Source organism: Ambystoma mexicanum, chromosome 3q, assembly GCF_040938575.1.
Source record: "Ambystoma mexicanum isolate Mex_15411 chromosome 3q, UKY_AmexF1_1, whole genome shotgun sequence".
In the NCBI taxonomy this organism is placed as follows: domain Eukaryota; kingdom Metazoa; phylum Chordata; class Amphibia; order Caudata; family Ambystomatidae; genus Ambystoma; species Ambystoma mexicanum.
Window position 1 is genome coordinate 996,026,759 of NC_090926.1, and position 1,153,433 is coordinate 997,180,191.

Sequence of the window (1,153,433 nt, forward strand, 5' to 3'; positions counted from 1 at the left end):
TCACTAACAACAAAAAAGGCGGACACCTTTGGATTTTCCGCAGAGGAGGCGGTTACCATCCTGGGTCTAATTAATGATACTACATTCAACACAGGAAATACATCCAACCAATATCCAGGCAAGAGAATTAAACAATTGGGATACCTCATTAGAAAAGAAATCAATCACAAACTCCACGCTATCACCGTTGGTAGATACTATAAGAAACAGCCTATTTCAAGAGGTCTCAGAATTCAGCTGCACCCAACTCTTTGCAAAGAAAGCAAAGAGTTGGCAAGGAAGTGGGAGGCAATCCTCAATAAATGCTCACTCAACCTCATCCTTTAACTATACAGGAACTGGCGGCTAATTTGAAATCACTTAATATTGAGATACAAGAGATTGAAAAAGGAGCTAACAACAACACTGAGCAAAGAGGATGTAGATGCAATACTGGTTGACATCAACACCAAACTGGCAAGCTATAAGACCGAATTGGATGACAAAAAGGTTAGAAAATTCAAAAGAGATACCTATGTTTATCTCAATGAAGAGTTATATACATGGATGGAAAAGTATGGTCAACCTGTGAGAAAACATCGGCAGGATAACTCCAGTAACACCTCAAGTTCAGAATCCGAAACAACAGCAGATTCAGCAAATCCGCAAGGAGAGAGATTATCTAGAATAATCAGAAGTCCGAGAGAAATAAACATCAACAGTCCCAACATCAGGAGTAACTTTTTTAGAGAGTAAAGAACAACAAGAAGGGGGAAAAGGAAAACCACAAGACGGTCGTCTGACGTGGCAGCAGCAGAGAAAAACCTAGTTATTAACCGGTCATCTAGGAGTCTGACGGAAACGTTGAGAGAAACCTTACAGAAATGACTGAGTTTTGGTCCCACGTATAGTAGCACATTATTTGACGCAAAGGTAGAACTGTATCGATTTGTAAAGAAGATGAAACTCAAGGTGTTTTTTGACGAGATGGGTGACCAAACACAGATACAAGCAGATGATTCCAGATTTAAAGAATTCAGAAAGAAACATAGCTTTACACCGCCCACTAGTGTTCCATCAATTGAAATCTTGCATAAACAAGTCATCAAAGACCTGGAATCAGTTTGCTTTAGACATTCAGGATGAAAGAATTTGAAACCACACAAACTAGCGCTCATTCAAGATCTATACTGTGATGAAAATATAACAATCAGACCCGCTGATAAGGGTGGGGCATTAATGATCCTTAACACAACAGATTATGATGAGTTATGCAACAGACAATTAAGGGACACCAATATATATGCGGCAATGGACATGGATCTGACGGTTTCCATCAAACATAATCTGGAAGAGTTGCTTGGTAAAGCTGAAGAACTGGGATGGATTAACCACCACACGCACAGATTTTTGAGAAATGATCATCTGCAAATTCCTAATTTCTATACTTTGCCTGAAGTACATAAGACCCACAAGGAAGACCCAATGTAGCAGGCATCAACAGCTTACTACAACAATCGGGGAAATACACTGATTACTTTTTGCAGCCACTAATACAAAAAAACAGTACATACATAAGACGCATCCCATTTTTTACAACACCTCAATAAGGTACAATATAATCCTGATCATATTTTGTTTACTGTGGATGTCAGGAGCCTTTATACCTCGATACCACACAGCCTGGGCATCAAATAAGTTGAATTGTTATTACTAAAAGAAGGAGACATCCCTGCACAGAAAAAATTAATTGTGGTCCTGTTATAGTTCATAGCGGAAAACTCCTATTTCCGATATATAGATCAATCTTTCCTACACGTAGCGGGAACTTCCATGGGGGCCACAATGGCACCACTGTATGCAAACACATTTATGCATAAATTCAAAACAGACCATGTTTTAATCCATTCTGCATGGCAACAAAGTATAGGAACTTGGCCGCAACAGAGACCACATTGAAAGATTCTTTGTGTACCTTAATACAGCTGACCAAAGAATTCAGTTTACACATGAATTTTAAAAGAAGATGATCCACTACCAGGATGTCAACATCGAATCAACGGGAAATGGATATAAGACTAACATTTACCGTAAGAAGACAGATAGGAATAACCTCTTGCATAGGCTTAGTTTCCACCAGCCAAGCCTGATCAAGAATTTGCCCTTTAGCCAAATGTTGCGGGTGAAACGCATTGTTAGTGACACTGAGGATACACAGGAACTGACGGAGATGGGTACCAAGTTCATCTGCAGAGGATACAGAACTGATGAAGTAGATATGGCTACCACTAGAATAGGGAGCAAAAGAAGAGCGGAATTGCTGACAACTAAAGAAAAGGACAAGTATGAGCCTCCGCTGGTATATGTGTCTAAGTACTCCACTAAGAGCAGCAGAATTAAAAACATAATCAAGAAAAATTGGAAAACACATATATGTGACCAAAGAGTGGAACATCTGTTTAAAGAACTCCCAACATTTGCTTACCAAAGAAGCAAGAACTTTAGAGACTGGCTGGTACAGACAAGACCGACTAAACAAGGGATGGGCACAGCACATAAAAAGGAACCTTCCCATGTTTAAATTGTAGTAACTGTGGGTATATGCAGAAAGGAGAGACCATTAACATCCACATACTGGAGAAAAAAATCAAACTCCAAACTGAAGAGATGTGCATTTAAACTCTAACGTAATGTGTTCAATTGTAGAATATGATGGACATTGTGATCTATATATCCGTCAACGCGAGTCTTAACATTGATGTTATCGGACACTAAGCTGTTAATGTTGTAACAGTGTAACAACAGTCCACGTGTGGCACATTATCCAGCTAGTACTTGCCTTTAGGGTTTAGTAACAGGACCATCTGATCCTCGAAGGAATTTATAATGTCATACATACCAAGCTTATTGAGTTGCACGTAAGGTTTTTATATATCAGAATATCCCCTTTGACATGGTACATAGCCACATACTACTCTTGGAATTTGGTACAAGTAAGTATATAACAGGCATTGACAGCATTCGTACAAGGTAACTGCAGCCTATTGGTAACTATAGAAATGTAACAACAATGGTATAAAACCAATCCTCTCCTCCCGTTACCATGAGAGGGCGGGACGCGAGGCGCCGTCACGACAGCACGTATGCTAGACATGACGTCTCTGGGGGTCTCCATAGCAACCATATAAACGGTTTTCAGTGATGCGTGCGCAAGCAGATGGCATCGGCGTAGAGAGAATGCTGTAGCTGCTTTAGGTACGTTTGACACATCAGTATATGGTTATGATATGACCCTGGATGACGGAACATAAACAATGGTTCCAGTCGCCTGCGCGCACAGCCGTCTGACAGACCGCGAACGCCACACGCCGTCAAACATACCCCGCATGGGAGGCAGCTCGGAGGTAACACGCCAGGTAAAGCTAATCCACTAAAACGGTCAAGTGTGGCCTTTTCTGAACACATGTCCTACATTGGGCCACAACTGTATAGCAGATCGTTTTGACTGCTGATCGCTTTCACTTTATATTTAAATATATGGTTTACATCTGAAGTCAACAACACCCATGAACCTGCGGCACGCTTCGACGCAAATGTGCACCATTTTACAAACTACCTTGGTAACTAGGGGTAACTAGCTCTCGATTTGAGAATGCAAATCATTTCCCATACACTGCTCCAGCTCGCGTCTGCAGCATTATTACTATTATTTCAACTAAACTTCCATTTCTTTGACTAATTTGGTCCCTCCCTTCTCCCCTGTTGTCTCTCATTAGATTTCCCCAGGAGCTACACCAGGCTTCCACCACGGCCCTTTTGGGCAACAGACTTTGGAACAAGCCACCACACGATACACTTGTCTAACCAGCAGGTACTAATTTATTCATGACTCTTTTCTGCCTGTGTGTCTTGCCCCGCACTCAAACTAATATTATTGCAAACACCCTCGCCTGCCTCACAGGGGTTTTGGGGTAACGTGTAACGCTCACCTGATTCCCGCAGAGGCGCCGGTCTTGACTGGGTGAATGCTGTATCTTCAAAGGTGATGTGTAACACACGGTTGGCTCTTTGGGCTGGACCTCTGTGCACTGTATGTCTGACTCGAAGAGTAAGATGTCTGCAGATAGAAAATATGGGATTAATGAACTGGGGTTATTGGGTGCCTCTCTCCTCTTCCCTTTCTCTTCTCCTGTAGAACCCCAAAGGTTAACACCCTCACCTTAGGTAAGTGAACGCCGAGCTCTCCATCTGCCTCGGGGCAGGGTGCCATAACCAGTTTCTTCACTGGATAAGGGTGCAGGCCTCTTGACCTCAGAGGACTGCTGTCCGTCGTTAACTGCACGAACGGTAAGTTCTGGGCACTTCAAATGTCTTAAAAGTCTTTTGTAATGATATCTCTTGTTTTGCAGGGTTCCGGCGATGGCGGATGGCGGGCTGATGAGAGTTGAGGATCGAACCCGCGTGAGGAATAGAAGCGCCTGGAAGCACGTAAGTAAGCGCTTGTAGCCTGCTTCACGATGCGCACTAACTGTCCCTTTTATCTTGCAGGTACAAGTTCAGAGCTTTAGAGAAGCTGAAGGGTGCTGGAATACCCACTGGATTCGGCGTGGGAAGAAGTAATGGCACGTGAGTAATAAAGTTGCCCAATGTCTTTAAACGCACCTTCTTTTGTCTTTCAGATGCGCGATGTAGCGCCGAAGGCCTCCGGAGCGTGCAAAGAGCTGGTAAGCTTTTGTCTTTCAGATGCCGGAATGCAGTGCGAAGACCTCCGGAGCATGCGAAGAGTAGGTAAGCCTTTGTCTTTCAGATGCCGGAATGCAGCGCGAGGAGTTGGTGACAGCCGATGGACCAGGTAAGAGATGCGCTGCCACTGAAGACCGTAGTGCTAACCTGTTCTTTCTTTGTCTTTACAGGTGCTGCTGAAGACTGGATTCCAGGATGGTAAGCCTTTGTTCCCTTAGGCCCAGGATCAGAAGCAGAAGACACGATGAGCGTTCTGCTGCAGAGAATGCAGAATAACGCAAAGCAAGATTCATCCATCGGGTGTGGTTTAAATAGCCTCCTGTAGTGCTTAGGTGTCTCCTTCCACAGCCACGCCTAAGAAAAGAGTTCCTGCTTTCCAGAAGAGATCCAGTGTTCTGAACCTAGGGAGTGGCTCCTGCCCCACCCAACAGGAAAAGTAGTCCCAAACAGAAGAGGATCAGGGGTTCAACTGGCAGGTAAGTAAGCAGCATGGTCTGCTGCAGGTAAGTCCACCCAAGCATTATGAGCCCGGCGCTTCCAGCGCTGGGACTGGGCATCTTTATGAGCCTGGTGCCACTGGCGCCAGGACAGGGTCCAAAAGGTCCCAATTGGGACTGGCTGGCACTCGGAACCGGGGTTATGGGTCTGCTTCCAAGGGAGTCGGGCAAGTCCTGATCTTTTGGAAGCAGAGATCATGACAGCACCCACCCTCAAGGCCCCTCCCAAACCGGGCTTCTCCGGGGGTTTGGGCTTGTTAGGAAATGTTCGATGAAATCTTTTGATTAGACGAGGCGCGTGGACATATTCTGCAGGTTCCCAGGATCTTTCTTGGGGACCGTAGCCTTTCCAGTCAATCAGGTAAAATAGTTTAGATTTGGAGATCTTGGAATCCAGGATGCTTTTGACTTCAAACTCGAGTTCTCCATCAACTAGAATAGGTTTTGGAGATGTAGTTAGTCGGGTTTGAGGTTGCACGGGTTTTAATAGAGAGACGTGGAAGACCGGATGTATCTTCATGTGAGGGGGCAAGTCCAACTTGACCGCTACTGGATTTACTATGGTAGTGATGGAATAGGGACCAAGGTATCTTGGGTTGAATGTGCGTGGTCCTTTTAGAGGTAGATATTTGGTGGATAACCAGACTTGATCTCCTACTTGATATTGGGGGGCTTGGCTTCCTTCAGATGTTGGTCTGCTCCTTTCTTGTATTGTTCTTTAGCCCTTTGAAGGTGAGAAACGGCTTCCTTAAAGGCTTGGGTGATTGTAGAATGCAGGTGGTCTACTGCTGGTGTTCCAAGATCTTGGAGTGGATCCAACTCCGAGGTTCGAGGGTGACTACCGTATAAAAGAAAAAACGGGGTCTTCCCAGTTCCCGAGTGGACAGAGTTATTGTAGGCATATTCGGCTATCCAAAGGATATCTTTCCAAGTTTTTTCAGTTTGTTGTAGCATGCAGCGCAAATACTGTTCCAGAGTTTGATTGGTCCTCTCAGTTTGTCCGTCGGTTTGAGGATGGTGGCTGGTCGAAAGTCTCACATCAATTTGAGCCGACCGACAGCAACTTCGCCAAAAATGAGAAATAAATTGACTACCTCGATCCGAAATTAGAACTGAAGGAAAACCGTGCAGTCGGACAATGTTTTCGAGAAATTCTTGGGCCAGAGTTGCTGCTGTTGGTAAGCCTTTGAGTGGAATGAAATGCGCCATCTTGGAGAATAGGTCCACGATTACTAGGATCGTATTGTATCCGGAGCATGGAGGTAGATCGGTGATGAAGTCCATAGAAAGCGTATGCCAAGGACGAGGCGGGATGTCAATAGGGCGTAAGAGGCCGGCTCGTTTTTCCTTTTGACTCTTGTTTTGGGCGCATACTACACAGGACAAAATAAAGTTTCTGATATCTTTTTTCCAAGACGGCCACCAGAAGCAGCGCTTGATCTTTTCCGAGGTCTTGGTCATACCGGGATGTCCTTCCATTAAAGAATCGTGATAACAAGAGATTACCTTTTTCTGTAAATCTGTGCTGGGCAGGTATAACCGTTCTTGGAAATATAATAGGTTGTCCTTCATCGTAAAGTCCTTTCCCTGCAGATGCCAATTCTGTATGTCTGCTGGAGTTACCAGTAGCCTGGCTTTATCCTTAACTTCCTCTATGGATTGTGTGGCGATTACACCTAGAATTCTTTGTTCGGGAATGAAAGGTACAGGTTTAGGATTGATCAAATGTTCTTCCACTCCCATCCGAGAAAGGGCATCAGCTTTACCGTTTTTTGTACCAGGTCGATAGGTAATTATGAAGTCAAACTCGGCAAAGAATAGTGCTCAACGGAGTTGCCTAGAGGATTGAGCTTTTGCGGTTTTCAAATATTGCAGGTTTCGGTGATCTGTAATCACAGTAACGGTGTGTCGGGCCCCCAGAAGATAATGCCGCCAAGCCTTAAAGGCGGACTTGATAGCTAGAAGTTCCTTATCAGTAATAGTGTAATTGATTTCAGGAGGCGAGAATTTGCGGGACCAAAATGCCATGGGATGCAACTGATTGGTTACTGGGTCCTTTTGTGATAGAACTGCCCCCATGGCAAGGCTCGAAGCATCAGTTTCAACGATGTAGGGGAGTTCTGGGCGAGGATGTTTTAAGATCGGCGCAGAGATAAATCTAGTCTTCAAATTCTGGAAAGCTTGTTCCGCCTCGGTAGACCATTCAAAACGTTTGTTTTTCTTTAACAAGGCGGTGATGGGCTGGACTATTCGAGAGAATTCGGGGATAAACCTGCGGTAAAAGTTAGCGAAGCCTAACATGCTTTGAACACCTTTTACGGAGGATGGCGATGGCCATTTGAGAATTGCATCGACCTTCTTTGAATCCATACGCACTCCGCTAGGTGATAATATGAATCCCAAGAATTCAACTTCAGTCACGTTGAAAACACATTTTTCCAACTTAGCGAAAAGTTTGTGTTGACGCAATCTCTCGAGGACCATTTTCACGTGTTTCCGATGTTCAGTTTCCGATGAAGAATAAACGAGGATGTCGTCAATGTAAACAACAACACACACATCTATGAGCTCTCTGAGGACATCGTTCATAAAATATTGAAAGGCGGCCGGGGCATTGCAAAGTCCGAAGGGCATGACCTGATATTCAAATAGCCCATACTTGGTGCGGAAGGCCGTCTTCCATTCATCGCCCTCTTTTACTCGTACCAAGTGGTAGGCTCCTCTAAGATCCAGCTTTGTATATATGCATGCTTTTCTGACTTGGTCCAGGAGTTCAGGGATCAAAGGTAACGGATATCTATTCTTAACGGTGATCTGGTTCAGGGCGCGATAATCTATACAAGTTCTAAGGTCCCCTTCTTTTTTTGGAACGAAGAACAAAGCTGAGGAAGCAGGGGACTTGGAAGGTCGAATAAACCCATTCGCTAGGTATTGATCCAGGTATTGTCGGAGGTGAAGATTCTCAGGCTCGGTGAGGGCATAAATTCTACTACAAGGAGGAGTAGATCCAGGTATCAGGTCTATCTGGCAGTCATAAGACCTATGAGGAGGTAGAGAGTTAGCCTGATCCTTCCGGAAAACATCTTGGAATTCTAGGTATTCAGGAGGTAACTGAGGAGCCTCCGAGGAAATTGCTGCCAGTGCAACACCAGGTCGAGGGTGACAAGTGGAGACACATTCTGGAAACTGAACCGTTCTTGCTCGCCAATCGATCTGAGGATTGTGCTTCTCTAACCAAGGAATTCCTAGAATAATCTGGAACTGGGGGGCCTTGATCACATCGAACACGATCTTCTCATAGTGTCCATCTTGACTTACTAGCGTCACTTCTTGGGTGGTATGCGTTACTGGTCCGGAGGCTATCTCCGTACCATCCACCGTAGTAATGACGTCCTTTACAGCCTTTGGACAAAGAGTCAGATTCATCCTCAAAACCATTTCATGATCCACATAATTGCCGATGGCACCGCTGTCGATGTAAGCTTCAATCGCATGTAATCGATCCGGATGTTCAGGGCTAATGAGGACCATAGGTATCACGAAATGCGAGGTCACGGAACTGGTTTTAACGCTCGGCAAGAGGACCTCTATTCTTGTCGGGCGAGGTCGTTTCCCTGCTCAGAGTTTGCGACCCTGGTAACTGCAGCTCCTACTGCCTTCTTGGCTGGTTTCACCGGACAGTCTCGAAGAAAGTGCCCCGAGTTTCCGCAATAGAGGCATAATTGCAGCTGTTTTCTCCTTTCCCGCTCCTTTTGTGTTAGTGGTCCTTTCTGGCCCCCTATTTGCATGGGTTCCCCGGAGTCTACTCCTTTGGTAGGAGTTGGTGGTTTGGAAAATACTCGAGCATCAAACTTGGAACGATCGGCCTTCCTGTTCTGCAGTCTGTGGTCAATTTGAACGACTAAGTCAATATAGTCCGAACAGTCTTGTGGGGGATTCACTACTTGGGCTAACACATCTTTGAGCTCTCCACGTAGACCTCTATAAAACAGCGTAATCATTTTGTCCTCAGGCCATCGAGTTTCCACTATCAGTCTGTTGAAAGACGCAATATAAGCCAAAAGGTCTTGATTACCCTGTCGCAATGAAAGGAGCTCATTGTCCAAGGCCTGCCCCTGTGAATGTCTTGCAAACAGTTTTTCCATACTGAGCTGAAAAGCTCGAAAATCATGGAGAACCGGATCATCTTGATTAACTAGAGGGATCGACCAGTCTGCCGCATTGCCACTAAGGTACGAAAGCATGAAAGCTACCTTAGCTTGATCAGTTGGAAAGGCTTCTGGCCGGCATAAGAAGTGCAACCGGCACTGATTAATAAATACTGCAAACCTCTTTGGGTCACCAGAAAATCGTTCGGGCGGAGCCAGAGGTACATTCCCAGGTAGGTTGATCTGCACTGGGTTCGTAGAGGATGTTGAAGGAAGATTTGCCCCTGATGCGGGTAACGGAGTTTGTCCGGCTTGTGACTGTAGCAATTGTCTAGCGAGATCGTCTGTTCGCTCCTTGGAAATAATCAGTTCCCTTCTTAGAGCATTCGTTTCCTGACGGGGTGCATGCACTTCTGCTCTTAGTTCCCCAAGTAACTGGGCTAGCTGGTCGGTATCCGAGGTTTCCATAGCGCCTGGGTGGGAGTTTTGCGATAGGCTTTGCGTTCTGTAACGCTCACCTGATTCCCGCAGAGGCGCCGGTCTTGACTGGGTGAATGCTGTATCTTCAAAGGTGTTGTGTAACACACGGTTGGCTCTTTGGGCTGGACCTCTGTGCACTGTATGTCTGACTCGAAGAGTAAGATGTCTGCAGATAGAAAATATGGGATTAATGAACTGGGGTTATTGGGTGCCTCTCTCCTCTTCCCTTTCTCTTCTCCTGTAGAACCCCAAAGGTTAACACCCTCACCTTAGGTAAGTGAACGCCGAGCTCTCCATCTGCCTCGGGGCAGGGTGCCGTAACCAGTTTCTTCACTGGATAAGGGTGCAGGCCTCTTGACCTCAGAGGACTGCTGTCCGTCGTTAACTGCACGAACGGTAAGTTCTGGGCACTTCAAATGTCTTAAAAGTCTTTTGTAATGATATCTCTTGTTTTGCAGGGTTCCGGCGATGGCGGATGGCGGGCTGATGAGAGTTGAGGATCGAACCCGCGTGAGGAATAGAAGCGCCTGGAAGCACGTAAGTAAGCGCTTGTAGCCTGCTTCACGATGCGCACTAACTGTCCCTTTTATCTTGCAGGTACAAGTTCGGAGCTTTAGAGAAGCTGAAGGGTGCTGGAATACCCACTGGATTCGGCGTGGGAAGGAGTAATGGCACGTGAGTAATAAAGTTGCCCAATGTCTTTAAACGCACCTTCTTTTGTCTTTCAGATGCGGGATGCAGCGCCGAAGGCCTCCGGAGCGTGCGAAGAGCTGGTAAGCTTTTGTCTTTCAGATGCCGGAATGCAGTGCGAAGACCTCCGGAGCATGCGAAGAGTAGGTAAGCCTTTGTCTTTCAGATGCCGGAATGCAGCGCGAGGCGTTGGTGACAGCCGATGGACCAGGTAAGAGATGCGCTGCCACTGAAGACTGTAGTGCTAACCTGTTCTTTCTTTGTCTTTACAGGTGCTGCTGAAGACTGGATTCCAGGATGGTAAGCCTTTGTACCCTTAGGCCCAGGATCAGAAGCAGAAGACACGATGAGCGTTCTGCTGCAGAGAATGCAGAATAACGCAAAGCAAGATTCATCCATCGGGTGTGGTTTAAATAGCCTCCTGTAGTGCTTAGGTGTCTCCTTCCACAGCCACGCCTAAGAAAAGAGTTCCTGCTTTCCAGAAGAGTTCCAGTGTTCTGAACCTAGGGAGTGGCTCCTGCCCCACCCAACAGGAAAAGTAGTCCCAAACAGAAGAGGATCAGGGGTTCAACTGGCAGGTAAGTAAGCAGCATGGTCTGCTGCAGGTAAGTTCACCCAAGCATTATGAGCCCGGCGCTTCTAGCGCTGGGACTGGGCATCTTTATGAGCCTGGTGCCACTGGCGCCAGGACAGGGTCAAAAAGGTCCCAATTGGGACTGGCTGGCACTCGGAACCGGGGTTATGGGTCTGCTTCCAAGGGAGTCGGGCAAGTCCTGATCTTTTGGAAGCAGAGATCATGACAAACGGGTCTCCAACAGCCCCTCCCACTATTTGCCTTCTTCTGTTCCCCATTCAGAAATGTGTTTGTACCAAACAACTGTCCGGGTCCCCGCTACTCTATGGGACCCGAGTGATGATCCATGCTGCCCAGCACCAAGGCTCTGAGTGACCGACAACCGAGTACTTGTGATGCATAGCACCGGCAGGTAAGACACCAGCCTGGCACTGCGAGAACCGATTCATAAACACAGTGTCCTGTAGTTAACAATAACCTTACTCACCAGAGTTCTCTCTATTTCCCACAGGGTCTTCCACATGGAGCCCTGATGAAGGCGGACGCAGCTTTACTGCAACACCGCCGAAACGTGAAGTTAACTGGGAACACTTGATCAAGTCTGTTCCTGGTTCTACAGACCCTGTTCAGTCAGTCTCTGTCACGTTGGCAAAGATATCTTTCACTCTATTACCCTGGAATATTCACTGTTCAACTTAAGTCACTTCTTTATAGAACATTTACTGTTCAAATGGAAATCATAACCTAATGTAGGAGCCTATGAAACTCGGCTAACTCACCATTGTAGGTGGTAAATTGCACCATTAACCTGCACTTTAGTGATAAGTGTCAAGAAACTTTCTAGAGCGAGTTCACAGGCATTTGTTTCTCTTCTTTTTAACACAAAGCACTTATGCATTCACATAAGCATCTACACTACCTGTGTCAAGGAAATAATAATTGATACCTATCCGATTTCTTGTTGTATAGTATATCATGTTTTTGGTTTTGCATTTTCTTTATGTCACTGTGAACTATACATTTTTCTATATGTATGTTTCAACTCTTTAGCATGTCTCATTTATGTATCACATGTCTCACATGAATAGAAAATAAATAACTGTGTTCTAACATTTTAACACACCAATACAGTGAGTGGTTATTACCCTTAGATTTACTCCTTGGATCTCGTATTAAGGAGACCAACCTTTGAAAACTTTTTGGACAGGCCTAACTATTTGTATCTGTCCCCTACAGTAGCTTTGCTGTGCTCAAAGAATTCTGTACCAGTAAGGGTACATATTATAGTTTACATATGGTTATGATATGAACCACGTATGGGCAACAAGGTGCTAAATGTACATCTACATTATTATTACCTTCACAGTGAACGGAACGTTGCTGAAGACTGCGACTGGATTGCCTGAGGTAACACTATGACATGCGAGTGCAATTGACACGCACTTAAGAGACTAATAAGAGCTATATGTGTATATTCTTGATTAACAGCTACAAGGCTCATATAACAAAGTATGATTGACTAGATTCTTAGACTGTCTGAAATATATTTGCATAACGCGCGATTATGGCACACAAACTAATGCTGTATCCTGATACTATTTCAATATTTCTTTTTGTGCACAAATATGGCTGACTATGGTATGTATATAATACAATATGTAATATCACTTTTTCTATTTTACTGATGTGGTTCTAACAATATGTGTAGCCCTGAGGATGGAGTGAGACTCCGAAATGCATCGGCTTTGAGCCATATTGTGACTTAGGAAACTGTTCTGCCTCAAATAAACCAATTTTTCATATTGGTCTATGTTGGATTAAAATAATTCTTTTGGTTTACGCAATTGTCTATGATAAATGGCACCATCACACCTAGTACTTTCATTACCTTTCTTAGTGTTACCCATAAAGGAGTCTAGAAACATGGCATTAGGGTTACAAATCCTTTCACCCTTTCTGTGAAGAGGTAAGCAATGGCGTTTTCTTGAATCTGGAATGGCTTCCAGGAACAGATTTTTCTGGGACAGTACCAGACTTGATTTTGTTTTAGTTATGGTAAAACATAACCTGAAAGGTAGGTCCACCGTCCTCTGGGTGATGTATAGGCAATTATAGGCAATCTGCCTGTGACTCCCCTGTTATGAGCCAGTAATCAAACTAAGGGTAAACATGGAGGTTTTCCCTGCATAGCTGTGCCGCTACCACCGCAAGCCCTTTCGTAAATAGACGAGGTGTCAATGCTATTCCAAAAGGTAGTACCTTGAACTGGCAGTGACCTCTTCCTACCTTGAATCTTAGGTATTTTCTGTGTTTGGGAACCTTGAACAATGAAAGTACGCATCTTTCATGTCCAGTGTGGTCATGAATAATCCTCACGTTAAAAGTGGAATGATCTCCTTTAGAGTTGTCATTCTGCATTTTTGGGGTTTTACATACTTGTTTGCTGGCCTCAGATGTAATGCTGGCCTTTTTTGTTTTGTCCATTTCGTGTACCAATAAGTAAAGGGAATAAATGTCCCTGTTTATTTGGGCTGGAGGTACTTGCTCGATGGCACCCTTTTGTAGTAGTGCATCAACCTTCTTCAGTAAGAGCTCCTGATTGTCCTGAGGCAGTGTTTTATTGTGTGGTGGCAGGTTTGAAGAATTCCTAGCAGCTCTATAATATACCCTCTTGCAACTGTGTCTATCACCCATGGCTTGAAGTTATCCCGTCCCATACGTGGGCAAATGATGTATGACGGACAAATAAAAATCCCTCTCACTCCACCAACAGTACTGCGCTCTTGGGCTAGGTTCGTGCTATAAGCAATAAAATAGAATAAGTGTAATGTGACCGCCCCCCGCATCCACAGGGGTGACATGAGAGGGGACATGAATGCTGGAGCCATTGTTAGATGCGGGGGTATCTCCTCTGGAGGTTTGTCCTCTTCCCCTGGTCTTCCCCCTACACTGCTGCCTGGAGGGGGATAAATAGGTGTGTTATTGCTGATTGCCCATATACCAACTACAGCCCTGAGGCTGTTGGAACTGGGCAGCTTACTGTGAGTATCTAGTATCTAGTGAGTATCTAGCGATTAGCGCGTGCAATTGTAGGTTGAAAAGGTCTGCCTGACATCAGTCCCAGAATCTTTAGTGTCTCACAGTCTTTTTTGGCCCTTGTTAGGGTCTCCTCTACTGGCCTACCAAATAGAGATGCTTCCTCTCTAAGTTTGTTTAACAGGGATGCCTGAGTCTCTGCCTTGAACCCTGACATTCATGACACTTTAGGACAGTCGCCCCTGCGACTTGCTGTCCTGCCGCATCACGAGTATTCTTAATTATAACATTTGCAGTCTTTTTCCCCTCTAAGATGCTCTTGCAGAAAGATGCTTGAAATTCACAATTGTTGACACTGTATTTCGAAATGCTTGCATCAACCACTCCTTTTGGGCGTCGAGGTGTAGGTTCGGAGACACCTGAACTCTGTCTTGAGGTTGAAACTAAAATCTCAGCATCGTGGTCGTTGGTCATATTTTCTCCTTCCTCACACTCTTCATCAGAGTCTGAGATATCGACAAGTGTTTTCTTTTGCATTTCCGAACTGAGCATTTTCTCTTTCTGTGTCGAATTGACGGCCATTGGTGTGGGTGTGGAAGGTGATGCATGTTTTAAACCCCTCTTCCTGTATGTATATATGTTTGGTTGGGACGAAGACATTCTCTAGGCATCTGAGGACATGAACGTTTGAGGGATCATGGGTCCCTGTACACGTAGGGTAGGGATAGTGTGAAAGCAACGCCCCTGCTGATGACCTATATTTGTACTTAGAAAAAAAACGTATTCTGCAACCCGACCACTAGGATGGCGCACTATGCAAATCATGTGCATCTAAGCAGATTTACAAGGCACAGAAACATTTTTACTCACTAGTGTAGTTCGTTGAAAAAGACTGTTACCTCAACTATCTAACATGAAATTTGGAAATAAATTTCAGAGAGATCATTGGATGCTTCCCCAAAACATCCTCATCCTTGTGTGTTATGAGAACGGTTGATTCCACTGATAGAGACTGCAATTCATTTACCACTAGCAATGCCACTGTGAAAATAAGATGCTTTGGAGTGCATTAATGGGTTGGTTCAAAATGTTGGAAGTAGAAATCTATGAATTGCACACATATTTGCTCTTTTGTGCATTAAAAAGAGCCTTTTATACTTCCTACACTCACAATAACTTCTCTTTAACGTAGTGTATGAATACTACTGACAGCCGGCTGTCCCCAGACCAGATGGAGTTTTTAAGAGCACTCTAACTGACATATCTAGAATAACAGTAACTAGAGAAAAAAAACAAATACAAACAATTAGAATCTTAAATATGTATGGTCCTCTGACTCAAACTAGCTTGTTTTAACATTTGGCCAATGGGGTCGATTGGACGCTCTCCTCAGCGAGATCCCCATTTAAACAAAGGGTTTTACCTTCTATGGTGGGCCCTGGACATTGTTGAAGGGTACATCTCCGACTCCTCTGGAGAGCCATTCAGCCAATACATTTGAGGCCAAACGCACCCAATTAGTCATGGAAAACAGGTTTGAGACTCAAATTATGGGCAAGGTTATTTAAGTAAATCTTTAGTAGCAGCACTGCTTGGTGAACACAAGAACGGACAATCTCCAAGCAAGCCCAAACTGTGTTATCCTCCCCTCTTATCAGCAATTTTTGGAAATTCTCCAAAAATTGGGCATTATTAGGAGTTAGGCGGAAATTCAGAGGTTAATCCTCAAAAAAATAGCCCTGAGGAATTACTGTTACCGCCACTTGGTCAGGCGGAATTTCCGCCTGATGACAAGTAGTGGTGGCGGTGTAATCCCCTATTTATTTTGGGTCCATAGGACCCAATGGGTCTTTTTTTGCAGAATTAGCCTGGTGGAATTACTGCTGCGGTAATTCAACCAATTCTGACGATTATTTGGCGTTGAGTGGGAAGATTTACCTCCAGGGTTTTGCTGGAGGTAAATCCTCCACTCAAAACCAAAACACATAATTTGGCGTAGTGGTAAAATTGACGGTAACTCAGTTACTGCCAATTTTACCACTTACCGCCTAACTCGTAAAGAGGCCGATTGACTTCAATGCAATAAATGGAAGATTCCATGAACTCACTAAGAAGGACTTTAGGCTTCCCAAGGAATACATTACTTACCTGTAACTCCGGTTTTCCAACATTGGTATCTTTCCTAGATTCACATGCTGTGAATTGTCCCCGTCATCGGGCTGGGAATCCTCGGTAACATAGGGCAGTTTAGACTTACAGCCTCATCATGAATTTGGCGGTAATCCTTCTATGCAGTTTAACATTATTACCGCTGCATTTAAGGGTCCGCCAAATCACAGGCTTGGCGGATTTACCTCCAGCTCTGAGCTGCGAGCAAATCCGCTGGGCGTTTGCCGATTTTTGGGGCTATTAACGCCGGCGGTACTAGCGCCAAACATTCCCCATTGGGAGCAATGGGGAATGGAAAATTCCCGAATGGGCCCAATGGGGAATGGGGATTTACCGTTCTGCCAAACCCGTGATCTGGCGCTAATAGCGCTGGGGGGTTTGGCAGTAGGGCTAATAGATCTGGCGGTAGCGCCCAACTCGTGATGAGGCCATTAAATTGAAACTTTCAGTCACTTTTGTGCTCTATTAGTCATTTTGGGTCATACTGCCCACTGCCAATAGGAACATCTCCCTTAACTCCTCGCCTGACGGCCATCTTCAGATTTGGCAAGCACACATGAGTGGCAGTAAGAGCCAAAAGATGAGCCATGTGGGATAGGAGGGATCTATGAAAGATACCAATTCTGGAGAACCGGAGTTACAGGTAAGTAACCTATTCCTTCTCTAACATTGGATCTTTCATAGATTAAAATGCTGTGAAAAGATTACAAAGCAGTATTAATAAACAAAACATACGGACGGAGGCAAGCTCCCAGCACAACGTAACACTGGAGACGTACTAACCTCACTCAAAAATGTTCCTCAGAACCAACTGTACAACTCTAGATTCTTCTGTTGGATCTCTGTCGACACAGTAAAACTTAGTGAAAGTATGCATCGATCTCCAGGTAGCTCATGAAGTACATTTAAGCCCCTCAGCAGAAATCCCCTTCAAGCCAAAAACCGCATTGAAAAAATGCCACAAAAACGGCTGTGCTGCTCTTTTCCTGGCACATGTGTGGCGAGCATTGAACACTGCCACTCAAAGAATGGCTCTACATTTGTTTTACTTCAAATTGAATCATAAGAAAAGGACCTGCATTCAGAACGGCACCACATTTTCTGTTCTGTCCTCTGAATACTAAAGCTGCGCACAGCATTCAAGACAGCCCTGCATTGTTCTTTCATTTAAAATTCACAAAGTTGGGTGCTCCATTGAAACATACACCAACGTGCTTTATTTCATCTGATTGCCTAAAAGTTAGGCAATACCTCCTAAGAATGGCATTGTCTACTGAGAAATCACATGAGGGGCAGAGAGTTCTGCTTTTCACTCAACACAGTTTTTGTTTTCTTTTAATTTAAACCATTGCGCTCAAATTGCAGTAAATGAAAGAAATAACCTGGCGTTTCTTTTTTCATGTTAATATCAAGAAATCCTGTGCAGCATCCTTTTCTGTACATAAACCAACAGTAGATGCAAAACCCAACAGAAGATTAATTGAAAAACCATCCTGTGCAGAAACTGCATTTGTAAACTTGAAATGAAAGGAAATGAACACACTTGTGAATCTGCTCTTTGGAAAATAAGGAAAATGCTTTATAAAAGCTAATGTCAAATGACAGTTTTCCTCGCACAGAAATGTTACTGACTATGTGAATGTGGGTTTTATCTATATAATGTACATTATATTCGTCCCCACAAGACTTGGTTACATAGAAAGGACTCAGAAACCAGTAAAACTGGGTTTTTGGCCCAGACACTGAATTCAATGGCAGGCATATGTGAACAAGCCCACAATAACATATGAAAAGGCAGAGCGTGTGAGGATTCACTGCCCTGCTAAACTAGCAAGCAGCCCTGCCAGAAGGAACAATGAAAGCCAGTAGGGCTGGTGCAGGACCGAGAAGTGTGATTTTCTACAGCAACCCTCTGAAGGAGGAACTGTCAAACTTCAAAGGGCATTGTAAAAGTCCTTTGTTGTAAGCCGAGCCTGGCAGAGACAGTTTGCTGTGAGGGTCTGCAGCACCGCCCACACATGTGACAAATCCCGCCCATTGACATTAAAGGACTGCAGTATTTTAAGACATTTCTCCCAGCAACCCTGAATAAGTAATAATTTTGTATTATGCCAGTTTTCCATGTGATTTTTGGACAAACGTAAAGAGACCAAGTACATGTTTCTAGCCCTTGGTGAACTGAAATGGCTATGAAAGACGCCTTTCGGGGTGAATTATAAATGGCACAAAAATGAAACTAGGTGGGATGATGCGAATTGGTATTGGGAATATGTGTAGTAATTAGCAGAATTTTTAATATTATGCATTTTATAAAAACGTCGAAAATGTGCCAAAGGGCGATGCAACCTCACACTGAGTCAGCGATCGGATTGTTCAATTCCCTGTGACCTATTGAATCCGCAGATCTACCTCTCATGGCGGTGGCTAGTATAAGTTTGAAGTTTTGATCTATAACTCATTTTTGGTTAAACGTAGACTGGAGAGACAAAGAGAGACCATAAATGCAAACACATAAATGATGTCATTTCCTCTGAGCCAATCGGCCCAGGGGGAGGGGAGAGGACTGTTAGGCTGTCCTATCCTGGAGAGGAATAATTCCAGAGTACTTCCCCCCAGGTTGTAAATTCGATGATGTCATTTTGGCTACATAAGGGGGAGACAGAGAAACACAAGAGACTTACTCTCAAGACTCACTAACGAACTCATTCAATCACTCACTCAAGACTCATAATCCATTCAAGATCCAGGAAAGCAGAGATACACTCCATCCAGGCAGATCCATCCAGGCAGAGCCATCCGTCCAGACCCAGGCACACCCAAGAATCCAGTGAGAATGGAGAGAAGGCAGCTGATCCCATCCTAGAGAGTAGTGACCAGGCCTTGCCTAGCTGTCCAGCATCCCATCCAGGAGAGCCCAGTGACCAGATCTCGTGGCCCAGCTGTTCCAGTGACCAGATCCCTTGGCACAGCCGTCCACAGTGACCAGACCCCGTGGTCTAACTGTCCAGAGACCTTGCTGGCTTTTTTTAGAATCCCAAACTCAAGCTCATATTATAAGTAGCACATAACCCCAGTTCACAAAACTGCATATCCCGCTCTTTTTGACTCTTGCACCCAATTGAAAATCCCATTCAAATCCCAAATTGTCAGTATAATTGGTTCACCTTTCCATAGAAGAATCGGTATTAGCCTGTGTCTGTAGCTTTTTAATACCATTTTGAAGTAATTTAAGTAATTCCCCATAAGGAACTTCAAGGTGCGAGCTGGTTAAATTTTGATATTAATCCCCTTGCATTCAGTGTCTTCCTTTAAATAACTATAGTCATTATAATATAGCCTAAATAGAATTAGTCTCTGTGTAGAAAAAAAACGAATTTGCCCGTGTTTTGTGTGCCTTTCTCCAAATTCCGATTTGCATTTGTCCCATAGAAAAACCCAAACTCTAGTCCCATTAAGAGTAACCCATCTCTATCAGAATCCTATCTGTTATGTCCTCTTTTCCTTGCCCTGAAAACCGATTTTTGATTTTGACAGCCAAGCCCTTTCCGTGGCTGCCTGTCATCACAAGTCCTGTGTAGAAAAGAATTGCCATTCTGCCGCGTGTATTGTCTTTTGCATTTTTCTTTCCTAAAACCGATTTTCTTACCTTGTGTTCACGTTGCCTTTGTGCCCTGCATAGTAGTCAGTAAGCTTCCTTATCTCTCAAGTGTAGCAAAATGAGTTTCTGTCCTAGCTATCCCACCACAGTTGTAAGCTGCTGTGCGAGAAACAAATGAAATATGATTATGCTGATTGCTTCTAAATCCGGTTTTCATTTTCGTTTCTGGCCTCCCATCTTGGGGTGATGGGCTGAATTCAAAATCTGATTTTTCCCACTTCATTCTGACTCCTTGCCGCTGCCTTCCATCCACAAAGAATTTAGTTAGCAGGAGTTTGGGGTTGAGTGTGCAGGGGGAGTGCTTAACTTAAACGCTATCTGTTGCTTTTAAAGATGATTTATCTTTTGCTTGCTATTAAAGGTTTCTGTATATTATGTTAGGAGTTTGATTTAACTGTGTTGTTGGTATTTTTGCATTTGTATTGCCACAACATCAGTGGTTGCTGCCCAATAGTTTGATTTTGCTTGATTTTTCATTTCACCATAAAATTAATAAATATTATATTGTTAAACACCGGCCGGGTTCCTGGTCCATTGCGACACAGGGTTTTTGTTAAGGTGGGTGCGAGACGGGTTGGGGGCTACTCAAATAAGGAACCTGTGGTTGATTAAGGATAAAAAGCATTTTTATTGTGCGCCACATTCATTGTCAGTGGAAGAAGTGGAAGAAGTCCCTGGCTCGAGTGTGCCATGTTATAAAACCATTACAAGAGGCACTGCAGATGTCAGACAGCAGTATCCCAGAGAGGAAGGCAGTGGTAGCAGCCACCTCTCTGGTGGAGTGAGCCCGGGGCCTGCCAGACTGTTAATGGCAGAAGGAAGTGCAGACCACAATCAACCTAGATATGGAAGACATCAACAAAGCTGTCCCCTATCCATTCAGGCCAAATGACACAAATAATTGGTCCGTGAGATGGAGTGATTTAATACGTGCAACATAGTACTTTAGGGCACGCATCACATCCAAAGAATTAACGCCTGCTCAACTGGGGACGTAGGTGTGCCGAAAAACACTGGTAAAACCACTGGTTGATTCAGATGAAAGGAGGACAGTACTTTAGGCATACACGTTGGGTTAGTGCGTAATAGGACCTTCTCCTTGGGAAATACCAAATAAGCCGGTTTGCAGGAAAAAGCCTGGATTTCACCTAACCACCTAAACGATGTTATGGCCACCAAGAAAGTGGTCTTCCAGGAAATATGCTTGATAGACACCCTCTGGAGGAGTTCAATGGGCAGCTTCAAGAGCCTAGACAGAAGCAAATTTAATTCCCATGCGGGCGCTGGGTGTTGGATGGGCGGGAAAGACCTCAACAGCCCACGCAAGAACTCCTTCAACAGCCGGTGGGACCACAGGGATGGTACGCCTGCAGAATGGTTGTACCTGGAAATTGCAGCTAAGTGCACCTTGATTGAAGAGTGCACCAAACCCGCCTGAGCCACGGATAACAAATAGGGAAAAATGTCTTGAGGCCGCAACTGCTGACTTCTGCACCACACCTGGAAGCGTTTCCACTTGCTCTTGTAACATGCCAAAGTGGACAGTGCTCTAGCCCAGGCCAGAACCTCTTGGCAGTCTTGTGGAAGGGACAAGGATCCAATCTCTAAGAACACAGGAGCCAGGCTGTCGGATTGAGTGAGGCCGGGTTGTGGTGCAGCACTACCCCATGGCTCCTGAACAGGAGCGCCTGGTGTGGATTCAACTTGAGGGGAGCAGCTGACGAGAGGGCTAGGAGGTTGGAGTACCAAAACTGTCTTGGCCACATAGGGGCCACTAATATCAGTTTGTACTAATATAGTCTGAACGTATTGATGACATGTGGCACCAGCGGGATCGGAGGGAATGCATAAAGGAACTTCCCCTGCCATGGAAATGCAAAGGCACCCCCCCAAGCTCTCCAGGTGGGGGAATCGGCTGGCGAAATCTTTGCACTGACTGTTGTCGTAGGTGATGAAGAGGTTGATCTATGGCATGCCCTAAGTCTGGAGCAAAACGTAAAGTTGGTCTTCGTGCAGCTCTCACTCGTGGCAAGAGCACAATTCCCTGCTGAGGGAGTCTGAAAGGGTATTCTAAATCTCTGGTAGATGGAGGGGAATCAGGGCATGCAGTGTTGCAATGCCCAGTGCCAGAGGGCCTGGGCCTCCTTGGACAGCTGCGGGGACCCAGTCCCCCCTTGTCTGCGGACATAAAATGTTGATGTTGTATTGTCAGTGTAGATGCGCACCACCTTCCCCGTCAGTAGGGGGGGGTAAGAATTTAGAGCCCAGAAAATCACCCACAACTTAAGCAGGTTGATGGGCAGGCACTTCTTTTCTGTGGACTAGAGGCCTCTTGTGTGTTTGTCCTGACAGTGGGCTGCCCAGCCTTCGAGTGAGACATCCATCATGATGGGGCCCTGGTAACCTTAATGGGTCACCCTTCACTAGATGCGCCCTTACTGACCACCAGTGAAGTCTCTGTCAGAAGTCCTGTGTCAAAGTGATGCGATCGTCCCTGGACCCTGATACCTGAATCCATCGAGCGTCCGGGAATTCCTGCACTGGCCGCATGCACAGCCTGCAGTGAGCAATTGTAATTGTTTATTTGTATAAACCACTTATACACAGGTGAAGTGCTTCAAAGCGCTTCAAGGTGGGAAGGGAACAAGGGAATATAGATATCATTCTTAGGCCTTGAAGATTCCGAATGATCTAACAAAAATAACCAGCATGCTAGGCCAGAGGCATTTCTACTAGTGCAAGTGCATGACAGGAAGGAATGAACGAAGGGGCGGGGGGAGGAGGGAGAAGGAAAGGAGCATACAATCAATAAACTACCATACTATGCTTAACGACTTGTCAGATTGTGCAAGTTCATGACAAGGAGTGGTGAGAGAAGGGGTTGGGGGGGATCAGAGAGATCAGAGGAAAGCATGATGCCATCTTCCCCAGCAGCGACTTTTAATCGTGTACCGGGGGTTGTTTGGGCACTGCTGAGGTAATGCACTTTTGCAAGGCGCGCCGCCACACTCTCGTCAGAAGGCGTTGTGGTGCAGGACTGCGTGTTGAGCTTCACTCCCAGGTAGAGCGCCTGTCTTGATGGCACTAGGCGTGACTTTGGGAAATTGATGGAGAAACTGAGTTTTTGCACACACTGGATGGTGGACGCTGTGCTGTCTTCCGCCAGTGGGTGGGAGGGGGCTCAAAGCCCCTAACTTGTTGTGCAGTGCCTTTCTTACTAGGAAGTAGCGGGAGTAAACTCCTGTGGCCATTTCATCTTTTTGCACTGTTGGGGAGAATTCTCAGAAATGTGCTAATTCCCTCTAACTTAAAGTCCCCAACAAATTTGCTGGATTTTGAGGACTTGATTGTTTTTAACCTGGAGAGAGTGAGACCCTTTTACCCACTTTCTCATGTATTTTAATGTGATTTTGTGCACTGTGTTTCTTTTGGTTGTGGAGTCTGACAAACTCCATAGGCATCATCTTTTACATTGTGTCACACAGCACCTTCAATGCAGTGACACAGGGAAGTCTCTCAGATTTCCCAAAGATTTAAATACCTTCTCTGGGATAAACTACTGTTTCCCAGAGCAATAAAGTGAAATTGACTTTACTTACATTTGTAACTTTCTAGACTGAGCACACACTATCTTACAACAGGGTGCTGGAGGGGTTACCTGGTATCCACTTTGTCTAGATTCTCATGTAACATTTTTTATGTTACCCTTTCCTCACTGAATGGCTGGTGGCAGTGGTTTACTTTTACTACCATTATGGCATTTTACCGCGGGCTGCGCTCGCAGCTGCAGTAAAACACCCAAGGGTGGCATTTTTGTCAAAATGGCCCCGGTCTTCTTTTTTCGCCATTTCTTTGTGGAAAGGTCCTTCTTGAGATTTACTCTGCGCGCCAATCCATATTTGGTCCCTTTGTTCGTATTGCCTTAGGCGGGCTTCACGAGTGAAACCAGCCTCCGGCTCCAGAGTGTCTGGTGGGGGCAGGAAGTGAGGGAGGTGCCCAAAACTCAATATGCTTAGTCTCCTAGGAGACCCAAATGCACTCTGTGGTGATTGGCCGGCTGACTGTCCGGCAAAGACAACCACCCTGCTGGGTGACTGACAGCTAGGCTGGAATTAATGGGAGCAAGCTTGGAAGGCAGACTCGACCACTGGACGCAGGAATCCGGTGAAGCCCTACTGCTGTGCTGAAACTCCAAATTCGTATAGTCAGAGAAGCTCCTGCAAGGACGACTTCTCCCTCTGTATTTGTTTTATTTGTAACGCGCTCCATCAGGCCCAGAGCCATCAGGGCGCAACTTAGACATGGTTACATAACGAGCATACATATATTCGAACTATAGGTACAGTGCAAAGTATTCAGAAGATACAGCTATACATTATTTACAAAGTAGAGGTTAGGGCAGGCACTTTACTGGGGCAAGGGCTCCCAGGCACATAAAAAGTCTAGGTTTCAAGGCTGATTGAAGAGCCGGGCTTTCGTTTTGGCCTTGAAGGCACTAAACATTCTTCTGATCTAATGGTGAGGGGGAGAGCATTCAAGAGCTTGGAAGCTAGGACGGGGAAGCTTGATCCACCTGCTTTTTGCAATTTGACCCTGGGGATAGTTAGACAGTGGGTCTGGGCGGATCTTTGAGGGCGGGTAGGCACTTTTCGGGATAGTCGGCTGTAGAGATAAGGGGGGGCTTGGTTGGCTAGGCATTTGTGAGTAAGGCCTAAGGCTTTCAGTGAAATTCTCTGTTTGACAGGTAGCCAGTGTAGATTGGATCTAGATTTTGAGATGTGGTGGTTTCGCGGGATTTTTAGAGCCGCTCGAATGGCGTTGTTCTGAGAGGTTTGCAATTTTTTTCAGATTCTCTTGGCTAGTTCCTAGGTAGAGGGCACTACCATAGTCGATTTTGGCCATGATGAGATTTCTGGCCAGTGTGACCGTGTTAGGCGTGGTCAGAAATGGCCTGCAGGCCGCAATGAGCAGGTGTACGCTGAAGCAGATCTGACTGCACTTGTTTGTCGGGATAGGGATAAGGTGGTGTCAAGGGAGACGCCTAAAGTTTTCGTATCTTTCGAGACTTGGATGGTGTTGCCATCGGTGATGAACGATTGGTAAGACGGTTCAAGTTTACTAAGGCGTTGCGTAGTGCCCAAGATGAGGGACCAATCAACTCCAAAGTAAGCCACCTGGACATCCTCTCGGAGCTGGTTGAGTTGCTGCTGGAACCCGAATAGTCAGGGAGAGAACCACCAGTTTGTGTGCGTTGCTTTTAAGCTGGCCAAGAGCGCCAGGAAGATCCTCCGGAAACCCAGGAAGCAGGACTGACCGAGCCTGAGCCCCCGCAACAGAGTGCAGGACCCCAGAAGCAAGGAAATTCCATCTCGACAGCCAGTAACCGCAGTGTTGATATTTACGGTAAATGCGAGGAGCTGAAACACCGAACAGCGACTTGTTTGAAGATTGCCGGATGCGAACGGTGACCGTCCCATTGCAGTGCAGGTGTCCCCAGAAGTCTTTGCTGTTGTCCCCACGACTGAGGCCCAGGAACAGTGAGATCTGCAGAGCTGCACAGGAACAGAAGTCATCTGCTGCAGTTTTTCTTCAATCCAAAGGTACTGTTAAGTCTGAAAGAACTTACCTATTGTTGTGGAGTTGCTTGCATCTTCTACCCCTCACAAGTCTAACAGCTTGTGGCCCTACATTGATTCTTCTTTTTCTTCAAAGACTTCTATAACATTGTGCAAAGACTTTTCTTCCTTACCTGCAAATAAGTGCTTCAGCTCATATAGACTTTTGCCCATTGACTTTGGCTTAGCCTGTTCCACTGAATAACTCTTATTGGGGGATCTGAAAGTATTTACCTGCTTAAGAATATTTGTGATCTCTTGTGTGGTCTAATAACCTTTTCGTTTGACCTATTCCTAAGCTATTCTGAATGCAACAGTGATATATTAATGTCCCCAGCACCCTAGCTACTGAAGTCACCCGAGGGTGTAGGTTGTGTCTGTGGGCCATCCCAAAAGGGTACTTACTGATTTAGAAACTTAAGCGTGCATTTTATTTTGGAGTGTATTTGTGTGTTGCTTTATGTTCCTCCCTTCTGAAGAAGGCTTATTCTAACTGACTGATAAATAAATTAATAATTGTTTTATTAAGAAACCTTGTGTGTAATAGTTTATTTGAATACTTGTCACTGTGAATCTCTGTGTAACTCCCCTAAAGCTCGCATTGACCCCTCTTGAGATAAACCTGGCTGCTCAACACGCTACCAACCTATGTAGTACAGACTTATACCAAAGGTTGCGTTCCTATTGCCAGGAGGTCAGGGTTGTTGTAGTGCACCCAAAGAGTACTGCATACAATCTTGCCTAACATGCACCTTCTTAACCGCCCCCTTTGCTAGCAACACCCACACTTCTTGTAGCAGGAGGTGCTGTAGCATCTATGGGTGTGCAGGTGGAATATTCAGAGGTATGTTCATAACTCCACCGAGTGACCCTGCTGGACAAGAGATAGCACCTGTTGCTTGCTCATTATCGTGGTCGTCAAATGCTTTGGCAGTGAGGCACTCATGGCTGGGGTAGATGGTCTCGGCAAGGACCTGGAGGAAGACTTTGTCGTCGACGAAGACTTAGTCAGTGCTGACTTTGAAGATGACGGTCAAATCTACCTGAAGAGTGGGCACCAGAGAGGATTTGCTTGACGGGGTTGCTGCCGCTGGATGAGGAAAAACGGCTTGGTGCTCTTGCCCTTCGAAACCCCTTGGGCAATGACCTTAGGTGGAGATGACAGGCTCTCGTTAGACGATCTTGGCTCATCGTTGGACGCCTCTCTGTGTCTCTTCCTGCAACCCAGACCTTTTACTGGAGGTGGTTCGCTGGGCTGTTCTGCCCTGCTGTACAGTAATGGAGTCAGAGGCCCCACCGGCATCCTCGGGCCACGCAATGAGATGCTGGTGACGATCACGCAGGGTTTTGTTGGAAAAAGACTGGCAGATCTCGCAGTCCTGTATAATGTGATGTGGATGCAGACATTAGAGACAGTCGTCGTGGTGGTCTTCGATGTAGACATTCTTCAACCCACAGTGGGCACATGCCTTAAACAGGCTCTTCCTCATTGATTCAGCCATGCGGTAGGCCCAGGTGCGCAGACAACAAAAAGAGTCAAAGTTACTGGTGTCGGGAAACGGTCTACAGACTCCGCACCCTTGCCGCCTGCGACAGTTGTTGATGAGTCACAAAGGCGATTGTTTCATCGAAAGTGAATAAAAAGTATACATTTATTTGTTAGTAGATATATGTAGAGAAAAAAATGGAGGGGTTAAGGGAGATGTTCCCATTGGCTTTGGGCAGTATGACCCAGAATGACTGTCCTAGAGCACAAAAGTTACTGAAAGTTTCAGTTTAAATTTAAACTGCTCTATGTTGCAGCGGATTCCCAGCCTGACGACGGGGAAAGATCCAATTCTGGAGAAGAACAATGGTCCTCTATGAGGCACCAAGCAAACCTTAGACACTCAAGGTCACTTCTACAGTCTTCAAAAGAAAACAAAACAGATGTATACCCTTAATACATTAAGGTCCTGTTTGTGAAACATGACAATATTTTTGGTGGTATAAGCACATATCTAAATATCTTTGCTAAGCCAGCAGGATACAAACGTATGAGCAAACACAGCATTAGTTACCAAGTTTCATCTCTCCATTCTGAGTGCAAGCATATAACCCAAAAGGGAATGTCTCTAAACTACATGAGGCCAAGTTGTTTTCAAATTAGTACACTTCTTCACTTACATTTAAATTCACTTACAATAACATTTCCCATCAACTTTTATTTGCATATATCTCCATTTGTCCTCCACAAATGTGTCATATAGCAGAGTGGGTCACAAATGGATACTGGGCACAGAACCAGGTTTAAAACAGTCTTTCATTTGCTACTATAGTTCATAGTTCGAAATCAAAGGTTTCTTCCTTCCTATGGACCAATACTCACACCCATGTTATCTGTTTTGATGAGGCTGCCAAGTGTCCCTGTGTTTTTTCACCAGCTGTTGGTAGTGGCAGAACCTCTCTCAGCTAGGTTTTGTGTTGCACACTCGAAGGAGCCATTCCTTAAGTTTTTCAGAGGGTACAGCAGGGCCCTACGTCCCTTCGCACACCCACAGTCTAGACCTCACCCCTCGCCTTTGTCTCTCTAGCTCTGACTTATTTGTCCATTTAAATCACACCTTGCTCCTCCCATTCACACTTCCAGTGTCTTTAACCGTTTTACCTTCTTCACCCCTCTGGGCTCCTTCTATGCTCCTTTGAGAACCGCCCTACACCTTTACTTCACTCTCAAATATTTGAATAGCGTCTTCACCTTTTTCGCCTCTCTGAGCATCTTCTTTGCTCTTCTGCTCCCATTCCTCCTGCTAATTCACTTCCATCACCTCCACCTAATGCTTGCTTTCTTGTCACGTCCTCCGGATACATTACTTCCTGCTCCTCCAACTGATATTTTCTCGTCACACACTCCTGATGCGTTACTCCATCCTCTTACTTCCCTTCTTCTCCTACTTTAATCTCATACCTCTTCCTCTCGCTCGCCCCATCCTCCTCCAAAAACATGTTTCAAGATTGTCCAACTCTCTCTAATTGTCTGCCACAAGCTGTGTCAAGCATCCACACAGACTGGGTCTATTGGCTTTTATAGCTGTGTGCTTTGTCGCCCCAAGGCTGGGTGTCCTGTGAGTGTTTGCACCTGAAATGTGTAATTAGTTAGGCCTGGGATTTGATGGTTGTAATGGGCTTAGCTGGGAGTACTGAATGGTAGAAAGGCTTAGCTAAACCAGTGTAAGAACTTTCTGACATCTTGGATTTCACAAGCACCTCCTGTGAGTAGCTGTCCTCCTACCAGGTTGCATCGGCTGTGTGTGTGCATTGAACTAGGTCTTCCTCACTGCAGAGAGTTTCTATTACTGGAAAACGTGTAATGGGAACTTTGGAACTACCAGAGTGTCAATTACAGGGTTCGGCAGGTATCTTTGAGAGGGGAATGGGCATGCCATTCTCTGGACTGCCTCATTATGGGGACTTCTAATGTGGGGTGCCACCCAAGCTAGAGGATGATGGGCCCAGGGGTGTGTATGGGGTGTTTCCCCTAGTCATAGGGTGGGGACAGTCACAGGACTGTCCAAGGGAACAACGGTCCTTTAAACCCTCTCGAAGTGACACCCCAGCCCAGGAATGGTCAACAACCAAGCCCTTTTTCAACAGATTCCTGACTGTCTTTTTCATTGCATTCCACATTCCATTTGTGATGTGGTGTGGAGTTGGGAAGATGTAAACATTGTATGACACCTCCAGTGAACACTCATGTGGCGCTGTTTCTACATCTGAAGAATGTTGAAGCATGCAATCATACATGTGTATGGAGTTGACAAATTGATTCAGTAATGCTGAACGGGTGCCGGTCACTTCTATCATTTAGCCAAGTGGTTTTCTGAAAGGGGGCCACATTTTCCAAAACATGTTATATGTACTGGAGGTGCCTGTGCGCAATTGCATTTAAGTGCATTCAGTCATAGTCCCCGCCAGTGGAATTGAGAAGATTCTTGTGACACTACATGTTTTATGGTATGGGTCCTTTGGGGACAACACATATGGGTGTTATTATCAGTGCTTGTACGTAATATTGCCAGGGAGATACGGTCTCAGTGCACTCACACGTGCTTCAAATCTTTCTTTTCCCAGGCATTCATTCAGTGCACTCCTCTTCAGGGCCAGTCTCTACACCTCCACAAGCAGGTTGACACAAATGAAGGTCAGCGCCTGCACCTCCTATGCACGTAGCACCAGTGTTGAGCTCAGTCTGAGAACTTGGTGCTACGTGAGTTTGTCATGGTCCTAGTGTGTGGCTTCTTTTTGGGGCCATGAAGGAGGAACGCTGGTCAGCCAGGGACCATGGCACTCAATGTGGCCGAGGAGCAAGGAATTTGTTGATGAAATGGGAGCTTAAAGGGGTTGAGGATGAGGGGACTGAGGCAGGCCAGTGAGATCGGAGGCAACAGTTGCCACATTGTGATGCCAAAACATGGTGAGAAGGGGGGGGAGTAAAGTACCAAAAGGGGTATGAGCAAGATCAAAGGAGGGGTGGAACCCCATGTCAGAGAGGGGTGGAACCAGTAAAGAGGGGCTGCACAGAGGTCACAGCAGGGAAGAATTGTCAGGCGGACCTGTGCATCAATCTTGGAGGAGTGCACACATTTAATAGGGGCAAAGAGGGGGCAGAAGCAGTGAAGGTTCGGCAGCAACATTGAAGAACCAGCTATAGTTAAGGTTGGACTGCAATAGTGAGGGCTGGGAAGCAACAGTGAAAGGGTAGCAACAATGAATGGGCCAGTAACAGTGAAAGGGGCAGCAGCAGTGAAGAGGGCAACAGGTAAGGGGAGCAATATGAACTAAAAGGGGGCAGCAACGGTCAAGGAGGGCAGGAGGGACTAACGGGGAGAGCAACAAGGGACAGCAGTGGTGAACTGGAAGCAAATGACAAGAGGGGCAGCAGCAGTCCAATGCGGACAGCAACAGTCGGAGTAGCAGTGAAGGGGGCATGGTAGCAGTGTTCACAATTCCAATTAAAGCCTGCTCAACATACAAGCATGCCAGGAGGGATTAATTATAATTGTAAGCACTGCCTGCCCTATGAGAATGTCAGGCAGCCTTTACAATGGATCCCTATGGGATCCAGCTGCTTTATGCTGGTGCATGAAGTAGGCAGACCCCATATGTATCTCCAGCATTTGCGCTGGCAGTAAATATCCATGCCTGCGCAAATGCTGGAGCATTTCTAAGGCAGAGTGGAAGGCGGTGGCGGAAAAGCAAGTTGCATTATGCCCCTCCTCTCCACCACACAAATGAATGAAAATGTGGTGTGGCGTGAATGAATGGAGTTAATGCCTAAGTCAAGGTTTTTACGTTTTCCATAAACGTTATACCATTATGATAAATGAGGTCCTGTGTGCTTTGGCGCCCTTTTCTGAAATGTGAAAAATAGAATAGCAGCACTTGACTTGGCTGTTGGAGAAGATTGAGGGAGAAGCATAGCTCATGGTATCAGCAGGGGACAGCACACAATTCCCTATGTATGTATATTGTTATAAATCAGCCTATATTCTTTTTTATTGGAAATAAGTGGATTAACATATAGATTTTTAAAAGTTGTTGTGGTTTCCCAATAGACCTATCAGAACATTTCAGTGGTTCTAAAACAGATGAGGATTCGCACTATAAACTGTTACCGATTTTGCCCCATGATGTATCCAGAAAGGCTGTCCATGCTACAGATTTCAGTAATGAAAACGGAGACCAGATATGTTAAATAAATATATTTATTTACTTTTATATATATTTTACAAAATACAAGAACAGAACTGCAGCTTCTCTAAAGCGCACTGAAAGTTCGATAGCCTGGGAGAGTTGGGGAAGCTGAAGGGGAAAGATTTGTAGGAAGGGGAGGTGTGGTCACAGTCTTTTGCGCCACCCACACCAGTGGCGAACATGGGAGGGGGGGCGCCTGCGCACAACGGGACGAGGAATCACCATCTTGATCTCCACGACAAAGTCCATTTATTACCATTATATATATAAATGTTCTTCCTTTATTTCTTTAAAACAGAGGCTTACATAAATATGGCTGGCATTTGCCATGTGAGAAAGGAAACGCCTCGTCCCAGGCCATATAATATATCTTTGTATAATATTTACTTTCTTTTTCCATAAGAGCATTTTACATTTTCCCCTTACCCCCATTTTAAAATAACAAAACAATCTGATAGAAGACTGCCATCAACAAGAATGGCAATGATGTGTAAATTGCTCAGGGTAGCTTACATCTTTTATATTCCAAGAGCCCATTTCCACTGGTTATGCACAAACGCTGTTTCCCCTTGGTTAGGCCAATGAAACGGCAAGTGGGTGGGCTCAGGGCGTAAAAGGGGATAGGATAGGGAGAACACAGTGCAGTAAAAAATAAAATCACAAAGAAACAAACATTTTCTTTTCATAAAATTTCTCCAAAGAAATACGATATTTACATTGAGAATAAATACAAGTTAGACCTGATTTGTGTGTGAGTTTTTTGTTGCTGTTGAGCGTGGTTGAAAACGGAGGTACACACGGAAGAGTATGGCTTGCTTGCGGAGGCTGCACACCCGCCCCACACACCACCAGACGAAGAGGTGGTTCGGAGGGCTGAAACTGTAAATATGGTAAATAAAAATCCCAGCAAGGTGTTAAAAAGTTAGTAATGAGAGAAGGGGGCAGAGAAAATGCTTGTGAGTACTGCACCCCTGGTCTGCAGTGCAGCCCCCTCTTCCCAGGGTACTCCTTGATGAGATGTTCAGAGGCTGAGCAGGGTATGAGAAAGGAGAAGGTGTTCTTTTTTTGTGTGTTGCATATTTGGCTTCTTTGTGCCTCGCCTTCCATGAAGGGCAGCATGAGCAGAGGAAATGCCCAAACCACACACCTCTCAAACTTCGCTCTATCATCTTGGATGAGAGGGATTCGTCAGCAGAGTTCGAATCGTCCAGGGGAATATACTGAATTGCAAAAATAATACACATTTGTAATGGTGAAATAAGCCTTTTTCCTTTCTTATTTCTTTTGATTTGTTCTCTCTCTCACTTTTCTCCTTTCAGATGAGCAGCTGTCCCAGAATCCACAGGTAATCCATGGATGACCAAAATGATTTTCCATGACAATGCCACATTCTTTACCTTCTCGTTTTTTGTTGCAACCAAAATAAAAGTGTTTTTTCTGCAATAGTGAAATGTGCAGTCTCACACTTTGTAGTGTCGAACATCAGGAGGCTGCCCGGGCCCCTTAAGTAAAAGGATTTGTGGTGCAAGGGCAGCAGTAGGCTCTGAACGGATATTCCATATCTGTGTAAAAAAATGTCTTAGTAGAAATAAGCACCGGGTCCTGTGTTTTTTGAGGGCAGTTATCAGCAAAGGACGGGTACCCCATCGGCCGTCACCAGCCTCCCCGTCGTTGGGTCATATGTGCCCGCAAGATAGTACAGGTCTTGGCGGTCCTGGAACCTCTTACTCCTGGTCATCTGCTCGTACTGCTCCCGGCTCACCACCTGACACTTGTGCGAAACCGTTTGTACATCGTTCTCGTCTTCGTGACAGGACTGGTAGAGGGCATTCTGCAGAAAGAGAGGGCAAAGGTTAAACAGAGAAAGGAGGGAAAAGGTCATTATTTGCAGCCTCACATACCTATTTCATATCGCATGCCCCAGTACTGAATCCACTGCTCACTTCTGTTGGTGGTGGCTCACTGCAAGACCTCTAATCCCCAAAACATCGCCTCTTACACGCTTCCCTGCTCCCACCTTGAGGTGAAATCGCCTGTTTAAGGGTATGACACTTATGGCATGAAATAGTACGGCTCTGCCTAAGCCCTACAAGTGTTCTACAAGGTATGAAGGTAATTATTTGAAAGTAAAAAAGACTAAAATGCCTTTTGTGATAAAGAATTTGGCTGAAAAACATTTTGCTTAGAAAAAAGATATGAAAACCATGATTTCCCAAAACGTACTTAAAACAAGACAATAATTTAGACTATCGACCTCATTACATGCTTGCTGGCGCAGTATTAACGTGCCGTTAATACCATTTACTGCTATGTTAAGGCACCGGCAAATTAAAATTTTGCTGCTGGGGTGGCCGGATTTACCTGCAGCTCCGAGCTGCTGGTAATTCCGGAACCCCACCATCAAAAAATGTGGGTATTATCGGTGCTGGTAATACCAGCAAATCCCCCCATGGAGTCCGAATAGGGATTAACACCATTTACCGCCACTTGTCATCTGCTGTTAATTCCGGCAGTGCAAGTGGCGGTAACAGTAATTCGGTTTGGTGGTATCCTGGTGGATTTATTGCCAGGATACCACCAAACATGTAATGCGGCCCTATATAAAGATGCATAGTGGAGCATATATTATCAAGAGGACCTTGTTTGCATTCATATCAAGGATTTTATAATCTGCGACCGTTGGAAAGTTGATCACATTTTGATCTCCCATATCTCCCTGATGCTCACATAATAACTTTCCGATCTCACAATCTGCCATTCCTTTCCCAGCACATCACAATAACAGATTAATACTTCCCAAAAGGAAAACGCTCAACAGGCACAAAATAGGCACATATGTTTAGTAGAAGGATTTTCCTTAAGCTGGTCTCTCTGACTTTTCTACTGCTAGTGTTAAATTTCACCAGGATCTCCAAGTAGTAGTCGTGACATAGTAGCCTAGGTCTAACTCTCAGGCATTTAAGTGGGCGCTGCGTAACAGTTCCAGTACACACTTTTTATTTAAACTCAATGAGAGAATGTCCACACACTATATTTTGATGAAAATATAATCACTACAATTGCAGACAAGGAAACTTTGCCAGACAAAGAGGCCCGATGTATCAGTTAAGGAAACAGTTTCAAGAAGAGTTTTCAGAATTCGCAAATAGAGTCCTTCATAGAAAAGAAAATGTAGTAGCAAACACACTTTTGCTAACTAGGCTACAATGATTCAGGAGACCAAGGAAGACCGGTAGTACAGATTTGGGGAAGTCTTTGGCTGGAAAGAGTGACCTTTGTGTGAAAGTGTCCTAAGGAGAAATTCCTGGAGTTCTGATGAAGTGACTCCCACAGGAGACTGTAGGTGATGAGAAGACTTGCCAGCAGCAATGGAGAGTCAGGCGAGCAATGCAGTGTGACCCAAAAAAAACAGTTATGCAGCAGTCAGTTTGTAGTTTTTAGAGGTGGTCGCTGTGCATGTTGTTTAGCGACCATCCTAGGTTCCAGCAACGAAACACCAGTTCTCAAGGAACCCCAAGTATCTAGAGAAGTGTGATTATTCTCAATTTGGTGATTCCCAGGTCAAGGGTCGGAGCCAGAGGTGTGAAAATTTGGTTTGGCTGGAGTCCAGTGTAGTCTTCAAAGCAGGGTTCCCACATTGTTTCAGGCACATAATTCAGGTTCTGAGAATGGGGTCGGATTGGATAGACTCCAAGAAAGAACAAATATCAAAGAAACGTTCAAGAAGTCACACCAGAGAGGAGCCAACCACGGAAGAAGGACCAGGAGGTGAGTTTGGCAGTGTGGTTGCAGGATTGGAGGCAGCAGAGTCTCTCTAGCTTCTCAGGAGAGACAGAACAAGGGTGCTTGCTTGATGGCCTGGTATGACGATTCTCTGGTCAGTTTGGCACAAGAGTCTTAGGAGTACTGCGATGAAGAGGCACCCACTTCTGGATCCATAGATATGATATGGCATTTATAAAGCACCTGTACATGCAGGGATGGTCAGGAGATTTAGGAGATGAAAGAGCTCATTTTAATGAAAAGTGCAAGGTGGGGGGGGGAGCCGTTACGTTTGCAATGTAAACATTTTTTGTCCGTCATTTGCACCCCAGAGCAAAAGGCGGTGTACAAGCGTGTACACCACCTTTTGCCTCTCACATTTGCTCTCTCCAGTGCAAAGTGAGTAAACTCTGCCTGGCAATTACTTTTCATTGGGAGCGCCGCTTGCCATGCTCGCATGTCAAGCAGTGTTTCCAATTGAAATTAAACCCTCCCAGACATGAGGGTTTAAATGTAATTGTACATGCTCCCTGATAACAGGCAGACCCCATAGGGATCGTCAGCATTTGTGCCGGCATGCAAATCCATGCTATGAAAAACAAATTTCGTTCCAACCCTTCTCTCCGTAATACAAACGCTTGAAAGTGGGACGTGACGTGATTGAAAGGCATTAAAGCCTTACTCAAGGCTTTTACACCCATCATTCACGTTACGCCCCCAACGAACATGAGCTCTGAGGTCTTTGAGCAGGAGCTGTAAACCAATTGTTCCCAATGGATCAGGGGAAAGGAGCGCTGCAGAGGGTTCTTTCTGGTCATCTGGAGAGGCAGAACTGTGCTGTCGGATTCCTCGGAGGGTTGAAGGATGCTAGTGCAGATCTGTGGTCCTTGAGCAGCAGGCCTTCCAGTAATGCAATACAAGTTTCCAGCAGTAGGCGAGGTCAGTGGTTATCAGAGTCTACTTTAACCCCCTTTCGAGGAACTGAGTGACACACCACGAAACATTCAAACATCACGACAGTCACCAATGGCATACCATCCCTCCATAAACAACTAAGAGGCAAAAAAGATCTCCACTTTGGTGATGGAAGAGGGGGTAAACAATGTACACCGCTAGGTAAGGAACAAGTTACTTACCTGTAACTGTTGTTCTCCAGCATGGGTCTGGCATGGATTCACATGCTCATGAATATTCCCCGTCGTCAGGCCGGGAATCCTCGGTATAGAAAAAATCAGTATCAGTTTCGTTTCTGATCTGTCTTTCTCAGTAGTAACCAATCACTGGTCTCTGGGTCATACTGCCCCCAGCCAATGACTGCCCTCTCCCTAAGCCCCGCCCCCGGCAGCCATCCTCAGATTTGGTAGCACGTGAAGTGGCAGTATGACCAAGTGAAGAGCCGCAGAAGGGTAGGCGGGAGGGTTCGCATGTGAATCCATGCCAGACCCATGCTGGAGAACAACAGTTACAGGTAAGTAACTTGTTCCTTCTCCAGCATGGGGTCTGGCATGGATTCACATGCTCATGAATATAAGAATACACAGCAGTATACACATGCACAACCACGGGAGGTGGCAAAAGGCTCAATATCAAGCAATACAACAACTCAACATTAAGCAACTCTTACCTCCTCATCAGGCTCACCTTAGACGAACAGGTTGCGCAGCACTGCCTGGCCGACTCTGGACTCCTCCCTGGAATCCCGGTCGACGCAGTAGAATCTCGTGAAGGTGTGTGTTGACCTCCACGTAGCAGCCCTGCAGATGTCGAACAGGGGCACACCAGACAGGAACGCCGTAGTAGCAGCGATCGCTCTGGTCGAATGGGCTCTCGGACGGCCTGGCAACGGTCGGTTTGCCAACCGGTGACAGTGCATGATGCAGCCGGAGAGCCATCTGGAAATGGAAGTCTTCGAGAGAGCCTTCCCTTGATTCACAGGTTCAAAGTTCACAAACAGCTGTGATGTCTTCTGAAAACTCTTCGTGCGGTCCACGTAGAACTTCAGCACTCTAGCTACATCCAGCGAGTGCAGAGTCTTCTCAGCCGGCGACGAAGGCGACAGGAAGAAAACTGGCAACACCAAGGGCTCATTGAGGTGGAAGTCCGACGGCACCTTGGGCATGAAGGAGGGGTGCGTCCTTAGCACCACCCTCGTGTCGTGAAAAGTCAAGTATGGAGGCTTGCAAGACAGGGCCTGGATCTCTCCCACTCGTCGTGCAGAGGTGATGGCCACGAGGAATGCTGTCTTCCACGACAGAAACTTCAACGGCGCTGAATGCATAGGCTCGAATGGGGCCCCCATGAGCCTAGTCAGCACCACGTTGAGCTCCCACGCCAGGGCAGGGGCCTTCACCGGCGGGAATGATCGGAACAGTCCTTTCATAAATTCCTTCACCAGTCAATGAGACCACAAGGACGCCCGTCCTGTAGTTCTGGTGTAACGTGAGACGGCAGCCATATGTACCTTGATGGAAGCATGAGACAGGCCAGCCTTGGCCAAGGACAATAGGTACGGCAATACTTGAGGAGCCGTAATCCGCAGAGGGTTAATCTTCTGTGCACGGCACCAGACAGAGAACCTCTTCCATTTGTGTCCGTAGCACTTGAGAGTTGAGGATGCCCTGGCTTTCGCAAGAACCTCTCTGCAGTTGGCCGGGATGTCGTATCCCCCGAACTCTAGTGCTGCAGGAGCCAGGCCTGCAAGTTCAGCGACTCTGGTTCGTGATGAAGAATGGCACCTCCTTCGCTGGAGAGAAGATCCGTGTCCGTCGGCAGCTTGACTGGTGGGACGCTGACTAGTCCAGAAGGTCCGAAGGGAACCAGGTCTGCCTCGGCCACGGCGGTGCGACGAGGATCATCCTGCACCGGGACCTCTTGAGCTGGTTGATGAGCCGGAGTAGCAACGGCAACGGCGGGAATGCATAAAGGAACAGGCCGTCCCAAGGGAACGAGAAAGCATCGCCCATGCTCCTCGGTTGGGGAAACCTGCTGGCGAACCTCCGGCACTTGGAGTTCGCCGCCGTCGCGAAGAGATCGATCTGAGGTTCGCCCCATCGTCGGAAGAGATGGTCCACTTGATCCTGGCGCAGTTCCCACTCATGGCACGGGCGCAGCTCTCTGCTGAGTGAGTCGGCGATGGTGTTTTTTATCCCTGCCAGATGAAAGGGTACCAGAAACATCCCTTGGGCGACGGCCCAATGCCACAGATCCTGGGCTTCCTTGGATAGGGCAGGGGATCTGGTTCCGCCCTGCTTCCGAATGTAAAACATTGTGGTGGTGTTGTCGGTGAAGATCCTCACCACCTTGCCCTTGAGGGACTGAAGGAAGGACCTGAGGGCCCAGAAGACTGCACGGAGCTCCAAGATGTTGATGTGGAGAGTCTTCTCCTCCGGGAGCCAAAGGCCTCTTGCGTGGAGACCCCCGGTGTGCGCTCCCCAACCTTCCAGGGAGGCATCCGTCGTCACCGTCACTTGGTGGGCCGGGGCTAGGAAACCTGTTCCCACCATCAGATGAGAGCTGACACCCCACCATCGTATCGCCTGACGGAACGCTTCGTCGAGCGGGATCCTGTCCTCGAAGCTGCCCGTCGTCTGGATCCAGTGGGCGTCGAGGAATTCTTGCAAGGGCCGCATCCGAAGTCTGCAGTGGCGCACCAGATAAATGCAGGAGGACATCATTCCGAGGAGGGACTTGATAGACCTCACTCTGGCCACGTCCGTGGCCAGCAGACGTTGCACCTTTCCCAGGATGGTCCTTATCCTTTCCTCCGACGGTGAGGCCCGCCGCGCCACTGTGTCGAGCTGTGCTCCCAGAAACAGGGCGACTTGCGACGGGACCAGGTGGGATTTTGGAAAGTTGATGGAGAACCCCAGGTCCGTGAGCAGCTGGACGGTCTTCGTAATGTGTTCCACGGCGAGCTCCCTTGTCCTTGCCCGTATGAGCCAGTCGTCCAGGTAGGGGTAGACGTGGATCCCCTGCAGGCGCAGCCGCGCCGCCACCGGTGCTAGGCACTTGGTGAACACCCTGGGCGCCGATTTTAATCCGAACGGGAGGGCCTTGAACTGGTAGTGCCGCCCTTTGACCACGAACCTGAGGAACTTTCGGTGTCTCTTTAGAATAGGGATGTGGAAGTATGCATCCTCCAAGTCCAACGACGACAGGAAATCGCCCTCCTCCAGCTGTCCCAGCACGTGCTGGAGGGTGACCATCCGGAACTTCTGTGCCTTGATGTATTTGTTCAGTCGTCGCAGGTCCAGGATGGGACGCCATCCTCCTGTCTTCTTCTTTACGAGGAAGTATCTTGAGTAAACTCCGGAGCCCCGAAGCCTCTTTGGAACGAGCTCGATGGCACCTTTCCTGAGCATCGCCCTTACTTCCAACAGCAGTTGAGGGACGTGATTTTCCTTCCTGGACACGGGAGGAATGCGGGGGCACCTCTTGTGGAACTCGAGGGCGTGCCCCAGGGCCAGGGCGTCCAGCACCCAACGGTCGGTGGAGATGGCCTCCCACACGCCGACGAACTTCGTCAGTCGGCCTCCCACCGGGATGCTTCGGCGGGGGCCCGACCCGTCGGTCGGTTCAATCTTGCTTGGAGGCCGCTTTGCCTCCTTGACCACCTTGGTGACGACGTCGGGATCCACCTGACTTGCCGCGTCCCCTGTAGGCCTCCTGCGACGAAGATCTTGCCGCTTGACGGTACGTAGAGGAGCTGCTGCCGGCTCCCTTGGAGGCACCCTGTCTGCCTCCGGAGCTCCAAAAGGACGGCCGTCGCTGTTGGAGCACACCCAGTGCACAGGCCGTCTCCGTGCGTGTCCGTGTCCGTCTTGATCGCCTGAAGGGACTCATCAACCACCTTGCCAAAAAGGTTGTTCCCATCGAAGGGCATGTCCAAAACCTTGGTCTGTACGTCCTGGCGGAAATCCGTCGCCTTGAGCCATCCTCGTCGTCTCAGGCAAATGCCGTTGCCCAACTGACGGAAACCGGTGTTGGCGATGTCCGTAGCCACCGTAATGGCATGGTCTGAGGCAATCTCACCTTACTGTAAGATTTCCAGGGCCTCAGTCCTCTTGGCGTCCGGAAGGAAATCCAACAGAGGGGCGATCTTGAACCATAACTCCCTGTCATAGCGGGCTACGATGGCCAGGGTGTTGGCCGCCTTGATGGTCGTCGCTGCAGATGAGATGACCCGTCGTCCCATCGCATCCAGCTTCCTACCCTCGCCGTCCGGCGGGGAGGTTGAAGTCGAGGCCGATGCCCCCCTGCTTTCTTCTTGGCCGCCGCCGAAACGACCGAATCCGGGGTAGGTTGCACCCTAAGGCACAAGGGGGCAGCGTCGGGGACCCGGTACTTCTTCTCGTACCTGTCCCTCTTCGCAGACGCCGTGGCAGGGTTCTTGAGGAGGGCGAGCCCCTCATCCCAGATGTCATCAAGAAGCGGTACGGCGAGGACCGTCTTCCTTTTAGCCTCGCGCCGTTGGTAAAGGAACCCTTCCTTCTTCTTTTCTTCGGGGCAGAGCTGGAAGAGCTCAGATGCCCTGGAAATCATAGCATGGAAGGATCCAATCTCGTGGGGCGGGGACGCCCGGGCAGGGGGCGACGGGGGACACGTCCTGTCGTCGCCTCCGTCGTCATCCGTACCCGTTGTAGTCGTGTCCATGCCTGTATCATCCCCGTGGGTAGTGGACCGGGGGAAGGCAGAGAAGGCCGCAGAGGCGGGAGAGGAGGCCTAGGATGCGTCCTCCTCCCCTTAAGTGGTGGGCTCTCCGAAGGTCCTGGCTCCGGTTCCCCTGTCGGGTCTGGCTCAGGTACCTCCGTCGGGGGAAGGAGCAACCTAGTCCTTATCTCCGAGCATAAGGACTGGATGGCTGACAAAATGGCCGCCAAGGTGTCCTGCGGCGCCGGAAACAATGGGAGCGAGGGCTCTTGAGGAGCCTCGTCTGGGTCACCGTCGCCCTCGTCGGGATCCCTCCCGATGGGCTGGGCCTCCTCCACGACTTGGATGAGCTCCTCTTCAGAGGTCGTGTCCGTATCCACGACGGCCACCAACCCCTCCCCCACCCTTTCCAACGAGGACTTCGTGGGGGTCTTCTCGATGGGCCTGAAAGACGACTCCCTCCACGGTGGCAGGGAGACTCTGGTACCTGAGGGCGCCTCCACTGGTGTAGCCTCCACAGGCTGAGCCAGTGCCGCGGCGACATCCTCAATCGAGGTGAATTAAGGCCAACGTCACCTTCTGTACACCTGGGGCCTTCACCTTGGGGGGGGGGGTCCGAGCCTCGCTTCCCCTCTGCCGGAATCTTCGAGATCGACCGGGGCCTCTCCAGAAGCTTCGCCGGGTTCTCGGACTTCCTCTTACCCGAGCCAGAGCGTTGGCTCGTGGTCGATGGCGCCGTGGAGGATGCGCCCTGCAGCCAAGGAGCCCGACCGTTCGGCGCTTCCGGTGCCCGCGGACTCGCGGTGCTTAGCCTTTTGTTGGGCCTCCGTCGCCAGAGCCCCCTCACAGGACTTAGAAGACCGCTAGGACTTCTTCTTCTTCTCGCCTGGCGGGCTCTTACCTTCCAACCAGTTGGCGAGACGGAGCTGGCGATCCTTCATGGTCCGCTCCGACATGTTCCCACAAAACGCGCAGTCCTTTTCCTTGTGCATCTTGTCCTCATGGAGACAGTAGAGGCATAACGAATGCTCGTCCTCCTTGAAAACGTTCTGAAGCTGGCATCCAGGGCAGGTCCTGAACAGCTTCCCGGGCGTCGAGCTCCCTTTCTCCTGGGCCATGTCCGGGGTAGGCCTCGGAACTTCTGGAATCCTCCAAAAGCGTAACTCGACGAAATCTTCACCCTTGAGGGGCGTAGAAACGCCGAAACGGATCCCCGTTGATCGGAAGTAGAAACGGTGGAGCTTGAGGCTCTATTTAACCGAAAAAATGAGAAAATCTCCTGAAAAAAGCGTGAAAACGCAGCAAAAGTTCGAGAGCTACAGCACGAGGACTCCCAACACTTGCATGTGCGGTAAAAATCTGAGGATGGCTGCCGGGGGCGGGGCTTAGGGAGAGGGCAGTCATTGGCTGGGGGCAGTATGACCCAGAGACCAGTGATTGGTTACTACTGAGAAAGACAGATCAGAAACGAAACTGATACTGATTTTTTCTATACTGAGGATTCCCGGCCTGACGACGGGGAATATTCATGAGCATGTGAATCCATGCCAGACCCCATGCTGGAGAAAATAGACTATGCATTGTGAAGCCATTTTAAACAGGCACAAAAACAAACAGAAAAGGGGTACATTCTGTAGGACACTATTCAGCACTTTGAGGTTACTTTTAACCACACTCTCTGTTAGCCTTTGGATTAAGCCTGGCTTGTAGAAAAACAAAGCCGAAAAGCCAGCAACATGTACAGGGGGCTACCGCATGTGGTAAAAGGTGTGATTTCTACTTAGCAGAGTTCAGCACTACTTCAAATGCAATGGCTATTTAAGATGGGCAACGCTTAATAATATGCCAGAAATGTATATGTTTTCCCAAGGAGGCTATGCAGATCTGGTCCCATTTTTTTTATAGTGGAGGTGATGGTCTTTTGATGAATAGGGATTTGTGGGCCCTTTGTTCTGACTAAACTATCCTTAATGCTATACCCTAACACCGATCTCAAAACTCACTGGCTCTGGCTTTTTGCTGTCCATTGCAAACCAATATTCTGATCCGATAACCATGTCTCAGTGCAGGATCCCCCCTACACCGGTGGTAATTTGAAATTCATTGCACCTTATTTTCATTCTCCATCTAGTAGATAGAGAGACGCCATGCTTCCCTGGGTTTTACCTTGCCATCACTGTGTCGCTTCCCCAGTTTGGTTTCCTCAGGATGGTAAAACCATTTGACTTTCACCACCATGTTGCTGCCCCAGGACTCCCACATGCTCTCAATGCGTCCGATGTAGGGCAGGTTGGGACGCCCGGCTGAGAGGAAGACGGCACAGTCGCCAAGGTGCAAGGTCTCCTTTCCTCTCACTATCGCCTTGTAGAAGAGCTTTCGCGCTTTGCCTTTCATGCCCCTCCGCTGTGCAGAAGGAAGAAAAGAAAGATGATTCTGTAAGTAATATCCCCTTTATATTAGTAACAATATAGTATATATATATATATATAGAGAGAGAACTTAATGTCATAGGCAACTTAGACCCACTAAGAGGTCACTGAGTAAGCAAGTCTAACCATTTTTGGTCAATCGGAGGGTGTTTCCCCCTCTGCATTTGAGACATATTTGTGCTTTTTCCAATAAAATACACATCACTGCCTTTCACAAAGCAGTGATAGTGTCCTACAGAGTTAGCAAGAATGGGCATTAGTTATTAGGAGTAAGGGCTATCGGCAATAATAAAAGCAGGAATATGATTAGCAAGAATTATCATCAGACAGGATTGCAAAACTGATAGGTAGGTAGGGGGATATAATGATCAACTGGTAGAGGATTTGGAATATTTATTTAATGCAATATCATATTTTTGTAGACTACCAATCTGGATTAGACATAATGATCTCATGCAGGATTAACAATGATTACAAATTAGGCAGCCCACACACTCTATTGCATATGTGTCTAACCCTCAACTCCAAAACCTACATTTCTGCGAGACATAGGCCTAACACAATGGCCACATCCCCCTTGTTCAAAATTGTGGTGTGTTGTTTGAACAGTTATAATGCCTAAAATAATGGTTGTCACCCAGTGGCTCAACTGAACATTTGGGAAAACGATTTTATGGATTATAACCCCTGCTTCCCTACTAAACCAAACCTGTGTGGTCTTGAGCACATCACTTTGGCTAGTGGTCCAATTTCCATATCTCTCAAACGTGAGAGTGAAGAAATAAACTGAACACTAGTTGAATGTGCTTCATTACATGTAAAAGACTAAATAGTGGACAGATGCATCCAAGCAGCAGAGCTGCTGACTTTTCCTAACATTATTCACAGCTGACATTGAAGACATCATCCCTAACCATGAGCTAGCTAGCCCCCACCTCTACCCGCATCCTGCACATTCTCACCACTAATCTCTGCAACATTCACATCAGACAAACCTCAAAGGACTGGTGGAGGACTCAGAAGTATTAAACCCAACAAATCCATCCTTCCCTGAGGCATTTTCAAACATGGTCACCATAACGTCCCACACACATGCCAATAACACTTTTCTCTGGGACTTCAACTACCAGGCAACACTGCCACCATGAATGAGTTATGAGACAACACTGAACCTACCATACACATCAAACCACAAACAGCATACAACCGACTCAACTCATACCAATGGCAACACCGTGGGCTTCATCATCACTTCCTAACCAACTGTCAAATACAAAACATCCCTTAACTCTCAAATGGTCAGACCACCTCTCCATTCCCTTCACCACCCACCACATCAACCCAACCAATCACATCCAACGCAAGCCTATTAAGCACACAGCCCAATCCTTCAAAAACGTTCCAATAGAAGCAGTCACAGTACACCGTACAACCTTGTCACTACTCTGTCTTCCGGGTGTTGAGTGCTTCAAGTTTCCTTGTTGTGAGGACCTGACAAACAACATAATACAAGCCGTAGAAAAACAATAAATTATCAGATCCAAACCATCTGTTCCTTGGTGCATGCAAGAACTCAAACATTAGCAAAAGAGTTTTCCCGAAGCAAGAGAGGCGTGAGTGCAAGTCTAAAAATGATGTAATCGCACCAGTACTGTGACCTCATAAGGTCGCCTGGTACTAAAACTGCACCTTTGCGCATTACAAATATGCTGATCCCCATTACTGCGACTAAGGAAAGCAGAGGTTGCAGGGGTTTCCCCTGTTCCTCTTAGTCATGGCAATGGGGGTCAGGAGGTGTCCCCCGCTTCCATTAAATGGAGAGCGGGAGACACGAAAGTGTAAAAGAAAAAGACCCTGCAGCGCCATCGCTGACGCACCTAAGTGGGTGGGAACTGACGCTGCAGTGATCGAGGGAAGTCAGCACCACACTTCCGTGTGTGGCGCTGTTAAGGTAAGTGGCCAGGGATGGAGGGGGGAGTGGGTTGGGGAATTCAGGCTACAGTGGTCTATCTGATCACTGTGCCGCACCGCAATGGTCGTCGACATTTTCGTTGGCGGAATTACGGGCGGCGCAGTGATCAGATAGATTCAAAATTATAAGTTACTCACCATAGTGACTAACATACTCATAGTCCATAGTCCCCTTTCTTCCATACTGTATGGGCGTCGCTCACTAGGGCGGGAGATGGAACCTTTTTCACCAGAAAAAATATTCTTCCTCTTGAAATTTAGATACATGCAGGGGCGCAGCCCTGGGAGTATGCTCTCCCCTGACTACACCCATCGGCACCACTCCTCAGTCCACTTTGATGCTTCGACAATTAACATTGTCTAATGACACCAGCTCTATTAGGGGGGAGGACGGTGGGACCTATGGAGGAAAGGGGACTATGGACTAGGAGTACGTTAGTCACTACGGTGAGTAATTTATAATTACTCCTACGCCCCGTCACCTTTCGTCCATACTGAATGGGCAATTACAACTGAATGTAGCCCCAGGGTGGAGAGTTTACCCTCTTAAGAAAACAAGTTCCTTAACACTGTCTGACCAAATGCTGCATCCAATCTGGCACTGGCCTCCAAGTAGTAGTGTTTGCAGAAGGCTGAGAGAGTAGCCGACGTAGTCGCCTTGCTGATAACCTGCCACGGAACATGTCTTTGGAAAGCTACCGCCGTGGCCTTAGCTCTGATGGCGTGGGCATGCATGTTTGCTGGTAACGGCTGGTGCTGCCCTTTATACGCATCCTTGATGGCCATAACCATCCTCATTGCTATAGAAGACTTGGAGGCCTGACTGCCTGAGTTTGATCCCTCAACGACGAAGAAGGCGTCTGATTTGCGGAAGCTCTTGGTTCTGTCCAGGTAGTATTTTAGAGCACGTCTGACATCTAGACAGTGTAGTACCCTATGAGCGTCATCCTTAGGGTCCACAAAGAAAGTTGTTAACACTAGCTCCTCATTTAAGTGAAAGGAGGAGACGAACTTAGGTAAGAATGCGGGGTGTGTTCTGAGCACCACCTTGTCCTTATGAAATGTAGTATATGGCTCTGAAGCCACTAGCGCCTGGATCTCACTGATTCGGCGTGCCAAGGTAAGGCCCACTAGGAGGGCTGTCTTAATGGTTCCCAGCCTGATGTCCGCAGATGCCATCGACTCGATTGGTTTATGCGCCAGGGCACCCAAGACCACATTGGGGTCTCACACCGGGTGCAGTTTCTTGATAGGTCGGTATAGTCTAGTCAGGCCCGTTAAGTGCCTCTTAACCACCAGATTCAAGGATGAGAATACCTCCTGCTGAGATTTCTTGCAAGCTCCAATGGCCGCCAGATAAGTGCAGCATGCGTCTACTTGCATGCCGGAGTGTGTAGGTTTGCCGAAAAGAAGAGCACGTCGTCCAACGTGCAAGTCAAAGGATCAATTTCCTTTGATTCTGCCCAGTGACGGAACCTGGTCCACTTGCTTTTGTACTGGCACCTGGTGGCGTCACTCCTAGGCCCCTGTATAATGGCCAGGTTACCCTGTGACAGGTACAGATGCTTCAGGGAGACCTGCTCAGGAACCGTGTTGCGAAGGCTAACTTCTACAGGGAGGGGTGGATGACTGTGTCCCCCTGCTGAGAGAGTAGGTGTGCAGGGCCCGGTGGGAGGTGTACAGGGGCCTGGTCCAACAGGCTGGCAGCTCCGAGAACCAGGGATGCGCTGGGCACCATGGGTCTATCAGGATGATCCGAAGGCCCCTCGACTCCCTGATCCTGCAAATGACCCTGTGCACCAGGTGAGTGGGGGTTTACAGCATAAGCAGTCATGTTGTTCCATTGGGTCTGCATTGCGTCGCCCAGCGAACCCCTGCCTTGCCCTCGCCAGGATGCAAACTGGGTGCACCTCCTGTTTGCACTGGTGGCGATGAGGTCCACATGTGTTGAAGATCCCCTGAAGGAACTGCTTGTCCAACTGCCATTCGTAGTTGTCCGCGCCCAGCCTGCTGACCCTGTCCGCCTCTAGGTTGGACTCCCCTGGGAGGTGGACTGCTGACAAGTGTATGCTGTTCACCAGAGCCCATTCCCAAATGTCGATTGCCAGTCTGCATATGGGAGGTGACTAGGTGCCACCCTGCTTGTTGATGTAATACATTCAAGAGGAGCTGTCTGTTAGAATGAGAATCACCCTGCCGGTGATAATAGGTAGAAAGGCTTTGAGAGCAATCTCGAGCCAGTTGATGTGCGCCAGCTGCTCCTGCCGGGACCATACTCCATGGACGCTGTGGCTATCCAGGATATCTCCCCATCCCTCTTGGGATGAGTCTGTGGTTTTGGGGACCTGAGGTGATGGTTGCTGGAAGGTCCTGCCTATCCGCAGGTTGTTGTCCGTACCCCACCAGATCAGATCCTGGTGGAGCTGTTGTGGTATGCTGACCTGCTCCACCTGCAAACCTTTCTCCTGGTTCCAGGAGGCTGAGAAGAACAGGTTACTTACCAACTGGTAACGTTCTTTCGATTGGATGTTCCTCCAACGTATTCCTCATCTTAGATGTATTCCATCCAGTTTTGCTGCTCTTTGGAAATTTTTTCGGCAGAGGGCGCTGTGCGTCGATGTCGTCGAGTCGATGGTCCCTTGAAGGCCTCTGTCGAGGGTGACGTCATCGGGTGTATAAGTTGCACGCGCGGCGCCCGTTGGCCTCAGTTCTGTTTTTCCCCTCTTTTTTATCTGTGATCTTGTACTGTGTAGATTGTGCCGGCAGACAGGTATCAGCCTTGCGAGATTTGAGATGGCAATAACCCGGAAAAATCTACAGAGGGGTAGGCTGGGAGGGCGATGAGGAATACGTTGGAGGAACATCCAATCGAAAGAACGTTACCAGTTGGTAAGTAACTGGTTTTTTGAGTGGATTATGTCCTCCAACATATTCCTCATCTTAGATAGACTCCCAAAGCAGTATTTTGTTACTTTCTCTGGAGGAGGGGTCAGATTTTTTTTTTTTTATCAATGCCTTTAGATGGCGGAATAAAGTACTGCTCCCTAGACTGGGAAGCATCCGGGCTATAGAATTTTTTGAAGGTGTGAAGTGAAGACCAAGTTGCTGCTTCGCAAATGGACCTTATTGGGACACCTCTTTTAAGGGCCGTGGAAGAGGCGATGCCTCTGGTGGAATGAGCCCTCAACCCTTCTGGTGGGTCTTTTTGTGCTAGTCTGTAGCATTCTGAAATGCAAAGTACAATCCAGCGTGAAATTGTCTGTTTTGTTACCGATTGACCCAGTTTCCTTCCTGTGTAGCCTATAAACAACTGGTTGTCCACTCTAAGCCTAGAAAGTCTAGAGATGTAAAAGCTTAAAGCTCTTTTTGGATCCAGTCTGTGTAATCTTTCTTCCTCCTTAGAAGGATGAGGTGGAGGATAGAATGAGGGTAAAGCAATGTTCTGACTTAAATGAAAATCAGATATTACTTTTGGTAAAAATGATGGTTTAACCCTCAATACAACCCTGTCCTTATGGAACACAGTATAGGGTGGCCCAGAAGACAGTGCCTGCAATTTGCTCACTCTCCTTGCCTATGTTAGAGCAACTAAAAAGGCCGTTTTCCATGTTAGTAATCTTAATGGACACGTGTGCATACGCTCAAAAGGGGCACACATTAAGAATTTTAGGACTAAATTTAGATCCCAAATCGGTACTTGAAATGGGTGAGGAGGAAACACATTAGTGAGACCTTTTAATAATTGTGTTATCAAAGGAATTTTGAAGTAGGAGCATTCTTCCGATGAGCGCTTGAAAATGGAAAGCGCTGCAAGGTAACCTTTTATTGTTCCGATATTCAGACCTCTATGTGCTAGGGTCAGAAGGAAAGATAGTACTTCCGGAATAGAACATAGAAAAGGATCGACATTCTTTTCCCTGCACCAGTTGCAAAACTTTTTCCAACGGCAACGGTATAGAGACTTTGTTGCTGGCCTTCTTGCCAAAAGCAACACCTCCATAACATCATCTAGAAGGTTTCAATCCCTGTATCTCAGCCTTTCAGATACCAAGCATGAAGGTTGAGTGTTCTGACCTCTGGGTGGAGAACCTGACCTTCCATTTGAGAGAGAAGGTTCTCTCTCTGAGGAAGACGTACTGGAGGACAGATGGACATATCTAGAAGGTCTGGATACCGCGTTCTCCTGGCCCAATCCGGGGCAATTAGGATCATGCGGTTCCCGAAGCGTCTCAGCCTCCTAATGACCTGAGGAATGACGGGAATCGGAGGAAACGCATACAATAGTGAGAAATTCCAATCCACCACAAACGCGTTCAAAGGGCGAAGATCTCTTGAATGACTTCCTGAGCCAGTTCCCATTCGTGGGACACCATGCTCTGCCTGCTCAGGGCATCTGCCGCCATATTCTCTTCCCCGGCTAGATGAATTGCTGTAAAAGAGATTCCCCCCTGAATTGCCCAATACCAGAGCTGCATTGCCTCTCTGCACAGGGGTAGTGACCCCACACCTCCTCTTTTGTTTAGGTAGTGCATGGCCACTGTGTTGTCCGTCATTATCAGGACATTCTTTCCCCTGACAGATGGCAGGTAGGCCTTCAGCGCTAGTCTGATAGCCCTCAGCTCTAAAAGGTTGATATGTAGTTTGGACTCCGATGGAGACCAACGACCGTTGATTGTCAAATCGTTGGCATGAGCTCCTCACCCCAGGAGTGAGGCGTCCGTTCACTACTGTGATCTCCGGCCATGGTTGCAAAAAAGGTTCTCCTTTTAGGATGTTCTCTGTACAGGTCCACCATAGAAGGTCTTGTCTGACCTTGTTCGGAATCTGAAGAAGATCCGTCATTTGACCCGACAACTGGAACCACTGAGACTTTAGGGCCCATAGAAGGGCTCTCATCCTCAAGCGTGCCTCTGGCACCCGAAAGATGCAAGATGCCATGAGGCCGAGCAATCTTAAAAAGTCGTAAGCCTGGAGATTTTGGGCATTTTGGAATTTGGAAACCATCTGAAGAATGTCTTGAGCCCTCGTCTTGGGAGGCGAGCCCTTTCCCAAGGATGTGTGTAGTACAGCTCCTATGTACTGAAGCTGTTACGAAGGTGTCATTTGAGACTTCTTGAAATTGAGGGAGAAGCCCAGTTTGTGGAGGAAGTGGCAGGTGACTTTCAGATGATACAATGCTTGCTCGGCAGAGCGCGCTCTGATCAACCAATCGTCCAGGTAGGGGTAGACATGAATCCCCCCTCTCTTGAGGAGCGCTGCCACCACTACCATTAACTTGGTGAAGACCCTCGGGGCGGAGGTCAACCCGAATGGCAGGACTCGAAACTGATAGTGTGAGTTGCCAACTACGAACCTCAGGTATTTTCTGTGTTTGAGATGAATCGGCACATGAAAATAAGCATCCTGGAGGTCCAATGACACCAACCAGTCCTGGAGTTGAAGGGCCTGAAGGATCTGAGAAAGGGTAACCATCTTGAATTTGTCTTTCTTGAGGAACTTGTTCAAGTTTCTTAAGTCCAAGATGGGTCTCAGTCCTCTGTCCTTTTTGGGGATCAAGAAATACGGGGAGTACCATCCCTTGTTCCTCTCCGCTGCAGGTACTGATTCTATAGCACCTTTCTCCAGCAGGGTTAGAACTTCCTGCTGTAGGAGCGGGTTTCAGCGGGTGTCTCCCTGGTGGATTGCTTTGAGGTTGCTTTAGAAAAGGAAGGCAGTAGCCTTGGGCTATTATTTGTAGAGCCCAACCATCTGAAGTAATGGCTCGCCATTCTTGCAGATGCTGCGACAGCCTGCCTCCTACAGGTGTTTTGTGGTGCAAGTCCTCAAAGTGGTTTTGTGGCAGATGTTGCAGCCGCTGATGGCAAAGAGGCTGCAGCTGGAGCTGGCTTAGCACGTTTTCCTCGTCCACCACGAGTGGCCTTTCTTTGGCCCCTTTGACTAGCCATTCCTCTCGTCTTTCCATATGAGGTTTAATAACGATAGGATCGTCCCCTCCATGATTGCCCTTGCGCACGAAAAGGCTGAGGTTGCCTAATAGCAGCTCCTAAAGATTTGGCCACTGCTTTTGAGGTCTGCAACCTCTCAAGGCTCTCGCCAGCCTTGTTGCCAAAAAGGTGAGACCCGTCAAAAGGCATGTTCAGAAGACGGTTCTGTACGTCCGGTGCAAAACCCGACTTCTGTAACTACGCAAACCTGCGCATTACTGTGCTAGTGCCCATGGACCTGCTTACACAATCCGCAGTGTCCAATCCAGATTGAAGGGATTCCTGCATGGCCTCCTTTCCATCCCTAACGATGGCTAGGAAACCTTCCCTTTCTTCCCCTTCTCGGTATGTGCTCCGCTGCCATTGCAATGCACTCCCACAGAGTGTACGAAAATTTTGCCAAGGCACATGTGGAGTTGGTAGATTTTAATGCCATGCTCCCGGCTGAAAATACCTTCCGTGCCCAACCATCCACATGCTTATTGTCCCTGTCTGGAGGGATAGACGGGTACGCAAGTTTGTTGGAAGCTGTGGCTGCCTGTATGACCAGACTCTCGGGAGTTGGATGTTTTGACAGATAGCCGGGGTCGCTACTGGCTGGGCGGTATTTTGATGCGAGGAACTTTACCGGAGGAATAGAATCCGGAGTTTCCCAATTCTTGGCCACTCTGTTTTGTAAGGCTACATGAAAAGGTAGTACTGGGTCTTCAGTGTGACCATGGTCCAATATGTCTGTTAAATCGTCTTGGACGAATTGGGCTGGTGGTCTAGCCCATCCCAAGTAATCTAACACCTTGGTCATTAACTGACGGTAAGATGGACTGACATGCTCTCCTGGATCTGGTCTACCAAAGTCATTCTCAGGAGAAGTGTCAATGCCACTTGCATTATGTAAAGACTCCACCAAATCCCTCATTCTGCTTTCCTCCAGCATCAAGCATTTTGGGACATTTGGGGTGCCATATTCCAGTCCAAAAGGTACATTTTCCTCCTCGGATCTCTCCTGTTCCTCAAGAATTGAGGTCAAGGATTTGAAAAACTCCTTCCTAGGGAGATGCTTGAAAACCTTCTCTGGGAGAGGAGGAGGAAGAGGTGCAGTACCAGGTTCTGAAGAAAATACATGTTTTGTAACTTTCTCCTTCTCTTTTTCTGGCTGTCCTGGCTTGGTTGGAGCCTTTGGCGCCGAAGGTTTCGGCGTCGACGGCATAGTGCTCGTCGACAGGGTCTGCTTCGAGGGCGTCTTCGATGTTTTTCGCTTCGAGGTGTGACAGGTCTCGGACGGCGTCGGTGACCTCGAGCGGTCGACTCGACTCGAGCGTTTATCACTCGGCGTCCTGGAAGGTTCCCTATCCTTCCTTTTACGATAACCCGGGCTCGAGGGCACGCGAGTGTCAGAGCGATGACGCTCCCGCCCAGTTTCCGAAGAAGGCACAGACCGAGGCTTTGCCTTCTCAAACACCTCCATCATTTTGACCCTGAATGCTTCCCACTCTTCGGAAGATGAATGTTTCGTGGGGCATTACATTTTTTTCGGAGACTTGTCTGACGACGAGGTGGAGGGAGACCTATGGCGTTGTTTCTTTGACTTTTTTGACGAAGACGACGAGCGATGAGAATCGCTTCGGGATCTAGATCGATGCCTTTCGCATCAAGGAGATTTTTCCTCATGGGGTCTCGACTTGACGCTAAAGGCTTTTCGATCCTTCCGACCTACCTGTCACTTTCCTCTCCTTTCTCGCAAGACCTTCCCCGTCATCACCTGACACTTTGAACAGGCCTCCATGTCGTGGCCTTCTCCAAGGCACCACAAACACTTGCGGTGCGGGGCCGTGATCGATATTTTTGAGCCGCACGACTTGCATTTCTTAAAACCCGATCTCGGGGTCGTGGTCGGCGTCGATGACGAGGACATAATTCTTTTGTTTTATTTTATATTTCTTCACAGAACTCGAGGTGTGCTGAATGTCCGAAGCAATGTAACTGCGGAAAAACAGAACTGAAGCCAACGGGTGCCGCGCGTGCTACTTATACACCCGATGACGTCACCCTCGAAGGAGGCCTTAGAGGGACCATCGACTCGACGACATCGACTCACGGCACCCTCTGCCGAAAAAAATTCCAAAGAGCAGCAAAGCTGGATGGAATACATCTAAGATGAGGAATACGTTGGAGGACACAATCCACTCGAAATGTAGTTGCAGTTACCTCATTTTGAGCCTCGTATATGGCACAGCAAGAAGACATGCGGCCATAACCCTCAACAGGTGTTGGTACCACCACGCCGAGGTCACTGCTCTGCTGAGAAAATGCCAGGTGGCCGTTTTGATGGCCGTGATCTTGTCCTCCGAGGGGAAGATCCTCTCGGAGCTCGTATCCGAGATAAGTCCCAGGAAGGTCAGGCTCTGTGTTGGCACCAACTGTGACTTTTTGAGATTGATAGAAAATCCCAGGTCGTATAGTGTATCCATGAGGGCGGATGCTGTATGTTGCTCCGCCTCAGGAGATCTCGCCCTGAATAGCCAGTCGTCTAGATATGGGTAAATATGATGGCCTTGCACCCTGAGTAGTGCTGCCACTACGTTCATTAGCCTTGTAAAGACCCTAGGGCCGAATTGAGTCCAAAGGGTTGAGCCTTGGTTTGGAAGTGAAAAGCCATGATCCTCAACTTCATGAAGGACCGATGGGGTTCCCAAATCGGGACGTGTATGTAGGCATCCTTCAGACCCAGGGAGCGCATCCAGTCTCCTGCACATAATGTCTCCACTATGAAGGCTGGGGTAACCATCTTGAACTTTTGGAGGGGAGGCAAAGTTTCAAGGTGGAAAGGTCTAACACAACTCTCAGGCCAGTCTGCTTCTTATCGTGTATGGCGGAAATTTGTGAATAGAAACCCATGCCCCGCTGTGAGGCTGGGACTTCCTCCACGGCCTGGCTCGCTACTAGCAAGCGTATTCCCGCCAACAGAGGTGCTGATTGCAGCGGGAGTGGAGGGGAGGAAGGAGGAGAAGGAGGAATGGGGAGCCAGAAGCCCATGTATACTACTGAGAGGATCCATGGGTCTGTGGACCTTGTCCGCCAGCGGTGTGTGTGAAGGGCAAGCCTGCCCCCCAACGGAGACTCGTGGATCCGGATGGGCCTGTCACAATTTCTTCACCTCTGAGGCTGGGGCTGAGGAGGGGGACTGGAAAAACCCCTGGTTAGCCACCTTGTGCTGGCTAGGTGATCTGTTTGGTTGCCTGGACTGTCTCTCCTGAAAGCCTCTGAAGCTTCTGAAGAACCGACTCTTGTCCGAGCGCTTGTGCGTTTGGCTGTAGGTCTTCAGATTAGACTTGGTGAGGATCGATAAAGATTTCACTGTCTGCGAGCTATTCTTTTTCTTATCGAGTTCCTCGTCCGTTGTCGAATGGGACAGGTCCTTCCCCTCGAAAGGCAGGTCTTGTATGCTGTCCTGCACATCTGGTTTACATTTTGTGGTCCTTATCCAAGCCATCCTTCTCATGTCGGTGGGGATGCAAATGGCCCGACCTGGAGTGTCGATGTGGGCCACCGTGGACTGCATTGTGCCATGATTTTGGCCTCAGCCAGCCCAGCCTTGTAGCAAGCCTGGCTGTGAGTAGGGAGCTCAGGGAGGAAATCAGCAATCTCCCGCCATAGCTTCTGGTTCACAGCCGCCAACATGGCATCTGCGTTGGCCTGACGCAGGTGGAGAGTGGTGTTGGAGTAGATTTTCTTGCTGAACGTCTCAAGATCTTTTTCTCTTTGCCCAGGAGTGCGGATGCCGATATCGCCAAAGAAGATTGTTGCTTGGAGTAAGGTGATGCTACCGCTATCACCGAGGAATGAGGTTGGGGGTGCGCCGGCAATAAGAGCGGGTCCCCTTCCGTTTGCCTGTATTTAGCATTGAAACGTCTATTGGTAGCCTGGGTAGAGTCTGGATTAAGCCATCGTTTTTAGGCAAGCGATACTACGTCTTTTTGAAGTGGAATTCCCGTTCTAGCACTAGGGCGTAGTGTGAGCACCTCAGCCAGTACCCCCGCCTCCGGTTGTTCCACCTATGGCTGCGGGATTCCTAGGCACTCAGCCATGCCCGCCAGTCATTCGTGAAAAGCTTTGGCTGACGATGGAGTGTCCGGGTCCTCCTCCTTGTTTGTGTCCACTGTTGTGTCCTGCGGGTGTGGAGGAGCCAGAGGAGTGCTAGGCGCAGGCACCTGGGGCATGCTGATTATCAGTGCCAGAGGCTGCTGAGGTGGCAGAGCCAGGGCTGCCGTGACTGGTACAGGCATGGAAGCCGGGTGCTGAGCTGGACCCAGGGGTGGTGTGTCCATGGGTGTTTGAGGTTTAGTAGGGGGGAACATGTCCGTGATCACATCCCTGAGGATGGTACCCATCTGTGGCGTTCTCACAAGTGCAAGGAACTTCTCCAAGAACCTGTCTTCACAGGCCGGAGGAGTGCCTGATGGTATAGGCATAGGGTTCGGGCCCTGCGGCTGCTGTGTCCTGTGCTTGCCCCATCTCGCTGCGTAGGGCGAAGCATACCTGCCCTGAGAAGTGAATGGATAGGATGTGGACCAAGTGACAGGAGTTGACCAATCCCACCTGGAAGTTTGTTCCCCTGCCTGGTCTCTGAAGGGAGAAGGCGTCGGGTGAGCTGCAATTTTGTCTAGCCCGACTACCATTTTGTTTTGCTCCATGCCACGTCCTGGGACTTGCTGAGCTGGGACCGGCTTCTACCAGTACGTTGATCAGTGGTGGTTGAGGCCGACCCGGCACCGCAGTAGGGCCTTGTAGGTGGAGTGCCCTCGGCTATGCTTCCGGTAGTGCTGCGTGCAAGCACCCCCTCAGACATGGGTCCGGTGTTAAGACGTAGCCCCTCAGGTCGGGACCCGGTAATAGAGCCTTGTGGCCCCTCAGTGGTAGCACCGGTAGGATCTTGCGACGCCTCAGCGTGGTGGCCGGTAGTTGGAGCAGCCTCTGTGTTGTTGCTGGTCTTAGGAACTGATGGGTCCCTCTCGCTTGGGCACTTCTCTGGGAAGAAGTCACCCTTGCGGGGTGTGGAGGAGAACAGGGCACCTACCTTGGGCCTGGTCTTCTGCTTCACAATGCTTTGAGCTAGTCTGGAGACGATCTTCCGAAGAGCTCCCGCCACCTGGCTAATCGGTTTTTGAGCGTGCGTGGAGTCAAGGCGTTGCGCGCGGTGCTCCCGTCCCAGCCGGGGTCTGGTCCAAGGAACCGGAGGCAGAGGGCGCAGATGCTGGAAAGGGATCCTCGCAGTCTGGACACCTGCTGAAGCCTGTTGTCCTCGACATGCGCCGGAGAGGAGCGTGGCGCCAGAGGACAAAGCAGTATCTAATAATTGAAAAAAGACAAGAATATTTCTCCAGGGAAGAGCGTGTGGAATTACTAGGCAAGAAGCCTAACCCAGAAGTGCTGGTGAAAGCAGTTGGTTCCCGTTGATGCGGAAAAGAGGACTGAGGAGTGGCGCCGGTGGGCAGAATCAGGGGAGTGCATGCTCCCAGGGACGCGCCATCGGCGCATCTAAATTTAAATGGGAAAATGATTTATCTGGTGAAAAAGGATCTGTCTTCCGTACCTAGCGAGGGATGCCCATACAGTATGGAGGAAAGGGGACGGGACGTAGGAGTACCCTATGTGACCTACGCCTACTTAAAGAACCCCTGACGTCATGCAGGCAAATGATCACCAGAGAACAGCACAGCCAATGCCAACAATAAATGTAAAGCCTTCTTCAAGGCAGTCAAACAGTTCATCCATTCCCTTCCCAACCTTCTCATCCCATGTCCTATCTCGACTGGACACAGATGGGTCTCCTTCCCCCCTCCTTCTCTCTGTGCTCTCCCTCCATGGTGCTTTCAATCTCTGCTATCTTCTCTTACTGCTATTCTATCACCTATCGTATCTCTCTCTTTCGAAGACTGGAAGAAAAAAGTTCAAGAAGGATCTCCTGGTCTCCAAACCAAGCCTGCCTGTTGCTGACACCTATTTCAATGCTTTGTCCAGGCAGACTGTCTCCGACATCCTCTTTGTCATCCCCTCTGCAGACCTTTGGATTCCCTGCATGGTCTCAGTGCTTTCACCTTTCTCTTCCTCTACCATTAATGGCGGCACCCGTTGGGAAGCACTCTTGGCACACTTCCTTTCTTCTAGGGCCATCATCAATGTCTATGGAATGTCACTGACATGGTTCATGGCTCTCAGCTTAACCTACTCCTTCTTGACAGGCGTCTTCCGTCTCTCATCAACTTCCTCCTGTCTCCTGCCACTCCTCCTTCAGCCACCACCGACGGGTTTATCACATTCCTGTACCCCTCCACGGAAGACCTTCAAAAGTGGCACCCAGCTTCACTTAGCTACCCTCAACACTCTTTCTGCCGTCAAACACTCCTCTAACATCTGCCACCACCTGGATGACCTCGACGTCCTCGCTCTCACTGAGACATTGTTCCGGCCAGCTCAGCCACGAGTTTTGACACACTCTCGTCCCAGAGGGCAGATCCCCTCTATGCCCCGGCCTAACCGGTCTGGACGCGGAGTGACCCTGATCTTCCCTGAATGGGTCCCTGCTACTATCATACCCACTCAGTCCTACTCCTTTGAATGTCTTGACTGGGGGCTTGCTGTCTCTCCTATCCTCTCGCTGACTCTGGCCACTATCTACAGGCCCCCTGGCCTGGTCTCCCTCTTCCTCTCAGAGTGGGCTGAACTCTCCTCTCCTGGCCTCCACCTCCTAGGTTCTACTCCTCAGAAACTTCAATATTCACCTTGACTCCTCTATGATTCTCTTTCCCCCTCCATTCTTCCAACGCACTGAGCCAGACACACCTTGGATGTTCTCATCTCTGCAGACATCCCCATCTACTACCCTCTCACTACTTCTCTCCCCTGGTCTGATCATTCTCGCCTGTCCGCTCACCTGGACCTCCTGGGTCCTCCGGCTACGCCCCCAACAGCACGGCCAGTCTTCTTCTCAGTCACACAACCTACGAAGCCAATGTCAGATGCTGCTTTTGCTGCAGCTTTCATACCCCCTCCAAATCCTGCCACTGACACTCAATCCGATACTGCCCTTACCAACCTTCAACTCTCCATCTCCAACACGCTGGACATCCTTGCCCCTGTCATGAGGATCCTCATGAAGCCTGCCTCCAAGCGCAACTCTTGGTATGAGTCCGACTGTCCTCTCTGAAACGCAAGTGCAGAGCTGCTGAGCGGAAGTGGCAGGCTTCGAGCACATCCACTGACAAACTGGCCTGCCGCATGCTTGAAAGGCAATACAGACTTTCCATCTGCTTGAAGAAGAGGGCCTATATCCAAGCCTGCATTTCTGGGGCCACTAACAACACAGCTGAACTTTTCAAAATCTGCAAGGAACTCACCAATCCTATTGCAGTCTCCACTTTTCCTCTACCTTCCCGGGCCCCCTGCATGCACTGGCCTCTCACTTCATTACTAAAACTCAGTACATTCTGCCCTCACTCATCCTTGTGGTCCAGCCCGCTCTCCTCTACATCATTCCATTCGCCCTATCCCGCTCTCAGGCCTCCCTTGGTCTCCCTCCCCCTTTCCCACCTATTCTTCTTTAGACTAGTTCACTCTATCAATGTCTCATCCAAGCAGGTGCCACCCTGCTCCTCTAGAACTATCAAGGCCAACATTGCCTTCCTTGCTCCAGCCTTGGCAGACTTCTGCAATCACTCCTTCGCCACTGGATCCATCCCTTTACTCCTCAAGCACTTCCTTGGCACCGTCTCCTCAAAAAGCCTTCTGCCAACCCTTCCTGTCTGGCTAACTACCACCCTATCTCCATTTCCCCTTTCCTGGGCAAACTCTTGGAGAAGCTGGCCATCTCCCAGCTTACACACCACACTGAAATCTGTTGATTGTCTTCATGAGCACCAGTCTTGTTTCAGAGCTGCCAGAGGCACAGAAACCACTCTTCTGGACACCCGTTTTGACTTACTCACTAATCTTGACTACAATTCTCCTTCCGTTCTCATCCTTCTTGACCTTTCCTCTGCCTTTGATACAGTTAATCATGACACCCTTATAAAATCGTCTCCGTGATACCCTCCCCAGGTTCAACTGGGCCCTTTTCTCTCCTCCATCTCACTCTCCATCTGTGGTGTACCTCAGGGTTCTATCCTCTCGCTATGGCTTTTCAACATCTACCTTGCCCCTCTAGCCCACTTGATCTCCGCCTTCTAACTTCTAGTGTTATGCGGACGACACTCATCTCTCCTTCAAGCTTCCCTCCTCTGCCTCCTCTTCTTCTTCTCTCATTCCTGAATGTCTGTCTGCTATTCAGGCATGGTGCACCGCTAACGATCTCTGCCTTAATGCCAGTAAGACTGGGTTCCTGCTCATTGGGACCCCCAGCTCCCTCTGCCCCTCCTACATTCTGGCTGCCCTACATGGGCCCTCTCACCTCACCCTCCTGTGAGGCAAAAAACCTTGGCGTCATCTTCGACTCCTCTCTTGCCTCACATCACGGACCTTGCCAAGATGGCACACTTTCAGCTGCACCTCCTCAGGGGCATTCTCCCTTTCCTCACCTTCCCCCAGAAACTCAATGTCTCCAGAGGTCTGGTCGTTTCTAGGCTGGACTTTTGCAACAGCCTCTTCCTCAATCTTTCTTTAGCCTCCCTTCGCCCCTTCTACTAATCCACAATAGGACTGCAAAACATATCGTTGGCATCAAGCCCAGGGACCGCATCTCTCCAGCCCTAAAATATCTCCACTGGCTCCCGGATGCTGCGAGGATCAAGTTCAAGACCCTTTGCATCATTAACAAGGCTTTCTGGGACCCCGCTACATCCAACTCTCTCTACCTAAATACCGCCCGGCTAGTGCCCTTCATTCTTCTAGTTATGACTTTCTGCTGATCAGATGCTTCTCCAAGCAGAGAGTAGGGGGGTAGATCTCTCTCCTCCGCAGGTACCGCCCTGTGGAATAGCCTCCATGCCCCTTTCAGACTTGAGCCGGATCTCCTTATGTTCCGGAAGCATCTCACCCTCCTTTTTTTTATTCCTCCTTCCCTCTCCCCCTCCCCTGCTAATATCCCCTTCTGTCTCTTGACTGGCTGCTTGGTTCCTTCAGATTCTTACTGGGCATCAGGCCCTCCTCCACCAGTCTACCCTTGCATTTGGTCCACCCTGATCCCGCTCCTTCCTGCACTTGCTCTTCTGGGCCCCAACCCCCCATACTAGCCTGTCTGGGCCTCCACCCCTTGAGAAAAATTAGCAAAGCAAAAATGAGTGGGCACCACAATATTAATCTCTTTTAGACAAAAATTCAAAACAAATGGTAGATTAAATCAGAAAACTGTTTCAAAGTTAATTCTGGAGTGTTCAGGAGCTGACTGCGAGGAGTCTGGAGACACCCTGACTCAAAAAATTCTATGTAGCAAAAGGCTCAGTAACCATACCAAGCCACAAAATCACTCTCTGTTTGTTCCCAACTAGGGATATAGGAGTTCAAAGTGTGTAGGATGCAGGTAGAACTTTTCTCGTATTCAAGTATAAAAAGAATGAACCAAAATTCAAATAAATCAATCTGCGCCATAATTCCTCATCTTAAAAGTACTTATCCATGAAGTTTATCTTCAAATAGAAGTCACTAATTATATCTTAGTGAGGAAGCAGTCAGCATATCCATCAAGTTAGACTCAATTGCCAATGCATTTCGGAGTTTCCTCCTTTATCAGGGCGAATCTTACATAATACAATTAGATCATTGGTGTAACACAAGCATAAAGTAAAAAATCAAAATGTAGAATAAAGGTTACAAAACAAACATACCATGTTCATAATGTTGTCAAATGTCATCAAAGCACAATGGGCAAAAGGAAAACATAATAATAATAAAAAAGGTTAGTTAGGTGTCAGTAATTGCGGTTTAGGAGCAAAAATTGCTTCTCTAAGAGAATTACCTGTGTGATAGTTGAGCGTATGGAAAACAGGATGAAATCCTGATGTGTGCTGGGAAAGCGCATCAAATCAGCAAAGCTGCCTTGTAAAACTTGTGCAGGCGGCAGATTGCGCCACAACAATGTGTATTCTATGAAATTAGAGAATTGCGTGTTAGTGCTGCGTCGCAGTATAAAGTTGACAAAAATAATGCCCAAAATGCTAAGCGATCTGTATTGGAGCCACCTCACGGCGGGGACAGCTTCTGTCTGTATTCAGCTGCTTGCCGTATGCGTACGGTGAGTATGTGGCTTTCCTGTTTGTCCGTTGGCATGGCAACGGAACTACGTTGCTGCACGTAGCCGCGTCGTGTTGCAACAAATGTGGCACGGACTACTGTGATGATATATGTGAGTTGCAGGAAGTAAACTACCTTATAGACATGAGGAAAGTGTAAATGGATGAACGTAAAAAGTGCCGGCTGTCAAAGGAAACAAAAGAATATTAAAAAAGAATAAAACAATTCTGTGTGTGATGCGAAAATAAAAATGAAAGAAATACTAAAGCAAAATGTGAAAATGGAAATAAACTCAATGGCACTACATAAGGCATAATGATAATGATTTCTGTTTCGCTGACCATTATTATCATAGTGCTAATGATGCCAATGCATTAGAATTAGGCACCCAGAGACGCAGTCGGTGTCACAATGGGCGACACCTACAGTCCCAGACTTGAGAGTAATCCGGGAAAAGTCTCATAGGTGCATAACATAGTTTAAATTTAACAATTGTACAAAAAGAGATTCAACATAAAGGGTTCTCCTGAAGTGACCGAGGGTAATAAAGATGTTCTGTAGAAAATTAAAATCAATCAAACATCATGGTTAACATTGTGTTTACATAGTGTGTTTACATGAGAAATATTACTAGTAGTCATAGAGAGAGATACTAGCTGAACATCTTGTAACATCTCCACGATAGATTTAACAAATAAACAAATGGATTATTCAAATGAAACAGTGGAAATTGATCTCCTCATTGAGTCCGTTGGGAATTAAACTCCCTAGTTTATCAATTCAAAAAGTCTCTCTTCTATTGAGTCGTAAGCTTAAGTCTTCATGAGGATTATTTCTAGTTAAAACTTCTAGAATCTAGAACCTTATCTGTGTTAGGCTATGTCCTTTGTTAACCCAATTATGTTCTCATTGCGGATACATGAACGGTGCTCATTCCAGCGTGTCTTGGCTTATCTAGTAGACTGACCTACGTAATACTTACCGCAGGGACATTTGATTCGATAAATAATGTTAATGCTGTCACATGTGCCATATGTTTTTAGAAAGATTTTCTTGCCTGTACGTGGATGGTATACCACATTGCCCTTAATTACAAAATTACAGTTAATGCAGTGTAAGCAAGGATATGTTACAGTGCGCTGTGTTATTGCTTCTTTCATTGGTGGTCTTGTTCTTACTAACTCGTCACATTAGTTCCGGCTTCTTTGATAGGCAAAAACTGGTAGGTCATCAAACAGATGCTGTACTCTGTCATTCTTAAAAATACCCCAGTGTTTCTTAATGGTGTTTTTAATTCTGTTGCTTTGAATTGAAAACTTTGAGACATATACTGGTGATTTTAGTTCTCTCTTCAGTTTCTTAGTGCCTACTAGTAATGTGTCACGGTCCAAATCAATCACCCTTTGGGTGGTTGAATCTAATTCATCACTCTTGTATCCTCTTGCCAGGAACTTGTCTTTCATCTCAGTTTGTTGCAATATATAGTCTTCAGGATCACTCACAATTCTCTTCACTCGTTACAGCTAGTTATATGGCAGTTTTTTTAGAAAGCTAGGTTGATGGAAACTCAAGCGGTGAAACAGAATGTTACGATATGCAGATTTACGAAACAGAGTGGTGTTATAACCTTTCTCTTTCTTCTCTATTCTTACATCGAGGAAATTAATTGTGCTGCTAGATATTTCCTTGGTGAATTGAATCCTGCTATCAATGTTGTTGAGGTAGTGAAAAAAGATATTGGGCCTCATTACGAGTCCGGCGGCAACCAGCCGGTTTTTCCGGCTAGGTTACCACCGGACTCATATTACCATTCCGCCTCCGTGACTCCCGGAATTACCAGGGCATTACGACCCTGGTGTCCCGGGAATTCCGGAGGCGGAATTCGGTAAATCCCCATTCCCATTGAGTCCCATAGGACTCAAAGGGAATGGGGAAGTGGAAACACCGGCACCATCTCGTGATGGTGCTGGTGTTTCCACGTCCGCCTGCAGGCGGGCGGTGTTAAACCCACCAGGTCAGACCTGGCGGGAACGCCACCTCCCGCCTGCAGGACTCGAGATCGGGCGGTCCAGAATTAACAGTTGCGGCGGGTTTACCGCCACTGTTATTTCCGGACCGCCCGACCCGTAATGAGGCCCATTAAATTCAAACTCAGTGCTTGTCCAAATTCCAAAAATATCTCGATATATCGCACCCATAGGTGGATGTTCTTACTCCATTCACTTTTGTTAAGCACATGGTCCAGCTCATATTTATGCATAAAGCAGTTCGTGTATGTGGGTTCCACGGTGGCACCCATTATGTACCAGAGATTTGTAGGAAAAACTTATCTTTATATTGGAAATATAAGTTCTCTGCTATGAATTGTAGAAGAGTGAGTATGAATTCTTTCTTAGCTTGGATGTCGGATGCTTGCAATAATATTCATTCCACAGATTCCATTCCTAAATCATGAGGTATGGATGTGTACAGACTTTTAACGTCAATGGTAAACTGTAAGTGATCTTGTTTGAAAGGAGTAGTCTTCAATTTCTGTAAAAAGTGTGTGGTGTCACGGATGTATGTATTGGTACTTTGAATCAATGGTTGTAAAAAGAAATCGATATAAATACCCAATGGTTGATTGATACTATTCATACCTGCTACAATTGGCCCTTCCCGGCTGTTTAAGTAGATTCTTGTGAATTTTAGGTATGGTATAGAAATTAGGAATCCTCGGGTGTTGGTTATTTATGTATTTGCGAGTATGTTCATTGATCCATTCAAGTTCCATGGCCTTATCTAGTAACAACTCCAGATTGAATTTAATAGAAATAGTAGATTATTGATCCAAGGGGGCATAAATTGTGCGGTCATGTAGTTGCCTACCGCATTCTGTATTATAATCAATTGTGTTCATGATAACCAATGCACCCCCTTTATCGGCAGGGCCTTTTGTGTTGTCTTTAGTGCTGTATAGATCCTTAACAAGTTTCATCTCGTGTAGTTTGATATTTTTATGTGGTGGTGATTTATAACTTATTATTTCCATATCTTTAGCAACAAACTTTTGAAATATGTCTATAGATGGTACCGTAATAGGAGGTATAAAGCCACTCTTGGCTCGGAATTCTTTGTAATCAGGACCAGTTGTGGTAGATCTTTCATCTGAATGTGTGTCTAGTTCATCAAAGAAAACTTTCAGCTTGAGTTTCCTGACAAATTTGTATAACTAAATTTTGGTATCAAATAGAGTGGTTCCGTATGTGGGGACAAAACTTAAGCCCTTCTGCAACATTTCTTCTTCTTGTCTTGTTAGCAACCTCTGTGAAATATTGATCACTAGGTTTTCCTTAGTTGTAATCTTGTCTGGGGTTTGTTTCTTTGATTTCCTCCTCCCCCTACGGGTTCTTTTGGGCGTGGGCCTAAAAAAGCCGAAGTTGAGGGTATATGAGCTGTTGAATTATGAATCTGATTTACTGTATCCGTTGGTTTATCTGCAGTAGATTCAGAGTCTCTTGGTACTTCTGAGTCGGAACTAGATGTATTATCCGATGCGTATTTATATAGTTTCTTGGGTATGGTTGGTCCGTATTTGTCCATCCAGGTATACACTTCTTCGCTGATGTAGTCGTAGGTATCACGTTTGAACTTCTTAACTTTCTTCTGCTCTAATTCCGTTTTATAATCCTCTAGTTTGGTATTAATGTCTGCTAAGATTACATTGTATTCCTCTTTCCCCAATGATTCAACTAGTTCTTCTTCAATTTCTTTAATTTCAGTATTGAGAGATGTTAAATTCTTAGATAATTCTTGGATAGTTAGGAGGATCCGGTCCAAGGAGCATTTATTTAAAATGGCTTCCCATTTGCGAACAAATTCTTTGCTCTCTTTGTACAAGGTGGGGCGGAGTTGTATTCGTAAACCTCTGGGAATACTTTGATGTTTAAAATATCGGCCCAATGTTATTGCATGGAGTTTCCTATTTATCTCCTTTCTTATTAAGTATTCCAATTGTTTAATCCGTTTGGCTGGATCTTTAGCTGTGGTACCATGTGTACCTATCGATTTTTCACTGATCAGTTCTAGAATAGCTGAAGCTTCCTTCCTCTTTTAGAGAACCCTAGGGTCTCAGCACATTTGGTTGAAAGTCCTTCGATGTCTTCAAATGACATGCTGATGTGGTGTAAAAAACGGATGTATTTAAATGATCTGTGTGCTTCCACTACCATGTGTCTCACAAAGGGGGAGAAAAAGTAGCAAAGCGAAAATGAGTGGGTACCACAATATTAATCTATGGACATATTTCACAAGCTTGTTACTAAAGATCTAAAAGAATAAGTTATAAATCATCACCACATAAAAATCTCAAACCACACGAGATGAAACTTGTTAAGGATCTATACAGCACTAAAGACATCACAATACGCCCTGCCGATAAAGACCTGCATTGGTTATCATGAACACAATTTATTATGATGCAGAATGCGGTAGGCAACTACAGGACCGCACAATTTATGCGCTCTTGGATGAAGACCCTACTATGTCTATTAAATTGAATCTGGAGATGTTACTAGATAAGGCCATGGAACTTGAATGGATCAATGAACATACTCACAAATACTTAAATAACCAACACCCGAGGATTCCTAATTTCCATACCATACCTAAAATTTACAAGAATCTACTTAAACCACCGGGAAGGCCAATTGTGGCAGGCATGAATAGTATCAATCAACTATTGGGTATTTATATCGATTTCGTTTTACAACCATTGATTCAAAATACCAACACATACATGCATAAATATGAGATGGACCATGTGCTTAACAAAAGTGAATGGAGTAAGAACATCCACCTATGGGTGCGATATATCAATGATATTTTTGTTATTTGGACAAGCACTGAGTTTGAATTTAATATCTTTTTTGACTACCTCAACAACATTGATAGCAGGATTCAATTCACCAAGGAAATATCTAGCAGCACGATTAATTTCCTCGATGTAAGAATAGCAAAGAAAGAGAAAGGCTATAACACCACTCTGTTTTGTAAATCTACCGATCGTAACAATCTGTTACACCGCTTCAGTTTCCATCAACCTAGCTTGCTAAAAAACCTACCATATACCCATCTGTTACGAGTGAAGAGAATTGTGAGTGACCCTGAAGACTATCTATTGCAACAAACTGAGATGAAAGACAAGTTCCTGGCAAGAGGATACAAGAGGGATGAATTAGATTCAACCACCCAAAGGGTGAATGATGTGGACCGTGACACATTACTAGCCGGCACTATGAAACCGAAGAGAGAACTAAAATCACCAGTATATGTCTCAAAGATTTCAATTCAAAGCAACAGAATTAAAAACACCATTAAGAAACACTAGGGTATTTTTAAGAATGGCATAAGAGTACAGCATCTGTTTGATGAACTACCAGTTTTTGCCTATCAAAGAAGCCGGAACTTATGTGACGAGTTAGTAAGAACAAGACCACCAATGAAAGAACCAATAACACAGCGCACTGGAACATATCCTTGCTTACACTGCATTAACTGTAATTTTCTAATTAAGGGCAAAGTGGTATACCATCCACGTACAGGCAAGAAAATCTTTCTAAGAACATATGGCACATGTGACAGTATTAACATTATTTATGGAATCAAATGTCCCTGCGGTAATTATTACATAGGTCAGTCTACTAGATCAGTCAAGACACGCTGGAATGAGCACCGTTCATGTATCCGCAATGAGAACGTGAACTCTGCAGTAGTGTCATGATCTCTGCTTCCAAAAGGTCAGGGTTTTCCCAACTCCCTTGGAAGCAGATCCATAACCCAGGTTCCGAGTGCCAACCAGTCCCAATTGGGACCTTTTGGACCCAGTCCTGGCGCCACTGGCATCAGGCTCATAAATATGCCCAGTCCCAGCGCTGGAAGCGCCGGGCTCATAATGCTTGGGTGGACTTACCTGCAGCAGACCATGCTGCTTACTTGCCTGCCAGTTGAGCCTCTGATCCTCTTTTGTTTGGAACTACTTTTCCTGTTGGGTGGGGCAGGAGCCACTCCCTAGATTCAGAACACTGGAACTCTTCTGGAAAGCAGGAACTCTTTTCTTACCTAGGCGTGGCTGTGGAAGGAGACACCTAAGCACTACAGGAGGCTATTTAAACCACACCCGATGGATGAATCTTGCTTTGCGTTATTCTGCATCCTCTGCAGCAGAACGCTCATCGTGTCTTCTGCATCTGATCCTGGGCCTAAGGAAAAAGGCTTACCATCCTGAATCCAGTCTTCAGCAACACCTATAAAGACAAGAGAGAACAGGTTAGCATTACGGTCTTCAGTGACAGCTCTTCACTTACCTGGTCCATCGGCTGTCACCAACGCCTCGCGCTGCATTCCGGCATCTGAAAGACAAAGGCTTACCTACTCTTCGTGCGCTCCGGAGGTCTTCACACTGCATTCCGGCATCTGAAAGACAAAAGCTTACCAACTCTTCGCACGCTCCGGAGGCCTTCGGCGCTGCATCCCGCATCTGAAAGACAAAACAAGGTGCGTTTAAAGACATTGGGGAACTTTAATACTCACGTGCCATTACTCCTTTCCACATCTAACCCAGTGGGTATTCCGGCACCCTGCAGCCGCTCCGAACTTGTACCTGCAAAATAAAAAGACAGTTAGAGCGCATCGTGAAGCAGGCAACAAGCGCTTACTTACTTGCTTCCAGGCGCTTCTATTCATCACACGGGCTCCATCTTCAACTCACTTCAGCCCGTCATCCGCCATCGCCGGAACCCTGCAAAACAAGAAACATCATTACTAAAGACTTTAAAGACATTAGAATTACTCGAAACTTACCGTTCGTGCAGTAAACGACGGACAGCAGTCCTCTGAAGTCAAGAGGCCTGCTCCCCTTATCCAGTGAAGAAACTGGTTACAGCACCCTGCCCCGAGGCAGATGGAGAGCACGGCGTTCACTTACCTAAGGTGAGAGCTTTAACCTTTGGGGTTCTACAGGAGAAGAGAAAGGGAAGAAGAGAGAGACATTCAATAACCCAGTTCCTTAATCCCATATTTTCTATCTGCAGACATCTTACCCTTCGAGTCAGACATACAGTGCACAGAGGTCCAGCCCAAAGAGCCAGCCGTGTGAAGATACGGTATACGCCCAGTCAAGACCGGCGCCTCTACGGGAATCAGGTGAGCGTTACAGAACGCAAAGCCTACCACAAAACTCCCGTCCAGGCGCTATGGAAACCTCGGATACCGACCAGCTAGCCCAGTTACTTGGGGAACTAAGGGCAGAAGTGCATGCAGCCCGTCAGGAAACGAACGCTCTAAGAAGGGAACTGATTATTTCCAAGGAGCGAACAGATGATCTCGCTAGACAATTGCTACAGTCACAAGCCAGACAGACCCCGTTACCCGCATCTGGGGGAAATCTTCCTTCTACATCCTCTATGAATCCAGTGCAGATCAACCTACCTGGGAATGTACCTCTGGCTCCGCCCGAACGATTTTCTGGTGACCCAAAGAGGTTTGCAGTATTTATCAATCAGTGCCGGTTGCATTTCTTATGCCGGCCAGCAGCCTTTCCAACTGATCAAGCTAAAGTAGCTTTCGTGCTTTCGTACCTTAGTGGCAATGCGGCAGACTGGTCGATCCCTCTAGTAAATCAAGATGATCCGGTCCTCCATGATTTTCAAGCTTTTCAGCTCAGTATGGAAAAACTGTTCGCAAGACATTCACAGGGGCAGGCCTTGGACAATGAGCTTCTTTCGTTGCGACAAGGTAATCAAGACCTTTTGGCTTATATTGCGTCTTTCAACAGACTGATAGTGGAAACTCAATGGCCTGAGGACAAAAGGATTACGCTGTTTTATAGAGGTCTACGTGGAGAGCTCAAAGATGTGTTAGCCCAAGTAGTGAATCCCCCACAAGATTGTTCGGACTATATAGACTTAGTCGTTCAAATAGATCACAGACTGCAGAACAGGAAGGCCGATCGTTCCAAGTTTGATGCTCGAGTATTTTCCAAACCGCCAACTCCTTCCAAAGGAGTAGACTCCGGGGAACCCATGCAAATAGGGGATCTGAAAGGTCCTCTAACAGAAAAGGAGCGGGAAAGGAGAAAACAGTTGCAATTATGCCTCTATTGCGGAAACTCAGGGCACTTTCTTCGAGACTGTCCGGTGAAACCTGCCAAGAAGGCAGTAGAAGCTGCAGTTACCAAAGTTACAAACTCTGAGCAGGGAAACGACCTCGCCAGACAAGAATAGAGGTCCTCTTGCCGAGCGTGAAAACCAGTTCCGTGACCTCGCATTTCGTGATACCTATGGTCCTCATTAGCCCTGATAATCCGGATCGATTACATGCAATTGAAGCTTACGTCGACAGCGGTGCCATCGGCAATTATGTGGATCATGAAATGGTTTTGAGGATGAATCTAACTCTTTGTCCCAAGGCTGTAAAGGACGTCATTACTACGGTGGATGGTACGGAGATAGCCTCCGGGCCAGTAACGCATACCACTCAAGAGGTGACGCTAGTAAGTCAAGATGGACACCATGAGAAGATCGTGTTCGATGTGATCAAGGCCCCTCAGTTTCAGATTATTCTAGGAATACCTTGGTTAGAGAAACACAATCCTCTGATCGATTGGCGAGCAAGAACGGTCCAGTTTCTAGAATGTGTCTCTACTTGTCACCCTCCACCTGGTGTTGCACTGGTAGCAATTTCTTCAGAGACTCCCCAGTTACCTCCCGAATACCTAGAATACCAAGATGTTTTCCGGAAGGATCAGGCTAACTCTCTACCTCCTCATAGGTCTTATGACTGCCAGATAGACCTGATACCTGGATCTACTCCTCCTTGTAGTAGAATTTATGCCCTCACCGAGCCTGAGAACCTTCACCTTCGACAATACCTGGATCAATACCTGGCAAATGGGTTTATTCGTCCTTCCAAGTCCCCTGCTTCTTCAGCTTTGTTCTTCGTTCCAAAAAAGGAAGGAGACCTTAGAACTTGTATAGATTATCGCTCCCTGAACCAGATCACCGTTAAGAATAGATATCCGTTACCTTTGATCCCTGAACTCCTGGACCAAGTCAGAAAAGCATGCATATATACAAAGCTGGATCTTAGAGGAGCTTACCACTTGGTACGAGTAAAAGAGGGCGATGAATGGAAGACGGCCTTCCGCACCAAGTATGGGCTATTTGAATATCAGGTCATGCCCTTCGGACTTTGCAATGCCCCGGCCGCCTTTCAATATTTTATGAACGATGTCCTCAGAGAGCTCATAGATGTGTGTGTTGTTGTTTACATTGACGACATCCTCGTTTATTCTTCATCGGAATCTGAACATCGGAAACACGTGAAAATGGTCCTCGAAAGATTGCGTCAACACAAACTTTTCGCTAAGTTGGAAAAATGTGTTTTCAACGTGACTGAAGTTGAATTCTTGGGATTCATATTATCACCTGGCGGAGTACGTATGGATTCAAAGAAGGTCGATGCAGTTCTCAAATGGCCATCACCATCCTCCGTAAAAGGTGTGCAAAGCATGTTAGGCTTCGCTAACTTTTACCGCAGGTTTATCCCCGAATTCTCTCGAATAGTCCAGCCCATCACTGCCTTGTTAAAGAAAAACAAACGTTTTGAATGGTCTACAGAGGCGGAACAAGCTTTCCAGGATTTGAAGACTAAATTTATCTCTGCACCAATCTTAAAACACCCTCGCCCCGAACTCCCCTACATCGTGGAAACTGATGCTTCAAGCCTTGCCATGGGGGCAGTTCTATCACAAAAGGACCCGGTAACCAATCAGTTGCATCCCGTGGCATTTTGGTCCCGCAAATTCTCGCCTCCTGAAATCAATTACACGATTACTGACAAGGAACTTCTGGCTATCAAGTCTGCCTTTAAGGCTTGGCGGCATTATCTGCTGGGGGCCCGACACACTGTTACTGTGATTACGGATCACCGAAACCTGCAATATTTGAAAACCGCAAAAGCCCAATCCTCTAGACAACTCCGTTGGGCATTATTCTTTGCCGAGTTTGACTTCATAATTACCTATCGACCTGGTACAAAGAATGGTAAAGCTGATGCCCTTTCTCGGATGGGAGTGGAAGAACACTTGATCAACCCTAAACCTGTACCAATCATTCCCGAACAAAGAATTCTGGGTGTAATCGCCACAGAATCCATAGAGGAAGTTAAGGATAAAGCCAGGCAACTTGTAACTCCAGCAGACATACAGAATTGGCATCTGCAGGGAAAGGACTTTGCAGTAAAGGACAACTTATTGTATTTCCAAGAACGATTATACCTACCCAGCACAGATTTACAGAAAAAAGTAATCTCTTGTTATCACGATTCTTTAATGGAAGGACATCCCGGTATGGCCAAGACCTCAGAAAAGATCAAGCGCTACTTCTGGTGGCCGTCTTGGAAAAAAGATATCAGAGACTTTATAATGTCCTGTGGAGTATGCGCCCAAAACAAGAGTCAAAAGGAAAGACCAGCAGGCCTCTTACGCCCTATTGACATCCCACCTCGCCCTTGGCATACGCTTTCTATGGACTTCATCACCGATCTACCTCCATGCTCCGGATACTATACGATTCTAGTAATCGTGGACTTATTCTCCAAGATGGCGCATTTCATTCCGCTCAAAGGCTTGCCAACAGCAGCAACTCTGGCCCGAGAATTTCTCGAAAACATCGTCCGACTGCACGGTTTTCCTTCGGTTCTAATTTCGGATCGAGGTAGTCAATTTATTTCTCATTTTTGGCGAAGTTGCTGTCGGTCGGCTCAAATTGATGTGAGACTATCGACCAGTCACCACCCTCAGACCGACGGACAAACCGAGAGGACCAATCAAACTCTGGAACAGTATTTACGCTGCATGCTGCAACAAACTGAAAAAACTTGGAAAGACATCCTTTGGATAGCCGAATATGCCTACAATAACTCTGTCCATTCGGGAACTGGGAAAACCCCGTTTTTTCTTTTGTACGGCAGTCACCCTCGAACCTCGGAGTTGGATCCCCTCCAAGATCTTGAAACACCAGCAGTAGACTACCTGCATTCTACAATCACCCAAGCCTTTAAGGAAGCTGTTTCTCACCTTCAAAGGGCTAAAGAACAATGCAAGAAAGGAGCAGATCAACATCGGAAGGAAGCCCCTCAATATCAAGTAGGGGATCAAGTCTGGTTATCCACCAAATATCTACCTCTAAAAGGGCCACGCACATTCAACCCAAGATACCTTGGTCCCTATTCCATCACTACCATAGTAAACCCAGTAGCGGTCAAGTTGGACTTGCCCCCGCACATGAAGATACATCCGGTCTTCCACGTCTCTCTATTAAAACCCGTGCAACCTCAAACCCGACTAACTAAATCTCCAAAACCTATCCTAGTTGATGGAGAACTCGAGTTTGAAGTCAAAAGCATTCTGGACTCCAAGATCTCCAAATCTAAACTATTTTATCTAATTGACTGGAAAGGCTACGGCCCCCAAGAGAGATCCTGGGAACCTGCTGAATATGTCCACGCTCCTCGCCTAATCAAAAGATTTCACCGAACATTTCCTGACAAGCCAAAACCCCCGGAGAAGCCCGGTTTGGGAGGGGCCTTGAGGGGGGGTACTGTCATGATCTCTTCTTCCAAAAGGTCAGGGTTTTCCCAACTCCCTTGGAAGCAGATCCATAACCCAGGTTCCGAGTGCCAACCAGTCCCAATTGGGACCTTTTGGACCCAGTCCTGGCGCCAGTGGCACCAGGCTCATAAATATGCCCAGTCCCAGCGCTGGAAGCGCCGGGCTCATAATGCTTGGGTGGACTTACCTGCAGCAGACCATGCTGCTTACTTGCCTGCCAGTTGAGCCTCTGATCCTCTTCTGTTTGGAACTACTTTTCCTGTTGGGTGGGGCAGGAGCCACTCCCTTGATTCAGAACACTGGAACTCTTCTGGAAAGCAGGAACTCTTTTCTTACCTAGGCGTGGCTGTGGAAGGAGACACCTAAGCACTACAGGAGGCTATTTAAACCACACCCGATGGATGAATCTTGCTTTGCGTTATTCTGCATCCTCTGCAGCAGAACGCTCATCGTGTCTTCTGCATCTGATCCTGGGCCTAAGGAAAAAGGCTTACCATCCTGAATCCAGTCTTCAGCAACACCTATAAAGACAAGAAAGAACAGGTGAGCATTACGGTCTTCAGTGACAGCTCTTCACTTACCTGGTCCATCGGCTGTCACCAACGCCTCGCGCTGCATTCCGGCATCTGAAAGACAAAGGCTTACCTACTCTTCGTGCGCTCCGGAGGTCTTCACACTGCATTCCGGCATCTGAAAGACAAAAGCTTACCAACTCTTCGCACGCTCCGGAGGCCTTCGGCGCTGCATCCCGCATCTGAAAGACAAAACAAGGTGCGTTTAAAGACATTGGGGAACTTTAATACTCACGTGCCATTACTCCTTTCCACATCTAACCCAGTGGGTATTCCGGCACCCTGCAGCCGCTCCGAACTTGTACCTGCAAAATAAAAAGACAGTTAGAGCGCATCGTGAAGCAGGCAACAAGCGCTTACTTACTTGCTTCCAGGCGCTTCTATTCATCACACGGGCTCCATCTTCAACTCACTTCAGCCCGTCATCCGCCATCGCCGGAACCCTGCAAAACAAGAAACATCATTACTAAAGACTTTAAAGACATTAGAATTACTCGAAACTTACCGTTCGTGCAGTAAACGACGGACAGCAGTCCTCTGAAGTCAAGAGGCCTGCTCCCCTTATCCAGTGAAGAAACTGGTTACAGCACCCTGCCCCGAGGCAGATGGAGAGCACGGCGTTCACTTACCTAAGGTGAGAGCGTTAACCTTTGGGGTTCTACAGGAGAAGAGAAAGGGAAGAAGAGAGAGACATTCAATAACCCAGTTCCTTAATCCCATATTTTCTATCTGCAGACATCTTACCCTTCGAGTCAGACATACAGTGCACAGAGGTCCAGCCCAAAGAGCCAGCCGTGTGTTACACATCACCTTTGAAGATACGGTATACACCCAGTCAAGACCGGCGCCTCTACGGGAATCAGGTGAGCGTTACAAGTAGCTCGACATTGGGTTAACAAAGGACATAGCCTAACACAGATAAGGTTCCAGATTCTAGAAGTGTTAACTAGAAATAATCCTCACGAAGACTTAAGCTTACAACTCAATAGAAGAGAGACTTTTTGGATTGATAAACTAGGGTGTTTAACTCCCAAAGGGCTCAATGAGGAGATCAATTTCCACTGTTTCATTTGAATAAGCCATTTGTTTATTTGTTAAATCTATCGTGTAGATGTTACAAGATGTTCAGCTAGTTTGTCTCTCAATGACTACTAGTAATATTTCTCATGTAAACACAATGTTAAACCATGATGTTTGATTTATTTTTAATTTTCTACCCAACATAAACGTCCAGGACGTGTGGTTACGTTATTACCCTTGGTCACTTCAGGAGAACCCTTTAAGTTGAATCTCCTTTTTGTACAATTGTTAAATTTAAACTATATTATGCACCTATGAGACTTTCCCCGGACTACTCTCAAGTCTGGGACTGGAGGTGTTGCCCATTGTGACACCAACTGCGTCTCTAGGTGCCTAATTCTAATGCATTTGCTTCATTAGCACTATGATAATAAAGGTCAGCGAAACAGAAATCATTACCATTATGTCTTATGTAGTGCCATTGAGTTTATTTCCATTTTCGCATTTTGTTTTATTTTGCATTACATGCAAAAAATGTTATTCTTTTTTAATATTTTATTTCCTTTGACAGCCGGCACTTTTTCCGTTCATCCATTTACACTTTCCTCATGTCTATAAGGTAGTTTACTTCCTGCAACTCACATATATTTTCACAGTAGTCCGCGCCGCGTTTGTTGCAACACGACGCTGCTACGTGCAGCAAAGTAGTTATGTTGCCATGCCAACAGACAAACAGGAAAGCCACGTACTCACCTTACGCGCACTGCAAGTAGCTGGATAGAGACAGAAGCTGTCCCCGCCATGAGGTGGGTCCAATACAGATCGCCTAGCATTTTGGGCATTATATTTGTCAACTTTATACTCCACGGAGCGCTAACATGCAATTCTCTCATTTCATAGAATACACATTGTTTTGGCGCAATCTGCCGCCTGCACAAGTTTTACAAGGCAGCTTTGCTGATTTGATGCACTTTCCCAGCACACATCAGGATTTCATCCTGTTTTCCACACGGTCAACTATCACACAGGTAATTCTCTTAGAGAAGCAATTTTTGCTCCTAAACCGCAATTACTTACACCTAACTAACCTTTTTTATTATTATTATGTTTTCCTTTTGCCCATTGTGCTTTGATGACATTTGACAACATTATGAACATGGTATGTTTGTTTTGTAACCTTTATTCTACATTTTGATTGTTTACTTTATGCTTGTGTTACACCAATGATCTAATTGTATTATGTAAGATTCGCCCTGATAAAGGAGGAAACTCCGAAATGCACTGGCAATTGAGTCTAACTTGATGGATATGTTGACTGCTTCCTCACTAAGATATAATTAGTACCTGCACCCCTTGAGCCCTTCTGTTGAAATGGCTGTGTGACTTTCATGTTTCCCAAATGTTATTTCCACCTTGCACTGCCTATGACTTTACATTCACCTTTCATGTTTCCCAAATGCATTTTCAACCTTGCACTGCATATGACTATATATTTGCCCCTGACTGCAGTTTCTGCGCTGTTTATACTCAAGTGCTTGCCTGTTCCCCTGTGTGTATTTTGTTTCTGGCACACTGGACATCGCCCATCATTGACATTGTGTCTTTAGTGTGTGTGTGTGTGTGTGGGCGATCCTGGCTCGCTAGTTTCTGTCATTGGGTTTAGTGCACTCTGTCCTCTGCACCCATGGTATGTGGGGGGGTTTGTGAAACTCCTCCAGACCTGGGAAAGGACTCCAAAGAAAATCAGTTACGCCTGTTGTTAAACCTGTTGCCCGCCCAGCTACCAGAATTCCAGAGGCAACAATCTGGCCTGACATTTTTACCCACTTGTCCTCCCCTGTAAAATCCATCCCCACTTTTGTACTGTCCTCAGAGCCCTGCAAAACGAGTTCCACTTGTGTGGCCATCATGGGTGGGGAAGCAGGCTCTGGAAAGCCACTTATCCCACACCCGACAATTAACCTATCCTCTGAGCCCCAACTGCACTGCACTCTATAATTTTCACTTCCCTGGCCTAGGAATCACACAGAATCTGGTTTCCCCTATTGTGGGAATGGGGGTGAGGTGGACTCTAGAAGTACACTTATCCTCCTCCCTGTAAGTATTTGAAAATGTGTGCCCAACCCGGCATCCCATCTCCCTGGAAACCACACAAAAAACATGTCCCTGGCAACACATGTTGTGTTCCTTGGTGAGGGGCTGCCCCTGGGGTAGGCAAGAGCAACATCCTTATGTAAACCTGTGGAGAGAGGACTGGGCTCTTTTTTGTTGTTGTTGTTTGCGGTGTGCTGACTGTGTGGGTTGGGTGCAGAGGCTGCATAGGCCCTGCTAGCAGGTACCCACCCCCCTGGTTGCCTTCTTCCCGAACCTGCTCTATTTTTCCATCAGTGGGTCTCCTGGCCTCTCTGCCTCTGCTTCTCCCTGCTTCTTTCCCCTGGCCTCTATGCCTCTGCTTCTTTCTCATGGCCTCTCTGCCTCTGCTCCCTGTGTCTCTGTGCCTGTCTCCCTCTCCATGCGTCTCTTTACCTGTCTCCCTCTCTCTGCAGGTTGGTGTCTGTCTCCCTCTGCCTGTGACTCACTCTCTCGCTCCCTGTGTGTATCTCTCTGCTCTCTCCCTTTCTTCCTCTCCCTTTCTTTCTCCCTCTCTCACTCTCTCTCTTTTCCCCCTCACCATCTCTAGTAGATCCCATATCCAACCCTTCCCTTTCTCCCTTCCCCCCTTCATCCAGGGGTACTCCCCAAGCCCCGGGTTCCATGCCAGTGGGTGTGCCCAGCTAGTCCAGTGTGTCTAATTTATCCTACTCGCAATGGGTTTACTCCTCTTCCTGTAATAAATCTGTTCCTGGTTTCTACAACGACTTTGGAGCCTTCATTGTGTTGACACTTTTCAGTTCAGCCTGCTTGTTATTGCCAAGAGGGGGGGGGGAGCACAGTCTGATGACTCCCTGGTCCTAAACTGTGGCCCTGACTGGGGTCTTCCACGCATTCTCCCCCATTTTGGTGTGCCTCCCACTTCCAGCCCTGCGCCTCGCACTTAGCTTGTGGTCCCCCTTTCCCCTGCACTCTCTGCTTTTCCCTGGCTTTGTCCACCTGGCCTCCCTTGGCACGTACCCCCTGGGCGCTTCAACCCTGACCTGCACACCCCCCCCCCCCCCCCAACTTCTCGTTACTGCACTTCCACGATCTGAATGTCACAAGGCCTAGTAGGACCGTTTTTGTCTTGCCATCCCTGGTTCCTCCCTCCCCACCTTGAAAGACATTGAGTATAAGCGCATTACAAATAACCAATAAATAAATAAATGTCCAGCTCATGGGCCCACCAACCAACCACTCTAGTAACTCTGAGAAGTGACCCCCAAGCTGCTGCCCACCTCATCAATTGGATCCACAAAAACAAACAAATAATGCCAAAACCAGAGCCAGGTACATCAAAGAAAAAGCTGTCCCCCTGCAGACTACTCGCCAGCACATCACCAGATGTTAGGACCAGAACCCACTGGAGCAGCAGAAATTCAAAAAAGAAAGAACTAGGACACAAACACTATTGGCCTACACCCCACAACTGTGAAAGATCATACAATTCACCAGACTTGCCACCACCCTCCTGCAACTCAAAAAAAGAGATTGTCTACAAGGGTCACCTTCTTCACACACCATAGGTTACACCCAAACACACCCCGCTCTGGTTGTCACCTGACAAACGCCCTCTGAAACCCTCTCCTGTTATATACTCCTAAATAACTTTAAATGTTAACTATCCCTGCTATCCTAAAGTGATTGCTAGTGAAGAATGCTATGATTTAAGGACTGTTCCCATGGAACCAACTGTTGCATGTTTATAACCCCTATTGCGGGCTGATAAAGGTTTGCCAATTTTGCAAGTAGCACATGAGGTAGCCGAAAGTGGCAATAGGTGAACTGCAATGGCCAATGGGTAGGCCAAAACAATCAAGATAAGGTGACTGGGTCAGAGTTGGAAAACAATGGTGATGAAAATGATGTGCACATGGGTTAGGTGGATAGCAGCAAAGAAAGGATGGACCAATAAAACTGCCTAAAGAAGTTGAAAAAAGAGCTTGGAAGCAGCCAACGTGGTGAATGAAGGTTCCTGGTGAGACATGTATGGCTGCCTCTAGTGGATAGGAGCAAATTGCTCTGCAAATGGACATATCATGCAGCAATGGGACCATGTTTTTGGCATGAATGGTGGTCATGGTGTAAATGTTTGTTCTGTTGTTTTCAGAGTGCTCACATTCTACATTCTGGGTGCTTTCAAGATGTTTGAGACACAGTAGAGTGTCACAATACTGGAAAAAGTAAGGGCCAGACAATTGCATGAGTGAGGATCAGTACACAGTTTTAAGTGGCTGGTGAATTTAGGCCTGTCGAAAGGCCGATCAATCACATAAAGTTAGGAATGTTTTGTTGGCTGGCAAGGATACTATGGTACTACTGTCTGATGTAATTGTAGGTCCTTGTGTTCTTTACTGGTATGTCAACAATTATTGTATTGGCTTGCATCTCTACACTGGTGCTATTTCTGATATATGAGCCCTAGACCTAATGGTAGGTTTAGGCTGTGGTGACACTAGATAGTGTAGGCCATGGGGTTACTGATTAGCACGTTGGTCATTCCATGTGAGCTGCAACTATGACGCCCGCCAGCTCTAGGGGAATTCCAGCTCCCAATTCCACACGTCCCAATAACCCCCACAACACCCCTGTAGCAATGACCTCTGCTTTGAAATGCACACTAGTCAAAGCACGCTCCCTAACTGCCTACACCCTAGACATCCATGACCTGCTCACAACCCACAACCTAGATGCTCCTGCCATCTCAGAAACAAGGCTCCATGAGGCATCTACCCTATCCCCAGCAATCCCACCAGGTTACACCATATACTGAAAAGACCGACCAAATGTGAGAGGAGGTGGGGTTGATCTATTAGCAAAAGATTCCCTTTGTATAAGACCACTCAACACCTCCTTAGAGGAGAATGGAGACATCCTCTCACTCAATATGAGCACCTCACCCACCAGCACCATCACCACCCACATCATATACCGCCCATCAGGCCCAATCCTCACCTTTCAGGAAACCCTCCTCCACATCATAGGTGACAACATCAAAGCCTCATCCCAAGTCATTGTACTCGGCGACTTCAACTTGGGCCACAATGATCCAGCAGACCTCGAGGCCATCTCTGTTGCCAGCTCACTGAAGGCCCTAAACTTCAGGCAACATATCAGTATTCCCACGCATGACAAATGCTGCTTGCTCGACTGGATTACAGGCTTCAACTGCCAGATCAACATACAATCTAATACACCCTGTCCATGGTCCAACCACCACACCATTGCCTATACCATCCATCACCCTAATTTCTCAAAGGTGACCACCCCAACCCTGCCCACCTCCCTCACACGAATGTCACGCAAGCTCACCAAAGACCAGATCTTACCGCTGTTGGACATACCCAAGCTAGAACCCCACCACCTAAGAGACCTCAACCTTCTTGCAGAAACCTACACAGCTATCTTAACATCAGCAGTTGACACTGCTGCTCCCCTAATCCAACTAAATTCTAAACCCATCACACATTGGAACTTCAAGACCTTCGTAACAAAAATGACTAGCAGAATCCAGCAGGAAAAAGAACCCTTCTATCCCCACCAAAATTAAATCCACCAAAGCTTCTAAAATCTATAAACAAGCCATTATCTCTGCAAATTCCACCTCCTTCAACACAAGAATAGCCAACGCAAAATCAGACTCCAGAGAACTCGTCACGATTCTCAGAGAACTCAAAACCCCCACCACGCCAACCCCCTTCATCACCCAAGATGAAGCCTGGTGCTCCAACATCCAAGCTAAACATATAAACACACTTTGCAAGACAATCCAAGCCAAACTAGCCACCCTACAACCGCAGCCTCACCCCGCTACTGCCTCCACCATCCGCTGTTTCGCTTTAAAACTGTCACAGAACCTGAAGTCCTATCCATCCTAAAAAGCCTGAAACCATCCAAGTGCAAAGGTGATGTATGCCCAACACCCATCGTCAAGGACTGCTTCGAAGCCCTTGCACCAATCCTCACTACCTTCATCAATGCCTTCTTTGCCACAGGCACTGTGCCCTCTAGCCTTTAGGAAGCCTGGGCTCTCCTGCAACTAAAATAACCCTCCCTAGACATACCAGCTCCCAACAACTACAGACCATTCACCACTGAACCATTCCTACTAAAAAATCATTGATAGGACAGCATACCAGCAAATCCAGCTCTACCTACAAACAAATATCCTGGGAATGCGCCAGTCTGGATTCCGCCCAGGCCATGGTACCGAATCAGCGCAACTGGACTTAAACATGGGGAAGCATGCCCTTCTCCTCCTCCTCCTCCTTGAGCTTTCTGCTGTATTCCACCTGGTTGAACACAAAATCCTTTACCACCACCTCTCCACCGCAGCCAACTCTTTGAACTGTGCCTTGTACAAGTTTGTATGTTATTGCTGCTCATTGCCATGCTCTTTGAACTGTGCTTTGTACATGTTTGTATGTTATTGCTGCTAACTGCCCTGCTCTTTGAATTGAGCCTTGTACATGTTTGTATATTATTGTTGCTCACTTCCATGCTCTTTGAATTGAGCCTCGTATATACGTGTACTTCATTGTTCCTCATTGCCATGCTTTTCGAATTGAGCCTTGTACATGCTGGTATCTCATGGCTGCTCACTGCCTTGCTCTTTGAATTTCCATGTGTACTTGCTTATATTTCACACTGCCTTGCTCTTTGAATTTCCATGTGTACGGGCTTATATTTCACTCTATTGCTAGCAAATTGATTCAGCAAACTGCACTAGCCTATCTTAATGATAGTATCCCACTCGCTCAAAGACAAAGTTGCATTATACCTGCTTGCACTTCATTCTTTTTGGCAGTTAAACTGATTCAGCCTATTTTAAATAAACACCGCTCGACCCTAGCACACTATGTTTGTAACTGGCCGATACACAGTCTTATTGTGAGCCATACTAGCAATTGGATCAGTGTCTAGTATCATAGGCCCACATACAACTCCTGTACAGGACCTAACTATAATAAGCAATTTACCTGCCCTCATGGATACCTTAGACTTGCCACAAGCACCCAGCAAACCCAGTCTACCACAACTGTTAACCATTGCTGACCACAGCCAAAGTCTACCCATAACTAATAGATCATGCAACATTTCCTTTAGAAATGCCAGTCTCCGATCTAGGCTCACTAAACTATTCGAACTTCCTGCTAGGTCAATGACTAATGCAGGCACTAGGAAAAAATGTCCACTTACTAAACTAATTAACACTATTGATAATAATTATCATTTTACACTACACTCTTCTAAGAAGGACAGCCTTATCAACAACAAATATCAGCAGAACAAACCCCTTACAATATTAGATGATGCAACCAATAACCCAATTCAGCATAACCCTTTCATAGGCAACAGTGCTTCTGACCTTAAGGGGGCGTTAATCAATTCCGATCTTTAGTAGCTCATGCCACAGAGGTAGCCGATCTTATACAGGCTGAAAATTATGATTTCTTTTAGCTATCACTGAATCCTGGCTTCCCACAGCAGCAGGCCCCACCCTCATGCTCGCAGTTCCTGCTTACTACACCATTCTCAGAGCAGATAGACCTGAGGCTCGCAGAGGAGGCATAGCCCTCATAGCTAAGACTAACCTAGCCATGAGACTAGTGCCTTCACATGACATTAAATCCTTTGAATCTCTGACTGCTAAATTCAGGCTCACAAACGTTAACCATTAACCTAATATATAGACCTCCAACCCACAACAAAGATAGAACACATGATTGGGTGGCTGATTACCATTGCAATGCCTCTATCACAGATACAATGCCACAGGTATGGACTGACAATCACCTCCTAGCATTTACATTGACAGCTAAAACTCCCACAATTAAAAACAACCTATTCGCCCCTCTATACCAACAAGGAAAAAAAACAACATTACGAGTGATAAATTACTACCGCTAATATTACCACCACTTAACTCACTACCTGAGATTACTAATCCCACTACCCTGGTCAATGAATACAACAAAATCATGAGCAAGGCTCTCGACTCCATTGCCCCCCTAAAAATGAAAAAAGCAAACCTATAATCCATCTGAACACTTGGTTCACCCCTCACCTCAAATCGCTAAGATTGTAAAAAAGGAAATGCAAAATTACTTGGAGGCAACTACCCTCCAATAAGAATATATCCAACCTTATGAATATCTCATCCTTCTACAAGAAGGAAATACTTCTAGATAAACAGGAAACCTACAATAAGAGAATACAGCACGCTAACCCAAGTATAAAAGAACTTTTCATAATCCTTAAAGAACTTGAAACCCCGATTTGTGTGCCGGACAACTATGTGAAAGACAAAAATTGATGCACGAATATACAAAAAGCCTTATCCAATCAAGTAGCATTACTTCAGGACAAGATTGCTAATGAAAAAGCCAATCTCCCTAACATGATCCCTCCACCTAATACTCTCACCCCAGAACATAAAGACATAAACCGCTTCAGTTTCACTAAAGTATCTATTCTGGAGGTTGAAAAAGTCAACCTCTCCCTCAAAACTTCAAACTGTCAATGTGATAATTGTCCAGCCCAGATCACCAAAGACGCTGCCAGAGACCTATCACCATTCATATCTAAGTTAATTAACGCATCCTTCTCCTTGGGTACCATCCCTAGCAACCTAAAGGAGTCATGGGTTCTCCCACTACTTAAAAAACAGTCACTAGATCCCTCCATATCTACTAACTACAGGCCTATCACCACTGTAACATTTCTGCTTAAAATGTTTCGATGGGATAGCTTATCTCCAAATACAAGAGTATTTGGAAAGTAAACATCTATTAGGTACTCGCCAGTCAGGTTGCAAGCACCAACATGGGACTGAAACGGCGTTGATCACCCTCAAGGCACAAATCGACGCTCTTAGGGATAAAGGGAAGTCTGCCTTACTACTCCTACTTGTCCTCTTGTTTGCGTTTGACTTGGTGGACCACAAGGTCCTATGTAATCACCTGGACTCAGAAGCCCACTTCTCTCAGGAGGCCATAGGCTGGATCCAATCCTTCTTGAGTAATAGGACTATGCAAGTCTTCTCACCCTAAGCAACTACAGACCCTATCCTATTACTTGTGGAGAGCCACAAGGCTCATGTGTCTCACCCACCATGTATAACATATTTACCAAGCCCCTTTTCGATGATCTTGACCTTCTTGGTATCACCTACACCAACTATGCAGATGATACACAGATTCTCATACCACTTACTGGGGATTATGACAAGGGTTTGGCCTTGGTGAATAGGATATACCTCATCATCCAGGCATGGATGGCTGTCCATGGTCTATGCCTGTAAAATGACAAAACTGAGCTCATCATTTTGGGAACCACATCTAACCTAGATAAACTAGGCCATAAATACACTACCTTTAATATCGATAGCAATACTATCAAAGTTTCCAAAGAGGTAAAGACTTTAGGTTTTTACCTAGACACGACCCTCAGTTTCACCAAACAGATCAACTCCATGGCCTCCGCCACTGCATATACATGCAAGCTAATCAGAGCCGGCAAACCATTCCTTTCCAAGAACAGTTGTACCACTTTGGCCAGAGCCTTAATTTTATCGGAATTGGACTACTGTAACTCACTATACGTGGGTGCCAACAAGTACATCATCAACAAAATGCAGATCCTCCAAAATCTTGCTTAAAACTGCCTCTCTAACATATAAATGCTTGAATAAAGCTGCCCCTCGCTATCTCATAGAGAGATTCAATAGAAAATCGTCCATTCGGCCAACTAGAACGGCCAATTCAAATTGACTGATTGTACCAAGGTTTCGACTCACCTAAGACGGAGGGAGCAGCTTTCCAGTCAAAGTTGCACAGCTCTGGAACTCCCTTCCCCCCTCCTTAAGGGCGGACCAAGACTACCCGAACTTTAGATGCAACATTATAAAATTGGATTCAAGAAAACGACCACTAATACAACTGTTCCATCCTAGTTTATGCACTGCACTTGTTTATGCTATTATATTGTATGATGCATCGTTTTGACTACACTGCGTCTGTATATACTATTCTGACTTGTGTACCACTGTTCATATTGTACATACTTGTATCTATCACACATTTGTGTAACCCTAAGCTGAAAGTATTCTTGTTGTTCTGCGCCCTGATACATTCCAGTATGGTGCGCATTACAAATAATAAAACAAACAAACAAACAAACAAACAAACAAACAAACAAACTTCTCCTCCGAAGCCACAGCTTGGATTGCCTCCTTTCTAGAGGGAAGAGAGTATTTGCTGACAATGCCAACACCCCGCAACCCCAATTCCATGCAGAGTCCCCCAAAGCTCCTGAATATCCCCTACACTCTACAATATTTTCACCAGACCCCTAGTTGACATTCTCAACTCCATCGGCATAGCCTGCACCAACTATGCTGATGACACACAAATCCTTCTCCCTCTCTCTGGCAACTAAGGGGAGGACTCCAATACACTTGACGCTGCCTACACAACCATCCAGACCTGGATGGCAAATGATCAGCTCTGCCTCAACAGGGACAAAACAGAGATGTTGCTGATAGGCTTAATAAGCTTAAAATTGACGGCATCCAGATCCCCATTTCCACCTCAGGGAAGACACTAGAGGCCTGATTCACAGAAGTGTTTTATAATGGCCCAATCCCATAGGAAAATGCTCTATGAATCAGGCCCAAAGTCTCCACCTCGACTCTACTTTCTTACTGACATGCCAAGTTAAGGCCATCGACTCCTCTGCTGCCTACACAACTAAATTGATTAATTCCTCCAGACCCTTTCTATCCCGGGACAGCTGCAGAACCACTGCACGTGCAGTCATTGGCTACAGGCTCAACTACTGCAATGCCCCATTTGCTGGAACCTCATGCCAAAACATACAAAAGTTGAAAACCCTCCAGAATAATGTCCTCTGGGCAACACTCAACATACATAAATGGGATCAAATCTCTGCCGCAAGAAGAGTGGGTCACTGGCTGCACATACGTGAACGGATAATTTTCAAAACCCTGTCCGTCACCCTCAAGTGTGTATCTAACAGCACACAACCCTATCGATCTGAGAAAATCACAAAAGTGCACTCATCAAGGCCCACAAAGACCCCCTATGCACATCGACTCTATCCACCCAAAGTCAGATGCACCAAAGCCGGAGGCTCTAGTTTCCCCTCCATTGCCGCCAAACAGTGGAACTCACTTCCACCCTCCCTAAGAGCGGAACCCTCTTACTGGGTATTCTGGAGAGCCCTCAAAACGGTATTCCCTACAAAATATCCCCACCAAAAATATTGCCGTACATATGGACGTTTGTCTCGCCATAGGCAATATTTTTGGGGAGGATATTTTGTGAGAGTGGGGGTTGCGGGGTTGTCCCCCGCACATTTTAAAATAATGTGGGGGTGTCCCCCGCAGGGTACATGGGTCAATATCGCCGCAAAAATATGGCAATATTTTTGTATTGCAATATTATTGCGGGGAAATTAACACATGGAACCCTCAAAACATGGTTGTTTGTAAAGGCCCAACAGCTTTTTGTCTGCTATCTACTTCCATTACCATGTAACCATCTATGCTGCAAGTAACAGGTTGTAACAGTGCCTCGATGCCTATGGGTTGCTGCGCTCTTTATAAATGTAATAATAAATAAATAAAGTCGGCAGTGCCATTATTGATTGGCATGTCAGTCATATTATTTTTGGTCGGCTTGATTGATCCTGAATGGCATGCCAGCCATGCCATTTTAAGGTGACAGGAGTTATTGACTTATATTTTGGCCTTTGCATAACTGATCTGTATGTTGCTTAGATTGATATTATTAATTTCTGTTGACTGGCATATAATTCTTGGCTTTATTGGTTAGCATGTTTGCCACAACACTAATTGTTGGCATTGTGGACTTGCATTTATTGAGCATCATGATGGATGTTTTTTCTCTTGATATGTTGTGCAGTAGTAATCTCTTCAGGTTATCTTTCCTCTCCCTCTAAATACTAGATAGAGCTTGCCCAAAAGAGCTGGATAATGAACGACAGATAGACAGATAAATAGGCTTAGCATTCAGTGACAACTCCAAATAAATGTACCTGCGTTGGGTTCCCTGACCACTTCCATAGTTGCCTTGCTGGCAAAAAAGCTGAGATCTTTGGCCGGTTTTCTACTGATGGCAGCCGCTGTCTCCGTGGCAACTCCTTTGCTTTGGAAAAGCTCAGGACTTCTTTCCTTTTCACCTTTGCCGGGCCTCCCACTCCAGTTGCTTTGGCTACAAAGCAGCGCTGAGGTCCACTGTTTTTGGAGTGCAAAGCCTCGGTTGGGGTGAGCAGGTTTGTACCAGGGTGGCTAAGGCAGGTCTGAAGTAGCAGAGCTGAGTCTTCCACTTCTGAGCTATAGGATGAATCCTCATTGTCAGAGGAGCACAAGCTGGAGGTGGAGCCAGAGCTTGAGGAGGAGGAGGATCCAGAGGACGATGACGAGCCAGAGAGCCTTGTTAGGTACCTGGATGGCACACCTTCCCCCAGGCCATCCTGATCCTCCTCCATGTCTGAATATGAGCTGGGGCAGTCACTGTCGCAGTTCAAGGAATACTCTGATTGGCCAGAGTACTTACGGAGAGAGAGGCCCACCGGCAGGCCTTGCGTTTGAGTCCTGCTCTTCTTGTCTCTTCCGGCCAGCGGAGGGTGGGAGTAGCTCTGGCTCTGTAGTGACCTTTCAGCTTTCATACTGAATCCCTTGGCGCACATCAGCAGGGCCTTTCCATTTTTGGTCTTGGGTGAGGTCACCCCCTCATGGTCCAGCTTAACAAGATACTCTGCAGACTTCTTCTTCCCTCCACCCTTGATAGTCTCACCATTACTTTTTTCTGCCCGCTTAGCACGAGGGACCTTGGTGGCTGTGGCTAAGGCAGTACCCATGGCGAAGCGGCTGTAAGAGTTGGCAATGCTGCTGAATGAGTGCACTCCAAAGCCGTTGCCAAATACTGGAGCTGCCATGCTAGGCATGGGGAAGGCAGCCTCCTTGACCTTTAAACGCCGGGAATTGCTGTTTAACTGGAAGAGGTTCTGCAGGATTCCAGAGCTCTTGATGCATGCTTTTCGCTTTGTCTGGGGCATGGGTGTCCAGCTCAGCAGACTGTTGCGATCCGAGGGTAGGAGGGATCTGGAGCCAGATGTCAACAGATCAGCTTTACCTGCAAACATAGTTGGAGAAAGGATCAGAATGTCAATTACAAATTTCAAGGAAGCTGCAGAACTGCATATTTACCACAATGACCCTTTTGACCAATGGCCAGCATACAACACAACATATATTGATGGTATTACTCAACAGTGCTATGTTATTAACCTCAGAAAGATCAAAGGCTGAGTTAGCTTTGCTAGGATTAGTCACCCCCCTGACCTGCAAGTTTCTAACAGTTTCTACAGCAGGTACACTACACTGCTATCCTACTGCATTATACAAAAGATAAGAAAAGAAAGACCCTCAACATTCAAATATTATGTAGTTCTGTAGTTGCAACATTAGTATTTTCGAATCCCCAGAAATATATATTTTATTTTTTTCATGTGTGACATGCTATACTACATTTCATAACCCATCCAAAAATTGCTTGTTTAGTCCCACCTCCCTTCACACTATCACGGCAGGAGCTTGTATAGTTCCTATACAACTGTCACAACCAAAGCATGTAACAAGCAAAGGGGCCAACCCAGTGTGAATGGTGGGAAGCAAGGGGGTAAAGGAGAGCATTGCTAAAGGATCACTCCAAGCAACAGTGCCAAGAAACCACCCAGGTGGCAACAGTGTGCAGTATAAGTACCTTTCACATAACATAACATTAATATTCCAGAGCTGAGGACCCTGCACCCAGGGGGCTTTGCATATGCTTTTTATGTCTGAATCAGGGTTTCAATGTGGTATAAAGTGTACAATTTTCTATGGTATGATGTAAATCCTGACCACTTTATTCAGAACCCTTTGGTACCGCTTCACTTCCTTTTTGTGCCACCTGCAGAGTTGATATAGGGATAGCCTCACCAAGACAGAAAAGAGGCTTTAGTGCAATCTGTCCTGTGATTGCAGTTGCACCAAAGAAGCAGGAGAACTGTCAGACGTTTTCCCCAGACCCCAAGTGGCAACCAATATAAGCAGCATTGCTTTGAGGGTGGGCACCACTAGGTTACTATAATGTCGAAAAAACAGTACTCATAAAAAAAGTTCAAAGATTATTTAACTATTTACAACAGAGCTGCCCGGGAAAAAAAAATGCTATGGCACCAGGATTACAATTATATACTACAGAAACCGAGCATTGCCACTCAGTAAGCCGGGTTCTCTCGTGTATGCTCTGTGATACAGTTGCAATTACGATTGCTTTGTTCCAAAGGAAGATTGCTTGATCAGAGTTCATTCAATTATTCTTCAGATCAAGAGTCAGTGAGTCTTCATTTGATAAAAAAGCCCAAATATGTCTTTAATGTTTCATCAGAGATAGAATGAATCCAGCAATGGGTCCATTTGGCCAATGCATTTCGGAATGATTCCATCATCAGGGCTGGACACTGGATTATGTTGTCTACAGGCAGATCTGGGTGCTTTCAGTTGCCCGGGAAACGTGGATGAGTGGCTGCATGTAAGTTGCAGCGCATACCAATATAAGCAGGACAGGGGTCACTAGGCTTCCACTGTCTGACAATAGCTACAGTCAAGTAGTTCAACTCCAAGGAGAGGACTGATAATGACGTGAATTAAAGGCATCACTAACCCTTTAAATAGGGATGTCTACAGAAATGTTTGTTTCAAATACTAGGAAAATACAATTGTTATATAAAAGATAGAAAGTCTCAATTCTTACGGTGAAAGTGCTTCTTTGCTTCTGCTAGGATCAACAGGGGGTGACAATTTGTCATTGGTTCAACGGGGCTCAGTAAAGTCAAGGTTTCGTGGTGAGGGGCCCTGCAAGTTAACCTGACCACTCTTACTCAATCTAAGTAACAAACTCTCAGAGAAACCTAGGTGGGAGATGGATGGATTTCTGGTTTGTGAAGCAGAAGTTGGTCCTTATGGTGTGTAAATTATTGGAAGAATGGGACATTACAGTTAGAAGCATTCAGCCTGCTCAAGAAGAACTGTCAAGTGTTCAATTAGACGGAGATCAGAACATTTTTCCAGGATTATCCAGAAGAGCAGACAAACTCTGGAGTACCTCACAGTTTGGTTGTTTGAACTACACCTGAGCCGATCACCCAAACAAGCTATAGTTGAAGCGGCTGCATGAGTTATGTACCAAGGGTCTGGAAATTCGAGTGCTGTCAGACAGTGACTGTAGGTGGATTTTCCGGACGAAGGAGCAGCTGGGAACCTAATGAATTGGGGTACTAAAGCCACAGAACGTTGACAAATATTATGATGTTATGAGGCTGCAGAAATGGTGAAAGAAGACTCCAGCAACAGCAATGGCATTTCAGAAATGTCACTTTTGGTGGGTAGTTTGTTTGAGGTTGATTGACAGTTGGTTCTGGCAACATTACCCCCACTCAAATGGTCGCTTTGTGAGGGGAGCAGGACTGTCCCCCGCTTGCCTAGGGGGCGGGGAGTATAGGGGTTGCGAAGGTATCCCCTGAAGGTTCAGTGATAATGTTGCTGAAAACCACGGCCTTTTTGCAGCAACGTTTTTGCCACAGAGCCTTTTTGCGGGGGTCATTATCACATGGAACCTGTCAGTTTCAGGTCTTAGGGCTTGGTCAGCTGCTGGTGTGTGTTAGTGCGAGTGCTCTCAACTCTTCATGGTTAGGGTTAATAGTGCACCAGGTGCAAGCAAAGTTTCTAGAGAGCCAAGATGTTAAGGCTTTCGACAAGGCTGGTTCCAGCAAGTCCCAGAGAGGAAGCACACACCATCATAGTCATCCCCCCAGTAGCTGGCTGTCTGGTTCTTGAAGGAATAGTAAAGAGCTTTGCAGTCCGGAGGGTCTTGGAAAGTAGCAGGTTGCAGCAGGCCCTCCTTGCATCCAGTCTACAAAGTAACTTAAACACACAATCTATTTTTATAGAAAACTGGGCATAGGTAAATGTCCCATGCCCTTATCAGATTGTTCCATTATTTACAAAATGTTGGTCGGGGATAGAAGATGCCATATTCAAACATCACAGGCTTCTTCCTTTGGCAAGCTTCCCTGATGTGGTTCCATCTTTGAATCCAGACATCCGCTGAAACAATATTTTTCTGGACATGTAATTGTCAGTCTTTGTGCTCCTGGGTAGCAGTGCTAAGACCAAACACGGCTATATTGGTATTACATTCACTTTCTTGTAGGAACAATGCCTGGCTGCAGGTTCCTGCGCTCTATTTTACCCAGGGATGGCTGGTAGGCTAACTCCAGAATACAGCACAGCTGACCACCTTAGTAAATGTAACCTCAAATCTTTGGACCATTCAAGGCAAGGCATGCAACGTCGCTCACAAAGGACAAGCAGGGCTCAGTGCATAACACAACACTAAAAGAGGCAGGATCGCTCTTGGGCAACGCGTTTGTCTTGGAAGCAAGACAACACAGCGCAACACAGGTCTGAATCTCGATCCTGCGGTTTGAAACCAATCTCTGGTATTAAACGTGTTATAAAAGAACGATTATAATTATAATAAAAAGAGACTTAAAAGTGCATGAGGGGACGCATATACGTATGTCTTTGATGAGCTCAAATAAGTTCTCATCGTGGAAAATCCAGTAATCCTGTAAGATAACAATGAAAATGTTTAGGGGTGCTGCCTCGGAGCTGCAGCTTAGCTCTTTTGTTTTCACAATGCCATTTCAGAGAAGCAGGAGATGGAATTTGGTGCATCTCTTGATGGGATGTTTTCGTAGGAATCAAACCACACCACCAAGTTCCTTATTTTGTGGACTGTGGGTTTGCAGCTGTGATCTGGTTCCACTCCGACATGATAATTGCTTTATTGCTACTGTCCAAGACCAGGTATGTTTTTGTCCCATTTATGTGCAGGCAATTTGCCCTTACCCATGAGTCGATAAATCTGAGGCACACAATAACACTGACACCTTTTTCCATCCCTCCCAGCCTTTGAGGAGAAGTGTGCATAACTATGCTAAATCAATGAGCATCAGCAATGAGAATCATAACAGAAATCCGTGAGCATGTGACTTTTTTCAGGTGGGTAGCCTGAAACTCCACTGGCAGCTGTAGAAGTGATGAATGGACTCTACAAAGTTTAGACCTTGGTTTCAAAGCTAGCCTCAAGGCATTTGACTGAGGAATAGAAGGTTTGTTGTAAGTCGATAATTTTAAAGCAAATGTCAGATAGCAGTCATAGATTGACTTTTTAGTTTGGTTTTAGTAAGTAAAGCCTGGGGACTGCTCATTGGCAAGAATGGAGTAAGGTTACGAAGGACCAGTGTTTTAAATTGTCGAGTGTTTATAAAGAAGGTGAGCAAGTTGTTTGCAGTGTTGAAAATGGGGTGTTTTTGGGCAGCTTGGGGTGAGTAACCTTGCTATAAAGAGCTTGTCTGGTTGGTTGCCCCAGTGATTTAAGCTGTAAATTAGGTATTTGTATAACCTGTTCCCTTCCCTTCGACCTGGTGTATTTTGCTGCATGCCTTGGAGTTCTAGGTTTTCCTTAACTACTGCTTCATGCTCATAGCTGGATCTTTTCATGGTGACCATATCCGAGTTGAACTGTTTGTTCAGATGCTTTAGGTTCTAGTTTCGATACCCTCATCTGGTTGAGTGCCATGTCTTACATTCTGGAGACGGTGGAGTACATGTCTGCAAGGATGGCTGTGGAATCTGTTCAAGCAGAAGCTGCATTGACCTTTAGGTTTGTCTGACAATTATAGGCAGGATTCTTCTGCAAACCAAGGGGTTCCTGAACAGGTGGTATTGAGGCCTGATGACCAACAGAGGTGGAAACAAAAATGAGGTTGCACTTGACTAGGCAATCGTATAGGAAAAAGCATGGCCGTAGGGTAGACGAGATACATTGCCAATAGTCACCCATACTCAACACAGCTTTTTGTTTTTTGCTCAATGGGGCAGCTTCTGAAAGGTGGGTGCGGTTTGGTATAGACAAGCACATTACAGGCTCTGAGAGAATGGCTAGAGGGCAGGAACAAAGTCTGTCATGCGTCAAGTTAATAGAAGCTGCTTTTGAAAGGCCGTAAGGGTTAAGGAAATTAAATGTCCTTCTAAAAATATCCTGCATAGGCTGGCTACAGGAGCAGACAGACCAGTATCATGATTGTTCTCTGATTTCTCATTGCTAGCGTCAAACCCGAAGCCCCAACTGAACAAATTATGTACCAGTCTTTTCTTTGATCGCCACTTTCTTTGTAGTGTTCTTGGCTTGCTCTGGGATTTCTCTCCCTGCGGAGCTCTCGCTTTGGAGCCCTTCTATAGCCGATGGGAGGCTGCCTGAAGACCTCTTGGTGCGCCGAGTGCCAGCCGTCACTAAGAGAGCTGGCGAGGGCTCTGTGCCTGGAAGTAGAGTAACCGAGAGAAGAGTTACATTTACGGTACCTAGAGGCAATAATAATGTCTTCACTGTGCCCAGAGGCATAGACAGGGTAGGGCCAGAGCAGGCAAGTCCCAACCAAAATCAGTAAATGCCCACTCAGCAGCATTGACAGATGGTAATGCCACTGCGATGGGACTACCTATATTAGCTTCAGGCCCCACTTGTTCGACAATTATGGCTACTCCTCTGACTGTGCCTGCCGGAGCTCACACTCTTTCATACACTCACTAACTCGGCTCCTCAAACAGGCTTCAAGCATTGATGGCAGAATGTACAGGATCACCCTACTACGTCAAGCTATACAAATAATAGATGGTCCCCTACATTCCACACATGATTAAGACCATAAACTTTAACGTCCCATGATAAGCTTCATACATTTTAACAAAATCTCACTCATTCCCAGTCACTGGTATCATACACTTCAAGTGAATGAGGCAAACCCATCACTGGCCTGTGATTTAATGGGGTTAGAATCCTTCCCCACATCCTGCTCTTTCATAGAGCCTCACTCCTTCCCATATCACATGACTCTTGCACGCCAGCATTGGTTCTGTACACTTTAACTCACACTTTATAGTGTAGTCTGCTGGCAGAAGGCGGATGTTGGGTAATGAAATTCTTCCAGTGTCGCCATCGTCAAACTCCACAACCACAGAGTTGGCCTCCTCATCCTCGTCCTTAGAAGAGCCTGGTTCGAAAGAGAAACAAAAACACACAGCGCACAGTTTTTAGAAGATGAGAACTAGTAATAGTAGAGAATCCTACAGCAACCTGCAGGGGCAGAAGAGGGCCTTTTTGCAACTTGCTGTGAGGGAGCATACTACATAGGGATCAACAGAGAGTTCTATACCACCTGTAAGAGGGATGCAGAGTCCAGCAAAATCCTGCAGCCGACAACAGATTCTTGCAGCAACCTGTGGAGGACAGCAGAGGCCTGCCCCGACAATAGATAGCAGCTAAGGCCTGCGGTAATTTAAGGAGTAGCTCAGTCATTTGACAATCTGCATGGAGCAACAAAGATCCTTGCGGGGAAACCCTACGTAAAGTACCTTCATGTGAAAGCACTAACAGAGAAGTACATGCACAAATGTTAGCATGTTCAATGAATGTAATGGTAGAAATATAGTGATCACTGAATATCCTTAAGTTTGTACACATTTCAGCTGATTGATTTTCATCTCCGAATGATGAGGAGTGGAAGGGTATGATGGGTGGGAAAGGTGAGGGATTTAAGGGTATCTTCCTACTACCTGTTCCGAAGAGTGCTAAATGTGCGCTTGTAGGACATGAGGATTTTCACCCCTGCTTTTGTAGGCGAATTGCAAAAGCAGAACACACAGATCTTCCCTAAAGTGCACCTCAGCAAAATAAAAAATAAATAATCGCAGCACACGGATTCTCCAGTTAAACACAGGCTATTGCGTGGACAACTCCTTCACCCAAAGTACAGAGAGGCAGAGAGAGAGTTTTACAAGCGTTCAAGCACTGGTGTGTTGAATTCCTTCCATCCAATGAAATTCAAGGCTATTTTATCCCGTTGAAAAGAGTGGGCAAAGCAACTGGTGCCCGTACGTTGCAGGGTATCGGAAGAGAATCGTTTTTGACCGTGGCAAAGGAGCAAACTGTGGGAAGGACAAACCCTTGGCAGCATTTGGACACTTGCAGAAATATGGCATCAGGGAAAGGTAAGAAATAAGAGAAGGTGGTGTACCCATACTTCTCACGCCGAAAAGTGCAGCGCATAAGCAAGGCTTTTGAGTGGCGAATCCTCCAGGCTGTCTTCTCCATCTCGTGACCCAGTGCTTACTGCGCTGGGTCGGATTGAAACATCAGTGTCCCGCCTGGAGGGGAAGTCTGACAAACTTACAGAGAAAGTGGCCCAGCTAGAGTCAAGGACGCCCACCCTTGAACAAAAAACGTCGGAATTGGACCATCAATACAACCAATGTGCTCCAGTAGTACCAACCATTAACTGCAGAGGTGGAGGCTGTGAGAGGAAGCAGAGTCACGGAGAACAGACTGGAATATCTTGAGAATCTGTCCAGGGAGACGCAGCTGAGAACCTTGATGCTTCCTACAGGGGCGGAGGGAGAAGATCCTGTTGCTTTTATAACAGAACGGCTCCCGCAAGCTCTTGACCTGGATGTGGAGGAAAACCTGTCTGCGTGGACCAATGTTACCGTATTAAACACAGGGCTTCCAGCGGGTCGGAGGTAGAGGGAAAAGGCTCAACGCTCATTGTAAAGGTGACGGATGCCTTGGACAGAGAAAGAATCCTTACGGCAGCTAAAAAGAAAGAGGCCTAACCAACAACACAGGCTGTTGTTCTTCCTGGATCTGGCACCCATTACTGCAAAGAAGAGGGCCAAGCTGGATATCCTGAAGAAATCCTTCCTTGCTAAGGGGTTCAAAGCAGGTCTCATTTATCCAGCAAAGTTGAGGGTGTCGTGGAATGGCAAGGTGTATGTCTTTTGGGATACAGAAAAGGCAGAAGATTACTGAAATCGATTCCAAAGAAGGCCGACATGACCAACAGTAAGACCTGAAATAGGTTTGTATGACAGCAAGCTCAGTTGGTCCCTACATTTATTTATTTATTGGTTATTTGTTGTGCAATATAGATCAAAATTACGTTTCAAGGCGCATCAAGATAGGGAAGCGGTGAGGAGAGGGCGAAAACAATAACAAACGTTCTTAAAAGGTCTTGAAACATTCGGAATGTGAATGTGCTATAGCAGATAGCAGGGGAGAGGGGAAGAAGGGGAGTAGACAAGGGGAAGCATTCCTACTATACCGTGAGGTAATTCAGATTGTGCAAGTGCTAACATGATAAAGGGAGGAAAGGAAGTGCCGTAGGGGAGGGGGAAGACAGACTGTGGAAAAAACTGTCATTACTAGGCTTTGATGCGATTCAGGCCGTGCAAGTGCTATAAAAATGACGAGGGCTGGGAGGAGGAGGGAGGAGAAGTAAAAAAGGAACAAAACAGTTTCTACAGGTAGTCGTGAGAACACAGCAAGGCAACAGAGTACAGGTAAAAGATTACAGGAGGTAAAAAGATGCAGGAAGTAATAACAGTGAACTACCTCTGCATAGAAATGCAGGGGCTGCAACTATAGGGGCACAAACAAAAATATAACAATAAGGAATAATCAGGTCCAGACGGTATGCAAACGAGACAAGTGTGAATGAACAGTAAGAAACTGGTAAGTAAGTGATACAAATATATGTACAATGCAAGAGACAGAAGTGGAGCGAAGAGGAATAAGCATAATCAGAAAGCAGATGAATTCTACACCGAGCCCTTTGGAGGTGGCTCCTTCCCCTCCCTGCTGTCCTCCCCGATACACGTGGACGCACCCGTTCCTCTGCAACTTCTTTTTGCAACCCTTCACGAGGTATGATTTGCGGTAACCGAAAAGAAAATGAATCAATGAAAATTAGGGCTGGTCTGAATTATATTTAAATCAAGAAAATATAATTCGGGAACGAATCTGATTTAAATTTGAAAATGTCACTTAATTGTCACGCAGCCTGCCTCCCATGCAGGTCGCCCTTGCTCTCCATGGACGGCTAGTTTCTTTGGCTGCAGTGCATGTATTTACTTTGGGAGGCCTTTCCTTGCCGGACTCACAGCAATTTCAACATGGCCGCTGCATCTCCCAACCACTAAGTGGCTTGCCTGTGCACTCTCCATCTGCCTGCATTGGCTACTGGTACAACAAATTCGGCCTATGGTGGACGGCAGGCTTCAGTCGACCCACCCCCAAAGGCCCACTTTGTAAGGCCCTGTCTGTCCCTGTCCGTGCCCTACTTACTGGCCCTTCAATCTACCTGCCGTTACAGATCACTTTTTCGTTTCAGTACGTTTGCGTATTGATATTCTTGCGCTCTGCACCATCCGCTGACACGCGTGGCTTCCACGCCCCCAGACTTCCTCCCCTGAGGCTCATCAAGACGGCAACTCTGGAATGGCCATATGCTCAACGGTGACTCTGCTTTTGCCATCACCCACTATGACTTTCGCATCTTCCACCAAACTGCCCTGTTATAACCCTGCTGCATATTTAAATACTGTGCATCCCACTAATCCGCTTCTGCGTGTCTATCCGTTGCCCTGATAATTACTAACTCTAGTAAATCACTTGGCTATGCTACCTCCCTACCGTACCCATACTGTGAAAAGGCCAGTCTGCCGAACTGCTGCCCCTACCCCCGTGCTATCCTAAGTAGACCCTCCCACATACTTCATGCCTCCTACTTTTTCCACCGCTCCCATCTGGCCTCACTAAAGAGTCTTGCCAGCATCAGCTCCTCTTCCAGCCAATCAGTGGTACCTGACTCTCTCAACCATACCTCCATAGCATCTCATCACACCATCGCCTTAGTTGGTTGTTGCAATATTGCATTCCCCATTACTAGTTTTCCTTAGCATATGTCGTACCTATTTGCAACTGCATGCCTTGATGTAGCTCCCTGTACCATGAGGTGAGGCTTTCCAGTTTGTGCACCCAAACATATGACGCTTGTTACCTACCTGGACCTGCATGCCTTGATGTAGCTCTCCGTACCATGAGGTGAGGCTTTCCAATTTGTACACCCTAACCTATACCGCTGCTTACCTACTTGCAATTGTATGTATTGATGTAGGATCTACGTGATCCGACTGCGGCTGATTTTGCCGTGGCCAGAAAGTTTGCAAGAGAAAGGTGTGAACTACCAAAAGTTTGCACCTTTCTCATAATGATAATGAAGTGTTATTTATATAGCGCCTTAATCCAAAGCACTTTACAGAGCACATATTTACATACAATATCACCCAACCGAAATTGGTACTCATTTATCGACCTCGGAAGGATGAAAGGCTGAGTTGGGCTTGCCGGGATTCGAACCTGCGACCTGCAGATCACACTTAGATCGCAGCAGCAAGCGCTCAACCCGCTGAGCTATTTTACCGACCTACATGCCTCATGCGAACACATGGCCTCATGCGAACACACGTACATACCCACACCCCCACCCACAACACACCCCCCACCCACACCCTCAACACACCCCCACCCTCAACATAAACAAACCCCACTTACCTTTGTCTTCACGCTGAGCCCCTGCAGCGCCAGTTCCCTTTCACTTCCGTGATCGGGAACTGGCGCCGCAGGGTTGTTTTCTTTTTTTTTTAAGGAAGGCTGCAGGGGTTACCTCACTCACTATACTGTTAAGTATAGTGAGCGGGGGGTTGCGGGGGAGACCTCAGCAGCCCTCGATTTTTTTTACGGAAGGCTGCAGGGGTGTCCCCCGCATCCCCCACTCACTGTACTATAAAGTATAGTAAGCAGGGCGATGCGTGGGACACCCCTGCAGCCACTGTTTCTTTTTTTTCAATGCTACCACCAAAGGATCGATCCTTTGGTGTTCGAACCTTTGGTGGTAGCATTTTTAGATCTAATGGTTCATGCAAACCATTAGATTCGGTAAAAAAGTGCAAACCCTTGATGTAAGACCCCTACTACGTGGTGAAGCTCTCCTGTGCAGATGTCCTGTAAACTAATGTGAGTTATCTCTGCAAGCTATTACCTCTGCGAGCCAATCATGCGATTACTGTAACCTGTTACCTCTGCTAGTAACCAATGTAACCAACCTTCTTACGCTAAAAGCACCAAGATAGCTCCAGGCTTTGTGTACCATACAAAGGAAAAAATAAAATAAATAAATAGTTTACTGTGCTGCAGGGTGAATATGCAGGAGCTCAGCACTCGAGCGTGAGGATCTGTTGGGCTGCAGGCAGTGGTACGAAGGTGGTGACAAAGATGTAGAAGTAAAGTCAAAAACATCCGCTGTAAATGGCAAGGGTTCAACTGTTCCAGAGGAAGTTGTGAGTTAATGTGGCATGGAGTTAAATAGGGGAGTCAGGAGGAAGGCGGCAAGGATATGGCATCAGAATAGTAAAAAGAAAAACCAAACAAGGGGTGTGGAAAAGTGAAAGCCAAGCTGGTGAACAACGCAATCGAGCTGCTGCATCCAAGGCACTCCTCCCCCAAGAAGGAAAGAAGAGGGCTAGATCCAAGAAATGGAAAGGAACGGCGGAAAGAGGGGAGGGGTGGAAACGGAGAAGGGGGAGTTGGCACTGTACACCGGCAATAGCTGGACAGGCCAGACAGGAACAAAAGCCTAATGGGGAGCCGGCTTAGACTGCCGGCTCAAGTAGCTTAAGTGGTGGCCAATCAGTGCTCCTGCAGACCAGAGCAGAAAGGCTACCTCACTTCTGATTACTCCTAGTCATGTTTACTATAGTGATGGCCATAGTTTTATCAAGTTTCTTGTGCCTAGGGCGTCCCTCACGTGGCTGATATCCCCTAAAAACCACTAGGATGAGGTCCTCCAGAGGAGCCCTTTCACAAAGTTGTATATGTATCCTGTTATTTCACAACATGACGTAAGAGAGCGCCTTATGTTAATGTTTTTGTGCGAAGTAATGATTAAAAATCTTAATAAAGAAGCATTTAAAAAAATATATGCTTACTGAACATCAAACCTTTTTTATGGTTATGCATAAATTTAACACGTGATTTGAAGTTAGGAAAATGAAATAGTGTGCGATAGCACAAAACAACATTTTAAAAAATGGGGCAATTCTACAAACTTTGTTGGGCGCAAGTGATGCACTTGCACATCTTTGCATGCATCAACATTTGCTGAAACCAGGGGGCTTTCCTGTACATTTTAAAACACCTTCGATATGCTTTCAAATGTGCAGAAAAGAAAAATATTATTTTGCCTGCTGGGAGCAGACTTAGGAGGATATGCAATGAGAGGGCATTTATGACCCATTAATGCATTTTTTTGAGTGCAAAGATCAGCGGTATGAAACACTCATGTCATATTTGCATTTCTATCCCCCCAAAGGGGATAGAATTGTTTTTTAAATTGTATTTCACAATGATGTGCCTTTTAAGGGACAGCCACTGTGATCCCCATTCGGGCTAGAAGCCTGTCAAACATTAGCGTGGGAGTGTGCTCCTAATACTTAAGCAATATTCCCCTGCCGCGAGGGGCATATATCTATTAGTACCCCGGCCCGCAATATCTGCGTGCCCGGGGCACTAAAAGCATTTTTTTCTGTCCCGTTTCAGGAGAGAAAAAAAAAAGAAACAACCAAGAAAATGCCTGCCGGGAAAGGGAAAACAAACTCTGTTTTCCCTTTCCATGGCGCCCATCGGGAGCAGACTCGCTGGGAACAGTTCCCAGCTTGTCTGCTCCCGAAAAAAAGAAAGGAGCAGAAGGTAAGTGGGGTGGGGAGGGAGGGGAAGAAAGAAAAATAATAATAATACGTACCTGCGTCCCCGGCCGGGGACGATGGAAGCCTCCAGCCGTGTGGAGGCATGGAGCGGGGATGGCCCCATTCCGAGTCTTCACGCGGCTGGTGGCTGCCATCGTCCCCCGCCGGGGACAAAGGAGCAAGAAGGTAAGTGGGGTGGGGAGGTAAGGGAGGAGGGAGCAAAGGGGAAAACTTTTTTTTTTAAAGCCTTACCTGAGTCCCTGGTGGGGGGCGAAGGCAGCCTCTCAGCCGCGGGTGGGTCAGAGCGGGGATGGCCCCGCTTCGAGCCTCCTCATTGGCTGAGGGGCTGCCACACCCCTCACTGAGGACAAGGCGGCTGGAATCCCGGGCGAGAATCAAAAGATTCTCGGCCGGGTAACGACCCGGCGAGAGCCAATAAGAATGCATGTTGCATTCTGCTTGACTCTCGCCGGGTACTAATAATGTATACAAGAGGGCTGCCCAGGATATAATTCTCACAGTTGGCACAATACCTCAAATGTGCAGGTCACCTTTGGGAATAAGGTGACCTGTATATTCATCAAACTCACACAGATATTTAAAAAAAGCATCCACAGCTCACTTTGCAACTGCAGTAGTCTTTCAGAATTTGGTCTAATATATTTTACGTACAATGGAGCTCTTTAGATCGCTAATGGGAATCTACTGCATCAAAGCCTTGCATAGTCACAGCTCATTTCCAATTGGTTTATGGTGGAGATGCGGAACGTAACTTACTTACGGATTTTCATGCCACCGCAAATGCTGTGTATTTCTATGAAGCCCGTCGGCTTTTTTCACCAGCATGAAGCAGGCGGACTCAATAGGAATCCATTGTAAATGGCAGCCATTGATTACTTTTGCAGAGAAGAGTGCAAAAGGTTAATGTAGAAGCGTTTAAGCCACCTTTTTTGCAAATGAGGAAAATCTGGTGATGTAGAGCCGTATATATGAATGTGTACACATAATGGGTCCCCACCATCAATTTATAGGATAGTCGAAAATGAACCCCAATATATTTAATGCTGTTATGCGAAATTTACAGGGGATTGGGGAAATGGGGGTCTGGTGGAAGTCATTTGTACAATCCGATATCAAAGCCACTTGGCGAGGGATAGAAACCTAGCCCAGCAACACACACTGTACTGCCCGACCAGAAGCATCACCCGGGGCTGAACATAGCGCCCCACGTGGGATGCCATAGCCTGTGGCAAGCTGCCCAGGGCTGCCTCCGCCAGACGGAAGCCGTCACACTAATGGAGCCTGCGATCAAACAGGAGTATTTGCCCAGCGACCAGGGAGGCCAGATCTCATCAGTCGGTAATTAGACAATACGCTGCGTTCTGCTTACAGGGCCGAATGACTGCACGTTCCTCAAATGTGCTGCTAATCAAAAAATACAGTGCACTGAGCGGCCAAAGCAAACATTGGCGACAAGTCCCCGGCCATATTTAACGGTAATCGTTGGCAGTGAACGCCGCGACCTGGAAGCGCGCCAATGCACTGCTCCCTCGGCGCACCTCCTCCTCCATCGTGGGAACCCCCGCCTTTTAACACCTTTCTGGAAAATTAAAGGGGCACGTAAGAAGAGCATGCACCGCAGCCGTTTCACTACTGTAATTATCATCCGTTGCTTCTCCTCGCGTTTCATTTCTGGTGCTGAATGAACTATTGCCTCCCCCTTCGGGCCACAAAAGGGTCATATTTATACATTTAACTTGGCCAAGACTGCTCGATGATTTGAAGGTCCTGTTGTAAAAGGGTGTTCCCAAACAGCAACCCACTAGTTTGAAACTGAACGGGACTAGCACAGCCGTTTAAGCTTCCAAACTTCTTAAAGTGAGTAACATTGATTGGGGTAATGGCGAACATTGACGTTAAGAAATCAAACTGCGAAAGCAACCGATACATACAAAGCAAGGGATTGGGATCTTACATGTCAAAACACTATCCCGCCCCACTGCAATCTGGCGCTTTTCCTTGCTACGTATTTGCCCTTTTACAAAAAATTAGTAGCCAAGATTTAGTATGGGGAGGACCGCGTACGTGTGGATTTAAATTAACGTTACGTTTTAGCAGTAAACTCAGTGCAATATTGTTCGCATGCTTATGAGGTAACAATGCACGGGATTCCAGCTGTTTCTGGGTTCCCGTGTATTTACACCGCAACCTACCAACTATTGTAAATGGCGCCTGCCATGTCGGTGCATGGTGCAAAGCATTTCCATGGATTCCCATGATTGATTCCATAGGAATTCAAAGTCTCTCTGCCCGCATGCCAAGCAGACAGAGAGGCGGCCAATGAGACACGTGGGGCGGTGAATGAATAATCCCAACCCGTGCCACTGCTCAGTTAAGAATCACGGTCGCACCGATAAGGATGCTAAATAATCATGCAAAATACCAATGACTAACCAACACAGCAAGGACACAGAGCATGTCATTCTTGCACACACCAATAGGTTTTAATTCAATTTCTAGCTTTCAAATGCATCCCATTACTTTGCTCAGTGTCCTGGCATCACGCAAAACAAACAGTATTGCAAATTCTTATTGCTATCACGTTACATGTGGGGAAGAATGGATAGAAAGGACTCTTATACAGTCCATACTCCCCAAGTGCGACCACAGAAGCAAAACAGCATGAACGAAATGGGACAGAGAACGGGCTAAAAGCAAAACCAAGACAGAGGCACGTAGCTAAAAAAAACATGGTGGATGACTACTGGCTCCATACATGCCAGGTCCATGGGCAGCCCGAACCAGACAGAGACTGCTGCGGATTAAAGCGGTAACATGGCGTGTTCAGTTCTGACCTAATATGCCATATGAAATGCCAACGTACATTCAAGAGTGTCCGGAAAGAGAGTCCATGCCCTCTCAGATGTGCCACTGCGTTCGGGCATGAAGCGTCAGATATGTTGCATTGTGTCTCCCACTATTCTCTCAAGCTTTTGCAGTGCTGGATATGGGAAAGATGTACTCAGGGAACACACTTCCTGTGGGGGTGGCCGATTTGAGCGATTTCAGCAGGGGTGAGGAGTCGGGGACGGGGGCAGCGTTATGGCAGGCCAGTGAAAGGGTTGCAAAAAGGGCAAACACAGGACTGTTAGACCAATCGGTAAGCGGATCGCAAAGCCAATCGTGAACTAGATTCATCTGTTTTTTTTTACATCAAAATAAAGGAATATCTGGTGGAATAATGCCTCAATCCACAGTTTTCGCAACTGGAATAGTAGTAACTCCAAAGGCCAGATGATGTCAAAGCTGCTCTTGGCCTATCTGACTAGCCAGGTTCAATTACCACAGGACCCCTGGCACTCAGATTACGAGGCAGCCGTGAATAGTACCAAGTGTTCGCTCACTAGTGATCCCGGAGGATTTAGTACCCGCTGGCAAATCACTGCCGAATTTGAAAACAGTATGTCAGATTATAGAATATACAGGGATCAGGTTGCAACACTAAAATGCACCTCTACAACATCACCCCAACATTATAAAATCACTGGTTTCATTAATTTATAGTCCATGTTGGCCTGCGATGAATAAATAAAAGCCTGTACATAATGTTCCTATTACAGTATCAAATTATTTGTTTTCCTTTCTAATGGGGTTAATTTCTTACTATTGGGGTTTTGTGACAAATATGAAATGAAGATTTCTTATTGAGATTTTGTACTTTGAATACTGGATTTGAATATGGATATGTGTGTACAATCTTTTTTTTAAATCAGAGTAGTATAATGTATTGTGAATGGTATGATGTATGTATAAAATACAATACATCTATTTGTATTTAATGTTTGGTTTATTACAAACCTTTCACATATAAATATCTTAAAACACAATTCAGCCAATCCATAAGAACAAGGCTTTAAAAATCCCAGCAATTCTTCACAAGAATTCATAGGGTTCATTATTACATTTGAAAAACTTCATCTAAAGTTTTAGCCCCTGCAAAGACACAAGGCAAATTTTCACCTGTTAAAAACATGTTCCACCATTCTTCCACCGTTAAAGTTTTTACATTCTCTACACATTTTCCCAGATAGAATGTTCTCAAAGAAGCCAATGCGTGTCAGATAATTATTACATGCTTCACTGTCTCAGATATTCCCGCTTCTAAACAAAATCTACATCCAGTATCTTTCCACACACCTTATTTTTGCCTGAACATCACTTCCTTGGTCGGATGTGGGTTCAGGCATAGATGTAAACATTGGGTCCGATGATAAAAATGTTGGGATTTCACTAAATATTTAGGTAAATTAAGGGCTTGACTCTCTAAACCAAGAGCTAGAGTCAATTTATAGCTTTATCTCTTTGCTTGTGCATCGATCCAATCTTGTTGTTGAAGCTTGACTTTAACAGCATCAGGGTTTGTTATTAACGCCTCCATTGTAGTTTCTAAAGCCCTTAAACAATTTTTACATTTCAATTTCCAACTTTTAAGAGCCCAAACTGTTTCGTTGTTAGCTAGATTTCTTAAAATTTGAAATGGTGGGAGAAAATCTGTCATGGCACACTTCCCGGCAAAAGTCAAGGGCTTCCGCAATGTCACTGAATATAGAGACTGGAGGCCCAATTTGTATCTAACAGATGCAATCGGGAGGCACTTATACAGGCGAAGAATCATCCTCCAAAAAGCACCTTCCACAACATCCCAAATTTGCCATGACAAATTTAAACCCGCCTCCACTACATAAGTTAAGACCGGGACCACCTTCAGTTTATAGAAGGTCAAAATGGGCAGCATGGTAAATTTATCAAACCTCATGTGCAAAACAGACCCTTGGGCAGCCAGATTCTTCACCTTCAATTTTAGTTCCTTGGCCCATGGGTTTTCATTTAAACTTTTGTTTATGCAGATCCTTAGATAAAGCATTGTCTGGATATATTCCAGATGCTCCAGACCCACATGACATTTAAAGTCCTTTCGTGCAGTCTTAACCAACTGATGGCGTATTGGATGTTTTTAGAAAAGAGACCTTATTATTTGGATAACAAAAAATGAATTGGAGCTGCAATAGACAGGACTGGTTGCATTCAGACTGCTGGATGCATATATTAACTGAAGAAAAAGGTTTGTCCAGTCATAAATTCTAGCGCTCCGAATTTTAAATGATTTTGTCTGTGATTCAATCAATTTAACAAATTAGAGGGGCCTGATAATAATTTTGTCAATTGACAAAAACACGCGGGGCCAAAAGGAATTATTATCAGACTCCTCTAATTTGTTAAATAAAATATATCCGGAATTTGTGAATTTGAAACATATAGGAGAACCTCTACCAGCTTGTACATGCAATTGAAGGAATCGAGGCCCTCACAATCATAAATAAATCACTTTGAGATTCGAAATTAAATTGCATAAACCCTCCTGAAGAACCATATGCACTGTGGGGAAACACGTGTCGAGGGGAACTGTCCATAACATGAGATAAACATTAATCAGCAAATTAACTGCCATAATAAAATGTTTTTTTTCTCATGAAATTGGAATCGTGAAAACTTTTATTTCATAGTCAGAAATTGATTGAATCACGGACAAAATCATTTAAATTTTGGAGCGCTAGAATTAATGTCTTGACAAACCTTTTTCCACATGACATTTAAAACTCATATGCTGCTTTCCTATCAACATAGAGAAAGTCAGTATTTTGACTTCTTTACGTTTATCCTTAAATCATTAGATGACATGTAGTCTTGTAATACTGCCAGCCTGCGTTGTAGTTCTATGGGCGCCATATCGTCCGCATATAGCACCCAAGGCACTATCTTTCCATTGATTTTAGGAGGAAAGCATTTGCTTTATCTAGTGTGTTGTTCATATCTGATAAGGGCAACCTTGCTTCAGTCCCCTATCGGTATTCATTTTTTTCGATAGCAATTCCGAGTTTAATCTAACTTGCATTGCAGTATCTGAGTAGAGAGCTTTAATTGCATTCAGCAAGTCCCTAGGGCAATTCCATGCTGCCAATTTCCTCCATAACTTCTCTCTAACGCTATCAAAGGCTTGTTCCAGGCCTATGAAGGCCAAAAACAATTGTGTGCCGCCTTTGATAGCTCGTAGCTTTTATACATTTAATGGATATAAATTCAGGTTAGCCCTGACTCCCTTGACAAAACCTGCTTGTCGGGGACCAAAGCGGCCTGCCTCCCTTGCCCAGTTAGTTAGATGCCTTACTAAATAACTGAGGCAAAAAGTGTGCCCAAAATATCCAAGCGGGCTATTGGGCAATCATTTTTTGGATTCGCCCTGTCTCCTTTCTTAAAAATCGGAATTACTATTGCTGACCTTCAACAGGTCGGAATCTTCTTTGCCCTCACCACCTGCTGAAACAATAAAGTTTGCCCACAGGCCAGGTGCCTGTTTGAGCGTATTATTAGAAAGCCCATCAGGACCGGGTGCGTGTGATGAGCTTAGTTAATCTTTCAATCTCATCTATTTCAAACAAGAAAGACCATTCATCCATTGAACCTGTGTCCTCTCCCTCGTTATTGGAACAAATGGGTGCAAAAAGAGTTCTGAAATGGTTAACACAAGAATCTTCCGACAGCCCATTTACCAAAAGAGAGGATTGCAGGGATTCATTGTTATTAAATAGTTCCCAAGAAGATTGTGCAAAATGTACAAAGCATCCGCTCAGCCTCTTGCTGACACTTTATATTTCTGTTTCCTTTGTCTAATTTGGGAGCTATTTGATACCACTGATTGTCACCTTAAATTTCTAATATCAATGCGCAGCAATTTCCTCTGCTTAACCAGCTCTATATTATAGACATATTTAGAGTGAAAATCAGGGTTCCTCTTACTCGTGTTAACCTCTTTAAAAAGGGAAAGAATAGATTCATAGTCTAAACCAGATCTACCACTAAGGTCTCCTTGTGCCTAGTAAAGATTACAGGTACATCATGTGACTTGACACTTATTCTATTTCTCCTCTGTGTAGTACAGAGGATTCTTGAGTTGACCATTTCAGATGTTCTCTTCCAATTCTTCCATATAATCCTTAAAAGACTATGGTCACTAGTCTTCATTGGAAGAACTGAGAACAATTCTGTTCTATGAGCAAGTGCTCCAAGACAAAAATTAATCTAGGGAAGCCTTTGAATGACTCACACGCAGGTTACTCTTTTTCCGGGATGTCACCCTTTGTCTGGCCATTCAGCATATGCACTTCTCTATTGCTCAGTTCTCATATACATAAAGCGCCCTTTACTGGGAAAAAGTAGTGGTGGATTTAAGAAGCTGCCAGGGGTTGCCCATCCCATCCAAGCATCTTATGTTTAGGTCCCCAATAATAATAAAATGCGCATTACAGAATCAAGTGTAAGATTCATCCTTCAAATCTACTGCACACCCAATAAAAGTGTTTGAACTAATCATTGGCGGATTCCAACATAAGTTAAATAGAACCATTACCTTTGGGTCTTGAGTTTTACCTTCGTCAAGGTTCAATACCATCATGTGGATGAAACAGGTTCAGATTTTCTGTCTCTATCAGGGACCACGCCTGCCCATTTCTTATCAATGTTACCATGCCAGAATATGGCCTTCCACTTTTGCTATTCATTGCCGGATTTAAATATACAGAGAAACCATCTCGCACTGGGCTGTGGCGCAACCAGGTTTCCTGTAGACATAAAATATCATAACAGGCGATGTCCAATTGATTTTCTATTAAATGACGAAACCAGCAGGTGTTCCAAGACGGAACTACCACATCCCGAGCCCTCCTCAGACCTCATTCCATTTGTTGTTGGTGGCTACTAATGCCCGCGCTATCCAATGCAATAAAAAGAAATACAGGTTAGATGTGATATCACTACTGATCTGTTAAAACAAAATAACATCAATATGGCTCTTTAATCAGTTATCGTCAGTTGTGCAGTCACAATGCCTGCTGCTTGTGCCAGCATGTAGCAAAATTCGATCTGCCACTGCAGCACTTAAGTACAGTAGCGACAAACTTTTAAAATTCCTTGCTTATAAAATAGTTTTCTGTGACACTTTACAGCCATTAATTGGCAACAAACAGTTTACGGCAATGTGTATTTTGAGCACTGCTGGAGTGTAACCAAAGTGAGCAAAAATATGCATATTTTAAAGCACAAATGAACACTTTTTTGTATGCGTTTTATGAAATGCTTAAAACAATTTTTCTGCAACACATTAGAACCTGCAAATTAGCTTTTTTAAATCCTAACAGATTCTATATTGATTATAAGGATCAGCAAATGGAAGATCTCTTACATTAAATTAAGCAAGAAGCCTGGTATTAAAAGGGAGGATAGTATGTGGCCATATATTATAAGATATCCCTACCATACTTAAAAAGGATATTGCAAGTCACCTCGAAGTACAGTAGGGGGTACTTTATCGCCTATATAATCCATCAGGTAAATTGTGATGCCACATAGCCTACTGCTGGACTCAAGAGAAATCAGATTTCCTGCTGTCACTGCAGCACTTAATTACAACCATGACTAGCTTTTCAAATTCCTTTCTTGTGAAATAGCTTTCTATGACACTTTACAGCCATTAACTGATAAGGAACTGTTTATAGTAGTACGCTTAGCTTATTTTGTGCGCTGCTGGAGTTAATAGGTGAGAGCAAGCATCAATCTGCAAGTAATTACTTATTTTAAAGCACAACACGAACACGTTTTTAGGTGCATATTATTATACTGCCTTTTTTCTGCATGTTAGTTTTTTTTTATAATACAAACACATTCTGCATTGGACTCAATATATGTATCATCAACTGCAGGTGCTCTTACATTACATGAAGCAAGAGACAAGGTATTAAAGAGGAGGACAGTGTATGGCCATGTATTATACGGAATGAAATATCCCAGACCGTCCATAAAAAGGATAGTGCAAGTCACTTCATTGTTCAGTGGCTTTATAATGGAAAGAGTTATTTGGTCACAGAATTCCTCTATGACTTGTATGATGAATGGAAAGGGGTACTTTATCCCATATGAAATTTATATTCTTTAAAGTAATAAGTAGACAACAATGATGCAAAACAAAATCCCTTTAATTCTTGTTTTTGTTATTTTTCAACTAAAGAACATTGTCAAGATTTTGCAGCCACAAAAGCATTTATTGCTGCTGTGTAAAGGAAAAGTGACACATCGTAGTGACTAACGTACTTATTTTATTTTCGAGTTTCTTTATTGGGGTTTATGTTATAAAACAGTTGCGTCACTGATCCAAACAATCACAGTGGTAGTAATTTGGAATACATCAAAATAGATCTTTTGTGAAGAAACAATTAAACAGAAATAACAAAACAATAACAACATTAACGAGTCTCCATAATGTCAATGATGTAAGCAACAAAAAGGGGGGGGTCTGGCCGCAGGAGAGCACAGGTTGGATACTGTGCCAGTGTTCCGTTTCAGGTATTGTGAGTCAACAGGGGGCTGATTGTTCAGGGGGGTTTATCGTCATTGGGGGGATTAAGTAAGGCCCAGGTGAGTGTTTTCCAGGCAGCAAGTCCCAAGCTCGTGTCTTCGGGGGAAGTGGTAAGACCATTCTCCCAAGCTGAAGTTTCCGCCCCTATCCAGCGCTCAAGTTCGTTGTGCCATGCCTGGTATTGTGGGCCTCTGGGTCGCTTCCAAGCCATGGCAATGGTCCTTTTGACCAGAATGCATACCAGATCCATTAGTCTGACTGAGTGTTTGAACTTGGCCAGTCTGGGGTACGTTCCGAGGAGGCACTCTGACGGAGTCCATTCATATCTGGTCATGCCTGCCTCGCTGCAGAGGAGTTCAACTCTCGCCCAGAGTCTCCGGACCTGGACACATCCCCAGAACATGTGTAATAGATTGGCTTCATCTCTACCACACCATGGGCAGTTATGCTGGGGTAGGTTATATATTTTGGCTATTCTAAGCGGTGTCAAGTATGATCGATATAGCATGTTGAGTTGAATTAATTTAAATCTAGAGTTTCTGGATACCGCATTGGGGAACGCTAATGCTCTATTCCATTCAGCTTCGGACAGTTCGTGGCCCAAATCACTCTCCCACCTGGTTTTGAGGTCCTTGCTGCGGGGGTTAGGCCTGTCAATTAGGTGGCTATATATGCGGGACACAGGCCTCCACCCGTCTCCCAGGCTGTATAGGTGCGTTATGAAGGTGTCGGATTCGGGCTCCTCAGGCCACGTGTCCCATTTAGTTCTAGCCAAATTGCGGATCCTTGCGTACCAAAGGAATTGACCGGCTGGGACGCCATCATCGAGCTGCAAGGAGGAGAAGTCCCGGAAAGTGCCCTCACTGTATAGGTCCCCCCACGTGTATACTCCCAGCCTTTCCCAGTGTCGAATAGAGGCAAGGTCTACTGAGTTCTGGCATAGGTCAGCTAAGAGCGGTGTGTCTGGATTGTAACTGTGCTGTAGGCGGAGAAGACTTTTAACCCTTTGCCATACCTGACGACCCAGGGTAGCTAAGAAGGGTATCCCCCCCACAAGACGTTGAGGGGCCCAAATGAGTTCATTTAATCGGATTGGGGCCGTCGAGTGCTGTAAGAGCAGTGTTTCAGGGGTAACATCATCGGCTAGCCATTTAGCCACAAAGCTTAGTTGAGCAGCCAGATAGTAACGCTCCAGATCAGGGAGCCGGATGCCTCCCTGCTCGTAAGGGAGGGTCAGGGTGGATAATGCAAATTTGTGCCTACTAGTTCCCCACAGGAAGTCTGTAAGTATCTTCCCTAAGAGACGGAAGAAGGGAGCCCTAATGTAATACGAAATGTTTTGGAAGCCATAGAGAAATCTGGGGAGGACGATCATCTTAATGATGGAAGCCCTGCCCATCATGGATAGGGGGAGGCGAGCCCAAAACCCGATTGACTTGCGCAAGGGGGGAAGTGCCGCTACCGTGTTGTTGGCGTGCATGAGTTCAGGCGTGTGGTAAATATTAATGCCTAGATAGCGGAACGTAGTGGGGCACCATCCTATACCCAGTGAGGGGAGGTCATCAACATGTGTGTCCCTGAGGGCGCCCAGCGGAAACAGACAGGACTTGCGTTTGCTAAAGTGTATGCCTGACACCTTGGCAAAGTTGTCAAGGACCTCCAGCATAGTTGGGACATTCAGCTGCGGATCCCTCACGTAGAGGAGAACATCATCCGCGTACAGGGAAATTATATGGTCCACCCCATCAATCCTGATACCAGCATCAAAGAATTGTTTCCTGAAAAAAATGGCAATGGGTTCAAGCCCTATTATGTATAGCATGGGGGAGAGCGGACAGCCCTGCCGTGTGCCCCTTTGTATATCCCATGCCGTGGATATGAGTCGACCAGTCTTCACCCGTGCTCGCGGCTTGGTGTAGAGAATTATGATCCAGCGAATGAATCGTTCTCCGAAGCCAAACTCCCTGAGTACCGCAATCAGCCATTCCCAGAAAATTGAATCGAATGCCTTGATGGCGTCTAAAGAAAGTAATGTGTGGGCTTGCCCAGTGTGAGAGGGATGTGACAATATGTGTTGTAATCTGCGTAGGTTGGCAGTGGTGTTGCGGCCCGGCACAAAGCCACTCTGGTCGGGGTGCACCACTTCTCCGATCACCCTGGACAGCCGCTTGGCCAATATGGTTGTGAGAATTTTAACATCGTAATTGAGCATAGCGAGAGGGCGATAGGAGTCACAGTCATCCGCAGGCTTACCAGGCTTGAGGAGCGGAACCAATAAAGTCTCTCGCATGCTCTCGGGCAGGGTGCCCGACTCGTAGGCTTCTTGGAATACCTCGTGTAGCAGCGTGGACAGTTCCGGCTCATAGGCTTTGTAAAATTCAGCGGGCAGCCCGTCACTGCCCGGTGCCCTGCAGGTGGCCAGTGACTTAATGGCGTCTTTTATGTCCTCTATATCGATGTCAGCATCTAGAGCCTCCCTGTGTGGCAGGGGGAGAAGGGGCAAGCCAATTTCGTCCAGGGTGTTTGAGATGTCCTCGGGGGGTACCTCTTCAGCGTGGGAGTACAGCTGGGTGTAGAACAGCCTAAGGGTGTCGTTAATTCCCTGTTGGGACCTTTGTAGCGTGCCATCGGCATCTCTTAGGGCAGTGGTCGGGAACTTAGGGTGTTCTTTCTTACACAGCCAGGCGAGTAGTCTGCCAGGTTTGTCGGCATGGGCGTGCGTTCTGTTGGTTCTGGTGATATAATCAAATTTGGCCAATCTGTCCCAGGCTTCCTTGCAGGCGGCCCTAGAGCTGGCCAGCTTGACTTCCTGTGGTTGGAGGTCCAGGGTGTTGGATTCTAGCTGTTCTATTTCAGCTTCTAGTGATTCGAGTTCAGTTCTTAGGCGTTTCCTCATGCCTCCGGCCTTTGCTATGACCTCTCCCCTTACAACCACTTTGAGAGCATCCCAGACCGTGCTTAGGTGGGCTACACTGCCTTTATTCTCATTGATGTAGTTCTCTATGGTTTCTCTAAGGCTTTCCCTGAACTCGGGGTCTTTAAGTGCCTCAGTGGGCATCCTCCATGTGGGTATGGGGGATCTGGGTCCAGTGATGTTCCATTCAATTACAAGGGGAGAGTGGTCAGAGATGGTGCGGCCCAGGTAGTTGGAAGAGTCGATCTGGGGGAAGCTCTCTCTGCCAATGAAGAGGTAGTCGATTCTGGTGTAAAGATTATGCGGTGAGGAGTGGAAGGAATAGCCACGATCCTTGGGGTGCTGTTCCCGCCAGATGTCGACCAGGTCTAGGCGGTTCAGCATGGTGTTCAGGGCGGTGGTGGCAGTTGATGGGCCAGCCAAGGGGGGGGTCGACCTGTCGAGTGCAGGGTCACTGATGCAGTTAAAGTCGCCTCCCCAGATAAGGAATGCATCTCTATAGGGCGCAATCTTTGTGCTTAACTTGGTGAGGTGCGCAGGGATGTTGTTGTTGGGGAGGTATGAGTTGACTATGCAGATCTCTGTTTGTTCAATGTGGCCCAGAATTATGACATACCTTCCATCGGGATCCTGTTCGATTTTGGTGAGCTGGAAGGGGATGTGAGGGCTGATCCAGGTGAACACCCCTCTGGCGAATTTGGAGTATGTGGACCCAAACCCTTGTCCACCCCAGTATGATTGGAGTGCTGCCATGGCTTCCTTGGTTAGATGTGTTTCTTGTAATAGGACCAACCCTATCTTCTTTCTGTGTAGATAGGATTTTATTCTGTTCCGGCGTAAGTAGGTACCTAAGCCCCTCACATTCCAGGTGGCGATTTTAAGGCGTGTGGGCATGATGATGGCAATGTGGCCAGGGCGCTGGCTCCACCCTCCTTGAGCCAGCTCTGTGTGCCGAGTGGTCGCCCCCAGGGTCTATGCTCTGCTTTCTTCCTGTTGGCCTTGATTGTTGCGTTGACGTGTTAATCGGAGACTTATAAACGAATTTAACTTCCACTCGAACAGGTGGATTGAACAAAAAAGTTAACTGTGTGTTGCTCCCAGCAGCTGTTCTGGGAGGACAACGCTCGGGGGCATCCGCTACCCATCGGCCTGTCCAGGTCATGTGGTGCGGTTGTGGTGTTGGCCTTGGGCCAGCCATGCTTGGGGTGGGGTGGGTTGCGCCGATGTCTGTGGGGTGGTCCGCGGAACTCCCGTCCTTGAGAGAACTAATCAATCATTGTTGTATCGGATCTGTTTGGGTTTAGCCGTTGGGTGTCGAAACGTGGTCCTCTCCCTCGGCCAGGTTATTATGTTCCATCCACATAGTGGCTGCCGCCGGGGTCTCCATGTAGACGGCTTTACCTTTGTGTAGAATCTTGAGGCGCGAGGGGTACAGTAGCATGTATTTAAGGTCGAACTTCCGCAGTTGGGCTTTGATAGGTATGAACGAGTTCCTGGCTCGCTGGACTTGCGGGGTATAATCGGGATAGATTACAATCTTGGAGCCATCGCGTCTGATGTCACCTCCATCCCTCGAGAATTTGAGGATTGTTTCCCTGTCACGAAAGTTCAAGACCTTGGCAATCATTGGGCGAGGGTGTGATCCCGGAGGGGGCCGCTTTTGTAGGGCGCGGTGGGCTCTCTCGATGGAGAAGCCCTGTGTGAGTTTGCCAGCTCCGACTTCCTGCATTAGTAGGGACTCGATAAATTCTGTGGGGTCAGCGCCTTCCATCCCCTCCGGAACGCCCAGGACTCTGATGTTATTGCGGCGGGCTCTACCCTCTGCTTCTTCGGATCTCGCTTCAAGATGAGCCACTTGCCTCTCAAGTGTGATGACTTTCTGCTTTAAGTCCTTGGCAGTGTCCGTGGTGTCCCGGAGGTTTATTTCCACTTTGTTTATTCTTTCTGCCATGTTGCGGGCGTCTTGGCGGATTAGCTGCATGTCCACCTTGAGTTCGTCTATCCTGGTCTCCATGCACGTTTGGAGTGCTGCGATAGCTTGGAGCACTTGGGCGTTGCTGGGGTCGGTAGCAGTTGTTGGGGTTTCAGTCTGCGTGGGGATCTCATGTTGGTTGGGCTGTTTGGGTTTAGCCCCTGAGAATGAGTCCATGATTGTGGCACCCCTGTTCTTGTTGCGCGAAGTAGACATTTGTCCCACCTGGTAGTGTGGTAACAGGGATGAGCCCTCCGTCGGCCCCACAGGACGGCGTATTTCAGTGAAGAGCAGCGGTGTTCCTTGGCGACACGATGCAGGGTGTTCCCCCGGCAGTGCGACAGGGCACTCAGCGATTTCCCGACACTCCGGGCCGTGGCCTCGCTGGGCCCCGTCGTCTATGGTACAGGCGAGTTCCGGCTCCCAAGCGCTAGGATAGGGTCTGCAGGCTTACCGGTGCGTTGGTGGGTAAACTGTTCACTCCTCAGTCCTCGGGCCGTCCGTTCGGGGGGAGAGGAGGAGGGCCCCTGTTTAGGTCTCCGCCGCTCCTTCGCACAGAGCTCCTCGCGGTCAGCAGATCGCGTCAGTGGGCTATGCACATCTCGTGTCCCCTCCGCAGTGGTCCCGGGGCGATGGATGTGACTCCGTCCGCTCCCCTTGGCAGTGTGGTGGTCTCCTCATGTGCTCGGTGGCATCCAGCGGCAGGACGAGTCCCGAGGAGCAGGGAAAAGCGAGGGTGTCCGGTCTTTCGGACGATGACTTTGCTGGGGACTTTCCGCCACTTGCGTAGGGACAGGGGAGGCGAAGCCCGATGGAACCTCTTCCCTTCGCCTCGCAGCCCGCTCGGTCCGCCCCTCCGTCAGGCCTCGCTGTCGTCCGCCATCTTGTTTCGCTCGGGGGCGTCAGTTCCGAGGTTGCGTTTTCGGGGACGCTGGTTCCGATTCTTCTCGTTCCAGCGCCGAACGGGGTCAGAATCACTTCCCCCACTTGGGTATAAGTTTTGGCACACAATCGGGCCAGGAATAAGGGTCGAATAAAGGATCTAGGCCAGGATCGGGACGGGAGCTCCACACAGTCACGTCTTTACGCCATCAGCGTTGGCCACGCCCCCCCGACTAACGTACTTATAGTCCAGAGTCCTCTTGCCTCCACTCTAATGGGACACTTCATCCATCAGGACAGGACCAGAACACTTTTTGTTGAACGCAAAATATTTTTTTATTTTTACGGAAGGGCAGGCACATGCACAGTCTTAGCTCCACCTTTGTGTGCCTTCGCCTAGTGTCTCCCCCTTCAGTCCTTTTCAGATCACCAAGGTCAGTGATTTGGATGCACCCAATTTAATGTTACTTAAAGAGGTTGTTGAGAACTGCCTATCTGAACTGAGCATCAGCTCTGGACCTCTTGACAAGGCAGTAGTGCTTACAGAGGGCTGATGGGGTAGCCCAAGGGGACATATTTTTGGAAGGCTACTGAATGCACTTTTGCCCTCACAAAGCGTGCATAGAGACCTTTCAGTGGTTGGAGACCCTGAACAGAGTAAGCCTCCAAGATGCAGAATACAATCCACCTACAAATGGTGGCTTTGGATGCTTGTACACCTCACTTGGACCTGCTAAACGTCACAAAAAGGCACAAACAGGATCTGAAGGTCAATGTTGAAAGTTGAGCATCCTCCTAACAGTCAAGTTATAGAGGACCCTTTCTGCACCAGAAGACGGTTCTGGGAAGAAAACCGGTAGGGAGATCTCTTGGTTTGTATGATAATCGGACATTATTTTTACCAAAAATGATGGATGGATTCAAAGGACAACCGTATCCTGATGAACATGAGTGAAGGGCTCTTCAGAGATATACGTGAAATGCAGAGACCCCACACCTCCCCTCTCCCCCACCATAACTATTTACATTACCCCACCCCAATATTTAAAAAAAATGCCCCCTAAATTGGTAAAATGATTGCTAAAAAGATGCAGTCATTTCTCCATTCGATTTCTTGTCTTGCAAATATTTCTACAGATACACTCTTCTGCACTAAGGGCATGCAAATCACTTTCTCTTCTCGCTGATGTTATAACTACATGAAAAAGCAACCTTACAAGAAACCAATTTAATATCAGTAGAAGTAGAAGCCATAGGCTCAACGTTTTTTTTGTTACAGATTGTGTGAAGAACCATGTGAAGATCCCAGTTAGTGAGAGGGGATTTGGAAGGTTGATAAAGGTGAAAAAGGACATCAGAATGGCACTTTACTAACAGATTCGTCAAAGAGAAAGAGAAAGGACATGAAAATGACACATTACTTCTGGATTTAACAGGTATCTATCTGAATCCCTTTAGTTGCAAATTCTGATATAAAGGACAGAACCCAATACAAAAGTGGATTTATCGTCTTTTCCAGACACCAGTGGCAAAAACAAAGTCATTTGCTTTTGTATTGCGCTCGGGTGGAAGGATTACAAGCTGCTTGAATGATGCCGAAAGTTTCCAGCTGAAAGACCAAAATGACCTATTCATCTGATTTCAGGAACCACATCGCCAAGTTGAGCAATCGTGGGGAGGGATGCAATTTCAGCCCGTTGTTCTGGTGAAGGATACTCAGAAGATCCTGTAGCCGTATCATCATATTGTGCAACCAAAGGCCGAGCAGGGCCGCAAACCAGAATCTGGCTGCCCACAAGGGGACTATGAACACTAGGGCTCAGTTCTGTCTGCCCAGGCTTCAACAAGACTTGGTGGAATAGAGGGGAGAACACAAACGCGTAGACGTTGTTTCACAAGAGATCCAGATTGTCTCCTAGAAAATTGAAAGCAAAGCCTTCTGTGTAGGCATATATTCATGATTTGCCATTGCTCAGCGACTGAGAGAATCTGCAGATGAACTTTCCACTCCTGGAATGTGAACTGGCTTGATCAATATGTGTCTCTATCAGCCATTCTCAAATCTGTACCATCAGCAATACTAGGGGATAAGACTTGGTTCCTGATTGTTTGTTCACATAGAACATTGATAACGCATTTTCAGACCAAATTCAAACTATTCCGTTAATTATGCATGGCAGATAGTCTTTAAGGACCAAGAAAATTACCATTAACTCCAGAATATGTATGTTTTCCTGCCTATCTGGAGGAGACCAAGATCGGACAGATGGTCTAGAGACGCTCCCCAGCCTAGAGTGGAGTAGTCTGTTGTTAAGGAAACTTGGTGCGCAGGCTCTGAGAAAGGAGCTCCCATCACTAGGTTGGCTGGGTTCGACCACCAAGGTAGATTGTATTTTATTTCTGTTGGAATTGGCACTGACCTAGATTGAGGGTCTGATGCTTGAGACCAGGCCTGCCTCCGTGCCAACTGTGTTTTTCTCATCCTGAGTTTCACTAAGGGGACCGCTACGACACAAGGACGCCATTAGCCCTAACAGCCTCTGTAAACACAAGATGGTCATGTGAGCAGATTGCTGAAAAAGGGAGCACAATTGATCTATGCCAGTATTCTGTCCGTTGTCACGAACACCCTGGCATTTGTTGTGTTCCAACAAAATTCTATAAAGAATTTAGGTCCTGGGAGACTGTCAGAGGATTTCGCCCAGTTCATAGAAAGGCCTAGGTGATAAATCAAGTGAGGCAAGGTTTCTAGATGGAAAAGCACTATGCAAGGACTGTAAAACTTCTGTAATCAATCGTACAGGTATGTATACATATGGACTCCCTGTAGTCTGAAGTAGGCTGCCACCAGTGACATAATCTTAGTAGAAATGTGTGGAGCTGAGCTCAACCCGAAAGGGTGAACTTGGTACTGATAATGAGCTTCTCTGATGGAAAAAACAAAGAAATGTTTTCAATGCTGGGGTCAAATCAGGATGTACAGATATGTATCTTTCAGATCGACTGCACAGAGCCAATCTCCCTGATGAAGATTAGATGGGATCTAGGCTAGGGAAGATGAAGGTTGAAATATGACAGGTCTAATATTGTGCGCAGGCCAGCCTGCTTGGGTTAAAATCCTTCTCTGTCAGTGGGATTTTCTCTGTTGCATTCATAGAGAGAGGTTTCTCTACTTCCTTTAGTAGAGCTGGAGAGCCATTCTGGGAAAGGGGCGGATGGGAAGTAAGAACAGGTTGGCGAGTAAGACAGAAGCCTCTGAGGCAACTGAAAGGAGGTGATGGTCCTCCATGAATCCAGGTGGTAGGAAATTCATCATTCCACTGGCATTGCATGGGGCCAGCCCTGACCATCACTTTGTGGTTCTGTCAGTAGAGGTAGTGGATGTTCCCGCTTAGAAGAAGGAATGTGAAAAGAAGCCCCTACCAGCTGTTCTTTGTTGATTTCTCAGCTTTACTCTGGTGGAGCGATCTGGAAGCCTGGCTTTGTGATCTTAAAATCAGACCGCTGAGTAAAGGGTGGTTTATGAGCAGTAGGTTTTGTGAGTACTGACAAAGAGTTAGCAGTCAGAGTATTTGGTTTTCTCTTTGCAGAGTATCCTCTGTGGATATGAGAAAAAGGTCTTAGGAGAAGTCTCCTTTGTGTACTATATGTACTCTGAGGCCCTTAGTCTTTGAGTAGGCAGTAAATCGGTAGCACCTATAGTCTAAGAGGTGTTCTTGGAAAGCTCTTGTGATTTGCCTGTGTCTTTTGATGTTTTTGACGTATATTTCGACGCCTTTTTACAAGAGGGCGAACACAAAACATGTTACGTCAATGTTTTACGCATGGCAACTGGAACGCTCAGCGTTTGTTTTTCTTTGGCACCATGTGCTAAACGTGGAGTTGTATGCGCAGCAGGCTTTGGACGTGCCGAGCCAGAAGACCCAGAAGTGCCTTCTGTTGCCATGTGGCCTTTTTTCAATGGATCTGTTGAAGGACGCCTAGGGATTGTGTGTTTATGGTGTTGCTTGTGACCCCCATGGCAAATGTGCTTGTGAATGCCGTCGTCACTAGGTGTTGTCCACACAGCAGAACGTTGGGCCTGCCCTTTGGGGTTGGGGAATGGCACGCGGGTGTCTGCTGACTGCTCTTGAATGTCTTCAGGGTCCAAAAAGGCGATGTTGCTGCCTCGGTCATCCTCCTCTGACTCATATGCCCCGGTGGGTGGATTACAAGCAGCCTGCATGGCGTAGGCCACCAAGCGCTTAGTGCGTCTCTTCTTGAGTGTTTTTGGCTGAAAGAGTATTCACACGCTGAACAGCACTTTTCAGAATGGTCAAATGGAAGACACCGGTTGCACATGTCGTGTTTGTCTTTCCACAGAAATTTTCAATTGCATAAAGGACAGAATTTAAAGGGTGTTCTTTTTCATATTTATGTCTAAGGACAGCTAAACAATAGCAGGAAAAGGGAAACACGAGAAGAGACATTCTCTAAGAGAATTGAAAGAATGTTAAATCCTCCCATTCTCCCTAATTCAAGGCCGAAACCTGGTGTAGCTGAAGCCATTGGCGAGATGTCAAAGACACCGTAGAAAGTCTTCAAATGCTTGTTGTTTGTCGATTAATTCCACTCCTCGTTGAAACGGGCGTTGAAGATGCGTCCATCGAAAGATGTGTTGAATATAATTATTGAATTATAATTTACAATATGAAAAGTAGCGGAAAGCTACAGACTCTTCATAAGAGCGACCGACCACGATGGGGGAAATAAACAGTCAGAGGACCTCAACGTGTGAAAGGGTATGGGTACAGGACACGTCACACCAAGGATATTATTACAAACACGCCCTGTCGACGTCCCTTTTCGATCTTTGACAACAAGTCATGCAATACTCTGCACCTACCACTAGATATCGGCCTTGCAAAGCATGTGATTCTAAGCAGAGCCACAAGACTCAGAAATATATATGGGATACATTACTCACCATAATCGTATTTCTAATGCTTGTATCTGCTTAGATTCACATGCTGTGCATAGGCCGACATCTAGTGGAAGCTGCAGAGTATTACAGTTTGTTTTTCGAAACTCGAAAATGGGCGTCGACACAGGGCGTGCCAGTAACACTATCCCTAGTGTGACGTCCACTGTACCCATGATCCCTCACGCGTGTAGGACCCTCAGATTGTATTTTTTCTGACATGAGGTAGCATGAGGAGTAGCGTGAGTACAGATTATCCAAGCAGATAGAAGGAAGATAAGACTACAAGCATCCATGCGCCTTCTCTCAGAGGGGAGGAAGGGTGGGTCGCATGTGAATCTAAGCAGATACAAGCATCAGAAATACAATTACGGTGAGTAATGTATCCCTTCTCAGGCTTGTGGAATCTGCTTAGATCACATGTTGTGCATAGATTAGCGAGCAGTATTAGAAGAAGGAGGTGGGATGTGAGAAGGGTCCTGAGCAAACAGATGTCTTAGAACCGCTTGTCCCACTTGGATATCTGTCTTGGAATGAGTGTCAATGCAGTAGTGTTGTGTAAAAGTGTGAATAGAGCTCCAAGTAGCTGCTTTGCAAATGGTGTCAAGGGGTACATTTGCAATGAAAGCCAGAGTGGCCCCAATGCCGCTTGTAGAGTGGGCTCTTGGCGTGAACGGCAGAGTTTCTTCAGAAAGGGAGTATCACAGCTGGATACAATTTACAATCCACTTAAAGATGGCACCTTTAGAGACGCGATCTCCCTCTCTGCCTGTAGCTACGGAGACAAACAGTTGGTCTGTTTTTCTTAGCGGCCTGGTCTTGTCTACATAGTAGAGGACCGCTCTTCGCACATCTAGAGTGTGTAGTTTCACCTCAGCAGAGCTCTTGGGTTCTTGGAAGAAGGGCGGAAGCTCAATGGACTGGTTAACGTGGAATTTTGAAATAAACTTAGGTGAGAACCTAGGGTGTGTACATAGAACCAGTTTATCCTTATGAACAGTAAAGAAAGGATCCTGCACTGACAGAGCCTGAATTTCACTGACCCTTCTTATGGATGTAATGGCTACTAAGAAGGCAGTTTTATAGGTCAGGTGTTTGAGACTGGCTTTATGCATGGGTTCAAATGGTGGACCCATGAGTTTAGCAAGCACCACATTAAGGTCCCAACCAGGTGGTGGGTTTGAAATTGGAGGGTGGAGTCTCTTTACCCCTTCCATGAAGGCTTTAACCACTGGTACTTTCCACCACAAAACCTTGCTGTGGGAAGTGGTGTAGGCTGATAGCGCTGCCGGATGTATCTTCAGTGAGTTAAATACCAGGCCTGCATCCAGCAGGTGGAGCATGTAGGTGACAATATTGGAAGGAGCGCAATCAACTGGGTTGATTTGCTTATTCTGGCACCAGACAATGAATCATTTCCATTTATCAAAGTAACAGTGCCTCGTGTTCAGTTTCCTAGATTACTTTAGGATGTCCATACATCTCTGTGGTAAGTTGAGATGTCCAAACTCTATGACTTCAGGAGCCATGCTGCCAGGTTCATTGAGTTGGGTTGAGGGTGCACTGTTTGTCCTTGGTGCTGGGACAGTAGGTTTTGCCAGCACGGGAGGATTCCATGTAATAATGTCGCCACAAAAATATCGCCATGCAAAAATATCGCTGAAAAATGGTTGTTTTTTGTGGTGACATTATTGCATGGAACATGCGGGGGACACCCCACCAACCCCCACATTTTTTATTTTATTTTATTTAAAAAAAATATATATTTTGCCCCTGTCGCCATATATATGGTCACCCAAATAATATCGCCACAACATTTTCCCGGCTATATTATTTACGGCGACCATATATGTGGCGATATTAATACCTGATACCCACGGGAGCCTGATGGGTTCGCACACGGCTAGTCTACGTAGGTGTGGGAACCACGGTTGCCTCGCCCACATGGGAGCAACTAGGATGAGCATCATCGATTCCCTGTGCATCTTGTTGACCACCTTCCTCATGAGAGGGGTTAGTGGAAAAGCATAGGCAAACATCCCTGACCAGTCCATCCACAGGGCGTTCCCCTTGGAGTCTGGCTGTGGGAACCTGGATGTGAATCCTGGACATTGGCCCTCATTACAACCCCGGCGCTAAACCATGGCGCTATTAGCACCATGGTTGGTGCCGGTGTTGTAACAAGTCCGCCATGGTGGAATGGGGAAATACCGCCCCATTCCAAGGTTGGCGGGGCGGTAATTCCCCATTTCACCATGGCCCTTCCCCATTTTCGCCTCATAGAGCTCAATGGGACTGGGGAAGGCGCTAAGTACGGTACTACAAATTGCGGTACCGTAATTAGCACCGAGGTCCCTTTGCGGCACCCTACTTTAACGGCTGGTAAAACCAGCCATTAAGGTCAGGTCCCGCAAATGGACCTCGTAATCAGGCGTTAAGGGTTTAACGGCGCCGACACCTTTTACGGCGCTGTTAAACCCTTAACACCAGGGTCGTAATGACCCCCATTGTCTGTTTTCACTTGTGGGGAATAGGTCTGTAGTGGGGAAACCCCACTGTGAGAAGATGTCTTCTACGACTTCTCTGTGTAGACACCATTCGTGTTCTACTGGTAGGAGATCTATGCTCAAAGCGTCCTCTAGTGAATTGAGATTCCCTGGAACATGTTGCGATGACAGGTAAATGTTCCGTCTGAGTGCCCATATCCAAATTTTCTGGGCAAGCTTGGACAGATTTGGCGAACGAGTCCCTCCCTGTTTGTTTAGGTAAAACATCGCTGTCGTGCTGTCTGTTAGGATCTGCACTGATAGGTTCAACAGGTGGGGCTCAAACGTTCGAAGCGCTCTGAATACTGCCAGGAGCTCTAGCAGATTGATATGATTCTTGGGCACTGTGTGAGACCAGAGACACTGAGCTGTGTGGTGAAGGAGATGTGCTCACCACCCTGACAGGGATGCATCTGTAGTGACTACAGCCTGTACTTCTGGATCGTAAAAGGGTTTCCCCTTTGACAGGTTCTATCTTGTCCACCAGTGAAGACTTTGTACCAGTGTTGGTGAAACGACCACTAGATTGTCCCACTGACCACTTGCCTGAGACAACTGTTTCGCCAACCATTCTTGCATGGGACGCATGCGCAGATGCGCATGGAGGACCAGGTAAATACATGACGCCATCATGCCTAGCAAACGCATCGCTTTGCCCACCGTTATCTGGCGACCGGGCTGATATAGATGAAGTTGCAGTAGTAGATTCCGAATTCTTTACTCCGATGGAAAGGCCAACCCCTCTTGAGTGTCTAGGACAGCTCCTAGGAACTGTTTGTTGGTGCTTGGCACCAGGCTTGATTTCTTCTCGTTTATGGAGAAACCCAATTCGAAGAGGAGGTTGATCGTTCTTTGAATGTTTGAACTGCAAATTACTGGGGTTTCCCCCATGATGAGCCAGTCGTCCAGGTAAGGGTAAACTGGGATTGCTTCCCTGCGTAGGTGTGCCGCCGCCACCGCCAGAACCTTGGTGAATACCCTTGGAGCCGAGGCTATACCGAAGGGCAGCACCTTGAACTGGTAGTGCAGACTGTCCACCTTAAAGCGCAAGAATCTTCTGTGCGCTGGGAACATGGAAATATGAAAATAGGCATCTTTCATGTCCAATGTTGCCATGTAATCCCCCTTTTCTAGGAGGGGGATTACCTCTTGGAGAGTAGTCATGCAAAATTCTTGGGGCTTGACATACTTGTTTGCAGGGCGTAAGTCTAAAACTGGGCGCATTGTCAAATCTTTTTTTGCCACAAGGAAGTAAGTTGAATAAATACCCTTGTTTGCCCGGGACGTGTTTGATCGCATCCTTTTCTAGAAGATTGACGATCTCCTCGAGGAGGATCTTTTGGTGGTCTAAGGAATGTACTTTTTGTCGTGGGGGGTGGTTTCGGGGACGCTCAAGCAGTTCTATGCAGTATCCTGTGGACACTGTGGACAGCACCCATCTGTCCGATGTGATCCCTTCCCAAGCTTGGCGAAGTTGGTAATGTGTCCCCCTACTGGAGATGCGTGGGAAGGGACCCTGATTGCGGCGTCACTGTTTTGCGGGAGGCGTGCCACCTCTGCTGGGGATGCCTCTGCCCTTACCACGGCCCCTCTTGTTAACCCTGTTGTAACTTTGGGTAGACTGCTAGTTGTTACCTCATGATGTACTCTGCCCCTGAGAATAGTTGGAGCCTCTTTGTGAATTTTGGCCGCGTGGGTGACTAAAATTACCATTCCCTCTTTGATTAGGGGGTTTGTTGGTCAACTGTCCCAGGGATTTCCGAGTCTCATACTCGTCTTTGGCATTTTTTAATGCGTCCTCTACCGCCTTGCCAAACAGTAGATTAGGCTCCACCAGCATGTCGATTAAGGATGCTTGTGTCTCGGGTTTAAACCCTGACTGTCTTAACCAAGCATGCCTCTTAATGACAGTGCTCTCTGCTATAAGCCTGCCGGCGTTATCCACGGCATCAAAGGTTGCCTTAAGGATGCAACCGGACACGGCTCTCCTCTCTGACGCAACCTGTGCCAACTGGCTCTTTAAAGGTTCCGGTGCTGAGTCGATGAGTGCAGCAACTTGCTCCCCCTGGTGGCAGTTGTAACTGGCCAGCAGAGTGGTGGAGTTGGCAATCCTTGCCTGGTAGGCGGAAGTGGAGGCTAGCTTCCTTCCCAACCCGTAGATCTTCTTGCTTTCCTTATCGGGGGGAGCCTCAGACGATGATAGGGGTGTTCCCGCCCTCTTCCGGGTATTAGTCACTACCAGGGAGTCAGGTTTCAGTTGCCCCCTTATGTAAAGCGGGTCTGACTGGGCTGGCCTGAACAATTTTTCGATTCTGGGGTTTACTGCCCTGGTGAGGTTAGGATTGAGAAGGGAAGGATCAATTCTCCTTTGTATAGACTTGAGAATTGGGATGGTCTGGACAATGGGTTTCTTTTCTCCTACTAGCTCCTTGGCAAAGTCGCTCTCCTCCTGTGCTCCCTGAGTGTCTATGCGGAAGTGTTCTGCCGCTCTAGACAAAACCTCATTTAGGAGAGGTTGGTTGTCGACTGGAGAGTCGGTAACCTGAAGTTCTTTGCCTACCGGGGAGTCTATTCTGTAGACTTCTGGGTCATCTTCCTCCTCCTCTTGGTCCTCGTCATCCCCATAGAAGTCCACCCCAGTTTGGTCATCCAAAGTGCCAAGTCTGGATCCTCATCTTGAGGAGGGTCCTCACGATACTGGGTGTAAGGCTGGATGTAAAAAGGGTCTGAAGACCGAACTTGCGTTGGGGTCTCAACCCGAGGTTTCTTGCCAGGGGGCTGCGGGTCACTAGACCCTGAGGGAGTAGCACCGTCAGGGTTATAGGTGAGGAAGTGTTCTGGGTTCATGGAGTAGAAGTATGCTAGGGAGGACATTCTAGACATAACCCTGTCTATGTCTTCACTGGTCCATTCCCTGGAGCTGGGAATGACCTTTACTTGAGAGGGTTCCCTCTCTATGACTAGACTGGACCTATGGGCTTGTACAGGGGTCCTGGCCTGTTTATCAGAAGACTTAGAATTGTCTTTATGTACCTGTGGTGCAGAAGAAGACTGAGATGGTTTCTTATGCTGTTTTTCCCTCCCCTCCCTATGAGAAGAGTGCTTCACTGGTGTTTTTGGCGATCTTGACCGAGAATGCCCAGAGGTCACCGATTCGGTGGACCATTCTTTGTGTGCCTCTTTCCGAGAACTCGACACGCGCGTCGAGTCTCGGTCGGACTTTCGAGTGTTTAGTGGAAGTGGTGTGGGTAGCGCTCGCGTCGCCGGGTGTGCTCCCCATAGCTGCCCTGCCGGACAACCTTCTGAGGTCGGGGACTTGCGCTTGGCTGTCTTTCGGCCCCATATTGTCCTCGCCGCCCAAAAGTATGGCGTCGCTGCCATCACTGAAGGTGCCCTCCGCTTCCATTGCCTCGAGTTGCCTGGCGTGGTTGGCCCAACGTTTGGTCGAACGGTCCTTTAGAGTCTTAGCCTTGAACCGGCTACACGCTCTGCAGTTCGCCTCGGGGTGGTTCCTCGGCAAGCAGAGGTAACAGGTGGCGTGTCTGTCAACCGAAGGGTACTTGCGGTTGCACTTGGGGCAAAATTGGAAAGGGGTACCCTCCATACGCAACCTGTGGCAGCGGGCTAGTGTGTGTAGGAATATAATATATACATATATGAGTGAAGAGTATGTACCACCCCCACTCTCCCTACTTGTAGGGCCGAGGCCAGAGGCCTTCCAAGGCCTGGGCCAAGGACAGAGGCCTTCTGAGACCCAAAGTCTGTCGTGCAGCTCTCGACGGTTGTTTTCTTCTCTGGGCCGGCGTCGAGCTTCGAAATTCGATGACTCGACGTGGGAATGGAAGAAACAGGGAAATATAATATTAGCAAAATTATGGCTAGGAGCCAGGGAACTCCGCGGAATGCTTCTGTCAAATATGGCGAAAAAAACAATCTGAGGGTCCTACACGCGTGAGGGATCATGGGTACAGTGGACGTCACACTAGGGATAGTATGACTGGCACGCCCTGTGTCGACGCCCATTTTCGAGTTTCGAAAAACAAACTGTAATACTCTGCAGCTTCCACTAGATGTCGGCCTATGCACAGCATGTGATCTAAGCAGATTCCACAAGCCTCAGAAATATATATATACACACACACACTAGCAAAAATTAACCTTACTCCGCACAGGTTCTGTAGACAGACATGATAACGCTCATCAATTGTTGAAAATCAATGTTTGTAGGACGCTGTTCCGAATCGCTTATCGCTTGATGTGCATTTCATTCTGAAGTAAACTGCACAGCGAATGGGCGCATGTGGCTGGCTGACATACCCTGGAGCAGACGTGGAGGCGAGATGAGAGTTGGAGTGCTGCAGCATACTGGGACCTTCTGAGTGCTCTCCTCACCTGTCGCCTCACCCTGGCGTGGTGCACTGTGTTGTGGTGCAAATATCTCGGTCCGAGCCCGGTCGAGGGAGATCCAAGGGTGAGCTCACCCAAAGTCCATTTGGAAGGGAACTCTTTGTTGTTCAATACATCAGGCCCTCAAAGGTAAGAGAAGAGATACTTAACCATCGGAGAACCTGATAGCTAGAATGGAACTGTCGGCTCGTGCTGCGAAAGCTCAACCTTGTGCTGTGCTCCAAGGTCCCACCTTGTCCCGTGCTGAAAATGTGGGGAAGGGAGACCCCTGGCAATCACATCCTGAATTATTATTTGGAAAATGTCTTTCTTTATTGAAATCCTATCCCACATTCTTTCTGTAATTAGTTGTAATGAATTGGCAATAGTTTTTTTTTTAGTATAGGCCCTCTTTATTTTGACAGCACGCCCTAAGGACGGCCTTATTTTTCATTTGATGCTCGACACTTGCTCCCATCTTAGATTTAGGTTTAGATTAAGCGTTTTTCCACCCTGCATTTACAGTTTAATAAACACCCTTGAACTGTGATCACTTGTGCCTGTCTTTACTGTTTCCACCATGAGTTCCTTAAAGTCCCTTTTCAAGGATAAAGTAGTTTGCACATCTTTTCTTCCAAAAGTAGTGTCGGAGTTTCACCTTTCACAACGTATAGTCTTATCAACTTTTGATCCTCCTCACCTATCAAAAGAGGTGGATCCATTGTCTGGATCCTAGAAGTGTATTAAATTACTATATTTCACGGACAGCAAATGTTCGTCAGGATGACCAGCTTTTGGTTCGATACGCTGGACAAAGATTAGGTATAGCAGTCACAAAGCAAACATTTTCCAGATGGAGTGTCATGTGTATAATAGAATGCTACTCTCTGGCAGGATAAGATTCCCCCGAAGGTTTGAGGGTGCATTCCACTAGAGGGGTGGCTTCTTTCACAGCTCTAGAAAGATGAGTGCCATTGCAGGACATCTTCAGAGCGGCAACCTGGTTGTCCCTTCATACTTTCAGCAGATTTTACTGCATAGACTCTTTATCAGGTGAGGAGGCCAAACCCATAAAATTAATAAAAAGAAATTCTCAGCACCCTCTTCCTCACACAAACTGCTATGAGATTGCATCAAAGATGAGGAATACTTGGGAGGACACAATCCATTCGAAGAACAAGTTACTTTCCTGTGGTAAAGTTCTTTCGACTGGATGTTTGTCCCACACATTTCTCATCACCCTCCCATCCTTCCCCTCTTGCTTGCCTAGAATTTCTGTGTTTTACACCTTTCTTTCTCGCAACGTCAAGAAAGTCTCTTCCTATGGGAAAGCATGCAAATTAAAGGGGGAAAAGCAAACTGAGGTAATGGTCACCACGCGTGCTTCATATCCAGCGTCGACCTCACGGCAAGGGACGCAGGTATATGTCGAGGGCCATGGCTCGATGCCCCACAACGCTCGACCCTATTAAAAACAAAATTCCAAAGCAAGCTGCAAGCAGACTTGAATATATCAAAGATGTGGGAGGAACATACAGTCGAAAGAACGTTACCACAGGTAAGTAACTTGTTCATCTTAGGTTTGGTTGATATGATTTTCGAATTTGTTGCAGCATGCACTACTACAGATTAATGCTGAGTTGTGTAAGAGGATTCAATTCAACACTACAGCTAAGTCAATGCCTAGTCTGGGATACTGAACGGAAATCCTTATTAATATATCTTTATGTCCAGTTCATGCGTTCTGGATGACTACCCCTATATAACACCCCTCTCTTGGAATCCTCCTGACCCCACTGAGCCAAGAAGTAGTTCTGTTTTGCAAGTTTAAAAGGTTTATTTGAGAATTTAAACAATATAGATATATATCACACTTTATAATAAATTAATAATTGGATATCACACTTAATCTGATATGTAATCGATAATGGATAGTCTGGCACTAGCACACTTCTTTATAATCACTAAGGAGTTGATATGAAATGGATAAGGTAGCACACTGGTAAATAGGGACAGAAGAATAATGTGGTAGAGAATGCTTTATAGAGTTCAAATGGATGCAATGTTGAATGAAATGCAATACAGAAAATACTCAATATAATTTCAACAAATCAATGTAATCACTTTTCTCTGGCAATCCCCTCCCCCATTTATGCAATGCAAGGAAATGGAAGGAAAGCACACAGTTCTCAGAAATGCAATCAAATGTAATTCAGTTCACCCCAGCAAGCTTAGACTACAGATCGGAGTTTTAAACACAGGCCCAAAATGCTTTTATATGTGCTGGCAATGAAGTGAAAAATATACTAAAATGCTTTTAATTCCCTCTAGGAGGTTCAGGGTGAGTGAAATATACTTGGGATGAGTTCAGGCTCACTTTTGCAATGATTCAGGGATGATTAGCAGGTTAAACGAATTTCTGACAAATGGAAGGCAAGCAGCAGCAGATTTTTACACGTGAAGAAATTTGCAAATCGCGGTAAATTCGCGGGTGCGCCAGGCGCGATTACAGAGGAACTACAATGACTATCACTATCGTTTTGGGGTCCTAGGACAGCCTAGGATCTCAGCTTCCAGATGAAAGTTACTGCAAGTCTCTAGCACAAACGGTTACGGAGATATGAGCGATTAAATAAAGGTCGTTTTTCAGATTTGAAATTTTAAAGTTCAAAAAGACAAGTGCAGCTTGCAACTAGAAAATGACAGGTGACAGCTTTACAAATGACAGGTGACAGTTAGCAGGCAGTTCTACTTAGATTAAAATAGCTGGGATTATATTATTTTAACTAAGAGATTGGTTCTGCACAGTCTTGCTAGGTACTCACACTATATTCTTGAATTAACTGGGCCTCGCCACGGATCTGGTCAGGTTTTGGACTGGACTCTGGTCTCTGCACTTCACAGTGATCTGGGTCAGCTCTCTCTGGTTCTGCTAACAGTGATCTGGGTCAGCTCTGCTCTCTCTCTGGTTCTGGAAATTTGATAGATTTGAAGTCTCTATGTCTGCTCTCTGAAGGTTGATGGAGGTAAAGTATGGATTTTCCGGCAGAGCTTCCAGCTGCAAATGGATTTGAAGGTCCCTATCTGTCCTGTCTGTCTGCTTTTATCTGTTTTGAAAATGGGTGGAGAGGCTAGCTTCCTAGGCCCTACCCCTCTCCACTTGTCAGTGGCCAAGCTTTCATTTCTCCCCTGATTGGGGGAATGAAATGAAGTGTCATCATGATGAGGTCTGTTTATGATACAGAGAACCCACCCCTGTCAACTTTACACACAATCTATATTTGCTCAAAAACATATTTGCAGAGGTACATATTGTTTTAAAATCATATGCACCCTTCACATATCACAGGAGGTATCCCCTGTTCAAACTCTGCTCTTCCTGAGAGCTTGCATTCAGAAATGGCAATATTTTGCACTTTTTAACTGGTTTGCAATTTCGGACATTAACCCAAATTTACGCACACGTGCGCAAGGAGTATGGACATTAGTTGATGAAGTGTCAGATTTTTCACATGCACATATTTTGAGTAATATCCTCTTTTCCGCTAAAGCCCCCCTGAACATACCACCGGGTCCTAACACGTCTTAAAATGTGGGCAGAAAAATCACAAGAATTATGGTGTCATTTAAATAATTTTCACAAGTCCGTACTATGAGTTATTCATCTTTTTAGAGTTATGTTCTGGCCCCAAAGGGGTGTGGTTTCCCCCCAGCACAAGGTTGAATTTCTGGTTTTTCCAGTTCTGCCAAGCCAGCTTGCTCTCACAGGCAGTGCTCCTCCCCTTTGCTTCAGGAGGAAGCTACTTTTACAGCCCCCGTAATAAAACCTTTGCCTGAGTCAGGACAGGGCTTTGTTCAGAGCTCCTGTATTCTGTGGGGGCTCCCCTTAATTCAATTATCAGAGAGATGGCATATCCCTAGTGTGGCCAGCAAAAGGCAGATAGGCCTGGGAACACAGCTGTGACTCAAGTTTCATTCCTGATGGGGGGTAGCTGGTGGGCAGAATTCAGTTCCTTAAGCCAGGTTTCAGATAAAATGTCACTTTTTGTTCCCCAGTTTAAGTCAAGACATTTTTTTACATATGCAGCTAGGATGCTGATTCTAAGTTTAAAACTATGACATTTAAACAATTGCAACCTATGTGACACTCAAAAGTAGGTCACTCATTTCTTTTAAACATTTAGATTTTTTAGTGTCTTTCAGTCCAAATTTACTTAAACTGCTGAAATCCACAGCTCAGCCAGTCTTGTAATAAACCTTCAAGTCACTTCAGAATATAACTTTACATTGGATCCACCTCTCAGTAAGTCTTTCTTTGGCATGTTTTGGGTTCATTTATTCAGTTTTACACAAAAAGTTAAATCTGGTGTTGTTTTAAAACGCCGGCTTTTTGATAGTGGTGAGTACTGGTACTGCACCCCTTTTTGGGATTTAAGAAAATGAATTCCCAACAGTTATGGGTTTGCTTTTGGCAATCAGCATTGCCATTCCCAATGGTTTCAGACTACTGTGTGGGTAGTCCAATGGTGGTTTTAGGCAGTGTCCTTCTGTGCCCATAACATCGGCAAAAATGAGTGGCAGCCTATTCTTCATGCATTTCCCTGTGCATTTTCTGGGAAGCTCTGGCCATCATGATGTTTTCCATGTCAGTACTGCACAGTTTTGAGGTAGGGCTTGGATGCGTGGATAAAAACATCCCACAGTTGCATGCCCAAAAGTCTCGAAAATCTCTGAATAAAGTATAACCTTGAATTGTGCTGAAATCATAGCAAGGGATAGATCCCTCAGAAGTATTCAAACGGCTTCAAACGGCTAATGCCCGGAAAACAGTGTCTTTCGCTTGGTGACTGTATGGGATTATATATTGGATTATATTAGAGTTCAGATGATGGAAATTCTAATGTAACTAGCTATACTAATTCGTGAGTCACAGCGTTAAAGTTTGCGTGGTTCACAACAATATCTCAATCCTACCAGAAAACAAGAATTACTGACTAAATCTGTGGGCCTTGAAAACGACCAGGTGTTCGAAACTCGTGTCGGCTGTCCATATCTGAAGAATAAACCTTGAATTCTATATTATCTGATTCATTACAGTGATATAATTTTGACACTAGTGAACTTTTTTTAAATTGTTGATGTCTGAGCACGAGTTACTTTCCCGAACCCATAATTCACAATATAAATAAATAAACAAACAAACAAACAAACAAACAAACATAATTAGGTTAAAGGGCCAAGAAAACTAACAGGAAAAGTTTAGGGGCCACATAAAATCGGACAGCAGAATCCCCATTCATGGAATTCTGCCCTAACACGTGTGCACATAAAATAGGCAACACAGCATTGCATTATGCGTTTAATTGTGCTTTCCCACGCTTCCAGAATAATCCAACCAACCACCCAACATATAAATACATTTTAAAAACATTGATACACATTCGTAAACGGCCAAGCCTCAGAAAACACACTCTTAAAAAGCCACGTATGCCAAAACTCTTGCTGTTTCTTTTGCAAACCACAAATGGAAAAGATCACTGATTCTGCTAAAGCTGTGGAAAAATATCAGAAAATATGTGCTTCAAAACGATTAAGATGAATATACAAGCTGTTAGCTTGCTTTCAGTTCCTCAATCATAGCACAAACAAGACTATAACAACTGTACAATAGTACTAGCTTCATAAACATTCTTGTAATATACATAAGTGCAAGTAGCAAACACTGAATCTTTACTTGCTACATAAGGTGGTACGCAAGGCAAGCTGTGTTTACAAATGTGACAGCATCCATGAGTAAATACGTTCCCATAGTGCCAAAATAAAAAACAATACACATTTAAAGGCGATACTCATTGTAGCAGAATAAAAAGCACTACACGTGGAAGAATTGCTATAACTGGTATTAGCACCCAGGCAGGGGAGCCAACCAATCACGTTTCTTGGATCGTGAGCTGAATCACACGATCTCAGCCTCTGCTCTGAGCAGCCTAATGTCTGCTCCCCCACCCAGCTATCTTCTTTCACCATCTACTCCGGTTTTCTGATCCCTTCCCACCCCTCTGCCCCACTTACCTGATTCCTTCGGCGGTAACACCCAGCAGCCGCTCCATGTCGTCGCTGGCCGCCATGGAAATGGAAGAGGGGCTCCGTATGGAGGCCGGTCTTCCAGCTTCATGGCAGTCATCTTGAGTAAGTATTTTGTTTGAATAAACGAGACGTCTCTGTGGGCCGTTACCACCCGGTGAAGCCTCTAGAACGGGTGCTTATTGCTATGATAGTGGCTCACAACAATTGGGAATGGGGTACAAAGTATAAGAACATAAGGTTCAAAAAAAGCAACATCAAGAAATGGAATAGTCTCCTTACAGTAAGACCCATTTTATCTGGTGACATACTAATATGTAAAATGTATTTGTATTACTACAGAGTAATGTCATATAATGTCATGTCATCATAAACAACCAACAACAAATCAACTTACACTAGCCATTTCACAAGCAGGTGCATGTGACAAACTAAACACATCTTCCCCTTAAAAGACAAGGAATTAGTGGTAAAAATATTTTTGCACATAAAACTAACACTAAAACTAAACATGACATCAAATAAAACCAACATTAAAACCAACATTGCTGAAGCCTTAACTCACCTTATAAGTAACAAAGTAGAATCAGCACATAGGTAAACCTTTCAAACATACAACACGTTCTAAAAATGAACAACATCACGATTTAAATAAATAGTAACATTAAATACTACTGGGTATAACAATGTGTTTTCTTCCAACGTAAAAAGGGCATCAACAGGGGTGTTCCTTTCACACTAACCCTATCCTACGTGTACAAGTGCTCATGATGCTTTATATAGTTCTTTAAAAGAATTATCCCTATGTATATGCTCTCTAGTCTAAAACAGTAAGCTTTATGTGTCCCTGTTTTTAAATTGAACTATTAAAATATTGCTTTTTCTTAAACAAGAAGCTTCCTGTACATTCTCTCTACCGATAAAAGAACGTTTTTATTTGTTCTCTGTTCTTTAATAGAAATTCATGTATACACTCCCTTTCAGTAGACAGAATACTTCCTTATACATTCGCTAGTCAAACATGGCAAGGCTCCCATATTTTCCATAGTCTTACACAGATGTTCTCCAAAAGAAGATATTTCTTTCACACAAAATGCTTTCTATATATTTTCCACACCGATGCAGAAAGATTCCTGTATCTTCTCTATTCTGATACAGAATACACCGTACACGTTCCTAATTCATCAGTTACATACCTCAACATTTTTGTGCAGACATTATAAATAAGGTCTTCACCCAGTTTAGTTGTTTGTCTTTTGCAGTGGGTTGACTCGGCTCATGGTCAGGGCCTAGCACTAGTTGAGAGGGCAGTACTTACTTTTCACAACGTTCCCCGGGTAAAGGCAGCGTGACTTCTGGCTCCAGTAGGCACATACCCTGGTGCCTGGCGTGAGGGCTCGGACCGATTGAGGCTTGATATCCAGAACCTGGAAAAAGCAGAAACAGAGAGATTAATGCTGGCTCTGTGACATCGGTTGCGGCCGGGTGCAGTTACAAAACGCAGTGCTCCAGGATGACAACATATATGGATTTAAAATTGCAGTACATGGCATACCATAATACCTCTCGCTGCATACCCCAGACCTGCACAGTGACATTATATACGAGTGCAATAATGCAGCCGAGGGAGTGCCGTAGTAGCTTATCATAGACCCGCATACTTGCTTTGAAAATGTGTGAAACAGTACCGTGCAGGGCATGGTGTAGTAGTTTTCACTGCATGCCCAGTCCTGCACAGTACATGTATATACCAGTACGATAATGGAGCGATGGTCAGGCTGTAACGGCTTTCAATGGATGCTTTGGGAGTGGACAGTGACTTAATACATTGTGGGATGTCAGCGCATATGGCCAGTTGTTCTAACATTCATCTAACACAGTATTACCCGCTTGTAGAAAGCCACTACGCAGGTGTGAGGAGATGGGCAAGCTGTGATAGCAGTGGCTAAGTGCAAACCAGGCCATACTGCAAGAGCTTTGCTATAAACTGTTTGTTCCTAGTGTGGTAGCAAGGCAAACATAAGCTGCAGGCTTATGGGAAGAGGTCTATATAATTATGCATATAAGACATTTAAAATAGCACCAGCCTAAATAGGAAATAACAGAGCACTGTATAATGGAAGGTGATGAAACACCTCAGAGCTGGACAAGGGCGGTTGTGAAAGGGGTAGAGCTAGAAAATTCAACCAGGATCAGCAAGCTACTGTGAACAATGTGCACATCCCTATTAAAACACAAATACTACTATGCTATGCCCGTCTTGCTAACGGTCTGACAGTTGAGCATCTCCTTGCATGTACACTTTCAGAAGGGTTTTAAAGTGGGATCAGTAGGCATAGGATTTGGGTTACACATACCTGTAAAAAGTCAAGCATGTGTAGGCTACACAATTGATTGGGTTCTCAGGTACCGACAGGTGTGGTGAACAGGGTCGGACTGAGACAAGAAATAGTCCTGGTCACCCAAAAAAAAATTGGCCCACCCCTCGCCTCACGACCCTTGACCTCTGATGACATCACCGGAAGTGATGTCCCAGGAAGCGATGAAACACGAGCTTTCATCCCTTGACAAAACAGGAAGTGGCATCAAATAGCATTGGTCCTAAGTACACTAAATTACTGTGAATCCAAGCAGACGTACATGGCCAAATGATAATATGTTTTGTATACCACTTACGATTAAACTCTTTTTTATAGAACAAATATGCTTACACCTGTGTTGGTACTCATTTATCAACCTAAGAAAGATGAAAAGCTTTTTGAAAAGAAAAAAGAAATTGGAAAAAAAAATTTATTCAATTTCTTTTTTTCCAAACCAGCCCAGGCATGGCGGGAAACCGGCCCCCACTCCATGAAGGGCCAATCCAACCCTGGGGTGGAATGGTGGGAAGTGAAAGAGATGAAGAGGAAATTATGCTGCCGTCCCGCAAAGAAAGACGCAGAGAAAAGAGGTTGGCAATATTGAAAGTAAAACCCTTTCCAGCCAAAAAGCCCCCTCTGCAGCAAATCGGAAAACCATTGATCTATCTGACCACGCGATAAACATGGATTCTGTATCTGTAAGTATAACTACAGAAACAGGCTACTTCTAGTTTTCCAGTAGGCCGTGTCTTTGAGCTTGAATGACCAACAGGACTGGGCCTGCGGCTACAACTCTTCTTCACATGTGACTTATCTGCCAGGATTTCGAGATGCATTGGCCTATCAGAAAATACATATTTTTCCCACAGACCAATCAATCTCCTAACCTTTCAGTATGGCTTCGCGTCGAGGTGTGTTCTACGTGTAGTTCGCAGTCAGCAGATTGCTGTTTGGAAAGGCATTTATCTCACTTTTGTAAAACTATTTTTGGTCTTTGAATTCACGGATCAACAAGCTTCATCTGGACTCTATAGGCTTTCCCTGTTGGATGCAGTTGCCGGGCTCGGCTTGAAACATTGGTACCTGCTGCCGCTATACGTCTGAAGTGTATTCCAAGTGTAGTTCGCAGTCGGCAGTCAGCTGGAAAAATTGAAGCGGGACTGCGGTTACTGCCATTGAACTGACTGGCTGAGACATCACCGCGGACAGAGTGGAAGCACAAGCAAGTGGTTGATTCTGAAACAACCCTTCTAAGGGTTGCTTACAAGATTGTGTTAGCTGTGAATTTGTGATGGCCATCTGTGCCGACTTGCCGGCACGTAACAAACAGAAAATCAAATATAAACTATGATCAAAACCTAAAATGGCAAGGCTAAATAGCTCAGTAAATTGAATCTGATTGTATTGTGCAGAGTTGCCGACGAACGAAGGAGAGTGGAAGGAGGACGTCTTGTAACGCAACACAGGAAGCTGCCTGGAGGCAGCTGCTATTGGTCTGGTGTGGTGTGACACTCCCCCGCTAACCCCACCCGCTTGCTATAATTACCCAAGGTGCAGCGCACCTGCGCGCGCACCGCGAAGGTCAAGGACTGTTGACTGTGGGAAATGCTGCTGGAAACGCTGCTGGTGTGAACGCGACAGTGCGGGTCTGATTGTAGCGTGCAGCGTTGCCGACGAACGAAGGCGAGTGGAAGGAGGATGTCTTGTAACGCAACACAGGAAGCTGCCTGGAGGTGAATTGTGAAAAGACCGGCATAGACTGTATGCAGAGAGCGTGTCAGTTAATAGCCACGAGTGTGTCAGTTAATAGGCACTTAATGGACTGCCTGATTGCAAGCATACCAACGACTTGATAATTAGTTTTAAAAAAAAAATATTTTCTTTTCTTTAGGCAGCTGGTATTGGTCTGGTGTGGTGTGACACTCCCCGGCTAACCCCACCCGCTTGCCATAATTACCCAAAGTGCAGCGCACCTGCGCGCGCACCGCAAAGGACGACAAGGTCTGTTGACGGTTAACTGTTAGCTATAACACGATAGCTATTTCTACATTAGAACATATTCGAACACAATTCGGTCTAAGACTAGTGCAGGTAAGAAAAAGAGGTAATTTTTGACTACGGTTGCGAAAGGTTTGTATCGTTGTTAAAAATGAAAAATAAGAAATCTAAACTGCCAACTGTAGAATTATTACACTTGGCAGATACCCGCTGTCAAAGGCGAGAAAGGAAGACCTATGGGTGGCCTCCTCACTGCGTGTAAATTTACCATGGAACCCGCCAACATAAATGTATGGGCAGACCTAGAGGTTTTCCTAGCAGTTACTTGTAACATCAGAATAGGAGACACCCGTATGAATGTATGCATCATCAATATCTACTGGAACCCCTCTTAAAAACACCGAAAGTCAATTTTTAAAAGAAATAGACACTGTAACACATAAAAGTGATTTATGGAGGGAACCAAAGTCCAACAACTTTGTGTTAATGGCTGAGATTAATGGAGCTGCTATGGAATATAGATGGTGCAGATAATAAATCCAAATCTATGTCATCTAGCAATAAACGAAGAGGCGCAATTTGGATGAACTTTCTGGAAGTGATGGGGTTAACCAAAATTCATAATGACAAACAGACATGGCATGCTAGGGGTTTTTGCTCTATAGTAGACTATCTTTTTGTAACTGACGGTTTGGAACATTTTATGTCACAGCTAACAGTAGTAGAAATGCCTACTAGTGACCATAACTTACTTTTAATAGAAATCCCACATACAGAGAATTTGAAAAAACACTCAATCTATGATGAAGAAATACTTACTAACAGCAAAGGTACGAGGATACGATGGTCTTATACCAAAACTAAAAAATGTACTTCAGCACTGTATAAAGATTGGGGATTCATGTCGAATGAAGAGAAAATTACAAATCTGTCCGTAAATGGATTTACTGATTATATAAACACGATTACACAAAAAATATGCACAAACAAAGTAAGTAATACTAAAAGAAGGACTCATATTCATGTGTTTGATAACCAGACCTTAGTCAAAAAAAAGAGTTGAGACAAGAAATTTGCAAGTTGAATAACGGTACCGATTCCATATCGGAGAAAACGAACCAAATAAAAAAATTACAACAAGCATATAAAAACTGGCTAATTGCTCGAAAAGTGTATAGGGACCAAACTGATGGAGAAAAAATGCTTGCGGTAATTAATAGCAAAAACACTTCCAATTTTTGGTTACTGCTAAATGATACTTTGATTACGCAAAAAGAGATTCTTTTCACGCAAATTAGTGAAGACATATGGAAAAAACACTTTGTAGCTTTATATGAGATGCCCTGTGATGAAAAATTATCTGAAACTAATCTTATGAGAAAAAATGAAAAGGTTATATGGGATCTGGATATCTCTCCATTCTATATATCTAAGATGATTGGGAAAGCTAAAAAAATCAGGAGCCCCCGGGCCAAACAACTTATCTAGTTTGATAATGAAAACGGATATTTACCTGTGGGGGGGAAATTTGACATATACTGGTTACATATACGACATAATTGTTAACAAGGTAATCCCAGAATCATGGAAGCTTGCTATTGTGATTCCTCTTTACAAAAAGGGCCTAAGGTCTGCCCCTGAAAGTTACAGGCCTATTGCAATATCAGACCCTGACTATAAGATTTTTACGTCCATCATACTAAAAGATCTGGATGAATGGATTATCAGATGTAATGTTCTTGATATCAAACAAATAGGTTTCAGGAAAAAACTGGGCACAGACTGTGGTGGTTTGGTCTTGAAAAGTTTGCAATCAAAAACTCTCAGAAAACAAGGTGCCTCAATTTTTGTGGCGGCGATGGATCTCTCTAAAGCTTTTGACCTGGTGGATCGACACATACTATGGGAAACATTAAGAGATCTATCTATTCCTCCTCATCTTCTTGAAATGATTATAGAGTTATACTCTAACACAAAATTAAAATCAGACTTAACTCTGAAGGGAAGTTATCCTCTGAACAGCTAATTCCGAACTGATTGAGACAGGGCTGTAAACTGGCTGCCACTTTATTCAACCTTTACGTTTGTAGAGCTGGCAAAGAAATGAAAGGTAAGGGCTTGATAGCACCCAAATTAGGTGATACCTCCATAGAATGGTTAGCCTACGCTGATGATTTTTTACTTTTGGATTGCACCAAGGTTGGTCTGCAGAGACTCATAAATGCTTTTGTGCTGTTTATCTCCAGTATTCGGTTAAAGATCAATGCAGATAAAACAACTATTATGGCCTGGGTAAGACTTGTAAAAATCATTTGCAGTTATCTTGGTCTTGTCAAGGAAAATAAATCACCTGCCAAAAGTCTTTCAAATATCTAGGATATCATTTTGTAGGTAATAGCTCTACGGTGATGGTGAAAAGACAGTTAAGAACTAAAGCTGACAAGATTTTAAGACAGATGCGTAAATTTGATGCAAAATTTGGGAGATTTACAGCAATACCGTTAAAACAATTTTACATCATGTCATGTATCCCTAAATTGGTATATGGTCTAGAATTTTATGAGCTGGAAAATACTGATTTGATAAAAAAAACTGGAAAGTGTCATCTGGAAAGGGGTTTTATACTTCATTCCCAAGAATATTTCAATCGAAGTAATCAGATATGAATTTGGTTTACAGTCTCTGAGATCCATTATTGCGTGGAAAAAAATACTATTATGGAGAAAATGTTCACTCACAAATATCAATTTTCTATATACGTTAGCGGGGAAGGATGCAACAAATGTTTTTTGTACAAAATTGAAAGAAGACACTGAAGAAATACTGGGGAATGCAGGTATATCGTTTGAGCTGCTAGTAAATATTCTGCTGAAAGTAAAAAACATTTTGAAATGTAATGATTGGCAACTGACGCTTGACGCAGTAGCGCAATCGAAAACAGTGAATCAAGTCTATTCATGCTGGAAACTCAAACCCCAATTGGAATTTTATTTGGAAAAATATCCGTCAAGAAACTTTAGAAATATTTTTATGAGATTCCGTTTTGATGTTCTTAAAACTAACTATGTTTTAAAAAGATGGAATATGTTAAAAGATGAGTGGAGCTGGTGTAAATATTTCAAAAAAGAAGGGGTGGAAGAAACCCTGTTGCACCTGATTCTGTTATGCCCTGCACTACTGAAGGAACGAATACGATATTTTCAGCAATTCATAAGACACCTGCACTGTGTAGATGGTTTCAGATTCGACATAATAACATTGAATCATAGCTTTTTTAAAGAACTTCTGTGCACTTTCATGAAATGTTATACTAACTTTGATATCTAAAACTTGTATTTTATGAAACTAAGATTTTAGGAAAACTCAGATGATAATTTAACATTGGTGATTTTAAATTGTTTGTTTATGTAATATCTATTATGTGATTTTCTATTTTTCTATGTGATTTCTATTTTGTAAAGGTTTATATAAACCATATACAAATAAATAAATAAATACATAGTTCAGTAAAGGATCAGCCGGGGCAGCCAGGGCCCAAAATAGTTTGCTTAACGAGGGGAACAGCATGGGGGCTGAAGTGCGCCATGGGAAGATTGCTGAGTGTTATGGGTCCAGAATTGGTGAGCCAAGTCCCAACAACAATAAGATCAAGTAACTGCACCTGAGTAGACTAATGGTCGCCTCTCGACCTCGCGGGTTCTCTTTGCAGACACATCTGTTGCTGACTGTAGTGTGGCAGATTGCAGCTCAGTGCTCCACGAAAACATGTACATAGGCACACTACAATTTGCTGTGAAAATGTTGCTGAAGTTGTGTGGCAGGATATCCAATGAGGTGGGGGCGTAGAGAGCTGCGGATCAACTCGGATTAAGGTGCTGTCAAACAAAATTGAAGAACCCATGGGCCGGTCGGTTGGACAAAGCGCCTTGGTTACCCAGACAGGTGGTATAGAGGCAGTCGAGAATGAAAAGGAAGAGGAGGAGGTAGCTGATGAAGAGGCAATTATGCTGCCATCCCGCAAAGAAAGGCACAGACAAAAGAGGTTGACAATATTGAAAGCAAAATCCTTTTCCAGGTAAAAAGCCCCCATTGCAGCAAATCGGGAAACCATTGATCTATATGACCACGCGATAAACGAGGATTCTAAAACAAACAGATAGGGAAAAAAAGGAAAAAGGGAAAATCAAAAGAGCGGGAAAAAACGGGAACATTGACAAGTTGGCTCATTCTGGGGCCTTCGCCGATGGTTATTGTCCCTCTTCCTGAAACAAAAGACCATTCAATCATTAGTGATGACATTTCGACTATGTTATCTGGTGGAGAGAAGAGCTCAGTGGTTATGGCCCATTTGTCCTCAGTTGAATATGATAACTTGGGTGCTGTACGAGCAAATCACCATAAACTAAATAATGAGGCTGAAAAATCTCCAGAGAGGATTTTGAAAGTTTTCTCTATTACTCACCTATTCCCCCGATGGAGACGGAAAATGGATTAATAGAAGTGCTATGCTGCGGATGTTACATACTATACCACAACTTAGGGTGCTTCTTTCTATCTGGTGATTTTGATTGCGTGGAAATTCACGGTGAGGGCAAATGGGTATTCAGAGTGACCCACTGTTATACCAGTTCAACAGTGGATTTGATTTTATTGTACTAGCAAAGTCTCCTGCGAATGGGATATGATGTTGTAGTGGTAACATACTCGAGTACTACCAAAATCCCACATCAGATGAAGGGGTGCAAAGGTATAGCCAGCCAGTTCTCCGCCCCCAATAGAAGCTCCCAAGGTGAATGCATGTCATACCTAACCCAGAGGATGAAAAGTAAGATGTAGTCCTCTAAGGGGGTGCTGGACTGGGGTTGGCTTAACAAATATCTGCCTGCAAACGAGCAGTCCAGACCTTGATTGCTAAACGTCGTCACTTGGAACACTCCTGGCTTCATTCATTTTTCTAGTGAGCAGGGGGGCCATCATTTATAATTTGGTCATGATGTTTTTATTTTGCAAGTATGTTGACTAACCGATGCAATGATCATGGATGGATATAAAATTATCCAATTCATGGCCACTAAAGGTAAAAAAAGGGGAGACCGATGCCTGACAATTGGGGTAACCATTGAGTTTGTGGTAAAAACGATAATAAATTGTGCAAACCTACTGGCATTGAGATAAAAATCCCTTCCAATGATGGTTTGCATTTTTATTTAGTTGTCAATCTGCACAGCCCCCCGACCCCCTTGGGGAGTTAGTACTAGTACGCTACAAGAGTTATTGTCCTCTACTATTGCAAAATAGTACCGCATGCATGGGTGTTATTGTCCTCTACTATTGCAAAATAGTACCGAGTGCATGGGGGTTGTCGGATGATAATTGGCGGGGACTTCAATGCACATTGCGTTGATAAACAAAAAATAGCTCCTGCTCACTATGTTTTGTCCCTGAGCACTATTAGGCAGAGTGTCCAAAATAGAATAGGACAGAGTTGGTTGAAGTTCATTAAAATGTGTGGACTGTGCATGTTAAATGGTTGAGTTGTGGGAGAGGTGGCAGGTTACTGTTGGGAAAGCTACACTCGACTATTTATTTGTGACTCTTGTGGATGTCGAAAACATAATGGGCCTCATTACGAGTTTGCTGGTCCGGATACAACGGTACCGGTAAGCTCACCGGTACCGTTGTATCCGGACCGGCCAACTCCGAGTTGTGCTCGCGGGTGCCCTTCATTCCGCCAGGTCTGACCTGGCTGATTGAAAGGCACCCGCAAGCACAGCATGCCTGTAGCACCAGCCCGTTAATGAACCGTGCCGGTGCTTCAGGCATCCCCATTGAAACCCTACGGGGCTAGAATGGGAATGGGGATCACCAGATTCCGGCACCCGCGAAAGGCCAATTACCGGGTCTGGCGGGGCCGGAATACCCCAGTAATTGCCCATTGGCGGGTGCCGGAAAAAAATGAATACCGGCGGCAGCCGTACCTGAACTACATGCACGACTACTGTCAGCCTCGTAATGAGGCCCAATGAGTCTAAAGATGCAACATACTATGTATAGTGACCATGCCCTGGTAATGTTAAAAGTCAGCTTAAACAAAGTGGCTGGAACAGCTCTACGTATAGGGGATATGGAGGAAAATAGGGGGTGGAAATTGGGCCTCATGGTCTACGAAAAATACTATGGAGAATTGGGAGGCCATGGTGCGTAGAAAACACTGTCTCTGCTTCCGTAATCATCAAAGCCTTAGCAGGCCAAGGGCGCAGTGTTGTGCGATGCAGGTGTCTGGCGACAAAGGTGTTGGAACGAGTGCGGGCATGCAGCGGAGCCGTCGACCAGCAGCGACCTCAAGGTAAGGAAGGTGTGGGGACGGGTGGGAGGGGGGTACGCAGCCATTACTGCGTCCCACTAAACTGCCCTACCTTGCGCTCACTTCCATTTCAATGCATGTCTCATTCTGCACTGCCTCCACACACCCACAAGGCTTCCCCTCTCCTGTGCAGCCGTACTTTAATAACTTTGTTCTTTTGTGACTCTGCAACTGTTTCTCAGCATTTGTATTATACCCCTCTGCATTTCTTTACATCTAGGTGACAGTTGTGGCCTGTATCACTGTTTTGTGCATTTATCCTGCATTCTTTATGCATTTGTTCCGTCTAGGTGAGTGTTCCTGCGTGTGCTTGCACATGGCTACCGCTGGTGTCTCCTAGGCCTTCTTCTCTAGGCAGAGCTGTGCCTTGTTGGCTCCCAACACTGTTTTCACTCACTGCTTGTGCCGCCCTTGTTTTTGCTTGTCTCTGTCTACGCTCTGCTGTTGATTGTTCCCCCACTCTCTTCCCTAATCCGCCCCTGTGCACCTTGTGCGGCGTAGCTCTGTTCAGTGCTTCCTTCTTCTTTCTCACGGCCTCTCCATTTCCTCTATCTCACCCTCTATGGTGCTCTCAATCCACCCCCATCTTCCCCAACTGCTTCTCTATCTCCTGTCCTATTCCTCTCACTAAGAATGGAAGGTAGAAGCTCAAGAAGGATAACCTAGCCAATCCAGGCCACACCATCGCTGACACCCATGTCAGTGCCTGATCCAGCCAGACTCTTACCAACAACCTCTTTATCGTTCCTTCTCCGGACCTATGGACCCTTCATATGGTTGCACTTCTTCCTCCTTTTTTCTCTTCTATTAATAGTGGCACCAGGTGGGAGGTCCTCTTGGCCTCCTTCCTGTCCTCCAGAGTCATCATTAATGTATATCTAAAGGCACTGTCATGGTCCAGGCCCCTGAGCCCAATCTTCTACTAGTTTATAGGTGCTTCTCTTTCCTTATCAACTTCTATCCTTCTCCTGCTAGTCCTCCTACCACTTCTCTGGCTCCTTTGCCAGCTTCCTTTTCGACCTCTCTGGCTCCTTCGCCAGCTACTACCTCTCTGGCTTCCCCTGTTGTCTACTGTCTCTCTGGCTCCTTTGCCAGCCACCTCCCCTCTGGCTCGTTTGCACCTCCAACCTCCGCCCCTCTGGCTTTCTTGCCATCTACCACCTCTCTGGCTCCTCTTCCCGCTCCTCCTTCCACCTCTCTGGCTCCTCCTCATTCTTGTACTCCTCCGCGGAAGTCTTTAAAAAGTGGCAACCGGCTTCTCGTGGCTACTCTCAACTCACGCTTTGCTGTCCAACACTCCTCAGACATCCTTGAACTCCTGGAACTGGATGTTCTCGCTCTTACCGAGACATGGTTCAAGGCCAGCTCTGTCACGAGCTTTGACAGACTCCTCCCTGAGGGCTATAATATCTTCTCTGAGCCCAGGCCAAACAGGCCTGAAGGGAGTGGCCCTGATCTTTCCTGAGTGGATCCTTGCTTCCATAATCTCCACTCAGACCTATTCCTACTTTGAATGCATGGTTTGCAGGCTCTCTATCTCTCCCAGCCTCTCTCCGACCTTGGCCACCATCTACAGGCCACCTGGCCAGGTCACCCTCTTCCCATCTGAATGGGCTGACCTCACCTCCTCTCTCCTTTCCTCTACTTCTCAGCTTCTCCTCCTTGGGGATCTCAACATCCACCTGGACTCCCCAGACCCTTCCTCTGGGCTTTTCCGCAACCTATGTGACTCTCTTTCCCTCTCCATTCTACTCTCTGGCCCGACACACTCAGCCAGACACACCCTGGATGTTCTTATCTCCTCAGACATCACTCTAATCCTCTTACTACACCTCTCTCCTGGAATGACAACTTCCTTCTTTCTTCTCACTTGACGTTCCCTCCTCCCCTTGGCAAAGCCCCACCCAGCACTGCCACCTTCCTTTGTGGTCATTTGACCTATGAAGCAAGTGACAGTGGCTGCCTTTGCCTCCACTTTCTCTCCCCCACCTACTCCTGTGGCTGACTCCCACTATGACACAGCCCTTTCCAACCTACAACTTTTGATCTCTAACACTCTGGATATCTTTGTCCCTGTTAGGAGGATCTGCCTGAAGCCTGCCACCAAGTGCAACTCTTGGTACGACTCTGATCTGGCCACTCTGAAATGCAAGTGCAGAGTAGCTGAGCATAAGTGGAGGGTATCAGGTGCAGTGGCCTGCCACCTGCTCCAAAGGCTTTACAGACTCTCCTTCTTCTCTTAGAAGAGGGTCCATATTCAAGCCTTCATCTCTGTGGCCTCTAACACGGCCAAACCATTAAATATTTGCATTGAGCTGGCCACTCCTACTGCAGTATCTACTTCATCTACATGCACCGAGGCCCTCAGGACATTCTTTCCGCACTCTCCTCTTCTTCTCCTCTCTCACCCTCTACCTCTCTCAGGCAACCCTTAGCTTCCCACCACTCCTCGTTCTATCCTCTCTCTCTCTGGTAACTCCTGATGAGGTTTCTAGACAGGTCCGGTCTATGAAAATATCATCCACACAGGTGACCCTCTGCTTCACCAGAACCATTTAGGACAACATTGTCTCTCTCGCTCCAGCCATGCTGATTTCTGTAATCACTCCTCCTTCGCCACTGGTGCTTTCCCCTCTCTTCTGAAGCACTGCCTTATGCACTCTCTACTAAAAAAGCATTCTGCTGACCCCTCCATTCCAGCAAACTATCGCCCGATCTCCATCACCCCTTTCCTGGGCAAACTCCTGGAGAAGTTGGCTATCGCCCAGCTAACCCTCCACACTGAATCTGTTGGGTGCCTCCATGACCATCAATATGTCTCCAGAGCAGCCAGAGGCATGGAAACTGCTCTCCCGAACACCCGTGAAGACCTGCTCTCTAAAATTAACTCCAGCTCTCCCTCTGTCCTCATTCCCCTTGACCTTTCCTCTGCATTTGACACGGTCAACCGTGCCGTCCTGATTAATCTTCGTCACAAGACACTGGGCCTCATGGATCAGGCCCTAGCGTGGCTGACCTTCCTCTTGGACCGACCCTCCCAGGTTCAACTTGGGTCCTTTCTTTCCACCACCTCTCTCTCCACATGTGGTGTTCCCCAGGGCTCTATCCTTTCACCCTGGCTCTTCAATGTCTATCTGGCCCCTTTGGCCATCCTGATATCTACCTTTTCCTCTGACTATCAGTGTTATGTGGATGACACAGAGCTCTCCTTCAGGTTACCCTCGGCCTCCTCCTTGCTCATCCCTGAGGGTCTTTCCGCTATTCAGGCATGATGTGCCTCTAACGATCGCTGCCTTAATGCCAGTAAGATGGAGATCCTTCTCATTGGGACACTGCTCCCGTTTTTCCTCCCTCATTCTGGCCGCCCTCCTTGGGCCTTCTCCCCTCACCCTCTTGTGAGGCAAAAAACCTTGGGGTCATCTTCGACTCCACTCTCTCCTTCGCACCTTACATCGGAGACATTGCCAAGAAGGCCCATTTCGAGCTGCACCTCCTCATATTTATTCTCCCTTTTCTCTCCTTCCCCCAGAAGTTCACTGTCTCCAGAGCTCTGGTTCTCTCTAAGCTGGACTAGTGCAATAGCCTCTTTCTCAATCTGTCCAACTCTACTCTTCACCCTCTTCAACTCATCCAAAACAGGACCGTGAGACTTATCCTTGGCCTCAAGCCGAGGGACCTGAAATCCCTCCACTGGCTACTTGTGGCTGCAAGGATCAAGTTCAAGACCCTCTGCGTTGTCCACAAGGCTTTCTGGGGCCGTGGTCCTCACTATCTTCAACTATCTATTCCTAAATAACTTCCTCGTAGAGCCCTCCGCTCATCCACCTCTAAGTTTCTGCAGGTCAGTTGCTTCTACAAGCAGAGAATTGGAGGTAGATCTCTGGAATGGCCTCCCTGCCTCTCCCTGCCTTGAGCCGGATCTTCTTAAGTTCTGGAACCTCCTCAAGACCTTCCTTTACTCCTCTTTATCGCTCCTTCTCCCCTGCTAACCGACCCTTGCGCCTTCATCTGTATGATGACTGGCTGCTTGGTGTCCACTGAGTCTTACAAGGCACCAGCGCCCTTCCGCCCCCCTCAGACCAGTGTCCCGGAACCGGTCCCCCTGCACCTACCACCTGGCCCACCTTTCACTGCCGACTGGCTTACCTTGCACTTCCTGGCTGGGTTGCTCCCTGTAGCCCAAGCCTTCTTTGCACTTAACTCAGAACCCTGCTGCTCTGGTTGTACTTCCACCTGTTCCCCTGTCCTGCATTTCTTGTTGCGCACTTGCATGATCTAAATTATACTAGGCCTAGTAAGATCGTTTGTCTTGTTTTTCCCTTGTTCTTACTCCCTTGCCTGGTTGCGCCTTGAAACACTTGTGAATAGGCGCATAATAAATAACAAATCAATCAATCAATTAAATGGTATACTCAATGTGCCTCCAAGGTTTTGGCGGTGGGGAAGGCTTATAAACATCGAGTAAAAGCTGCACAGGTGGGGGTAAATGTGTCTACTATTCGTGATGAAAGAAATAAGTGAAGACACACCTTCTAAGAGCAATCACAAGATCCACGCATCAAGTCGCCCTGAGGATGGCATGGATACATAGGGTGAAAACACGTATCGCAACTGCTAAAAAACATTGGCGTCTCTCTTTAAAAAATGCCCAGTGGCAACACAAATTCAGAATAATAAAACAAGGCATATAGAAGTAACTGTAGAAAATATAGAACGAGATGAAAAGACAATTAACTACAATTGTCTTTAATGCGATCTCCGAGGAGACATGGATAAACCATATTAGAAGAATATATGGGGAAAGAACAGATCAGCCCACATATCCTCACCAAAGCCAAAACATGGGTTTTGTGATTAATTTCGTTAGGGACGACATATTGCTCTTGATCAAAAAGTCTCAAGCACCGGGGCCTGAGGGCTTAGCCAGCTGAGTTATGTCGGAATATCCAGACAGAGATATTTTTCACTCTGTTCACCCATGTAGGCATGGAGGGGGTTATCCCTGAATCTTGCAGAAAGACAATATTAGTCCCTATCTACAAAAAGAAGGATCACAATGACCTCGCAAATTACTGCCTGTTATCAATGCTCAATGTTTCGAGAATAATGTTTGCCTCTTTCATATTATGGGAGTCAAAATGGTGGGATGATTTGAAGCAGTTCTTGTCCCCATATCAGACCGCTTTTAGAGCGGGATGCTCACGTCTGACAATATCCTTATGCTGCGCGCTCCGATAAAGAAGGCAGCAACAAAAAAAAGAAATTCTCCCCTTTATTTGGTCTATGTGGACTTAGTCTGTATTTGATCTGGTCAATAGAGATCATTTATGGGCTAAATTAAAAACACGGAAGGCGCAATTGACAGTAATGGAAAAATACAATAGTTCCATGAGGGAATGGGAGTGCAGGTGAGATTGAGTAGAATGGGTGCTTGCTCAAAAACGATTGGCATCTGAACAGGATTAAAACTGGGGTGCGTGCTCGCGCCCATGCTATTCAATCTCTACCGTGTGGATCTATCCTGTGCGATGGAGGCTTAGTGTTGTTTTCCACCCAAGATTGGTGCTCTCCGGATTCATTAGTTATCGTATGCCAATAACGTGCTCCTTATGGACCACACCGACACTGGCACCAGAAAGGCTTTTCATGCACTTTGTAGCTATGCTTCTGAAAATAACTTGATCATAAATGGGGACAAGACCCAGGTGAGGATCGTCAGTGGTGCACAGAGGCTGTCTCGAATATCTGAACCGATCTTTGTTGGTATTGAGAGGGTCCCGGTATATAAATACCTTAGCTTATCATTCAGATCAGATAATAGATACTTAGACATTTTTGAAGCCAAGGAAAGAAATGTGGTGGTACGCTCAGCCAACCAAAGAGCATTTGCCGGGAACTATGCTGGGTACAGTCTTGAGGGTATTTTACAGATTTACAAAGTATAGCCCAGGGACTGGAGACCTCCCTCCTGGCAAATATGCAATGGTTAAACAAACTGGAAGGGAAAATCTGGAGGGGAATCTAAGGGCTACCGCAATGTGTACCAATTGAAGTGTGAAGAGTAGAGTTGGGCGTGACCTCTTTGGTGGTATGCTGCAAGTGCCTTCATCAAAAGCATGAAGACCCAAAGTCTCTGCTATTAAACATCATGAAGGGGGTTGTTAGACACTCTTGTCAGTAGTTTGCAAGGTTTAATGAATATGTGTTTAAAGACATGGGATGGTCTCCTAGCTGGTACGATGAACAGGCCACTATTAGAAGGGACTTCAAAGGAAATTGGAAGTACAGGACTGAGTGGCTAACTTTTCCCGTCTTGAAAATCTAAAGTCATATAGTGAATATGCCAAGTACAATGTGAATATTTACGCCCGCAGAGGGACATGCTTCATTCCCCGTCATCAGCTCTGATGAAATTAATTTTGTTGTTCCCGTTAAATCAGCTCCCTACCCGGTCAGTAATCGGCACGAGAACAGGTTTACCAAAAAAGGATAGATAGTGCTGATTATGTAAATGTAATTCTTTTATGGAGTCAAATAAACATGTTATGTCCCAGTGCAAAGCCTTGGTTTCTGTTAATGTGAGTTATTTGGGTGAAATTTGGCATGACCTTAATGCAATTAGATGTAATTCTTTTTGGTATATTTGTCTATCAACAAACATAAAATTGAAACTTGTGAGTATCACTGATTAAGCTCTGTGGAGATAAATGCGGAACATAGATGTTGTACAGCCATAGACATATAGTTTTACAGCAACACTTTTAATATAAGATTTTTAAGAATTGTTATGGACAAAAATGTACAGTGACATATGTAATTTGTATTGTAATAACCTTTTGATGTTTTGTACAAAGAAATATGTAAAAAGTTCTTTGAACTTTAGCACAAAAATAAATATTTTTTTAAAAAAGACGGTTTTCCTGGGGTCAGACGTTCCTGGTGGGAACAACACACTTAGTCACAGTAACTAACAATAGAAGAAAATAACTTACCGCTTCCTGCAAAAGCTGTTCCAGGGAGTAGATCCTCTGCCGGTTACCACGCTCCCCCTCAATCACAATACTGTAACTAGAGAGGGTCAAAAAACAAAACTTGTCAGCCTATTTCACATTTGTCAAGGCAGACAAACACTGTGCCTTTCTAGGGTTCTATAATTGTGTTACCTTACGCACACCGACAGTAAACTGGCGTAATCTGGCCTGATTCGCTTAATATTATGTGAAATGACTTGTCTCTTCTTCATGCACTTGTTCTTTCATAAGGGAGGGATATTAACTTTCGGCTCAAAATTTTAAAATTTTGTAAATCTGATTCCAACAATGTCTGAAGAGAATTAATACTTCTAATTGGTAAGCGTAGCACAGAATAACGCACTGGTTGGATGAATCATTTGCAAATGCACTTGTGGCTGATCTGTTGGGGGTGGCCGGGTGAGCCGGAGGGTGTCAGTGAATCCTGAAGGCCTGGGGCGGTGATGTCACAGCCCTCTTTTTGTCTGAAGAAAACTGCAGCCTGATACGACACAATGAAGGCCTTGTTACTCCAGCCTCACACCTCCTTCCCCTGCCTGCCCCAGGCTGGGGATGGGGTCAGAATGCTGGCCATGGCCCTGTCCTGATTCAGATGCAAGGAAAGGGAGAGGTGAAGAGCGACACCAGCCTCTTCCCCTAGAAGCTGCCAACGACTGCGACTGAGTTTGGGCAACAAGACCAGAGGGAGAGCGGAGGACACCATTACTGTGGCATTAATTGGTCACAGCCAGCTGCATGATGGCATATATTGGGTATAGGTAGCATTAACATATTTAAAGTGGCATACTGGTATATATTGTGCAGCGAATTTTTTTTTTTACAGTGGCATGCTGCCATATGTTAGTGCATTATAAGGTAATGTAATGTAAGAGGCATGACTTCTGTGCCTGGTACCACAGTGGTGGACTTAGGGCGCAGAGGTTTGTCTGAGTGGATATTGTAAGCCCTTCACTGGGATTGCAGACCGTAGTCTCTGGTAGGATCATGGCGAGTAGGTTGAGAGGGAGCAGGAACTTCGCAGTAAGGAAAGTCACTGAGGTGGAGGGTTATTTATTAAGGTTGGGCGTGTGTGTGTGTGTGTGTGTATTGAATTTCTCCATTTCAAGAGGGAGAAAAGTTAGAACAATGTGAGGCTGAGATGGAGCTAGGTTTAGAGGTATGTTCGAACTCGCAGGCCTGGTACTACCAGTAAGATATAGTAATTGGGAGTTATAGTATCCAGGTAGCACGGGCATGTTCTTACAGTGGCCATACTGGCATATGATGGGAACTGGCAGCATGTAAATGTGTTTTACTTTGCAACGCTGTCATAAATTGTTGAGAATTTCCTTTGGACACAGCCAGAACGAAAATGTGTTGCAAAATACTCTGATGTACAGAACCAACTTTATAATCTATGGCTATTTTATGCATTTCTTTCAGAAATCTGTGCTGTAAAGTTCTTCATTTCAAACAAATCTTTAAAATGTGTTCTTGGTAGGATGATCTAATTCAGGGAAAGTATTTATACCCTCCAATTGAAAAGTTCTCCACCTGCCACCCTGCATATTATAGGACACAGTCAGTAACTGTTGGAGTTATAGTTACGCATGTGCAGAAAGGAAAAACTAGGGAGACGCTACGCAAGCTAATGGGCTGTGACACATGCACATAGATTAGTGAGCAAGAAGCTCAGCAAGGTGTTATGGCTGAAGTAACACATATGCTGAAAGAAAGTGTGAGCTGTCAGCTCCATACATGATGCAAGTGTGAGATATATGATATGATATGGCATTTGTAACGCGCCTATACACAAGTGTTTCAAGGCGCGACGAGGCAGGGAGGGGGGACAAAGGGAAGACAGACAACGATCTTACTAGGCCAGGTGTCATTCAGATCACGCAAGTGCATGGGAAGAGGGGAAGGGAAAGTGCAAGGGGAAAGGGAGAGGGGAAAGTGCAGTACAGGGGTAGTAGAATAACAAGATAAATAATAAGGGCCAGCTGGTGGCAAGTGCAGACAAGTGTTGGGAAGGGGGCTGTAGGGATACAGAGACAGTCCCGCAGTGCAGGGGTTGCCAGGGAGGCAGTGCAGGGAGAGAGTGGGTGGGCCAGGGACCGAGATCGGTGAGAGTGGCCCAGTTGCAGATTCAGTGCAGTTTCAGTCAGGAATTTAGCAGGGGAGAGGGGGAGAGAAAGCAGAAGCAAAGAGGAAGGTTTTGAGGTGCTTTCGGAACCGGAGATCGGAAGTTGTACTCTAAACGGAGACTGGGACAGGCCTGCAGGGGGCGTCCTAATAAGATCTTAGCAAGTTATTACAACATATAACCCTCTTTACATACAAGAACAAAACCACTCAAGCTTTAGTTAAATAACAGCATCTAAAATATGTAGCCACCTGTAAAACAGTAAAAGTAAGTTCAAAATATAATGTACAACAGTATATAACGGTTAGACATTTCTTTCCCTAACAGACATGAAGTCTCAGCATAGTCTACAACTGAGTGGGAGACTAGTAATCCTTAAGGCAGTCCAGATTTTGAAGTAGTTTCTCCCACAAAGAGCTAGTCTTGGTATTGTATCAAGATAGGGTGAGCTTGCGGTTAAGAGGCTAAGGGTCTTTCCAGAGAAACAGCCAATGAAAAAGCTAGGCATTCACTTCCGCGGCACTAGTGTCTTTGCATTGTTAATGCAATACCTTGCTGTTGGATCTAAAGCGATGTACAGAAAAAAGATTGCCCAGCCTGTGTCTGAATGCTGTAAGAGAATCCTCAGGATAAAACAGCAGTCAAAGGCGTAACATCTAGTGGATTGAGTGAAAAGGAGTTTGTTGCTGCTACAGAGTCACAGCGAGGGCGTTACTGCACAAGAAGGCCTTGAAGGGAATTCTTGGACAGCTTCAGATGAGACGCAGAACCAATCTTCACTTGCTGGAGGATGTCAATTTCCCAGGGATTTCTACAGTCCAAAATTGAGAACCTTTAAAATGTTGCTTCCCTGCCGGGTAGACCTTTGCACAGATAAAATGTTTGAAGACTCACCATTCTTGAAGGATTTCTATCGTACAGCACTGCAAGGATGTGGCACAAGAAGACACTTATTTTCCAAACCAGATACACTGATGTCTCAGAAACAGAGGAACTTCTCATACTCAAGAGATTATCTGTCGGGAGGTGAACTGGGTCTGAACTCTATAGCAAGTGTACAAACACCAGTATCACAGTATGGATCGATGGCCTAGAGTAGAAGACCATTGTTGCCTCTAAAAGGAAGGAGTGGGCGATCCGAACTTTATGGAACGCAGATGTGGGGATCTCAAAGTTACTCTGGAAGCCATCAGTTTCCAGTCAAGAGTCAGCTTCATTTATAATGCAAAAGAGGGCACAGCGACAGATTTCAATTCAACCTGCAGCTTCTTTGACATGAAATATCACTTTCAAACAAGGGATTTAAAAATGGGTCAGTTTCTCAATACGCCAGGTGTTGTATGTCATTTAGGGTTCTTGGACTTTCCACTGGAAAGGCTGAATTCTCCCGCTGCACGGGGGTGATTCCAGCGAAACACTTCCAGTATCATTCAGTCTATTTGTAGAAAACAAGGAGTCTTTTAGGTGGTGTAAAATCAATTGTATATCTGGTGGTCTCATTTCTCTTTTGAAAGAGCAGGACGCTATAGTTCCCCTTTGGGCCCATAATCTGTGCAGTATAAGTAAACCTACGCATAGGTGGATGCTGGAACAATGTTGTTTGTGCCTCTTCTTGTACTTAAGTGAGGTCGATGTCTAATGTAGCCAGGAGGACACTATGCCATCATAATACCCATCCACACATGCAACAAGGGGATGCACCTTACTGGACCTTGCTGGGGCCTAGTGTACAACTCACTGGCAGCATACACTACCTCATAACACATGGTGTAATGGTGGAGGGTACCTCTATTCAAGGCATTCATAGAAGGCATAAAACGATTTTACCCACCAGTCATAACCCCCAAATCTAGTTTGGACATAAACTTTGTACTTCATGGATTAATGGGACCTCTTTTTGAGCCAATGCGTAAGGCCTCATTACATTCACCTCAACTGCAGGCTTTATCAGTCTCAGAACCCTTAGTCACAATACACGAACAAAGTGGTTTAAAGAACACGCCTGAGTTTCTCACCAACATTTATTTCAAAATATCATGTGAATCAGTCAGATGAATTACCAGCTTTCGTCCTTAAACCACAGCATGAGGGAGCAAAAGCGCTCCATATGCTTGACATTTGAAGGGCGGTCATGTTCCAGCTCAGCACAACAAAAGAGCTTAGAAAACCAGAACAGTTCCTTATTTCAATGGCATCGGAAAGGAAGGTGATCCAGTATTCAAAGCCACCATCGAAAGATGGATCATTAGGTTTTAGCAGCTCAGTTATACCTTAGCAAGCAAACCTTTTTCCTGATTATTGCGTGCAACAGAAGGATGTGTCTCCATTCCATAGGGGCACACGGGCTGATCCTGCAACATCATTAGGGATCTGAATGTCCTTATCGCCTTTGCAAAGATGGCCGCCGCTTTGTTCCCCTGCCTGCATAACGGAGATGCCTGGAGAGGCACGCCAGCCTGCTGATTGGCTGCTTCCAGCAACAAATCTGCACTTCCGACCGACCTGGGAGGCAAAGCCGGGCCCATTTGTAAGGGCCGTGTGGAAGGGACCTGTCTTTCCCTGTCCTTGCCTGGATTTGCTCTCCTGCCTGCGACGCCACCTCCTGCCTTCTGCTACCTGCATGTGCTCTGAGCATTTCAAATGTCTCCCCGGGTAAGAGGCGCACCCTTTCAGGCACCATCTCTATATCGCCTTTTCCCCCTATATCTAATCTTCCTGACGTCTACACCTTCCCGATGACCAGATGTCAATGTCACAATACTCATTCTTTATGCTCATTTCAAGCCTCTCTCGATTCTGCCCTGCTCTGAGCGAACTCTCTACAGCTGCTCACATCAAGTCGACTGCACTGCTACTGCCTGGACCTCCATTTCTGGATCCCCGGTAGTCTACACTTTCGATCACCTGTATTCCAACCACGGACCATCACACAGACTTGATTCGCACTTCCTTCATCTGTTCAATGCCCAGATACCAGGTTGGGTGTCAATGCACAGCATTCTCCCTACTCAATAACATTCCCATAACCGATCGATCCTGGCACTATGGACGTCGCTATCCATACTGATGACAATTAACAGTACACTTATCCATTACCTTTCGTATCTGCCGTTAAGATTTCCTCACATGAACAATGTGTATTTTCATCTTATAATGCAAGCCGTCGCTATCATTTCTATGCCCTACCTACCTGCTGCACTATTTCTGCCTTGCATCCCTTTCTATTGTAGCCTTCTTATCCTTGAGTGTGCATACCAACTACACACTTCACCATTCCATGTACTTCATGCATCTTATGTACTTCTCCTTATAACATAAGCAAGTCCACCAAAGTATACATTTCATGTACCGGCTATGTCCCTATATATATACAATGATGTAGTTCCCTGCACCATGAGGTGAGCTTTCCAAAGTATGTAATTAATGTACCTGCCATGTCCTTATATATACTAGGATGAAGTTCCCCGCACCATGAGGTGAGCTTTCCAAAGTATGCAATAAATGTACCTGCTATGTCCCCATTTGTATTATGAAGCAGTTCCCCGCACCATGAGGTGAGCTTTCCAAAGTATGCAATAAATGTACCTGCTATGTCCCTATATGTATTATGAAGCAGTTCCCCGCACCATGAGGTGAGCTTTCCAAAGTATGGAATTAATGTACCTGCTATGTCCCTATACATACTATGATGCAGTTCCCCGCACCATGATGTGAGCCTTCCAATGTATGCAATTAATGTACCTGCTATGTCCCTATATATACTAGGGTGAAGTTCCCCGCACCATGAGGTCAGCTTTCCATAGTATGCAGTTTATGTACCTGCTATGTCCCCATATACTATGATGTAGTTCCTTTTAACAAGTACCAAATAAATAAATACAATAAATAAACCTCTTCCTTTCACCCCTATCGCACACAGGCAAAAGCAGAATTCTAGGTGAAACATGCAGTTTTAAAACATGTTTTCAACCATCTCTTCGGCTCTCCCTTCACCAGGTGCTGCTTGCTAATCTATGCCATAAGGGGTCAGAAGCATGAGGAGGACACAAAGGTGGCATTTTGATCGCTACAAATGTTTATTGAAAGTAAAAAGGGGTTGGGGGAAATTCCTAGCTTGCTCTGAAGCTAAGAGGGGTTTCCCTACCCCAGCCAAAACTACTAGTGTCTTTGTCAGGATATCCAAAATCAAAATGTCTCTACCGCCATATGTCCAAACCTATTTCCGTCCCTTACATTCGTAACTCAGGATAATGTGAGAAAAAGGGATTTCTCATTAGAAAACAAAGTTCCAAAAACAGGGTGCCAAAAGAAGATCCAAAACTAAAGCTCAGGAATGCCTTCCTCCTCCTCAGAGTTCTCCACGTCTTAAAGATCCAGTTAAACCAGGCGGAACGGTTCCCTTCACCTGTTTTTTTGCTACACACATGTTCTCAAAGACAATCTTACTCCCAGACTGTCGTGCCCTCTGAATGTTCAATGAGGGGCTTTTAATTCTGACGAATAATCACCTGTCAAGAGGATACCTCCCTCTTCTTGGCTTATTTCCCAAAGGTTTCAACACCAGGGGGGAGTGACTCCCCTCCCCATGTCAATCTACTGCTACTGATATCACAGCCAACCTGGTGCACTACTCTGCCAGGTAGTGTGACTATGAAGATTCAGCGTGATGCACTCTTCATGTGAGTGCGAATCCCAAACTCGCCTTCTCTGTGTTTAACAAATGTGTTCTACTGCTTCTGCTTCTACTACTTCTGCTTCTACAGCAATACTTTGAGCCCTCCCTGACAACCAGCGTACCTGTTTGCTTGGTCTACAGTGGTTTTGGGTCTTCCTAGGTGCTTGCGGTCTGCTGTGGGGATCCACCAGTCTTTGTGGTTGTTCAGTGGGTTGTAGCAGCTCAGCACTGTTAGACACCTTCCTGTGATCGCAGCACTACCTTCCTGCATCCCTGCCCCTTTTTTAGGAACACCAGGAGCTTCTCCTTCTGCACTGGTAAGTGGTCCTTCCACTCTAGATCCCTCTGGTGCCTTCTCACTCCTGCCTCGGTGTCCGGGTCAGCCGGCTTCCTTCTGTTCACATGCCAGTTGCACTTGCAGTTCCTCCAGAGAGGGCTTGACAACACTTCCTGGTTTCCCTCCTCTATTTCTACTCCCTTTGGACCAATGAGTAGCCCGCAACAACTAGACCGCTCAAAATGGTTCTCATGAGCACTTTCTATGCCTCCACTCCTTCTCCTCTTCCCAGTACTAATCATTTGGTTGCCTTGGGGGTCAATGTTATGTTATGTTATAGGAATTTTTAGCACGCAGTGTTCACCCGAGGGCATGTTGGCGCTGACCAGAAAGGGTGGCCGAAAGGGAACAGACTAAGTAGCTGAAAGATTAGAAAAGATACGTTTTTAATGCACGACGAAAAGAAAAATGATCCTCCCTTTCGCGTAAAACATAGGGTAGGGTGTTCCAAGCTTTTGATGCAGCCACAGAGAAAGCGCGTCCGATGGTCAGAGAGGTTACAGAGCAGAGTTCTCTAGATGGAGTATAGGGGAGAAATGTAGCCTGAAGATATTCAGCCCCCTGTTTGTAGAAGGCTTTATGCACAATACAGAGAGACTTGAACAACACCCTCTTCTCAACCGGAAGCCAGTGCAGTTGACGAATATTAGGAGACATGTGCGCACCATAGGGAGGGTGGGTGATATGTTATGTTAATTACTTTTATAAAGCGCACGCTTGCCTAAGCATCTTGGCGCTAAAGTAAATCGGAGGGATTTAGAGACCAGCTAACAAAAAGAATAAACATATTAAAACAGATATGTTTTTAACAATCGCCAGGAAAGCAAGAAGATTTTTTGTGGCCCGTAGTGGGGCCGGCAGAGAGTTCCACAATTTGGCAGCCGCCACAGAAAAGGAGCGGCCTCACACACGCTCAAACTGATAGCGAGGGATCACAAGAAGACAGGAGCCCTTGGAGCGTAATTCCTGAGAGGGCACATAGGGGCACATTTGTCCTGGAGATATTCCACCCCCAGACCCTAGAAGGCCCGATGGACTATCACAAGTGATTAAAATTGGACCTGTTGAAGAACCGGGAGCCAATGCAGTGATCGGAGAACAGGAGAGATGTGGGCACCAGATAGGTGCAGCTTAATTTTGGCGAAGCTGCAGACGATGAAGGAGGTACAGAGGCTGGGCTAGAAAGAGGGAATTACAATAATCCAGCCAAATGCGGGCCAGAGAAGCTGTCACTAAGGGTCTCAGTCGGACAGGGAGAAACAGGAGAACCTTACGAAGAACACGCAGCTGGAAGAATCCCGCTTTACAGATGGCCCCAACTTGGCCATCCATTAATAAGGAGGCAGAGAGGAGGACTCTCAAATTCTTTACCTCGGAGACAGGAGAGGGGCATGGCCCAAGCTCCATATGCCAAAAAAGCTGCAGACCAGGTCATGGTGGACGAGGGACCAGTCGCCCGTGGGCCGTGTGGGGGGTAGACCACCAGGACCTCGGTCTTGTCGCCATTTAATTTCAGCCAGTTACTACCCATCCACACACTTACGGCCAACTGGCAACTCCTAAGCTGAGAAGCGATGCCGGCTGGGTAGAATCCAGCCGGACGATGATTTGCGGGTCGTCAGCATAGGAGTAATACCTGAAGCCGAAGGAGCGAATGAGCAGAATCAGAGGCCAGGTATAGATGTTAAAAAGGGCTGGGGACAAGGCCGAGCCCTGTGGCACCCCGCACAACAGAACCATGGCAGCAGAAATAAAGGAGGCCAGTGTCAGTGTCTGAGTGCAGTCGGCTAAGAAGGAGGCAAGCCAGGCCAGAACCTGGCCAGAAAGGCCAGCCTCCACTAGCCCTGCCAGTAGTACCTGATGGTCAACTGTTCCGAACGCGGCCGATAGGTCTTACAAAATGAGGGCACTTGTTCCACCTCCATCAACTAACAAACAAAGATCATCAAACACCGAAACTAGTACACTTTCCGTCCCTCAGCCCGGACGAAACCCGGACTGGAAGGGATACAGGAAAGAAGAATGTTCCAAAAAGGAAGTCAGCAGGGGAGAAATTAGAGATTCCTCAATTTCATAAAGAAGGGGAGCAGGGAGATAGGCTGAAAATTCGCCGGAGAGGAAGGATATAAAAAAGGCTTTTTCAGGAGCGGGATAACAACAGCTTGTTTAAGCTTAGGTGAAATAGCTCACCTTTGACAAGAGTCGTTAACCGCTTCTGTCACCAAGGATGAAATATGGGGAGAGATGTCCTTCAAGATTCTCAAAGGAATAGCGTCTGAAGGTGAGGCAGATTTGAGTTTGCAAATCGCAAGCTCGACCTCCTGCACTGTAAAAATAGCGAACACCGACCAAGTATGATCTGAAACATGAAGAGATGGCTGCTGCACCAAGACAGCAGAGGCAGAAGAACAGATCAATTCACAAATTAAATTACCTTTATTAACAAAAAAAATCATCACAAAAGGCTTATGAATGAACAACCTGGTGGGCAGTGTCCAGAGGAGAAGAAAGTGACATAACAACCGCAAATAGTTCCCGAGATTGGTTGAGAGCCTTTTCAATCTTACAGGTGTAAAAACAGAGTAAAGATTGACATAGCTCTGGCGGAGTAAGTTCTCTAACACTTCTGTTCCACCTGCCATTTATTAGCCTGCAGGATCTTAAGTTCATCTGTGAACCAAGGCTGAGATAGGCACCCTCTCAATTTGCGGAGGGTAAGTGGGGCTAAAATATCAGCCACATCAGTAACAATGTTCATTAGGGTAGAAACGTTTATTGCATCTGCACCACAGCATTGTGTCTGAATATTAGAAACAATGTCCACATTAGAAGTCAGTTTCGACAATGTTGATATTTGCCTTCCACCACAGGCTGCCCAGATTGAGACTAGATCAGGAATGGCACAACTAAATTGTCAGACCATAAAATAGGGAAAGGGGGAAAAACTGTAACTAAGTGAGTCCTGGTGAAGATTAAATCCAGCGTATTACCAGCAGAATTAGTTGGAGCAGACACCAGCTGGGTCAGACCCACATCATTCATAGATTCAAAAAATGTGCTTCTCTTCCTTAGTAGTGGGGCAGTTAAAGTGTAAATTAAAATCCCCTACAATGGCCAAGTGTATGCATCTAAGTTCCAAATCTGCCACAAATTCAAAAAATTGGTCTCAAAAAACACCATCCACTCCAGGTGGACGGTAAACCACTAAAATGTTCTAGCTAAGGTGAGTAGGAATAGCAATTTTAACTAACATGGCCTCCATCTTAATAGAATGAGTCAGGGGAATGTGGCTAACATCTAGACTACATTTAACTATCACTGCAATGCCACCACCTGCTTGCATTGTCTGGCGATCTACACAAAAGATCTTATATGAGTCAGGGAGAAGTTGCACCAACACAGGGCCAGAGGCCTCCTTCAAGCACGTCTCTGTGACACATAATACATCCAGGGCCAAATCCGATAGTAAATCAAAGCAGGCCGCGGTGTGTTTTACAAGAGAACGAGCATTGACAAGTAGCCCCACCAGTGCATTCTCAGGAAGAGCATCAGCAGATTTTACCTGCTCACCAAAAACAGCAGAACTGTAATAGGAGGAGCGAGTGCCAACAACTGCTCTCTAGTCCAGCTAATCCGAACACTGTCCACCATAGTGTCAGCCCAAGGCACAGAGTGCGCACGGAGGGGTACAGAAGGGCTTGACTTCGGCGCGCTGAGCCCTCATCCGCTGCGCTTGTCCTCTGTGCGTCCGGGCCACCATCTTTTATACCAATACACATAGCAAGTGTGCAAGGCTCCACCAACTCGGGGAGGACATAAAAAAGAGACCGCAGTGCGTGTCTTGAAATTCTATTGTCGGGAAGCCAGACAACTTCCTGCTGCTCCCATCGGCTTTACAAGGAAAGAAAAGATTTTCCAAAAAAGGTGCCCAGTCACTCACCCACACACTCTAAGTGTGTAAAAGGAAATAAAGATAACAACTGACAGCTTTAAAAGCAGGTCCTACCTCCCGGTATGCAGCGTGCTGAATGAGCACAGAATAGATATGCACTGACAATCAGGCTCCACCCACTAGGGGAGGACATAAAAAACAGACCACAGCGCGTGTCTTGATATTCTATTGTCGGGAAGCCAGGCAACTTCCTGCCGCTCCAAGCGGCGTTAAAAGGAAAGAAAATAATTTTCCAAAAAAGGTGCCCAGTTACTCACCCACACACCCCAAGTGTGTAAAAGGAAATAAAGATAAAGAAGAGGATGCCGGCCCCTGACGGGGTGGTTGCAGGAAAGGGGAGTTCGCTATCGCTGGGGGCACCCTTTCTCGCTCTCTTTCGTATACGATGGCGAGGAGTTCAGGCTAACTTCGGTCGAGGAGGCGGAAAGAGCTCTAAAACACCTGCAGGTCTCTGGGGGAGATGCGAATTCCGAGCCCAGAAGAGAACCAACAGGCCCATTGCGCGATTCAGCACCAAAACCACCACGACGAGGACGAGCGCAATCCAAATGGAAATTTAAGAAACTTAACACTCCTTGAGAAACACTTATGGAATACATAAGCACAGCAACTCTCGAGGCCCACGAGGGAAAGCCGGCTTCAACCTTACCCACCTCGGCACCACAAGCCAACAGCTGATTGGTCATTTGTTATGTTAGAGTTAAGGCCATGGACCTATATATGTTAATAGTTGCACTAAGCAGGCCGCATTACTTGTTCAAGTTTTAGGTTGAATAAATGCAATGTCGCTGGAAAGGGGCCCCTTTAGTGTGGCCCTTCTATGAAAAGGGCGTCTCATTCTCTCACAAATGAGAAGCTCCCGGGAGCATCTCGTAGGGGAGGGGAGGGAAGGGAGGGAAGGGGGAATAAGCAATCCTTCAAAACAGAAAAATTGACACGTTACAATACTTTACAAATGGGGGTACCTCCTCAACATGGCAATAATCGAAAACAGGTGTGGGAAACAGAGCTACCTCAAAAGCTACAGATAAATGGGGCACAATACAAGATTCAGACTGGTCAGTATGGCTAGAACTTATGGAATCGTCTTCGGTTCCCTTAATGTGAAGGGCCTTAACTCCCCTCAAAAAAGGTCAATGTTAGCCCGTCAATTTAAACAATCCGGAGTTGATATACTATTCATCCAAGAGACGAAATACACCCAGGGGGAAGAACGCAAAATTGTGGGCAGGGACATGGAAAACTCAATATGGGCATCAGGCCCGCACAAGAAAGGAGGGGTGGGAATACTATATAGGAAATCCCTGAGCCTCCAAATAGACCACATACATAGAGATTAAGAGGGCAGGTTCGTAGCTCTGAAAGGCAGGATGAGAACACGTAAGGTTACTCTCTGCTCTGTATATGCCCCTAATCAAGCCCAATCCACCTTTTTCGAACCATTGCTCGATTTCCTAGAGGACTGGCGGGAGGGCACCCTGATTTGTGGGAGAGACTTCAATGTGGTGGCAGAAAGAGAAAAGGATTGGCTCACAGTGGCACAGAATGTCCATCCCCCCAGCCATTTACAAGGCGATAGATTTCGAAGCTTGTTAAGAGAACACCACCTAATTGACTCCTGGCGCACAACACACCCAGAGGACAGGTCATACACCTTCTACTCTCCCCCGCATCAAACGTTCTCAAGAATAGACTATATATTATTGGGAGCAGAGGAGGAAAGTGCAATCTTGAAATCCACCATAGAAATTGTAGCCTGGTCAGACCATGACTTATGCACTGTAGAGCTAAACCTCGGCCCATTGCCCAAACCCGAGCGCAGATGGATTTGCAATGACTTCTTGTGCAGAGATCCAATATTCAAAGAAACCCTTGCAGAAGCCATCACTAATTATTTTGAAGTTAATAACGTTAATGACATGCCACTAAACACAGTTTGGGAGGCAGGAAAAGCCACAATTAGCGGGCTCCTCATAGCAGAGGGTGCAGCCAAAAAAAGGCTCAGGCAGCTCAGAGAGGGGGAATTGAGAACGGAGATAACATCTCTAGAGAAAACTCTGAAGCAGAATCCAACCCACGAGGTAGACTTGATAAATCAAATCAAGGGACTTAGGGGAGAACTGAGAGACATATGGCAGGGCAAGGCACTCACGCAGCTTAAGTACCTAAAGCAGAAGTTCTTCGAGAAGGGGGATAAGGCCCACACAATGCTAGCAAACCGACTTAGACAACAAAGAGCGGAAAGGGCAGTCCATAAGATTAACGACGAATCGGGCTCCCCCCTCACTGGCCCGCAAGACATAGTCAACCGATTTGCTAAGTTCTACTCAGAACTATACACAACAGAGGGAGACGAGCATACCTCGGCTATAAATCCATATTTATCCGCTCTCCCCCGACCAACAATAACGGAAGAACACCTTGGAGTATTAAATAATCCAATCACCACCTTTGAAGTTCAGGGAGCGATTTCTAATCTAAAAGCGGGCTCAGCACCGGGACAAGACGGCTACACACCGGCCTTTTACAAAACCAATAGTACCTCCTTGACCCCATTCCTCACTAAATTATTTAACTCGATTTTGGAGACAGGTCAGGCACCTACATCGTTTACTGAATCCATAATTATTGTCATTCCCAAGGAAAATAAAGACCCCCTGGAATGCTCATCATATCGCCCTATCTCTCTCATCAATGTAGACGCCAAAATCTACTCTAGCATCTTAGCAGCACGGTTAGCGGTAGTCCTGCCACAGCAAATCCACACCGACCAGGTCGGGTACATAAGGGGAAGGCAGGGAGCAGACAACATCAGGAAGACCCTGGATCTCATGGCGACACTTCGAGAGGTGGGAGAGGGCCCCCTGCTTCTATCGATCGACGCCGAAAAGGCATTTGACCGCGTGGAATGGCCCTTTTTACGGGCAGTACTAAGATGGGTCGGTCTAGGAAGCACATGGATCCAGGGGGCCAAAGCACTCTATCACTCTGCTCAAGCTAGAGTATCTATTAATTGTGTCGCCTTAACGTCATTCACCCTTACACGGGGCACGAGGCAGGGCTGTCCGCTGTCCCCCTTAGTATACGCATTAGTTATTGAACCATTTGCCCAGGCCATAAGATCAAGCCCCCTGATTCACGGAATTCCACGAGGAGGAGAGGAATATAAATTAGCTATGTTTGCGGATGACATTTTATTATACCTCACCCGACCCGCAGAATCCATACCCGCCCTCTTTCAAGAGTTACTCCGTTATGGGGCTCTCTCGGGCTTTAGAGCCAACTTGCAAAAAACCATTGCGGTTCCACTGAAACCCGACATCGAATCATTAGAGCAATTGAAAGCGGACTGGGGATTCTTGGTGCAGTCCCACTCTGTTAGATACCTGGGCGTAAACATAACAGTTCCCATGTCAGGCCTATTCGAAGCCAACTACGTCCCTCTATGGAAAACCATTCAAGCAGACATACACAGATGGACGAGGTTGCCGTTGACCTGGGCAGCCCGCTTCACTTCCATAAAAATGAACGTCCTACCTCGTTTATTGTTCTTGTTTCAATCCCTTCCCATAATAGTACCGGAGCCGTTCATCGCTGAGGTCAAACGAGCGCTCCTAAAATATCTCTGGGTCGACAAGAAACCAAGAATCCCATATTCCACATTGATTCAACCCAAAGAGTCAGGGGGCATGGGGTACCCAGATTTAGAAGAGTATTACAGAGCAGCTCAGCTCAGAGTTTTATCAGACCACCTCTGGGAAAACCCCGAAAAACAATGGGTAGCCATAGAAAATGACATTTTTGCACCAGTCACATTGGGAGAATGGATGTGGGTCCCTCTGCCAGCAATGACCCGCAGAATAAGAGAACACCCAATTCTGAAAGTCTTATGGTCTCTGTGGCGCCCTTCCCGAAAAATGAAGGGTGTTACGACATGGCCCTCTCCTCTCAGTTTCATCTGGACCTCTCCCATCCGTGATCTCATAGCAGAGGTACAGCACTTTCAGCCTTGGCTCGACGCAGGGTTAACGCGGGTGGGCCAAATGTGGAGAGAAGGCAAATTTATTTCTTACGAAGAAGCGCGAGAGCCAATGCGTGGTAACGAGGTGACCCCTATGCTATATCTGCAGCTACGAAGTGCCCTGAACGATGCCAGGTGGGGCACAAAGTTAAAACGCCCCCTCACTCCATTTGAGCAGATACTAAGCGTCCCCCAAACAATGAAGGGCCTGATCTCACGTATGTACAGAGCTTTGCTCATGAGGGGCTGCCTGAAACGCCCCCAATCTGAAGCCAAGTGGGAACTAGAGTTAGGCCTCACTGAACAACCAAAAATCTGGGACACCATTTACAGAGCAGTGTGGACATCATCTATCTCAGTCCAATATAAAATGCACAATGCACGCTTACTGGTCAGATGGCATTATACTCCCCAAAGACTGTCCAGGATGTTTCCCGGTACGTCTCCACTCTGTTGGAGAGGATGTGGTGAAACCAGTGATTACTGGCATCAATGGTGGAGCTGCCGAGTAGTGCAGACGTACTGGAAGGAGGTCTTGGGCTGGATACAAGCCATAGATGGTATACCCAGGAACTTAACTCCAATCCTAGTCCTGTTCGGAGTAGAATCAGACGGCGAGGATTCCAATGCAATACTCACACACATGCCCCGCAATTTAATGTTAGCAGCAAGGGTTTGTCTGACAATAAAATGGAAATCCCCATCCCTGCCCACAAAGAATGAATGGGTCACCAAAGCGCACGCCATCTATGAAATGGAAAGCCTCACAGCAGCAATCCAAGAATCTAAGAGGAACATAAACATGATATGGCTGCCCTTCTTAGAATTCTACTCAGCGCACCGGGATACCATGAGACGAAGCAATAGACATACACCAACATGATCAGCAAGAAACACACAGAAAGCTGCCCCCACTGGCTAGCTAACCCACACAAGATAGCCAACATAGTAAGAATTTGAGCACTGTACCCAACACGAAAGGTCTCACTTGAAAAAGTTGAAAAAAGCACCACATAATCTGTTTGACAGGACTCGACCATATCTGTATTAGAGTGACTCCAGGGGAAGGAAGGAGGAAGTGGGGGAAAGGAGGGAGGGTGGGGGGAGGAAAGGGGGGAGAATACAGGTGTCAATTGGGTACTTATGTGTAAGTCATCTTTTTTCGTTATCTGTTTTTTCCATTTTAAGCTTGTGAACACTAAGAGTGATCTAAGATACACGCATTAATGTAAATGACATGTACTATTTGATACTTGTTGAAATGCAAAAAAAAAATAACAAAACAATAATAAAAATATATTTAAAAAAAAAAAAAAGGAAATAAAGATAACAACTGACAGCTTTAAAAGCAGGTCCTACTTGCCGGTATTCAGCGTGCTGAATGAGCCCAGAATAAATATGCACTGACAATTAGGCTCCACCCACTAGGGGAGGACATAAAAAACAGACAGCAGCGCGTGTCTAAAATTCTATTTTCGTGAAGCCAGGCATCTTTCTGTCGCTCCGAGTGGTGTTACAGGGAAAGAAAAGAATTTTCCAAAAAAGGTGCCCAGTCACTCACCCACACGCTCTGAGTGTGTAAAAGGAAATACAGATAAAAACTGACAGTAGCTGCTTTGAAAGCAGGTCCTACCTGCCGGATAGCTCTAGTAGCCATGTTTTGTAGTAAATGAAGTCAGCATAATGGATAGGCAGGTTGTGCCAAATAGAGTGCATTGCAGTAGTCAATGCTGCTCATTACCAAAGAAGAGACTACAAGAGCATGAACATTTGCAGGGATATAAGGAAAAACCTTATGGAGGACCATCAGCTTAAAATTACTGATTTGCAGATTGATGATATCTGGTTGGACATATAAGGTGTAAGAAATGTTTACACCTAGATCCTTCACCGACATCACAAAGAAAATGGCCCAAACTAGATGGCCAAAACTCAGAGGTCCAGTACCCTGAGGGATCCGTTGTACTCACAACCAGTACCTCAGTTTTTATCAGCGTTTAACGTCAGCCAATTCCTGGACATCCATTCACCCAAATCCTCCAAGCAGCCCCTAAGCCGAGCAGCAGTATTGGAGCAGGAGAGATTAAGCTGTAGGAGAATCTATGTGTCGTCGGCGTAGGAGTAGCATATGAAGCTGTGAGACTGGATGGTACAAGAAGAGGCTGAATGTAGATGTTGAAAAGAATAGGGGATACTGCAGAGCCTTGAGGGACTCTGCACGACAGAGGGGTAGATCTGGATTTGCAAGGGGGCAATGAGACCGATTGGGATCATCCTGAGAGGAAGGAGGTGAACCACTTGATTACTGGCAGCTGAAAGATCTAAAATAATCAGTGCTTCAACCCCACCATGGTCCACCAGCTGTGTAAGATCATTCACCACTGCCAGAAGCCCTGACTCGGTTCCTCTACCAGGGCGGAACCCAGACTGAAAAGGATTGAAAAAGTAAGATGATTCCAGAAAATCACCAAGGAGTGGGGAAATAAGAGACTCAAGCACTTTCATAGTGAACGAAAGAAGGGAAATGGGATGGAAATTAGAGAGGACTGGGGGATACAGGAAGGGCTTCTGCAGTAGGGGAATCACCAGAGCGTGTTTTAGAAAAGAAAGTTCAATTGATATATTATTAGTTATCCCTTCTTCGCAGGGTAAAAACCTACATACCATCTAATTCCTTTAAGTTTCATTGTTCTAACCCTGGTTTTGTCAAATATAGATGGGGCAATGTCATCTTAACTATTTTTTTTAAAAACAAACTTATTTAAATCGGTTACACACAGGAGGAGAGACAAAATCAACAGTGTAACACACATAATTGTCTTTCTTAAATCTATACACAATTTGGATAAAAAGTCTCTGAAAGTAGCTTTCCATTCTGCAACCAAACAGGCTGTTGGAGCCAACACATCTGATTCCTTATCACTGATCCTAAACTCTCTACATTGGCTTCCTTTGAAATCAAGTATTCTTTTTAAATACATCTAGACCATCCCGCTCATCTTGCAGCCAAAATCCATCTGCAAGGAAGACAAGATAGGTAATGAAATCGAGAAAAAATAGTTTTGATTATCCTAAAAGTTAAGCAAATAAAGACTGAGAGACATCCCTTTTTTGAGCGCTGTTCCACCCTTTTGGAAGTTTACCTATTGCCTTAGGCAAAGCCTCTACCCAGTCTCATTGAGAACATTATTAAAAATCATATTTTACTTAAATTAATGATCTGATTTAATCTTTTGCAGGACCCTCTGCACACTGTTATTGTAAAGGCTATTTATTAGGCAGCAGTCACTAATATTGCGGAAGATTGTAAATATGTTTTGATCGTGCACATTTTGTAGTTATAAAGTGCCCTGCCTATCAAATTGGTGATAAAGAACACGCTCCATAAATGAAACAAAAATAAAAATAAAAAATGAAACATACCACAATAAAATGCAGTACAATGTTCCACAAATACGTTCTGTGACACCGTTGCAGTTACTAGGGGTGGATAAGAAACAAGTTACTTACCTGTAACTGTTGTTCTCAAGCATGGGTCTGGCATGGATTCACATGCTCATGAATATTCCCCGTCGTCAGGCTGGGAATCCTCGGTAAAGAAAAATCAGTATCAGTTTCGTTTCTGATCTGTCTTTCGTAGTAGTAACCAATCACTGATCTCTGCGTCATACTGACCACAGCCAATGACTGCCATCTCCCTAAGCCCCGCCTCTGGCAGCCATCTTCAGATTTGGTAGCACGTGAAGTGGCAGTATGACCAAGTGAAGAGCCGCAGAGGGGTAGGCGGGAGGGTTCGCATGTGAATCCATGCCAGACCCATGCTGGAGAACAACAGTTACAGGTAAGTAACTTGTTCCTTCTCCATCATGGGGTCTGGCATGGATTCACATGCTCATGAATATAAGAATACATAGCAGTACACACATGCACAACCACAGGAGGTGGCAAAAGGCTCAACATTAAGCAATACAAAAAACTCAACATTAAGCATCTCTTACCTCCTCACCAGGCTCACCTTAACGAACAGGATGCGCAGCACTGCTTGGCCGAATCCCTATCGACGCAGTAGAATCTCGTGAAGGTGTGCGTCGACCTCCACGTAGCAGCCCTGCAGATGTCCAGCAGGGGCACACCAGATAGGAACGCCGTAGTAGCAGCGATCGCTCTGGTCGAATGGGCTCTCGGATGGCCTGGCAGCGGTCGGTTAGCCAACCGGTGGCAGTGCATGATGCAGCCGGAGAGCCATCTGGAAATAGAAGACTTTGAGAGAGCCTTCCCTTGATTCACAGGTCCAAAGTTCACGAATGGCTGTGATGTCCTCCGAAAACTCTCTTTGTGCGGTCCACGTAGAACTTCAGCACTCTAGCCACATCCAGCGAGTTGAAAGTCCTCTCGGCCGGCGACGAAGGAGACGGGAAGAAAACAGGTAACACCAGGGGCTCGTTAAGATGGAAGTCCGACGGCACCTTGGGCATAAAGGAGGGGTGCGTCCTAAGCACCACCCTCGAGGCATGGAAAGTCAAGTACGGTGCTTTGCAGGATAGGGCCTGGATCTCTCCCACTCGTCGTGCGGAGGTAATGGCCACCAGGAATGCAGTCTTCCACGACACAAACTTCATCGGTGCGGAGTGCATCGGCTCGAATGGGGGCCCCATGAGCCTGGTCAGCACCACGTTAAGTTTCCACGCCGGGGCCTTCACCGGCGGGAACGACCGGAATAGCCCTTTCATAAACTCTTTTACCAGTCGATGGGACCACAGGGACGTCCGTCCTGTGGTTCTGGTATATCTGGAGATCGCCGCCAGATGAATCTTAATGGAGGCATGGGCTAGCCCAGCCTTTGCCAGCGATAGCAGGTACGGCAGCACTTGAAGGGGCCGTAATCCGTAGGGGGTTGATCTTCTGTGCTCGGCACCAGATAGAGAACCTCTTCCACTTGTGACTGTAGCATTTGAGAGTCGAGGACGCCCTGGCCTTTGCAAGAACCTCTCTGCAGTCGGCCGGTATATCGTACCCTCCAAACTCTAGCGCTGCAGGAGCCAAGCCTGCAGGTTCAGCGACGCCGGGTCGTGGTGGAAGATGGCGCCTCCTTCTCTGGAGAGAAGATCCGCGTCCGCCGACAGCTTGATGGGAGGGGACGTTGACAAGTCCAGAAGGTCCGGGAACCAGATCTGCCTCGGCCACACCAGTGCAACGAGGATCATCCTGCACCGGGACCTCTTGAGCTGGTTGATGAGTCGAAGCAGCAACGGCAACGGAGGGAACGCATACAGGTATAGGCCGTCCCAGGGGAACGAGAACGCATTGCCCATGCTTCTCGGCAGGGGAAACCTGCTGGCGAACCTCTGGCACTTCGAGTTCATCGCTGTTGCGAACAGGTCGATTTGGGGTTTGCCCCATCGTCGGAAGAGTTGATCCACCTGATCCTGGCGCAGTTCCCACTCGTGAAATGCGCGCAGCTCCCTGCTGAGCGAATCGGCAATGGTGTTTCTTTCTCCTGCCAGGTGGAAGGGAACCAGGAACATCCCCTGGGCGACCGCCCCGTGCCACAGATCCTGTGCCTCCTTGGATAGGGCTGGGGATCTCGTGCCTCCCTGCTTCCGTATGTAAAACATTGTCGTGGTGTTGTCCGTGAAGATCCGCTCCACCTTGCCCTTGAGCGACGGGAGGAACGATTTGAGAGCCCAGAACACGGGTCGGAGTTCCAGGATGTTGATGTGCAGGAGCTTCTCCCCCGGGACCCAGAGGCCTCTTGCGTGGAGATCTCCGGTGTGGGCGCCCCAACCTTCCAGGGAGGCATCCGTCGTCACCGTCTTCTGGTACGTCGGCGTCTGAAAGTCGTTGCCCGACGTGAGGTGCGCTCGAACGCCCCACCACTGAATCGCCCGCCGGAACACCTCGTTGAGGGGGACCCTGTCTTCGAAGGTGCCCGTCGCCTGCATCCAACGGGCGTCGAGAAATTCTTGAAGAGGGCGCATCCGTAGTCTGCAGAGGCGCACCAGGTAGATGCAAGAGGACATCATCCCCAGGAGGGACTTGATGGACCTCACCCTGGCCACGTCCGTGGCTAGCAGGCGCTGCACTTTGCCCAGAATGGTCTTCGTCTGTTCTTCCGACGGTGCCGCCAGGCGCCTCACTGTATCGAGCTTCGCTCCCAGAAACATGGCCACCTGCGACGGCACCAGGTGGGACTTTGGGTAATTTATGGCGAATCCCAGGTCTGCGAGTAGCTGGACGGTCCTTGCAGTGTGTTCGACGGCGAGTTCCCTCATCCTTGAGCGGATGAGCCAGTTGTCCAGGTAGGGGTAGACGTGAATCCCTTGCAGGCGCAGCCGCGCCGCCACAGGTGCTGGGCACTTGGTAAAGACCCTGGGGCCGACTTCAATCCGAACGGTAGTGCTCTGAATTGGTAGTGACGTCCCTGTACGACGAACCTGAGGAACTTTCGGTGACTATTGAGGATGGGAACGTGGAAGTATGCATCCTCCAGGTCCAACGACAATAGAAAGTCGCCTTCCTCCAGCTGTCCCAGCACGTGCTGGAGGGTGACCATCCTGAACTTTTGTGACCTGATGTATTTGTTCAAACGACGAAGGTCCAGGATGGGGCGCCAGCCGCCCGTCTTCTTCCTGACGAGGAAGTACCTTGAGTACACCCCGGAGCCCCGGAGCCTCTTCGGGACGAGCTCGATGGCGCCTTTCCTGAGCATCGCCCGTACTTCCAACAGCAGTTGCAGGACGTGATTTTCCTTCCTGGCCAGGTGGAACGTGAAGGCACTTCTTCAGGAATTCGATAGAGTGTCCTCTTGCCAGGGTATCCAGCACCCAACGGTCGGTGGAGATGGACTTCCACACGCCGACGAAATTCGTCAGCCGGCCTCCCACCGGGGTGCTTCGGTGGGGGCCCGAGGCCACGGCGGGTTCAGTCCTGCTTGGAGGTGGTGGCCTTGCCGCCCTGGCCACCTTGCCGACGAGGCACTCCCTGCTTGCCGCGACCCCTGTAGGCCTCCTGAGACAAGGAGCGTGCCGCCTGGCGGTAGGACGACGAGCCACCGCTGGATCCCTTGGAGGCCCCCTGTCTGCCTCCGGAGCTCCGAAAGGGCCGTCGTTGCTGAAAGGTTCCTAGGGTGCGGGCCGTCTCCGTGTCCGTCTTTATGGCTTGGAGGGATTCGTCCACCGCCTTCCCGAACAAGTTGCTGCCGTCGAACGGCATGTCCAACACCCTGGTCTGGACGTCCTGATGGAAGTCGGTCGCCCGGAGCCAACCCCGTCGTCGTAGGCAAACTCTGTTGCCCAGCTGGCGGAACCCGGTATCGGCAATATCGGTTGCCACCGTTATGGCGTGGTCCGACGCCACCTCGCCTTCTTGAAGTATTTCCAGGGCCTCGGACCTCTTGTCGTCTGGTAGGAAGTCCAATATGGGGGCCAGCTGAAACCAGAGCTCCCTGTCATAACGGGCCACGATCGCCAGGGCGTTGGCCGCTTTGATCGTCGTCGCCGCCGACGAAATGACCCGTCGCCCCATTGTTGGAATTGAAATGATATTATGCCTCCTATCGCAGTATTTGAATGTGTATTGGCCTACGCCAAGTTGTCTAAAATATCATGTAAATAGACTCCGCGGCAAGGTCTTGACCTTAACGAAAAGTTATGTAAGTCGCCATCTTGGATTTAGCCGCCATTTTAGGTTCTCTTGTAAAGTGGAAGTCACCCTGAACATCAAAATGGAGGCCGAATAACATTCTGAGTGAGATTCTGGCCGCTGTGACCTCCACACACACGAATAATTAATATGCCTGCAGGCCACTTGTCGGGGTCGCGAACTGAGACCTTGCCCTATCACTGACCTATGTGTAAATGAACAACTGTATCAGCAGAACTGATCAAAATGCATACATTATAGGATTGACCTGGCAAGGAACCCTAGGCCTGGTCCCAAGAATGGTTAACCCGCGAGGGGGTTGGCCAAGGGCTGGACAAAGAATATAAAAGCCAAAGTATTCCAATGTACGGTCTCTCTATTAATGCATCGAACCTTCGTTGAAGTTCGTTACGTTACTCTGAGAGCCGAATAGCTATCCTTTTGTCATTTGACTTTTGGTAACTGTTGTAGCTTTTAAATAAAGCACTTGTATGTCCTTTGTAACCTGTGTTGGTGTGTTTCTTTTGGGCTTCCCAGCCTCATATCAATTTTTATGTTTTCACAGTTGGCATCCGAACAGGGACCCTCAAGATTGATGCCGGATCATTGAAGGTTGACGCAGACTATTGAACCGGGATCGGACGGTGTGATTCTGCGGGCCCGACCGAACGAGACGCGATACCTCGGCAGTGCTGCACGATCCGATCCTTGGACGATAGTCGTGTGGTCTGACACGGCATCTTGACGAGGGTCCATTTTTGAGGCGGGCAGATTTGTCGAAACCACCAAACACAAGGTAAAATTCTGTTGCCCAGCTGGCGGAACCCGGTATCGGCAATATCGGTTGCCACCGTTATGGCGTGGTCCGACGCCACCTCGCCTTCTTGAAGTATTTCCAGGGCCTCGGACCTCTTGTCGTCCGGTAGGAAGTCCAATATGGGGGCCAGCTTAAAGCAGAGCTCCCTGTCATAACGGGCCACGATCGCCAAGGCGTTGGCCGCTTTGATCGTCGTCGCCGCCGACGAAATGACCCGTCGCCCCATTGTTGGAATTTAAATGATATTATGCCTCCTATCGCAGTATTTGAATGTGTATTGGCCTATGCCAAGTTGTCTAAAATATCATGTAAATAGACTCCGCGGCAAGGTCTTGACCTTAACGAAAAGTTATGTAAGTCGCCATCTTGGATTTAGCCGCCATTTTAGGTTCTCTTGTAAAGTGGAAGTCACCCTCAACATCAAAATGGAGGCCAAATAACATTCTGAGTGAGATTCTGGCCGTTGTGACCTCCACACACACGAATAATTAATATACCTGCAGGCCACCTGTCGGGGTCGCGAACTGAGACCTTGTCCTATCACTGACCTATGTGTAAATGAACAACTGTATCAGCGGAACTGATCAAAATGCATACATTATAGGATTGACCTGGCAAGGAACCCTAGGCCTGGTCCCAAGAATGGTTAACCCGCGAGGGGGTTGGCCAAGGGCTGGACAAAGAATATAAAAGCCCAAGTATTCCAATGTACGGTCTCTCTACTAATGCATCGAACCTTCGTTGAAGTTCGTTACGTTACTCTGAGAGCCTAATAGCTATCCGTTTGTCAATTGACTTTTGGTAACTGTTGTAGCTTTTAAATAAAGCACTTGTATGTCCTTTGTAACCTGTGTTGGTGTGTTTCTTTTGGGCTTCCTAGCCTCATATCAATTTTTATGTTTTCACAGTTGGCGCCCGAACAGGGACCCTCAAGATTGATGCCGGATCATTGAAGGTTGACGCAGACTATCGAACCGGGATCGGACGGTGTGATTCTGCGGGCCCGACCGAACGAGACGCGATACCTCGGCAGCGCTGCACGATCCGATCCTTGGACGATAGTCGTGTGGTCTGACACAGCATCTTGACGAGGGTCAATTTTTGAGGCGGGCAGATTTGTCGAAACCACCAAACACAAGGTAAAATTTGTTAGGTAAGTTCTTTGATAAACCGTACGGTTTGGTCAGGTGCAGTCGTGACCAGGCTCTTAATATAACCCTGACAATTTGAATTTGGCGTATTGTATCTGCAGACACAATTATTGACCAGGTAACACCAATTTTTTGTGAAATGCCTGGGAAATTGTCTAGCTGCTTTAGGGCTCTGTTCCGCAGCGATCGACAATCTTTGGAATTTAGCCGCCCGGCACCACAGGAGGGGTCGCCGGCATGTACTATGTACTGTAAGTATGGCATTGGTAGTATAGTATTTAATGATATTTGGCACAGACAGACCAGACATGCCTCCGAATTTCAGTGGCCAATCAATGGCAGTTTTGAGATATCCCATATTGAATACCTAGAATCGGTCTTGCTAAAAAAGAAGGCTAGACCTGCAGCCTTTGATGTTTTACAGAATTGGAAAAAAGAAGCGTTACAGCAGCTTAAAAGTAGGGATAAACATGCACGCCGTCATAAAACAAATGCCGAAAAAGCGTTGTTATATGATAAAGAAAAACATTCAGAATCAGTTAAACATATGGATGGGGCTTTTTCACTTGGAATCCAGAAAATGTACCCCGCTAAAGATTTTCATGTTTCCGAATAATTTATTGAAACATTGTTAAACGAACGCAGGCCTGGTGCTTCTGCGCCGCCTACGTATGATCCTTTCTTGGGCGCTCTGCCCATTCCTGCTCTTGTTCCTGTTGTTATTCCTGTTCCCCTTGTACAACCTAATGTTCCTATTCCTCTAGTTGTTGTTCCTCCACCTATCGCACCGCCCCTTCCTTCTGCGCCGATAGTTGCACCTTTATTAAATTTACCTGCACCTCCGCTCCCGAGTGGTCCCATATTGACTGAAGTTCATCAAGGTGCAGGATCAAAGATAGTCAAAGATAGTCACTCGTAATACTGTTTCTGCAGATAAGAAACAGGAATTGTTTGCATGGGCTAAGCACTGTATGGAGAAAGGTGATCAAGTTAATGTTTTTTCCACATTATCAAATTTGAACAGTTTTCCCGAGAAAAATGTTTTTATCGAAGGTTTGGGGACTCATTTATGTGTGATGTGGGGTAGATTACAGAATTTGGATCTTCCACAAGGGGTGAGAGATCTAAATGCTTTGGCACTTTCGAGGGACACAGAGCAGAAAGTACATGGTCATGTTGAAAGATTGTTTAAGTATAGGAGGAACTTTGAGAAAGCACGAGATGAGGATGATGAAGACGACAGTTTGTATGTACAGAAACGGTTCCTTCCGTGTCGTATATCGGCACCTGAGGAAGTACGAATTTGTACCAAAGATGCGATTCGATGGATCTCGGATTCATCGATTCCGCCAGATGAAGTATATGACACGTAGAGTCAGTATACAGTAGAAATGCAAAGAAAGGAAATTCAGGTAATGGTACAGTACCTGCAAGAAGAATGTGTAAGAAAGAAGGTTAGTATCCCCATAGAATTGTTGGGGATTTGTAAAAGGGCTTTTTCGCCCGACACTTCTTCGGCTGCCTTAGCGCTCGACCTGGCTCTGTTGCTTAGTAAGCGGCCGGAGGTACCTATATCTCAGTTGCCTATGAGAGAGGTTCCTCCGACCTTTGTCCCAAAGGTTGAGATTCCCGCCAACGCTGGGACTGGTGGATATCCCTGCACATTATGTATCGCAATTCGTTCACGTCCCGTTTTCACAACAGGAATTGAACACCATTAGACAATCAGTTCCCGATCTTAGGAAAAACCCGACAGGGTTTTACAAAGAGATAGAGTCCGTCTTACAGTCCTCTGTGTTCACCTTAAGTGATATTGACTTGCTATTCCCTGTACTCCTACCCGTTGATGTATGGAAGCAGGTCCGGACAATAAACGATGTGCCAGGGTTGGGAGATACGTGGGCTAATATGATTAGGATTGATGGGGAAAGACCAGCAGGTGAGGAACCACCACAGGTAATACTTACTTTGCCTGATAGAATTGTCGCAAAATTAAAAACTATAATTCCAGAGAAAATAATTATTTGGGACAAGCTTACGGCCTGTGTTCAAGGGAAAACTGAAGGCGCCACCAAATTCTTTAATAGATTCGAGCAGGTATTTTCTGACTTTAGTGGGCAGGATTTGGGTACAGAGTCTGGGAAAAGGTTGCTTGTGGACAAATTTGTGCGTGGATTGTTGCCCGACATCCAGTCACAGATTATGTCCTCTGAGAGCGCTTGGCAGGCAAAATCTCAATCTGAGGTTTTGCACATGGCTCAGTATTATGAGAACCGTGTTAATAATGAGAAGGAGAAAATAGAAAAGATGAAAGGCGACTTGAAAACCAAAGTATTATTACAACAAATTGTTAGAAACCCCAGAGAAGGCACGAACACAGACCAGAGGTCAGTATGTCCCAAAAGGAAATGCTCCTTTGGGTTCTGTGAATATTAATCAATGTGCTTATTGCTGCCAGGAAGGTCATTGGCGAGCACAGTTCCCCGTCCTTCGACAAAGGTCAAACAGTGCGTTTGGGAGTATGGGTAGACGACCCAGGGGCCGCCCTGGAGCAGGGGGCCCTGATAGAGATCAGTTTTTGCAAGATCCTCAGCAACCTTTTTCACGGGAAAATCAGACCTCGAGTGTGGACTCGAGGAACATATTTGATCACCCTTCTGCTGCCTACCTTTCTGAAGAGCTTCCGTCTGACGATACTCCATTTCATTAGAACTGCCCGAAGCAGGGTTTGGAACCTTCACCTATTCCCGTTAATCAGAAAGGCCCCTTCGTTGAATTATTAGTAGGGAATAGGAAACACCAGTTTTTGATAGACACTGGAGCACAGAAATGCTCCATTGATCATTCTCGGGTTCCAAACATTCCACTGTCAGGGCAAACAAATGTTTCCGTTGGGTTTTCTGGCATACCAATTGTTTGTCCGGTTTCTTCACCGGTGTCTGTTTCTTTGGGTCCCTTTACGGACCATTGCCCTTTTCTTCTGACTTCAAACTGGTGAATTTGCTGGGGTTGAATTTGTTAAAGAAATTGAATGCAGTAATTCATTGTTCCTCTGATGGAGTACGGCTGACGGTTTCACCACAGCAACTTCCTAATTCTCAGTTTCTGATTCGACCTTTACCTCCTGAGTTTAGCATTGTCCCGGAATGTTTATGGGCAGTTGACGACAATGATGTCGGGGTACTACGGATTGAGCCCGTTAAAATAGTTTTGAAACATGGAGTTAAACTACCACGCATTCCGCAGTATAAAATATCAGTTGAGGGCGAGCGTGCTTTAAAATGCATTGTCTCTGATTTTGTGCATCGTGGGGTGATCGAGGAGATTACAGGTAGTTTGTGTAACAGTCCGATCTTGCCTGTATATAAGAAAGGCGACAATGCAATCCCATACCGGTTCATAATTGATCTTCGTGCTATTAACAGAGTTGTCGCCCCACAATTTCCAATTGTGCCTGATGTGACGACGATATTGACAATGATCCCTGCTACGGCTACGCACTTCAGCGTTGTGGATTTAAAAAACGCTTTCTTTAGCATCCCTATACATAAGGAAAGTAGATATTTGTTTGCGTTCACCTTGGGGGGACGCTCATTTACATTTACTAAGGCACCTCAAGGGTATACTGAAAGTCCAAGCATTTATAGTAGAGCTTTAAAAGAGCAGCTCAACACCCTTGAATTGCCACCTACTTGTACACTGCTTCAATATGTCGATGATTTGCTTTTGGCTGCAGATTCTGAAAGTGCTTGTAAAGAAGGCACTATACTGTTGCTTGTTCATCTAGCCAAAAATGGTCATAAAGCTTCGCTCAAAAAATGTCAATATTGTTGTCAGGAGGTCGCCTATTTAGGTTACCTCCTGTCAAAGGAGGGGAGAAGATTGACACCTGAAAGAATAAAACACATTTCTGGCATGTCTGTTCCAAATACACAGAAGGAAGTCAGAGCCTTAATAGGTATGGCTTCTTACTGTAGGTTGTGGAACCCGAACTTTTCGCTAGTGATAAAACCGATGTTGGCTTTGACGAAGAAGGGCATTTCTCTGCCACTGCCATGGAAATCGGAACATCAACGATCATTTGAGCTTCTCAAAACCGCGTTATGCTCTGCACCGGTTCTGGGTACTCCATTATGACAAGGCCTTTGTGTTGTTTGTGCATGAATGTGATGGATGTGCTTTGGCTGTGTTAACACAGGAACACGGAGGGAAGAATAGGCTGTGCGGCTACTACTCCTCCGCCCTTGATCCTGTCGCATGCGCTTTGCCAAGATGTTTGCGAGCTGTCGCTGCTGCTGCCGCGTCTGTAAAACAGAGTGAGGGAATGGTCCTAGGCCATGATTTGATTTTGATGGTACCTCACTCTGTAGATATCCTATTGAACAAAAACCAAACGCAACACCTCACCTCTGCACGGTTAACAAGGTATGAACTCATTCTGTTTGCCCCGCACATTCAAATTAAGAGGTGTTGTGTTCTTAATCCGGCTGAACTCTTACCTTTCCCGCAAAACACTGTTTGCGGTGGCGAAGAATTACACGACTGCCTGTATACCACTGAGCAAGAAACGAAGGACAGGATAGATCTTATAGATACTCCTTTGGACAATGCAGAAGGGGAGCTGTTTTGTGATGGCTCCTGCTTCAAACTCTCAGCTGGTACATCTACAGCTGCTTACGCAGTTACTACATTGAGTAAAGTTGTTGAAACTAAGAGAATTTCGCATAACTCCGCGCAGGCCGCAGAGATTATAGCATTGACCCAAGCTTGTGAACTCTCCGAAGGGCGTATAGTAAATATATACACCGATAGCCAGTACGCCTTTGGGGTGGCTCACAACTTTGGGAGGCTCTGGTCGGAAAGAGGGTTTCTGACCTCACATGGGACCAAGATTCAGCATGGCCCCTTGATAGTGCAATTGCTCTCGGCACTCTCACTCCCTAGGCAGTTAGCGATCATGAAATGTGCAGCACATCGTAAGGTCATAGATGATGTGGGAAAAGGGAACGCTTTTGCGGACCTGATAGCCAGGCAAACGGCCACAGACCTTAGCACGGACATGTATGCTTTGAGGGAAATAAAAGATGCTTATATAATGGATGAAGGTATTGGGTCTGTGCGAGATATTCAAACTGATGCCACAACAGAAGAATCTAAAAGGTGGGCCGAAGGAATGGGGAAACTAGATGATGATGGGTGTTGGGTAGATACATCTGAAGGAAAATGATTGCTCCCTGATTCATATGTATTGGCAATGGTTACGATGGCACACGGTCCTACACATGTGTGTGCCCAGCAGATCACGAAAATGTTAGAACAAGTTTGGGTGAATAACAAGATTCTGGAGACTGCAAAAAGACATGTTCGAAATTGCATGATCTGCTTACAGCACAATGTGGGTAAGGGGACAGTAACTCCAAGGGGAAGCTTTGGGCCCCCTTCTGTTCCCTTTGAGTTCATTCACTTTGATTTTATTGAGATGGAACGATGTAACAATCTGAAATATGTTCTTGTAATTATTTGTGCCTTCAGTAAATGGGTCGAGGCTTTCCCCGTTAAAGATGCTACCGCCATGACCACTGCAAAGATTATGGTAAAAGAATTCTTTCCTCGATTTGGGCTCCCAAGGGTAATCTGGTCGGACAATGGTCCTCATTTTGTTGCAGCAGTAATTTTGCAGATATGCACAGCTTTACATAGTGAGAAACGATTTCACTCAGCTAGACATCCTCAAAGTGCTGGGTTGGTGGAAAGACACAATGGTATCTTAAAGAATAAGCTTGCAAAAACATGTGCCGATACCAAACTGAAATGGCCAGATGCATTACCTATTGTATTATTGGCTATGCGTACCACACCTCAAACTAAGACTGGGCTTTCTCCATTTGAGGTAGTGATGGGGAGACCTGCTAACATTTGGGGTCTCCCAAAACCTAAAGCTCTGAGGGAGGTGGAAAATGTATTGCTTGTAGACTACTGTAACCAGTTAACTAAAAACCTGTATTTCATTTATCACCAGGTGTATTCGGCTTTACCTGTACGGTTCACGGGCCCAGGACACGATATACAGCCTGGAAGTTGGGTCCTAGTGAAGGCCTACGAAAGGTCTTCCTGTCTCGCTCCTCGTTGGAAGGGACCCTACCAGGTGCTGTTGGTCCCCCGGACAGCAGTGCGGGTGGCGGGGAAGAAACACTGGATCCATGCGACACATGTCAAGAAACTTCCTCACCCGATGCCACACGTTACAGAAGAAGCAGAACCCCTTGCTGATGCTACGGTCTCTGATCTTGGAGAAGCAAACAGCGCTGTGAGTGCGTCGGAGAATCTCTCTGAGCCCGTGGAGCTTGGGGAACAGTCCATTTCGTTTCCGCACTCTCTTGAAAAATCACTTCCGGAAAACACTGTTTCAAGCTCTGCGACTTCCGTCGCCTCCGACACGTCGCTTCCCTCAGGAAGTGACGACACCTTATTTTCGGATCAAACAATCTTGGGTACCACCAGGTACAACCTTCGACGAAGAAAATAGAACTACGGCAGGGGTTTCTGTTGAACAAAAGGGATTCTGCTGGCTAGGGTTGGGAAGAACTAAGAAATCGCGCGACCGTAGCGTCGCCAGCAACGAACATTGGGGTCGTCGATTGAGGAACTACAATGCCTGCCACCTCCACTGCTGCTCCCCGCACTGGATTTGTGAGTAAAGGGGTGACCAACTTGGACAATGAACAATGTGCCTGGGCCCCGAAAATGTACTGCTGTGTTTTGATAATGATAATTGTTATTTTTGCAATTACTGCTGTAGGACTTTGGTACTTTGAAGAAATCTATCCCCTAAAACCTCTACTACCGACCGAGATTGTACCAACTGCTTTGACTCCCTCTGTACACCTTCACACTTTGTCCCCTAGAGACTCCCAACATAGACAAAAGTATCATAACAACACTCTAATGATAGTAATGAATGCAACGCATGCCATTTTTAATAAGAGTAATTGTTGGATTTGCACTCATTTACCGCAACATGGGAACAAGGGACTAGGATGGTATATTCACCCTTTACCTTTAACGACGGCTTGCTATGCCTCTCTTAGAGCACTATTCTTTGGCCGTTGGAATGATAGCATCTCAGGGAACTTTGATGGAACTAATTTGAATGACTTTGAGAAACGTGAATTAACTCCCCTGGGATGCTCGCTTTTTGCAAATAGAAATAAACCTAATGTCGCTTCTATTAGGCCGTCTGATAAACTGTCTCTTCCTTTTCAAACTTTAATTTCCTTTAAAATGGCTCCGATAGGCAATAAGGACGCCGTGCCTCCTTCCTACTCTATAAATCATAGCCCTGACTCGGTCCCCTTTTGTGTACAAAGAAATGGCACTCGGCCAATGGGAGATTTTGACGGTTGTATGAACATTGTAAATTTGACTGGAGAAAACAGGCCTCTGTATGTAGGGGGGCCTGTATATTTTGTTTGTGGTAGTTTAGCATTTCCCTGGTTGCCCAAGGACTGGCAGGGAACCTGTTATTTAGGAATCCTGTTACCCGGGGTATTTGTAGCTAGTACATTGGAGGTTTCTCCAGTTGTGCCCTTTTGGGGACAAATAACAAACTCTGAGAACATTAGGGGATTAGCAAGGATATTGGAGAGAACGATCAACCGGACCACGGACATACTCTACAATATGACATTAGAACAAAAAGCAATAAGATTGGTAACACTCCAAAATCGGATGGCATTAGACGTCATTTTGGAGGAACGAGGTGGAGTATGCAAATTGGTGGGGTCCGCTTGCTGTGTTTTTGTACCAGATTCCTCGCCGACAATTTTTAAAGCAATACAGAACTTGCATATTCTTAGTTCTGAAGTACATATCCCTGTAGGAGATTGGAATCTTAGCACCTGGTTCTGGGATTCTTTACGATCTTGGGGTTGGAAGGTTCTTTCTGTTATTCTAGTTATTTTGGGGATCCTGCTATTCCTTTGTTGCTGTTTTCAATGTCTTCCGAGTATATGTGGAATGCTAGGGGGATGTTGTGCCCAAGCAGTGAGCACAATAGGGCATAGAATATATGCCCCAGATACAACATCCAAAGAGTTTGTGTTACAAGAGGTTCTGATGAACGACCTAATGGCTATAGATATTACAGACAATGATTCGGGATGTATGGATGACAGCAGATGGAGTTATTTGCAAAAGTATTAGAAATGATATTAGCACTTGGCATAGGCCAAAAGGAGGGTCTGTTGGAATTGAAATGATATAATGCCTCCTATCGCAGTATTTGAATGTGTATTGGCCTACGCCAAGTTGTCTAAAATATCATGTAAATAGACTCCACGGCAAGGTCTTGACCTTAACGAAAAGTTATGTAAGTCGCCATCTTCGATTTAGCCGCCATTTTAGGTTCTCTTGTAAAGTGGAAGTCACCCTGAACATCAAAATGGAGGCCGAATAACATTCTGAGTGAGATTCTGGCCGTTGTGACCTCCACACACACGAATAATTAATATGCCTACAGGCCACTTGTCGGGGTCGCGAACTGAGACCTTGTCCTATCACTGACTTATGTGTAAATGAACAACTGTATCAGCGGAACTGATCAAAATGCATACATTATAGGATTGACCTGGCAAGGAACCCTAGGCCTGGTCCCAAGAATGGTTAACCCGCGAGGGGGTTGTCCAAGGGCTGGACAAAGAATATAAAAGCCCAAGTATTCCAATGTACGGTCTCTCTACTAATGCATCGTACCTTCGTTGAAGTTCGTTACGTTACTCTGAGAGCCGAATAGCTATCCGTTTGTCAATTGACTTTTGGTAACTGTTGTAGCTTTTAAATAAAGCACTTGTATGTCCTTTGTAACCTGTGTTGGTGTGTTTCTTTTGGGCTTCCCAGCCTCATATCAATTTTTATGTTTTCACACCATGGCGTCCAACTTCCTACACTCGCCGTCCGGAGGGGAAATCGACGTTGAGGCTCCTGACCCCGCCGCTTTCTTCTTCGCCGCCGCCGAGATAACCGAGTCTGGCGTTGGCTGGGCCCTGAGGCACAGGGGAGCGGTCTCAGGGACCCGGTATTTCTTCTCGTACCGGTGCCGTGGAGGGGTTCTTGAGTACCGACAGGCCCTCCTCCCAGATGTCATAGATTAGAGGCACTGCGATGACAGTCTTCCTCTTGGCCTCCCGGTGCTGATAGAGGAAACCTTCGTTTTTCTGCTCCTCCGGGCAGAGCTGGAACAATTCGGACGCCCTGGCGATCATGGCGTGGAATGAGCCAATCTCGTCGGGCGGAGAGGCCCGTGCGATGGGAGACCCGTTCCGTCGTCGTCGCCCTCAGAACCCGTCGTCGAGCCCACCGCACCGTCATCTCCCGAGGAGGGAACTGTAGGCCTTACGGGGGCGAGTGGAGGAGAGGGCTGGGTCCTCCGTCGTTTGTTCTGAGGACTTCCCGACGGGCCAGGTTGCGGGTCCTCCGGCCTGGGCCGTGGTAATCTCGTCCTTATCTCAGAGCATAAGGACTGGATCGCAGACAAAATGGCCGCCGAGCTATCCTGAGGCCTAGGTTCCGGCTGCGCCAGAAGGCAAGGCTGCTCTTCCTCGCCATCGTCGTCTTCCTCGGTTATCTACCGAGGATCTTCCTTACGGGATCGAACCTTCTCGAATTGGACTTCGAGATTCCTCACGGCCTCGGTCAGTTCCTCCTCCGAGGCTGACTCCGAGCTTGAGGAGGCTACCGTGCCCCCCCTCGCTTCTTCCATCATGGTGGCCATGACGATGGGCTGAAAAGAGGATTCCCTCCTTGGCGGCAGGGAAACTCTAGTCCCGGAGGCAGTCTCCGCTGGCGGGGTCTCTGCCGGCTTGGCCAGAGTCGCTGCGATCGCCTCGATAGAGGGCTTTGCCTGCTGGGTAGGGGCCTTCACCACCTTAGGTGCGTCCCGGGCCTTCTCCTTAGGGGGAGGGGCGACGCCTCGCTCCCCCTCTCCCGAGACCGGACGGGGCTTCTCCCGAAGCTTACCCGGGGTCTCGGACTTCCTCTTCCCCGAACCGGAGCGCTGGCTCGTGGTTGACGGTGCCGGGGAAGGTGCGCCCTGCCTGGCGACCGAAGAGCCCGACCTTTCGGCGCTCCCGGAGCCAGCGGACTCGCAGCGCTTGGCCTGGTGTTGGGCCCCCGTCGCCGGGGCGCCCGCACAGGACTTAGAAGCCCGCTCGGACCCTTTCTTCTTCTTCTCACCCGTTGAGCCCTTCTCCAACCAGCTGGCGAGACGGGATCGACGGTCCCTCATTGTCCGCTCCGACAAGTTCTTGCCGAACTGGCAGTCCTTCTCTACATGAGTCTTGTCCCCATGAAGACAGTAGAGGCATCGCGAATGCTCGTCCTCCTTAAACACATTCTGCAGCCCGCATCCAGGGCAGCTGCGAAACAGCTTGGGTCCGGGTGACGAACTCGCGTCCTGGGCCATCTCGAAGTAGGCCGCAAATCTTCTGGAATCCTCCAAAAGGTTGATTCGACGAAATCTTCACCCTTGAGGGGCGTAGGAAAATCCCGCAACGGGTACCCGTTAACGGGAGTAGAAACGGTGGAGCTTGAGGCTCGATTAACCGAAAAATGTGAAAATTCACCTGAAAAAGCGCGAAAACGCAGCAAAAGCTCGAGAGCTAAGCACGAGGACTCCCAACACTTGAACGTGCGGTAGAAATCTGAAGATGGCTGCCAGAGGCGGGGCTTAGGGAGATGGCAGTCATTGGCTGTGGTCAGTATGACGCAGAGATCAGTGATTGGTTACTACTACGAAAGACAGATCAGAAACGAAACTGATACTGATTTTTCTTTACCGAGGATTCCCAGCCTGACGACGGGGAATATTCATGAGCATGTGAATCCATGCCAGACCCCATGCTGGAGAATGTGTTTATCAAGGTGTTTGCTGTAACCTATGACCACTCTGCTCATTTCCTGTGTTAGGCTTGTGTTAGTCTGTCACCATAATCCTTTTAAAACCTGGTATCCTGAAAGAAAAGGAATTACACGAGGGGTATTGGTTGCTTAGTAACAATAGAAGGTTTTGCCCAAGCATTTAACTGGTAACACGAATAGAGGGGGAATTGGGCAGACAAACCTTAGCGCCAATGCGCATATATAATGTTCTTAGATGATCCTAGATGTCTAAGAGGATTGTGGGAAAATGGGTTCAACGACCACGTGTTGTGCTGTAGAGTGCTTTTACGAGCTTATTGTGTGTTCTACAGACAGCAACAAGATTTGTCTGGGCCTGACCTCAAGTAACAGTGACAAGCCCAGAAATATCTTGTTGGCAGAGTGTGATACAGCCGGAGAGCCACATGGAGATGGAAGCCTTGGACACGGCCTTCCCATGGTGCACAGGATCAAAGTTCACAAATAGTTCAGACATCTTCTAAAAACTCTTTGTGCGTGCCAACTTCAGAGCACGAGCAACGTCCAACGAGTGCAAGGCCCTTTCAGCCCGTGATAAAGGCTTCAGAAAAAACACAGGTAATACCAAAAGGTAGTTGAGGTGGAATTCCGACGGAACCTTTGGCATGAAGGAGGGGTGCGTCCGCAGCACCACCCTTGATTCGTGGAAAGTCAGATATGGCTGTTTGCAGGATAGGGCCTTGATTTCACCCACTCTCTTGGCAGAGGTGAAGGAAAGCTGTTTTCCACGAGAGGAACTTGAGCCTCGTCGGCACCATGTTGAGTTTCCACGCCGGGGCAGGAGCCTTCAACGACGGGAACGATCGAAACAGTCCTTTGAGGAACTCCTTGACGAGATGGTGGGTCCAAAGAGAAAATCGTCCTGAAGACCTGGTGTAGTGGGTGATAGCCGCCAGATGCACCTTGATAGAGGCATGCTCCAGCCCCGCCTTGGACAAAGACAACAAGTACAGATGAATCTGCAGGGGTGTGACCCTCAGAGGTTTGATCTTCTGCGACCAGCACCACGTAGCAAAACGCTTCCACCTGTGCCCGTGGCACTAAGGTGTTGATGACGCTCTGGCAAGGACCTCTCTGCATTCCGCCGGTAACTTGTACCCTCTGAACTCTAAGGCTGCAGGAGCCAAGCCTTCAGGTTCAGAGATCCTGGGTTGTGATGCAGGATTGCGCCTCCTTCTATGGTGAGCAGATCCGCGACCACTGGCAGCTTGACTGGAGGTGACGTTGACAGGATGAGAAAGTCCGGGTATCATATCTGCCTCGGCCACGCCAGGGTGACGCGGATCATCCTGCATCGGCACCGTCTTGGTTGATTGATGACTCGCAGCAGGAGAGGCAATGGAGGAAACGCGTACAGGAACAGGCCTTCCCGTGGGAAGGAAAACCGCGTCCCCCATGCGTCTCGGCTGGTGGAACCTGCTGGCGAATTTCTGACATTTGGAATTCATTGTGGTCTGCCCCATTTGGGGAAGAGGCTGTCCACTTGATCTTGTCGAAGCTCCCACTTGTGGCAAGAGCGTAGCTTCCTGCTGAGGGAGTCGGCAATGGTGTTCTTGACCCCCGCCAGGTGAAAAGGAATGAGGAACATTGCCTGGGCGACAGCCCAGTGCCACATGTCCTGTGCCTCTCTGGAGAGCGCTGAGGATCTGGGTCCCCCCTGCTTCCTGATATAGAACATCGTCGTGGTATTGTCTGTGAAGGCCCTCACCAGCTTGCCATTGAGGGACGGAAGGAACAACTTGAGGGCTCAGAACACTGCCAGTAGGTCCAGGACATCATTGTGGAGATCCCTCTCTTCCGGCAGCCACAGGCCTCTGGCGTGGAGACGTCCGGTGTGGGCTCCCTAGACCTCCAGGGAAGCGTCCGTGGTGACCGTCTCCTGGTACGGGGGCTCTGGAAATCCATGCCCCCGGAGATGTTGGACCACACGAGTCAGATCGTGTAAATGCACGACGACACCATGCCGAGCAGCGACTTGATGGTCCGCACCGTGGTAGTCATCAGTGTCAACAGCCGTTGCACCTCGCATAGCAGGGCTGCCATCCGCTCGTCCGAGGGAGCCGCCAGGCAGGAGAACGTGTTGTGTCTGTCCACTAAGAAGAGTGCGTCCTGTGATGGTAGCAAGCTGGACTTGGGCTAGCTGACGTAGAACCCCAGATCTGTCAGCAGCCGGATGGTTCTCTCTGTGTGCTCGAAGGCCAATTCCCTTGACCTGGCTCAGATGAGCCAGTCATCAAGGTACGGGTACATGTGTACCCCAGTAGACGCAGGTGGGCTGCCACCGGTGCCAGGCACTTTGCTGACTTCAGACGATAGGGGAGTGCCTTGAATAGAAAGTGCTTTCCCTGCACTACGAAGCGCAGGAATTTTCGTGAATGGGGACATGGAAGTAAGCGTCCTCCAGATCCAGCGACGTCAGAATGTCTCCTTTCTCCAATTGGCTGAGCCTGTGCTGCAATGTGACCATCCTGAACTTCTGGGACTTGAGGTATTTGTTGAGGCGCTGCAGGTCTAGAATGGGCTTCCAGCCCCCGGTCTTCTTCTCTACAAAGAAGTATCTGGAGTAGACTCCGGAGCCGCTTTGGAACCAGCTCTTTCGCCCCTTTTCTTATCATGGCCCGTACTTCCTGCAGGAGCTCAGGGATGTGCTTCTCCTGCCAGGTCACCGGTGGCATCTGTGGACACTTTCGTTGGAATTCCAGAGTGTGTCTGTGGGCAAGAGAGTCTAGCACCCATCCATCGGTGGAGATCTTTTCCCACTCGCTGACGAAGCCCGCCAGCTGGCCTCCCACTGGGGTGCAAGGGTGGGGGCCCGACGTCCTGGCCGGTTCAATCTTGCTTCAGGGCCTGCGTGCCGCCTTGGGAGCAACAACGACATTGGCCACCTCCTCCGAAAGCCTTGGTGCAGCCCCTGCAGCCCTCCTGAGTCGTGGATCGGGAAGGCTGGCGGTATGAAGAGGATCCCCAGCCGAAGCCCTTCGAAGATCTGCCAGACTTTCCTCCTGAGGCACGAAAGGAAGGACGATGTTGCTGAAGCGTGCCAGGGGCACGAGCCGTCTCTGTTTCGGTCTTAATGGCCAACAACGATTTTACGACGGCTGTCGTAAAGAGGTTGTCCCAGTCAAAAGGCATGTCCAGCACCCTTTCCTACCCATGCCATCTAATTTCTTCCTCTCGCTGTCTGAGGGACTGAGGCTGAAGACGAGGGGTTAGATGACTTCTTTCTTGCTGCCGCCGCGACCACTGAGTCCGGAGAAGGCTGCAAACATAGGCACTTGGGTGCAGACTCCAGCATCCCGTACATTTTCTCCAGCCTATCCCTCTTTGCCGGGGCCAAGGCCAGGTTTCTCATGAACGCCAGGCTCTCGTCCCAAACATCGTCCAGGAGAGGCATAGCTAGAATGGTCTTTCTCTTGGCTTCATGCCGTTGGTAAAGGAAACCTTCCTTCCTGGTCTCTTCTGGCGTCAGCTGGAAGAACTCTGATGCTCTGCCCATCATGGTAGTCACTGTGTCCGTCCCTGCATCCCTTAGGGGGAGAAGGGGGGGGCAAAGGGGGAAGGGCAAGTGCAGAGGTTGATGCAGCTGGGTAGGGTGTGTCTCATCTTTTTTGCCGGGGGCTGGCCCAGTGTCGTAGGGGCCGGAGGCGCTATCGGGATCCTCTTCTGGATTTCCAACACCAGGGTGTGGATGGTCGAGGGGATGTCCAGCGAAACGTCCCTTGGAGGTGTCGGGGGAGTAGGTTTTCTGGGCCCAGTGCCCTCGTCGTCGGCATTTCCTCTGTCGTTCACCTAAGCATTTCCACTGTCATCTTTCCCCATGTCCTCTGGGACTGTGTGAACGGACACCAGGTCCTCCTCATCCAAGGAAGAAATATCCGTGCCCTGTAGCACGGTTGAGGCTTCTCCCCACTTTTGCATCCTGAGGGGTCGGTCTTGGGTTAAGAGATTGCATCCTCTTCTCCGGCGTCTTCTCCAACAGCTTCGCCGAGGCCTCCTGCCTCAGGGGAAGGGATACCCTGGGAGCCACCGGGGCCCCCTGGACCGGGTAAGCCCCTTTTGCCTTCAAGAGGGCGGCCGCCACCAGCTCGATCGTCGAGGATGATTTTGCCTGGGCCTTCAGGGGTAGGTCGGACACCTTTCCCTGCGTTATTGGTATTCTCTGGCTTCTCCTGCAGCTTCCCTAGGTTAGCCGAATTACTCTTCATGGAGGAACTGGAGCAATGACTGGAGGTGGAGGCAGACGGTGACGATGAGCACACCCTGCCAGTCGCGGGACCCACTTTTGCGCGACCCCGACGGAAATTGACTTGCGGTGCTTGGCACATCTCGGGCCCCCACGGGTGCAGCACCCACAAAGGACTTACAATCCCGATACTTGGACCGGCCGGTCCTGGGTGAGGCATAGTGCTGCTTGCGCCACGGGGTAGATGCCTTGGCGTTGAGCCACGCCACTAACCTACTGAGACGATCGTTGACGGTACGCTTGGAAAAACAAAGACAGATTTCACAATCTGCTTCCTTGTGGTCCGGATGGAGACAGTAGAGAAAATGAAGGTGTTTGTCTTCCACAAACATGTTTCTCAATCTGCAGCTGGAGCAGAGCTTGAAGAGGGAGCCTCCCTCCTCCTTCTCCTTCGACATGGTCCGGCGTGCGGAGTAGGCACAAATGTTCTTCTGGAATCTTCAATGAAACTTCGACGATTCTTGCCATTGAGTGGCGTTGAAGACGCCGACAAACGGATCCCTGCTTGCTGGTCAAAGGAGCGACAGAGCACACAGACTCAACTGATCAAAAATAGAACTTTTTGTCGCAAAAAAGCGTGAAAATGTAGAAAAGCTCACGGAGCAAAACACACGGACTCCCAACACTTGAACGTGCATTAAAAATCTGAAGATGGCTGCCAGAGGAGGGGCTTAGGGAGAGGGCAGTCATTGGCTGGAGGCAGTATGACCCAGTGCTCAGTGATTGGTTTAAAGGAGGAAGACAGTTTGTAAGTGAAAGTGAAACACTTTTTTCTTTTTCCGAGGATTCTCGGCCTGACGACAGGGAATATGTGAATCCATGCTAGACCCCATGCTGGAGAACTCAGCATCTCCGGCTAAGAGCGTACCATCAGAAGCCAGGACATGTGCAGACTTGAAATCTGCCGCTGCAAAAAGGAAAGGACAAGAAAACAAGACGTTTCTGCCTATGCCACTAGACTATGGAATCTCCTGCCCGTCAGTGTCACGCTCGCCCCCATGCTCGTACAATTCAGAAAAGAACTCAAGACCCATCACATCGGCCCCTGTGCCACCTGACTGGCTAGATGCCGTCCACCCCTCTTGTTCCCCCCCGCAAGGGTTGTACCCCTCCTCTGTGCGCCTCTGTATCCTGCCCCTGCTGTAGATCTGTTCTGTTGTTACCTCTGAAAAGCGCTCTGTTATACATCTATACTGTTGTATACCTCTGTGAAGCACTCCTTGGCTTCTCGAAGCTAGGTCTGCACTTAGTAAATACTGTAATAATAATAATAAAAAGAGGAAAGGGAGAGAAAGGTGAGTAGCTGCGTACATGAATAAGGTGCAGATTTGAATGAATAGTGGCACAATCCATGTTATAGATGGAGCATTGTCTTTTCACCTGTTTCAAAGGACCACTTTCTAAGGTGCCTGTCTGTGCCTGTCCAGGCCATGGAGGGCCTGGAGTGCCATAGAAAACTCTGTTCTAACGATGTTCTGTCCACAGACTAATTCCTGGACTGGTCCTCTGTCTCTGGATCAAAGGCCTCCCACAATCTCTGCAGTAATGACTGTGAGTTTGGCTCTTCTACCATTACTAACTCTCCTGAGGCATTGCCAATGCTGTAGTCTCAATCCATTTTCTTAACTAACCTCATTCCTTTTTTACTACATCTACTTCTTAAATACATGTATATCAGTGCTTCTGTTTCCCTGTGCTCCATCGGCATTCAGTGTTTCTGCATTTTAAAACGTTTTTGGGGTGTGTTGCTGAATTCGAATTTGGGGTGTTTCTGTTTCCCTTGAACCATCTGCATTCAGTGTTGCTGCATTTAAAAACGTTTTTGGATGTGTTGCTTAATACGAATTTGGGTGCTTCTGTTACCCTTGCACCATGCTGCAATGAGTTTCATTCTGCTGTGCATGATCTCGAACTTGGCTGTGTGCACCTACTGCATTATGTTTCAGTCTGCTTTAGCTAAAACTGAACACGGCTGTGTACTTGCTGTTACCATTTTTTTATTGCTTTTTACTGGCTGCACAACTGTTACTTTTCTACCTTTACAAATAGCTTTTGCTGTGAGTACAACCTGCATTAATGTCCTACACGTCCTACCTTGTCCTTTGTGCCTCCCCCTACCCATTGTGCCCCACCCCATGTATTTTTCCCCACCCCCAAACCCTCCTTGCGCCTTAGTACATCAGCGTGGTAAATGTCCTCCTCGCCACTGCAGCTAGCTATGTCGCTATCTATCCATCCTATCTTCTCTAACTGCTTCTCTATTTCCTATCCCTCTCCTATTTAATCTTAAATCTGTCCGGAAAAAACTTAAGAAGGACATACTGGGCTTCAACCCAGGCCTTCCTATTGCAGACACCTGTTTCACGGCTTCCGCTAGAGACTCTCACAGACATCCTCTCAGTCGTTCCCTCACTCGACTTGTGGACTCTCCACATGGTCACCTTTCTCTCTAATATCGCCTCTTCTTCCATTAACGGTGGCATCCCTGGGAGGTCCTCCTTGACCTCTTTCCCATTTCCAGGGTCATCATTAATGTCTATCTGAATGGAACCATCATGGTTCAGGGTCCTCAACCCAACCCTCTCTTATTTGACAGGCTCCGACCTCGCCTCTCAAACCTTACCTCTCCCCCTGGACAGGCTCCCTTGCCTGCTGTGCCTTCCTCCCCTTCGCACAGGCCCCCTTGCCTACTGTCCTTCCTCCTCCTCCGCACAGGCTCCCTTGCTGTTGTGCCTTCCTCCTCCTCTGCACAGGCTCCCTTGCCTACTGTGCCCTCCTCCTCCTCACAGGCTCCCTCACCTTTCCTCACTCTTCTGGCTCCCTTGTTGGCCTTGGCTGCTCCGCCACCCTCCACTATCCTTCTGGCTCTTCTGCTGCACTGGGGGGCGGGAGGGAGTCCACCATCCCCTGCGCCCCACTGCGAAAGACCTTCAAAGATGGCAAGCTGCCTCATATTGTCAAGCTTAACTCTTGCTCTGCTGTCAATCACTTGTCTGACATATGCACCCTCTGTGAACGCATGGATCTTGATGTACTCGCCATCATGGAGACATGGTTTAAGGACAGCTCCATCACAAGCTGCGACCCACTCCTCCCTGAAGGATACAAGATCCTCTCTGTGCCCATGCCCAAGGGCACAGGAGGCGGATTGGCCCTGCTCTTCCCAGAATGGATACCTGTGTCCATCATCCCTACTCAGGCCTATTCTTCCTTCAAGTGCCTAGTCTTCAGGCTTTCACTCTCTTCTACATCTTATTGCCCTATGGCCACCTTCTATCAGCCACCAGGACAGTCAACTCTCTTGCTATCGGAATTGGCTGACCTGGCCTCCTCTTTACTTTGCTCCTCTTCTCAACTCCTCCTCTTTGGTGATGAACATCCCCCTGGACACTGACTTCTCAGGACCCTTCCACAACCTATGTGATTCTCTCTCCCTATCTATTTTACCCTCTGGCTCCACGCACACAGCGAGCCACACTTTGGATGCTTTCATCTCTACCAACATCTCTCTCTCTATCCCTCTCACTACCTCTCTCTATTGAACGGACCACTCTCTTCTCTCATCACACTTGAAGCTCTCCTCTCCCATCAACACCCCCGGTGCTGCCACTTGGTCTCAAAGTCACCAGACCCATGAAAAGAGTGGCCGTGGCTGCCTTTGCCTCCACCAACTCTCCGCCTCCTACTCCTCCAGCTGACTCCCACCATGACACAGCCCTAGCTAACTTCAATCTCTTTATCTCTAATACCCTTGATACTCTTGCCCCTGTCTTTAGGGTCCACTGAAGCCTTCCAAAAAGTGCAACTCTTGGTATGACTCCGATCGGGCTGCACTTACACGCAAGTGTAGGGCAGCTGAGCAGAAATGGAATTCGTCTGGCAGACCCTCTCACAAACTGGCATGCCACCTCCTTCAAAGGCAAAATCAACTCTGCATCCATCATGCATCTCCACAGCATCAGACAACACGGCCAACCTTTTGAAAATCTGTAAGGAACTGGTCAATCGTGCAGCAGCCTCCTCTTCTATCACACCAACCCAGGACCTTTGCTCGGCCCTGGCCGCACACTTCACCGCAAAAACCCGACCTCCTTTCCTCTCTCTCTTCCACACCACCTCAATCACCAACACCTCTGGAGCCCCCCTTGGCCCTTCCACCACTTCTCCTCTCTTCTCCCACTCCCGTCACACCTGATGAGGTTGCCAGACAAGTCCGGTCTGTGAAGGCTTCATGTTAATGTTAATGTTAAAGGATATTTGTACTGCACACTATCACCACTGGAGTGGTCCCCTCGCGCTCTGGCGGCTCGGAAAAAGGGAAAAAAGGGGACAGGGGGTGAGTTAGTGGGAATAAACTGGGAAAGTGCAAGAGAGCAGTGATGAGCTGTTGGCTGGACTTGGCGTGTTTTACGGTCAGTACTCGTTGTGTGCTGTTGTGCAAGTCTATGTGTGGTTTGCTTAGTTGTTGCAGTGTAGTGAAGTTTGTGCGGATTGTTGTGTTGTAGGCTTGTGGTTGTGTTTGGTTAGAGTTTGAGAGGTGTATGCATAGGGGTGAAATTGTTAGTGGATTGGTTAATTGGCATTGCTGTCTGGAAGCGAGGCGCTAAACCTCTGCATTCTCTCAGGTGTGGTGAGCGAGCATCTCTGCATCTCCGTCGAGATTTGGGACCGTCCGATAATTACAGACCCTTTCACACATGGCATCCTCTCACATTCATAACCTTGCCCAAGTTCGGCCCCGGCCAGCTATGTGATACTGTCTATTTGCTGGGCAGGCAGGCGTTTGCCCATCCCTTCAATCCGGCTCCAGGAGCATTTCTAATCCAGTCGGTGCGCTGCAACTGTTAGCCAAGCCTACTCCATTAATATGTGGTGGCTGGTCAGCATTCATCATCTTATTCCGTTGCTCACGCAGCCTAGTGCTCCCAGCCCCTTTGAAACATGATACATGCCAATGCTTGCAATTACGTCCCGGGGCCGGTACCTGCCTTTAATCACAACTCTATCCAGACAATGCCCATGCCAATGTCCATAACTTAGTTTGAGTGTGGCAAGCGCTAACATTCACACAACTTTATACAAGTATGATACCATCATCCAGACAGGTGGACCCCTGCCCCTCCACAACATTGACTCTCTCGCTCCAGCCTTGGCTGATCTCTGCAATCTCTCTTTTGCCACTGGAGTTTTCCCAACTCCTCTTAAGCAATCCCTTGTGCACCCTCTGCCGACCCCTCCATTCCGGCAACCTACCGCCCTATCTCTATCACCCGTTTCCTGGGCATACTCCTGGAGAAGCGTGCTATCTCTCAGCTCACCCTCCACACTGAAACTGCTGGTTGCTTCCATGACCATCGGTCTGGCTTTAGAGCATCCAGAGACACGGAAACTGCACTTCTGAACAGCCGTGAAGATCTGCTCTCAAATCTTGACAATTAACACTCCCTCTGTCCTCATTCTTCTTGACCTCTACTCTGCCTTTGACACGGTAAACCACAACATCCTGATTGCACGTCTGCATGGCACCCTGGGAATCACAGGTCAGGCTCTGGCGTGGTTAACTTCCTTCCTTTCCGACCGCACATCCCAGGTGAACTTGGGGCCTTTCTCTCGACTATCACTCTTTCAACCTGTGGCGTTCTCCAGGGTTCTAACCTATCCCACTGGTTCTTCAATGTCTACATGACTGCCCTTGCACGTGTGATTGCCACTGTCATCTCTAACTTCCAGTGTTATGCGGATGACATGCAAATCTCCCCAGGCTACCCTCAGCCACCTCCTCTACCTCACTCATATCTGACTGTATGTCCACAATTCAGCCATGGTGTGCTGTAAACAACCTCTGCCTTAACCCCAGTAAGACTGAGATTGTTCGCATTGGGACTCCTGCATTACCACTCTCACTCTGGCCGGCCTCCCTTGGCCCTGCGCCCGCACCCACCTGCGAGGCATAAAACCGTGGGGTCATCTTCAACCCCACTCCCTCCTTCTTTACTTACATTTCGGCCATATCTAAAAAGTCCAACTACCAGCTACACCTCCTCAGAGGTACTCTTCCTTTTCTCACCTTCCCTAAGCCGTTCACTGTCTCCAGAGGCCTGGTGTTCTCAAGGATGGACTAGTGCAACAGCATCTTTCTTAATCTCCCTGCCTCTGCTCTGCGCCTTCTGCAACTCATCCAGAACAGAACTGCAAGACTTATCCTAGCCTCAAGCCCAGGGACCGCATCTCTCCGGTGGTGAAATCCCTCAACTGGCATCCCTGTGGATGTAAGGATCAAGTTCAAGACCGTCTGCATTGTACACAGGGCTTTCTGGGGCCTCTGCAATGTTGCCTACCTAAATACTGTCCTTCCCGGGCCCTCCGCTCACCAACCTCCAACCTTCTACGAGTGAGCCGGTTCTTCAAGCAGAGATTTGGAGGGAGATCTTTATCCTCTGCAGGGGCCTCCATCTGGAATAGCCTCCTGGCCACACTCCATCTTGCGCCTGGTCTCCTTCAGTTCCGGAGACTCCTTAAGCCATTCCTCTTCCTTCTCTCTCCCTCTACCCTGCTAACCTTTCTCTCCGCTCTAACATTCCTTTCCTGTGCAGCCTGCTTACTGGCCGCCTGGTGAACCTCAGAGTCGCACAGGTCCCTGGAACCCTCGCCAGTCCTCTCACACTTGCCTCCGGGCCATGCGCTTGCCTCATCGTTACTGCATTTGGTCAATGACCCATGAGAGTGGCATCTCTCAGCACTTACCCCAGCTTCTGACTGTCTGGGTGCACTTGCCCCCCCCATTGGCTGCACTTGTCCCCTTTCCCCTCTCCTGCACCTATCTGCGCACTTGCACGATCTGAATGCCCCATGACTTGAAGATCGTCTATATGTGATTCCCTTGTCTCCCCTCCTTGCATGGTGGCGCCTTAATGCACTTGGAAAAACTGCAGAATCGTCGTCAGACCTATTTGCTGTTATCTACACCGTTAATTGTATTATATGCACTTGTTCCATGCACCCACTCTGCCCGTGCAGACTTGTAACGTTCAGAAATTCAAGGGCTCTTAATGACTGTTGTTTTTTCCCCTTGTCCCCTCCTTCCTTGAGCTCTTTGAAACACTTGCTTTGTGTATAGGTGCTTTACAAATAAACAATACCATACCATGTCGAGGACACAGCTACAAATGCTCATAGAAGAGCCATCTGTAAATATTACGCTGCCAGCTGCAAATGCAGAGTCGTAGCACAAGATTTGGGCCATGAGCATGTTGTGGTAGTAGTTGTGCGTATGGGGAGAGTAAAGCTGAGAAAGCTGATCAACACATCCTGGAAGGCTGGAGGGAAGCAGAGGGTGGAAATACCAACACACATGTGCGGAGGTGAAGAAGCAAGAGACTCCATAAATTTTGAAAATCTGGATACATATGAACCAAAGAAGGACAAGTGAGTGGTTCGGCATATACTGATAGTGCATTAACAAACATGCCCAGAGAAAGGGCGGGTATTCCTGTTCAGACAATTTGGTGAATCAGGGAGGTGCAGTCATGCATGTGCAGAAAGGAACTACAGGTACGTTTGGGCATATTCAAGGTCACTTTTATATATGTGTAGAGAAGAGGGTTTGTGAACATGGTCAGCGACAGCTCTACACATGTGAAGGTGAAGAACCAGCAGGCTGCTCTGGTCATGTTCGCAGTGTGAATATGCATGGAGAAAGAAGAGGTAAAAGCAAGTTGCTGTGAGGAAATCAGGAGCGCAGTTACAAATGTACATAAATGAAGTATGTGCCAGTGGATCCATATATGTACAGCCAAGCTGGATGAGAGAGAAAATAACTAGTAGGTCCGTCTTTATCAATGGCATGTATGCACGTATGCACAGAAATAAATGATGCATTAACTGCTGCTTACATGTCGGGAGGTTGCAATGTTTTGATGCTGCCGGCATACAGTAAACTATCTTCTTTGGGGATGAGCACGTGCAGCCCTTCTTTCAGGTCCTCTCGACTGATGGTGCAAATTGGTGCTGCAAAATAGAGACAAAGGTAAAGTTGTGACATTTTATTCAGGAGCACCAAGTCCAACACAGATAAAAAGATGCAAAAAAAGTACAAGATTTAGGAGAGATAGAAAGAGGGAAAGATGGCAAATGTAGGAAAATATGAAGAAATAGAGGAGGACGCTACAAGCAGGGGAAGAAAAGTGGAGAGAGATACACACAGCATTCAAGAAGGCGGAATGGAAAGACCCAGAGGAGAAAAAATGAGAGCCATGAAGAAAAAATAAATAGTTATTCATGGTAGTGCAGTGGTAGATGGTGAATTTTTAAAGTGGAAAGGTGTAAATGTTTGCCTCGAATATGCAGAAGCGACCAAACGGACTAGCTGTGTCACTGCGCAGGACGCCAGCACTTCCTGCCGGGAGGTGCATGATGGAGCGGAGGAACGCAAAAGTGGGCAGAGTGTACACACATCTCCTAGAAGGCTTGCGTCTGTGCACATAGCCAGATTCATAGCAAAATATAAATATACGATATGTAGAACAACCATAAAGGAAACATGCTTGCAACCATTCAACTGGTGTGAGAGTGCATTATTAGAGTCAGACTTGCACAATGGTGATGAGGATGGGATAACTGAGAAGAAAAGGAAGAAACAGCGCACACACAAAGAAAAAGAAGAATCCACGTGTAAGAGAGCAGCAGAAAAACAAAAGAACAAAAATCACATCGCCACCTAACTCGCTAGATGCCGTCCAACCCTCTACTCCCTGCCACCCTGTACAGCTGTACCCCTCCTCTGTGCCCCTCTGTATTATGTTGAATCTGATGATATTATCGCTCCTTTCCCTGAGATGGCGTCCCCGTATGTGGCCAAGGGATGGCAGACACTACCTGATAGTTACCCTGGGGGTGGCTATTTGATAGAGAACCACCTGGGGCAAGGTGACTCTCGGGGAGACCAGATGACATTGTTGGAGAAAATGACATGCTCCCCATTCTCTTCCAGGGATGTTTCCTCAATCCCCTATGCCTTAATGGTATATTATTAGACTCAACCCCCACCAACTAATAGATATAATTTGATTAATCCTCATGTTAGGGAGAATTCTCAAAAATGTGCTAATTCCCTCTAGCTTAGGGACCCCCAGCAACTTCTTTACCTGGAGAGAGTGTGAGCCTTTTCCCACTCTTTCATGTATTTTGATGAGAGTTTATACACTGTATTTCTTTTTGGTTATGGAGTCTAACCAACTCCATAGGTATCATCTTGTCCAATAGAGTCACAAAGCACCTTCAGTGCAGTGACACAGGGAAGTCTTTCAGATTTCTCAAGGTTTAAATACCTTCTCTGGGATCAACTACTGTTTCCCAGAACAGTGGAGAGAAATTGAATTCACTTAGCCCTGTAAAATTCTAGACCCAGCACACCCTATTTTACAATAGAGTGCTGGAGGGGTTACTTAGTATCCCTTGTGTCTAGTTACTCATGAAGCATTCACATGTTACCCTTTCCCTCAGAATGGCTGGTGGCAGTGGTTTTCCAAATAAGCTACCATGATTTACCCCGACCGCGAACTGTTAGCAGATCCGGTGATGTTAAATCGCAGGAGCCATGTTTTTCAAAATGGTGCTGAGCCATCGTTGTAAAAATGGTGCCCGTTTTTTTTTCTGCCATTTCTTTGTGGAAAGGTCCTTTTCGAGTCTTTCTCTGTGTGCCAAACCAGGTTTGGTCTCTTTGTACATTCACCTTTGGCAGGCTTCAGGAGTGAAACCCGCCTCTGGCTCCAGAGTGTCTGGGATAGGCAGGAAGTGAGGGAGGTGCCTGGAACTCCCTGTGCTTAGTCTCCTAGGAGACCCAAATGCACTTTGTGGTGATTGGCTGGCTGACTGGCCGGCGGGGACAGCCACTCTGCTGGGTGAGTGGCAGCTAGGCTGGAATAAATAGGAGATAACTGAATAAAAGGCGAGTCGCTTGGCTTGGAAAGCACAGTCGACCACTGGAAGAAGGAACCAAAGAAGAGCTTGAAGAGAACAGCTGCTGCAACTCTTGGACCATTGGTTTGCTTGGTGAATCCCTGCTGCAGGTCCGAATCGCCATGTTCGCATCAACAGAGAAGCCGTGTAAGGACGACTTCTCCCTTTGAGTTGGTGGGACCAATCAACTCCCAAGTAAGCCTACTGGACACCCATCTCGGAGCTGGTTGCATTTCCTCAGACTGCTGCAGGAAACCGTAGAGCCAAGTAGAGGGACACCAGATTGTGTGTGTTGCTTGTAAGCTGGCTGAAAGCTTTTGGAAGATCCTCTGGACACCCACGAAGCAGGATTGACCAATCCTGACCCCCCTCAGGTCAATGCGGGACCTCAGATGTGAGGAAAGTCCATATTGGCAGCCAGGAACCACGCTTATTGCTATTTGCTGGACCGCAAAGAGCTGAAACCCGAAACAGCCATTGAAAGTAAAGTTTGCCGGTTGCCAGCTTTGACGGTGCTAGTACAGTGCAGGAGTCCCCCGACTCCTTCCCTCTTGTCCCCACGACTGATGCCCAGGAACAGTGAGACCTGCAGAGCTGTACAGGAACAGAAGTCTTCAGCTGCATCTTTTTCTTCTTTACTAAGGTACTGTAAACCTAGCCTAAGAGAACTTACCTCTCACTGTGGAAGTGCTTGTAACTTCTACAACTCACAAGACCAAATACCTGGCATGAAGAACCTTAAGGAAGGCCATGCCCTTGAATTAATGAACTATTGTGAAAGTGTACAGAGTGAAAGAGAGTCCTTAGGAAGAAACATACCCTTGGGATTGGCAACATGTAAAAGGGGAAGAGAACGCTTGGGAAAGGGAGCTGATACCCCAAGAGAAGTAAATTGACTGAGGGGGGAGAGTAGTCCTCTCAGTGCCTGAATATTCTTTTGAGTTGGTGAAACATTATAGAAGGAATATGGGGAAGGAAGCTGATCCCTGAACCCGTGAATAGTCTTCATTGGAAACCTTTTGTTGTGTTGAACTTGAACATTTGAACACTTGGAGTGTGAGGGCCAGAATAGGATTACGGACACCGGGCAGACCGTCTGTTTCAACATCTGACTGGACAGATTCATTAGTTTTGGTTGAGGCAGGGCAATTCCTCCTAGATTAGGGACAGGGAAGTAGTTTCAAACCCACACTGTTGCTAGTAAAAATGTATAACCACAAGCACTCTGTGTCTGCCTTTCATAGCTGGCTCCTTACAGTATCCTCCCCCCTCTGGTATATCTGTTCTGTTGTTACCTCTGAAAAGCTCTCTGTTATGCCTCTGTGCTGTTGTATAGCCCTGTAAAGCACTCCGTTGTGTATCTGTATTGTTGTACACCTCTGTAAAGCGCTCTGTTGCGTCTCGAAAATAGGTCTGCGCTGAATAAATACCATAATAATAGTAACAAAAATGCAGAGGAAGAGACAACCAAAATGGCTCAACATGTAGCAACCCCACCAGTATATGATATGGCATTTATAACACGCCTGTACACAAGTGTCTCTAGGCGCTACAAGACAAGGAGGGGGAAACAAAGGGAGGACAAAATAACGATCTTACTAGGTCTTGTGTCATTCAGATTGCACAAGTGCGGGGAAGAGGGAAGGAGAGAAGTGCCGGGGCGGGGGGAGTGCAGTTAACTCACAAGTGCAGCCAGCCGGTGGCTCAAAAGTGCAGAGAGAAGGGCCTGTAAGGTTGCAGATACAGACCCCTAAGTGCTGGGGAGACTGGAGGCAGTGCAAGGGCAACTGGACATGCAGGAACCTGGGCCCGAGTTCAGAGGGTGACCAGGTGACCAGTGCGCGGAGCAGTTAGGTGCATCAGCAGGGGAGAGGAAGAGAGAAAGCAGAAGCGAAAAGGAAGGTCTTGAGTTGCTTCCGGAACCGAAGGTGGTTCTGCTCAAGTGTGAAAGTGGCAGGGAGGCTGTTCCAGAGGGAGGCCCCAGCCGAGGAGCTAGATCTGCCCCCAACTCTCTGCTTGGAGGAGCATCAGACCCTCAGAGCGTTGGAGGTGGATGATCGGAGAGCACGAGAAGGAAGATGCTTTGGAAGAGAAAGTTGGAGGTAGAGCGGTCCCTGGCCCCAGAAAACCTTGTGGGCTATGCAGAGGGTCTTGAACTTGATCCTTGCAGCCGCATGGAGCCAGTGAAGAGATTTCAGAGCTGGAGAGATATGATCCCTGAGCTTGAGGCCAAGGACAAGTCTTGCATTCCTGTTCTGTATTAGTTGTAAAGGGTGGAGAGTGGAGGAGGTAGATTTAGAAAGAGGCTGTTGCAATAGTCCAGCCTATAGAGAACCAGAGCTCTGGAGACAGTTAGCTTCTGAGGGAAGGAGAGGAAGTGAAGTAAGAAGTTTGACTTTTTAGAGACGTCAAAGATGTGTGGGGAGAAGGAAAGTGTGGAGTCAAAGATAACCCTGAGATTCTTAGCCTCACAGGTAGGGGTAGGAGAAGGGCTAAGGAAGGGAAACCGGCCAGAGAGAGAGGGGAAAGGATGGTGTAGGTGTACCGATGAGGAGGATCTCAGTCTTGTTGGCATTTAGACAAAGATCATTGGCCACGCACCAATTTTTAATGGTGATTAGGCAATCAGAGATGAGGGAAGGAGAGTAGGTGGCCGAAAGAATCAGTAGTGAAGCCTTTCTCGGGATAGTGCACTGCAGCACCAGGTCCATCCGCTCACAAACTCCAAAGCAAGTGACTCAAAGGGCCTACTGATTGATTACACTTCCAGCATTGGTCCTTATCTGAGAGACTTGTTTTGAACATTCTTCCCGGTGACAAAATGCCCTAAAAAGTAACTTAGTCTGTGAGGACATCACCGACTCAGTCCATGCTTGAGAAGCGGACATTATTGCAGCATCTCTGCCAACATTCAGGACTTATTTCCTCTCCCAGTTCACCAACCTAGACCATTGCAAGTTCAGAGACCCCCTTTTGTTTGGATGCAAGGACATTGTACACGGTGGCAGAAGGATGACTTGCTCGGGCACAGAGTTCCAACGATGACCAGGACGCACTTTGCCCATAATTCTGAGGTGTGAACTCAAGCTTAGCAGATATTAGACCTCTTAGTTGTCTATATTCGGCGTGGCTGCAGTCTATCAAACCAAACTCCTTCTGTAGACGTGTAAATGGGATCCAAGCTCCATTTTTATGAAGGTCTTTGATGTATCGAATTCCAGTCACGTACCAGGACGGCCAGAACAACACTTTTCCTTGTTTCGTTATTGATCGATTCAGTCAAATAGATGTTTCGGGAAAAAGAAATGGGTCGCAATCCAGGCATTAGGATCGTTAGGATAAGGAGTGCGAGCATTCACGCAAAAAGACAGTAAGAGGACTAAGTTGCCTGGATCCCTTTGACGTCGTAGATATCAAGGCCCGGGGTTCCAGTTGGAACAGGTTGGATTCAAATTCAGTCCACTTGTCTGGTTCAGTCTCCACCATGCGACACAAATTTCTCATTGTGAATGCTAGATGGTATTAAAAAAAAATCTGGCAAATTCATACCACCCTGCTTCAATGGTAGCTGCATCTTCCTCAATGCGAGTCCAGGATATTTTCCATCCCACAGAAACTTCTGCATTAATGAATCAAGCTCCTTAAATATCTGTTTGATGTTTTCATTGGAATCATGGACAGGACATGGTTGACTCTCAGTGCCATTTTCATCTTAATGCAATTTACCTTGCCCCATAGTGAAAGTTTCAGAAGTGACCATCAATACATATCTGCTCTGAGTTTCGATATTAAGCAATAAAAGTTGATCCTTAGTAATGATTTGACCTCAGGGCCAATCCAAACTCCTAAGTACTTCATCCGTTCTACACACCAAACAGGATGTGAGGAAGGGGCCTGAAACTACCCTGTCCTTTGTCTCTAGGAAAGACTGAATGCAGCCACCCTGCTGTGTGATTGACAGCATAGGCTGTGCATGAATGGGAGAAACCTGCTTAAAAGGTGAGGATTTTGGGACTAGAGGCAGAGTCGACCACTCGGAGAAACACCCGATGCAGAATCCATGTACGAAGCTTGCTGCAACCTCCTGGACCTTCGAATTGCCCGGTCAAGCCCTACTGCTGTGCTGAAACTCCTTTATCAGTTCGACTGAGAAGCTTCGGAAGGGACGACTTCTCCCCTTGGGTTAGTTGGGCCAAGTAACCCTGAGACGAACTCCACTGGACCATCTTCCCTGACTGTTTGTACTTCTTCACTGCTGCAAGAACCGAGTGCCTGGGGTTGAGTAATCCGTAGTTGAGTGAAACGTCTGAAATCCGGATAGAAGCTCCAGCATGCTCCTAAGGACCCCCCAGAAGCAGGACGACCAGAGCTTGAGTGCCCTCACCAGAGTGAAGGATCCAAGGATTGAAGGAAGCCCAACCGGTAACCGAGATCCGCGACAGTGCTGTTTGCTAAGCGCTTGAAACCGCAAAGTGCAGCTGAACCGAAAAGAGCCCATAGCTGCCGACGACCTCCCAAGTACCGCCGCAGGAGACCTCCAGACGTCCTCCCTCTTATCCACACGACTGAGGCTCAGGAACACTGGGACTGCACCACTGTAGCAGGACAGAATCCAGCTGGACCACTCTTCTTCAATCCAGAGGTACTGTTTAGACTTGGGGTACTTACCTCATTAGGCATCATTATGATCCTGCCTGTCTGGAACCAAGGGTGCCGGTAAGCTAACCGGCACCGTTGTTTACGGTCCAGCATATTACAGGTCTCCCTGCGGGAGCCGCTGTGCCCGACAGGTCTGACCCTGCCGGGCACAGCGACCACTGTAGGCAGACCGGTCACGGAAGCACCGGCACTGTTTGCCGGTGCTTCAGTGTCCCCACTCCCATAGGGTCCTATGGAACTCTACGGGAATGGGGAATTACATTTTACCGCTGACTGACTTTCCGGGCCGCTGGAGTTGTAATCTCCCGGCGGCACCGAGAAGTCAGGCGCTGGGAAATATTTACGGGTCCAGCGTCAACCCGCCGGTAGCACCAGCAGGGTTAACGCCGGCCCGTAATGAGGCCAATTGTCTTTTATCTGCACTTTTCTCAGTCGGGAATTGCAGTGGCTTATCTTTAGAATTGATTCCAATTCTGTTCTCTACGGCTTAACAGCTTGTGACCCTACAAGTGATTTTCTATCAAACTCTCTAACTTTATGCAAGGCTTTGGTTCAAAGAAGTGCCTCAGCATCATAGACTGTTTCAAATTGACTTTGGCTATCCTGGCTCCCTGCAGAATCTTCTAGCACATTGACTTTGATATTGTTTGTCCCTCATATGTAGTAACTTGTACTTGTTTTAGTCAGTTACTGCGGTGAAAGGCTTGTCTAGATTTCATTGGAAGATTTAAGTGTCCTCACATATACTGAGAACCTGTGTAACCTGTTTGTTCCTTAAATCATTCCTTTCTGCAACCTCAGAATCTGCAAAGTATATATAAATGCCCTTACTGTCCTTGTGATTGAAGTCACCTCAGGGTGTAGGAATTGTGTGTAGCATATCCAAAGATTATCCACTCACTTGTTCGGATTCTGAAAAGTAATATTAAAGTGTATTTACATTGTTACACGAATTACCTTTTTAAAGAAGGTGTATTTAAAAATTGATGTTAATTAAACAAATAACTATTTATAACAGAAACCTTAAGTACTTGGCTACTTGTATTTACGGATTTCATTTGTACAGCTCTACAGCTCACATTTACCCCTCTTGAGATATGCCTGGCTGCTCAGTGACACTACCAACATATGTAGTACAGACCTATACCAAAAGGTGGGTTACCCAATGCCAATCAGATAAGTGTTGTGTAGTCTCACACAGTGTGACTGCACCAATTCTTACCTAACAACTCCGCTGTTGCGCAACATCAACACCATTCACTAAAGCCTCTTTAGTATTCTTCATGATATGATATGTTAAGTCATTTATAACCCACCTGTACTTAAGTGTTTCTAGGTGTGATAAGACAAGGGAGGGATGTTTTTCAAGATGGCGTCGGAGCCCCCTCTGTAAAAACAGGTCCCGGTCTTCTTTTTTCACTGTTTCTTTGTGGAAAGGTCCTTCTAGAGTTTTGCTCTGCGCGCCAAACCAGGTTTGGTTCCTTTGTTCATTCATCTATGGCGGGCTTCAGGCGTGAAGACCGCCTCTAGCGCCCGAGTGTCTGGGGTGGGTAGGAAGTGAGGGAAGTGTCCGAAACTCCCTGTGCTTAGTCTCCTAGGAGACCCAAATGCACTCTGTGGTGAGTGGCTGGCTGACTGTCCGGCAATGATAGCCACCCTGCTGGGTGAGTGACAGCTAAGCTGGAATGAATGGGAGAGAAATGAATAAAAGGCTTGGCTTGGAAGGCAGAGTCGACCACTGGAATGAAAGAACCGAAGACGAGCTGGAAGAGGACGGCTACTGCAACTCCTGGACCATTGGTTTGCCCGGTGAAGCCCTGCTGCAGTTCCAAATCGCTAAGTTCATCTCGACAGAGAAGCCCTTCAAGGACGTCTTCTCCCTTTGAGTTGGTGGGACCAATCAACTCGCCACTAAGCCACCTGGATACCATTCTCGGAGCTGGTTGTATTTTCCTCAGAGTGCTGTAGGAAACCGAATAACCAGGGAGAGGGACACCAGCTTGTGTGCTTGACTACAGCTACCGGAATTGAAGATTTGCCAGTTGCCAGCTTTATGTCCAGTCCCAGTGCAGTGCAGGAGTCCCCCGACGTCCTCCCTCTTGTCCGCACGACTGAGGCCCAGGAAAAGCGAGATCTGCAGGAACTGCCAGGAACAGAGGGTGACCTCGGGTCACCAGCTACATCTTTTTCTTCATTTGTAGAGGTACTGTAAAACTAGACTGAGAGTACTTACCTCTCGCGGTGAAAGTGCTTGAAACTTTCCCAACTCACAGGCCTAATCAGCTTGTGACCCAACATATGATTCTTCTTGCTACAAACTGTTCCTAAGAACTTTTGCAGAGACTTTTCTGTTTATCTACCAGAACTGCTTTGTCCTATCCAAGACTTTATCCTATTGACTTTGGCCTAACCTATTGAATTGAATTGACTCTTCTGGTGAACTAAAAATATCTGCACTGCCTAAGAAATAACTTTATTCTATCTATCTTCTGATAACCTATGCCTTTTTGCCTCTCCTTCAAAGTATTCTAAATGCCTCAGAAACTTAGAGTGTACAGTACTGAAGTATATTTGTTTGTGATTATATTGCCTCCTTCTTATGAATGTTTTATAACTGACAGTTAAATAAATTAATAAGTATTTAACAAAGAAACCTTGAGTGAAAGAGTTTATTTTAACACCTGTGATTGTAGACCTCTGTGTAACATCACTACAGCTCACATTACCTCTTGAGATAAGCCTGGCTGCTCAGCTCTGCTACCAAAAACTGTGCAGTACAGACTTATACCAAAGGTTGGTTTTGCTTACACCTGTAGTCATAGTTGTGTGTAGGGGTCCCAAAGGGTACTGCATACAAACTTTTCCTAACACTCCCCCACACGCTATAATATATTTACCAAGCCTCTTTGATCGTCTTGACAATCTGGTTGTCACCTACACTAATTACGTGGATGACACCCAGATCCTCATCACGCTCACTGGTTGCTATATAAATGACACAAAAATGATCAACAACATCTATCTAGAAATACAAGCATGGATGGCCATGCACAGTCTTTGTTTAGACGATGACAAGACTGAACTCTTTATCATCGGCTCCCGAGCTTGCCTTAACCAACTAGATGAACGCTATTCTGCCTTCATCATTGACGGAAACACCATAAAAGTCTCTAGTCGAGTAAAAACACTTGGTGTTTACTTGGACTCCACTTTCTCCCTTAAAAAACAAGTGAACATCACAGCATCCACTACGGCCTACACCAACAAACTTATAAATGCCTGCAAACCTTACCTTTGAAACAAATGGCCTCTTAACATTAGCCAGAGCTCTGATCCTCTCGAAGTTGTACTATTGTAACACCTTATTCCTCGGTTCCTCTTCACGAAACCTAAACAAACTTCAAGTCCTGCAAAACAATGCCTTAAGTTCAGCTCTAAACATAACTCGCTCCAGCCACATCTCATCCTTCAGGAGGGATGAACTTTGGTTACACGTACGCGACAGAATAACATTACGATCCCTAGTCATCACGCACAAATGTCTCTCGAACACAGCACCGAAATACCTCATGAATAAATTCTCTAGAACCCAGTCTGACAGACCCACTGGATCCAGCTATCTGAACCAACTCATTATCCCTAACTAGAACCTAAAAACGGCTGGAGGATCCAGCTTCCCAGTGCTTGCTGCCAAGTGCTGGAACTCACTCCCGCCAGCCATTAGATCTGAAACCTCATTTTGAGCCTCCAGAGCCAAGACCAAATCTTGGCTCTTCTCCCAAACTACTATCTATCACACCAGGCTATTTCCCACACTGTACACTGTATATACTGTATATACTCTATATGCTGCACACACAAACAGAAACTTATTTTTATGATTATGTACTCCAGCTACTGCTGACCTACAAGTACCTGTGTTGACTGTAATCTCTCTCGCTAAAAGTCAGAACCTGCCTGACTTAATCCATCTTTAAATACATTTTCTACTGTCTTGTGACTCTGTAACTCTGCAACTGTAAATCTGTCTATCAATTGTATCCTATTATGTAACCTATTATGTATTCAAGTACAAGCGCCCAGTTACCCTTGGGTTAGGTGCAATATATAAGTAATAAACTAAACTAAACTAATGGCACACCATTAATCCAACCACACAAAGACATTCACGAAGGCTCTATCACACAAATGAAGCCAAACTTTCCTGGGAATAGCAAAACAAAAGAGGTGATGGCTAGAAAGTTTAGAATGAATGTTAACCTCTGGCATTGCTCTGGGCAACCCTCCAACCCATCATTCTTCACCTGCAAAGCCATTACATACAGGGAAAGACAATATGCAAATCATGCTTGGTCCCACCCCAAAGGGGAAGTCCAGCCCAAACTACATGGTAATATCCCTTCTGCACAAGACCACAAGCATCCCCAGATATGTTTCAGTCTCATTGGGCCTCATTAATTTGGAGTAGCTTGGGTCTCTAGGCCCAGCAGGCACGGCACCCAAATCTGGGCACACCCGTCCCACTCGGGGTGTGTTTAGCAAAACAAAAGCGGTGAAGGCTGGAAGGTTTAGAATTAATCTTTACCGCTGGCGTTGATTACAAATTTCTCATTTCCGATCCCTATTATAAAACTCACAACTCAAAACTTCCACTACTGCATCTCGCTTTCACCTCTTTCCAACAAACACAGCTGACTAGCTAAACATTCCTCCTCTAACACCTATCCACTTCGCCTCTATTCCTCTGAGGCTCAAGTTCTCTACTCCTCCTTACATCACCAACTGAACATTGCACTCTGGAATACTCAGTCTTTATGCAACAAAACGTCCTTTATCACTGACTACTTTCTCTCCAGCTCCTCCCCAAGGCGTTCTTGCTATCACTGAAACCTGGATTTCAACATGGTTGCATGATCAGGTAAAGGACTGTAAAGAGAATGACAGAGACGTTTCAAGGCCTATGGCTAGAAGATGCCCATATAGCAGCACACTCCATTCAGAGGTAGGCCAATTGCAAATCTGCGGAGTCTTCCTACTTCAGGGAGGCGAGGAAAGCTGTGCACAGTTGTCCCACCTATTTGAGGGAGGCAACTGGTTCATATCTCCCCAATCGAAACTTCACAAACTGGGGATGCAGCTTCACGCTCGAAACAGATAGACCCTTTAGCCACCCACATCAATTCCAGTACACAAACCTCCTTATACACATGCAAAGCATGGTGGCGGAGGACGGAATTGGAAATTGTCTACGGTAGAGGAACCCTTCCTTTTGCCTGCATATGTTGGAGAAGACATCCAAGACTGTGTTAGGGAAACTTTCACTTTTTGCAACTTTCCCTCCACTGACTTAATTGATGCCCCCAGCATATCTGGAACTATGGCTTATTTTGTGATGAGTGAGGCTATTTTAGACTGCTTTAGACATGCCGTTTGGGGTGCACTGGGTAGTCCATATGGCTCCCAGAGTAAGAAGAGCTTCTCCAATTTCTTTTTAAATGTTTTCGTTTTATTGTAGTGCAAGCCACCTGAAGTGGGACTTTTTCTTTTTTTTGTTTACTTTTACATACTGGTTGTTACTCTTTTTATATGCACAGTACAAGCTGGTGGCAGTGAAGCAATTTCAAATTATCTTTCATGGTGCATTAGCACCCTGGGCAGGGTGAGCAACCAATCATGTTGATCGGAATGCCGGGTTGAATCTGCCGATCGAAGACCGCATTTCCAGCCACCTGCTGGCTGCTTCCTCGGCCCCACCATCTTACCCCCACCCTCCCTTGTCTAAATATACTCTGGTCCCTCCGACTCCCATTCTCACTTACCTGCTTTCTTTTGTGGCGGCTGCCGTCATGTTGTTGCTGCTCCTGCTTGCCAACGAAATTTCTTGTTCATTGAATCAAAATACAATGCTCGCAGCACCCCGAGTAACCGGCCTGGCAACCCGGGATGCTAATAGTGTTCATACCCTCTCTAACATGGCGGATCGGGAGTTATCGGCCCGGGGGCCTATACCATCCGATACGGCCCGCCGGATCGGGTATGAACGCTTAACTACAAGTGCATAAGTATTTTTACCATGATAATGCACATCTCAGTATTTATTTATTTAATTTATTGTTCGCTTGTTAGGTGCTTATACAGAAAGTACATACTGTTTCAAAGTGCCCACAGGGCAATGGGAGTGAAACACAATAAAAAATAGAAAATATTCAGAACATGCAAGTGCAGCAAGGGAGAGGGCAGAAGGGGTAGGTGCTTGAGAGTCTGTGCTTGTGGGTGAGCAACAGATTAAGTCCATGGTATGGTGAGTGGTACACGGCCTGGAGCCACATTGGGTGTAAGTGCGAGCCTCCAGGGTCGAGGGTGTGCTGAGGCAAGTGCTGAGGGTAGACAGATTCTGCGGCAATTGGGTGTGGGAGGCCAGGGGCTCCGAGGATGCATAAGGGCCCAGGACACCAATCACAGCAATTGTAAGATTAGCAGAAGAGAGAAGATGGGAAGGAGTACTGTGGTTGCTCCCAGCTTAGGCTTAGGTCATAAAGAGAGGGTCTGGTGCTATTGAAGATGCTTCCCACTGGAACCAAGAATCCAAAAACGCTGAATGATTGCAGGTGAGGAACATGCATTGCCAAAGCTAGCCTCCAGGAAAACTCAGGACTTTCTACAGTTACACGTGAAGAGCTTCATCGGGTGCCTTCCTCTCCGAGACTGGTGGGCAGAAACAGTTTTGTGTCCTTTAGAGCCATTCTGACATCTGTGGACCACAAAGGCGCCACTGGAAAATCCCAGAGTCTGAACATCTACAAACTGGCTGCTTGGACACCATCTTTCCTGGAAGCCTGTCACTTTGCAGACAATTTTGCAGACAATTCCGACGTGGGACTGGAAATAGTTTGTCTGCGAATACTGCTCTCCACCAGGAAAAGGTACCTTCCTGGAGCAAAAGATCTCCAGCTAGTAAAATCAGAGCCTGCCTGATCCATAACAACTTGCCACGCTTGCAGCTTACTTACTGTCATCCATGGTTGTGTGAGCCACAATGTCAACTTACATCAGTGTCCTACCCACCAAGCTAGAGAATTCCTGGAAGGATGCCTTCTTCGGTAGATCAGAACTGACACAGACACTGAGGACAGAACTCTGAAACTGCGATCCCTAGTACTCCCGCAACTAGTCCAAAGGTATGAGTAGTTGGTCCCATTGACCCCTCCTTACCTGGCGGTTAGTTTTCTTGGAATCAGAGTTTAGGGCTGAGACTGCATACCACATTTAGGCACCCCATCTACACATAGGGACTCAACAGGCATACATTCCAAGCCATAAACTACACTTACCTGACCATTGTGTAGGAGTTCTGGTAAAGGAGTCTTCCCTGGGAACCCCTCAATAAGTACGAATTGGGAGTGGTTTGTTTTCCTTTAGTTAAAACTGATCTGCGAGCTATTCGTATTACAAACTTCCTAACTTTGACCTAAAACACCTTTGAGGCAGCTTCGAGCTGCTCTTCAAGCCATCATATCCTTAGGTTTGAACTGGCTAAGCCATAACGGTGGGTTGTCGAACCTGGTTCATTAGTGCTACCTTCTATTAGCAGTAGGGTCTGTGGATAGAGTAGGGATTGGACATCTAAAGACTACTATGAAGAGTTTGGTTAAGCCTTATATCACATAAGGCCTGTGATTAAATTGTTAAACCATTTTTCTCTACCCACTTTACTGTGAACAATGTAGTATTTGCTTTGATATACTTTGAACTATGTGCGTATGTGTGGTTGTGTGTGTTTGTGTGCATAGAGTGTGCTTTTCTAGAGTGTAGTATCTTAGAGATTTAATGCATGTGTGCTTTTAGTAATAAATAGGATATTTGTATACATCTTTGTGGCATTCTATTAGTTGTAAACTTTATTTGTGTCAGCTGTGCCTGCGGCCAAACCATTAATCGCTTATGTCCAAGCCTTTGTGTTCAACCTTTGGTTAGAACAAAGTGTGACACGCCCTTGCAGTTCCATTGGGTTACCTTTTCAGAAGCCCACACTAGTGTTAGTTCTGATAAATGTACCCATGGTGCGATTCCCACAGATAAGGCACAACGCATTACCAGATGAACATTTCCCAAGCATGTGGCACAGGGTCTGTGCAGGCCAGCAGCAAAGAAGGGACGTGTGCACTGGATACAAGGTTTAAAGCCAGTGACATGCAGGATGAGAACATATAGGAAAACGGTAAAGGACAAATGTGTAAATTAGGTCAGCAAATATACAACATTTTATTGAATCGATTTTTTTCTTTAAAATGCGAAAATACAATAAGGTGTGTGAGTTAAAGTCCCCCAAAAAAGAAAACATCAATTTCTGCATTTTAAAACAAAAGAACATGGATAAAAAAAAAGTGACTTAAAATCGACAGAAAGGAGACAGAATAGTTTTCGGACCGGATTTCTAGGAGGAAAAATATGAACTTGATGTTTGGGCTGATAAGGCTGGTTAGATACGGGAGAAGGGTATATAGGCGCGTGATGGGAAGCTCATGTACCAGCGATTCTGAAGATAGAAATTCTGTAACTGCATTGTGCAACATTCTTAGAGCGATTTCCTCGCATTGCCTGCTTAGATGCAGGTTTCCAAACAGGTTGGGAGGGAGAGAGAGTGTCTGGCATTAAAGAGGATGGGGCAACGGGTGACAGGAATATAGTATAAGGAAGGGAGCAACACCTCTATAAATAGGAGACAAATATAAATACACACACAAATACACAAATATATGTAGGCACAGCCACACAGTGAGAGAAATGCCCCTTTACCTTGGAGCACCTTCTCCTCCATTGCCAAACTCCTAAGGTGATTATCCTCCTCGTCGCCTTCGGAAAAACTGCTGTTGTCATCAAACTGAAAGTCGTCCTCTACAGCAAAGCTTGCCAACAGCTTGCTCACTGCCCGGCCCTACGACAAGACAGAAGGTCAGCAAATCCTGCTTTAGAAGGTTTGTGAGAGATCAGGCCTGTGAGACAGGTCATTAAGGGTTTTGGCCTGTGACATCTAAGGTCATCTATATAGGGTATTAATGTTGTGCGGCTATTACAGATCACTGCATTGTACATGAATTATAAAGCAAGTAGGGATGCTTGGTGTCAACTCCTTTGGACCTGAAAATTAAAAATATACAGGACAGTAGTGATCCCAGTAATTGATTTTCAGTGGGCACTTTCAAATATATTGCCATTGTTTGGAATTAGCCACTACTACATCATCATTATTCTTGAAGTATGCTATTTAGATCTCACTAATAAGGCTCAAATATGGTGAAGAACATCTGTTGTGATGGCTTGAGATAGGTGGACGATAATTGGCTCTTGCTAAATAGGAATTTGAAGATCAAAGATGTTCCTCACTGAGGATTGTATACCCACTGCTGCTGTAATTGCCTTGATTCTGTACAGTAGAGTGCAGGTGTGATGGGGATGTTCATGACTGCTCATGCTATCTCCCCTCATTGTACATGAGTCCCTGTGCTCCTTCCCATCATAGTCCACCAGTAGCTGTGTTCCCTGTCCACTGAAACAGCGTTTATACGTATAACACAAGAGTTAGAGCCCGGTTGAAACATGCTATGAGCCCCTTCCAACTTAATGGGGTGCATGAAAACAAAATGTGCACTTGTTGGTGAAAAATTCCTTCATGGACTGTTAGGAAAGATTTCTCTTTACTGCACATTTCCTTCCATTTTCATGGACCCCAAATGTTTTGCTTTAATTTTTTATCCTGACCTGTACTTCTTACAGTGCAGTGAAGCCTTAAACTTCACTACACTGTCTTTAGCTCATCGGTTATGGGGAATCAGACATGTCCTTCAGGCTGTCAGTACTGGGAAACATTGTTTCCCTTAGTCTAGTTACTTTGTCACTACTTTTAGTGACTTGTTATCACTTGTGGTAACTTTTATCATTGTACATACATCTTACAATGCAGTAAAATGGGGCACACTTTTGTTTTTGCCCTAGACTAACACTCAAAGGATTTTTGATTACTCTAGATGTGCTAAATGGACAAGCCGGTGGCAGCAGTAACTTATTACCATTTTTTGGTGCTTTTCGTTTCAGCCTTACTGCGTTTTCCACCTTTGTCTACTAACTGTGGCTAGTGTCCAAACATGGCCCTGCCACAAGGCTTTTCCCTTGTCCTTTGGCCATCTTGTTTATTAGCCTTCTTTTTGGCCTGTGAGGCTAGGAAAATCTGTATATGGACTTCCAGTGCTCAGGAGAGCAGAGGCTTTTGGCGGGCTACTGGAGGGCTATGTGTGTTTGCTGACAGGATGTGGGCTGGGACTGTTTAGTCCCAATCCAATCCACAAACTGGTTTCAGTGTGTATGAGTGTTATGCATGAGTGCTCCCACTAGTGGTCCTGATTGGACCACTCCTGCGTTGTGTGTGGGGTTTGTTCTGCTATTGGCTACTGGGAGTTTCAGCTCTTACCTTGCTTTTGGGATATTGAGAAGACCCCTGCACCCACTCTGGAGAGATCCTGGAGTAACCTGAAGGAGCCAAGACTCCTGTCCAGCTGTGAGACCCATGAAGAAACAGGAAACCCATCTGAAGGAGGCCTGGCAACCAACTTCTGCTGCTGTCCTGGAAGAGCCCGGTCTTGCTATTGATTTTCAACAGTACTGCGAGAGAGCTGCGACCCATAGAGTGGAGGGAACATCCATTCCTTACGTCTGCTTGGTACCCTGCGAAGAAGAGCCTTCGGAAGTGTCCTGGGACCGTCCAGTGGCTGTCCAGATCTGAGTTTGGGCTACACTGCTGCCGACGTTGCCATTCTGTGTTGAGGCCTGGAACTTGGGGGATCCTCAGCTTGTCCTACATGACTTACCTCAGTGAAATTTCGGAGTCCAAGCGTCAAGGGGGCCCGAAATAGGAGGAAAGGTCTGACCGCGACAAGTGAGTCCCTTTATGTCGCTGTGCTGCGGTGACCACCATCCGAAAACAAATTACATGAGTCAAGTCCAGTCCTGAGAGGGGTCAAGCATCCTGTTTTTCTACATTCTTTATCTGAGAGTCCTTGCATCGGCTAAAGACACCCTCCTGAGGTCTGAATCCCATTCCGTGGGGAACAGACAGGGAGGTATGAAAAGAATTCTGAGCGTAGCAAAACACCGCTGCTGTGCAATACAGCTTTGATTTGCATGACAGCATGTGGTTATTGAACGATGTGTCCATGACGGGCTGGTGGCAATGGATATTTTTCGGTGTTTCTTTTCATTCTTGTGTTCACTTCTGCATTTGGACACTAATACCTTTTAGAGTACTATGTACTCTAAATTGGCCGTTCCACGCGATTTTCACCTGTCCGTTGCCCATCTTGTATTTTCTTATTCTTTCTGCACTCTCAGTGTCGGACTTGCCATATATGGTGAGTCCTTTCCCAGGAAAAGTTCCTGCTTTGCCCAGGCGGTGTGTGCTTATGGCCAGATGTGGAGGCTGGGACTGTATGATTGCAGTCCACATCCATGCTCAAGTGTGTCTGGTGCTGTACAGATGTTGTGGTTGGATGCTGACTATTACTGGGCAGCGCCTGCTAGTTTGAATGGCACAAATCCTTACCATTAACGGGTTTGGGGCAACTCCAGCTCGAGCTGCGGCTAAATGGAAGCTTTTTCAGCCATTTATCAGATTGTCATTGGAGCCAAGACCGCCAACCAAAGACTTGCAACTCGTTGTTGCAGCCAACTAGGGTGGTCTTATTCTACTGTCCCGGGAAAAAAGCCCTGCTCTTTTGCTGATCAGAAGGTCTACATCGGTGCTTTGACCAATGGACCAGTGGGAACAACCAGTCTCGACTCTGCTTGAGGTACCTGCTCTTGTAAGACTTTGGAAGTGAACCAGAACTATTCTGTGGACTGACCAGCTTGCTAGCGGGCTACCTCATTCCATTGGTTGTCATCCTGAGTTCGGACCTGGAACTCCATAGACCTTTGACTTGTGAAAAAAGAGGTCTCTCCCTGTAGTTGCAGCTCTTCAGCATGAAGAGGTGCCTTTAAACACCAGCTTCTTTGTTTCGACCAACAGGGTTGACTTCCACTATTTCTTCAAACTGCCCATAACTGATCACTCACCTGCATCATATCCCAAGGGTCATCTAAGGTCGTCGACAATGTGGTGGTAATTTCTTCATCATGCCTGGGTCGTCCAGTTGTCCAGTCCCAGGAACCATCTCTCCAGATTCCGGAACTTCTGTCTAGCCAGACCTAAATCCTGACACTGAAAGTCACCTCTGCACCAGCGACCCCTAAATCTCGTTTAACTGAATCAAGACACAGGGCCCAGCAATTTCAATAGCTGCCAAAGTGGTCCTGGAGTGAATGAGAGTACAGGGGATGAGTAAACAAAGCTGTTCCTACCCCACCTCCATAAGATTTAATGGGCGTAACGTCCTTGCCCTACCTCTCCCTTGCCTGACTGTGATCTGTAGAGTTCTGGTCAAGGATCCTCCCCTGAATTCCCCCAAGGTTGTTGGATTCGGAGAGGGTCTCCCACAAACTTCACTTTAATTGTTCTTCTACCTTGAGACACCTACAACTTCCAGTTGGCTTTGCCAAAACTTGTTTTGGCCCATTTAAAGACCAATAGCGATCAGAAACAATTGTGTTGAAACTTGTGACTCAAGTGGAATACTACTTTATTCATATATTTTATTGTTTGCTCGTTAGACGCTTATACAATAAGAAAATACTGTTTCAAAGCACCCACAGGGCAAGGGAGGGAGCAGGAGTGGGAAATACATTAAAGTACATTAACACACAATATATAAGAGCAGTGGGGCAAGAAGAAGACAGGACAAACCTATTATGCCTTGTGAGTATTCAGAACGTGCAAGTGCAGCAAAGAAGAACGCAGGGGGTAAGTGCTGTGGAGTCTGAGTTCATGGCTGAGCCAAAGATTAAGTGCTAGGAATGTTGAGTGCTAAACAGCCTAATTCTCTGCATCCAGTGCACCCCAAATGTGAATGTGTATGTGTGTTTTTTTAAATGCTAAGAGTGTGTCCAATGCCTAAATAAATAATTGTATTTGTATTCATTCTGCCTAACGCGTATCATTAAGAGTACTCTGTGTGTGCTTAACAGAATCATTCACCCCTCTCACACTCTCTTTAGTCTAAGCCTTGCTGCTCTGTAACTCTACCCAGATAGAGTTTGGGTTGAAATTAGTCTCTTTCCCTGTTCACCAGACTAGGGTGGTCTCTCAGAATCTGTCCACAGGGCTGATTCTGAAAATCCATCTCAACAATGGAGATGGCATACCATTAACATAGAGGGAAAGGACAGGACTAAGAGTACTATTGGTTTTTTGATGCTTTGATTGAGAACATGTAATACATTGTAATATCAAAACAGATCTAGAATATAAGGTCCATCATCGTACCTGTTTAGGGGGCATCTGCTTATTCTTCAGCTTCTTTCCTTCTCGGATAATTCTGGGGTTGCGCGGAGAAAGAGCCAAACCCAATGTCCCATTCTTCCTCTGAGGAACAAGAAAAAAGAGGGCAAATGAAGATAACTGTATTTTTTGTAATAGTTATTTTTCAATGAATGGAAAGACACCAACCTAATATCGCGGGACACAGTTGATGAGTGTCTATTGGCCGCCTGCTCCACATAAGTGATGTGATGATTGTGGGAAACACGATATACCATGCAGTGTGGTATGTTTCATCCGTGTACTGCACTTTATGTCTAGTGTATAACACTACGCTGCCAGTGCAGGAAAGATAAGAACTAGAAGAAAGGCCTACTTTGTCTATGCCCCCAGATTCTAGAAACTCCTCCTCCTCAACACGAGACTTGATCCTATATTTTGTGAAGGAGCTCAAGACCCTCCTCTTTAAGGAATGACTCATCCCTAACACCTAAGCCCAATCTCCCTCCACTACTCACTTCATATGACAATGGGCGATCTGCTTCCCCCAGTTTCCTACGCAGTTGCTTGTAGATTCCTTGTTGCCACATTACCCGCCCAAACCCTCCCCATTTGTCAGCTCCCGCTCCCTTGTATCTTGTTAGGACTGATTTTCTATACTCTGGCCGGGTGGATAGATGTATAGAAGGCCAGCCTATATTGTTATAGGGACAACTCTGGAGAGCTGTGGCCAAGCCAGTTCAAGGTAGCAGTGACGAGTGGTCTAGGCTAAGTCTATAGAGGTGGCGAGCTTGTAAAGGGTCCACAATGAGTACACACAAAGGGGGTAAAAAATTACGCAAAGAAAATATGTATCAAAATACCATTATTTATGCAGGGCCAAAAAACACTAAAAAAAATACCTAATATCACGTAGATGTATCACACAACACTTAAAATAGAATACATATATACAGTCACTAGAGTAGGGCATAATAAAGATCACACCCCTGTAAAGGAAAGTACAGATTAGATTATGCACTACAGGTCCACAGAGAAGTAGACCTAGCATCAAAATTCCTTCCCTACGTTGTAAAGGGCCTTATGCCCAAAGGTTCAGGAAAAGTTCTCACACAGTTTGTAACGCTGGAAAAAAATGAAGGCAAGTCTTGTAGGACAAGCTGAGGATCCCCCAGGTTCTGGGCCTCAACCCGGAATGGCGGCGTCTGCAGCACGGTAACCCAAACTTGGAGCTGGTCAGCCACTGGGTGGTCCAGGGGCACTTCAAAGGGCTCTTCTTCGCAGTGTAACGAGCAGGTGTCAGGAATGGATGGTCCCTCTACTCCAAGAGTTGCAGCTCACTCGCAGGACAGCTGGAGATTGACAGCAAGACAGGGCTCTTCCAGGACAGCAGCAGAAGTCACAAGGCCTCCTTCAGACAGGTCACCGGTATCCTCACAGGTCTCACAGCTGGACTGAAGTCTTGGCTCCTTCAGGTTTCTCCAGGATCTCTCTAGAGTGGATGCAGGGGTCCTCTTCTTATCTCAAAAGCCAGGTGAGGGCAGAATCTCCCACTAGTAAATAGTAGAACTAGCACCCCACACACACCTCAGCAGTGGTCCAGGCGGGAACAAAATGCATACCAGTCAGACACACTGAAACCCGTTTGTGGATTGAGACCAAACAGTCCCAGCAAACACACATAGCCCTCCAGTAGTCCGTCAAACGCCTCTGCAGGCACAGTCCATATAAGGATTTTCCTGGCCTAATAGGCCAGGAAGAGGGCTAAAAGACAAGATGGCCAAAGGACAAGCGAAAAACCTTGTGGCATGGCCATGTACAGTTAGTAGTCAAACGCGGTAAACGTGTTAAGGCTAAAACGGAGAGGAGCTGGACTTGGAAATTACTCCTGATGATGTGAAAGTGGCCATCAGGTCGCTCGCTAATGGCAAGGCCCCCGGCAGTGATGGCCTCCCGCCCGAGTTTTACAAAACGTATGAATCCATTCTCACCCCCATCCTGCACGAAGTTTACCAGGAAGCCTACACAAATGGTAACCTGCCCAAAACCATGAAAGAGACCATAATCATCCCCATGCTTAAGCCGCACAAGTCACCCACCGATTGCGATTCCTACCGACCTTTGGCCATGCTAAATTATGACAGTAAGATTCTCACCTCTATACTGGCCAACAGACTCGCTAGAGTGGTAGGATCCATAATCCATGAAGACCAAAATGGATTTGTCCCAGGACGCAACACTACAGCCAACCTAAGGAGGCTACAACACATCATGGCCGAAACCCACGACCGTGAAGAAGACCTGGCGATACTGTCACTCGACGCCATCAAGGCCTTCGACTCCATCTATTGGGAGTGGCTAGTGGAGGTTTTAAGGAGCTTCGGTTTTGGTGGGGGCTTCATCAGATGGATCCAGGTACTCTACAACTCGCCAATGGCCAGGGTTAAAACAGGCAAAATTGTCTTGGAATCCTGGGCAATACAAAGAGGCACGAGACAGGAGTGCCCACTCTCGCCCATGCTGTATATACTTGGACTGGAACCGATAGCCATATATTTCCGTCAACAGTTCTTTGATGCTGGCATTAAGGTGGGCAATGTCTACAATATAATATCACTGTATGCGGACGATGTATTTCTATACTTTAGGAACCCCGAGGTCAACGCACCAACAGTACTGGGGGTGCTCGACAATTATGCGAAATACTCAGGAATACAATTCAGCAGACACAAATCCTCTGCATTCCCCCTAGCCAGACTACGGGGCATTACAGAAAACGACCTCCCGCCCATTGGGATAAAGTGGCAACTCGACAAGTTCCGCTACCTAGGAATCAATTTGGGCCACACTCCACAACTTACGCACGAGCACAACACAGAAGTTGCGGTAACCAGCCTTCGGCGATCAATAAGATTTTGGTCTAAACTACCACTGTCAATGGTGGGCAGAGCGGCGATTGCTAAGATGATAATTCTTCCCCGATTCCTGTACTTCTTTGTCAACATTTGCCACTACGTCCGCCCTTCTTCTTCAAGACACTAGAGGCCATTATTAAAGACTTTCTGTGGGGTCCCCGCAGGCGCAAACTGACACTGGTCACGCTGTCTCTCCCACATAAAGGAGGAATAAAACTCCCAGATCTCCAGCTCTACTATTTGGCTGCCCAGCTCAGTCACATCACGAAGTGGCTGTCAGACGAACCATCGACCGAATTGGGACTACTGAGGCAATCTCCCACAAACTTAATTCCCAGAGAAATTCTATGGTACCCTCCTCAGCTACTCTCCGAAACCCCGCTGGTTGTTAGGCTAGGTAGGCAAATATGGGCCAGGACCAGCCACATAAGGCAAGTGAAACATCCGTACTCTCCAGATAACCCCATAATGGTAGATGTGTGCAAAACGGAGGCGAAACTCCCCACTCCCAGGAGATGGGAGGAAGCAGGCATATACACATGGGGAGACTTGTTCACAGAAGGGGAATTTAGGGACTTCGAGTCGCTACAAGACATTGAAGGACTATCCAAAGGCCAGTTTCTCTGGTACCATAGGATTAAACAGATTGCCAAGAAGCAGTGGAACAGCTGGCCAGAAGAACCCACCCCATTGCCCGTTACTACAGGAAATGCATGACCTTTCGGATGGATGGAGACCGATTTCCAGACTTTACAACAAGCTTATCGACAAACCTAACCCCAAAGGACAGGCTCTGAAGGCGAGATGGGAAGCGGATCTTGAATCCCCACTTACCGATAAGAAATGGGAAAGAGCATTAATATACCCCAAGAAAGTGTCGCGGAATTCCAGATTCGGACAAATACAGCTGAATGTCCTCTACAGGACATATATGACTCCCCACAGGGTTGCTTCATTCAACAAGAAGGTATCCCCGGCATGCCCATGGTGTGGGAACGACAAGGCAGACATGATCCACATGTTCTGGACCTGCACTAAAGTGATGTCACTCTGGTCCAAAGCTAAACAATCCTGCCTAGAAGCTGGAATGGAAAGGTACGACTGGACACCCGGAGAATGCCTACTAGGAACATACCCTACACCAAGCAAACTCAAGCATGTGGTGAAACTGATGGACATCTCATGCATACTGGTCAAAAGAACCATAGCGATGGCCTGGTAGACTCCAGCAGGCCCCAGGCATGCACGGTAGTTGAACGAAATGGCGAGATGGACGACTGCTGAAACCAGGGCCTGGCAAGACGGAATCACAACCAGCGGAGAAGTCGCGAGCGGCACTCTGGACTCCTGGAAGGCCCTCCTGAGCGATATGCGCTTTAACGCAGACTACAAGCCTCCCTGAAGAACCACAGCGTCCTACAGAAACTGATTCCTAACACCAACACAGTGAAGACATTAATCGAAACTGTCCCCCCTCACTTCCTGAAACACTAGAACTTTATTTTAATTTGTCACCTCATTCCCCATATGCAATGCCACATGTAGACTGTCGTTGTTTTTGTTGTTCTTATGTTATCTTTCTGTTCTTTATTTTTTCTTATTACCACAGTTGAAAGTTTGTATTGTTTCGTTATTTTTCAAAAACTAATAAAATACTTTATAAAATAAAAAAAAATTTAAAAAAGGCTAAAACGGAAAAAGCACCAATAAAATGTATAAAGTCACTGCTGTCACCAATTTAGCACACCTAGAGTACCCAAAAATTCCCTGAGAGTTAGTCTAGGGCAAAAACAATAGTGTACACCATTGTAAGATGCATGGTACAATGATGAAAGTTACAAAAGTGATACAAAAGTTACCAAAGTAGTAACAACAGTATCAAGGCTAAGGGAAACAATGTTTCCCAGTGCTGACAACCTGAAGGACATGTCTGTCACCAGATAACAGATAAGCAAGAGCCAATGTAGTTCACTGCACTGTGAAAAGAGAAGGTCAGATGAAACAAAAAAAAGCAAAATGTTTGGGGGTCCACAGAAATGGAAGGAAAGGTGCAGTAAAGATGAATCTTACCTAACATATTTCCATGAGTACATCCCCCTATGACTTGTAAATTATAAGTTACTCACTTTAGTGACTAACATACTCCTAGTCCATAGTCCCCTTTCCTCCATACTGTATGGGCGTCCCTCGCTGGTGACGGGAGACGGAACTTTTTTTACCAGAAAAATCATCTTCCCCTTTAAATTTAGATGTGCGTGGGGGGCGGCCCTGGGAGCATACACTCCCCTAACTCTGCCCACCGGCGCCACACCTCAGTCCACTTTGACGCGTCGACAATATTATCATTGCCTAACGACACCAGTTTTTGTTAGGGGGGAGGATGGTGGGACGTATGGAGGAAAGGGGACTATGGACTAGGAGCAGGTTAGTCACTATAGTAAGTAACTTATAATTACTCTTACGTCCCGCCCCCTTTCCTCCATACTGTATGGGTGAGTACAACTGAATGTAGCCCCATGGTGGAGAGGTACTCTATTAAGAAAACAAGTTCCTTAACACTGCCTGACCAAATGCCGCATCCGACCTGGAGCCGGCATCAAGGCTAAGGGCGTAGCCCATGTAGCCGTCTTGCTGATAGCCTGCCACGGGACGTGTCTCTGGAAAGCAACCGCCGTGGCTTTAGCTCTGATTGGGTGGGCATGCATAATTGCTGGAAGAGAATTTTGCTGCCCTTGGTACGCCTCCTTGAAGGCCGTAACCATTCAACTTGCTATGGAAACCTTGGAGGCTTGAGAGCCAAGCTTTGACCCACAGAAGGTGACAAAGAGGGCTTCTGATTTGCAGAAGCCCTTGGTCCTGTCCAGGTAGTATCTCAGCGCACGCCTCACATCCGGACAGTGCAATACCTTCTGAGCATCATCCTTAGGGTCCGCGAAGAACGTTGGTAGCACTATCTCCTCATTTAGGGGAAAAGCAGAGACAACCTTAGATAAGAATGCGGGGTGAGTTCTAAGCACCATCTTGTCCTTATGAAAGTAGTATAAGGCTCTGAGGCCACCAGTGCCAGAATTTCACTGATCCGGCGTGCCGAGGTAAGGCCCACCAGGGGGGCTATCTTAATGGTGACTAGCCTGATGTCACAGATGCCATAGGTTCGAATGGTTTATGCGCCAGGGCCCCCAAGACCACAGTGAAGTCCCACACCGGGTGTCGTTCTTGATAGGCGGATAAAGCGTGGTCAGGCCCGCCAAGTGTCTTTTAAACACCGGATTAGAGGATGAAAATACCTCCTCCGAGTTTCTGTAGGCTCCAATGGCCGCTAGATAGGTGCGGCATTGTCTACCTGCCACCCCGAATGTGCAAGGTATGCAGAGAAGGATAGCACGTCGTCCAACGTACAAGTCAACGGATCAACCTCCTTTTATTCTGCCCAGTGACCAAACCTGGTCCACTTGCTTTCGTACTGGCTCCTGGTAGCATCTCTCCCAGCCCATTGTATAATGTCTAGGTTAGCCTGTGACAGATGCAGAGGCCTCAGTGTGACTTGTTCAGGAACCACGCTGCAAGGGCTAACTTCTGGGAGGTGGGGTGGATGACCGTGCCTCCCACCTGAGAGAGTAGGTGTGCTGGGCCCAGCAGAAGGTGCACCGGGAGCTGATCCGACAGGCTGAGTAGTTCTGAGAACCATGGCCCTGCTGGTCACCACAAAGAAATGATGATACGGAGGTGCCAGGCCTCTCTGATCTTGCAGATTACCCTGCGATCCAAGGAAGTGCGTGCGAAGGCATACACGTTCATGTTGTTCCACTGGATCTGCATCGCGTCGCCCAGAGAGCCCCTGCCCTGTCCCTGCCAGGACGCGAACTGGGGGCACCTCCTATTGGACCAGGTGGCGAAGAGATCCACCTGAGGATGACACCACTTGTTGAAGATGCCCTGAAGGACTTGTTCGTCCAACTGCCATTTGTAGTTGTCTGCACCCAGCCTGCTGAGCCTGTCCGCCTCTAGGTTGGACTATGCCGGGAGGTGATTGCTGCCAGGTGCATGTTGTTTACCAGAGCCCACTCCCAAATGTTGACTGCTAGAGTGCAGAGGGGAGGAGAAATGGTCCCACCCTGATGTAATACATGCTGGTGGAGCTGTCCATTTGAATGAGGAGCGCCTTGCCACTGATCATCGGGAGGAAGCTTTGAGAGCAAGCAAGATGGCCATCAAGTCGAGCCAGTTGATGTGGGCCGCCTGCTCCTGACGGAACCATACCCCATGGACACTGTGGCTGCTCAAGGTAGCTCCCCAGCCTTCTAGGGATGAGTCCGTGGTAATGGTGACCTGAGGTGCTGGTTGACAGAAGGGCCTGCGTATCCACAGGTTGTTGTCCATGCTCCACCAGACTAGATCCTGGTGGAGATGATGTGGGATGCTGGCCTGTTCCGCCTGACTCCAGGAGGCTGCGAAGTGCAACTGTAGTTGCCTCATTTTGAGCCTTGTATGTGGCACTGCCAGCAGACATGCCGCCATGATGCCCAAGAGGTGTTGGTACCACCATGCATGAGGGAGGCAGTGTGCTGGACCACCCCCTGAGACCGTGCCCTGACTAGCCAGTCGTCTAGATATGGGTAGATGTGATGACCCTGTGCCCTGTGCAGGGCTGCAATAGCATTCATCAGTCTTGTAAAGAGACTGGGGGCCGAATTGAGGCCAAAGGGTAGAACATTGTATTGGAAGTGAAAACCAATGATCCTGAAACTCAGAAAGGACCGATGGGGTTGCCAGATCGGGAGGTGTAGGTAGGCATCCTTCAGATCCAGGGAGCACATCCAGTCTCCCGCACACAATGTCTACGCTATTAGCACTGGGGTAACCATTGTGAACTTTTGGAGAGGAAGGGAAAGGTTCCAGGTGGAAAGGTCCAACACAACTCTCGGGCCAGTTGGTTCTTTTTGTGTATGGAGAGAATTTGTGAATAGAATCCCAGACCCCGCTTAGAGGCTGGGATTTCCTCCACTCCCGACTCTACGAGCGAGCGTATTTCTGCCAACAGAGTTGCTGTACCACTCTGTGGGAGCAGAGGGGAGGAGAGAGGAGAAGGAGGGATAGGGAGCCGGAAGCCTGTGGATACTACAGAGAGTATCCATAGGTCCTAGAACCTTGTCCGTCAGTGGTGAGCGCGAAGGGCAAGCCTGCCCCCCACCGGGGATTCATGGATACGGATGGGTGAGTCACGATTTCTTGCCCTCTGAGGCTTGGGCTGAGGAAGGGGACTGGAAAAAGCCCTTGTGAGCCGCCCTGTGCTGCTTGCGCCTATGAAGGCTCAGGAATCTTTCCGGTTGTCTGGACTGTCTCTCTTGGAAGCCCCTGAAGCCTCCGAAGGACCAACCCTTGACTGAGCGCTGGTGCGCTTGGCCATATGTCTTAGGGGTGGACTTGGTGAGGATCGATAAAAACGTGCAAGCTATTGTTTTTCTTGTTGAGTTCCTCATCTGCATTGGAATGGCACAGATGGAGAGTGGCACTGGAATAGATTTTCTTTCCAAACGCCTCCAGGATCTTCTCTTCGTTACCCAGGTGTGCTGAGACTGATGTAGCACAGGACGATTGAGGTTTAGAGTACAGTGATGCTGCCGCTATCACCGAGGAGTGTGGCTGGGGGTGCGCCGACAGTAAGAGGGGGTTCCCTTTCGTTTGCCTAAACTTAGCATTGAGACGCCGACTGGTAGGCTGGGTAGAATGTGGCTTGAGCCATCCTTTTTTTGGCAAACGCCACCATGTCCTTCTGCAGTGGGATTCCCGTTCTAGCCGTGAGTGAGAACTTCTGCCAATACCCCCACCTCTGGTTGTTCCATCTGTAGCTGTGGGATCCCCAAATACACAGCCAGGCCTGCCAGACATTCGGGAAAGGCTTTGGCTGATGATGGAGTGTCGGGGTCCTCCTCCTCATCTGTGTTCACCATTGTGTCTTGCTGGTCCGGTGCAGCCGGAGGAGTGCTGGGCGCAGGAAGCTGTGGAATACTGATTATCAGTGCCGGAGGTTACTGCGGCAGTGTGGAAAGGGCTGCCGTGACTGGTACAGGCATGGAAGCCGGTGTTGTAGGGACTGGTGCCGGCGCGTGGGACTGCACTGGACCCAGAGGAGCTGGACCCAAAGGCGGCATGGCCATGGGTGCTAGCGGCTGTACCGGAGGAAACAAGTCCCTGATCACATCCCTAAGGATGTTACCCATTGTGGGGACCTCATGAGAGTAAGGAACTTCTCAAACAACCTGGCTTCACAGGCCGGAGGATTCCTTGATGGAATAGGCATAGGTGCGGGACCCTGAGGTTGCTGAGACCAGGGCGCGCCCTGTCTCGCTGTATGCAGCGACGTGTATCTGCCCTGCAAAGGTAATTGGTATGCTGTGGACCAAGTGTCATGCGTTGACCAGTCCCACCTGGAAACCCGCTCCCCGACTGGGTCCCCAAAGGGCGATGGTGTCAGGTGAGCTGCCATTTTGTGTGGCCTGGCAGCCATTTTGTTTTACTGCATGCCACGTGCCTGTGTCGTGGTACTTGCTGTGCTGGGCCCGGCTTCCTCCAGTCCGCGGAGTGGTGGAGGCCTACCCTGAACCTCAGGTCGGGGGCTGGTAGGCGGAGTGCCCTCAGCTGTGGAGCCGGTAGTGCTGTGTACAGGCGTCCCCTCAGACATCAGTCCGGTGTTAGGGCGTAGCCCCTCGGGTTGAGACCCGGTAATAGAACCTTTGCGGTCTGTCAGCGGAAACACCAGTAGGATCCTGTGACCCCTCGGCCTGGTGTCCAGTAGCTGGAGCTGCCTCAGTGCTTTTGTTGGTCGTAGGACCTGTTAGGTCCCTCCTGCTAGTGTGCTTCCTAGGAAACGAGTCGCCTTTGCGGGATGCGCAGGAGAACAGTGCACCTACCTTGGGGCTGCTCTTCTGCTTCACGAACGCTTTCAGGTCCTCTGCTCCCTCCACCTGGCTAGTCTGTTCTTGAGGGCGCGCTGGGTCAGAGTACTGCACACGGTACAGCCATCTCAGCCGTGGTCAGGGCCAAGGCAGCGGAGAGAGAGGGTGTGGGGGTTGGACGTTAGGAAGGGACCCACGCAGGCTGGACACCTGCTGAAGCCCGCTGTTGTCGACATGCGCCAGTGAGGACAAAGCGGTACCTGACAAATGAAAGAGAAATTATAAATTACTCACCTTAGTGACTAACATACTCTTAGTCCATAGTCCCCTTTCCTCCATACTGTGTGGGCGTGCCTTCCAAGGGACGGGTGACAGAACCTTTTTCACCAGAAAAAACCTTCTTCCCCTTTAAATTTAGAGGCGTGCGGGGGCGCAGCCCAGGGAGAATCGCTGCCCTCACTCCTCCCTCCGGCGCCACAGCTTAGTCCCCATTGACACGTCGACAATAGATTTAACATTGCCTAATGACACCAGTATTATTAGGGGGGAGGTTGGCGGGACGTATGGAGGAAAGGGGACTATAGACTAAGAGTACGTTAGTCACTACGGTGAGTAACTTATAATTACTCTTACGTCCCGTCCCCTTTCCTCCATACTGTATGGGCGATTACAACTGATTGTAGCCCCAGGGTGGAGAGGAGACCCTCTTTAAGCAAATAGGTTCCTGAGAACCGCCGATCCGAATGCTGCATCAGATCTAGAGCTGGCATCCAAACAGTAATGCTTGCAGAAAGCAGAGGGAGAGGCCCAAAGGTGCCGCCCTACTTATGACTTGTCAAGGGACATGGCGTTGGAATGCGATGGCTATTGCCTTGGCCCTAACTGCGTGGGCATGCATGTTGGCCGGGAGCGGCTTGTGCTGACCCTCATATGCTTCTTTGATGGCAGAGACCATCCAGCGGGATATGGAAGCTTTCGAGGCCTGATAGCCTGGCCTCGAGCCGCCGAACGTGACAAACAGGGCATCCGACTTGCGGAAGCCCTTGGTCCTGTCCAAGTAGAATTTTAGGGCACGCTTGGCATCCAGGCAGTGCAGCACTCTCTGTGCTTCATCCTTGGGATAGGGAAAGAATGTAGGAAGGACTATTTCCTCGTTCAAGTGAAATGCAGATGGAACCTTAGGCAGAAATACCAGGTGCGTCCGCATGACTACCTGGTCCTTGTGAAAGGTGGTATATGGTTCAGAGGCGACCAGCGCCTGAATTGCACTGACACTGCGAGCCGAGGTAAGACTGACTAGTAAGGCCGTCTTGGTGGTGACCAGCCTAATATCCCCCCCTTCTCCAATGACCCTGGCCTACTGGAACAATCATATAACACCTCTATGAAACTAGCAGTAGAAGCCATTGCCCCTCTGACTTCTCGTAAAGCCAAACCGACAAAACACACCAATGCCTGGTTCTCCCCCGAACTACAAGAACTCTGCACCACAAAACGGATAGCACTTTCCATCTGGCAAGCAAATCACCTCGCCTCAGCCAAGCTTGAGTTTTGTAAACTTGCCAGGGAACATAAAATAGCAATCATCCAATTGAAAGCCACCTCCTTCAACACAAGGATTTCCAATGCTAAATCAGATTATCCATTTTCAGATAATTAGAAACACCTACTCCCCCGCTCCAGACGTACATCAAAGATGAAGCCTGGTGCAAAGGCATTCAATCAGCTATGCTAAGCAAACTGGACACCTTGCACAACAAAATGAAAGCCAACAAACAGTCACTGGTCCATCCCACGCCACTCCACCCACCTCAAACAACTAGTGCGGCTTCCCCTCTCTACTCCTTCAAAGAGGTCAATTAACTGATGTTATCAACATCCTAAATAACATCAAGCCCTCTAACTGTAAAGGGGACATCTGCCCGGCTCCTCTCATCAAAGAATGTGCTAGCACACTTGCACCCTTCCTTGTTGCATTCATAAACGCTTCCTTTGTGGCCAGGTCGGTTCCAGCCTGCCTCAAAGAAGCATGGGTTTGCCCCTCATAAAGAAACCCTCACTGGACCCTACATCGCCCGGCAATTTCAGGCCCATAACCTCTGTGCCATTCCAACAGTTCCTCGAAGCTAATAGCCTCCTATGCCTCTGCCAGTCTGGCGTCCGGCCCGGCCAAGGAACCGAAACAGATTACTCGACTTAAAAAAACAAATGGATGACATCCGGGAGTCTGGAAAACCTGCTCTACTCATCCTCTTGGACCTCTTAGCGGCTTCTAACCTTGTAGAGAATAAAATCCTCTGCCACCACCTCTCAACTACAGCACATTTCTCCGCCACAGCCTGGATCACATCATTCCTACAGGGCAGAGCCTTGAGAGTCTTCCCAGACCAAGCTTGTGCTAAACCTCATCCATTGTGGAGTCCCACAGGGCTCCTGCATATAGCCTACTCTATATCACATCTTCACCAGACCACTTTTCAACATTCTGGACTCACTAGGCATCTCATATACTAACTATTTGCCTGATATCCCCAGCTGCTTAGCTAACCTACATCATGCCATGTAAACCTGCTTATGTCAATACCTAACTGTGTAATGTTTTTCACATGTAGCAAGTTATGTATGGTCCATGTAACTAAGTCGTCTTCTTGTAACAGGGCCTCGATACCCTCGGGTCGTTTGTGCACTTTATGAATTTAAATAAATACATAAATAAAATACTAACTCCTTTTTTAAAACCTTATTGAAAAGGGTCAATAATATTCACCGCCCTTGCCCAGCTGTGCGGCTCTTTCAATAAAACCCACGAAAAACGTTAAATGAACTGTCTAAAAGTGAAATTGGCATATAATTATTCGAGCCTAACGTTTTCCTTTTATAAATGAGAACAGTGGCTTCTTTCCATGTTGTAGGGATAAAGTGCAAATGCATAACCTTTAAAACACAAATCATGTAAAGTTTTTGGCCATAGGTACAGTTCTGATTTGAGAGTGGCATTTGATAGTCTGTCCGGACCAGGGGTTCTAGACTATTTAGCAAGGCATATTGGGCGTCTGATTAACGTTTGGTCAATAGTAATGCCTCCCCAACTCGTCAGATCGTTAACTAAAGTGCAAACAACAAGAACCCTCGGTAAGGAACAAGTTACTTACCTGTAACTGTTGTTCTCCAGCATGGGTCTGGCATGGATTCACATGCTCATGAATATTCCCTGTCGTCAGGCTGGGAATCCTTGGTAAAGAAAAAATCAGTATCAGTTTTGTTTCTGATCTGTCTTTCTTAGTAGTAACCAATCACTGATCTCTGGGTCATACTGCCCCCAGCCAATGACTGCCCTCTCCCTAAACCCCGCCTATGGCAGCCATCCTCAGATTTGGTAGAATGCCAAGTGGCAGTATGACCAAGTGAAGAGCCGCAGAGGGGTAGTTGGGAGGGTTCGCATGTGAATCCATGCCAGACCCATGCTGGAGAACAACAGTTACAGGTAAGTAACTTGTTCCTTCTCCAGCATGGGGTCTGGCATGGATTCACATGCTCATAAATAAAAGAATACATAGCAGTATACACATGCACAACCACGGGAGGTGGCAAAGGCTCAACATTAAGCATTACATACAAACGCAACATTAAGCAATTCTTACCTCCTCACCAGGCTCACCTTAGTCAAACAGGTTGCGCAGTACTGCTTGGCCGACCCTGGACTCCTCCCTGGAGTCACGATCGACGCAGTAGAATCTCGTGAAGGTGTGCGTCGACCTCCACATAGCAGCCCTGCAGATGTCCAGCAGGGGCACACCAGACAGGAACGCCGTGGTAGCAGCGATCACTCTGGTCGAATGGGCTCTCGTACTGCCGGGCAGCGGTCGGTTTGCCAACCGGTGACAGTGCATGATGCAGCCGGAGAGCCACCTGGAAATGGAAGTCTTCGAGAGCGCCTACCCTTGATTCACAGACCCAAAGTTCACAAACAGTTGTGACGTCTTCCGAAAACTGTTCGTGCGGTCCACGTAGAACTTCAGCGCTCTAGCTACATCCAGCGAGTGCAAAGTCCTCTCGGCCGGCGTTGAAGGCGAGGGGAAGAAAACTGGTAACACCAAGGGCTTGTTGAGGTGGAAGTCCGACGGCACCTTGGGCATGAAGGTGGGGTGCGTCCTCAGCACCACCCTCGTGTCATGAAAAGTCAAGTATGGAGGCTTGCAAGATAGGGCCTGGATCTCTCCCACGCGTCGTGCGGAGGTGATGGCCACAAGGAACGCTGTTTTCCATGACAGGAACTTCAAAGGCGCCGAATGCATAGGCTCGAGTGGGGCCCCCATGAGCCTGGTCAGCACCCCATTAAGCTCCCACGCCGGGGCAGGAGCCTTCACCGGCGGGAACGATCGGAATAGTCCCTTCATAATTCCTTCACCAGGCGATGAGACCACAAGGAAGCCCGTCCCGTAGTCCTGGTATATCGGGAGATGGCAGCCAGATGTATTTTGATGGAGGCGTGAGCCAGTCCAGCTTTGGCCAGCGACAGTAGGTACAGCAGTACTTGAGGGGCCGTAATCCGCAGAGGGTTAATCTTCTGTGCACAGCACCAGACAGAGAACCTCTTCCATTTATGACCGTAACAATTGAGAGTTGAGGACGCCCTGGCCTTTGCAAGAACCTCTCTGCAATCAGCCGGTATATCGTACCCTCCAAACTCTAGTGCCGCAGGAGCCAGGCCTGCAAGTTCAGCGACTGTGGGTCGTGATGGAGAATGGCGCCTCCTTCTCTGGAGAGAAGATCCGCGTCCGCCGGCAGCTTGACTGGTGGGGACGTTGACAAGTCCAGAAGGTCCGGGAACCAGATCTGCCTCGGCCACGCCGGTGCGACAAGGATCATCCTGCACCTGGACTTCTTGAGCTGGTTGATGAGGCGGAGCAGCAACGGCAACGGAGGGAACGCGTATAGAAACAGGCCGTCCCAAGGGACCGAGAAAGCATTACCCATGCTCCTCGGCTGTGGGAACCTGCTGGCGAACCTCTGGCACTTGGAGTTCGTCGCCGTCGCAAACAAGTCGATCTGGGGTTTGCCCCATCGTTGGAAGAGCCGATCCACTTGATCCTGGCGCAGTTCCCACTCGTGGCACGAGCACAGCTCCCTGCTGAGTGAGTCGGCGATGGTATTGTTTATTCCTGCCAAGTGGTAGGGAACCAGAAACATCCCCTGGGTGATGGCCCAGTGCCACAGATCCTGGGCCTCTTTGGATAGGGCTGGGGATCTGGTGCCTCCCTGCTTCCTTATGTAGAACATCGTGGTGGTGTTGTCAGTGAAGATCCTCACCACTTTGTCCTTGAGGGACGGAAGGAACGACTTGAGTGCCCAGAACACTGCTCAGAGCTCCAGGATATTGATGTGGAGAGACCTCTCCTCCGGGAGCCAAAGGCCTCTTGCGTGGAGATCTCTGGTTGTGGGCCACCCAACCCTCCAGAGAGGTGTCCGTCGTCACCGTCTCCTGAAACGCTGGGGTTTGAAAGTCCGTGCCTGTAGTGAGGTGAGCCCGGGTGCCCCACCATAGGATCGCCCGACGGTACTCCGAGTCGAGAGGGATCCTGTCCTCGAAGCAGCCCGTCGCCTGAAACCAGCGGGCGTCGAGGAACTCCTGTAGCGGACGCATCCGAAGTCTGCAAAGGGGTAAAAGATAGATGCATGAGGATATCATCCCGAGAAGGGACTTGATGAACCTCACCCTGGCCACGTCTGTGGCTAACAGGCGCTGCACCTTGCCCAGGATGGTCTTGGTCCTCTCCTCTGAAGGGGAGGCCAATTGCCCCACTGTATCTAGCTTCGCTCCCAGAAACAGTGCTACTTGCGATGGAACCAGGTGGGATTTGGGGTAGTTGCTGGCGAACCCCAGCTCTGTGAGTAACCGGACAGTCCTCGCCGTATGTTCGACGGCGAGTTCCCTTGTCCTTGCCCGGATTAGCCAGTCGTCCAGGTAGGGGTAGACGTGGATCCCCTGCAGGCGCAGCCGCGCCGCCACTGGTGCCAGGCACTTGGTGAAAACCCTGTGTGCCAACTTTAATCCGAACGGTAGGGCTCTGAATTGGTAGTGGCATCCCTAAACCACGAACCTGAGGAACATCCTGTGCCTTTTTAGAATGGGGATGTGGAAGTAAGCATCCTCCAGGTCCAACGACGATAGGAAGTCGCCTTCCTCCAGCTGTCCCAGCACTTGCTGGAGGGAGACCATCCTGCGCCTTGATGTATTTGTTTAACCGACGCAGGTCCAGGATGGGGCCCCAACCGCCTGTCTTCTTTCTGACGAGGAAGTACCTTGAGTACACTCTGGAGCCCTGGAGCCTCCTGGGGACGAGCTCGATGGCACCTTTCTTGAGCATCGCCTTTACCTTCAACAGCAGTTGAGGGACGTGATTCTCCTTCCTGGCCACGGGAGGAATGCGAGGGCACTTCTTTTGGAATTCCAGCGAGTGCCCGTTCGCCAGGGTGTCCAACACCCAACGATCGGTGGAGATGGACTCCCACACTCTGACGAACTTCATCAGCAGGCCTCCCACCGGGGTGCTTGGGTTGGGGCCCGTCAACCCGGCCGGGTCAGTCTTGCTTGGAGGCGGCCTTGCCGCCATGGCCTCCTTGGCGACGACGGCGGGATCCCTTTGCTTGCCGCGACCTCTGTAGGCCTCCTGGGAAGGAGAGCGGGCCTCCTGGCGTTAAGTGGAGGAGCCACCGCTGGATCCTTTGGAGGCACCCTGTCTGCCTCCAGAGCTCCGAAAGGGCCGTCGCTGTTGAAGCACCCCAAGGGCCGGGGCTGTCTCTGAGTCGGTCTTGATGGCCTGTAGAGACTCGTCCACCGCTTTACCAAAAAGGTTGTTGCCGTCGAACGGCATGTCCAAAACTCTGGTCTGGACGTCCTGGCGAAAGTCTGTCGCCTTGAGCCATCCTCGTCGTCGGAGACAAACTCCGTTGCCCAGTTGGCGAAATCCGGTATTGGCAATGTCCGTTGCCACCGTTATGGCGTGATCCGACGCCACCTCGCCTTCGTGCCGAATTTCTAGGGCCTCCGCCCTTTTGTCATCAGACAGGAAGTCTAGCAGGGGAGCTATCTTGAACCAGAGCTCCCTGTCGTAGCGGGCTACGATCGCTAAGGCATTGGCCGCCTTAATCGTCGTCGTCGCCGACGAGATGTCTCGTCGTCCCATAAAGTCCAACTTCTTGCCCTCGCTCTTCGGCGGTGAAGTGGAAGTTGAAGCCGCCGCGCCCATTGCCTTCTTCTTAGCCGCTGCCGAGATGACCGAGTCCAGCGTGGGCTGGGCCCTGAGGCACAAGGGGGCGGCATCGGGGACTCTGTACTTCTTCTCGTACCTGTCCCTCTTGGCGGGTGTCGTGGAAGGGTTCTTGAGGACAGCAAGCCCCTCGTCCCAGATGTCGTCGAGTAAAGGCACCGTGAGGACCGTCTTCCTCTTGGCCTCTCGTCGTTGGTACAGAAACCCCTCCTTTTTCTGTTCTTCAGGGTAGAGCTGGAAGAGCTCGGATGCCCTGGTTATCATGGCGTGGAAAGAGCCAACCTCTTCGGCTGTAGCCGCTCGCGGGGGCGGGGGTATCGGGGGGGTGACGACGGGATGTCCGCCGCTGTCATCGTCCGTCCCTGTCGCTGTATCCGTCGCCGTATCCTCTCTAGGGTCCGGCGAGGGGGATGAGGGGTCCGCCGGTCTCGCAGGTACGAAGGGCAGAGCGGGGTGGACTCTCCTCCGCTTGTTTGGAAGGCTTCCCGACGGGCCTGGTTCTGGCTCCTCCATCGGGGTGCGTGGTAATCTGGTCCTTATCTCGGTACATGAGGATTGGATTGCCAACAAAATGGCCGCCGAGCTATCCTGGGGCTCGGGCAATGGCTGCGACGGACGGGATGGCCGCTTCACAGGGCCCTGTTCGTCGTCATCGTCGCTATCTTCAATCACGTCAGCAGGGACCGTCCCCTGGGATCGAACCTTCCCGAACCTCTCGTTGAGGCCCTTCTCGGTTTCCACCAGTTCTTCCTCAGAGGCTGATTCCGAGTCTGTAATGGCCATCGGCCCCCCCCGCTTCTTTTTCAGCCGGGGGCTTCACAGGGGTCTTAGCGATGGGCTGGAAAGAGGATTCCCTCCGCGGTGGCAGGGATACTCTGGGCCCACAGGCCGTTTCCACTGGCCTAGTCTCAGCCGGCTCCGCCAGGGTCGCAGCGACCACTTCGGTAGAGGCCTTAGCTGGGTGGATCAAAGCCCTCACCACCTTAGGTGCGTCCTGGGCCTTCGCCTTGGGGGAGGGTCAGCGCCTCGCTCCCCCTTCAAGATCGACCGGGTCCGCTCCAGCGGCCTACCCGGGTTCTCGGACTCCCTCTTCCCTGAACCAGAGCGCTGGCTCGTGGTCGCCCTGCTTGGCAACCGAAGACCCCGACCTTTCGGCGGTCCTGGTGCCCGCGGACTCGAGGTGCTTGGCCTTCTGTTGGGCCCCTGTCGCCGGGGCGCCCTCACAGGACTTAGAAGCCTGCTCAGACTTCTTCTTCGCCTTTTCACCTGCTCTGCCCTTCTCCAGCCAGGTGGCAAAGCGGGAACGACGATCTTATTTGGTCCGTTCCGAAAGGTTCTTGCAGAACGCACAGTCTTTCTCCACGTGCGTCTTGTCCTCATGAAGGCAGTAGAGACATTGCAAATGCTTGTCCTCCTTGAAAACGTTATATAATCTGCATCCGGGCCAGTTCCTGAACAGCTTGGATCCGGGCGTCGAGCTTCCCTTGTCCTGGGCCATGTCCGTTGAGGTAGGCCGCAGATCTTTGAGGGGCGTAGAAGAATTCCGAAACGGGTCTCCGTTATCGGAAGTAGAAACGGTGGAGCTTGAGGCTCGATTAAACCGAAAAAACGAGAAAATCTCCCGAAAAAGCGTGAAAACGCAGTAATAAACTCGAGAGCTAAACACGAGGACTCCCAACACTTGAGCTTGCGGTAAAAATCTGAGGAGGGCTGCCAGAGGCGGGGCTTAGGGAGAGGGCAGTCATTGGCTGGGGGCAGTATGACCCAGAGATCAGTGATTGGTTACTACTAAGAAAGACAGATCAGAAACTAAACTGATACTGATTTTTTCTTTACCAAGGATTCCCAGCCTGACGACGGGGAATATTCATGAGCATGTGAATCCATGCCAGACCACATGCTGGAGAATTGCGCTATACAAGGAGGCAAAGTGCTCTTCGCACACTCCTGTCGAAATTGGTTTAAGTGGGAGTGCAATCTGAGTAACCGGGTTCCTAATCAATGACCAAAAGTCTCTATCAGACCTAGTAAACATTGTCCCAACCATTCTCTCAGCGTCACAATTCAATTTCTCTGGGCTTTGCAAACATTTCTATATTGTTGCTTCAGTTTCTTAATAGCAAAGATGCCGAGGGGAACCTCCTTTTTTAAAAGCTTGATCTTAATTCGTAGCTCTTTTGTCATAATCTGAGTTTCTTTGTCAAATATATGGAGATGCAGTTTACTTAACGTACTACCTCGCTTAATGACAAAGGTTGAGAAGCGCTTTAGGATTTCTTGCCAATATATTGCATAATCATCAGGGTGTAAAGAGGCCAACCCACCTTGGTTATCCTCACTTTCAATAACGTTTTTAAATTGTACTGATAGTCTCGAGAGGAGTACATGATTACGCTCCACAACCTACACCTGCAAAGGTGGGCAAACTAAGCCACTCTCTCCTGGGTCCCAATCTAAGGTAAAAATAAATGGACTATGGTCATTACCTTTGAGGGACGTGTCAACCTTCATTGTGACACAACGTGTAAAAATGTCATGGGAAACAAATATATAGTGCAAAATCGAGGAAGTTGCACCATTAGACCAAGTTTTAACCTGATGTAGGTCCCAAGTATATTTCCAATCAACAACGTTAAGCCACAGTCAAACAAAGCCTCCCTTGTAGCTGTACCCCTAGCTCTTGACTCAGAAGCAAACTTGTTCCTGCTAATTGGGTTAGCTGACTTAGATTCACAACAAATGCTATTAAAATCACCCACAAGCAGAACATCTGTTCCATCAGTCACAACAATAGTGAGCAACCAACATAGGTAACCAATAAGGAGTCTATGTTATTTCTTAAAGGGTTCAAATAAACATTGACGATAGCTAAGTATCTCTGGCTTTGATTTGCGTGGTCTGTGAGAAACCTGTTGGTGTCTCCCCAGTTAGTGCCCTATATTCTGTCATCCAACTGAAACAGCCATAACTATAGGATCCAGTTCCTGGGGGTGGACCAGTGAGGGAGGATCACTTGGATGGGGGGTCTTTGGAGAGTGGAAGTGGGACACCGATGGCAGGGGTGGACTGGCCTATAGGGAACTCTGGAGATTTCCCGGTGGGCCGCTGCACCCTGAGCCTCTTTTGTGTGGCATTTCCAAATTTTCTCATAGGAAAAGCATTGGGCTTGCTGAAAATGTGTCATATGGGGCCACTTTGAACATTATTTCCAGGGCCTCTTTTGGTCCCCAGTAATTATTTCCAGGGTCTCTTTTAGTTCCCAGTCCACTCCTGACTGATGGGTGAGACGTCATACCCCCTTCTTTCGACACCTTTTCACCATCCTACCACGTAGAATATGCCAAAACACTGCCCCCCCTACTCTTTCCCGACACAAACACTTTCGCACAACACGAAAGACAACGGACTAACACCAGAGTCGTTTACCTGACATGTCCCAATAAAAGGGTCAGGCAAGGTCAGGCAATTGACCAGAATCACACACACCTGACAGCCCTTTCCCTACTACACAGGAATAAAAGGTGGAGCACGAGAGCACAGGACAGACAAGGCAGACCGCATGACGTGAGAGCTAACTCAGCACGGCAGTTCAAAAGGAGGCGAAAGACTGCGCATACCGAGGGGGTGACAAGGAGAGAAGTGATCTTGCCCTTTCTGACCAAGGCCCGTGAAACCTCTGCAGATGGAAACAAGACCGATAACAATAGCCAGCGTGTATTGCAGCAGATGTCAACGGTACACAAGACCCTCCTCTGCTGATTACCAAGCCGGGGAGAGATGCTTGTCTCGGAGGTACCAACCTTGACTCCAAAGAGAAGGAAATCAAGGCGGGTCATCACAGCCGGTGAGTCAAGGGGAGACTCGATAAGAAACCGAACTGTGTTGAATGAAAAGTAGCCAACAGCTAATTTGAACTTTGAAATGTTTAAAGATACTATTGATGAAAAAGGGGTAAAACCAGCAACAGTGGCGGTCGGCACCACGTGGGTACTCAAGCAGCAAACTCTCGGCGATTACCCAGTGGTAGAGACTACCGTAACCAGAAGGCCTTCAGAAGAGGCAAAGAGAGGTCAAAGTGGTCATACAGGGTTCTTGTAAAATCCTCTGTACGATCAAAAGTCTTTGACCGACAGAGGATTGTGAAGGAAAGGCATATAAGTCCCGTTTGGTGAAACTAGCGTATGAACATGTTTCGTAAAGGTTGGCAAGAGGGAACCCGGCAGAGGGATGCTAATAAGAAGGGGCAAAGCCTGAAGTCCCATAAGCAGTGTGTTGACAGGAGTGAACCCGACAGTGAACTGTGAGTAAAAGTTGTCAAGAATTAACCCGGCAGAGGGATGCTGACAAAAAGGGGTGAAGCTTGAAGAGCTGTTTAAAAAGACATTAAGATTTGTGAAAGCAGTAGTGAACCCGAAAGACGGAGGCTGACGTCTGGAAGGGTTCGGAGCCCAAACGAGAGGGACCCGGGAATGAAGCCATCACCCAAAGTATATGTGGAAATTAACTTTTTGTTTGGTTGTTCAATACATCAGGCCCTCGAAGGCAAGAGACTTTTATTGAAAAGAGACTGAACCATCGAAAAACCTGATCGTTGGAACGGAACTGTCGGCTTGTGCTGGGAAAGTGTGTGCTGTGCTCAGGAGATCCGCCTTGTCCCGTGCTCAAAACATTGGGAAGGGAAACCCCTGGCATTCACATCCTGACTTATTATTTGTGAACACGTCTTTCTCTATTGAAACACTATCCCACACTCTTTCTGTAATTAGTTGTAAGGAATTGGCAATCGTTTTCTTTTAGTATAGGCCCTTTTATTAGGCCACAAGGACTGCCTTATTTATTATTTGATGGTCAAGGCTTGTTCCAATCTTAGATTTAGGTTTAGATTAGGCATTTTCCCACCCTGCATTTACAGTTTAATAAACACCCTTTAACTGTGATCACTTGTGTCTGTCTTTGCTGCTCCTTACAGGTCCCACCAATTCAATTTCAACCACAAGATGTTAGGGTTGTTGTCCAACAATAAATCAAGGGTTACCGCTTTATGAATCTTAATAGCACATAATAGCCCCCCACTGGATGCACTTTCTCCCCTTGACCGCCGGGACATCGAACACTTCAATCCCATTCAAATATGGTTTATCACCCATGCAAGTTTCTTGCAGGCAAATGATATCAAATGAATACCACAGATCATTTTGACTTAATAAATGGTTGACAACTCAGGTATTCCACGAGAGAACCTTAACAAGTCTGCAAGAATCATTACAATGTTTAATCAGGCTGTTTTTGTTTTGAAGGTAGCGTACTACTGAGGTCCAGTCATAAGAGACTGGCCTATTGCTGTCACCGACATGGCTACTTTCAGGGCCCCCTGTTGATCGTGCACCTTTGAACCTTCTATTCGTATCAGCAGAGATTCCCTAAAGAAAGGAAGTGTTTTTGCGCCCCAACCCTGTGGGGCAACATCTCCCCGAGTATCCCCTGTGGCGTCAAACAGCTCATAACCAAGTGACTTAAATTGAAAGGACTAATTCAGGACAATATTGTGTACCAACATGGACGAAAACCCAATTTTCACCTTTTCGATACTTCCACTGTCCACAGACTCTATATATAAGATGTCAGTGGACGTTATCAACGAAAGATTAGGTAATTCTTTAACCAGGGCTAAAATATATTGGGGGTCATTCCGAGGTTGGAGGTAAGGAATTACCGGCACCAGTAAGGGTCCCAATGCCGGTAATCCCTTACCTCCGTATTCCAAGGTCCCTTTGCGGGTCCTTCCTTACCTCCTGCTTTTAGCAGGAGTAAAGTACGGGACCCGCAAAGGTACTTCGGAGGTAATTACGGTACCGTAATTTACTGTGCCGTAATTACCTCCTTCCCCATTCCCATTGAGCCCTATGGGGCAGAAATGGGAATGGGGAAGGACAAAAGGGGAATGGGAAATTACCGGTCCCTCCAACCCTGGAATGGACCGGTAATTACTCCAATCCGCCGGATTTGGGGCGGTTTCGGAGGCAACCATGGAGCTAATTACTCCATGGTTAGCTCCAAATCCGGAATGAGGCCCAATGTCTATTCAAAGAAAACCACCCTTACAATGTAAACTTGCGCTCCATCATCAAGCCATGGGCATCTAATCCCCAATCAGGCTTTGCGCTGGGTGCAGGTGTTAAACCGGCTGGCTTGCTTGCACTATCCAGCAGTTTTGGTAAGACAAAGGGTCCCTTCGGGCATCTCTGCTCTGATTTCAGATTTAAGTTTTGGCTCTCAGAGCTTTCTGAAGATGGCATTTTATTAAACGTCTTACACTTTTCCTCCATAGTTTGGAAAATCTGGAACACTTCACAAAGAGTTCATTTTAGCTTTTCTCCTTCTCTGTGCTCTTGATAGGTAATTTGATGAAGCAAACACCATGTCTGGATAGAGAGAGCTCTTGCACAAAGCTTCAGCGCTATTTAATAATCTCACTCCATAGATTTTTAAGCAGTGCTTTAAGTTGCTTTGTCAGATTCTAGCATAGCCAGGGTAGATAAACAAAAGGTGTTGTAGGGATTCATAAACATTTTCAGGAAAAAAGGACAGTAATCACACCCTGTTTTGTAACATTGGTTTGTTAAAGGTGCTAGCGGTAGGATGTTCAATCACATATTCCTAGTTTGAGAAAAGGGTGATTTAATATCCAGTCGATAGCTCTCGCATTTGGGAGGTGATTTTTCCATCAAATAAGGCCAACCAATGGCCTAGTGGCTTGAGCCCATTTACTGTAGCTCTTTTTGATGATCACTCTGTCGTTCACCTGCATTTTTCTGGGACTGAGGCAGAAGTCGAGTTGATGAAATTAAGTCCTAATGTAAGCGAGGCATGGGAGTCTGTCAGCCCTAAACAACTCAGTAGGCATAACAAAGCCTCCCTATAGCTCCTCAGCTTGGGACTGGACCAAGTCTTCGACCAATATAGCAGCGGCTACAGTTCAATTATTTATGCTAACACTCTCGGGAGCTGTAGCCAAACCAGTTCAAGGTAGCAGAGACGAGGGTCTAGGCTTAGTCTCAAGAGGTGGTGAGAATGGGAATCACATATTACACTTAGACAGTATGTATAAAAATACAGTTATTTATTTATGGACAAACAACACTGTTAAAAATGAGTACTAACAGGTAGAAATATCACATAACACTAATAACAGATTACATTTATACAGTCACTGGTTGAGGGCATAATACAAATCAAACCCCTGTAAAAGAAAGTCCAGGTTAGATTATGCACCAATGGTCCACAGAGAGTGATCCCTAACTTCAATTGTCCTACCCTAAAGTTGTCTGGGGCCTTATGCCAGGCATACCTACAGTCAAAGGACAGCAAAGTATCGGGCTCCTCCATCACTTCCTGTTCTTCCAGCCACACTGGAGCCTGGGCGGGCTTCAGGGCTAAAGCCTGGCAAAGGAAAAAGTCACAAAGGACTCAAATCTACTCTAAAGGATAGAAGAAAAGCCCAGAAGGAAGGAATTTACAAATGAAAAATTGTGAAAAAAGAAAACAGGGGCCATTTTAAGAAAATGGTCACCCATGGGTGTTGTACTGCAGCTGGGAAATCAGCCTGCCAGTAACCTGCACAAAGGGTAGTAAAAAGAAACCACTGCCACAAGCCATTTAAGTTAGTCAATTGTAACAACAAGTTACTTGAGGAGTGGGAGAAGGTAACCTCCCAGCACCCCACATAGGGTGGTGTGTGCTGGACCCCCAAAACGAAAACGTATGTAAGATAAAAGTTATCCTACTATTCTTGGAAACTGTAGTTCTCACAATAAAATGTATTTAAACATAAAGAGAAGTCCAGGGGACTCCTCGGTGACACTGCACAAAGGGTGCTGGGTGTCACCAAGCAAAAAGCAGATACCTGTATTCCCATATGGAGGTTACCAAGCTCCATAAACCAGTAGAGAAGAAAACGCCCAGTCAGAGAAAAAGAATTAGTGGTAAAAAGTTCCACTCACTCAGGAGTTTAAAATCAAAAAAGTCCAGAGTCCAGCAAAAGTGCTGGGGGTCTCACAGGTTAAAGGGAATTAGCACAGAAACTGAAAATTCTCCCTAACAACCTGTGCGGGGAGAAGCTGGCGCTTACAACCTGGAGGGACGTGATACCGGATGAGGTGCCGCTGTTAGGTAGAATTGTCATTTCTGCGCTAATTCCCTTCAACCTTAGAGACCCCCAGCTCTTTTGCTGGACTTAGGGCTTGTGATTCTTTCCTCCTGAGTGAGTGGGACCTTTATCTCACTCTCTCAAGTATTTTTCCTGACTAGGATTTTTTTGTTTTACTGCTTTATGGAGTCTGACAAACTCTATAGGCATCTGCTTTTTGCATAGTGACACACAGCACCTTAGGTGCAGTCCCACTCAGAAGTCCCTTGGAATTTTCTCAATGTTTAATTACATTTTCTTGGGTGAACTACAGTTCCCAAGAATAGTAAGCTGATCCCTGTCTTATTCATCTTTTCCTTTGTGGGACCAGCACATACCACCCTATGTGGAGTGCATTATAAGTTGCTCACCGTAGTGACTAACGTACTCTTAGTCCATAGTCCCCTTCATGATGCAGCTGTACAGGACACAGTCCCTGGAAACGTGGTCTGGTGACGAAAGAACAGACACTGGATGGGAAGATGCAGCAGCAGTCGACATAAAAGGCTCCTAACAAAGGAACCTTCGGTGCTTCTTGTGGCTCTGTGGATTTGGCACCCTTTTACAGGTACCAACAAGAACGGATGTCACTGGTCAGATTCTCTTCACTAATCTGGTCCTGCACTTTGGTGAGAAGCCTTCATGGATTCGAATCATGTCTCTGGAGTCAGGATCAGGGTCCCCTGGTATCAGGAGTTGGCAGCACTGGAAGGTCGCAGCACGTCATGGGATGGCTCGTTATGCAGGTCGTCTCAAGACTAGTGAGTCTCACCAGCCTCTGGGTAGGGGTCGTTGTCTTTGGGACCCCTAGGTCACTTAGAAGGAAGGGTCAGAACAGGCTCTGGTTACACAGCAGGCATCTCTGGTCGCTGGAATCCGTTACTGCTGTCTTTTAATCATCTTCCGCTTCGGATTCAGCTCCAGTTGTCGACTTGTCTTCAGCTTCCAGAATCGGACTTTCATCCAGGAAAATCTGCAAATTCTCCTTGCAGTTTACAGAAAGGAGCAGTGGCTGTCCAATCAGGACAGCCAGCTCCCCAGTAGGACTTGGTTCCTTTCAGGTACACCAGAAGGCAGAGGACTGTAGAGTTTTTGACTCCTCCCTCACTTCTTGCCTTCACAGACACTCTGGAGCCTTGGCGGTAAACACAAAGGGTTCTGTAAGGAACTCATGGTGACAACAATAAAGACAGACACAAGTGATCACAGTGCAAGGGCTTTACTTAAACTGTATATGCGTGTTGGAAAAATGTCTAATCTAAACCTAATTCTAAGATGGAAGCAAGCTACGTCCATCAAATAATAATAAGGTAGTCGTAGTGGTGTCTTGTCAAAATAAAAGGGCCTATACTAAGAAAACCCTTTTGCCAATCCTTACGCTAAATACAAACAGAGTGTGGGATAGAGTTCATAGGAAAGAAAGAAGCGTTCACAAATAAGGATGCGGTAGTCGGGGCACCCTTCCCCACATTTTGAGTACGGGACAAGACGGGACTCCTGAGAACAGCACAAGCTAACAGATCTGCTCGCAACTATAAGGGCCTTCGGTGGTTAAGTCTCTTTTATACAAAAAGTCTCTTGCCTCCGAGGATCTGATGTGTTCCAAAATAATAAACAAAAGTTCCTTTCTGCTTGCACGTTGGGTGATGTCTTTCCATCCCTGGATCCCCCTCTTCCGGGCTCAGACCCTTCTCGACGGTTAGCCTCCCTCTGTCTGGTTCACTAAGGCTTTTGACACAATCTACTCTGTGACATTCATGAACCTTAATGTCTTAGTTCACTGTGGACAACCCTCTGCCAGGTTAAGTCTTGTCAACACACTGTACAATGGGACTTCAGACTTTGCCCCCTGTTAATTGGCATCCCTCCATCGGGTTCACTCTTGACAATTTTTACAATTCACACAGTTCTTTGAACAGTTGTTACGATGCAGGATTCACTTCCCTTAGCTTTACCTTCATTTGTTGGTCAAAGACATTCAACTGTACGGAGGATTTTACTAGATCCCCGTTTGACCACTTTGACCCACTTCTCACGCCGTTCCCAAGACCTTCTGGTAACGGTAGTTTCAACCATAGGGTATTTCCCAGAGTTTCTCAAGTGAACACCCACATGGTGTCTGACTCCTCTGTAGCCAATTTTCCCCTCTTGTATTAAACAAACAGTTCTTTGTACTTTCTTCAATTAGCCGTTTTGCTACATTTGTTCAAACACAGTTTGGTTTCCCTTTGGCTGTCCACTCGACACGTGTCCCTGGCTGTGAGGAACCAGTGTGGCAAGAGTCTCCCCTTGGCTTGGTTATCAGCGGAGGAGGGCCTTGTGTACCGTTGACATCTGCTGCAACACACACTGGCTATTGTTCGCAGTCTTGTGATTCCTTCTGTGGAGGTTTTATGGGCCTGGCTCGGAAAGGGCAAGGTTGCTTCTCTCCTGGTCATGCTCTCTGTTTGCATCATTTTTCTCTTCCTCTTGAACTGCCGTGCTGAGTTAGCTCTCTCGTTGTGCGGTCTGCCTTGCTCGTATTGTGCTCTTGTACTCCACCTTTTATCCCTTTGGGGAAGGGAAAGGGCCATCAGGTCAACATGCTTCTGGTCAATTACCTGACTTTGCCTGACCCTGCCGTTGGGACATGTCAAGTAAATGCTGTTGGTGTTTGTCCATCGTCTTTCACGATGTATGAAAGTATTTGTGTCAGAAAAAGGGGCGGGAGGGGGTAGAATGGTCAAGTATCCTACGGGGTAGGATGGGGAAAATGTTCAAGAAGGGGGATACCTAGTCTCACCCGTCAGTGTCCCACTTCCACTCCTCGAGGACCCCCCATCCAGGTGATCCTCCCTCACTGGTCCACCCCCAGGAACTTGATCCAATAGTGATGGCTGTGTCCTGGCCACCCAGGGACTAGTCAAGGAGACACCTTCAGGTTTCTCACAGTTCCCGCCGAAGACAAAACTTCAACCAGGACTTCCCACACCTCGGACGGTAGAAGAAGACCCAATAATGGACAAGCAAATTCAAAATGGGGAAAAAATAAAGATGCCACGATTCTAGCAGAATGGTGACCCTTCTGTGCATTACCACATTACGGTTGGTTTGACAGCCTGTGTATAATATTAACTAAACAGTCATTAAAATATATCCACTGCCATCAGCCGTTACAGTTAGCTTGCCACAGTAACAAATATGTTACTAGGTCAGTGAGAAAGGGAATACCATGTATATCCCCAGCACTCCACATAAGGCAAGGTGGGCTGGTCTCACATATAACGGGATGGAAATCCCTCAATACCCTTGGGAACAGTAGTTCATCCACAGCACATTAAGAGAAAATAATAAAGGGAAGCCCAAAGGGCAACCCAGCAACACTGTACAAAACGGCTGTATGCTGCCATAGGAAAAAGCATTAAGCCCAAAGGTTATAGGGAACTATATATTCAAACATGTACTGTGGCAGAGTAAAAGAAATGGTGAGAAGGGAAAAAGATTCCCACTCACCCAGGAACATGGGAAAATAATCACCAAGTCCAGCAAAAAAGTTCTGGGGTTTCTAACAGGTGAGGAAGATTTAACATAGAAATGAAAATGTTCCCTAACACTGCCAGTCCCTCAGGGATGTCGGTCCCCTAGCTGCAGGAGGAGCCATGCAGGGCCAAGCTGGTGTGCTCTAGGGAGTAAGTAAGGAGCAGTGGCAGTATGCAGCCCGGCTGGCCGCAATGTACCAGAATAAGCGAAGGATGACTTGGTCCTCCCGGTTGCTGAAGAAAGATGAGACTGCAGAAGGCAGCAGCACTTCACCTTTGGCTGTTTAATTCAAGACAGATGTCACAGCATACCGTCTCATCTTCCTCTGGTGAGTCTTCTCTGGGTGCTTGTCGAGGCGCTGCCTGACATTTTGTGAAGCCTGGGCCTTTCTCCTGCTATCTAGGAATCTCAAGTCTAGGTGAATTCTATCATTGCCTGACATCATTGAATTCTACACCCTCAGGTTACCCAGGAACTCCCAGCAATCACCAAAAGCTGGTTACTATAACCAGATCACTGCCCAAGTTAACCAGGAACCCGTAGTTGACCTCCCAAACCCAACTGCACCACCACTTCCAATGCATAGTACCCCGCCTAGACAGTCCACCCGTAGATAGAGGAACACCTGTACCTAGCCCACTACGTGGACAGCCACTTTCCGACGGCATCCTCCTACCGCAACACAAGGGAATAAGACATGCATTACTTACCGTAATAGCATTTCTGATGATTGTATCTGCTTAGATTCACATGCTGTGCATATGGTCCGACATCCAGCGGTAACCGCAGAGTATTGCATCTTGTCTTTCTGGGACCAAAAGGGTGCGTCGGCATAGGCGTGTCTGTAACACTATCCCTATTGTGACGTGTAGTGTACCCAAAATCCCTCACGCGCCTAGGTCCCTCTGATTGTATTTTTTCTGCCATGAGGGAGCACACGGCTATTGTGAGTGAGTACATGAAGAAGAGAGAAGTAGTAAGACGTCTATGTTCCTTACACCCCGAGCAGGCAGGCAGAGAGGGCGCATGTGAATCTAAGCAGATACAATCATCAGAAATGCTATTACGATAAGTAATGCATGTCTTCTGATGCTTGTTAATCTGCTTAGAATCAAATGCTGTGCATAGACTAGCAAGCAGCATCTGGAGTTGGAGGTGGGTTGTGAGAAGGAACAGTAGAGAAAAGATCTCTTAGTACTGCTTGTCCCACCTGAGAATCAGGGTGCCACCAGTATCATGGGAACTGGTTCCTAGTGCATCTTGTCCACTATCTTGTTGAGAAGGGGAGTCGGGGGAAAAGTGTACACAAATTTCCCTCTCCATGTTATCCAGAGATCGTTCCCCTTGCAGTGGTTCTGGGGGTACCTGGAGGTTTAGTCTTGGCATTGGGCGTTCTCGAACAGATCGATCTCTGGGAAGCCCCATTCTGCGAAGACGTTGGACACAATGTCTTTGTGCAGACGCCTTTCGTATTCTATGGGCAGAGGGAAATCTCTTCTGAGCACGTCTGCCAGAAGATTCAGTTCCCCTGGAACATGTTGGGCCAACAGAAACCTCTTGTGTTTGGGAGCCCATATCCAAATGTTTTGGGACAGCTTGGATAGCCCTGGAGAGTGAGTGCCCCCTGTTTGTTCAGGTAATACATGACTGTAGTGCTGTCTGTTAGAATCAGTTTATATGGTTGGACGCTACTTGTGGGGACCACACTCCATGCGCTGTCTGCTGAAGCAGGTGAGCCCCCCCACCCCGTGAGAGATGTGTCTGTCATGAGAGTGGCTTCCACTGTAGGGGTGGTGAAGTTGTTCCCCTTCAGAAGGTTTTCCCTTGACCACCACTGCACAGAGAGAACGGGGGCTGGCGAGACAACTACCAGATCTTCCCATTGTTCGCTGGCCTGACACCACTGGCTGTTGAGCCACTCTTGCATGGGACGCATGCGCAGCCGCGCATGGGAAACCAAGTATATGCCTGACGCCATCATCCCTAGCAAACGCATGGCTTTGCGCACTGTCAACTCCCGACTGGCTACATATTGAGGGATCTGAAAAAGCATGTTCTGAACGCTCTCGTTGGAGGGGAAGACGAGGCCGTCTTTCTTTCGGATTAGAGCCCCCAGAAATTGTTTTACTTGACTGGGGACTAGACTGGATTTTTTCTCGTTGATGGAGAATCCCAGCCTGAACAGAAGGTCTACGGTCCTTTAGGTGTTCAAAAACATGTGTCGTACGAGCCCCCTGTTATGAGCCAGTCGTCGAGGTAAGGGTAAACCGGGACAGAATGTCTGTGCAGGTGTGCTGCTGCTACTGCCAGTACCTTGGTAAACACCCTTGGCGCCGAGGCGATGCCGAAGGGGAGTACTTTGAATTGGTAATGCCTGTCCTCTATCATGAACCTTAGATACTTCCTGTGTGCTGGCAACATTGAAATATGAAAGTATGCATCTTTCATGTCCAATGTTGCAATGCAGTCCCCCTGTTTCAACAGTAGGATCAGCTCCTGTAGTGTTACCATTCGAAACTTTTGAGATTTTATGAACCTGTTCGCTGGGCTCAGGTCTAGAACAGGGCGCATGGTCAGGTCCTTTTTGGGTACAAGGAAGTACACTGGATAAATACCCTTGTTTACCTGAAGAACAGAGACGGCCTCTATGACATCCTTTCCCAGCAGCGCTTCCACCTCTTGATTCAAATGTTAAATGTTAAAGGTATTTGTACCGCGCAATGTCACCAACGGAATTGGTCCCCAGGCGCTCTGGCGGATCTGTAAACGATAAGGTGGGATGGGTTAGTAAGGTGAAGAGGGAGTAGGATAGTGAGAGGAGTGGTGTTCTGTTGGCAGCTTCAGCTCGGTATACACCAGATACTGAGCTTTGGTGCAGGTATTGGATCGGTGTCAGTCCGCATGTACTGTTGCTCCGGCTTATGTGTTGTTGCAGTGTTGTGAGTGAGATAAGTATGAAGAGTTTGAGGTTATATTGGTTAGTGGGTTACCTGACCTTTAGCATGCTAACATTCACAGTTTTCTCTGAGTGTGGCATTAGTTTGCCTTCACAGTCTTATCTAGAAGCGGTGCAGGCCAATCTTCAGAGTTCTATCTAGGTGTGGGCATGCTAACAATCACAATCTTATCTAGGAGCGGTACGGGCTGGTCACTCAGGATCTCCAGCTGGTGCAGTGAGAGGCGCTGTGAGTGCGGTGTTCTGAATTGTGGAGGTTGGGCAAATTCAACGCAGTACCCGTGGGCGCCTGTCTTTATGACCCACTGGTCTGAAGTTATCCCCTCCCATGCCGTGAGGAAAGATGTTAAGCGCCCCCCGACCGGGGTGACATGGGAGGGGACCTGGATCTGATGGTCATTTTTGACAAGAGGCTGCGGATCCTCTAGGATTGGGGCCTCTTCTGGCTTTGCCCCGTCGCTGACCCCTTGGTGGGTAGTATGCAGGGCTTCCTGATGTTTGTCCAGCATTAAAGTTTGCTGTGCCATAGTTGTTCTGACTTGCACGGGACTGCCCTCGAAAGGACCGACAAGCATTACCTCCTCTCTGGGGGGGAAGGTCTTTGAGTAATTTGTTGCAGGGACCTAAGAGTCTTATGCTCTTTTTTGGCTGTTTCTAGGGCCTCATCGACAGCCTTTCCGAAGAGGGTAGTTTCTTCAATGGATTTATTGATGATAGCGGCCTGTGTCTCAGGCTTAAACCCTGAGGTACAAAGCCAAGCGTGCCTTTTAAGTAAGGTTCCCTGTGCCAGTGAGCTGCCTGCTGTTTCAGCCGTGTCCAGAGTGTTCTTTATCACATTCTGGTTCACTTGCCTGCCTTCGGCCACAATAGTGAGAAGCTTGGACCTGATGGGCTCTGGGACCTCCTGGAGAACTTCCTGTACTAGGTTCCATTGAGCGTCAGTATAACTCGCCAGCAGCGTAGTGTTATTCGCTATGCGCATGGTATATACTCCTGCCCGTTTCCAGGTGGTAGTCACTACCAGGGATCGGGGGTGGCATGCCCTTTAATGTATTGAGGGTCCGAAGGAACTGGCCGAAAGAACTTTTTTACTCTTGGGTTCACTGCCCGGGTTTGAGCTGGTGACACCAGGGAGGGGGCCAATCTTCTCTTAAAAGAATTAAGGAGGGGAATGGCCTGGCTAGAGGGGAGTTTCTCCTTAAGAATATCTCCTACAAAGTCCTGCTCAGGCACCGCCTCTCGAGTAGTGATTTGAAAGTGATCTGCTGCCTTCCTTAACATGGCATTGAAGGCCATTTGGTCGTCTACAGGTGAGGCCTGGCGAGCCGGGTTGGACAGAGGAGAATCCAGGCACAGAACATCAGTGTCCTGATCTTGTTGGGGGAGCGTCCATGGGTCTGTCCCCACTTGGTGTGTTTCGTCCCAATTGTCTGTGGCATCCGCCTGGTCCTTATTGTAGCCCTGCAGGAAGGAAGGTTCTTCATCTTCACTGTAAATGTCCTGATAAGTATCCATTTGAATGATGTCTCCATGATGGACGGGGATTGAGGGCTGATCCTCTTGTAACTGTGAGGCAGATTTAAGATTAGGCTCTCCACGAGATCTTTTCGGGGGAAGGATGTTCAGAAAAATAAATAATTTTCTTAAGATGATCCATGCACCCTTCAAATTTCTCCCTTGTCCACTTAGAGGAACTGGAAGGGCCTATGGGTGGAAAAACATTGTCTTCCACCCCTTGACGTCGAAATGTGTCACTCAGGGTGTTGTAAAGAGGATCTTGACTGTCCTCGTAGTTATCAGAGAATCATGGCACCATGGCATATCTATAGATTTGTCTGCGGCCTGCCCCATGTTTTTCGACGGAATAGGTATAAGCCCAAACGCCGAAGTAATTCTAGCGATACTGTGTTCGATTTCCGCCGACTCGGCGTGAGATAGTGATTCCGAAGGTCTATTGGTAGATTTACCGCCTAACGTGCCGTTAGAGGGCCTAGCGATAGGTTTTTCGCCTTGAGGCCTAGTCGTAGTTTTTGAGCCTACTGGGGCTTTCGGGACCGTTGGTGCGTCGAAATTCTGCACTTCGACGTGTAAACTTGATTTAGGGGTAGCGCCCTTGTTTGTTTTGGGGTGCCCAGTCGTCAAACGCTGATGCGGACAAGGCTTTGGATCTGAACGATCCGAGGAATCCGCCGATATTTTCGACGGTCCTGCTGGCGCTTTCACCTTTTTCAACGTACCCGTCGAAATAGGTAGAGGGGTTGTGTGTTTAGTGTAATGTCTTTGTACGCCCCTGTCACCGGGTTTTGTCCCTGAAGAGAGACCAGAGTCAGGCCTTGAAGGGTCGGTACGGGCACGGCAGACCTAGAAATGTCCGCCTCGAGGTCTATCACATCCGCAATGGATGTTTGGTCATCGGAGGTGCCCCGTTACTTTCGACGAGTGTGGCGGTGGGGGGTGGAGAGTTCCGCCCGCGACATTCCGTACGCGGCCCACCACTTTACACGGCGCTCCTTAAGGGTTTCAGGCCGAAGGAGTTTACAAGCCGCACACCGCTTCTCGTCGTAATCTAAGGGGAGACAGGAGTTGTGCTAGTCCTTCCACAGGTATCTGACTCTACACTTAGGGCAGAACCTAAAAGGCGTCCTTTTCATAGCAAAAGGGAAAGGTGACCAGACCTACAGGTTAAAGAGGGGGAAAGAGGAAAGACATAACGTAAATACCCCGACCCCACTCTCCCTACTGTAAAGGCCTGCCAGAGGGCCCGGCCACGTGGATGTTTCAGCCGCCGGATCTTAGGCACCGAAATCCACTGCCGTAGACAAGTCCCCCTTAGTCTTCGTCAAAGTTGTTCTTGCCATCGAAATGACTTAAGGGGAAATAACCGACAAGTCGGTTTAGGATAAACAATGTCTCTTATGTAGGAGCTCCGCTATAGGGCGTCCAGTTATCTGGGCAGAAAAAACAATCTGAGGGACCTCGGCACGTGAGGGATTTTTGGTACACTACACGTCACGATAGGGATAGTGTTACAGACACGCATATGCTGACGTCCCCTTTCGGACCATATGCACAGCATGTGATTCTAAGCAGATTAGCAAGCATCAGAAACCTCAATATTATCCAAAAGCAAGGCCCTACAGGTGGGCTACTGCCCCTGTAAGCTCAAATACCGAAACCATCCTACTACCAAGGACACAAAATGCCCCGACACAAAATTGGACGCCGCCAAAGAGAATCGGAACAAGCATCAACCCGAACGGATTCACACCCTCACCCTCCTCCAATAGAGGCTGTCATGAATACAGAACGCGCCTCAACAAACATTAAAACCAACAGAACAAACATCATAAGAGAAAAATCCATAAACCTTACACTGTAACAACCGCAGAACCTCGACAGTTAAACGCCACCGACATGTCCAGACAGGCTGAAACCAATTGGAACCATGCAAAAAAAGAAGAGAGGACCCTAGAAGAGAGAGGTACGATTCCAATGCCCTTACTCCATATACCACAAAAACACAAAGGCACCGCCAACAACCACCTCAAATCACAAAAGATGATGATGAAGCTGTATAATTCATCAACCCAACTATCAATCTAACAGATCGCCTCAACGACGAAGCAGCCTCCACGGAACCCCAACCAATCTGCGACAACAACACAAAAGCACTCCAACTGAACATCCGCAAGTCAAAACAAGGATCAATAAACAAACCTAACCATATCAAAAAGATCCACTGCAATCTAATCAATGCTAGGTCAATGTCCAAACATGCCACTGAGATCTATGACCTCCTCTGCGACGGAGGTATCGACATTCCCAACCAAAACATGGCTAGACGACAATTACAAAATCACACTCCATAACTGCCTCCCGAAAACTTCAGGTGCGCACAAGCAAACAGGAAAAAAGAAAGAGGAGGAGGACTGGCAATAGCATACAAGGAACACCTGAAAATGAAAACAGAAGACCCAATAAGCATCGAAAACTGTGAATCACTAATCGTTCACCTATCAACAAATCCCAACACAAACCTCAAACTCATCCTGGTGTACAAACCACTGACATACGATGCAACCTTCATGGACGCCTTCACGGAAGAAATCACCAACATAGCCATTGAACAGGAGCACCTGATAATCCTTGGTGACTTCAAAATCTGGTTTGATGAAGAAACCACAAACACACAAAAATAACTAGCCAAACACCTGAAAACAGTGAAATTACATTAACTAGTCAAAGGAGCAACTCACGCGGTGGTTCATACACTTGACGCAATCTTCCCCAACAAAAACCTCATTACCACAGCGCCACCAATGAAAAGAAACTGGAGGACCATCAAAAATAGCAACCTAATTGAACTACTGGAAACCAACAAACCACCGGCAACAAGAATGGATGAAGCTGACCTGGACAGAAAAACAGAACTACTTCACAAGTGGATCACCACAACAATTGACGAGATCTCCAAGGAAAAACCTTTTACCCCATCGCGCAAAAGAGCGACAGCAAAATGGTTTACCCTGCTTCTCAGCACCATGAAAAGGAAAAACGGGAAGCTTGAACTCGAATGTAGGAATAATAACGCCCGGGCCAAAACATTCCAATTCCAACAACAAATCCACTCATACAAAAAGGAAATCCAAAAGGCCAAAAGAAATACTTCGACAACAGAATCACCAAAGCTCCCAACACCCAAAAATAATTGTTTAAAATCATAAACAAAATAAGAAACCGCCCTGGCTGCAACAACTAACTGATCTCTTCGCTGAAACTATGCAATAACCTTGCATACCACTTCAAAAACAAAATTAGCACCATCCACCATATCATACAAAGCAGACCAAGCAATCTGAACATGCACCCCGCCCACCCAGCTGAGGATCGGCAGAATAAACTCTGAAGCTTACCCCCAAATATCAGCTGAGACATTTGTCAAGCTTGTAAACAACAGCAACAAAGCAGGCTCCCCCATGGATCCCTGCCCTAGACATACACAAATCAATCTTCACACAAAGAACACCCATGGAATACTACAAAAACGTGTTCAACCAATCAATGTCAATAGGGAAAGAACCACAATCTATCAAATCAGCATACATCAAGCCGCTCCTCAAGGACACGTCAGGAAATGTGGAGGACCTCTCCAACTACAGACCCATTTCCAACATCCTGTACCCAGCGAAAGTACTCGAAACATACATCTATAGAATAAGTCAAGAATTTATAGAAGAACACCTACTGCTCGATCAAGCACAAGTAGGCTTCAGACAGATGAGAGGAACGGTAACAGCACTGCTTTTGATCTGGGATGATCTAATGGCGAATGCAGACTCAGACAAAAGCACACCTCTAATACTTCTGGGTTTCTCTGCAGCATTTGACACAATCAACCACATCATCCTCATTGGAAGATTGGAAGAAATAGGAATCACCGACCTAGCCCAACTATGGATTAAATCCTTCCTAACAAGCAGAACAGAAACCATATGGATCAAAACTTTCAAATCTACCTCAAAGGAATCCACCTCTGGAGTACCGCAAGGATCATCTTTCTCCCCACTGCTTTTTAACATATACCTGGCTCCACTAATCAAACTCATTAAAAGACAGAGCCTCACATGCCACAACTACCCTGATGAAACACAAATAGTCTACAAAATACAAGACACAGGGAGGAAACTCAACGCTGGATGACTGCCTACAAGGACTCTACAGCTGGATGAACTCAAATGACCTCAAACTCAATCCGGGCAAAACAGAAATAATGATTGTATCCAAAAGCAGAGAAAAAAAATCACTACATCCCATAACACTGGAGCCACAAGTAAACGCTATAATCAAGAAATGTTTCTTTCTACTACACGAAGTAAAAAGGATCCTACCTTTTTTCTCTTTCTCCTACAAAACACTCACCATAATCGCACTCATCATGTCGAGGGTAGAATATGCCAAAAGCCTATACCTAGGAATGCCAGAATGACTGTTAAAAGAAATGCTTAGAACCAAAACCATACAACAAAAGAACATTTGGGGGATCATCTTTCTCTCACCTGGCACCAATAACCTGGAATGAGCTACCTAAAAAAAAAAAAGGAAACGCAAGGGATCATCTTCAATTCCGAAAACTGCTGAAAATGTGTCTCTTTGCTCCAGAACAAGAGGGAAACGAGTAGGAAGCATATATGCAGCGGGAAACAAGAATCACAGAGAGGGAATCTTCCCTAACCGGAGGGCAGGGGGAGGATGCCATTACCACATACCGCTAAACCAAATATGAAACATAGGTAGGCTAGGACCTCACATTGGAATGGGCAAGGAGGGACCAGGAGGGTATGAGGAGGACTCCATGTCCACATACCACTAGTCCACAGAGTGTCACACCACCACCGCTTACCTGGGTGAGGAGGCGGCGTCGCCAGTAACTGTGGGTCCCATCATGGAGGGTTTACCCTCATTGGCGCCTGTGGCGACCACATTTACTCGCGGCCTCCGTCTCCCTTGGAGCATCCATGTTTGCGGGTCTACACATGCGCGGGCGGCTGTGTCCTGCCTTCCGCGAATGCGATGTCTGCCTGGCTCTGGATCAACGCAGGCTTGCGCTGCAAGCCTCACTTGTGTCCCGGTTCCATATTAGGGCCCCGCCAACATAAACAAACTGCATTTTGTTTCCTGATTGTTGCACACTCTTCTCCTTGTTCTCTGTTCCTGTCCCTGCCTGTTCCTTGGTTCCCCTGCCTCAATCCTGGTCCATTGCACCTGGGGTTGGTGTTCCTTCTTGGCCCCTGTCCTGGGTTTCTTTGGAAGGGGTCCTTCCTCGGTCAGGCTTCTCTTCCCCCTTCCCTTGTTCCTTGTTTTCTCCTCCTTTTGGCTTCCCTTGGCATCCTATCCTGGTTCTCAGATCCTTTCTCCTCGCTCTGGATCTCAGTTCCTTGATTCGCTTTAGGTCCTATGTCATTGCCTAGTCTCAATTCTCTGTCTGGGTACCTTACCACCGAAGAACAACATCTGCTTACAGAGTACAACGCTAAGCCTCCTGAGACCAGCACCCTGCCTTTGGACTCATGTGCACTACATCTACTGGACATCAGTTGGCCTTCTCTGCCAGTGCTTGCACTGTACTGACATCACGCTAATCAGGGAAGCGCCATCCTGTGATGTTGGGAGCCGGTCCACTCCTGACCTATTCATTAGGTGAGTGTTGGGCTGGTTCCTCGCGTTACCTTTTCTTCACCTAAGCATTTAAAGACAGACTGGCTACCCCTCCGCGTCCAACACCACAAAGCTCAGGTACGCAGCGCCCATGTGAGGCTTTTCTTAACACAGAGGAAACAGTAAGGTAAGGATGACCCACACGGGAATGGGCAGTAATGGACCAGAATCCTCTAAACTAAACAACGCCAACACCAGGTTGGGGGAGTCCGCCTAATTCAGCCAGGTACAAAAACCATTAAAATAGCACAGGGGAAAACTGCTACCTGCACCATACCTGCCAACTAGGTGGACAAACTACAATGCCAAACTCACAAGAGAACCACAGATATGAAGCAAAGAAACGCAAAGACTAAGAGGTAAGGGAAAAAAAACAGTAACCCAACTCTAAAACCTCTACTTTCCCTGTACACTTCTCATACAGAAAACCACACACAACCACTACTCTGCACAGCAATCCGCACGTACTTCACCACACAGCAACAACAGACAAACAACACATAACACGGACCAACAGCACGTGGTTGTAAAGCAACCGGAGGGGGGTGTCTGTACTCCTGCTCTTTATACGGCAGAGGAGAGGCAGAGGACCCCGGCCAAGATTCTCTATTACGGTAGCAATGGACGGGTAATCAAGGCCTAGCCTCTCAGGAGGTGATGCAGGCTGGTTCTTAAGTACAGTGTAGTCCCCAAGCACCCACAAAGGAATGTCCACACACTGTATCACTGTATTAGTTAAAACAGTCTTTATATAAATAAGGTTCAAGGTTAAATACACAATCGCCATAATACACTTTGTGCTCCGACAATTCTAAAATGCTAAATATATACAGTTCTAGATGGTACCATGCTTAATCTAAATGCCATTAAAAATGCATCAACTGTACTCAGTTCAAATAGCATACAAATCAATACGGTAAAATTATATGAACCATAGATTTCAGAGGAAGACAAGTTGGTTAGACAATTGGCAGAATACTGAGTCCCTACCAACCAGACCCAGTTCTGTATGAGGATCCCCCCACCTGGGCAACCTGTAAATGAAGATGCACTACAAGCCCAGTCCATATACTGTCTATTAAAGTCTTATCTTCTTCTATAGTTCTGCAAACCCAAAGGTACCTTGTGTTGTAGAGTTCTTCATCGGGGAATCGACGGGCCCTTCTTGAGTACACTCCCTTTCAAGCTGGAGCCACAGGTCGTCGAACTTCCGAGATGAAGAACGGGTGAATGTTGTCATTGAGGTAGCAGCTTCAGTCCTTGCGGTACTCGTAGACGAGTGATCGAAAATGTCCTGCAACAGGGGAGGCGTGCGGTGCACCTCAACGATGATGGTTCGTTGCTGCAAAGAGTTAGTGAAAAACTTTGGCCCAGGAAGGGGGTCGAGTCGTTGGGGTCGGCGAGCGGGACATGACCACGGCTGGCTTCAGTAGCTTCGTCCGCATCTCTGAGGTCTTCGGGTGGCGGGAAACCTACCGGCGGATTCTCCTCGGTCATCGACGGCCTTGACTTTCTCCGGCACGACGAAAGCGGTCGACGATGATGTTCAAGGGAGTCCTTAGATCAAATGTTCTTAGGCAAAGAAGCACTGCGGCTCCGGTCGGCGATGGCTGTCGTCGACGGTGGACGGCTGTCCGGTGCTTCTCTTCGTGAATCCGCGGCAGTCCCCGTCTCCGGTCGACAGCCTTTCGTAGGTCTGTCTACCAGGGAGCTTTGGCAAAGATCATCTGGTGCACGATGGTCCCTCGTAGCTCAGAAGGAGGTCTCCTTACCAGGTCCTCTCTTGGATCAGTTCTTGAAGACACAGCAGCTTTCAGATTACACGGAAGGGAACAGCGGTTCACCTTCTTCTTCCAGCTCGGCTTCGAGAGTAAGCATCAAGTATCAACTTCAGCTTCTGAATGATTTCTAGCAGTGACAGGCACCCAGATATACTGTTGATCTCCCATTCACTCTGCCGGGTCACACTCAGGCAACCAATCACTCATTAGGGCATTCAGGCAGCCAGTCAGCCAATCAGGCTTACAGTGCATTCAGGCCATTCTCCTCCATCCGGACACTGACAACACAGAATATGGATTCGGACAAGTACCACGCCATTCAACACTACACACTGCATTCATACCAGTTTCGGGCAGGGCTGTCTCAGTCATTGTGTCAACCACCAGATACTAGACAGCCATAACACAGAATGCGTATTCCTTACACACTCCATTCACCCAGGTCCCACCCCATGGGCGTACCCACAACATACAGTCATTGGGAAGGCTCCAGCCAGTCTAGCCTGGACTTCCCAACAACACTATATATGAAACTTCCACCCAACAGCCAGTCAGGGGGAAGGGACAGAGTCAGGGCTTCTCGGGACTTCGGGAAAAGTAAGGTAACAGTCGATAGAAAGCAAGAGGCCACAGGGGCCACTTTGTTTCCTATCAGGAATCCACTGATTCCAATGACAGAGCCTGGGCATCCCAAAATGGAGGACGCTCAGGGCACCTGTCAATTCAGTACAGAGCTGCCACCAGCCCGTACCCTGCTCTGTGGGCCACACACAGGTGCCCAAAAACATACACCAGGAGTACAGGATCGTACTCTCAACCATGGGTGCTATAAGGGTATCCCAAGGGTCTGTTCACCAAACACAGGAAGAGCTGCACCGCCAGGAGTCCCACATGAACCCCTACGCGGAAAACAAGTCAGAACAAATGATAAAAAGCAACAAAGGACAAGGATTCAGAGGCCCTACCCTTTGGTGCATTTCCAGCATCACAATGGGAACTCGGGCAAGCCCGATAATGGCACTCAAGCTCAGTGGACGGTGCAAACCGAACTGGAACTGCCAACATGACATCATTGCTCTCACTCTCCTATTCCCACTACACCCTACTAACCCCTCATCTTCAGATCCGCCAGAGCACCTGGGAACAACTGGTGATGGTGCAGAGTACACATACCGTTAACATTAACATCCACAAACAAAGGTAAAGTGCTGATTTGCATATCTTACAGAACCACTGGGAAATTAATGCACTTTCAGCTTACAATCCGATACACTGCAACATTTTAACTTTGGTGGGCAACCGCCTGTGGTGCTTTCCACATTTAAACCTTCCCAGGCTTCTTCCCAGGCAAAAGCACATGATGTCAAAACAATTCTCGAGTTCCAGACATCCTATTCACATCCAGTTAGATCCCTCTGTGTGTGTGCTGAGCTTCCAATATGGAGTCTCAGGAAAGTAATGAACATATATGGCACACACTTGTTTCCAGGTCTCACTGGACTGCCAAACACGGTTACGATTTTTGGGTGACCTGCAAGGTACAAACAAGCCTGTGTACTCTGAAAGAGAAACAATAATGGTGGCAGCATCGTGGAACTATTTTCAAAATTACATAAAAGCTGCCACCAGCCAGTGAACAGCACAACGAGTCAAACAGGAGGACCTCCTCAGAGAAAAGATTAGAGGGTAAATTTGGAGCCTGGAGCCCCATGTTCTGGGAGCAAAACACACATTGCATCAACAAGGAGGACTCACTGAAGAAAACAAAGGGGTGAACCAGTCAGAGCAAGCAAAAAAGTCAGACGCTCAGAGAGGGCCACAGTTTAGTACTTTCCACCCAACAACTACCAAATACACATGTAGTACATACAGGTAAATAAAAACATGCATGAAAGTGAATGGCCGGACCTCATTAAGAAAGGGTGTGTGTGATGTTTGGAAGGTTTCATTAATGTGTGGCAGGTGTCTGGTGCTTATAATAGTTGTGCTATATGTGCCTGGTGCTTACCCGCAAGCATGACTGCAGAGTCTTGTTTTTCCGTGTGGCCTTTTTGATGCGTTCGCTGGCAATGCGCCCCAACTCAGCAGCAGTGGGCATGCCAGAGACAGATGATAGAGCCCTGGGTGTCGTCTGGATTCTGCGTCGGAGCGCCCCCTTATTCTTCTTCTTGTGGTCCACTTGGCAGGTCAGCACCTTCTTTCGAATTGCCAGCCCAGTAGCCTTTCCCCGGAGGGTAACTGCCCGCTTGCGCACCTTTACCTCCCCCTCTGGGCTGGAGGCTTGACATGAACCTGCGGAGATGGGAAACATCATATACTGATATTTGGCACATCAAGCGATTCATTGCCACACTTTGCATTACCCCAGTAGCTGATCTGAGCCCGCTCCACACAATAGGGATCAATATTGGAGCAGACAGACACCTAGACTTTTACTATTATATGGCTTTACTTGCAAGTGCAAGTGTGTCAAAGTATAAGTGCAAGTGTGTCAAAGTATCACCTTATCCCCCCCCCCAAACCACAGTTAGGCTGTGAATGGACATCAGGTTATATAATGTATTTCAGAATTTACTCTACGTTCTGCAGACCATTAGAGAATTGGACAAAGTGGTCCCCCTACCCAACATCAGCACTGACTGTGCCCTAGCTGTACTGTCTTGGATACCTGTCCCTTTAGAAGGAGGAAGTTGGGTCGTCTGTAATGAGCTGTTTGGCTGCTGTGAGCAAAGGGATCTAACCCAGTACCATTGTGGTTATGTTTACATGTGTTTTGGTAACTATTACTGCTTAGTCTCTCGAAAGTGCTGAATGGATAGAGACAGAGGTGTTCTCCTACATATCCTCCAAGAACTCTAAAACAGCTATTGAACTGCACATGTGCTAAAAACATCCACTTCATTCTGCGTGCATCAACAGCATCAATTAAATTCCAAAAAACTGAAAAAACCTCTTTTTGATTCACCCACAAAATAAACGTCTATCGAGTCAAGAAATGTGACAAGACGATCCAAAATGTGAAACCTTCCTTTCCATTCCACTTGCCAAAAATCGTAACTCCATTACACATGTGAAAAAATCTCCTCCCAATCCCATATGCAAATATAGTGTCTGCCATCGCACAAGTTACAAAACTCTCTCAAATCCCACAAGCAACAAATATATCTCCTGCATGCCAGGTGTGACCAAACAGATGTTGCGTTGCGTAGGTAAGAAACGCCTGTTGGATACCTCACAAGCAGCAAAGATCTACCTTATTTGCAACAAGCAATGAACCTACTACACATGTCACACAATGTCCTTGCAACAAAACCCCAGGAGTCACCCCCACATTAAATAAAATCCCCAATCTAGTCTATATTCCTAAAGAATCTATGCTGCATTTAACATGCAACCTTTGCTTAGCGCCACATGCAAACAACTCAACAAAATCTTTCACCAAATTTCAAATTGATCAAAAACGTCTGGTTCATCTCGCATAAGACAAACAAAACCATTACATCACATTGTGATGAAGAACTAAGCCATCCTCCACTTGCTACAAAAAAAGTCGTCAGCTACCCACATATGGCAAAAACACTGCTGCTTTCCACCAGCAACTGAACCTATTGTATTCTATATGGATAAAAAAGGTTTAGTGCTAAGAGACGTAACAGAAACCTCTGCTGAATAATGCGCGTGACAAAGTGAATGTACGTGACAAGATGGTTTCTGAAAACCACATACTGGAAATCCTTTCCTGTATTGCTCATGTGACAACGTATGTTCACATCCCACATGCAGTACAACCTCCCACAGCTCACATACAACAGAAACCTCTGCTCTATTCCACATGCCCCGGACCCTTCTGCAGCATTCAATGGGACAAAAAGCAATCTACAACCCAGCTGACCATACAAACCGATTGCATTTCCCACAAATTAAAGCAATATCCCATTTCTGAACAGAAATGAAGTATATTTCGCATGCAATACAACTCTTCCTGCGCACCTGATATGCCACAAAACCTTTGAATTTCACACATAACAAACAGAAACCTCTGAATTCAACGTGCATGGATGAAACACATGTGTCAACTGCGACCCAACTCCTCTTTGCTTGTGTTGTGCATGTGTATAAAAGCTCTGCCACATCTCACAATCGACAATATTCACAGCATCCTACATAGGTAAATCACCTTCTTCATCTTAAATTCAATACTATTCTAGATTGTATCATGAACAGCAACTCTGCCAGTTTCTTGAACGAGAAGATTGTAACTCCCAACAATCTCCCTTACCCAATAACCCCTGTCGCTCCTTCTTCTTTTTGGCCTTCTGGTTGGCTTCCATTTTCACCACAGATGAAGGAGAGGGACTAACAGTTGGTGCAATCGCAGATGTATGCAAAGCAATGCTTGGGTCCTTGGACAATCGGTCAGAGATGTCATCACCTCCATCTTCGCTTTCCGAATCTGCATCATCATCCTTGTCTGGGTGCGGTGGTTAAGGAGGGAAAGGGAGACGAATATATGTTTTGCATCACCATGGGAAGGGGATCCAAAGCCCCCAATCAGAATCACATAGGATGCCAGTAATAACTATAAACTAAAGCACTTGCTCTCCCTGAACCTCACAGCATTTATTTATATGTAATGCATTATACAACACTTTCTACCCCCAGACATCCCACACATATACAAATAGCGTACACATCAGTGTGTAGGAAAGGCAGATGAATACGTCATCCATAGCTTCTGTCCCTCCCCCAGCTCAATACTGCACGGGTGAGAAACATTACTTGCTAAGACAACCGTACCACCCTTATCCCAGGAAGGTGCAGCAGGAGATGGAGCCGAACTAAGCTGAAGATGGCATGAATAACCAAACCAACGTTGTGACAATACATGTGCATGCATTAGACACAAAGCAAATGTGCACTCAACATGAAGAACGCGTACATTACGTGATATATGCACTTACACATGAAGAATATTAACATAGCATCCATAAGACATGAAGAATATTAACATGAGCCATGTATACGCTGAATGCAACATGAACGACACGCATGTATAACTCACTAACATAGAAATGCAACAGTAATGGGCAGCCATATTTTCTAAAATGGAAGCCACAACATGCTTCTAATTGAACAAAGGGCCTCAAGGCTTCATGAGAACACAAAATGCTGAAACCACAGAAATACAGGTCCACGCAGAGCTCAGGCAGGAGCTGTCAGCCAAAAGCCAAGGTAAGGGAGGGTAAGAACATTGTAGTGAAAGCACGAGATAGCAATTCCCAGGTCGCAAGAAGGATACTCCTAGATCAATTCTTATAACAGTACAACCAGCCTTTGTACGCCAGGTGCGGGACAACAAAAGACTCCATGAAGAATAACTCAAGAGTGTCCCCAGTGGCAAGAGAAAACATAACACTTGCATCAATATTAGCTAAACTCCAAATAAATGAAGGGTGAAATAATTCTAAACATGGTCCCATCAAACGTGAACCATAATGAAAGAACACTGTCTATTCATTAGCAGCGAACACAGATAGGACACCTGCCTTAATCCTTACACGTAACACCACAAGATGCCACACAAGGCCAAATAAAAAGAGATCACCCTGGCTCATGGCCTAGAAATTAGGGATGGTATTGTCTTTAATTGAAAGGAATGGAGTCTGTGGGCCTCTCTTCCCCTACTCCTGTCAGGCTCATGTTTGGACGACATGTAAAATGTCCAAGGTTGGTTAGTAATAAGCCAAACAATGAAATCTCCAATGTTACGCTAGCCATGAAGTACGGTGCAAGACAATTACATAGTGCAGAAATTATATCTTTTTTACCTTTATGAATTTTGAGGAGGTTGCAGGAGGAGGCATCAGACATTGCTACCCAATTAGAAATCGAACCCCTATAGAATGTATATGTAATCTCCACTATTGGCCAATCCCCGTTCCCCATAGGTTTTGGTAACAAAGATTACAGTATGTGTGTTATGACAAATGTTGAATATATAGAGCATTGTTTTTTATGTAACCAGCGAGAGCTCCAATAATAACATGCTTGTATGCAATCCCTGCTCTATTTTGATGACAATAAAGCTGTGTTTTGCCTTGTACTATGTCTATTTTTGTTATTGAGTCTGGGTTGCACTGGCTCCAGAACCAAGAGAGCGCCAATCTTCAAAATATACAGCCCTTTGCAAAATGACACTGTTTCCATCTTCAGGCATTACAGTGGCATGTGAACAACTTCGACCCGCAGTACCCACAGCATTTTGCAGACGGTTCACACATTATACAGTACTTTCTTTCCTTAGGCCTCACATCAATTTATAGACTGGTTAAACATTGTACGGTTTCTATCCTTAGACCTCACATCAATTGTAACTTGGCTGGCAGACAAGGAGATATACATTTTACAAGACCAGTGGTCTTGTTTTTGCTCATTATCCAAAACCCTTCTCATATTATCTCTACTTCATCCTGCCCCCCAAATCAGGCCAGCATCCCATCCTGTGTGCCAGTGCCTTGTTTCCCACTATCACCTTTGTGTACTTCGTTTCCCGATGTTCTGTTGCTCTGGGCTACTCCGTGCTCTTTCCCATTCACTCTCCCCTATGGCCCCGCATAGTGCTTGTAAAGCCTGCATTGCATTAGAGCACAGCATCAGTAGCATCTGTCCCTACCTCTGTGTACTAATCTAGGCTAATGAGTAGGGGACATATTTGGTGGGGGAAGTTAGGACTCGGAGGAAAGGGTTTGTTTCCGACCAGCTTCATTTGGGTCATTTGGCTAGCCTTAATGCTAGCCATGAAAACATCAATATATCACTCTCTGACGGTAGGCTTTGGTTTTGAATGTTATTCACACCTCTAAAGTAAAACAAAAGCCCCCTCCTGCTTTGGCTCTGCTACTTCCCTTAATCAAGGGAATTAACCAAGGTAGAGTTGGAGGCTGCATGTTTCAAAGCTGGCAGTAAACGGCAGACTTGGCAGCCCTCAGACAATACATTGTTCATCCATGAGAATTGTGGAAGCCAAATAGGAAGTAATCGTTTTCGGTCTCTAGTTTAAGAACCTAGTGCTTATACGACACAAACAACAAACCGAAAGTGCCTAAATGGGTTGGTCTTGACTACCAACCCTGTTGCCTCCACTCCAGTGCATTCTGACTCTGTTACTTAACGCAGAAGACCTCCCACCACATCCCCAAGCTACTCTAAATATAGGCCATTAAAGGTAAATGGAAAAGTCCCCTATTCAATATAGCCTTTCAATGGAAACTTACCATTCTGCAAAGGACAACACACCCCACTTCCCTCAATATGGGACCTTTCACTAGTACCAAATCAATAGTAAATTCAATGAACAACACTTAATGGTGATTTCAATTGTAACAATATGGCATTTGAAACGTGCTGTAAGCATGATGCTGGGGAGAGATTAGTGCATGGTTTTAGGCCCTGTAACCTGTGTGTCAGGTGTGGTTGGAGTGGTACCTGCTTCGCCGGAGCTGGCGGGACCAGTCTTGCTCTTCAGGGCGGCGATTTGGTTGTTGGCATGATGCTGGCGGGGGCTTGCTATGGCACTCCTCACCCGGCATAGTTTCTTCTGAATATTGGTTCCAATGTTGACTTCTTTCCGGCAGAAGGGACTAACGATTGGTGGCATGGCCTTGCTTTTCACCTTCTGCTTCAGCTGCGAAACTTTGCGAGCAAGCGTGGATGCCAGGATGGTTTGTGAGCAACTGGAAGCTTTGGAATTCAATGTAACCTTGAAAAGAATAACATTGATATACCTAAGTGGGTGCTAAGGCTATATATGCTTTTTTATAGAAAAAACAATGAATACTGGTGCTTCTTTTGAATTCGATGCACCTTCAAAGCTGCAGTAACTGTAGGTACAGGGAGGTAAATTGATTTGCCCAGTATCACAATGTCAATGAGCAAGGAAATCAGGATCAGAACCCCTCCACAAATCTTGGAGTGATAAACATTTATGTAGACCAATCTCATGAAATGGCCAGACTATGTGACATCATGACATTTATGTTTAATTTTTCAAAAAGATTCTGATTATACAAAATGGCAACACATAAGCAAAGGCAATATTATTACTGTGTTTCAAAGGTCTTGCTGGCACCCATCCAACCAATCATCTTGTTCTTTCCCATCTGCCCATTCTCTCACACCACCATGTTTCTCTCCCAACCACATATCCACCCTAACCCCATTTCCCTAACATCCGCCCACTGCATACCTGAACATAGTGTCTGGTGGGTCATTTTGTGGGAGGAGGTTTTTGACAACAATGTTGGGAATTCCTGCGCCCGGGCACAGTTTGAATTTCAGGTCTTTTGTTGGGTAAGTGTGGGGCTCCTCATCTAGGTAGAGAGGAATGCTACTGTGTGGCCGGTGTGAAGGCATCATGAAGAAGGACACAGACAACAGATTCCAAATTCAAAACAATTTATTTTATTAACTTAAATATCAGGATGGAAAAAGGCCTAACTTGCCCTATGGCATCCTTCCATTCCTCTAAAGTCATCATTAGTGTCTACTCTAATGGGACCGTCCTGGTCCAAGGCCCCCAGGCCAACCTTCAACTCTTTGATAGACGCTTCCCGTGCCTCATCAACTTCCTTTCTTCTGCAGTCCCCTCTCCCCTTTCTGTGACTATCTCGCCTCCCCTTCTGCCTCCTCCTCGGCTACCTTGCCCTCTCCCGCCCTCTCTGCCCCCTCCCGGGCTCCTCCTACACCTCCGCAGGGCGTACCTCTGTTCTGTACCCCTCCCCGGAAGTCTTTCAAGGATGGCAACCTTCTCCATATTGCCACTCTAAGCTCTCGCTCCGCTGTTAAACACTCCTCTGATATCTGCCGCCTTCTGGAAGAACTTGACCTTGATGTCCTCTGTCTCACAGAGACATGGTTCACGGCCAGCTCTGTCACGAGCTTTGATACGCTCCTAGCTGACAAGATTCTCTCTGCTCCCAGGGCCAACCGCTCCGGGGGGGTGTAGCCCTGATCTTCCCCAAGTGGATACCTGCCTCTGTCACTCCTACGCAGGCCTACTCCTCCTTCGAATGCCTCGTCTGCAGGTTCTCTCTCTCCCCTAGCCATTCTCTTACTGTGGCTACTATCTATAGGCCACCTGGTCAGATCTCCTCCTTCATCTCTGAGTGGGCGGACCTCTCCTCTTCCCTCCTGGTCTCGACTACCCAACTCCTCCTTCTTGGTGACTTCAACATCCACCTGGATGCCGCCTGTCCTCCCTCTGGACTCTTTCGCAACCTCTGCGACTCTCTCTCACTCACTATTCTCCCCTCTGGCCCAACTCACTCTGCAGGGCACACTCTGGATGTTCTTATCTCCTCAGACCTTCCCCTCTCTGTCCCTATCACCACTCCTCTCTCCTGGAGTAATCACTTTCTCCTCTCCTCCCACCTCACCCTCTCTACCCCTCAGGCCAAGCCACTTCCATCACCGCCACCCACCTTCTCGGTCATGCGACCCATGAAGCGCGTGTTAGCTGAGGCTTTCGCTGACACCTTCTCATCCCGCCCTCCCCCTTCGGCTGACTCTCACCCTGACACAGCCCTCTCCACGCTCCACTTAGCTATAAGTGATATCCTTGCCCCTGTCATGAGAATCCGCCTGAAGCCCAAAGCCAAGTGCAACTCCTGGTACGATTCCGACCTTGTCACCCTAAAACGCAAGTGTAGGGTGGCCGAGAGGAAATGGTGTGCTTCATGTGCATGCTCTGACAAACTGGCCTGCCGCCTGCTGCAAAGGCAATACAGGCTCTCTGGTCTATCCAAGAAGAGAGTGCATATCCAATCCTGCGACTCTGCGGCATCTAACAACTCGGCCGAACTCTTTAAAATCTGCAAGGAAATGGCCAATCCTGCCGCAGTCTCTACCTCTCCTGCCCCCTCCCAGGCCCTCTGTACGGCACTGGCTTCACATTTCATCTCTAAAACTCAGGACATCCTGTCCTCTCTCTCCTCCTTTCCACCCCCCATTCCCTGCTTTTCCTCTGGCCACTCTCCAGCCACCTCTCCTCCCTCCGTCTTTGCCTTTCCCCTGTTCTCTGTGGAACGAGGTTGCTATACAAGTACGATTTATGAAAGTGTCATCGAAACAGGTTCACCCCTGTTCCTCCAAAACCATCAAGGACCACATCGACTCCCTGTCTCCTGCCCTGGCTGATTTCTGCAATCACTCCTTCGCCACTGGAGTCTTCCCATCCCCCCTGAAGTACTCCCTTGCGCAAACCCACTGCTGACCCCTCCTGCCCGGCCAACTATCGCCCAATCTCCATCACTCCCTTCCTGGGCAAGCTCCTGGAGAAACTGGCCATCTCCCAGCTCAATCCCCACACTGAATCTGTCGGCTGTCTTCATGACCACCAGTCTGGTTTCAGAGCTGCCAGAAGCACGGAAACTGCTCTCCTGAACATCCGTGAAGACCTACTCTCCAACCTTGACTCTAACACACCCTGCATTCTCATCCTGCTTGATCTCTCTTCTGCCTTTGACACAGTCAACCATGCTATCATGCTCAACCATCTCCGTGATAAGCTGGGTATCACCGGTCACCGGTCAAGCTCTGACGTGGCTGACTTCTTTCCTCTCCAACCGACCATCCCAGGTCCAACATGGGTCCTTCCTCTCTGCTATCTTTTTCTCTACCTGTGGTGTCCCCCAGGGGTCTAAACTCTCTCTCTGGCTGTTCAACCAATACCTGGCACTCCTGGCCCACTGCATCGCCGCTCTCTGCCCCAATTTTCAGTGTTATACGGATGACACCCAGCTCATCTTCAGGCTACCCTCTGCCTCCTCCCCCACTTCCCTCATCTCTGACTGTCTGTCTGCTATCCAGGTGTGCTGCCAATGACCTCTGCCTTAATGCCAGTAAGACTGAGATTCTCCTCATCGCACTTCTCCTCCTTCCCCTTCCCATGCGCTTGCGCGATCTGAATGACACCTGGCCTAGTAGGATCGTTGTCTGTCCTCCTTTGTACCTCCTTCCATGCCTCGTCACGCCTTGAAACACTTGTGTATAGGCGCGTTATAAATGCCATATCATATCATATCATATGCTAAGGTGGGATTTCCCTACCTAAATAAAACTAAGGAACGTCTGAGTCCAAGAGTTCAATTTAAGAATCTATCTGTGTCTAAAACCTAAACTAATCTATAAATTGTGTAGGAATGTCAGCAACCAAAAGAAATAGTGTCCAACATAAAGTTCTCAATGTCTTCCAGCTTGCAGCTTTCTTCCCACTTCCTTTCCCAAGTATAAACCAGTTACACAAAGAAAAGTCTCAAAATTCACTCTCTTGGAATGAGGATGCAAGAGACTTATTTATGTCTCAGGGTTTCCTTTCCCCAAGTTAGGACTCGGGGTTCCCTTCCCCAAGTTCCAAGTCACACAATTCAAACAACCTTGAAATGAAATGTTCCCTTTGCCAAGTTTCAAGATATACAGTTAAAATAGAAACACAAAATATCCTTATCTCTATAGTTCAGTTAGTGTTATTTTCAAATATTTGTTCAGATAATTTGCAGCTTTCTCTCATGTTGAAATTTCATGGTTAATCAGGCTTCAGTATCCTTTTATTTGCTTGTTCTTTAAAGTCACATTATATTTCATTATACTGTGGTTTATTTAGCATTTCAATATATAATGGTTTGCTTGTAATATTTAATTAGCGCTTCATCATATAATGGTTTGCTTGGATTTATAGTTTATTTCCCCTTTTTGGGTTCCAAAGGTGCTAATTCGGTTTGGTAGCAACGTTTTAATTCAGTTCAGTATTCAATAATTAGCATCTTGCCTATGGTTCATTTTCACTTCATCTCTAGTTTAATATTTGTTTGTTTCACTTTAATTGAATGGATCAATGTTCTGAGACCTTTGAAAATGTGTTTCTTGTTACACAAGACCGCTCCGCTACAAAGCATTCCTATCTGTTTGATAATTGACAATGAAAGGATCGGAGACTTTCACACGTGCGCACCGGGTTTTTCATTCACCAGAAACGCACTGGTCGCTTAAGTTTGTGCTGCAGAGCGGATCACACGGCCTTCTGCCTTTAGTGTCAGTGCTTCAGGTCCTGCCCCCCAGACATTCCTGTGGGGGTCATCCACCAAAGGGGAACGAGCACTTTCAGCAGAAACGAAAGAGCTAGCCTTCCTGCTGCTCCGCACAGCTCCATTCACCTTCTATAATCTGCTCCAGGGAGTCCCAACTCCCACGCCACACTGTAGGTTTCTTTGCTGCATGCACTGACCCCCTGCTACTTCTCCTGTTCCCCTTTGCCGTTGGGCAGGGCTTCCTGTGTGGATGATTACTAAGCCTTGCCTGACCACAATTAAAGACACATGCCTGACCTTCACTGTTCTTAGCAGGCATCTTCCTCGTCCCAGTAATAGAGTGGTAAAAGGGCACAGTCTTTATTGCTCTTAGTTGCCTCTTTTTCGTACCAGTACTGCCGAGTGTCAATTGTGGGGAAATGAGGGGAGCTGGCTTATAAAAGCCCATAAAGGTTGGTGAAGGGTTGGGTTGGTTGTCACTAGGAAAAAGGGTATACCATTTCACGCCCAAGAGCACACCACTCTCAGTCCCCTAGAACTCTCCACTCAATAGCTATGGCATTTCCCTGGCCACCTGCACATTCGGGAATTGAGGGATTCCTTATGTGGGTGCAGTTATTCATCAGCTATTTAACCTCATTTGGGTAAATCTTAATTACTGCAGCATAGGACTTCTCATCTAGGTACAGCTGAACCGCTTTTCTGTGGTCTGCCATCGTGGATACAGATGCATTTCTGCTCTGTGCTCAGGGAAGTTTGAGGCATCTCACCTGGATACAGTTTGAATAAGTAGTGATTCTCTTTAGGAGACTCTCAAAACCCAAATAAATGCCCAGTTTCTTTGACCAGACCAAGCTAATTAGGACATTCAGATTTGTACCACCTAAGATATTTGCTACTAGTGGGGTAATCACATTTGTAAATTGATTGCCTGTAATGGGGCAGGTGGAACACAAGGTCACTGATCCCTCAGAGTCCTTTTTTCATTTCTCATTGAAAAAAAACAGTCTGACTTTTGAGATACAGCATGGTTGGCCTCCTACAATCCCCATTGTCTTCTCCTTTTTGGGATCAGTAAAGGTGACGGACCAGATGAAAACCAGATCGCAGGATCTGGGGCCCCATCAAAATGATCCAGTCGGTGCCCTAATGAGCTGGTCTGGGAATTTATAGGGGGGCCTACCTATTTAGGATTATGCATGCCTTTAAGAGTCTAGTGATAGCTACCATGCCCCCAAAATCAAGACGCCACAGTCAAGCAATGCACAAAGCCTTTGCATTCTCCCCTATTACAGAAGATAGGTGCAGTACAAATGATACTCACTTGAGCACTCCACAGTTAACCAAAATGTAGAACCGTGTCAGTGTCTATATAGCTTCTGCCTGCTTGGCCACAGCTAGTCTCAACAGCACTTCACACACAAAACATACTCAGAATGTATTATCTATGCCTCCTTTCCTTCCCTCAAAGCTTAGTTGAATAGCGCTCACACACCAACACCAGATATTGAACCGCAGAGATGTTCTATGTTTGCCTATTTTCCCTGCACAGCTAGAAGCCCCAGTGCATCAGCATTACTGTTTCCTCTATTTGTCGGTTTTCTATCCACAGGTAGGCTCACTAGTATGCCACACATAAACAAAAATTGAACGGAATTGTTGCTGTTACTGCCTTCCCATTTCCTTCCACAGCTAAGCCCTCTAGCAGTCGACTGCCAAACTTGACATCAAACAGCTTTCAAATTTTCCTTGTTTGGTTTTCTCTCCAAAGCTGGGCCAGCTACTGCACCACTCACCTAAGCTTAATTTTGGTCTGTTATACTGTTTTCCTTCAGCCTGCTACTGTCTCCCAGCATTCTCTTCCCAGTAAGGTTTCAACAGCTTTCCGCTCACTAAAAGGAAACCAGACATAAACCTTTATTCCTGTTCACTGGCTTGAACCATACTGCACCTGAGCTATGGGTTAGGCCACTTTCATATTACACGTCAGGACAAGGTCAATATCATCAAGGACTCACAACAGCTGCCAGGATCCCCTTGAAGGAGGCCGTACCCTATCCAAAACCAGAGCAATGGCAGAAACATGCAGTGAAGGCCTTATAAAAACATAGATGAGCTCAAGAAGAGACAATCTGCACCTGAACACACAGTCTGTGACAGCCATTACAATGGCTGAATACCACATAAGCCATCAACTGCTCTACCTAGACCAAGAACCCTCCTCACCTTTCTCCGTACTTGACCAAATATATTTTATGAAATGCCTCTTCCACTGAAACTGCTCAGGCCTCAACACAGAGTTCTAGACTCCACATGCAGAATAAGAATTAACTAACAAGAGCAGTCCATGAAAGCCACCAAGTCCTAATCTGACTCATTAAACAAAGACACTCCTCAACAATCCTCTCGCCAGAAGAGATAGAAACGTGCCCACAGACAAAGAGAGTGGTAAAGAATTTTGAAATCCATTTATACAATCAACGGTAACACTGGACCTACACATGATTTGCCAGAAAAGGCCTTTTCCACCAAAGATCCATAAGCCGAAATCACACCTTTCTCACCTTCCCAGACAGACTGCTCCCAATCATTTCACTGGTTCTGTTGAGACTGGACTATGCCAACAGTGTCTGCATGGGCCCTCTAAAATACATTTTGAGAAGGCTAGATAGAATACAAAAAGTTTTAGGCTACTGCAACCAGGCTACTGCTGCGACGAGATGGAACATATCAAACCAGCATATCAAGCTGTACATTGATTGCTATTCAGGCGCAGGACAGGATTCAATTTAAGTCACTCTATCACTTTGTTTACCATATGTAGCAAGGGGCTGGAATTCATCCCAAGGAAAATCATGCCATATGGATAAAAAAAGATGCGAAGACTGAGCTATCTTGCTGTTAGTGCCTAATTACAAAATGAAATATTAAGGGGGCACCTCATTCGCGGACCTTGACTACCCGACAGTGGAAATCAATGCTTAAAAAAATCTGCATGATGGTTCCAGAAAATGGCCGGGCTCATAAGGTCATATGAAAACATGGGAGGCTGCCATCTAGAAATATGGGAAGGGTTCTACACTAGAAACCCATCTTAAGAGACCAAACCCAAACTAGGGGCATACGCATCTGTACACATATGTAGCCTCACAGTTTGAAAACACCCTAAAAATCATAGAAACCAGCACTCAACTTGATCACAGGAGGTACTACACAACATGACAGACTGATGACAAGACCGAACTTAGCAGCTAACATAAGCCATCCTAGTGGGCCAATTTAACAAAAGGAAAAAAACCTGGGCCCTAGAACATGAGCAGCCCTCACGATCCGTGACCCTCAGCCAGAAAGACCTAGCCGTTAGGGACACGTCTGAACAGTGGATGGATTTATGGACTTGCAACGCATCTCAAAGAGACCCCATCTTCGCTTTGAAGCTACAGCTACCCAAACACAAATGCTAACACCTCGCTTTCTGCCTCATACATTAACCACACCATGTTCTTCTTCTCTAGCACCCTGCAGAGTTCATTCATCTCTAGCAACAACCATCTGCATAACAATTTTTCAACCATCTAATTGCATCAGGCACTCACACCAAACATCATCACCCTCACTATCTCGTTGACCATCATACCACACACATCAACCGCCTGCTCACAATTATGCTAATGGAGGTTGGGGTAATGACGCCAGCATTAAGAAACTAGACACCTTTGAGTTCTTATGCTACAATACACACATCATCACGTTTTATTTTCAAGCGTAGATGCTTGCTCGGATACAGAGCACAGATTCTTTGATTTGGCATGCATGATCATTTTATCAACGCAGCTCTGCTCTTAGCCCACTACCCATTCCACACACTCTCCCACTCTCCCTCTCTTAAAGCTCCAAACACCAAGCAAATGGCAGAAACCACACTTTTGATGAGCCCAAATAGCATAATAAGTCAAGGCACAGCAAAATAAGTATATGTGGGACTGAACAGCTGAGAGTTTCAAAATAAGGAGTGAGGTGTTGGTTGAGACTAGGGCTCCACAAAAGTGAGTAGAAATTATTTCAAAGAACAAATCAGACTTTCTAAAAACTCATCGTTGACGGTTTTGAGGCTGAACCTTGACAAATTCTAACATGTGCAGAACAACCAAATGTTGGTTCTGTGCATTCACAGGAGTTCAGCGCTCTAGAATCCTGCAGAATACTTGCAACACCCAAAAGTGAATAGTGCCTACAAACCTGGTCTTTCTATGGATTCCATGGAAGCAATATAGTGGGACTCTCATTTCACATCTCAAATATAAGCAGGAAATTCCTCAAAGGCCTAATTCAGACATGGACATGGTAAATGCTAAAAGATTGTTGTTTTATTAATGTACCTAATAAAACACATTGTACATTAGATATAGTACAATGTCCTCTGGCCTTGGCAACAGTGGATTAGGCCATTGGGAAAAGAAGGAATTTTCTGAAAGACCTTAGCGATTGGATTGGGAAAGGGCCAGTCATATGTCAGGTAAAGCCTATTAGACTTTACAAGACAGCTCGCAGTAACAAAATGCTTTTCTGTGGGAAACAAATGATACTCTGGCTCTTTACATCCTTGCTTGGAGAGTTTGACGTGCTATATTGCCCATGGTGTTTTTGATAAGACAAATCTTACCTCAGATGTCAAAAGTTCACTGTAGTGGCTCTCTGAAATGTTCCCTTTTTTCCTCTTGGGTTCTTCGTCGCTCCTCAGGTCAGAGCAAAGAAGGTTTAAAGTGCTTTTCAGCGATCTGTCATGGAAGGAGGAAAAGCAAGGGATTTATATGTGAGCTCAATGTACCTCCTAGGTGATACAAAGGCATAAGTTGCAGGTAGCATTTCCCAGTCACCACAAAGACAGTCCAACGGTACTATGTAGACTAAGCACAGGTAAAATGAATGTTGGACAGAGATCACAGGTACAAATGAAACAGGCCACAGATGAGGTGTATCATAAAAACAGGTACAGAAACATAGACTAAAACCAAGAACAGGATGCTCAAATATAGACAGAAACCACAGAGGCAAGCATCTGATACCAGAAGAAGTAATAAAAGAAAAGGCCTCCAAGTATCACAACGCTAGGCCACAGGTACCACAAAGACTGATGACAAGTGGTTAAAAATCAAATGCACCACAAAGATTCCAGATCAGATGTACAGGTTACAAATCATAGGTAGCAAAAAGAACGACCACTGATCATAGGCTTGGCTTACATATCAAAAGTAATACAAAGACAGGGCACAGATCACATGTAGCACAACTGGAAGACTGACAAAAGCTAACACATAGATAAGGGATGTAGGCAGATACCAAATCAAAAGGTCACGAAACATAAACATATTAGCAACAGCCCCATGTCATGCAAGCCAGTCCTCAGGTAGAACAAAAGGAGGCCTCAGGTATACAACAAAAGGAGACCTCAGGAACTCCAAAGACAGACGACAAGATATCACAAAATCAAGCCACCGATCCCATGGAAAATATACACTATCTGCAGGTGCTACGGAGAACAGAAAGTGAGTCTACAGAACGCAAGTATCAAAGTAGCAGGCCAAAGATAACATGTACTATGAAGATTGGATAAACATGAGCTAAAAGTAATCTCTGAGAATCCAGCATTAACCAGTAACCACTGGGGAACAAGGAGCTAGTACATAGTGCTCTGCGGATCCAACTTCCACATAAGATGCAAACATATCATTTTGTCTATTTCTTATGAACCCTAATGCTTTAAATGTCTTATAAATGTGTACTAATGTTTATTTATATAATGTTCCAAACACAAAGAATTTAATTTGCATAGTTGTGTTTGTTCGGCATCAGTTGGCCTTGGGAGCAAAACATAGCTCCTGGATGCTGTTGATGTCAAGCTAACCATGATCTTCTAGGCTACAGGCAGGAGCTAAATATTTACCAGCTCCCCTCAATTTCGAACCCTGTATGTACCAAGGAATATGGCCATAATTGATAGGCGGAATACTCGAAATCGAGCAGGATTTGTCCACTTTTTTTTATTAGGGGCTTGTTAGGAGCGGACTTATAATCAAAGAGAAAGGGGGGTTGCCTGACAAGCTACCTATTGATGTCACATATGGGGAGGCACTTCAAGATCACAATGGGTGACTGCAAAAAAACATCTTAAGTGAAGCAAATACCACAAGATGCTAGGAGAGATTTGGTATTCAAAAATATACAATTTTATTTTATGGTATATAATAAAAGGGACATCAAGGTCCGTCTTCTAAAAAAGACACATGTGACAACATAAAACACAAGCAAAGTAAAGAACAGAGTTCTAAAACATAAAAATACCTATTGACATTTGTTTGTCTCAATAAAGCCCATTTATCGACTCAAGTGGTGTTAGTAGACAAAAAAGGTGACTTCCAATACTATCAAATACAATTTGTTCTCAAGGAAGCCCCCATGTTTGTTGTGCCGATAGACATAAGTCTGTTTCCAGCCTTAGATGTATAGACACCTGAGTATAAAGTGTCATCTGGTGGACCGGACACCTAGTAGTCCGGCTAAGGCTTTCACCAGGACACACAGAACATCAAGATGTTGAATGTCGTATTTCTGAGACAATGCTTTTTTCTTTCTTTACCAATATATCTAAAAAAAACAGTAAAATACATCCATTACCAACCTACTAAATACTTAACTAATCTAAATTTCATCAACACCATTGTCCTTGATATTGCCAACCTGTGAAGGATTTCTAATGTGCATCTTTGGTATATTCTTATTGAATAATAGATATACCACATCATTGTATTCAGGATAACTTATTTTACCAATCTGATACTATGACTACATCAGATAATAGATCTTATTTGTTTGTCATGTCATTTTACCAGTTTAAGCCATCCACATTTAGGGATTCCTTGCAAATAACTGACAAGGTACTTGGTTCATATAACAAGTGGTGGAATTAGATGTCAAAAACATCCCCTCCCTGGTTTCTTCCCTTTTGTCCATCCCCTTCCTTCCCTCTATCCTTCCTCGCCCCCCTCCTCTGCACGGGATTATTCACAAGTGTGGAGCACTTACATGTATGTAAAAAATTAAAATGACATGACAGAAAAATAAGATCTATTATCTGATGTAGTCATAGTATCAGATTGGTAAAATAAGATGTCCTGAATACAATAATGTGGTATATCTATTATTCGATAAGAATATACCAAAGATGTACATTAGAAATTCTTCACAGGTTGGCAATATCAAGGACAATGGTGTTGATGAAATTTAGATTAGTTCAGTATTTAGTAGGTTGGTAATGGATGTATTTTACAGTTTTTTTTAGAGATATTGGTAAAGAAAGAAAAAAGCATTGTCTCGGAAACAAATGTCAATAGGTATTTTTATGTTTTAGAACTCTGTTCTTTACTTTGCCTGTGATTTTTGTTAACACATGTGTCTTTTTTAGAAGACGGACCTTGATGTCCCTTTTATTATATACCATAAAATAAAACCAAGTATATTTTTGAATACCAAACCTCTCCTAGCATCTTGTGGTATTTGCTTCACATAAGATGTTTTTTTGCAGTGACCCATTGTGATCTTGAATTGCCTCCCTATTTGTGACATCAATAGGTAGCTTGTCAGGGAACCCCCTTTTCTCCTTAATTGATAGGCACCATTCATTATGTGTCCCGCTGTGCTATGCCAGCAAAGATTGTAGAGTAAATGTTTGAAAATATGATTACAGATTAATAAACTATACAAATAATCATTTGTTCACAACTAATTTAAAAAATAAAAGTAGCACATTGTAAGAAAACACATTGGGTTGAACGACCCCTAGATAGTAATGTGTGCAGTGCAGGGAATAGGTTTTACGGATGGGCGTCTCATCCTTCAGTGGTAGCAAATGTTTATTTTGTTATTTTTTCAACCTTCCTGCATTGACTTCAAGGAAGTCCCCCGAGCATATCTGCTAATGGCCTGGATCTTGACTGAATTTTGCAGTCACGCCCTTTGCCTCATTCGCCTGCTCAACGTCCTTTGTTTGTGGTGAACTCGTCACTATGCATCTCTCTCATATTCTTTCCACCTTTGTTTTAACATTGCAGCACAAACCACCTTAATGGAGTGATGTAGAGAACCATTGTGTCACCTTAACTTTTTAGTAACATTTGAGGTACTTTTGTTAATCACACTGAAAAGGCTGGTGGTGGTCAGCCGATTCTTTACTCTTATTCTTGGTGCATTAACATGCCCCTTTCTTTTTTAATGCGATAATGCCTTTTTGAATAGCATACATTCAAAAATGGCTTCCCGTTCTTTGTACCATCTCCTTTGCCGGTCATTTTTCTCTATCTTCTCTGGTCACAAACTGGACATATAACCATGCACTTTCGCAGGATTCCTGCATGTAAGCCTGATCAGTGCTTTGTGTGACTGAACTGGCTGGTACTGTGAATTGCGACTATCTAGTCCCAAAACACATTTCAGCTAGAGTATGTCCTATTGCTGGCCAGGTGTAAGGTAGCATGCTGTCAATGACTGGACAGCCTCTGTTGCAAGTCTCCTCTATTGGGGGTGGTCACTTCCCAGTCTGAAGTTAAAAAAGGAGAGCATCTGAAGCCATTCTTCATGTCATGCACTGCTCAGTATCCTGTAGAAGGACCATAGGAGGGATGACTGAGGAATGCTGCTGTGACAAACAGTGGCTCAGCCTACCGCCACAAATCAAAGATCTGCTTCCTTCTTGATTGGTAAAACTGTAACGGTTACCTCCCTTGCTTGGACTGGTGGGACCAATGAGCGGAAAACCCTGCTTGCCATCCGGGAGCTTGGAAGAGTCCTGATTCTGTCTCGTTGCATTGGCACAGTCTAACTTTGGGGCTGGAAATTTTGTGAGCACTTCTTCATGAGCCGCAGAGATTTCTTTGCCTTGCAGCTGCAGTTCTTCACCGGGGAGAAGGGCTTGCCTGGAACTGAAGTCTGACTGCGTGCTGCACGGGGCCTGCTGTTGCTTGAATCTTTATCTCATTGAGAAGTACCTGGTGGTGTCCAACCATCAGAGGAGGAATTAGCTGAGATTTCATCACCTTTATTGCTAGGCCCAAAGAGGAGACTAATTGCGATGTTATCTTAAGGGCAGGGTTCGAAATTGAGGGGAGCTGGTAGCTATTTAGCTCTTGCTTCCACACTAGGAGAGCCTAGTTTGAATGAACGCAACAGCTACAAGGAGCTACTTTTGGATACCCATGCAAATGGGGCCTTACAAGCATGAATACATGACATTAACTTTGAGTATTTGAGAATGCCAATAAAGAAGAATCCGGACACATCTAGTACACATTTAAACATAATGAATCATACATAATGGAAAAAGGTGTGCATCTCATATGGAAGTTAGATTCACGGCGAGCCGGGTACTCACTTCTGGTTCCCCAGCAGTAGCTCCTGCCTACTTAGTGATGTCTGAGACCCAGGAGCTAGGTTTAGATTCTGCTCATCGGATCTTAATTTTGAGCCCTGTAAGGAAGAACAGAACCGGCTCTAGAGAAGATGCCGAAATTAGCCAGTCATTCAGATAAGGGTATAATGAACCTCCCTGAGTCAGGCTGCAGTGCCATTATGGAAATTACAAAAGCTGTTTGGCTCACTCACCCTAAAAACCAACAAAAGTCCAAACACATGACAGATACGCTGGGGGCAAAAAGCATGTTTCACCAAAACGATTTAAAAAATGTTGCCAAGCATCTTGAGATGATTCAGTTCAGTGTGTGCTATAGATGAATACTCACCGCCACAAGCAAAGAAATTGTGAGATGGGACTGTATTTTTGCATGTGCTTGTCCCTGGTCCCTAACAGGAACTCAGAACCCATCGAACCACTGTACAAAGCATCATCTCAATCCTCAGAGGCATCATCATTTACCACTGTTTTACTGCCAAAGCCCCCCTTCACAACTCCACTCCCCTCCAATGGTTTTGCATTTGCTAATGTTTTGTGATATAAAACTAGGAGATTATCATTTTTTCCCTCTGCCTTAATTGAAGGAAGCATTTAGCGGAGATTTACCCATTATTGGGTCTGGGCGCGGGTGTTGCGTGCTTACGCACACTCGGAGCAGGTTTGGACGAGCTTGCAGGATTTATGCGAATGAGCCTGCCGGGAGAGGCAATTTGTAGCCGAGACGGACAATTATATGTGGCCCATGAGTGCAGGAACGACTGTGCCAGGCGGCTAATGGGTAATAAGACTGCGCTGGCAGCCATGAGCCTCACAGCAGTGTGGCGGTGGCTCCAGAGAGCACAGAAAAGGGGTGCTGCGCTGCTCTATCTGCAGCCAAAGGGAGTTGTTAGGCATCCAGCACAAACTAAGAGAGTGACGAGGAAGGGATATTGACACAGTGGCTGAGAGGAGAGAGATGGAGGTGAACAGGAAAGAGCAAGAGAGGGTAAATGTCAAGAGAGGGAGAGGACAAGGAAATAGAATAAGGAGAGCAGTGAGAAAGCGATGAAATGAATTATAGAGCCGAAGAGAGGAGAATATGAGAGCGGGAGGACAGCAGGAGTGGGGAAGAAGGGGAATAAGTTAGGGAGGAGAAAAAGAGGGTAAGGAAGAAAGGATAAGGGTCTCTCCCCTTATAAGATAGGGGAGGAAGACAGGGAAATGAAGAGGGAGACCAGAAAAAGAAATATGAGAAGGCAGAGGTAGATTAAGGGAGACATAGATTTGAAGCGAGAAAGCGAAGGCGTCAGGGCACCATTGGGTGAGAAAGGAAAAAGGAAAAGAGTGAGAAAGGGAGTGAGAGCGAGAAGAGACCGAGATCATGCAAGTAGGCAGTCCCCAAGTTAAAGACAAGCTAGAAACCTACAGAGATACACAGTGGTCGAAGTGCATGAAAAGAAGTAGTGGAACTATGTTCCCTGCTGGCCTGCCCCCTCCCCCACAAACCCCATTTCCACACCCCAAGCACCTCAAACAAATGCGCCTGCTGTTTAAGGTCAGTGCACTGAAGTGAAAGTTTCAACTGCTTCCTACACTTTTATTTTAAAATGAAACAATTCTGGGATGTTTTCTTTTTAAAATAAAAGTATAAGAACAGTAAAACTTAATTTAAAAAGAAGTGGAGGAGCACCGCTCCCGCCCATTCCGACCACTGGAGATTCATAACGCAATATAATGGGGGAGAGTTTGAGATACAGACTGGAAGTGGAAAGAGATAAGGGGAAGAGAGAACAAGAAAGGAAGAATATACTGAGATAGAAGTAGGAAGGGAGGGAGTGCAATAGAGAAATATCAGGAAATAGAAAAGGGTATAGAGACAAAGAGAAAAAGAAACAGATATAGAGGGAGAGAACCTGCAATACAGAAAATCCTGGAGAGTTGAAGGAGAAGGTCACATAAGTGTACCTACTGCCCATGGAGGTCGAGCTATTATTCTATCAGCGCCAGGAAGCGGGGCCTGCAAACTAATCTTTTATCCCAGTGCTAACATTGGCTAGGGTAAAATGGAAAAACATTCATACATGGCCACCAAAGGATGCGAGCAAGATGGTTACAATTGTAAGGGGGGAGCAGGAGGCAGATGGAGCTGCCACTACCATCTTTACAGCCATGAGGATATGTGGCCCTACTGGTGATTATTGCCGGACAGTCTGCATCCTGATTAGCTCAGGATGACAACCTTCAATTAAGCAATAATGCAGCATTCTGATGGCATTACCAGGGTGTTTAATGAAGACTAATGGATATTAACAAACAGTAACAGTTAGAGAAAGAGGATATTATTGCTGTTACAACATTTAATCAATAAGGATAGAATATTCTATTTAAAACAAGGAGAGGAAAAGGAAAAGTAATGGAATGCTGGGGAAAAGTACTTATAACATTATTTGCCTCTGCAAGTGCATTATCTGCAATGGAACTGCCAACAGTCCAATGTTCTAATTAAGCTTTATAGAATCGGTGTGGGAGCCGTATTTGGTATTATGGGCCACAAAGACATTGGGTGGGTCTCAGAGGAGTCAGGAGATGGCGTGAGTGCTAGAGACTCACTATGTGTTCAGTGTGCCCAAATTTGTCATAGGACTTTGCTGCATACTGTTGTCAGAGGTGTTGATGCAGAGTCTGGTATAAGTGGGTGGAGAATTATGTGACCAGCACGACCAAATTTGTCATAGTTCCTTCTGAATTATGATGTGTGCAGGTAGCCATGCCTGCGGCCAGTGTGTACCGGAATTGTACATTATACGTACCTAGCAGATTCGGTTGTGATTTGTTGTATATGCACCCGATCAGGTATTGGATTCTTCTGTCGAATTTTGCGGCTGCGATAAAACAATAAGCGACAGCAACAGTCTATGCTTCAACTAATTGCAACAAGGGGAGCACGGCTTCTAGGTGGCTAGCATGGCGAATTTACCCAGAAGTTGGCGCTTCCTGAACCTTCTCAATTGCTACCTTAACCATGGGCGACCCATTCTATAATTCATCCGTGCGCTATGCCCGCCCATACCTCAAGTCCTTCCAGTGATATTCTGGGGCTAATTCTTAATTGCCTTCCCGGAAAAATGCACAAGAAACCCGCACTTGGCCTTCTGGCATGAGACACAATTCCCTGGAGTGCATCTCAATCTGTCCAAGTGTGATGATGGCAATTCTATCACAACCAATTTGAGCGTGATTTGCTTGTTTTCCCTGTACATGCCAGGTGCAGTGACTAATCAATCCTGTGACATTTCATAGTGTGACAAACGATATGAAGGACTGTGTTTCAGCTGGTGGTGCTTGTGGAAAACCAGGGTCATGATTGGCGTTTGATAGTTTATGTGGTCCGGGTTGCCGCGATAACAGCCAGCACCGCTAGGTGCTGCGCTGTCGGGGCTGCAGCGAAAATGGCTGGTGTCGTCTGGTGCTGAGTGTTCCTGTGCTCGGATTGGGAATTGGAAGGTTATGGACAGGTTACAGGATAATGCAGCAAATAGCCAGGTTTTGAGGACTTTTTTTTAAGGAAAGGTAGTTCTCGGTGCAGTGGATGTCCAGATGAAGAGTGTTCTAGATGGTGGGAGCTAAGATAGAGAAGGCCAAGCCGCCAACTCTGGTGGAGTGGTAAGGCGGAATAGCTTGGAGGAGAGGTTTCTGGGGGGTTGATAGTGCATTATAATCTGTAGGAAATCTGGTCCTATATTATGGAGGGCTCAATGTGTGATGCACTTGGCTTTGAAGGTTGCTCTTAGGCTAATACGGAGCCAGTGCAGTACTCTGAGGGCTGGGGAGATATGTTTTCTGGGCGAGAGGTCAAAGAGCAGTTTGGCTGCGTTGGAGTTTCGTGAGCTGGCGTGCTGGGACACTGAGATAGAGGGAGTTGGCATTGTCTAGGTGGGAGATGATGATAGCCAGTATTGCTGAGACTCTGAAGACAGAGAAACAGGGAATGATTCTTTTAGGATGTGCAAATGGAAGTGGCAGGTTCTGTATACAGAGTTGATTTGTTTGGAGAGAAATAGGTCTGGTCCATCCAAGAATTTAAACAGAGGTAGAGGCGGCAGGTGGGGCTCCTGGGGCTTTTGGCCATGGTAAAGTTTGGGGAATCAGAGCAGGTTTGCTGCATATTAGGATTTCAGATTTGCCCGTGTCAAGGAGTAGGTTGTTGGACGTCATCCATAGGTCGATATCCGAGAGGCAAGAGGCCAGGTCGGGAAGTGGGGAGGCTGGAGTCGTGCGAATTTTGAAAATGATCTGCGTGTCATCTGCGTAAATGTAGCAGATAAGGTTGTGAGAGCAGATGAGGGCCGGCAGTGGGCTTAGGTAGATGTTGATGAGGAGGGGTGAAAGGGAGGCTCCTTGTGGCACCCCCTTTCATGACGGGGCGACAGGCGGAGGAGAAAGGTGGGAGGAGAATGATTTGCGAGTGATTAGAAATAAATGAGGTGATCCAATTAAGGGTGGAATCTTTGGTGCCTAGAGTGAGGAGCCTGTCCCTGAGTATTGTGTGGTCGATGGTATCAAAGGCTGCGGACAGATCCAGGATGATGAGACCAGCACATCCTTCAAAATTGGCATTTCTTTTTAGGTGGTCCCAGATAGAGACCAGTGAGGACTCTATTCCACAGAGGGGTCGGAACCCCGATTGGGCTGGCTCAAGGAGTCTATTAACTTCTGTAAAGAGGATAAGTTGCTTGTATGCCGCGTGGTCAATTAGTTTAGCAACGAAGTGGGTGTTGGAGATTGGGCGGTAGCTTGATGGGGAGAGTGGGTCGAGGCTGGGTTTTTTGAGTAGCCATTTGACATGAGAGGTTTTGAAAGCCTCTGGGAAGGTACCAGATGAGAGGGATTTATTGATGATGGAGCGGGCTTGTGTTTGGAAAGATTACTCTTTACTGCACCTTTCCTTCCATCTTTATGGAACCCCCAAACGTTTTGCTTTTATTTTTTAATCTGACCTGTACTTTTTACAGTGCAGTGAAGCCTTAACCTTCACTACACTGGCTTTTGCTCATATGTCATGGGGAAACTGACATGTCCTTCAGGCTGTCAGTACGGGGAAACATTGTTTCCCTTAGTCGTGTTACTACATTTGGTTACTTTTGTATCACTTGTGGTAACTTTTTATCATTGTACAAAGCAGCTTACACTGCAGTACAATGGGGTACATTTTTGTTTTGCCTTAGACTAACACTCACAGGATTTTTGGTTACTCTAGGTGTGCTAAAAGGATAAGCTGGTGACAGCAGTGACTTTTTCCCACTTTCTGGGAATTTTCGTTTTAGCCTTACTGTGTTTGGCTACTAACTGAGGCTACTGGTCAAACATGGCCGTGCGAAAAGTTTTTTCGTTTGTCCTTTTGCCATCTTGTTCTTTAGTCTTTTCCCTGGCCTGAGAGGCCAGGAAAATCCTTATAAAGACTTCCAGTGTCCGGGAAAGCAGAAGCTTTTGGCAGGCTACTGGAGGGCTCTGTGTGTTTGCTGGCAGGATGTGTGCTGGGACTGTCCGTTCCCAATCCACAAAATGGTTTCAGTATGTCTGAATGGTATGCATGATGTTCCTGATGCGACCACTGGAAGTGTGTGTGTGTGTGTGTGTGTAGGCTACATCTTTCATTGGCTAGTGAGGGCAGATGCTCTAACCTGGCTTTTAGGATTACAAGGGAACCCCTGCACCAACTCTTAAGAGATAATGGAGCAACCTGAAGGAGGCAAGATTCCTATCCAGCTGTAAGACCCGCGAAGAAACCTGAGACATGACTGAAGGAGACCTGGCTTGCTCGTGATCTTTAGCAGTCCTGCGAAGGAGCTGTGACTCTTGGAATGGAGGGACCATTCATTCCGGATGTCTGCTCGGTGCCTTGCCAAAGGAAGCCTTCGGAAGAGCCCTGGAACCGTCCTGTGGCTGACAAGCTTCGATTTTGGGCTACTGTGCTGCAGGTGACACTGTTCCAAGTTCCGATCTGGAACTTAGGGGACCCTCAGCTGGCACTATGCGACTGACCTTTACGTAAATTCAGTGTCCTAGCACCAAGGGGACCCGAGATAGGAGGGAAAGTCCGACCACGGCTGTTCAGTCCCTTTACGTCGCCTTGCAGTGGTGACCACTGTCCGAAATAGCTTACCTGACCCGAGTCCAGTCTTGAGAGGGGTCATGCATCGTGTTTTGCTGCAATCTTCTATTGAGAGTCCTTGCAACAGTGAAAAACACCAATCGGAGGTCAGCTAGAACCTGCAACCCATGTGAATCGACGACTACGACTTTCGGCAGGAAGAGCAACCTTGGACCCTCTTCCTTTGTCCTGCAAACTCTGGAGAAGAATCGGAGTACAGGGGTAAGGTACAGAGCTTCTAACTTACCCATATACTCCCATTATAAATCAATAGGCTTATAATAAACCTTTATTCTAACAATTTTGGATTTCCCATCGCTTGCTTGCGCAAGACCTTGGAAAGTTGGGGCTACTTTTGGTAATTAGTTGTACTTATACCCTAACACTAAGAACACTTCACGGGAACCGAGACATCCTACCTGCATTTTTTCCTGAATCAAAGATTCTGTGGAATCTTTACCTGAACTATTGGGCAGAAGGCCCCAGACAACTTAGGGCTGGGTAATTTTAGTTAGGCATCATCTCTGTGGACCTTGAGTGCATAATACTAATCTAACCTTTCCGTTGCAGGAGTTTCTCATATGTAACAAGTGAATGTATATTTCTATCTATGTTTGTTAGTCTTGTGTGATAACTCTACTTGCTAGTAGTCATTTTTCATAGTGTGCTTTGGCCAGTAAGTAATAACTGTAATTTGTGATTCCCATTGTGTGACCTCATTGTAGACACCTACCTCTGAAGATCTTAGCCTAGACCGCCTGTCACTGCTACCTAAACTGGTTTGGCTACAGCTCCCCAGAGTTGTCCCTGTCACAATATAGGTTGGCCTTCTATACATCTGTCCACAAGGACACAGTATAGAAAATCAGTCCTAACAGCTACGATGCCAGCACAGATGGAGGTAAGGATGTTTTTTTAGAAGGGGGGTTGGGCAAGGATCTTCAGGTGAGCCTGAGAGGTGGGTATGTGCTAACAGGTTGCAGAAATTGATCTGGGAAAGAGGTGTGAATGAAGAGAAAGTGGGTAGGGAGGGCAAGGAAAAGATTGGGTTTGAGAGAGTGCAAGATGTGGAGGGAAGATTAGAGCTGGTTTTGTGGTTATGGTACAAAGTCGTTCAAGTACAATGTTATGAAAGTGGTTGGAAAGTTCATTGCTGAGAGTCTGTGAGTTAGAGGAGTGGAGGGCTAGGCAACTAGGGGAGTTGAATTCTGCTAGGACTATGTGGAGTTCACCGCATGGATTGTTGGAGGTGGAGATTCCTTTTCCATAGTGTTTTTATTTGGCTTTCTTTATTTCGTACAGATATGCTCTGTTCAGTCTTGCAAAGGCCATTTTGTTTTGTGGGTAGGGTTGGGCTTCCAAGTTCGCTCTAGGCGACGTGTGAGGGTTTTAATGGAAGGGGTGTACCACTTTCAGTATGGGCTTGATCGTTGGGAGGGGCGACGGGTTGGTGTGAGGGGGGGGGTCACAGCTTTGGAGAGCCATTGGTCAAAGAGATCAATGGAGCGGTGTCCCTCCTTGCGAGAGAGAACAGGCAGTGTGTGAAGTAGGGAATTGGCCAGGTCTGGGTTGATGATGATGATGATGATTTTATTCCGGAGAGGGATGGTGGCTGGGGTGGTTGAGAAGATGTTTGCTGGAAGTGGTGGGATAGAGATGTGGTATTGAAGTGAGAAGGGAATAGCATGGTGATCAGTCCAGATGAGGTGGTGAGGCGGGAGTGGGGAGACGATGCCTGATGCGCACAATAGTGCATCAAGGGTGTGTCTTGCAATGTGAGTCGGTGGGAAATCAATTGTGTTAGGCCGAGAGCTTCCAGATTATCAGGTGAAGTAGTGAGAACTGGGGCTGTTAGAATATAATAATATGCATTTTCTTAGCCCTAAGCGTATCCCCTTTTTGTGATCAAAAACCCTGTTCAATATGTTTCAATATGGTTTAATTCTCTTAGTTATACACTATGCAAAGACTGACTGCACTTATCAGAGGTTAGAGAAATCCTGAGTCATAGTGTTCAGCCCTTCCATTTTGTTTTAAGCACAAAAGGTATCTTTTTAAGGTTGTGCAAATAGGGTGACTATTGTTGGAAGGAAGGGAAGGCAGGTTCTTTGTTTAAGAACCGCAAACAAAAGTCACTGTCCGTGAACTGGTGGAAAGAGCATGTAATTAAGCCATAAGCAAAGTGGAGACTCTTGACATAGCAATAACAGCTGTTGATTATGCAATTTGTCCTGCCCTCCTGGGATTAGGTGTAACAGTGTGTATGTAGTCTGAACATATTTGTGTTATTATCTTTTGCAAATGAATAACTAATGACCTATGTTGATTCAGGCTTCATTTTTGTATAAGAAGAGACACAGTGAACCATTTAGGCACTTCACTTCACTCTCCATGAAATACTGGTCGTAGATGAACCTGAAGTCCACTCGAGTGTATGATATGCGCAAATTAAATCTTACCTTTCAATTTTGAAACTCTGTCTCAGAATGCTCTATTTTGAGAGAAATTATAGCGCTTAGAAGTCTCAGGGTTGTCAGGAAATTGAAACCAAATGTTGAAAACTCCTAGCAAAGTGAGCGCGGGGTGTTGGATCGGCGTGGTTGAGAGGGAGTCACAGAGAGAGTCAGCAAAATTTCAGCCATAGCCTGGAGACCTATATAGCAGAAGGAAACGGTGGGTGACGATAGAGCTGAGCTGGAACTTAGCGAGAATAGAATGGCATTTAGTGCCGCAAAGTAGATTCTCGTGGATATTACTGAAATGTGTTGTTTGTGGAGGGTAGCTAGGCCTGTTATGTACAAGCAGGCAGTAGCCAGGTGGGAAGGCCTTGTGTGCGATGGGATTGAAGTCATCAGTAAACCAGTTTTCAGTGATGAATAGCATGTCTGGTGATAAGACACGAACTAACCAGCCAGAGAAGGTCTTAAGGTTAATAGCACCCCGGGTTTCCAATCCGGAAAACAGGGGCGTTAAGAACAATTTATTTTCATTCAACAAACGGGATTTGGGGGGAGAGATTGCAGTGCAGGGCGAGAGAAGCAGTCATTGGGTTCCATGGAATGCGGGCTAAGATTAGCAGTTTCAACCCGGGAGACAAGGAACCTGATTGGCTGTCCTACCACCCTGTGTACTAATATGTATTCCAGCCTAAGGTAGTGGTGCTCTTGATTATGTATCAAATTGTGTGTCTAAGTGGTCATTTGCTTACGACACCAGGGAGTGACAAAGAATTGCAAATCTTGCCACTAACCCTCCTCCAATGACATAGGTATGTCTTAAAGGCACTGCATGTTCCAACACTGTATACGCATTCACAAAACACCCATAACATGCTACCTCACAGTGGACAGTAGGCAATTTCACTGTGCTAAATATATGAGATCCCAAAAATTAAATCTCCCGACCTGCGGAAGTACTGTAGTCTTTCAGACATAGTGAAGCAGCCATACTGAAACATTTCTGCCACTCACCCACTCTGCACAAACAGACATCCAACCCCCAAACACCTCCCAAAAGTAAACAGTAATCAACATGCCAACACCTAGCAAGAGGAGGTCGACATTCAAGATTTCACAGACCTTCTATAAGCACCTAAATAACTCCCATAAAAAAAGGCGAGGGACTCTTCCAGACTACAACAGATCATAAACATTGCTAACCAAGGCATAATCAAAAATGCCCAAATACCACACACATAAAAACACACCCTAAATACAGAACACATGAGCCCACTGTCTGCACAGTGGATTGTTGGGGAAGTTGGAAAAGTCCAACACATAGGGATCCACAACATAAAAGGCCATAATTCCAGAACACTTGTACACTGTATACCTAAATCTTAAATGAAGGTATTGTGGAGGGTTGCAAGGCCCTAGCACTCCCAACTAAATGAAACCACAGGGTCTGCATAAACCACAGGGTCTGCACAGATGCTGCACGCTATAAATGTCAAGGGACAAAATAATATTGTGTCACATTATGCAGAGTGATGGGGCAGAGGGACTAAGGAAGGTTGCAAAAAGAAATAATGAGCAGATTTATTAGAGAGCCTCTGCAAACAAAATACACCCCAAACAAACAAGTGGTAAAACAAAGCAAACACACTTGCAGAATGAATAAAATAGATATGATACGCAGATACCTTCTGCCACTTACTAACATAAAACTGCTGTGCAGGCACACAATGCTGAGGGAAGTAACATTAACTTACTTGACTTTCTTGCCATCATACTTCGCCTGCGGGTTTACTTGTCGGATTGATGGCAAGGTGCAGCTGTGCTTCCGCTTCCGAGGCCTGCCCGGGCCACGGCGTGCAGGACTGCGAGAACTCTCTTCCCGCCTGGAAAATATGATAAAAAGAAGAACATTTAGTGGTAAGGTCTGCAGTTAGCAGAGTGTGAAAAGCAAGAAGGTTCACAGTCCTAAATGGATGATTTCACTCACACCATTGAGTGGAAACTGGAAGAACTTGAGATCTGGGATTGCTGGTTTACATTATGAGTTTTAAAATCATGCTTTAAGTACATCCACTACGAAAATTGATGAAACTCTACTTTTCAATCCTAGAGCAATAGCTGATGTCAACACCCAATCCAGGCCCTTCATAACTGGGGTAGTCACATGGCACCATGTAACTGGGATACCATGTTTCCACTGGTAGGCGTTATTATTACAAACCAATTGTCTTCATTATTTATTAAATGGAAGTGCAGGATTGCTGGCATGGAGTTATGTGGTCCTCCTTTTCTAACAAGAACTATTTAATATTTAACAAGTGTCCTTATAGTTATGATGTACAAGTGTGTATGCTAAACAGTAAGAATAGAATAATACATAATGCCTGTTTTGTAAACTGTACACTTTGCATCATAAGCGTATTCATGTATACATAATGTTACTTAAAATAATATACCTCAAGTAATCTCATGTATGCTTAATGTCATTTCGGTAGCTCTTCATACATGTGAGTCTTTACACCTTCAACAGGTCTATAGGCCAAAAAGTATGTATAACCTCATCAGCATATATAAATAATGTTACACTTGTACAATGTCTAATTTCCTTTGAACTCGTATTAAATTCTTAAAATATATAGTAACGCTCCAACTTATGTGCATGTTAAACAGTACATATAACATCAACATACAAATAACAAAACGTACCCACATTAAACATAATGTACCACTTGTAAAACTGTCCACTTAAACTAATAAGCATAGTAATTCAAACATATACATGTAATATGTCACATTTCACATATTACATATTTTACACTAATAAATAAATGAACTAATGTGACTCATTACATTGTAATTAGCATACACATAGAACAAAATGTCTTGTTTTCTATTGATGAAACATCAGTATTAAGAGATGACAATACAATACAACCAAATATTGAGAATATTTGAGAAGTAAATATTGAGAAGTAAAATTTGCAAAGTTAACAAAAGTAAAATCAAATTGTCTTGTGTCAATATATTTTAAATACAAACGCGTTTACATCAAATTTAATAAACCATGTGCAATTATAACAAAAGTAAAACAAAATTGAAGTTTCTCACTAAAAACAAAATTGTCTTTAAACATAAAAATCCATTAAAAAAACAAAACACACAGAGTCTCATTACAAGTTTGGTAGTTTCTCGGTGGTAAATCCACCAAGATTCCACCGAACGGATTTACTGTTACTGTCATATGATCCAGCGCTATTACCACTGGATTACAATTGGTGGTATGGCAGTGTCAGTCCCCATTTATGAAGTCCACCATTTAGGGAGTCGACTGGCAGTAATTCTGCCAAAATGTCCGTTTTCAGCAGTAAAATGGAAGAATTCCCTACAGCAATTTGCTGCAGTGTTTTCCTCCACCTTACCTACAAACCCATAGTTTTGTGGTGCAGTAATGCAGCCCTAATGCAGTGGTAACTCTTACCACTGCCTTACAACCATTTTTGGCCGCACCACTGAACTCATAATGACACCCATGGTCCTTTAATAAACAAATTGTCCTGTGCTATTTAATTTCAACTGGAAAACACAAGCATGAGCAGAGAGTGGTAAAAGAAAAAAAATTGAAAAACACCACAAACATTCCTGTAAAAAAAACACAAAAAAGGGAACATAAAAGTAAACCTATCACTAGCCAACAGGAAGTTGAAATAAACATTACCACTGATGACACTACAACTGTACTAACTATTAGTAATGTCATAGAAGAAAGAAGTAGTCAAAGATATATTTTTAAAAGAACAAGTGAGTAAGGAAACAACATTATTTACTGCACCGGTTGAAAGTTTTCCATCAGTATCCACAAGTCCTTTAAAACAAACAAGTGAAAATAGTAATAGCCTTTTTAATACTCCCAATGTTATGGCTGTTCCACAATTCATCATTTACATTCACCAATGCGAAACACCTAAAGTCAACAAATTAAAATAAATTAAAAGTACTCCGTCTAAATGTGAATGCATTTCTACGGTACAAACTTCTCCAATTCATTCTAGCACTGTTTCAAAAATTGAAAGTGCTGTTACACCAAATAAAACAAAAGATGCATCAATTTATACTAAAGATACTACTAGTCCAACAGTTTAAAGTCCACAAAGTCCCCAAAATAACACAAATACTTTCCCTATTATTACTACTATTTCAAAAGTACAAACTATCATTATAGAAGTGGCACAAAGAGATGTATTACATACTACAAACGGTACCAATTCAAGAGCGTAAAGTACTTTAACTTAGCAAAAAAACAACAAGATTGTAGCACTTCGACTACTTCCATTTCAAAAACAAAAACTTCACGTATACCTAAAAATAAAACAATTGATGTGCCAATGCAAACATCTATAACATCATCAAACAACTAAAAACGTCTCAATTTAAAGTATTAGTATTTTAACAAATAAATGTAGGGTGGCCGCCAAAAAAAAATAAACAATGTACCTACTACTGGTACTTCTTTAATTTATACAGCAGAAAGTTCAACAACTGAACAAATATCAGTATGACAGTAGCAAGACATTTCAAGTGCTGTTACTAGCAAAACTAAAAAAACAACATCACAAAAATATAACTACCTCTGGAACAATTCCATTTGGCACAATACGATCTTGAATTTGGAAATACTATGAAACTCCTGAACCAGATGATGTGTGAAATGTTACTCAAGTAATTTGCACCATCTGCAAAGCAAAATTAAAAAGGGGTACCCCTCAAAAATATAATTTAGGAAATTCAGTAATGTGAGCACATATGTGAAATAAACATGAGCAGATATATTTACTAAATGTTTATAAAAAAAAGAAAACAACCAGACAAACATCAATTTAAAAAAACAGTTACACTGTAGTTAGTACAATTAATAAACAAAATACTAAAAGAAATCATATATAAACTAACAGTAGAAAAAGGACATGAAACTGTGCCTTCCCAAAACATATCAAGTTGGTGATTGTGTGTCACTTCCAAATTTACCAAGCATTGATTTAGAGTGTTACTTATAACTTTTTAGGCTACTGAAAATGTGGAACAGAAATTGCAGTAGGAGAAACAAATACTGCTACTCTTCTGCACAAATTAAAATATCATCAATTAAGACATACTTTAAAAAAGTAAATATTTATTCAAGCCAGGTGTTTTTACAAATAGCATACATATGAAAATACTAATTTGCAATTTCCAATTTGTATTTTGTTGCTTATTTATAAATGTGGGCTGTTGCGTTTTGATAAGATATGTGTATATTAATAATAGATGTATGACAATCAAATTTCCAAAGTAAAATACATTTAATTTATTTTAAATAATTATAAATTGAGCCACAAACATCTTATTTTTCAAAACTCTCAAAAAATATATCTATGTATTTTACATAATACCTTATAATACATTGTTAAAATGATCTATTATAAAATGAAGTTACATATATTAACATATATTAAATATATAAATAATATAAAACTATAAAATACACTTAAGCATATTTTGTACACGCTCACAATTATAGTAAACAAACAATACAGCCAAAAAAATGATATATTTAAAAAATGTAAATCCAACATACAGGGTTAGAATTTGAGGATAGATGGTAGCTGCCTTCTTGTAGCCAATAACATTTAAAACATAAGGAATCACACAAAATGGACAAAACAATCTATCTCTATCTTATGTGGAAGTTTTTTTGTGGAAAGCTATGTACTAGCTCCTCGTTCCCCAGTGGTTGCTTCTGGTCACTAGTTAATCCTGGTTAATGATGGATACCCAGGAGTTGATTTTAGCCCCTGCTTATCCAACCTTAATTTTGAGCCCTGATCGAATATATGTACCACTTTAATATAATTATAATATATAATAGTTATATATATAATATAATTACTTATAATACGTAGGTAACATAATATTTATAAAACAAAGATGTAACACATAATCTATATATAAGTTTAAACATTAATAAAAAATACAACAAAGCAAATACACTTCATACCAATTTATAAAAATGTATCCATTAATATAAAAAATGCATAATATAATTTTAAATGTTGCTTTATATTGTACCAAACATACTACCACTAAAAATAGTTTTTAGTAATTAGAAAAAGGTAAAACTATCAACAGCAATAAAACAAAAAAAGTTCAAAATATATATTATTTTAATATTAATAAATGGTAATTAAGTCTACTTTTACATACTTCCTCAATTTCTGGCGATTCTCGTAAAGATACCAAAACACATTTAACAAGTACATAAAGGTATTCATATTATAACTTGGAGAACCTTTAATTGGTTTATTTTTAAATGCTATCATACATAAATAAATTCTAATTGGGATTTTAAAAATGTAAAATTTGTTTTTATTGGATTCTTTTTCAAAGGTTCTTATGAACATTGGAGGTAAGGGACGGCTTTAAGGAGTGATATGAAGGCCGTCACAAAAATCCCACTTACATTTTCACAAATATTCATATTTTACATTTTAAACCTTTACATAAAAAATACAACAAACATTCCTTTATTTCAATTAAATCCATTATAACAAATCATTTATAAATTAAATAATATTTTAAAACATTTCACAAACAATTACAAAACCTTCAAAAAACACAGGGAATAATTTGTTTTTTATAAGAGTTAAGGTCAAACCAACAAAAACCTAAAGTCTACAAACATTACAAATAATAATGTTAAGGAAACAACATAAAAATATGTTATCAATACATTTAAACAAATATGTTTAAAATCAAATATAATGGTAACGTTAACCCACCCATCAACCTAAAAACATCAAATATTATTATATAATAAATTAAATGATATGCTTACAAACCATTTTTATAAAGTGAAACTATTAAAAAGTTAATTAAATGTACACCGTTAATACATCAAACAATCCATAACATATTTTCATAATACGAAAATACTAAATTAAAAACAAATTATACATGAAATGTATATATACCTACATTAAAAAATAAAATAAAAAAGTAACTAACAAAATAGAAAAGTATACACAAACATTTAAATTTTATAATTTGCATTAGAAAACAATCAAATGACATTTTGCAATTACACATATATAATTCAGTAACAAGAAACTTAACATAAAATACAAAATACAGTACAAATAAACATAAAACTTATGTTCTGAAGTAAATATTGAAGTCTGGCTGTTTCTTGCAGAAATAATGTAGTCTATTAAAGAGCCACAAAAAGTACATCACAACACAACGTACTGAGAGGCTACCCTGTAGGTAACTTGTTTAATCAGTAAACAATGCAAAAGGTCAATTCCCAAATCATTGAAGACTATTCTGTGTACCATCGAACATAAGAACATATGTTTTGTGGTGAAATATTCTCCTTCTATCCTAGCTTTCCCCTATCCCTATAACTGACTATCCGCCTTTGACCACCCAGACTCTAATTTCGCTCTCTAGTCAATTAGAAATAGCCGGATGGATCCACCTAAAGAGGTGATTTGGGTTCATACACTTCCTGTAGTAATATGGGCCCTGACACACTGATAATAATGCTACATATGATGATCCATTCTTTTATGAAATGTATAACACTTTACAGTGATATCGTAACCATATGGTTCTTACAGTACTGAGGGACAATGGTATGTGATGCCACTTCCTGTGATGTCAAGTGGTGTACGGTTGTGTGCCATCACTTGCTGTGGTGTCATTTTGGGGTGGGGTCAAATGACATCACTTCCTGTGATCTACTTGTGGAGGCCAAGGGTCGTGTGATGTCACATCCGCTACCCCGGGCATTTTGGTGAAATGATGCCCTGAACATTCCCCACAAGATTATTTCCCTTTTAGATAATACTCACATCCAGATTTCTTTTGGCTGAATCACAGACAGATGGGCACTCCATCTTAATGGCTGCCTTAATTCTCCCCCTCCAGAAAAAGGAGGGGATCAGCCAGTAAGTTAGGATTAGCTTTTCTCCACAACCTTTCGGTTTCCTCTTCCAGTGAAGAAGATCACTCTCAGGGCTTTAGTAAGAACCCAAAACGGGTCCAAAAGGAGAGCAATCTATTCCTTCTGCTTCCTGTTGTCAGTCAGTGAGTGAGCGAGCGAGACTGTCAGCGTCCCTTTTTCAGTGAGTGTGTTGAATCTTACACAGAACAGAATCTCCACCTTTTTGAGGTGTGTCACTTTCCCCAATCTAAGTGGTCAATGTATATGATTGGAACATATTCTCAAAGTTACATCACAATACTCCTCCTTGGTAATCATTGGGCATATTAATGAAGGGTGCAGTCAATGGGAGTAACTTCTACACCCAGTTTCGTGACAATTTAATATGATGTAATGTCAGAGATTACTTGCATTAAAATGTATCAAATACTGAAACTTTAAATTCCATCTATCTGACCACTTTAATAATGTGCTCACCAGATTCCTCTTTCTGGCACAAATCAATTGATTAGGTTTTATCATTATAGCACGAATATAGATTTTTCCCTTTAACTCACTTCCACATTTATATTCAAATTATTTTTCTATCTCAATATAAAGGGGTTATCACTGTGAACACTAGGATATATGGGGCGCTGAGATGCACTGTTTTGTCGCAAGGAAATGTACATATGCCTAATTTATATATTAAAACTGCATTGAAAAAAATTGTTTTGGTCCATCTAATAGAATCTTTTGAGCTGAACGACACCAAAATGAGTTCTCTAAGATGTTCGGTTCCAGAGATACAGGCTATATAAACAATTCAATGGTCATTTAAAGGGCTTTTTCTTTAATACCACACTATTGCATTACAATTTCAGTTCTCCTGCCTAGATACAAAGACACATGGTATTTATTTTCTATTGAGTCAGGCCTAGAAACCTGCTCCTGTTGACTCAGACCTGGCTCATATGGTTTTGATGGCTGAGGGTCTGGCTGATGAAAATAGCCTTTGTGGTTTGAATATCTGTGGTGTTATAGTGTTAGTTTTGTCTCCTCTTGAAATGTTTCCAGACCTGTAGTCCTGTCAAGTGTTACATTCTTTCATTCAGGAAGGCTTTTTGTGTTAATGGATTGGAATGGAGCATTAAAACAGATACAATAAAATGTCAATTTTATTTTTAAATGCTCCACCCTAACATATACACAGGGAAAGTAAAAGAATTCAACACTTAAAATTAATAGCATGGTCTGGTTTTGCTTCGCCTATTTGAAGGAGGATCCTTATCTGCAGTGGGCAGGCTTCAACAAGTTTATTAGCTCCGGAAGGGAAAGTATCTGTCCTCCCATTCTATATGCTGGAGTGGGTGGGTCTTTGTGAGTTGAAAGGATTCCTAATATGTCAGAATTCAGTGATGGCTCCATTTAAAGTTGGTTTGAGTGAAAATTGCAGCTTTTAAAGTGCCTTTTCTTCTTCCGTTGATTTTACATTTTCTCAAAAACAGAGCAGCATAAAATATAGTTTTTCTTTCTTTATAATGTTGTTTCTTCTCTGATCAGGCAGTTCCCCATTTTAACCAAAGTGGAAGGTTATTTTTTGGTACGTGAAATGTTCATCTCAGGCCCTGTCAGTTAAAAGTTTGAGTGGCTGCAAAATATTGCACATTTTGTTTGCATGTGTGCTTCCCAACTGCTGTGTGCAGGCAGCAGCTTAAATACTGATTTTAAAATGATGCCTTGCTCTGCATCATTTCTCATGAATCAAACTTCCCTACAAATTTCCCCCTTTGCTCATTCCAACTCCATTCTTTTCCTTCAAGAGATTTCCTTGGAAGAACCTGTTCTAACATTCCACAGGTCCTGGAAATAATTGTTTATTTAATGAACTAGAGAAAGGGGTAGAAAAGCTGATTTAGTGACACTTAGAGAAACACATTTTTACTGAAGCAATACATCCTATCCTGAAATGTTTACGTGCTACATGTTACTTTTTCATTCAGTCTCTAGCACACTCATTTGTTTACTTACCTGTTAATCTTCCTGTTCATTCCTTTCCTTTTCTTGTTCATCAGGTTTCATTCTTCACCATTCTCTTCAGCTCTGACTTTAGATGGCTCCTCAATCGTTATCAACGCTGGCTGAGGGTGACAGCTTTTCAGTTGGTTAATATGGACTCATTTTTCCTCCACCATATGCCCTTTTGGTATTCGGATCTTATAGGCGACAGGAGAAATCTTTTCTGTGATCTCAAAATCACCTCACCAAGAAGGTAAAAACTTCTTCTCTTTGGCTTGCTTTCTTTGAAAGTTGTATAGATAAATCCTGTCACCTACCTCATACTCCCGTTTTCTCTAGCATTCACAATACTAACCATCACACTAAACAACAATAACAATTAAATAAACAGGAAAACAATATAAATGAACGGTTAGCAAACAACCAGTGTCTTGGATGACGTCTTCTTGTTCTGGGCAGATCTTGTTCCCCCAGAAAATTCCCAAAGTCGATTCCCCCAAGGAAAAGGAAAGTTCCAAATAAACGAAGGTTCATACAAACAAAAATCCACTGGTAGCAGTTTTTATTCACTGAATGAAAATATGGAGTTCCTGGATAGCCTTTTTCCAGGAAAAGATGGAATAAGTTCAAGACAAACAAACCACTTCTGCTTAACAACTCTTCTGTTTTGCAACTTCTGCACGTCTGCTATATACAGTTTTGTCAGGATGCTTCTGCTTAGAAATTGCTCCATCTTCAGCAACTCCCTTGATGAAACTGTGAGGGCAGGCTCCCTTGCCCCACAGTTAACTTTTGGCTTCTGCTTCATACAACTACGCCGGCACGTTTGGGCTGGTCTGCGCCATTTAAATACTGTTGCTACAGTTACCAAAGTTTACTTTTTATCACTGCGTCTGACTGAGCGTGTGTTTGATAGGAAAGACAGGGCAAACTTTGAATCCTTCTAGTTTTCAGCTTGTTAGAGTGTGCTGAATCTGATAGCATTTTTGACTAATACCACCTTTTCATTGTGCAGGGCTATCACGCCTTGAAAGAACGGCTAGGAACCAACTTTCTGCTATACTGAGAAATTGCTAATATCTTTACATCTAAATTGTGTATACCTTCATATTAGAACACCTAATTTGATATCTAGATTTGTAAGACCTTTATCGATATATATACAACTTCTGGTACCTCTGAAAGGCTGACATTACACTTCAGTGTTTTGTAGTTTACTGAAACTACAATTCCCTGCAAGCGCTGGGCTTTATTTTCTCATTTTCGTTGTGATAGCACCAGCGCGTTTGTGCTTTTCTGCGCAGATCCGCGTTGTACACAGTGGAGTGGTGCCAGAATCTCGTGTCATTCTAGGTAAGACTCTTCATAGCTCATTTCTTGATTCTTTCTTGCCCTGCCGATATAGGACGCTTTCATGAAATCACATCCATACCAGCAGTGTGTGCGAGTCACAAGGAACTATGTTGTCCGATGCCAAGCTTATCTCCATAGCAAATGGACATTCCATTACAGACACCCCCAAAACCAATCAAGGAGTTTCTCGCTCAGCATCACACAATAAAACCACAAAGCAAAGGCCTGACTCTTTAAAACTGTCCTTACTTAATACACAGTCCTTGTCTAAACATGCACTGGACATACACAACTACATCCTTGACAATGGGATTGATATTTTGTGTCTCACAGAGACATGGCTGCAAGAAAGCAGTGGCCCCTGTATTGATTTAGCCACCCCTCCCAGGTATAAAATGATTAACAAGAATCGCCTACAGGGAATAGTTGCAATTATAAGTAGGGAGGAAATCTGTATTTTTGAATCTCAGATCGAATGGACGGGATGTGAAGCCCTCTACGCTAAAATAACTCTGACTAGTAATACCTGCATGAACATTGTTCTAATTTATAGATCACCTACTGATATGCCATCATTTAATGAAGACCTGAGCCATTTACTTAACTCCTCCAATCGTCCAAACTCCTCTACCATACTCTTAGGAGATTTGAACCGGTGGCAAGGGGATGCCAAGAACAAAGAAGCCCTTGAGCTGGAACAACAACTTATAGATGCAGAACTAACAATACACAACGATAAACCCACTTACATAGGAGGCCATATCCTGGACTGGGTGGAAATTCGAAATATGGCCATACGCGACTTTAACACTAAACCAAGCATTTGGTTAGAACTTTGTAAGGTCAAATGCACAATCAACCAAAAAACTACTTCTTGAGTTACCCAAGAAAATCCTAAACCGGAATTATAACAAACTCAAATCAGGAAACCTAGAAACTTGTATGCAAGCTGTCATGAACTAATCATCAGACTTAGATCCTCCAGACAGACTTGCAGAAATGTACAAGCTTCAAATCACCAAACTACTACAACACAGCGCCGTTAAAGACAAAGACCATCAGGGACCAACCCTAATCAACAAGACTGGTTTACCCCTGACCTACAGATCTTAAAACAGGAAAAACAACAAGCCGGGTGCTTATGGGCAAAAAAATCTGAATATTGATAATAGATATAAATGGAAAATGTATAGAAAGAAAATACAAGACAAGGATTCTCGAGGCCAAAACAATCCACTGTGACGCACGGATTGAACAAGCTAGACATAACACAAAAAAACTCTTTGAGCTATACCGATCTTGGGAAAAACCCATCAACCTCATTAAAGACATTAACCCTAACAAGGAAGACTGTGAAAATGTGCAAAAAGTATTTCTTATTAGCCTGCGAATAAATTCACAAAATATTATAAATATTATAAAGACACCTCCAAAACAAGCGACGGAAACCAACATCGAGAACACTAATACCATGCCTAAATTTGGCTTTCAGGCCATGACTATTGCTGACACTACTCAAATGCTAACGAACATCAGGCCAACTCCTGTATACGGGACCTCCTTCCAACCAAGATCATTCTTATAAACATCAGCATCTTTGCCCCTTTCTTTACACAATTCTTAAATGCTTCCTTCCTACATAAGAAAGTTCCCACTTCTATCGAAGAAGTAGCAGTCACACCCATTGTTAAGAAGCCAGGACTCAGTGCCCAGCAAACTTGCGACAAATAACCAATAACCCTTTTTTACAAAAAATACTGGTCCAGGCAGCAACCATCCAACTACAGGCTCACTTTGAATCTGGCGCTATTTTTCATTACAAACAATCTGGTTTCCGTAGACATTATGGGACAGAAAGTGCATTGCTAAACCTGCACACGCAAATGCTAAGAAATATAGATGTGGGTAAAACGGGCCTACTTATTTTATTAGATCTCTCAGCGGAGTTTGATCTCCTAGACCACGCCAGACTACTGGAAACAATGGCTGGTATTGGTAAATGCTCAAGCCAAGCCATAGAATGGATATGCTCCTTTTTGAATGAAAGAACATCCAAGATATGCTGGGGTACTGAGTGCTCAGACCCCATCTCCATCAAATATGGAGTACCACAAGGGGCCTGCATTTAACATCTACATAAGGCTCTTATGTGATGAACCTGCAAATATGGACTTTTATTTCGACAACTATGCTGATGATTTCTAGCTCACCATGGATCTTGGTTGTGACCATGCAAAAGATACAACATCCCTCAATCACATATACTCGATCATCCAGGAGTGGATGATTGAAAACTGGATGTGTCCAAACAGCTCTAAAACAGAGCTCATGATCATTGGAACTAGCCAGGTCAGAAAACAGTTGGACCAAGCTTACACAATCTTTACACTAGATACCAGCGCCATCAAGGTGGTTGAAAAAGTGAAAACTATAGGCACAATATTGGAGGCATCCCTCAATGCAGATCCGCATGTCAATTACGTGACTAAAAACGCACATTACCACCTTAAAATCTTAAGACAAAATAAATCCTTTAGTGTCACGTAAAAACTGTGAAACTCTAGTTCGAACCATAATCATGCCCCGGCTGGACTATTGCAACACCTTATTATGTGGAGCAAGCAAAAAGAACATTCAAAGCTACAGAAGGTTAAAAACACGCCATCAGGATAATCTACAATGCTACTAGGAAAGAACATATTTCACACTACAGAAAGGAGCTTCATTGGTCGCCTGTAGAGAAACTAATTCAATTTAAGACACTGACTCTGGCCCATATATGCCTATATGGAGAGGCTTCACATTACCTAAAACAAACACTAAGAAAATATTCCCCAAGCAGGAATCTATGCTCAAGTACCACACACCTTCTTGTTATACCAAAAGCTAAAAGAGCCTGAGGATGAGCAAAAAGTAAATGGAATAAACTTTCTATATCTATGCGATCAGAGGAAAGCTACAGAACTTTCCGAAAAAATTTGAAAACAACTCTGTTCGAATAAACTAGCTCCCTATCAGCCCTTTTAGCTTTATGTTGTCTGTTTTGCACCATGATGCCTGCAGGCTATGGCGCGGCACAAATAAATAAACATTTAAAAAATACAGTTCTGACAATTTATATTTACAACCACAGTACTGCTGCTCTGCTGCAACTGCAATTTATAAGGTTAGGCAACTTCCACAAGACTTCTTCTACCTCTATGGGTTGGCAAGGCACTCTTCTCTCTCGTGTGGTAAGAGAGGGCAGCTTCTTTGCCTTTCCTTCCGCCTTGTAGCTAACAACCAAAAATATACTGCTACAATTTTAAAATCTTTAGCCAACTTCAACAATACTTCTTCGACCTCTACAGGTTGGCAAGGCACTCTAGTCTCTTGTGTCACAAGAAAGGACAGTCTCTTTGCCTTTCCTTTCGCCTTGTAGTTACAAAATACAGCTGTGTTGAACAAGTACCCAGCTCCCTTTCCCAACTTCAAGGACACTGTTTCTTCAGTGACTATCCCATGGCTATAGTGCCACTCTTTACAACCTTGGATAACCGTTGTCACCCCTAGTTTTGTATGTCTCTGAGGTAACACAGCTTAAACAACTCTTAAGCAATATGGTTCAGTTCTTTAAGAAGCTAGATATGCTGTAATAGAGTTTGGGCTATTGGCTTTGGCTGTACTTGTTCTCTGCTCAGATTCTACGGCTTGTATAACTACTGCTTCATTGTTTGTGATGTTACAAGAGATTAGTTTCACAAAAAAAATGAAATTAGGCACACACAATTTCATTTTACCTTTGAATTGCCACTTCAAAGTTACGCATTCCCACCTTTTGGTCAGCTTCTTAGCCTCCAAGGTATTCAGTACACAATGTTTCAAGTGCTACTTCTCAATATGTGGCTTGTAACGCTTTGGGAGAGACAATTAAGAATCTTGAGCTTTACCGGCAGCGTTCTTTCTATTAACAAGAGGCACGCGATCGCTTGGCATCAGGTTTTGCTTAACAATGGAAAAAGAAAAGGCATTTACAACACGAGGTGTTTCAGCTTTGATATTTAATTGTGTGCTACATTTCCTGTGTTAATAGGACTTCCCACGTCTACGAATACGTTTATCTAGTTCAATTATGCATGCAAGTGTTAAGAAAGCTGGCTACTGTTACCAGCAAGGTATGTAAATTGATTTGGAGTACGGAGCTTCACTTTCCCAACTCCACAATCACTGTAACTGTGGGCTGCCTCTGCTTCCTGACTTACTTTCGACTACTACTGCTTGCTGCAGGCACTTTTGGGACCTCGGCTTGCTTCTGCACACGGGCCTTTGGTGGATGCAGAACCTCTCTTCCAATGCTGCCACAGCGAAACAGGGTTTTTTAGCATAGGACCAACTCAGAGTCTGCAGGTAAAATCTGCCCTTCTACTCTGGCGTCCCTTCTGTGGTCACACTTTCTTGTGAACTGCCATCCTCGTGCTCTACTCCTTCTGCCACTGCCAACCTTCCAGCTCCCACTTCAGCTTCTTTCTACTGCTCCTAACGGCAGCAGCCCTTTATGCCTCTCAGGTGGGTTAATTGGTTTCAGGTATAGGCCCTTATAAATAATTGCCTGACCCTGCCAAAAGCAATTAGGCTTGCCTGCCTGACCTGAGCTCCTGCATGTCTCTTTAGCCCTCTTCTTCTTCACAGTACCTGAGGGATTCCGGGACATGCAGTACTCCTCCTCTATGTTGGAATAAACAAATGCTTCCCCCCTAAAAAGTACTGTGTCTCATCCTTTGAAATCCCCTGCCTTCCTGGGCTTGTCTCCAACCAGGTGATCCTCCGGCAGTACACCACCCATAGGATTGGGATCAGGAGGCGTCTGCCCTCTCCTGGCCCCCTTGGGAGGAGACTTTAGGCAGTGTTTTAGTGGGGGATCAGAAGGATTCTCCACAACACCCTTTTCCCTAGCATGTCATATTTTTTGTCATCCCTATAATGTGGGATGGATGGATAAGTATGTAAGTAGACGCTTGTACCACCAAGCTCTCAGGCGTAGGGTGCCTGGAGAGAAAATCAGGATTCATTTCTCATTGTTTATATTTCCTTACCAACTCCTTGTTGACAGCAGGATTGGGATCAGGCTTCTGACCATTTTTCAAGATAGTGTTTCCATGTGCAGAATGGAAAGGCAGTACAGTTTCCTTGTGGGACCTTTGTCCAGAATATCTGTAAGGTCGTCCTGTACTATATCATTTGCACAGTGTCCCCAACCCAAATACTCAGTGACTCTGTTCTTCACTGTTCCTCCACCGTGCTATAGAGGCCTTGGATCCCTTATACCCCGGCCTTGACCCCCCCCCCCTGAAGATGACAAACAGTGCATCCGACTTGCGGAAGCCCTTGGTCCTGTCCAGATTGAATTTCAAAGCTGGTCTGACATCCAGACAGTACAAGACCCTCTGAGTCTCGTCTTTAGGGTCAGCAAAAAATGTAGATGGAAAGCGTAGGGTACCTTAGGTAGGTGTGTCTGTAGCGCCATCTTATCCTTGTGAAAGGTCGTATAGGTTTCTGAGGCCAACAAAGCCTGGATCTGGCTGATTCTGCTGGCTGATTCTGCGAGCAGAGGTGAGGCCCACTAGCAGAGCTGTCTTAATGGTGATGAGCCTGATGTCCGCGGACGCCATTCACTCGAAGGGATTGTGCCCCAAGGCGCCCAGCACTACATTGAGGTCCCACACAGCATGTGGTTTTTTGATGGCTGGGTAGAGCCTGTAGAGGCCTGCCAAATGTCTCTTGACTATCGGGTTGGAAGAGGAGAAGACCTCCTCCTCTGAATTTCTGTAGGCCCCAATGGCTGCCAAATAGGTGCGGCATGTGTCCACCTGCACACCTGAGTGAGCAAGGTGTGCAGAGAAGGAGAGCACATCATCCAGTGTGCACGTAAGGGGGCCGCTCTCCTTAGAGTCCACCCAGTGACAGAACATAGTCCATTCACTCTTGTACTGGCTCCTGGTAGCCTTGCTGCTAGCTCCCTGAATGATTTCTAGGTTAGCCTGTGATAGGCTCAGGTGCTTCAGCGTGACCTGCTCAGGAACCATGCTGCGAGGGCTAATTTCTGTGGGGCGAGGTGGATGACCATGCCCCCCTGTTGTACCAGAAGATGAGCTGGGCTCATCGGAAGGTGAATGGGTGGCCTGTCTGAGAGGCTGAGAAGCTCCGAGAACCACGGTCCCGCCGGCCAACACGGAGCCATCAGAATGATGCTGAGGTGACAAGATTCCTTTATCTTGCAGATCACCCTGTGGACCAGGGGCGTGGGATGGAAGGCATACGCTGTCATGCTGGTCCACTGTATCTGGAATGCGTCACACAGGGAGCCGGGGCCCTGCCCCTGCCAGGACGCAAACTGCTGGCACTTCTTGTTGTCCCAGGAGGGAAAAAAGATCCACTTGAGGATGCCCCCATCTGCTAAAGATCTCCAGCAGCACCTGATCATTTAACTGCCACTCGAAATTGTCCGCTCCCAGTCTTCTGAGCCTGTCTGCCTCCAAGATGGACTCCCCCGGCAGGTGGATGGCCTTGAGGTAGATGTTGTTCTCCCAAGCACATTCCCACATGCTGACCGCTAGGCTGCACAGTGGAGGGGACCTGGTACGCCCCCGCTTGTTGACATAGTACGTGCTGGTGGAGCTGTCGGTCTGGATAAGGGAAACCTTGCCCCCAATGAACGGAAGGAAAGCCTTGAGAGCTAGCCAGATGGCTTTCAGCTCCAGCCAGTTGATAAGAGAGTCCTGCTCCTGCCAGGTCCAGACTCCATAGACACTGTGGCTGCCCAGAGTGGCCCCCCAGCCCTCTAGGGAGGAGTCCGTAGTGATGGTGACCTGCAGGGCCAGCTGCCGGAATGGCTAGCCCCTCCGCAGGTCGCAGTCCCTGGACCACCATGTGAGGTCTGAGTGGAGAGAAGAACAAGTTACTTACCAAACTGGTAACGTTCTTTCGATGAGATGTTCCTCCGATGTATTCCTTTTCTTTGCTATAATCCATTCCAGTTTGCTGGCCGCCTCAGACATTTCTTGTTGTCCCAGGAGGCAAAGAGATCCACCTGCGGATGCCCCCATCTGCTGAAGATCTCCCTCAGCACCTGGTCGTGCAATTGCCACTCGTAATTGTCTGCTTCCAGCCTGCGAGCCTGTCTGCCTCCAAGTTGGACTCCGCCGGAAGGTGAACAGCCGTGAGGTGGATGTTGTTCTCCAGGGGCCATTCCCACATGCTAACGGCTAGTCTGCACAGTGAAGGGGATCTGGTACCCCCCTGCTTGTTGACATAGTACATGCTGGTGGAGTTGTCTATCCAATGAATAGAAGGAAAGCCTTGAGTGCTAGTCAGATGGCCTTCAGTTCCAGCCAGTTGATATAAGACTCCTGCTTCTGCAGGGTCCATACTCCATGGATGCTGTGGCTGTCCAAGGTGGCCCCCGAGTCCTCGAGAGAGGATTCCATAGTGATGGTGACATGGGGGACCGGCTGCCAGAAAGGCTTGGCCCTCCGCAGGTTGCAGTCCCTGGACCACCATGTGAGGTCCAAGTGGAGAGAATGTCACATGCTGACCAGCTCCGCTTGGGAGCGCCGCTCCTGATTCCATGAGGCTGCGAAGTGCAGCTGTAGTCTCATAATCCTGAGTCTCGTGTGGGGGACGGTCAGCAGGACTGCTGCCGTAAGTCCCAATAAGTGTTGGTACCACCATGCCAATGTCACTTCTCGGGCGAGGAAGTGAGCCGTGGCCCTCTTGATGGCCACGATTTTGTCCCAGATCAGGCCCATGAAAGTAAGTCTCTGCGTGGGTTTCAGCTGGGACTTATTGAGGTTGAGCAAAAAACTCAGGTCGTGGAGAGTGCTCATAAGAGCGGAGGAGATGTGTTGCACCGCCTTCGGTGCTGTCGCCCTGACGAGCCAGTCGTCGAGGTACAGTTAGATGTGGTGACTCTGGGCCCCGAGGAGGGCCGCCACTGCTTTCATGAGTCAGGTAAACACAATGGGAGCCGAATTGAGGTAGAAGGGTAGCATCTTGTATTGGAAGTGGCAGCCCATTATCCTGAACGGGAGGAAGGAGCGATGAGGCTGCCAAATCGGGACGTGCAGATAGGCGTCCTTCAGATCCAGGGAGCACATCCAGTCTCCCTTTCACAATGTCTCCGCTATGAGTGGCACAACCATCTTGAATTTTGAAGAGGGAGGGAGAGGTTGAGGGTGGAAAGGTCCAACACAACTCTCAGGCCAGCCTGGGTCTTTTGTATGGTGAAAATCCTGGAATAGAATCCCAATCCTTGCTGGGAGGTTGGGACTTCTTCCACTGCCTGGCTCTTGACGAGCAACCGAATCTCTGCCAACCGAGTTGCTGTCCCAATCTGTGTGAGTGGAGCCGGTGGTGGGAGGAGATGAAGGGATCAGTAGGCGGTACCCTGTGGATAGTACAGAGAGGATCCAGGGGTCTGCAAAATACTGACGCAAGAACTGTGCGTGAAGGGCAAGCCTGCCTCTCACCAGAGACATGTGGATATGAAGGGGCGTGTCATGTCTTCCTTCCCTCGGAGGCTGTTGCTGAGGAGGGGGACTGGAAAAAGCACTTACCCTCCCCCCTTTTTTTGTTTGTGCCGGTGTTGACTCTGCGAACGGTCAGGCTGCCTGGACCTCTGTTCTTGGAAGCCGCAGAACCCTCCAAACGTCTGCCCCTTGTCGAAGCGCTGATGTGACTGGGTGTACGCCTTGGGGGTGGCCTTCGTTAGGATAGATAAATACTTTGCAATTTGCGAGCTGTTCTTCTTTTTATCAAATTCTTTATTGGTGGTAGAGTGAAAGAATCGAAGAGTGTCGAACGGAAGGTCCAATATGCATTCCTATACATCAGGGTTAAACTTATAGCCCGAAGCCAGGCCATCCTTCTCATGTCCAGGGTGATGCATATGGCCCGGCCAGAGGTATCGATGTGGGACACAGTGGACTCTATGATGTCCTGCTCTACCAGCTTCGCTTCTCCTAGACCCGCCTTGAAAGCGTGCTTGGCTCTGCACTGGAAGTTCTGGAAGGAAGTCTGCTATTTCCCACCAAAGCCTCTGGTTAACGGCTGCCAGCATGGCATCCGTGTTGGCTTGTCGAAGATGCAGCGAAGCGTTGGAATACAGCTTCTTCCCGTACGTGGAATACAGCTTCTTCCCGTACGCCTCCAAGATCTTCTCCTCCTTGCCTAGCAGTGCCGAGGATGAGGTGGCCAAGGACGACTGAGGCTTTGAGTAGAGTGATGCCTCAGCAATCACCGAAGACTGTAGTTGAGGGTGGGCCGACAGCAAGAGTGTATCCCCCTCCATTTGCCTGTACTTGGCGTCCAGGCGTCGATTGACCGGCTGGACCGAGCGGGGGTTGGGCCACCACTTCTTGGCCAAGGCGACCACATCCTTTTGCATCGGGATCCCCGTCCTAGCCAAGGGGCATAGAGTGAGGACCTCGGCGAGCACCCCTGCCTCTAGTTGCTCGACTTCGGGCTGAGGAAGGCCTAGGTACTCCACCAGACCTGCAAGTCGTTTGAAGAAGGCCTTGGCGGAAGATGGTGTGTCCCGGTCCTCTTTCTTGTCCGTGTCCACCTGAGCGCCCAGCTTTTCCGGCGCACGGGGAGGAGTGCTGGGCGTCGAGGGCTGGGGTGTGGAGACTGGAGCCAGAGGCTGCAGCAGATGCTAGTACGGAAGCACCTAAACTGTGGGGGGCAGGAAAGCCGGAATCAAAGGAGCCGGCGTGGGCAGCAGTGGCTGCACAGGGGCCTGTGGCGCTAGAGCCATAGGAGGAAATACTATGGGCGCAGGCGGCAGGTCTAGAGGGAGCATGTCCTTGATAGCATCCGAGGATGGTCCCCATCTAAGGAGATTGTATGAGGGTGAGGAACCTGTCCTCACAGGCCGGTGGGGTGGCAGGTGATATTGACAGGATCGCGGGGGACTGCGGGAGCTTGTGAGTATACTGTCTAGGTTGCAGAGGGAACCTGACCTGCGCTGCCGATGGATAAACTGTAGGCCACGTACCTGGTTGACCCCAGTCCCACCTTGTAACTCATTCACCCACCTGTGTCGTTCCTCGGGGAGGTATGAGAAGAGCACCCATCTTGTTTGGTGCATCAGCCATCTTGTCGAGCTGCATGCCACTTGCCGAAGTCGGGGTGCTGGGCTCACTGGGCTGCCTTGCACCTCAGGCCGAGACCTGGTAGGCGTATCGCCCTCGGCAACGTCACCAGTAGTGCTGTGTGTAGGCGTTCCCTCGGCCATAATGTTTGTAAAAGAGCATAGCCCCTCGAGTGTACACCCGGTAAACGGACCTTCTGGTCCCTCAGCACTATCTTCGAAGAGTCTACAGACCCCTCGGCTTGGCCGCCGGTAGCTGAATTAGCCTTGGTATTCGTGCTGGTATGAGAACCAGAAATGTTCCTCCCGCTCGGGCGCTTCCTTGGAAAGGAGTCTCCCTTGTGGGGTGCGCTGGAAAAGAGCAGCTCTACCTTGGGCCTTGATCGATGTTTGACGAAGTCCTTCAGGTCCTCTGGAGGCGAGCTCTCAAAGAGCTCCCTCCACCTAGCCAGTCTTTTCTTCAGAGTACGCGAGGAGAGAGTACACGCGGTACAACCTTCCTATCTGTGGTCGGGGCCAAGGCAGCGGAGGCAAAGGGCGTGGGGATCTGATGTAGGGAAGAGCCCCTCGCAGGCTGGACACCTGCTGAAGCCAGTTGAAGTCGATATGCGTCGGGGAGGAGCGTGGCACCAGAGGACCAAGTACCTGATTGATAAAAGAAGACAAAAAGACAGAAGAAAGTATCCAGGGAAGAGCACGTGGAATTAAATGGCCGAAACCAAACCCAGGAGCACTGGTGTAATAGGCCTGTTCCCGTCGACGCGGGAAAAGGGGAAAGAGGCGTGGCTCCGGAGGGCGGAGTCAGGGTACCACATGCCCCCAGGGCAGCTCCCGCGCGCACCTCTACATTTAAAGGGGAAGAAGGTTTTTTCTGGTGAAAAAGGTTCTGTCTCCTGTCCCTAGGAATGGACACCCATCTTGTATGGAGGAAAGGGGACAGGACATAAGAGTATAAAGGTTTCTTCTGAGAGCTGAAAATAAACAGTGTCTCTTCCCCTAGAAGGTCTAGAAGAATCCACACTGTCTTCCTGATGAGAAGAGACTTTTAAAATGCCCTTCCTTAATCCTGATATTACCGCCTCCTCTAAAGTTTCACCATCTCCACCTGATCTCACCACATCCTACCAATCTCTGCTAACCCCTCTTGTTATCAATTCCTTCTCAACCACCTGATCTTACCACCACCTTGCTCACCCAGGATGTTCTCACTACCTCCTCCAGCTGTTCTGTGCCACCACATCTCCAGTTTCCTCGACTCGTGTTCTTATCTACCACGCCTACCAGACTCTAACGTTTTTCAAAAAGGAGCCTCATGGTCTTACAACTCACACCCTCCCGCTAGAGCTGGCTGTACATAGGCTTAAGGGGTGAGACCAAGCCTATATCGGGCCTGTCTGCCATCTTGGATTTTATATGAGCTTCTTTGACTTTCCTGAGGCTTCCTGCACCGAGTTGGGGGCTGTGCTGTTTCCATCATGTGAATTCAGACCTGGAACCTTACTTGGTTAGATTTCTAACTTCCCGGTTTGCCATGAACTGCTGGTCAACTGGGAAAAGGGATAGTTTCTCCGGCGTGAGTTTCGCTTGCAGGGGGATAGTGGCAAGGTTACTTTGCGTTCAGCATCAGTTTCAGAGTGTACAGTGAGTTGCAGGCTTAAATGCTTATATCTGCAGGACCTTGCCATTCATTTCAGGCTCCGCGGATCTCTAAACCAGATTCCTTTACAATGTTAGGCGAGCTGGCAACAGTCTCTTATTCCACACTAACTTCGCCTGGGGCAGGGAGAGGGCTTCCCTTAAAGGGAAAGCTTTCATTTTGTGGGTTTTATATTTGGGTCTAGCAAGGAAAAGCTTTCATCTCATTTATCTGTAGAGGGGAGACCTTTTGCCTAACTTGCAGGTTATTCCCAGTGTTCTGGCTAGGGACCAACTTCTTTTGTTGGACCCACCCTTATGGGTTAGTCGGCTGGAGAGGGTCTAAGAGCCTGGGATTAACTTGTGGTGCAGCAATGTAACTACCACTTGCCAAATGCTAGGGACCCAAGCTAGTTGGCAAGGGGATCCTCACTTTAGTCATTGGCACTTTAGTCGTGGCCCGGCATCCACTAGCTCAGAATGCCACCTAGTCCCCCAAGCCACCTTCCAGTAGGTCCCCAGAATCACACACTGATAGAGAGAATGCATGTAAAAAACAACACTCATACGTTTTGCTAGTTTTAACTAAAATAAATCAGCTGTTTTCTAACTCACACTTAGTGAGTAGCCCTCAAAATGATTGCTGCGAATAGCTATACTTTTAGTAATAGGCACAGTGTGGGAAAATTCTATCTCTTTATTGTGTTAATTTTACTTTCCAGTAAAAATATAAATATGTCAATGATTGCCACAACAGAACATTCAAGTAAGAATATTATACATTGCTATTAGTAAGGAAAGTTGGACTGTCATGTTGTGTGTAGATGTGTGAAAAAGAGAAGACTGTAATCCATTTTGTTCACATTCAAACTCCTAAAATTTGAAATCCATATCATCTGGTTTGACAATACAAATTTCCATCGCTTAATAGAAAAACAAACGCTGACAAATCCAAAAAGACTAATAGGAATCCTGAAAGACATATTATAATTTTGAATGGCCAATTGTGGTGCAGATTGACCAATCCCAGGTCTAAATGGCATAAGAATAGCAGACTGACCAATCGGAATGTAAAATGCTGAATAGGTTAAATCATCAATAAGATGTTGATTGCCAATTGAAATCAGAGCTCTTAAATATAACCACAGCATTTAATGGAAATGTATCACCTAAAAAACATTTACGCTGACCTTCTTGCCATGCCTATTGGACTTTAAAATATTTTAAGACATCTGCATTTTGGGCTGGGAGGATAGCTCAGGGACAACGCGTTTGCCTTGGAAGCAAGACAATGCAGAGTAACACAGGTTTGAATCCCAATCCCATGCTCCAATACTGGCCTCCCGTATTAAGCACTTAATAAAAAATGAATTCATTAATTTTGAAATCTAGCTGAATTACGAATGCCTCACAATATCTCAATGCTCAAATGTAGACAGGTAGAATCAATTCAGTTGTAAACATGAATACCTACAGTAGCATGTGAAAAGCTTATTCCTCAAGGACCCTTCACAACACACAACCCCTCATCTTAGATCCTCACACTATATAGCATCACACTGTTGTGTTTTTTATAAGGACCATGTCCACTCACTCATGCCGCCGCTGCAGCTTCACCAGCTCGCGCTGCTTCTCCTTGTATTGCCTTTGCAGTTCTGCCAGCCTCATTCTCATCTCCACCTCTTCTGTGTCCAGTTCATCAATGGCGGCCTTCAGTGGGCAGACCTGCAAAAATGGGTGAGACGTCAGCTCTGGAAGGACTTCAAGTTGATCACTCTCTTCTTGTGGGTGTAAGGAACTTTAGTTCTTTACACTCAAACAGAGTAACCTCAAATGCATATATAATGTCAGTTATCCTTTAGTTTTGCAAACGTCACCCTGACTGAAATGGGTATGCTTAAGATATGGGCCCAGTGCTTCCTGAGCATAAAGATCCAACCTATACCTCACTGATGATGCCAAATAAGGCCCAACACATGTCTTGTGGCCTTGAGCAGAAGAAATGTAATCTTCCATTTTGGGCTTCATTGCCCCTTTTGGGGTGGGTCAATTCCCTTCAATAATAGTATGGTAGGCTGAAAATCGATGGGCTGGAGAGTTGCCTAGAGCATTGCCTGGGGTTAGGATCTCCTCTGTGTAATACTTAACTGATTAAGCTCTTTTTCATCTAATAAAATACTGCCTCTCGTACTGTCTCAATTCATTATTAGGAGGGTTCTGCAGAGGGTTCTTTACTCTGGTGAAGGGTTCTAAGAATCCAACTTAGCGTACACAAGGTCTAATTAAACTCTCAGTGGTAGTATGGCTGAGCAGCAAGGCTTACACGAAGAAGGAGGCAAGATTGGTGTGAAGCACATCTAATAACAATAAGAGATCTACGCAGGAAAGTACAAATGCTTTAGAATGATGAAACAATTGGCTGACTACCACCATTAAGGTAAGTGAAAATCAAAACCGATATATTCATTCACATGTGGGTAACGCAAATGGGTTCCTCACTATTATGGGTAATAATCACAGTTATTAAACATATAGATATAAGCAATCTCAGCTTCCATGTCCTGAAGAAATTAAAAAGGGCCCTAGTATACAAAGAACAGCTGGGAAAAACTAGGCTCACTGGTGGTTCATCTGCAGAGGGCTGTCGACTCGTGGGTACAAAAAGTCTTCAAATAGTTAGGTTAGGTGTGTTGTGGGAGGCCAGCAAAGACTGAATAAGGATTGACTTCAGATTCCACAGCACAGGGCGATCACACAGAAGCAGCTGACAGGAGCAGACATCGTGGGGATCCCGAAAAGGGGCAGCTAGCACTTAGGAGAACGTTAGAAGCTGCCCACGCAGAAGTGAGGTGCAGTCCTAGGGTTAATGTATGCTATGTTATGTTAAAGGTTCTTATACCGCACACTGTTGCCACCTGCATGGTTTCTTGGTGCTCTGGCGGATCTGTAAAGCAAAGGGGCAGAGGTAAGTTAGGACTGAGCTGGAGAAAAGAGCAAGAGAGCTATGATATGCTTTTGGCAGCTTCCGTTCGGTTGACATCGTTCACTGTGCGTAGGTGTGTTTTTCGGCTGGTAGCCGCTATGTACTGTTGGGCAAGGCTATGTATGATTTGTTTCATTGTTGTGGTGTAGTGAAGCGCTTGCACTTTGTTAGGACTGATTTTCTATACTCTGGTGGACAAATGTATAAAAGGCTAAACTAGTATAGTGACAGGGACAACTCTGTGAGCTGTAGGCAAAGCATTTCAAGGTAGGTGGATGAGTGGTCTAGGCGAAGTCTCAAGAGGTGGTGAGCTTGTAAGTGGTCCCCAATGAATATGCACACTGCAAAGTCAGGGATTACACTTAGACAATCAGTTATAAAAATACATATTTATTTATGGCCATATAACACTGAGAAGGGAATAGTTTCTTACCTGTAACTCCATTTCTCCAGCATTGGTATCTTTCATGGATTCACATGCTTAGAATATTTCCCCATCGTCAGACTGGGACCCCTCGGTACACATATATAGCCTTTTCCTATAGGAAAACTTTCGACACTTTTGTGTCCTATCTACGTCCTTTTAGGACCCGCCTACGCATGCTCCGTAGGCCGTCCCAGTATAAGAGGCCCGCCCCCGCGGTTCCCCTTCAGATTTCGGCCCCTCCAAAGTAGGAAGGGTTAAACTTATCAATCAAATACATTGCATTCCGGGGAGGTTTGGTGGGCGCATGTGAATCCATGAAAGATACCAATACTGGAGAAATGGAGTTACAGGTAAGAAACTATTCCCTTCTCCAGCATTGGATCTTTCATGGATTCACATGCTTAGAATAGATTGTATAGCAGTAACACTTGAGACGGCGGTGAGAATGTAATGTAGTATACCCTCACCATACTACACAATGCATATGTACAGTAGGAATAAGTTAACTTATATAACCTTACCCACATAAAGTATACTGTCATCAAAAAGGTAGAAAACAGATTCTCCACAGCGTGGAGCTTACTTTACAGAAACAGATGGCGCAGGACAGCTCTTCCCATCTGCACCTCGTCCGCATGCTGCCTGGCAAGGCAGTAGTGGCGGGTAAACGTGTGGGGCACTGACCATGCCGCAGCCTGGCATATGTCCGTCAGCGGAATTCCTGCCCATAAAGCTGCTGAGGAGGACATTGATCTTGTAGAATGGGCTCTAGGATGTCCTTGCAGTGGCCTTCCGGCCTTGGAGTGACAAAACGCAATCGTCGATGAGACCCATCGAGCCAATCCCTGTTTAGAGATTGCTTTTCCTCTCGTCGACGGACCATATGCGATGAACAGTTGTCGAGTAGACCTGAGTTCCTGTGTACGATGTAGGTAAAATTTCAGAGCCCTCTTAACGTCCAGGGTATGAAGAGCTTTTTCTGCTGTCAATGATGGTGTCGCGAAGAAAGTAGGGAGAACAATGGACGAGTGTTTGTGATACACTGTCGGAACTTTTGGGACGAACGTAGGATTAGTTGCCAGGACCACTTTGTCCTTAAAGAATCTTAGGTATGGCGGGTCTACGACCAGCGCTTGCAGTTCCGAGATTCTCCTAGCTGATGTGATAGCAATCAAGAATGCCAACTTCCACGATATGAATTTTATGTCGGACGTGGCCATAGGCTCAAAAGGCGGTTTCATTGAGCCTGCCAACACTGTGTTGAGACTCCAAGTTGGGGGGAAACGTTTTACCGGGGGAAAAATTCGAAATAAACCCCTCATGAAGTGTTTCACAAGTCTGTCGCTAAATAGAGGAGACGACTGCCTCTTCCTCGTGAACCTTGAGATGGCCGCCAGGTGCACCTTTATCGATGTGAAGGATAACCCCCTCTCCGCCAAGAGGAGCAGGTAAGGTAGAACTTGTTCCGGCGTCACCAACAACGGTTGTAGGCCTTGTTGTCCTCGACACCATTCACAGAACCTCCGCCACTTATAGGAGTAAGATTTATTTGTAGAAGGGGCTCGGGCCGCCTGCAGAATTTTTTGGCAATCCTCCGCAACGTTTAAAGCACCGAACTCCGAAAAGTCAGGAGCCAGGCTGTAATGTTGAGACTGTCCGGGTCGTGATGCCACACCATGCCTTTGTCCCGGGATAGTAGGTTCGGGACTCTCGGAAACGCTATGGGATGTTCCAGCGACAGGTGAAGCAGGTCGGAGAACCACGGTTGCTTCGGCCAGTGTGGTGCCACTAGAATTATCTGCGTATCCACTGAATTGTCCTCCGTATGAGGGGGAACGGGGGAAAAGCATAAAGGAACATGTCCGTCCATGGGAAGGAGAATGCCTCCCCCATGGAACCCTCTTGAGGCCATCTGCTTGCGAATTGCTTGCATTTCTTGTTGTCTTTGGTCGCGAAGGCGTCCAGAGGGGGGTGACCCCATTTCTGGAACACTTTCATCAGGTGAACTGTGTCCATTTCCCACTCGTGTATTTGGGCCATGCTTCTGCTGAGGGAGTCTGCTTGGGAGTTCCTCACTCCTGGAAGGTGATGAGCCACGATGGAAATTTCGTGCTTTAATGCCCAATGCCATGTTTTCTGGGCTTCTATGGAAAGAGTTCTTGATCGCGTCCCTCCTTGTTTCCTCAGATAAAACATGGCCGTTGTATTGTCGGTCAGTATTCGTACTCGCGAGCCCTTGATGTGTGGTAGGAATGCCTTCACGGCCCATCGTACTGCTCTGAGTTCTAACACGTTTATGTGTCGGAGTGACTCCATTGGAGACCAGCGACCCTGCGTTTGGAGAGCACCCATGTGAGCTCCCCATCCGGTTAGGGACGCATCCGTGACTATGGTTCGCTGAAACTCCGGCTCCTGTAGGGTTACGCCGTTGTTCAGATTGTGGAAACTCTGCCACCACTGAAGGGTCCGAAGCAGCTTGTCGTCGTCGATGGTTATCTTGTCTGACCACGATCCTTGAGCCTGCGTCCATCGGTCCGCGAGGAATTCCTGGACTGGCCTCATGAATAGGCGACAGTTTTCCACCAGATGGATGCAGGATGCCATGGCCCCTAGGACCAAAATGTATTTTCTCACTGAGATCTTGGTGTTTCGCGTAGTCGGCATGCTTGTTGATTGAATCTTGAGGTTCTGTCGAGAGAAGGTTTCACTAGCCCTAACTGGGTCTCGAACTGTGCCCCCAGGAATACCAGCGATCTCGATGGCTGCAGAGAGGATTTTTCGAAGTTTATGGCGAATCCCAGCTGTTGTAGAAGCTGCATGGTGGCTTGTAAACTTGTGTTGGTCGACGCTGGGGAGGATCCCCTTACCAGCCAGTCGTCGAGGTATGGGTATACGTGGTGGCCTTGCTTCCTTAGCCAGGCCGCTACTGGAGCCAGGCATTTCGTGAACGTTCTGGGGGAGGTCTTGAGCCCAAAAGGAAGAACCGTGAATTGGTAGTGAGTCCGCCCTATTACAAATCTTAGGAATTTCCTGTGTTTCCGACACATTGGAATATGGAAATACGCGTCCTGTAAATCCAGGGACGCTAGAAAATCCCCCTCTAGAACTGCGCGGATCACTTCCTGCAGAGTGAGCATCTTGAATTTTAGGCTCTTCAAAGATTTGTTGAGATCGCGTAAGTCTAAAATGGGACGCCATTTCCCGTTCGGCTTTTTTACGACGAAATATCTTGAGTAGACTCCTTGACCTCTCTGTGATGTTGGAACTAATTCTATCACGCCCTTTGCTAAGATGAGTGTTACCTCTTGTTGCAGTATCTTCAGATGGGAATGAGCGGTGCACGCAGGTGGAATTTGCGGGGGGCTGTGTTTGAATTGTAGAGAGTGTCCGTTTCTTATAGTATCCAGCACCCATTGATCCGTCGTTATTCGTTCCCATTCGTCGACATATGCTGAAACTCTTCCCCCCAGAACGGTGTGTTGTATGTCACTGCTGATCTTTATTTTGCTTGTCTCTCGACGACGACGGATATGATGGTCTTTTTCTGGAAGTCTGGAAGTTCCGGCGACGGTTTGCCGTTTGGGAGGCACGTCTGTATCCCTGGGAGGGGTAAGCTGATCTGCCAAAGGATCTGTCTCCAGATGCAGAGAATCTTGAATTACCTGAAGCCCCTCTAAAGGGACGAAAAGACTTGTAGTTTCTGCCACTCTGGAGGGCACCCAATGAACGTGCCATGTCCGAGTCCTCTTTCATTCCCTTTAGGGCTTCGTCCACCTTCTCACCGAAAAGAAGGTCTCCCTCAAAGGGCATATCTAAAACTTTGTATTGTACTTGTACTTCTGGCCCGAAGTAGGTACACTTAAGCCATGACTGTCGACGTAATACGACCCCATTATTGACTTGCTTGAAGCCTGACTCAGCGAGGTCCACCGCGATGTTTATTGCGTGATTTGAGGCTTCCTCACCTTCTCGGACGAGTAACATCGCTGCCTTCCTATGCTCTTCCAAGCAACGGAGCTAGCCTGTGCCACATCTCCCTATCATATCTGGCAACAATTGCCAGAGAGTTTGCGGCCTTTACTGTGGTCGCTCCCACGGATAGCACTTTTTTGCCAAAGGCATCTTGGCGTCTCGCTTCGTTCTCCGGAGGAGTCGTGCACTTGTGCTGGGCCTTCGCCTTCCTCGCTGCTGCCGCCGAGCCCACCGAGTCTGGCGTTGGTTGGGAGGATAAACACTTGGGGGTAGACTCTGGAGCCTTAAACTTTTTTTCCAGGCGTCCTTTCACTGCCGGCTCTGAAAACGGGTGGCGCATTGTCTGCAACCCCTCCTTCCATACATGGTCTAGTATTGGTATCGAGAACACAGACCTCCTTCTCTTACCCATGTGGTCGAACAAAAAACAGTCCTTTTTCTGTTCTTCCTGGGACAAACCAAATTCTTTGCATGCCTTCTCCATCACAGAATGGAATGACGCAATGTCGTCCGGAGGGGACGGGTGAGCTGGGCTTCTAGGGGTTTCCAACTCCACCTCTGACTCCCAGGTCGGATCCCTGGAGGGGGATGATGAGATATCCGACATGGCTCCCCTGTCAGACTCCGAATCTGGCAGCTCACCTTCCTCTTGTGCCAGTGCTGAGATTGGCGTGCGTAGGTGCGTCGGTTGACGGGACGGGCCCGGCTCGTTGACGGGTGACTGCGGCAGGTTTGCCTGAGGTAGTCTCTGGTCCAACGACTGTAACGATTGAAGCGTGGACAGAATTTCCAACGACAAAACAGATTGAGGATTGAGAAGAGGGGCAGATACCGGTATAACGGATCCCCTCGTCGACGACTTGTCAGCCACTCGTAGCCCTAGGTCTGCTGGGCCAGCTATTCTCTCATTCTCGTCCTCCGAGGACAGCAACACAGCCTGTTCTTGTAGTAAAGTATCCGGGGGGGTCGGATCAAAAACTTCAGGCCTCCAGGCCTCCTGTAGAACCCCCGTCAACGAGGCCATCGTCGACGTCGTCGTCGGTGGGACGGTGGATTCCACCTGCGTAAGTGGCAGGGTGGAGGCCGATGACTGGGCCGCCGTCGACGAGGGTGACTTAGCAGGTGGTTTTGGCGGTCCCGCCTTTTCCACACTTAGCTTGCTTTTACTCGACTCTCGACTCGTGGTCGATCTATGATGATCGCCCGAGGAGGATTTCCTTTCCTTTGATGAAGATGATTTCTTTGACGAGGAGTCTCTAGTTGAGTGGCTTCCAGACGACTCTTTTTCCGTCGGTCGAGATTTCTTCGCCGGTGGTTCCGACGAGGTAGCGCGGCGCGATGTTTTCGCCGATTGTGTGGAGCCTACCTCCGAAGGGGGGTATGCCCCCGCTCCCTCATTCAGCCATGCCACCAGTCGTCGACTGCGGTCCTTGAGGGTTTTTTGAGAAAACCCTTTGCATATGTCGCAGTTATCCGCCGAATGATGAGGGTGGAGGCAATATATACAATCCATATGTCCGTCCCCCTCGTAAACTTTTTTCAAGCCGCACGTCGCGCTTGGGAGGAACAGCGCTTTTCCTGACACAGAGGACATTTTCTGTACTCAAATTCCAGTAACGCAACCTTGTACAAAATAGTAAGACAACGCGAGGAGATCCCACTACTTTGGAGACGGTTGAAATCTGAAGGGGAACCGTGGGGGCGGGCCTCTTATACTGGGACGGCCTACGGAGCATGCGTAGGCGGGTCCTAAAAGGACGTAGATAGGACACAAAAGTGTCGAAAGTTTTCCTATAGGAAAAGGCTATATATAGGACACAAAAGTGTCGAAAGTTTTCCTATAGGAAAAGGCTATATATGTGTACCGTGGGGTCCCAGTCTGACGACGGGGAATATTCTAAGCATGTGAATCCATGAAAGATCCAATGCTGGAGAAAAATGACTACAAACAGGTAATAATATCACACAACACTAATAATAGATACATATATACAATCACTGGAGTAGGGCAAAATACATATAAAATACCCTCTTAGGAATGTAAGTATTAGTATAAGCACTACAGGTCCACAGAGATACACAATACTAGCTTCAGAAGTCTATCGCCAAGAGGTATGGGGCCTTATGCCCAAAAGTACACCAAAGTAAGATACAGTTTCGTGAGGCTGGGAAATATGATGGTAGGGTGTCTGGGGTCCAATTAACAGTTCCAAGTGTTAGAGGACACATTGTTCTAACTAACAAAAGTGTCCCCAACCTTGCACGAACAAGCACTGGCAAAGCCAAACTATTACAAAGGTTTTTAAAAGTTATCAAAACATTTAAGAGGGAGTTATGGGGTTCAGGTTACAACTCGTAATCTGATTCTTCCTAGGACTTGGCAGGTCTGCTGAAGAGGGTCCGATTTCGCTTTTGCCGCCGTCAGATTCAGCCCTTGATGCCCATGGATTGAAGGTTCGAGCACTTCTCCGGTCGGCGACTAATGCTGCTGCAATGTCTTCAGGTTGGAGAATGCCCTCTCAGCACTGGACTGGATGCAGGAAAACAGTTTAGGGCGACGGCCACCGATGCACGGCGACGCAAAAGGATTCACTTGCTGCAATAAGACTTTGCCTCCTTTCTCAGGTCCCATTGATGCTAGGACTAAGACATTTTGCAGAGGTAAGTTTTATAGCACACGCTGAGGACCGCAAACTCTGAGCTGGTCAGCCACTGGGCGGTCCAGAGGTACTTCTGAAGTCGAGAATGTATGTTCCCTCCACTCCAAAGGTCGCAGCTTCATCACAGGACTGCTGGAGATCACCTACAAGACAGGGCTCTTCCAGGACAGCAGCAGAAGTTGGTCGCCAGGCCTTCCTCTAATGGGTCCACGGTCTCCTCGCAAGTCTTGCAGCTGGACAGGATACTTAGCTTCTTCGATTTATTCCAGGATCTCTCTAGAGTGGGTGCAGGGGTCCTCATGTTATCCAAAAAGCCAGGTAAGAGCTGAAACCTCGATTAGCCGATGACAGACCTGGTCCACACACACACACACACACACACACACCCCAGCAGTGGTCCAATCAGCACCCCCGGTGGTACAACTCCTGAATACCACTCGGACACACCAAAGCAAGTGTGTGGATTGGTATCAGACGTCTCCACCCACTTACTGGCAGCAAATAACCATGGCCCTACAGCAGCCCGCCAAAAGCTTCGGCACTGGAAGTCCATATAAGGATTTTCCTGGCCCGACAGGCCAGGAATAAGGGTAACAGGATAGCCAAGGGACAAACGAATAACCATGTGGCACGGCCATGTTTGGACACTAGCCACAGTTGGTAGCTAAACGTGGTAAATGCAGTAAATCACACCAAAAAATAGAAAAAAGTAACTGATGTGACCAGCTCGTCCCTTAGGCACACCGAGTGTAACAAAAAATCCTATGAGTGTTAGTCTAGGACAAAACCAAAAGTGTACCAATTTGCACTGCATTGTACAATGATACAAATGACCAAAGTGATAACAAGTTACCAAATAAAAGCTAAAGGATTGGGGGTCCACAGAAATGAAGGAAAGGTGCTGTAAAGAGAAATATTTTCTATCAGTTGTGCTGTAGAGGTATGGTGGTGTTTAGTTCTGTGTTTGAGAGGTGTATGCAGAATGGTGAGTTTTTAGTAGGGTTGGGTAGTGGCAGTACCCTTTCCTACCCCCACTGTTTTGACTACCTGTGGCCCATACCCCTTCCCCTGTCCTACATCCTAGTGTGCAGCAATTGTCACCACAGGTTCCTCCAGGGGTGATGTGTTCCCTGTGCCCGACAATCCGTCCGTGTGAGATATTGCTCCCTACCACAGATAAGGCCAGTGGAAGATTGGCTCACCAACACAAATGGGCTAAATGTGAGATACTGCCCACCAACACAGCCGGGCCAAATGAAAGATATGCTTCACTAATATGAATGGGCTACACCCATGGTGAAACACCTAAGTTTCAGATACCTGGGCAGTGGGAGAAAAACACCTAAAATTGAGACACAGCAATAAATAGAAAATGCCTAAATTTGAGACACAGCAATAAATAGGAAACACCTAGCATTGGAATGGATCTACGTGATTACTGCGCAGCGTGAAATACAGACTCTGAAAATGTCGAATTCAAAAATTGCGCCACACAGTGATCACATAGAGTGCTTTCTCCTGCATCCTCCCACCCCGTCCCCCATTCTTAACTTTTTCAGCGGCACACTTCTGTGTGTGCCGCCGACTCTACTCTATCCCTGCAGCGTCAGTCCCATCCCACTAACATGGGTCGGAGCTGATGCTGCAGGGTTCTTTCTTTTTTTGTTTTGTTTACTGTATTGTCCCCCACTTTCAATCTCATGGAAGCGGGGGGACAGCCCTGTATCCCTGAAGCCCGTAATGAGGGGGAGGCAAGGAAGGCGAGCAGCGCAGATGCCAATTTAACAAAGGAAAACATGCTTTTGGGGGATGTGGGTGAAGTTGCTGAGCCTTACTTGGTGGTGCTGCATGCCCAACTTGATTCAGGAGTTAAATGTTTGAGTTTCGAAGCTGTGCATACCGAATACAGCGCTTCTTGAAACTACAGAAGCAGCCAGCCAATCAGATTGGGTGGAGGGAATTTAGCTGGGTAAGCAGGGGAGTGGGAGGCAAGGCAGGCGAGCTCCGCGGACCGCAGAGGACATTTTAACAAAGGAAAAAATGCTTCTGGGGCTAAGAGGGAGGTCGCTGGACCAAAGGCAGATCATCAGCTCTTCCTACTTCATGGAAGAAACGGATGCAGAGCAGGACTTCAGGCTGGTTGTTCCCACCAATCCACGGAGGAATGCACCCGGATAGAGCTCTAGTATTTGGAGGTTTGCTTAAACAATGCTTGTCACAACAGCAGTCCTCCTGTAGGTCTCCAGCAGTCCATCAGATTCAGATGCTTTGATCTTTTCATCATTGATCAAAAATAGTTCAAACTCCTCCTTTTATCTTAAATCCAGACTGGGAAACACTTAAACAGCAGAGGCTATCCAATCATGGACAGCCAGCTACTCCACTATCTGCCCAGCAACCAAACATACTATGGATGGGATATGGATTGGGACCAAACAATTCCAACTCCCAGTTCTGTTCCACCAAGCCTGCCGTGGTACCCATGGTTTCCTATTTTGGAGTTTGTATCAATGTTAGTGGCTAAGACTTTGCGGAGCGGATACCTGACGTTGTAGCCAGTGAATGGCCCACCCACCTTCACAAAGCTCAGTGGCCTCTGCAAGCGCTGCGGACCTCTGGCAGCGCCTGCGGGATGTGCTGTGCTCTTTGTACTGATGACAGCCAAGGGAAAATCCATTTCGAGGTGTAGCTTCATTTAGAGGCCCAGAAGCTTGAAAGGGGAATGGTGTGATAACCACTTCCATCTACGCTCTCTATTCCTCTACTTGTCTGTTCCTCTTTCCATCCTGGCCTACCGTTTTTCGAGTTCCTACCTCTTTTCTTCATTCTGCTGTTGCACTTGTCGTTAACCTTGCCTTGTCGAGTCACTCCCTCTACTTTGTGGCTTGTCCTGTCTCTACTGGCTCTGGTTTCTCTGCCTGTCTTCTATTGATAGTGCCAACTGTGTAGTACCCCTTCCAGTGCTCTGCACTGTCCACACATCATGGAAATACAGGGTACTGCCAAGTGGTGTGCGGAGGCTGTTCCAACCTGCCTAAGCATGCCACTGCTGTTGCGGTAAGTGGAGGCTACATCCACCAATAGCCTTTCTGTCTATTGCCACTATCACGTTTAGAGTTGTGGTGCCCTCTGGATTCTCATCCTCCAGGAGTTCAGGTATGCAGCACCAGTGAGATGGTCAGGCGCACAAAGCACTGATCGAGAGCCCTGTGCAGCAAGACCATACATGGTAATTTCTGAAGCAGTCGTTTTAAGTATATCATACTAATAAAGGAATTATTGCAGTAAATAATAAAGGTGTCAGAGAAAAAGAGTAAAGATTAGTTAATTGCCACCAGCCTTTTTTGTACACGTCACAGAAGTAAGCAGAAATCTACCTAAAGAAATGAAGACACAATTTGCCAGAAATCACCCTGAGTCCTAATCAATAACATTTGCCTTGGGGGAGGGGGAGTGGTGTCGAGGTCGGTTGGCACTGAAGTCAATGTGGGAATGATACAAAAGGGAAAACCTTCCTAACAGCAGAATTGCTTCTCTAACTAGTTGCTTGCCCAACTGCCAATATGTTGCTACTTTTCAAACTATCTTATACGGCATTGCTGCTTCTCCCATGTGTTACTTTTTGTAAAACTGTCTCATAATTCATTAATACCCCCTCACTGTCATTTGTACTGCTCCTCACTGTCACCCCCATTTCCAAATGTTTTACACATACTTCGCCCACTCACTGGCAATTCATGGCCACCTGCTATCTTGTCATGTATTATTGAGTATCCCACTGTCTCAACACATTACTGCATCTATTTATGCATCTCAGCATACATTACTTCTTCTAATACTGGATTACTCTTTCCCACTTTACTTTCTAGGCACTAATGATTATCCAACTGTATCATAATGCATTACTGTTTCCAAGTCTTGCAGTTAATTTATTATGCTTATTTATTTAAAGTCAGGTGTTTATTTTTAAACATTCAAGCCCATGCTCAGCTGACACTGTGTCTATCCTGCTAGATTCTACCTGCTTAAATCTATATATAATTCTGTTAGGATGTTAAATATTCGATAAAGGACCTCCTTCCATAAGTTATAAGGATATTACAAATCAGCAAGGAGTTCTGTGACCAAATAAAGGAATGAGGCTGAAGGCCAAGCTCTCTTAGAGGGTTACGGATCTCCAAGGTGACCTGAAATACCCTTTTTATGTACGGTTGAGGATATTTTATTACTTATAATACATGGCCACACACTGTCAACCACTTTAATACCTGGCCTCTTGCTTAATGTAATGTATGATATCTTCAATTAGCTGGTATGTACAATCAATGTAGCATATAAAATACAAGAAACTAATAAGCAGTTTCGAATATGTGACAGAAGCACAGTATAAAAAGATTAACACATTCATCTAAAAAGGTGTATGTTTTGTGCTTTAAAATAAGTAATAACATATAGTCTTGCTCTCATACTTTTAAATTCCCACAGTGCACAAAATAAACATATTGCCATAAACAGTTCCTTATCAGTTAATCGCTCTAAAGAGTCTCCGAAAGGTACCAGAACGGACTTTGAAAGTCTTGTGCAGTGGCTTATGTATGCACGAGCAATGCATTTCACAGAATTCTATTTCAAGACCGGAGACTCGAATTATGCTTCTCTTTCCATTTTACTACCTCTGCAGCAAATGTACAACCAATAAAACATGATCACAAAAACTCATAAAACTACAACAACCATTGCTCGTGTCTTTTGTAGTTCTGTTCTTATTGGTCCTCCAAACTGACCACATGATATTAACAACCAATCAGCATAGTCCTTATCCCTAAACCACACTGTGCCTCAACTTCACTTCCTCTTTCTTTGTTGCTCGGCAGCGAGTTAAGTGCCCTTTCAGTTATTCTTGTGAATGTTTGGTGAGAGTATGTATTATAGAGAGGTACACCCGCACGCTCATCTTAGAACTTTGGCTGAGCATATCCGCAGCTGTGTGTGAGTGTTCTTAAGTTGAGGTCACAACGAGGCTGGTGCTCCAGCGACCACAATCTCAGAGGGAAACAAGAGAGGGCACTACGGTCACGGTAATGGGAGCACGACGGGACCACGTAGTTCCGGCGCTCCCACCATTCCATGGACTGTTGATAGAGGGTGAATAGCATTGTTACGATCGCTCCGAGAAATTATCTCATAACATCTGATCACATGCTGTGCATATACTCCGACATCCAGTAGTAACCGCAGAGGATTGCATCTTGTCTTTCGAAAATCAAAAGGCGACATCCACATGGGAGTGCCTGTAAAACTATCCCTAACATGACGTGTAGTGTACCCAAAATCCCTCACGCGTCGAGGTCCCTCCGATTGTATTTCTTCTGCCATGAGGGAGCCCAATGACTATCGTAAGTGAGTACATAAAAGAGAGAAAGCAGTAAGATGTCTATGTTCCTTCCACCCAGGCGGGGAGGACGGGTGGGCGCATGTGAATCTAAGCAGATACAATCATCAGAAATGCTATTAAGGTGAGTAATGCATGTCTTCTGATGCTTGTTAATCTACTTAGAATCACATGCTGTGCATAAACTAGCGAGCAGTACCCGGAGTTGGAGGTGGCTTGTGAGAAGGAACAGTAGTGAAAATATGTCTTAATACTGCTTGTCCCACCTGAGAATCAGATCTAGAATGAGTGTCTAGGCAATAGTGTTTTGTAAAGGTGTGTACAGGAACTTCAGGTTGCTGCTTTGCAAATGGACACTAGAGGAATATTTGCAACGAGAGCGATGGAAGCCCCACTGCCTCGAGCAGAATGTGCTCTAGGCTTGCAGGGCAGTTCTCTCTTAGCAAGAGTGTAACAGATATGATGCATTTGAAAATCCACCTTGAGATGGCTGATTGTGAGACAGGATCCCCTTCTCTACCAGCTGCCACTGAAACAAAAAATTGGTTTGTTTTTCTCAGTGGTTTAGTTCTTTCCAGGTAAAACATGACTGCCCTGCACACATCTAATGTGTGTAGGCTTCTTTCGGCCACGTTAGTGGGATTCTGGAAGAAAGTAGGCAATTCTATTGATTGCTTCACATGGAACTTGGAAATAAATTTAGGCGCAAATTGACGGTGAGTGTGAAGAACCACCTTATCTTTGTGAACTGTAACGAAAGGGTCTAGAACTGAAAGGGCCTGTAGTTCACTAACTCTCCTTATAGAATTGATAGCCACTAGGAAGGCTGTTGTATAGGTAAGATCTTTGAGACACGCCTTATGCATAGGCTCAAAAGGAGACCCCGCAAGTCTAGTCAAAACCACATTTAGGTCCTATCCAGGAGCTGGGTTAGAAATGGAGGGATGAATCCTTTTAACCACTTCCATAAAGGCCTTAATAACTGGTATTTTCCACCACAACACCTTCTGTTGTGACGTAGTGTAGGCTGAGAGAGCAGCTACGTGAACCTTCAGGGAATTAAAAACCAGGCCTGAGTCTAGCAGGTGAGTCAGGTACAATACAATGTGAGTAGGAGAGCAGTCAATAGGATTGACACCCTTAGAATAGCACCAGATAAAAAAAAACGCTTCCATTTACTGGAGTAGCCGTATCTGGTGTTCAGTTTTCTCGCCTCCTTAAGTATGTCCATGCAGCGCTGAGTGAGCTGTAGGTGCCCTAACGCTATGACCTCAGGAGCCACGCTGCTAAGTTCAAGGTTTGCGGGCATGGGTGAAGTGTCTCCCCCTCGTCTTTAGATAACATGTTGTACAGGCAAGGCAGTTTCATTGGCGGAGATAGGGACATCTCCATCAGATGCGAGAACCAGGGTTGGCGGGCCCACATTGGGGCCACCAGTATCATGGTGACTGGTTCCTGGTGCATTTTGTGCACTATCTTGTTGAGTCAGGGAGTCGGGGGAAAAGCGTAAATAAATTTCCCTCACCATGTTATCCAGAGACCGTTTCCCTTGGATCGGTTCTGCGGGTACCTGAAGGCGTGATCATTGAGCATTCTCCAGAGTTGCAAACAGGTCGATCTCTGGGAAACCCCATTGTGCGAAGACATTGGAGACAATGTCTTCGTGTAGTCGCCATTCGTACTCTACGGGCAGTGGGAAGTCTCTACTGAGCACGTCCGCTAGAAGATTGAGTTCCCCTGGAACGTGTTGAGACAACAGGAACATCCTGTGTTTGAGAGCCCATATCCAAATGTTCTGGGACAGCTTGGATAGCCCTGGAGAGTGTGTGCGCCCCCTTGCTTGTTCAAGTAATACATGGTCGTGCTGCTGTCTGTGCGAACCAGGACTGTCTTCCCCTGTAACTTTGTCTGAAAGGCTTTCAGTGCCTTCAATATGGCTAACAGCTCAAACAGATTTATGTGGTTTGATGCTACTTCTGCGGACCACATGCTGTGCGCCGTCTGCTGAAGCAGGTGAGTCCCCCACTCCATGAGAGATTTGTCTGTCGTGAGAGTGGCTTCTACTGCGGGGGTGGTGAAGGTCTTCCCCTTCAAGATGTATTCCCTCGACCACAACTGCAGAGAGAGAAAGAGGGCTGGCGAGACAACCACCAGATCTTCCCATTGTCCGCTGGCCTGACAGCACTGGCTGTTGAGTTTTTCTTGCATAGGACGCATGCGCAGACGCGCGTGAGGAACTAAATAAAGGCAGGATGCCATCATTCCTAACAGTCGCATGGCTTTGCGTACCATCACCTCTCGACCGGCTACATATTGAGGGAGCTAAAACTGCATGTTACAAGGAAGTACACTGAATAAATACCTTTGATTACCTGTAGAAGAGGGATGACTTCTATGGCACCTTTTTCCTGAAGGATCTCAACCTCTTGCAGCTGGATGTGTAGGTGTCAGGCGTCTTGATTTTGGCGGTCTGAATTGAGGTGGTCAGCAAAATTCTACCAGTACCCATGGGCGACGGTCTTGAGCACCCACTGGTCTGTTGCTATCCCCTCACATGCATGAAGGAAAGCTGTTAAAAGCCCCCCGACCAGAGAGGCATGGGAGGGGACCTGGATCTGAGGGTCATTTCTGACCCGAGGCCGGGAGCCTCTAGGGGTGGAATTCTGGCCTTTACCCTTTCCACTGCGTTGTCCTCTAGGTGGATACATGGTGGTGGTGTTGGATCCTTGTCCTGAAGACCGGTTGTTTCCTGAACCATAATGGTTTTGAGGAGAGCGAGATTGCCCACGAAAGGAGCAACGAGAACCACCTCCTCCTTGTTGTGAAGGCCTTCGAGTAATCTGGTTTAAGGTTTTGAGAGTCTCATGCTCTTTCTTAGCTATATTAAGTGCCTCATCCACGGCCTTGCCAAACAAGTTGGTCTCTTCAACCGGCTTGTTTATTAAGACTGCTTGGGTTTCAGGCTTAAAACCAGAGTTCCTCAACCAGGCATGCCGTTTAAGTAGTGTACCCTGGGCCAAGATTCTTCCCGCTGTTTCAGCAGCATCCAGTGTGTACTTCAGAATTTTGTGGTTGATTTGCTTGCCTTCCGATACAATTGCGAGCAGTTTAGCCCGCATTGGTTCTGGGACCTCTTGAAGGCCCTCTTGCAACAAATTCCCCTGTACATCTGAGTAGCTAGCCAACAGAGTGGTGTCGTTGGCTATTCGGGTGGAGAATGCAGCAGCAGTCGTGACCCTTTTTCCCAGTCCATAAAACTTTTTGCCCTCCTTGTCAGGTGGGGCCTCCCCTGCAGACAGGGGGACAGGTGCCCTCTTCCTCGTAGTCATAACTACCAGGGAATCTGGAGTGGCGTGCCCTTTAATGTAAAGGGGGTTGGTAGGAGAAGGGCGAAACAACTTCTCTACCCTGAGATTAACTGCTGTGGTTTGGGCTGGAGTTAATAATGAAGGCGCTAGACGTCTCTTTATAGAGTGCAGTAAGGGAATAGCCTGACTGGCAGGAGGCTTTTCCTTCAGTATGTCCTCTACAAAGTCCGAATCCTGCACATCCTCCTGTGTGGCGATTTGAAAATGTTCAGCTGCCTTCTTTAAGATAGCGTTAAATGCCATTTGATCATCCACAGTTGAGGCCTGACGGGCTGGGATGGTAGGAGGTGAATCATTACACAGAGTGTCAGGGTCTGGGGTAGGAGTAGGGGAAGCCCAAGGTTGATTATCAACTGGATGGCTGTCCTCCCAATTGTCCTTGGGATCAGCAGGATCATCCATAGGGTCCCTAAAGGTCTCATCAAACTGTATACAGGTATTCATAGGCACCTTGTCATCTGTAAGGTTAAAAACATTATGTTCCTGAGGATCCTCAAAGGTCCTCTGAAACGTAGCCATAGGCGTAAAAGGTACAAACTTCTCCAGTCTGTCCATACACCCCTCAAACTTCTCCCTGGTCCATGAAGATGGATCTTTTTTGATGAATTTCCTCTGCAAAACGTCGGATTTACCTTCTAAAGTCTTGGATAAAGATACAGGGCTTTCAGAGTACTCTCTTCGAGGCTCCGGGCGTTGTGAGGTGTCTTCAGACGCGTCTCTAGGCCGTTCTTTCTGTTTCGACAGTTCCTTTTGTTTAACCACCAAAGTGATCTTCGCGATACTATCGCTGATGCTCGGAGGTTCAGGGGGGTGTGGCGGTAGAGCTGGTGGCTGCGTGGTGGATTTCAGTGCCACGGGGGCCTTACGCAGTGTCAGAGCCTTCTTCTGAAGCGTCTCGACGGCCATGTGTGATTTGGTGCTAGCGCGCATACTTTTGGATTGCCCCGGACGCATGCCGCTGGCGCGGTTGCGGTGAGGGCTGCAGATCATGAGGATGAGCGGGCAACGCTGAAATATAAGACGTGTCCGTTGGTGCTTTGGAGACGCTTCAACTTAACCGCCGAATCAGAACCGTGGGTTGTGTGTTTAGTGTGGGAAACGGGTGCATTCATGTCGCTGGGATGTATCGTCCCCATAGCAGGACTCCCGTTGTGCCTATGGGGGCTGGGGACGGGCGCTGCGGAATGAGAATTTTCATCGCTAATCCCTTCGTCACACTCGGCAGCTGTGGCGGCGGGGGACTTACGTTCGGCCTGCGACATACCGTAGACCGCCCACCGCTTCAAACGGCGTTCCTTAAGAGTTTTAGGCCGTAGGAGTTTACAGGCCGTACAGGCGGCCTCACTGTGGTCGAGGGGAAGATAATTGTTGCACCGACGGTGCTTGTCTTTCCACAGGTATTTCGCCTTACAATAAGAGCAAAATCTAAATGGGAGTCCTGTCCATAGCGTAGGATATAGCTAGCGACGACAAACCCAAGGGGACAAAGAGGGGGAAAGGAAAGGCATTCTTGAAAAGAATATGACAACCCCGACCCCACTCTCCCTACTGTAAAGGCAGGCCAGAAGACCCGGCCACATGGTCGGCAGCGCCGACCGGATTAACAGCCTCACAGGCCAGAAAAAAGGCTAAAAGATAAGATGGCCAAAGGACAAGCGAAAAACCTTGTGGCCACTAGCCAGAGTTAATAACCAGAAGCGGTAAACGTGGTAAGGCTGAAACGAAAATCACCAGAAAAATGGTCAAAAAAGTCACTGTTGCCCCCAGCTTGTCCATTTAGCACACCAAGAGTAACGGAAAATCCTTGCTTAAGGCTTCACTGCATTGTAAAACAGTAGGTCACATTCAAAAATGAAAAGCAAAAAGTTTGGGGTTCCATTAAAATGGAAGGAAAGGTGCAGTAAAGAGAAATCTTTCCTAACACATGTTGTTCCTTAGTACAAGCACTGCTTTTCTTATTTCTCCTTGTTCTTTGGTTTCTACCAATGCATTACTACCTCAACTCATTGTCTCACCTGACTATCTTTCCGTTGACTACCACCTTTTCCCAATACCATCTAGTAAATTACTGCATCTTTCAAGTGTTTCTCAATGCGCCTAAAAACACTTGTGTAAAGGCGCGTTATAAATGACTTATCATATCATATCAATGCCGAAAATGTGCTGGGATACTACCAGGCCTAAATGGGAAAGCACTGAAATATATGAGGCAGAAGAGCCAGTTATGCGCATACAGACAATGTAGTGAGGCAATAATCACTCGGTAGACAATGCGAAGAGGGTTACGTTAATTGCAGTCCATAACAGTTTCTACAAATGCACATCTGCCCCTCTACAGACCTCCAATGCCTGATCACCTGCCCCAGTGCATCACTGCTTCTCTACAATGTCTGCTAATGTGTTACAATCTGTTAATGTTTTACAACCTCTTTACATGGTCTACCTGGACATTACTGTCTCTCCCCACTGCTTCCCAATCCATTTGTCAATCTGACAATAATGGCGGCTAATTCAACATGGGTACAGTCCACAAGGCAGATAAGTGACTGGAAGTGACCACAAGGAGACATGTGGAACTACGTAAAAAACCTAAATATATAACCTCTCTTTTGTATCTTCCTGTCAATTCCCTACATTGTCCAGTGTCTAGCAATGCATTACAATGTATACCTATTGTCTCCAAGCATATTTCAGCTTCCCCCAATGTACTCCTGTCTTTCCCATGTTTCTCCCAACCCAAAACAATGCTGCCTTTACCCAGTATCCACCAACTCAAGATTGCTTCCCTCAGCAATGGTTGCCTGCTTTCTTCTGCATACTCACCGGTTTCACTTTTGGGACCCATGTGTACTGCCTCCGTGGGACACGCACTGGTGGGGCATAGGCAGAGTAGCATTGGTTCTTTTGCAAGTCGATCCCTGATACCCTGCTGTCCACACTGGAAGATTCTGCCAAGGACCAGGCAGCAGCTATCGTGGCTAAATTCTGAAGATTGAAGGACAATAGTTCTTCTTGGTCAGCTAAATTGGGGGAAAAGAAGTAAAGATCTGGTAAGTACATGTAGTTATTTTATGTGTGACAGTTAAGTTGAGAAGAGAGAACAACCATTCAATGTGCTTTAACATTGTTCTTCACTTTCACATTATGCGCATGCCACTATTGTTTTCAAATAATCACAAAGGGAACAACACAGATTTTCAAGAGGTAACGTGCCACTCATATGCAAAACTAGAAGCAGCTATGGGGAGCTCTAGGAGTGACAGCAAAATCGATGGCAAGGTAAGCAAGAGAAAGCCCTTGGATTTTGGCAAGCTGCTTTCGAGAGAGCTCAAGCTTGCCCTTGAGGAAAGCCTGCTCGGTCCTCAATTTTCCTCTGTATTCTCGCACAGGTGAAGTGGAAAAGATACTCACCTCGGAAATCGGACAATGTGAGATCTATGATTCCAGTCCAGCAGGCCTTAATTATATTAGCAACATGTTCTTGTTTTTTGCAGTTTCAAAAATGGGAAAGTTGAAATGCTGCCTGTTTGTACCATATGCTGAGTTAAGTGGCCATGAAGTATTTATCCCATGCAGCATTCGGGAATCGTATCATATTGTATTGTAATTGTCATTTGTATACCACCATTCAGCATTGGTATGGTCTCAACACGCTGTAGGTAGCACGCCCCCGGGGGACTAAAGTCCAGGTGTGGGAAATTCATCAGAGGAGTTATTAGAATGCATGTGTGTATTTTAGCCATTATGAAGGCAGGTAGGGGTCATGAAGGTAGGTAGGGGTCGCCAAGTCCCTGCTAGCAGCCCATGTCGAGCTGGCAGAAGCCAACAGCCCATACCTAGGAATGACAGAACGACTATTAAAGAAACTTCAGCCAAAATGCTGTGGCCAGACTCCTGCTCCTGCTCAAACTACCATGAAGAGAACACATTAATCCAGCGCTGAAATTGCTACACTGGCTACCATTAAAACAGCGAATAAAGTTCAAAACAATGCACATTACGCACAGAACAATTCACGGCCAGGGAGCAGAGTTCCTAAGGGAGAAAATAACCATCTACCATCCGCCAAGACCACTCAGATCAAGCAGCGACACTCGCTTAGAACCAAAACCATACAATAAAAGAAAATTTGGAGGATCATCATTCGTTCACCCAGCAGCAATAACATGGAATGAACTACCAAAAAACATATGCAACACAAGGGACAATTTGGAATTCAGGAAACTACTCAAAACCTGGCTCTTTGCTCCAGAAGAAACGACTAGGAAATATGAACCCAATGGAAACAAGAATCCTAAGGATTAGCCCATGATCCTAACTTAATCTCCTCTAACCAGAGGACGGGGGAGGACACCCCAACAACCCATGTCTAGATACAGCTAGCCTGCAAAGGAAACTCAGGTAGGTAAGAACCCCCCCAAGGGATGGCGAGGGAGTGACCAGAAACCCCTAACCCAAACATCACCAACCTAGGGCGGGGAACACGCCTGCATCAGCCAGGTAGACACACCACTAGAGTAACACAGAGGAAAACTGCCACCCCTAAACATGCCTGCCAACTAGGTGGACAATCTACAATGTCAAACACCCAGGACATTCATATATGCTGAACACAGAACACAGGAAAACCTGCTTACCAACTCTAAAACCTCAACCTTCCGCATACACTTTCCATTCAGAAACTCACACAAGCACAACTCTGCACAGCATTCCGTAACACACTTCACCACACTGCAACAACAGACTAACAACACATACCTTGGCACAACAGCACATGGGAAGTTGCACCGACCTGGAAACTGCACCTAAGCTCAGCGAACGGTGCAAACCGAACAGAATCCGCCAACAGGACACCACATCTCTCACTTTCCTATTCCCGCTACACCCTACTAACCCCTCCACAGTATTTGCCCACCACCACCGTAATTACAAATCTGTGATCCGAAAGGCCAAAAAAGCCTATTATAACAAAAGGATGCTGAACTGCCGTATTGGCAGCAAAGAGCTCCAACAGGATAATCACAGAATTCCTGAACCCATCCTGCACCGCAGTACCCACTGCCTCCCCTCAAACACTCTGCAACTTCCTCTCTGAAAATGACCACAAAACAGCCCTAGACAGGACGGCCACCGTCAACGCCAAACTCTCCAACCTGTCCGCCCACACAAGAGCCGCTCTACAAGAATCAACCCTCCTCCCTCCAGAGAACTTTTCGTTCTGCTCTTTCAACCCTATTGCGAGCAAGGTGTTCGTCAAACTAATACCCGTCAGCCGACCCTCCGGATCCTCCCTCGACCCTTGTCCTGCCTCTCTCCTCAAAGAAATCTTCACCTCCACTTGTGCAGGAGAACTGGCAACTTCCCAGAACCCTTCAATGTGCACATGTAAAACTTCTCGAACCTCTCTTACCAATCAACTACAGGCCCATTTCCAACACACAATTCTTGGCAAAGCACATTGACCGCACTGCATACTAGCTCAATGGTTTCGTGGAATCAAACAATCTCCTAGACCCGTGCATCCAACAAAGCGACTTGTTCGTCTACCTTTTTTCCTGGGCACCATCGTGGATGATGGGGGCAATCGTGAAGATACTGGTACCAGTGATCATGTTCGTGCTGGTGATCTTCAGCACCTGCCAACTGGGACTTCGATGCTTTACTAAAGCACTGCCTAGCAGTACGATGATGATGTTTTCAATTGGGGTATATGGGGCACGTCATGGGACAATCGACATTGCAGCACAAACAGATGACCCTGATAAGGCCTGCATGGTTAAACTAGAACAGCGCCTCCACCCCCCAGGTACCATCACAACTCCTCCACCTGACCCCGAAAACTATGTAGAACACTGGGTCGATTTAGCAGGGGATGGGGAGTGTATATATATGACATGCCCCTCAGAGCAGTACACACAAGCAGGAGAAAGCTTATGGTCTCTGTGAAAAGCTAAGAGGTTGGAGAGGGAAAAAATAGAGGAGGAGGAAAGGAAAAAGCTTGCATGGCAGTTCGTTAATATTGGATTAACGCAAAGGGGGTATGTTGGGAAGTAGGAGAGATCGTCCCAGGCCGCCAAGAGGATCCGAACGAGGCAGAGGCCTAACAGTGCAGTGTAGGGGCTTGGGAAGGTAGCAGGGGGCAGGAGGGTGTCAATACAAGCTGAGCTGTAGTAGATTATGTAACTGGGAGTAGATCGTACTAGAAAATAGAAGACCATTTTAGGAGATAAGCACCCATCTTGAAATTGAGGCCTGGCATTGCGTTGCAGCCAGGGCAGTAGGCCCAAGCGCGCAATATAGAAACGTGTGTGTGAACACAGGAGTGGGTTACAGTCTGGGCAGCAGTGAGGAAGAACCATAATCCATGGGGATTCATAAACCTCTCATCGTCTCATACTAACAGCACATGAAACTCTGAAGGTATGCGCCCTACAAGGCCATGAGGGGGCTTAGAGCTCCCTGCAAGTAGCTATCCCACGAGAAGGAGGGCACAAGCCTCTGAGCTACCCCAGCCCAGACTCTAAATTATAGTATCCAGATGCCCCTGTCCCAAGACTCCAACATTCCAGAGTCAGGTCAGTGCAGAACAATGACCATAAAGTTGTTAGATTGTTTATCTATCCAAAAGATCATAGCAGAAAGCCCTAGACCCTGTGATTTGTGTTGCATGGTACCAGGGAGGGAATGTAACAAATGCAAGTCCAGGGTGGGAAGAACTGGAACAGCGCTACCACATCTGGGATTAATCTGGGGTTTGTAAGATAGTGTGACCTCAAATGTAGCCTCCGTGCCCATGCCTGCAGTACCAGGTGCACATTAGGCCACAGATAGAGGTTGCAATGTTTTCTGTATTTCTAATTGGCAATTAAACAACTTGACGCCCTGTGACTTGTGAAGAAGCCGCCATCGCGAAGAAGATGAACGGGTGAAGCTGGGACCAATGTCCTGGCATCCCTTATGGAGCAGGGCGTATATGTATAGGGTCGCCTCAACCAACTACAAGCATTTGAAAACTATGTAAATGATGTCATTGATGATGCTGCATGCCTTTATAATCTGCTACTCATGCAGGTTTTGTCAGAGGGTTCCATGGCAGCAGAGTTCTTTGCTATCGCATACTTTTTTATGAGAATAAACCTTGCTCTCCTTGCAAGAGGTGTGCTGGGCCTTTTCCCCTAGTGGGGTGCATTTTTTCTGGTGTGAGCATTGAGGGGTTTCTCTACACAAGGGTAATTTCATTGGTAAAATGGACTAAACCATCCTACTTTGGCATCAGTCCACTCATTGACTTTGCTGGTTGCGTACTTTAATTGGTGGTGGAACTATTCCTGCTTTCAATGACACAAGGACATTGTAAAGCTAGTTTGGCACTATAGTGCTGGAGGTTGATGAAAATATGTATAGTCATCCACCAATTAGAAATCCCTATTCAATTAACCAAAAACGGAAAATTATGCCATACTTATACATTTTTTGTTTGTACAGAGCGCTACACGCCCATGGGCCTCAGAGCGCACACAAAGGAACAGACAAATGTAGAGTCAGGCAGGAGGAGAGAGCAAGTGATAGAAATAAATTGAATCCAGAGAGTTAAAGAAAAAGGTCTTGGGGTGCCCTCACTTCAAAGCTGGTGCCTCCAAACTTCTCTAGGCGATGGCAGGATTGAATTAAGGTTGGAATTATTGGAGCTCAAGATTCTTGAAGGCTGTGAACGAGAGATTAATTTTTCCTGGAATTGAGATGTGGTAGAATGTAAACATTTAAAGGCAAGAGACAGAATCTTATATCTCACTCCTTCCCTGACAGGCAACCAGTGAAGTTATTTTCTAAAATCGGAAACATGGTCACCCTTAGCGAGTCCAAAAACAGCCCTAACAGTGCCATTCCCTGTATTCTGCAGACGCTTAAGATTAGCTTTAGAGGTGCCTATAAGTAGGCTGTTACAGTAGCCCAGGCGAGAGTTAATTATAGTGGCAAGAAGAAAGCGATTTTTTATAATAAGATAAGGACTCATCTGGTGGAGAGGTTTGGTGACATTTCCACAATAGGAGCGAACATTGGAGACATATTTTTGCATGGATAACTCAGAATCCAGAGTGACCCCCAACGTTTTTACAGTTTTAGTAACAGCGATTTGATTATGCATGATGATGAAATGAGAAAATGTAGCATCAATTCTCTTAAAACAGGTTCCTGGGTCAAATATGATAAGCTCAGTTTTACTGTAATTCAGGGCCAATGAGTTATGGGCCATCCAGTTCTGCATCTCTTTATAAAGATTATTCACAGTTTTAGAGTCAATGTCGCAAATGGCGGTCAATTCAAAGAGGACCTCAGTGTCATCAGCATAATTAGCAAACTGGACCCCTAGGACATCAATAAGATCAAGAAGTAGTCTGATATAAATATTAAATAGAATAGGAGTCAGGCAGGAGCCCTGCGGCACACCACATGAAGAAAGAAAATGAAGGGCTTCAGCTTTCAAAGCTGTCACCCTAGAGGTTCTAGGACCTAGAAAGGAAGTGAACCAGTCGGCTGCCTTCTCTGAGCAATTGACAATGTTCTTTAATCTTTCACGTAACAAGTCGTGATCGATCAGGTCAAAAGCTGCAGAGAGGTCCAGCAACATGAGTAACGCGGGGTGACCTTTTTCAGTGATCCCTGAAATGTTAGACTTGAAGTTCAGTAAGAGGATCTCAGTCCCATGTTGAGCCCTGAAGCCAAACTGATGGATGCCCAAGAGTGTATTCTCCTCCAAAATATTTTGCAATTGTAAATATTCCACTTTGTCAATAATCTTTGTTAGGTAAGGATATTAGTAATGGGCCAATAGTGTTTAGCAATAGCAGGATCCAAGGACATATTTTTCAATAAGGGAGTAAGCCATGCGTTCTTCAGTGAGGCTGGCACCATACCTTCCGAGAAAGACGTGTTAGTCACCATGGTAATCCATAGGATAAAGGTGTCCAGGGAGTCTTTCTGGATGTTAGTAGGGCAGGGATCACCAGCACAGGTAGTGGGCTTAAGGCCCCTAATGATGTCACAGACCTCAGGTTCAGAGCAACCTGGAAATTCAATTACGGGAATGGGAGGCAGAACAGGGGATTTAGTACAGGTATTAGATAAAGATGTTTTTATGTCATTGGTTAAGTGAAGACGCTGGTTAGCAATGTTGGCCTGATGGCTAGATGTTTTAGCCAGGAATTCATCTTGAATACTCTTGACATCAGGTAGTGTCTTTGATAATCGGCAGAAAAAGTGAGGTATTGTTATCAAATTCCTTAAGGATTTTAAACAGTTAATTGGGAGAAGATTTAGCTTTGTCAATACGCAGATTGTAGTTTTCTTCCTTGACTTTAATAATGGCATTCTTATCTGCATGAAGGGCGGCTTTATATTTATTCAGGGTGGAAGTGTCCGAGTTTTTACGACACTCACGTTCCATGGCCCTTTTAGTTTTTCTGGCTTGCATGATGTTAATGTTAATGTATGTACTTGTTACGCGCCGAAAGCCTACAGGCATCAGGGCATGGTAAGACAACCACACGGACAGCAGCACAGAAATCTTCTAAAAAGAAAACCAACAAATAGGAGGGAAAGCTAGTTAAATGAACAGGAATGTCTTCAGCTTTTTCCAGAAGGTGAGGGCATTCTATTATAGCCACAATTCCAGCAGGAAATAGTTCCACAAATGTGCTAACACAGGGAAAGAGCGTCCATTTCCCCTAGCAAGTTTTATTTTCGGACATGCCAACAGTATTGCCTCTGTGGATTGGGTGATTCTGACCGATTGTCGAACTGAGATGCCTTCTTTTAGGTACAAAGCAGCTTGACCAAACAAACATCCGTGAGTAATGAGATTTATTTTTAACTGAATTTTTGCTTCCATCGGTAGCCAATGAAACTCCCTTCTATGTTCTGATATGGGGTCTATCCTAGGTATACTTATTACAATTCTTGTTGCATCATTTTGCAGTATCTGAAGTCTCTTCATACAGCCTTTTCCGGCGCCTCCCAATAAAGCATTACAGTAGTCCAGCCTCAGTAAGATTTACGAACCAGTGTCCCACAATTTCCAGGGGATACATAAGCCTTCATCAGGCATAGGAGCCTTAAAAGATATTGAGGGTTCTTAATTATATTAGTAACTTGGGCGTCAGCATTGAGTGCTGAGTCACGCCAAGAGTCTTCACCTGGTTCACCACTTTCATCATATGTTGAGCAATGTTGAAGCTTGAGAACTGTGCAACCAATTTGGCCCACGATTTTACAGAACCGAAAATCAACAATTCAGTCTTGGGTCTATTTAGGCAAAAACCATTCCTAGTCATCCAGGATTTGATGGAATCGTAGATGAAGGAAATGCGCTCAGCATCTTTCTCATAGTTACCACTCAGCTCCAGAAGGAGCTGAGTGTCGTCTGCGTAATTCGTGAAATTGAAATTCTCCTCTCAATAATTTCTTTCAATTGTCTTCCATTTGTCTCTATTTGTCTGAGTTTGTGTTTTGTCCCAGGTCCTCTCTGCTCTTCTCTTCTCTTGTTTACTTATTTATTGGTCACTTATTAGGCACTTATACAATTAGCAAAGCTGCTTCAAAGAGACCCCAGGGCTGAACAGGGTGGGGGCAGGGGAGATAGACAATGAATTACAGCAAGGATAAATGATTGCATTAATAGTACAAACAAATCTTTAGAGTAGAGGGAAGGGGAGACAAACCTACTATGTCTTGTGAGTGTTCAGAACGTGCAAGTGTAGAGGGGGAGAGGGGTGAGGAATAAGGTGCTCTGATGCTCATGGAAAATTGCTCAGGGCAAGTGCTGAGAGGAGAGAAATGTAAGTGCAATCATCAATGAATGGGTAAGCCAAGTAAGTGCAGTAGAAAGAAAGACAGTGGCTGAGATGAGAAATTGTGGGGAAAGGGGGAGATCAAGGCTGCGAGGACACATAAGGGCCCTTATTGTTTGAGGGCAGAGAGAGTCAGAGTGTACCATTTGTGACTATTATCTCTATCTCTGCCCACTCGAAGTTTAAAAGGAGCAACCTTATTCAACATCTTTGTTAATTTCACGCTGTAACTTTTTCACCAATGATCATAGCGAGTCAGAGTCGGAGGAGTCCCAGAGATCCCCAAGACAACGTCCTAGATCTATTTAACTTATGTTATAGAAGTTCATACTTTTGACTTTTTTTCACTGCATTTTCTTTAGGCTAATCCATAGTAGGAAGGGTAAGCCCAAATGTAATAATGTAGTGGTCTGACCATACACAAGGTTGAATATGGTGAATATGTGCTAATTAATGGACACCTTTTTGGTGGCCACACAATCTAGCGTATTGCCAAGTATTTCCCAGCCACCTGTTAAAGTCACCCAAGACTACAACCGGAGTATTAGGTTTATTATAAGATGATAGGATGGACAACAACTCTTCATAGAAAAGCGGCGTCTCTTTAGGGAGTCGGGACAAGAGAATAAAGTTTAAGCAATCGTTTGGAGAGGGAGTCATTTTTAAATGGATGATTTCAGACTCCTCACAGGCAATGGGCTTTTGAAACATACCCAGCGCCATTCTTGCAATGATGGCCACTTCACTACCCCTCCCGGTTTCTCCATTTGACCATAAAACTTGCACCCATCTGGTGTAGCTAAGTCAATGTTAGGCCCACTTGAGTCCTTCATCCAGGTCTCTGTGACACACATTACATCTATTTGCTGTTCTAGGATGTATTCCCGAACGTCTATGGCATGCCTCTCTAGAGACTGTGTGCCTCATTACGACCCTTGCGGTCCCGTAATGAAGGGTGCCGGTAGGGGACCTGTTTTTCTGGGGCCAAGATATCAAGAAGCCTAGATGGCACTAGTAAAGTGGTCGACCAGGTTTGAAGTATAGTCAAAAGGTTCTTTGGTATTAAGCTTATTTGACACCAGCACAGATAAGTCATCGGGCAATATGTTTTACAAATCCCGACAGATAGTCTTGCGCCTGGGATTACTATTCATTTTAAGAGGAGCGGGAGGCAATGTGAACTCAGAATTTACAAAGAAATGATCCAACCAAGGACAGGGATGAGATTGGATATAAGTGTTATAAATGATGCGGGTCAGGATCCAGTCTAGGGTCCATCCACCCAGATGTCTAGGGGTTTTGAACAGCTGAGAGAACCCAAGGACTTCCACAGCTGACAGCAAAGATCCCGCCTTAGTGTAAGTGGGGTGATAAGCCCATAGGTTAAAGTCACCCAATAAATTAACTGGGAATTGGGTTTCATAAGGTTATTAAGCATGACAAGCAATTGTTTTTCAATGAGAGGCAGAGTCTGAGGATGTCTATAAACTAAAAGCATGGTAATAGACACATAATTAGTAATTTTCTATTTAAGAGTAAGATTTTCGAAGTCATCCATATACGGTGCCTGAACCATTTCCTTTACAAAGTCCTTATCAAAAAGGGCCACTCCACCTCCTCTTTTTTCAGTACGTTTAGCCTGAAAAGGTTTATAGCCTACTGCGGTGGAATTATCAGCAGAAATATGGGCTGCTTTATGCAGCCATGTTTCAGTGACTGTATAAAGATCAAGATTATGCTTGTCAATATAGTCTGCTATTTCAGGACCATGTAAACAGGCAGAGCGAGTATTCAGAAGGGAGATAGATAACAACCCCTGGGAAGGGCTTGAACCGTGATTTAGTTTCGATGTAATAATAGCTTCAGTGGGTGGTGTCATAATAGATCCAGAAGAAGGAATTGTGCCGAAGGATGTAGATTGTGTGCCTCCCTCTTTGATAGAGACAGAGCATGGCATGATTTTGGTGACTGTTTGTATGGTTCCATTACTAGAGCTAGGTATTTTTAGGGCGAGATCTCTGGAGACATGCAGCTTAATAAGGAGGTGATCAAGTCCAAAAGTTAGATATTTATTAAGTATAGCAGCATGCTTCGCCTGATACCGAGTATTCATGACTGGGGGCATTGCGGGTTCAGTGGTAGACATAGTATCACTTTTATGTGATGCTTGGTCATTGTCAACTTGTCCAATCTATCTTAGCAGAATGTCATTAATAAATGTCTTATTCTCACCAAACACAGAGCCTGTATTAATACACTTCACCTACTGTTCTGAAAGACGCATTAGCTCTAGCTACTGCCAGAAAGATCAAGCTCTCTTTAGCTCGACTGAAAAAGACTGGTGGGCAGACAAGAACATGGGATCCAGAGCATTTATTCCAGAAAACCAGTGTGTCAAATTGCTCAACAGAAGCTTAAAGCAGAACTCTTCCACTGTGGGGCACGCCCCCCCTCCCCAGAGATGCGCGGTTGCATCTTGGGGGTGAGCGGGGGGGCCTTTGGTGAGAGTTCTGCATTAAATGTTTGTTTAAAAAAAAGAAACAAATCTTTTCTTTTTTTTTAGATTGGTGGAAATGGGCAGGGGGTCGGACTGGACCATAAAACTGTCTCAGGCACCAATGGAAAAGTAGCCCATTGTTGCAAACGGATATTATTCCTTTAGTCACAGACTGTTTGAATAGTAGCCAAGGGGGTGTTTTTTGTTACACTGTAAGCAGATTGTGAAACTTAAAGAATATTTATTCAGCAACAGTGGTCAAAACTACTAGCTGCATAGTGAAGTAACTCAAGAAACTGGCCCACATTGGCCAGAAAAGTGCGCTACACTATCATTTTGCATTTTGGGTATGGCACTGCCCTATTGCCCTATAGGCCAGTACGAGCCTGGCAACTCATCCATAATGGGCGAGTGGGCGTCCACCCAGTGGCCCCCTCACCCATTATGGAGAAGCCAAGGAGCCAGCCCAGTGAAACACTGAGCACTCCCTCAGCTGCTTTTTCTAGCTGAGGGAGTGCTCCTGGGCTGGCTGAATCAAGAACATTCTCCTTCAAGATGCAAAGGGGACATATGCCCAGCTACCTTTATCAAAGATTGTTCAGAAGCCCTAGTCCCGTTCATCACAAAATTCAGTAACGCCTCTTTCACCTCAACTCTGGTCCCGGCCAGTTTAAAAGAGTCCTGGGTCCCCCCATCACTGAAAAAATCCCTGCTCAACCCCTCAGCACCAAACAACTACCACTGTATCACAACAATACCATTCTTGCTAAAGATTTTGGATAGGGCAGCCTACAAACAAGTTCAACTATACCTTGAAACCAATCCCATCCTAGGGATGCATCGATCAGGTTTCCGGCCAATTCACGGCACGGAATCTGCATTACTGGATCTGAAAACCAACTCGACCCATTCAGCGATGAGGGAAACCAGCACTACTCCTCCTACTCGATCTATCGTCCGCCTTCGAACTATTAGACCATAAAACACTGTGCCAGCACCTCGCAGCCTCAGCCAACTTCTCCCATCAAGCGGCATCATGGATAGCCTCCTTTCTTGAAGGTAGATCCATGAGAGTCTTCTCAGACATTGCGAGTGTCCCACCTATCCCCATTCCTTGCGGCAGTCATCAAAGTTCCTGCGTCTCCCCGCCCTCTATAATATTTCCATCAAACCTTTATTCAACCTCCTGGATGTCATTGGTATATCCTACACTAATAATGCTGACGGCACACAAATCCTCCTCGCCTGTCAGGCTCCTATGATGAAGACTCCCTCACCATCAACAAAATGTACTCTACAATCCAGGCTTGGATGGCCACTAACTACCTGTGCCTGAATGACAAGATGGAGATCCTGTTGGTAGGTTCTCCAGCTAAGCTGAAGAAACCTAGCCCCCAATTCACCCCCTTCACGATAGATGTGACTCAGATCCACATCTCAGCCTCAGTAAAAACATTGGGTGTCCACCTGGATGCCTCCCTCTTTCTCACCAAACAAGTGAATGCGGTTGCTTCCTTGGCAGCACACATTGCCAAGTTCATCAACGCAGCCAGACAGTTCCTAACTCCAGATAGCTGTCTATCGCCCAAGCAATTATTAGCGCGACCTTGGATTACTGTAATGTCCTCTTTGCCAGGACTCCAAACGGAACATCAACAAACTACAGGTAATCCAAAACAATGCCCTCTGAGCAGAGCTGAACATCCCGAAAAGAGAGCACATCTCAACCACTAGGAAAAAGGCTCACCGGCTAGCAAATCGGGAAAAGATTTTTACACTTAAATGCATAATGAATACGGCCACACAATACCTGTCTCAGAAAACTGCCAGAACCAAGACTACCAGACGGGTAAGATCTATTCATACCCATCGCCTGGCACTACCAAAAGTGAAAAGAGCCAGTGGAAGTGGGGTTAGCGTCCCCACAGTGGCTGTGAACCACTGGAACACATGACTATTTGCCTAATAGGGCCCCTGGTGTCAATCTCTACACCTAGAACTGAGTAAATGTATTTGTTTTTGTAAATAACTTGCATAGATGCTTACTAGGTTTTGTATGTTTTTGGCGGGTAATGAACTGCCGGAGGTAGCTGATTTACTGTGCAACTGGTTCGTAACAGCACCATGGTGCTCTTGGGGTTAAGCGCTTTACAAATGAAATAAATAAATAAACATTTGCCGCACAGGTTTTTAAACACAACAGAATCTAACACCATATTTTGTTTTAGGGGTAGATCAGGGAATCCTTAGTCTTTGAGTAGATATTTCTTTGTCGTGCTTTTTTCACAATAGAGATTAAGTTATCTTCACTCTTTTTCTTTTATTCAGAGCCCTTACATCTCCATTTGTTTTCTAAGGAGTGGTTTTAAGATGTTCTAAGTTTAAGTTGCGTGTGACTCTGGCCAGGTGTTACTTTCCAGGAACATGCTGTATATTATAGGGGCGGACATTTCATTGCATCCTTAATCCAGAATTTGAGGTATTCCAACTGTTTTGAGTACTTAAAATAAACTGTTGGTTCCATGTCTTAAAAAATCGATGCAAGACTGCCTATATGTTTTTGCCTCGATGAAAGTAAAAAAAAATGATCGGCTGCCCTCTCTGACCGTCATGGGAAATATGCACGCATGTCATGGGGAAGAATCACTAGCCGGGCGCGCGAGGGGATCTTTGTGTGAGGAGCGTAGTGTGTGGAGGAGGGACATCTAGCCTCAGAAGCATTCTCGTCTGTCAAAAGAGCCAAGTGCAGTCAACGGTGGATCCTACATTTATTCTGTGACCGTGGCCATGTGGAGTCTCTGGATATATCCATATCCAGCCTGTAGGAAGAGCACCACTGAGTAGTCACGTTCTTTTTGTGACATGTGCATCACTTCGTCTTTGGTAGAAGTCACGTTTGCAGAAGGAGCCACACCCGGCAGGTGGTTCGATAAGTACTCCTAATAGGTTTATAGTGATAGCATCGAACGCAAAAGCCTCGAAAAAAATGCATCGAATAAATGCATTTTTTTTTCAATTTTGTTTATGGGGGGGGGGGGGGTCCCTCTCACCCAACCCCTGTTTTTTTACCCCTTAAAACCCATTATAATAAAAAAAAACTTTACCTACAAAAAAATGCATTTTTTCGAAGCTTTTGCATTCGATGCTTTGTATTGCATTTGATGGAATCACTGGATACCTTCCTATGCTGAAGGAGCAAGGGGAGACTGTACAAAGGGGGTGCGTGCCGTGTGGGGACCCACCGCCAGGCTGTGTGACAGGTGCAATGTCCCTCCCTTTGTGGGAGGTGTAAAGGAAACCACACTGGTGAGAGCTACACCCAGGTTATGGGAGGTATCACATTTACCCAGTCTGTGAGAAGACCCACTATACAGAGCAATCATCATATCAAAACACTTCCAAAAAAAGAACCAAAAGAGAAAATCAAAAACAAAAGTGGGACGTTTTGCATGTTCCCGTGAAAAACACTGTTGACAGAGAAAAGTATTTTTGATGTTTCACAATTTTTATCATGTAAACGAAACTACCTCATCATTTTTCATACTAAACACTACATGGCACTCCAAAGCCTAGACAGACAGGATAAAGCCCCGCGCGTCGCCTCAATCACATGTGCATGGCTGCCATATGAAATCGTGAAAAAAAACAATCGTATTGACAGCAGGGTCTTAAACAGCGTGGGAGATGCACGGAAGAAAGTGTGGTTGGTGGGGGAATCGAAAAGGAAAGCACCCCCTTTTCCCGCAGACGTTTCGCTCACCAGAGCTAGGCGGGCCCAGTCACATTCTTTGGGCAGGGAAACAACAAAATACAAGCCTTGATGGAAATTAATTTTACAAAAGCATTGTTTTTCTCTGCGTAAGCAGACAATGTTGGCAGACCAAGCAAAAAAATATTTTTTTCATCACTTGGAAAAACAGAAACCGAGAACCACTTTCTAAAAATAGGAACGAACTACAATAAACAGTTGTACTTAGTTTAACACTTGCCCCACATGCGAGTTAAATTTAGACTTTTTATGAAGCGCGATTTCCGTTCATTCTCCTCTCTCGCCCTGAGGCAAGAGCCTCTCGGGAATTCGGAACATTTGTAACTGACTGGTAGTGTTATGGAGGAGTTACAATCCAGGCATGTCATTGGCTGCCCCCGAAATGGCGGAAGGCCGTGGCAGAGCCCCCACCCAGGCCCAGGCCCTAAGGCCTTTCACACCTGGTGGTAGAACGTTCTTCCCTCTGACCAATGATGGAACTGGCGGGAGATGACAAGGAGATGTAGGGCAAATCCTTTTCAAAGCAGCAGAAGAGTCACTGATGAGTGACACAAAACCTCATCCCTTGCTACATCCATATTTAATATGTTACTTGGTAGGTTACGTGTGGCGGTAGAGATGACACCAGCAACACATGTCATCTCGAACTGTTTTGAATAGCAAAAGCAGCATTAGAGGTGTACCTCCCCTACTTTTGCAGCGTCAAGATTAGGAGTATACCTCTCCTAGCAGTGCAGCATCAGAGTCTTGAGCCCACCCCCAGCCTTGCAGTGTCCATATTAGAAGTGCACTGACCAATGGCGTAACATAACATTTAGGGGCCACACTGCGAGCCAACCTCATGACCCCCTCACCACCAAACTCCTCAACAAAGCACAGGACGTGCCACACGCCCGGCTTCCTGCACCACCACGCATGCACAATGCTCATGATGGTCATGCTGCTGGTACGGCCATGCGCACGCTGCACTAGGTGAAAAGTGTAAGCATGAATCCTTCACCTAGAGTCGAAACAAGAGGTGCTGCCCCTGGCACACACAAGTGGCCCCTAGCAGCCAAATGCACCAGCCTCCAGTGGCGGCTGGGAAATGTTTTAATTGGTGCGACATAAAAATTTGCCATAAGAATGCGAGTGACTAAGACCAGCGAGGGAGCCCAAACGAACGTAAGGGGTTGGGAGGGAGAGGTGTCCCCCTCCCCCTGGAAACATTGTTTTGACTAACAGGTTAAAATGGTGCATTATATAGCACACTTTCTGGGAAAAATTGTGTAAAAAGCCAGTCAGTTTGCAATGGGTTTTGAAGGGTAACTCATCCAAAAATCTAATAGCTGCAGGTCACAAAGAGTGCATAGGAGCATTTCCCAACACATTTTCACACATACTGTGCCCATACATTTCCATCTGGCTGAACCAATACATGTCAGTATTACCATATAACAGCATACTCATGTTTGCTTTGTGCATAATGCCAGTACTGATGCCAGTACTCTTACTATAAGAAAACATGTCCAAGCTGGTTCTGCCAATATACGCCAGGACCCCCACATACGAACATACTCCTGTTGGCTTTGCCAGTAAAAATGCCATGTCTCGAAAAGAAAAAATGTTCAAACTGGCTTCAATATAGGCCAGTCTAGACACATACACATATATCATGCCACAGCCTCTCTCCGCCTTGAGACAGAGCACCTTAAGTTCCGGAAACTCCTCAAGAACTTCCTCTTCTCTTCTTCTTTCTCTCTTCCTCTCCTCTGCTAACCTCCTCTTTCTTTCTCTCCTGCCTCACTACTTCTGTTCAGTTTTTGCTGACTGGTCGCATAGTTCATCTCCAGATCCTCACAGGTCCCAGACTCCCCCGCCAGTCTTTGCACATGCTTCCGGACCTCTGCACTAGGGGTAACCTCTCTGCACTTAACCCAGGGCCCTGCTGGACTGGACACACTTGTCCTCCGACCCCTCGCACTTCGGTCTGTACACTTGCATGCCCTGAATTTACTAGGCTAGTAAGTTCTGTCCCATCCACTCTTTGTCTCCCCTCCCTAGTTGGCTGCGCTTGAAACACTTCATGCACTTGGACTCAGAGAAATGCCGTTAGGCCTAATATGCTAGTTACTTTTTTGTTAGATCATTAGGAAACCTCAAGGCCTAACAATGACTACTGTATTCCCTTGCTCCCTTCCCGCCTTGAAGGACTTTGAAGCACTTCACTTGTGTATAAGCTTTGTACAAATAAACAATTACAATTACAGTAAAAACTGGCTAGACTGGCTGCACCAAAATGCCATTTTCTTTCCACATAACACTTCTCATGCTTGCGTTATCAAAGATACCCAGTAAAAAATGGCATGTCACAGTAAGCACAGGCTAGACTGGCTGCCCCATAATGACAGCCAAGGAATAACACTCATCAAGTTGGCATTGCCCAAATATGCCAGTAAAACATGTCATGTCATTTAAAGGCAACAACACTGCTAGCCGTTGCATCGGACGCCCATTATGCCCTCACAATCATACCCATTCAGCCACTAGACACTGGCTCATACACCTTCTCTGATGCGCTTCCACACCATTATCACTGCATTTCCCACACACTCAACCAGAACATTCACAGACACATTCATACCTCATTCACCCACCAGTCAGTCACCCATACACCTTCTCTCAGTCACATTCACTCACGCGCATCCAAAACATTCACACCCACAGACTGCATTACACATGCACTCGCACCTATACATACACACCATTCACATGTAAGCGCATGTAATCGCATATATATATATATATATATATATATATATATATATATATATATATATATATATATGATACATTACTCACTGTAATCGTATTTCTGATGCTTGTATCTGCTTAAGATTCACATGCTGTGCATAAGCCAACATCTAGTGGAAGTTGCAGAGTATTACAGTTTGTTTTTCAAAACTCAAAAAGGGGCGTCAAACTAGGGCGTGCCAGTAATACTATCCCTAGTGTGACGTCCACTGTACCCATGATCCCTCACGCGTGTAGGACCCTCAGATTGTATTTTTTCTGACATGAGGTAGCATGAGGAGTAGCGTGAGTACAGAGTATCCAAGCAGATAAGATAGATAAGACTACAAGCATCCATGCGCCTTCTCTCAGTGGGGAGGAAGGCGGGCGCATGTGAATCTAAGCAGATACAAGCATCAGAAATACGATTACGGTGAGTAATGTATCCCTTCTGAGGCTTGTGGAATCTGCTTAGATCACATGCTGTGCAAAGATTATCGAGCAATGTTAGAAGAAGGAGGTGGGATGTGAGAAGGGTCATGAGAGAACACATTTCTTAGAACCGCTTGTCCCACTTGAGTATCTGTCTTGGAATGAGTGTCAATGCAGTAGTGCTGAGTAAAAGTGTGAGTAGAGCTCCATGTAGCTGTTTTGCAAATGGTGTCAAGGGGTACATTTGCAATGAAAGCCAGAGTGGCCCCCGCACCTCTTGTAGAGTGGGCCTTTGGCGTAAAAGGCAGTGTTTTTTCTGAAAGGGAGTAACACAGCTGGATACATTTGACTATCCATTTAGAGATGGTACCTTTAGAGACGCAATCTCCTCTGCCTGTAGCTACGGAGACGAACAGTTGATCCCTTTCTTAGCGGTCTAGTCTTGTCTACGTAGTAGAGGACCGCTCTTCTCACATCTAGTGTGTGTAGTTTCACCTCAGCAGAGCTTTTGGGTTCTTGGAAAAAGGCTGGTAGCTCAATGGACTGGTTAACATGGAATTTAGAAATAAACTTAGGTGAAAACCTAGGGTGAGTTTGTAGAACCAGTGTATCCTTATGGACAGTAAAGAAAGGATCCTGCACTGACAGATATTGAATTTCACTGACCCTTCTTATGGATGTAATGGCTACTAAGAAGGCAGTTTTATAAGTCAGGTGTTTGAGACTAGCTTTATGCATGGGTTCAAAAGGGGGGCCCATGGGTTTAGCAAGCACCACATTAAGGTCCCACCCTGGTAGTGGGTTAGAAATTGGAGGGTGGAGTCTCTTCACCCCTTCCATAAAGGCTTTGAAAACTGGCACTTTCCACCATGGCATTTTGTTATGTGAGGTGGTGTGGGCTGACAGCGCCGCCAGGTGTACCTTTAATGAATTAAATACCAATCCTGCGTGCAGTGGAGCATGTAGGTGACAATATTGGAAGGGGTGCAATCAATTGGGTTGATTTGTTTATTCTGGCACCAAATAACAAATCTTTTCCATTTATCAAAATAACAGTGCCTTGTATTAGGTTTTCTTGATTCCTTTAAGATATCCATACATCTATGGGGTAAAGTGAGATGGCCGAACTCTATGACTTCAGGAGCCATGCTGCCAAGTTCAACGAGTTTGGTTGAGGATGCACTGTTTGTCCTTCATGCTCGGAGAGTAGGTTGTACCAGCACGGGAGTCTGATCGGGGCGCACATTGCCAATCTGCGTAGGTGTGGAAACCATGGTTGTCTCACCCACATAGGAGCAACTAGAATGAGCGTCATCGATTCCCTGTGTATCTTGTTGACCACCTTCCTCATCAGAGGGATTGGTGAAAAAGCGTAGGCGAACATCCCTGACCAATTCATCCAGAGTGTTCCCCTAGGAGCCTGGCTGGGGGAACCTGGATGCGAATTTTGGGCCTAGTCTGTTTTCGCTTGTGGCAAATATATAGTGGGGAAACCCCACTGAGAGAAGAGATCTCCTACGACTTCTTCATGTAGACGCCATTCGTGTTCTTCTGGGAGGAGATCTCTGCTCAAAGAGTTTGCTGGTGAATTGAGATCCCCTGGAAGATGTTGAGATGACAGGTAAATGTTCCGTTTGAGTGCCCATATCCAAATTTTCTGGGCAAGCCTGGACAGATTTGGCGAACGAGTGCCCCCTTGTTTGTTTATGTAAAACATTGCCGTTGTGATGTCTGTTAGGATCTGCACTGACAGGATGGATAGGTGGGGTTCGAACGCCCAAAGCGCTCTGAGGAGTGCCAGAAGTTATAGCAGGTTGATGTGATTCTGAGCCACTGTGTGAGACCAGAGATCCTGACATGTGTGGTGAAGGAGGTGTGCTCCCCACCCTGACAGGGACACGTCTGTCATGACTATGGCCTGTATGTCTGGATCGCAAAAAGGGTTTCCCCTTTGAAAGATGCTCTCTTGTCCACCAGCAAAGACTCTGTGCTAGTGTTGGCGAAACGACCACTAGATCGTCCCACTGACCACTTGCCTGGGACCACTGTTTCGCAAACCATTCCTGCATGGGTCGCATGCGCTGGTACCCCTTATCTGGCGACCGGACTGATATTGAGGAATTTGCAGTAACAGATTCTGAATTCTTTCCTCTGATGGAAAGGCCAACCCCTCTTTGGTGTCTAGGACAGCTCCTAGGAACTGTTTGGAGGTGCTTGGCACCAGGCTTGATTTTGTCTCGTTAATTGAGAAGCCCAATTGGAAGAGGAGGTTGATTGTTCTTTGAATGTTGGATCTGGAAATTACGGGGGTTTCCCCTGTGATGAGCCAGTCATCCAGGTAAGGGTACACTGGGATTGCCTCCCTGCGTTAGGTGCGCCACCACCACCGCCAGTACCTTGGTGAATACCCTTGGAGCTGAGACTATACCGAAGGGCAGCACCTTGAACTGGTAGTGCTGGCTCTCTACCTTGAAACACAAGAATCTTCTGTGCACTGGGAGCATGTAAATATGAAAACAAGCATCTTTCATATCCAATGTTGCCATGTAATCTCATCATTTTAGCAGGGGGATTACTTCCTGGAGTGTAGTCTTGCAAAATTTTTGTGGCTTGACATACTTGTTTGCAGGGCGTAAGTCTAATACTGGGTGCATTGTTAGATCTTTTTTGGCACAAGGAAGTAAGTTGAATAAATACCCTTGTTTTCCTGGTTGCCCGGGACAAGTTCTATTGCGTCCATTGCAAGAAGAGTGACGATCTCCTCGAGGAGGATTATTTGGTGCTCCAAGGAGTGTATTTTCTGTTTTGGAGGATGGTCGCGGGGGCGTTGAAGTAGTTCTATACAGTATCCCACGGACACTGTGGACAGCACCCATCTGTACGAAGTGATCCCTTCCCATGCGTGGGTGAAGATGGAATTGCGCCCCCCTACTGGGGATGCATGGGAAGGGACCCAGAGCGGAACGTCACTGTTGTTTGTTGAGAGGCGTAGCGCCTCTACCTGGCTGCCTCTACGGAATCAGAGCTCAAGGAATAAGCCCAGGAAGCAGCAAAGTTTTCCATACATTTTTCTGTTATGCAACTCACCAAGTATATCAGCAAATGTGGAATGTCGGGATGGATATGATGGGATTTATGTTCAAGCCCAAAAATCCCCAATATGATGTTACATTTTGGTTTACCTCAGATGTCCTAGAGCTGACCTAGGTTGATGTAGTCGAGCACCCAACACACACCTTTCAGGTGGGGTGTGGGGCAACAGAAACACAGTCTAGCAATATACTGTTATAGTAGAGGGCTGTCAATCACAAGGCATTTAGTTATAAGTACTTTTGTCAACTGCTTACCTCAGTAAGAATGCAACTAAATTAACTTTGTGCATAAGTAACTTCAAAACCGTCTCTATTGTTGGAGGAAAGGTGGTTCAGAGTGCATCCCTGGGCTTACCAGTGATAGGTTCCATCCTTTGACGCTTGAAAATGTTTGTTTGAGCTCATAATTAAGGATAAGACCAGTGCTTTTCTATTGTCCAATGCTGTTCTATTGGAAAATACCCAGTAGCTTCCATCCATTCTCAGGAGTTTATCACCAAGGCCAAACAGGCCCCAGACACCAATACTTTTCAATATCCTATGTTATTCAATGGCCCAAGAGAGTCCTGGAGTTTCAGTGTTTGTACATTTCAGAAAAGCTGTATCTGTTTCCACCATCTGATAATCTCTTGTTTCCAGAGTCCAACAGCTGGTGGTTCAATTCAAAATGTCTAATAACTTGTGTCTGTTTTCTAGTGTTTCCGATCGCAGCCAAATGACTGATTTTCAATGGCGCAATATTCTCCTATGAGCCAGAGGAGTTTTGTCTATTTTTGCCCTGTGATAGTCTCTAGTTCGGCCAAGGACTTTAACTTCTGGTCATGAAGTCTGTAGAATCCCAGAAGGAAGGCAACCATCAACTAATACATGAAGAATGAAAACAAAGTGTCTGCTGCTTGGCAGTATTTGTGGCTAACCCCGGACCAGAAGAACCACGGTTCTGGTGCTACGGTTAGTGCAATGAAGAACCCACGTCTCTGTACCTCTTGAGGAAACAACCTTTCTTTCTTAGCTCCTGCCTTTATGTTTAGTTTTACTATGAGAAATGCAAAGTCCAGTCTCTGCCCGGCTACCCTTTGCATCATGTCCTCAGTGTCCTTGCCTCGCTACCTCCATTTAGTGATAAAACACTGCAGGCTTGTCTGAGGTCTTGGAGGAGTGACGAATCAAGAGAATTCGTCTCTTCTCCCCAAGAGAGAGGGAGCTCCTTCCTATGAGGCTAGGAAAATAAATGCCAGAATATTACAGACAAGATGTCCCTATAATCTTAATATTCTATACATTGGGATGAGTAGGTTAAATAATGGACACCCGATATACAAAGACAAGAGAGGCAGAGTCAGCACCAGCCGACCAGCCTGTCAGTTTGAACGTTGCTTGAAGCAGGAACACGAGAGAACAAAAGAGAGATGAAACTAAGAAAGAGAGGCTGGAATACCAGACCCAGGGTGCCCGCCAACCCTGAGAAACCCAGAGAGGGGAAAACAAGGAGAGAGATGCTGGAATGCCAGACCCAAGGCACTAGCAGAGCACAGGAAACCCTGAGACGAGAAACGGAGAGAGACACGATGGGACGCCAACCAAGCGAGAGGAAGCAGCAGGGCAGGAATCCAACAGTTAAGTGGTGGCGAGACCACGGCAATCCCGTGGTGGACAGTCAGTTTCTGCAACGTCGCTAATACTGCCGAGCATCAACAGACGCGTGTTATCCGACGCCCTGTAAACTGACAAGGATATCGCCAAGCAGAGAGAAAACTGAATGAGAAGCCATATGCCGAAGTGCAGGCTACAATGACCAGAGAAGAGGTCACAAAGCATCAAGACTCCCCGAAGCGCTCCCCCAAAGGTAACAGGGGTAACAAATGTAACGAGTTGCCAAGAAATAAACTGTATGCTATGCAAATAACTTGTCTCAGTAGAAATCACAACATTAAAGTCCTCTTTAAGGAAATTACTTTTAACTATGGGGAAAAAGAGGCAATAATAATATAAGAGAAAAGAATAATATTCAGAGAAATCAATTGTGGACAACCATACCCTGGGAAACAGGGAGAAACCTAAACCCAGATATACAAGAAGAGAAAATAAATAGGAATCATTACGGTAAACCTGAATTTATAGAAATAAGACAAGTGAAGTTCAACATACTTAATTGGCTAAGGGAAACCGGCTAATCAGACAAAAGAAACACAAAGGAGAGCTCTGAAGATCAGGGAAAACTACAAGTCGCCCTTGAAGAGTTACAGAGACTGATGCAAGATATCCAATCGACTATGTGAGGCATTCTTACTACTGACAGAATTCTATAGACTGGTACCAGAAGTACCCTCAGGAGAAAGGAGTCATTCTCCACATACAAGTTAGTTTATATAGTGGTAGGGTCAGGTAGGTTAGATTTGGTCAGCTGACATTTTGCTTTTGGAATTTCACGACAGACTGACAAGCAAATTAGTTAGTAAATTAGGCAAGGACCACCCATATGTGTAGAGAAAGTTAGGCCTTTATCTTCTTTTGAATAAATAAATATATATTATGTTCTTTAAGAGTCTGTGTTTCGCCAGAGATGGCCAAAGCAACCTGGCACGTTTGGCCCCATTGATCAAGGGAACTAAGTACCACCACAGGGTCCTTGCCGGTTTGCAAGAGGGGAAGTCACAACTTCCCAGGAAAGCTTCATCTTTAGAATGGTCTGAGATGGGGCTGCACATCAGATAAACATGTCTTCCTCTTTTTCTTCAGTGATGCACCCCAGGATGTTGTAGGTAATAGGGGGTGAAATGGATCTCAAACTCCAATAGAGGTCGTGCATTCAGTTAACATTTGGTGGCCATCCCATAATCTGGAGTTTGCCACTTTCAAACTCAGTGGGTCCATTCCCAGGATTTGGGCAGGGTTATTATTCCAACCAGACTTCTAGATACCCATGCCCATACCGAGTGTTATCAGTCATTCCAGTTCTGTGATGCCTCTGCTCAGAACTACAGCTGGGCCCATACCATAAGGTTCTCATCAGTATCCACCATTTTCTTTGCAGGGCTGGCCTCTATGGTTACCTATCAGGCCAACAAGGCCAAAACACATGTCTGGGGTTGTTGATGGTACTCTTGTTCAGAGAGTTGCCTAGCTGGACTGCCCTTATGGGTGGGACCAGACTGATATACAAATGGATATATTTCTCTTATGTGAAGGCTGAAGTGAGCTACAACATGGTTGTAGACCCTTCTGAGTGGAAGAAATTCCAAAGAACAGCGTATTTGACCAATGTCATTCTCAGTAGAGGGGGTCCCACACTCTTGTTTAAATCATCTACAAACTTGCCTGGAAATCTACACTCTTTCCTATTGTCTGCCTTGTAAGGTTGCAGTTGCTAGAATCATTCAGCCTCAGGGTACCGTTTTAAAACCGAGTGACCCAAGGGCACATTGATTGTATTGTCCTTACATTAACCTCCCAAAGATTGACAGGTGTAAAACTGAGGTTCATTCCACACCATTGCCTGATGAGTTATATCGGGGGCCATCATGATGGTGTTGTGGAGGGAGGAGTGTTTTCTATGCTCCCCATACTTCCATCTTATCTGATCTCAGCAAATTTGGAGGAGGAAGAAGACCCAGAAGCTTAGGGGGCTGAGTGTTATTTTGCATGCCCAGCACGGAGGCATGACATAGTGGGTTGCACACCACTCACATTTCTATGCAACCTTATGAGATTCCAAAACAATATTTTTTTCTAAGAAGCAAAAACTTAAGTGGTGCCCACTCACCATACCAATTATAATATCTTCACTTCCGTGCAACTCTTATTTGAGTAGTGGCATACAAGGAGGCCGTATGAAGACATAGAACATCCTACTGACCATAGAGCTACCATACTCGTTTTTTCCTACCGAAGAAGCAGATGCTATTCTTAATTTGATAAAAGATACACACCAGTCAACACAACATTCAGACCCACAAAAGAAAATTAATCAGCTCTAATACGTTATAATGAAAGCCATCAATAGACACACAGTGACGTTAGGACGATACTTCAGAGCATAGAGGGTCCCTCGTGGACTTTGAATACCATTAAGAACTACCTTATGTAATGAAAACAAGGATTTCGTAAAGAAATTGGAGAACATTCTTAATAAGTGCTCCTTACACCTGATATTGCTTACCATCAAAGAATTAGCAGTCAACATTGACAATTTACAAAAGGAAATCAACAAACTGACCACTGAAATCACTGCCCTGACTGATGCCAAAACATTCACGGATATACTTGCTGACATAAATAACCGACTCAGAGGGCGCTCGAGGGCCAACCAAGATGGCCGCTTTGGTCTGAGCTCCCCTTTAGCCCTGCATCAATCCTGCACAATCCTGCTGTTCCCTGTACTAATAAGACCCAAATCCCCGACTCCTGTTCTCCTGACCTGTCCAACTGCCTGCCACCGAATTCCTGGTGAAAATCGGTCTCTCTTTGCCTGCACAGGACCGGTGTGGCCTCGAGACCGAGCTTTGCGCAGACGGCCCGGCGAGGCAACTGACACTACGCAGCAGACCCCCTCCGGGCTGTGGACCGAGCACCTGGTCCTCGAGGAGGCGCCGGGGACGGGCTTGCGGTGAGGAGGGAGTTGGAAACCCTGCAGGTGTCGGCCTGCATCGCGCCTGCGCGGGGGTCGCTCCCGCTCCTCCCCGGATCTCGACTGGCGGAGTGGCCGAGACCGGGGCGCCACCTGTCGGCGTTGTCAAGGGCCGCGGGGGCTCGGCTGGGGCGGGGGCCCGGCTCTTGCCCCCCCAGCGCTCCGCTATCCTCGGAGTCCGTCCCCCATCCTGCGAGGCTCCCCGGCACCTGGGACGGCCGCAACCACTCCGGAGTTCCCCGGTGCCTGAGATCTTCGGCGGCCGGCGGCGTGAGGCGGAGAGACCAGCCAGGACACCAGGTACGGAGGAGGGGGGAGGTTGCGCTCCGTGCTAGAGTTGGGCCTTCCCGAGCCAGCCCGTCCCCCCTCCCTCCCCTGCCGATCCAAGAACAAACCCTCTCCGCGGCTCCGTTGGTGACGCCGCGGAGACGGGCCCAGCCGGCCCGTGCGGAGCCCCGGATGCGTGGCGGGGTGTGTTTGGAGCCACCCGCTGCTTCCCAGCGCATCTTCCTCTGGAGGAATCAGCACTTCGACCCGGAGGCCCTGTGGACTGCCCCGGAATGAGCGGACCTAAGCGCTCCTCAGCATAAGAGAAACGCCAGCATTTTTTGTATATAGGGCGCACTCAGTGCTATAAGAGGGCCCCCCCACCTCTGACTTTTGCATCGCTTTAGGAGTGGCACCCGGCTTGCGCGTGGGGGTCCTTCCCGCATCCCTTAGTCTCCTGAACACGCATCTCGCTGCCAGGCCGGAGTCACTCCAACTCACTGGCGTTTTCCAACCAGGCACAGTGTCACCAAAGGCAGGCTTCATAAGACAGAAGTCATTGAGTAATATTACCCCCTCCCTGAGTCATCATCACCCTTGGAGGAGTCCGCTTATCGAGGCCTCAGCCGCCGCGGAGGAGCCCTAACCTCCCTCACAAGTCAACCAAGGACAGTCCCCACGGAGTGTTCATCAGAGCGCTCGAGGCACAGCTCATTTGAGGGGAGCCGGGTCTCCAAACAACTGAACCCCCCAACAAGTCTGCCCGTCCGGGTAAATCCTAGTTCCCTTGGGTGGGTCCGCGGGGCACTCTTGGCACAGCAAAACACAGCTGAGCACATACATCACCCGATCCGCACTAAAAATGGGGAAAAATGATACATCCCAGAGGAAATTAACGTTTGAGGGCGGCGCAACTCCTAAGGCCCCCGTACAGCGCGAGGACCAGATAACCTCCCCCAGCCACTCACGCCAGATGGACTCAGATGGTAACCCATCTGAAATCAAAGAACTCCTATTGGAATTGAAAGCTGGCATTGGAAACTTAAACAAAAAAATGGATGGTGTCGCCTCCAAGGTTGACCTCCTACAACATCGCATGGACACACACTCAGAACGTTTAAACGAGGTCAAGCAAAGAGTGTCTAATCTAGATGATGGCGCAGTGTCCCTCTCAACCAAAGTCTCGCAGCTAGAAGCTCAAATGAAAATGACAATAGCCAAATGCGAGGACTTGGAAGGTCGATCAAGAAGGAATAACATAAGAATCATCAGTGTGAGAGAACAGCAGCCACAAGGTAAAATGGAGGAATACGTGGAGTCACTCTGCATATCACTCTTCAGTAGAGAAGCATTGTCCCAATTATTCATAGTCAACAGAGCGCACAGGATTCCATCTGCCAGACCTGCCCCCGGCGCACTGCCCAGGCCAATCATCGCAAGGCTACTCAACTACAAGGACCGAGACACCATCCTCCGGCTAGCTAGAGAGAAAGGAGACCTTCTTCATGATGGAGACAAAGTACACTTTTATCCAACCTTCTCCCCCACAGTACAAACCCAGAGGAAATCCTTTACCACCATCAAACAAAGACTCAGAGCCAATCAAATGCCCTACTCGATGCTCTTTCCAGCACGGTTCAGAGTACAGTAAGGGGAGAGGGTCAATTTTTTCCAAACGCCCGACGATGCAAGCATGTTTCTTGACCAGATAGGCTGCCCCGACCCGAATCCCAACCATCCCAGGCCCCAAAGAGACAGAAATCTCAGGAATCCACCATAAACCGGACTAACCAGAGTCGGCTTACAAGCTTGCAATAAGATGCAAAAAGTACAGGTACAATTCACAAAGAGCGCAACGCGGGGCGGGGAAGCTTGGAAAGGCCCCAGGCGCCCCTAGCACAGCACCAGTTCATTCTCCAACGTTAACTCAGCTACCAGTTGGTTTACAAGCTGAGTTTTCTCGGGGTACAGTTCACACAGCGACATGGTATCCACATGTTTCGCTTTCTGTTTTATTTGGTTGTCGAGGGATCTCCCTGTGGGCCAGTTGGGGGTTGCCCACCTTAAAGAGAGAAACGCCACGGGCCAGTTGGGGTCTGCCCGTGGACGGTGCCCTCAGAGTTCACCAGGGAAGTTTTGCGCCATTAGTTCACAGCCGTCCCCCTGCTCTCCGTCTCCCAGACAGCTATCAATGTCGTCATGTCAATCAAAGATCCAATCTTCAAGCACCGAACCTAGCGAAATACACTTCGAAGCCACACCATGGCTAACATCTGACAAAGAAAAGTGGGTAAATAGAAAGTTTTATTCGCCCCATTGAACGTTCTGACCTGGAACATAAGAGGGGGCAATATTCCAGCTAAAACCAGGAAAATACTTCAATACCTCAGACGTCACGAAATAGACGTGGCCATGATTCAGGAGACACACCTTCTCCCAGGGAAGGACCACCAGTGGGCCAAGAGCTGGGGCTGCCACAGATACTTCTCCTCCTACTCAACCTACTCCAGAGGAGTCGCTATCCTCATACACAGGAGGATGAGCTTCCGCCTGATCTGCACGGCGAAAGACACTGAAGGGAGAGCGATCCTAGTAAGCGGCATCTTAGCAGGCCAGAAAGTGACCTTTGTCAACTCCTACGCTCCAAACACAGATGGCCCAGACAATTTTGGATGGGTGCTCACCCAGCTCTCCACGCAGGACCCGGCAACTATAATCTGGGGTGGGGATATGAACACGGTATTAGATCCTATAAGGGACAGATCAAAGGCTTCTCCACAACCTCCTACCAAAGCTGGACTCCAAATAAAAGAAATCTGCAATGCTTTCAACCTGCTAGACACCTGGAGAGTCTCGAATGGCGAGGCGCGAGTATTCACTTTTCACTCACCGGTACACAACACGAGCTCCCGAATCGACTACTTCTTTGCCTCTGCAAGTGGTCCATTGTCAAGCGACCGGTGCTGTATACATCCGAGAACGCTCTCCGATCACTCCCTTCTCTTCCTCAACCTCACGCCTTCCACTCCCACTCCGCCACTACAGCGGCGGCGCTTCAAGACGGGCTCGTTAAGAGACGAGGTGTTTGCCTCTGAACTGAGGGAGGAGATCAATGTGTTTCTCGAAGCCAACGTCAGATCGGTCCCCTCTGCAGGCATAATCTGGGAGTCCCTAAAATGCTTTATCAGAGGAGTCTGCCATGCCAAGGAAAACGGCATCCTCAAGCTCATCAGGCGCGAGCTTACAACCAGCGAGGAGAAGCTAAAACTCCTTGAGCTCCAGACCACAAACACGGCGGACCCAAAAATAACAGCAGCCTTGAAAGAAGAATTGCAAAAATTCTATCTCACAGCTGACCGTGAGGTTAAATTCCTGAATCGCAATAGTCAAGTCCGTCAATACGGAGAGGGCCAAAAACCCGGTGCCCTTCCAGCAAATTTAATCAGAGCCGATAACAAACATGCTCAAATAGATCAGATTCGGACCAATCTAGGCGGGTCGGTCCACACCGATGAAAAGATAGCAGAAGAGTTCAGGATCTTCTATCAAGATCTCTACAGTGCTAGACTTAGCAGGTCCTCGACTGCCCCGCTGGAGTACTTGGAAGACACAGAGCTATATTGGGTCGAACAGTCTCTCCGTGAACCCTTAAATGAGATGATCACGCAAAAAGAGATTATAGAGGCCATAAAGTCCCTCCCCAGCTCCAAAGCGCCGGGCCCGGACGGCTTATTGGGAGAATTCTACAAGTCATTTGCGGGCACCCTAGCTCCCCTCCTGGCGGCCGTATACGAAGAGGCGCAGGAAAAAGGATACCTACCTCCCACTGCCTGTGAAGCCAACGTTATCCTACTGCACAAACCTGGCAAACCTCCGGAAGACTGTTCATCCTATCGACCAATATCTCTCCTCAATCTTGACAATAAAATACTCGCCAAGGTGATGGCCAGGAGGTTACTGCCATTGATGTCCGCCCTTGTACTGGCAGACCAGGCCGGCTTCATACCAGGCCGCAACACGACTTTTGGAATCAGGAGAATGTTCCGTGTCATTGCCGCACTGGATCCCTCATCGCAGGCCGTAGCGGTTCTTCTCGACGCCGAAAAGGCATTCGACTTGGTGGAATGGCCGTTTCTGTTCATGGTACTCACCAGGATGGGCCTAGGAGCCCGCTTCATCAAACTTGTTTCTCTCCTATACACCAAACCACGTGCTAGAATTATTGTAGGCACAGCCAAATCAGCTCCAATAGATCTGCAAAGAGGCACGAGACAGGGCTGCCCACTATCGGCCCTAATTTTCGCCTTGGTGATGGAACCACTGGCTTCCAAACTTCGGGAGCAGCAGCTGCAAAGGGGACTCATCATAGGTCCTCATAAGCTCATCATCTCCCTCTACGCCGATGACGTTGCACTGTTCATTCGAGACCCTGAAGACAATCTGAATCCAGTCATGAGGGAAGTCATCAAATTTGGAGCAGCTTCAGGATTAAAAATCAACCTGTCAAAATCCATTGTATTCCCACCGACCCCAGCCACCAAACAGTTTTCAGACGACTTCCAACTCACATGGAAATCCTCCAAGGTCCGGTACCTTGGGATACAACTATCTCTGAATTGTCAGGAGGTGTGTCGAGATAATTACGAAGAGGTAGTCAAATCTCTCCAAGACAAGGTTTCTCGATGGAAGTCTCTTCCACTAACCCTCTGGGGAAGGGTCTCATTGGTGAAGATGGTGATCTTGCCCAAACTATTATACCTATTCAACAATATTCCTCTGCTGCTGCAAAAACCCTTCTCGAAAAAACTGAAAAGCCTGGTCCTCAAGCTACTTTGGGCGGGCAAGCCAGCCAGAGTGGCGCACACTACGCTGCCACTCCCGGTCACCAGTGGAGGGCTGGCCCTGCCAGACCTAGAGAGATACTTTTGGGCAGCTCAAGCACAGTTCCTCAGCCATTGGTATGCCTCTCAAGCAATCCGACCTCACGTGCAAGTGGAGCGAGCCCTGGCAACACCTAACTTTCTAACCGCGGTCGTCTTTAGTCAGATGCCTGTACCCAGTTCCACGATGAATGTGATGCTCACGACGTACAAAGTCTGGAAGACTCTAGCCCAGAAGCTCGGGGTTCATTCACGGTACTCCCCACTCCTACCTGTCAAGTTTATTCCCGGAGTCCCACTGACCTCAGAGAAAGTGTTCCACCAATGGGTCGACAAACTGAACATACAAACCCTAGGGGGTCTCTTCACAGAAGAGGGCTTTCTAACTCCAGAACAAGTAAAAATTAAAGGGGGCAACACTGCTCTGGATGTATTCCTTTACTTCAGGACTCGCTACACCATACAGGCCCTGCTGCCAGACTTGCCGCTTCAACCACCAACTTGGCAATTGCTGCATAATGTTATTCAGGCACAAGGTGAAGGTAGGCTGGTGTCGCAGATCTATAAATCCCTCATTCCCACCACGACCCCCGCCATCACTGGTGCAAAAGCTAGATGGGAAAAGTCATTGCACGTTAACATATCAGAGAGGACTGGACCTATATCCTGAAACAGACACAAAAAGTGGCGCTTAACTCACGCCTAAAACCTATCCACTTCAACTTTCTCCATCAAACATATTATACACCAGCGAAAGCCAACAAACACCACCCCGATGCAGAAGCGAAATGCAACAGATGCGGGACTATCTCAGCAAACTTTGTTCACCTAGCTTGGGAGTGCCCTGAGTTGACTCCTTTCTGGAAACAAGTCCTGGAGACGACAACTGCAATTGTGGGAGAACCTATGCAGCCGAGACAAACAGCAGCCCTGTTGGGCATGACCAGGCTGCTTTCAGCTCCAATAAGGAAACTGGCCGGGGTTCTGTTGGCTCTGGCTCGTAGGAGAGTTGCCATGGCATGGGGCCGAGGCCCCCCCCCATCAGTCGCCGCCTGGCATAGAGACATGCTTTACTACCAAGACATTGAAACAGATTTCATTAAACTCCTTCCTTTGCATGCCCGTCCACCAGACATCTGGGGACCTCTGACACTGTTCTTGATGGGCGAAGCGGAGGAACACGGATCTGACACCTCAGACTCGGTGGATACCCCCCGTTGAGGGCTAATCCATGGTATTACCACATCCTTGGAGCGAGAGTAAGGAGAGACACACATCCAGCTAAAGAGGACACTGTATCTGGGAGACAGGGATGAGGGAGGGGTGGGGGGGGACACAGGGTGGGTCCTGGGTTACAGCGCAAAGTTGAAAGTCCACCCTAATGTGGGTGTGAAGTTGTATTGTGGTTTAAATACCTAAAAATAAAGTTTAAAAAAAAATAACCGACTCAAGGCATATAAGACCGATTTGGAGTCAAGAAAAATTAGGAAATTCAAAAGAGACACCTATGATTACTTAAACGACAAGGTGTACGCCTGAGCCGATAAATATAAATTCCAACCACCACGACCATGTAATCCATCCACTGAAAACAGCAGTTCGGATTCAGATACTAAAAAAATTAGAGTGATAGAGTGGTTTGATGCCTCTTCCCCTTCACGCACCAGTAAGATGGCTGTCTTCCTGTGCTCTTCGGGCAGGTGTTCAAAAATTGGGGCCAAGCGATGCCAAATTTCATGGTCGTATCTTGCCATGATAGCTAATGAGTTAGCCTCCTTGACCCTCGTCGCTCCCACTGACAGGACTTTCTTAACAAAGGCATCCTGCCTTCTAGCTTCACTGTCCGGAGGTGTCGTGCATTTGTGTTGCGACCTAGCTTTTCTGCCCGCCGCCGCCGACACTACTGATTCAGGGGAGGGTTGCGCGGTCAAACATTTAGGTGTAGAGACCGGGGCTTTAAACTTCTTTTCCAACCTGCCCTTAATTGCAGGCTCCGAAAATGGATGACGCATGGTGCGCAAGCCTTCCTGCCAAACATGGTCCAGAATGGGAACCGAAAAGACTGACTTTCTCCTCTTCCCCATATGGTCCAACAAGACGCATTCCTTCTTTTCTTCCTCTGGGGTCAGACCAAATTCGATACAGGCTTTCGCCATCATGGCATGGAAGGAACCAATGTCATCTGGTGGTGACGGCTGTGCCGGGATTCTAGGAGCTTCCACTTTTCCATCCGATTCCCACGTGGGGTCCCTCGAAGGCGATGATGAAATGTCCGAGAAGGAGTCTCTAGGCCCTTGATCTGAGTCAGAATCTTGCAATTCACCTTCTTCCGGGTGTGACCGGGGGGGGGCACAGGGGTCTTCTCTAACCGGACGGGAGGCCGGCAACCCAGCCGGTGACGTTGATCGTGGAGCGGGACCTGTCGCGTCGTCGACAGGTATCACCGGCATCCCTAGAGGAGTACCTGTGGGAGGTAGCCTTGCATCTAACTGACTTAAGAGGGATTGCAGCATAGACAACACTTGTAAAGACAGCAGTGATTGCAGATTCAGCAGAGACGATGAAGAGGGGGCACTTTGCATCTCCGAGGCCGTCGACGGGCCTACGCCCTGTAAACCAAGATCCGTTGGACAAACAACCTGTTCCCTCTCCTCCTCCATCGACGATACTGAGCAAGGCGATTCCTGTTGTAATAGGGTATCCGGCAGAACTGTATCATACACTGCCGGTTGCCAAACCTCTGGAGGATCCACCGTCAACGATGGAAATTTAGGCGCCGCTTCAACAATCGTCACCGCCGGGTTCGACGAGGCCACTGCGGGTGTTGACTGCGCAGGCGGTAGCAAAGCCGTCCACAACGGGACTCCCGTTGATGGCAGTGGTAGGACGCTAACTATTTAGGGGATCCCGCCTTTTTTGATTCTCTAGGCCAGTGCTTCGTCGAATCTCTACCCGAGGAAGACCTATGATGGTCTCCTGAGGAGGATCTCCTTAAAGGGTATTTCTTGTCCTTTTTAGACGAAGAGGAAGATTTCCCTTGTTGACAGCCTTGGTCCACCAGACCATGTTTTGATGATGTAGAAGGGGCGTCTTTTGTCAGATGTTTCCCCAACGAAGAACAACCCTTTTCCTCAGGGCGTGGCTTCTTTGCCGGAGGCTCCGCTGACACAGAGCAGCGAGGAACTACAGGGGACTTAGGCCTGTTCGATGTCAGACTGTGCACCGACCCTACCTCAGACTGAAGGTAGCCTCCTTTGTTCAGCCACGTTATTAGACGCCGATTATGGTCTTTCAATGTCTTTTGTGAGAACCCCTTGCAAACCTCACAGTTGTCTGCAGAGTGATGGGGGTAAAGACAATAAAGGCAATCTATGTGCCCATCTCCGTCATACACTTTCTTCATCCTACACGTGGCACACGGGCGGAACAGCACTTTCCCCGACATAAGGAAAGAAATTACAACCTTACAAAGAGTAGAAACACAAGGTGATCCTGAGTACTTTGGAGACGGTTGAAATCTGAAGGGAGCCGCGGGGGCGGGGCTATTTATACCGTACGTCCTATTGGGAAATGCGTAAGCGGCCCAAGAGGACATCGATAGGACACAAAAGTGTCGGGTTTTCCGAGGGAAAACTTTTGTTCATAAATATACTGAGGTTCCCGGCCTGACGACAGGGAATATTCTAAGCATGTGAATCCATGAAAGATCCAATGCTGGAGAATGTTACATTCCACCTATCATTTGCAGGGTAACCACTTGATCCACGTTACATGCTTTCTGTAAGCATTACGATTCTGACTTGATTTAATTTCAATTGCAGACTCACAGTTCTGTTAAGCTGTCCTTAAAAACCCCTCTGACTATTTTGAAAGCATGGAACGTAGGATTTAGTGCATGTTACTTACTGTAGTGGCTACTGTGCTTAGTCTCCAGAACCATTTCCCCATACACACTTCTACTATCACACGTTTTAACCAGAACCAATACAATTCCAATAGAAAGAGAAAAAGACTGATGAGGGGAACCAAGAAGTATGACAAGGCGTGGGGCTACGGCACAGAGCACTGAGTTCACATAGCTCTGGAAAAACTCTGCAGAGCATCCTCTGGTTCCGTTCCCTGTGATGCTGAATATTCCATAGTATGGGGGAAAAGTGCAATACTCGCTGTGTGCTACTTTAAATACCTGCACTTATGAACTATCACAAGGAGTTGCATGACAATGCCCGAGGGTATGATAGGCATAAAATGGGTGGCAAGTTGAGAATGATTCCTACATTTGGACGGGATCCCCACTCCTCCCATAACCGACCTTGGGCACCCTGCTATTCTCTATGCTTGAAGATCTTCCATGTAAAGCAGTTCCTTCCTTGGACCCTTAACAATTTACATAGCCCTGCCTAAAACACTGACCAATTACTGGCTCATCGCTTTCACCCTATTTGTTTCTCAACACTGCTCCCTCAATTCACCACACGTGAGATCCAACCCATCCATGCAGAAACAGACATCTGCACCATTTTCCTCATCTTCTTAAATTCCCTCCTTCAAGGATATGTACTCCTGTAGTTGTTCTCCATTTCTCCTCTTCTTCATTTCAGTTGCCTCTTAGCCAACCAAGTCTGGTTACCCCAGGAGTGTGCGCAATCAGTGGTAGACTGGCCGATAGGGAACTCTGGAGATTCCCCATTGTGCCTCTGTGCCAAGGGTCCCTTTTGTGTGGGGACCCGAGTTGTCTACTCTTCTAACCATGTCTCCCATCCAAACTGACCCTTCCTTCCATCTCTGCTCTAACCCACATCCCTTTGAAGTAAAGAGTGTGTTATACTTGCCATCTTTTCTCACAGGGATAGTGTCTTAGGCCTGCCTGTATTTTGAATAAAGCTACTGTTTTGTGCCACTTGCATCTTTTTCCAAAGGAATAGTTCTGTAGGGCTGTATTTTGAATCTAGCTGTATTTAGAACCAAACCACTGTGTTGTGCCACTACCTTGCATCTCTTTTTCACAGTGATAGTGCAGTAGACATGTGGTCTGAATCTAGCTGTTTTGTGCCACTACCCTGCATCTTTTCCCCCAGGGACGGTGTTGCAGACTTGCAGTCTGAATCTTGCTGCTGTCTGGTGCCACTACCCTGCATCTTTGTCCACAGGCACATTGTTGTAGGCTTCTTGTTGTCTGAATCTCGCTTTTGTCTGGTGCCACTACCCTGCATCTTTTCCCACAGGGATAATGCAGTAGGCTTGTAGTTTGAATTGTGTGCTGTCTGCGGCCACTACCTTGCATCTTTTTACACAGGGATAGTGCTGTAGGCCTTTAGTCTAAAACTAGCTACTGTTTTATACCACTGCCCTCTATCTTTTCCTTCATGGACTGTGGTGCGGGCTTGCGTTTGGGTGTTGCTGCTGTCAGGTGCCACTGCCCTGCATCTGTTCCCACAGCTGTAGGCTTGCATTTTGAATAGAACATAGCTGTATCCCGCCCAGGGCACAGCCACATACCCGTGTACATCTGCAGCAATTCACTACTCGACTTCATAACGCACATCACCTCTGCCATTAGAATTCAGCTATGTCCCACGGCAAATATTCAGTACAGCGGGGCACATAATCAGTCTCCTTCTCCTAAAAGTGTATCATAGCATGCACCCACTAGCAAGATCTACATGGGTCACTAGCAGGGACTTATCCGCCCCTCTCTACCTTCGTGCTGGCTAAAATGCACACACGCTTTGTAAAAATCCTCCTTCCATTCTCATACCTCGGTCCACCAACGGCATTCACCCCACAGCACTTTGAGGTCATACCAATGGCATTGGGCGCTATACAAATGCCACATAACATAAAGCTTTCACTACGTTATTCCTCAAACCTACCAATGTTATAGGTTCATTTTGCATTATAATAGTTGCGTTTTTAAAATTCACTATTCTGCCCATTTTTTCCTATCTTTTGTAGAGGAAACCAAAACCCCTACTTTTAGAGTTTGGGCTTACTTGCATGGTACCTAAAAAAAAACATCCAGGGCAACTTTTGGTTCTCAGTCCACTTCTAGGCATAATACCTTTTCTGGACAAACCCTACAGTGGTAACTGGCGCAATACAAATGACTATTACATTAAAATGTTCATGCAACTAGCATCAGACAATGAAATACATTGGTCATCGAGGACAATTTATCAACATGTTTAATTTTTTTGAGGAAACATCCAGCCAGAAACAGTTATCAAAATAATGTTGTTACTATTAACAAAAACTATTGCATTAAAGCACACCACAAATTCAAATGCGTGTAGGTGTTTGAGTAATATGTGTTATTATTAGCAACATCAATGGTACTCAACTAATTGACCTCAGGATTATGGAAGTTATGATGATGGTGGTTACTCAGTCCACTGAGCCAGCCTAATGGTGGTGATCACTTAGCAAAAAATGTAGGGAGATTATAGCAGAATGTTGGGGTCTTACCGTTGCTCCTTTCAACAGACTCCTGATGGTTGAACTCCAGACCTGCCAGCTCGCTGAGTAGTGCTATCCCAAGCATCCCTGAGCCGTAGCAGAAACCGGAAGTGTCTGGGTATGGGGATGCTAGAGAAGGACAGGAACCTCTCTCACACAGGTCAGGCAAGTCACCCAAGTCGATGGTAGCTGCAATCAACACATCCAGTCCACAAATAGAACCATTTTCTGTTGACAAAGCAGTCACCAGATCCACTTCCTCCTTTATCACTTCCACTTCTTCTGGCCCTTCTGGAACCTCTGCCCTCTTCAAAATTAATTCTTCATCTTCCTTTTCTAAAACCTGTAAAACCTGTTCCTCCACATTTTTTATGTCCACCAAGTTCTCATCTGAAGTGTTAGGAGAAGGGATTGTCGATATGATTGTGACCTGCTCAACTGTCTCCTCTTCTGAGTCGCGCACATCTTCAGGCCTTTCCTGAGAAGATTCAGTGAGGCTCTCAAGCTGCGGGGACTCCTCACTCAAGACAGGTTCTCCAAGTTTTTCAAATTCTCCAGGGTTGGTAGTGAAGTTGGCTGAGGGCAGTTCTACTGAAGCCAGTTTCCTCTCACATGTGTCCTCAGGCTCGGCAGTGGCTGCATCGATAATGGAAACATCCTGATCAGTGGAGTCCTTCTCCACTGGGCGAGTAGGACACAGTATATCACAGTGAGGAGGTCCCGAAGGGGTGGCTGTCCTGGATTGTTCTGGCTCTGCTGCTGTGGGGGTTGTTTGCATAGCTTCAGTGTCAGCAGGGTCAGCAGATTGCACGTCATGCAAGGATGGAGATGAGTAGCCCATGCTGACAGCTGGATACGTGTATCCTTGAGGCAGATCTGAGGGGGGAAACAAATACATGGCTTAGCAAAGAACACAACATACATGCATGAACTCGGCTGGGCCAGTACACATACTTAAACCTGATAAGAATACCCCAGCATGTATGCAAGCCATTTCTCAAAAGTGTGCCACCAAAACCTGGATTGTTCCAATCTCTGCTCAGCAACAGTGAAGGAACTGCTACTATGCTCTCCTTCCTCTACTCCTACCAACATCCTACCCCAACCAACACCAACATATGACTTTCTGTCCATAAGTGCCAAGCAGCCATGACAATTGCAAAGGGTGTGCTATAAGAGTATCAATAACACAGTCTAATAACAGATAACAACCCGACAAAACATACATAACTTCAGCAAAGCACAGAAATGATAAGTCATTTTACACGTCATGCATTGATACATTTGATCAGTGTACTAGACACCCTATATAAAAAACTATAACAGTAAAAAAAAAAGAAAAACGTGCATCTCTACGATTTGCAATGATGATATGCATTTACCCTTCAATCAATTTTTGTAGGGAAGTGCTCCCTTTCAACAGAGTGAAATTCTAGGCTCCAACCACGCATAGGTACCCCCTAAATAACAGTACTGCTCAAAAGTAAGGCAAGATGATACAACAATGTCCGCTCCATCAAAATTCCCAGCAACATTACAGTAATTAAGAGATTTGGTGTGTCTGCTATAGCAAACCTGATGCACATTCTGGTATGAACATTCTGGTAAAGATGGAGCACGGTGCATTGTCAACGAAAAACAAATAAAAGGTAGAGCAGGATTTCAAAGTTACTTGGGCTCAGATGTGGAAAAGTCATACAATGTACCTTTTGCAAACACAGAGTTCGAAAGCACTATTAAAAATCTCATTGAGTCGGCTTTTATAAGGCAAACTTTGCATAAAACACAAAAATTGCTTTTGGTCAGCAACACCGTGTTTATTCCATCGAAAGTAAACTACACGGAGTGTATTTGGAGTTCTTGTGCTGTTGCTCCTTTAGTGGCTGAAGACTGGCACGCACTGCCGGATTCAGTATAACAGGTGCGTAAATAGGATCTGGCACCGGAAGACACACCATGCCCCTTTAGCAGTAATCAGGAACTCCTGGCGCAGAAAGCTTATTGTCGAGTAGGGGCAACCCTTATGTCCTGTACGTGGATTTCTGAAATACACACACAAACACATGCCCAATATGCGGGGCGACGTCACGAGTGTGTACATCTGCCAGTTCGCAATGGTGTCGGCACAGAAACAGTTCTCTGTGCAAAACAGACTAAATGACGGGGGCTTACGCTGGATAGGCGAATCCAACCCACCACCTGACCCAGGCAGGCACACCCCTGTATTTAAAGCACCTTCCTGTAATAGAATGAACCTCAATCAAAGCTTTATTCACTTAAAGCAAAACTGGTGCACCAGTGCCTCCTTCAGCACTTAAGCAGCTAATACAATACTCCTCCTGACCACTTTACTGCTGCACTAATATCTTCTCCACATTTAACATGAATCAATACCATATCCTGACTAACTGGTCATCAAGTATCACTGCTGCAGGGCCTCAGCGAAGGCCACAATGTGAAAGGCCAGTCAGGTCTCTGGGGCACTATTCTCTTATATGTACTGGCCCTTTCCCAATGAGAGATTTTGACTTGCCACAAGAGTGTCTGTTCCCACCTTCTAGGACGTGCGAGCTCCCTCACTCTGTAATCTCACTCATCAAACTTGCTCACTCCAGCATATCAGGAGATTTCCATTTAGATAGCACCAGAGGCATAGAGCAATTACCATTTTGCAACAGAGACTGGAGCCAAAGTCACCCTTTTACAAGAATGACTCCGATTGTGGCAGTCAATGATTTTTTAAAATAGTTTTCATTGTTTTAAACAATATGTTTTGGGGGCTCAGAGAATGTGGAGAGGGCTAGAGACTCACCAGGTTCCAGTGTTTTGGGGAAGTCCGCTGGGGGCTGGCCTTCCACTCTCTTCTCTTCTGCTTCCTTGCCTTTGGGGTTCTGGTTTATAACAGGGCTGATGGCCGGGGACCGAGGCGCCAGGGCAGGGCTGGCAGTTGGGCACACCGGTAAAGTGCAGGGAGCCAAGGGGCTTGGGGTGGGGCATTTGGATGATTGACGTGGGACTGGGGAGTGGCAGAAGGGGGAGAGTTTTGTGGGGCAGGATGCAGGTGGCAAAGATGTTGGAGACGGGAAGCTCTTAGAAGTGTTTAAGGCCACGGCTTTCTGCAACGACTTTGGAGTTTTTTCTTGAGCTGGCTCTGCAAACTCAGTCGGATGGTCCTCAGACTTGCGCTGTGTGGGGAGATAGACAAAATTGGTAACTTGGCACAAACAAGTAGATATACAACATTTCTCAATATGGAGCTATCCATTAGTCCATGGACGAGATAATGAAAAGTCAACAGAAAGGGAGTGGTTGCAGCAGGGGAGTAATACAGTTGTCAAAGGGCGACTTATCACAAACAAGGTCAGCCAGCCATATTAAAGCCAACAAGGCCAGTCCTTAAGACGATTAATACCTTCAAGATAACCAATTGTCAGAAAGGAGGGCAACTGTCAAGAGGGAGGAAAACAAGGATGTCTACATCCAACAAACATATTGAACAATACATATGCAAACTAAATGTGAGCCAGGACAAAAAACATGAACAAGCTGAACAACATTCAACATAAAGTCAAACTCTCATCTTGGAATCCAATCATCAGCAAAGAGGACAATCATCAGCACAGAGGGCAACCATACAAAACGAGGAACACCCTCAATAAAAAAAGCAATCTGAGGCTGTCGTCCCTTACTTCCGAGGGGCAGACCTTCCCTATGGGTCATGGGCAGTGCATCCTCAGAACAGTAGTGCCTCTGGGGGTGGTACACTGACAGAAAATCCCCTCGGGTTTTGGGTGGAAATACAACTCTAATTTGCAGTCAATCGTTGATACCTGTCATCATTTTATGATTATCCTGTTATCTTAAAAATGTAGAAGTTGGCCCAATATAGGTGTGTTTGTACAGTCTCAATACCAACCTCCCTTTGATGGAAAAATAGACCGAACCAGCTAGATGACTTCAGACACAGACTCACCTGGAAACCACCTAAAATGTAGTATCTTCTAATCAGGTGTCTGGCCAGCCATCGGATCAGACCAAAAATCGCCTCTATATGGAGTTAACAAATCTGCAACCAATAGAGCTCTCACGCTGTATGACAGCCCGCTGAGCAGCATTCCTTTAGTAAATAACTTTATCTGAAGAAACATGGGCATTGTCTTATTCACCCCCTTCAATTTTTATGTTGACCGTTTTCCGCTATTTGTCATGATTTCTCACTTTAAGGTGACCATTTCTATGCCAGCAATACCCAGATTACCATGCAATACCCATCTGTTCTTCTAACTGGATCTATATAAGTGCACATATATCTCGAGCTGTGCCTAATTTAGTAAAAAGAAAAGTATTTGGCACCCAGTAGCTACATCAAATCCAATAATCAGCATCAAAGCATTAACAAGGAGGCCAAGTATAAAGGACAAGCATCTACAAGGAGACCAACCATCAGGAGGCCAAGCATAGAAAAGATTAGCAATCATCAAGAAGGAGGAGAAACCTCAACAAATTAGTCATGCATCGAAGAGGAGGCCATGCATCAAAAAGGAGGCCATGAATCAAAAAGGGGATAAAGCATTAACAAGGTCGCCAAGCATCAACAAAAAGGTCACACATCAGCAAGAGGTCCAAGCATCAACCAGAGGGCCAACCATCAACAAGAGGGCCAAGCATCAACAAGAGGACCAAGCATCAACAAGAGGGCCAACCGTCAGAAGGAGGCAAAGAAAAAGAAATGTTCAACAAGGCAGTCAAGTGGCAATAGAGAGATCTACCAAAAATAGAGACCAGCCATCATCAAAGAGGCCAACCATCAATAAAGACCCTTACATAAACACAGAAGTCGGTAGTCAGAAGCCTGCCATCAACAAAGGGGCCCACTATCAAAAAAGAACCTGTCATCAAGGAGTATAGCTGACAAAAAGTGGTCAAACATCAAATGGGCAAGGGCCAACAAGGAGGCCAACAATTAAGAATGAGGCAGGCCATTAACATGAAGGCCAGGCCTACCAGCAACAGAAAAGTTAAACATCAGAAATGAGAAAGACCATGAGCAAGGAGATTGGCCACTGAAAGGAGATGGGGGAACCATCAACATTAAGATCAAACAACATCAACATGGAAGTCAACCGTGAATAAGAAAGTCAGCGAACAACAATGGAGTCACTGGGCAACAATGAGACAACCCGTAAGCAAGGTAGTCCATTGAGAAGGATAGTTACCATCTACAGGGAAGAGAGTTGTTAACAAGGAGGTAAACCAACACCAAAGAAGGTAGCCTCTGGTGATTGTACGGCTCAGGATTGAAGTACAACTACACAAAAGAGTTTTGTGACAGCTAAATCAGAGTGTATAGCCAAAGGTGAGAGAACAGGGAATTTAAAGATGAGAACCCGAAAGAAAGGCTTCAACACACATTTGAGTATTTGTACAGAACTGAAACAAGACACCATAAACTACTGCCAGTAAATAGAGGTACCTCAGTCATGAACAGTTAAACAGTATTACACAAAAACACGTTCATTAACAAAAAGGAAGTTTTACTAGTCTCCCACATAACTTTCCTCGAACATTGAAAGGAAGACTCATTAATTCCCTATATCGTCATAATACCTTAAACCAAACATATTTGGCTTTGCACAATTAATGGAGCATCACCCATTTACTACATTACACGATTCATGCACTGTCTTGTTTTTGGGTGGTTGCACCAGAAACCAAATGAAGTGCAGCTGAGGATGCTAACTCCTTGTGAAATGGATGTGCAATGCTGGGGCCCCTTCAGGAAAGAGGCTAGAGGTACTGTGACACAGGGATGAGCAGAACACATCAGTTTTGTTGGTATTATTAACATTATACACAACAGGATGGACGTGGATGATATGCCTACAGGGCCTAAGAGGGTCACCCTACAAAAGTAAACGTCATTTACTCTAGTGACTACTGTACTCCGAGTCCAAGGTCCCCCTTCATCCACACATGTGGGACTACCCGTACATAGGGTGAAGGTGGGGACGGGTAGCCCGAGAGAATGGAAGGGAGACAGAAGGTAGGAGTGTAAATGACTTTTAATACCTATCCTAGAAGTCACAGTAGGGGACAACGCAAGGTAGTTCCGGCGTCTAATAATTTTAATGTTAAAGTACATTTGTACTGCGCACTATCACCACCGGAGTGTTCCCCTGGCACTCTGGCGGCTCTGAAAGAGGGGAAAGGGAGGGTGAGTCAGTGGGAGGAAGCTGGAAACGTCCAAGAGAGCAGTGATGTGCTGGTGGCGGTCTCAGCCCGGTGTGTCCGTTGGCTGGGCCCGGGCTGTTTGCGGTCGCTAGTCGTTGTGTGCTGTTGTGTGAGTCTATGTGTGTTTTTCGTTTTGTTGTTGCAATGTAGTGAAGTTTGTGCGGTTTGTTGTGCTTTAGGTTTGTGGTTGTGTTTGGTTTGGAGTTTGAGAGGTGTATGCAGAGGGGGAAATTGTTAGTGGGTTGGTTAGTTGCCATTTCTGTCTCGAAGTGAGGCTCTGGGTTTGCGTAATCTCCCCGGATGGGTTGTGGGGGCATTTCTGCACCTTCTGTCCTGATCTGGCCTTGTCCGGTATACACAGTCCATTTCACATCTGGCCTCCACTTCCATCAACTTCCTTCATAACCTTATCTGCCTTCTAAGAAATGGGCAATGACAGAGACAGCAGTGTGGATAAAGGCGGCACAGAAAGGAGTGGGGGAAACGGGACAGAGAATGATGGCATGGAACTCTCTGATGCAGAACTTATTTGAAGAAAGAGAAGACAGTGAAGAAGAACATCCGGGAGGGGGGGAGGAGCAGTGAAGGACAGTCATTTGATAAGCCCCCAGAACAGAAAGGCGTGAAAAGTAAACACTAAAACGGCCATGAGAAATGAGGAGGTCCAAAAGACTTGATCCCCCACCCACTCTGAGGCGAAAACGTGAAAGGACATCTATGCCGAGTGCCATACGGCCAGTTATGTTGTTGGTTAAATGTTATATGTTTTGTTTGTTTTTTGTAATGTTATTAAAAATCAATAAAGAGTTTAAAAAAAAAAACCTTATCTGCCTTCCTTTTCCACTCATATGACGAGTGTACCTGCTAAAGTCCACAGCTCAGTTCGAGTGTGGTGATTGCTAACATTTAGACAACTCTACAGCATTTTCGTACATGGTAGCAATTATGGGACGAGTGACAATGTTGGCTGGGATTGGCTGGGGTTGTTGATTCTGTCTTAAAGGGTGTTGCTTGTGTTATATTTGACTTGGTGTTACCTGTCTAGTTGTGGTGGGAGTCTTAGTCGGTGCAGGGTGTTGTCAGTGTCCTCTTAAGTTTAGTCATCCTTTTTCCTTTCTGAGTTTTGGTTTTCAGTTTGAGTCTGTGGTGTTGAAGAGCCAGGTTTTTAGTAATTTCCTGAATTTTAGGTGATCGGTGGTGTTTCTTATTTCTTTTGGGATGTTGTTCCAGGTTTTGGCGGCTAGGTGGTAGAAGGAGGTGCCTCCAAGTCTTTTCTTGAGATATGGTTTTAGTTCCAGGCAGATTTCGTTGCTTCACCTGATGTCATGATGCCTACCCCCGGGCATCCGGATCGAATCCATCAGCCCCGGGAGCAGGCATCCAGATATTTATCAAAACCCCAACAGCCACGGCTGGGGGCTGTTTGGGTTCAGTCGTGGCGCCTTAGGCGCCAGGCTCATAATAGGAATCAGTCCTGGCACCATAGGTGCCAGGCTCATAGACATTACTTACCTGATGCAGACCATGCTGCAACTGAATCCAAGCCAACGTGAGGCTTAGATGGGACTATTTTGTTACAGGGACTATTTTTTACTCGGGTGTGGTTCTGGGGAACTTCTTACCTGGAACTACTTTGGAGGCTATTTAAACCACGCCCGATCAGCAGCACACGCTTTGCGTTATTCTGCATTCTGCAGCGTAACGCTCACCGTGCCTGCAAGCCTGCATCCAGTCTTCTGCCACGCCCGCCTCGAATCCGGAGCTCCTAGGAAAAGGGGAAAAGAAGGAGAAAAGGTTAGATAATGAACATCGTTTTTATTCCTTACCTGATTCCGGACCCAGCACGTCTCCGAGCCTGGAAAGAACATTATTCCAACACGTGTCGCATCGCCAGCTGCACCGCCGCGTTATACTCACCAGTCCACAGCATCTTTCAACTCGGCGCTCTCTCCATCTTTTTCGTTGTTGAACTCCAGCATCTGGGGAAAACCAAAGAAACAACAAGGTGAGCCCGGAAGCCGACAAATATCATCACTTACCATAGACTTACCTGATTTATCACCTGAGGCATTACCCTTTAACATGCCACATCTTCATGTGCCGCACCTATAAAGGGAGAGAAAACAACAAATTAAACCCAGGCAACTTTACCGGACAGTGTTGGGAAATACAGACTCTTACCCAAACGCCATCAGCTACCTCCAGGCAATATTCTTTTGGACCCAGTGCAATTCTAAAAAGGGAATGGAACAAGAGTGAACATCAGACATATTGAACTCTTTTGAACTTTATAAGCCCCCGAGTCAATAGCCGGAACTCCTCCAGTACCTTCAAGCCAGTGAAGTAACTGGTATCTACGCGCCCCTGCATGCCACGCAGGATGGAGAGCTCATCATTTAAATACATAAGATGAGCTTACTAAAAGGAAATATCGGAGGTGACTAGTGGGGAGATCGGGAGCAGCGGGGGGTCCTTGCTAAAATCCACGGGTTGCTAAATCCCTTTCTCCACTTGCAGGAGAATACTTCTTCGGGTCAAGCAGACGAAACGAGGCGGGCCAGTCCAAACAGTCATCTCTGCACTACGCATCACGTTGGTGGAGACCGCAGCTGACCGGGTACGACCGACGCCCCTGTGGGAACCAGGTGAGCGTAACACCTGAGGAGTCTCGTTGGCTTGCAGATTGTTATTTTCTTTTGTAGGATTTCTGATCCTTGTCCACTGATTGCCCTGTGCGTTATACACATTGTTTTGAAGGTGATTCAATGTTTTACTGGGAGCCAGTGTAGTGTTTTTAGGGCAGGAGTGATGTGGTCTCTTCTGGATAGTTTGAGGAGTAGTCTGGCTTTTGGTATTTTGAATCCATTGTAGTTTCTTCAGGAGGTATTCTGGTATTCCGAGGTAGAGGCTATTTGCTTAGTCGATTCTTGACATGATGAGGGCGACGACTGTAAGTGTTTTGTGCGTGAAGGAGAGGAAAAGTAGGATTCTTCTTGCCGTGTGGAGGAGGAAAAAGCATTTCTTGACTGTTGCATTTATTTGTGGTTCTAAGGTTAGGGTGTTGTCCATCAGGACTACCAGATATTTTACTACCTTAGATGGTGTTGGTGCGGTTCCCATATCCGTTGGCCATGGAATGTAGGTGTTGATCTCTTGGTATTTGGATATAATCATGATTTCTGTCTTTCCTGGGTGGATTTTCAGGTTGTTGGCATTCATCCAGTTAAAGGCTTCTTTTAGACATTCGATTAGGGTTGAGTGATCGGCTTGAGTGTCTTCGATTTTGTAGATGATTTGAGTGTCATCTGCGTAGTTGTAGCATGTAATGTTGTATTTTTTGAAGATTCTGATTACTGGAGTCTGGTAGATGTTGAAGTTCAGTGGTGATAGTGAGGACCCTGGTGGTACTCCACAGTCGTTAACTCGTGGGGTGGATTTGAAGGGTTTTATCCATACGGTTTCTGTTCTGTCTGCTAGGAATGATTTAATCCAGCGTATTGCCATGTCCGTTACGCCTATGTCTTCTAGTCTTTTGGTCAGGATGTCATGGTTAACTGTGTCGAAGGCTGCGGAGAGGTCGAGCAGAATCAGGGCTGAGGTTGTGTTGCAGTCTGCGTAGTTTTGAGGTCGTCCAAGATGGATAGTAGTGCTGTTAATGTTCCTTTTGCGGGTCTGAAACCGACTTGTGCTTGGCCTGACAGGTGGTGTTTTTCTACATGTTCTTGGGTTAGTTTGTACATGTAGGTTTCGAGGGGTTTTGCTGGTTAGGGTATGTTTGAAATCGGCCTGTAGTTGGAGAGGTCTTCTACGTCGCCACATATATGCTGATTTGAATGCTCTTGGTACAGTTCCTGTTGCTAGTGAGAGATTTATGAGATTTCTGTAATATTCTGATGGCGTTCCTTGTGCGAGGATTGATTTGTAGATGTCAGGGGGACAGGGATCCATGGGTGATCCTGCTTTCTTGCTGTGTTTTACCAGCAAGATGAATGCCTCTGCTAATATTTCAGGAAAGTTTTGGAGTTTGTGCTGTGACTCACTGTTAGGTCCGGTTGGTAGAATGTTGTGGTTGGTTGGTCTGTTTTGTATGATTTGTCGGATGTCGTTGATTTTGTTCTTGAAGTGGCCTGCCAGGTCATTGCAAAGTTTCTGAGGGGGTTGGGGTGTTGTCGCAGCCTGGTGGGTTTCTCAATTCTTTAATGATGTTGAACATTTATTATTGTGTGTTTGCTGGCATTGGTGATTCTGTCATCATAATGCCTTCTCTTTGCCTTTTGTATTTCTTCCTTGTATGCACAGATTTGTTTCTGGAACAGTATTTTTTTGTCTGGGTGGTATTCTTTCCTCCATTCCAGTTCCATCTTCTTGTTGTCCTTTTTCATGGTGCTTAGTAATGGGGTGAACCATTTTGCCATTGCTCTTTTTTTTGATGGGCTGAATGGTTTTTCCGGGGGGCGATCTTATCAATTGTATCAGCAATCCATTTGTGTAGTAGCTCCGCTTTCCCGTCTAGGTCAGTCAGCTCTAGTTCTATAGTTGAGGGTTTGTTCATCTCCACTTGTTCGAATAGGTTGCTTGCTTTGACGCCTTTGCAGTTTCTTTTTGTGGTGGTTGTGAGTTTGGGGGGTAGGATGCAGACTTGAGTTGGTAGTCTGATCACGAATGGGATTATGAGATGGTCGCTCCACAATATTTGTATTGGCGGTGCCGTGGTGATGAGTTTTTCCTTGACAAAGATTGCGTTGAGGGTGTGTCCTGCCGAGTGTGTTGCCCCTTTGACCAGCTGTCATAGTTTCATGGTTGTAAATTGTCCAATCAGTGAGTTTTGGGAGTTGGCGTGACTTTCTTAAAACCAGATGTTGAAGTCGCCCAGGATGATTAAATCTTCGTGCTTGATGGCTATGTTGGTGATGCTTCTATGAAGTTATCGACGAAGGTTGCAACGTATTTCGGTGGTCTGTACACCAGGATGAATGTGATGTTGGTTTTTGGGCTTGCTGTTAGGTGTATGACCATGGTTTCACAGTTGATGTTAAGAGGTTCGTCTGTTTTTATTTTCAGGTGTCTTTTGAATGCTATTGCGATGCCTCCTCCATTTTCATTTTTCCTGTTTATTTGAAGGCATTTGAAGTTGGCTGGGAGGCAGCTTTGGAGTGTGATTTTGTAGTTGCCGTCCAGCCATGTTTCTGTGATGAATAGGACATCAATGCCGTTGTCATCGAGTAGGTCAAAGATCTCTGTTGAATGTTTTAACATGGAACTTGTGTTTATTAGATTGCAGTGGAGTTTGAAGGTGTATTTTGGTTTGGGCTTCCTTGTTGGGGTCGTCTTCTGATCGGTATTGAGGTTTCCTTTCTGGTCGATCTCTAGTTGAGGTGTTGGTACAGGTGCGTCTGTGCCGTCGAAAAGTTCTTCTAGGTTCTGTCTTGTGTTTTTGTTTTCATCAGGTTATTCTTCCATGAGTTGTGGGTGTTGAGTGGAAGTTCCTCTTGTTTTGGTGATGTAAGGTGTTATTGCGTCGATATAGCGATCCTTCCCTACTTGTATGGCCTAAATGCGCTTTTTTCTTGGGTTGGAACGCCCTTGGTGACCGTAGTCGATGTGGATGGAAATTCTAGGGAGTTAGCTTAGGAGATGCATGTGTGCATGTTGCTGTTCTAAGACTTGGGTGGCTGACAAGGCTCGACTAAGCGGCCCAGGAGAGGTCAGACACATGGGTGGGTGCTGTTGAGGGTTTGAGATTGAATTGCTATTGTTGGGAGGGACCATGTGAGGCCACCTATGCCGGGTTCCTTTCCGATGGTAATCGTTGTATGCTAGTGGCAGAGGTTTTGAGGTACGTCAGGTGTTTCAGCCTGGACCGCTATGTGTGAAGCTAGACCGGATGTGCTTAGCCGTAGCCGTATTCTATCGTGCATGGATGCTTGGCCGTGCCTGCAGTCTGTGTCCACACTAGTGGTGTGAAATATACGTACCGTAGGTTGCTTATTGTCCAGGTCTAGGATTGAGAGTCCTATACCAATGGGCCTAGGTTTCATCCTGTAGCAGGTATGCGCATATAATAAACAAAGATGGAGCCTAAACCTGGATTTGAGGATCCTGTGTAGTGGGAGAAAGGCCTATGTTTCACAGTGCAGTAAGTTTAAGCATATGGTAAACAAAGACAGAGGCTACGCCATACAGACAAGGATATGAAAGACATAGACATATGAGTCTATAAAGGAGCCCTCCCTTTAACACATGGGGAGACTGTTCGGTGTTGGCCTAAATAATGAGTGATAATGGATCTGTGCTTATGCTATGTCCTACTCACCATCTATGCTTGCTATGAAAAGATGGGTAAGCTCATGAGAATGTTTGCCTGGTTTGAAAACGATGGTCGGTGCGTGTGTCCAGCTATATCATCTGAAGTTATAAGAGTAACTGGTACTTGCAACTTCTAAATAAAGAAGATTGCATTTGTAGACACAGCCTGTGACCTATTCTGTGAAGTACGAACTTTGGATAAAAGAGAGACCTATGTAGAGCTCTTGTCCTGTGAATCCTCCTTCTCATCCATAAGATCAGTGTCATTATCTCTCCAAAACACTCTAAACTCCTTCCCTTTTAAGGTTACTGCTGATGCCTTAGGTGCAGAAAAGTCATGTAGCCTTTGGCGTGTAGTGGAAAGAAGGGCATGCATGCTGCGCCTTGGAACACTGGGTACTATTGTCTTTAATCTCAGTGGGAGCCAATATACACTTGTTGTCACAAAGTGGCTGTAGACTTGTACTTGAAATATTCTCAGCAGTGAATAATCGTGAGCACATACTCGACCCTCGACAGGATGCACAGACTAATACTGTCTGAAAATGGCCTCTGCAGGAATTGCAATGCATCAATACAAGATAGATTAAGGATTGCCCAAAAGGTATAGTTTTGGGCAGATTTGATTGTGAGAATACATTTTAGTACCGGAATGTGATCTGCCCATGAACCCCGAGATGCATCTTTACCAACGGCTTGCCAATTTAGGCTCTGATAAGCCAGGTTGGTGAAATCTGGAAAAAAACAGAAATCCTACATTTCTGGAAGTGCAAGATGAAACCGAAGGATGACATGTGAATTGCGTTCTCGCCACACAAATCCAAACAGGAGATGATTATAGAGATGACTTTTATGGATATGATCGATCTGGGGCCCATTTGAAGAAATGTATAATAGAATACTCAGTCCTGGGTAACCACTGTCATCCACTACCCGACGTGATGGAACACGAGTGACTGAGCATTACCTCTGTTCTCCTTCCCTTCCTCCACCAGCTTCCCTTACCACATAGACTATTTTTTTCTTGACTATCTCCCTGGTGTGACTTTTGTGATCGTCCGAAATGTGCATGGTAAGAAGCAAAGGCTAATGTTCTAACTGTTAACTGTTAAACAATTGGTTCTGCAACTGTTAATAGCATACTCACAAATATACGACATTGTTTTCTTTTCAGAAGAAAACATTGTTTAACATTAAAAAAAAAGCAGCGTGAGCTTTTCTTTACTGAGAAAGCCCTATCTATTTGACTTTACCACAGCATGCATATTCTGAATCAGAGCATTCTTCACTGGTATCCCCCCATTATGCCAATCTGGCCCTGAGGAGCCCCTAACTCGAAATTGGAAGTCAGATACAACAAAAGGGTTGCCACTTACAGTTAACACTTATAGACTCTAATACCAATTATAACCAAGCAGAGTGACGTGGCACACGCCTATTGGCCAATTTCCGGGTATACAAGCCAGTTTGACTCTCTAAAACAATAAAAGGCCCGGAAATTGGCCAATGAGAGGACGAGACGGATGACTCCCCCAGTCATCGCCGCCGGATGGGCTGTCAGTGGGACACTCCTGTGATGAGAGGGAGCGGCATGCTCACTGCCCCTCCAACAGTAGGGCTCTCAACACAGAGCTACCTCTCATCACAGGAGAACCCCGTGCAGAGAGCCTCGCCTGCACCATTAAGTCTATCTGAGCGGCACTCGACAGACGAAGCCCGGCCATGTGAATCCCCTGCCCCCAACCCCTCCTCGTTACATTATGGTGGTGCCTAATATATGCTGGGCTGCACCTGGCAGACATGACCCGGCTTCACAATCCACACTGCACCACTACCATTCGCTCACTGGGCTGCACTTGGCAGACGTGGCCTTGGTGCAATATTAGCCCCGCAACTCTAACCTTATGCTGTAACTGGTTGCTTGAAACTAGCCAATTCCCAGCAACCACTCCAGGCAGATTACTTTTTGTTTTACTATCACATATTTCTCACACCAATGGACTTCATTAGAGTCACTCTCATTCTTTCCATTAAATCCCTTCTACTTGAATGGATTATCACTCCTTCTCCAAATTAACTAGCCACAGACTCTAGCCCAGTTTCATTCATACCCTAAATCAATGGCCTCCACTGTTTTAACTATCTCTATTATTTCCTACATCACTCGTCTTGCTTCAGTGTAGACTTGCTAAATATTGACCATGAAAGTCGTCATGCACTTCTTTAAAACCAGCGCTTATTTCCCACACCAATGACCGAATGCACTTCACTGGAGATTCTCTCATTCTGCACATTATAGCCCTTTCACTTCAATGGATTGTCACTTCTTTTCCTAATCATTGGTTTCAGCTCTAGTAGAGTCTCACATATTCTCCAAATCATCAATGACCTCAAACATTTTAATTGTGTCTAAAAGTGTACCCTAATAAATTGCTTTCCTACGATTTTATGGAGTATCAGTCTTAAAAAGCATAATATGGCCCATGTCAAGGGTGAATATTTTATCCAGTACTTTTCTTTTTCATTTGGATTATGGTAATTGCAGCTTTTTTTATTACATGAAAGAATGCTATAAGAAATCAAAGAAAAAACTAGAACTGGATGTATGGGCTGCATGCACCTCATACAAAGCAATTTATAGCATAGATCATATTTGGTTTCAGAAACACTTTTTACTTGGAAATGAGTTAGAAATCGTGTTTTTCAACAGTTGGTCTACATTCTCAGGTGCACTTGAAGAGCAATGTGAAAACCATGAGTTAGCTATGTGCTGACACATCTTCCAGCCATCCTTATTTCTTACCTGCATCTGAGGCTGCCGTTGTAATTCCAAAGCCTGTGCTGCTCGCTGTTGCTGTTGCTGCAGGGCATATAGCTCTTGCTGCCGTAGAAACTGTGACCGCGAGTACACAGGGAGTTGGCCCGGATGCTGGATGTGGGTGGCAGGTCCTCGTCCAGGGTACATAGGAGGCCATAGGGAAGCTTGATCCATGACATCAGCTGCAGAAAAAAAGCTGGATTGTAAATGATTGGTAGCAGGGCAGGTGGGTGATGATTCTGGCAGGACGGGCTCAGTTGGGTTAGATGCTTTGGTAAAAGAGCAGGCAAGGTTTGGTGCTGCTGGCTGGGACAAAGGCAGGCCTTGTTGGATGGGGATGATTGTCATAAGTAAAGGAGTGACTGGCTAGTGATGTCTGTTATGATGACTGAGCAGTAAAAAGAGCATAGTCTTAGTAATACTCTGAAAATGGGCAGGAAAAGCTGGGTGCCACTGCCTCATATAAATACAAGCTTGACTGAGTGCTGATTTATGATATAAGGGCAGGTGTGCATGGGTGTTTCATGGGTGTTTCTGCATGGTATATATGCAGTCCTGGATGGGTGTATATGATCGAGGGTCTATATCACTTTCAGTCCCTCCCCAGGATGTGTTGCAGATCTTTAAACAGGCCCCACTAACTAATGTCCTTACCAAGAGGGTGAGCAGCTGCATGGGGTGACGGCTCTGGGGGCAGGATGACGAGCTGAGCCGCAGGGTCCTGGGACAGCGGGAACACAGGCTGCATGGTCCCAGACATTGTGCTGGGGAACCCAGGTGGAAGGTTCTGATGCAGGGCTGGGTGCCCAATCCCTAGCAGAAGAAGAAATAATGGTAATCAATTACAGGAAACATAAGATGGCTATGTGAGCAAGGGACAAAGAGGTCAATATCTACCTGGTCACTACCTGTCAGACCTAGCACTTGCGTAATACCAGTTGACCAAAATCATATTCTCAGTCTGCAATTACTAAATCCAAAGCGTAAGCAGTCACCGATGTAACAATGTATTAATCAAAAGTCCCTGAATTCACAGTCACATTCATAGCCCACTTTCTAACGTAAAAAAAGTCTATGCTAGAATGCATACTCTACCTATGCATCCATGGTCTGCCTCTATGGCGATAATGAACTCACCATATGAATGGCCACCCATCCATATGGATGGACTGTGGGTCCGAGGAAGCCAATGTGGGTGGCCTGGGTGGGTGTGCGAAGTTGGGTCTCCACCCAGCTGGCCAGGCTGCAACGACGTGCTGCCTGCCATCATCAGGTGAGATGTCAGGTCTCCTGGGCAGCCACTGGAAGGGTGCATCCTTGAGAACTCCACCAGATCCTTGTTCTCCCTGGAAAATGAGGAGGACACCATGAGGCAATGAATAAAGTAGGATATACATTGGACTGAGGTCTGAGGGGCCTGCATGGATGTGGGGGCGGGGGGCTGGCATGGTGGTAGCTGGGGCTACAGTGGAATAATATACATGAGACAGGGAGGATGAGTCACCCATGCGTAGGGCCATGGGGAAGCATGAGTAAAGCAGATGTGGTGCCCATACCTGGGGCTAAGGATCTATGTATGAGGGGAGTAGGCAAGGTGCACATATATGGATTTGGAATCCATGCACTGAGCAAGGGCAGACGCCAATACATGGGACCTAGCACAGAATTTAAAGAGCAAAACACCCATACTGGACTTGCAAAGGGAGGACACCCACACATGGGAATAGGCGAAAGGAAGTAATACCTAGGATCGTGGAGGGCATGGCATGGTAAGATGCCCATATAATTGATTAGGATATCGGGATGAGGGGAGATAAGCGGAGCCGGCCTTGCATCAATACATAGGCTCAAGATGGAGCTGTGAATCACTCACATTTTAAATGTGGAGCAAGGCAGGTATCCATGTGATAGAGAGAGAGAGAGAGAGAGAGAGAGAGAACACGTGTGAAAGGGAAAGAGAGAGACAGGGACAAAGAGAGAAAGGGATAGAGACGGATAGGGAGAGTGGCAGCAAGGGAGTGGGACAGAGAGAGGGAGAAGGGCACGGTGAAAGAGGAGAGGAAAGGCACACATGCATATGAAGCGGGAGCAGGAATATGTAGAAAGAGGAAGGAACTCACTTTTAGAACTGGGATGGTTGAACGATGTACCTTTACATGGGAACAAGCTGGTGAGGCACTCATACATGAAACATGAATAGGTCTGAGTGTACAGACTCGATGCCAAAACATGAAACATGGTGAAGATTCACTAAGTCCAGCAAAAGATCCAGTGGTGTTAGGTAATGCATCCAGATAAGTGGCGGGAGCATGCATGAGGCAGGGGGTGTCACAACTATGCTCAGGACAGAGAAAGGGAAGAGGGAAGCACCTGTCAACACATTAGGGAAGCGTCTGAACAAGTGACATGGGCAAGTCTGAGTGAAGGAGGATAGCTGCCCGTACATAGAACTGGAGAAGACGGAACGCACCCATACAAGGGAATAGATGTAGAAAGGGACAAGATATTCATCCATGCAACAAGAAATGTGTGAACGGAGGATAGCACAGGGGCAACGCACTGGTCTTGGAAGCAAGAACACCCAGAACAAGAAGAGGTTAGAATCCTGGATCTGCGCTTAGAAACCGAACTTAGGTACGGTATTGAGCACGTTATAAAAAACAATGAAATAAATTAAAACAAGAAGTGTGACAAACCTACAGATGAGCCCAGGTTAGGAGTAAGAGTAGGGGTGAGATGGCGCCCCACACCGCACAAATCTAACATGAAAATCACCCATACACCGGAAGGTGCCGGTATAAGACTAGGGGTGAGGACTCAAAACATGGTATAGAGCATGAGAGGGAGCATCCGTCCAGGTATGCAAAGGAGCCCACCAAAGAGGGGTATCCAGAGACTAGTACCCATTTCACAAGTAGACATGGACCTCCCTATAGAGAAAGGGGAAGAGGCAACTTAGCTACCCTATCATCACAACAATAATTTATTGGGCTCAAATAGTAATTTGCAGGGAGTCATGATGTTACATTTGTCCTACTTTTATCTGTCATGGATGAGAGAGGATTGCCGTACAAAGCAGAAAATCAGTGTTCATTATTTGTCTTTAAGGACAGCCAAAGATAGGCAACTAATCCTCAATACTATCGACATTGCTAGATTCCAAAATATAATTCTGCATTTCCTATTTCTGCACAGTAAACATTTAAACATATATTTTTAGTTCTATATTCTTAAGGTGTTCCCTTATTGCAGGACTCTTCAACCTGTGCCTCTCTAGTTCTTTTAGACTATGACTCCCATCATCCCTCACCATTGACTGTGCTGGCTTGGGCTCATGGAAGATGTTGTCCAAATCATGTGGAGATCCAAAGGTTGCAGAACCCTGGTGCTGCCTTGGCTGCTCTGCTATGTTTAACAGTAGGAGAGTCAGCTGGGCTTCATGGTAACCTTTTGCCTATTTGTGGGTAGACTCCTCACACATCCTGAACACCAGAGCAGAGAGGAATCGCTTAACAGGCTCACACGTTCCGACCCGTTGGTTCTGAGTGTACAGAATATGAAGACACTTCGAAACAGCAAATGCATTTCTCCTTTGCCTAGTATTTGGTATGGCCTGAGAAGAAGAGGAGTTGATGGACAAGGAACAAGACCTCTGCATGCTTCCTTCAGTAGGGTGGGGAGATACTGATGGGATACTTGAAGTCTGGAATGGGGATCGTGAGGGTCACATTGGGTGTCCTCCAGGACAACTCAGGACTGAGATGTCCAGAAATACCCATGTGGTGTCCTGGTGGTTCCATGATGCATCCTCGACGATCATGCAACTGTCTAAAAATAACCAAGATATGCTAAGTGCCCTTCAGGTTGACACTCCGAGTCTTTCAAGTCAACGTTGTGGAATGGTGCGGGACCGATGTGGTGCCAGACAAAAGGTATCCTAGATCTATACTGGGAAGACCAGTAATGTCCCAAGGGACACCTTGCATGTTTGATGGGAAATAGGGTTTGGCCCGGTGAGACCGATAATGGGTCTAAGTGACTCTCGAGATTTCTCGCAGGACCCTAAAGGGTCATGAAGGATTGTTGTGGTATGTCAACTGACCCATAAGTGGTAATGAGTGGCCCTCAACATAATCTAAGGGAACCCTGAGGCATCATGAGGGATATAGATCTGTCCACTGAGAACCATGTAGTACCTGAGGGACATACATGTTCTATGAGGCACTTAAGGTATGCAAAAAGATATGACAAGTGAGTGCACGTGTACGCGTATAATACAATACGTTTCTGCCAGGCATCAATATGATCTTTTCTGCTGCTATTGCTCCTAATTCAGAAGACATGTGTCTCAGAGAATGAATCATGGGGATCCTATGGTTTGCTTGTGGTTTACAGAGGTAGGCAAGAGCAGGTCTGAGAAGCATTTGGGGTGTGTGAGAGGGTGGAGCAGTTGCCTGGCTACTAGACAGATTAAACTGTATGCCGTTCATAATAGCATGTCTTTCCTCATGTTAGTCCAAGTCAGCTGCTGAGCTGGCCTAGCCCTGGCACTAACGCTTTTGTCTGGATATATGATAAACTGGGAGCTCTGTGGCACAGTGAAACATGAAGCCCGACTGTACTTAAATGAAGAAATTGTCACAGATGTATACTGCTCTGAATAGTTATTATTTTGTTTCTTGTTCTATAAACTTTTCAATTTCTTTTCTGGGTTGGCACGTTTAAGCGCTCCTCTCGCACTTTCCTGTTCATATGTTTTTGTATCCTTTGTCAGTTACCCATTTTTATAGTCTTTTAACTGACAAAAAGCTCATCCAGGCTTACATAAAATACGTTTTATGACGCTCAGGATTTAAACCTATTGGATTATTTTCCTCCACATTATCAGTTACCTTTACCACCACAGGGTGGCCATATTCATTGTTTTACCAAGCCATTCTCATATATTTCTGGACTACTTAGCAGGATATACGCCTTGATAATTACCCTGGAGGTCGAAACACGTGTCGGCTGTTTGTACTTAACACATGATGTCAACATAAACATTTTGTTTACATCATCCCCAGAACTGTTGTACAGGACTCTACTTTTCTAAAGACATTTGGATTGATCTAATGAATATCTTTATAAGGATTTGCAGGTTAGACTTGACTTCACTGTACAATTTCTAGTCCCCAGACCCGACAGCCCCAAAATTAGCATAGCCCCGGATCTTTGCCAGACTTAGCAACATACTACTCCGACAATGGGTAACACCTTTCAAAAGGAAATAAAAGTGATACACATCTACACCGTAATCTTTCTTTTGACTCTATTATTCTGAATTTGCATGAGTGATCCACTAGAGTCTTAGATTTTAGAAACGTCATTGGTGGCTCACGCCCTTAATCCCATTAATTAAGATGGTATTTTCTTACTGTAGTAGCAGCTCTCGTCCAGCGAGGCCCAACCTTTCATCACACAGCCTACTCCTCTCGTCTTCTGCATCCAGGTCCACCACATGCATGGATCGGGAGGAATTCCCCACTATGAGCAATCCATTGGGAATTGCCAAATAGTGTAGAGGTAGAGAGGGTAGGAATGGACAAAGAAATGAGAATCGATTAAAATCTGGGATGGACACTATATTTTCATTTTAAAGTTAGGAGACGATCACTGAACAACTGTGGCAAAAGAACGTAAAGCTTCAACGAACATGAGAGCAATCAAGTAATGTGGCACTGATTAATAGGTGCTGAACCACTAGAATTGTCTGGTGCCAATAAACAAGTATAACAACCATGGACAAATGCATAACAACTGAGTGAAAATGGTGGGCACAACGAACGTGACCTGTGCTAGAGAAAGAACATGCTCTGAGAAAAATGCCATGGGTAGCATAATGGATACACAGCAGAGGTGTATTAATGCTTGTAAAACATATTACAAAAATGGGACAAGATTTTTAATAGTTATGTTATTTTAGAAAATACTGGTAAATAAAACATTCAACAATGGCACGGCCTCTTGGGTGGTCGAGATTATGATCTGCCCTGTGAGAGGTTTCCTAAACCCTTTGTGTGGTTTATTAGCTTGGGCGTTAGCTTGGGTGGAGGGTCAGAATTTGCAACCTGCCATGACAACAGCGTGTGATTTGTCCTTGTGGGTGATCTCCCTCAGGATAGTACATTTTTGCATGTTTGGTCCAAATGGGGTAATTTCACTCAGGATGGTTGAGTTCTGCAAAATTGCATAACACTGCGATGCATCTGTACAGGGCAGTATGCCTAGCTCATAGTTGACAACATTACCCTTTCCAATCTGTAGGCGCTTACCCAGTATTGTTTTCTTTCTTTGCATTCTGGGATTTGTAGTTCCACTTTTCCCTTGATAAAACTCAGACTACAAGTCCCAGAATGCAAAGAAAGAAAACAGGACTGGATAAGCATCTACTGATTTGAATGGGTCATGTTGGCAACTATGATAGCTTTGCAACATTCCCTGACACCAGTCATGGATTAGTCAATGCAGGGTTATTCCAAGACACCAGAGTATCATTTGAGAGTATATGCTGGTCTTCAAGGCTAAAACAAAAGGCATTTGTGTTTACTGGTGTGTCCTGAATTGTATGCTAGCATGTGATGGGAGTGGCTCTTGATGCTTCTGATAAGGTCGGCAGATACAAAAGGGTCTTGAGCCTTGTGTGAACTATTGATACTGAAGTCCTACTTTCGCTTGTTGCAGCGGTGGAGGTCCTAGATGGAAGAACGAATAAAAAGGGACACCATTAAATGAGCATGGCAAATGTGGCACCACTGAATGTACATGATTGCACCAAACAAACATGGCACAACTGAAAAGGTTTGAAACCCCTGAACAGTTGTTGGAAGCACCACTAGTCAGCAACAGCAATGAACTAATATACTGGCACAGACAAACATGTAGAAGTTAGTTGGTTTCAACCGTTGCTTTAGCCTGATTTAAATAAAATGACCAAACGATTAAATATAAAACATTCACATTGTACAGGCATTTTTTTTAAAATCACTACTGATTTTAAATATTCACATCTGTTCTTGTTCCATTGTCTATGCGTATTTTGCGTACTCTGTGCTTTTGCAAGTTCAATTATATTGAAATCAGCACTGACATTAAATACTTGGAAATAAAAATAAAGAAATGATTGGAAAAAATTCCCTAAACCAAATTTACGTTCGGAATTAATATCTAATCAAAGCAAATATTTAACCTGCAACTCAACCCTTCAGTTTGATGCACATCTTCAAGCATTCATTTCTTTAATTTAATTTGAGATTGATGATTATAGTTTAAGTGTACTCCTTGTATGAAATACTTGTTTAAATAATAATGTTTGACTTACCATTTGGTTATACCTATATTTTGCTTTCCAATTTATATTGATTAAATGCCATTGCAAATAAGCCAACGTGAATATATAGTGTGAATTTAATAAACATTTCATTAAAAGAATGTGTGGCCTTGTGGTGGTTTATCGCCATTTAATGACCTGTGCTAGCTGTGATGAGTTTTGATTTAAATACATACTTGTCAGCCTTTTGTACTCAAAACAGCCTGCCTTTTTCAGTCTGACATCTTCACTGTTCTCTCATTTCATATATGTTTATTGCTTATAAGTAATTTGTTTACTGTTTTAACTTCTGTAGTGTGTTTATCTATATACAATTTGGAAATAAACATGTGGGCAATCCTTGTAGACACATTACTTATAGAGTCTGCCTTAACTACAGATGCACAAATACACAAAAGTGTACATACAAGTAGAAAAATGTAGAAAAAAGAGACATGCCTGAGATGTAGTGTCCTGTGTCAGCATAGTTTATATTGCTGTTGAGCATTAACAATGTATTGAAGTGTATATATATATGTAGTTATGGTTAAGTTGGTGTTTCCATAGGAAGAGCATTTTTTGGGTGGCTTATGACTTCGCTCCCTCTGGACGAATCCTCACCAAACTTTGCAAAAAAAGTATATGGCCCACTCTGAATTGTTCTGCAAGGTTTGGAGATGTTTGGTCCAGGGGGGGAAAGTTATAGTCGGGGTCCCAAAACTTTTGTTTTTTCCATAGACATAATGGGGAAAAAACTTTGCGCACGCCTACAGCCCAAACCGCTGGATGGGTTTACACCAAATTTGTGGCAGGAGCGGGGGCTTGGTCCCGAAAGCGTGCTTTTGCAAATTTGGTGTAAATCCGTCCAGTAGTTTTTTTTAAAATGACCAAAATGTAAGGCAAAACAATTAGTGATATCTCCGTTTGCTCCGCGGACGGACTTCCCGGTTCGCTCCGCGGACAGTGCCCTGAGTGGCCGAGCGGCTTGCGCGATGTCCGCGGACATCCGATGTGTTCGCTGATTGGACAGCGTGGGGCGTGGAGCGCGTCAGATTTTTGGTGGCGCCCGACATCTTGTATTAGCGGACGACCGCGGACAGCGAGGTGAAACTTGGTTTAAAAATTGTATTTAGTGGAGTGTGTTGTTTGGGGAGGGTGGGGGAGTATGAGATAGGTGCAATGTTGTATTTTTTTTATGTGCTAGACGCTTTTGTTGTGTTCGATTTGTCTGCGGACAACACGGCTGTTCTGAAATGTTCGTAAATAAACAGAATGGATTCGGTGTCAAGTTGAAAGTGTTCTAAGAACACTCGCTGTGTCCTGAAATGTTCGTAGATAAAGAAAATGGGGGTGTCCTGAGGACGCTGTCCGTATCGTCCTCTGGCAAGTTGAATGTGTTCTAGGAACTTCCTTGTACCCGTGGACATTAAAATGGTTGCAATGCTTGAATCTATGGGTGTGATATGCTGCGGTGGTTGTGGGCAGGGTATAGAATGTTGGGTACATGGCCATTTGGCCATGCACCGAAGACTCTATGCCCTGGCCACAACCACCGCAGCATATCACACTCATATGCCATGCACCCAAGAGTCTATGCCCTGGCCACAAGCACCGCAGCATATCACACTCATAGTGGCTTATAACTTTGGGTCAAAAACAAATTGATAAGGAACAATGTTATAAGCCAGTATGGGTGTGATATGCTGTGATGGTTGTATTTATCATGTTATACTTACTATTTGGTTTAGTAACGGCAGTCCATGTTTTTCTTGTTCATTTCTGTGATAAAAGAAAATAGCATGTTAGTATTAGTATTTCATAAAGACTTATTACATTGTAAAATCAACATTTTCTTCTTTTTTGTTACCCTCATATTTAGTAGATGACAAACCAGAGTACTGTGCAATTTGCTCAGTTTCTATATTTGTTGCTGTGGGAGAAAAAAAATCCATGGTGGATTAAAAAAAAAACTTTTTCTGTTATGCTACAGTTTATTTGTTTGTTTGTTTTCACTGTTTACTTGTTGTTTCTGGCTAATGCTTTATACATTGGATTGTTCTAGTTTTTGGGAGCAGTAAGATATTAGGTATTTGTTTGGATATTGTAAAACTTTGGAGCAGTTAGATACCAGTAGGCGTATTCTAACTGTGTATTTTTTTTATATAATTTCGTGGTATTGATTTATCTGTTTGGATATTTCTAAATTTTGGGACAGTTAGATACCAATTGGCATATTCTAACTGTCTATTTTTTCTCTATTTGCGCGGTATTAATTTATCTGATTAGTTGCTGTAGCATCTTTGGGCAGTTAGATAGCTTTTGGAATATTGTGACAGTTTATATTTTTTTTACTACAAGTGTACTTAAGGTTTAAGTACAGTTTAGTTATCAAATTTCGGTTTTTAGAACATTAAATAAGCGTTTGTAAGATTTGCTGGTAATCTCTGCTTTAGAGAAATGGTACTATCATTACATTCAAACCATCCACATTTCTTTTTTATATATGCAGTGTAGTGCGCTGAATTGGTTGTGGCTCCTGCGTGGTAGATTATACCTATTGTTGTGAAGGTTTTCCTACCAAGTGATATTTGACCATGTGTGAATCCAGTCAGCTTGCAGTTGTCTTTGGTGCCATCTGCATTGTAACGTAGAAGCATTAGTATTACGTATTTACTATGTGTTTGTATTACTAACTGATTATCTGAATTGCAGGTCGAACATAATCTACCATGGTTTGCATTTTGTACAAGTTGCTGAAATGGAACGGATTCACAATTAGGTATTGATATATACACAAAGCGTTCATTAGGGATTTGTTCTTGTTTCACATTGTTACAGAGAGTGCATGTATGTTTCCACATGTATGAAATCTGGAAGATTTCATTTATAGGTATGTTTTTGTTTTCCAGTACTAATAGTAAGTACATTAGAAACTCTTGTGGATATTCCTGTGAGTTTATAGTGAATTTCACCATTCCAGCACAGTAGTCCAATTGTTGTCTTATTCCATAAACACTATAGGTGTTGTCAGGATTGTTTGCTGCATTTCTGTGAAGCACTAACATTTGAAAACACAATGGGTCTGTACTGTGTAAGTAAATGTTCTCAACAATTGTTGGTAATTGAAATAGAATATTCATTGCTACATTTGCGCAGCAACTTACACCAACTATATTTGAGAGTTTAAATTGACCAGGTAGTTCTGTATCTGACTGCTTTTTTTGGAGTTTGTCTTCCTTCTTTGAAGAAGTACCTGGTTTACTTTCCCTAATTGATTCTTTTTTGCTTGTGGCACTTGATGAAGTATTACTTTCTTTTACTCTCTTTGGAGGATTTGTAGTGACATCCTGTTGCTTTTCTGTTTGATTTATTTTTCTTTTATAATGTTTTACTTTTTGGGGAACAGAATATGTGTTTAGATGGGGAGTGTATAGTGAACAAAGTCTATTGTATTCTAAAATGCAAGGAATATCAGTGTTTATTTTACTTGCATCAAAGTTGATTAGAAATAGACCGTCAAGTGTATGTAAGCGTGATAGTGCTACGTAGCTCATGCCTTCTTTAAAGACTGTGTTACCAATGTCTATCATTGCTTTGTCTAGGGTAAGACTTTGTGATTTATGAATGGTGACTGCGTATGCAAGAGTTAGAGAAAATTGTTCTCTGCGTACATACATGTCTTTAAAGAGAAGGAATCGAGCTGTTGAGCGTCCTATTCTTTTTACTTCTGAAAGTTTGTCAAAGAGAATATTGACAAACTGAATTTTGTTGTCACGTGGGTATGTTTGAAAGCCAACAACTGTACCCAGTGCTCCATTAACTAGTCCTTGGTCCACATCAAGGTTACGTTTCAGCATTACTCTGCAATTTAAGGATAATTTTAATATCTTTTCCAAGCCTGCTGTGTTTGAGATTGATTTTTCTAAACTATTTAGTCTTGTTGTGGCTTGGTCACACATGGGTAGTGTCATTCCATGTACATCTAGTTTGTCTGTGGCGCTAATTTCCATTACTGGTTGCATTTCTTTACTTAACATTATTTCATTGAATTTGAAACAGCTTGCAAGAGTTGGCATTAAGGCAATACAATTGACATTTTTGTGGGCTAATTGTTCCATAACATCTGTAGCACATGCATTATCACCATAAAGTGCATGAATGTGCGGGGTTTTTAATATTGCTTCTGCTTCTTTGGAAAGTATACCAACTCTGATACTTTTTAAGATGCTGGCATAAGTGAGATCTGCAGATTGGCGCATGTTTTCTGTTAATTCTCTGTATTGGAAATGTTGCCAAAGGTTGACATTTCCAATGCTGCCAACAGTTTTACGGCAGAGTTTGTGTCCTAATGTTTTAAAAATAGGCTCTCCTTTTACTTGTGTCAATTGAAGAAGATCTCCGAAAACAATAATGTGTTTTCCTGCAAAGAGCTCTTCATAGTTTGTTTTGAGTACTTCTTGTAATCTGAGGTGAATCAAAGCCAACATTAGGTTGGACACCATGCTCACTTCATCTATTAGTAGCATTTTCATTTGTTTCAATACTCTGTGTAGTTCCATTGCAGCTTCTGCAGAAAGTTTGTAATAATCTAATTTGTTTTGGTGTTCTACTGGCAGGAGTAGTAATCAGTGTAAAGTGACACCACCGATGTTGTAGGCAGCTAAACCTGTGGGGGCAGTGACAACAGCTGACAGTTTGTTGTTTGTCAATTGTTGAAGGAACTTACTGATGATTTTGATTAGGATTGTTTTGCCAGAACCAGCTTCACCACTGACATACAATAGTATAGGTTTGTAATTTTGACAGGGGCATTCTTTGTTTTCATTTTGTACACCATGTGCAATTTCTTTTGTTACTTCTTGAAAAATGCATTGTTTAGCTTTGATTGTAGTATAGTTAAGTCTTCTTTTTCTTCATACTGACACATGGTGTTTTCTACTTCGATCATAGCTAATCCTGCCTCATTTGTTATTAGTGGGTCTCCCAGTGGTTCTTGGCTTCCTGTGACAGAAGGTTGACTACTGTCAGAAGTGTCCTTATCTAGTTGGGCCTGTGTTGCTTTTCATTGTGCAACATTGTTTTGTACTGTGCAAAGTTTACATCAGTTATACTGCTTTCATTTGCTTTGAAAGCGTCTTCATATGAGTCATAGTTATCTAGTATTTCTTCTTCTTTTCTCCATGGTTTAAAGAGTTGTAGCAGGGCCATGTAATATACTTCTTTATGTTGAGGAGTCTTTAATGACAATTTGATATGATGAATTAAATTTGGTTTGGTGAGTTTTACTAAGCTGCCTTCACAATTTGTCACTTTGTATTTACGGTTTTGTTCATCAGGTTTTATATTATTTTTGTATGTGTAGTTTTGGGCTATGTGGTATAGACACATGGTTTCCAAAGTGGTACTCCTGTTTGGATAGTATGTGTCCAATAAATTGTTTTTTAAAATGTCTTGGCTGTTGGGATCATGTTTGGCTATTGTTTTTATATCTTCGTATGATTTTAGAACTCTTTTTCTAGATTTAGCTGGACCAAGACTTAGCCATACTATATTTTCAGATTTACCATACAATGCAGTACCAGTTAATCGACCAGCTGCTTCATAGGATCCACATTCTCTATGGGACAGCATTTTTATGCCCAAGCTGTATAATTTCTGAGACACTGTTTAATCTGATGACAGGTCATTCCAGAGGTCTTGGAGCTCTGTCTTTTCTGATTTGGTTAAGTATGCTGTGACATATCGTGCAACTGCAGTAGAATTGTCTGCAATGTACTGCACATCTATGTTTGCATTCCATAAGTGGGCAAAGATTGCATTGTAATCATTGATATATTTTTCTTCTTCTTTTCTTTTTATGCAATATGTATTTTTAGGTGACTTACCTTTAACACTATGTCTAACTGAAGACATGAGGTTTTTCACTTGACCTGTATTTGTAACTGGTCTAGGGAAACCAAATCGGCATTTGGTGTAGTATTTCCCCTTGTTTTTGTATTTGCGACGACAGTATTTGCCACATTTGTGTCTTTGGAATTGTAAAACCTTTGCATGAAGATCACTATTTGTGGATTCTGATGGAATTTCACAAGTGACATATTTTTCAATAAACTGTAAAACAGTGGCATCACTGTCTTGACCAAATTTAGGAGCATCTTTAATCCATAAAAGCATGTGGACATGTGGTGCTCCTCTGGCCTGGCATTCTTTTCTCCAAAAGAAGTGTAGCACTTCTCCAAGGGGAGGAACAGTTTTATTACAAATAAAATGTAGCATAGCAATGAGGCGATGGTGAAAATATCTTGAAACATTAACAGGATCCTGAGAACAAAGTTCTCCAGGTGTTAGTATATCTATGTTTGTTTTGTTTTCGTTTGATATGCGTAGGAAAGCATGTAAATCTTCCCATGCATATTCTGCACAACTTAATGTCACAAACCAAGTGGGTGGGCCAAGCTTTCTGATCATACAACGTACATCTCCATGACGTCGAAACCAGTACTCTTTAGTACCACGCATATTTGCTAATAGATTTGTAAGATTTGCTTGTAAAACCTCATCTTTTTGTTGAACTTTTTGTAATAATTGTGTAGCTGTCATATTTTGAAAGTGTGATCCTGATTTTAATATGTGTGCAACTCCGTAACATAAAGTTGCTAGTTCACTTTCAAAGAGTAGGTGGAATATGTATTCCACATTTTGTCGAAATCTGGGATCTTCAGAATACATTCGTAATGAGCGATATTCTGATGCTGATATTTGAATAGGTCTATCATCGTATCTTCCTCCTTTGCCAGTAGGAAAAAGTAGAGGAAAAGCACGTGCTTCTATACTTTTTTCCCATATGCTGATTGGTAATCCTTTTGTTTGACGCATTTGGTACGTTTCCAGTGCATCTTCTATGATGTCATTAGAGTGCAATGGATGAATTGTATAATGGTCTAAAGTGTTTGATATTGTAGCAGGATCTAGGAGCTCAAATTGACCAGCTTCTTGTGTCTCTTGAATTATTTCAGTTGTATCTTTCAAGTTTTCTTCAATATTAATTTCTTTGTAATATTCATTATTCTCTTTAAGATATTCCAGGGCTTCTCTAACTTTATGTAAATCTACCAGTTGTTGCCAAATTTTTTTGTCTTTTGTAGGTACTCCATTTACCAATATAATTAAAGATTGTTGCATTGGACGTTGCACTTCTAGAGTGTGCACATTTTCTTTTAGATCTAATGGTAAATACACTACTTTTCCACGAATACCTTTCACTAATTCAGGGGGAGGTAATTTTGCAGTTTTTGGTTGAAGGCGTATTATTGCTTGAAATGGGTGCACTGTTTGAATTATGATGCTCTCATATAAATTAAGTTGTTGAAGGGGTTTTGGTAGTGGATTTAATTCCAAGTTATTTGTGATAGCACGTGAAGGAGTTTGGTTGTTGTCAAGTTTTGTAGTGCAGTAACTGCAAAGTATTATGGGGTCAGTTATTTCGTATTTGTTTTCTGCTATAAGGTAGAGAGCTAATTCAAACCATTTAGAATCTTCATTGTCTTCTATTTTGTATGATATGTCTACAGTTTTTGTGTTACTTTTGTAAAAAGGTCTGCGGCAACATACACACACGTGGTTTGGTACTTTAGCTGAAGTACTTTCAAATTTTAGTATTTCTTTTTTGTATGTGTGTAGTGAAAGGTTGCCATGTGCAGAATTGTTACGAAGTTGGTTTATAGCTAATTCATCTTGTAAGTGGGTTTCACTTCCAAAATATTCTGTCTGGATATAGTTGATTTCTTCTAGTAGGTCTTTTGATGTACCATGTAGAAGAATGTTATTTAAATTGGCTAGTGCTAAAGCAGGACTTTTAGCATAGTACAGTTTATAAACTAGATTTCTTATACTTGCATGATGTGTTGATATCCTTTTGATATCATGGAAGGTTGTTTTGCAAGTAGGTCCTATAATGCAGGCCAATGAATGTCCGTGTAGTCCTGTTTACTTGCATACTGGACAAGCATCAATATTTTGCAGTAGTTTAATTTTGATTTTGTCTTTGCTTTTCACATATTGAGGAAATGGCGTAAAGACTTGAACATTTTTTTGGTTTTGGGAATGTTACACATTGACGTGCATGGCCATTTGTACACTAGATGTTCTGATTCAGTTGAATGGAGGGGTAAATCTACTTTTTCAGGGCATATTTTTGTAAGGAGTACTTCTTGTTCCATTATGGTATTATTAACTTTTTCATAACCTCGACCACTGCTATGTATGGCAATTGTATTTGTTTGCTTTTGTTTGTACGCTTCTTCATTAAAGTATGGTTCTGTGCTTGTAGTGTGACTCCATTCACCTCCACAGATATTTAAGAAGTTATTTCTGTTGACATTTCGTTTATTGAGAAGTCTTTTTTGTAATTTAGTTATTAGTTTTGTTAGTGGTTTCATTCTGTTTAACACTAAAATAAATAACTTTTTTTTTAGAAGAATTGAACTATCAACGCTTCAAAGATTATTTTCCTACGATAGGTTTGAAGTGTTGAACCTGGTTTCTCTCCTGTTTTTATAAGATTTTGAAGGACTTTGTGACGGAACATTTTGGCTAAAATACTTTTCTTGGTATGCTTACTTTGTACTATATCAAGATTCATAGAAGAAGTTTTATTTGTAGTGATAGTTGATTTTCTGTTAATTGTTTTTTGGGTTGTTTTACTTTTTGATAGAGGAGGCAACGTTTATTTACTAGAAACTTCTTCTGTTTCACTACATGCCTGTATTAGCTGTAGTGTTTCAACTTTTTTTTACAAATTCTGCTATAGATGGATGTTTATGTTGGAGACTTTTCTTTTCATTTGCTCTACTTCTGCGTTCCTTTCTACGGAGTTGCTTTTTGGTAGGCATTCTTTAGGGTCTGTTGAAAAAAATACAGAAGGTATGGGTTGTGGTGTTCTGCAATGCATGTGTGTTGTGTGCATGAGTGTTTGAGTAAGATGATAAAGATGTGTGTAATGGTGTGTGATTGTGCATTGGGAAGTACAACTACTAGGGATGGGTATTCTTGAATTAATGTGTTACTAAACTGGGGTTCAGATGACAGAAAAAAGTAAGCCAGTGGTGTGGAGAAGTATAAATAGTTGTAACGCTCACCTGATTCCCGCAGAGGCGCCGGTCTTGACTGGGTGAATGCCGTATCTTCAAAGGTGATGTGTAACACACGGTTGGCTCTTTGGGCTGGACCTCTGTGCACTGTATGTCTGACTCGAAGAGTAAGATGTCTGCAGATAGAAAATATGGGATTAATGAACTGGGGTTATTGGGTGCCTCTCTCCTCTTCCCTTTCTCTTCTCCTGTAGAACCCCAAAGGTTAACGCCCTCACCTTAGGTAAGTGAACGCCGAGCTCTCCATCTGCCTCGGGGCAGGGTGCCGTAACCAGTTTCTTCACTGGATAAGGGTGCAGGCCTCTTGACCTCAGAGGACTGCTGTCCGTCGTTAACTGCACGAACGGTAAATTCTGGGCACTTCAAATGTCTTAAAAGTCTTTTGTAATGATATCTCTTGTTTTGCAGGGTTCCGGCGATGGCGGATGGCGGGCTGATGAGAGTTGAGGATCGAACCCGCGTGAGGAATAGAAGCGCCTGGAAGCACGTAAGTAAGCGCTTGTAGTCTGCTTCACGATGCGCACTAACTGTCCCTTTTATCTTGCAGGTACAAGTTCGGAGCTTTAGAGAAGCTGAAGGGTACTGGAATACCCACTGGATTCGGCGTGGGAAGGAGTAATGGCACGTGAGTAATAAAGTTGCCCAATGTCTTTAAACGCACCTTCTTTTGTCTTTCAGATGCGGGATGCAGCGCCGAAGGCCTCCGGAGTGTGCGAAGAGCTGGTAAGATTTTGTCTTTCAGATGCCGGAATGCAGTGCGAAGACCTCCGGAGCATGCGAAGAGTAGGTAAGCCTTTGTCTTTCAGATGCCGGAATGCAGCGCGAGGCGTTGGTGACAGCCGATGGACCAGGTAAGAGATGCGCTGCCACTGAAGACCGTAGTGCTAACCTGTTCTTTCTTTGTCTTTACAGGTGCTGCTGAAGACTGGATTCCAGGATGGTAAGCCTTTGTTCCCTTAGGCCCAGGATCAGAAGCAGAAGACACGATGAGCGTTCTGCTGCAGAGAATGCAGAATAACACAAAGCAAGATTCATCCATCGGGTGTGGTTTAAATAGCCTCCTGTAGTGCTTAGGTGTCTCCTTCCACAGCCACGCCTAGGTAAGAAAAGAGTTCCTGCTTTCCAGAAGAGTTCCAGTGTTCTGAACCTAGGGAGTGGCTCCTGCCCCACCCAACAGGAAAAGTAGTCCCAAACAGAAGAGGATCAGGGGTTCAACTGGCAGGTAAGTAAGCAGCATGGTCTGCTGCAGGTAAGTCCACCCAAGCATTATGAGCCCGGCGCTTCCAGCGCTGGGACTGGGCATCTTTATGAGCCTGGTGCCACTGGCGCCAGGACAGGGTCCAAAAGGTCCCAATTGGGACTGGCTGGCACTCGGAACCGGGGTTATGGGTCTGCTTCCAAGGGAGTCGGGCAGGTCCTGATCTTTTGGAAGCAGAGATCATGACAATAGTATATCTAAAGCTATACAATTAAAACAGTTGTTTGTTCTACAACATCTAAATACTAGCGGCTGAGTTGGGTAATTTGTGTGTCGAAAAATAGGAATTTGTGGGCCATTCTGCCAGTAAATCACTGTTTAAGACGGGGGGATTTTTGGTAAGAATGGTGAAGAATCTCTATTTTTAGGCACAGAAATAGCATGAATTAACCTTAAAGTGTGTTTGAGTAATAATTCAAATATTATGGTAACATTCTACTTACTTTTTTTCTAAAATGAGCAGTTTGCTTCTTAGTTGTTCTTTGTACTTCAAATTTCGGCTGCTTCTTTTCAGGAGAATGGTCTTCACTGCAATTGTAAAAGAAAGAAATTAGTAATTTGGTTTGTATATAGCACTGTTTTTAATTTAGACATAGATTTTTTAAATTGAAATGCTCAGCGCCTTCCTCAAAACCATTAAAACTATCTTATGACTAACTGTAGGAAAGAAAATATCTTTACTATGGGTTGTGAAATTCATAATGTACCACTGTATACCACTATTCCTGTAACCAAGCTTTTCCACGTAACAGTGAGTCAATGTTATAGCCTGCTTTTCCACGTAATAGTGAGTCAATGTCATAGCCTGCTTGTCCTATATAAATGTAAGTAATTACATAAATTAAAAAAATTAAAACCAATTATGTGTTTGTACAAATATTATTGTTTGAGATTTCATCATAGAGTGTGCATGTAATTTTGTTTCATTATATGTAGTTTATATATTTTATTTCAAAAATGTTAGTTTAACATTATTTGCGTGTGTGTGTGTGTATCAAGATATTAAACGGTATAAAGGTTTGTAAGTCACAGTTCATTTTAGGACAATGAAAAAATTATCGTAGATTCATTTTACAGATTATACAAGGTAAAAGTCGGTTAGAAAATGTGTTCATGTACTGTATAGAAAATATGCATACCTGTAGTTTGTGTTCATGCATATGGATATGGACAAAGCTGCAAGTAGAAATCTTGGAGACTTGTATAGTATTTCTCGTAGATCGTGCTTGCCAATGGTATGAGACTTGTAGTCCGAGAGATTCACCGTACATTTGCAGTGCTGATCTATGATGATGTAGTTACATGTAGAGGTCTTGGATTTGATTGGTGGATGGTCATGTGATTTCTTAGCTACATCCAATGAGGGAATGGCACAGAGAGTGAAGTGGAAATGGTAGAAGGGCTGTCCATGTTACGATATGTTCACAGACATGGCGGTAGTTCTAGGACACCGCTTATTACATCCAGGGAATTTGGGGTGGGGAGGCATGCAAATGAGATTGAATGTAGCAAGGGATTGGTCAGTAAAGTTTAGTGAGTGTGTTGTGCTAGGAGAGGTTTTCTCAGATATTCTTTTTGCTGAGAGAAGAACAGATAGCTATGGCTGAGTGTTTCAAAAAACAGATTGTTTGGATTTTGGGAGACTCGTGGATACATTGGTTGAAGGTGCATGCAGAAAGCTGTGGAGTATCTATAGACCTTGGATTTGCACACGTGGAAGTGCACTGGCATGGAGTGCGTGGAATGAAGTGGTTGGACTTGCTACCTCTCTGTGCAACTTTGAAGATAGAGGAACATCCAGACATAATTGTAATTCATTGTGGAGGGAACAGTTTAGGACATGTGTCTGGAATTTCTTTGCAATTTGCAATGAAAGAAGAACTTCAGAAGATCATGGACATGTTTCCAAACTCCAAAGTAAATTTTTCACGGATTGCGCGGAGACAAATGTGGCTTCGTTCTTTCTCATGTGGTCCACAAATGGAGAAAAAGCAAGGCGTAATGTTAATAAGGCTGTTTGTGCCTTCCTAAGAGATTTTGGCATGTCCTCTTTTCACAATGAAAATATTATGTTTCGTAGTACATACATTTTCCGCAGAGATGGAGTCCATCTTACTTATGCTGGCAATCAGATTTTTCTGAGAAATGTACAAAATGCATTGCGTCCTTTTTTAGAAATACAGCATCCATTTTGAAGTAGGTGTTAAGTATTTATAATTTTTGACATACAAACACCTCCCAAAGGATCTTTTCAGAGCCACCACTTCCTCCCAGAGAAGAATGCAATGGTTACAATAGGGTAGTACCCCAATTGTTTTTATGTTCGCGAACTGTCCTCGGACTTTCAAGAAATACAAAGGGCCCTGCTTTATTTATCTTCACTTCTATTTTTTAACTGTGAAAGGCGGCTCTGAAAAGAGCCTTATTTTTTTTGATTTTTGTTATTTTGTATTTTTTTTGTTTTTTTATACACGACACACTAGGAGAGGAGGGGAAAGGAGGGTAAAGGGGGGGACACCAACCACAGGAATAAGAAAGGGCGAGCTGAGAGAGGAAGATGTAGAGTGGGTTTTATTTAGGTAGTGAACAGGTCTTCTCGTGCTGTGAGACGATAGTCTCAAAAGCACTCTGAAGTCGCTCCCCCCTGCAGAGTACTGTGTCACCGTACATACATACAACTGTGACCCTCGAAAGGTAAGGGTCATCAGAATTCTGTATGGCCTGTGAGGCAGCTTGAGGAAGACGCTATCCCACAGAGGTGTTCCTTGTGGTGACAGGATCAGAAACGGAGGATGAAGTAGAGGCAATCAACCTACTACGCTCTTCGCAAGGTACAACCTGGCGAATGGCCCCAGTGTGGATTGAGTTGAGGTGTCGCTTTATGGTAGTGGTCCCAAAGCTGTACGAACCATGCCTCCCGCGACTGAGTGCCATGCACTCATTGCAGGTCACACGGTTCGCACGAGCCTTAGGACCATTCCCATGAACGGTAAACAACCGCCATACCCAAGAATCACGCCGAGGGCGGGTAGTAGGGATTTCCTCTACCTCATTCTCGTCATCCTCTTCTTCCTCCTCTGTATCCTCACTCCTGTTCCCCTCTTCAGGCCCTTGGGTAGATGGTGGGGGTGGGGGTGGTGCTGAGGCAGATGTAGCACCAGGTGGCAATAGTGCAGCCATCGGCTTGGAGATGGAAATCTCAAAATCTGCAAAGTATGCAGCAAAATGCAGTGTGCTCTGTGGAATAGCCAGAAACACAATGAGAATGAGCTCTAGGGCGTGGTCTTTTATAGGGGTGCTTGTACGCGGTTCGCAGACATGCGTGCCGTCCGCAAGACAGATCGAACACCAAAAAAGGTTCAAAAAGTCACAAAAACTATGTGGAAATTTAGGATTAGTATGTGGGATTTGTGGTATGGTGAGTTTTTAATGAGAAATATTGTGGATTACTTGGAAATGTACTTTTAAACTGTTCGGGGACACGAACAGTGTCCGCATTCAGAACACGCGATCAGCGTGGGCACGGTCACATGACTGCTTCGTGAGCATGTTCGCTAAGGAAGCGGCAGTCCGCAGGACACCCAATGTACGAACATTGCTTTTGCGCATGCGCATTGATGTTCTACGGACAGTGTTCGGGTCCTGAACTAATTAAAAGTGCGTCACACGTAAAACGAACAGTTACAGACAGCCGTTTGTTCTTAGCACAGTTTAACTTACTTGCGAACAATACGGACAGACATAGTGTCCCCAGCACACCCCCATTTTTCGTTTATTTACGAACAAATCAGGACTCCACGAGTGTTCTTAGAACAGTTTCAACTTGCTAGCGAACACTACGAACAGGCATAGTGTTCTTAAGGACACCTCCATTTTCGTTTATTTACGAACATTTCAAGACACTACGAGTGTTCTTAGAACAATTTCAACTTGCATGAGAACATTACGGACAGATATAGTGTCCTCAGGACACTTAGATTTTCGTCTATTTACGAACATTTCCGAACAACCGCGCTGTCCGTGGACACCTAAATTGGTTTTAACAAAAAGAACTGAAACTAATTACAACACAATATAAAAAAGTAACTTTATTTGACATATATTAACAATTTATGACTGAGGAGGGGCAGAAACGGAAACAAAAACAGAACAATTAGGGATTTCAACATAATTGGGATCAGGTGAAGAAGGGATGGAAATGTCATCAAAAAGTTTTGGTCCATGGAGAGGGTTTGGGGTTAAATGAGTGGGATATGGTGAGGGGGGACAAGTACAGGTGGGACAATGGTATCTTGTTGTTAGTTTTAAGTGATCTGGTAAAATTTGCCATAAATTGGTCCATTTTTTCGTTTATGTGTTCCAGAGTGTTATCCACTGCTTCTTTTTCTGTAGTAGTTTCAATTTTTGTATGGTCTGTACAAAAAAAAAGTATATGTTAAATGTATACAACATAATATTTATTAATTGGTTTATATACTAAAGTGTGTACCATTAGGTGCACTATCTTCTGACATTTCCTCTCATGGGAAATGCTCCTCTAGCCACTCCAGGGTACTACACATTTCTGTGAGAAAACAAAAAAGTAATATTTTTTTTTATCTAATACAGAAAGTTTATAAATATATGAGTACAATGAAGTGCATTTATTATTTCAGGTAAGATGTGACAAGTAGTCTGTACATCTGGTCTTGCTCTTAGTTGTGGAGTGTCTGTGAGGTAATTATATTGTAAGCCACTTTATCTTCTTTTGGTATATTCCATTTTAGAACATATTGTATTTAAATGAATGGTTTGTGTGTTACATATATGGGTTACATTTCTTAAGTATTACTACATATACTTTGTATGTGTGCTGCTTTGTGAATTTGTTAAATGTTCCTATGTTATGATATAACAATTACACATACCCCCCCAGAGTTTTTAGGTGGTGGTACTGTTGTGCGAACATGTCCGCGGACAGTCAAATTCAGTAGAAAGGGTTCAGTATGTTCCATATTACATGTACATAAAGTCAAAGTTATTATTGTTAAGTTGTGCTACTAAAAAACTATGAAATTAAGTAAAAAAACTTTGTTAGAGGGACGTTATGGTTCAGTTGCGCTACGAAAAACCTATGAAATTCAGTAAAAAATCTTTGTTAAAGGGACGTTATGGTTAAGTTGCGCTATTAAAAACCTATGAAATTCAGTAAAAAAACTTTGTTAAAGGGACGTTATGGTTAAGTTGCGATACTAAAAACCTATCAGATTCAGTAAAAAACGTTGTTAAAGGGACGTTATGGTTCCATGTAAAACCGAAAAACCCCTGAAATTCACCAGTTATGGTAAGCTAAGCAACCATAACTCGCGCCACCTCCGTGCACTGCTAAGACTAACACCCAGGACATCAAAGATGACATCACAAATGTCATTGATGACATCACAAATGTCATTGATGACATCATTGATGACATCACATGTGCATTTACCTTTCATGAAAAGTCTGTACAAGGGTTTCTTATTGTAATGTTAATAAAAAAAAGTGTCAAGGATCATTGGAATAAATATCAAGGGCTAATTAGTCCATCCAGTATACTAAGGTGCTCATGTAGAAACATAGGCATTGTGTGCAGCATACATGATGGAGGTTCAATATTCATAAGCTTGTCATGTTGAATAGTGAAATGATAACTGTTTTCTTATTAGACTTTTGCATACTGTGAAACATGTGATAAGTAGATAATAAAACCCACTTACTACATAATTGCATTATTATAGACAAAACACAAAGGGCCAACACCACATACAAATATGAGTATATACAAGGAAATTGAAGTAAGAAAAAAAACAGCAGTAGTAGCAAAATGTGTTCATAAACTAACTGATTACCTTTATGCAGAGAAATGATTGCTCTGTTTCAAAGCTCCTACTTATCCTATGTATATATATTGCATGATGTGACTGGACCCTAAGGAAAGTAGTGTGAATACAAGATATAAAAATAGGTGCATATACAGGGAAAGTACAGTAATAAAAAAACAACAGAACTATCAGAAAGTGCTGATAACTCTACTGATAATTTTAATGCACAGAAAGGATTGCTGTCTTTCATGCTTGTGTCTTCCCCTATGTATATGTTTCATATGATATGACTGGACCCTAAGGGAATTATTGTAAGAACATACTTGAAGGATAAGTCTACAAATATACTACCTTTTCCACTTTTAATTCCTGATTGTTACTGAAGAAAACCATGTGGCCTAGATATGTCAGTAAAGGAAAAAAGGGGGAGCCAGACATGTGATGTCATCAGTGATGTCATCAATGACATTTGTGATGTCATCTTTGATGTCCTGGGTGTTAGTCTTAGCAGTGCACGGTGGTGGCGCGAGTTATGGTTACTTAGCTTACCATAACTGGCGAATTTCAGGGTTTTTTTGGTTTTACTTGGAACCATAATGTCCCTTTAACAAAGTTTTTTTACTGAATCCGATAGGTTTTTAGTAGCGCAACTTAACCATAACGTCCCTTCAACAAAGTTTTTTTACTGAATTTCATAGGTTTTTAGTAGCGCAACTTAACCATAACGTCCCTTTAACAACATTTTTTTACTGATATATATATATATAGTTAGAATCTAATTAATACATCAGAAGCTGAACACTAAACAAGGCAGTTGCGATATATTGTTCATGTAGCCAGCAAATAATATTTAATTCTCTGGTAGTCAAACTAAAAATGAATGTCATACCATTTCAATTGAAGTGAATGCTGCCATCAAATATGTAACTCAAAAACCAAAATGATATATGGACAAAACTTATTATTGTGTGGTGGTCGTCCTAAAAGCATTATATAACTTATGTATATAATTGTATAACGTTGTTTACTGAATCACAAAGTTAACCAATTATATAAACTGGACCTAAGCCAATCATATAAATTAAGTGAAATAATACAACATAACAACAGAGTAGTCAGCTTAACAGCACAGGGTTCATAATTGAGATTCAATGAGCAGGAACTAAAACCAGCTCCTGGGTGCGGGGCATCACCCTGTAGGCAGGAGCTACCACAGGGCAACCAGGAGCTACCCGAGATTTTCTCTTAACGCGTAGTCCATTTTATATGAACCATAGTGTTTAAATGTGTATTAGATGTGTTCCAATTCTTCTTTATTAACATTCTCAAATACTCAGAGTTCATGTCACATTTTCATGTTTGGAAGGCACCAGTTGGCCCTAGAACCAAAAGTAGCTCCTGGTAGCTGTTGGTTCCAAGCTAACAGGCTTTACTTTGCTAGAAGTAGGAGCTAAATAGCTCACAGCTGCCCTCAATTTCTAACCCTGGAGCATCATGTGAGTTATGCAACTCACATTAGAAAACCACTTTTAAATTGGTGATATAATCTTCCCAGTGCCAAAAGCACCTGAAAACAACACAATTCAACAACAACTGTTTGTGACCTACTGTGTTTCTTTTTCATCTACAAATAAGACCTTAGGAATATGGAATATATGTGTATGGAATATAATTCTATATAGAACTAATTTCATTGTAACTGATTCATAATTTCTGAACTGTTTCCACAAATTATGTTTCTAGCTGAACACCCTAGAGAAGTAAAACAAAAAAGAAGTATATAAAAATATATGGGATACATTACTCACCGTAATCGTATTTCTGATGCTTGTATACCGTGCGCCCAGCACAACAAACACCATCACCACACCTGCAGTCCACGCTCAACCACCCAGACTCCACCTGACCACCCTGTGACCCCCTCTAACAAAGAAGTAAAGGGAGCCCTCATCAATGCTAGATCCCTCACAGCCCATGCTCTTGACATCGCAGACCTCATCACCGCCGAAAACCTTGACTTCATTGCCATCACGGAAACTTGGCTAAATGCCGCCTCAAGCCCGCTCCTGGCCCTCGCCATTCCAGATGGATATTCCATCCTTAGAAATGACCGCCAATCCAACCTCTCCAAAGGCGGCGGTGTCGCATTCATACATAGGGACAACATCAACATGAGACTCATTCCCTACACTCAATTTAGCTCTGCCGAATCTCTATCAGTTAAACTCTCCCTAACACCGACCAACACCGCATCACTACATCATGATGCAGGACCACTCACTTCCTTCGCAGAGGATATGACATCCATCCTCACTGATAACACCAAGCCCAATTCCCAAGTTCTGCTACTGGGTGATATCAACCTTGGCTTATCAGACCCTAAGGATCTCATAGCCACAGAGGTCGCCAGTATCAGCTCTAATTTAGGTTTTCAGCAACGCATTCTCAAACCTACCCGTAACAAGGGCAGAACGCTCGATTGGATTGCAGATTTAAACTGCAACGCATCAATAAGCTCCAATTCCGCCTGTGCCTGGTCCGACCACCACATCATCATCTTTCATATACCAGCCTACAACCCTTGTCCCAAACCTAACATAGCTCCCCCTATTCCTACAAGGAATAAAAAGGACATTACTAGGGACAAACTACTCCCCTCATCTTACCCATTCTTAACAATTGTGCCTCACAGCACAACAACCCCACAGTCCTAGTAGACACCTTCAATCAAACACTGCTCAAAGCCATTAATACCATAGAATCCCTCAAACTACGGAAAGCTAAATAACGAGCTCACTTGAATTCATGGTTTACGCCGCAACTTAGACCACTACGCAAAGAAAAACGTAAGGCTGAAGTGCTTTGGAAAAGTCTTCCATATGTGACTAACAAAGACAACCTTTTCATCGCATCCCTTAACTACAAGGAAGCGATCGTACAAGCAAAAAAAGAGACGTACAACCAGCGCATCTCGCAAGCAGAATCCAACACGAAGGAGTTATTCAAAATTCTCAAAGAACTAGAATCCCCTTCTCCCATCCTAGACACATGTAGCAAAGACAGTACATGGTGCAATAATATCCAAAATGCTCTCCTCACTAAAATAACCACCTTACAAGCCAAAATAAATGCCAAACAAAACTGCCTTCTTACCTCTTCCCAAACTAAACTCCCGGCACCTAAAACGGCCACCCCCTCCTTCACCCATACCCCATTCAGCTTTGCACCTCTCACCATCACAGAGGTCGTAAAAATCATTAGCAATCTAAAACCTTCCAACTGCCAAGGCGACTCCTGCCCTGCCCCCAACATCAAGGAATCTGCACACGACCTTGCCCCCTTCATCACCTCCTTCATCAACTCTTCATTTCACTCTGGAATTGTCCCCAATAATCTGAAGGACGCATGGGTCATCCCCTTGCTCAAAAAACCTACTCTGGACCCCTCGATACCGTCCAACTACAGAGCCATCACCACGGTCTGTTCCTTCTAAAAATACTAGACAGAGCAGCCTACTTACAGATCCAGAAGTACCTGGAAACTAACAATTTACTTGGCAAGAGACAATCTGGCTTTAGACCCAGGTAGGGACAGAAACAGCCCTATTAGACCTTAAAACTCAGATTGAGGATTTAAAACACAATGGCAAACTGGCCCTCCTTCTACTCCTCGACCTCTCAGCTGCTTTCGATTTGGTCAATCACCAAATCCTCTGCCATCATTTGAAATCCCACTTCTCTGAAAAAGCCACACAATGGATTAGTTCCTTCCGGGAGAATAAACATATGAGAGTATTTTCACCTACCTCTTCTGCAGATCCAACGCGGGTCCCCTGTGGAGTGCCACAAGGGTCTTGTGTATCCCCCACACTCAACAATGTATTTACCAAACCTTTGTTTGATGTGCTTGACTATCTGGGTGTTACCTACACCAACTACGCTGATGACACCCAGATACTCATTCCTATCACGGGTGACTACATAGCTGATTCCAAAGCTTTGAATGACATCTATCAAGTTGTCCAAGTTTGGATGGCCCAACACGAGCTCTGTCTCAACGATGACAAGACAGAGCTCCTCATTTTGGAATATCGATGGCAATTCCATCAAAGTATCCAAAGACACCAAAACTTTGAGACTCTATCTCAATGCTACTCTCTCCCTCAACAGACAAATTAAGGCGGTCGTTGCTGCCTCTGCTTACACATGTAAGCTTATCACAGCCTGCCGTCCATTCCTCTCTACACAGAATTGCATTATTTTAGCTAGGACAATGGTTATTTCCAAACTCGATTATTGCAATGCATTTTATCAAGGCACCAACCAACGTAACCTCAACAAACTCCAGATCACTCAAAATAATGCTATTATAGCGGCCCTCAACATTCCCACATGCACACATCTAGGAAACCAGGAAGAGTCTACACTGGCTTTCAGTTGCCCAAAGGATATCACTGAAATCCTTGACCCTCACACACAAATGTGTAAACAACCAGGCCCCTATTTACTTAGCCTCTCGGTTCTCTCAGTACATACTTTTGCGGTCACTCAGATCCACGCAAACACACTGCCTCACGATTCCCAGATACTAACTTCAGACAGCCGGAGGTGCAAGCTTCCAAGTCCTAGCTGCCAAACTCTGGAACACACTGCCACTCACCATTAGATCCTTGCCATCTCCTACCATATTCAAACACAAAGCCAAGCTCTGGCTATCCGCTACATTTGACCAACTGCATTCACATGCCATCTGATTCTCTCTGCTTTCCTTTATTTTGACAACTATATCCTGCCTATCTGCACTGCTATGTTCCTTACTGCTCCTATGACTGTAACTGAATGATTGTAACTGTAATCCTTTGCCATGTATGTACCTGTTGCTCTAAGATATGCGCCTGGTTGCCTTCGGGCCTGGTGCATTATACAAATAAATAAAATGCAAATACAAAGTTGTATCTGCTTAGATTCACATGCTGTGCATAGGCCAACATCTAGTGGAAGCTGCGGAGTATTACAGTTTGTTTTTTGAAACTCGAGAAGGGGCGTCAAACTAGGACGTGCCAGTAATACTATCCCTAGTGTGGCGTCCCATGTACCCATGATCCCTCACGCATGTAGGACCCTCAGATTGTATTTTTTCTGACATGAGGTAGCATGAGGAGTAGCGTGAGTACAGAGTATCCAAGCAGATAAGAAAGATAAGACGACAGGCATCCATGCGCCTTCTATCAGATGGGAGGAAGGGCGGGAGCATGTGAATCTAAGCTGATACAAGCATCAGTAATACGATTACGGTGAGTAATGTATCACTTCTGAGGCTTGTGGAATCTGTGTAGATGACATGCTGTGCATAGATTAGCGAGCAGTGTTAGAAGAAGGAGGTGGGATGTGAGAAGGGTCATGAGCAAATAAATGTCTTAGAACCGCTTGTCCCACTTGAGTATCTGTCTTGGACTGAGTGTCAATGCAGTCATGCTGAGTAAAGGTGTGAATAGAGCTCCATATAGCTGCTTTGCAAATGCTGTCAAGGGGTACATTTGCAATGAAAGCCAGAGTGGCTCAAGTACCTCTTCTAGAGTGGGCCCTTGGCGTAAAAGGCAGTGTTTTATCTGAGAGGGAATTACACAGTTGGATACATCTGACTATCCATCTAGAGATGGCATTCTTTGAGACAAGATCTCCTTCTCTGCCTAGAGCTATGGAGACGAACAGTTGATCTGTCTTTCTTAGTGGTCTGGTCTTGTCTACATAGTAGAGGATCGCTCTCCTCACATCTAGTGTGTGGAGTTTCACCTCGCAGAGCTCTTGGGTTCTTGGAAGAAGGCTGGTAGCTCAATGGACTGGTTAACATGGAATTTGGAAATGAGCTTAGGTGAAAACCTAGGGTGAGTGGGCAAAACCAGTTTATCCTTATGAACAGTAAAGAAACGATCCTGCACTGACAGAGCTTGAACTTCACTGACCCTTCTTATGGATGTGATGCAACTAAGAAGGCAGTTTCATAAGTCAAGTGTTTGAAACTAGGTTTGTGCATGGGCTCAAAGGGTCCCATGAGCTTAGCAAGTACCACGTTAAGGTCCCAACCTGGTTGTGGGTTAGAAATTGGAGGGTGGAGTCTCTTTACCCCTTCCATAAATGCTTTGACAACTGGCACTTTCCAACATCACACCTTCTCAAAGGAAGTGGTGTAGGCCGATAAAGCTGCCGGGTGCACTTTAAGTGTGTTAAACACTAACCCTGCATCCAATAGGTGGAGCATATAGGTGACGACATTAGAAGGAGTACAATCAACTGGGTTGATTTGCTTATTCTGGCACCAAATAACGAATCATTTCCATTTGTCATAGTAACAGTGTCTTGTGTTAGGTTTTCTTGATTCTTTCAAAATATCCATACATCTCTAGGGTGAATTGAGATGCCCGAACTCTATGACTTCAGGAGCCATGCTGCCAAGTTCATTGAGTTGGGCTGAGGATGCACTGTTAGGCCCTCGTGCTGGGAGAGTAGGTTGTACCGGCACGGTAGCTTGATGGGGTCGCACACCGCTAATTTGCGTAGGGGTGGGTACCACGGTTGTCTCGCCCACATAGGAGCAACTAGGATGAGCATCATCGATTCCCTGTGGATCTTGTTGACCACCTTCCTCATCATAGGGGTTGGTGGAACAGCATAGATAAACATTCCTGACCAATTCATCCATAGGGCGTTCCCCTTGGAGCCTGGCTGGGGGAACCTGGATGTGAAATCTGGGCATTGCTTGTTTTCGCTTGTGGAGAATAAGTCTACAGTGGGGAAACCCCACCGAGAGAAGAGGTCTCCTACGACTTCTTCGTGTAGTGTCCACTCATGTTCTTTGGAAGGGGAACCCTGCTCAGAGCATCTGCTAGGGAGTTTAGATTCCCTGGAACAGGTTGGGATGACAGGTAAATCTTCCATTTGAGTGTTCATTTCCAAATTTTCTGGGCAAGCTTAGACAGATTTGGCGAACGAGTGCCCTCTTGTTTGTTTAAGTAAAACATCGTCGTCGTGCTGATTGTTAGGATCTGCACTGACAGGTTGGATAGGAGGGGTTCGAATGCGCAAAACGCTCTGAAGACTGCCATAAGTTCTAGCAGATTGATGTGGTTCTGAGCCACTGCATGAGACCAGAGACCCTGAGCTGTGTGGTGAAGGTAGTGGGCTCCCCACCCTGCTAGGGAGGCGTCTGTTGTGACAACGGCCTGTGTTTCTGGTTCGTAGAAGGGTTTCCCCTTCGTAAGATTCTCTCTTGTCCACCAGCGAAGACTTTGTACTAGTGTTGGCGAAACTACCACTAGATCGTCCCACTGACCACTTGTTTGAGACCACTGTTTCGCCAACCATTCCTGCATGGGTCGCATGCGCAGGCGCGTGGGGAACCAGGTAAATGCAAGATGCCATCATGCCTAGCAAACGCATCGCTTTGTGCACCCTTATTTTGCGACCGGCCTGATATTGAGGAATTTGCAGCAACAGATTCCGAATTCTTTCCTCTGATGGAAAGGCCAACCCCTCTTGGGTGTTTAGGACAGCTCCTAGGAACTGTTTTGAGGTGCTTGGCACTAGGCTTGATTTTTTCTCATTGATTGAGAAGCCAAATGGAAGAGGAGGTTGATTGTTCTTTGAATGATTCGTCTGCAAATTACGGGGGTTTCCCCTGTGATGAGCCAGTCGTCCAGGTAAGGGTACACTGGGATTGCCTCCCTGCGTAGGTGCGTCGCCACCCCCGCCAGTACCTTGGTGAATACCATTTGAGCCAAGGCCATACCGAATGGCAGCACCTTGAACTGGTAGTGCTGGTTGTCTATTTTGAAACGCAAGAATCTTCTGTGCGCTGGGAACATTGAAATATGAAAATAGGCATCTTTCATATCCAATGTTGCCATGTAATCCCCCCTTTTTAGTAGGGGGATTACCTCTTGGAGTGTTGTCATACGGAATTTTTGTGGCTTGACATACTTGTTTCCAGGGCGCAAATCTAATACTGCGGGCATTGTTAGATCTTTTTTTGGCACAAGGAAGTAGGTTGAATAAATACCCCTTTTACCTGGTTGCCCGGGACGAGTTCTATGGCGTCCTTTGCAAGTAGTGTGGTGATCTGCTCAAGAAGGATTTTCTAGTGCTCCAACGAGTGTACCTTCTGTCTTGGAGGATGGTTGTGGGGGCGCGCTAATAGTTCTATACAGTATCCTGCTGACACTGTGGACAGCACCCATCTGTCCGAAGTGATACCTTCCCATGCGTGGGTGAAGGTGGAAATGCATCCCCCTACTGGGAATGCAGGGGAAGCGGACTCGAAGCGGAACGTCACTGTTTACTAGGTAGCCTACCACCTCTGGCGGGGCTGCCTTTACCCCTAGTGGCAGCCCCTGCACTGGCCTCTGGTGAATCCCTGTGATGTTTGGAAATTATTGTTGCCCCATGAGGTTCCTTGATACTGGTAGTAGTTGGAACCCCTCTGGGAGCTTTGGCCACGAAAGCAACGAAAACTATTATTTCCCCTTTGACCTGGGGGTTTATTTGTGAGTTGGCCGAGAGATTTTAGGGTCTCGTACTCATCTTTAGCTGTCTTTAGTGCCTCTTATACTGCCCTGCCGAATAGAACGTTTGGCTCTACCGGCATGTCTATAAGCGTGGCTTGGGTCTCGGGTTTGAATCCTGACTGCCTTAGCCAAGCGTGGCACTTTATGACTGTGCCTTCGGCTATCAATCTTCCAGCATTATCTGCTGCATCAAAATTTGTCTTAAGGATGCATCCAGATACGGACCTTCCATCTGCTGCAATTTGGGCCAACTAGCCTTTTACTGGTTCAGGTGCAGAGGCTACTAGAGCAGCTACTTGCTCCCACTGATGGCAGTAATAGCTTGCTAAAAGAGTGGTACTGTTAGCAATACGTGCCTGATAGGCTGACGTGGAGGCAACTTTTCTACCCAGAGCATATATTCTTTTGCTCTCCTTATCGGGAGGAGCTTCTGAAGAAGCTAGTGGTGTACCTGCCCTCTTTCTGGTGGTTGTTACTACCAGGGAGTTGGGTTTTAATTGACCCCTTATGTACATGGGATCTGAGGGTGCGGTCCGGAATAATTTTTCCACTTGTGGATTCACTGCAGGAGTAAGATTTGGGGTTACTAGCGAGCGATCAATTCTACGCTGTATTAATTTTAATATTGGGATAGCCTGGGTAATGGCTCTCTTGTCCCCTAGGATTTCTTCTGCGAAATCCCTATCTTCTTGGACACCCTGTGTGTCTATTTAAAAATGAGCTGCTGCTTTAGCCAGTACCTCATTGAGGAGTGGCTGATTATCAATCGGTGAGTCATTGACCGGGGGGTCCCTAGGAATTGTGGAGTCAAGATTGTAGGCTTCCGCCTCATCCTCCTGTTCCTCTTCCTGGTCCTCATCATCCCCATAAGAAACCCTTGTCTGGTCTTCCAGCATATGTGTTTCTGTCTCCTCTCCACATGACTCTGGATGGTAAGGTTCAATTAGCAAAGGGTCTGAAACCAATCTCTGCGCCGGAGCCTCAGAGCGGAGCCTTTTAGTAGGGGGTTGAGAGTCCTTGGACCCCGAAGGGGCAGAGGTAGCTGGAGGGTTGGCATAGCTACGGAAATAGTTAGGGTCTTTCTCATAGAAGTCTTCAAAAAAAAATACATCCTTCTCATCACCCTATCAATGTCAGCTGAGTTCAATTCCTTGGAACTGGGAATAAACCTCTCCTGTTCTGGTTCCTCATCCATGCCCATATCATGAGGAGTGGGAGGGACAATTTTACTCTTAGGAGTAGTGTCAGGGACCTTGGAAATTTCTATCACCTTAGGAGCCTTCTGTTTTTCTTTATGGTGTTCTGAAGGTTTCTTGTGTTGTTTATCCCCCTTCCTGTGACTAGAGGAATGTTTTCCGGGGGGTTTAGGGGTTTCCAAGGGTTTTGACGCTTCGCATCGAGGTTCAGAGGTGGTCTTTGATGCTTCGCATTGACATTCGGAGGTAGTAGAAGGAGGGCGCTGAATCTCGGGAGTAGACGCTGTGCGCTTTGACTTGGGAGCATAGAGGTTGGAATCGTCTTCTGACGATGGAGCCTCTGGAACTCTTGGGAGTGCGGCACCTTTTCCAACCACAGACGGTTGGTCTTTGTCATGTGGCGATCGCGAAGGGGAACACCCAGAGGACACATAATCGTTGGACCGCTCTCACGGTGCCTTCTGTTGCCGATCGCTCGACACGCGTGTCGAATCCCAGATGGGCATGATGTGTTTAGAGGGAGTGGTGTGGGTTGCGCTACTGCCGCTGGGTGTTGTCCCCATAACTGGGCCGCTGGCCAGTCCTCCGAGGTTGGGTGCTTGCGCGTGGGTGTTTGAAGTCACCCCTCTGCCCTCAACGTCCGATACGGCGGCGTTGCTGCCATTGCTGAACCCTTAAACGTCCATGGTCTCTAGCTGCCTGGCGTAGTGGGCCCAGCGCTTCATCGAACGGACCTTAAGTGTCTTTGCTTGAACAGCTTACAAGCTCGACACATAGACTCGGGATGGTCTCGTGAGTGAGACACAGATTGCATGTATTGTGCCTATCTACCCTGGGAAACTTCCAGTTACACTTAGGGCAGAATTTGAAAGGAGTACTCTCCATATGTGTATATATGGAAGCGGTCTGTGTATATGTAGGAAATAAATGTGGGAAAGTTATGAAAACCTGTCACTCTCCCTACTTGTACAGGGTCAAGGCCAGAGGCCTTCCAAGACCTGGGCCGAGGTCAAAGGCCTTCCAAGGCCCAAGGTCCGTCGTGTAGTTTTCGGCAGCTGGTTCCTTTGATCTTCGCTGACATCGATCTTCGGCGTAGGATGGAGGATAACGAGGAAAGTTTTTAACAATATTTAGGTATAATTGGCAAATGCCAAGGGAACTCTGCAACATGAGTCCGACTAGTATGGCGGAAAAAAACTATCTGAGGGTCCTACACGCGTGAGGGTTCATGGGTACATGGGACGTCACACTAGGGATAGTATTACTGGCACGCCCTAGTTCGACGCCCCTTTTCGAGTTTCGAAAAAACAAACTGTAATACTCTGCAGCTTCCACTAGATGTTGGCCTAGGCACAGCATGTGATCTAAGCAGATTCCACAAGCCTCAGAAGAACAAGTTACTTACCAACTGTAACGTTCTTTCGACTGGATGTTCCTCCCACGTATTCCTCATTTTATGATAATTTGTTATCTCCAGCTTCGCTGCTTCAGAAAAAACAATTCTCTCGGCAGAGGGCGTTGTGCTCGAGGTCGTGGCGTCGATTGTCCCTCGACAGACTCCGAACTCTGTCGACGTCACCAATGGCATAAATAGCTCGGGCCGCGCCCGTTGCTTCAGTTCTGTTTTTGTCGATGAAACATATAGGAGGAACACCCAGGCGTGCTTCATAACTGATGCACTCTTCGTGAGAGGAAAGTGTAAGAAAACGTAAACTGTACTGTGGGATAGGATGGGAGGGTCGATGAGGAATACGTGGGAGGAACATCCAGTCGAAAGAAAGTTACAGTTGGTAAGTAACTTGTTCTTCGAATGGATTGTGTCCTCCCACGTATTCCTCATCTTATGATAGACTCCCATAGCAATGGCAATTTTTGAGGTGGGAGTACTAATTACAGTTTTCATGGACAGAATGCAGAACTGCCTTGGCAAATAACCCCTCATTGGGGGAGGCCGTATCCAAGCAGTAATGCTTGATAAAAGTATGCATTGTTTTCCAAGTTGCAGCTGAACAAATATCTGCTGCCGGGACTCCCTCTTTAGAGCCGCAGAAGTAGCCATTCCCCTTGTAGAATGGGCTTGAAGCTCATCTGGTGGGTCTGGTGGGTCTTTTCCCGCCAATCTGTAGCATTCAATTATGGCCAAAATGATCCAGCGGGATATGGTCTGTTTTGTTACTGATAAGCCCAGTTTATGACCAGTATAACTCACAAACAGTTGGTCATCTCGTAATTTAGACATCCTTGAGATGTAAAAACTAAGAGCCCTCTTGGGATCTAGTCTGTGCAGTCTCTCCTCTTCCTTGCCCAAATGAGGAGGAGGATAAAATGTTGGTAGTATTATTTTTTGTGACAAATGGAAGTCCAAAACTACCTTTGGTAAAAACGAAGGTTTAACCTTAAGGACTACCTTATCCTTATAAAAAACAGTATATCCTGGTTTGCGTGAGAGAGCCTGAAGTTCACTAACCCTGCGGGCTGATGATAGGGCCACAAGAAGGACAGTTTTTTGTGTTAGAAGCCTCAATGGACAGGAGTGCAGAGGCTCAAAAGGTATGCAAGTCAAAAATGTTAGTACTAAATTTAAATCCCAAGTTGGGACATGAAAAGGTACTGGAGGGTATACGTTAGTAAGCCCTTTTAAGAATTGAATGATTAATGGTATTTTGAAATATGAAACCTCTTCTGAGTTGCGCTTGAAAATGGACAGCGCAGCAAGGTGTCCTTTGATTGTTCCTATCTGGAGCCCCATATTGGCTAGATGTAATAGAAAAGAGAGCACTACTGGAGTGCCACATTGAAAAGGGTCCACATCCTTATCTTTGCACCAGTTACTAAACCTGTTCCAGCGACATCGGTACAAAGATTTTGTTGCTGGCCTTCTGGCCGAAAGCAAGACTTCCATTACGTCACCCGGAAGATCCCAATCCTTGTATCTCAACCTCTTAGAAACCATGCGTGAAGGTCAAGTGTCTTGACCTCTGGATGGAGAACTCGACCTTCCTCTTGCGAGAGAAGATCCTCTCTTTGCGGAAGACGTATTGGAGGGCAGATGGACATGTCTAGAAGGTCCGGATACCACGTCCTCCTGGCCCAATCCGGGGCAATTAGGATCATGGTTTTCCCGAACTTTCTCAACCTCCTGAGGGACTGGGAGAAACGCGTACAGCATTGGAAACTTCCACTCCACTACGAATGCGTCTCCCAGAGCTCCTCTTTGAGGAAATTCCCTTGAGCACTACTGATCGCACTTCTGGTTGATCGCGGTGGGGAACAGATCCACTTGAGGGGTTCCCCAATGGGTGAAGATCTCCAGAAGGACTTCCTGAGCCAGCTCCCACTCGTGAGAGACCATGCTCTGCCTGCTCAGAGCGTCTGCCGCAGTGTTCTTCTCTCCGGCTAGGTGAATTGTCGATAAGAGATTCCTTCTGGTATTGCCCAGAACCATAGCTGCATTGCCTCTCTGCACAGTGGTAGTGACCCTACACCTCCTCTTTTGTTGAGGTAGTACATGGCCACCGTGTTGTCCATCATTATCAGGACATTCTTTCCCTGTACAGAGGGCAGAAAGACCTTCAGCGCTAGTCTGATTGCCCTCAGCTCCAAAAGGTTGATGTGTAGTTTGGACTCAGATGGAGACCAACGACCGCTGATTGTCAGATCGTTGGTGTGTGCTCCCCACCACATGAGTGAGGCGTCCGTCACTACTGTTATCTCCGGCCATGGTTGCCAAAAAGATTCTCCCTTGAGAATGTTGTTGTTGCAAGCCCACCATAGAAGTTCCTGAGCAACTGCGCTCGGGACTTGCAGAAGATCCGACATATTCCCTGAGAACTGGGACCACTGAGTTCTGAGTGCCCATTGAAGGGATCTCATTCTCAAACTGGCCTCTGGTACTAGGAAAATGCAGGATGCCATGAGGCCAAGCAACCTGAGAGAATCGAAGGCCGGTAGACGTTGGGCATTCTGGAACTTCGTTACCATCTGCTGGATGTGGAGAGCTCTCACTTCGGGAGGCGAGGCTTTTCACGAGGAAGTATCCAAGACTGCTCCGATAAACTGGAGCTTTTGGGATGGTATCATATGAGACTTCTTGAAATTGAGGGAGAAGCCCAATTTGTGGAGGAAGTGGCAAGTGATCGAAAGATGTTCCTGAGCTTGTATTGGAGAACTTGCTCTGATCAACCAGTCGTCCAGGTAGGGATATATGTGAATACCTCCTCTCCTGAGACTCGCTGCCACAACCGCCAACAGTTTGGTGAAAACCCTCGGGGCGGAGGTCAACCCGAATGGCAGAACTCAAAACTGATAATGAGAATTGCCAATCGCGAACCTCAGGTACTTTCTGCGCTTTGGACGGATTGGAACATGAAAGTAAGCATCCTGAAGATCCAATGATACCAACCAATCTTGGAGTTGAAGAGCCTGAAGGATCTGAGAAAGAGTCACCATCTTAAACTTGTCCTTCCTGAGGAACTTGGTCAAGTTTCTCAAGTCCAAGATGGGTCTCAGTCCTCCGTCCTTTTTTGGAATGAGAAAGTATGGGGAATACCAACCCCTGTCCCTTTCCGCTACAGGTACCTGTTCTATGGCACCTTTCTCTAGCAGGGTTAAAATTTCCTGCAACAGGTGCGGATCTGGAATTTTGGCGGAGTTGGCTCCCAGTGGATGATTCTTTTTAGGGAGGGGAGACAGTAACCTTGGGCTACTGTTTCCAGTGCCCAAGCATCTGAGGTAATGCCCCGCCATTCCTTCAGATGCTGAGAGATCCTGCCTTTCACTGGTGTTTTGTGCAATAAGGTCTCAGAGAGATTTGGAGGCGGCTGCAGGAGTGGCTGAGGGTACAGATGCCGCTCCTGAGGCTGATTTTGCACCTCTTCCCCGTGCTCCACGAGGGAAGTTTCTTTGCCCCTTTGAGAAGCCTGTCCTCTTCCTCTAACAAATGAGGAGTAGTAACGAAAAGAACGACCCCTCAAGGAAGATGAGCCGGAATAGGGTTTTAGAGGCTGGCGCTTGGAGGCGCTAAGCGATTTAGCTGCCGCTTTCGAGGTCTGAAGTTTTTCTAGGCTTTCATCAGCCTTGCTGCCAAACAGCCTCGAGCCATCAAAGGGCATGTTAAGGAGTCTGGCTTGCACGTCTGGTGCAAACCCCGACTTCCTCAAACACGCAAATCTGTGTAGCACAATGCTTGCAGCCATGGATCTGCTAATACTATCAGCAGTATCCAGTCCAGACTGGAGACATTCCCCCATTGCCTCTTTCCCGTCTTTGACTATATTCAGGAAGCCTTCCCTTTCCTCGCCTTCCGGAATATGATCAGCTGCCGTAGAAATACAGTCCCACAGGCTATGGGTAAACCTGGCCAGGGTACAGGTGACCTTTGTCGATTTAAGGGCCATACTGCCTGACGTGAAAACTTTACGTGCACAGGCATCAACTTTTTTATCCTCTCTATCTGGAGGGATAGTGGGATATGCAGTTTGCTTTGATGTGGATGCTGCCTGAATGACTAGACCTTCTGAGTCGGATGCTTGTTTAAGTATTCGGGATCCGTACCAGCTGGTCTGTATTCCTTGGGAAAATTACTATCTGCAGCAGCAATGCTCTCAGGCTTTTCCCAGTTTTTATCTACCGTCCTCTGAAGAGCCCTGTGAAAGGGGAGAACTGGATCTTTTTGAGGACCTCTGACAATTATATCCGTCATGCAATCTTGTTAAAAAACGGATGAAGTGTTACCCCAACCCATATACTCAATTACTCTGGTCATAAGACTCCTGTACCCAGCGTCTGCATGCTCTGCAGGATCAGGTCTGGCAAACTCTAATTCTGGGGAGGTGTCAATCCCACTGGTAGAATGTAGAGTGTCACTCAGGTCTCTCATTTTAGATTCTTGATCAATGAGTTCCTCAGGAACTTGCTTTGTGCCATATGAAACTCCAAAAGGAGTAACTTCGTCTTCCTCTGAGCCAGATTCCTCATAAATTGAGGACATGGACTTAAAAAAATCAGATCTGGGCAACTGAGTGAATCTTCTTTCTTCCTCTACCAGACCCGTCGAAGGAATAGAGAAATCCTTCGAAGTTGTCGAAGGAATCTTTGATGACTTCGAAGATGACTTCGACACGGGCGTCGAGGTTGTTTTTGGTTTCGATGCCGAAACGGTCGACGCTGACAGCGTCGATGAAATCGTCGGAAGCCTTCGCCGACTTATGTTTTTTATATGGCACCGGAGAGGTTCTCGACTCTCGAAGAGTCCTTAACGACTTGGCGTTGACTTGAGTTTTTTCGAGTATCCTCGACAATACCGTTTTTTACCATGGTAGTCTTGGACTTCCCTTTGTCGTCCAATGGAGCGACTTTAGGGGTATGGCTTTTCCGAGGTTCATTCGAGGGGGTCGGGGCCGCATTCTCGAATACCTCCATCATCTTTTTACGAAATTCTTCCCATTTTCTGGGAGAATCCGATTTTGTTGGACATCGAATTTCTTCGGTCGACTCTGAAGATGATAATGAGGGAGATCTAGGTCTCCTCTTAATTTTTTGGACGAGGAAGAAGAGTGTCTCTATCTACTCCTGGATCGAGATCTCTTGGAGTGCCTATGGCGATCCGATTCCTTCGAATCAGTTGCTTTCTGATGTTTTTTGGACGTAGCCTTCTTAGAGGCTTCCATCCCCACCGACAGTTTACCTCTCCTCTCACGAAGAGCTTTCTCGGTCATGGATTGGCAGGAACCACAGTCGTCGGTCCGGTGACTGGAACCGAGACAAACCCAGTGAGGATCCGCGATCGACATTTTTGATCCACAATCTACGCACTTCTTGAACCCAGTCTTGAGTGTCGAAGGAGTCGAAGATGATGACATTTTCTTCACAGAAAATCTCAAGCGCCCGTTCTCGATAGCGAAGCGATCGGAAAAACGGAACTGAAGCAACGGGCGCCGCTCAAGCTATTTATACCATTGGTGACGTCGACAGAGTACGGAGTCTGTTGAGGGACAATCGACGCCACGACCTCGAGCACAGCGCCCTCTGGCGAGAGAAATTTTTTTTCCGAAGCAGCGAAGCTGGAGATAACAAATTATCATAAAATGAGGAATACGTGGGAGGACACAATCCATTCGAAATATATTTATAAGCAATAAGCATACATAAAAAATAAGGATACACATTTCTAGATTGAAATAATAATATGGAATACAGTTTGTTTACAGCATATTTTCAATCATTCTTTTCTTTGGTAGTTTTATTTCAAATTTCTATTAAATTTCAGTGCTGATCGAAAAATAACTGGCCCAAAGAAAGTGCAATGCACAGAAAACTGGTATTACAATAGAATTTGAATTTATTTGAACATTTAGAATACATGATGAGTATATAAACTCTTAAAAATTAGAACGTTATAACACTAGGTCAAAATTCATCCCAACACGAATAAAGCAATAGCACGAGTGAGAAAACAAACCAAGTTTCTATTGTCAATTCCATAGAGCATCGCATATTGCCCTTTTCTCGACATTCTAGCAGCATATCAGGATAAATTACGTGATCCACGCAGTTCCCAGTGCTGTCTGACAATCTATTCTTTCTTCCACCTAAATAAACATGTACCCAACTAAACAACATGTGGCCACTGAACGAACATGGAACCACTGAATAAATGTAGTCGAGCTAAATGAATGTGGAATCCCTCAGCAAATGTTAACATTGTGACTTAACTAAACAAAGGCGAAAACACTGAAGGCAGTACCACTAAACAAACATGGCTTTGTGGAAAACATTTCGAGCCACTGAACTTAAGTGCCACCAAACCACATCCTGGCCACCAATGAAGAACATTTGGTATTGCACATTGAATGTGGTCCCACTAAAGAAACCTGACATTAGTGAACTTTCAGTATCATAGAACAACAACAACTTATTTGTATATAGGCGTTGCTATCATATTTTATTCTTCCTGGAATAAATAAGAGATATAAAAGATACTGAATGTGTTTAGCTTGAACGAATGAAAGGCCAAATCACCCTTGTCGTTATGTGCACTTGGACCTGCATATTGCAAACTGATCTCAGTAGCAAATACTCGAATCACTAAGCTAAGAAATCCACTGAACAAAGGAGGCAGAAATTAAACATATGGTTCCAATGAACAACTTGGTGCCCCTGTATGTGTATGTACGTTTGTTTGTAAGGAGTTTTATAAAGCACTAACATAGCTACCAGCACCAGGGATAAACTGAAGATGGAGGGGAGGCCTAAGAAAGGATTATGTTCAAGGGGTGTAGATGGCTCAGGGAGGAGGACTGGACAGGGTGGAGATAAGGTTTCTAAGAGGTGTTCTTTGAAGTATGAACGAATTAGGGACCACTGAATGCATATGGAGAGCATGGTGTCACTTAATGGCCATAGCACGATAGCCCTGGCCAACACAGGACCCCATATCACTTTCAACTGTGGGATTCTGACTGCCAAAAGGGGCTGACCTGGAACGTTAAGACTTTAGAGTATATCTATCCTGGAGCTTCAATGGAAGAGACCACTTCCTACCCTTTTTGCACAACTGATGCTAACCCACACTAGAACTCACTGTAGTACAGACATCTCCTTTCGGCATTCAGCACATACCTTTTGAAGCCGTCCTACCTAGGTTTTGTGCACATACTTTCAGGGCATCAGCTGTACCCTTACTTTCTCAGGCGTTTTTATCAACCCCAATCTGATTTTTTCCCGGATTTTTGTCACCAGCCCTTTGGTGAGGCTGCTCATGCATTTACTCCTTTGGATGAGAATAGTGCATGATTTTATTCCTGACAATTACCAACCGTTCAGACTTCTATGGAGATCTTCCCCTCCTAAATCTCCTGCAAAAGCACTGTGGTCACATTCCATTTTATCACGGCTTTCCAATGAAGATATTATCAAAGCTTCAAAGAGCCCAGAACCAAGCTGCACCCATCATATGTTGTAGTCGCAGTGTCATACAGAACTGGATGGCAGCTCACAACCTCTGTCTGAATGATGAAAAGATAAAGCTTCTCATTGTGGGCTCCCAGCACCGCCTAAACTCCCTGAGCCCCTCATATTACTCCATTCACATTGATGGAACGACTATTCAGGTCTCTAAATCTGTGGAAACGCTAGGCGTCTATCGTGATGCCGAAATGAACATGGCCCGCTGAATCAACGTGCTTGCTTTCTCCACAGTCTACACAGCCAAGCTCATCTCTCTGAGCAGAAAATTCCTCTCAACCCCTGTCTCACCCTAGTTCGGGCCATCATTGGAAGACAACTTGACGATTACAATGTCCTCTACTCCGGCACGACCTAAAATCTTCCTAATCTGCAGCTCCTACAAAACAAAAAACTAAAGGCAGCCCTGGGCCTGAATTGCACTGACCATATCACTGTGGCCAGAAGAGATGTGGATTGGCTCCCCATAAGAGCCAGAATTGATTTCAAAATACAGGTCCTGGCCCACAGCTGCTTGCACCTTAAAGTCGCCTCCTACCTCATCCCCTGCATTGCTGCTGAATCTCTGACTCGATGCCTTTGCTCATTAACCAGCCGGACACTACTCATACCCAGATACCAGCGCAAGAGAGCAGGGGGCGCCAGTTTCTGCATGATCGCACGCACCATTTGGAACACTCTCCCTGGTCACATCAAAAAAGAACAATCTCTCCTGACCTTCAAAAAATCTTTGAAAACGTGGCTTTTCATCAAACATGCATAACCTTCTGCTTTCACTCACTGTATTACTGTTCCTCATGCAACAACTATGTACAAGCACATGATACCTCCGGGTCTGGGTGCTATACAAATAAATAAATATGTGGCCTGAGTCACTATACCGCATGTAAAGACCCTTTGTTGGCTACCAATTACAGTACTCACTAAATTCAAAACCTTGGAACTAAGTCCATAAATTCTGTCTTCGAGAGAACATAGAGACATCTAGTAGGGATTCTGTTCAGCTAACATACGTAACAATTTAAGTAGCATCCGGGTCTTTCAAAATCTCGAACTAAACTGTTCGCATTGAGGGCCACACCACTCGCACTATTTATTCCAAAAACATACCATGCATTTTATTATTTCAACAAATGCGTCATCTTTAGTTACCTCATCTAATATGCGATAAAACTATCACCACAGCTTGTCCCAACTTGTGTGCCAAAGAGTGTAAAAATAAAAGGGGTAGATGATATGAGATGTGGCATTTATTGAGACAACTAAGATATGATATATGAGGAAGGGTTTATTGTTTTCTTTTTTAAGTGATGTATTTATGAATATGTGTCACAATACAGACATATCGTGGTAATGAAACATCATTAATATGCATACATTGTGTTTCAAGGAAGCAAATACTATACGTGTCTTTGCATAAATGTTATCTAATGTGTGCATTTGAGAATATAGTATAAAATAATTGAATGTTAAGTATTTGTAGGAACAATAAAATGCATTCTATGTTTTTGGCTAAGAAAGACGAATAGTGTGGTCCTCTGTCCTAAAAATTTAGCGCGGGTTTCCCAAAGAGCTGGATGCTTTACATATTGGGGCCAAGTCCACATTTACATACCTGGCATGCAGCCCTCGCGGAACCTCTATATGCAGGCAACGTCCCACAGGAACACCCATCTCTCTCTCCTTGCTGAGAGGAGGAGCCAATTTCCTTTCATGAAAGGCAAAGTAATGTTTGAAGAGCCTTGACGACTTTTCTGTCAAAAATCACCTATGATCAACCATCTCCAGTAACTTCTTTATTCTAAACTTTCCACTGCAACATTCCTTGCTCATTCCACTCGTCAGATGGCAAAGGCCAATTTACCTCTACCTGACTCCTGCGCCATGCGCTATGGATCTTTGACATTAAAGCTTATGTAACATCATCTTAACACATATGTGGGTTGTGCTCGAAGAGCTGTTCTCTTTCTGCCATTAACATTCCACACTACAAACTATCTGGCAAAACAGAGGCCTCTTGCACAACTTCCTTGTTCCCTTCCCTTATAGCTTTCTAGTTCGGCTGCCATGCTGTGTGTACAACTTTACAAAAACACTAGAAAATAAAAATAAAATATATAGTATGATTATCACATATAAGTTATAGTTCTAGGCTTACACCTTTGCTGACACATGCAAACTTTCTTTCACAATGCATTGTCCTTCTGGAGATGAGCATTCCAGACATGGATATAATACTCTCAATGCAGCCTCCAGACATGGGCCCAATGACTTCTAGAACGGACCATATAGTGACCCCCCCCTCCCTGAAAAGGACATGAACCTTCCGATGAGCCTTGCAGAGCAGAACAGAATACCCCGAATGTGGCAAATTCACCTGATGTGGCCTCCTGAAGTGGGTACAGTAACACAGATATAACCTCCAGAGCTGAACCATCCAAACGTGGCATTCAGAACTAGGTACAATACTCCAAATGTAGCCTCTAGACACGGGTAAATACTGCAGAAAATAACTCCAGAACTAAACACACGGCTCCAGGTGACAAAATCATACACAACAAAAAGATGAATGTGTTAGGTAGTCCCTTTAAAGTCTGCCGCTAGCAAAGCATCATTCACTGCACCAGCCCCAACAGATGAGCTACATTTCTAGAAAGGACCCTTGGGGGGAGCGCAAGTCTCAGACTTCTCGATGAACATACCCCGCAAAAGTGATCCTGAATTTCAACTGCACAACATGGCACGGGATGTGAAGCCAGCAGAAGAGAAGGTTAGAGACAGGGCAATCAGAGGCCCAGCAAATGAAACGCAGATGCAGTAATCAAGAACAGCGGGCAACTCACCACACAGCGCTCCAGTGAAACATGGCTTTCAGCCCATTCATGGGGCACCTCTACACTCAACTGACCCCTCCCTATGGTGTCAGAAACCAGTAGAGCAGCATCTCAGAGCTTTCTCGCGACTCCTAGCTTCCCTATACAGAAATAACTTACTGAATTTGGTCATTATTTTTAAAGGTAAAGTTATAGAGGCGTCTCAGTTTAGGAAAGTTGCTTACAGATAATGTATACAAAAGTAGAATGACCTATATGGAAAATGGGTGGTTTTCGGACAAACTGATGCCCATGAAATTTGGATAAGTCAGTGACTTTGCACAAGCCCTAGAGAACTTCCAGCAGCGGGGGGTCTGTGCAGACTTCATCACTGATCACTTTTCTTATCATGCACAGCCTGAGAGTACAATGTTACTCAATGCAGAATGGCACCAATTACTTTCCGACCCCCTCCTCACCGACCGTATATCTGACCATTTGGACAGAGCATATACTCACAAAATGTGGCCACCATCAATTTTTGACAATTCAGTGCCCTGCTCAAAAGAGTACTCTTACAGATAATGTCACTGACACAAAAGAGAAGGATAAAGAACAATGGGGTGGGCAAGGTAAGCAACTGATATTTCTTTACAGACAGGTTTAAACGGATTGCTTTGACCGGCAGTTGTTGAGCTAGAGCATTTTTCTTTATATAGCACATCGATAATCAAATAACCTCTAAGCGCTTGATATAATTCATAGTGTAGATTTGGTGCTGATGAAAGGTGCCATATAGAAGGCACTGGGCCCTTGAATTCAGGAGAGAAGTGTATGCTGTTGACACCACTCAGTGGACATTTAAACCCAACGTATGATGTGTTGAGAGGGGAGCACAAACTCCATGCCCATTCGGAGAAATGGGTGCTCAGGAAAGGAATAGTAAAAGCTTGACTAGTGATATGCTAATATAACCGATACAACCGTTTCGGCCACTTGCACCCCATTGTATGTCCAAAAAGGCTGCGTTTCTCATATGTGAACTGCACATGTGGGAAGCACCTCAAGTAGTGAAGGATTGAGGTCGGTGGTCATTTGGGATTTGATGCCGCAGGGTTTGGGGGAGCAAAAGGGGTGAGAGTCAGGTAGAAGGGGGCAGAAAAGGTGCAGGCCTGGTCGGTGGCCACGAGTTGCAGGGGTGTCCCCAGAAAGAGACGGGAGGGATGGTTTAGGCTGGGCAGAGAGGTGTGAAAGAGAGATTGGGGGCTGCATATTGTCCCCCACATTAGAGGGAATGGAGTCACAGTGTCATAACACAGCAGCAGCAAAGCCAGACCCCAGGAACACAGACTTCCACAAACCAGGGCTGTGACACGTCATCATGGAACCAATCTAGCACTCTATTCAGAGCAATGGCAGTGACACTATCAGCAATAGGTTTTGTATTGGGTTTACCCACAGTGACTTTGCATTTGTAGGTCAACAAATGGCTGGCTTCTTTCTAAACAATGCGTTCAATAAGACTGGTGGTAGATAGAAGGACCTTCATTGCCATGGGTGTTTTGACATATGAATGTGTGAACCAAATCAGTATTCTAGGCTAAACAGTAACTAACAACCTCTCAACAAGACAGGGGTTGAAATTGGATTAGCTGGAGCTAAATACAGCTCCTGGGTATCAAGCATTAACCTCTGACCAGGAGCTACTACACAGAATTCTGCAAATCTAACTCCCACATAAGATGCAAAGATATCATTTTGTCCATTATTTATGAACCCTTATGCATTAAATGTCATACAGATGTGTTTGTTTATTTGCATATTGGGCAATTCACATAGGTTTGTTTAGCCAAAAGTAGCTCCTGGTAGCTGTTCGTGTCAAGCTAACCAGGCTATGTTGGGCTCTATCCAGGAGCTAAATTGCTCTCAGCTCCCCTCAATTTCAAACCATCCACGAAGTAATATCACTAGGTTTAGACTATAACATGTGTCTTCTCATTACTGGACAATTACTCTTAGAGGGAACAATCAGAGGCTTCCTCTGTCGCAGATCTAGCTCTGCTATACCTTTCATGCCCTGGTTCGCCCTGCTTTGACGATGGGAGCTGGTGCCAAATGATGGTTCTTGCCGGCCCAAGTTGTCTTTTTGCCTAGCCACTGCCACTGCAATGCCAACAGGTGGCTGTCTCACCTCCCCGTCCCCATGGGGAGGCTCGTTCTCACGGCTCCGGGCACAGTCTGGCCGCTCCACTTCCTGCTGTCCCTTGCCTGCTTGAAACTTGCCGTCCTGGTGGGCGCAGCTGGCTTTCATATTGCCAAAACCCACGAAGGGGGCCTTCTGGCCCACAATAAGTGCTTGGTTACTGTACTTCAGCAGATTCTTCATGGCCGACACCTCGTCAGGCGGGGCCTGCATTTCCTGGCTCAGCACCGAGCCCTGAGTCATCAGGGCTGCCTGCTGCAAACTTGTGCTAAAGGGGTCAAGATATGTGTTTTTTCTTTCTTCACTGATTGAAATTGCAGGGCCTTGACCCTGCACAGCCCAGGGAGCTAAATGTGTCCCATTGTAGCCAAGAGAACTCAATTCTATTGACTTCCTCTTAGCATCTGAGCCACTTCCTGTTTGTTCCATCTCCGGAGGCCGGTGCTGCTGGTGTCGTATCCTAGCAACCTTTTGAGAGCCCTGGCCTTGGGACTCTTTCGGGGGTCGGTCTAAAGTGCAGCAGGATTGGCTAAGCTTGACGCAGAGTGCTTCCTGATGATTAGGGCGTGAGCAGTCCTGTGAGGGGGGCATCTCAAAATAACCCCCTTTATCCAGGCAGTTCTTGGCTGGATGGGGCACATTGGGGTAGGGGCTGTCGGAGGTGGCACTGTTCAAGTACTCTAAGTTCTTGAGTCTGGCTGCAGCATTGGGAGACCACTCGGCGCGTCGTTCCCCCTTCCCCTCGGCCTTCAGGTGGGGAAAGGAGTTGCCATAGACGTGGTGATGGTGAGGGTGGTGGTGGGGATGGTGGTGCCCAGCTGCTGCTGCCATCTCATGGCCACGCTCTTTTGAGTGCTCAGCACGGTCCACGTGGCATGCATCAGAGGCCACTTGAAATGACTGACTGGGGTCGCTCAGGTGTCCCACAGAAGGCACAAATGTGGCCCCACTCATTTTGAGCTCCCTGCCTGTCTTGTCCTGTAGTGAGCACATCACGTCTTGGTTGGAGCGTAGCTGTAAACAGGGGAATGATCCGGAAGTGCTGTTGAGGGGTGGGGGAATGTTAGGCAGGCTGGAGGGGACAGTGTAAGACACGGCGTGGTGCAGCATTTGCCGCCGCTCAAGGCATTCACCATACTGATGTTGCACCGATTCGAGCTGTTGCTGTTGCTGCTGGGCAAACTCTTGGTCTTGCCGCATCTTCTCTTTGGCACACCTGCTCTGGCTCATGCCGCCGCCTTGGTGCGGCATGCCACCAGTGCAGCTGGACAGCATGGCTTTGCCAGGGTCTCCATTCAACACCTTGGAGGTCATAAGGCAAGAATTAAGGTGCTTCTTGCGGTGGTTATCACATGAGTTCCTCTGGTGCATGTCCTCCTTGCAGTGCCCATCCACGTTCATAGGGGTCATGCCCTTTCCCCGCTCCTTCCCATCCTCCTCCACCTGCCGCTCTTTGGACTCGCCCTTGCCTAGCTTCTCCTTGCTTTGCTCTTTATTGATGACATAGCGATCAGAGTCCTTGTGTCCCTTCTGCATATGACTGTTCTCCCGGTCTCTGCTGCAGGAGCCAATGGGGTGTCCAGGGGCTGCCCGGGCAATGCTGGGGAAGTTGTGATTGGCTGATAGTAGGGTCGGCTGGGCTGGCAGGTTTCGTAGATAAAAGTTATCTGTAAGGAAAACGAAACAAATGTGAGAAAGCATGGTCTCCACTGTCACCGAAGAATACATCCGTGGGCACGATATACGAGAGGGCAAAATAAAGAAAAAGAACAGGTTATAAACAGAGGATTGTGGGAGTTACAGGTGGGAGAATAAGGTAAAGAGGTCGGAAAGAGACAGCAAAGAGTTATTATGGGGCCAGGTAGAAGAAAAAAGAGAAAGAAAGATGGAAGAATGAAGGGTCAAAGGGAAGAAAGTGGGGACAGGGAAGGATGGACAGCGATAGAAAAGGATAAAGGATAAGTACTAATGACCAACAGAAAAGAGAACATTTGGCAAGATTTTAGGAGCTGAAATGATGTTCCAAATCTAGTTATTTAACAAACAAGGGAAAGCGCTCCATTTGCCCGAGTTCAATGCCTTGCCTGCCAACGCTGCAAGATCTACCTAGCCTGTGTATTTGCTTTTCTAACCTTTACCTCACCATTACTTGATGGGTCACTCTGGTGCCACTTTGCAAATCCAGCGGAAATTGCCCAACAGGTTCTTCCTACACTGTTTGTGTCCTGTCAGTCGGAGTCTCCTGATTTACCGCATGAATTAGTAATTGGCACAGGAATCTGGCTGGACCCCAGGTTTTCGTGCTGATCGCCCATGAAAATGATGGCGGCCAACATTATCACTGATACGTACAGACTGCACCTGCGTTTTGTCAGCTGCATGTCAGCCGCATAAAAAGCCAGCACAGTCCATAGGAATCAGGTCCCATCTAAGGTATCTGAATGCTGATCCTGTGGAGAGGCTGGGGGCTTTCCTGCACAGTGCCGTAAGCCCTATGTGGAAACTTCAGTTCAATACACCATGCAGGACACCCACAGAGAAAGGGTTGGGTGCCAAAGAAAGCGCAAAATGCATTTGGATGTTGGCCTCCACATTTATTCTTGTACTATGCTACAAATGTACATCTCAAGATTGAAAAAAAGACCACATGGGAATAGGATTGAGAAAAAGGCAGTCTCCTGCCTTGACAAGTCTTAGAATGGACATCAAAAACGATAACAAGACAAGTGAATCACCATGAACGGTGGACAAACCCTGGCTAGCTGCCTAGAGGATGCTAGCAGCTCCAGGCAGCCTTTTCCACATGTTTCACACAGAACGTGTCATTTTCAAGATGAAGAACAAACAGCTGGGCCACTGCCACGTCCACTCCAGATGTTGTCATTCAGAGACTCCATGTCACCAAGGCCAGGAGACAATTCTCCATTCATGGGCTTACCTTTCACAAGCTATTACGATATAGTACTTAGGTCTAATTGGTTAAATTGATGTGAAACACAACGCCAACTCTCAGATTGTGTAAGGCTGTTACATCAAGCAAATCAAGCAATGGACTTGTGCATTGGATCCTTCGGACATGTGACTTGTCTGGTAACCCTACAATTGGGTGGAATATGGTTTTCTGGCATTAAAAGCTATCATGGACGAATGGCTTTGCATGACATGTTTGAGGTACAAAGTTAGTGCTGGTGGTGATTGTATCAGGCAACTACAGCTAATTCTCCTGCTTCAGATCAGAAATAGTGTGCAATGTAGAGCACTCGATACGGGCAGCAAGAGACCATGTACATGTAGAATTATAAGCAAGCCAAGCCGCTAGAGAGGTGTGCTGAGTGGCTTGGCATCTAAGAGAACAGCAAGGCATGCAAAGAGGTAAACCACTCAGAGCTGGCTAAGGGTAGTAGGTACTCCAGAAAGGCAATCATTCCCGCCCCTTAACTGCAGGAAGACAGAGTTAGAGAAGATGTTCTTTTTGCATTTTCCTCCAAAGGTTTCCATGGGACCCACAGAATTTGTCTCTGTCTTTGCTAGTCTTTTGAGGTAAGTAAAGCCTTTTTTTAGATTCACTTACCTGTTCAGCCCATTTATTAAGTAAGACTTCCAGTGCAGGGGCACTGTTTCCTTCAGTCATGTTTTTCTGTGTGTTTTACTGTAGCACACACCGCTTTAAAGTGCAGGGCTACTTCGTATGCCTTTTCCCCTTTTGTCTGGCAACATTTTCTATGGTGTGATGATGTGCCTAGGCAGGCTGGTGGCAGAAAACCATATTCTACATATTTTTCGGATGCACTACCATGCGCCATCATTTTCTTTTTAACTCAATAACATATATATAAAAGTGGCTTCAAGGTTTGGTATAAACTCTGTCCTTTGGGAATCTTGTGCTTTGCCCTCTTTCCGCACTCCAGTCAGAAAACACCATATAAGGTTATGCACTTTTGCAGGTTCTGGCCTAAAATCTCAAGCAAGTTTCTTTGTGTGACTGAACTGGTTAGGTCTGGTCCCAATACACATCCTTTCCTGGAAGTGTCTGTTGCTGGGCAGATGTGAGATTTGTTGGTGCCCATGATTGTACAACCCTTGAATGCTGTTTGAATGGAGTACTTACCTGCTTATGAAGGTCTGCTCAAGGGAGGATCCTGCCTTATAATTATAAGGCAGACAGTAATATATTGTTTTTATCCTCTTGTCTTTTCTTGTGTGACGATTCCAGGGAGATCATCACCATTCTCCAAGGGGGAGCCACCCCCTATGGGAAAAGAGAGGTGACCCAACTACACTTAAGGCCCCTAGGGGACAGAGCAGGCTGGATCTCCATGGGGTTGTCTATGTGTTAGGGTACAGGGGCCCCGAGAAGGGTATAGGGAACCATCTCTCCCCCACAGTCAATGACTCCTTTATGGGATATTTATGGATTTAGGGGTTTATTAACTATACACAACCTTTCAGAACAGCTGACTTGGCTTCAGACTTTACCTGTGCCCAATCTCCTGTCAAAACAGAGAAGAAGCAAAGCAACCAGCCCCCTGGAGATGTATACTGCTGCCACCCAATCACAAGTTAGCTCTGTCAAGCACTGCGCAATTTAACAGCCACCTGGAAAAAAAGACACACATCCAGTGAGAGAGAACGCTGGTGTTCGCGTTCCGTACAATGACACACATCGGAAAGGGACGAGACGCCACAGCAGGCAGGCCGCAGCAGTCATGAGAGGGTGCCGGAATGAGGCAGGAAGGCCTTGCATGGCCAAAGCAGAGCCCAGTTTAGTCGCTGTGTAAGCGACTCCGCCCAGCCTACGACTCAGCGAGAATGATGAGGGAGAGTCTCCCAGCCAGCACAGAGCTCGGCTTTCAGGTTGCAAAGGTAACGCTGTGCCAACAGAGAAGCCCCGTTCCTGAGGAGGACATACTTCGGGAAACCATGTGGAGCACTGCCAGAATAAAGCAGGTATGCAGTGGCTGTAAGGGAAAGGGGGCGACCAAAAGAAAGAGAAGGCACCCTAGAGTGGTGGATAAAACAGAGAAGAGCCCCAGAGTAGGGAGAAAGAGAAAATACCCAAGAGGGAGGAATTAATTCAAGAAAAGATCCAGAGTGGGGAGGAAAAAAAAGCTTTCCAGGGTGAGGAGAAACAGCCGTTTCCCCAGAGTGGGGAAGAACAGACAGCATCCCAGAGTTAGGTGGCGAGGCCAATAAAAGCCTCAGAGTGGGGAGAAGAAAAGTACATCCCAGAGTGAGAAATACAACATAGAAGAACCCCATAGAAGAGAGGAACAAAGAGCACCCCAGGGGGGCTAGTGAAACAGCAAAGAGAAAGCGAAAAAGCAAACACCTCTGCGGGAGGAGGGAAACCGGGAAAAGCCCCAGAGCGGGGCAAAAGAGAGAAACAGCAAACTTGCTTGAGTGGGGAGAAACAGAATGTTTCTCAGAGTAGGGAGAAAGACGAACCCTGAGTGGGAGGAAAGACTAAGAGAACTCCAGAAATGGAGAGGAATAAGAAAGACTAAGACACCCCAGAGTGGTAGGAGATGGAACCAGACTTGGTCTGCAATGCTTTGGAGAGTTTCTAGGAAGGAATTTGTATGAACTGGAACTGTGAGCTAAAGTCCAAAACGTAGAAGGGACAGTAGTCGGAGTCAGAAGCATGCAGATCTCACTAAGCCCTTCTATTATTTTTTTGTAAATTAGATGTTTTCTTTAAGGAATATGGACATAGATAGGTTAGAATAGGATTCTGGACGGAGAACCGCTATTGGTTTATGACGTTCTGATGAGCACCTTTTTCTATAACTTTTTTATAGAATGGGAAAAACTACTAGGGATGAGTTGTTTGACACTGACCATTAGTGTTTGCACCCTGTGTCCTTGTCAGAGTGCTGATTCCGGCCTACAACAATTATCACTTTACTTTTATAGTCTGTGCATTGCTTTATATAATTACATTTTACTATGTTGAAGGTTAAACGTGTCTTGCAGTTTCCTTTAGAGATTACTAACAGGAAAGAGAGAGAAAGAGAGAGAGAGTGAGAGAGAGAGAGAGAGAGAGACAGAGAGAGAGAGAGAGGGGGAGAGAGAGAAAGAGAGAGAGAGAGAGAAAGAGAGAGAGAAAATGAGAGAGAGAGAGAGAGAGAGAGAGAGAGAGAGAGAAGGAGAGAGAGTGTGTGTGTGTTAGAACGGAGTATTTTGTAGTGCATAATATACTTTAGTTTTAGCTGCATGTGAGATGAAGTTCTAATAGAACATGTATTTCTATACTTCTGTTGGCTGCTGCATTTCTTGGCTGTCTCCTTGTGTTGTTAACTGTACTTACACACTAGCTCCTGATCTCATGAAGTCCAACTTAGCCCTCTGCCTATGTTACTGTATGAGAGTTTGGCTAGATTAAGGAGCACATTTTTCTCCAGGGTGGTATTTGTCAGCAAGGAGCCATTAAGTGAAGAGATACAGGTAGGCTACTCCCCGCCATCAAATGTTGGCCGTTTGCATGGCGGAGTACAAATATGCATGGCAAAAGGTGGCGTACACACTTGTATGCCGCCTTTTGTCATGCACAATTGCCTCCGGTGTGGAAATAAGTTAATGCTGCCTACCATGTTCGCATGGCATGCAGCGTTTACAATTACAATGGCAGGCAGTATGTACAATGAATCCCTATGGAGTCTGCATGCTTTATGCTGGTGCATTAAGCCGGCAGGCCCCATAGGGATACACAGCATTTACGCTGGCATGAAAATGCATGCCGCTTGAAATGCTGGGGCATTTATATGGTGTAGAGGAAAGGAGGCAGCAGAAACGGAAGTTGTGTTCCGCCCCTCCTCTCCGACATACAAACGGTTGAAAATGAGCTGTGAAGTAAATCATACGCGTAAAAGTGTTACGTAAGACTTTTATGTGCGTCATATATTTTACAGTTCATTGAAACGGAGCTTCTAATTGTTTATTACCTACTTCATCAACTAGTTTGATCTCTCAGAGGAATTCGATGCAATGACCATAAACCCTGCCACAGGGCTGGCTCTGAGAATTCCTCATAACAAACAGCAATGCATCTGAGAAAAGCAACAACCAAATTCAGCTGTTGTCAGCAGATTAACAAAGCGAGAGGTTCAGCTCAGTACCAGGATTAGAGCAGAATTCAATTACTCTGGTCCTTTCGCCATATTTTAAGAGTCTGCTAAACCTTTCTTTGCTGACTTCACTGATTTCTTTCTTTCAGTCCAGGCTTAATCCCAAGCTTCTCTGTGAAATCGGCTTGGTACTTTTGTGCTCGCCCTCAAGAATCCTTAAGACAGCATTTATCCTTCCTGTTAGTCATGTGAATATGCCTGGTGGTAGATTTCCTTTGTACAAAATGGACTTCACCATGTGAAACCATTTTTTCGAGAAAGGGGACTTTTTGACCCACTCCTTCAGGTATCCAAAATAAAGGCTGTTGATTCACATAACTATACCTTTAGAGAAAGGGATGAGGGGACGATAGTAAGTGTGTGTGAGGGGGATGTCACCATACACGGTCACAGGATATTAGTTTCCCTGAGCAGGAGGATGTTGCAGCATTTGGCTTTGTGTGAAACCACTCTCTAAGTACTATTGGATGCTTGAGTTATGCCAAATGTTTGAATGTAGTTTGGTGAGTGAAAGGAGACTGGGGTAATTTCCAGTCTCATGTGGAAGATTGAAGATGTCCCCTTACGCAATCACCTAGCCTTGTAGCTGCAAAACAAACCAGCACACGTGTAAGGTCTGCTGCATGAAGAAGGGGACTGAAGCTCTGCATCAGCTTCTCCATCTCAAGTGCTCTGAGAAGTCCAACGGTAAAGCTCTGCCTCTCCAGCGAGCAAGAAAGAACAGACTGGGGTGCTCCTTCCTTCTGGGAACTGGACCAGGTGGTTCACCTCACCTGCCAAAGGCCCCACCCCCCTGAAACTCATGTCTGCCTTCATCACTTATCCCAGGAATGGAAGCCCCTTTGATGCAGATGACTCAGCGATGCACCGTGACAAATGGGGCAGATTTTACTTGTATTGGGACATCTGGCAAGCGCACTGTTTTCATATCCCCATCTACATAGCTCCAGGGGCCTGTGCTGGCATATTGACAAACCTTCAAAAAGGGGGTTCAGGAGTAGCAGACCTATTTGCGGTGTGGTCCAGAGGATGAATCGTGAATAATCCTTGCAGTTTGCTGCTACTGACAGCAATGCTGGATCTCAATTTCTGAGATTGAGGGCTGCGAAGAAGTCAAGGATCTCTGGTGAGCAACAACAGATTCCAGAAACCTGAAACCTACATCCCACACTGTATTGCAGGGAATCTTGAATAAGCTTCCATGCCTGGGGTCTGCTGGTCTCCTTAGCAATTGTGCACCATCCCTAATGTCTTTAGAGAACCAGGTCTTTGGGCCACCATTGGCACCGTACACCACATTTGCACTGGGATTCGCTTTCTGACTCTGGAATCAATCTTCCTTCCTTCCCGTATTTCTGATAAGCTTCTTCTTCATGTGGATCATCTGGGGCTCTTCCTATTCTGAGCCAAAGCTCTGCCATCCTTCTGATGGAACCATAAGACGTTGACTGCCACTGGTAGTCCTTTTCCCGTGGCTTCTCTCTTGAACAGAGGTTTTCCTCTCTTTCTAAAAAAGATAAGACAACCTTTACTTACCTCTTAAAAGTTCCTCTGAAAAAGACTTTGCATAACTGCCTAGAACATTTAGAGACGTTTCCTAATGTTGCTTGCTTTAATGTTTACCTTACAGTTTTTACTCACATGACTATAGTGATTTTTACTCTTTGCCTTATCTATATAATTATTTTAGTTTTCAAAGTGTATGCTCTACCTTTTAACAACCTAGCTCATCTCCAGAGAGTGTGGTCTGGACAGCTCTGACACACTACTCCTTAGAGAGCCTGGTGTATAACAAGAGACCTATAAACAACGCCTAAGGAAAACACCCCTAAGAATGAGACATGGAATCATTTTCGTAATGACATCGCGTCCAAGTGACTTCATTTTATCGGTAGCATCTTAACCAGGTCATGGCTTTTCAGGCAACACTATCCAACATTCTTGGACTTGTAGATAGCCCTGTAGACAAAGTAATATTGGATAAAAGAAATTGAATGGGTGATAATGTTGGTTGGATATGACATGGGATAACTGGGCAGCCATGGAACAGCATGTTCATTCTCGCTGGGTGAGAAAGTTTCTGGTGTGCTAAAACAATAGTCAGTTAACACACATGCACACTGGTAGAGCAGCATGAAGCTTTGCAGCCTTCTAACAATTGCTTCTTTACTCCCATCTTCCACATTCCCCTTGCTCGTTACCAAACTTGCCTTTTTGGGATTCATAGAATCGGTGCTGCCCGTACAGAACATTGCTGTTTCCATGGTGATCCAGGTGGCTCATGGGAAGGAAGGTGGATGCCAGTCCCCCGGAAAACCTGGGGTACCCAGGAGCTGAAAAAAAAAACACAAGAAAAAAGTTCATAATGGCAATAAATTATCTGGTACATATATTACAAAACGTGTGGGCAAAATGCTGTTTACAAAAAATGTCGGGGTTCCTTGACTGTGAAGGAAAGCCACATTAGTTCATCCATAAAACGATGGCACATTTCCAGTGCAGCCCTCTCTCCTGCTCCCAGAAAGTGCTCACCTGAAATAAAAACTGTGCCATGGGGGATTCAAGCTGCCTTTTCACATAGAACGCACGGACATTAGAAAGAGAAATAATACATTCTTTCTGCTGAATAATTACTGCTGAAAGTGGAGGTGATTATCGTGTACTAAGTGAAAATCACATGCAATAGGCTTGAAATGTAAGTGAGCGGAAACCAATTATTTCGCCATGACCACCATTTAGGTAATAACGTCAACATCACATAGTGTGTGGGGTTAAGAATACGAAGATAGGCATGCTTTCTGAGTACATTTGTTTCATGGTAAAACATAAGGGTAAGAGATGGATAGAGAGGAAGTAGAAAACTAGACATTTTAATGGATTAATCAAATGTTGTGGGCTGTATTCCACGTTCATAGAGATTTTCAGTGAATAGTTTAGGACTGACTCTGGAGAGGATGCGCTGCTGGACTTTCCTCAATGGATTTCAATGAGGAGAAACATTTATCAAAGGTTTCAAAAGGATTGATCAGAAGATATGGCAGAAAGCTCCTGTTAGGTTGCTTCTGAAGTGGGCAATTAACTGTAGTTAATGTCTGAGTTCAAAGCAACCTGAGCGGATGGAAACATTAAAAGCCCTCCCATAATGAGCCAATCAAGGTAACAATCAGAAAGGGCTTGTTTCTAATGCACGAACGGACAAACCAGTCCAGAGTGGCCTGTTTTTTCTCCTCTTTGTGCCCTACCGACTGGCTCAATATGTGGCTTGGAGTGACCTGGAATTCGGTGCTCTCACTATCTTCAACACCTAGGAATGAATTAATGATACAGTCCAGGTTTCAAAAAGCGTACTCGCCTCTAGCCATTGGCAAGTGATAATTGAATCTTGTTGAGTAGAAAATGTTGTGCTATGTGCATACAGAGAACTGAGGGGGCATGCAATTTCTTATGCCGGGCTAGTAGCTTGTAACTTCAAATGTGTATCCCGATCTAGATCTAGCTGTACCTACTGGTGCATAGCACTGTGCACAAGTGATATGGAACCAAGTACTTCGCAAACCTTTAATATCTCAGACATTAACATCTGTTTCTTTTGAACTGTAGCTGTGCCTACTCCTGGGAAGCCCCTTTTGGTCCATGATACTTTATCTACCACCTCTGCACTGGATGTGATTGAAGATATTACATTGAATGTGGCGTTAACACCCTGTTCCAAGGGCTGGAACGGGCGTAACAACCAGGCAGCCCAAGTTAACGGCCGGAGCAAAGGAATCAGAGGAGGCTCATGGGAGGCAGCTGTCAGTAAGAGAGGAGACATCTGAAACAAGTAATGACAAGGCCAATATGTCTTGCTTTGTTTTTATATGTGAAAGAGCTTGTTTATTAATGCATGCGCTTGTTTGTGGTTGCTTGTGTTAGTGGGTTTATGGATGGTGAATTTAAGTTTGAATTGGTTGGTTGGTTGGTTGGTGGATGTGTGAGTGCATGTTCAAATCTATGCATACCCTGCTGTCGTTTTTTTAAATTTTGTATTACCTGGTGTCGTATTTTTTCACTCATGCGCTAACAAAGCACCAATCAAACTCCCTGTTTAACCAACCACCAATAACATTTAACACACCAATGGGCCTGATTTACAAAATACTCTTCGTAAATCAGGCCCCATTATCGTGACTGACGGTTGAGTGAAAGCTCTCTTTAGCCAAACATTTAAAGGAGAGCTGTGTCTGCTATCAACCTTGCATTGGGGGCACCAGAGACAGATCTTGATGGGAATGTAGTTCGACTGTGGTTTGACTACTGTTTACCATGTACACAAGAAGACAATGCACTCACGAAAAGTGAAAAACGACCACAAGCTTTCAGCAAGTGGCTTAGACAGTACTTTCAGTTCTGAAAAAGGCTTTGATGCTTTCAATCAAGCAGGTCAACTACTTTTCGGGAGGGCTGCAGAAATTGGAAAGTAGCAAGACTTTTCAACAGGGCTATCATTTTTAATGGAGCAGAACAAGTCCCCTTAGTAGGCCCACCATACTTTAATTTACTGTGACAAAGTGCTAAAACATTTAAGCAGGGCTGTCATGTTTTGTGGGACAGTATCAGATTTTCGCTACAGGACTGCCACACATCTATTAGAAGAATCAAATTCCTTTGCATAAGGACTCAAAATACTTTATAGCAGGGGTGTGTAAAATCTGCCTCACCAGATAATTTGGGCTACAACTCCTATCAGCCTTAGTAACTATATTCACTAATGAGGGGTTATGGGACACGGGTTGCCGACCCCTGGTTTATAGGGACATTAACAGCATTTACAACAGTACACCTACGAAATATCTGCATTTCTCAAATGGGCTCCTGGACTGTTAATGTGACAATACAGCCACTTCAGGACTGCAATGTAGATTTCAATGGCTTTCAACTCAAACTAACCACCTAAACTGTATTGCCAGGAACGAGACTCTGGTGCTGCGGTGTGATATTTGTGTTCTAAGGGTGAGACTGTTGCCAAAGATGTGAGATTCAATGAGATCAGCGCTATTTGACCAGCTTGGAGTGATTCCGGAGATCTAATCAGGCATCCCTCCATCTGTTCAATCTTCTTACGATGCAAACCCTTTTTCCATTTCCAGATGCGCACATATACACTATCTCCTTATGTGTTCTACGTGCACACGATCCGCATTTCATGGGCAGCGTATTTCATTGTTGCAGTTGGGAAAGGTTATTGGGTCTGAAAACGACAGAAACTTGAAAACGACTCAACTTGCCTGAAATTCAGAATGTCCCAGGAAGAGACATAAACAAGCCTGCTTCTTCGAACATCTTTCTTGTTCTTGTATCAATGCTTTGGCGAAATCTGGTGGCTTACGCCACCAAAAATCCTAAAACCAAAAGGAGCATTCTTATAGATCTAGAGGATTAAACTAATGTAACCGCTACTAAGTGTGGGAGAGAGAACGGGAGGACGGACAACAAGAAGAAACAAAGGAAGGCCTCGCAAAGAATGCAGAACGTATTAACCAAAAATCTCAAAGAAATAGAGACGGAAACAAGAGGAATAAAGGGAAATAGATACCATTATAAACTAGACGACAAACATTCAAGTCAGGTATTTTCGAAAAAGCAAGTGCATGAAGCTTTTCCTTATCGCAAACAGAAGAGACGCCGGGCATCGCTGATGGGTAATCGCTGTCCTAATGGCAACAACAGTCCCTTCTAGCAAAGGGACTTTTTCCCATTTCTAGCCCCATCACTTCTGTACGGCCTGGGGCTCCTTTCACAGTAAACAGATATGGTATTGTGCACGCAGATGTGGAACTGCGCAAAAGTGCAATTGGGAAAATACCCGTTCCTGTTCACTTGCGTTTACAACGAACCAATAAAGGTGTGATTCTATGCACGTGTGTTCCTGGGCGCACCGAGTTAGTACGGCATACTGGAGTTCATGAGTTCTGGCCACTTTTCCCTTGGCCCTACGGTTTACTTGTGGACACCATAGTCCATCGGACAAAGACGGTTGTTCTGTTATTATATACCTACAGGCACTCTCTTGTGGACCTGTGCCCTGGCACTCATAAGACTCTGTGCACTTATGCTTATGGTGCCACAGACGTGTTTCTGTGCAGTATAGGCATAAGTAGGAGCCTAGTGCTCCTACTCGAACACAACGGTTGACTACCGCTCCAATCTGTACTTGGCGTTGGGTGTGTCAGGGGTACATTGTCACTCCTCTGTTGATGCTTCTTGTACATGTAACTGGTCAGCAACAGTGCCCGGGTGCCTCAGGGTTTAGGCGCTTTACAAATGTAAAAATAAATTAAGTGCACAGACGTTGCGTATGAGTGCCCTGAGGCTCAAGGCACACAATCGCGACCATTTTTCATGGTCCCTGCTTTTGGACACTGCCGTAAACATATATGGTTCTCTAGGTTCTCTATATAATACAGAGGTGTGGTAAAAACATGGAGCCCTGGAATAGTTGTATGAGAGATGAATAGACAACTCCGAAAAGCCAATGTCGCCTTCTTCACACATAAAGAAACTGTAATGAGATGTGCTTTGGCTATAATGGGCCTGCAAAGGGTTTTTACAGCGATCTACCTAGAAAGTTTATGCTGAAAATAACGCCACTTTAAGGCAAGACCTGCCCTATTAGGTACGATTTGATAAAAATAAGGGGGTTTGCCCTCCAAAAGTACTTTTGACGTATGTTCAATTCTCCCCAAAGTGGAAAAAGCCCAGTACTCTTGAAATCGCGGCTAATCATCATATGAGGTAACTATAGTTCCACATTCCGACGAATAGCTGCAGGGAAGATGATACAGAACGTTAAAGGAGAAGTAATTGGGGAGCTGAAACATCTTCTGTCAAACAACCAATCCAGATTCGGGGACCAAGAGAGCCATCTACACCGAAACAGTGCATTTTCATCTCTACTGCTTGCTCAGCCTGTGTTTGGGACGGCCCATTGTGCTGAAGGCAGGGGCATCATTCTAAACAACCATTGGCAATGCCAACATTTTTGGCTTTTGTGAAGGCATTGGACAGACATTTTGTAATGGTACTTACTGGCTATTAATAGCAGCAGCTGTAAGATGGTGTATGCGCATGGGCATATAATAGCAGTGTCTAGCAAATGCCTATCTAACATCTATAAACAAGCCAAAGCTGTTAACTTTGCCAATACTGGTTTATAATAGGGTTTCGATAAAGGCCATGCATGCTGCTCATGAACCAAGTGGCTGAAGGCACACTTGGCTAAGGCATTTTATTACACCCGTAGCACATTTACAGCTCCAATTAAGACATTGGGACTCATTATGATTCCGGTGGTAGCCATGCTGGTAAAAACAGCACGGCTGCTGCCAGAGTAATTTTTTTTCTGGCGCCCGGCAATGGGGACTTACCGGGGCATTATGGCCCGCCGGTCTCTACGGCCAGGCGCCGGAAAAAGAAAATCCCCATTCCCATTCGAGTCCCATTGGACTCAATGGGAATGGGGAGGACGGATGCACCGGCACTGTGTTCAACAGTGCCGGTGCATCCGTCAAGGTCTGCGAGCGGGTTCGTTTCCGCCCGCCAGGTCAGACATAGTGCTTTACCAAACGTCAATTCAAACAATCAACCCTAAAAAATGTATTTTACTTTACCATTAACTTGCATTGAGCAGAATTCAAGAAGCATGGGGCAGTGCCATGGTAGCAAGTCAAAATGATAAATTTATTAGGCAAATATGCAAGTTGTATTAACCTCTCAAGACTCTGTAAATGAAATGAAAAACACATTTAAATATCTAAAACTTAAAAAGAGCGAATAGCACAGAAATGCCAAAAATAATTAAATTCTGTGCCATCAATTTTCTCTGCTTCTTCTCGAAGGAATGATACCTTTGCACGTATTAACGTGCTGCAGCATGTGTCGAGTGACCCCTGAATTTGGTCCAAGTAAGGCACATGAACATAAAATGATTTGCCTAAGATCACACAGTTTTTCTTGATTGAGAATGTCTGCATTTGAAACTATGGACCTCGGACCCGAGTTTGGGCGTAGCCATGCTGGTAAAAACGGCATGGCTACCCCCAAACTCGGGCCCGGGACCCGAAAAATGGGAATTAGCGGGCCATTCCGACCTTTGCAGGCCCGGTAATTCCCATTCGTGGGACCTGGTACACCCCTATTCCCATTTGAGCCCCCATAGGGCAGAATGGGGAGGATGGTAACAATGGTCCCGTTAATAACGGGGCCGTTGCTACTATCCTGTTCTGCTAGCAGGTGCCGCTCTGCACGTCTGGTCTGACCAGGCGTACAGAGCAGCACCGCGAGCAGAACTCGTAATGTGGCGGCAGAGTAATAACGGCGCCGGCAGCACTACCGGTGCCATTATCACTCTACCGCCAGGGTCGTAATGAGGCCCTATATCTTTTAGTTCTTAAGATAGGCTGGATACACATGATGGATGGAATGGTAGGTCAATGGATGGAAATTACATGTATGAAGGATGGACGAGTGTAGATGGATTGATGAGTGAAAGGACCAACAGAAGAATAGAAGTAGAGATACAAAGGTTACATAGGTAGGATGCTATGTTAGTAGGATTTGTAACACATACTGTTGTCATTTGCATGGTCTTTAGGCCCTCACGCAGATCTGGAACAAAGTGGGCTGGTTTGGTTAATTGGTAGTAGAGGAAAAGGTGAGATGGAGTGCTTGTGTTCAGGTTGCAGATTTAAAGTACCTTGAGATCTGTGTGCTTGTAAGCTTTCTAGGTGTGAAGTGTACGAGGCACTGAAGGTCTGTGTCCAGAGAGATGCCTCTAGCATATAGTGTGGCCATGTGTCGGTCAGGGGCTCAGTATGTCAGTAGTAGCTAGAGGTGTAGGTTTGTGATGTTCAAAATGTGGGGAGAGGGTCTACTTTTAAAAGCTGTGTTCGAGTGGCTGGCTTGCATTTGTTTGTGACAAGTAAGAGAAATTGAGGATTTGTCAAAATGATATGATATGATGATATGATAGTTTATTTATATAGCGCCTATACACAAGGTGTTTCAAAGCGCTTCAAGGCAAGGAAAGGAACAAGGGAAAATGCAACAACATTCTTACAGGCCATGAACAGTAAGGATGTGAAATTAACTATCGTACTCGGCCTGACGACATTTCAGATAGTGCAACTGCTAAGACATAGATAAGGAAGGGAGGGGGAGAGTGGGAAGGAAATAGAAACAGACAGGCGCCTACCGTACTAGGCCTGACAACATTTCTGGTAGAGCTCGAGGAAAACAAAAGGTGAGGGAGAGGGGTGCAGAAAGGGAGGGGAGGAAAAAAACAAGTGACTATCGTACTAGGCCTGACAACGTTTCAGATAGTGCTGGAGGGAGGGGGGGCAACAGTAAGGGGATAGGGGAGTGACAGACGAGGTTGCTATCATAGTAGGTCCAGGGACAATTCTGATAAGTGCATAGAATAAAGTAAGGGGAGGAGGGGAGGAGATAGGAAAAGGGAGAGGGGAGGGGAGGAGAGAACAGAGAGTAAGCAGTAACAAAGAGTGGAGAAGCAAGAGAGGAGAGCGAATACAATTGCAGAAGTCAGTAGTAACACATAATGTTGCAAGCCAGGATGCAAGATGAAGATGGAAAAGCATGATTCACAAGATGCAAAGGAAGTCCAGCATAAGAGTTGAGAAAGGGTGACGCACTGTGAATCAACAAAGTCCATAAAAGTAAAATCCAGCATTGGCCACAAGACAGGGGGGGGGTTCTTGGGTTTTCTGTAGTGCATTCAAATTAATGTACTTGCTGACAGTTTCATTATGGTGAGAGGTCTTTGGCTTTAGTGGTTGATGCATGAAGATGTCCTGTGTTGAGATTTTGGTATTTGGGAAGACAGGGAAAGTTTCTTACACCCGTTATAGTTTCCTGTGCAGCGTTATGTTTTCTAGGCAGATGATCGGAAGCCGGTATGCTGTTCCCTTACGTTGTATCAGCACGTGAAATTCAAACCATTGAGAAGTGTTTTTTACCCTGCTTGATAAGTATAGATTATACTTTCGTTCTGTTAAGCATAGAAAGAGCCATTAAATGCAGAAGGATGGTTAGAAAGGATGGAGAGAGGGATGTAAAGGACGGAAATATAGAAAACAGAGACATAAAGGAAGGGTAGATTGGGAAAGTAGAAACGATATAGATAGGAAGAATGTGAAGAATGACCAAAATGATAGATGGATATATGAACATAAGGTTTGCAGGATCGATTGGAAAGATGTAAGTGAAGAGAAGCGCACATATCATTGGTTACTGACCTAAATGTTTTAATGTATGCATGTATCTTTTGAGTTGCATGAAACACATTTTCTTAAGTTAAAACACCTTAATACTCTCCTAAGAAATACCCATGTTATTAGAAATAACATTTTACACCCTAACAATCATTTTACTCCCATCTCCAAAAAATATTCCTATTTCAAAATCTGAGTGCAACACTTATCCTGTGGGCCATTACAGAAATATGTTCAGGTGTGGGTGCTGCTGAGAAAAATTAGAGGGAAAAAGAGAGGGAAAAAGACAGAGCAAAGAGAGAGAGAGGGCAGAGAGGGAGAAAGAGAGAGAGAGATAGATAGAGAGAGAGAGAGAGAGAGAGAGAGAGAGAGAGGGTGAGAAACAGAGAGAGTGTGTGTACGTACACTCACACACAAACACACTTGTTTGTTCCTAAGCAGGCCACAGAATTCATGCAACAGTGGTCAGGATGGGTAAACTCAAACTGTCTCAGGTGCCTTATTAAGGAAATACTTATCTTCCCAAGATCCCAAACTTTCATATACAGACTGAGGGATTTAGGACCCAGCCCATCTCGCTACTGGGGCGAGTGCCCTGATCTCATCCTGGCCTTCTCCTACCAGCAAGTAAGCCTTTCCCCTTGCTTAGGGTAATTGTCAGGTCTAGGTATTCCCACCCGCAAGCCATAAGTCACACTCTTGGGGCAGCAGCAATACCTTTAAACACACTTATGACATATTTCCTCCTTCAAGACCCATACTGCCCTCTTTATTACAAGTCTGCATATTATGTGTCATCTCTTTCATGGGTGTTTATAGTGTTTTTGATTAGTGTGTTTGTATGTTTAGTTTAATTAAAGTATCCTATTTTATAGACCCTTGGTTGAACTGTCTTTTATTTTGGTACCACAGTAATACTGTTATTTGGACTGCTTCCATGCTAGCTAACATTCCCATGGAAGAGTACAACCTGCCATAGGTACAGGCTACAATAAAGAGGCAAAGCCGTCATACCTGTCCGATTTACCTTTATGATTGAGCTTATTTCTAGTTTGGGAATAGTGTGGGTCTGAAAGGGAGTTTTATCCACTACTCATCCTCGTACTCCTGCAGACCAGTAGTCACTATACCACACCTGCTCTGGTCCCAGTTCAGGCCCTGAAAATTCTTTAAAATCCCACTAGAGCTGCATGGCGAGTTCCTTAGTTTACAAATAAGGCACAGCTAATTTTCTGAAAAGTGAAACTAACAACAAAAACAAATCGTTAGGCAAGAATGAGGTGCCATTCACAAAATGATGTGTCCTGCTGGATTTCACCTCTTGTGCTCTGCCATGATGAAAGGCATGTCGGTTAAAAGGCGAGGTGAATAAAACTGAGTGTGCACTTCAGAAAATGTTTCAACCAAGTTAAAGTGAATTCAATGAACTGCAAACATTGATAAGTCCTTTTTAATTCAAATTAGAGTTTGGCTGGTTGATGCTAAGGAAAATTTGGAGAACCAAACTGGAACGGTCTACATGTAAAATTACAAAAATGTCTCCTAACGATCTGAAAGACACAAACAGGTGCTAAATGTAGAGCATAAGAGTTTAATGTTGTCAAATGCTATGTTGTAATTGCTTATATGCCTTCGAACCAAAAATAAACATGGTTAAAAAAAAATTACAAAAATGTCTGATTTCATGCTTTAAAGAAACAACCTAAATTGCACATTTCTTCAACTACTGCCTCATCTTTGTGTAAATCTAGAAATATGCAAAGGGATTTTGGAACTATGCCCACGTAAAAAGACAAGATCCAGACCATTGGAGTATTTGCAACATCAAAAATAACTCAATAGGCTGCAGAACATTTATTGAAGAAAATAACATAAAAAAATAAGGCAGTGATGTTCTAGCTCCCAAGCACAAAGAAAAGAAACTGCATTTGTGTATTATCAGAACTTGACTTGTTGTCATTAACTGTATTTGCTATTTTGTTAACCAAAATATTGTAAAGTGTAATGTAGAACCAAATTCACATTCTTAGTACCATTGTTATTTGCCATATTTTCCCTCCACTATGAATAACGTGATTTATTTAGTTCGAAATTAGATTTGCTCGAGCATATAGCTGGAAGTAACAAACTGACTGAAAACTCACCTTCCTAAAGCACTACCCCAGTTTAGGAAATCACAATACAAAATATGAGGCCAAACAAGCTCTGATCTATTGTGATGAAACTGGTTTACACAGTAAGATCGTGGGCACCTCCAGAGACCTGGCTAATGTGTAGCTTCAAAGAGACCTGTTACATTTATCATTTTAAGTCTCTCATAAAATCCATTTAGCTAAGATCACGACTTGAAAACTGTGTTTACTTCAAGTAAGCATCATGTCCAGCAAGGCTTCAAAATGGTGTATGTGTTTTTCCAGGCAAAAGTCATAATATCATGTTTACTCCATGGGAAAAGCAAATTTGAGCTTCCTGTGTCAGTAAAATGTAAAAGAGCTCATTCTCCATGCACTGCCAGAGCCATCTGCAGGCCGAATCAGAATCTATTTACTTTCAAAACGGAATAAAAAGCTAATGTATGGCATTTCAAATAAAAAATCTAATCATTCAAAAACTCATCTCATGAGACTAATTGCAAACATACATAAAAAAATATAGCTTTCACTCCATTTAGATTTCACCTGGGACGTAATGGAAAGATTTGGAGATAAATAGGAAAAGGAATTATCTCTGAAAATAGTTAGTGCACAATGAAATTCAGTGTCTTCAATTGTGCATTCTGATAGACAGATTATAGTGATCTATATTTTATTAAAATCACACTTCACATCCAGAGTTATTTGACATAAATTAAATGCCTCTCAAGAAGAGTTAACATTCCCTCTCACCTTTGCAGTCATGGGGCTGGTGAAAGCCACACCTCAGTTACAAGCTAAGGGGAGGAGTCAAAGATATAAAACATCATGCATATAGTCTTGAGAGATTAACATTGGGAAATATTGAATAATATTTAGGATACCACTGGAACTGGAGATGGCTGGGGAGCAGAGCTGAAACTACGTGGATGGCTATCACAGGTAAGCTAGAGACAGAAACCCTTCCAGAGAGAGATTGATGGTTAGACAGCCAGCTAAGATTCCCCAAAATGAAACAACATTTAAATTGTAAGTATGGAACAAATCCCAGGAATCAAAGTGGCTGGGAATCAATGGGAGTGTTAATTTGACAAAGACCCAGGTGCAGTGTTAGATAAAATATCCTGTCTCCCATGTACATTGAATACAAAGCGAGATGTGACTTCCTTAACATATAATTCATTTTGTATTGAGAGGTGCAATTTAAAACAGTATTCTGGTTGAACTTAAATGCAGAGGTACTTTTTGTAACATTAAGCACCTTTAAACAGATTCCCTTGCTCAGGCCGATCACACATGCAATATTGTAGTCATGACACACTATTGTCTAATGTGATATCATGCAAAGATTGCAGGCATTGTGAGTCTACTCAAAGTATATTTTGCAAAAACAGAAATTGACATAGAGAATTCATTTTATTCATAGAAAATCGTGCGAAGTATTAACCCCTGCAGTCCCTTATTTTTAAATGCACGGACAAACTATGTAATGTAATGCAATTTAATTGTCATTTGTATGCAGCTTTTCTGATTGGTATAGTCTCGAAGCGCTGTAGGTTGAACGCCCTGAAGGGACCGAAGTTCAGGTATGGGGAATTCATTAGAGGAGTTTAGAATGCGTGGGTGCATTTTAGCCAATAGGAACGTAGGAAGGGGTGACCCTGCTAGCTACCAATGTCAAGCTGCCATGTGGATGGGTGCTGTGAGGTAGCCTACAGAGTATGCAAGAGCAGGAGAATCATTCTGTGTACAGCTAGGCTGAATTTGTATTGTGGGGGATAGCTGCATTCTTATGGCAGAGTTGTTGTGCAATGTGTCTTAGAGTAGAGTGTAAGAGGATTCAATTCAGCACTACAGCCAAGTCAACGCCTAGTCTAGAATACTGAATGAAAACCCTTATTGATATATCTTTATGTCCAGTTCATGCGTTCTGGATGACTACCCCTATATAACACCCCTCTCTTGGAATCCTCCTGACCCCACTGAGCCAAGAAGTAGTTCTGTTTTGCAAGTTAAAAGGTTTATTTGTCACTTTGGAGATATTGCAGAGGCTGGTGTGGAGTCTCCACTATGATGTGTTCCCCCTGGATAAACGGGCGGTAATTCTTCAATGCCCACACCGTTGCCAGGAGTGCCTTCTCACAATCGTTGAATGTTTCCTCCACAGAGGATAAAGTTTTGCTCACATAGGAGATTACTTTATTGACCTTGTCATGCTTTTGGTATAATACTGCCGTCAAGCACGTATTAGAGAACCCTGTCTCCAGGAAGAACTCCTTGTTTCTGACAGGGTAAGCTAGGCAAGGCGCTTGTGAGAGGCTTCTTTTGAGTTGTCTTACTGCCTCGGATTGTTCTGGACCCCATTCCCACTTGACCCCCCCCTTGAGGAGATGAATCAGGGGTCTGGTGATCTCTGCGTAGCCCTCAATGAACTTTCTGCTGTAATTAGTCAGTCCAAGGAGGCTCCTTAGTTCCCGCAGAGTTGTGGGGTCTTTCAGTTCTGAAGTGCTTCCACTTTCTTTTCCTGGGGACAGAGGCCCTGAGGAGTAATCTCATGCCCCAAGAAATTAACACGGGTTCTACACCACTGTGCTTTCTGAAAGGAAAGTTTTGCTCCGGCGGCCCTCAACTGCGTCAGAACATAACGGATCTCCGCTATGTGTTCCTCCACAGATGAACTTTTGATGAGGACATCATCTACATAAGCCAGGTTACCCCTCGCACCCAGGTCGGGCATAGCCTTATGTAGGAAAATGTTGAATTCATTGCCGGAGTTGAGGTATCCGAAGGGAGTCCGGGTCCATGTGTACTGCTGGCCCCCAAATGTAAAAGCCAGTTTGTATTGGTCCTCCCTGCTGACAGGCACGGTCCAGTATCCATTGGTCAGGTCTATTGCAGTGAATACCTGTGACCCCTGAATCTGGGCCAGCCCTTGGTCAATATAGGGCAGAGGCCATCGGGAAGTATGGACCCGTTTGTTGAGCTCCCTGAGGTCGGCGCAGAGTCTCCACTGGCCGTTTGGCTTCAATATTCCCAGCACCGGATTATTGAAGGTGCTGTGGACTGGACGGATTATTCCCCTGGACTCAAGGTTCTTAATTATTTCAGTAAGGGACTCCATTGATGCGAGAGGCAAGCGATATTGCTTCACAAACACAGGAGTCATGCCAGGGTCCGTGGGGATTGTGGTTGTGTGGATGTCGGTGCGACCACAGTCATATGAGTCTACCGCAAAGAGATCTTGGAAATCCAAGAAAACTTGTTTCAACTTTTGCTTTTGTTCCAGAGTCACACAGGCATCAGCTAGGTTGACTCTCTCTTCCACCATCTGCCTGAAGCCTGGAAAGACTTCTGGTTTGGCTATTTCAGCGGCCTCCTCCAGCTGGGTGGAGAAGTCCCTGGTCAGAGTGCTGATTTGGACTGGAGGCTTCAGGTGGGAAAGGCAGCCCTCATGGACCTGGAAAATCACCTCATCCCTCCTGAAGTCACAAGTCACATCTTCCTTACCATAAGGGCAAGAAGTGTACACCAGGAAGTTCCCCCCATGCCGGGTAAAAATCCTGTCTGGTGTTGCGTTGTCATTACTGTCACTGTCAAAACAGTCCTTGGGGATTGGCCCTAACAGTTCATTTACTAAGTCGATGGAAAAATGTCGGTCATCAACCGCCATTCCAATAATGGTGCCTGCGGCTAGAGTAATACTCTTTAAGTCGCTGTTATCCACCTCTATTGGAATGGTGTCATGTTCTATGTTGACTAATGGAGTTGGGTTTACCCCCAACCCTTGCTGTTGGATAGAAGCATTTAGATGTATGTAAGCATCAGGGTTTTTCAACTCTTGTCCCCTTTTAACTTTCAATTCCAGGGAAAATTGTCGGGTCCTTTCTGGGATGGTGACTTCCTCTTTAATCTGAATTTCAACTGCATAAGGTAGCAATTGAGCTGACCTAAATGCTTTTTCTGGATCATCAAAGCCCATGGGATTATCCGCTAATCGGGACCAAGCTTTGAAGTTTATTAGGTCCAAACTAATGGCAAAGCGATTGAGAATGTCACTGCCTAAGTAAAAGGCGGCAGTGACGTCTCGCACGACCCAACAATTATGGACTATGCTCTTGTTGCCAATGGAGATTTTGAGCATACACCTGCTTGGCAGGAGATGTTTGGAATTAGGTGCTTCCAGGTCCATTTCCCATTTGTCTATCAGTTTGAAGGTGGGAATGGCTGGATCTTTTGGGAGTTGGCGGAACATGGCTTCGCTGATGAAGCTCTTACCGTTGTTCACACACACTCGAGCGAGAACAGAGTCCTTCCCATCATTTAATTGGACAGGGATGAACAACTGCTCTCCAATTTGCTGAATATCAGCCAGGCTCTGAGCTGATTTCACATCTTTCTGGACTATAGGAGTGGGAGTTTCTGATTGTGGATTAGTAAAGAATTTCAGGGTGTTTCCTTCCAGTGTGGATACCACCTTAAACTGGAAGGAAGGTTGATTTTCAGAAATAGAGAGGACCCCCCATCACCAGTCTGTTGTCCTACTGCTATTACTGTCACGTCTGGAATCTGGTTGTTCTGGAAGTGAAATTCTACTTGGTCAGATTTTTGTTCAACCATGTGGCAGGTGCCGTTTAAACTAACATGGTTGACACTCTGTTTTAATTTTATGGGTCGGCTAGTCTGGGTCCAGAGGACCTTGTTTACGCAATCTATTAGGGGTGACAACCTTCTCAGGAGGTCATTCCCTAGTAAACAAGGGGTGCCCTCTGGAGTCACAACTATGACCGGGTGTTTCAACTTGTGTCGCCCAATTTTAATGTCCAAATCTGCCGTCCCCTCGACGGGAATTTCCTTCCCGTCAAAGTTCTGGAGTTGTCCAGGAAGTGAGGTGAAAGGAATTTGGTAATTCCCTCCCCTTCCTGCATTCAGTTCATCAAAGGCCCTTCTGGACAGAAGGATAGCTTGAGATCCCGTGTCCACCAGCGCTGAAATCGTACCCTGCCCCTGTACTTGTACCGGGGCATAATATCTTCCCTCCTTCTCCTCAAGGGGGCACAGATAATGCACATTTTTGGACAACTGGTGGGCTAACTTTCTGGTTTTGGACATTGCAAGAGAAGAAATTTGGGCAGAATTCTGTGGAGAGCCTTGGGAATCTGAAAAAGTTGGCAACTGGAGATCAGAGCCATTGTGGGTTCCCCTGGTTCCGGTTCTGGGCCGCCCCCCCCCCTTTTGGAGGCAGTCACCAGGATGGGTTTGAACCAGGGGATTTTCTTGCTGTTGGTTCTGGGATGAGATGGTGGGCGGCGGTAGCTCAGTCTCCACATCTCCCCAGTCTGGATTTGCATCCCTAGGGACCCATTTTTCTTTGGGAGGAGTTCCCCCCTCTCTGAAGGAGAAGATCCTTTTCCCAGGATCCTCTGAGGATCCCTCTACCTCAAATTGGAAGACCTGTACCTCCTCCACAAAGTGGGTCTGTTTGGGTCCTTTGTTTCTCCTACCCCCCCTCTGCTCCTTGGGAGGCGGGCTTTCAGGGGCAGGAGATTTTGTTTCCGGTTCCTGGTTTTCCAGGGGCTGTTTACAAGTTGGGAAGGAAGCTTCCTCCAAGGCTTTACACCCCCCTTCCCCTTGTGCCTCCTCCCTGGGAACCGGTGAGTGATCGGGGTGCTGCCCCCGTCATTGTTCTGGGGCACCAGGTCCAGAGTTGGGTGCGTTCTGCGCCGGCATGCCGTTCTGAGGGTTCTGCTGCGCCCTCAGTATGTGACCCAGATCCCGCGCCATGTTTTGAACCTGGCGCTCTAACTGGGAAACCCGCTCAGGCTGATACGGGGCCCTGTTTTCTCCCTTGGGCTGATCCCGGGAAGGGTAGCTATCCCTTCTCTGGTAGTACCCCTGGTTGGGAAGATTTTGGCACCCCTCCACCCTTGGCCTCCCCTCTCCCGGATTAGGTTGTCTGGGCTCAGGGAATTGGGGAAAGAAGGATGGATGATTTTGGGGCTGGAAATTGGGCGGATACCTGGGGAAAAAGTTCTGCCCAGGATTTGGAGAATTTCTGCCCTCCGGTGGGAAGTTAGGAGGAAAGTTCCCTGGGTTAGGTTCTTGGCTGGATCTCCCCCCATTGGGCTGGAGGAGTCCACACATAACCCAGGATGGGTCTGTTTCCCTTGTAACGGGGGCTTACATAATCAGGAGAGCGAGGGACCCCATTTGTGGGGCTGCCTCCCTGGCTCCCTGTCTGTGACTGGCCCGAGGACCTTCTGGGCCTAGCATTATTAGGTGCAGGTAGGTTTTTAGTCCCCCCCATCTCCAAATCCAAAACGGGGGTGACCTTTACCTCTGCCACCTTGGCAGCAGCAGGGGTGCTGTTGGCTTTGGGGTTTTTCTGGGCATTACTTTTGCTATCTACCGGTTTCTGCACCTCATAGATCCGGGTAGCCTGTTCAATGACCCAGTCTAAAGATCTTTTCTCGTGAAAATCCCTCACGAGCTGGGTCATTATGTATTTGGGCAAGGCATGGAAAAACGTATTAATAAATTCTCTGCTATCCGTGCGCACCCTTCTTGTGGTCTGTGCAAAAACACGCTTTAACTCCTGCACAAATTCTTGTGGGGCCTGATCCTCCCCACATTGTAAATTGTAGGCTGCCTTGCGAGCCTCTTGGGGATTTCTGTGAACAGAAAAATGTTTTAATATGGCCGCCCTATAGGTGGACCACCTGGAATGATTTTGGTCCTCCAGCCCTGCAAAGAAACTGGAGTACTCTGGGGAGAATGTCCACTTTACATATTGGATACAGCTTTGGCTGTCCTTCAAATGAAAAGTCTCCATCATTTGCTCATAGAGCTCCAAGTGTTCCCAAACAGAATACTTAGCGTTCTTATGGTAAGGCGTGATGACGCTCCTGATCGCCTTAATCTGCTTTAAGGGGTCCTTAAGCAAGGCCCTTTTTGCCTTATTGGCCTTTTTGGTTCGGGTAACCCTTGTCCATTCATCCTCTGACTCAGAGGCACTGCTCCCAGAGGTTCCCGTCTGTTCTTCCAGGTTTTCCCGGATTCTGCGAGCCTGGAAATGGCTGGCAGAATGTGGGGACCTGGTCTCCTGTGTCCTGTACCGCTCAGAGGAGTCTTCAGATCCCTCCTTGCTGCCAGGATTTGCTGGGTACCCCCCCCCACTGACCTAACTGGGCAGAGGTTTTCAGGATGCCCTTAAGCGGCCTACTCTCCTGGGGTTCCCCACTGAACTGTACTGTACTTGGGTGCCCATACCCGGATGCCCACCCCTCCATTCCTGAGTGGTACTGGCCTATGAGCCCCATACTTTTAGCTGGATAGTAATCTGCCATCCCTGTGGCCCTGTGCTCATGTGCGCCAGGGGACATGGGGGTGGTAGAGTCCAGGGACTGGGAGGTATGAGGGCCTCTGGTACTAGGGCTCCTGAGGTTATGCTCCGGAGCTTCCCTTTCCCAGCGAACCTCATCTCTATCCGCCCCTGCTCCCTGTTGCAATGCAAGAGCCTGCATTTGTGCCTTCAGTTCCTCAGGTAAGGCCTTACTAGACTCTATCAGTCTCTCCTGCATCGCTACCTGTTGTTGGAGCCTATCATTGTGTTGACAGAGGGCCTCATTTTCCCTCTGTGCTTCCTGGTTGGTCCTGGAGAACTGGGCCAGTCTTTGCTGCAGGAGGTTTACCTCCTGAGTCCCATCCCTACTGGCCTGCTCCTTTCTTGCCAGAGCCTCTTCCACCCTTCTGGTGTGCTCTACCAAGTTCTGGTTTTCTTTTTGGAGGTCACCCAGTCCCTGGTGGGCCAGGTGATTTTCTTCCATTTTTCTTTTTAAATGGCAGACTTCCTGGCCTAAGGCGTCTCTTTCCTGACTAAGAGCCTGCGTTTGTGCCGCCAGGTCGTCCCTCTGCCTTTGAAAGGCACCAGCTTTCTGGCGTTCTTCATCAAACTCTGCCTGGGCATCCAGGTCTTTCAAAATCAGCTTGTTGCTCTCTTCTTTCTCTCTATCTAGCTGGCTTTGCAGGGTGACTACCTGCTCCGCGCATGCCCTGTTGAAATTGATCTGTTGCTCCAACTTTTTCTGGTTCTGCAGTAGGGAGTCCAAACTGTCTTGGTGCTCCTTCTGCAGGGCCAGAAATCTGGTATCCTGGTCTGTCTTTTCCTGTTGTAGGATGCCCATATCCTCTTTTATTTTAATGATATATTGCCTACTATCATTTTCTGACTCCTGGCTCCTGAGCAGCCTCTGCTCAGAAGAGTCCAGCTCAGATTGGGCCTTCTGTAATGCCAGCAGTTGCCTACTCGCCAGATCTTGGCCTTCAGCACATTTGTCCTGCATGGCTCCCATTTGTAAATATAAATATGCCGCTACCCTGGCAATCTTATTGTGTTCATCTTTGGCTTTAGGAGCCATATATAGTTCACTCAGGGCCACATGTAATGGACCCTGATCTCTCCATAGGTCTGACCCTGTTTCAGTGACCTGTCGCGTGATGGCCTGCAACCAGGCATCCTGGCCCTGTTCAGTCCATTCACCTCTCACAAATAGTTTATGTAAGAGGTGCTCTCTGGCTATTTTCATGTCTACTAAGGTCGTCATTCTAGAGATTGGTCTCTGTCCTGACTTACAGAAGTTTGTATTTTATTTTTGCAAAACAGACCTTTTCCTAAGAGCGTTCCTATGAGGAGTGCTTTACAGCGTAACACAGCGTGGTGATCCGACCGGATATGTGTATCTGGTCAGCTGGCACGCTGTATTAATCTGCACAAATGGTAGATCTAACCCAAACGTCCGGCACGAGCCCCAAATTTGTAAGAGGATTCAATTCAGCACTACAGCCAAGTCAACGACTAGTCTAGAATACTGAATGAAAACCCTTATTGATATATCTTTATGTCCAGTTCATGCGTTCTGGATGACTACCCCTATATAACACCCCTCTCTTGGAATCCTCCTGACCCCACTGAGCCAAGAAGTAGTTCTGTTTTGCAAGTTAAAAGGTTTATTTGAGAATTTAAACAATATAGATATATATATCACACTTTATAATAAATTAATAATTGAATATCACACTTAATCTGATCAGTAATCAATAATGGATAGTCTGGCACTAGCACACTTCTTTATAATCAATGATGAGTGGTTATAGGATGGATAAGATAGCAACAATACTTTTATGGTTTCAAATGGATGCAATGTGGAATGAAATGCAGTACAGAAAATAACTTGATAGGATTTCAGCAAAAGACAATGTAATCACTTTCTTGGACCATTCACCCCCCCCCTTTTATGCAATGCAAGGAAATGGAAGGAAGGCACACAATTCTCAAAAATGCAATTCAAATGTAATTCAGTTCACCCAGCAACTTAGACTACAGAAGTTGAAAACACAGGCAAAATGCTTTGATATGTGCTGGCAATGGAGTGAAAATATGTTAAAATGCTTTTAATTCCCTCTAGAGGTTCAGGGTGAGTGGTATCTAGTTAATATTAGCTCAGGCTCACTCTAGCAGTGATGCAGGGATAGTTATTATGAGGCAAACGATTTTTTCAGAGGAAAGCAAAAGCAGCTATCTTTTTGCAAGTGGAGAAATGTTCAAATCGCGGCAAAATTCGCAAATGCGCCGGGCGCGATTACAGAGGAACTACTATCGTTTCGGGGTCCTAAGACAGCCTAGGATCTCAGCTTCCAGATGAAAGTTACTGCAAGTCTCTAGCACAAACGGTCACGGAGATATGAGCGATTAAATAAAGGTCGTTTTTCAGATTTGAAATTTTAAAGTTCAAAAAGACAAGTGCAGCTTGCAACTAGAAAATGACAAGTGACAGCTTTACAAATGACAGGTGACAGTTAGGAGACAGTTCTACTTAGATTAAAATAGGATTGAATTATATTATTTTAACTAAGAGATTGGTTCTGCACAGTTTTCTAGGTACTCACACTATATTCTTGAGTTAATTGGGCCTCGCCACGGATCTGGTCAGGTTTTAGACTGGATTCTGGTCTCTGCACTTCACAGTGAGCTGGGTCAGCTCTCTCTGGTTCTGCTAACAGTGATCTGGGTCAGCTCTGCTCTCTCTCTGGTTCTGGAAATTTGATAGATTTGAAGTCTCTATGTCTGCTCTCTGAAGGTTGATGGAGGTAAAGTATGGATTTTCCCGGCAGAGCTTCCAGCTGCAAATGGATTTGAAGGTCCCTATCTGTCCTGTCTCTCTGCTTTTATGTGTTTTTAAAATGTGTGTGTGTGAGCAGCATCACTAGCCAGCCCCTCTCCACTTATCATTGGCCAAGCTTTCATTTCTCCCCTGATTGGGGGAGCTAAGTTGTGTCAGAGTGATGTCATTTTACAGCCTGCAGAAAGTCCACTCCTCCTGTCAACTTGCACACAAATCTAGATTTGAACCAAATACATATTTGCAGAGGTACATATTGTTTTAAAATCATATGCACCCATCATGCATTACAGGAGGTATACCCTGTCCAAACTCTGCTCTTCCTGGGGGCTTCCATTCAGAAATGGCAATATTTTGCACTTTTTAACTGGTTTGCAATACCGGACATTACCCCAAATTTACACACATGTGCGCAAGGAGTATGGACATTAGTTGATGAAGTGTCAGATTTTTCACATGCACACATTTTGAGTAATATCCTCTTTTCCGCTAAAACCCCCCTGAACATGCCACCGGTTCTAAAAACCTCTTAAAATGTGGGCAGAAAAATCACAAGAATTATGGTGTCATTTATACAATTTTCACATGTCCGCTCTATGAGTTATTCATCTTTTTAGAGTTATGTTCTGGCCCCAAAGGGGTGTGGTTTTCCTCCAGCACAAGGTTGAATTTCTGGTTTTTCCAGTTCTGTCAAGCCAGCTTGCTCTCACAGGCAGTGCCCCTCCCCTTTGCTTCAGGAGGAAGCTACTTTTACGATATCTGCAATAAACCATCTGCCTGAGTCAGGAGAGGGCTTTGTTCAGAGCTCCTGTATTCTGTGGGGCTCCCCTTAATTCAATTATCATAGAGATGGCATATCCTTAGTGTGGCCAGCAAAAGGCAGATTGGCCTGGGAACACAGCTGTGACTCAAGTTTCACTCCTGATGGGGTAGTTGCCAGGCAGAATTCAGTTCCTTAAGCCAGGTTTCAGATAAAATGTCACTTCTGTTCCCCAGTTTTCTGCATTCAAATAAAACTAAACATTTTTACATATGCAGCTAGAATGCTGATTCTAAGTTCAAAACTATGACATTTAAACAATTGCAACCTATGTGACACTCAGAAATAGGTCACTCAGTCAATTTAAACATTTAGATTTGTTTAGTGTCTTTCAGTCCAAATTTACTTAAACTGCTGAAATCCACAGCTCAGCCAGTCTTGTTATAAACCTTCAAGTCACTTCAGAATATAACTTTACATTGGATCCACCTCTTAAAATGTCTTTCTTTGGCATGTTTTGGGTTCATTTATTCAGTTTTCTACAAAATCTGGTGGTTTTAAAACGCCGGCTTTTGGATAGTGGTGAGTACTGGTACTGCACCCCTTTTTGGGATTTAAGAAAATGAATTCCCAACAGTTATGGGTTTGCTTTTGGCAATCAGCATTGCCATTCCCAATGGTTTCAGACTACTGTGTGGGTAGTCCAATGGTGGTTTTAGGCAGTGTCCTTCTGTGCCCATAACATCGGCAAAAATGAGTGGCAGCCTATTCTTCATGCATTTCCCTGTGCATTTTCTGGGAAGCTCTGGCCATCATGATGTTTTCCATGTCAGTACTGCACAGTTTTGAGGTAGGGCTCGGATGCATGGGTAAATACATCCCACAAGAGTATGGTAGCAGATGCTTGTGGGTGGACGGCTGTGCATAAGCATGCAGCAGGATACATACCAGTGTGTCCTTGCTGGTTTCTTGATTTCACAGATGCAGCTGAATTTAGAAGGGAGTGAATTCAAAGCGTGGCTATATTCAAAATAAACCTTGTGGATATACCCGAAACTGCTGTTAAATATAACAGAGGCTATACTCAGAACATAGTTAAATATAACTCAGTGGCTAACTCAAAGTGCAGCTAAGTATAACACAGGGGTATACTAAACAAAAAAATATATATATACAACACTGCCGCTATACTAAAATGCAGCTGAATATAACACAGTGGCTATGCTGAGAAAGAGTACAGCTAAATATAACATAGTGGTTACATTCAGAATGCAGCAAGCAAAAAATAACACAGTGGTTATAGTCAAAATGCAGCTAGATATAACACTGTGGCTGTACTCCAAGGCAGCTAAATATCATACTGTGGTTATAATAAATAATGTGGCTGAATATAACAAAGTGGCTATACTCAATGGAGAGTTTAACACTGTGGCTATACTCAAAGGCAACTAGCTTCGAAGGGGGGTGAGTTCTAAGCGAGGCAAGATTCTACACAGTAGCTATACTCAAAAAGCAGCTAAATGTAACACAGTGACTATACTCAAGTTAGAACTAAATTTAACAGTGGCTGTACTCAAAATGCAGTTTAATGTCACACAGTAGCTATACTGAAGACGCAGCAAAGTATAACACAGTGCCAATACTGAAAGGCAGCGCCATTTATATGGGGGTGAGTTTTAATCAAGGCTACACAGTGGCTTTACTTACAAAATGTGGCTAAGTATGGCACAGTGGATATACTCATGAATGCAGCTAAATATGAGAGTGGCTATACTAAAAAATGCAACTAAACATGAGACAGTGGATATACTATAAAATGCAGCTAATTATAACCGTGGCTAAACTCAAAGTGCAGCTAAATATGAGAAAGCTGCTATACTCATAAATGCAGCTAAATATGAGACAGTGGATATACTAAAAAATGTGGCTAAATATAACCGTAACTTTACAAAAAAAATGCAGCTAAATATGACAATGACTATACTCGAATTGCGGCTAGATATAGCACAGTTGCTAATCTCAAAAGGCAGTTAAAAAAAGAAATCACAAATACAGTACTGGCTATGTGGCCAGATAGTCGTCTATTAGCTGGAAGTTGCAGAAGACAGTTCTGGAGGCCTGGCTTGGTTGCCCAGGGCGAACAGGCGATCAGGCAAACAGGCGATGGAGGTGCCTTAGGGAGGTGCCCTATACCTATTGCTCTTCGCCGGCTGCCCGGGCAAGGCTGCCCTGGGAGGGCCCCAGAAATGAAGCTGTTTCGGTCACGTGCACTGTGCTCAGACCAATCTGACCAATATGGGCAGGCAGTGGGGAGTGGAGAGTGAGGAGAAGAGGGTGTGGTAGGGGGCTGGATGCAGGTATACAAGGGAAAACAGATTTCCGATCACAGAGAAAAACGAAAACTATGAGCGCTTACCACCAAGATGTTAAAACTTCAGAGGCGACGAGCAAATGGGAGGAAAAGGGTCTGAAAGCACAGAGAAGAGGTCTCAGATACTCCCAGCTGTTCCGGTCATGTGCACTGTGCGCGGACCAATCGAATCAATATGCGATGAGCAAAGAGTACCCCTACAAGTACCAACAGCAACCCCATACACGTGTGCTTCGAGGCCATATGCATATATGTTTAGGGACTTGGGGTTTCATGCTAAATTAACCAGGGTAATCCAGATGTGTACCCTTGCTTAGAGAGGCACAGCTTCACCTAGGTGGTGAGGCCCAACAAGGGCACAACACGTGTCTGGGGTTGCTGTTGGTACTCTTGTTGACAGTATACTTGCCTAGCATTTCGGTGCTGGACTGCCCTGGTGGGTGGGACCAGACTGATATGAAAATTGACATTTCTCCTCTATGAAAGGTACAGTGAGCTAAAATGTGGTTGTATACCCTCCGGAATAGGAGCCTACCCATACAACAGGTTATTTGGCTGTGTTAATTGTCAGTAAAGGGGACCGTTTGCATGTATGCATTGCTTAGAAAGAAGCAATCATAGAAGAGTGTATTTAGAATGCCTGGTATCTTTTAGAATATATGTATATATTTGATTATGGAAATGAATGTTTGCGTGAGAACCAATAGTGAGATTCATGTAGGCAGGTAAAATACGTTTATTGACTAATTGTTCTTGTATCTATAGCACTGTAGTGATTTAATTTGAATAAAGCTGAAGCCCGTTTTAGTTTGAATTGAGATATTTATTTTATATAAATGTCAAGTTTTGAACAACCTCTCTCTGCTTATTGAGCAAATTGTTGGGGCAGGATAGTCCATCAGCAATATTACAATATTTGTGTTGCCCTAGCAGAACCTATACATGATTCAAACATATACACAAATATGTCTACAGTCTGAGCACAGATGCACAGACAATAATTTCAGCAACAAAGTCGAATTCAATGAAGGGACTTGCTAGTCGCTAAATCAGTTTTACGATATGCCAGGGAGGAACAACTTCAAATATCATTAATGCTTGTTCTTGTGGCTCGTCGGGGTTAAGCGGAGCTTCTAGGCAAAGTTTGAGTCGCACCAAGACATTTTGTGCCAGTTGTCCCCAATAGGTTGCGAGTGTCTGGACAGATGAATATTCTCAAGACAGTCCAAAAATGCTGTGTTGTCCTTTAGCTGTGATCAGCATAAATCGAGTGAATAACGGGCAAGGGGTGAGTCGAGCCAGTGTCTTGAATCTGTCTAGTCACCTCGAAGTGGTCCACTGATGTGATTCAGTTCTTCAATAGAATCGGCTCAAAAACACCTCAAGCGAGGTCAGCCGAGGTATCAAGTCAGCGAATTGACAGCGGATCGAGAGCAGCGAGTATCAAATGTAGCTCCAAGTGCTTGCAGCTAAATGGATTAAAGGTGAAAAGCAAGTTCCAGAGCTCTTCCTTCACTTTTGATCGCTAGGGGAGGAATGAATTTCCAGTTTTAACCGCAGAGCTGTGAAAAACAAACTACAGAAGTTGCAAAAGGCCCTAACCCAGCATCTGTCCTGAGAGTGAGCTAATAGGTAAAATGTGCAGTAGGTCACCCTGTTCTGACTTATTTCATAGTAGCCAGTGTTTGGGGAAGTGTGGTGCATTGAGCCCCTTTAGTGTTCTATGAGTATGTCTCTTCTTGCAATCATCTCTTACTGCTCCAGAAAGATGTTTGGGGGTTTGTTTATTTCTATATACTTTATTTATATAAACTTTAGTCTATTTGTGTTCATTATTCTCTATTTCCCTTTAACATTTTTTATCTAATGCTTTGTGATGGGAAAAACATTTCCCAAAATATTTTTGAGCGTGGTTTAGACATTACATTATTCTTGTACTTCTATTGCTTTTGACTATGCTTCGACTGTAGTTCGCACTTCACATCGTCTCCCTCCAGGGAAGCAGTGAGTTTCGGTTCTGGTATTGTCTCTTTGAAGCCCCACTGAGCAGATCGTTGTGAGATCTTAGCCTAAGCATGAAACAATCGCTTTACCCAACACCTCCTGAGTCAGTCCCATGGTTTCCTGACACAGATCCTCACTGTGCCCATCAGTGTAAGCATCGCAGACAGTCAACACGTGCAAGCGCCACAAACTTCCCACCTCTACGTAGTGCTCCGGAGGTTGAAAGTGGACTCCATGGCAATTCAATCCCATCTCTCTTTATCTCATCTGCATTCTCCCCAACTCCCAACAATACTACAACTCTGATTTCACCAATTTTTCCTTTACACATCCTCAGTGCCATACTGAAGTTAAAGCTTCTTTATCTTCACTTCCGTTAATTTTTCTACCGTTTGTCCATATCATCTCCTTCTTGTTACTCGTTTCCAGTTATGCTTTCTGTGTGCTCTCTCTCCCCCCTTCTGTTGCTTTCCCTCCATAGTGTTTTTCCTTCTGTTCTTTTTCTCTCATACTACTCCGACTTGTTTCCCTCTCGTTCCCCCTCGTTTTCCTCCCTCCATCCCTCCATCCCCACATCTCTTGTACAGAGAAGAGTATATAAACCTCTCTAAAATTCTACACATGTTCTGAGGATATTTTTGTGGTTACAGCACACATCGTATTTAACGTCCGCCACATGCCAAGCATAAAATGTGCATATGTGAGCCCGGCAAACAGCACTTTTGATGCAGCGTTACCTAGCATCCCTTCCTTGATCTCGGACAACCTCACACAAATGATAGCCTGAACATCTCTACCCAAGTTGACGTTCACCACAGATCTGCCGAGGCACCTCTATCTGTCCTGACACCGAAGGGCTCTGTCAAACAATACCAGATGTCAGCAAACATGCATAACTGCTGAAGCAGCACTTCTATCTGAGATACACTCTACCGACACACCTCTACTGGACCACAGGCACTCCTATACACAGCTCTGTCAAGGCACCATCACTTGATCTGAAAGATACCATATATCAGGCAACTCCAAAGCTCAGCAGAAATGTCTATACCTGATCTGCACACCACCAAGACACCGAGTTCAGCCAGGTCACTTCCATCTGATATACAGTGCCTTTGCCTTTCTTTCATGCACCTACACCCACCCCCCTTTACAATCTTTACGCAACCTTCAGACAGAAGCACTACCTGATGTTAAGTTCACCACACAACTCTGCTGAAGCACATCTCTCATGCTCTCCACTTAAACACACACACACAGTCCTTCCGAGCCAGTGCAGAGGAGTAGCAGCAACTTAAGTCCAAGGTGTGAGAATACACTACAAACAAGAGATAGTATGAGGTTGCAGGCCAGAGTGCACAAAGTAGGGAGGACACATAGTCGGGTGCTAGAAAGGGAGAGTAGTAAAAAAGGAATAGTAGCAACAGGGTGCAGTACTACCAATATAGAGTGGGGGTGCCGGCCGGAAGTAGAGATGGACTGATTTGGGGTCTGGTGGGGACACAAAACAGAAGAACAAAGGCTACAAGGTTTGGATTCCGGATAACAGCCCAGGATGGCTGCGCAAACAAAGGAGAGCGGGCATAGCAGAGGGGGGAAGGGGAGCCGTAGGGCGAATAGCAGTGAGTGCACAGCAGCAGGCACAAAGAGGGTATGCAGCATAAGGGGAAGAGAGCAGGGGTGGAGACCGGGCATGCAGAACAGAAGGCCACGGGTGGCATAGAGGAGTGGAGGACAAATTAAACAAAATCAGGGTGCTGTGCAGGGGAATAAGATTGGAAGTTAAGGATGCAAAGTGAAGACATTATTTGACCGTGGTTATCAGGTTCCAGCTTCAAGGTTATAGTTTGAAAGTGTCATTAAATTCTTCAAGTGTTTCTCACGCCACAAAACATGCAAAAAGATATCTCTAGATAGAAGTGAAGGTCAATGTGGTGTTTGTAGAAGTTTAGAGACAGAGAGATGTGCCTTAATAAATGGAAGGATGAAAGAGTATAATCACATTTATTGTATTTTTTTGAAAACCTTGCCAGTCCAGTTCATGATTGTGGCATACAGACATATTTGTGCATCGTGAGTTTCGGAGCAGTGGCTTTTACGAGAATAGCAATATCAGGCCTAACAGACACATTTAAATTGGCTAGGATTAGTAGCTAGCTAGGGGTTCACACATTTTGTTTTATATTAGGGGTCACTTTCTAAGTTTAACTGGAATCAGGCACTAAATATTTTAAGAAGCCAGTTGCATCAACACATGTGGTCTAGAAATGAACACATGACCAGATTAATTGTAAAGATATACGAGGTGGATGGTGGAGAAGGCGCAGTAATATTGAATAAACAGGTAGTCGCAACACAGGTGGCTTTTATGTCATTTTATTTTAGGTGCACCATGTTAGGGGTGTATGCGCGATGCTAGGGAGATTGAGGTCTATGTTTTTGTGGCACATTCTCAGAAGAATAGCTGCAGTGACTGCTGGTTTCTAAATGTCGGTTTCCAATGAAAAGTATGAGCAGGTGTGAGGGCAGGAGATCCCAAAGGTTCCATGTGTTAATATCCCCGCAAAAATGTCGCCATACAAGAATGGTGCCATATTTTTGCGGTGATATTAACCCATTAAACCTGCGGGGAACAACCCTGCAACCCACATATTATTTTAAAGGGAGTGGGGGACACCCTCGCTCCCATTTACCAAAATAATTATCCCTACTAATAATATCGCCTCTGACCGTTCCCGACGACCATATGGCGATATTATTGGTGGGGATAATATTACCTGATACCATCCCAAAGAGGACAGGCAAGGAGAGGATATATAGCCCTGTAAGGTTTGGTGGGTTTTTAAAGAGAAATTGTCATGAAAGAGTTCATTCGAAGTAATTACCAGCGGTACCTTGGAGAACATAAAACACTTGTAATAAAATGTAGGTAAACAGTTAAAAAAGACGGAGCCATCCAGTTGATGGCCATCTTCCCCACAACCTTGCATGGCGCTAAGGATCCTGTTGAAAATTATCAGTAATAGACTCAACGGATTACCACGGTACAACAATGAGAGGCAAAAGCTGATGAGGGTTCTTCTGAGTAGGATGATCTTCCCCCACCTAGATGTTTGTCAGTCTGCAGTAATGATGACCCTACCAAGCCAAGGGTTTCCTGAAGGCTTTGCAACCTTTACCAGAATTTTGGTTTAAACCCCAAGCAGACTTTTTATACATCTCCTCTAAAGTGCTGCTACCGCATGCCTCTGGTATAAGGCTCCCAACAGCCTCTCTATTGTAACCTTGCCTCTAAGATGTGCCTGTTGTACAGTGTGGCTCACTTGGCTTGCCACCTTGTTTTGTACATTTCACCTTATCTGGCCCACCAGGATTGACCAATCCAGGTTCTGTCTCCCCATCTCTTCGCATCTTTTTCTCTCTGTAAAATACTGACACTATATCCTAACACCCGCAAAGTCAGGAAGCTTGTACCCATTGTACCAATTGTTATAATGTGGCTTTGACGGTAATTGCCCTGCTGAGTGTTCTAGATGGTGGGTGAGTTTCCCGATCAGGGCCTGTTTTGGTGATAGGTCTACTTCCTCCCAATATCTGTGCAACCTAGCTTAACTGAACATCATGTGCTGTGCTTGATTCAATGATAGCAATGGGTGGCCCTTGCCCCAGCTGCCACGTCCTTGTTGAGTCCCAAAGAGAAGAAACCAAAGGTATTTGTAGAGGCCATACCCCACTGGTCCACCTTAAAGGACCTTTTAAACTCCTTTTCTTTGCCTTTTAAAGACATATCCTTGAACATTGACAATGCTGCTGGAATGTTATGTCTAAGCGCCCATACCTATCAACTCAGAGTGGTCTATAGTCTCAAAGTCTGTATTTTCTGTGTTGACATTACAGGAGTGGGTGTTTAGTGTTTTTAATTAGTTGTGTGCACTCTTATTTTTCAATAAAATTACAGTTTCTCGAGAACCAGGGTTGGGCCTGCTTTAACTTTAGTACCCTATAAACAGAAAGGCAATGTTCTTGCAATGGTACCTATTGAAACAACTTAATACACCATATTCCTAAAATACTTTTTATTCTTATACAAATATCCATACAAAAAATGTCATAAAACATACATTTCTGCGTGTAATTACACATTTGAATAGATACCATTGCAAGAATATTGCCTTTCTGTTTATATTGTATAAGTACCCTGGTAGTAGGCAGTGTTTTCACACCATTACGATTTGGGGTGACCCGATCAAATTAAAGAGTTAACTTTAGTACCACCATACTCCTATTGTTCTGTTACCAACTATATTGGTCTGCATGTGTCTATTTAACCTTCATGATTGGAGTCAATGTTAGTTTAGTAGTAGAGTGGGGATGAGCAGGCATTTACGACACTACTCATCTCGCTGCTCCTGCAGAGCAGCAGTCATTTTGTCACATGCCTCTTTCCAATCACGTACCAGATATCAGAGCTACATGCCTTTTCCTCAGTGCAAACCAGATTGTATCAGAGCTGCATGTCCCCTTCTCCTTACACGAACCAGACAGTAACGGAGCTACATGCTTCTTACTAAGCACAAACCAGCTTGCATTTGGGTGCATGATCTGTCCTCACCAATAAACTGAATTTAAGAGCATCATGATCGTTGTTCAGAGCAAACCAGATAGATGCACGGTCCTTCCAAAGTGAGAACACTTTTAAAGAATGCACTGAGCCAGAGGAGTAGGCCTTGCTGCGATAGGGTACACACTATTGCTGCCTGTGCATTACTTGCATTCTATGTATGTTTCTTATAAAGCTGTGCCCCCCAAGTACTCTAAGATCCAAACTGGTGGTCCTTGTAATGAGGGTGAAGTGCTTGGTTGGGAGTTCATACAGGTGGAACGTACACCCATGTGAAGTTGGAACCCCTGGGGATGGAGACATGGATGGTGAAATTACGACATTAGCAAGGGCCATGCATGCAGGGTGCTATTTTGCAGACAAGAGCACTGGCAGATAGATGTGAACAGCCTTAGCTAAATCCGGGCAGAATGTGTGGCGAGTACCTGTCACTCGATGTAAAGTGTATTCACAAGTGTGTACCGAGACAGTCCTGTCATTTGACCAAATCAGTTACAAAGAGCTCACAGATCCCTCCAAGCCCTGATACGTTTTCACAGGTTTTTTGCCTATTTTTTGCTACACATGTGTGTAACGCTAAAATCCTTTAGCGTTTTCCACAAGCAAAATACACACACACATTCAGCAAATCTGAATACGCCATTAATTACATGTAAGTAGCCAAAATGCCTTCCATCTGGCGAATAATGTATCCGATTGGCAGCTACTGTGCAGTTGTGAATCTTTGAAGGTTATACGTTTGCCATCCCAGCCTTCTCCTTAGTTTTATCCCCTATGCAGCCTTCATCACCAATCCAAGCACCAGGTGAGGCCATCCGCCCTGAAAATACTTAAGGATGTTGGATTCCGCACCTGCTCCATCCCATGTCCCTTCTAAATCAGAACAGTAATGAAGAGAGAGAGAGAGAGAGAGAGAGACAGACGCACACACACACACACACACACAAACACACGCAGAGTGCGCGAATGAGAGGTGGGGCTGGCAAGCAGCCCTGGAACAGTGCCCAGCTTCTTGTTTGAGCGAGTGCCAGCTGGCTGCTCCACGTGCTGTGGCCTTCCCCGCTCCAGTCTCCTCTCAACATGCCGCAGTCACCGAGGAAAAAGAACCACCAGTAGAAGGAAAGAGACGGCATTCCCACCAGCCCCACTGACCAGCGGGAGCACTGGGCTGGGTAGACACAGAAGAAACTCAGTTCCCACTTCTAGTTACAGGGAATCACTAGTGATTCACGTCCCACAAAATCCACTACAGCAGTAGATTCCTTTTGGAGTTCAAATAGCTGTCGGTCGAAAAAACATTTTTGTTAAGTTTACAAGCAATATATAGCTTGGTAAAGTCCGCAAACGTCTGGAATGCCAATTAAGGTTACTACCAATGCTTAAATCTACACATTTTCGGAATACCAACATTAAGATTCTGACAAACACTCACTAAATATGAAATATTCCTCAGACACCCCCTTCATATTACAAATAAACCTTAACTCATATTATAACACTACTTCACAAGACTCAGTTTAACTAAAGGACTGATGTAAACTACCTCATATTCAACGTGAGTGTGTTTACTTGCGGGTGGGCGTACAAGCGCCTTCTTTGTGCTTACATATATGCCAAATACATTCCATGTGAGTATTGCATGCTATGTGTATGTATATTAATGTGTTTAAGTGTATTCTGCATGTCGTATCTTCTTTATGCGCATTCCAAGCGTGCTGTATGTGCATACCGTGGATATGTGTATTGCATGTTGTCTCTATGTATGCATACTATATGCATATTCTGCATGTGTGTATGTTTGCATGCATAGTATTTGTGTGTGTGTATATTTGTATAGGGCATAGTCTCAGAGCTTATTGTCTGTGCTTACATATATACACCAAGCATCATGTATATGCCTATTTGGTATTATATGTGCATATGCAGTCCAAGCGTTTTTTCTATGCGTATTGTCCATCTATGTGTCTTTTCTTCTTCCTATTCATGTATCAATGTGTCTCTCTTTATCTATCTATTTACCTACCTATACATCTGCAGAGCTATCTTTATACATTTCTATCTAACTCACTTTCTATTTGATGTATCTATGCATCCATCTATGTATCAATCTATCTTTTTGTATGCCTGTTTTTCTAGTAATGTTTCTATGTGTCTCTATCAAGCTGTTTGTGTATCTGTGCGTACGCCTGTCGATCTATCTGCCTGGCTTTGCCGTAGGCTAAAATGGATGACATGGAATAGTGTTTTTCTGAAAGCTGCTTTAATATGCTGAATTTTCATTTTGCTTTCATTTTGGACTTACTATGGCAGTGTCTGCTTTCTCTGATAACAACAGGGCGCCTGGCTAGACCCTGATTTACCCAGGTGTGTATATATTTATAAACTTACACAATAATCAGGTTTAGAGATCACGCTCACTTTCATAATTATACCCCTACGGAATGAAAAGAAATCTACCCCTAGATGTTTAATACACCTTTGTTTCTCATGTTAGAAAAGAACACCCAGGGACACTTGTCAATTCACAGTTGTGTACACAATACACATCATTACAGTCTAGTCAAATTGACTGGATATTAGTGGACATAGACCATCCCATGTATTCCATGGCTCTAGTCATGAGTTGTCTATACGTGCCCTCGGCATTATCTCCTGGATCTGCTTTACCAATTTCAATTACAGGGAAAGTGTTGATACCACTTGCCTCATGAAGACAGTCCTGCAGGTTTTTCATACGAGACTCTTCCGATATGAGTTCCTCTGATACAGAAGGTGTCCCATATTCGAGACCGAAAGGTCTTTCCTCCTCAGATGACTCTTCTGCATCTGCATAAATTGAAGAAAGAGTTGTAAAATACACCGTGCGAGGTTGTGGTGTACACATCGTCTCAAAATAAGAAGGCGCTATAGATGTCATAATGGGAGCCGATAGTGTCGAAATCGTCGATGTTGACGTCGACGGCTTCGACAAAACTGTCGACGGCTTGGAAGGTTTCCACAAAGTCGTTGATGGCTTCGACATAAACGTCGAGCTCTTCAACGATAGCGTTGAAGAAATTGGGATATACGGTGTCAAGGAGGTCGACACTCGTGGCATTGATGGCTTCTCCGACTTTGCTGCCGAAGGCATCGAAGACGCACTGTTCGGGATTGCCGTATGGGTTTCTTTCGGCTTCAATAACGATGATTTTTGTGTTTCATGGAGGCTTTCTCTCGACTGGAGGGATGAGATCGCTCTCGAGGAGTTTCCACGGCTGGGTTTCGAAGACTCATGGCTCCTGTGCTTCCCAGGTGTTTTGTCTGGGGTATCGCCTCTAGGTGTTGTCGGGTGGGGGGGAGCAAGGCCTTGTTCTCGAACACCCTCATCATACTAACTCTGAATTCTTCCCATTGAGTCGGGGTACTTTGTTTTGAATGACAAATGACCTGTTCGGGTGAGCTGGATGAGGAAGTAGACGGCGACCTATGGCGCCTCTTTTTGCCATGCCTCGAAGACGAAGAATGATGCGACCCACTTCGCAAACGGGAATGGGAGCGTTTTGGTTTTTTATGACGAGGAGACGAAGGCCTCGGCTCGTCAGACGATTTATCTTTGGAGTGGGTAATAGATTTTTTTATGCTGACCTCTCTCCAACTTCCCTCTGCGTTCTTTCAAGGCCTTGCCCGTCATCGGCATGCATTCGTCACACTCCGAACATGGATCTTCTGACCCTAGACACCACAGGCAAATCCTGTGTGGGTCAGTCACAGACATATTAGCATCCCAGTCTCTGCACTTTTTAAATCCGGAGCGAGGAGTAGACGGAGCCAATGAAGACGCCATCTCATTGAAAACTCAATGAATTTTCTCAGAAAATTCGAAGAAAATCGAAGTATCACACGGAACCAAGCGTTACGTTACCGAAGCTGTGAAGCGTGGAAAAAATGGAACTGAGCAACGGGCGCTGCGTGAGCTACTTATACCTGCGATGACATTGACATCAAGACGGAGGCCTCAGAGGGACATCGACTCAACCAGGCATCGAAGCACAGTGCCCTCTACTGAAAAAGAATTCTGAGGCAGCAAGCTGGATATTATGAAATATCAAAGATAAGGAATACGTGGGAGGACACAATCCATTCGAAACACTTGATTATGAAAATGGCAGACTCTATACCTTTGCAAAGAGATTTGATGATCAAATCAAAACAAGAGCAACTCTACCCATCACTATCACCCCCTCTAAATCAAAAATGTCTGGTGAATAAGAAAGCAGTGCAGAAATGGAAACATTAGATCTTGAGAAATGACCCACTCGTTTGAATTGTTTTTTTAGAAGAGTTCAAGCTGTTGCATTTGGACAGGAAAACAGAAAGGAAAGCGAGAGGCAGACCACCGTCAAAAGCAAGAGGAAGAGGCGACAGGGGCGATGCATCAAGACAAGGAAGAGCAAATGATCCCAGAGCAAGAACACCTCGAAAAACCTGTTCTGGATGAGGACAGAAACATGGGACAAGGTCGAGAGATGACAATTGACCATGAAGATTTACAATATTTCATCCAGAAAGATTCTCCCCTCTGAAGAATCTATCCTGAAACAGGGACTGTCCTTTTGCCCTACTCATGACTTCAGTTTCACAGATGCCAGAAGAGACCTCTTTAAATGTGTTCGTAAACTCAAACATATACACCACCCAATTTACTTCTGTACAAACTACCTCAGTGAAGCAAGTCAGAAAAATACATCCTCTTGCAGTCAAAGACATGATTGGATTAGCTTGCCTCTTCCATCTGGAAGAGGACTCCTATGACAATATGGATGCTACAACTGATGACAACCAGACATTTCTTGATAAATATGGGATTCATACATACATTTTACCTTGGAAAGTGGCCTCAAAAACAAGTCCAGATTCTGCCCGAATATCACCAACAGCCAGATCGAAGTATTTGAAGAAATGGTTATGAAAGACTTCACACTTCTCTCTTCAAGAACTGGCCACCAAGGTAGTAGTAATCTTATTCCTCACAAAAGAAGCTTTACTATCCCTCAAAAACGATACCACCATTGTCATAAGGCCAGCAGACAAAAGGGGAGGGGTGGTCATTTGGGACAAAAATCTCTATATAGCAGAGGTTATGAGCCAACTTGTGTGATTACGATTGCTATTCAGAGGTGAATGTTTCAATTTTGAAAGATTTAGAAACAGAATACCACACACAGCTTCAACAATGCCTTAACAATAATCTGATTGACCAAGATGAATACTATGTTCTAAAAATAGACTATCCATTGACTCTGATTCTTTATCTATTACCCAAGGTACGTGCTGTCAAGCTTCAGGTCTACCTCCCCCTTCTCCTCACCTGATTCCTCGGAAATTAGCTCCTTAAGAGCAGCTTCGGTCTTTCTACGGTCCTTCTTCTTCTTAGGAGTCTTGACCTTGGGTGTCCGAACCTTCCGTTCATGTGAATAAGGTCTGGCCCCTCCGGAGGCCACCTTGACAGAGATGGAAACCTGCCCTCGGAGGACCCCAGGGGCCAACCTCAATACCAGGGAAAAAGCCCGAAGACAGAAAAAACCCTGGTAACAAGATTGGTTCAATGAGATGGTGCAGGTTCCGAAGATCAATGTCCAGCGGGAGAAAACACTACAGTCCTGCTGGATATCCAAAATCCTAATTTGTTTTGAAAGTTCCAAGGTAAGCAAAAGGGTAGGAAGTGAGAGTGAAAAATAAACCAGAAAGGAAGAGAAGGGAGATCTAGTAAGAGGAGAGTGAAAGGACAGTAGATTTCTGTAAGGGATCAGAAAAATCAAAGAGGAATACAAAGTCAAGTAAGTAAAGTGCGTAAGAAAGGAAAAAATTGAAGCAGTGAATAGTGCGTCGGAAAATACAGAGAAGGAAAGCCTTGCCGCACGAGTGATTAGCACGAGCAAGCTTACGAGCGGCGAACGGCAGGCGCCGCAAAGGAAGAAGCAGAAAATAGCTGGAGGAGCGAAGTAGCCGCTTGCGACGAAAGCGGGTTAACCGCAAGCGAGAAAAAGCAGGCGCTGCAAGAGATGGATCTGAAGATAACAGGAGGAGCGAGGTAGGATTTCAGGAAGCAGAAGGAGGAGTTCCTGGCTAACGATAAGGCGGCGCCGGCCGCAGAGAGAGGAAGAGCAGACGCCGAGAAAAGACAGACCATAAAAAATTAGCAGAAGGAGAAAAGTAGCCACAAGAGTAGCGAACCTGGCTACAAAGAGAGAGAGAGGATGAAGACCGTAGGGGGAGGAACAAGAGGCAAGGGAAAGTACACGGCTCAGTAGGAAAACCACAGAAGGAAACAAGAATGTACGCTATACAGGCTACGGAGCGTTGAAACTGGAAAAACAGATACAACGCACCGACTTGTGTGCGCAGTCGGAATTTATAGGAACCACCACCATGTTGAGTGAGGACTAGAATGCACCACTGAGTAAGTCAATGCCTCCAACGGTTCCAGATCTTCCACCCACTGTTCCTGACACGTACGGATATTTTGAATCCACCGGGACGACCGATTGTATCTTCAATGTCAAGCGTTCTGGAGTGGACTTCCACATTTCTGGACTTTCACCTTCAACCTTTTGTTCGAAGTCTCAATTCGTACATACGGGACACGTCCGATCTATTGAACAATGTGCCACACATCTGCTGGGACCCCACTTATGCTCTGGTCTCATTGGATGTAGTTTCTCTTTACACCTCGATAGAACATTCTAGCAGCCATGGGGTCTTGAATGGCTCCCACGTATGCGAATCTCTACATGGGTTGGTGGGCACAGACTGTGGCTTGGAATGAGGAATTTGATGACTTTGTTAAACATGTAGTTGTATAGGTTTATTGATGATCTGTTTTTGATTTGGAATGGTCCTTACAAAAAACGTATTAGGTATGTCGCCTGTCTAGATTACAATGCCATGAATTTACAATTAACTATGATTACAAGCACTACTTCGCTTACCTTTTTAGACATCAACTTTAAAATAGTGAAGGACATATTTACCTCTGTTCTATACAGAAAACCCACCAGTGGCAACTCTGTTCTCCATGCTGCCAGTCATCATCCGTTCCAAATCTATACCCTATGGGGAATTCTTAATAGCACGCCGCAACTTGTCTATGGAAGATTACTTTCTGAAAGAATCTACACATATCTATGAAAGATTCTTACAACGTGGCTATCCCTCTCGGGAAGTCAAGAGTGCTTTTGCAAGGGTTAGATCGAAAAACAGGAGCGATTTGCTAAATAAGCCTCAGATTAAGAATTCGACCAACTCTGATGATATTAGGTTTATTACGACCTTTAATCAACAATCAAGCAGCATCAGATCTATCCTTAAAAAGCATTGGCAGGTGCTATTGACTGACAAAGGCCTCAAACAGGCCCTCCCCAGTTATCCTAAGCTTACTTTCTCCAAGGCACCTTCGGTGACTTCTATATTAGCTCCTAATCAGCTCTCTACAGGTGATTTCCGGAAATGGTTGGATATATAATTTTCACAACCCTAATGGTTTTTACATCTGCGCTAAATGCGAAATGTGCAATCTTGCCATTAGAGAAAGTAATGTCAAGAACCCGGGAGGCCAAACCTGGATTTTCAAACACAGGATCACCTGTATATATAGGTTTGTCATCTATCTCATAGAATGTTCTTGCGGCTTGAGATACAAAGGCTCTACCATAAGCCCTCTTAAACTGAGAATCCTCCAACATTATCGAGCCATCAAAAACACAGATTCATATTATCCCATGGCAGTCTATTTTTTGGAGCTTAACAATAAGTATGTGGGCTGCACGACATTAATAGGACTAGCACATATTCCCAAACATCTCCAAGGAGGCAATATACAACTTAAATTAAGACAATTAGAGGCTAAACTCATTATTCGTTTTGAGACACTTAAACCTCTAGGCCTCAATGGGGATGAGGAGCTCTATGTGTTTCTGAACTATTTTTACCATCAGTTTCACTTCCTCTAGCAACTTTAAGCCTATATCTTGTAATCTGCTTTGTCTATATCCACGCAAGTCCCCCTTGGAAGTGCATATCTGAAATTTTGAAGTTTCTGATTTTTCTATTGTTCATCTATTATATACTTGATGAATGTTTACTTAAATATCATGATGTATTTATGCTCTTTATCAATTTATTGATGTCATTTTTTGATGAATCTTCTTATACTATGTGGATCGAGTTTGTCTTTTCTAATATGAATGTTACAGGTGTGTTGTCCTCCTTTTTATATATATATATATATATATATATATATATATATATATATATATATATATATATATATATATATATATATATATATATATATAGGCAAAGTGCCTAAGTTCAAAAGTCAATATCGACCCTAGGCATTAGTATTTAGTTCTATCTGGAATTATAGTAGTTTTAAAATGGCCTACCTGATTTTACCTTTCTCATTCCCACCTGTTGGGTGTTCTGACCCACGTTTGGACTATTATGCTACAACATTTGGTGCTGTGGGCTTGGGAAATCCAAGATGGCCGAAAAAGCCCACATGTACGCCAGAATCTATGAAAACCGCGCAGTTTGTGCGCAGCAGTGCCTGTTCGCTAGACAGCACTTTAAAAATCACCCTTTGTTTCTCTGAAGGCAAGCTCAGAATGCCCATTTCAAACATTGCAGAATATCCAACAATCTCACTGAACACCAGCAGACATTTGACAGAATAAAGTCTTGTGGGCATACAAAATCTGGAAAGAGGATGAGCCTAAAATAATGTTCATAGCAAAACTGGCTGAGCTGTGGATTTCAGCAGTTTAAGTAAATTTGGACTGAAAGACACTAAAAATCTAAATGTTTAAAAGAAATGAGTGACCTACTTTTGAGGGTCACATAGGTTTCAATTGTTTAAATGTCATAGTTTTAAACTTAGAATCAGCATTCTAGCTGCATGTGTAAAAATTGTTAGTTTATTTGAATGCAGAAAACTGGGTAACTAGAAGTGACATTAGCTGGGGCCTGGCTTAAGGAACTGAATTCTGCCTGACATCTACCCCCAAAGGAGTTAAAACCTGCTCAGCCACTCTTCCCCTTGCCACAAGGAGTTGTCACCTCTCTGATTAGATTAGGGGTGGAGCAGCTACAGGGAGTTGAACAAAGGCCTGTCCTGGGCCCAGGCAGATGGTTTATTAGGGTAGTCGTAAATGGCTTCCTTTTGAACAATGGGCCTTCCAGGGCCCAGGCAGATGGTTTATTAGGGGGACCGTAAAATAGCTTCCTCTTTGCAGAAGCTGGGAGGGGCAGGGTCTCTGAGCTTGGCAGAAACTGGATAAACTGGTTTCTACACCATGTGACCTGGGAAACCACACCCCTTTGGGGCCAGAACATAAATCTAAAAAGATGGATCATTCATAGAGCGGACTTGTGAAAATTTTATAAGTGATATCATTATTCTTGTGATTTTTCTGTGCACATTTGAAGACGTGTTAGGACCCGGTGGTATGTTCAGGGGGGTTTTTAGCGGAAAAGAGGATATTACTCTAAATGTATGTATGTTAAAAATCTGACACTCCACCACCTAATGCCCACATGCTTTGCGAACATTTGTGTAAATGCGGGGACAAATCCAATATTGGTAACCCGACCAAAAAGTGAAATATGTTGCCATTTTTGAACCCAAGCCCCCAGGAAGAGCAGAGTTTGAACAGGGGATACCTCATGTGATATGTGATGGGTGCATGTAATTTCAAACCACTGTGTATCTATGAAATATGTCTTTAGGTCAAATATAGATTGTGTGTAAAGTTGACAGGGGTGGGTTCTCTGTATCATAAACAGACCTCATCAAGATGACACTTCATTTCATTCCCCCAATCAAGGGGAAGAGGAGGAAGTGGCCAATGACAAGTGGAGAGGGGTAGGGCCTAGAAAGCTAGCCTCTCCACCCACTTTCAAAACACATAAAAGCAGACAGTCAGGACAGATAGGGACATTCTATTCCATCTGCTGCGGGACGCTCTGCCGGGAAAATCCATACTTTACCTCCATCAACCTCCAGAGAGCCAACACAGAGACTTCAATCTATCCACCTTCAGAGACCAAGACTTTACTTCAGAATTTGTAGCAGAGAGGTCAACTACAAGCTAAATCCCTCTTTAGCAGGCCTCAAATCATTGCAACTATTCACAGCCAGGCGAGCTGTTTGAATTCTTTGCAAGAACTCTTGCCATTTGCCAGAAAGCAGTGTTGTATCCAGAGAGAGACCAGCTGAACCGGAGACCGCTGTATCCGGACCCACAGACCTGATCAGAACCAGAGACCCAGACCAGACCAGCAGAGTAGAGCTGACCCAGACACTGTTGTCATGATCTCTGCTTCCAAAAGATCAGGACTTGCCCGACTCCCTTGGAAGCAGACCCATAACCCCGGTTCCGAGTGCCAGCCAGTCCCAATTGGGACCTTTTGGACCCTGTCCTGGCGCCAGTGGCACCAGGCTCATAAAGATGCCCAGTCCCAGCGCTGGAAGCGCCGGGCTCATAATGCTTGGGTGGACTTACCTGCAGCAGACCATGCTGCTTACTTACCTGCCAGCTGAACCCCTGATCCTCTTCTGTTTGGGACTACTTTTCCTGTTGGGTGGGGCAGGAGCCACTCCCTAGGTTCAGAACACTGGAACTCTTCTGGAAAGCAGGAACTCTTTTCTTACCTAGGCGTGGCTGTGGAAGGAGGCACCTAAGCACTACAAGAGGCTATTTAAACCACACCCGATGGATGAATCTTGCTTTGTGTTGTTCTGCATTCTCTGCAGCGAAGCGCTCATCGTGTCTTCTGCTTCTGATCCTGGGCCTAAGGGAACAAAGGCTTACCATCCTGGAATCCAGTCTTCAGCAGCACCTGTAAAGACAAAGAAAGAACAGGTTAGCACTACGGTCTTCAGTGGCAGCACATCTCTTACCTGGTCCATCGGCTGTCACCAACGCCTCGCGCTGCATTCCGGCATCTGAAAGACAAAGGCTTACCTACTCTTCGCATGCTCCGGAGGTCTTCGCACTGCATTCCGGCATCTGAAAGACAAAAGCTTACCAGCTCTTCGCACGCTCCGGAGGCCTTCGGCGCTGCATCCCGCATCTGAAAGACAAAAGAAGGTGCGTTTAAAGACATTGGGCAACTTTATTACTCACGTGCCATTCCTCCTTCCCACACCGAATCCAGTGGGTATTCCAGCACCCTTCAGCTTCTCTAAAGCTCCGAACTTGTACCTGCAAGATAAAAGGGACAGTTAGTGCGCATCGTGAAACAGGCTACAAGCGCTTACTTACGTGCTTCCAGGCGCTTCTATTCCTCACGCGGGTTCGATCCTCAACTCTCATCAGCCCGCCATCCTCCATCGCCGGAACCCTGCAAAACAAGAGATATCATTATAAAAGACTTTTAAGACATTTGAAGTGCCCAGAACTTACCGTTCGTGCAGTTAACGACGGACAGCAGTCCTCTGAGGTCAAGAGGCCTGCACCCTTATCCAGTGAAGAAACTGGTTACGGCACCCTGCCCCGAGGCAGATGGAGAGCTCGGCGTTCACTTACCTAAGGTGAGGGCGTTAACCTTTGGGGTTCTACAGGAGAAGAGAAAGGGAAGAGGGGAGAGGCACCCAATAACCCCAGTTCATTAATCCCATATTTTCTATCTGCAGACATCTTACTCTTCGAGTCAGACATACAGTGCACAGAGGTCCAGCCCAAAGAGCCAACCGTGTGTTACACATCACCTTTGAAGATACGGCATTCACCCAGTCAAGACCGGCGCCTCTGCGGGAATCAGGTGAGCTTTACAGCTGTGTGCAGAGACCGTCCGTGGCGAGTGAAGAAAACCCGCTGACCAGATCGTGACGAGGCCCAGTCCTTCTAAAAATTAGGAGTTAGTATCCGCCAAAACTGTGCAGAACCCAATCTCTTAGTTAAAATAATCTAATGCAAGCTATTTTAACTTGAGTAGAACTGTCTCCTAGAGATCCTGTCACCTGTCATTCTTAAGCTGCGAGCTGTCATATGTAAATCCAAAGTTGCACGCTGTCACTTGTCATTTTGAGTTGTTTTAAATCCGAAAATCTACCTTTACTAAATCGTTCATAACTCCGGAACCGTTTGGGTTAGGAACAAAATTTAACTTTCATCTGGAAGCTGAGATCCTAGGCTGTCCAAAACGATAGTGCTACTCCTTGTAGTTCCTCTGCAATCGCGCCCGGCACACTCAGAAAAATCTGCCGCGTTTTGACATTTTGCCGCGAATTGAAAGGTTCGCTCACGTGTAAAAATCTGCAGCTGCTTGCCTTCCGTTGCAAAAATTCGTTTGCAACCTGACAACTATTCATAGAGCATTGCTAAAGTGATCCTGAACTCATTCAAAGTATCTATCACTCACCCTGAACCTCTAGAGGGAATTAAAAGCATTTTAGCATATTTTTCACTTCCTTGCAAACCACATTCAAAGCATTTTGGGCCTGTGTTTAAAACTCCGACCTGTTTTCCTCTAAGCTTGCTGGGGGGGAACTGAATTTCGTATTGTCTTGATTGCATTCCTGAGAACTGTGTGCTCTCCTTTCCATCTCCTTATATTGCATAAAGGGGGGAGTGAATTTTCAAAGAAAAGTGATTACATTGTCTTTTAGTGAAGTCCTATCAAGTCGATTTCTGTGCTGCATTCTTTTTCATCTGTGCAATTCATTGAAACCATAAAGCATTCTGATACTTTATTCCCCTGTTCCTAGTCATAAGTCGCCAGAACTGTGCTATTGTAGGATTGCGTATTGCTGATTACTGCTCAGATTAAGTGTGATATTCAATTATTAATTTATTATAAGGTGTGATATATATATATTGTTTACATTCTCAAATAAACCTTTTAAACTTGCAAAACAGAACTACTTCTTGGCTCAGTGGGGTCAGGGGGATTCCAAGAGAGGGGTGTTATATAGGGGTAGTCATCCAGAACGCATGAACTGGACATAAAGATATATCAATAAGGGTTTCCATTCAGTATCCCAGACTAGGCATTGACTTAGCTGTAGTGTTGAATTGAATCCTCTTACACACCTATACACTGGTGTCAGGTGACCTTTGGTGAACAGGAAGTTAATACATCCACAAACTTTATTTAACAAGTAAATGAACATTAACTTTGTAACACTGCCTGAAGAAGCTCAAGCCACGGGTGGAAGGTGTGGCAGACTTTTCACAGTCTCTGCATTTTGGGTCTGTTTATGCTTTAAATAAATGTACAGTTTTGTGCTGCGTTTTGCAACCTTACCCCCACATGTGCACGGGTCTTTTCACCTCAGGTGAGCAGCTTGGCACCATTCGTATATATATATATATATATATATATATATATATATTCACTAAAAAACGTTAACGGGACATTATGGTTCGAAGTATTACCGAAAAACCCTTGAAACTTGCCAGTTATGGTAAGCTAAGCAACCAAAACTCGCGCCACCACAGTGCACTGCTACCACTACCACCCAGGACATCAAAGATGACATCAGAAATGTCATTGACGACATCACTGATGACATTGCATGTACATTTACTTTGAATGTAAACTCTGTAGAAGGTATTCTTATTATAATGTTGACCAAAAAGTGTCAAGGATCATTGGAATAAATATCAAGTGCTAATTAGTGCATTAAGCAATGCGTTGATATACGTAGCATTCTATTATGAAGTTCTATGCAGTATACTAAGGTATACTAAGGTACTCATGTAGAAACATAGGAATTGTGTGCAGCATACATGATGGAGGTGCAATATTCATAAGCTTGCCATGTTGAACAGTGAAATGATAACTGTTTTCTTATAAGAGTTTTGGGTACTGTGAAACATGTGATTAGTGGGTAATGAAAACCACTTATTACATAATGGCATTATTATAGACAAATCACAAAGAGACATCAGATACAAATATGAGTATATACACGAAAATTGAAGTAAGGAAAAAAAACAGCGGTAGTAGCAATAAGTGTTCATAACCAAACTGATTATCCTTATGCAGAAACATGATTGCTCTGTTTCAAAGGTGCTACTTACCCTATGCATATGTATGACATGATTTGACTGGACCCTAAGTGAATTACTGTAAGAACATACTTGAAGGATAAGTCTACAAATATAGTACCTTTTATATTTTTAATTCCTGACTGTTACTGAAGAAAACCATGTGGCCTAGATATGCCAATAAAGGAAAAAAGGGGGAGCCAGACATGTGATGTCATCAGTGATGTTATCAATGACATTTCTGATGTCATATTTGATGTCCTGGGTGTTAGTGTTAGCAGTGCACAGTGGTGGCGCGAGTTATGTTTGCTTTGCTTAGCATAACTGGCGAATTTCAAGGGTTTTTCGGTTTTACTTTGAACCATAACGTCCCGTTAACAAAGTTTTTTTACTGAATTTCACAGGTTTTTAGTAGGGCAACTTAACCATAACGTCCCTTTAACAAAGTATTTTTACTGAATTTCATAGTTTTTTAGTAGCGCAACTTAATAATAACATCCCTTTAATAAAGTTTTTTTGCTAAAGTTGATCGGTTTTTATAGTAGCACGTAACCATAATGTAAAGTAACATCTGACTTCATTGCACACCTTGCGGGGAATGCCACATGACCATAAGCTGGCGCACAGCACGGTGACGTGTCCGAGAATCCGTACACACTTAACAATAAGATATATGCCTCATGGACAGTGTGGAAATACATTTTTTACTGATGTAGGAACTTCCACCTTCAACATTTCCCTTGCACAGCTCGAACACTTTATTGTAGTCAGCCATTAATAATGTAGTACACAGTACATACTTTTAGCAAAAGCACTAGTTATCTGAAAACAACATGAGGCAAGGCCATCCCTCCTCCCCAAGAAACAGCACCACTGCTGTAATGAAGGAGCATGAGAAACACTGCCTATACCTTACAAATAACACATGCACAACATTTTCCCCCATCCACCTACCCCCCCATATTACTGTTTGGTGCCTCTTTGCTCATTTCCGTCCGCAACTTTCCTTCTTAGCTGTCCTTCCCAAAAAAAAGTAATCCGTAAACAAAGTACATGTTCCTTTAAGAACCACCTTTCACAGTTCAAAAATATAAAAAAGAAAAATCGCATACACTCCCTCTACTTTATATTTCTCAGTAAAGGACATAGACGCAATAACATTTGCCATTAACAATCTAGATTTGCAATTTTCCCTTTCGCTCAAGGTCAAAAAACAATTGACCCTTATCGGTTCAGTCGGATGTGTGGGCCTACTGAGCTCGCAACCAAAAAAGCAAACCAAGTGACCTTCACTCAGAATGAAAATACATTCTGACTTTGCAACAACATATCTGAATACATGCATGAGAACTGCGACTCCCATACACTTGCAGAGCCGCTGTTTCCATCAAACAGTGCAGGTGCTTGCCTCAGTTAACAAGTGCAATGGTGTGTTGTTTTATATGTGTTAGCGGCGATGTCCGCGTACACCAAAACACGAATGAAAGATGGTGGGCGCCGCGACAGAATCTGACGCACTTCACACCGTTCAACATCCAATCAGTGAACGCGCCACAGGTCCGCGAACATGACGGATTATCCAATCGGTATCTTGTCCGCGGAGCGAACAGGGAAGTGTGTCCGCAGAGTGGACATAGATATCACTAATTTTTTCAGACATACTTTTTGGTCGTTTTAAAGAAAACTACTGGACGGATTGGCACCAAATTTACAAAAGCACGCTTTGGGGACCAAGCTCCTGCCGCAAATTTGGTGAAAATCCGTCCAGCCGTTTGGGCTGTACATGTGCGCAAAGTTTTTGCCCCATTCAGTCTATGTGAAAAAAAGACGTTTTGGGACCCCCCAATGAATGCCCCCCCCCCCCCCCGGACCAAACATCACAAAAATTTGCAATTCACAGTGCCCATACCCTTTTTTTGCAAAATTTGGTGTGGATTCGTCCAGGGGGAGCGGAGTTATAAGCCGCCCAAAAAGTGCTCTTCCTATGGAAACAGCAACTTAACCATAACTACATGGTAAGGCTGTGTAATATATATATATATATATATATATACATATATATATATATATATATGGGATACATTACTCACCGTAATCGTATTTCTGATGCTTGTATCTGCTTAGATTCACATGCTGTGCATAGGCCGACATCTAGTGGAAGCTGCGGAGTATTACAGTTTGTTTTTCGAAACTCGAAAATGGGCGTCGACACAGGCGTGCCAGTAATACTATCCCTAGTGTGACGTCCACTGTACCCAAGATCCCTCACGCGTCTGGGATCCTCAGATTGTGTTTTTTCTGACATGAGGAAGCATGAGGAGTAGCGTAAGTACAGATAATCCAAGCAGATAGACAGAAAGGTAAGACTCCAAGCAATCATGCGCCTTCTCTCAGAGGGGAGGAAGGGTGGGTCGCATGTGAATCTAAGCAGATACAAGCATCAGAAATACGATTACGGTGAGTAATGTATCCCTTCTGAGGCTTGTGGAATCTGCTTAGATCACATGCTGTGCATAGATTAGCGAGCAGTACCCGAAGAAGGAGGTGGGATGTGAGAAGGGTCATGAGCAAACAGGTGTCTTAGAACCGCTTGTCCCACTTGTGTATCTGTCTTGGAATGAGTGTCAATGCAGTAATGCTGAGTAAAAGTGTGAATAGAGCTCCAAGTAGCTGCTTTGCAAATGGTGTCGAGGGGAACATTTGCAATGAAAGCCAGAGTGGCACCAATGCCTCTAGTAGAATGGGCCCTTGGCGTAAAAGGCAGAGTTTTTCCAGAAAGAGAGTAACACAGCTGTATACCGTTGATAATCCACTTCGAGATCGCGCCTTTAGAGACGCGATCCCCCTCTCTGCCTGTAGCTACGGAGACAAACAGTTGATCTGTTTTTCTTAGCGGTCTGGTTTTATTTACATAGTAGAGGACCGCCCTACGCACATCAAGGGTGTGTAGTTTCACCTCAGCTGAGCTTTGCGGGTTCTGGAAGAAAGCCGGAAGCTCGATGGACTGGTTTACATGGAATTTAGATATAAATTTAGGTGAAAACCTAGGGTGTGTGCGTAAAACCAGTTTGTCTTTGTGGATAATAAAGAAGGGATCCTGCACTGACAGAGCCTGAATTTCACTGACCCTTCTTATGGAGGTAATGGCTACTAAGAAGGCCGTTTTATAAGTCAGGTGTTTGAGACTACTTTTATGCATGGGTTCGAAAGGGGGGGCCCATGAGCTTAGCTAGCACCACATTGAGGTCCCATCCTGGCGGTGGGTTCGAAATAGGAGGGTGAAGTCTCTTTACTCCTTCCATGAAGGCTTTAACTACTGGTACTTTCCACGACAATACTTTGTTATGGGATGTGGTGTAAGCCGAGAGGGCTGCCAGGTGTACTTTCAGAGAGTTAAAAATCAAACCTGCGTCCAGCAGGTGGAGCATGTATGTTACCACGTTGGAAGGAGTGCAATCAACTGGGTTGATTTGTTTATTCTGGCACCAAATAACGAATCTCTTCCACTTGTCAAAGTAACAGTGCCTTGTGTTTGGTTTCCTGGATTCTTTTAGGATGTCCATACACCTCTGTGGTAAATTGAGATGCCCAAACTCTATGACCTCAGGAGCCATGCTGCAGGTTCATTGAGTTGGGTTCCTGGTGCACTGTTTGACCTTGTTGCTGGGACAGTAGGTTGTATCAGGCTGGGAGTTTGATGGGCTCGCACAGCGCCATCCTGCGTAGGTGTGGAAACCATGGTTGTCTCGCCCACATGGGAGCAACTAGGATGAGCGTCATCGATTCCTTGTTCATCTTGTACACCACCTTCCTGATGAGAGGAGTTGGTGGAAAATGCGTACGCAAACATCCCTGACCAGTTCATCCACAGGGCGTTCCCTTGGGAGTCTGGCTGGGGGAACCTGGATGCAAATCCTGGGCATTGTTTGTTTTCGCTTGTGGCGAATAGGTCTATAGTGGGGAAACCCCACTGAGAGAAGAGATCTTCTACGATCTCTCTGTGAAGGACCCATTCGTGTTCTTCTGGGAGGGAGTCTCTGCTTAGGGCATCCTCTAGGGAATTGAGCTCCCCTGGAACATGTTGTGCTGATAGGAAGATGTTCCGTCTGAGTGCCCATATCCAGATTTTCTGGGCAAGCTTGGACAGATTTGGCGAACGAGTCCCTCCTTGTTTGTTCAGATAGAACATGGCTGTCGTGCTGTCCGTCCGGATCTGCACCGACAAGTTTAGTAGATGGGGCTCGAACGCCCGAAGCGCTCGGAACACTGCCAGAAGCTCTAGCAGGTTGATGTGGTTCTTGGCTACTGAGTGAGACCAGAGACCCTGAGCTGTGTGGTGGAGATGGTGAGCTCCCCACCCAGTCAGGCAAGCATCTGTAGTTACCACTGCTTGTACTTCGGGATCGTAAAAGGGTTTTCCCCTTGCGAGATTCTCTTTTGTCCACCAGTGTAAGCTCTGTACGAGTGTTGGCGAAACGACCACTAGATCGTCCCATTGACCACTTGCCTGAGACCACTGTTTCGCCAACCATTCCTGCATGGGACGCATGCATGACGCCATCATGCCCAGTAACCGCATTGCTTTGCGTACCGTAATTTGTTGACCTGACTGATAATGTGGAATTTGCAGTAGTATATTCCGAATTCTCTCTTCCGAGGGGAAGGTCAACCCTTTTTGAGTATCTAGGATTGCTCCTAGGAACTGTTTTGAGGTGCTTGGCACCAGACTTGACTTCTTCTCGTTGATAGTTTCCCCCGTTATGAGCCAGTCGTCCAGATAAAGGTAAACTGGGATTGCCTCCCTGCGTAGGTGTGCAGCTGCCACCGCCAGTACCTTGGTGAATACCCTTGGTGCTGAAGCTATCCCGAAGGGCAGTACCTTGAATTGGTAGTGGCGACTGTCCACTTTGAAGCGCAAGTATTTTTTGTGCGCTGGGAGCATGGAAATATGAAAATAAGCATCTTTCATATCCAAGGTTGCCATGTAGTCCCCCTTTTTTAGGAGGGGGATTACCTCTTGTAGCGTGGTCATACGGAATTTTTGGGGCTTGACATACTTGTTGGCAGGCCGTAGGTCCAATACTGGGCGCATTGTCAAATCTTTCTTTGGCACAAGGAAGTAAGTTGAATAGATACCCTTGTTTACCTGGTGTCCTGGGACGAGTTCTATCGCGTCCTTTTCTAGCAGAATGGCGATCTCCTCGAGAAGGATCTTCTGATGTTCTAAGGAGTGTATTCTTTGTCGTGGAGGGTGGTTCCCGGGACACTGCAGTAATTCTATACAATATCCTGTGGACACTGTTGACAGCACCCATCTGTCTGAGGTGATCCCTTCCCAAGCCTGGGTGAAGTTGGAAATGCGTCCCCCTACTGGGGTTGCGTGGGAAGGGACCCTGAATTGAGCGTCACTGCTTTGGCGGAGGCGTGCCACCTCCCTTGTTGGGGCTGCCTCTGCCTCTCCCACGACCTCTCTTGTTACCCTTGCTGTAACTTTGGGTAGACTGCTGGTTGTTGTTCCATTGTGTACCCTGTCCTTGGGCATAGTTGCCTCTTTGTGAATTTTGGCCGCGTGGGCGACGAAAATTACTGTTCCCCCTCTGGTTCGGGGGTTTGTTGGTAAGCTGGCCAAGGGATTTGAGAGTCTCGTACTCGTCCTTGGCATTCTTAAGTGCGTCTTCGACCACTTTCCCAAACAATAGATCTGGTTCCACCGGCTTGTCTATTAATGAAGCCTGTGTTTCTGTTTTGAACCCCGACTGCCGTAACCACGCATGTCTCTTGATAACAGTACCTTCTGCTATCAATCTTCCTGCGTTGTCTGCAGCGTCAAAAGTTGCTTTTAAGATGCAACCAGACACGGCTCTCCCTTCTGCCGAGATCCGAGCCAACTGGCCCTTTAACGGTTCAGGAGCAGAGGCTATGAGCGCCGCGACCTCTTCCCATTGATGGCAGTTGTAACTTGCCAACAGGGTGGTGGAGTTTGCAATCCTTGCTTGGTAGGCGGACGTTGAGGCTACCTTCCTGCCAAACCCGTACAGTCTTTTGCTCTCCTTGTCGGGAGGAGCTTCTGACGACGATAAGGGTGTCCCAGCCCTCTTCCGAGTGTTGGTAACCACTAGGGAGTCTGGTTTAAGATGACCTCTTATATAAAGAGGGTCAGACTGGGCTGCCCGAAAAAGTTTTTCGACTCTGGGGTTGACAGCTCTGGTGAGGTTAGGATTCACCAGGGATGGATCTATTCTACGTTGGATGGATTTAAGGATAGGGATGGTCTCAGCGACCGGCCTCCTCTCTCCCACCAACTCTTCTGCAAAGTCCCTTTCCTCCTGTACACCGTGGGTGTCGATGTGAAAATGTTCTGCTGCGCGAGCAAGAACTTCATTAAGGAGGGGTTGGTTATCAACTGGCGAGTCGGTAACTGGGGCTTCGCTCTCTACCGGGGAATCTACTCTGTAAATTTCCTGCTCATCTAACTCCTCCAGGTCCTCATCCTCTGCATAGTATTCAGACCCGGTTCGTTCCTCCATAATTGTAAACTCCTGGTCCCCTTCAGGGAAAGGTTTTCCTTGGTATCTGGGGTGTGGAGTAGAGTATGGAGTAGAGTAAGGCTGCACCTCGAAGGGGTCAGGTCTTTCGACCCGGGCCTTTTTACTTAGGGGGATAGGATCAGAGGAGCCTGAGGGTGTGGCCCCTTGAGGGTCATACGAAAGGAAATGTTCTGGGTTTTTGTCATAAAAATCAGCTAAGGAAGACATCCTTGACATGACCCTGTCTATGTCCTCACTGGACCATTCTTTGGAACAGGGTATGACTTTAGTAGGCAACTTAGAGGACTTATCAAGGGTACCCTTGCTTGATGTTGATGTCCCAGTAGATTTATGTTTATCTGTCTGCTTGGGGTGGAAGGATGGTCTTACAGGAGTGGAAGGCTGAGCTTTCCGCTGTTTCCCTCCCTCCCCGTGCGTGGAAAAATGTTTTCCCTGCCCCTTGGAGGCCCCAGAGACTTTCAACGCCTGGCGCCGAGGGTCGGGAGAGGTATCTTGCTTCGAGCGTGGGGCCTCGCTGGTGTTAACTGCGCTCTCGGTCTCTTGGAGCGCGGCCTGGGGGTGGAAGTCGTCTTCGTCTTCCGACGATCGAACTTCCGTTAATCTAGGGAGCGAGGCACTATTGGCAAGAGTGGATGATTGCCTTGCGTCATGAGGCGATCTCGATCGAGAGCGCCCAGAGGACACCGAGTCGGACCGTTCTATCCGTGCCTCTTTCCGAGAAGTCGACGTCGTCGAGGTTCGGTTGGACTTAGTGTGCTTAGTGTGTGTAGGGTGTGTAGCGCTTGCGTCGCCGGGGGTCTTCCCCATAGCCGCCCTGCCGGACAACCTTCCGAGGTCGGGGACCTGCGCTCGGCAGTCTTTCGACGCCGTAATGCCCTCGCCGTCCGAAAGTACGGCGTCGCTGCCATCGCTGAAGGCGCCCTCCGCTGCCATGGCTGCCTGCCTGGCGTGGTGGGCCCAACGCTTTGTCGAACGGTCCTTAAGTGTTTTAGGTTTAAACCTACTACACGCTCTGCAGTTCGCTTCGGGGTGGTCCCTCGGCAAGCAGAGATTGCACGTGGCGTGCCTGTCGACCCAAGGGTATTTGCGGTTGCACTTGGGGCAGAATTGGAAAGGGGTACCCTCCATACGCACCTTGAGGCAGCGGGCTGGTAAGTGTAGGAAATATATAAGGTGTACCTATATACCAAGAGTGAAGAGTATGTACCACCCCCCACTCTCCCTACTTGCAGGGCCGAGGCCAGCGGCCTACTAGGCCCGGGCCGAGGCCAGCGGCCTTCCGAGGCCCAGATCCGTCGTGCAGCAGCCGACGGTCGATGTCTTCTCCAGCCGTCGTCGAGTGTCGATGGTCGACGTTGGGGTGGGGAAGGATGTCAATAAATAATTTTAAATTGCAATAATTAGCAAAAGTATGGCTAAGGCCAGGGGACTCCGCAAGATGCTTCCGACCAGTATGGCGGAAAAAAACAATCTGAGGATCCCAGACGCGTGAGGGATCTTGGGTACAGTGGACGTCACACTAGGGATAGTATTACTGGCACGCCTGTGTCGACGCCCATTTTCGAGTTTCGAAAAACAAACTGTAATACTCCGCAGCTTCCACTAGATGTCGGCCTATGCACAGCATGTGATCTAAGCAGATTCCACAAGCCTCAGAAATATATATATATATACATAGCCTCAGAAATATATATACTCACTCACCATAATCGTATTTCTGATGCTTGTATCTGCCTAGATTCATATGCTATGCATAGGCTGACATCTAGTGGATGCTGCAGAGTATTACAGTTGTTGTTTTTGAAACTCGAAAAGGGACGTTGAAAGGGCATACCAGTAATACTATCCCTAGTGTGACGTCTACTGTACCCATGTGTGGTGGTCCCTCAGATTGTTTTGTTTCTGACAATAGGTTGCATGAAGTGTAGCGCGAGTACAGGGATAGTAAAGCAGATTTGGATCAGATAAAGCCCAGAAAACATCTAGAGCATGTCGTATGCACCGGCACCATTCTGAATGCCTCCGACCTCCCCATTCCCATTGAGCCCTATGGGGCTCAAATAGGAAAGGGGAGCATTTTTTCCCGGCGCCCGTGAATGGGCAGTTACAAAATCTCCAGGAACCTCACATCTCGCACAGCATTATTATTAATAATTATTATTATTATATCTGCCACAGCATTTCGCCTGGTGATCCCACCCCACAGCTCCTCCTTCTCCGTCCAGCGCCAATCATCTGGAACTCCCTACCGCTACATATTTGCAACACTGAAAACCACCTGAAATTCAGGAAGGCCCTTCAATCCTGGCTACTCCCAACAGCTCTGCACCAATTACAACACAGGGGCCGGCAGCTTTCGCAGCGGCTCACCTGACACACTATCTCCTCATGCACAACAACACTCCCACCGGACAAGAACTCCAGGTAATCCAGCAGCTTTCGCTGTGGCACACCAGACACACTATCACCCCATGCACAACAACACTCCCAGCCGACAAGTACACCAGGTATGCCAGCAGCCTTTGCTGGGGCACACCCGCAACAATCTCACCGAGCCCGCTGCTCATCAGATCCTTCCACAAGAGAGACCACGAATAATGAGACAAATAGTCCAGGGTAGCCCACTCCCCCACAAAGGCACAGCGCAATAAACCCACCCACGCATGGCGCATGCTATGACACTTTTCACTAGAGGACCATGAATGACGAGACCACGCGGTCTGCTCCGAACGGGGATCTCACCAGCGGAACATCTCTGAAGACCATGGTACGTATAACCCCTGACGACCTTCGGTACATATACCTAACACCACATATGTGGACACAGGCTGCAGGCAAGGCCAAGCACCCACGCACCATAGAATGCAGCTACAGCAATGCTTTCTGGTCTGGCAACACATATAACCGTCCACACGAAACACCAGACGTACCCCAACACCTCTGCCACTAGCATACGGCGACTAACAACGAAAAGAAATTTGGTATAGCCGGCCACACATCGAATTTCTCAAAAATAGCTCTCTATCCCAACCTCCAACAGCGCCCTCTCATGTGCCTGGATCACTCGGGCTGCTTAGTTGAGTCTAGCCAGCCGCCCATGCCCTAGACCGGCAAAAATGCACACGCGCATCTCCTAACCTAAACCTCTAGAACTTTTCTTGACATATTGACTACGGTCACATATTGACTACAGTCACCGAGGGCGTGCCAACCCGGAAAAAGCGCATTGAGGCCATACAAATGGGGAAAGCGCGCTATATAAATAACCAAATACAAACTAAATGAAGCACTTCGCAAAATCTAACCTTTCCCATTAGAGTTTGAAAGGGATTTTCTTTTGGGGGAACTGGGGGCTGTGGCTGCCCTTACAACAGTCTTCCTGGACTAAATTTAAACAAAACTTTACAAAAACAAAATAATTTCTATTGTGCTAAATATTGTATTTCTAAAGTTTCATGTATTTTAGTCCAAGGACACCAAAGTTATAAGACTCTTTGGCTCAGGTATTTTACAGCGATCAGGCAATTTGGTTGAGTGACAAACCCAACATTAGAATCCAGGTTTTCTTGCTGCATGGTCATCAACATACCCATTAGAAACTAGGGGCCTCATTACGACCCTGGCGCTCCCGGATTGAAGGGGGCCGGTATAGCACCGGCCCACTTCATTCCGGGAGCGCCGATTACAAGCTTCCCATCGCGGGACCCGGATCGCACGCCTGGTAAAACCAGGTCCCGCGAGGGGAAGAGGGAGGCAATAACGGGCCAGATGTAATCTGCCCATTATTACCTCCCTCCCCATTCCCATTGAGCCCTATGGGGGCTCAAATGGGAATGGGGAAGGGTTCCTGCATGGAGGACTTACCGGGTCCTCCTATATCGGAGTAACCCGGTAAGTCCCCATTGCAGGAACCCGGTAATGGAGCCTGGAACGGTGGCAGCCAGGGAGCTAACAGCTCCATGGCTACCGCCGTTCCTGTAATGAGGCCTATATATGTATTTATCTGTAATGAAGATTTATAATACAGAAGGAAAAGGCAAAGTGATTTGGAAAAAGCATGGTACAATGTCACACATTGCTCCTGGCGGGATTAACAGGTGGTGCTTGTGACGTCGCACTGAAGCCGATGCCCATGTCACGTGGGAAGGGGACAGGAAGGGTCATGGGAAGGGAAGGGGAGGAGGCAATGGAAGGCAGTTAATGTTGAGGACACATTGAATAAAGATGTGAAAGAAATCTTCTCTGGTTTCCGCCTCCGTTATGTCATGCTTTCAGGACGGGATTGTGTGGGAGAGTGAGGTCTAACCCAGTCAAGAGTCAGACACTAAATTGGCGACGAAGCGGGTCGACAGATGCGTGTCAGGTCCCTGCGCAGGTGTGAGGCCTGCTACTTGCAGAGGAAGATCTGCGGCAAGGCGACAACAGGCACAGTGGTCCTGTGTGCCCTGCCTCAGTTTGGTGAGCAATAAAATTGACGGGAGGAACGGCTCGAAAGCGGTCCGGGCACACCCAGAAGCAAGAGCGTGTGTGCATGGCACTGCTCCACAAGTTCCACTACGTCTTAAGGCACATGTGCCAAAGGAAACACGACAAGCTGGATGATTAATGGAAATCACCCGACCATCAGCACAATGCAGACGTGTCTGCTGAACAAAAAACAAAGGTCAGTCAATCCACATGTGTCCTTTGTGATTAACCAGACCCAAGTGTTCTGAAGATTTAGTTTCTCAATAGATAAACCCACTCAGAGGAAGCACGTGACTATCACCCCATCAAATCCAGACCAGGGGCCAAGGGAGGACCTATGGTGCTTCACTAACCCACCACATTTCCCTTACCTCCCATGCTTGTCGCTTCCTCCTCTTTAATGTTCATAAAATCCGGTCCTCCCTTACCTTCCATGCCACTAAACTCTTAGGGCCTCATCACGAGTTTGGCGGTAACCCTTAAATCCGGCGGTCGCGCTATTACCGCCGGATTTAAGGGTCTGCCAAATCAGGGCTTCGGCAGATTTCTTCCCAGCTCTGAGCTGGGGGGAATTCCACCGAAAATTTACGCTATTACCGCCCGGCAGGAAATCCACCGGCAGTAAGAGCGTGAAAATTCCCCATTGAGCCCAATGGGGAATGGGGCATTCCCGAATGGGCTCAGTGGGGAATGGGGAATTCCATTACCGCCAACCCCGTGGGGTTTGGCGGTAGGGCTAATTTCACCGGCGGTAATACCGCCCAACTCGTGATGAGGCCGTAATCTCTTCCTTGAAAGCTCATCTTCTGCATTCCCCTTCCTCTTAACCTTGATTCCCTCTTAGTCTTCCCCAGTTCAATTTCTCTTTACATTCTTCTGGAAACTGTTCTATATATTGCTTTTGATGGTTTGTCTCATGTTGTACAATAATGCTTCCCTTTTATTCTGATGTATTCTTGTTGTTTCTTGTAAAGCGCTTTGGTGTTAAGCGCTATATAAACCTAATAAATACAAAATAAATACAAATACTAACACTTGCCAGAGAACAACCCAGAAAAGACAACCCCTTTTGTCCAAACCCTGGGACAGCTACAGCCCCAAAATGTCTGAGGAGGAGAATCCGGCAGTGTCTATCACACCACCTGCTGTTCTGCCTTCGAGACTGCAAGATAAACTCATCACTAAATTACCCACTAATTTTGACTTGTCAGAGACCACCAGTTTAGGTCCCCGATGGAAACAATGGATGAGGGACTTTGAGGTGTACATCAAAGCCATCAGCCCCCTCGAGGAGAACAAAAAGCACAGCCTACTGACCCTATCCATAGGCCCCAATGTGTGGGATATAGTGGATGAACTCCCAACTGGAACCACAGACACCTACGCTAACCTCAAAACAGCTCTTACTGACTACTTCACGCCACACACCAACGTGGACTACGAACAACACATATTTCATATCACCAAGCAACAAAAATGGGAATCCATGGACTCATATGTCATGCAGCTATGCATTAGATTAAAACATTGTGACTTCAACAACTATTCGAATAATGAAGCACTAAGGTCCCAGATCATCGTAGGGTGCGAATACGTTGACTTCAGGAAAAGGCTGCTACAAAAACCCAGCTCCTTAGAAGAGATACAACGCTCAGCACGATCAGACACAGCCCTGGAGGGCCTGGGTGACATCACAATCTCACATGGTAAAGTTGGGAATGTCCACAGATTAGAGACGACACACCCAAGCAAAGGCAATGGTGAACCATTCTGTTACAGGTGCGGGTATGAGTTCCCTCATGATGGCACCTGCCCGGCCATTGGACAACAATGCTCAGCATGCAGAGGTGACAACCACTTCAAGGCTGTATGCTGCATGTACCGCAGCCAAGCACGTGGTGAAGGAAGTGGTGGGAGACCCCCACAAAGCAAAGATAGATGGCCTCAAAGTCCTAGAGAGACTACAAGCCAACCATATGAGCCACATCATCAAGAGACAGAAGAGAAGGAAAACAACAAGAAAGAACACCATGGGAATGGAGTTTGAACAAATCAACGACGTCCAGATCCAGATCCAGAAGGAGACCAAAGAGGTACATGCGATGCATATTGGAACAGTCGCAGACGGACAGCAGATCCAGCGCATCGTCTGAAGAAGACACAATATCTCTATTCTCTAGGGAATCCAACAGCAAAAGAGCAAAGCCCAATACTGCTGCTCCAAGTGACCGACATGGCGGCGGAATTCCTGGTAGACACAGGAGCCACAGTAAATGTTATTAGTGAAGAAGTCTACAACAACCTTCCTCACGCCCCACACTTACGTCCAGCGGAGGTACACATCTATCCATATGGATCAAAAAGCCCACTACCCTGCAAGGGATACTTCATGGCACAATGCAGAAAGGCACAAACAAGGAAAATACCAATGCACGTCCTGGAGGCTGCAACAGACAGTAGCTGCATTTTAAGTTTCAAGGCCGTCATAGACATGGGCCTCATACATGTTCTCTACAGGCTCATGGCCCACAAATATCTGAATCCATCAGCCAAAATAGAACATCTGTTCCCAACACTATTCAAAGGGTTGGGCAAACTAAAAGATTGGTAGATCAACTTACAGATTGATCCACAGGTACCGCCGATAGCCCAACATTATCGAGGCATCCCAGTGAACATACAAAGACAGGTGGAGGAAGAGCTATATAAACTACTGGAAGCTGACATCATTGAACCGGCAGAAGGCCCTACACTGTGGGTATCGCAATTGTCCAAGTACCCAAAAAGGACTCATCAGATTTCAGAATATGCGTAGACATGCGGCAACCAAACAAGGCCATGCTGATGGTGCTTCTGGTGATATGATAGGTTATTTATTACGCGATTAATACCCAGATGTTTCTAAGCGTGGACCCGGGGATCGACCCTGTGTTGCTCCGTGTCGTTGTGCTTCCAAGGCGAGCACGTGCCGCTGAGCTATTCTCCTGGGACAAGTGGTGCACCTACTAAACGGCACTACCATATTCTCGAAACTGGACCTTAATAAAGGGCACCACCAACTTGAGCTGAGCAAGTAGTCAGGGTATATTACCACATTTGTGACTCATTTAGGTCTTTACAGATATAAACGCCTCAGTTTTGGTGTCTCCTCAGCCGCCGAGATCTTCCAGGCAGAGATACACAACGTCATAAAAAATATCCCCAACTGCTTAAATTATAGTGACAATATTCTGGTATTTGGACAAGATCAAGAACAACATGACAATACCCTCACGGGAGTGTGAATGGCACTTGAAGAAGCCCACCTCCCCCTAAATAGTTAAAAGTGCAAATTTAGGAAACCCACTCTTCAGTTCTTTGGACACATTTTTGGCACAAGGAATGACCCCAGATCCGCAGAAAGTGTCCGCCCTCACCGAAGCAGACCCACCAATGGACAAATCTGACCTCAGATCCTTCCTAGGGCTCGCTAGCTATTGCACCCAGTACATCCAGGATTTTGTGTCAGTAAGTGAACCCCTGCATGCACTGATGAAACAACAAACACCTTTTGAATAGTCTAAAGAGTACCAACAAGCATTTGAAAAAATTCAACAAAGAATTGCTGACGCCAAAAAAATGACATACTTTAACACCGCAAGGGAAACTGAATTGATCGTAGATGCGAGTCCCGAAGGGCTAGGTGTCATTTTTACATAGTTTGATTCCAAGGATAATGGAGTGCGGCACATTGTCACATATGCCAGCAGAACCTGTCAAAAACTGAGCAAGCTCACGCCCAAGCCGAAAAAGAAGGCCTAGCTGTGGTCTGGGTGTGTGAACATTTTCATCTCTTCCTCTATGGGAAATCTTTCCCCGTGATCACAGACCATCAAGCCCTACTTTTCATCTATGGAAACCCTCAAGCAAAAATGCCTCCCAGAATTGCACGATGGGCTTTGAGACTGCAAGACTACCAGTTCTGCATCATCCATCGCCCAAGGAAAGATAACAATCCGGCTGACTTTCTATCAAGATATCCCCACAAGGAACCCATGTCCACTCCCTCCATAGCCGACCAATACATGCACTATGTCGTACATGCGGCTACCCCAAATGGTATTGAAATAACACACATTGCACATGAAACTGAAAACGATCCGGCCATGCAAGTCATCAACAGGTGCATGGAGTCAGGTTGGTGGAAGCAAGCCAGGCAGGGGGGTAAGAGCACCAACACAGACAACCGGCAAGACATCAGCAGTTTGGTAGCTGTAAGGGAGGAATTGGCCCGTCCTGAAGAAAGGCTCATGCTAAGAGGCATTGTGTCCACTAAGAGAAGGCTACGACAGAAAGTATGGTTTCTGCAATTGGACTCGCAAGTGGAAACACTGCTGCAAAAATGTCCCACGTGTGCAGTCATCAGCCCCACCACTCATCCAGAACCTCTGCGCATGAAAGACCTCCCCGAGAAGGCATGGAATGAGATAACTGTGGACTTCTTTGGACCGCTAGGGTGGGGTGGGTACATATTTGCAGTGATTGATAAATACTCTTGTTTCTTGGACATAGAATTGGTGCAGTCCACTTCTGCCTGTCACACCATACCTGCACTGGACAGTATATTTGCTGCTTTTGGAATACCACAAATAGTAAAATCCGACAATGGACCTCCATTTACATAGCAACATTTCAAGACTTTCGCACAGTACATGGGCTTCACCCACAGACGGATCGCACCCCTCTGGGCACAGGCTAATGGAACCATAGAGCGCTTTATGAGCAACATTAAGAGGAGTGTACAGATTGCACGGCTGATGGGAGAGCCTGTGGAAAAGGCCCTATACCAACTGTTGCGTGATTATCCCAACACACCCCACAGCACCACATGAAAAGCACCATCTGAAGTGATGTTCGGACGAAATATACACACAAGAATTCCACATGTGATGAGCCCTTTTGAAAAATACAAAGCAGATATGGAAATGAGAGAGCAAGACACGAGAGCTAAGGAAGTCATTAAAAGGCGGGCGGATGGAGACAGGAGAGCTCGTGAAAATGACTTGGAAGTGGGAGATGTCGTGATAGTGCGCCAACCACAGACCACAAAACAACCAGCTGCGTTTGACAAGGAGCCACTGACTGTCACCCGAGTGAAAGGCTCTCTCATCACTGCTGAAGGAGAGCAGAAGGAGATAACAAGGAACTCCTCACACTTCAAGAAGAGGCCGGGATTCATCGCAACCAGTCTGTCAGCAGAAGAGTTTTATCCACAGGAGTGGGCTACTCCCTATGGAGGTGATGGTGAAGACTCCAGTGAACAACAGGTAAGTTCACCTGTAAGAGGAAGACGTGACCATCCACCCCTAAGTCTAGTAGGGAGGCCCCAGAGGGCTAGGAATAAACCCCAGAGACTTATAGAAGGAATTGAAAAGTGACATTTTGTTAAGTAAGGTCGTGGGGGGTGATGTTGCACTGAAGGTGATGCCCGTGTCACGTGAGAAGGGAACAGGAAGAATCATGGGAGGGGAAGAGGAGGGGGCAAGGGAAGGCAGTTAATGTTGAGGACACGTTGAATAAAAACGTGAATGGAAATCCTCTCTGGTGTCCGCATCCGTTATTGCCTGCTTGTAGGACGGTGGTCGTGTAGGCGAGTGAGGTCTAACCCAGCCAATGGTCAGACACTAAAGTACTAATGAGGTTCTAGAGGACCACTGTCCTTGTTAGTGTGGAATCTGCAGCTGAGCAATGCTGTACATACAGCAGCTGGAGATGTTGGCGTCAATCCTCAAGTGCATTATGGCGTGGTGGGATTTCTGGTTCTCTCAATCAGCACCAAATGTTAAATGTTAAAGGTATATGTACCGCGCACCGTCACCAACGGAGTTGGTCCCCAGGCGCTCTGGCGGATCTGCAAATGAGAAGGTGGGATGGGTTAGTAGGTGAAGCGGGAGTAGGATAGTGAGAGGAGTGGTGTTCTGTTGGCGGCTTCAACTCAGTGTACACCGGGTGCTGAGCTTCGGTGCAAGTGTTGGATCGATGTCAGTCCTCGTGTGCTGTTGGTGTTGTTCATGTGTTGTTGCAGTGTTGTGAAATGCGTGCGGGTTGTTGTGCGAGATATGGTTGTGTGAGATTTTTGAGTGAGATCAGTCTGCATAAATGCTGAGTTTTTTTGTTAGTCGGTTGTATGAAGTTTAACAGAAGTTTGGAAATGTTTCCGAGTGTGGCACTCGCCAATCCTCCCAATCTCATCAGGGTGGGCAAAGGGGTTACGCCTGGCAGGGTTTGGTTTGTGTCGGACGCTCCCTGTGCTGTTCTAACGCGCTCTGTAAGATTTCTGATTGCTCCCTGCCATTCTATTCTAACCAGCTCTGTTGGTGTTCTATTGCTGATGGATTGATTAATGTGGGTTGGGTGTCTATTCTCCTACTTGGGTGCTAGGGCTGGTGTAGCGGACTCCTCTCAAACTTTCTATCTAATGCATCTGTCGGTTTGGATATGGTACGTCCGGGGGGAGTGGATGAGTCATTTAGGGCTTTCGTCAGGGTCTGAGTATGTGATCAGTCTCTGGAGACCTCCTTTTGTGGCTATTTCCCATGATATCTTGTGGTCTGTCGTGTGGTCGGTTCTTTGGGTTCAGTGTTTGTCCATTTTGGTGTTATTTTCGTCGTTTTAATCGGTGGGCATTCTACTGCATCGCTGTTGTGGTTACGCTGTGAAGAGCCATGATTTGAGGAATTTCCTGAATGCTAGGTGGTTTGTTGTGTCCGTATATTCTTAGGTAGGTCATTCCAGGTTTTCGGTGCCTGGTGAGAGAAAGAGGATCCTCCGAGTTTTCTTCTGTTATAGGGTTTTGGTTCCAGGCGGATGTCGGTGCTTGATCTCAGTGTTCTTGTCGGTTGATGTAGGCGTAGTTTATTGCTTAGGAATTCTGCGCCTTGTTTGTGTATTCCTCTGTGCGTGATGCACATGGACTTGAACTTTATTTGCTGTTTTAATGGTGGCCAGTGTAGTATTTTTAGAGCGGGTGTGATGTGTTCTCTTCTGGGTAGCTTGAGGAGGAGTCTAGCTACTGCATTTTGTATGCGTTGTAGTTTTTTTAGTAGTCGTTCAGGCATGCCCAGGTATAGGCTATTGGCGTAGTCTACTTTGGACATGATCAGAGCGATGATGGTAAGTGTTTTGTTGGCGAACGACAGGAACGGTAGGATCCTTAGGAGGAAGAAACATTTCTTGAGTACAGAGTTTACTTGTGGCTCTAGAGTGAGGTTGTTATCCATCAGGACCCCTAGGTTTTTTACAGTTGATGATGGTTCTGGTGTGGTGCCGAGCTCTCTTGGCCAGGGAATGGAGCTGATGTCTCCTCCCTTTTTTGAAACAATCATTGAAACAATCATTATCTCTGTTTTGCCTGGGTTGATTTTGAGGTGGTTGAGGTTCATCCAGTTGAATATCTCACGAAGGCAATTCTCTAATGTAGTGTTTTCTTCTCGGGTGTCTTGTATGTTGAAGATTATCTGAGTATCGTCGGCGTAGTTGTTGCATGTGAGGCCATGTCTTTTGATGAGTTTGATTAATAGGTACATGTAGATGTTGAACAGAAGCGGGGAGAAGGATGATCCTTGTGGTACTCCGCACGTGAAGTCTCTAGGTTTGGATTTAAAAGGTTTCATCCATACGGTTCCGGTTCTGTTTGTTAGGAAGGATTTGATCCATAGTAGGGCGGTGTCTGTAATCCCTAGTCCTTCTAATCTCTTTATGAGGATGTTGTGGTTGACAGTGTCGAAAGCTGCGGACAGATCAAGGAGAATCATGGCGGTACTATTGTCCGAGTCTGCGTTCAAAGCCACACAGAGGCATAGATAGGGTAGGTAGGGCCTGAGCGGGCAAGGTCCACCCAAAATCTGTAAATGCCCACTTAGCAAGGAGCGCTGTGTAGGCATTTACAGATGTCACATGCAGGTTGAGCAGCAGGGGTCACTCTCTGGATACTGCGCTCTGTGCATGTCAGGAGCCAGGAAGCTATCCCTGCTTCCTGGCTCCGGTTTGCACGTAGCATGAAATCTGGAGGCCAACGGAGCAGCTGAGGAGGTGTCGTTGTTTCAAATCTGGAGGGAAACAGCAGTAAAGATCTTTAGTGTGTATGCGAGGATTGTATGTAAGTATGAATATATGTGTGTGTATGTGTGTAAGAGCAAGTATGTATTCGAGGGCATGTCTGTAAGAGCAACCATATGAATTAATGTAGTGTGAATGGCGTACATGGCTGTTAATGTCCTGGGAGCTCAAGTAAATGACAGAGAATATGTAGGGGTGCGTGACTGGTTGGTGAATATGTACGTGGGTGTATCTGTGCGTTTCTATATATCTGTGTGTGTTTGTATCTGTGTGTAAGTGCGTGTATATGTGTGTAAGTATCTGTATCTGTGTGTATGTGCGCATCTTCTGTGTGTGTATCTTGTGTGTGGGTGTATCATGAGTGTCTTTGTATATCTTGAGTGTCTGTATGTGTCTGACTGTATCTGTGTGTGTGTGTGTGTGTGCGTTCGTGCGCGCGCGGGCGACATCAATATCTCATTTATGAACACATTTGTTTCCTCATTCACACCAAGCAGCTAAAGCTGATTCAGTCAATTCCACACTCGCTTGTACACTCTCAACCACTGAATACCGAATCATTTCCTTACTTGCTCATTCACACCGCCCCCTCAAAGTCATGTATTCACTTATGCTGCCAGATCCACGATGTAGTCAGCAATAATAGTGCACTAGGTTGGTGAGTCCATCAGTCCCCAGTGCTATCTGCTGGTTGCCCTTGCCGTCCCAGTCTGTGGATCTCACGACTACCCATCAGTCTCCACTTTTAGTGGTAAATTTGTGCTGTCACCTAAAACGTAGTGTTGATCCCTGTGCAGAGGGCGACAGGGTAGGTTCCCTTCCTTGAAGCTAAGGGGAGGTCCACAAACGGATTTGGTGGAACCACTCTAGACTGCAGAGAGCCCTATTTCACAACAGGAAGCTCGCTGGATGGGTCGTATACCTCCGTGGAAGCCGGCAATCAATAGCTCCAGCAGTGGCCTTAAGAGTGGGGTTGGGGACGAATGGTTCTTAGGTAAACCAAAAGTTGTGCATTTCTCTATTGACAAACCTCTCTATCCCTGCCTATGCACACACCGGATTGCATATACACCTCACCAAGGATCCTCTGGCGATACAGCTTGACTTTTACATGCATACCTAGTCACCTACTGTTTCTGGCGCATATGCCTGAATATGCACTGTCACCTGTATACAGACACTGCACGCACACACTTCCCAAGGCACCGCTAGGCGAATAATATATCAGTACACAGACACCTGATTGCACATATCTATCTTAGAAGGGCCCTCTATTGGCACACTCCTGGGAGAAGAGCCTTATGTGTACACACACTTGAAGGCATAACTTTGCAGACGCAAATACACACGCACACACAAACAGTTGCAGCCCATGCAGCGCCCTGCAAGCGTTGCATCCAGCTCGACCAGTGCATGGCACAGACAGATAAGGATGGCATAAGAGTATGTGCTTTAACACACAACATGTCCTGAGGTGAAACGCTGTGTTGGATACGCCTCTGCTGCCATGTATTTCACAGCCTGGAGGTAGCGAAGGCGAACGCAGTGATAGGTCCAAACCGCCCCAGGACCTGCGACAGCGCCTTGGATGATGCTCTAGTGACAGGAGAAAACATTGGCCACGCCAAGAGGTGCCTGGAGGGCAGATTAACATACACCTGGTTGCACTCGTGGACCAGTCTCCAAAAGGTGCCAGATTGGGAGAGTGTCAGGACAGGCAATACCAGTTGGAATCCTTGACGGGTTAACTCGTTGTCTACTCTCCAAAGATGGACACTCAGTGAGTGACATCATGGCCAGGAACTGGGCAGTACTAACGAGAGGAGCCAAACAGAGAGAGTGGAAATCACTAGGGTGAAACCATTCATTGTTTTTTAATGGTCATTGTTTTTTTAATGGTAAGCAGCAGTGAACCAGACAGTAGTTCCAGGTGACCATAGGCAGTATCGAGGAGAATCTGTACACCTTTCACCCAACGGGGGAAAAAACTCTCTTATGTTCCTAGTGGGACACCTCACACAAGCAGCACATCTATTGCAATGTTCTATCATTCAACAAATTCTCTGCCATGTTCTCTTTCTCAGCCATATTGTCATAATCCCTTCTGTGGGCATGCTACTATGGCCCTCCGAGCGGTGTCGTCATGTTCTCGCCCGCAACGTTTGTGCCTGCTGCTGCACAGCAGAGATGACAATCCAGACCTGCCTTTTGCATGTCATTAAAGAAAGAAGCAGCCAACAGCAAACAGCATGGCAAGTCCCCACCTAACAAAACACCTGCCCCCCTCTACCAACCTGCTTGCCTAGAAATATGGGACACTGACCACATGGTGTGTGGCAGGGAAACACCTGCCGCGTCCTTTATTAGGTAGGGGTTAACTTAGTGGTCCGTTATAAAATGAGGACACAGTGTCAAGAGTCTACCCTGAACTGGCGTCCTGGCGGTGCCTGGGAAGAAGTGCATCTAGGATGCCCTCACACCAGTCAGCCGTATAAGCAGATTGTTCAGGGGAGCGGACAGCCGTCCCACCTCCGCCCCACCCCCAGTAAGCTGCTCACCATTACCCCGTCCCTTAATAAAATCACCCTTTTTTCAACCCACAAACTTCAAACCCACCTCTTTGTTTCATTTCCCATATTTCTTGCTTGTATCTTTCTAGCATACTGCCATGTTCTTTTCTGAAAATGCCATTTTACTGCTACAATCCAACAATGTTTTCACAGCTACCAAGTCATCCAAAACAATGCAGTTAGAATTATCAAACAAAAAACTAGAACCCAGCACATTAGTGAAGCTAGGAAAGAACTGCACTGGTTAAGAGTTGAAGATAGGGTCCAATTCAATTCTCTGATGTTGGTGCACAGATGCATCTTCGGAAGGACGCCGGCATACCTTAAATCTAAACTTTTCCTATATGTGCCTAACAGAAAGCTGAGATCGGCTGATCAAGGCATGATCGCAGTGACTACCTGCAAGCGCCAAAAATGGAGCAGGAAAGTCTTTCCCTGTTACAGCTGCTGGCCAAGGAACAATCTCCCTGCACACATAAGGTTGGAAACAAACTATCTGCACTTTCGTAAATTATTGAAAACTCACATTTTCAACTAAGAGTCATATTTTGACTTCCTTTCTACTCACCTGTCGTTGTCCATTGTATCGTGCCATTTTTGTTTTCATGTGTCTCACTGTGTTCTGCATAAATTAATTAATAAATACAATCTTCAGCCATGTTCTCTCCTGCAGCAACGTGCCGCCTGCCACGCTCTCTCCCTACGTAGGAGTTGTCAGATTGTCTCCTGCAAAATCCGTATGTTCCCTGTTCTCTCTCTATTTCAGAAGGCAAGGTTCCACGTTATGCCCTGAAGCTGGCATATTGCAACATGTCTGCTGCCACATGTCCTCCTATGGCACGGTGTTGCTAGGTTCATTTATTAAGTGAGCATGAGGTCAGGTTTTCACTTTCAGCAGGTGTGCCACGCGTTATCTTCTGCAGCACGCATCCTCACACATTCACACATTAGTAGTTCTCACTGTGTTCACTCCTACAGCCGGATGTATGATGCCAGGTATGAAGCGGCTCAATGGGCAAACCACCTTCATGGTGACCTGGCAATCACATGCTTGAATCCCGACAGTGATGGGTACCTTAAAGGTGGGTAACACTTGTTATCACCTCGTCAGTCTTCCTTTGTAGGCCCCTCAAAAATTATTTTTGCTCTTTCCATCATTTCATTTGTTTTACTCCTCTCCTAAGCTAGATATAAAATCACCAATGGCTCATTCACACTTCCTGTTTGATTGCCCAGCAGTTTAAAACAACGTGTCTCGATAAGGACTATGACCCAGAAGACTTGGAGTATGGAAGCTTACGGTTCAATAAATCGTCATTATTGACTTCCTCTTTACAAATCGGAATGTTTCCCTCGATTCATGGAAAAACAATGTAAATTCCCAGCAACATTTCTTTCAATAAGACACTCCCTATCATTTTCTTGTGCACATTCAACCTGGCAGGCAACATTCAATTCAATGGCAAAAGACAACGTTATTTAAATAATACAAAATAAAATTACATTTAATTTACTAAAGTAGTTGTTCCCTTTACATTACTCACTATTAAGATAACGTTCTTACTCCACCACCAAAACTCCAGAACCTATGTTGCTATTTCAAATTTGTGCCAATAGTCTTATGCATCTCGGGAGGGGTCATTAGCACTTTGTATAATGACCCTTCCCCAAATTCTAGACCTCAGATTTGCCTCGTGCATAACGTGGGAGCGGATCATTTTCCAACGATAATGACCCCTCAATTGGTCTATAAAGCTCTATTATTTGAACACAGAGACAAATCAGTTTGTGGTGGGTGCTACAACCTGTATCTTCAGTAGTTATACTACCATATTCCCCCAACAGCAGGCATGCAGATACGTTCTCTCATGGCAGGCATGCTGCCGCATTCTATCCCTCAGCAAATATGCTCTTATATAATCTCCTGGAGAAGACAGCTGCCACGCCCTGCCACTGAGGTGCACTGTCACATGCAATCCTGCAGCAGGCCTGCGGCCACACTCTATTTTTCAGCTAGCGTGCTATTACGTTCTCTCACTCAACAAAAATGCTTCTACATTCTCTCACATGGGAAGTGTCATCCAAGTTCTCTCTCTTGACGGGCATATGGAAACTCACCCTGACGCATCCAGTTGCTACCATAGCCTGGCCATCATCAAGTAAGCTTTCCCCTTGCTTGTTTTTCTTGAATTCGTTTTATTGTTAATGTTATTTTTTCCTTCTCTTTTTTATGTTTTTGTAGAGATTGTACTGTTATTTTAAATTGTTCTACAGCCATCTACTCCGTTATGGTATAGGAACGCTTAATAACTTCATTTACATATAATAAATACAACTTTCAAATAAATCAGATGTGCTGCCATATTTCAGTGGGAGGGCTCTCGTGTATTTTCCCATACCAGGCATGCTGCCATATCCGCTCCCTGAATGCAGCTTCTTTTTCTCCAAAAGAAGGTCGTGCTGCCATGCTATCTCCCTTTCCTGACATATTACCACATTCCTTCCCTCGGAAGCCATGCTGCCTCACTTTGGAGGAGCATTGCCACATTATCTCCATATACGAATTGTAGCAAACTATTTTCTTAAAGGGGTAAACAGCCACGTTTTCTCATGCAGCAGATAGAAATGCACTGCCACGATCACCCCTGTAGCCATGATGTGATTGCTGAAGGTGTTCCGCCATGCTTTTACCCTCCCGGAGAGCTACAACCACCTTCTATCCCTATGCACGCATCCTGCTGCATTCTTACCATAACAGTGTCACCTTCCACAAGCGTGCTGCCACGCCCTGTCCCTCAGAAAGCAAGAGTGCTGTCTGAAAAGGAGTAATTGTGTTGACTCCAATCTTGACTAAAAGGATCGGGGTGAAGCCAGGCTTCTGTCAAAAAAGCACCTAACAGACCAGAGAGTGGGTGATTAAGTGAACTAGCGAGAGAGAGCTTGAGTGAGTTAGTGAATGAGTCTGCGGGAAGAATCATATGTTATATACTGCAGCAATTACTCATTTTTGACCCACAAAATGCCAGATTACATGTCAGGCCTGTGTTATCGCTATTCAGTGATACATTCTCAACCTAACTGCCTGTTATATTTCCCTACCCTGTTGGGACCTCACAGCTCTAGCGCCATATGGGTGTAATCTCAACTCGAGGATCAGTTATGTGAAGTACGCCTAAGGCCACAATATTCTGGAACCAGTTGTGTGGAATGAGCAAAGGGCAGCCTCAGGACTAAGTACTGAGATGTGTACAGTGCATTACAGCTCATGGACTAATTTGTAAAATGGGGAGAGGATCTCATATCAAAGAGCCAGATGAGTGAAATGGGGCAAATGCTATTTGGCTCTAGGACTAGATGTGTTAGATGAATATAGAGTATCACTTTCAGAGCCAGATGGACCACATTTGCAGTGGGCCTCTTAACTCTGGGACCAGATGTACAAGGTGTACAGAAGGCCTTTCGGCTCTGGGACCAAATGGGTGAAATTTGCAGAGGGCACTCGGATCCAGTGCCAGATTTGCGAGGTTTATATTACCTACTCAGAGTGTTCCTGTATGCCCATACACTGGCAGGGATATTGAACGGAAAACCCACACTCAGTAGTGTATGGTGAACCTCTGCATGCTGCTACAATCCTTTTTGTCTTAATGCCTTTTGTGAGGTCAGTATGTTCTACCTGGACACTTTACGTGACTGGTCCACTGTTACATGTGTATCTTTATCTACTAATAAGGAAGTGCAGAACTATACTTGGTCATAGAAAATTATATATTGCAATGATATTGTGTTAAAAGACAATACATATAGATAACTTCAACAATTCATTCTGACTCATTCTTATCATTCATAATAATAATTTATTGTGATTTAGTCCAAATTTGAACTTTGCACAAACATAACCACGTAACAAACATTAATCATTACAAAAGATATTAAGCGTAGAAACATACAATAATAAGATATGGTAAAATAAAACACAGATTAAAAGTTAAGAATTAAGAATTGGATCAGGTAATGGGACTGACTAGAACTAAATATACAGTGAGTACACAATTAATGCTAATGTTGATGGATCAACCCCCCACCAGTGATCGACAGGGTCCAGGTTATCCTAGACTGCTCTATAAGCCTGTACTCAGGCTAACTGGTTCTCTGACAGAGCAAGGTACGGGGCCTATGTCCCCACCAGTAATGTTTTGCCCCACTTCGAGGGACCTTAGACAACACACGTAGGAGTGCCATGTCCAGTCGCTTGAGGGTTTAATTCAACAGGAGAACCCCCACGTGTATCCAAACTCTGAACAGTGCAAGCTGGGATGAGATGGTATCTGTATTGAGACAATAGTCCCAAAAAGAGTCTGCAGTGATAGCGTCAAGGCTATGCACCAGCTTTCCCAGCATGCACATGTACAACGGTCCCAATTTGGCACATGCAGTTAGCACATGTCTGGTGGTCTCCAGGTAATAGGCTCTCCCACAGATACAGCAATTCCTGTCCTTGAGGGCTATACCCAGGCGGGGGCCTGTGACTTCAAGGACCTGCAATTGGTTAATGCATAGCCTTAGGACAAAGTCCCTTACGTCCTGGTCCGGGCACAAGAGCAGGTAAGGTTGTATTCTCCTGTATCTCTGGACTACGTGGGATACTGACTCATACCCTTTCAGCTTTTCTAAGTGGGCGTAGTTTTCACACCAATCCCAGCGATTTAGCTTGTGTTCAAATGACTTTTTCAGGTCGGTGTATGTGTAACGCTCACCTGAATCCCTCGGAGGCGCAGGTCCGGGCTGGGAGATTTCAGTGTCTTCTAGGGTCACGCGCAGGCCTCTGATAACACCCTGCATGGGCCCTCCCCTCACCGTAATTTTGACCCGGAGGGTGAGGTGTCTTAGATAGGTGAAAGCGGAGCTCTCCATCCTGCGTCTGTGCAGGGGCGCTAATGCCAGTTGCTTCACTGGTTCATAACCCAGCCTCTTGATTGCAGAGGATGGAATCGGGGAGCAAGGCCATCGTTAACCGCACGAACGGTAAATGCTTGAATATGGAGTCTTATTTATATGTCCCTTTAAATGTCTCTTGCCTTTGCAGGTCCGGAATGCAGATACGGTAAGCGAGAAGAATGCCGGAGCTCGTGGAGGCACGTAAGTAAAAGAATGTTGTTCGAAGTTAAATGCACTTCTTAATGTCTCTTTTCCCTTTTTCAGGTAGCCGTAGCAGCCGGCGTTGGAGATGGACGCCGAGGTACGTGCCGGAATAGAAGACACGTGAGTAGTGATGGCGTACTGTGCCCCAATGATGTCCTTCTTGTTTTTGCAGGTGCGGTTGAACAGCGCTTGGCGGAGATCGAGGCGTAAGTAGCACAGGTAAGCAAAATATCACGGAGGTTCACTAACCAATGTCCTTTGTTTCCGCAGGGTTGTCGGAGTATGAAGAGTGCGGCACGCGGCCTCGAATGCACCGATGGACGAGGTAAGTGCAGCGCTGGTTTTGCCTTGTCCTAACCTGGTGTCCTTGTTCTCTTTCAGACGCTGCTGAAGACTGAAGACTGGTTTTCCGGGAGGTAAGATAAAGAATTCTTGTTCACAGATGCTGAAGCTGAAGATTCTCTGGAGCTGACACGGTGGGCGTCCTGCTGCTAGTGCAGAATAACGCGAAGCACGTTGCACTGATCGGGTGTGGTTTAAATAAGCCACTGGAGTGCTTAGGTGTCTCCTTCCACAGCCTTGCCCAGGCAAGAAAGAAGTTCCAGCTCTCAGGATAGTTCCAGTATCCAGTCCCAGGGAGTGGTGCTGGCCACACCCAGAAGGTAAAGTAGTTCCAGCCATGAATGGATGAGGATCTCATCCTACAGGTAAGTGAGCAGCATGGTCTGCAGCAGGTAGGTCCACCCAAGCACCATTCCTCTCAATATGAGCCCGACGCTTCCTGTGCCGGGACTGGGTTCCCTTATGAGCCTGGCGCCACTGGCGCCAGGACAAGGTCCAAAAGGCCCCTGTGGGGACCGACTGGTGCCTGGAATGGATGTTGTGACCCTGCTTCCCAGGATGTTGGGCTGGATCTGACTCCTTGGAGGCAGCGGTCATGACAGCACCCCCCCTCAAGGCCCCTCCCAAGCTTGTCTTCTCTGGAGGCTTTGGCTTATTGGGAAAAGTTTGATGAAACTTCCTGACTAGACGAGGTGCATGGACATATTCTGAAGGCTCCCAAGATCTCTCCTGGGGGCCGAATCCCTTCCAATCAATCAGGTAGTATAGTTTCGATTTGGAAATTTTGGAATCCAAGATGTTTCGAATTTCAAATTCGAGTTCTCCATCAACCTGGATTGGCTCTGGAGGTTTAGTCAAACGGGTTCCGGGTTGCATAGGTTTTAGGAGAGAAACATGGAAAACGGGATGTATCTTCATCCGAGTAGGTAACTCCAATTTCGCAGCCACCGGATTTATCACAGCCGTGATCGTGTAGGGTCCTAAATACCTTGGGTTGAAGGTGCGTGGTCCTTTTAGGGATAAATGTTTAGTGGACAGCCAGACTTGATCTCCTACTTGATATTGAGGGGCCTCTTTTCGATGTCGATCCGCTCCTTTCTTATACATTTCCTTGGCTCGTTGAAGGTGGGCTGTGGCTTCCTTAAATGCTTGAGTTATTGTCGCATGCAGATGGTCTATAGCGGGTGTTCCGAGAGCTTGAGGCGGATCCAAATTAGAGGTTCGAGGATGAATTCCATACAGCAGAAAAAAAGGGGTTTTTCCAGTTCCTGAATGGATCGAATTGTTGTAGGCGTATTCAGCAATCCAAAGGACATCCTTCCAAGTGCCCTCCGATTGATGCAACATGCAGCGTAGATATTGTTCCAGAGTTTGATTAGTCCTCTCAGTCTGCCCGTCAGTTTGGGGGTGATGGCTGGTGGAAAGTCGTACATCAATTTGCGCTAAACGACAACAATTTCGCCAAAAATGGGAAATAAATTGGCTCCCTCGATCGGAGATTAACACTGAAGGGAATCCGTGCAACCGGACGATGTTTTCAAGGAATTCTCGGGCCAAAACGGGAGCTGTGGGTAAACCTTTCAGTGGAATAAAATGAGCCATTTTTGAAAAAAGATCCACGATTACTAGAATTGTGTTGTATCCGGTGCAGGGGGGTAAATCCGTGATAAAATCCATTGAGAGAGTATGCCAAGGGCAAGTTGGAATGTCTATTGGGTGTAGCAGACCTGCTGGTCTTTCCTTCTCACTCTTGTTTTGTGCGCAGATGCCGCAAGAAGCCACAAAATCTTTAATATCTTTCCTCCAAGATGGCCACCAAAAATGTCTTTTGATTTTCTCTAAGGTTTTGGCAATTCCAGGGTGTCCTTCTATTAGTGCATCATGGTAGCAGGTGCTTCTGTAAGTCAACACATGGCAAATATAGTCTTCCTTGGAAATACAATAGATTCTGATCTATCGTAAAATCTTTTCCTTTCAGTTGCCAATTCAATGAATCTTCAGGAGTTATTAGTTGACTGACTTTCACTTCGATATCTTCAAGGGATAGCGTGTTGATTACTCCCAGTATCTTTTGTTCGGGGATTATTGGTACCGGCTCTGGATTAGCTGTGTGTTCGTCTACCCCTATTCGAGAAAGGGCATCTGCTTTTCCGTTCTTATTGCCTGGTCGATACGTGATCACAAAATCAAATTCCGCGAAGAATAATGCCCAGCGGAGTTGTCTTGAAGATTGGGCCTTGGCTGACTTCAGATACTGGAGGTTACGATGGTCAGTGATTACAGTGACAGTGTGCCGGGCTCCCAGGAGATAATGCCGCCAGGCCTTAAAGGCGGACTTAATTGCCAGAAGTTCTTTGTCCGTAATTGTATAGTTGATTTCGGGGGCCGAAGATTTGCGGGACCAAAATGCCACAGGTTGTAATTGGTGTGTTTCGGGATCTCTTTGTGATAGCACAGCCCCTATTGCGAGGCTGGATGCGTCTGTCTCGACGATATAAGGAAGTTCTGGACGAGGATGCTTCAAGACTGGAGCGGCGATAAATTTGGCTTTCAATTCTTGGAAGGCTTGTTCGGCCTCTGGAGTCCACTCGAATTTTTTATTCTTTTTCAGGAGGGCCGTGATGGATTGAACTACTCGAGAGAATTCTGGAATGAATCTCCGGTAAAAATTAGCGAAGCCCAACATGCTCTGTACTCCTTTCACGGAAGTCGGGGACGGCCATTTGGTGATAGCGTCCACCTTTCTTGAGTCCATGTGAACTCCATTGGGTGACAAGATGAACCCCAAGAATTCGACTTCCTTTACATGAAAAGTACACTTCTCCAATTTAGCAAACAAGCGGTGTTGACGAAGTCTCTGTAGAACCGCTGTGACATGTCTTCGGTGTTCAGCTTCTGAGGATGAGTATACCAGGATGTCATCGAAATAAACAATTACGCACACATCAATAAGTTCTCGGAAAACGTCATTCATAAAGAACTGGAAGGCGGCCGGTGCGTTGCATAGTCCAAAGGGCATTACTTGATACTCAAACAATCCGAATTTAGTGCGAAAGGCCGTCTTCCATTCGTCACCCTCCTTAATGCGTACCAAGTGGTAAGCTCCTCTGAGATCTAGCTTTGTGTATATGCAGGCACCTTTAACTTGGTCCAATAATTCGGGAATCAGAGGCAAAGGATATCTGTTTTTGACTGTAATCTGGTTCAGGGCGCGGTAGTCGATACATGTTCTCAGGTCACCTTCTTTTTTCGGAACGAAGAACAAAGCTGAAGAAACTGGAGATTTCGAGGGACGAATAAATCCGTTAGCCAGATACTGGTCCAAGTATTGCCTGAGATGGAGATTTTCTGGCTCAGTGAGAGCATATATTCTACTGCACGGAGGAGTAGATCCAGGTATTAGGTCTATCTGGCAGTCGTATGACCGATGCGGGGGCAAAGTGTTGGCCTGATCTTTCTGGAAGACGTCGCGGAATTCTTGGTATTCTGGAGGCAATTGGGGACTCTCGGAGGCGATGGCTGCTAGCCTGATATCGGGTCGAGGATAGCAAGTTGGGGCGCATTCTGGAAACCGGATGACCTTGGCTCGCCAGTCTATCTGAGGATTGTGCTTTTCCAACCAAGGAATTCCCAGGATTACTTGAAACTGCGGGGCCTTGATTACATCAAACACGATCTTCTCCCGATATCCATCTTGGCATAGCAACGACACTTCCATGGTGGTGTGAGAAACCGGTCCGGAAGCTATTTCTGTACCATCCACTGTAGTGATTACGTCTTTAACCATCTTAGAACATAGAGGAAGATTCATCCTGGTTGCCATATCTTGATCTACATAGTTACCGATCGCTCCGCTATCAATGTATGCTTTAATGGCATACATGCGATCTGGCCGATCTGGACTTATAAGGACCATAGGCATTACCAAATGCGAGGTCAAGGAACTGGTTTTAACGCTCGGCAAGCGGACCTCTACACTTGTCGGGCGAGGTCGTTTCCCGATTCTAGTTTTTCAGCATTCTTATCGGAAGCTCCTACAGCCTTCTTGACTGGTTTCACTGGACAATCACGAAGGAAATGTCCGGAATTCCCACAGTAGAGGCACAGCTGTAATTGTCTTCTCCTTTCCCGCTCCTTTTGGGTTAATGGTCCTTTAACAACCCCTATCTGCATGGGCTCCACGGAATCCTTTCCTTTAGCGGAGCTCTGAGGTCTTGAAAATATTTGGGTTTCAAATCTGGAACGATCGGTCTTCCTGTTCTGTAGCCGGTGATCTAATTGGACCACTAGGTCGATATAATCGGAACAATCTTGCGGAGGATTCACCACCTGTGCTAAGACATCTTTAAGTTCTCCACGCAGCCCTCTGTAGAAAAGTGTGATTCTCTTTTCCTCAGGCCACCTAGTCTCAACCACCAGTCTGTTAAAAGATGCTATGTATGCCAGGAGATCCTGATTCCCTTGTCTTAGTGATAGGAGTTCATTGTCCAAGGCCTGCCCCTGTGAGTGTCTTGCGAACAACTTTTCCATACTGGTCTGGAAATCTTGAAAGTTATGGAGGATCGGATCATCCTGTGTCACAAGAGGAATGGACCAATCTGCAGCACTACCGCTGAGATAGGAAAGTACGAACGCTACTTTGGTTTGGTCTGTTGGGAATGCGGCGGGTCTACACAGAAAGTGCAAGCGGCATTGATTAAGGAATACTGCAAACCGTTTTGGATTACCAGAAAAACGTTCGGGCGGGGCCAAAGGCACATTCCCTGGCAGATTAATTTGCACCGGATTATTTGAGGTTGTAGGAGTGTAGCTCCCTCCCGAGTCAGGCAGAGACGTCTGTCCCGCTTGTGTTTGTAACAACTGTCTGGCCAGATCATCAGTTCGCTCTTTGGAAACGATCAACTCCCTTCGTAAAGCATTTGTCTCTTGGCGGGATGCCTGTACTTCAGCTCTCAGTGCCCCAACCAATTGGGCCAATTGATCTGTGTCCGAGGTATCCATTGCGCCTGGGTGGGAAATTTGCGGTAGGCTTCGCGTTCTGTAACGCTCACCTGAATCCCTCGGAGGCGCAGGTCCGGACTGGGAGATTTCAGTGTCTTCTAGGGTCACGCGCAGGCCTCTGATAACACCCTGGATGGGCCCTCTCCTCACCGTAATTTTGACCCGGAGGGTGAGGTGTCTTAGATAGGTGAAAGCGGAGCTCTCCATCCTGCGTCTGTGCAGGGGCGCTAATGCCAGTTGCTTCACTGGTTCATAACCCAGCCTCTTGATTGCAGAGGATGGAATCGGGGAGCAAGGCCGTTGTTAACCGCACGAACGGTAAATGCTTGAATATGGAGTCTTATTTATATGTCCCTTTAAATGTCTCTTGCCTTTGCAGGTCCGGTATGCAGATACGGTAAGCGAGAAGAATGCCGGAGCTCGTGGAGGCACGTAAGTAAAAGAATGTTGTTCGAAGTTAAATGCACTTCTTAATGTCTCTTTTCCCTTTTTCAGGTAGCCGTAGCAGCCGGCGTTGGAGATGGACGCCGAGGTACGTGCCGGAATAGAAGAAACGTGAGTAGTGATGGCGTACTGTGCCCCAATGATGTCCTTCTTGTTTTTGCAGGTGCGGTTGAACAGCGCTTGGCAGAGATCGAGGCGTAAGTAGCACAGGTAAGCAAAATATCACGGAGGTTCACTAACCAATGTCCTTTGTTTCCGCAGGGTTGTCGGAGTATGAAGAGTGCGGCATGCGGCCTCGGAATGCACCGATGGACGAGGTAAGTGCAGCGCTGGTTTTGCCTTGTCCTAACCTGGTGTCCTTGTTCTCTTTCAGACGCTGCTGAAGACTGAAGACTGGTTTTCCGGGAGGTAAGATAAAGAATTCTTGTTCACAGATGCTGAAGCTGAAGATTCTCTGGAGCTGACACGGTGAGCGTCCTGCTGCTAGTGCAGAATACCGCAAAGCACGTTGCACTGATCGGGTGTGGTTTAAATAAGCCACTGGAGTGCTTAGGTGTCTCCTTCCACAGCCTTGCCCAGGCAAGAAAGAAGTTCCAGCTCTCAGGATAGTTCCAGTATCCAGTTCCAGGGAGTGGTGCTGGCCACACCCAGAAGGTTGTGTAGTGCCAGCCATGAATGGATGAGGATCTCATCCTACAGGTAAGTGAGCAGCATGGTCTGCAGCAGGTAGGTCCACCCAAGCACCATTCCTCTCAATATGAGCCCGGCGCTTCCTGTGCCGGGACTGGGTTCCCTTATGAGCCTGGCGCCACTGGCGCCAGGACAAGGTCCAAAAGGCCCCTGTGGGGACCGGCTGGTGCCTGGAATGGAAGTTGTGACCCTGCTTCCCAGGATGTTTGGCTGGATCTGTCTCCTTGGAGGCAGCGGTCATGACAGCATGGTCTAGTTCTCTGCGTGCCATATATCCAACCTATCTCCGGAAAAAGGGATTCATTAAGATGCTTACAATTGCCGACACGCGGAACCTTTTCTAGGTCATAGTTGCTACCTGCCAGAGCAAGGAGTTTACATACTGGCGAGGCACATGATTTCAAGGAAAAGGTACCCCGAGCACGCAGTGCCATTCCCCTCAGCGAGGTTACGCCCAGTTCTAGCCTCAGATATTGCATGGGGCAAGAGGGCCCGAGTCCTAATACTTTTCGCCAGCAATGACCCTCTAAGATGTTGAGCCAGCTCAGATCCTGCATGGCTAATGCTTCCAGGCCATACAGTATGGCAGGTACGAAGCATTGTTGATACAATTTTACAATGCCGGCAATACTATACCTTGCGGTTCCTTTCGCAAATTTCCGTGCCTGTAGAGTGAGCATCTCGGCTCGCTTCTTTTTTTGTGCAATTATCAGGCCATAGTTAGGTAAGACATCAAATTCCAATCCCAGGTAGGGGTAAGTTTCAGTGAATTCAATCTCACCCATACTAGTTTCAATTTTGGAGCGCCTAGGCCCCTTTCTGGAATTTGTACTTTCTTGGTCTTTCTTAAATTGATGTTTAATCCCATCTGCGATGAATACTGCAAGAGCTCCTCTAGCATGCTCTTCACTCCAAACATAGTTTGATCGAACAGTATCAGGTCGTCTGCGTAGAGCATGCCTGAGATGGGTGAATTCCCTGGGGGGGCAGTTGGATTTTGCAGCCATACCTGGGAGAAGATCAGCAATATAGAGGTTGTATAACATGGGAGCCGCCACACATCCCTGTTAGACCCCCATATTAACCAAAAGTGAATACTACACCTAGCACACTGTGATGAAAACAATGTTTTAGTTATGTTTTTGTAAGAATAAGAGATTTAAGTCTGTAATTTAGATACGTATAGGTGCAGGGGAGAAGTACTCAGCCTTGGTATCTAGGCTGGGGGATGAAGCAAAAAAGAAGGTTATTTCCTAAGGTAGGAAACCTGTATCCCCTGCACACTGTCAATAAGGCCTAAGCCTAATAGTAGTTTTAGAGTTGAAAGCTAGGTAACTATTCGGGGCCCCCCCCAATGGGGACAACCAAATGCAAGTGGGATGCCTTCCGCCTCACCAGTAGCCCCTGTACCCGATGGGTTTCCAGGGGTAGACCTTCCTTTGTAACTGCCCCCAGAAAAGGGGGCAGTCTGGTCCTGGAGAGCATAGCATAACTGCAGGAGCAAGTCGTTGTCGAAGTCTAATGGATGATAACTAGTTTCCGCCTCAGGCTCGGGCACCATAGACCCCAGCATGGGTGGCTCTGTCCCCTGTCGTGCTGCTTTTGCCTTGAAAAATGTGTCCAGTGGGCCTTTGTGGGAGTCCTGCTCCTCCCCTGAGCTAGCCCTCTTTCTAACGCCCTGGTCCCCACTTGATGAGAGTTCTGCCATGTCTGCCCGGGGTTACTTTCTGCGGGTGGTAAATGGTTTCCCGTGGCTGGCAGCTTTCCCCGGCATTCAGATGGTGGGAGTAGGCAGAGAGACAGGACGTGAGAGGCCATGGATGGGGAGTGGTGGGAGAGGGTAGCTCCGGGTTTGCGAGTGTTTGCGAGTGTCAGCCCTCCCTCCTGCAACGGGGAACACCGCGCAGGAGGCACACTTTGCCAATTCAAAGAAAATGTAGGAATTGCAGGGTTTATGATTTAGATCCAGGCAAACCAGGCCGTGAATAAACAGAACCTAACCACTAGGAAGCCGCGGTGTGACACAGTACCTTGATTGTGGGTTCTGTGATCTCCACGTCTCACCAGGGGCTGTGTTTCGAATGGGAGTCTGCCTCCGCGTCCTCCTGCTGCCACAGTGAAAAGTTCAACACGAGTCAGCAAAGTCAGCAAACACACCATAGCTCAACACTGCGCTCCGCAGAGGGGCCGTGTTTTGAATGGGAGTCTGCCTCCTCCTCCTGCTGCCACAGTGAAAAGACTCAACACGAGTCAGGAAAGTCAGCAATACTGTAGCTCAACACTGCACTCCGCTGAGGGGCCGTGTTTTAAATGGGAATCTGCCTCCTCCTCCTGCTGCTATGCCACAGTGAAAAGACTCAACACGAGTCAGGAAAGTCAGCAAACACACTGTAGCTCATTCACTCACACCTCATTCCACGCCGAGATTTGTAAAACTGTACACGGAAAACAGTACAAAAATTGTTTAAAAGTTATAAAGTGCACATAGAATTGAATGGAGTTATAAAAACATTCTATTCTTGTTTTAGTTTGCATTCCACATTATTAAGCATAGATCTCTAAGGGTCTTGATGACATGAGCACTCTATATTGGTTTACATATGGTCTACAGACTCCTTTATCACATTGTCCATGTTATGCTAAATTGCTGCGTGCCGCTCTAATATACAGTGCTAAGATGTGTGAGATGGGCAGATATCGTCTCTGCTCTAGAACCAGGAGTAACTTGAGAAAAGAACCTCTCTCCTCGTAGATCATATATGCGAGATGAAAAGGGGTATCTCAGCACAAGGACCAGGTGAGTAACTCTAGGGCGAGGTGCATGAGAAGGGAAAAAGCCTGTCACGACTCTGGCCGGATATGAGATGGATGCAAGCAGTGCTCCAGATAATATTTAGAAGTAGGAGTGTTTTACTCCCTATTAAGTTGGGAGTCAAATGATTTTAAGGTAGTAAAAAGTCCAATTCCCAAAGTGACTATTTTAGAAGCGAGTACAAATATATTTTGACTAGAAAATGTAAATGTTTTTGTAATAATTTTTTGCACCTATATTCATGACCATTACAAGATAGGTTTACTTCTTCAAGACAGCCAGTAATAGTAGTTCTGTGTGGGAGAAAGAAGGGGAACAAGGTCCTATGTGTCAGTTCAGTTTCCTATTTTTTGTTGGGAGTATTTTTACTCCCTACTTTTTTTGGGGGGGGGGGTATTTGCTTATTGAGGGAATAAAAGTGCCTGAAACACCGCATATCTTTAGGGCTGGATGCAAGGATTCATACCCAGGACCAGATACTCGAGATAAGCAGAGTGGCTATAGAAATGCTGAGTGGGATGGGCAGAGGGCCTCTCGGTCCTGGGATAGATCTGCAAGATGGTTAGAGGGCCCACAACTCTTAGTTTTGATGTGTGGGATGGACAGAGGGACGTTGTCTGGCATGGTTGTCTTAGAGCTGAGATCTCCCATGCTGGGGAGCGAGAACTGTGACGATTACACTAGACGTCGTCACTTCTCCCAGAGGAGGAGCCCTTTCCCATGAGGCCAGGGATGTGAGGCTGCTTCCGATAATTCCCCTGGGAGTGGTATAGTGCAATAGGATCTGATGGGGAGGGACTCTAGCCTCTCCTTCCTCTGTGGACTCTAGCCTCTACGTGCTCTGTAACATCTTTGTAGACGGTAGGCCTATGTACTGTTATAAGGCAGATCATCTTACGGTTCTGGAAAATACTGAAACAAAGAAGAAGATCAGGAACGTAGGTAATTCAAGTACTGTGATGAGTTGGCCCTGTGACTGTGATTGTAAAACTATCAAAATTTTGAACCTTGAAAAATTGTCAAACAGTGTTATGAAATTCTTTCAAATTCACAATTAGATAAACGATTATTTAGCTAATTGATTTGTGTGTATATATATATATATATGGGATACATTACTCACCGTAATCGTATTTCTGATGCTTGTATCTGCTTAGATTCACATGCTATGCATAGGCCGACATCTAGTGGAAGCTGCGGAGTATTACAGTTTGTTTTTCGAAACTCGAAAATGGGCGTCGACACAGGCGTGCCAGTAATACTATCCCTAGTGTGACGTCCACTGTACCCAAGATCCCTCACGCGTCTGGGATCCTCAGATTGTATTTTTTCTGACATGAGGAAGCATGAGGAGTAGCGTGAGTACAGATAATCCAAGCAGATAGACAGAAAGGTAAGACTACAAGCAATCATGCGCCTTCTCTCGGAGGGGAGGAAGGGTGGGTCGCATGTGAATCTAAGCAGATACAAGCATCAGAAATACAATTACGGTGAGTAATGTATCCCTTCTCAGGCTTGTGGAATCTGCTTAGATCACATGTTGTGCATAGATTAGCGAGCAGTACCCGAAGAAGGAGGTGGGATGTGAGAAGGGTCATGAGCAAACAGGTGTCTTAGAACCGCTTGTCCCACTTGTGTATCTGTCTTGGAATGAGTGTCAATGCAGTAATGCTGAGTAAAAGTGTGAATAGAGCTCCAAGTAGCTGCTTTGCAAATGGTGTCGAGGGGAACATTTGCAATGAAAGCCAGAGTGGCACCAATGCCTCTCGTAGAATGGGCCCTTGGCGTAAAAGGCAGAGTTTTTCCAGAAAGAGAGTAACACAGCTGTATACAGTTGATAATCCACTTCGAGATCGCGCCTTTAGAGACGCGATCCCCCTCTCTGCCTGTAGCTACGGAGACAAACAGTTGATCTGTTTTCCTTAGCGGTCTGGTTTTATTTACATAGTAGAGGACCGCCCTACGCACATCAAGGGTGTGTAGTTTCACCTCAGCTGAGCTTTGCGGGTTCTGGAAGAAAGCCGGAAGCTCGATGGACTGGTTTACATGGAATTTAGATATAAATTTAGGTGAGAACCTAGGGTGTGTGCGTAAAACCAGTTTGTCTTTGTGGATAATAAAGAAAGGATCCTGCACTGACAGAGCCTGAATTTCACTGACCCTTCTTATAGAGGTAATGGCTACTAAGAAGGCCGTTTTATAAGTCAGGTGTTTGAGACTACTTTTATGCATGGGTTCGAAAGGGGGGCCCATGAGCTTAGCTAGCACCACATTGACGTCCCATCCTGGCGGTGGGTTCGAAATAGGAGGGTGAAGTCTCTTTACTCCTTCCATGAAGGCTTTAACTACTGGTACTTTCCACCACGATACTTTGTTATGGGATGTGGTGTAAGCCGAGAGGGCTGCCAGGTGTACTTTCAGAGAGTTAAAAACCAAACCTGCGTCTAGCAGGTGGAGCATGTATGTTACAACGTTGGAAGGAGTGCAATCAACTGGGTTGATTTGTTTATTCTGGCACCAAATAACGAATCTCTTCCACTTGTCAAAGTAACAGTGCCTTGTGTTTGGTTTCCTGGATTCTTTTAGGATGTCCATACACCTCTGTGGTAAATTGAGATGCCCAAACTCTATGACCTCAGGAGCCATGCTGCCAGGTTCATTGAGTTGGGTTCCTGGTGCACTGTTTGACCTTGTTGCTGGGACAGTAGGTTGTACCAGGCTGGGAGTTTGATGGGCTCGCACAGCGCCATCCTGCGTAGGTGTGGAAACCATGGTTGTCTCGCCCACATGGGAGCAACTAGGATGAGCGTCATCGATTCCTTGTTCATCTTGTACACCACCTTCCTGATGAGAGGAGTTGGTGGAAAAGCGTACGCAAACATCCCTGACCAGTTCATCCACAGGGCGTTCCCTTGGGAGTCTGGCTGGGGGAACCTGGATGCAAATCCTGGGCATTGTTTGTTTTCGCTTGTGGCGAATAGGTCTATAGTGGGGAAACCCCACTGAGAGAAGAGATCTTCTACGATATCTCTGTGAAGGACCCATTCGTGTTCTTCTGGGAGGGAGTCTCTGCTTAGGGCATCCGCTAGGGAATTGAGCTCCCCTGGAACATGTTGTGCTGACAGGAAGATGTTCCGTCTGAGTGCCCATATCCAGATTTTCTGGGCAAGCTTGGACAGATTTGGCGAACGAGTCCCTCCTTGTTTGTTCAGATAGAACATGGCTGTCGTGCTGTCCGTCCGGATCTGCACCGACAAGTTTAGCAGATGGGGCTCGAACGCCCGAAGCGCTCGGAATACTGCCAGAAGCTCTAGCAGGTTGATGTGGTTCTTGGCTACTGAGTGAGACCAGAGACCCTGAGCTGTGTGGTGGAGATGGTGAGCTCCCCACCCAGTCAGGCATGCATCTGTAGTCACCACTGCCTGTACTTCGGGATCGTAAAAGGGTTTTCCCCTTGCGAGATTCTCTTTTGTCCACCAGTGTAAGCTCTGTACGAGTGTTGGCGAAACGACCACTAGATCGTCCCACTGACCACTTGCCTGAGACCACTGTTTCGCCAACCATTCCTGCATGGGACGCATGCGCAGACGCGCGTGGGGGACCAGGTAAATGCATGACGCCATCATGCCCAGTAACTGCATTGCTTTGCGTACCGTTATTTGTTGACCTGACTGATAATGTGGAATTTGCAGTAGTATATTCTGAATTCTCTCTTCCGAGGGGAAGGTCAACCCTTTCTGAGTATCTAGGATTGCTCCTAGGAACTGTTTTGAGGTGCTTGGCACCAGACTTGACTTCTTCTCGTTGATAGAGAAGCCTAATTCGTGGAGGAGGTCGATAGTCCTCTGAATGTTTGACCTGCAAATTCCTGGGGTTTCCCCCGTTATGAGCCAGTCGTCCAGATAAGGGTACACTGGGATTGCCTCCCTGCGTAGGTGTGCAGCTGCCACCGCCAGTACCTTGGTGAATACCCTTGGTGCTGAAGCTATCCCGAAGGGCAGTACCTTGAATGGTAGTGGCGACTGTCCACCTTGAAGCGCAAGTATTTTTTGTGCGCTGGGAGCATGGAAATATGAAAATAAGCATCTTTCATATCCAAGGTTGCCATGTAATCCCCCTTTTTTAGGAGGGGGATTACCTCTTGTAGCGTGGTCATACGGAATTTTTGGGGCTTGACATACTTGTTGGCAGGCCGTAGGTCCAATACTGGGTGCATTGTCAAATCTTTCTTTGGCACAAGGAAGTAAGTTGAATAGATACCCTTGTTTACCTGGTGTCCTGGGACGAGTTCTATCGCGTCCTTTTCTAGCAGAATGGCGATCTCCTCGAGAAGGATCTTCTGATGTTCTAAGGAGTGTATTCTTTGTCGTGGAGGGTGGTTCCGGGGACGCTGCAGTAATTCTATACAATATCCTGTGGACACTGTTGACAGCACCCATCTGTCTGAGGTGATCCCTTCCCAAGCCTGGGTGAAGTTGGAAATGTGTCCCCCTACTGGGGTTGCGTGAGAAGGGACCCTGAACTGAGCGTGACTGCTTTGGTGGAGGCGTGCCACCTCCCTTGTTGGGGCTGCCTCTGCCTCTTCCACGACCTCTCTTGTTACCCTTGCTGTAACTTTGGGTAGACTGCTGGTTGTTGTTCCATTGTGTACCCTGTCCTTGGGCATAGTTGCCTCTTTGTGAATTTTGGCCACGTGGGCGACGAAAATTACTGTTCCCCCTCTGGTTCGGGGGTTTGTTGGTAAGCTGGCCAAGGGATTTGAGAGTCTCGTACTCGTCCTTGGCATTCTTAAGTGCGTCTTCGACCGCTTTCCCAAACAATAGATCGGGTTCCACCGGCTTGTCTATTAATGAAGCCTGGGTTTCTGTTTTGAACCCCGACTGCCGTAACCACGCATGTCTCTTGATAACAGTACCTTCTGCTATCAATCTTCCTGCGTTGTCTGCAGCGTCGAAAGTTGCTTTTAATATGCAACCAGACACGGCTCTCCCTTCTGCCGAGATCCGAGCCAACTGGCCCTTTAACGGTTCAGGAGCAGAGGCTATGAACGCCGCAACCTCTTCCCATTGATGGCAGTTGTAACTTGCCAACAGGGTGGTGGAGTTTGCAATCCTTGCTTGGTAGGCGGACGTTGAGGCTACCTTCCTGCCAAACCCGTACAGTCTTTTGCTCTCCTTGTCGGGAGGAGCTTCTGATGACGATAAGGGTGTCCCAGCCCTCTTCCGAGTGTTGGTAACCACTAGGGAGTCTGGTTTAAGATGTCCTCTTATATAAAGAGGGTCAGACTGGGCTGCCCGAAAAAGTTTTTCGACTCTGGGGTTGACGGCTCTGGTGAGGTTAGGATTCACCAGGGATGGATCTATTCTACGTTGGATGGATTTAAGGATAGGGATGGTCTGAGCGACCGGCCTCCTCTCTCCCACCAACTCTTCTGCGAAGTCCCTTTCCTCCTGTACACCGTGGGTGTCGATGTGAAAATGTTCTGCTGCGCGAGCGAGAACTTCATTAAGGAGGGGCTGGTTATCAACTGGCGAGTCGGTAACTGGGGCTTCGCTCTCTACCGGGGAATCTACTCTGTAAATTTCCTGCTCATCTTCTACCTCCTCCAGGTCCTCATCCTCCGCATAGTATTCAGACCCGGTTCGTTCCTCCATAATTGTAAACTCCTGGTCCCCTTCAGGGAAAGGTTGTCCTTGGTATCTGGGGTGTGGAGTAGAGTATGGAGTAGAGTAAGGCTGCACCTCGAAGGGTTCAGGTCTTTCGACCCGGGCCTTTTTACTTAGGGGGATAGGATCAGAGGAGCCTGAGGGTGTGGCCCCTTGAGGGTCATACGAAAGGAAATGTTCTGGGTTTTTGTCATAAAAATCAGCTAAGGAAGACATCCTTGACATGACCCTGTCTATGTCTTCACTGGACCATTCTTTGGAACAGGGTATGACTTTAGTAGGCAACTTAGAGGACTTATCAAGGGTACCCTTGCTGGATGTTGATGTCCCAGTAGATTTATGTTTATCTGTCTGCTTGGGGTGGAAGGATGGTCTTACAGGAGTGGAAGGCAGAGCTTTCCGCTGTTTCCCTCCCTCCCCGTGCGTGGAAAAATGTTTTCCCTGCCCCTTGGAGGCCCCAGAGACTTTCGACGCCTGGCGCCGAGGGTCGGGAGAGGTATCTTGTTTCGAGCGTGGGGCCTCGCTGGTGTTAACTGCGCTCTCGGTCTCCTGGAGCGCGGCCTGGGGGTGGAAGTCGTCTTCGTCTTCCGACGATCGAACTTCCGTTAATCTAGGGAGCGAGGCACTCTTGGCAAGAGTGGATGATTGCCTTGCGTCATGAGGCGATCTAGATCGAGAGCGCCCAGAGGACACCGAGTCGGACCGTTCTATCCGTGCCTCTTTCCGAGAAGTCGACGTCGTCGAGGTTCGGTTGGACTTAGTGTGCTTAGTGTGTGTAGGGTGTGTAGCGCTTGCGTCGCCGGGGGTCTTCCCCATAGCCGCCCTGCCGGACAACCTTCCGAGGTCGGGGACCTGCGCTCGGCAGTCTTTCGACGCCGTAATGCCCTCGCCGTCCGAAAGTACGGCGTCGCTGCCATCGCTGAAGGCGCCCTCCGCTGCCATGGCTGCCTGCCTGGCGTGGTGGGCCCAACGCTTTGTCGAACGGTCCTTAAGTGTCTTAGGCTTAAACCTACTACACGCTCTGCAGTTCGCTTCGGGGTGGTCCCTCGGCAAGCAGAGATTGCACGTGGCGTGCCTGTCGACCCAAGGGTATTTGCGGTTGCACTTGGGGCAGAATTGGAAAGGGGTACCCTCCATACGCACCTTGAGGCAGCGGGCTGGTAAGTGTAGGAAATATATAAGGTGTACCTATATACCAAGAGTGAAGAGTATGTACCACCCCCCACTCTCCCTACTTGTAGGGCCGAGGCCAGCGGCCTACTAGGCCCGGGCCGAGGCCAGCGGCCTACTAGGCCCGGGCCGATGTCTTCTCCAGCCGTCGTCGAGTGTCGACGTTGGGGTGGGGAAGGATGTCAATAAATAATTTTAAATTTCAATAATTAGCAAAAGTATGGCTAAGGCCAGGGGACTCCGCAAGATGCTTCCGACCAGTATGGCGGAAAAAAACAATCTGAGGATCCCAGACGCGTGAGGGATCTTGGGTACAGTGGACGTCACACTAGGGATAGTATTACTGGCACGCCTGTGTCGACGCCCATTTTCGAGTTTCGAAAAACAAACTGTAATACTCTGCAGCTTCCACTAGATGTCGGCCTATGCACAGCATGTGATCTAAGCAGATTCCACAAGCCTCAGAAATACATATACACTTATATATCTCAAAAACTCTTCATTATGTAATTATTTTACTCATGTTATTTTTTACAATTATAATTCAAACATCAATGATTGTCAACAATACAATGCCATTAAATTCTCGAATAAACAATCCATAAAATGTTCTGCTCTACGCGTTTCAGGAATGTATTTCCCTTCTTCAGGAGCTAATCTTCAATATTTCTTGCCTGTAGTGCATGCTGCTGTACTGTGCCAAAAAGATAAAGAGTATATCTATTTAGTAAACATGTACAATTTTTGTACATGTGACTAATATATCTGTCATGTGATTTTAACCTTCATTTTCACCTGGTGTCAATCAGGCCATAACAACTGTTTTAGTTTTTCACCACACCCCCAGGCTCTTGTTAGAATTTTTCCAGTTAAACTCTGTATGGTAGTATATAAAAAGATTGTATCAATCCCTTATATCTCATGTGATGTATTGACATTTAACCTATCAAATGGATGTACTGTCCTCGCCTTTTATGGGAGGCAGGGCTTCCAATAGTGTTCCGAACCCTTCCATTAGGGCAATGTATCCCTCAATTAATATCCTGGATGGCTCTCCACTCTGTATGGTAACACATACGTTCTAATGAGTCTAGATGACTATATTACTATATTGCTTCATCCTAAATAGTATTAATAAAATTCCAAATAGGTCACTGGTGAAATGACTTACCAAGATTCAAGTTCAGCGGCCATTATGGCACCAGTGGATCGATCTTATGTGACCCTCTCTCTAAGTGTGCGGAATACTCTGATGTCCTTAAAGACCCCAACAATGTAATGGCATTGTATTGTTAAGAATCCTTGGTGTTTGAATTATAATTGTAAAAAATAACATGATTAAAATAACCAGTTATACATAATGAAGAGTTTTTGAGAGATACATAAATATATACAAATCAACGAGCGAAATCATTGTTTCACTAATTGTGAATTCAAAAGTATTTCATAACACCTTTTGACCATTTTTCATCGCTCAGAATTTTGATTGTTGCAAAATAGATTTTGGTATGCAGGGGACGGGAGTGTTCCAAACGTTTGTGGACACCTGTTGGCTTTTCACCTGAACCATTTTGCAACAATAACGCATCAGTGGCATGGCAGGGGCAGGAAGCCTACAAACCTTCTCCTCATCGCAGTGGTGAAACGAAGCTCGTTGATCACCATGGAAGGGTAGATGACCCCAAGTACCATAAAGAGAACTTAAGAGGGAGCGACCCTCCAGTAGTGGCAAAGATAAACCCATTGAAAGTCGAAGAAGGGTTGGGGACCGTAAACGAGATACAAGTCATTTTCCTCCTGGCAGTAGATGGCAGGGAGGGAACCAAATGGGACAGTTCAAAGAAGATGAGAACCTAGGTTCTGGGCCCCAAGCCAAGAGAGTGATGTGAGCCATCTTCCTTGTGGCAATACTTGGCAGGGAAGTGAACCAAGTGGGCCAAATCAAAAGTTGCGGACCATCCTAACACTCAGAACTGGGTGTTGTAGGTGGGAAGCCTAATGTAGAGAAGACCAGGGGAAGGGAGTCATTCCCTCTGGCAGTAAGAGACTTTTCTAAGATTACCAGGAGAAGGGAGTATTCTCCTTGTAACCCAGACCGGGATTAAGTTCCAGGAAGGCCTGAGGAAGGGAGTCATGCCCCCGGGCTAAGACTGAGACTGAATGCCAGGAGAAGGGCGGCATGCTCCTGGCCCACTAAGAAAGTGTTGTTTGAAACTTTGTAATCTGGGGAATGGAGTAATTTCCGTGGGCTATCTGAGACTGGACATCAGGAGATGGGAGGCATTCTCCTGGCCCACCCAAGGAAGCATTGCGTGGAACATTAACCATAACGCAGGAGACGAGAGTCATCCTCCTGGGACCAGAAGAATACTACCTTATGCTTTAGTTACTAGTGTAAGGGACAGCAGTAAGGTTTTCTTGAACAGGACGGTAGACACTTTTACGCTGACAGACATCCTGAGAGTCACCTTAGATCTTTAGTTGAGGCAGGGAAAACTATTTTAGGAATAGGGAAATATAGGTTTTCTCTTACTTTATTGTTTAATAAAGGTTTTTTTGCCCCAAACATGCCACTTTTGCTCCAGCCTCTCCTTCTGCACCCTAGCAGAACCCTTCCGCCCATCAGTGATGGCACCCACTACCCATATTACACCTCTGATTTTAGAAATAAGAATCCCTCTGCACTAGTGTGGTAGCCATTGGGGTACTAGCATATTTTTAAATATTGCTAAGCCATGCTCCTAGCCACTTTATTTTGGGAAATGTTTTGGGTGTCTACGAGAAATGATTAAAAAGGCTGTTTTGCTCATAAGGGCTGGCCCTGAGCACATTCCTGCAACCTTGGTGTGTTTTAGGTTGGTTTAGACAGGATAACAGCGCCCAGGGCATCCCGAATCTACATCCTGCATGGGTGAGCATGTGTGTTAGGTAGTTCATAGGGACATCCTAACTGGCTGGCCAAAAAATCCTTTGCGTGCTGCTCTATGTTGTGATTGGAGGACTGGCTTGGGCAACGTTCTGTGTGAATGTGTTATCAATGAGCGATCCTCCTGTGCATTCCACAGTTCTGTGCCTGGTTTCATGGAAGGTTGCTGTTGAAGAAGGGCTGCCGATGCTGAGGACTTTGTTGGGACATACTGGTTGGACACTGGCTCTGCTGTCCTTGTTCTCAATTTTCTTCTTGGCTACTGATTTTGCACCCCAGGCTTGTACTTGTCTTCGCGCAGTGCTCTTTTCTGGATGGACTGCCTATTCCATCTTGGGACACTTTCCTGGACTTTTCTGAATAGCCTTTCTGCCAAATTCTCTTGGAACAAGCACCTTCAGGTGACGAGTCTACCTGGCCTGGGAGTGTATCTTTCCCATAGGTGTCCTGTTTATCACTGTCTTGGGAAATGTTGATTTCAAACAAATGGCATTAACCTGAACAGCAGTTCAATAGACGCTCAATCCCATTGTATTAACATGCTTTATGGATCCTTCCATTTGGATAATTGACAGATGTTTGAGTGCATACATTTCTAGGATCTTACACTTATTTGCATAAAGGCTTCTGATCATGTTCTTTTATGTTATCACAAAAGGCTTCCAGTTAGCTGTTCTTCTTTCCTTCTGTTTTTTTATGTTAGCGCTTGATCCTAAGGATTTTTCATAGCAGGCCCTCTATTCTTATGGGCTTGCCCTACATTGTATGTAGAATTCTAGACTTTATGTTGGCTCTAAGCCCCTTAAAGTATTGGGGCAGTAGCACCTTTACATTATGTTATTTTTCAACTCTGCAGCTGAAACAACCCAACGAGATTCCTTCTAGTTTTTCCTGTGTTATAGTTCTGTCTGGGTTCCTCTGCAGCATTCATTACAGCCCTCCATCCATGTATTGTATTTTCGTATTGGATATTTATTATTACGTGTATTTTCCGAGCCAGTTAGTCTTATGAATACCGAATCTCTCTGTTAACCACTACTTCCCAACAGTAGTGGAAAGAAGCATCTCTCCTTATTTTTTATATCAATTCCAAATAAAGAATGTTTACTAACCAGCCTATTAGTGTTCTGACTGCACTGTCTAAAAATAGGCTGAACTGTTGTAGACAACGAACTTCGCATTTTGTAATATTTTGACAATCCTACAGTTACCTGAGTGGAATTATGCAAAATAATACTCATTTTGATTGACTCTTTCTTACTCTTCTCTCGCTTATTGCACAGGGGTAGGGGGAGAAGTGAAAGAGGGTCTTTTTTTGTAACTTATTTCATGTAGTGTGTATTTACCATTTCCACTCGTGCCTCATTTTCAACAAGTAACCTAGATAACATTCTATATACTTTTTCTCCTAGTTCATGTTATCCTACAGTACATTTGTTTTCTTTGCATTCTTTTCTGAAAAGAAAAACACTACTTACAAGTAACAGAATTTCTGTAGCCATTATCTGTTTGAGTCACATGCTTTGCATAGTCCACCATCTAGTGGTTGGCCTGAAGTATTACATTTTGTTTGCTAAACTTTCTTTTAGGCATTAATAGGGGCATGCATATCAGTGATAGTATCCACATATGATGTGTGCATGCGACCCACAATGCTCATTCTAGCTGACGCCATTGTCAGATTATTTAGTTTCTCTGTGTGCTATTAAAACATTACATCAGAAATGCATAACAAGACAAGGGGTTGCATCTGCCTTCTTTACTGCGGTTGGTGCCTTCAGTCGAGATATGGACCCTGCACGACAACCTAAATATGAATATAAACATCCGTCTTTTGTAGTGCTGGCTAACCGCCAATCTCCAATATAAAATGCTTCATGTGTCAGGATGTTTGCTATCTCTCCTGTACTCGGAGGAACACTGGATATTTAAATTGTATTCTATAAAATGGATAGATAGATAGATAGATAGATAGATAGATAGATAGATAGATAGATAGATAGATAGATAGATAGATAGATAGATAGATAGATAGATAGATAGATTGTCCATATGCTGTGTAACTCTACTAATTATTTTCTTTTCACATCAATATTAAAAGTGCATCTGTGCACGAAAGCAGTGGTATATTCTGTGATTAAAAATGCTATTTTCCTTTTCTGCAGGGTAATGGGGGTGCAACTCTAAAAACAGATACATGCTGCAAATATACTACTGCAAGTAAGTAATTTATTTTTTGTGTAGCTTGTGCTTCTGTTTTAGATGCACATGTTTGCATAGGTTAACAAGCAGCATTTCCCACTGGATGTGGCCGTGTGACGGGGACGGTACAAAATACATTTTGAAGTACCGCTTGTGTTTCAATCGTAAAACTGTTCTTTACTGCATATCAATACAGTAGTGTTTTCTGAAGATGAGCACTGAGTTCCATGTTGCAGCTTTGCCTGTATTATCTAGTGGAACAGTTGTTGGGGGTGCAAGTGTAACCTGCTACCCGAATGGAATAGAGTTCTTGAACACCCTGTACTATCAATCTCAAGATCCATGCTTTGCTGATTGGTGATCTATATTATTTATATTACACTAACAAGATACAAAGAACTGTTCTGTCTTTTCGGGTGTATCTTGTTCTACCTTGCGTATAACAGCTCTGCACAGGTAATGTATGTGCATTTGTTTATACATGACAGTGCATAATTTCATTAACATACAATTGAGAAATGTAATTAGAACCTCGTATGTGTCCTAAAAACAACATTATCCTTGTTGATTGTGTGGACATATACCTTCCCAGTATGGACTGTTATTTCCTTCCCCCTGATATGGAAGTGATTGCCACTAAAAGGTCATGCTAATATGAGGATGCTTTAGAGGACATTTATGTACAGGTTCATAAATTGCAATCATAAATTGCAATCCTCAGTCTATGTAGAACAGTATTTAAATGCCAACTGGGTGCTGATTTACACATAGGAGTATGGATCCATTCAATAAATGCTTTTCTACAAGGATCTTCCACCACGTAATTTTATGTAGTGTGACAGCATAAGTCACCCATTTGGCTAGATGAACGTTTAATGAGATGTAAAATATTTTACTATCTAATAGGTGTATAAGACTTTTAACAATATTGGTTTCTGAAAATGTAAGTGGTTCAGCAGGTTGACTTGAGCATAAACCACACCCCATCCATTTGTTGAAGGAGCAGTATTATGTGTTTGTTTTGCATGCTTCTTTAATATCTCCATACACCTCAGAGGAAGATTTTAATTCACCAAATTGTAACTTCGAGAAATAAGCATCTAGCTTCATTGTTAGTGGATTTGGATGTGTTTGCTGTTCTTGTGTCTGAATATTTTGATGCAGACCCATTTGGTGGTACAACTGTATGACCAACTGATCCAGAGTGCATTACACATGGACCCTGGTTGTGGGTATCTAGAGGCATGACTGAAGCCGCCTGCAAGTCATATTTGTATGCCTTCTACGTGTTGTGAAAATAAGGTAATACTTCCCCTTAGACGCCATTGCTAAATTTACTGTGCTATTTGAGATAGCTGGTGTAGTAGTAGTGATAGTATGCCATTCATAAAGCGTCTTTATCACATTAGTAGTTGTGAGCATGTGTCCCTCTTTTGTTGATGTAATGAAATATTGTATTGTCTGTTCATTTGCAGGTTTCCTCAAGGTTTGTGTTTGGAAACTTCTAAGTGTTAGAAATAATGCTGATCCATCTAACACACTGATGTTTAGTGTATTTTGTTGCTGTGACTAAGCTGCCTTCACTGTCATTGAAAGAAATGTGCCCTCACCTCCTGAGAAAGATACATCTGCCGTATGTAACCTGAGAAATAGAGGCAGCAAAAGGGCATCCTCCTGTGAGTCTACCACCATTTCAGTGAGTAAATGACCTTTGATGTTACAACCCTCGAACCTCCCTGTCATCTTTTGCCTGGTAGCATTGAGTACTGAGCCATCCCAGCATTGGTCTCATGCGCAATCTTGCATTTGGAACTATGGGGATGCATGGCGGCATCATACCTAACACCTTTCAGGGAAATCACTGACAAAAAGGTATTTGTCCTCTAAAGACTCAAAAATTCTTTAAAAGCCCACTACTCCTGCAGGGCGAGTTCCTTAGTTTTACATAATCGACCTAAGAGAAATGCACTCTTCCCAAGGTGACAAAATATTTACCAGTGCTTTCTGTAAAATGGCACATGTCACCATAAGCACACTTCATATTTGGTGCATTGCTGCCATCCAAATCCCAGCTATGCACAGTGAAACATGTATTTGCCATTTACTGCAAACAAAGTTTGTTTGCAGCAAATGTCAAATACAAATGTCAAACATTTGCATACTCGATAGCAAGGTCGAGTACCATGCATATGGGACTGACCCTTCATAACATTCCCTTGTGAATGTGAGTGGCTTGTAGATTTTGCAAGCTCTGCCTTTGCCGTGAAGGAAAGACAAATGCCTGCTGGGTGCTCAACACTGCGCCTACAAATGTCTTGGTCTTTGTTGGGATTAGGCTTGTTTTTTTCATATTGATTGCGAATTGTTGCACTGTGACAATAACGTGCATGTCAGCCAGTCACAGAAGTATGGGTACATATGTACTGCTTTTCTGTGTAAATGTGCTGCCACAACAAACAACACCATGGTAAGCATGCTTGATGCAGACATTACTCCAAATTGTAGAACTTAAAACTGAAAATGAAAGAGAAACCACCTTGAAACAAAATATTGTTCTGTTTGTTGTACACAGAAATATGACAACAGCAATTGCTGTAATGTTGTCTCAGTGCATTCACAGAGGAATGACTACCTGCAGTGCTGTCCTGCAAAATATTTGGCTGTTTAGTGGTCTCAATTTCAAGATTAGTCTCTAAATTCCATTTTGGGGGGAATAAGCAAGTGTGTTTTGATATATACCGTGATTTCTTTGTCCTATTGCAGGGTTTGAAATATAGGGGAGATGGGAGCTATTTTGCTCCTGCTTGTAGCCAAGGAGAGCCTGATTAGCTTGACACCAACAGCCACCAGGAGCTACTTTCGGCTCCCCAGGGCAACAAATGACAAACAAACACAACTATGTGAATTTAACTCTGTGCATTTGGGACAATCTATAGGACACATTAGGACATATCTATATGACATTTAAAACTTACACACTCATAAATTATGGACAAAAGTATATGATTGCATCTTATGTGGAAGTTAGATTTGTGGAACGCTATGTACTAGCTTCTTGTTCACCAGTGATAGCTCCTGGTCAATGGTTAATGTTGGATACCAAGGAGCTGATTTTAGATCGTGCTTACTCTGTCCCAATTTTTCGAGCCCTATATTAGTACCTCCTCTATGGCTCCTTTTTAGTTTCGGCAATTAGGTGACATTGACAGCGCTGCCTATTAGCGGACACTATTGACATAAGAAGTGAAGACAGGACAGAGATGAGATGTGATGATAGACACATAGCCTGTGGATTGTGTTTTCCCTGACTGCCCATGGCCATTCCAATCCCTACATTCATTCCCACGCACTGATTTCCACTCCATGCCAAAAACGCATCCCCACTGGGATCTCGCCAATCCCACCAAACATCGTCACCCCTTCCCCATTGCAGCTACCAGACACGAAAGTCTTAATTCAATTGTGGAGATACAGGCATTCACCGCACTAGCTGAATGGTGGACATTGGCAGGCACACTGACCACAGGAGTAGGAAGGGATGGGTTGAGAGGGAGGAAGCTGGGGATGGGGGCCAGATGTGAAAGGGACCTTGAACGCTAGATGGGCCCAGGTGAGGACAGAGGTGCAGCAGGGGAGACTATGCAAGCACAGCGCCTCAATTCAAGATAGAGATGGCAACTAATCTATTACACTAACGATTTCCCCCCCTCTGCACACACCTCTCAAACTCCAAACCAAACACAACCACAAATCTTCAGCACAACAAACCGCACAAACTTCACTACATTGCAACAACAAAACAAAAACACACATAGGGCCTCATTACACGGTAGGCAGTGGACCAAGGTGCTATTAGCACCTTGGTCCATGCCGGTAGAATACCGGCACCGCCTTGGAGGAAAGGGGAATTACCGCCCTATTCCAAGGTTGGCGGGGCGGTAATTCCCTGTTCCCCCATTGCCCTTCCCCATTCCCATTTTTGCCCCATAGGGCATAATGGGAATGGGGAAGGTGCTAATTACGGTACCGCAAATTGCAAATTAGCACCCTGCTAAAAAGCAGGCGTTAAAGTACCAACCCGAAAGGGACCTCATAGTAAGGCGGTAAGGGTTAACGGTCATGAGGCCCATAGACTTGCACAACAGCACACAACGACTACCTGCCGCAAACACCCCAGTCCCAGCCAACGGACCCACCGGGCTGAGGCCGCCAACAGCACATCACTGCTCTCTTGCACTTTCCCTGCTTCCAACCACTAACACACCCTCCCTCCCTCTTTCAGAGCCGCCAGTGCGCCAGGGGACCGCTCCAGTGGTGATAGTACGCGGTACAAATGTCCTTTAACATTAACATTAACATAACATCTCTCTGAGTTTAGGTGTGCGCTCTCTGAGCAGCCTCCTGAAAGGTAAAGGCCTAATTGTAGCTAAACCAGCTCCTTATGTAATAAAACTGCCCTAAACAGCTGAACTTTCAGGCAAGAGTTATAAGCAGTATGCTTGTCCTTGCACTTAATACCTGAATTAAATAAGCATTGGCAGTGCTTGGAAAATCAAGACGCATACCTACACAATTGCCAAAACAATTGGATTTTCCAATGCTTGTTGCAAGTGGGCTTTACCTCTGCACGTAGTAGAGAGAGATGTGCTGAGTCCCACATTGACAAACCAGGTTCAAGTCTAGAATGTTTTTTGACAAATTCAATACAGTATCTATGGTGTACTGTGCCTAAAATCCCCTTGGCCATTGTGATTTACTCCCATCTATGAACATACAGTATCATTCTTTCCCCACTGGGAAACTTTGGGACAAAACAGTCATGAAGCAGTCACTGTTTTGGGGAGGGTGTGGTCCTGGGGAGGCCTCTACGACCTCTGCCTCCACCAATGGACTTCTTTGCTTTGTATTCTGGCTGCAGGGTCTGTTAGGGAGAATTCTAATTTCTGTGCTAATCCCCTTCAACCTTAGAGAACCCCAGCTCTTTTGCTGGACTTTAGGACTTTTTAATTTTAACCCTGGAGTGGGTGAGACCTTTTTCTCACTCTCACATGTGTTTTTACATGATTTGGATTTTGTGTTTCACCTGTTTTTTGAGTCAAAATACAAAATCTACTTTTTGTATGGTGATAAACAGCATCTTCAGTGCAGTGTCACAGAGAAATTATTAAGATTTCTCATAATATTTAAATACCCTTTTTGTGTGAACTACAGTTCCCAGGAATAGTAAAATGCAATTAACTTTACTTACCTTTACCCTTTGTAGGTCCAGCACACCCATCTTATGAGGAATGCTGGGGGGTGGGGGGGTTACTTAATAGCCCCTTTTCCTACATTCTCATGTAATTCTCATGTAATATTTTTATGTTACCCTCACTACTTCAAATGGCTGGTGGCAGTGGTTTCATTTTTACTACCATTGTGCTTTTCTACCCCAGGCTGAACCCTCAGGTGCAGTACAGCACCCACGGGTGACCATTTCGTGAAAATGGCCCCGGTCTTCTTTTTTCGCCATTTTCTGTTTGTGAAGTCTTTCTTGGGTTTTACTCTGTACGTCGAAACAGATTTGAGCCCTTTGTTTGCCTTAGGCGGGCTTCAGCTATGAAGCCTGCCCCTGGCTCCAGTGTGTCTGGAAGGACAGGATGTGAGGGAGGGTCCCGAAACTCCCCTGTCCTTTGTCTCTAGGAATGCCTGAATGCAATCAGTCCTGATTGGCTGGCTGGCTGTCCTTTAAGGACAGCCACCCTGCTGTGTGATTGACAGCCTAGGCTGTGCATGAATGGGAGAAACCTGCTTAAAAGGCAAGGGTTTTAAGACTAGATGCAGAGTCGGCCACTGGGAGAAAGACCCGATGAAGAAACCGTGAACGAAGCCTGCTGCATCCTCCTGGACCTTTGAACTTCCTGGTGAAGCCCTGCTGCTGTCCTGAAAATCCTTTTTCAATTCGACAGAGAAGCTCTGAAAGGGACAACCTCTCCCCTTGGGTTAGTGGGACCAACTAACCCCAAGACGAACTCCACTGGACCATCCACTGGACCATCTTCCCCGACTAGCTGCTGCAAGAACCGAGTGCCTGGGGTTGAGTAATTCGTAGTCGAGTGCAACGTCTCAAATCCAGCAAGAAGCTCCAGGCAAGCAGGACGACCAAAGCTCGAGTCCCCTCACCAGAGTGTAGGACCCAAGGAGTGAAGGAAGCTCAACCGGTATCTGAGATGGTGCTGTTTGCTAAGCGCTGAAACCGCAAAGTGCAGCTCAACTGAAAAGAGCCTGTAGCTGCCGACGACCTCCCAAGTACTGCCACAGGAGCCCTCCAGACATCCTCCCTCTTGTCCCCACGACTGAGGCTCAGGAACATGGAGTCTGCATCGCTGTAGGAAGACAGAATCCAGCTGGACTACTCTTCCTCAAACCAGAGGTACTGTTTAGACATGAGGTACTTACTTCATTGTCTTGTAGCTGTGCTTTTTTCGGTTGGGAATTGCACTGGCTTACCTTTAGAGTTGATTCCAACTCCCTTTTCACAGGCTTAACAGCTTGTGACCCTACAAGTGATTTTCTACAAACTCTCTCACTTTGTGCAAGACTGTTTCTGATCTAAGAAGTGCCTCAGAGCCATAGACTGTGTTACAATTGACTTTGGCTGTCCTGGCTCCCTGAAAACACTTCTAGTCCATTGACTTTGATATTGTTTGTCCATCATAGGTGGTAGCTTGTTCTGAACTGTTACTGCTGGGAAAGTCTTATCTAGATTTCATTGGAAGATTTAGTTGTCCTCACATATACTGAGAACCCATTTAACCTTTTGCTTCCTTAAACCTTTTCCTATCTGCAACCATAACTAGTGTGATACATAAATGCCATTACTGTCCTTGTGATTGAAGTCACCTCTGGGTTTAGGAATTGTGTAAAAAGCATTTCCAAAGATTATCCACTAACTTGTTCTGATTCTGAAAAGTAATTTTAAAATATATTTACTATGTTACCCGAATTAGCTTTTTGAAGAACGCTTACTTAATAATTGATGTTAATTAAATAAATAAATATTTATAATAAAAACCTTGAGTTTAAGCGATACTTGTATTTACGAATTTCACTGGAACAGTTCTACAGCTCACATTTACCCCTCTTGAGATAGCCCTGACTGCTCAGTCCCACTACCAACTTGTGTAGTAAAGACCTATACCAAAAGGTGGGTTACCTAATACCAAGCATATAAGTGTTGTGTAGTCTCAGAGTGTGACTGCATCAATTCTTACCTAACAGGGTCCTACTAGGAGTACTTAAGGGATGAGTGTTAGGGCCAGAAAAGGCTTTTTATAGGATGACCTCTAATCTTTCAAACTACCGGGCTACCCAGTCTTGTTAAAGATTTGTAAGAAACAGACTCCCAAGATCAAGCATTTTCATTTCCGGCACATGCCAAAAATAACTGCATACAATGAGGAATTCTGAAAATGAAGAAGTAAAAATACTGAAAATAAGCAAGGCAAAAATGTAGTAAGCAAAAATGTCCTACTATAATATTTAATTTAAAACAAATCAAAAAATGGATGGATCAAAACAAAAGGAAAATAACTCTTGGCTGGGATCAGCAGTGATGAATTGATTAGAGTAGGTGAGAAGGGCAAAAGAGGGCTTGGATGCTGTTTGGTTGTCCCCCCATTTGAAGTTTACATTCAATATTGGAAACAGGTGAGTGCAAATAAAGAGGTTATGGGCTTAGCTGAGGTGGTATGGTGGGTGTTCATTGGTACTGCTAAAGTAATTACAAATCAAAACAAATATTTGTATATGGACAGACTGATTTTTAATATAAATAAGTAAAAAACATATGGATGGTTATTTGTTACGTTTTGCATTAAAAAAGCTTAATTCCTAATGTTTAATAACAAATGTGTTATACGTTTTTTACGGTATTCATTTTTACTGTTTACAGAAAAAAAATGTATTTGTTATTTTTAATTCTTCATTTTCAGTCAGGGTTATTATTTCCGGCATATTATAACATAGAACATAATTTTCTTTCTCTGATCTTTCCAATGATTTATCAGTCAGTCTACAAACAGGTTTTCTCCATCAAAAGATATGTTCATAATATTGGCCTCTGTTTCTGGGTGATATCCTGCCACCCTGAGACACGAGTACCTTTATGACCAAACCTGCCTGACAGTCCACCGTTTCTCGCACATTTAAGGTTTTTTTTTAATCAGGGTATTAAATGAAATGTGACCCGCCTGTAAAATAGTCAGTAATTCACTTCTGGAACCATCAGTGCTGATGAATATACAATGCATATATTATATGGCGTAGTGATGTTTTTTTTCCTGCCATACATTTCTTCGCCCTCTCAATCAGTTGGTGACTCACCAATGGATGGTGGTGTGCCACATCTCTTTACAGCTATGGTAACTATCATTCAGTCAGATTTAGGATTACCCCATATAATTAGTGTATCCTGTAAGGCCAGTTCGTATTTTAAAATAGCCATGACGTTAAAATGAAGACTCCATCCTGCAATGTTTTTGACCTTTCCGATTATAATGGTTTGATGCATAGTTTTTGACTCTTTAAGGGTTTCCACAAAAACAAGTCAGCATTCTCCCTCGTCCTACAGCATATTAAGCTTAAATGTACTGGCTGGCCTCATAGTGATGGCATAACATTTCAATATTTTATCTGGATGCCAACGAGTAACGAGGATAGGGGTGGTGCTGCGCCCTCTGGCGAGTCTATTATGTATTCATCACAGATGGTTTAAAAACAGTTACTCAAGGTAGTGACTACACATCATGTCCATAGTCCCCTTTCCTGAAAACATTTGGGAGTACGTCCAACAAGGATGGCACTGCAGTCTTTTTTGCACCACAAAATCCATACTTTCCCTTTAAGAGCACAAAAGTGTACCAGCGCTGAAACATCCTAGCTCCTGCTGACTCCATGCACCGGCACCACGCAACAGTCATCTACCTGCTTGTCAAATACTAACTATCCGATTTGTGAGGGGCAGATGGTGGGTGCATGGAGGAAATGGGATTGTCGCCCATTTGCGCAGTCGTCATTACAGTGATTGTTTCTTATTCATACTTCCCATTCTCTTGCCTCCATAGTTATTGGATACTGAATAGCATGAACCAATACAGGATGGCAAAGCTTGCTACACATAGGCAATCAAGCTGGAGATCAGCCTGTCCAAATCTAGCATCTGCCCTTGAACTTGTGTCTAAGTAATAGTGCATGCAAACAAATTTATGGAGTAGCGCATGTAGCCTGCTTTACTGATGATATCCCAGTGGATCTTCAACTGAACAGCAACAACCGTCAATGGAGTGAGTCTAAGTGACCCCTATGGGGGTTGGCACTTTTGCAATCAATTACAGTGGTTAATCTCTGCCACCACTCATCTGGCAATCGTCGCCTAGGATGCCTATGAACCAGGGTTCTGGCCCCCAAAATTAACAAACAAAGCGTCAGCTTTCTTGATCGTTTAGTCCTGTCCAGATAGAATCTTAAAGCTCCCCACACCTCTACGCAACAGAGAATGGCTTCCATCTTTGTCTGCGGACCCAGGAAGAAGGTAGGTAGAAAGATCTGTAAGGAAGGCATGGTATCAAACAGTGAAGACAAGTGATCACAGTTCAAAGGTGTTTATTGTACTTCAATGGGTTGGTTGCACGCCGATCTAAACCTAAAAGGATGGGAGCAAGCTACGACTATTAAATAACAATAACGCAGTCCTAGTTCAGTATCAGTCAAAATAAAAGGGCCTATACTTATAAATCTATTGCCAATCCTTACTTCTAAATACAAAATGGTGTGGGACAATATAGTACGCAAAAAGAAAAGTGTTTCAGAAATAATATGTCAGGATAGTTGAGCAGTTGGATTCCCTTCCCCACGTTTTCAGCATGGGCAAGGCGGCACGTTCGAGCTTCACACACACTCTGGCTTCTCTACCACGAGGATACTGTTCACTGTTCAAAGCATAGGTATCAGGGCCTTTTTCCAAAGCCTCTTTCCCAATAACAGTCTCTTAGTGCAGAGGGCCTGTCGTAACAAACAAGCACCAAAGTTCCTTTCTTATCAGGAGTTTTCCATTCACAAGTTCTCGCTTCCAGTGTTCATCATGGGTCTCACTCCTTCAGGCTTGGACCCCTATTACCACAATGTTCACATTTGGTCTCCCTCGACTGGGTTCGGACCATGGATCTCTCCTCGTTCGGGCTCGGACCCCTTTAGCACAATATTCACATTTGGTTTCTCTCGTTCAAGTTCGGATCACGGATCTCCCTCATTCGGGCTCGGACCCCTTTAGCACAATCTTCACAATTGGTCTCCCTTGTTCAGGCCCGGACCATGTAATCTCACTTTCTACGTTTTGCTTTCGTCTTGATATCAAAAATCGAAGACTTTCGAATGTGCAATGGGTTTTGCTAAACCCATCGCAGGACCACTTTGTTTCACTTCACACAATGTTCTTGCCAATCTTCTACTTTTGTTTCTGTCACTTCTTGGCTTGATACTTTACAGAGACCTTCCATTGAGCACGCTCATGGTGCCAGACCACTCTGTCACTGGCATTTTATCTTTCTCCTTTAATGTTCAAACATTCATCAGCAATTAAGCTTTCCTTGTGTCTTTCATCACATGCGTTTCAATCTTCGTTCTTGCGCTGTTTATACAATGTTGCCGCTTGCAACCTTGACTTCAACACATACTGATCTTGCATCGGTCTCCCCAGCTCACCGGCTGTGTTGATCTCTCTGGCGCTGCTTTGATCTTGGAGCCAAGGATGGTACCACAGTGGCTGCAATTCCTCCCCAATTTGGTCTGCCGTGCAGGAGGGCCCTGAGTATCTCTGACACACAATACAGGATTCTTCAGCCTGGTTTACGCTCTCAAATCTGAAGGGTTCTGGAAAGTAACGGTTTCTTGGCAAAAAGGTCAAGGGTATCTCCCTCCTTGCGTACCCTTCTTGATTTGCAGTCTTCCTTCGTTCATTTGTTAGTTCGTTCGTTCGTTCGTTCGTTCGTTCGTTCGTTCGTTCGTTCGTTCAACTGCCATCGGGAAAGTACTGTTCCTTCGTGTGCTTTGCGTCGCTCAGAGGGTGCTCTCGTGCTCCGCCTTTTATCCGTGTAGGGCAGTTTAATGGAAGTCAGGTATGAGTAATTAGCAGTACTTGCCTGACCTTGCCTGACCATAGTAGTGGGACATGTCAGGTACAATGCTCGGGTGTGAGTCTGTTTTCCCCCAGAGCGGGCTGTCCATGTGCAAGTGTTCATGAAGGGAAAGGGGAGCGGGGGATAGAGTATCTAAATATCCTATCGGGTAGGATGGGGTAAAGGTGTTACATGGGGGGATACCGCGTCTCGCCATCAGGTGTCCCAATCCCACAAGACCCCTCACCCAGGTGATCCTCCCACATTGGTCCACCCCCAGGAACTGGATCCAAAAGCGATGGCCGTGTCCTGGCCACCTGGATGACAAATCCTCTCCCTCCCTGTCCTTTCAATTCGATGAGATCGCCGCGCAGAGGGCGGCAGCAGAATGCCGGCTCCTCAAACACTTAGTTTAGTTGGCAAACAAGCCCTTTCAACATCTGTCTGCCTACGTGGACATGCTGGTGTTGTGAAGAGTGAGGCATTCACCCTTCCTATGCACGAGGACAGACGGGCTACTCCATTACCAGAGGTTGCTTTTATAAGCCATTTGAATGCAGAGCAAAATGCGCTGAGAGAAAGGGAGAAGGGATCATGGACCTCTCTGAACAATAGCGATAAACTTGAATTGTATCGTATAAAATTCAATCACACCTATGCTCAGATGAATCAGAGATCCAGTGAGTGGAAGACTGTTTGTCTGGGTGCCTTTTTCTTCATCGGATTAACAGCATTTATTGTCCTTTGGCAGAGAAAATAAAATTTACTAATCTGCACCTGGCGAAGGGAATTCTGAATCCCGAACCGCGTTGTGCTTTGCACTTTCAAACATAAAAAAAGAATTGAACAAAGAAGTGTTTCTGCACATTTGTTGTTTATTAACTCTAACATATTGCCGCGCCTATCTTCCAAAAGTGACTATAATGCTGCTGCCTGACTTTCACCCGCCCTCTACCTTGTACAATGTGAATGGGATGCCTAGAAATGCCTCTCAACCACTTCTGAAATGCAACTTTTAACCTGGTGCACTCCCGACCTGTGCGGTTTCTCTACGTCCAGTTAATTCTTGAACTAGAAGGATGTTTTAAATCTGTTATCAAGCGGTCTTGTACGATGTGAATGGGATGCCTAGAAATGCCTCTCAACCATTTCTGAAATGCAACTTTTAACCTGGTGCACTCCCGACCTGTGCAGTTTCTCTACGTCCAGTTAATTCTTGAACTAGAAGGATGTTTTAAATCTGTTATCAAGCGTCCCCCTGTGCACAGGGCACTGAGAAGTGCTCTTCAGATGCACACCAATCTTTGATATATTGTTCTATTTATTTACCATATGATGCCTGTTTGACTGCTGCAGCCCATTTAACATGAAGTGTGATTCTGCCAGTTGGCCTGCCTGTAATGTAACTTACCTGATTTGACCTTGCAGCCTTGCGCTGCCCAAACACATGGCTTGTCTATACCATATAAGCTACCCGATTTGACCTGTAGCCTTGCGCTGCTCACACACATGCATTGTCTTTACTATGTAACCTACCTGATTTAACCTGTAGCCTTGCACTGCCCACACACATGCCTTGTCTATACTACGCAACCTACCTTATATGACTTTGCAGCCTGCTCTGCACACATGCCTTTTCTATACTATGTAACCTGGCTTGACATGACCATTAAGCACTTGCAGTTTGCAACCACTGTAACTACATTTGTAACCTTTTAAGCACAGTAACCTGTAACCAACCTCTTAAGAACAAGTGCCCAGATGCCTCTGGGTTAGGGGTGCGATATAAGAGCCCAAATAAATAAATAAGATCCCCGGGGACTAGCAGGTGAGACACCTTTTGGTTTCTCACAGACCTCAATGATGTGGAACGACAAATCTACCTTCGTAAGAAAGGCACGGTGAGTCCATAGACCAACCTAAACTCTGTGGAAAATGCTGTAAGATTCTGATACCGAAAAAGCCAGAATCTTGCAGACTCTTCTGGTTGAAATAAAAACCACAAGCAACTCTACCTACCAGGTAAGGAAATTCAAACCCATTGAGGCCAATCGTTCAAATGATTTATGTGGCAATACTGTTAAAGAAAAATAAAAATAAATCTCTCATTATGGTTGAGTTCTACTATCTGGTAGCTACAGGTTAGATCCACCAAATGTCTTTGAACTATGGGATTGGAGACTGGGAAGGAAAGCTGATCTAAGTTACGGTATTCACCTATGGCCGCCAAATAAGAACGTCAAGAGTTGACCAAAACCTGCCAGGTGAGATCTATAAGATAAACAAATCGTCAATGGAACAAGTCAGAGGTATAATCAATTTGTCTATTGCCCAGTAACAAAACCTTGGCCACTTACTTTTACAATGAGAGCATTTTGTAGGTTTTCAGCCGGGATGATGGTCATATTATCTAAAGAGAAATGCCTAAATGACCCTTTGTCAATTCCTCAGGAACTAGGCCGCTGAGCTCACTGATCGAGGGATGAAGAACCCTGCTAGCAGTTGGTTAAGAAGATTGTGGCAATCTAGCAGACACCAAGGCACTTCCATCCAAAGATTCATGAGGTCTGAACCGGAACTTAACTGGTCAGGTTGGCTAGACTGGGGCTATCAGGATCATGGAACATCACCTACTCACCGCAAATGTCTAGAGCACCTTCAGAAGGAGAGGCAATAGAGAAAATATGCAAACAGACAGATTCTTCCAGACTAGAAGAAGCGCCTCCACCTCCGTCCATGGCCCATGGCCCACACCCTTGCTAGAGACAAAGATCAGGCACTTGTGACTGGCGTGGGTCACAAAGAGATCCACTAATGGGAGCCCCTAACATTGGAAAAGATGCTCCATGATATCTTGCCTCTTTTCCCACTAGTGTTTTCAGTGGGAAAGTCTTCTCAGATAATAAGCCACTGCGGTGCAGTCCCCCCCCCATATGCACTGCGTTGAGTGAGATCCCAATGGAGGCTGCCCACTTCCATAGCACCACAGCTAGCTGACACAGATGCAGGGACTTTGTGTCCTCTAAAAGCCCTGATTTGAAATCCACTTGTCTATCTGCTGGAATAAAACTTGAGTTTCTGATTCCTTACCACCAGAAGGGCATCTGCATTTGGCTGGCTATGGTGGTGGGACGTGTTAAGAGTACACTTTGCACTCATACACATTGAGAAGCATATCGTCCTTGTTGAGAAGTGACACTGGCTCCCGCTGGTTTAGCATTAAGTAGGGCTGCAGTTATAATTAGGGTTATGATGAGAGAACACTCATGTTTTCTCTGAGGCCTAGGGGATATACTGAGCCTAAAATCTTTTACTGGTGGGAATGAGCCAGTGTAGTCTCAGCCTCAGCAAGCACATACTTTGCAGTGCCACCCACGATTTGCGAGAGGCCCTGAATGTGAACACCTCATAGAGCACACATCACTTGTGTGCAGATTCACTGGAGGTAGGCACGCCAACAACTAAGGAATGCCAAGCATCATGTGTGGCGGGTCAGAAGAACACAGACTTCTTGTTTATTAACTGAAAGGTGAAAACTCCTATCTTTCCCTATACTAAGGGTGTACCTAACAAAGCTAACTAAGTTGCTCACCTGTCATCAGTTAGAGTCCAAATCAAGATCAGTCTACTGTCCAAACTAACATATCTTAGCCCTAACACTATTAGAACAACCAAAAGTACATGTGAATGACTCCCTTATCCGAAAAAAGGAGATTTTTCACCAAGTTCAGTTCAATAATTTATCGATAGGTAGTTCTTGGTAACTACTTTCATCAAATCATACAGTTCTGATACTGGGTTCTTCAAGGTTTCAACCGTCTCATTGAGTCAATTATTCCTTCTTTCCTTCTCATCTGCTTCTAGTTCTATTCTTGTTAATTGTGCCACTCACCTTTCATGGGACAAGTTTGTGCCTTTCCCTTTTTTCAAACTTAAGATCTTCCTTTTATTTAATGTCCACTCTTTAAGTTGACTGGGACACGTTTGAAAGTTCCGGCATTGATACTCACTTTCTTCATGTATTTTTGACACTTTGGGCCTCATTACGAGTCTGGCGGTAACCCTTAAATGCGGCGGTAGCGCTATTACTGCCGCATTTAAGGGTCTGCCAGATCATGGCTTTGGCGGATGTCCCCCCAGCTCTGAGCTGGGGTGAAATCTGCGGCAAAATTGCCAATTTTCGGCGGTTTCCCGCCGGCGGTAACAGCGTGAATTTTCCCCATTGGGCCCAATGGGGAATGAGGAATTCCCGAATGGGCCCAATGGGGAATGGGCAATAACCCTTCCGCCAAACCCGTGATCCGGCGCTAATATCGCTGGGGGGTTTGGCGGCATGGCTATTAGCGCCGGCGCTAATAGCGCCTACGTTACCAACCAACTCGTGATGAGGCCCTTTGTCTTGACTGGGACGTGTATGAGTGTTCCAGTAATGATTCTCACTCTCTCTTCAGGTATTCTAAACACTTTATCTTGACTGGGATGAGTATGAGCATTCCAGTAATGATTCTCACTCTCTTTGTGTATTCTTAATAATCTGCGCTCCCAGGTATTTCTCTGCATACCTCAGCCAGCTCATTTGAAACTCCTTGGTTCTCCTCCCTCTCAACGTCTCTGCCTCCAAGCTTCATGACGCTGCAGTGGGACCTCCCCCAGCGTACTGCCAAAGTCCTTCTTCTCTGTTTGAATCATACTCTGTATTCTTCGAGTGGTTTTCTTCCACCCAGTATCATAAAGGTTTTCCTTCACAGGTACCAATAGTGTATTTTACTGACAATAACAGATTCTGATTTGTTCTTCATCTCTTTCTTCAAAGGATGTTAGTGAAGGAGGGTTTGTGTTATGTTTCTTAGGGAGTTCCCCATAGGAACGTGAGTCCTTGTCTCCAGAGTGGGAGTCTCTCCTGGTGAGGTCCTGCTTGCCTCTATCCCTAGGGAGGGTATTGCGTAGCGGACTCACTTCCCTAGCCTCATAGGGAAATGTCCTCCCCTTGGGAGAAGTGACGGAATCCCGCAATTCGTCACACATGTCACGAATGCCCTAACCGAGTGAGGAACATTCTCTTCCCAAAGCTCAATGGAGGTATCCCTTCATCCAGATCAGTTAACTGATCCCTTAGGAGCTGCCTCTGGAGCAGAGGGATAGCCCTAGACCTTGCCCAGCTGGGTATCAACCAACAGCAATAGGAGAGATTTGAGATGTGGAAGCACAGGCGTAAAGTTCCAACCAACGCAGGAAGACACTTACAGAGAAGATAGTGTTGGATGTCGTGAGTGTGTGCTAATGGAGAGTAATGCGGACCCAAATTAACTAAAATAGAAGGAAAGAAAAACAGCGTAAAAAAAGAACTGCACAGTACGCTAGGCGTTTAGTCCCTTCAAGTGATCAAAAGGAATGACAAATGTGTGGAAATAGCAGTCTCCATGTCACTTGCTGTTTACTGTTGGCAGTATCCATGTCACTTGCTCTTTACTGTGGCGTCCTTTATATTTGCTTCCTATTTTCAATGCATTACATGACTTTGCATTTCCCCTCTGTATTTTTAAGTTTCAATATATTGCATGACTTTATTTTCCCGAAATGTATTTTTCATCTTCCACTGTGTGACTGCACTGTATAAGCCCATCCAAGGCCTGCCCCACCCCACCCCACCTTGAGAACCTCCGAGCCCAGGATAAGTGTCATCAATGCAGCCTGAGGGAGGTGGGCACCTGTCCCCTCAAGTGTCATCCTATACCCTATGATTCCCGCCTGCTTTATCCTTGAACCCTCTGGAGATGTGAGGCAGCAAGCTTTTAAGTGGACAGAAGATCAGGGCTCTGTCACTTTTTGGTTGCAGTGCTGTGCTGGACGCATGGGTGGGGAACAGAGGAGCTACAGAGGCCCGTAGCAGGTACACCTCTCCCAGTCTGGCTGTCTCCCCATTCCCCCCCCCCCTTTGTGCCCCTTTCTCCCCAACCTGCTCTCTTCTCTCTTTTTCTCTGTCTCACTCTCCCCTCACCCCTCTCGCTCTCTCTGTGCCACTCTCTCTGGGCCGTTCACTCTCTCTCTCTGCCACTCTCTCTGTGCAACTCTCCCTTGGTGCTGCTCTCCCTCGGTGCCGCTCTCCCTCTGTGCCACTGTCTCTGTGTCTCTCTCCGTGCCTCTCACTGTGCCACTCTCTGTGCCACTCTCTCTCTGTGCTGCTCTCTCTCTCTGCCTCTCCCGCTCTTTGCAACACTCGCTCTCTGTGCCGCTCACGCCCTCTCTCTCGTTCTCTCTCGCTCTTTTCCTCTCTCTCTTCCTCTGGGTGCACCTGCCAGTATGCCTGCCATCAATGCCTCACCTTGTGCCCACAGCCCAGTACTGACAATCATCCATGTCCAGTGTGCCTAACTTACTCTGCTGGCAATGAGTCTACTTCTCTGTCTGTAATAAATCTGTTCCTGATTTCTGCAAATACTTTGGTGCCTTCTTTCGTGTTCCCACTTTTCGTGCTTCTCTGCCTTCATCATTTCATTTGGCTTATCAAGCCATGTATCTTTTCACTGACCGTCTTAGAAATGTCAGTGACAATGGGAGGGGAGAGGACTGCGACTTTGAGCAATGTTGGCCCATCTTGCATGGGACTGGTAGACTTCACTAAATGTGAACTGTCTATTTCCTTGGTAGTCAAGGAAGCTCACTCATGGACGTCAGATTGTGGCCCTAATGCCTTTTTGGCTTAGCTCCTACCCCTTGGGAGAAGTTCAGATAGCACTAAGGTCTCAGGTCGACTAGAATCCACAGCATGGGCTTTCCCATCCCTTTTCCTGACACATTTTTAGTGCCTCAGGTCTGAAATTTCAAAAAGCTTCACATTTGCTCTCTGGTCACATGGAAGACGTTGGGGCTGACCCTGTGCTTTCAATGCACAGAAACCTGTGATTATATGACATACATTGAATCTTTTCATGGATCCAATGCACTGAAAAACATGTGAGATGGCATTATAAAAAGAATTACGTTTATTTTTATATGGCCTGTCCCGACACCATCATAGGAAAAGTAATTGTAATCTCAACATCTGCCATAAAAGCTTTGAAGTTCTGTTTTCTCTCTTCTGCTTTGTGACGGAACCCAAGGCTGAAGAAAAATAATCTGAGGGAGGCAGAGACTAGGAGGTGCATTGTGAGTAGCATGTATAGGCTATACTTGAGATACTATTACTGATAAACCGCTGTTGATGATGCAAATTAATAAACAAAGCATAGTACTCCGGGTCAACCACTAGACAGGGACTATGCAAGACATGTGGATCTAAAACAGATTTACAAGTGTAAATTCTATATCTATTAGTAAATTCATTACCCCCTTGTAAATATGTTGTCTCCTAATAGATACACAATGCCATTGTGAATACCTTAACTCCCAGTGAAAATGTTACCCTGTGGTATATTTGCTATGACCTTTTAAATGTGTTATCTTAAAGTGAATATGTTGTTTTATGTTAAATTAATGATCCCTTTATAAGTAAGCTATCTCCGATTAAATGTGCAATTGCTTTTTGTTAAGATGTGTCCTGGATGATGATGTAACTCAGAACACGGAATGCTAAGGTAGAATGTTTTCCTTAAGATGTTATCCCATGTTCTATGCACAGCAGTTAGAGAATTGGAGCTGATGGGAGATGGCTGTGCTTTGGGACTGCTACTTACAATCCTAAATAAAGTACCATATGAAGCTTTCCAGTATTCCATTTAACTTCATATCAATGGCAACGAGTTAGCTGAGCAACCCCCGGCGTGCTGTCATCGTTGGAAGAGCTGTGCCTATGTTCCGATGCATCCTCTGCCTGCAGCCCTGTGAGTGGAGGAAGAAGGAATGCTGGTTTGGTGTCCCTCATCTGCGGAGTGTGGGTGCATACCCATAGCCGCAGTGGGGAGCAGAATGCAGCAATAGGCCAGCAGTGAGGAGCGAGTCGCTTAAAAACAAGCTACAAGTCAGTAAGGGGCAGATTGGAGGTGCCCTCGGGTTCCAGAGAACTGAGTGAAATTAAGGGGTTAGCGCCTGAACACCAGGACTCACTGTCGGCTGCAGGTGCACTATTTCTTAATTTTTTACTTTTAACTTCTCAGTGTTGCGGGAGCAAAGGCGAGGGCAAAGCCATGTGTGTTCGAGAAAAGGACCCTTCAACGTGCCTCGCGTGGAGCTTCCATTTTGGATGCTGTTTTGTTACCGTGGCAACACCACAACGTTACAGGAGAAGGGCATTAGGAAAAGGACGGCTTGTGGAAATGTATTTGAGTAATTGTGTCAATTGTTTAGGTAAACCGGCAGTGGCAATTTACAGCAACATTAACGTGGTAGTGCAGCAAGGTACGCAGCACATTTTACTTTAGCGTGCGACTATACAGAGTTGTGGCACGTGTCTATAACTCCCAAAGAGCTCGAATTAGTGCATATTCCTCATTGTAGCATGCATATTATTGCTTTGTGCAGTCTGTGGAGGTGCCATTTACTTAGGGAATCAAACAAAACTCAAAAAGGAGGAAATGGCTATGCCTGGTGTTCCTGCTCCTCTCTATTTTTGGCTTCTCCTGGATCAGTTAAAGTGAAATGGGGCCAAAGGCAAAAGTTGTAATAACAACGCATTTGTAATAACCTGCCTCTGTTAGTTGGTGATGATCGTGGTGATGCCGTTAATGAGTTGGAAGTGGCACTTCTCAAATTGGAACTACATTTGAATCCCAAGACAAGTACCATCCTGGAACAATATAACTTTGGGGTGCATGTGCAAGAACAGGGGGAGAGTGTTGAATATGCAACGGCACTTCGCCACCTAGCATTATCCTGCAAATTTAGAGACTCTTTTGATGAACATATTCAAGCCCAATTCATGAGTCATTGCAACAGTAACAAGACTATAAAGGAGTTGTGGTTAAAGGACGAATGCACTTTAGATTCAGTATTGGACATTACCAAACGTGTGGAACATTACATGTGATGTGTGGCAAAATTGACAGAAAATTCGAATGGGTGGTGAAAAGACATGACCCAAACACACATGAACAAGTGCTGCATGTGAATACCTCGGTGTGTGAAAGATTTTAAAAGGTATCCAAGAAGGATGTGGGGAAGATCAAAGAGATGAGGCATCAGATTATCTTGAAGAAAGGAAGTGTGCCTGTAGTTGCAAAGTTACGCTGTGTGTGGTAATAGCATTGAGACGTGTAAAGAAAGAACCTGAAAATCTGCACAGTAAGAGGGCAGGAGGGGTGCAAAGGATTTCACGTTTAGTGGTAGTAAAGAAACCACCTTGAAAATTGAGATTGTTTGTCGACCTCTTTGAGTTGAATAGATGTGTTGTGTTGGATAGGCATTCCCTGTCAAATATGAATAAAAGGTTAGCAATGATAGGACGTGGAAATGTGTTTTCCAAATTGTACATGGCTTCAGCGTATCGCCAGAAGAGTAATGTAGGAAATTAACAGCATGTATAACGCATGAGGGTATTTTCCATTTTCGGAGAATGCCGTTTGGGCACCTGTCGGCATCTTCTGTTTTCCAAAAGGTGATGAACATGCTGTTTAAAGGGATGAAGGGTATTGTTCTGTTTCCAGGATGATGTGTTGATTTGTGGTGAGAATCCTGGAACAGGTGTTGAAAATTCTGGAACAGAGAGGAGTGACTTTAAGGGAAAAGAAGTTCGTTTTTAAGAAAAACAAAGTGGAATATTTGGGGCACCAAGTGCCGGGATCTGGCATAAAACCAAAATGCGAAATGGTGAATGTGATTTAAAAGGTCGAGAGACCAGTGTCTAAAAGTTAATTATGCTGATTTCTATGGATGATAGAATGTGTCAAATATTTTGAACATAAAATAACAGAAATTAGAAAGTTACTTAAGAAGGGAGAAGGATTTGTCTGTAGTAAAGAGTGTGAAAGAGAATTTTGTGGGATTAAAGAAGAAATAGACTTAGCACATGCTGAAAGGGTTTGATACACACATAAGAAGCGCAATTTCTGTGGATGCCAGTGACAATGGCATAGGAGCTGTCCTATCACAAACTAGGAAGGATTGCGATGAGGAGATTATTGCTCATGCTTCAAGAGTGTTGAGAGGCCCTGAGAGGAATTATTCCGTTCTGGAAAAAGAGGCCTTACCATAACATTGGGCCATTGAGAAATAACAAAATGTTGTATTGGGTATAAGGACTGGCCATAAACCCCTTAAAGTATTTTTGAATCGAAAGGCTTGAGTAAGGTGTGAAGACGTGTAGCAAGTTGGGTGACAAGGACGCAAAGTCACAGGTTTGAGGTACAAGCTATACTGGGACGGGAAACATCCTGGCTGATTGTCTATCGACGTTGGGTGGGCAAAAAGAAGAGGAAGGTGATGTGGCTATTTCAGGACATGCTTTTTGTGAATCATGATTGCATATTGAGCAGGGAGGAGTGATTGGAGGATGTGAGGGATAATGATGTTTTGATGCGCATCAAAAAGTATGTGGAATAGGCATGGCCAAATAAAAGTGGATTAAGTCAAGGTGAAAGGCCTTCCTGGAAGATGCACGACTAATTATTTGTGGTGGGTGGCTTGTTGTATCAGTGGAAGCACGTAGTGGTTCCTTCAGCTATTCAGAAGAAGAAAGTAGATTTGACGCATGAAAAGCATGTGGTTGTCACTCAAACCAAGGTGGTCTTAAGAGGTGAATATTGGAGGCCTGGTTTTGATCGAGATTTGGAGAGGAGGTGGACGGATTCTGTCGAGTGTGGTAAAGTAGGAAAGGATGAGGTGGCTAAAATGCAACCCATGGTGGAGGTTGACATAACTAGAAAGGTTTGGGATGATTTGGCAATGGACATGTTAGGGGCCGTGGAATAAGGAGGAAGACAAGGAAAGTTTATTATCGTGTTGATTGATTTGTTGTCCCTGAATACAAAATTTTGCACGAGACCAGTGGAGAAACCATAGTTGAGTTTATTCAGGAGGTGTTTGCAAGAGAAGTGGTGCCTGGAAGCATTCTTACTGATAATGTGACACAGTTCACTAGAGGGTGATGGAATAGAATGGAAAAATACAAGGAAGGAGTTGAGAGTGCAGTGTGGAGATTGGGTGAGGATTAAAAAAGGTGTAGTGAAAAGAAATGGAAATGTATTGTATTCAGAATCTATGCAGGTTGAGGCTGAGGTTAAAGGGGCTGTGAGAGTGAGTGGGGGTCAGGTCTGGAATAAAATAGGATTGCGGTGGTGAGAAGGAGGATGTGTTGATTAAAGGCGAGAAAATGTGTTATGATGTGTCCTGGATGATGCTGCAACTCAGAATACAGGATGCTAATATAGAATGTTTTCCGTAAAAATGTTATTCCATGCTCTATGCACAGCAGTTGGAGAATTGGAGCTGATGGAAGAAGGCTGTGCAGGGGGTTGCTACTTACAATCCTAAATAAAGTACCATATGAAGCATCCCAGTGTTCCATTTGACTTCATATCACTTTGCAATATTGTATTACCTTGTAAATAGGTATCTAAAAGGAAATTAACACTTTCCTTGGTAGTAGGTTGATTCATGTATGTAAATATCTTATATTATGGAAATATGTTTCCTTCAAGTCAAAACGTTATCAGACTACTTTGGTAAATAAGCTACTGCCAGGTGAATCTGCTACTTGCGAGGTAGTATATAAGTCGTGATTAATACGTTATTTCAAAGAACATACATTTCGTGCAAATAAATACAGTATTTTCTAGTAAATATTTCACTTCATAGTAAATACTGTATTTATTTAAAAAGTTATCTCCCGGTCTTGTAAATACGGTACATTCTGGCAAATACGAAATCTCAGATTTAAAACATTACCTTCCAGCAAATACATCATTTCCCAATAAATGTATTACCTTAAGGTAAAGTGTTGAGTTCTGGTAACTATGGTGAGTACTGATAATAAAGTCATCATTGTTAATTTATTATCTCCAGAAAATGTTATGCCATGATAAATGCTCTAAAATAATAATGTTGGAACACAGCAATAAAAACAATATCTCAAAGTAACGTCCCACATTTTACTTCCTGGGGTCATTTGTGATAATAGATAGGAATATATAAATAAAACAATCAGTGGGATTTCTAAAGCTATAAGAAAAGTATTTTCCAGGTCTACTGGAAGAAGTACTGACTCTGCAAGCTTTCTCAACTTACAGATACCAGCCATACCGGAAGACTGCAAAGAAAGATACAACAGAAGCACAAACAACCTTTGAATAGGTTAATGGCTGAGCACAGTACATGCAGACTATGGCCATGTGCAGTGTGATTTATCTATTCATTTTATAAAGCATTGTTACCAACTAGTGGTTCAGCCGATCCGTACAGCATGAAAGTATACCAGGGCACCAAGTAACAGACCATACCTTTTCTATGGCTCACGCGCAGGGCAGTATATTAATAAGGAATTGGTCTATTGTGCAAAGTCTAAAAATGGAGCACTAAATCTGAGACAGAGTTGATTTGGAATGCTCATTGATTAACTAAAGGGGCAAGTGGCAAAAAGCAAACAGCTTCTTAAATGTGTTTCAGGATTGTAGCAGGATCTGCAGAGTACATAAGACTTTGAGAGTAATCTTGAAATGCAGATATAACATCAGGATTTCATTCCAGATTCCTCTCGCTTCAAAGTGCTGTAAAAATTGATGTTATCATTATCCAATTTAAATCGTACACAATTTATCGACCTCTTAAAGTTGAGCCCCACTCAAACTAACCAATGCATTATTTATATTGCATACATCCCATCTTCAGCTATGACACTAAATGATGTAGTCACTGCTTGGGAATATATTCTCCCAACCTGGGCTTCACTCTTACATACCCTAAGTACCTGCCCCAGTCCAGATTGCAAAACCTACCTCAATGAGTGCATTGGGTGAGGACGGGATAAGTGCCATGAATAATGAAGAATTTTGTTTTTAAAAAAACCTTCTCTCCAAAAGGAAACAAGTTGATACACAGTATAAAGGGGTGTTTACCAGCTCTGTTACATTTGGCACCAACAGTAAAGGCACATGTGAAAACTGATTTTATGGTATCATAATAAAGATATTACTGCATACAGAGCTTCATACACTATTGGAGAAAAATAATCAATATCGAGAAATTGCATGAAAGTGAAGTACAGACGTAGGCACCATGTGCTGGAAAATCATTTACCTCACCCATTTAACATAAAGACAAACGCCACCGTAAAAGCACAACATACCACTTTACTCCTTCCTCCACATAGTCACTTGATAGAACCGCTTTGAAAGAAATAAGAGACTGATAATGTTGCCTAGATCACCCTTACCTTCATGGGAGTGGGAGAACCACAGTTGGGAGGCACCAGCCCCGTGTGGACCCCTGAAGGCAGGCTCGGAGGGAGATGATGTGGGGACCGACGAATGCGTAGGGGCAGAGCCCAATCCGCTGGTGAGAAAGGTCCCCATGAGCGAGGCTGAAGAATTTGCCATCATGCTGCCTGCTGAGGATAAAAAACAATACGTTAGCTCAAGATGAAATATACAAATACTATTCATTTTTATCCTAATGCCTATAAAAGCAAGCTTTAATGGTTTCCATAAATCCTTCTGGTTTTTTTCATCTGTGTGCCCCATCATCACATCCCCATAGCGGATCTGCAATCAGTCTTCCCCCAGAATTTCACAGAGTATCCAAAAATGGGTGAACGCTCACAGCATCTGGAGCACAGACGACGGCCCTTTTCCAGAGCCTGAGAAAAGAGGAGGATGGAGATTATGGAATGGAAGGGGTCGACTAGGTTGGGAAAAAGATGTTCACAGTGTTTAAATGGTCATTCCCGTAAAGCTTGCCTGGTAAAAAAAAAAAAGTGCTCCCTCAGTAGGCCCAGCAGCCTCACCCACTCTCTTATTAGGTTGATCGAGCAAACAAAGGCACATTTCCCTGCTATATTGTTTCCAGGTCCAGCCACCCCGTTGGCTTCCTCTGTAGGAACAAGCATGTTTCTAAATCTCTTGCTAGGCCCAGTAGCATCTGCCACTGTCTTTCCATGTCTAGATGTTCTCCCCACTCACTCACCAGGCACAGATATATCTCCCACTCCATCTCCACACCTAGCCCTAATGGTCTTTCCATGCCCCCCTTTGCTAGACCCAGATTATGTGCACACACCTCACTCCATGCTCACCCACCTGGTTTACAATCTTCCCCGAGTCCAGCTATCACTCATGCACCTGTGCAACTTACATTTTAGTTTATAGAACAATCCTGCTCTCCCTCAGCTATCTAGCCATCCTGTTTGCTCCAATTGCAGGCCCAGTCACCACTCCATACCAAGTTCAGCCACCTTCAAAATCACATTCAATACAATACAAAAAAATACACTGTTCTTTATTGGCATGACAACTTAGACAAAAATGTTACATTCTTTTCATTAGCGGTCATTTTAGTTTTCAACTTTTTTCCGGAAAGTCCATATTGCTTTATACACAATGTCTACTTTGGTGACGTGCATGGACATACTTAGCTGTTCTCTCTGCTAATTCTGGTAGCCGTCGGAGGATGATACAGAGCTACTCACGTGGAGAAATGTGGGGAAATAAGCTTCCTGAATGTCTTTGTATGCAGAAGCGTCCCTCAGTCTATACTTCTCCAAAAAGTAACACTGTTGATAGATTTTGTAATCTCTGAGTTTAAAGATTGAGCTGTGTCAGCCAGTCTACATTTCTAGCTTGTGGTCACTCAGTCTATATTCAGAGTTTGGCGAGCTTCGTTCTTTCTTTTTTTTTAACCAAAGCGAAGCAATCTACAAGTATAATGATTTGGACATGTGAGCTGTAGCATTCTAGTGTGTTGTGCGCACCTAGTTCTGCTTTCCAGTACATTGTGTGTTGTCTATACCACACCATGGCAGGTGTTCCATACCTTGCCAAACCATTTATCATGTACCCTTGACTTATTCACAAACGCTTACGATCACCATGCATAGATGCCTCCCTTACTCCGTTGGTAGGCCCAACTGCCACTGGCACTCTTTGGTGCTGTCTCTGAGTGTGGTTCACTGAGCTTTCTTGAGAAAACTGAACTCACCTCGAGGTAGACATATAGGGCAATTCAAATGGCTCTGCCCAATGGCAATCAACACATACGGCATATTCCATTTACAACTTTCATATATGTGCATAATACACAAACTGCCAATTGTGAGCAACAATTCAGTGAGAAAGCCATAGGAAGAGAGTCGATAGTATATCGTTCAACCTGTCGTGATTTCAAGGCTTATGAAGTCAAATGTTTTGGAGGCCAATCCTATTATATCAAAAAGATGAACTATTTTTTGGAGGGTGATAAAAGGTTTGTTTTGGAGAGTAATCCCTTTGAAGTGTATGGAAGGCATTGTTCTTGTGGGGGTTAAATAATGTCATGGCAGGGGAGGCCCTCTACATGTGGATGCGTTGAGTGGTATACAACATAGAAAGCAAAGATTCATGAGTACAGCTGGAGATGAATCAGTTACTGCTCCTTCCCAGCATCTGGGTATGCTTTTCAAACGATCCCCACCACAAACCAACTGCAGTGTTGGCTGCATACAGATTCATATAACCTTTCATTAGAGTGCAGGGAAATTTGTGGACCCAGGTCCCAAAGAACAGAGGTGCAAATTTGGTCTAAATATGTCAGTTCACGCAACCCCTTCTTCTCCAAACTGTACACCTAAGAGCAAATGCAGAAAAAAGCAGCACATTTAAAAACAAAAATGTGAGCTGCGTCCTGTGCACAGCACCTGCTAAAAGCCATCTGCAGATAAACGTGCAATGTTAGCAGCCCATCTACATCAAGAATGTATGTCCAATATAAATTAATATGGCACCAAAAATAAAACTTTTCTGTTACATGGAAGAATTCAGCAACCTTTTGTTACTTGGAGAACAGTCGAATCTGGGATTAGAAGCACAGCATTGTTCAGGAGAGTCCCCCAAAATTGGTCCCTGCGTTGTGTATATTTTCCTTTACAGAACTAAGAATATCAGAAAATCAAAACATACAGATGCTTGCATTATAAGTCTTTGAAAGGAGATTGATTGCAGAGGAAATGTTATGTTTAAAGTGACAATTGCAGTGGGGAATGCAATGACTTGCTGCATGTGTGAATGAAATCTACCTAGGCCTGGAAAGCAAAGTGACATTTTCCTGACCTCCCCCAACTACTATTGAGGGCAGTGGTTTGCTCCAATGAAATGAAACTCAGGGTCTTTGAAGCTGAACTATAACGTTTCATGATTCAGTCTAGATCACCTCAGGACCAAATGTGTTGCGTTTCTTCTGGCCTTGCAGAGAAAAATAAATGCTACTCATTGGCAACTCCATTTATCATTGAGCATACCTAACATACCCTAGAAATACAACAAACAGATTCTGAGAAGTAGTTTCCTCGCAAATAATCAAGTCTTCCCAGCGGCCAGTAGAAGAAAATCTGCACCTTCAGAAACCGGATGTCTGGCACAAGGGGCAGGCAGGCGGAGGCAGGAATCACTCAAGGGCACGGGACTGGGTCCAAAATGGTGCTTACCAGAAACTGTAACTTTAGAGAGCATTTGGGTACCAGTCCTATGACAATGACATTCTCAGGAGTCATAAATGGCCAGCTCTAATCTTCAAAGCGGGTGACACCAGATGTCCTGTTAAATAAAGGGGCGGGGATGCACTGCTTATTTTATTGTTAACACTTTTCTTTTTGTAACTATTTCAATAACTTTAGGTGTTCCTGGGTAAGGCTGTTGGCTACCCGGACCTATGAATAATCAGAAAAAGCGAATGCTAATTATTTCTAATGTAGATCTCACTGGCACTCCACCCGGATTAACCATTCGATCTCTTATATACAAACTATGACATTCAATAACTACATGTTGACGACAAAAATTGGATTTGAGTTTCTTTAAGTTTCACTCTTTATGAGAAGGTATTTTCTAAACCAACCATTTTTTTTACAATCAATTCATATAACATTTTCTGGGCTTCCAGTTTTCAATTTTTACTGATTTTTACACATAGATACAGACGGAAATCAGTCTGATTTCTGACTGTATTTATTTAGAAAAATGGATGAAAAAAATGGAAAAATAGGTCTTTCTGTCTTGTTCTCTATGATGTCACTCATACATCGCAGGCCTATCACATTGAAGATGTAGCACCATGGATGGTGTAAACGTTGTATAAAAATAGCATTAAAGTTCTGACAGCATATAGCTTAAGGGAGCAGGAGTCACAGGAGCAACCGTTTGTTGTTATGTAAACAATGGAGCTTTCATTTATTTTCTATATGGCTTCATGTGTGCTTTGATAAATGCAATTTGTATTAGAATAAATGCAGAAAAATACTGGTTGTGAATTATCCTCGTATATGACCAAAAATTAATGTGCATAAATACAGAAAAAAGGCCTAAAAATAAATATGGATAAATACAGACGGAAATGCCAGGAAAATAAATACCATAAAACCAGAAGCCTTAAATGTTTCAACTGATTCATGTAATGTATTTCAACATATAGTGACAAATAGCCATCATATACAATTTGTGTTCACAATATCTGGTTATTGAATGTTGGAGTTTGTATTTGAGTGATCAGAAAGTTAATCCAGGTGGCGTGCCAATGGGTTCTACATTAGTTATTGGACATTCTTTTTTTTACCAGATGTCCTGTTGTCAGGCATTGGATGGTATGCCATTTCATATTGTGAGTCATGTCATTATATGTAAAGAAAGAAAAGCACTAAGTATATTGTATATATTAATCATATGTCTGTTTATAGCTTTTGAAGGAAATGTCATAGAAAGCTACTCTTTATTTCATTGTACAGGATGAAAAGCTCTATCAGCAAAATGTAAAATGATATTTTTTTTATATTTGTTTAAATATGCAAATTAGACAAATATGGATATCTTTGCACAAAAATGGTGTGCGCTAGTGATTCGTATATTCTAGCATCTGTGCCGGCAGGCCTGTTATTCTGAGTTGGGAATGGACAATTTTTTGTAAAAGTATCAAAGAAAAATGAAAATTCTGTAACACATCACAGGTCGTGCCGAGATGAGGATTTCATGATTAAATGCCTCTGAGTGAGAGAAATCTGATAAACGGATTAGCAACAGGATCACGTGATGAATATGATGTTTTAGAAAGTTACAATTCTTTAATGTAGAAATCTCCAAGATGTCATCACATTGAGTGGGAGGGAAAATGGGTCTAAAATTACTCCCATTAGACTACCCTCTTCATTAATATGCCAAATGAGTGTGAAGGGGATGATTTAGTGTCATGGCACTTTTGGAACATTGTCCAATCACATACACTGACCAATTAGATCAGCAAAATGATGCACACCTCTAAAGGGAGTGGTTTTTTATCTATAAAATCCCAAACCCATAGACTCTGGGGACTTACTTGCTCACTCACTGACTGAGATGGAATGACCGACAGACTGACCAAAGAGGAGAAGGTATAATTGACAACAGAGAGGATAAAGGAATAGATGTTTCGCTTTGGACCCATTTTGTATTACTAGCAGTACACTGTAAGCGAGGCGTTCCTAGAGTTAAAGCAGAGGCCTTCTTCGGTGAAGAAGATAACAGACAGGCCGGATATAGAAAGAAGGAAACCAGGCTGTGGAGAGAAGCTGACCCAAACTTGCTGACCGATGTCCACCTGTAACCAGAGGTTGAGAACTGAACCAATCTGTAAGAGGGTGCCCACCTATATTTGAAACAGCCAAAAAGAAATTCCCCATGTTAGTATAATATTAAGGAGAAATAATTCTAAGGGAAGCAATACTTTATAGGGGAATAGATTAAATCTCAGCCCTTTTCATTTGTGAAAGTACTGAGGGAGCGGAGGTATATAAATTCGTTGTACATCCTGACGAATTGGTAAATATTTCAGTAGCGTATATGTTTCCGGAAATATGGATTTGACAAAATAGATCTGAATGGTGTGTATATGGGGTTATCCCTGCTCCTCCTCTGCACAATGATCAAGCACAAATTGAGAGCCAAAATAGCATCTCACCGTGTATATACAGAGAAAACTTATTTAATTGAAGTAATTTCCTGGTTATATCGCCAAGCAGTCCTGTTATTGGTGCTGATCCATTAAAGACAAAGAGGAAAAAGTGATTAACCACTACCTATTTTCCCACCTTTAAGTTGTCTACTGGATGGGTTTAATGGATGCCTGGAAAGAAGCATTCTTTGTGCCTCCTAGATAATGATCGCTGTTGGGGCTGTGGGATCGAGACGGGGACACTGACACATGGTATGGGACTGTTCGAGGATTAAAGATTTCTGGATGGGTGTGCTTGTCAGGGTAGGCCTTGTGGATAATATTACTATTCCAAGGCATCCTGGACGTTCTATAGTAACCTTCAGGGGAGATGACTTGAGGGTTACTTTTAGTACTAAACTTTGGATTATAAGAGCGCTTGTTTTAGCTCACAAGCACATCTTACGACTTTGGAAAACTAGGAAAATACCCAGTTAGATACTTGGCTGAATGATTTGCTGATGCTTTCTAATTATGAGAAAGTCATGTACAGGAAGAGAGAGAATTCTCACTTATATGATGAAATGTGGCATTCAATTAACTGTATGGTTAACCTCAGTTTGTTCCGTGACATTATATTTTGCTTTTGAGTATGATGTGACACATTTTTGTAAATGTTGTGTTTGTATGTTCAGTGTTTGTCTTGTACGTGTTTGATTCTCTGGATTGTACTCAGCTGTATCTTGGGAATATTAAAGCCTCATTTTATTATGTTTTAGATAGAGCTGAAAGTTGACATCATTTTTATTTTTCCTTCTAAGCCATAACTGGGTTAGCTATGTTGCTCTATGTTATACTATTGAGCTATTTTATGCTACTTTCAAAGATTATGAGTTGTGTACACCGTTATTATACTGGTTATAGCCCTTGTTGTAGACAAAAGTAATAATAAAAAAAAGTTTTTAAAAAGAGAAAATGAGAAATTTACACTTTTACACGGTAATGCAATAGAAGCACTATTGAAGGGCATCTAGAAAACATAATTCTTTTTGTAAGTTATTTACAAGCTGGGATGTCAAGCAGATTGTCTTTTAAATTTAGTTTTCTGGAATGTTGTTTGAGATGCTCACATGTCCATTGGGTAGAGAGAAGGTGTTTATTTTCAATGAATAAGAAGTAGAGAGATTCATATAGACAGGTATGTTCTTATTTAATTTCGTTTTTATCAAATGAAAGCTTTATCCTGGATGCTCATTCATTGTTAACAGCGTCCCACATCAAAGATTTACCCTCTTTAGGAAACATCATAAAACCTGGCTGTTCAATAAGGGAATAGTTTCTTACCTGTAACTCCATTTCTCCAGCATTGGTATCTTTCATGGATTCACATGCTTAGAATATTCCCCGTCGTCAGACTGGGACCCCTCGGTACACATATATAGCCTTTTCCTATAGGAAAACTTTCGACACTTTTGTGTCCTAACTACGTCCTTTTAGGACCCGCCTACGCATGCTCCGTAGGCCGTCCCAGTATAAGAGGCCCGGCCCCGCGGTTCCCCTTCAGATTTCGGCCCCTCCAAAGTAGGAAGGGTTAAACTTATCAATCAAATACATTGCATTCCGGGGAGGTTTGGTGGGCGCATGTGAATCCATGAAAGATACCAATGCTGGAGAAATGGAGTTACAGGTAAGAAACTATTCCCTTCTCCAGCATTGGATCTTTCATGGATTCACATGCTTAAAATAGATTGTATAGCAGTAACACTTGAGACGGCGGTGAGAATGTAATGTAATATACCCTCACCATACTACACAATGCATATGTACAGTAGGAATAAGTTAACTCATATAACCTTACCCACATAAAGTATACTGTCATCAAAAAGGTAGAAAACAGATTCTCCACAGTGTGGAGCTTACCTTACTGAAACAAATGGCGCAGGACAGCTCTTCCCATCTGCACCTCATTCGCATGCTGCCTAGCAAGGCAGTAGTGGCGGGTAAACGTGTGGGGCACTGACCATGCCGCAGCCTGGCATATGTCCGTCAGCGTAATTCCTGCCCATAAAGCACCTGAGGCGGACATTGATCTTGTAGAATGGGCTCTAGGATGTCCTTGCAGTGGCCTTCCGGCCTTGGAGTGACAAAATGCAATCGTCGATGAGACCCATCGAGCCAATCCCTGTTTAGAGATTGCTTTTCCTCTCGTCGACGGACCATATGCGATGAACAGTTGTCGAGTAGACCTGAGTTCCTGTGTACGATGTAGGTAAAATTTCAGAGCCCTCTTAACGTCCAGGGTATGAAGAGCTTTTTCTGCTGTCGATGATGGTGTTGCGAAGAAAGTAGGGAGAACAATGGACGAATGTTTGTGATACACTGTCGGAACTTTTGGGACGAACGTAGGATTAGTTGCCAGGACCACTTTGTCCTTAAAGAATCTTAGGTATGGCGGGTCTACGACCAGCGCTTGCAGTTCCGAGATTCTCCTAGCTGATGTGATAGCAATCAAGAATGCCAACTTCCACGATATGAATTTTATGTCTGACGTGGCCATAGGCTCAAAAGGCGGTTTCATTAAGCCTGCCAACACTGTGTTGAGACTCCAAGTTGGGGGGAAACGTTTTACTGGGGGAAAAATTCGAAATAAACCCCTCATGAAGTGTTTCACAAGTCTGTCGCTAAATAGAGGAGACGACTGCCTCTTCCTCGTGAACCTTGAGATGGCCGCCAGGTGCACCTTTATCGATGTGAAGGATAACCCCCTCTCCGCCAAGAAGAGCAGGTAAGGTAGAACTTGTTCCGGCGTCACCAACAACGGTTGTAGGCCGTGTTGTCCTCGACACCATTCACAGAACCTCCGCCACTTATAGGAGTAAGATTTATTTGTAGAAGGGGCTCGGGCCGCCTGCAGAATTTTTTGGCAATCCTCCGCAACGTTTAAAGCACCGAACTCCGAAAAGTCAGGAGCCAGGCTGTAAGGTTGAGACTGTCCGGGTCGTGATGCCACACCGTGCCTTTGTCCCGGGATAGTAGGTTCGGGACTCTCGGAAACGCTATGGGATGTTCCAGTGACAGGTGAAGCAGGTCGGAGAACCACGGTTGCCTCGGCCAGTGTGGTGCCACTAGAATTACCCGGCAATTGTATCTGCGTATCCACTGAATTGTCCTCCGTATGAGGGGGAACGGGGGAAAAGCATAAAGGAACATGTCCGTCCATGGGAAGGAGAATGTCTCCCCCATGGAACCCTCTTGAGGCCATCTGCTTGCGAATTGCTTGCATTTCTTGTTGTCTTTGGTCGCGAAGGCGTCCAGAGGGGGGTGACCCCATTTCTGGAACACTTTCATCAGGTGAACTGTGTCCATTCCCCACTCGTGTATTTGGGCCATGCTTCTGCTGAGGGAGTCTTCTTGGGAGTTCCTCACTCCTGGAAGGTGATGAGCCACGATGGAAATTTCGTGCTTTAATGCCAATGCCATGTTTTCTGGGCTTCTATGGAAAGAGTTCTTGATCGCGTCCCTCCTTGTTTCGTCAGATAAAACATGGCCTTTGTATTGTCGGTCAGTATTCGTACTTGCGAGCCCTTGATGTGTGGTAGGAATGCCTTCAAGGCCCATCGTACTGCTCTGAGTTCTAAAACGTTTATGTGTAGGAGTGACTCCGTTGGAGACCAGCGACCATGCGTTTGGAGAGCACCCATGTGAGCTCCCCATCCGGTTAGGGATGCATCCGTGACTGTGGTTCGCAGAAACTCCGGCTCCTGTAGCGGTACGCCGTTGTTCAGATTGTGGAAACTCTGCCACCACTGAAGGGTCCGAAGCAGCTTGTCGTCGTCGATGGTTATCTTGTCTGACCACGATCCTTGAGCCTGCGTCCATCGGTCCGCAAGGAATTCCTGGACTGGCCTCATGAATAGGCGACAGTTTTCCACCAGATGGATGCAGGATGCCATGGCCCCTAGGACCGAAACGTATTTTCTCACTGAGATCTTGGTGTTTCGCCGTAGTCGGCATGCTTGTTGATTGAGTCTTGAGGTTCTGTCGAGAGAAGGTTTCACTAGCCTTAACTGGGTCTCGAACTGTGCCCCCAGGAATACCAGCGATCTCGATGGCTGCAGAGAGGATTCTTCGAAGTTTATGGCGAATCCCAGCTGTTGTAGAAGCTGCATGGTGGCTTGTAAATGTGTGTTGCTCGACGCTGGGGAGGATCCCCTTACCAGCCAGTCGTCGAGGTATGGGTATACGTGGTGGCCTTGCTTCCTTAGCCAGGCCGCTACTGGAGCCAGGCATTTCGTGAACGTTCTGGGGGAGGTCTTGAGCCCAAAAGGAAGAACCGTGAATTGGTAGTGAGTCCGCCCTATTACAAATCTTAGGAATTTCCTGTGTTTCCGACACATTGGAATATGGAAATACGCGTCCTGTAAATCCAGGGACGCTAGAAAATCCCCCTCTTGAACTGCGCGGATCACTTCCTGCAGAGTGAGCATCTTGAATTTTAGGCTCTTCAAAGATTTGTTGAGATCGCGTAAGTCTAAAATGGGACGCCATTTGCCGTTCGGCTTTTTTACGACGAAATATCTTGAGTAGACTCCTTGACCTCTCTGTGATGTTGGAACTAATTCTATCACGCCCTTCGCTAACATGAGTGTTACCTCTTGTTGCAGTATCTTCAGATGGGAATGAGCGGTGAACGCAGGTGGAATTTGCGGAGGGCTGTATTTGAATTGTAGAGAGTGTCCGTTTCTTATAGTATCCAGCACCCATTGATCCGTCGTTATTCGTTCCCATTCGTCGACATATGCTGAAACTCTTCCCCCCAGAACGGTGTGTTGTATGTCACTGCTGATCTTTATTTTGTTTGTCTCTCGACGACGACGGATATGATGGTCTTTTTCTGGAAGTCTGGAAGTTCCGGCGACGGTTTGCCGTTTGGGAGGCACGTCTGTATCCCTGGGAGGGGTAAGCTGATCTGCCAAAGGATCTGTCTCCAGATGAAGAGAATCTTGAATTACCTGAAGCCCCTCTAAAGGGACGAAAAGACTTGTAGTTTCTGCCACTCTGGAGGGCACCCAATGAACGTGCCGTGTCCGAGTCCTCTTTCATTCCCTTTAGGGCTTCGTCCACCTTCTCACCGAAAAGAAGGTCTCCCTCAAAGGGCATATCTAAAACTTTGTATTGTACTTCTGGCCTGAAGTAGGTACACTTAAGCCATGACTGTCGACGTAATACGACCCCATTATTGACTTGCTTGAAGCCTGACTCAGCGAGGTCCACCGCGATGTTTATTGCGTGATTTAAGGCTTCCTCACCTTCTCGGACAAGTAACATTGCTGCCTTCCTATGCTCTTCCGGAAGATGACCAAGCAACGGAGCTAGCCTGTGCCACATCTCCCTATCGTATCTGGCAACAATTGCCAGAGAGTTTGCGGCCTTTACTGTGCTCGCTCCCACGGATAGCACTTTTTTACCAAAGGCATCTTGGCGTCTCGCTTCGTTCTCCGGAGGAGTCGTGCACTTGTGCTGGGCCTTCGCCTTCCTTGCTGTTGCCGCCGACACCACCGAGTCTGGCGTTGGTTGGGAGGATAAACACTTGGGGGTAGACTCTGGAGCCTTAAACTTTTTTTCCAGGCGTCCTTTCACTGCCGGCTCTGAAAACGGGTGACGCATTGTCTGCAACCCCTCCTTCCATACATGGTCTAGTATTGGTATCGAGAACACAGACCTCCTTCTCTTACCCATCTGGTCGAACAAAAAACAGTCCCTTTTCTGTTCTTCCTGGGACAAACCAAATTCTTTGCATGCCTTCTCCATCATAGAATGGAATGACGCAATGTCGTCCGGAGGGGACGGGTGAGCTGGGCTTCTAGGGGTTTCCAACTCCACCTCTGACTCCCAGGTCGGATCCCTGGAGGGGGATGATGAGATATCCGACATGGCTCCCCTGTCAGACTCCGAATCTGGCAGCTCACCTTCCTCTTGTGCCAGTGCTGAGATTGGCGTGCGTAGGTGCGTTGGTTGACGGGACGGGCCCGGCTCGTCGACGGGTGACTGCGGCAGGTGTGCCTGAGGTAGTCTCTGGTCCAACGACTGTAACAACGATTGAAGCGTGGACAGAATTTCCAACGACAAAACAGATTGAGGATTGAGAAGAGGGGCAGATACCGGTATAACGGATCCCCTCGTCGACGACTTGTCAGCCACTCGTAGCCCTAGGTCTGCTGGGCCAGCTATTCTCTCATTCTCGTCCTCCGAGGACAGCCACACAGCCTGTTCTTGTAGTAAAGAATCCGGGGGGGTTGGATTAAAAACTTCAGGCCTCCAGGCCTCCTGTAGAACCCCCGTCGACGAGGCCATCGTCGACGTCGTCGTCGGTCGGACGGTGGATGCCACCTGCGTAAGTGGCAGGGTGGAGGCCGATGACTGGGCCGCCGTCGACGACGGTGACTTAGCAGGTGGTTTTGGCGGTCCCGCCTTTTCCACACTTGGCTTGCTTTTACTCGACTCTCGACTCGTGGTCGATCTATGATGATCGCCCGAGGAGGATTTCCTTTCCTTTGATGAAGATGATTTCTTTGACGAGGAGTCTCTAGTTGAGTGGCTTCCAGACGACTCTTTTTCCGTCGGTCGAGATTTCTTCGCCGGTGGTTCCGACGAGGTAGCGCGGCGTGATGTTTTCGCTGATTGTGTGGAGCCTACCTCCGAAGGGGGGTATGCCCCCGCTCCCTCATTCAGCCATGCCACCAGTCGTCGACTGCGGTCCTTGAGGGTTTTTTGAGAAAACCCTTTGCATATGTCGCAGTTATCCGCCGAATGATGACGGTGGAGGCAATATATACGTCCCCCTCGTAAACTTTTTTCAAGCCGCACGTCGCGCATGGGCGGAACAGCGCTTTTCCTGACACGGAGGACATTTTCTGTACTCAAATTCCAGTAACGCAACCTTGTACAAAATAGTAAGACAACGCGAGGAGATCCCACTACTTTGGAGACGGTTGAAATCTGAAGGGGAACCGCGGGGGCGGGCCTCTTATACTGGGACGGCCTACGGAGCATGCGTAGGCGGGTCCTAAAAGGACGTAGATAGGACACAAAAGTGTCGAAAGTTTTCCTATAGGAAAAGGCTATATATGTGTACCGAGGGGTCCCAGCCTGACGACGGGGAATATTCTAAGCATGTGAATCCATGAAAGATCCAATACTGGAGAAATATAATTATGTTTTTTAACAGCATTCCGGCTACCGCCACACTTAAAGTACCTTGACTACAACACTAACTGTTTTACTATGCTACCTACCTTGTGCTAGCGCCTTGATACCTAAACAAATTAAATAAATAAAAAATAGTGAATATCCGCTTAAGGTAAATTAAATGTACAAATGCCGATGTGTTGATCATTCTTCATTACAGTCACCATTGGCATTGGAATTTCATAGATGTATAGTGTGTTTATATTTAAATTAATATATTCAACAACATTTTTTAATAAATAGACCTTCTGTGCAACACTGTATGTTTCCTGCCCTGAAAGGGGATGGGGGCTCAGGAAATCAATATTGTTAAATTGGGGGTCCCAAGTTCATAATAATGTCTTTAAGTGAATACAAATTGTGGGTGCCTGATTTGGGGAGGGTGGAACATGTCCCTGAACTAGCTGTCCCCGATTTAAACTTTCTACAACACATAAAATGCTGCGCTGATTCAAAGATCCCAAAGGTAGAGAAAGTGGTAACCATGCTCTTGTCCTCGCTATGCATGACCTCCCATCTGTCCATCCCTATCATAAACTCGATTTCCCCTTTAATTCCATCATCTTTCCAATGTCACCTTCATTCCCCTTTGCCTGTGGCCCACAAATGTTATCCCTCCTTTTTAACAATGGCCCATTTAGCTTTCTATCTTAGTTATAATCTCCTTTGTCTTTGTAGACATGTCCTGTACCATCCTAGCCCTTTAACTGGCACACTACTCCAGGATAGAATTGGCAACTTTTTAAAAATAGCAGCATATTAACGTTAACACCAGATACACCTCAAAATGCATCTATGGGGTGTGTTCTTTTTTGTAGTCCTCAAATGTGCTCTTTCAAGCAGCCCTGAATGCTAATTACTAATAGAAGACTAGGGTGCTGCCACAATCATCTCTCTCCCCAAGGGGCAAAAAAAGAAATACTACATGGTTAAACTCCAAATATCTTTACGAGTTAAAAGTACCATGCAGCAGAAATATTTGAACTACTTGGTTAGTGCACTTCAATCCTGATCTGCAGCACTTTGCCTTATTCAGGTACTTGCTTGGACCCGTACAGAATGTATTGGCATGACTCAATCCAGACTTTTGGTGCCCCCTTCTACACCACCAGGACCCACAAACTTTTACAAAGGCAGCCCAGCTCTGACCTAAAACATTTTGTTGTTGGGACCGATACAATTCTCTCTGCATGTCACTTAAACCTGGTCTGCTATTCTGCTCCTCATACCCACAGATTGCTCTGCAAATGCTCCTTGGTGTGACCAGCATCACCTTTCGTTTTCTACCACCAGTGCATCTCAGTCCTGAAGCATAGCATATTTTGCTGTGCCCCCAAGTTATGCAGTCCCATACTACAGTAATCCATCCTCAATCATAACCAAATGCAGCTTTGCTGAATCCCAAAACCACATCCTACATGACCTAATGTATGTGATTTACTAGGGGCTGTAAAATTATATTTTCACATTCCAGGTATCAAATGTAGTCAAATCTTCTAACCACTAGAGCTGATCTCGAATGCAGAGGTGCTGTGAGGTGTAATCAAAGGCCCGAAACCAACGTAACCAAGGGTCCCACTAGAAAAATGACAATGCCAGCATTCATAACAAAACCACCACAATGAAAATGGGCCTGTTAAGTCAAACTGTGGGTTTTCTGCAAGCAATACAAGGAGGTGCCATGTGAGAAATGCCTACCTGTCATTACAAAATGAAAAGCAGCATTTTAATTCACAGTGGCAGAAGAAAAGCAAAAGGCCCCTTTCACGTGGAAAGCAGGATTTTCAAACACTGACACCTAAATTAATTTGCATGGGCGTTTGAAGTTTAAAGCAAGACATGAGAAAAATGAACCCAAGCCAACATAGATGTCAAGGAAAAGACATGGTGTGTGGTGACAAAAAGTAATGTATATTATGCTCACATGCAAAATACCGGCAAACATTTGAAAATAAAAGCCCACTTTGTGTCCATGAAAATTTCCTGTAGGCCTGAGGCAGACCCTTTTGCTTGTTGTGGGGCAAATGTCACAAATGACTCCCCCACTGAAAGTCTGGGTAGCATCCCAGCTGTTTACAACTGCAATAAAGCGTGGCATGTGGAAATGGCTGTGCATGACTTTCCTATTTCCACAGTTATGTATTTTTCTTGGCTGTGCATGACCTTCATGTTTCCTTCTTTGCGGCTCCAGCTCCCCTGAAAAGCAGGCAAAACATCAGACTTTGTTTCCCTTCCAGCATATGCTTGCTGTATATTTCTGTCAAGTGCCCTGTCTGTGTATTTTGTCCTGTATTCACTGTGTTTGGTCCCCACATTGCCTGATCACTATATTTTGTACTTGATTCTGGCACACTGGACAGTAAGCCTGCCAACTCCCATTGTCGAATAACCTGTTCTGCTACATAGGGCTGAATCTTTACTCTGCTCTCCGGAGACCCAGTGACAGTTGGTGGGGGGCTCTGGCAAGCACACCCTGTAATTATCCTGAGGCACCAAGCTAGTCCCTATTCTGGGAACCTCCTCCATTCCCTATTCCAACATGTAACCTCCCCCTTGGGCCCAACTGCCCTGCACTGTATCTAACAATTAACTTCCACACCTCTTGGCTCAACTCCCGTGACCTGGGAATCACACATGTCCTAGCAACAGCCAAACAAACACTCCTGGGTGGCGAGGTGGCTAACCCTGGATTAGGTTGGAGCGACACTACGTGTCCTGGCAATAGCCATACAAACATTCCTGGGTGAGGGGGCTGTAGCTGGAAATGACCCTGGAAATACTTGCCCAAACAAACACTTACCTGGGTAGGGTGATGGGCCCTGGAAACAACCATCGCAACACCTGCCCAAACAAACACTTGTCTGGGTGAGGGGCCAGCCCTGCAGTGGGTGGAAACAACAGCCTTATATAAGCCTATGGAGAAAGGACTTGGGTCTCCCTTTATTTCCTTGGCTGCTGGTGGTGTGGGGTGCTGGAGTGGATTGGGAGCAGAGGCTTACAAAGCCCTTCTGGCAGGAACCTTCCCCCTGTCTGGACTTAACCTTCTCCCCGGGTTCCCTTGCTCCCCAACCCTGCTCTACTTTTTCACCAATGGTCTCCTGGCCTCTGTCTCTTCTTCCCCTGCTTCTCTCTCCTGGCCCCCTCACCTGCCTCTCTGTGCCTCCCTGTCCATCACTGCTTCTCTGTCCCCTTGTGTCTCTGTGTCTGCCACCCTGTATGTCTGTCCTCCTGTGTGTCTGTCCCCCTATGTGTCTCTCTGCACCGGTCTCTCATTTTCGCTTCACCATCTCTACCAAACCCCCCCTTCTCCAACCCTTGCCTTTCTGCCTTTGTGTCCTTTCCCCCACCTTTACATCCAAGGGTACTCCCCAGGACCCGTGTTCCATGTCAGTGGGTGTGCCTAGCTATTCCAGTTTGTAAAATGTATCCTGCTTGCAATGTGTTTACTCCTCTTCCTTTTATAAATCTGTTCCTGATTTCTACAAAGATTTTGGTGCCTTCATTGTATTCCCTCTTTTCCATGTAACTTGCCTGTTATTACCAGAGGGGGGACCCAGTCTGCCTGCGTACACAACAAACCCCCACCCGGTCTGTTGACTTCCTGGTCCAAAACTGTGGCACTGACTGGGGTCTCCCACACGGCCTCCCCCATTTTTGGCCGGCCTCCCACTTCCACAGGCCGTTAACAGTGTTGAAAATAAACTTCCCCCAGACTGGGAGTCTCTGAAAGCTAATGTATTTGCAGGGCAGATGACCTAGCCAGTGCATGACTGAAATGTAGCGGGAGAGGTGTGAAAACAGGGGCTGCAAAAGGTAGAACTCTGGAAAATAAATTCAGGAAAGTAGAAGCTTTCCAGATTGAAATGGTGGTCTCCATCAGATAAGAGTACAGGATGCCTGATGTCTGCAGTGGGGGATCTCTTCCTGCCTGGTGCATCCCAGGTATTTACGATCTGCAGTCTACACTTCAAACAACAGAGACGAATAAAATAAAAACTCTGGTCTTTGGCTGGCCCAGAGTGGCAAATGACCTGGAGACCAGAGAGCTACAATTTGCATAATAGGAAGATTTGCTATTAATTTGAAAGGCCTGTTATCACGTATGCCTTTTTCTGAACAACCATAGGTCATACTGCCTTTATTTCTGTGTCATATTTTAGATACTTTCCAGGCGATTTTGTTGACATAAAATTCATCCACGTGTGACTTAGGGAATTGTAATGACCATCTAAAAGGTGTTCCTGGCTGCTCTGAACATGTTCAGAATTTGAGAGTAAGCGAATTGGTGGCGGCTAAAATTAGGACTGTGGGGAGTAAGTTACATTGTTCATAAAATATTATGCTTTTTGGAAAATCAACGGGAAATGGCCAAATGGCCATGCAACATGGTGCTCACCAGACTGTTGTTTTATAAAATTGCCCATGATTAGCTGAAGTGGAAAATATATATACATATTATGGCAGTTACTAGTAGATTCGGATGTTTCTGACACATAACTAGATGTTTGCCAAAGGTTGACATGAAAACAAAAGGGGATTGCAAATGGGAATTGCCATATATCTGCTCCAGGCTCCTAAACCAATCCTTAGAGAGAGGCTGGACTTGGGAGGAGAGAGAAGGGTAACAGTTCAATCCTGGTTGCGAGAACTCTTGCAGGGCACTGCCCAAAATTGAAATCCTGGTGGTGTCATCACTGGTATATAAAATGGATGCACTATGAGTGAGGGACAGAGCTGCTGAAATGTACCATCTGACAGCTGCAAGTAACCTCCAAAAGGAGTAGTCTATTGCTGGGAAGGCCTACAATCTGACTGGGTCCTATGGTGAAGAGCAGGGGACCATCCTTGAGTGGAATGACAAGACCCTGCTCTGTTCTCCCTTAGGGACCTGAAAGGCAGCTGGCTTTCCTGAGACGTTTTAAAGCTAAGTAGGATTGTGCAATTTGAAACTATAAGGTGGGGGGGTCTGCTTGCCTTAAGTCATTTCCCTTTATAGTGGGTGGGGTGAGGGGAGGGTGAGGGGGGGTCAAAACAGTGTAGCTCCTTACCCTATTTAACTAAAAATATTAGTTTAATTAATTCACCATTTGGTGGAACACCACAGGATGATTTTTGTTTCAATGATTTGAAATGAACAAAGGTCATTCACAGTGTGCACTGAAAACTATAGCCTGTAATTTAATTAACCAATCTTTCTGTTCAACTTTCCCTAACATATCTTTAAGTGGAAGGGGTCTGAAATCCAAAATTCCCAAATCATCCCGGTTTTTCAGTCCAGTTTATCCAACACAGACCAAAGTAAGGGCAGAGGGGGTTCTGAAAACAAACCCTGAAAACACGCTGTGTTTATTTTAAAGCAAAGGTGTGGGTGAAATCATAATTGCCATATGCATTTGTACCAATCTATAAACCAAACTGCTAGCCTTTTAAGCGTGCAGGAAAATCAAAATTGCACAGCACTACATATGCAAATTGCTTGTGTTCATTAACCAGTGTTGATTACTTCTGTAAGTCAAATTGGGATAAAGTAAAGAATTGTGATTTGTGTTTTTCCCAACCAACTTGTGTGATTTTATGTAACCAGAAATTTAATTGAGAGCCACGAAGAAGGTGGCTTATGTCATTTTAGTGTGATCTCCATTATTTATCATTCAAATAAATACAAATGTATTTCCTATACCCTGGCCTGGTTCTTGGCTCGCTGTGAGCACAGGGGTGGGGGGAGATTTGTGCGACTCTGTATGAATCTATAGTAAGGCAAGCACTAAAACAACTAAAGCAAGTTTTGCAGGGGTCCTTGATTGGGGTGGGAAGGAACTCCCCACGCTAAGGGTGGTCTCAATATAATGCGACAAATTGGGGGCGTGTCCGGGATCTGGTGTATTATTGTTGACTTATGACAAGTGCATTGGTGACAAGATATTCATTTCGGTGTAACTGCATTGAGGTAGATATAAGGTTGCTGTGCATTGTTAAAGGCCACTGTCACACTTGACCACTGAGTTCCAGGGAGGTGTATAGCTGTAGGAAAATAAGACTGTATAGAGTGCTAAGGCAATAAGGAGATTAAAGGGATGGTCTAGTAAAAAATGTTATTTAAAAAATAGATAGGCCACATAAAAAAAAAAATACTAGCATCCTCCGTTTTAAAACTTCCTATGTAAAATTTTGAGCTATTCAAGCTCAAAATTCGAAAAAGCAAGCACAGGGGCGCAGCCATTTTGTGAAATGGAGGCCCTCCTGTGCTGGCTTTTGCTTTTGCGGCACTAATGAAGGAAAAGCCAGCCAGCTGTAGTAAACAAAGTCTACCGCTGGGTGGCTTTCCCTTCATTAGTGCCGGGACTCGGAGGACGCGGACCAGAGACCAGAGCAGGAAAGCTGCAGCTGAATCTCGGTAAGTGCTATTTATTTTTTTTACAAAAAATAAGCACTACCTGCGGTTTTTTTTCTAAGTTTTCCGGGCTGGAGGAGCCCGGAAAACTTAGAAATAAAACCGCAGCTTTAAGAACGTTGTATTTATGTTTGCAGTCGCTTTTGAAGCGACCGCAAACATAAATACAACGTTATTGTGTTGGAAAACGCTGCGGTTTTTCTTTCCAAGTTTCTCAGGCTCCTCCGGCTCGGAGGAGCCTGAGAAACTCGGAAAGAAAAAACGCAGCGTTTTCCAACACAACCGCGTGTGTTTCTGCCTGCCGAGAATAAAAACACCCTCAAAACCCATAAGCCGTCTAATGCACCTGCTGCTGCTACGGTGGCAGACATGAGAGCTACCCCTCCCTTGGGCCTGGAGATAGGGGGGCCTAAAAGTAACCCTCCCGCCAAAAAGCAACATGGAAAGCAGAAGGGACCCCTCACCGTGGCCAAATCGAATGGTAATCAGGCAGGGGCCCAGAACAATGATCCCTCAGCTACTGCCAGCTATGTAAACCCTAGGTACAAGGGTACAAAGCCAATCCTGGGGTATGTATACACTCTCCCGGCCCAGTGGGGGGAACCAATCAGGTAAGTACTGCCCGGGAAACTTCCCTCCAAACTTCCCTCAGGAGAAAATTATCACTTCCCCTCCGAACCTGAACTTTTCCCCAGATATCCCTGAACCAGAACTTTCAAAATAATCCACCTCTCTCTCCCCGATTCCAGGACAATAGGTCCCTGAGCCTGTGAGAAGGGCGATTCGGGATGGAAAATTATGGGTTAAGTTTCCAGTACCCGAGCTACTCCGGGAGAAGGGAGACAGTTACCCTTTTCGGGAGCAGCAGAGGTATGACTTGAGACCGCCCTACAACCCAGCAAAAGTCTTGCAGCTGGAGCAACAGGACCACGACCTGGGACATATGCTGAGGGCTGAGTCTAACCCTCAACTTAACCCTGCTTCCAAGAATGCCCCAACACGCAGGACTGATGACCCGAGGGGTTGGGGGATGGGAGGAGAATTACAAGAGGAAACATCTGACAAACCACAGGTTCCTGAGGATGGGGCTCAGTTGGAGGGGAGATGCCAAGCCCTAGAGGAAGCTTCCTTTCTCACCCAGACCGAACCCCTAAAAGCCTGAAAGTGACTCTTCTATCCCCGAAATGTTAGAACCCAAAGAGCAACGGGTAAGTAGGAGAGGACAAAGAAGAACCTGCTTTGTGGAAGAGCTTAAGATCATCCCCTTTGAAAGAGAAGAGTCCCTAGAGGACTCAGGTAAGCAAATCCTCTCTTTCAGGAACACCAGCCTTTAAGTGGAGGGGGTCTGCAATCCAAAATCCCCAAAGCATTCCAATGTTTCTGTCCGACTTGCCCAACAGAGAAGAAAGTGTGGGGTGGAGTGTCTGAAAACAAACCAATATGCAAAAGTGTGGGTGACATCATAATTGCTATATGCATCTTTACTAACCTATACACCAAACTGCTAGCCTTTCAATTTAAGCGTACAGGAAAATCGAAATTGCACAGCACTACATATGTAAATTGCTTGTGTTCATTAACCAGTGTTGATTACTTTTGGAAGTGAAATTGGGATCAAGTAATGTATTGTGATTTGTGTTTTTCCCAACCAACTTGTGTGATTTATTTGTTTAACCAGAAGATTAATTGCGAGCTACATAGAAGGTGGCGTGTGTTGTTTTTATATCATTCAAATAAATACAAATATATTTCCTATACCTCGGCCCGGTTCTTGGCTTGCTGTGTGCACAGTGGGGGATATGTGTGACTCTATATGAGTCTTCAGTAACACCAGCGCTAAAAAAAACATATGCAGGTATTGTAGGGATCCTTGATTGGGGGTGGGAAGGAACTTCCCAGGTTAAGGGTGGTCTCAATATAACGCAACAGTGCATTGGCCCATAATGAACTTGTGTGATTTCCAGGCAGGCCAATTTCTCTTCAAAACTGATATGGGTGGAGTAATGTCAGCCCATCTCAATGCCCGACCATGGAATGCCGCTGTCCCTGCCCTTCCGCCATTCAGAGGCACTGCCCTTAATGCTGCTTCACCTCTGTGGGTTCTTACTCCTTCTATCTCAGGTGGATAGCTCAGGGGCAATGTACTTGCCTTGGAAGCAAGACGCCATGGAACAAAACAGGTTCCATCCCCGGGTCCGCGTTTAGAAACCTATGGGTATGAAGCCATTTTATGTGAGGTGAGGTAGCTACTAGGTATCCAAAGTGCCTACTTTCAAACAAGCACACCAGTTAAAAAGTCTGACAGGGCTGTAGCTTTGGTAATCGGGAAGGCACATCATCAGCTCCTTCCCCTTCCGGCGTGAGGGGCAGAGACACAGCAGCACTGGAGTCCAGACACTGGGAATAGCTGGGGTGGGTGCCACCCAGGGGACTCTCGCGGTGTAGGCCTTTCTTTGGCGGGCTAAGTCAGCCTACAACTCTGGTTCATTGTTTCGTGTGTGACTCTGTCTAGATACTTCACACTTAACCCAGCAGTATGTGTGTGTTGAGCATATTTGCCTGTCCGAGTTTGCATGATAGAGGTGGCTCGTGGCCACTAAAGTAGAATACTTAGTAAAATGCTATCGATTCATCTGTCTATTCATCTATGTAACACCTTGTAGACGTAAATCCATCCATAGGTACCACCAACCCTTCATACATATTTATCAATTCCTCCACAATCTATCCAGCTGTCTAGTGTTCAATTCCGCCATTAATTTAACCTATCATGAATCCGCTGATGCATACATGCACCCATTTAACTATCCGTGTATACAGTATCGGATTTCTGCGTTTTTTCCAATTAAGAAAATCACTGATTGAGCTACTTCATATTCCGAAGTCGTTGCTCCGACCCACATGGACAGTAACCTAAAACCTCCACCCGGACCCCAAAAGCCTGCAACTATAGGTGTCTGTACCAGATCTACAATCATAGGTCTAGGAGGCAACTCCCCATTACTTTTCAATGTCGCTTGAAACGGACTCTCCCGTTTGCTTTTCACGGTCCTTATATAGACAATGAATCACTGCTGGTGGGCCCTTACCACAACCTTGCTTCCAAGTTGGAATCATAGAAAATATTCTCTGGGTTCAAGCTGCGGAGAATACAGCAAAGGTCTGTGTATCCTGCTGACATTGCTGGGCTAAGCCAGCCCATATTCTTCTGGAGGGAACTTCCAGTATGACTAAGGGCTGTAATTCACACTGTCGCCATCTGCAATCCTGGTACTCATTACAACACTAAAAGAGATTCATTGGATGCCAAATACTGTTCACTCCACGCCCCTGCCCTGCACCACCTCTCCGTGCCTGCAGAAAACATTCGGAAGAGAGGTTGCGAAGAGTGGAACAGGGTAGGCAAAAGGGCAACGAGAGTCAAGGAGCCTGCTAAGAGCAGTGTGTTGCACACACCACTGTCCAGAACGTATCTCCCAAACAATGTAGTTCCCAAGGAAAGCGAAGTTAAATGTTTTTTTGGCGCGCGATTCCATTGAAATCAATGGCGATAAATAATTTTGGCAGGGTTCTGAAAAAGGGTGGTCGTAATGACGATATGTAAGACCATGAACGAGCTCGTTTTCCATGAAATGAATAATTAAACATGTACACGATGAAAATCATAGAAAAACACAACTTAATTTTGGGAATGAAGAGCACAATTTCCGCAGTATTATAATGAGCCGTGAACGTTGGACTTACATTAGCTGGCATGAAGCTTCCGGGACCGAGAGGCGGTACTTCCGGGTCGCGCCCACTGGCCGACACGCGCCAGGTTCTTGCGTTTGGATGTTGGTTGTGATAGCGGCGGTTTTTACAAAAACATATTGTGTATTGATTTAGCGCGCCCGCAGCCGACTCATTTCTGATTGATCCGTCCAAAAACGGACATTGTTTTCAGTTTCTGTCCGTTTTTCTTCTTGTGAGCGTAGAACAAACCGCCTTTGCGTTCTTAAATACAGGCAGGGTTGTTATCGTTTCGTCGTTTACCTCAGCTCGGTGAAACCTCTTCTAGCTGCTTACATTTCCCTACAAAGTTTCCACATATTTTGAATGAGCTCTCAATTCTAGCAGGCGTGTGGAATCACACTTAATGCTTTTATCCTTTACTTTCAAGTAGAGGTGGTGTTGCTTTTTTCAATGCAGGACTACACCTCCCAGAATACAAAGGGAAAAACATGACCAGATAGATTAAATCCGCTTGCCATGGCTATATTTGGGGACTGTGAAGGGTAGTTAACTATCGTTGTGCATAAATGTTTAGGAATTATATTGGTGGGAGAGCACACATGGATTAACAGGTAAAAGTCGAGGAGGGGACGAACTTTAATAGATGATGACAAAGTCCTATATCATTAAAAAATGAAACGCACACATGTGCATTTGTGTGCGCGATATATGTAAATATGATTTATACATTATATTTGTCCTCAGCAAGGTGTGTTAAAGCACTGTCATCTAACGGCCATTCCATAACTGTGGCATTCAGCTTCGGACATGCATGCCAGTATACAAACGAGATTCATACATAGCTCCTTGAATTAAAGTAAAGCTTACGATATGATTTGTATAAGGGCATGTCTTAAATTGAATGAAAGTTGCATTGGTCACACTTAAAACAACACTAATTTAAGGCTTTGACATTACTCGGTCATTTGTTTGAAAATTCTCCTTCAGTTGCATAACCACAGCTTTGTGTCTGGGGTTATATTTCTGATTAATATAATACCTATCAATAAAGTGCTTAGCAGCAGGAGGATTGTGTCATGGCACACATTATAAATGGGATAATATTCATGATACATTTTTCCTTGCAAAAGAACTGGAGAGGACCAGAGGCAGGAGTGGGTGGTGGGTAGATATCATTAATGTTTCTTTTTAACTGTACGTGATCATACAATAGTGTATGTGAAAAGTTCAGTGAAATAAACACCTGACACACGGGTGCCTGTCTGCACTTCCAAAGTTCAAATCACATCAGGGCCAAATCCGCACTACATCCTTCTGAGGTCGAACACATTGAGTAACATTACATTTTACTGTAATAAGATCTGTAGCAGCGCTTAGATGCAGAAGGAATCAAGCTTGAAGCGCTATGCAAAAAAAGTGACACCATATCAAATATTTAACCCAGAGTGTGGAAATGTAGGCCACAAACATTAAAAGGTGAACTATTTTGGCATGCACAAAATAGGCAGCATAAAAATAAAACAACCGCGTTGACTCTAGATAACAACATACAGGGTCGTGGCATGCAATCATTGCATGAAATAATCCAGCCCCCTATGGGAAAACCCTACTTTTTAAATTATCTAATTTCCAAAAGAGAACAACATCAGTTTCAACTAATGCAAATGGCTCTCATTTAAGGTCGAAATGCTTGTAGTCTCGTGCAGAAGGCATGCGACTAAGCAGTTCAGGCTGGACTGCCCCTTTTGGGGTGGGACCAAGCCTGATTTGGATATGGTCTTTCCCCCTTTGTAATGGCTTGGCAGGCGAGGCACGATGGGCTAGAGGGTTGCCCAGAGCGATGCCAGAGGTTAAGATACATTCTAAACCTTTTAGACATCACTTTTTTTTTGCTACCTTCAAATGCCATGACAGACTGCTGTCTACTGGAAATCCATTTGCATGCGACAACGCCCTTCACGCATCCCTCAGCGCTACAAGGCCACTCACACACTGCGAATTGATGCTTCACACAAATGGCCATGCAACATAACATATGATGCTGTCATGCCCCCATTTGCACGTGCCAGGCCCAGTAACTCTTTCTTTGCTGAACCTCCTGCCCCTGTTGCACAGCCAGGGTCTAATCCCAGAGCAAAAATGACAGATTTCTGCAACATTCGTCCTCAATGCTTCACTAAACACAACCACAGCCCACGGTCCTATGGAGCCTCTGTATCACGGATCTGCAACCCTTGGCTCTCCAGATACTTTAGACTACAATTGCTATCAGTCCTAGCCTATATCGTCAATGATGAGGGATCATGGGAGTCGTAATCCAAAACATCTGGGGAGCCACAGATTGGCAGACCGCTGCTGTACAGTGCAACAAACCAAGCAGTTTAGGGTCAGGCCTGGCTGCTCTGGGATGAGTGTCACAACCAGTCCCTTAATGCCCTGTGGAGAATTAGCTTGTTTAAACCAGGATGCCCAAGTACTTCCAAAAGCACTGTCTGGCTAGGGTAACTAACATTATCTCTGTGCTCTCCAGGCAAATGTACCAGGGAACAGGGTAGGACTTTCATCAGAAACTGGGGGGAGTGGTGGAGAAGTGTATACCTAGAAAATCTGTCATAGCCCCTCTCTCAGTGAGCTTGCTACCTAGTGCTGGACCCGATTTCCTTTCACTGTCACCTGCTGCCTCCCCGCTATTCTACTTCACCTCCAAAACGCTCAGCGCCAACACAGACCTTTTCTCCCTCATTTCAAATGGACTATTTTTTGTTCAATAGCACTTAATGGTATCCAGTCATTGTATCGCAAACATTACAGAGTGGTACATTACAGAGCAGACAATAACACCGAAAAACACTGCAAACATTAATTAAATAAATAAATGGTAGTGGGGTAAAGGGCTTAAAATGGGTCTGGATGTGATTGTGGTGGTGTTATAAGGGTAAACAAATAAGGGGTTTGGGCGAGGGCTCCCCCTCCCCAAAAAAAATGTAAACAAATCAGTGGTTATTGGTGTTTTATCCGTGATGAAATCTACCACTCTGTAATTGTTTTCGGTAAGATCGCATATAACCCACTTAATGTCTTGTTTTTCTCCAACGCATCCATCTTTAGTTAGGAAGGATCTTTGTGAAGATATTTTCTACCAATGACTACAGTGCTCCTTCTAGCGTGACCAGGCCTGGTTTATGTGACCCACAAAAAAGCACATTTGGTGCAATGCCTTTCGGGCAAACTTCCTAAAGAACATTTTGGGGGTGGCAAATAACATATTGATGTCCCTTCCTTAGCATATGTTTCCCATTATGTGTTTGAGGGCTGCTTTTAAAATTATGTTTGCTTTCGTTTTTGGGTCCTAGAAAATGTAGTTGGATGCATGCTTTTATTTCTGTCTCCTGTATATTTATATCATATTGCTGAGATAAAGGCTGTTTTATTTATTGTAGAGTCACCACAATGAACAGAAATGAAAGGCGGTGCTTCCCGCTTTGCTTTCATGGGACTGCCAGCAGAAAACACCACAGGGCCCTAGGCATTCAAAAGGATCGTTGGCGTGCTTTGAAGTTTGGGGGGATTTTGGCACTTAAAACGAGCTTGCCACTCCCTCCGCTTGAAGTGTACAGGTGCTGCTGTCTCACAGTGCCGGCTTCCGGCTTTGAACAGCTGGTACAGGCCCCCAAGTAGTATAGCATACCTGCTGGGAAAAGCTGGTATAGACCCCTTTTCTGAAAAATAGTTACATATTTAATAAAAATATATTGAGATGTAGCCCTGTCCCGATACAAGAATAGCTGGCATAGTACGACCTACCAGTACTAATCCCTTACAAATAAAGCTCTGAGCTAAGCAGTGCATGTGCGTCCAATTAAATGTACAGAACCTCTTTAAAGGCATATGCCCATTACAAAAAATGATGAAAACGGACCTGATCAGATGTACAAGCACGGTTATTTAAAGCAAGTAAGCCTTACCTCGGATGCCTGGCACCGCTCATTTAAAGCCACAGAAGCATTACTGCAGGGCATTAGTACTGGTCCATTACAAGTATTGCAATCCTGGTGAGAGATGTTTGTACTGTTCTATTAAATATACATAAGTCATGTTACAAAGTACTGTCAAACGTCCTGCAGAGCTGAAGAGAGGGACGGGTGCTCTCCCATTAAAACTGTTGCGGTCTTGCTGAGAAGACTCAAAAAGTGCCATGCCACACTAAATTATTATTCATTTATTTCCTGTTGGGTTGTAAGGCATCCTCTGCGACAGACCAGAGTCATGGCGCTTTTGATCTGCCAAACTAGTGGTCATTGAGGATTTGAAGAAAATTGCAAGGGGAAATTAAAATCATATTTGCCATGCTGATTATTCACAATATTGCAAGGGTACACTTTTCTGGTGTTTCTATTTAACAGGTTTTGTAGCGCTTTTCATGATGATCCCGTGTTCACTTTCCAGTTAGCATGGAAGCACAAGTAAGCATGGGCCTGGCTTTGTGTGCTGCCTCAAACAGGAGGAGGCACACTGAATATAGCCAGTCGGTGATCAAAATGTCTGTTTCACTTTTGCAGAACCTCTACAGACTTCAACGAAGAGTCACAGGCATAACATCTCTTTTTCTCTTAATCCGGAAACATGTCCTCGGTTGCTTCTAAAATGCATTCAAAGCTGGGGCAGAGACAGTTACTTGTCAGACATGTATGTATAAAGGGAATAAGAATGTAGATTGATCACTTCATGCCACTCTGTTGGCATGCCACCCCTTGCAAATGGTGTCGGTATCAGAAAAATAATCCACAGGTTTAAACTAGAGGATACCCAAAGAGGCGACATTATCAGGGCAGAGACTAAAACAATACAAGACAAGCTACTGGGTTAAAAAACACATTTTCTGTTCTGTTATAATAACTGGCAACATTATAGCAATCCTCTCTAAACAGAACTGTCTCACCATTGCAAGAGCAATAATAGGATCCCGATTGGACTATTGTAATGCCCACTTTGCAGGGACCTCTGGAAAAAATATTTTTAAGCTCCAAATAGTACAAAACAATGATCTTAGGGCCGCAACAGGTATCTCTAAAAGGGAGCATATCTCTGAGACCAGGAAACAGGTCCACTCACTTCCCTTCAAAGAAAGGATCATCTTTAAAACTCTTCCCCTCACGCATAAATGTGCCCAAAATCTAACTCCTCTCTACCTGGCACAAAGAATTGCTAAGCCACTCTCAGCCAGACCATCAGAGCGACCTACACAAACAGAATTGCCATTCCCAAGACTCAGAGAGTTGGAGCTGGAGGCACAAGTTTCCCCACCATGGCTGCAAACCACTGGAATACCCTCCCACCTCACATTCGGAGGATTGACTCACACTCAGCCTTTCGCAAAGCGATTAAGACAACATAGCAAACCTTCTTTGGCCTACTCCAAGGTTGGATCTGAAATCTGTAATGTATTTGTTTCCCCGAGTATACTCCTCATCAGAGGAAATGTAATGTAACGACAATTAAGTTTATGTTCTATGTAACCCTTCAGCAACTACCATGAACCAAGTATTCTTTTTTGTAAACAAGACAATATCATGCAACAGTGCCTCGATGCCTTTGGATTGTAGTGCGCTATACAAAGTCAAATAAATGAATAATGTTCTTTGCTCGCCCATTGAATCCAACTGGACAACTGAATCTTGCACACCAACTCAACAGCACAAATGTGCTAACAGTTTCTTTGAAACTACTAAGAAGTTTGCATCCAAACAAAAGTAAAAAAATACAATGACATGTTTGCCCCACTTCCCAACTTCATCTTAATTTAAAGAATCGACACAACTACCCTTACTAACAATGCAACTAGCAGGGTTCGAAATTAAGATTGGATAAGTAAGAGCAGTTCCCGGGTTTCCAGCATGTGGAGGAGCTATCACTGAGGAACAAGGAGCTAGTACATAGGGTTCTGTAAATCTACCTACCACAAAATATGGAAACATATAGTTTTGTCCATTATTTATGACCCCTTATGCTATTGATGCTGAAATAGAGGCTTCCTAATATTTCTTTACAGATTGTCTCAAATGCACAGAGTTAAATTCATAGAGGTGCCTTTGTTTGGCATCAGTTGGCCTGAGGAACCAAAAGTAGCTCCTGGATGCTGGAAGTTAGTGTCCAGATAACCAGGCTCTTCTAGGCTACAAGCAGGAGTTAAATAGCACCCAGCTCTCCTCAACTTCGAATCCTGACCTAATATTGGCAATGTATATGCAGTGTGCCAATGGTACTTTTTGGTAACATTTTGCATTACTCTTTGAAGAAATAATGGCTAAGCATGCTCTGCCGGGATTGTCCAATATGCGCTGCAGATTCAATAAAGGCATGCACAGCCACAAGTTAACCTGCTCGCCGATGTCCTCAACTGGCACGCGACCTCTGGCGCGGGTTTGCCATCTGTGCAAGCTGCTTAGGGAAATGGCATGCCCTCCAAGTTTCACAATCATGAGAAAGAAGTGTGTCTACTTTGGCACATCTTTCTTTTCTATGTATAATCATGTGTAAACTCGGGTTATTTAGTTTTCACCGTACAAGTCTCAGGTGCATATGTTCATATTTGGTGCGTGATGGGTATCGCCCAGCATGCTACACTATTGTGGCTGTTCTAGAAACCAGACAGACGCTTAAAGAGAGAATTGTGGGCACCACACACGTTTCTAAATAAAATTCACCGGCAGAACATGTGTCCTTTGCCTCATTACTCACCCCAGCAATACATGACGCGGCAGGAAAGCGGATGATGTCTGCTCCCTCCCTTCGTCCCGTTTCCAGTCAGGGGAAAGTTTAAGGTCTGCACCCCTGGTAGCCAATGAAAGTCTGCGTGTTTGTGTCCACAGCTATGGAGGCAAAACGGCACCACTCTCCCAAAAACAGATCCTAGCAGTGCCGCGTCCCGCAATGGAGGACCAGGGGAGCGAAATCCGTCGCATCTTGTTGTGAAGTCATCCTGCAAATATTATTCCCGGTAGCCAAATCCCGCTAGGGCTGGGAATGATTGCGGAGGCTTTTTTGCTCCTCGCTTTCTTCGTGTTTTTTTCATTCCCTCATGGCCCACATTTGCTTTACAAGATGGAGCCAAAAAAAAGTGTCATTCTTTTTCACTGATCGAACGCAGCCCCCGCGCCGGGTGTCTGGAGGGGGTCCAGAGACTGATGTCAGAGCTGTGAACTCGCCCACACACCCCACGAGACCCCCTGAGCTGCCTTGGGAATGAATCTTAGGGATGTGTCACAGTAGAGCGAATCGTACTGCTGTTATAGGTACTGCTGGACAACGGGTTAAAGTAACCAGGAGGCGGGCGATAAATAAGCAGGGCCATGGTGAGGGAGGATGTGTGTCTTCACTTCCGCATTCACTTCGCCATACATTCACATCGTCTCATTTACCTCTTCATGGCCTTAATTCTTCTAACATTCACTTTATCATTACAGAGACCCCCCTATTCTTTCCTCAACACACCACCCCAACCCTTACAACTAAACTTACCATAGCCACTGCCACCAGGATAATATGAAAATGCAGACCAAGTAGAGGTAGGAAGAAGTAAACACCGAACGAAGTGAATGTCGAAGACTGATGCCTGGACGAATGAATGAGGGGGGCGGGGCGGCTCCAGAAGGAAAGCGAGATGAGAGAGGAACAAAGGAGACCAGCAAATAGGAGGCACAGAGGTACAGTAAGGAGTGCATGGAGAAAAGACATGCTTGAGAGTGAGAAGCAGAGTGTAAAACAGAGGGCAAGAGAGGGGCTGGAATAAAACAAAGGCGTTGGCAGCCAGACCAGGGAGAGAAAGAGGAACAGCAGGATGGAAACAAAGGCGGAGAAAGAAACCGGAAAGGAAGGAAAGAAATACAAGGGGAGTGAAAAGAGGGCAGATGGAGGTACATAATAAAAAATGGTGGAGAACTGGAGGGATAGTGAGAAAACGAGGCTTGCAAGAAATCATAAGAGTGAGCTACCCAGAGCTCGATGGGAGGAAGATGATCGTGACTCTCCCCCCACATTTCCTACATTGAGTAAGAGAAGAGAGAGGGTGAGGGGGAGGCTGGAATGAGGTTGAGAAGGAAGTAGAGAGAGCGTGGGAGCACGGGGTGGACATGGAGTGGCGATAGATAAAGGACAGGAAGAAGAAAGATCAATGTGCACGGAAGAGAGAGGGACTAAGGAAAACTAAGACTGCCAGTGCAGGTATGATAAAGATCTATTGGGCCCCCCAATGTTAACCGCACCGGCAACAAGGACCCTCAACTTATTTCTGCCATTGTTGTCTTTGCATTATTACATACATCATTTACCATCCTATTTCTCAGACAATCATCATCACAGTATATCAACGTTGGAACCACTGTTGGAGCAGGGCCGGAATGGGCCATAACATGGTCTTGGGCACCAATTAAAATGTGGCCCACAGTTGCAAATGGCTATTCATTCTTTTTGTGACACTGTTTGAATAGTACCCAAGGGCAGCTTTTTGATAAAATGAGATGCAAATTGTGCATATTAAAGAATATTTATTCAGCAAAACTGGTCAAAACTACTAGCCGCATAGTGAATAGCCGCATAGTGACTTAAAATCACCCATGAATGCATGGTAATGTGGCTTAGGTCTTGTGCGCATGCTCGTTTGGCATGCTGATGTATCTTCTGGTGGCATCAACTACAAGCGGGACACACAGGAACCACCAGGGAGCCAGGGTTATAAAAGGTAAATGCTTCTTTATTGGTTACAGCTTCAGTAGGAAAGGTGAGATAAGGAGATCAGTAGCATGCTGCCTCTACCCTAGGCTCTCTCCCGGCTAATCCCCAACTGTCCTCCCTGGAACCCTCTCACTCACCACCTTCTATGCCTCACACCAACATTCCAAGCTCCACGCACAGACCCACAGCTCTCATACCAGATGTAAACCAACAGAGTCACTAGGATACAACACATGCCTTCTTGGATGTACATCACATGCTCTGTATGCAGGCTCCTGATGTGCTCATGTGTGGAACTCGTCCATCACATTTACCTGACTGACTCTGATGTACTGGCTTGGTATTCACTCTGGCAACTCACAGACTCTCCACTGTTGTACTCGTTGCATGCCTGGACTCGCACCCCTCATGCCCTGGCCCCTGTGGTGCTCGTCCTAACCCTCTGTATGTGGCCTGCCCATGAACTGACACATCGGTTTCTCGTCACGTGCCCTATACCCAGGGCCCCTCATGGACTGGCCTCTGTAGTCCTCATGATATGGTTGTTGTGGTCTTCACTATACAGCGTATAACCCAGTTTTTCTTGCCCTCATCAAAGTCTCTATAGCAGGGCCCCTCATGCACCGGTCTCAGTGTGTTAGTCACAGTCCCTTGTATCCAGGCATATGGCACTGGGCCTTGTGTTCCTCACCAAAGGCCTCCTACCGGCCCGTTGCTTCTCACCTACCCATTGCCGTCTCCTGAGTCCTGCCCACTTCATGCATTGAGATCAAAGGTGATGCTTTCTGTTTGAGATCACACAGTACGATTGACTCTATTGTCCATGTTGTACTTATTATGAAAGCACGCACTCACTACATCCTTTTCACACCTCATCCTTTCTTAGCCACAAACAAAACGACTAAGTGTCCCAGAGCTTGCAGTATTATGGTTAGATGATCATCCCTTAGCCCCAAGCACAGGTATGCCTGCGTTCCGCACTGTCATGGAAAGGGTGAAGGGTGGCCACCCCATGCTTGAAACTACCCCATCATCAGGTCGAGCCCTTCCCTCTCTGGCGTGAATGGCATGGCAGCTCTGGGGTCCAGACGCTGACATCACACAGTGCTGCTGCTTTCTGCGCCTTCCAGCGCCTGGCACAGAATGGAAGTTGTTACCCACAGCCATCCCGAGCCTGCCTATGCCAGGAGAGTTGCCAGATACTCATGTCCTTCAAACCGGCGCTGCCAGGAGAGATGGAAAGCACATTCTTTAAACCTGGAGGTGCAAGAGGCAGAAGCCAACCAGTGCATCCATCCCTGATCCTGTCTCTTCCAGATGTGCGAGCCACAGCTGTATCTGAGCCCATCACTGACCGCAGTGATGGTGACCTGGTAGCGGGGATTAGAGCAGTTGAAGGGTCAGGTAGTAGAGTTTAGAGGGGACTTTGTAGTGAGTATTGGCGAAGGCCTCGAAGAAGGGGCTGTAATGAGCCTTTAGTGTGGTTTGGAGAGGTGCAGAGTGGAGGGTGGAGAGGGCTTGGTAGTTGGGTTTCAAGAGGGGAGGGAGTTTGGGGTTGATAGCCCCTGGGATGGAGACTGCCATTACGTTAGCAGCAGATTCACACGCTTTCTCTTTCAAGAATAAAACCCTTTACTCCCAGGAATACAACCCATCATTCTCAGGAATAAAATCCAAATTTCCCAGCAACAGAATAACCCAAGAGTCCAGCGAAGGTTGGGAACATTCCTTGTTCCAATAGGGAAAGCACAGAGGAGCGTGCATCCGGATTCGGTCCCAGTTCTGGGAGCTGTAGGCCGTTCTCCCGAGCACGGCTGGCCTTGTGCTTCTTGAGAACAAGGCTGGCCCAAGCTCCCACCATTTCCTACTTACAGGATCCCCCCAACCCCACCTCCAAGGCTTGCACACACCCCAACACGCCCATCTACTTCCCAGCACCGCATCCTTGGCTGGGAGACAGGTGGCTCCCCAAGGCCCCTCTGCCTGCCCACTCCACTAGCCTCTCTGCCAGATTCCCACCCTGCTTCTCCACCAAGCTTCATCTCTAGCAAGAGATTCTGTTTTAACATGTGTTCGCTTGAATCACTCTACATTAAGCCACTAAAAACAGCCCCACTAGTGCTGCCAAACTTGCCTCCCACATTTTTCGCAATCAGATTGGGGGATGGGATTGCAAACGGCCTGTTCCAAAGTGTAGTTTAGTCCTCCTTTAAGCCTGTTTCTATATACTGCCAAGATTTGCAGATATTCTAATGAGGCACAGAGGGACTACCTGATTAGCCCAGGATCACGCGGTTCGACAAAGTGAGAAACCAAGATTCAAACTAGTGTTACTTAGGTGTACATTTAACAACTTAAAACACGTCTCCAAAATAGAGGCCACGTTTCCATTTTTATATGATTGTGGTGGGGTGATCCGTCACCAAACCACCAACTCTCGTTTGCTGGTCTGGTCTTCAAAAAATACGTTTTTCGTTGCAGGAACACGTCTGCACAGACACACATAAAAAATTGGATGGAAGAGCTAGTCCCCTTCAGTCTGCTCATTTTCTGCATGTGCCAGCACTAGGACATTGGCCTAGAGAGGGGTCATCATTTTCTCTCATTCTGTATATATCCACGTATTTTTTCCAATTGTGGTACAGACCTACAAGCCCTACAATTGTGGCTACACTTTTTCCAAGCCATCACCACTTCTCCACTGTTTCTTTTTTGTTAAATAGAAATAATGGGCAAACTTGCAGCCACCCCTCGATGCAGCCCATGGCAAGTATTGTTATTGCAGAATCAATACACCAGCGACCTGTATGAGACTTGGTGCTTGGGTGCAAACTCTTATCAAGGGTCGATGCAAAATAAATCCTGATTGGTCAGTTTTTTTTTAATACAAAATATAATCACATCATCAAGACTGACAATTATCTAATTGAAATAACCTCACAACCATTAACTTACTTGTGCCGAATGTGGCACCATCATCCAACATCACTTTGCATTCTGGTACATGTAGTTTTGTTTGTTCCAACTCTAAAGCCCCACAGGTCCCTTTTTTACACATTATGAATCCTGAATAAATTGTACACAGCTGTTAGAAAAAAAGCAGGACGATCAGATGATGTCACACAGGACACTGGCCCTCTTGGCAGATAAGTCTTTAGCGAGTTTGTGAAGATCGAAACAATAATTACAATAGAAGGACATCGGCCTGACCTCCGTGCAGCCCAATGGCTTGATAATCATTATTGTCAATGCCTATAGTGTTTTGGGTTGTCCATCGGACTAGCGCCCCACCAGACCACATCTCGATCAGGAAGTGCTGCTGGGAAGGGCCCGGGCTCCTTCCAGACCCCAAACAAACCAAGTCATTAGTTAGCTCCTTTCCCACCAGACCTGCAACACTAACTGTGCTGCAAGTGCAGCAGTTAGGTTTTGAAGTGGCGCCATTTTGGGGTAACAATCCGTCCCATATGACCAGGGCAAGGTTGAAGCTCTAACGGTCATTCACTGAAAGAGTAATACTTTAACAGTAATTATGCAAGCCTTTTTTATTGCGCCGGCCGCAAGCACCTTCTCTGTCTATGCCCAAGACTATGGAACCTCCTCCCCGTCAGCATCAGACTCGCCCCCGCTCTCCTGCAATTCAGAAAAGAAATCAAGACCCACCTCTTCAAAGACTTTCTCCTTCTCAACACTAGGCCATCACGTCATCCCCTGCGCCACCTGACTCGCTAGATGCCGTCCACCCCTCTCATCCCTGCCTACCTCTGAAAAGTGTTCCGTTATACATCTGTACGGTTGTACACCTCTTTAAAGTGCTCCATTCTGTATCTGCATTGTTGTATACCTCTGTAAGTTGCTACGTTGCTTCTCGAAGCTAGGTGCACGCTCAATAAATACAATAATAATAAAAATAATAATAAAAGTGACTTATTTCTTGATAGGCCCTATTATTGCCCAACTCAAATGTTCCTTATTTCATCAACTTCAGAAGGATGAAAGGATGGGTTGGCCCTGTGGGTATGCACACCGTCATCAAGTAAGTTGGAAAAGGCCCTTAGGTAGGTCGCCATTAGCCTGTCATGCCAATTTCAGTGCCTCCCCCCTTTGTCTCTCATGACTGGGATTGGTTTACCATAGCAATGCGTCTGTTTATGGTGGAAAGCAGTACAGCATTTTACGTCTGTGAAGGCTCAGCTTGGAGGACAGCCAATGGATAGCAAGAGGAAATGAGTGAGGTAAACTAGGCCACCTTCTTCACATAACAAGAACCACCAGAAGGTAAGTAGTTTACATGTAGGTTTATTTTCCAGTTCTTAAGAAGAGAAAGCACTGGGACATCCATCCAGCCCAGCACATTAGGTCCAACTGACACCAGTAGAACCCAGCACTCCAAACCTCCACCAACACTCCACCTAGAATGTAAGTGACATCACCACACCATCATAACAACACATAGCCCATAATCAGGCCCCAGCAAAGATTATGACAATGAGCTAATAGTAATGGGGCGGGCCCTGATGGGTCAGGTGGTGCAGACTGAGTCTGGTCTCTTCCGAGGAGGTAGAATACCTGCTCTTTATGCTGCAAGAAACATGCAGAGGATTACTTGAACCATTCTCACGGGTGTGCAGTGCCTTCATTTGCTTCTCCTTTTGGAAACGGTTCAGTGAAGAAATGCAGTACCACCATAAGACCATGCACCCCCTTTATAATGTATCAAGATAAAAGGGCGCACTTTACCTCATAGGAATGTATAATGTACCCTTGCGGCACAGGGAAATTATCCCATCAGGACGTATAGCATATCAAGGTGGGCGGAAATGCAATGTGTCTGGGGGCGGGGGGAGGTAACACTGCACTAAAGGAACCTATCATGCTGACTATAATGTATGAGAGTGGGAGGAAACACCGGCCCCAGAGGGACCTATAATGTACCTCGATGAGAGGGGACCTTTCTTCATATGGATGTATAATGTATCTAGATGAGATGGAGTACTTCCCCCGTAGGAATCTATAACACATTCAAGAAAACGTGCTGCATGGGGCCGCATGATGTATCTAGTCAGATCAGAAGGCCAATAGCAGGCCCTGGATCGAAGACAGATATATTTAGCTAAGAGGGGACATGGCGGCAGCACCTCTTTCAAATCTTGGAAAAGCTTGTCTCACTTGTTTGCCGTCATGCCCCACAGAGCCCTACATTTTACTCAGGTCTGAAGCAAGCTCTGATGCTGTGGGAAATGGCTCATGACCCGCACACGCCCCGTTCCCCCTCATTCTCTGTTCAGATCTACAGACATTTCTGCTGGTGCGAGAAGGGCACGTGCCCTAGGTAGATATCCTGCGCTATGGAGAGGTCTGGAGAAGGCTCTTCTTGTGTTGGAAGAGGACTATCTGCCCAATAGGTAGCTACTTTAGGGACACATCTGTAAAACAGCTTTGGTCGAGGAAATGGAACAACTGCGTAACAACTAGAGACACAATATTTGGCTGCATTTGGGAAAGGCGTTCATGAGCAGAGAGGTGCCAGCTGCATGACCACTGGCCCTGACACCAACTCACTCCTTTAAAACATTGCCTCGTTGCCAACCCTGTGCGACCAGTGTGACACAGCACGTGGCAGCATGCAGAGGGAGATAAACCACCACTCCCTTTTTTCCTTTTTTCAACAATGAACATTTCACAATCAACAAGTAGCATAGCATGGCTGTGAACACCCCTAACTGTTACCCAAACAATAAGAGAACTCTAAACTAAACAGTATAGAACGGTTGCCAATTCAGTTCATCAAACAAGATGTAGAACATCGCCTTTAAAAGAAACACCACCATAAAAAAACACCACAACATCATTCCAACAGCAATATAACAAAGGACCTGCAACCAACGAGGAGAAGCAGCAACCGAAGAGAAATTGGTGCTTGAACTTCACAGGAATCTTAGAATGGCACTCACTTGCTTTAAACCTACCAGCCACTGTCTCATCTATAGTATCCTGTTAGGACATGAGTGTGTCCTCCTTTCACTCGAGATGCAGAGACTCTGTGTCGCGTGGCTCCCAAAGAAGTGGCAAGAGCGAGGTGTCACACAACACTAGTCATCCCGAGTGTTTTAGAACCTAAATCCCTAAAAAGGCTTACGAAAGGGAGCTACTCTTTCAACATTCCTGACACTACCATCGGCCATCCGGACAATTCGCAGCAGAACCTGTTTCGGGTGTGGGGGACTAAATCTGGACACTCCTTGAATGTGCCCAGGCAACTTAACTTGAACACAGTTACCCACCTACAAAATGCCTAGGTTTGTAGAAAATATTTTGCTGTGTGTACATACCATGTGCTCTTGACTGGTGACCAGTTTTCCCACACTCCATGCACATTTATTGGAGCAGTCATCCGAGTTACAACAATGAACAAGCCACCATGGCTTAGACACCCAAGGCATATGCTTACCCTTCATTGCTTCAAAAGCAGAAACACCAGTGCTGGCACGTGGGGGAATGGTGGTTCTATACATGAGCAACATGCGCCCATGCCCTCATACACATCGCTAATGGTCTAGATAGGGTTCTAGGCTGTGCCTTTAAATACGCGGTTGAATCGCTCCACAGTGCCATTGCCTTGGGGGTGATATAGTGAGGTGATGCAATGGAAGATATCCCTTGCCTTGAGAAACGCCATCATCTAATAAGGTGAACTGAACACATTTGTCCAAGATGATGTTATGGACACCCTTCTCCCAAAAGAGTTCATGCAGGAACCTAATGTTTTATTTCAGACCCAAAACCCTGTACTTGTCCTACACCTCTGATCCCTATGCTAAGAAAAAGGGTGCACATCAGGGTGTCATACCAAATAGTGTCGGTCCGCCATCTAGAAAACTATACTAGCCTGATCCCTAGCCCTACCACTGCAAAGGAAAAGAATCAGAACACAAAATCACTTAAAGGCCTTATGCCCAAATGGTATATTCTTGGCTGGTTTCTGACCCATCCTAGACTGTCTCAGGATTAGACAAGGGCTTCTTGCCCCAAGCAGGATTCCAATATTAACACCAGCAAATGTCTGTGGCCTTTTAGCCCAATCCACAGTTCCAGCACAAATGTTCAATAACCCTCCTTGGGACGGTCCGCCCAGTATACGATGGAGTAGTGAATGTCTCAGCGCCTCCTGGCCTGCTATTCGGTTTCAGTCCTGTACTTAGTAAAGTCTTCTCATAAGTCATTAGATAGCTGGGCCCCATCCGGCTTGGTTTGGACACCCTTTGGCTCCTACCGCTCCCTGGAGTCTCGGGTTGCATACACCCTTTTCGGGTTGATCTGATGCCGGCCCTATGCATTCTCTCCCCGCCCTGGGCTTCTCTTCTCTCGTCCGCATCGGTGTGTGGGCTTTGATGCTTCCTGTCGGTGTGTGGCAGGACTTCTACGGTAGCAGTGACAGTTTCCCACATTTCCTTCGGTCGCATCTCATCTCTTGTTGGTGACTGAGCTTCTCTTTCTCCAGGCCTGGTTCCAGGTTGCAGTGTTCCGCATGCTTCCTCGCTCCTCCGTGATCCACACATTCTGCGTCAAACTGCTTTGTGACTCCTTCTCAAAAGGGGACGGGCCCTCCTGTTCGTATCGACTTTATCAGGCTAGCCTGCCCCTCTCCCTTCTCCTGGTCAGTCTCACAGGCCCTTTATATTCCTCCAATGGAGAAGACAGAATAGTCTATTGGTCCTGCAATTAGTAATGTTAGGAGAGGTGGAGAAGAGAGTGTGGTAAAGGGTAGACAGGGGAGTGGGGTGAAGTGAGAGTCAATCAGAGATGTCTAGTCAGAGATGAGGAAAGGGGGTAGTGAGAGGTGGGGTGAGAGGAAGGAGAAAGGTAAGATATGGAGAGAGAGAGCGTGAGAGAAAGAGAGAGAAATAGAGGGAGAGAGGCATTTCAGATTGGCACTTTTCCCTCAAGCCACGTTTACACTCTATAGAACATTTCCAAAGGAAGCCAGCTAGAAAATGTCCTTTAAGTCCTCAATACCAGGTGAACGTAGATAGTAGGCGTTGTCAAAAGCTTATGGGGGAACAAGGGATTTAGTGACACGTGATAAGGAGCAAAAGTCCATGGGAGATGAGAGAGGAATGTGCATTAGCATATTTTTTAAAGTTTGGATTCAAATTACTTTCTAGGGAGTAAAAATGTAAGTCCAATTCCGAAAGGGAGTATTTTGTAAACAAGTTAAAATATGTTTTATCTGGAAAAAAGGAAATATTTTTGTGATTATAATTCTTTTGCCCCTCGTTATTCCTACACATTAAAAGATACATTTTTACTTCTTCCAATTTGGCAGTGATAAAATAGGTTCTCCCTGTGATATTACGTGCACTACTGGTCCAAAGATATCCATGGAGCTGTGCGAGTGAAAACGGGGGTACAAGTTCCTAAGTGTCCGTTTCCTATTTTTTGTTGGGAGTACTTTTACTCCCCATTTTTATTTTTTGGGAGTATTTGCTCAAACCACCCCCATGCAATCACTCTGCGACTCCCACTTGCTACATTTCTTCAACACCGCACTCGACAGGATGGCAATCCTTAACACCAAACTTTCCACCCTCACTCCCTGCCCTACATCTACCCCTCCTGATCCCGTTGCCCCAACGACTACTCTGCCAACCTTCGACTCTTTCCAACCCATCTCGAGAGACGAGTTCCTAGACCTACTATCCGGCAGCAGACCCTCCGAATCCCCCTCGAGCCCTGGCCTGCCTCTCTTCTGAAAAAATGGTCTCCTCTACTTGCACAGGAGAACATGCAAGATCAATACTAAACGACTCCTTCACCTCTGGCACCTTTCCAGAAGCCTTTAAAATAGGGCATGTCAAGCCACTTCTAAAAAAGGCATCCCTCGACTCCCTTGACCCTAAGAAATACAGACAGATCTCCAACACCAGATTTCTAGCGAAACTCATTGACCGGGCTGCATACTCCCAGCTCAACTGCTTAGTAGAATCCAACTACTCAACCCCACACAATCAGGCTTCAGATCACACCATGGAACAGAAACCACTCTGATCTCGATCTGGGATGAACTCAAGGTTGCAGCAGACTCTGAGGGTTGCGCAGGACTGATTCTCCTTGATCTGTCAGCAGCCTTTTACACCGTTAACCATAGAATCCTCCATGACTGCCTCCACTCACTAGGAATATGTGGCTCGGCACACGTATGGTTTGCCTCCTTCCTCAGCAACAGGAAATAAATCGCCTTCCTCTCCCCTTTTGTCTCAACTGCTCGCGCTGTGAACATTGGAGTACCCCAAGGTGCATGCCTCTCCGCTCTCCTTTTCAACCTCTATATGACCACTCTTCCAGGAATCATCCACGTGCGCACACTCTCCTGTTACAACTATGCCGATGATACCCAAATCATCCTAATAATTCCCAAAACAAGGACCAACCCACTTCCCGACCTTGCAGCATGTCTCAGTGATATTGACCGATGGATGACAAGTAACCACCTCCTTCTGAACCCTGATAAAACTGAAATCATGGGATGCAGCAAGACTGACCTTCTCCAGCAACCACTCCCATGGCCCCCCACCTTCCAAATTAGTCAAAAACCTCGGCTGCACTATGGACTCAGGCCTAACCCTCTCCCGTCAGGTCAATAAAGTATCAAAATCCTGTCACTGCCACTACAAACTCCTTAGACACATCTTCCCTTACCTCACCTATCCCAGCAGACTTGCCGCTGTTATGTCTATTGTTATGTCGAGACTGGACTATGCCAATGCCTTATACCTTGGAGCACCAGCATACCAACTTAAACTCAAAAGAGCCCAAAACGCTGCTGCCAAACTGCTTCTATCCCTGGGTCACAGAGGCCACATCTCTCACGCTCTCCGGACCCTCCACTGGCTCCCTGTCAAGACGAAGGTCCACCTTCAAGACCCTGTGCTTTACCCACCCAGCAGTGCACAAGACCGGCCCAACGTACCTACAAGAGAAGATAAAACCCTACCTCCCATCATGCACCCTAAGATTAAGCACTGCCCTCTTACTAGTGATTGCAACTTCAAATTCAGCCAGGATTGGAGGATCTGCCTTCTCGACCTTGGCCCCAACTCTGTGGAACTCAATCCCCCTACACATTCGACACACCCATGACTACATGGCCTTTCGCAAAGCTCTAAAAACCATCCATAAAGCTGATTTAGACCATCTAAGGCTGCTGAGACTGTGCAGCCTCCAGACAAATATTCAACGAGATACCAAGCAGAGGCGTCGCCAGGATTGTCTAGCAAATGGGGCCTGATGCTAATGTAGCTGGGCCCACTGCACTGGCAAGAATATCTGTAAATTCCCACACAGCGCTGCTGAGTGGGCATTTACAGATTTTGGGTGGGCCTTGCCCCTCAGGCCCTACCCTGCCTACACCTCTGATACCAAGCACTGGCACTGACAATGATTGGGACCCCACTGATAGCGACTAATAAGTCACTCTGAACGCAGCAATCGCAAACGCGTAAATGAAATCCGGAACAGTGGGCTAGTAAGAATAAAACCGCCACTCCAGACACTCACCTCTCCTATCGCTATTCTCACTCTCTTCTCTACACCCAACACACAATAGAGCGCAGCTATACCCCTTGATCAATTTCTGCCTAGCTGCTCACATACGAACAATACTCGATGAACACCTCATCATCCTGCTAAAACGCAGCTATACCGCACAACAAATCGGCCTAGCAGTACACATAAGCGTCTTACACAGGCCTAAGGCAGCCAGGATCCAGTCTCTGAGACCTCCAGACTGTACACATTGAACTGATCTAAATACCACCACAACTAATGTTAGAATGCAGCTACCATCAGGCAATCGCATCAGCTGCACATTTATTGAGTGCACCCAAGCACCCTATGATACCCTCCAATATCACCCCACAGAAGGGTAGAAAAGACAAGAATATGCAGGGAAGACTTAGCCACCAAAATGGATCCAGCCTCCTACACTATTTCAACCATGATGCTCCTGCTAGACCTGAAGAACTTCTAGGCAGTCTGGTCCATCCAGGGCATTGTTTCAAAAGGTGCCACCGTTCAAATCTCACCCTTGTTTAAGAGTGCTCACAGTTCCACCCACCTTTCCTTCCTTAAAAACCTGGACATTGGTGGCGCAGAGAGAGAGTAGGAGAAAAGTACTCCCCCGTCTATTGTACATTGTTTCAACCCACCCACGCTAACATTCCGACCCGACATTGCAGAAGGTCTCAACGGCAGGCCACCCGCTGAGGCGGAGGCATGCATAAGCACATCGTACCCTAGGGCAGGGTGCTGGGGAGTAGCACCGCAGCTTTTCACTCTGGTGTAATCTTCCCTGAAGGCAACCGCTTGCTAGAGCAACCTCTTAATTCCTGTTAACACCGAGAAGCTGCGTACATTGTCATTTATAAATAATGCTTGACACAACATTTATATAATGCACAAAGCAAAATTAATTGATCATTGGTGTTTAAATAGTAGGTTCTAGCATTATTACATTATCCAATGCTTCTGTATTATCGATGATGTTTGAGTCGGCACCGCAGGGTTTCAACCTATGAGTCCACGTTACACACGGATCTCAGCAGTATGTGCTCAACGCACTCAGTTTACTACAATTCACATCAGGAAACAACTATCGCTAGGGCAGTGTGCACAAATCGAGGGTGTTTGAGAATTGGCCATTGGCTATTGTGGTTCTCCGTCCTAGCCCGGGGCTCATCTGAAGGCCTTCCAGGATGAAATCTGGTTCCCACCCCCTCGAAGAAAGAAAACCACCAACTCCCTTCTGATCCTTCTCCAAGACCAAGTGGGTTACTAAAATTAGGCAAAGGGACGAAGCCAGCTCCCCAGTGATGTCCCTGCCAGCAGGTCTGCGCCGCACATGCCTGGCTGCACTGAGGCCTGTGCTTGTTCATACTGGTGATGCAAGGAGCGTTTCTCTTCTCTAACCAGCAGCAGCGACGCTCGTATCTACAGGTAGCTCACCCAGACCCTCTTTGTATCGCTGTATTGCTGGTTTTGCAGTTGCTGCTTGGTTGAACACGAACAGTGCACTTTTACTACTACAAACTCAATGGATCGAATGCACCGAGTGTTTGTGATGCCACTTGCGCTTTCCTCCGTCAGCCACACAAGAGATAGGGCACAACGACCCATTTGTAGACTACAGAGCCCTACTGTACTCTCTTCATTATCCCACTGTTGGGTCACTGGATGGCTCTGCTGAACCAGCAGTCACAGAGCTCCTGCCAGAATTTCACCCACTACGCTATGCTTTTCGTCCCCTGAGCTTGGGCCGTTGCCAGCCCTGTTCACCCCCAAAAGCAGGGTGATAACTACTAGTGGCCAGCGATTCCTTTCACGGTGTTGAGAGGCTTTTTCCTATTTTTATTTTCCATTTCACTTATTGTTTTTCAGGGAAGTGGCCTGTGTGTTCCAGCTTTCCTTATAAACAAACTACAAACAAAAATGGCTGCAACTGGAAAAAGATAAGGCCCTTTGTCCCTTTACTATTTCTGTACCCTGGAGCAGGGTGGCTGGGACCAGGGACATAGGACTAGAGGCAAGAATATTAGTCAGAGAGGGCAAGAGGACCGATTAGTAGTAGAGCTTGGGGAGACATAGGGCATCAGTGGTGAGATAAAACATGGTGGACTAAGGTAAGAGGCACAAGAGGCCAGAAGAGACCGCGGGTGGTGACTGTTGGTTTCCGCCCATGTTCCTGTTCTCCTAATTGTCAGGCACCACCCACCGGGTACTAATACCACACCAGCCATTGCTCTCTAGGTAGGACCTCAAATAATGCCATACTCTGACTAGCAACTAGGTGTCACTGCTGTACCAGCGTTTTTTTTCCAGGTCGTCCAGCATTGTGGCTCATCACTGGATGACCCTGCATGACTGTTGTCCATCCGCCTGGGGCTGTGCTGGCAGATCTGGCTATAATGTACACTCGAGGTTCGATATGGCCCGAGCAAATCAGAGATTCGAATACAATGATAGACACTGCTTGGCAGTGAGTGGACCAAGCATTAGGCCATCAAACTAGGCTTCAGATGAGGTAGAAAGTACTACCACTGACTAGCTGGCGTGCACCTCAAGGGAAACAAGTATACATCTGCAGCATGTGTAGTGGAGCCTTGTTGTCTTAACACAAGAGCACGTTAAGCTCTGCACTGCACCCAAACTGCAGTCATGAGATACATGGCACAGCAGTGTTCACCATCCGTGGATTGGCCTGTTGGGAACTGCAGTAACATGCACCTTAAAGCTCCATGCATGCTAACATTAACCATTCCATGTCGGTCGGGCTAGTCCAGTCCAGGTTTTATAATTGGGAACTTCAGGTCTACAATTCCCAGAATGCGTAGGTAAAAAGAGGCCTGACTTGCATCTACTGAATGGAATGGATAATGTTGACATCTATAAAGCTCAGTCCATTAGTGTGCCTTATGCGAGAAATCCCACGAGGACACGACAAGGCGGTACCTTGGGCTAAACGCAAGTCAAAGTCGCAAGCATTCAGAGCCTTTAAGATATAGTAGCTTGTTATGTTATGGTGATTTACACAGTGCAGGGCTGCCATTTGCATGGTCTCCAGGTGCTCACGGGGCTCTTTAAGAAAAGTGGGTAAGGTTGGTTAGTGAGGAAGAGATAGATAGGACAGAGGTTGTGCCTATCTGTTGATGCATACAGGAGAAACTGGAGTTCTGTGCGTGTGAGCTTTCCAGGTGTGCATTATGTGCAATGGGTTTGTTGTGTCTTAAAGGGTGGCGTACAGTGTCTGGGTTGTTGTCTGCAGTAATGGTGTTTGTAGTACGATTAGATTAGGGATGTGTGGGCTGCGTGTTTTTGGTGGGTTGTTTCACTAGCCTTCTGGGCATGTGCAGTATGTGAGAGTTGTGGGGATGTAAAAAAGAGGGGTGTTACTTCGCATCTGGTGATCTCTGAGTGTTGAGTAGTTTTATTGTCGGTTCTTCATTTTGTTTTGTTCCGTGTTTGCTTTGGTCTAGGTTTATCGTTTGTAGAGGTATGTGTTTATGCTTATATCAGTGAGTTGAGTCATTTCCTGAATGGTAGGTGGTATTCCGTCATTCTTAATTCCTTTGGTATTGATTCCATAATATGCTATCAGATAGTAGAGGGCAGTGTCTGAAAATTTCCTTTGTTCCTTAGTGTCTTGTTTCTATTTGGAGGTCGTGGCTCAATCTTAAATCTCTTCCAGCGGTGATTTTTGCTTAAGGAATTTGGATCCTTGTCTGTGTAGTGCTTTATGGGCAATGCAGAAGGCTTTGAAGTGAATGTGTTCCTTTACTGGTACCCAGTGTAGACTTCTCAGGGCCGGTGTGAGGTGGTATGATTGATTGGTTATTTATAACGCGCTTAACACTGAAGAGGTTCCTAAGCACGGACCCGGGATTCAAACCTGTGTTGTTTTACTTCGAAGATGAGCGCGCTGCCACTGAGCTATACCACCCATGCCTAAATCTCTTCTATTTAGTCCCAGGAGTAGTCTTTCTGTGTTATTTTGGAAGTGTTGTAGTTCTTTGTGAGGCCTTCAGGCATTCCAAGGTAGAGTCTATTTGTGTAGTCTATTCTTGATAATACCAAGGAGATGATTGGAAGGCTTCCCTGTGAGAAACAGAGGTAAGGGAGTATCCCTCTTCTTAATCACAAGAGGTAGACACATTTGTTTGCTATTGTATTGACTTGTGGTTTCAAAGAGAGGCCGTTGTCCATGAAGATTCCCACATTTTTAACACGTTCAATATCTCCGTTTAGGTTCCCAGGCCCAGTGCAGGGTTGGATTGGCCCCTCGGGCTTTTGGCCCGGGGCCAGGCCGAAATCGTCCATGGGGAGTGGGGGCCGGTTTCTGGCCATGCCTAGGCCGGTTTGGAGGAAAAAAATATTTGTAAAAAAAAAATTGGATAAAAATATACATATTTTTGGAAACAAAATACCTGCAACGGCATAATTCATCAAAGCAAGGTAACACATGCTACCTTGCTTTGATGATTTAGTTTCATGCATGATGTGTGCATCATAAATTATGATGCACGCATCATTCACATGCTGCTGCTGCATGCAAAGTTGAGGGGCTGGGGCTGCCGCCGGGCGGGCGGCTGTCACCGTGCCGCCACTCCAGGGGGCACGATGCCCCCTGGATTTTCTGTGCTGTTGTATTAGTGATAAATATGTATTAGTGATAAACAACCAATTTTAGAGTAGAATATGCATCCATTTCGGACTATATAGTGGGTCATTATGAGTTTGCTGGTCCGGGAACTATTGTACCCGTAAACTTGCTGGTACTGTAGTTCCCGGACCGGCAAACTATGAGTTGTACTCGCGGGTGCCTTTCTGCCCGCCAGGTTTCACCTAGCGGGCAGAGCGGCACCCGCGAGCACAGCATCTCGGAAGCACCGGCACCATTCTGACTGGTGCCGGTGCATCCAACCTCCCCTATGGGGCTCAATGGGAATGGGGAGTAATGGGTACCGGCACCTGGCGATGGGTAATTACCGGGTCTGCCAGGGTTGGCATACCCGGGTAATTGCCCATTGCCGGGTGTCGGTAATATTACGAGTTTGGTAGCAGCCGTGCCGATTTTACCGGCACGGCTACCGACATACTCGTAATGAGGCCCTATGTATTTTGCCTTTCGCAAGTTGCAGTAATAGCATATATTTTTTTCTGCCGTTGTCTCTGTTACGATCATCACAAGACATTCCATCTCGGTGTCCGCGGTCACTTGACAAAATTCTTGTGCCTAAAAGCTTCTGTACAGTGTAGAAATATTTGACCATAACACATCAAATGGTCATTGACTTCATTGTGCCACAATGAATACTTTGTGTAATCTATCTTTCCCATCTCACTGGCATGCTGTTCAGGATATTTGTTTGCGTGTATGAGGTAACATATGAGGTATGGAATGTCCTGTGAGTGCGCTGATTTCCCTATTTTGCCAACCTCTGAAGCCTGATGCATGCAGGTTTGACATGCGGCCAACTTTGCACCAGACCTGCAGATGAACTGGTCGGCTGTTAAATCTCAGTTACCAGTTTAATGGTATCTACTACAGAATAATTGCTCATTTTACTATAGCCGATATGATAGCTCAGTGGGTTGAGCGCTCGCTGCTGCGATGTGTGTGTGATCTGCAGGTTCGAATCTCAGCAAGGCCATCTCAATCTTTCATCCTTCTTAGGTCGATAAATGAGTACCAACAAAAGATGGGTGATATTGTATGTATATTTGTTCTATAAAAAAGAGCTTAAGCGTAAGTGCTATACAATAACATTATCATTTGGCCTTGGACGTCTGCTTGCATTCACAGTAATTTGACAATATGGATATATACACACAGATATTAATGATAATTATGGTGATCCATTCTTGTATGAAATGTATATCACATTAGTGAAATCATAACCATATTTTTCGCATGTACTTAGGAACAATGCTATTTGATGCCACTTCCTGTTTGGTCAAGGGGTGAAAGGTTGGGTTTCATCGCTTCCCGGGATGTCACTTTGGGGTGGGGTCAAATGACATCACTTCCAGTGATGTCATCAGTGGTCAATAGTCATGAGGCGAGGGGTGGGTCACTTTTTTGAGGCGATGGGTGGGCCACTTTTTTTGGGTGTCCTGGCCTATTTCTTGTCCCAGTCCGACCCTGGCCCAGTGGCCAGGTCAGGTATGCCTGCGTTTCATTGTCTTGCTGTGGGGAGATCATTATTTCTGTTTTGGTTGGATTGAACTTGAGATTGTTATTAGTCATCCAGGTGTTTATGCTGGTGAGGCCTTTGTTGAGGGTGTTGTCAGGGTCTCGGTCGATAGATATCTTAAAGATGAGTTGGCTGTCATCTGCATAGTTGTAGGCTGTCAGCCCATGGGCTTGAATGAGTTTCATTAGAAGGGTCAGATATTGAAGATAAACGGGGAGAGGCTTAATCCTTGTGGTACACCGCAGGTGATATTTTTAGTGTTAGATGTAAATGGCGGTACGTGTGTTCTTTCAGTTCGGTCGGTGAGGAAAGATTTCAGCCACTTTAGTGCGGTGCTATTAATGCCGCATTTCTCCAGTCTCTTCATTAGCGTTGTGTCTGATTCAGTTAAAGGCAGCTGATGTGTCCAGTAGTGTGAATGCCGATTGGGTGCTGTTGTCCGCATTTCTCTTTAGGTCGTCCCATATGGAGAGGAGTGCTGATTCAGTTCATCTCCTGTGTCTGAAGCCGATTTTGGATTGGTTGAGTATTCTGTTGCTTTCTACAAGATTGAGTAGTTCTTTGTAGATGTGGTTCTCTAGGATTTTCACTGGGTATGGTAGATTTAATATAGGCCTCTAGTTAGTCGGATCTTCTGTATTTCCCATCTCATACTTCTGGAGGGGTTTGATGTACGCCGATTTGAATGACTTTGGGACTATTCCTGTGCTTAGGGATTGATTCATTAGTAGTCACGGGTATGCAGCTGGTGTTTTGTGATGAGAGGTTTTTTGTAGCTACCCGGTGGGCATGGCTCACTGGGAGATCCGGCGATGTAGGTGTCTTATTAGTTTGTCAAAACTTTCCTCGCTTACAGGTACAAATCGACTGACTGTCGGTGGTGGTTGATGGAGTGCTGATTTCTGGGAGGGTGCTTGTGGTACTGAGGCGTGCATCGATGGTCCGTTGCATTGCTTCTATTTTTGCTCTTCGATGTGTTGTGATATTGACACGTAGGGTTTGCGATGGAACGATGCAGTTGTTTCAAGAAGTTGGGGTTGTTATTTCCTTGATGATTTTGAACATTTTGTTTTGTAGGTTTGCTGATTGAATTCATGCGCTGTAGTATGATTTTTTTGCTTTCTGGACTGATTTGTATATTCAAATTTGTCATTGGTAGTTGGTTTTTGTCTGATTTGTTGTAGTGTTTGTGGTGTTTTCTTCATCATTGTCCCAGTTTAGGTTTTTTTTTGAGTGTCCTCAGTTCTTCTGTGAACCATCTTGCTGCAATTTTCTTTGAAGTGAGTTTGAAGAGTTTTAGGGGTGCTAATTGATCTAGCGCATCTGTGATCCAGGTGTTAAACTTTCTCTTCCACTGAGTCCGGTGTCATTCTATTTAGCTGGGAGGAGTCAGGTTTGATAGATTCCAATGTATCTTTTAGGGTTTTCAGGTCAAATCTTTTGCAGTTTCTTTTCTTTGTCACTGAGATTGTTATATTTTTGGGCATCAGGTGGCTCGGAATTTTGATGGTGAACGGGATCATATGACGAACGCTCCAAACGATTGGTACCAGTGGGGTGGCGGTCGAGCGTGCATCTCTGCAGAAGATTGCGTGTAAGATGTGTACAGCTCTATGGGTGGGACTGTTTAGTATTTGTTTGAAGTTAAGGGTTTCCAATAGGCTACTGAGGGAGTTTGCTGTGGTTTAATTTTCTTTTTCGAACCAAAAGTTGAAGTACCCCAGAACAATTATGTTTTCGTGGTTTGTAGAGGTTGGCTATGCGTCAGTGAGATTCGTGGCCAAGTTGCGGTTGTAGGTGGGCAGTCTGTAGATCAGAAGGAACAGTAATTTGGATTGGTTGTTGAGCTTGAAATTGACTAGGAACGGTTTGCAGGCCTCTATGTGGTTTGAGGAGAGAAGTGTTGAGCAAATATGATTGCGTGCTAGGTCAATTCATCCTCTCCTTCCATTTTCTCTGTTGGAGTGTATTAATTTGTAGTTGTCAGGTATAGCTTTGTGGGTGATTACTTTGTAGTTGTCAGATAGCCATGTTTCTGTGAGGAAGAGTGCACCTGTGCCGCCTTGGCTTAAGAGGTCGTACATTTCTGTTCTGAGCTTTGTCATAGATCATCCGCTGAGTAGACTGCAGTGTAGAGTGTGCAAGTTGGCTTGTTCTTTGTTAAGTGTGATTTCGGTTAGGGCAGTGCCATTGATTCTTCGGCTCTCTCTTGGATGAGCCTGTTTTTTACTGAGTGTGAGGTTTAAACATCTGTCCCTTTGTTGAGGAGTTCCATTACGTTGCACAATGGGATTCTCTGTTCTGATTTGTTGTAGTGAGGTGGTTGCTTCTGCGTGCAGTCCTTTTTCAAATCTCTGGTTATGTAAGGGATCAGTATAGTTAGGGATTCTAGCTTAGCTCTGGTTCTTATGGGTGTCTTTCTGAAGCTGTTTTCAACATTGCTGGGTTCTGTCTGTTGTGGTGGGTGGTTGGACAGTCTGGTAGGGTCCACGTGTATTCCTTGGGTATGTTGTTGTGGGTTGTTTGTTTTCCATTGTAATAGGTTTGTATCTGGAGTGGCAGCAGCAGATGTATGATGTCTTTCTCCTTGTCTTTGTTTGTATCTTTAGTCTGTTTGGAAGCAGTTGATAGTGAATTTGAGGTGTTGTGAATTGTGGGGGGTAGGTCTTGTTGTTCGACGGGGTGCAGTTTAATTTGTCTTCTTGTTCCGTTTTCCATTCTTGTTTCATTGTCCTTCTTGTATCGTGGCATGTTTGTGGTTGCGTTATTTTGTGACTGCTGTGGATCGATGTTCAACTGCGGATCTGGTTGTGGATTAAGCTGTTTTGGTAGTAGGCTCCCTGGTTGGGAGGCTCTCTGTTGTTCATATTTCCTGTTGGTTTTGATCTTTGCGGGTAATCCGTAGGGTTAGACGATTGTTCACTGGATAGATTGATGTGGGGCTACCCACAGTGGTGGATGCCTCGCTGTGGTTATAGGCTTGTGGCGCCCAGCTTTATCACAGAGGTCTCAGATTTGTCATTTGTTCCAGGGGCGAAAGCCCTCCTGGACCGATTTATTTCTTGGTCTGAGGAATTGATCATTGTGGGGCTACACACAGTGGTGGGTGCCTTGATGTGGTTATAGGCTTGTGGTGCCCAGCTTTATCACAGAGGTCTCGGATTTGTCATGTATTCCAGGGGTAAAAGCCCTCCTGGAAAGACTTGTTTTTTGGTCTTCAGAGTTCTCAGGAATTCCTGGTGATAGACACCAGGCAGTTAGGTATGCGGCAAGCATAGTTGAGTTTCCCAGGGCAGAGCTTCTTCGTGTGGTTTGCTGTTACGAGGTCGATGATCCTTACATTAGGGAATTTCTATGAGATTCATGGTAGTGAGGTACTGAACTAGCCAATATTTTGGAGAGCTCCCATCGGCAGAAGCCTCCCTGTTGAGGTTGTCTAATCATTGGAATATTTTCTTGGGTTGAGGTCTTGGGATTTCGCTGTGGGCGGGGTTTGGTAGAGGGAATTCGGGCAGTTAGGGTTGAAAGTGGCAAAATTCAGAGTAGTTAGGTTCAAGGAAGTATCCGGGTCAGAGAGTTAAGGTTTGGGATGGAGTGCACAAAGCAGTGTTGTTCGGGGGAGTAACATTCTAAGAGTTAGCGTTCACAAGGACTTAGGTTCAAGGTAGGAATAGAAAATGTCAGGTTTTGAAGTGGCAAGGATTGGATTGGAAGATTTCCAGGGTGTTAAGCTCGAAAGCGGTACAGTTCAGATTGTTGAAATTTACATAAGCAATGCAGGGTCGGGGTTTCAGTTGCAAGTGTTCAATGAACAAAATATTTACGCCATTTAGGAATAAATCAGTACGGTTTGAATCAGTTAATTTCAAAATAACAAAAATCAAGGTAAGTCGCTAGGATCAGATAGTAGGGGTTTATAAATAATAGATTCAAGCGCAGTAGGAATCAAGTAGGTGGAGTTTTAAAGTGCTTAGGTTTAGGAGCAGCAGAAACAAATAGCTTTAGAATGGCGGAGTCCGTAACAGTGGGAGTTCTGAAAGGCAAATTATTAGGGCACCAGAACCTAATCAGTGCTATTATTAGAGTGGCTGAGTTTTAGAAGTAGTACAAACCAAGCCAGTATGGTTTTTGAACGGGTAATTCAAAAGTCGCTAAATTTGAACAGTAGTAAGTTAAAGGCAGCACAGTTTTATTTTTTAAGTAGTTTGTCATGAAATCATAACTCTTGATGTACCACTTGCCTGGCCAGTCTACAACACCCAATAATCCATCAATGGCATCCCATAGCTATTGTAGATGCACCTTGAGAATGGTCACTCTGCACCGCATCTCGCAGGGTTGGCTCTCCATAGATCAGCCGATGCATCTCAAGCTTAACCTCACACACACCACAAAATGCCATATCTATGATACAACCCAACAATGGTATCTACCAATCCACCTCAAGCCTGACATCTGAACACCTCAAGTTCCTTTAATTGATTTCCATAGCTCTGCTGGTGCGTCAGTAGCCTGACCACAGTGTGCTCCTATGATCAAAGTACACACATCCCAATATTCAAGTAATGGCAGACAATGATTTTGCTAATAACCTCGATCCTGATATTACTGCACTCTATTTTCAGTCCTTCCAAGTCCCAAAACTGTATTACTGCACTCTATTTTCAGTCATTTCAAGTCCCAGAACTCTGCCAATGTAACTCGGGCGGACCTCACTGAACCTCTTAACCAAAAAAAGCATCCCACAACTCTGCTGCTGCGCCTGGGTAGTGGTGGTACCACACTCCCATATTGTTTATCGCACACCAGAAGTGTTTCCCCTTAACGACATATCCTAATGAGAATTGTTGTAGGCCTTCTGCTGGCACAACAATGCCCTTGCACCGCCCTGGAGCTCCCCTGGCCCAGTCAGTCCCCACAACTCCAGGGGCATGAAAAGGACACTCGGCAGCTGTGGTGATTTTCCCACCATAAAAGGAAGAAACGTCCATTCCTACAGTCAGCAGAAAGATAAAAATATATAGATATGGAAACGATTGGGATCACAAGGGAAAAATAGCAACTATTAAAAGAAAAACTCATTATGCTTCCAAATAAATGAAGTTAATGTAAGCTGTTCTCATTATGGAGGAAAGCAGGGCTCTGGGTACCACGCATGCGCAGCTCTCGAGACTACAAACCAGTTTTAAAAGGTTTGACCAACGCCACAGTGTTTTCTCACCGTTTTATCAGATGGGGAAAGCGGGCCATGGGAGACTCGCATGTAGGGACTTTTTAAAGCTGGTATAGCAGAGGCCAAGTCAGTTATGTGCAGCAAACACATCAGATTTTGCAGACTTGTTTCCCTTCAGAGTTTCCTACTCTGAGTCCAAGTCTTGAGGCGAATGAGTGCCCAGTGCTGCAGAACCAAATCTCATGCATCCATTTGTCCCTTCTCTCTGTGCCCGGACACAGAACTTCACAATAACCTAATGCGTACAGGTGAGGAGAAAGTACTTGAAGAGAATAGATTCCATCTGTTTCAAAATCTCTGTGACTCCCTTTGAAAAATGCAGAATTAATTATGGGTTCCTTTTACAAAAAAATGTAATCGCATGGAGGGGACCGCAAACGTTAGCACTTACATGATGTTGAGTCCATTGCATTGCAATGTGTCGGTGTGGAAAAATGACGAATAAACCCAGGCAAAATCGCTTTCAGGTGGCATTTACCAATGGTTTCCCATGGAGTAGACGCTATCACTCCATCACTGAGCATACCAATATTCCTGAATTTCGATAAACCCTTTTCGCCGCATATATATGGGGGGTGGGTAAAGTTAATAATAAATGAACAAGTTACTTACCAACTGGTAACGTTCTTCCGACTGGATGTTCCTCCAACGTATTCCTCATCTTTGACATGCAATGTCCACAGCTCTGCTGCTTTGGAAATGTTTTGACAGAGGGCGCTCTTCGTCAATGGCGTCGGGTCAATGTCCCTCGAAGGCCTCTGTCGATGGTGACGTCATTGGATGTTATAAGTAGCACGCACAGCGCCCGTAGTCTCAGTTCATGTTTTTTCCCACCTCTCACTGTGTAGGCCATGTGGGTCCAACCAGCGTAGACTGCCTTCAGCTTTGTCAGAACATAAACTGCAACAGCACAGGAACTTATTCAGTGGGGTAGGCTGAGAGAGCGATGAGGAATACGTTGGAGGAACATCCAGTCGAAAGAATTTTACCAGAAACGCGTACAGAAGCGGGAATGACCAATCCACAACAAAAGAGCTCCTCTCAGAGGAAATTCCTGTGAGCAGTACCTCTCGCCCTTCTGGTTGGCACTGGTCGCAAACAGGTCCACCTGCGGGGTTCCCCAAAGGGCAAAGATCTCCTGAAGGACTTCCTAAGCTATCTCCCACTTGTGGGAGACAGCGCTGTGCCTGCTCAGAGCATCCGTCGCTGTGTTCTCCTCTCCGGCTAGATGCACCACCGCTAAAGAGATTCCCTCTTGAATTGCCCAGAGCCAGAGCTGCATCGCCTCTCTTCACAGTGATAGCGACCCTACACGCCCTCTTGTGTTGAGATAAAGCAAGGCCACCGTGTTGTCCGTCATTATCAGGAAATTTTTCCACTGTACAGGTGGCAGAAAAGCCTTCAGTGCTAGCCTGATTGCTCTCAGCTCCAAAAGATTGATGTGTAGTTTGGACTCCGATGGAGACCAACGACCACCGATGGTCAGATCGTTGGCTTGAGACCCCACCCTGTGAGGGAAGCGTCCGTCACTACGGTTACCTCCGGCCCCGGTTGCCAAAAAGGTTCTTCTTTCATGAGATTTCCTTTGCAGGTCCACCACAGAAGATCCTGTGAGACTCAGAACGGAATTTGAATGAGATTCAACATCTTGCCGGAGAACTGAGACCATTGCGTCCTGAGAGCTCATTGAAGGGATCTCACTCGCAGTCGGGCCTCTGGCACCAGAAAAATGCAGAATGGCTGAGCAACCTTAAGGATTCGAAAGCCGGAAGACTCTGGGCCTGTTGGAATTTGGGGACCATCTGGAGAATGTGTTGAGCCCTCACCTTGGGTGGCGAGCACTTCCCCAATCAATACAGCCCTGATGTACTGGAGCGGTTGGGAAGGTGCCATATGTAACTTCTTGAAATTGAGGGAGGCGCCCCGTTTATGAAGGGAGTGGCAGGTGACGCTGAGATGATACAAGGCCTGTTCGGGAGAACGCGCCCTGATCAGCCAATCGTCCAGGTAGGGGTAGACATGAATCCCCCCTCTCCTGAGATGCGCTGCCACCACCACCATGAGCCTGGTGAAGACCCTTGGGCGGAGGTCAACCCGAGTGGCAGGACCCGAAACTGATAGTGCGACCCGCCAACTGCGAACCACAGGTATTCCCTTGTGCTTGAGATGTATCGGCACATGAAAATAAGCGTCCTGCAGGTCCAATGACACCAACCAATCCTGAAGCTGGAGGGCCTGAAGGATCTGAGAAAGAGTGACCATATTGAACTTGTCCTTCCTGAGGAACTTGTTCAAGCACCATAAATCCAAGATGGGTCCCAGTCCTTCGTCCTTTTTGGGAATAAAAAAATACAGGGAATACCAACCCTCGTTCCTCTACGCCACAGGCACTGGTTCTATAGCGCCTTTCTCCAGCAGGGTCAATATTTCCTGCACAAGGAGCAGATCCGGAATTTTCAAATAGTGCTTCCCCGGTGGATTGTCGTGAGGCCGGCGAAGAAAAGGTAGGCATTAGCCGTGGGCAATTGTTTCGAGAGTCCACACATCCAAAGTAATGGCTCGCCACTCATCTATATGCTGAGACAGCCTGCCCCCTACCGGTGAAACGTGACTCAAGGCATGAGAGCGGTTCTGAAGCAGATGCTGCAGTGCCATGCAGTGCCTGATGGCAAAGAAGCTGCAGCTTGAGCGGCTTTGGCACCCCTACCTCGTCCAACACAAGGAAACCTACGTTGGCCCCTTTGGTTGGCCATTCCTCTCGCCCTTCCAAATGAGGAGTAGAACCGAAAGGATCGACCCCTCCACTGTTGTCCCCTCGGACAAAAAGGCTGAGGTTGCCTAACAGCAGCGCCCAAAGATTTGGCAGCTGCCTTCGAGGTCTGCAACTTCTCAAGGCTCTCGTCAGCCTTGCTGCCAAACAGATGAGACCCGTCAAAGGGCATGTTGAGAAGACGATCCTGCATATCAGGTGCAAAACCCGACTTCCGCAACTACGCAAACCTGCAAATTACGGTGCTGGTAGCCATGGACCTCCTCACACTATCCACAGTGTCCAACCCAGACTGAAGGGATTTACACATGGCATCCTTGCCATCCTGAACAATAGCCGGAAAACCATCCCTTTCTTCCCCTTCGGGAATATGCTCAGATGCTAACGAAATGTAATTCCATAGAGTGTGCGACAATATTGGCAAGGCACAAGTAGAGTGGGCTGATTTTAACGCCATACTGCAAGCAGAAAACACCTTGCGTGCCCATCAGTCCATACGCTTATCGTCCCTATCAGGAGGGATCGTAGAGTACGCCGACTGCTTCGAGGTAACCGTAGCTGCCTGGACCACCAAACTCTCTGGAGTGGGGCGAGTGGACAAGTAGCCGGGGTCGCTACTGTATGGCCGGTATTTCTTTGTCAAAGATTTGTTCACCGCCTGAGTAGTCTCCCGGGCGTCCCAATTTGCAGCCACACTTTTCTGCAGAGCCATATGAAATTGCAACACAGGGTCGGTAGGCGGACCCTGAACCAAAATATCCATACGGTCATCTTGCTCAAAGTGCATAGGAAGAATGGACCGGCCCAGATACTCCACAACCCTATACATGGGTCTGCGATATGAAGAGTCGGCAGGCTCCCCTTGGTCCGGCTTGCCGAACTCCAGCTCGGGGGAAGTGTCAATACCACTGGCATTGTGCAAGGATTGACAAAGATCTTCCATCCGACTCTCCTCGGAAATGAGGCAATCAGGAGCATTAGGGGTCCAATATTGGAGACCAAAAGGGACAACCTCATCCTCAGATTGTTCCTCCTCCACATAAATGTCCGTGAGGGACCTGAAAAAATCCTTCCTCGGGAGTGGAGTGATCCTCTTATCAGCCATAGGCCTCAAAGACTTAGCAGAAGCCTTCCTCTGACGGTCTACTTGCACAGGGACCTTCACTGGCAAAATGGGCGCCGATGGCGTTGATGGCTTGACGGCATTGAGGGCCCGACCGGGGTTGAAGACCCAACAGGCGCACCTGACGGGCATGGTGCCGATGGTGTTGATGGCTTCAAGGGCTTCGAGGGTGTCGAAGGTTTTGCCGGTTTCACTGGAGACGAAGACCTTGAACTGGCACTTCTCGAGTGAACTTTCGAGGCCTTGTCCGAACGGGGCCGCAAAGGCTCCCGGTCTTTATCACGCCGTTTACCTGTGCACGAGTATGCGGCCGAGAACGCTCCTCTTCGTCAGAAGGCGTGGGTCGAACAGTGCCATGTTTATCGAACATTTTCATTATCCCCACCCAGAAAGCATCCCACTCTGCCGGGGCCGATGACTTGGATGGGCATACCATCCTTCTCGTGGAGGCGTCCGATGAAGAGTGGTGCCATTTCCTGGACCGCCTCGATGAGGATGACGAGTGGCGGGAACCACTCCTAGAGCGAGGCTGCTTGGACTTCTTGCCACGAGGAGAGTCACCTCTCGACTTGTCGGTCGAAAGACCAGCATGCTGGGATTTACGGGGCTTGGAAATCTTCCCAACCTTTAGCTTCCCCTTAGGTTTCTGCAAGGCCTTGGCAGTCAATGACTGACACTTCGAGCAGTCATCACTGTAGTGGCTCTCGCCGAGACACCACAGACAAATGCGATGCCGATCTGTGATCGACATTTTGGAGCCGCAGTTCCGACACTTCTTAAATCCCATCTTTGGGGTAGTCGGGGTAGATGACAACGAAGACCTATTGGATTCACAATAAGCACGAGGCGTGCCGGGTTTTCAACGAAGCAAACAGGTTTGTGGAAAAAACGGAACTGAGGCTACGGGCGCTGTGCGTGCTACTTATAACATCTGATGACTTCATCCTGGATGGAGGCCTTCGAGGGACATCGACCCGACGCCATCGACGCAGAGCGCCCTCTGCCGAAAAATGTCCAAAGCAGCCGAGCTGTGGACATTACATGTCAAAGATGAGGAATACATTGGAGAACACAATCCATTCGAAGTGGGGGTTAAGTGAAGGGGCAGCGGGGGTCTCCACCAGCATATATATGTAGCGAAATGGGGTAGCAAAAAAATGTTGGTATGTGCAGTAAAAAATATGCAGTGATCACACGGATCCGAATAGTCTTGGTGTTCAGCAGGTGACAATTCGAAAGGGCTCTCCCAAGACAAGGGGGAGGAAATAACGCCAAAGGTGTAAACTCTGCCCCTTCTGTGTCTTGGAAGAAGATGAAAATGGGCTAGAATGGGGAATGGAGAAGTAAAACCATTATGCGTTGCTCTTACGCCACCATTTCCTGCATCTCAGATTAAAAAATGACTCCCTAAATGTTCAAGATGTGGGCGAGCATTGGCCAGCAGCGTGTCAGGGCCGTGTTTAGGATTACTGAGAATGGTAGGATAGGGTACACTTGAGTTTTAATGGTGTGCCGTAAAATGTCGTCAAGGGCTTAAAAGCACTGCAAGGGGAGTCAGGGGGCGAGTGAAGAGATTTGCACAGCATATTGCATCAAGTGAGTTTCTTTCATGGGATACGGCTTAAGTAAGCTGCATCTACATAGGAGAGATGTTATCAAGGGACACGCTCGCATCGCGGTTACTGCTATAGGAGGGCTGGGCATCATGCTCGAGTCCTGGGCAGAGGCTGCAGTGAGGGGCATGTCTTGCAATCAGTTAGCTTAACCGACGGCTATCAGCGTGGTACCAATGCCAGACATGCTGGTACTTTACAATGATGGTTCTATAAACTAACCTTCCCTTAACAGGGGAGGGGAGCCGGGGGGGGGGGGGGGGCGGGTTGCGGTAAGGAGTCAGACTTCTCAGAAACAGCCAGTGATTTACTACTCTAAAATTAAGGCTGTCTTGTGACACACAATGGCGGTGGCACTTTTCGAAAGATTGTATGATGACGTTATATTCAAATGACGAGCCTGGCTTCGGAGGACAACTTGTGTTCACGTTGTGCAGTGAATATGGTATACCTAAATAAGATTAGGCCAAAGTGTTGGTTTTAGGACAGCGAGCTGAGATATGCGTGCAGGTCACAGGTCACGGGTTCCGATTGGTTCAAAGTTCATGCAATCAGTGGAGCTGGTTGAAATTGGCACCTGCTTTTTATGGACCAAGAGACAGATCCGTGTTTGCTGTGTCCTATATAAATGGTCAATGTTGTCATTGAACTCGGCGACATAACAAAGTACGATTTTGATAAGGCTTTAGGTGTTAAAAGTAGCAGCCTGTTTTTTTTTCACAAAGGCCTCAGGGCCTCGGGGATCTCCCCAAGTGTCAACGTAAAACAAGGCCCTTTGTGGCCCAGATGTGTGTCAGTGCTCTGGCGGGCAGCCCAGATCTGTCTAGTTTGCATGTTAAAAAACCTTTTCTTGTTTGTTTTCCGTATCATGGCAGTTAGCTGCACAGCGGGAATGGGATGTGGTGCCAGCCACCCGTTTCTCCGACTCGTGCCATCAGCAATCGCTGGGCAAATGGCCGACGTCACCTAGGATCTGTCTGATGTCACGTGGCACATTGAGGCATACGCTATGTCATTTTTGTTATGTTTTGGGGATTTATAGATTACGCTTTTACTATAAATGTGTCCGCGATTTTTACAAGGGCGAGCCATAGCCACATTTTAGTAGAGAGATGAAGAAGTTGGTCTTTATTTCTTTTTTTTAACCAAAGGAAATCAGTTGGCTCTCTTCAGTCGATGAGCAAGGCAGTACATGGTTGAGTGGCTAAACGATTGAAGGATTTGGCTCTGGGACAGGATTTTTTGCAACTTGGGGGAAGTCAGGTGAGGAGTGGTGGCCCATCTTATTGTTCTGGTTGGGGTGACGCAGCATTGTATCTTTTTGGTTAAAAACGGCAGGACGGCACCATAGAAAGCACGGTGAACAATACATTGGATTTAAAATTGGATTGCTCTTTAAGGATTGCTATCCTTTTTCAACGCCCTGCATGCTTGGAAACTACTTGGTCACTGGAAACTGCAGCGTGCCGGGGACACACTCATAACAGCAAAAAAGGCACTGTGCTGCTTTAAGGGAGTCAGCGTTGAGCGGGCGCTCCACCTCCCCACCGAGACTCTACTGCACAAAACCCAGCATCCTTCGCGAAGCAACGCGAAGTGCGGCAAAGTGCAGTCTCAGGCAGTCCCCTGTGTGTTTTTGTGCTGGACTTATTGTTCTTTAAGGATTGCTGTACTTTTTCAATGCCCTGCATGCTTGGAACCTAATTGGTCACTGGAAACTGCAGCGTGCCGGGGACCCACTCATAACAGCAAAAAAGGCACTCTGCTGCTTTAAGGGAGTCAGCATTGAGCGGGCGCTCCGCATCCCCACCGAGACTCTACTGCACAAAACCCAGCATCCTTCGCGAAGCGACGCGAAGTGCGGCAAAGTGCAGTCTCAGGCAGTCTACAGCACGGAGGCCGGAAGGTAAAACTCCAAAACACATTAAGGTCTCAACTGTTCATCACGTTTATTAATCCTGTTGTGGGTCACCATCTGGCCGAGGCCACACTGCCTGTTTAAATTTACTAAGACTCTGGTGATAGGAGTCAGCTAGGGAGGTATTTACCCTTCTAGGTCCCACAGTCCTCAACAGTCTCTACCGGAACATTCGAAATGGATGACAATCCAGTTTTGCAAGAGCAAACGGACAGGATAGCTTGTGAACTTTACCCCGAAGTGGCCATTACTCGCACAACCATGTCACACGACAACATCCTGCAACCCAAAGAAGAAACGACTGAGGGGAGGGTGGAAGGGGCGAGCCCCATTCAACGGGGGGTCAATTCTCTGCTCCCCCTGGTGCTCCCCACGGCAATCAATAATATCGTGCCTTCCAGTGGAGTGGCGTGCAAGGAAGTTAAGGGCTCCGGCAAGGAAACAACGGTGAAGGAGCCCCGATTGGAATCATCCTGGGAGGCCCCCCAAACGACGCCTCCACAGAGCTACCCCTTCTCACTCCAGAAGGAGTCAAATTCGGCTAAATACGATCCGACTGCCATAATAAAGACAAGCAATCCATATGACACCGACCTTTTTGTCTTTGGCGTAGACAATCGCATTAAAGATTCTCAGTCTCACAACCGAAGGCTAAATCAGGGCTGGAAACCCTTTGGCATTACATCCGCAACTGGTCTAACTCACCTAAATGCACACAAGGAGAATCAGTCCAAAAAGGATAATTACCGGCCTGATGCCACCGATTCTACCTTGCCTCGGCCGACTTCTTGTCTAACGGACTATCAGCGGCCACCGCTTAAAGCACTGGGGAAAAACGGTGAACTAACGCACCAAAAGGGAGGGTACCACTTACAACCAGACAACAATCGAATTAGGGTCCACTCCCCTAGGTTTCACAAAGGGGTCTTCCCGCAGCAGGCTCCATTCCCCAGTAAACGATTCAAAAGGCAACCTTCACCTATGCATGAAGATCTCTTGATGGTTTTGGCCACAACCCAGGTGGAGGAACCCCCTAAAAAGGACCCTCAAATTGACTCGGAAATTATTACAGCATTTGCGCTCGTAATGGCTCCTTTTATGAAACGAATAGAGTCACAAAACGACCAGCTCCGGGACCACACGACTACCATCTCTATGTTATACTCCAAGATGATTTTCGTAGAAGGGTTCGTTTCTGCTCTCCAGTCCAACTTGGATAAAAATGCTGACCAGATAGCTCAAATTTTAAAGAGTATCATTGAACCGATCATTAAGGAAAAAGAAAAAAGAAGGTCTGAGAGGCTGAGCTCACTAACAGTGGGAGTGGGGGGTGCCCTTCCAGGCTCGGCGAGCCCTGTAAAGACATCTATTACTAGGAATACTCCCCCTGGTAAGGGCTTAGAGGAAGTTCTTACTCTTCTAAACCTAACGGACAAATCAACAAGTACCGACCAAATTCCCTGGGTAGTTGCCCCCACAGAAAATTTGGGGGCAGCTCTTCTAAAGACGAAAGTTCAACAGCCATTACGGTGACCAATATTCTGCTTCCTGCTCCAGTTAAGCCACTAGGAGGGTATGTTTTGAATAAAAATGTTAAAATGTATGAACTGTTTAGAAAACCAAAGATGGGCTTAACCCCACAGGATGGTGAAAAACTAGTAGTAAACAAAAATGGAGACAGGAACTATGGAAAAGCCAACACCGTGCCGAAAAAACAGACAGGTCATGCCAATACGAACCAGCGGAAAGGTCCAACTCGCACCAGAGTTACTACAAGACTTACTTTACCCAGAAATCTACTCTTACCAGACAAACCGCTAATCTTTGAGAGATGTTCAAAGAAATCAGGTGAAGTGTCAACAAAATCAACAAAGGAGCCATCAGAAGGGATTGAAGACTACTCAGACAACGAGAGGGCGAGTGAAAGTGTGGAAAACTCTCTCATGGACTTATCTGTCTATACAGAAACAGACGACTCCTGGTGGGATGAAGTGTGGTCTGCTTCATCAGCACTTGAAAGCTGTGCGGAGGATGAGGACCTGCCAGAAAATATCAAGCCCAAAGGTGTCGACCAAAAGCCTAAAGGGGTCGACCAAAAGTCTAAAGACTGTGGGGACCATTCTGCTGCAATCACCAACTCCCCATTGGTAAACTCGAATGTACTGGGCGCTGACTTAACAAAGAAAATCATGTGGAAGTCTAGAGGTCACACTCCGAGGGAAAACCTGGCACACTCTTCGGTACAGGACAGGGTGCCTATTCAAACTACTAGACCCTTGGACTTTAGAACTCTGGAAAGCAAGAGAATCTCATTGGCACTAAAGACCATAGAAAATGAAAAAAATAACAGAACTCAAAATGTTCCGCAAAATGGCACTAGAAGATCAGTGTCTTGGGTAGATAACTGTGACATGGAGACAAGAACTGGGACTAAAATCCAAAATGAAGACAAAGGGTCCGAGACAAAGGCAGCCAAGGAACCTTTCGGACTACTACTGGAGAGAACACTGGGATACGAAGACAACCTTATCATGAATCGGGCAAATGTCATGAGACTGCTCCACTCCGTCGATTCCCTTGCCCAACTAAAATCAAAGGAAATCGATCTGATCGAATTCCACAATGAACAGCGCCATGACAGTGTTGTCCTTCACTTGGGGGAATGGAAAACTAGATGTCTACTCACAAAACTTGGCTCCAAACTTAATCCTCGTGGTTTCTCCCTTAAGAAGCTGGAGGAGGTCAAGTGTACCCAGTCTGAAGGCATCAAGGACGGGGAACACTTTGTAGGAAGATCTCAAAAGTTCTCACCAGGAAACGACCAGGGTCTTGAAGTGCCGGTTGCCATAAGGGCCCAGGACGACATACAGGTCGAAGTTAGAGGGAGCGCAACACGCACTTTTTCAAAAGAACCTGAGGAGAATTCTGCGGGCAGCCCTGAGGATTGGAGTTGGCTGGTGGGATTCTTAGCAGTAAAATCTTAATGCCAGCTGGAACCCCCTAGTGCCCAACAAACTATTTCGCCAAAAGGGAAAAAAGTTATGAGCTGGAACACAAGGGGGTTCTCCAATTTGTTTGGGAATTAAGCAGTGGATCTATCAAAATACGATTTATTCTGCCTTCAGGAAACATGGTTGCGTGACCTCCCACTCCTAGACGGGTTCGAACTTTACATAAATCCAGCTCTAAAGGGCCTCAAAGGGAGACCCAGTTCTGGTCTCTTATTGGGCATTAAGCGTTCATGTGGCCTAAGGGTGCTTTCATCTATTAATCAAAACCCATGGATTCAACTAACAACAGTTCAATCATCTACTAAGGCCCAGGCCGCTTTACTGGAATGGAAGTTGCTCATATGCAATGTCTACTGGAGCCCCACTGAAAGGCAAGAAGATACCTTTAAAGAAGTGCTCCTAAAAGCTATCAACGATGCAAGGATCCGGTGCCCCAATTTGGAGGTCCTCCTTTATGAGGATCTCAACATGGAATGCTTTGGCAAAAAGGGGAGCAAAATTGAGTTTTTGCCTTTGTTCTCCACGAAGAACATGATAGGAGTGGACTTCGAAAAAGAGCTCTCAAGCAGAAACATCCTCATGGTAAATGGCAGTCTGTGGGGTGCCAAACCGGCAGCAACAACCTGGAAATGTGCTAACCAAGTTAGTACGTTAGACTATATCTTTGCAACAGAAGGACGGATGGGGAAACTACAATCCTTGACAGTGGTTAAAACGGCCCAGAGCAATCACAACATTTTGGAACTTGTAAGTGAGGACTGGGATAGATATCTCATTAAACCAGCCCAACACCTACCAGACCACCACTTCGAATTAGTCCCGGGTGGAAATAGCCTCCAAATTAAGAGAAAAGACATGGGTTTAATACTGGACTCCTTAACGAAGTTAAAACCAGATGAGCACGACCAAAGTGCTAACCTCATTGAATATACCGACGTACTGAAGGTATTTTGTACGAATGAGCCAGAAAAATGTGGTTCTTCAACCTACAGGCATGCTTATGATGAACAAATAGCAGCCAAAAAAACGTTTGTTCTGATGGCAAGGAGGCGATTTAAAAAATCTAATAAGCCAGGTGATTTAGCACTGTACAAAAAAAACAGAAATAGTTACAGGAACTGGCTCACTAAACACAAATACCAGCTACTGCAACAAGATAGTGAGAAGATGTTAAAACTAGTCACCAGCAAAAACATCTCTGGCATTTGGAAATTAATCAATGACATCTGTATTCCGGCTGACTCAAAAATTGTCAATCCAATATCAACCATGGCCTGGGAGGATCACTTCCAGAAACTTTATTCCATGGGGAAAGCTTGTGGTATACAAAAACATCTATCCTCGGACAAACCTTGGGATCTCAAATTTGAAAAACAGGACATTGTGGACCTTATCAATAACTCAAATTCTTCTAGGGCTGCTGGGCCTGATGGTCTCACTAATGACATTCTTAAGAGAGATCCAGAGAAATGGGCCCAATTCATGACAAACCTGTTCAACGCTGTAAAGAGATTCAAAAGGATACCTCACTCTTGGACCAGGTCAATAATTGTGCCCATTTTCAAGAGGGGCGATAGGTCGTTTCCTGGGAACTACAGACCTATCGCCCTCTTGGACGTCGTGGGAAAAATATTTGCGCAATAGTCCTGAGACACCTGAATGACTGGAGTCGGCTGCCACGCCATCAAGATCCTTGGCAGTCGGGGTTCCGCAAGGGCATCGGAACGTCCTTGAATGTCTTAATTATCAACACACTAAAATGTATGGTCAAGTAAAAAAAATATAAAACCGTTTACATTGCGTCCATAGACCTTGAACAGGCATTCGACTCGGGCGACCGAAGCCTCTTGTGGAACAAACTGAGAAAATGGGGCTGCCCAAACAATCTGAGAGAACCCTTGGAGGCACTTCACAGTGGAACAACTCTCAGAATTAGATTGGACAAAAAAGGAACCCTTTCTAATAATGTCGTCTCTCAAAATGGGTTGTAACAGGGGTGTCGTTTGGCACCTGCTGTATTCTGCTTATTCATATCTGACATGCATGAAGCTTTTGGAGCAATAAGAATTTTCCCACCGAAGATTGCGGGGACTTCAGTGGGCAGGTTGCTGTTCGCTGACGATCTTCTTTTGCTAGATCAGACTGTGATAGGTCTACAGCGACAGTTAAAAGCACTGGAATTGTATGTTCAGGAAAATGGCCTCAGAATCAACCCAAAATAATTCTGGCCCTAGGAACATCAAACAAATTCAAGAAACGTAGGTGGTACTTAACGGGGGAAACCGTCCCAATGGTCCCGTCAATGGTCTACCTCGGTATCACCTTAAATGACAGTACTCAAGATGGACCGGGCGTCGCTAGGTTAAGAAGTAAAGTCAAGAATTTGGCATCACAAGCACTTCTAATCAATCGACGCTATTGTTCCTTCTCACTTCGACCACTCATTGACTTTTATAAACTAAAAGTATCACCCGTCTTGGCCTAGGCTGCTGAGGCTAACTTTTTTCTTGCCCCGGAGGTTTGGCGCTTGTAGGAAGGTCTATTCTGGAAAAGGGTTCTGAGACTTCCATCATCTCTTCCTATTGAATGTGTGAGGAAAGAACTGGGGCTAACCTCTCTTTACATTGCCATGGTCTGGAAATCACTAACCCTCTACAGCAAATGCCTGGATCCCCCGGAAAGAAGTGGTTTCCTTGACCATAAATGAAGCACTGTCTAGCAGACAGATCCCAGTCCTAAATACATGGCAGAAAACTTGCAAAGGCATTCTGGATAACATTGCCCAAAATGTAAATAGGCTAATGCAAAACCCGACTAGGGTGAAGAACAAACTCCTTGACTGGGACTGGATTGTTACCCAGGATAAGCTCAGTGCATTCACGTCCATATCCCTGGGTCTGGTCGAACACTATAGTAGAGGCACAGTGCTTCCATATCTTGACAAATTTCCTTCACACTCAGAAAGGCAACACTTCCTGAGATTCCGTTTGAACCTCCTTCCCACAAGGGAAGTGATAGGAAGAAGGACCAAAAAAAAGGAAGACCGGATTTTATCATGTCGCTGTTGTGGTCTGGAGGTTGAAACTTTACAGCACTTGGTAATGAGTTGTGTTCCACTGTCAGTCGCGAGAGAAAAATGGCTGGGAAAACATTTTGAGAATCCTTAATTTAACCTCCCTCATGAGAGGTGGTCTATTCTAAGATGGGGAGGAAAAGTATCTTTGACTTTGGCACTGTTGAACTTTGTGAGAGAGATTTTCTTAACTTTGGACACTTAGTTCCCTCTGGACTTTAGGAACTTACTTTCCGTGAACTGAGGCACAGTGCCAACTTCTCTAAAAAAAAAAAAGTTCTTGGTTGGTATTTTTTGCCTTTATTTTCCTCCCTATAGAGTTGATTTGTTTTTCTCTTTTTCTCTTTAAGTTTTTTGTACTGTGCATTTAAAGTTTTTTCGGGAAAGTAGATCATATTGACTATCTGAAAATTAGAATAAAGCCCGTGAGCTTTTATTTTCTCAGAAATTTGGTGCAATATGTACATTTGCTAAAAATTGCACAGCAAAGCCATTTCTTGAATATATTAGACTTCTATAAGTTTCAAGCACGTCTACTAGCTCTATAGAGTTTTTAAAGAAAATGTTGTTTTTACCCAAAGAAGTGCCAAAGTTCCAAATGAACTCAGAATTAGGGCTTTACCCAGTTTCCCAAATTGCGCAATTACGACCAGTACATCTCTGGATGCGTAAGCATAGTTCAGATGAACATATGATGTTTAGGAGGACCATCTCGGATTTGCAGACAACCAAGTGGGGTTGGTTGAAACATGTTAGGACTATTATCCACACCTTGGGATTTAATAATTGATGGTGTTAAAATGGCAAGATTTCTAACAGTGATATTTCAGCCGTGAAAGTGGCCTTTGAGGAATAGGTGATTAACAAATAGTCCACAAATTCGTTCAAGGGCTGGACTCTCGCGGACTATCTGTCTTTCAAAACGGAATGGTGCCTTGAAATATACCTAAATTAGATAAATAACCGATCATGGCGCGAGTTATTTTTGAAATGCCAACTGAACATGCTGCCCTGGCTGAAAGATCTTCAAACTGGCAGCTGGACAGTTCTTCTCCCCACTGTCCATCATCATGTCATTACTGCAAAGAGACAGTAATACATGTTGCCCTGATCTGTCCTTATAAGAATCTTAGGAGAATTGGTGAGGATATTACGGAGGATGATTGGACACGTATTTGTGAGAATGTGAAATTATGTTCTTTGAGTCTTGGTGATAGGTCTCGTCAGATAAAGATTTTGAATAGAACATACTGGACACCTGAGAGAATGATGAAAAGAGGGATGAGTGACAGCTCTGAATGTTGGGCATGTTTACATGAGGTGGGCACATTGGAGCATATGCTGTGGGAATGCTCGAGGGTGAGAGGCTTGTGGTTTGAGTTTGACCAGATCTGTGAAAAGATTTTGGAGGAGAAGGTTCATATGGATTTTAAGACACTAGTGTTGGGTAGTGAGGATTTGTTGGATGACCTGAGTACTTCTCAGAAGAAATGGATCTTTCGAGGGGCAATGGTGGGGAAGAAACTAATTTTGAGACATTGGAAAGCATCTAACCCTATTACTATTGAGGAATGGATTTCGGAGATGCACTCTTTAGCGGATATGGAGAAGGTGCTATATTGGAGAGATAAGAAAAGTGCATTATTTAACAAGATTTGGGGTAAATTTCTTTTACTATATTAGACCAGTTTATTGATTGTTTTGTGACTCCTGGGGGGGGGGGGGTTTCTGCTGTATATAATTCTATTGGCTTTGTTATGATTATCACATGATGTTATATTATGTACATACTGTTTCTGTTATGAACTTTTTGAAAATAAATAAAAAAAAAAAGAATCTTAGGATAACAAACGTAGTACCATATTTATGGAAAACGGGCATTAGAGATGCTGCAGCACCTATTGCACTTTTTTTAAAAAGTGGTGCAGCAAGAGTAGGTATTTTTAGTTGCTGAATTTTTTGATTGCATATGGAGGATGCTCTGTAAATACGTGAATCGATTAAATAATTACATTCTAATCCATTATAATATTTTAACACAATTTGGAGATATATGTAAACTATAATATGGCGTTTATGTATGTTATTATTTTGGAGAGGTTCGACTTTCGAATAAATAAATAAATGGGGGCTATGGTATGTTATAGTATGACAGATTATAGAATAATACACTATGTTATACTATGGTAGATCCATGAATCCAGGATCGAAATAAAGGTGTGATGAGCAGAAGATAACAATTGCCTGTATGTCAGGCACCACAAAGTGGGCAAGAGCTACAGCTAATAAAAAAAGTGTGACACTAATCAAACTTCTACATGAGATGGTAGTTTAATATTTTGTCCATTACATACTGCTTTGAATGTATTATATAGGATTCCTAAAGCACCTTCAGTACATTTTCAAATATACAGAGGTATTATCTCATAGTATGGCACAGTTTAGTCTGTGGATTCAAATGTAGCTCCAGACGGCAAGCAATTTCAATATCTATAGATTTGTAGAATAGGTTATGGGTCTGCTATTTTATGGTACACACGCCTATAAAATTGTATGGTAAGAAGATAAAATGGCAGATTATTGAATGGTACAACCTAGTATGACAATACAGTATGAGACTTCTGACAGATCTCATGATGTTGTCCCTGCTCCCTAAGGGGGGGACCCTTTCCATGAGGCCAGGGAGGTGAGGCCTCTACCCAATAGTCCCCCTGGCAGAGGTACACAGCGGGAGGATCTCATGGGGAGGGATTCCCCCTTTGGTATACAGGGAAGACATCAGAAGCCAACGTGGTACAACAAACCTTCACCCACCTTTCCTTCCTCATCTTCTTTGCTTTCCACTGTTCCTATAGGTTCCTCTATGTATTTCTGTTATAGCAGTAACATCACTACTGGGACGAGGAAGGGCGGGGTTGACCCCACTGAGCTGTCTTCTCAAAGTAGTAGGACAAGGAAAGCTACACAGAGTCCTAACCTACCTCTCAGAAGACCAGAGTGAACCATCTAGTTATCCAGTCACAAGTAGCTTAAATATGGAAGAGGGACTAACATTGTTGTCAGAGGCACCGCAAGCGGAGGTCCTTGCCCGCGACAGGTAGATCAGAGAATACAGCAGCTGACCGGGACAAAATAGGGAGAGTTGCGTGGTCCTGTCTAGTGAACTGCCTGGAGAAGCCTAAAAAAGGCCTGGGAAAGGGAGTGAATACCCCAACCATAGTGAATCACCAATATGAGCCTGAGAAAGGCCTGGGGAAGGGAGACATGCCTCCAACCACAGTGAACTATTAAGGGAAGCCTGAGACATTCCCCCAACCACATTAATTTGCCAACAAAAGCCTGAGAAAGGCCCAGGGAAGGGTGACATTCCCCCAACCAGAACAGACTGCCAAGAGAAGCCTGAGAAAGGCCTGAAGAAGGGAGCAAGTCCCCCTACTTTTCAAATCATAAAGAGGGGGACCATTCTTCTGGATCCTGAAGAGACTTATCTATTTTATTTGTGTTATAGGTGTGAGGGTTAGAAGTAGGATTTTGACGCAGGACGAAGGACCTATTAGCTACGGACATTCTGATATTTCTGTAGTTTTATTTGAGGCAGGGAAACCCCTCTCAGAGTTAGGGTTAGATAGGTTTATTTCTTTCATTTGGTACATAATAAATGTATCTGCCCCAAAGTATACCTCCTGTGTGTAAGTCTCCTCCTTCCACACCCTCACAAATTATAGAATGGTGTGATATGTGCGACAGGGTCAGACATCTGACCATGTCAAGAGGGTATGAGCTCTCCTCTCAGCCTGGGGTAGTAGGCCTACCAGGGTCTTTACCGGAGATAGTCGTACACAATAGGTAAAGTGGAAGAGCTGGGAAGGCCCCAGTCCCTGGCCAGTGTTCCTGTGCCTGGCTGCAAATGTCTAGTACCACTGTCAATTACCCCATACCTGTAGTGCATAATGCTGGCAGCCTCTTTCTCTTCTTCCCGCAAGACTACAGCTACCAGGAGTCACTGCAGTGACTACCCAACTTCAGCACTCACCAGGAGTTGAGGCAGCGGAGAGTGAGGAAGCGACAGAAAATCGTGCCAGTTAAACTGGAAATTGGGAGGCTCCACCCAACACGGACACAAACTCTAAAAGTGATTTTGTTCATAGCGTGCTGCCATTGCAAAAAGCCAGGAGACCCATGTATGAAAAAGTAGGTAGGACTTAAATACATTCTGCAGCGCACATCAAGCAGCATCCACGTGTTTGGGTTTATAAGGGTAAATACATTCTGACACTGGTAACTCGGTTCATGAGGAGAAAGAAGGGAGTGGTTGGCCCTGGGAACCAGCTGATGTAGCATGTCAATCAGGAGGGAAAAGGGAGGATAAAAGGGAGCAGGGGGGACCGGCAAGTGTGAGGTTGTTTGGGTGAGGTCAAAAGATGAGGATGAGGACCAAGAGACCATGAGGAGGATGGAAGATGCAGTAGAGTGTGGAAGGAATTTGTAAAGAAAGTGTGCAAGGTGAGGTATTGGTTGGTGAGAGAAATTATACAATAGTGTGAATGGTTGAGTGAGTGAGTGAGTGAGTGAGTGAGTGAGTGAGTGAGTGAGTGAGTGAGTGAGTGAGTGAGTGAGTGAGTGAGTGAGTGAAACAATGAGTGTCGGGGAGTAAGTAAGGTTGAGTCAAAGAAAAGTAAAAGAGAGTGGAAGGAGGGTGACTGTGAAAGAGGGAGAGGTGTAGTGTAGTGAGAGTAGAGAGGGGACAATAGTAGAGTGGAGTGGGGAGAGTAGTAAAGTGGAAAGGATAGAGTACTAGCAAAGAATGAAGGAGAGAAGGAGTAGAAAGAAGAACATTGAAGGGACATCGAGAGGAATGGGGAGGAAAGGGAGAGTGAAAGGAAAAGAGGGGAGAGATTAGAAGAAAGCCAAAAGAAGGATAGAACATCAGTAGAGGTATACAAGAGTATCTTGAAGGGACCTGGACGATTGAAAGGCACTTTTTCCTGATAACTTTCTTATTATGGTACCCAAGCTATGAACCACCTTGACTGATCCCAGTGGAAGTATGGTAGATAAGGTGTTTGCCTTTTATTGTGGTACCCAAGTTAGGATTCAACTAGACTGATCCAAGAGGAAGTATGGTAGATAAGGTATTTGCTTTTAGTCCATTATGATCAGCCAGTCAGCTACTAGACAGAAGGGGTTATCGATCTGTAGTCACGATCTTCGAGTAAAGGGGCACCTGGGCTAGGGAGAGAACATCCCACAGGAGAAGAGAGATAGATTTAGCAAGCCCATTTTCAAGCCTTTTAATAAAAACCTTTGAACTGTCTTCGAGTTTTGGTGTGTTCTTGAGGCCATCTGTGACATATGGTATGTTATGTTACTTGGCATTATATAGCGCTCTATATATCATTGGTATGACCTCAAAGCGCTGGTAGGTTGAACGCTCTTGGGAACCGTAGTTCTGGTCAGTAGAAGAAGATAAGTGTTGTAGGGTGCGTGGGTGCACCAGATATGTGTGCAGCTGATGTAATTGCCGGGTGATAGCTGCATCCTAGTGGTAGGTGTGGTGCTGAAGCTATCAGTTGGATGTGTGTAGTCTGGTGGTCGGACACCTAGACTGGGCTCTGGCTGCGTTAGGCCTGCAGGACGCATATGTGAGCAACTAGGCCAGAATGTTATAATAAAGTATAGAATATATGCTATGGTATGAATTTTTATAGCAGAGCATTTCATGTCATGATATCGAAAGCATCACACGCTAGTATTAAAGTAATTGTGTATATTATAGAATTGAATAGTGTTATGGCAAAATGGTATGTATAATACATAATATGATATATGTTTTATAGATCATAAAAGGGTACGATCTTTCATAGTATGTATTACAAAATGATACGATGATTTATAGAATGATAGTTCATAGTATGGTGTGGCAGAATATTGAATATGTAATGGTATCACACAGGATGAAAGAACAGATAATGGAACGTGCTGGTAAGTTATGTAGGAGCATAACTAACAAGTTAAGGGCCTGCATCAGACATTGGGTTAGCCTGCACTTTGCACGTTTAAACCCTGGCATGGCTGACTTAGCCCTTCCTCTTTTGAAAGAGATATATTGAGTACCATTTAAATTGGCTAATCAGAATTACACATATGATATCAGCACCACTTTGCATTACAGTACCTATAGGGCCCCTCACTCATGACTACACAGTGGCCTCGGACACATTAATGGACTCTCACTATTTTCCAAATGGGGGGCCTCATACTGTTTTATAGAAACTGGCTCACTCCGATATGGGTGGCCTCATACACTTTAAGCGAAACGTATCCATTGCTACACAGGTGGCCTCAGTCACTTCCACGGAAACTCACTTGTTCCTAGACGGGTGGCCTCAGTCACTTCGGTGCAGACTGACTCATTCCTAGACAAGTGCCGTCATATGCGTCTTTGGAGACTCACTGAAACCGGTGGCCTCCGGCACTCTCGTGGGGTCTCATTCATTCGTACACAGGTAGCCTCATACACATGAGGATGGATGTAAATGAGTGGAGGTTCATGGGTGTCCTGGTCGCGTCCTGGGGGGGGCAGTGCAAATAAGGAGATAAGGGTGATTTGTTGGTGCTCTGAGTGTCTTGTTAGTGGGATGTATTGTATTGTATTGTAGGGGAATTTGTAGAGCGCAAACAAAGAGCAGAAGGCATGAAGGCGCTGAGGAGCTAGGAGTGCATTATTTAAGTCAGGCCACAGGAGACTCGCTGGAGCTCTATATGTGCTTTTGTAGCTAGGATGCACACTGCGGCAGATGAGGAATGAGGTAAACCACCAGATGTCTGTGCGTGTCCATGTAATTGGATTGGAGTGTGTACGGCAGGACAGGATAGAGGTGACTTGATGGGAGTTCTGTGGGCGTCTCGGTAATGACAGGACCTGTATGTCAAGAGAACTCAGGAAATATGCTAACGGGATGGGCCAGCAATAGGCAGACAAGGGCTAAGGTGTAGACCATAAAGGATCAACGTGTCACAAAGTGGAAGAAGGTGGACAAGCTATCTAACGCAGCCTACCTACATGGACAAAACATATATCATTTTGAAGCTTTTAGAACTAGCTTCAACATTACACAAATACAATTTTGACAGTCCAACTAGAAATCATGCACTGGAGCTTTGCGGGGAAAGAGAATACATCATTAAGGGTTTGCAGGAGCAGCTGCACAGTGAAAGCAAAATAACAGAATGTTCGGAATGGGCCGCGAAATCCCAGCAACAAATCTGAATCTTCTGTTACATAAAACCCAGTCGAGTCTAACAAAAACTGTGTGAAAGAACTTGAATCATTTGTTGCATGCTGCGAGTCAAAATCTCCACCCTAGCTAAGTCTCTGAAAGGCTGAGAGAGAATGTGAACCATTTGTTGCATGCTGGAAAACAGTGTCTTCTGACAGCCCACAAAGCCTAAGAGTCTAACAGTAAATCACGTATTGCCTGCTTCGAAATGAAGTTTCACCCCGGTTCAAGGCTATCAGAGCTTGAGAGAGAAGGTGGGCCATTTGGTTTGTGCTGAGAAGCGAAGTCTTGCATCTCAGCCCACATCTAAGAAAGCCTGGTAGAAGTTTCCTTCACTGCAGAGGGAGAACATGAAGGATTGTCTGCCTATTGGGACTAAACTTTTAGATTCAATCCTAAGACTATCCAAAACTATGAGAATCAATGTGAATCATGGTTTGTCAGATACTGGGAAAATGAAATCCAATCCCCCTGACCACATTTAAGCCCAAAATGAACAAGGCGAAAAAAGTCAAGACTATTGTAATATAGCCTGGCAGATGAGAATAGACCCAGTGCTACGTCAATGTGAAACCTATGGACCTCAAGTAACCAGGTGGAGAAACCACAAGGACAGTCTTTTCAGTTTTGCCGTATTGCATGAACTTTGACCTTTTAGAAAGCATGAAAACATCAAACTATTAGAGGCTGCTCCAGAATTAGGGGAGCCATTGCGGATAGACTACTGGCAGCTCCTCTCCATAGAACAATGGGGGCTGCTCCACTTAAAATAATGGCTGCTACTCACCACTCAATGGGCTTATGCTTCCTACAGAATAATGTGGCTGCTCCTTCTGGAACTTGCTCCCTGAAGAATATGCGTAGCAGCTCTTCATGGAATTATAGTAGTTTTTGTTCCTGATAGACTAAGGGCAGTTACTCCCCAAATAATAAGGACAGCTACTTCCTATAGAATGTCAGATGTTCCCAGGAGTACAAGGATGGCCGATTCTATACAGAAGATCAGGTGTTTCAGAAAGAATAATGGCAGCTGCCTACACAGAATAAAGGCATATGATCCCTATGGAATGATGGTGGCTGCTATCTCTCAAACAGAGAACGCCACTCCCACAAGAACGTAAGTGGCTGATCCTACAGAATATTAGATGCTTTTCCCCATAGAACTATGATGACTACTTTCCACAAACAACAGTGGATGCTCCCCATATCATAACGCCAGCATATATCGCACAGAGTAATGACAGCTGTCCCAAAAATAAAGTGTATGATCAATGCTCCAGATAAGATTTGAAAGTGGGAGTATTTTACTCCCTATTTTTATAAACCTGGGAGTAAGGGGATTTTTAGGGAGTAAAAATATAAATCGAATTCCCAATGAGAGTATTTTATAAGCGAGTAAAAATATGTTTTAACAGAAAAACGGTAAAAGTGGTTGCAATCATTATCTCTTTGTACCTAGTTATTCATGCACATTAAAAGATACGTGTTTACTTCTTCTGAACAGGCAGTTAGAATAGTAGTTTCTTCCCATGGTCCTACATGCACTACTTGCCCAAACATAGCCATGGAGCTGTGTGGATGAAAGCAGGGGCACAAGTTTCTAAGTGTATGTTTCCTATTTTTTGTTCGCTTTATTTTCTGGGAGTATTTGTCTATTTTTAGGGAGGCAAAGTGGCAAATACGCCCCTTATCTGTGGCGCTGTGTCTGATTGTATATAGGGTAAAAGAATATGGTCAGAAGTTCCCAAATGGATAACGGGAGCTGGCCTCCATAGAACAATGGAAGCTACTTCACAGAGAATGCCAGCTGCTCTTCATAGAACAACTGCAGCTGTTTCCCATAGAACAATTGTAACTACTATTTTTGCATGATGGCAGCTGTTTCCTATAATATAAACAAGTGCGGATCTAATCAAATAAGAGCAGATACCTCCTATAGACGTCAGGACGTGGAACACATGAGAGTACTTCCCATAAAATAATGGTGGCTTCTACCCAAAGGGGAACGGTGGATTTCCCCCCTTAAAATGAATCATGCTCCCTGTAGAAAAATGGTGCCTTTGCATCATAGATAATTGTTGCTACTACCGATAGATCACTGACTGCTACTGGGATCTGTGTGCAACATGCAGGCCACAGGTTCGAATCTACAGCAATCCTTTTTCCATAATTTCAATACCATTAATTTGAGTTACAATAACGCTGGTTAGTTGCAGAGCTACTAAACGGCAGCAACCGCCAGTAAGAAACTGCATATACCCATTAAACTATTTTTGCAATAGCAGCACGTGGGTTTCTACCTCTAACAACAATGAATAGGCCTAAGACTTCCCAGCAACCCTAAATGACTTAGGACAGGGGTAAGTATTTCAAGATGTAAGCTACTAGCTAGGCCTTAAAAGTTACTTGCCCCATCAGTTCTTTACATATAGAATTGTAATTGTTTATTTATAACACGCTTAATAACTAGAGGTTTCTAAGCACAGACCCGGGGATCGAACCTGTATTGCTCTGCGTCGTTGCTCCTGAGACAATACAAAGCATACCATTTCCTACTCACCAAGCGCTAATGATCACTAGCCAATGGTTAGTGAAAGTTTTGAGGCCTGAATAAGGAAGATAGGTCTCAAAGCAATTGTCTACCCTGTTGGCAGTGTCCCGGAAGTCACTTCGCACCCACCTACACGTGGTGAGCCCTCGGAGGGATGGTTGGGTACCCTAGGAAAAAAACAGGGTAAAATCTCTCCTAGACTAAAGCCATATATTTCCCACCCTCAACCGACACCATCGAAACCCTAGTCTCCATGAAAATATAATGAAGTAGCAGACGATATTCCTGCGATGGCACGCCTGGCGATAGCTGCCCTCTGTGGGGAGCTCTATAAGTGTTTGAGAATTAGATTGAAGACTCAGCACGCCTGAGAAGACGCGAAAGAGAAATGTGCCCGGGTAGGCCACCGCGACTCTGCGAATCTCAGGACGAATATCACAGTCATTACTGGAGGACTAACGAGCTCCCATGCAAATGGCTATGAATCACAGGAACTTGCTAAAGTTAACAAGATTTTTTTATCCTTGAGACACAATGTATTTAATTTAAAGTATGTTCTGCGTTGACAATGGCCGGCCTAAATCAGACACTAACCACCTCAGTCCATTAAGCTACATCCCTGAGCGGTCCCAAGCATGATCTGTGCCCAGGCCACAGAAAGCTTCAATTTGTATCTCTCCTCTCGGTTTACTAAGTGAAAAGTCTGAGGTAACGCCATGGAACTTCGGGGTTGTGGGGGTTTGGTAAATCAAATGAATGCCGCCTCCTCGCTCACCAGCCTGAAGCTTAACAAGTACTTCCTTGTCTGGAAGGCTATATAGGTCTAAATGCCGCAATGTCTGAATCCTAAATTGGTCTCAAATGAAGGCCTATACCCTGCACAACTGATGCACCTCAACCCCGACAGACAGAACCAGCCAGGAGAACAGCACTGAGACCAGGTACACACAGTAATGAGATACTGCACACAGGTCTCCCAATGCCCCCTCGGTCAAGACCTGCAGCACCCTCGTTGCCAGTTCCTTTACTGTTAACAAATGCAGCCCTTCCAATGGAGAGGGTGTTGACAATATAGGCCAACGCCTAATGATATCTGCTTTTACATGGGCTCCCGATCCTTGACAATAAAGATCTTGGCTCCTGGGCTGATGCTAGTATATAAATTAGCCAGTGGCGATTTTCATCACAACGTAATCTCCAGAGCATCATCATGGCATGGGATTCAGGCATGTGCAATGGAGTCCAGTGAAGCCACAATGGGGTTGCTGGACTGACGATTGTCAGATCGGGCTCCCCTTGCTTCATCCCATCAAAGACTGCATTGGCCACCACCCCTGGTAAAATGCCAGACACCAGACCCCGAATGGATGCCATCAATGAGTCCTGCAAAATAACGCTGAACTTTTCCCCACATCCTCCGCCATTGACCCTGGGTTCAAATCCTAAATAATTACACTAAATGCTGATGGAGGGAAATGGGCTTAGTGACGCAACAAAGACAGTCTTCGTTCTCTCGCATACAAGGGTGTCTTGTCAGCCTAAAAACTCCATTCATTGATGCAGCCTTTTTGTTTTCGGGCACCCCAAAAGAAGCCTTTCTCTCAGGGCCCGTGAAGGGCACCCCCACAGGACAAGCACTCGTACACCAGCCTTAGGCAACCAGAAGTTTCCAGAATTACTACAAAGGCACTGGTGTGTCAAGAGGCCTACATGTTCGCCGGCCCCACCGAATGGAACCCGTGAGATGTGAAGTCGTGGGCATGGGGCCAAAAGATGAAAGGGGCTGTAGAGGACACTTTCAATGCAAGAGCAGTGGGGGCAGGGTGATTACACACAACCAACCAATAAAACAACAAACCATTGCTGAAGAAGGCACACTCCATAACAATCATACAGATATACACCCAAAGTCAGGACATGCACAACACATAAACATTCATGCTCTAGCCCCATTGCTATTGTGCGCACCTGCTCACTGCACATATTTTGTATAATGTGTAACTTCCACAAAATGTAATACCTCTGTAGAAACAGGCAAAAAAGGGCATATTTTCGGACAAGGATACGCACTTTGAGAGCTTCCTTGTTCTTTTGCCGAAATAAATCACTTCGAGGTATTTTACTTCGAAGGCATTACTTCAAAACGTTTCTTCAATTTAACCTAAACTCCTCCCCACCCCCGTTTTACCCCTTAACCCACCACTATATATACAAAATCTAAGTGATTCAAAGTAATGCCTTCGAATTAAATTACTTTGAAGTAATGTTGTGCATTTAAACAATGGGATACCCTTTGAGACCACTACGGTGGTGATTCGGCGCAGTATAAAAGCTCAATAATTCATTAATATTTACAATATAAAAGACAGAACCCATTCGAATCCTGTTCAACCTCTTGAATTTTTCACACAAAGTGATAACGGCAGAACTTTACAACTAACAACTCGGGGATGGATTTAGATGCCACCCCTTGGTAGCATATACAATACACACAAACGAATTTAGCAAACAAGAAAATGCAGACACACGCCAAGGGACACAGAAACACATACACTAACGGGACTGCTAACCCACAGCCATAAAAAAGGTATACCAGTCATATTAAGAGGCCTGGCATGGCGTACAAGAAAACCAGACATAAACACGTGAACAGGCAAGGCACAAGCACATGCTGTTAGATGAACACAGGCAGAATAACCGACACACACATAAAAAGTGGTATGCCACATCTTAAACAGCTAATCAGCACAGCTAACAAGCACAAAGAGGCTTTTGCCAAGTCACAACCACAGAAAGACATACCATACTAATGCATTAGTTCAGGGTAGTGCCATGTGCAGGCCACAATGATTTACCAATGGCACACCACGGGGCCAGCAGAAGCAACTAGAAACAATATCAAGAAAGATAATGTATAATGCCCGGACGGCATTTCCAAAGGCATTCCAAATGTTCTTCAACTCAGTGGACCCAGTGACCAGGTCAATGGTAGCTCAAACATTGACAAACCGCAACCAACAAGTGATGCACAAGGGCATTCAAGACCTACAGGCCAGAGCTGCCAACCAAGAGTCATCGCAAACCTGGAACCAGGACACCAAGGAGTGGTGCTGTAGATCTAAAAGATGGGCTTGCAGTCTGCAGTATGCTTGGGAGTCTTAAATAGCCAATACTGATTCAAAAGAACAATGTACCAATTTCACTCTTTCAATTTTGGTTGGGTAGTGTGACGAATCGAGATTATTCGCCCCTTCTCCCCAAGGAGGTGCCACCCCTGCAAGACCCTACCTATGGATTTGGCCAAGTGGGACCTCACTGGGAGTGACTCCCCTCTAGGGGACAAGGACTCTCATTCCCACAAGGAACTCCCTATACTAGCAACAATATCCGCTTATATGCAATTTATTTTTGTGCATTTAGATAATTTACAAAGCCTTTAAGCAGATTTATGCAAAACAACATTCAAGAACATTAAAATACATTTCAATTTCACAATTGTACACCTTTATAATTGCTGAAAATTAAAAATCAATCTACAAGTTCTGTACATTTGACAAGTTTGTTCTCTGCTACCTTCCATATATAATAGGCAGCTGCAACTATTACTATCGAATTTGCCCCAAATAAAGTGGGCCAACATTGGTCCTTAGCAATATCCTCAATGCTTTGCACAAAATGTACTTACGCCTTCCTATAACATTCTTTCATTAGCACACAGTTAGTCAAGATGTGGCGGCTAGTCTCAGTCACCTTGGGGCACAACCTACAGAGGCGTTCTTCGGCTGGAGTATTAATATATTATATTAACCAATATAGTCCATGGTAGGTAATATATTTAGACGCAGGCATAGTACAAACCGTTTAAGGTCTATAGCGCTAAATTTAGTTAGGTGGCCATATGGTCTGTACCATGCAAAGCTTTATTGTGAAAATGCATTATACCTTACTTTTTCCAAGAGCTTATCCACGTTCATCCCCCTGTCCCAGCAGTTTTTTAAATCTTTATTTCATAGTTAGGATCTGTGCTCAAGATATCTGGCTCCAAATCTAATTCGTCTATGAAACTGTCCACTGTTTTTTAAAATAAATATATTTTTCTCTATGGTTTAATCACCTCTTCCCAGTAACAAAAATAACTCATTTGAATTTTGACTGGTCTTCAGGAATTTTGCATATAATAAAGTTCTTTGAACCTGCCAAATTGTCATTAATGAGGTTGTCCCAAACTCGAATCTCAAGGCCTCAACTGGTATGGAGTTTGGGACATTGATGACAGTTTGCCCTCAAATTTCTCCAGCCAGCATACTTGCTTATCTTTTAGAGCTACCAGTCCCTACAGGATGCTTCGGACTATGCTTGAGCGATAAATCTCGAGAAGACCCTCGATATTATGTCCACCACAATGAGCTATATAGTGGTTGATGGGCAGCCATTTTCTAAGTTTTGGCGGTGATCCTCTCGCTGTAGTAAGTCAGACTTGGTTTAATTTTTATAGGGAATCCCAGATATGTATAATCAGTTACCTTTTCCATAGGAGCATTATTTATATGCCACACATGTTTACACTTGTTCAGTGTCTGTTTACCCAAGTCATAATTTTCAACTTGTGCACATTTATATCCATAGCATTATTGACGGCGTATACACCTAGAGCACTCATCGAGCGCTGTAAACTAATTTGTGTGAGGTCTCGGTTTATAATGTCATTGGCGTACGAGATCCATGGTATCTACATGCCGTTTAATTTTGGTGTAACATTTTGGATTGTACCAAAGACCTGTTTCAAATCTGTACGAGATCCATGGTATCTGCATGCCGTTTATTTTTGGTGGAACATTTTGGATTGTACCAAAGACCTGTTTCAAATCTGCTGTATAGAAATTGCATATGATTGGAGCCAAAACACCCCTTTGTTTGAGGCCACAGTTTGTGGCTTGGCATTTCGTACACAATCCTGCACGATTTAGCCGAACAGAAATGGATGTATTTCTGTACAGCTGTTGGATATAATGTAGCAAGTTCTCATCTATCCCCCACGCTATGAGTTTACGCCAAAGTAGGTCTCTACGAATAAAGTCAAAGGCTTTGCTGAAGTCTATAAAACAACAGTATAAATTTGGGCTATTTTCATTTGCAGTTTCGGCTATTAAATACTGCAATACACACATGTTGGTAGTTGTGTTAAAGTTTTTCCTAAAACTGGTCTGGAAAGGGGTAAGTATTTTGTTTTCCTTCCCCCAGTGAGTGAGTCTCTTTAAGAGAATTGTGACAAAAATCTTTTGACTGGTGTCCATCATAGCTAGTAATCAGTAGTTATGTCGATCCAATCTATCGCCTCTTTTAAAGATGGGAACCAGGCACTGATTTACACCATGACTCAGGGATACTGCCCAATGATTCTATAAGCGTATATAGTTTTGTTAGAATCCTAGCCCATAGAACCGGGTGGGCTTTCCTAGCAATATTTGGGATACCATCAGGGCCTGGTGCATGGGAGCTTTTGAGCTTCGTTATAATGTTCAATACATTCTTCTCTTCCACATCCAGATTAGTCATACTTACTCTAGATTCATCTGGTATGGCTGCAATAGCATTAGTTTCCCGGTCATAATACCATTTTTCAACAATGTAAGCTAAACATTTACCTTCTGGAATAGGGTTTCACTCACCAGGCAAAAGTCTTCTTGTACTCATTAAAATTAGACCAGAATTTGTAGCTATCGTATGATTTCAGCAAACCAAACAAGAGGAGCCAATTTGAATTGTTGGTTGAGTACATATGTTGTTTTCATCAGTTGTTATATTTAGTGGCCACATTTTTTTATGTGAATCTTCTTCTCACCCCAGCTCAGTTTTGGGTTTCTTTAATTGCACCTCTAGCTTTCCGATAGATTTTCTTTTTGTCGGCTATCAAATATCAGATGGTTTTCTTGCTTTAATGCGGTGATGCATAATATCACCACTTTGCCTACAGTTGAAACTGTCCTTAGCCGTAACCAATTGCTCTAATTCCCTGTTCACTTTTTGTAATGCCTGTTATATGTCGCCATGCTTATCCCATAATGCGTTGTTTATTTCCTTGATATTCAGAGCTGTCCATCGTAGACCATTTGCTCGAGAATGTGGAGCAACCTGGAAACTCATATACTCAGTCATACATAGGGTGTCCATGCTTAGCTCCCAGCTCGAGGTCGCGTGGTATCCGCTCATATGGGATTATCTTGTATACCGAGTCAAACGTCTTCTTTTCTACTGACTTCAGGTAATGCTGGATCAACTATGAAAGCTGAAGCCAAACAGAACGCCCATTTGCATTCTAACGTATATGTAACTGAGAGCTGGAAGAGAAAGCCAAACGCAGGGTACGCTCTCTGACGTTGCTACGTCTTAGAGGGGCGGAACAGTGAGAACCTGCATGGCCCGCGGTTGTCAGGGAAGGAGAGAAACCAGCTGAGAACGCAGGAAGACTGGGGTTGCAAGCAGGGGCGAATCCGCAAGCAGGACAGAGTCCAGGAGACCGTCCATCGTGGTGGCGTGAACACGGGAGGTCCGTGGTGGGACTGGGGCCTGACAAACAAAGCCAAAACCAACAGGAGTAGGAGAAGCATAATCTGAACAGCCTGTGTTGTCCAGATGCTCAGAGAGGCTTTGCGGCAGAGCCAGGAAGACGGGAGCAGAACCACAGCAAAGCCACTTGGTCTCCACATCAGACCCCAGGAATCTAAACCCTGGGAATTAAGGTACTGGGGTAGAGCAGGCAACAGAGACTACAGACTAAATATGAAATGAAATACAAGAATGAATTTGATACCCTGAGAAACCACTGTGTACTGGGAGGAAACCAGGAAGTTGCCAAGTGTAACATTTGTCAAACATTGAAACATTCTAGGAAAAGGCAGTGAAAGCCATTCAATACAAGTTTAAGTACAAAGTACACCATTAGAAGAGAACAAGAGAGGGATAAACCAGTGGAAAAGCCCCAGGAGTGGTGGAACCACTATAGTGAAAAGGAGGATAAAGAGAAACCAAGTACTAAACAGAGGCAGAACTCAGTACAAGGACAGCAAAGACGTGAAATCAAGAGGAAGAATCATAAAAGACTATGGGCCTCATTACACGGATGGCGCTAAGGGATTACCGGCACCGGTAAGGGCACCGGTGCCAGTAATCCCTTAGCGACATACTACGAGGTCCCTCAGTGGGTCCCGTCCTTAACGTGTGGCCAGACCACACGTTAAGGAAGGGACCCGCTGAGGGACTTCAGGGCAAATAACGGTACCGCTAATAGCGGTACCGTTATTTGCTCCTTCCCCATTCCCATTGAGCCCTATGGGGGCTCCAATGGGAATGGGGAAGGGCCTTGGTGAATGGGGAATTACCGCCCTGCCAACTTTGGAATGGGGCGGTAATTCCCCCATTCACCAAGGTGGAATCGGTAATATACCGGCGGCAACCATGGCACTACTAGCGCCATGGTTACCGCCGTCCGTGTAATGAAGCCCTATATTTAGAAGGAGAATAAGAGGGACAGTGAGGTCCTCAGGAAGTCTGACAAATACCAGGAAATATTAACAGGAAATGTGTACTACGAGCTACAGGAGCTCATGGGAATCCTTGTGAGAGTTCAGACTCAATTACTGATTGACTGTATTTTAAAACACAAAAATAACAGAAACTTTTATTGTGGATAAGACCCTGGAGGAAAGGCCCGACACCCAGTAGGGCCAAAAGTGAACGTGTCAGAGATAAAACAAACTGGCAATATTTAGTTATTACATTTAGTGCTCTGGCAAGTTAAAAGAAAGGTTTTGGACAGTGGACATTTCATTTTGGACTCTTACTGACAGCCAAGCACCCTTATTTAGTTATTTTAGGAAGGGACTATTCCCGATAGCCTTAGGGCAAGATAGGCATTTTCTCCTATTATTTAAATAAAAAGCTACATCATGTCTACCATGTGTCCAAATCCTTCTTCTGGTGCGCCACAGTAGTCAAAGACTTGGATTTATACACTTACAATAAACCTTGTGAAGCTCCAGCTGTCCACCATCCGTACTCAATGACAATCATCTGGTTCTAGAAAAAACATAACAAAATATATGACCTCAACAATCACTTCAGCAATTCATTTGGAATAATACCAGGAACCACATAAGGGTACCTACAAGCCATAAACACTGGGATGCCATCATTAAACCCAACACGAATCAGAATGGCTTCACAGTAGACCTTTTGAGAACCATAGAAAGTTATCAGAATGATTTAAAACCAGGGCCTAAACCAGAAGGTACAGCAGCATTCGAAGTATAGTTGCAATATAGAGTCTAAGAACCACTGTTCTTAAGTGTCAACAGACTATAGCCAGACATTCAGCACAATGGTACCAAAGAAAGCAGTTCAGGTGAAAAAATACTCCAACAATATTCTGGCCCGATAGATTATGCATTATGTGGAAGTCAAAAGAAAGCCTCCATAACGGAGGCAAAGTCATAAAATGCCCCCAGATGCCAAATATGCACCTATTTCACAACTCTTTTCTCACTTTTTCCTTTACAAGTATCCCCTTTCCTCGGGCAAACCTGGATCGCTACACCATTCTCACCACTGCCGAATGGTCCGCTCCTAAGGGCTAAACCGAAGGACTGGTCAGTATGCTGTCACTAACAAACCATAGTATTCCAGCTCCCCTATTCCTGTCTTCTCTATCATGGCACCCTTTGTATCTTCTGTCACGCTGCAAAATGTTGAAGAGCTCTGGGTGTAATATAAGTATTTACTTAGAGTTGTTTTATAAGGCACCAACTGTTTCATAATCCCGTAAGTGGAACAGAAGGGAAAAGGGTAGGTAAAGGGGCTTGCGCCTCCAAACCGGGGAGGGAAGGAGGAGGGGGGGGGGAGAGAGAGAGAGAGAGAGAGAGAGAGAGAGAGAGAGAGAGAGAGAGAGAGAGAGAGAGAGAGAGAGTTATGCAGTGAGTTTGAGTTATAGACTTCACTGTAGCGCATCAAATTTGGGGTTGCCATTTTCTCTAGTATTTTACCCAAGAATGTAGTGTTGCTGTTAGGGCAGTAGTCAGCCAAAATGGATGGGTCATGTGATGGCGTCTTCAGACAGAGGGTATTGTAAGTTTTAGCTATTTCCTAGGCTGCCGAACTTTGAACCAGAAACACACTGTTCTCCAGAATAGTGGACATCAAGCTAAGGCGAAGCTGTGTTCATGAGGTCCTTATATATTTTTTTTACAGAGTTGATGGTCTCGTCTAGGGCTACATAGCTCAAAGAGGAGAAAGTCGAGATGGTGTGGAAAAGGCAGATGAGGTAGCAAGATTTGATTGAATCGACTTTATTATTTCAAGGGAACAGGAAGGCAGATTGTCTGAAATGTCTTGGAAGGCAAGGGGAGCAGACATTTTCTGATGGAATAATTAATTTCTAAAGTTTAATAGCTCAGCTGATAAACGTTTTGTTTCAGTTAATTCCATTACAATCGCTTTTAACGCGCGCACACAGTTGGCTTTCAGCATGCCACTGGCAGTTAACCATGTGTTCATGTAAACAAGATTTCTGTCACATGAGTTGACATGGACCTTTTTTTCCATTTTGGCTAGTCTTTTCTATTTATTGTAGAGGTTTCTTCTTCTTAGGTGCTAGTGGGAGCCAGGAGGTGTAAGCTTACTCTGACTTCGTTGTGTAGACAGGACAGCACATTTTGCAGGCGGCCTGGAAAGACAGGAGAGCCCGTGAAGTTTCAGCCAAAGCTGGTGGTGGTCCCAGGCCTCATTAGTCACACGCGAAGGATTTCCCTGACCTAGTTTTCTTGTCTAAGAAAAGTTGATGGTCTGACCAAGGCAGAGAAAAGTCTGTGATATCATCTGGAAAAGAGCCCCCAGGTGAGGAAGGCTTCAAGGATGTGGCCCATGAGCAATACATGTTATATATAAGCTGATGGAGCAGTCAAGGGAGTCACATATTCTTGATCAGGGTGGTGCCACTATTACAGTCAAGCCAAATATTAATATCCCCCAACATAAGGATCTTCTCAAATGTGTTCTGAAATTTGGCCATTAAATAATTCACTGAAAAACTGGGATGCATTGCTAGGGGGCCTATAGATAAGAGATGCATTATGATTAAGGCTTCCAGTTTTCCGTTTTTACTGATTGGATTTACACATAAATACAGACGGAAATCAATCTGCTACCTGTATTTATTTATAAAAATAGGAGAAAAAAAAACAGAAAATCCGGTCTTTCTGTCAGGCGCACTATGATGTCACTCATACATTGCAGGCCAATCGCATTGCAGATTGGCGCATGGAGAGTGTAAAAGCTGTTTTATAATAGCATTAAAGGTCTTCAAATTGCTGACAACATATATCTTAAGGCAACAGCAGTCACACGAGCAACCGTTTGTTATGGAAAAATTGAGCTAGCATTTCTTTCCTATATGGCTGCATTGTTCCGGGAGGATAGCTCAGCGGCAACGTGCTCGCCTTGGAAGCAAGACGACGCGAAGCAACACACGTTCGATCCCTGGGTCCGCGCTTAGAAACCTCTGGGTATTTAAGCGTGTTATAACTACGCAACTAAGACACACAACTACGCAACTAAAGCAAACAATTCCTGTAACAGTGCCTCGATGCCCGCGGGCTGTGTGAGCGCTTTAAAAATGCAAATAAATCAAAATAAATAAATATGTGCTTTAATAAATGAATTTTTTAAAATTAGAATAAATGCTGAAAAATACTGGTTTCGAATTATCTTTTTATATGACGAAAAATAAATGTAGATAAATACAGAAGAAAAGGTCCAAAATAAATATGGATAAATACAGGCGGAAATGGCAGAAAAGTAAATACCATAAAACCTGAAGTCTTAATTACGTTCTAACTGACATTTGCAGACCAAGTATTCAAAGGGTGTAGATGGAAAGTAGGAACCATTGTAGTGAAGCTGTAAGCCGGGGAGACATTGGCCACATCACCTCCAAGCCTGTACTGCTTGTTCATGACATTGATTTTGTACCCTGCAGGTAACACAATAATCAATAACAGTAGCATAATTAACTGTAAACCATGTCTCAGTGACCCCCATTCTTTCAGGTCGTCGTGTACATCTGGAACATGCTTATTAGTTGACCTACCATTAATAGTTTCCATGGTAAAAATGGCTTAGAAGAGATGGGTTTCTTTTGCTGTGGTTTGGCAGGATGATCAACAATAGGGGCCATGGGAGTTCTCGCAGGAAGGGTGTACGCAATGACAGGACACAGCATTATGTACTTTGCTTACCTCTCCCATAGAGCAAACTTTGCCCTCAACTGTTTACAACTTCCCTTCCTAGTCCCACATTTTCCTACACTGTAACTTTGTGGTGCTTTTAAGCAGAGTTTAAATGGCATGAACAAGCAAACATCATGATTTCCGCAGATCCGACAAGTGTCAAAGTAGTTTGAGAACCACTCCAAAGTAACAAAGGAAGTCTCAAAAAGGTTTCCAGGACACAGCAAACATGTATACAGAGAATAGGGCACAGCCCAGTGAACATGACTCACAAATAGTCCAAAAGTTATATATTCATGTGTCCGAAGAAGCCCGAATTATCTATTTAGGCCCATAGTAAAATCCGAACCTCTACGACCACAGAAACGTTCACATGAGATTACCATGGAAGCGTTCCCAGAAATTTCACACAGGTCTGGAAAATCAACTAACCTCTATGCTTTTAACAAGACCATCAACCTGATGTGTGGTTGGTACAAGACTCATCTTTCTGTCCCCTCTTCTCGAACAAAAGCTGTGATTCTAATATCCTGTACTACTTCACAGGACTGACCTTCAATTACAAGATGGATTGTCAAATGTATTTGATCGTGTTATTCACTAGCACATAAAACACTACCATTTACTCACAAAGCTCACTCCACATGCAGCACCAGAGCAACCCCAGTCATCTTTGCTTACGTCCCTCTGGAAGAGATTCATAAAGCTGCAACTTGGAGCTCAGTACATACATTTACACAACACTATTGTATCGGAATCTCAAGTGAGACACACAATTCTTAAACACTTATTTTGCTCTGTCCCTGATTCTCACCCACACCTGACACAGGTACTGCTTGCTAATCTATGCATAGCATGTGAATCTAAGCAGCCTCACAAGTTCGAGAAGACGCATAATACTTACCCAGTAATCATATTTCTGTAGCTTGTATCTGCTTAGAGTCCAATGAGCCCTCCGTCTCCCCGCAAGGGACAAGTGGAACAGTATCTTTTTTAAAAACATTACTCAGTTACAATACAACTAATATACTTTTGTGCTAACAATTTGACGACGTCGACGGGAGAAGAATTGTGGATCCCCGTACACGTAGGATAGGGATAGTGTTACAGGATGGCCCTGTGTGACACCCTATTTTTGAATTTAAAAAAGATGTAATATTCGGAGCCAACCATTAGATGGTGGTTTATGCTAAGCATGTGAATCTAAGCAGATTTGCAAGCTCCAGAAAGAACTTTTTTTTGTTAACTAGCTCAAATCTTTTGGCAGATGTAATAGATGTGGTAAACAAGCAGGGCGCACTTTTTTTTTTATTGCCTATCTGCTTCATGCTACATGATATATGTTGATTTTTGTTTTTAGTGCCTATCCGCTTCATGCCACATGATATATGTTGATTTCTACCGCTGCCCTGTAACAGGGCAGTGACAACTGGAGAAACAAGGTCTTCCAAGAGATGGTGCCTTCAGGTGATCGTGGCTGCCCGGCCAGTAAGGCTCCACATCCAGCCGAGGTGTCCGACATGTCTCATTACCCCCATCTTCTGGCTGTCGCCCAAATCAAACCACTGACTCCTCTCGGCGGTATGCTATCTTGCAGGCAAAATGCACTCCTCTCCCACTGCAGTGCTCCTTCTGCCATGAAGGCTGCCTCGCCAGTGCCTCCACCTGGCCCCTGGACAATGGCGATGAAAACGTTTACTTTTATAAAAAGAAGGTGGCTTTGTTAATGGTGGTTTATAAAGGGTTTCATGTGGCATAAGAGGGATATGGAAACAATACTATTTGGAAAGGGTCACACAATTTGGTTGAGTGGAGAAGCCAAGGTTAAGACTTGGGTCTCCTGATTACACTGTCACACATTTAGCCACCAGACCATATTTCTTCCAGGTTATGCAGCCCGAGTAGTGCTCTGATCAAAATGGTGTGTGCAGATGCCACTCCGGGATGCTGGCCCATTCAAATCCAGATGGAACAAAACAACTTAAGAGATACGGGTTTCATTGAAAGAAGCAAAGACTTGCTGTCAGAGCACTAATAATTGACTTGCATGAGAAGCAATTCTCCCAGGTTTTTATAACGTTTAACGCGCTCCTATAAATATCTGGAATTATAACTCGGCGCGTGCGAAAGCTGGGTTGCCCTCCGGAGTGCACGTTCTAAGTCCGACTGATCTGCAGCACATTCCAACACGTCAGACGTGAAAAGCCTCCCTGAATCCCTGGACCACCTATACGACTGCCCATCTTCCAATCAAGGCTGGCCGCCTCAGCACTTGCACGCGTGCAATGTGGCGCTCCATTTACAGGTGCGCCGCCATGACTGCCCCACCCAGCTCACAGTGTGACCTCTTTAAATACAGACTGTGCCAGATCTCCCCCGGACTGCCAGTGGGCAACAGCCATTCCTTTGCGCAGGCCGGATTGTTTTGACGTTTTCGAACTACGAAGATGACAGAAACACTTAAACATACTGTTTTTTTTCTTTTTTTCTGGCTTTCATTTCAATCTCTTCTTTCCCCCTCTCTGTCCCATCTGGCAGTAAGATGACCTGATACAAATGGCTCGTAACGACGCAATTAGAAGCAGGCAGACTGCAGGGTCTTCCCGAGTTTGAAAGGCCTGAGATGGTTGCTTCCTAATTGAGGGATGTGCTGATTAACGTATAAGCCTCTCATTTGTCTTTCAGCCCCGGCCGCTCCAGGGCTCACTGGGAAGAGGAAGAGTTAACCCACCACAACATCACATAAAACGCTGCTGTGCCTCCCCTGAGAGACGGGCCCATGGCAGAGGTTTATTGAGCAGCTGGCGCCAAATCTCGGTGCATCCAAGCGGGTAGGACTGTGAGGAACGTCCCCTTCTTTCGGGGGCACTGTCCTACCAATGAGAGACCTTCAAATACCGAAACACACCTGACACAAGGAAAGCAAGATTTACAGGGCTCGAGTCCTACAGAAAAAAAAGTGGGTGGGGGGCCTCTGACCCACTTACTGGGAATTGACATTGCAGTGGTCTAAGTGTAGGAAAAGAAGTAGTAGAACTATGTTCCCTGCTGGCCTGCACCCCGCTCCCCAGAAACCCCATCACTATCCCCCCATCCCATGCACCATCCAAGCCCCCAAGCCAACACACCTGCTGTTTAAGGGAATGTTCAGTGCAGTGAAGTGCAAGTTTAAACTACTTCCTACACTTTTATTTTAAAAGTAAATTATTCCGGAACAGTTTCTTTTTTAAATAAAAGTACAGAAACAGTAAGTAGAGGAGCACCCCTCCCAAGCGCTCCCACCCACTTCGACCACTGGGCCAAAGGAAGTGAACATTTCCTATAGTGGAATGTGCGCATGTCATTCCAACTTGTCTTTCACAATTGATGAAAGTGCACGGGACAAAATAAATATGATACAGATGTTCCTATTACTTTGCTAGTTAAGTATAAAAATATAAAGGCCTTTTAGATTTAAGACTGCAACAAAAAAATGGCCCATATAACAAACAGCATGTCAATATGGACAATGTACTGCTCTGTGAAAAACGATGTGTGTGGTCCCGTGGCTAAGCATCTCACCTCATAGCCACGTGACTTGGGTTCGATTCCCAGCCGTGCACTGCCACACCTGAGACCCATGCAGCAAAGACCAACTTCACAAGAGTGGCACATACGTTCCTTACTATCTGATGTGAAATTAACCTTTATTTTGTATGGCACACACAATCAGAGGTCGAAATTGCAGCAAGCTATTATCTCCCACTTATAACATAGAAGTGCCTGGATTAGCTTAACACCAAAAGCTACTAGCAGGTTCCTTTGACAATGAAGCCCAACGGTTGCCATAAAAATATACATCTGTGGCAATCTCTGCATGCTTGGGAATGTCTATAGAGGTGTATCGGGAAACCTCTAGATGAAATTTAAAGCATAGTTGGTCACATGTAATGGACAAGAAGTTATAATTTGAATCTCATCTATGTTAGATTTTCAGCATACTAAGTATGTATTAACTCCCCATTTTCCAGGTATAGCTCCTCCTTACTGGATGATACCATTAAACTGCTTTTGACTCGTGCTTATCAAATCTACAATGCAATGCCTAGCAATGTTAGAGGCGCATTTCGAGGAAATGTGGCAATTCAAACCCACCGGTTCATTTTTGGATAATATCTGACCAATAATTGGCGCCTCAAATATATATATTGCTGTGTATATATGCTTCGTTATTTTTTCATTAGATAAAATCACATGTAACCTTTAAAATGATTCGTTTGTCTTCTAGCTGAACACCTGCAGAGTGTGCGAGAACATGCCTTTAGCAAAAGAGATAAGAGCAAGGGGATGCAGGATGATTCAGCAAGGCAAACTCGGGAGCACAGCTAAAACTGGACAAAACAGACACCTTCCTTAGATGGATAGGTAGTCTCGACACAGAGACTAGGTCAGCTTCGCTGTAAAATGATGGCGGCATCAGACTTCTGCACACCATTTGACTGACTCCCAAGACGGCTTAATTGCAATCCTGCAAACCGACAGACTGACCCCATGATGGCGTTCGCTTACTTTCCACAGAAAGCATTGATCCTTATGGAGGAGTGGTGTTTTATTTTTTTTTAAAAACTCCAACACCCGCATTAAACTGGACCTCTCACTCTACTATAGTGACCAACACTTAATACTGCTGAATGACTTGTTCCGCACAGTAAGGAATGGTGATGGAATTCCCGTGGCACCCATGACATCGCCCCCCCCTTACTGAATAACATCAGAGGACTAGGAAGACAAATCTATAAACTAGAAGTGGGGGAAGGATGCAAGGCACGGCCCTTAATGCCGGACCAAAGTGTATTGAATATACCGTCAAAAAATACTTGTGGAGATCTTCCAATGGCATTCAATGTACAACACTTTATTTCAGGCAAACTTGCCAACCACATTAAGAGCTTGAACCCCAGCCCAAAAAGCCAGCACTTCTGAATGATCCCCAATTGTAGGAGCAGACTAGCAGGATGAGGGTGGGTTTTAGGCCTCTGCCTTTTGCTATGCTGTGCCTTCCCGGCCTCCACTTAGTTTAAGCTGTAGGCCTATGAGCTTCACAGCTTCTACCCAATGTTTGCACATATGATTTGAGCGTTTCTGTCTCTGCCTAATATTAAGCTCTGGACATGAGATTTTCACTGCTCTGCATAATACTATGCTGGGGACTATGAGATATACTGGATCTGTATAATCCAAGGTTAAGTGACTGGCACCTCCCATGCCTCAGCCTACTGCTTGGCTGTGGGGCTTCCCTGCCTATGTCTATAGGTAGACTAATTGCGGGGGAACGTCCATGCCCTTCAACTAATGGCAGGCTTGAGGGCTGAGAAATACCATGTCCCATGCCTCTCAGGGTTCGAAACTGAGGGGAGTTGGGAGCTATTTAGCTCTTGCTTGTATCCTAGAAGAGCCAAAAGTAACCAGGAGCTGTGTTTTGCTCCTCTGGCCATCTGATGCTAAACAAATACATCTGTGAATTTAACTCTGTGCTTTTGGGTCACTGCATAAATAAACAGTAGGACACAGCGATGCAACATTTAAAGCCTAACAGGTAATAAAGAATGAACAACATGATACGTTTGCATCTTATTTGGAAGTTAGATTTGCAGAATACTATGGCCCAGCTACTTTTTCCCCAGCAAAAGCGCCTGGTCACTGGTTAAGGCGGGATACCCAGGAGCTGCTTTTAGCTCCAGCTTATCGGATCTTAATTTCGAATCAACCCTCTTCTTACTAGTAGAATCGAGGGCTGGGAACGTCCACGCATTTAACTAATGGTATCCTAAAATCCAGGCACCTCTCCTGCCCTTAACTATAAGCAAGGGATGTGAATTCCCCTTCCTAGCGGTCTGGTGGAGAAATGTTAACTTCTGCGCATGGTGGTAGGCCCAAGCGATTACTCTTTCCAGTGATAGGCTTATGGGCTAGGAACTGCCATACCTTTACCTCAGGGAAGGATAGGGAGATTCGATACCCCCGGCTAATGGAAGGCTAGGAGGTTTGTCTGTTTTTAATTGATGCTAGAGCCTCTTCTATCTCCAGATGGGGCAATGAATTCACATATTAAGATTGCACTTTAGCAAAAATCCCTTATGTCATGACTACCTGCACACCCTCCCACTGTGCTGTCTGCACTCGCTTTCCCCGCTCCTCGTCTTCTCCCTCACCCCATTTTCCTTTTCACCACCACAGACCTATTTCTTAGCCTGGCTGTCACTCGGTCCAACTGGTTTTTTCACGAAAACAGGCCTGCAGGCATGCGGTTATGGTTTGTGGTTATGAAATGGCAGAAGGTAATAGCCACAGTGCTGATTCGAAGAACACAAACTTGTTCTAAATAACAAAAATGGTAACAAGCAGCACAAAAACACTGACTGACCCCTTCATTTTAAAGAAAATGCCAATGATGACTAAAAATAAAAAATACTTTTTGAACTTGTGTTTAATACAGTCATCTCGATGCTCTTGATCCTAAACTGCAATCATCCATAGAGGCTATTGTGTCACCTATTTTGTAGCCCTGTGGCAATTGAGCACGGTAGTTTAAGACAATCTTCTCACTGTGAGCTACAAGTTTTAATCCCAGCAAGGTGGATTAAGGATTTCATCCATTCAAGGGCAGTTAAAATGAGGACGATTAAATTGGAAAACAAAATCCACTATTAAAGTGCCAAGAAACAAGTTATCCTGTGGTTAGCGCTATGTAACTGGAATAAGGCAGGGCTCTCAAGTCTCCCAATTGCATGCACGAGAAAGCCATCGAGTGTGCTTTTGTCCATGGAATTCTAGGGTGGTGGTCTTATATTGAAAATAGAAATGACAAAACTACAATTCCCAGAATTCCAAGAAAAAAACAGGGCTGGACCACTCTCTCGAGGAGGGAAATGTACAACTTGAGAACTCTGCAAAAGGTGATAAGGAGAGGCTGTGATGAATCTTCTCTATTCATGGGAAAGTGCTCAGAAGTTGGAGGTATGGGGAAAGCCATTCTTTAAGTAAACCAGAGATGAGGAAGAACAGACACAAACATTTACGTTCCTGCCCCTCACACTTAAGCTGCTTCGGGGTTTCCGGGTGCCGCACAGAAGCACTGGGCTATCGCCAACTGAAAAAACTGCACCTGGCAGATTTTTTTGTTGGATTATTTTCAAATTACTGTCCAAAACAGAATGTACAGAAAATGTTTAAATCCACCGTGTTTGAAAAATAATCAGCGGAATCTGCCAATTGTCAGCAGAACATAGGCTAAACCAAAGGTTAGGCATATTTAACCTCAATCTTCTCGCTGAATTTAAGTCCCATGAAATGTGTGTAGTATATGGGTTCGAAATGTAATAGTAAAATGTTACGATCTTTGTTGACAATGGCTGAAAGAAATCAAGCATGGTGCTTTATCAAGTGATAGACAGCACGGTGTTCTAAAGAAAAGCAGAGGCGTTTTTAAAACAAGCTAGCATGTTTAAAAAATATCGGTGAAATGTGTTTAAACGTTCCCAGAAAAAAGAAAGGGAAAATTATTTTAAATATACACTAGCGCAGGGGGTCTGCAACCTGCTGCTCTCCAGATGTTTTGGACATCAATTTCCATGATCCCACGCCACTGAATATGCTGTAAAGGATGATGGGAGTTGTAGTCCCAAAAATCAGACGAGCCAAATGTTGCAGAACCTGCACTAGCGTCTTGTTCTGAAATGTTTTAAAATAATGTGTACCTTTTCAAACATTATGGCGGCTTCTTAAAAAAATAGCTGGCTTTAAAAAATACTGCCGTTTTTATTTCATACAATGTGCACGCGACAATACTTTCAAAACTTTGTGCAGCATACCTTGTAATTAAAAAGAACTCAATAGAAAAACATTGTTACAAAATCCTTTGAGGAAGTGGGCTGAATTCTATAAAATGGTGTGTAGAGTCCATCCCAAAATGGTGCAGATGTATGTGCAAATATGTGCCGTTCTCCGAATTCTGTAAAAGGGCAGAATGGAAATAAACGCACACAATGGTTTGAGGGTGACTAGTAAGCAACACAGGGCCTAATTTTCACATTGAAAAGCACATTTGTAAATTAGGCCGATGGAGTGCTCTCATAGCTAGTGACTACATGGATGTGCCATTCTTGCCTGCTCTGGCTTGTGGGGTGTACATTCAGCCCAAGAAGGATAGGAACTGAGAAGCCATGCAAGGCCACTACTGCGAGATTAAAGTTAGCTGATGGATGTGACCCATTGGAAAATGCAGGCCAGCCCAAAAAACTTCTTTTCCAACATGAGGCCTAGTATCACTCAACTTTACCAAAATGGAAAGGCACTCAGGTGAAGAAAAGTGGGCATTAGAACTGTAATATTGCCAAATGTGTCCAATGGATTTCAAAAAAGACATGGTGCAGCAGTTGCAGACTTCATGTAAACTGGGAAAAGGCACATTTTGACTGAGGAAGACCAAAAGCAGCATGTTACATTGACTTCTAATGCAATATAAATCTGTGCGAAACTGAGACTTATATCTACAGGTGAAGCAAAGCGACACATTTCATTTGACACAAACAGAAACACTTACTTTCCAACATATAAACCGACATTTAATTGGAAAGGCCTACTTGGAGTTTTAAAGTGGTCATTGGTTTCCCATGGTAAATAATGGCCTATGCGTGGACAATACAGAAGGGATACTCATGTCTTTTCAACTGTTAGACTAAAGAAATATATTACACATGGACAGAAAGCCCAGATTACATGTAAACTGTGTTTGGTGTGTCGGCAATGATCTCTGCCTGAATGCCAGCAAGACAGAGATCCTCCTCATTGGCACACCTGCACCCCTCTTTCCCACCACTCTCTAGCCAGCCTCCCTTGGCCCTCTTCCTGCTCCCACCTGTGAGGCTAAGAACCTCAGGTTTATCTTCGACTTCACACTCTCCTTCTCTCCTCACATTTCTGACGTCTCTAGGAAGTCAAACTACCAACTGCACCTCCTCAGAGGTATTCTTCCTTTCCTCTCCTTCCCCCAGAAGCTCACTGTCCCCAGAGCTCTGGTTCTCTCTAGGCTTTACTAATGTAACAGCCTCTTTTTAAATCTGCCTGCCTCTACTCTCCGTCCTCTGCATCTCATCCAGAACAGGACTGCAAGACAAGTCCTTGGCCTCAAGCCCAGGCATCGTATTTCTCCAGCACTGAAATCTCTTCATTGGCTCCCAGTGGCTGCAAGGATCAAGTTCAAGACGCGTTGCATTGTCCACAAGGCATTCTGTGCCATATCTCCAGCTTTCTATTCAGAAAGTATCTTCCTACTCGAGCTCTTTGCTCCTCCACCTCCACCTCCTTGAGGGTCAGTCACTTTTCCAAGCAAGGAGTTGGGGCAGATCCCTCTCTTCGGCTGGTGCCTCCCTCTGGAACAGCTTCCCTGCCTTTCTGAAACTTGAGCAGGACCATCTCGGGTCCCTGAAGCAGCTCAAGACTTTTATTCTTTGATTTTGCCTTCTCTCTTCCTCTTCCCTGCCGATCCTCCTGTCGGGTACTGAACTGGTTACCTGGCTACCCTCTGAACCACGGGCCTAGGTCCCTGCCCTCCCAGTTGCACACCTGCACTGCCTCCTGGCAACCCTGCAGTAGGGGCTGTATCTGCACGCCTACAGCCCTCCTACCTGCACTCATCTAACTCTTGTTTCTGCACTCAACACCTGCACTGCCACCTGCTGGCTGCACTTCTTGTTTTTCTATGTTTTGATCCTATGTCTTGCACTTGCTCCTCCTCCCCCTCCCCTAGCACTTTTTCCCCACCCCTCTCCCTTGCACTTGTGCAATCTCAATGTCACTTGACCTAGTAAGATAGGTGTCTTGTCCTCCCTTTATTCCTTCCCTTGTCACATCATGAAACACTTGTGTATAGGTGTTCTATACATTTCATATCATAACTGTTACAACTAAAACACCTATTTTTGATGATTGAAAATGCCATTTCTTTTAGAATTATAAATGTAGCTTGCTTTTGAAGCTTCCCCCATTGAACTGCTGGGCTGTGTAGCTGGATCTCTGACCCCAGAGACCTTTGGCTGAGGCCTACCAGGAATGCAGGTCTTTTTAGCAAAACACTAAAAAATACACTGTTTTCTGATCAAAATTGTGGAAAGGACAGATAAGGAAAGACATGCCTGACCTTTCAGGACTGTCACGGCCCCAATAAACTGCTGCATCTTCAGAGAATGGCAATGGAACTTCAAAGACTATTACATAAGCAGCCAACATGGGCTGTCCAGTTCATGTGACCTTGGAAAAAACGAAACTGCCTGGGTTTTGAGAAATGGAAAACTCAAGGATGGCCATATTAATGTATTGCCTTTGAAATATCATGGGACACCTTTTCATTAATAACAGGAGAACAGTGCGTCATAATGGGTTCACTCAGGAGATCACCAAATGCCTGTCAGTCCTATGTAAATATCATTTTTATGTGATGTGTAGAATTTAAGTTAATAAGAAAACTTAGATTTCTCTGTTCTATGAAGGCTAGAATCCCAAAGTTGATAAGGTGATGGAAAGCAAAATTAAAGTTGGCTCTGTGAAGTTTGATGGTCATAACTATTGGGGTGTATGGAACCACGAAAAAATGATAGCTCCCCCCAGGAAGGTCCTGCCATGATCAAAGTATCGTTGAATCATATATATATATATATATATATATATATATATATATATATATATATATATATATATATATATATATATATATATACACAAAAAAGCTGCAAAATAGCAGTTCACAGCGGCACTCCTCCATCCTTCATTCCAAAAAATGCCCCACATTCCTGTATTTCCTCCATTTAGAAGTCCTTTATTCATAAATATGTGGACAGCCAAGAGTACACCTGTGTAAAAAACAACAATAACGTGTTTCACACCTAAAGTGCAGAATGTTGTCATGTGCGACTTTCTGAGAGACAAAAATGTAACTTTAAATGTCATTTTAAAAATATGCAATTCTCTGCTCCCCTCCGCCCCTCATTATCCATAATCTAGACCTCTTAAACCCCTTGCCCTATCGACTGGCAAAGGTGGCTCTTGAGAGGTGGGGAGAAAATGAATGTCCAATCCGATCCGTGGGAAAATGGCTTGGCACATCCCCACATTCATAATTTGGAGTGTGTCACAGGTACTATATCAACTTAAATGTTCTATAGGAAAGGGAGGAGAGCTGCAAAAACCATCAGGGTACCACCTTGCCAGGGGAAAAGCTGACTAAAAACCACCTTGGAGTTAGACAGCTGCTTACATTGAGAGGCCTTAAACCTTCCATTGGAGGAAGAGGCTGCGAACCCTAACAGATGACTGGGCCCGACATTTGAGGAGCCAGATGAGAACTGGGCGCTGGTGACTATCCGTGACAGGAATCTGCCAGCCTTAATCTCCTTCCTGCATAGCGGGAGAGGGGGCAAAACTGTGTGGGCCCTGGCCCTATTTGACTACAAATATGACTCAATTAATTCCCCTATAAATAACACCACATCCATTTTAAAATGAAGTGTGAGGGGAATTTGTCTGGCTCTTTAAACCTATTGCTTTTCATTAGTGGGTTCTCTTCCATTAATGGGAGGGGGTAAAAGTGTGTATACCCTTATCTTATTTAACTAAAAATATAATGTAATTAATTCATTTATCACGGGGTGATGTTTTGTCAAAATTCGAAATTGACAAAGATCACCCCAGTGCACAGTAAATGACTCTACTCTTTAATGTAATTGGGTAACCCGGCTGTCTTTTTGGATGTGCTAGTGTTCCAAAAAATGAAAATCCCAAAACCCTGTTGTTCATTTGAATGTGCCGTGTCCCAAAATGAAATTTCCCATTGATTCCATTTCCCAAAAGCCTGCCTTTCATTTGAATGTGCTATTGTCCCAAAAACTAAAATCCCTATTGTCAAAATAGGTCAGGTGTGAGTCTCCAGGGAAAGAAATCCACTCTCTCCTGGGAGTGAGCAAGTGACACCCATAGCAGAATGGTTTGAGACTGCTTTGGGGTAAAGAAGGAACAAAGGTGCTGATTCAAATAAACTTTGTGTGTTCTCAAATGCATGTATTTTGGGTGCAGAGAGATTAAGCCCACGTTCAAATTGAATGTATAAATGCCTCTGAACTTTCCAAGCTGATAACCAAATGACAATTTGCCCGATTGTACTGTCATATCACAACGCATTGTGTGATTTAATAATTTTGAGTTTTCTGGGCAGGATATAAAAAGAGCAAACCTGATTTGCATTCTGTCAAATGCAAAACAAACAGTGTCACATAAGGTGGCATGTGTAAATTAAATGTTTTCGAGATATATATTAACACTATTTGTTAAATATATCTATTATCTCAATACCCTGGCCTGTTTCTTGACATAGTGTGGCACAGGGGGAGAAAGCTTTGGTGATATTATCTGTTGTTCAGACAGGCCTAAGCAAACTAAATATTACAGGAATAAGAGTATTTGAGGTGGTGCTTTAACCGGGGCAGGGGGATCCTTCCCGTGTTGACAGTGGTCCTCAATAGATATTGTTACAGCCTCCTCTTGCTGCGAGAAAGTAGAATCCAAATAAAGCCCAACTCTATCTTTAGTCTCAAACTACGATTTGTTTAATTGTGTACTTTTGGGGCTCAGCAAGGAAAACACAACATCGCAAAGTGCCTCAAGGGATAACATTGCTGCAAGCCTGCTTGAATCCTCGTCCTGCTGTTGCTCCATCGCACCTGGTGGACAGTGGCTTCAAGCACTTACAAACTTTCTATGAAAGTGCCATATGTCTGCTTAACTAGAAACCCCACTCACTGCGGCCCAGTGTAAGGAGGGGTCGCATGGTGGAAGTCTTGCCACTCTGGCAGAGGGGCACACTCACCTCAGTCTCCTTCTCACACTGCTAATGAATACAAGACACACCTGTTATTAAGCACCTAAGCCTGGCGGATTAAGGGGTGAGCAGGCACTGCCGGAATTGGACTGTGTGGCCTTCATGTCACAGATCTATCCAGTGGGTGCATTAACCCACTGAGCTAACACGTGCGGGCGGTGGACTGATCTATGGAGACATTGAGATTTCTGGACAGGCATGCTGGTAGGCCTGGGATAGATGCACAGGTCTCTCCTGCCGCTGCTTGTGAAGGCCACATCTGGGCAGGGTCAGCTGCATGCCATGTTTGGCCATTCCCTTGCCGTCCAGAACACCACGGTGAGGAGCGGTGCCGCCCCACAATCCACCGGGGCTGATGAATACTCGGCTGCTCATCAATTGAGTCTTTATCTGCTAGGGGAACAGACATAAAGACCCGCAGTGTCCTGGGTCTGTGCTGCTGCGGGCACGAGAAATTCCTCACGTAGGAGGAAACATCGCGTAGGACGTGTCCCGCTGTGCAAGGTGGAGGGACAGAGAATCCGCGCCCGTCCTGCAAGCAGATGTACAACCAATAGCAGACTTCCCTAGAGCCTAGCCACCCCACCCAGGACCGAGGCACTAGTGAGGGAATGAGGAATGACACACCTGCAAGAGAAGACGAATCGCCTTTCAGTAACAGGAAATAACATTTTGCATACTGGGGATCCTTAGGGGCCTGTAGGGTATGTGGAGCGATGCCTGGCACATATGAGACAAACACACCCTGAAAAGCTGGTGGAGTTGGGGCAAGGACGTGCCATTTGTCTAGGGAAGGTAGTAGTGTTGGGGGGGAGGGTGTGACATGCCAAGCGACACCCACGAGTGGCATATGTGGTGGGAGCGCATCCAGGGACACGGCAGGATGTCCCTGTGAACGGCTAGTGGGGCTGGGTCAGAGTCAGTCACATGTCAGTCTGTGCTTCGAAAAGATGTGTAGGTTTAGGGTAGCGTTAATCGCCCGTAGCCACAAAGCCCCCCTCTCCCGCACGCCCCCATCACTCCCATCCCCTTGGTCCTCACACGAACCGCCCCATGGGTAGCACCACCTGTCCAATCTGATGGCCCGGATTTTGCCATCAATCACGGCGAGCTGGCGCCGGGGACATGTTGAAATATCGCTAAACGACCACTCCATCAGCTCATGCAAATGGCACCAATCTGTCCTAGCCTCGCTCTCTAAATATTGATTATATTTCTTAATTTATAGCAATAAAAACATCGAAAGGTTGCGAGGTGGGCAGGTCATGGGGCGAGAAGGGTGGGCTGATGGGTGGCGAGGAAAGAGAAGGTCAGAGGAGACAAGGCTGGCAGAAAAGAGGGAGGAAATGCGGGAGAGAGAAGCGGCAATGAGGAGGGTCAAGAGGGAGAAGAAGTGCGACTGGGAAAGGAGCGGAAGAAACAAAGGATGCAGAGCAGGGAGAACATGGGGATGAAGAAGGCTACAAAGAAGAGCGGCGTTAGGAGGAAGGGAAGAAGCACGGATGGAGAGAAGGAAGGAGTAGACAACGGGAACTGAAGGGGCAGAAACAACGAGAAGGGACAGAGGCGGTGGAGACAACGGAAAGAGGCGAAAACTGGCGGGGAGGGCCAAAAAGAGAGCAGATGAAGAATGGAAGAAATACGGAGAGAACGCAGACATCTAGAGGTTCTGAAAGAAAGAAAGGGATAGGGCGCCACATGAGTTAGAGGGAGAAAAGAACAATTGAAAGCAAAGGAGTAGAAAGAGAGATAGAGTAACGCAGACTGGCATAACTAGAGAAAGAGACAGCAGAAAAGAATAACAGGCAATGGGTAGAAGCAGGTGGGTGAGGGAATGATAGAGAGGGGAGGAGAGAGGAAAAAAAGGGAAACGTAAGGAGACAAGGCACCCGATGAACTATCAGAGACAGAGGGTAAAAGAGGAGACTAAGGAGGGAAGAGAGAAACCAAGGACCAGGCAATAGGGACACCAGACAGAGAGAAGCGAAGGCGGATAGGAGAGGGGCGGGCGTGGGCAGATAAGCCAGGGGAGCGAAAGACAAAGTCACAAACAAGTGTGCGAAAAGAGAAATTCAGAAGGGAGAGAAAAAAAGGCAGAAGTGATAAGGGGTAGAAGCAACATGTCCATAAAGAGTCAGGAACAAATATTCTGTGGTTTGGCCTGAACGCTTAGCTAAGTTATACTGGAGTTGATGGGACCGAAAGTGAAAGAATTCTGCAGCAGGTCCATTAATCAACTGAGCTACATTATCAGGATTATAGCCAATGGTTCGCTAGTTCCAGAGCCTTCTTAGTACAGTGGAGAGAGACTGCTTTGTGAGTAAGTGGTAAATGCACTCCTGCACTGCTTGCTGGGAGGGGAGAGAAATCACAGTTTGAAACAAGACACACCTCAAACAGAATGGTCTCTTGGAAATTAGCAAGAGACAGGATACAAAATGCGCCCAAACCGCTATTAATTTGCGAGTGAGAATTTCATTTGGTCTAGAGAAAAAATGTGTGCAGGTGGGAGAGCAGGCAAAGTACCCATGCGTTCACAGTCTGTGCCTGTGCCCCGCCCTCATTCAATAGGCATGCCCAGGATTAGGCGGAGTACTTGGCATGCAAGGTCGGCCTTGAGGTGCCAGAATGTCTGCCAGAGCAGGTGCCCACCAAAGTAAATTGACAAGCAACTGTATCAACACTGGGAAACCAAGGACAGTGAACGAGGCTCAAGAAGTGGAGTTGTGCCTGCCGCTGTGCACACAAAGGATAGGAAGGAACTGCTGTTGGGTCAGTGATGGCAATAGCTGTGAGCCATGCCGTCCCTACCCGTAGCCTTGAACACAGTCACCAGAAGTCCCCAGGCCAACAAGTGCGATACAAACATCCCTCTATGAGTGTGTGCAATGGACCATTAGGACAGATGTGGAAGAAATGTAAAGCATAAGGAGTGTTACATAATGGGCACACAGGTATAGTGTGCCTCTCATGTGGAAGTTAGAATTGTGGCATGCTTGAACTGGCTCATTGTTAACCAGGGATAGTTCCTTATTTCTGGGTGGTGCCCGATATCTGGAAGCTGCTTTTAACTTCTGCGCTTCAAATCTTTATTAGCTGCCTGTCTGGGATTACAAGGCCAATCCCTGCCACTACCGGGAACTGGAGGATGCCATTTCTGATCATGTAAACTATTACGGCACCACTCAGGCCCGGACTGGCCTATAGGGCAACAGGTCCATGGCCGAACCAAAAACACTAAATGTTTGTACTTCACTATGCGGCTCGTAGTTTTGACCAGTATTGCTGAATAAATATTCTTTAAAATGCACAATTTGCATCGCACTTTAATCAAAAAAACCTCCCCTTGGGTACTGTCCAAACAGTGTCACAAAAGGAATGAGTTGCCATTTGCAACTGTGGGCCACTTTTTCATTGGTGCCCGAGACACTTTTATGGCCCAGTCCGAACCCGGCACCACTGTTCCTCAGCTCCCAGCACACCGGGGACATAGGTGACCTACCATCTAAAAGAGCTTCTTCAGTTTGTTTTCTGTTTGCCTTCTGATGGCCTGGCAAGCATTCTTGGAATAGTGACTGCAATAAACGTACACGTGTCTGTGAATTTTTAAAGTTAGGTTTTATGTAGCAAAGGCCCCTTTACACGTATCAGGCTTATTAAAGTTACTGAACAGTGGGATGAAAAAGGCCTTAGAAGTGAAGTTTCATGGCCTATTTATAAGGAGTAGTAATTTAAGATTCCTATCATGGTAACGGCCCAAGCTTACACCCTGTTCGGTTTGTAACTCTTCTCCAGGCACATTCCCTACTCCCAGTGATCTGAATAAAAACGCTTGCTCTGGGCCAGTGAGCCGTCGAGTAGACGAGGGGACTGCAGCATAGCTCAACGCTGCAGGCTTCTAGGTGATCCGAATGTTAGCATGCAGCCACAATGAAACACAGTAAAAAAGGGGCGTGTCCAGGATCATATCATGTAGCAAAGTGGGCACAGCAGCATTTGAACTCCAGTTTCTTGGTTCTTAAGTTTGCAATTCGGTAGTAAACAGACCCCAGCAGAGCACAATGGCCCCGGTCTCTGCACTTACCGTGCTCATTGCTGTATGCATGCCCTAAGTGGCCTGAGGTACAAAGGAATACGGTTATTTTTCCAGCGTCACAAGATTTTTGAATGTGTGGAAAGACTTTGAACTAGGGCCGCTGGATCCTACAGCAGTGTGGCATTAAGATGACTTGCTCGCGCCATGCCAGTGCTTCACCCCCCCTGCAACCCCGCCCGCCCCTCCAACGAGTGGAATGGCTGTGCATTCATTCATGGTTCATGCTAGGGCTACGCATGCACATTACTAGAGATATTCGTCGTTCACACTTTAAGCGCCTTACGTGCATTGCTAGTAGCTTGCAACTTGAAATCTTGCACACTGATAGGAGGTAATATTATGCAACAAACCTTTGCAAAATGTAAGGCGTTTGCAAACAGGTCAGAGGACGGAGACTTAAGGCAGCATCATAAAGCCATTGCAAACATGAGCATCAAGTGTGCGGAAATATTGAATGTTCTTCAAACCTATTTAAAAGGTGTGCAGGAGCGGCGTACAGAAGCCACACGTGTAAATAAATAATCATCACAAGTCGCTATGCACACCTAGAACGCGCACTCCAAATTACCCTATAACGGCAGTCCTTTTGAAGGAAGGACGGTGTGGCCGAGAAATCCCGGATGTGATTTTGCATTGCAGAAGCAGAAATGTATCTACATCGTTTAAAATGTGTAGGAAATGGCAGCTTCTCTCTACCTAGACCAGGGGTCTGCACCATGTGGTTCCCCAGCTATATGAGACTACAACTTGATCCCTCCCTATTGACTATCATGGCATGGGCGGGTGGGATTTGTAGTTCCAAAGACCAGGGTGCAAAAGGTTACAAACCCCATGGCCTAGACTAGAGTAATGTTTTCCAGGGCGAGAGCTGGGCCTTTTTGAGCTGGGTGAGCCAGTGGTGTGCACTGCCGGAGCTTCGTCTGGCAGAGAAGAGCAGGATTGGCTGGGATGGGCAGTGCCGAATTGTGGAAAGAGATGAAGATGGTATCGCTGAAGTTGGCTGGCTGGGACTTTACAGGTCTTTATTGAGTTGTGTGAATGGCGAGAGATTCGGCTGAGCAATGCTAAGATGGGCAAGGCTGGGGCTCAGCAAGCACGCGTGTGTCCGCGGAGCTGGGCAATGCTGCAGCGTTGGAGCAGAGTAGGACTGGAGATGAGCTAGGCCACGAACGGCCAAAGTAGGTGAGGAGGGCGGTGGCCCTGGCCAGGACTTCGTAGCTGTGACCATGGGAAGTCATGTATCTGAGCAGGACTGGCAGCTGAGCACAGAAAAGGCTGGCAAAGACCAGAGGTGGAGTGGCTGGGAGTTGAGCTGTGCTGGGAAGAGCTGAGAGCTGGGCAGGATGAGGGCTTGGGTAGGGCAGGAAGCAGGGCACACATAGACATTTGCAGGGCAGCTGGGCAAGGTGGGGGGTGGGCTGCGGTGAAGAAAGTGGAGCTGGCCAGAGACTTATCAGGGGAGGGGCACATATGGACTGGGCTGCGGATGCATCGGGGCGGGTGTTTGCTACGCTATGTGCATCACAGCAGCCAGCACAGACCTGTGCCGGGTATAGAGTGAGGTAGCACACCCACAATATCCGCTTCACCTTTGGCGCATTTCCTGGCACTGAAGAAACGAGAGCAATCTCATTTCCCTGGCGCTATAATTTAAGATGAATCCATATTGTTACGGCACTAAATAAACGCGGCACTTACCAGGGCGCGCGGGCGAAGAGGCTGTCACCATGCCAGCAGCGTGATTAAAATGTTATCCGCTCCGTAATCACCGCCTCATTTGCAGCTGTAAGTGGCATCTCAAGCTGCTGCTGGGCGAGCAGGACAGAGGCACGAGCAGGTGGCAGGGCCAGGCCCGGTGCCCTCAATACTGCCCGAGAGGCAGCAGGGAGCACATACCAACATTGGCGCTGCTTCCAGAGAACCGGCTGGGCTTCCTTCGGGTACAGGGCCAGAACAGCCCACACGGATGACTCGGACGCGAGGGTTAACGCTCCTACGGCAGAGGTCTGCGTGCAACCCGAAGGTCATCGTGTCAAATATTGGCATGGCTCCAGAAGTCTTGCTGAGCAAACTAAAAATAAGTACTACACTTGATGGCATTTCTCGTGCCACCTAATAAAGCAGCTAGAGTCTAGACGCCTCGGGTGGTACATTGTGTGCCACACACGACTACTGTTCATCTAAGTAGATTGACAGGTGGGTTCATGCACATGCAGTAGTGTGACCCAGCCGTCCCAGGTGTTATTACAGAAAATTGTATCTTATGAATACTACCAGGTACGAGTAGTAATATTACTGCTGGGGGTAAATGCATGTTGAGTACAGAATAAAAGGGCTTCTGAGGGGACTGCCTCCACGTGCTGAATGGTCAAGTTCCCACTCATCACCCTGGTCCAATGAGTAATGTGTGCTTTGTGCTGCCAATGAACACTCGAGTAACGAGGTGGGGGCTCCTGCTGCAGGTGCTGTATCCCCGCTACAGTGATAGTAAGGCTGGGGGAATAGAGGCCAGGGGGCACAGCACATCAGGGCTCAGCGTCCTAGAAACCCCCCTGTCCCCGTCGCCACTCTGTTCCCAGGGCCTTCCATGTATATGCCACAATGGTATAAAAGTCGCCTGCTCACAAGGAACCTAGGGCCGGCAAGGTGTACACTGCCAGTACAAAAGAGCAGTGTGCGGTCTTAAACTCAGAGTGGACGGCATCATTTTTAAAAAGCGACAAAAAACACACACATGTAAGTAGGTCGTGATGTCTGAATATACATGCACTTTAAGCCTTTTTCTTCACTGCTTACGGGGTTACATCCTCCCCTGGACCCACACCCACTGCCGCACTTGCATAACTGCAAACGTGTCTCCAGTCACTGTTAATGGGAATTGTCAACTATTCATTATTCCCTACTTGTGCAACCATTCCTCTCAACCTAGTGCCTGGAAGCAGAAATGTGCCGTACATGCCGCGTTACAAATCACCAATAAATAAAATACATTAATAGTATGACTGGCGATGGTTCTACCACTGATATAAAACGTTAACCATTGTGATACTTATTTGGGTGCTGGAAATGAGCGTTTCACTGTTGGTATTTCTGCCACTGCCGATAGGTACCACGGACTGAAACGCCACACCGGGGGTAGTAATATACAACAGCAAGGCCAGCAATATTACCAGCCAGGCAGCAGTCATTTCAGCACTGCACTGATTTACCACCAGCGGTATTTCGGTCAGATTGTGTGCTGTCAACATGTTGGAATTCTAACGGTGCCAATTCAGTGTTCCATCCTTCCTGAGGTGGATAAAGGTGTACTAGGGATAGTGGGGAATGGACTATGTTAACTGGAATCCTGGAGAAGGTGGCTCAGTCTTTCAACCTTTCTGATGTTGACATATTGGGAACCAACAGTATTACATGAATGCACGTAAGAAACTTTGCAAAGCTCCTGTGAATGTGACCACAGCTGCTAATATTATAGAGGAACACGTCCCTTCTGCGGCACCTGCCTACATAGGGATGATTGGAGCCCCTGATTAAGGGCACGAGACACACTGTACTATGGTTGGGTTAAAGATCTGCAACAGTAAAGCATTGCGCATGGAGCGCCATTCTTACATCAGCTCTGATGCCCATTGCTGGTTGGGGACAAAGAGAGGTCATGATGGGAAAAGGCACAGGACCCAGACTTATACTAGTCTAGCCCAATGAAGTCGCAACAATATGTGAATGCGCACAAAAGAGGACGGCTTGTGGGAGATCTGGGACATTTCTCAACCTGATATGCGACTGGTCCTGCTAGCCTTCCAGAAGCACCGCCTGCCTGCCAATCAAAGTTTCATACATGCCAAACCGCCACTGAAAACATGTACATCTGAGCATCTTCCAAGCGAGTACTAAATCCAGTCACTACAGGAGTGCCCAAGATCACCATAGGCGACCTTCTCTCCTCCCGCAAAACAGTAACTAGGGGCCTCATTACGACCATGGAGGTAGCCATGCCGCAAATAGCGAGAACCGGCTCCGGGTTACCTGAATGGGGAAATACCGGGCCATTCCAACCTTGGAGGGCCCAGTATTATCCCATTCAGGGAACCCAGACCCGGTACATACCCATTCCCATTTGAGCCCAGGGGGCTCAAATGGGAATGGGGAGGATGCAAACAACGGGCCCGTTAATCACGGGCCCGTTGTTTGCATCCTGGTCTGCTCGAGGACACGCTAAGGACACCCTGGTTTTGCCAGGCGTCCTTAGCGGGTTCCGCGTGGAGACCTCGTAATGAGGCAGTAGGGGGTTAACAGGGCCAGCAGCTCTACCGGCCCCGTTAACCCCCTACCGCCAGGGTCGTAATGACCCTTGCTTTTCCATCTTTACCTGCTCCTATCACACACAGTCCCATGACAAGTATGGGACTTTCAGGTGGTAAGTTCTTTGGAAATTACCATCTGCAGGCATTGGAGTTTTCCCCAATAAAAACGATGTAAAATTGTAGCTCTCACAAATATAGGGCAGTAATCACAGACTTGCGGGTTATTAGGATGCTTAGCAGGCCTCAAAATTTGCACTGGTGATTGATAAAATTGGAGGAAAGTTACACTTTATGCCTGGGTATTAGCTTACAACTGGAAATGTTTACACCGGTCTCCAGAACTAGTTATTAGAGCTTGGCAGATATGCATCAAGTTCTGGTTATGAAAGGTAGGAGAAGTCCAGAGCTTAATGTCACTAGGGAGAAACGCGTGCAATACTACTTATTAAGGGAAGGCATGCATAAAGCATCAAGCCACTGACTGCATTTGTGTATATTTATTTATTCGAGAAAAGAGAAATAACAGTCGATGAGGCAATCATGATTCAGGTGTCATACATTAGCAGTGGAAATGGGGAGAGTTAGTGAACAATTCACAGGTTAGTGCAAGGAAATACATGATACAGAAACTGTGGGCAAGGTAGTCAGTAGTAACAGGGCACATACTATATACAAGGTAGTACGTGCAATGGGATTTTGTGTAGGGTAGTCAGGGATAGGAAGAAAAGGGGGAGTAAGCAGGGGTGTTCTTTCTTGGTTAATAAGGTGAACTTGTGGTGCAAATTTGAAGCACTCAATAGAAGTAGCATTTCATAACATGGAGAAGACAGGGTTGGGACAAGGAGGAGGAAAGAGCATAAGTGGAAGGAGGCACAATGATATCTTGGGACAAAGATTAGGACAAGGAAGAGAGTAGTTGAAGATAATTAGAGCGGTGCAAGCACATGGAGAGATTTTGAAACCAGCAGTAGGAATTTGAGGAGTGACCAGTTCTGCATTCAAAGCAAGTTTGCTTGGAGATAGTGTTTTGATGTGGGGAAAGAGTGAAACCAGATAAGGTGCCTCACGGAACCACTGTGGAATCAGAATTATTCTAAAAGAAAGGGCCATGGGATACAATATATGTTATCAAATTGTTTCTTAAATAGATACTTATTTTCTTTAAAATCAGACATAAAAACATCTCAAATATAAATTTAGTACTACAAATTTAGTGCATATATAAAAAAAGACCATCAAATGATTTAGTCTACATAAGACAAACCCTTATTAAGTGCAAAAATTGCATGTGCAAAACTGGAAATGGCACAACATGCGAATTAGGTCATAAATGATATTACTATACCAAGCATATTTTCACTAATGCTAAAGCATTCCACTAGAAAAAACACCATACAAGTAATAGCCGACTCTAGGTGTTTGTGGAGGATTCTTCCCACTAGCACATTCCTCCCTATGTAATTAACATCATATGATGAGAAGGAAATTCAAAACAAATACAATAATAGTTATACTTTCTCCAAGGCAGATTGGAAAACCCTGAACTCTCTAAAAAATTATCCATTGATTATAATAAAAAAAGCGGATAAGGGTGGAGCAGTGTGGGATGCCAATAAATATGATAAAGAAATTATGAAGCAACTTAACAATACGGAATTCTATGTAAAATTGAGAGGAGACCCCACGGAAAGTGTAAAAAGAGATATCCTGAGATTATGCAGCACTGCTTTGGAACAAGATATCCTCACTAAGAATGTTCCTTCCTTACCCCTGACAAAACCAGAAAACCTTTATTCTACATATTGCCGAAGGTGCATAAGGATTCATTAAATCCCCCGGGGAGGCCCATGGTTTCCGTTTGTGGGTCGATTTTGGAACCAGTTGGGCAATATTTAGATTTCTTCTTTAAACCACTGGCTAGAAAAACTATGGGCTTCATTACGACCCAGGCGCTAATGGGTTAACGGCGCCGTAAAAGGCTGCGGTGCCGTTAACCTATTAGCGCCTAATTACGAGGTCCCTTTGCGGGACCCGACCTTAAGGGCTGGTTTTACCGTAAAGGGACCTTGGTGCTAAGTACGGTGCCGCAATTTGCGGCACCGTACTTAGCGCCTTCCCCATTCCCATTGAGTCCTATGGGGCAAAAATGGGAATGGGGAAGGGCCCATGATGAATGGGGAATTACCGCCCCGCCAACCTTGGAATGGGGCGGTAATTCCGCCATTCACCATGGCGGACCCCGGCATGGACCATGGTGCTAATAGCACCATGGTTTAGCGCCGGGGTCGTAATGAGGCCCTATGACTTATTTGGCCAACACCAATGACGTAATTAAAGAGATAGAGAATTTGCCATATGATACTAGTTCTGAGATTTTGATCACACTTGATGTGGAATCAATATATTTCAATATTCCACAAATTGAATCACCATGAAGACATTTCTGGAAGAAAGAGAAGAACCACAAGATATTCCCAGTGATTTCTTGATTGAACTTCTGGATATAGCCATGACCAGAAATTTCTTCAGATTTAAATCCTCTTTTTACATGCAGATAAAGAGGTCAGCCATGGAGGCGGCGTTTGCCCCCAACTATGCTACGTTATATATGTGGGAATCTGTAAGTGAACAATATTGTGACAGAAACTAACCCTTACAGAGAGGCCTTAAAGTTCTATAAGAGATATATAGATTATATCTTTATTTGGGACTGTAAGAAAGGCGACAATACTCTGTTTCTACAGTGGATCAACACTCAACCCTAACCTGCGATTTACTATGCAATCGAATCGTAAGCATATACTATTTTTGGATCTTTTAATTAAAGAAGAACAAGGCCATTTGATAGTGGATTTATACCAGAAAGAATATCAGATAGAAACACTACACTGCATTACAACAGTTTTCACTCTCAAGCCTTATGATCCAATATACCATACAATCAGTTTGAGAACTAGATGGAACTGCTCGAAATTAGAAGATTTTACTATCCAGGCTAATATCATAGAGGGTAGATTACAAGACAGAGGCTATCCCATTAAGCTCTTGAAACAATCTAGGAAGAGGGCTATATACCAACATAGAGAACATTTATTGAACAAAAGGACCCATGTTGATTGTAATAATGACGATTGGTATGTGCTCTTACATATAACACTTATCATAATAAAATAAAAAAGCTATATCAACACATTGGCATTTACTGCACCTTAATATACCTACTTTACAGAAGCCAATGTATGCTTTAAAAAAAGGAAGAAACATAAATGAGTGGATCTCGAAGGCAGACAGAGGTGCTACAGGTGTTAAACAACAGAAATTAACTACTGTTTGGGGGATGCCTCCGGTCACGGGGCTTTTACCATGCGGTGGATGCTGCCGCTGTAGCTCCACCTCGGCATGTACTACTATAAATATTAACAACAAAAGTTGGTATTTAAAGAACTATACCACATGTAATAGTAGTAATGCAATACAGGCTATCACCTGACCCTGTGAAAAAACATATGTTGGCAAAACATCACATGCAGTTAAATTAAGAATTACAGAGCATAAATCAAAAATATGCAATAAAAATATCAATGCACCACTAGCAGCACATTTTATAAAACAAAATCATAACTGTAATGAGTTAAAATGGTGCACTATTGATAACATCTGGGGCCTTGATGACTCCAATACTGCCATAAGATTATCACACAGAGAGCAGTGGTGGCTTTACCATACTCAGAGATATATAAATGGCCTTGGTTTACAGGAAGAATGGAATCAATGCACCATCTGATTTTCACCCTTGGGACATTGAGCCTGATGAGACTTTATAAGCATATTTAAAACAACTTTCCTCTAAGACCCAAAAGGAGATCGATATGGGACTAAAATATATTCATTGCACTATAAAATGCTTGGACTGTTCCTTTGAGTTTCGCAAATTATGGGACCATGTAAACACAAGAGAGTTACCAAACATTCCTTCTTTTACCCTAAAAAACTCTTTTGAGGGTATTATGAATAGTCTGTGTTCCATGGCCATGATTAAGCTTTAGATAAGAATTGAAAGCAAAGTACTTCTAATATAATAGCATAATTTGTGCTCTAGTTAGTCATGTGCCATGAATAAATGCTATGCCCCTTTGCGTGATATAAGTACCAGGCTACTGCCATCACGAGGCTATGTAAAAGATAGGATGGGAAGTACACTAATGTTATCTTAAGGTATAATCAATCGTCCTCTTTCTATGGTTATGATCGCGGTCTTTGGGTCAAGACAGGATTCAAAAGTAAGCTAGTCCGTTTTTAATTGCTGGTCAGCTTTAAGCATGGCGGCTGCCTGACTATGCTTTTGGAGTCGATGAAGCATGAAAGAGACCGTACTACGTAGACAGAGTTTTTCACTAACGCAGAAGAAACGGTCGTGAGAAGGCTACTCTACAATTGCTGCTGCTATCATTTAAAGGTAAAATAAAGCAGATGGCGTTCTCGGAGGAAACCGACTTACGTATTAGAAGCTGTTCTTTTTTGTTATCAGCTCATCGTTACATATGGTCCTATTTATGTATCCTTGTCTAGATAGACGCAGTGATTAAATCGTCAGTGAGGGACATTGACTTCAGTCTAACGAGTTCTTAACAGCATATGAAAAACATACAAAGTGTGAAGGTATGTGCACACTCTTGAATAATAATAATAATATGGAGAAGTGTTTAAACACACACAAAATCAGTGAGCCATTGATATAATTTATACATATTGATGAATAGTGCCATCTTAATGCGACAGGAGTTTTAGAATATTAACTGGCTAATATTCAGAGGAATAGAAAAAGCTTTTTTCTTAGACGAGATCTAGGATGTTGCATGTCGACTGGCAGAGGGGGTAGTTTACCGCATGTTGCGCCTTTGGGTCATTGTGTATCCCCTATACGTTTTAAGACAAAAGTAAAGATTGAATTTGACCTTTTTTTGCAGAAGTGTATACTACGACAGGAAATACAGATCCGCCGAGATGTTGAGTTGAACGTAAACTAGGTAATTGTTCCTCACTTAAGTAAATAAAGAAATAGGAACCGAATGACTAATTGGATAAGCTTTGAGCGAGGCATCAGTGTTGGGTTATTTTTACAGGAATATTTGTTGTTTTTACTGTTTTTTTGGTAAAAAATGTTTCAAGCTACTTCATGGGAAGAAATCCAAGTCCTGAAGAAAACGGGCATCAGTACCCACTTATGGGTAGCTAGACAGCATAGCATCAAAACTATAGTTGAGGAATGTTTGTTAATTACATAGGGAGGAATATGCTAGTGGGCAGAATCCTCCACAACACCTATAGTCGGCTATTACTTGTATGGTGGGTTTTTTTCTAACGGAATGTTTTAGAATTAGTGAAAATATGCTTGGTTTAGTAATATAATTTATGAGCTAACTGACCTGTGTTGCCGTTTCCAGTTTTGCACATGAAATCTTTGCACTGAATAAGGGTTTGTTTTATGTAGACTAAATCATTTGATGGTATTTTTTGATATATGTACACATTTTTTAATGAAATACAAAGCAATGTTAAATTTGTAGTACTAAATTTATATTTGAGATATGTTTCTATGTCTGATTTTAAAGAAAATAAGTATCTATTTAATTAAGAATTTGATAACAAATAATGTGGATATGAATAGCCTACATTGAACCTTCGAGAGTTCCACTGTGGCCTATGGTCCTTCCTTTTAGAATAATTTAGATTCCACAGTGGTTCCTGAGGTATTTTATCTGGTAATTTAGATTCCACAGTGGTTCCTGAGGTATTTTATCTGGTTTTGGTTTATCGGTTCATCCCCATATGCCCACGAAGAAGGGGAGTCCCACTTTCTTGGTTTCAGAAGATGAGAACTTTGTCATGTAGAGAGGGCGGCGGATAAAACTGTATCATAAGCATTGGCGTCCCAAGCAAGAGAGGCACTGCCATAGATCCTGTCATTTGCTTGGACATTTCTACCTCTTGCTTGATGCCATGATTAAAATGATGCCTGTTAAACTGCACTTTGCTCACTGCCATGTACTAATAGGATGCCATTACAAAGTGCAAAGAAACGTGTGCGCGCCCAACACAAATGTAGATATTGTCTAAGTAACTTTGTATTACAATCAATTCCAAGGCCCGATTCCCATTTGAGCACAATGCAAATTACATAGTGTCTTTCAGCCACTGTGTGACTATTTAAAATGATAAGGCTGAGAACCAAATAAGAACCAGGTTTCATCGACTGGAGAGCATTTATTTCAGACAGAACACAGCAGGCCACAGAATGTACTGAAATTATTAGAACCCATATTCTAAGGCCTCAGCAACCAGGAGTATGTGATCCACATTAGAATCCAGCAGGACTCTCCAGAAAACTTAGTCTCACAACTTTGCAGTTTAAAAGGACTAGATTCTTTAACATGTCCTCATAATTGTAAATATGCCCTCTATGGAAAAAATGTATCTGCAGGTCAAATGTGACTTGTATTCACTATTTAGAGCTGCATATGTTTCATTTTAAGCAAACGGATCTGAAATGTATGGTGAAACTGAACCCTGTTTTAAGGTTTAATTTCTGCTTTGCCATACATGTTGGAAGAGGCTCTGGAAAGTTGTCAAAATGGGCAAATGAAACCTTCCAAGGTTCCTTTCCCAGGCATAACATATACAAGGCTGAATCCTACCGAACAATGCACATGAAGAAGCACACACAAAGGGCTTTGGCAATTTTTTAAGGCTAGTTATGAAGATTATATCTAAAATGGCCATGCCTGGTGTTATACTAATGGATCTTGGGATTTCAAGTTCAAATGGGTTGTCATCATTTGTCAAATAGTCCATGCTTCTCATAAAAACTGCATTAACCCAGATCAAGGGAAATGTCACTGAACTATGCATAGCAAGCAGACATCTGCCCTGAACAGTTAAAGGGGATTATGTCTAGCAAAACTTGCCTGCTCTGGATACACATAGCATACAAAAGGGAGTATTTAGGCAAAGGACTGCCACTGCCACCTGTAGGAAAATGTCTGTAACTTCACATTTTTACATAAGGAAAATCTCACATTAAATGTGTAATCACTAAATTGAGCCCTGCATCGTAATGCAAGCTCTGCTTGATAATTAGGACAGTTTAAACAGAAGTAATATATATCAGAAGATGTAAAAAAATACATATGATGGCACATTTTGAATAGGCACAAATTGACGAAAACACATACGTGTGCCACATTTGATCAGAATGCAATCATGCAAAGTCTCTAAATGTGCGCACCGACTTGCAGAATCTGAAATTATCCGTTATGATTAATTTCACATATTTTAGGTAAAAACTAGAGTCCAAAAGCAAAATAGGCATTTCTGCAATCGTAGTTTTCCCTCCCACCTTTGGCACTGGAAAGCCACATCTCTGTCACAAGGCAGAGGTGAAACCATGACAACATATATTTCATGCACACAGGAGATAGAGGATTAATAAGAAAGGAGGATTATGCAATACTGGGAGATGGACACGAGGAAACCAACTGGAAATTGGAAGCTGATACCATTCGAAGGAATGACCCCATGCAGATAGGGGCCAACCCATAAAAGGAAGACAAATCTGTGCTTGGGAATTGGTGTCCAGAAGCCACCCGAAGTGAGGGTTTGCTGAAGTAATGATTCCTGGCTGACTCGAGTCCCTTGCTGGCTCTCCAAAATCAGATGCTACATTCGAAAGGTAAATTGAACTCCAAAGTTCCCCAACCATCTCTATTTATCCACCAGTAGTCCTCCCGACCTCTCTGCCCTTGCTTCTCCATGCTTCTCTTTCTCTCTCTCTCTCTCTCTCTCTCTCTCTCTCTCTCTCTCCTTCTATTCCTTTCCCTCTTTCTCTCTTTATCTCTCTATTTTCTCCCTTTCTTTGTCCCTCTTTCGCTCTCTCTTTGTCTCTCTGTATCTTTCTCCCCCTCTCGCTCCCTTTCTCCCCTTCCCTCAGCCCCCACCATCTCTACCAGCCCCCTTCTATCCCACTATCTCCCCACTGGCTATTTTCCTCATAGCTCCCCACGCACCCTCTCTCTTTCTCTTCTAATCCCCAGCTGCCCAACCTTTCTTCTCTCTCCCTTCTCCCCAGTCTCTCGCTCGCCCTCTCTCCTCTTTTCCAGCAGCCTTCCCACTCAAACTATTCCCTTTGCAACCCTTCCCTTCCCCCTTTGGTGTCCCTTTTTCCCCCTTGCACCCAAGGGTATTCCCAGGCCTTCCATGAGAGTGGGTGTGCCTAGCCTGTATGCCTGCCATTGATCCTCTGCCTTGTACCCACAGTCCTGTGCAGACAATCATCTGTTTCCATTGTGCCTAACTTACTCGGCTGGCAATAGGTCTACTTCCCTGTCTGTAATAAATCTGTTCTGAAAATACTTTTTGCATTCATTGGTGTTCCCGCTTTTTGGTGTAGCCTACCTGTTATTATCAGGGGGTGGGTGTGGCTGTCCACCACCCTACACAGCACACCCTCACCGGGTCTGTTAATCCCTGGCCAAAAACTGTGGATCTGCCTGGGCTCTCCCTCACAGCGTTCCTCGTTTTGGCATGCCTCCCACATCCACATTGCGTAAATTATGAAGCAAGGTAAAACTATTCAGATAAAAGGGGGGGTCAAGGTGAAATTGGTGCGTGGGAGTGATTTTGGGGGGATTGAAGTCTCCCATGAGTGCTATTAGAGTTTCAGGGTGAATAGAGTCAAACAGGAGATCCAGATGGAGAGATGTGTCCAGTACTGGTTTTGAAAGGTAGGGAAGGCACAGAGCTTCATGTTAATACTGGGAAATTGGTCTGTCCAGTACTAGTTATTAAAGGTAGAGGAAGCCAAATTCTTCATGTCGCCAGGAAAATAGGTATCCAGCACTAGATAATAAAATGTTTGGAGGGCGGGGGAGTCTAGAGCTACACGTCACTAGGGAGAGACATGCACAGTGCTGGATAATAAAGGTAGGGGAGAAAAGAGCACCATGCCACTAGGGTGAAATGTTGTTGGGGTGGTCAAGGAGGGTCCCTTCTATTATGAGAAATTCATGTTGCAAGCCCCATATTGATGACGGGGGTGCGGCAAACTGAGCGCGGTTTACTTTTTGTTCAGAAATGAAACAATATTAGCTTGCAAGGGTGCAGAAAAATAACGTATCAAATCTACCAAATGTAAAAATATATATGTACCTTCATATAATTACATGAGAAATACTATTCCATTTTCATTGGTCAGGCTTATCTTCATTATTAGCTTCAGATCATATTAAAACACACCTCTTCTTGGGATTCGTTGTTGTAGGTCCTGCATAGTTTAAGCATTAGTATTGAAAACATAATTCATTGCTAGCAATAACTGTCCTAAATCCATTAAGTATGATTGCACATGGTCTCGCTGACTTATTTTGGCAAATAGAGGAAGGTCTGCCTAAACAGGATTTTCCTTGAACCATAGATAGATTACGATCTCCATTCCACAGACTCTTGTCGCCTCTAAAAGACCTAAGTTATGCGGCTATGTACAACCTCTGATGACCTGGAAAACACTTAACCAACAAATAACTAACCTCCTCTAAAAATTTGAATACAAAAGGGCAAGATAACATCTGTTGCCTTGCAACTTTTCCAATCTACAATGCTCCTACTTTATCGCACAATTGAAACCCCTAAATGGCTTTAGGCATTTAGCTTATCCCGTGTTTTACTATTGACCAGAATAAACAACAAAATTCTTTTAGGCACGCTCTCAAACATCAGGAGATTATATCTACTATCTACAGGACTTATCAGACCATAAACTCAAGGATATTTCTGCAGATGCTGACCACAAAGGTTGAGATTACTCATTTGCCTACCTTCTGTCGTCTGAAAACCTGCTTAAAAGTCAAAGTGCGTTTTGCAATAGAGCCCTAACCATTATATTAGTGAAAAAGTATTTTGAGGCAGAGAAATCCTTGGTGGCTCAGAAGATCCTTAGAATGTTCAACACACACTGTACCATTTCAATACAACCCATGCCTCTTCTCTATCCACCCTTCGTCTTCCAATGTATCTACACTGGACATCTGCTTTTAGTGAATCCATTCACTGCTATGTGTCTTTCTCTTGTCTTCTCAGACTATGGTCTTGGAATGGCCATCCTTCCTACAGCACTTTAGACGCCATAACAGATAGCAGGAGACACTGCACAAATACAAGATAACCTAACGGACAGCTACACGCAAACCAGCTTTTCTGTCCCATGCCAAATTCCCTGTACAATCTGATATCTTAACTAATAAATAATATGGATTTACTCTGTTGATGTTTTGGTTGTAAAAGCTAAAACCTGATGGCATGAAAGCTGTTCTAATATTCCTTCAACTGCCTTTGAAACGGGCGATTCAGTTTCACAACTTGGCTTTTAGATTCTAAAGACTGAAAAAAGACTAGCGTGGGTCGGCGGCATTCGCAACAATATACTTTTTGCTTGCTATGAGATTTTGCAAAAAGTATGGTGTTTTGGTCTCAACAGTGAATATCCCTTCATGAGTTTTCCTTTACATTTACGAGTTGCATAATTTGTCTTTTGTTCGTGATTATGTCATATTATGTTAGAGGTTCTTACGCTGCATACTTTTGCAACTTGCGTGGTTCCTTGGCACTCTGGCAGCTTTGTAAGGCAAGAGGGTAGGTGGAGTACGTTAGCAGGACACAGCAGCAAAAGGAGCAAGAGAGCATTGATGTGTTGTCGGCCGCTTCAGTTCGGTTGACACCGTTCGCTGAGCATAGGTGTGTTTTTCGGTTGGTAGCCATCATGTGCTGCTCTGCAAGGCTATGTGTGATTTGTTTCACTGTTGTGGTGTAGTGAAGTGTGTGCAGTTTGTTGTGCTCTAGAGGTATGGTTGTGTTTAGTTAGGAGTTTGAGGGGTGTATGCAGAAGGGTGAGTTTTTTTTAGTAGTGATGGTTAGTGGTGGTGCCTTATTCCACACCGTCTGTTTTGTTTTGACTGTTGCATGTATCCCTTCCCCTATCGTGTATTCCGGTGCGATACACTTGCCCTCCCCTATGATGTGTGAAGAATAGTGGGTCCTCAAAGGGCTGTATCTTCCCCTCCAGTATATTATAGGTATGTTGCAGTTACCACCCCCACAGGTTCCACGCTGTTGGGATGTGTTTCCTGTGTCCTGCGGTCCATCAGCTCTGATGTGGATGCTTCTCCCCCACCCCTTAACTCAGGCACTCACTCAGTGGTCCGACCAGGTCGGACCCATCTATTTCCCCCGCTTCTCGTTTGACTCCCTACAGGGAAGAGTACACCTAGGTCTCCTCCCATTCGGTCTGCTCTCCTCATCCCTGCACTCCACTTCGGTTCAAAATAGTTATCGCGAACACTCCAAACAAGCACACCAATTCACTAAAAGCCAGGGGTACAGAAAGTGACATGCACAGGAAGCATCACATGAAACGAGGTCATGTGGCCCTAGGTGGACAAAACACTTTCAACCATATATCAACTACGGTGCGGCCCCAATATGGAATGGGGGAGTCATGATTTGCTACGGACAGACCTAGCACAAAAACACCCTAGGCTAAGAACACCACTTTTAATGGCAGTCCTGTCAAATGGCCAGTTACTGCCTTATGCCCTTTTATTTAGGCGAGCCAACCTCTAATTTATCAAAACGATACACTGTAGTTAAGGCTCCCCAGCAAAACACGCGTTTCTAGCTCCCACAACTGCCCCCAACATCCCCATCACCTCATCTCGTGCCTTGCCATGCAACCCACAAAAAAACTACATCAAGTAGACACCATTGAAGCATGCTAAGGTGTCACCAAAGTCCTGCCCAATCGCTTAATGATAATCACCATCCCCAAATGATATGCATTACTCACCGTAATACCATTTCTGATGATTGTATCTGCTTAGTTTCACATGCTGTGCATATAGCCCGACATCTAGTGGAAATCGCAGAGTACTGCATCTTTCTTTCAAAGATCGAAAGGGGACGTCAACATGGGCGTGACTATGACACTATTCCTAACGTGACGTGTAGTGTACCCAAAATGCTCACGCGTCAAAGTCCCTTTGGTTGTGTTTTTTCTGCCGTGAGGGAGCCTTATAGTCAGCGTGAGCGGGTACAGAAGAGAGAAGGTGTAAGAGGTCTATGTGTTTCCTACTCCACGAGGGGATGAAGGGTGGGCGCATGTGAATCTTAAAAGATACAATCATCAGAAATGCCATAACGATGAGCAATTCATGTCTTCTGATGCTTGTGGATCTGCTTAGAATCACATGCTGTGCATAGACTAGCAAGCAGTACCCAGAGATGGTGGTGGGATGTGTGAAGGAACAGTAGCAAAGAGATGTCTTAGCACTGCTTGTCCCACCTGAAAGTCAGACCTAGAGTGAGTATCTAAGCAGTAGTGTTGTGTAAAGGTGTGCACAGAACTACAGGTTGCTGATTTTCAAATGGAATCTAGAGGAACATTTGCAATGAATGCTATGGTAGCCTCTGTACCCCGAGTAGAGTGTGCTCTGGGCGTGAAGGGTAGATCTCTCTTGGAAAGAGTATAACACAGTGTGATGCATTGTACGATCCACTGGGAAATTGCTGATTTAGAGACGGGGTCCCCTTCTCTACCAGCTGCCACTGATACGAAGAACTGGTTTGTTTTCCTTAGTGGCTTTGTGCCACATTAGTGGGGTTTTGGAAAAAGGTGGGAAGTTCTATGGACTGGGTTACATGGAACTTTGAGATAAATTTAGGCGCAAAGCGAGGGTGTGTGCGCAAAACCACTGTGTCTTTGTGAATCGTGACGAATGGGTCCTGAACTGAAAGGGCCTGCAGTTCACCAACTCTCTTTATTGTGGTGATCGTCACTAGGAAGGCGGTCTTGTAAGTGAGTGCTTTAAGGCTAGCTTTGTGCATTGGTTCAGAGGGAGGGCCCATCATTCTGGTAAGAACAATATTCCGGTCCCATCCGGGAGCTGGGTTGGAGATAGGGGGGTAAAGTCTCTTTACCCCTGCCATAAAGGCTTTAATTATAGGGATTTTCCACCATGAACCCTTGCTCTGGTGTATGCCGAAAGCGCCGCTTAGTGGACTTTAAAAGAATTGAAAACCAGTCCTGAATCTAACAGGTGAGTTAAGTAAAGGACGATATCTTTTGGTGAGCATTCAATAGGATTGATGCCCTTGACATTACACCACATGACAAAGCGCTTCCATTTGCTGGAGTAGCAATGCCTTGAGGTAGGTTTCTGTGTCTCTCTGGGTATGTCCATGCATCTTTGAGGGAGCTGCAGGTGCCCCAACTCTATGACCTCAGGAGCCAGGCTGCTAAATTGAGGGTTTGAGGGCATGGATGTAGTGTTTCCCCCTGGTCTTGAGACAGCATGTTGTACGGGCACAGCAGCTTCCTGGGAGGGGAGACTGACATTGCCATGAGATGTGAGAACCAAGATTGACAGGCCCACACAGGGGCCACCAGGATCATCGTGAATGGTTCTTGGTGCACTACTCTTTTGAGCAGGCGGATAGGGGGAAAGCGTAGACACATTTCTCAGACCATGTTATCCAAAGACCGCTCTCTTGTAGCAGTTCTGAGGGTACCTGGAGGCGTAATCTGGGCATTGGGCGTTCTCCAGAGTGGCGTGGTTTTGCTGTGGTTAGCTTCGTTTCGGATGAGTACATCTAGTCATTGTCTTAGTTAAATGAGTATTGGTGTGCCAGGACAGCAAAGCTGGGAAACTGAGACTAGATTCCAAGAACAATGTTTAGCAAAAAAAAAGAAAAAACCTTGATATTCAGTCTGGGAGTCATGTGTCTCTGGCGTGCTCTAGACAAAAATAAGTGTACTAATGCCACCTAACACGATGCAGCTAAGCGAGGTTGTTATTGTTTTTATAGAGCTCTAAGAGAGTGCTTACCAAAACATACTGAACAATTATTTTTAGTGCCTTGATGAGAATTATTGATTTTAGATCAGTTTAGATTTATTATCAATACATCTGAAATATTTGAATAGAAATGCAGTGAAACTGAACTTCCTAAAGACACACAAAGCTTTTATTCCAATGTATGAACAATTATATAATGCAATTGGAAGTTTTGCGTTTGCAGTCAGCTGATACCAATATTGCATCTTCTCATTTGCTTTCGCGATACACTAATCTGGGGTGTATTTTGGAAGAAGCACCAGTAAGTCTTATTGGTTATCCTCATATTAATGATGATAATGACGTGTTTATTTATATAGCGCCTTAATCCAAAGCGCATTACAGAGCACATATTTACATACAATATCACCCAACCGAAATTGGTACTCATTATTGACCTCGGAAGGATGAAAGGCTGAATTGGCCTTGCCGGGATTCGAACGTGCAACCTGCAGATCAGATATCAGCACCGAGCGCACAACCCACTGAGGTATATTACCGGCTATGAATGTATTCGATTAACATTTGTCAGCGTACTTTTATAACTTGTTTTACCCACGGGCTCCCCCGAACTGGCGCAGTGGGAGATGGCGCGGCAGGCGGGCTTTTGCATTCCAATGAGCCTGCCCGGCGGGCGCATCCAATAACAATACAGTGCTGTTGTCAGCACCCTATTGTTACCAAATGCGCCCCTCCACCGCGGGTGCTTCCATTGACAAAAGGACGCCATTAGCCCCCCAACACGCCAGCTCAGGGGAGTCTTTCAAGGGCTCCCCTGAGCTGGCGTAGTGGCAGAAGGCGTGGCAGGCACCCCATTGTCAACAATGCGCCACAGCGGCGGAGCGCATACAATAACAAAAATAGGGTGCCCTACTGATATCATCACCTCGCCCGAGCGAGGTTAAAAAAAAGGCACATTCTGCACCCACCCCTCCCCCATGTCCCTGTTGACTAGGGGTGGGGGCGTGCCAATTCGCTCAGGGCGTTGCTGCCCCTAAGGCCGGCTCTGGCTGAAGGACCCTACATTGTCTTCGACAGGGGTATCCAACTCCCGTCCACAAACACCAAAATCAAGCCCTGGTTTCAGGCTAATCAGTATGTAAATAAATCCCATAGGATTCCCTTTCTGTAACAAACAATATCCTGTGCAGCTGTCCTGAAAACCTAGGAGTCCATTCGGCCTTCGTGTAGAGGAGCGGGAGATCCCTAGTGGCTGGTGATTGACTGTTTGCACGTGACACTACATGCCTTTCTTTGCAAGGGCGTGATACAGATCTCTGTTCCACAGCCCCTCTAGCAGTTTATGGCCCCAGCTCCTAAATCCGCCTCTGCTGACCCCCAGTGGACACCCCGAACCACAGCATCTTCTCGAGACAAAATGTGTTGTAGATGAAAGGTTTGCGTGTTAGTGGAGGGGCAGTATTTGCATTGTGTGTCAGGATTTAATTCTCCCCACAGTGTACAGAGCTCTCAATCCATGCGAGAAAAAGCCAATTAGTAACGTTTCTTCCTTGGAATTTGTAGTCCTACATTTGAAATGGGAAAGACTAACATTCCCAGAATTGCAACGAAGCACAGCGGCCTGGGTGGCTCTATCCCGCATGGGATGGGGACATTCGAGAGCTCTGGATGGATCGTATCCCATAAAGGCTGTAAAATAATGAAGTCTGACGTTGCTGGGGTCCGGTATCACATCATCTTGTTTTACCCATTAAATGAAATGCAAACCGACGGAGGTCCCAGTTCATGCAGGTTGTGTACCTCGTTCTTCCCGACCTTCCTTGCTACAATGACTCTGTGACAGTTCATGGGGACATACAGGAAATCCGCTTATACAGCAGAAAATAGAAACATAATAAATGACTTAAAGGAGGCTGGTCATGTGACACAAACGCCACCGTTCACCCTTTATGCGTCTCAACTGAGTACTGGGATTTTTGGTGTGGAAAGCACAGACTGTCTGTGTAGTCAGGATCAGTGAATGCACGTGATGGTTCCCTAATCACCCCTCATCTACAGCACTCCTCTTTAGGGCTATGCGCTGCCTGGATGGCATTGGGGTGTCCATTCCAGGGGCTCAATGTGGAAAAGCTGGGAGGTTCCCGAAGAGGTGGAGTCCAGACTATGGATCCATGTACATGAATCCATACGCTGTGCTCCCTTTTACCTTTTTCTACTTCTGCTTCTACTTCTACTGCCCTTGTGTGGAGTCCTGTCACTATTGAAACTCCACCATGAAATCACCTCAGTGCTTTTCAGCTGGATTCGTGTGAAGCATTGAATATAGACCTTTCAAAAGAAGGGTCTCCACAGGCGCCGAAGGTTTCTCCGTGTGCTGCTCAAGTCATACTCTGCCTCGGGCATCATTAGGATTCGAAATCCGGGTTTCTAGTTCCACGGGACATCATTTAATCACCACAACATATGTGTTCCATGAAAATTCTGTATTTTTGGTCCCTTTAGTGCAGTCCCCGCCTACTTACCCCACTGATCCTTTTCCACACCACAAATTAAGAAAAAAGTTTCCAGGTCCGGTCCGAGGATGATTGACTCCAGAGGCCGGAACAATGGCATGTGCTGCTCGCGGCTGGGTGGCCAGTACATCAGCCCCTTTTATTGCTTCAAACAAAAAAAGTTGCCATAAGAAAATGCCGATGAGCATCATCCCCTGCCTTCAAGTGCGCTCGGCATAATTCATCCCACTTCCTGTCCGCTTCTAGAGATCCGCTGCCCCTTTTGTCCTGAGATGGGCAGTTTTATGTCGCTAGATATGGATATTTGCAGCCAGTCACTTGTGGTTTTGTGCTGCCTTCACGATTTATGTGTTTTTCAATACAGGAGTTGCATATAATATTGAAAGAATATATAGCGCTCCCCACAAACCCGAATTGTCTCTCAGCGCTTCAACAGCATGCATTGATATTATCTAACGTGATTGACATTGGAAGGTCTATTGCATTCACACCCTTGACAGTTAACCTCAATGTGTTATGTTACCCAATGTATATGTTTGTTGGTTGTGAAATACTTTATTTGACCATAAAGAATTAAGATAGCATTGTACATTATGTCATTGGGGCACTAACCCTCTTGGGGGTGAAAAAGGAACAGTGAAAAAACGAAAGCAAGGACTGTACAGGTTCAGGAGAAGACTGCGCAGTTGCTTTTTTTTTTACCACAGTCCTGGTGATACTCTGCCAGAGCACCTCAGCCTCAACACCCAGAACTGCCAACAGTTCAAAGCTTACACCCACAGACAGTACTACAATCTCATCCCATTCTGCCAATGTCCCTGAATAGCGAGGCACATGCGTGGGAGTGAGCAAGTCCACACAACTGCAGTGCTACCCCTGAATCCCAATCTACAACAACCTGCGATCCACCAGCAGCCCCTCCCTCGCACAGCTCATCAGATGCACCGAATGTGGCCCAGGTGCAGCTCTGCAATGCACCCCAGTCTGGCAGCCATGGCTAAGATCTCATTTATTTTCTTTAGGCCTCTAGTTTGCCTCCAACATCTCACCTGGGGTAGCCTATGAAATCAAATGGCTCTGTAGATGCGTTAGGCATTTTTAGGTGAAGAGGTGTTATGGTCGCAAGCATCGTGCAGCACACTCACGAACACTATACACCATGTTTTACAGGTGACCTGATCACAGCCCCACACCGAGACACTCGATGCGGGATTTTCTCAACAAATCGTTGGCAACTGTTATTTTCCGCTATCCCCCCTGACCCCCAGTTAGCTTTCCTGTCACCCAATACTTGGCACGTTGGGGAGAGGGTTGTTGTTTTCCGCTATCCCCCCAGTTGGCTTTCATGTCGCCCAATACTTGGCACGTCTGGGAAAGGGGTGTTGTTTTCCGCTATCCCCCCAGTTAGCTTTCATGTCGCCCAATACTTGGCACGTGGGGGAGGGAGAGGGTTGTTGTTTTCCGCTATTCCCCAGCTAGCTTTCATGTCGCCCAATACTTGGCACATGGGGGAGAGGGTTGTTGTTTTCCGCTATCCCCCAGCTAGCTTTCATGTCGCCCAATACTTGGCACATGGGGGAGAGGGTTGTTGTTTTCCGCTATCCCCCAGCTAGCTTTCATGTCGCCCAATACTTGGCACGTCTGGGAAAGGGGTGTTGTTTTCCGCTATCCCCCCAGTTGGCTTTCATGTCGCCCAATACTTGGCACGTGGGGGAGAGGGTTGTTGTTTTCCGCTATCCCCCCAGTTAGCTTTCATGTCGCCCAATACTTGGCACGTCTGGGAAAGGGGTGTTGTTTTCCGCTATCCCCACAGTTAGCTTTCATGTCGCCCAATACTTGGCACGTGGGGTAGAGGGTTGTTGTTTTCCGCTATCCCCCAGCTAGCTTTCATGTCGCCCAATACTTGGCACGTGGGGTAGAGGGTTGTTGTTTTCCGCTATCCCCCAGCTAGCTTTCATGTCGCCCAATACTTGGCACGTGGGGGAGAGGGTTGTTGTTTTCCGCTATCCCCCAGCTAGCTTTCATGTCGCCCAATACTTGGCACGTGGGGGAGAGGGTTGTTGTTTTCCGCTATCCCCCAGCTAGCTTTCATGTCGCCCAATACTTGGCACATGGGGGAGAGGGTTGTTGTTTTCCGCTATCCCCCAGCTAGCTTTCATGTCGCCCAATACTTGGCACGTGGGGGAGAGGGTTGCCGGGTTTGTCAGGGTAGTTGGCCGGCCACTGCCATTCGATGTTCATTCGTACCTTGCAGGGAAGCTTTCTTGACAGCCCCATCCCTCACTCGTGTAAAGGGAAGCACTAAAAACGATACACACTTTGAATGATGTGTGGAAATCACTTCATTGGAGGACTAGCGATAACACACGATACTGTATGGAGCACAAACATGCACGCTTATGTTCTACAATGGCGCCCACTACTGGAAGGTCTAACGACACCACCCACTAACGTAACATCGAGGGCCACTAATGTAAATTCACTCCCATTAAATTGGAGATTGATGACAGATGGAATGACAGTGCTTACCAGCTCTGGGAATCTTGCATGAAGTGGAATATTAAAAACAGGATACCATCAAGTGAAACAACTAAACCCACTAATTTTAGGGGCGCCAATGTCTCCAACTAATTAAGGTTCAACACTGCCACCTACTAGGTTACGGCCCAACGAAAACCCTCGCTAAGGTATAATTCAACAATGACACCCACGGGTCCAACAACGCTATGCAGGAAAAATAGAAGACTCAACAACGAACATACACAGCACCTACAAATATAAGGAGCAACAACCACCAATAATTTGAAGTCCAACAGCACCCACTAAACATGGGGAATACACATGGCACTTCATAATTTAGGAAGCCTTACCTCCATGTACCTCTTCTCGCTCGGAGCAACACAGGTAGAATCCCTGGGTCCACGCTTAGAAACCTCTGGGTATTAAGAGCATTATAAATAACCTATCCTATCACGAGAGGAACCTTGTTCCAAACTTCTTTTAGCCTGCCCCTCTGCACTGTGTGGTGATATAATACCTCTCATGGCCCAGAATCCTCGTGTAAAATGGGGGATACAGCGGGCATATATCCCGAACGGAAGCTGATGTTATTTAAAGAGAGGTTGCTGCTCCTCGTTGGTACAGACCAGCCCCCCGCCCCCGTGCCTGTACACAGTTTGCTCTTCCGTGCATGGGCTTCTCATGGCCAGTGACTAGATACTGCAGCACTCTCTGTGCTTACAGTAGCGTTGCACTTTTGGCTCCCTCCCGTCCTCTCTTTAACCATTCCGCTCATGGCATATATGGTCTTGGACATGTCGCTGTCCTCACCGGGGCCGCCCGGGCAGACGCAGCCCAGGGCTTCACACGGTAACGCACTCCTGTCACTCCTCTTCACCCGGGGGATTGTTGGATTGTTCACTGGTCCCCTGATGCTCCTCGCTGGCCAGGCCCCCCCCCCCCCCCGGCATAGGCGGCCCAGGGACCTTGCCTGCTCTTCTCTTTTCTTCCTGTGGCCCCTCTGGCCTACACTGTTTTTGTCGAGGTAGGATCCTCCTGAGCCAATGCCAGCTTGTGTCGCCCACCCTCCGGACTGGACAGGGCTGCCATGCCTTAATCCACAGCCAGGGTCTGGAGCCTCATGCACCACTGCCTATGACACCTACATTGTATAAAAAGCGTTAACCCTGTGTTTTAATCTAAGCCAGGTCTCAAAATGCACCATCACTACTACCTGATGGCGAGTGATAATTGACTCTTAATGAGTGCAAAATGGTGCGTGTGCTTTTGGTGGGTGAAAACCCATGGGCGGGTAGGGCCGTGGGTGGGTGAGAGAGTTGCTATGGAACCTACAGAGAAGAAGCCATCCTAGAGAGCTTTAAAATGGATCGGACCATGCCCAAATCCTGGCTGGCACGCAGAAATGTTTAATTGTTACTAGACTTATCCTATGATGGTGTAATGGGAGCAGCCATGGTGACGCAGGCCTCAGCCTGCAGATGGCGCCATTTACATATAAGGAAAAGAGGCACAGAAGATCTCAGAAGGCCAATGCACTGAAGATTCCCTTCAAAGGGAGTAAGATGGTCAGGTGTGCCTTCCAAGAGAAAGTCCACAAGGTGTATCAAGTAGAGAAACAAGCAAAGAGCATCGCATCTGTCAAGCTCAAGTCACCAGGAGACAGGCTAAGGCTTCTTGAGATTTTAGAGTTGGCCAGAAATCAAGAGGTGTCTCAAACAGCTCTGGTTAGTCAAGATCTGCACCAAAAGTCACTTAAGTCCTGATCATCAAAGTTGGCGGCTTTTTCATGGTATGGGAAATGTTCTCTTCAGACACCTGGGTCGGGCAGATTTTCTGGCGATGCTATAGAAGAGTTTGAGCCCAAACCCTGACCCCTGGCCCAATCAGGAACCATCATGACTACAACTCCCAGGAAAAGGACCAAGAGAGAAGTCATGAAGAATCCCACAGTAACTCAATAAGAAGGCAATCACGGGGGTTCCCCAGCTGGTTAAGGCCCAGCGTTTCTATTTGCTAATATTTGTGGTCCCCGAGCCAGTGGATAAGTTTAGACGGCTCCTGGATCTAACATCATTGGGCCAGTTTGTAGCAATACAAAATGGAGACATTACAGAAAAGAATCCTGTGTGTTAGGAAATATTGGTTGCCATCGACATATCTTCAGGGTACATGTTATCATGTGTGATCAGACAAAGTTTCTCAGATTCTCAGTGTAAGGGGGTACTTATAGTTCAGGGTGTTTGCTACCTTTGGGCAAAAAACAGCAACATGTTTTTTCACAAAACTCCTTGCACCCCAGTCTCCTTTCTTCATTTGGAGAGAAAGGCAATATTCTGGTATTTCGACAACTCGACGGTCAGGGTTGCTCTCCGGTCGACAACAGTGGTTTATCTGCAGAGGAACGTGTGGCAGAATGGGGTCACTGATAAATTGGGAGAAATCTCACCTAGTCTCCTCTCGGTATTACCCAATTCTTTTTTATTTTTTTATTTTTTTTAACTTCTGTTTATTAGGTTTACAATACATCATTTCCACATAGGCTGAAACAAACAATAAAGCACTCAATTAAAATGAAAACACGAACAAACCAATTAAACCAAATCTTGCAATAAAATCAACTATGTAAAACTCAGCTAAATGAACCTCACCAAATGTCTAGCCCTACACACACAAAACACCACGAAGACAAAACACAACATCACAAGGAGAAGGGAAGTAAATGAGAAAAAAAAAACCTTATACCAATCTCCACCTGCCACCAAAATGTTAAATCAATCATAGAGAGCAGCAAACGAACCCCACAGCAACAGATACTCGTCCTCCTTGCCTCTATTCTTCAACAGAACTTTATCATACCTGGACAACACCCTCAGGTCTATCAACCAATCCTCAATGCTTGGTGTCTTCCTAGTTTTCCAGATCCAGAGGATTAATCTAATCGCAACCATCACAGCTCTATCAATCTAAAAATTATTGTTTCCTAATTTGAGCATCCCTTTCAACATGCGAGAGCAAGATTATATTTGCCGCAGATCTAGGTAAACGTATTCCAAAAAGGAAATCAATCCTATCTATCACCTCACACCAAAATGACAGTACTCTATGGCATTCCCACAATAGATGTAAAAGAGTACCCCTATTTGTACCACAACTCCAACATAAATCATCCAAACTCAACCGCAACTTAAACATCCTCACAGGTGTCCAATACAACCTACCCACAATTTTCTGCCGAATTAAACGCAAGGTTAAATATTTCCCTAGATTCACACACACTCTCAAAACATCTTTCCATTCAACATCAGAAATGACCCTGCTAATATCATTCGACCAAGCAGTCCTCAACCCACCCCATGCCAACAGGTGTTTCGCATTCATGGGCATGAAATTCATGTAAGTATGTGCACCATACTCTGGACCATCCAATAATTTACTAATCTCCGGTCTCCTCACAAGCGAGCCACCCGCCATAGCAATTCTATGTTCAACCATCGGAGCCAATCTCAAATATCTAGCCATTTCTCTTTGACCCAGATTAAATCTATCCACTAACTCCACAAAACTCAACATCCGAGTGCCATCCAAAACATCTCCCAGTTTCAAAATACCCCTCGAGGCCCAACTCTTCCAATGAAGACATTTATTATCAATCTTTATTGCTTCATTATGCCAAATTGAGGCATCTGCACTGAAACTATAAGTCTGTCCATTCTCATTAAACCAAGCGCCCAAAACCTGTCTGGTAACCCCAATTGGCTTCAAAACCAATTTCTTATTAGACAACTTTTCCATACAATAAAGAGTATCCAATTGAAACGGCGCACACATCCCTCTCTCCATTTGCAACCAAAATGGCTCCTTAACTGTCTCTACTCTAAAGTAATAGGAGCCCTTTTTGAGTAAAAAGGACAGATAATACTTTACTAGATCCGGGTTGCCAAAACCTCCTTCATCCACTTTCTGCATCAAAATGAACTTCGGAACACAAGGCCTTTTCCCAACTCCCCACAAAAGTTTGAAAGAGATTCTCAATCTTCAAAAATTGTTTTTTATAAATCAACAATGGAATGGATTGGATAATATACAATATTTTGGGCAACAGAACCATCTTAATGGCATTTATTTTAGCCCATAGAGACAAGTTCAATCTTTCCCATTTCCTAACTATTAAGGCCATCTTAGTCAACACCTTATCTAAATTGCATTGCACTATTTAATTCAAATCCCCAACAACACAAATCCCCAAATAAGTGACCCCCCCAGGCGACCAGCCACAATTCCAAATGTCCCTAATACCATTATTGCAAGTTGTAGACAGCGGAAAGATCTCAGTTTTTTCCCCAATTAACTTTATGGCCAGACAACCTACCAACCTCCTCAAACATCTCCCTTACCACAACACCACATTCACTTGGATTGGACAACAAAATCAACATATCATCAGCATAAGACAAAAGCTTAACCTCGACCTTCCCAACACTAATTCCCTTTATCAGTTCACATTGTTTTCTTTCTTTTGGTCGTTTTGCCTTTTTGACCTACTTTTTGATGTACCTTTTTACCTTCTGCATTTTTGACCCTTTTACCAGAACATGGGGAGCAGGGGTTGCGGGGTTGGCAGGGGACAAAAATTGCTTGGGCCCCCCGTTTTCAATGAACCGTCAAAACAGGGGCATGAGCAGTTTTACTGCGGGCAGTCTGCCCTCAAACAAAAAGGTCACGGGCAGACCACATACATTCCTCCTCTCAGGAGTTGACTTTCACTAGGGCACATTTCTGCGCAACTGAGTGAGATCCGTTGTACGAAACACTGCAGCGTGAGGGAGCTTATTACAAATAGACGGGCACATAGTGATCTGCGTATTAGTGATGGGATGAGCCAGATTCCAATTCTTATCACAGATGCAGGCATCTTAGGGTGTGGACCCAAGAACTCATCTCATCGGGAGAAGTAGACACTGGCAAAGCAGAACACACCTCCAACTGGAGGGAGCTGGCAGCAATAGGCAGAGCAGTGATGATTGTGAATCAAGCAGTCTTAATAAGGACAGAAAGCCACATGCTCTTGCTCTGGGGTAGGTGGGGGCTGCAAGATTACTGGAGACCCTAACAAGGGGGAAAGGAGAACCTGAAATCCCTAGAAGTAGTACACATGTAGAGAATGTAACAGCAGACACCCTGAGATGAGCATTCTCGAGTTCCTGAGAAATGTTTTTGCGCATGAGCATTTTTCAAGAGTTGTGTCAGGTTTGGAGTTCTTCTAGTGGGTATGCATGCCTCCGTGTCCAGGAACATGGGGCTAGGGTGGAATGTCTCTGGAATGCCCTAGTGGTGTGATAAAAGCACTTCTCCCAATCCTGGTGAGAGCCATGGTGATCAGGCAAATCAGGGAGTCATTTGTAAAACAGTCCTCTGTTGTTCGAACAGCGCTAGGAATATGAAAAACAGAGGCCTTTAGTAAGACAATCTATTGATGACTTTTGGGGCTGCTGGCTCGGGTTGAGAGGCATCAGTGCGGTCTATTAGCTGACAGATTTGGTCAATAATCACCATGACACATGCAGAAGCAGACTGATAGCTTCTAGGAAACCTCCAGGGGAGGTCAACCAGGGGATCGGGGCAGGGGAGGGGGACGACGCAGGGGCACAGTCTAACACACAAAAAGTCTCCCTGGAGGTGATTTACAGGCAGATCCAATTGGCTGTCCCTAATACATGTATTAGACATTGCAGACTAAATGTGAAAGAGCCTGTGACCAACAAGTTTGGTACTAGTGTGTTGAGATCTGGTATTCACTAAGAGTAGTGTATTTTAGATCTACAGATCAATAAGGATGCTGATGGGAGTGCAGGAGCTTACTGAGGGGCAGTCTGGTTTTTATAGGCCCCTTCCCTTAAAGAGCTTTTGTATACCTCAAAAGGTAAGTACTCAGACCAGGAAGAGGATTGTGGAGGTAATGATTTGATTGCATACCGATAATCGGCATTACTCCTAATCTTACTATTCCTCGTCACAGCACCAACGTTCCTTCCCAACCGATGGATGGAAGAGCACATGAACCTGCCGGGAACTATAACCGGATTTTGGGAGAAAGGGAGAATTTATTAAAGCCCTACCCAGGGAGGGGACAAGGCTAAAAGAATTTCAGAAGGGAGTTCCTAACATGGAGGTGGATGCCTCAGAGGCGAGCATGTACCTTGACCAGGAAGAGGAAGACGAGAAGTAATAAAGATTACCAGTAACTAACCCAACAACAACGACTCACAATGAAAGGACCAATAAAGTGTACTAAATGTCAGCAACAGCGACATCAAATAACATCAGACGCTAAAACCATGCCCCCTCGTGCACGGCCGCGTGATGAACGGGCCAAGAACGAGGAGAACTCGAAAAAGCCAGAAAGGACATTTGATACATGTTCAGATCGCGTTAAGACCTTGGGGCAAAAGTCAGACTGTGGAAGGAAACCGACACACGGACACTGTCTGCGGGGTATGAGGAACAGTTTAGATTCCAGCCCTCAGTCCGCCATTTCTTGTGGGCTCTACAGCCCCAGTGCCAAGCAGGGATGGGAAGCACACCCTGTTACTTGCTGCACTATCCAGGCAATAGAGAGCCCTGCCTGTCCTTCCTTCTGACCATCGATAGTGCTCTGGGACACAAGTGGTAAATAGCGACCCGAGTTCCATCGGCCCTTCTGCGACTGCACAGTCGAATCCCCACGATCCCCAGGGTGCTGGGGCATTGAGGGCGCCCCACCACTCAGTTACATAAAAAGGGAAGATTCCTATAGCAGCAGTCGGGGCACCTCGTGCTGTGGGAGACTGGGGAGTGTCTGTCTCATGGGGACGGCAGAATTCCAGAACTGGGGGAGGCGCCCTCGTTCAATGTTTGTTTGTTTGTTTGTTTATTGATTTATATTGCATGCCAGACACGGAGGTAACCAGGCACAGCAGAAAAAGAATATGCGAAGCTTACAATGTTACAAGGATAGGACATTACAATGTTACAGAATTTACAATGACCCGAGGAAAAAGCATTTGATCAGATATCGAAAATAGCAACTGAGTAGAATGGAACCAGAATGAAAATGTGCATTTTTATTGAAAGGGTCTTTTTTGGGCCTTTAAAAAATGGGTCCTCTGGTGAGCGAGCAATGAGCAGGTCAGTGAGTTTGGTTTCTGTAAAGCCCAACTGCGTGCCAGCCTTCTAAGCTATTGACAAAGACTACCCTACTATGCATACGCCGTCTGAAACCGCCGTGTCAATGCACCTGCTGCAGTGTGTAAAGGCGCCTGAAGAGATAGACGTGTAATGTGCAGGTCTCAAATTTGAAACCCTATTGGCCCAATTTAGGCATTCATCTTTCAGGGATTCAGGAAAGGGGGCAGCATTACGTTTGGTAATTATAACGTGTTACTTCTGAAACAAAAAGAATTCACTATGTTATGTCCACATTGCAAAAGGAGAAATACTAAGAACAATTAATGTGGGTAAAATACTATTTTTTGTATTATTCTTTTTTTTTTATCTGTATGTAGTTCATTACAAACTTTACAAAACGTGTCATATGTCCTTCATCTTTGCATATTATCAACCCGTTTCCTTCAAACTATCAGACAATTGCTATTATCTTTTATTTCTTTAGTTTCATAAGAAACTTTACAAAATCTTCATAAAATTGACATTTACAAAATCCTCAAAAAATTAACATTGACCTTCACATTACATTTCATAGCGCAAACACTAAAAACATCTAACACATCTGCCATCTAAATACATCATTCAGTACAATACAATACTTTAATGTTTACTATTAAAATATTTTAATAATATATTATTAAAAAGAATTTCATTACTAATTTAATGAGTGTGCAAAAACCGCAATCTGATTTCTGTCAAGTTCCCTTGTGAAGGCTATGTACAATATCCCTGTACTTCTAATGCCATATATTCTTATGACGTCCAACGGTATCTTAGGATATTAAATGCCCTCTGTCCTATGTACATCCCAGACACTTAGCTAAGCAGATTTCCAACTTACCAATAGCAACTAATACGGTGCTTCTGACTTACATTCGCTTCTAGAGAGTAATACTACATTTTCATTGCATCTATTAGCAAGCACGAGTCGCTTTCTGGCTATTTCCCACACCGGATAAAGGGCCACATATATGTGTTGGTTCTCTGTATTCAACAGTATACCAGAAATCAGCACTGTTAATACCTTCATATCTTGCCACAGAGGTTCCTAACAAAGTCATGTAAACACTGCCCAGGGTTACACACTCTGTAAGAATATGCCTGGGTGTTTCAATATGTTCAGTTATTTTACACAGACGACAAAATCTCTGACTTCGAGGTAAACGCATCTGTGGACCCACTAGAGCCAGTACTTGAAGTTGATGTATCCGCAGCCTCAAGCTAAAGGCACGCACCTTCGAACATGGGCATTGTCTGATATACAGTTGGGGTTTACAATAACTGTAAGATACTTCTTCCATATAAATATGGCTACTCAAGGCCTCCACGTGGGAGTGATTTGCAATCCAGTCCCATTGCTTTATTTTTTTGTTGAGAAAACCCGCTGCAGTGTTTCGTAAGAGGTACTCCTAGCAAAATCCGGCTGCCAACCTATTTGCTCAAAATACTATTTAACCCAACCCATGGCCCGCTTAGTTATTATGCACTAGGTATTTTCTAAGGACCATCTCAGTCATAATGTTTAATTTATGTTTACTAAACCCTTAGGCAAATCTACCCAGCCACCTCAATGAAATGAATCAATCGTAATTAAAAATGCACAATGCTCCTTCACGGGACATATCCGCTTGCCCGAAGCTACAGATTTTTCGTATCAAGCTGAGACATTTTATTTATGTATTTTTCTTTATGTGTTAAACTTTTGGAGAAAAGGGTGCTTTTGTGCATTTCAACTTATCCTCTGATTTTTCGAGGTAATATTTAATTAGAAATTTGCAGCTTCATTTGGGGATTGGTGTAAAGCACTTCCCTCCCATATTTGACCACATCAAAGCGCTTAGTAATACTAACCTAAATAAATAAATAACCAAGGTTGCCTGCCCGGGATTACCACAGACCAGCAGGTACTGCCTTCTGCGACTTTGTGTTTGTATTTATTTGAAGACCAGGGATGTCGATATTGAACCGAAATGATTTACAATAACACAATTACAGATGGCGGAAGCATTCCCACGAAGGGCGTCTGTACAGTAGAAAAAAGATGAGAAGCAGTGTTGGGCCAGGTTATGAGCGTGTAAAACAGTGGTAAATGCCATCGACTAAACGAACAGAAAAAAATAATATGCATATAAGAATGTCGGTGTTGTGCAGTTTCTGGTCGAGGTGCTGATTAAGTCCTAGCGCTACAATTTGAAAGGTCTAATTTGAACGGCTTTTGGCACTTTATCAAAGAGTATTGTTACAGCTAAACTGAAGGGCAGACATTTTATCAAGCTCACGTGGATAAAAGGCGAATTCGTCATTACCTGAATGAGTGGCTTGAAGTTACATGCTGCTGGTCTGTGTAGCACGGGCTCAGCCTACTGAGGTATCATGCTTAATGGACAAGGAAGGGCTCGGGTTGCAGCAGCAGGTAACGCAGGGTTCATCGGAAGAAAGGGGGCGAGCGGCAGACACACAAGTGGGAAGAGTAAGTGTGCAGTGTGTATAGTAAAGATGCTGAGCCAGGGATGGTCAGGATCGTCTGCTTAGAAACTAGAGCTAGGGCTGGGGCAGATGCAGTCACGGGCCAGAGTCCGCGAGAAGCACAGCACACAACTGGGCCCGATTTACAAAGGCTTTTTTCAATGGGAAAATCCCACCGAATAACGCTTTGTAAATTGGGCCTTTTGCTATTGACTAGGGGGTGCTATCAGTTCAAGCTGGGAACTGTAAACTTAAGTGGCACAATGGGAAGAAAGAAATGCCCCAAATGTCCATGGAGAGGAGGGGGAAGTTGGGAACAATAGATTCTGGACAAGAAAAAGTGCATGTAATGTGGTTTGCTGGTCAGCAATCTTATAATCTCCTTTAAATGCTGTCCAGTCATTTCTCTGCAGACTCACGCACAGATGCCTCTCTTCATGTGCTGTCTACTATGACCCAATGCCTTCCCCATTGCCCCCACCCTCCCCTACCTCCCTGCCACACCGGGCATCACTTACACACTTCTGAGCTCAGAATGGGACACATTGCACTTTTTTGTGAAAAAATAACATTGAAGCTGGAAACATAAGCCAATGTCTAATTCAGGACGGGGTTTTATGGATGAACCCAGAAACAAAACACAAAGCGAACCCTCACATCATTGATGTCAAAGTGCTGTGCCAACGGGTAAAAAAAGCATGTGGAACGCTGGCAGAAAGTCGCACGGCATCCGCCGCTAGAGTTCCTGGAAGAACCTCCCAAACATTTATTTGGCACCAATGTTTGGCAGCAAGTATTTCATATTATGGAGATCCTTATAGATGTCAAGAGTAGAGCGCTTGTACACTTAAGGGTTAACAACTCTCAGGTAATGTCTTCTTAATCTTAATTTTAAACACTTAAGTTTGGAAATAGAATCTCAAAAATAGAAGTCTGAAAATGCTGATTTTTTAAAATACTTTACATAGTGACAAAAAATATGTAAGCTTAAAATATTTCTTCTGTTTGTTTTTCATTTGTCATTGGTGCGTACATTCCATCTGCATTGCTCCTGGCAAGCCCTGCCCTACCCCGTCTCACCCACCTAGCTGCTCATATTTCATGCTCTAATCCTTCACTTTCTTGCACACATTCAAAGAGGGCAGCTACGCCCACCCGACTCCTTCCCCGCTGCTATCTCCGTGGGCCTCGCTGCACCCTCCCCGATAGCTAGAACGCCCTCATGCCCACCAGTGCGTTATCATTTTAATGGGTGCAGGGGCTGATCCTCCTCGGTTTCTTCAATTGGCTGCTATAGTGTTTAAGGTACTTCTCTCTATTATGTACTGTCAGTTTCAAACTTCTCGGTTTTCCAACTTTCTTTTTAAATGAAATATCCAAACTTGTTTCGAATGCATCACCATGGAAACGCTCTCTAGCCATAAGCATACACTGCTGCATCCCAGGTTCTGAAGTGACTGTCTGCTGACCCCATTAAGGCCGTGTAGCCTAATATAAGGCTGAGAGGTGACCAATGTAAATGCAGCTCACCAGCACGCAGGCCTTGCAAAGACAAATCACTCAGCGTGCACTCAGTACTGAACACAAGAGTTTCCAAATAAAATACGACCTAACTAAGATATGAAACCCCCTGAAGATTGAAAAAAAAGCACTACATGTATTTGAACGAGTCTGCCCTACAACGTATGAAAAAAGCCCGTGGAAATAACAGCGCCAAAATGATGGCTCAGTCAGTTCACGCGCCTGCGGCTGAGATCGGCGCTTACCCCGCAGATCACGGGTTAGAATGCCTGCGGGGTAGACTCGATCCCGAGCATGATGATTGGGTGGACACCAAGAGATCTCCCGTAGCCCCGGTCGAATCTATGATCAATCGTGTAACAGGAGTTCTCTTTTATTCTATACATGTGACGGGCCTTATTGCTTACAAGTTTGCTGTAATTGTTTACGATATTATTTTATTTACCGAATTAACAATTTGTGTAACGGAATGAATTAATCGATTAAACACTTGCGAATGAGCAATCACTTTTCATAAAAAATGTGTGTCCACCTCCGAATCCAGCCCCGAGCACTTTAGACGTGGGCCTTCTTTCCTAATGTGACTGCTGCTTGGAAGGAGTGGGGTGTGGGGGCTAGGGGGAAGGAGTTCCCATTCAAGTAGCAAATGTTAAGAAAGAAAGCGCCCATGCTCAACCGAGTATTAAAGGGCACTGTCTTTCAATGGAAGAGCCGAATGTTGGGAAAAGTGGGATTTCTGCCCCTAAAAAAGGTCACTGTGATTGAGGACTTTTTATTGCAACCAAGACATGTCTGCTGTAATTGCAAACACTGATTCCTACCGACTCCAGTTAACTGTTCCAGGAACCACAACTTGGCAAGGAGGGAGACGGGCGAAGAGGAGGGGGGAGAAGAAGGCAAGACTTTAAACTTAAACTGCCTTAAACAGCTCTGGGACCGTTTAACCGCAAGGGCCGCGGCAAAGGCCTCGCAGTGCAAGAAAATGTTATGAAATGCTCATTTCTGAACTGCGTGTGACAGGGGCTGCGAGCCGGCTACCTGCCGTAGGGCAGGGCACCAGGTAACGTTCCCTGGCCCAGCTGTTTGCTCAGCTGCTTTCTCCGATGCCCGGCCGGCCGGACCATATACGGGATAGTCCAGCTGTACGCTCCCAGATCCCAAGCAATGCAAACATTGAATCCGCGATCCCAATGCAGCCAATAGGTTCGCATCAGCTCAAGCGAGAACTCGGGGAAACCAGACAGATGCATACATGGGGTGATGGGTGATGAGTGCCGGTAAAACGAAAGCAGGGCGCTGTATTATTACTCCAGGGGTGGGGGCGAGGTTTCATGCAGATCAGCTGCAGTTTTTGTTGTGTTCCCCTGAAATTCTTAGCCTATTTTTATAACCCATCCCACATTTTTGTTCACGCCATTGCTTTTCATGCGCGCCCTCGTTGTAATCCCATTGCAGCAGAAAGCATTGTATGAGCGTGTGCACGGTTCAGCAAACGAGCTGGAAATCACTTGACTGTAAAGTCTGACAAGCGCAAGAGGTAAATACAAGTAACGAGAAAGGGCATTGATTAAAATGATTCACTAAATAGAAATACAACGTGTTTATGACGTAAATACTAATCAAACACTGCATTAAATGTTTTTTTTTTTTAGAAAAGTTGACAGGCGTTGCTTGAAATTTAAACAACCCCCCACGACCGCCGTATACCGGCCGTGTGCTGAAAACTGCACCCCGTGGGACGGAATCGTCGCGCCCCTTTGCACGGCCTTTCGAAATATTCCTCTGACCTTCTTGCAGAGCCAAGTGGGCTAACTTCCTGCCAGCACCCCCTCCCGCAAGGACCCGCCCAGATAAAGAATGACACTGGGGAGGGGGCTTTCCTGGAAACCATTGTCTGCCATGGAGGGGACAATGGCAGGAAGCGCGGCAGGCAGCCCGACCTAAATAAAAACACGACGGACGGATCCCAAGGCTGAAACAGAGGCAAAGTTCATCCCCAAACTGCAGGCTGCGCGTGTTGCGCACAGGACCGGCTTCCAGCTGCAGCATCCGCCTCTTGTGGGGGTTTGGGGGGGTCGGGATACCCCAATCCCAGAGATAAGTGCACATCCGCCGACCCCACCCCCTCCCACTCTAGGCTGCCATGTCCCTTCGCGGGGGGTCACGCAGGCACTTGCTAAAACCAAAATCTGCCCTGCGAACTCCTTCGCATTCCAGCATGCGAGGATCTTGATCGGAAACAGGATTTGTGCCCCCCCCCCTTATTAAGCCTCGCCCTTTGCTGCACATCCCAGTGACCCCTAATCCTAAAGGCCATGCCCCACCCCTCACAAACAAACCACTGCCCTTGTGCGCGCACAAAAGCTGCCTTTTTCGCCCAGCCTCCAACATTTCTTAAACTATGGTAATGGCGAACAAGTTAGGAAGGGGGGGGGCAGAGACCATTAACCCCCTGGATGCCGAGGACTGTTTACCGAACACCTCACAAGCAAAGAGATGAAACCAGGAAAGACACCTAGAAAAGCAACCCGGATGAATGTGTGTGACTCGAGGACAGTGGGGGGCGGGAGGGGATGGTGGATGTTCCTTCACTGTAGGGGCAAGGGTCAGATTTCCTGCGAAATGGCCCGCGGAATTTCAAATCTGAGGAAAGGGGGAGTGAGCTCAAGGACAAGTCACTCACTGATGGGTGCGAAGAGGCCAGAAGCAGCCATTTTCTCCAATAAGAGGGGGCAGGGTCCCAGAAAGCTTTGCATGGCAGGGACATGGACACGTGCATTTAAATAGTAGAACGCGTCAAGAACAGGACGTGTTAGGCGGACACCCCCACCACAAACCTGGCAGGCAAACCACACAGCGACTGCCGTGGATTGGCTCCTCACCGGGGTGGCGAACGCACCCTTGCTTTGCGTCCACTTTCCTGCGCCTTCCAATGCCCCCATCGCCGGGCTGCTTCTGAGCAACATGCCACCCGCTGGGTAGGACAGGCTGGTGATACTGGCAGCGCCCACATCTCTACCCGTGGCGGGAACCACACTTTAGATTTTCTTGCAATTGGTTTTGAAATACCGAATTGGAAAAAAATTAGGAAACAAACGAAATCCCCACACCATACAGACTCCAGAAACAACGCACACCAGCGCAAAGAGCGGCGTTAATACCTCTAACAGTTTTTGGAAGCGGTCCAGATACTTAAATACGCACAGTTCTATTTCTCAAAAGACAATAAGCTAACACAACCATAGAAAGTGTGAGTAATTAAAATTAAAAAAAAAAAAGATTCAAAACAGTTGTAGTAATTGAAGTCAAGCAGATGCATTCTTTGTCATTTTTATATCACTTATGAAAGCGATTGCCGAGAAGACAACACAAAACGACGGGTTTTCGGACACAATAATAATAATAACACATATTGTAAAATGTAGCATAGCAGGATGAGTGGAAATGGCTGGCGTGGAACTGGTAAATGCACCAATACTTGTTGGCAAAGACAGTCGAGAGAATTCCACACCTACAAGGCAGTCATGAGAAAAGCAATAACCCGAGCAAACACATGCGAACCCACGGCAGCATCGGCCGGGGGCGGAACCTTGCAAGTCACATATAGCGCACAAGTGAGATTCACAGTACATGCTTCTTTGGCAAAGAGAAGTGCACCGACCTGAGTGTGGCCCCATGGCGATGGGCGAGGGGAAGTACTTGCCGGCCTGGAAGGGGCCCGGGTGCTGCACCGTCCCCCGAGCCGTGCTTCGGTGCGCCAGGCTGCCCCGGTCCGACAGCAGGTGGGGCGGGGGCGCGAAGTCCCGTCCATCCATGCCGCGTGGGTGGAAGACCCGCGGGGGGGCGCCCGGCACCGCGGCAGGGCGGGCAGGGGAGAGGAGCCCGAGCAAGGAGGGAAACGTCCAGGCTCCCACGGCGGCTGATGCCTCCGGGATGTTCGCAAGGTCACACGGTGTGACCACGCCGATGTGCGCCGGGCGGTCGGGCGGCGGAGGCAGGGTCCGGCCTCATGGTCTGTGGGCTGCAGGGAGAGAAAACAACAGGGGTCAGCAGGGGGGCATGCCGGCCCCACAGACTCGATAGGATTGGCGTAAACAACATCATTTAGCACATAGCACCGCCCGCAGTCCCCGGATAACCTCCACACTACAACGTGCACGTGACGTGTGCATGTAGACGAAGACTATCCTCCAAAAAGCCCAACACACGTGCATGTGAAATGCGTCCCACATCCCATGTAAATGAGAAACATATGTAGCACATGTATGCGTTTACACTCAGATGCTTTTCTTGGTTACGTCACAGCATTATATACATACAATACGGTACCACCGCCGTTTCCCATATAAATGAAAAATGCATCCAAGGCAAAGCACACAGATCATGCGCACAGAAACTATGCAGTGAGGTTGTCTACTTTACTATCTTTGCAATGTATGTACAATTCGAAGGGTCCCTCCGTTCCAGAACTGCCCCCCGAAGAAGGAACATCGGCCGCCCCGAGTAAAACGGGCCTTCGCAAAAAAAAAATAAAAAAAAAACGGGCAAATGCAGTGCCATCCGCATGGTTACACTGTAGGTGCGCGCGTGTCCTCTCATGTGACATGACCTGTGTACACATACATGCTTGGGCGTGAGTCGAGCTCTCGATCCACAGGCCAGTGGCCACGAGCGGATCTATCGCATGGAATTACTTCATTCCAAAGAACGGCTTCAGGAGAAGATTGTGGGGGTAGAAAGATGTGCAGAGGGGTCGGGCAACACATGCAGCAGAGTGGGCACAGAGAAGGGTGGACAGTGCCCGAGGAGACGGGGCGCCCTGTCCGGCCAGGCCCTGGCGGCGGTGCTTTCCACACACCCTGTGCGTGCGCAGGGAGGGAGGGAGGGACGGCCCCGCGCTAATCTCGACGCTAATCTGCCATTCTTAACAGTGGTGTTAGCCCTGATTTGGATCTTGTGTCAGAATGCCTGTCCTCGGCGCCCGTTCCCGTGTTCTTCTGCAGCGCCATCGTATGTAGTACAACTGCAAACGAATACTAACCTGGCCGAAATTATACATTAACCGACGGAGAGTCGGAGTTATATAACACGGACCTCGTATTTCACATGCCTACATATAGTTACGACAAGACGTTCATGGATTAAAATATAGAAGGTGCTTTTTTATTTTATTTATCAAAATGTAATTGTATTCCCCGAAACTGGCAAAACAGAGCGTTCAGGCCGGGTTTGTGTAAATTAACAAACATGCTGACGCTTTCCCCATCAGCGAAGTTCATGAGATAAAAGGTGTCCTGAAAACTGGAGGTGTGTGTGTGTGTGTGTCTAGCCATTGTGGCTGCACGGGGTCGTGCAGCATCCGGCACACGCCCGTGTCATGTTCCCCCCGTGTGGGTCTGCGCGCGCGGGCATCATGGATGCAGGACAGGCAATCGATATGTGCAATTCTCAAGATGGCCCGAGCTGTCCAGCAGCCCTTCTACGTGTGAAGGGGAGGGGGGCGCGGGGGTCATGGATTGTACCCTACACATCTTCTTGCTCCCCCTAGCTCGCTCGTTGTATCGCTACAAGTCTTTCGGTGTTCACTTAATTCAGATAAGTATGCCTTTGTCCCCATCACCGAATCGTGTGTGTGTACACACACAAACCCATACATGTATAAACACACATACGTTGCCTGTGGGTCCGGTGAGTTGCGTTACGCCCGTCCCTTACGTCCCTCTTTTCTTTGGGTACCTAGTGAGATAGCTCATCGAGTTAACCCACCTGCCCCCGGCTTCTGTGGAATCCTTGCCACACATAGCAAAACAAAAAGTGGGGAAACAACCCGCAATCGACGCGCTAAGATGAATCAATTTTAATTTGGGTGTCGCTGTGAACCCTATAGAAATGGCACCTTCCCCTGGTCCAAATAAATGGGCACCAAAAAGAGGCCTAGTACTTGCCAGACATACATTTGAAGCTCGGCAGGGCAGACTCAGCCCTTCCACCTCGGGTGCATTAATGGGGTACTTCCCCAGTGGTCGCTGCCAAGCAATGGAACACCTTAGCTCGTTCGTTAAGAGCCGGGCCTTCCGCAACACGCGGATCACCTAGCACTTCACACAAGAGCCTGGAACTCACCCTGTCTCTACATGACATTAAATCACCTATATGCCCCCCCCCCCACTGCCCATGTGCCGTTCTGAACGGGTTTCCTTCGCATAATTGTACCAACTTATTGTTGCTAACCTGTATTTGCATGTGACCCAACTGTACAGATCACAATTGTATTCGCGTCTAGTTATTATGTATTTGCCTGTTGATAAATCGACTGTACATGGCAAAAACGTGCGCCTAGATGCCGCAGGGCTTGGAGGTGCGATACCAATAACCAAATATATACTATACAGCAGTACGTGCTCTGCAGTGGGCGACACACTGCATATCGGGGTTTCTAGTCATTCTCGTGTTGGATGCACCTACAGTTCTCAAAGTTGTCCTCAAAGCTCGCACTTCAACAACATATTGGAGTATTAGCTGCAATGGGGGGGATCGAGACACAGGGTCTGTTTAAAAAAACACGTTTTATAATGGCTCAATATCATTGGGAAACGAGCTGTGAATCAGCCCCCCCCTCACATTATGGAAAATCATAAGGGCACGCTCGTGTGTTGTATATGGGTACCCTCCAGGTGTGTAGCCCCCTACTGCTGTGTGCTGGGCAGAGGACACCACGGAGAGGTCTCTGCCCAAACAGCGACTCATTTTCTATTGATTGAAAATTTTCTTTTTTAAATTCCCTGATCATTACCTCCCCTCCCCCCGCCCGCCAGCCCTTATTGAGCCCGACGCTCCTCACGTCGACTGAAAGTCCCACGGCCGCCCATTAAACACGAGGGTGGGGGGACAAAGTCGGTACACAGGGGGGCCTGCAATCTGGCGATGTATATAGCCTGTCTTACTCTATTGTGCGGAATATTCTTCTATGTGGGGTCTAACATTTCAACAATTTGCAAAGGCTGCTTTTGCGGGGTGTGCCTTTATGCGTGCGTCACACCCCACCAGGTAATTCCAAACCGGAAACGAACCTAGTAAACAGCGCCCTAAATATATGGAGAATGCATTTAGTGGGAGCGGACGACGATGCAAACAGAAAATATATTCGTCAATGTGATGTTCTTGCATTGGGGAAAGGGTGATAAAAACATGTGTCGGCTTCTTTTCTGGTTAACAATTGTCAATATTTGCAAACACTTCTCTTAAGTATATAGAGCAAATAAAATAACGACTTTACCATCATTATTTCTGAGCGCGCAACGTGCAAAAACCGAGGAATGAAATGTTTGGGGGGATTACAATGTCAATTTGTATTGTCAATTTGTATGTATGGCGGAGCACTCTAAAAGGGCAGCCCTGCTGGTCAGTGGCGGCCCTGCCCCTCCCCCCAGCGGCCCCCTGCTGCAAGCCCCTCCCCCCACCCTGCCCCCACAGGACAGTGCCCCGGAAAGATAAGGGCAGGCGGAGCTATCCGCGGGGGTCCATTAATGGCTCAGAGCTTGTTAGCAAAGCTCCCTCGCTCCCAGGGCACCACGAGGCCCGGCTGCCTCGCACCCCAAGCAAAGGAGAGAGAAAAGGCCCTTTCAACCCATAGCAGTCCCACTGCCAAAGACAAGGGGCCCCGGGAGCCCCCCATCGTCATGGGGGTTGGCGGGAAGGGTGGACACACACTCGTGGTGCAAGTCTAAGCGCGTCCCTCGGCCTCACGTGTGAGCTGCGCCGGTGCAGCTTTTTAAATTCAGTGCCATGTGCCCAGACAAAAGCACTTGTGTGAGGTACTTCCTGTGCACCGAGCACGGGGATGCTGGCTGCAGCCCAGGCTGGGGAACGTTGGGCCAAAAAAAGGCCTCAGCGCCATAAATAAGGAAGGGGGTGTGGGGGTGGGGAAGCCGGCCTTTCATCTGCTCCCGGGCTGCCTCTGTGTACACTGCGGAGTGTTTGAAGGAGCCTCGGCACCCGGGCCGCGGGCGGCCCTGGAACCCCGGGCTCGCCCCGTGCTCTCGCCGCCAGGCCGTGGCTGCGGCCCGCGCGAGAAAGACGACATGCTGGAGAGGGCCACAGACTGCACCGTGCCACGAAGCCCGGGTTTCTGTGCGCAACACGCACACGCCGCTAGACGTCATTCTGGTGAAACCATGCTCGCATTCTAAACAGATGTCATGATTTTAACAAACAGAGAATTGCACGTGTTCAAAAGGAACATATAGGTGGCGTATATACGGATATGACGTTTACTTGCAATAGCCCCCTCTTTTATTTACAAAAGTGTGTCACATGCAGGTTAGTTTAAACTTCCCACACTCCATTATAAAATCGGCATCTTAAGCGTATAAAAGAAGAAACACTGTACATTTAAATTACAAGTATAGACGCTACAGAAGCAAAGTAAGAACGCTAATGTATAAAACCCAAGTAACACACAAACCCCCTAATCATGCAAGACCCATTTTGTCTCACTCGCACTACTCTTAAAATTAGGTGAAACGTATGCATGTCTGTGTGCGTTCATGTATATTACAGTACACATTGTCTACATGTAAACAACACGCAGCCCCACACACGATGTTTCCAACAGAATGATGGCACAGTCAGAGGGCCAGTCGCGCGCGCGCGTGTGTGAATATATATATATATATGTATGTACATAGAGACATATATATATATATAAAATCCCATATGTATGTTGGCCCGGAGGTCATATTTAAAAGCAACTTGTTGATTACTTGTTCATAATACATGTAATTGCTAATTGCTAGGAATGGTATCACTATACAAGAGTTGCATATATGTATATATATATACACACACACACACCACCACCACCACCACTTCCAAACACACACACACACCACTTCCAAGTGGTGTTGATGGGGAGGGAGTACATCAGTGATATTAAGAATCCTCCTAAACGTCCTCTTTTTATTTTTTAAGCCAATACGGGTGGGTTATGTTTACATTTCATTTTGTTATTTGATTTAACCGACAACGTAATAAACGAAGCGAATGAATATTGGCAGAGTAGATATGTTTTTGCCGCATCTCTCGCTCTCTCTATATTTATATGTCTCGGTTTATGTGTGCGGACATCTTTTTTGCATTGTAAATACACTACAGGCACACAATGTGGCTCCCGACCGCACAAGAGATGATGTCTTTTCCCCCTACCATTTGAGATGGCGATCTCTTCTATTCTATCTGTGTCCCCTTAATATGCCCCGCTTTGCAATTACAGAGCAGTGAAAAGAGCCCATCCCCCTCCACGGAACTGCGACCGGGCCCTTCTCGCCAGTGCACTCGGACTGAAAGGACATGGGCAAATGTGTGCAGTTAGAGAAGAAACCAAGGCGGCAAAATAATGCACAAATAACACCGTGGGAGTTCAATACACTCATTTTTAGGGAGGAGAGGAAAGATTATAGATGTAAAAAGAAAAAAACAGACGGAGAAAAAAAACAATTTGTAATCTTGACAAGGCAAATAAAAGACATGTCAGCAACCCTAGCTGTAATTCTGGCTGGCACCAGAAATGTGAAAATGTGATAAGCTGTTTTTCTGACACAGAATAGCAATGCACAGTTTCTCTTTATTAAGGCGTGTGTTACAGTGCCACGGGATCACTGGGGGGGGGCGTTTGAGGGGATGGGGGCGTGAGTTCGGGACTACAAGCCTTGGTGTTTTTAGGTTGAACGTTGGTATTTTAAAAAGCAGGATACGCTCTGAGACATCACCCCTGGGATTAGTACTGGGGGGGGGGGCTCGGTCGACTCCCTCCCTCTCCCATTCTCTGCCAGATAACAGAGGGGAGGGGGGTCTTTGAAAGACACATTTCTGATAAGATTCATAGCTGACCAAAGGCAACCCCAGGCACACCTCTATCTGCAGGCTATTCATCAACCAGCCGGGCCCAGCACTGACCATTTTCAACCGCCCAGCCTGCTTCAGGGCGCGGGGGGGGCGAGGGGGGTCAAGGGGCTTACACATAAGCATCACCTCACCATTTCCTCAAAACACAGCAACAGAAAAACACAACCCCTAAAAGGAACTTCTAATGAAAACACGTGAAAGCACCAACATCTACAATTTTGCCTTTGCTAAAACAAAAAGAAAAGGGGGGGGGCGCTTAAAACGCTCTTTAAGGGTTCGTCTGACCCTAAGGGTTAATAAACATGTTTTGCGGTGGAAACTACTCAAGAATAAATGCAAGGCCCACGTGAAGAGCAGCTTGGCAGCGCCACAGCCCCGGCCTCCTCCACGACGAGAAATGGCCGGAGACCCACACGGACATTCATGCTCAATTTTGTTTTTAATTTACAAAAAAGCAGAAACATTGTAAACAAAATCTGATCAGGCGAGCTGTAACTGTGGGGGTTCGGGGCGTGTCTTACATGGGACTTTTTATTAATCGTGTTTCTATAGGGACTTCAAAATAATATAGGTTATTAAAGACAGGAAATCTATTTTTATCCTAATATTTGGAAAAATGTGCCGGTGAAGTTAACAAAAAAAGTCAGCGTGAGAGGGTGAGAAAAACCCGGGTAAATTCTATCACACCTTCTGCCTGCCTACGCGGGTAAAATTAAAACTTGCATATCTCTATATTTAGTCTAAAAAGGGGCCGATTGTTGGGGGTTGGGAGCCGAATGTCCCCGCCTGGGAGCCAATCATATGTGGCGGGGTGGTGTCATTTCTCCATGTCAGTCGACAAATCAAAGTGAAACCGACTCGCTGTAATCAGCCTGCTCTGCTGGCTGAACAGCCCGGGGAGGGAGCGTGGAGCCCGGCCGAAACCCGACCCCTGGCCCGGCGAGGACTTCGCATCGAGCCTCTTCCGGGACCCGGGCTCTCACATCCACCGTAGGGTGCCAGGCAGGAACTGGATCCCCCGCCCCCTAAACCGATCCAGTGCGAAACGGAAGAAAACAAGAACCCCGCCGAATGCTTGTATTCTAATGTACAACTCGCCAAATTGCATTTAAATCGCAGTCTTCGCGCGCTACAGTTAAAAGTGCTTTTCTTAAAAAAAGAATGTGTGATTTCAATTAGCACAGAAGCGAGAGAGCACAGATCCTGCACCGGAGCATGTAAAGTAGAAAATAAACTTGCAGTCAAAAGTAAATATTCGCACGGCCATGTACGATGTTCAGAATACGTGCAAACATTCACTGCAATCTTAAATGTGCAATTATCATATATATACACACACGGATCTCAACTGAAGTCAACACAAACTGCATGAAATTATGTCGGTCCGAGAAAATCCTCTCGTATTTAAATAAAAAATACGAGCATCCGGTCCAGTGGGAACCGTGCTTGATTTCGCTTTTCTCTCGCTGCTTCTTAAGGCCTGTGTGCTCCTACGCACGCAAGGGTTTGCACTTGTGCGCCGTGGCCTTAGAAAGCACATGCCTTTATTGTTTGGTCAGCACGGCATGGCACATGGGCCTTTACACCGTCACATACATATAGCGCACACGGTGGTGCATGTTGGTACATTACAGCAGCAAAGCTACGCGAATGTATGGCGAGGAAGTGCACTTTAATATCTGCAAACAACTGTGGTTTGATGCCGGAGGTGCCCCGATAAAGGCACACACGAAGGGCACGGGACAACTTTTGCTGCACAGTACACACACCCGCTGCCAGCTATAGCCTGCTGGTCATACGCACATGTGTGTGTGTGTCTTGCCACCCACAAATAAAATGGACCCCAAACCATATCAAATATACGTAGGCTTCCTGTGGGCACATAGGAAGCCCACTCATGTATGGTATGGCATCCATTTTAATGTTGTCAACACCTACATGTACACTTCAACACAAACGTACACGGTACTACCAAATATATATATATATATATATATATATATATATATTAGGAATGCTTGCACAAATGCATTTTTGCATACTATCCCACACATACGCGCATACACGAACAGTCAAAGGCATATAGTCATATTCCAGAGCCGTCATGATTATTTTACGTGTGCGCAACATATACACGGTTTCAGAAATACGCACACCCGCATATGTACATGTACAGACACTTATTTACAGCTCAATGCCTGTCTTTCTGTATAAACGTACGCAACCACGCGCACATAGCTAGACATGTTAAACACATACACACGCCTTTAAGGTATCACTGCATTCCCATATAGCAGGCGTTTTCACCCCAGATACACCGAACGCCTAGATTCAGACACTTTCAGCGGCCGGGAGTTGGACGCACAGCGCGAGACGCCTCTGTACTGCACGGAGGCCTGCTTTTTCCATGCCAGTCATTCTGATCGATGCTTTTCTATTACATGCGCCTTGTGCAGGTTGCATTTGCTGTGGCAATCCAGAATACACACAAACAATGAAATGGGCACACGTCCTTGCACGCGCCATCCAGGTAGCTCGTCATCCAGGCCTTTGCACCAGGCGCAATTCATTCACTATACACGATGTGGACTCTTTTGTTTAAACATATTTAAAATATGGGGGTTTCGTGGCATTATCATATAGCATACGATTGACAGGATGGGAACCAAGCATGAAGGCGCACACACTTTTAAAATAGAGCACATTAATACCCAGTAGACGCCTCTAAACAATACAGCAACATCCAACCAGGTCGCTGGGATAGACCCCGTTTTAGAAATAAATGCGCATTTTTTCACGTATCCCTTTGATTGATAAGTGACAGTCATTCCGCCATCATTTACGCCTGTGCATGCAATGGCTGCAGACCCAATACTATTTATTTCTATAGTGTTTGTAGCAGTATATTGAGAAAGATGCCGGGGAGGGGTTTTCTCACTGTGGGCCCTTTACATGTATTTCGCACGGATCTTCGACGAGAAGATATACATATATATATATATATATATATATATATATATATATATATATATATATATATATATATATATATATATATATATATATATATATATATATATATATATATATTGTTCTTTTTTCACGTGTACGCTTCTTGTAATGTGATTTTGCCTGCACTTTCAGTTTGCTCAAATCACTGCTGACGATCTCAGAATAGTAAAACAAGGCCGTTTGTGCGTTTTTCTTTTCTCGGACGTCTGTTTTTATTTTATTTTTCAGTGGTCTGGAGGCTTGACTTTATTTTAGAACGATTGCATGCACGTTTTTGTTCCCCTTTGAAGACGCTAACATTAATATCTATTGCATCTGTCCCTGCGCAACGCACACGCATTTTGGCATAATTTCGTATTGAATGATCCTGTAAATGGGAAGATAGGAGGAACCCCACCCGCCCCCCCAAGGATACAGGCATTTGGGCAAGTTACACGTTGACTGCTATTACTGGTGGTTCGGTCATGCAGCATTTACGTAACCACATATGATAAAGTCAAACTCTACGAAGGTTGGAGTCACAATGTGGTGCTATCATATGCATTTTCTTTTCTGTTCAAACATTACATGTAGAAAACGATACATTTTACATCGCCAATGTTATAAGAGCTTGGGGATTTTTCGAGAATGTACGCGTTCTTGTAAATCTATTTTTTTTTCATGAACACGGTTTTGGATATTTTATGTCCTTCTATATTTAGACGCGGTCGGTCATTTGCGCATCGTGTCACCTCTCATGATCACTATTTTGCATTTTTATCCCACGAATTGCTTATTTTATATATGACAAGCGCCTGTTCCAAGCACTATTTGAGCCTCGATATTAATATACTACGCGGAGCATTAGAACGAACGTTCAGCCCTTTGTTATTCTCAGTATTTTGCACGTGTGAAGCTGGCATTTGTGGTATCAATGTTTTGGAAACCTACACATAACGAGTATAGTTTATAAAGGACTCACAGTGCAGCGCCTGCTGTAGCGCCCGGCTCTGTGTAGCTTTCTCCCAGCCCCCTGAGCTGATGCTGCCGGCGCGAGCTCCCCCTTGCCCGCGCGCCGCTTTCTGGTTCCTGCCCGCGCGTCGCTGTCCGCGCGCCGGTTTCTCAATCTCACACACTCTTCTCCTGCCCGCGCACCACTCTTCCCACTGTCCTCGCGCAGCTCTCAGCTCCCCCCCACCCCCTTCCCTCTCGCTGCCCGCTCTGTGTCAAGGTGGGGCTCCCCGAGACGCGACTCTGGTCGCTGATTGGGCGATCCCCGATCGTGGTCCCACCTTCCTCTTCCTGCCCCTCCCTACTTCACGCACTGCCAGCTCGTGCCGCGCGCTCTTCTTCGCTGCCGGAGGTAAACAGGCGCAGCTATTGGCCGGCCACTGGGTCCGGAAGAGCTGTATATCAGGCAGGAGAGGTGGGCGGAACTAGACGGTTGGATCAAGAGAAAGTCCCAGCGCGCACCCGTTTCTGCGCAACTGAATGAGATCGGGGAAAACGACGGAGGGTGTAAGGTGGCTCGTTTTTTTCCTCCTTTTGCGGGAGAGCGCTAGCTGCTGTGTGGCGTCTGTCGGAGGAAGCTACTAGATAGGTCTCCTTACACTTTGACGGGGAAAAACGCTTGCCTATGAACAAAACGAAGGTGGTTTCCTACACATAGTTTTAAGAATACGCACGCTTATGTACTTATATATATGTATTTCTGTACACACGCACATATTTTATTTATTTATTGGTAATTTGTTAAGTGCTTATACAATTAGCAAAACTGTTTCAAAGCACAGCAGGGCAACAGAATAGGGACAGGGGAAGGTAGACAGAGAATCGCAACAAAGATAAATAATTTAATTCGTGGTACAAACAATGAGAATAACAGGGAGGGGAGACAAACCTACAATGCCTTGTGAGTGTTGAATGTGCAAGTGAAAGTGCATGACATTTACAGTCATGGGACTCGTAAACAACCTATTCAGAGAAGCAGCTTCAAAAAGTATCTTGCAAGTGATAGGGTCAATAATTTACTGGCATTTTGGAGAAACATAGGTAGGTGAACATCAATGTGCTCTAAATGAAACCCTTCAATGTTACCAAAAGTCTGACGGGCACAGGCTTCCCGAAAACCCAACATTCAACATACAATACTGTTTCTTACACATATTTTTATTGTTCTGCAATGTTAACTATCCCCTCCAGATTGTTTTCGCAAAATCTTTCTAGACAAATGGGTCAGTGATCACGCCGCGGTACTAAGGCATTGCACCTACCTATGTGCTAGATATTGGCTGTTTTCTGGAACAGATTCTATCATAGGGTACTAAATATGTTCAAATAATTTTTTGTTTACATTAATATTGAATTTCTGTCCAGACCGGAGGCTTCTATTATGCTCAACCTCTTTTCCTCTCAAGCAGCTTTGTTAAAAAACATGGTCAACAGAACAATACAAACAAAAACTACAACATCCATGAAAAAGGATTCCTTTTGTAGTTTTAATTTGGTAGGGTGAAAAAAGTCCATGTGACTCTGCCATCCAATCCCAGTCCATCTGAGGCTAGGCCACCCCTGACTTGCTGATCCTCCTACTCTTTCGTTGCTGCTCGAGCAGCAGGTAAGTGTCATTTCTCATTCTCTTATATTCTGTGTGAGAGAGCTAGTGCGTTACTATTGTTATGTGTTTGATAGTGCTCAGACAGAATTAGCAGTGCGCTAGCGAGGCCGAAACATTTCCGCATTTGTATCTGTCAGCGCAACAGGCCTCTTGCTCCGGCGCTTCAGTTACTGGAAACAGCAGGGGGCAGGCTCTGCAGAAGTCCGCAGGCAAGCATGACGAGACCTAGGTTTCCGGAGCTCGCCTGGGCACTTCTGCGCTCCCTCAGAGACAGTAAAGACTGCAAGTTTACCGGCACCCGTAGCCCAGCATCACTCAAGCCTCCCACGTTCTATACGCACGCTGGCTACGCCGATGGAGACTGTAATCTTACTGCTACGCATCAGTGGTCTGTAGCGACACTAGGCTGTCATAAAATATTTGACAAATCTCACATTACGATCGAAAGCTCAGTGCAGCCTCAACCCCGGTAAGCTGCTCGGCAGTGCATCAACAGGCACAGTCGCAAGCAAATACTGGAATTCTAACTGTCCAGACATTTCTCCTGTGTCACCATCCTCATTGTAAACCACAGTACTAACATCACTGCTGTTTTGACAGGAGCAGGCACAAGTACACCTGTGAAAACAAGCCCATTGCTGGTGGCAGCAAAATAAGCCAGAGAGAGCATAGCTCTACGGAGGAGTCGGACAAGCCGCACTGCAGCCGATGACTTCACCCTTCCATGGGGATGGTAGTGCAGAAGGCCCTCTACACCGGTTTAGGGCCACTCAAGCAGCTGAGTATCATGGATGACTTTATAGCCTTCTCGTAAGGCATGCAGAAGCTTAGAGACTATCACAGAGAAAGGGGAACACGCAAAGCCCGCAGGGCCGGGAGTGCTCAGATGCTCCTGAGCACCCCACGTAGTAAACATTGCAAAGGTTATGGGACAGCAGAAGCCGAGGACGGGGAGGGGATACCTCCCCCTTGGACAGTCAAGATGAGGACAGCTGGGCGCACGCCTCTGAAGAAAGCCCAGAAGAGAGGGAAGATCACTCCTCAAGCGCGGGAAGATCACTCCTTGGGCGCAGGAAGATCACGTAAAGCTTTAAACGAAAGCAAGAGATTGGGGGAGGAGGAGGACCTGTTTGACCCAGACAGCCTCGTCCACCCCACATCGGCCGAATGGGAGCTGCTAGAGAAGATAGCAGCCTATCTGGGGAAATGGCTGCGTATGCTTCTGGACAAAGATGCCTGAAATAAGCTCAGTGCCCCCGACCTCGCCTTCCAAACAATGTGGCCGAGAGCATGAAAATCGATGAGCGCATGCTCCCGTTTATGGGGCGCTTTGGGAGAGACATCAAGGAAGGCTTTGACCGGTCCTGGAGGGCATGCCAGGACAAGATGTTGGACTTGGTCAGGCCGCTGGCAATGGTCTGGCAACTGGCAGAGGAGATCATGGAGCAGCAGCAGGCCGTCGACCTCGAGGCCCAAGCGGGCTGAGCGCAACAGGCGATTTGCTTCCTAGGGAATGCCAATGGCGCCCTGGCTAATGAGCGCAGGAGGTCCATTCTGGTGAAAATCGATACATAACTAGGGGAGCTCACCTCGTCTGAAGCGGCAGGTGCCACAAAGGGGAAGTTGTTCAGTGACTCCTTCATCAAGGACATGAGCAAGTTTGTACCTTTGCAGCGCTTGAGCAAACGCAAACATCCCTAAAGAAGGTTTTCGGGGCTGTAGTTTTTGGAAGGGTTGGCAAAGGCAGGGTCTGCTCTGCCAGCCGATCCTCCGACTGCAGGGTCTCTCCCAGGAGAAGCTGGCAATACCAGGAAGACAGCAAACCAGACCCCTCCTTCCCATCCAGGGGGAGAGGCTGGAGGTACAGCTGGAAGCAGCAACCCGCCAATTCAGGTGAAACTTCTGGCCGCGCTGCACAGCGATCTAACGAGCACGAATCTCCCTCCAGTAGGGGACAGACTGGCGCAGTGCACAGGAAAATGGCTAGAAATGACCAAAGATGCATGGGTGCTGCAAGCGGAACAAGGTTTCTGCTTACAGATTTATCAGCAGCCCACCCAAGCACACCTGCCCATGTCCATAGTGTTCGCAGCAGAGAACGAGCACCTGCTTGGAGAGGAGAATGTGATGCTGGAAATGCATCAGAGGGACAGGGCCTCCGTATCCTTGTCCTTTATTGCTTTTTATCATGTGTTCTGTCTTGTTTTCCACGCAGGAGTTCATGTGGGACTCCTGGCTGTGTGGCTCTTCCTGTATTTGGTTCGGTGAACAGACCCTTGGGATACCATTATGACACCCATGGGTGGGAATACAACCCTGTACTCCTAGTGTATGTTTTTGGGCACCTGTGTATGGCCCACAGAGCAGGCTACGGGCCGGTGGCATCTCCATGCTGAATTGACAAGTGCCCTAAGCGTCCTCCATCTTGGGATGCCCAGGCCAGGTCATTGGAATCAGTGGATTCCTTATAGGAGACAAGATGGACACTGTGGCCTCTTGCTTTCTATCGCCTGTTACCTTACTTTTCCCGAAGTCCCGGGAAGTCCTGACTCTGTCCCTTTCCCCTGACAGGCTGTTGGATGGAAGTTCCATATATGGTGTTGTGGGGAAGTCCAGGCCAGACTGGCTGGAGCCTTCCCAATAACTGCATGTTGTGCGTACTCCCTTGGGGTGGGACCTGGGTGAATGGAGTGTTTGACGAATACGCATTTCATGTTGTGGGTGTCTAGTATCTGGTGGTTGACACAATGACTGAGACAGCCCTGCCCGAAACTGGTATGAATGCAGTGTGTAGTGCTGAATGCCAGCGTGCTTGTCTGAATCCACATTCTGTGTTGTGAGTGTCTGAATGGAGAAGAATGGCCTGAATGCACTGTGAGCCGACTGTCTGCCTGAATGCCCTTCTGAGTGATTGGTTGCCTGAGTGTGACCCAGCAGAATGCATGGGAGATTAACAGTATATCTGGGGGCCTCTCAATGCTAGAAATCGTTCAGAAGCTTAAGTAGAAACTGACATCATTCAGAAGCTGAAGTTGAAACTGATGCTTAACTTTGAAGCCCACTGGAACAAGAAGAACTGCTACTGCTGTCCTTCGCTAATCTGAAAGCTGCTGTGCCTTCAAGAAACTGATCCAAGAGAAGACCTGGCTAGGAGACCTCTCCCCGAGCTACAAGGGACCATCGTACACCAGCTGATCTTGGCCAAAGCTCCTGGTAGAAAGGCTGCCGACCGGAGAAGGGGACAGCCAAAGAGAATGAAGAGAAGCACCAGACAGCCGTCCACCGTCGCTGACCGCCATCCCCGACCGGAGCCGCAGTGCCCCCTTTGCCTATGAACATTTGATCCAAGGACTCCATTGTTCACCCTTGTCAACCACTTTCGTCCTGCCAGAGAAAGTCAAGGCTGCCGACGACCAAGGAGAATCCGCCCGTGGGTTTCCCGTCACCTGAAGACCTCAGAGACGCAGACGAAGCTACTGAAGCCAGCCACGGTCCTGTTCGCCGACGACCTGACGCTGTTGCTGGGCCAAAGTTCTTCATTGACTCTTTGCAGCAACGAACACTCGACGTCAAAGTGCACTGCACGTCTCAGCTTGCAGGATGTTTACGACCAATCGTCAACGAGCACCACAAGGACCGAAGCTGCTGCCGCAACGACCATGTTCACCCCTTTTCCTCGTGTGATCTCGACGATCCATGGCTCATGCTTTAAGGGAGCCGCTCAAGAAGGATCTGTCAACGACCCAACGTCTAATTCTGCTATTCCAGGTACATTGGGGTTGTAGAACTATTTAGAAGGAAATAAGACTCTTGTGAACAATCTATGGACTGGTCTTGTACGATATATCTTTATTTACAGGTGGGGGGATCCTCACACAGAACTGTGTCTAGGTAACGGGCCAGTATTCTTCCTATTGTTCTAACCAACTGCTTTTCCTCCTATGTCTATTGTTGGTTCCCTTTATAACTTGATTTGTGTGACATGTAAACTAAGTACGGTTGATGCACTTTAATGAAATCTGATAGTAATTGTGGTACCACGTACAACTGTGTATATATTTGCCATTGTAGATTAACTGAGCACAAAGTGAGTTATTGTGATTGTGTATGTAACCTTGAACCTTAATTATATAAAGACTGTGTTTTCATTATACAGTGTGTGGACATTCCTTTGTGGGTGCTTGGGGACTACACTGTACTTAGGAACCAGCCTGCATCACCTCCTGAGAGCTTAAGCCTTGGTTGCTGGACCATTGCTACCAACAATAGAGAATCTTGGCTGGGGTGCTCTGTGCCTTTCCTCTGCCATACAGAGAGCAGGAGTAGGCCGGACCCTGAGGCAGCAGCAGCATATGCCTTCCTGGGGACTAGCATGGAGTATGCATTCCCACCATTGACCTTGATAGCAAGAATGCTAGCTCAAGTGAGGAGGCAGAAAGCAAAGCTAGTGCTCATGACCACAGATTGGAAGGGGCAAGCTTGGTTTTCAAACCTGCTAGAGCGGTCGTGCCAGTCTCCCATCTTACTTCCTCAAGACTTGACAATATTGCAGGGTCCAGCAGGCGAAAGGAACCCACTGGTTCAGGCGGGCAGCCTGAATCTGATAGCCTACACGATTTCCAGAGAGCGTGGTCACTGCCAGGTAGGCCGAATATTTCATCAGGGAATCTTAGGCATTAGATACTAAAAAAGCATACAAAATCACCTGGGGGATATGGTGTAGCAGGTGCCTGGCTAGGAACGTTCATCCCGCTAGAGCAGATGTAGTCCACATGCTTAATTTCATGGCCACGTTGGCGGTGCAAAGTAATGCTTACCGGACGATAAATAAAGCTCGCTCGGCCATAGCAGCAGGGCATGTGCGAGGGGAAGTCCTCTCTTTTGGGGAGCACCCTATAGTGTGCAGACTGCTCAAGGGAGTAAGGCTTTAAAAGCCTCCAGCACCTAAGCACACCCAAGTATGGGATGTGGACAGGGTCCTTCGACCTTTTCAGTCCTGGCTAGCGAACAAGGATTTGTCGTGCAAGGCTGTCGACAAAACTCATGAATTTTCTCTGCCTCATTTTATGTTCGAGAATGTCAGACGTTACGGCTTTGGAGGTTGACAGTAAATCTTTCTCGCCTTCGGAAGTGACTTTTCACATTACCAAGAGAACCAAATCTGGGATCAAGTCAGTGACATGCCCAGCTTTCCCAGAACAACCTAAGCTGTGTCTGGTAGCTTACGAAGCTATGACGGCCCATTTCATGCTGCAGGAACAGTCCTGCTGGCTGTTAGGCCTACGGAAGTCTTTTAAGGCTGTTTCCGCAGCCACTTTAGCGAGATGAGTGCAGTGGTGCTTGCAGCAGGCAAGTATCGATATACAGGTTTACAGAGCCGACTCGATTAGAGGGTCTATGGCCTCCAAAGCATTCAGTGTAGAGGCACGCTGGGAGGATATCATGAAGGCGGCCGACTGGTAAAAAAAAATCAGTCTTTAAGACCAATTGAGCAAGTGTTGACGTTGGTGGCAAGTAGCCTATAAACAAGCATAATCCGAGCCTCCGGTCTTGACATAGAATTCAGATTTTCGCTACTATCGTCACAGAAAATTAGAATTCTATTAAAGACTCATAGAGGAAGAATTATTCCACCCAAGCAATCCCGTAGAGGTACCCGTGGGAGAAGTATGTGTGTTGCTGCACAACAGCTATCAAGTTGCGATTGCCCAGCCAGTATTTAGCCTTTAGTCAGTGTTGTATGTTCTGGTTTTCATGCAGGTGCAGAGGTCAAGCCGGTAGGTTCATGAGGTAACAGGATAAATTTGTTAGTAATGAAGCATATAACAGTTGGGACACCAGTTCGAGTTGGTGACAGTGAGAGGAAGAGGATCAGCCAGTCAGTGGTGGTCTAGATGGAGTGTTTAGGGGCGGGCCTTCAATTGGTGACCCCAACATGATCCCAGCCTTCCCCGTACTGGCAGAGGCTTCCAGGCCGCTTCTCCAGAAGGACCGTGCCCACCTACAGCGACCGGCTGCGAAAAAAACACATGTCCCGAGTGATTTAGCAGGAGCCATTTTAAGAGAAGTCCTCTCTGCTCTTTGAAGCGTGGCACAGCTCGAAGGAGAGTGCAGGCTAGTGTTGGAACCCTGTGACAGAGGAGTTTGGGTGAGCACGCACATGGGAGCAGACACTTATAAGCGATAACAAGTAGGGGGGTCAGATCCATGGGGAAGTGTGAAAGGTGCGAGTATGTGGAAAGCAAGGTCGTTTATGTGATGTGGATGAGGTCAGGGTTATTTCTTGTTAAAATGTGTACTATGAATAGAGTGTTTCGGTAAGGCATTATAAGGTAAGGCAAAGGTAAGGCAGGGAGCCCCTCGGAAGGGGAGGGAAGGTGGTACCACAAGATAGTATATTATTTAAAGGAGGAATATACAAATAAAAGTAGTGGTCTTATAATAGGCCTGGAATAAGTAGTGGTTGTTATGTTAGCTTGTTATTCGATTGCATTATATTTGTGTTTTATCGAATAAAGAGTAGGCCCTAGACGGGGCGGCAAGTGTGTGCATTGCAGTGTGGAGTGGTATTGGATGGTTTTGTGGACTGGTGTATGTATGCAAGGAAGGGGGATAGAAAAGAGTGGGGGTCGATTTTCTTGTTTTTATTGTCATAGGCAAGCGGCAGCTTGCGCGGCACATAAGCAGGACTTTGCGGGCTTAGTAAGAGATAGACGCCACTAACATGGGGGATGGAACACCAATAGAGCATATATATAAAGCCCTGCCACTGTATCGTGACAGGGTAGAGATATATAAGCAGTTGATCGCGGAGACAGGAAGAGGGATCATGACCAGGGCAGGGCTCACACAACAAGAGCATCTTGGAACACATGTCCACATTTTTTGTAGCAAAATAGAAAGGGAAGCAGCTACAGAACAGAGAAGGAAACCGAGATCTTTGGCGTATGTTCGAAGACGCAGAAGATTAAGGGAATGAAGTAGAGGTGCAGAGACAGAAAGATGGAAAATGCAGAAAGAGAGAAGGAGAAGGCGGGCCGCCAGTGGAGATTAGGGGATTATATCCCTTGACAACATATCCTGCAGCAGGGTACACCAATCCAAGCTATGTACCTGTCGCAATAGGGATCCCTTCTGCCGTAGTAGAATCACAATCACACCCCTCCGCGTACTGTATGGGAGAGAAAACGAGCTGACTGCCTGGTCTGGGATGACACGTCAGACCTGCACAGTCTGGGTGGAGTCCACCCACCACATGAGTTGGGGGAGAGGCCCTATGGACAACATATACTTCCCAGAAGCCCTGAAAATGGGACACTTTCTCACGCTGGGAGGAACAGGGAATATGGTTGCTGGCAGACATTCTCCGGGATGGCAACCTAGTCACATTCAATGACCTGCAGAACAAATTCTCACTCCCGGCTGGGGACAGATACAGGCAACTTGCACACGCCATCCGGACACAATTCCCTGACCCAGCAGACATCCCAAAGTGCTCCCCCCTTGAGGCGAACATGCTTCAAACTATGATCCCCGCCAATACGTTTTCTGAGGGTCAGAGTGAAAAAGAAGGAAGGGGTGAAGAGGCAGCTGAGAATAAACCCCAAGCAGAAGGTCTGTGGGCGGAAGGGCAGGTGAAGGAATAGGGCCGGCCGGATGGCATTGGTAAAGAAAAGAGGAGTCATGAAGAAGTGTGTGGGAAGTAGTACAAAGATGCAGATGCCCCTCATACATAAGAGGGCAGGGAGGACACAGTATGTTCCCTGGCCCCAAATGGATAAGAATAATTTAATTAAGGCACTCCCGCAGCTCACAGGCAGGCGCAAGCAAGTGGGTATATGAATTCAAAAGCAAACAGCAGGGGTGCACCTGGCGATAGGGGATCTTAAGAGCTTGCTGGTTGCGGTTATTGGGGACCAGGCTGGGGACGTGTGGGTTAAGGCCGGATACACGGGAGTAACCCTGGGGGACAACGCACACGATGGAGCATCATTTAAGGGAGTTCAAGCATTGGTATGGGATGCACTACGGAGGGCCTTCGCAGATACCCCTGATTTACAGTCCTTGATGCAGTATACTATGGGTGAGGAGGACCCAGCTAGATTTATTTTAAAAATGCAAGAGAAGTGGAGAGTTGAGACGAGAGGGCCGTGGGATCAATCAATAACATTCTTCTATTTTATTCTAAAGAGGGGCTTGCCGAAGGAAGTGTAGAAGGCGTTGGATAGGATCGTGGGTATTGAGGCGAAGGGGTGGCCAGAAATAGAGAGTATAATAGTGCATCATTGTAAAAGGATTTAGGAGCGGGAAACAATCCAAAAGGTGTCAATGAGATGAAGCGAAATTGGTGGAGAGAAAATTGCCAAAGGTAGCAGTCCAGGTGCCTGTATCGACGCCAGTACAGGTGGAAGGAACAGAGAGTACACAGCAAGTTGTGAGTGCCACTATTGTGGCACTGTGGGCTGAAGTAAGAAAAGGACAGTGGGGCAGGGGACAACACCTAGCGAAAGCACCTGTGAAGCACCGCTTTGCACCGGACCCTCTCCAGGCTTTCTGCAAGCTGCACTCTATCTACGTAGTGATTGGACTCCTTTTGTGGTACTTCAACTTATACCAATGTTTTTCTAATACACTATCTAGTGTGAACATTGTGAACACTTTATTTCAGTGCCCAGTGTAATCACTATGCTATTTTCATTCAATTTAGATTTTCTAAACTGAAGCCCCGCCCCTTTTTACCAACGTAAGAAAAAAGGGACCTTGTGTGCACCAGCGCGCGCGCACCTAGCGGAAGCACCTGTGAAGCACCACTTTGCCGCGGCTTTGCAGCTTTGCTGTCCAGGCGTTTCCTTTCTAGGCCTCTTACAGCGAGTGTGGGCACTTCTTTTGGTAGGTGTCTGTACCTTAAGCTATACTAAGTTTGATTTGTGTATAAAGATCCTCGTCCTTCTGCTCCCATCCACAACATTTGGCATTGCATAAAAATGAAACGGAACCTTTACACACTGCGTACTGGCATGACTGATAAGCCTTCGACCGTAGCATAAAAAGACACCAAGTGGACTCTTCAGTTGTTCGATCTAACTGGCAAATGTGCTCCACACCGATTGCATCGAATGCACAGCCCACTAGAAGGAAGGCTGTGGCAAAACATTCGAAACATTTGAAAAATGGTAAAGATGTCACTACATGTGATATACGTTTTTTTATCCAGATCCAGTGGTAAAGTCACATTCTGCCCTGAAATGTGTAGACAAACTGCCCATTGCATCTGGCAACATATACACTCGCATAGATAAAGGCTTTACTAATATAGAGACTGAGGCCTACTCTGGTCATGCAACAACAGGTAATGTGTCCCTCTCAGATAGTACGGTCTTGAGAGGCGATTCAATGGCAGCAATGGCTATAAATAACATTAGAAATTGCACTGACCTCTCTGGTGATGTTGCGGTTGTTGACTTAGATTCCCCAGGAGCAGATTTTCCCGTTCAAGAACTGACCGAGAAGCCGTCTTTCTCACCTAAAATGTACTCTGATGCTGGTTTTACAAACTCAAATGCAGTATCTTCTTTTCTAGTTCCCACTCCACGGAAATGTAATATTACTGGAAACCAGCCCATTACTGAGGGTGTTTCAAAAGTAATAGTTCTGACTCTAGAAGCAATGAGCACAACTATGAAGACGATATCCACATTTTTTGAAACTCAATGATAAAATGTCTATACAAAGCTCCCAAATAGCCTCCATACTAGCATGGCAATCAAAACAGGAGAAGTACGTTGAGCAAAAAGAGCTTCCTATAGTGGGACAAAGTTCTAAATGCACATTGCCACAATTGCTGGATAAATGTACATTGCCTCTGGGCTTTGCCAAGTCGCCTGGCCTGCCAAACTGTGGTGTAATTAATGTTGAAAATATCCCACCTCTCCCGTTTATCAGCAGGATTATTACTGAAGAATCTCTAAGCAAACAAAGGAGTGATGCATCGCGTGACAGCGCACAGCTCTTGATTTGAGATAAAAAAGCTTTTACTAAAGGACAGTGGGGCGGGGGACAACAGGACCCCGGCCCACAGTGGCAGCAAGGAGGGCCGCATCGAGGAAGAGGGGGATTACAAGGAGCAAGAGGAGGAGGGTTAGGACCCTAGGGGCAAGGATGTGGGTTTGGATGTCTCAATGCTGGAATTGTTTAAGGTGGGGGCATTATGCAAGGGAATGCAGGAGTAGGTCTGCGGTGGGGCATACTTATGGGCTGCAAGAACAGGCCCAAGTGCCTTAAGTACTAGGGTATCCGCAGGGGGGTCAAGGATATCATAACCAAGGGTATCCCCAGGGGCAACATCAAAAATAGAAATCACCAGCCTCAAGCATCAAACATGCAATTCCAGCATCTTCCACAGCAGCAGGGTGGTGCTGCCCCGGTGAACATGGTACAAAGTGGAGGAGCAGCCATGGTAGGCGGTAACCCCTTTTTGTTTCCTGAACCAAACACATAACCTGATTAGGACAGCCCACAGAGAGCACTCGCATTTCCGGTCTTGTTGGCGACCATCCACTCTGAAGAGGAACCTTTGGTGGGGGCGGAGATAGGAAACAAGCAGTTCATATTCATGGTGGACTCTGGTGCAATTAAATCATGTATCATGGGAGGAAACTTTCTTTTATCAGGAAAATATCTTGACGCACAGGGATTCTCTGGGTCTATTTTCAAGGTTCCATACACTGAGGAGCTGGACGTAAAGGTGAGAGGAAAGGTAGTATGGGCGCCCTTACTATATTCTGAAAGTTCCCCTGTTAATTTGCTAGGTAGGGACCTGCTCAGCATGTTAAACATGACTATATCCTTTACAGATCATAGAGTAGACTGTTCCATGCATGGGATGTGCGCTGTGAGGGCGATATTGATAATAACCACAATAACAAAGCAGGTGGTGGTCCGTTGGATTCCCGTAAACCCTGACATGTTTATTCATGGTATTACAGTGCTTGTGGAGGCGGTGCCCCAGATTGCCAAACAGTGTTGGCGAGTGCCCACTGATTTTATCTTTCGTCCGGCAGTGTCACCTGAGGTGGTGGTGCGAACATTGTTATTGCTGGATTTAAAGGGGTATTGGTTTAGGACAAGATGGTTGTCCTGGTGAGAATAGACAGGGACAGATGTGAGTGGAGCACAGTACACTGTGTACATCCAAAGGTACGGCTAAAGGAAATGAAGGAAGGATGGTGAATGGTTTGAAGATAACGACAAAGAGGGGGGAATAATTCTAGAGATCTGTATCCCTTGTGACATAATGATACAGTGTAGCGGCCCTTGATGGCAGTATTAACTCCACCTCCATTTTTTGACAAGGACATACAACACATGCCTTTGCAGTTGTGGACTACAAATCCACATGATGTAGGATTACTGAAAGATGTGACCCCTGTGCGTAAAACTCTGATGCCAGGTGCAGTGCTGTCCAGGGTAAGACAATATCCATTAGGGGGGGAGGCGGAGGAAGGTATTAGTAAGACAATACAGGCCCTACTGAACCAGGGGATCATTGTGCCATCTATGTCCCCATGTAATACAGCAATATACCCTGTTAAAAAATCAACGGGGCAATTGGAGAATGATTCAGGACTTGCCCCCCCCTAAATGATGTGGTACAGAAAGAATTCCCAGTTGTTCCGAACCCTGTGGCAATTTTATGTAGCATCCCCAAAGAGGCCACGTATTTTAATGTAGTGGACTTAAAAAATGCATTTTATTTTTATTCCACTCCATCCTGAGTCGAGATACCTCACAGCATTTACACAGGGACAGATGGGGTTTGAACACACTAGGTTACCTCAAGGGTACTGCGAGAGCCTGAGTATATTTAACAGAATACTGCAAGCTGATCTGGGGAATATTCAGGTGTCTAGTACGATTATCCCGTATGTGGATAATTTGCTAGTGTGTAGTGACAGTGAACGGAACTGCTGAAGGGACTCCATTGCACTCCTACAATTGATGGCCTGTAAAGGATACAAGGTTGACAAGGCCAACTTGCAATATTGCCAACAGGAAGTGCTCTATTTGGGGCAGTTCATATCAGTGAATGGTAAAAGAATACTACCAGACAGGGCAGAGTCAGTATGCGCCACCTCAGTTAAAGAGATGCTGAAGTTTCTGGGGCTGTGTAACTACTGTAGGGCTTGGATTCTAGATTATGCAGCGTATACAAGACCACTTATACAGGCCCTTAAGGAAGCACAAAAGACAAAGGACTATAAGTTACAGTGGGCGGCTGAAAAGATCAGACAGTTTGATGACTTAAAGGAAGTCATTAGTTCGGCACCCGTACTGGCCACCCCAGATTACATGCAGGAATTTTATTTGTTTTCACATTCGGGTGGGCCAGCTTATGACAGCGGTGTTGATGCAGAAAAGCACTATGGGCCATAAGCCATTGGCCTTTTATAGTGGCATTTTGGATGCAGTGATGCAAGGGTAGTTTGCGTGCAAACATGCTTCAGCAGCTGCTGCTTTTGCAATAGAGAAACGTTCTACAATCGTAATGGGGTGTTCAATCACGTTGTATGTGGAACATTCTGTGTTTGCTATTCTAGAAAGGTCAAAATCTACCCTGACTGTACAAAGGTTATTGGCATATGGTATCATCAATTCCATACCTCATATTAATGTGGTTAGGTGTAAAACAGTGAATCCTGCCACCTTTTTAACAGACATGCGCACTACACGAAGACATGACGGCGCATGACTGTGCACATACGAGGAGGAGGAGGACAACATTCCAAAAGCAAGGGACTGTGCATTGACAGAGGGCAATATACTTTTTGTTGACGAGTTTTCCACAATTGATCAGGAGGTTGGGCAAAGACAGACAGGGGCAGTGGTTGTACAGCTTGAGTGAGAGCTGTACAAGACAGTGGTTATAAAAACATTGCCCATGCATTATTCTGCACAGGCGGCGGAACCTGTAGCGCTCATCAAAGCCTTAAGAGCATCTAAAAGTTGCCATGTTACAATATATTCAGACTTGGTGTACGTTACAACGGTACAGGCTGGTCTATCCTGCTGGTAGAAGAGGGGTTTTCGGAGGGTAGATGGATCCCCAGTGAGCATGCGGCCCTGCTAGAAATACTGATAGAAGGATTATCGCAGCCATCTCTTGTGGCAGTAGTCAAATGCGCCACCCACACTAATGGGACAGACGAAATATCGATGGAGAACGCAGCTGCCAATGCAGCAGCCAAAATGGAAGCATATCTGCCAAATTAAATACCTGCTGAGTACGTTGTGAAGGCTCCACCAGCAAGCAAGCATCCAGTACCTCACACAGCATTGCCCATATCCAAGATTATCGAACTACAAGGAAGGGCACCTGAAAGAGTTATGGTCACAGAGAGGCTGTAAGCAATTTCCAACAGATCGGTTATGGGGTTAAGAGAGCTCTGGGAAGAGAGTAATGCCCCAAAAGCTGTTAGACGTAGCATCCATCTCACAGTTCAAAGCAGCACATAGGAGCAGATATACAGGAGGACTGGTTTATACCAAACCCTCCAGGAAAGCATTACAGAAATGGTCATGCATTGCATAACATGTCAAAGTTTTAGTACAGGGATAACACTATGGGCGTCATGGGGCACCTTCCCCCGCCCTACTGGGCCATTCTGTGAATTACACATAGATCACGTTGATATGGGAGAGCGTTGTAATGAATCTAGGTATGATATATGAAATGGCATTTATGATGCGCCTGAAGAAAAACTGGGTGCACTTTTTTGCCCTGTCCCTGTTCAGTTTACGTACACAGCCAAGCAAAGACCACCATTTGTCACTGCGTGAAGTGGTCCCTGGCCGGCATATACATACTCCCATATCCCCTGTAAGAAGGGCTTCAGATGCACATGGGACAGCGGCAGTGTTAGGCGATGAATTTCAAGAGTATTTGACTACACTAACTAGGGCCATTAAATATGACTCCCATATTTGCACCGATTGCACCGCCCAGGCTTGTGATGACAGAGACACCAGATGTCGAGACTACTACAGTGACAACATACCCCGAGCATATGACCACACAACCACTGCTGCTTGGGGACTCTATATACGTCTGCAATTTCTTGCACAGATGGAATAATCCTCGGTTCTAAGGGCCCTATGAGGTGGTGTTTTGTACTGCGCTACTGGGTCCACCTCTCTGACATTTGTAGGGGACCTCCAGAGAACACACTGCTGCATTTATCTTGAAACGAGGGGTAGCAGTACTTGTACTCAGACTACCTCACCAGCCTGTCCAGCGGCGATACATGTGAGGTGGCACGCTCAAGTGGCAGGCTGAAGCTCAGGTGCTAGCCCTGTGTCCTTTTTTCTAAGAGCGCTTTCTTCCTTCCCTCTTTATCTCTCTCCCACTTTTTCTCTTTCTCCCTTTTCTCTATCTTTTCTTTCTTCCTTTTTTTCTCTCTTTCTCTTTTCCTTTCTTTGTGTACAAAGTACATCTTGTATGTTTTTCCTTTTTTGTTGTCTTGTGTGTTTTCATTCCAGGAAAGAAGATGGATGTGAATAATGTAAATAATTTGTTAAGTAGGGACCCGAAGTGCATATGTACAAATGAGAGAATATGGACCCGTGTTTATTATTCTGGATCGGCTATTGCTGTAGGTCTCTGTGTGGTATTGCTCGTATTGTTAGTAGTATTTTGGGGTGGGTGTTATCGGGGGAGGACCTATAAAGGGGAAAATGGGGAAAATAGTAGAAGTGGATTTACATCTATTAGCACTAATGTGAACACTAATAATAATAATGGAAATGAATTTACTGACTTTAATAAGCTCAATACGTCAGTGGGAGACACAGGGAATAGGTTGTCTTCAGCAAGTAGGCGATAGTTTACCACTGCAAAGTGATATAATGTTATTTCCGATAGCACTATTAAAGCAGCCATCCCTGAAAGCGTGTATATAAGAATGAAGAAATAAGTATGACAAAAGTATGACACGTATCAAGGGTTGGGCTTTGATGCTATTGAGGATATTCATCATCCCGAGTTCACCAACCCATGGTATTCGGATATGAGTGGTGTGGAGAGAAACGCTGTGAATGGGAGCTATTTTGTGTGTTCACTGATTCCACATGTGTCAGGATCTCCCAGGATGTTAGCACAGCAAGCAGTCACAATTATGGAGGCACAATGCCTAGTTCATCTTGCGTTATCAGAATAAAGGGAATGTTCCAGGCACATAGGGCCTCATTACACGGTAGGCGGTAAGGGTTTACCGGTACCGGTATTTTACCGGTACCGGTAAATCCTTACCGCCTTACTACGAGGTCCCTTTGCGGGTTGGGGAATTTAATGCCTGCTTTTTGCAGGCGTTAAAAACCAACCCGCAAAGGGACCAGTGGAGCTAATTACGGTATCGCAATTTGCGGTACCGTAATTAGTGCCTTCCCCATTCCCATAGAGCCTTATGGGGCAAAAATGGGAATGGGGAAGGGCAATGGTGGAAGGAGGAATTACCGCCCCGCCAACCTTGGAATGGGGCGGTAATTCCCCTTTCCACCAAGGCGGTGCCGGTATTTTACCGGCATGAACCATGGCGCTAGTAGCGCCATGGTTCACCGCCTTCCGTGTAATGAGCCCCATAGTGTGCAACTGCAAATGGTGGGTCCAGATTTTGTAAAGTGCAACGGCAATCCAAAAAACATCAAGTGTGTGGCGCTACCCTATCTGATGGTGAAAGACAAAAATATGTCAATAATAACTGGCAGGATATCACACTTCCTTGCTTGGCAGAAGGACTGGTAACATATAGCAAGGAAAAGATATCAGGGGTGGACACTTTCAGTCGCAAATCTGGACAAAGCATATCACAAAGCTGACATGGATTGCAACAATGGAAAAGATGGTGCAAGTGCACAAGGAAGAAGAATATAGACTTTGTTTCTGCAGCAAAGGTACAGTCTTTGTCGGCTCAAATGAGCATTGCAATAAGACTCTATTCATTACAGACATGAAGAAAGGAACAGCAGCGCTGATGGATTACTACTGGGTCTCTGGGTGACAAGCTTACTTGCACCTCCAACCTTCATGGAAGGGCTGTTGTTCGCTGGCCACATTGCACTCAGCGCTATTCGTAATCCCAGACGAACACCTGAACGGGGATCACTGCCTGCAGAGGGACCAACTAGTCTCCCCACAGCCAAAAGTGAAGATAAAGGACTGGTGCCCATACAAGAGCCCCATATCCGGCAAGGAAGAGGACCGTTCCAACAACCGCAGATGATGAAAAGATCGAATTACATATCTAAAGACATTTCCTTATTGCTTGCTGTAATACCAGAAGAATACAGGCGCTTCAGCTCAGCAGAATCCTTTTTTGCATCTTTACTTTTGCTGGGAGTGCAGGCTGCAATAAAGGCCAAATGGTTACAGATTGTAAAGTGGCAACTGGTACAGCTCACGAATGACGCAGAATGGGTTCAACGTGATCAAGGTTAGGCTGTTGCGGTTTATTAAACAGTCACACTCAACTTAGGAAGTGACTTCCCCTAATGGATGTGGCGCACAACATATCGCTATGATTTATTTCAGGTTCTGTTTGGTGATGCCTCCAACCCGTCTTGCACACTACCCCCAACAAATACCCAGTGCCACAATGGACTAGGAACCAGGCTGGTGTGTATTAATAATATATTTATTAATTTATTTACATTGCCACAAATCACAAATAGATTACATCAGCCACCGATGTTGTGGCAACACAAGAAAAAAATAACCTCCGTAAAGGCACCCACATAGAGATATCCTGTCACAATGAATTCATTTGAAATCACCCACCAATACAAGAAGAGAACAATTGAACACAAACAGTGATTTCAAACAGGGTTATGCTTCTCTCCCAGCAACCATCACCCTCCAAACATCAATTTGAATGGACTCTTCTGAATGGAAGGCCAGTGGCAGGGAGTGGGAACACAATGGGAAAATCGGATTTTGAGCATTGATCTTAGAAACAATATGGGAGACAGAAAATGAATGGTAAATTATTTTTGCAACATCTAACAAGAACAGGCAGAGCTTTAGGGTTTTGGGCAGAGCACAATGGAAAAATCAGTTTTTTAATTAGGATCATAGATGCTATCTGAGAAATAAAATGCAAATGGGAAGACTCGTTTTGCAGAACACAATGGGTACACAGTGGCAATTTAGTTTTGCACCTTGCATATGCACAGGCACTACTAGGCTTCCCACTTCTGATTTCAAATGAAGGGGATCAATGGGGAATTTTGTTTTGCACCCTGTGCCCACTCTTGGAAAGAGGGTTTTGGGGTTAATTATTTTGGCAAATCTTTATGGCTATAGGGGAATTAATTGATTTACTTTGACCAATATGCTAGGGATCTTCACAGACAAACAGGATATTTTCAATGGGGAAATAAGTAAAGCAATGCTGGAAGAATATAGGGTCTACACAATCTATGCCTCTGGGCTATTTCTACTTACAGGAGAGGCTTGGAACTGCACATCAGGGCACTGACAAGACAACAAGGGGTCAGTCAGGGGTCTCCTCTCTTTCCTCCAAGGGGTCCCAATCAGCTTCTATGTCTCCTGGCTCCTGTCCCCTATGCAAAATTCGCCCCCTCTGCTGGGATGTTGTTTGCCAGATTACAGCATCAGGTCGCCTCTTGGAATTGTTGGAAGAAGTCCAGCTCTGATGCAAACTGGCTTATTTATAGGGCAAATGACATCACAAATTTGTCATGATTCCCGCGAAAGGAATTGGTTAATTTTCACTACCCTCCTCCCACCTGTGCACTGATGGGACAAAGGGATGGGAGATTGATTTGGAATGGCTGTGGGAGGAGAGAGCTTCGTCATCGCACTTTGACAGGAGGACTCGGTCTGCATTAGGACATAAAAGTCTCACCACATGGCAAGTAGACTTAATTTTCAAATCTTTACATGTAGGAATACATTTTTGAAAACTACATTTTAAAACGAATCAGAGGAGACTAATTTGGAGTCTGCACCTCCTCCATGTAAAGAGATACAATTTTTCTTCCTTTACTCAGGAAACATATCAGTGAAAAATCTGCCATTTTACAGTCGTCATATTAATAATTACTGGCATGCTTTTACCAACCTTCGCATCTTGTGGAATCCCAGAGAGGTCCAAATCACATTTTCATTCATAACTTTTGTTGTGGTTATCCCACCAAATTCGTTTTAGGATTGTTAGAAGGGGTGACTGTCATCTTTAATAAAAGCCTTGAACGACAATTGTGACATGTACGCTGCCCATGTTATGCGATACAATGTATTTCTCCCATTTTAATCAACTACAGTTTAACCTGCTCTGTTTCTGGCCCCCACCGTTTCTAAGTTTCATTTCTCTTGGTAGGCCTGAGACCAGCAGAACCGGGCCTGTGTTTAGGTCTGCCTCCTCATTGAAAGCCCAAGAACCACTAATGTTTTTTTTTAATGTGACTGGTGACCTGGAGGTCACCTCTGCTGCAGAACAGACCTGATTTCATCCGGTCTCCACCGCATTTCTGATCTCAAAAGTATTCCTGTTTCTTTTTTTTAAGAAGGGCAATGTTGGATGAAGACAACCAGGCATAAATCTCCAGGGCAACAGAGGGAGGTCCTAGAGGTTAGTTTCAAATTTGGAGAAATGACCGTCCATGTACCCTGCAGCAAACTGCCTATAAACACGTACATAGATGCATTTTAAATGACATCTTATAAAGGCACACAGTTTCAAAAATACATGTGTATTACTTTGAAATTTTCCTTATGTGCTATGAGAACATCATGCCCAAGCTTGAAAGTCTATTGGGCATTTCGCTTAGCACACTGTCCCTCTGGAGGGAAAAATGAAAATGACAATTTTTATTTAATACACATGAAATGCTCCGTTTCACTTCAGCTGCTGAGAGCATGATCCTGGTATTCCATAGAAGATACTGTGCACTGCGGTTTCCTGAAATATCAGTGCAGTTCTCCATGGATTTGTCAGCCACATGTCTTTCTTTTCCTTCCTGAAATGCATTACGCACCTCTTTGCACTTTTCAGAGTCAGGCCCACTTTCTTTCCTTTGTGATTAGGTTCAATAGGCCTGATGTCCGAACTTATTTCTGTACTGGCCTTATGTTTTGGTGAGCCTGCATAAATGACTCTGGCCTCTTTATTTCTCGCATCCAGGGGCTATATTTCACCCCACAAGTCCCCTCTTAATTAATGAGGCATAGAGAAGAGGAAGGAGAGCGTGGGGTGTCCGTTTCCCTGCGGCCTGGCTTCGTTCCAGGGATCTCCTTTGGAGCAAGTCTGCTCTTTCCTGGTCCTGAGGGAGTGGTGCTCTGGTCTGCACTCCACTCTTTTCGGATTTTGGTCCTCGGCCCCTCCCTTTCCAGCAGCTCCACCTCCGGCCTGTAGAGGCAAGGAGTTATTTAAACTGCCAGGAATAAAAGAGAGGTTAAGTATTTCATACAGTACTATTTTCCTTGGTAATGATGTGCAAATTGACAACACAAAAAGATACACATCACAGTTTACAGCATTACAAGTTTTTTATGATTATTGTTTGTAACAACTTCAAAATAAGTATAAGTTGTTCTACTCCCTGTAAATGTGTGATTTTCTACATCCGAGTTTCCATTCTTTACGTTTATTCTTCGGATGGTTCCTGGGCTCTCCCCTCACTGGGTTCTTCAATCAGTCGCAAGTTCTGTCTGGAATGACAGCTTTTCAACTGATTGATATGAACCCATTTCTCTTCCGTCTCTTCTCCTTTAGGGATGCCGATCTTATAGGTGACAGGTGAGATTTTATCTTCAATTTCAAAGGCGCCGTGCCAAGAGGGGAGGAACTTCCGCTCTTTGATCTGCTTCCTTTGGAAATTGCATAGGTAGACACTGTCTCCTACTTGGTACTGTTTCTTGGTGGTCTTTAAGTCGTAGTGGGTTTTCATCCCCTCTGCCGACTTTTCAAAATTTCGCTGAGTGCAAACAAAAGTGTGCTGAAGGTGTTTTCATAAATTCTCAATGTACTCATGGGTCGTGGACGCGTTGATCAGGGTCTGCTCTTGAGTTCTGTAGGGAGGCAGCACCATTTTACGTCCAGTCATGAACTCGAATGGAGACATTTCTGTGGCAGAAGATGGTGTAGACCCCATGGCCATCAGGACAAGCAGTAATTAGATGTTACAACTAGGTCCAGAGTCCACCACAAACTTCTTCATGATGCCAACAATTGTTTTATTGTAACTCTCAACATCCCCACTTGAGGCTAGGCGGTAGGTAATGTGGAGTTTTCTCTTCACCCTGAGTATCTCCCACATCTTTGTCATCACCTCACTGGTAAAATGACATCCTCGGTCCGACTCAATGCTTTGGGGAAGGCTGAAACGCGAAAAAATGTGATTGATCATTAGGGCAGCAGCTGTTTCTGCCTTACAATTTAGGACCGGGAGACATTCCACCAACTTGGTAAACAAGCATGTCACGGTCAACATGTACTTGTTTCCTCTAGAGGAGCAAGATTTATAAAGTTGTATGAACCCCCCCCCCCACCTCCCATGACTGGCAGTGGCCACGTCATTGGCATGACTTAACATCAGGCTTCGGAATGAGGTATTTGTCACCTATTGGTCACATCCGGAGATGGATCTCCGTACCAACACACTGTCTTGGATTCAGAATATTTTGGAAAACTTCATCAACAGCCAGAGATCCTCTTTCCTGATATAATTGGATTTGGTCAGAGGACAATTCACTGGGTTTTCAATATGTTGATAGAATTTCCCAATAATCGTGTCCCCTTTTTGTGCCGTAATCAAATCAGCATCTGGGGTTTCTTTACTTCACTGGGCAATTGAGAGTTAATTTTAGGCAGGTGTTTGGACCTGGTGACAGCAGCGACCTGGATTTCCCCCAACAAGGATTTGGTTTCTATGATAACCCCGTGGAAGGCTCTGGTTTTGGCCAACTGGTCAGCAAAGTCATTTCCAGTTCTGTCTGGTCCCTCTATTTTCCAATAGATGGTTATCTCCTTAGAGGTGACAGACCATCAATTGCTTGGATTAATTTCCCATGCTTGAGCAACTTGTTATTCGCACACAGCAGGCCTCGATTTGTCCAATTAATCAGGTGCTCCACGAACCGATTCCTGACAAAATCTGAATCAAATGATTATGACCAGTTCTTTGAGTTGGTGTTGCACGGCATTGAGGATGGCTTGATGAACCGCCATCAACTCTGCCACTGACTACTGCGGGGACCTATTCTGTACCCAGGAGAGGGCTCTGGGGCATCATTCACCCAGGCATTCCCAAGGCCAGCCACTAGTTCTTTTTCCCAGAGATTATCAACATGGTAGGAACACCCATCCACATAAATGGTGGCTATCCCTTATCCCCTGGCACGTGTCTTCCTCATAGACTTTGTGCGAGGAAGAAAGGAATGCCTCCATGTTGTCTTGAGTCTTTAGAATTTTGTCCTCGGTACAGTTTTCTTGAGCACAGTCATGCAAGTCAGCCAAACCTTGCGCTAGGGGACTCTTCTTGTTATGGCCGTATCTGACCTCCACAGGAAAGCCTTGCATGGACAGAATCCAGGAAGTAATTCTGGAATTAACCTGGAATTACTCACGTTCCCTGTTCGGATTCGGCCACTTTGGAGATATTGCAAGGGCTGGTGAGGAGTCTCGACAATGATGTGCTCCTCCTAGATGAACAGGGGGTAATTCTTCAACGCCCACACCGTTGCCAGGAGTGCCTTTTCACAATCGTTGAATTTTTCTTCCACAGAGGACAAAGTCTTGCTCGCATATGAGATGACTGTTGACCTTGTCGTGCTTTTGGTATAATACTGCCTTCTCTTTAGTTGTTTCACTGCCTCGGATTGTTCTGGATCCCACTCCCACTTGACCCCGCCTTTATTTAATGGACCAAGGGTTATGTGACCTCTGCGTAGTCCTCTATGAACTTTCTACTATAATTCGTGAGTCCAAGAAGGCTTTGTAGTTCTCGCATAGTAGGGTCTTTTAATTTCAATAGGGCTTCCACCTTTTTCGCCTGGGGGCTGAGACCCTCAGGGGTGATGCCCTAGTAAGTTAACACAAGTCTTACACCACTGTGCCTTCTGAAAGGACAGTTTCACTCCGGCTTTCTGCAACTGGGTCAGAACATAGCGTATTTCAGCTATGTGTTCCTCCACAGTGGAGCTCTTGATGAAAACATCATCTACATATGACAGGTTTCCCCTTTCGCCCAGGTCGGGCATGGCCTTAGGTAGGAAGATGTTAAATTTGTTGTGAGAGTTTATGTATCCAAAGGGGGTTTGGGTCCCTACTCACGGGTACAACTCAGTAACCGTTGGTCAGGTCAATGGCGGCATACATCTTTGATCCTTGGATCTGGGCCAGTCCCTGACAGATGTAGGGAAGGCACCATCTTGACATGTGGACACGTTTATTTAACTCCCTAAGGTCGGCACAAAGTCTCCATTGGCCATTGGGTTTGAGTATCCCCAGTACCGGGTTATTAAGATACTGTGGACTGGACGAATTATCCCACGGGATTCTACGTTTTTTATCATCTCTGTGAGTGACTCCATAGAAGCGAGAGGCAACCGGTATTACTTCACAAATACAGGAGCCATCCCAGGGTCTGTAGGTATGGAGGGTGAATGTATCTCTGTGAACCCACAGTCGTACGAGTCCACGGCAAAGATATCCTGAAAATCCATAAGAACAAGTTACTTACCAACTGGTAATGTTCTTTCGACTGGATGTTCCTCCAACGTATTCCACATCTTTGACACATAATGTCCACAGCTGTGCTGCTTCGGAAATTTTTCGGCAGAGGGTGTCATGCGTCGATGGCGTCGGGTCGATGTCCCTCGAAGGCCTCCGTCAAGGGTGACATTATCAGATGTTAAAAGTTGGACACACAGCACCCGTAGCCTTAGTTAATGTTTTTTTCCTCCACAGCGTGTGCCATAACCGCACACCAAGCCTTCTTGACTGCCTTGTGGGAACGCAAGCTGCAATAGCATAGAAAATTCTGCAGAGGGGCAGGCTGGGAGAGCGATGTCGAATACATTGGAGGAACATCCAGTAGAAAGAACGTTACCAGTTGGTAAGTAACTTGTTCTTCGAATGGATTGTGTCCTCCAACATATTCCACATCTTTGACAGACTCCCAAAGCAGTATCAGTGAACGGAGGAGTGGAGAAGAATTTGCATATACCCAATCAGATGGCAGAATAGAGCACTGCTTTACCAAAGGCCATATCTTGACCATGGAAAGTATCCAGGGAGTAATGCTTGACAAAAGTGTGGATGGAAGACCACGTTGCAGCATTACAAATGTTTTTAACAGGAACTCCCCGTTGTAGGGCTGTGGATATAGCCACGCCCATGGTGGAGCGAGCCCGCAAAACCTCAGGAGGGTCCTTGCCAGCCAATCTGTATCATTCAGCAATGGTCAGGATAATCCACCTGGAGAAGGTCTGTTTGGTAACAGACTGGTCCAATCGGTGTCCAGTATACCCCACAAAAAGTTGGTCGTCATTCTGACCCTGGACATCCTAGAAAGATAAAAGCTCAAAGCTCTCCTAGGGTCCAACCTATGAAGTCTCTCCTCTTCCTTACCAGGATGAGGAGGAGGACAGAAAGCAGGAAGTACCACCTTCTGGCTCAAATGAAACTCAGACACTACCTTAGGTAGAAAGGAAGGACCTACCCTCAGTACAACCCTAACCCTGTGGAATACAGTAAATGGTGGCTTAGATGAAAGTGCCTGCAACTCGCGCACTCTGCGAGCAGATGTAACTGCAATCAAGAAAACTGTCTTGAACGTCAACAGTCTGAAAGGACACAAGTGCAAATGTTCAAATGGAGCACCCATTAAGAATTTCAAGACTAAATATAGATCCCAAACCGGCACCTAAAAAGTGGACGGCGTGAACACATTGGTGAACCCTTTTAGAAACTGGGCGATCAAAGGAATCTTAAAATAAAAACATTCTTCAGATGAGCGCTTGAAAAAAGGCAACGCTGCCAGGTAACCTTTAATGGTACCCACTTGAAGACCCTTGTAGGCCAAAGAAAGCAAGAAAGAAAGAACCATGGGAATGGAACACTGAAAAGGATAAACATTGTTACCTCTGCACCAGTCACAAAACTTATGTCAATGGCAACGGTACAGGGATTTGGTTGCCGGACACCTGGCCGAAAGTAACACCTCCATCACGTCATCTGGGAAGTCCAAATCCTTATATCTCAACCTTTCAGAAACCATGCAGGAAGGTTGAGAGTCTTGACCTCTGGATGGAGAACCCGACCCCCCTGACTTGAGAAGATCCTCTCTGTGTGGAAGACGACGTGGAGGACAGATGGACATTTCTTGAAGGTCCGGGTACCACGCTCTCCTGGCCCAATCCGGAGCAATTCAGATCATGTGGAACCCGAACTTCTGCAACCTCCTTAGAACCTGAGGCATGACGGGGACTGGAGGAAACGCATACAGAAGTGGGAAAGACCAATACATGATGAATGGCAGAAAAGCCTTCAGGACTAGCCTGATGGCCCTCAGCTCCAAAAGATTGATGTGAAGTCTGGACTCCGACGGAGACCAACGACCACTGGTGGTCAACTTGTTGGCATGAGCTCCCCATCCTGTGATGGAAGCATCCGTCACTCCGGTCACCTCAGGCCACAGTTGCCGAAACGGCTCTCCCTTCATCAGATTCCCTCCACTGGCCCACCACAGAAGATCCTGTGATACCTTGAGTGGAATGTGAAGGAGATCCGACAGAATTGGGACCACTATGTCCTGAGAGCCCATTGAAGGGATCTCATCTGCAGTCTGGCCTCCGGCACCAGGAAAATGCAGGATGCCATGAAGCCGAGCAACCTCAAGAATCCGCAAGCCGGGAGACTCTGGGCATGTTGAAACGCTGCCACCACCACCATGAGCTTGGTGAAGACCCTTGGGGCGGAGGTCAACCCGAATGGCAGGATCCGAAACTGAAAGTGCGAGCTGCCAATGGCGAACCTCAGGTATTATCTGTGCTTTGGATGGATCGGCACATGAAAATAAGTACCCTGTAGGTCCAATGACACCAACCAATCCTTAAGTCGAATGGCCTGAAGGAGCTGAGAAAAAGTGACCATCTTGAACTTGTCCTAACTGAGGAACTTGTTCAAGCGACGCAAGTCCTCCGTCTTTCTTGGCAGACAAAAAATATGGGGAATACCATGCCGTTGTTCCTCTCCGTCACAGGCACTAGTTCTATAGCGCCTTTCTTAAGCAGGGTCAAGATTTCCTGCACAAGGAGCGGATCCGGAATCTTCAAAGAGTTTCCCTGGTGGATTGTTGTGAGGCCGATTTAGGAAGGGTAGGCAGTAGCCGTGGGCTATTGTTTCCTGCACTCACGCATCTGAAGTAATGGCTCGCCCACTCTTGGCTCGCTCGGCTGTGGCAGCGCCTGAGGGCAAAGAGGCAGCTGCTTGAGTGGCTTTGGCACCCCGTCCCCGTCCACCACGAGTACCCTTACGGTGTCCCCTTTGACTGGCCGCTCCTCTCGTTCTACCAAAAGAGGAGTAATAACGAAAGGAACCCCTCCACTGCTGTCCCCTAGGACGAAAAGGCAGAGGTTGACGCACAACGACCAATGATTTTTCAGCTGCTTTGGAGGTCTGCAACCTCTCAAGGCTCTCATCAGCTTTGAGAGCCATCAAAGGGCATGTTGAGAAGACAGGCCTGCACATCCGGTGCAAAGCCCAACTTGCGCAACCACGCAAACCTGCGTATCAAGGTGCTCGCAGCCATGGACCGGCTTACACTATCTGCCGTGTCCAACCCCGACTGAAGGGATTCACACATGGCATCCTTGCCATATGGCATCCTTGCCATCCTGCACAATAGCAAGGAACTCATCCCTTTCTTCCCTTTTGGGAATATGCTCAGCCGCCAGAGAGCCAGGGAGTGTGCAAAAATTTGGCAAAGGCACAGGTAGAGTTGGCCGATTTAAGGGCCATACTCCCAGCCGAAAATACATTGCGTTCCCATCCATCGAAGTGATTGCTGTCCCTAGAGGGATGGTAGGTTACGCCGCCAGCCTCGAGGTGACCGCGGCCGCCTGAACCACCAAACTCTCCGGAGTGGGGTGTGTGGATAGGTAGCTGGGGTCGCTACTGGATGGGTAGTATTTCTTAGTCAGCGACTTGTTGACCACCGGCAGAGACTCCGGGGTGTTCCAAGCAGCAGCCACACTTTTCTGTAACCCCATGTGAAAAGGCAACACTGGGTCAGTGGACGGACCCTGATCTAAAATGTCAGTCAGGTCATCCTGATCGAATTCAAATTGAGGGCCGTAACCCTTGACATCAACCTCCTATAGGAGGATTCAGCATAAGTCCTAGGCTCAGGCCTGCCAAATTCATCTCAGGAGATGTATCCAGGCCTCTGGCATCATGTAAGGATAGCCGCAGATCCTCCAGCTGACTGTCCTCCGAAAAGACTATGTCAGGAGCTTCAGGAGCTTCAGGAGTGTCACCAGGAGCACCAAAAGGCTTCAACTCCACATCAGACCTCTCTTCACCCTGTACAGACTGAAAGAACTCCCTCCTAGGTACAGGTGTAGACCTGGAGTCAAGAGGAGGCCTTACAGTCTTAGACAAAGCCTTTGTCATAGGCTCCACCACTCTAGGGGCCTCCACCGCCAAATTCAGGCCTGTAGTCCCTGATGGCGTAGAGGGCGCTGACGGCTTCGGCGTCGGCAGTGGCGCTGAAGGCTCCGAGGGCCTGACCGAGGGCAAGGCCCGACAAGCGCACTAGATGGGCATGGCGCAGATGGTGTCGACACCTTCCTCAACACCTTCTCAGACTTCGAGGGTTTCGTCGGGGACGAAGACCGCGACCTGGTCTGGCGCATCTCTGGCGATCTACCAGAGCCTTGTCCGAACGGGACCTTGACGGTTCCCGATGTTTATCGCACTGACGGCCTGAGCCAGAAGGCACGCGAGCGTTGGACCGAGACCGTTCCCTGCCGCCTTCAACCGAAGGCACGGACAGGACCGTGCCCTGGGATTGAAAAATCTCCAGCATTTTCTCCCTGAATGCCTCCCACTCCTCTGGAGTAGAGGATTTAGAGGGGCAAGACACTTTCCTCGCAGAGCCATCATCAGACGAAGATGGGAAAGGCGACCGGTGACACCGCTTCCGGGAGTGCCTCGATGAGGAGGACGAGTGGCGAGAACCACTCCGGGACCGAGATCCACTGGACTCACTCCGACAAGGAGAGTCACCCCTCAATTCATCGGAGGAAAGACCAGTAGTTTTACTGGATTTACGGGTTTTGGATACCCGGCCTACCTGCAACTTCCCCTTATGCTCCCTCAAGTCCTTGGCAATCAACAACTGGCACTTCGAGCAGTCGTCCGTGTCGTGGCTGTCGCCCATACACCAGAAGCAGATACAGTGCAGGTCCGTGATGGACATCTTGGACTTACAGTCCCTGCACTTTTTAAAGCCGACGGCGGGGTCGGAAGGGTAGAGGAAGACATTATCGAAGTAGATAACACAAGGTGCGCCAAGTTCTCGAAACAAACACATTTGCAGAAAAAACGGAACTGAGGCTACGGGCGCCGTGCGTCCTACTTATAACATCTGATGATGTCAACCTCAACAGAGGCCTTCGAGGGGCATCGTCGCAGGAAGCCCTCTGTGGAAACATTTCAGAAGCAGCACAGCTGTGGACATTACATGTCAAAGATGTGGAATACGTTGGAGGGCACAATCCATTCGAAACACCTGTTTCAGCTTCTGCTTTTGCTCTTCGGTCTCACAGGCATCAGCAAGGTTGATTTGCTCCTCAACCATCTGCTTACAGCCTGGAAATACCTGAGGTTTTGCAATTTCGGCAGTATCCTCCAGTTGAGTGGAGAGCTCTCTTGTTATAGTGTTGGCCTGGACATGAGATTTCAAGGAGGGGAGGTAGTCACTGTTGACTTGCAATACCACCTCCTCCTTCCTGATGTTGCAGGTTACCGCTTTTCCGGAGGGATATCATCATATCATCATCACAATTGCAGCAGTCATTTGGAATTGGTCCCATGATCTCATTACCCAAGTCAATAGAATAACGTTGGGCATCAACCGCCATTCCAATAAAGATGTCTGCGCCCAGAGTGATACTTCTAGGGTCGCTTTAATCCACCAATACTTGAAAGGTGTCCTGTTCTAGGTCAACTAGTGGTGTTGGATGTAAATACAAACCTTGCTGTTGGAGGTGATAATTCAAACTTATATAAGCGTCCTGGTGGTTTTGGAGGTCCTGTCCTCGCCAAATTATTAGGGGAATTGTGAACTGTCGTACCTGTCCTGGGATGGTGACCTTTTCTCCCGTTTGAACTTCAACCACATACGGCAGCAATTGAGCTGACCTAAATGCTTTCTCAGTGTTGTCAATGACAAGTTGGGACCAGGCTTTGTAATTAATTAGGTTCAAATTAATTGTGAATCGATTCAGAATGTCACTGGCTAAGTAAAAGGCAGAGGGGACATCGATCACAACCCCAACAATCATGTTGTATGATTTTGTCACCAATGGAAATTATTAGCATGCACCTGCTAGGCAGGAGATGTTGGGAATTTGGAGTTTCCAGGCCCATTTCCCATTTATCAATGAACTTAAATATAGGAATGTTCTGATCTTTGGGAGTTTCCTGAATAATGCTTTGCTGATTAAGCGTCTTCCGTTATTCAGGCATACTCTGGCGAGAACAGGCCCTCCCCCTGCCCCTCATTTACCTGAATGGGGATAAACAGCCGTTCACCCTTTTTTTAGTTTTTGGTCAAACAATGAGCAGGTTTCTTATCACCTTTTACCATGGGGTTTGGGTTTTCTTCAGATTGCGGATTGGTATAACAATTCAGGGTATTTCCTTCCAGTGTGGAATGCCACTTAAAACTGGGAGGAAGGTTCATTTTCAAAAATGAAGAAGGGTTCCCATCACCAGATTGCTCTCCTACCGAAATGACAGTGATGTCTGGGACTTGATTGTTCCTAAAGTGAAATTCTATTTGGTCTGACCGTAGTTCAATCATGTGGCATGTGCCATTTATTTAAACTCACATAATTTGTACATTGTTTTAATTTGATTGGCCAGTTAGCCTGAGTCCAGAGGACCTTGTTCACGCAGTCAATCAGGGATGATAACCTCTGGAGGAAGTCATTCATCAGTAGACAAGGTGTGCCATCTGGAATGACACCCTATGTCACCCAATTTTGAAATATCATTTCTATCGAAGATTTGGAGTTGTCCAGGAAGAAGTGTGAGGTGAATTTGGTGACCCACCCTTCCTGAATTCATTTGGTCAAAGGCCTTTCTGGACACGAGGGTGGCTTGGGATCCATTATCCACCAGCGCTGAGAATGCACATTGACCCTGTACCTTGATGGAAGAGTAAAATGTTCCTTCCCTCTCTTCAGGGGGGCAAAGAAAATGTGCATTTTGTGCCCACTTGGCAGTTAATCTTTTTATATTGAACTCCGACACTGGCTGACAGTTTTCTGTGACGGAGTCCGGGAATCTGTAAAGAAAACCTTGCACCCAGATATCTGTGGGATTGGGAAGTCCCCTTTTTCCCATGATTCTTTGCTGTCACCCGTATCCTGGAGACAGTTGCCGGAACCTGTTTGGAGGGAGGATCCCTCATTGCTTTCAGAATCATCTGGGTGACATTGTTGGGGTTTAAGAATTGGTTGCCCTGGGCCAGTCTCCATACTTATCCAGTCTAAGTTAGGGTGTTTTGGGACCCATTTATCCTTGGGAGGGATTCCTCCATCCCTGAAAGATAAGATTTTCTTCCCTGAATCCCCCAGGGATACTTCCCCTTCGAACTGGATGATGCGGACCTCCTCCACAAAGTGTTTTTTTTTTGGCCCTTGATTTTTCCTACTTACCCTCTGTTCCCTAGGTTCCAGCTTTTCGGGGGTAGGAGATTTGTGTTCAGGTTCAGAGATTTCCAGGTGTGTTGCTGTGGTGAGAAAGGAAGCTTCCTCTAGGGCTTCACATCTCCCTTCACCCCAGCCCCACCCCTCTGGAACTTGTTGGTTGACAGGGTTTTCTTCCCGTCATTGCTCTGAGGCACCAGGCCCGGGTGTTGAGCTGTTCTGGGCAGCCATGTCCCTTTGAGGGCTCTGCATGCGACCCAGATCTTGTGTCAAACTTTGGACCTGCAGCTCCAGTTGCAACATCCTTTATGGTTGGTATGGGGGTCTAGATTCGTACCTTTGCTGCTCTCGGAAAGGGTAGCTGTCCCTTCTCCCAGAGTAGCTCGAGTAATGAGGGTTTCCATGATAACCCTTCATCCTTATGTAGAGGAGGTCCCAAATATAGCCTGCACTCCAGTCGCCCATTTTGAAGTACCAGGAATGTTCACATGGAGATATGTGACGTATGATGAGCAAATAAACCAACAGAGCCGCAGTGGGGCTCTGCCCAGTACCTATTAGAACTGAACTCGACCCAGTCTGAACTCGACCCTTATGTCCTGAAGACAGTTCGGTATCTACCGCAGCGCTGCACCATTTTTACCAGCCACTGCGTTTTGTCAACTGCTTACCAAACCAGAAACACCAATCAGAGTGTCGACAACGTCAATGTGTTGTGATATTAAACAACACAAAAAATAAACTGTCACTACTGTTTACTAACTCACTATTATGCAGATTTTGTATATGCATATGTGTCGTATCACGGCATACAGAAAAAAACTGAAGAATGTCTTCCTGAAAAATAAACTTGTATTGCTTTTATTCTTCACGGTGTGTTTGTTTAGAGCTAGTAGGAAACTAGCTCTTTGGCAAGGCCTTAACCTCCTGTTAAGCTATTGGCTTGGGAAGCCTTAGACTCAACCCCCCCATATTACTCAGGTTATTACAGGCCAAACGCAAGAAGTTTCATATTCTAGCATCAAGAGGAAAAAGGCTGAATCGAAACTGGGCAGAGGCAGCTCGTGCCAGGGAAGCCGAGGTCACATACATAGAAGCTGTAGACAGTAGCTACTTTAATTAAAGCAAAGAACAGAATATCCTGTCTCTGAAGAATCAAGATAAGAAAGCGAAGTCAGGTGGCAGGGTGAAACGAAAATCAAATGCACAAATTTAGAGAAACGAGACAAATCCATGGTGTACTAGCACGTGACCAGCCGAACGAGAGGAGGCACAAGTTGACACCTACGATTGGCACCGGCCCAGACAGAGAAATCAAAACCTTTCCAGACAGAAGATGCAGTTTCGAGGCCAACCACAGTAACATAATTGACACATAGTTGTTGAAGTGATGATTGATTGTAACCTTACTTGGAGGAAGGCCAGGTAGCTGAGGGGGCACCCTGCACCTGGTTGACCATTCTGCGTGCTGCTAGGCAAAGTGGAGAGTTATTCATGGGGTTGATGGATGCCAACCCAATCGCAGTGGACCAAATAATCTAGGGTCCTATAGTTAGTAGAACCAATGAGACGTCATACATTTAGTGATGTTTACAGTAGTCATTTATGAAGGAAGGGCTTAGATGCCCACCTGAAGACAGTATTTACCCAATTTCCTCACTCCGTTACCATATACAGATATAGCACCTATATTAAAGTTACCTTTTTCTAACCAATAGAATTGCATGTTAACTTTTGAGTGTTACACGTCAGATTAAGACACATTTCTGGTATAAAAGTTATGTTTTGTATGAAATTCGAGGGAGTTGAAGCGAGACGGGCTGTCGCACTGCTGTCGATTTCCATGTTTCCCAGTTTTTGTACTTGTCATTAAACTGACTCCCCTTTGCCAAACCACTGAGATGTCCTTATTGATTGGTGTTGGAATAAGAGACCCTGCACCCCCATCCATCTCGGGGTGCAGCTATCTCATCTTAAAGTGCTGCAGAGCACACCCAGACTCGATGGGCCGGCCGGGGGTCTCTCAGTACACTTGGTAGCAAAGATCGAATGGTTTATCGACTATCGATTATTGATTGAAGTAAGACACCTAATGACCGTCGACATAAAGTAACTCTAGGTCTTCGGCAATATCATGATTCCTTTGCCATTCGGCTGAATAGACCGTGAAGCACCCCATAGACAATGGTAGAGTAAGCAAGAAAACTGCAGTCAGGGCCTGAAGGGACTCGTTTTCCCAACACATCCCTTCCCATTCCTACGGCAGCTGATCGGGCGAAAAGCTGAAGAAGGCGGTAACGAAGGCGGTGATCCCGAGGGTCCAGGGACGAACAATAATAATTAAATAAATAAAGGTTACTGGGGTGGACACCCGAGAAGAGAGAGGTTACGAGGGTGGACATCTGAGAAGTGAGAGGATTCGCCTCATTCCTGTGCTTAAATATTGTGGCTAGAAGAAACGTGTATCCAGAGTCCCACATAATGGGGAACAAATAGACTACCACAATGTTTAAAGCCGTCATGAAAGGGGTTCGTTTACACTCCATGAAGGGGTAATGATTAGAGGTAGAGATATCTGTGACCAGCTGGTGTCTGTCTAGTCTGTTAAACGTCTGTCTTACATGTTTTCTGTCGTGACATCACATGTGGAATTTTTAAAGAGAAATGATTAAAACATTTTTTGTGCTATTTGTTAAGACGGATTTCTGAACTCTGTCCTGGTGGCGCAGAAGTTCAGAAGGCCAACCTAATTACTTGGAACAGGGTAACCTCTGGACGAGCCAGACCAATCAAGGTAGCGATTGTGGCGGTCAAGACTAGGTCTCAAGAGGGGTGAGGGTGACTGAAAGCCCGCAATGAGCACACAAAGCAAGATCACTTACAAACTACTCCAAACAGTTGTTATATTAAAAATATATACACATTTATTTCAAGGCCTTTAAAACAATGACCGTAGCGAGAAAATCACAATATAACGATAGTAAACCAACACATACCATATCAACACAATATATATACAAATACAACCAGTCTCAAGCGTTATATGCACGAAATGTGTAGTCCACCTAAAAGGGAGGGAAAACAGGCAGTGCGAAATAATGCTTAGACCCAGTTCACCTTCAGAGGCACCTAACTAGATGGAAGTCCGAGCCCTGCGAAGAGTGGAGCCTTGTGCTCAAAAGTACCTGCACGCGCTGGTGCCAACGGGCAAAAGGAGAAGCTCTTCAAGGGAAATCAGGCAGTTCAGTTTAGTGCACAAAAGAAGAAGAACAAGTTCCGCGACTCAAGCGCAGCCTCCACAGTGGGCAGAAGCAGAGCGCGAGTACGGAAAAGGGTGCTGTTTGACACAGCGGGGAAAAGCAATGGGCTCCTGCAGGAGGGCGACCAGATCCTAGCTATGCTACTCACCGGTCCCCGATGCAAGCAGACCCAGGCTTCTCCGCGTCCGTTTCAGTAGCTGGCAGGTTCAGAAGAGCAGGGAACGCCTCGTCGTCGTGTTGAGTAAAAAGACGTCCCAATCGAAGAAACCCGCACAGTTTGTTACCACAGCAGGGCAACGGAGCAGCCGTGTGTATCTGAGCCAAATGTACACTACTCACTTCAGACCTGGGAACGCCAAGTGTACGAAGCGTGAGAGAGTGACAAGGGCTCGAAATACTACACAACCTGGCGGCGGTTACAGAGCAAGACTCCCGTGTAAGCTGGTCAGTCAGCTGGATGGCCCAGAGACACTTCCGAAGGCTTACTGGCAGGAGATGGTGAAGATGCCGAGAATAGCTGTTCCCGCTATTCCAAGGGTCGAAGTACCAATACAGGCCTTTTGGTTCGATCAAAGGTGAAAAGGGTTTCACAAGGCGACAGCAGTGCAGAGGAGAAGTCCTTCAGCGGGTCACCAGCGATTCCTCGGTCCAGCCTCTTGGTTTCAGGATACTTGGCTCCTGTATTCCTTCGTTCGTGAGAACTCAGGAGATCGACATGGTAGTGGTGTTTCCAGCCCCCTCTTATCCACGGTTCCCTTCGCGCCAAAACGGAGGGGACCCAATGGGAGATCCGCTCATCAACACTCACACCATTCGTGGACCAATCGCGGACCACGGTGGTCCCAGGCATTCACACCACCCTAGACTCTCTGGCACCCAGGATGTGTATTGGGACCAGACATCCCAGCCCACATCCTGGAGGCACACAAAAGACATGTAGAAGCCCGCGAAAGCATCTGTGTTTCGCGGGAAAGTACATGCCCAAATAAGGAAGGCCCCGGGTCGGCTCGACCTGGGGAAGGTGAAGGGAGCAAGACGGTCAGCGGACAGGACATTTTGGGAGCCAGGCCACCATTTTGGGTTAAGCGTGAGAAACGCGCTTAAAACGCCAAAAGGAGCTCAAAACACAAGAAACGATCGCTGCCACCATTCCCGTCCCTGAATCACTTGCACCGATCAGATACAATCCTAAACGAGTATCTAGGGCCTGTAGAAGGCTAGAGACCCAAGAGAGCTGTAACTTAGCTTACAGTGCCCTCTTGTGTCATGTTGCACGAAAGCCGCAACATGATAAAAGAAACTACGGGAAACAGCGTTCCCCGGTACTGACTGTCTTAAGGGCATGTCAGTTTCCCCGTAAGAAAGGAGCGAAAGCCCAGAGGAGTGCGGCAGAAGGCTGCACTTCTCTGGCAAAGTCAAGAACAAGGTGAAAAACAACAGCAAAAAGTTTAGGGGTTGCCACATGGAAGGAAAATTACCTACAATTACGAAATCTTTCCTAACACTCGCCCCTTCCAGACTATGGACAGGGGGAACTAATCCACCCCTGGATGAGTCTCTTGTTCAGGTCGGTTAAACATTCTGGACAACCCATCAGCATTGCTATGTTGGACACCTGGCCTATGCTCAATAGTGAAGTCGAAGCCTTGTAGACTTATGGACCACCTAAGCATCTTTGGATTCTCCCCCTTCATGTTCATTAGCCACTTTAAGGGCTTATGGTCAGTTTGCACAGTGAAGTGGGTCCCATAGAGGTAGGGCCTCAGCTTCCTTAGGGCCCACACAACAGAGAAACATTCTTTCTCTACCGTGGACCATCTGAGCTCTCTGTCCTTAAGCTGGCGGCTAATAAAACCAATAGGGTGTTCCTTACCCTTCTCATCTACTTGTGATAGTACAGCTCCTATCCCAGTGTCAGAGGCGTCCGTCTGCACGATAAAAGGTCTTTGATAATTAGGGGCCCTGAGGACAGGGGCCTGGCACAAGGAGTCTTTTAACCCATTGAAGGCCTTTTCACACTCGTCGGTCCAAGTTACCTTCTTGGGTTTCTTCGGAGTTGTGAGGGCAGTCAGAGGGGCAGCTATGGTGCCATAGTCTGCCACAAAATTGCGGTAATACCCCGTGAGTCCTAAGAAGGCTCTCACTTGGGTTTGCGTAGTGGGGGTAGGCCAGTCTTGTACTGCTTGTACTTTACTGGGAAGAGGCTGTATCCTCCCTCCACCTACTTCATGTCCAAGGTAAACCACTGAGCCTTGTACAATCTGGCATTTACTAGCCTTTATGGTCAGGTGTGCTTTCTGAAGAGCCTGGAGCACAATCCTGAGGTGTTTCACATGGTCTTCCCAGGTGGCACTGAAAACCGCTATATCGTCCAGATATGCAAGACAGAATTCGTCCAACCCATTCAACACATGTATCACAAGCCTCTGGAAAGTGGCAGGTGCATTCTTCAACCCGAACGGCATTACCCGGAATTGGTAAAGGCCGCCTGGAGTAGAAAATGCTGTCTTCTCCTTGGCATGTTCTGCTAAAGCTATTTGCCAATAGCCAGCAGTGAGGTCAAACGTGCTGAGGTACTTGGAGGCACCCAAAGTATCCACCAGCTCATCTGTTCGAGGCAAGGGGTGTGCATCTGTCTTGGTGACAGTATTCAGAGCCCTGTAATCCACGCAGAACCTCAATTCAGAAGTGCCTGCCTTTGGAACCAAAACCACTGGGCTGGACCAAGGACTACTAGAGGGTTCATTCACCCCAAGGTCTAACATCTTGTTGACCTCGGTCTTAATATAAGACCGTACTTTGTCTGACATCCTGTATCCCCTACTTTTGGTAGGTACACTGTCTCATGTGTCAATGTTATGTTTGCACCAAGGTGTCAAACCAGGCGACTGTGAAAACAGGGGGGAAAACTGCCTAAGCAAACTTTTCACCTCAGCCTGCTGATCAGAAGTCAGGTGAGGGGCCACTCGGACACCCTCAAAGGAGCTATCTGAAGGACCGCTTTGGAACAGGTCGGGGAGAGGTTCAGACTCCTCTTCCTCAACGTCTGAAGCCAGTAGCAGTGCTGCGATTTCGACTCTTGGGACGAAAGCCTTCAGCCTATTCACGTGAAACACTTTTGGAGCCTGTCCAGGCCTTCCAAGGTCCACTAAATAGTTAACCTCACCCAGGGGCTCCACCACTGTGTAAGGGCCTGACCATTTGTCCTGTAAAGCTCGAGGCCTTATGGGATTCATGATCAGGACTTGCTGACCAGGTGTAAAGTTGATGAGGGAGGCTTTCTGGTCGTACCAATGTTTCACCAGCGCTTGTCCTGCCCTCAATTTATCACTAGCCAAGCCCATCAGAAGTACCATCCGTTTTCTGAGCCCTAGCACATAATCAACTACGTTGGTAGTAACAGGGGGAGTGGGCATCTCCCATCCCTCTTTGACGATGGCTAAGGGTCCCCGTACGGGATGACCGAACAGAAGTTCGAAGAGGCTGAAGCCAACACCTTCCTGTGGTACCTCTCGGTAGGCAAACAGTAAGCATGGTAAAAGAAGATCCCATTTTCTTCTCTGAGGTTCCTCCAGAGCCCCAATCATGCTCTTTAACGTTCTGTTGAAACGTTCCACCAGACCATTGGTCTGGGGGTGGTATGCAGAAGAGAACTTGTAGGTGACCCCACATTCTTTCCACATAGCCTGCATATACTTCGACATAAAGTTGCTGCCACGATCCGACACAACTTCTTTAGGGAAGCCAACCCTAGTAAATATGACAAGTAAAGCTTTTGTAACTGACTTGGCAGTTACAGTTTTCAATGGGATGGCCTCAGGATATCTGGTTGCATGGTCGACCAGCACCAGGATAAACCTATTGCCCGAGGATGTTTGCGGGTCAAGGGGACCAACGATGTCGATCCCTACCCTTTCAAATGGTACCCCCACAACTGGGAGCGGTACCAACGGAGCTTGGATTGTCGCGCCAACCTTACCAGACAACTGGCAGGAGGCACAACTCCTGCAGTGAGTTTCTACTTGCACCCCCATCTTGGGCCAGTAGAAGTGCATGGATAACCTTTGCTTGGTCCTCTTCATACCAAGTCGACCAGCAAGGGGAACTTCATGCGCCAACTGCAGGAGGAAGGGCCTAACAGCAAGGGGAACCACCAACCTCCTATGGTCTCCTTCTGTAGACTCTGTGGGCTCACTATACAGGAGTCCACCTTCCCAATAAATCCTATGCGTCCCAGGAGGTTCACCCTCAAGCTGGGAGCAGGCCTGTCTCCTTAGGCCTTCCAGAGATGGGCACTCACGTTGGCCTTTACTGAATTCGTCCCTATCAGGACCTCCTTCAACTAACAAGTCTTTTAGTTCAGGATGATCGTTGGGGTCAAATACTTCAGGCATCGCCACCTCCTCGTCAGGCCCGGGCGATTGACCAACTTCCTCCACCGCAGTGGTAGGCGAGCTCGGGGGAATATTCTCTTTCCCTCATCTTGACTTGTCGACTCCTTTCGCCTTGGGTTTCCCCTTCGGCTGGGGCGGCGTATTGGTCTTGGCCAATGCTGCCCGTGCTTGAGACCGTGTGTAGGGTCTTTCGGCAGTGTCTCCTACGAGCCCTAAAGCTCTGAGATCATTACCTAACAAGACCTTTCCCGGGACGTTTCTCTGAATGCTCACTGGAATCCTGACTGCTGTACCATTTAAAGTAAGATTTACAGGTATTACTGGGAACATACGGAGTGGGCCGTCAGCCAACTTAGTGGGCATCAGAGTAGCTCTGGCAACTTCCTCTGAGTCTACCAAGGTAGAATCCACTACAGTGCGACTGCACCCACTATCCCTAAGAGCTGGAGTATCTACTCCATTGATCAGCACACTGTCTTTAAAGTAGTGCTTGGTATTATCCGGAATCCTAGCATAAGCCTCTGCGATTTTAGGCTCCCAGGAACCCAGGGACACTAAAACTACCTCAGCCTCTATCCCGCTGGGAAATGAGTCTGAGGAGAAGGATGCTCCTGTAATCTCTTCTTCCTCGTAGGAGGAGAAGGCCAGATTAGCGGAGTGGACCCCCAAAGGTCTAACCTTACACCGGGGATCCCCCTTCACGTGGTCAGTTGCTCCACAAGCAAAACAAGATCCATTGGGTCTGTTTACATAGGGAGGCCTATTGTAACCATAGTTCTGTTTCGGAGGCTGACCTCCACTACCCTGTGAGTTCTCTTGTGTCTTACCCTTATTTTTCTTTTTGTGGCCCTTATGAGAAGAAGATTTATCACATTCTCCACCCTCCATATCTTTGGACTTTTTCCCTTCCTCCTGCTTACCAGGATGAGTTTTGTCCTTATGGGACACTCGATGTGACACCCATAAGTCTGCTGCAATGGCCAGCTTCTTAGGATCTATCTCCTTTGAATCGGCCAAATGCTGCTTAAGCTCCGGGGAAGAAGATGCAAAAATGTGTTCCAGCATGACAAGATTTATCATGCCTTCGAAGGTAGAAACCTTATAACCTTCGACCCAGCCAGTTAAGTTTTTCAAGGATTCAGTGACATAAGATACCCAAGTACCACCTTCCTTTTTCTTATACTCTCTGAAACGTTTCAAATATTGGGCCGGAGTCTTCCCAAACTTTAAAATGAGAGTTTGCTTTAACATTGCGAAATCAGCTCGCTCAGCCTTCGATATTTCCATAATGGCACTACAGCCAGAATGGGGCAGTCTGCTGAGTAACCAGGCAATCTTATCAGCATTGTCAACTTGGTGAACTTCGCATGCATACTCAAACGCATTCAGCCAGTCCATAATGTCATTCCTTTCTTCATACACACTGAGCAGATCTTTCGGAAACCGTGGATGAGAGGAAGCCCCAGACCTATGTCCAGGACCCTTGGACCCATTTGCAAACTGAAGCTTGGCCAGTTCCAACTGGTGATCCCTGTCTTTTTGTTTTTCTGCCTGTTCGATTTTTAGTTTGGCTATGCTGAATTCAAGCTCCTGCTGCCTAAACCGCAGCTCTTGCTTCTTGAATTCAAGCATAGCCTCCCCATCAGCACTGGCAGAGGAAACATTAGACATCTCGTCCTCCCTGTCCTCGTGGTCGCGATGGATCAGTGCAGCGGCAGAACCGTCGGTTCTACCAGTGTGAGCAGCCCCACCTCCTTCCGCACTGTCCTCAGAAGTTATAGCGTCAAGCTGTGCTTCTTGCCACGCCACGATTCTTTGGATCATTTCCAATTTCGTGCCTTGAGAGGAAACACCTCTCTCCGCACACATCTTTTTCAATGTTTCTGATTTGGAAGCATTTAAAGTTAACAAGGTATTTGTTTCCATACTGTTAGATAGGACTATGCCCTTTTTAAAGTTATACTACAACAATTCACTACGTGTCCTGGTTGGAATAACCTGAAATGCCTTAGTTTGTGCGCAACACTGGATACCCTCAGTCGTATCCCACCGCTGTACACCAATTTGTTAAGACGGATTTCTGAACTCTGTCCTGGTGGCACAGAAGTTCAGAAGGCCAACCTAATTACTTGGAACAGGGTAACCTCTGGACGAGCCAAACCAATCAAGGTAGCGATCGCGGCGGTCAAGACTAGGTCTCAAGAGGGGTGAGGGTGACTGAAAGCCCGCAATGAGCACACAAAGCAAGATCACTTACAAACTACTCCAAACAGTTGTTATATTAAAAATATATACACATTTATTTCAAGGCCTTTAAAACAATGACCGTAGCGAGAAAATCACAATATAACGATAGTAAACCAACACATACCATATCAACACAATATATATACAAATACAACCAGTCTCAAGCGTTATATGCACAAAATGTGTAGTCCACCTAAAAGGGAGGGAAAACAGGCAGTGCGAAATAATGCTTAGACCCAGTTCACCTTCAGAGGCACCTAACTAGATGGAAGTCCGAGCCCTGCGAAGAGTGGAGCCTTGTGCTCAAAAGTACCTGCACGCGCTGGTGCCAACGGGCAAAAGGAGAAGCTCTTTGAGGGAAATCAGGCAGTTCAGTTTAGTGCACAAAAGAAGAAGAACAAGTTCTGCGACTCAAGCGCAGCCTCCACAGTGGGCAGAAGCAGAGCGCGAGTACGGAAAAGGGTGCTGTTTGACACAGCGGGGAAAAGCAATGGGCTCCTGCAGGAGGGCGACCAGATCCTAGCTATGCTACTCACCGGTCCCCGATGCAAGCAGACCCAGGCTTCTCCGCGTCCGTTTCAGTAGCTGGCAGGTTCAGAAGAGCAGGGAACGCCTCGTCGTCGTGTTGAGTAAAAAGACGTCCCAATCGAAGAAACCCGCACAGTTTGTTACCACAGCAGGGCAACGGAGCGGCCGTGTGTATCTGAGCCAAATGTACACTACTCACTTCAGACCTGGGAACGCCAAGTGTACGAAGCGTGTGAGAGTGACAAGGGCTCGAAATACTACACAACCTGGCGGCGGTTACAGAGCAAGACTCTCGTGTAAGCTGGTCAGTCAGCTGGATGGCCCAGAGACACTTACGAAGGCTTACTGGCAGGAGATGGTGAAGATGCCGAGAATAGCTGTTCCCGCTATTCCAAGGGTCGATGTACCAGTACAGGCCTTCTGGTTCGATCAAAGGTGAAAAGGGTTTCACAAGGCGACAGCAGTGCAGAGGAGAAGTCCTTCAGCGGGTCACCAGCGATTCCTCGGTCCAGCCTCTTGGTTGCAGGATACTTGGCTCCTGTATTCCTTCGTTCGTGAGAACTCAGGAGATCGACATGGTAGTGGTGTTTCCAGCCCCCTCTTATCCACGGTTCCCTTCGCGCCAAAACGGAGGGGACCCAATGGGAGATCCGCTCATCAACACTCACACCATTCGTGGACCAATCACGGACCACGGTGGTCCCAGGCATTCACACCACCCTAGACTCTCTGGCACCCAGGATGTGTATTGGGACCAGACAGCCCAGCCCACATCCTGGAGGCACACAAAAGACATGTAGAAGCCCGCGAAAGAATCTGTGTTTCGCAGGAAAGTACATGCCCAAATAAGGAAGGCCCCGGGTCGGCTGGACCTGGGGAAGGTGAAGGGAGCAAGACGGTCAGCGGGCAGGACAAAGGAACCTCGTGGTCTGGCCATTTTGGGAGCCAGGCCACCATTTTGGGTTAAGCGCGAGAAACGCGCTTAGAACGCCAAAAGGAGCTCAAAACACAAGAAACGATCGCTGCCACCATTCCCGTCCCTGAATCACTTGCACCGATCAGATACAATCCTATACGAGTATCTAGGGCATGTAGAAGGCTAGAGACCCAAGAGAGCTGTAACTTAGCTTACAATGCCCTCTTGTGTCATGTTGCACGAAAGCCGCAACATGATAAAAGAAACTACGGGAAACAGCGTTCCCCGGTACTGACTGTCTTAAGGGCATGTCAGTTTCCCCGTAAGAAAGGAGCGAAAGCCCAGAGGAGTGCGGCAGAAGGCTGCACTTCTCTGGCAAAGTCAAGAACAAGTTGAAAAACAACAGCAAAAAGTTGAGGGGTTGCCACATGGAAGGAAAATTACCTACAATTACGAAATCTTTCCTAACACTATTCAATAACTGAGACAAAATCGCATATGAATTGATGGTTTTTGAGCAAATTGGTAATATAGCATTTTTGTGAAAATTTGGTTTGGAGTTTGCGGTGTTTAGTGCTCGCTCATATTGTCATGAGTTGTTTAAGCCACACAAAAGCATTGCCAAGTGTTATATAAGAGGAAAGGGAACAGATTCAAACATGGAAGACATAACTCCACTAGCACACTTATGCAAGCAATTGCCAAAACATGCACCCAAGCTAAAGAAGTATAGCACCGAGTGGGTGTAAAGTACTGCCCATAAGATGTTTATGTCGTGGCCACAAAATGGGTCTTTATCTAAAGCCGTCTTACAACATATGACGACATATTTGCATGCCACATATACAGGCAAGAAGTTAGAAAAACGCCCTGCTATGAATATTTGGAGAGGGAGGTTAAAAAATCTGATCCAGTTGGAGACTGGGAAGACATTGAAGAATTCTTTCCTGCGTACGATTCGATACCAGGCACGTCTAGGGCGAATAATGACGATGTCTTCGACACTAGAAGCATCAGGTAAACGATTGATAGAATATATGATGAAATGGGGCTAGAACAAATACCCCAAGGAGAGGGGGAAGACGAGCGCCTGGAGAGTATGGAGAGTACTCAACTGTATGACACTGAGGATGTCACCCGGAGTAGCGGGAATAAAGACCTATCCCTGGATAGACTCGAAATAAGTAGGAATAAAGAAGATACAAGAAGCTGCATAAATTGGGAAGACACAATGTCCGACTCCGAAGGATAGGAGCGCGAGGAAATAGAAGGAGGGAGACAGAACAAAGGATGTATCCCAAGAGAAAAAGGGATACGATCGTCAGATAATAGCGAGTCCGCACCGAGGGCATCAGAGTCAGCCACGTGGCCTGACCGACATGAAGAAGTGTCTCACGGTCAGAGGGGGGTGTCTTCACTGCCCTATGTGGACAGACTAAGGACATTGGGCCTCATTCCGAGGCTGGCGCTATCCATGGAGTAAATAGCACCATGGTAAGCAACCATGGAGCTATTTACTCCATGGAAATCCGGCATGGTGAATGGAGTAATTACTGGTCCATTCCAAGGTTGGAGGGACCGGTAATTCCCCATTCACCATACCGGTTCCCCATCCCTATTCCTGCCCCCATAGGGCTCAATGGGAATGGGGAAGGAGTAAATTACGGCACCGTAAATTACGGTGCCATAATTTACTCCAAGGTCCCTTTGCGGGTTGGATTTTTAACGCCTGCTAAAAGTAGGCGTTAAATGCCAACCCGCAAAAGGGAACTCGGAATATGGTGGTAAGTGTTAACGGTCACCGTTGCCATTAACGGTGACCGTTAACCCTTACCTCCAGCCTCGGAATGAGGCCCATTGCCAGGTAGACTGCGATGTTGGAATATTACCCCTGCAATAGACAGGAGAACAATAAGAGAAGAAAAAGAGGGCTATGCATTCCAGTTTCCACTACTAGAGAAGGGAGGAGTAAAACCATAATATATTCCATGGCCACACATGGATCAGGAAAACTTCAAAAACAAGCTTCCAATGCTGACATCGGGAGCCGAAAAATGGATACATGAGTTAGAAAAAATGACAGGGGGAAATTTGTTAGCAATAGGGGACATTTAGGGTCTCCTAATCGCCATACTTGGTGAGAGAGCAGACGGCGTGTGGGCTCGAGCAGGGTGTAACTACAATCAATACCGCACATGACAGAGTGCCATTTAACAATTACAGTGCAGCAGTATGGAAAGCGCTACGAGTACTTTACCCAGACACTTCCAATATGGGAGCTATAATGACTGGAAAAATTAAGTATTCTGTAGATCCGGTAATTTATATACAGAATTTCCAAGACGCGTGGGTGCTCGAAACGCATGAATCTTGGACAAAATCCATACCTGTGTTTTACCATATATTATGCCAAGGATTGCCAGAACCAGTACAGAAACAACTCAAGAAATTGGTAGGAGTTGAGGCTAAACCTTGGGATGAAATACAGTTGACTATCGCACACTATTGCAGACTATTACAGGAAAAGAATCGAAAGAAGGAAGCAACTCAAAAGGGTGAGGAAGCGAAACTGGTGCAAAAGAAACTTTCAAAGTGCGCTCTTGAAGGAGCCATGCTAACTAATGCAGCTGAACAAAGCATGTAGCAGGTGGCTAGTCCACAACAGAATAATCAGGGTAACGTAGGATTTTACCCACGGGTGAGAGGATTTAGGGGAAGAGGATGGCAGGGCAGTCAGGGAGGCTTCCAAAATAATAAGAACGTGCAAAATGGAAACCCAGATGTGTCATAAGGGGAAAATAATCCGACCACCACCAGTATGTTGGCTGTGTGGAATGACAGGGCACTTGGCGCACACATGCAGAAATCAAGGCATAATGCAGAACGGTCAAGGGATGAGAGCAGGAATGGCAAATCACTGGGAACCCTGATGTGCTCTATCCTATCAGTGACACAAGACGCTCATAGGGAACCTAGTGTGGATGTCGTTATAGGGGACAAGGATTATTCATTCATAGTGGACACGGGTGCAACACGCTCGTGCATACGTGAAGGCAAGTTTTCCTTGTCCGGCGAGGCCATAGATACTCATAGTTTTACAGGAGCTCACAGTCGAGTTCCCTTTACAAACGCACTCCCAGTCTCCATAGTAGAGTGTGAAATGAATGTACCTTTATTGTATTCACATCAGACCCCAGTAAACATTTTGGGTCGAGACCTAATGACAAAATTGAACATGACAATTTCGTTCACAGAGGAGGGCATAGTATGCTCCACTCCAGGAATGCACTACCCAAATGTATGTGAAATGATTAGAGCATACTCAGGACACATAGCCATGAGGGCCATACCATAAGAGCCAGAAATGTTTACATATGGCATGCGTGTGCTTATGGCAGGATTACCAGGCCTTGGAGACAGAATCATGAGAACCCCTGATGAGTTTTTATTCAGACCAAGAATACCTATGCATGAGGAGGAGGGACAAGTATTTCCCTTGATGATACACGCAGCTGCAGTGTGAGGGAAAGTGGTTTTGGTTGACGGTTACGATGAGGAGGGCAGACAAGGGTGCATGATTATCGCCATCGAAGAAGGATACCGAGTGACTGACGTCACTATTGATGATCTGTTTGAAGAACAACCGAATATAGGAGAGACAATAGTGGAAGTGAGTCTCACCTTTTGGGTAAACATGATTAAAAGAGAAGTACCTCAGAAAATGATGTTGGCACTAAAACGCCCTGAATATTTGATGACGATATAGCTAAAGTGCCTATCTCAGTGTGGACTACCGGACCCTATGACGTGGGTCTCCTGAAAGGGATGGGAGAAGTAAGAATTAAATTGAAACCAGGAGCAATCCTACCAAGAGCCCGACAATATCCCATGTCCAGAGAGGCAGATGAATGGATTTCTAAGACAATTTCTGCCATGATGGACCAGGGCATCTTAGTGACGTCAGAGTCACCATGTAATACGTCAGTTTATCCTGTCAAGAAATCAAAGGGGAGGTCTTGGAGGATAATTCAAGAACTTAGACCGATAAACGATATTGTTGAGGCCGAGTTCCCTTTAGTCCCTAACCCGTCTACAATTCTATGTAATATACCCGTTGAGGCAAAATATTTCACAGTGATTGACTTGAAAAATGCATTTTTCTCAATCCCGTTGCACCGTGACTCACAAGATCTGACGTCATTCACATTCAGACAAATGGGTCTGAAAAGCACAAGGCTGCCACAGGGGTACTGTGAGCCGCCGTCTATTTTTAACAGAGTCCTGCAAATGGATTTAAGCAACATTGCACTAGAAAGCGTTATCTTACAATATGTGGATGCCATCCTGATTTGCAGCACCACAGAAGAACAATGCAGGCCTGATTCTGTTCAGCTATTGACTATATTGGCTGAGAAAGGATATAATGTTGACAAGGAAAAGTTACAATATTGTCAACAAGAAGTGCTGTACATAGGCCAGTTGATCTCACATGAAGGGAAGAAAGTGACCCCAGAAAGGGCTGAAGCCATAATGAACACAGCTAAGCCACACACGATAAAGCAAATGCAGAGCTTTCTAGGCCTATGCAATTATGTTAGAGCATGGGTTTTCGATTACAGCTCTTATACTAAGTCTTTACTTCAGGCCCTAAAGAAGGCCCAAGTGACAAAAGAAAGGATTGAATGGTCTGAAGCCATGGAGGTAGGGTTTACTGAACTCAAGAGAGCAATTTGTACAGCTCCAGTTCTCGGAATTCCCAATTATGCCAAGGAATATTACCTGTTTTCACACACAAATTGCAGCGTTATGACGGCAGTACTCGCTCAGAGAACCTCTTTGGGGTACAAACCCCTAGCATACTACAGTGGGAACCTGGACCCAGTAATGAGAGGCCACTTCCCATGCGAATAAAGTTTAGCTGCCGCAGCGTTCGCCATAGAGAAAGCTACACCCATTGTGATGTGATCCATGACGTTATATGTCGAGCACTCACTATTTGCCATTCTAGAGAAACCAAAGGACACATTGACATCCCAGAGAGCTCCTGCTTATGAAGTGATCATATCAAAGACATCGATCAAAACAGTCTGATGTAAGATAGTAAACCCAGTCATGTTCATCGCAGAACCAGTCACTGAGGGAGAACCGATACATGACTGTGCGAACTACGTAGAATTCTATGATGAAATTCTCAGGGTGAAAGAGAATGCCCTGGCAGGAGGAGAGATCGTCTTTATTGATGGGTCATTGAGAATTCAACAAAGTGATGGGCAGAGATACCCAGGCCTTGCTGTGATAAAGCACATAGCAAATGGAGAGTACTTCTTAGTGCACGAATACCATCTCACTATTCAGCACAGGCTGCAGAATTATTGGTGTTGATACTCGCCATTGAGAATCACGCAGACCAGGAAGTAACAGTGTACAGTGACTCTGCCTATGTGTCATTGACAGTGCGCACAGGCTTAGCGCGCTGGAAAAGGTGGGGCTACCACTGAGCAGATGGCACGCCAGTGCAGCACGCAGCCTTATTGGACAGGCTGATTAAGGCACTACAGCTCCCAGTGGGCATAGCAGTCGTGAAATGATCAGATAATGGGGCCCACTTTGTCAATACAGTGTTTGAGCAGATTAGCTTGCTGCTTGGTATAAAGCACAAGTTCTCGTCTGCGTATCATCCAGAAGGTAATGGGATATGTGAGATGCTCAACGGCTTGTTGATTGAGAGAATAGAAAGTTGAAGCTTACTCTAAAGAGGGGATGGTTGCACTGCCTTCAATTGGCACTGTATGCTCTTCGGAATCAACCTGGCTCCGACCATCATTTTACGCCACACGAAGAAGAATGAGAACTCCCCTCACACCCAGAGACAGAGCTAGATGTGATGCCCAGTCAACAGGAGAGGTTTTAGGAGCTGAAATGCAAAACTCTCTGAACTATATGACATCTTGCCTTACTGTAATTCCAGACCAGCTGCAGCGACGACGAAAAGGGTGCAGCGCAGCACAGAACACAGAAGGAGAAACTGCATCAGACTCAGTTCAAGGACTACGTGTTCCACTAGTCTTCCCTGGTGACGCCGTTTTGGTGAGGAATCATACAAGGAAAAAGTGGGACAAACGGTTCTTTTATCATAGAGGACTGCACCATGTCCATTGTGAAGCTACAGGGCAGGAGAGCTTGGATTTTTCTCGGTGACATTAAACCTTATATTGGAGAAAGCCCCCTGCCTGCACCCCAACGAGAGGAATCGACGAGCAATGGGGAAGAACCACAGCACGTGCAGACGAGATCCATGGCGAGGAAGAAGGATGCATGACCAGCAAAGTATAAACAAAAGAACTTTTGCCAAAGGATTGTGGTTTCATTTTGGACATTCCGCTAAGCAAAAAGGGGACAAGGACATAAATAAACAGACACTCTGTGCATCCTGGTTGCAGTGTGAAGAAGAACATTTTGCTTATCAGCCGATTTTTAACTTTGGACTGAGGCACGCTAAAAAGCCTTGATCAGAAGGAATATGCCAAATGTTGACCAAGGACACATGAATTGAAATAAGATACAGTACCCTAGTTCCTTCCACACTGAGACCCTACTTGGAAGTCACTTATGGTGTCCCATGGTAGGGACATCACAAAGAACATAGTTACCTACTTCAATCTAGTGCTAAGATCATACCCTTCATTAGTAGGAAGGATCACAAGTGTCGCAGACTTTCTCCAAGATCCTGAAAATGAAAAAAATAATAAGGCAACTGCATACTGTCATTGCAGAACAATTAATTGTACTCCCTGAGTACAGTGAGAAAGAAGCAAATGTTTTCAACACAGGAAAAAATAAATGAATTTATCCTCACGATGTTCCTTCGTATAATTGAAGACTGCCCAACCATTGCCGAAAGAGCAACTGACACACTTACATGTCATGATTCCTGCCCCTCGTATCCCCAGCCCTCCAAGATGTCAGGCTGGAGCCAGGCCACGATCACCTACATGGCCCTCAAGGGCCTCTCCATCCCTCCAAAGACCCACTTGGAGTCAGAGTTGGCGCTTGTGGCACCAGACTTATTCACTCCCATAGGATAACATTGCGGATTGGACTTGTAGTGCATTGATAGGGACAAGATGGATGCCCCCACATATTTCGGTTCCCAGAACTGCATGTGCAGTCTAGTCTTGTGGGTGTGGTTCAGCCCAGAGACACCTGGGATACCCAGAGACTATTTAAGCCACGCCCAGGCTGAGAAACATGCTTTGCGTTTTCTGCACCTGCAGAGTGACACTCACCGTGTTCGGATCGGTCTCCAGTAGGCCTGCATCTTTCTTCTGCGCTCAGCTCCTGCAAGAACAAGAACACTGTTAGGAACAGCCTTACCTTGCAGCGCTTCTGCTCATCATTCATCGCTCCTTCTGTTCTGCGGGCATCTTCAGCGGTGTCATTCCCATCCCGGCACAACGCTTCCTAAGGAAAAGGGAAACAAACAGAAAAAAGGCATTAGTAAGCATTCTGCAAATCTTCACTTATTTTTAAATACTGGTTGAGCTTCAAACTCTTACCTGAATCCCAGCCGCTCTGGGGGAACTCTGTCCCTGGAACTTCTCATCCATCTGCAAGAGGGAAAAGACACTCCAGGTTAGCGTGGAAACATCTAGAGGCGCCGCATACCGCGCTTACTCACCGCATTTGTTCTTCATAACCGGCATCCACGCGGGACCTAAAAGACACAGAAAAAGAACTCCGTTCAATACAAATACACACTATCCAAGAAAACAAGGTGAGCTGTGGATCAAAGGGAAGGGTTGGACCCCGGGGAAGAAGGGGTCAAGCACACAGAGACAATACGGAGTTAACCTCTACCAATCCTGTGTTTCAGGCCCAGTCTCCAGTCGAATAGCCTCCAGGGAAGGGTTCGAGGTCGTAAGAGGTCAGAACAGGCTGAGTGACGTCCCCGTGGATACCAGGTGAGCGTTACAGAACGCAAAGCCTCACATCAAAATCCACCTGGGCATCATGGAAATGTCAGAAACCGACCAGTTAGCCCACATGTTGGGGCAGCTACCTTCTAAAGTACATTCAGCCAGGCAGGAGAGAGCTGATAGTAGCCAAAGAACGCACTGATGATTTAAGCCGGCAACTTCTCCAGTCACAAGCAGGGCATGCACCATTGCCGGGAAGCGTGCCCTCGATGCCAGCGCCATCAGCCAATCCCGTTCAGATAACCCTTCCTGAGGCAGTTCCCTTGGCCCCGCCCGAAGGATTTACAGGGATCCCAAGAGGTTTGCAACGTTCATGAACCAGTGCCGCCTGCACTTCCTTCGTAGGCCACGGGCCTTTCCGAATGACCAATCACGGGTCGCTTTTGTGCTATCCTACCTGAGTGGTAGCGCCGCGGACTGGTCTGTACCCTTTGTGGCCCAAGACGATCCTTTGCTGCATGACTTCAGGGGCTTTCAGCAGGAGATGGAAAAGCTGTTCGCCCGTCGTACTCATGGGCAGGCATTAGACAACGAACTTCTGTCCCTACGCCAAGGGAATCAAGACCTATTAACATACATAGCCACGTTCAATAGACTCGTAGTTGAAGCAGAATGGCCAGAGGAGAAGGGGTTGCGGGGGCAGCTCAAGGATGTTCTCGCACAAGTAGTGAACCCCCCGAAAGACTGCTCAGAATTAATTGACCTTGTTGTTCAACTGGATCATAGGTTGCAGGACCGAAGAGCAGATCAAACCAGTCCGGACCCTCGCCCTATGTATGTGCGTTCAAAGGACAATACTGCCCGAACAACGGAAGGTTCAGTAGAACCAATGAAAATCGGGGGGGTCTGATCCCCCTTGACTAAAGCGGAAAGGAATAAAAGGAGACAGCAGCAGTTATGTCTGTACTGTGGAAGGTCAGGTCATTTCCTTAAAGAATGCCCTGTGAAGCCACCGAGGAGGACGGTAGGGGCCATGGACAAGGAAGATACCATCAAGGAATCGGAAAACTCCCCAGCTCGGCAAGTGTAGGGGTCCACTTGTCGAGCGAAGAAAGTGAACTACAGACCTCCCATTTTGCACTATCCGTGGTATTGATCAATCACCAACAACCATCTTGGATGCACGCAGTAAGAGCGTACATAGACAGTGGAGCTGTTGGGATTTACATCGACCAGAATGTTGTGGCAAAGATGGGGCTTCCGTTATGCCCTAAATCAACCACCGACACTGTTACCACTGTCGACGGCACGGAAATAGCTTCTGGTCCAGTATCCCAATACACTGCAGCTTTAACCCTTCTGTGCCAGGATGGACACCAAGAATCTATCGTTTTCAACCTCATTAAGGCACCACAGTTCCGGTTGATTTTGGGAATGCCATGGTTGGTAGCTCACAATCCTCAAATCGATTGGCGAGCAAAAGAATTGGCCTTTCCCGAGACTTGCGCCCACACATGTTATTGCTAAGAGAAACAACCAATAGACACCAGAACCTCCACGCTTGCGACTGTGGCAATCGGCACCCTACCAAGTGAATACCAGGACTTTCAAGATGTCTTTCAGAAAGAACAGGCTAATACCATGCCACCTCATAGACCATACGATTGCCAAATCGACCTGATACCCGGCGCACAAATCCCTTGTGGGCGAATTTACGCACTCACGGAACCAGAAAACCAGCACCTGAAGGCCTATCTTGACCAATACCTGGCCAACGGGTTCATCTGTCCCTCGAAGTCTCCAGTAGCCAGTCCTCTATTCTTCGTACCGAAAAAGGAGGGGGACTTGAGAACGTGCATCGACTATCGCGCACTGAACCAGATTACCATAAAAAAACGCTACCCCCTGCCACTGATCCCTGAATTGCTTGATCAAGTCAAAGATGCCCAAATCTACACAAAACTAGACCTGAGGGGGGCATATCACCTTGTTCGCGTAAAACAGGGGGACGAATGGAAAACCGCTTTTCGCACCAAATACAGCTTGTACGAATATCAAGTAATGCCCTTTGGCCTTTGCAATGCGCCTGCTGCATTTCAATACTTCATGAACGATGTCCTACGGGAATTGATTGATGTCTGTGCTCTAGTGTACATCGACGATATCCTAGTATATTCCGCATCAAAGCAGGACCACGTTAAACACGTCCGATCCGTATTGGAGAAACTCTGTCAACACCAGCTCCACGCCCAGCTCGAAAAGTGCTCATTCCACGTCTCCGAGGTGGAATTCCTGAGCTTTATTCTCAGCCCGAATGGAATCCGAATGGATGTACACAAGGTAGATGCTCTCCTGAACAGGCCATCCCCAAATTCATTCAAGGGGGTTCAAAGTATGCTGGGTTTTGCAAACTTCTACCGCCGGTTCATCCCAGGATTTTCGCAAATCGTGCATCCCATCACGTCATTACTAAGGAAAAGCAACAAAAAGTTCCAGTGGACAACAGAAGCCGAGGAGGCTTTCCAGGAACTCAAAGCAAGATTCACATCTGCCCCAATCTTACGCCACCCTCGTCCTGATCTCCCATACCTGGTGGAAACGGATGCCTCAAGCATGGCTATGGGAGCCGTCCTCTCACAAAAGGACCCCGAAACGGGCCAGTTACACCCAGTTGCCTTCTGGTCCTGGCCATTAAGTCAGCCGTTAAGGCATGGCGGCACTACCTCTTGGGCGCCAGACACACAATCACAGTAATAACTGACCACCGGAACCTCCAGTACCTAAAAACGGCAAAGGCCCAATCCTCACGACAACTACATTGGGCTCTTTTTTTGCTGTACATGACTACGTGATTACATTTCGACCAGGGGTGAAAAACGGGAAGGCCGATGCTCTTTCCCGTATGGGGGTGGAAGAGCAAGGGTATCAGACCCCTGACCCAATAGCAATCATCCCGAGTGACAAGCTCCTAGGAATCACAGGAACCATAACTCAGAAAGAATTACATGAAGAAATCCAAAACCTGATGAGTCTGGAGCAATTACAAGTGTGGAGTGCGCAAGGTGAACATTACATGATAAAAGATCAGTTACCCTACTTCAGGAATCGTTTATTCTTACCAATCCAAGAACTACAAGAACAAGTCATGTCCGGTTATCATGATTCCTTGATCGAGGGACAACCCGGAATCGCTAAAACCCAAGCCAGGGTAAAACGAAATTATTGGTGGCCCACATGGCGTAAAGACATTATCCAATTCATCCTATCTTGTGGAGTGTGTGCTCAAAACAAGTCATCCAAGCAGAAACCGGCTGGGCTATTACAACCATTGGAAATCTCACCAGCACCCTGGCACACGTTGTCCCTTGATTTTATTACTGATTTACCACCCAGTCAAGGGTTTAACACTATTCTTCTGGTCGTGGACCTATTTTCAAAAACAGCACATTTCATTCCTCTTAGGGGGCTCCCAAATGCTTCCACTCTGGCAAAGGTATTTCTTGAAGGCATCGTACGGCTCCATGGGTTTCCTTCAGTTTTGGTCTTAGACCGAGGTACTCAGTTCGTATCTAACTTCTGGAGAAAATGCTGCTCTATGGCCCAGATCGACATCCGGCTATCCACCAGTCACCATCCCCAAAAGGATGGTCAAACTGAGAGGACATATCAGACGCTCAAGCAGTATCTGCGTTGCATGTTACACCAAGCTGAAGGAAGCTGGTTCGACTATTATGGATAGCTGAATATGCTTATAATAATTCCCTGCACACCAGCACTGGGCAGACACCCTTTTATACCATGTATGGCAGGCACCCACGTACTTCTGAGTTGGACGTTCCTACAACCCTAGAAATGCCAGCAGTCAAAACCTTGCACACAACCATTTCTCAAACCTTTAAAAGAGCAGCTGAACACCTACTTCAAGCTAAGAATCGCCAATAAAAGTTTGCTGATCAACACGGAGCAAAGGCCCCCAACTACCAAGTGGGAGACAAAGTCTGGCTGGCGTCTAAACACGTGTCCATTAAAGGAACCCGAACTTTCCGTCCAAGATACCTGGGTCCATTCACCGTCACCTCCGTGATAAATCCTGTGGCGGTCAGACTAGCTTTGCCGTCAAACATGCAGATTCATCCTGTGTTCCACATGTCTCTCCTTAAACCTGTTCAACCTGGGACCCGGGTAGCAACGCCACCGCAGCCAGTAGTAGTCGCTGGGGAGCCAGAATTCGAAGTCAAGGACATCCTAGATTCAAAGTACGTCAGATCCAAATTATCCTACTTAGTAGACTGGAAGGGGTATGGTCCACAAGACAGGACATGGGAGCCTTGTGAGTACATCCATGCACCTCGCTTGCTTAGACGATTTCATCAAAATCATCCAACCAAACCAGGACCAAACAGAAGAGCCACCTTGAGAGGGGCCTTGGGGGTGAGTGCTGTCATGATTCCTGCCCCTCATGTCCCCAGCCCTCCAAGATGTCAGGCTGGAGCCAGGCCATGATCACCTACATGGCCCTCAAGGGCCTCCTCATCCCTCTAAAGACCCCAATGAAGAACAATTACTGACAACTACACGCACACAAACACTGAATGTGGTTCTGCAGTCATAGATGCTAGGCCTGTTTCGTGTACAAACTGAAGCAGCAGAAAGGAAGAGACTGCCTGCCATAAGAGACATCACAGAATCTGTCATGAGAAAACAAGAAGAGTTAGAGGAAAAACCATCAGAAGCAGTCATATCAGAACCCCTTGAGAAAACAAGGGCAAAATCAGAAAAACTCTCCGGCAGGACACAAATGTTAGTAGACTTACTATTCCCGCACATAGCCAGAGCAAGGAAACTGCATGAGGAACTGAAAAATAAAACCGCAGAGACTGTATCGCCAAGCATATATGTTCCAACGCAACGGACAAATACCAGTTCCACAGTACAGCCATATACTGGACCAGTGTCAGGCTGGTTGGCCTGGGCATTTGCACGCAGCAGAGAAAAAAATGCATGAAGAAAAAGGAAGAGATGCCAGACTCCTGTCCACTGAAATGGAGCAGATGAGAAGGCCTGTACCTTGGACAAGGATACCCGAGAACCCTCCATCAAGAAAGAGCCATACAGACGCATTCAGAGATGTAGTAATAGCAAACTACATGAAAACACTAAGAATTAAGAGAAGCATGCATGAAGATGACAATGAACTGAACGATTACCTGGATAGCACAGCCCACTTAGGTAACAACATTTGGTATCAACACATGAAGGAAGTTGGAAGACGAAATTCTGACGGGGAATGCTATGTTTGTGCTCTACTACCGTACAGCATGGGAAAGTCCAAGATCTTCGTAGCTGTAGAAATTGATGTCCAGACAGCACATTGTCTTTCACACGTAGCCATGTGCAAAGCTAGAGGCCAATTTATGGGAAGTTACGCTTCTCTAATATGGGCAACTGAAACAGCCTATCCCAATGAAATGATTAAGTCCAAGCCATTAAGATAAGAAACAGAGCTCATACAAGGAATCATGCAACCAGGTACGAGAAGCCAGGAGTTAAAGGAGCAGGAATAAGATGGGAAGTAAATCCGAGTCTAAATGTCCAAGGAAAAACTCCAGAGGAAGCTCGAAAGTGGAAGAACAGAGCCCAGATGCAGATTTGGGGAACGGTGGTTTCACCAGACGGATGGGGAAAAAGGAGTGGTGATTTGCCGAGCATGGGTGATCACTGTACTCTACAAAGAAACTGTTGATATTGCGCAAAATGGCTGAAACTTGCAAAACTACTGACATGGGCGAAGACAGAGGGGGACCCTTGCAGATAGTACCACTGGAAAGCCCAAAGTTTTGCTTCAGAAACAATGGCACAATAAGGATGGGAGAGAATCAGAACTGTGGACGGGTTTTTGATGCTCCAGGAATGCTTCACAGAACTGCAGTAATTATGGTTCATTATTGGGCATGTGGATCCAAAGCATACATCAGACTGCCAAGAGACTGGGGAGGCATATGTACGATTGTGAATGTCCACGTTCCAGCATTAGTAATCCCAAAAAGTGACCTGAACAGTGATAGTTTCCCGAAAGCAGATGCACACCTGAGGAAGAAGAGATCTGTGGAACTGATAACTCGACTGAAGAGAGATAATTACTTATCTGCTAAATCAGAAGAAGCATTTCATGCAATCCCATATGAACACAGGCTGTTTAGCCTCACCTCATCAGTGTTCACAACAATCTTCATGCCAAGATTTCAAGTTGGAGCAAATACTAAATGGTTGCAGATAACCAGAGGTGAGTTACTGCAGACAATCAACACAACCATAAAAGGATTCAATGCAATCAAGGAAGAGCGAAGAGCCATCCGACTGATGACCGTCCAGAACAGATATGTACTTGACATAATCACAGTTATGGATGGAGGAATTTGTGCAAAAATAGGAGAATCATGTTGCACATTTATACCTTCTCACGACGAAGAAAATGGAACTTTCACGGAAGCTATAGGTATGCTGACAAACCTGCAGAACCAGATGATCAATGAAATGATGAAGTTGATGATGACAGCTGGTTTGGATCACTGTTTTCATGGGTTTCAAAATGGATGGCGGATGCATTCAAGTTATTGGGAGCTCTGCTAGTGATGATATTACTAGGATTTTGTGTTATCAAGATAATAATCTCACAATGGCAGAAAACTGCAAATAAAGCCATAGGGATGAAGATTATGATTGATGTCAAACCAGGATGGAAGCCCAGAGACCTAACTGATGAAGAAATAAGAGACTTTGTGAAGACTAGCAAGCACATACCAGAAGGTACAAAGTTTCTCTATGCCAGGAAGCGCAGAAATTATGTGGGAAGATGGATTTATTGCAACCCAAATGGACAATGTCAGCTGATAACATGGAACAAAGACGAATGTGTAAAGACAGCAGGAAACCTAAGAGGAGTTATAAAGATATGGACGCCAAAAAGACACTTCTTCAAGCCATCATGTACAGAACCAGAAGATGAAGAGGGAATGAGCCCAGAAGATGAAAGTAAGATTCAAATAAGATGAATCCAAAGGAGGAAGTGGTCGATGAATCGACCAGAGGGGGGAGTGTAGAGGAGGTCCCAAATATAGCCTGCACTCCAGTTGTCACGATGCCCGCTCCCGGGGAGCCGGCTCAGGCCCTGTGTCCCCGAAAGCGGCCATCAAGTCCCCGGGGAAGGTCCCAGCAACCCCTTATAGGGGCCCTTTGGACAGCGTCCTGGCGCCTATGGCGCCAGGCTCATAGAAAACGTCAGTCCTGGCGCCATAGGCGCCAGGCTCATTATGAAAGTGTTTGGGTGCACTTACCTGATGCAGACCATGCTGCAGAACCCCTGCCTCCTTGAGGCCTGAAAGGAACTACTTTACCTGTGGGACTCATTTACCACCCGGGCGTGGTCGGGGAAGGATACATACCTGATTGGAGGAAGGACACATTCTAGGAACTTCTTCCAAGGCTATTTAAACCACACCCGATCAGCCACACGTGCTTCGCGTTGTTCTGCATCTAGCAGGTGGACGCTCACCATGTCTGCTCCTGCATCTTGACTTCTGCCACACCTGCCAGCATCCTGAATCACCTGCAAAGGAAGGGAACAAGAGAACAGAAGAAGGAAAAGGCCTCACCTGCTAAATCTGCATCCCAGAGACATTTCGCCGACAATCCTGAAAAGGAAGACATTTATTTTTAAAAGCACATCGCATCGATCGCTGCAGCGCCGCATTCTACTCACCTTTACAGGGCGCCTCCATGTTCAGCAGCGACCATCTGGATTAGCAGTCGCGCCCCCACGCCTAGGGAGAAAAAGACAAGAACAAAGGTGAGAGAAAGAAGGGAAAAGGGAAGCTAAAACTCCATGTCAAGACTTACCTGTTGGGTCATTCCCTTTTCATTTCGGGTCCGCGCCGCATCCAGGCATTTTCGGACCCCGGCCCCTAAGGGGAAAAAGAGATCAGCGTTAATGAGTGAATGAAAAGACATTACCAAAACACTCATTAAAGACTTACCTGATTTCCACAAGGATTTCACAGCTCACTTCGGGTCGGTGCCTGTTCCCCGGCATTCCGTACCACGACCTCTATGGGGAAAAAGACACTAGCATTACAACATTAATGCATGGACACATGGGGAACCACTTATAGAAAAACTTACCTGGAAGCCAAGCAAGTTTGGTTCTCACCCACCCAAAAATCCAGTGACGTAACTGGATACCAACGCGCCCCTGCATCAGAAGCAGGATGGAGAGCTCGTCCTTCCAGACCCTAAGGTGAGACACTACGGGGAAGCACAGAAGGGTTTTGAGGAGGGTGAGAGGGGTAAGTGGGAGGCCGATTGCATTACCCCACAGACAGTTAACCCCCTATTCTCACCAATAGAAGGATACTTCTGCGAGTCAGACAAGCCAGATCTGGGGCCCGGTCCAGTCCGTCTTCCGAACCCTGCGCATCACCTTAGACGAGGTCTCCAACAGCGCGAACCAGGCCAGCGCCCCCGTGGGAGTCAGGTGAGCGTTACAGAACGCGAAGCCTTCCTACAAATTCCCACCCAGGCGCTATGGAAACTTCTGAGACTGATCAGTTGGCCCAATTACTGGGGGAATTACAGGCCGAAGTACATGCCGCTCGTCAAGAGACTAATGCCCACAAGAGGGAATTAATAATATCAAAGGAAAGAACTGATGACCTGGCCAGACAGCTATTGCAAGGTCAAGCTGGACAAACTCCTCTACCCTGTTCCGGAGGGAACCCCGCTCCTGTGGTTCCCAGTAACCCTGTGCAGATTAATCTACCTGGAAACATGCCGCTGGCCCCACCTGAACGCTTTGCTGGGGACCCCAAACGATTCGCCGTATTCATGAATCAGTGTCGTTTGCACTTCCTATGCAGACCTGGGGCCTTCCCTAATGATCAGACCAAAGTGGCCTTTGTATTGTCATATCTCAGCGGCTGCGCTGCCGATTGGTCAGTTCCACTGGTTACTCAAGATGACCCGATTCTCCGTGATTTTCAAGGATTCCAAGCAAGCATGGAAAGGTTATTTGCTCGACACTCTCAGGGGCAGGTTCTGGATGACGAACTTCTATCCCTGCGACAGGGCAATCAGGACCTCCTATCCTATATTGCAACCTTTAATAGACTAATAGTGGAAACGGGATGGCCAGAGGATAAAAGAGTCACGTTATTTTATCGAGGTCTAAGCGGAGAACTTAAAGATGTCTTGGCCCAAGTTGTTAATCCTCCCCAAGAATGCACAGAATATATAGAATTAGTGGTCCAATTGGATCACAGACTTCAAAACAGAAAAACAGATCGGTCCAGGTTTGAGACCCGGGTGTTGGTCAAGACCCACGCTAACCCCAAGGGAGTTGATGTCTCTGAACCTATGCAAATTGGAGGGGTTAAAGAACCCATAACTCAAAAGGAACGTGAAAGGAGGCGGCAGTTAAAATTATGTCTTTATTGTGGGAACTCTGGACACTTTCTACGAGATTGCCCGGCAAGACCGCCCCGAAAAGCGGTAGGAGCCGCTGATAAAAACCATGAAGACTCTGTTTCGGGAAACGACTCAGCCCGACAAGCGTAGGGGTCCGCTTGCCGAGCTTGAAAGCTAACTCTCAGACCTCGCATTTCATTGTGCCAATGGTTCTCGTAGATCCAGAAAAGCCTAAGCGGTTGCATGCAATAAAGGCATATATCGATAGTGGGGCTATTGGAAACTATGTGGATCGTGAATTGGTCTCTAGGATTAACCTCCCTCTCCGTCCTAAAACCAGCAAAGATGTCATCACCACAGTCGATGGATCTGAAATTGCCTCTGGACCGGTAACACATTCCACTACTGAGGTGACTCTTATTGGTCCTGACGGCCATCGGGAGGCAGTTGTGTTTGATGTAATCAAGGCTCCACAGTTTCAGGTTATTCTTGGAATTCCTTGTTTAGAGACACATAATCCTCGAATTGATTGGCGAGCTAAGAGAATAACCTTCCCGTATTGTGCAAAAACCTGCTACCCAGAAAACCTGAAGATTAATCTAGCATCTGTAACCTCTGCCTCCATGCAATTACCTCCGGAATACCAGGACTTTCAGGATGTCTTCCAAAAGGAACAGGCCAACACGTTACCTCCTCACCGATCGTACGATTGCCAAGTCGATCTGGTGCCCGGTGCACAACCGCCTTGTAGCAGGATTTATGCCCTTACCGGACCTGAGAACCTGCATTTGAGACAATATTTGGATCAATATCTCGCCAATGGTTTTATTCGCCCGTCAAAGTCCCCGGCATCCTCGGCTTTGTTCTTCGTGCCTAAAAAAGAAGGCGACCTTAGAACTTGTATCGATTACCACGCATTGAACCAGATAACGGTTAAAAAACGTTATCCTCTGCCTCTGATTCCTGAACTCCTTGACCAGGTGAAGGACGCTTGCATATACATCAAGTTAGATCTCCGGGGGGCATATCATCTGGTGCGAGTAAAAGAAGGTGACGAATGGAAAACAGCCTTCCGTACAAAATATGGATTATTCGAATACCAGGTAATGCCTTTCGGGTTGTGCAATGCGCCTGCTGCCTTCCAATTCTTCATGAATGATGTCCTTCGGGAACTCATCAATGTTTGTGTTGTCGTCTATATCGATGACATTCTAGTGTACTCCTCTTCGGAATCTGATCACAGAAAACACGTTAGGGCAGTTCTGGAAAAACTGCGCCAACACAAACTATTTGCTAAACTGGAGAAATGTGTTTTCCATACCACAGAAGTTGAGTTTCTCGGTTTCATCCTGACACCCAAAGGAGTCCGAATGGACTCAAGAAAAGTGGATGCCATCCTCAAATGGCCATCACCTAGCTCTGTAAAAGGGGTTCAAAGCATGCTTGGCTTTGCCAATTTCTATCGCAGGTTTATCCCGGAATTTTCACGCATAGTACAACCCATTACTGCACTCTTGAGGAAAAATAAACGTTTTGAATGGTCTGAAGAAGCCGAGCAGGCCTTCCAGGATTTAAAAGCTAAGTTTACCTCCGCACCTATATTGAAACACCCACGTCCAGATCTCCCGTATGTCGTTGAAACTGACGCATCCAGCCTAGCCATGGGAGCAGTTCTGTCTCAAAGAGATCCTGAAACCAACCAACTGCATCCCGTAGCATTTTGGTCTAGAAAATTCTCGGCACCAGAGATTAATTACGCAATCACTGACAAAGAACTGTTAGCCATAAAGTCCGCTTTTAAAGCCTGGCGGCATTACCTGCTTGGCGCTCGACATACCATCACGGTGATCACTGATCACCGGAATTTACAGTATTTGAAAACCGCCAAGTCTCAGTCATCACGGCAGCTCCGATGGGCTTTGTTTTTCGCTGAATTTGATTTCGTGATTACCTATCGACCTGGCTGCAAGAACGGCAAAGCAGACGCCTTATCCCGAATTGGAATGGGAGAATCTGATACAAACTCAGAACCAGTACCAATAATTCCTGAACAGAGAATTGTAGGCATGACTTCGTTACAGACGCTTGAAGATATTCAAGTCAGAGTGAAACAACTCCTGGACACTACAGTCCTACAGGATTGGATACAAAAGGGATCAGACTTTACCATAGATAATGGTTTACCTTATTACCAAGGACGCCTATTCCTGCTGCACAAGGATTTACACGAACTAGTTATTTCAGGTTATCATGATACATTAATAGAGGTACACCCCGGTATTGCCAAGACAATGGAAAAGGTGAAACGACAATTCTGGTGGCCCTCTTAGCGAAAAGATGTTAAATCTTTTGTGATGTCCTGTAGTGTTTGCGCCCAAAATAAAGGTCAAAAGAAAAGACCAGCCGGTCTCCTTCAACCTCTAGACATACCGCCAGCACCCTGGCACACCCTATCAATGGATTTTATTACGGACTTGCCTCCTTGTTCGGGATACAATACCATTCTGGTAATTGTGGATTTGTTTTCCAAAATGGCCCACTTCATTCCTTTGAAAGGTTTACCTTCAGCTTCTGTCCTAGCCAAAGAATTCCTCGAAAATATTGTTCGGCTACATGGATTCCCATCTATACTAATCTCTGACCGGGGAAGCCAATTCATTTCCCACTTCTGGCGCAAATGTTGTCAAATGGCACAAATCGACGTAAGATTATCGACCAGTCACCACCCTCAGACCGATGGTCAGACCGAGAGGACAAATCAGACCCTTGAGCAGTACTTACGGTGTATGTTACAGCAATCTGAAAGCAACTGGAAAGACATTCTTTGGATAGCCGAATACGCATATAATAATTCGGTACACTCTGGAACTGGCCATAGTCCTTTTTATACCTTGTTTGGACATCACCCTCGAACCTCAAACCTCGACTCACCTCAGAACCTCGGAGTGCCTGCAGTAGAACATCTGCATTCTACCATTACCCAAGCCTTCAAAGAGGCAACCACGCATTTATAACAAGCCAAGAGAAAATGCAAGGAGAATGCTGACCTACATCGGAGTGAAGCACCTCCGTATCAGATTGGGGATCAAGTGTGGTTAGCTACCAGACATTTACCGCTCAAAGGGCCTCGAACTTTTAACCCAAAATATCTGGGACCTTATTCTATTACGGCAATAATTAACCCAGTAGCGGTTAAACTTGATTTACCAGCTAATATGCAAATTCACCCTGTTTTTCATGTGTCACTTCTGAAACCAGTGGTACCCGGAACCCGACTACTCAAACCTCCAGAACCTATTCAAATAAATGGGGAACCCGAATTCGAAGTGAAGAACATTTTAGATTCAAAAATGTTTAGGTCAAAGCTTTTCTACCTAATTGATTGGAAGGGGTACGGACCTCAGGAGAGGTCGTGGGAACCCAGTGACCATGTGCATGCACCTCGATTAGTCAGGAAATTCCACCGACTCTTCCCAAACAAACCAAAACCCCCGGAGGGAACAACCTTGGGAGGGGCCTTGGGGGGGAGTGCTGTCACGATGCCCGCTCCCGGGGAGCCGGCTCAGGCCCTGCGTCCCCGAAAGCGGACATCAAGTCCCCGGGGAAGGTCCCAGCAACCCCTTATAGGGGCCCTTTGGACAGCGTCCTGGCGCCTATGGCGCCAGGCTCATAGAAAACGTCAGTCCTGGCGCCATAGGCGCCAGGCTCATTATGAAAGTGTTTGGGTGCACTTACCTGATGCAGACCATGCTGCAGAACCCCGGCCTCCTTGAGGCCTAAAAGGAACTACTTTACCTGTGGGACTCATTTACCACCCGGGTGTGGTCAGGGAAGGATACATACCTGATTGGAGGAAGGACACATTCTAGGAACTTCTTCCAAGGCTATTTAAACCACACCCGATCAGCCACACGTGCTTCGCATTGTTCTGCATCTAGCAGCTGGACGCTCACCGTGTCTGCTCCTGCATCTTGACTTCTGCCAGCATCCTGAATCACCTGCAAAGGAAGGGAACAAGAGAACAGAAAAAGGAAAAGGCCTCACCTGTTAAATCTGCATCCCAGAGACATTTCGCCGACAATCCTGAAAAGGAAGACATTTATTTTTAAAAGCACATCACATCGATCGCTGCAGCGCTGCATTCTACTCACCTTTACAGGGCGCCTCCATGTTCAGCAGCGACCATCCGGATTCGCAGTCGCGCCCCCGCGCTTATGGAGAAAAAGACAAGAACAAAGGTGAGAGAAAGAAGGGAAAAGGGAAGCTAAAACTTCATGTCAAGACTTACCTGTTGGGTCATTCCCTTTTCATTTCGGGTCCGCGCCGCATCCAGGCATTTTCGGACCCCGGCCCCTAAGGGGAAAAAGACATCAGCGTTAATGAGTGAATGAAAAGACATTACCAAAACACTCATTAAAGACTTACCTGATTTCCACAAGGATTTCACCGCTCACCTCGGGTCGGTGCCTGTTCCCCGGCATTCCGTACCCCGGCTCCTATGGGGAAAAAGACACTAGCATTAGAACATTAATGCATGGACACAAGGGGAACCACTTATAGAAAAACTTACCTGGAAGCCAAGCAAGTTTGGTTCTCACCCATCCGAAAATCCAGTGACGTAACTGGATACCAACGCGCCCCTGCATCAGAAGCAGGATGGAGAGCTCGTCCTTCCAGACCCTAAGGTGAGACGCTACGGGGAAGCACAGAAGGGTTTTGAGGAGGGTGAGAGGGGTAAGTGGGAGGCCGATTGCATTACCCCGCAGACAGTTAACCCCGTATTCTCACCTACAGAAGGATACTTCCGCGAGTCAGACAAGCCAGATCTGGGGCCCGGTCCAGTCCGTCTTCCGAACCCTGCGCATCACCTTAGACGAGGTCTCCAGCAGCACGAACCAGGCCAGCGCCCCCGTGGGAGTCAGGTGAGCGTTACACCAGTCGCCCATTTTGAAGTACCAGGAACGTTCACACCGAGATATGTGACGTATGAGAGCAAATAACCAACAGAAAGCCGCAGTGGGGCTCTGCCCAGTACCTATTAGAAGAACAATACCTATTGAAGTACCAATAAACAGACAACAATGGGCAGTAAGGTACCCATTGAGAAAAACCTACCAGCAAATTAAACGAAACGAAGATTGTTTAAGTACTGTACAGGAAGAAACCAGAAAATCCTTAATGGAGGGTGAATGGTGACGTCACGAGAGAGCAGACGGACTCACAGATAGAACAAATGATGAACCAAGAATGACACAAAGAGATGAAACGCCCTCAGAAAAGAGATTGTGAGCTTAAAGTGATAGAAAGCTATCAAAGCGTAAGAGAGTTAAGCTGTAAGCAAAATGAATACAGTCAATCAGTTTACGCCTGTACATATGCTTGGAACTGCAAGAAGCTAAAGAAAACAGTGTGGCTTGCTATGCTAAGTAGAAGAATAGAGCGGCAAGCACCATTGTATATAATCTACCTCAAAATGTAGCACAATATTATAAGTGCGGGTCCACTTTGCATAAAAAGCAGAACCAACTCAGGTTATTACAAGCCAAACGCAAGAAGTTTCATATTCAAGCCTCAAGAGGAAAAAGGCTGAATCGAAACTCGGCAGAGGCAGCTCGTGCCAGGGAAGCCGAGGTCACATAGATAGAAGCTGTAGACAGTAGCTACTTTAATTAAAGCAAAGAACAGAATATCCTGCCTCTGAAGAATCGAGATAAGAAAGCGAAGTCAGGTGGCAGGGTGAAACGAAAATCAAATGCACAAATGGAGAGAAACGAGGCAAATCCATGGTGTACTAGCACGTGACCAGCCGAGCGAGAGGAGGCACGGGTTCACACCTACGCTTGGCACTGGCCCAGACAGAGATATCAAAACTTTTCCAGACAGAAGATGCAGTTTCGAGGCCAACCACAGTAACATAATTGACACATAGTTGTTGAAGTGATGATTGATTGTAACCTTAATTGGAGGAAGGCCGGGTAGCTGAGGAGGCACCCTGCACCTGGTTGACCATTCTGCGTGCTGCTAGGTAAAGTGGAGAGTTATGCATGGGGTTGATGCCAACCCAATCACAGTGGACCAAATAATCTAGGGTCCTATAGTTAGTCGTACTTTTAGTGACGTTTACAGTAGTCATTTATGAAGGCTTAGATGCCCACCTTACAGTATTTACCCAATCCCCTCACTCCGTTACCATATACAGATATAGTACCTATATTAAAGTACCTTTTTCCAACCAATAGAATTGCATGTTAACTTTTGAGTGGTACACCTCAGATTAGGATGCATTTCTGGTATAAAAGTTAGGTTTTGTATGAAATTCGAGGGAGTTGAAGCGAGATGGGCTGTCACACTGCTGTCGATTTCCATGTTTCCCTGTTTTTTGTACTTGTCATTAAACTGACTCCCGTTTGCCAAACCATTGAGTTATCTTTATTGATTGGTGTTGGAGTAAGAGACCCTGCACCCTTATCCATCTCGAGGATCCATCTCAATCACTGAACCTGCACTGAATCTGCAACTGGGCCACTCACCGATCTCGGTCCTTGGCCCAGCCACTCTTCCCTGCACTGCCTCCCTGGCAACCCCTGCACTGCGGGACTGTCTCTGTATCCCTACAGCCCCTCCTCCCGGCACTTACCTTGCACTTGCCACCAGCTGGCCCTTATTATTTATCTTGTATTCTACTAACCCTGTACTGCACTTTCCCCTCTCCCTTTCCCCTTGCACTTTTTCCCTTCGCCTCTACCCTTGCACTTGTGCGATCTGAATGACACCTGGCCTGGTAGGATTGTTGTCTGTCTCCCCTTGTTCCCCCCGCCTCGTCGTGCCTTGAAACACTTGTGTATAGGCACGTTACAAATGCCATATCATATCATATTGAGGTGCAGCTATCTCGTCTTAAAGTACTGCAGAGGAAACTCTGACTCTATGGGCCGGCCGGGGGTCTCTCAGTACACTTAGTCTCCCTTCTCCCAGATTTGGGGATCTATTGTCCTGAAATCAGGGAGAGAGAGGAGGATTGTTCTGAAAATTGGGATTTGGAGGGTATCTGGGAAAGAAACGTAAGTTGGAGGGTGGAGTATTTTTTCCCCCCTGAGGGAAGTTTTGAGGGAGGTTTCCTGGGGCAGTACTTACCTGATTGGATCCCCCCTTGTGCCGGAGGAGTCCATATATACCCCAAGATGAGTATGTTACCCTTGTATCTTGGACTGATATAAGTGGCAGGGTCAGGTGAAGAGTTGGATGGATACCCTGCCTGGCTACCACCCGATTGGGAGGGATCAGAGGGTCTGCTCTGCCTCTCATTCTGCTGATTAGTGGGAGGAGTATTTTTAAGCCCCCCATTTCCAAGTCCAAAATGGGGGTATTTTTAACCTCTTCCACCTTTGCAGCAGCGGGGGTGTTTGACGGTTTTGGAATCTTTGGGATTTTTTTTGTTCTCAGATGGTTTTGGACTTCATAAATCCAGGTGGCCTGTTCCACCACCCAATCCAGGGTCCTACGTTCATGGAAGTCCCTAACCAGTTGAGTCATTATGTATTTTGGGAGTGCATGGAAATAAGTATTAATGAACTCCCAGCTATTTGTGTGCACCCGTCTAGAGGTTTGAGCAAATGCCCGCTTCAGTTCTTGCACAAACCCTATAGGTGCTTGGTCCTATCCGCACTGCAGGTTGCAGGCTGCTTTGTGGGCCTCCTGAGGCTTCCTGTGAACAGAGAAATGCTTTAATATGGCCGTCTTATAGGTGGACCATCTTTGGTGATCGTGATCCTCCAGCCCTGCAACGAAGCTGGAGCATTCCTGGGAGAATGTCCATTTGACAAACTCCACGGAATTGTGATCATTTCTGATGCCAAATTACATCATAATCTGGTCATACAATTCTAAATGCTCCCATACTGGGTATTTTGCATTTTTGTGATATGGTGTCATAAAGCTTCTGATGGCTTTTATTTGCCGAATTGGGTCTTTTACAAGACCTCTCTTCTGTTTGGCAGTCTTCTTTTTCCACTGCACCCGAGTCCACTCACCCTCTGACTCAGAGCTGCTACTATTGGTGGTCCACTCCCTGTCCTCTAGGCGCTCCCTATCTCTGCGAGACTGGGAATCCCTCCCAGAATCACTGGGTCTGGTCTCTTCTCCCCTGTGGTACTGTGGGCTCTCTGGGTCACTTCCCTTGGACTCCCTTTTTCGAACAGGGGAGTACTCATCTTCCTCATCCCTTCTTCCGGGTATGGTGGGGAATTCCCCCCATCTCTCTGAGTGTGTGAAGGTTTTCAAAATACTCGTTTGAGGCCAGGACTCTGGTTCTTCTCTGTCTGAAAAGTGGACCAGTTGGTCCGTTTGTAACTTGTGTTTCTGTCAGTCATATTCCGTGATCTTCTCATCATAGGAGCCCTCCTGGGCAGAAGTACCTCCTAGGGTATTTCTAAATCTAGGTATAGATGAATACCCATCAATGTCTGATAAGGACTGGCCTTCTGGCTAAGTTAATCTAGGCCTGGTTGAGTCCAGCTGCCTCATGTTTTCCAGTTCTTGCAAACTGGCAGGCATGAAGTTAGCAGCACCTTCTGCATATAATGTGGTGAGTTGGCTTGTGGTCCCTGGTAAGGAGGTCATCACTCTTTGATCGGAGGGTACCTTTCCATACTCTAACGGGTCGGAGTGCCTCAAAGCCTGCTTTTATTTGGCCCTCTCCTTTTCCAATCTCTCAGATTAGTTTTTCTCAGCCCCTATCTCTTGGTGATATATAAATGCCTGAGTTTTCAGCTCTGCTAGCAGAGCTTGAGTAGCTTCTATTACTTTGTTTTGTGCCACTACTTGGCCCCCAAGTCCCTTGTACTCCTCGCAAAGTGACTCATTTTCCTTCTGTGAGGCTTGTATTGTCTGGGACTATTCAGACTCTTCTCTTGCAGGAGACTAATCTCCCTTTGTGCACTTTTGGCCTGTTCTGCCTTCTCTAGGTCAAACTCTACTTGCCTCACATGTCCCATTAATTTTTCATTTTCTATCCTCGTGTCAGTCAGTTCCTGAGAACATAACCCGCTTTTCTCCATGTCTTTCCTTAACTGACACACTTCCTGACACAGAGCACCTTTCTCCTGACACAATTTGCTATTCTCTTTGTTAAGGATTTCAATCAGGCGACACGCACACACCTTGGTCTTGGCCTGGTATGTAGCGCCTAACTGAAGTGCTTTTATCCTTATTTATGTGGATTCAATTTTGGGATGATACACCATTCATATCACCCCCCTTTTCAAATACCCCGGGTCACAATGGACCATGAACCAGGCTGGCTGGTCAAATGCAATATTTATTTATTTATTTATAATTCAAAAGAAATCACCCACTTTTTCATATGGGGCAGCAATCACCAATGGGATGCTAGTTACAATGAGAATGTGAGCAATGCTCTGGGTTTGACTTTTTAGTGGAGCATATACACAGCACAGCAGAATAGGAGTACATTTTGAGTTAGGACAGATAGCACCCAAGTTAGAATTTTCCCCTGCAATGTTCGCTCAACCCACCGATAATCAATTCTGAGTGGATACACAGAGGTAGCAGGTGCTCAGAAATAAGAAACTGAAAACGGAATCGAAATCTGACCTTCCCTCGCCAAATAAGAGAGAAAAACAGATTTCAAACCCCTTGCAATGTGGTGAAATGACACTCAGAAATAGGAAAATCAATAATGAATGTGTGTTAAAAACCTTGACGCAAATACGATTCCTTACTAAAGCAACAATGCAAAGATACGAACAATCACAAAGAATGGATTACCAAAAGCATACAGTTCAGAAATGAGTGGAAAGTTTAAAACAGATTGCAGTCAAATAACACGTTTAAAGTTTACACTTTTGCAATTCCCGCCTAAAATTACCCAAACAGTTCTCTAGCTGCTAAATTGACCGAGTTATGCAAGATAGAAAAAGGTGCGCTTTGAGTAAAATGAAGGGTGAAAGTGGAAAGGAAATCAGTTTGTGAAAAGAACAGTTTTACTTTAAACTAGATTAAAGGACTAAGAAAAGAGGAACGCCACCCATGAATTCTCTAGGTTACGCTGCAGATGTATCCCTTCACGCAGTGTACCCCTTTTCTTTAAGGAAAATTACTTTATTTAATCAAAATATCGCTAATGACATATGATCTATGCAAGTCAGAAAAGTAGCGCTGATGCTAGGAGATTAATGACAAAATGCACAGAGAATTCTGACAGTGGGACAAGTTATCAGTATAAGGATAGGATGACTTATAGAATGGGCTAAGGACAAGGCAGGACAAGGTATACAGGGATTTCTATGGGGTGATGAAATACAATCCACTTTTTAGTTTTGGGCTTTTTGGACAGTCAATAGGGTCTGGTCACTACACGGCAGGGCACCTGGCAAACAGCTGTGCGGTTCTGGTCACCGGCTGGCAAGGACTGGACGGGCAATTCTGGTCACTGGATAGTACAGGTCATTAGGGTAGAAGGATTGCAGCAGCATGCAGGGAGTGGCAGCAAGCCATGGTGGATCAGGATGCAAAAGGTACCACAGCTTTCCCCTTGTTAGTGGGAAATTTAGTGGGTTTTTTTTAGTTTAGATTTGAGGCCTTGCTGGGAATGGGATCAGCACTACTTGGGTTTTGCAGTGGGCCCTGGAGTAGGATTAGCAATGCTTGGCCTGGTAGTTGGAGTCTGGATCTGGAAGATGACGGGAACAGGAACGCAGCGCAGGAAATCAGGAAGAGTGTGTCTAGAGTCTTGTCAGGGACCCTTATTTATAATGTATAATGACATCAAAGTATAGGCTGGGCAGGGTTAACTAAGCATGCCTCTAAACTTCTTGGATTGGATAGGGGTGCTAATCTCCGCCTTGCTCTCAAATGGTTGGATTTCCAAGGGAAAGATGTCAGATTTATGAGGTGAGTTTTACAATGTCCAGAAACTCCCACAATTACTTAACTTAAAATCTGATCTTGCCAAAAACATACATTTATACATTTGCAATCGCTTAGCAAATTATATACAAAGGTTACATATTTTGTGCAGCACATATCTGTCCAATCCTCCAGTCTGTGGGACTTTGTTTCGCCCTTCTGATACATTTTGGTAGTTTTGAGCATGAAAGATTCGGCCTAAAATTCCATAACTTTATACACAGATGCGAATTATCCCAAGGGATGTATGTAAAAAATGTTATGTTTGCAACCTTGATACTTTTCTATTTATCCCCAATACTTTGCCCTTTCTGTCCCCAAGGTGTCAGTGAATTCTACCATGTCTCAAAAGAAAGCACAACAAAAATCACTTTTAAACTGTGAAATATTTACCATTTTTTAAAGTCTAGCTGCAGAGATAGAAGTGTTTAAAGTTTATTCCTGAAATCGTCTTTGGGAACAAATGGCAATCCCTTTTGTCATTTTTTTCTTTCCTTCAACTGCTGCCAACTGTCATTTCCTTCGGAGCACGGTGGGGGTTTCTCCCTTGATTGAAATTGTATTGCCTCTTCATACTTCAGACTTCCTTCCCTGGGAGCTTCATTGTCAGGGTCCCAGCAGAGACGAAAGTATGTTCAACCCCGTAATTATCAGGGGGTCGTCAGTATCTGCTGAGAGAGAGCCCTCCTTTTGGTGCCACCCCTCCAAGCAGAAAACCTGTTTTTCAACTTGCACTCCAGCCACCATAGTTTTAACTTTTATTTTCTGATCTTAGATCCAGAATTAAAACAAGCCTGTTGCATAAAATAACCCATGTTATATAGTCTCACTAGCAACAAATCCCTTCAGATTGCTAAAGACTGGCAGGCTTTCATCACCAGTGTACTGTTCCCAAAACACAAGCATTTGTTTTTCTTTAATTTGTAAAAGCCAATTCTTTTTTACACGTGGTGCAGCTGGCCTTCCTTCTTAAATTCAACTTTTCATCTGCAGCAGATTCACAAACTGTCTTGCAGCTATAGTTATTCTCTTGAAATGCTGGAGTTGGTCTGAAGCACGGATACATTGAAACAGGCATGGCTCAGCTAGTTAGAGTCTCTCTCTGAACAGCTGAGTTTTGGATACTTTTGCAAAGAAAATTACTGTGTTTCAATTTGAGTCAAAGTAAAGTTCCTGGTTGATTTTTTTTTCTTTTTAGAGTTGGTTTGACAGGGCTTGTCAATTCAGATTCATACCTGGTTTTGCTGAGGCACCGTGAAACACACATGGCTTGGTAGGCCTTATTAATCACAGTGGCTTAAGGAACAGAGGGAATTAGCGTCACAGCAGCATTTTTTTTTAAAGGTGAAAAACGTTTTTTTTTAAATGCAGATTTTCACTTTCTTCCTTTTGTTTATGTCAGAACACACCGGCAATCTCCTTCAATGTGCCCCCTTTGTTCCATCCTGCCCGATGTGTGCTTGGCAGGATGGTGCAGCTATTTTTGTTGTTGTTGCAAAATGCAGTTTTTAGCCATGGCGCTCACAGGAACCAGCTGTTACGCTCACCTGGCTCCCACAGGGACGTCGGTCAGACCCGGACTGCTGCGGCCTCCACCCACGTGATACATAGTGCAGCGATGACTGACTGGATCTGCCCTCCTAATCTTGTCTGCTTAACCAGTAGAAATATTCTCCTACAAGTGGAGAGATGGATTTAGCCACTTGTGGATTCTAGTGATAGTACCCCCACTGTCCTCCCCACTAATCACCTCTGAAGTGCCCTCGCAGCAATCTCACTGTCATGATGCCTGCCCCCGGGAAGCCAGACCAGGCCCAGCAACCCCGGAAGCAGGCATCATGCCATTTAGAGCATGCCCAAAAACCCCAGTTAGGGGCTGTTTGGGTGCAGTCCTGGTGCCTATTGCGCCAGGCTCATAAGGATAGAGTCAGTCCTGGCGCCATGGGCGCCAGGCTCATTTCAGAAAAATTACCTAATGCAGACCATGCTGCATACTTACCTGGTACAGGCCAGGCTGCACGAAGCCACCAGCCAGATGGGGCTTAGGAGGGACTATTTACTTAAGGGACTACTTTTTTCTCGGGTGGGAGCTGTGGAAGAATACTTATCTGGGACTTCTTCCTAGGTTATTTAAACCACGCCCGGACAGCCACACGTGCTTCGCGTTATTCTGCAACCAGCAGCGTAACGCTCACCGTGCCTGCAGCAGCTTCCAGTCTTCTACCACGCCCGCTTCAAGCCCGGAGCTTCTAGAAATAAGAAGGAAGCAGGAGAAGAAGTTAGAACAGGAGCATCACAGTAATCCTTACCTGAATCCTTGATCCATCACGCACTCGAGCTGGAAGCAAGAAGTCACACGTGCGTCGCCTCGCATCTCGCGGCGCCGCGCTGACCTCACCGGTCTTCGCTGCATCCCCGCATTCCATCGCGATCTTCAACATCTCCCGGGCCGCTCGCCTACACCTAGGGAGACAAGAACAACAAGGTGAGCTAAGGGAAAACCAAAGGACAAGTAAGCACACTACCTCCCCAAAGACTTACCGGATTGCCACGGGGGATACTCACCTCATCTCGGGTCGGTGCAGTTAACTCTGCATCACCGCCGCACCCCGGCCCCTAAGGGGAAACCACTGACATCACAAGCTACCCCCAAAAGACTTACCTGATTTACCACAGGGGGAACTCACCTCATATCGGGTCGGCGCAGTAAACTCTGCATCATCGCCGTACCCCGTCCCCTAAGGGGAAAACCGCTATAGACTTACCTGACTCTCACCAACTGCCCTTTGGACTCTCCGTGGTGGTTAAGTTGGCAACCTACAAGGAATCGGAAAGAGTGAAGATCAGACATTTGAACTCTTACAAACTATTGGATCCAAGAGTCAATTCTGGAACTCACCAATTCCTCCACGCCAGTGAAGTAACTGGTCATCTACGCGCCCCTGCGCTCGATGCAGGATGGAGAGCCCACCTTTCTAAACCATCAGGTGAGAACAAGCGGGAACATCGGGAGTGGTCAGTGGGCAGACAACGGGAGTGGAAGGTGGGTTAACGCTCGAATTACGGGAGGTTAATTCCCTTTCTCCTTTGCAGAAAGATATTAATTCAAGCCGACAAACGAAGTAAGTGGGGGTGTCCAGTCAGTCATCTCGGCTCTACGTGGCACCAGGCCGGTCCAGATCGACGTCCCCGTGGGAACCAAGTGAGCGTAACAGAACGCAAAGTCTACCCACAAATACCCACCTGGGCGTCATGGAGACCTCGGAAACGGATCAGTTGGCCCAATTATTAGGGGAATTAAGGGCCGAAGTGCATTCCGCCCGTCAAGAAACTAATGCCCTCAGGAGAGAACTGATAGTATCAAAAGAACGAACCGATGATTTGGCCGGACAATTTTTGCAAAGCCAGGCTGGACAAACTCCTCTACCTGGACTTGGGGCAAGTCCAGCTCCTGTACCACTGAGTAACCCGGTGCAGATAAATCTACCTGGAGCCGTTCCCTTGGCTCCGCCTGAACGCTTTGCCGGAGACCCAAAAAGGTTTGCTATATTCATGAATCAATGCCGCTTGCACTTTTTATGTAGACCTGGAGCCTTCCCGAATGACCAGGCCAAGGTGGCCTTTGTGCTGTCATATCTCAGCGGCAGTGCAGCAGATTGGTCCATTCCACTGGTCAATCAGGATGACCCGATTCTTCGAGATTTCCAGGGCTTTCAAACAAGCATGGAAAGACTGTTCGCCCGACACTCCCAAGGACAGGCTTTGGATAACGAACTCTTATCCTTACAGCAAGGCACTCAGGACCTTTTATCTTACATTGCAACCTTTAACAGATTAGTAGTGGAAACCGAATGGCCTGAAGCCAAGCAAATCACATTATTCCATCGAGGGCTTCGAGGAGAACTCAAGGATGTTTTAGCCCAAATAGTGAGCCCGCCTCAGGACTGTGCTGAATATATAGATTTAGTGGTCCAGTTGGATCACAGACTTCAAACCAGAAAGGCTGACCGAACCAAGTTCGTGAATAGGGTTTTGATGAAAACCCACGTAAGCTCCAAGGGAGTAGATGCCCCAAAACCTATGCAACTTGGGGGGGTTAGAGGACCCCTAACGCAGAAGGAAAGAGAAAGAAGACGACAACTGCAATTATGTCTTTATTGCACAGCTACCGGTCATTTCCTTCGGAACTGCCCAGTAAAACCACCCAAGAAAACTATAGGAGCAGCAGACGAAAGCCATTTAGAACCTGACTCGGGAAACGATCAAGCCCGGCAAGTGTAGAGGTCCGCTTGTCGAGCCTAAAGAAGGACACTCTGACCTCGCATTTCACCATACCCATGGTCCTTGTAGATCCAGAGCAACCATCACGCATGCACGCGGTAAAGGCATACGTTGATAGTGGAGCCATAGGTAACTATTTGGACTGTGAATTGGCTTCCAGGATGAATCTATCTCTCACCCGAAAGACCACTGCCGATGTCGTCACCACAGTGGATGGAACGGAAATTGTCTCTGGGCCCGTAACTCATTCCACTGCAGAAATGACATTGCTGGGTCAAGATGGGCACCGAGAGGTTATTGTGTTTGATTTGATCAAGGCCCCACAGTTCCAACTAATACTGGGAATACCTTGGTTAGAAAAACATAATCCCTGCATTGATTGGCGAGAGAAGAGACTAACCTTCCTAGAATGTGCTCACACCTGCTACCCTAAGAAAACTCAAAACTCAGTCCTGGCCCCACTAATCCCAGCTGCCACACAATTACCAGCTGAATACCAAGACTTTCAGGATGTCTTCCAGAAGGAACAGGCAAACACTTTACCACCTCACAGATCGTATGACTGTCAAATAGATCTTGTACCGGGAGCACAACCACCTTGCAGCAGAATCTATGCCCTTACGGAATCCGAAAACCTCCACTTGCGTCAGTACCTTGACCAGTACCTTGCTAATGGTTTCATTCGCCCGTCCAAGTCCCCTGCATCTTCAGCTTTGTTCTTTGCACCAAAAAAGGAAGGCAACCTTAGAACATGCATAGACTACCGCGCTCTGAATCAGATAACCATCAAGAATCGATACCCATTGCCTTTGATACCAGAACTACTAGACCAGGTGAAGGACGCTTGTATATACACTAAACTAGACCTTCGGGGGGCATATCATCTGGTACGTGTCAAAGAGGGCGACGAATGGAAGACTGCTTTTCGCACCAAGTACGGATTATTTGAGTACCAGGACTATGCAATGCACCAGCAGCCTTCCAATTCTTCATGAACGATGTCCTCCGAGAGCTCATCGATGTTTGTGTGGTCGTTTACATCGACGATATCTTAGTATACTCCTTATCAGAATCTGATCATGTAAAACACGTCCGAGCAGTCCTAGAGAAGTTACGCCAGCATAAACTATATGCTAAACTGGAAAAATGCGTCTTTCACACTACGGAAGTGGAATTCCTTGGATTTATTCTGACCCCGAGAGGAATCAGGATGGATACACGTAAGGTGGATGCAATTCTTAATTGGCCTTCGCCAACTTCAGTCAAAGGCGTCCAAAGCATGCTTGGCTTTGCCAATTTCTACCGCAGATTTATCCCGGACTTCTCACACATCGTGCATCCCATTACAACGCTATTGTGAAAGAATAAACGCTTTGTGTGGATAGAGGAAGCCGAAAACACCTTCCAAGAGTTAAAAGCAAAATTCACATCTGCCCCTGTATTAAGACACCCGCGCCCTGAGCTTCCATACATAGTGGAAACGGATGCATCCAGTTCAGCTATGGGAGCAGTACTCTCCCAAAGGGATCCCGAAACCAACCAGCTTCATCCAGTGGCATTCTGGTCAAGGAATTTTTCGCCTTCCGAATTAAACTATGCCATTACCGACAACGAGCTATTAGCCATCAAGTCTGCCTTCAAGGCTTGGCGGCACTATCTGCTGTGTGCCAGACATACCATCACGGTCATCACTGATCACCGAAACTTGCAATACCTAAAGACGGCTAATGCCCAATCTTCAGGCCAACTCCGTTGGGCATTATTCTTCGCCGAGTTTGATTTTGTAATAACCTATCGACCAGGTTGTAAAAATGGTAAAGCAGACGCCTTGTCCCGAATTGGAATGGGAGAAACAGAAATAGCCTTAGAACCAGTACCCATAATTCCCGAACAAAGGATCCTTGGCCTGACGTCCATACATTCACTGGAGGACATTCAAGAAAAGATCCACCAGCTCTTTGATTCAGTTGCCTTACAGGACTGGGCCAAGAAAGGTCCAGAGTATTCTGTCACTGATGATTTACCTCATTACCAAGGCCGGCTATTTCTGCCACAAAAGGAACTACAAGAACTTGTCATTTCCCGGTACCATGACACCTTACTGGAAGGACATCCTGGTATTGCAAAAACTGAAGTCAAAATTAAGAAACAATTCTGGTGGCCCACCTGGCGCAAAGACATTAAATTGTTCGTCATGTCTTGTGGCATTTGCGCCCAAAATAAAAGTCAAAAGAAAAGACCCACTGGACTATTACAACCTTTGGATATCCCACCCACTCCTTGGCACACCTTGTCATTAGACTTTACAACAGATCTACCCCCGTGCAATGGCTTTAACACCATTTTAGTTATTGTAGACCTTTTTTCCAAAATGGCTCACTTTATTCCTTTAAAAGGGATACGTTCAGCTTTAGTCCTGGCCAAAGAGTTCCTTTAAAACATTGTTCGCCTACACGGCTTTCCATCCGTGTTGATTTCGGACCGGGGCAGTCAATTCATTTCGCATTTCTGGAGAAAATGTTGCCAATTGGCGCAAATAGATGTTAGGCTTTCCACCAGTCACCACCCTCAGACCGACGGTCAAACAGAGAGGACCAACCAGACTCTTGAGTAGTACTTGCGTTGTATGCTACATCAGTCTGAGGGTACTTGGAAAGACATTCTTTGGATTGCCGAATATGCGTACAATAATTCCGTACACTCAGGAACCGGGCAAAGTCCTTTTTTTACCATCTATGGACACCATCCTACGAACCTCGGACCTTGATTCGCCCCAACACTTGGAGATGCCTGCGGTGGACCATCTCCACACTGTTATTACACAAGCCTTTAAGGAAGCAACTGCACTTTTGCGAAAGGAAAAATACAAGAAAGATGCGGATCTGCACAGGAGTGAAGCACCGCAATACCAGATAGGAGACCAAGTATGGTTGGCCACTAAGCACATCCCACTCAAGGGAACACGGACCTTTAACCCTAGGTATTTAGGACCTTACTCCATCAAGGCCATCATTAACCCGGTGGCTGTCAAGTTGGACCTACCTGCTCATATGCGGATTCATCCCGTTTTTCACGTATCCCTTTTGAAGCCAGTACAACCAGGAACAAGACTAACCAAACCTCCGGACCACATCCTCATAGACAGAGAGCCCGAATTTGAGGTTAAGAGCATCTTGGACTCAAAAAAAGTGAGATCAAAAATCTTTTATATAATCGACTAGAAAGGCTACGGTCCTCAGGAAAGGTCTTGGGAACCTAGTGACCACGTGCATGCACCTCAATTAGTGAAGAGGTTCCACCGAGAATTTCCTAACAAACCAAGGCCAGGGGGAAGAACAACTTTAGGTGGGGCCTTGAGGGGGAGTGCTGTCATGATGCCTGCCCCCGGGAAGCCAGACCAGGCCCAGCAACCCCGGAAGCAGGCATCATGCCATTTAGAGCATGCCCAAAAACCCCAGTTAGGGGCTGTTTGGGTGCAGTCCTGGCGCCTGTGGCGCCAGGCTCATAAGGATAGAGTCAGTCCTGGCGCCATGGGCGCCAGGCTCATTTCAGAAAACTTACCTAATGCAGACCATGCTGCATACTTACCTGGTGCAGACCATGCTGCACGACGCCGCCAGCCAAATGGGGCTTAGGAGGGACTATTTACTTAAGGGACTACTTTTTTCTCAGGTGGGGGCTGTGGAAGAATACTTACCTGGGACTTCTTCCTAGGCTATTTAAACCACGCCCGGACAGCCACACGTGCTTCGCGTTATTCTGCATCCAGCAGCGTAACGCTCACCGTGCCTGCAGCAGCTTCCAGTCTTCTGCCACGCCCGCTTCAAGCCCGGAGCTTCTAGAAATAAGAAGGAAGCAGGAGAAGAGGTTAGAACAGGAGCATCACAGTAATCCTTACCTGAATCCTTGATCCATCACGCACTCGAGCTGGAAGCAAGAAGTCACACGTGCGTCGCCTCGCATCTCGCGGCGCCGCGCTGATCTCACCAGTCTTCGCTGCATCCCCGCATTCCATTGCGATCTTCAGCATCTCCCGGCCGCTCGCCTACACCTAGGGAGACAAGAACAACAAGGTGAGCTAAGGGAAAACCAAAGGACAAGTCAGCAAACTACCCCCCCAAAGACTTACCGGATTACCACGGGGGATACTCACCTCATCTCGGGTCGGCGCAGTTAACTCTGCATCACCGCCGCACCCCGGCCCCTAAGGGGAAACCACTGACATCACAAGCTACCCCCCAAAGACTTACCTGATTTAACGCAGGGGGAACTCACCTCATATCGGGTCGGCGCAGTAAACTCTACATCATCGCCGTACCCCGGCCCCTAAGGGGAAAACCGCTATAGACTTACCTGACTCTCACCAACTGCCCTTTGGACTCTCCGTGGTGGTTAAGTTGGCAACCTACAAGGAATCGGAAAGAGTGAAGATCAGACATTTGAACTCTTACAAACTATTGGATCCAAGAGTCAATTCTGGAACTCACCAATTCCTCCACGCCAGTGAAGTAATTGGTCATCTAGGCGCTCCTGTGCTCGATGCAGGATGGAGAGCCCACCTTTCTAAACCATCAGGTGAGAACAAGAGGGAACATCGGGAGTGGTCAGTGGGCAGACAACGGGAGTGGAAGGTGGGTTAACGCTCGAATTACGGGAGGTTAATTCCCTTTCTCCTTTGCAGAAAGATATTCATTCGAGCCGACAAACAAAGTAAGTGGGGGTGTCCAGTCAGTCATCTCGGCTCTACGTGGCACCAGGCCGGTCCAGATCGATGTCCCCGTGGGAACCAGGTGAGCGTAACACTCACCTTATATTCGTGAAGGATGAGCCCTCCATCCTGCGAAGCACGCAGGGGCGCGCTGATGACCAGTTACTTCACTGCCCTGAAGATATTGGAAGAGTTGTAAACGAACCCTGACTCCAAAAGGTCCTGGCGAAGAGCCATAAGTATATAATTCGTAAGAGTTCAAAATGTCTGGAATTCACTCCTGTCCAATTCCTCTTTTTATCTTGCAGCTTTCACCCAATAAGAAGATTGACAGCCGAAAGCGCTCCGTTAAAAGTCTGTGTTACCCAACACTGTCCGGTAAGTAATGCCAAGGGTTAAACTTGCTGCTTTTTCCTTATTTTACAGGTGCGGCATAAGAAGATGTGGCGTGCTGATGAATAATACCTCCGGCGGTAAAATCAGGTAAGCATATGGCGGCTAAAGAGATTGTCTCTGTCTTTTCTCTCTGCTCACCTTGTTCTTTCTTGTCCCCCTTAGGTGCCGGGATTTGGCGATGTATAGATGGAGACAGCGCCGGATCGAAGAGATGCTGCGTGGAACGGTGAGTATGGCGTGGCACTGCTGCTGGGGATGCGACGGGTTTAAAACAAGAAGATGCAATGAATCCGGAATCAGGTAAGAAATCAGGTAATACTCCTGTTCTAACCTTTGCTTCTTTTCTTCTTTCTAGGTGCTCCAGGTTCGGGGCGGGCATGGCAGAAGGCTGGATGCTGCTGCTGGCACGGTGAACGTTACGCTGCTGGATGCAGAATAACGCGAAGCGTGTGCTGCTCTTCGGGCGTGGTTTAAATAGCTTCCAAAGTAGTTCCAGGTAGGTATTCCTCCCCGACCACACTCCGAGTAACAAAATAGTCCCTAAGATAAAGTAGTCCCTTCCAGGCCTCACATGGGCTTGGATCTTCTTGCAGCATGGTCTGCATCAGGTAAGTGTGCACCTATGAGCCTGGCGCCTAAGGCGCCAGGACTGAAGTCCCATATGAGCCTGGCGCCATAGGCGCCAGGACTGAACCCAGACAGCCCCTAGCAGGGGTTGCTGGGTTTTCTCAAGGCAACATGATGCCTGCTCCTGAGGCTGATGGACATGGTCTGGATGCCCGGGGGTATGCATCATGACAGCACTCCCCCTCAAGGCCCCTCCTAAAGTCGTTCCTCCCCTTGGTCCTGGTTTGTCTGGGAAGTCCCGATGGAATTTCTTCACTAATCGTGGTGCATGAACGTGGTCACTAGGCTCCCATGACCTTTCCTGTGGCCCGTAACCTTTCCAATCGATTAAGTAAAAAAGTTTTGATTCAACCACCTTGGAGTCCAGGATGTTTTTCACCTCAAATTCAGGTTCTTCATCTATCAAGATAGGATCTGGTGGTTTGGTTAATCTTGTTCCTGGTTGAACTGGTTTTAAAAGTGAAACATGAAAGACAGGATGAATTCGCATATTGGAGGGTAATTCCAGTTTGACGGCCACCGGGTTGATAATGGCCTTAATGGTGTAAGGTCCCAAATATCTAGGATTATAAGTCTGAGTTCCCTTCAGAGGTATGTGTTTTGTAGCTAGCCAAACCTGATCTCCAATTTGGTACTGTGGAGTTTCACTTCTATGTAGATCAGCATTTTTCTTGTATTTCTCTTTTGCTTGCTTCAAATGTTCTGTTGCTTCCTTGAAGGCTTGTGTAATAGTAGAATGTAAATGACAAACTGCAGGCATTTCTAAGTGCTGAGGCAAATCGAGTTCTGAGGTTCGAGGGTGGTGTCCATATATGGTATAAAAGGGGCTTTGTCCGGTTTCTGAATGTACAGAGTTATTGTATGCATATTCTGAAATCCATAAAATATCTTTCCAATTACTTTCGGTCTGGTGAAGCATACAACAAAGGTACTGTTCAAGGGTCTGGTTGGCCTCTCCGTCTGACCATCGGTCTAGGGATGGTGACTGGTTGATAACCTTACGTCGATTTGCGCCATTTGGCAACATTTCTTCCAAAAATGTGAAATGAATTGACTACCTCGGTCAGAGACCAATACGGAAGGAAACCTGTGTATTCGAATGATGTTTTCGAGGAACTCCTTGGCTAGAATTGAAGCAGAAGGTAATCCCTTCAAAGGAATAAAGTGGGCCATCTTGGAAAAAAGATCCACGATAACTAGAACGGTGTTAAATCCATTACATGGAGGTAGATCAGTAATAAAGTCTAAAGATAAGGTGTGCCATGGTGTAGGTGGAATATCCAAAGGTTGTAAAAGGCCAGCTGGTTTTTTCTTCTGACTCTTGTTTTGGACGCAAATGCCGCAAGACATCACAAATGATTTTATATCTTTTCGCCAGGTGGGCCACCAGAATTGTCTCTTAATTTTAGCTTCGGTTTTTGCGATACCTGGGTGACCTTCCATCAGGGTATCATGATAATTGGAGATGACAAGTTCCTGTAATTCCTTGTGTGGTAGAAATAGTCGTCCTTGATAGTAGGGTAGGTCATTGATGACTGAGTAATCCGGGCCTTTCTTTACCCAGTCCTGCAGGGCTGCTGGATTGAAGAGTTGTTGGATTTTTAAATGAATTTCTTCTAGTGTCTGTAAAGTAGTTATGCCAAGAATTCTTTGTTCAGAAATTATAGGCACCGGTCCCGGGTTCGCATATGCTTCTTCCATTCCTATTCGGGATAAGGCATCTGCCTTGCCATTTTTACAGCCTGGTCGATAAGTGATCACAAAATCGAATTCGGCAAAGAACAATGCCCATCGAAGTTGGCGCGATGATTAGGCTTTGGCTGTTTTTAGATACTGCAAGTTCCGGTGATCGGTGATTACAGTAATGGTATGCCTGGCACCGAGAAGATAGTGTCGCCAAGCCTTAAAGGCAGATTTGATGGCTAATAACTCTTTATCGGTAACCGCATAGTTTAACTCGGGTGCCGAGAACTTTCTGGACCAAAATGCCACTGGGTGAAGGTGACCAGTTTCAGGATCCTTCTGGGACAGGTCAGCTCCCATGGCTAAACTGGATCCATCAGTTTCCACTATGTATGGAAGCTCTGGGCGTGGAGGCTTTAAGACAGGCGCAGACGTGAATTTCGTTTTCAGCTCTTGGAAGGCCTTTTCAGCCTCTTCGGTCTACAAGAAACATTTGTTCTTTTGCAAAAGTGCTGTGATGGGATGTACAACATGTGAGAAGTCCGGAATGAATCTGCAGCAGAAATTGGCAAATCCGAGCATGCTTTGTACCCCTTTAACTGAACTAGGTGATGGCCACTTGAGAATTGCGTCCACCTTTCGTGAGTCCATTCGGACTCCTTTTGGAGTCAAGATAAATCCAAGGAATTCAACTTCCGTAACAAGAAAAACACATTTTTCCAATTTTGCATATAACTTGTGCTGGCGTAGTTTCTCAAGCACTGCACATACGTGCTTAACATGGTCTGATTCTGAGGAGGAGTACACAAGGATATTGTCTATGTATACAACACAGACGTCAATGAGTTCATGAAGGACATCGCTCATAAAATACTGGAAGGCTGCTGGTGCATTGCACAACCCGAAGGGCATCACCTGATACTCGAATAATCCGTACTTGGTGCGAAAGGCTGTCTTCCATTCGTTGCCTTTCTTTACACGTACCAGATGATATGCCCCTCTGAGATCTAACTTAATGTAGATACAAGCATCCTTTACTTGGTCTAGTAATTCGGGGATCAGAGGCAATGGGTACCGTTTTTTTACCGTAATCTGATTTCGTGCGCGGTAGTCTATGCACGTTCTAAGGTCACCTTCCTTTTTTGGCACGAAGAACAAAGCTGAGGATGCAGGAGACTTGGAAGGGCGAATAAAGCCATTAGCCAGCTATTGGTCCAAGTATTGCCGTAGGTGAACATTTTCAGGTTCTGCGAGGGCGTAGATTTTACTGCATCTGGGTTGTGCACCAGGTAGAAGGTCAATTTGACAATCGTACGATCTGTGAGGTAGCAATGTATTGGCCTGTTCTTTTTGAAACACATCCTGAAATTCTTGATACTCCTGAGGTAACTGCACGATTGGGTTGAGGACTGTGGCCAGGCCTTTGTTCGGGGTTTTCTCCGGGTAACAGGTGTGTGCACAATCCGGGAAGGTTATTCTCTTCTCTCGCCATTCAATACAAGGATTATGTGTTTCCAACCATGGCATCCCCAGTATTATTTGAAACTGCGGGGCTTCGATTAAATCAAACACAATAGTCTCTCGATGCCCATCTTGACCCAACAGTGTCACCTCTGTAGTGGAATGAGTTACAGGCCCAGAGGCTATTTCAGTTCCATCGACTGTGGTGATGACATCCGAAGTGGTATTTTTGCAAAGAGGTAGATTCATCCTTGAAGCCAATTCGTGGTCCATATAGTTCCCTACGGCCCTGCTATCAATGTATGCCCTTACTGCGTGCATATGTGAGGGTTGTCTAGGATTAATTAGGAGCATTGGTATGATCAGATGCAAGGTCTGAATGTCCTTCTTTAAGCTCGGCAAGCGGACCTCTACGCTTTTTGGGCGTGGTCATTTTCCGAATCAGGCTCTTTTGGCCTTTTATCAGCAACTCCTACCACCTTCTTGGGTGGTTTTATAGGGCAATCCCGTAGAAAATGTCCTGAGGTTCCACAGTACAAACACAATTGCATCTGTCTTCTTCTTTCCCTTTCCTTTTGAGTTAAGGGTCCTTTGACCCCCCCCAATTTGCATAGGTTCTAATGCATCTGTTCCTTTGGGGGCAACGTTGGATTTAACCAATACCCGATTTTCGAACTTAGCTCGATCAGCCTTTCTATTCTGGAGTCGATGATCCAGCTGGACCACTAAGTCTATAAACTCTGCGCAATCCTGAGGTGGGTTCACAACTTGAGCCAAGACGTCTTTAAGTTCTCCCCGAAGTCCACGATGAAACAATGTAATTCGTTTTTCCTCAGGCCATCCGGTTTCCACTATCAATCTATTGAAGGTTGCGATATAGGTTAGCAGATCCTGGTTACCCTGTCGTAGGGACAAAAGTTCGTTATCCAGTGCCTGTCCTTGGGAGTGCCGGGCAAATAGTCTTTCCATGCTCGTTTGAAAGCCCTGAAAATCCCGAAGAATTGGGTCATCCTGAGTAACTAGTGGAATTGACCAATCAGCTGCACTGCTGCTGAGATATGATAATACAAAGGCTCCCTTGGCTTGATCGTTTGGGAAGGCTCCTGGTCTGCATAAAAAGTGCAAGTGGCATTGGTTCATAAACACGGCAAACCTTTTGGGATCTGCGGCAAAGTGTTCGGGTGGAGCTAATGGAATATTTCCTGGTAGGTTTATTTGGACAGGGTTACTCGATAACACAGGAGCTGGATTTCCCCCGGAACCAGGTAGGGGTGCTTGTCCAGCTTGATTTTGCAGCAGTTGTCTAGCAAGATCATCTGTGCGCTCTTTTGATATAATTAGTTCTCTTCTGAGGGCATTAGTCTCTTGGCGAGCGGAGTGCACTTCCGCCCTTAGTTCCCCCAATAGTTGGGCAAGTTGGTCGGTTTCTGAGGTTTCCATAACGCCCGGGTGGGGATTTGTAGATAGGCTTTGCGTTCTGTTATGCTCACCTGGCTCCCACAGGGGCGTTGGTCGGACCCGGACTGCTGCGGCCTCCACCCACGTGATGCGTAGTGCAGCGATGACTGACTGGATCTGCCCTCCTAATCTTGTCTGCTTGACCCGTAGAAATATTCTCCTACAAGTGGAGAGATGGATTTAGCCACTTGTGGATTCAAGTGATAGCACCCCCACTGTCCTCCCCACTAATCACCTCTGAAGTGCCCTCTCAGCAATCTCATCTTATTTTCTTGAAGAATGAGCCCTCCATCCTGCGAAGCACGCAGGGGCGCGTTGATGACCAGTTACTTCACTGGCCTGAAGATATTGGAAGAGTGGTAGACGAATCCTGACTCCAAAAGGTCCTGGCGAAGAGCCGTAAGTATATAGTTCGTAAGAGTTCAAAATGTCTGGAATTCACTCCTGTCCAATTCCTCTTTTTATCTTGCAGCTTTGACACAATAAGAAGATTGACAGCTGAAAGTGCTCCGGTAAAAGTCTGTGTTACCCAACACTGTCTGGTAAGTAATGCCAAGGGTTAAACTTGCTGCTTTTTTCTTATCTTACAGGTGCGGCATAAGAAGATGTGGCGTGCTGATGAATAATACCTCCGGCGGTAAAATCAGGTAAGCATATGGTGGCTAAAGAGATTGTCTCTGTCTGTTCTCTCTGCTCACCTTGTTGTTTCTTGTCCCCCTTAGGTGCCGGGATTCGGCGATGTAAAGATGGAGACAGCGCCGGATCGAAGAGATGCTGCGTGGAACGGTGAGTATGGCGCGGCGCTGCTGCTGGCGATGCGACGCGTTTAAAACAAAGTCTTTCCTCTGGTTTGAAGATGCGATGAATCCGGAATCAGGTAAGAAATCAGGTAATACTCTTGTTCTAACCTTTGCTTCTTTTCTTCTTTCTAGGTGCTCCAGGTTCGAGGCGGGCGTGGCAGAAGGCTGGATGCTGCTGCTGGCACGGTGAACGTTACACTGCTGGATGCAGAATAACGCGAAGCGTGTGCTGCTCTTCGGGCGTGGTTTAAATAGCTTCCAAAGCAATTCCAGGTAGCTATTCCTCCCCCACCACACTCTGAGTAACAAAATAGTCCCTAAGATAAAGTAGTCCCTTCCAGGCCTCAGATGGGCTTGGATCTTCTTGCAGCATGGTCTGCATCAGGTAAGTGTGCACCTATGAGCCTGGCGCCTATGGCGCCAGGACTGATGTCCCATATGAGCCTGGCGCCATAGGCGCCAGGACTGAACCCAGACAGCCCCTAGCAGGGGTTGCTGGGTTTTCTCAAGGCAACATGATGCCTGCTCCCTGGGCTAATTGACGTGGTCTGGATGCCTGGGGGTATGCATCATGACACCAGCGCAACCATTTTGTGGTTTCTGCACAACTGCAGCTTGGTTATGTGGGGAAATGCTGTTGAGTGGGTCAATATATCCCACACATCCCCCTCACCCCTGACGTCAAGTCGAGGGAGAATCGGGCAAGTGGGATTTCTTCATGGGACAAAGCAGGATCAGTCAGGTATGAGTCCTTCTTCCATCAGAGAGTGGTGCGCGTCCTGCTCCTCTCGTTGTCCCTGGTCAGAATGTGGAACAACACCCACAGATTTCTCTTGGATCTTCCTTTCATGGTGTGGAGCGACACTCCTGGATCTCCTTTGGTTTCTCCCCTCCAGGTTGCCGGGGAGGTCCTCCTTGGTCTTTAGACAGGCACAACCAGTTTGAATCTATGAAAGAGAACACAAACCGGTTACAACAATTTCCCACTAACTGCCCTCCAATCGGGTTGACAGCAGTGGGATAATGAGAAAAATACTCCCTGTTACATAATCATATTTATAAATCCTATCAGCTCCCTTCTGGTTCTTCTTTTCCTTATTCTCATGTTTCCGATGTCTCCTCCATTTGATTCTCTCTAGGCTCCTGAATTTGTTGCAAAGTGTGCCTAGGGTGACAACTCTTTAGCTGATTAATATGGACCCATTTCTCTACTGTCAATTCGCCTTTGGGGATGCGGATTCTGTAGGCGACAGGGGAGATTTTGTCTACAATTTCAAAAGATCCTTGCCAGCTAGGCAAAAATTTGCGCTCTTTGGTCTGGTTCCTTTGCAAATTGTACAAGTAGACCCTGTCTCCTACTTGGTATTCCTTTTTGGTTGTTTGTAGCCCATACTGAGTCTTCATCCCCTCTGCAGATCTTTCTAGATTCTGCTGAGCGTACGCAAAAGCATGTTGAAGGTGTTTTCTCAGTTTCTCAACATTCTCATGATTTGTGGAGGCGTTGATCAGTGTCTGCTCTTGTGTTCTGTAGAGCAGATGCTGAGGTAGCAACATCCTCGTCCAGTCATCAGCTCAAATGGAGACATCTTAGTTGCAGAAGCAGGTGTAGATGTGATGGCCATCAGGACAAGCAGTAATTGGATGTCCCAGCTTGGCCCAGAATCTGCCACAAACTTTTTTAGAATGCTCACAATGGTTTTATTGTACCTCTCAATTCCACCACTAGAGGACCGGTGGTATGCAATGTGAAGTTTCCTTTTTACCCCAATTATCTCCCACATCTTTGTCATTACTTCGCTGGTGAAGTGACTACCTCGGTCTGTCTCAATCCTTTGGGGTAGGCCAAAACGCGACAAGATGTGATTGATCATCAGGGCAGCTGCTTTTTCTGCCTTGCAATTTGGGGCCGGGAGCCATTCCACCCATTTGGTAAACAAGCATGCTACGGTTAACATGTACTTGTTCCCCCTAGAGGAGCGAATCACGGGCCTGATGAAATCTTGTAAATCTGACCAAGGCAGTGTCACCCCTCTCTTCTGGAGGGGAGCTTGGTGTGTGAGTGAAGTTGGCTGAAATTGTTCACACACAAGACACCCCTTCAAGTATTGGTCGAGGTCCTGCCCCATGTGTGGCCAGTATGCAACCTCTCGCAAGATTTCTAAAGTAGTGTGAAACCCACGATGACCGGCTGTGGCCGCATCATGGGCATAACGTAGCATCAGGCTTTGGAATGAGGTAGGGACCACCCACTGGTCATAGCCAGATATAGATCTCCTTACCAACAAACCGTCTAGGATTCAGAACATTTTTGGACATGTCATCAACACCCTGAGGTCCTCTTTCCCAATGTAATCGGTATCCATCAGGGGAAAGTTCTCAGGGTCCTCAATGTGTTGATAAAACTTACCAATAACTGGATCCCCTTTTTGTGCTGTGATTAAATCAGCATCTGGGGTCTCCTTACTCCAATGGGCAGTAGAGAGTTCATTGTGAGCATTTGTCTGGAACCGAGTGATAGCAGTGACCTGGATTTCCCCCAACATGGACTCGATCTCGAGGAGCTCTCCCTGGATGGCTCTGGTTTTGGCCAGCTGATCAGCTATGTCTGATTTCCAGTTTTCCAGTTTTGTCTGGCCCCTCTATTCTGGAATGACCCTTGATCTTCTTCCAATAGATGGTCATCCCATTAGTGGTGACCAGATCATCAATATTTTGGATGAGCTTGCCATTTTTAAGCTGTTTATTATTAGCACATAGCATGCTTCTGGTTTTCCAATTAACCAGGTGCTATACGAACCCGTTCCAGACATAATCTGAATCAGTGATTATGACCAGTTCGCAGAGTTGGTGTTGGACGGGAGTGCGGATGGCTTGATAAACTGCCATCAACACTGCCACCTGACTACTGCGGGGACCGATTTTGTACCCAGCGGAGGGTTGCGGGACATCATTCACCCAAGCATTCCCAACGCCGGCCACCAGTTCCTTTTCCCCATTGTTGGCAACATAGTAGGATTACCCGTCCACAAAAACTGTGGGCATTCCCTCGCACTTGTCTTCTTCATAGACTTTGTGCAGGGAATTCAGGTACGCCTCCATGTTGTCCTGGATTTTAAGACTTTCGTGCTCGAGACAAGAGTTTTCTCTGGCACAATCATGCAAGTCAACCAGACCTTGCGCAAGGGGACTTTCATGTTTTCGCCATATATGACCTCCACAGGAAAGCCTTGCATTGACAGAATCCAGGAAGTAATTCTGGAATTACTCACATTTCCGGCCCAGATTCTTTCACTTTGGAGATATCGCAAAGGCTGGTGGGGAGTCTCCACTATGATGTGTTCCCCCTGGATGAACGGGCGGTAATTTTTCAATGCCGATACCATTGCCAGGAGTGCCTTCTCACAATCGTTGAATTTTTCCTCCACAGAGGGTGGAGTCTTACTTGCATAGGAGATGACTTTATGGACCTTGTCATGCTTTTGATATAATGCTGCTGTCAAGCATGTATTCGAGAACCCTGTCTCCAAGAAGAACTTGACAGAGTAATCTAGACAAGGCTAGACAAGGTGCTTGTGAGAGGCTTCTTTTGAGTTGCTTTACTGCCTCTGCTTGTTCTGGAACCCACTCCCACTTGACCTCCCCTTCAACAGATGGATCAGGGGTCTTGTGATCTCTGTGTAATCCTCAAAGAACTTCCTACTGTAATTAGTCAGTCCAAGGAGGCTTCTTATCTCATGCAGAGTTGTCAGGACTTTTAGTTTTATGAGTGCTTCCACTTTCTTCTCCTGTGGACAGAGACCCTCAGGAGTTATCTCATGCCCCAAGAAGTTGACACGGGTCCTGCACCACTGTGCCTTTTGGAAGGAGAGTTTTGCTTCCGGCAACCCTCAACTGTGGCAGAACATAACAGTTGAGCTTTTTATCAAGACATCATCCACATAGGCCAGGTTACCCCTTTCACCCAAATCGGGCATGGCCTTATGTAGTAGGATGTTGAATTCGTTGCCGGAGTTGATGTATCCGAAGGGAGTCCAGGTCCACGTGTATTGCTGCCCCCTAAAGATAAAGGCCAGCTTGTATTGGTCCTCCCTACTGACAGGCACAGTCCAGTACCCATTGGTCAGGTCAATGGCAGTGTATACCTTTGACCCCTGGATCTGGGCCAGACCCTGGTCAATGTAGGGGAGAGGCCATCGGGACATGTGGACCCGTTTATTCAGCTCCCTCAGGTCAGCACAGAGTCTCCACTGGCCGTTCGGTTTTAAACTCCCTAGCACCGGATTATTTAAGGTGCTGTGGACTGGACTAATTATCCCACGGGACTCAAGGTTTTTGATTATTTCCATCAAGGACTCCATGGATGCGAGAGGCAAGCAGTATTGCTTCACAAACACTGCAGTCATTCCAGGGTCCATGGGAATTATTGTTGTATGGATTTCGGTGCGACCACAGTCATACGAGTCCACCGCAAAGAGATCTTGAAAATCTAAGAAAACTTGTTTCAACTTTTGCTTTTGTTCCGGAGTCTCACAGGCATCAGCTAGATTGACTCGCTCTTCAACCATTTGCCTGAAGCCTGGAAAGACTTCTAGTTTTGCTATCTCCGTGGCCTCCTTTAGCTGGGTGGAGAGGTCCCTGGTTAGAGTGTGGACCTGGACAGAGGGTTTCAGGTAGGTGAGGCTGTCATTGGGGACCTGGAAGATTACCTCATCCTGCCTGATGTCATAAGTCACCTCTTCCTCACCGTAAGGGCAGGAAGAGTTCACCAGGAAATTCCCCCCTTACCAGGTGAAGATCCTGTCTGGTGGTAAGTCATTGTCACTATCACTGTCAAACCAGTCATTGGGGATTGGCCCTTTCAGTTCATTACCTAGATCCATGGAAAAATGTGGGTCAATAACCGCCATTCCAATAATGGTGCCTGCGCCCAGAGTGATACTCCTAAGGTCGCTGTTATCCATCAATATTGGAATGGTGTTGTGTTCTACATTGACTAATGGTGTTCGGTTTAGCCCCAACCCCTGCTGCTGGAGATGGGCATTGATGTGTACATATGCGTCTGGATTTTGCAGTTTCTGTCCTCTTTCAATTTTTAATTCGAGTGGGAATAGTCGTGTCTGTCCTGGGATGGTAACCTCCTCTCCAATTTGAACTTCAGCTGCATACGGCAGCAGTTGGGCTGACCAAAATGCTTTTTCTGAATCATCAAAGTCCATGGGATTGCTCTCTAGTCTGGACCAGGCTTTGTAATTTATCAGGTCCAACTTAATGGTAAAACGATTGAGAATGTCACTGCCTAAATAGAATGCAGCAGGGACATCTCGCACGACCCAACAATTATGTACTATGCTTTTGTTTCCGTTAGAGATTTTGAGCATACACCTGTTAGGCAGGAGATGTTTGGAATTGTGAGTTTCCAGGCCCATTTCCCACTTATCGATCAATTTAAATGTGGCAATGGCTGGATCTTTTGGGACCTGTCGAAACATGGCTTCGCTGATGAAGCTCTTACCGTTGTTAATGCACATTCGGGCAAGAACAGATTCCTTCCCCTCATTTAACTGAATTGGGATGAATAACTGTTCTCTAATTTTCTGAATGTTAGCTAAACTTTGAGCTGGTTTCTCATCACTTTTGACTATGGAATTGGGATTTTCAGATTGTAAACCAGTATAGAATTTCAAAGTATTTCCTTCCAGTGTGGAATGCCGCTTGAAACTGGAAGGAAGATTGATTTTCAGGAATGGAGAGGAGTTCCCATTACCAGTTTGTTGTCCTATAGCAATTACTCTCACGTCCGGTATTTGATTGTTCTGAAAATGGAACTCAACATGATCAGGTTTTTGTTCAACCATGTGGCATGTGCCATTTAAACTAACATGATTGACACTCTGTTTCACTTTTATTGGCCTGTTAGTCTGATTCCAGAGGACCTTGTTCACACAGTCTATTAAGGGGCACAACCTTTGCAGGTTGTCATTCCCTAGTAGACAGGGTGTGCCCTCTGGAGTCACGACTATGACAGGGTGTTTCACCATAGGTTGCCCAATTTTTATTTCTAAATCTGCAGTCCCCTTGTCAGGAATTTCATTCCCATCGAAGTTCTGGCGTTGTTCAGGAAGAGGGGTGAGAGGGATCTGGTATCTCCCCCCCCCCCTTCCTGAATTTATCTGATCAAAGAACCTTTTTGACAGAAGAGTGGCATGGGATCCAGTGTCCACCAGTGCTGAAAATGTACATTGCCCCTGCACTCGGACCGGCGCATAAAATCTACCCTCCTTCTCCTCAAGGGGGCAATGATAATGTGTATTTTGGGCGAGCTGGGTGGTCAATTTCCTTATTTTGGACTCCGTCACAGGGGTAGTTTGGGCATAATTCTGTGTAGGAGTGTGGGAATTTGAAAGAAACATTTTGCACTCAGAGATTAGAGGAGTTTCGGGCTCCTCCTTTTCTGATTCTGGGCTCACCCTCCCCCCCTTTTTGGAGACAGTTACCAGAATTACTTTGGGAAGTTTGGGAATCCTCTTTTAATATTATGTCTTCTTGATGCTCATTCTGGGGTTTTAGGATGGGCGATTCAGAATCAGTCCCCACTCCCACCCAGTCTTCATCTAGATCTCTTGGGACCCATTTATCTTTGGGAGGAGTCCCCCCTTCCCTGAAGGAGAAGATCTTTTTCCCAGAATCCTCTAAGGATTCTTCCCCTTCAAATTGGAGGACACTAACTTCCTCCACAAACTGGGTCTTTTTGAGTTCTTTATTTCTCCTACTCATCCTCTGTTCCTTGGGTAACAGGTTTTCAGGGGCAGGAGATTCTGGTTCCGGTTCCTGGGTGTCCAGGGGCTTTTCACAAGTGAGGACAGAAGCTTCCTCTAGGGCTTCACACCCCCCCGGCCCCTGTGCCTCCTTCTCTGGAACTGGTGAGTTGTCGGGGTTCTCGCCCCGTCATTGTTCTGGAGTGCCAGATCCTTGGTTTGTGGGGTTTTGACCCGCCATGTTTATCTGAGGTTTCTGTTGAGCCCTCAACATGCGACCCAGATCCTGGGTTAGGTTCTTCCGCTTCAAATTGGAGGACACTAACTTCCTCCACAAACTGGGTCTTTTTGAGTTCTTTATTTCTCCTACTCATCCTCTGTTCCTTGGGTAACAGGTTTTCAGGGGCAGGAGATTTTGGTTCCGGTTCCTGGGTGTCCAGGGGCTTTTCACAAGTGAGGACAGAAGCTTCCTCTAGGGCTTCACACCCCCCGGCCCCTGTGCCTCCTTCTCTGGAACTGGTGAGTTGTCGGGGTTCTCGCCCCGTCATTGTTCTGGAGTGCCAGATCCTTGGTTTGTGGGGTTTTGACCCGCCATGTTTATCTGAGGTTTCTGTTGAGCCCTCAACATGCGACCCAGATCCTGGGTTAGGTTCTGGACCTGGCGCTCCAGTTGGGACACACGTTCCGGCTGGTACGGAGCTCTCTGGTCAACCCTAAGTGGCTCACGGAAGGGTAACTATCCCTTCCTCCGTAGTACCTTGGTTATGGTGAATTTTGGTAGCCCTCCACCCTTGGCCTCCCCTCTCCCGGATTGGGTTGTCTGGGTTCCTGAAAGCGGGGAATGAAAGGAGGGTTGTCTTGCAGGTTGGAGTTTTGGGGGTATCGGGGAAAGAAGCTTAACCCAGCATTTGGGGAATTCCTGCCCTCTGAGGGAAGTTAGGAGGGAAGTTTCCCGGGGCAGCACTTACCTGGTTGGATCCCCCCCTTGGGCCGAGGGAGTCCATACATACCCCAGGATTGGTTGGTTGCCATTGTATCGGGGGCTGATATAATCAGGGGAGTTAGGGGTCTCATTAGTGGGATTACCTCCCTGACTGCCACCTGTTTGTGACTGGCCAGAAGGCCTTCTGGGTCTTTGATTTTTCTGACTTTGTGCAGGTGTATTTTTAGGCTCCCCCATCTCTAGGTCTAAAATGGGGACAACCTTCACCTCCGCCACCTTAGCAGCAGCAGGAGTGTTGTCTGGTTTGGGGGTTCTGTTCAGATTTTTATTTTCTGCAGGTTATTGGACCTCATAAATCCGGGTCGCCTGATCTATGACCCAGTCCAGAGATCTTTTCTTGTGGAAATCCCTCACCATCCTGGTCATAATATATTTGGGGAGTGCATGAAAGAAGGTAGTTACAAACTCCCTGCTATCCGTGCGCACCCTTGTAGTGGTTTGGGCAAAGACGCGTTTGAGCTCCTGCACAAACTCTCGTGGGGCCTGATATTCCCCGCACTGCAGATTGTAGGCCGCTTTACGAGCCTCCTGGGAGTTTCTATGGGCGGAAAAGTGTTTCAAGATGGCCACCATGTAGGGGGACCATCTTGAATGGTTTTAGTCCTCCAGTCCAGCAAAGAAACTGGAGTACTCAGGGGAGAATATCCATTTTACATACTCTATGCAGTTTTGGTTGTCTTTCATATGAAAAGTGTCCATCATCTGCTCATAGAGCTTCAGGTGTTCCCAAACAGAATATTTTGCATTTTTATGGTGGGGGTTATGACACTCCTAAGGGCCTTAATCTGCCTAAAGGGGTCTTTGGTCATAACTCGCTTGAGTTTGTCTGCCTTCTTTGGCTTAGTCACCCCAGTCCACTCGCCCTCAGACTCAGAGGCGCTACTAGTTGAGGTCCCCTCTTGATCATCTATGCTCTCCCAAATTCTGTGAGCTTGAGAGGGGCTCGCAGAATGGTGGGGCCATGTTTCTTCACTCTGGTGGGACACAGGAGAGTAGTCTTCTGACTCCTCCATACTCCGAGGATTGGCAGAGTATTCCCCCCACTGCCCTAATTGGGTAGAGGTCTTCAGGATACTCTTTGTGGGTCTCATTTCATCAAACTACCTGACCATCCCCTCATAGGAGACTTCCTTGTCAGAGACATCCGCCTTAATGTTTGGGTATACAGGGACACCTATCCATTCATTTCTGGGGGCGCTGATCTGTTATTTCCGTCATGCTTAGTTTATTGAATTCTGCCAGCCTCATGGTTTCTGGCTTATGTGAACCGGTAGACATGAAGATGGCAGTGTTCACAGTATTGAATGGGTTGGAGTCCCTTAGCACAGAGGTCCTTAAACTATGATTACCCTGTCCCTCTCTATCTGTTCGGGGTCCCTCCAGTTAGGATTAAATCTAGCACCCTCTTTCTCCAACCTTGCTAGTTTCTCCTTTTCAACCCCTGCTTCCAAATAAGAAGCGAAGATCTGAACTTTTTGTTCAGCTATCAAGGCTTTACTGGCCTCTATGACCCGCTCTTGTGCTGCCACTTGTTTGTTGAGCCCATCATTCTTTTCACAGAGAGTCTTATTGTCTCTATGTGCTTCCTGTATGGACTGGGAATAATGAGACAATTTCTGCTGCAGGAGACTCACCTCCTGAGTTTTAGCATCTTCGGTCTGGGTGTTCTCTTCCAGAGCGCCTTCTACCCATCTGGTGTGCTCCAGTAGATTCCCATACTCTGTTTTTAGCTCATTGACTTTCTGGAGGGCTTACTCACTCCCCTGTACCTCTATTTTTAATTTGTTGTTTTCTTGGAAAAGGGCATCTTTTCATGATTTAGAGTGCCTCTCTGTTCAGCCAAGTCATCCCTCTGTTGCCGGATGATATTGAATTTCTGCCGCTCTTCATCAAATTCTGTTTGAGAGTGGAGGTCTCTCAAAATTAACTTATTATTTTCTTCTTTCAATTTCTCTATCTGGTCTTGTAGGGTAACTATCTGGTCTGTGCAGACCCTGTTATAGGTTAATTGTTGAATCAGCTTCTGTTGACTCTCTTCTAGAAAGTCAACCTTTTCCTGACACTGTATTTTTGCTGCTTCTAGTTGAGCCTCTTGAGCGGCATTATTTTGCTGTTGGCGAGACAAATCTTCTTTTAGTTTTATGATGTAGTTTGCAAATTCTACCTCCAACTCTTGGCTCTTTTGTAATGTTTGTTCTGCTAAACTTAAATCAATCTGGATTTTATTTAATAGTTCCGATTGATTCTGCGCTAGAGTTTCGTTTTCCTCTTGCTTTTCCCGCATCACTCCCGTGTGGAGATACAGGTAAGCCGTGATTCTGGCAATTTTGATTTGCTCCTCTTAAATTTTTGGGGTAATATATAGCTCACTCAGAGCTTGGTGTAATAGGCCACCGTCCTTCCATATATCCAGGTTCATGGTGGTGACCTGTTGTGTTATTTCTTGTAGCCAGACTTTTTCATCCTGTTCTGGCCACTCACCTCTGACAAATAACTTGTGCAGAAGGTGCTTCCTAGCCATATTGATTTCTACTACGGTCATTCTGGACATGTTCTTTCTTTATTAATTTATTTATGTATGGGTAACCTGTATTCTATTGCTTTTTCTGTCTATTTTGGGGTTGATTTAGCTTTAATTTTATACACAGGCCTGGTACTTAGAGTATTTGTTTTGGGAGGCCCTTGTACAGTGTAACCCAGTATTCCAACCCCACAAAGTATTATTACCTTGAAGGTTAGTCTGCTGTGTTAGACTGTCACGGGTGGCAACCAAAACCCAAATCCCGGCTTACAAGCCCCCAGGTTTGTTAAGGATTTCAATCAGGCGACACGCACACCTTGGTCTCGGCGTGGTACATTGCGCCTAACTGAGGTGCTTTTCTCCTTATTTATGTGGATTCAATTTTAGGATGATACACCACTCATATCACACCCCCTTTTCAAATACTCTGGGTCACAATGGACCATGAACCAGGATGGTTGGTCAAATGCAATATATATTTATTTATTTAAAATTCAAAAGATATCACCCACTGTTTCATATGGGGCAGCAATCACCAATGGGGTGATAGTTGCAATGAAAATCTGAGCAATGCACTGGGTTTGACTTTTTAGTGGAGCAAATACACAGCACAGCAGAATAGGAGCACTTTTTGATTTAGGACAGATAGCACCCAAGTTAGAATTTTCCCCTGTAATGTTCCCTCAATCCACCAATAATCAATTCTGAGTGGATACAAAGAGGCAGCAGGTACTCAGGAATAAGAAACTGAAAACTGAATCTAAATCTGGCCTTCCCTCCCCAAATAAGAGAGAAAACAGATTTTAAACCCCTTGCAATGTGGTGAAATGACACTCAGAAATGGATAAATCAATAATGAATGTGTGTTAAAAACCTTGAAGCAAATATGATTCCTTACTAAAGCAACAATGCAAATATATGAACAATCACAAAGAATGGATTACCAAAAGCATACACAGTTCAGAAATTAGTGGAAAGTTTAAAACAGATTGCAGTCAAATAACACGTTTAAAATTTACACTTTTGCAATTCACGCCTAAATGATTTGAAGTGCAGTATTTATGTTGGTGGGTAGCTATATATCACAGGTACAAAATGGAATTGAAAGTAAATCTCTAGCTAGTAAATTGACTGAGTTATGCAAGATAGAAAAAGGTGCGCTTTGAGTAAAATGAAGGGTGAAATTTGAAAGGAAATCAGTTTGTGAAAAGAACAGTTTACTTTAAACTAGATTTAAGGACTAAGAAAAGAGGAATGCCACCCGTGAATTCTCTTGGTTATGCTGCAGATGTAACCCTTCACGCAGTTTCCCCTTTTTCTTTAAGGAAAATTACTTTATTTAATCAAAATATCGCTAATGACATATGATCTATGCAAGACAGAAATGAAGAGAAAAGTAGCGCTGATGCTTGGAGGTTAATGACAAAATGCACAGAGAATTCTGACAGTGGGACAAGTTATTAGGATAAGGATCGGATGACTTATAGAATGGGATATGGACAAGGCAGGACAAGGTATACTAGGGATTTCTTTGGGGTGATGAAATACTCACAATCCACTTTTTAGTTTTGGGCTTTTTGGACAGTCAACCGGGTCTGGTCACTACACGGCAGGGCACATGGCAAACAGCTGTGCAGTTCTGGTCACTGGCTGGCAAGGACTGGACAGGAAATTCTGGTCACTGGATACTACAGGTCATCAGGGTAGTAGGATTGCAGCAGCATGCAGTGAGTGGCAGCAAGCCAGGCTGGATCAGGATGCAAAAGGTACCACAGCTTTCCCCTTGTTAGTGGAACATTTAATGGGTTTTTTAGATTTGAGGCCTTGCTGGGAATAGGATCAGCACTGCTTGGGTTTTGCAGTGGGCCCTGGAGTAGGATCAGCAATGCTTGGCCTGGTAGTTGGAGTCTGGATTTGGAAGATGAAGGGAACAGGAACGCAGCGCAGGAAATCAGGAAGAGTGTGTCTAGAGTCTTGTCAGGACCCCTTATTTATAATGCATAATGACATCATCAAAGTATAGGCTGGGCAGGGTTAACTAAGCACGCCATTTATAATGCATAATGACATCATCAAAGTATAGGCTGGGCAGGGTTAACTAAGCACGCCTCTAAACTACTTGGATGGGACAGGGGTGCTAATCTCCGTCTTGCTCTCAACTGGTTGGATTTACAAGTGAATGATGTCAGATTTATGAGGTGATTTTTACAATGTCCAAAAACTCCCACAATTACTTTACTTAAAATCTGATTTTTCCAAAAACATACATTTATACAATTGCAATCTCTTAGCAAATTATATACACAGGTTACATATTTTGTGCAGCACAAATCTATCCAATCCTCCAGTCTGTGGGACTTTGTTTCGTCCTTCTGATACATTTTGGTAATTTTGAGCATGAAAGATTCGGCCTAAAATTCCATAACTTCATACACAGATGTGAATTATCCCAAGGGATGTATGTACAAAATGTTATGTCTGCAACTTTGATACTTTTCTATTTATCCTCAATACTTTGCCCTTTCTGTCCCCAAGGTGTCAGTGAATTCTACCACGTCTCAAAGGAAAGCAGAAAAAATCACTTTTAAACTGCAAAATGTTTAACATTATTCAAAGTCTAGCTGCAGAGATAGAAGTCTTTAACGTTTATTCCTGAAATAGTCTTTGGGAACAAATGGCAATCCCTTTGTCCTTTGTCCCTGGGTCATTATTCTTCCTTTCCTTCAACTGCTGCCAACTGTCATTTCCTTCAGAGCACGGTGGTGGTTTCTCCCTTGATTGAAGTTTTATTGCCCCTTCACACTTCAGACTTCCTCCCCTGGGAGCTTCATTGTCAGGGTCCCAGCAGAGAGGAAAGTCTGTTCAACCCCATAATTATCAGGGGGTTGTCAGTATCTTCTGAGAGAGAGCCCTCCTTTTGGTGCCACCCCTTCAAGCAGAAAACCTGTTTTTCAACTTGCACTACAGCCACCATAGTTTTAACCTTTATTTTCTTATCTTAAATCCAGAATTAAAACAAGCCTGTTGCATAAAATAACCCATGTTATATAGTATCACCAGCCACAAACCCCTTCAGATTGCTAAAGACTGGCAGGTGTTTATTCACCAGTGTACTGTTCCCAAAACACAAGCATTTGTTTTTCTTTAATTTGCAAAGGCCCATTTTTTTACACATGGTGCAGCTGGCCTTCCTTCTTAAATTCAACTTTTCATCGCCAGCAGATTCACACACTGTCTTGCAGCTATAGTTATTCTCTTGAAATGCTGGAGTTGGTTTGAAGCACGGATACATTGAAACAGGCATGGCTCAGCTAGTTAGAGTCTCTCTCTGAACAGCTGAGTTTTGGATACTTTTGCAAAGAAAATGACCGCGTTGCCCGTGTAAGTCAAAGTAAAGTTCCTGGTTGACTTTTTTTTTGGAGTTGGTTTGACAGGGCTTGTCAATTCAGAATCATACCCGGTTTTGTTGAGGCTCAGTGAAACACACAGCACTTGGTAGGGCTTATTAATCACAGTGGCTTTAAGGAACAGAGGGAATTAGCGTCACAGCAGCATTTTTATTTTTAAAGGTGAAAAAGGGTTTCTTTTCAATGGAGAGTTTGGCTTTTGCAGCAAAGCCACACTGTTTTTTTCCACTTTCTTCCTTGTGTTTATGTTGGAACACACTGGCAATCGCCTTCAATGTGCCCCTTTTGTTGCATCCTGCCCGATGTGTGCTTGGCAGGATGGTGCAGCTAGTTTTGTTGTTGTTGCAAAATGCAGTTTCTAGCCATGGCGCTCACAGGAACCAGCGCAACCACTTTGTGGTTTCTGCGCAACTGCAGCTTGGTGATGTGGGGAAATCCTGTTGAGTGGGTCAATATATCCCACATATTTACTGAGGCATTCTCTCTGTCCTTTCAGAGCGCTAAGATGTTGGCGCTCATGATCTAATTCTGCCTGGGAATTCACCTCTCTTGGGACTCTTGGGACTCTCGCTCTAAATTCGTTTGGTGTTGTGCCATTAACTCATCTTTTAGCTGCTGAACAATGTTTTCTAATTTTAACTCAGAATCCTGACGCTGTTGCACTTCTTCCTCTACTTGCTTCAACTCTCCCTATGCTTGATCAAAAAGCTCAGATTGGTTTTGGCTACACTAACCTGGTATCTTTCTTCCATGATCATCATATGGAAGTACATATATGCTATCAGCTGAGCCATTTTAATTTTGTAATCTCTAGTGTTTCGTGTCATATACAAGTCTGTCAGGGCGTGATGTAAGAGGCCAATAACTTGCCACACATCAACATTTGCAGAGATAACCTCCTGCATCATTCTGGTTTGTCACATTTCATGCTCCTGTTCTACCCATTCACCCTTAATAAACAATTTGGATAGAAGGTGCTTCCTGGCCATGTTGATTACTATATTGCTCATTTTGAAATGTGTTCTGCACCTAATGTGCTCTCTATTCAAGGGCAAAATCTCAACCCTGTTTCTGCTTAGTTTATATCTGCAATGACAACTCAATGATTACTTTTATCTACATGCACCACCCTGAAAGGTCTGGATGGCGCTTTATCACTATGCAATACAACTTTTCATCCACTGAAATGCAATTAAACCTTCAAAGAATAGTCTGTTGCTCTGCACTGTCACGAGTGAAAAGTCTACCAATCACGGCACGAGACCCCAGTTTTGTCCCAGTTTATTACACAGTCACACTCAACTCAGGGAGTGACTTTCCCCCCAATGGATTTGCGTGAAACAAATAACTATGATTTATTTCAGGTTCTGTTTGGTGATGCTCCAACCCGTCTCGCACACAACCCCAACAAATACCCAGTGCCACATTGGACTAGGAATCACGCCGGTGTGTATTAAGAATATTTGTATTAATTTATTTATTTAGCCAGATATCATGAATAGATTACATCAGCCACCAATGTTGTGGCAACACAAGAACAAAATAACTTCCGTAAAGGCACCCACATAGAGATATGCTCTCACAATTAATTCCTTTGAAATCACCCACCAATACAAGAAGAGAACAATTCAACACACACAGTGATTTCAAACAGGGTAATACTTTTCTCCCAGCAACCCTCACCCTCCAAACATCAATTTGACTTGACTCCTCTGAATGGAAGGCCAGTGGCAGGGAGTGGGAACACAATAGGAAAATCAGATTTTGAGTATTGATCACAGAAAAAATATGGGAGAAAGAAAAGTAATGGGAAAATTTGCTTTGCTACACCTAACAAGAACACGTAGGGCTTTAGGGTTTAGTCAGAGCACAATGGGAAAATCGTTTTTTGAATTAGGATCACAGATGCTATATGAGAAAGAAAATGCAAATACAAAAACTCGTTTTACAGAGCACAATGGGTACACAAGGGCAATTTTGTTTTGCACTTTGCATATGCACAAGCACATCCAGGCTTCCGGCTTCCCACTTCTGATTTAAAATAAAGGGGATCAATGGGGAATTTCATTTTGTACCCTGCGCCCACTCGTGCAAACAGGGTATTGGGGTTAATTCTTTTGGCAAATCTTTATAACTATACCGGCTCAAAACACACTGGTAAAAAACTGTTGGTTTCGAATGCCAACAATACAGATCCTGTGAATTCAATAGGGGAATTCATTGATTTACTTTGACCCAGATGTTAGGGATCTACACATACAAACAGGATATTTTCAATGGGGAAATAACTGAAGCAATGCTGGAAGAATAGAGGGCCTACACAATCTATGGCTGTGGGGTAGTTCTACTTACAGGAGAGGCCTGGAACTTGGCATCAGGTATCATCAGGGCAATGCTAGTACAACCGGGGGTCAGTCAAGGGTCTCCTCTCTTTCCTCCAAGAGGTCCCAATCAGCTTCTATGTCTCCTGGCTCTTGTCTCCAATGCAAATTTACACCCCTCTGCTGCAATGTTGTTCGCCAGATTTCAGAAGAAGGTTGCCTCTCGGAATTCTTGGAAGTAGTCCAGGTCTGATGCAAACTGGCTCATTTATAGGGCAAAAAATTATCATACATTTTTCATGATTCCGGCGAAAGGGATTGGTTGATGTTCACTGCCCCCTTGCCCCCCACCACCTGTGTTGTGCTGATAGGACAAGGGGTTGGGGGAGTGCTTTGGAATAGCTGTTGAGGAGAGAGCTTCATCATCTCACTTTGACAGGTGGGCCCGGTCTGCATTAGGACAAACATCTCACCACATGGCACGTACCCTTAATTTTCAAATCTTTAAATGTGGAAATACATTTTTGAGAGCTACATTTTTAAGCGAATCAGATGAGACTAGTTTGGAGTTTGCACATCCTTCCTGTGCAGGGATACAGTTTTTCTTCATTTATTCAAGAACCATATCAGTGAAATATATGCCATTTTACAGTCATATTACTAATTACCGGCATGCGCATCACTTGGAATCCCGGGGAGGCCCAAATCACATTTTCATTCATACCTTTAGTTGTGTTTATCCCACCAATATCCTATTAGCATGGTTAGAAGGGGTGACTGCCATCTTTAATAAAAGCCTGGAATGACAATTGTGACATGTAAGCTGCCCGTGTTATGCGATAAAATGTATTTCTTCAATTTTACTACAGCTTCACCTCCTCTGTCCCCCAAGTTTTTTTAGGTTTCATTTTTCTTGGTAGGCCTGTGTCCAGCAGAGCCGTGCCTGCGTTTAGGTCCGCCTCCCCCTTCAAAGCCCACGAGCCACTAATGGATTTTTTTAATAAGACTCATGACCTGAGGTCACTTCTGCTGCAGAACAGACCTGACTTTATCTGGTCTCCACCGCATTTCTGATCTAAAAAGTATTCCTGCTTGTATTTTTAAGGAAAGCAATGATGGATGAAGACAACCAGGCTTGAATCTCCAGGGCAACAGAGGGAGGTCCTGGAGTTTAGTTTCAAATTTGGAGAAATGACCGTCTATGTACCCTGCAGCAAACAGCCTGTAAACTCGTACATAAATGCATTTTAAATGACATCTTATAAGGCACACAGTTTCAAAAATACACACATATTCCTTTGAAATTGTCCTTATGTGTTATGAGAACATCATGTCCAAGCTTGAAAGTCTATTGGGAATTTCGCTTAGCATACTGTCACTTTGGAGGGAAAAACGAAAATTACAATCTTTTATTTAATACACATGAAATGCTCCGTTTCACTTCAGCTGTTGGGAGCATGATACTCATAAGAATGGAAAATGGCATGGTTGGACATGTTAACAGCAATGAAAGGCGGGTTTTGCAAAAAGTTTGGTGATTCCTGCAGCACATTCGTGCCTCCAGAGGATTCGGAGAACACATCATTATCTCACGTCATTGCAGCTGTCACTGGCCTGGGTGTTCGCATGAAGGAGGGAGGAATACAGAACAGTGATTGGTTTACTACAATATTCAGTTGGGCTCCGTCGTGGCTTGGAGCGATCATAAAGATGCTAATGCTCGTCATCGTGTTCATCCTTGTTATCTTCTGTATCCATCAGCTGGCCCTTCGATGTTGTGCCAATGTGGCACCTAATAGCGCAAAATGATGGTATCAATTGGGGTTCCTAATGCAACTCGCGAAACAAAAAACATTGAAGTACAAACTAATGTCCTACAGGGTGGCCCCAAGTATGAAATGCTCCCCATCCAGTATGCAGATGAAGTTTATCCTCTATACCACACTATCATAGCAGGGGGGTGCATCTATATGACTTGCTCACCTGAAAAGTAAGCGTGTAGGGGCCCAAGAGTTTGCAGTCAGTGTGTAGGGCTTAGGTACCAATAAAGGGAGCTCAGCCATATGTGGAAGCAGAGATAGGGGAGCTGGAGAGTAGAGGTATCCCAGAGTTTGTTACTGTAGAACTAATACAAGTGGGAATGATGAGAATGGGCAACTGCATCCTACCGTTGTACGTGCTTTAGATTGAGGCTAGATGCATTTGAAGCACTATGATGGGCCAAGGGGGCGGTTGGACGGTTAGGGAATTACCTCCCGATATAATCAAATATAATCTATCTATATAGTATGGCATAAGGCACGAGAAGCATTGCTATTTTTCCATAGATATTAGTAACCGTAAGTAGAAGGGAAGGTATGTGCGGTAAATGCAGCATAGTACGCACTAGGCCCAAATTAGCAAGACCAGAGAAATCCCCAGCCATGCCCAAGCTCCCATAAGGATATCCCAAACCCCCTAACTGCCACAACACCTATTCATTGTTCTAACAGTGTTGCAAACATGTTTAAGAGGAATGTGCCGTACAAGGCTGCGATCACAGACTAGCGCCTGGTGTGTATGTTATCTCACACTGGCCAAGACATGACCCGGCCCATCCACAGGCGACCACGAGTTATAGCCCATATAACTGACTAAAACCTAAGACCTCTAAATTCCATGGCACCAGGTGCCCTTTGACCACCAACCCCAAAGTAACAAGTCCTGAGACGTTAAAAGAGGATGGACAGGGCGCATCATTGAATCAACAATCGTGTGATTTGTATTGCAAGGTGCTGGGAGGGATAAATTATAGTTCAAAATTATGGTGGCAACCTTGGAGCCGGATGGCATGGAGGGGAGTGAGTGAAATGCATGTTTTAAGGTTAGATTGGCCCATAACCTCCTTTCTGTCTGTGTTAAGGCCTGCCAAGTGCACGATATGAGTGATAAAACAAGTTGTATAGTAGGAGTATAATTAATTTGTTTCCTGAACTTCGACGTGAGAAGAAGACAAGCCCTGCAGCACCCACGTGATGGAAGACTGACAGACTGCGCTTGGACCAATAGACTGGCATCCCTTATGGATAGAGGTGGAACATGTATAGGGTTCATGCAATCAGATGTGCACGATTTTTTACTGTATGCTGTTGTGTCATTATGACGCTGTGTACCTTAAAGAGTTTCTGCTTGTACCTCTCTTAGGCAGAACGTTCTTGCAAAAACGTTCTTTAATGTTGCTTTCATCTGTGTGTGAGATTAAAACTTGTTATCCTTGCAAGACCGACTTGGGCCTTTCTTCCCTAGCGGATTGTATTCTCGTGTTTAGGGCGGCCCTTCAATTATTGACCCCGATGTTATCCCAGCACCCCTGTACATGCAGAGGCTTGCAGGCCGCTTCTCCAGAAGGAGCCGTGCCCACCTACAGCGACCAGCCATGAACAAAAACATGTTATGAGTGATTTAGCAGGAGCCATTTTAAGAGATGTCCTCTCTGCTCTTTAGAGCGGGGCATGGCTCCATGGAGAGTGCAGGCTGGTGTAGGAACCCCGTAATGGAGGAGTTCGGGTGAGCATGCACATGTGAGTAGACTCTTGTAAGCGATAACATGTAGGGGGTCAGATGCATGGGGAAGTGTGAAAGCTGTGAGTATGTGAAGAGCGAGGTCGTCGATGTGACGTGGATGAGGTCAGCGTTATTTGTTGTTAAAATGTGTACTATGAATAGAGTGTTTCGGTAAGGCTTTATAAGGCAAAGCAAAGGTAAGGCAGGGAGCCCCTCCTCGGAAGGGGAGGACGGTGGCACCACAAGATAGTATATTATTTAAAGGAGGAATATAAAAATTAAAGTAGTGGTCTCATAATAGGCCTGGAATAAGTAGTAGTTGTTATGTTAGCTTGTTATTTGATTGCATTATATTTGTGTTTTATCGTATAAAGAGTGGGCCCTAGAAGGGGCGGCAAGTGTGTACACTGCGTGGTGGTGTGGTATTGGATGGTTTTGTGGACTGGTGTATGTGTGCAAGGAAGAGGGATAGAAAAGGGTTGGGGTTGATTTTCTTGTTTTTATTGTCATAAGCAAGAGGTAGTGTGTGTGGCACGTAAGCACCAACAGAGCATATTTATAAGGCCCTGCCACTGTATCGTGACAGGGTGGAGAAATATAAGCAGTGGATCACGGAGACAGGAAGAGGGGGATTCCCTGGCCATGGCCACGGCAGGGCTCACACAACAAGAGCATCTTGGAATACATGCCCACATTTTTAGTAGCAAAATATAAGGGGTTGCAGCTCCAGCAGAGAAAAGAAATTCTAGATCTTTGGCATATGTTCGAAGACGCTGAAGTTCAAGGGAATGAAGTATAGGTGCAGAGACAGAAAGATGGGAAGTGCAGAAAGGCAGAAGGAGAAGGTGGGCGCCAGTGGATGTAAGGGGATTATATCCCTTGGCAACACATCCCGCAGAAGGGTACACCATTCCAAGCTATATACCTGTTGTGATAGGGACCCCTTCTGCTGTGGTAGGGTCTCCCGCAGCACTAGTAACACCACAGACTACCGCTCCCCCACCTCCGTATACTCACCTGCCTGAAGTACCGGCATAAGTGGGTTAATAGTCAGGGGAGCTTGAGAATAGGTTGACAGGATTACTAACAGAACTGATGAGAATACAAACGTCACCAAGATCAGTAAGGGATATAGGGGCATCAAGAGAAAGACCAGCTGCTTAAGTTGGATACTGAAGGAATAAGACGTGTAGGTGTTGAGAAAGCAAGAAGCCTGGGTGGGTGGATCATTCTGGGAGAGGAGAATACAGTGCTAGTAGAGAATGTGGTGGAAGAGGACAATGATCAGTTTGTTGAGGATCAGAGTGAAGGAGAAAGAAGGGGTGAAGAGGCGGATGAGAATAACCCCCCAAGCAGAAGGTCTGTGGGCGGGGAGCAGGTTGAGGAATAGAGCCGTCCAGATGGTATTGGTAATGAAAAGAGTGGTCATGAAGAAGGGGGTGGGATATAGGGCGAAGATGCAGATGCCTCTCATACATAAGGGGGCAGGGAGGACATATCCTGTTTCCTGGCCCCAGATGGATAAGAATAATTGAATTAAGGCACTCCCACAGCTCACAGCAGGGCCGAGTAAGTGGATATATGAATTTGAAATGCAAACAGTAGGGGTGCATCTGGCGATCTTAAGAGCTTGCTGGTTGCGGTAATTGGGGACCAGGTTGGGGATATGTGGGTTAAGGCGAGATACCCAGGAGTAACCCTGGGGGACGACGCACATGACAGCATCATTTAATGGAGTTAGAGCATTGGTATGGGATGCACTACGGAGGGCCTTCCCAGATACCCCTGATTTACAGTCCTTGATGGAGTATACTATGGGTGATGAGGACCCAGTTAGATTTATTCTTTAAATGCAAGAGAAGTGGAGAGCTGAGTGGGGAGGGATGTGTGATCAATCAATACCATTCTTCTATTTTATTGTAAAGAGGGGCTTGCCGAAGGAAGTGCAGAAGGCATTGGATAAGATCGTGGGTATTGAGGCGAAGGGGTGACCAGAAATACAGAGTATAATAGTGCATCATTGTAAAAGGTTTAAGGAGCAAAAAACAGTACAAAGGCGTCAGGGAGATGAAGCGAAATTGGTGGAGAAAAAACTGGCAAAGGTAGCAGGCCAGGTGCCTGTATCGATGCCAGTACAGGTGGAAGGAACAGAGAGTACCCAGCAAGTTGTGAGTGGCACTATTGTGGCACTCTGGGCTGAAGGAGGACAAGGACAGTGGGGCAGGGGACAACAGTAACCCGGCCCACAGTGGCAGCAAGGAGGGCAGCAGCGAGGAAGAGGGAGACTCTGAAGAGCAAGAGAAGGAAGTTTAGGACCTCGGTGGCCTTGGGGATGGGTGTGGACCATCTCAATGCTGGAATTTTTTAAGGTGGGGGCATTTTGCGAGAGAATGCAAGAGTAGGTCTGCAGTGGGGTATAGCTAGGGGCTGCAACAACAGGCCCAAAGGCCTCAAGGACTAGGGTATCCGCAGGGGGGCCAAGGATATCTGAACCAGGGGTATCCCCAGGGGCAACACCCAAAATATAATCAGCCGCCTCAAGCATCAGACATGCAAGTTCGGCATCCGTCACAACAGCAACAGGCCGGTGCTTCCCCGGTGAACAGGGTACAAAGTGGAGAAACAGCAGTGGGATGTAACCCCTTTTCATTTCCTGGACCAAACACATACCCTGATTAGGACAGCCAATACAGAGCACTCGCGTGGCACCTTTGGTGGGGCGGAGATAGGACACAAGCAATTCAGATTCATAGTGGACTCTGGTGCAACTAAATCATGTATCATGGAAGGAAACTTTCCTTTATCCGGAAAATATCTTGATGCACAGGGATTCTCTGGGGCTATTTTCAAAGTTCCATACACTAAGGAGTAGGATGTAAAGGTGGGAGGGAAGGTAGTACGGGTGCCCTTACTATATTCTGAAAGTTCCCCTGTTAATTTGCTAGGTAGGGACCTGGTCAGCAAGTTAAACAGGACTATATCCTTTATAGATTATGGATTAGTCTGTTCAAAACCTGAGATGTGCCCTTTGAGAGTGATGTTGATCATACATACAATAACAAGGGAGAGGGTGGTCCGTGGGATTCCAGTAGACCCGGACATGTTTATTTATGGTATTACAGTGCGTGTGGAGGTGGTGCCCCAGATTGCCAAACAGCGTTGGCAAGTGACCACTGATTTTATATTTCATCTGGCAATGTCACCTGAGGTGGTGTCGCAAACAATATCATCATTGGATTTACAGGGGTTGTTGGTTTCGTAGAAGAGGGCTGTCCTGGTGGGATTGGACAGGGATGGATGTGAGTGGCGCACAGTGCACTGTGTAGCTCAAACGGTACAGCTAAATGAAATTACGGATGCTGAATTGTTTGAAGATAACGACAAAGAGGGGGAAATAATCCTAGAGATCTGTATCCCCTGTGACATAATGTTACAGTACCGAAGAGTGCAGTATCCCTTGATGCAGTATTAAACCCCACCTCTATTTTTTGACGAGGGCTTACAACACGTGCCTTCGCAGTTGTGGACTACAAATCCACATGATGTAGGATTACTAAAAGGTGTGCCCCTGTGCTTATAACACTGAACCCAGGTGCGGTGCGGCCCAGGAAAAGACAATATCCATTATCGAGGAAGGCAGAGGAAGGTATTAGAAAGACAATACAGGCCCTACTGGACAAGGGGATCATTGTGCCATATACATCCCTGTATAATACAATAATATACACTGTCAAAAAAAACAACGGGGGAAAATTGGAGAATGATTCAGGACTTGCACCCCCTAAATGATGTGGTACAGAAAGAAATTCCAGTTGTTCCGAATCCTGTGACAATGTTATGTAGTATCCCCAAAGAAGCCACGTATTATACTGTAGCAACCGTGGAGCCAGATGGCGCGGAGGGGTGTGAGTGAAATGTGTGTTTGTGTGAAGGTTAGAGTGCCCCAGAACCTCCTTCGTGTCTGTCTTAAGGGCTGCCAAGTGCACAGTATGAGTAATAAAACAAGCTGTATAGGAATATAATTAATTTGTTTTCTGACATGAGAAGAAGATGAGCCTCGCAGCACACACATGTGTACCTTTAAATGTTTCTGCTAGGACCTCTCTTTGGCAGAACGTTCTTGAAGCAGAGTTTTTTGTTGTTGCTCCCATCTGCGTGTGAGATTAAAACTTGTTATCCTTACAAGATCGACTTGGGCCTTTCTCATCCTAGCGGGTTGTAGTCTCTCTGGTGTGAGCGTTTAGGGGTGTGCCTTCAAGTCCTAACTTGATTCTTAATAAGATGGTGTCTTAGCCACTGTTTTCTCAGTTTGGCCTGAAATGTACAATCCAATAAAAAGTGCATAAGATCCTCTTTATGCCCTAGGCCGTATATGCATAATGTGTCCAAACCCAACCATGACGCCCTTGTCGTAAGCGCGAGAACGTTCAACCTGGACATTCAAATATATCTGTGGCTGCTAGCCGCCTTGATCTTAAGTAGAATTGAGAAATATCAGTGTTTTTAAGTATAGGGCGGTAATGAGATAAAGGGAAGTTTCATACATCTCACTTGAAATTCTTGAAATTCGAGCTCCCCAGTTCTCTTCCTAAGGAGGGTCCTGCACTGAATGCGGGTTAACCCCCCTCACACCATTACCTCCTGCAGCCCCCACCCTTTCAATAGGTGAAGCCCGGTGTTGTACCAGCACCTCTGATTTGTATAAGTATTATAAGTGAATCAGCACATGGCCCCATAATATTTGTATTTGCATTCCAAAATAAATTCAAGAAACCTCTGTTGAACTTGCAGGGATAAGCTTATAAAACCAAGCTTGTGTTTTATAGCATCCCCTGGGGCTCTAGTAGGAAGACCCATTATCCTCCACAAGCCTGAGTTCAGAAAACTGTCCAAGTGTCCACATGGAGCTGCTCCCCATACTTCTGCTCAATAAAGATCAGCAGCATTAATTAGAAAGAAATATCTACAAAACTAGAATCCTCCTACATCTGTTATTGTAGTGCCTCTACTGAAGATAAATATCTATCTGGTACTGAGATAAGCAAAAACCAAGGAGTAGGAACGAATAAAGAATTGTCTGACACTGGGACAAAGAAACCCATAACATGACACAAAAAAGGATCATTACTGGAAACTGGGGAAACCTCAGTAGGGCATCATACAAGTGGGAGCAGCGAAGCAAACATGGACAGAAACCTGGGAGTTTCAAACAGGTTACCAGAAGGCAGAGACGCTGGCCTCCAGACAGCCAAGAAACCCAGAGAAACAGGTGCCCAGGAACACCTCTGTTTAGAAAGCCTACCAAGAGGCTGCGAAGTCCAGGAGGTACTCTCTCATGAGAGGTCGTGGCTGTAGTACAGTGAGAGAGGAAACAGCTCTCCATACCGATACCATCAGTGGAGGGGTATGCCGAGCGGTACCTTAAAGGGGAACTGAAGCAAGGAAGTACAGTTACCCTGACACGTGGTAGCCAAGAGGAGAAGAACGAGAGTAGTCCTCTCAGAGCTGATACCACAATCGATGAAGCAAGCCGAGATGTACTTGGAAGCAGAACGAACAGAAGCATGAGAGCCATCCTGCATAAACAAAGTGAATTCCCAATGAGGGATGCCATCCCGGTGACAATGATGCGAACCCGAATCCAGTAAGGTAACAGTAATAACGGGAGACCCATAAAAAGAGTGAGACTAACCACAGGACTCTTCCTACTCATCCCTGTAGTACAGAGAGTCATGAGAAGAGTGAGAATAACTTCCTACTTGTCTCTGTAGTACTGAAAACCTTAAGAAGAGTCAATCTGACCACAGGGTACAATATACAGATCCCAGCGAGGAAACAAGGAAGCAAAGAGACATAAGAAGTGATCTCATAAAGGTGGAATCAATAATACAACAGAGCGAGAGACTGCTAACTGGCAGGAACAAGATACAGGAGAAGCTAGAGGTCAATACCCGTCTGGAGAGGAAGTCAAGCAAATAAGATAAAGAGCAGAACGTGGATAAGTCCTACAAGAGAAGTGAACAAACTAATGATAGCCAGGCGCTATTTGAAGATTCAATTTTGAAAATGAAAGCTATGTTTCCTTCCCAGGAGAAGGGATTAATTCTCCTGGTCTTTAGTTATTTAGTATTAGTGGTAGGGTCAGTATAGGTTAGTTTTGGGACTGAGGACAGGCACTTGTTTTGGACTTTAACACAGATGACGAGCACCTTAGTTTTAGTTGTGTTAGGTAGGGCTGCCCTTAGATTAGGGAAAGTAAGGTCTTTTCTTCTTTATTTTGAATAAACACTGGTTAAAATGGTAAACCCTTGGTCTGTCATCCTTCTGACCCGCTACAAAAGGGAGATCGGTTTGCGGCTCATCCTATCTAAAGGGAGTGCACTTGCAGCACATCAAGGATAGGGATGGTGGACACCCGCTCCCTTCCCCCACATTGTACACAGCAGGAACTCCCTGTAGGATCACCCTACACTGTACAGTTGAAGGGGGATCCATAAATACCCCATTGAGAATGGAAGCTTTTTGCACATAAATTATAGGGTAGGATGTTCCATACTCACACTGTTCAGGGGCAAGTCACCCTGCACACCCAGTAAATTATAGGTATCCAATATACCCTGTGCAAGGTAGCAGGATCCTGACAGCCTCTACTATTATTAAGTAGATGCACTGTGCACAATGTACAAGGGGATTCATCCCCTCCCCATACACGGCCATGCACACATACATATACTGCACAGGTTACCATAATAATCCTGCATGAGAGCTCAGAAACTCTACACATCATGGAGAGGCAGATGGACCCCACATGTTCCAAAAAATAAGTAAGCTAGCTTCAAACTAGTCTTTACTAGACACTACTCATACAGCAGAATCTCTCTAGATACCCTTTCCGGACAATAAGGTGGACTAGACTCCCTACACACTATATACAGGTGGGGGGGTCAAACACCTCTGGCACAGGGGGAAAGGGCACTGTGAGAAACCTGAAGCGTTTCTCTGATGCTATTCCCAGGGATCCTTTGTTTAGATGGCCAGGGGAGGGCCATCTCGCTTGGATCCCAACACTGGGGATCCAAGCTCGATGGCCCTCCCCTGGCCATCTAAACAAAGGACAAGCGAGTGAGGATCACCTGGGAATTGGGTCCTTGGGGAATATGGGAGACACGTCTTCGGGCTAGACATGGTATTCCTCCCATTCCGATACACCCCCTACCCGACATCCCCTCAGCTGTTATGGGATATTGTCAGCAGAGTCCCAGCAAACCCCAGTACCTTCCTGTAAGAGAAAGGAGAAAACAAGCAGGGAAATTAAAACCCAATAGAAAATCCATTCATCCATCACGATACATTTACTCCCTTCATGTTTTTCCATGATCTCCTGGAAAACCTACAACTCCCACAATTCCTAATTCCGTTCTAGAAGTCCAAAAACTTGGACAAAGAAGAGGCAGATGGGAGTTATGAGGATTACCCTTAAGGCTCCATGGGCAATGGATTCCTATGGGCAGTCTCCATGTTTTCCTAATAATGAGGTCAGGCAAAGTCAGGCAGGGAGGGACAACTACTCACACCTGACTCCAATCAACTCTTTCAAAGAGTATAAAAGGTCAGACACCCAGGCACACTCTGAGCGAGCTGGGGATGCTGAAGGAACCGTGAAGAGCAGAAGGAGAAGTCAGCAGTTAGGAGAAACTTGGGAAGCCAGAAGGGGGACGGACTGCTAAGACACTGAAGCCTGTGAGTACAAAGGAGGCTACAGTGTGGCAGGGGAGCCTCGCCCCAGGGAACAAAAACACCAGCTAATCCTTTCTGGTACTGTTTAAACCAGTGCTTGCTTCCTGGATGAATTCCAGAAACTCAGGGAGTTGTGGGGCAGGCGTTGGGACCCTGACCTCAAGTGAATCTCCATTGAGGACCCGCGATCACCTCATTACTGAGGGTAAAAGACGAAGGCACTGTGACTCGAGGGAAGCTAAGGCGGGATAACCTAGGTTGTCAAGAACTTTGTGTAAATCCCAAAAGTGCCTGTAACTGTGGAAGTGGGACAAAACCTTAAATGTGCATTCTGGGCCTGTAATCAAAAATATACGATACTTTTGACAGAGTGCTCAAATAGTAATATTGAGCCCAGGGAGAACTAACATTATTGGCTATCAGGCAGTGTTAGTAAAACTGATGACCAGGTAGAGGTTTTGCTATTATCATCGATTGGCAGAGGATTAGTAATAATGGAAGCAAGAACGCCATTTGGAAGAGTTATCTAATGCAGCCTTATGAAAAAGACCACCAGTCTGGATTATCCATAATTATTTCACGCAGGAATAGCACTACTCACAAATCAGACTGCTATGACAGATGGCTCTGACATTGTATTATATCCAACACTCCCATCAATTGCTCATGCCTGCCTCTCACTCAACAGGCCACATGCACACATTCCATGTGCACAAACACACCCACATACAAATTCCTACACTCCATCGACATATGATTTGCACAGATACAGCCCTACCTTCCACCTCCTCTTAGACACACCACTATCAGCAGTTACCACGCTCTCCCCGCTCCACAGACAGGTTCACACTTTCCAAGAACCCTGTACAAATGCATAGCACAACTCTACAAACATGCAGCCAAATACACAGCTCACCATACTAAACCATACTACACAATTCAAGGATGGAGAGGAAAAGAAGTCTAATGAATAAGTTGGCAACTTTGGAAACAAAAGGTCTAGGTTCCAATTAGAGCGTTCCCACTTGATCAAAACTGTCAGGGTAATTCATAGAATTTCGCAGAAAAGTGTCGCAAGCGGCTGGCGCAGAGTGTCCGCGTGCGATTGTCTGCGCCAGGCGCGTGCGCTAAAACCGATTTCCGCGCACAGCGTATTCATGGATTTTAGGCTCCCAAACCAGCCGTGGCGCAGAGTATCGCAGCGACCCTGCAGCAGTGCCAGTAACGCCCCCAAGAACGCCCTTGCGCAAGGAAAAGCCATCAAAATCGCTAAATCATCGCAAAGGGCTGCGCTAACCCTGGACCAGTTTACAGGGCTGCCCAACAAGGAACGCAAAGCGGGTAACGTTTATATCAGGGGTACGCGGGAAGTTTTACACACGATTAGCCAGGGTACGTGTATTACAGGGGTACGCAGGAAGTTTTACACGCGATTGGCCAGGGTACGTGTATTACAGGGGTACGCTTGAATTTTTACACGCGATTAGCCAGGGTACGTGCATTACAGGGGTACGCGGGAATTATTACACGCGATTTGGCTGGGTACGTGTATTACAGGGGTACGCGGGAAGTTTCACACGCGATTAGCCAGGGTACGTGTATTACAGGGGTACGCGGGAATTATCACACGCGATCTGGCTGGGTACGTGTATTACAGGGGTGCGCGGGAATTATCACACGCGATTTGGCCGGGTATGTGTATTACAGGGGTGCGCGGGAATTATCACACGCGATTTGGCCGGGTATGTGTATTACAGGGGTGCGCGGGAATTATCACACGCGATTTGGCTGGGTACGTGTATTACAGGGGTGCGTGGGAAATTACACACGCGATGAGGCTGGGTGGGTCCTCACAGGTGTTCCCTGTACACCCTCCACGGTCCCTGCAGGCAGCCCAGAAAACAGGGGACTACCCTGCACACCTGCTCATGTCCCCAAGCACCCCCACCCCCCAGCACTGTGGGCCACCCTCCACCAGGCCCCCACTCATGTCCCCTTGCACCCCCACCCCCCAGCAGTGCAGGGACAGCCTCCAACAGGCCCCCACTCATGTCCCCGTGCACCCCCACCCCCCAGCAGTCATGGGGCACCCTCCACCAGGCCCCCACTCATGTCTCCCACCACCCCCACCCCCCAGCAGTGCAGGAGCAGCCTCCACCAGGCCCCCACTCATGTCCCCTATCACCCCCACCCCCCAGCCACCATGGGCAGCCTCCACCAGGCTCCCACCCATGTCTACCACCACCCCCACCCCCCAGCAGTGCAGGGGCAGCCTCCACCAGGCCCCCACTCATGTCCCCTTGCACCCCCACCCCCCAGCAGTCATGGGGCACCCTCCACCAGGCCCCCACTTATGTCTCCCACCACCCCCACCCCCTAGCAGTGCAGGGGCAGCCTCCACCAGGCCCCCACTCATGTCTCCCACCCCCCCACCCCCCAGCCACCATGGGCAGCCACCACCAGGCCCCCACCCATGTCTACCACCACCACCACCCCCCAGCAGTGCAGGGGCAGCCTCCACCAGGCTCCCACTCATGTCCCCTATCACTCCCATCCCCAGGCACCAAGGGCAGCCTCCACCAGGCCCCCACTCATGTCTCCCACCACCCCCACCCCCCAGCAGTGCAGGGGCAGCCTCCACCAGGCCCCCACTCATGTCCCCTATCAACCCCACCCCCAGCCACCATGGGCAGCCTCCACCAGGCTCCCACCCATGTCTACCATCACCCCCACCCCCCAGCAGTGCGGGGGCAGCCTCCACCAGGCCCCCACTCATGTCACCTTGCACCCCTACCCCCCAGCAGTCATGGGTCACCCTCCACCAGGCCCCCACTCATGTCTCCCACCACCCCCACCCCCACAGCACTGAGGGGCACCCTCCACCAGGCCCCCACTCATGTCTCCCACCCACCCCACCCCCCAGCAGTCATGGGGCACCCTCCACCAGGCCCTCACTCATGTCCCCTATCACCCCCACCCCCCAGCCACCACGGGCAGCCTCCACCAGGCTCCCACCCATGACTACCACCACCCCCACCCCCCAGCAGTGCAGGGGCAGCCTCCACCAGGCCCCCACTCATGTCCCCTTGCACCCCCACCCCCCAGCAGTCATGGGGCACCCTCCACCAGGCCCCCACTCATGTCTCCCACCACCCCCAACCCCCAGCAGTGCAGGGGTAGCCTCCACCAGGCCCCCACTCATGTCCCCTATCACCCCCACCCCCCAGCCACCATGGGCAGCCTCCACTAGGCCCCCACTCATGTCTACCACCACCCCCACCCCCCAGCAGTGCAGGGGCAGCCTCCACCAGGCCCCCACTCATGTCCCATATCACCCCCAGCCACAATGGGCAGCCTCCACCAGGCCCCCACTCATGTCTCCCACCACCCCCACCCCCCAGCAGTGCAGGGGCAGCCTCCAGCAGGCCCCCACTCATGTCTCCCACCACCCCCACCCCCCAGCCACCATGGGCAGCCTCCACCAGGCCCCCACCCATGTCTACCACCACCACCACCCCCCAGCAGTGCAGGGGCAGCCTCCACCAGGCTCCCACTCATGTCCCCTATCACCCCCACCCCCCAGCCACCATGGGCAGCCTCCACCAGGCCCCCACTCATGTCTCCCACCACCCCCACCCCCCAGCACTGCAGGGGCACCCTCCACCAGGCCCCCACTCATGTATCCCACCTACCCCACCCCCAGCAGTCATGGGGCACCCTCCACCAGGCCCCCACTCATGTCTCCCACCACCCCCACCCCCCAGCAGTGCAGGGGCACCCTCCACCAGGCCCCCCCTCATGTCTCCCACCCACCCCACCCCCCAGCAGTCATGGGGCACCCTCCACCAGGCCCCCACTCATTTCCCCTATCACCCCCCAGCCACCAGGGGCAGCCTCCACCAGGCACCCACTCATGTCCCCTATCACCCCCACCCCCCAGCAGTGCAGGGGCAGCCTCCACCTGGCCCCACTCATGTCTACCACCACCCCCACCCCCAGCAGTGCAGGGGCAGCCTCCACCAGGCCCCCACTCATGCCCCCTTCACCCCCACCCCCCAGCCACCAGGGGCAGCCTCCACCAGGCACCCACTCATGTCCCCTATCACCCCCACCCCCCAGCCACCATGGGCAGCCTCCACCAGGCTCCCACCCATGTCTACCACCACCCCCAACCCCCAGCAGTGCAGGGGCAGCCTCCACCAGGCCCCCACTCATGCCCCTTTGCACCCCCACCCCCCAGCAGTCATGGGGCACCCTCCACCAGGCCCCCACTCATGTCTCCCACCACCCCCACCCCCAGCAGTGCAGGGGCAGCCTCCACCAGGCCCCCACTCATGTCCCCTTGCACCCCCACCCCCCAGCAGTCATGGGGCAGCCTCCACCAGGCCCCCACTCATGTCTCCCACCACCCCCACCCCCCAGCAGTGCAGGGGCAGCCTCCACCAGGCCCCCACTCATGTCTCCCACCACCCCCACCCCCAGCCACCATGGGCAGCCTCCGCCAGGCCCCCACCCATGTCTACCACCACCAACACCCCCCAGCAGTGCAGGGGCAGCCTCCACCAGGCTCCCACTCATGTCCCCTATCACCCCCACCCCCCAGCCACCATGGGCAGCCTCCACCAGGCCCCCACTCATGTCTACCACCACCCACACCCCCCAGCAGTGCAGGGGCAGCCTCCACCAGGCCACCACTCATGTCCCCTTGCACCCCCAGCAGTCATGGGGCACCCTCCACCAGGCCCCCACTCATGTCTCCCACCCACCCCAACCCCCCAACAGTCATGGGGCACCTTCCACCAGGCCCCCACTCATGTCCCCTTGCACCCCCACCCCCCAGCAGTCATGGGGCACCCTCCACCAGGTCCCCACTCATGTCTCCCACCACCCCACCCCCCAGCAGTGCAGGGGCAGCCTCCACCAGACCCCCACTCATGTCCCCTATCACCCCCACTCCCCAGCCACCATGGGCAGCCTCCACCAGGCTCCCACCCATGTCTACCACCACCCCCACCCCCAGCAGTGCAGGGGCAGCCTCCACCAGGCCCCCACTCTTGTCCCTTGCGCCCCCACTCTTGTCCCTTGCACCCCCACCCCCCAGCAGTGCAGGGGCAGCCTCCACCAGGCCCCACTCATGTCCCCTATCACCCCCACCCCCCAGCCACCATGGGCAGCCTCCACCAGGCTCCCACCCATGTCTACCACCACCCCCACCCCCCAGCAGTGCAGGGGCAGCCTCCACCAGGCCCCCACTCATGTCTCCCACCCCCCAGCACTGAGGGGCACCCTCCACCAGGCCCCCACTCACGTCTCCCACCCACCCCACCCCCCAGCAGTCACGGGGCACCCTCCACCAGGCCCCCACTCATGTCCCCTATCACCCCCACCCCCCAGCCACCATTGGCAGCCTCCACCAGGCACCCACTCATGTCCCCTATCACCCCCACCCCCCAGCCACCATGGGCAGCCTCCACCACCCCCACCCCCCAGCAGTGCAGGGGCAGCCTCCACCAGGCCCCCACTCATGTCTCCCACCACCCCCACCCCCCAGCCACCATGGGCAGCCTCCACCAGGCCCCCACTCATGTCTCCCATCACCACCCCCCCCCCCCCCAGCGGTGCAGGGGCAGCCTCCACCAGGCCACCACTCATGTCTCCCACCCCCCAGCCACCATGGGCAGCCTCTCATGATCTCTGCTTCCAAAAGATCAGGACTTGCCTGACTCCCTTGGAAGCAGACCCATAACCCCGGTTCCGAGTGCCAGCCAGTCCCAATTGGGACCTTTTGGACCCTGTCCTGGCGCCAGTGGCACCAGGCTCATAAAGATGTCTAGTCCCAGCGCTGGAAGCGCCGGGCTCATAATGCTTGGGTGGATTTACCTGCAGCAGACCATGCTGCTTACTTACCTGCCAGTTGAACCCCTGATCCTCTTCTGTTTGGGACTACTTTTCCTGTTGGGTGGGGCAGGAGCCACTCCCTAGGTTCAGAACACTGGAACTCTTCTGGAAAGCAGGAACTCTTTTCTTACCTAGGCGTGGCTGTGGAAGGAGATATCTAAGCACTACAGGAGGCTATCTAAACCACACCCGATGGATGAATCTTGCTTTGCGTTATTCTGCATTCTCTGCAGCAGAACGCTCATCGTGTCTTCTGCTTCTGATCCTGGGCCTAAGGGAACAAAGGCTTACCATCCTGGAATCCAGTCTTCAGCAGCACCTGTAAAGACAAAGAAAGAACAGGTTAGCACTACGGTCTTCAGTGGCAGCGCATCTCTTACCTGGTCCATCGGCTGTCACCAACGCCTCGCGCTGCATTCCGGCATCTGAAAGACAAAGGCTTACCTACTCTTCGAATGCTCCGGAGGTCTTCGCACTGCATTCCGGCATCTGAAAGACAAAAGCTTACCAGCTCTTCGCACGCTCCGGAGGCCTTCGGCGCTGCATCCCGCATCTGAAAGACAAAAGAAGGTGCGTTTAAAGACATTGGGCAACTTTATTACTCACGTGCCATTACTCCTTCCCACGCCGAATCCAGTGGGTATTCCAGCACCCTTCAGCTTCTCTAAAGCTCCGAACTTGTACCTGCAAGATAAAAGGGACAGTTAGTGCGCATCGTGAAGCAGGCTACAAGCACTTACTTACGTGCTTCCAGGCGCTTCTATTCCTCACGCGGGTTCGATCCTCAACTCTCATCAGCCCGCCATCCGCCATCGCCGGAACCCTGCAAAAAAAGAGATATCATTATAAAAGACTTTTAAGACATTTGAAGTGCCCAGAACTTACCGTTCGTGCAGTTAACGACGGACAGCAGTCCTCTGAGGTCAAGAGGCCTGCACCCTTATCCAGTGAAGAAACTGGTTACGGCACCCTGCCCCGAGGCAGATGGAGAGCTCGGCGTTCACTTACCTAAGGTGAGGGCGTTAACCTTTGGGGTTCTACAGGAGAAGAGAAAGGGAAGAGGAGATAGGCACCCAATAACCCCAGTTCATTAATCCCATATTTTCTATCTGCAGACATCTTACTCTTCGAGTCAGACATACAGTGCACAGAGGTCCAGCCCAAAGAGCCAACCGTGTGTTACACATCACCTTTGAAGATACGGCATTCACCCAGTCAAGACCGGCGCCTCTGCGGGAATCAGGTGAGCGTTACAGCCTCCACCAGGCCCCCACCCATGTCTACCACCACCACCACCCCCCAGCAGTGCAGGGGCAGCCTCCACCAGGCCCCCACTCATGTCTCCCACCACCCCCACCCCCCAGCCACCATGGGCAGCCTCCACCAGGCCCCCACACATGTCTACCACCACCACCACCACCCCCCAGCAGTGCAGGGGCAGCCTCCACCAGGCTCCCACTCATGTCCCCTATCACCCCCACCCCCCAGCCACCATGGGCAGCCTCCACCAGGCCCCCACTCATGTCTCCCACCACCCCCACCCCCCGGCAGTGCAGGGGCTCCCTCCACCAGGCCCCCACTCATGTCTCCCACCCACCCCCACCCCCCAGCAGTCATGGGGCACCCTCCACCAGGCCCCCACTCATGTCTCCCACCACCCCCACCCCCCAGCAGTGCAGGGGCAGCCTCCACCAGGCCCCCACTCATGTCCCCTATCACCCCCACCCCCAGCCACCATGGGCAGCCTCCAACAGGCTCCCACCCATGTCTACCACCACCCGCACCCCCCAGCAGTGCAGGGGCAGCCTCCACCAGGCCCCCACTCATGTCTCCCACCCCCCAACCCCCCCAGCACTGAGGGGCACCCTCCACCAGGCCCCCACACATGTCTCCCACCACCCCCACCCCCCAGCAGTGCAGGGGCAGCCTCCATCAGGCCCCCACTCATGTCCCCTATCACCCCCACCCCCCAGCCACCATGGGCATCCCCCACCAGGCTCCCACCCATGTCCCCCTGCCCACAGGCCCTGACAATCCTCAAGCATGGGCCTCATGGCCAGCCACCACAGCCCAAAGACACAACCAAGTATTACATGCACCCATGATACTACTCCAATGGAAACAATGTAAATCAACACATGTGTCTCACACACACACAATGGTTGCAAGTGAACCTGAAAACCCATATCATGACATGCATGAGATGAAACCACACATTGAAGAATGAAAAAATCCAAATAATGTATTAATAACAACAGTAATGGCAATCAAAATGAAACAAAATACACAAGTAAAAAAAATAACAAAATCAAGCTGGCTGTCCCTTTTCAAATTAAAATCAATAAATGATAATCCTAAAAAATGTCTTCCAAAGTTCAAGTCCATAAAAAGGAAATGAAGGGAAAAAAGAAAATGAAAACCATTGCTCCATGGAAAAAAATATCCATAGTAAAAAAAATATCCAAATCCAAAGTCCAACTATGTACAAAGTATTCAGGGTCCATCATCCCAACAGAAGAAATGAAACCTACCAGAAAACCTATCTAAAATGGAAATATATACAAAAGGTGGAGCAGTGTCCGTCGACTCCAAATAAAAATAAACTATAAAGGAAACCTATCACTAAATAACTATATACAATGGCGGCGGGCCAGTCCAGCGGCTCACTTAGTGGTGTTCCGGGCCAGGGCATCATCGAACTCCTCGTCTATGTCCCGGAGGTGTTCCTGTTCCATGGCCCCGAGGGTCCGCAGGGAGGCCGACATGTTCACCTCCAACTCCCTGCGGATTGCCTCGAGGCACTCGGCCCGCCTCAGGGCCCTCCGCATGGAGTTCTCTGCCCTGACCATCGTGAGCCGCGCCTCTTCTGCCTGCCGCCGCTCTGCACCTATCTGCTGGCCCAACCGCTGCCACACGGAAGACACTTCCCGTCCAGTGTCCTCCTGCCCTCCGTCCGGATGTTGAAGGCCCCAAGCTATCGTGGCTCCCACCTATAGCCTCCTGCTGCTGCAACTGCTGCTGTCCATGTGCCCTGTCCGATGGTGCCTGCACATCCTCCTCCAGTTGGGGTGCAGTCGTTGATGTGGCCACCCCTGCTGGACGTCCGACTCCCGACTGTGGCAGGGATCTGTTGTCCACCAGCCTGGCCGCACGGTCGGAGGCAGCTCCACAGGGCACCCAGGTGACACATGGGTGGGAAGATGGCATGGAGGACGACTGGGGCATAGGGGGTTCCGTGGAGGAGGGGGTCGGAACAAGGTCCAGGAAACGGAGGAATCCAGCCCTGGTGAGCTGTCCCAGTGGGTCAACGCAGTCAACGAGCCATGCAAGAAGACGTGCAGACTCATCATGAAAAGACTGCAGGTCAGCTCGCATGGCCCGTTGACGCAACGCCACCCCACCCTGGACAGGCTCAACCTGGTGCAGGATAGCCAAATCCGCAGGGAGAGGAAGACCAGGTGTTGTAAGCCAATCCCCTCCCTGAGAACGGATCTGGAGGTAGGCATCCCCGCTGGTGCAAGATGATGCAGTGACAGGAGCAGGGACAGGATTGCACACAGGCACCTCTGCGGTGGGCTGTGCTGCCTCCTGTCCCATATCCTGCACTGCACCACTAGCACCAGTGGAATCCCCACCTCCAGACCCCGCCTCTGTCGCTTGCACGGTCTCCTCCTCCTCCAAACCCTCCACCAACCTGGATGACTCCGTGCCATCTTCCTTCGTTGGGCCCTGTGGGGTCCCAGCTGCCCCTTCTGCTGCCGAGGAGTCCAACTCCAACCTTCACCTCTTGGACCTCCCATCGGCAGCTGCGGCCTGGGACACGGCACCGGACTCCTCACTCCCCGACGAGATCAGAACCTGGGAGGGCATCCGGGCCTTGCGTCTCCGGCTGGTGGTGCGACCCCGGCCGCTGTGCTCCACAGCACCTTCTCCGCCCTCTTCATCAGTTGACGCTGCAGACAGGGAGAAAGAAAACACAGGCATCAGGGCACTGTCCAATGGACCCATACACATATGACAGTCATACATGAGTGGCATTGGTAAACCTCAGACATGGCATCACAATCCCCAACACACATGTCATTTCAACTTGCACACATGAGCCATACCACAGGCATATTGCAACAGCCAGCACCATCCATTCACATACAACAGCATGAGCAGCCAAAGGTCATCCACACATCACATGCAACATAGGGAGTACACTACACATGCACACACACCACCAAACTTGAATGCATGTGTACACCTCCGCCAACTGTCGCAGTGTTACGATCGACATCCATGTCACACCTGACAATCATTCCTCCACATCCTGTGCCATGCAAGCCCACACACACAAGCACCATCCATGTGACACACATGAGACCCCTTGCATGTGTCACCCTCACGGCCCTGTACACCCCCCCCTACTTGCCCACATAAAAATACATGTTCAACCTGCACACTCCTGGCACACCACACGCACAGCTTACAATCAGTATGCATGTACACTTACCGCTCGACTCCAGACGGGTCTGCCTCTCAAGGACCTGGACGTGGAGCGCTGGGGATATGCGTTCCAGGACCCTCATCTGATCTTCTGACAAGTGGCCCTGGCGCCCCTTAGCATCCGCTGCCCTCAGGAGGCGCCGGGCCTTGTTGAGGGTTCTGGACCTGAAGTCCTCCCAGCGCTTCCTGACACGTTCGTAGTCGCGGACTGCCACCTCCTCCGCGTTGATGGCAGTCACGATGTCCATCCAGATCCGAGTCCGTCCTTCCTTGTCGGCGCGCAACCTTCCGAAGAGGGCTTCATACTGTCCCAGGACATGCTCCACCAGGACACCAACTTCGGTGGCAGTGAAGCTGGTGCCCCTCTGCCTCCTTGGCCGGGGGTTGCCACTGGTGCCAGATGTTGCAGTGCCCGACATGGCAACCCCAGAAGCAGGAGTGGGTGGGCAACTGGGTCCTGGGGCTGGGCTGTGGGGCGATGGAAAAGCAGTCGGGAGTCTTCGGTTCCAGCAGGGGTGGTCACAGCAACAGCACCCCTGGCTGATGTGCAGGCAGCAAATGGCAGGGCACGTGGGCAGCAGGCAGTCAGGCAGCAGCAGGTGGCAGGTGGCAGGTGGGAGCGTGCTCAGGGCTCTGGGGGGCAGTAATTCGGCCTTCTGGGCAGGAGCGTGGTCTTCCGTGTGTGAACGCATGGCCAGCTTGATACGGAGTGATTTTGCACGTGAAAATCCTGCACGTCTGCGTGTAATTTGAGGAAAGGCCCTTAGCGCGTAAGCGCGTCAGCACACGTCTGTACATTCATTGGCTCAAAGGCCACCAGCGTATGTGGGTCTATGAAGTCACGTGCACGTTGAATATGGCACACGTTTGAAATGTTGCGTGTTAAAAAAATGAAAGACACGTCCCAGTGTCAAAGCGTGTAAATGGTAGAAAAAGCGCGTACACGCGGAAGTGACGAAGCGTGTAATTGGTGGAAACAGCGCGTACCCGCGGAAGTGACAAAGCGTGTAATTGGTGGAAATAGCGCATACCCGCGGAAGTGACAAAGCGTGTAATTGGTGGATACAGCGGGTACACGCGGAAGTGACAAAGCTGTAATTGGTGGAAATGGCCCTAGCGCGTACACGCGGAAATGACGCTGGACGTGTGGGCCTGCATAAAAGGTACGTGTAGAACACCATTTCCTTGTACGTGCTTTTCGTGGAGAGCGAGTGGGTGAATTCTGTACTTCTTGTCGTTTCACACGCGATTTACTTCACGGCGTTTCAAGTTCGTACTCCCTGTTACCTCTGACAGCTTTTTCTCTTTTTTCTCTTTTTCTGGTTTTCCTGGGCCTGTTCCCTCAAACAGTGTTCCCTTCTACTGATGTCCTGTCTCCTCAGACAGCGTACAAATCTTCTTTTGGCGGGGGTGTTGCCAACCAAACGCGCTTCTTTTTCACGCTCTTTTTCCTGGCAGACGGTGAGTCACGCACGTATCTAACATCTGTGCTTGCCCCGTGTGTAGCCTACCCCTTCAGAGGTCATTCTAGGCTGCGTGTGACACGCATACGTTCATTCTTGTGTTACTGGGTGCCACAGCGTAGTGCAGGTTTTTTTTTCCGCACACGTGGTCTAGGAGGGGTTGCGTGCACGTCATCTCCCTTTTTTGGGCTTCCTGTGCGTTGCGTGACCCGTCATCTTTCCCCAGGGGTCACATTCAGCCTTGATAGAGCACTAGGGTACAATTACCATCTGGTACTCAACCCCTTTGATCCCCAATTGCCCAGGACAATAGTTTACAGCCACTCCCATACACACATTAACATCAGTGCCATGGTTGGGAGGCGAGGATTCCGTAAGGGTGGCAAATGTGGACGAGCCACCAGTGGTGGCCGTGGTGGATCCGGTAGGGGACGTGGTCGTTACTTGCAGGGTGACCCTGTCCCCCCATGTGTGGAGGACCAGTCAAGGGCACCCATAATCCCCCCCCCTGGTTGAGGCTGATGTGGCTGACACCATCCATGCTCAGCCCTTGTTGGACCAGCCCATTGTGGCACCAGACCTGGCTGACTCCATGGCTGACTTCCAGGTCAGCAGGCCTATGACACGTGCGCTGGTGCACATTGATGTCATCAGGCCACCTGGATCAGGGGCAGCAAGGTCATCTGCTGCCCCAAGTAGGCAGGGTGGAGAGGCTGCAGGGGCAGCTGCGGCTCCATCCAGCCCAGCTCTCACACACCCAGCCAGGACAGTGTCGGTCCTAGTCCATCCTGCTGACATTCCCCCTGACACCATTACACTTGAGCCAATGCCTGCACCAACTCCCATGCTGAGTGTGCAATCCCACACTCCTGATACAGAGTCCACCAGGGCTCCTGCCCCTAGTGTCCAGAGCGGCGCAGGACACTCAGGATCACCACCACCTTCCAAGCGGAAGAGGAAGAGTGCTCGTCCGGCACAGGCTGATGCCCCAGACACAGCTACACAGTCTGGCCCGTCGTGGAAGCCCAGCTTCACGGATGCCGAACTGAATGCACTTGTCGAGTATGTGTCCGCACATGATAACGAGATGGTCATTCTTGCAGGATCCAAGACCACACCTGCACAACGTCAGGCACACTGGCAGACCGTTGCAGACATCGTAAGTGCCCTTGGAATCGTGAGGCGCACAGCCAATGATTGCTATTAGCGCTGGAATGACCTAAAGCGCAGGGCAAAGAATAAGCTGGCCTCAAGTCATGCCGCAACTCTAGTGACTGGAGGTGGGTCTCCAGTAGAAGACATGGAACTCACTCCACATGAGTCAGTCGCTGACGTGGGAGATCTGCCTGATTATGAGGCATTGTCCGGTGAGTGCACATGCATGTGTGTGTCATCCATGTGCATGGTGTGTGTGTGTGAGGGCTTCTGTTTGTGTGCCAGGTGAGGGTGTGTGCGTCTGAGTCGTTTGGGTCACCCATGTGCTTCATGCAATACATTCTGCGCAGCAGCATTTGGCCATAGCAGTATCCCTTCTGCCAACAGTAGACATCTAGCCCAACAGCACGCCAGTTGCCCTTGAAGTGTCACCTTGCCACAACATTGTTGCTTATTTTTCTCTGTTCATTCAGGCAGATTGTTTGCATTCCACCACTTTTACTAGGCATTTCTCAGTCCTCTAGACACATGTCTGACATGGCTATGGTAAAGTGGAGTGACTTTGTTACCTGGATATCATTTGTTCACACATGTCCCTGTGCAATCGGACCATTTTGGACTGGCAGCTCCAGGTGAAAAATCAGACCTGTTTGAATTAGAAAAGCTATTACATGCGGGAACTGGACTGAACGAATAAGTGCTGCCCTCCTCTCCATCTTCACTCAATAGCATTGGTACATGCCATCTGTGTGTTGGCATGTGTATTTCACCTGGCAATCACAGGCCAATGTGTGATGCCACTGCCAGGCAGCATGCAGAAAATGTGTTCATCTTCCATCTTGGTGTCATCAGTGTGTGCCATTTGCCTGCCCTTCATACGCAGTGAGGGTGCATGCATGGGAGGGTTTTAGTCATGTGGGACATTTGTCAATCAAGTACTGGTTCTGTTGCTTCTCAGCCCTCATTGTGTGCCATGGTGCTAATGCCTGTTTCCATTTGTTTGCTTTTATGTCTTTGCAGGGGAAGACGCACCTGATACTGCTGGGGTTGTGGAGATGGTGCAGACCCAGGAGGGGTCCGAGCGCCGACTGACCACCAGTGAGGGACGTGGTGTGGTGGTGGGTGAGAACCCACAAGTGCTGCAGGTCGTGCTCTCAAGGGGTGTCTCTGGCTGCACCTCCCCCGAGCTGTACTCAGGTGTTGATTCGGATGATGAGACCTACGTGCCGTCGCAGGTGAGTGTTCCTGGGAGGGATTCTGTTCTGTCCCACCCACCTGGACCAGGGTCAGAACCCTCAATGGGGATGTCAGTGTTGGCAGCTGCGCCTTTGGTGGTTACGGATGCAGGGTCACACTCCGGGACATCTGATCCTGTTCCTGGGCCAGCAGATCAGAGGGGGAATGCAGTCCTGCAGCCTCAGGCAGTGCCGGCACAGCAATGCGCAGTTCGCCTTTCCCCAGACAGGTGTGGTGCCCGCCGACGTGGGGGCCGTACGCCACCTGGCAATACCGCATGGGAGCAATCCATTTACGGTATGGCAACCCAACAGGCAGCATCATCAGAGATGATGGCTCAGGCCATGGATAGGGTGGCCACTTTCATTGTCCCCCCCCCGAAAGGCTGATGGAGCGACTACAGCAGGCAACCGACTCCATCTGCCAGTCACATAGGGAGGACATGTTGGCGTCCAACAGGGACAGGCGGGCAGCACTGGCGACTCTGCAGGAAGCCATCTCCATAGAGTCCCAGGGCCACAGGGAAGCCCTGAGGCTGGAGCTCCTTCACCTCAGCACAACTCTTGTTGAGCTTGAGGCTTCAACAAACCGAAGGACAGAACAGCAGCTGGAGCGTCTCACCCGTACGCTCTCAGCTGAGATGCAGGCAACTAGGGCGGAGGTCCGGGCATCCCGTGAGTTGTTGCATGGGGACCTCCGCACACTCATCCTCCAGAACGAGACCTACCACACCCGCATGCTTGCAGCCATGGAGGAACAGACTAGGGCCTTGCGTGGGCTGCCTCCCATAGTGCAACCACCTCCGGATGCAGCTGCACAGGGTGATAATAGCGACAGCAGTGATACTCCCACAATAGGGTAGCCGTGTGGGCCATGAGCTCATGGAGGTGTTTTTTTTTTGCAAGATCCACACAGGTGGGTTTTGGTGTGCACCCTGTCCTCGGACCTCCTGGGTGGCCTCCCCAACCCCCCCGGGCCCATTAATGGCCATTTTTGATTTTTATTATTATTTTTTTTTTTTTTCTTTACATTTTTTTTTTTGGGACAATGTGTTGCCTTCTGTGGCTCCTGTGGGCATAGGCTGCATTGTGGCTGGGCACATGCAGGCTTGTCATGTATTTGGTTCAGATGCTTGGGTTTTGTCACACACACCCCTCCTGCTTCCCGTTTCCATGGGCTTGCAAAGGGTGTGCCCAAGTGACATTGACGTACATGGTGACATTGGACTCCCACTACATGTGTGGGTAGTCTAGTCAATACTGTGTATACATTCCTAGTGCATATTGCTGTTGTGTTGTACACTGCATGTTGCATTGATGTGTAACTCATCATCCGTGTCTACCTCCTAATTTGCAGGTCCTTTCCTCATGTCTACACAAGGCCCTGTACTTTGGAGATGGGGTCCATGTTGGCAGCAGTGCACCTACAACTCTACATGGCGGCAACACTCTACAGTTGGAAGTGGTGGGAGTGCAGGCATTTCGAGGTGGTGAGACTACTAATTCCTTACATTCGTAATGTCATGTTAATGGTAGTTTAGAGGGTCAGTGGCTGATAAGTGTTATTGCTAAATACCTGCTCAAGTGTGTTGTTGGTCCTGCATTACTGTGAGCATTTCAGGTGTCGTGAGTTTCAATTAGGGACACTGTACATTGTGACACTTGTGTCATGTTGTGGGGATTACTTTGTTTACCTGCACATAGCATGACATGGCACGGTGTGTCGTTTGGCGGTGCTGGGGATGGGTTGGGTGACATGGCACTGTCCTCATGTTGCATTTTGCAAGTGGGTATTCATTTTAGCTGCATGAATGTGTTTTTTCACGAAACTGCATTGGTGGTGTCTGTGTAGGTAGGGATGCACACATTGTAACACTTCCAGGTGAATAATCTCAGGCTGATATGGTTTGGACGGTTGATTCTCCAGACATTCAGGATCAGTGTCAGGTTGAGTCATCATTGATTGTCAGATGGTATGTGCCAGGGCAGTGTGCACTCCACAGGGGTGTGATTTCTATGTGAAGTAATTAGCCACTAGCTGTGTACGGGCTGCCTCCCCCCGTGCCCTTTCCCCTCCCATGCGCAGCGGCCGTGCATGTGGTTGGGGATGTGGGGCCACCACCATGTCCACGGCCAGGCCCCGGCGTGTTGCAACGTTGTGCAGGACAAATGCTGCCACTATGATCCTGCACACTACTGGAGGAGCATATAACAGCTGCCCGCCAGAACGGTCAACGGAGCGAAAGCGTGACTTAAGCACTCCGAATGTGCGCTCCACTATGCCCCGGGTTGCAATGTGGGCTGTGTTATATCTTACCTTGGGTGGCGTGGTGGGGTTCCGAATTGGCGTCATCATGTGGGGGCTGAGAGGGTAGGCACTGTCCCCTGTGGAGGTGGTGATTGGTATCATTGGTGGGGTTGTGACCTTGCTCAGTATCCGACATGCATGCATGTGCAGTGGCATTCATACTCACCAAGCAGCCATGTATCGCCATGCCGCCCAGCTTCTAGGTCCCGGCTTAGGGTGGACATTCGGTAAATGAAGCTGTCGTGGGTGGACCCGGGATAGTTGGCATATACTGAGGTGATGATTCCCTTGGCATTACATACTATCTGCACGTTGATGGAATGCCAGTGCTTGCGGTTCCTATAGATGTGCTCAGATGCCCTGGGGGGACGTAGAGCCACATGGGTGCAGTCGATGGCACCTTGCACTTTGGGGAATCGTGCCACACCGTAAAAATCCAGGGCGGCAGCATGCCTTTCTGCAGGTGTTCTGGGCAGGTATATGTGCCTGCGGACTGATGGGCGTGCAGTGATGATGTTCAAGACCTGGTGTAGGCAGCGTGACTGCGTGGCCTGTGACACCCCACCCACTATGGCACTTGTCCGCTGAAATGATCCAGTGGCTAAGAAGTGCAGTACATTGAGGACCTTCTCCAGGGGGGTGAGTGCTTGGGAGCGCAGGGTGGGTGATGTGAGGTCATCCTCCCACTCACTCACCAGGTCCAGTATTATGTGTGGTGGAAACCTGTACCTCCCATACACCTGGTCATCAGGCATCCCGAAAAGGCTGGTTCTGGGTGTGAATATTCTGGCCCTGACTATCCTCCTCCTCCTCCTCCTTTGGTAGCCCACGGCCACTGCTGCTAGGAACGGTATATTCATCCTGGCGTCTGAGCTTGTAATTTTATTTGCGCGCAAATTTATGCGTCGCGGGTCGACGTATGCCTGCTTCCTACTGGCGTACGTGTTTCTTTGCGCGTGTTGTAGGCGAGCGTGTGAAACTTCCCGCGCACCCCTGAAATCCAGTACCCAGGCCAATAGCGTGTGGAAATTCCCGCGCACCCCGGTATACACGTGCGCTGATGTACTCGTGTGTGTAAGTGCCCGCGCACCCCGGAAATACACGTACATAGGCCAATCGCGTGTACGTGCACTTTTGTCCAATTACACGCGCTGACACTCTGACGTGCAGTCTTTCCACGTGTGCTCCGTCATCACGTGCTATGAGGGAAACACCCGTGCGGGTCACGTCATAGACGCGCTTACGCGCTGAGGGCCTTTCCTCCAATTTCACGCTGACGTGCAGGATTTTCACGTGCCAAATCACTCCGTATCAAGCTGGCCACGCGAAAACACACGGAAGACCACGCTCCTGCCCAGAAGGCTGAATTACTGCCCCCCAGTGCCCCAAGCAGCCTCCCACGTGCCATCTGCTGCTGCTGCCTGCCTGCCTGCCTGCCTGCTGCCACCGTGCCCTGCCATTTGGTGCCTGCACATCAGCCATCTGCAGGGGTCCAGTTGCTGTGTCCACCCCTGCTGGAACAGAAGACTCCCGACTGGGATTACATCGCTCCACAGCCCAGCCCCAGGACCTAGTTGCCCACCCACTCCTGCCTCTGGGGTTGCCATGTCGGGCACTTCCATATTTGGCACCAGTGGCAACCCCAGGCCAGAGGTGCAGAGGGGCACCAGCTTCACTGCCACCGAAGTTGGTGTCCTGGTGGAGCATGTCCTGGGGCAGTATGATGCCCTCTTTGGATCATCCCGCGCCAGCAAGGACGGACGGGAGACGATCTGGGCCGACTGTGTGGTTGCCATCAACGCGGAGGGGGTGGCAACCCGCGACGTCCAGAAGATCAAGAAGCGCTGGGAGGACTTGAGGTCCAGGACCCTCGTGAAGGCCCAGCGCCTCGTGGAGGAGGGCCGGGGCCGCATGAGTTCCATCCAGATGAGGGTCCTGGAACGTGTACGCCCAGCGCTCCACGCCCAGATCCTTGAGAGGGAGACCCGTCTGGAGTTGAGCGGTAAGTGTCCAAGCATTGCTGTGTGAGACAGGGCATGTTGCGGTGTGCTGGTTGTATGATACTTGCCTGTATGTGTGACATAGGCCATGTATGCATGTATGTGTGCAGGGACATCATGGTAATGCATGTGCGAACAGTGATGTGTGAACCACATGGTTGTTGCATGTGTTTAAATGCGAAATGGGGAGCCCTATGCAGATTTTACACATGAGAGCATGCCAGTCTCTGTTCCTGGACATGGGTGGGGGTGAGGGATGTGTGCTGATGCCGGGTACATATATGGTAGCCATGTCTGTGTGCCTGACCTGCGTGTCTGTGACTTGTGAATGCCATGGATGCATGACACATGTGTGTGACAATGCACAGATTCACTGATGCAGCCTAGTTACCCTTGTATCCGCTGTGTTTGGGGTGTATGAGGCCAGATGGATGTGACTGAGGTGAAGTGTGTGCATGTGATAGGCATGACCCTTGATGCATGTGAGTTCCATATCTTTGTATGTTTCAAGAGTCCATTGGACATGTATGGAAATGTCCATGGCATGCACCATGCCTGTTACTGTGTGTGTTTTGCCTGGACTGACCCATGTGTTGTGGAGGGACATGATGGAAGTGTACTTTGACAGTGGTACTCATCTGCTATTGCTTCCTGTCTAGGGGTCCATTAAACAGTACCCTGATGCTTGTGTTCTATGTCTCCCTCTACGCAGCGGCTAGTGAAGAAGAGGTCGGAGACGGCGCTGTGGAGCAAGGCGGCAGGGATGCCCCCACGGCTGCAGCAGAAGGGGTGGGTGAGCCCCCACAGGGGCCTGCTACGGCGGAAGACGGTGAGGAGCCATCCAGGTTGGTTGTTTCCACAGAGGAGGAGGAGGAGGCCGCCACTGAGGCACACATGGGGCCTGGTGGGGGCATCCCTGCTGGTGCAAGTGGTGCAGTCCAGGGGCAGAGGCAGGAGGCAGCACAGGTCACCGTGGAGGGGCCTGTGCATGTCGCTGTCCCTGACCCTGTGAGTGCACCACCATGCACCAGCAGGGATGCCCCGTCCCAGGCCCGTCTGCAGGTAGAGGGGAATGTCCATGTCACCTGACTCCCCTCCACCTGCGGACGAGGGGACCCGTGTCCGTATGAAGAAGGTCCTGATTGTGGTCGCGATGCGCGCGGGTGCAATTCGTGATGACGTGCGTGCTTCCCGGGAGGAGCACGCACATCATCACGAAGAGCACCGTGCCGACGTGGCCCAATTGGGATCTTCCATGTTCGGGGGTTTCCTGCATGTGTCGGCCAATCTGGCGGCCCTCTCCTCCTCTGTGGAGGCTATACGCCGGTCGTTCTCCTTGCCGTCTTCCGGCCCAGATGCCACCAGGGCCCCCTGTGGACCTGCCCTGACCAATGCAGCCAGCTCGGTGGGGATCCCATCCCTGCCACAGTCGGGAGTCGGAGGTCCAGCAGGGGTGGACACCACAGCAACTGTACCCCAGCAGATGGAGGATGTGCCGGCATCATCAGGCAGGGCACGTGCACGACGGCGTCGGTGGATTCCATCAGCCTGGATGCCGTCGTGCTGGCAGAGGCAGTTGCGTCGGAGGCAGCAGCAGAGTCAACGTGGGAGGCATCATGGCTCGGGGCCATCAACATCGGAGGGGCAGGCATCGGCCGGAGGGCAGGAGGACCCAGGACAGGAAGGGTCTTCCATGTGGCTGCGGTTGGGCCAGCAGATAGGTGTGGAGCGGTGGCGGGCGGAAGAGGCGCGGCTCACGATGGTCAGGGTGGAGAACTCAATGCGGAGGGCCCTGAGGCGGGCCGAGTGCCTCGAGGCAATCCGCAGGGGGTTGGAGGAGCAGATGGCGTCGTCCCTGCGGACCCTCGGGGCCATGGAACAGGACCGCCTCCGGGACATAGACGAGGAGTTTGATGATGCCCTGGCCCGGAACACCACGGAGTGAGCCGCTGGACTTGCCCGCCACCTTTGTATATAGTTCTTTAGTTTTAGGTTTCCTTTGTTTCTTCTTATGATTCGGAGTCGACGGACACTGCTCCATTTTTTGTATATAGTTGGATTTTAGTTAGGGTTTTTTGTAGGTTTCCTTTGTTCAGTTGTGCTCATGGACCCTTGGATGTTTTGTACATAGTTCTTCATTGGATTGTTTTATTTTTTTATTTTTAATTTATTCTGCATGGAGCAATGGTCTTTGCATTTATTTTTCTCTCTCGGATTGATTTTATTTTTAATGTGACTTTGAACAACATTTTTTTGGATTTGGATTTGTAGTTTTGATTTTTTTGGACGGACATGCAGCTTATCTTTTTTTATTGCCATTGTAGTTTGTTTCATTTCATTTGCATTCAATTTTTTTTAATACAATTTTGTTTTCATACTTCACTGTGTGGTATCATCTCATTGGTTTCATGCATGTCATGTTGGGTGTTTTCCCATTCAATTGCAACCATTGTGTGTGACGGACATGGGTTCATTTGCTTTATGAACATTGGGGGTGTAACATGTAATTTCCATTTCCATGTGGGTGAATGGGTTACTTGCCTTTTGGCTGTGGAGGCTGACCATAACGCACATGATTGGGGATTGTGAGGACCTGGGTGCAGGGGGACATGAGTGGGGGCCTGGTGGAGGATGCCCATGGTGGCTGGGGGGTGGGGGCGGTGGGAGACATGAGTGGGGGCCTGGTGGGGGCTGCCCATGGTGGCTGGGGGGTGGGGGTGGGTGGGAGACATGAGTGGGGGCCTGGTGGGGGATGCCCATGGTGGCTGGGGGGTGGGGGTGGTGGGAGACATGAGTGGGGGCCTGGTGGGGGATGCCCATGTTGGCTGCGGGGTGGGGGTGGTGGGAGGCATGAGTGGGGGCCTGGTGGGGGATGCCCATGGTGGCTGGGGGGTGGGGGTGGTGGGAGACATGAGTGGGGGCCTGGTGGGGGATGCCCATGGTGGCTGGGGGGTGGGGGTGGTGGGAGACATGAGTGGGGGCCTGGTGGAGGCTGCCCCTGCACTGCTGGGGGGTGGGGGTGGTGGGAGACATGAGTGGGGGCCTGGTGGAGGGTGCCCCTGCACTGCGGGGGGTGGGGGTGATAGGGGACATGAGTGGGGGCCTGGTGGAGGCTGCCCCTGCACTGCTGGGGGGTGGGGGTGGTTGCAGACATGAGTGGGGGCCTGGTGGAGGCTGCCCCTGCACTGCTGGGGGGTGGGAGTTGTGGGAGACATGAGTGGGGGCCTGGTGGGGGATGCCCATGGTGGCTGGGGGGTGGGGGTGGTGGGAGACATGAGTGGGGGCCTGGTGGAGGCTGCCCCTGCACTGCTGGGGGGTGGGGGTGGTGGGAGACATGAGTGGGGGCCTGGTGGGGGACGCCCATGGTGGCTGGGGGTGGGGGTGGTGGGAGACATGAGTGGGGGCCTGGTGGGGGATGCCCATGGTGGCTGGGGGGGTGGTGGTGGTGGGAGACATGAGTTGGACATGAGTGGGGGCCTGGTGGTGCTGGCCCTGCACTGCTGGGGGGTGGGGGGGGTGGGAGACATGAGTGGGGGCCTGGTGGGGGCTGCCCATGGTGGCTGGGGGGTGGGGGTGGGTGGGAGACATGAGTGGGGGCCTGGTGGGGGATGCCCATGGTGGCTGGGGGGTGGGGGTGGTGGGAGACATGAGTGGGGGCCTGGCGGAGGCTGCCCCTGCACTGCTGGGGGTGGGGGTGATAGGGGCCATGAGTGGGGGCCTGGTGGAGGGTGCCCCTGAATGCTGGGGGGTGGGGGTGCAGGGGGACATGAGTGGGGGCCTGGTGGGGGATGCCCATGGTGGCTGGGGGGTGGGGGTGGTGGTAGACATGGGTGGGGGCCTGGTGGAGGCTGCCCCTGCACTGCTGGGGGGTGGGGGTGGTGGGAGACATGAGTGGGGGCCTGGTGGGGGATGCCCATGGTGGCTGGGGGGTGGGGGTGGTGGGGGACATGGGTGGGGGCCTGGTGGGGGCTGCCCATGGTGGCTGGGGGTGGGTGGGAGACATGAGTGGGGGCCTGGTGGGGGATGCCCATGGTGGCTGGGGGGTGGGGGTGGTGGGAGACATGAGTGGGGGCCTGGTGGAGGGTGCCCCACACTGCTGGGGGGTTGGGGGTTGGTGGGAGACATGAGTGGGGGCCTGGTGAAGGGTGCCCCTGGATGCTAGGGGGTGGGGGTGCAGGGGGACATGAGTAGGGGCCTGGTGGAGGGTGCCCCACACTGCTGGGGGGGTGGGGGTGGTGGGAGACATGAGTGGGGGCATGGTGGGGGATGCCCATGGTGGCTGGGGGGGTGGGGTGGTGGGAGACATGAGTTGGACATGCGTGGGGGCATGGTGGTGCTGCCCCTGCACTGCTGGGGGGTGGGGGTGCTGGGAGACATGAGTGGGGGCCTGGTGGGGGATGCCCATGGTGGCTGGGGGGTGGGGGTGGTGGAAGACATGAGTGGGGGCCTGGTGGAGGGTGCCCCACACTGCTGGGGGGGGTGGGGGTGGTGGGAGACATGAGTGGGGGCCTGGTGGAGGGTGCCCCTGGATGCTGGGGGGTGGGGGTGCAGGGGGACATGAGTGGGGGCCTGGTGGGGGATGCCCATGGTGGCTGGGGGGTGGAGGTGGTGGTAGACATGGGTGGGGGCCTGGTGGAGGCTGCCCCTGCACTGATGGGGGGTGGGGTGGTGGGAGACATGAGTGGGGGCCTGGTGGGGGTTGCCCATGGTGGCTGTGGGGTGGGGGTGGTGGGAGACATGAGTGGGGGCCTGGTGGAGGGTGCCCCACACTGCTGGGGGGGGTGGGGGTGGTGGGAGACATGAGTGGGGGCCTGGTGGAGGGTTCCCCTGGATGCTGGGGGGTGGGGATGCAGGGGGGCATGAGTGGGGGCCTGGTAGAGGGTGCCCCTGCACTGCTGGCGGGTGGGGGTGATAGGGGCCATGAGTGGGGGCCTGGTGGAGGCTGCCCCTGCACTGCTGGGGGGTGGGGGTGCTGGGTGACATGAGCAGGTGTGCAGGGTAGTCCCCTGTGGTGTCGGCTGCCTGCAGGGCCCGTGGAGGGTGTACAGGGAATACCTGGGAGCACACAGCCAAATCGCATGTAGAATTTCCCGCATACCCCTGAAATACACGTACCCAGCCAAATCGCGTGTGAGACTTCCCACGCACCCCTGTGATCCACGTACCCAGCCAAATCGCGTGTGTAAATTCCCGCGCACGTACCCGGCCAAATCGCGTGTGTGACTTCCTGCACACCCCTGAAATCCATGTACCCTGCCAAATCGCGTGTGGGTCTTCCCGCGCACCCCTGAGATCCACGTACCCAGCCAAGTCGCGTGTGTGAATTCCCGCGCACGTACCCTGCCAAATCGCGTGTGAGACTTCCCGTGCACCCCTGAGATCCACATACCCAGCCAAATCGCGTGTGTAAATTCCCGCGCACGTACCCGGCCAAATCGCGTGTGGAACTTCCCGCGCACCCCTGAGATCCACGTACCCAGCCAAATCGCGTGTGGGACTACCCGCGCACCCCTGAGATCCACGTACCCAGCCAAATCGCGTGTGTAAATTCCCGCGCACGTACCCGGGCAAATCGCGTGTGGAACTTCCCGCTCACCCCTGAAATCCACGTACCCTGCCAAATCGCGTGTGAGACTTCCCGCGCACCCCTGAGATCCACGTACCCAGCCAAGTCGCGTGTGTGAATTCCCGCGCACGTACCCCGCCAAATCGCGTGTGGAACGTCCCGCGCACCCCTGAGATCCACGTACACAGCCAAATCGCATGTGGGACTTCCCGCGCACCCCTGAGATCCACGTACCCAGCCAAATCGCATGTGAAAGTTCCCGCGCACCCCGGAATACACGCACACGTTATTTTTCAGTCAGCGGGTGTCCGTGTTTGTGGGTACCCCTTTGCACGTCATTTGTCCTGGAGGGCCACAGTATAGGACATTCATCATGGCTGTATATAGGTGCTATTGGTTGGCGCACCTTTTGGCGCACATTTATTACAGGCGCTGAGACGCTACCGCCTGCTTTCTTGTGGCGGTCGTGTTTGTGCCTGTGCGCTTGTTTGACCGTGCGCTTTTTTGCCCTATTCGATTCCATGAATACGTGTTGTAGGCGAGCGTGTGGGCGTTCCGCGCACTTGCACCCTCTACTTCCCCCGTGACGCCCACATTTTGGCAAGTTGTTCCCCATTCCGAGTGTTACGCCCCGTGTTCCGCCTACTTTTGTTGTGTGCGCCGCGCTATGTGCGATTTTCGCTGTGGCCTGTGCGATTTTCGATGTGACCTGGCGCACGCCGTTAGATGGCCTGTGCGCCAACGTGCGGCGCGCACTTTTTTAGCGCACATCCGATGGTTTTCCCGCGCACGGCCTTCCATGAATCGATGTGTGCTGCTTTTCGTGCGATTTTCGCACTTGCACTGCGATTTTCGCTATTCCACTGCGAATCGCACGTTTTTGGCCGCTTGCGCCGTGCTAATTATTCCATGAATCGGCCTGTTCTTTTAGTCAAATGTGTCAGTTCCTCTAAAACTTAAAAATATATTGAACACCAGCATAAACTGCTTTCATAAATCAAAAAGGCTGGCCAAGAGAGCATGAATGATTTCTAGAAAATAAACTGCCGATTTAAGAAGTAGAAGATATGCATTTTAATCCAAGCTTTGCAAAATTGAGTGATCCTGAACACATCACTTCAGTTAACTATACTCCGGTTTCCTTATCAGCCAAGTGAAAAATAAACTGTACACTGCCACAATGAGTTTCATTGAATCAAAAAGGAATGGGGGAGAAGAGTTAAGGGATCTGAGGAGATGTAGCCTAGCAGTGAAGTTACAGACTATGGAACCAGAAGATTCAGGTTCTAATCCTATCTTCCCCATCTAACCAAACGGGTTGATCTAAGGCAAATCTCGTTAGCTTATTGTTCTTACCCTATCAGTCAATTTGATAGGGCTTAGAAACAAACTGAACACCAGCTCAATATTACACAAATAAAGACCAGTGAGGACAAGTCTAATTCAATTGCTGAATCATTGCCTTTGGAATTGTAAAGCCCAGATTAAAATCATGGAATCATTTTTGTTTAACACATGTTACACAAGATTGCTATCTGCATTCTGAGGACTACTTTGCAACCTTACATTTTAACCAATTTAGCACTTACTACACCATGCTGTTATCTGCAACCCTTGAGGACTACTTTGCAAACGTTTTATTTTTAAACGATCTGATTATTGATCTGTTAAAAGTTAGTATAGCATTAGCGTTTGTCAGTTTCAATATCTGGATAATTGCACCATTTTAAAATACTGTTTATGGTTTAAACATTGACCCATAAACAAGGTTGAAGACCGTTTGGTGTTACTGAGGGGCTAAGGGCTGTGCACTGTCACTCCTGTGACTTCTATGATTTTGGTGAAATAACGCCACTGATTCTGATCCTGGTTTTCCCAGCGGGCCAGCATTGTGTGATCTTCAGAAAATAGCTTTCACGTTCTGTTTCAGTTTTTCTTATGTTCTAGGGACTCAGCAGGAGCTAAAAGTAGCTACTGGGTGTACGGCCTCGCCCAGTAAGCACAGGCTACTAAAGCAGGGGCTAGCAAATGCTAAGTGGCAATCCGAATTTCTAAATTGCACTTAAGAACCACCTATTGCTTTTTGTTTACTGTATATGATGTATTACGGTTTTAATGTCTTCTACATATGTCCTAATGCTTATTTATGATCTTTCCCAAACACCCAATGGTAATGCGACGTATGTATGTTTCTATAACACCCGTTGGTATGTGGTGTCAAAGTGGTTCCTAGTAGCTGTTGGTGTCAAACTTACTCTACTACGCTACAAGCAGGAGCTAAATAGCTAAATAGCTCCCAGATACCCAGATACTAGCAGTTTCGAACCCTTCATTGGAAACATGGTAATATTTAGAACAAAAACTGATCAAGGCTTCCCTAATTGATTAAAATGTTTGATCTGGTGCAAATAACTTTATCTCCATGTTCGAATGGATTGCGTCCTCCCACGTATTCCTCATCCTATGATGTATCTTTCAGCTTCAGCTGCTTCGGAATTTTCTTCTGACAGAGGGCGTTGTAAGTCGATGCTGTCGACTCAATGTCCCTCGAGGGCTTCCATTCCTGAGTCGACATCATCGTCGGTATATATAGCATGTGCCGCTCCCATTGCCTTCAGTTTCATTTTTACGCGATAGCTAGCGCTTCGAAGAATTATAATGTGCTTCAGTTTTTTCTGTGAGAAAACTTTGTTCGAGTACACTAGTCTTGTCTTCAGCACCTTCAACCCCGAAGACCGGGTAAAAACAATGCTACAACTGCGGCGCCAAGATGTTCCTCACAGACCCCCACCGGGTATGTCTGTGTTGCCTTGGCGTCGAGTATAGCACAGCGGACTGTGAATCCTGTCAATCGATGACTGGTAAGGCTCTGAAAGACTGTAAATGGAAACTAGCAGCGGGTAGACCCTCTACCAAATCCCCTTCGAAGACTCCATCGAAGAAAAGTTCATCCGACGAGTCGAGAGGCATTATAAATCACCCACTTCGAGTTCATCCGATTCCTCCCCAGAGAGGAGAATAACTTGTCCAACTAAATCCTCTACCCCAGCACAGTGGGAACATTTCGGGCAAGTAATGCTGAAAATCTTCGAGAGAGAGGCTGCAACCCCCTCGAAGGAGAAGGTAAAAAGCCATGATCCTGTCGAGCCACCTAAGACAGACAAGGAAAGGCATAAGGCTACACCCCCCGCGCCCTCGAGCCTGGAACGTAAGTAGGAGACCCCTCAAGATCCTTTGCAATCTCGACACAACAAATCGTCAAAGACTCTTTCGAATTGAGGGTCAATCCCTTCAATGGCTCAGTCGAAGATAAGACCGATGGAAAATGTGTCTAAGGTGGTGACGCCTTTAGCATCAACACCGTCGACTTCAAAGTCATCAACAACGTTCGTGTCAAGCTCATCAACGCCTTTGGCGAAACCATCAACACCTTTACCTTCCAAGCCCAATGAAATTCAGAAAACGTATAAACCACGACCAAAGAAAGATTTCTTTAAGTCTTTATCCTCAATTTATTAGGAATATGTGAGAAACCTGAAGATGCCTCACCCGCTAGTCCCCGGGGATCTGTCATCCAGGTGGCCAGAACACGGCCATCGCTTTTGGATCCAGTTCCTGGGGGTGGACCAGTACAGGAGGATTACCTGGATGGGGAGTGGAAGTGGGACACCAGATGGAGAGACACGTTATCCACTTTCCTGTAACACCTTTACCCCCATCTTAACCGGGAGGATACATAGGGTCTCAACCCCCCACACCCCTTTTTCGACACAAACACTCTCACGGACAACTCACTGTAAAGGAAAATGGACTAACACCCAAGCTGTATACCTGACACGCCCCACAATGATGGTCAAGCAGGGCTAGGCAATTACTGATCATTACACACACCTGACTTCCATCACAATTCCCCACATGGATAAAAGGCGGAGCATGAAAGCGCGCTCTGAGCAAGGAAAATCACACGAGAAAGCAGCAGTTCCAAGATGGCAGTTTAATACAAGGTGGAAGATAGCAGACCGGTCTGTGTGGAAACCAAGGTTGCAAGCAGCAACAGTGTATGAAGAAGCTTATTAAGATAGCAGATGAGTGAATGAACTTTGAAGCCAAAATACAATACCGCAGACAGAGTGGTCTGGCATCACCTGGGTGCTCATTTGAATGCCTCTTTTAGGTATCCAACCGAAAGGGTGCGAACATTAAAAGAAAGAGAATCGTGAAATCAAAGTGGTCCTGCAACGGGTCAATCCAAAACTTGTGCACATTCGAAAACCTTCAATACTTGATGTAAAATTGACATTAGTCCGAGCCCGGCTCAGGGAGACTAATTGTGAAAAGGTATCTTAGCCCAGCAGAAAGGAAGATCCTACAAACATTGTGCGATAAAGTGAAAGGTGACAGACAGCCTCAAGCCCGGCAGAGGGAAGCCTATGCAGAACTTTATGCTAAAAGTACCTGAGCCCGGGTGAGGGGGGATCCAGGGTGGACAGTGAATCACCCGATTGACTTTCTAGAATGGGATAACCCTGCTCCACTGTTTGAGCAAGATGACCTAACAGACATTCTAGATAAAGATCCACAAAAGGATCCCATACTTCCTTTTCATGTAGCTCTCCAGAGCAAATTGGGAGGTTCCTGAGTCGAGCCCTGCGGTGAAAGAAAACCTCACCAAAAAATATAGACCATCTAGTAGCGACCCTAGTTACCTGTCAAAACACTGAACACCTGAAAGCCCAGTTGGTCAGGCAGCAATGTCAACCTCAAAACAGACTGCATACCCTACCATCCCATCCCAGATACGCATTTAGACGCTAGGGCAAGAAAGGGTTTTTCTGCGGAAGCATGGCGCTAAAGTCTGCAAATTCAACTTGCATTTTAGCAAAATTCACATTCACCCTGTGGGTCTGTGTAGCTATGGCGACTGACCATATTCCCGAAGGGGACGACAGAGACGGCTTCCTGAGCATTGCAAGAGACAGCAAGGAGGCTATGTGTGAGTCTCTGCAATCGGAATTGGACTCCGCTGATAGCATCAGCAGAGCCATGGCGGCAAGCATTGCAATATACAGATTTGAGTGGTTGAGAAAGTCAGATTTTGCACCAGATGTGCACTCCACGATCCGTAACATGCCCTTTGACGGCACCCAGCTGTTTGACAGCAATGATGACGAATGTTTAGAGAAGCTGCAGACCACAAAGGCAGCAGCCAAGTCCCTTGGAGCCTCCATCAGACAGCCACAAACCTCTAATCCCAGTGGATCATCTTGAAGGGGTAAGTCCTTTTGCTTCTACTCCTCAGTTGGAAGAGCGAGAGGACTGGCTAGTCAAACGGGTCAGACAAGATTCCCTTGTGGTGGATGAGCTAGAGGTGCAAAGCCCGCCCAAGAAATGGCTACTTTACTATCAGCCGCTGCTTTAACTTCAAAACCTCTCTGCGGCCTTAACCCACAAGACCCCTGTGGGAAGCAGACTCTCACTCCAACCTAAAGAATGGAAAGGTATTACTTTAGATGCATCAGCATTAGACACAGTAGCCCATGGTTACTGGCTTCCCTTTCTAAAAAGGCCTCAGGACAATCCAGAAGAGAGCCACTCATTGAAGGTTCCAGATCCGTTCCTTGTGCAGGACATTTTTAGCCCGCTAGTGAAAGGTGCTATAGAACCAGTACCTGTGACGGAGAGGAACAAAGGGTGGTATTCTCCCAATTTCCTAATCCCAGAGAAGGATGGAGAATTGAGACTCATTTTGGACTTGGAACGCTTGAATAAGTTTCTCAGGAAGGACAGGTTCAAAATGGTCACACTTTCTAAGATCCTTCAGGCCCTCCAGCTTCAGGATTGGATGGTGTCATTGGACCTTCAGGACACTTACTTGCATGTGCTGATCCATCACAAGCACAGAAAGTACTCAAGGTTAGCAATTGGTGGTTCTCATTATCAGTTTCCACTTCTGCCATTTGGGCTGACTTCCGCGCCAAGGGTGTACACCAAGTTGATGACGGTGGTGGCAGCGAGTCTCAGGAGAGGGAAGATTCACATCTATCCCTAACTGGACGATTGGCTGATCAGGGCATCCTGCATTTTCTTGGTGCCAGATGCTTGCCTGAGAATGAGATCCCTTCAATGGACCCTCAGGACACAGTGGTCTCAATTCTCAGGCAAGATGTTGGGCCTTTTCCAGGTTCCAAAACATAGTAATGGAGTCCACAATCCAATTAGACAGATTCATCATCAAATTAATTCATATTTTCAAATGATACATGTATCAAGGTGCACTGGTCCTGATGAAGGAGGGAGCCAAACTGGGATGGGTACCAGGCTCTGGGTGGATACTGGCCTGGGACAGGCTGAGGCATGTACGGAGGGTTCTGAAAGCACCAGTACTGGGGGTTCAGAGGTGGTATCTGGGAGTTGTGAGTGATTCCTCCTGTTCCTCTCCCTGCTAAATCCGGGCTGGCATCTAGAAACCTGCTACTGGTCCCCATAGGGCGTGTACACCATCTAGAGGGCAGTCTCATCCAGGTCTGGGGATTCAGGCAAAGCAGTAGCAGCGGCCGCATCAGCGTGCATCTGAAGAGTGGCAAACTTCAGCTGCATTATGTTCTCTTTAGTGTCCTCCTACTACTTCCTATGCTGGCTGCAGTAGTGCCAGGATTGGACTAAAATGCTGTCCAACCCCACCACATCTGCTTGATGTCTGCGCTGGCCTTTGGCAGTAGACCCTCTACAAACTGCGTGACAATCAGAAGCCTAGCTGTCTTAACAGGGTCATCAATCCCAGAGTATTGCTGGAAGACCTGCCTTACCCTCTCAAGATGCTTAGCCACATCCTCATTTTTATTCTGCTCACAGGATTTGAGCCTTTCAGAATTGGTGAGTACAGGGTAGAGTTCTGATATTGCATTTGTAATTTCTTATAACATCCGGGACATGGCAGGATTAGCTGGAGTCAATCTGTCACCTTCTGTCTTCTCAGGCAGATTTTGAAGGTCCATTTCTATGGTCCAATTAGCCGTTGTCATAACGGTGGCCAACTGGTCTGAGGACAGGAATGTCCTCAGTAACTGGCACATGTCAGCCAGAGAAGCGGCATAAGTGGCTACCAGATCCCTCAGTAACACCACAAATTCCTGTGGGATCATCCTAATGTTGGGGAACTGGCCCTTTAGGCTAAGTATCTCCGCTGGGGATCAGGGTGGTGGATTGTGGCTATGGTGAATGCCTGAGGGGCAGTCACAGTCCTCATGGGTGCCGCCACTCCTCTCTCCTCCTCTTCCTCTTCTGGGAAGGAGGAACAGTCGGTGTCAGAATCCCTAGCCTTCTCAAACAGGTCATTAATGAAATCAGCCTCCCTTACTTTGATGCAAGACAAGGTTTGGACCAGAAAATCTTTAGCTAATCTTAGATCTGGTCCTCCTAGTCTCTATGCAAGGGGTGGGGTAAGGGATCTGACATATGCACCTCTAACCTCTGAAGGACTGTTTAGAGGTTGGCACTAGTGGTGAAGCAGGGACCTGGTTAGACCTGGAAGCCACAACCTGGCAGACTAGTGCAGGGGCCTCAAGGGTGCAGGATACTATAGGGGGCGCAGGTGCAGAGGGTTCAGACAGTACAGCGGCTGACACAGCAGGGGCAAAAGCATAAGGGGAAGGGACTGAGAATGGAGCAGAATAGCTGGGTGGTGGGTGCAAGCACAGAAATATATAGGAAATCCTCTGGGGCAGAAGGAGTTACTGGGGGTAAAACTGGGAACAGGTGGGGTCACACCTATAACTGAAGTCATTTCTAATATTCTCTAGGTTATGCTGCTCTAGCTATTTCACTTGGGTCACTTGTTTCAGCCACTTCTTACTGACCAAAGACACACTTTGCTGGGACCACAACGTGTAGGCCTCCCACTGTCTAACTGCTGAGCTCCCTTTCTCCATATTAAGAACCTCACGCAGCAAAGCTAGGTGAGCCTTATCTAGGGGCCAGACCAGTAGGTTCTGGCACTTGGTCTGTTCATGCCATACTGACGTCCATCTGACAATATCCAGGCCATGCACTGTGGCCATGAGGGCCACAGGGGAATCAGGGGAAGGCTCGCTCCCTGGCTTGGAATTTCCCATTCTAACAGGCAAAATAAAAAAAGCATGTCGTACACAAATGGAAATATCTTGACAATTCTCTCAGGACCAAGACTAAAGGGCTTAGGTCAGCTCCACTGAGACCCTACTATCCGAGTCAGGCAATGGGGGTTACTCTAGCACACTCACAATCGCTCACAGGCCCTCACAGATGCATGCTCAAAGGGCTCAACTAGGGAAGGGGTTGGGTGATAGACTGTTGCAGGACAGGGGGCACGGTAACGCCAAGCTACTGGTCCACTTCCAAAAAGAGTGTTGGTTACAATTCCCATGCATACCTAGAAAGCTACTCAGATTCAGGCAGGGAGGCAGGTCAAGCTCTCTGCACAAAAGAGTTCCAGGCAAAAATGATCTTTATAGGCCCACTCTTTAATCCTAAAGAAATACACAGCACTCACGACCAGGATATGGTCACAATTAAACTGAGTACATGAGCGAGGTTGGGCCCTCTACTAGCCTTTTTCACTCCTAGTGAGTGTCTAGGAGATGAGTCTAGTACAGACTAGGTGGCCCAGGTACTAGTAAACTGAATTAATCGACAGGTAGCATGCTCTAAAATGAGGCTCCAGCAGACCGGCCCTTAAGGTGACCAATGAGTCACAGCTACCCTTGTTCACCCTCCAGTATGGGGTAGGTGACCCCCCCCTCCTCTCCTGAGGAACTCTCAGGATTAAAACCGAACACTAGATACAATTAGAGGTTGAGATCTGGAGGCTATGACTAGTTGGATAGATTATCCAGAAAGGTACACCCTACAATTTGCCAGTGCAATTGTGCAATTTAGTGTGGGTGTGCAGGTCCTCCTCTGACAGTCGCAATGCGCTAGCGCCTCACCACGGGGGGAGTGGGGCCTGGGTTGAATGGATGGGTACACTGATCTACCCTCAGTGTGGCCACCCCCCTCCTCAGAGATTAATAGTCCTTGCCACAAGCTACAGGCTGGCTATGTAAATGTGTTTGACTGGTGCTTCAGTTCTTAGTTTACTACTTCATAAGGCAGAGAGGTAGCTGGGCACAGCTACATCAGGCAGCTTGTAGGTCAGGTTCACCTCATCCCTGGGACTGGTGGGCATGGTCTGTAGATTCTGAAAAAGGGGAACGTTGGAATCCACATGGATGAAAATGGCTGTAACTGAAGGCAGAAAAGGGACAGAGGAAATGAGTGCAGGCCAGAGAGCAGTGGTGAGTTCAGTCAGCAAAGGTGCAGATGTCAAGATGCTCTTCACGTGATCAGGGACCTAGACCCGGTTCTAGACCCGAGTCACGGTGACAGAAAACTGTGGATGTGGGAGGCAGGCAAAGATGGGGAAGACCGTGTAGAAGACCCCAGTGTTGCGGTTTATTACGCGGTCACACTCAACTCAGGGAGTTCCTTTCCCCCCGATGAATGTGGCACACAACAAATCTCTATGATTTTAATACAGGTTCTATTTGGTAAGGCCTCCAACCCGTCTCGCACCCAACCACAACAAATACCTGGTGCCACAATGGACTAGAAACCAGGCCAGTGTGTAGTGAGAATATAGATTTATTTAAACCAAATTTGAAAAACAGACTAACATCAGCCACCAGTGCTGTGGCAACACAAGAACAAAAATTACTTCTGTTAAGGCACCAACACAGAGATAATACTGAGATATGCAGTCACAATGTCCCGCAGCTTTCTTGTCAAATCACCCACCAATACAGGAAAATACCAATTCAAGACACACAGTGATTGCTGATTTGGTTATAATACCTTATCACCCAGCAACCCCCACCCTCCAAACATCAATTAGACATGACCCCTCTGAATTGAAGCCAGTGGCAGAGAGTGGGAACACAATGGTGAAAATCGTTTTGGGATTCCGATAAAATGCACTCTTTGGAAAAATCGTCATTCTACTTGCTACCACAGATGCAATATGAGGGAAAGAAAAGCAATGGGAACATTTGTTTTGCCACACCTAAAAATAACAGGCAGGGCTTTTAGGTTTTGGTCAGAGCACAATGGGAACAAAGGGGCAATTCCGTTTGCACCCTGCACACTCACGTGGAAACAGGGTTTTGGGATTCATTATTTTGGCAAATCTGTAGGTCTATAATGGGTCAAACCACACTGGGAAGAGCCTGTTGGTTTCGAATGTCAACAAAACACATCCTGTGATTTCTATAGGGGAATTAATTGATTTACTTTAATTAAATATGCTAAGGATCTACACAGACAACCAGGATATTCTGCTATGGGAAAATAACTAAAACAATGCTATAATATATATGGACTACACAATCTATGGCTTTGGGGATAGTTTTATTTACAGGAGAGGCCTTGGAATGGGCATCAGGAAACAGCAGGGCAACTCTCGGACAGCAAAGAAGTCAGTCAAGGATAGTCTCCTATGGCTCCTCCAAGGGGACCCAGTCAGCTTCTAGGTCTCCTGGTCCCTGTCTCCAATGCAAGATTAGGGGCCTCTCTGCTTCGATGTTTCACAGAATAAGTGAAAAGGCCCAGTTCTAATGCAAACTGGTCTACTTATAGGGCAAATGACATCAGAAACTTGTCATGATTCCTGCGAAAGGGATTGGTTGGTTTTCACTACCCATCTCCCACCGGTGTGTTACTAGAACAAGGAGATGAGGGGTGTGAGTTAGGAAAGATGTGGGAGGAGAAAGCTTTGTCACCCCAAACTCACATGTGGGCTCAGCCTGTTTCAACTCTAAAAATCTACCAACATAGCAAGTACCCTAATTTTTAAAATCTTTACATGTATGAATATATTTTTAAGAACTACATTTTGAGGCAAATCAGATTATGCTAATCTGAAATCAGCACGCCCTTCCCATGCAGGGATATGTTTTTTCTTTATTTACTCAGGAGACGTAGCAGTGAAAAATATGCCACTTCATAGTTCCCATGTTAATTATTTCCTACAGCCTCACAGCAACTTTCAAATCTCTCGGATCAAGGAAATGCCCAAATGAACATTTTCATTAATAACTTTAGTTATGTTTATCACACAAAAATTGTTTTAGCATGGTTGAAAGGTGGTTACTGTTACCTTTAATAAAAGTCTGAAATGACCCTTGTGGCACATACGTTGCCCCTTTTATGAAATAATATGTATATTTCCATTAAATAGACTCCAGTCTTTTCTTTATTTGCTTTCAGTTTCATTTTCCCTTGAGCAAGTGTACAGCCAGAGACTGGCTCATGCTTATGTTTGTCCCTCCCTTCATGGCCTGTATTGGCCCTGGGTGAAACTCTAATGGACATTGTATGGGAATTGTGACCTCAAGGTCACTCTCTGTTTCCACTGTGGTTTCAATTTAGGTAGTGTATTTCTTTATATATTTTTAAGCAATGACCCTGATTGATAGTTGACAACCAGACCTCCCTTTCCAGGATCAGCAGAGGAAAGGTCTTGGAGGTTAAGTTTTATCTTAGGGGAAATGACCGGCTACTTGTAAAATTCGGCAATCAATGGCTTTTAAACTCACACACAATACCACTTCTTGAATATCACTTCTGGATTGTCCATATGTATAGGGCAGTTATATGATAAAACCATATTCAAACTCTGAAACAAGTGAGCACTTCTCTTAGCATACTGTAATTTGTATGAGGGAAAAGGGAAGTTCTTTTATTTCTTATAATTGCAAGAAGCTTGGTTTCAATTAAGATTTCAGAATCAGAGTCTCATGTTGCGCAAAGATATTATACACGAAAAGTGCAGCTCTCCATGGATTTAGTAAAACAGCATTGTCAGCCACATGTCTTTCTTTTCCTTGCTGAAATGCATTGCGCATACCTTGCACTTTTGAGATTCAAGCCCACTTTCTTTCCTTTGAAATGGGGAATGTAGGCTCGTTTTCTGTTCAATAGGCCTGATGTCTGACATCAACATTTCTGTGCTGGCCTTATACTTCAATGGGATTTCACAAATCACTCTGGCCTCTTTATTTATGGCATTCAGGGGCTATATTTCACCCCATACCAGGCAGAGCCACAATATTCGGCCAGAGAATAAACATACCTGGTGAGGAATGTGTTGTGTCTGCAGACAGACTCGGCCCCCCCCCCACTGGCAATAACAGGCAGGATATACCGAATAGTGGGAAACCTTAACAAACTCTAACTCAATTTCTTTGTGTGGTGATTGCAATGCTTTGTGTGTACCAATTTTAGGGGACAAATGTTTCTATGCATCTGACAAAGCAGTCCTGAGAAGGGGGAGGGCTTGGACATCGCTCATGGCTGCGTGGGGCTTTTGTATCTTGAACAAAAATGTTATGGGAGCCGAATTACCCCTCTTCACATGGTATAGAGGGTAGCAAACCAATGCTTTAGATTACTTCTTTATGTCTCAAGAAATGTTAATAAATGTTAGGTGTCTGAACATGGAGCATGTCAGTGTTAGCGATCATCTCCCTTTCTGTGTGAAATGGAGGGTGCAGGTTAAGTTGGTTGAACAAAAGTTGTATTGTAAAGACTTGGATATTAATCAAGGTGGAAATCATGGAACAAGCATAAAATAAAGGTTTTAATGACTCCCTATCTGCCTGTATACAAAGAGGGACTCTATGAGCTACTAAGACAATTCCCATGTTATGATATAATTAAAGATGTGTATAGCGTAATGTAGAAACCTGCCAAACCACGGATTGTCCATAAGCATGCTTACGACCCTGTGGTACAGCGTAAAAAAAGAATATTTTCCTGGTCTTTGAGAAATATACACCCGGAAGACACGGGCCAGCGTAGATATGCAAGGAATCTGTACAATAGCTGGAGACACCAATATAAATATAAATAATTGCTGAACAACGCACAGAACATGCTCTATTTTTTGGCTAGTAAAAATTCACAAGAATTTTGGTGTTTAATAAATGCAGACTCAAAATGTCATACTAATGTCTAAGTGAACCCTATTTCAGAGGATAAATGGATAGGGCATTTTCAGAGCATTTGTAGATGAGCATAGGTACACATCCACAGGAGAGTCTACCACACCTAGCTCCTCTGTATTGGAGACTTGAGACCATGCCCTGTCTAACACCAGCTATTGTACCAATTCCTGCAGCAAGTATTTGGAAGACAGTATCCATTAAGACAATCATATAGAATGTACCCTCGAGTTGGTGACACCATGCAGGAGGAGATCCCTGAAGGAGTATAAGAAGGAGACAAGAACATGGACTGATGACGTCATAAGAAAGTGTGCACAAAGTCCTGAAATACTGAATGAAGACAATGTATGAATCCTAGGGGAGGAATGACGAAGTAAAAAAGTGTAAAGGAAGAATATTACATGTTACAGAGTGCTGCAGAAATCAGAAGTATAATGAATGTACATACACTGAAACACAAGATAGATCAAGTCATCATATAAGATAGTGAATAGTATGCAGGCAGAGCCGCCATTGTACAGAAACTGGACATTGGTTCATGAAATAAGTAAGCCAAAGAACCATGAAGAGAAAATGAAAGACTGTGTCGCAGTAGAATTTCAGGTTGTTGGAGCTGCGTTGGGAGGCTGTCTGGCCTGAAGTCAAGAACTGAGAAGTCGAGGTCAGCTAACTACGCTGAAGAGGAATATCTGTGCGGAGGATGAATCCTCTCACGTTAAGGTGCAAGAAAGAACACAAAAGATGGCAAGTCTTAATTCATTAAAAACAGTAAAAGCTTGCAGAATTAACAGAATCGTGTCTCTTGTTACGTGAGTCGAGTCTGAAAATAGGGCTTGAACTTGGAGTTCCACATACGATAGCGTGTGCCCTCACTCCCATTGCATTCCTAGGACAAGAATATTCTGCAAGGCCAAGTACAAAGATAATTTCATGGCAGAAGGCATAGGTGATGAGAGATGTTATGCTAATCGGTTTGTAGGGCAGCTTTATGTCCTATCTACTTGCACCTGGGTCTTTGCTTACGTGCTGCTAATTGAACCGAATGTTCCAGACATGGTACATGCGTGCCAAACCAAATGTATTAGTCCATAGAACAAAGGACCTTATAGCTTGAGAAACCAATGAAACAGTGTGTTACTGATTTTTCTTAAATGACACGCATGAAGAGGTAGTCATAAATTGTCCACCTGATATTTGACAGCCAATAACAAACCTAGCTCCTATATGATTGTATATCTAGATGTGTCCCTTAACCAATCCCAACCCTTGATAGGTTTTTACTATTGCCACGTAGCGTGACGTCATTCTGACACACAAAGAAGTATATCGTTGGATTTCATGTGGAAATTGCTGAGAGAATGAACGTACGTCCGTCGATGTTCAGTGTAACCCCCTTGTTTTAGATAATTGCTAATAAAACAGCAACTTGCCATCTTCTTCGGTTCATCCAGTTATTTGGACTCAGAAGTATTCGGGTGTAAACCCATCCAGTAACAGATGCACATTTCCAAGGCCCGTATGATCATGTGGTAGCGGTGTGGATGGTTTTGATCCAAACTAGTTTGACTTCAGAGTTTCGGACGATCGGGCATCCTCCGGCATTAGCTTGAAGATCGTGGAGTTTCCTATGGAGAGCGGCCCATAGAAATAAACATGCAAGAAAAAATTACACAGTGGACAGGTCCCACTTTGAAGAAATACCTGTTCGGTTTCCATGGGCGCTTCGCGGACGGAAGGCGAAGTGTTATGATTGGAGGAGGAGTTGATACCGAAGGCCACAAGTTGATTAAATGGATGTAAGTAGACTAAGGGAAATGGCAATATAAAAGGGCAGGATTGTGATATTTTATGAAAATAAGTTGGGTAACAGGAATTTTGTATAGCTAAAGGAACGCCTAGATAATCATATTCCAAGGGAGCTAGAAGAAGACATCTCAAATCCCTGTCAGAATTTTAAGAAAGAGGATAGACACGGTCAGGACCGTAGAAGGTGACATCTTAAACTTCGCACAGGGTAATATGATTGCAGGTGTAGGAAAAATACCTCTTTCTATAAATGTTATAGGGAAAAGAGAAGGGGATCACAGTTTTTTTTATGTGTACTGTGTTATCATTTTGATTAGTATTTGATGTATGAAATTCTGAAAAGTGCTAAATTGTGAAATTTGGAATTGAATTTTTTTTAGTTGAGTGTTGTAAACGATTGGCGCCAGTCAGAAGACAGATAGGTTAAGACAAAAGAGGATTGAGCGGCTATTGATGGTGCTTGCTCATATTTATTGTTTTTGTGATTAAAAGTGGTGAGCACTAAGCATTGAGAAAAGTAGAAATTTATTAAATATAACAAAGTAACGATCTGGTCCGTATCGACAGTTAATTATGACTTGTCATTATGGAGGACACTCCTCTTATGCACCTTTGTAAAACATTACCACGATATGCGCACAAGCTCAAACAGTACAGTGCAGAATGGGTGAAGGGCACAGCTGATAAAATGTTCATACCATAGTCACAAGGGGGATCATTGCCAAAGGCAGTATTACACCACACAACACACAGGAAAGAAATTAGAGAAAAGACTGGCAGTTTTAGAACTCTGGAAAATGTATCAAGAGGAGAAAGAGGGCCCGCCCCCGGAGGTGGATGCTTAATAAAGCATCAAGGGGAAGGCATCAAGCCCTCGGCTCCTCTTACTCTGTCTGAAACTAAGAATGCAGATGCAGAAGAGACAGGATTTTATCCTTTAAAAGAATTCAAAGCAGCAGTGGGGTATATTAACCCAGTATGTGCACTCCCCGCTTATAGTAGTGATGACAGTCTAAAAGAGAGCAAAAAAAAGGAAGGCGCATGTAGGTAGGGAACAAGATAAGTGGTTTAGGGAGGATGAGCAAAGAAGGAAAAGCATGGAACGACAGGAAAAGATATATAGAGAAGAACAACAGAAAAACAAAAAGATTACAGAGAAGGAGAGAAGAAAAACGAAGAAAGGAAATAAGAAAAGCACAAAAGCAAGAAGAAGAGAAGATAAGAGATGCGAGAGAGCGAAGAGAAGTCGAAGAAGGAATAAAACGGAATAGAAGGCAGCGGGATGTTAACGCCAATCTCGTTCTTAAAGAACAAATAAGACAGAGCGACGAAATACAGGGGCGAAGGGAAACGATAAGAGAAATTTTCCCAATGAAAGAAGTGGCTCAAGAAATTCCTAAAGTAGCACAAGAAGAGGAAGTCAAAGTCTGTATAAAGAGGTAAGATGGCCGGATCTGGAGCACCCTAAGGAAAGTACACCAGATCCTATACCATATCTGAACCTTTCAAAAGACAATCGTTGGTGTGAGAGGAGAATACAAAACCTTATGTGAGTAGGTTAAGGTTGTTACCAGCACGAAGATGAACATTACCCCTGCATTGAATAACCGAATAATGGGATCCAGTTATGCAATGGGGTTCACACAATTCCCATTGTTAGAGAAGGGGGAGCAAGACTGCAATATATTCCATGGCCTCAGATGGATAAGGATAACTTAAAATGCAAGTTACCTAGTTTGACTTCGGGGGCTGGAAATTGGATATACGAATTAGAGAACATGAGAGGGAGAAATACGTTGGCCATAGGGGGACATTAAAGGTCTATTAGCAGCTATTCTTAGATAGAGAGCTGTCTACATTTGGAAATAAGCGGGATATGCAAGTGTGACAGCACAAAATACAGAGTATGATGGAGCGCCATTTAATAATTGGAGGGCAGATGTTTGGAGGGCTCTCAGGGCACAATATCCCAATACGTCAAATAAGGGTTCAATTATTACACGAAAAATGAAAGAAGATGAAGACCCTATTGCTTATATTCAGGATATTCAAGAGCTATGGCAGCTTGAGACCTGTGAACCTTGGGGAAAACAGTGCCATCATTCTATCATATTTTGTGTCAGGGGTTGCCAGATAAAGTACAGAGACAAATGAAAAAACAAGTAGGAATGGAAGCGAAGCCATGGGCTGGGATACAGTTGACTATCGTGCATCATTGCCGATTGTTACAAGAGAGGAATAAAAAGAAAGATGAGAACAAGAAGGTTCAGGAAGTCAAGTTAGCTCAGTAGAAATTGTCAAAATGTGCTATCTTATTTTATTTATAGATCGCCAAAGCCCAAGGGCATCAGAGCGCTACATTGACACAACAAGACTTAGGAGATAGGACAGTAGAGAAGAAGACATGGAATAGCAAAGAATTAGCAAAATAAATGAGTTTCCAAAGGTTTCCTAAAAAGCGTCCAGCTGGTTTCTAGCCTTAGCAGCAAAGAAAGGGCATTCCAAATATGAGCCACTAGCACAGGAAAAGATCTTCCAGGCCTCTGCTTCTTTTAGCTCTAGGGGTGGTAAGCTGACCCCTATTGCTACAGCGAAGCAATCTTGAGGGATTGTAGCTGTTTGTATGTATTCAGATATTTGGGCGTATTACCATGCATACATTTGTGGGCCAGGCTGATGGCCTTAAACTGAACCCTAGCTGCCACAGGGAGCCAGTTCAATTCCTTACTGGCCCCTGAGATGTGGTCTCTCCTAGGAATGTCATAGACAACTCGAACACGTCGTTCTGCACGATCTGCAATGTGCCAATACAGCTGGAGTTTGCCCCTAAGAGTGGGGCATTGCAGTAGTCTAACCGAGGCAGGATAATGGCTCTTGCCAAGGTAGCACGATTTTTCCATGCCAAAAAAGGTTTAGCATGTATCAATACCCTAAGATGGTATTGAGTACTATAAACTGCCCCCTTCACATGAGCGACTGAATTGACTGGCGCATTCATGTGGACGCCTAGCGTCTTGACTGTCTCTGATGGTGATTACAGAGTTATCAATTGTCAGGCTGGAATAATCACCACCCAGCTTGGATCTGGCTTGGGTGGTTCCAAATCTCATCAATTCAGTTTTAGCCGGATTGAGACACATAGAATTCAAGTTCATCCAGTCATTGATAAGCCCAAAGATTTCTTGTAAGTTGGCAGAGCCCAAATCATAATTGCTACTCAGTTCCAGGATGAGCGGAGTGTCATCTGCGTAGCTTGAAAAGGTGATATTTTGAGATGTTACAAAATCACATAAAGGCAGGATATACATGTTGAACAGGGATGGCGACAGACAAGCCCCCTGTGGGACGCCCTCCTTTATGCACTCTGTTCTGGATGTTGCAGTATTGACAAGTGGAGAAGGAGGAGGAACGCAAGAATTAACGTGTGCATCACAGGTGAATAATGTACCCCTAGTCGATCAAAGTGGGTAATGGTTTTGGCTACTAGGTAGAGGTGGAGCATTTCAGAACACCCAAGGTGGATTTTAGAAGACCCAAGATGGATTTCAAAATGCCCAGGGCAGAACTTGGAATATTCACAGAGGATGTAATGGTGGGTTTACCAGAGGGCCACCCCCATTGTGTTGGAATTGTGGGACGATAGGGAATATTGTGCTTGTATGTAGATGTCAAGGAAGCATGCAACAAAATGGACAAAACTCAAGAGAGGGACAGGTTATCCACCACCATACAACACACAAACATCCTATCAGACACAGGTGCCACAAGCACAGCAGGCATAAAAGCAGGGGCCAGTGCAAATGCAACCACCACAGGGCAGTCGCAACAAGCAGCTATGCAGAGACAACGGAATGCGAACACAGGGCAAATACTAGCACTTAGGATAGGGGGTGTCACTGTGGTAGGAGGGAACCCTTTTATGGGGACAGGGATGAATTTGTACCCTCAATAGGACAGCTCACAGGGCGACTTGATGTGTTCAGTACTATCAGTAACACCAGACCCCCAAGAGGTACCAAGGGTCGATGTGACAATATGAGGCAAATAGTTTTCTTTTCTTGTAGACACTAGGGCGACTCACTCTTGTTTAAGTGTGGGCTACTTTGACCCACTCAGCAGTACTCCCATCCATATCAAAGCTGAATTTCAGCAGAAACAGCAAAATGGCTGCACTGGCTCTTTTGAGCACCACTCCCTCACAACAAAACTGCTTTTTGCAACTACAAAAAGATGACTGCACCATCTTGCCACGCACATATTGGGCAGGATGGAACAAGAGGGCACACTGAAAAAGCCTGCCAGTGTGTTGCTCACATGTACAAAATAAGGGCAGTGAAAAAGCAGCACTGCTTTGCTCCAAGGCCAAAGTTCCCATTGAAAAAGGGAATATTTCATATGGAAAAGGATGCTGCTCTGACACTATTTTCATATGTTCCTCATCACACTACTTTCATCAGTGAGACCCTGTCATGCCCATTCATATTCATATTGTGCTCCATCAGAAAAGAGCAGTATCCCTGAATGACAGGCTGTGTCACCCAAATCTGGGAAAATCAACAAAAGCTTTACTTCAGCTACACGAAAAACGTTTGATTTTTGGTACAAAAAGTAAAAAATCACTGCTTTAAAAAAAATTCTAACTCTTGGCACACATGTCAGTCTCAAGAGACCTTGGCCTTGTACAGACTGTCGGGTACCAGAAACTAACTATGGGTACAAAACAATGTGGAAGTGCAGATGGTAGAGACAAACCGAATTTGTAAGAAAAAGGCCAGCAGCACTACATGTTTAAATGTACTTTTGCAAATAAAGAATCATACTTGTTTAAAAGTGTATGTTGGATGAGGCCCTGCCCTTACCTAGCAATGTGAAGGGGAGTTTGCTGTGAAATATATATGAGAGATCTTATTCAACAGGCTTTATTCTGATTTATCACAAAAAGAAATAAAATAAGGGATTATAAGTCAGTGGTTACAGGGGGGAAAACCACCAAAACCGGTTTGTGCTTGGGCAGACACTGCTGACCTCCTGTCTACTGGTTCACAGGGACCAGAAACCATGAGGCTGGTTGAATTAAATAGGTTTAGTATGATGGATCTGACAGGTCAGTGCCTCCCAGAAATTGATGGACGGGCGTCCCAGTATAGATACCAAAACATTAAGGCTGATGTCTCTGACATGGAAGTCTCCTATGAGGGGAAAGTCAGGGAATTAGACCCATAGAAATACTACCTTCCAAGGGACCAGTTGGTTCAATTTGTAGAAAATTCGAATGAAAGAAGGCCCAAAAAGAGCATTTTGAAGACCTCCCCCCAATCAATCAGGGCAGTGGGGGGATCCTCCACCAACCCTGGAAGCAGGGAGGAGTCAGAAGACTACTCTCTGGTGCGCCACCGGGGAGTAGAAGCTAGGCCCCACCATTCTGCAAGCCCTTCCCAAGCTCAAAGAATCAGGGAGCGCCTAGAAGATCAGGAAGTGTCCTCCAACAGTAGCGCCTCTGAGTCTGAGGACGAGTGGACTCAGGTGACTAAGCCAAAGAAGGCAAATAACTAAAGAGACGTATGGCAAAAGACCCCATTAGGCAGATTAAGGCCACTAGGAGTTTCAGAACTCCATACCTCAAAAACGCAAAATATTCTGTCTGGGAACATTTGGAACTCTATGAGCATATGATGGACACTTTTCACCTGAAAAGACAACCAGAACTGCATAGAGTATGCTAAGTGGACATCCTCTCCAGAGTACTACAGCTTCTTTGCTGGACTGGAGGACCAGAACCTTTCAAGATGGTCTACCTACAAGGCGAACATCTTGAAACACCTTTCCGCTCACAGAAACCCCCAATTTGCAGTGCGGGGAAGATCAGGCCCCACGAGAATTTGTGCAGGAGCTAAAATGCGCCTTTGCACAAACCACTAGGAGGGAGCGCAACGATAGCAGGGAGTTTATAACTACCTTCTTTCATGCGCTCTAGAAGTATATTATGACCTAGCTGGTGAGGGATTTCCAAGATAGAAGACCTCTGGACTGGGTAATAGAGCAGGCAACTTACATTTATGAAGTCCAGAAATCTGCAGAAAATAAAAATCAGACCAAAAACCCCAAACCAGTCAATACCCCATGCTGCTGCTAAGGTAGCAGAGGTGAAGGTTGCCCCCATTTTAGACCTAGAAATGGGGGAACCTAAAAATGCACAAATCCCAAACCAGCAAAACCAGAGGCCCAGAAGGCCTTCAGGCCAATCACAAACAGGTAAAACGTAAAGAGGCTGCCCTAAAGCGGGGAGGACGGGAGGGCGGGAGAAGCTATAACAAGGGGGTTGTCCTACCCTCTATAAATCAAAGGAGTGCTCAGGATTCATCAAGTGCACACTGGTTTTAAACCCTTTTGGGTGCCCATGTAACTGGGGCAGCCTTAGTTGAAAACAACATGCTAACTACTGACAAACACATATCTCAAACTTGTAATAATGTATCAGCTTTTATTAATTTTCGCTGATGCTGTTTCTTTTTTGCAAAGTATTTAAGTTTTTGTGTATACATAACAGTACATAATAACCATTGTGGAAAATAAATGCATAGTTGTGTTGGAAATTCAGTGTAACATATTTACAGATGGTATACAGTGAAAAACATTCACTTATACATTTAAACAGTCAACTTGCTTGTGAGTAGATGATCCCATGTGATTAGGTCCAGAAAACACAGGGTAAATATGAAGATCGAGGAGACGTTAATAATGAGTCTCCTATGCTATGGTCAGACCTACGTCTAGGTAAGATGTTAGGACTATGAATGCAGCATCAAATGACGCCTATATGGATTGAGGGTCTATGTGCTGCTGACGTTTCGGCAGAATTGGATGGAAGCCTTCTTCTCGGGCCAAAAAGAGTCAGGAAACTCTGTGTTTGGAAAAACGAAAAGGTAAATAAATGTGAGAGCAGTGTTAAAACAGCAGCAAAGTGCTGGAGTGGTTCAAAAAAAGGGGGGTGGGGTTGTATATAATACATAAAAAACAAATCCTAGTGAGTTCCAGATACACACTCCACTCACCACTGGTAGTGCTTCGAGTTGGAGCAGATGAGCACTAGAGGTTTCGTAGTAGGGCAGAAGGGACGCCAATATGGCCGTAGGTTATGAGGGCGTCCGGAGTTTGGTCAGGTGACCCATGGGGGAAATGCAAGGCAACCCTGGGAATCAATGCACGCTTCATCTTGGTTCACGTAGTTATGGACCTGGAAGTGCAGAAAGAGAGGGGGACAAGACACTCTGATCATATGGTGACCATGGGTGCAGGAAGAGACAGGCAATATGTGCAAGGCCAGTATACATGGTGGGGGTATATAGAGAATACCTGACTGGTACCTGAAGGTAGCTGCAGGGGTGAGCCCAGTATTAGAGATGGGCTGGAGTAGAGACATCCAGAGGTGAAGTCATCCAAATTGAATTACTCGTTAATATTTTCCGTCTGGTTCGCCCTAGGTGGAAAATATTATTATTGTTATGGATTTCCAGAGAGTACCTTCTGTACCAATGAGTATCTACAATGGACCTTTTAATTTGTCTTGCTCTTCACCTCAAAGCCTTTTCGCACACAATACCTCCATCACGTCCGGGATAGCTCTCCTGATTCATCTGATGATCAACATCTTAAAGACACTAGTTAGAGATTGAAAAACTTCTCTTGGAGAATCAAGGATATGCTCTGAACATTGAAATTGTCATGAAAAACGCTTTTGTTTGACGTTTTTGAGTGGTGTAACTCACCCTACTCGTCTAAATGGGGATGAGGGAACTCCCCCATAGTGGTCCTGATGAAGATTGCATTAACGAGTGGACGAATGTATTGATGTCCAAACAGACAACCGAAACACATGTAGGCAGATATATCGGTGTAACTAATAGTACACAAATAGGTGGAGGACTTTTTCACAGTGCAAAAAGGATATTTTGTTGACTATTTTGTCAAAGAGATATGTGTTATATGTTTGTTTTAGAAATTAACAGTGAATGAATGGTAGGAGTGAATCAGTCTGAGTGGAATATGTAGGGAAATATTTTGGTTTAAATGTTTTAAGAATTTACATTTTATATTTTGATATTTAAATAAAAGAATTTGAATTCAATGATTGACATTTATTGATATATTTAAAAACCTAAATGTGTTAAATTGGCTATTTCCTACCCCAGTGGTCCAACTTTTGCTTATTTCGAATGTTTTGAGCCTGGAGGATCAGGGATTAAGACCAGGCACCCCTTTATTTTGAAACAAACTGAAGCTAGAGCAGGCAGAAAAACAGAAAGACAGGGATCACCAGTTGGAAATGGCCAAGCTTCAGGTTATTTATTTATTTATTTATTTAAATTCTTATAACGCGCCGCATGCCCATAGACCTCAGGGCGCACCAAAAACAGAGACATAGACAGGACAACAAGAGAGAGCAAGCAGGATCAGAAAGGGGTCACAAGGATTACTCCATATTAAAAAGGTAGGTTTTTTATGGCTTTTTTAAATAGGAGGTAGTTTTTGATTTGTCGTAGCCCTGCCGGCAGAGCATTCCAAAGTAGCAGGCCCTGAACGTCAAGCGTGGTGGCTCCAAATTTTGCGGTCTTAAATCTGGGGGAAGCAAGGACTGTGGCAGATGATGAACGAAGATTTCTTCCATTGCTCTTGATGTTAATGCGTTCAGACAAGTAGATAGAACTGTTGAAAGAGAAGCGTTTATGTTTCGTAGTGAGCATTTTATGTGTAGTGCGATGTTTGACTGGTAGCCAATGAGGCTTCTTCCTGAAGATGGAGATATGGAAGCGACCAGATCGAGTGAAGATGGTCCGCACAGCATTGTTCTGGGCCACTTGTAAGGATTGGATATTTGCGGCAGTAGTGGATTCTACCTTGGATAGGCAGACAATAGGCTATTGCAATAGTCCAGTCTGGAGTTTATCAACGCTGTGGATAGAAGAGCACAGTTTTCGGCTGTTAGAAATGGACGGATGTAATTGATTCACTTATTGATCAGTCCGCAGCTAGACCTGATGTAAGAGACATGCGGCTTCATGGATAATTCGTCTTCTAAGACAACTCCCAGAGTTTTTACCTTCCTCTGGACTGTGAGGATGTTGCCTACAATAAGGAAGTTGGAGTAATCAGTATCTAGTTTGCTCCGGGTGTTCTTGGAGGATACTATCATTACTTCCGTTTTATTGTTGTTGAAGGCTAGAGAGTTACAAGCCATCCAATCCTGGATGGCTTTGTAGATGTTATTGATGGCCTCAACATCATTTCTGTACTGACCACTAAGCTGTATGACCACCTGTGTGTTGTCTGCATAGTTGGTATACTGAACACCAAGTTTGCTTAAGAGGTCCAAGAGAGGGCGAATGTACAAATTAAAAAGCAGTGGCGACAGGCAGGAGCCTTGTTGGACATCGCAGGTTTGAGAGATAGGAGTGGAGTGGTGACTCCCTACACAAACCCTAACCATGCGAGGGCCCAGAAAGGAGGCGATCCAGTTAGATGCCATTGAGGAACAATTTGCAACCTCTCCGAGCCTTGTCACTAGTAAGCTGTGATCTACCAGATCAAAGGCTGCGGAGAGGTCAAGAAGCATCAGTAGTGCAGCTTGATTCTTGTCAGCAATGCTCGCTAGTGTGGATTTAAGGTCGAGCATGGTTGTTTCAGTACCATGCCAAGCCCGATAACCCGACTGTCGAGTGCCGAGGATCTTGTGTTCTTCAACATGAGCCTGGAGTTGTTTGTAGGCCAGTTTGTCCAGTATCTTTAGTATAAAAGGCACATTGGTTATTGGCCTATAATTATCCTTATTGGTGGGGTCTAAATTTTCTTTTTTCAGCAAGGGTGTTATCCAAGCTGATTTTAGCACATCTGGTACCACACCTTCGTCAAAAGATAGGTTCATCAACTTGGTGATCCAGGGTACTAGCAAGTCAGTCAATTCTTTGAAAATGTTCGTGGGACAATCGTCACCAGGGGAAGAAGTAGATGTAAGATCTTGTATGACCTTGAGCACTTCCTTTTCAGAATAGTGGGAAAAGGAAAATTGGGGTATTTTATCTTCGTTGTTATTGAGGTGCTTGGCATTTTGTTGGCAGTGGTTGTGTTACGTTGCTAAGGGCTTTATTGATTTTGTCTTTATGAGAGTCAATTTTCAAAATGAAAAGCATCGTGGATGTCTTGACACCATTTGAAGTCTTTAGTTACCTTATTGGAAGGTGGAGGCTGGTCCTGAAAATCAGATAGGATTTTAAACAGTTCACCAACATTGGATTTAGCATTTATAATTCTTTTATTGTAATGTGTGGCTTTGGCATTAGTGATAAGTGTCTTGTATTCATGGGTGGATTTTTTGTAGGCATCTAGTGTGTTGTTGTTAGGGTCCTTTCTCCAGGATCTTTCCAGAGCCCTTTTGTTTTGTCTGGCCCTAACAATGTCATCTGAGAACCAGGTGTTTTTTGTAGTTTCAGACTTAATGTATTTCATTCGCAGCTTGTTTGATAGAGAGAGTCAAGTGGTTAACTAAGGCGGAGGAGTCCGCTAAATTAGTTATAGGTTGAAGCGTGGTTGCTACTAGGGATGAGAATTTAGGAGATGTAATGTTTTTCAAATTACGAGTTAGTTTTCGCAGGCGCGGGTTGGTGTTGAGTTTATGTGGAGGACCTGGTAGTGTGATTTTTGCCTGAGTATGAGAGTGATCAGACCATATACATGGTGTAACCAAGATGTCTGAAATAATAGCATTTTGTGAAATAAGCCAATCAAGTGTGTGTCCACTCTTTTTTGTGGGTGTTTTAATCCACTGGGTTAGTCCAATAGAGGTGTTTGAGTCCTGTAGACTGAGTCCTATTTTGTCAAGATAGTCGTTGGCCCAGTAGTTAAGATCACCTATGATGATAAGAGGGCTTTTACTTTGACCAATTTGTGTTATGAGGTCAATGAGTGGTTCTTCGAAAAGGTCCATGTCCTTGGGTGGCCTATAGACTTTGAGTACATTAAGAGAGGTATTAGAGGACGTCTTAATTTTTACCCACAAGGATTCACAACCCTCAGATGAATTGTGTGGTAGTACATGACGATTTGGGCTGGATTTGCACATAAGTGCCACTCCGCCACCTTTGCCCTGAGAGCGATCTTCTCTAAAGAGAGTGTATTCATCTGGGGTTGAGAGAGCTGCTTGAGTAGGCAAGTTGGACCTGAGCCATGTTTCAGTAATACCGAAAAAGTCAGGGTTGCAATCATTGACCGGGTCTGCAATTTCGACGCCATGTTTGTAGAGAGATCGAGTGTTAAGCAAGGAAAGGGACAGTACTAACAAAGACGCGATGTTACAAGCAGTTTCACTAGTAGCGCACACTGTTTTGTCTAGGCACATGGTTAAGTATAGTACACACCTCTCACTAAGTCCACTGAAAGTGTGTTAAGAGAATAGGACTTACTAGTAAAGTTGTTTGACGCAGAGTCAAAGTTTAAGGAGAGCGCAGGAGCCTAGCAGAGAGTAGTAGCCAGCGACCCGGCGAGCTGCGGCGATGACCAGTGAAGACCGGCTCGTCCCAGAAGTGCCGGCACTGAAGCGCCTGGACTTCCAAAATATACCTAGTGATGCTGGGAAATGTAGTCTAACAGAACTACAGCACAGGCTGGGAAATGTGTCTAACAGGGCTACAGCACAGGCACACTACGCACAAATACAAACACCCAAAATAGCAGCCGTACATGAGAGTTCTTTGCTCTCTGACAAGCACACCACAGTAGGCAAAGAAAACAGCACTAGCAGAGTTCTATTATACAGTTGTAAAATAAAATAGCAAAGCTGCAAATTCAGTACAAAAGGTAAATTTAGAGGCAAGCACTTTGTGGCTGGTTAGGATAACGTGTCAGCTGTCTGACAAATGCTGCCTTCGGGAAAACCCCTTGTTACCTGTAAGAGAAGCAGCGAATGAGGGAGAGAAGCGGCTTAAGAGGAGAGCCGCGGCGTGACCGGTGAAGATCGGCTCGTCCCAGAAGCGCTGGCGCTGAAGCGCATGGACTTGCAAAATATACCTAGTGATGCTGGGAAATGTAGTCTAACAGGACTACAGCACAGGCTGGGAAATGTTGTCTAACAGGGCTACAGCACAGGCACACTATGCACAAGAGCAAACACCCAAAATAGCAGCTGTACGTGAGACCTCTTTGCTCTCTGACAAGCACACCACACTAGGCAAAGAAAACAGAACTAGCAGCATTCTATTATGCAGTTGTACAATAAAATAGCAAAGCTGCAAATTCAGTACAAAAGGTACATTTAGAGGCAAGCACTTTGTGGCTGGTTAGGATCACGTGTCAGCTGTCTGACAAATGCTGCCTTCGGGAAAAGCCCTTGTTACCTGTAAGACAAAAAGGTTGCCAATGGATCCAAGGGTCCTGGACTTGGCTCTGGGTCCTCTTCTCATCCAAGGTTTCCTAAGGATCCGCTCAGTGTTTATGAGGAAAAGAATGACATTATGTACTGGCTGAATAAATTTGAGTATGCATGTGAAGTTCAACAAGTTGACAATGCTGATAAAATTGCCTGGTTACTTAGCAGACTGCCCCATTCTGGCTGCAGTGCCATTATGGAAATCTCAAAAGCTGAGAGAGCAGATTTTGCAAAGTTCAAGCAAACTCTCATCTTAACGTTTGGAAAGACTCCTGCCCAATACTTAAAAAGATTCAGAGAGTACAAAAAGAAAGAAGGTGGTAGTTGGGTATGTTATGTAACTGAATCCTTAAAAAAACTTGAGTGGCTGGGTTGAAGGTTATAAGGTCTCTACTTTTGAAGGTATGATATGTCTTGTCATGCTTGAACATATTTTTGCATCATCATTTTCCCGTGTGCTTAAGCAGCACTTGGCAGAATCAAAGGAGATAGATCCTAAGATGTTTGCCATAGCAGCAGATTTGTGGGTGACACATAGAGTGTCCCATAAGGACAAGACTCATCCTGGTAAGCAGGAGGAGGGGGAAACGTCCAAAGATAAACAGGGTGGAGAATCTGATAAAACTTCCTACCAGAAGGGCTACAAAAGGAAAAATAAGGGTAAAACACTCCAAGGGTAGTGGAGGTCAGCCTCCAAAACAGAACTCTGGTTATAGTAAGCCTCCCTATGTAAACAGACCCAGTGGATCTTGTTTTGCTTGTGGAGCAACTGACCATGTGAAGGGGAATCCCAGATGTAAGGTCAAAACCTTGGGGTCCACAGTTGCCAGAGCTCCTCCGTTACCCACTAAGTTGGCTGATGGCCCACCTCTCATGTTCCCAGTAATACCTGTAAATCTTACTATAAATGGTACATCAGTCAGGATTCCAGTGAGCATACAGAGGCGTGTCCCAGGAAAGGTCTTGCTGGGAAATTATCTCAGAGCTTTAGGGGTTGTGGGAGATACAGCTGAAAGACCCTGCGCAAGGTCTCAAACAAGGGCAGCACTGGCCAAGACCACTGCAATGCCCCAGCCAAAGGGGAAACCCAAGGCTAAAGGAGTAAGAAAATCCAAAAGAGGGAAAGAAAACATTCCCCCTAACTCACCTATCACTGAGGTGGAGGTAGTTTGTCAATCAGCAGGACCTAACGAGGAGGTGGTGTTACCTGAAGTATTTGACCCAAGTTACCATCCTGAACTAAAAGATTTGTTAGTAGAAGGTGGTCCTGACAGGGAAGAATTTAGTAAGGGCCAAAGTGAGTGCCCATCTCTGGAATGCCTAAGGAGACAGGCCTGCTCCCAGCTTGAGGGTGAACCTCCTGGGAAGCACAGGATTTATTGGGAAGGTGGACTCCTGTATGGTGAGCCTACATAGTCTACCGAAGGAGACCATAGAAGGTTGGTGGTTCCCCTTGCTGTAAAACCCTTCCTCCTGCAGCTGGCACTTGAAGTGCCCCTTGCTGGTCACCTTGGAATCAAGAGAACCAAGCAAAGGTTATCCATGCACCTCTACTGGCCCAAGATGGGGGTGCAAGTAGAAAGTCACTGCAGGAGTTGTGCCTCCTGCCATTTATCTGGTAAGAGTGGGTCAACAATCCTTGCTCCATTGGTACCACTCCCAGTCGTGGGGGTACCATTTCAGAGGGTAGGGATCGACATTGTTGGTCCCCTTGACCCCCAAACATCCTCAGGCAATAGGTTTATCCTGGTGCTGGTCAACCATGCCACCAGGTATCCCGAGGCCATCCCATTGAAAACTGTGACTGCCAAGTCAGTTGCAAAAGCTTTGCTTGGCATATTTACTAGGGTTGGCTTCCCTAAAGAAGTTGTGTCTGATAGGTGCAGCAACTTTATGTCAAAGTATATGCAGGCCATGTGGAAGGAATTTGGTGTCACCTATAAGTTTTCATCTGCATACCACCCACAGACCAATGGTCCGCTTGAAAGGTTTAATAGGACCTTGAAAAGAATGATTGGGGCTCTGGAAGAACCCCAAAGAAGAAAATGGGATCTTCTGTTACCATGCTTACTGTTTGCCTACAGAGAAGTACCACAAGAGGGTGTTGGCTTCAGCCCCTAATGAACTTATGTTTGGTCACCCTGTAAGGGGACCCTTAGCCAGAGCCAGGGAGGGATGGGAGATGCCCATTCCTCCCATTACTACCAACATAGTAGACTATGTGCTAGGGCTCAGAGAAAGGATGGTACGCCTGATGGGTCTGGCTAGTGAAAAGTTGAAGGCAGGGCAAGCTCTGGTGAAACATTGGTATGACCAGAAGGCTTCCCTCATCAATTTCACACCTGGTCAGCAAGTCCTGATCATGAATCCTATAAGGCCTAGAGCTTTACAGGACAAATGATCAGGCCCTTGCACAGTGGTGGAGTCACTGGGTGAGCTCAACTATTTAGTGGACCTTGGAAGGGCTGGTCAGGCTCCAAAAGTGTTCCATGTAAATAGGCTGAAGGCTTTCATCCCAAGAGTTGAAAATGCTGCACTGCTGTTGGCTTCGGATGTTGAGGAAGAGGAATCAGAACCTATTCCTGACCTGTTCCAAAGCAGTCCTTCAGACAGCTCCATTGAGGGTGTCCAGGTGGCCCCTCACCTGACTTCTGATCAACAGGCTGAGGTGAAAAGTTTGCTTAGGCAATTTTCCGCCTTGTTTTCACAGTTTCCTGTTTTGACACCTTGGTGTAAACATAAGATTGACACAGGAGACAGTGTACCTACCAAAAGGGATACAGAATGTCGGACAAAGTAAGGTCTTACATTAAGAAAGAGGTCAACAAAATGTTGGATCTTGGGGTGATTGAACACTCCAGTAGTCCATTACAGGGCTCTGAATGCTGTCACCAAGACAGATGCACACCACTTGCCTAGAGCAGATGAGCGGGTGGATACTTTGGGTGCCTCCAAGTACCTCAGCACGTTTGACCTCACTGCAGGCTATTGGCAAATAGCACTTGCAGAGCATGCCAAGGAGAAGACAGCTTTCTCAACACCAGAGGGTCTTTACCAGTTCGGGGTAATGCCTTTTGGGTTGAAGAATGCCCGGCTTGTGAATCATGTGTTGAATGGGTTTGATGAATTCTGTCTTGCATATCTGGATGATATAGCAGTTTTCAGTGCCACCTGGGAAGACCATGTGAAACACCTTGGGATTGTGTTACAGGCCCTTCAGAAGGCCCACTTGACCATAAAGGCCAGTAAGTGCCAGATTGGACAAGGATCAGTGGTCTACCTTGGACATGAAGTAGGTGGAGGGAGGATACAGCCTCTACACAGTAAAGTACAAGCAGTACAGGACTGGCCTACCCCCACTACTCAGACTCAAGTGAGAGTCTTTTTGGGACTCACTGGGTACTACAGAACTTTCATGGCAGTCTATGGTACCAAAGCTGCCCCTCTGACTGCTCTCACCAACCCAAAGAAACCCAAGAAGGTTACTTGGTCTGAAGAGTGTGGGAAGGCCTTCAATGGCTTTAAAGACTCCTTGTGCCAGGCCCCTGTTCTCAGGGCCCCTGATTACCAAAGACCTTTTATTGTGCAGACAGATGCCTCTGACACTGGGATAGGAGCTGTACTATCACAAGTAGATGAGAAGGATAAGGAACACCCTATTGGCTTCATTAGCCGCCAGCTTAAGGACAGAGAGCTCAGATGGTCCACAGCAGAGAGTGTTTCTCTGTTGTGTGGGCCCTAAGGAAGCTGAGGCCCTACCTCTATGGGACCCACTTCACTGTGCAAACTGACCATAAGCCCTTAAAGTGGGTAATGAACATGAAGGGAGAGAATCCAAAGTTGCTTAGGTGGTCCATAAGACTGCAAGGCTTTGACTTCACTATTGAGCATAGGCCAGGTGTCCAACATAGCAATGCTGATGGGTTGTCCAGAATGTTTAACCAAACTGAACAATAAACTCATCCAGGGGTGGATTAGTTCCCCCTGACCTCAGTCTGAAGTGGGGGGCGAGTGTTAGGAAAGATTTCATAATTGTATGTAATTTTCCCTCCATGTGTACAACCCCAAACTTTTTGCTGCTGTTTAGACACCATTGTCTGACTGCCAGAGAAGCACAGCCTTCAGCTGCACTCTTCTGGGCTTTCGCTCACTTTTTATGGGGAAACTGACATGCCCTTAAGACAGTCAGTACTGGGAGACTTTGTTTTCCTTAGACCTTTTTCCGTGTTGCAACTTTTGTGCAGCACGTAACAAGTGTGCAATGTATCTTACCATACAGCACACGTGGGTCTATAGTAATTTCCCAAGGCTCTAGATACTCTCGCTGGATTTTTTATGAACTGTGCAGATGTGTCATGGACAGGACTGGTGGCAGCTATCTTTTCGCATTATGTTTAACCCTTTCTTGCCGTGTTAACTGTGTTAACCGCGTTTGGCACGAATCGGTGGCCTGGCTCCAAAATGACCATGCCCCGAGGTTCTTTGTCCTGTCCTTTGGCCATCTTGCCCCTTCACCTTCCCCAGGTCGAGTTGACCCGCGTCAGTCCTTATTTGGTCATGCACTTTCCTGTGAAACCCAATGCTTTTGCGGGCTTCTGCATGCCTTGTGCCTCCAGGATGTGGGCTGGAACGTCTGAGTCCAATACACATCCTGGGTGCCAGAGAGTCTGGAGTGCCATGAATGGCTGGGACCACTGTGGTCTGTGATTGGTCCACGTATGGAGTGTGTGTTTGTGAGCAGATCTCCAATTGGCTCCTCTTCGTTTTAGCGCAAAGGGAACTTTGGATAAGAGGAAGCCAAAAACACCCATACCATGTAGATCTACTGAGTTCTCACTGAACAAAGGATAGGATCCAAGTATCCTGCAACTACGAAGCTTAGTCGAGGAACCGCTGGTGACCCGCTGGAAGGTTTGGCGCACTGAGCCTGCTGTCGTCCCATGGGACCCCTCTGCATCTGGTCGTCCTAGAAGGTCTTCGAAGATGCTTTGACCCATTGGAATAGTGGGACCAACTATTCTCGGCACCTTCATCAAACCCTGCAAGTAAGCTTTCTCGGAAGTGTCCCTGGGCCAACCAGTGATCTGACCAGCTTATCCAGTTGCTTTGCTCTGTCACCGCCGTCGTTTCGAGGAGGCCCTCGAAACTTGGTATACTGCTAGCTCTGTGCCCCTGGCACCCTCACACCGAATTTTGTACACTTGGCATTCCCAGGTCTGAAGTGATACAAGTGCACCAGGACCGAGGTGAAGGCGGTTACTGTGTTGCCCTGCCGCGGCAACGTCTTTTGCAAGTACGCTGGATTTGTGACCCTCTTGCCCCTGAAGCCTGCTGCAGTGAAACTGGGTCGATTTATCCACCCGGAGCAGAGAAATCACCACTGTGCCATTTGGGAATCATCGCTGTATCTCAGGAACTGAAAGCCGCAGAGACGCCCTTTTTATTGTGTTCAAACCTGCAACCTGAGTGGACTGAACGGGCGAAGTTTGGGTCCGAGTGCACCTGGGACTGGTGAGTACTTCCAACACTAACCGGTGGCCCCTGGTGCCAAGGGACCCTTTTATGCACAAGTGGCCCCTGGGGTCGCCTCTCCTTTCCACTGCTAGTGCGAACTAGTGACTCCATCCCGCTCTCTGGAACTGCGTCTGCCTTCAAGTGGAGGTCCCCCCTGAATAGTGGGAACTTGTTCTGCATCGCCTCATCCACCTTCCCGAGCTGCTAGAGACCCCTGAAGAGACCCTATTTTGCCCATTGGAACAACCGCCTGCGCTTGCATTGCATGTACTTTTGAGCACAAGGCTCCTCTCTTCTTAGAGCTTGGACTGCCTCTTAGTTAGGTGTATTGTCGGTGTCGAAAGGGGCCTAAAGACTATCTGCACTACCTGTTTCCTTCCCCTCTAGGTTGTCGACATATTTTGTGCATTTAACCCTTTAGACCTAAAAGGTCTTGTATATGCATTGCATTGCATTGATAGTGTTGTGTTGGTTTACTTAGTGTTACTGTGATTCTTTTGCTATGGTCTATGTTACAAAGGCCTTGTAATAAATGTGTCTATATTTTTGATATAACACCTGTCTGGAGTAATTTGTAAGTGTCCTTGATTTGTGTGCTCATTGAAGTCCTTCAGTCACCCTCACCCCTCCTGAGACTTAGTCTTGACCGCCTGCCATAGCTACCCTGATTTGTCTGGCTTGTCCAGAGTTTACCCTGTTCCAAGAAACTAGGCTGGCCTTCTGAACCTCTGCCCCTCCAGGTCAGGGTTCAGAAATCCATCTTAACAAGCATTACATGTTTAAATGTATTTTTGCCAATAAAGAAAAATACTTGTTTAAAAGTGTATGCTGGATAAGGCCCTGCCCTTATCTAGCAATGTGAAGGGGTTTATGCTGTGAAAGATATATGAGAGATCTTATTCAACAGGCTTTATTCTGATTTATAATGAAATAAGGAATTATAAGTCAGTGGTTACAAGGGAGAAAACCACCCAAACAGGTTTCTGCTTTGGGGGATGGTAGCAACAGAAGGCCTCTCACGGTAGATCCTAGAACACACAAGTGATAATTGGACTTGGGTCTGTGTGAGCCCTCCTCCAATGGAGATCTTGGGCACGGATGTGTGCAGTGAGAAATCATACCTTCCCGCGACTTCTGCTGGGAGTTTCAGAGCCAACTCAAGAACAGCCTTGGAAGCTATACCAATATATGGGGAACAATACTGAACATTTGCCTCCAAAGACTATTTTATTAAGAAACGTTTAAGACTTTTATCTTTGTAACAGGACTTTGCAAAAATGTAAAAAGTTATCAGGGTGAATGTAATTTTGTGGTTTATAATTTAAGATGTTGTAGCCTTCACTGCCACCTTGAGAATTTAAAAATGACTACAAATGATTAGAAGGTCGAAACAATGTCTTACACATTGTAGAATTGGACTGGCATATTCTGCAGGAAATATGTAACCTATTTATGTAATTTGTTAAGATGACCCAACTGTACAAATGTGCCATTTTTGGCAAAACTGGATTTTAGCTAAAGTAACTGTGGGAAGTTCTGGACATTGTACAACTCACATCATAAATCTGACATCATGCCCTTGTAACCCAACCAGTTGAGAGCAAGGCCTCAACCATTACCCCTGACCAATCCAGTTGTTTAGAGGCATGCTTAGCTAAGCCTGCACTGCCATATAATTCAATGATGTCACCATGCTCTATAAAAAGGGTTCCTGACAGAACTCTGGACAGATTCATTCCTGAATTTCCTGCGCCTGCGTTCCTGATCTTCTACCTTCATCTTGCCAAACTCCAGATCCTACTGCAAAGCCAAAGCATAGATGATTCCAGATCCCACTGCAAGGCCAAAGCATTGCTGACCATTCCAGCAAGGCCTCAATCCTGAAACCCCACTAAAAATCCCAATACCCAAAGGGAGAAGCTGTGGTATTCTTTTGGGAAGCATCCTGAAACGAGACCGGCTTCTTGCCCACTAACTACATGCCCGCTGCAACCCTGCCATCCAGCTGTCCTGATTATCCGGTGACCAGACCTTTGCCCAGCTGTCTTTTGCCAGGAGAGTCCGCTATCTGGTGACCAGAATCTTTTGTGACCAGAACCGGTTGACTGTCCAAAATCCCAGATTCAAAAGTGGACTCTGAGTATCCCACATCCCATGACTCAGTCTACCCGATCTTGACTTTTGTCTTTGTTCCACTCTCTAAACAACCCTATTCATACCCTGATAACTTGTATAGACTGTTCTAATTTTCTGTGCACCTTGTTCTTGTTTTCTAGTGTTAGTGCAATTCTTTCATTCATCTTCTCGAGTAACTCCTAAAAACGAACCTCAATCTACCTTCCAAACTCTCTTAATTCACAAGCTATAGCCCTCCTATCACTTCTACATTATCACTGTGCTTTACATCTATTCCCCTGCCAAAAAACTGCATTCCGATTCAGTGCTTTTCACACGTGTTCTGTAAAAACAGTTTTTAACATTTAAAGCTGAAAAAGTGTAAATGCAAATTTTCCACGTGTGAATCCGGCTGCACTGGGTTTTCAATTTCAATCTGTTTTGTGAACTGTATGCTATTGTGATACTTTGCCTGATGGTCGATAGTGATATAACATCCCTAATACTGTGATAAAACATGTGCATATCATTATTTCAGCACACATAAAATTAATTATTTACAAAATCCGAATGTCATTTTAGGCAAAAGGTTTAAAGTCTGTTTTTGCCTCTTATTTTGTGAGAGAAGGTTGGATTTTGATTCTGTTTGCTGCCTCTTATCCCTGACAACCTGCTGCTTCTTTATATTGAGTCAGAATTCGATTATTTGTGGGTTGAGGGAACTTTGCAGGGGGAAACCTTAACTTGGGTGCTACCTATCCTAATTCAAAAAGTGCTCCTATTCATTTGTGATTTGGATATGTTTTACTAGAAGGTTAACCAAGTGCATTGCTTTCATTTCCGTTGTCATTTTCACCCCATTGGTGATTGCTGCCCAATGTGTGATTTTTGCTAACTTTAAAAATAAATAAATATTGTATTTTCACCAACTGGCCTGGTTCATGGTCCATTGTGACCCGGGGTATTTGTAAAAGGGGGTGTGAGACGGGACGGGTACCGGCTCAATTTGAATTTGTTGAAATGAAAGAAAAAGCATTCCTATTGAGCACCACGTTCCAGGCTAAGACCAAGTGTCCTGGTCCAGTGTGTGATGCCCGATTGGAATCCTTAACAAATGGGAAGGAAAATACCCATAGTCAGGTATTGCCATGAATGCTCAAGGGTTCTCTGGACCTACGAATGTAGTTCCTTTTACTGATAAATTACCTGTTTCTATAGGGAATTGTGACATGTCTGTCCCCTTGTTATATTCACGACAAACGCCAGTTAACATTCTGGGTAGAGATTTGATGACGAAACTGAACATGACGATTTTATTCACTGATCAAGGAATAGTGTGCTCCAATCTAGGAATGCTCTATTTAAATGTAGGAGAGTTTATACTGGCATTTACAGGACAAGTGGCTCTACAAGAGGTTCTGGTAGATCTGGAAGTCTTCATGTATGGGGTGAGCATATTATCAACATGGCTACCTGGATTAGTAGGTAGAATTTGGAGGATACCTGATGAATTTTTATTTAGACCACAATTACCTATGGATGAGGAAGAAGGGCAGATTATTTCCATAGAATCGGAGGTAGCTATAGTACGAGGGGAAATAGCAATGCTTGAAGGAGTAGATGACGAAGGCAGATCATGGAGAACAGTATGATAGCTCTTGAGGAAGGATACAGATTGACTGATATAACAGATGAAGATATGTTCAGAATGAAAGTATAGATGATGAGGTAGTATTTTTTATAATCATTATATATTGGATAAAGATTGAGAAAAGGGAAGTCGCATAGCAAATGGCACTGATGCGGCAAAGACCAGCGTTCTTTCAGTAAGACATCGAAAAGGTGGCAGGTTTCTTTTGGACTATGGGCCCATATGACCCTGGCCTATTGAAGAAAATAGGGGAGGTTAAAATAAAACTCAAGCAAGGAGTGATTTTGCCCCAAGCAAAACAGTACCCCATGTCCAGAGAAGCTGATGATGAAGGCATATTTAAGACTATAGGGCCTGATCACGACTTCAGCGGTAACCCTTAAATCCGGCAGTAGCGCTAATACCGCCGTATTTAAGGGTCCGCCGAATTAGGGCTTCGGCGGATTTCGCCCCAGCTCTGAGCTGGGGGGAAATTCGGCAAAAATTTGTGCTATTACTGCCGGCGGGAAATCCGCCGGCGGTGAGAGCACGAAAATTCCCCATTGAGCCCAATGGGGAATCGGGCATTCCTGAATGGGCTCAATGGGTAATGGGGAATTACTTTACCGCCGAACTTGTGATCCGGCGCTATTAGCGCCGGGGAATTCGGCGGTAGTGCTATTACCGCCAGCGGTAACACCGCCGGCGGTAACGGCTAAGTCGTGATCAGGACCTATATCAGCATTGATTTAACAGGAAATCCGAGTGCCATCGGACACCTCGTGCAATACTGCGGTGTATCTGATTAAAAAAATCAAAAGGGGGGTTGTGGAGATTTATCCAGGACTTGCTGCCTCTTAATCAGATTGTAGAAGCAGAATTTCCATTAGCTCTGAATCATACAACAATATTGTGTAGCATCCCAGTTGAAGCTAAGTATTTCACGGTGATCGATTTGAAAAATGTTTTTTTTCTCAATCCCGTTGCACAAAGATTCACAAGACCTTACTTCCTTTACGTTCAGACAAAAAAAAGACTAAAACATACTCATTTGCCTCAGGGGTACTCAGAGTCCCCGCCGATTTTTAATAGGGTCCTATAGATGGATTTAGATAACACTGAACTCAAAAGTGCAGTAATTCAGTACGTAGATGACATATTAATCTGTAGTGAAACAGAAGATGAATGTAGGCAGGACTCTGTTCAGTAGATAAAGAGAAATTACAGAATTACCAGGAAGAGGTGTTATTCATAGGCTAGTTAATTTCACATGAAGGAAAGAAAGTGACACCTGAGAGAGCTGAGGTTATCACGAAAACACCAAAGCCAACTACAGTGAGGCAACTGCAGCAATTTCTGGGCCTATGCAATTATTGTAGAGCCTTGGTGTTTGACTACAGCACATACACAAAAACACTTTGGAAAGCACATGTTGGTGAGAAAAAGATAGGATGGACTGAAGAAATGGAGGAAGGATTTGAGGAATCAAAAAGAGCAATTTGTACAGCTGTAGTTTTTGGAATCCCCAAATATAATGACGTGTTTTATTTGTTTTCACACTCGAATCGATCAGTAATGACAGCAGTACTCACACAAAGAAAAACACTAGGGTATAAACCTTTGGCATATTATAGTGGGATTTTATATCCAGTTATGACAGGACATTTTCCATGCAAACAATATTTGGCTGCTGCTGCATTTGCGTTTGAGAAGTCCACAAGTATTACTATGGCAGTGATGCTATATGTGGAGCATGCCTTATTTGCCATTTCAGAGAAACCCTAAAGCACATTGATGACACAAAGAGCATCTGCATCTATATAAATAAAAATGTAAATGTTTGTTTGTTCAAAATCTTAAATCTCGGAAAGTTCTTCACCGATTTCTTTGAAATTTTGACACTATGTTGCATTCGAATAGGCACGTGTTTTTATATACCTACTACACAGAGATGTCACACCTGTGACAGGTAACAGCATGCTTTTTCTGAAAAACAGCGCCATCTATTGGACGTAAAAGCAACACACGCTATACTGAATATTTTACGATTCCATTTCAATGTTTCCGATTTAGATTGGCTCAAATACATGCCAAGGAAGCAGCAGGGTGACGTGCAGCCAATTTTCAGGATGCACGGTTGCGAGCACGGCGATCGTGTTCTGCAGCTTCAGATCTGCTTTGTTCTCAACAGAATGAACGTGACATGCTGAAAGTGGCTGAAAGACGTCAACGAGAAACAGCAGATCAGCGTCAAACACAACTCCGTGCTCAGAAATCACGCGATTACAATCGCCTTGCATTCCGGTACAACCCAGCTGATGATTATAGTTTGAGCCGGCATGTTCTCATCGGGACCCTGACTGAAGTGTGCCCTTATTGCAAGGCTCTGAAATTTAATGGAGAAACAAAAGGAATGTGTTGCGCTGCCGGGAAAATTAAACTGCCTCAACATCGAGAACTGCCAGGGCCATTAAAAACTTTGCTTGCCGGATATACCGCTGAATCAAACCATTTGCGATCTAACATCAGGAATACAACTCATGCTTCCAAATGACGTCGTTCGGTGCAGAAATCGTAACAGCTCAATTCATGCCAACTTACGTTTGCAAACACCATCAACAAAGCTCAAGGCCAATCGGTAGAATTGTGCGGTTTAGATCTAGACACGGATTGCTTCTCACATTGACAATTATATGTTGCGTGTTCTACAGTCGGCAAACCAGACAATCTCTATATCTGCACAGACAATGGAACAACAAAAAATATTGTATACCCACAAGCATTGTGAAATTAAACATATTAGAAACGTTGCACTTTCTCGTTTCTTTCTTTTCAATTTAACTATACTGGGCCACAGCAACGTGTGGCCGGGGTCAGCTAGTATGAAATAATGATTTATAATCCAGCAATAAAAATTGTGAAATGTAAAATAGTGAACCCAGCCATGTTTGTAGCTGAACCTATAGAAGAAGGTGATCATGTACACGATTGCACTAACTATGTTGAATTTTATGATGATATACCACGTGTGAAAGAAAATGCTTTAGCGGGAGGGGAGATTCTTTTTATTGATGGCTCATCAAAAATCAATCAAACTAGTGGGTAGAGGCATACAGGATCCACAGTTGTAAGACGCAGATCAAATGGTGAATTTGAGGTAGTGACGAGTGCAAGGCTACTGTAACGCTCACCTGATTCCCGCAGAGGCGCCGGTCTTGACTGGGCGAATACCGTATCTTCAAAGGTGATGTGTAACACACGGTTGGCTCTTTGGGCTGGACCTCTGTGCACTGTATGTCTGACTCGAAGAGTAAGATGTCTGCAGATAGAAAATATGGGGTTAATGAACTGGGGTTATTGGGTGTCTCTCTCTTCTTCCCCTTCTCTTCTCCTGTAGAACCCCAAAGGTTAACGCTCTTACCTTAGGTAAGTGAACGCCGAGCTCTCCATCTGCCTCGGGGCAGGGTGCCGTAACCAGTTTCTTCACTGGATAAGGGTGCAGGCCTCTTGACCTCAGAGGACTGCTGTCCGTCGTTTACTGCACGAACGGTAAATTCCGAGTATTTCAAATGTCTTTAAAAGTCTTTTGTAATGATGTCTCTTGTTTTGCAGGGTTCCGGCGATGGCGGATGACGGGCTGAAGTGAGTTGAGGATGGAACCCGTGTGAGGAATAGAAGCGCCTGGAAGCACGTAAGTAAGCGCTTGTTGACTGCTTCACGATGCGCACTAACTGTCCTTTTATCTTGCAGGTACAGGTTCGGAGCTGCTGAAGGGTGCCGGGATACCCACTGGGTTTGGCGTGGGAAGGAGTAATGGCACGTGAGTAATAAAGTTACCCAATGTCTTTAAACGCACCTTCTTTTGTCTTTCAGATGCGGGATGCAACGCTGAAGGCCTCCGGAGCGTCCGAAGAGTTGGTAAGCTTTTGTCTTTCAGATGCCGGAATGCAGTGCGAAGACCTCCGGAGCACGCGAAGAGTAGGTAAGCCTCTGTCTTTCAGATGCCGGAATGCAGCACGAGGCGTTGGTGACAGCCGATGGACCAGGTAAGAGAAGCGCTGTCACTGAAGACCGTAATGCTAACCTGTTCTTTCTTGTCTTTATAGGTGTTGCTGAAGACTGGATTCAGGATGGTAAGCCTTTTTCCCTTAGGCCCAGGATCAGATGCAGAAGACACGATGAGCGTTCTGCTGCAGAGGATGCAGAATAACGCAAAGCAAGATTCATCCATCGGGTGTGGTTTAAATAGCCTCCTGTGGTGCTTAGGTGTCTCCTTCCACAGCCTCGCCTAGGTAAGAAAAGAGTTCCTGCTTTCCAGAAGAGTTCCAGTGTTCAGAACCTAGGGAGTGGCTCCTGCCCCACCCAACAGGAAAAGTAGTCCCAAACAGAAGAGGATTAGAGGCTCAACTGGCAGGTAAGTAAGCAGCATGGTCTGCTGCAGGTAAGTCCACCCAAGCATTATGAGCCCGGCGCTTCCAGCGCTGGGACTGGGCATATTTATGAGCCTGGTGCCACTGGCGCCAGGACAGGGTCCAAAAGGTCCCAATGGGGACTGGTTGGCACTCGGAACCTGGGTTATGGGTCTGCTTCCAAGGGAGTTGGGTAAGTCCTGACCTTTTGGAAGCAGAGATCATGACAGCACCCCCCCTCAAGGCCCCTCCCAAACCGGGCTTCTCCGGGGGTTTGGGCTTGTCAGGAAATGTTCGATGGAATCTTTTGATTAGACGAGGAGCATGGACATATTCTGCAGGTTCCCAGGATCTTTCTTGGGGGCCGTAGCCTTTCCAGTCAATTAGGTAAAATAGTTTAGATTTGGAGATCTTGGAGTCCAGGATGCTTTTGACTTCAAACTCGAGTTCTCCATCAACTAGGATAGGTTTTGGAGATTTAGTTAGTCGGGTTTGAGGTTGCACGGGTTTTAATAGAGAGACGTGGAAGACCGGATGTATCTTCATGTGAGGGGGCAAGTCCAACTTGACCGCTACTGGGTTTACTATGGTAGTGATGGAATAGGGACCAAGGTATCTTGGGTTGAATGTGCGTGGTCCTTTTAGAGGTAGATATTTGGTGGATAACCAGACTTGATCTCCTACTTGATATTGGGGGGCTTCCTTCCGATGTTGATCTGCTCCTTTCTTGTATTGTTCCTTAGCCCTTTGAAGGTGAGAAACGGCTTCCTTAAAGGCTTGGGTGATTGTAGAATGCAGGTAGTCTACTGCTGGTGTTCCAAGATCTTGGAGTGGATCCAACTCCGAGGTTCGAGGGTGACTGCCGTATAGAAGAAAAAACAGGGTTTTCCCAGTTCCCGAGTGGACAGAGTTATTGTAGGCATATTCGGCTATCCAAAGGATATCTTTCCAAGTTTTTTCAGTTTGTTGCAGCATGCAGCGTAAATACTGTTCCAGAGTTTGATTGGTCCTCTCGGTTTGTCCGTCGGTTTGAGGGTGGTGACTGGTCGATAGTCTCACATCAATTTGAGCCGACCGACAGCAACTTCGCCAAAAATGAGAAATGAATTGACTACCTCGATCCGAAATTAGAACTGAAGGAAAACCGTGCAGTCGGACGATGTTTTCGAGAAATTCTCGGGCCAGAGTTGTTGCTGTTGGCAAGCCTTTGAGTGGAATGAAATGCGCCATCTTGGAGAATAAGTCCACGATTACTAGGATCGTATTGTATCCGGAGCATGGAGGTAGATCGGTGATGAAGTCCATAGAAAGCGTATGCCAAGGGCGAGGTGGGATGTCAATAGGGCGTAAGAGGCTGGCTGGTTTTTCCTTTTGACTCTTGTTTTGGGCGCATACTCCACAGGACATTATAAAGTCTCTGATATCTTTTTTCCAAGACGGCCACCAGAAGTAGCGCTTGATCTTTTCTGAGGTTTTGGCCATACCGGGATGTCCTTCCATTAAGGAATCGTGATAACAAGAGATTACCTTTTTCTGTAAATCTGTGCTGGGCAGGTATAATCGTTCTTGGAAATACAATAAGTTGTCCTTCACTGCAAAGTCCTTTCCCTGCAGATGCCAATTCTGTATGTCTGCTGGAGTTACAAGTTGCCTGGCTGTACCCTCAACTTCCTCTATGGATTGTGTGGTGATTACACCCAGAATTCTTTGTTCGGGAATGATAGGTACAGGTTTAGGGTTGATCAAGTGTTCTTCCACTCCCATCCGAGAAAGGGCATCAGCTTTACCGTTTTTTGTACCAGGTCGATAGGTAATTATGAAGTCAAACTCGGCAAAGAATAGTGCCCAACGGAGTTATCTAGAGGATTGGGCTTTTGCGGTTTTCAAATATTGCAGGTTTCGGTGATCCGTAATCACAGTAACGGTGTGTCGGGCCCCCAGAAGATAATGCCGCCAAGCCTTAAAGGCAGACTTGATAGCCAGAAGTTCCTTATCAGTAATAGTGTAATTGATTTCAGGAGGCGAGAATTTGCGGGACCAAAATGCCACGGGATGCAACTGATTGGTTACTGGGTCCTTTTGTGATAGAACTGCCCCCATGGCAAGGCTCGAAGCATCAGTTTCAACGATGTAGGGGAGTTCGGGGCGAGGATGTTTTAAAATTGGTGCAGAGATAAATTTAGTCTTCAAATTCTGGAAAGCTTGCTCCGCCTCGGTAGACCATTCAAAACGTTTGTTTTTCTTTAACAAGGCGGTGATGGGCTGGACTATTCGAGAGAATTCGGGGATAAACCTGCGGTAAAAGTTAGCGAAGCCTAACATGCTTTGAACACCTTTTACGGAGGATGGTGATGGCCATTTGAGAATTGCATCGACCTTCTTTGAATCCATACGCACTCCGCTAGGTGATAATATGAATCCCAAGAACTCAACTTCAGTCACGTTGAAAACACATTTTTCCAACTTGGCGAAAAGTTTGTGTTGACGCAATCTCTCGAGGACCATTTTCACGTGTTTCCGATGTTCAGATTCCGATGAAGAATAAACAAGGATGTCGTCAATGTAAACAACAACACACACATCTATGAGCTCTCTGAGGACATCGTTCATAAAATATTGAAAGGCGGCCGGGGCATTACAAAGTCCGAAGGGCATGACCTGATATTCAAATAGCCCATACTTGGTGCGGAAGGCCGTCTTCCATTCATCGCCCTCTTTTACTCGTACCAAGTGGTAGGCTCCTCTAAGATCCAGCTTTGTATATATGCATGCTTTTCTGACTTGGTCCAGGAGTTCAGGGATCAAAGGTAACGGATATCTATTCTTAACGGTGATCTGGTTCAGGGCACGATAATCTATACAAGTTCTAAGGTCCCCTTCTTTTTTTGGAACGAAGAACAAAGCTGAAGAAGCAGGGGACTTGGAAGGACGAATAAACCCATTCGCTAGGTATTGATCCAGGTATTGTCGGAGGTGAAGGTTCTCAGGCTCGGTGAGGGCATAAATTCTACTACAAGGAGGAGTAGATCCAGGTATCAGGTCTATCTGGCAGTCATAAGACCTATGAGGAGGTAGAGAGTTAGCCTGATCCTTCCAGAAAACATCTTGGAATTCTAGGTATTCGGGAGGTAACTGCGGAGTCTCCGAAGAAATTGCTGCCAGTGCAACACCAGGTGGAGGGTGACAAGTAGAGACACATTCTGGAAACTGAACCGTTCTTGCTCGCCAATCGATCTGAGGATTGTGTTTCTCTAACCAAGGTATTCCTAGAATAATCTGGAACTGAGGGGCCTTGATCACATCGAACACGATCTTCTCATGGTGTCCATCTTGACTTACTAGCGTCACTTCTTGAGTGGTATGCGTTACTGGTCCGGAGGCTATCTCCGTACCATCCACCGTAGTAATGACGTCCTTTACAGCCTTGGGACAAAGAGTTAGATTCATCCTCAAAACCATTTCATGATCCACATAATTGCCGATGGCACCGCTGTCGACGTAAGCTTCAATCGCATGTAATCGATCCGGATGATATGGGCTAATGAGGACCATAGGTATCACGAAATGCGAGGTCACAGAACTGGTTTTAACGCTCGGCAAGAGGACCTCTATTCTTGTCGGGCGAGGTCGTTTCCCTGCTCAGAGCTTGTGACCTTGGTAACTGCAGCTCCTGCTGCCTTCTTGGCTGGTTTCACCGGACAGTCTCGAAGAAAGTGCCCTGAGTTTCCGCAATAGAGGCATAATTGCAACTGTTTTCTCCTTTCCCGCTCCTTTTGTGTGAGTGGTCCTTTCAGGCCCCCTATTTGCATGGGTTCCCCGGAGTCTACTCCTTTGGAAGGAGTTGGTGGTTTGGAAAATACTCGAGCATCAAACTTGGAACGATCGGCCTTCCTGTTCTGCAGTCTGTGATCTATTTGAACGACTAAGTCTATATAGTCCGAACAGTCTTGCGGGGGATTCACTACTTGGGCTAACACATCTTTGAGCTCTCCGTGTAGACCTCTATAAAACAGCGTAATCCTTTTGTCCTTAGGCCATTGAGTTTCCACTATCAGTCTGTTGAAAGACGCAATATAAGCCAAAAGGTCTTGATTACCCTGTCGCAACAAAAGAAGCTCATTGTCCAAGGCCTGCCCCTGTGAATGTCTTGCGAACAGTTTTTCCATACTGAGCTGAAAAGCTTGAAAATCATGGAGAACCGGATCATCTTGATTAACTAGAGGGATCGACCAGTCTGCCGCATTGCCACTAAGGTACGAAAGCACGAAAGCTACTTTAGCTTGATCAGTTGGAAAGGCTGCTGGCCGGCATAAGAAATGCAACCGGCACTGATTAATAAATACTGCAAACCTCTTTGGGTCACCAGAAAATTGTTCGGGCGGAGCCAGAGGTACATTCCCAGGTAGGTTGATTTGCACTGGATTCATAGAGGATGTTGAAGGAAGATTTGCCCCTGATGCGGGTAATGGGGTCTGTCCGGCTTGTGACTGTAGCAATTGTCTAGCGAGATTGTCTGTTCGCTCCTTGGAAATGATCAGTTCCCTTCTTAGAGCGTTCGTTTCCCGACGGGCTGCATGCACTTCTGCTCTTAGTTCCCCAAGTAACTGGGCTAGCTGATCGGTATCCGAGGTTTCCATAGCGCCTGGGCGGGAGTTTTGCGGTAGGCTTTGCGTTCTGTAACGCTCACCTGATTCCCGCAGAGGCGCCGGTCTTGACTGGGCGAATACCGTATCTTCAAAGGTGATGTGTAACACACGGTTGGCTCTTTGGGCTGGACCTCTGTGCACTGTATGTCTGACTCGAAGAGTAAGATGTCTGCAGATAGAAAATATGGGGTTAATGAACTGGGGTTATTGGGTGTCTCTCTCTTCTTCCCCTTCTCTTCTCCTGTAGAACCCCAAAGGTTAACGCTCTCACCTTAGGTAAGTGAACGCCGAGCTCTCCATCTGCCTCGGGGCAGGGTGCCGTAACCAGTTTCTTCACTGGATAAGGGTGCAGGCCTCTTGACCTCAGAGGACTGCTGTCCGTCGTTTACTGCACGAACGGTAAGTTCCGAGTATTTCAAATGTCTTTAAAAGTCTTTTGTAATGATGTCTCTTGTTTTGCAGGGTTCCGGCGATGGCGGATGACGGGCTGAAGTGAGTTGAGGATGGAACCCGTGTGAGGAATAGAAGCGCCTGGAAGCACGTAAGTAAGCGCTCGTTGCCTGCTTCACGATGCGCACTAACTGTCCTTTTATCTTGCAGGTACAAGTTCGGAGCTGCTGAAGGGTGCCGGAATACCCACTGGGTTCGGCGTGGGAAGGAGTAATGGCACGTGAGTAATAAAGTTACCCAATGTCTTTAAACGCACCTTCTTTTGTCTTTCAGATGCGGGATGGAGTGCCGAAGGCCTCCGGAGCGTGCGAAGAGTTGGTAAGCTTTTGTCTTTCAGATGCCGGAATGCAGTGCGAAGACCTCCGGAGCACGCGAAGAGTAGGTAAGCCTCTGTCTTTCAGATGCCGGAATGCAGCGCGAGGCGTTGGTGACAGCCGATGGACCAGGTCAGAGAAGCGTTGTCACTGAAGACCGTAATGCTAACCTGTTCTTTCTTGTCTTTATGGGTGTTGCTGGAGACTGGATTCAGGATGGTAAGCCTTTTTCCCTTAGGCCCAGGATCAGATGCAGAAGACACGATGAGCGTTCTGCTGCAGAGGATGCAGAATAACGCAAAGCAAGATTCATCCATCGGGTGTGGTTTAAATAGCCTCCTGTGGTGCTTAGGTGTCTCCTTCCACAGCCTCGCCTAGGTAAGAAAAGAGTTCCTGCTTTCCAGAAGAGTTCCAGTGTTCAGAACCTAGGGAGTGGCTCCTGCCCCACCCAACAGGAAAAGTAGTCCCAAACAGAAGAGGATTAGAGGCTCAACTGGCAGGTAAGTAAGCAGCATGGTCTGCTGCAGGTAAGTCCACCCAAGCATTATGAGCCCGGCGCTTCCAGCACTGGGACTGGGCATATTTATGAGCCTGGCGCCACTGGCGCCAGGACAGGGTCCAAAAGGTCCCAATGGGGACTGGTTGGCACTCGGAACCTGGGTTATGGGTCTGCTTCCAAGGGAGTTGGGTAAGTCCTGACCTTTTGGAAGCAGAGATCATGACAGCTACCATCCCATTTTTCAGCACAGGCAGCAGAATTGGTAGGGCTCATTGTTGAAACACAAAGATCAGGAAGTGACTTCAACCATACGCGCAGGGCTGTCACGTTGGAAAAGGAAGGGTTATTTCCATGCAGACGGCACTCCAGTGCAACCTGTGTCTTTATTGGAAAGGCTCTTTAAGGCACTACAACTCCCAGTGGCCATAGTAGTCGTAAAATGCGCAGCGCATACTAAAGAAACAGAATTTATTTCTCACGGAAACGAAGCCACAGACGTAGAAGCTAATTCCTTGGATAAACCTCAGAAATTTCGAGTTTTGAAACTGAAAATGTCAAAGAAGTATCAAATAGAAGCATGTTGGTACGAGAGGGGTTCAATATGTTGTAAATTACACAACTAATAGAGATACTGGGAAGTTATGGGGACGCGTGGGATGTTCTTTATCCAGCGCAGAAGCACTGTGGAGGCAGGAAAGCACTGGAAAACCAGTGATGCCAGCAGCATTACCAAAAGTTGCACTTGTGCAGCTGTATTGCCCCGCACATATAACCCGAGAAAGTCTTGCTGCTACTATTGCAGAGGACTGGTTTGTTCCCAATCTATTGGAACACGTTGCACAGTTCATTGTAAATTGCATCGTGTGTCAGAGGTTTACAGCTGGGTATACATTATTATATATTTTTTAAAAAAATGTTATAGTTTAATTTTTAAACTTTTCATTTGTTTCCAGTTTTCCAGGGTTTCTTTTTAACTTATTACAAGTTTGCCAAGACTAATGCATACATTATACATTAAGAACAATCGGAGGAGTAATACTGCGTCCAATATGCTGCAGACATGTAATGGATATAGGTATCTATTGGTGATGGTGTGTCCCTTTTCTCGATGGTTCGAAGCCGGTCCTTGTACATATCCTGATGCCACCTGCGCAGCAAAGTTCTTAGTGTGTGAGATATTTCCGAGGTGGCTGTGTGCGAAGTATTGAGGTCTGGTAATGGGCTACACTTTATCAATGAGCTTTTTGAACAAATAGGGCTTTTATTGAACATAAAGCATATGTTTTCTTCTGCTCATCACCCACAAGCAAACAGGATATCCAGGAAAGACCAGCAAGGATTAGATTAACTTTGAAAAAGGGAAGGCTATATTACCTACCCCTAGCTTTGTATGCCCTTCGAAATCAGTCCGGTTTAGACCATCACGGTACGCCCCATGAATAAGTAACAGGGCGCCGCATGAGTACGCCCCTTATTTCCCCATCTAGAGTTAGAAGTGATGCCCAGAGTGCAGCGCAGACTCTAGGTGACGAAATGCACGATTATTTGACATGTAAGACTACCAGTGTTTCTTTCATTTCAGATCAAGTCAAGCATCAGAGGGAGGGGTTGAGGAACATGGAAGAGGACGGCCCAGTAACTTATCCAAGAGAATTAATGCCACCCCCAAAGTTGTATGTTGGAGATGAAGTGCTTATAAAAAATTTCACACATAGTTGGCATGAGCCAAGATTTAATGGACCATATCACATAGACGAAGCTTTCCCTACTGCAGTAAGGGTGGCTGGAAGAAGAGCATGGTTACATTTGGGTGACATAAAAATCTACAAAGGTGAGACCCTCCCTCTAGCACCCTCTGACTGGGAAGCAAGACAAGAAGAGGAATATAAAGCAGCGTTTGATTAAAAAACATTTCTTTGGACTGAAATGCATTGGTCACTCCTTAAAATATTGTCCGGAAGTGCGCATGGACTTTCAGAGAGTTCCAGAGCTTAAACATACTTTTTAGACATTCTTTGGAAAAGGAAAATTATATCGGCACGATGTCCAAGCGCTGATTCCTTATTAAAAACTGTAAGAGAGATAAATACCAAGATCCATTTTGTGAAATATTGCAAAAATAACATAGAAAACTAGCCGATAGTGACACACATAGGTTTGTGGTTGCAGTTTTTGTGTTAAAACTTCAGTCATACCCTACCCTCATTAGGAGAGATGTTAATATTCTCACCTTTTATCCAAGATCCAAAGAACCGCCCAGTTATAAGGAGGCTTTTGATTGCAATAATTGAGCAGATTGTGCAACTACGAATGTGATTTGAGCACATGTATTAAAAATTGATTCAGGAAGTAAAAAATGCAGTTGCAAAAAGTCCAGTAGATCAACAAGGAATGGCATGGCACACAATGTTTTCCTAGACTCTCATGCATGATATATATATATATATATATATGCATATGCTTTCTTTTCTTCTTTTTGTATCTTGCATTCCGAAGTCTTTGTCATTCTGATGGTTCAATTGAAAACAAGACACGTGATTTTTCCCAGTATAAGTACAAATAATGATAATTCATTTGACCTATTTGGGCATGTAAAACGACATAAGAGGGATGCAGAAGAAGATAACCAGGGGATAAAAACCTTTCTTGATAATTCGGCTCACTTGGGGAATAATATGTGGTACCAACATATGAACAAGGTGGGAAAGAGTCCATCTGATGAGAGCTGTTATGACTGCTCTCTCATCCCCTATGCCATGAGTACAGTAAGAACATTCCTTTCAAAAGCGATGTCAGCACATGATGTGAAGTGCCTCAGGCATCTAGCAGCATGTACTACCAGAGGACAGTTCCTACGGAGTTGGGCAAGCCTGCGATGGCAATCAAGCAAGACATTACCATATCAGGATGATTATATCAAGACGAAGCAAATTGAAAAAGAGCCTGGGTGGACAGACAAGATGCTCGGGCATCCTTCTGAGGGACAAGACAAAGCAATAATTGAAGAAATGAAGAGAATGAATTGCTCTGACAAAACTGAAAAGACTGGAATGCCTGTATGCTGGGAGTGCTCACAGCTGTTCATCTATGGATGAATGATTACGACCAAAGGATGGGAAGATGGGCTGATGTCCTGTGCAGCTCATCTACTGAGGAAGGAAACAGTGGACGAGCTGCAGAAAGGAAATGATGAGTGCCTAAAGTCATGGTTCAAGAATTCTAAACTGCTGGCATGGGTGGATGATGAATCAGGACCAATGCCTATAGTCCCATTGACTAATGCGACAATGTGCTTTTGAAGCAAAGGTAAAGTCTGAGTTGGAGAGAATAAAGGGTGCAAGAACATATTTGACATTCCAGGAATGAGGAGAGGGACTGCTGTCATAATGGATCAATATTAGGCCTGTGGATCCAGAGCATATATGAAGTTGTCCAGGAACTGGGGAGGAGTGCGTTCCATTGTACTCATCCATGTTCCAGCCTTGGTGATTCCTCAAAGCAACCTGAATATCAAGGGATTTCCAAAGGTGGATGAGCACCTGAGGAAAAGAAGGTCACTTGCACTACGGCGGATGGAGAGAGGATTATTTCTCAGCTAAGTCAATAGAAGCTTACAGTGAGATCCCGGATGAGCACACGTTGTTCAGCAAGACTACTATGATAATGACAACTATATTTCTCCAGCATTGGATCTTTCATGGATTCACATGCTTAGAATATTCCCCGTCCTCAGGCTGAAGGTTCCTAGCCTGACGACGGGGAATATTCTAAACATGTGAATCCATGAAAGATACCAATGCTGGAGAAATGGAGTTACAGGTAAGAAACTATTCCCTTCTCCAGCATTGGATCTTTCATGGATTCACATGCTTAGAATATTCCCCGTCGTCAGGCTGGGAACCCTCAGCCTGACGACGGGGAATATTCTAAGCATGTGAATCCATGAAAGATACCAATGCTGGAGAAATGGAGTTACAGGTAAGAAACTATTCCCTTATGCCTGGTCTTCAAACAGTGGTGAATGTCAAATGGCTCCAGATCACCAGATGGGAGCAGCAACAGACAATCAATGCTGCTATAAAAGGATTTAACGCGACAACGGAAGAGTTGAGGGCCATAAGGTTAATGACCCTCCAGAACAGGTATATCCTTGACATGATTACAGCAATGGAAGGATGTGTTTGCGCCAAGGTCGGGCTTTCTTGCTATACTTTCATATCATCCCATGACAGTGAGAACGGGTCTCTGATGGATGCTATAACTATGTTGAAAGAACTGCACACGATAATGGAGAAAGAGACACAGCTATTGGAGAGGACGATTGGTTCTCATTCCTGTTTGCATGGATTCCGGACAGCATGGAAAATGTGTTCAAGTTCCATGGAACAATGTTGGTGATGATAATGTTCAGATTCTGTGTTATAAGTATAGTAATTGGACAATGCCAGAAAACAGCCAAGAAAGCAGTGGGAATGAAGATCATGATCGAGGTGACGGATGAAGCAGAAGACAACATACAGACTGAAAATACCATTAGAAACCACATAAAAGCAATTATTGTGGCACCTCAAGGAATGAAATTCCTGTACCCAAGAGAACATAAGAATTAGTTGGGATGTTGGGTCTTCGTTAGCCAAGGGGAGAATGCAATTACATGACCTGGAGTGTGGATACACACATAAAATATGCGGGCACCCTGAGGGGAGTGACGAAGAAATGGATACCATAGAAACCCTTCTTCAAGAGAAGATTCAAAGAAGCAGGAAAACATGAGGAGGTGGTTGAGGACTCAACCAGAGGGGGGAATATAGAAGAGCAGATGTACACATCCGCAGGAGTTCCTATCTCCTTACCTCTGCTGTATTGACGACATGAGACTGTGTTCTGTCTAACACCAGCTATTTTACCAATACCGTAGCAAGTATTTGGAAGACAGTATCCATTAAGACAACCATATTGAATGTACCCTTGAGTTGATGACAGCCTGCAGGAGGAGATCCCTAAAGGAATATGAAAAGGAGCTAAGAACATGGACTGATGACGTCATAAGAAAGTGTGCACAAAGTCATGAAATACAGAATGAAGACAATGGGCCTCATTATGAGTCAGCCGGTCCGGAAACAACGGTGGCGGTAAATCCGATTCTTAGAGGCGGGAGGTGTCACTCCTGCCAGGTCTGACCTGGCGGAGGCAACACCAACCGCCTGCAGGCGGACATGGAAGGGGATTTACAGAATTCCGCCTCCGGAATTATCGGGTCACCGGGGTTGTAATGCCCCGGTGATTCTGGCAATCATGGAGGTGGAATGGTATTACCAGTCCGGCGGCAGCCTGCCGTTTTTCTGGCACGGCTACCGCCGGACTTGTAATGAGGCCAATGTATGAATCCTAGGGTATAAATGACAAAATAAAGAATCAAGTGTAAAAGAAGAAGATTACACGTTAGAAAGTGCTGAAGAAATCAGAAGTATAATGAATGTACATATGCTGAAACGCAAGATAGATTAAATCATTGTATAGGCTAGCTACAAGTAGTGAATAGAATGCAGGCGGAGCCGCCATTGTACAGAAACTGGACATTGGTATCATGAAATAAGTAAGCCAAAGAACCATGCAGAGAAAATTAAAGACTATCACAGTAGAATAGCAGGTTGTTAGAGCTGTGTTGGGAGGCTGTCTGGCCTGAAGTCAAGAACTGAGAAGTCCAGGTCAGCTATTTACGCTGAAGAGGAACATGTGTGGGGAGGATTAATCCTCTCACGTTAAGGTGCAAGAAAGAACACAGAAGATGCCACGTCTTAATTCATTAAAACATTTAAAAGCTTACAGAATGAACAGAATCGTGGTCTCTTGTCACGTGAGTCGAGGCTGACAATAGGGCCATAACTTGGAGTTCCAGATACGATAGCGAGTGCCCTCACTCCCGTTGCATTCCTAGGACAAGAACATTCCGCAAGGCCAAGTACAAAGATAATTTCATGGCAGAAGGCATGAGTTATGAGAGATGTTGAGCTAATTGTGTGGTAGGGCAGATTCATGTCCTATCTACTTACACCTGGCTCTTGGCTTACGTGCTGCTAATTGAACCGAATGTACCAGACATGACACAAGCGGGCTAAACCAATTGTATTAGTCCATATAATGAAGAACCTTATAGCTTGAGAAACCAATGAAAGACTGTGTTACTGATTTCTCTCAAATGACCTGTATGAGAAGTAGTCATAAATTGTCCACCTGATATTTGACAGCCATTAACAAACCTAGATCCTATACGATTGTATATCTAGATGTGTCCCTTAACCAATCCCAACCCTTGATAGGTTTTTTACTATTGCCACGTAGCGTGACGTCATTCTGACGCACAAAGAAGTATATAATTGTATTTCATGTGGAAATCGCTGCGAGAATGAGCGTATGTCCATCAATGTTCGTTGTAACCTCCCTGTTTCAGATAATCTATATAAATAAAAATGTAAATGTTTGTTTGTTCAAAATCAAATCTCGGAAAGTTCTTCACTGATTGCTTTGAAATTTTGACACAACGTTGCATTCGAATAGGCACATGTTTTTATATACCTACTATACATAGATGTCACACCAGTGACAAGTAAAAACATGCTTTTTCTGGAAAACCGCGCCATCTGTTAACGTAAAGGCAACACACGCTATACTGAATATTTTACGATTCCATTTCAATGTTTCCGATTTAGAATGGCTCAAATACGTGCTGAGGAAGCAGCAGAGCGACGTGCAGCCAGACTTCAGGATGCACAGTTGCGAGCATGGCGATCGCGTTCTGCAGCTTCTGCTTCTGCTTCGTTCTCAACAGAATGAACGTGACAGACTGAGAGTGGCTGAAAGACGTCAACGAGAAACAGGAGATCAGCGTCAAACACGACTCTGTGCTCAGCAATCACGCAATTACAATCACCTTGCATTCCGGTACAACCCAGCGGATGATTATAGTTTGAGCCGGCATGTTCTCATCTGCACCATGACCGAAGCGTGTCCTTATTGCAAAGCTCTGAAATTTAATGGAGAAATAAAAGGAATGTGTTGCGTGGCCGGGAAAATTAGACTGCCTCAACTTGGAGAACCGCCAGAGCCATTAAAAACTTTGCTTGCCGGATATACCGCTGAATCAAACCATTTCCTATCTAACATCAGGAAATACAACTCCAAATGACATCGTTCGGCGCAGAAATCTTATCAGCTCAATTCATGCCAACTTGCGTTTGCAATCACCATCAACAAAGCTCAAGGCCAATAGTTAGAATTGTGCGGTTTAGATATAGACACGGTTTACTTCTCACATGGACAATTATATGTTGCGTGTTCTACAGTCAGAAAACCAGACAATCTCTATATCTGCACAGACAATGGATCAACAAAAACTATTGTATACCCACAAGTGTTGTGAAATTAAACATATTAGAAACATGCGCTTTCTCTTTTCTTTCTTTTCCATTTAACCATACTGAGCCACAGCAACACGTGGCCGGGGACAGCTAGTTACTAATAAAACAGCAACTTGCCATCTTCTTAGTTTGTAACTAATGTTATTTGGAATTATTGTGGTGTAATCCCATCCAGTAACAGAGGCACGTTTCCAAGGGCCATATGCTCACGCTCACATTCATGCCACTATGGGCAATTACCCAGTTCCGATCCTGTGTACTATAGAGGAGACATGGCATTTAAATACGGGCTTTGAAGACTTGTGTAATTTAATTTCTCGCAGTAGTAATTCTAGGGCCCTAGGGCCTGATGCCTTATTAACCATGGTTTTGAAGGGAAATATAGCCTTTTGGGCAAATGCCTTGTTAGCCATTTTTGATGTAGTACTACCTTGTAAAAAGATCCCTTATACATGGTTTTGCTTGATAACAGTGGCCATTTATAAAAAAGGGGGCTTCAAGCTGATCCGGCAAATTATATGCCTATGACCCTGTTGGACGTCCCATCAAAAAAGCTTGCATCTTTTTTACTGAATAATTTGTTGAAGTGGGACAAGGCGATTAAGAGATTCAGACTGGTTTCCTTAAAGGCACTGCCACAAACACAAATGGCTTTATACTTAAGCTGTGTAAAAAGGATTCAGTGGAGGAGTCTAAGCCACTATAAATCGCTTTTGTTGACTTCTCCATGGCCTTTGACAGCATTGACAGGAACAAATTCTGCTATAAATTACAGATATGGGGTTGTCCCACATCCTTGCTGTACATGATTGTTTCCCTCCATATTAATACCTGTATTTCGGTAAGATTAAATAGACTCGGCGGTAGCCTTGCCGGTAAAACTGGCAGGCTGCCGCCAAATGTGCACATTCTTCCGACACCCGCGAATGGGCAATTACCTGGTCATTACAGCCCCGCCGGACCCGGTAATTGCCCATTCGCGGGCGCTGGAACAAAATGCTCTCCATTCCCATTTGAGCCCCAAAGGCCCCAATGGAAAAGGGGATGTCGGAAGCACCGGCACCATTCATGAATGGTGCTGGTGCATGCGACATGCTCTGCTCACAGGTGGCGGTACGCCCGCCAGGTCAGACCTGGCGGGCGGGAAGGCACCCACGAGCAGAACTCGTAGTTTGCTGGTCCGGTATCAACGGTACCAGCAAGCTTACCGATACCGTTGTTACCAGACCGGCAAACTTATAATGAGGCCCAAGGCCTGCTTTCTTCTCCTATTCAAAGTAGACATGTGCCACTTCTTTTTAGCCTTCTTCTTTTGTTGTATAATATATTTTGTAATGTTCATAGTAACTAAGATTAGTCTTTCGTACTTTGTATGACTTACGTCAAGTGAAAAGTTCATTGTGGTCAAACTAATTCACTAATAATAGTGGGACCACTGATGAATACAGCAGTGTCTTTGCAGAAAAGATTTATTACAGGCAGACTTATTGTCAGCAGAGTATGCTAGGCACACCGGACATGGATACTTGTCTGCACTGGGCTGTTGGCCCAAGGCGAGGCATTGAAGGGAGGCATAATAGTTAAGCACACCCACTGGCATGGGACCCAGGCCGGTGGAGTACCTTTGGAAGCAGAGCAGCAGAGAAGGGACCCCAAGGGAGGAAGGAAAGGGTTAGAGAGGGAAAGGTTTGAGTGGGGAGGCTGCTGAGAAGGAGAAGAGGGGAGAGCGAGAGACTGGGAGGATAGCTCAGCAGCAACATGCTCACCTTGGAAGCAGACGACATGGATCAACACAGGTTCAATCCCCGGTCCGCGCTTAGAAATCTCTGGGTATTAAGCGTGTTATAAGTAACTTATCTTATATCATATTGATATCCAGTTCCTGGGGGTGGACCAGTGAGGGAGGATCACCTGAATGAGGTGTTCTCGGGGAGTGGAAGCGGGAAACTGATGGGCAAGACGCGGTATCCCTCTTCTTCTAACACCTTTTCCCCATCCTGCCACATAGGATACTAGATACCCTACCACCCCCTCCTTTTCCAACCCAAACACAGTATGAAAGACAGCAGACTAACACCAGAGACATTTACCCGACATGTCCCAACACAAGGGTCAGGCAATTGACCGGAATCACACACCTGACGGCCCTTTCCCTTCCCCAACGGGGTAAAAGGTGGTCAATTGCCTCACTTTGCCTGACCCTTGTGTTGGGACATGTCAGGTAAATGTCTCTAGTTATTAGTCCTTTGTCTTTCATGGTGTGCGAAAGTGTTTGTGTTAGAAAAGGGGGGGCGCAGAGGTTCTTGACATCCTAAGGGGTAGGATGGGGAAAAGGTGTTACAAGAAATGGGGTACCACATCTCGCCTATCGGCTTCCCACTTCCACTCCCTTCCACTCCCTGAAGAACCCTCATCCAGGTGATCCTCCCCCACTGGTCCACCCCCAGGAACTGGATCCAATAGCGATGACTATGTCCTATGTATCTGGGTGACAGATTCCTGGGGAGTAGTAAGTGTGACACCTTCAGGTTTCTCACAGTGGGTGTGTACTCGGGAGGCTCTGGTTAATTCCCCCTACTGTTGAAACTACCGAAAACAGAAGGCCATAGAAGTGCCACAAGAGAAATGTCCAAATGGTCATACAGGGGTCTAGCAAAATCCCCTGTACAGTCAAAAATGTTTGAGTGACAAACCATTGGAAAACTAAGGGAAGCCAATCATGCATAGTGGGAAAGTAGAAGGAACTGTAAGATTGGCAAAAGTGAACCCGATGGAGGGATGCCTGCAGAACGAAGCAAAGCATGATGTGCAATGAATATTGTGGTGACCAACTGTGAACCCAACAGAGGGATCTCCATAGTGGATTGTTTTAAAAGACATTAATTGTGAATGCGAAAGGTGACAAAATCTTTGAATATAAGCCATAGTGACCCCGACAGAGAGAGGCTGACATTCGAGAAAGGTCTGAGCCCGGAAGAGTGGGACCCAGGGGTGAAGAATCATCACCCAAAGGGAAGCAAACATTCGAGAAGGGTCTGAGTCTTAAGATAAGGATTGCTTCATGGAAGAGAGACATCTATGGAAGGTTTAGTCAAAACACAATTGGCAATACCCAAGAGCCACTGAAAGGTTGTGCTAGAGATTGTGCATTCTCATCTTACAGGGTGGCATTTAGGACAATCTAAAACCCAGGCGCATATTAGTGGGACGTTTTACTGGCCTGGTATCCACTCCGCTATAAAGACCTTCATCCAGACATGCAAAAAGATCAGCATGCACATCCCATTACCTGCCCCACTGAACTCGTTGCCGATCATAGATGTCCCCTTTTCAAGTATCGGCATGGATATAATTGGACCTCTAGAGACATCCAGACTAGGCAATACATATGTCCTTGTGATTGTGGATTTTGCAACCCGATATCCCGAGGCATTCCCAATGCGAAATAATACCACACAGCAGATCCATAAACACCTTCTACCATATTTCTCCAGGGTCAACTTTGCCAAGGATATACTAACAGACAAGGATTCAAATTTTATGCGTAATCTTATGGCCGAAATCAAAGAACAATTCTACATTACCACCTTGCAAACTTTTGTGTACCATCCCCAAACTGATGGTTTGGTATTAAAGTAAAACCCTGAAGTTAATTTTTTATAAAAATTAATAGATAAGGAAGGGAAAGACTGGGACCGAATGATCCAGTGGGCACTATTTGCAATAAGGAAAACCCTTCACGCTTTCACAGGTTTCTCTCCTTGTGAGCTATGGTAGAGAGCCCAGAGATGTCCTGGACATGCTCTGGGAAACATCTGAAGAACAAGAGGAGTCCCCCATTCCCATTCCGCAGACCGTCACCAGAATGCGAGAATATATGAAATTGGTTCGACACTTAGTTTGTATTCATATGGAAAAGGCTCAGAGCCAACAAAAATCCACTTATGAAAAGAAAGTGAGTTTAAGAACATTCTCTATAGGACAAAAAGTGGCACAGACCTTATGAGATAGAATGAACGAACAGGTACCTGTCCTTTTATAGTTGCCCATCTTGGCAGAAAACAGAAAGTCCATTTGTATCACGTAAATCTCTTGAAAGGTTGGAAGGAGACCTCGTCAGCCACTCATGCAAAAGTACTAGCCTGTCTGGTTCCCGAAGAGATATATAACTTTGACTTACTTCCTCCCAAGTTATCTGTCCAACAACAAGATAATCTAAAAGATGTAGTGGACTCCTTTCCAGATGTATTCCTAGAAAAACCAGGAAGAGTAAAAGGCACCTACCACCATATTAGAACACCCAAAGGTAAAGTGGTTCATTTGAAACCTTATAGACTCCCAGAAAACCGTAAACATATAGTGATTGAGGAAGTCAAAAAAACGTTGAAAGCCAATATTATCGAGCCTTCTTCAAGCCCTTTGCCATCCCCTATCGTGTTGGTCACTAAACCTGACCGTTCCTGGAGATTCTGCATAGACTTTCGTCAAGTTAATGTATTTCAGACTTTGATGCCTATCCCATGCCACGCATCGATGACCTAATTGATAAACTCGGAGCAGCCACCTTTCTATCTACCCTAGATCTAACAAAAGGGTATTGTCAAGTTCCTGTTTATGGCCCAGATAGGGAAACAGGCGTGTTTTCAACACCTCTAGGACGGTTTCAATTCAAAGTGCTTCCTTTTGGCTTACACGGTACGCCAGCCACTTTCCAACACCTCATGGATCAAATGCTACAACCTTATTCCAATTTCTGTGGAGCTTATATTGACGATATGGTCATTTACAGTAAGACTTGGGAGGACAATCTCTTCCAGCTTAATACCATAATGAAAGTCCACAGAAACGCTGGTCTAACTGCTAATCCAGCTAAGTGCAGATTGGCCCGGTCAGCCGTAAAATACCTTGGCTTCTTCATAAGGAATGGGAATCTACAACTCCAACATGAGAAGATAAAAGCTGCCTTAGATACACCAACACCCAAGGCCAAAAGAGATGTTAGAGCATTTCTCGGGTTAATAGGATATTACCTTCGGTTTATTCCCAACATATTGTACAAAACAGCCCAGCTAACAGATAAACTTAAGAATGTCGAACCACAGAAAATTCATTGGAATGACGAGGATGAGATATGTTATAACACCTTGAAACAGACTCTGTGCTAGAACCCAATCCTAAAGGTAGTCGACTTCTCTAAAGAATTTGTATTACAGACGGATGCCTCCCTTACAGGTTTAGGAGCAGTCCTGTCCCAGGTTTGTGATGGATTGGAACACCCCATATTATTCACTAGTCGCAAACCGTTCACACGTGAAATAAATTACTCTGTGTTGGAATTAGAGGCTCTGGCCATCAAGTGGCCCATACTCCATCTTAGATAGTAATTATTAAGACGAAGGTTCACACTCATTACAGATCACCCACACCAAGCTTTGATTAGCCAACGCAAAGACTCCAACCCTTGGGCCATGCAAAGATTCCAAGACCTACAACCCTATTGTTTCACAGTGGAACATCAAAAAGGAAAAGACCAGGGGAATGTAGATTTTCTTTCCTGGTTCCCCTGTAAAACAAATGGGGCAACATTGCATGGAGGAAGGGTATGTGAGAAACCTGAAGGTGTCTCCCTGACTAGTCCCCAAGGATCTGTCATCCAGGTGGCCAGGACACGGTCATTGCTGTTGGATCCAGTTCCTGGGGGTGGACCAGTGAGGGAGGATCACCTGGGTGGGGGGTCCCCAGGGAGTGGTAGTGGGATACTGATGGGTAAGACGTGGTATCCCTCTTCTTCTAACACCTTTTTCCCATCCTGCCACATAGGATACTCAGACACTCTATCCCCCCACCCCTCTTTCCGACATGAACACTTTTGCACAGTGCGAAAGACAACGGACTAACACCAGAGCCGTTTACCTGAAATGTCCCAACACAAGGGTCAGGCAAAATCAGGCAATTGACCAGAATCACACACACCTGACAGCTCTTTCCCTTCCCCACAGGGATAAAAGGTGGAGCACGAGAGCACACTACGACCAAGGTAAACCGCACGACGAGACAGCTATCCAAGTACAGCAGTTCAAGAGGAGGAGAAAGGTGGCAAGAACTGAAGGGGCGGCAAGGTGAGAAGTGACCTTGCCTTTTACGACCTCTGCCATGAATCCTCCATGAAAGGAATTGTAAGACCGCGAATAGCCAGCGTGTGTTGCAGCAGATGTCAACGGTATCAGAGACTCTGGTTATTCTCCCTACTGTTGAAACTAAATGAAACCAGTAGGCCGTAGGAGAGCCGCAACAGAAAGGTTAAAGTGGTCATACATGGGTCTAGCAAAATCCCCCGTACAGTCGAAAGTCTTTGACAGACAAACCATTGGAAAACTAAAGGGAGCGAATCCTGCATAGTGAGAAAGTAGATGGAAATGTGAGATTGGCAAAAGTGAACCCGACGGAGGGATGCCTTCAGAATGGGGCAAAGCATGATGTCCACTGAACATTGTGGTTACAAAGAGTGAACCCGATAGAGGGATGTCCATAGTGGATTGTTTAAAAAGACATTAAAACTTGTGAATGCGAAAGGTGAAAAAATATTTGAATACAAGCCATACTGAACCCGACAGATGGAGGCTGACATTCGAGAAGGTTCTGAGCCTGGAAGAGGTGGACCCAGGGCTGAAGAATCATCAGCCAAAGGGAAGCAAACATTTGAGAAGGGTGTGAACCCGGAAGAGAGGGATCCAGGGGTGCCATCACCTGACGTACATACCGAAAGGAACCTTTGTTTATTATATTTGAACACATCTGGTCCTCAGAGGTCAGAGACTTCTTGGAGATAAGAGACTTAACCACCGGAGGTCCTGATATCTGAGAATGGAACTATAGTCTCGTGCTGGGAAAGTTTGAGCAAGTGCTGTGCACCGGAGTCCCACCTTGTTCCGTGCTGAAAACGTGGGGACGGGAGACCCCCGGCTTCCACATCCTGACTTATCATTTGTGAACACTTCTTTCTTTTTTGTGAACCCTATCCCACACTCTTTTTGTATTTAGTTGTAAGCAATGGCAATAGTTTGTTATAGGCCCTTTTATTTGAGAAGACACTGTTAGGACTGCCTTATTATTATTTGATGGTTGTAGCTTGCTCCCATCTTAGATTTAGGTTTAGAAAAGGTGTTTTTCAAACCTACCTATACAGTTTATTAAATACCCTTGAACTGTGATCACTTGTGTCTGTCTATTCTTGATACCATTCCTTCCTTACAGAATACACCTCAAGTATTTTCCTGGACATAAATGTAGCTTAAGGAACATTCTGGACTGGACAGCAGAATATAGGCTCTTTTAGACAGTACTACAGTTTTGTGTAAAAATAAAAAAGACATCTGCCACATGGGTAGAGCCCCCTTGTGCACTGCAGTTCAGGGGTTCTTCTAAACTTTAATATTATTTTGGACTGCTAGGAATGTGCTTGCGCCCTGTTGTTCTACTAAGGCATACCACCTTGTAGTCTCCATTTGGAGCATACCACTGCTCAGGTGCCTTTCTGGAGTGTATTGAATTTATATTCATATTTATTGAAGAATAGGGAGTTATTGCAAACAGAAATAACCGAGAGCAGGGGCAGTCCTAGTAGAAGTGGGACATGTACTAGAGCCAGGTACTGGAGACATAACTATATTTCTTAACATTGACAATCTGAGGCCACTATTTACACATTTAAAAATTACTCAGAATGGTCTTGAGAGCATAATGCAGGAGAGTTGGGTTTCTCAGTTAGTTTGGATAGGAGGGAGGTATGGTTTGGGGGAAACTCTTTCTATTGCTAGCAGGTGGAGTATGAGCTGTGTTTTCTCACTGAAACGATTGATTTGATGGCTAGGGCGGAGAGCATTCTAGTAAATGTGCCAAGTAGGGAAAAGGAGTGAAAGTTGGAGGAGGCACAGCGAGAAGATCTGAGTATCATCAGCAAAAGTTGCTAGTTAAAGCCAAAAGATGAAATTAGTTTCCCCAACGAAGCATGTGTATAGGGTGGAGAAAAGTGGACCTAGCTCTGATCCTTGAGAAACACCCACTGGTATGGGCATCAGGGAAGAGGGACTCAGTTCCTTCAGATGGAAAAACAGCAGCTAGAGAGATAAGGGGGACACTCAGTCAAGTACAGTGTCCTTGAAGCCAGGGGGAGAGTTTGAATGAGGGATTAACGATGTATGGTGTTGAATGCAGCATACATGTCTAAAAGGATGATAATGGAGGAGAGTAGTGGGTAGTGGTAAGAGTTTGTGAGATGGTTGCAAGTAGAATCCAGGTTGGAGGGGGTTAGCAAATTAGTGTGCCTGGAGATAGGTGTCTATACGATTGAAGACAGTTTCTTGTGGATTTTACAGTGGTAAGGAAGGCGAAAGGTAGGCCAGTAGAATATGGGGTTGTTGGGGGCCAGCAGTTGGTTTCTTTATGAGATATACGGTCATGGTCACTTTTTAAAAGGATGGAAAGACACCATCTAAGAGAAAGAGAGGTTAAGTAAGGCTGAAAGGTGAGCGTAGATGAGAGGTGCAAATTCCAATATAATGTGTTGAACAAAGTGGTCAATTTGGGTGCAGGGTGAGTTGGTACAGCGATAAATGGGTAGAAGTTCAGTCGGGGAGGTGGATAAGTAGGATAGAGGGGGTGTGGGGAAGATGGGTGAGAGGAGAATAAAGACGGGGTGAAAAAGTATAAGGATGTCCAGGGTGTCCCATATTCTGATGATTTTAGTAGAGACATAGTAGGCACAGTTATTGGCAGAGAAAGAGGAGGAAACAGAGTGGGTCCTAGGAGATGAGGGAACATAGTCTGGAGGATCCTTAATAGTTTGTAAGGAGAGAGAAGAAGCATGGTTAATGTAATATGAGGATTTGGCTGTGTTGAGAGCTATGCAGGTCAAAGAATAGTTGTATGCACCAAGGAGAGTGGGGAACGGTGTGACTTTCATGTTTCTCAAATGTATTTTCCACCGGGCAGAGCATATGACTGTAGCTCCTCTGTGTCTGTTTCATGTTTGCTGTGTCTGTGGCCCTCATTACAACTCAGGCGTTAAGGGTTAACGCCACCGTTAACCCTTAACGCCTGATTCTGATTTTAACGCCTGCTTTTAGCAGGCGTTAAAATCCATGGCGCTAACCCGCCATGGTGCTAATTACGCCGCCGTAATTTACGGCGGCGTAATTAGCGCCTTCCCCTCACCCATTATGCCCTATGGGGCAAAAATGGGAATGGGGAAGGGAAAATGGGAAATGGGGATTTACCGCCCCACTCACCTTGGAATGGGGCGGTAAATCTGCCATCCACCATGGTGTAAACGGAGTTTAGTCCAATCTGTCCCCTGCACCTGGGGTTTGTAGAATTCCTCCAGCCCTGGGAAAGGACTCCAAAAAAAACCAGTTACCCTTGTTGTTAAACCTGTTTCCCGCCCAGCTACCAGAATTCCAGAGGTAACCATCAGGCCTGACCGTTTCACCCACTTGTCCTCCCCTGTAATATCCATCCCCACTTTTGTCCTGTCATCCCTGAGCCTTGCACAATGTGTTTCACTTGTGTGTCCATCATGGGTGGGTAGGCGGGCTCTGTAAAGCCACTTGTCCCACACCTGACAATTAACCTGGCCTCTGGGGCCCAATTGCCTTGGACTCTAGAATTTCAACTCCCCTGATCTGGGAATCACAACAAATCTAGTTTCCCCTGTTGTGGGAATTGATGGGGGTGGGCTCTAGAAGTACACTTAACCTCCAACCTGTAATTACATGAAAATGTGTGCCCAGCCCTGCATCCCACCTCCCCAGGAAACCACACAAAACAACCTGTCCCCTGACAGCACATGGTGTGTTCCTGTGTTCCTGGGTGAGAGGATGGCCCTGGAGTGAACAGAGACAACAACAGCCTTATATAAGCCTGTGGAGAGAGGGCTGGGCTCTCTCTTTTTGTTTGCTGGTGGTGTGGTGTGCTGAGCATGTGGGGTGGGGGTAGAGGCTACAGGAGCCCTTCTAGCAGGTACCCTTCCGCCTGTCTGGCCTTATCCTTCTCCCCTGGTTCCCTTCCTCCCCAACCTGCTCTATTTTTCACCAGTGGGTCTCCTGCCCCGCCCTCGCCATCTCTAGCAGCTCCCAACTCCCTCTCCAACCCTTCCCTTTCTCCCTTGGTGTCCCTTCCCCCCCTGCAACCAAGGGTACTCCCCAGGCCCTATATTCCATATCAGTGGGTATGCCTAGCTAGTCCAGTGTGTCTACGATAACCTGCTGGCAATTCGTTTACTCCTCTTCCTGGAATACATCTGTTCCTGGTTTCTACAAAGACTTTGGTGCCTTTATTGTGTTCCCACTTTTTAGTGTAGCCTCTGTGAGAAACCAAAGGGTGTCTCACTGCTCAGTCCACTGGGAACGGTCATCCAGGTGGCCAGGACACGGCCATTTCCTTTGGATCCAGTTTCTGGGGTTGGACCAGTGCGGGAGGATCACCTGGATAAGGGGTCCCTGGGGAGTGGGATTGGGGCACCCGGAGGAGAGACGCAGTATCCCTATCCCCATTTCCCTGTAGAACACACTCATTTTATGTACTATCTAGGAATGCTATCTTCCCTCTTTCCTACACACACTCTGGTGCATGGTCAAAGTGCTTCAGGGAAAGACAGACTCACACACAAACAGTTTGTTTGACATGTCCCAACATCAGGATCAGGCAGAGTCAGACACGTAAAAAATAAATCACTTGTACTTGAATCATGTTACCTTTCCCCACTGGGATAAAAGGCAGAGCATGAGAGCACCCAGAGAGCAAAGCTGAGAAGGTCAACCCCAGCGAGCCATATCAGCAGTACGGAAGTGCAGGAAATCCCAGGAAGGCAACACAGATATGGAAGCAGAGCAGACGGAACAGGAGGTGAACGAAAGGCTGTGGTCCTACCAACTGCGAGGTGAAAGTCGCTACAGAATCCCAAATGGGAAACACAGTGCCACTGCGGAAGGTCACAGTGGTACCTCCTTTGTGTGTGGCGTGAGGACTTGAAAGGAGGCTAGCTGCGCTGGTCCAAAAAGCCTTGGCTGAATGGAACGTCGTGATAAACCATATCAGCCGCTGCCGGTGAGTGAAAAGGAAGACCGGTTTGTGATGAATGCTATGTGAAAAAGGAAATTAAGATTTTTAAGCACATGGTAGCAAGAATGAAGAATTCTGAGATTGTGCGTGTAAGAGAAGCCACAAAAGAAAATAACTAAGAACGGAGGCGAAAAGTCAAAGTGGTCATACAAAGAGAAAGTCAAGTGTATAAGCCCCCTGGTGCAGTTGAAAGTCTTTGACAAAGAAGTGAAAGGAACTGCAGATACCAGAAGGCCTCGGGAGAGGAGGCCGGTATAAATCTTTGAACTGTATCCAGTATTGTGGGTTTCGCGTAGGAAGGCAGCCGTAAGAAAGAGAAACTTGATTGTGAAAAGTTTAATATTGTTTCAATATAACAGAGTGGCCCGGCGAGACGCGATCGCCCATCGGAAGTCTCTGCATCGAACTTGCAAGTACATAAAAGTGAAAGCATGAAAGATTACAAAAAATAAGTGTGATGTTGGCGGTTTGAAGACTCGCGCCCGATCGAGGGACGCCAGAACTGCCTACAGAGGAAGGTCAGAGCCCAGAGAAAGGGGACCCCAGTGAACCGGTGAAAGTGAACCAAATATTTTTTTTAAAGAAATTAAGAGTTCCTGAATGCTATAAACTAGTAAAACTGGCAAAGTTAACCGAACTGTGATTTGAAGGCTACAGTGAACCCAACAGAGGGATTCCAAGTGAAAGCAAGGGAAAGCGAATCCTGCATATGATAAAGTAACTGAACAGTGGTGTAAAGACGAAGGTGAGCCCAACAACGGGGTATCATGAGAAAGGCTCAGAAGAGGGTAATCCTGCATGGTGATACCTTGGAGAAAGTCTTGTGCTGCCAGGCAAAATTCATTGATTCGAGGGATCCTGCCTTTTTGGAACAGACGGCTTCCTGATGCCTATAGACTCAAGGGGTGCTCACAGTCATGTCACTGTTCCGCCTTGTCCCATGATGCAACATGGGGAAGGGAGTGAATTAGTTCAGCAGTCCTGAAATACCGAAACCCTTTTGGACGTTTCAGTTTGCATTGCACGCTTTTTGTTATACATATTATTGTACCGCACCCTTTTGTTATAATGAGTAGGGATTTGGCAATATGTTTATTAGTATAGGCCATTTTGTTTTGACATGATACCACTAGGACAGAGTTTTCTTTACTTTGATGGCCATAGCTTGCTCCCATCTTATATTAGGTGTTTCTCTCACCCATATACTGTTTAATATGCACCTTTGGATTGTACTCCTTGTGTCTGAAGTGCTTCTGATAACCATGCCTTCCTTACACCTGCCTTTTATAACCAGAGGGGGGACCCAGTCCGTCTGCATTCACAACACCCCCCTGCCACCCAACCGGGTCTATTGACTGCCTGGTTCAGAACTGTGGCCCTCACTGGGCTCTCCCACACAGCCTCCACTATTTTGGCCTACCTCCCACTTCCACAGCAGTCTAAATGCACTTTTGGAGTGTACTAGTGTGCTGAAGGTGATATAGCCTTTAGGAATGGAGAAAAGTTTAGGCATTTTTCTACAGCATATTTCAATTTTAGTCTCACTATAGAGGTTCTAGTCAATCCAACTTTAACATCACAAGCGTTTGTCAAATGTCTGCAAATGTTTTTTTTTTTTCATTAGAAAACGCAATAGCCAGGGTATGGTTGATTCCAACTGCTCTACTCCAACATGGCCCGAACACACTGTATGCGTGTTTTGGCACAACACACAAACAGCGAATAGAAAGGAAGGTGTTAGGGGGAGAGATGTGAGAGGACATTTTTCACCAGGCATATTAATCATTAATATGGAGGGATGTGCCAACTCCTCCCTTTGTAGATATTTGCCTTACACTGCACTGTACTGTGTCTCTTAAGTGCATGCACTTGGTTTATTGTCCATTAAGACCCCGTCCCTAGAAAAATAAATAAGAGCAGATAGCATTCCACTCCTGTCAGCTGCATTCAGTGCTCTCTCCGAGTTCCAACCACTACCAGAGCTGCTAGAAGAGTGTTTTCAATTGCAAATCATGCATTAAATTGGAATGTAAAGAGTATTCTATTTCTTTTATTTCAGTATTGTTTGTATGGCAACCCGCTTCTAGACGCGGTAAGGGAAATTGCATAATGCAGAGGTTTCTAGACTAAATCATGCAATGAAACTCCTCAGTCCAAAGCACAAATTATGCAGATTCCTTTCTATGGTTTTTGCCATTTCGCCCTTCAACTCTGGAATGTTGCCATGCTTTAACACAGTGTGGACAACCTGGTGTCTTTTCACTAGGATGTTGGTACGACCGTACCAATCTGAGATGGTATTGTTTCTTTGTACAGTGCCAATACAGCTCTCGAGTTTCTTCAAAGTGCTATACATGGCCTAATTGAGTAATACTAAGGAGTAAAGTCGAGGTTATTTGTGGAGGATGGCGAGGTGCCCGATGAAGAAGCACCGAACATTGTCTAGAAAACACGGGTAGATTTGCAGTAGGGGTAGGAGCCGAATATGGCATGTGTCATATGCCAGTGACACGTGCCACTGCATGTCACCACTACAAGTGACACGTGCCACTGGCAGGTGTCACATGCCATGCCCCAAAAAAGGTTTGACGTGTCACAGTAAGTCTGACTCTTCCTTTTTCAAATTATAATCCTCCTTTTTAAAAATAAAAATACGAAGCGCCAATTATAATCCTTTAAAAATAAATAAAATTGAAAAGCTCCATGGCGGATTTCAACTCAAGACCTCATGCTTTCAGGCCTAGCTCCTTTAAGCACTACACCACCACGCTTCACACCATGTAGGTGTCAAATTCTATCTGTAATGTGAACTGTCGCATGGTTCAATGATGCTCTCTTTTTTATTTTAAGTTACATCTTAAAATAAACTACATGTGCGATTCTGAAAGTTTGTAGGATAGAAACAATTTACTGAAAGTATTTGCATCTTGTACTTTTTTCTTGCATAATACTACATTTTAAAAACAGTTAAATCCAAAACCTATTAATGTGTAATGCTTTAAATGTCAAACATGTATTGTGCACGTTTTCCAAAACAGTATGGCCGCAATATTAAAGTATGTGTGTTTGTACATTAATTCATGCGTTTCACACTTGACTGTACGAACTGTGATAAATTCAGTACAACCATATCCTACTGATAATATTTATAACTTATATATCAGAGTATATGCACGATCATGAAAACATCATTTACAAATGTTGCTAAATCTTCCGATTTAGGGCCCAATTCATAAAATCCAGCACAGAAGCAAAGCAAGTGCCGCGTGCCAAGAAGGAGCGTGTGCCACGCGTGCTCCAGCTGTGGCGCAAACCAGCAATTGCGTGGCACGCATATTCATGAATTTTCCGAGGCATCAGTAGCCGTGGCGCAATGAACACCAAGCAGCGCCAGTAACGCCCCCAACAGACCCCCTTGCACAGGCAAAAGCCAGTGAAATGCCCAATACTGCACAAGCCCTGCGCCATCCGTGACCCAGCACACAGCCCCCCCATCATGATCGTGTGAAAAATCAGAGCGTAACCTGCTCGCACCAGCCAAATCGCGTGAAAAGGCCTGTGTGTAACCCGTCCGCGCCCCAGCCAAATCGCGTAGCCCGCTCGCACCATCCAAATCGCGTAGGAAGGCCCGCGCATACCCCACCCGCACCCCATTTTTCTCACATAACCCGCCCACACCAGCCAAATCGCATGGAAAGGGCCATGCGCACCCAGTCCGCACCTCAGCAAAATCATGTACCCCACTCGCATTAGCAAAATCGCGTGGGAAGGCCCGCGCGTACCCCGTCCGCGCTCCAGCAAAATTGCCTACCCCGCTCGCACCAGCCAAATCACGTGGGAAGGTCTGCATGCACCCCGTGATACACGCACAACTCCCCTGGAAGCAGAGGTCTCCTCACGGGACAGCCAGACCCCAACAGTGGACCATACCCCGCAGGCAGCCCACAGCACATGGCCCCCCGTCATCCGTGACCACACCCTGCAATCAGCCCACACCACATGGGATCTCCACCATCACCCTTGAACATACCCTGCAAGCAGCCCACACCACATGGCCACCCCATCACCCGTGACCACACCCCGCAGGCAGCCCACACCATATGGGATCCCCACCATCACCCGTGACCATACCCTGCAGGCAGCCCACACCACATGGGACCCCCACCATCACCTTTGAACATACCCCGCAGGCAGCCCACACCACATGGGACCCCCACCATCACCTGTGAACATACCCCACAGGTAGCCCACACCACATGGTCCCCCCATCACCCGTGACCATACCCCGCAGGCAGCCCACACCACATGGGACCCCCACCATCACCTGTGAACATACCCCGCAGGCAGCCCACACCCCATAACACAATATCATAATTGTGTATTCAGATCATACACATCATGGGACATACACATCTCATTCGCACATATCACCTGACGGTCCTGAGGCAGGCCATGGAGCTATCACGTCACAGTGCACTCAAGGGCAAATTGGTAGCGGGAGGCAATCACAAATCAAGAACTCAAGTAACATACGTGCAGAGTGTTGGGCAGTCACACACACTCACTACTCAGACACACGCACATGTACACCATGCATGTCCATGATGGTGACATAAACACCCATGTGTCACACCTCTCGCATGCCCCAGACCAGACACAGGTATGCAAACATGTGCGCTTTGTTACATGCCGGTGCGCTTCACGCATTGCAACGCAGACACCATAGATGTGGGACATGCTTGAATGGACTCACATGCAGCACTGTCAGGGACATGCACACAGACATCTGTACAGGATGCATGCCAGCCATAAGGCCAAGGTGCACACTCCAGCGACACTTCAACATGCACATGCACTATGGTGGACAAGAACACATGAACACTTACCAGTCAACTCCAGACAGAGCACCAACTCCAAGACCTGGGGGTACAGCGCTGGGTAGAAGTGCTACAGGACCCTCATCACGTCGGTGGTCAACTGGCCCCGGCGCCTCGCTCGAAATTCAACTGCCTTGAGGAGGCGTCGGGCCTTGTTGTGGGTCCTGGACTTGAAGTCTTCCCAGAGCTTGTGGACATGATGTTAGTCGCGGGGTGCCACCCCTCCACGTTGATGGCACCCAAGATGTCCCCCCAGATCTTCTTCCGTCCTTCATTGCCGACTTGCGCTGGGCCGTGGAAGAGGGCATCATGATGCCCCAGGACTTGCTCCACCAGGATGCCAACTTCCCTGGGTGAGAAGCTGACAGCCCTCTGCCTCTCTGCCGGGGGGTTGCCACTTGCCTCAGATGGTGTGGTGTCAGACATGGCAACGCCCGAGGCAGGTGTGGGTGGGCAAGGTGGTCCTGGGGCTGGGCTGTGGAGCAGTGGTATGGCAGTCGTGATTCTTCAGGATCAGCAGAGGTGGTCACAACAACAGGATCACTGGCAATGGCTGATGAGCAGGTACCAAACTGCAGGGCATGTGAGTAGCAGGCACACAGAGTGGGCAAGCAGCAGCAGATGGCTCGTAGGAGGCAGCTCGGGCAGTTGGAGGCAGGTCATTAACCTTGTAGGCACGAACGTGAGGTTTCCGTGTTCTTTTGCGTGGCCGGCTGGAAACAGAGTGACTCTGCACGTGCGGAAACAGCGTGTTAGCATGTAATCAGAGGAAAGGCCCTAATCGCGTAAGTTACGAGACACTCGCCGGATGTTGGGCGTTGCCGTTCAGTATCGGGTTAAAGGTCTGCATAGGACAACAGTGCACTGTATGTGCTTTTCGTGGGGACGAACGCGTGAACTTCATATATTTGTGGGTTCACATGCAAATAGTTCACTACTATGGCAGTGCGTACTTCTTGTTTTGGGAGGGGAGTTGCCTACGCGCACAAGCGCATGTGATTTTTTTCATTGTACGAGACAGAAGGTGAGTCGTGCATGCATTTTTCCCACTGTGGTTGCCCCTTTGTGTCGCGTACCCCATTTTCAAGTTCATAGTAGCCTACATGTTCCTCGCGTATGCATTTTTTGTGTTGCTGGGTGACACAGCGTATTGCAGGATGTTTTTTACTCACACGTGGGCTACCGAGCAGTCGCGTACACGTTGATTTTTGTTTTTGTGGTGCCTGGGCGTTGCACAGCCCGTTATTTTTTCACCAGGGGTCACATAGAGCCTTTCTGAAGCACAGTGGTACGTTTTCCATCACGTACCCTGCCCCCTCACTCCAGTTGCCCAGGACAATTGTTGGCTGCACCTCCCATTGCGCTAGTCCATCAGTGCCATAACTGGGAGGGCAACAAGTGGGAAGGGAGGCAAAGGTGGGTGACTTGCCAGAGGTGGCCAAGGTGGGCGACGTGGCCAGGGTGGCCAATGTGGGCGACGTGGCCAGGGTGGCCAAGCTGGCCAAGGTGGGCGACGTGGCCAGGGTGGCCAAGGTGGTCCACGTGGGCAAGGTGTCCAGGACCATGCAGGGAGAACTATGACCCACACCCAACCGGGGCAGGGAGATGCAGCAGCTGCTGACATACCCAGCACCCGTGGTCCCGGACAAGCAGTGCCATCTGCTGTCCAGAGCAGCCAGGGTGTGGAAGCTGCAGGGGCAGCTGCAGCTACCACTACCCAGACTCAGGGTCAGCCAGCCCGGACTGTAGTGGTCCCGGCACAGGGACAGGATGACTCAATGGCCGATTTCCATGTCCCGAAGGCCAAGACACGTACGGTGCAAATTCCAGGCACCGGCATCCGGGGAACTGGAGCAGCGGTGTCATCTGCTGTTCACACCGGCCAGGGTCTGGAAGCTGCAGGGGCAGCTGTAGTAACTGGCACCCTGGCTCAGGGTCACCCAGCCAGGACTGGATTGGTCCCGGCTCAGTGTGACTCAGGGGCCAAGTCCCTTGTCACTAAGGCCAAGACACGTGTGGCGCAGTAGCTGACTTTCTGTAGTTACATTGGTGGCTGATTCCATAGGCCAGTCCACCTGTACTCCAGCCCCTACTGACCAGAGCGGTACAAGCCACTCAGGGTGTGCACCACCTCACAAGAAGCAGAAGTATGCTCCAGCGGTACAGGCTAAGACCCCAGCCACGGCACAGGAGTCCCACACGTCGAGAAAGAGGAGTTTCTGTGATGAGGAAGAGGAACTGGACATGCTCGTGGACTACATGTTGGAACATGGCTGTGACATGCTAGTGCAGGCAGGGAGTACACATACACATGCTCAGCGTATGACCCACTGGCAGTGCCTCGCGGACCATATTAACGCTTTGGGCTATGAGAGGCGCACAGCTGGTGATGTTGTGAAGCTTTGGAATGACCTCCGACACCGAGCAAAAGACAAGCTGGCTGCAAAGTTCACCTCTACTCTGGTGACTGGAAGTGGGTCACCACCAGAGGACGATGAACTCACTGGACATGAGGAGATCCAGCCTATCCTGGGTGTGGCTGAGGGACTACTTTACCTGAGATTGCAGAAAGAGGCTGGAGGGACTATTTTATTGGAACTACTTACAAGGCTATTTAAGCCACACCCTACAGACAGAACACGGTTCGTGTTATTCTGCACTCCTGCAGCGTAACGCTCACTGTGACTGCTTAGCTCCAGTACCCGAACTCCAGCAGCCACGCCCGTTCTGGAATCTTGATCCATCGGCACCTGAGAAGTGAAGAAGAGAAGAAAGGAATTAATACAGCAGTTGAGGCCTTACCTGAAGGATTCCATCTGAGCGGCCGCTCCTTCAGCTGCTCTTCGGCTTGTCGCACCTGCAGAGAAGAAAGCATCAGCAAGTACAGCAGATGCTCACCCAGAGACCGCTTACATCTGGGATTCCTCTGAAGCGGTTCTTCCGCTCGCCGCTCCGGAGCCTCGCTGCACCTGCATAGCAGAAAAGATAAGAAGACAGCAGGTTAATCGCGCACCGGAAAGAAACCATTATTAGAGACTTTCAGCGCCACGCACGAGCGCTATACTCACCTGCAGGAAATCTGCTCAGCGTTGTAGGGTGAGCCAAACCTTCATTTGAAAACTGCTCAAGACCGCGCCTGAAAGAAAAGTGAAAACAAGGTCAACACTTGGGTAATAAAGACATTAAGCAACTATTCCAAGCATCTATTGGCATAGAGACTTACTTGCTGAGTCAAGCTATTCAAGACTCCGCTACAGCCCCATAGGATCAGTGAAGGAACTCGATTCAGGGAAAGACTGTCATATTGCGCCCCTGCATGAGATCGCAGGACGGAGAGTCCACCATTAATACACCCAAGGTGAGGCTGAAGCGGAGAGGTTATGGGAGGTGGGAACCAAACCCGCTCCTCACAGCTGTTACCATCCTATTTCGACCTTTTAGGCAAACGCTTCCTGGGAAGTGACAGTGAGGGAGACGTTGCATGCAAGCCTCTCTATCTAGCCCCATGTAACGCCAGTGCAGACATCATTCCTGAATCCTCGAGCGACGCCCCCGCAGTGACCAGGTGAGCATGACAGGAATGTCCAGTGAGTGGTGATGCGTGTGTGTACAGGCCATGTGTATGTTGCTTGGGTGATGTGTTAAGATTGTCTGCCAGTTCAGACTACATTGTCATGACTGCCATGTGTGACCCATGTGATGTTGGACTGATACGTGCTTGTTGTCATGCAGACTGCATACAAACCATGTGCTACACACATAGGCAATCCTCATCACCACACCTGCTCCCTCCTTCCATGACACTCTCTGTCCAGCCTCTCTTGACCATATTCTTGCTCCAAGCTGTGGTCACGGATAGCCTGTGATGATCTTCCACTCAACAGTCGCCTTCTACCGTCACATGACTGACGTCTCTGTGAGGTCACCCTGCAAGTTACTCCTCCTCAGAGGAATTCTTCCTTTCATCTCAATCCCCCAGCAGCTCACTGTCTCTAGAGGACTGGTAATTCCTATGGTGGACTACTGCAACAGGCTTTAGCAGGATTTCTGTGATTCTACACTCTTCCCTCTGCAATTCTGCCAGTCCTGGACTGTGTGAAAAGTCCTTTAGGCTTGGTGCAAGGTATCTCTCTAGGACTATGATGATGGCACAGGCTCACAGTGGCTATGAGTGTTCATTCCTGAACCCTGTGCATTCTCAGCAAGTCCCTATGGGTCCTGACCCAGCAATTCCTTCAACTCCACCTCCAGTATTTACTTCATTCTCATGGTCTGTGATCATCCCTTTCTTACTCCCTCATGGTCAGTTGCTCCTCATGGAAATTAGTTTGTGGTTCACGTCTGTGTTGAGCTGGGGCCTCCTTCTGGTACAGCCTCCCTCCCTTTATGTAACTGGAGGTGTAGCTTCTCCGGGTCTGCAGGCACTTCTGATGCTTCCTCATGTGTTGTGCTTTCTGTCCTCCTCTCCCCTGCTGTAGTTCCAGATGACTGAGAGAATGCACTTGCCACCTGCCCACACTGTCTGCTACGACACGGTCCTCTGAACAATCATTTTAACCCCTGCACTGCCTCCCAGCCACCCCCCGCCCGTGGGGTTTACTGTATCCCTACAACCCACTACCAACACTTTACACATGATGACTGCACCTACCCTTACAGTGCCATCAGGCCACAACATTGACATTACTGGATCTGTGTTTTTATTCATAGTTGAGGCTGTACCCATGTACTGCACTGCACCCAAACACTTCTAAACCCTGTTACCCCCTTCAATATCCCTATTCACTTGCGTGATGTCAATGTGTGTATTCCTGCCCTCACTGTATTACAACATCCTAGCGTTGTTGCACCCTGTGACACGTGTGTTTTCTAATAGTGAATGATTAGTAGTATTCAACTTCCATCTGAGGCTGGTTGACAATTCTGGCATTGCTATGCTATGTGCCAATTGTGTATTGGCATTAGTCATGTTTGTGGAAGGACTATGCCCGTCACATGCTTCTGTGTGATGCAGGTGCTATGCAGTACATGTGTTATTTTGCCCTTTGACACACATCCATGTCTGCTTTCAGGCTCCCCTTCTCTTTCATTGACACTGTGTGCGTGCCTGACTTTGTGTCATGTGTGACATGGCAGGTTCATGTGTTGGCTGACAACATTGTAATACCTAGGTGTGTGCCCTATGCTATTAACATTTGTATTCATGTTTATTTTTTATTTGTGCAGGTGGTGAGGCACTGGATGCATTGGAGGAGGACGTGGTGTGGTAGCCCATGAAAATCCATTGGTGCTACAGACCATCCTGGCCAGGGGTGTCTCTGAGTACACCGCTGAGGAAGCCTAAACCTCTGGTGCTGAAACGGACATGAAACCCTCATTGCTGTCGCAGGTGAGTGATTCTACTGTGGATGCTGTTCAGAGTTCGTTTGGAGCACACCACAACTGAATTGCAGCCAGACAGTCAGGTATTAGTGAGGAAGAGGAAGAGGTGGAGGGTAGCCTGAAGGAGAGCTGTGTGTCATCTGTTTAACACTGAACATTGGAGGTGAAGGCGGGTATCATACGGGGCAGGAGGGCCATGTAGCCATTGAAAATCCAGGGGGGTAGGTCAGATCCCTGGGGGAAAAAGCAAGTCGAGGGGGTGATAGGGGAGAGGAAAGACCCCAGTTCCACCTGGGATAGGTTGTCGGAGTGAAAGGAGGTTAGCCATGCTAGGGCCTGATCAGTGATGACCAGGGTATCACAGAGACGTGCAATGAGTGTGTTGTGGTTCACCGTATCGAAGGCAGAGGAGAGGTCAAGTAGAATGAGGACAGAGGGAGAATAAGAACCAAGATTTGTGAGCATATCTTCCCGGGTGTTCAGAAGAGCAGTTTCCATGCCTCTGGATGGTCTAAAATCAGACTGGTGGTTGTGGAAGGAGTCAACAGATTCAGTGCGGAGGGTAAGCTGGGAAATAGCAAACTTCTCCAGGAGTTTGCCCAGGAAAGGAGTGATAGAGATCAGGCGATAGTTTTCCAGGAGAGGATTCACAAGGGAGTGCTTAAGAGCAGTGGTGGGGAAACCTCCAGTGGCGAAGGAGAGGTTGCAGAGGTCAGCCAAGGCTGGAGCGAGAGAGTCAATGTTGTCCTTGATGAATTTTGAGGGACAGGGGTCCACCTGCTTGGAGGAGGCTTTCATAGACCAGACTTGTCTAATTACCTCCTCAGGTGTGACAGGGGAGACAGAAGGGAAAAGAAGGGGAGGGGTTGAGGTGGCCAAGGGTGGTACAAGAGATGTTGTTACATGAGGTGGTGAGGAAGAGAGGGAGGATAGGATATCCACTGTTTTTGAGGTGAGTGTGCAGCCAGGGCCGAGCAAATTGCCTGGGTGGGTGCAATGGTGGAGGAGACTGCGGCAGGGTTGGCTAATTCCTTGCAGACTTTGAAAAGTGTGTCCGTGTTATTGGATATCACAGATATTTGGGGCATGAATAAAGACTCTTCTCTGGGAGCAGATTCAGAGTCTATACTAGTACTACTGTAGTGCTCTCTACCTAGGGACCAGTCAGTCTAACCTTAATGAATTGCAAAATGTACAAAATAATGCCTTAAGGGCAGCCTTAAACATCCCGAGACGCTCTCATATCTCCTCAGTCAGATCGTACTTACGCTGGCTCCCGGTAAAACAAAGAATTGCCCTGAAAACCCTAGCTTTGACTCAAATGTCTAAGCAACAACGCCCCACCTTACTTGTCCGCTCGCTTCTCACACCACACCTCCACTCGACCTACCAGAGCAGCCCAAAGAATTGAACCATCTTTCCACTCCTTCAAGAACAATGCTAAAACATGGCTGCTCTCCCAAGACTCATGAGACCTTGACACAGTCCAGACACCATGTGGGGTACAGGACTGTATATACATATTCTCTCTCCTCTGTCCCTGTATTATACACTGTTAATGGTACCCTTCGGTACATGTATATATGCTGTATATTTTTGTAACTCACTGTAACTACTGCTTTTTGTAACATGTTTAAGAGTATGTACATGTATATATGCTGTATATTTTTGTAACTTACTGTAACTACTGCTTTTTGTAACATGTTTAAGAGTATGCGCCCGGTTGCCCCTGGACCTGGTTTTTTGCGCTTTATAAATAAAATAAAATAAAATAAAATCAAAATATACTGCCTTTGGAGGAGTTGCAGGCCAGTTTGTCTGAGGGTGCGCCAGAGGAATCCCATTTACATTTGGCTGCCCGGCACTTGTGTTTAACAGAAGCTGATTTGGAGTCATACCAAGAGTTGCACTTTTTGGTAGGCTTCCGTCGTACCCTCATGACAGAGGCAAGAATATAAAGAGTATTGGAAACAGAGAGGTTAAAGTTTGAGAGGGCTGTGGCAGGGTGGGAGTCATTCGCAGGAGTGGAAGGAGCATTATAGGTGGAGGCAAAGGCAGCTACTGAGACTCTTTTCATGGGTCGGATGACCTTGTAGACGGGAGGCATTGCAAGGGGAGAAGAGAGCTTTAAGTGAGAAGAGAGGAGAAAATGATCAGTCCAGGAGAGAGAAGTAGTGAGAGGGATAGATAGCGGAATGTCAGTTGAGAAGAGAGCATCCAAGGTGTGGCCAGCGTTGTGCATTGGGCCAGACGGTAAGATGGAAAGAAAGGGAGAGTCGCAAAGGTTGCATAAAGGTCTTAAGGAATCAGGTGAGTCGAGATGGATGTTGGGATCACCCAGTAGGAGGAGATGAGGAGAGAGGAGGCCAGGTCAGCCCATTACGAAAGGAAGAGGGAGGGCTGACCATGTGGCTGATAGAACGTGGCCAGCAGGAGTGAAGAGCTAGGAGAGAGGCAGAACCTGCATACCGGTCGCTCAAAGGATGAGTAGGCCTGAGTGGGAATGACAGACACAGGGATACACTCAGGAAAGATCAATGCTACTCCTCCACCTGGTCTGTTTGGTCTAGGAAGAGAGAGTATTGTGTAGCCTTCTGGGAGAAGTGTGTCCAAACTTGTGACAGAGAAATCCTTGAACCAGGTTTCAGTGATGGCAAGAACATCACAAACCAGGAGTTCAAGGAGGTTGCAGACGTCAGAGGAGTGTTTGACAGCTGAGCGAGTGCTTACCATGGCAATGTGGAGCAGATTGCAATCAGTGAAAGACTTATGGGGGAGTGGGCCCCACTAAGTGACGATAGTGCCTAAGGGACAGAGGTAGAAGGGGGCTGAGGAGCAAAGGCCGGTAAGGGAGCTGGGACCATAATGGGTGAGGAGGGAGCCAGTGTGGGAGGCACCATTGGGGGCAAGGGAGCCCCAGATACAGTGCTAGTGTGTGACTGGTTCATCCAAGAGGAGAAGGCAGACGGGGTTGTCAATGTGTGGAGTGGTGGCAAGAAAGCCATGGCGATGGTATAAGGGGGGTTAGGAGGTGACAAGGGAGAAAGGTGGGCACAGCTGGCATGGGAGCCAGGGCAGCTGAAGGAGCAGGTGCAGAAGGTGGAGGGAGGTTGATAAAGCGGGGGAGGAGCCTATCAAAGAGTAGAAGGTTGGGCTGAGGACCCTGGACCATGATGGTACCATTGCAGTAGACATTGATGAGGACCCTGGAGGTGGAGAGGGCAAGAAAGACCACCCAGCGGGTGACACCATTGATGGGAGAAGAAGAGAAAGGAGAGAGAAGAGCAATCATATGGAGAGTCTATAGGACGGGTGAGGGAACGACATAGAGTATGTCTGTGAGAGTCTTTTTGGCAGGGGCAATGACGTAGGTGCCTGCAATTGGAAGACCTGGGTTAGAGCTCAGTATGTCCTTCTTGAGGTTCTTCCTGACAGACTTAGTAAGGGGTGAAGGATAAGAGATAGAGAAGCAGTTTGAGAAGATAGGACAGATAGATAGCGCCATAGCAAACTGCATAGAGTGAGGTACACTTAACCAGGCTGAGGCCACAGAGGCGCAGCGAGAGCAGTAGGTAAAGGGGGGGAGACAAGGAACAAGAATGTGAGAAAAACAATGGGAGCTGAGGGAGGTAATATGCACAGAAAAACAGTGAACAGGCAGAGGAAGGGGAGGTAGCGGGTGTAGGGCTGAGGGCAATAACAGCACAGAGGAACAATGGGACTGAGGAACCGTGAGGGAACCAGTGGCAGACTAGACAGAGTACAGAGGGTGGACTTGTTAACACATTCTCATGAAAAGCAGGTTATGCACAAAGCTAAAAACAAATGTAAACAGGAGCAGGACAATCAAGATGGGCACACAGCTGAAAACAAATTTAAATAGGAGCAGGACAATCAAAGTGACATATATTTTAGAGGAGTCATCGATCTGACCATGCTAACCAGAGCTTTCACCTCAACTTCCACTGCCTTCGATGTCAATGCCCAAACACCTGGATAACCTAGCAGGTAGTCCATGGGGTTGCCAGCCACTGCATCGAAATGGACAGTGACCATGTAAGTAATCTGACAGTTGCAGTTAAGAGCTTTAATGGGAGTGGTGTGCGAAGAAATGACCCTTGGAAAATTGGCAGTAGGGGTTTTGGGTCCATCATGATAGGATGATGAAAAATGTAAAGGTGGACATGACCACACCACAACAGACCAAGGAACACCTCACACTATATTTGTGAATGTCGCATTTCTGTTCGTATCAATGCTTTGGGAGCCCAGACTCTCTGCACCCCCTATTCCAGGGTAAAGGGCCTTCCCTCTTTCCTTATGTAGCGCCTGAAATGTCTGGCCAGTTTAATATACCAGGGGACCCCAGGCTCCATCTAGCCCATGTGTCTCTGGAAATATTGTTTTTAACTAAACCCTGTCAGGCTTTTCTTCTATTCTTTGACCCACTGCTCAGATCCCACACAGTAACATGTAAAATGTGACTCGGAAGCAATGGGCTTCACAAAATGAATGACTTATCAAAATGCAACACATCACACACATCTATGACTCCAAGAAATCAACAGCCTACAGAAGGACAAACATATGATACATAGATTTTAAGACAAAGCTATATTTCACATGGGCCTGCAGTATAAGAATATTGTTACTCTCTTGCCAACATGCTGCCATTTCTTCCATAAAGCTGTGGCCCTGAGGGCAGTTGTCCATTTCATGCATGCCTTCGAAGGACAATAGAGGTCGGGCAGAGTGTGAGACATATGAGCCACAGCGACATTCAGAGGGTCCAGTCTGTTGGGAAGTGTCTGGATTTTCCTCGGGTTGAGGCTTAAGGAAAGTAGATATTAAGATGAAGTTGTCCATCCATGAAGCCTATCCCTTGACGTTGACCCGGGTCCGCAGCACCGACCCGGTAGTGATGAACGTTCACATTAAATCAATAAGAGAATTGCAAAGTCCTCTCCTTTCCTGATGTAAAATTAAAAAACGAAAGGTCTGTCTTAGAAACCCTAAACTGTGCTTCATATGAGACTGCAGGATGCGGTTTCTAATCAAATTTAGAAGCAAAGCAAGAATATGTACGATCAGACACTACAGTCATGTTTGTGTGCCAGAATATGCATGTCAGACCATCACATGGGCTGTGTAGCCTCTCGCACACCACATGTGCTGAAATTACACACATGATCATCGTATCTATCCCATTTATCCCTCTTTATCCAAAGTTGCCACTGAGATCAGCTGGAAATTCAGCAGTCGAGGAGTACAAGACACAGCTTAGCCCCAGTCAGACCAGCATGTGCTGTTGAGTGCTGTGTTCAGCAGTGTGTTACTTACTTCAAACCAGTGTTGCCACAAACAAAAGGGACTGTTTGAGGCACAGCTGAAGATCTATGCAGATGTAGAAAGAACATCCTGCTCAAATACGAGAGTGCAGGTGTCTGTCTGCTTTTGCTAGAGACTCCCACGATTTTAGGGAGACTTGGCAGCTCTGTTGACAGAGAAATGTAGGGGCCACTCCATGACACGATATGGAATACATTGCCAGAAAAAAGGGACTAGCCAGAAATGCTGTCTGATGGTAAACTCCGAGGCAGTTAGTACTGTGGTAGAGTCCAGATTTTCCATACTTACTTTCAGGAAAGTCATGATTCTATTAAAGATACAGAGGCTCGTACTATGCATACTTTTCTTTATTAAAACTCAAGCAGCAATCTTAACAAAGAAAAATAACATTACACAAAAATCAAAGAAAAAAACATTTTCTGTGACAATGTAGTCTTTGCAGTTTGAAACTCTATTGCCCTCAGGCATGACACTTGTCCTAGTCCATGAATCACAACATTATGGTCCTATCACGTCACAATTTCTCATCCCCAATTCCTCTTTCTTTTTCACTGTCTCGCTCTTGCTTCCTAATGAATGACTCCATCTCGAACAGGGTATAACGAAGAATAAAACATGCAATGAACCACCTCCAAATCCGGCAGGGATCCGCCCGGTGTTGTCTGCCTGTTTAGTGACCGCACCTGCTGTCAGGTTCCCTTGGAGGTTCAGCAGATTCCTTCTTAGATAAGTGACTGTAAAATGACTGACGAATGCAACTCGTTATGACATATGATTGATGGAAAATTGATCAGTTAGTTAAAAGAACTTTTAAACAGAAGAGGTGATTGAGCAAACATAAGACTGTCAAGTAAAGTTTAGTCTTTAATGGAAAGTCAATACTGTGATGCTTCAAAGGGTCGTTCATTTTCTACAGGAGCACAGATAGTTCCCCAGCTTTGAGCCTGTGATAAACCGCAGGAACTCCATTACCTGCTGTGGCCTGGTCTTGGATTTCTCCCAATTGATGAGAAACCCTAGCTTTTCTAGGAGACCCGTCATTGGGACCATTTGCTCTGGCAGGCACATCAGATCCTGCGCCATGTGACAAATATCCTCGATGTATAAAATCAGTCTCACTCCTGAGTAGCTTTGTGAAGCACCACAGTGCTGAAGTTAGTCCGAAAAGGGAGACACATAAACTCCCACATTTGCCATCACCAGATTAATTCTAAAAATTGCTGGTGCATCTCAGGAATGGCTACTGCTAGATAGGCATACCTCAAATCCAGTGCCCTTTCTGCAAAATGTCCCTGAAGAGATGGATTTCCTCCATCGTGCAGTGTCGGTACACGAGAAAGGCGTTAAATTGTCTGAGATTATCACCGGCCTGACCTTTTGCTTCTGTTTCACAAGTAAGACATTGCTGCGCTGGCCTTATCACCATTTTCTTTAGAAACTTTCCTACTTCCTTGTCCATGAGGCTTTGTTCCTCCTCTGTGTTAGGGAGGATTCTCAAAATGTGCTAATTTCCCTTACCTTTTGAGACCCCCAGCAACTTTGCTGGATTTCTAGGATTTGATTTTTCTACCTGGGAAGAGTGTGAGCCTTTTTTTCCCCACTCTTTCATGTATTTTGATGTGTGATTTACTTTTGTGTTCTTTGGTTATCATGTTTCTTTGTGTCACACAACACCTTCAGTGCAGTGGTGTCCTTCAGACTCCCCAAGGTTTAAACACTTTCTCTGGGACTGACTACCGTCTCCCAGAGCATGTAAAGTTAAATTGACTTTCCTAGTCTCTTTATATTTACTGACCCAGCACACACTATCTTCCTATAGAGTGCTGGACGGGTTGCCTAGCATCCCCTGAGTCAAAACACTCATGTAACAGTCAAATGTTACCCTTTCCTTCTTTAATAGGCTTGTGCCAGTGGTTTAGATCAAACTAACATGATTTTACCCAACCGCAAACAACGGTAGCAAAAAATTGGGTCAGCCATGTTTTTCAAGATGGCGCCCAAGACCTATCTGTAAAAAGAGACTCCGATTGACTTTTTTCGCTGTTTCTTTTAGGAAAGGTCCTTCTTGTGGTTAACTCTGCGTGGCAAACCAGGTTTGGTCCCTTTGTTTGTTGGACTTTGGCGGGTTTCAGTGCTGAAGTGGGGTGGACAGGATGTGAGGGAGGTGCCCGAAACTCCCTTTGCTTAGTCTCCTAGGAGACCTGAATGCACTCTGGCGATATTGGCTGGCTGGCTGTCCGGCAAGGACAGCTACCCTGCTGTGTGAGTGACAGCTAGGCTGGAATGAATGGGGGAAAACTGTTTAAAAGCAGGTCTCTGGGACTTCGAAAGCAGAGTCGACCACTGGAACGAAAGAACCGAAGACGAGCTGAAGGAAGAGGACTGCTGCAACTCCTGGATGACCGGTGAAGCCCTGCTGCAGGTCCAAATTTCCTGAAACTCCATCGACAGAGAAGCCTTTCAAGGTTAACTTCTTCCCTTGAGTTTGGTGGGACCAACCAACTCACAAGCCGCCTGAAAACCGTCCCCTCCTGGTCGAATTTTCTACAGAGTGCTGTGGAAAACCAGATAGCCAGTGGGAAGGATACCAGTTTGTGGTCTTTAAGGCACTCACACCTTAAACCGATGTTTATCCAGGCTTGTGGCCTCTTCCCTGGGCAGTGCAGGAACCTCCAGACGTCCTCCTTCTTGTCCCCACGACTGAAGCACAGGAACAGCGAGGTCTGCTTCAACTGCCAGGGACAACTACCTCAGCTACAGCTCTTCTTCACTTTAAAGGTACTGTGCAAAAGCGGTCCAGAAATCTTTTCGACCACAGAGAAAGTTTGTGAAACTTTCCCCTCTTTGAAGGCTGGTCCTTCCCTAAACATTCGTCTAACTTTTCGCCTAGCCAAATTCTTCTAAGAACCGTGGCAAAGACTTAATCGTTATCTACAAGAACTATGCTATCCTATACAAAGACTCTGAACCATTGACTTTGGCCCAGGCCTATCAAATTGAATTGCTGGTTGTAGTTAACTGAAACCCTTTTCCCTACCTATGAATGTATTTGGGCTTACTTTCTTATAACCTTGTCTTTTTACCCCTTTTTAAAGTAACTGAAGTGTCATTTTGCTCCCAATTCAGGGGAGCGGAACTAGTTCAGTAACTTATTGGTTGTGTATTGTGATGTATTAGTGTATGATATTAAGCTGCTTTTGCTAGTGTAATGTTTTCTAATTGACTCTGTAAATAAATGTATATTCTTTTACCAAGAAACCTTGAGTAAGTGTTTGTTTGAACCACTGTATTTGTTGGTCCCTTTGTGTAACTTGTTCTACTGCTCACTTAAACTCTTGAGATAAGTCTGGCTGCTCAGCCAATGCTACCACATAACTGTGTAGTACAGGCTCCTACCAAAGGTGAAATTGTACTGACACTTGTAGGGTACTGCATGTGATTCTGCCTAACACTCTGAAATTGCAAAAGGTTGCTGCGGTTTCATTTGTCTGTGCTCTTTAAAAAATACAGACAACACCCCTGCACAGTCTCTACGAACCAAGAGTCCACAGTAAGCTCCTCCCAAGCGCTTAGGTGCATCGCTAGCCTACTACCAATCGCGGAAATTGCATTGCTTGCTGCTGCGCTGTGTGCATACAACTGTACTCTAACCTGCTGCTGCAGTGCCAGCCCCGACGCCTGCCTCTTCCATGTGAGGGGAAGGAAGGATTCACCCTTCTGTCTTCCTGCTGTCACCAGCTGTTTCCTCTATAGGGCCTCTGGCCTCCTCAGCGTCTGGCGGAGACGCCTCTGCTTCTGCCGCCCTGGCGGATACACAGGGCACAAAAACTCTTTTTAACGATGTCTGACCTTTGTCCAGAGCAGCAAAGGTGCTAACAAATCTGGACATGTGTTTGACAAAAGCTTCTCCAAACAAAAGCCTTTTAGCTGCAGCAGTGGCTTCAGAGAATGCCAACTTCCTAAGTTTCAGGTGGATCTTTACTAAAATCGATCGGCTGCACTCCGCTGCTATCGTACAGTTGGTAATAATTATTAAACAAACTGCTCTTTGTGCCCAATTAGCCTGAATATGCACATCCATAGGCAGGGCCTCTTTGGTCTCTTCCACCATTTTAATGATCTTGGCCAATGGACCTATGGAATCGGGGAGCGTGTCCTGGCATGCTATCCATGAGCGGTCAATCCCCCTTTCAGGTCCTTGGTGTGCTTCACCATGAATGAGTCCACCTCCAGAGTGTCCGTTACTATATCTGGCAGAGAAGGCTTGCCTTAAATTAGACTCTCACCTCCTTATTTACAGGCGCACACAGTCGCTTGCTCAAGTACCTTTTGGCCTTAAGTGGGGGCCTCCCCTCCAAGGATCTCAGGTGGAGTAGCAGGTCTGGATGAAAGGGGTTGACCAGGGAACTATCTCTGCATTTCTAAACGCTCTTATTGTGCCTTTTGCACGGTTCTCCTTCCTGAGGAGTGGCCACGCTCACAGAAAAGTGAGAACTCTCAGTGCTGCTGGAATCCCATTCAGTGCCCTCTTAGTCTTTCTGTGGGCTAAGGGGTATGCATAGCTCTCAACCATTTGTTTTGCAAAGGTGGGTGAAATCACCCGATTTTGTTTATGGCGGGTGAGACGCCCATTTGAATGAATGGGCGTGCAGGAGGCTTGTCGGGTGAGTCAGCCCTTTAGAGTTGAGAGTTATGGGTATGTCAGCTTGTCACTTCCATCACGCCTTTCCCTTAGCATGCCACTGTTTTGTGTGCCCTTTGCATGATTTGGACAGTGGTTTGCCACTGGCCTTATGTTCCTACTGCCATTGCCTCTTGCAGGCTCTGGGCCTCACAGTTGTCAGCCCTTGCGAAAAGGCGACCCAGCCCAGGAGAAAGTCCAGCTTACAGGATAACGGCCCTACCCCTGCCCATGCTGCTTTCTCCATCAGCTGTCTCTGGGAGGGGTCCTGCAGAATGTTTGAAGGCCCTTCTCTGCTTTACTTGCTGTCAGAGGATTCTACTTCTACCCAGGCCATACTGTGTAATGCACAGGAGACAGACAGCTAGCAGCTGCAAGGTGACGCACAGGCTTTTTATTATAAAATTTGATTTATAACATCTCACAATGGTTGTGAGGCTATTTCTTCATTTATTTAATGTCTTTGAAGTCATTTAAACTGCACATTTTACATCAGCTAGTCCCGAGATTGGTGGCATGCTGGATTTCCAAGTGCTTTCAACCATTCAATTACTGTAAATTATGAAATATAAGGCAAGAGCCTAAGAGGTGAGATGCCTGAAGTCATTTTGAAGCAATGAAAAAACGGATTTGAAGCAGATATAAAGAAATATTTAGGTGGCATGCCATGTTAGAATTGACACTGAAAAAGGACTTGCAGGCCCTGCTGTCTGATTAGGTCATAAGAACTAGCACCAGAAATTTCCCATCTGAAGTGTTGGTGCAGTGGTAGAACTTCAGTCCATGAGGTTGTGAGCTCAAGGGAGCTGTCGGAATATAATTAATTTCTTTTTTTTTATATTTGATTTATAACATCTCACAATGTTTGTGAGGCTTTATATTCACTTGTTTAAAATCTTTGAAGTCATTTAAACAGTATGTTTGCCATCAGCTAGTCCCGAGATTGGTGACATGCTGCGGCATGATAAGTGCTTAAACTATGCATTTGCTGAAAGTGTTTTAATATAGAACAATCCCACAATGATTGAGAGGGTATTTTTCACTTGTTGAATGTGTTTGAAATCCCTTAAACTGTACATTTTACATTAGCCAGTCCAGAGATTGATGGCATGCTGTGGCACGCTGTGGCATGTGCCACATGTCGCATTCGGCTCCTATCCCTTCTCTAGATTTGTGAACTCATAAAAACACAGCCTAGTTTGACAGTAAGCAAACAAGGGATGTGCCTAATGAACTTTAAACATATTTTAAATACATTTTTGATATCCTAAAACCCCTCTTCGGGAAAGACTTACTTAGGTAACGCTTGCAGTGGGTGCCAGAATGGTTATAAGTGCATAAAATCTGACACAAATGCCACTTCACGTGCAGGAGAAAAAAATTCTGTTACCTGCCCCTGCTTAAAAACCAAAATGGATTTTTAAATGTGGTCTGACCAGTCCCATTGGGAAAATAATTATTTTGTACAAACTGGTAAGGTAGCCCAGAAAATACAGGGCTTGCCTTAGATGTTTGTGCAACCAGCATCACAGCAGGACCGGCTATTCCTTCTCATGCTTCCGATGCTGGTAAAGTACCATTGAAGTAGGTAGAAGGAAAATGATCCTGGCATTAAGTGCTGTGAATTTTTTAAATATATATCACAGTGTGGCAGTTGCCACACAATAGGTAAGTGGAGTATCGAGATATATAGGAAACCCGAACATTGAATTGCTAATAACATTTGACTCGTTTGTCACGGCCCCACCAGACTGGAAACTTTGGGACATATTTGTTAAAAAATAAAAAAGTTATTAAGAAAGCAAAGCAACAGTTCAAATGTCTGCGGAGCGCACAGAAAAATCCCTGGACTGAATTTGACAAGGCATAAAAAAACATGGGCACGAAACGTTGAGTCGATTTCCGGGAGGGGTCTGGGGTTATTACATCCACTAGTTGTTCAAATATTTGACAGACAAGGGGGTGCTTCTCTCGGAATTATAGCTAGATCTCCCATGGTGGTTTGCCGCAGAGAGGCACGACTCCACCTCTTTTATTCCTTCCTCGCCCAACTTCCACTAGTGAGTATCCTCTGGCCCTGAGGCTCCTGGGCCTCTGTTTCAATAGTTTTTCTGGGTTTCATTTGCCCTCTGCTTCCCAGCTTCCTGCTCCCTCTCCCTCCCACCTCCCAGCCTACCCATCTCTCCTGATTAGTATTCTCTGCCTGTCCTTGTCCACGGCCGTGTACTGCGCTCTTCCTTCCTCGCCCAGCTTCCACTGGTGAGTGTCATCTGGCCCTGAGGCTCCTGGGCCTCTGTTTCTATTGGTTTTTTGGGTTTCAATTGCCGCTTGCCCCGCACTGCAACCCTCCACTTCACTGACCCGTTTCCAGCTTCCTGATCCCTCTCGCCAACCAGCCCGCCCACCTCCCCTGATGGCCACATAGTATTCTCTGCCTGGCCTTGACCACAGCTGTGTGCCGCGCTCTTCCTTCCTCGCCCAGCTTCCACTGGTGAGTGTCCTCTGGCCCTGAGGCTTCTGGGCCCCTGTTTCTATTGTTTCTTTGGGTTTCATTTTCTGCCTGCCCCACACTGAAACCCCTCGCTTCACTGACCCATTTCCAGCTTCCTGATCCCTCTCGCCTTCCAGCCCGCCCACCTCCCCTGATTGGCCACATAGTATTCTCTACCTGACCTTGTCCACGGCCGTGTGCCGCATTCTTCCTTCCTCACCCAGCTTCCACTGGCGAGTGTCCTCTGACCCTGAGGCTCCCGGGCCTCTGTTTCAATTGTTTTTTTTGGGATTTATTTACCGCCAGCCCCGCGCTGCACCACTGCTTCTCCGACCTGTTTCTAGGTAAGGGCCCAAGGCAAAGGGCGGCTCCTACTTAAATTGCATTGATATTGCTATTTTATTTCTATTGTGCTCATACACAAGTGTTTCAGGGCGCGACAAGGCAGAGGAGGGGAACAGGGAAGAACAAAACAACGATCTTACTAGGCCCAGTGACTATTGAGAACACGCAAGTGCATGGGAGAGGAAAAGTGCATGGAAGGGGGGAAAAAGTGGAAAGTGCGGAGCAAAGGAGAAACAGATAAATAATAATAAATAAATAATAAAGGCAACAAACAGTGGTAGTGCAGCCAGCAATTGGCAAGTGCTGGGTTTAAGGCAGCAGACAAGGTAGGTCTGATAAGTGCAGGAAGGAAAAAGGGGTTGGGGGGACTGTATGGGTACAGATACAGACCCCATTGCAAGGAGTGGCCCGGAGGCAGTGCGGGAGGGTGGCAGGGTGAGCAGTTACCTGGGCCCGGAGGACAGAGAGTGGCCAGGTGCATGGTGCGAAGACAGAACAGATCAGCAGAGGAGAGGGGGAGCGAAGGCAGAAGCAAAGAGGAAGGTCGTGAGGTGCTTCGGGAACCGAAGATGGTTCTCCTCAAATTTTAGAGTGGCAGGGAGGCTCTTCCATAGGGAGGCCCCAGCCGAAGACAGAGATCTACCCCCAGCTTGTTTCTTTGAAAAACAACTGTCCCTGAAGGAGCTGGAGGTAGAGGAGCGAAGAGCTCGAGAGGTGGGGTATTTGTGGAGGGATAGCTGAAGGTATTTTGGACCCAGGCCCCAGAAAGCCTTGTGTGCAATGCAGAGGGTTTTTTATTTAATGCTTGCGTCCACTGGGAGACAATGGAGAGATTTCAGAGCTGGAGAGATACAATCCCAGGTCTTGAAGCCAAGGACAAGTCTCGCAGTCCTGTTCTGGATTAGTTGAAGAGGGCGGAGAGTAGAGGCAGGTAGATTTAGAAAGAGGCTGTTAGAATAGTCCAACCTAGAGAGAACCAGAGCTTGGGAGACCATGAGCTTCTGGGGGAAGGAGAGGAAAGGCAGAGTACCTCTGAGGAGGTGCAGTAGGGAGTTTGCCTTTTTAGCGACATCAGAGATGTGGGCGGAGAAGAAAAGTGTGGAGTCAAAGATGACCCCGAGTTTCTTAGCCTCGCATGTGGGGGTAGGAGGAGGGCCCCAAGGGAGGCCGTCCAGAGAGTGAGGGGAAAGGATGGTGAAATTGTGCCGGTGAGGAGGGTCTCCATCTTGCTGGCATGCAGACAAAGATAATTGGCGGCACACCAATCTTGAATGGCAGTTAGGCCATCAGAGATGAGAGGGGGAGAGGAGGTGGCTGAGGGCAGCATGAAAATGAGTTGAGTGTCGTCAGCGTAGCACTGAAAATTTGAGCAGAAAATGGCAATGCAGTGGGCGAGAGTTGCCAGGTATTAGTTGAAAATCCAGGGCAAGAGGTTAGACCCCTGGGGAACACCACAGGTAGAGAGGAAGATAGATGATAGGAGGGAACCAAGTTGGACCTGGGAGGTTCAAGCAGAGAGGAAAGAGGTCAGCCAGGCCAGAGCCTGATCAGTGATGGCAAGGTTATCACAGAGACAGTTGAGCAGGATGGTATGGTTGATCGTGTCGAAGGCAGAAGAGAGATCAAGGAGGATGAGGACAGAGGGAATGTTAGAGTCAAGGTTGGAGAGCAGATTTTCGTGGATGTTCAGGAGAGCAGTTTCCATGCTTCTGGCAGCTCTGAAGCCAGACTGGTGGTCATGGAGACAGCCAACAGAATTGGAATGAAGGTTAAGCTGAGAGATGGCCAACCTTTCCAGGAGTTTGCCCAGAAAAGGAGTAATGGACATTGGGCGATAGTTAGCCGGACAAGAAGGATCAGCTGTGGGTTTCTTGAGAAGATGATGTACAAGGTAGTGCTTCAGAGGGGAGGGGAAGGATCCTGAGGCAAAGGAGTGGTTGCAAAAATCAGCAAGGACCGGAGCGAGGGTGTCAATGTGGTCCTTGATGGTTTTAGAGGAACAGGGATGAACCTGTTTTGACAAGTCTTTCATAGATCGGACTTGTCTAGCGACCTCATCAGGGGAGAAAAGTGGAAAGGACGAGAAGGAGGGGGGGAGTGGCTGAAGGAGGGTCAGCAAGCACAGACGGAAAGGGAAGAGGAGCGGGTGGGGTGGAGAGGGTGGACAGGATGTCCTGGGTTTTTGAGATAAAGTGAGAGGCAAAGGCATTGCAAAGAGCCTGGGAGGCAACAGGAGGGGTAGAGACTGCAGCAGGGTTGGCTAGCTCCTTGCAGATTTTGAAGAGTTTTGCCGAGTATTGCCGAGTTGTTAGATGCCGCAGAGACACAAGCTTGAATGTGGACTCTCTTCTTGGTGAGGACAGAGAGTCGGTGTTGCCTTTGGAGCATGCGACAGGCCAGTTTGTCAGAGGATGAACAAGAAGCCCTCTATTTCCTCTCAGTCGCCCTACACCTACGTTTAAGTGTAGCTAGGTCAGTGTCATACCAGGAATTGCACTTGGCTTTGGACTTCAAACGGATCCTCATGACAGGGGCAACAGCATCAAGAGTATTAGGAATTGAAGAGTAGAGCAGAGTCAGTGCTGCGTCAGGGTGAGTGGTAGAGGCCAGGAGGGAGGAGGAGAGGTCAGCCCACTCAGAGAGAAATGAGGTCATTTGACCAGGAGGCCGGTAGATGGTAGACACAGTAGGAGAATGGGTAGGAGAGAGAGAAAGCCTACAGACAAGGCATTCAAAAGAGGAGTAGGTCTGAGTGGGAATGATGGAGGCAGGAATCCACTCTGGAAAGATCAGGGCTACCCTGCCCCCCCCACAGGACCGGGAGGATCTGGGAGCAGAGAGGATCTTGTAGCCATCAGGGGAGAGAGTCAAAGCTTGTGACAAAACTGTCGTGAACCATGTCTCAGTAAGACCAAGGACAACAAGGTCTAGTTCTTCAAGTAGGTGGCAGATGTCAGAGGAGTGTTGACAGCAGAGTGGCAATATGAAGAAGGTTGCCAGCCTTAAAGACCTTCTGGGGATGGGTACAGATCAGAGGTATTCCCTGCGGAGGAGAAAGAGCCCTAGGAGGGGCAGAGGAGGAGGAGAGAGCAGGCAAGGTAACCAAGAGGGGAGAGGAGGGGTCAGCAGGAGATGAGAGGATATTGATTAGGTGAGGGAAGCGTCTATCAAAGAAGAGGAGATTGGCCTGAGGGCCTTGGACCATGACCATGCCTTTAAGGTAGACATTAATGATAACTTTAGAGGAGTCAAAGGAAGCCATGAGAACTTCCCAGCAAGTCCCACTCTTAATGGGAGAGGAGGAGATAGGACAGAGCACAGAGATCATTTGAAGAGTCCATAGATCTGGCGAAGGAATGACAAAGAGGATGTCAGTGAGGGTCTGTCTGGAGGAAGTACTGGAGTAGGTGTCTGTGATAGGAAACCCGAGTTAGAGGCCAAAATATCCTTTTTGAACTTCTTTACCAGACTTAGTGAGAAGGGAAGGATAGTCAATGGAGAAGCAGTTGGAGAAGGTAGGAGAAACAAAGCGCCATTGGGGTAGAAAGCGGGGAGAGGATGGAGAAACGGGTGGCAGGGGGCTAAGGCAGGTAAGTATGGGACAAAAAAGAATGGTGAGGTCTCTGGGCTGGAAAGTTACAGAGAAGCAACAGTATACAAGCATAATACTGAGAATTTAGCAAAAACAGCAAGATGTCACTTTCTAGCAAAAACCAAAAATAGCAAGATTTGACTTTCCAGCAAAAAGCAAAAACAGCAAGATTTCATTTCCCACCAAAAAGCAAAAACAGTAAGATTTGACATTCCAATCAGGGATTCAGATGTTAGCAAAGGGTTTTAAGAGCAATGCGCGCCAGGATGACAACATGGGAGTAACAGGCAGAAAGAACAGTGATAGTCAAAGGTGGTAGGAGTGAGTCCAGAAGAAGGGAACTAACCCATAGTTCTGGAGGGGACAATGTCAAGGCAGTCCGGATTTCTTAGAGGAGTGAGTTGGCTGCCTCATTGTGGTTAAGGAGCAGGGAGGATCCCAATTAGCCTTCCGGAAGCAGACAGGGAGCAGACAGGGGCCTTAGAAGTGGGCCTGGCTGAGAGGGCCAACTCAAGCCTGCCGGTCCCATGTTGGATGGTAGAAAATACTCAGCAACCAATGGGAGTGCTGCACAGGGAGAGGTAGTTCAGCCAGCCTGCCTACACAAGGGAGGAAACCATGGCGGCCATCTTGGAAGGGCCAGAAATCAGTCAAATAAACAGGCAAAAGTGGGAATATTCGTGCCTTCTAAGTAGCAAGGCAGCTTCAGGTATTAAAAAGCTCAAAAAACGGCAGCACAATGAAAATGCCAAAGAAAACAGTGCTTCGCCAACAATTTTAAGCAAGTTCCGTTTTTCTCCTTTTTTTCAATTTTCAATTTTTCAGGTTCAGTAATTCCCCTGGAGGTGCAGTAATGCACAGAAAGTGCACCTACCTAATGGAGGGGTCAGCAGCCAGGCAAAAACTCCACATGTGCAGTAAAAAACAGATGGCCAGGCGGTGGAAACAGGACCTCACTCTCAGTGAAAAGCAGATGAAAGAAACCTGATCCGGCCAGTGGGCCTTGCAGAGAGGGCAGGCTAAAGCCTGCCGTTCCCTGGTTGGATGGAAGAAACCTAGGCCTATACAGGACTCTTAGGGCTAGGTGTGCTGTCTCTGTTGTTAAATTACTTTGTGAAAGTAGTGTTGTCTTTGGTTTTTAGCCTTCTTAGCAAACTGTTCTACTACTGTCTGAGCCCTTGTTGTTTTTGTTCAATTGTCTACTATTGTCTTGTCACTCCTTGACTCTTCTGCCGCAACCCTCACTGTGTCCTTTCCTAGCATTCTCCCCGCCCCTACCTCCCCCTCAATCCCCCCTTCCTCTTTTCTCCTCTCCTCTCCCCGCCTACTCTATGGTGCTCTCTGTCTCTCCTATCTTTTCTAACTGCTTCTCTATCAACTATGCTGCTCTCCTCAGTAAATCTGGTAGGAAGAAGTTTAAAATGGACATCCTGGTCTCCAACCCAGGCCTCCCTATCGCTGACACCTATACCAGTGCCTCCTCTAGGCAAACCCTAATTGACATCCTCTTTGTCGTTCTCTTGCCAGACCTATGGACTCTTCATATTGTCTCTGTGCTTTCTCCTCTGTCGTCTTCTCCCATTAATGGTGGCACCCGGTGGGAGGCACTCCTGCCCTCCTTCGACTCCTCTAAGGTCTTCATTAATGTTTACCTGAATGGTACCGTCTTGGTCCAAGGTCCTCAGGCCAATCTTCTCCTCTTTGATAGATGCTTCCCACGCCTCATCAATTTCCTTCCTTCTCCTGCTGTCCCCTTTCTTCCCTCCACGGCTTCCTTGCCTGCCCTTGTTGTCTCCTCCTTGGCTACCTTGCCCTCTCCTTCTTCCTCTTCTGCTCCCCTCTGGCCTCCTCTACACCTCTGCAGGGCGTACCTCTGATTTGTACCCCTCCCCAGAAGTCTTTCAATGACGGCAACCGTCTCCATATTGCCACTCTTAACTCTCGCTCAGCTGTCTAACACTCCTCTCACATCTGACGCGTCCTCGAAGAACTTGACCTCAATGTCCTCGGTCTCACCGAGACATGGTTCACGGCCAGCTCTGTCACAAGCTTTGACACTCTCCTCCCTGATGGCTACAAGATCCTCTCCACACCCAGGTCCAACCGTTCCGGAGGGGGTGTAGCCCTCGAATGCCTCGTCTCCAGGCTCTCTCTCTCTCCTAGCCATTCCCTTAATGTGGCTACCATCTATCGGCCACCTGGTCAGATCTCCTCTTTCCTCTCTGAGTGGCCGGACCTCTCCTAGTCCCTCCTGGTATCGACCGCTCAACTCTTCCTTCTTGGAGACTAACATCCACCTACATGCCGCCTGTCCTTCCTCTGGACTCTTTCTCGATTCTGCGACTCGCACTCTCTATACTCCTCTCTGGCTCGATTCACTCTGCAGGGCACACTCTGGATGCTCCAATCTCTACAGACCTTCCCCTCTCTATCCCTCTCACCACTCCTCTCTCCTGGAGTGATCACTTTCTCCTTTCCTCCCAGCTCACTCTCTCCACCCCCCAGGCCAAGCCAACTCCAACATTGCCACCTACCTTCTCGGTTATCCAACCCATGAAGCGTGTGTCAGTTGAGGCTTTCGCCGCCACTTTCTCCTCCCCTCACCCCCTCTTGCCCCCCTTTGGCTGACTCACAGCCTGACACAGCCCTCTCCATGCTCCACTCTGCTATATCTGATACTCTCGATGTTCTTACCCCTGTCATGAGGATCTGCTTGAAGCCCAAAGCCAAGTGCAACTCCTGATATAACTCAGACCTCACCAACCTTAAATGCAAGTGCAGGGTGGCTGAGAGGAAATGGCATACTTCTAATACATCCTCTGACAAACAGGCCTGCCGCCTGCTCCAAAGGCAATACTTGCTCTCTGTCTGCACCATGAAGAGAGCCCACATCCAAGTCTGTGTCTCTGCAGCATCTAACAACTCAGCCGAACTCTTTAAAATCTGCAAGGAGCTGGCCAATCCTGCTGCAGTCTCTAGCTCTACTGTCCCCTCCCAGGCCCTCTGAATGGCCATGGCCTCTCATTTCATCTCTAAAACTCAGGACATCCTGTCCTCTCTTTCTTCCTCTCCCCATTCCCCCTCTATTCCCTGCTCTTCCTCTGTCCCTTCTTCAGTCACCGTTCCTCCCTCCTTCTCTGCCTTTCCCATGTTCTCCCCTGATTAGGTTTCAAGACAAGTCCGATCTATGAAAGTCTCATCAAAACAGGTTCACCCCTGTTCCTCCAGAACCATCAAGGACCACATTGACACCTTGGCCCCTGCTCTGGCTGACTTCTACAACCACTCCTTCGCCACTGGAGTCTTCCCATCTCCCCTGAAGCACTCCCTTGTGCACCCTCTTCTTAAGAAACCCTCTGCCGACCCATCCTGCCCGGCTAACTATCACCCAATCGTCATCACTCCTTTCCTGGGCAAACTCCTGGAAAAGCTGGCCATCTCCCAGCTTAATCTTCACACTGAATCTGCTGGTTGTCTCCATGACCATCAGTCTGGCTTTAGAGCTACCAGAAGCACAGAAACTGCTCTCCTGAACATCCGTGAAGACCTGCTCTCCAACCTCGATTCCAACACCCCCTGTGTCCTCATCTTACTTGATCTCTCCTCTGCCTTTGACACAGTCAACCATGCCATCCTGCTCAACTGTCTCTGTGATAGATAACCTGGGTATCACTGATCAGGCCCTGGCTTGGCTGACCTATTTTCTCTCTGATTGACCCTCCCAGGTCCAACTTGGGTCCTTCCTCTCCTCTATCTCTACCTGTGGTGTTCCCCAGGGGTCTAACCTCTCTCCCTGGCTGTTCAACCAATACCTGGCACTGGTGTGCCCCGGTATTGTTTTAAAATATACAATGGGCATGGCCAAAGGCTGTGGCTAGTGAGCCCTAAAGACATTTACAGTGGCCACGGACGAAGGCTGTGGCCAGCTAGTGGGTCCAAAAGAATGATATTGGGGGAATATGGACAGCGGGCACGGTCGAAGGCCATGGCTAATAGTTTGGTAATGTTGAAAATATACAGTGGGCACAGCTTTTGGCCGTGCTCACTGGCTAGGACTGAAGGCCCTGGCTAGTGGGCTCAAAAGACATTTATAGTGGCCATGGCGGAGGGCCGTGGCCACCTATTGGGTCCAAAATAAACATATTGGGGAATTGTTGAAATGGTAGTCTCCACGTGTAGACCTGTGAAAGCCTTTACCGGTTTCACGTATATGTCCCTTTGTGTATTGCCAAATGCATTTTCCATCTTTCACCGTATTTGATTGTATATTAATTTTCCCTACCTATGAACCTCCCCACTCACCCCTACCTACAGTTTCTGTGCTACTTATGCTTGTGGTTTATTTCTGCAAAGTGCTTGCATGTTCACATGTGTTTGTATTTTGTCCTATGTTTAGTTATTCCATTGACGCCAGCATTACCTGCTGTTTGTGTTTGTACTTTACATTATGCTCTCTATAGTTGCTTGTTTTCTAGCACACTGGACATTTCCCGCCATTTACCCTGTGGTCCTGCACTGTATTGATAGTGTGAATCAGACCTTGCCTTGCTATGCGGACCTGTGTTGAGTTCTTGCTATTGTGTTTAGTCCATTCTGTGCCCCTGCACTGTGTGGTATGTGTGGGGTTTGTGGAACATGCCCCTGCCATGGGAGAGGTCTACATTCCGTAAAAAAAAAACAGTTCCCCTGCTGTTCCTGGGAACCTATACCCCTCCCCAGTAACAGTTATCTGTCAATCTGGCCTGCTCTTTTCATCTTTCGTCCCTGTCTGTTTGCCAGCACCATGTAATTTCCATCTTCCCTTCCTGACCACACAGAAACATGTTCTCCCTGTTGTGTTCACCCTGGGAGGGGCATGGGCTGGCTCCGGGGGGACACTTGGCATATACCCTGTTATTACCCTCGCCCTTGTCATGTCACCAAACTGGCCCTTTTTGTCTATTCTTGAAAAAGTGTGCCCACCTGCTCGGCATTCTGTAATTTCCATCTGCCCTTCCTGTTCCCAAGACCTTGGAACCACACAGAAACTAGTTCTCCATGTTGTGTTCACGCTGGGAGAGTGTCTGGGTTGGCCCCAGAGGGACACCCTCCCCTTGTCATGCCACCAAGCATCATGGGGGTTGGTAGTGGGACAGACTCTAGAGTGGGGGATCGACAGCCTCATAAAGGTGAAGAGAGGACCAGTATGGCTCTCTTTTTGGTTGCTGGTCACTGTGTGCTGATGGGTGGGGACAGAGAAGATGAGGAGGTCCCTTTAGCAGGTAGCCTGTCACTGTCTTCCCTTATCCATTCTTTCCCTTTCCTCCTCCTCTGCCCCAACCTGCAATATTTTTCCACTAGTAGGCCTCCTGCCCTCTCTGCCTCTGCTTCCACTTGCTTCTTTCTCCTGGCCTCTCTGCCCTACTGCTCTCTTCCTCCCTCTCCCTTTCTCTGTCTTTCTTCCTCTCTCAATTTATCATTACCATTCCCTGTCTTTCTCCCCATATCCCTCTCTCTCTCTCTCTCTTTCTTTCTGTTTCCCTCTCTTTCTTTCCCTCTTCTCTCAGCCTTCACCCTCGTGAGGGTGCAGAAGTAAGGCTCGGGCACAATGGTGGTATGTTTTCAGGTAGACATTTTTATTAAATGATAAAGGATTGGAAAAATGCTCCTCTGTCCCTAAAAACTAAGAGGGTTTTCCCTTCATCTAAGAAAACTAAAGATATTTGTCGAAATTACAAAGTCTGTCACTGTTGTGTCTCAAAAAGCTTACTTTTTTTCCCCAACACTAAACTCTTAAACCAACTATGTAAGGACGATCTTGTCCTATAGTAAAGTGTTCTGTATAGATCCAAACAACAGAAAAGTTCCCGGTCTCTTGGGTGATCACAGATGGCAAAAATATAGAACACCAAAGTTAGGGTCATAGTCCTTTCCCCTAGATTCCTTCCTATAATGTTTTTCTCCTTTTTGGACCTCTCAGGCATGTACTTGCATATATAAATTTCAATAGGCAGTTCACAGGAATATGCTACTTATGCTTCACCTGTTTATCCCATCAACATGGCACACTCCTTGTTAGTTTTGGACACCCAGGAAGTAACAATAGATGCAATATTATGTTGGAATACAAAGGACTTGCTTGTTCTTCATGCAGTCTTGAAGTCTTGAGTGGAACAAGAAGAAAATGCTGCTAAGCCCAGAAATCTCCTCAGAGCTCTGGTGTAGAACTAAGAACTCTGGAGAAAACTCTCTAGACCAAGCCCAAAAAGGCACATGGGGAGAAAACCCCTTGAAAGGGGAAAACACCCCTTGTAGATGTTCTTTCATGCGTGGTGTGCCGAATTGTAGAGATGCAGGCAATTCCGTCTGGTTCAGCTTTCGTTATTTGCAGTTCATGTGTCTTCCAGCACCAAGGTGACGTGATTGACTATCTTGCAATAGGAAGGGTGAAGGGGTATGTAGAGGGAAGTGGAAATGAAGAAAGAGCTTCCGAGCAGCAAGCAGTAGGGGAAACAGCAAACGGCTTACCCAGGAGGAGCTGGAGAGAGAGAGCGCTGCTACCGAGTAGCAGAGCCGTGTGGGAGAGCTGCAGGCCGCTATCCAGGTGGAGCTAGAGAGAGAGAGAACACGGGTACCAGGTAGCGGAGCCATGAGGGAGCGCTGCAGGCTGCAATCCAGGTGGAGCTGAAGAGAGAGAGCGCGGCTACCGAAAAGCAAAGCCGTGAGGGAGAGCTGCAGCAATATGGAACCGTTCGCCGTAGGAGTGAATAGAGAAGGCGAACAACAAACAGAAAGCCGCTGGAGCAAAGTTCCTCCAGAGTGGATGGAGGAAGCAAGGGGAGTAGTCAGGAGGTCCGGAAAGTGCCGCGCGAATTGGGATGGCAGTCGGAAGGAGAACAATGTTTTGGCAGAAGCATAAGAATGAATGAGGAAACTAGCGTCGATACACATAAGAAGTACAAAGCAAGGCGCTGTTCCTAACTTAGCCAGAGCTTATGAGCATTCACAGTCAGGGTGCCTTCCGAGGCAGTGCTCAGTGCTGCCTCCATGTGGCAAGACTAGAATGTTGGGTTTGACAAGTAAATGTGGACCCACTTGCCACCATCTTGAGTGGGTTAAGGACCCATATGGATGTCTTCACCACCATCTTTGCCACAACGACCATGTAGATAGATCCCTAACACTCCTTTTGCCAAGCGTAGGATTTGTTTGCACAAAGTATTCTTCACTTATTTTGGTAGGGAGTCCTAGACTTGCAGTATTCCGATTGGCTTGGTTTTTTCCTTGCCAAGCAAACGTCCTCTCATGGACTGTCCCTCTTTTGAATGCGAGTCCCAGACTCGTAACATTCATAGTTGCTTGGTTTACTGTTCTGCCAGGCAACAGTCCCAATGTGGACCATCTCTTCTTGGATGCAGGTTCCAAACTTGCAATATTCTGCTTGGCTTTGTTTCAGTTACTCATATGGGTGTGGTTCCCAGACAATGTTCAGATTGCCTTTTGTTTTTGATTTTATATGGATGCGTGTCCCAGACTTGTACTTCATTCCCAGGGTCCCAGACCCTCTTGATCCGGGTTCCACACTCACGCCCTTGCTCCCCCAGACCTCCAGCACCACTTGGGTAACCTGCGTACCGGTTTGCTTCTCTGTGGTAGGTACCAGCGTTTCCCAAGCAGCTGCTGCATCTCTTGAGACTCCAATAGCATTCAGGGCTTTGTTGTGGTCTGCAGTGGCTCTCCTGATGTCTGCTTCTCCCCAGCGGTGCTTACTATCTCATGGATGCTTCTCTGATGCTCTGGATGCCCAGAGGTTTCCCACAGCAACAGCCCGAGCAGTCCTTGCTTTTTGGACCCTGCTCGGCTTCTCGTCCTCGGCTTCTCGTCCTCTGCTCTTTGCTTCGCTACTGCTGGCTAGCGTCCCTTTCACCTCCTCACAGCTCACCGGATTCCTCCTTGGAGGATAATTCTCCTTCTCTGGTGTCCCAGCTGAGTGCTTCCAGTGAGAGACTCTCCCGCTTCCCTTAGTCCCTTGCACACTGCTGGCGCTCAATGGTGCCCCCCTGTCTGGCAGGCACACTGGTATGCTTGGTTCCTCCAGTGAGGGAAACACCAGCTTCCCTCAGTTCCCCACAGGCTGCTGGGGTTCAAGGGTTCCCCTCTCTCTGGGTAGTACAGTGGTCCACAGCGCCTTCTGTTACAGCTCAGGATTCCTGCTTCCTGCTCCCTGCTCCTCCAGGAAAGGCTTGACAACTGCTTCCTCAGCCTTTCCTCCTTTTCTACTCTGTTTGAACCAATGAGCAGCCGGCAACCACTAGACCACTCATTATAGATCTTAGGAGTAATCCTCATGGTTCTGTTCCTCTTCCTCATCTCATTATAATTCTTAGAACTCTCCTTTCGGTGGAATAGGACCTTCTTCGTCTCAGTACTTGGTAATGAGGCTCTATCTACTGTTATGATTCCGGTGGAGTCATCCGAGACACTCATGGCTTATTGCCATGTTTCCACTCCTTTTCCCATGAAGAACAGGTAAACTCCTTTTGTTAAATCTGTAAACCATTCTTGACAATCTGATGGAATCACCTTTATCTATTCCACGTATCAATCTATCATAGATGATGTAACGTCAAAGCCTTTTGGAAATGCTCATCCAACTTCCATGGACTTCTGTTCCCAGAATTCCCTAAATACTGAGACCAAGAAGAGGAAGTACTGAGCAATATGGAACAAGAGAGAATGTGAACCTAGAGAGTATTCTAGTGTTTCCTGGCACACACCTGTGCCCGGGAAATATAAGCCACCCAAACCTAAGATGGGAGGCAGCTGCTGTGGCGACTGGCGAGACAGAGTTAGACCTCTCTGCACAGAGCGGAGAGACAAGAAGCCAGTACAGGCGGGGTGGGTTCGAACGGCTCGCTGCAGAACGAAGAAGGAACTACAGAACCGACAGGTGCTGTGGGAATGTCAGGAGCATGTAAAAACCTCCTGGGTGTTCGCAGATGCAGGGGGAAGAGCAGTCTGCTTACCGAAGCCAAAGGGACAGCATATGTTTCGAGAGAGAGGGCGCTAGAGGGCCAACCAAGATGGCCACTTCCTAGTGAGCTCCCGCACGGCCCACTATTAATCCTGCTTAATCCTCCTTAAATGCGGAACACTACTACCCTGACCGGAGGCTATCCCTGTCAGCCAGACACTGCTCCACTGCCCTGCGAAGTTTGAAGCTAGAACAGTGATCTGAAACGCTGCCCTTTAGGCCTCCGCCCGGGATAAGTGAGCAGGCCCATTGGAAGCCGGGGCGCGAGGTGGCAGACCGGGCCCGAGCGGAGCCCGGCCGCGAGTAGACTGCCTACTCTCACCACACCCCCAGGAGGTGGGGCTGTGCCAGACATCCACGAGCCACAGACGAGAGCCAGAGAGGGATCCCTCCCTCCCCTGCGCGTCGGGTGCCTGTGGCCCAGACTGGAGCAGGTAACCAGATGCCATGGCCCGAACAGCAAACCGCGAGAAGACGCCGGGTTGTCTGCGCGAAGAGAGTGCTGGGCAGGAGGTGGGACCGCGCCACCCCCGGCTTTCCTCCTCTCTCGCGGCCGGGCCCGGCACGGTGTGTGGAGTTTCCTGCCCACTGTGTGAGACGGGGGTCCAGGCTGGTGAGGGCATCCCGAGGGCTGGGTCCGGCAGCCCCCCTGTCCACCGCGGCAGCGGCGGCCCTGCGCAGACCTGGTGAGACAAGCAGAGACCAGGAACATATGCCCAGCAGAGGACTTCTTGTCTCAGGTACAGAGCTTGCTGGGGGGAACGCCGATCCATCCGCTGGGGGCCCTGCTTGAGCCCCCCCCTGTGCGCTCAAGCGGCTGCTGATCCCATCCCACGCGCCCCGCCAAATCAGTACAACCTCCTCCAGCTCTCATCACATGGGCTGAAAAACGATGCACCAGGGCCTCTCCACTCCGTAAGACTGACTGGGAAGATAATCACTACACACCCGCAATACCTAAAAGAGTGAATTGCACATACACTCCGTTGGGAGGGTGACGCCTCTCTCCTTTTATCCGTTGCCGGATACTCAAGCCTGAGGCCCTCCATAATTGTCATTCGACAACAGAACTGGGCGCTATATCCGTGCTCCACTTGCCCAAGAAAACACCCTGCTACTTCCTAATACCCACTGTATAGCACACCCAGCACCCCACGGCAGGAAGACAACTGGTGCCCTGAAATCACACACAAGTGCTATATTGAACACAGAATCACCCCAGCCGCACAGGTCCAATGAGGAGGACCGATAAGTCGCAGATAAACTGACTTTTGAGTCTGGATCAGTCCCCAAAACCCCTAGACTGCAAGAGGAACCAGAGGCCCCCATTGCCAGTGAACATGAAATGGAGGAGGGAGCTACCACCGCTGACATTAAAGGACTCCCACTGGACCTGAAAGCAGATATAGGGATAATCGGGGTGAGGGAACACCAGCCAGGAGTGAAGATGGAAGACTTCATCAAAGCACTATGCACCAGCCTTTTTGGCAGGGAAGCCCTCTCCCATTTGTTTGTGGTCGAAAGAGCGCACAGGATCCCATCCTCTAAACCCATCCCAGGTGCTCCCAATGTTGTATCCGCTCTGCGTCCTGTAACGCGGTGACGCAGGGCGTCCCAATAAAAGCCCCGCCCCCGCGGTTGGGAGGCAGTTCCGGGCTAAGAAACAAACGGAGTGTGGCGTGTCTTATTTCGCTCCCGCTGGAGCTGCGCCACTCCGGCCTACTGACAAGGCCATCCACGTTCTGTCTCCCCACGCGCTGCAGCGCGGAGACAGGACATCACAATGGCGACGAGGGAAACGGGACCCAGCACACGCGTTCGACGCTCTGCCAGCTGTTTCTAATATACAGCGACACGCAAGATTTTGGACACCCGGTGAGGGGTGGCACACAAAACCCCCCACCCAAAAAAAAAACAAATACATTTTTTTTTCTCTCTTTTCACTGCCCATCGAGCTGCCCTTTCAACACGGCCCACAGCTGGCTGGAGGGGACACAGTCCCAAAGAATAATCACAAAGGAGTGCAACATCCACCCACTGCCCTCCAGGGGTCAGATGCACCACGGCGCAACGCGGGACGCCTTCACACTCGCCCCATACACGTGTGATCAAGGCAACTGCACATGGTGAGCGCCTGGATCGACGCAGCTGGCCCATCCACCACAGTTTGAGACTTTCAACCACGGAGGGGCACAGTCACCTGAGGACACGCATTAAGGTGAGGCGAACAAACCCCATCAAGACACAGTGAGGCCTTGCAATGGCGACCGGCACGTCTACCCCCAGGCCCGGCACGCCTTTGAGACTTGCGGCCAATCTGTCAATGTCGTCACCACAAGCTCACCCACAAGGGAGCTCCTCGGCAATGATTCAGCCATTTGATTCATTTACGGACCCATCATCAGTTGGCCCCCGGTGGCAGCTATGGAACCAAAAATTCGAAATGGCAATGGAATGTAAGGACATAACCACCGCCGCGAAAATGAGATCGCACCTGTTGCTAAATGTGGGGGACGAGGTACTACGTATTTTTAACTCGCTAACCATTGATTATGGCCAGGACATCTACCAGCAAGCGAAAGATGCCCTGACGGCTCATTTTCTCCCACAACTCAACCCGGATTATGAAACCTTCATATTCTGCACCACAATTCAGGCAGTAGAGGAGACCTTAGATGCCTACCACACCCGACTTAGGAAGCTGGCAATATCGTGTGAGTTCACGGATATCGAGAAAGAAATCCGGAGACAGCTCATCAACGGCATCCAATCAGAGAAACTGAGAAGGATGGTACTGAGTGAGAAGGGCATCTCTCTAACACGCATTCTAGAATTGGGTCATCAAAGGGAACTGGCACATGCCAGGGCCGCCACCATGGGTGCGACTCTTCAAAAACTATAGCCTGCCCTCACGACAGCCATGGTGGCCCATGTCGACAACAGACAGTCCGCAAGGGATGAGGCTGGCGGCAACTACGCACAAGCCAGATGGCAGCCACGAATCCCGGGACCCACGGAGTGTGGATGGTGTGGTGGACCGCGACATGGACGGCGAAACTGCCCGGCGCAAGGAACAACATGTGGGACATGTGGCAGAAAGGACCACTATGCTAAGGTGTGCCGGTCATCGGGTACCCCACTACCGCCCCCAAATAATCCCCAAGAGAAGAGCGCGACCAAGAAAAAGAAGCAAGCGAGTGCAAGGCGAGTCGAAACAACAAACTCTTTGACTGAGGAAGAAGGGGATGACATCACAGGTACCCAACAAGAATCTGGTAAGGAACAGTGGAAGAAAGGGAGAAAAGTCTACCTGGTGTCAGCCCTGGATCATGGACACGCGACGCAGAAAAAAGGGCTCCGGAGGCGCAAATGCCAGGTCACTCTCCAAAACCAACAGGTATGGATGACCATAGACACGGGAGCATCCGTAAATGTTATGCCCACAAGCACATTTCAAACACTGGAATCACGACCGGACCTGAAGAACACAGACACGCTACTGTTTGCGTATGGCTGTAGGAAGCCCCTACAGGTGGTTGGCAGATTCCGCACCACCCTCAGCCATGGTGAAAACAGGTTACCATAAACAATCTACGTGGTAAATGCGGGGTTCGAATGCCTTCTGAGTGGGGATGCGGCTGAAGATCTAGGGCTAGTCAAGTTCATCTGTCAAGTGAAGGAAGCACAAGATGTTGAGGAGATCCTGGCACAGTATCCCAACCTGCAAAAAGGGATAGGGTGTTTGAAAAGAAAGACAATCAAGCTCCACATAGACGAGTCGGTCCAGCCAAAGGCCGTAAAACACAGGAGGACCCCATTCCACATGCGTGAACAAGTGGAGAAAGAACTTAAAGCATTGGAAGAAGCCGGCATAATAGAAGAGGTAACTGGGCCGACACCATGGGTCTCCCCGATTGTGGTCACAAAAAAACCCAAACAGCCGGGAAAAGTCCGGATTTGTATAGACATGCGTCTTCCGAACACTGCCATCAAGCTGGAGTCCCACATCACACCTACTCTCGACGAGATTGTGGCTGATCTCACGGGGTCAAGAGTCTTCTCCAAGGTTGATCTGAAAGCAGGGTACCACCAGCTAAAGCTGCATAGGGATTCTCGATACATAACCACTTTTTCGACACACCTGGGTTTGCAAAGATAGAAGCGTCTAAGCTTTGGGATCTCTTCGGCTGCCGAAGTTTTTCAACAGACAATTCAGGAAGTCATCCGGGGCATACCAGGTGTGCTAAATGTGAGTGACGATATCCTGATCCATGCTCAGGACAGAGGAGAACACTTGAGGAGACTACAGATGCTCCTGGGCAGACTAGAAGATGCTGGGTTAACTATTCACAAAGAAAAATGTGAATTCTTCAAAACGGAAATATCATTCTTTGGCTACAAGGTCAGCAGCACTGGCATTTCCCCAGACCTCCAGAAGGTTGCCGACATACAGGCTGCGAGTCCGCCCATGACACCCACTGAAGTGTGCAGTTTCCTGGGGATGGCCACATACTGTGGGAGGTTCATCCGGAACTTGGCCACTCTCTCTGAACCCCTTTGAGAGCTTACCAAGCTTAACACAAAGTGGGAATGGGGGCAAGCGTGTCAGGAAGCTTTTGAAAACATCAAAGAGTTGCTGCCCGTGGACACAAAAATGGCGTACTACGACACCGAGCCCCCAACGGAACTATATGTGGATGCTAGCCCTGTCGGCCCAGGGGCCATGCTCATGCAGGTCACCAAAGAAGGTGAGAAGAGGCCCATTGCATATGTGTCAAGAGCTCTCACATTGACAGAGCAGTGATACTCTCACATTGAGAAAGAGGCAATTGCCGTACTTTGGGGGTGTCGTCACTTTCACCTCTATCTGTATGGCAGAAGATTCACGGCAGTTACGGATCACAAACCCCTGTTGCCGATCTTCATGGGCACATCCTCTCACCCGCCGGCCAGAATAGCCAAATGGCTGTTACACCTCCAGCAGTACAATTTTGAATTGGCCTATCAGCCGGGAAGTGGAAACCCGGCGGACTTCCTCTCAAGACACCCTCGAGCGGCGACTCCACAAGAAATCCAAGTAGCCGAAGAGACTGAGGAACATATCTGCCAGGTTGTGCATGCCATGAGACCAAAGGCTGTCAGCATCGATGACATTGAAATGAAAACACACAAAGACCCGTGCTGCAACCTGGTGAAAAATGCCATCATCTCAGGCGACTGAGTCTTTCATGAAGAACACCCACAACAGGACAGCGGAAGCAAAGGCGTTCCTCACGGGGATGTTCACCATACGACAGGACCTGTCGATCACAGAGCAAGGATTGCTGCTTAAGGGAAATCGCATCATCATCCCACCGAGACTCCAGGACAGAATAGTGGCGCTAGCCCATGAAGGCCACCAAGGGATGGCTCAGACGAAGGCTTGAATCCGGCACCAAGTGTGGTTTCCACAGATAGATGAGAAGGTCGAAAGGCTAATCAACACCTGTCTACCATGCCAGATCACCAGAGCTCCACCGGATCCAGAACCAATCCAGTCAGCGGAACAAGGTTTTGGCAGATGGGACGCAATCAGCATCGACTTTTGTACACTGCAAGAAGGCCTGTACCTCCTGCTGGCCATTGACGATCACTCCCGATATCCCAAAGTCGAGGTAGTTGAATCCACGGCAGCGGAGGGGGTCATCCCTGCCATGGAGAAGATGTTTGCAACACATGGACTGCCCACAACAATCAAGAGTGATAATGGCCCCCCATTCCAAGGGGAGGAGTTCAAACAATACCTGCAGGAACTAAACATAAGGTACCATCACATCATGCCAAGATGGCCCCAGGCGAATGGTGATGTTGAACGGTTCATGAGGACACTCAACAGAGTGCTGAGGTTATCGAGAGCAAATGCCAGCCCGTGGAAAGTCGACCTTTACCGTTTTCTGCGAAACTACCGGGTCACCCCTCACAACATGACTGGTGTCCGACCAGCCGACCTCATGTTTGGCACAGTCATAGAGTCTTCCATTCCACATCACCCCAGCAGAAGCCCGGACAGATTTGACAAGGAGCACAGCGAAAGAAGGAGAACGGGAGCCAACGCACACATGAGTGCCAAGAGGAGGTCAAAATCATCCGACCACCAGGTGGGCGACCAGGTGGTCATGCTGCGGACCCGACAAGGTCCAAACAGGACACCCGTTACGAGTCGCTCCCATGGACTGTCAGTGAGAAACAAGGGACTAATGATAACTGTAAAGAGAGGACGCCGACAGGTAACACGAAATGCGTTGTGGTTCAAGGCGGTGCCACGCAACCTGTGGACTGATGGCGAATGTCACCAAGAAGATGAAGAACCCCAGCCGAACGAGGGAGACCACGCTCACCTTCAGGATGAGGCAGAAGTGGGTGACAGGACGTGGGAGCAGTGGAGCGAACCTGACATGGGTGAGCCGGACTTGGAAGGTGAGGCACCCAGTGAGACAGTGGGGCCCAGCCCCAGAGGGGGGCGATATAGTTTAAGAACCGCCACCAAGCCACCCGCTCGGCTCAAAGACTATGTGTGGTAGTCTGCCCCACTAGAACTATAAGAGGGGAGGCACCAGGGTTTTGTAGTTGAAGTATTTGCATAATGGCATTTGACATGTTTTGTTTAATGTTAAGCTAAGTTGAAATAAAGGAGGAATGTTGTATCCGCCCTGCGTCCCGCAACGCGGTGACGCAGGGCGTCCCAATAAAAGCCCTGCCCCCGCGGATGGGAGGCAGTTCCGGGCTAAGAAACAAACGGAGTGTGGCGTGTCTTATTTTACTCCTGCTGGAGCTGCGCCACTGCGGCCTACTGACAAGGCCATCCACGTTCTGTTTCCCCACGCGCTTCAGCGCGGAGACAGGACATAACACCCGCCAGGCCAATAATTGCAAAACTGCTCATTTACAAGGACCGCGACACTATCCTGTGACTAGCCAGGGAGAAGGGTGAGATCCACCACGACGGGGACAGAATACAGTTCTATCCAGACTTCTCCCCGGCAGTCCAATCTCAGAGAAGATCATTTACCTCCACCAGGCAAAGACTCAAAGACAACCAAATGACATACTCAATGCTGTTCCCAGCACGTCTCAGAATCCAACATGAGGGAAAAGTCCATTTTTTCCAGACACCAGAGGAAGCAAACAAATTCTTAGATCGAGCAGGATGTTCTGGCTTAAACACCAATTAGGCACGAGCGCAAAGAGAAAGAAACAACAGAAACCCAACATAACTAAACGCATGGTCACCGGCGCCAATACCGACGTACATAAATCCAGCAACTGTTCCAAAAATCAACCCCGGAGTTAAACACTTCGAGGCCGTGCAACCCGGGGAGCCCCTAGGGCCCCTTGCACAGCAAAGTTAACACATTTGTTCATCAGTAAAGGGTGGGAAAGTAAGGGACGGATCCGCGTCTTTGTGTAACGTCCGCCGACCCAGGAAGCAGTCAAGCACAGTACTGCTAATGTTTCTGTTCCTGTTCACAGGGGAGGGATCAATGTGGGCCAGTTGGGAGTTGCCCACACGAGGGAGGGATAACAGCCCTAAGAGGTTGCTGCCTATGGCCCGCCTGTGCTCCACCATGGCTCAATCTCAGACCCCCGCTGCGTTCTTTAGAAAACTAAACAGCCCCCTACAAACCGGAGGGGCTCCACAGCTTCCCACAACGCACTGAATGGCCACAATCCAACAGTTTCCACTCTCCCACCAGAACTGTTTAAGGTAGCTACTTGGAATATCCGGGGAGGCAACCAACCGGCAAAGACCAGAAAGATCTTACAATACCTCAAGAGGCACAAAATCGACATAGTCATGTTGCAAGAGACCCAACTACTTCCCGAATCGGAACGCCACTAGGCCAGATCATGGGGTTGCCACAGGTACTTCTTGTCATATTCATCGTACGCGAGAGGGGTGGCCATCCTGATCGACAGAAAAGTGGGCTTCAGCCTAATAGAATCCAAGAGTGACTCCGATGGAAGAGCAGTATTGGTGAGGGTGATCCTTGTAGGGAACGAGATAACCTTAGTAAACGCTTATGCCCCCAATACAGACAGCCCTAACAACTTCAATTGGATCATGTCACACTTAGGAATAATCAACCCAGGTACAGTCGTATGGGGGGCAGACCTCAATACAACGGTAGACCCTGAAATAGATAAGTCGTACACCACAACTGCTCGCCCCTCCAAGGCCAGCCGTCAAATTAAAGAAATTTGTCAAGCATTTGACTTCATCGACGCATGGAGACAAGCCAACCAGAACCTGAGAGACAACACATTTCACTCCGCCGTCCACAACACTGACTCACGCATTGACTACCTGTTGGTATCAGCACAGAGTCCATTCCAATGAGGACCCAGTCATATCCTTCCCAAAACCCTCTCCGACCACTCAATGGTAACTCTTGAGTATTCCCTACCCAACACCAAGCCGACCACACTTCACTGGAGATTCAAACCAGGCTCACTGTCAGACCCAGTGTTCGCAACCGAACTACAGCAGGAAATCACAACCTTCCTAGAGGTGAATCAAAATTCCGTCGAATCCACTGGCATACTGTGGGAAACGCTGAAATGCTATGTACGCGGCGTCTGTATGGCAAAAGAGAACGGCATTCTGAAATTGATCAGACGGGAACTAGCAAACCACGAAGACCGACTTAAAGAGCTTGAACGCAAGCGCGCCACGTCTGACGACCCACAACACCAAGCCGACCTAAAAAAAGAGCTGCTAAAATTTAACGAAACAGCTACACGAGAACTACAGTTTCTTGGCCGCAGACACCAAGTCCAGCTATATGGTGAGGGCCAGAAACCAGGGGCCCTACTAGCACGCCTGATGGCACTCGACAAACCACCCACTCGAGTAGAACAGATCCGTGACTCACAAGGGACCCCAGTATACAATGAAGAGAACATCGTAAAAGTGTTTCATACATTTTATCAGACCCTTTATAGCTCCAAGCACAGTCCACACCCCGAGGCACTACAAAACTACCTAAATAACACAGAACTCTACTGGGCGATTAGCAAACTCAGGGAACCACTAAATATACCAATATCAGTGGAAGAAATCATCTCTGCCATAAAAAACCTTCCAAATACCAAAGCCCCAGGCCCTGATGGCCTTACAGGTGAATTTTACAAAGCCTTTGCGACCACCATAGCCCCGCTCCTCTTACGAGTTTACGAAGAGGCCTTAGAGCGCGGGACACTTCCACCTACGATGCGTGAGGCTAACGTCATCCTACTGCACAAGACAGGTAAACCCCCAGAAGACTGTGCGTCCTACAGGCCAATTTCCCTGATCAACCTAGACAATAAAATACTGGCCAAAACTCTAACAGCACGACTACTCCCCCTCATGCCCGCACTGGTGCAAGGCGATCAGGCAGGGTTCATTCCAGGCCGCAGCACAACGTATGGCATCAGAAGGCTGTTCGGGGTCATAGACGCATTAGACCCATCACAACAAGCAATAGCGGTCCTTCTCGATGCGGAAAAGGCATTCGACTCTGTCGAATGGCCTTTCATGTTTGCAGTTCTGAAACAAATTTTCTGGGGAATTTCTTTATCAAGCTAGTCTCATTGCTCTATAGTGACCCCCGCTCCTTCATCACCCTGGGTAACACGAGATCTGCTAGCATAAAACTTGAATGTGGTACCAGAGAAGGCTGTCTCCTGTCAGCACCTATCTACGTGCCCAACAGCTTCACAGAGGCCTTACCTTCGGACCCCACAAATTGGTCGTCTCACTCTACGCTGATGATGTGGTCCTATTTGTACAAGATCCTGAAACCAATCTTAACCCAATAATGCGTGAGGTTATCAAATTCAGTACTGTTTCTGGTCTTAAGACTAACCACTCCAAATCAGTGATTTTCCCCCTAACACGACAAACCACTAAATTTGTGTACGACTATGGGCTCAAATGGGAGAATTCCCAGGTCCACTACCTGGGCATATACATGTCCCTCAATCATACTGATATCTATAACGATAACTATGGGCCAACGCTGAAATCACCCCAAGAACGCATATAAAGATGGAAAACTCTCCCACTAACGCTCTGGGGTAGAGCCTCCCTGATTAAAATGACGATTCTCCCCAAGCTCCTCTACCTTTTCACAAATATACCGCTACTCCTTCCACAAGCCTTTTTTAAGAAAGTTAAGAGACTTATTCTAGAGCTGCTATGGGCAGGGAAACCGGCAAGAGTAGCCTACACAACCTTAATATTACCAACATCCCACAGTGGCCTTGCACTCCCCGATATGGAGAGATACTTCTGGGCAGCTCAGGCACAATTTCTGAGCCACTGGTACACTACACACTTTATCTATCGGCACGTACAGATAGAAAGAGCCCTAGCTTCACCTAACTTACTAAGGGCAGTCATCATCACCCACATGCCAGTACCCCCAAAACAAAATGAACACCGTCCTCTCCACCTATGCAATCTCGAGAAAACTTGCACAAAAATATAGCATACAAATCAGATTCTCCCCTTTGCTGCCAATCAAGTTCATCCCAGGTGTCCCATTGACACCCGAGAGGATGTACCACCAGTGGCTCCAAACAATTAATGTCCAATCCTTCAGCGACCGATTCCCTGAAGGCACATTCTTAACCCCTCAGACAGCCAGAGAAAGGGGAGGTGACTCGTCGCTCGATGTATTCATGTACTTCAGGCTACATTACACCCTGAAGTCCCTATTCCCGTCATTCCCCAAACAACCAGAGACATGGAACCTCTTACACAACACGATCCAGGCGCAAGGAGAGGGAAGGGTAACTTCACTGATATATAAATCCCTACTATCAGACACAGTGACTATGGACACCCGAACAAAGGGGCGCTGGGAAAAGGCCTTCCAAACCACGATCTCTGAAGAAGACTGGACTCATATCCTGCGACAAATGCAGAAAGTGGCGATAAAAACGCGCTTCAAACAAATCCAGTTCAACTTTATACATCAAAACTATTTCACCCCGGCCAAGTAACACAGACAACACCAGGAATCGCAAGCACAATGCGAGCGATGCAATGCCTAGACAGCGGACTTTATTCACCTCGCCTGGGACTGCCCCGTGGTCTCTCAGTTTTGGTCTCAAGTCCTACAAACGGTGGCGGCAATAATAGGCGAAGAACTGGTGCCACTCCGCTTGGTAGCCCTTTTTAGTTTGACCAAATACCTACACCCCTCAATAAGGAAGCTGGCAGCTCTACTCCTGGTTCTGGCACGCAGGAGGATCGCTATGTCATGGAGCCGTGGTCCGGCCCCCTCTCTGGTGCCTTGGAAAAAGGATATCCTGTACTGTCCGAATTCCTGCGTACGCTCCCACTACACGCACGTCCACTAGACATATGGGGCCCATATGTCACATACCTGCTTTCGACAACAACAGACTCGGGCTCAGGAGAACAATCTGAATGAAATGCTGAAGCAAATATAGACTACTCCACTGCGCCGCTATACACAAACTGCAAAAAAAGGGAGCCAATTACTGTCAAACTCTTGCACCTAATGGCGACGCGGGCGGGAGGGAGGGAGGGAGGACGGGAGGATGGGATGGGCTGAGGGGGGCACTAAGGGTATGGCTGCACCCAAATAGTGCATGGTTGTCTGATGTTATGTATAAAACCAAAAATAAAGTTTTTAAAAAAAAACATGTGTTTCAAGAGAATGCTGCGGAGGACTGGCAAGGAGGATCACTTTGATCATGGTCACAGCTGATATGTTCTCCAGACTAGCACATTTCATACCACTCCCTACAGGCAAAGAAAGATGTGACATTTTTATCACCAAAATCTTTCGACTCCATGGTATTCCGTCCAACATCATCTCGGATGGTGGCCCCCAATATACCTCCAAGTTCTGGTCTGCCTTCTGCAAAACACTAGGAATCAGATGTTCTCTCTCCTCTGGGTTTCATCCTGACACCAATGGTTTGACTGAAAGAACTAATCAAACCATCAAGCAGTATCTACAATGTTTTACTTCAGCCTCCTGTGACAACTAGGCTTTCTTGTTACCCATTGCCGAATTTTCTTATAACAATACCTCCTTGTCCACAAGTCCATTGTTTTTTACTTTTGGTTTCCATCCGCGGTGGTTACCTGTATCCTTTGCCACATACAGCACCAACATATTATCTGCTGAAGAAGGCACATGTACACTTAGAGACACACAAAGCCGCACTGGACAAACTAAAAAAGGCTCAAGCATCTACTAAGCGTTTTGAGGACTGCAAACATGCTGAAGCTCTGACATACAAGAAAGGTTACCAGGTTTGGTTTTCCTCTTGCCACCTGCCGATACGCCTCCGAACATCCATGTTTTGTCCCAGGAACTATGGACCATTCATAAAAATCCAAATCAACAATCCCAAAGCATTCACAATGGCCCTACCAGTCAGTTGGAACAGGATACATCTGATGTTCCATGCATCATTGCTCAAACCGTATGTTGAAGCTCTGGATTTATGAAGTGTACGGCCACCTCCACCTGTGGCCATGGATGATGCCCTGGAGTACAAACTCGAAGACATATGTGACTCCCATTACCATTGTGGTCGGCTGCAATACCTCATCCCTTGGAAGGGCTATCCTGCTAGCAAAAGAACCTGGGAATCTGTTCTTAATGTACATTAACCCCAACTTCTGAATGGTTTCACTGCACCAACATTGGGAAGCCAGGTGGAACACAGCTTGGACAGGGGCATGATGTCATGGTTCATTGCTGCTGCCCTGCAGTCCTGCATTGGTCCCTATGGCAATGCTGATGTTGCGTTCACCCATTCCAATATGGCTGAATGTGTACCTCTCGCACTCACCATCACGCAGTGAATTCACAAACCCAAAATTCATGATGCTGTACTAACGCTATATGAAGTCATCCTGCCCGGCGGACCTCACGTTGCAACATCACTCTCCATTGCAAAACGCTGTTTCCTTCGGTAAGCTCTTCCATTCTGGTGTCCTACTGTTTCCTTGCTATTCGCCTCCTGGCCTGCCTCCCTGTTTTTCTTCCTGTGTTGCTATATGCTCCGTTCTCCTTCCATTGGAGTCCTTTGCCTGTCACTTTCTGTTAAAGAATTCTTCCGGACTGCTGTTTTGTGCGGGTTTTTTTCCCTACAGGGTTTTTTTTCCCACTGGATTGGCTCTGCATTCCCTGGGCAGAGGCAAGCATCTAGTTGAATCTTCTGGGTCACAGTGGGTGCCTAGGGGATAGGACGCAGCAAACAGCACATGATCCGCCTGCACTCCTATCCGCCTGTTGATCACAATGTAAGGCGTGATATTGATAGATAGACCCTTTGCAAATGTGCAAATGCAATGAGTGCCGAAACGAAGAAAGAAGGAGAAAGATAATATATCAAGAGAATACATTATCAAATACTAAATACAGAGAGGTTTGGGAGCGGGTGGGAGACCCAGATGAGCAGAAGTCTTGGCAGGGAAGTATACTAGGCCTTCACCAGTGTGTGGTGTGAAACAGAAGTCTTAGCAGGAGAGTACACCCAGCAACCGTGGCAAGACTAGAATGTTGGGTTTGACAAGTAAATGTGGACCCACTTGCCACCATCTTGAGTGGGTTAAGAACCAATATGGATGTCTTTGCCGCCATCTTTGCCACAAGGGCCATGTAGATAGATCCCTAAAACTCCTTTTGCCAATCGTAGGATTTGTTTGCATAAAGTATTCTTAACTTATTTTGGTAGCGAGTCCTAGACTTGCAGTATTCCAATTGGCTTGGTTTTTTCCTTGCCAAGAAAACATCCTCTCATGGACTGTCCCCCTTTTGGGTGAGAGTCCCAGACTCGTAACATTCAGACTTGCTTGGTTTACTGTTCTGCCAGGCAACAGTCCCAACATGGACCATCTCTTCTTGGGTGCAGGTCCCAGACTTGCAATATTCTGCTTGGCTTTGTTTCAGTTACTCATATGGGTGTGATTCCCAGACTCGCAATATTCAGATTGCCTTTTGTTTTTGATTGTTATATGGATGCATGTCCCAGACTTGTACTTCATTCCCAGGGTCCCTGACCCTCTTGATCCAGCTTCCACACTCACGCCCTTGGTCCCCCAGACCTCCATCACCACTTGGGTAACCTGTGTACCGGTTTGCTTCTCTGTGGTAGGTACCAGCATTTCCCAAGCAGCTGCTGCATCTCTTGAGACTCCAATAGCATTCTGGGCTTTGTCGTAGTCTGCAGCAGCTCTCCTGATGTCTGCTTCTCCCCAGCGGTGCTTACTATCTCATGGATGCTTCTCCGGTGCTCTGAATGCCCAGAGGTTTCACACAGAAACAGCCCGAGCAGCACTTGCTTCTTGGACCCTGCTCGACTTCTCGTCCTCTGCTCTTGGCTTCCCTCCTTCTGGCTCGCATCCCTTTCGCCTTTTCACGGCTCACCGGATTCCTCCCTGGAGGATAACTCTCCTTCTCTGGTGTCCCAGCTGAGCGCTTCCAGTGAGAGACTCTCCCGCTTCCCTTAGTCCGTTGCACACTGATGGTTCTCAATGGTGCCCCCCTGTCTGGCAGGCACACTGGTATGCGTGGTTCCTCCAGTGATGGAAACTCCAGCTTACCTCAGTTCCCCACAGGCTTCTGGGGTTCAAGGGTTCCGCTCTCTCTGGGTAGTACAGTGGTCCACAGTGCCTTCTGTTACAGCTCAGGATTCCTGCTTCCTGCTCCCTGCTGCTCCAGGAAAGGCTTGACAACTGCTTCCTCAGCCTTTCCTCCTTTTCTACTCTGTTTGAACCAATGAGCAGCCGGCAACCACTAGACCGTTCATTACAGATCTGAGGAGTAATCCTCATGGTTCTGTTCCTCTTCCTCGTCTCATTATCATTCTTAGAACTCTTCTTTCGGTAGAATAGGACCTTCTTCATCTCAGTACTTGGTAATGAGGCTCTATCTACTGTGATGATTCCGGTGGAGTCATCCGAGACACTCATGGCTTATTGCCATGTTTCCACTCCTTTTCCCATGAAGAACAGGTTAACTCCTTTTGTTAAATCTGTGAACCATTCTTGTCAATCTGATGGAATCACCTTTATCTATTCCACGTATCAATCTATCGCAGATGATGTAACGTCAAAGCCTTTTGGAAATGCTCATCCAACTTGCATGGACTTCTGTTCCCAGAATTTACGAAATACTGAGACCAAGAAGAGGAAGTACTGAGCAATGTGGAACAAGAGAGAATGTGAACCTAGAGAGTATTCTAGTGTTTCCTGGCACACACCTGTGCCCGGGAAATGTAAGCCAACAAAACCTAAGATGGGAGGCAGCTGCTGTGGAGATTGGCGAGACAGAGTTAGACCTCTCTGCACAGAGCGGAGAGACAAGAAGCCAGTACAGGCGGGGTGGGTTCGAACGGCTCGCCGCAGAATGAAGAATGAACTACAGAACCGACAGGTGCTGTGGGAATGCCAGGAGCATGTAAAAACCTCCTGGGCGTTTGCAGATGCAGGGGGAAGAGCAGTCTGCTTACCAAAGCCAAAGGGACAGCATATGTTTCGAGAGAATGCCGTGGAGGACTGGCAAGGGGGATCACTTTGATCATGGTCACAGCTGATATGTTCTCCAGACTAGCACATTTCGTAGCATTCCCTACAGGCAAAGAAATATGTGACATTTTCATCACCAAAATCTTTTGACTCCATGGTATTCCGTCCAACATCATCTCGGATCGTGGCCCCCAGTATACCTCCAAGTTCTGGTCTGCCTTCTGCAAAACCCTAGGAATCAGACGTTCTCTCTCCTCTGGGTTTCATCCTGACACCAATGGTTTGACTGAAAAAACTAATCAAACCATCAAGCAGTATCTACAATGTTTTACTTCCGCCTCCTGTGACAACTAGGCTTCCTTGTTACCCATTGCCGAATTTTCTTATAACAATACCTACCACTCCCCCTTGTCCACAAGTCCATTGTTTTGAACGTTCTGTTTCCATCCTCAGTGGTTACCTGTATCCTTTGCCACATACAGCACCAACATATTATTTGCTGAAGAAGGCACGTGTACACTTAGAGACACACAAAGCAGCACTGGACAACCTCAAAAAGGGTCAAGCATCTACTAAGCGTTTTGAGGACCGCAAACATGTTCAAGCTCTGACATACAAGAATGGTTACCAGGTTTGGCTTTCCTCTTGGCACCTGCCGATACGCCTACGAACATCCATGTTTTGGCCCAGGAACTATGGACCATTCATAATAATCCAAATCAACAATCCCATAGCATTCAAATTGGCCCTACCAGTCAGTTACATCTGATGTTCCATGCATCATTGCTCAAAGCGTATGTTGAAGCTCCTGATCTACGAAGTGTATGGCCACCTCCACCTGTGGCCCTGGATGATGCCCTTGAGTACAAAGTCGAAGACATATGGGACTCCCATTACCATTGTGGTCGGCTGCAATACCTCATCCATTGGAAGGGCTATCCTGCTAGCGAAAGAACCTGGGAATCTGTTCTTAATGTACATTCCCCCAACTTCTGAATGGTTTCACTGCACCAACATTGGGAAGCCAGGTGGAACATGGCTTGGACAGGGGCATGATATCATGGTTCATTGCTGCTGCCCTGCAGTCCTGCATTGGTCCCTATGGCAATGCTGGTGTTGCGTTCACCCATTCCAACATGGCCGAATGTGTACCTCTCGCACTCACCATCAGGCAGTGAGATCACAAACCCAGAATTCATGATGCTGTACTAACGCTATATGAAGTCATCCTGCCCGGCGGACCTCACGTTGCAACATCACTCTCCATTGCAAAACGCTGTTTCCTTTGGTAAGCTTCCATTCTGGTGTCCTACTGTTTCCTTGCTATTCGCCTCCTGCCCTGCCTCCTTATTTTTTTTCCTGTGTTGCTGTATGCTCCATTCTCCTTCCATTGGAGTCTTTTGCCTGCCACTTTCTGCTAAAGAATTATTCCGGACTATAGTTTTGTGTGGGTTTTTTTCCCTACAGGGGTGTTTCTCCCACTGGATTGGCTCTGCGTTCCCTGGGCAGAGGCAAGCATCTAGTTGAATCTTCTGGGTCACAGTGGCTGCCTAGGAGATAGGACGCAGCAAACAGCACATGATCCGCCTGCACTCCTATCCGCCTGTTGATCACAATGTAAGGTGTGATCTTGATAGATAGACCCTATGCAAACGTGCAAATGCACTGAGTGCCAAAACGAAGAAAGAAGGAGAAAGATAATCAGGGTAAATCATAGAATTCAGCACACAAGTGGGGCACGCGGCTGGCGCACAGTGTGCGAGTGCGACTTTCTGCGCCAGCCGCGTGTGCTAAAATCCATTTCCGCGCACAGCGTATTCATGGATTTTAGCCTCCAAAACCAGCCGTGGTGCAGAGTGGCGCAGCGACCCTGCAGCAGCGCCAGTTACACCCCCAACCCCTCCCCATGAGCCATGGACAGCGCATAAATCCCGTACATGGCGGACAGGCCCCGAACCACGGAAACGCCAGTAAAACTTCCCACGCACCCCTCTGCATACATGTACACCCCGGCGCGGGGAGTTTCCCACGCGATTGGCCCTGTGCGAGCGGGGTACGTGTGTTACTGGGGTACGCGGGAACTTTCACACACGATTGTCCCTGTGCGTGCAGGGTACGTATGGTACTGGGCTGTGCAGGAACTTTCACACGCGATTGGCCCTGTGCGAGCGGGGTACGTGTGTTACTGGGGAGCATGGGTACTTTCACACGCGATTGGCCCTGTGCGAGCGGGGTACATGTGTTACTGGGGTGCGCGGGAACTTTCACACGTGATTGTCCCTGTGCGAGCGGGGTACGTGTGTTACTGGGGTGCGCGGGAACTTTCACACGCGATTGGCCCTGTGCGAGCGGGGTTCGTGTGTTACTGGGGTGCGCAGAAACTTTCACACGTGATTGGCCCTGTGGGAGCGGGGTACGTGTGTTACTGGGGTGCGCTGGAACTTTCACACGCGATTGGCCCTGTGCGAGCGGGGTACGTGTGTTACTGGGGTGCGCTGGAACTTTCACACATGATTGTCCATGTGCGAGCGGGGTACGTGTGTTACTGGGGTGCACGGGAACTTTCACACACGATTGGCCCGGTGTGAGTGGGGTACGTGTGCTACTGGGGTGCGCGGGAACTTTCACACGCGATTGGCCCTGTGCGAGCGGGGTGTGTGTGTTACTGGGGTGCGCGGGAACTTTCACACGCGATTGGCCCTGTGCGAGCAGGGTACGTGTGTTACTGGGATGCGCAGGTACTTTCACACGCGATTGTCCCTGTGCGAACGGGGTACGTGAGTTACTGGAGTGCGCAGGAACTTTCACACGCGATTGGCCCTGTGCAAGCAGGGTACGTGTGTTACTGAGGTGCGTGGGAACTTTCACACACGATTGGCCCTGTGCGAGCGGGGTACGTGTGTTACTGGGGTGCGTGGGAACTTTCACACGCAATTGTCCCTGTGCGAGTGGGGTACGTGAATTACTGGGGGCGCGGGAACTTTCACATGCGATTGTCCCTGTGCGAGCGGGGTACGTGTGTTACTGGGGTGCGCGGGAACTTTCACACGCGATTGGCCCTGTGCGATTGGGGTACGTGTGTTACTGGGTTGCGCGGGAACTTTCACACACGATTGTCCCTGCGCGAGCAGGGTACGTGTGTTACTGGGGTGCGCGAGAACTTTCACGCGCAAATTTGCTGTCAGAGCGGGTTACGTGTATCCAGTGTGGTGCGCGGGGAATCCTGCACGTGAATTGGCAGTGTGGGTCCTCCCAGGTGTCCCCTCTACCCCCTCCATGGCCCCTGCAGGCAGCCCACACCACAGGGGACTACCCTGCACCCCTGGACATGTCCCGCAGGCAGCCCGTCCACCATGGCCATGCCCCCCAGCCAGGCCACGTGTCACGTTGCACTAGTGATCACCAACTCATGTCCCCCAGCACCCCTACCCCCCAGCAGTGAGGGGCACCTGCCAGCAGGCCCCCACTCATGTCCCCCAGCACCCCCACCCCCCAGCAGTGAGTGTCACCTGCCAGCAGGGCACTCATGTCCCACAGCACCCCCAGCACCCCCACCCCCCAGCAGTGAGGGGCACCTGCCAGCAGGCCCCCGCTCATGTCCTCCAGCACCCCCACCCCCAGCAGTGGGTGCTGGCAGGTGCCCCCACTCATGTCCCCCAGCACCCCCACTCCCCAGCAGTGAGGGTCGCCTGCCAGCAGGCCCCCACTCATGTCCCCCAGCAACCCCACCCCCCAGCAGTGTGGGGCACCTGCCAGCAGGCCTCCACTCATGTCCCCCCCTACATGAAATAAAGATGCACAATCATGGCCCACTTCTACACCAAAATACCACAGCACGCCACCCCATTACTAAGATGCAATGATTTCCCAATCAAACCTACACTGACATGCCCATCTCAAGACACAAACCAAAAGTCAACTATGTACATCAACACATGTCGTCACACACACACACTCGTTGGCATTGATTTTTTAAACCCACATTTTCACATGCATTAACCCAATGAGCAAATCCCACACATGGAACTAAAATATGAAAATGTATTATGTACAAAAATAAATCAATAAAATGAAAGCATAACAAAATAGCAAACATGAAATGAAAAGCATGTTCAAAAGAAGAGTAAATGAAAAGTATAACCAATACAAAGAAATCCAAAAGAAAAATAGTCCAAACTCTCCCTCCACCAATGCAAATCCAAAGGAAACGTTAAAAAAAATCCATTGATCCATGGCGACGGGCAAGTCCTGTGGCTCACTCAGTGATGTTTTCGGCCAGGGCATCATAGACCTCCATGTCTATTTGCTGGAGGCGGGCCTCTGTCCTGGCCCTGAGGTCTCCTCGCCTCGAGGCACTCTGCCCGCCTCAACGCCCGACGCATGGAGAACTCAGCCCTGACCATGGTGAGCCACGCCTCTTCCGCCCGCCGCCGCTCTGCACCTATACGCTGGCCTAACCGCAGCCACACGGAAGACACATCCATTCCAGGGTTCCCCTGCCCTCTGGCCGATGCCTGCCCCCCTGATGTCGATGGCCCCTAGCCATCATTGCTCCCACCTAAAGCCTGCTCCTGCTGCTGCTGCTGTCCATGTGCCCTGTCCGATGATGCCTGCACATCCTCCATCAGCTGGTCTCCAGTTGTGGTGTCCACCCCTGCTGGACCGCTGACTCCTGACTGTGGCAGGGATGGGATCTCCACCAAGCTGGCTGTCTTTGTCAGGCCAGGCCCACAGGGGGCCCTGGTGGAATCTGGCCCGGAATACGGCAGGGAGAACGATTGGCGCATAGTCTCCACAGAGGAGGAGAGGTCTACCAGAGTGCGTGTCACATGTAGGAACCCACCAACCAGGGCCCCTCCCAACAGTGCCACGTCGCGACGCTGCTGTTCGTGATGGCGTGTGTTCTCCACCCAGGAAGAACGCACGTCATCACGAATGTCACGCGTGCGCAATGCGACACCAATCAGGACGGAGCCCATACGTTCATTGGACCCCTCGTCCGCAGGTAGTGGAGAGGCAGATGACATGGCACTCTCCCCTACCTGCGGACGGGCCTGGTACGGGGCATCTCTGCTGGTGCATGGTGGTGCAGTCACAGGGTCAAGGACAGGGACATTCACAGGCCCCTCCGCGGTGACCTGTGCTGCCTCCTGACCCTGGCCCTGGACTGCACCACTTGCACCAGTGGTACTACCCCCACCAGGCCCCATGTGCGTCTCAGTAGCGGGCTCCTCCTCCTCTGTGTAGACCACCAACCTGGATGTCTCTGTATGGTCTTCCGCCATTGCAAGCCCCTGTGGGGGCTCACCTGGCCCTTCTGCTACAGCCGTAGTGGCAGACGCGGCACCAGCCCCCTTGCTCCCAGATGTTGCCAATTCCTGGGAGGGTGGCTGGGCCTTGCGTCGCCGCCCAGTGGAGGCATCCCCTCCGCTTAGCTCCACAGCGGCATCTCCACCCTCTTCTTCACTTGACGCTGCATAGAGGGCGACATAGAACACAAGCATCAGGGTACAGTACAATATTCACCTAGACAGGAAACAATAACACATGAGTGGCAGTGTCTAACGTCACTTCCATCCTGTCCCTCCACAACACATGGGTGAATGCACGCAACACACATGCATAAACCGGCACGGCGCCTGCAATCAACATCAGCATCCATGTACAAGGGCCTCTATTAATCCAAATGTTGCCTTCAAACTCACATGCATCATGGGTCACACTGATCCCATGCACACGCATCACCGGGGGGTCATGCATCATGCCTTGTACACAACAGACACATTGGATAGACACAGTGCATACAACGGTGACCGCACTGCATGAGTCAATGTACACATCATCACGGACATGTGTCATGAATCCATGGCGTATCAAAGACACAGACACACTTCTCAGACATAGGGCCTCATTACACGGACGGCGGTAAGGGTTAACGGTCACCGTTAATGGCAACGGTGACCGTTAACCCTTACCGCCGTACTACGAGGTCCCTTTGCGGGTTGGAGGATTTAACGCCTGCTTCTTGCAGGCGTTAAAATCCAACCCGCTAAGGGACCTCGGAGCTAATTACGGCACCGCAAAATTGCGGTGCCGTAATTAGCGCCTTCCCCAGTCCCATAGAGCCCTATGGGGCAGAAATGGGAATGGGGAAGGGCAATGGCGGAAAGGGGATTTACCGCCCCTCCAACCTTGGAGTGAACGCCGTGCTCTCCATCTGCCTCGAGGCAGGGTGCTGTAACCAGTTTCTTCACTGGATAAGGGGAGCAGGCCTCTTGACTTCAGAGGACTGCTGTCCGTCGTTTACTGCACGAACGGTAAGGTCCGAGTAATTCTAATGTCTTTAAAGTCTTTAGTAATGATGTCTCTTGTTTTGCAGGGTTCCGGCGATGGCGGATGGCGGGCTGAAGTGAGTTGAAGATGGAGCCCGTGTGATGAATAGAAGCGCCTGGAAGCACGTAAGTAAGCGCTTGTTGCCTGCTTCACGATGCGCTCTAACTGTCTTTTTATTTTGCAGGTACAAGTTCGGGGCGGCTGCAGGGTGCCGGAATACCCACTGGGTTAGATGTGGAAAGGAGTAATGGCACGTGAGTATTAAAGTTCCCCAATGTCTTTAAATGCACCTTGTTTTGTCTTTCAGATGCAGGATGCAGCGCCGAAGGCCTCCGGAGCGTGCGAAGAGTTGGTAAGCTTTTGTCTTTCAGATGCCGGAATGCAGTGTGAAGACCTCCGGAGCGCACGAAGAGTAGGTAAGCCTTTGTCTTTCAGATGCCGGAATGCAGCGCGAGGCGTTGGTGACAGCCGATGGACCAGGCAAGTGAAGAGCTGTCACTGAAGACCGTAATGCTAACCTGTTCTTTCTTGTCTTTATAGGTGTTGCTGAAGACTGGATTCAGAATGGTAAGCCTTTTTCCTTAGGCCCAGGATCAGATGCAGAAGACACGATGAGCGTTCTGCTGCTGAGGATGCAGAATAACGCAAAGCAAGATTCATCCATCGGGTGTGGTTTAAATAGCCTCCTGTAGTGCTTAGGTGTCTCCTTCCACAGCCACGCCTAGGTAAGAAAAGCGTTCCTGCTTTCCAGAAGAGTTCCAGTGTTCTGAATCTAGGGAGTGGCTCCTGCCCCACCCAACAGGAAAAGTAGTTCCAAACAGAAGAGGATCAGAGACTCAACTGGCAGGCAAGTAAGCAGCATGGTCTGCTGCAGGTAAGTCCACCCAAGCATTATGAGCCCGGTGCTTCCAGCGCTGGGACTGGGCATATTTATGAGCCTGGTGCCACTGGCGCCAGGACTGGGTCCAAAAGGTCCCAATTGGGACTGGTTGGCACTCGGAACCTGGGTTATGGATCTGCTTCCAAGGGAGTTGGGAAAACCCTGACCTTTTGGAAGCAGAGATCATGACAGTACCCCCCCTCAAGGCCCCTCCCAAACCGGGCTTCTCCGGGGGTTTTGGCTTGTCAGGAAATGTTCGGTGAAATCTTTTGATTAGGCGAGGAGCGTGGACATATTCAGCAGGTTCCCAGGATCTCTCTTGGGGGCCGTAGCCTTTCCAGTCAATTAGGTAGAATAGTTTAGATTTGGAGTACTTGGAGTCCAGAATGCTTTTGACTTCAAACTCGAGTTCTCCATCAACTAGGATAGGTTTTGGAGATTTGGTTAGTCAGGTTTGAGGTTGCACGGGTTTTAATAGAGAGACGTGGAAGACCGGATGTATCTTCATGTGCGGGGGCAAGTCCAACTTGACCGCTACTGGGTTTACTATGGTAGTGATGGAATAGGGACCAAGGTATCTTGGGTTGAATGTGCGTGGCCCTTTTAGAGGTAGATATTTGGTGGATAACCAGACTTGATCCCCTACTTGATATTGAGGGGCTTCCTTCCGATGTTGATCTGCTCCTTTCTTGTATTGTTCTTTAGCCCTTTGAAGGTGAGAAACAGCTTCCTTAAAGGCTTGGGTGATTGTAGAATGCAGGTAGTCTACTGCTGGTGTTTCAAGATCTTGGAGGGGATCCAACTCCGAGGTTCGAGGGTGACTGCCGTACAAAAGAAAAAACAGGGTTATCCCAGTTCCCGAATGGACAGAGTTATTGTAGGCATATTCGGCTATCCAAAGGATGTCTTTCCAAGTTTTTTCAGTTTGTTGCAGCATGCAGCGTAAATACTGTTCCAGAGTTTGATTGGTCCTCTAGGTTTGTCCGTCGGTCTGAGGGTGGTGACTGGCCGATAGTCTCACATCAATTTGAGCCGACCGACAGCAACTTCGCCAAAAATGAGAAATAAATTGACTACCTCGATCCGAAATTAGAACCGAAGGAAAACCGTGCAGTCGGACGATGTTTTCGAGAAATTCTCGGGCCAGAGTTGCTGCTGTTGGCAAGCCTTTGAGCGGAATGAAATGCGCCATCTTGGAGAATAAGTCCACGATTACTAGAATCGTATTGTATCCGGAGCATGGAGGTAGATCGGTGATGAAGTCCATAGAAAGCGTATGCCAAGGGCGAGGTGGGATGTCAATAGGGCGTAAGAGGCCTGCTGGTCTTTCCTTTTGACTCTTGTTTTGGGCGCATACTCCACAGGACATTATAAAGTCTCTGATATCTTTTTTCCAAGACGGCCACCAGAAGTAGCGCTTGATCTTTTCTGAGGTCTTGGCCATACCGGGATGTCCTTCCATTAAAGAATCGTGATAACAAGAGATTACTTTTTTCTGTAAATCTGTGCTGGGTAGGTATAATCGTTCTTGGAAATACAATAAGTTGTCCTTTACTGCAAAGTCCTTTCCCTGCAGATGCCAATTCTGTATGTCTGCTGGAGTTACAAGTTGCCTGGCTTTATCCTTAACTTCCTCTATGGATACTGTGGCGATTACACCCAGAATTCTTTGTTCGGGAATGATTGGTACAGGTTTAGGGTTGATCAAGTGTTCTTCCACTCCCATCCGAGAAAGGGCATCAGCTTTACCGTTTTTTGTACCAGGTCGATAGGTAATTATGAAGTCAAACTCGGCAAAGAATAATGCCCAACGGAGTTGTCTAGAGGATTGGGCTTTTGCGGTTTTCAAATATTGCAGGTTTCGGTGATCCGTAATCACAGTAACGGTGTGTCGGGCCCCCAGCAGATAATGCCGCCAAGCCTTAAAGGCAGACTTGATAGCCAGAAGTTCCTTGTCAGTAATCGTGTAATTGATTTCAGGAGGCGAGAATTTGCGGGACCAAAATGCAACGGGATGCAACTGATTGGTTACCGAGTCCTTTTGTGATAGAACTGCCCCCATGGCAAGGCTTGAAGCATCAGTTTCCACGATGTAGGGGAGTTCGGGGCGAGGGTGTTTTAAGATTGGTGCAGAGATAAATTTAGTCTTCAAATCCTGGAAAGCTTGTTCCGCCTCGGTAGACCATTCAAAACGTTTGTTTTTCTTTAACAAGGCAGTGATGGGCTGGACTATTCGAGAGAATTCGGGGATAAACCTGCGGTAAAAGTTAGCGAAGCCTAACATGCTTTGCACACCTTTTACGGAGGATGGTGATGGCCATTTGAGAACTGCATCGACCTTCTTTGAATCCATACGCACTCCGCCAGGTGACAATATGAATCCCAAGAATTCAACTTCAGTCACGTTGAAAACACATTTTTCCAACTTAGCGAAAAGTTTGTGTTGACGCAATCTTTCGAGGACCATTTTCACGTGTTTCCGATGTTCAGATTCCGATGAAGAATAAACGAGGATGTCGTCAATGTAAACAACAACACACACATCTATGAGCTCTCTGAGGACATCGTTCATAAAATATTGAAAGGCGGCCGGGGCATTACAAAGTCCGAAGGGCATGACCTGATATTCAAATAGCCCATACTTGGTGCGGAAGGCCGTCTTCCATTCATCGCCCTCTTTTACTCGTACCAAGTGGTAAGCTCCTCTAATATCCAGCTTTGTATATATGCATGCTTTTCTGACTTGGTCCAGGAGTTCAGGGATCAAAGGTAACGGATATCTATTCTTAACGGTGATCTGGTTCAGGGAGCGATAATCTATACAAGTTCTAAGGTCTCCTTCCTTTTTTGGAACGAAGAACAAAGCTGAAGAAGCAGGGGACTTGGAAGGACGAATAAACACATTTGCCAGGTATTGATCCAGGTATTGTCGAAGGTGAAGGTTCTCAGGCTCGGTGAGGGCATAAATTCTACTACAAGGAGGAGTAGATCCAGGTATCAGGTCGATCTGGCAGTCATAAGACCTATGAGGAGGTAGAGAGTTAGCCTGATCCTTCCGGAAAACATCTTGGTATTCTAGGTATTCGGGAGGTAACTGGGGAGTCTCTGAAGAAATTGCTGCCAGTGCAACACCAGGTGGAGGGTGACAAGTAGAGACACATTCTGGAAACTGGACCGTTCTTGCTCGCCAATCGATCAGAGGATTGTGTTTCTCTAACCAAGGTATTCCTAGAATAATCTGAAACTGAGGGGCCTTGATCACATCGAACACGATCTTCTCATGGTGTCCATCTTGACTTACTAGCGTCACTTCTTGAGTGGTATGCGTTACTGGCCCGGAGGCTATCTCCGTACCATCCACCGTAGTAATGACGTCCTTTACAGCCTTGGGACAAAGAGTTAGATTCATCCTCATAACCATTTCATGATCCACATAATTGCCGATAGCACCGCTGTCGACGTAAGCTTCAATTGCATGTAATCGATCCGGATTATCAGGGCTAATGAGGACCATAGGTATCACGAAATGCGAGGTCACGGAACTGGTTTTCACGCTCGTTAAGAGAACCTCTATTCTTGTCGGGCTAGGTCGTTTCCCTGCTCAGAGTTTGTAACTTTGGTAACTGCAGCTCCTACTGCCTTCTTGGCAGGTTTCACCGGACAGTCTCGAAGAAAGTGCCCTGAGTTTCCGCAATAGAGGCATAATTGCAACTGTTTTCTCCTTTCCCGCTCCTTTTGTGTTAGAGGACCTTTCAGACCCCCTATTTGCATGCGTTCCCCGGAGTCTACTCCTTTGGAAGGAGTTGGCGGTTTGGAAAATACTCGAGCATCAAACTTGGAACGATCGGCCTTCCTGTTCTGAAGTCTGTGATCTATTTGAACGACTAAGTCTATATAGTCCGAACAATCTTGTGGGGGATTCACTACTTGGGCTAACACATCTTTGAGCTCTCCACGTAGACCTCTATAAAACATCGTAATCCTTTTGTCCTCAGGCCAGTGAGTTTCCACTACCAGTCTGTTGAAAGACGCAATATAAGCCAAAAGGTCTTGATTACCTTGTCGAAACGAAAGAAGCTCATTGTCCAAGGCCTGCCCCTGTGAATGTCGTGCGAACAGTTTTTCCATACTGAGCTGAAAAGCTTGAAAATCATGGAGGACCGGATCGTCTTCATTTACTAGAGGGATCGACCAGTCTGCCGCATTGCCACTAAGGTACGAAAGCACGAAAGCTACTTTAGCTTGATCAGTTGGAAAGGCTGCTGGCCGGCATAAGAAGTGCAACCGGCACTGATTGATAAATACTGCAAACCTCTTTGGGTCAACAGAAAATCGTTTGGGCGGAGCCAGAGGTACATTCCCAGGTAGGTTGATCTGCACTGGATTCATAGAGGATGTAGAAGGAAGATTTCCCCCAGATGCGGGTAACGGGGTCTGTCCGGCTTGTGACTGTAGCAATTGTCTAGCGAGATCATCTGTTCGCTCCTTGGAAATAATCAGTTCCCTTCTTAGAGCGTTCGTTTCCTGACGGGCTGCATGCACTTCTGCCCTTAGTTCCCCAAGTAACTGGGCTAGCTGGTCGGTATCCGAGGTTTCCATAGCGCCTGGACGGGAGTTTTGTGGTAGGCTTTGCGTTCTGTAACGCTCACCTGATTCCCGTAGAGGCGCCGGTCTTGACTGGGCGTATACCGTATCTTCAAAGGTGATGTGTAACACACGGCTGGCTCTTTGGGCTGGACCTCTGTGCACTGTATGTCTGGCTCGAAGGGTAAAATGTCTGCAGATAGAAAATGTGGGATTAATGAACTGGGTTATTGAATGTCTCTCTCTTCTTCCCTTTCTCTTCTCCTGTAGAACCCCAAAGGTTAACGCTCTCACCTTAGGTAAGTGAACGCCGTGCTCTCCATCTGCCTCGAGGCAGGGTGCTGTAACCAGTTTCTTCACTGGATAAGGGGAGCAGGCCTCTTGACTTCAGAGGACTGCTGTCCGTCGTTTACTGCACGAACGGTAAGTTTCGAGTAATTCTAATGTCTTTAAAGTCTTTAGTAATGATGTCTCTTGTTTTGCAGGGTTCCGGCGATGGCGGATGGCGGGCTGAAGTGAGTTGAAGATGGAGCCCGTGTGATGAATAGAAGCGCCTGGAAGCACGTAAGTAAGCGCTTGTTGCCTGCTTCACGATGCGCTCTAACTGTCTTTTTATTTTGCAGGTACAAGTTCGGGGCGGCTGCAGGGTGCCGGAATACCCACTGGGTTAGATGTGGAAAGGAGTAATGGCACGTGAGTATTAAAGTTCCCCAATGTCTTTAAACGCACCTTGTTTTGTCTTTCAGATGCGGGATGCAGCGCCGAAGGCCTCCGGAGCGTGCGAAGAGTTGGTAAGCTTTTGTCTTTCAGATGCCGGAATGCAGTGTGAAGACCTCCGGAGTGCACGAAGAGTAGGTAAGCCTTTGTCTTTCAGATGCCGGAATGCAGCGCGAGGCGTTGGTGACAGCCGATTGACCAGGCAAGTGAAGAGCTGTCACTGAAGACCGTAATGCTAACCTGTTCTTTCTTGTCTTTATAGATGTTGCTGAAGACTGGATTCAGAATGGTAAGCCTTTTTCCTTAGGCCCAGGATCAGATGCAGAAGACACGATGAACGTTCTGCTGCTGAGGATGCAGAATAGCGCAAAGCAAGATTCATCCATCGGGTGTGGTTTAAATAGCCTCCTGTAGTGCTTAGGTGTCTCCTTCCACAGCCACGCCTAGGTAAGAAAAGAGTTCCTGCTTTCCAGAAGAGTTCCAGTGTTCTGAATCTAGGGAGTGGCTCCTGCCCCACCCAACAGGAAAAGTAGTTCCAAACAGAAGAGGATCAGAGACTCAACTGGCAGGCAAGTAAGCAGCATGGTCTGCTGCAGGTAAGTCCACCCAAGCATTATGAGCCTGGCGCTTCCAGCGCTGGGACTGGGCATATTTATGAGCCTGGTGCCACTGGCGCCAGGACTGGGTCCAAAAGGTCCCAATTGGGACTGGTTGGCACTCGGAACCTGGGTTATGGATCTGCTTCCAAGGGAGTTGGGAAAACCCTTACCTTTTGGAAGCAGAGATCATGACACTTCCTTGTTGGCGCATGATGTTCCTAAGAGGGCATCATACTGCCCCAGGACATGCTCCACCAGGACACCAACTTCCTTCACACTGAAGCTGGTGGCCCTCTGCCTCTCTGGCTGGGGGTCGCCAGTGGTCTCAGATGGTGTTTGCCCCGACATGGCGACCCCCGAGGCAGGCGTGGGTGGGCAACTGGGTCCTGGGGCTGGGCTGTGAGAGCGATGGTATCCCAGTCTGGAGTCTTCTGTTCCAGCAGGGGTGGACACAGCAACTGGAACCCTGGCTGATGTGCAGGCACCAAATACCAGGGCATGTGGGCAGCAGGCAGGCAGGCAGCAGCAGATGGCAGGTGGGAGCGTGCTCGGGGCTCTGGGGGGCAGTAATTCAGCCTTCTGGGCAGGAACGTGGTCTTCCATGTGTTGTTGCATGGCCAGCTTGAAACGGAGTGATTTGGCACGTGCAAATCTTGCACGTCAGCGTGTAATTCGAGGAAAGGCCCTTCGCGCGTAAGCGCGTCAGCACACGTACGCGGTTTCATTGGACCAAAGGCCCTTAGCGCGTAAGCGCTTCTGTGAGGTGACTCGCGCGGGCGTTTCCCTCGTGACGCGGGCATAGTGGTTCTGCGCCCGTGAAAAACTGCAAGTCCACGTGTGAATGCGTGTAATCCAAGGAAAGGGCCTACGCGCGTAAGTGATGTGACGCGCGCGGGCCTTTCCATCAACAAGGGTGTATGTTCATCATACACGTACAAAAACTGCACGTCCGAGTGTCAGCTCATGTAATTGGGGGAAAGGGCCTTAGCGCGTACATGCGTAAGTGACGCTGTACGTGTGGGCCGCTTTAAAAGGTACGTGTAGGACCCCATTTCCTTGTACGTGCTTTTCATGGAGAGCGTGTGGGTGAATTCTGTACTTCTTGTCGGTTCACACGCGATTACTTCACAGCATTTCAAGTTCATACTCCCTGTTACCTCTGACAGCGTTCATTTTTTTTTGGGACTGTTTCCTCAAACAGCGTTCACTTCTTCTTTTGTCCTGTCTCCTCAGACAGCGTACAATTCTTCTTTTGGTGAGGGTGTTGCCAACGCGTACACGTGTGTTTTTTTCACGTTCTTTTTCCAGGCAGACGGTGAGTCGCGCACGCATTTACCAACTGTGCTTGCCCCGTGTGTTGCGTACCCCTTCAGAGGTCATTGTAGGCTGTGTGTAACACGCGTATGCTTATTTTCGTGTTTCTGGGTGCCACAGCGTAGTGCGGGTTAATTTGTCCATGCACGTGGTCTACGAGGGGTTGCGTGCATGTTACGTTTTGTTTTCGGGGTGCCTGTGCGTTGCGTGACCCGTCATCTTCCCCCAGGGGTCACAGACAGCCTTGCTAGAGCACTAGGGTACGAATTCCATCCAGTACCCTACCCCTTTCACCCCCAATTGCCCAGGACAATTGTTTACTGCAACTCCCATACGCACAAAAACATCAGTGCCATGGTTGGGAGGCGACCAAGCGGTAAGGGAGGCAAAGGTGGCCGACCTCCAATAGGTGGGCGTGGTGGGCACAGTAGGGGACGTGGCCAGGATTTGGAGGGTGCCCCTAGACCCCCATGTGTGGAGGACCAATCAGGGACACCCATGCCCCCCCATGGTTGAGGGAAACGTGGCTGACACCATCCCAGCTCAGCCCTTGTTGGACCAGCCCATTGTGGCACCTGACCCGGCACAGGATGAATCTCCGGCTGACTTCCAGGTCAGCAAGTCTATGCCACTTGTACCGGTGCAAGTTGGTGTCACCAGGCCACGTGGATCTGGGGCAGCAATGTCATCTGCTGCCCCAAATAGGCAGGGTGGGGAGGCTGCCGGGGCAGCTGCAGCTCTATCCACCCCAGCTCTGAGTCTCCCAGGCGGGACAATGTCGGTCCAGGTCCATCAAACTGACGTTGCCCCTGCCAACATCACACTTCAGCCAATGCCTGCACCATGACCTATGGTCATTGTGTCTTCGCACACTCCCAGTACCCAGTCCACCTGCGCTTCTGCCCCTACTGACCAGAGCGGCGCAAGCCACTCAGGCTCTGCTCCACCTTTGAAAAAGAGGAAGAAGGGTGCTCTGGCACTACAGGCTGAGACCCCAGACACGGCTACACAGTCCGGCACGTCAAGGAAGCCTAGCTTTAATGACCCCGAACTTGATGCACTTGTGACCTATGTGTCGGCACATAGCCGCAAAATTGTGGTGACTACAGGGTGCAAGACCACACCTGGTCAACGTAGGGCACACTGGCAGCCCATCGCGGACCGCATAAGTGCCCTTGGATTTGTGAGGCGCACATCTGATGATTGCTACAAGCGGTGGAATGACCTGAAACACAGAGCAAAGAACAAGCTGGCCTCAAATCATGCCGCTACTCTGGTGACTGGCGGTGGGTCTCCACCAGTGGACAACAAACTCACTGAACATGAGTCTGTTGCTGGGACCTTCGTCACAGAGTAACAGATCCAAGGCGTGGGAGAGCTTCCTGATTACGAGGCATTGTCCGGTGAGTGCCCATGCATGTATGTGTAATCCCTGTGTATGTTGTTTGGGTGACGGGTTCTGATTGAGTGCCAGGTGAGGGTGTGTACTCCTGAGTGTAATGGGTCACCCATGTGCTTCCTCCAATCCATTCATGTGCCTTTGATTTGGGTATGACAGTATCCCTTCTGCCCACAGTAGCCAATTAGCCCCACATTACTGCTGTTGCACTTGAACTATCATCTTGCAACAACATTATTCTGATATTTTCTGTGTTCATTCAGGCTGATTGTTTAGATTATCCCATTTTTCATATGCTTTTTTCATCCCTAATGCCACATATGTGACATGCTTCTGTCATTGTTTACACCCCACATTGTGCCACTTTAGTTACCTGGTTATGTGAATGTTTAAACCATTCAGGGCGAGGGAGTATTGGCCTGCTGAAATGTATTTTTAGGGCCTGTTTGCATGTGGAACATGATAGTTGTTTCCTGTCATGTTGAAGTGACCAACCATTGTTGTGTACATCTGCCTACAATCACTGTCTAATTGTACAATGGATGTGTTGCAGTGTGCGGCACATGCATATTTTGCAACACTATTCTGCATTAATCTTCTCATCATGTCCATGTGACATGGATGTGTGACCGTACTCATTCACTGACATATCGCTATAGTTGTCTAATTTACCATGGCTATGCTACATGACATCTGTGTGCTGGCATGTGTCATGTATGTGTATTGGACATGCCACTCACAGGCTGATGTGTGATGCCAGTGCTAAACGACATGTTGAGAATGTGTTGCTTTTCCATCTTGGTGGCCTCATTGTCTGCCTTTTTGACTCCCCTTCAGAATCATGGACAGTGCATGCATGCCAGGGTTATAGTCATGTGGGACATGTGTTAACCATGTACAGGATCTCTGTCTTGTCAGGCCTATGTGTGTGCTATGGTGCTCATGCCTGTTTCCATTTCTTGTGTTTCATGTTTTTGCAGGTGACGACGCACTTGATGCTGGTGAGGTTCAGGAGATGGTGCAGACCCAGGAGGATTCTCAGCAATGACCAGGCACCAGTGGGGGACGTGGTGTGGTGGTGGGTGAAAACTCTTTGGTACTGCAGACCATACTGTCGAGGGGTGCCTCTGGGTGCAGCTCCCCAGACCTCTATTCAGGTGCTGAGTCGGATGATGAGACTTATGTGCTGTCGCAGGTCAGTGCTTCTGGCAGGGATTCTGTTTTGTCCAACCCACCTGGACCAGGGGTAGAACCCTCTATTGGGATGTCAGCATTGGTAGGTCTGCCTTTGGTAGTTACGGATGCAGGGTCACACTCCACAGCATCTGATCCTGTTCCTGGGCCAGCAGATTAGAGGGGGAATGCAGTCCTGCAGCCTCAGGCAGTGCCAGCACAGCAAGGTGCAGATCGCCTTGCCCCAAACAGGAGTGGTGCCCGCTGATGCAGTAGCCGTGCGCCAGCAGGCAATACTGTATGGGAAAACTCCATGTACGTTATGGCAACCCAACAGGCAGCATCAGTAGAAATGATGGCTCAGGCAATGGATAGGGTGGCCACTTCCATTATCCCCCCTGAAAGGCAGATGGAGCAACAACAGCAGGCAACAGACTCCATTTGCCAATCACACAGGTAAGAAATGTTGGAGTCCAACAGGGACCGACGGGTGGCACTGGAGACTCTGTGCGAATCCATATCAATAGAGACACAGGGCCACAGGGAAGCCCTGAGGGTGGAACTCCATAACCTCAGGCAGAGTCTGCTTGAACCTGAGGCTTCCCGAAATGTTACAGCAGAACAGCAGCTGGAGCAGCTCACACGTTCGCTCTCAGCTGAGCTGCAGGCAACAAGTGAGGAGATCCAGGCATCCCGCGAGGCCATGTGTGCAGAAGTGCAGGCAACCCGTGACGCGCTGCATGGGGATCTCCCCACTTTAATCCTTCAGAATCAGACCTTCCAGACCCGCATGCTTGCTGCCACGGAGGACCATACCAGGGCTTTGCATGTGCTGCCACCCATAGTGCCACCACCTCCTGATGCAACAGCAGAGGGTGAAGAGACCGACAGCAGTTCTCCCACAATGGCATAGCCGTGCAGGCCATGAGCCCATGGAGGTATTGTTTTTCCGCAACATCCACGCAGGTGGGTGTTGGTGTGCACCCTGTTCTCGAACCTCCTGGGTGGCCCCCCCCATCCCCGGCCCCCAAATGGCAATTATTATTATTTTTTTTTTATTTTTTTTTTTACAGTGTGTTGTCTTGTGTGGCCCCCGTGGGCATCCACTGTATTCCGGCTGGGCACATGCAGGCTTGTCCTGAGTTTGGTTAGATGCTTGGGTTCGTGACACACACACCCCTCCTGCTTCCCTTTCCATTGGCTTGCAAAGGGTGTGACCAAGTGACAGTGACTTACACAGTGACATTGGGCTCCCATGAGCTGTGTGGGCAGTCTGTAGTCAATACTGTGTGTACATCCCTAGTGGGTATTGTTGTTGTATTGTACACTGCATGGTGTATTGATATGTGCTTGTGCATCCATGTCTTCCTCCTAATTTGCAGGTTGCTTCCTCATGTCTTCACAAGGCCGTCTCCTTTGCAGATGGAGTTCATGTTGTATGCAGTACACTGACACATTTGCGTGGCAGCAACACTCTACAGTTGGAAGGGGTCGCTGTGCTGGCTTATTCAGGTTGTAAGACTACCACTACTTTGACTTAGTACTGTCATGTTTTTGCAATGTTTCATGGTGTGTTGCTGTATTGTGTTGGTGGTAGGTATTTGTTCATGTGTGCTGTTTGTTATTGATTACTGGGAGCATATTGTCTGTGGGCAGTTTCCATTTGAGACAGTGCACCTTGTGACACTTGTGTCAGGTCTTGTGCATTGCTTTGTTTGCTTTCACATTGCATGACATACCATGGTATGTTGGGTGGCAGAGCTGGGGAGGGGTTGGGTGACATGGTGCTATTTTCATGTTGTATTTTGCAAGGGGGTAGTCATTCTTGCAGCATAAATGTGTGTTTTTTTTTGTGACACAGCATTGGTTGTCTTTCGGCAGGTAGGGATGCACACAATGTAACAATTCCAGGTGACCAATTTCAGGCTGGTATTGTTGTGACAGTTGACTGTCCCTTATGTCATCATCATTGATTGTCAGCTGGTATGTGCCAAGGCTGTGTGCACTCCACAGGGGTGTGATTTTAGGTGAAATAATTAGCCACCAGCTGTGTACGGATGCCTCACCACGTGCCCTTTCCCCTCCCATGCGCAGCAGCCGTGCTTGTGGTTTGGGATGTGGGAGCACCATTATGTCCACGGGCCGGCCACGGCGTGTTGCAACGTTGTGCAGGACACATGCTGCCACTATGACCCTGCACACTACTGGGGGCACGTAGAGCAGCTGCCCACCAGAGCGGTCAAGGGAGCGAAAGCGTGACTTGAGCACCCCGAATGTGCGCTCCACTATGCCCCGGGTTGCAATATGGGCTGTGATGTATATTACCTAGGGTGGTGTGGTGGGGTTCCGAATTGGCATCATCATGTGGGTGCTCAGTGGGTAGGCACTGTCCCCTGGGGAGGTGATGATGGGTATCATTAGTGGGGTTGTGACATTACTCAGTATCTGACATGCATGCATGTGCAGGGGCATTTATACTCACCAAGCAGCCATGTATCGCCATGCCTCCCAGCTTCTAGGTCCCGGTTTAGGGTTGACATTATGTAAATGAAACTGTAATGGGTGGACCCTAGATAGTTGACATATACTGAGGTGATGATTCCCTTGGCATCACATACTACCTGCACGTTGATGGAATACCAGTGCTTGCGGTTTCTGTAGATGTGCTCAGTTGCCCTGCGAGGACGTAGAGCCACATGGGTGTAGTCAATGGCACCTAGCACTTTGGGGAAGTGTGCCACCCTGTAAAAATCCTGGACGACAGCCTGCCTTTCTGCAGGTGTTCTGGGCAGGTATATGTGCCTGCGGACTGATGGGCGTGCAGTCATGATGGCCAACACCTGGTGCAGGCAGCGTGACTGCGTGGCCTGTGAGACCCCCCCCCCACTATGGCAGTAGTCCGCTGAAATGAACCAGTGACCAAGAAGTGCAGTACATTGAGCACCTATTCCAAGGGGCTCAGTGCTTGGGAGCACAGGGTGGGTGATGTGAGGTCATCCTCCCACTCACTCACCATGTCGAGTATTATGTGAGGTGGAAACCTGTACCTCCCATACACCTGGTCATCAGGCATCCCAAAAAGGCTGGTTCTGGGTGTAAAAATTCTGGGACTGACTATCCTCCTCCTCCTCCTCCTCCTGCGGTATCCCACGACCACTGCTGCGAGGAACGGTATATTCATCCTGGCTTGTTTGTTGTTTGCGCGCACTTTTATGCTGCACGGGTCCACGTACGCCTGCTTCCTGCTGGCGTACGTGTTTCAGGATTAGTGCGTCTTTTTTATATACATGTTGTAGGCGCGCGTGTGGGCGTTCCGCGCATTTGCCTCCTGTACTTCCCCGTGACGCCCACATTTCCACGCGTTGTTCCCCATTCCGCATGTTACGCCCCATGTTACGCCTACTTTTATTGTGTGCGCTTCGCTATGTGCGCTTTTGCTGTGCGTGTAGCGTGCACTCTGTTTAAAGACGTGTGCGCCAGCATGCGCCACGCAGGATTTTAGCGCACATCCATGGATTTACACGCGCACGGGCTTCCATGAATCGCTGTGCGCGGGTTTCGCTGCGATTTTCGCACTTGTGCTGCGATTCGCACGCTTTCGCACGCTTGCGCAGGAATTTTCAGCGCACGTTAATTCCATGAATCGGCCTCAATATATCAAGAGAATACATTTTCAGATGCTATATACAGAGAGGTTTGGGAGCGAGTGGGAGACCCAGATGAGCAGAAGTCCTGGCAGGGAAGTATACTAGGCCTTCACCAGTGTGTGGTGTGAAACAGAAGTCCTGACAGGAGAGTACACCCAGCAACCGTGGCAAGACTAGAATGTTGGGTTTGACAAGTAAATGTGGACCCACTTGCCACCATCTTGAGTGGGTTAAGAACCAATATGGATGTCTTTGCCGCCATCTTTGCCACAAGGACAATGTAGATAGAACCCTAACACTCCTTTTGCCAAGCGTAGGATTTGTTTACACAAAGTATTCTTCACTTATTTTGGTAGCGAGTCCTAGACTTGCAGTATTCCGATTGGCTTGGTTTTTTCCTTGCCAAGCAAACGTCCTCTCATGGACTGTCCCTCTTTTGGGTGCGAGTCCCAGACTTGTAACATTCATAGTTGCTTGGTTTACTGTTCTTCCAGGAAACAATCCCAACGTGGACCATCTCTTCTTGGATGCAGTTCCCAGACTTGCAATATTCTGCTTTGCTTTGTTTCTGTTACTCATATGGTTGTGGTTCTCAGACTCGCAATATTCAGATTGCCTTTTGTTTTTGATTGTTATATGGATGCGTGTCCCAGACTTGTACTTCATTCCCAGGGTCCCAGACCCTCTTGATCCGGCTTCCACACTCACGCCCTTGCTCCCCCAGACCTCCAGCACCACTTGGGTAACCTGCGTACCGGTTTGCTTCCCTGTGGTAGGTACCATCGTTTCCCAAGCAGCTGCTGCATCTCTTGAGACTCCAATAGCATTCGGGGCTTTGTCGTGGTCTGCAGCGGCTCTCCTGATGTCTGCTTCTCCCCAGCGGTGCTTACTATCTCATGGATGCTTCTCCGGTGCTCTGAATGCCCAGAGGTTTCCCACAGCAACAGCCCGAGTAGTCCTTGCAGTCTTTGCTTCTTGGACCCTGCTTGGCTTCTCGTCCTCGGCTTCTCGTCCTCTGCTCTTGGCTTCCCTCCTGCTGGACTGCTGGCTCGCGTCCCTTTCACCTCTTCACGGCTCACCGGATTCCTCCTTGGAGAATAACTCTCCTTCTCTGGTGTCCCAGCTGAGCGCTTCCAGTGAGAGACTCTCCCGCTTCCCTTAGTCCCTTACACACTGCTGGCGCTCAATGGTGCCCCCCTGTCTGGCAGGCACACTGGTATGCTTGGTTCCTCCAGTGAGGGAAACTTCAGCTTCCCTCATTCCCCATAGGCTGCTGGGGTTCAAGGGTTCCCCTCTCTCTGGGTAATACAGTGGTTCACAGCGTCTTCTGTTACAGCTCAGGATTCCTGCATCCTGCATCCTGCTCCCTGCTCCTCCAAGAAAGGCTTGACAACTGCTTCCTCAGCCTTTCCTCCTTTTCTACTCTGTTTGAACCAAAGAGCAGCCGGCAACCACTAGACCGCTCCTTACAGATCTGAGGAGTAATCCTCATGGTTCTGTTCCTCTTCCTCGTCTCATTATCATTCTTTGAACTCTCCTTTTGGTAGAATAGGGCCTTCCTCGTCTCAGTATTTGGTAATGAGGCTCTATCTACTGTGATGATTCCGGTGGAGTCATCCGAGACACTCATGGCTTATTGCCATGTTTCCACTCCTTTTCCCATGAAAAACAGGTAAACTCCTTTTGTTAAATCTGTGAACCATTCTTGTCAATCTGATGGAATCGCCTTTATCTATTCCACGTATCAATCTATCAGAGATAATGTAACGTCAAAGCCTTTGGGAAATGCTCATCCAACTTACATGGACTTCTGTTCCCAGAATTCACTAAATACTGAGACCAAGAAGAGGAAGTACTGAGAAATGCGTAACAAGAGAGAATGTGAACCTAGAGAGTATTCTAGTGTTTCCTGGCACACACCTGTGCCCGGGAAATGTATGCCACCCAAACCTAAGAAGGGAGGCAGCTGCTGTGGCGACTGGCGAGACAGAGTTAGACCTCTCTGCACAGAGCAGAGAGACAAGAAGCCAATACAGGCGGGGTGGGTTCGAACGGCTCGCCGCAGAACGAAGAAGGAACTACAGAACTGACAGGTGTTGTTGGAATGCCAGGAGCATGTGAAAACCTCCTGGGCGTTCGCAGATGCAGGGCGAAGAGCAGTCTGCTTATCGAAGCCAAAGGGACAGCATATGTTTTGAGAGAATGCCGCGGAGGACTGGCAAGGGGGATCACTTGGATCATGGTCACAGCTGATATGTTCTCCAGACTAGCACATTTCGTAGCATTCCCTACAGGCAAAGAAATATGTGACATTTTCATCACCAAAATCTTTCGACTCCATGGTATTCCGTCCAACATCATCTCGGATCGTGGCCCCCAGTATACCTCCAAGTTCTGGTCTGCCTTCTGCAAAACCCTAGGAATCAGACGTTCTCTCTCCTCTGAGTTTCATCCTGACACCAATGGTTTGACTGAAAGAACTAATCAAACCATCAAGCAGTATCTACAATGTTTTGCTTCAGCCTCCTGTGACAACTAGGCTTCCTTGTTACCCATTGCCGAATTTTCTTATAACAATACCTAACACTCCCCCTTGTCCACAAGTCCATTGTTTTGTACTTTCGGTTTCCATCCTCAGTGGTTACCTGTATCCTTTGTCACATACAGCACCAACATATTATCTGCTGAAGAAGGCCTGTGTACACTTTGAGACACACAAAGCCGCACTGGACAACCTAAAAAAGGCTCAAGCATCTACTAAGCGTTTTGAGGACCGCAAACATGCTGAAGCTCTGACATACAAGAAAGCTTACCAGGTATGGCTTTCCTCTTGGCACCTGCCAATACGCCTACAAACATCCATGTTTTGGCCCAGGAACTATGGACCATTCATAATAATCCAAATCAACAATCCCATAGCATTCAAATTGGCCCTACCAGTCAGTTGGAACAGGATACATCTGATGTTCCATGCATCATTGCTCAAAGCGTATGTTGAAGCTCCTGATCTACGAAGTGTACGGCCACCTCCACCTGTGGCCATGGATGATGCCCTGGAATACAAAGTCGAAGACATATGGGACTCCCATTACCATTGTGGTCGGCTGCAATACCTCATCCATTGGAAGGGCTATCCTGCTAGCGAAAAAACCTGGGAATCTGTTCTTAATGTACATTCCCCCTAACTTCTGAATGGTTTCAATGCACCAACATTGGGAAGCCAGGTGGAACACGGCTTGGACAGGGTCATGATGTCATGGTTTATTGCTTCTGCCCTGCAGTCCTGCATTGGTCCCTATGGCAATGCTGGTGTTGCGTTCACCCATTCCAATATGGCCAAATGTGTACCTCTCACACTCACATCACGCAGTGAGATCACATACCCAGAATTCCTGATGCTGTACTAACGCTATATGAAGTCACGTGGAAAAAGGAAAATCAGCCTGAAGAACAGTGTTGACGCCCCGAATTTAGGAAGTGAGAAAGATTCAAATTAGAATGAACAGAGATCCTGCAACATAGGGGTGCCACGGAGGCTGACCTGGGCTTGCGAAAAACTGAAAAATGGAGGCCCTATAGTAGCGCTTCTCTGTTGCAATAATGATTATGATTCGATTGGTATAATATAGAAGTTTTATTCTTTGTAGATTGTGGTAGAACCAAGTGGAAATAATTTTGAACAAAAAATGCAGTTAATTCACTAAGCAAGAAAAAAAGAAACAGAGGTGATACATCCTGATTTGGTTGTATCTAAATGTACAAATGTTTGTGGTTCTAATTGAAATAAAGATTGTTTGAGTCACAAGTTGAGGTCGGCTTTGTTCCAAATTGTTTAAATGTTCGTGATTCTTTTTTTGGTGGATATTATTTGTCTAGACCACAGGTTGAGATCGACTAGTGGTCCATGGTGAGTAATAGTCGTCTATTTGTTGAACATGCTTATTCCTTGTTGTCCTTGTGCATATTGAATGAAGAATTGTGTCCTTAACAATAGTTGAGATTAGGTTTAAGAGCAGCGGGCTCTGTATTTGGAGAAAGTCCTTTAGAAATAAGTTCTTAGTTGTGAGAGAGATCCTCGACACCCGTTTCCCCACTTAAGGCAATTGCTTACTCGCAAAGTGTTATTTCTTGCATTTCTTGCACTCTTGTTCACTAAGAGAAAGCATATAGTTAGGGAACAAATCAGATGATACTTACAGGGTTAAGGCATCTTTCGACTCTGAGTGTTCAAATGGTACAGAAAAACATGATGTTTAAGGTGCTGTCTCGGTTGTAGATCCAATGTAATTCCAATATGGTAGATCCAATGTAATTCCAATATGGTTATCTGAAAGGAATTGGTTGAATAATGTGTTGTCAGATGTATACAAGCAGTACTCGATTCCTGAGATACCAGCCGTGAGAGGTAGATGGTAAGGAATGGGTCCAAACAGAAAGTCTGGTGACCGAAATATGGTCAGCATAGGTTAAGTATCTTTATCAATAAGTTATAGGTTTACCTGGTGTTGGTAAATGAAGAAGAAAGGCTATATGGAGCAACAAAAGAAAAAGGGAGCAGAGCTTACTAATGCGATGTTCGGTCTGGTCACTCTGGTTCGTAGAGACGGGATGTCCGCTATATTCTGTGTATGACGGGAGCGGTATGTATCGTGCGAACGGCAAATGCCGTACGCATGGTGACATCATGCGTCATCACGTCGATGACATCATGACATCGTGGCCCAATAGTGATCCGCCATCTTAAAGCGGTAAGGATCGTGATGTGCAATTTGCCACGAACCATATGTTGCATGAAAAAAGAGGGGGCCTTTGTTGATGATATATACTGGCAACGTTATTCAATGATATGTGTGCATGTGTTTAGATATAAAAAGTTGGTCAGTCTTTCCAAATCCCGCCTGCTTATTAAGTAATTAACACTATACGTGTTTTCTTAGTGGTGTTCTATTGAATTATGCCCTCACCTGATTGTGGAAACTGAAGCGAATCTCGCGGTGTGTAGAGAAAGTGGGGAGATATTTAAAAAAGTACTGATTGAAGAGAAAAAGATATGATCAAACGTTTTCCAAGTGGTATCATGGTAAAGTTTGCGAGTTGTCATGGTCAGAGAAAATGTTGCTGTGTGTGTTGATTTTGAGTAAATAGGGTTATGTAGAAATATAAGTGGTGCAAGACATATTCTCCTATGTTCATATTGGGTAATGGCTGGCATGCCAATATTTTAACATGGTGAAAGGGTTGAGAGTTGGAGGAAAAAAGTGGGTACTGGACTGAGAGATGAGAAAATGGAGAGGGTGATACGGATGTTAGAAACAGTCGATATTGGTTGTTCAAAGGAAGTGACATAGCTCTTGGTCTGCATTGAGGCCAGTATTGCAAGTGTCCATGAGGGAGATCCAACGTGCTTTTGATTGTCTGAGATGAAGTTCAATGTTGCCTCCTCTCAGAGGAGGTTTGAGCTTAGCTATCCCAAATAATTTAAGATCTTTGATTTGTGCTGGTTGGTGGGTTCCCAGAAAGTGGTTTGCTATGGGTGATCTTGTATCTTGGTTTGTGATGGCTCTTATGTGTTCACTGATCCTTGTTTTATGTTTCCTGATTGTGCTTCCTATGTACAGTTTATTGCATGGACAGGTGATGGCGTATATGACGAATTTGCTGCTGCAGTTGATTAATTGCTGGATAGTGTAGATGGTCCCTTTTGGTTTGGTAATGGTGGTTTTGGCGTTGTCTGAGAATTTGCAAACTGAGCATTGACCACATTTGTAGCTCCCTTTCAGTGGTTTCTGTAGCCACATGGTGTGAGTATCGAGATTCCCTGGGGTTGATTTACTCAAAAATGGGAGGGACTTAATTCATCTTTCAGGTACCTTGCTTTCTTTTATGTCAGAGTGGGTCGTGTTCCTAGTATGGTTGTAAGATCTGGGTTAGATCTGAGAATGTTCCAATTCTTGGTGAGGATTTTCCGAGTTATATTATTTGAACTATAGGTCGTGATGAAGTTGGTTTTCTGTTCTTTCTCTTCAGATGGTTTGTTTGTTTTGGATCTCACTTGTAGCAGCGATTGTCTAGTTCTTGTGAGTGATTTTTGGTAGCTTCTGTTGACAAGTGCTGGGGGATATCCTCATTGAATAAAGTTGTTCATTGTTTGTGCAACATGTTTCGACAAATCATCTTCCTTGGTGCAGTTCCTTCTGACTCTCACGATTTCACCAAATGGTATGTTGCGGATGATGTTTTGTGGATGGCTACTGGATGCATGAAGTATGCTGTTAACTGCGGTTCGTTGTTATGCTCACCTAGTTCCCACAGGAGCGTAGATCGAACCAGGACAGCTGCGGCCTCCACCGCGTGAAGCGTAAGGCAAAGATGACCGTCTGGACGGACCCCCTCAGTCTTGTAAGCTTGACTCGTAAATAGTCTCCTGTAGATGGAGAAAGGTATTTAGCCCCGTGGGTGTGAATGCAGACCCCCCTCCCTGCTCCCAATCTCCCCACTTGCCACCTCCGATATTCCCGGTCAGAGTCCTCACCTTATGTTTTTGATTGGTGAGCTCTCCATCCTGCGTGGCATGCAGGGGCGCGTAGATACCAGTTACTTCACTGGTTTTAGGTGTAGGGGTTCTGGACGATTATTGAGTCCAGAGTTTGCCAAGTTTTTTAAGAGTTGAAATTGTCCAAAGTTCACTCTTGCACTTCCCTGTTGATTTGCGGCGGCAAATTCTGTCTGGAGGTTGCTGGCGGTGTTCAGGTAAGAGTCTGTATTACCCAAACTATCCTGTAAAGATTTAGCAGAGGTGGAGTTGATCGAGGCGGGACTCCCTTTCTCCTGCGCACCTCCTCTTATCTTGTTGCTGAATCTGACCAGCAGCCTTGATCCTGGTTTGTTGAGGAACCAACTCCGGGGTTCCTATTAAAATATAAGAGTTCTGGGGATGAAAAACTCTGGATTAGTTGGGCGCTGATAGGGTCTGGTGGCCCAATGGTCGCTTATTGAGCGATTAGATCAATTATATGGTCCAGTCATGTCATAGTCATTAATTTGTTTATTTTTGGTTAGTTAGCACCAAAGAAAACATCATTGTAGAAATGAATGACAAGTTTTTGACATGGTAACTCGCTACATAGCCGACGCACGTTTCAACCTAAGTCTTTTTCAAGGCCAATTGAGTTAAGGGGTGGACATCAATTGCTGTAAGCTGGTCCTCCCAGATAAGGGCGCCAGGGGGGCTGGATAGCCGATCGTTGGCCAGGTCCGGCGAGTTTGTTGCGTGCAAGCGTTCTCGGGAATCCTGTGTAGCGAGTTACCATGTCAAAAACTTGTCATTCATTTCTACAATGATGTTTTCTTTGGTGCTCAATAAGCGACCATTGGGCCACCATACCCTATCAGCGGCCAACTAATCCAGAGTTTGTCATCCCCACATATCCTGTAAAGATGCGTGAGATTAGCCACTGTATTTTCCTTTTTTCCTGGATGCGGCGTATTGAAGAATAAGGCCTCGGGTGATACTCAGGTAAGTCTTGCAATATAAGTGATTGTCTTTTTAGTCTCTTTAGGCTCACCTTGCTTTTCTTGTCTTTTCCCCAGGTGTTGAAAATCACCGAAAAAGTGCCGGAGGCAGCGCCGAGTCGGAGATGCTGTGGGCTGGTGAAAATGGAGCGGCGCTGCAGCTGGGATGCGACGCGTGCCGGAAGAATGTCCCTTCAGGCTCGGAGTGATGCAAGATCCGAAATCAGGTGAGGAATCAGATTAAAGTCTGTAATCTAACCTCTTCTTCTATTTTCCTTTCTCTCCTAGGGGCTCCGTGTTCGAGGCGGGCGTGGCAGAAGGCTGGATGCAGGTTTGCAGACATGGTGAGCGTTACGCTGCTAAATGCAGAATAACACAAAGCGTGTGTTGAAGATCGGGTGTGGTTTAAATAGCTTTGAAAGTAGTCCCAGGTAAGAAGTCCCTAGAACCACACCCGAGTGAAAAGTAGTCCTTGTGGAAAAATAGTCCCTCCAGGTCTCACATTGGCCTGGATGCATGTGCAGCATGGTCTGCCTAAGGTAAGTGATGACTATGAGCCTGGCGCCTTAGGCGCGAGGACTGATTTTTACTATGAGCCTGGCACCTAAGGAGCCAGGACTGAACCCAGATAGCCCCTAGCCAGGGCTTCTGAGGTTTAAACAGATGTCCGGATGCCTGCTTCCGGGACGGATGGGCTTGGTCCAGCTGCCCGGGGGTAGGCATCATGACATTGGTTTGGTGTAGAGTGTGGTGCAGATCATGTCATTTCCGATGTAGAGAGTGACGTCCAAGAAGTAGATATTGGTCTGACTAAATTCTGTTGTGAGCTTAAGATTGTAAGTGTTTTGGTTGAGATATTGGAAATAGTCCTGAAATGATTGTATTGTTCCGTTCCATATTAGAAGGATGTCGTCAATGTAGCGGGCCCAAAATACGATGTTGTTTAGATGGGTGAATGATGGATGTTGCCATGCAAATTCTAGTTCGTAATGGCCCATGTATAAGTTCGCATATGGTGGGGCATATTTTGCACCCATGGCTGTGTCTTGTGTTTGCTGGTAAAGAGATTTGTTGAATGTAACGACGTTGTTTTGAAGCGTGAATTGTAGCATCTCCAGAATCATGTTATTGTAGTCATGAAGTGAGACAGAACAGGTTTTGAAGAAGTATTCGGTAGTGGTGAGTCCTTTGTCATGAAGTATGCTGGTGTATAGTGATGTGACATCCATAGTTATCAGACAGTAGTCCTTTTTCCATGGTATATTGTCAGCTAGCTGTATAATATGGGTGGTGTCTCTGATGTATGAAGCAAGTGAACTTGCCAATGGTTGAAGCTGATGGTCTATGTACTCTGAGATATGTTCAGTGATTGATCCAATTCCGTTGATGATGGGCCTGCTTGATGGTAGATTGGTGAATATTTTGTGGATTTTCGGTAAGAAGTAGATGGTTGGAATGATTGGATGCAAAATGGTCATATATTGATATTCCTCTTCTGAAATAAGAGACTGGTCTCTCCAATAGCTGCTCATTGTTTTCCATCTTTCTCCTATCTTGGTAAGTGGGTTGTCATTGATTTGTTCATAGCATTTCTTATCTTTCAGATGCGTTAATACCTCATGGACTCTTGCAATACCGGCCTCAATGCAGAGCAAGAGCTATGTCACTTCGTTTGAACAACCAATATCGACTGTTTCTAACATCTGTATCACCCTCTCCATTTTCTCATCTCTCAGTCCAGTAAGCCCTTTTTTCCTTCAACTCTCAACCCTTTCACCATGTTAAAATATTGGCATACCAGCTGTCACCCAATACGAACATAGAAGAATATGTCTTGCACCACTTATAATTTCTACATAACCCTATTTACTTAAAATCAACACACACAGTAAAACCTTCTCTGACCATGACCACTCGCAGACTCTACCATCATACTACTTGGAAAACGTTTGATCATATCTTTTTCTCTTCAATCAGTACTTTGCTTAAATATCTCCCCTCCTTTCTCTACACACCGCGAGATTCGCTTCAGTTTCCACAATCAGGTGAGGACATAATTCGATAGAACACCACTAATAAAACACGTACATTGTTAATTCCTTAATAAGCAGGCGGTATTTGGCAAGAGTGCTCAACACATATCATTGTACAATGTTGCCAGTATATATCATCGACAAAGGCCCCCTCTTTTTTCATGCAACATAAGGTTCGTGGCAAATTGCAAATCACGATGCTTACCGCTTTAAGATGGCGGATCACTATTTGGCCACGACATCATGACGTCATCGTGCATCGACGTGATGACGCATGACATCACCATGTGTACACCATTTTGCTGTTCGCGCTATAAATATGGCTTCTGTCATACACACAATATGGCAGACATCCCTACTATACAAACAAGAGTGACCAGACCGAACATCGCATTGGTAAGCTCTGCTCCCTTTTTCTTTTGTTGCTCCATATAGCCTTTCTTCTTCATTTACCAACACCAGGTATTTGAAACCTTGCTACTCCTAACCTATAACTTATCGATAAAGATACTTAACCTATCCTGACTATATTTCGATCACCAGAATTTCTGTTTGGACCCATTCCTTACCATCTACCTCTCATGACGGGTATCTCATGCATCGAGTACTGCTTGTATTAATCTGACAACACATTATTTAACCAATTCCTTTCAGATAACCATATTGGAATTACATTGGATCTACAACCAATACAACCCCTTAAACATCATGTTTTTCTGTACCATTTGAACACTCAGAGTCAAAAGATGCTTTAACCCTGTAAGTATCATCTGATTTGTTCCCTGACTATATAGTTTCTCTCAGTGAACAAAAGCGCAAGACATAACACTTTGCAACTTCGTTTCTTCCTCTCAGAACTCACAACCAATGTTCAAAATGGAAACTCAGAAACTTGAGTAAGCAATTGCCTTAAGTTAATTGGAACTTTCTTCAAAATACCCATATTTCCTCCTGAAGAACCACCGTGACCATGTGGTGGGGAAACATGTGTCAAGGATCTCTCTCACAACTCTGAACTTATTTCTAAAGGACTTTCTCCAAATACGGAGCCCACTGCTCTTTAAACTAATCTCAACTATTCTTAAGGACACAATTCTTCATTCAATATGCATAAGGACAGCAAGGAATAAGCGTGTTCAACAAATTGATAACTATTAGTCACTATGGACCACTGGTCGATCACAACCTGTGGTCTAGACAAAAGATTTCCACCAAAAAAAGAATCACGAACATTTAAACAATTTGGACCAAAGCCGACCTCAACTTGTGACTCAAGCAATCTTTATTTAAATTAGAACCACAAACATTTGTACATTTAGATACAACCAAATCAAGATGTATCTCCTCTTTTTCTTTTTTTCTTGCTTAGTGAATTAACTGCATTTTTGTTCAAAATGATTTCCACTTGGTCCTACCACAATGTACAAAGAATAAAACTTCTATATTATACCAATCGAATCCTCATCCTTATTGCAACAGAGAAGCGCTACTATTGGGCCTCCATTTTCCAGTTTTTCGTAAGTCCAGGTCAGCCTCTGTGGCACCCCTATGTTACAGCAATTCTGTTCATTCTAATTTGAATCTTTCTCACTTCCTAAATTCGGGGCGCCAACGCTGTTCTTCAGGCTGATTTTCCTTTTTCCACAAGAGTTTCACCAACAGTAGGCAGCCCCTACAGCAACAACATACAACCAACTACTCTTGCATAACTTGCAACATGCTTAGAAATTTTGAAAAGAGAGAGGAAGAAGCTGAAAGCATATTTTCAGGACTATCAGATAACCCAACTGCTGGTCCAGTAGAAAACAATCTCTCATTAAGGCAACTATTTCAGACACAAGAAAAACATTTGAAACAGGAATTAGTTTGCTGGTGGGAAATAAAATCATTAGACAAGTCCCTCCAAATTGGGCGCATACCACGCGGACTCAGAGTTTGCATTTTTTCCCCCATTTGAAGACAATGACATTGAGGAAATTCAAGATTGGGAACAACTTCTCACCACTACCTCTAACCAAATGATACACAGATTAATCAACTATGCAAAAGTGAAACATATACGACTCATACAAGAAATAACTCAAATTAAAGAGAAAATAGAGAAACTCAATATTCTGGAAAAAACCTTCAAGAATTATGAGATTCTGGACGAAATCATTGACAAATACTTGGCAGAAATCAAAATCAAAAAACAAAGACAGTTTCTATGTGATGAACTAGATTATACATTCAAAAGAGTGTACACATTCAACAAAAGACCAACAACTCTAACTAGAGTACGATCATCCAACTCCACCAGACCCAACAAACCACCAGCAACTCCGTTATCATTCGATACTGACACAGTCAGTGACAGTGAACTTGAAGATAGAAGCTCAGTACCACCCACCCAACCAACCAAGGATACCCCCACAACCAGCAAAGAAATACAAATCACCAAACAAGGATCCTCTTTTTTATAGGAATTTCAACAACTCAAACTAATGAGAAATTATCAAAGAATGTCCAATACCAGAACCCTACCTTGACTCCTCAACTAGAACAAAACGTGGTAAGAGAGGAGGGAAACACAAACAATCAAGAAAAAACAGGAGTACAAACCCGGTCACAAAACCCACTACCCCGAACCAGAACCTAGTCATCAACTTAACGGGAGAAGTACTCTCAACACCACTAATTCAAGCACTGAATATGGGACTCAACTTCTGTCCAGATCAAAATTATGACTATTTCATGACAACTGTTGACCTGTATACCTTCTGCAGGAAATTAAAATTGAAGAAATTCCATGAAAATATGGAAGTAATGAAAAAAGCCCCTGAAACTTCATTGAAACCTTCAGAACTGTCTGTGGAGCATGTTGAAAAAACACTAGACTTCATTAACATCACAGAGGAAAACGACCAGTTTACTATGGACAGATTTCTAGAAGAACAAAACATTGCAACAGGTCTAGCAACTAACACCAAAGTCAAAGACAAATCCACTTTCATGCCAACTTTACCACCTGAGAATGTAATTGACACCTTCTTCAAAGTAGTTCAAAAAGAACTAAGAGATATCTATATCAACACTCACGCTAGTCCAAAAAAGTCTAAACATCGGTCCAACCTCACAACTGCTCAAACACAAGCGCTCAGAGACCTAAAAAATAATCATGATATCACTATCAAATCATCCGACAAGGGAGGCAATATTGTGCTATTGAGAACAAATGACTACACACAAATGACATTAATGCATCTGAAAGATGAGAAATGCTATGAACAAATCAATGACAACCCACTTACCATGATAGGAGAAAGATGGAAAACAATGAGCAGCTATTGGAGAGACCAGTCTCTTATTTCAGAAGAGTAATATCAATATATGACCATATTACATCCAATCCGACTGGAATTATGACGCCCCCCCTCCTGCGCCCCACTACTCAGATTAATGATGACCCTATTTTCTGCTTTCGCAGACATTTTTACTTACTCAGACAGATGCGCGAGTACAATTTGATTCTTCTCCTGATTGACACTGTTGCAGCGCCGCTCGCAATACGGCTCTGTACGGCTTACTGCCCACACCAACATGGCGGCTTAAGCGCCAACGCGCATGCGTGGCGTCCATGACAACCACTTTATCTAGGTTCACTTACGAGCGACTCATCTTGGCGACGAGCCGCTCGGGTTATCCTCCCTGCAGAGATCCAGTAAGTACAATTGAATTTCAAACCAATACGATACTCCTTACGGAGAGATTCTCACTCCTATTACTATACGCACTTGAACTAGCTCATCACGCTAGTACACGGGGGCGATGTTTTCGCGCGGCAGAACAGTCTGTCAGTGCGACTTCTAAATTGCTTTAGTATGAATCTGCCATCAGCTCTGATTGGGGCTTTTCCCTTTTACCTGCAGATACCTGCATGAGACCTGAATCTGATTTGTTCCCTGACTATATAGTTTCTCTCAGTGAACAAAAGTGCAAGACATAACACTTTGCAACTTCGTTTCTTCCTCTCAGAACTCACAACCAATGTTCAAAATGGAAACTCAGAAACTTGAGTAAGCAATTGCCTTAAGTTAATTGGAACTTTCTTCAAAATACCCATATTTCCTCCTGAAGAACCACCGTGACCATGTGGTGGGGAAACATGTGTCAAGGATCTCTCTCACAACTCTGAACTTATTTCTAAAGGACTTTCTCCAAATACGGAGCCCACTGCTCTTTAAACTAATCTCAACTATTCTTAAGGACACAATTCTTCATTCAATATGCATAAGGACAGCAAGGAATAAGCGTGTTCAACAAATTGATAACTATTAGTCACTATGGACCACTGGTCGATCACAACCTGTGGTCTAGACAAAACATTTCCACCAAAAAAAGAATCACAAACATTTAAACAATTTGGAACAAAGCCGACCTCAACTTGTGACTCAAACAATCTTTATTTAAATTAGAACCACGAACATTTGTTCATTTAGATACAACCAAATCAGGATGTATCACCTCTGTTTCTTTTTTTCTTGCTTAGTGAATTAACTGCATTTCTTTTTCAAAATTATTTCCACTTGGTCCTACCACAATCTACAAAGAATAAAACTTCTATATTATACCAATCGAATCCGCATCCTTATTGCAACAGAGAAGCACTACTATAGCGCTCCATTTTTCAGCTATATGAAGTCATCCTGCCTGGCGGATCTCACGTTGCAACATCACTCCATTGCAAAACGCTGTTTCCTTCAGTAAGCTTCCATTCTGGTGTCCTTCTGTTTCTTTGATATTTGCCTCCTGGCTTGCCTCCTTGTTTTTCTTCCTGTGTTGTCGTATGCTCCGTTCTCCTTCCATTGGGGTCCTTTGCCTGACACTTTCTGTTAAAGAATTCTTCCGGACTGCTGTTTTGTGTGGTTTTTTTTCCCTACAGGGGTTTTTCTCCCACTGGATTGGCTCTGCATTCCTTGGGCAGAGGCAAGCATCTAGTTGAATCTTCTGGGTCACAGTGGCTGCCTAGGGGATAAGACGCAGCAAACAGCACATGATCCGCCTGCACTCCTATCCGCCTGTTGATCACAATGTAAGGTGTGATATTGATAGATAGACCTTTTGCAACCGTGCAAATGCACTGAATGTCAAAACAAAGAAAGAAGGAGAAAGATAATATATCAAGAGAGTACATTATCAAATACTATATACAGAGAGGTTTGGGAGCGGGTGGGAGACCCAGTTGAGCAGAAGTCCTGGCAGGGAAGTATACTAGGCCTTCACCAGTGTGTGATGTGAAACAGAAGTCCTGGCAGGAGAGTACACCCAGCAACCGCAAGCGTGTAAAACAGAAGTCCTGGCAGGAAATTAACACAAGCAATTGTAGATTATAAGAAGACAAACAGTGTTGTGTGCAAATGTTGCATCCGGCCAAAATAGGCGCAAAGAACTATTCTTGAAAGAAATCAAGTAGCCAATTGGTAAGGAGTCGGGTCAAGGCTGCGTAGGTCTCATCAAAATGCTGTAGCCATCTTGGAAGGGGGCCAGGGCTGTACGCCCAGATAATCACAGGATCAGATGTTATATTTGGTATCCCCTTGAGAAAAGGATGGGATGGCTTCCAGAAAAGTCACAGTGTAGGCGTATGATATACTCCCCTCCCCAATACAAGGGATAGTTCAAGCAGTGTTTTGTTAAATGCTAACCCTAAATATCAAGGGGATACCAAATATTACAAAGCTATATCAGCTGTTATATTTGGTATCCCTAGAAAAAAGGATGGGGTGACATCCAGAAGGAGGCACGGTGTACACCTATGATGTACTCCCCTCCCCAATACAACAGATGGTTCAAGTAGTGTTTTGTTAAATGCTAACCCTCATAATCAAGGGGATACCAAATATTACAACGCTATATCCGCTAGCCCCAGAAAAAAAGGATGGGATGACGTGCAGAAGGAGTCACAGTGTAGACTTATGATGTACTCCCCTCCATAATACAAGGGATAGTTTAAGCAGTGTTTTGTTAAATGCTGACCCTAGAACACAAGGGGATACCAAATATTACAAGACATTATCAGCTGTTATATTTGGTATCCCCTTGAAAAAAGGATGGGATGGCTTCCAGAAGGAGTCACCGTGTAGGCTTATGATGTACTTCAATCCCCAATACAAGGGATAGTTCAAGTAGTGCTTTGTTAAATGTCAACCTTCAAAAAGAAGTGGATACCAAATATTACAGCACTAAATCAGCTATTATATTTGGTATCCGGAGAAAAAAAGAAAGGGAGTTCTTAAAGAAGGAGTCATAGTGTAGACAAACAATGTACTCGCCGTCCAGATGCAAGGGATAGTTCAAGCAGTGTTTTGTTTAATGTTACCCCCTCAACATCAACGGGACACCAAATATCACAACACTATATTAGCTATTATATTTGGTATCCCCTTGAAAAAAAATATTGGGATGGCAGTGCTTTGTTAAATGTTACCCCTCAAAATAAAGGGGTTAGCAAATATTACAATGCTATTTCAGCTGTAATATTTGCTATCCACAGGAAAAAGGGATAGAATGACTTCCAAAAGGAGGCACAGTGTAGAATTATGATGTACCCCCTTGCCTAATACAAGGGATAGTTCAATCAGTGTTTTGTTAAATGCTAACCCTCAAAATCAAATACCAAATATTACAAAGCTATATCAGCTGTTATATTTTGTATCCCCAGAAAAAAAGGATGGAATTACTTCCAGAAGGAGTCGCAGTGTATAGTTATGATGTACTCCCCTCCATAATACAAGGGATAGTTTAAGCAGTGTTCTGTTAAATGCTAACCCTAAAAAACAAGGAGATACTAAATATTACAACACTATATTAGCTATTATATTTGGTATCCCCTTCAGAAAAAGGATGGCATGGCTTCCAGAAGCAGTCACAGTGTAGGCTTATGATGTACTCCCCTGCCCAATGCAGGGATAGTTCAAGCAGTGCTTTGTTAAATGTTACCCCTCAAAATCAAGGGGATACCAACTATTACAACACTATGTCAGCTACTATATTTGGTATCCCCAGAAAAAAGGATGGGGGGGAATAACAGAAGGAGTCATAGTGTTGACAAATGAAGTATTCACCGCCCCGATACAAGAGATAGTTCAAGCAGTGCTTTGTTAAATGTTAACCATCGAAATCAAGGGGATACTAAATAATACAACGCTAGATCGGCTGTTATTATTGGTATCCCCAGAAAAAAAGGATTGGTTGACTTCCAGAAGGAGTCACAGTGTAGACCTATGATGTACTGCTCTCCCCAATACATGGAATAGTTCAAGCAGTGTTTTTGTAAATGCTAACCCTCAAAATCAAGGGGATACCAAATATTACAACACGTAAGAGCAACATTTGATTATCAGTAGGTGGGGCCGGTGCTATGAAAGTATCGAAGGAGTCACAGAGTCACTACGAGTCAAGCTATGCGAGATGGCTGCACCAAGTTTTGAGTGGGACTCAGCTGTATTCTACTTGAAAAAGCCACTTGGGCCAAGGGTGATCGAGGCGTAGCCAGGATTGTCTAACAAGTGGGGCCTGAATCTAATGTAGTTGCACCCACAGCAGTGACATTAACACCACTCAGGCCCTATCCTGTCTACGCCTCTGAGGGTAATATGTGTTTAGGCTATGTGTATTGCAATTGCTTGTGGCTGTGCAGGCCAATCCCCCGCAGGCGCACAGCTCTACTCCCTGGGATGCAGTGCATGAGGGTCTGGTTGTGGTAGACTTAAAACCTAGATAGATTATTTTCTTGCAGAGCGTATAATATAGGTCCGGTTAGAAAGTGCTATGTAGTACCTATTTGCTTCTCTTGTGCTTACAGTTTCCTGGGAAGGAGTGGATGAAGGGTTTGTGCCCGAGTGATCCGACCAAGACTGTTAGGGTGCTGATGGGAAGAGCCAGGTCTTGAGAGCCTTCCTGTAGGTGAGGTGGTCCTCTATGCAGCGGATAGTTAGTGGATGTGAGTTCCAGATGGTGGGTGCTCTGACATTAGCTATTATATTTGGCATCCCCACAAAAGAGGAAATGATAGGAGAACAAGGAGAACAGACTGCAGATAAAATTCTGCATTCACTTCCCAATACAAGGGCCGTTCAAGCAAAATTTTTGGTCAATGTTAACGTCGAAATCAAGTGGATAGCAAATATTACAGCGCTGAATAGTTGACATCCCCAATAAACTTAGATGGTAGGACTCCAAGAAAGAAAATATCATGCATGCGCTTACTCTACTTACCTCTTCAATACAAGGCCATATGATTTGCTGTTTTGGTAAATTTTAACAAATCAAAGGGATACTAAATATTACTGCACTGAATTCTTTATTATGTTAGCAACCCCATGTAAAATGGTTGGGAGTACAATCAGCACACATGTTTTTGGGTATACAGTGAATATAACGAAATGAAAATAATGACTAACTTTTTAAACTAAAAATAAATAACGAAAACATGTCGAATTTTTGGTTTAGAGTATATATGGTGGGTGGGTAAGGGATTAAAACAGGTGGGGAGGATTTTGGGGTGGGGTAATAAGGCTAGGGAAACAGGGGATTAGGGTGACCCCCCAATTTGAAAAACATGGAACTATGTTTATGCAATGCATGCTGCATACTCTCTAGCAGTACCGCTAAATTCTTAACAAGGCCACTGTATTGTCAGCTTAATTAAGGCACTTTATTGGCTACTACATTTTGCTACTACATTTGGTATCCCAACAACAAAATGGTGAGGACTTGTTCAGGCACATACTCTACTGCCTCCACATCCAAATACAAGGGAGGTTTAAGCAGAATTGTGTTAACTGTTAACCTTCGAAATCAAGGAGATACCCAATATTACATTATTGAATCAGCTGCTATAGCTAGCATCCACACAAACATGGATTAGAGGACTCCAAGCAGGAGAGTATAATGCAAACACATCCACTGTTCACCTCCCCAATTCAAGGCCAAATCAAGTACATTTGTCAAGCAATAACCCTCGAAATTAAGGGGATACCAAATAATACAGGACTGAATAGGACATCATAATTTGTATTCCCAGAAAAATGCATGGGTGTACTCCACAAAAGAGAAAGGAAAAGTTACTCACCGCAGGAACTACTGTACTTTCTAGTCAAGCCCAAGCACTCTTCCCCTTTAAGTAGTTAGAGAGTGGAGCGGGCCATGTGAATGTAGCGCTACCACGCTCTAAGCCCTGCCTCCTGCATTCTTCCCCCTCAGTCTCAGACCCACTGAGAGGACTGGAAGGACCTATTTAACTAGCTTAGGTAGATTGAGAGGGGGTGGATGAAGCAAAGGGGACATTGGACTAAGAGTGCAGTAGTCGTTACGTTGAGCAACTTTTCCTCATACTTTCGTCCCGTCCTCTTTCCTCCATACTTATGGGGAAGTATAAAAAACTACTGTACCCCAGGGAGAATGACATCTACACTGTTGCAAAGATATTTCTTATGACTGCTTGTCTGAATCAGGCGCGAACTCTGGAGCTTGAATCCAGTGTGTCGTGTTTACAGAAAGCTGAAGGGGAAGCCCATATCTCTGCTTTGAATATGGCCTCCAAAGGTATGTGACATTGGAAGGCCACTGCCGTGTTCTTAGCTCTCGTCAAGTGGGCATGCAGGTCTTTGCAGGATTTTGCCCTGCACTTCGTAAGCGTGTGAAATGCATCAGACTATTCATCTGGCTATAGTGGTTTTTGGCCACGGGCCTACTTCGATATACCCCACCAAAGGTGAAAAACAGTCTGTTTGAGGAGCTGTGAGGCCTAGCCCTCTCGATAAAACACCCAAAGGCCCTTTGAAACTCCAAACAATGGAGAAATGTATCTGCTTCTGTCGGAGGGTTTGGGAAAAATACCATACTTAGTTTATGTGGTCAGTAAGAGGTAGGAGAGGTACGGCTCCTCAATGGATGAAACCTGCAGTTTGCTGATAGGACGGGCTGAGGGGATTGCCACTAGAAAAGATATTTACCATGTTACGAGGCGTAAACCAAATAGCGCAATTGGCATGAAGGGCTTGTGCATGAGAGCTATCAAGACTATATTCAGGTCCCAGTTCACAATAGAATGTCGTTTCAGAGGGAAATGATGGACAAGTCCCTGAAGTGTTGTTTGATGGCTGGATTGGCAAAGAAGACCAGCTTGTCATTATTTGAGAGGCATTCCCCGATAGCCACTAGATAAAGTCTGTTTGAGGAGTCAAAAAGCAATCCTTTGTGTTAATTTGGAGTAGGTTTCTTCTGTAGATAAGTGAAAGAGTGCTCTGACACTAGATTGTATTACAATTAGAGAGGCAAACAGTTGTCCACAAGCTTGTGGAACACTCCTGTCCCCTGCACAGCTAATTCTATTGTGATCCAATCAACATTTCATACGGTCTGGCTAATTACTTATGGAAGCCTGTTACATTTACCTTTATAGAAATAATTTCACTTCAATAGAGAATCTTGATCAATGTCTTGTTGAAACTTTTTTTTGTGAAAAGCAAATTATGTACAATATATTGTGTTTGAAAAAAATATTTGTACAGAAATAATCGAGATTGTTGATATATGAAAACTACTGAAGTGAAATTATTTCTATAAAGTTAAATATAATAGGCATCCATAAGTAATTAGCCAGTCGGTTTGAAATGTTGATTGGATCACAATAAAATTAGGTGTGCAGGGAATGGGAGTGTTCCACAAGCTTGTGGACACCTATTTGTCTCTCTGATGAGACTAGTCACAGAATGAACACCACTTGTGAAGAAGGAAAGGATGCCATATATGGATGCCTATAGACGAGCCTTTAACTTTCCCAGCATCCAATGGCAAAAAAGGAAACTTTTTTTCGGAGTGCAACTTCCTGAGTAATAACAAATCTAGTCTGCTATAAGATTCAAAGCATTCAAAAAGTTTACAGTCATGATTTTAATGGGAGTGTAGGAGGTACTAATAAGAAAGGACCAACATTGGTGCTCTTCCAGTTTACAGTCGCGATTTGAATTGGAGTGTAGAACGACAATATTTCATGAAATAACGTTCTCTTATATGAATCAAAGCTGGACATTGTACAATTAGATGTTCAACAGTTTCGGAAATAGCTAAAGTGTTACAAAATCGACAACTGTTCTGAGTTTCTGGTAAAATTTTATGAGAACATAATAGGCCCTAGTAGGCCATAACAGGAAACAAAACCGTAAAATGGAATGTCTGTAGGGCACAGAGGGACTTCTATACAAGTACTTCTCCATATTACCCATTGCTTTGGGTAAGAAACGATGGGAGGAGGAGCACTTGTATTTTAGACAGAGAACACGGTTATCAATCCAATCCATGTGATAAATCTTGAGCTTTGCCTTAGTTGGGTTAGTTATTGATAGTTCGATATTCACATCAGCATGAATCAGAATTTGACAGGTTGTGTTAATCCATGTTTGCACAAAATGGTGTTTAGTAATAAATATATATTCTGATAAAGTTTTAAGAATGACGTCCATACCAGTAGAGATAAAGAATTTACGCAGTAAGGCACACAATCTCCAGTGATAAATGGCTGTGAGGGAGGTAAGGCCCAGCTCATATCGAAGCCATGCAACTGGGATTCATTGTGGTAGTTGTAACATACGCCGCCAACATTTTGCTTCCCATCTGTCTAATATATGGGTTGCAAGAGGAGGTCCAGTCTCAAGCCCATACAAAAGTGAAGGCACTATTTTAATTTTCCAAAAAATCAGGGCTGGAGCAAGCAAAAAATTTTCCAAAGCGATTTAAAATGATTCTTGCTTGTGATATGGCTGAGACCAACTTACGCTCAATACTAGCTGGGTGTTTTGTTGACTTAGGTATCCCCTCAAAGATCATTCCCAAGTAGGTGTAGCTTGGAACAACCAACAGACTGTCCTGATTAATGAATCAATTCCTCAAGGTAAGACCTTGTTTGTTGGGTACATACCGTACTATCTATGTCTTGGATGTATTTACTTTAAACTCATTTGCTAGAATGTACACTTTAAATGCTGTCAGAAGCTTCTGAAGACCAGTTGGAGTTTTTTCGATATTAAAACTAAATCATCAGCATACATAAGTGCTTTAATTGCATGTCCATTGATTCGATGAGAATCAGAGAGCACAAGGTCAAAGGCATGCTTTACCTCATGTATGAAATACTTAAAAATAGCAGAATGCAACAGTCAGCCCTGTTTGAGCCCTCGAGATGTGGGAATGGAAGCGGTCAGGAGACCTGCAAGATTGTGATGGACACAAATGGATGTGTTTGAATGAAAGCTATAAATAATATCGCATAATGATGACGGACAGTGATCTCGGGTTAACTTTGACATAAGAATTACTCTTGATATTGAGTGAAAGGCAGAGTGTGGATCCACAAATGTAAAGAATACCTGTTGTTTCATAATTTGACATTGATGTTTCAATGCATTCAAACAGAACAAATTTACACTAGTGCCCATACCAGCTACGAAAACAGATTGCTGGGATCACAATGTTTCTGGAGAACTGTCCAACTGTTGAAATCTCTTAATACAAACTTTGCAAAAACCTTTCCAGGTGTATCCAGCAAAGCTATCGGTCTGTAGTTAGTCGGTAAAGACCGGTCTCCCTTCTTAAAAATGGGAACTATTAGCGAAGTTTGCCATGAAAGAGTTAAGGTCTTAATGCGAAGGATATGTTGAAAAAGGTTGAATAGGATGTTAGCCCAGAGCTCGGGATTTACTTTAGCATGTTGTTATTTAAACCATAAGGACCAGCAGCTCTGCAGCCATTTGCTTGTTTAATATATTGTTCAATAGTTGTCACAGGGAAATCTAGGTTCCATCCACACTCTATTTTCATCATGTATGTGAAATTATCAAACTGTTTGTCCATGTATAGTTCCGTGAAATGGGCTAGCCACTGATGTTCAAGCACTCCATTTGCTTGGGCTTCAATTTGGTACATGGAGTTTTGAGTATTGAGTAACCTCCATATCTCGGCAGAATATTTTGACACTAACGTGAAAACCTTTTTCCTTTGTGCTGGGATCACATACAAGGCTTCTGGGATGTCCCAATTACCTCAGGGTTGTCCTCCAATAATCCGAAGTGAGCATAGATCAATGTTTCAGGTGTGAGAGCACCAAAGTAAGTGATCATGCGCAAAGTTCTATTAATCCCCCCCCCCTTTGCTGGTGAAGCAGGTCCGGAATTAGGAAGAGAAGGAGAGGTGATTCACTTGCCATATGTAGTAGCTCTGAGAACCAATACGTGTGAGGCCAATGGGGGGCTTTTAGGAGACGTTCGCAATGACAGGAGGCACTGAACTTGGGAGAGGGGGAAATGCATACGCAATCTGGTTGTTTCCATGAGACTGGCAATGCATTTCCCAGGGAACATTTCCCTTTCTCCTGACATGAGGCATAATGAAGACACCTCTTCAGTTCCATCGTGAATAGATCCACCGGGGGAAGACCTCCAGAGGTAATAATCTCCCAGAGGAACTGATTGCTCAACTTCCATTTGGAATTGGCAAAGGATCTCCTGCTTAGCTAGTCTGCTGGAACATTGTCTGGTCCTGCGAGATGAGCTACTTGTGGCAGTATGTTGTTAATCCATGGCCACTCCAATAAGTGCAAAACAGAGAGGGGTCTGGGAGTCTCTCTACCAGCACGAAAACGGCCCATTGACCTGTTCTTGGGTGGATAGCCCCTGGGCTAAAGACTTGGTTGAGACTCTCCCAATGGCCATCCACCCAAGAACAGGTCAATGGGCTGTGTTCGTGCTGGTGGAGAGACTGCCAGACCCCCCTTTGATTTGCATATTAAGTAACTTTGGGTCTCACCCTAAGTTACCAGGGGAATCCAGAGGTGGACCCTTGCTCACTGTTCTCAGAGAGGCACAGTTCTACCTCACTGATGATGCCCAACAAGCCTGAAACACGTGTATGGGGTTGCTGTTGGAACTCTTGTTCAGAGAAGAATTGCCTAACATTTCGGTGCTGGACTGCCGCTGGGCAGGACAAAGACTGATATGCAGGGAAATTTCTCCTCTGTGAAAGGGACAGTGAGCTAAAGACTTGGTTGAGACTCTCCCAGGGGCCATCCACCCAAGAACAGGTCAATGGGCTGTGTTCGTGCTGGTAGAGAGACTCCCAGAACCCCCTTTGATTTGCACTCCCATAAGTGCACAGACAGAGCTCATAGTTTCCCCGCCCTGGTGCCTCCCTGCGTGTTGATGTAGAACATAGTTGCCACGTTGTCCATCAGTATAAGGATAATGCAAATCTCTATCACTGGCAAGAATGCCTGCAAGGATAGGAAGGGCACCTTCAATTTCAGGAAATGTATTTGTTCCTGAGAGCCATCATCGTTCCACTTGTCGTGGACTTGGAGATCTCCCAAGGTTGCTCCCCACCCTGATAGGGAAGAGTCTGTTGTGATGGTAAACTGGTGAGGAAGATCCTGGAACACAGTGCCTAAACAGAGGCTCCTGTGATCGGCCCACCACAGGTTGGAATGGAAAGCACCTTGATTAGGGAGTTGAAGATGTAGCTGGGTACGGCACATCCTCAATCTGTCCATTGACACTGGCAGAACACTGCTCACCATCAAACCCAACAGACGAAGGAACCACTGAACTTCTCTGTCTCATTTCCCTACCTCCTACTCTCCTACTCTCCTCCCTGCTATTCCTCCTACAGTCTCTCATCACCCAGGCTGATGCGTCAAGGCAGACCAGGACTTTTGGACTGATGGAGCCGCCTGTGACTTTTCTGCCTCACGCTTCATCCGGGCTGGCCATTGAGCCAGCCTGGGACTTTCTTCACTGCTCCGCTCTCCGGGTAGAGCAGACTCGCCACTCTTCCCATCCCGGGTCATGCGTGGCATATGCAGCCAGGAAGACTTTAAGTAAGGACACACCTCGCCGGCGACGAGGTGGGCTGACTGGGGCATGGCTGGGCAGCCTGGTTTGGGCTGCCCCCTCACTCAGCCCAGACTGGGCTGCTCCTCTTCGGCCCAGGTGGCCCCACGCACACCGCCAGGCCCATTGTCATTTCTAGGCCCGTCCGGTCTGGCCCCCGGGTGGCCCGACAACCACCATGCCCATGGGGCTGCTGAGCTACCCCTCCCGACCCTTCAGGGGGTTATTTTCTTTTTGTGCTGCTTCTTTCTTTTTCAATAATATTTTTTTTTCTTCTTCAATTGATTCTTTTCTCCCTTGCTCAGTCCATTTTTGGGCAGGGGAGTTCTGCTTCATTGTTCTCACCTTTTTTTATTTTTTTTTATGAACATTCCATCCAGCCTCATGGTGGCTGGATGGTTTAACCGAAAACACATATAGGCACAGAAAAAAGGAAACACACACACACAACACTTAATAAAGTACATTTATTAACCCTGGTGTCTGTCTTCATTTCTAGGGTCCCTTAGGGGACATGCATGTAGCTCCTAGTACGCAGGTCTCTTGGGGCCGCAGGCTACATCAGTCTTCTCATAGTCACACCTTTTACTGTCTTTTCTACCCACGTATCTCACACAAATTCATACTAACAATAGAGAGCCACTAACACTCCTAAGCCAATTCCTCACCTACTCCAAAACCCTCCTCCACAATCTACCGCTCCCTCCTTTCTTCTGCTGGTCTTTTGGTTGCCATCCACCTCCTCCTCTGACCTCACCCGATTCACCAACACTTCCCATTTCTTGTCCCCTACTTATAGATCCCTTCCTTGCTAAGGGCTGGTCATTTGTCCCTATCCAAATCCAATTGCTTCCTTCCCTTGCCGGACGTGTCTGAGAGAAAAGGCTTTAAAACGAGTCTTAGCCCGCTGACATTCTCTGTATGGACTTGCCACCGGGAGATCTGGCGGTGCTGGAAGATGGAGTGCAAAGTTCGTTTTCTGGGACCCTACCATTAAGTCTGGAGACCTTTGCCCTTACAAGTCCATGGTGGTCTTGTGGATTGGGACTACCAACGAGCTCAAGCCACTGCAAGGCTGAGCTATGCTTCTGTTCTGCGTCTCTGCAGGGTGGGAGCCGGAGTTTCTCTGTCTCTTGCCACTCCACTGCAGTGATCAGGTCTCCGTGACGCTGGAGCGTTGGAATTGTAGGTAGTCACTTCTGATCTTCCTGCCTTTTCTCCGCATGTCTCCGTGTTCACTGGCTGTTCTTCTCTTATTGTGGACTCTGCATCTGACATGGAATGAGAAGAATGGCGAGCATATGCATGCAGAGGCAGAGCTTAAACATGGCTCTGCAGAGAAACAAGTGGGCACAAGAAGGAGCGGAAGGAATTGGGTCCTTCTCTGCTGCCACCATCCACCTCAGGGGTAGGACTGGCTCTTGCGACAACCTTGGTATTTGTATTTTATTCAATTTTTAAAGTGCCTTACACCAAAGCGTTGAACATGCAGCCAAAAATGGTACAATACATGATAAATGCATGCAGTCTGGGAAAGGCAATCAGGATCAAAGAAGACCCTGCTTGAGTCGAACTTTAAACTGAGGAAAGGTAGAGATAGAATGGAGAGAGAGAGAAGAAGAGCATTCCGAAACATTGGAGCAAGTAAGGAAAAGGAACAGAATCTGCAGGGCACACATGGGGCTGGGGGGCAAAGATTTGACAGGAGAAATTGAGACAAAGATTTAAGTGTGCGAGTAGGAGCACAGAGTGAGATTAAAGAGGATAAGGAGGTGCAAGATCATGGAGGCATTTAAAAAGGTACACAGAGGAAATAATATAGTAGACGAGAGTTGAAGGAGACCCAGTGTAGGGACAGAAATGTGGGGACAAATGTAATCCTGGGGAGAAAGAGAGAAGAGAAGATGTAGAGAAGAATTAAAGATTGAGCAAAGAGGGGCAGTTTTGATGCAGGAAGACCGAAGAGAATAGATGAGAAAAAAAGTAACGAGAATACCAGAGAAGAAAGCAGGAGCTTAGTATCATGAGTTGTGAGAAAAGGGCGAGACTTGCAGATGTTTTACAATTGATAATGGCAGGAGCGTGATATGGGAGAAATGTGTGGGGGAAAATATAGATGAGTCAGAAATTACACCCCAGTCCTGTCAGGATAGAAGAGGGAAAGAGTGGAGGGGGTGGTTGAAGCAGGAAAGATAATAACCTTGATTTTAGAAGTATTCAGATGAAAATAATGGGATGCCAGCCAATATTGGATGGCAAGAAGACAGACAGAGAGATTGAACTGTAGGTCTGAAGAAAAGGAAAGAAAGATTTGAGAGTCATCTGTATAGAGATGATGGGAGACTCAAAAGGAAGAAATAAGGAAATTTAGAGGACACCTATATAAGGAGAAAAGAAAAGGGCCTAGGACGGAACACCATAAATAAGTGGAAAGGAAGGGGAGAATTGGTGAGGAAGGAAACCGAGAAGGTACCTGCTGAAAGATAATAAGCAAACCATTGTAAAACAGAACCACGGAAACCAAGATTGTGGTGAGAGTAAAGAAGAATAGGAGTGTACAAGAGTGTTGAAAGCAGCAGAGAGATCAAGGAGGACAAGACAAAAAGAGAGCTTAGAGTAACACACAGTAAAGAGAGAGTTGGAGACTGCAAGAAGAGCTGTTTCCATGGAATGCAGAGGTCGCAAGCCTGATTGATGAGGGGAGAAAAGTGCATTTGAAACAATATGAGGAGAAATCTGGGAGTAAACTCTGCGCTCCAGGTGTTTAGCGAGAAAAGGTAGATGAGAGATAGGACAGAAGTTAGCTGGAGACGAAGGGTGCAAGGAAGGATTTTTGAGGATAGCTAAGATAGTGATTAAAGGAAGAAGGAAATACAGCATTTGAGAGTGAAGAGTTGAAAAGAGCTGTATGAAAGGGAATGGGAAGGGGATCAACTGAAGGAACAAGAGAGGAAAGGAAAGGGCTGGTAGAGTGGTTCCTAACCACCTTTTGATAAGCCCAATTATTGGCCTTTGCACAGTAGTTACACTCTAGGAAACAGTTAAGGAGTACACAATGGTTATTATACAGTGGTGTTGAAGGAAGGATTATCAAAATGGTCAAGCATGAATTGTTCTCCTTATGGACCCTTGCTAATGAGCATGCTCTCATACATTCTCTACAACCAAACCGTGACTATATCTGGTCTATGGCGGATCAAAAGGGTCAACTTCCTTTGTTAACCTGGTTTGCCAAGGAGATTTTGTGAGTGCCACATCAAGGTGGGACTCTGGCATGGCTTCTTCATGAAGACCAGTGGTTCTCCTATCTTGGATAGCTACAACATGCAGAGTATGCAGCGTATATAGCTGCTAAAGAGATCAACAGGGTGTTCAAGTCCTTTCATAAAGAGCTATACGCTGACAGTGATTTGGTATCTGATGATATTATTATCTCACAGGGTATACCCTGGAAGTCTCTCAGTTTGCCATGTCATAAAGAGCAGAATACTCCTTTCACTGCGCATTGACATCCTTCCAAGAACCAAGATTAACAGGTGCGATGGAGGTCTCTAAGAAGGGAACCCCCCCATGCTATCTCTGTACCTCCTATGGTTGTGGGACAGGTGAATCAGTTTTGTATACTTCCTGATGGCTTGAGTTAAACAATAATCACACTGCTAGTAAAGTCGAACTGTGAACCACCCCCCCCAAGGTATGTGGTCCTCAGAGACCCTGATTGATGATCAATGTAGATGCTAACGTTTCTCCCAATATTCTTGTGGGCAGGCTGCTGAAATATGCTACCATTCTTGCACATCAAGACCAAGTAAGAGGTTTATACCTGGTAGATCCAGCACCATGCGTTTTCCCTGTCTGTTCTACATCCTCAATCGAACCCATCATGCAGTGGTTGCTGCATTTGTTGACTCTGAGAAAGCATTTGCTTCTGTATCCTGAGGGTACATGCCCACTGTCATGGGTAAAATGTGTGGCTGAGGGTTACTTCTCAGACTCCATGTTCTTTTTCTACTCCTGCCCGAGACAAAGTGTATTTGGTGCTGGGCATTCTTGTGCATGTTTCCCATTGCGATCAGTATCAAACAGGGATCCCAACTCTGTCCGCTCCTCTTTACCTCACACATGGGATTGATGCTAGTAGGCCACAAAGAAATAATTGAATTTTATACAGATGATATTTTACCATAAGTGGAGAACTCCTCTCCTAACCTTGCCCCAAATAAACAGGTGATGGCAAGATGTGGGGACTATTTCAGCCTGCAAATGAACTGCTCCAAATCACATTTTATTCCCTTGACCAGCTCCATAGAAGTCCTGCTGAGTTGGAGCCTTACAGGTAGACTGGGCCTCTATTATCTGCTTAGGGATTTGGATTTGTACTGGAGACATCGCGCATCAGCGTGGGAACCACGGGTACATGCCTGGGGGCCCGCCTCTGACCCTACAAGTGGCTGGCAAGCCGAGGGTGGCTATGATCGACATAGTGGTTAACCTCAGTAGTGCTACCCCACTCCGCTCATTTTGAGTGGAGTCGAGATCCATCAAGAGGTTCCTCTGAGGACAGATGGTCATGCAGGTGAGATTCAGGAGAGAAGGAAGGTGTATGGTATCTAACAGTTACACTCCATATGATTTGAAACTCGCAGGTGAATCTATGTTTGGTTTACTTTGAGGATCCCGTGGTGAGCCAGAAGAAGGAGTAAGGCATTTTAATAACTTATTTTTAAATTAAAAGAAAAATAAAATAACTCCTTGCTGGCCCTGAACTAGGTGTTATGCCTACCTAACAAACTAACTCAGCTGTTTGTCTGTTGTTGTTGAGTCTCCAAAAATGATCACTGTCCACTGTCGAATTCTAATCTGCTCTGTCCCTATCACTATTCCAAACCGACGAGGGTACAGGAGAATTACTCCCTTCTCCTGTACTATGCTCTTAGCAAAAGTCACTTCAATAGTTAATCTTTAAGTAGTTTGTAGTCACTACTTTGGTCAGTTCATAAAGATTGACATTAGCACTGGGCTTTTCGTTCCTGAAATGCTTTTCCTCTTCCTTCAATATATTCTTTATTCCCTGGGATATAGTTCTGGGATGAGTATGATTATGCCAATGAGAATTATTACTCAATTCTTTTCCTTTAAGTTTACTAAGATGAGTATGCTTGGTCCAGTAATCATTCACCTTTAATTTGCAGTTCTCTTTATTACTGGGACAGGTGGCACTGTATCAGTAATATTGCACACTTGACCTTCTCATCTCAATATTACTGTGACAAGTATGGTTGCGCCAGTAATGATCCAAACCTGATCTTCTCACATCAATATTACTGGGACGAGTACGATTCTGGTGCTCGTCATCTTCGAAATCCCTCCCGGGTCTCCCACTGTCCCTGTTACTTGCTCTACAGGGGTTTGACGTCACCAGACCTACTCGCAGGATGGGAACTCCTCTTTTTCTGGTCAGGGAGGCTTCCCTATTCTCTTTGACTCTCTCAGTTTCTTGGCATCGGCTCCGTGGTGCCCAGGTAACAGCGGCCTTGGCGCAGTTAGCAGACTGCACAGTCCACCCTTCTAGGATTACACCACCTCTCACGACTGGCTCTCTTGGTTGGGGTTTCCTACCCCTTGCTTCTCCTGCTCCCAGCTCTCCCGGCGCATCCCTCGCACGCCAGATGGTTGCCTTCATTGTACACAGGACCTCCTGGATCCGGTCAGCTGTGACTGTAACGCAGATTTTCAGCTCCCGCGTTTCTCCTTCCCGGCAATGACTCTCCAATAGGAGTCCATCATCTCTTTTTATGTCATGTGGCTGGGCCCTCCCCAGTGGAGGATTATAGTCCTCTTTCTCTTTCCACTGAGTGATCAGCATCACTCACTAATTCTTCCTCTTCACAGTACCAATACCATGTATTTCTTAAGGTTGATTCATAAACCTTAGGTCACAATAACAAACAGTGGTTTGATCTTCTTGGCCCTTCTTGAGCCTTGAGCCTGTTGATGGGCTCAGACTGAGTAACTCAGGGAGTACCTTGGCAGAACGGGAGTCCTTGTCCCCAAGGGGGGAGCCTCTCCCGGTAAAGTCCTACTTGCCTGTACCCGTAGGCAGGGTATCACGTTGCGGGCTCACCTCCTTATCCTCCCAGGGAAAGGCTCCCCTCATGGAAGAAGTGACTGAATCTTGTGATTCGTCACAATCCCTTCTGAGCAATCAACCTCTAGTTAGAGTCCACACCACTGCCAGAACCGCTCCCAGCCCCTGCTCTCAACAAGATAGCCCCAACATCTCACCCCTATATGTGAAGTAGCTGGGATTGTTGTGCATGAGTGGTCACATTTAAAATACTCCCATCCTAAGGGTAACACACCAGAGGAGCTTAACACCAGTGCTCCAGATAAGATTTTGAGGTGGGAGTATTTTACTCCCCATTTTTAAAAACTTTGAGAGTAAATATGATTTCAAGAGTGTAAAATTACTTTTCTCCTTTGCAAGAGAGTACAATGTATGTGACATCCAGCGGACATGTGCAAAAACTGTATGGAAATCATTACTATGCAGCAGCTTTCTGCATTGTGACAGAATACACCTTTTATTATTTCTCTAAGGTCTAGCCATTTGATCTCTCCTGTATAGATTTAAAAGCTGAAATCACAAAATCCTAGCCAATTACATAGTAAAGCAAACATGAATTGTATTATGTGTTTTGAGTTTCGATAGCAGAATTGTCTTCTGATATTTAATGAAAGTCCTCATTTCCTGGAGCAATTACTACCTAATGGCATGCCAATGTTATGACAACAGTGCAGAGAGGCAAGGACTCCATGCTAAATTCTATATCTAATCTAAAGGTCAAATGGTTATTTATCTAGCCCTTTTGGCAAAGCGCATTACATAGAACATATTTATCACAAAATTCACCAAACCAAAGTCGGTACTCCTTTATTGACCTCGAAAGTTTGAAAGGCAGAGTTGGACTTGCCGGGATTCGAACCTGCAACCTACAGATTACACACAGATTGCTGAGCTATCTTATTGGCTAACATCCTTCAGAGGTCGGTTAACTGAGTGTCAACTGAGGTATAATAATCACAGTAGTACCTAGATGTTGCTACGAACCATTAATGAAGTGCTACATAAGGTTAAATACCTATCTGTGTTATCACAGGAACAGGTTTTGCTGAGTTTCTATTTCAAATTACCAATGTTACTTTCATTTTTTTGTTTTTGAACAGCACTTGCACTTCCTGGAGAGTCAGGTTTTTGATGTTTTAATTGTAATCTTGAAGATTTGAGAGGCTACAACACCTGGAATTGGTGTAATGACAATCACTCACCCTTGAGCAAAGACTTTGCTGCCACTGACAATTTATACTAATGTACCCCATTGACTGCAAGGTTATATGGATGTAAACTAGACTGTGTATAATCATCATTTTACACACTGTTTTTATAATTAGAGTGTAAATTAAATTATGATTGTAAAAATTATGTGCCTCCTCATGATTATGCACACAGCACCAGAACTCTGTGCAATACAGGTTTGCCTTCACTGGAAAAAAAGCATAATTTGTTACAACATATTAATTCTCAATTGCAACTTAGTTTTCCATCATATTAATTATACAATCCTAAAATTCTAGGAAAATAAATATGCACAGTACTCCTGTTTTCTCCATGAGCATCAACACACCAGAAGCTGAATGGAAAGAAACCATTCCTTGTATCTCTTCATCAGCATCCCTCTTCCGGGTTCACTCTTGCCAACTTCAAATTCACATTTACTTTCTATGTTTGCAGGATTTACTTCCTTTGCTTTCTTATAGTTCTTAGGTCAAAGGCTTTCGACTGTATGGGGATTTTGCTTGACCTCCTGTATGACCGCTTTGAGCTATCTCGGCGGCTCTCCTACAGCCTTCTGGTATCTGTAGTTTTACTCAGACTTGGATCGACCAGAATTTCTTGGAACAGCACCCACGTGGTGCCGGTCCCCTTCTGCAGCTGGTCTCTCCTTTACAATTTTATAGTTATTTGAACTGGTATTACTTCGCCACTTTGCAACTTTCATTCCCCACAGCCCAGTTCTTATTGGTTTCCCCTTCGACTCACCTGCTGTGATGAACCACTTGGTTTTCCCCGCAACTGGAGTCAAAGTCGGTACCACGGTAGCAGAAGTCTCCCTCGCTCCGGCTTATCAGTGTCGATACGCTCCGTGTGCCGTTGGCATCTGCTGCAGGACACTTGGGCTATTGTCCTCGGTTTTAGGATTCCTACTGCAGAGGTTTCACATGGTTTTGTCGAGAATGGCAAGGTCGTGTCTCGCCTCGTCGGCCTCTTGATGTTTGTCGCCTTTCTCCTCCTCTTGAACTGCCTGGTCTGGACAGCTGACTCGTCGTGTGGTCTGCCCTGCTCGTAATGTGTTCTCTTGCTCCCCCTTATATCCCTCTGGGGAAGGGAAACGGCCATCAGGTGTGTGTGATTCTGATCAATTGCCTGGCCCTGGTATTGGGACAAGTCAGGTAAACGGCTCTGCACAGGGTAAAAATTGTATCCGACCACCAACGCGAATGGGGCCACGTGTGAAGAGGACTGGGTGTTAGTCCATTGTCTTTAATGTTGTGCGAAAGTGTTTGTGTTGGAAAAAGGGAGGAGGTCGTGTTTTTGAATGTCCTACTGAAGAGGATGGGGAAAAGGTGTTGAAGGAAGGGGGACAATGCCTCTCACCTGACAGTATCCCACTCCCCGAGGACCCCCCATCCAGGTGATCCTACCTCCCTAGTCCACCCCCAGGAACTTGATCCAATAGCGATGGCTGTGTCCTGGCCACATGGATGACAGATCCCTGGGGTTTATCCAGGGAGACACCTTCAGGTTTCTCACAGTGAGTAAATGGACATAGGGTGCAGGCTTTAATCGGCCACTGAGTGACTACTGCATGTTTTTATGCTGAAGCGAAAGTGTGAAAGGGAACTGTATCTGGGCAATCACAAAAAACGGAGGCTCTGCCAGGGTTAGTTGGCAGTTAGTTGACAAGTTGTCCCACTGAGCCTGATCATAACCCTAGGGAGTGGCTTCCTCTGAGGATTTGACAGCTGAGAACTATGTCTGCCTCCCGTCACAGTCTTCAGCTACTACCCAAACAGACTCGTTTTTGGGACACACCAGGCAAACAGTTTTGGCCTGCTCACCCCCCTCCAATCAAGCCTTAGGGGGTAAATTAATGTGACTCCCTTCTCATTTTGTAGTGAGCAGCACTTGATGAACAGTTATTATCTGCTTGGAGTTTATTTATTTTGACATTCACAATAATTCTTATCTCCATCAAACTGAGTGCTCCCCGGCAAGTTCTTTTATCATGCTATGCCTTATCTGCTAAAATTAGAAGTCTGTACAATGTGGAAAGGTTGTTTTCACAAATCAAAGTCTTCATAGGAAGAAAAGAAAGCGCAAGAATGGGCAAAGAGTCCCTGAAAAAGTATTGTATAATTTACCACCGTAATTTGACTTGTAGAAATGTTAGATATTACTGGATTAACATATTCATCTTTTTTGTCCGAAAAGTGTTCTTAACCCTACTTATGCGTGCAATGAAACAGAAGAATATTTGTGTATTTACACTGGAAAAAACAGTTATCCATGATTTTTTGAAGTGGGCAAACAGGAAAACACTGATAAACACAGACCCTGAAACATTTTGAAAACACTGAAAAAACACCGCCGGATGTAAAAAATCATAAACCCCTAAAACAGAAAACCCTACATATAACCAGCAGCCTCAAGTAGCTGACATGTAAGTGCGGCATCTGCCACAGCAACAGCAGGGCGGTGCTGCTCCGGTGAGCAGGGTACCAAGTGGGGCTACTGCTCCTTTTGGAGGAGCAGCAGTGATGGGGGCAACAGGAACGAACACATAGCTGTCACGATCCATGCCCCTGAACCCCTCGGGTATAAGAGCACCCTGGCAGCAGTGGGGCTAAAGCCCGTCACGCTGGCCCCAAAGGCCTTATAACTCCATCAGAAACATACATGGATTCAGTCCTGGCACCTTTGGCGCCAGGCTCATCATCAGGAATAAAGCATTACAAGTTTTCGACCTTAATCCAACATGGAGGCCTATTACACAGCTCAGTTCTTTAGAACCAAGCCATGCGGTCTAGTGTTTTGGGTGTGGCGGGGCCGGGAACTACTTGGCCTGGAACTAGTTTACCTGGGCTATTTAAACCACACCCAAACAGCAGAACACGCTTCGCATTATTTTGCACTCCTGCAGCCTAACGCTCACTGTGTTCAGCTCCTGCCCACCTGCTTCCCCGGCGGCCCGATCCTCAAGCCCTAGATCCGGGATTAATAACCTGGAAGAACAAGAACAGCATTAGTGAGCAAGAACACTTACCTGTGAAGTAACCAGTCTTGAATCCATCCGGCACTTCGCTTTCCTCGCCCATCTCCGGGTTTCACCACAACCTGCAAGGGAGAAGGAAGAAGATCAGCATTAACAAAGCACTTACCTGGGCAAGCAGCGCTTCGATCGTTAATCACTCCGGAACATCACTGCAACCTGTACAAAGAGAAGAGGACACAGGTTAGCAATTAACACCAATAAACAGCGCAGAGCTCCGTGCATCAATAACTCACCGTGGTCTTCGCCATCAGCGCAGCAACTCCGAGATCGCAACCATCCCTGTGAAAACAAAAAGAGACAATGTTAGGGAACAGCGTAGTGGAGCAAGACACAGAGAAGACAGAGAAAACGTAGGGAAAGAAAGAGACAGAATGAAGACAGAAAAGACAGAAAAGCCACCTCTTGGCCTCTCTCCCTGGGCCCTTTACCTAGACCAGTTAGCAAAGTAAAGAACTTAGGGGTTATCCTCTCTGCTTCTCTGTCTATGGCTAACCAGATTACGGCCGTCTGTCAGTCCACTCATCACCAGATCCGGGTCCTTAAGAGGGTCATGCCTATGATCCCTGAAGCCCTTCGCCCTCCCGTGGTGGCTGCGTTGGTGCTCTCACGGCTGGACTATTGTAATTCGCTGTACCTGGCACAACCAATTGGTCTTATCTATCGCCTCCAATGCATGCAGAACCTCGCAGCCAGGTTAGCCACTGGCTCCACCTATGGGGCTGCGAAAACTTCACTGGCTGCCGGTGAAGAAGCGAATTCACTTCAAATCCCTGTGCATTGTCCATCGGGCTATTCATGCCCAGGGCACCGAATTTCTACAGTCCAAATTTAGTAGATACATTCCGGGTCGGGACCTTCGATCCATGACCTCCAACCATCTGACCATTCCTAGAGCTAATCGGGAAAGGCTTGGCGGTAGAGCGTTTTCTATTGCCGCCCCCAAATTGTGGAACAGCCTTCCCCCGTCACTGAAAGCCACTGTTGACCATCTTGGCTTTAGAAGAGCTCTCAAAACCTACCTGTTTTAATTCTGTTCCTTCGTCGGTTTTCTCATCCGAGCAGCCTCTCTGTCCAGCGCCATGATGCCCTAGGGCGACCGTGCGCTTTATAAGTTACAATAACATAACATAACATTATAACTCACCTGGAAGACAGCAAGCAGAGTCGGAGTCACAGCGAATCTGGACCCGACATAAGGGCACACGGACCAGTGAAGCAACTAGGTCCACAGAATGCCCGCACCAAACATGCGCCCCTGCACAGAGACGCAGGACAGAGAGTTCAACGCACAAAAACCTAAGGTGAGCAATAACCCCAAGGGATGGGATTTGGACCAGAGGGAGGTGGAAGTCCACCCATCACAGAACCAGTATCTTAATCCTCCATTCTCCTGTTATAGGCGCTACCCAACGTCTGGCACATAACCAAGCAGAGAGGGGTCCGGGATAGCGCTAAGACCTCCATCCAGTATCATGTGGCGCCCCCGTAGATACCACTAACACTAACCTGATTAGGACAGCCCACAGAGAGTACTCACGTGTCCTGTCTCGTCTACAACCATACACCCTGAAGAGGAACCTTTGGTGGGGCAGAAATAGGAAAAACAGTTCATATTTATGGTGGACTCAGCTGCAACAAAATCATGTATCATGGAGGGAAATTTTCCCTGATCAGGAAAATATCTTGACGCGCAGGAATTCTCTGGGGCTGTTTCCAAGGTTCCATACACTGAGGACGTAAAGGTGGAAGGGAAGGTAGTGCGAGCACCCTTACTATATTCTGAAAGTTCCCCTGTTAATTTGCTAGGCAGAGACCTGCTCAGCAAATTAAACATGACAATATCATTTACAGATCGTGGTATAGTCTGCCCCACGCCTGGGATGTGTGTTATAAGAGCGATGTTGATAATACAAACAATGACAAGGGAGGTGGTGGTCCGCGGGGCTCTATGGAGACGGACATGTTCATTTATGGTATTACTGTGCTCGTGGGGGCAGTGCCCCAGATTACCAAGCAGTGTTGGCGAGTTTCCATAGATTTAATCTTTTGTCCAGCAGTATAACCTGAGGTGGTGTCGGGAACAATATTGTCACTGGATTTGCAGGGATTGTTGGTTTCCGACAAGAGGGTTGTTGTGTTAGGAATTGACAGGGACGGGTGCAAGTGGCGCACAGTGCTCTCCGTATATCCAACAGTACAGCTAAAGGAAATGACGGATGACGAGTTGTTTGAGAATAACGACAAAGATGGAGAGATAAAACTAGAGATTTGTATCCCCTGTGACATAGTTACAGTGCCGAAGAGTGCTGTGCCCTCTGATAGCAGTATTAACTGCACCCCTATTTCTTTATGAACACTTACAACATGTGCCTTTACAGCTGTGAACTACAAATCCACATGATGAAGGATTACTGAAAGACGTGATCCCTGTTTAACACTGAAGCTAGGTGTGGTCCTGCCCAGGATAAGACAATATCCATTATCGAGGGAGGCAGAGGAGGGTATAAGAAAGACAATACAGGCCCTATTGGACCAGGGGATCATCGTGCCATCAACATCCCTGGGTAATACAGTGATATACCCATTCAAGAAATCAACAGGGGGCAATTGGAGAATGATCCAGGATTTGTGCCCCCTCAATGATGTGGTGCAGAAAGAATTTCGGGTCGTTCCGAATCCTGCGACAAATGTATGCAGCATCCCCAAAGAAGCCACCTATTTCACTGTAGTGGACTTGAAAAATGCATTCTTCTCGATTCCACTCCATCCTGAGTCGAGGTACCTCACGGCACTGACACATGGCCAGATGCGGTTGGACATACTAGGTTACCTCAAGGGTACTGCGGGAGCCCAAGCATATTTAACAGAATACTGCATGCTGATTTATGGAATATTCAGGTGGCTAGCACGATTATCCAGTACGTGGATGGCCTGCTAGTGTGTAGAGACAGTGAACCGCACTGCCGAAGGGACTCTATTGCACCCTTACAATTGCTGGCCTGTAAGGCATACAAGATCGACAAGGCCAATTTACAATATTGTCAACAGGATGTGCTCTATCTGGGGCAGTTCATATCAGCAAATGCTAAAAGAATACTACCAGATAGGGCAGCGTCAGTACGAGCCACCCCCAGACCCACCTCAGTTAAAGAAATGCAGATGTTTCTGGGCTTGTGCAACTACTGTAGGACATGGATCCTAGATTACATGGCATACACAAGGCCACTTTTGCAGGCCCTTAGAGAAGCACAAAAAACAAAGGAACACAAGTTACAGTGGATGCCAGACAGGATCAAACAGTTTGACCTAAAAGAAGTCATTTGTTTGGCACCCCTACTGGCCACCCCAGATTACACGCAGCAATTTTACTTTTCACATTCAGATGGCCATCTTATGACAGTGGTACGGACTCCGAAGAGCATGATGGGCGATGAGGCACTGGCCTATTGTAGCGGCACTTTGGATGCAGTGATGCAAGAGCAGTTCACGTGCGAGCAAGCTTTAGCAGCTGTTTCTTTTGCGATAAGAGAAAAGGTCTACAATTGTAATGGAGTGTTCAGTTACCTTGTATGTGTAACATTCTTTTTTTGCCATTTTTGAGAGGTCAAAATCTACTGACTGCACAAAGAACTTCAGCGCATGAGATTATCATTTGTAAACCCCATATGAATGTGGTCAGATGCAAAACAGTGAACCCTGCCTACTACAGAGGACTTCACGATGCACGACTGTGCCACTTATGAGGGGGAGGAGGACAACATCCCCAAACCAAGGGACTGTGCATTATCAGAGGGTGAGATACTTTTTGTTGATGAGTCTCCCACAATTGACCAGGAGGGTGGGCAAAGACAGATGGGTGCAGCAATGGTACAACTTGAGAAAGGAGAGTACAAGGCAATGGTCCTGAAAAGGTTGCCATGCATTATTCTGCACAGGCAGCTGAACTCATAGCGCCGATCGAAACATTGAGAGCATCTAAAGGGTGCCATGTCACAGTATATTCAAAGTCAGCATATGTCACAACTGTGCATGCCGGTCTATCCCGCTGGAAGAGGGAGATTTCAGAGACAGGATTGATCCCCAGTGCAGCAGGCGACACTGCTAGAAATACTGATAGAAGCATTATCCCAGCCATCTGTTGTGGTGGTCGTGTAGTGCGCCGCCCACACTCACGGGACAGATGAAATATCAATGGGGAACACAGCCACTGAAGCGGCATCAGAAAGTGTAGCATATCTTCCAAGTGAAATACCCACTGAATACGTTGTGACTGACCCACCCGGAAGCAAACATCCAGCACCTTACACTGCATTGCCATTCTCCCAGTTTATCGCGCTATAAGGAAGGGCACCTGAGAAGGAGAAAGAGCTTTGGCCAGAGAGAGGTTGCAGGCAATCCCTGACAGATCTGTTATGGAGGCAAGAGAGCTCTGAGAAGACAGTAATGCCCCAGGAGCTGCTAGCCATAGCCTTTGAACAGTTACATTATCTGTCTCACAGTTCAAAGCAGCACATAGCAGCAGATACACACGAGGACTGGTTTATACCAACCATCCAAGAAAGCATTACATAAATGGTCGTAAATTGCACCACATTTCAAAGTTTCAGTACAGGGATGACACTACGGACATTACGGGGCACCTTGCCCTGCCCTACTATGCCATTCTGTGAATGTCACATAGATCACACTGATATGGGTGAGTGTTGTAATGGAACTAGGTACCTCATTGTATTGGCTTGTCCTTTCTCAAGATGGGTGGAAGCAGGACCGTGTTCACATCTGGATGCCAAGCGTGCTGCTTGATTTCTAGTATGCAAGGTTTACCCTCAATGGGGTGTGTGCTGGATTGTAAGGTCAGACAGCGGCACACCTTTTTTCAAAGCATTATTTCAGCCTGTCATAACATTACTTGACATCAAGCACCGGTTGTGTTTGATTTATCACCCACAGGCCAATGGCATTGTGGAGAGAATAACGGGCTTCTCAAAAGCAAGTTATCCAAACTCTGTACCACGTTGAAGATGATGTCCCTGGCCCTCTTCAGTTTACACACGCAGCTAAGCAAATACCACCATTTGTCACCTCACAAAGTGGTCACTGGTCGGCGTATGCATACTCCATATCCCCTGTAAGTAGGGCTTCAGACGCACATATGACGGCAGCAGTGCTAGGTGATGAGTTCAAAGATGATTTGCCCACACTAACTAGGGCAATTAAATGCGTCTCCCGACAGATTGCACATCCCAGGATTGAGACGACAGAGACACCGGGCGTCGCAACTACTACAGTGACAGATCCTGTGTAAATGACCACACAACCGCTGCTGCCTGGGGACTTCTTATACGTCCGCAATTGCGTACGCAGGTGGAACAACCCTCGGTTCCATGGGCCTTACAAGGTGGTGTTTTGCACTCCCCTCACAGTAAAAGTTAAAGGGTTGTGCTATTGGGTCCACCTCTCCGACATTCGTAGGGCACCTCCAGATACTAGTCTGGTACACCAGTTATCTTAAAAACAAGGGGTAGCAGTACCTGTACCCCATCTACCTTACCAGCCTGTCCAGGGGCCATAAGTTATGCAATAGCATGCTCCAGAGGCAGGCCGAAGCTTAGCTGCTAGCTCTGTATCTTTCTTTTTTCAGGAGCATTTTTCTCTATCTCTTTGTGTAAGAATAATGTCTTCTACGTCTATCCTTTTCGTTGTCTTGTGTATCTGTTTTCATTTCAGGAAAGAAGATGGATGTGACAAATGTAAATAATTTGTTAAGTAGGGACCCAAGGTGTACATGCACGAATGAGAAACTAAGGACCTATGTTTATTGTGGGTTAACCATTATCACATGTCTCTATGTGATATTGATAGTACTATTGTGATTGCATTGGGGGGATCTTATAGAGGGGAGGTCGTATAAGGGGGGGGAATGGGATTGTATACGGGACAATACATATAAATGTTAATGTTAGCGAAGTTACATATATTAGTAATAATGTGAACACTAATATTAATAATGGAAATGAATATAACAAGCACAGCACAACAGTGGGGGAAACAGTGAAAAGGTTGTTTTCAGCGAGAAGGAGTTGTCTACCAATGCAAAACAATATGTTATTTCCGACAGCACTATTAAAGCTGCCATCCCTGAAATCATGTAGAGAATAATGAAAAGGGAGGTATGAAAAAAATATGACAAGTATTAAGGCATGGGGGGCGTGGCTAGACGACCATGTAGGAGGACAGGAAGCTCCGGAGCTGCCAGTGATCCGCACAGCATCCTGCAATAATCTGCCTTCTAGACCGCAAAAAACTGGTGTGAGGACGAGCAAATGTATGGGAACGCGCACGGCACATGATGCACAGGGTAAAAATTGAATCCGACCACCAGCGCGAACAGGGCCTCGTGTGAAGAGGACTAACAACTTGGCAGACCCCCCGAAAAAATGGCTGCCGGGCCATAGAACAAAGGAACAGGACACAGTGGGCCACTACAACACTAGACAGACGCCCTGCAAAAGGAACTGGCGGACCTGGCTCCCGGAGACACTGCAAACGTAACTAACAGTGCAGGACGGGGGAAGTGCTCAGACCGAGGATACTAACGGTGCTTCAAACAGCACGGAGAGTATCCAGGCACGGAGAGGCGGCGGCGCCGCAGATCCGAGAGCCAACACACTGTCTGAGGAGAACTGTGCAACCATTGGACTGGACCCCCACAGCGGGAAGGTGCGGGCACGGCACCAGAGGCACGCCGACAGAGACACAGTGGCGTGCAGTGGTGGAGAAACATCCGGGACAGAGAGGCGCAACCAGGCAAGGAGGCATACTGGGTGCCGCGGACCCGAAGGACGCGCAGCACCGGAACAGCTACCCCATCGGGGTAGGGCGCGCGCTGGGTTTGGGCGCCGGAGGGCACTTCTGAGCTGCCTGCAGTGAGGCCGGTCCGAATGGGACCCGGGCTGGACTGGGTTATTGTATGCCCTCGTGGGCCCACCTGCGGGGCGAATTTGGAGAAACAAAACACTAGGAGCCTGAGACGCCGTGCCTGCGGGGGGGCCCACTAGTGTACCGCGACCGGCTGCGTTGCAACAGCGGTGCGCCAGGGTGCAAAGGAGCAAAGGGGTTCGAGCCCCCCCACGAAAACAAGCTGGAGGGAAGACAAAGGAAGGCCTCGGAGCCCGGCCACAACAGTCAGCTGTTCTGGGGGACAGGAGCCCAGATGCGTGTGAAAGCCACAGGGAAAAGAACATGATGGCTGTGGAGGCGGGTGTGTGACAGAGCAGACAGCCCCAAGGAAGGCAGTAAACAAGAGGCGAGTTGCGTATGACATGCTGCAGTAGTCTCTGCCCTCTTCGGAAGGTGTACCCAGGAACAGAAATGTGGAGGCGCTGCACTGGGGGGCACACATAAATGTCACACACTGAATGACCTGGAACCCTTAATCTGCCCACAGGGCACACCCCAAAATGGATATAAGCGGCTGGCAAGTGGTAGCCAGGTCGCACTGCAACATACTGGGCCCTGGAATCAGGGGCGTTGCCGCAAAGGACCACACAGGCAGCCTATATAAGGCACAGAGACAAACAATAATAATAAAATAAGGTACGGACACAAGCAGGGAGCAGCAATACTCCATATTATAAGTGGATGCCCAATCCTATGATGGATGGCTACGTGAAGCTCGTGGCAAGCAAATGCACGCAGGACAAGTGACAGAGTAACACAGGCTGCGGGCACACAAGGGCTGATACACTTGGAGGCTCGTCTGAGCCAGGCAGCCTGAGTGCCACACGAGTAGGATGGGACCATAAAAGCAGCCGGAATCTGGGGGCTGAAGGACACCCAGCGGTGACATGGTCTAGGTCACCTGGGTAAGGCTCGCCGGACGGACAGACCAAGAGCCTATATACGCGGAAGACAAGTATGCAGAGCAAAACAGACTGAGACCACCTGCATCTAACGCTACAAAGCAGTGGGACTGATCCAGGTAGTACTTGGTCAAACGAGCCCAAAAGAGACCACTGCCCTGAGAACGCACAAGTGGGCTACCCACACACGCAAGGCTGGGCCCCTAACAGTGGCAACACACCGCAACGCCTGGAACAGGGTGCTCGCTCACCCGGCACAGCACTAGACATGGCGACTAAGCTCAACAAAACAAAAGGGAAACAGCCAACGATGGAGGACTACGCCAAGACCCCGCAATCAACTGAGGGTGCCAGAAGCAAGGACAGAGGCGCCCAACCGGATGCATCCCCAGCGCGAGAAGACCGGCAGATCCTGGAAGCCATTGCAGACCTGAAATCGACGTGGGAAGCGAAATTGGAAGCCGCCATGACCACACTGAAGGTGGCACTGAAATCCAAAATAGATGCGGTACAAATAGACCTGAACCTCCTTAGACAAGATGTAAGGGTAATAGCGGACCACACAGGAGAACTGGAAAAAGAAGTGGAGGCCAACACAGCAGCTTGCGCCTCGCACGCCTCAGAGATCCACGCGCTGCGACAGCAGGTGGGCAACCTGGAGAGTAGAGCTGAAGAAGCAGAGGGATGAGTGCGAAGGAACAATATACGCATCGTGGGGCTTCCCGAAGGAGAAGAGGGAATCTAACCCCACTTAGTACGTTGAATCCATGTTGCTGCAAGAGATAGGCAGAGGAACACTTACCCAGGGATTTGCAGTGGAAAGGGCACACAGAGCCTTGGCAAGAAGGCCCCCTCCGGGTGCCCCCCCGAGACCCATTTAAGCCAAGATATTAAACTACCGTGACAGGGAAAGGATACTGGAATACCTCTGCAAGGGAGGCACGATCCAAAGGGCGTCTGCCTCAATAACAGCATACCCTGACTACACCCTCCAGGTCCAACGACGGCGGCTCAACTTCAGAGCAGTTAAGAGGAGGCTTCGGGAATCGAGCCAGAGGTACATGTTGATGTACCCAGCGAGATTGAAGGTATTCCACAAGAACAGGACACTGTTTTTCGACACCCCAGAGGAGGCGTCAGACTGGTTGGATGCACAAAATTGCCCGGAAGGAAAGGGAGACCACAAGGGAAGCAGTGCGGAGAAATGACGCAGCAATCCGGAGAGCAAGGTGCTGTATAAAGATGTAACAATGGGATTTGATTATAGACGTGTTAGATAACGGGAAGGCAGCGCACTGTGATGCATAACAGGGAGAAAAAGAGCACCCAACCTCACACCCCCTTAGATAGGTTAGTCGGGTTTCCAGTACAGCGGTAACCTCCTGCTGGGTGGCTGGTGCCGGTGTAGCTGGACGGGACCAAATGCAGGATCGCCTGAGATCCAGGGATGGAACTGGGCAACAGTTGGGGTTGGTATGGGAGGGGGGAGGTGAGGGAGTTGGGGAGTTTCAAGGGGTAGTGGTTAGGGAACGAGCATGCACCCGGACGCCTCCATGCACAACCCATGATAAGTATTCTCGGGCTAGAAATAATGGAGGGAGGGACGGGTGGAGAGACCGAAGGGGTGATGGGTGACCTTAGAATGATAACCTGGAACGTCAGGGGGCTCAACACCTATTTGAAGAGAAATAAAGTGATGATGTACTTGAGAAGGCAAAAAATAGACATAGCCCTGCTGCAAGAAACTCACCTCACGAAGGAGAAACAGGAGGTAATTAAAAAAAAGTGGAAGGGCACCACTTTTGGAGCCACATACTTAGCATATGCCAGGGGGGTGTTCATTTGGGTAGCACCACAGGTGCCTCTTCAGATACTACAGACTGTGGTGGAGCCAGATGGGAGGATGGTAGCGCTCCGGGGGCTCTTGGAAAATAGGGAAATAAGCATTATTAACACATATGCCCCCAACCATGATACTGTGACTTACTATAAAATGCTAAATAGAAAGATCAGCCCCCACACAGGTGGGGAGGGGACTTCAATTGTACACTAGACCCTAAACTAGACAGATTGGATACGAAATTAGATAAACCCGCAGCAAGAGCATTATGGGCCCTGCTGAGAGATTTCAGGCTTGAGGACATCTGGAGGCAGCAGCATCCGACAGTAAAACACTATTTGCACTATGCGGCCCCACATGATTTGTATACGAGACTGGATTATGTGTTCACTACCCCCAGAGTAGCAAGGGAAGTGGTGGGCTCAGAATACAAAGCCAGGATGTTATCGGACCACTCCCCTTTGGTTCTGCAGTGACGGCATCAGCCCCCAAGAGCCAGAATTCCAACATGGAGACTCAGCCGAGGCGCCGAGAGATGCCACATTCCGAGAGGACTTAAGGGAAGAGATAATAAGCTACTTCGAACATAACACGGGGAGTGTGGAATCGGAGGGGATCTTGTGGGAGGCCTTCAAGGTGGTAATTAGGGGGGTGGCCATATCCAAATCTAAAGGGCTTCAGAGGGACATAGAGCGGGAGCTGCAGGATATAGCAAAGAAGCTGGAAACAATAATGGAAAAAGAGGGGACCTCGCAGGAACAGGCGGAAGGCGCGAGCCAGCTGCAATTGGCGGGCGTGGAATTATGCGAGAGGCTAAGCAACCTGAATTACAAGAAATATATTGAACGACAACATGCTGGAGGGGACAGACCAGGGAGGCTGCTAGCATGGCTATATAAAAACGAGGAACCAAGGCCCGCAATCAGAGAGATAGTGGGGGAGGCGGGACAAGTTTGGAATACCCAAGAAACGGTGAATGAGAACTTCCTGGGATTCTATAAACACCTTTATGCTGATATGGGGGAGGACATGGTGAGGGAAACGCAGGAGGTCTTAGAAGACATAGGATTGCCCAAACTAAGCGCAGAAGATAGAGAGAACCTAGAAGCCCCAGTTACACTGGAGGAACTAGAGGCAGTGGTGCTACATCTACCCACGTGAAAAGCCCCAGGCACAGATGGGCTTCCAGCGAGTTTTATAAAACATACAGACAAGAGATCCTTCCCCCGTTACTGGCAATGCTGAACGAGGCATACGAAAAGGGGAGATTGGCAGAATCCCTGAGAGAGGCAGTAATCATTCCCCTCCTTAAACCAGTCAAGTCCAGCGTGGATTGCAGGTCGTACAGACCATTGTCCATGTTGAACCAAGACAGCAAGATCCTCACGACAGTACTCGCAAATAGACTTAAGCCAATAATAAACAAACTAATACACCCCGACCAAACCGGGTATGTCCCGGGCAGGAGCATATCTGATAATCATAGGAGGCTCCACCACATTATAGAGCAGACAGAGAGTGATCCAGACGAAATAGCAGTAGTTTCGCTTGATGCAGTCAAGACATTTGACTCGGTCCGATGGCCATCGCTGATGGCGGCCTTAAAGGAATACGGGATGGGACATGGGTACTTGCGGTGGGTGAAAATGCTGTATAGCTCACCCATAGCCAGAGTGAAAACGGGAAAGATCATATCGGAGAGGTGGTAATTAAGTAGAGGCACGAGACAGGGCTGTCCATGGTCGCCGATGTTGTATATACTAGCACTTGAGCCCTTAGCAATCTATCTTAGACAGCAATATAGTGAGATAGGGGTGCGCACCAAAGGGGGACCACACTTGATATAGCTAGATGCAGACGATATGCTCCTATACCTGCGTTACCCAGAGGAGAACCTGCAATACATCTTAGAAGTGATGGAGCGCTATGCGGCCCTATCCGGGATAACGATCAACACCAAAAAATTTAGTATGTTTCCCCTGAGCAGATACAAAGGTATTCCACAAACAAACCTGCCCACTCTGCAGATAGCCTGGCAGACCAAAATGTTCAGATACCTGGGGATCAACGTTTATCACACGGCGGCGGCGGGGCACAAATACAACACAGAGAAAGCAGTAGAGGGCGTTAAAAATAGCATGGAATTTTGGGCAAAACTCCCCCTGGCTATGGTAGGGAGGGCAGCCCTGCTGAAAATGGTGGCCCTGCCTAGGCTATTGCATTTTTTCACAAAGATCCCATACATGGTGCCCAGGCACTTCTTCACCAAAGTGCACAGCCTGTGCAGGGGGTTCTTGTGGCATAACACAAGAAACAGAGTGGTCCTGTGGAAACTACAAAATGCGTATGACAGAGGGGGGATAAACTCACCAAATTTTGAGATATACCACCTAGCGGCACAACTACAATACATAGCCAGGTGGCTGGTGGAGGACGAGACAGCAGAATTCAGCTGAAGGAGGAGAGTGCCCCATACTTTTTACGAGAATAAATAGGCTACCCAAACCAGAGATGCGGGGGAGACCGAGATTGTTAACACTGGGCTGGGAGGTATGGCATAAAGAGTGCCGGACCATGGGAGGCCCGGCCCGTGCTCCCCGCAGGCACCACTCCTGGCTCTATGCGGAGCAGATGACCAACTAAGGAGAACGATCTGGAAATATTGGGAGCCAGTGGGCCTAGACGCCCTGGGAGATATCTGGCAAGAGAGGGAGGCCATGGATTTCCAAACAATAGTGGACGGGACAGGGGTACAGCTGGGACAGCATATTACATATAACAGAATAGTCAAAAGGGTGAAAGAAACATGGTCCGAAATAGCGCTAGCGGAGCAACCGGATACTGCCATTGAAACAATGTATGAAATCTCGGAGGAAGGGCATGAAATATCCAGGATATACGAATTAGCTATGTCTAGAGTGGGAAAAGAGACACTCAAACTAAGACGGGACTGGGAGGAGGAGGCGGGAAAAGTCATGCAGGATGGGCAATGGGAGAGGGCTCAAAGGTATCATAAGAAGGTGTCCAGAAATGCCAGGCTACACCAAATCCAATTATATGTTACCCACAGAGCATACATGACCCCCCAAATGATAGCAAAATTCGGAAACGCAGAGACACAAAAATGTCCCAAATGTGGAGAGGAGAGATCTGGGATGATCCACATGTTCTGGGCGTGCCCAGAGGTTGGGAAATTTTGGAGGGAAATTAGACACAAGTTTTCCGAATTAGACGTGGAATCCATATGGGCATGCATGCTGGGGGGATTCAACAGGCAACGTAACCTGAGACATGCATGTAAACTCAAAGGCCTAGCATACATCCTGGGCAAAAGGAGAATTGCCATGAGCTGGAAAGCTGCTCATAGACCTAGACTGGAGATGTGGTGGAAGGATCTCCTAAAGTGGACAGACGTAGAGACAATGGCATGGTATGAGGCGGCTAACAGAGGGGAGGGAGAAGAAGTGGGACCATTGATGGAATGGAGACAAATGATAGACTCGTTGCACGGTACACCTAAAGTGACCCCAGTGATGACGACCTGCCCGAGAACCAGGAAGAGAATTGATCCAGAGTAACAGGAGCCAGGGGTACAAGGGGGAGAGCTCGAGTTTAAGGGGAAGGGAGGCGGGAAGACATTAAGTAGAAAAACAGGGAATGTAAACTGTGACACACACACATGTAACTGAAAATGTCGGGAGTGAAAGTTATGTTTTGTTTGTTGTAAAATCAATAAAACCATTTTTTTTAAAAGTATCAAGTGATGGGTTTGGATGTGATTGAGGATATCCGCCATCCCGGGTTTACTAACTCATGGTATTCCGACATGAGTGGCATGGGAAGAACTGTTGTGACTGGAAGTTGTTATGTGTGTTCACTCATTCCGCATGCAGGAGGGGCTCCCAAGATGCTAGTACTGCAAGCAGTCCCAATTATAGACATATAATGCCTTTTCAATCTCGTGCTATGCAGAATAAAAGGAACATTCCAGGCACATAGTGTGCAACTACAAATGGTGGGTCCAAATCTTGTATAGTGCAGCAGCAATTCAAAGGACATCAAGAGTGTGGAGCTGCCATATCTGACCTTGAAAGGGCATAAAGATGTCAATAATAACTGGCAGGATAACACACTACCTTGCCTGGTAGAAGGACTGGTAACATATAGCAAGGAAAGGATAGCGGGTGGACAATTTCTGTGCATAAATCTGGACAGACCATATCACAAAGCTGACGTGGATTGCATCAATGGAAAAGTCGGTGCGAGTACACAACGAAGAAGAATATAGAGTTTCCGCAGCAAGGGTACAGTCTTTATCAGCTCGAACGAACATTGCAATAAGACTCCCCTGATCACTGACATGAAGAAAGGAACAGCAGCGATGATGGATTACTACTGGGTCTGTGACCAACAAGCTTACTTGCACCTCCCACCATAATGGAGGGGCTGTTGTTCGCTGGCCACATTGCATTCAGCGGTATTAGTAATCCCAGAAGAACGCCTGAAGTGGGGAGCACTGCCTGCCGAGGTGCCAACAAGTCTCCCCATAGTCGAAAATGAAGATAAGGGCCTTTTGCCCACACAAGAGCTTCACATCCTGCCAGGAAAAGGACAGTTCCAACAACCAAAGAGGATGAAAAGATCGAATTACATATCCAAAGACTCTTCTACATTGCTTGCTGAAATAGCATCTTTACTTTTGCCAGGAGTGCAGGCCGCAGCAAATGCCAAATGGTTGCAGATCGTGAGATGGGAGCTGGTCCAGCTCGCAGATGATACAGAGAACGGGTTCAACGTAATCAAAGTTGAGATGTGTGCATTAAGACTTATGACGATGCAAAACCGATATGTGTTGGACATGTTAACAGCAAGGGAAGGTGGGGTTTGCAAAAAATGTGGCAATTCGTGCCTCCAGACGATGCAGAGAACACATTGGGCCTCATTACAACTCAGGCGATAAGGGTTTTACGGCGCCGTAAACAGCGCCGACCCTTACCGCCTGAGTACGAGGTCCCTTAACGCCATGGCGGACTTAACACCTGCTTTTAGCAGGTGTTAAAATCCATGGCGCTAAGGGACCATGGAGTTAATTACGCCACCGTAATTTACGGTGGCGTAATTAACGCCTTCCCCACTCCCATTATGCCCTATGGGGCAAAAATGGGAATGGGGAAGGGTAAATGGGGATTGGGGACTTACCGCCCCGCCAAGGTCGGAATGGGGCGGTAAGTCCGCCAACCACCATGGCGTAAACATAGTTTACGCCATGGTGGTAAAGTCACGGCCCAGGCGGTAACTTACCGTCTGGGTCGTGATGAGGCCCATTATCCCACATCATCGCAGCTATCCATGGCCTGGGTGTTCACATGATGTTGGAGGGATAGGTACAGGCAGTGATTGGTTAACTCTGGCATTTAGTTGAGCCCCGTCGTGGCTCGGAGCGATTGTGAAGATGTTAATGCCCATTATTGTGTTCATCCTTGTTATTTTCTGCACCTGTCAGCTGGGCCTTTGATGATGTGCCAATGTGGGCCTTCGATGATGTGCGCAGGAATGATGGTATCAAATGGGGTTTCAAAAGCAACTCGCGAGACAAAAGAAGTACAGATTGATATCCCACACGGTGGGCCTAAATATGAAATGCTCCGCATCCCGAATGGAGATAATGTTGATCATCTATACCACACTATGATTTCTCCACTGCCTGATCTAGAAAATTACAAAGGGATTTGGGTGGTCCTGGCAGAGGAGGGGGAGATGCATCTATATGACTTGCTCACCTGAAGAGTATGCACGCCAGGGGGAGAGTTTGCGGTCAATGTGTAGGACCTGGGTGCCAATAAAAGGAACTCTGTCATAAGTTGAAGCTGAGAGGAGGGAACGGGAGCGCACAGGTATAGCAGAATTTATTACTGTAGAATTAATGAAAGGGGGGAATGTTGGGAAGGGGCAGCCCCGACCCAACCCCTAGGCACTTTAGAGTCAGACAAGATGCATTCAAAGCATGATGGGGCCAGGGGGACGGTGAGAGGACCACCTCCCAGTACAAAAGGACCCCACACCAATATAACCAGATATAGTCTATCCACATAGTATAGCGCAGGGTGCGAGCACCACTGCTAATTTGAGTAGATATTAGTAACTATAGGTGGAAGGAAAGGCCTGCACGGCAAATGTGGCATTGCATCCACTAGGCCCATATTGTGAGACCAGGGAACTCTCCAGCCATGGCCGAGCTCCAATGAGGACAGCCCACCCCCTCAACTGCTACAATGCCTATTCATTGTTCTAACAGCATTGCAAAGATGCTCGACAGGAATGTGCCCTACAAGGCCACGATCACAGACCGGCGGCTGGTGTGCATGTTATCTCACACTGACCAAGGCATGACCCAGCCCATCCCCAAGCGACCACGAGTTATAGCCCATATAGCGGATTAAAACTTAAGATCATTGAAAATCCATGGCACCAGCTGCCCTATGACCACCAACTCCAAAGTAAAAAGTCCTGAAATGTTCAAAGAGGATGGACAGGGCACATCATTGCAGTGACAATGTGATTTGTATTGTGAGGTGCTGGGAGGGATCAAGTATAGTTCAAAATGAGGGTCGAGACCGTGGAGCCAGATGGCGCGGAAGGGAGTGAGTGACAGGTGTGTGTGAAGGTTTGAGTGCCCCAGATCCTCCTTTGTGCTCATCTTAAGGCCTGCTAAGTGCACAGTATGAGTGATAAAGGAGTCGTATGATAGGAGTATAATTAATTTGTTCTTTGACCTTTGACATGAGAAGATAATTACTGCAGCACGCACATGATGGAAGACGGACTGATTCGGCTGGAACCAATGGCCTTGCTCCTCTTATGGAGCAGGCGGATCATGTATAGGCGCACACCAACCAGCAGAGCAGGATTTTAATTTATTTATTAAAAACATATAAAGCGTAACTACAGCCCAAAGGCGTCTAGGCGCTGCTATTGGCAGTACGCAGAAAAAAACTATCATCAAGAATGCATGCTGACTGATTAAAACAGAAAGGACTTAAGTGCCCTTTGAAAGGGAAGGTACTCCACTGTGACTCTCGGAGCCAGAGGGAGAAGATTCCACAGTGTAAGGTCCACGACCAAAAAGGAAGAGCCTCCAAAACGTGCACCCTGATATCTAGGCACTTTAAGTAGCGCCTGAGCAGATGAACGCAGCTGCCTAGTTGGGTGATAGCGCTCGATCTTATCTTTTAAATACGCCGGGCCTACGTTGTACAGAGCGCAGGGAGTGGCAGAGTATCTTAAACTTGATCAGTTCTGCAACTGGGAGCCAATGCAGGCACCGCAGGAGAACGGACAAAGTCAGACGGGGCACATTAAGCGCAGCCCCAAGTAGATCCTGTTGCAGTAGTCAGTGACCCTATTATCAAAGATGTAAACAGCATGGTATGGCTACCGAGGGCAGGAGAGGCAGTATCTTCCTTAGTATTTTAAGTTACCAAACCCTGCATTACACACTACTGAAATCGGAGCTTCTAGCGACCGACTGACTCCCCCCTAGACTCTTTACAGATGTGCAGACTGCTGGGCATGTGCCAAGCGATTCGGGCCAAACTGAGAATTGCACAGACTACCGGCCGATTGGGGACCAAACACCAACATCTCAGTTTTATCCCCATTCAGCTTTAGCCAATTGGCCAACATCCACTTTCCTATATTGTCCAAGCAGTGCCAAAGTTTTCCAGCAGGTTCACATTGTGGGGAGTCAAGCTGAAACACTGAGTGTCATCGGAATAGGTATAGAAAAGGACTCCAGACTGAGCCAACAAATGCATATAAACTTTAAAAAGGAGAGGGGACAAGACAGACCTCTCCAATAAGGACCCTGTAACACCCACTTGCTCAAGGCGGGTCAGTAAAATGCTGTGATCCACAGCGTCGAAAGCCGCGGAGAGGTTGAGGATGATTAGCTCTCCGCCCTCCCTGCGGTCCTGGAGTAGGGCTAAATCATCCACCAGAGATATCATAACAAATTCCGTACCTCTTGCTGGTTGGAATCCAGACTGAAAAGGATGCAATCGGTTATTTTCCAAACATTTTGAAAACTGTGGTGTAATGACAGCCTCCATGAGCTTCATTATAGCCAGAAGTAAGAAAATGGGCCTATAGCTGGCCACCGCCTGAGGGTTTAAATTAGTTTTTTTCAGAAGATGAGTAACCACTGCATGCTTTAGAGCAGCTGGGATTACCCCAAAACTAAAAGGAGTACTGTAGGGCCGCCGTAAACAGGCAAATGGTTCGCTGCGGGAGGGCCTTTAGATTATGGAGTGGTACTGCATTTAAAGGTGATACTGATTTCAGCCCATTCAGGGCCTTCCATACGGTATCATCATCAAGATTACTCTGTTATTATTTTACTGTATGTTTTTCCTTATAAGATTCTGTTTGTACTACTTTTTGGCAGAACGTTCTTAGCAGCAGAATTCTTTGCTGTTGCTCTCATCTGCATGTGTGATTAAAGCTCATTATGCTTACAAGATCGACTTGGGCCTTTCTTCCCTAGCGGGTTGTATTCTCTCTGGTGTGAGCATTCAGGGACTTGCGTTCAGTACCTAAGTAAACGTATGAGTCAACTTCATCTGAAACCTGGCCTCCCATCTCCCCTCTGTGCAACTGTCACCTTCTCTTATTTCCCACAATGTTGGCAGTATTTATTTGCATGTGGTTACTCAAGGGGTAATCATTCAGAGCTTCAGCCACCTCTGCAAGACAACAGGAGTTTTATCAAAATGACAACATCTTCAGCGTAAGTCAACCAAGTAATGGGTGTGGTAGGCAACCGGGGCGGGGGAGATGTTACAAGATTAAAATGCTCTCGCTGTATCCAAAGTGTATGAATTAAACAGGAGAGGCGAGAGTACACACCCTTGCTTCAGGCCATCAACAGTGGCTATGTAGAGCTCCCTCTCTATCAAGCCTTGCTGCTACAGACATGTCAGTGTAGAAACCCCTTATAAGCAGGGCTAACACCCCAACTGCTTAGCTTATGCCACAAGTCAGCTCTTTTGACCCTGTCGAAAGCTGGCAAGTAATCTATGAATACTATGTAGAGGGGAACTCTACACCAAATAGCAACAGATATCAGCTGATGCACCTTTTGAAGCTTCTGTAGAGCTGGAAAGGTGACAGAGCTTGTGCCTCAGAAGAGTTATATTGGGGTAAGATGACCATCACTGAGTAACAAATACTTAGCTAATGGATATGAACTTTGAATAATAGTCAAAATTCCATTCAATTAATGGTGAGGTTCTGGGCTGATGACAATTGACATGTTACAGGAGAATGGCAGAACTGTTTCCCTCGGCTAGTGAAAGGCAATGGTGTGGGTTTCACACCCTTTATCTAGCATAAAGCCAGAGAAATGTGTGTTAATGGTGTTGGTGGTTTTGTTGCATTTGTAGGTTGAATAAAAGGCAATGGTTACAAAGTTGAGACAAAATAATGTTGTATTTATTGTTCTGACCACTATACTGCGGCCAAAGCCAAAAAGCTACAGAAGAATATCACGTGAGTCAGAGGGCACAGTTATCCCCTCTATTCAAGGAAAATAAGAACAAAGATGGCCAATCAACCCTGGAAGGAAAAAAGTTAGTGTTTTATTGGAGGCTAGGTTAAATGTGGGAAATAACCAGGCCTGGACACAGATCATGGGGACAGGAATATGTTACTAAATTGAAGTTGAACATATGTATCTCCTTATATGCCACATATGGGAAATCATATGTTGTCCATTATTTCGGGAACAGAGTTTTTAGCTAAAATGTGATTACAGCTTCCCAGAATAAATTATAGATAAGAGATTGGGGAATAAGGTAGTTTATGGAATCGGATATTTGTTGTCCAGTCTTGTGATCTTGGCATTCATTTTATATATAAAAAACACAATTCTGCCACTCGCACCTGCAACCACATGCCGAAATGAGACAGTGCATTGTGATCAGCATGAACAACCCAATTCAGAAATATATAGTGTGTGATGCTCATCTGTAAATTGAAGAAAAGTGGATGTTGAAGATTTTTAAAATCATGTCCGAGTTGGGCAGAAATATCATTTCAGGTGGGTGGAACGAAAACCCCCAACCCCCAAAGATGGAGCTTAGAAACTGTTGGGATACAAGTACAGATTGCTGCCCTTCCCAGATTATTTAGATTGCAGAAAATATATTAAACTATGGAGAATCGGTGCAGGGGCATGAGGGTGTTTCGCGGAAGAGACTAGCTGGCGGGAGTGGGGAATTACATAACGGTGAAACTAACCAGTAGCTTTGCAATAGAATTGCGTAACATACAGTACAAATATATATGCACAGTAGTTCTAATATAAAGCAGTGCTGCATTTAAGAGTAGGCCTGACTCCTCACAGGCCATGTCGAAGACACAGAACAATGAGCCTTTATCCCTGGTTTACTCATTGCATTTCGATTCCCAGAAGTGGCAAGAAACACACACATACATCCACATTAATTGGACTTTTTAACTATTAGGCAGGAATGTGTGTAGCTGAACAGGCGAGGAGCTGTGGCCTAGCACAAAGGTCAGACTCTTGGGAAACCAGGCAGAGGACCCAGGTTGCCAAAACGTGAACTAAGATTTAAGACACTAGCGCCCCCCAATCCACTCGAATGATGACCATTCTATTTAAACTACCAGATGTGTAGGAACATGGGTCCTAACCCCTCTTTGCGAATTGGATTGATAAGTGGGAACCTAGGTGTACTCTTGGGGGGGAGAACTGCTAAAAGGGAAAGTGGAGAACATGATCTATGATTTGTGACAGGGAGACCCAAGAGAGATATGATATTATATGATATGATACGGCATTTGTAACGCGCCTATACAGAAGTGTTTCAAGATGCCCATACAGTTGGGCATGATAGGGGTACCAACATGTCTGGGATGAGAAAAGGGATGATTTGTTAGTAAGGACCAGACTGACCTGAAAGTTCACTGCTGAGCTCATGTAGATAACCAGGTGTACATCACGTGATTAGGATTGAAGGCAGGATGGTGCCAGTCGAGTGTAATTAATTACTCTGCAGTGATTCAAGATGGACAAGAAGGTTACTCACGTGAGGCGATGAGGGATGAGAAGACCGCTGTCACAACTACCAGTTCTGCTACACCTGCTCCCATCCATCATGTATCCCATTCACACACATATGCCTCAGAACGTCCCCATTCGGTTCACAGAACACCAAGAAACATAACCAATAGATTCTGGAAAGAAGTCAGCTGGAGCCATGCATGGCGCGTTTGGCACCAATTGCAATATTCTTCACTAGGCCAGTCATCCAACAGGGAGGGGGATCTGCCCTGACTTCTACTGAGGGCTGCAGTCTAGTCTCTGGGTGTGGTGACTATATAAGCCACACCCAGGCATGTACTTTCGCTTCGCGTTGTTCTGCCCATTGGCAGCGTAACGTTCATCGTGCTCCGGGAGATGCTGTAAAGACTACCAGAACCCTGTGCATCTCAACACGTCCCGCAGTGAACTCCTCCAACTTCCTGATTTCCCATGACGTGTCCTCACCGCTGCAGCCGTTCCGCGATGCATCATCTGTAATCTACAACTACCGCAGCGGTCTCCAGGCTCCTCCGCCTCGTTCCGTCTCAGTCCAGTTCCACGGTGAAGCTGCGTTCAGCTGCAGACATAGAAAAAACAACAAGGTAAAAATACGAAAAAGCGGAGCGCATGTGTAGAAGTAAAGACAGGAATAACATGCGAGAAAAATAAAAAAGGCTTGCAAGACTGAACTATTGAAACCTAATGGGCAAGCAAGATTGAATATAAAGAGATAAAGAAGCATGCAAGACAGAACTATGGAAACATAACAGGCATGCAAGATTGAATATAAAGAAATAAAGAGGCTGCAAGACTGAATATTGAAGCCTTATACGGAGGAAAGTACAGAGAGAGCCATCAGGCGCTTAAGCAAGTATAAAGAAATAAGGAGGCATACAATACTGAATATTGAAGCCTTTATGCGAAGGGAAGTACAGAGAGAACCAGCAGGCACTGTAAGCAAGAATAAGAACAAGAAGCACAAGGCAAGGAAAGCACACCACTGTGTCACAGAGACTTACCATCAGCTTCACCACGTGCCACATATCTCAGCGTCCAAACATCCCTCCAACGTCACAGCTGGTCTGTGCTTGGAACTTACATCAGTGACGTAACTGATGACTACTGAACACTCTCACCCCTGCTGAAGAATAAGAGCAGGACGGAGAGCCTACCTTCTATTCACATAAGGTGAGCACACTCATAGGTGGGTGGAATCACAGGGAGGTGGGAGGTCGGGGGTGCCTGCAACACAAATCACCAGTTTTCCCGACTCTTACACTTGCCCTGTACTCCGACCTTAGGAGCAGTCCTCCCTGAAATGACAGCCGAGAAACCCCGGTGGTACAACACGGAGGATCCCAGACGTTCCCGCAGAACTATGGTGAGCATAACAGAACGCAAAGCCTTCTATGAAACTCTTCCTGAGCGTCATGGAGACTTCTGATACAGACCAATTAGCCTGGTTATTAGGAGAATTACGGGCCGAGGTCCATGCTGCCCGACAAGAAACAAACACGCTACGGAGAGAATTGGTAGTGAATAGAGACCGGACAGGGGAACCAGCACGACGGGTACTGCAGAATCAAGCTGGCCAAGCCCCATTACCAGGTACCCAACCCCCTCCTGCACCTTCACCATCCCCGGTGCAGGTAGTTCGTCCAGGTGTGGTACCCTTGGCTCTGCCCAAGCAGTTTTCTGGGGATACAAAAAATTCACCATTTTTATGAACCAGCGTCGTCTGCATTTCCTTTGCAGACCTGGGCGTTCCCCACTGAGCAGTCTCAGGTTGCTTTCGTTTTTTTGTCATACCTGGGGGGAAGCACGGCGGACTGGTCTATTCCTCTTGTAAACTGCGATGACCCGCTGCTGCGTAATTTTGCTGGGTTCCAACGGGAACTGGAAAAGTCGTTCGCCCGATACACCAGGGGTCAGGCCTTAGACAACAAGCTGTTATCACTCCGACAGGGGAGCCAAGACCTGTTAACATACATACTCACACTTAACAGGGTTGTGGTGGAATATGGTTGGCCCGAAGGTGAAAAGAACCACCCTTTTCCACTGGGGTCTCTGAGGGGAACTAAAAGACGTCCTTGTCCAGGTCCTCAATCCACCGGACGATTGTGCAGAGTATAGCGATCTTGTGCTACGACTAGATCACAGACTCCAGGACCGAAAGACCAATCGAGCACGAATGGAGGGGAGAACAGTGTTTATACGCTCCAAAGAACAGCAACCTTGTCAGCCAGAGAACCAACCTGAACCCATGCAGATCGGTGGGGTACGGAGCCCGCTGACCAAAGCGGAAAGGGAAAAAAGACGGCAGCAACAGCAGTGTTTTTATTGTGGCAAAGCAGGACATTTCTTGCGTGACTGCCCAGTTAAGCCACCCAGAACAACTATAGCGGCATTGGGGCAAGGAAGAACCCAGACCTGACTCGGAAAACTCCAACTCCCACCAAGCGTAGAGGTCCCCTTGCCGAGCAAGGAGAAGGATTCTGTTACGCTCACCTGGTTCCCACAGGGGTGTCGAGCGGAACTGGACAGCCACGGTCTCCACCAACGTGATGCGTAGTGCAGAGATGACTGACTGGACTGGCCCACCTAGCTTTGTCTGCTTGACCTGTAGAAGTAGTCTCCTAAAGGTTGAGAAAGGGAATTAGCCACCCGTGGATTTGAGTAATAGCCCCTCACTGCGTCCCCATTTATCACCTCTGATATTCCCGTTCACAAAGCTCACCTTATAGTTTTGAATGATGAGCTCTCCATCCTTCGAGGAACGCAGGGGCGCGTTAATGGCCAGTTACTTCACTGGCTTGAGGATATTGGAAGAGTTCTAGACAAATCTTGGCTCCAAACCTCCTGGCGAAGGACCGTAAGTATATAGTTCTTAGTTCAAAAATGTCTGAATAATCACTCTTGTCCAATTCCTTTGTTTATCTTGCAGCTTAGACCCAAAAGAAGATTGTCTTCTGGCAGCTGAAAGCATTCAGGTAAGAGTCTGTATTATCCCACACTGTCTGTTAAATGATGCCAAGGTTCAACTCGCTGCTTTCTCTTTTCTTACAGGTGCCTCGTAAGAAGATTTGGCGTGCTGGTGAATAATACCTCCGGCGTTAAAATCAGGTAAGTATATGGTGGCAAGAGATTGTCCTTGTTTGTTCCCTCGGCTCACCTTGTTGTTTTCTTGTCGCCCTTAGGTGCTGGAATGCGGCAACATAATAATTGAGACTGCGCCGGATCGTAGAGATGCTGCGAGGAACGGTGAGTATGGCGCGGCGCTGCTGCAGGCGATGTGACGTGTTTAAAATAAAGTCTGTTTCTGGTTCAAAGGTGCGATGAATCCGGAATCAGGTAAGAAACCCAATAATGTTCTTGTTCTAACCTTTCTTCTTCTTTCCTTTCTTTCTAGGCACTCTGGACTCGAGGTGGGCGTGGCAAGAGGCTGGATGCTGACTGCAGGCACGGTGAGCGTTACGCTGCAGGATGCAGAATAACGCGAAGGATGCAGAATAACGCGAAGCGTGTGCTGCTCTTCAGGCGTGGTTTAAATAGCACCCAAAGTAGTCCCAGGTAAGTATTCCTCCACAACCACACCCCGAGTAACAAAATAGTCCCTATTTAAAGTAGTCCCTTCCAAGCCTCACATGGGCTTGGATCTCTTGCAGCATGGTCTGCATCAGGTAGGTTTGAACATATGAGCCTGGCACCTATGGTGCCAGGACTGATGCCACATATGAGCCTGGTGCCATAGACGCCAGGACTGTACCCATATAGCCCCTAACAGGGGTTGCTGGGCTTTCTCTGGGTAACATGATGCCTGCTTCCGGGGGTGATGCACTTGGTCTGGATGCCCGGGGGTAGGCATCATGACAGAATCACAGGCCTCTCATCTCGTCGTCCCAGTGATCTTGATCAGCCAACGACAGCCATCTCGGATGCATGCCCTAGAGGCGTACATTGATAGTGGCGCAATAGGTAACTATATTGACCAGGACCCGGTGGGCCGAATCGGTCTCCTAACCCATCCAAAGGCAGGACCTGTGACCCATTGCACCGAAACCGTAACGCTCCTTTGCCAGGATGGTCACAGAGAAGACATCGCCTTCGATCTAATAAGTGCTCCCCAATTTCGGATGATTTTGGGGGTCCCACGGTTGGAGGCCCATAACCTGCAAATTGATTGGCGTGCGAGAGTGTTGTCCTTCCACGAGGAGTGCACCTGTTTCTGTTACACGACTATGGATTCTCAGGAAAGACAAGCATCAACCGCATCAGGGAAAGAATTCACGCTTGGTTTGTTAGGCACCTTACTCTGGGCATATGCCAATTTTCAAGACGTATTCCAAAAGTACCAAGCAAATACATTACCACCACATCGGGCATATGACTGCCAAATCGACCTCATCCCCAGTGCCCAGGTTCCATGTAGCTGAATTTATGCGCTAACAGAGCAAGAAAATACTCACCTAAACACATACTTAGAGCAATACTTGGCAAACAGTTTTATCCGACCCTCTAAATCTCCTGCAGCCTCACCTCTCTTCCTCGTTCCGAAGAAGGAGGGGGTTCTGAGGACTTGCATAGATTACCGATCGTTGAACCAGATAACGGTAAAGAATCGGTACCCCTACCACTCATTCCCGAACTCCTAGACCAAGTGAAGGATGCGCAAATCTATACCAAACTGGACTTGTGAGGGGCACATCACCTGGTACGGGTAAAAAAAGGGGACGAATGGAAGACCGCGTTCCGGATGAAATACGGCCTCTATGAGTATCAGGTGATGCCCTTCGGGCTGTGCAATGCCCCGGCTGCGTTCCAGTACTTCATGAATGATGTACTAAGAGACCTATTAGACGTCTGCGTCATGGTGCACATTGATGATATTCTGATATATTCCTCCACAGAGCAAGAACACGTCAACCATGTAAGGGCTGTCCTTGACAGACTCCGACTTCACCGGCTTTACGCCAAGCTAGAAAAGGGTTCCTTTCATGTATCAGAAGTGGAGTTCCTAGGTTTTATCCTCACCCCTCATGGCATCCGAATGGACAACCAGAAAGTGGACTCAATTTCAAACTGGCCATCACCCACTTCCATTAAAGGAATCCAGAGCTTCCTAGGCTTTGCAAACTTTTATCGCCGCTTCATACCCGGCTTCTCTCAAGTGGTTCATCCAATCACATCTCTACTGCGAAAAAACAAATTGTTTGATTGGCCCATAGAGGCAGAGAAGCATTTCAGACCTTGAAGTTGAGGTTCATCTCAGCCCCGATTTTGTGACACCCAAAACCTGATCTTCCTTACATAGCTGAAACAGACGACTCCAGTACCACCATGGGAGCGGTCCTTTCACAAAGAAACCTAGAAACCGGCAAGTTACACCCAATCGCATTCTGGTCAAAGAAGTTTTCTCCGGCTGAAAAGAACTACGCCATTACCGATAAGGACCTTCTCGCAATCAAGGCAGCCCTCAAAGAGTGGAGGGTTTACCTCTTAGGAGCCCGGCACACGGTCACTGTCATTACAGACCACCGCAACCTGCAGTACCTAAAGTCAGCCAAGTCACAATCATCTCGCCAGCTCCGATGAACCTTATTTTTCGCAGAGCATGACTATGTTATCACGTATCGTCCTGGGGTGCATAACGGCAAGGCAAATGCGTTATCATGCCTTGGTAATGGAGAAAATGCATACGAGACACCAGAACCAGTAGCCATCATACCCGAAAGTAAACTCCAGGAGGTTACAGTAGACGATCTAAAGGCCAACATACGACAGCATATGAATGGAGTAGATCTTCAGACATGGGTTTCAAGAAGCAGCCATCATACGCTTATCAATGGGCTATCATATTTCAGGGAACGGTTACATCTCCCGGCTGTAGCTCAACAAGACCAGATTATCGCTAGCTACCACGACACACTGCTAGAAGGGCATCCTGGAATAGAGAAGACGTTGGCCAAAATTCAAAGAAATTATTGGTGGCCTACTTGGCGAAAGGACGTCACGCAATTTGTGCTCTCATGCAGAATGTGTGCACAAAATAAATCCCAAAAGCAGAAAACAGCAGGCCTCCTACGTCCCTTAGCAGTTCCACCTATGTCATGGCACACACTGTCCCTTGAGTTCATTACCGATATACCTCCCTGCAATGGTTACAATACAATACTGGTCTTAGTAGATCTGTTCTCAAAAATGGCCCACTTTATTCCTCTGGAAGGATTACCAACGCACTCACTCTAGCAAAGGTTTTTCTGGAGCAATTAGTCCGGTTACACGGTTTCCCATCCATCCTAGTGTCGGACCGAGGCAGTCAATTCATTTCCAAGTTCTGGAGAAAAAGTTGTGAGCTGGCACAGGTAGACTTACGTCTATCCACAAGTCACCACCCACAAACCGACAGCCAAACAGAGCGGACCAATAGGACTCTTGAGCAATACCTAAGATGCCTACTTCATCAATCAGAGGATACTTGGAAGGATGTCCTGTGGATTGCAGAATATGCTTACAACAACTTGCATCATTCTACTACCGGGCAAAGTCCTTTCTATGTCCTGTAAGGGCGGCATTCACAAACTTCCATCTTTGATCCACCACATGAATTAAAGATGCCTGCAGTTAAGACCTTGCATACAACCATCCACCAGGTTTTCAAGGAAGCCACATAGCAGTTGACAAAGGCCAAAGAAAGATACAAGAAATTTGCAGATGGGGGGGCGTGGCCAAGCAGCCATGGAGTAGGCTGCGATTCCTTGGAGCTCCCTGATCCGACTTATTGATTTGAAGCAAAATGCATGTGTTGACGGCTGATTCCAGCGGAAAAAAGATATTGCATCTGGGTGAATACATCAGGCAGCAGATGAGCGTATCGGCGGGAGCAAGTGGACACAGCAGATGGAATTAGGCCACTTTGTGTCCTGATCCGGGAGCGGCGCAATTGATACTAAGATGGTGGCTTGCCAACACAAAGGGACCTCCAGTGGCACCTGAAATCGGGTGTCAGGTGAGCAGTGAATTGACTGCATGCATGCAGCGGTGGATGGAACAGTGAGTGGCTGACTACCGGAGAGAAGCCCACGAATAGCTCGAGAGGATGTACGCAGTGTTGGGCCACCGGGCCATAAGATAGGTGGCACGTCCTTGGCGCTCCCACTAGACCAGGGCGATGTATACACGAAAAGGACAAGAAGAATGACAGCGTTCCCACAATAGGTTGGAAGCAGCGAGCACGCAGGGAACACATCCCGTAGCCGCATTGAGGAGTGGATGAGCAAAATACGGACACAATAAGTGGCGCCGAGACCTGTACTGCCCGAAACAAAATGGCGACTGATCCTGAACAAAGGATTACACTGGTGGACCGTGAAGCGGCCTCATAAGGGTTGGGACGCAGCGAATGAGTATATGCTTCTTGTATGTACCATCGGCCTTTGATAGGTGCAGAGACCAGGAAGAAGCATTGAAGACGCAGAAGACAGCACCCTGCTGATAACGGGCATGGACACTGAAAGGTAATTGTGACGCGGAAGTTACAATCCGTCCGAATAATAACTTCATGGGTAACAATAGGTGTAGGTTGATATAAAGAGACCCCAACAACTAAGCGGCACCGGGCCGGAGCCAGACACGTGGGCAAGGTTGCATCATGTCGGTGAAAAGTCTGAGAACCAAGACCAAACAACCCACAATGGAGGTCTTTGTGAAAGCACAGAGGACCCCCACAACATCGGAGTGGAGCGCGTCCGTGACTACTGCTGAAAAAGCCCCTGAAGGAGATAAGCACCAAATCTTGGAGGCTATATCGGAGCTGAGCACCAAGTGGGGCGCGGCAACGGCAGACTTACAGACAGCCCTGGAGGGCAAAATAGGTGCGGTCGGGACTGAACTTACCCTGTTACGGCAAGATGTCAGGGGGCTGGCGGAGTGCCGTAAAGACCAATACTGATGTCAGTACAAATAATGCAAAGGAAGTTCATGTGCTCAAACAGCAGGTTGGTAACCTCAAAAATCAGGTGGAAGAAGCGGAGGGAAGAGCGAGGAGAAATAACGTACGGGTGGTCGGCCTGCCGGAGGGGGAGGAGGGCCAAGACCCCACAAACTACGTGGAAAACATGGTCCTACAAGAAATAGGAGCAGCAAAGCTTTCGCAGGGATTCACGGTGGAGCGGGCGCACCGAGCCTTGATGAGGAAACCACGACCTGGGGCTCCGCCGAGACCTATCATCGCGAGGATCCTGAACTATAGAGATAGGGAGAAGATCCTTGAATATTTCCGTAAAGGTGGGACGATACAGAAAGCATCCGCCAACATTACAGCATACCCGGATTATACGATGCTGGTGCAGAGACTGAGATACAGCTACGTGGCCGTCAAGAGGAGGCTGCGAGCAGCAGGCATCAAGTACATGCTCCTGTACCCGGCAACGCTGAAGGTGCTACATAAGAGCAGAGCGCTCTTTTTTGACACTCCCGAGGAGGTGGTAACGTGGCTGGATCTGCAGGGCTGTCCGGATCAAGAAGTGGCCCGTGACCGGCAGGAACAGGATGTCTGAAAAACTGGTGCCACTGACATTGGGGGTACCAGATTATACCGGGAAGCGAAACTGGTTGAACACTGGATATCATTCGGGCCTTGTGCCCGTCATGGACTGGAATATAGTAGGTAAATTGGAATTGGAAGCTGCATATGGTCAACACAATGCGTAATAGATTTGGAAATAGGAGCAATAGGATGGAAGCAACCCACCCCCGAAATACTAATAGTTAAGTGGCCATTAGGGCAACTTTATCCTACTGAGCCCTGAGCATAAGTTTGTGCTGGACGGGGCTAGATGTGGGGGTGCCTGAGATCCAGGGATGGAGCTGGGCAACAGATGGAGGGGGCGTTGTTGGGGAATGGTTGGGTGGGGGGTGGGAAGTTTGGGGTGTACATAGTTTTGGGGAGTTTAAGTTTAAACATGAGCCTACATGGAAGAGCTGAAGGGTTGTATCTGCATAGCATGACCGGGAGGGTTCGGTTGGAAATGAGGGAGGAAGATATCAGAGCGCTATGGGAGATCTCAGGATAGTGACGTGGAATGTCAGGGGACTGAACAGTTATATGAAGAGGAATAAGGTCATGCTGTATTTGAAAAGGCAAAAGATAGATGTTGCATTGTTACAGGAGACGCGTTTGACACGGGAGAAGCTGGAGCTAGTTGGGAAAAAATGGAAAGGGATTGTGGTGGGTTCGTCGTACTCTGCTTACGCTATGGGAGTGCTTGTCTGGGTGGCGCCTCATGTCCCGTTTCAGCTACTACAGGAAGTGGCGGAAACTGATGGGAGGATGGTTATATTGAGAGGGCTGCTGGAAAATAAAGAGGTCTGCATCGTGAATACGTACGCCCCCAACCATAACACAGCGGCATACTTCAGGACTCTGTGCACCAACCTTAGTATGTGTGTGGGAAGCGCGGTTATTTGGGGCGGGATTTCAATTGTGTAATGAACCCCAAGGTGGATAGATCTGATAGCAGGATTGACAGGCCCACCCCAGCGGCCAAAGCATTGCAAGTGTTACTAGATGATTTCGGCTTGGTAGATGTATGGAGAACAAAACATCCCAATGATAGGCAATATTTGCATTATTCTGCCCCGCAGCAGCTACACACGAGATTGGACTATGTCTTTGCCACGCTGGATTACAGAGAGCATCCAAATAGAATACAAGGCGAGGGTCCTCTCAGATCACTCGCCCCTGGTCCTCGGGTGGCAATACTGCCCCCCGAGGGCGCGGATTCCGACATGGTGCCTCCGAGGCACTGAAAGATCTGGTCTTTCGTGAGGACATAAGAGATGAGATCATTAACTATTTTGAAACGAATACTGGTAGTGTTCGCTCGGCGGGTACACTATGGGAAGCTTTCAAGGTGGTGATGCGGGGGGCAGCCATAGCTAAGTCAAAGGGCCTGCAGGGTGGGGTTCTGGCTGACCTACAAAGAGTTGAAGATGAACTGGAAAGAGCGTTAGAAAGTGGCAGTGTGGACACTCAAACTACAACAGCAATGTGCGGAACACTGGGAAAGGCTCTGTAACCTCAATTATAAAAAGTATGTAGAAAGACAGCACGCGGGAGGAGATAAAAACGGCTAGGCTTTTGGCATGGCTGTACAAGAGTGAGACCCCTATCCCCCGATTAGGACAATAACTAGAGAAGATGGCGATGTGGTAGACACTCAAGAAGGGGTCAACAAGGAATTTGCAGATTATTATAGGGTGCTATACGGGAACAAGGAGGGGAGTAGTCAAGAGGCGATAACCGAAACACTAGAAGATATAGGACTACCTAAGATAAGTCATGAGGAGAGAGAGGAGCTTGATGCACCAATTACCCTGGAGGAGTTGGAGGAGGTTGTGAGGCAGTTGCCCACCAGTAAGACCCCAGGAGCAGAAGGGGTTCCTTAGCGAATTTTATAAAGTATATAGAGAAGAAGTGCTCCCCCCAATGCTAGACATGCTTAACGAAGCGTTTGAGATGGGAAGGTTGCCGGAGTCACTCAGAGAAGCGATCATAATACCGCTCCCTAAATGTCATGATCTCTGCTTCCAAAAGGTCATGACTTACCCAACTCCCTTGGAAGCAGACCTATAACCCAGGTTCCGAGTGCCAATCAGTCCCAATTGGGACCTTTTGGACCCTGTCCTGGCGCCAGTGGCACCAGGCTCATAAATATGCCCAGTCCCAGCGCTGGAAGTGCCGGGCTCATAATGCTTGGGTGGACTTACCTGCAGCAGACCATGCTGCTTACTTACCTGCCAGTTGAGCCTCTGATCCTCTTCTGTTTGGGACTACTTTTCCTGTTGGGTGGGGCAGGAGCCACTCCCTAGGTTCAGAACACTGGAACTCTTCTGGAAAGCAGGAACTCTTTTTCTTCTAGGCGAGGCTGTGGAAGGAGACACCTAAGCACTACAGGAGGCTATTTAAACCACACCTGATGGATGAATCTTGCTTTGCGTTATTCTGCATCCTCTGCAGCAGAACGCTCATCGTGTCTTCTGCATCTGATCCTGGGCCTAAGGGAAAAAGGCTTACCATCCTGAATCCAGTCTTCAGAAACACCTATAAAGACAAGAAAGAACAGGTTAGCACTACGGTCTTCAGTGACAGCGCATCTCTTACCTGGTCCATTGGCTGTCACCAACGCCTCGCGCTGCATTCCGGCATCTGAAAGACAAAGGCTTACCTACTCTTCGCGTGCTCCGGAGGTCTTCGCACTGCATTCTGGCATCTGAAAGACAAAAGATTACCAACTCTGCGCACGCTCCGGAGGCCTTCGGCGCTGCATCCCGCATCTGAAAGACAAAAGAAGGTGCGTTTAAAGACATTGGGTAACTTTAATACTCGCGTGCCATTACTCCTTCCCACGCCGAATCCAGTGGGTTTTCCGGCACCCTTCAGCAGCTCCGAACTTGTACCTGCAAGATATAAGGACAGTTAGTGCGCATCGTGAAGCAGGCAACAAGCGCTTACTTACGTGCTTCCAGGCGCTTCTATTCCTCACACAGGTTCCATCCTCAACTCACTTCGGCCCGTCATCCGTCATCGCCGGAACCCTGCAAAACAAGAGACATCATTACAAAAGACTTTTAAAGACATTTGAAATGCTCGGAATTTACCGTTCGTGCAGTAAACGACGGACAGCAGACCTCTGAAGTCAAGAGGCCTGCACCCTTATCCAGTGAAGGAACTGGTTACGGCACCCTGCCCCGAGGCAGATGGAGAGCACGGCGTTCACTTACCTAAGGTGAGAGCGTTAACCTTTGGGGTTCTACAGGAGAAGAGAAAGGGAAGAAGAGAGACACCCAATAACCCAGTTCATTAATCCCATATTTTCTATCTGCAGACATCTTACTCTTCGAGTCAGACATACAGTGCACAGAGGTCCAGCCCAAAGAGCCAACCGTGTGTTACACATCACCTTTGAAGATACGGTATTCGCCCAGTCAAGACCGGCGCCTCTGCGGGAATCAGGTGAGCGTTACACTAAACCCAACAAACCGGGGTATAGCTGTAGCTCCTACAGGCCTTTGTCGATGCTGAACCAGGACAGCAAGATACTGACGGCTGTCCTGGCAAATAGATTGCAGAGAGTAATTAGTAAATTAATCCACCCGGATCAAACGGGCTATGTCCCGAATAGGAATATAACCCATAATCATAGGAGACTCCACCGTGTGATCGAATGGGCGGATAGAAATGAAGGTGTAATGGCGATTGTATCTCTGGACGCAGTAAAAGCTTTTTACTCCATTAAATGGCCATGGCTGCTGGCGGCCCTGGGAGGTTACGGAGTAGGGCCGGGATATATCAGGTGGGCAAAAATGCTATACAGTGAGCCGTTAGCCAGAGTTCGAACGGGATCAGTGATATCCGAGAGATGGCATCTTACTAGAGGTACCAGGCAGGGGTGCCCCTAGTCCCCGATGCTTTACATCCTAGCCCTGGAGCCCCTAGCGATATACTTCAGGCAACAATACGATACGATAGGTATTGAGGTTGGGGAGGAGCGGCATCTAATATCCTTATATGCGGATGATTTATTACTATACTTGAAATACCCAGAAGAGAATCTTCAATATATCCTTGAAGTGATGGAGAAATACGCGGGGTTGTCCAGCATAGCGGTAAATCCTCAGAAATCTAGTATATTCCCGCTAGGTAGCTATAAGGGGACCCCGGAGGAAAGGTTGCCGGTGTTACAGATACCATGCTTAAGATGGTGGTCCTACCTAGGCTTTTACATTATTTTAGTAATATCCCACATATGATACTGTTACACCTCAGGTTTCCCCGCGGGCCTCCTTGCAGAGTACGACTTCTTTACAAGCTCCTCTATGGACCAGATACAGGCTGCCATGGCGTCTGTACAAACTACGACGGACTCCAGGTCAGCTGACACGTCTTGTAAGTGGAAGACGTACGGCAAGACACGCCCATCTTATGACTATAAAACCACCGTCTTCCAAGGGGCTCGTTGCTGCTAATTAGCGTTACAAGCTACACGCGGTTATGTCCGTTACTTCTTCGTGTCTTCCTACACAATTCCTCATCTGAATTCCTGGTTTTGACCTTTGCCTGACTATTGGATTGCCTTGTCTCCTCCTTTATTCCTGTCGTGCTCGTCTGGTTGTTTGACTCGGAACGTTACTGGATCCGGCTCCCTTCTGTCTCTTTCGGTACTTCATTCCAGGTTACTGCTTCTGCACTCGGAACCAAAAGTAGAGACTTGCTGTCAATTATCTGGAACTTTTCTACACCTACTCTGGATACATGTGTGCTCAGGTACATACTTAATTGGCAAACCCTATCTCTGCTACTATTTATCTCCACGACTTGTTTGGATATTTGTCTTCTGTTGGATTCTGGGACATTGAGTGACAATCTTGTGAGCTTGTCTTCAAGTGCATATAAACGCTTCCCTGAAACTGCACCAACCCGGCACTAGTGCGACCCTCGTGCCGTCCGGGGCTACTTCCCTATAGTAACATGCCTGTTTGTTATTTTCTCCTGTCGTTTTCTTCTGTTTCCTGGATTCCTTTCCTCAAAATATCCTTATTCAGGTTAGTTGTGCCCAATTCTATATATATATAGTTGGGACCGATATTTAATTAGACCATTTCCACTCATTTTGTGTTATTCCTTGTACATCCACCCCGTGGAAGCTCCACTCCAATACCTATCTAGGTAGTTGCCCATTAATTCATCTGTTCTAATTACTTGCCCTAACCTCAACACTGTCTAATATCTTTGTATTCCTTTGAAGCATTGGTATTGGTGGTGTGTGTTCTCCCCGCTCTTTTATTCAATTGACACCTCTGTCTGTTCCAACTGAAACAGCAGAGAGGTACATTGTAGAAAAGAGCCCCTCTTTGAGGAAGCCTGAGTCTTGTACTCAGGGGAGCTGGGATGGAAGGCTGAATATCGATTCTCGTACCACCATCATCTCCAAGGTCACTCCTCTGCATCTTCGGCCTATTTCGGAGTGGTGAGTAACAGATATCCAAAAAGTTATTCACTAAACTGAATAGTGTGTGCAGGGACTTCCTATGGCATGGTACCTGGAATAGAGTAGCGCTATGGAAGTTGCAGATCTTTTACGAAAAGGGGGGTATCAGGCTGCCCACTTTTGAGGTCTACTATATAGCAAGTCAATGACAATATGTGGCCAATTGGCTCTCTGACGAAGTGACCCCTGAACATAGGTTGTTTGGTCGGGTTTGTACCCCATTTTACTTAAGGGAAATGATATGGTTGCCTGAGACAGATATGAAGGAGCGCCCTAGGATGATGATGTTGGGGTGGAAAATGTGGCGTCGAGCGTGTCGGATGATGGAGGACCCATTCCTGTGCTCCCCGCAAGTACCGCTGGTCGCTCTAGCGGGAGGGGACAAGCAGCTGAGGGTGATTATCAGAACCTACTGGGAATCGGTGGGGCTGGTAACGTTAGGGGACATCTGGCAGGAGGGGACTATTAGAGATTTCGAAGAACTTGGGGAGGAGGTGGGATTACATACTGGCCAATATGTTACATACCATAGGATGGTTCAGAAAATTCGGAAAACATGGCCTGAAACAATGTTGGCAGAGGAACCAGATTCTACTGTGGGGGCAATATATGACATATCGGAAGGGGGGGCATGAGATTTCTAGATTGTATGAGATGGTAATGACCAAGGTGGGCAAGGAATTGACACATTTGAGACTTGATTGGGAGGAGGCGGTGGGGGCCCCAATGGGAGATGGGATGTGGGAACGTGCCCTGGGATATCACAAAAAAGTGTCACGAAACGCCAGACTAAAAGAAATACAGCTGTACATAACGCACAGAGCATACATGACCCCTGTGAGGATATCCAACTTCTGAAACTCTGGGCGACATGCGTGCCCTAAGTGCGACATGGAAAACGCTGACATGACACAGATGTTTTGGTCATGCCCAGTAATCGAATGCTTCTGGGGTGAAGTGGCACAAAAATTAGCGACAAAAGGGGTCACGCTTGTCATAGATACGGCCTGGGCCTGCTTGCTGGGAGGGTTCCCCAGACCACGGAAACTTAAAAATGTTGAGAAACTGAGAAATTTGGCATACGTGTTAGCAAAACAGAGGATCGCCATGGGATGGAAGAAGTGCCACAAACCACGGGTGGAGGTATGGTGGAAGGAGTTACAGAAATGGGCGGAGGCCGAAACGGTAGTATGGCAGGAGACAAGCAGCATGAGTGGGGAGGAAGAAGTGGGTACCCTGATGGCATGGAAATTATTAGTAGCGGAACTGTTCGGATCTATATCGGACCCGACGGAATCCGATGATAGTGAGACCCGGCCACATGTAGCAGATGTTGAACGCAAATATAAATAGGCTCATAATGGATGGTGGGACCTGGGGAGCAGTGGTGAAACGGAAATACAAATGGTGTTTAATGGAATTGTTGTAAACTACACTGCGTGTTGGGTTTGTTTGTATTGTTGTTTGGTTTGAATAAAATTAATAAAAAATTTTTTTTAAAAAAAGACATTTGCAGATCAACATCGGAAGGCAGCTCCGGTTTACCAGGTTAGGGACACCGTATGGCTAGCCTCTAAACACGTCCCAATGAAGGGTCCTCGAACATTTCGCCAACGATACCTAGGCCCATAAACAATCGTGTCAGTTATCAATCCAGTGGCAATGGAATTAGCCCTACCATCAAACATGCGTATCCAAACGGTGTTCCATGTCTCGCTCTTAAAACCTGTCCAGCCTGGCACCCGGCTACAAGCACCACCAGCCCCTACAATTGTAGACAGGAACCGGAGTACGAAGTTAAAAACATACTGGACTCCAAAATAATTAGGTCCAAGCTATATTATCTTATTAAATGGAAAGGATACGGACCACAAGACATGTCCTGGGAACCCAGCGAACATGTCCATGCTCCTCGATTAGTAAAGGTTCCACCTTACACATCCAACCAAACCAGGACCCGAGGGTTCCATCTTAAGGGGGTTCTTGGGGGAGGGAGTACTATCACAACCACCAGTTCTGCTACACCTGCTCCCATCCACCATGTATCTCATTCACACACATATGCCCCAGGACGTCCCCATTGGGTTCACAGAACACCAAGAAACATAACCAATAGTTTCTGGAAAGAACTCAGCTGGACCCATGCGTTGGCGTGTTTGGCACCAATTGTAATATTCTTCACTAGGCCAGTCATCCAGCATGGAAGGAAATCTGCCCAGACTTCTACTGAGGACTGCAGTCTAGTCTCCAGTTGTGGCTGACTATATAAGCCACACCCAGGCATGTACTTTCGCTTTGCGTTGTTCTGCCCATTGGCAGCGTAACGCTCATCGTGCCTCGGGAGATGCTGTAAAGACTACCAGAACCCTGTGCATCTCAGCATGTCCTGCGGTGAACTCCTCCAACTTCCTGATTTCCCGCGACATGTCCTCACCGCTGCAGCCCCTCCACGATGCATCATCTGTAATATCCAACTACTGCAGCGGTCTCTAGGCTCATCCGCCTCATTCCGTCTCACTCCAGTTCCACAGGGAAGCCGCGTTCAGCTGCAGACATAGAAAAAGCATAACAAGGTCAAAGCAGGAAAAAGCGGAGCGCATGTGTAGAAGTAAAGACAGAAATAACATGCGAGAAAACTAAAAAAGACTTGCAAGTCTGAACCATTGAAACCTAATGGACAAGCAAGGGTTGAATATAAAGAGATAAAGAAGCATGCAAGACAGAACTATGGAAACATAACAGGCATGCAAGATTGAATATAAAGAAATAAAGAGGCTGCAAGACTGAATATTGAAGCCTTATACAGAGGAAAGTACAGAGAGAGCCAGCAGGCGCTTAAGCAAGTATAAAGAAATAAGGAGGCATACAAGACTGAATATTGAAGCCTTTATACGAAGGGAAGTACAGAGAGAACCAGCAGGCGCTGTAAGCAAGAATAAGAACAAGAAGCACAAGACAAGGAAAGCACACCACTGTGTCTCCACTTACCATCAGCTTCACCACGTGCCACACATCTCAGCGCCCAAACATCCTTCCAACGCCACAGCTGGTCTAGGCTTGGATTTAACATCAGTGATGTAACTGATGACAACTGAACACTCACACCCCTGCTGAAGAATAAGAGCAGGACGGAGAGCCTACCTTCTATTCACACAATGTGAGCACACTCATAGGTGGGTGGAATCACAGGAAGGTGGGAGGTTGGGGGTGTCTGCAACACACATCACCAGTTTTCCCCTGACTCTTACACTTGCCCTGTACTCCGACCTTAGGAGCAGTCCTCCCTGAAGTGACAGCCGAGAAATCCCGGTGGTACAATACGGAGGATCCCAGACGCTCCCGCAGAACTAAGGTGAGCGTAAGAACCGCAGAGCCAATTAGAGAATGGGCTATATATGTTTATTAGCAGGTCTATAGGCGGTAGCCAATACTGTATATCGAGCGCATCACCTGTGACGATGTTTGTGTTTTTAAAGTGAGTTTTGTACGAAGGATGGCAGAGAGCTCTACGGCAGTGGATTCCTAATACCCTGTCGCCTTATTTTTTTGAATGCAAAATAAAAGCTCTTGTCTTTCTCAAAAAAGGGTGCACTAAGCCTTTTTTCCTAGTGTGTTGTATTTTGTTGGTCTGATCGCTGGGAAGCTGACCTACATTATTGGTGACCCCGGCGTGATCCAAATATCCCTGCAAGGACGGATGATTCCTGGCCGTACATCCAGAGGGGCAGCGCCCACCTGCAGCTATCAGTTCTGCTTGTGCACATCCTTTGAGAGGTTTACAGGAGCCGTGATATCAGAATTCCTGTCAGGTCTTGGAGCTAGGCACTGTCCTCGGATTGTACAGGCCGTGAACAGGACTTTGGGTGAATGCGCAGACTTAAGTGTACCCTTTTTGGAGAAAAACAAGTGAGGTAAAAGGGCAATTGAAGTATAAGGGGAAGTATGGATGCTGTGAAGTGTGAGGGAGAGTGGATATATGTGTGAGGTAAGAGTAGAGTGGATTGTGTGGGACAGGCATTATATCACAAGTAAGGACACAGACACAAAAGGTACAGTTTTTAACACCTTTATTAAGTTTGACAGGGGATGGAAACTTCCTAACTGGCCCTAATGCTATAATGGGAGTAGTCTCGGCCATCAAAGTAAAATAAAATAGTCCAAATCAGTCAAATAAAGGTTTGTGTCAGCAACCTATACTTGCGCTTCAAAATAACTAAGTGTGGGAAAAATGAATGAAAATAAAGAGTGTTCAAAGGATGTCCGAATGGCAATGAAAAGTGGCTCACCACTTTCTTCCCCAAATTCAGTTCACTGGGGTTCTTACAAAGTTCCTTCAAGGTGGATAGTATGCACAGCTCAAAGATTTCCCATAAACCTGTTAGGCTTCACTCACCTATTTCAATATCAGTTCAACATGCATCACAGTTCTCTTCAATGAATTCTTCCGGGCTTCCCTCACGTGGCTTCACAATTCTCAAACCAACAAGTATTCACAAAGTTCCTTCTTAATTACTTTCACAGGCTGCCCTTGCCCGTCTTCAAACACTTAAATGTGGCTGAAACACTTTCGAGCTAAACAGCTCCGCTTCACAGAGTTCGGGAGGAACTCCCTTCCAACCTTTGCACTTCACTTTCACAATGTTCCCCTGTCGGAGACCTTTGCAACTGTATAGTATTCTCACCCCCATGCGTGACCACTCTGATAATGCGGTTGACATTTCAATGTCTGTGCCTCTTGCACTTGGTTTCACAGAACGGGCCCTCTGCCACTCTGTTCCTTATTTCACAAAAGCATATAGTTCATTAGGTTGGACCCACGGCCTCTCGGTTCCTCGTTTCACAAAAATATGAGTTTACTTTGACTTTAGCCTTTCGGGATCTCAGCACGCTCTCTTTTCCTCATGCTCTTTCCTTCAATGGCTTGCAACACATTTCGCTTTCAGTATTAAGCATTTAACAACGTGCGTTCTCACATGGCACCGCTCTGTTACTTTGTTGCTCATCGGCTCCCTCGCCGGATAAATACAATCAAGCTTTCACTTCAATGTCTTTATCCTTCAACACGTAGCCTTGCGTGTAACACTGTAGCTTTCACAATCGCACGTATCACAAACCGGGCTCTCCCCTTCTTTGAACGCACTGGCTGTGATTGCTTTCACGCGTCCTTCAGTTTTCAACTCGTCGAAGTCAGGGTTTTGCCCACCTGCCCCTCAGACACTCCCGAGCAAACTTGTGGCCCTGGGGAAGAATTAGCCAGCCCCTCGGCTCCCTTCTCTTAACTATACCGGCTTCTTCAAGAAACCGCTCCCTCGCAAATGCTTTCTCTTGCATCATCTTTCAGCCTGACAGCGGCTTGGCATCCCGTTCTCCCTGAACTGGTACTTGCATCTCTCCCTCAGATGCTCCTCCATCTCGCCATCCAGCTTGCTTTCCTTCTTGGCCCCTGCCTCGCTCTCCGTGTCTTTCTGTACTCCACCTTTTTTAGTTTGGAAAACGGTCCATGAGTTTCAGATGTGTGTGATTGGGACTGAGTGCTTGGCCTTATTAGTGGTAATCTTCCTAGTCTCAATCGTCCTCATCTCAGTAGTTGGGCTGATAAGGAAAGGAGGGGGGTTATGGGAGTTGTAGTATCGCATACAGGGAATATGGGGTAAATAACTGTCAGGAAATGGGGACACCATGTCTTCCCTTTCCGGTGTCTCCTCCCCATTGCTCGAGGACCCCTACCCAGGCGATCCTCCTTCGCTTATCCACTCCCAGGGCCAGGATCCAATAGCGATGGCCCTTCCCTGGCCACCTGAATAACGGAACCCCAGGGGCTGAGTCATGAAACACCTTCAGGTTTTTCACAATTGATAATTTGGTAGACCATTTGGTATTGTGTATATTTGTGATTAATTTTATATAATGGATTGTGGAGTAACGAGACCCTTTCCTGATGTAGTAGGGAAGAAGACAGCGCTGTGAATTGAAGTAAAAGATGTATGGCATTACCATTCTACTTAGCACAATAACGCAGGTAGCAACAAAATATTGGCAGGTACCTTCCGAGTTTTTGTTCAGGCCTGCCCAGTGTGAGAAACCAGAAGGTGTCTCACCCGCTAGTCTCGGGGATCTGTCATCCAGGTGGCCAGGACACGGCCATTCCTTTTGGATCCAGTTCCTGGGGTGGACCAGTGCAGGATGATCACCTGGGTGAGGGGCCTTCGGGGAGTGGGACACACGATGGTGAGGCGCAGTATCCCCCTCTTCCCTGTAACACCTTTATCCCATCCTACCCAATGGGATATTTAGAAACTCAAACATCCCCAGTGTACCCGACATGTCCCAATACTATGGTTAGGTGTCAGGCAATTATTGACAATCACTCGCACCCAACTTCCCTTACACTTCCCCACACAGATAAAAGGCAGAGTACGAGAGCACATTCTGAGCGAGGCAAAACACATGACAGTAGAGCAGTTTCGAGTTGGCAGCTGAACGAGGGAAAAAAGATGGCCAGGCACGAGAGGTTTGTGAGAGGGGCAATGCCCTTGACCTTTCTGTCAGCAAGCCGTTACTTTCAAGAAACCTACAAGGCAGAAAACGTAAGACTAGGAAACAAGGCTGAATAATCCTGCACTGTGTGTTGGAGATACAGAGGGTCCTCCCTAACTGACCAGGGCACAGAGGAGCAGCAGATGCTGTAGTATCAACCTTGGCACCTAGAACAAAGAAGTGACAGAGAACAACGCAGCCAGTGCGTTAGGGAACCAATGCCAGGCCGATCTGTGTTTTAGTCAAAGTTGCAAACGGCAACATTATTGTAAAACAAACATTGTTAAACGTGTGTGATGAAAGATGCGAGTGAAGCTAAATTGCTGGTGAATATCTGAACATTAGAAGGAACGATACGATACCGTTGTCAGAGTGGTCCCGCACTGTGAATGTGCTCATTCGAAGGTCTCTGTACAGTATCTTGACAAAAGAAACGAAAGTAGAAGATTGACGTGAAGTGTAAATTGTGTGAAGTGAATCAAAGTGGTCCTGCGATGGTTTAAGCAAAACCCATCGCACATTCCAAATTCTAGTATCAAGCAGGATCTGAGCCTAGATGAGGGGATCCATGGTCTGAGCCCGAACAAGGGAGACCATATTGTGTAAAAGGGGATCTGAGTCTGCACGAGTGGGATTCATGGTATGATATACCCAGAGGTTTCTAAGCGCGGACCCGGGGATCAAACCCATGTTGCTCTGTGTAGTCTTGCTTCCAAGGCGAGCATGTTGCCCCTGAGCTATCCTCCCTAGCCTGTCCATGAGCTAGCCTTCCTCAGAGGCCGAGCCCGAACGAGGGAGATCAAATTGTAAACATTGTAGAAAAGGGGCCTGGGCCCGGACGAGGGGACCCGTGGTCAGAGCCCAAAGGAGGGAGACCTGTCTTGAACTTGTGAAAGTGAAAGCCCTGACAAAGGAAAGGAACATTTGTGTTTTGTTTGTTTCATCAGGCCCTCTGCAAGAGAGGCTTTGGCAGAAGGCCCTGATGCCTGTGTGTTGAACTGTTACCTCATGGCCAAGAAGCCAGAGTGTGTGCAAAGTCTGCACTTCCCGCCTTGCCCCATGCTGAAAACGTGGAGAAGGGAAGCCAAATGCTCAACTATCCTGACATATCATTTCTTGAACACTTTTTCTGTTGTACACACTGTTATCCCACACCATTTTGTATTTAGGAGTAAGAATTGGGAATAGGTTTATTAGTATAGGCCCTTTTATTTTGACAGACCCCACTAGGACTGTGTTATTATTTGATAGTCGTAGCTTGCTCCCACATCTTTAGATTTAGATAGGCGTTCTACCAACCCATTGAAGTTCAATAAACACCCTTGAACTGCGATCACTTGTATCCGCCATCACTGTTTGATACCATGACTTCCTTACACTAGCCCCCCGGAGATTGTTGCAGGAACTATAATTGAACTTGATATAGAGGGAGTGCTAGTGGCGGATGACAAGATTGTGCTGATAGCAGTTCAAACAAAGGAGAGTGCCGTACAGTTTTGTTTATTACCCGACAATTCCAATGAAAAATGTTTCAAATGAAGACTTATTTGAAAATAGAGAACACGAAGGGGAAATTATTGTGGACGTGTGTATCCCATGTGAAATTATGATACAATACCAACATGTAACGTTTCCCATGCTACTGGTGGGCAATGTTCCCTCTTTTGCTTCTACTGATTTGACTCAAGTACCTGATAAGTTGTGGACGAGTAATCTGTCTGATGTGGGCATTTCACAGAATGTTGCGCTGATACGTATCACTGTGACAACTGCTGCTGTGCTGCCTGGAGTGAAGCAATATCTTTTATCAAAAGCAGCAGAGTTAGGAAATCTAGGACAACATAACGGCTCTCCTGCGTGAGAGTACAATAGTACGATCTAATTCGCCCTGTATTACAACTATTTATCTGGTGAAGGAAGCAAAGGGAGCTATTTCGACAATGATACAGGATTTGCACCCCCCACATTGACATTGTACAGGCAGAATTTCCAGTGGTTTCAAATCCTGCTAGCATATTATGCAATATGCCTGTTGATGCCACCCATTTTACTATGGCGAATTTGATGAATGCCTACTTCTCAGTGCCCCTGCATCCTGATTCACAGTATCTCACCACGTTTACATTTGCCGGAAGCCAATTTCAACACACTAGGCTTCCTCAAGGGTACTGTGAGTCCCTGAGTATTTTCAATAGAGTGTTACATGAAGATTTGGGCAATATTGTTAGTCCCAGTACTATAATTCAATATGTGGACAGTTTGTTGGTATGTAGAACTAAAGAACAGCTGTGTAGGGAGGACTCTGTTGCGATTGTTGGCTGACAAGGGGTATAAGGTGGATAGAGCAAAATTTCAATATTGTTAGCAAAGGTGTTGTATTTGGGACAATTGAATTAAGTGAACCGTAAGAGAGTAACCTCAGAGTATGCAACAGCAGTACGCGCTACCCCCAGCCAATGACGGTTAAGGATATGCAGCAATGTCTGGGCTTGTGTAACTACTGCAGAGCATGGATATTTGACTATACGTCATACACTAAACAACTGCTCCAGGCCCTCAAGGAAACGCAACAGACAAAAGAATACTATTATTTGGACTGATGAGATGGTCACGAAATGTAAAGAATTAAAAGCGGTCATCTCTACTGCCCCTGTATTTTCCACACCCGATTACATTAAAGAGTTTTGTCTTTTTTCACATTCTGATGGACAGATGACTGCTGTATTGACACGGCACAGCACAATGGGCCCCAAACCTTTGGCCTAATATAGTGGCATGTTAGATTCCATCATGCATGGACAATTTTCAGGTGAACAGGCATTGGCTGCTGCTGCCTTCGCGACTGAGAAATCTGCAACTATTGTCATGGGGTGAACATGCTGTCTTTGCAATATTGTGGATATTGGTGGTGTGACACGCTATCCGTGCTCTTCCTTATGATTGACAAGGTTAATCATATATGTATACAATCAGATTAGTATCATCTTTTATTATTGCACAGTAGCGCACTGTCAGGGTCACTACCCACCAACGCAGTTTTGTAATGTCTTTGCAATATTGACAACACAGAGGGCTTCAGCATATGAAGTGATTCAAACCTGTCTATTCATATTGTTGGTTGTAAGACAGTGAATCCCGTGATCGTTTTGACAGAGCCCATTACAGATGATGGTGAGGTGCATGACTATATAACCTATGAGGGTCCGGGGATGGTATTCACAAGGTACGCGATTATGCCTTGAATGATGGAGAAGTGTTTTTCATTGACTATTCATCAACTGCTGACCAAGAGACAGGCCAGAGACATACTGGGGCAGCAGTGGTGTGGCTAGTGGATGGGGAATATGAGGTATTTTTGACTCAGAGGATTCCTGGTCATTATTCCGCCCAAGCAGCAGAATTAATTGCTCAGATTGAAGCAGTTGAGGCAGCGCAAAAGTGCAGAGTAATAATTTATTCTGACCCGGCATATGTAACAATAACTGTTCATTCAGGATTGTCAAAATGGATGTGGAGAGGATTCTGTAGGTTTGATGGTTTTGCGGTGCTGCACGCGGCTCTGCTAGAATGACTGATTGCAGCTCTTTCTGAGCCTTCACTAGCCGCAGCAGTTAAGTGCGCCACCCACACCAAGGTGTACATTTTATTTCTTTTGGGAACCAAGCTGCATTTGCAGCAGCCAAACAAGCTGCATATTTACCACTTCAGGACATTCCTGATCATGCTTTTTTCCCAAAAATGCTTTTGCAGTCGCAAGTACCATATACAGCCCTTCCTGGTTCTGAAATTATTCAGATTCAAGCCCAGGTGCCAAAGAGTGAGAAGTTGGTGTGGCAAAGGAGAGGGTGTGCGCAGTCTTCACCTGATTTAGTATGGAGGCAGACGAGTACAGGATAGGTAGTGATGCCTCAGGCTGTGGCATTAGTGGCATTTGACCAACTTCACTACCCTGCCCATGTATCCAAACAACATACTGCGGCAGATATCCAAGAGAATTGGTATGTACCTAATATTCAACTATCTGTGTTTAAATCTAATTGCGTAGTGTGTCAGACATACAGTACGGGGCAGACACTGAATACATTGATGGGTACTTTGCCTCGACCAATTGGCCCATTTTGTGATTTAAATATTGATTTTGCTGACATGGGGCAAAGATGCAACTCTTATTGCTATTTAACCATGGTAATTTTTCCTTTCTCCCGTTAGACGGAGGCTGGTCCGTGTGCACAATCTGATACCAAATTTTGGTGAGAGAAGTGTTTTGCCGATGGGGAGTGTATGACGCTCTTAGAAGTGAAAATGGCACCAAATTCTTTAATGAGCTGTTTAAGGACATTACAGCTCTTTTGAGAATAAAACACAAGTTGTGTACTTTTTATCATCCCCAGGCCAACGGATTTGCAGAAAGGAGGAACAGATTGCTTAAAACAAAACCGTTGAAGCTCTGTGTCACACGGAAGAGGAACTCGGTACATTGCCTCCCTTTTGCATTGTTCAGTTTGAGGACTCAGCCCTGTAAGGACCATCACCTCTGCCCTCCTTAAATAGTGATTCTGGGAGAGGAATTCCATTCATATTTAACTCAGTTAACAAAGTGTATTAAATACCTTTCCCAACAGATTGCTCCACGACGGTCAGAAGAATGTGTCAGTTTTGTCAATTCTTTCAGTCTGTTTGATTGTTTCCCCTTCACTCTCACCTTTTGAGATTGCTGAATCGGACTGGTTGGAATCCTCAGCAGTGGTGTTCTTTGAACATCGCAAAGGCTGTCCCTTCTTTTCCAAGAGGTAGGGTCTGTTCCTAGAGGGCCCAGACTTTCCTATGTTATAGACAAAAGGAATGAATGGCGTTACCTTTGGATACAGCCCAAAATCAGGGAAAAAGCCAAAGGCACAACAAACCCCAAAAGGTGATGTTCTCCGATGGTAGGCGATCTGGCAGTAACTTGGTATAAATCCAGAGTGGACTGCAGGGGTTTAGGCAGCGAGAAATTAGTGAGCAAGCAAAGAAGAGAGGCTGGGAATGGGAAGGTAAACAGGCTGAAAGGCTGCAGTAAAGAGGAAGGGAGGCGGCAAGTAAAGCAACAAGGGATTGAGCATCAAGCAGGAAGGGAGAATGAAACTCAGGGAAATGTAGGCAACATAGGAAGCAAGAGAACAGAAAAAGCAAACATAGAAAACAATCCAAATTATTCATAAATGAACATAGGTATGTCAATACATATACATAAATGCAGGGCAGTTGATCAGTCATGAATGTTATTAGGGTTAACCTCTATATAAGACACATCTAAATCATGCTTCCATAGAGTAACCACCCTATGCTCAAAAGGCACTTAAAACGTGAATTTATAAACAGTAAACTGGAGCTAGTCTTCACAAGTACATCTCTGTTGTTGTTTACAAGGTGTGCTGGATATTGGGAGGTAACCGAGTCTTTGACCAAATGTGTCTTATATAGAGGTTAACCCTAATAACATTCATGACAGAACAACTGCCCTGCATTTATGTATATGTATTGACATACCTATGTTCATTTATGAATAATTTGGTTGTTTTCTATGTTTGCTTTTTCTGTTCTCTTGTTTTCTCAATATGTCTGCCAAATACTAGGCAGGTTTTTGTTAAAAAAAAACTATATAATACTTTGGGAAACCAAACCCATGTTCATTCGACATCTGCTAAATAAACAAGCTTATAGTCTCTATATATAGGTTTTTCTTTTCTTCACACTTCCATCAAACAGTATACAGTTTCTTTGATACTTGGCATGCTAAATGGTACAATCTCTACAGTGAATGTGAATGCAGAGCAATACCCATAATAATGTGTGTGGCAGGAAGCCACCCCCATGTTCCAATAATTTGCAGCTCTGAAGTCCTCCCACACTCCTTGAGCAGTCCCTTTTGTTACTCCAACATAGGAAGCAAGGCTGTCAATGGCGACGGTAAGGGGAAGCTTGAAGGCAAAAGGAAGCGCGAAGGAAGAATACTCACAAGCATTGTGAAACTCAATGCGTAAAAGCTGCAATGCTGGAAGGGGGCGGGAGCTGATGGATATGTAGCGAGGATGCAGAATGGGAGAAAGACTAGACCCACCGTCATGTTCGGAAGCAAGCTTGATGGAACAATCTATGGCAGCTCTTCCATTGGTCCCAGAATCTCCAAGCAGGAGTATTCTGGACAGTATGCCCCCTGCTGTAGTTGGAAACACCAGGCTTTCCTGGGTAAAGACTGTGGATTCAGCGAATAGTGCAGGGATCTTTGATATTGGTTAATGGATCCCGAGAATCTTCCAGGGGAGAATACCCCTTCCACCTGCTCAGGTATTGTAACCTCCCCTTTTTATATCTGGAGTCCATTATACTTTCCACTTTGTATTCTTCAGACGATGATTGGTATTGGTACCGGTACCGGTACCCCATAGTTTGTTCTTTCTTTGGAAAGCATCAGGCCAATGGGTAAAGAAGCATGAAAGACAGGATGGATGCGTTTAAGAGCCTTGGGTAGTCGAACAGCCACTGGATTGATTTGTACAATGATGGTAAAAGGTCAGATGTATTTGGGGGACAGTTTGGATGGATGTATCCATTGAGGTACATATTTGGTAGAAAGCCAGACTTGTGAGCCTTCCTTCCACTTGGGTCCCTTTCACCGATGGGTATCCGCCAGACTATTATTCCGGACTCTTTCTTCGAGATTTTTACTAGCTTCTTTTTGGGCTGAACAGATGGAATTCAAAAGAGTCAATGGATGGAATATTGGTTGATGGAAAAGAAAAGTAGACGGAAAACCTTTGGGATGTCGACCATAAAGACAGAAAAAATGAGTCATCTTAATGGCAGACCGGATGGTAAATTCTGCAATTGGTAATAAAGTGACCCAATTGTCCTGTTCGGAGTTGGTGAAATAACAGGGATACTGCTCCACTGTTCCATTGAATCGTTCTGTCTGTCCGTTGGACTGCGGGTGGTAACCCGATGAGAAGGCCCTTTCGATCCCAAGTAAACTACATAGTGTCTTCCAAAAACGAGACATGCAGTGGGACCCACAATCAGAAATTATAGATGTGGGTAAACCATGCAACCGGAACATTTCTTTAAGAAAGACTTGAGCCATCTCAGGTGCAGTGGGTATACACTTTAGTGGGGTAAAGTGAGCAGCCTTAATAAAGCCGTCCACTGTCACCATAATGGAGGAATATCCTTGAGACGGGGGAGATCCACAACAAAGTCCATTGAGAGATGAGACCAAGGTTCTGTTGGTAGTTTGGGTTGTTCCAATAGGCCCAAAGGCTTGGAGGTGTAATATTTGCTGCTGTTACACACAGTACCAGATTGGACGCAACAGTTGACGTCTTCTTTTATTTTTGGCCACCAGAACGATTGGGTGATAGGTTTGGTGGTAGCTGTGATACCCTTATCCCCAGCTAAGAGGGTATCATGTCCCCATGATAGGATTTGTCATTGGAGGTGAGAAATGGGAATGAATAGGCAATCCTCAAAGAAAAGTAAAACTTCCTTCCTCTGGAGCCGAGTATTTTCTTGAGAGGAGAGAGGAGACATATTCCTTAGAGTTGCCTCCTTGACCTCTTGTATAAACAAAGAAACAACAAACACAAATCTATCTTCCTTTATCATGCGTTCCCTCTGAAGGATGGCCTCATGGTAGACCAAAGGACTCTGGGACAGGCTGTCTGCAACCGTGTTCTTAATTCCTGGGATAAGTAATAAAGAAGTCGTATTGTGCAAAACAAAAGGCCCATCTGGCCTGCCGTGCATTGTAGCACTCCATCTGCTGTACAATTTAAGTTGCGATGATCCGTCCTTATTTCGAAGGGGTGTAGGAAACCCTGCAACAGATGTCTCCACTCTACACATGCTTGTTTGATGGCTAATAATTCCCTTTCAATAACAGAGTAGGTGCTTTCACTGGGGGTCAGTGTTTTGGAGTAATAGGCAATTGGATATTCGGTTCCATCTTCCGTTTGCTTCAATACTATGAACCCAGCTGAAGCATCAGTTTCGACAATGAGGGGTTGCATTTGGTTGGGTTGTTTTAGGACGGGCCCAGAACAAAACTAGATTTGAGTAGCTGGAATGCTTGTTCAGCTTCAGAGTTCCAATCAAAAAGCACGTCTTTCTCCAGTAAGACCGTAAGAGGAAGAATCGTCTGAGAAAATTCACCTATACATTTCCAGTAAAAAATTGGCTAATCCAAGAAATCTTTGAACTTCCTTTACCGAAGTAGGAGAAGGCCCATTAAGAATAGAGGAAACGTTTCTCAGTTCCATTGCCATTCCTCTATGTGATAGGATGAATCCCAGATAGGGAACAGACGATACTTCAAACAAACACTTCAGGCTTGGCAAACAAGTGATGAGCTTGTAGTCGTTTTAGTACTTCCGTGAGATGTTCCTGATGGTTCAGGCCTGGCAAACAAGTGATGGGCTTATACTCGTTCTAGTACTTGCATGAGATGTTCTTGGTGGTCCTCAAGGTGGGATGAAAAAACCAATCATCAAGATTGACGATTACTGATAAAAAAAGGTGGTCTGCGAATAAACAATCCACAAATCTTTGAAAGATGGCTGGAGCGTTAACTAATCCAAAAGGTATCACGCAGTACTCGAAAAGGCCATAGGGAGTGCGGAAAGCAGTCTTCTATTCATCCCCTTTGCATGCTCTCAACAAATGGTAGGCCCCTTTAAGATCCAACTTGGTAAAGATAACTGCTCCTTGGACTGCTTCAAGAATGTCCTTTATTAAAGGTATCGATCGCGTATAGTAACCTTGTTGAGTCCTCTGAAATCAATACAAGGCTGCAGTTCCTCAGTGTCTTTTTTAGAAATAAAAAATAATGATGCCCCCACAGGTGATTTAGAAGGACGGATGAGTGTTTTGTAAACACTCATCCTGTAATCCAGGTAGTCACAAAGAGCTTTCTTTTCTGGGATGGTGAGAAAAAAAATGCGTCCGAACGGTACTAAAGATTTGGGAAGGATTTCAATGGAACAATCCTATGGTTTGTGGTGGGGAGGTAAATCTTTGGGATCCTTATCCTCAAAAACATCGGAATATTCCCGATACTTTTGCGGAATGCAATTTACTCCTATAATTTTGTGCGATACACAGGCTGCTGGAGTGTGGTTCTTAAGAGAAGACGATAAACGATATGCTTTGCAATAGTCTGTATGAAAAGATAAAGTGTTTAAGGATGAATCAATGAGAGGATTGTGTAGTCGAAGCCTTGGAATGCCCAAAATGATGGGAAAGTGAGCAGCCCGTATGACATCAAAAGACATCATTTGATGATGTCCTAAAAGCAAGAATTCTTGGGGAACAAAAGTGTGACTGGTGGGACCAGATATAAGTGGTCGGCCGTCGACTCCTTCGACGGCTTGTTCATCAGCCTTGTTGAGTAGAGGAACTCCCTCCTTACCAGCCCATTAGATGTCCAGAAAGTTATCGGCTGCACCACTTCAATTAAGGTAATAATAACCCTCCTTTCTTAGTCTTCCCAATATAAGGTAGTCCTTACCACCATTAACCGGTTGTCAATCCTCATGTTCCTTAAGGTGGCTTCTTCTGGTAAACTGTAGATGGTGGTCCCTCCTAGAACCGGGGTCTCATTTCCCGCTTTCCAAGGTGGTACTTCGGCACAATACCATAGTAGATAACCCTCCGAAGCACAATACAAGCACAGACCCTTGTCTCCTCTCCTCTTCCTTTCAGTGGGAGTCAAAGGTCCTCTATCAGTACCTATTTGCATAGGTTCTTCCGTAGCTTGCCTTCGGAAAGATGTAGAGGGAGGAGTGAACATTGGAAGCAACGTCGTAGATGCTTTATTCTTTCAGCTTGTCGTTCAGCCAATCTATAATCTATCTGTAAGGCCAAAGTAAACCATTCTTCCAAAATGTTTGGACTAAGGTTGTGGGCTAGTTCATCCTTGAGGTCTTCTTGAAGGCCCCTCCTGAATACAGTAGATTTACAGATTCCTGCCAACCAACCCCGATAACCAAGCGTTTGAACGAAGAGATGTATGTCATTAAATCCATAGCACCTTGTTTAATGTCCAGAAGTGATCCCCCAGCGGTGTAAACAATTTCAGGTGTTTCAAATGTTCTTTGGAGGAAAGATACAAATGCAGCGTAATCAAGAAGCACAGGATTGGCAGACGTCACCAAAGGAGTAACCCAAGCCAGCGCATTGCTAACCATGTTTGAGATCAAAAGACCAACTCTAGATCGGTCTGTACCATAAGCTGTAGGTCTGAAGGTAAAATATACCACACAGACGTCCAGGAATTCTTTCGCTTTCTTAGGTGAACCATCAGATTTGCCTGATGCTAGCCCCAAGGGTGGAAAATCAGTTTGATGTGTGTCTCGGGCTGCTACTAGCTGACGTAGTACCTTTCACCCTTAAGGCCCTGAACCTCCATGGACAATCTCTGTACGGTAGTTAGGAGCTCCTGGACCATTTCTGCAGTAGCCATATCAGTTTGGCATTGCAAACTGTCAGGTTTGTCAATTCTTTCAATCTGTTTGATGGGTTTTCGCCTTCGCTCTCACTTGATGAGGTTGCTGAATCAGACTGGTTGGTATCCTCAGCAGTGGTGTCCTTTGAACGTCGCAAAGGATTTTGCTTCTTTTCAAAGAGGTAGGGTCTGTTCCTAGAGGACGCAAGACTTTCCTATGTAATAGACAAAAGGAATGAATCGCGTTACCTCTGGACACAGCCCAAAATCAGGGAAAAGGGTGTTGTTCTCTGATGGTAGGCGATAAGGCATTAAGTTGGTATCAATCCTGGTTGGAATGAAATACTTATGAGATCTGGCAGCAAGTTGGCATAAATCCAGAGTTGACTGCAGTGGTTTAGGCAATGAGAAATGAGTGAGAAAGCAAAGAGAGGCTGGGAACGGGCAGCTAAACAGGCTGAAAGGCTGCAGTAAGGCGGAAGGGAGGAGGCAAGTAAAGCAACAAGGGATTGAGCATGAAGCAGGAAGGGAGAATTGAACTCAGGGAGAGGTAGGCAACAAAGGAAGCAAGGTTGTCTGATGACAGTAAGGGGAAGCTTGAAGGCAAAAGGAAGCGCAAAGGAAGAATACTCACGATCGTTGTGAAACTCAATGCAGAAAAGTTGCAAGGCGAGGAAGGGGAAGGGAGCACAGGGATATGTAGCGAAGATGCAGAGTACACCGGACATCAAGTTCAAAAGCGAGCATGACAGAATATTCTATGGCGTCTCTTCCATCGGTCCCAGAATCTCCAAGCAGGAGTATTCATGACAGAAAGTGACAACATCGTAGGCACCAGAATCGGGGAGATCGCAAATATTATAACTTTTTACTAATGATAACATTTTTGTAAATACATTTATACGCAGGTGGAGTAAACCTCATTACAACGGTCCTTACACCGTTGTGTATGCTACTCCACTTGCTGTTAAAGTAAAAGAATTGCAGTATTGAGTGCATTTGTCTGATGTTAAGAAAGCACCACCGAAACTGCCACCAACTATCAGCATCTTATCTGAGTGTTTTCAATTTGTGCACATTATTTCAAAATATTGTTTCAGGTCACTATAGTAAGCATTTTAGTTTTTTTTTAAGTGGTATTTTGTTTTTGATTTTCTTTTTACAGTATCCATTTTTTTTAAATGTGTGGATTTCAGAGGTTTGTCGTGCTTTTAGGAAGATGGTTTACACTGGTATTAAAAATGCATATTTGAAACATGTGTGTATTAAAATGTTGCTTCCGCTTATGTGCAGCTTTATTTTTGGCGTATTCTTATATGTGTCTACTGAGGTTATATGGGTAGGCCATATAAAGAAGGGTTGTGGGTGTAATGGATGTAGACAGGTTCAGTTGTTTAACAAATTGTTTGAAGCCACAACACCAAGTGATGAATATTTAACTACAGTGGTTAATTGTAAGCAGATGTATATACATGACGTTCTCATATGGAAATTATAAATGTGAGTGAGGAGGGGTTTGGAGAAGGAATACAACCAGTACAAAAGGTGTAAGGTTTGATACAATGTCTAATGTGTACCACCCAGAATGAGCTCATTGGGGAAACTGAGGTACAACGGGTGTTGCTATGTCTGTTCCCTCATCCCCCATGCGTTCGGGCCACTCAAAATGTTAGTACCTCAAGAAATATTGCTTTTAGAGGCTCAGTGCTTGTAGCATTTAACACTGTGTCAGTTCAGCAGTTTATTCGAAGAGCACAAGGTGCGAAGGGTGCAAATAGAGATGAAGAGAAATGTGCCAAGGACAACAGTGCCCCTCAATGCAAGCCACGGCACATGTTAAAACTGAAAGGAGTGCTGTTTGTGTCAAACAGATGGGAGAAAGCAGTGGTGAGCTGTGAAGCAGGGGTGTTCACAGGGTTCGGAGAAGAAGTAATATTGAACATTAATAAGCACTGTTTTGTGATATGCACTGCATATATACCTAAACTAACATCGATCGTAGCATGTGAAACCCAAACAAGTAGGTGCATATAAGTTTGGTTTTCCAGGGCATAGAACTATTCCAGTAGGCACTAACACTAAGTGCTACAAGACAATGTTTATTCCAGATCTGGCAAAAGGGACAGCAGCATTAATGGACATGTACTGGGTATGTGGCCAACAAGCATAGCTGCATCTTCAACCTTCCGGGTGAGGTATATGCACCCTCACAACCTTGCACCCAGCTATCCTGGTGGTACCAGAAATACATTTGGCAATAGCAGCTAAGTATGGGGTATTGTTTGGAAGGAGAGGGGGGTCTTCCCACCCCCCCCAGGTAATACTGCATGAGAAATAAATGCTGAGAGAGCACATCTAGACAGCAGGGGGTGCACATAAGGAAAGGTGCTCAACCACCTTAGTGCATGCATTAGAAGCGAGATGGCAGATGTGGGAGCAACCGCCATCTTGGTCGGTGGCAGCTATCTTAGAAGTAGGTCCAAGGGCAGCGAATATCGTTTTTGTGTGTTAGCATTAGATTCCCTTGCATGAGCGCGAACATCAGCCCCACCCCAGCCAGGTCTCACAGAGTCCACTAAATCCTCCATTGTTCCAAGAAAGTTACAGGCCTTCAAGCCCAGGAACGAATGCGCTCTGCAAGGTTATGAGAAGGGAGCAGAGCGCCTCTTGGCAGTACCAGCCCACGGGATAGATAGCGAAGCCCTCCTGCCCCCAACAATCCCCACACGAGAAATACAGCTTTGCCATGCTTTCATCCAATGACCCCTGCATGCCATGGCACCGGCCAAACCCAGCCAGCCGACCATAAAACCTTTATACCCCTCGATCGATCGCTAAGATCAGAAGGCAAGGCTATGCGCCTTCAGAAATTGGTCACGTGATTTGTGCTGCAAAGAGTAGGGTAGCATCAAAATGATAGCCTAAAATGAAGGTTGAGGTCCTTGTGAGTTGCTGATCTGGGGAGCGAGTGAAGTATGAGTTAGTGTGACCTCATCTCCCCCCATCCCATCCCTGTATCTGCCAGGTACAGTGTGTGTCAGAGTAGCTAATTAATTGTTAAGTCCGCTCACTGCAAATGATGAGCCGAGCAGTACCCACGTAAACAAAGATAAGCAGTTGAAGATGGACCAATGGCCTGGCATCCCTACATCTATAGGTCTCCTCCAATCCATATTGTAGAATTGTACTATATATGTTGACGTCATTTGTGACGCTGTTTACGCTTATAATGTAGCGCACATGCCAACGGACATCAGTGTGCTCGGCGGAAGCAGAGTCCTTTGCGGATGCATTTTAATTTTGGAGAAATACATACTTGTTATCCTAGAGGGCTGTATTTTTTCTGGTATGAGCGTGCAGGGGCGTGCCTTCATTTGGTAAGCCCAATGTGACACCAGCGACTTCTGCACCGACGGAGGCTTACAGGCCACTTCTCTGAGGGAGACGCGCCCACCTGCAGCAAACAGTCCCAGACGCGTCAGTATCAGAGGTTTTACAGGAGCCATTTCTACACAAGTCCTATTTGCTTTTTGAAGCGGGGCACAGCTCCAGAGAGAGTGCAGGCTGTTGTTGGAACCCTCGGACAGAGGAATTCAGGTGAACATGCACGAGTGAGTATACCCTTGCAAGTAATAAGTAGGTGAAGGGTATATGGGAAAGAGTGTGGGTTGTGAGCAAGTGAAGGACGAGGTGTGGGTGTGACTGTTTGCTTTTATAATTATTGATTTATTTTTAGGAGAAGTTTAAGGAACAGAAAACGGTGTGTTAGGAAGCCTTCCAGAGTGAGGGAAGGAGGGAGCCTTCCAGAGTGGGGGAAGAAGGTGGTACCACTTATATTGTGTAACGGAGGAAAAAGGAAATGCATAGTAGCCCCGTATAATTAGTGGGCTCGGACACAGTAGTGGTTATTTTAGCTTATTGTGTTTTTATTGTAGAGAGTGGAGTCCCGAGGGTAGGTGTTGTGTAAATAGTGGTGTGTTTTGAGAGTGTGGGGTGCAAGAGTGGGTTTGCAGGAGGAAAGGAGAGGGAAAGTGAAGTGAGCTAGCGGGGAGGAGGGAATTACTTTTTGACTGATATTTTCAGCGTGCGCAACGCACGATAAGAAGCGTAGGGACACCTTACGGAGCATACATCCCTGAAATGGGAGGGGAGACACCTTTAGAATACATGTACAAGGCTTTACCCTTGTACCAGGAGAAGATTGAGAAGTATCACAAGCAGTGAGCGACAGAAACGAGAGGGGGGGATGCCTAACTCATGGCCAGAGCAAGGCACCCACAATAAGGGTACACTGGAAAACACAACTTTGTTCCCATCAGCAAAATATGAAAGATTACCTTCATGGCTTTTCAGGTTCTCTTAGTCCAGGCTCTCCCGCCTTCCCAACTGGTTGGGAACACCTGCATGCGCAGGCAGGCCGGAAAAGGTGGCTGGAAAAGATAACTGCCACTTAAGAAATTTTGAAGGGGTAGGGCATACGTCACGCATGCGTCCATACACGAGCATGGCGCACACCTTACCCCTAACGTCATCAACGTTCTACACCAAGTTCCTGTGGTTCCACCGATGGCAGTATAATTTAAGTATATGCTTACTGTAGGGGATGTCTGGGTGGATGTTGTGAAGGAGGGAGAGCCTGGACTAAGAGAACCTGAATCACTATGAAGGTAATTTTTCATTTCTCTTTCGTCCTGGCTCTCCCTCCTTCCCAACTGGTTGGGACCAGACAAGTAACGGTGGAGGAGACAGCATGTATGGAATTCTGGCAAACAAGTTGTGGAGCGCCTCTTGACCGAATTTTGCATCATTTCTAGAAGATGTACACATAGCATAGTGCTCGCAAAAAGCAAGCGGGGTAGCCCAGGTAGCCACGTTACAGATGTCTACAAGGGGAACATGCCTGGTGAAGGCTACAGATGCTGCCTTGGCTCTAGTGGAATGAGCTGCAGTCTCTGCAGCCCTTTCATAAGCCTTGGACATACAGGAGGCAACCCATCTGGCGATGGAAGCTTTAGCTGCCTTATCAGGAGAAGGACTCCTCCCCTTAAGTAAGAAGAGCTGGTCTTCTTTTCTGAATGGTTTGGTCCTTTTTAGATAACATTTTAGAGTTCTTACAACGTCTAGGTTATGTAGTCTCCTCGGCTGCAGAAACATGCGGTCTACGAAGAAAAACAGAAAGACATACCTCCTGATTCAAATGAAAATCAAAAACTACCTTTGGTAGAAAGGAGGACTACTTTATCCTTATGGAACACTATAGAAGGTTCCTTTGAGGAGCGAACTTGGAGCTCCCCGATCCTTCTAGCCGAAGTAATGGCTACTCAGAATGCCTTTTTCCAAATTCGAAATTCTAATTCACATGAGGCCATCGGCTCGAATGGTTTTTGCATTAGAGCTGACAAAACCACGTTGAGATCCGACTGAGGTGGAGGTTCAGGAATAGGGAGATGTAAACGTAGAAGGACCTTGAAGTGCCTTCGAATGGCTTTGTTGGAAAGAGAGAAAGAATCATGTTCTCTATTCAGGTATGCACCAATAGCTGATAAGTAATGTTTGCAAGCGTCTACTTTGACACTGCGGAAACTAGATAAGACATGAAGGACATGGCATTATCAGTTGAAGCGAGCGTGGTTGACAACAGACTCGAGTCGCGAGTCACGTGACCACAACAAGCCACGCCCCCAGGAAGTCGGAATAAAATCAAGACCCGACTGCCCTTGCGGCGTTAAGCCCGTTGTGGAGTCAAGGGCGCTGTAAAGACACTGTTTGCTGCTGCTGCTGAACTCCTGTGTTCCCTTGAACTTCTTGCTTGCCCCTCTGCCTTACAACCACGCTCCAACTCGCGTTAGACTGCGGCAGGCGCCGTAGCTGTTGAAGCGAGCATGGTTGACAATAGACTAGAGTCGTGAGTCACGTTACCACAACAAGCCACGCCCCCCAGGAAGTCGGAATAAAATCAGGACCTGGCTGCCCTTGCAGCGTTAAGCCTGTCGTGGAGTCAAGGGCGCTTTAAAGACACTGTTTGCTGCTGTTTACGGCTGGTTACGCGGTAGGTCCCACTGTTTGACTTAGCAATCGACTGTAGAGAATAGAGTCAATTGTCACATTCTTTGACAATGGACTCTATTAAACCCTGCACTCGTTTACAAGAGAAACTGGAAGAGACACTAGCGAATGCGCCAAAAAACCCTATTTCTACAGATCCAGCAGTAAGTCCCTGTCAAGATCCATCTAGCACTCCAATTAAAACAATAACCAAGACTGTCCAACCTCCCAGTGCTGAGCAAAAGAATGAAGACAAATCACTCATGGCACCCACATCTAACCCGACAGGAAACCACAAACAACCTACCTTGAAACCATCACTGAAGTTAGAAAAGAAAAAAAAGAAACAATCATTTCTAGAACCACAAAAAAGTGAGTCTCACTCACAGGTTTTCTCACCTGTACAATCCGTAAATAACCATTCAAAGCCACATACGGATCTCCACTGTACCCCATCCTTACAACAAAGAGCGCGAACAGCAAATCAACAATGAGAAACATCATGTTACCTCCTAGATTCCCCACAACGAAACACAAATAAACAACTGGAAAACCGGGTGGCCCGTCTATCTCTTGACATCACAGAAATAGATGCAATTATGGACTTGCAGGAATGAAGAAAAGAAATTTTCGGAGATCCAAAGAATAACAAACCTATGCCAACAAATAACACATCCACTCCAATTGTCAATAAAGAAAAACCTATTCCCATTAAAACATCTCCCATTCATGCCCCCCTATCAAAATCCCCACCAGTTGACAATAACCAACCTGTGTCAATATTTTCTTTTAAGCCCACAAAGGACGTAACAACGAGCATCCCCAACGAGATCCCAGAAAGAATTCTAACCACGATGCTGGACCTCCAGAATACGTTAGTTGCTGTCCTCTCATTAGCTATGGTACCCTTCCTTAAGATCCAAGAAGCTATTGTAGACTCCACAAAAGAACAAGCTGCCCTATTGGCTATGATTCTGACAAAACAAATCAATATTGAAGGCTTCATAGGTACGAAGAGAAGAAATACATTACAGACTGACTACCCCTCTCTAGTAGTCCTGTGAAGACACAGGTCTTGGTACAATGAGACTGCTTACTTATTGCGCAGACTGAGCACCTTGTGGGAAAGAATTATTACAACTGAATGCAATGTAGCAAAAACATAGATCACTTTAATGTTAATTCATGAAAACATCTTTAAAACATATTATTCACTTCTACACGAATCAGTCATACCTTTCATTCCACTCATACGTTTTAAAAACATGCAGTTCTACAATTTGAATGTTCTTCTAGTATATTAGTTATTTGTGATATGCATGACATAGGAAAAAACATTTAGTTTCCTTTTACGGTCGACATATGTTTCGGCCGTTAATGAAGTACCACCGTTGTCTGCGGTGGTCAATGAAACAAATGTTGGGTCATCTTCAGGACATTCATTTTTTCTTAGAAGATTAATTTTGTTCCCCATTCACATACAATGCCAGATCTGCAACATAAATGATACATATATTATAATATGAAAATATCTTTCCCAGTTTGGTTGTTTAAAGGTGATAGCTAGTTTATGAAATTCTAGATGAACGCACTGCACCCACCTGTGATCAGCACCTTTTAATAGGGACCACTGAGCTGTGACTGCTGGGTATGTGATTCATTTTCCAGTATCCGGACCCTACATTAAAGGGAACACAAAATAATGAAGACCTGATCAATTGTCTGTTTATTACTTTTTTTTTTTTAAAAAATGAAGGTTCCTGAGGACTAGGAAACTTACAGAGGGCACCTCTGTACAGATGTATCTTCAGAGCTACTCTTAATTTAGTGACAATGCATAATAATACAGCTTCTATGCTTTTTAGCTTGATCCACTGCCGTAAACTGTGGTGCTGCCTGTTGACAAATGGCAGTGAAAAAAGTCCTTTTAGCTATAATGTTTCAATGAACTTTTTATATAGCATTCCATGTTTTGCTTGTTCAAAGAAATTATTATTCCTTATCGGGCTGACTTGTTTCTGACTAGTCCCAATCCTGATTGTGTTGTATTTGCATGAGATCATATCACATCAACATGCACAAGCAACATGTAAAAAATCTCTAACAACATTTGGACCGTGTAGTCCTTCTGTTCTAGCTGAATTGAAGACATCAACACATTGAAAAACTCTGTGTTGTTATGTAAAGAGTATAGGTGTCTAATGTCTTGTAATCTAATCGTAATCAGCTTCATGTGAAAAACATTGGCTGTTGAAATCTCGGCCGCTACACAGCTTTTTGTGTGTGCGCAACTACAATGCTTTTAAGCATCTACTTTCAATTACGCATACGCAAGATGAGCTTACCTCTTGTTGAGCCTTTGCTCGTTTGGAACTTGTTTTCTGCGATCGGCACGGCAAAGGTGATCGCTTCAATGTGCGCTACGGAGTATAAATGGCGCTTTAGCCCTTTTAAAGGTCACCTGATTGCAGGTGTACGAACGTGGGAGATCACATGACCATGTCTCCGACAGCTCGGAGCACAATGCATTTTCTACGTTGCTCGTCATCTATTTGTTTGGAAATGTTCTGAACAGCTGATCCTACTCTCTATTGCCCATTGCGTGACTATGAGCGCATAATGGAGCGGAAGGCATGTTTTTTATATTTGTGATCCTTACCTTAACTAATGCTGCATTCTTACTGCACTTATTTATAGACTAGCAGTGTAACGGTACATATTTATAGAGAGTGGGTGTAACAGTGAAACGCTAAAGTGTAAACCACTACATGACCACTCCCTCTTTGACCTAAGGGTGACTCTTACTGGATACATGCGCACGTGTGACAAACCACGACCCTTATCATATTTACCTCCCCAGTGTATGGTTCGTTGAAGAGTAAGTGTTGGTGGGAAGACTTCTCTGACTACGTGTATGCCCTGGGCTAGGTTTGATGCCTGTTAACAGCATTGATGAAATATCTGTTACGGCCTGAGTGACTAACGGCCCGTAGTTCATGATGGGACAAGCAGGTATAAAATGGTCAAATGAAGTCAAAGGAATGCACTCCACGGCAATATTTAGCCCGTTTCTGACTGTATTGAGGTTGTAGATCCATTTTTGCTCACATCTGGTGCGAGTAAGATCTCTGTTCCCCCTTCTTGGGGAAGGTTTAATGACCTGTATAACGCACCATAGCAAGTCGGTACATTTATGTTGTTTCATAGTAAAATGAGCCACTAGCGATTTATTCTCGACTTGATTGCAAATTGAGGACTTGTGCTCACTGATTCTTTGGCGTATTTGCTTTTTGGTTTTACCAATATACATCAAGTCGCAGGGACATTTAATGGCATATACAACCCACTGAGTTAGACAATTTGTGAAATCTTTTAATTGGACTACTGTATTGCAGAGAGTGATGTTCTTCATCGTGGCAGTTTGTGCAGAGACTGAACATTTGCCACACCGATGGTAACCTTCTACAGGGGGTAAACCCCATAGAGATGTTTGCGATATTCCCCTTGGCCTGATGTTCGGGTATGTGTGTACTAAATTGTCTTTAATGTTTCGCTGTCTTTTGAATGCAAAACGAGGAACTGGGGGATTGAAATCTTCTGTTTGAATCATTTTCCAATGTTTGTGGATGATCTTTCTCAAATTATTACTGATAGGGCTATACGTGCTAACGCATGTTATTTTCTCCTCGTTGCACCGATGGACCGGTTCTAAACTGGTGGCTCTGTTCATATGTAAAGCTCTTTTATGCGCTCTGCATACAGTAGTTTGGGGATACCCTCTCTCTTTAAGTCTGGTTTTTACCATGTTGTTTATACATTTCCACTTGCGTACAATTTCTGCCAATAAGCAGAAATTGACCATACGGTAGGCCTTCTTTAAGACTTAATGGATGAAAACTGTGGTAGTTGAGAAGAGTGTTTTTATCCGTAGGTTTTCTATGTAACACGGTTTCTATGTTACCACTAGATGTTTTTTGTATTTCAAGGTCTAGGAAGGGTATCTTATTCAAATCCGTATGTATTGTGAATTGGATATGAGGGTTCTGAAGGTTTAGCCACTTGTGAAACAGAGAATGTTGGTCAGAGGTGCCACTCCAGATCAAACAGATATCATCGATGTACCGTAGCCAGTTTTTGATGAAGATGGAAAATGGATTAGTCAAACTGAAGATAAACTGTTGCTCAAGGTCATCCATGTATAGATTTGCTAGGTCGTGAGCGAATGTTGCTCCCATACTAGTACCTTGTAGCTGGTTGTAGAAGTGGTCATTGTACAAAAATAATTTTTCTGTTAGTGCTAACCTAATGCATTCTAAGATGAATGCAGTTGGAACTTGGTTAAGTGTTGTGGTGCGTTTGTCCAAATATTTAGCCATCACTTTTAAACAGTAATTTTGAGGAATACTGGTGTAGAGACTGACCACATCCAGGGTTACCAAGATGTCTGATGGATTCAATTTGATGGTCTCCAATCTTTTTAACATGCTAGTGGTGTCTTTCACATATGAGGCCATTTGTGGTACAAAAGGTCTGAGGAACCAGTCAGAGTAAATAGACAGTGGTTCCAGGATGGAATTGATGGCCACCACAATTGGTCTACCCGGGGGTGATGGATCATTTTTGTGAATTTTTGGGAGATTGTAAAAAGCTGGCGTTTTAGGATGTTGATTGACCAAGAAGTCTTTTTCGTCACGGTCTATCCAGCCTTCTTCAACTGCATGTTTCATGAGACTTTCTATTTCTTCTTGGAGCCGCGGAGTGGGGGCTTGTGCCAGTTCCTTCTAAGCAGTTTTGTCATTTAGATGTTTCATGACTTCAATTTCGTAAGCACCCTTACACCACATGACAATACCACCCCCCTTGTCGGCGGGCTTAATTATAAAGGAATGATTTGATTGTAGGGTGTTCAATGCTTACGAAATTGAAGTCATGAAACATCTAAATGAGAAAATGCATTGTGCTCCGAGCCGTCGGAGACATGGTCACGTGATCTCCCACGCTCGTACACCTGCAATCAGGTGACCTTTAAAATGGCTAAAGGGCCATTTACACTCCGTAGCGTGCATTGAAGAGATCACCTTTGCCGTGCCGATCGCAGAAACAAGTTCCAAACAAGCATAAGCTCAACAAGAAGTAAGCTTGTCTCGCGTACGCGTAATTGAAAGTAGATGCTTAAAAGCATTGTAGTTGCGCACACACAAAAAGCCATGTAGCGGCCGAGATTTCAACAGCCAATGTTTTTCACGTGAAGCTGATTATGATTAGATTACAAGACATTAGACACCTATACTCTGTACATAACAACACAGAGTTTTTCAATGTGTTGATGTCTTTAATTCAGTTAGAACAGAAGGACTACACGGTCCAAATGTTGTTAGAGATTTTTTACATGTTGCTTGTGCATGTTGATCTGATATGATCTCATGCAAATACAACACAATCAGGATTGGAACTAGTAATGATTTCTTTGAATAAGCAAAACATGGAATGCTATATAAAAAGTTCATTGAAACACTATAGCTAAAAGGATATTTTTCACTGCCATTTGTCAACAGGCAGCACCACAGCTTACAGCAGTGGATCAAGCTACAAAGCATGGAAGCTGTTTATTATGCATCGTCACTAAATTAAGAGTGGCTCTGAAGATACATCTATACAGAGGTGCCCTCTGTAAGTTTCCTAGTCCTCAGGAACCTTTGTTTTTTTTTTAAAAAAAAGTAATAAACAGACAATTGATCAGGTCTTCATTATTTTGTGTTCCCTTTAATGTAGGGTCCGGACACTGGAGAATAAATCACATACCCAGCAGTCACAGCTCAGTGGTCCCTATTAAAAGGTGCGGATCACATGTGGGTGCAGTGCATTTGTCTAGAATTTAATAAACTAGCTATCACCTTTAAACAACCAAACTGGGAAAGATTTTTTCATATTATAATATATGTATCATTTATCTTGTAGATCTGGCATTTTATGTGAATGGGGAACGAAATTAATCTTCTAAGAAAAAATGAATGTCCTGAAGATGGCCCAACATTTGTTTCATTGACCACCGCAGACAACGGTGGTACTTCATTAAGGGCCGAAACATATGTCGATCGTAAAGGGAAACTAAATGTTTTTTCCCATGTCATGCATATCACAAATAACTAATATGCTAGAAGAAAATTCAAATTGTAGAACCCCATGTTTGTAAAACGTATGAGTGGAATGAAAGGTATGACTGATTCGCGTAGAAGTGAATAGTATGTTTTAAAGATGTTTTTATGAATTAACATTAAAGAGATCTATGTTTTTGCTACATTGCATTCAGTTGTAATAATTCTTTTCCACAAGGGGCTCAGTCTGCGCAATAAGTAAGCAGTCTTTTTGTACCTAGACCTTTGTCTTCACAGGACTACTAGAGAGGGGTAGTCAGTCTGTAATGTATTTCTTCTCTTCGTGCACTCTCCCTTCCATCAGACTTGACCCCCCGATAACAAAAATAAGGGAGTACCCAGTCATATAGCTTTTCATAGGTACGATACAAGAACGCCTCAACTATGAGGCAGAAGCAACTAGGATTTGGCAAAGTCGTTTGGCAGAAATTGCAAGAATTGATCAGGTTGACAGACAAATCTTAACAGATACACTGACAACAATCACAAAGACACAGATGGATAACAAATCCAAAAAACATCTTGAAACAGGTGCCAAACAAGACCACCTTACTCCGCAACTTCAAAGTTAAAAAAACGCATCCGATGTCACATCTAAAACAAATGAAACTACCCAATACGAAACTCAAGTAGACACCTTAAAGGTACCTTCAAGCCTTGCAAATACCGAACCTTCCCTATGTACCCCTTTTGATATATTTGCCCTAACCAAACGAGGAAACCTGGGAAATCAACCGTTGCCAAAGAAAAAAATTTCAAAAAAACATCAGACAGGCTCCCGAGCCTTTCTAAGAAGACTTCAGGTGGTTGAAAAACAACAAACTCGACCTACAATAACAACCCAAAGAAATTTTGAGAACAAGCAAGATCAAGGTCGACCTGACCCGAAGAAAGCCTTCGTGGCATTAAGGTCAGAACCTAAAGAAGCATCGAGTGGTCCGGCACAAGGGCCAGAAACAGCCATGCAACGAGTGGATGAACCACTCGACGCACTATTAGCTGTGATTGACCAACACGCAGCAACCCAATCGACGACGAACCGCCCTGACAAACCCATAGGACTAATTATACCAATTGAATTGAATGACACACTACTTGACTCTCAAGACGAGCTACTGGTAGTCATGTAGTCCTGAGACAATGTTTGAGAGCTTCAACTGCTAATTCGATCTCAATTAATACATCCACTAATATCTCTTTTACATACTCTACAATATCAAATGAGGAAATCTGGACTGAAGTAGAAACTGAGAATTCCTATAAGAACGTGGAAACGACTATGGGCCAAGGCGAGACCCCACTCATTCTACCAACCTTTGTGGACCCGCGGAAAGTAACTAACATTTTCCGATTATCTCTGTCTGCCACTAGCGTAAATCCTGCTGAATCATTAATTATGAACAGATCAAACATTCAACGCCTATTCACAGTTATCCCACAATTGGCCTAAATCAGCTTGAGAGATATTGATGTCCTACATTTCCCCAATAAAACCGGATGGACATAGTTCACATCGACTTCTACAATCAAAAAATGATGACACATGTCTTGTCAACAAATAATCATCTAATGAAATTGGGATTTAGAATAGAAGAAGTCCTTGTAACTAAAGCTATGGCATCAACAAAACTAAAAATAACCACCACTCATGAGCATTTCAACCAAAACCAACAGAAGACATTTGACAGCCCACAGAATACTATCCGTCTAGCATCATACAACGACCTGCGGAACAAAGCAAACTGAAAAAAAAACACCCAACCAAACCACCTCCTGTTTCGCAGGACAGAAGATCTACAGTGCGATATGATGTTCAATTCTCAAGACAAACGAAAACTAACACAACGAGGCGATCTTCAACACTCACGAATTAAGACCTACTTATAACAACCAAAATGCAAGGAAACACAATCAGAAGAGACAACATTATGCTCCTGGAATACTAGAGGCTCAAAACACCTCTTTGACGAAGGATCCTTAAATCAAAAAGAAATGGCCATAATTTGCCTTCAGGAAACTTGGCTTTCTGAAGAGGTAATTTGTGAAGGATTCTCAACCTTCACGAATCCAGCGATTACTTCACACCAAGGCAGACCTTCATCGGGCATGCTGATATTGACCAAAATAAACCCAACTTGGTCAATCATAGCTAAGAAAAATCTTCACCCCTGGGCTCAATACATCATCATCTGTATGCAAACCACAAAAAAGGAGCCCAGCTATTTAACAATCTTAAATATTTACTGGAATCCAGCATCAATGAACGAGAATATATTCTTGGATTCAATCTTTGACGAATTCGACACAATTGCCAGCATACATAATTCAACAGATTTCATAATTGCTGGTGATCTGAACATCCATCTATACAGCCCAGAAGGTACGAGACTGAACTCCTCTAACTTATCTCAAAGAGCAAAAAAATGGTCTAAAGAAATTTGAATTTTAAATTTAACATTGACTGAGCAACCACGAAATGAGCAAGACAGACCACCTCCAACATGGTCACGAGAACAATCCAACTCAATTATAGACTGCATTTTTATCTCAGAAAGGATCCTAAAATCCCTAACAGCAACTGCAAAGTATTCACAATCAAATAGTGATCACCACCAAATTCTAATAACATGCAATAGTGCAAAAACACAAATTTCATGATTAATTCCTCCATAGTTTGAACTAAACAATGGCCTAAATAAGCTTTAAATAAACCAACACCAAATAGCTGACCTACTTACAGATTTTGAGGCTTCAAACTTGTCAGACCACGCAAAACTCAACTATGAGTGGATTCTGCATAAATATCAGCAGCCCAAACAAAGTTGTGGTAACCTTCAAAGCAATCACAAACATCAGTTTAATTACGACATCAAGTCGATGAAAAAGAATCTATACAAATTATTTGACAACTTAGAAAACAGAATACAACAACCTCTGCTATGGAAATAAAAAAGGAAAAACAGAAATACTCCAACTTCATAAAATCACATAAATCTCTAATGCAGCAAGCAGATGCTGAAGCGATTCTACCGGCTTTAAAACAGAAGAACACCAGACAGCTGTGGTCACTTTTAAACAAAAAATCCAATGCATCAACCATGATCCAAGAGGTAGAATCCCAAGAATGGACCCAACACTTTACCAACCTCTATAAAAGGAAAGCAGACAATCTATCAACAGGAAGCTCGAATAATCATCTTCCTTGGGACTTAAAATTGGAAAGAGATGATATCATAAAAACTATTATGTCCTTGAACCCATCTCGAGCACCTGGCCCAGATGGCCTCTCCAATGCCAACCTAAAATCCGCCCCCGAAGAATGGGCCACCTTTTTTTCAAATCTTCTTAATCTTATAGAGAAAACTAAACAAATCCCACTCAGCTGGACCCTAGCAATATTGATTCCGATCTGTAAAGCTGGCAACAGGAAAATACCGGAGAACTACAGACCCATAGCCCTCCTAGACCCCTTGGGAAAGCTGTTTGCGGGTTACTTAATGAAAAAACTCTATACATGGGCAGCGGAAAATGGCATGCAAGAAGAGAGACAAACTGGATTCGCTAACAAAATCAGTACAAACGTCAATCTGCTGCTTCTGAACATGATCAAGTACGAAGCAACGATAAAGAAACAACAAGTATATGCTGTCTTTAAAGACCTAAAAACAGCATTCGATTCCGTGAATAGGGAAAAACTATGGACGAAATTAACATCATGGGGTTGCCCCCCATCCATTCTTAATCCAGTCAAACAACTTTACTCTAATACATCGATCAAAGTCAGATTAACAAAAGACGGTGCAGCAACAAAACTAATCACCACCTGGAATGGCCTGAAGCAAGGGTGCCCCCTGGCTGCTTGTCTATATAACTTGTATACTTTTGGTTTTGTACAAACTATTCACGATCCACTCTCGAATCCACCGAAGATAAACAACGTACCAAAAAAAACCTTAATGTATGCAGATGACATCATTGTCATGGACAAAACGGAATCAGGTCTACAAAAAACACTGGACAAAGTCGGCTTCTTTATAAAAGAGAATGAGCTACAAATTAACATAATCAAAACCAAGTTAATGAGACTAACAAATCTGAATAGTACCAGGTGACAAAATGCGAAATTACAGCTAGAAGATAGAGATTGAAGAGATAAAATCATTCAAATATCTAGGTGCCATGATTAACCCATCACCAGTTGAACAAGAATGGAAAGATCACATTGAGAGGAATCAAGATCCTTAGCCCGCCAAGGTCGTTTCTTCCATTGCAAATTTAGGACTTACACAATAAAATCAGCAATCTTATTATATAGACAAAAGGTGGGCCCCATTCTAACCTACATTGGAGAAACAATAATCAACCAACAAACGATGTAATTGCACCATTCATAAAGCCATTTTTTGGAGGAAAACCTTGGCATTACCTAAATCATTCCACATGACAGGAATTTGCTTCGAACTGGCACTTCAGTCTCTAGAATCTATAATTACTTGGAAAAAATTGATCTCTTCAGAAAAATAATTTGTCAGGACAAAATCTCATCTTTAGAAATACTCAAAGAAAAAAGAACCCGGTACATGCGACTGCTCTACAATACTGGACCAACGAGATAAAGAAGAGAATGAAAGCTGAAGAGATCAGCAAAGATATGCTAATAAATAGACCACGTATGCTAAACGAAGAGTGCAGCAAAACGATTGGATTAAAACAATAGAGGAACAATCTAAATATAAACGATCTCTGAACTGTGCAATAGAATCAAGAGCTCTCAATGAACTGCCAGCATACTTGGCATGCTTCCCGGAACGATCAACACGAGACCTGTTCCTATGCTTTTGTTTAAACATATTACCAACTCGCAACTACTTAACCAACATAAAACATCCAAATACAAAGACCGCAGATTGTCGATTCTGCAAGAATGAGAACACCAGAGAGACACTCTTCCATGTAATTATGGTCTGCCAAGCTTTGAAAGAAAAAATACATTTATTCAAGGACTTTTTCAAAATCTCTCGGAAGCAGATGAACACACAGGAACGATGGGCCCATCTCTTAAAAGGTCATGACAAGAATTACATTTTAACAGTAATCAAAATTTGGACTGCGATCCTCAGTGACAGCAATCCCCAAGAATTGGAAACATAGATGTCAACTTTTTCTTGTTGTTCGTCTGTGTTTCTCGTATTTCTTGTTTAAATGTAAACCCCATAATGAAAAGTTTGTCTTACCAAACATATCATTAATAAAAAAACATTTTTACATTTTTTCAAAAAAATAGAAGCCTCTAGAAGGTTATGGACTTGGTCCAAGGCCCAGTTACAGAACCGTAACCATTGGCTATGATATTGCTTCTTAGCAGAAGCTTTCCTAGTAGCTGACACAATAGTTATATTTTTCTCTGACAAATCTAAGTGGGAGAAGGCTCATTTTTCAGAAACCAGGCCTTCAAGTTCAGCAATTAAGGGGAGGGATGAAAGACCTGCCCTTTCTGTTGCGTCAAGAGATCCCTTGATGATGGAAGATCTAATTTGGAAGTCCCTGCTAATTACAGGAGGTCTGGAAACCAAATCTGGCGAGGCCAGAACAGGGCTATTAGAATCATCGTTAGAATCTGTGACATTTTGAATTTGAGCAATATTTTGTGCATCAATGGGAAGAGGGGGAAATGCGTTAAGTGCTAGATTTGGCCAATCCAGATGTAGAGCATCACCCAGGGACTGAAGACCCTGACCTTGCCTTGGAGCAAACTTAAGACAGAGAGTTGTGCTGGTTGGCAAAGAGGTCTACTGATAGATGGCCCCACTTCTGAAATATCTTTGCTACTAACGGCTTCAGCTCCCACTCATGCTGAGCAGACTATTACCTGCTCAGTTTGTCTGCTAGGACGTTCTTCTTTCCCTCCAGATTGGACGACAACAGGAAAATGTGATTCTGAATGGCCCAATACCAAATCTTCTCTGCTAGGAGACACATTGGAAGGGAACGAGTACCTCCCTGCTTGTTGATATTGCAGTGGTGTTGTCCGTTCACCACCTTTCCTTGAAATGAGGGAAGAAATGATTTTAGAGCGAGAAATATGTCTTAGTTCCAGGACATTTATGTGGTCCTTCTTTTCCTGTGAAGGCCAAATACCATGTGCTGTTAGACTTAAACAATGGGCTCCCCAACCGTACTCTGATATGAAAGGTTATTTATAACACCCTTAATACCCAGAGGTTTCTAAGCGCCGACCCGGGGATCGAACCTGTATTTCTCTGTGTTGTCTTGCTTCCAAGATGAGCATGTTGCCCCTCAGCTATCCTCCCGAGACAAATTATGAGTCTTATAACTATTTAATGAAGAGCAGACTGAAAAGGAGACCCGATTAACAGGTTCTCCGGGGAGATCCACTAGAGTAGCAAGTCCTGAACTTGTTATGGAATTTGAATTTTCATTTCCTGTGAATGCAACAGCTGGTTCCAGTTGCAAGCAAGATGCCACTGGACCATTCTCATACAGAGCCTTGCAAAGGGAACTAAGTTTATAAAAGAGGCCATTAGCCTGAAGAGCCTTTGAAACCACCAAGCTGTTAGAATCTGAAGTGTATTGAACTATACAATGGTTTGTTGAATAGCTTCCACTCTTTCCAGGGGTGGAAAGGTTTTGTGTAGAGTAGTATCTATAACTGCTTCTAGGAATTGCAAAGGAATGAGGCTGGATGTTGACACATTTATGGAAAACCCCAGGTTGAAAAGAGTGTGGCATGTTAATTGCATCTTTTAAAGCAATTCTTCTGGAAACTGGGCCTTGGGAAGCCAGTCATCTAGTTAAGGATATAGATGAACTGTCCTTAACTGAAGTTAGGTTGCCACTGACACCAGAATTTTTGTGGAAACCCTGGGAGCAGAACTGAGCCCAAAGGGAAGACGTATGAGCTGTTAAGGAGACCTTCCTTAGGTGAACCTCAGGAACTGACGGTGAACTTTGAAGGTGGGCATTGTTATATATGGGCTGTCAGTATCATGGGGATGTTATGTAGTTGCTATGGTTTTGTTGTGCATTTCTGGTCTGCTGCTATTGGCCATCAGAAGGCTGATGTCACAAAGTGCTCCTTTGGAACCCTGATGCTTGTTATGGTTTGTAGCTGATCAGTTGGGGATGTGATGCTGTGCTGGTTGGGGGTCTCACATATGTATCCTGCTTATTCCTATTAAATACATGAAAGAACCTACCTGGTGTGGTTTACTTCATAACAGGAATGTGAAAATAAGCATCCTGTAGATCTATCGATGCCATCCAATCGTTCCGATGAAGAAAGGCTAGAATCTGAGGAGGTTTCGATTAACAGAAATTGGTTGAGATCTGAAAGGTCCAGAATTGATCGGATCCTGCCGGTTTTCTTTGGGATCAGAAAGTAACAGGAATAAAATCTGTGACCGAATTCCTTTTGAGGAACCAATTCTATCGCTCCTAAGGAAAGGAGTTTTTGGATCTCTTCCAGGAGCTCCTGAGAGGACTTTTGGAGCTTCAGAGGAGAGGATGGTGGAATAGCAGGAAGGGCAAGACCGTAATCATGCTGAATAATATTCAGGACCCATTCCTCTTAAGTAATGTTTTTCCAAATGGGAAGCAAGTTGGACACCCTTCTTGCTTCGGGGAGTGTATGCTCCTTGATAGTAGGAGCGGAAGGTATGTACATGCCTGGAAGGAAGTCAAATAGACTTCTTTTGTTCTTGTGCAGATTTTGAGGAAGGGGAAGGCCTCAACATAGAATTGAGTCTATATCTTTTCTTTTTAGAAGAGTAATAAGACTTTGCGGAAGTGGCAGATCCACTATTTCTTGGAGGACGTGGTTTTAATGATTTAACGTTTTGGTGATAGGGTTGTTTGACCTCAATTGAGCTAAGGGTTTTAGCAGCCGTGACACTGTCCTAAGAAATCCAAAAGGAAAGCTTGTCAGCGGCCTCCTGAGGGAGCATGCCCGCAAAGCGTTCGAGATTCTCCCAATTAAGGATATTAAATCCTGCCAAAACTGTAGCAGTGTTTACCTGCCCGAGTTGTAAGGTAGCATTAGTGTAAGACTTCTTATACCGAGTTTCCCATGCTTTTGCATTCTTATCAAGAACTGCAGATGGAGAAGGGCCTTTTCCATTTGTGCACAGGGTGGCTGAAACTTCTGCCGATTGTGCAGGAAGATTGCCCATAAGTATGAAAGGTTCCTCCTTAGGCACCTTGTCCTTGTCTAGATCTTTGGAGATGTGTGGATCTGAATGAGGCTTACCCTAACGAGCTAAAGCTTCCTCTAGAACTGGCAATTCCATGGGAAGTGAATTCTTGGACTGCTGAGATGGCAGTTCCGGCTTATCCTTAGGAAGGATTTCTAGGGCTTGCATGGCTTTTGTCACAATGTCACGAAACACCTTAGATGGTGACTGAGTGGTGTCATTCTGTGTCAGAGTCATGGAAATTCTTTGTTTCTTAGACAGAGGAGCAGAATCCTCATTGTCCACTGATCGTGATTGGCTCAGGAATAGGATTGGTGGGCACTGATCCCTAAGGGATAAAAGGTGTCATTTTGTCTTTAATGCATTGAGCCAGAACCTCTAAGAAGGGCTCAGAAAGGGAGGTGTTTCTTACCTGTAACTCCATTTCTCCAGCATTGGTATCTTTCATGGATTCACATGCCGTGAATATTTCCCGTCGTCAGACTGGGAAACCTCAGTAACCTTAACATAGCGTTTTCCTATGGAAAACTTTGACACTGAGTGTCCTATTGACGTCCTTTCTGGGTGCTTTAGGCTGCACCAATAGGACGTGTAGTATAAATAGTCCCACCCCTGCGGCTTCCCTTCAGATTTCAACCTCCAAAAGTAGAGAAAAGCCGACGCCAAGGGTTGCCAGCAGGGGCAGCCGGCGTGCGCATGGGAATCCATGAAAGATACCAACGCTGGAGAAATGGAGTTACAGGTAAGAAACTACTCCCTTCTCCAGCATTGGATCTTTCATGGATTCACATGCTTTGAATAGATTACATAGCAGTATATTAACTCGGTGGTGCATGACAGGCAACCAAAATCCTATGCCCCCAGGTCACAGTAAGCGATATAATGACACAATCTCACAATAGGCATGAGAAACACACACCATAAAAACAACCCAAACCCCAGAAGCTGCAGGGATTACCTTACTGGATCTGGCGTTGGGAGGACCGCACGTCCCACCTGCACATCCTCCACATGTTGCTGGCCCAGACAGTAGTGTCTGGTGAAAGTATGCAGCACTGGCCAAGATGCCTGTTTGGCAAATGTCATTGAGCGGTATGCCTGCTCACAGCACCGCCGACGACGCTGTGGATCTTGTAGAATGGGCCTTAGGAGTGGCCCGCAAAGGCTTGCCAGCCTTCTTGTGGCAAAAGAAAATCGTAGAAGAGATACAACGGGAAAGGCCTTGTTTAGAAATAGACTGCCCCTTGCTGGAGGGGCCAAACGCCGCAAACAACTGCCTTGACTTTCTGAAGACTTGAGTCCGGTCGAGATAAAACTTCAACGCCTTTTTAATGGCCAAGGAATGCAGCGCTTTCTCTGCAGGCGTGGCAGATTTGGTGAAAAAAACGGGAAAGGCAATTGTAGAGTTCTTGTGAAACTCCGGCGGCACTTAAAGTGCAGGTTAGTAGACAGGAGAACCTTGTCCTTCATGAACCTCATGTACGGTGGGTTGATGACCAGAGCTTGAAGATCCTTCTGGCCGATGCAATAGCCACCAGAAAAGTGACTTTTCACGTGAGGAACTTCATAGTCGCCGTCGACATTGGTTCAAACGGTGGCTTCATGAGAGCTGAGAGAACCACATTGAGACTCCATTCCGGAGCAAACTTCTTCTCTGGGGGAAATGTCCTGAAAAGACCCTTTAGGAAGTGCTTGATCAACCTGTCACTGAACAGAGGTGTAGAGTTGCGCCGTCTCGTGAACCTGGAGATGGCCGCCAGATTGACCTTGATAGAAGACAATGGCAGCCCACCCTTCGCCAGCAGTATAATGTACAGCAGAAGCTGAGCTGGGGACACCTCCAAGTCTGGTTGTTCTGCGCACCAAGCACAGAACCTGGTCCACTTTTGACTGTACAATACGTTGGTAGATGGTGCCCTTGCCGCAGCCAAGATCCAACAGCAATCCTGCGGGATGTCCAACTGTCCAAATTCGGAGTGATCAGGAGCCACACTGCAAGACTGAGAGAACCCGGGTCATGATACCACACCCTTCCATCATCCTGCGACAGCAGATCTGGCTCTGACCCCAGATGAAGTGGGTCGTCCACCGCAAGGTCAGGCAGATCCAACAACCAAGTTTGGCGTGGCCAAAACGGGGCCACCAGGATCACTCTGCACTGAGCCTTTGCGGACCATCTGGATCGTTCCCCAGATCAGAGGAAGCACGTACGCGAACAGGCCCGTCAATTGGAATGAGAATGCGTCCCCCCTAGAGTCTGGATGAGCCATCCTGCTGGCAAAACACTGGCATTGCTGGTTTTCCGGGCTGGCAAACAAGTCCAGAGGGGGAGACCCGCATTTCCTGAAAATTCTCACCACCTGGGCATCCTTCAGTTTCCATTCGTGCAGCTGACCGGTGTCCCTGCTGAGAGCATCCGCCTGAACATTTTGCACTCCCGGTAGATGGTAAGCAGTGATGTGATTATCCTGGGCAATGGCCCAATGCCAGACCGCTTGAGCCTCCCGGGACACGCGCCTTGAGTGCGTGCCGCCCTGCTTGCACTGGTAAAACATTGTGATGGTGTTTTCTGTCAGAATGCGGACCACTGTACCCCAATGAGAGGCAGAAAAGACTTCATAGCCCAGTGCACAGCCCTTACTTCCAAAACGTTGATGTGTAAGGAGGCTTCTACGCGAGTCCACACGCCCTGAACCTGACAAGGTTCGAGGTGCTCACCCCAACCCACCTGGGACGCGTCCGTCATGATCGTGTATCGAAATTCCAGCTCCACCAGGAGCATACCCCTCACAATGTTGTCTGCCTCTGCCAAACCCCCGGGAGACGACCACCTTGTCAGACCAGGAACCGAGGCTCTGCGACAACCTGCCGGCGAGAAACTCGTGCACTGGCCTCATAAACAGATGACAATTCGGGATGAGAGGGATGCTGGACACCATGGATCTGAGAAGAGAAATGTACCCTCGGACCGTGACCGACGTACCTGGCCCCCCTGTAGTCCAGCTTCTGTATCCTGTCGACTGACGGCTTCAACAGATTGAGCTGCATATGAAACTTGGCCCCTGAGGAAAACCAAGTCCCTGGATGGCGTCAGACAAGATTTCTCGAAGTTGATCGTAAAGCCCAGCTGCTGTAACAGGAACATTGCAGCCTGGAGCGACTCCCGACGTGTATCGAGGAGACTCTCCGCTGACCAACCAATCATCCAGGTCCGGGTAAACATGATGCCCTTTCCTGCAGAGGAAGGCCGCCGCCGGAGCCAGGCACTTCGTGAAGGTCCTGGGAGCAGACCTGGGGCCAAACTGGAGAACCCGAAATTGGTAAGGGTCGTCGCCCACCATCAACCTTAGGAACTTGCAATGTTTGGGAAGCACCGGGATGTGGAAATAGGCATTCTTGAGGTCCAACGACGCCAAGAATTGTCCTGGCTGGACCGAGCGTATGATGTCCTGTAAAGTCAGCATCTTGAATGTTTGGCACTGCAGATTCTTGTTCAATGGCTAAAGGTCCAGAATAGGGCACCATTTTCCATTTGGTTTTTTTGATAACAAATACCGGGAGTACACCCCCTGTCCTTGTTCTGACAACGGGACCGGTTTGATTGCCCCTTTTTCCAACATCCGACCTACCTCCTGCCACAAGATTGACAGATGCGGCTGCAACACCTTCACTGGAAGAATAAGGAGTTGCAGGCGCCGAAACTCTGAGTGGCCATAACGTACTGTATCCAGCACCCATCTGTCCGTCGTAATTAACTTCCACTCGTTGATGTGGCGGCCCACCCTGCCCCCTTGTTGACTGTCGAGATGGCAGTCATTGCTGAGGCTTGGACTGCCTGCCCTTACCAGCTGAGGTCGCCATACCCCTCTTCTGTTGTGCTTGAAAGTCTTTGGTTCTCTGTGCGGACTGGAAAGAACGCCGGAACTCTTGGGAGGAATACCCAGGACGACCGTAGCCCCTGTCACAGGATCTTGAAAACCTAGCATTCCTCAAGGCTCCTCGATATGTACGAAAGGGGTAAAAAGAGTGTCCACTCTGCAGTGTGCCCAGAGACCTCGCAGTATCAGAGTCCTCCTTCATCCCTTTCAATGCCTCGTCAATCTTTTCCCCGAACAGGTGCTCCCCCTCACATGGCATGTCTACCACTTGTGTTGCACCTCAGGCCGGATGTCAGTGCAGCGTAGCCAGGCCTGCCGACGGAGCACCACACCATTGATTTGCTTGAACCCTGACTCTGCAAGGTCCACCGCAATGTTAATGCTGTGGTTGGAGGCTTCCTTCCTGTGTTGCTCCGGCAGATGATAAAAGAGTGGGGCCAACTGGTGCCACATCTCCCGGTCATAGCAAGCCATAGCAAGTCATAGCAAGCCATAATGGCCAAAGAGTTGGCCGCTTTGACCGTTGTAAGCACGTTCTTGCCAAATGCATCCTGCTTCTGGGCCTCATTGTCCAGGGCCGTCGCACACATGTGCTGACTTCTCGCCTTCCGACCAGCCGCCCCCGACATCACTGACTCCGGCGTGGGTTGGCACGTGAGGCATTTGGGTTAAGATTCCGGTGCCTTAAACTTCTTCTCTAAGCGGCCCATGACCACTGGCTCTGAGAACGGAGGGCGCATCGTGCGCAGCTCCTCCTGCCACACGTGGCTGGAGCAAGGCCAAACTCCTGACAAGCCTTGGCCATCATCGCATTAAAAGCGCTGACATCGTCCGGTGGAGAGGGCTGAGCCAGGCTGCTCGGGGGATCCGCCTTGGGTTCGGTATTCCATGTATCCGCCCGCCTGGGAGACGATGTCGACAGAGTGTCCTGCGGAACACTCTCAGGATCCGAATCCATGAGCTCCCCTTCTTGTGGATGTGTCGTAGGAGGGGTGAAACCCACCGGACACCACAGCGGCGGCCGAACTGGAGGCGAAGTATGTGGGAGGCCTGGTCGAGGGGCACCCGCACACTCATCCTGTCGTGGTACAACCCGCACTTCCTTCTCCACTGGTACCACTGGGCTCGGCAAAACTGGGAGCTGTGCATCCAACTGCCCCAACAGTGATTGCAGCGTGTTCATCACCTGCATGGACAGCAAAGAGTGCGGATTCACCAGCGGGTACTGCTGTTGGACAGCACCCAGGCCTGCCGACGTGGACGGGCCTGCCAGTTGAAGGTCCAATGCCGCTGGATCGGAAAAAGGTGACTCTCCTCCTCCAGACTCAAGCCCAATTTCTACGTCACAGGGTCTTGCTGCAGAATCTCCAACGGGTGCAACGGCCCCAGGCCAGACCCTACCTGCCACGGCACCGCTGGAGTCAACGGAGCAGCAGCTCCATGGTCATCAACAAGGATGTTTGGACGGATCACAGCCTGAAGAGGAACAGTGTCAGTCCGCTGATGGCGAATGCTTCATCGACGAGGAGGACGCTCGAGACTTCTCCTTATCAGTCGCTGAGGGCCTCTGCAACATCGTCGCCGACTTCTCCATCCTGGAACTCCCATCCTTCGACTTTCCAACTCTGGGAGCTTTGTCCTGGGAGGGATCCAACCCTCTATTGTGCTGCACTGACTTGGTGCCAGATGACTCCCTGCCGTTACCCACCTCTGACGCCGGCCCTGCATTGAGCTGGTTCTTAGAGGGGGGTTCCGCCGACGGCACCCTTGGGAGTGAGGGCGATACTTTCTCTGTCGTGGAAGAGGACCTGCCCCCTGGGCCGACCCAACCTCCGAACCTGGGCAAGTCCCCACATTTAGCTGGGAGATCATCCACTGATTGCGGTCCTTCAGCGTCTTCTTTCTGCGAGAATCCTTGACAAACCTTGCAGTTGTCCGCAGAATGATTGGGATATAGGCATCAGGCAGTCCGCATGCCCATCCCCATCGTAGATGTTCTTCAGACCACAGGTCTCACACAGCCTAAACAACTATTTTTTCTGATCCACCTATTACATACTGGGCCTGGAAGCATAAACGACCAGCGAAAGCACATGTAGAACACTAAGAGCAATTTCTCGAGAGAAACACGAGGTGATCCCAACAGTTTGGAGACGGTTGAAATCCAAATGGAAGTCGCGGGGCTATTGATACTAGATGTCTTATTGGTGCAGCCTAAAGCACCCAAAAAGGACGTTGATAGGACATTCAGTGTCAAAGTTTTCCATAGGAAAACGCTATGTTAAGGTTACCGAGGTTTCCCAGTCTGACGAGGGGAAATATTCACAGCATGTGAATCCATGAAAGATCCCATGCTGTAGAAGCATGGTTTCCAGCACTGTATTGGTTATGTCATTCGCCATTTGAGAATGGCTATGTTGGGGTTGTTCTAGCCTGAAAGGGGAAGTAGAAGAGTCAGCTCTGATAGGTGGCTGGTTTGGATTGTAGATGTAAAAACCAGAGGTTTAGGCACTTGGATATTGGTTAAAACCAGCTGTTGTCCAGATTGTGCTGGTACCCGAATTGGTTGACCCAAATTGTCCTCAGACTGGAGGAGAAAATTGTGGCAAAATGTGAGGTGAATGAACTCTCACAGGAGTGCTGAATAATTGTTCCGGTGGAGCTGTAAAAATGTGGACACATCATGGTCTTCTGAGTCAGAAACTAGAATAGAATCATCCTTCGGACTCTCCGGTACCAACTCAGAGCCATATGCCATGGGAGTTTTTTTCCGCTTGTGCTTCCTTGGAGAAGTCGTTACCAGACTGGATCTCGAGTGAGTGTTTATGCCTCTGGTTAGAGGACTTTTGTGATTTCCTCGGTATCAAGGAACTTAACGGCTCAACTGTGGCTATAGAGGATAAGACTTTGTCTTTCGGTACCGAAGTACCAGAAGTTTTACATGCAGTAGCCTACATGGCTTTAGCAGATACAGGAGAATCGGAATGGATAGAGTCAACCACAGAGGCAAGGGCCTCTTTGCATGAATGCTTGCCTGTTCAGTTTACTGAGGCATTAGATGGTTTTCCTCAGTACCGTCTTTATTTTGTCTGGTGTAAATAACACTTCAGACCCTTTCACACATGGAGGTACTAACACTTTCCCACCAGGAGTACTGGTGCTTTCCCACCCAGAGGTACTCTTGGTTGAACACTCCCGGGGTTTCTCCCTGAACGGTCCCTTCAAGACCCTGGAACTGAGGAGGCAGTCTTCCTTTGTGTACCAAAGGCCTGTTCCTAAACGTGTACCTCACTTGAAGGTACAGGCCCCCTCTCACTGATGTCGACCTCCTTCCTGTTTCGAAGGAAGTCTTCAGTCGTCTTCGGTACCGGTCCCAGCTGTGACACGGAGAGAAGACTAGTCTGTGGAGACCTCGGGTGAATCCCACAGCAAAAGACACAAGTACTCACTGGGTGATGTATAATCAAACAACGGACGCAGTAAGTGATGGGGATCAGCTGCAGAGTAATGCTTCCAGCAACAGATGCACTGCTTGTATCCTGTCGCATACGGTATATGTATACGGCGGCAACACAAATTGAAAAAGTAAAAGGAAAGAACCATTTGCTAAGAAAAAAGGAATAGACAGCAAAAAGTAACAGCCCGAAAAGGAGGGAGTCGCAGCGCAGCCAAATTCCCGACCCGCACAGTAGGTGTAAAAACAGGAACTTGGTGTGGAACGTTAGTGACGTAGCGGTAAGGTGTGGGCCCGACACGCACGCATGACATAGGCCCACCTGCGGATGTAGGCATTCCCAACCAGTTGGGTAGGAGGGAGAGCCAGGACGAAAGAGAAACAATGGTAAACAGCTACAGAAAAGAAAGGAGGTTTTAGACCTGTGGAAGATGCTTGAGGACATAGAAGATACCAAAGAGAGAGGGGCACAGGGTGCATACGAGGGGGACAAAAATACAGATACAGGGGGCATGAACAGTGCAAAGGAGATACATCCATTAGCAGTGCTCCCAACAACGGGGTACAGTAATCCAAACTATGTGTCCACACTTGTAACAGTCCCCCCACCCTTTTACATACCCACTCCAGCAACCACTCCACCTGAGGAATGCACGAGGAAGAGGGAATTAGAAGGGGCTTTAGAATCAGCGCGAGCAGTACTAGAGTGACTACGAACAGCACAGAACGAAGCAAAGGGGAGTGGCCTAGACGAGTGGAGTGCGGGGGAAATTGAACAGCACAGTAATAAAAGATGTACACAGAGGGAAAAAAAAGAAAAAAAAAAGGAGGACGGGGCGAGCAGCCAGCACAGGTTACGGAACTGTGAGGTCTGACATAGGAGAAGGGGGATTAGGTGGAGAACAAGGAGAGGCTGGATGGAGTACCGTGCTTGAGTTTGAAGAGGACGGTGAGGAGGAAGCGCAACATGCACCTGATATAACATCTTGGGTGGAAGGTTTGTGGGATGAGAGGGTAAGGAGGGTCGGCAGGATGGCATTGGAAAAGAAAAAGGGTAGTTCCAGAAGGAAAGAAGGTAGGAGAGCAGGCTTACAGATGCATTTGAAACACAAGGGTGTGGGTAGAGCACAGTATGTACCCCGGGCGCAGATGGACATGATCACTTTAATCAAAAGCACTCCCGCTGTTAACAGTGGGGTGGGGAAATTGATATATGCCTTTGAAAAACAGACAGCGGGTGTACCCCTCACCGTAGGGGATTTGAAAAGTTTATAAGTGGCAATAATGGGTGACCAGGCCGGAGATGTATGGATTAAAGCAGGTTACCCAGGAGTGAGAGTAGACGATGCACACAACGGCACACCATTCAAACAACATCAGAGCACAGATATGGGGCGCACCTACCCCAACACGCCAGATATAGTCGATCATGCAACATGATATGTGTAATGATAAAGACCCTGCGCAGTACATTATTAAGGTTCTGGACCGTTGGAAAGCAGAGATGGGGGACTAGTGGGACCCATCAGTTCCTATTTTATACTTTGTTATTAAAAGGGGTTTACCGAAGGAGGTACAGAAAGCACTAGACAAGATTGTGGGTATTGAGCCAAAGATGTGGGAGGAGATATGATAGGTTATTTATAACAAGCTTAATACCCAGAGGTTTCTAAGCGCGGATCCGGGGATTGAACCTGTGTTGCTCCGTGTTGTCCTGCTTCCAAGGCGAGCATGTTGCCCCTGAGCTATCCTCCCGAGACATAATAATGCACCACTGCAAATTAATAAAAGACCCCAAAAGGGAGGAGGCACAACAATTGCAGGCAAATGAAGCTGGTACAAAGGAAGTTGGCTAAAATAGCTGTAGAACTGGCGGTGTACCCACCTGCATGGATGGAGACGACAGGGAGCAGTCAAGGGTCCACAATTGTCTGCATTGCAGCATTTTGGCAAGAAGGAGGACAAGGGCAGTGGGGAGGAGGACAGCAGTACCCCCACCCAAAGGTGGCAGCAAGGTGGTCAGCAGTGCGGGGGGGGGGTAGTGAGGCTTTGGAGGAATGTGTCAGAGGGTGGCGGATATGGGTTCTTCACAGTGTTGAAACTGCAGGACGCTGGGGCACTTTTCAAGAAATTCCGGAAGTAGGCCAGGGCTTGTGTACAATGTCTATAACTGCCACCCACCACCGCAGAATACACAACAAACACCACTGCTGAGAAAGATATCCATACCTTATGAAATACATGAAGCATATACACATCTGCCACCTCAGCCCCCGGGGGCACATGCACAGCAACAGCAGCCCCAACAGCAGCAATACACACAGCAGGCAAGGCCCCCACATGGAATGGTAACATGCACACACCCAACGATGTACCGTTGCACCATAGCGCCTTATCGAGCGGTGAGCATGATGAGAAATAACCCGTTCACGTTCCCCGTGTCGTTTCCTGGGTTCCCCAGGTCAAACACATACCCAGATTAGGACAGGCCACAGAGAGCGCTTGAGTGCCCTGTGCTATCTATGACAGTTCACCCTGATGAGGAACCCTTGGTAGGTGCAGAGATAGGAAACAAACACTTAATTTGTATGCACAAAAAGGTTTGAGAGCCCCTCTACCGAGAACGAACACGGCCAAATAACCTGTTCTATGGGAAGGTGCCCACTCTGGAGGGTCTACAACCACATTTTAGCTCACTGTAACTTTCACATATCAGTCTTTGTCCCACCCAATGCACTTCATTTTTATGGTTGACACGGGTGCCACAAAATCATGCACAAGTGAGTGAGATTTTCCATTATCAGGCCACACTCTTGACACGCAGGGATTTTCTGGGGCTGTCTCCGGGGCTCCATACACTAAAGAGGTTGACATCAAAGTGGGGCGGGGGGGTAGGTGGTGCAGGACCTCCTACTCTATTCTGAAAGCTCGCCAGTGAACCTGCTGGGCGGAGATCTTTTCAGCAAGCTCAACATGATGATCTCATTCACAGACAGGTTTTTTTTTTATTGTTTATGGTTTTAAAAAAACCTTTACAAAATATTTGATACAAACACACATACATGTCTTAAAGAGATTTCTTTCCATTCATATTACAGTAAAAACACTTCATAAAAACAACAGAATTTTCCGCATTATAATACATTATACATCCAGATAACACATCAACTTAATATAGGCCTCTTCCCTTGGTGTACCGTTTCATTGTACATAGTAAAAGAGATAACATATACAGCGTTAGCCACCCAGTTAACTGTAAAATACAATTATCATCCGGGTTATACGTAACCTTTGTGGTATGACTAAATGACAAGCACCCAATTTCATGTAGGCGATGCATAAACGGTTACCACCATATAAAACATTCAATATCCAGTTAATATCACATTTTAAACATCAATGTTAACAAAGCCACCGCCTCTGATTTGAAATCGAGACAATTTCCCATGCGCATCATTGATTATTAGACTGTTAATATTGTGTCCTTGTCTCCTTTTGTTTTACTGACCAATGCATCATCAAGCATGACCAAGAATTTGGTTAGTCGAAGCACCAACCATTGGCTAGTACCCCAGATGCATCTTTCCCACAAGGACTGTCTCCACGTGGTGGCAGCTGTGTTAAGGAATGAGCCAAATATCGCCACCCGCTGTGGTTCAAAGAATGGGCAGACCATTGTCAAATGTTTTAAGGTTTCCAACTCATTGGCTAGGGGACAAAAACGACATCTATCACTCAACTTATCACCAACTTTAAGATCCCAGTATTGTACTTTTTCGTTAGTCATTAGTTGGTTCAATTTGAAACGTAGGTAAACATTTCTGGCTATATTGCACGGAAATATTTCTAAATGGCGTGCATGATCACCCAGTTTTCTAGTGAATTTGGCATATTCATAGTAGGTCTTACTTGTACCTATTTTGTCCACCATGATGCACCAATAGTAGGACTGAAATTTCCTTTTACATGCTGGGATACCAAACACTAGATCATCTTGTATAATCATTGTATCAACTAAGATTGTCTCCATTTTGGTTTAAAATGTCAAGATCGAAGGCTGATGTTCGTCTTTTACAAGTTCAGCTAGATCTTCATATAGGGACTGTTTTGGAGGAACAAGCATTTTAACATAACCATTCATTAGACGCCAATGCCGTTTCACTGACAAAGGAAGAATACCCAGTTTGTGACAGATCACCATGTTCGGGATAGACAGCGACAATCCCAAAACTTGTTTCCACAATCTGACCTGCACACAATCCAGGAATTCCCCCATCTCACATGTGCAGATGTCAAACGCATACAGAAGAATTGGTTCAACCTTTAACAGGTAAAACTATATGCTCGGAAACAATGAAAATGTACTATGGCGGTGGTATAAAATCTTCATTTTGTGAGGTCAGTTGTTTCAATTTTGCATTGATGACCTCCTTCCACATGGTCACAGAGTAGGTAGACGAAAGCTGGTAGCCTGAATACCTTACCGATTGAACCTTGGGTATTACAACCGCATTAAGTGACTATGTAAATTTGGAGGTTAGTCGCTTGCCATCCGCAAATGCAACGATGAAGGACTTGGCTGGATTAACCTGAAGATTATTCTTGAAGGCATAACACTGAAATGCTGAGAGTTTCGCCTGAAGGCCAAAGGGAGTACGGTCCATGAATAGCAAATCATCAGCAAAATCCAACCAGTTTAGAGAAAACCTTCCCAACTTAACCGGATATATAACTGCATCACACCAAGCAGACTCAAGATCCGCTAGATATAGATTAAAAAGAATGGTGGCCAGGTTACATCCTTGTTTAAGTCCTATTTCAGTAGTTATCGCATTGGTCACCGCCCCCTCTTTAGTCAATCTAATTCGATAATTGGTGTTTTGATGGAAAAGAGCAATCATGGCCACTAAGTGGATCGGAAAGCCCAGAGTTATCATCTTCTCCCATAACACGGATCTGATGACAGTATCGCATACAGATGTGAGATCTAGTGCAGCCATATAAATTGGGCCAATATGCAAGCATTTAGTTTGCGCATGCAAGTGGGCCACAATGGTCGTATTTAAAGAGCACCACAAACATTTACGAAAGCCTACTTGTTAGCGTGGCAACATATCCTTTAGGACAATATAATGTTGAATGGTCTCCAAAAGTAGGTGGGTAAAGATTTTGGCAGAGGCGTCCATCAGGGCGACGGGCCTAAAATTGTTCGGGTCGTCCCACCTCCCTTTTTTATAGATGGGGATAATAATAGCCGAACACCAGGAAGGCGGGATTACTCCCAACAGATAGATGCTATCATACTTGTTCTGTAAAATCTTGGCCCACAAAGCCGGGTCAGCTTTGATAGCGCACGGTGGAATGCCATCAGGGCCCGGCACTCTAGAGCTCTCTATCTTCACTATAGCCCTGGTAATATCATCCGCCGACCACGGGGAAGTTCTCAAGTTCAAACTCTGGAAATTTCGAGACGGTACACTAGCAAATCGTATAGGAAGAACATATTTATTTTGTATAAATGCTACCCAAGTCGTAGCAGCCACAGCAGCTTCCTTCAGAGCCAGTGATGGCTCTCAGCATGGACCATATCTGTGTAGTATCGTTTTTTAAGAGATGCTGAAGCATTCTTTGATTATCGGCCAACATCAGCTCATGTCTCAGCATCTTTATCTCATTACGATAATGCTGATTAATTTTTATTTTTAGCTGGGTATATCTATGCCAATCATAATTCTGATGACCCAGCCAGAGTAATTCTTTCCTTTTTTCTTTTTGGCGAATCACCACAGATGAGTTATAGTAGTGCCGGTGCGAAAGCACCGCATTTTTGTCTTTTTGTAAGAGACTCAAGTTATTAACATGTGCCTGAATTCTCCTAGAATTTTGGTTTTCAGCCTGTACACATCTCATAGTCAATCGGTCGGCGGGAAAACAAATCAGAGGATCATCCCTTAAACAGGCCACCAACCTATGGCACGTTTTAAAATTCCACCTCAGCGAGATGGAAGAACGGTCAGGTACCACCAGTCTCAGGGCTGGGTCAAAAGTAAAACTATTTATACATACATTCAGGGTTAATTTCAAGGCCAGATGGTCTCCCAGGGATAAATCACATATGCGCATCCTGTCCACATTGCCCAAAAGAACAGTAGAAACAAAGAAATAATCAATCTGTGATCGATATGACCCTCGTGACCAAGTGTGTGCTAAAAACCCTGAAGTAGGCGATACTGATTGGATGTCTCATGTCAGAAAATAGTTCACCCATCTCTTCCCATTGCTTCTTGACAGCGCACCAGCAATGTGGGGGAAACAACCTCCATCACCAACCCCCGTGATGCAGGTTGCATTGAAATCACCCCCCACAATAACCCTAATAGCAGGGTCGTGAGACAAAGCATCTTCAAGAATCTTGTCCAAATGACTGGACACTTCAGTATATGATGAAACCACTTTGTTCCAATATAAACAAATAAGCAAAATACCCCTCATGGTATCATTAGGAAAACTTAACATAAGTGCTAAAATAGAATAGTCAGCAAAGACTAGTGCCTAGGAGATTCTGCTTGCTTTATCGATCATTACCGCAAGACCACCAGAGGGGCGCCCTTGAACTCCTTTCATAGCTGGCTGTACATATATTTGATAGCCATCTAGTAAAATTTGCCCCACATGCATGGTCTCTTGGATCAGTATAATCTCTGGGCGAGACACTTCGTCAAGGCGCGAGGTCCATAATCTAAAATTCTTTAGGCCACACGCATTCCATGGCATCAGTGTCATCCCCGGTCCCCTACTCTAGTTGTCTTCCACAGGATTGTGCACCTGTGGGTGGGGACCAAAGTTGCTGCCCCTCGAACCAGAGAAGGCAGCAGCAAAGGTCATGAATTGCCTAAGCAGCTCCTCACTGAATGGTGCTTGGTCATTGCCCTGTGACCGACCCATCGACATTTCCAACCTTGATGGAGGTTTTTCCACAAAACTAGTGGCTTCCTCTTCAGTAATAAATATACATGAGTCAGACCAATTAGTTTGAAATCCCCTCTTTGGGCCCAAATCAGTTTCATGATGATATGCGAGTGATACCCACATATCATCCTATCGTTGTTCTTTGTGGATAGACAGAAGCAATCAATGTCATCAGATCTGATCGTTCTCAAAGAAGGTATGGCCTGAAAGGCTTTTAGAATGGCCGATCTATTTAAGCTTGTTTTCCCATTAGTAGGTGCCTTGCATTCCCACCCCATAATCTATGGCATCTCTGGATTAAGGATCAGGCCCTCATCATCAGGTCCGATCACATTGTGTACCCCCACCCCTGGAGGTTTACCACTCCCAGCCGCCGAGATAGGGGGTACCTTAGGTGAGAGCATTGGTTGTACATCTGGATTCTCGCCTCCCACATTTCCTATCGGTAGAGTGCAATTTTCCACCTTTGCAGCACTGTGGAATACTGACAATTTTCCATTACACTCAGGAGGCAAATTAGAAAATGTAACGCCACCCCCTCCTTCGATTTTATTCGAAGCTTTCTTAATGTGCAATGTGGGATAGAAATTTAGAAGGTCCAATTGTTTGTGTTTTGCTAGCACTACGGGGTCATCTGTTACAACCCCCTTTAATGTGTTAACAGGTGTCGCCTGTTCTCGGGAGACCTTCTTGGTATTTTTATTGTTAAGCCACTTGCGAGGGTGGGTAAAGTTGTTGTGGGTCGGGACATCAAGATTTAATAGGATCTTAGATTGGTTGAGTTCTTGCAAGTCAATTACCTCATCCTCATTTGGTAGGGGAGTACCTATTTTAGTGGGAAGAGTGGGTTTTACATTAGATTTTAAGAAATCATTTCTGCCCTTTTTAGCCGCTGCACTAAGATTCTTGGTTTGGTAGAACTTTCTTTTTTGGGCCCTTGCTGCCAATTTTCTTTGCTTTCTGGTAAGCACAACATTAGAACATGGCTCGGACTCGATGATAGGCATCTCCGAGACACTATGTCCCCGACTGACCTCTAGGTCGTCGTCTAGATCAATTAAATTGGTAAGGGCAGACGGACTATCTATGAGTTCCTGGCAAGCCGGAGTACACTCGTCTCCCAACTGAGCCATACTTCCCAGCACATCATTTACACCATGCTCTACACCTGGCACCGTTATGCGTCCCTTGATAATTTGCTGTATGGCAATAGCATTGTCTGTCACCACTTGCATCAACTCCAAGAGAGCCTGATTACATTTGCCCTTCCCCTTTGACTTGTATGGTACAGCCAGGACAGCAAACAACCTAATTTCATCACCGACCATCCTTGGGTCAGAAGGAGTTTGCGTGGCCAGGTCTGCTTTTGCTACATTAAGTTTGTTCTTGTTTCAATTTACTCATTATATTGTTCAAGTCTTTTTCTTCTTGGTTTGTTGCTATGCCAAGGTTTTCTGGAAGGTTGTTTTCAGGTCAATGTTTTGAATTGCTATTTGACTTTTGCATCACACCATTTCTGCCCCCTTTTATTATTTTTATTTTTTTATTTACTTTTTTTAATATTTTTTTTCAATATATTTTTCATTATTATTGTATGGATAATCGTCTATTGGATCTCTTTGTTACATCGATTTCTTCTGTTAATATTTAATAAATTGGTTTATCCATAACTACAATAAAAAATCTTGTCCGCAGATAAAGCAGCCACAGCATCGCAGGCAAATAGAAAGCCTTCCATCCTACTTATTATAGATAACACCTCGGCAAGTACACCCTTCAGGACAGCAATTTCACAATGTGTCTGTTCATGGCCCTTGTCCAACAGATTTAACAACCTAGTCATAACTGGGAACTCATTGCCTAGGGTTTCTAGATCCGCACTATGTTGTTCTATAGGCTGACCCATTTCAAAAGGCCTTACTTCAGGATTTTGGGATGATGTAAACATCACCAACTCATGCTCGGACAGTGAGAGTGCCCCCATCTGGACCGGGTTGGGTTTCACATCGGTTGGTGAGCTAGATTTTATATTGCCAAAATCTTCACTTGAGTAGTCAACCTTGTAGCTACCCAAGACACCAACCTGCCCCCCCTTCACCCCGGAACGATATTCTCAGCAGTTTTACTAAACATGTGGACATTCTCAATTCCATTACTATTTTGTGTCACCGGAGTAGAGGGGCGCAAGAAGAACCTCATACGTTTCCCCAACTCAGCCTCAATCACTGTGGCAATCATAGACACATCAGTAAACTTTGGTCTAGTTGCGCAATACCCATATTCCTTAATAATTCTCCTGCGTAAATGGAGCATCTATTATCATTGAGGGGCCATGACCCCTGATAGCATCGCTTTTGTTCATTTCAGTGAGCTTAAAGGTTTTAATTGGAACAGGGGCCTCAGAGGTCAACTGTACACCATTGTCGTTTGAAGGGCAGCCCATTGGCTTACTTAGTACTGCCTCAGTAGATTTCAGGACATCAGAACAAACAGACAACGGCACCTCCTCGCAAATTGATGTCCCCACTATGGGGGCGCCACAAGCGAGTACGCAAATGGCAGTGCTTCGCCAGAGGCATCCGAGTACATTGATGCCAAGTATCTATGGAGCTCAGTAGGAAACTCATGGAGTTTACGGCCGCTACGCAAGCAATTCACCCTGTTTACAGACCCCCCCCGTCAAGAACTCAGTGTATAGACCACCGAAAACATCCTTACCTGCAAGTGGCAAGGGCAAGTATCGACCCGATTGCAGTCTGTGAGTGTTATTATGGACAAATCTATGCCAGCCGCAACCCAGCCTCTGCCCCGTCGAACAGTCCAACAGTCAGTGCACTTTCACATGCACTTCCAGGATGCGCGCGCAGGATGCACGTGCACCAGGATAATTTCAACAAACGAGACTTGGTAAGGGGCGTGGCAGGGGGCGTATGCATATGCTTTCCAATCAGGAAGCCTAATGAAAAAAAAAGGGAAAACCCCATTCAAGTAGACGCCATAACAGTATCGCGTGACCACAACTGACACTGCCTCTAAGTCCCAACACAACCCCCGCTCAAACCATTCACAAGTCAGCACAAACCCAAAACTGACCCCCACAAACCCAACACAGACCCGCACATGCCCTTTTGTTTACTTTTTGTCAGGTCCTTAAAGTTGTTTGGGCACGAAGGTCCGCATTTCGCAGAGCCTGCAGCATCCTCTTGCAGACGGGAGCCCAGAACCGATCACAGCGCTGTCACAATCCAGCAATACAGCAGAGTCCACAATGGCTAGTAGCTGGAGAAAGCGAGATGGCACAACAGTCCAACAGTCAGTGCACTTTCACATGCACTTCGAGGATGCGCGCATCATGTGCGCCACACCACGGATGTGCGCCATAAGGAAAATGCTAATAATAATACATGCAGCGGGAGGAGAGATGGTGGTTCGGGGCATTCCCATTGATCCAGACATGTTTGTGTATGAACCACTGTGCTTGTGGAAGCGGTGCCTCAGATTGGAAAAGGGTGTTGAGTGCCTGCATATTTCATTTTTCGCCCTGTTGTGCCCCACTGGGTTGGCAGCAGATACAATACTGTCCCTAGATTAAGAAGGATTCGTGGTTTCGGCAAAAGGATTGTTACGATAGGGACCGACCACGACGGGTGTGAGTAGCGCACAGTACTATACATGGACCCCACGATAACGCTAAAGGAAGTGACTGATGCAGAATTGTTTAAGGACAGGCCAGATGAGGGAGAAGTTGTATTAGCAATATTTATCCCCTGTTAGATAATGGTACAGTACTGGAAGGTTCAATGCCCCATGATGGTCCTTGGGACCCCACCCAGTTCACGGATGCAGATTTAGAACAGGTGCCAGAGAGACTGGACTACCAATCCCCATGATGTAGGGTTCCTACAGGGAGTGACCCCAGTACACTACATTGAAACCAGGAGCAGCGTTACCCCATGTAAAACAGTACCCACTTTCCAGGGAGGCAGAAGAGGGAATTAAAGACACCCATCACTGCCCTACTGAACCAAGGGATAATTGTACTGTCTACCTCCCCATGCAACATAGCTATATACCCCATATAAAATGCAATGGGGGCAATTGGAGGACGATTCATGATTTACGCCCCCTAAATGATGTTGTGCAGCTACAGTTTCCTGTGGTTCCTAATCCTGCCACAGTTTTGTTTGCATCCCTGAGGAGGCAATGCAGTTCACAGTGGTGGACCTCAAAAATGCCTTTGTCTCCATACTACTGCATCCAGACTGACAGTATCTCACCTCCTTTACTCATGGGGGAATGATGTTTGAACACACAAGATTACCTCAAGGGTGCAGTGAGAGTCCCAGCATTTTTAACAGAATACTCGATGCACATTTAGGCAACATCCAAGTAATCAGCACAATCATCCAGTACATGGTCTGATGGTGTGCAGCGACACTGAGCAACACTGCATGCAAGATTCAATCACACTCTTACAGCTTTTAGCTTGCAAGGGGTAAAAGGTTTAGAAGATAAAGCTACAATACTGCCTACAAGAGGTTTTATACTTAGGCAGTTGATCTCAGCACATGGCAAAGGAACACCACCTGACGGTTCAGCTTCTGTGCGCACCACCCCTCAGTCCACGACAGTAAAGGAAATGCAAAGGTTGCTAGGGTTGTGCAATTACTGTTGAGCATGGATTCTTGATTACGCAGCATATTCGAGCCCGAACATACAGGGCCCCAAGAAAGCACAAAAGACGGACAGTAAAATACCATGGGCAGAGGAAATGTTACAGAATTTTAACGACATGAAATAGGTGATCAACTGCCCCTGTGTTAGCAATACCAGACTATACACAGGATTTCTACCTATTCTCGCACTCTTAATGGCCTACTCAGGACTGCCATGTTGACACAGAAAAGCACAATGGGCCACAAGCCATTGGCCGATTACAGTGGCACATTAGACTCTTGTGATGAAAGGGCAGTTTGCTTACTAGCAGGCACTTTCAGATGCTGCTTTTGCTATTGAGCAGAGCTCCACAATTGTCATGGGCTGTTCAATTACACTTTACTTGCAACATGCCGTTTTTGCCATTTTGGAAATATCTAAAATCTACCCAGGCTACCCAAAGAGAATAAGCATACAAGATAATTCTCTCCAGTCCAAACATTCACATTGTCCGATGCAAATCGGTGAACCCTGCAACATTCTTAACGGAAAAGTGTACTGATGAGGATTTATCTAGACAAGATTGTGTAACATGAGGGGGAGGAGGATGACATCCCCACAACTAAGGACAGGCCGCTCGAGGGAGGCAGTCCTCTTTGTTGACAGATTTGCGGCAATTGACCAGGTCTCGGACATACTGGGGCAGCAGAGGTGCGTGTCTGGTGCGATGGTGAATATTAGACACTAATTCTGAAAAGACTACCCATGTATTATTCGGCACAGGCGGCAGAACTCATTGAGGCGCTGCAAGCATCACAAGGGTGTCATGTGACAATTTATTCTGACTCGGCAAACGTCACTACCACAGTGCACGTTGGTCTTTCGCGGTGGAAGATGGGCGTCGGGAGGGAAGAGGGGTCCCTGGTACACATGCCACGCGATTAGACAAACTAATTTTTGAACTCTCCCAGCGCTCTATAGTGGCGATCGTTAAATGCGCCCCCCATACCAATAATACTGACGAAGTGTCACTCAGTAATGCTGCCGCAGACACTGCAGCCACATAAGCGCCATATCTCCCAGTACTATGCAGACATGGGTGAGAGGTGCAGCGGATCTCGGTATTTGATAGTCGTCTGCCCCTGTTCACGTTGGGTGGAGGCGGATCCTTCTGCACATCCGGATGCCAAATGTGCGGCTACATTATTGTTCCACTAATTGTTCCCACAATGGTGGCGTGTGTGATGTGTTAACATCAGATAATGGGCACACCTTTTTTTATAAATTGTTTGTAGCGATTACCTCCCTACTTGGCATTAAACACTGTATGTGCACGATTTACCACGCCCAAGCCAACAGAGTTGTGGAGAGGATCCATAGACTCTCTAGAGTAAGCTACCCTAAAGCTTTGCACCACATTAAAGAAACACTGGGCGCATTGCTTGCACTTGGCCCTGTTCAGTTTGCGCAAACAGCCCAGCAAGCACCACCATTTATCACCCCATGCAGTAGTAACTGGTTGCTGCATGCACACATCAATATCCCCCATTAGGAGAGCATCAGACGCACATAGGGCTGCCGCTATCCTAGGTGACGAGTTTAAAGACTACTGGACAACACTAACACAAGCACTCAAATGGATTTCCCGACAGATCACACCACCACCACCAGCAGAAGACGTACCAGGCACCACAGCGGACTCCGTGACTGACCCACCACCCACTCAACTGCTTTAACACTTACCTCTGGGGCCCTGCAGGAGTGCCTGGTCCGGTCTGTCGACAGATGCTGGTCTGGTCTGTGCACACCTCCTGATGTTGCCCAAACCTCTCCCTCCCCTCTGCTCACTGCAGGTTCCAAACAGCTAGTGGTCAGAGAGGCTGGAGAGATCTGGAACGCTTGGTTCTGGTTTGCATTGCGCCTCCAGGCGTCTTTGCCAGTGTCTTTCCAGTTAGTGATTATGCTGTGGCCCAGTTTCCTTCACTGAGGCTCCTACCAGTTCAGTTCTAATTCACCCCAGTTCCTTCACTGAAGCAAGGTGGATGACTAGTTGCTCCACTAGGTCTGTGGAATGCCCAGTCCAGCTGCGACATCCACTATCCACCCTTCCCGTATGGGTAAATGTTCCGAAGTGTTAATGTCTTTCTGCTTCTTTTGCTCCCCCCCCAGGCACGGTATTCAAGGGTCGGCACGAAGGTTGCAGTGCTGTTTTCCTGAGCCCAGCTGACTTGGTAAGTAATGCGCGGGTGGTGGGCGGGATGAGAACAGTTGTAACGATCTCTGCTTACCCTTATGTCTTTTTCTGTCTTTTTCAGATGTTGCGGTGCACGGAGAGCAGAGGCGCGAGAAGAATCCAGCGGATGGTGAAGAAAACAGAGCCGGAAGAAGTCTGCGGTCTGCACACGTTCTGGTGAGTATTTCAATGGATCTTGCCTCGCGCCACGTAAATCTGTGCTGCTCTGGTCTTGACACGTAGTGCAGAACTGGTTCAGGATGTCTTGACACGTAGTGCAGAGCTGGTTTCAGGAAGTCTTGACACACAGTGCAGAGCTGGTTTCTCACGAGGAGCTCCGGGGCAGGTAAGCGTCACGCTGGCAGTGCTTAACATAAGTGCTAAAATAGAATAGTCAGCAAAGACTAGTGCGTAGGAGATTCTGCTTGCTTTATCGATCATTACCGCAAGACCACCAGAGGGGCGCCCTTGAACTCCTTTCATAGCTGGCTGTACATATATTTGATAGCCATCTAGTAAAATTTGCCCCACGTGCATGGTCTCTTGGATCAGTATAATCTCTGGGCGAGACACTTCGTCAAGGTGCGAGGTCCATAATCTAAAATTCTTTAGGCCACACGCATTCCATGGCATCGGTGTCAACCCCGGTCCCCTACTCTAGTTGTCTTCCACAGGATTGTGCACCTGTGGGTGGGGACCAAAGTTGCTGCCCCTCGAACCAGAGAAGGCAGCAGCAAAGGTCATGAATTGCCTAAGCAGCTCCTCACTGAATGGTGCTTGGTCATTGCCCTGTGACCGACCCATCGACATTTCCAACCTTGATGGAGGTTTTTCCACAAAAATAGTGGCTTCCTCTTCAGTAATAAATATACATGAGTCAGACCAATTAGTTTGAAATCCCCTCTTTGGGCCCAAATCAGTTTCAATGATGATATGCGAGTGATACCCACATATCATCCTATCGTTGTTCTTTGTGGATAGACAGAAGCAATCAATGTCATCAGATCTGATCGTTCTCAAAGAAGGTATGGCCTGAAAGGCTTTTAGAATGGCCGATCTATTTAAGCTTGTTTTCCCATTAGTAGGTGCCTTGCATTCCCACCCCATAATCTATGGCATCTCTGGATTAAGGATCAGGCCCTCATCATCAGGTCCGATCACATTGTGTACCCCCACCCCTGGAGGTTTACCACTCCCAGCCGCCGAGATAGGGGGTACCTTAGGTGAGAGCATTGGTTGTACATCTGGATTCTCGCCTCCCACATTTCCTATCGGTAGAGTGCAATTTTCCACCTTTGCAGCACTGTGGAATACTGACAATTTTCCATTACACTCAGGAGGCAAATTAGAAAATGTAACGCCACCCCCTCCTTCGATTTTATTCGAAGCTTTCTTAATGTGCAATGTGGGATAGAAATTTAGAAGGTCCAATTGTTTGTGTTTTGCTAGCACTACGGGGTCATCTGTTACAACCCCCTTTAATGTGTTAACAGGTGTCGCCTGTTCTCGGGAGACCTTCTTGGTATTTTTATTGTTAAGCCACTTGCGAGGGTGGGTAAAGTTGTTGTGGGTCGGGACATCAAGATTTAATAGGATCTTAGATTGGTTGAGTTCTTGCAAGTCAATTACCTCATCCTCATTTAGTAGGGGAGTACCTATTTTAGTGGGAAGAGTGGGTTTTACATTAGATTTTAAGAAATCATTTCTGCCCTTTTTAGCCGCTGCACTAGGTTGATTCTTGGTTTGGTAGAACTAAGATTCTTGGTTTGGTAGAACTTTCTTTTTTGGGCCCTTGCTTCCAATTTTCTTTGCTTTCTGGTAAGCACAACATTAGAACATGGCTCGGACTCGATGATAGGCATCTCCGAGACACTATGTCCCCGACTGACCTCTAGGTCGTCGTCTAGATCAATTAAATTGGTAAGGGCAGACGGACTATCTATGAGTTCCTGGCAAGCCGGAGTACACTCGTCTCCCAACTGAGCCATACTTCCCAGCACATCATTTACACCATGCTCTACACCTGGCACCGTTATGCGTCCCTTGATAATTTGCTGTATGGCAATAGCATTGTCTGTCACCACTTGCATCAACTCCAAGAGAGCCTGATTACATTTGCCCTTCCCCTTTGACTTGTATGGTACAGCCAGGACAGCAAACAACCTAATTTCATCACCGACCATCCTTGGGTCAGAAGGAGTTTGCGTGGCCAGGTCTGCTTTTGCTACGTTTGTTTCAATTTACTCATTATATTGTTCAAGTCTTTTTCTTCTTGGTTTGTTGCTATGCCAAAGTTTTCTGGAAGGTTGTTTTCAGGTCAATGTTTTGAATTGCTATTTGACTTTTGCATCACACCATTTCTGCCCCCTTTTATTATTTTTATTTTTTTATTTACTTTTTTAAATATTTTTTTTTCAATATATTTTTCATTATTATTGTATGGATAATCGTCTATTGGATCTCTTTGTTACATTGAATTCTTCTGTTAATATTTAATAAATTGGTTTATCCATAACTACAATAAAAAATCTTGTCCGCAGATAAAGCAGCCACAGCATCGCAGGCAAATAGAAAGCCTTCCATCCTACTTATTTTAGATAACACCTCGGCAAGTACACCCTTCAGGACAGCAATTTCACAATGTGTCTGTTCATGGCCCTTGTCCAACAGATTTAACAACCTAGTCATAACTGGGAACTCATTGCCTAGGGTTTCTAGATCCGCACTATGTTGTTCTATAGGCTGACCCATTTCAAAAGGCCTTACTTCAGGATTTTGGGATGATGTAAACATCACCAACTCATGCTCGGACAGTGAGAGTGCCCCCATCTGGACCGGGTTGGGTTTCACATCAGTTGGTGAGCTAGATTTTATATTGCCAAAATCTTCACTTGAGTAGTCAACCTTGTAGCTACCCAAGACACCAACCTGCCCCTCCTTCACCCCGGAACGATATTCTCAGCAGTTTTACTAAACATGTGGACATTCTCAATTCCATTACTATTTTGTGTCACCGGAGTAGAGGGGCGCAAGAAGAACCTCATACGTTTCCCCAACTGAGCCTCAATCACTGGGGCAATCATAGACACATCAGTAAACTTTGGTCTAGTTGCGCAATACCCATATTCCTTAATAATTCTCCTGGGTAAATGGAGCATCTATTATCATTGAGGGGCCATGACCCCTGATAGCATCGCTTTTGTTCATTTCAGTGAGCTTAAAGGTTTTAATTGGAACAGGGGCCTCAGAGGTCAACTGTACACCATTGTCGTTTGAAGGGCAGCCCATTGGCTTACTTACTACTGCCTCAGTAGATTTCAGGACATCAGAACAAACAGACAACGGCACCTCCTCGCAAATTGATGTCCCCACTATGGGGGCGCCACAAGCGAGTACGCAAATGGCAGTGCATCGCCAGAGGCATCCGAGTACATCGATGCCAAGTCTCTATGGAGCTCAGTAGGAAACTCATGGAGTTTACGGCCGCTACGGAAGCAATTCACCCTGTTTACAGACCCCCCCGTCAAGAACTCAGTGTATAGACCACCGAAAACATCCTTACCTGCAAGTGGCAAGGGCAAGTATCGACCCGATTGCAGTCTGTGAGTGTTATTATGGACAAATCTATGCCAACCGCAACCCAGCCCCTGCCCCGTCGAACAGTCCAACAGTCAGTGCACTTTCACATGCACTTCCAGGATGCGCGCGCAGGATGCACGTGCACCAGGATAATTTCAACAAACGAGACTTGGTAAGGGGCGTGGCAGGGGGCGTATGCATATGCTTTCCAATCAGGAAGCCTAATGAAAAAAAAAGGGAAAACCCCATTCAAGTAGACGCCATAACAGTATCGCGTGACCACAACTGACACTGCCTCTAAGTCCCAACACAACCCCCGCTCAAACCATTCACAAGTCAGCACAAACCCAAAATTGACCCCCACAAACCCAACACAGACCCGCACATGCCCTTTTGTTTACTTTTTGTCAGGTCCTTAAAGTTGTTTGGGCACAAAGGTCCGCATTTCGCAGAGCCTGCAGCATCCTCTTGCAGACGGGAGCCCAGAACCGATCACAGCGCTGTCACAATCCAGCAATACAGCAGAGTCCACAATGGCTAGTAGCTGGAGAAGGCGAGATGGCACAACAGTCCAACAGTCAGTGCCCTTTCACATGCACTTTGAGGATGCGCGCATCATGTGCGCCACACCACGGATGTGCGCCATAAGGAAAATGCTAATAATAATACATGCAGCGGGAGGAGAGATGGTGGTGCGTGGCATTCCCATTGATCCAGACATGTTTGTGTATGAACCACTGTGCTTGTGGAAGCGGTGCCTCAGATTGGAAAAGGGTGTTGAGTGCCTGCATATTTCATTTTTCGCCCTGTTGTGTCCCCTGGGTTGGCAGCAGATACAATACTGTCCCTAGATTTACAAGGATTCGTGGTTTTGGCAAAAGGATTGTTACGATAGGGACCGACCACGACGGGTGTGAGTAGCGCACATTACTATGCATGGACCCCACGATAACGCTAAAGGAAGTGACTGATGCAGAATTGTTTAAGGACAGGCCAGATGAGGGAGAAGTTGTATTAGCAATATTTATCCCCTGTTAGATAATGGTACAGTACTGGAAGGTTCAATGCCCCATGATGGTCCTTGGGACCCCACCCAGTTCACGGATGCAGATTTAGAACAGGTGCCAGAGAGACTGGACTACCAATCCCCATGACGTAGGGTTCCTACAGGGAGTGACCCCAGTACACTACATTGAAACCAGGAGCAGCGTTACCCCATGTAAAACAGTACCCACTTTCCAGGGAGGCAGAAGAGGGAATTAAAGACACCCATCACTGCCCTACTGAACGAAGGGATAATTGTACTGTCTACCTCCCCATGCAACATAGCTATATACCCCATATAAAATGCAATGGGGGCAATTGGAGGACGATTCATGATTTACGCCCCCTAAATGATGTTGTGCAGCTACAGTTTCCTGTGGTTCCTAATCCTGCCACAGTTTTGTTTAGCATCCCTGAGGAGGCAATGCAGTTCACAATGGTGGACCTCAAAAATGCCTTTGTCTCCATACTACTGCATCCAGACTGACAGTATCTCACCTCCTTTACTCATGGGGGAATGATGTTTGAACACACAAGATTACCTCAAGGGTGCAGTGAGAGTCCCAGCATTTTTAACAGAATACTCGATGCACATTTAGGCAACATCCAAGTAATCAGCACAATCATCCAGTACATGGTCTGATGGTGTGCAGCGACACTGAGCAACACTGCAGGCAAGATTCAATCACACTCTTACAGCTTTTAGCTTGCAAGGGGTAAAAGGTTTAGAAGATAAAGCTACAATACTGCCTACAAGAGGTTTTATACTTAGGCAGTTGATCTCAGCACATGGCAAAGGAATACCACCTGACGGTTCAGCTTCTGTGCGCACCACCCCTCAGTCCACGACAGTAAAGGAAATGCAAAGGTTGCTAGGGTTGTGCAATTACTGTTGAGCATGGATTCTTGATTATGCAGCATACTCGAGCCCGAACATACAGGACCCCAAGAAAGCACAAAAGACGGACAGTAAAATACCATGGGCAGAGGAAATGTTACAGAATTTTAACGACATGAAATAGGTGATCAACTGCCCCTGTGTTAGCAATACCAGACTATACACAGGATTTCTACCTATTCTCGCACTCTTAATGGCCTACTCAGGACTGCCGTGTTGACACAGAAAAGCACAATGGGTCACAAGCCATTGGCCGATTACAGTGGCACATTAGACTCTTGTGATGAAAGGGCAGTTTGCTTACGAGCAGGCACTTTCAGATGCTGCTTTTGCTATTGAGCAGAGCTCCACATTGTCATGGGCTGTTCAATTACACTTTACTTGCAACATGCCGTTTTTGCCATTTTGGAAATATCTAAAATCTACCCAGGCTACCCAAAGAGCATAAGCATACAAGATAATTCTCTCCAGTCCAAACATTCACATTGTCCGATGCAAATCGGTGAACCCTGCAACATTCTTAACGGAAAAGTGTACTGATGAGGATTTATCTAGACAAGATTGTGTAACATGAGGGGGAGGAGGATGACATCCCCACAAATAAGGACAGGCCGCTCGAGGGAGGGGGTCCTCTTTGTTGACAGATTTGCGACAATTGACCAGGTCTCGGACATACTGGGGGGCAGCAGAGGTGCATGTCTGGTGCGATGGTGAATATGAGACACTAATTCTGAAAAGACTACCCATGTATTATTCGGCACAGGCGGCAGAACTCATTGAGGCGCTGCAAGCATCACAAGGGTGTCATGTGACAATTTATTCTGACTCGGCAAACGTCACTACCACAGTGCACGCTGGTCTTTCGCGGTGGAAGATGGGCATCGGGAGGGAAGAGGGGTCCCTGGTACACATGCCACGCTATTAGACAAACTAATTTTTGAACTCTCCTAGCGCTCTATAGTGGCGATCGTTAAATGCGCCCCCCATACCAATAATACTGACGAAGTGTCACTCAGTAATGCTGCCGCAGACACTGCAGCCACATTAGCGCCATATCTCCCAGTACTATGCAGACATGGGTGAGAGGTGCAGCGGATCTCGGTATTTGATAGTCGTCTGCCCCTGTTCACGTTGGGTGGAGGCGGATCCTTTTGCACATCCGGATGCCAAATGTGCGGCTACATTATTGTTCCACTAATTGTTCCCACAATGGTGGCGTGTGTGATGTGTTAACATCAGATAATGGGCACACCTTTTTTTATAAATTGTTTGTAGCGATTACCTCCCTACTTGGCATTAAACACTGTATGTGCACGATTTACCACGCCCAAGCCAACAGAGTTGTGGAGAGGATCCATAGACTCTCTAGAGTAAGCTACCCTAAAGCTTTGCACCACATTAAAGAAACACTGGGCGCATTGCTTGCACTCGGCCCTGTTCAGTTTGCGCAAACAGCCCAGCAAGCACCACCATTTATCACCCCATGCAGTAGTAACTGGTTGCTGCATGCACACATCAATATCCCCCATTAGGAGAGCATCAGACGCACATAGGGCTGCCGCTATTCTAGGTGACGAGTTTAAAGACTACTTGACAACACTAACACAAGCACTCAAATGGATTTCCTGACAGATCACACCACCACCAGCAGAAGACGTACCAGGCACCACAGCGGACTCCGTGACTGACCCACCACCCACTCAACTGCTTTAACGCTTACCTCTGGGGCCCTTCAGGAGTGCCTGGTCCGGTCTGTCGACGGATGCTGGTCTGGTCTGTGCACACCTCCTGATGTTGCCCAAACCTCTCCCTCCCCTCTGCTCACTGCAGGTTCCAAACACCCAGTGGTCAGAGAGGCAGGAGAGATCTGGAAGGCTTGGTTCTGGTTTGCATTGCGCCTCCAGGCGTCTTCGCCAATGTCTTTCCAGTTAGTGATTATGCTGTGGCCCAGTTTCCTTCACTGAGGCTCCTACCAGTTCAGTTCTAATTCACCCCAGTTCCTTCACTGAAGCAAGGAGGATGACTAGTTGCTCCACTAGGTCTGTGGAATGCCCAGTCCAGCTGCGACATCCACTATCCACCCTTCCCGTATGGGTAAATGTTCCGAAGTGTTAATGTCTTTCTGCTTCTTTTGCTCCCCCCCAGGCACGGTATTCAAGGGTCGGCACGAAGGTTGCAGTGCTGTTTTCCTGAGCCCAGCTGACTTGGTAAATAATGCACGGGTGGTGGGCGGGATGAGAACAGTTGTAACGATCTCTGCTTACCCTTATGTCTTTTTCTGTCTTTTTCAGATGTTGCGGTGCACGGAGAGCAGAGGCGCGAGAAGAATCCAGCGGATGGTGAAGAAAACAGAGCCGGAAGAAGTCTGCGGTCTGCACACGTTCTGGTGAGTATTTCAATGGATCTTGCCTCGCGCCGTGTAAATCTGTGCTGCTCTGGTCTTGACACGTAGTGCAGAACTGGTTCAGGATGTCTTGACACGTAGTGCAGAGCTGGTTTCAGGATGTCTTGACACACAGTGCAGAGCTGGTTTCTCACGAGGAGCTCTGGGGCAGGTAAGCGTCACGCTGGCAGCCGGAGAAAACGCTAAGCACTGGGTGTGGCCCAGGGCGGGGTTTATATAGCCCTGGGCCCACCCAGAGCCACTAGACCATCAGGGAAACTTGTATTATGGCCCTCTAGTGGCCATGTTGAATCCTGTTAACGGGTCCAGTCCCGGGGGCCACTTTGGAGGGGGCTACACAGGCAACAGCCTGGATTTGCGCCAGGCAGCTAGCTTCTCGGTCCAAGTCCTTCCCCGAGCCTTGGGATTGGTCCGGATCATGACAACTGCTACTTCCAGGAGAACTCGTCTACATACAATCTTTTGTCCACAGGTGGAACAGCCCCAGATACAATGGACCATTTGAGGTAGTGTATTAGTATCTGGCAATGAAAGCAAGGGGGCTCCATTACTGGATCCACCTGTCGAAGGCACCTCCGAACATTACCAGCACTTTAAAAAGACTGGTCGTGTACATCTACCTCACATCCCATCACACTACCATATTGCCCCCCCGCCGCAAACCTGTGCACTTGCACTGCTGCTAAAGAATAAAATATAGTTACAATCAGATGCTCTCTCGCATTTGTCTCTCTCTGTCTCTTCCTTTTTCTTTGTGTGTATAGATTTTACCTTTCAAATTGAAGGATATGAAACCAGCGCTCTCAAATCACTATGTATGTTAAAAACTAGTATACTTATAGTGTTAAAATGTAATAGCTAGAGTTTCTTATTCGTATGTGTGCGCAATGCATATATATAGCATGTTTATTTGCCATTTCGATGTTTATTTTAGGGATTTATTTAGGGGCTTCTTTTATATTACAGGGGTATAAAATAAGGGGATTTTAGGGAGGGAAAGGAGAACATTACAGTTCCACTGCAAATAATATGTCAAATGCACACTTAAATTAAACTGAATTTGCATTCCTTCCGAGGCCCAATTTTACACACCAGCATGCCAATGGTTCTGTACACAGTAGTAAGCAAACCTCTCAGACAGGATTGTTAGAATATATTGCCAGGTCCCTATTGTTTCCATATGATTTTAGTACTTTTAACAACATGACCACTATTAATGTAAATATTATTAGCACTATTATTAAGGGTATATAGATACACCCAAACGTACAAGGAGACACACGTGAAGGGCAAAATATGACGCCCATCACAGGCTTGGTCTGTGGAAGTGTGAGGCAGTTCAAAATGGGGAAGGCGGTGTGTGAGACCCCAGTAAGAACCACAGTTTTGGACCAGGGAGTCAACAGACCAGGTGAGGATGTGTTGTGTTTGCAGACGGATTGGGTCTCCCCTCTGGTAAGAACAGGCAGGTTACATTGAAAAGTGGGAACACAATGAAGGCACCAAAGTCTTAGTAAAAACTAGGAACAGATTTATTACAGGAACAAGAGTAAAGTCATTGCCAGCAGGATATATTTGACACACTGGACTAGCTAAGTACACCCACTGACACGGAACCCGGGGCCTGAGGAGTACCCTTGAAAGCAAACGGGGGAAGGGAGAGGGACACCAAGGGCGAATAGGAAGGGTTGGAGAAAGGGAGCTGGTAGAGATAGTGAGGGGGAAATGAGAGAGAAGCTGGCGCAGAGACACATGAAGGGGGACAGACACACAGGGGGGAAGGGCACAGTGGGACGGGGCACTGGGAAGCAGAGAGGCATGGGGGCACAGAGAGGCAGGCAGGGGAGGGGCACAGACTAAGAGGCCAGGAGAGAGAAGCAGGAGAAAAAGAGATAGGGGTCAGGAGACCCACTGGTGGAAATATAAAGCAGGGTTGTGGAGGAAGGGAACCAGGTGAGAAGGTGAAGGCCAGACAGGGGAAGGGTACCTGCAGCCTCTGCCTGCAACCCACGTCATCACAGCACACCACCAGCAGCCAAGAAAAAGAGACCCCCTAGTCTTCTCTCTACTGGCTAATATAAGGCTGTTTCCGCCCACAGCAGGGCCGGCCTCTCACCCAGGCAAGTGTTTGTATGGGCAAGTGCTGCCAGTGTCATTTCCAGGGGAGATGGGATGCAGAGTGGGAAACACACTTTCAAGTAGTCTATGTGATTCCCAGGTCAGGGGAGTTGGATGTTTGAGCCCAGAGAAGATGTTGTCGGGTATGGGGAGATTACATTATACAGTGCGGGCAGTTGGGGCCTTCCAGTGCACCCACCCATGATGGTCACAAGTGGAACTTGTTTTGCAGGGCCCAGGGAGTAAGACAAGTGAGGATGGAGGACAAGTGGGTAGCTGGGCGAGGAACAGGTTTAATGACAGAGGTAACTCCTTTTCTTTGAAGTGCTTTCCCAGGGCTGGAGGAATGCCACAAAACCACCACATACCACAGGTGCAGGGGACAGGGTGGAATAAACCCAATGGCACACACCGGGGAACATGCACATAAACGGATAGCATAAACAGTGCAGTGAATCTACAGAAATATGCAGTGCAAGGTGGAAACACATTTGGGAAACATGAGTGTCACACAGCCATTTCCACAGCCCCCCTCTGGTCCTGAAAGGGACCACATCAACTGGTCTGGGGACCAGCATCACACCTCGATTCGGGCGAGTCTGTAAAGTTCTTGGTTGAGGGAGTCTGAATCCTAGGATGTGAGGGGGATATGAGCCATGGTCCAGTAGGGTCCAGGTGTTTGACAAGTTTGAAATGAAGCAATAATGACAATTAGTGCAAGCAACCCCCCTACAGCATACAGGATATATATATGAAAGCAGTTTTCCCCAGAAGGAGCTGAACCAGTCTTTTATTCCTTTTAGAACGTCTTTGGCTGTATCCCTGGGCGTGGCCCCAAGGGAGGTGATGTGAGCAGCATGGTCAAAGATTTCATCCGAGGAGTCTGGCACAAATACACAACATTCTGACCCAACAAGTGCACACAATATGCCATGTGAAGCCAGTATCATGTCGAGGGCCATAGGAGCTTTCTCAACTCCCTCTGCTCTGTGGCCAATGGCTCCAGTGATAAGCAGCCTCATTAGCCACCACCTCCAGAATTGCGTGCAACCGACAGGCGGCCCAGCCCACCCTACTCTCATGACACCCATCTGTGGTACTAATGCGGTGCCATACAGCTGTGCGTCCGTTAGAGGAGTGTAGGTGTTCACTGTGTCACAGGCTTGTTGTAGGCCCTGTGCATTTTGGATTTTGCTGGCAGGTCTTTGTTTGATGACCATGATGGCTGGCACCACGTGTTCTAGGACACAATTGCCTCTCCAGAGTTGAGGCAGCTGCATGTAGGCTTTGCTGCTGCAGATCCAGGAGGTCTTCAGGTGCCAACCAGGTGTCTGTTGGCTGGCACTCAGGCAAAGGTAACTTCCATACACAGCACAGGTAATGTAAGGTAAGAGATGGGCTGTATTGTTGAAAAGTTAGTTGGGGTGTTTTAAGGGGGAGAGGACGTTCGGTTAGCTGGCTTGTCTTAACAGTCCATGTTAGATTGTGCCAGTTTCTTCACAACCGGGGTGGGAGGTGCTCGTGCGACCGGAGTACCGTGGACTGGCATCTGGTGGTGGTTCCCACATCTTCTGCCCCTTCTTCACCTACCCACTCGAAACACACAGGGAAGGTGGCCTTGTACCACACCGTTAGAGCCGCTTTTTCCAGGTGTGCACTGGGCTTCCCGGGATGACGGAGGAATAGTTTGGAGATGCTGGGAGTGGGAATTCTGTGCCATGATGGGGAGGCATATGGACATAGCACCAGCAGTTGGTTTGATTATTGAGTTTGCGGGCTGCCAAATGGCAGATCTGGAGGAAAGAGTTCTCTTTTGTAGTCCCTTAGCCCGAGAGGGAGGAGCAGAGCAAGCGTGATTAACTGGCTGATGGCAGACATTACAGATTAGGTTTGGGGACCCACGGGGAGCATGAACACCTGGTTGGTGCAGAGTGTGTGTAGATGAGTCAGCGTGTCTGTCCTTTAAGTCCTTTTGGAAGCATATGACAAGTTCACTGTTTGAGGGGGAAAGCAGAGTTCTCACAAGAGAGCAAGCTGGAAAGAAATCAAATATAAAAGCGGGACGATGGCATAGCACAATAACAAAAGATGAAAGGCAAGGCTGGTCCGCTGGAACAGTAAATTAAAATAAATACACTTAAAAGAAAATGATCTTGATCCCTGTATGGTGGTCACACTGAGCTATTAGGAGACATTCAAAACCGCAGGTGATTTTACTGCAAACATATACTTCAAATTTTGCAATTGACAAATGTTGACAACAGAAATAGAAAATGACATCTTCAAAACCATGAATCGAAAGTTTTCACAATTAAAATCCAAAAATAACGAATTATAATTTTAAACTAAAAACCATATTTAAAATATAATATAAAGGTTTAAAATATTAAAATGAAAGAAAAAAAACTAAATGAAAATAAAATTTAAAAAATATTACTATTAATAAAAACATAAAATGTTGTCCAACAAGATCACAATTCAAGAGACCCGAATCAAAACTGAGTTCCATTTTTGTTCAAAAGAAATATCACACTTCCCAAACATGTACAAATAAAAATATTGATGTTCAGGCTGTGCTGTCTTTTGAGCAAAGGTCACTTCCCCAAGGAGAGAACATGTACTGTTCCCACCCCGGCAATGCTTCAGAGTGGGGTTCAGGGCAAATTTAACTAAATGTATAGTTTAAGGTAGGGTTATTTTCTGGAACCCAGGTAATAGCGGGCTCCACTGAGTCGAGTCCCTGACCCTTCAGGGCAGGGTGGAATGGAGGACAGGTTCCCAGGTTTGTAGTAGGCATCACTTGTGGTTCTACTTCATGAGCAGGAGGGGTCCACACCTTCTTGGTATGGGTGGTGTGAACCGAGGACTTTACACCTTACAGCTTCAGGGTGGTGTCTGTGGTCATAATGACAGTAAATGGTCCTTTCCACCTGGGTCGTAAGCTATTTTCACGTGCAAAGTCCCTGAGCATTACTAAGTCTCCCTCCTGTACTGAACGTAGTTCTTACTGGCCTGGCAGTAGATCTGTCTCATTACAGAAGTAAGGCGTTTGAAATAAGCCAGAACTGAATCATCAGTCAGTGCCAAAGGCAACCTGTTCACAAGGGAGGAACTGCAGCCGGCAGAGGCATTGGTCTTGCCATCGGGATCTCAAATGGAGAGAGTCCAGCAAAGCGGCTGGGCATACCTCTCATGTAGATGAGGGCAAGAGGCAACATGTCTGGCCAGCTTAGTCTTCCTTTCCGCCTTCCGTGAGCTTTGTGGTCTGAATGGTACATGCAACTTTTGGTTCATCCCTAGGGCCTCACACATGCAAGTCATCACCTGGTTGACACAATGCGGACCTCCTTCACTAGAAAGACCAGAGGCCACTCCCCAACTTGGACATATTTCCCCAAGTAATGTCTTGGGCCACTGTGTTGGCATCATCCTGGGGACACGGGAAGGCCTCCACATATCCACTGAACAGGTCAACAAGGGCCAGACAATACCAGTATTTACCCACTGGTGGCAGTTTTATGAAATCCATTTGGATCTCATACCCGGGCCCAAGTGGGGGCTGGCGGGCGGAGCCAGCAGCAACCTTCACTGACTTACCAACGTTATGAAGCTGGCAGATATGACACTGTTTAACAAACCATTTAGTTCTCTCCCCACCCCAGGGGCAAACTAGGTACTCCCTATATAGCTAGTGATGACATCGCTACCCACATGTGCGGTGTTGTGTGCCAGGCGAATCAGATATTCCTAGGCAAAACGCTTAGGCAATGCCACATTCGATTCATCCTGGGTGCACCCTATCCTACGTTGCTCTAGCTTTTGTGTCCGTAGGGCAGCCTGCAGTGTGTGTAGCAATGTTATCAGTGCTGCGATAGGATCTTGTACTGGCAAATTGGGGAGTATGAGAGCTGTGTCTTGTGTCCCCCCGCAAGTGCTTTTGGCAGCCTGTTTAGATGTCCGGTCTGCAAAGTTGTTACCTGTTGCCTGCCCTGATGTTCCGGTCTGGGGCGCCTTACAGAGAATTATTGAGATGTTGTCATGTAGGAGCAAAGCATCTAAAAGGGCAGCGACATAGGAAGCATTCCTGATGGGGTACCGGCTGATTTATATATATCCCCTTTACCGCCAGATGATGCCAAAATATAGAAGCATACCTACTGTCAGTCAAGATATTAACCTGCTTCTCTGACATCAGTGTGCAGACTCTGGTGAGGGCCACAATCTTTGCCACTTAGGCAGAACAAGGGGGAGATATGTGCTCTGCTTCCAGGATATTTAAGGTGTTCACTTCATCCGATGACATAATGGCATAACCGAATACGAGGGACCCAATAGACATTCTCCGTTGGGCGGACCCGTCCACAAATAGTGTATGGGCCCCAGGTATTGGAGTGGCGGACAGGACAGGGCGGATGGTAACCTGCTGATGTACTACTTGGAGGCAATCATGCTCCTCGAGGAACTCATCACACGTTGGCACCAGGGAGGAGATGTTGAAATCGGGAGCCCTCTCTATGGTGATGTTACTGATATATTGATATTTTATTTCTATCACGCTCATACAAAGCGCGCCAAATATGGGGAGATATGGGGAGACCCTTTACTGTTGAAAAAGGTCTCCCCATATCTCCAGTTTGCAGGCTGGAGAAAGATGTTGGGTCCTGCTATGGGGTACCCTAACAAAAATCTCACGGTCTGGGACAATATTGTTGCTCTTCTGCACCAGGGACACAGAGCTCGCAATAGCATGCAAGGAGGAAGGCAGGGCAGAGGCGACAGGGTCAAGCGGAGTGCTGTAGTAAGCCAGGAGACGGGGTTCACCACAATGATCTTGAAGCAGTACCCATGAAGCTATTCACTTCCTCTCATGACAGTAAAGGATGAAGTGTTTGTCGTAGTCAGGAAAGCCCAAAGCAGGGACACTGCACAGGTCTTCTTTGATTCGTACAAAGGCTTCCCCTTGCTCAGGGGTCCAAGGCAAGGGATCTTCCTTATCCGACAAGATGGCCACCTGCAGTGGTATTAATAAGATGGCGTAATCACAGAACCACTACCAGCAGTATCCTACTACACTTAGGGCTAGGGAGATGGTCAGAGTTGCTGGGGTAGTAGGGCAGAGAGGGTCTTCACCCTCTCCGGATCCAGGGACCTGCACCCCTTGCTGATGGTATGCCCCAGATACTTCACATCTGTTTTGCAGAACTGCTGCTTTGCCTTTGATGCCTTGTGGCCCCTGCTAGCCAGCTCAGGGAGCAGAAAAACTGTGTCAAGAGTGAACAATTCTTGTCATAGAGCAGATCAGCAGATCATCCACATAGATCAAAAGCTTGCTGGAGCCGGGCAGCACTATTTCGAAGAGGTCCTGGTGGAGAATTTGGGAGAACACTGTAGGAGCATGGATATACCCCATTGGCATTCTTTTCCAAATAATCTTGTCACCCTTAAAGGAAAAGGCGAACTGATGCCAGGAGTCTGGATGCAGAGGAACACTGTAGAGGGTACTGCAAAGATCGATGACACAGAAGTGGGAAGCAGTCACAAGGGTGGCAGCTAAGAGAGTGGCAGGATTTGGGGTGATGGTCGCCAGGGACTCCACCATAAGGTTAATGGGTCTGAGGTCCTGAACTAGACGATAGGTGTTGGAATTGGGATTTTACACTGCCATGATGGCAGTATTGGCAGGGGACCGTGCCATGGCCAGGATGTTCTGTCTTAAAAAGACATTAATGACAGCGACCAGCCCCCTTTCAGCATCTGGCTTCATAGGGTACTGGGGAATCCGAGGCTGGGAGGACCCAGGGATCACCTGAACATGCAAGGGCTGAGCAGATTTGATCGGCCCTGCTTCCATGCTCTTGGTGGCCCACAGGGTGTCAAGCACTGCTGCTAGCTTCTGCTCATCCACCTCAGTGCAAACCATAACAGAGAAAGTAGAGCAGATATTCCTGAATCCCTCTGTTTGGGCTCTTGTTTTGCAGCTCTCCATGATGAACGCATCAGGATTGTCTGGGATGTAGATCCCCTTGCCCCTTTTCACAAAAGATCACTGCAACCACCTTTCCCAGGAACTCCATCCCCAGCAGGTTTTCAGGGGAGGACACGTTCAACATAAAAGCCTGTGTGCCTGTAAGGGGATCCAGATGAACCCTAGTGGGCAAGGTAACCGGGACACCTTAGTGGGGATGCCCTCTACCCCTACAGCTGTGACCGTCCGTCCAGACACTCTCCGGGAACTCTCCTAACCTCACGGTGCTGAAGGTGGCTCCTGTGTGCACCAGCATCCTGCATGCGTGTTACCTACCCGGGCTGTCACGTACGTGCCACTGGAAGGGAAGGAGCTGGTTGGGCAAGGAGTTGGGTGCTGGGGGGACTTCATCTGGGCCCAGTTCCTGTCAGGCTTCAGGGAACTGGAATGGACTCTGGACTGGCTTCTGGGACCAGGGTTGCAATGCAGTGCCAGAGGAGGCACTCTGGCTGTTCTAACTGCTGGCTGGCTGGGGGATGAGAAGCATAGGTCTGGGTTTCGGCCTGGGGTTGTCCGGGCTGGTGTGCTGAGTCAGAACCAGCATTCTGTTTTGGGTGTTCCAGGCTACGCGGGGAGCTGAAGGGGACCAGGTGGGTATGGTCCAGGTAACTGTGATTTGGCCTGAGCAGACAGGGCTGTTGCCTGGTTCTGCTCATGCTGGATCCGCCAAGGGCAGTTGTACTTCCAATGGCCCCATTCCTACAGTAGGTACATTGGTCCTGATGTTACGAGGGGGCCCAACTGGGATGGGTACAAGCCTGGGGTGGATACCATTCTGGGACAGGCTGAGGCATGTACTGGGGGTTCTGATAACCCCAGTACTCTGGGTTCAGAGGGGGCATCTGGGAGTGTCAAATGATGCTGTCCTCTAGAAGCCCCATACTGGACCACATAGGGTGCATGCACCATCTGGATGGCAGTCTCATCCAGGTCTGTAGGTGAAGCAGCAGCTGCATCAGCCTGCATTTGCAGTGGAAATCTTCTGCTGCATTATTTTCTCTTTTGTGTCCTCCTGCTCCTTCCTATGCTGGCTGCAGTAGTTCCTGGCATGTTCCAAGATGCTGGATTAGGACATGCTGTCCCACCCCACACACATCCACTTGATGTCTGCGCTCGCTTTTGACAGCAGACCCTATGCAAACTGGGTGATAACCAGGGGCCTAGCTGTCTTAACAGGAACATCCATACCAGAGTATTGCTGGAAGACCTTTTTTACCCTCTCAAGATACTCAGCCACATTCTCGTTTTTATGCTACTTGCATGTTTTCATCCTTTCAAAATCAATGCCGCACTGTAGAGATGTTATTGCATTTCCAATTTATTCTAACTTTCAGAACAGGTCAGGATTAGCTGGAGGCACTCTGTCACCTTCTGTCTTCTCAGGCAGACTTTGTAGGTCCGTGTCTATGGCCCAGTTAGCCTTGGTCATAATGGTTGCCAACTAGTCAGAGAACAGGAGTATCCTCAGTGTTGCATGTCAGCCAGAGAAGGGGCATAGGTGGCTATCACATCCCTCAGGAACACTACAAAGTCCTGAGGGCTCTTCCTAACATTGGAGAACTGGCCCTTTAGACAGAGTATCTCTACTGGGATCAGGGTTGGTGGACCGTGGCTAATGTGAATGCCTGAGGGGCAGCCACGATCCTCATGGGCGGTACCACCCCCTCCTCTTCTGGAGGAGGAGTCAGTGTCAGAATCCCTGGCCTCGACAAACAGGTAATTAATGGCATTGGCCTCTCTTACATTGAGGCAAGACAGGGCTTGGGCCAGGAAATCCTTTGCTAGAACACCTTCCTTCTTGGGGTACTGCTCAATGGCAGGGTGTTCCATCCCATACCTTTTGACAGTTGCTCTGGTCTTCCTAATCTCTATGCATGGGGAGAAGGTATCTGACATATGAGACTAACCACTGATGGGATTGCGCCTGTTTAGAGGTTGGGACTAGGGGTAACACAGGGACTGGGGAAGCAGGGACCTGACAGTAGACCTGGTAGCCACGACCTGGCTGGCAAGCATAGAGTCCTCCGAGGCGGATGATACTACAGGACATGCGGGGGCAGCGGGATCAGACACTTCAGGAGATGAGGCAACAGGGGCATGGGAGAGCAGCAGAATAGCTGGGCGGGGGAGCAAGCGCAGACAAATCTAGAACATCCTCTATGGCAGAAGGGGTTATTGGGGGTAACACTGGGAACAGGCAGAGATCACACCTATACTGGGGTAATTTATTATCGTCTCCTCTAGATTATGCTGTTCTAGCTGTTGTTTCAGCCACTTCTTGGCCACAAACACATTTTGCTGGGACCACAGCGTGTAGGTCTCCCACTGCCTAACTGTCGAGTTCCCTTTCTCCCTTTTAAGAACCTCACGCACAGCAGCTAGGCGAGTCTCATCAAAGGGGCCAACTAATGGCCAGACAAGTAGGTTCTGACGCTTGTTCCATTTATGCCATACTGGCATCCATCTGACAATGTCTGGGCCATTTACTGTAGCCATGAGTGCCACAGGGAATCAGGGGGCAAGGCTCACTCCCTGGCTTGCAGAATTTCCCATTCTGACCGGTAGAAGTCTTGACAAATACAAAATCAAACAGGGCATAGGTCACCACCACTGAGTCCCTACTATCCAAGTCTGTCATTCCAGGTTACTCTAGCGCACTCACAATCGCTCATATGCACTCACAGATGCACACTCGCTGGCACAAAACTAAGGATGGGGTTGGATGATAAACTGTTGCAGGAGAGGGGGCACGGTAATGCCAAGCTACTGGTCCACTTCATAAAAGGGGTGCTAGATACAATTCCCAGGCTTCCCTGGAAAACTACTGATTCAGGCAGGTCTGGCACTCCGCACAAAAGAGTTCCAGGCAAAAACGATCTCTAGAGGCCCACTCCTGTGGTCCTAAAGAAATACTTGGCTCTCGCGTATGGACACAATGAAAATGGGTAAGTGGGTGAGGTTGGACCCTCTACTAGCCTTGTTCATTCCTAATGAGTGTGCTACAGACTAGGTGGCTCTGGTACTAGTAAACTGTATTAGGCACTTTGGTGAGGGCTTCAGCCACCCAGACAAGCAAAATGAAGGTTGCCAATTGTATACTCAAAAGAGGTATCTGCGGGTGGACTTACCATAAAGATGCCATCTCACCCCTGGGTGAGGTCTCCAGCCAACCAGACAAGCAAACTGAAGTTTCAGAGCACACTCCACAAAAGGTATCTACAGAAGGACTTACTTTTAAGATGCCACCTCACCACTCTTGGTACACAGATTCAGGCACTCTAGTAGAATGAATTAAGCGACATGTAGTGCCCTCTAAAACTGTGGAAGTGGGAGGCAGGCCAAAATGTGGGAGGCCATGTGGGAGATCCCAGTCTGAGCCACAGTTTTGGACCAGGGAGTCTACAGACCCAGCGAGGATGTGTGGTGTCTTCTGACAGACTGGGTCCCCCTCTGGTAATAACAGGCATGCTACAATGAAAATCGGGAACACAATGAAGGCACCAAAGTCTTTGTAGAAACCAGAACAGCTTTATTACAGGAAGGGGAGTAAGCGTATTGCCAGCAGGATAAATTTGACTCACGGGACAAGCTAGGCACACCCAATGAATTGGAACCCGGGGCCTGGGGAGTACCCTTGGAAGCAAAGGGTGGGAGGTGACACCAAGGGAGGAAAGGGAAGGGTTGGAGAAGGGGTACTGGTAGAGATGGTGAGGGGGGGGAGGAGAGAGAGAGGCCGGGGGCACAGAGAGGCAGGTGGGGTGGGGCACAGGCTAAGAGACCAGGAGAGAGAAGCAGGGGAAGAAGAGATAGAGGCCAGGACAGAAACCCACTGGTGGAATGATTAAAGCTGGGTTGGCGAGGAAGGGAACCAGGGGAGAAGAGAAGGCCAGACAGGGGAAGGGTACCTGCCATAAGGGCCTCTGCAGCCTCTGCCCCAACCCACGTCAACACACCACACTGCCAGCAGCCAAGAAAAGAAAAGAAAAAAAAAAGACTGCCTAGTCTCTCCACAGGCTTATATAAGGCTGTTGGTCACACTCACTGCAGGACCGATCTCTCACCCAGGCAAATGTCATTTTCCAGGGGAGATGGGATGCAGAGTGGGACACACTCGGGTATACTGTGTCCTTTGCAGGTCAGAGGAGCTGGCAGTCTGAGCCCAGAGGGGATGTTAATCATAGGGTATGGGAAGATTAGATTATACAGTGCAGGGCAGTTGGGGCCAAAGCAGAGTTTATTTGTTGGACTAGGAAAAGGAGCAGGTTCCCAAAACCGGGGCTAGCTTGGTGACTCCGGATAATTACATTGCGTGGACAAGTTGCCTTCCAGAGCGCCCCACCCATGATGGTCACAAGTGGAACTTGTTCTGCAAGGCCCAGGGAGGAAGACAAAGTGGGGATGGAGGTCAAGTGGGTAGCTGGGCGGGGAACAGGTTAAATGACAGGCTTAACTACTTTTCTTTGGAGACCTTTTCTGGGGCTGGAGGAATTCCACAAACCCCCCACGTACCACAGGTGCAGAGGACAGGGTGGAATAAACCCAATGGCACACACAGGGGAACATGCAAGCACTTGACAGAAATAAACAGCTAGCATAAACAGTGCAGTGAATATACAATCATATGCAATGCAAGGTGAAAGCACATTTGGGAAACATGAAGGTCGCACACAGCCATTTCGTCGCACACAGCCATTTCCACAGGTCTTGATGCCATAGAAGATCTGCAGCACCCTGAACTCTCCAATAGTTGGTATACAGACATGCGCTTGGTGGGAAGGAATAAAGTGAATAGCAGTTATGCGTGTTCGTTGATACTGCATGCGCCAGGGGCACCCAAGGTCCTGGTGCCACAGGAAGTACCAATTCTAGAGGCACAATGCCTAGTACACCTTGCGCTATGTAGCCTAAGAGGCACTTTCCGGGCACACAACGTAAGACTCGAAGATGTCAATCCAGATCGCCTGAAATGCAACAACAATCCAAAAAGTAACCAATGCCTGAAAGATCCTACTTCGTGATGGTATGCAGTAATAAGATTGCTGCAAAAATGATGCTATTACAAAAAATCGCGGCAAAAGTCCTGTGGTTTGAACCGGTAAAGGTGTACCTCATTATACCATTCAAGGGGAGCAGGGTTTGCAGGGGTGTCCCCTGCTCCCGTTAAATGGTATAATGGGTCTGGGAGTTGCAGGGGTTTCTGCCTTTTTGCCACGATTTTAACACATGGAACCCTTCGTGATACAGGGACAAATATTCACAAACAACAAAATGATAAGAAACAACAGTGAGCTGCATGGCAGAGGGTCTCATGGGGTACAAAGAAGGGGTTCTGGCACAGGTGTAAGCTGCATGTGCCCCGTTCTGGACTGAACACATCACAAAAACTAACCTGGATTGAAGCGATGGAAACCAGTAAAAGTGCACAGAGATGAAATATATGAACTTTGATTTTACAGTGCTGGGACGATATCTGTAGGATCCAATGAACAATGCAATAAGACTCTGCTCAATCCGATCTCAAAAAAAGGCATAGCAGCAGTGATGTATTACTACTGGGTGTATGGCCAACAAGCGTACTTGCATCTCCCACGATCATGGAGGAGCTATTGTTCACTGGCCAGACTGCACTCAGCACTAATTGTAATCCCAGAAGTACATTTGCAAGGGGGGCCGACAGAGACTTTTACCACACCACCTATCCATTCCTTGAGGGAGAAACAAGAAATCTGGTGCCAGCACCAGAGTTCCACACACTTCCTGGGAAGGAAAGACATGACAAATCGGGGAGGAAGAAGAGAACAACTATCTGTCCAAAGACTCATCCAACTTGCTAGAGGAAATCCCAGATGAATACAGACTCTTTAGCAAAGCAGAGACCTTCTTTGCTTTACCTCATTGCTACTACCTGGTGTGCAAGCTGTGACCAACGCTAAATGGCTGCAGATAGTCTGCTGGGAACTGATTCAACTGGCCAACGACACCCGAACAAGGGTTCAATGTAAGGTGGAACTCTGTGCTCCAAGGCTGATGACTATGCACTATCGATATGTCCTGGACATGCTGAATGCAATGGAAGGAGGCATGTGCAAGAAAATCAGGGTTTCCCGCTGCACATTTGTGCCTCCCGAAGATGCCGAGAATGGCTCCATCACACATTACAGCTGTGCACAATCTGGGAGTGCGCACAAAAAAGAAAGCATGAATACAAAATCAAAACTGGTTCGATCTGACTTTCATGGGCTCCATCCTGGCTGCAAGCGATTGTGAAGATATTGGTACCCGACAACGTTTTTAATTTAGGTAATTCTTTGCATGTGCCAGAAAGAACTCCGATGTTGTGCCAAAGCAGTGCCCAATAGTGCAATGACGATGGTCTCAATAGGGGTAGCACCCAAAGCACTTTGCGGCAAAACAGAGAGCAGTACCCAAATAGATGACCCAAGCAAACCCCATATGGTAGAGCTTCATCACCCCTTAAACTCCCGGTGCACGATCACCACACCACCACCGGACCCAGATAATTACACAGAGCACTGGGTCCCCTTAGCTGGAGATGGGGGGGTACATAGACATGACATGTACTCCAGAGGAATATGCCCAGTCTGGGGCAAGCTTGCGAGATGTTTGTAGAGCATGGGTCCCAAAAGACAGGTCGCCACCACTCCTAGAATGTTACGCTCACCTGATTCCCACGGGGGCGTCGATCTGGACTGGCCCGCTGTTGCTTCCACCAGAGTAACACGTAGAGCCGAGATGACAGACTGGACAGACCCACTTAGCTTCGTTTGTTGGACTCGTACGAATATCTTTCTGCAATGGAGAAAGGGAATTAACCTCCCGTAATCTGAGCGTTAACCCGCCTTGCCACTCCCCTTGTCTGCCCACAGAACACTCCTGAAGTTCCCTCTTAATCTCACCTGAAGATTTGGAAAGATGAGCTCTCCATCCTGCGTCGAGCGCAGGGGCGCGTAGACGACCAGTTACTTCACTGGCGTGGAGGAATTGGTGAGTTCCAGTATTGACTCTAAGTCCAATTGTTCGTAATAGTTCAAAAGTCTGATCTTCACTCTGCCAGATTCCTTGCAGTTTGCGGATTTAAACTACCAGAAGAGTTCCAAGTGGCAATTGGTAAGATCCTGGTAAGTCTATTGTGGTTCTCCCCTTTGGGGCCGGGGTACAGCGATGATGCAGAATTAACTGCGCCGACCCGAAATTAGGTGAGTACCCCCCTGTGGCAAATCAGGTAAGTCTTTGGGGTTAGGTTGTATTGTCCTTGCTCACCTATCTGTTCTTGTCTCCCCCAGGTGTTGAGGAATGGCCTGGAGATGCTGGATTCGCGATGGAGTAAAGGAATGCAGCCCCGGTTGGTGAGTTCAGCGCGGCTCTGCGAGGTGCGTGGCAATGCACCTGAGAAGGCTTCTCTCTTCCAGATCGACGATGTGCTGGATCAAGGATTCAGGTAAGAGTTTTGTTCTGACCTCTTCTCCTTCTCCTTTTCTTGTTCCAGGTGTTCCAGGGCTGAAGCGGGCGTGACTGAAGACTGGAGCTGCTGAAGACACGGTGAGCGTTACGCTGCAGCAAGCAGAATAACGCGAAGCACGTGTGGCTGTCCGGGTGTGGCTTAAATAGCCTTGGAAGAAGTCCCAGGTAAGTATTCTTCCACAGCCCCACCCGAGAGGAAAGGAGTCCCTGAGGTAAAGTAGTCCCTTTTTAAGCCTCATTTGGCTTGTGGCTTCGTGCAGCATGGTCTGCATCAGGTAGGTATGCAGCATGGTCTGCAACAGGTAAGATTTCTGTAATGAGCCTGGCGCCCATGGCGCCAGGACTGACTTTATTCTTATGAGCCTGGCGCCATAGGCGCCAGGACTGTAGCCAAAGAGCCCCTAACTGGGGTTTTTGGGCATGTTTCAAGTGGCATGATGCCTGCTTCCGGGGTTGCTGGGCCTGGTCTGGCTTTCCAGGGGCATGCATCGTGACATAGAAGCTGAAAGGTTAGAGGGGCCGTAAAGGGGGAGGAGAACGTATATTGGAAATTAGTAGATCATGACACTGCAGGGGAGTTTGTTAATTTAGGATTAAAGAAAGGGGGCATGTTGGGAAGGAGAGAGGGTCTTCCCACCCCCACTAGGCGATACCACATCAGAAATAAATGCTAAGAGCACATCTAGAGGGCAGGGGGATGCACATAATGAAGGGTGCGCGACCACCTTAGGGCATGCATTAGAAACGAGATGGTAGATGCGGGTGCAAATGGCGTCTTGGTCGGCAAATGCCATCTGAGAAGTAGGCCCAAGCGCTGCCAATATCACTTTTGTGCGTTAGCATTAGATTCCCTTGCATAAGCGCGAACATCACCCCCACCCTGGCCAGGTCTCAGAGTCTACTGAATCCTCCATTGTTCTAAGAAAGTTACAGGCCATGCGCCCGAGATAGAATGTGCCCTGCAAGGTCATAAGAATAAAGCAGAGTACCTCTTGACAGTAACATCCCACGATAGATAGCAATGCCCTCCTGCCCCCCAACAATCCCCACACGAGAAAGAAAGCTTTGCCATGCTTTCATTCCATGACCCCTGCATGCCATGGTACCGGCTAAACCCAGACCACTGACCATAAAACCTTTATACCCCTCGATCGATCACTAAGATCAGAAGGCAAGGTGATCACCCCTTCAGAAATGGGTCATGTGATTTGTGCTACGAGGTGCAAAGTAGCATCAAAGGTATAGCCTAAAACGAAGGTGGAGGACTTGGGAGTTGCTGATCTCTCTGGGGAGCGAGTTAGTGCGACCTCAACTCTCCCCGTAGCCCATCCTTGTATAGGCCAGGTGCAGTGTTACAATCATAAGAATAACATTGTGTGTCAGAGTAGGTAATTGTTAGGTCAGTTCGCCACAGATGACGAGCCAAGCAGCACCCACATGAACAAAGATTAACATATGGAGATGGACCATCATATATGGAGCAGGCCCAACATCTATAGGCCTCCTGGAATCCATATTGTAGAATTGCACTATATATGTTGATGTCATTAGTGACGCCGCTTGTACTAATAATGTACCGAAAAATGCCAATGGACCTCAGAGTGCTCCACGGCAGCAGAGTCCTTTGCTGATGCGATTGTATTTTGGAGAAGTTATCCTTGCAAGTGTGTCTTGGGCCTTTTTACCCCTAGAGGGCTGTATTTTTCTGGCATGAGCATGCCATCATCACAATTCATCCCACCCTCTATCCAAAAGTGAAGACGAAGAGGCAGTCGGTGAAGACAAGAAGGAAGAGATCAAATTATCTCACGAGAGTCGTCCAATTTGCTCAAAGCGATTCCAGATAAATACTGGTTGTATACTAAAACGGAAGTGTTCTTCTCATCCTTCTTGACCCCAGGAATCCAGGCCACCGCAAATGCAAAGTGGCTGCAAATCATTCGATGGGAAGTGATCCAATTGGCAAATGACACAGAACAGGGCCTCAACGCCATCAAGAGTGAGAGGGCGATTCGGTTGATGACACTTCAAAAGCAGTATGTTTTAGATCTCCTGATAGTGATGAAAGGGGCATGTGCAAAGAGATTAGGTTGTCCTGTTGCACATACATACCCCCAAAAGATGCGTTGAATGGATCATTGACACACATCATAGGGACTTTGCACAAGCTAAAGACTGGCATGGAGAACGAAGCAGGTGTGCGGGCTGAAGATTGGTTTGACGCGTTCTTTTCTGGGGTGCCATCCTGGCTTTGGGCACTGGTAAAGATATTTGTTCTGATCGTCGTGTTCCTGTTGGTGTTCTGCATGTGCTAGATGACGCTTTGGTGTTGTGCCAAAAATATCATGAACACCACAAGAATGATGGTTACAAATATGGGGCAGGAATGTCTCTCAGGCACATATAATGGGCAAGTTTCAATTGAGGACTCAAATAAGCCATGCATGGTCAGAATAGAGCAACCCATTTTTCCCTCAGGGACACTATCACCAACCCCCCCCCCCCACCCCATTCCCAATTGCTAAGAACTATATCGAGCACTCGGTGGATCTTGTGGGTGATGGAGATTGCATATACCTTACCTGTACTTCAGAAAAATATGCATGGGATGGGGGTAGTTTGCATCATGTGTGTAGGGCATGGGTGCCTATGGATGAAGCGGAGAGAGAGAGAGAGAGAGAGAGAGAGAGAGAGAGAGAGAAAGGGAGAAGTTCGTTAATTAAGGATTGACTAAAGTGGAAATAGTAGCGTTGCAGTAGTAGTCCTGAATCCTCACAGGCCATGTTGAAGACGTAGAACAATGAGACTTTATTCCTGGTTTACTCACTGCATTTCAATCCTAGACGCGGCAAGAAACACATATATACCCATATTAATTAGGCAGGAATGTTTGTAGCTGAACAGGCAAGGGGCTGTGGTGTCACGGTTTATAACATGGAACACGCCACCTAGGGAACTCCTTCCCCTACAATGTATGGGGAGCACAATAAAATGCTTTTTATGTTTAATACTCTACAGATTCTTTTGAGTAGGCCTCCAACCTGTCCTGCACCCAACCTCCACAAACACCCCGTGTCACAATGGACTAGGAACGAGGCCGGTGTGTATCAATAAGATATTTAATTTATTATTTAATGAAAAAGGAAAATCAAACAATTTCACAGCCACCAATGTTGTGGCAACACCAATGCAATGATATGTACAGAACAATTAGGTTTAGATATCCTTTTACAATTCACACAGTACTGTAATGGCAAAACGGAAAAGAAATTTACCAAGTGATAGCACCAACCGTTTAGCACTCCCCGCTGCAACACTCACCCCCAAACATCACCTATACTGGATTCATTTTAATGGAAGGCAGTGGCAAGGTGAAGGAATAGAGATAGTGGAAATCAGATTTGGGGTAAAGCCCACCACCACATGGAAGCTAGCAAATAAAGTGAAAACCCATTTTTTGGAGCAGATTGGCAGAATGTGATTTTGATTATTATTCACACCTGCTTGGGGACAGAATTAAAGGAAATTCGTATTGCTTACAGATTAGTATTCTATAAACTTTCCCAATCTCCTAATCAGCACACCAGGGCAAAAATAGACATGAAGTGGGAAAATCGGTTTCAGGAGAAAGCAAATGCAAAAGGGAAAAATACAGTGGCAAATGGAAATTAATTTACAATGACAGGCAGCAATAGTTATGACTCTGCAAATGGTCAAGCATGTTCCTAATTTTATTTTCCATCTTTTCACCAACTATCACATGTGTCCCATTCTTAGATCAGCCAGAAAACTAGTTTAACTGGCCCTTTCAGCCCCCACAGTGCTAGGAAAATGCAATTAATACCTTTAAAAACACCTGGAAATTGCATAGAAAAATAGCATAAAACGAAATTAATTCTAATTCTGAGTGCTGCGAAAAATGCCTAAAATGAAATCAGTCTTTTCATGTCAATTGAGAGTATCGATCCCCGCCTGAGGGAGGGCCGCTTCTTCCCTCAAAGCCATTTGTCTTCCTCTAGGCTCAGCTGGTGACCATAGATTTTAGTCCCTTTGAACTTTGCAGTTTTCTCTTTGAGGTGGGTGCAGGAAGGGCTCACACCTCCTGGTCATGCTTTAGCCACACTTCCTTTTTTTAAATCTCTGGGCTCCTTCGTGTCTGGCAGAACAGACCTCGGCAGCATCACATTTTATTGCAGGATGGTTCACTGGTAGGTGTGACTTCCAGTTAGAAGCAGGGCTTTTAATTGTGAAGTTTCCTGCCACAGCCCGAACTGGTTTTTCCTGTAGTAAGTGTGTCTTGAAAGGTGACTGGAGTCTTGTGGGTTGGAATATAATGTACATTTGCTTGGGCCAAACACCCCCCCACCCCCCCACATTATATTTCCCTGACAATTTCTGTGTGCGCAGTGCCATCGTCCCACTGTGGTTTTTTAAAGCAGTTTTTCTGTTCACACTTGTGCAGGCTTTTTGCTTCTAATGTTTAAAATCCTGTCTTGCACGTCACAGGATTCTTTGATTTCTCCTTTTTGAGCTAGTTGGCATTTGCTGCTGGTCCACTAATAATGTGGGGTAGGCCCCCTTCCACATGGTTCTTTAATTTGATGTGATGCGGGCTACATATGTCAGCCCCCAACAGAAACCCCACTACAACAAAAACCACATTTCCACATTTACCCAAAAGCGGTTGTGCCTTCTTTCCCTGGAGCAGGGGTGGCAAGCTTTAAACACTGCCACTACAAAGAATGGCTGCATTTGCTTGTTCATCAAAATTAAGCAGAAAATGACCTGTGCTCAGAAAAGCATCACCTTTTTCTGGTCTGTCATGCTGAATACTAAAGCTGCACACATGACACCCAAGACGGCTCTCCAATTTACTCTTGATTTTATTTTTCACCGAGTTGTGCCCTAACACCTCCTGGCATGTTCTATTTCTGCGGATAGCAAGAGGTGAGACCAAAACATTCTCAGAGCAGCTGATGTGCTGGGAAGTAAGTTGAAAGGCGAAGAATTCGGAGTTCTACTGAAACACGGCTTGAATTTAACTTTTGGAAGCAAATGAACACATGCAAAGTACTTCAAAGAAAAGATGTTCTCCCTCGCCTTGCGTCAGTTTCAAAGAACCCATTTTCCAAGCATATCCCTGTGCATAGAAACTGACCAGATCTATAAAAAGCCTTCAGAAAGCAAATGAGAGAAAAACCGCATTTTGTAAGCTTACCAAGGGAAGGCATTTGGCTTGGGGGTTGAAAAGACTGCACACCTTTGGGGACAAATCCAGGCCATTGGATTTTAAATGATTTTTACATTCAGACATTTATTTCAGAAATCAGTAATGTGAAATTACAGTTTTAATGTAACATGTATATAAGCAAAATAAGACTATATGTGTCTTCCTGGCATGTGGTGGACGTGAATGGCTTTAAAAAGGCTTTTCTGGGGAAATCGTACATGACCCAGATATTAAATTTGAAGAAAATATGCCAGACACTATTGCTTATCTGTAGCCATTTGTAGAATCTTAGATAAAATGTTTCCCATGAAAAACTGCGAAATGATGTGCAAAGAGCAAAGCAGCATCGCACAGACTTGGCGCTTGAAACAGAATATTCCTTGTAAAATATGGGATCTGCTCATCTGATTTTCATGATGGTTACTATTGTAAATATAAGGGTTTTTGCACCATAACTTAGTTCGGTGAAACAAAGCAAGTCATAAAACACACATAAAACTGATTTCACTTCCCTGGAACCAATCTGCCTGCAGGGAGGTGGCGACATCTATAGCCTGACCTATCCCATCCAAGAGGTGTGTCCAGGTTGCGTCCACCCACATTGCAAAAATCCTCTGATGTCATTCTGCCTATATAAGGAGGAGGCAATGGGAGATTCAGGATGTTCAAAATCAACAGATGCAAGGTCCAGACATTCAAAATTCACCCTGCAAGACTCCAAGACTCCAGAACCACCTATTGTGAACCACAACCAGGCAGGACCACCCATCTAGATCCAGGCAGACCCACTAATCCAAGGAGAAAAAGAGGAGAGGCCACTGATCCCCTGTGGGAGAATCCAGTGACCAGACCCCTTTTGCCCACATGTTCCCATAAAGGAGAGTCCATCCGCTGCCCAGTGACGAGACCCTGGCTTCGCTGTCCAGAGACCCAACTCAAGTGGAATTTCTAAGTATCACCCTCCACAGTACCAAAAACTGCATACCCCGCATTCTGTACAAATCCTATAAAAACCCTATAAGAAACCTAGTAATTTTCCAAATTGTCAGCATCCTGTGTATACTGTCTTTAGAAGAATTTGTAGTCTTTTCCATGTGTTAGCTGAAATGATTTGAAAAGAATTAAACTATCTGTGTATGTCCTTAGTACCATATAAAGAGGAACGCAGCACAAACTGGTTAAAATCGCAAATGAACCTCCTTGTGTGCAGTGTCTTTCTTTAATACCCTAGCCACTAAAATACAGTCTCAGTAGAATTAATCTTTAACAAAAAATGATTTTTGCCCGTGTGATTGCTTTTATTATAAAATCCGATTTTCCTTTCCTATAAAGAATCCCATACTGCCACCCCATACAAAATTCATCCTTTCACTTCAGTATCAAAACCGTTATGTGCCTTTGTACCACACCAGAAAAAACGATATCCGATTTTGACTTTTTAACCCATTTCCTTAGCTGTTGGTTTGATTTGAATCTGTGAAAAATAAGAAATTGCAATTATGCCACGTGTTATTTTGGCTGCACTACTTTCCTTCCCAAAGTCGATTTTCTCACCTGTATTCATGTTGTTCAGTACCTTACCTTGTAAGCTTTCTTACCTCTTTAGTACAGCCACACAAATTCCTGCCCTATACCTTCTACCGCACATGTAAACTGGCCCCTAATTAGCCAGTGAATTCTGAGTGTGTTTTGCTCCTTTTTCAAGGGTTCATTTCACTTTGTCCTCCCATTCTGGGGTGGTAGATCGAATTTACAATCCGATTTTCCCCTCTTGTGTGACTTCTTGCCACTTCTTCCCACCCACACAGAATTTAGTCAGCAGGAGTTGGGGGGGTGGAGGGTGGGTGCCCAACAGTTGTGCCATCCATAAATATGACAAAAAGTGACTTTGCTCCCATCTCCCTTTGAAACTTCTGTATATGATGTTAGAAAGTTAATGTAAGTGTATCACAACATTTTGCGGTATATTATCATCACACTGGTGATGGCTGCCCTAACATTTCATTTGTTTAATCTGCATTTGACTTTTAAAATTAAATAAATATTTCATTACACACCGTCCTAGTTCATGGTCCACTGAGACACGGGGTGTTTGTCAGGGGGGGGGGTTGGGTGCCTTCTCAAAGCTGAATCCGAAATCAACAAAAATTTAAAGCGTTTTCATTGTGCGCCACATCCCTTGCCAGTGGAAAGAGTCCTAGTCTGGAGTGTGCCGTGTCTTTGAATCCGTGACAGTGAACAAAAGAAAAAGCCAAACCGTTTTTCGTTTGCAGTGTTAAAAGGGCTGCTGTTCAAGTGAAAGGGAAAGCAAAAGCAGTTTCTGATTGTAGTGTTGAAATTCTTCCCCTCACGTGAATTAACAGTAAATCAAGGCCGTTTTTGGATGCAGTATATAACTTCTTGTCATTCAGGTGAAATAAAAGCAAAGCAGGGCCGTTTTGCTTTTAGCGTTACAATGCTGACCACTCATGTGACAGGGAAAGCATAGCATGGCCGTTTTTTCTTGAAGTGTTCAAATGCTTGCCACTCATGTAAAATACAAGCAAAGCAGGCCGTTTTTGGTGGCAGTATTTAAATGCAGCTTTTCAGGTGAAAGGGATTTCGGATTGGGGCCTTTAAACGCACCCCACTGCACGAAGGTCAGACTCTTGGGAACGAAGGCAGAAGTACCAGATTGCCAAAAAAACTAAGATTTAAGACACTAGTGCCCCAGAACTGTAACGCTCACCTGGTATCCACGGGGACGTCACTCAGCCTGTTCTGACCTCTTACGACCTCGAACCCTTCCCTGGAGGCTATTCGACTGAAGCCTGGGCCTGAAACACAGGATTGGTAGAGTTTAACTCCCCATTGTCTCTGTGTGCTTGAACCCCTTCTTCCCCGGGGACCAACCCTTCCCTTTGATCCACAGCTCATCTTGTTTTCTTGGATAGTGTGCTCTCCGTCCTGCTTTCAGCGCAGGGGCGCGTTTATTGATGCAGGCTTGTTGCTGCCTAGTTACTTCACTGGCAAGAGTCCGACAAGTATAATGAGTCTTTTGAACAGTTCTCTAACTTCGTTCCTTTCCTTCCTTAGATGATGGCCGGCGTTCGGGGATGGCGGCGTGCTGCTGAGATGAGTAGCGCTGAAAGTGAGTGAGAGCGCGATGCACCCCTTTTGTATTTGTATTGAACCAAGTTCTTTTCCTGTGTCTTAGGTGCTGCCACGTTTTCAGCGTGGATGCCGGTTATGAAGAACAAATGCGGTGAGTAAGCGCGGTATGCAGCGCCTCTAGATATTTCAACACTAACCTGGAGTGTCTTTTCCCTCTTGCAGATGGATGAGAAGTTCCGGAGACAGAGTTCCCCCACAGCGGCTGGGATTCAGGTAAGCGTTTGAAGCTCGTACAGTATTTAAAAATAAGCGAAGATTTGCAGAATACTTACTAATGCCTTTTTTTCTGTTCTTTTCCCTTTGCCTTAGGAAGCGGCGTGCCGGGATGGGAATGACACCGCCGAAGATGCCCGCAGAACAGAAGGAGCGATGAATGATGGGCAGAAGCGCCGCAAGGTAAGGCTGTTCCCAACGGTGTTCTTGTTCTTGCAGGAGCTGAGCGCAGAAGAAAGATGCAGGCCTATTGGAGACCGATCGGTACACAGCAAGTGTCACGCTGCAGGTGCAGAAAACACAAAGCATGTTTCTCAGCCTGGCCTTGGTTTAAATAGTCTCTGGGTATCCCAGGTGTCTCTGGGCTGAACCACACCCAAAAGACTAGAGTGCACATGCAGTTCTGGGAACCGAAATATGTGGGGGCATCCATCTTGTCCCCATCAATGCACTACAAGTCCAATCCCCAATGTTATCCTATGGGAGTGAGTGAGTCTGGTGCCACAAGTGCCAAGTCTGACTCCAAATGGGTCTTTGGAGGGATGGAGAGGCCCTTGAGGGCCATGTAGGTGATCTTGGCCTGGCTCCAGCCTGACATCTTGGAGGGCTGGGGACATGAGGGGCAGGAATCATGACGATCACCATTCTATTTGAACTACCAGGTGTGTAGGAAAATGGGTCCTAAATTCTTTGCAAATTGGATTGATTAGTGGGACACTAGGTTTACTCTTGGGAGGTAGAACTGATAAAGGGGAAGTGGAGAAAAACGTTCTATGATTTGTGCCAGGGAGAGCGAAGAGATGCCCATACGGGTGGGGGCATGATGGGGGTGTCAACATGTCTGGGATGAGAAAAGGTATGCTGTTTTAGTTAGGACCAGGCTGACCTCGAAGTCCACTGCGGAGCTCATGGTGATAACCAGGTGTAAATCACGTGATTAGGATTAAAAGCAGGGTGGTGCCAGTCGAGTGTAATGAATTACTCCCGTGATTCAAGATGGACAAGAATGTTATCTATGCGAGGGTACTATGGATGAGAAGACCGCTGAACCAAACGGATAATGGGCTGTATGTGATTATTAGCATGTCTATAGGCAGTAGCCAATGCGGGTGGGGGAATACGGGATAGCGAGTGCACAAACTGTGGCAATGTTTGTGTCTATAATGTTAGTTTTGTACAAAGGACGGCAGAGAGCTCTACGGCAGAGGTTTCATAATACCCTGTTGCCTTATTTTTTGTATGCAAAATAAAATCCCTCATCTTTCTCGAAAAGGGTGCACCTAGCCTTTTTCCCTAGTGTATTTTATTTTCTTGGTCTGATCGCTGGAGGGTTGACCTACAAAAGCTAAGGATCAATTAGAAGAAAAAGGCTATACCTTGCCCAGGGTGAAAAACCAAGAGCTGACCAATCAGGAGTCTCAACCAATGAGCCGGCACCTCATAAATTAGATATGTTGGGGTATGGTTAGGAGATTTTCAAAGTAAGTAGACGCACAGTGGGAAAAGGGGACTGACGGCTGGAGGAGAACCACAGCTGCAATAGAGACTGAAGGAGGTGGATGAGACTAAAAGAAAGGTGGACTAAAATGAAGGAACCAGGGAAGAGGCTGACGCTAGGAGCCATCCATAACTGAGTCTGAAGAGGCAGTCTAACCAGGTATCTATGCTTCCCATGAGATGACCCAGGAGACCTGATGACTTTTACCTGAGCGTAGACCCAGAGTGATTTAAAGTACGTACGTACATGAGACAAACCTTTGCTGGGGATCTGTTTGAATTAATATCTTCGCCTTATTAAAGGGATGGTCTAGTAAAAATATTTAAAAAATAGATAGGCCACATAAAAAAAAAATACTAGCATCCTCCGTTTTAAAACTCCCTATGTAAAATTTTGAGCTATTCAAGCTCAAAATTCGAAAAAGCAAGCACAGGGGCGCAGCCATTTTGTGAAATGGAGGCCCTCCTCTGCTGGCTTTTGCGGCACTAATTAAGGAAAAGCCAGCCAGCTGTAGTAAACAAAGGCTTTCCCTTCATTAGTGCCGGGACTTGGAGGACGCGGATCGGAGACCGGAGCAGGAAAGCTGCAGCTGAATCTCAGTAAGTGCTATTTATTTTTTTTACAAAAAATAAGCACTGGCTGGAGGAGCCCGGAAAACTTAGAAATAAAACCGCAGCTTTAAAAACGTTGTATTTATGTTTGCGGTCGCTTTTGAAGCGACCGCAAACATAAATACAACGTTATTGTGTTGGAAAACGCTGCGGTTTTAAAACCGCAGCGTTTTCCAACACAACCGCGTGTGTTTCTGCCTGCTGTGGCTATCACTTTGGGTCTCCGGTGCTCCAGCACCGGAGACCCAAAGTGAAAGCCACAGCAGGCAGAAACACACGCGGTTATGTTTACATGCCGCGTAGTGTTTCTACCTGCAGCTGATTTCCTATTTGGGGCTCTCGGGCTCCCCATGGGGAGCCCGAGAGCCCCAAATAGGAAATGCTAAATGCTGCGTTGTCTGCCTGAATCTGCTTTCCCATTTGGAGCTCTCGGGCTCCCTGTGGGGAGCCCGAGAGCCCCAAATGGTAAAGCAGATTCAGGCAGACACAACGCGGTTGTGTTGGAAAACGCTGCGGTTTTAAAACCGCAGCGTTTTCCAACACAATAACGTTGTATTTATGTTTGCGGTCGCTTCAAAAGCGACCGCAAACATAAATACAACGGTTTTAAAGCTGCGGTTTTATTTCTAAGTTTTCCGGGCTCCTCCAGCCCGGAAAACTTAGAAAAAAACCCGCAGCTAGTGCTTATTTTTTGTAAAAAAAATAAATAGCACTTACCGAGATTCAGCTGCAGCTTTCCTGCTCTGGTCTCCGGTCCGCGTCCTCCGAGTCCCGGCACTAATGAAGGGAAAGCCACCCAGCGGTAGCCTTTGTTTACTACAGCTGGCTGGCTTTTCCTTCATTAGTGCCGCAAAAGCAAAAGCCAGCACAGGAGGGCCTCCATTTCACAAAATGGCTGCGCCCCTGTGCTTGCTTTTTCGAATTTTGAGCTTGAATAGCTCAAAATTTTACATAGGGAGTTTTAAAACGGAGGATGCTAGTATTTTTTTTTATGTGGCCTATCTATTTTTGAAATAAAAATTTTTACTAGACCATCCCTTTAATGGGGTGGGCTTCCAGAGTAAATCCCTAGCATTTTTTTTATTAATTCATAATTTAATTCCCACAGTCAGACACTGGGGAGATCTTGAGGCAATTAACATCTTTCCAAGTGTGAATAATGCTATAGTCGTTAAAGTAAATTGGGATTACTTACTAACATTTTTGCAAACCCCAAAATACCCTAAAGAGAAGGGGTGCATTTAAAAAAAACTAAATTCAGAATGGTTCAACAAACCTTTGTACCAAAACAAAGGTGGTG

General features: G+C 46.3%; 1 protein-coding gene across 3 annotated transcripts; it reads right to left on the reverse strand.

Annotated features, from left to right (window-relative positions):
* Window positions 1–31,315: 31,315 nt before the first annotated feature.
* Window positions 31,316–714,428, reverse strand: BAHCC1 (BAH domain and coiled-coil containing 1). Of its 3 annotated transcripts, none has more exons than XM_069655151.1 (28): window positions 714,230–714,428; window positions 704,015–704,374; window positions 560,512–560,682; window positions 443,828–443,950; window positions 434,358–436,160; window positions 392,580–392,688; window positions 388,300–388,508; window positions 387,817–387,975; window positions 387,148–387,344; window positions 374,620–374,992; window positions 371,817–372,683; window positions 334,992–335,188; window positions 314,961–315,091; window positions 292,031–292,159; window positions 276,891–277,005; window positions 267,630–267,903; window positions 264,424–264,615; window positions 262,153–262,436; window positions 219,413–219,511; window positions 214,798–214,936; window positions 199,278–199,392; window positions 151,432–151,507; window positions 135,036–135,144; window positions 93,802–93,921; window positions 93,017–93,190; window positions 86,794–87,893; window positions 42,900–43,136; window positions 31,316–33,153 (listed from the first exon to the last, which is right to left on the reverse strand). In XM_069655151.1, exons 2-28 carry the CDS (start codon window positions 704,166–704,168, stop codon window positions 32,947–32,949), a joined length of 7,863 nt encoding a protein of 2,620 aa, XP_069511252.1. In that variant the 5' UTR covers window positions 704,169–704,374; window positions 714,230–714,428; the 3' UTR covers window positions 31,316–32,946. The 3 variants fall into 3 exon arrangements, with proteins under 3 accessions (XP_069511252.1, XP_069511251.1, XP_069511253.1); XM_069655150.1 differs by having other exon boundaries at window positions 560,512–560,685; XM_069655152.1 differs by lacking the exon at window positions 264,424–264,615 and having other exon boundaries at window positions 560,512–560,685.
* Window positions 714,429–1,153,433: the final 439,005 nt, after the last annotated feature.

What these genes read in the sequence shown, in the direction of transcription:
- BAHCC1 (XM_069655150.1), bottom strand. Translation starts at nt 704,168, where the DNA reads ATGGATGGACGGGACTTCGCGCCCCCGCCCCACCTGCTGTCGGACCGG. An exon ending in GGCGATCAAAGAAAAGACTG is followed by an intron (nt 87,894 to 93,016) that starts GTACATAATTTG and finishes CTATGTTTGCAG; the next exon opens with GTAAAGCTGATCTGTTGACA. An exon ending in AGCGACACAGTGATGGCAAG is followed by an intron (nt 33,154 to 42,899) that starts GTAAAACCCAGG and finishes CTCTTTCTGCAG; the next exon opens with AATGCCCTCTACCAGTCCTG.